Source organism: Nothobranchius furzeri, chromosome 17 (genome assembly GCF_043380555.1).
Source record: "Nothobranchius furzeri strain GRZ-AD chromosome 17, NfurGRZ-RIMD1, whole genome shotgun sequence".
NCBI lineage: Eukaryota > Metazoa > Chordata > Actinopteri > Cyprinodontiformes > Nothobranchiidae > Nothobranchius > Nothobranchius furzeri.
The window spans coordinates 8795861-9924879 of record NC_091757.1 but is presented as its reverse complement, the minus strand read 5'-3'; positions in this window follow the sequence as shown (position 1 = coordinate 9924879).

The following is a 1129019-nucleotide window of genomic DNA, read 5'->3' as shown; positions in this document are numbered from 1 at the left end:
AGCCAAGTTACAAGCCCACAAATGTGTAACTGGACTACTTCTTTAAATTGACACCAGATCCGGTGACCTTTGGGACATGGTTTGACCCCCTTACGAAAGTGCTATCATTATGAAACGTTCAGATCACTTACAACTCAGTAGATTCTACCTTCCTGTAACGTTTCAGCCTGACTGGATCTTGTTTTCACACAAATGAACCCAGAATGAAGTGAAATTGTGCTTCGTGCAACATAATTCTGGGTGCCATGTAAAAACCATAAGTGCTAATGACTCCATTCCTTTTTGGGGTAATGGGGGCTGTTAATTGGAGTACTCTAAAACAAACCCGACCTCTCTAGGATATTCAGAAGCCAAGTTATATGCCCACAAATGTGTAACTGGACTACTTCTTTAAAGTGACACCAGGCCCGGTGACCTTTGGGACATGGTTTGACCCCCTATAGGAATGTGCGATCATCATGAAACATTCAGATCACTTACAACTCAATAGATTCAACCTTCTTGTAACGTTTCATACTGATTGGACCTTGTTTTCACACAAATGGACCCAGAATGATGTGAAATTGTGCTTCGTGCAACATAATTCTGGGTGCCATTTACAAACCATAAGTGCTAATGACTCCATTCCTTTTTGTGGTTGTAGGGGCTGTTGATTGGAGTACACTAAAACAAACCTGACCTCTCTAGGACATTCAGAAGCCAAGTTATAAGCCCACAAAGGTGTAACTGGACTACATCTTTAAAGTGACACCAGGCCCGGTGACCTTTGGGACATGGTTTGACCCCCTTAGGAAAGTGCTATCATCATGAAATGTTCAGATCACTTACAACTCAATAGATTCTACCTTCCTGTAACGTTTCAGCCTGATTGGACCTTGTTTTCACACAAATGAACCCAGAATGATGTGAAATTGTGCTTCGTGCAACATAATTCTGGGTGCCATGTAAAAACCATAAGTGCTAATGACTCCATTCCTTTTTGGGGTAATGGGGGCTGTTAATTGGAGTACTCTAAAACAAACCCGACCTCTCTAGGATATTCAGAAGCCAAGTTATAAGCCCACAAATGTGTAACTGGACTACTTCTTTAAAGTGACACCAGGCCCGGTGACCTTTGGGACATGGTTTGACCCCCTATAGGAATGTGCGATCATCATGAAATGTTCAGATCACTTACAACTCAATAGATTCAACCTTCTTGTAACGTTTCATACTGATTGGACCTTGTTTTCACACAAATGGACCCAGAATGATGTGAAATTGTGCTTCGTGCAACATAATTCTGGGTGCCATTTACAAACCATAAGTGCTAATGACTCCATTCCTTTTTGTGGTTGTAGGGGCTGTTGATTGGAGTACACTAAAACAAACCTGACCTCTCTAGGACATTTAGAAGCCAAGTTATAAGCCCACAAAGGTGTAACTGGACTACTTCTTTAAAGTGACACCAGGCCCGGTGACCTTTGGGACATGGTTTTACCCGCTTAGGAATGTGCGATCATCTTGAAACGTTCAGATCACTTACAACTCAATAGATTCTACCTTCTTGTAACGTTTCAGCCTGATTGGACCTTGTTTTCACACAAATGGACCCAGAATGAAGTGAAATTGTGCTTCCTGCAACATAATTCTGGGTGCCATTTACAAACCATAAGTGCTAATGACTCCATTCCTTTTTGGGGTAATGGGGGCTGTTAATTGGAGTACTTTAAAACAAACCTGACCTCTCTAGGATATTCAGAAGCCAAGTTATAAGCCCACAAATGTGTAACTGGACTACTTCTTTAAAGTGACACCAGGCCCGGTGACCTTTGGGACATGGTTTGACCCCCTATAGGAATGTGCGATCATCATGAAACATTCAGATCACTTACAACTCAATAGATTCTACCTTCTTGTAACGTTTCAGCCTGATTGGACCTTGTTTTCACACAAATGAACCCAGAATGATGTGAAATTGTGCTTCGTGCAACATAATTCTGGGTGCCATGTAAAAACCATAAGTGCTAATGACTCCATTCCTTTTTGGGGTAATGGGGGCTGTTAATTGGAGTACTCTAAAACAAACCCGACCTCTCTAGGATATTCAGAAGCCAAGTTATATGCCCACAAATGTGTAACTGGACTACTTCTTTAAAGTGACACCAGGCCCGGTGACCTTTGGGACATGGTTTGACCCCCTATAGGAATGTGCGATCATCATGAAACGTTCAGATCACTTACAACTCAATAGATTCAACCTTCTTGTAACGTTTCATACTGATTGGACCTTGTTTTCACACAAATGGACCCAGAATGATGTGAAATTGTGCTTCGTGCAACATAATTCTGGGTGCCATTTACAAACCATAAGTGCTAATGACTCCATTCCTTTTTGTGGTTGTAGGGGCTGTTGATTGGAGTACACTAAAACAAACCTGACCTCTCTAGGACATTCAGAAGCCAAGTTATAAGCCCACAAAGGTGTAACTGGACTACTTCTTTAAAGTGACACCAGGCCCGGTGAGCTTTGGGACATGGTTTGACCCCCTATAGGAATGTGCGATCATCTTGAAACGTTCAGATCACTTACAACTAAATAGATTCTACCTTCTTGTAACGTTTCAGCCTGATTGGACCTTGTTTTCACACAAATGGACCCAGAATGAAGTGAAATTGTGCTTCGTGCAACATAATTCTGGGTGCCATTTACAAACCATAAGTGCTAATGACTCCATTCCTTTTTGGGGTAATGGGGGCTGTTAATTGGAGTACTGTAAAACAAACCTGACCTATCTAGGATATTCAGAAGCCAAGTTATAAGCCCACAAATGTGTAACTGGACTACTTCTTTAAAGTGACACCAGGCCCGGTGACCTTTGGGACATGGTTTGACCCTCTACAGGAATGTGCGATGATCATGAAACGTTCAGATCACTTACAACTCAATAGATTCTACCTTCTTGTAACGTTTCAGCCTGATTGGACCTTGGTTTCACACAAATGGACCCAGAAAGATGTGAAATTGTGCTTCGTGCAACATAATTCTGGTTGCCATTTACAAACCATAAGTGCTCATGACTCCATTCCTTTTTGTGGTTGTAGGGGTTGTTGATTGGAGTACACTAAAACAAACCTGATCTCTCTAGGACATTCAGAAGCCAAGTTACAAGCCCACAAATGTGTAACTGGACTACTTCTTTAAATTGACACCAGATCCGGTGACCTTTGGGACATGGTTTGACCCCCTTACGAAAGTGCTATCATCATGAAACGTTCAGATCACTTACAACTCAATAGATTCTACCTTCCTGTAACGTTTCAGCCTGATTGGACCTTGTTTTCACACAAATGAACCCAGAATGATGTGAAATTGTGCTTCATGCAACATAATTCTGGGTGTCATGTAAAAACCATAAGTGCTAATGACTCCATTCCTTTTTGTGGTTGTAGGGGCTGTTGATTGGAGTACACTAAAACAAACCTGACCTCTCTAGGACATTCAGAAGCCAAGTTATAAGCCCAAAAAGGTGTAACTGGACTACTTCTTTAAAGTGACACCAGGCCCGGTGACCTTTGGGACATGGTTTTACCCCCTTAGGAATGTGCGATCATCTTGAAACGTTCAGATCACTTACAACTCAATAGATTCTACCTTCTTGTAACGTTTCAGCCTGATTGGACCTTGTTTTCACACAAATGGACCCAGAATGATGTGAAATTGTGCTTCGTGCAACATAATTCTGGGTGCCATTTACAAACCATAAGTGCTAATGACCCCATTCCTTTTTGAGGTTGTTGGGGTTGTTGATTGGAGTACACTAAAACAAACCTGATCTCTCTAGGATATTCAGAAGCCAAGTTATAAGCCCACAAATGTGTAACTGGACTACTTCTTTAAAGTGACACCAGGCCCGGTGACCTTTGGGACATGGTTTGACCCTCTATAGGAATGTGCGATCATCATGAAACGTTCAGATCACTTACAACTCAATAGATTCTACCTTCTTGTAACGTTTCAGCCTGATTGGACCTTGGTTTCACACAAATGGACCCAGAATGATGTGAAATTGTGCTTCGTGCAACATAATTCTGGTTGCCATTTACAAACCATAAGTGCTAATGACTCCATTCCTTTTTGTGGTTGTAGGGGCTGTTGATTGGAGTACACTAAAACAAACCTGATCTCTCTAGGACATTCAGAAGCCAAGTTACAAGCCCACAAATGTGTAACTGGACTACTTCTTTAAATTGACACCAGATCCGGTGACCTTTGGGACATGGTTTGACCCCCTTACGAAAGTGCTATCATCATGAAACGTTCAGATCACTTACAACTCAATAGATTCTACCTTCCTGTAACATTTCAGCCTGATTGGACCTTGTTTTCACACAAATGAACCCAGAATGATGTGAAATTGTGCTTCGTGCAACATAATTCTGGGTGTCATGTAAAAACCATAAGTGCTAATGACTCCATTCCTTTTTGTGGTTGTAGGAGCTGTTGATTGGAGTACACTAAAACAAACCTGACCTCTCTAGGACATTCAGAAGCCAAGTTATAAGCCCACAAAGGTGTAACTGGACTACTTCTTTAAAGTGACACCAGGCCCGGTGACCTTTGGGACATGGTTTTACCCCCTTAGAAATGTGCGATCATCTTGAAACGTTCAGATCCCTTACAACTCAATAGATTCTACCTTCTTGTAACGTTTCAGCCTGATTGGACCTTGTTTTCACACAAATGGACCCAGAATGATGTGAAATTGTGCTTCGTGCAACATAATTCTGGGTGCCATTTACAAACCATAAGTGCTAATGACCCCATTCCTTTTTGAGGTTGTAGGGGTTGTTGATTGGAGTACACTAAAACAAACCTGATCTCTCTAGGACATTCAGAAGCCAAGTTATAAGCCCACAAAGGTGTAACTGGACTACTTCTTTAAAGTGACACCAGGCCCGGTGACCTTTGGGACATGGTTTGACCCCCTTAGGAAAGTGCTATCATCATGAAATGTTCAGTTCAATTACAACTCAATAGATTCTACCTTCCTGTAACGTTTCATACTGATTGGACCTTGTTTTCACACAAATGGACCCAGAATGATGTGAAATTGTGCTTCGTGCAACATAATTCTGGGTGCCATTTACAAACAATAAGTGCTAATGACTCCATTCCTTTTTGTGGTTGTAGGGGCTGTTGATTGGAGTACACTAAAACAAACCTGACCTCTCTAGGACATTCAGAAGCCAAGTTATAAGCCCACAAAGGTGTAACTGGACTACTTCTTTAAAGTGACACCAGGCCCAGTGACCTTTGGGACATGGTTTTGCCCGCTTAGGAAAGTGTGATCATCTTGAAACATTCAGATCACTTACAACTCAATAGATTCTACCTTCTTGTATTGTTTCAGCCTGATTGGACCTTGTTTTCACACAAATGGACCCAGAATGAAGTGAAATTGTGCTTCGTGCAACATAATTCTGGGTGCCATTTACAAACCATAAGTGCTAATGACTCCATTCCTTTTTGGGGTAATGGGGGATGTTAATTGGAGTACTTTAAAACAAACCTGACCTCTCTAGGATATTCAGAAGCCAAGTTATAAGCCCACAAATGTGTAACTGGACTACTTCTTTAAAGTGACACCAGGCCCGGTGACCTTTGGGACAATGTTTGACCCCCTATAGGAATGTGCGATCATCATGAAACGTTCAGATCACTTACAACTCAATAGATTCTACCTTCTTGTAACGTTTCAGCCTGATTGGACCTTGTTTTCACACAAATGGACACAGAATGATGTGAAATTGTGCTTCGTGCAACATAATTCTGGTTGCCATTTACAAACCATAAGTGCTAATGACTCCATTCCTTTTGTGGTTGTAGGGGCTGTTGATTGGAGTACACTAAAACAAACCTGATCTCTCTAGGAAATTCAGAAGCCAAGTTACAAGCCCACAAATGTGTAACTGGACTACTTCTTTAAATTGACACCAGATCCGGTGACCTTTGGGACATGGTTTGACCCCCTTAGGAAAGTGCTATCATCATGAAACGTTCAGATCACTTACAACTCAATAGATTCTACCTTCCTGTAACGTTTCAGCCTGATTGGACCTTGTTTTCACAAAAATGAACCCAGAATGATGTGAAATTGTGCTTCGTGCAACATAATTCTGGGTGCCATGTAAAAACCATAAGTGCTAATGACTCCATTCCTTTTTGGGGTAATGGGGGCTGTTAATTGGAGTACTCTAAAACAAACCCGACCTCTCTAGGATATTCAGAAGCCAAGTTATATGCCCACAAATGTGTAACTGGACTACTTCTTTAAAGTGACACCAGGCCCGGTGACCTTTGGGACATGGTTTGACCCCCTATAGGAATGTGCGATCATCATGAAACGTTCAGATCACTTACAACTCAATAGATTCAACCTTCTTGTAACGTTTCATACTGATTGGACCTTGTTTTCACACAAATGGACCCAGAATGATGTGAAATTGTGCTTCGTGCAACATAATTCTGGGTGCCATTTACAAACCATAAGTGCTAATGACTCCATTCCTTTTTGTGGTTGTAGGGGCTCTTGATTGGAGTACACTAAAACAAACCTGATCTCTCTAGGACATTCAGAAGCCAAGTTATAAGCCCACAAAGGTGTAACTGGACTACTTCTTTAAAGTGACACCAGGCCCGGTGAGCTTTGGGACATGGTTTGACCCCCTATAGGAATGTGCGATCATCTTGAAACGTTCAGATCACTTACAACTCAATAGATTCTACCTTCTTATAACGTTTCAGCCTGATTGGACCTTGTTTTCCCACAAATGGACCCAGAATGAAGTGAAATTGTGCTTCGTGCAACATAATTCTGGGTGCCATTTACAAACCATAAGTGCTAATGACTCCATTCCTTTTTGGGGTAATGGGGGCTGTTAATTGGAGTACTGTAAAACAAACCTGACCTCTCTAGGATATTCAGAAGCCAAGTTATAAGCCCACAAATGTGTAACTGGACTACTTCTTTAAAGTGACACCAGGCCCGGTGACCTTTGGGACATGGTTTGACCCTCTATAGGAATGTGCGATCATCATGAAACGTTCAGATCACTTACAACTCAATAGATTCTACCTTCTTGTAACGTTTCAGCCTGATTGGACCTTGGTTTCACACAAATGGACCCAGAAAGATGTGAAATTGTGCTTCGTGCAACATAATTCTGGTTGCCATTTACAAACCATAAGTGCTCATGACTCCATTCCTTTTTGTGGTTGTAGGGGTTGTTGATTGGAGTACACTAAAACAAACCTGATCTCTCTAGGACATTCAGAAGCCAAGTTACAAGCCCACAAATGTGTAACTGGACTACTTCTTTAAATTGACACCAGATCCGGTGACCTTTGGGACATGGTTTGACCCCCTTACGAAAGTGCTATCATCATGAAACGTTCAGATCACTTACAACTCAATAGATTCTACCTTCCTGTAACGTTTCAGCCTGATTGGACCTTGTTTTCACACAAATGAACCCAGAATGATGTGAAATTGTGCTTCATGCAACATAATTCTGGGTGTCATGTAAAAACCATAAGTGCTAATGACTCCATTCCTTTTTGTGGTTGTAGGGGCTGTTGATTGGAGTACACTAAAACAAACCTGACCTCTCTAGGACATTCAGAAGCCAAGTTATAAGCCCACAAAGGTGTAACTGGACTACTTCTTTAAAGTGACACCAGGCCCGGTGACCTTTGGGACATGGTTTTACCCCCTTAGGAATGTGCGATCATCTTGAAACGTTCAGATCACTTACAACTCAATAGATTCTACCTTCTTGTAACGTTTCAGCCTGATTGGACCTTGTTTTCACACAAATGGACCCAGAATGATGTGAAATTGTGCTTCGTGCAACATAATTCTGGGTGCCATTTACAAACCATAAGTGCTAATGACCCCATTCCTTTTTGAGGTTGTTGGGGTTGTTGATTGGAGTACTCTAAAACAAACCTGATCTCTCTAGGATATTCAGAAGCCAAGTTATAAGCCCACAAATGTGTAACTGGACTACTTCTTTAAAGTGACACCAGGCCATGTGACCTTTGGGACATGGTTTGACCCTCTATAGGAATGTGCGATCATCATGAAACGTTCAGATCACTTACAACTCAATAGATTCTACCTTCTTGTAACGTTTCAGCCTGATTGGACCTTGGTTTCACACAAATGGACCCAGAATGATGTGAAATTGTGCTTCGTGCAACATAATTCTGGTTGCCATTTACAAACCATAAGTGCTAATGACTCCATTCCTTTTTGTGGTTGTAGGGGCTGTTGATTGGAGTACACTAAAACAAACCTGATCTCTCTAGGACATTCAGAAGCCAAGTTACAAGCCCACAAATGTGTAACTGGACTACTTCTTTAAATTGACACCAGATCCGGTGACCTTTGGGACATGGTTTGACCCCCTTACGAAAGTGCTATCATCATGAAACGTTTAGATCACTTACAACTCAATAGATTCTACCTTCCTGTAACATTTCAGCCTGATTGGACCTTGTTTTCACACAAATGGACCCAAAATGATGTGAAATTGTGCTTCGTGCAACATAATTCTGGGTGCCATTTACAAACCATAAGTGCTAATGACCCCATTCCTTTTTGAGGTTGTAGGGGTTGTTGATTGGAGTACACTAAAACAAACCTGATCTCTCTAGGACATTCAGAAGCCAAGTTATAAGCCCACAAAGGTGTAACTGGACTACTTCTTTAAAGTGACACCAGGCCCGGTGACCTTTGGGACATGGTTTGACCCCCTTAGGAAAGTGCTATCATCATGAAATGTTCAATTCAATTACAACTCAATAGATTCTACCTTCCTGTAACGTTTCAGCCTGATTGGACCTTGTTTTCACACAAATGGACAGAGAATGAAGTGAAATTGTGCTTCGTGCAACATAATTCTGGGTGCCATTTACAAGCCATAAGTGCTAATGATTCATTCCTTTTTTGTGGTTGTAGGGGCTGTTGATTGGAGTACACTAAAACAAACCTGATCTCTCTAGAACATTAAGAAGCCAAGTTATAAGCCGACAAATGTGTAACTGGACTACTTCTTTAAATTGACACCAGATCCGGTGACCTTTGGGACATGGTTTGACCCCCTTAGGAAAGTGCTATCATCATGAAACGTTCAGATCACTTACAACTCAATAGATTCTACCTTCCTGTAACGTTTCAGCCTGAATGGACCTACTTTTCACACAAATGAACCCAGAATGATGTGAAATTGTGCTTCGTGCAGCATAATTCTGGGTGCCATATAAAAAACATAAGTGCAAATGACTCCATTCCTTTTGGGGGTAATGGGGGCTGTTAATTGGAGTTCTCTAAAACAAACCTGACCTCTCTAGGATATTCAGAAGCCAAGTTATAAGCCCACAAAGGTGTAACTGGACTACTTCTTTAAAGTGACACCAGGCCCGGTGACCTTTCGGACATGGTTTGACCCCCTATAGGAATGTTTGATCATCTTGAAACGTTCAGATCACTTACAACTCAATAGATTCTACCTTCCTGTAACGTTTCAGCCTGATTGGACGTTGTTTTCTCACAAATGGACCCAGAATGATGTGAAATTGTGCTTCGTGCAACATAATTCTGGGTGCCATTTACAAACCATAAGTGCTAATGACTCCATTCCTTTTTGTGGTTGTAGGGGCTGTTGATTGGAGTACATTAAAACAAACCTGATCTCTCTAGGACATTCAGAAGCCAAGTTATAAGCCCACAAATGTGTAACTGGACTACTTCTTTAAATTGACACCAGATCCGGTGACCTTTGGGACATGGTTTGACCCCCTTAGGAATGTGCTATCATCATGAAACGTTCAGATCACTTACAACTCAATAGATTCTACATTCCTGTAATGTTTCAGCCTGACTGGACCTTGTTTTCACAAAAATGGACCCAGAATGATGTGAAATTGTGCTTCGTGCAACATAATTCTGGGTGCCATTTACAAACCATAAGGGCTAATGACTCCATTCCTTTTTGTGGTTGTAGGGGCTGTTGATTGGAGTACACTAAAACAAACCTGACCTCTCTAGGACATTCAGAAGCCAAGTTATAAGCCCACAAAGGTGTAACTTGACTACTTCTTTAAAGTGACACCAGGCCCGGTGACCTTTGGGACATGGTTTGACCCCCTATAGGAATGTGTGATCATCATGAAACGTTCAGATCACTTACAACTCAATAGATTCTACCTTCTTGTAACGTTTCAGCCTGATTGGACCTTGTTTTCACACAAATGGACCCAGAATGATGTGAAATTGTGCTTCGTGCAACATAATTCTGGGTGCCATTTAAAGACCATAAGTGCTAATGACTCCAGTCCTTTTAGTGGTTGTAGGGGCTGTTGATTGGAGTATACTAAAACAAACCTGATCTCTCTAGGACATTCAGAACCCAAGTTATAAGCCCAAAAATGTGTAACTGGACTACTTCTTTAAATTGACACCAGATCCTGGTGACCTTTGGGACATGGTTTGACCCTGTTAGGACTGTGCGATCATCATGAAACGTTCAGATCACTTACAACTCAATAGATTCTACCTTCCTGTAACGTTTCAGCCTGATTGGACCTTGTTTTCACACAAATGAAGCCAGAATGATGTGAAATTGTGCTTCGTGCAACATAATTCTGGGTGCCATTTACAAACCATAAGTGCTAATGACTCCATTCCTTTTTGGGGTAATGGGGGCTGTTAATTGGAGTACTTTAAAACAAACCTGACCTCTCTAGGATATTCAGAAGCCAAGTTATAAGCCCACAAATGTGTAACTGGACTACTTCTTTAAAGTGACACCAGGCCTGGTGACCTTTGGGACATGGTTTGACCCTCTATAGGAATGTGCGATCATCATGAAACGTTCAGATCACTTACAACTCAATAGATTCTACCTTCTTGTAACGTGTCAGCCTGATTGGACCTTGGTTTCACACAAATGGACCCAGAATGATGTGAAATTGTGCTTCGTGCAACATAATTCTGGTTGCCATTTACAAACCATAAGTGCTAATGACTCCATTCCTTTTTGTGGTTGTAGGGGCTGTTGATTGGAGTACACTAAAACAAACCTGATCTCTCTAGGACATTCAGAAGCCAAGTTACAAGCCCACAAATGTGTAACTGGACTACTTCTTTAAATTGACACCAGATCCGGTGACCTTTGGGACATGGTTTGACCCCCTTACGAAAGTGCTATCATTATGAAACGTTCAGATCACTTACAACTCAATAGATTCTACCTTCCTGTAACGTTTCAGCCTGACTGGACCTTGTTTTCACACAAATGAACCCAGAATGATGTGAAATTGTGCTTCGTGCAACATAATTCTGGGTGTCATGTAAAAACCATAAGTGCTAATGACTCCATTCCTTTTTGTGGTTGTAGGGGCTGTTGATTGGAGTACATTAAAACAAACCTGACCTCTCTAGGACATTCAGAAGCCAAGTTATAAGCCCACAAAGGTGTAACTGGACTACTTCGTTAAAGTGACACCAGGCCCGGTGACCTTTGGGACATGGTTTTACCCCCTTAGGAATGTGCGATCACCTCGAAACGTTCAGATCACTTACAACTCAATAGATTCTACCTTCTTGTAACGTTTCAGCCTGATTGGATCTTGTTTTCACACAAATGGACCCAGAATGATTTAAAATTGTGCTTCGTGCAACATAATTCTGGGTGTCATGTAAAAACCATAAGTGCTAATGACTCCATTCCTTTTTGTGGTTGTAGGGGCTGTTGATTGGAGTACATTAAAACAAACCTGACCTCTCTAGGACATTCAGAAGCCAAGTTATAAGCCCACAAAGGTGTAACTGGACTACTTCTTTAAAGTGACACCAGGCCCGGTGACCTTTGGGACATGGTTTTACCCCCTTAGGAATGTGCGATCATCTTGAAACGTTCAGATCACTTACAACTCAATAGATTCTACCTTCTTGTAACGTTTCAGCCTGATTGGATCTTGTTTTCACACAAATGGACCCAGAATGATTTAAAATTGTGCTTCGTGCAACATAATTCTGGGTGCCATTTACAAACCATAAGTGCTAATGACCCCATTCCTTTTTGAGGTTGTAGGGGTTGTTGATTGGAGTACACTAAAACAAACCTGATCTCTCTAGGACATTCAGAAGCCAAGTTATAAGCCCACAAATGTGTAACTGGACTACATCTTTAAATTGACACCAGATCCGGTGACCTTTGGGACATGGTTTGACCCCCTTAGGAAAGTGCTATCATCATGAAACGTTCAGATCACTTACAACTCAATAGATTCTACCTTACTGTAACGTTTCAGCCTGATTGGACCTTGTTTTCACACAAATGAACCCAGAATGATGTGAAATTGTGCTTCGTGCAACATAATTATGGGTGTCATGTAAAAACCATAAGTGCTAATGACTCCATTCCTTTTTGTGGTTGTAGGAGCTGTTGATTGGAGTACACTAAAACAAACCTGATCTCTCTAGGACATTCAGAAGCCAAGTTATAAGCCCACAAAGGTGTAACTGGACTACTTCTTTAAAGTGACACCAGGCCCGGTGACCTTTGGGACATGGTTTGACCCCCTTAGGAAAGTGCTATCATCATGAAATGTTCAGTTCACTTACAACTCAATAGATTCTACCTTCCTGTAACGTTTCAGCCTGATTGGACCTTGTTTTCACACAAATGGACCCAGAATGAAGTGAAATTGTGCTTCGTGCAACATAATTCTGGGTGCCATTTACAAGCCATAAGTGCTAATGATACCATTCCTTTTTTGTGGTTGTAGGGGCTGTTGATTGGAGTACACTAAAACAAACCTGATCTCTCTAGAACATTAAGAAGCCAAGTTATAAGCCGACAAATGTGTAACTGGACTACTTCTTTAAATTGACACCAGATCCGGTGACCTTTGGGACATGGTTTGACCCCCTTAGGAAAGTGCTATCATCATGAAACGTTCAGATCACTTACAACTCAATAGATTCTACCTTCCTGTAACGTTTCAGCCTGATTGGACCTACTTTTCACACAAATGAACCCAGAATGATGTGAAATTGTGCTTCGTGCAGCATAATTCTGGGTGCCATTTAAAAAACATAAGGGCTAATGACTCCCTCCCTTTTTGTGGTTGTAGGGGCTGTTGATTGGAGTACACTAATACAAACCTGACCTCTCTAGGACATTCAGAAGCCAAGTTATAAGCCCACAAAGGTGTAACTGGACTACTTCTTTAAAGTGACACCAGGCCCGGTGACCTTTGGGACATGGTTTGACCCCCTATAGGAATGTGTGATCATCATGAAACGTTCAGATCACTTACAAGGGTTGTTGATTGGAGTACACTAAAACAAACCTGATCTCTCTAGGACATTCAGAAGCCAAGTTATAAGCCCAAAAATGTGTAACTGGCCTACTTCTTTAAATTGACACCAGATCCTGGTGACCTTTGGGACATGGTTTGACCCTGTTAGGACTGTGCGATCATCATGAAACGTTCAGATCACTTACAACTCAATAGATTCTACCTACCTGTAACGTTTTAGCCTGATTGGACCTTGTTTTCACACAAATGAACCCAGAATGATGTGAAATTGTGCTTCGTGCAACATAATTCTGGGTGCCATTTACAAACCATAAGTGCTAATGACTCCATTCCTTTTTTGGGTGAATGGGGGCTGTTAATTGGAGTACTTTAAAACAAACCTGACCTCTCTAGGATATTCAGAAGCCAAGTTATAAGCCCACAAATGTGTAACTGGACTACTTCTTTAAAGTGACACCAGGCCCGGTGACCTTTGGGACATGGTTTGACCCTCTATAGGAATGTGCGATCATCATGAAACGTTCAGATCACTTACAACTCAATAGATTCTACCTTCTTGTAACGTTTCAGCCTGATTGGACCCATGTCCCAAATGTCACCGGGCCTGGTGTCACTTAAAAGAAGTAGTCCAGTTACACCTTTTTGGGCTTATAACTTGGCTTCTGAATGTCCTAGGGAGGTCAAGTTTGTTTTAGTGTACTCCAATCAACATCCCCTACAACCACAAAAAGGAGTGGAGTCATTAGCACTTATGGTTTGTAAATGGCACCCAGAATTATGTTGCACGAAGCACAATTTCACATCATTCTGGGTCCATTTGTGTGAAAACAAGGTCCAATCAGGCTGAAACGTTACAAGAAGGTACAATCTATTGAGTTGTAAGTGATCTGAACGTTTCATGATGATCACACATTCCTATAGGGGGTCAAACCATGTCCCAAAGGTCACCGGATCTGGTGTCAATTTAAAGAAGTAGTACCATGTCCCAAAGGTCACCGGATCTGGTGTCAATTTAAAGAAGTAGTCCAGTTACACATTTGTGGGCTTATAACTTGGCTTCTGAATGTCCTAGAGAGATCAGGTTTGTTTTAGTGTACTCCAATCAACAGCCCCTAAAACCACAAAAAGGAATGGAGTCATTAGCACTTATGGTTTGTAAATGGCACCCAGAATTATGTTGCACGAAGCACAATTTCACATCATTCTGGGTTCATTTGTGTGAAAACAAGGTCCAATGGTAAATGGTAAATGGTAAATGGCCTGTATTTGATATAGCGCCTTCTAGATTCCTGGAACCCCCCAAGGCGCTTTACAACACAATCAGTCATTCACCCATTCACACACACATTCACACACTGGTGGGGATGAGCTACAGTGTAGCCACAGCTGCCCTGGGGCGCACTGACAGAGGCGAGGCTGCCGAGCACTGGCGCCACCGGTCCCTCCGACCACCACCAGCAGGCAACGTGGGTTAAGTGTCTTGCCCAAGGACACAATGACAGCGACAGACTGAGCGGGTCTCGAACCTGCGACCTTCCGATTGCGAGGCGAGCAGTTAACTCCTGTGCCACCGTCGCAATCAGGCTGAAATGTTACAAGAAGGTAGAATCTATTGAGTTGTAAGTGATCTGAACGTTTCATGATGATAGCCCTTTCCTAAGGGGGTCAAACCATGTCCCAAAGGTCACCGGATCTGGTGTCAATTTAAAGAAGTAGTCCAGTTACACCTTTGTGGGCTTATAACTTGGCTTCTGAATGTCCTAGAGAGGTTAGATTTGTTTTAGTGTACTCCAATCAACAGCCCCTACAACCACAAAAAGGAATGGAGTCATTAGCACTTATGGTTTGTAAATGGCACCCAGAATTATGTTGCACGAAGCACAATTTCACATCATTCTGGGTCCATTTGTGTGAAAACAAGGTCCAATCAGGCTGAAACGTTACAAGAAGGTAGAATCTATTGAGTTGTAAGTGATCTGAACGTTTCAAGATGATCGCACTTTCCTAAGGGGGTCGAACCATGTCCCAAAGTTCACCGGATCTGGTGTCAATTTAAAGAAGTAGTCCAGTTACACCTTTGTGGGCTTATAACTTGGCTTCTGAATGTCCTAGAGAGGTCAGGTTTGTTTTAGTGTACTCCAATCAACAGTCCCTACAACCACAAAAAGGAATGCAGTCATTAGCACTTATGGTTTGTAAATGGCACCCAGAATTATGTTGCACGAAGCACAATTTCACATCAGTCTGGGTTCATTTGTGTGAAAAAAAGGTCCAATCAGGCTGAAACGTTACAGGAAGGTAGAATCTATTGAGTTGTAAGTGATCTGAACGTTTCATGATGATAGCACTTTCCTAAGGGGGTCAAACCATGTCCCAAAGGTCACCGGATCTGGTGTCAATTTAAAGAAGTAGTCCAGTTACACATTTGTGGGCTTATAACTTGGCTTCTGAATTTCCTAGAGAGATCAGGTTTGTTTTAGTGTACTCCAATCAACAGCCCCTACAACCACAAAAAGGAAGGGAGTCATTAGCACTTATGGTTTGTAAATGGCACCCAGAATTATGTTGCACGAAGCACAATTTCACATCATTCTGGGTCCCTTTGTGTGAAAACAAGGTCCAATGAGGCTGAAACGTTACAAGAAGGTAGAATCTATTGAGTTTTAAGTGATCTGAACGTTTCATGATGATCGCACATTCCTATAGGGGGTCAAACCATGTCCCAAAGGTCACCGGGCCTGGTGTCACTTTAAAGAAGTAGTCCAGTTACACCTTTGTGGGCTTATAACTTGGCTTCTGAATGTCCTAGAGAGGTCAGGTTTGTTTTAGTGTACTCCAATCAACAGCCCCTACAACCACAAAAAGGAATGGAGTCATTAGCACTTATGGTTTGTAAATGGCACCCAGAATTATGTTGCACGAAGCACAATTTCACATCATTCTGGGTCCATTTGTGTGAAAACAAGGTCCATTCAGGCTGAAACGCTACAAGAAGGTAGAATCTATTGAGTTGTAAGTGATCTGAACGTTTCAAGATGATCGCACATTCCTATAGTGGGTAAAACCATGTCCCAAAGGTCACCGGGCCTGGTGTCACTTTAAAGAAGTAGTCCAGTTACACCTTTGTGGGCTTATAACTTGGCTTCTGAATGTCCTAGAGAGGTTAGGTTTGTTTTAGTGTACTCCAATCAACAGCCCCTACAACCACAAAAAGGAATGGAGTCATTAGCACTTATGGTTTGTAAATGGCACCCAGAATTATGTTGCACGAAGCACAATTTCACATCATTCTGGGTTCATTTGTGTGAAAACAAGGTCCAATCAGGCTGAAACGTTACAAGAAGGTAGAATCTATTTAGTTGTAAGTGATCTGAACGTTTCAAGATGATCGCACTTTCCTAAGGGGGTCAAACCATGTCCCAAAGGTCACCGGATCTGGTGTCAATTTAAAGAAGAAGTCCAGTTACACCTTTGTGGGCTTATAACTTGGCTTCTGAATGTCCTAGAGAGGTCAGGTTTGTTTTAGTGTACTCCAGTCAACAGTCCCTACAACCACAAAAATGAATGCAGTCATTAGCACTTATGGTTTGTAAATGGCACCCAGAATTATGTTGCACGAAGCACAATTTCACATAATTCTGGGTTCATTTGTGTGAAAAAAAGGTCCAATCAGGCTGAAACGTTACAGGAAGGTAGAATCTATTGAGTTGTAAGTGATCTGAACGTTTCATGATGATAGCACTTTCCTAAGGGGGTCAAACCATGTCCCAAAGGTCACCGGATCTGGTGTAAATTTAAAGAAGTAGTCCAGTTACACATTTGTGGGCTTATAACTTGGCTTCTGAATGTCCTAGAGAGATCAGGTTTATTTTAGTATACTCCAATCAACAGCCCCTACAACCACAAAAAGGAATGGAGTCATTAGCACTTATGGTCTTTAAATGGCACCCAGAATTATGTTGCACGAAGCACAATTTCACATCATTCTGGGTCCATTTGTGTGAAAACAAGGTCAAATCAGGCTGAAACGTTACAAGAAGGTAGAATCTATTGAGTTGTAAGTGATCTGAACGTTTCAAGATGATCGCACTTTCCTAAGGGGGTCAAACCATGTCCCAAAGGTCACCGGATCTGGTGTCAATTTAAAGAAGTAGTCCAGTTACACCTTTGTGGGCTTATAACTTGGCTTTTGAATATCCTAGAGAGGTCAGGTTTGTTTTAGAGTAGTCCAATTAACAGCCCCCATTACCCCAAAAAGGAATGGAGTCATTAGCACTTATGGTTTTTAAATGGCACCCAGAATTATGTTGCACGAAGCACAATTTCACATCATTCTGGGTTCATTTGTGTGAAAACAAGGTCCAATCAGGCTGAAACGTTACAGGAAGGTAGAATCTATTGAGTTGTAAGTTATCTGAACGTTTCATGATGATAACACTTTCCTAAGGGGGTCAAACCATGTCCCAAAGGTCACCGGATCTGGTGTCAATTTAAAGAAGTAGTCCAGTTACACATTTGTGGGCTTGTAACTTGGCTTCTGAATGTCCTAGAGAGATCAGGTTTGTTTAGTGTACTCCAATCAACAACCCCTACAACCACAAAAAGGAATGGAGTCATTAGCACTTATGGTTTGTAAATGGCAACCAGAATTATGTTGCACGAAGCACAATTTCACATCATTCTGGGTCCATTTGTGTGAAAACAAGGTCCAATCAGGCTGAAACGTTACAAGAAGGTAGAATCTATTGAGTTGTAAGTGATCTGAACGTTTCATGATGATCACACATTCCTATGGGGGGTCAAACCATGTCCCAAAGGTCACCGGGCCTGGTGTCACTTTAAAGAAGTAGTCCAGTTACACCTTTGTGGGCTTATAACTTGGCTTCTGAATATTCTAAAGAGGTCAGGTTTGTTTTAGTGTACTCCAATCAACAGTCCCTACAACCACAAAAAGGACTGGAGTCATTAGCACTTATGGTTTTTAAATGGGACGCAGAATTATGTTGCACGAAGCACAATTTCACATCATTCTGGGTCCATTTGTGTGAAAACAAGGTTCAATCAGGCTGAAACGTTACAAGAAGGTAGAATCTATTGAGTTGTAAGTGATCTGAACGTTTCATGATGATAGCACTTTCCTAAGGGGGTCAAACCATGTCCCAAAGGTCACCGGATCTGGTGACAATTTAAAGAAGTAGTCCAGTTACACATTTGTGGGCTTATAACTTGGATTCTGAATGTCCTAGAGAGATCAGGTTTGTTTTAGTGTACTCCAATCAACAGCCCCTACAACCACAAAAAGGAAGGGAGTCATTAGCACTTATGGTTTTTAATTGGCACCCAGAATTATGTTGCACGAAGCACAATTTCACATAATTCTGGGTTCATTTGTGTGAAAACAAGGTCCAATAAGGCTGAAACGTTACAGGAAGGTAGAATCTATTGAGTAGTAAGTGATCTGAACGTTTCATGATGATAGCACTTTCCTAAGGGGGTCAAACCATGTCCCAAAGGTCACCGGATCTGGTGTCAATTTAAAGAAGTAGTCCAGTTACACATTTGTGGGCTTATAACTTGGCTTCTGAATGTCCTAGTGAGATCAGGTTTGTTTTAGTGTACTCCAATCAACATCCCCTACAACCACAAAAAGGAATGGAGTCTTTAGCACTTATGGTTTGTAAATGGCACCCAGAATTATGTTGCACGAAGCACAATTTCACATCATTCTGGGTCCATTTGTGTGAAAACAAGGTCCAATCAGGCTGAAACGCTACAAGAAGATAGAATCTATTGAGTTGTAAGTGATCTGAACATTTCAAGATGATCGCACATTCCTATAGGGGGTAAAACCATGTCCCAAAGGTCATCGGGCCTGGTGTCACTTTAAGGATGTAGTCCAGTTACGCCTTTGTGGGCTTATAACTTGGCTTCTGAATGTCCTAGAGAGGTTAGGTTTGTTTTAGTGTACACCAATCAAAAGTCCCTACAACCACAAAAAGGAATGGAGTCATTAGCACTTATGGTTTGTAAATGGCACCCAGAATTATGTTGCACGAAGCACAATTTCACATCATTCTGGGTTCATTTGTGTGAAAACAAGGTCCAGTCAGGCTGAAACGTTACAGGAAGGTAGAATCTATTGAGTTGTAAGTGATCTGAACGTTTCATGATGATAGCACTTTCCTAAGGGGGTCAAACCATGTCCCAAAGGTCACCGGATCTGGTGTCAATTTAAAGAAGTAGTCCAGTTACACATTTGTGGGCTTATAACTTGGCTTCTGAATGTCCTAGAGAGATCAGGTTTGTTTTAGTGTACTCCAATCAACAGCCCCTACAACCACAAAAAGGAATGGAGTCATTAGCACTTATGGTTTGTAAATGGCACCCAGAATTATGTTGCACGAAGCACTATTTCACATCATTCTGGGTCCATTTGGGTGAAAACAAGGTCCAATCAGGCTGAAATGTTACAGGAAGGTAGAATCTATTGAGTTGTAAGTGATCTGAACGTTTCATGATGATAGCACTTTCCTAAGGGGGTCAAACCATGTCCCAAAGGTCACCGGATCTGGTGTCAATTTAAAGAAGTTGTCCAGTTACACATTTGTGGGCTTATAACTTGGCTTCTGAATGTCCTGGAGCGATCAGGTTTGTTTTAGTGTACTCCAATCAACAGCCCCTACAACCACAAAAAGGAATGGAGTCATTAGCACTTATGGTTTTTAAATGGCACCCAGAATTATGTTGCACGAAGCACAATTTCACATCATTCTGGGTTCATTTGTGTGAAAACAAGGTCCAATTAGGCTGAAACGTTACAGGAAGGTAGAATCTATTGAGTTGTAAGTGATCTGAACGTTTCATGATGATAGCACTTTCCTAAGGGGGTCAAACCATGTCCCAAAGGTCACCGGATCTGGTGTCACTTTAAAGAAGTAGTCCAGTTACACATTTGTGGGCTTATAACTTGGCTTCTGAATGTCCTAGAGAGATCAGGTTTGTTTTAGTATACTCCAATCAACAGCCCCTACAACCACAAAAAGGATCGGAGTCATTAGCACTTATGGTTTTTAAATGGCACCCAGAATTATGTTGCACGAAGCACAATTTCACATCATTCTGGGTTCATTTGTGTGAAAACAAGGTCCAATCAGGCTGAAACGTTACAGGAAGGTAGAATCTATTGAGTTGTAAGTGATCTGAACGTTTCAAGATGATCGCACATTCCTATAGGGGGTAAAACCATGTCCCAAAGGTCACCGGGCCTGGTGTCACTTTAAAGATGTAGTCCAGTTACACCTTTGTGGGTTTATAACTTGGCTTCTGAATGTCCTAGAGAGGTTAGGTTTGTTTTAGTGTACTCCAATCAAAAGCCCCTACAACCACAAAAAGGAATGGAGTCATTAGCACTTATGGTTTGTAAATGGCACCCAGAATTATGTTGCACGAAGCACAATTTCACATCATTCTGGGTTCATTTGTGTGAAAACAAGGTCCAATCAGGCTGAAACGTTACAGGAAGGTAGAATCTATTGAGTTGTAATTGATCTGAACGTTTCATGATGATAACACTTTCCTAAGGGGGTCAAACCAAGTCCCAAAGGTCACCGGATCTGGTGTCACTTTAAAGAAGTAGTCCAGTTACACATTTGTAGGCTTCTAACTTGGCTTCTGAATGTCCTAGAGAGGTCAGGTTTGTTTTAGTGTACTCCAATCAACAGCCCCTACAACCACAAAAAGGAATGGAGACATTAGCAGTTATGGTTTTTAAATGGCACCCAGAATTATGTTGCACGAAGCACAATTTCACATCATTCTGGGTTCATTTGTGTGAAAACAAGGTCCAATCAGGCTGAAACGTTACAAGAAGGTAGAATCTATTGAGTTGTAAGTGATAACGTTTCATGATGATAGCACTTTCCTAAGGGGGTCAAACCATGTCCCAAATGTCACCGGATCTGGTGTCAATTTAAAGAAGTAGTCCAGTTACACATTTGTGGGCTTATAACTTGGCTTCTGAATGTCCTAGAGAGATCAGGTTTGTTTTAGGGTACTCCAGTCAACAGCTCCTACAACCACAAAAAGGAATGGAGTCATTAGCACTTATGGTTTTTAAATGGCACCCAGAATTATGTTGCACGAAGCACAATTTCACATCATTCTGGGTTCATTTGTGTGAAAACAAGGTCCGATCAGGCTGAAACGTTACAGGAAGGTAGAATCTATTGAGTTGTAAGTCATCTGAACGTTTCATGATGATAGCACTTTCCTAAGGGGGTAAAACCATGTCCCAAAGGTCACCGGATCTGGTGTCAATTTAAGGAAGTAGTCCAGTTCCACATTTGTGGGCTTATAACTTGGCTTCTGAATGTCCTAGAGAGATCAGGTTTGTTTTAATGTACTCCAATCAACAGCCCCTACAACCACAAAAAGGAATGGAGTCATTAGCACTTATGGTTTGTAAATGGCACCCAGAATTATGTTGCACAAAGCACAATTTCACATCATTCTGGGTTCATTTGTGTGAAAACAAGGTCCAATCAGGCTGAAACGTTACAGGAAGGTAGAATCTATTGAGTTGTAAGTGATCTGAACGTTTCAAGATGATCGCACATTCCTATAGGTGGTAAAACCATGTCCCAAAGGTCACCGTGCCTTGTGTCACTTTAAAGAAGTAGTCCAGTTACACATTTGTGGGCTTGTAACTCTGCTTCTGAATGTCCTAGAGAGGTCAGGTTTGTTTTAGTGTACTCCAACAAACAGCCCCTACAACCACAAAAAAGAATGGAGTCATTAGCACTTATGGTTTGTAAATGGCACCCAGAATTATGTTGCACGAAGCACAATTTCACATCATTCTGGGTCCATTTGTGTGAAAACAAGGTCCAATCAGGCTGAAACTTTACAGGAAGGTAGAATCTATTGAGTTGTAAGTGATCTCAACGTTTCAAGATGATAGCACTTTCCTAAGGGGGTCAAACCATGTCCCAAAGGTCACCGGATCTGGTGTCAATTTAAAGAAGTAGTCCAGTTACACATTTGTGGGCTTATAACTTGGCTTCTGAATGTCCTAGAGAGATCAGGTTTGTTTTAGTATACTCCAATCAACAGCCCCTACAACCACAAAAAGGAATGGAGTCATTAGCACTTATGGTTTTTAAATGGCACCCAGAATTATGTTGCACGAAGCCCAATTTCACATCATTCTGGGTTCATTTGTGTGAAAACAAGGTCCAGTCAGGCTGAAACGTTACAGGAAGGTAGAATCTATTGAGTTGTAAGTGATCTGAACGTTTCATGATGATAGCACTTTCCTAAGGGGGTCAAACCATGTCCCAAAGGTCACCGGATCTGGTGTCAACTTAAAGAAGTAGTCCAGTTACACATTTGTGGGCTTATAACTTGGCTTCTGAATGTCCTGGAGCGATCAGGTTTGTTTTAGTGTACTCCAATCAACAGCCCCTACAACCACAAAAAGGATAGGAGTCATTAGCACTTATGGTTTTTAAATGGCACCCAGAATTATGTTGCACGAAGCACAATTTCACATCATTCTGGGTTCATTTGTGTGAAAACAAGGTCCAATCAGGCTGATACGTTACAGGAAGGTAGAATCTATGGAGTTGAAAGTGATCTGAACGTTTCATGATGATAGCACTTTCCTAAGGGGGTCAAACCATGTCCCAAAGGTCACCGGATCTGGTGTCAACTTAAAGAAGTAGTCCAGTTACACATTTGTGGGCTTATAACTTGGCTTCTGAATGTCCTGGAGCAATCAGGTTTGTTTTAGTGTACTCCAATCAACAGCCCCTACAACCACAAAAAGGATCGGAGTCATTAGCACTTATGGTTTTTAAATGGTACCCAGAATTATGTTGCACGAAGCACAATTTCACATCATTCTGGGTTCATTTGTGTGAAAACAAGGTCCAATCAGGCTGAAACGTTACAGGAAGGTAGAATCTATTAAGTTGTAAGTGATCTGAACGTTTCATGATGATAGCACTTTCCTAAGGGGGTCAAACCATGTCCCAAAGGTCACCGGATCTGGTGTCAATTTAAATAAGTTGTCCAGTTACACATTTGTGGGCTTATAACTTGGCTTCTGAATGTCCTAGAGCAATCAGGTTTGTTTTAGTGTACTCCAATCAACAGCCCCTACAACCACAAAAAGGAATGGAGACATTAGCACTTATGGTTTTTAAATGGCACCCAGAATTATGTTGCACGAAGCACAATTTCACATCATTCTGGGTTCATTTGTGTGAAAACAAGGTCCAATCAGGCTGAAACGTTACAGGAAGGTAGAATCTATTGAGTTGTAAGTGATCTGAACGTTTCATCATGATAGCACTTTCCTAAGGGGGTCAAACCATGTCCCAAAGGTCACCGGATCAGGTGTCAATTTAAAGAAGTAGTCCAGTTACACATTTGTGGGCTTATAACTTGGCTTCTGAATGTCCTAGAGAGATCAGGTTTGTTTTAGTGTACTCCAATCAACAGCCCCTACAACCGCAAAAAGGAATGGAGTCATTAGCACTTATGGTTTATAAATGGCACCCAGAATTATGTTGCACGAAGCACAATTTCACATCATTCTGTGTCCATTTGTGTGAAAACAAGGTCCAATCAGGCTGAAACGCTACAAGAAGGTAGAATCTATTGAGTTGTAAGTGATCTGAACGTTTCAAGATGATCGCACATTCCTATAGGGGGTAAAACCATGTCCCAAAGGTCACCGGGCCTGGTGTCACTTTAAAGATGTAGTCCAGTTACACCTTTGTGGGCTTATAACTTGGCTTCTGAATGTCCTAGAGAGGTTAGGTTTGTTTTAGTGTACTCCAATCAAAAGCCCCTACAACCACAAAAAGGAATGGAGTCATTAGCACTTATGGTTTGTAAATGGCACCCAGAATTATGTTGCACGAAGCACAATTTCACATCATTCTGGGTTCATTTGTGTGAAAACAAGGTCCAATCAGGCTGAAACGTTACAGGAAGGTAGAATCTATTGAGTTGTAAGTGATCTGAACGTTTCATGATGATAGCACTTTCCTAAGGGGGTCAAACCATGTCCCAAAGGTCACCGGATCTGGTGTCACTTTAAAGAAGTAGTCCAGTTACACATTTGTGGGCTTATAACTTGGCTTCTGAATGTCCTAGAGAGGTCAGGTTTGTTTTAGTGTACTCCAATCAACAGCCCCTACAACCACAAAAAGGAATGGAGACATTAGCACTTATGGTTTTTAAATGGCACCCAGAATTATGTTGCACGAAGCACAATTTCACATCATTCTTGGTTCATTTGTGTGAAAACAAGGTCCAATCAGGCTGAAACGTTACAGGAAGGTAGAATCTATTGAGTTGTAAGTGATCTTAACGTTTCATGATGATAGCACTTTCCTAAGGGGGTCAAACCATGTCCCAAATGTCACCGGATCTGGTGTCAATTTAAAGAAGTAGTCCAGTTACACATTTGTGGGCTCATAACTTGGCTTCTGAATGTCCTAGAGAGATCAGGTTTGTTTTAGGGTACTCCAATCAACAGCTCCTACAACCACAAAAAGGAATGGAGTCATTAGCACTTATGGTTTGTAAATGGCACCCAGAATTATGTTGCACGAAGCACAATTTCACATCATTCTGTGTCCATTTGTGTGAAAACAAGGTCCAATCAGGCTGAAACGCTACAAGAAGGTAGAATCTATTGAGTTGTAAGTGATCTGAACGTTTCAAGATGATCGCACATTCCTAAGGGGGTAAAACCATGTCCCAAAGGTCACCGGGCCTGGTGTCACTTTAAAGATGTAGTCCAGTTACACCTTTGTGGGCTTATAACTTGGCTTCTGAATGTCCTAGAGAGGTTAGATTTGTTTTAGTGTACTCCAATCAAAAGCCCCTACAACCACAAAAAGGAATGGAGTCATTAGCACTTATGGTTTGTAAATGGCACCCAGAATTATGTTGCACGAAGCACAATTTCACATCATTCTGGGTTCATTTGTGTGAAAACAAGGTCCAATCAGGCTGAAACGTTACAGGAAGGTAGAATCTATTGAGTTGTAAGTGATCTGAACGTTTCATGATGATAGCACTTTCCTAAGGGGGTCAAACCATGTCGCAAAGGTCACCGGATCTGGTGTCACTTTAAAGAAGTAGTCCAGTTACACATTTGTGGGCTTATAACTTGGCTTCTGAATGTCCTAGAGAGGTCAGGTTTGTTTTAGTGTACTCCAATCAACAGCCCCTACAACCACAAAAAGGAATGGAGACATTAGCACTTATGGTTTTTAAATGGCACCCAGAATTATGTTGCACGAAGCACAATTTCACATCATTCTGGGTTCATTTGTGTGAAAACAAGGTCCAATCAGGCTGAAACGTTACAGGAAGGTAGAATCTATTGAGTTGTAAGTGATCTTAACGTTTCATGATGATAGCACTTTCCTAAGGGGGTCAAACCATGTCCCAAATGTCACCGGATCTGGTGTCAATATAAAGAAGTAGTCCAGTTACACATTTGTGGGCTTATAACTTGGCTTCTGAATGTCCTAGAGAGATCAGGTTTGTTTTAGGGTACTCCAATCAACAGCTCCTACAACCACAAAAAGGAATGGAGTAATTAGCACTTATGGTTTTTAAATGGCACCCAGAATTATGTTGCACGAAGCACAATTTCACATCATTCTGGGTTCATTTGTGTGAAAACAAGGTCCAATCAGGCTGAAACGTTACAGGAAGGTAGAATCTATTGAGTTGTAAGTGATCTGAACGTTTCATGATGATAGCACTTTCCTAAGGGGGTAAAACCATGTCCCAAAGGTCACCGGATCTGGTGTCAATTTAAAGAAGTAGTCCAGTTACACATTTGTGGGCTTATAACTTGGCTTCTGAATGTCCTAGAGAGATCAGGTTTGTTTTACTGTACTCCAATCAACAGCCCCTACAACCACAAAAAGGAATGGAGTCATTAGCACTTATGGTTTGTAAATGGCACCCAGAATTATGTTGCACAAAGCACAATTTCACATAATTCTGGGTTCATTTGTGTGAAAACAAGGTCCAATCAGGCTGAAACGTTACAGGAAGGTAGAATCTACTGAGTTGTAAGTGATCTGAACGTTTCATGATGATAGCACTTTCCTAAGGGGGTCAAACCATGTCCCAAATGTCACCGGATCTGGTGTCAATTTGAAGAAGTAGTCCAGTTACACATTTGTGGGCTTATAACTTGGCTTCTGAATGTCCTAGAGAGATCAGGTTTGTTTTACTGTACTCCAATCAACAGCCCCTACAACCACAAAAAGGAATGGAGTCATTAGCACTTATGCTTTGTAAATGGCACCCGGAATTATGTTGCACGAAGCACAATTTCAGATCATTCTGGGTCCATTTGTGTGAAAACAATGTTCAATCAGGCTGAAACGCTACAAGAAGGTAGAATCTATTGAGTTGTAAGTGACCTGAACGTTTCAAAATGATCGCACATTCCTATAGGGGGTAAAACCATGTCCCAAAGGTCACCGGGCCTTGTGTCACTTTAAAGAATAGTCCAGTTACACCTTTGTGGGCTTATAACTTGGCTTCTGAATGTCCTAGAGAGGTTAGGTTTGTTTTAGTGTACTCCAATCAACAGCCCCTACAACCACAAAAAGGAATGGAGTCATTAGCACTTATGGTTTGTAAATGGCACCCAGAATTATGTTGCACGAAGCACAATTTCACATCATTCTGAGTTCATTTGTGTGAAAACAAGGTCCAATCAGGCTGAAACGTTACAGGAAGGTAGAATCTATTGAGTTGTAAGTGATCTGAACGTTTCATGATGATAGCACTTTCCTAAGGGGGTCAAACCATGTCCCAAAGGTCACCGGATCTGGTGTCACTTTAATGAAGTAGTCCAGTTACACATTTGTGGGCTTCTAACTTGGCTTCTGAATGTCCTAGAGAGATCAGGTTTGTTTTAGTATACTCCAATCAACAGCCCCTACAACCACAAAAAGGATCGGAGTCATTAGCACTTATGGTTTGTAAATGGCACCCAGAATTATGTTGCATGAAGCACAATTTCACATCATTCTGGGTTCATTTGTGTGAAAACAAGGTCCAATCAGGCTGAAACGTTACAGGAAGGTAGAATCTATTGAGTTGTAAGTGATCTGAACGTTTCATGATGATAGCACTTTCCTAAGGGGGTCAAACCATGTCCCAAAGGTCACCGGATCTGGTGTCAATTTAAAGAAGTTGTCCAGTTACACATTTGTGGGCTTATAACTTGGCTTCTGAATGTCCTAGAGCGATCAGGTTTGTTTTAGTGTACTCCAATGAACAGCCCCTACAACCACAAAAAGGAATGGAGTCATTAGCACTTATGGTTTGTAAATGGCACCCAGAATTATGTTGCACGAAGCACAATTTCACATCATTCTGGGTTCATTTGTGTGAAAACAAGGTCCAATCAGGCTGAAACGTTACAGGAAGGTAGAATCTATTGAGTTGTAAGTGATCTGAACGTTTCATGATGATAGAACTTTCCTAAGGGGGTCAAACCATGTCGCAAAGGTCACCGGATCTGGTGTCACTTTAAAGAAGTAGTCCAGTTACACATTTGTGGGCTTATAACTTGGCTTCTGAATGTCCTAGAGAGGTCAGGTTTGTTTTAGTGTACTCCAATCAACAGCCCCTACAACCACAAAAAGGAATGGAGACATTAGCACTTATGGTTTTTAAATGGCACCCAGAATTATGTTGCACGAAGCACAATTTCACATCATTCTGGGTTCATTTGTGTGAAAACAAGGTCCAATCAGGCTGAAACGTTACAGGAAGGTAGAATCTATTGAGTTGTAAGTGATCTTAACGTTTCATGATGATAGCACTTTCCTAAGGGGGTCAAACCATGTCCCAAATGTCACCGGATCTGGTGTCAATTTAAAGAAGTAGTCCAGTTACACATTTGTGGGCTTATAACTTGGCTTCTGAATGTCCTAGAGAGATCAGGTTTGTTTTAGGGTACTCCAATCAACAGCTCCTACAACCACAAAAAGGAATGGAGTCATTAGCACTTATGGTTTTTAAATGGCACCCAGAATTATGTTGCACGAAGCACAATTTCACATCATTCTGGGTTCATTTGTGTGAAAACAAGGTCCAATCAGGCTGAAACGTTACAGGAAGGTAGAATCTATTGAGTTGTAAGTGATCTGAACGTTTCATGATGATAGCACTTTCCTAAGGGGGTAAAACCATGTCCCAAAGGTCACCGGATCTGGTGTCAATTTAAAGAAGTAGTCCAGTTACACATTTGTGGGCTTATAACTTGGCTTCTGAATGTCCTAGAGAGATCAGGTTTGTTTTACTGTACTCCAATCAACAGCCCCTACAACCACAAAAAGGAATGGAGTCATTAGCACTTATGGTTTGTAAATGGCACCCAGAATTATGTTGCACAAAGCACAATTTCACATAATTCTGGGTTCATTTGTGTGAAAACAAGGTCCAATCAGGCTGAAACGTTACAGGAAGGTAGAATCTACTGAGTTGTAAGTGATCTGAACGTTTCATGATGATAGCACTTTCCTAAGGGGGTCAAACCATGTCCCAAATGTCACCGGATCTGGTGTCAATTTGAAGAAGTAGTCCAGTTACACATTTGTGGGCTTATAACTTGGCTTCTGAATGTCCTAGAGAGATCAGGTTTGTTTTACTGTACTCCAATCAACAGCCCCTACAACCACAAAAAGGAATGGAGTCATTAGCACTTATGCTTTGTAAATGGCACCCAGAATTATGTTGCACGAAGCACAATTTCAGATCATTCTGGGTCCATTTGTGTGAAAACAATGTCCAATCAGGCTGAAACGCTACAAGAAGGTAGAATCTATTGAGTTGTAAGTGATCTGAACGTTTCAAGATGATCGCACATTCCTATAGGGGGTAAAACCATGTCCCAAAGGTCACCGGGCCTTGTGTCACTTTAAAGAATAGTCCAGTTACACCTTTGTGGGCTTATAACTTGGCTTCTGAATGTCCTAGAGAGGTTAGGTTTGTTTTAGTGTACTCCAATCAACAGCCCCTACAACCACAAAAAGGAATGGAGTCATTAGCACTTATGGTTTGTAAATGGCACCCAGAATTATGTTGCACGAAGCACAATTTCACATCATTCTGAGTTCATTTGTGTGAAAACAAGGTCCAATCAGGCTGAAACGTTACAGGATGGTAGAATCTATTGAGTTGTAAGTGATCTGAACATTTCATGATGATAGCACTTTCCTAAGGGGGTCAAACCATGTCCCAAAGGTCACCGGATCTGGTGTCAATTTAAAGAAGTAGTCCAGTTACACATTTGTGGGCTTATAACTTGGCTTCTGAATGTCCTGGAGCGATGAGGTTTGTTTTAGTGTACTCCAATCAACAGCCCCTACAACCACAAAAAGGAATGGAGTCATTAGCACTTATGGTTTTTTAATGGCACACAGAATTATGTTGCACGAAGCACAATTTCACAACATTCTGCGTTCATTTGTGTGAAAACAAGGTCCAATCAGGCTGAAACGTTACAGGAAGGTAGAATCTATTGAGTTGTAAGTGATCTGAACGTTTCATGATGATAGCACTTTCCTAAGGGGGTCAAACCATGTCCCAAAGGTCACCGGATCTGGTGTCACTTTAATGAAGTAGTCCAGTTACACATTTGTGGGCTTCTAACTTGGCTTCTGAATGTCCTAGAGAGATCAGGTTTGTTTTAGTATACTCCAATCAACAGCCCCTACAACCACAAAAAGGATCAGAGTCATTAGCACTTATGGTTTGTAAATGGCACCCAGAATTATGTTGCATGAAGCACAATTTCACATCATTCTGGGTTCATTTGTGTGAAAACAAGGTCCAATCAGGCTGAAACGTTACAGGAAGGTAGAATCTATTGAGTTGTAAGTGATCTGAACGTTTCATGATGATAGCACTTTCCTAAGGGGGTCAAACCATGTCCCAAAGGTCACCGGATCTGGTGTCAATTTAAAGAAGTTGTCCAGTTACACATTTGTGGGCTTATAACTTGGCTTCTGAATGTCCTAGAGCGATCAGGTTTGTTTTAGTATACTCCAATGAACAGCCCCTACAACCACAAAAAGGAATGGAGACATTAGCACTTATGGTTTTTAAATGGCACCCAGAATTATGTTGCACGAAGCACAATTTCACATCATTCTGGCTTCATTTGTGTGAAAACAAGGTCCAATCAGGCTGAAACGTTACAGGAAGGTAGAATCTATTGAGTTGTAAGTGATCTGAATGTTTCATCATGATAGCACTTTCCTAAGGGGGTCAAACCATGTCCCAAAGGTCACCGGATCAGGTGTCAATTTAAAGAAGTAGTCCAGTTACACATTTGTGGGCTTATAACTTGGCTTCTGAATGTCCTAGAGCGATCAGGTTTGTTTTAGTGTACTCCAATCAACAGCCCCTACAACCACAAAAAGGAATGGAGTCATTAGCACTTATGGTTTGTAAATGGCACCCAGAATTATGTTGCACGAAGCACAATTTCACATCATTCTGTGTCCATTTGTGTGAAAACAAGGTCCAATCAGGCTGAAACGTTACAGGAAGGTAGAATCTACTGAGTTGTAAGTGATCTGAACGTTTCATGATGATAGCACTTTCTTAAGGGGGTCAAACCATGTCCCAAAGGTCACCGTATCAGGTGTCAATTTAAAGAAGTAGTCCAGTTACACATTTGTGGGCTTATAACTTGGCTTCTGAATGTCCTAGAGAGATCAGGTTTGTTTTAGTGTACTCCAATCAACAGCCCCTACAACCACAAAAAGGAATGGAGTCATTAGCACTTATGGTTTGTAAATGGCACCCAGAATTATGTTGCACGAAGCACAATTTCACATCATTCTGTGTCCATTTGTGTGAAAACAAGGTCCAATCAGGCTGAAACGCTACAAGAAGGTAGAATCTATTGAGTTGTAAGTGATCTGAACGTTTCAAGATGATCGCATATTCCTATAGGGGGTAAAACCATGTCCCAAAGGTCACCGGGCCTGGTGTCACTTTAAAGATGTAGTCCAGTTACACCTTTGTGGGCTTATAACTTGGCTTCTGAATGTCCTAGAGAGGTTAGGTTTGTTTTAGTGTACTCCAATCTAAAGCCCCTACAACCACAAAAAGGAATGGAGTCATTAGCACTTATGGTTTGTAAATGGCACCCAGAATTATGTTGCACGAAGCACAATTTCACATCATTCTGGGTTCATTTGTGTGAAAACAAGGTCCAATCAGGCTGAAACGTTACAGGAAGGTAGAATCTATTGAGTTGTAAGTGATCTGATTGTTTCATGATGATAGCACTTTCCTAAGGGGGTCAAACCATGTCCCAAAGGTCACCGGATCTGGTGTCACTTTAAAGAAGTAGTCCAGTTACACATTTGTGGGCTTATAACTTGGCTTCTGAATGTCCTAGAGAGGTCAGGTTTGTTTTAGTGTACTCCAATCAACAGACCCTACAACCACAAAAAGGAATGGAGACATTAGCACTTATGGTTTTCAAATGGCACCCAGAATTATGTTGCACGAAGCACAATTTCACATCATTCTGGGTTCATTTGTGTGAAAACAAGGTCCAATCAGGCTGAAACGTTACAGGAAGGTAGAATCTATTGAGTTGTAAGTGATCTTAACGTTTCATGATGATAGCACTTTCCTAAGGGGGTCAAACCATGTCCCAAATGTCACCGGATCTGGTGTCAATTTAAAGAAGTATTCCAGTTACACATTTGTGGGCTTATAACTTGGCTTCTGAATGTCCTAGAGAGATCAGGTTTGTTTTAGGGTACTCCAATCAACAGCTCCTACAACCACAAAAAGGAATGGAGTCATTAGCACTTATGCTTTGTAAATGGCACCCAGAATTATGTTGCACGAAGCACAATTTCAGATCATTCTGGGTCCATTTGTGTGAAAACAATGTCCAATCAGGCTGAAACGTTACAGGAAGGTAGAATCTATTGAGTTGTAAGTGATCTGAACGTTTCATGATGATAGCACTTTCCTAAGGGGGTCAAACCATGTCCCAAAGGTCACCGGATCTGGTGTCAATTTAAAGAAGTAGTCCAGTTACACATTTGTGGGCTTATAACTTGGCTTCTGAATGTCCTGGAGCGATGAAGTTTGTTTTAGTGTACTCCAATCAACAGCCCCTACAACCACAAAAAGGAATGGAGTCATTAGCACTTATGATTTTTTAATGGCACCCAGAATTATGTTGCACGAAGCACAATTTCACAACATTCTGCGTTCATTTGTGTGAAAACAAGGTCCAATCAGGCTGAAACGTTACAGGAAGGTAGAATCTATTGAGTTGTAAGTGATCTGAACGTTTCATGATGATAGGACTTTCCTAAGGGGGTCAAACCATGTCCCAAAGGTCACCGGATCTGGTGTCACTTTAATGAAGTAGTCCAGTTACACATTTGTGGGCTTATAACTTGGCTTCTGAATGTCCTAGAGAGATCAGGTTTGTTTTAGTATACTCCAATCAACAGCCCCTACAACCACAAAAAGGATCAGAGTCATTAGCACTTATGGTTTTTAAATGGCACCCAGAATTATGTTGCACGAAGCACAATTTCACATCATTCTGGGTTCATTTGTGTGAAAACAAGGTCCAATCAGGCTGAAACGTTACAGGAAGGTACAATCTATTGAGTTGTAAGTGATCTGAACGTTTCATGATGATAGCACTTTCCTAAGGGGGTCAAACCATGTCCCAAAGGTCACCGGATCTGGTGTCATTTTAAAGAAGTTGTCCAGTTACACATTTGTGGGCTTATAACTTGGCTTCTGAATGTCCTAGAGCGATCAGGTTTGTTTTAGTGTACTCCAATCAACAGCCCCTACAAGCACAAAAAGGAATGGAGACATTAGCACTTATGGTTTTTAAATGGCACCCAGAATTATGTTGCACGAAGCACAATTTCACATCATTCTGGCTTCATTTGTGTGAAAACAAGGTCCAATCAGGCTGAAACGTTACAGGAAGGTAGAATCTATTGAGTTGTAAGTGATCTGAACGTTTCATCATGATAGCACTTTCCTAAGGGGGTCAAACCATGTCCCAAAGGTCACCGGATCAGGTGTCAATTTAAAGAAGTAGTCCAGTTACACATTTGTGGGCTTATAACTTGGCTTCTGAATGTCCTAGAGCGATCAGGCTTGTTTTAGTGTACTCCAATCAACAGCCCCTACAACCACAAAAAGGAATGGAGTCATTAGCACTTATGGTTTGTAAATGGCACCCAGAATTATGTTGCACGAAGCACAATTTCACATCATTCTGTGTCCATTTGTGTGAAAACAAGGTCCAATCAGGCTGAAACGCTACAAGAAGGTAGAATCTATTGAGTTGTAAGTGATCTGAACGTTTCAAGATGATCGCACATTCCTATAGGGGGTAAAACCATGTCCCAAAGGTCACCGGGCCTGGTGTCACTTTAAAGATGTAGTCCAGTTACACCTTTGTGGGCTTATAACTTGGCTTCTGAATGTCCTAGAGAGGTTAGGTTTGTTTTAGTGTACTCCAATCAAAAGCCCCTACAACCACAAAAAGGAATGGAGTCATTAGCACTTATGGTTTGTAAATGGCACCCAGAATTATGTTACACGAAGCACAATTTCACATCATTCTGGGTCCATTTGTGTTAAAACAAGGTCCAATCAGGCTGAAACGTTACAGGAAGGTAGAATCTATTGAGTTGTAAGTGATCTGAACGTTTCATCATGATAGCACTTTCCTAAGGGGGTCAAACCATGTCCCAAAGGTCACCGGATCAGGTGTCAATTTAAAGAAGTAGTCCAGTTACACATTTGTGGGCTTATAACTTGGCTTCTGATTGTCCTAGAGAGGTTAGGTTTGTTTTAGTGTACTCCAATCAAAAGCCCCTACAGCCACAAAAGGAATGGAGTCATTAGCACTTATGGTTTGTAAATGGCACCCAGAATTATGTTGCACGAAGCACAATTTCACAGCATTCTGGGTTCATTTGTGTGAAAACAAGGTCCAATCAGGCTGAAATGTTACAGGAAGGTAGAATCTATTGAGTTGTAAGTGATCTGAACGTTTCATGATGATAGCACTTTCCTAAGGGAGTAAAACCATGTCCCAAAGGTCACTGGATCTGGTGTCAATTTAAAGAAGTAGTCCAGTTACACATTTGTGGGCTTATAACTTGGCTTCTGAATGTCCTAGAGAGATCAGGTTTGTTTTAATGTACTCCAATCAACAGCCCCTACAACCACAAAAAGGAATGGAGTCATTAGCACTTATGGTTTGTAAATGGCACCCAGAATTATGTTGCACAAAGCACAATTTCACATCATTCTGGGTTCATTTGTGTGAAAACAAGGTCCAATCAGGCTGAAACGTTACAGGAAGGTAGAATCTACTGAGTTGTAAGTGATCTGAACGTTTCATGATGATAGCACTTTCCTAAGGGGGTCAAACCATGTCCCAAATGTCACCGGATCTGGTGTCAATTTAAAGAAGTAGTCCAGTTACACATTTGTGGGCTTATAACTTGGCTTCTGAATGTCCTAGAGAGATCAGGTTTGTTTTACTGTACTCCAATCAACAGCCCCTACAACCACAAAAAGGAATGGAGTCATTAGCACTTATGGTTTTTAAATGGCACCCAGAATTATGTTGCACGAAGCACAATTTCAGATCATTCTGGGTCCATTTGTGTGAAAACAATGTCCAATCAGGCTGAAACGCTACAAGAAGGTAGAATCTATTGAGTTGTAAGTGATCTGAACGTTTCAAGATGATCGCACATTCCTATAGGGGGTAAAACCATGTCCCAAAGGTCACCGGGCCTTGTGTCACTTTAAAGAATAGTCCAGTTACACCTTTGTGGGCTTATAACTTGGCTTCTGAATGTCCTAGAGAGATTAGGTTTGTTTTAGTGTACTCCAATCAACAGCCCCTACAACCACAAAAAGGAATGGAGTCATTAGCACTTATGGTTTGTAAATGGCACCCAGAATTATGTTGCACGAAGCACAATTTCACATCATTCTGGGTTCATTTGTGTGAAAACAAGGTCCATTCAGGCTGAAACGTTACAGGAAGGTAGAATCTATTGAGTTGTAAGTGATCTGAACATTTCATGATGATAGCACTTTCCTAAGGGGGTCAAACCATGTCCCAAAGGTCACCGGATCTGGTGTCAATTTAAAGAAGTAGTCCAGTTACACATTTGTGGGCTTATAACTTGGCTTCTGAATGTCCTAGAGAGGTCAGGTTTGTTTTAGTGTACTCCAACAAACAGCCCCTACAACCACAAAAAGGATTGGAGTCATTAGCACTTATGGTTTGTAAATGGCACCCAGAATTATGTTGCACGAAGCACAATTTAACATCATTCTGGGTCCATTTGTGTGAAAACAAGGTCCAATCAGGCTGAAACGTTACAAGAAGGTAGAATCTATTGAGTTGTAAGTGATCTGAACGTTTCATGATGATCGCACATTCCTATAGGGGGTCAAACCATGTCCCAAAGGTCACCGGGCCTGGTGTCACTTTAAAGAAGTAGTCCAGTTACACCTTTGTGGGCTTATAACTTGGCTTCTGAATGTCCTAGAGAGGTCAGGTTTGTTTTAGTGTACTCCAACAAACAGCCCCTACAACCACAAAAAGGATTGGAGTCATTAGCACTTATGGTTTGTAAATGGCACCCAGAATTATGTTGCACGAAGCACAATTTAACATCATTCTGGGTCCATTTGTGTGAAAACAAGGTCCAATCAGGCTGAAACGTTACAAGAAGGTAGAATCTATTGAGTTGTAAGTGATCTGAACGTTTCATGATGATCGCACATTCCTATAGGGGGTCAAACCATGTCCCAAAGGTCACCGGGCCTGGTGTCACTTTAAAGAAGTAGTCCAGTTACACCTTTGTGGGCTTATAACTTGGCTTCTGAATGTCCTAGAGAGGTCAGGTTTGTTTTAGGGTACTCCAATCAACAGCCCCTACAACCACAAAAAGGAATGGAGTCATTAGCACTTATGGTTTGTAAATGGCACCCAGAATTATGTTGCACGAAGCACAATTTCACATCATTCTGGGTCCATTTGTGTGAAAACAAGGTCCAATCAGGCTGAAACGTTACAGGAAGGTAGAATCTATTGAGTTGTAAGTGATCTGAACGTTTCATGATGATAGCACTTTCCTAAGGGGGTCAAACCATGTCCCAAAGGTCACCGGATCTGGTGTCAATTTAAAGAAGTAGTCCAGTTACACATTTGTGGGCTTATAACTTGGCTTCTGAATGTCCCTGAGAGATCAGGTTTGTTTTAGTATACTCCAATCAACAGCCCCTACAACCACAAAAAGTAATGGAGTCATTAGCACGTATGGTTTTTAAATGGCACCCAGAATTATGTTGCACGAAGCACAATTTCACATCATTCTGGGTCCATTTGTGTGAAAACAAGGTCCAATCAGGCTGAAACGTTACAGGAAGGTAGAATCTATTGAGTTGTAAGTGATCTGAACGTTTCATGATGATAGCACTTTCCTAAGGGGGTCAAACCATGTCCCAAAGGTCACCTGATCTGGTGTCAATTTAAAGAAGTAGTCCAGTTACACATTTGTGGGCTTATAACTTGGTTTCTGAATGTCCTAGAGAGATCAGGTTTGTTTTAGTATACTCCAATCAACAGCCCCTACAACCACAAAAAGGAATGGAGTCATTAGCACTTATGCTTTGTAAATGGCACCCAGAATTATGTTGAACGAAGCACAATTTCACATCATTCTGGGTTCATTTGTGTGAAAACAAGGTCCAATCAGGCGGAAACGTTTATAGGAAGGTAGAATCTATTGAGTTGTAAGTGATCTGAACGTTTCATGATGATAGCACTTTCCTAAGGGGGTCAAACCATGTCCCAAAGGTCACCGGATCTGGTGTCACTTTAAAGAAGTAGTCCAGTTACACATTTGTGGGCTTATAACTTGGCTTCTGAATGTCCTAGAGAGGTCAGGTTTGTTTTATTGTACTCCAATCAACAGCCCCTACAGCCACAAAAAGGAATGGAGACATTAGCACTTATGGTTTGTAAATGGCACCCAGAATTATGTTGCACGAAGCACAATTTCACATCATTCTGGGTTCATTTGTGTGAAAACAAGGTCCAATCAGGCTGAAACGTTACAGGAAGGTAGAATCTATTGAGTTGTAAGTGATCTGAACGTTTCATGATGATAGCACTTTCCTAAGGGGGTCAAACCATGTCCCAAATGTCACCGGATCTGGTGTCAATTTAAAGTAGTCCAGTTACACATTTGTGGGCTTATAACTTGGCTTCTGAATGTCCTAGAGAGATCAGGTTTGTTTTAATGTACTCCAATCAACAGCCCCTACAACCACAAAAAAGAATGGAGTAATTAGCACTTATGGTTTGTAAATGGCACCCAGAATTATGTTGCACGAAGCACAATTTCACATCATTCTGGGTCCATTTGTGTGAAAACAAGGTCCAATCAGGCTGAAACGCTACAAGAAGGTAGAATCTATTGAGTTGTAAGTGATCTGAACGTTTCATGATGATAGCACTTTACTAAGGGGGTCAAACCATGTCCCAAAGGTCACCGGATCTGGTGTCAATTTAAAGAAGTAGTCCAGTTACACATTTGTGGGCTTATAACTTGGCTTCTGAATGTCCTATAGAGATCAGGTTTGTTTTAATGTACTCCAATCAACAGCCCCTACAACCACAAAAAGTAATGGAGTCATTAGCACTTATGGTTTTTAAATGGCACCCAGAATTATGTTGCACGAAGCACAATTTCACATCATTCTGGGTCCATTTGTGTGAAAACAAGGTCCAATAAGGCTGAAACGCTACAGGAAGGTAGATTCTATTGAGTTGTAAGTGATCTGAACGTTTCATGATGATAGCACATTCCTAATGGGGTCAAACCATGTCCCAAAGGTCAACGGGCCTGGTGTCACTTTAAAGAAGTAGTCCTGTTACACATTTGTGGGCTTATATCTTTTCTTCTAAATGTCCTAGAGAGGTCAAGTTTGTTTTACAGTACTCCAATTACCAGCCCCTATTACCCCAAAAAGGAATGGAGTCATTAGCACTTATGGCTTTTAAATGGCACCCAGAATTATGTTGCACGAAGCACAATTTCACATCATTCTGGGTTCATTTGTGTGAAAACAAGGTCTTATCAGGCTGAAACATTCTATGAAGGTAGAATCTATTGAGTTGTAAGTGATCTGAACGTTTCATGATGATAGCACTTTCCTAAGGGGGTCAAACCATGTCCCAAAGGTCACCGGATCTGGTGTCAATTTAAAGAAGTAGTCCAGTTACACATTTGTGGGCTTATAACTTGGCTTCTGAATGTCCTAGAGAGATCAGGTTTGTTTTAGTGTACTCCAATAAACAGCCCCTACAACCACAAAAAGGAATGGAGTCATTAGCACTTATGGTTTGTAAATGGCACCCAGAATTATGTTGCACGAAGCACAATTTCACATCATTCTGGGTCCATTTGTGTGAAAACAAGGTCCAATCAGGCTGAAACGCTACAAGAAGGTAGAATCTATTGAGTTGTACGTGATCTGAACGTTTCAAGATGATCGCACATTCCTATAGGGGGTAAAACCATGTCCCAAAGGTCACCGGGCCTGGTGTCACTTTAAAGAAGTAGTCCAGTTACACCTTTGTGGGCTTATAACATTTCTTCTGAATGTCCTAGAGAGGTCAGGTTTGTTTTAGAGTACTTCAATTAACAGCCCCTACAACCCCAAAAAGAAATGGAGTCATTAGCACTTATGATTTTTAAATGGCACCCAGAATTATGTCACACAAAGCACAATTTCACATCATTCCGGGTCCATTTCTCAGAAAAAAGCTTCAATCAGGCTCAAACATTACAGAAAAGTAGAATCTATTGAGTTGTAAATGTTTCCTGTGTTTCATGATGATAGGACTTTCCTAAGGGGGTCAAATCAGGTCATAAAGGTCACCGGGCCTGGTGTAACTTTAAAGAAGTAGTCCAGTTACACCTTTGTGGGCTTATAACTTTTCTTCTGAATGTGCTAGAGAGGTCAGGTTTGTTTTAGAGTTCTCCAATTAACAGCCCCTACAACCCCAAAAAGGAATGGAGTCATTAGCACTTATGGTTTTTAAATGGCACCCAGAATTGTGTCGCACAAATCACAATTTCACATCATTCCGGGTCCATTTCTCAGAAAAAATTCTTCAATCAGGCTGAAACATCACAGAAAAGTAGAATCTATTGAGTTGTAAATGATTCCTGTGTTTCTTGATGATAGCACATTCCTAAGGGGGTCAAATCAGGTCATAAAGGTCACCGGATCACTTGTTCCTTAAAGGGGGTATTCCAAACACACGTTTGTGGGCTTATAACTTGGCTTCTGAATGTGTCAGAGAGGTCAGGTTTGTTTTAAGGTACTCCAATCAACAGCCCCTACAACCCCAAAAAGGAATGGAGTCATTAGCACTTATGGTTTTTAAATGGCACCCAGAAATATGTTGCACGAAGCACAATTTCACATCATTCTGGGTCCATTTGTGTGAAAACAAGGTCCAATAAGAATGATATGCTACAGGAAGGTAGATTCTATTGAGTTGTAAGTGATCTGAACGATTCATGATGATAGCACATTCCTAATTGGGTCAAACCATGTCCCAAAGGTCAACGGGCCTGGTGTCACTTTAAAGAAGTAGTCCTGTTACACATTTGTGGGCTTATATCTTTTCTTCTAAATGTCCTAGAGAGGTCAAGTTTGTTTTAGAGTACTCCCATTAACAGCCCCTACAACCCCAAAGAGGAATGGAGTCATTAGCACTGATGGTTATTAAATGGCACCCAGAATTATGTCGCACAAAGCACAATTTCACATCATTCCGGGTCCATTTCTCAGAAAAAAGCTTCAATCAGGCTGAAACGTCACAGAAAAGTAGAATCTATTGAGTTGTAAATGACTCCCATGTTTCATGATGATAGCACATTCCTAAGGGCGTCAAATCAGGTCATATAGGTCACCGGATCACTTGTTCCTTAAAGGCAGGGTTCCAAACACACCTTATGGGGGCTCTTAACTTAGCTTCTGAATGTCTCAGAGAGGTCAGGTTTGTTTTAGGGTACTCCAATCAACAGCCCCTATTACCCCAAAAAGGAATGGAGTCATTAGCACTTATGGTTTTTAAATGGCGCCCAGAATTATGTTGCACGAAGCACAATTTCACATCATTCTGGGTCCATTTGTGTGAAAACAAGGTCCAATCAGGCTGAAATGCTACAAGAAGGTAGAATCTATTGAGTTGTAAGTGATGTGAACGTTTTATGATTATAGTACATTCCTAAGGGTGTCAAACCATGTCCCAAAGGTCACCGGGCCTGGTGTCACTTTAAAGAAGTAGTCCTGTTACACCTTTGTGGGCTTATAACTTTTCTTCTGAATGTCCTAGAGAGGTCAAGTTTATTTTAGAGTACTCCAATTAAAAGCCCCTACAACCCCAAAAAGGAATGGAGTCATTAGCACTTATGGTTTTTAAATGGCACCCAGAATTATGTTGCACGAAGCAAAATTTCACATCATTCTGGGTCCATTTGTGTGAAAACAAGGTCCAATCAGGCTGAAACGCTACAGGAAGGTAGAATCTATTGAGTTGTAGGTGATCCCAACGTTTTATGATGATAGTAAATTCATAAGGGGGTCAAACCATGTCCCAAAGGTCACCAGGCCTGGTGTCACTTTAAAGAAGTAGTCCTGTTACACCTTTGTGGGCTTATAACTTTTCTTCTGAATGTCCTAGAGAGGTCAGGTTTGTTTTAGAGTACTCCAATTAACAGACCCTATAACCCCAAAAAGGAATGGAGTCATTAGCACTGATGGTTATTAAATGGCACCCAGAATTATGTCGCACAAAGCACAATTTCACATCATTCCGGGTCCATTTCTCAGAAAAAAGCTTCAATCAGGCTGAAACGTCACAGAAAAGTAAAATCTCTTGAGTTGTAAATGATTCCTGTGTTTCATGATGATAGCACATTCCTAAGGGGGTCAAATCAGGTCATAAAGGTCACCGGATCACTTGTTCCTTAAAGGCGGTATTCCAAACACACATTTGGGGGCTTATAACTTGGCTTCTGAATGTCTCAGAGAGGTCAGGTTTGTTTGAGGGTATTCCAGTCAACAGCCCCTATTACCCCAAAAAGGAATGGAGTCATTAGCACTTATGGTTTTTAAATGGTACCCAGAATTATGTTGCACGAAGCACAATTTCACATCATTCTGGGTCCATTTCTCAGAAAAAAGCTTCAATCAGGCTGAAACATCACAGAAAAGTAGAATCTATTGAGTTGTAAATGATTCCTGTGTTTTTTGCTGATAGCACATTCCTAAGGGGGTCAAATCAGGTCATAAAGGTCACCGGATTACTTGTTCCTTAAAGGGGGTATTCCAAACACACGTTTGTGGGCTTATAACTTGGCTTCTGAATGTGTCAGAGAGGTCAGGTTTGTTTTAAGGTACTCCAATCAACAGCCCCTACAACCCCAAAAAGGAATGGAGTCATTAGCATTTATGGTTTTTAAATGGCACCCAGAATTATGTTGCACGAAGCACAATTTCACATCATTCCGGGTCCATTTGTGTGAAAACAAGGTCCAATAAGGCTGAAACGCTACAGGAAGGTAGATTCTATTGAGTTGTAAGTGATCTGAACGTTTCATGATGATAGCACATTCCTATAGGGGGTAAAACCATGTCCCAAAGGTCAACGGGCCTGGTGTCACTTTAAAGAAGTAGTCCTGTTACACATTTGTGGGCTTATATCTTTTCTTCTAAATGTCCTAGAGAGGTCAAGTTTGTTTTAGAGTACTCCAATTACCAGCCCCTATTACGCCAAAAAGGAATGGAGTCATTAGCACTTATGGCTTTTAAATGGCACCCAGAATTATGTTGCACAAAGCACAATTTCACATCATTCTGGGTCCATTTGTGTGAAAAATAGGTCCAATCAGGCTGAATCGCTACAGGAAGGTAGATTCTATTGAGTTGTAAGTGATATGAAAGATTCATGATGATAGCACATTCCTAAGGGGGTCAAACCATGTCCCAAAGGTCACCGGGACTGGTGTCACTTTAAAGAAGTAGTCCAGTTACACCTTTGTGGGCTTATAACTTTTCTTCTGAATGTCCTAGAGAGGTCAGGTTTGTTTTAGAGTACTCCCATTAACAGCCCCTACAACCCCAAAAAGGAATGGAGTCATTAGCACTGATGGTTATTAAATGGCACCCAGAATTATGTCGCACAAAGCACAATTTCACATCATTCCGGGTCCATTTCTCAGAAAAAAGCTTCAATCAGGCTGAAACGTCACAGAAAAGTAGAATCTATTGAGTTGTAAATGACTCCCGTGTTACATGATGATAGCACATTCCTAAGGGGGTCAAATCAGGTCATAAAGGTCACCGGATCACTTGTTCCTTAAAGGCGGTATTCCAAACACACATTTGGGGGCTTATAACTTTGCTTCTGAATGTCTCAGAGAGATCAAGTTTGTTTTAGGGTACTCCAATCAACAGCCCCAAATACCCCAAAAGGAATGGAGTCATTAGCACTTATGGTTTTTAAATGGCACCCAGAATTATGTTGCACGAAGCACAATTTCACATCATTCTGGGTCCATTTGTGTGAAAACAAGGTCCAATCAGGCTGAAACCTTACAGGAAGGTAGAATCTATTGAGTTGTAAGTGATCTGAACGTTTCATGATGATCGCACATTCCTATAGGGTGTAAAACCATGTCCCAAAGGTCACCGGGCCTGGTGTCACTTTAAAGAAGTAGTCCAGTTACACATTTGTGGGCTTATAACTTGGCTTCTGAATGGCCTAGAGAGATCAGGTTTGTTTTAATGTACTCCAATCAACAGCCCCTTCAATCTCAAAAAGGAATGGAGTCATTAGCACTTATGGTTTGTAAATGGCACCCAGAATTATGTTGCACGAAGCACAATTTCACATCATTCTGGGTCCATTTGTGTGAAAACAAGGTCCAATCAGGCTGAAATGTTACAGGAAGGTAGAATCTATTGAGTAGTAAGTGATCTGAACGTTTCATGATGATAGCACTTTCCTAAGGGGGTCAAACCATGTCCCAAAGGTCACCGGATCTGGTGTCAATTTAAAGAAGTAGTCCAGTTACACATTTGTGGGCTTATAACTTGGCTTCTGAATGTCCTAGTGAGATCAGGTTTGTTTTAGTGTACTCCAATCAACATCCCCTACAACCACAAAAAGGAATGGAGTCTTTAGCACTTATGGTTTGTAAATGGCACCCAGAATTATGTTGCACGAAGCACAATTTCACATCATTCTGGGTCCATTTGTGTGAAAACAAGGTCCAATCAGGATGAAACGCTACAAGAAGGTAGAATCTATTGAGTTGTAAGTGATCTGAACGTTTCAAGATGATCGCACATTCCTATAGGGGGTAAAACCATGTCCCAAAGGTCACCGGGCCTGGTGTCACTTTAAAGAAGTAGTCCAGTTACACATTTGTGGGCTTATAACTTGGCTTCTGATGTCCTAGAGAGATCAGGTTTGTTTTAATGTACTCCAATCAACAGCCCCTACAACCACAAAAAGGAATGGAGTCATTAGCACTTATGGTTTGTAAATGGCACCCAGAATTATGTTGCACGAAGCACAATTTCACATCATTCTGGGTCCATTTGTGTGAAAACAAGGTCCAATCAGGCTGAAACGCTACAAGAAGGTAGAATCTATTGAGTTGTAGGTGATCTGAACGTTTTATGATGATAGTAAATTCCTAAGGGGGTCAAACCATGTCCCAAAGGTCACCAGGCCTGGTGTCACTTTAAAGAAGTAGTCCTGTTACACCTTTGTGGGCTTATAACTTTTCTTCTGAATGTCCTAGAGAGGTCAGGTTTGTTTTAGAGTACTCCAATTAACAGCCTCTATAACCCCAAAAAGGAATGGAGTCATTAGCACTGATGGTTATTAAATGGCACCCAGAATTATGTCGCACAAAGCACAATTTCACATCATTCCGGGTCCATTTCTCAGAAAAAAGCTTCAATCAGGCTGAAACGTCACAGAAAAGTAGAATCTATTGAGTTGTAAATGACTCCCGTGTTTCATGATGATAGCACATTCCTAAGGGCGTCAAATCAGGTCATATAGGTCACCGGATCACTTGTTCCTTAAAGGCAGGGTTCCAAACACACCTTATGGGGGCTCTTAACTTGGCTTCTGAATGTCTCAGAGAGGTCAGGTTTGTTTTAGGGTACTCCAATCAACAGCCCCTATTACCCCAAAAAGGAATGGAGTCATTAGCACTTATGGTTTTTAAATGGCGCCCAGAATTATGTTGCACGAAGCACAATTTCACATCATTCTGGGTCCATTTGTGTGAAAACAAGGTCCAATCAGGCTGAAATGCTACAAGAAGGTAGAATCTATTGAGTTGTAAGTGATGTGAACGTTTTATGATTATAGTACATTCCTTAGGGGGTCAAACCATGTCCCAAAGGTCACCGGGCCTGGTGTCACTTTAAAGAAGTGGTCCTGTTTCACCTTTGTGGGCATATAACTTTTCTTCTGAATGTCCTAGAGAGGTCAAGTTTATTTTAGAGTACTCCAATTAACAGCCCCTACAACCCCAAAAAGGAATGGAGTCATTAGCACTTATGGTTTTTAAATTGCACCCAGAATTATGTTGAACGAAGCAAAATTTCACATCATTCTGGGTCCATTTGTGTGAAAACAAGGTCCAATCAGGCTGAAACGCTACAAGAAGGTAGAATATATTGAGTTGTAGGTGATCTGAACGTTTTATGATGATAGTAAATTCCTAAGGGGGTCAAACCATGTCCCAAAGGTCACCAGGCCTGGTGTCACTTTAAAGAAGTAGTCCTGTTACACCTTTGTGGGCTTATAACTTTTCTTCTGAATGTCCTAGAGAGGTCAGGTTTGTTTTAGAGTACTCCAATTAACTGCCCCTATAACCCCAAAAAGGAATGGAGTCATTAGCACTGATGGTTATAAAATGGCACCCAGAATTATGTCGCACAAAGCACAATTTCACATCATTCCGGGTCCATTTCTCAGAAAAAAGCTTCAATCAGGCTGAAACGTCACAGAAAAGTAGAATCTCTTGAGTTGTAAATGATTCCTGTGTTTCATGATGATAGCACATTCCTAAGGAGGTCAAATCAGGTCATAAAGGTCACCGGATCACTTGTTCCTTAAAGGCGGTATTCCAAACACACATTTGGGGGCTTATAACTTGGCTTCTGAATGTCTCAGAGAGGTCAGGTTTGTTTGAGGGTATTCCAATCAACAGCCCCTATTACCCCAAAAAGGAATGGAGTCATTAGCACTTATGGTTTTTAAATGGCACCCAGAATTATGTTGCACGAAGCACAATTTCACATCATTCTGGGTCCATTTCTCAGAAAAAAGCTTCAATCAGGCTGAAACATCACAGAAAAGTAGAATCTATTGAGTTGTAAATGATTCCTGTGTTTCTTGATGATAGCACATTCCTAAGGGGGTCAAATCAGGTCATAAAGGTCACCGGATTACTTGTTCCTTAAAGGGGGTATTCCAAACACACGTTTGTGGGCATATAACTTGGCTTCTGAATGTGTCAGAGAGGTCAGGTTTGTTTTAAGGTACTCCAATCAACAGCCCCTACAACCCCAAAAAGGAATGGAGTCATTAGCATTTATGGTTTTTAAATGGCAACCAGAATTATGTTGCACGAAGCACAATTTCACATCATTCCGGGTCCATTTGTGTGAAAACAAGGTCCAATAAGGCTGAAACGCTACAGGAAGGTAGATTCTATTGAGTTGTAAGTGATCTGAACGTTTCATGATGATAGCACATTCCTAATGGGGTCAAACCATGTCCCAAAGGTCAACGGGCCTGGTGTCACTTTAAAGAAGTAGTCCTGTTACACATTTGTGGGCTTATATCTTTTCTTCTAAATGTCCTAGAGAGGTCAAGTTTGTTTTAGAGTACTCCAATTACCAGCCCCTATTACCCCAAAAAGGAATGGAGTCATTAGCACTTATGGCTTTTAAATGGCACCCAGAATTATGTTGCACAAAGCACAATTTCACATCATTCTGGGTCCATTTGTGTGAAAATAAGGTCCAATCTGGCTGAATCGCTACAGGAAGGTAGATTCTATTGAGTTGTAAGTGATCTGAAAGATTCATGATGATAGCACATTCCTAAGGGGGTCAAACCATGTCCCAAAGGTCACCGGGACTGGTGTCACTTTAAAGAAGTAGTCCAGTTACACCTTTGTGGGCTTATAACTTTTCTTCTGAATGTCCTAGAGAGGTCAGGTTTGTTTTAGAGTACTCCCATTAACAGCCCCTACAACCCCAAAAAGGAATGGAGTCATTAGCACTGATGGTTATTAAATGGCACCCAGAATTATGTCGCACAAAGCACAATTTCACATCATTCCGGGTCCATTTCTCAGAAAAAAGCTTCAATCAGGCTGAAACGTCACAGAAAAGTAGAATCTATTGAGTTGTAAATGACTCCCGTGTTACATGATGATAGCACATTCCTAAGGGGGTCAAATCAGGTCATAAAGTTCACCGGATCACTTGTTCCTTAAAGGCGGTATTCCAAACACACATTTGGGGGCTTATAACTTGGCTTCTGAATGTCTCAGAGAGATCAAGTTTGTTTTAGGGTACTCCAATCAACAGCCCCAAATACCCCAAAAAGAATGGAGTCATTAGCACTTATGGTTTTTAAATGGCACCCAGAATTATGTTGCACGAAGCACAATTTCACATCATTCTGGGTCCATTTGTGTGAAAACAAGGTCCAATCAGGCTGAAACCTTACAGGAAGGTAGAATCTATTGAGTTGTAAGTGATCTGAACGTTTCATGATGATCTCACATTCCTATAGGGTGTAAAACCATGTCCCAAAGGTCACCGGGCCTGGTGTCACTTTAAAGAAGTAGTCCAGTTACACATTTGTGGGCTTATAACTTGGCTTCTGAATGTCCTAGAGAGATCAGGTTTGTTTTAATGTACTCCAATCAACAGCCCCTTCAATCTCAAAAAGGAATGGAGTCATTAGCACTTATGGTTTGTAAATGGCACCCAGAATTATGTTGCACGAAGCACAATTTCACATCATTCTGGGTCCATTTGTGTGAAAACAAGGTCCAAACAGGCTGAAATGTTACAGGAAGGTAGAATCTATTGAGTTGTAAGTGATCTGAACGTTTCATGATGAGAGCACTTTCCTAAGGGGTTCAAACCATGTCCCAAAGGTCACCGGATCTAGTGTCAATTTAAAGAAGTAGTCCAGTTACACATTTGTGGGCTTATAACTTGGCTTATGAATGTCCTAGAGAGATCAGGTTTGTTTTAATGTACTCCAATAAAAAGCCCCTACAACCACAAAAGGAATGGAGTCATTAGCACTTATGGTTTGTAAATGGCACCCAGAATTATGTTGCACGAAGCACAATTTCAAATCATTCTGGGTCCATTTGTGTGAAAACAAGGTCCAATCAGGCTGAAACGCTACAAGAAGGTAGAATCTATTGAGTTGTAAGTGATCTGAACGTTTCATGATGATAGCACTTTCCTAAGGGGGTCAAACCATGTCCCAAAGGTCAGCGGATCTGGTGTCAATTTAAAGAAGTAATCCAGTTACACATTTGTGGGCTTATAACTTGGCTTCTGAATGTTCTAGAGAGATCAGGTTTGTTTTAATGTACTCCAATCAACAGCCCCTTCAATCTCAAAAAGGAATGGAGTCATTAGCACTTATGGTTTGTAAATGGCACCCAGAATTATGTTGCACAAAGCACAATTTCACATCATTCTGGGTCCATTTGTGTGAAAACAAGGTCCAATCAGGCTGAAACCCTACAAGAAGGTAGAATCTATTGAGCTGTAAGTGATCTGAACGTTTCAAGATGATCGCACATTCCTATAGGGGGTAAAACCATGTCCCAAAGGTCACCGGGCCTGGTGTCACTTTAAAGAAGTAGTCCAGTTACACCTTTGTGGGCTTATAACTTGGCTTCTGAAAGTCCTAGAGAGGTTAGGTTTGTTTTAGTGTACTCCAATCAACAGCCCCTACAACCACAAAAAGGAATGGAGTCATTAGCACTTATGGTTTGTAAATGGCACCCAGAATTATGTTGCACGAAGCACAATTTCACATCATTCTGGGTTCATTTGTGTGAAAACAAGGTCCAATCAGGCTGAAACGTTACAGGAAAGTAGAATCTATTGAGTTGTAAGTGATCTGAACTTTTCATGATGATCGCACATTCCTAAGGGGGTCAAATTATGTCCCAAAGGTCACCGGATCTGGTGTCAATTTAAAGAAGTAGTCCAGTTACACATTTGTGGCCTTATAACTTGGCTTCTGAATGTCCTAGAGAGATCAGGTTTGTTTTAGTGTACTCCGATCAACAACCCCTACAACCTGAAAAAGGAATGGAGTCATTAGCACTTATGGTTTTTAAATGGCACCCAGAATTATGCTGCACTAAGCACAATTTCACATCATTCTGGGTTCATTTGTGAGAAAACAAGGTCCAATAAGGCTGAAACGTTACAGGAAGGTAGAATTTATTGAGTTGTAAGTGATCTGAACGTTTCATGATGAAAGCACTTTCCTAAGGGGGTCAAACAATGTCCCAAAGGTCACCAGATCTGGTGTAAATTTAAAGAAGTAGTCCAGTTACACATTTGTGGGCTTATAACTTGGCTTCTGAATGTCCTAGAGAGATCAGGTTTGTTTTAGTATACTCCAATCAACAGCCCCTACAACCACAAAAAGGAATGGAGTCATTAGCACTTATGGTCTTTAAATGGCACCCAGAATTATGGTGCACGGAGAACAATTTCACATCATTCTGGGTCCATTTGTGTGAAAACAAGGTCCAATCAGGCTGAAACGTTACAAGAAGGTAGAATCTATTGAGTTGTAAGTGATCTGAACGTTTCAAGATGATCGCACTTTCCTAAGGGGGTCAACCCATGTCCCAAAGGTCACCGGATCTGGTGTCAATATAAAGAAGTAGTCCAGTTACACATTTGTGGGCTTATAACTTGGCTTCTGAATGTCCTAGAGAGATGAGGTTTGTTTTAATGTACTCCAACCAACAGCCCCGACAACCACAAAAAGGAATGCAGTCATTAGCACTTATGGTTTGTAAATGGCACCCAGAATTATTTTGCACGAAGCACAATTTCACATCATTCTGGGTCCATCTGTGTGAAAACAAGGTCCATTCAGGCTGAAACGTTACAAGAAGGTAGAATCTATTGAGTTGTAAGTGATCTGAACGTTTCAAGATGATCGCACATTCCTAAGGGGGTCAAACCATGTCCCAAAGGTCACCGGATTGGGTTTCAATTTAAAGAAGTAGTCCAGTTACCCATTTGTGGTCTTATAACTTGGCTTCTGAATGTCCTAGAGAGATCAGGTTTGTTTTAATGTACTATGTACTATGTAATGTAGGGGCTGTTGATTGGAGTACCCTAAAACCAACCTGATCTCTCTAGGACATTCAGAAGAAAAGTTATAAGCCCACAAAGGTGTGTTTGGAACCCGCCTTTAAGGAACAAGTGATCCGGTGACCTTTATGACCTGATTTGACACCCTTAGGAATGTGCTATCATCATGAAACACAGGAATCATTTACAACTCAATAGATTCTACTTTTCTGTGACGTTTCAGCCTGATTGAAGCTTTTTTCTGAGAAATGGACCCGGAATGAGGTGAAATTGTGCTTTGTGCGACATAATTCTGGGTGCCATTTAAAAACCATAGGTGCTAATGACTCCATTCCTTTTTGGGGTTGTAGGGGCTGTTAATTGAAGTACTCTCAAACAAACCTGACCTCTCTAGGACATTCAGAAGAACCTTATAAGGCCACAAAAGTGTAACTGGACTACTTCTTTAAAGTGACACCAGGCCCGGTGACCTTTGGGACATGGTTTGACCCCCTTAGGAATATGCTATCATCATGAAACGTTCAGATCACTTACAACTCAATAGATTCTACCTTCTTGTAACGTTTCAGCCTGATTGGACCTTGTTTTCACACAAATGGACCCAGAATGATGTGAAATTGTGCTTCGTGCAACATAATTCTGGGTGCCATTTAAAAACCATAAGTGCTAATGACTCCATCCTTTTTGGGATTGTAGGGGCTGTTGATTGGAGTACCTTAAAACAAACCTGACCTCTCTGACATATTCAGAAGCCAACTTATAAGCCCCCAAAAATTTGTTTGGAATACCGCCTTTAAGGAACAAGTGATCCGGTGACCTTTATGACCTGATTTGACCCACTTAGGAATGTGCTATAATCAAGAAACACAGCAATCATTTACAACTCAATATATTCTACTTTTCTGTGACGTTTCAGCCTGATTGAAGCTTTTTTCTGAGAAATGGAACCGGAATGATGTGAAATTGTGCTTTGTGCGACATAATTCTGGGTGCCATTTAAAAACCATAAGTGCTAATGACTCCATTCCTTTTGGGGTTGTAGGGGATGTTAATTGGAGAACTCTAAAACAAACCTGACCTCTCTAGGACATTCAGAAGAAAAGTTATAAGCCCACAAAGGTGTAACTGGACTACTTCCTTAAAGTGACACCAGGCCCGGTGACCTTTATGACCTGATTTGACCCCCTTAGGAAATTGCTATCATCATGAAACACAGGAATCATTTACAACTCAATAGATTCTACTTTTCTGTGACGTTTCAGCCTGATTGGACCTTATTTTCACACAAATGGACCCAGAATGATGTGAAATTGTGCTTTGTGCAACATAATTCTGGGTGCCATTTAAAAACCATAAGTGCTAATGACTCCATTCCTTTTTGGGGTAATAGGGGCTGGTAATTGGAGTACTCTAAAACAAACTTGACCTCTCTAGGACATTTAGAAGAAAAGTTATAAGCCCACAAAGGTGTAACAGGACTACTTCTTGAAAGTGACACCAGGCCCGATGACCTTTGGGACATGGTTTGACCCCATTAGGAATGTGCTATCATCATGAAACGTTCAGATCACTTACAACTCAATAGAATCTACCTTCCTGTAGCGTTTCAGCCTGATTGGACCTTGTTTTCACACAAATGGACCCGGAATGATGTGAAATTGTGCTTCGTGCAACATAATTCTGGGTGCCATTTAAAAACCATAAGTGCTATTGACTCCATTCCTTTTTGGGGTTGTAGGGGCTGTTGATTGGAGTACCTTAAAACAAACCTGACCTCTCTGACACATTCAGAAGCCAAGTTATAAGCCCCCAAACGTGTGTTTGGAATACCCCCTTTAAGGAACAAGTGATCCGGTGACCTTTATGACCTGATTTGACCCCCTTAGGAATGTGCTATCATCAAGAAACACAGGAATCATTTACAACTCAATAGATTCTACTTTTCTGTGATGTTTCAGCCTGATTGAAGCTTTTTTCTGAGAAATGGACCCGGAATGATGTGAAATTGTGCTTTGTGCGACACAATTCTGGGTGCCATTTAAAAAGCATAAGTGCTAATGACTCCATTCCTTTTTGGGGTTGTAGGGGCTGTTAATTGGAGAACTCTAAAACAAACCTGACCTCTCTAGGACATTCAGAAGAAAAGTTATAAGCCCACAAAGGTGTAACTGGACTACTTCTTTAAAGTGACACACGGCCCGGTGACCTTTATGACCTGATTTGACCCCCTTAGGAAAGTGCTATCATCATGAAACACAGGAATCATTTACAACTCAATAGATTCTACTTTTCTGTGACGTTTCAGCCTGATTGAAGCTTTTTTCTGAGAAATGGACCCAGAATGATGTGAAATTGTGCTTTGTGCGACATAATTCTGGGTGCCATTTAAAAACCATAAGTGCTAATGACTCCATTTCTTTTTGGGGTTGTAGGGGCTGTTAATTGAAGTACTCTAAAACAAACCTGACCTCTCTAAGACATTCAGAAGAAAAGTTATAAGCCCACAAAGGTGTAACAGGACTACGTCTTTAAAGTGACACCAGGCCCGATGACCTTTGGGACATGGTTTGACCCCATTAGGAATGTGCTATCATCATGAAACGTTCAGATCACTTACAACTCAATAGAATCTACCTTCCTGTAGCGTTTCAGCCTGATTGGACCTTGTTTTCACACAAATGGACCCGGAATGATGTGAAATTGTGCTTCGTGCAACATAATTCTGGGTGCCATTTAAAAACCATTAGTGCTATTGACTCCATTCCTTTTTGGGGTTGTAGGGGCTGTTGATTGGAGTACCTTAAAACAAACCTGACCTCTCTGACACATTCAGAAGCCAAGTTATAAGCCCCCAAACGTGTGTTTGGAATACCCCCTTTAAGGAACAAGTGATCCGGTGACCTTTATGACCTGATTTGACCCCCTTAGGAATGTGCTATCATCAAGAAACACAGGAATCATTTACAAATCAATAGATTCTACTTTTCTGTGATGTTTCAGCCTGATTGAAGCTTTTTTCTGAGAAATGGACCCGGAATGATGTGAAATTGTGCTTTGTGCGACACAATTCTGGGTGCCATTTAAAAACAATAAGTGCTAATTACTCCATTCCTTTTTGGGGTTGTAGGGGCTGTTAATTGGAGAACTCTAAAACAAACCTGACCTCTCTAGGACATTCAGAAGAAAAGTTATAAGCCCACAAAGGTGTAACTGGACTACTTCTTTAAAGTGACACCAGGCCTGATGACCTTTATGACCTGATTTGACCCCCTTAGGAAAGTGCTATAATCATGAAACACAGGAATCATTTACAACTCAATAGATTCTACTTTTCTGTGACGTTTCAGCCTGATTGAAGCTTTTTTCTGAGAAATGGCCCCGGAATGATGTGAAATTGTGCTTTGTGCGACATAATTCTGGGTGCCATTTAAAAACCATAAGGGCTAATGACTCCATTCCTTTTTGGGGTTGTAGGGGCTGTTAATTGAAGTACTCTAAAACAATTCTGACCTCTCTAGGACATTCAGAAGAAAAGTTATAAGCCCACAAAAGTGTAACTGGACTACTTCTTTAAAGTGACACCAGGCCCGGTGACCTTTGGGACATAGTTTGACCCCCTTAGGAATGTGCTATCATCATGAAACGTTCAGATCCCTTACAACTCAATAGATTCGACCTTCTTGTGATGTTTCAGCCTGATTGGACCTTGTTTTCACACAAATGGACCCAGAATGATGTGAAATTGTGCTTCGTGCAACATAATTCTGGGTGCCATTTAAAAACCATAAGTGCTAATGACTCCATTCCTTTTTGGGGTAATAGGGGCTGTTGATTGGAGTACCCTCAAGCAAACCTGACCTCTCTGAGACATTCAGAAGCCAAGTTATAAGCCCCCAAATGTTTGTTTGGAATACCGCCTTTAAGGAACAAGTCATCCGGTGACCTTTATGACCTGATTTGACCCCCTTAGGAATGTGCTATCATCATGAAACACAGGAATCATTTACAACTCAATAGATTCTACTTTTCTGTGACGTTTCAGCCTGATTGAAGCTTTTTTATGAGAAATGGACCCGGAATGATGTGAAATTGTGCTTTGTGCGACACAATTCTGGGTGCCATTTAAAAACCATAAGTGCTAATGACTCCATTCCTTTTTGGGGTTGTAGGGGCTGTTAATTGGAGAACTTTAAAACAAACCTGACCTCTCTAAGACATTCAGAAGAAAAGTTATAAGCCCTCAAAGGTGTAACTGGACTACTTCTTTAAAGTGACACCAGGCCCGGTGAACTTTATTACCTGATTTGACCCCCTTAGGAAAGTGCTATCATCATGAAACACAAGAATCATTTACAACTCAATAGATTCTACTTTTCTGTGACGTTTCAGCCTGATTGAAGCTTTTTTCTGAGAAATGGACCCGGAATGATGTGAAATTGTGCATGTGCGACATAATTCTGGGTGCCATTTAAAAACCATGAGAGCTAATGACTCCATTCCTTTTTGGGGTTGTAGGGGCTGGTAATTGGAGTACTCTAAAACAAACTTGACCTCTCTAGGACATTTAGAAGAAAAGTTATAAGCCCACAAAGGTGTAACAGGACTACTTCTTTAAAGTGACACCAGGCCTGGTGACCTTTGGGACATGGCTTGACCCCCTTAGGAATGTGCTATCATCATGAAACGTTCAGATCCCTTACAATTCAATAGATTCGACCTTCTTGTGACGTTTCAGCCTGATTGGACCTTGTTTTCACACAAATGGACCCAGAATGATGTGAAATTGTGCTTCGTGCAACATAATTCTGGGTGCCATTTAAAAACCATAAGTGCTAATGACTCCATTCCTTTTTGGGGTAATATGGGCTGTTCATTGGAGTACCCTCAAACAAACCTGACCTCTCTGAGACATTCAGAAGCCAAGTTATAAGACCCCAAATATTTGTTTGGAATACCGCCTTTAAGGAACAAGTCATCCGGTGACCTTTATGACCTGATTTGACCCCCTTAGGAATGTGCTATCATCATGAAACACAGGAATCATTTACAACTCAATAGATTATACTTTTCTGTGACGTTTCAGCCTGATTGAAGCTTTTTTATGAGAAATGGACCCGGAATGATGTGAAATTGTGCTTTGTGCGACACAATTCTGGGTGCCATTTAAAAACCTTAAGTGCTAATGACTCCATTCCTTTTTGGGGTTGTAGGGGCTGTTAATTGGAGATCTCTAAAACAAACCTGACCTCTCTAGGACATTCAGAAGAAAAGTTATAAGCCCTCAAAGGTGTAACTGGACTACTTCTTTAAAGTGACACCAGGCCCGGTGAACTTTATTACCTGATTTGACCCCCTTAGGAAAGTGCTATCATCATGAAACACAAGAATCATTTACAACTCAATAGATTCTACTTTTCTGTGACGTTTCAGCCTGATTGAAGCTTTTTTCTGAGAAATGGACCCGGAATGATGTGAAATTGTGCTTTGTGCGACATAATTCTGGGTGCCATTTAAAAACCATAAGTGCTAATGACTCCATTTCTTTTTGGGGTTGTAGGGGCTGTTAATTGAAGTACTCTAAAACAAACCTGACCTCTCTAGGACATTCAGAAGAAAAGTTATAAGCCCACAAAAGTGTAACTGGACTACTTCTTTAAAGTGACACCAGGCCCGGTGACCTTTGGGACATAGTTTGACCCCCTTAGGAATGTGCTATCATCATGAAACGTTCAGATCCCTTACAACTCAATAGATTCGACCTTCTTGTGACGTTTCAGCCTGATTGGACCTTGTTTTCACACAAATGGACCCAGAATGATGTGAAATTGTGCTTCGTGCAACATAATTCTGGGTGCCATTTAAAAACCATAAGTGCTAATGACTCCATTCCTTTTTGGGGTAATAGGGGCTGTTGATTGGAGTACCCTCAAGCAAACCTGACCTCTCTGAGACATTCAGAAGCCAAGTTATAAGCCCCCAAATGTTTGTTTGGAATACCGCCTTTAAGGAACAAGTCATCCGGTGACCTTTATGACCTCATTTGACCCCCTTAGGAATGTGCTATCATCATGAAACACAGGAATCATTTACAACTCAATAGATTCTACTTTTCTGTGACGTTTCAGCCTGATTGAAGCTTTTTTATGAGAAATGGACCCGGAATGATGTGAAATTGTGCTTTGTGCGACACAATTCTGGGTGCCATTTAAAAACCATAAGTGCTAATGACTCCATTCCTTTTTGGGGTTGTAGGGGCTGTTAATTGGAGAACTTTAAAACAAACCTGACCTCTCTAGGACATTCAGAAGAAAAGTTATAAGCCCTCAAAGGTGTAACTGGACTACTTCTTTAAAGTGACACCAGGCCCGGTGAACTTTATTACCTGATTTGACCCCCTTAGGAAAGTGTTATCATCATGAAACACAAGAATCATTTACAACTCAATAGATTCTACTTTTCTGTGACGTTTCAGCCTGATTGAAGCTTTTTTCTGAGAAATGGACCCGGAATGATGTGAAATTGTGCATGTGCGACATAATTCTGGGTGCCATTTAAAAACCATGAGAGCTAATGACTCCATTCCTTTTTGGGGTTGTAGGGGCTGGTAATTGGAGTACTCTAAAACAAACTTGACCTCTCTAGGACATTTAGAAGAAAAGTTATAAGCCCACAAAGGTGTAACAGGACTACTTCTTTAAAGTGACACCAGGCCTGGTGACCTTTGGGACATGGCTTGACCCCCTTAGGAATGTGCTATCATCATGAAACGTTCAGATCCCTTACAATTCAATAGATTCGACCTTCTTGTGACGTTTCAGCCTGATTGGACCTTGTTTTCACACAAATGGACCCAGAATGATGTGAAATTGTGCTTCGTGCAACATAATTCTGGGTGCCATTTAAAAACCATAAGTTCTAATGACTCCATTCCTTTTTGGGGTAATATGGGCTGTTCATTGGAGTACCCTCAAACAAACCTGACCTCTCTGAGACATTCAGAAGCCAAGTTATAAGACCCCAAATATTTGTTTGGAATACCGCCTTTAAGGAACAAGTCATCCGGTGACCTTTATGACCTGATTTGACCCCCTTAGGAATGTGCTATCATCATGAAACACAGGAATCATTTACAACTCAATAGATTATACTTTTCTGTGACGTTTCAGCCTGATTGAAGCTTTTTTATGAGAAATGGACCCGGAATGATGTGAAATTGTGCTTTGTGCGACACAATTCTGGGTGCCATTTAAAAACCTTAAGTGCTAATGACTCCATTCCTTTTTGGGGTTGTAGGGGCTGTTAATTGGAGAACTCTAAAACAAACCTGACCTCTCTAGGACATTCAGAAGAAAAGTTATAAGCCCTCAAAGGTGTAACTGGACTACTTCTTTAAAGTGACACCAGGCCCGGTGAACTTTATTACCTGATTTGACCCCCTTAGGAAAGTGCTATCATCATGAACCACAAGAATCATTTACAACTCAATAGATTCTACTTTTCTGTGACGTTTCAGCCTGATTGAAGCTTTTTTCTGAGAAATGGACCCGGAATGATGTGAAATTGTGCTTTGTGCGACATAATTCTGGGTGCCATTTAAAAACCATAAGTGCTAATGACTCCATTTCTTTTTGGGGTTGTAGGGGCTGTTAATTGAAGTACTCTAAAACAAACCTGACCTCTCTAGGACATTCAGAAGAAACGTTATAAGCCCACAAAGGTGTAACTGGACTACTTCTTTAAAGTGACACCAGGCCCGGTGACCTTTGGGACATGGTTTGACCCCCTTAGGAATGTGCTATCATCATGAAACGTTCAGATCCCTTACAACTCAATAGATTCGACCTTCTTGTGACGTTTCAGCCTGATTGGACCTTGTTTTCACACAAATGGACCCAGAATGATGTGAAATTGTGCTTCGTGCAACATAATTCTGGGTGCCATTTAAAAACTATAAGTGCTAATGACTCCATTCCTTTTTGGGGTAATAGGGGCTGTTGATTGGAGTACCCTCAAGCAAACCTGACCTCTCTGAGACATTCAGAAGCCAAGTTATAAGCCCCCAAATGTTTGTTTGGAATACCGCCTTTAAGGAACAAGTCATCCGGTGACCTTTATGACCTCATTTGACCCCCTTAGGAATGTGCTATCATCATGAAACACAGGAATCATTTACAACTCAATAGATTCTACTTTTCTGTGACGTTTCAGCCTGATTGAAGCTTTTTTATGAGAAATGGACCCGGAATGATGTGAAATTGTGCTTTGTGCGACACAATTCTGGGTGCCATTTAAAAACCATAAGTGCTAATGACTCCATTCCTTTTTGGGGTTGTAGGGGCTGTTAATTGGAGAACTTTAAAACAAACCTGACCTCTCTAGGACATTCAGAAGAAAAGTTATAAGCCCTCAAAGGTGTAACTGGACTACTTCTTTAAAGTGACACCAGGCCCGGTGAACTTTATTACCTGATTTGACCCCCTTAGGAAAGTGCTATCATCATGAAACACAAGAATCATTTACAACTCAATAGATTCTACTTTTCTGTGACGTTTCAGCCTGATTGAAGCTTTTTTCTGAGAAATGGACCCGGAATGATGTGAAATTGTGCATGTGCGACATAATTCTGGGTGCCATTTAAAAACCATGAGAGCTAATGACTCCATTCCTTTTTGGGGTTGTAGGGGCTGGTAATTGGAGTACTCTAAAACAAACTTGACCTCTCTAGGACATTTAGAAGAAAAGTTATAAGCCCACAAAGGTGTAACAGGACTACTTCTTTAAAGTGACACCAGGCCTGGTGACCTTTGGGACATGGCTTGACCCCCTTAGGAATGTGCTATCATCATGAAACGTTCAGATCCCTTACAATTCAATAGATTCGACCTTCTTGTGACGTTTCAGCCTGATTGGACCTTGTTTTCACACAAATGGACCCAGAATGATGTGAAATTGTGCTTCGTGCAACATAATTCTGGGTGCCATTTAAAAACCATAAGTGCTAATGACTCCATTCCTTTTTGGGGTAATATGGGCTGTTCATTGGAGTACCCTCAAACAAACCTGACCTCTCTGAGACATTCAGAAGCCAAGTTATAAGACCCCAAATATTTGTTTGGAATACCGCCTTTAAGGAACAAGTCATCCGGTGACCTTTATGACCTGATTTGACCCCCTTAGGAATGTGCTATCATCATGAAACACAGGAATCATTTACAACTCAATAGATTATACTTTTCTGTGACGTTTCAGCCTGATTGAAGCTTTTTTATGAGAAATGGACCCGGAATGATGTGAAATTGTGCTTTGTGCGACACAATTCTGGGTGCCATTTAAAAACCTTAAGTGCTAATGACTCCATTCCTTTTTGGGGTTGTAGGGGCTGTTAATTGGAGAACTCTAAAACAAACCTGACCTCTCTAGGACATTCAGAAGAAAAGTTATAAGCCCTCAAAGGTGTAACTGGACTACTTCTTTAAAGTGACACCAGGCCCGGTGAACTTTATTACCTGATTTGACCCCCTTAGGAAAGTGCTATCATCATGAAACGTTCAGATCACTTACAACTCAATAGATTCTACCTTCTTGTAACGTTTCAGCCTGATTGGACCTTGTTTTCTCACAAATGGACCCAGAATGATGTGAAATTGTGCTTTGTGCAACATATATCTGGGTGCCATTTACAAACCATAAGTGCTAATGACTCCATTCCTTTTTGTGGTTGTAGGGGCTGTTGATTGGAGTACTCTAAAACAAACTTGACCTCTCTAGGACATTTAGAAGAAAAGTTATAAGCCCACAAAGGTGTAACAGGACTACTTCTTTAAAGTGACACCAGGCCTGGTGACCTTTGGGACATGGTTTGACCCCCTTAGGAATGTACTATCATCATAAAACGTTCGGATCACCTACAACTCAATAGATTCTACCTTCCTTTAGCGTTTCAGCCTGATTGGACCTTGTTTTCACACAAATGGACCCAGAATGATGTGAAATTGTGCTTCGTGCAACATAATTCTGGGTGCCATTTAAAACCCATAAGTGCTAACGACTCCATTCCTTTTTGGGGTAATAGGGGCTGTTGATTGGAGTACCCTCAAACAAACTTGACTTCTCTGAGACATTCAGAAGCCAAGTTATAAGCCCCCAAATGTTTTTTGAATACCACCTTTAAGGAACAAGTGATCCAGTGACCTTTATGACCTGATTTGACACCCTTAGGAATGAGCTATCATCATGAAATACAGGAATCCTTTACAACTCAATAGATTCTACTTTTATGTGACGTTTCAGCCTGATTGAAGCTTTTTTCTGAAAAATGGACACGGAATGATGTGAAATTGTGCTTTGTGCGACATAATTCTGGGTGCCATTTAAAAACCATAAGTGCTAATGACTCCATTCCTTTTTGGGGTTGTAGGGGCTGTTAACTGGAGTACCCTCAAACAAACCTGACCACTCTGAGACATTAAGAAGCCAAGTTATAAGCCCCCAAATGTGTGTTTGGAATACCGCCTTTAAGGAACAAGTGATCCGGTGACATTTATGACCTGATTTGATGCCCTTAGGAATGTGCTATCATCATGAAACACATGAATACTTTACATCTCCATAGATTCTACTTTTCTGTGACGTTACAGCCTGATTGAAGCTTTTTTCTGAGAAATGGACCCGGAATGATATGAAATTGTGCTTTGTGTGACATAATTCTGGGCGCCATTTAAAAACCATAAGTGCTAATGACTCCATTCCTTTTTGGGGCTGTAGGGGCTGTTAATTGGAGAACTCTAAAACAAACCTGACCTCTCTAGGACATTCAGAAAAAAAGTTATAAGCCCACAAAGGTGGGTTTGGAACCCGCCTTTAAGGAACAAGTGATCCGGTGACGTTTATGACCTGATTTGACACCCTTAGGAATGTGCTATCATCATGAAACACAGGAATCATTTACAACTCAATAGATTCTACTTTTCTGTGACGTTTCAGCCTGATTGAAGCTTTTTTCTGAGAAATGGACCCGGAATGAGGTGAAATTGTGCTTTGTGCGACATAATTCTGGGTGCCATTTAAAAACCATAGGTGCTAATGACTCCATTCCTTTTTGGGGTTGTAGGGGCTGTTAATTGAAGTACTCTAAAACAAACCTGACCTCTCTAGGACATTCATAAGAACCTTATAAGCCCACAAAGGTGTAACAGGACTACTTCTTTAAAGTGACACCAGGCCCGGTGACCTTTGGGACATGGTTTGACCCCCTTAGGAATGTGCTATCATCATGAAACGTTCAGATCACTTACAACTCAATAGATTCTACCTTCTTGTAACGTTTCAGCCTGATTGGACCTTGTTTTCACACAAATGGACCAAGAATGATGTGAAATTGTGCTTCGTGCAACATAATTCTGGGTGCCATTTAAAAACCATAAGTGCTAATGACTCCATTCCTTTTTGGGATTGTAGGGGCTGTTGATTGGAGTACCTTAAAACAAGCCTGACCTCTCTGACATATTCAGAAGCCAACTTATAAGCCCCCAAAAATTTGTTTGGAATACCGCCTTTAAGGAACAAGTGATCCGGTGACCTTTATGACCTGATTTGACCCCCTTAGGAATGTGCTATCATCAAGAAACACAGGAATCATTTACAACTCAATAGATTCTACTTTTCTGTGACGTTTCAGCCTGATTGAAGCTTTTTTCTGAGAAATGGAACCGGAATGATGTGAAATTGTGCTTTGTGCGACACAATTCTGGGTGCCATTTAAAAACCATAAGTGCTAATGACTCCATTCCTTTTTGGGGTTGTAGGGGCTGTTAATTGGAGAACTCTAAAACAAACCTGAACTCTCTAGGACATTCAGAAGAAAAGTTATAAGCCCACAAAGGTGTAACTGGACTACTTCTTTAAAGTGACACCAGGCCCGGTGACATTTATGACCTGATTTGACCCCCTTAGGAAAGTGCTATCATCATGAAACACAGGAATCTTTTACAACTCAATAGATTCTACTTTTCTGTGACGTTTCAGCCTGATTGGACCTTGTTTTCACACAAATGGACCCAGAATGATGTGAAATTGTGCTTTTTGCAACATAATTCTGGGTGCCATTTAAAAACCATGAGTGCTAATGACTCCATTCCTTTTTGGGGTAATAGGGGCTGGTAATTGGAGTACTCTAAAACAAACTTGACCTCTCTAGGACATTTAGAAGAAAAGTTATAAGCCCACAAAGGTGTAACAGGACTACTTCTTTAAAGTGACACCAGGCCCGATGACCTTTGGGACATGGTTTGACCCCATTAGGAATGTGCTATCATCATGAAACGTTCAGATCACTTACAACTCAATAGAATCTACCTTCCTGTAGCGTTTCAGCCTGATTGGACCTTGTTTTCACACAAATAGACCCGGAATGATGTGAAATTGTGCTTCGTGCAACATAATTCTAAGTGCCATTTAAAAACCATAAGTGCTATTGACTCCATTCCTTTTTGGGGTTGTAGGGGCTGTTGATTGGAGTATCTTAAAACAAACCTGACCTCTCTGACACATTCAGAAGCCAAGTTATAAGCCCCCAAACGTGTGTTTGGAATACCCCCTTTAAGGAACAAGTGATCCAGTGACCTTTATGACCTGATTTGACCCCCTTAGGAATGTGCAATCATCAAGAAACACAGGAATCATTTACAACTCAATAGATTCTACTTTTCTGTGATGTTTCCGCCTGATTGAAGCTTTTTTCTGAGAAATGGACCCGGAATGATGTGAAATTGTGCTTTGTGCGACACAATTCTGGGTGCCATTTAAAAACCATAAGTGCTAATGACTCCATTCCTTTTTGGGGTTGTAGGGGCTGTTAATTGGAGAACTCTAAAACAAACCTGCCCTCTCTAGGACATTCAGAAGAAAAGTTACAAGCCCACAAAGGTGTAACTGGACTACTTCTTTAAAGTGACACCAGGCCCGGTGACCTTTATGACCTGATTTGACCCCCTTAGGAAAGTGCTATCATCATGAAACACAGGAATCATTTACAACTCAATAGATTCTACTTTTCTGTTACGTTTCAGCCTGATTGAAGCTTTTTTCTGAGAAATGGACCCGGAATGATGTGAAATTGTGCTTTGTGCGACATAATTCTGGGTGCCATTTAAAAACCATAAGTGCTAATGACTCCATTTCTTTTTGGGGTTGTAGGGGCTGTTAATTGAAGTACTCTAAAACAAACCTGAGCTCTCTAGGACATTCAGAAGAAAAGTTATAAGCCCACAAAGGTGTAACTGGACTACTTCTTTAAAGTGACACCAGGCCCGGTGACCTTTGGGACATGGTTTGACCCCCTTAGGAATGTGCTATCATCATGAAACGTTCAGATCCCTTACAACTCAATAGATTCGACCTTCTTGTAACGTTTCAGCCTGATTGGACCTTGTTTTCACAAAAATGGACCCAGAATGATGTGAAATTGTGCTTCGTGCAACATAATTCTGGGTGCCATTTAAAAACCATGAGTGCTAATGACTCCATTCCTTTTTTGGGGTAATAGGGGCTGTTGACTGGAGTACCCTCAAACAAACCTGACCTCTCTAAGACATTCAGAAGCCAAGTTATAAGCCCCCAAATGTTTGTATGGAATACCGCCTTTAAGGAACAAGTCATCCGGTGACCTTTATGACCTGATTTGACCCCCTTAGGAATGTGCTATCATCATGAAACACAGGAATCATTTACAACTCAATAGATTCTACTTTTCTGTGACGTTTCAGCCTGATTGAAGCTTTTTTCTGAGAAATGGACCCGGAATGATGTGAAATTGTGCTTTGTGCGACATAATTCTGGGTGCCATTTAAAAACCATAAGTGCTAATGACTCCATTTCTTTTTGGGGTTGTAGGGGCTGTTAATTGAAGTACTCTAAAACAAACCTGACCTCTCTAGGACATTCAGAAGCCAAGTTACAAGCCCACAAATGTGTAACTGGACTACTTCTTTAAATTGACACCAGGCCCGGTGACCTTTGGGACATGGTTTGACCCCCTTAGGAAACTGCTATCATCATGAAACGTTCAGATCACTTACAACTCAATAGATTCTACCTTCCTGTAACATTTCAGCCTGATTGGACCTTGTTTTCACACAAATGAACCCAGAATGATGTGAAATTGTGCTTCGTGCAACGTCATTCTGGGTGCCATTTAAAAACCATAAGTGCTAATGACTCCATTCCTTTTTGGGGTAATGGGGGCTGTTAATTGGAGTACTCTAAAACAAACCTGATCTCTCTAGGACATTCAGAAGCCAAGTTATAAGCCCACAAATGTGTAACTGGACTACTTCTTTAAATTGACACCAGATACGGTGACCTTTGGGACATGGTTTGACCCCCTTAGGAAAGTGCTATCATCATGAAACGTTCAGATCACTTACAACTCAATAGATTCTACCTTCTTGTAACGTTTCAGCCTGATTGGACCTTGTTTTCTCACAAATGGACCCAGAATGATGTGAAATTGTGCTTTGTGCAACATATATCTGGGTGCCATTTACAAACCATAAGTGCTAATGACTCCATTCCTTTTTGTGGTTGTAGGGGCTGTTGATTGGAGTACACTAAAACAAACCTGATCTCTCTAGGACATTCAGAAGCCAAGTTATAAGCCCACAAATGTGTAACTGGACTACTTTAAATGACACCAGATCCGGTGACCTTTGGGACATGGTTTGACCCCCTTAGGAAAGTGCTATCATCATGAAACGTTCAGATCACTTACAACTCAATAGATTCTACCCTCCTGTAACGTTTGAGCCTGATTGGACCTTGTTTTCACACAAATGAACCCAGAATGATGTGAAATTGTGCTTCGTGCAACATAATTCTGGGTGCCATATAAAAACCATGCCATTTAAAAACCATAAGTGCTAATTACTCCAGTCCTTTTCATGGTTGTAGGGGCTGTTGATTGGAGTATACAAAAACAAACCTGACCTCTTTAGGATATTCAGAAGCCAAGTTATAAGCCCACAAAGGTGTAACTGGACTACTTCTTTAAATTGACACCAGGCCCGGTGACCTTTGGGACATGGTTTGACCCCCTATAGGAATGTGTGATCATCATGAAACGTTCAGATCACTTACAACTCAATAGATTCTACCTTCTTGTAATGTTTCAGCCTGATTGGACCTTGTTTTCACACAAATGGACCCAGAATGATGTGAAATTGTTCTTCGTGCAACATAATTCTGGTTGCCATTTACAAACCATAAGTGCTAATGACTCCATTCCTTTTTGTGGTTGTAGGGGCTGTTGATTGGAGTACACTAAAACAAACCTGATCTCTGTAGGACATTCAGAAGCCAAGTTACAAGCCCACAAATGTGTAACTGGACTACTTTAAATTGACACCAGATCCGGTGACCTTTGGGACATGGTTTGACCCCCTTTGGAAAGTGCTATCATCATGAAACGTTCAGACCACTTACAACTCAATAGATTCTACCTTCCTCTAACGTTTTAGCCTGATTGGACCTTGTTTTCACACAAATGAACCCAGAATGATGTGAAATTGTGCTTCGTGCAACATCATTCTGGGTGCCATTTAAAAACCATAAGTGCTAATGACTCCATTCCTTTTTGGGGTAATGGGGGCTGTTAATTGGAGTACTCTAAAACAAACCTGATCTCTCTAGGACATTCAGAAGCCAAGTTATAAGCCCACAAATGTGTAACTGGACTACTTCTTTAAATTGACACCAGATACGGTGACCTTTGGGACATGGTTTTACCCCCTATAGGAATGTGCGATCATCTTGAAACGTTCAGATCACTTACAACTCAATAGATTCTACCTTCTTGTAGAGTTTCAGCCTGATTGGACCTTGTTTTCACACAAATGAACCCAGAATGATGTGAAATTGTGCTTTGTGCGACACAATTCTGGGTGCCATTTAAAAACCATTAGTGCTATTGACTCCATTCCTTTTTGGGGTTGTAGGGGCTGTTGATTGGAGTACCTTAAAACAAACCTGACCTCTCTGACACATTCAGAAGCCAAGTTATAAGCCCCCAAACGTGTGTTTGGAATACCCCCTTTCAGGAACAAGTGATCCGGTGACCTTTATGACCTGATTTGACCCCCTTAGGAATGTGCTATCATCAAGAAACACAGGAATCATTTACAAATCAATAGATTCTACTTTTCTGTGATGTTTCAGCCTGATTGAAGCTTTTTTCTGAGAAATGGACCCGGAATGATGTGAAATTGTGCTTTGTGCGACACAATTCTGGGTGCCATTTAAAAACAATAAGTGCTAATTACTCCATTCCTTTTTGGGGTTGTAGGGGCTGTTAATTGGAGAACTCTAAAACAAACCTGACCTCTCTAGGACATTCAGAAGAAAAGTTATAAGCCCACAAAGGTGTAACTGGACTACTTCTTTAAAGTGACACCAGGCCTGGTGACCTTTATGACCTGATTTGACCCCCTTAGGAAAGTGCTATCGATCATCATAAAACGTTCATATCACTTAAAACTCAATAGATTCTACCTTCCTGTAACGTTTCAGCCTGATTGGACCTTGTTTTCACACAAATGGACCCAGAATGATGTGAAATTGTGCTTCGTGCAACATAATTCTGGGTGCCATTTACAAACCATAAGTGCTAATGACTCCATTCCTTTTTGGGGTAATGGGGGCTGTTGATTGGAGTACTTTAAAACAAACCTGACCTCTCTAGGATATTCATAAGCCAAGTTTTAAGCCCGCAAATGTGTAACTGGACTACTTCTTTAAAGTGACACCAGGCCCGGTGACCTTTGGGACATGGTTTGACCCCCCATAGGAATGTGCGATCATCATGAAACGTTCAGATCACTTACAACTCAATAGATTCTACCTTCTTGTAATGTTTCAGCCTGATTGGACCTTGTTCTCACACAAATGGACCCAGAATGATGTGAAATTGTGCTTCGTGCAACATAATTCTGGTTGCCATTTACAAACCATAAGAGCTAATGACTCCATTCCTTTTGGTGGTTGTAGGGGCTGTTGATTGGAGTACACTAAAACAAACCTGATCTCTCTAGGACATTCAGAAGCCAAGTTACAAGCCCACAAATGTGTAACTGGACTACTTCTTTAAATTGACACCAGATCCGGTGACCTTTGGGACATGGTTTGACCCCCTTAGGAAACTGCTATCATCATGAAACGTTCAGATCACTTACAACTCAATAGATTCTACCTTCCTGTAACGTTTCAGCCTGATTGGACCTTGTTTTCACACAAATAAACCCAGAATGATGTGAAATTGTGCTTCGTGCAACATCATTCTGGGTGCCATTTAAAAACCATAAGTGCTAATGACTCCATTCCTTTTTGGGGTAATGGGGGCTGTTAATTGGAGTACTCTAAAACAAACCTAACCTCTCTAGGATATTCAGAAGCCAAGTTATAAGCCCACAAAGGTGTAACTGGACTACTTATTTAAAGTGACACCAGGCCCGGTGACCTTTGGGACATGGTTTGACCCCCTATAGGAATGAGCAATCATCATGAAACGTTCAGATCACTTACAACTCAATAGATTCTACCTTCGTGTAACGTTTCAGCCTGATTGGACCTTGTTTTCACACAAATGGACCCAGAATGATGTGAAATTGTGTTTCGTGCAACATAATTCTGGGTGCCATTTACAAACCATAAGTGCTAATGACTCCATTCCTTTTTGGGGTAATGGGGGCTGTTAATTGGAGTACTCTAAAACAAACCTGATCTCTCTAGGACATTCAGAAGCCAAGTTATAAGCCCACAAATGTGTAACTGGACTACTTCTTTAAATTGACACCAGATACGGTGACCTTTGGGACATGGTTTTACCCCCTATAGGAATGTGCGATCATCTTGAAACGTTCAGATCACTTACAACTCAATAGATTCTACCTTCTTGTAGAGTTTCAGCCTGATTGGACCTTGTTTTCACACAAATGAACCCAGAATGATGTGAAATTGTGCTTTGTGCGACACAATTCTGGGTGCCATTTAAAAACCATTAGTGCTATTGACTCCATTCCTTTTTGGGGTTGTAGGGGCTGTTGATTGGAGTACCTTAAAACAAACCTGACCTCTCTGACACATTCAGAAGCCAAGTTATAAGCCCCCAAACGTGTGTTTGGAATACCCCCTTTCAGGAACAAGTGATCCGGTGACCTTTATGACCTGATTTGACCCCCTTAGGAATGTGCTATCATCAAGAAACACAGGAATCATTTACAAATCAATAGATTCTACTTTTCTGTGATGTTTCAGCCTGATTGAAGCTTTTTTCTGAGAAATGGACCCGGAATGATGTGAAATTGTGCTTTGTGCGACACAATTCTGGGTGCCATTTAAAAACAATAAGTGCTAATTACTCCATTCCTTTTTGGGGTTGTAGGGGCTGTTAATTGGAGAACTCTAAAACAAACCTGACCTCTCTAGGACATTCAGAAGAAAAGTTATAAGCCCACAAAGGTGTAACTGGACTACTTCTTTAAAGTGACACCAGGCCTGGTGACCTTTATGACCTGATTTGACCCCCTTAGGAAAGTGCTATCGATCATCATAAAACGTTCATATCACTTAAAACTCAATAGATTCTACCTTCCTGTAACGTTTCAGCCTGATTGGACCTTGTTTTCACACAAATGGACCCAGAATGATGTGAAATTGTGCTTCGTGCAACATAATTCTGGGTGCCATTTACAAACCATAAGTGCTAATGACTCCATTCCTTTTTGGGGTAATGGGGGCTGTTGATTGGAGTACTTTAAAACAAACCTGACCTCTCTAGGATATTCATAAGCCAAGTTTTAAGCCCGCAAATGTGTAACTGGACTACTTCTTTAAAGTGACACCAGGCCCGGTGACCTTTGGGACATGGTTTGACCCCCCATAGGAATGTGCGATCATCATGAAACGTTCAGATCACTTACAACTCAATAGATTCTACCTTCTTGTAATGTTTCAGCCTGATTGGACCTTGTTCTCACACAAATGGACCCAGAATGATGTGAAATTGTGCTTCGTGCAACATAATTCTGGTTGCCATTTACAAACCATAAGAGCTAATGACTCCATTCCTTTTGGTGGTTGTAGGGGCTGTTGATTGGAGTACACTAAAACAAACCTGATCTCTCTAGGACATTCAGAAGCCAAGTTACAAGCCCACAAATGTGTAACTGGACTACTTCTTTAAATTGACACCAGATCCGGTGACCTTTGGGACATGGTTTGACCCCCTTAGGAAACTGCTATCATCATGAAACGTTCAGATCACTTACAACTCAATAGATTCTACCTTCCTGTAACGTTTCAGCCTGATTGGACCTTGTTTTCACACAAATAAACCCAGAATGATGTGAAATTGTGCTTCGTGCAACATCATTCTGGGTGCCATTTAAAAACCATAAGTGCTAATGACTCCATTCCTTTTTGGGGTAATGGGGGCTGTTAATTGGAGTACTCTAAAACAAACCTAACCTCTCTAGGATATTCAGAAGCCAAGTTATAAGCCCACAAAGGTGTAACTGGACTACTTCTTTAAAGTGACACCAGGCCCGGTGACCTTTGGGACATGGTTTGACCCCCTATAGGAATGAGCAATCATCATGAAACGTTCAGATCACTTACAACTCAATAGATTCTACCTTCGTGTAACGTTTCAGCCTGATTGGACCTTGTTTTCACACAAATGGACCCAGAATGATGTGAAATTGTGTTTCGTGCAACATAATTCTGGGTGCCATTTACAAACCATAAGTGCTAATGACTCCATTCCTTTTTGGGGTAATGGGGGCTGTTGATTGGAGTACTTTGAAAACAAACCTGACCTCTCTAGGATATTCATAAGCCAAGTTATAAGCCCGCAAATGTGTAACTGGACTACTTCTTTAAAGTGACACCAGGCCCGGTGACCTTTGGGACATGGTTTGACCCCCCATAGGAATGTGCGATCATCATGAAACGTTCAGATCACTTACAACTCAATAGATTCTACCTTCTTGTAACGTTTCAGCCTGATTGGACCTTGTTTTCACACAAATGGACCCAGAATGATGTGAAATTGTGCTTCGTGCAACATAATTCTGGTTGCCATTTACAAACCATAAGTGCTAATGACTCCATTCCTTTTGGTGGTTGTAGGGGCTGTTGATTGGAGTACACTAAAACAAACCTGATCTCTCTAGGACATTCAGAAGCCAAGTTACAAGCCCACAAATGTGTAACTGGACTACTTTAAATTGACACCAGATCCGGTGACCTTTGGGACATGGTTTGACCCCCTTAGGAAACTGCTATCATCATGAAACGTTCAGATCACTTACAACTCAATAGATTCTACCTTCCTGTAACGTTTCAGCCTGATTGTACCTTGTTTTCACACAAATAAACCCAGAATGATGTGAAATTGTGCTTCGTGCAACATCATTCTGGGTGCCATTTAAAAACCATAAGTGCTAATGACTCCATTCCTTTTTGGGGTAATGGGGGCTGTTAATCGGAGTACTCTAAAACAAACCTAACCTCTCTAGGATATTCAGAAGCCAAGTTATAAGCCCACAAAGGTGTAACTGGACTACTTCTTTAAAGTGACACCAGGCCCGGTGACCTTTGGGACATGGTTTGACCCCCTATAGGAATGAGCAATCATCATGAAACGTTCAGATCACTTACAACTCAATAGATTCTACCTTCGTGTAACGTTTCAGCCTGATTGGACCTTGTTTTCACACAAAAGGACCCAGAATGATGTGAAATTGTGTTTCGTGCAACATAATTCTGGGTGCCATTTACAAACCATAAGTGCTAATGACTCCATTCCTTTTTGTGGTTGTAGGGGCTGTTGGTTGGAGTACACTAAAACAAACCTGATCTCTCTAGGACATTCAGAAGCCAAGTTATAAGCCCACAAATGTGTAACTGGACTACTTCTTTAAATTGACACCAGATCCGGTGACCTTTGGGACATGGTTTGACCCCCTTAGGAAAGTGCAATCATCTTGAAACGTTCAGATCACTTACAACTCAATAGATTCTACCTTCTTGTAACGTTTCAGCCTGATTGGACCTTGTTTTCACACAAATGGACGCAGAATGATGTGAAATTGTGCTTCGTGCAGCATAATTCTGGGTGCCATTTAAAGACCATAAGTGCTTATGACTCCCTTCCTTTTTGTGGTTGTAGGGGCTGTTGATTGGAGTATACTAAATTAAACCTGATCTCTCTAGGACATTCAGAAGCCAAGTTATAAGCCCACAAATGTGTAACTGGACTACTTCTTTAAATTTACACCAGATCCGATGACCTTTGGGACATGGTTTGACCCCCTTAGGAAAGTGCTATCATCATGAAACGTTCAGATCACTTACAACTCAATAGATTCTACCTTCCTGTAACGTTTCAGCCTGATTGGACCTTGTTTTCACACAAATGAACCCAGAATGATATGAAATTTTGCTTAGTGCAGCATAATTCTGGGTGCCATTTAAAAACCATAAGTGCTAATGACTCCATTCCTTTTTTGAGGTTGTAGGGGTTGTTGATTGGAGTACACTAAAACAAACCTGATCCCTCTAGGACATTCAGAAGCCAAGTTATAAGCACACAAATGTGTAACTGGACTACTTCTTTAAATTGACACAAGATCCGGTGACCTTTGGGACATGGTTTGCCCCCCTTAGGAATGTGCGATCATCATGAAACGTTCAGATCACTTACAACTCAATAGATTCTACCTTCCTGTAACGTTTCAGCCTGATTGGACCTTGTTTTCAAACAAATGAGCCCAGAATGATGTGAAATTGTGCTTCGTGCAGCATAATTCTGGGTGCCATTTAAAAACCATAAGTGCTAATGACTCCATTCCTTTTTGTGGTTGTAGGGGCTGTTGGTTGGAGTACACTAAAACAAACCTGATCTCTCTAGGACATTCAGAAGCCAAGTTATAAGCCCACAAATGTGTAACTGGACTACTTCTTTAAATTGACACCAGATCCGGTGACCTTTGGGACATGGTTTGACCCCCTTAGGAAAGTGCGATCATCTTGAAACGTTCAGATCACTTACAACTCAATATATTCTACCTTCTTGTAACGTTTTAGCCTCATTGGACCTTGTTTTCACACAAATGGACCCAGAATGATGTGAAATTGTGCTTCGTGCAACATAATTCTGGGTGCCATTTAAAGACCATAAGTGCTAATGACTCCATTCCTTTTTGTGGTTGTAGGGGCTGTCGATTGGAGTACACTAAAACAAACCTGATCTCTCTAGGACATTCAGAAGCCAAGTTATAAGCCCACAAATGTGTAACTGGACTACTTCTTTTATATTGACACCAGATCCGGTGACCTTTGGGACATGGTTTGACCCCCTTAGGAAAGTGCTATCATCATGAAACGTTCATATCACTTAAAACTCAATAGATTCTACCTTCCTGTAACGTTTCAGCCTGATTGGACCTTGTTTTCACACAAATGGACCCAGAATGATGTGAAATTGTGCTTCGTGCAACATAATTCTGGGTGCCATTTACAAACCATAAGTGCTAATGACTCCATTCCTTTTTGGGGTAATGGGGGCTGTTGATTGGAGTACTTTAAAACAAACCTGACCTCTCTAGGATATTCATAAGCCAAGTTATAAGCCCGCAAATGTGTAACTGGACTACTTCTTTAAAGTGACACCAGGCCCGGTGACCTTTGGGACATGGTTTGACCCCCCATAGGAATGTGCGATCATCATGAAACGTTCAGATCACTTACAACTCAATAGATTCTACCTTCTTGTAACGTTTCAGCCTGATTGGACCTTGTTTTCACACAAATGGACCCAGAATGATGTGAAATTGTGCTTCGTGCAACATAATTCTGGTTGCCATTTACAAACCATAAGTGCTAATGACTCCATTCCTTTTGGTGGTTGTAGGGGCTGTTGATTGGAGTACACTAAAACAAACCTGATCTCTCTAGGACATTCAGAAGCCAAGTTACAAGCCCACAAATGTGTAACTGGACTACTTCTTTAAATTGACACCAGATCCGGTGACCTTTGGGACATGGTTTGACCCCCTTAGGAAACTGCTATCATCATGAAACGTTCAGATCACTTACAACTCAATAGATTCTACCTTCCTGTAACGTTTCAGCCTGATTGGACCTTGTTTTCACACAAATAAACCCAGAATGATGTGAAATTGTGCTTCGTGCAACATCATTCTGGGTGCCATTTAAAAACCATAAGTGCTAATGACTCCATTCCTTTTTGGGGTAATGGGGGCTGTTGATTGGAGTACTTAAAAACAAACCTGACCTCTCTAGGATATTCATAAGCCAAGTTATAAGCCCGCAAATGTGTAACTGGACTACTTCTTTAAAGTGACACCAGGCCCGGTGACCTTTGGGACATGGTTTGACCCCCCATAGGAATGTGCGATCATCATGAAACGTTCAGATCACTTACAACTCAATAGATTCTACCTTCTTGTAACGTTTCAGCCTGATTGGACCTTGTTTTCACACAAAATGTGAAAATTTAAAGAAGTAGTCCAGTTACACATTTGTGGGCTTATAACTTGGCTTCTGAATGTCCTAGAGAGATCAGGTTTAATTTAGTATACTCCAATCAACAGCCCCTACAACCACAAAAAGGAATGGAGTCATAAGCACTTATGGTTTGTAAATGGCAACCAGAATTATGTTGCACGAAGCACAATTTCACATCATTCTGGGTCCATTTGTGTGAAAACAAGGTCCAATCAGGCTGAAACGTTACAAGAAGGTAGAATCTATTGAGTTGTAAGTGATCTGAACGTTTCATGATGATCGCACATTCCTATGGGGGGTCAAACCATGTCCCAAAGGTCACCGGGCCTGGTGTCACTTTAAAGAAGTAGTCCAGTTACACATTTGCGGGCTTATAACTTGGCTTATGAATATCCTAGAGAGGTCAGGTTTGTTTTAAAGTACTCCAATCAACAGCCCCCATTACCCCCAAAAGGAATGGAGTCATTAGCACTTATGGTTTGTAAATGGCACCCAGAATTATGTTGCACGAAGCACAATTTCACATCATTCTGGGTCCATTTGTGTGAAAACAAGGTCCAATCAGGCTGAAACGTTACAGGAAGGTAGAATCTATTGAGTTTTAAGTGATATGAACGTTTTATGATGGTCGATAGCACTTTCCTAAGGGGGTCAAATCAGGTCATAAAGTTCACCAGGCCTGGTGTCACTTTAAAGAAGTAGTCCAGTTACACCTTTGTAGGCTTATAACTTTTCTTCTGAATGTCCTAGAGAGGTCAGGTTTGTTTTAGAGTTCTCCAATTAACAGCCCCTACAACCCCAAAAAGGAATGGAGTAATTAGCACTTATTGTTTTTAAATGGCACCCAGAATTGTGTCGCACAAAGCACAATTTCACATCATTCCGGGTCCATTTCTCAGAAAAAAGCTTCAATCAGGCTGAAACATCACAGAAAAGTAGAATCTATTGATTTGTAAATGATTCCTGTGTTTCTTGATGATAGCACATTCCGAAGGGGGTCAAATCAGGTCATAAAGGTCACCGGATCACTTGTTCCTTAAAGGGGGTATTCCAAACACACGTTTGGGGGCTTATAACTTGGCTTCTGAATGTGTCAGAGAGGTCAGGTTTGTTTTAAGGTACTCCAATCAACAGCCCCTACAACCCCAAAAAGGAATGGAGTCAATAGCACTAATGGTTTTTAAATGGCACCCAGAATTATGTTGCACGAAGCACAATTTCACATCATTCCGGGTCCATTTGTGTGAAAACAAGGTCCAATCAGGCTGAAACGCTACAGGAAGGTAGATTCTATTGAGTTGTAAGTGATCTGAACGTTTCATGATGATAGCACATTCCTAATGGGGTCAAACCATGTCCCAAAGGTCATCGGGCCTGGTGTCACTTTAAAGAAGTAGTCCTGTTACACCTTTGTGGGCTTATAACTTTTCTTCTAAATGTCCTAGAGAGGTCAAGTTTGTTTTAGAGTACTCCAATTACCAGCCCCTATTACCCCAAAAAGGAATGGAGTCATTAGCACTTATGGTTTTTAAATGGCACCCAGAATTATGTTGCACAAAGCACAATTTCACATCATTCTGGGTCCATTTGTGTGAAAATAAGGTCCAATCAGGCTGAAACGTCACAGAAAAGTAGAATCTATTGAGTTGTAAATGATTCCTGTGTTTCATGATGATAGCACTTTCCTAAGGGGGTCAAATCAGGTCATAAAGGTCACCGGGCCTGTTGTCACTTTAAAGAAGTAGGCCAGTTACACCTTTGTTGGCTTATAACTTTTCTTCTGAATATCCTAGAGAGGTCAGGTTTGTTTTAGAGTTCTCCAATTAACATCCCCTACAACCCCGAAAAGGAATGGAGTCATTAGCACTTATGGTTTTTAAATGGCACCCAGAATTGTGTCGCACAAAGCACAATTTCACATCATTCCGGTTCCATTTCTCAGAAAAAAGCTTCAATCAGGCTGAAACGTCACAGAAAAGTAGAATCTATTGAGTTGTAAATGATTCCTGTGTTTCTTGATGATAGCACATTCCTAATGTGGTCAAATCAGGTCATAAAGGTCACCGGATCACTTGTTCCTTAAAGGCGGTATTCCAAACAAATTTTTGGGGGCTTATAAGTTGGCTTCTGAATATGTCAGAGAGGTCAGGTTTGCTTTAAGGTACTCCAATCAACAGCCCCTACAATCACAAAAAGGAATGGAGTCATTAGCTCTTATGGTTTTTAAATGGCACCCAGAATTATGTTGCACGAAGCACAATTTCACATCATTCTGGGTCCATTTGTGTGAAAACAATGTCCAATCAGGCTGAAACGTTACAAGAAGGTAGAATCTATTGAGTTGTAAGTTATCTGAACGTTTCATGATGATAGCACATTCCTAAGGGGGTCAAACCATGTCCCAAAGGACACCGGGCCTGTTGTCACTTTAAAGAAGTAGTCCAGTTACACTTTTGTGGCCTTATAAGGTTCTTCTGAATGTTCTAGAGAGGTCAAGTTTGTTTTAGAGTACTCCAATTACCAGCCCCTATTACCCCAAAAAGGAATGGAGTCATTAGCACTTATGGTTTTTAAATGGCACCCAGAATTATGTTGCACAAAGCACAATTTCACATCATTCTGGGTCCATTTGTGTGAAAATAAGGTCCAATCAGGCTGAAACGTCACAGAAAAGTAGAATCTATTGAGTTGTAAATGATTCCTGTGTTTCATGATGATAGCACTTTCCTAAGGGGGTCAAATCAGGTCATAAAGGTCACCGGGCCTGGTGTCACTTTAAAGAAGTAGGCCAGTTACACCTTTGTTGGCTTATAACTTTTCTTCTGAATATCCTAGAGAGGTCAGGTTTGTTTTAGAGTTCTCCAATTAACATCCCCTACAACCCCATAAAGGAATGGAGTCATTAGCACTTATGGTTTTTAAATGGCACCCAGAATTGTGTCGCACAAAGCACAATTTCACATCATTCCGGTTCCATTTCTCAGAAAAAAGCTTCAATCAGGCTGAAACGTCACAGAAAAGTAGAATCTATTGAGTTGTAAATGATTCTTGTGTTTCATGATGATAGCACTTTCCTAAGGGGGTCAAATCAGGTAATAAAGTTCACCGGGCCTGGTGTCACTTTAAAGAAGTAGTCCAGTTACACCTTTGAGGGCTTATAACTTTTCTTCTGAATGTCCTAGAGAGGTCAGGTTTGTTTTAGAGTTCTCCAATTAACAGCCCCTACAACCCCAAAAGGAATGGAGTCATTAGCACTTAAGGTTTTTAAATGGCACCCAGAATTGTGTCGCACAAAGCACAATTTCACATAATTCCGGGTCCATTTCTCATAAAAAAGCTTCAATCAGGCTGAAACGTCACAGAAAAGTATAATCTATTGAGTTGTAAATGATTCCTGTGTTTCATGATGATAGCACATTCCTAAGGGGGTCAAATCAGGTCATAAAGGTCACCGGATGACTTGTTCCTTAAAGGCGGTATTCCAAACAAATATTTGGGGTCTTATAACTTGGCTTCTGAATGTCTCAGAGAGGTCAGGTTTGTTTGAGGGTACTCCAATGAACAGCCCATATTACCCCAAAAAGGAATAGAGTCATTAGCACTTATGGTTTTTAAATGGCACCCAGAATTATGTTGCACGAAGCACAATTTCACATCATTCTGGGTCCATTTGTGTGAAAACAAGGTCCAATCAGGCTGAAACGTCACAAGAAGGTCGAATCTATTGAATTGTAAGGGATCTGAACGTTTCATGATGATAGCACATTCCTAAGGGGGTCAAGCCATGTCCCAAAGGTCACCAGGCCTGGTGTCACTTTAAAGAAGTAGTCCTGTTACACCTTTGTGGGCTTATAACTTTTCTTCTAAATGTCCTAGAGAGGTCAAGTTTGTTTTAGAGTACTCCAATTACCAGCCCCTACAACCCCAAAAAGGAATGGAGTCATTAGCTCTCATGGTTTTTAAATGGCACCCAGAATTATGTCGCACATGCACAATTTCACATCATTCCGGGTCCATTTCTCAGAAAAAAGCTTCAATCAGGCTGAAACGTCACAGAAAAGTAGAATCTATTGAGTTGTAAATGATTCTTGTGTTTCATGATGATAGCACTTTCCTAAGGGGGTCAAATCAGGTAATAAAGTTCACCGGGCCTGGTGTCACTTTAAAGAAGTAGTCCAGTTACACCTTTGAGGGCTTATAACTTTTCTTCTGAATGTCCTAGAGAGGTCAGGTTTGTTTTAAAGTTCTCCAATTAACAGCCCCTACAACCCCAAAAAGGAATGGAGTCATTAGCACTTATGGTTTTTAAATGGCACCCAGAATTGTGTCACACAAAGCACAATTTCACATCATTCCGGGTCCATTTCTCATAAAAAAGCTTCAATCAGGCTGAAACGTCACAGAAAAGTATAATCTATTGAGTTGTAAATGATTCCTGTGTTTCATGATGATAGCACATTCCTAAGGGGGTCAAATCAGGTCATAAAGGTCACCGGATGACTTGTTCCTTAAAGGCGGTATTCCAAACAAACATTTGGGGGCTTATAACTTGGCTTCTGAATGTCTCAGAGAGGTCAGGTTTGCTTGAGGGTACTCCAATCAACAGCCCCTATTACCCCAAAAAGGAATGGAGTCATTAGCACTTATGGTTTTTAAATGGCACCCAGAATTATGTTGCACGAAGCACAATTTCACATCATTCTGGGTCCATTTGTGTGAAAACAAGGTCCAATCAGGCTGAAACGTCACAAGAAGGTCGAATCTATTGAGTTGTAAGGGATCTGAACGTTTCATGATGATAGCACATTCCTAAGGGGGTCAAACTATGTCCCAAAGGTCACCGGGCCTGGTGTCACTTTAAAGAAGTAGTCCAGTTACACTTTTGTGGGCTTATAACTTTTCTTCTGAATGTCCTAGAGAGGTCAGAATTGTTTTAGAGTACTTCAATTAACAGCCCCTACAACCCCAAAAAGGAATGGAGTCATTAGCCCTTATGGTTTTTAAATGGCACCCAGAATTATGTCGCACAAAGCACAATTTCACATCATTCCGGGGCCATTTCTCAGAAAAAAGCTTCAATCAGGCTGAAACGTCACAGAAAAGTAGAATCTATTGAGTTGTAAATGTTTCCTGTGTTTCATGATGATAGCACTTTCCTAAGGGGGTCAAATCAGGTCATAAAGGTCACCAGGCCTGGTGTCACTTTAAAGAAGTAGTCCAGTTACACCTTTGTGGGCTTATAACTTTTCTTCTGAATGTCCTAGAGAGGTCAGGTTTGTTTTAGAGTTCTCCAATTAACAGCCCCTACAACCCCAAAAAGGAATGGAGTAATTAGCACTTATTGTTTTTAAATGGCACCCAGAATTGTGTCGCACAAAGCACAATTTCACATCATTCCGGGTCCATTTCTCAGAAAAAAGCTTCAATCAGGCTGAAATATCACAGAAAAGTAGAATCTATTGATTTGTAAATGATTCCTGTGTTTCTTGATGATAGCACATTCCTAAGGGGGTCAAATCAGGTCATAAAGGTCACCGGATCACTTGTTCCTTAAAGGGGGTATTCCAAACACACGTTTGGGGGCTTATAACTTGGCTTCTGAATGTGTCAGAGAGGTCAGGTTTGTTTTAAGGTACTCCAATCAACAGCCCCTACAACCCCAAAAAGGAATGGAGTCAATAGCACTAATGGTTTTTAAATGGCACCCAGAATTATGTTGCACGAAGCACAATTTCACATCATTCCGGGTCCATTTGTGTGAAAACAAGGTCCAATCATGGTGAAACGCTACAGGAAGGTAGATTCTATTGAGTTGTAAGTGATCTGAACGTTTCATGATGATAGCACATTCCTAATGGGGTCAAACCATGTCCCAAAGGTCATCGGGCCTGGTGTCACTTTAAAGAAGTAGTCCTGTTACACCTTTGTGGGCTTAAAACTTTTCTTCTAAATGTCCTAGAGAGGTCAAGTTTGTTTTAGAGTACTCCAATTACCAGCCCCTATTACCCCAAAAAGGAATGGAGTCATTAGCACTTATGGTTTTTAAATGGCACCCAGAATTATGTTGCACAAAGCACAATTTCACATCATTCTGGGTCCATTTGTGTGAAAATAAGGTCCAATCAGGCTGAAACGTCACAGAAAAGTAGAATCTATTGAGTTGTAAATGATTCCTGTGTTTCATGATGATAGCACTTTCCTAAGGGGGTCAAATCAGGTCATAAAGGTCACCGGGCCTGGTGTCACTTTAAAGAAGTAGGCCAGTTACACCTTTGTTGGCTTATAACTTTTCTTCTGAATATCCTAGAGAGGTCAGGTTTGTTTTAGAGTTCTCCAATTAACATCCCCTACAACCCCAAAAAGGAATGGAGTCATTAGCACTTATGGTTTTTAAATGGCACCCAGAATTGTGTCGCACAAAGCACAATTTCACATCATTCCGGTTCCATTTCTCAGAAAAAAGCTTCAATCAGGCTGAAACGTCACAGAAAAGTAGAATCTATTGAGTTGTAAATGATTCCTGTGTTTCTTGATGATAGCACATTCCTAATGGGGTCAAATCAGGTCATAAAGGTCACCGGATCACTTGTTCCTTAAAGGCGGTATTCCAAACAAATTTTTGGGGGCTTATAAGTTGGCTTCTGAATATGTCAGAGAGGTCAGGTTTGCTTTAAGGTACTCCAATCAACAGCCCCTACAATCACAAAAAGGAATGGAGTCATTAGCTCTTATGGTTTTTAAATGGCACCCAGAATTATGTTGCACGAAGCACAATTTCACATCATTCTGGGTCCATTTGTGTGAAAACAATGTCCAATCAGGCTGAAACGTTACAAGAAGGTAGAATCTATTGAGTTGTAAGTTATCTGAACGTTTCATGATGATAGCACATTCCTAAGGGGGTCAAACCATGTCCCAAAGGACACCGGGCCTGTTGTCACTTTAAAGAAGTAGTCCATTTACACTTTTGTGGCCTTATAAGGTTCTTCTGAATGTTCTAGAGAGGTCAAGTTTGTTTTAGAGTACTCCAATTACCAGCCCCTATTACCCCAAAAAGGAATGGAGTCATTAGCACTTATGGTTTTTAAATGGCACCCAGAATTATGTTGCACAAAGCACAATTTCACATCATTCTGGGTCCATTTGTGTGAAAATAAGGTCCAATCAGGCTGAAACGTCACAGAAAAGTAGAATCTATTGAGTTGTAAATGATTCCTGTGTTTCATGATGATAGCACTTTCCTAAGGGGGTCAAATCAGGTCATAAAGGTCACCGGGCCTGGTGTCACTTTAAAGAAGTAGGCCAGTTACACCTTTGTTGGCTTATAACTTTTCTTCTGAATATCCTAGAGAGGTCAGGTTTGTTTTAGAGTTCTCCAATTAACATCCCCTACAACCCCAAAAAGGAATGGAGTCATTAGCACTTATGGTTTTTAAATGGCACCCAGAATTGTGTCGCACAAAGCACAATTTCACATCATTCCGGTTCCATTTCTCAGAAAAAAGCTTCAATCAGGCTGAAACGTCACAGAAAAGTAGAATCTATTGAGTTGTAAATGATTCCTGTGTTTCTTGATGATAGCACATTCCTAATGGGGTCAAATCAGGTCATAAAGGTCACCGGATCACTTGTTCCTTAAAGGCGGTATTCCAAACAAATTTTTGGGGGCTTATAAGTTGGCTTCTGAATATGTCAGAGAGGTCAGGTTTGCTTTAAGGTACTCCAATCAACAGCCCCTACAATCCCAAAAAGGAATGGAGTCATTAGCACTTATGGTTTTTAAATGGCACCCAGAATTATGTTGCACGAAGCACAATTTCACATCATTCTGGGTCCATTTGTGTGAAAACAATGTCCAATCAGGCTGAAACGTTACAAGAAGGTAGAATCTATTGAGTTGTAAGTTATCTGAACGTTTCATGATGATAGCACATTCCTAAGGGGGTCAAACCATGTCCCAAAGGACACCGGGCCTGTTGTCACTTTAAAGAAGTAGTCCAGTTACACTTTTGTGGCCTTATAAGGTTCTTCTGAATGTTCTAGAGAGGTCAGGTTTGTTTTAGAGTACTTCAATTAACAGCCCCTACAACCCCAAAAAGGAATGGAGTCATTAGCACCTATGGTTTTTAAATGGCACCCAGAATTATGTCGCACAAAGCACAATTTCACCTCATTCCGGGTCCATTTCTCAGAAAAAAGCTTCAATCAGGCTGAAACGTCACAGAAAAGTAGAATCTATTGAGTTGTAAATGATTCCTGTGTTTCATGATGATAGCACATTCCTAATGGGGTCAAATCAGGTCATAAAGGTCACCGGATCACTTGTTCCTTAAAGGCGGTATTCCAAACAAATTTTTGGGGGCTTATAAGTTGGCTTCTGAATATGTCAGAGAGGTCAGGTTTGCTTTAAGGTACTCCAATCAATAGCCCCTACAATCCCAAAAAGGAATGGAGTCATTAGCACTTATGGTTTTTAAATGGCACCCAGAATTATGTTGCACGAAGCACAATTTCACATCATTCTGGGTCCATTTGTGTGAAAACAATGTCCAATCAGGCTGAAACGTTACAAGAAGGTAGAATCTATTGAGTTGTAAGTTATCTGAACGTTTCATGATGATAGCACATTCCTAAGGGGGTCAAACCATGTCCCAAAGGACACCGGGCCTGTTGTCACTTTAAAGAAGTAGTCCAGTTACACTTTTGTGGCCTTATATGGTTCTTCTGAATGTTCTAGAGAGGTCAGGTTTGTTTTAGAGTACTTCAATTAACAGCCCCTACAACCCCAAAAAGGATTGGAGTCATTAGCACCTATGGTTTTTAAATGGCACCCAGAATTATGTCGCACAAAGCACAATTTCACCTCATTCCGGGTCCATTTCTTAGAAAAAAGCTTCAATCAGGCTGAAACGTCACAGAAAAGTAGAATCTATTGAGTTGTAAATGATTCCTGTGTTTCATGATGATAGCACATTCCTAAGGGTGTCAAATCAGGTCATAAAGGTCACCAGATCACTTGTTCCTTAAAGGCGGGTTCCAAACACACCTTTATGGGCTTATAACTTTTCTTCTGAATGTCCTAGAGAGGTCAGGTTTGTTTTAGAGTTCTCCAATTAACAGCCCCTACAGCCCCAAAAAGGAATGGAGTCATTAGCACTTATGGTTTTTAAATGGCGCCGAGAATTATGTCGCACAAAGCACAATTTCATATCATTCCGGGTCCATTTCTCAGAAAAAAGCTTCAATCAGGCTGTAACGTCACAGAAAAGTAGAATCTATGGAGATGTAAAGTATTCCTGTGTTTCATGATGATAGCACATTCCTAAGGGCATCAAATCAGGTCATAAATGTCACCGGATCACTTGTTCCTTAAAGGCGGTATTCCAAACACACCTTTGGGGGCTTATAACTTGGCTTCTGAATGTCTCAGAGAGGTCAGGTTTGTTTGAGGGTACTCCAATTAACAGCCCCTACAACCCCAAAAAGGAATGGAGTCATTAGCACTTATGGTTTTTAAATGGCACCCAGAATTATGTTGCACGAAGCACAATTTCACATCATTCTGTGTCCATTTGTGTGAAAAATAAGTCCAATCAGGCTGAAACGCTACAGGAAGGTAGATTCTATTGAGTTGTAAGTGATCTGAACGTTTTATGATGATAGTACATTCCTAAGGGGGTCAAACCATGTCCCAAAGGTCACCAGGCCTGGTGTCACTTTAAAGAAGTAGTCCTGTTACACCATTGTGGGCTTATAACTTTTCTTCTAAATGTCCTAGAGAGGTCAAGTTTGTTTTAGAGTACTCCAATTACCGGCCCCTACAACCTCAAAAAGGAATGGAGTCATTATCTCTTATGGTTTTTAAATGGCACCCAGAATTATGTCGCACATGCACAATTTCACATCATTCCGGGTCCATTTCTCAGAAAAAAGCTTCAATCAGGCTGAAACGTCACAGAAAAGTAGAATCTATTGAGTTGTAAATGATTCTTGTGTTTCATGATGATAGCACTTTCCTAAGGGGGTCAAATCAGGTCATAAAGGTCACCGGGCCTGGTGTCACTTTAAATAAGTAGTCCAGTTACACCTTTGTGGGCTTATAACTTTTCTTCTGAATGTCCTAGAGAGTTCAGGTTTGTTTTAGAGTTCTCCAATTAACAGCCCCTACAACCCCAAAAAGGAATGGAGTCATTAGCACTTATGGTTTTTAAATGGCACCCAGAATTATGTTGCACAAAGCACAATTTCACATCATTCTGGGTCCATTTGTGTGAAAATAAGGTCCAATCAGGCTGAAACGTCACAGAAAAGTAGAATCTATTGAGTTGTAAATGATTCCTGTGTTTCATGATGATAGCACTTTCCTAAGGGGGTCAAATCAGGTCATAAAGGTCACCGGGCCTGGTGTCACTTTAAAGAAGTAGGCGAGTTACACCTTTGTTGGCTTATAACTTTTCTTCTGAATATCCTAGAGAGGTCAGGTTTGTTTTAGAGTTCTCCAATTAACATCCCCTACAACCCCAAAAAGGAATGGAGTCATTAGCATTTATGGTTTTTAAATGGCACCCAGAATTGTGTCGCACAAAGCACAATTTCACATCATTCCGGTTCCATTTCTCAGAAAAAAGCTTCAATCAGGCTGAAACGTCACAGAAAAGTAGAATCTATTGAGTTGTAAATGATTCCTGTGTTTCTTGATGATAGCACATTCCTAATGGGGTCAAATCAGGTCATAAAGGTCACCGGATCACTTGTTCCTTAAAGGCGGTATTCCAAACAAATTTTTGGGGGCTTATAAGTTGGCTTCTGAATATGTCAGAGAGGTCAGGTTTGCTTTAAGGTACTCCAATCAACAGCCCCTACAATCCCAAAAAGGAATGGAGTCATTAGCACTTATGGTTTTTAAATGGCACCCAGAATTATGTTGCACGAAGCACAATTTCACATCATTCTGGGTCCATTTGTGTGAAAACAATGTCCAATCAGGCTGAAACGTTACAAGAAGGTAGAATCTATTGAGTTGTAAGTTATCTGAACGTTTCATGATGATAGCACATTCCTAAGGGGGTCAAACCATGTCCCAAAGGACACCGGGCCTGTTGTCACTTTAAAGAAGTAGTCCAGTTACACTTTTGTGGCCTTATAAGGTTCTTCTGAATGTTCTAGAGAGGTCAGGTTTGTTTTAGAGTACTTCAATTAACAGCCCCTACAACCCCAAAAAGGAATGGAGTCATTAGCACCTATGGTTTTTAAATGGCACCCAGAATTATGTCGCACAAAGCACAATTTCACCTCATTCCGGGTCCATTTCTCAGAAAAAAGCTTCAATCAGGCTGAAACGTCACAGAAAAGTAGAATCTATTGAGTTGTAAATGATTCCTGTGTTTCATGATGATAGCACATTCCTAATGGGGTCAAATCAGGTCATAAAGGTCACCGGATCACTTGTTCCTTAAAGGCGGTATTCCAAACAAATTTTTGGGGGCTTATAAGTTGGCTTCTGAATATGTCAGAGAGGTCAGGTTTGCTTTAAGGTACTCCAATCAATAGCCCCTACAATCCCAAAAAGGAATGGAGTCATTAGCACTTATGGTTTTTAAATGGCACCCAGAATTATGTTGCACGAAGCACAATTTCACATCATTCTGGGTCCATTTGTGTGAAAACAATGTCCAATCAGGCTGAAACGTTACAAGAAGGTAGAATCTATTGAGTTGTAAGTTATCTGAACGTTTCATGATGATAGCACATTCCTAAGGGGGTCAAACCATGTCCCAAAGGACACCGGGCCTGTTGTCACTTTAAAGAAGTAGTCCAGTTACACTTTTGTGGCCTTATATGGTTCTTCTGAATGTTCTAGAGAGGTCAGGTTTGTTTTAGAGTACTTCAATTAACAGCCCCTACAACCCCAAAAAGGAATGGAGTCATTAGCACCTATGGTTTTTAAATGGCACCCAGAATTATGTCGCACAAAGCACAATTTCACCTCATTCCGGGTCCATTTCTCAGAAAAAAGCTTCAATCAGGCTGAAACGTCACAGAAAAGTAGAATCTATTGAGTTGTAAATGATTCCTGTGTTTCATGATGATAGCACATTCCTAAGGGTGTCAAATCAGGTCATAAAGGTCACCGGATCACTTGTTCCTTAAAGGAGGGTTCCAAACACACCTTTATGGGCTTATAACTTTTCTTCTGAATGTCCTAGAGAGGTCAGGTTTGTTTTAGAGTTCTCCAATTAACAGCCCCTACAGCCCCAAAAAGGAATGGAGTCATTAGCACTTATGGTTTTTAAATGGCGCCGAGAATTATGTCGCACAAAGCACAATTTCATATCATTCCGGGTCCATTTCTCAGAAAAAAGCTTCAATCAGGCTGTAACGTCACAGAAAAGTAGAATCTATGGAGATGTAAAGTATTCCTGTGTTTCATGATGATAGCACATTCCTAAGGGCATCAAATCAGGTCATAAATGTCACCGGATCACTTGTTCCTTAAAGGCGGTATTCCAAACACACCTTTGGGGGCTTATAACTTGGCTTCTGCATGTCTCAGAGAGGTCAGGTTTGTTTGAGGGTACTCCAATTAACAGCCCCTACAACCCCAAAAAGGAATGGAGTCATTAGCACTTATGGTTTTTAAATGGCACCCAGAATTATGTTGCACGAAGCACAATTTCACATCATTCTGTGTCCATTTGTGTGAAAAATAAGTCCAATCAGGCTGAAACGCTACAGGAAGGTAGATTCTATTGAGTTGTAAGTTATCTGAACGTTTCATGATGATAGCACATTCCTAAGGGGGTCAAACCATGTCCCAAAGGACACCGGGCCTGTTGTCACTTTAAAGAAGTAGTCCAGTTACACTTTTGTGGCCTTATATGGTTCTTCTGAATGTTCTAGAGAGGTCAGGTTTGTTTTAGAGTACTTCAATTAACAGCCCCTACAACCCCAAAAAGGAATGGAGTCATTAGCACCTATGGTTTTTAAATGGCACCCAGAATTATGTCGCACAAAGCACAATTTCACCTCATTCCGGGTCCATTTCTCAGAAAAAAGCTTCAATCAGGCTGAAACGTCACAGAAAAGTAGAATCTATTGAGTTGTAAATGATTCCTGTGTTTCATGATGATAGCACATTCCTAAGGGTGTCAAATCAGGTCATAAAGGTCACCGGATCACTTGTTCCTTAAAGGCGGGTTCCAAACACACCTTTATGGGCTTATAACTTTTCTTCTGAATGTCCTAGAGAGGTCAGGTTTGTTTTAGAGTTCTCCAATTAACAGCCCCTACAGCCCCAAAAAGGAATGGAGTCATTAGCACTTATGGTTTTTAAATGGCGCCGAGAATTATGTCGCACAAAGCACAATTTCATATCATTCCGGGTCCATTTCTCAGAAAAAAGCTTCAATCAGGCTGTAACGTCACAGAAAAGTAGAATCTATGGAGATGTAAAGTATTCCTGTGTTTCATGATGATAGCACATTCCTAAGGGCATCAAATCAGGTCATAAATGTCACCGGATCACTTGTTCCTTAAAGGCGGTATTCCAAACACACCTTTGGGGGCTTATAACTTGGCTTCTGCATGTCTCAGAGAGGTCAGGTTTGTTTGAGTGTACTCCAATTAACAGCCCCTACAACCCCAAAAAGGAATGGAGTCATTAGCACTTATGGTTTTTAAATGGCACCCAGAATTATGTTGCACGAAGCACAATTTCACATCATTCTGTGTCCATTTGTGTGAAAAATAAGTCCAATCAGGCTGAAACGCTACAGGAAGGTAGATTCTATTGAGTTGTAAGTGATCTGAACGTTTTATGATGATAGTACATTCCTAAGGGGGTCAAACCATGTCCCAAAGGTCACCAGGCCTGGTGTCACTTTAAAGAAGTAGTCCTGTTACACCATTGTGGGCTTATAACTTTTCTTCTAAATGTCCTAGAGAGGTCAAGTTTGTTTTAGAGTACTCCAATTACCGGCCCCTACAACCTCAAAAAGGAATGGAGTCATTATCTCTTATGGTTTTTAAATGGCACCCAGAATTATGTCGCACATGCACAATTTCACATCATTCCGGGTCCATTTCTCAGAAAAAAGCTTCAATCAGGCTGAAACGTCACAGAAAAGTAGAATCTATTGAGTTGTAAATGATTCTTGTGTTTCATGATGATAGCACTTTCCTAAGGGGGTCAAATCAGGTCATAAAGGTCACCGGGCCTGGTGTCACTTTAAATAAGTAGTCCAGTTACACATTTGTGGGCTTATAACTTTTCTTCTGAATGTCCTAGAGAGTTCAGGTTTGTTTTAGAGTTCTCCAATTAACAGCCCCTACAACCCCAAAAAGGAATGGAGTCATTAGCACTTATGGTTTTTAAATGGCACCCAGAATTGTGTCGCACAAAGCACAATTTCACATCATTCCGGGTCCATTTCTCATAAAAAAGCTTCAATCAGGCTGAAACGTCACAGAAAAGTATAATCTATTGAGTTGTAAATGATTCCTGTGTTTCTTGATGATAGCACATTCCTAAGGGGGTCAAATCAGGTCATAAAGGTCACCGGATCACTTGTTCCTTAAAGGCGGTATTCCAAACAAATTTTTGGGGGCTTATAAGTTGGCTTCTAAATGTCTCAGAGAGGTCAAGTTTGTTTTAGGGTACTCCAATCAACAGCCCCTACAATCCCAAAAAGGAATGGAGTCATTAGCACTTATGGTTTTTAAATGGCACCCAGAATTATGTTGCATGAAGCACAATTTCACATCATTCTGGGTCCATTTGTGTGAAAACAAGGTCCAATCAGGCTGAAACGTTACAAGAAGGTAGAATCTATTGAGTTGTAAGTGATCTGAATGTTTCATGATGATAGCACATTCCTAAGGGGGTCAAACCATGTCCCAAAGGTCACCGGGCCTGGTGTCACTTTAAAGAAGTAGTCCAGTTACACTTTTGTGGCCTTATAAGGTTCTTCTTAATGTCCTAGAGAGGTCAGGTTTGTTTTAGAGTACTTCAATTAACAGCCCCTACAACCCCAAAAAGGAATGGAGTCATTAGCACCTATGGTTTTTAAATGGCACCCAGAATTATGTCGCACAAAGCACAATTTCACCTCATTCTGGGTCCATTTCTCAGAAAAAAGCTTCAATCAGGCTGAAACGTCACAGAAAAGTAGAATCTATTGAGTTGTAAATGATTCCTGTGTTTCATGACGATAGCACTTTCCTAAGGGGTCAAATCAGGTCATAAAGGTCACCGGGCCTGGTGTCACTTTAAAGAAGTAGTCCAGTTACACCTTTGTGGGCTTATAACTTTTCTTCTGAATGTCCTAGAGAGGTCAGGTTTGTTTTAGAGTTCTCCAATTAACAGCCCCTACAACCCCAAAAAGGAATGGAGTCATTAGCACTTATTGTTTTTAAATGGCACCCAGAATTGTGTCGAACAAAGCACAATTTCACATCATTCCGGGTCCATTTCTCAGAAAAAGCTTCAGTCAGGCTGAAACATCACAGAAAAGTAGAATCTATTGAGTTGTAAATGATTCCTGTGTTTCTTGATGATAGCACATTCCTAAGGGGGTCAAATCAGGTCATAAAGGTCACCGGATCACTTGTTCCTTAAAGGGGGTATTCCAAACACACGTTTGGGGGCTTATAACTTGGCTTCTGAATGTGTCAGAGAGGTCAGGTTTGTTACTCGGTCTGACTGCTCGCCTCCAGGAGAGAGGCCCAAGCAAGACGTGCCCAGAAGAGCGTCTTGCCACATGTCAACACTGGGTCTGAATGAGCGCCTCCAGGAGAGAGGCCCTAGCAAGACACGCCCCGAGGAGCGTCTTGACACATGTCAACACTGGGTCGGACTGAGGGCCTCCATGAGAGAAGCCCAAGCAAGACGCGCCCCGAGAAGAGTCTTGCCACACGTCAACACTGGGTCTGACAGAGGGCATTCAGGAGAGAGGCCCAAGCAATACGCGCCCCGAGGAGCGTCTTGCCACATGTCACCACTGGGTCTGAATGAGCGCCTCCAGGAGAGAGGCCCAACCAAGACGCGCCCCGAGGAGTGTCTTGCCAAATGCCAAAACTGGGTCTGACTCAGCGCCTCCAGGAGAGAGGCCCAAGCAAGACGCGCCCCGAGGAGCGTCTTGCCACGTGTCAACACTGGGTCTGACTGAGCGCCTCCAGGAGAGAGGCCCAAGCAAGACGCGCCCCGAGGAGCGTCTTTCCACGTGTCACCACTGGGTCTGACTGAGCGCCTCTAGGAGAGAGGCCAACGCAAGACGCGCTCCGAGGAGCGTCTTGCCACATGTCAACACTGGGTCTGACAGAGCGCCTCCAGGAGAGAGGCCCAAGCAAGACGCGCCCCGAGGAGCGTCTTGCCACGGGTCAACAATGGGTCTGACTGAGGGCCTCCAGGAGAGAGGCCCAAGCAAGATGCGCCCGGAGGAGCATCTTGCCACATGTCAACACTGGGTCTGACAGAGGGCCTCCAGGAGAGAGGCCCAAGCAAGACGCGCCCCGAGGAGCGTCTTGCCACATGCCACCTCTGGTTCTGACTGAGCACCTCCAGGAGAGAGGCCCAAGCAAGACGCGCCCCGAGGAGCGTCTTGTCACATGTCAACACTGGGTCTTTCTGAGCGCCTCCAGGAGAGAAGCCCAAGCAAGACGCGCCCCGAGGAGCGTCTTGCCACATGTCAACAATGGGTCTGACTGAGGGCCTCCAGGAGAGAAGCCCAAGAAAGACGCGCCCCGAGGAGCGTCTTGACACATGTCAACACTGGGTCTGACAGAGGGCCTCCAGGAGAGAGGCCCAAGCAAGACGCGCCCCGAGGAGTGTCTTTCCACATTTCACCACTTGGTCTGACTGAGCGCCTCCAGGAGAGAGGCCCAAGCAACACGCGCCCCGAGGAGCGTCAGGCCACATGTCACTACTCAGTCTGACTGAGCGCCTCCAGGAGAGAGGCCCAAGCAAGACGCGCCCCGAGGAGCGTCTTGCCACATGACAACACTGGGTTCGACTGAGCGCCTCCAGGAGAGAGGCCCAAGCAAGACGCGCTCCGAGGAGCGTCTTGCCACATGTCAACACTGGGTCTGACTGAGCGCCTCCAGGAGAGAGGCCCAAGCAAGACGCGCCCCGAGGAGCGTCTTGCCACTTGTCAACAATGGGTCTGACTGAGGGCCTCCAGGAGAGAGGCCCAAGCAAGATGCGCCCGGAGGAGCGTCTTGCCACATGTCAACACTGGGTCTGACAGAGGGCCTCCAGGAGAGAGGCCCAAGCAAGACGCGCCCCGAGGAGGGTCTTGCCACATGCCACCTCTGGTTCTGACTGAGGGCCTCCAGGAGAGAGGCCCAAGCAAGACGCGCCCCGAGGAGCGTCTTGTCACATGTCAACACTGGGTCTGTCTGAGCGCCTCCAGGAGAGAAGCCCATGCAAGACGCGCCCCGAGGAGAGTCTTGACACATGTCAACACTGGGTCTGACAGAGGGCCTCCACGAGAGAGGCCCAAGAGAGACGCGCCCCGAGGAGTGTCTTGCCACATGTCACCACTGGGTCTGACTGAGCGCCTCCAGGAGAGAGGCCCAAGCAAGACGCGCCCCGAGGAGCGTCTTGTCACATATCAACACTGGGTCTGTCTGAGCGCCTCCAGGAGAGAAGCCCAAGCAAGACGCGCCCCGAGGAGCGTCTTGCCACATGTCAGCACTGGGTCTGACCGAGCGCCTCCAGGAGAGAGGCCCCAGCAAGACGCGCCCCGAGGAGCGTCTTGCCTTATGTCAGCACTCGGTCTGACTGAGCGCCTCCAGGAGAGAGGCCCGAGCAAGACGCGCCCCGAGGAGCGTCTTGCCACATGTCAACAATGGGTCTGACTGAGGGCCTCCAGGAGAGAGGCCCAAGCAAGATGCGCCCGGAGGAGCGTCTTGCCACATGTCAACACTGGGTCTGACAGAGGGCCTCCAGGAGAGAGGCCCAAGCAAGACGCGCCCCGAGGAGCGTCTTGCCACGGGTCAACAATGGGTCTGACTGAGGGCCTCCAGGAGAGAGGCCCAAGCAAGATGCGCCCGGAGGAGCATCTTGCCACATGTCAACACTGGGTCTGACAGAGGGCCTCCAGGAGAGAGGCCCACGCAAGACGCGCCCCGAGGAGCGTCTTGCCACATGCCACCTCTGGTTCTGACTGAGCACCTCCAGGAGAGAGGCCCAAGCAAGACGCGCCCCGAGGAGCGTCTTGTCACATGTCAACACTGGGTCTTTCTGAGCGCCTCAAGGAGAGAAGCCCAAGCAAGACGCGCCCCGAGGAGCGTCTTGCCACATGTCAACAATGGGTCTGACTGAGGGCCTCCAGGAGAGAAGCCCAAGAAAGACGCGCCCCGAGGAGCGTCTTGACACATGTCAACACTGGGTCTGACAGAGGGCCTCCAGGAGAGAGGCCCAAGCAAGACGCGCCCCGAGGAGTGTCTTTCCACATTTCACCACTTGGTCTGACTGAGCGCCTCCAGGAGAGAGGCCCAAGCAACACGCGCCCCGAGGAGCGTCAGGCCACATGTCACTACTCAGTCTGACTGAGCGCCTCCAGGAGAGAGGCCCAAGCAAGACGCGCCCCGAGGAGCGTCTTGCCACATGACAACACTGGGTTCGACTGAGCGCCTCCAGGAGAGAGGCCCAAGCAAGACGCGCTCCGAGGAGCGTCTTGCCACATGTCAACACTGGGTCTGACTGAGCGCCTCCAGGAGAGAGGCCCAAGCAAGACGCGCCCCGAGGAGCGTCTTGCCACTTGTCAACAATGGGTCTGACTGAGGGCCTCCAGGAGAGAGGCCCAAGCAAGATGCGCCCGGAGGAGCGTCTTGCCACATGTCAACACTGGGTCTGACAGAGGGCCTCCAGGAGAGAGGCCCAAGCAAGACGCGCCCCGAGGAGGGTCTTGCCACATGCCACCTCTGGTTCTGACTGAGGGCCTCCAGGAGAGAGGCCCAAGCAAGACGCGCCCCGAGGAGCGTCTTGTCACATGTCAACACTGGGTCTGTCTGAGCGCCTCCAGGAGAGAAGCCCATGCAAGACGCGCCCCGAGGAGAGTCTTGACACATGTCAACACTGGGTCTGACAGAGGGCCTCCACGAGAGAGGCCCAAGAGAGACGCGCCCCGAGGAGTGTCTTGCCACATGTCACCACTGGGTCTGACTGAGCGCCTCCAGGAGAGAGGCCCAAGCAAGACGCGCCCCGAGGAGCGTCTTGTCACATATCAACACTGGGTCTGTCTGAGCGCCTCCAGGAGAGAAGCCCAAGTAAGACGCGCCCCGAGGAGCGTCTTGCCACATGTCAGCACTGGGTCTGACCGAGCGCCTCCAGGAGAGAGGCCCCAGCAAGACGCGCCCCGAGGAGCGTCTTGCCTTATGTCAGCACTCGGTCTGACTGAGCGCCTCCAGGAGAGAGGCCCGAGCAAGACGCGCCCCGAGGAGCGTCTTGCCACATGTCAACAATGGGTCTGACTGAGGGCCTCCAGGAGAGAGGCCCAAGCAAGATGCGCCCGGAGGAGCGTCTTGCCACATGTCAACACTGGGTCTGACAGAGGGCCTCCAGGAGAGAGGCCCAAGCAAGACGCGCCCCGAGGAGCGTCTTGCCACGGGTCAACAATGGGTCTGACTGAGGGCCTCCAGGAGAGAGGCCCAAGCAAGATGCGCCCGGAGGAGCATCTTGCCACATGTCAACACTGGGTCTGACAGAGGGCCTCCAGGAGAGAGGCCCAAGCAAGACGCGCCCCGAGGAGCGTCTTGCCACATGCCACCTCTGGTTCTGACTGAGCACCTCCAGGAGAGAGGCCCAAGCAAGACGCGCCCCGAGGAGCGTCTTGTCACATGTCAACACTGGGTCTTTCTGAGCGCCTCCAGGAGAGAAGCCCAAGCAAGACGCGCCCCGAGGAGCGTCTTGCCACATGTCAACAATGGGTCTGACTGAGGGCCTCCAGGAGAGAAGCCCAAGAAAGACGCGCCCCGAGGAGCGTCTTGACACATGTCAACACTGGGTCTGACAGAGGGCCTCCAGGAGAGAGGCCCAAGAAAGACGCGCCCCGAGGAGTGTCTTTCCACATTTCACCACTTGGTCTGACTGAGCGCCTCCAGGAGAGAGGCCCAAGCAACACGCGCCCCGAGGAGCGTCAGGCCACATGTCACTACTCAGTCTGACTGAGCGCCTCCAGGAGAGAGGCCCAAGCAAGACGCGCCCCGAGGAGCGTCTTGCCACATGACAACACTGGGTTCGACTGAGCGCCTCCAGGAGAGAGGCCCAAGCAAGACGCGCTCCGAGGAGCGTCTTGCCACATGTCAACACTGGGTCTGACTGAGCGCCTCCAGGAGAGAGGCCCAAGCAAGACGCGCCCCGAGGAGCGTCTTGCCACTTGTCAACAATGGGTCTGACTGAGGACCTCCAGGAGAGAGGCCCAAGCAAGATGCGCCCGGAGGAGCGTCTTGCCACATGTCAAGACTGGGTCTGACAGAGGGCCTCCAGGAGAGAGGCCCAAGCAAGACGCGCCCCGAGGAGGGTCTTGCCACATGCCACCTCTGGTTCTGACTGAGGGCCTCCAGGAGAGAGGCCCAAGCAAGACGCGCCCCGAGGAGCGTCTTGTCACATGTCAACACTGGGTCTGTCTGAGCGCCTCCAGGAGAGAAGCCCATGCAAGACGCGCCCCGAGGAGAGTCTTGACACATGTCAACACTGGGTCTGACAGAGGGCCTCCACGAGAGAGGCCCAAGAGAGACGCGCCCCGAGGAGTGTCTTGCCACATGTCACCACTGGGTCTGACTGAGCGCCTCCAGGAGAGAGGCCCAAGCAAGACGCGCCCCGAGGAGCGTCTTGTCACATATCAACACTGGGTCTGTCTGAGCGCCTCCAGGAGAGAAGCCCAAGCAAGACGCGCCCCGAGGAGCGTCTTGCCACATGTCAGCACTGGGTCTGACCGAGCGCCTCCAGGAGAGAGGCCCCAGCAAGACGCGCCCCGAGGAGCGTCTTGCCTTATGTCAGCACTCGGTCTGACTGAGCGCCTCCAGGAGAGAGGCCCGAGCAAGACGCGCCCCGAGGAGCGTCTTGCCACATGTCAACAATGGGTCTGACTGAGGGCCTCCAGGAGAGAGGCCCAAGCAAGATGCGCCCGGAGGAGCGTCTTGCCACATGTCAACACTGGGTCTGACAGAGGGCCTCCAGGAGAGAGGCCCAAGCAAGACGCGCCCCGAGGAGCGTCTTGTCACATGTCAACACTGGGTCTTTCTGAGCGCCTCCAGGAGAGAAGCCCAAGCAAGACGCGCCCCGAGGAGCGTCTTGCCACATGTCAACAATGGGTCTGACTGAGGGCCTCCAGGAGAGAAGCCCAAGCAAGACGCGCCCCGAGGAGCGTCTTGACACATGTCAACACTGGGTCTGACAGAGGGCCTCCAGGAGAGAGGCCCAAGCAAGACGCGCCCCGAGGAGTGTCTTGCCACATGTCACAACTTGCTCTGACTGAGCTCCTCCAGGAGAGAGGCCCAAGCAACACGCGCCCCGAGGAGCGTCAGGCCTCATGTCACTACTCAGTCTGACTGAGCGCCTCCAGGAGAGAGGCCCAAGCAAGACGCGCCCCGAGGAGCGTCTTGCCACGTGTCAACACTGGGTCTGATTGAGGGCCTTCTGGAGAGAGGTCCAAGCAAGACGCGCCCCGAGGAGCGTCTTGCCACATGTCAACAATGGTTCTTACTGAGGGCCTCCGGGAGGGAAGCCCAAGCAAGACGCGCCCCGAGGAGCTTCTTGCCACATGTCAGCACTCGGTCTTACTGAGCGCCTCCAGGAGAGAGGCCAAAGCAAGACGCGCCCCGAGGAGCGTCTTAGCACGGGTCAACAATGGGTCTGACTGAGGGCCTCCAGGAGAGAGGCCCAAGCAAGATGCGCCCGGAGGAGCATCTTGCCACGTGTCAACACTGGGTCTGACAGAGGGCCTCCAGGAGAGAGGCCCAAGCAAGACGCGCCCCGAGGAGCGTCTTGCCACATGCCACCTCTGGTTCTGACTGAGCACCTCCAGGAGAGAGGCCCAAGCAAGACGCGCCCCGAGGAGCGTCTTGTCACATGTCAACAATGGGTCTGACTGAGGGCCTCCAGGAGAGAAGCCCAAGAAAGACGCGCCCCGAGGAGCGTCTTGACACATGTCAACACTGGGTCTGACAGAGGGCCTCCAGGAGAGAGGCCCAAGAAAGACGCGCCCCGAGGAGTGTCTTTCCACATTTCACCACTTGGTCTGACTGAGCGCCTCCAGGAGAGAGGCCCAAGCAACACGCGCCCCGAGGAGCGTCAGGCCACATGTCACTACTCAGTCTGACTGAGCGCCTCCAGGAGAGAGGCCCAAGCAAGACGCGCCCCGAGGAGCGTCTTGCCACATGACAACACTGGGTTCGACTGAGCGCCTCCAGGAGAGAGGCCCAAGCAAGACGCGCTCCGAGGAGCGTCTTGCCACATGTCAACACTGGGTCTGACTGAGCGCCTCCAGGAGAGAGGCCCAAGCAAGACGCGCCCCGAGGAGCGTCTTGCCACTTGTCAACAATGGGTCTGACTGAGGGCCTCCAGGAGAGAGGCCCAAGCAAGATGCGCCCGGAGGAGCGTCTTGCCACATGTCAAGACTGGGTCTGACAGAGGGCCTCCAGGAGAGAGGCCCAAGCAAGACGCGCCCCGAGGAGGGTCTTGCCACATGCCACCTCTGGTTCTGACTGAGGGCCTCCAGGAGAGAGGCCCAAGCAAGACGCGCCCCGAGGAGCGTCTTGTCACATGTCAACACTGGGTCTGTCTGAGCGCCTCCAGGAGAGAAGCCCATGCAAAACGCGCCCCGAGGAGAGTCTTGACACATGTCAACACTGGGTCTGACAGAGGGCCTCCACGAGAGAGGCCCAAGAGAGACGCGCCCCGAGGAGTGTCTTGCCACATGTCACCACTGGGTCTGACTGAGCGCCTCCAGGAGAGAGGCCCAAGCAAGACGCGCCCCGAGGAGCGTCTTGTCACATATCAACACTGGGTCTGTCTGAGCGCCTCCAGGAGAGAAGCCCAAGCAAGACGCGCCCCGAGGAGCGTCTTGCCACATGTCAGCACTGGGTCTGACCGAGCGCCTCCAGGAGAGAGGCCCCAGCAAGACGCGCCCCGAGGAGCGTCTTGCCTTATGTCAGCACTCGGTCTGACTGAGCGCCTCCAGGAGAGAGGCCCGAGCAAGACGCGCCCCGAGGAGCGTCTTGCCACATGTCAACAATGGGTCTGACTGAGGGCCTCCAGGAGAGAGGCCCAAGCAAGATGCGCCCGGAGGAGCGTCTTGCCACATGTCAACACTGGGTCTGACAGAGGGCCTCCAGGAGAGAGGCCCAAGCAAGACGCGCCCCGAGGAGCGTCTTGTCACATGTCAACACTGGGTCTTTCTGAGCGCCTCCAGGAGAGAAGCCCAAGCAAGACGCGCCCCGAGGAGCGTCTTGCCACATGTCAACAATGGGTCTGACTGAGGGCCTCCAGGAGAGAAGCCCAAGCAAGACGCGCCCCGAGGAGCGTCTTGACACATGTCAACACTGGGTCTGACAGAGGGCCTCCAGGAGAGAGGCCCAAGCAAGACGCGCCCCGAGGAGTGTCTTGCCACATGTCACAACTTGCTCTGACTGAGCTCCTCCAGGAGAGAGGCCCAAGCAACACGCGCCCCGAGGAGCGTCAGGCCTCATGTCACTACTCAGTCTGACTGAGCGCCTCCAGGAGAGAGGCCCAAGCAAGACGCGCCCCGAGGAGCGTCTTGCCACGTGTCAACACTGGGTCTGATTGAGGGCCTTCTGGAGAGAGGTCCAAGCAAGACGCGCCCCGAGGAGCGTCTTGCCACATGTCAACAATGGTTCTTACTGAGGGCCTCCGGGAGGGAAGCCCAAGCAAGACGCGCCCCGAGGAGCTTCTTGCCACATGTCAGCACTCGGTCTTACTGAGCGCCTCCAGGAGAGAGGCCAAAGCAAGACGCGCCCCGAGGAGCGTCTTAGCACGGGTCAACAATGGGTCTGACTGAGGGCCTCCAGGAGAGAGGCCCAAGCAAGATGCGCCCGGAGGAGCATCTTGCCACGTGTCAACACTGGGTCTGACAGAGGGCCTCCAGGAGAGAGGCCCAAGCAAGACGCGCCCCGAGGAGCGTCTTGCCACATGCCACCTCTGGTTCTGACTGAGCACCTCCAGGAGAGAGGCCCAAGCAAGACGCGCCCCGAGGAGCGTCTTGTCACATGTCAACACTGGGTCTGTCTGAGCGCCTCCAGGAGAGAAGCCCAAGCAAGACGCGCCCCGAGGAGCGTCTTGCCACATGTCAACAATGGGTCTGACTGAGGGCCTCCAGGAGAGAAGCCCAAGCAAGACGCGCCCCGAGGAGCGTCTTGACACATGTCAACACTGGGTCTGACAGAGGGCCTCCAGGAGAGAGGCCCAAGCAAGACGCGCCCCGAGGAGTGTCTTTCCACATTTCACCACTTGGTCTGACTGAGCGCCTCCAGGAGAGAGGCCCAAGCAACACGCGCCCCGAGGAGCGTCAGGCCACATGTCACTACTCAGTCTGACTGAGCGCCTCCAGGAGAGAGGCCCAAGCAAGACGCGCCCCGAGGAGCGTCTTGCCACATGACAACACTGGGTTCGACTGAGCGCCTCCAGGAGAGAGGCCCAAGCAAGACGCGCTCCGAGGAGCGTCTTGCCACATGTCAACACTGGGTCTGACAGAGGGCCTCCAGGAGAGAGGCCCAAGAAAGACGCGCCCCGAGGAGTGTCTTTCCACATTTCACCACTTGGTCTGACTGAGCGCCTCCAGGAGAGAGGCCCAAGCAACACGCGCCCCGAGGAGCGTCAGGCCACATGTCACTACTCAGTCTGACTGAGCGCCTCCAGGAGAGAGGCCCAAGCAAGACGCGCCCCGAGGAGCGTCTTGCCACATGACAACACTGGGTTCGACTGAGCGCCTCCAGGAGAGAGGCCCAAGCAAGACGCGCTCCGAGGAGCGTCTTGCCACATGTCAACACTGGGTCTGACTGAGCGCCTCCAGGAGAGAGGCCCAAGCAAGACGCGCCCCGAGGAGCGTCTTGCCACTTGTCAACAATGGGTCTGACTGAGGGCCTCCAGGAGAGAGGCCCAAGCAAGATGCGCCCGGAGGAGCGTCTTGCCACATGTCAAGACTGGGTCTGACAGAGGGCCTCCAGGAGAGAGGCCCAAGCAAGACGCGCCCCGAGGAGGGTCTTGCCACATGCCACCTCTGGTTCTGACTGAGGGCCTCCAGGAGAGAGGCCCAAGCAAGACGCGCCCCGAGGAGCGTCTTGTCACATGTCAACACTGGGTCTGTCTGAGCGCCTCCAGGAGAGAAGCCCATGCAAGACGCGCCCCGAGGAGAGTCTTGACACATGTCAACACTGGGTCTGACAGAGGGCCTCCACGAGAGAGGCCCAAGAGAGACGCGCCCCGAGGAGTGTCTTGCCACATGTCACCACTGGGTCTGACTGAGCGCCTCCAGGAGAGAGGCCCAAGCAAGACGCGCCCCGAGGAGCGTCTTGTCACATATCAACACTGGGTCTGTCTGAGCGCCTCCAGGAGAGAAGCCCAAGCAAGACGCGCCCCGAGGAGCGTCTTGCCACATGTCAGCACTGGGTCTGACCGAGCGCCTCCAGGAGAGAGGCCCCAGCAAGACGCGCCCCGAGGAGCGTCTTGCCTTATGTCAGCACTCGGTCTGACTGAGCGCCTCCAGGAGAGAGGCCCGAGCAAGACGCGCCCCGAGGAGCGTCTTGCCACATGTCAACAATGGGTCTGACTGAGGGCCTCCAGGAGAGAGGCCCAAGCAAGATGCGCCCGGAGGAGCGTCTTGCCACATGTCAACACTGGGTCTGACAGAGGGCCTCCAGGAGAGAGGCCCAAGCAAGACGCGCCCCGAGGAGCGTCTTGTCACATGTCAACACTGGGTCTTTCTGAGCGCCTCCAGGAGAGAAGCCCAAGCAAGACGCGCCCCGAGGAGCGTCTTGCCACATGTCAACAATGGGTCTGACTGAGGGCCTCCAGGAGAGAAGCCCAAGCAAGACGCGCCCCGAGGAGCGTCTTGACACATGTCAACACTGGGTCTGACAGAGGGCCTCCAGGAGAGAGGCCCAAGCAAGACGCGCCCCGAGGAGTGTCTTGCCACATGTCACAACTTGCTCTGACTGAGCTCCTCCAGGAGAGAGGCCCAAGCAACACGCGCCCCGAGGAGCGTCAGGCCTCATGTCACTACTCAGTCTGACTGAGCGCCTCCAGGAGAGAGGCCCAAGCAAGACGCGCCCCGAGGAGCGTCTTGCCACGTGTCAACACTGGGTCTGATTGAGGGCCTTCTGGAGAGAGGTCCAAGCAAGACGCGCCCCGAGGAGCGTCTTGCCACATGTCAACAATGGTTCTTACTGAGGGCCTCCGGGAGGGAAGCCCAAGCAAGACGCGCCCCGAGGAGCTTCTTGCCACATGTCAGCACTCGGTCTTACTGAGCGCCTCCAGGAGAGAGGCCAAAGCAAGACGCGCCCCGAGGAGCGTCTTAGCACGGGTCAACAATGGGTCTGACTGAGGGCCTCCAGGAGAGAGGCCCAAGCAAGATGCGCCCGGAGGAGCATCTTGCCACGTGTCAACACTGGGTCTGACAGAGGGCCTCCAGGAGAGAGGCCCAAGCAAGACGCGCCCCGAGGAGCGTCTTGCCACATGCCACCTCTGGTTCTGACTGAGCACCTCCAGGAGAGAGGCCCAAGCAAGACGCGCCCCGAGGAGCGTCTTGTCACATGTCAACACTGGGTCTGTCTGAGCGCCTCCAGGAGAGAAGCCCAAGCAAGACGCGCCCCGAGGAGCGTCTTGCCACATGTCAACAATGGGTCTGACTGAGGGCCTCCAGGAGAGAAGCCCAAGCAAGACGCGCCCCGAGGAGCGTCTTGACACATGTCAACACTGGGTCTGACAGAGGGCCTCCAGGAGAGAGGCCCAAGCAAGACGCGCCCCGAGGAGTGTCTTTCCACATTTCACCACTTGGTCTGACTGAGCGCCTCCAGGAGAGAGGCCCAAGCAACACGCGCCCCGAGGAGCGTCAGGCCACATGTCACTACTCAGTCTGACTGAGCGCCTCCAGGAGAGAGGCCCAAGCAAGACGCGCCCCGAGGAGCGTCTTGCCACATGACAACACTGGGTTCGACTGAGCGCCTCCAGGAGAGAGGCCCAAGCAAGACGCGCTCCGAGGAGCGTCTTGCCACATGTCAACACTGGGTCTGACTGAGCGCCTCCAGGAGAGAGGCCCAAGCAAGACGCGCCCCGAGGAGCGTCTTGCCACTTGTCAACAATGGGTCTGACTGAGGGCCTCCAGGAGAGAGGCCCAAGCAAGATGCGCCCGGAGGAGCGTCTTGCCACATGTCAACACTGGGTCTGACAGAGGGCCTCCAGGAGAGAGGCCCAAGCAAGACGCGCCCCGTGGAGGGTCTTGCCACATGCCACCTCTGGTTCTGACTGAGGGCCTCCAGGAGAGAGGCCCAAGCAAGACGCGCCCCGAGGAGCGTCTTGTCACATGTCAACACTGGGTCTGTCTGAGCGCCTCCAGGAGAGAAGCCCATGCAAGACGCGCCCCGAGGAGAGTCTTGACACATGTCAACACTGGGTCTGACAGAGGGCCTCCACGAGAGAGGCCCAAGAAAGACGCGCCCCGAGGAGTGTCTTGCCACATGTCACCACTGGGTCTGACTGAGCGCCTCCAGGAGAGAGGCCCAAGCAAGACGCGCCCCGAGGAGCGTCTTGTCACATATCAACACTGGGTCTGTCTGAGCGCCTCCAGGAGAGAAGCCCAAGCAAGACGCGCCCCGAGGAGCGTCTTGCCACATGTCAGCAATGGGTCTGACCGAGCGCCTCCAGGAGAGAGGCCCCAGCAAGATGCGCCCCGAGGAGCGTCTTGCCTTATGTCAGCACTCGGTCTGACTGAGCGCCTCCAGGAGAGAGGCCCGAGCAAGACGCGCCCCGAGGAGCGTCTTGCCACATGTCAACAATGGGTCTGACTGAGGGCCTCCAGGAGAGAGGCCCAAGCAAGATGTGCCCGGAGGAGCGTCTTGCCACATGTCAACACTGGGTCTGACAGAGGGCCTCCAGGAGAGAGGCCCAAGCAAGACGCGCCCCGAGGAGCGTCTTGTCACATGTCAACACTGGGTCTTTCTGAGCGCCTCCAGGAGAGAAGCCCAAGCAAGACGCGCCCCGAGGAGCGTCTTGCCACATGTCAACAATGGGTCTGACTGAGGGCCTCCAGGAGAGAAGCCCAAGCACGACGCGCCCCGAGGAGCGTCTTGACACATGTCAACACTGGGTCTGACAGAGGGCCTCCAGGAGAGAGGCCCAAGCAAGACGCGCCCCGAGGAGTGTCTTGCCACATGTCACAACTTGGTCTGACTGAGCTCCTCCAGGAGAGAGGCCCAAGCAACACGCGCCCCGAGGAGCGTCAGGCCTCATGTCACTACTCAGTCTGACTGAGCGCCTCCAGGAGAGAGGCCCAAGCAAGACGCGCCCCGAGGAGCGTCTTGCCACGTGTCAACACTGGGTCTGATTGAGGGCCTTCTGGAGAGAGGTCCAAGCAAGACGCGCCCCGAGGAGCGTCTTGCCACATGTCAACAATGGTTCTTACTGAGGGCCTCCGGGAGAGAAGCCCAAGCAAGACGCGCCCCGAGGAGCTTCTTGCCACATGTCAGCACTCGGTCTGACTGAGCGCCTCCAGGAGAGAGGCCAAAGCAAGACGCCCCCCGAGGAGCGTCTTGACACATGTCAACACTGGGTCTGACAGAGGGCCTCCATGAGAGAGGCCCAAGCAAGACGCGCCCCGAGGAGTGTCTTGCCAAATGTCAACACTGGGTCTGACTGAGCGTCTCAGGGAGAGAGGTCCAAGCAAGACGCGCCCCGAGGAGCGTCTTGCCACATGTCACTACTCGGTCTGACTGAGCGCCTCAGGGAGAGAGGTCCAAGCAAGACGCGCCCCGAGGAGCATCTTGCCACATGTCAACACTGGGTCTGACTCAGTGCCTCCATGAGAGAAGCCCCAGCAAGACGCGCCCCGAGGAGCGTCTTGCCACATGTCAACACTGGGTCTTTCTGAGCGCCTCCAGGAGAGAAGCCCAAGCAAGACGCGCCCCGAGGAGCGTCTTGCCACATGTCAACAATGGGTCTGACTGAGGGCCTCCAGGAGAGAAGCCCAAGCAAGACGCGCCCCGAGGAGAGTCTTGCCACATGTCAACACTGGGTCTGACTGAGCGCCTCCAGGAGAGAGGCCCAAGCAAGACACGCCCCGAGGAGCGTCTTGACACATGTCAACACTGGGTCTGACTGAGGTTCTCCATGAGGTAAGCCCAAGCAAGACGCACCCCGAGGAGAGTCTTGCCACATGTCAACACTGGGTCTGACTGAGCGCCTCCAGGAGAGAGGCCCAAGCAACACGCGCCCCGAGGAGCGTCAGGCCACATGTCACTACTCAGTCTGACTGAGCGCCTCCAGGAGAGAGGCCCAAGCAAGACGCGCCCCGAGGAGCGTCTTGCCACATGACAACACTGGGTCTGACTGAGCGCCTCCAGGAGAGAGGCCCAAGCAAGACGCGCTCCGAGGAGCGTCTTGCCACATGTCAACACTGGGTCTGACTGAGCGCCTCCAGGAGAGAGGCCCAAGCAAGACGCGCCCCGAGGAGCGTCTTGCCACTTGTCAACAATGGGTCTGACTGAGGGCCTCCAGGAGAGAGGCCCAAGCAAGATGCGCCCGGAGGAGCGTCTTGCCACATGTCAACACTGGGTCTGACAGAGGGCCTCCAGGAGAGAGGCCCAAGCAAGACGCGCCCCGAGGAGGGTCTTGCCACATGCCACCTCTGGTTCTGACTGAGGGCCTCCAGGAGAGAGGCCCAAGCAAGACGCGCCCCGAGGAGCGTCTTGTCACATGTCAACACTGGGTCTGTCTGAGCGCCTCCAGGAGAGAAGCCCAAGCAAGACGCGCCCCGAGGAGCGTCTTGCCACATGTCAACAATGGGTCTGACTGAGGGCCTCCAGGAGAGAAGCCCATGCAAGACGCGCCCCGAGGAGAGTCTTGACACATGTCAACACTGGGTCTGACAGAGGGCCTCCACGAGAGAGGCCCAAGAAAGACGCGCCCCGAGGAGTGTCTTGCCACATGTCACCACTGGGTCTGACTGAGCGCCTCCAGGAGAGAGGCCCAAGCAAGACGCGCCCCGAGGAGCGTCTTGTCACATATCAACACTGGGTCTGTCTGAGCGCCTCCAGGAGAGAAGCCCAAGCAAGATGCGCCCCGAGGAGCGTCTTGCCACATGTCAGCACTGGGTCTGACCGAGCGCCTCCAGGAGAGAGGCCCCAGCAAGACGCGCCCCGAGGAGCGTCTTGCCTTATGTCAGCACTCGGTCTGACTGAGCGCCTCCAGGAGAGAGGCCCGAGCAAGACGCGCCCCGAGGAGCGTCTTGCCACGTGTCAACAATGGGTCTGACTGAGGGCCTCCAGGAGAGAGGCCCAAGCAAGATGCGCCCGGAGGAGCGTCTTGCCACATGTCAACACTGGGTCTGACAGAGGGCCTCCAGGAGAGAGGCCCAAGCAAGACGCGCCCCGAGGAGCATCTTGTCACATGTCAACACTGGGTCTTTCTGAGCGCCTCCAGGAGAGAAGCCCAAGCAAGACGCGCCCCGAGGAGCGTCTTGCCACATGTCAACAATGGGTCTGACTGAGGGCCTCCAGGAGAGAAGCCCAAGCAAGACGCGCCCCGAGGAGCGTCTTGACACATGTCAACACTGGGTCTGACAGAGGGCCTCCAGGAGAGAGGCCCAAGCAAGACGCACCCCGAGGAGTGTCTTGCCACATGTCACAACTTGGTCTGACTGAGCTCCTCCAGGAGAGAGGCCCAAGCAACACGCGCCCCGAGGAGCGTCAGGCCTCATGTCACTACTCAGTCTGACTGAGCGCCTCCAGGAGAGAGGCCCAAGCAAGACGCGCCCCGAGGAGCGTCTTGCCACGTGTCAACACTGGGTCTGATTGAGGGCCTTCTGGAGAGAGGCCCAAGCAAGACGCGCCCCGAGGAGCGTCTTGCCACATGTCAACAATGGTTCTTACTGAGGGCCTCCGGGAGAGAAGCCCAAGCAAGACGCGCCCCGAGGAGCTTCTTGCCACATGTCAGCACTCGGTCTGACTGAGCGCCTCCAGGAGAGAGGCCAAAGCAAGACGCCCCCCGAGGAGCGTCTTGACACATGTCAACACTGGGTCTGACAGAGGGCCTCCATGAGAGAGGCCCAAGCAAGACGCGCCCCGAGGAGTGTCTTGCCAAATGTCAACACTGGGTCTGACTGAGCGTCTCAGGGAGAAAGGTCCAAGCAAGACGCGCCCCGAGGAGCGTCTTGCCACATGTCACTACTCGGTCTGACTGAGTGCATCAGGGAGAGAGGTCCAAGCAAGACGCGCCCCGAGGAGCATCTTGCCACATGTCAACACTGGGTCTGACTGAGTGCCTCCATGAGAGAAGCCCCAGCAAGACGCGCCCCGAGGAGCGTCTTGCCACATGTCACTACTCGGTCTTTTTGAGCGCCTCCAGGAGAGAGGCCCAAGCAAGACGTGCCCCGAGGAGCGTCTTGCCACATGTCAACAATGGGTCTGACTGAGGTTCTCCATGAGGTAAGCCCAAGCAAGACGCACCCCGAGGAGAGTCTTGCCACATGTCAACACTGGGTCTGACTGAGCGCCTCCAGGAGAGAGGCCCAAGCAAGACGCGCCCCGAGGAGCGTCTTGCCACGGGTCAACAATGGGTCTGACTGAGGGCCTCCAGGAGAGAGGCCCAAGCAAGATGCGCCCGGAGGAGCATCTTGCCACATGTCAACACTGGGTCTGACAGAGGGCCTCCAGGAGAGAGGCCCAAGCAAGACGCGCCCCGAGGAGCATCTTGCCACATGCCACCTCTGGTTCTGACTGAGCGCCTCCAGGAGAGAGGCCCAAGCAAGACGCGCCCCGAGGAGCGTCTTGTCACATGTCAACACTGGGTCTGTCTGAGCGCCTCCAGGAGAGAAGCCCAAGCAAGACGCGCCCCGAGGAGCGTCTTGACACATGTCAACAATGGGTCTGACTGAGGGCCTCCAGGAGAGAAGCCCAAGCAAGACGCGCCCCGAGGAGCGTCTTGACACATGTCAACACTGGGTCTGACAGAGGGCCTCCATGAGAGAGGCCCAAGCAAGACGCGCCCCGAGGAGTGTCTATCCACATGTCACCACTGGGTCTGACTGAGCGCCTCCAGGAGAGAGGCCCAAGCAAGACGTGCCCCGAGGAGCGTCAGGCCACATGTCACTATTCAGTCTGACTGAGCGCCTCCAGGAGAGAGGCCCAAGCAAGACGCGCCCCGAGGAGCGTCTTGCCACATGTCAGCACTGGGTCTGACCGAGCGCCTCCAGGAGAGAGGCACCAGCAAGACGCGCCCCGAGGAGCGTCTTGCCTTCAGTCAGCACTCGGTCTTACTGAGCGCCTCCAGGAGAGAGGCCCAAGCAAGACGCACCCCGAGGAGCGTCTTGCCACATGTCAACAATGGGTCTGACTGAGGGCCTCCAGGAGAGAGGCCCAAACAAGATGCGCCCGGAGGAGCGTCTTGCCACATGTCAACACTGGGTCTGACAGAGGGCCTCCAGGAGAGAGGCCCAAGCAAGACGCGCCTCGAGGAGCGTCTTGCCACATGTCACATCTGGTTCTGACTGAGCGCCTCCAGGAGAGAGGCCCAAGCAAGACGCGCCCCGAGGAGCGTCTTGTCACATGTCAACACTGGGTCTTTCTGAGCGCCTCCAGGAGAGAAGCCCAAGCAAGACGCGCCCCGAGGAGCGTCTTGCCACATGTCAACAATGGGTCTGACTGAGGGCCTCCAGGAGAGAAGCCCAAGCAAGACGCGCCCCGAGGAGCGTCTTGACACATGTCAACACTGGTTCTGACAGAGGGCCTCCAGGAGAGAGGCCCAAGCAAGACGCGCCCCGAGGAGTGTCTTTCCACATTTCACCACTTGGTCTGACTGAGCGCCTCCAGGAGAGAGGCCCAAGCAACACGCGCCCCGAGGAGCGTCAGGCCACATGTCACTACTCAGTCTGACTGAGCGCCTCCAGGAGAGAGGCCCAAGCAAGACGCGCCCCGAGGAGCGTCTTGCCACATGACAACACTGGGTCTGACTGAGCGCCTCCAGGAGAGAGGCCCAAGCAAGACGCGCTCCGAGGAGCGTCTTGCCACATGTCAACACTGGGTCTGACTGAGCGCCTCCAGGAGAGAGGCCCAAGCAAGACGCGCCCCGAGGAGCGTCTTGCCACTTGTCAACAATGGGTCTGACTGAGGGCCTCCAGGAGAGAGGCCCAAGCAAGATGTGCCCGGACGAGCGTCTTGCCACATGTCAACACTGGGTCTGTCTGAGCGCCTCCAGGAGAGAAGCCCAAGTAAGACGCGCCCCGAGGAGCGTCTTGCCACATGTCAACAATGGGTCTGACTGAGGGCCTCCAGGAGAGAAGCCCATGCAAGACGCGCCCCGAGGAGAGTCTTGACACATGTCAACACTGGGTCTGACAGAGGGCCTCCACGAGAGAGGCCCAAGAAAGACGCGCCCCGAGGAGTGTCTTGCCACATGTCACCACTGGGTCTGACTGAGCGCCTCCAGGAGAGAGGCCCAAGCAAGACGCGCCCCGAGGAGCGTCTTGTCACATATCAACACTGGGTCTGTCTGAGCGCCTCCAGGAGAGAAGCCCAAGCAAGACGCGCCCCGAGGAGCGTCTTGCCACATGTTTGCACTGGGTCTGACCGAGCGCCTCCAGGAGAGAGGCCCCAGCAAGACGCGCCCCGAGGAGCGTCTTGCCTTATGTCAGCACTCGGTCTGACTGAGCGCCTCCAGGAGAGAGGCCCAAGCAAGACGCGCCCCGAGGAGCGTCTTGCCACATGTCAACAATGGGTCTGACTGAGGGCCTCCAGGAGAGAGGCCCAAGCAAGATGCGCCCGGAGGAGCGTCTTGCCACATGTCAACACTGGGTCTGACAGAGGGCCTCCAGGAGAGAGGCCCAAGCAAGACGCGCCCCGAGGAGCGTCTTGTCACATGTCAACACTGGGTCTTTCTGAGCGCCTCCAGGAGAGAAGCCCAAGCAAGACGCGCCCCGAGGAGCGTCTTGCCACATGTCAACAATGGGTCTGACAGAGGGCCTCCAGGAGAGAGGCCCAAGCAAGACGCGCCCCGAGGAGTGTCTTGCCACATGTCACAACTTGGTCTGACTGAGCTCCTCCAGGAGAGAGGCCCAAGCAACACGCGCCCCGAGGAGCGTCAGGCCTCATGTCACTACTCAGTCTGACTGAGCGCCTCCAGGAGAGAGGCCCAAGCAAGACGCGCCCCGAGGAGCGTCTTGCCACGTGTCAACACTGGGTCTGATTGAGGGCCTTCTGGAGAGAGGCCCAAGCAAGACGCGCCCCGAGGAGCGTCTTGCCACATGTCAACAATGGTTCTTACTGAGGGCCTCCGGGAGAGAAGCCCAAGCAAGACGCGCCCCGAGGAGCTTCTTGCCACATGTCAGCACTCGGTCTGACTGAGCGCCTCCAGGAGAGAGGCCAAAGCAAGACGCCCCCCGAGGAGCGTCTTGACACATGTCAACACTGGGTCTGACAGAGGGCCTCCATGAGAGAGGCCCAATCAAGACGCGCCCCGAGGAGTGTCTTGCCAAATGTCAACACTGGGTCTGACTGAGCATCTCAGGGAGAGAGGTCCAAGCAAGACGCGCCCCGAGGAGCGTCTTGCCACATGTCACTACTCGGTCTGACTGAGCGCCTCAGGGAGAGAGGTCCAAGCAAGAAGCGCCCCGAGGAGCATCTTGCCACATGTCAACACTGGGTCTGACTGAGTGCCTCCATGAGAGAAGCCCCAGCAAGACGCGCCCCGAGGAGCGTCTTGCCACATGTCACTACTCGGTCTGTTTGAGCGCCTCCAGGAGAGAGGCCCAAGCAAGACGTGCCCCGAGGAGCGTCTTGCCACATGTCAACAATGGGTCTGACTGAGGGCCTCCAGGAGAGAAGCCCAAGCAAGACGAGCCCCGAGGAGCGTCTTGCCACATGTCAACACTGGGTCTGACTGAGCGCCTCCAGGAGAGAGGCCCAAGCAAGACACGCCCCGAGGAGCGTCTTGACACATGTCAACACTGGGTCTGACTGAGGTTCTCCATGAGGTAAGCCCAAGCAAGACGCACCCCGAGGAGAGTCTTGCCACATGTCAACACTCGGTCTGACAGAGGGCATCCAGGAGAGAGGCCCAAGCAATACGCGCCCCGAGGAGCGTCTTGCCACATGTCACAATGGGTCTGACTGAGCGCCTCCAGGAGAGAGGCCCAACCAAGACGCGCCCTGAGGAGCGTCTTGCCACATGCCAACACTGGGTCTGACAGAGGGCCTCCAGGAGAGAGGCCCAAGCAAGACGCGCCCCGAGGAGTGTCTTGCCACATATCACCACTGGGTCTAACTGAGCGCCTCCAGGAGAGAGGCCCAAGCAAGACGCGCCCCGAGGAGAGACTTGTCACATATCAACACTGGGTCTTTCTGAGCGCCTCCAGGAGAGAAGCCCAAGCAAGACGCGCCCCGAGGAGCGTCTTTCCACATGTCAGCACTCGGTCTGACTAAGCGCCTCCAGGAGAGACGCCAAAGCAAGACGCGCCCCGAGGAGCGTCTTGCCACATGTCAACAATGGGTATGACTGAGGGCCTCCAGGAGAGAAGCCCAAGCAAGACGCGCCCCGAGGACTGTTTTGCCAAATGTCAACACTGGGTCTGACTGAGCGTCTCAGGGAGAGAGGTCCAAGCAAGACGCGCCCCGAGGAGCGTCTTGCCACATGTCAACACTGGGTCTGACTGAGTGCCTCCATGAGAGAAGCACCAGCAAGACGTGCCCCGAGGAGCGTCTTGCCACATGTCACTACTCGGTCTGTTTGAGCGCCTCCAGGAGAGAGGCCCAAGCAAGACGTGCCCCGAGGAGCGTCTTGCCACATGTCAACAATGGGTCTGACTGAGGGCTTGCCACATGTCACAATGGGTGTGACTGAGCGCCTCCAGGAGAGAGGCCCAACCAAGACGCGCCCTGAGGAGCCTCTTGCCACATGCCAACACTGGGTCTGACAGAGGGCCTCCAGGAGAGAGGCCCAAGCAAGACGCGCCCTGAGGAGCGTCTTGCCACATGTCAACACTGGGTCTGACAGAGGGCCTCCAGGAGAGAGGCCCAAGCAAGACACGCCCCGAGGAGCGTCTTGCCACATGTCAACACTGGGTCTGACTGAGAACCTCCAGGAGAGAGGCCCAACCAAGACGCGCCCTGAGGAGCGTCTTGCCACATGCCAACACTGGGTCTGACAGAGGGCCTCCAGGAGAGAGGCCCAAGCAAGACGCGCCCCGAGGAGTGTCTTGCCACATATCACCTCTGGGTCTAACTGAGCGCCTCCAGGAGAGAGGCCCAAGCAAGACGCGCCCCGAGAAGAGACTTGTCACATATCAACACTGGGTCTTTCTGAGCGCCTCCAGGAGAGAAGCCCAAGCAAGACGCGCCCCGAGGAGCGTCTTTCCACATGTCAGCACTCGGTCTGACTAAGCGCCTCCAGGAGAGAGGCCAAAGCAAGACGCGCCCCGAGGAGCGTCTTGCCACATTTCAACAATGGGTATGACTGAGGGCCTCCAGGAGAGAAGCCCAAGCAAGACGCGCCCCGAGGAGCGTCTTGACACATGTCAGCACTCGGTCTGACTGAGCGCCTCCAGGAGAGAGGCCCAAGCAAGACGCGCCCCGAGGAGTGTCTTGCCACATGTCACCACTTGGTCTGACTGAGCGCCTCCAGGAGAGAGGCCCAAGCAACAAGCGCCCCGAGGAGCGTCAGGCCACATGTCCCTACTCAGTCTGACTGAGCGCCTCCAGGAGAGAGGCCCAAGCAAGACGTGCCCCGACGAGCATCTTGCCACATGTCAACACTGGGTCTGACTGAGTGCCTCCATGAGAGAAGCCACAGCAAGACGCGCCCCGAGGAGCGTCTTGACACATGTCAACACTGGGTCTGACAGAGGGCCTCCATGAGAGAGGCCCAAGCAAGACGCGCCCCGAGGACTGTCTTGCCAAATGTCAACACTGGGTCTGACTGAGCGTCTCAGGGAGAGAGGTCCAAGCAAGACGCGCCCCGAGGAGCGTCTTGCCACATGTCAACACTGGGTCTGACTGAGTGCCTCCATGAGAGAAGCACCAGCAAGACGTGCCCCGAGGAGCGTCTTGCCACATGTCACTACTCGGTCTGTTTGAGCGCCTCCAGGAGAGAGGCCCAAGCAAGACGTGCCCCGAGGAGCGTCTTGCCACATGCCAACAATGGGTCTGACTGAGGGCTTGCCACATGTCACAATGGGTCTGACTGAGCGCCTCCAGGAGAGAGGCCCAACCAAGACGCGCCCTGAGGAGCCTCTTGCCACATGCCAACACTGGGTCTGACAGAGGGCCTCCAGGAGAGAGGCCCAAGCAAGACGCGCCCTGAGGAGCGTCTTGCCACATGTCAACACTGGGTCTGACAGAGGGCCTCCAGGAGAGAGGCCCAAGCAAGACACGCCCCGAGGAGCGTCTTGCCACATGTCAACACTGGGTCTGACTGAGAACCTCCAGGAGAGAGGCCCAAGCAAGACGCGCCCCGAGGAGCGTCTTGCCACATGTCAACACTGGGTCTGACTGAGCGCCTCCAGGAGAGAAGCCCAAGCAAGACGCGCCCTGAGGAGCGTCTTTCCACATGTCAGCACTCGGTCTGACTGAGCGCCTCCAGGAGAGAGGCCAAAGCAAGACGCGCCCCGAGGAGCGTCTTGCCACATGACAACAATGGGTATGACTGAGGGCCTCCAGGAGAGAAGCCCAAGCAAGACGCGCCCCGAGGAGCGTCTTGACAGATGTCAACACTGGGTCTGACAGAGGGCCTCCAGGAGAAAGGCCCAAGCAAGACGCGCCCCGAGGAGCGTCTTGCAACATGTCAGCACTCGGTCTGACTGAGCGCCTCCAGGAGAGAGGCCCAAGCAAGACGCGCCCCAAGGAGGGTCTTGACACATGCCAACACTGGGTCTGACTGAGCGCCTCCAGGAGAGAGGCCCGAGGAGCGTCTTGCCACATGTCACCTCTGGGTCTGACTGAGCGCCTCCAGGAGAGAGGCGCAAGCAAGAAACGCCCGAGGAGCGTCTTGACACATGTCAACACTGGGTTTGACTGAGCGCCTCCAGGAGAGAGGCCCCAGCAAGACGCGCCCCGAGGAGCGTCTTGCCACATGTCAGCACTCGGTCTGACTGAGCGCCTCCAGGAGAGAGGCCCAAGCAAGAAGAGCCCCGAGGAGCTTCTTGCCACATGTCAACAATGGGTCTGACTGAGGGCCTCCAGGAGAGAAGCCCAAGCAAGACGCGCCCCGAGGAGCGTCTTGCCACATGTCAACACTGGGTCTAATTTAGCGCCTCCAGGAGAGAGGTCCAAGCAACACGCGCCCCGAGGAGCGTCTTGCCACATGTCAACACTGGGTCTGACTGAGTGCCTCCTTGAGAGAAGCCCCAGCAAGACGCGCCCCGAGGAGCGTCTTGCCACATGTCACTACTCGGTCTGACTGAGCGCCTCCAGGAGAGAGGCCCAAGCAAGACGTGCCCCGAGGAGTGTCTTGCCATATGTCTCCTCTGGGTCTGACTGAGCGCCTCCAGGAGAGAAGCCCAAGCAAGAAGCGCCCCGAGGAGCGTCTTGCCACATGTCAACACTGGGTCTGACTGAGCGCCTCCAGGAGAGAGGCCCAAGCAAGACACGCCCCGAGGAGCGTCTTGACACATGTCAACAATGGGTCTGACTTAGGGCCTCCATGAGAGAAGCCCAAGCAAGACGCGCCCCGAGGAGAGTCTTGCCACATGTCAACACTGGGTCTGACAGAGGGCATCCAGGAGAGAGGCCCAAGCAATACGCGCCCCGAGGAGCGTCTTGCCACGTGTCAACACTGGGTCTGACTTAGCGCCTCCAGAAGAGAGGCCCAAGCAAGATGCGCCCCGAGGAGCGTCTTGCCACGTGTCACCACTGGGTCTGACTGAGCTCCTCCAGGAGAGAGGCCCAAGCAAGACGCGCCCAGAGGAGCGTCTTGCCACGTGTCACCACTGGGTCTGATTGAGCACCTCCAGGAGAGAGGCCCCAGCAAGACGCGCCCCGAGGAGCGTCTTGCCTTATGTCAACACTGGGTCTGACAGAGGGCATCCAGGAGAGAGGCCCAAGCAATACGCGCCCCGAGGAGCATCTTGCCACGTGTCAACAATGGGTATGACTGAGGGCCTCCAGAAGAGAAGCCCAAGCAAGACGCGCCCCGAGGAGCGTCTTGACACATGTCAGCACTCGGTCTGACTGAGCGCCTCCAGGAGAGAGGCCCAAGCAAGACGCGCCCCGAGGAGTGTCTTGCCACATGTCACCACTTGGTCTGACTGAGCGCCTCCAGGAGAAAGGCCCAAGCAACAAGCGCCCCGAGGAGCGTCAGGCCACATGTCACTACTCAGTCTGACTGAGCGCCTCCAGGAGAGAGGCCCAAGCAAGACGTGCCCCGACGAGCATCTTGCCACATGTCAACACTGGGTCTGACTGAGTGCCTCCATGAGAGAAGCCACAGCAAGACGCGCCCCGAGGAGCGTCTTGACACATGTCAACACTGGGTCTGACAGAGGGCCTCCATGAGAGAGGCCCAAGCAAGACGCGCCCCGAGGACTGTCTTGCCAAATGTCAACACTGGGTCTGACTGAGCGTCTCAGGGAGAGAGGTCCAAGCAAGACGCGCCCCGAGGAGCGTCTTGCCACATGTCAACACTGGGTCTGACTGAGTGCCTCCATGAGAGAAGCACCATAAGACGTGCCCCGAGGAGCGTCTTGCCACATGTCACTACTCGGTCTGTTTGAGCGCCTCCAGGAGAGAGGCCCAAGCAAGACGTGCTCCGAGGAGCGTCTTGCCACATGTCAACAATGGGTCTGACTGAGGGCTTGCCACATGTCACAATGGGTCTGACTGAGCGCCTCCAGGAGAGAGGCCCAACCAAGACGCGCCCTGAGGAGCGTCTTGCCACATGCCAACACTGGGTCTGACAGAGGGCCTCCAGGAGAGAGGCCCAAGCAAGACGCGCCCTGAGGAGCGTCTTGCCACATGTCAACACTGGGTCTGACAGAGGGCCTCCAGGAGAGAGGCCCAAGCAAGACACGCCCCGAGGAGCGTCTTGCCACATGTCAACACTGGGTCTGACTGAGCGCCTCCAGGAGAGAGGCCCAAGCAAGACACGCCCCGAGGAGAGACTTGTCACATGTCAACACTGGGTCTTTCTGAGCGCCTCCAGGAGAGAAGCCCAAGCAAGACGCGCCCTGAGGAGCGTCTTTCCACATGTCAGCACTCGGTCTGACTGAGCGCCTCCAGGAGAGAGGCCAAAGCAAGACACGCCCCGAGGAGCGTCTTGCCACATGACAACAAAGGGTATGACTGAGGGCCTCCAGGAGAGAAGCCCAAGCAAGACGCGCCCCGAGGAGCGTCTTGACAGATGTCAACACTGGGTCTCACAGAGGGCCTCCAGGAGAAAGGCCCAAGCAAGACGCGCCCCGGGGAGCGTCTTGCAACATGTCAGCACTCGGTCTTACTGAGCGCCTCCAGGAGAGAGGCCCAAACAAGACGCGCCCCAAGGAGGGTCTTGACACATGCCAACACTGGGTCTGACTGAGCGCCTCCAGGAGAGAGGCCCGAGGAGCGTCTTGCCACATGTCACCTCTGGGTCTGACTGAGCGCCTCCAGGAGAGAGGCGCAAGCAAGAAACGCACGAGGAGCGTCTTGACACATGTCAACACTGGGTTTGACTGAGCGCCTCCAGGAGAGAGGCCCCAGCAAGACGCGCCCCGAGGAGCGTCTTGCCACATGTCAGCACTCGGTCTGACTGAGCGCCTCCAGGAGAGAGGCCCAAGCAAGAAGAGCCCCGAGGAGCTTCTTGCCACATGTCAACAATGGGTCTGACTGAGGGCCTCCAGGAGAGAAGCCCAAGCAAGACGCGCCCCGAGGAGCGTCTTGCCACGTGTCAACACTGGGTCTAATTTAGCGCCTCCAGGAGAGAGGTCCAAGCAACACGCGCCCCGAGGAGCGTCTTGCCACATGTCAACACTGGGTCTGACTGAGTGCCTCCTTGAGAGAAGCCCCAGCAAGACGCGCCCCGAGGAGCGTCTTGCCACATGTCACTACTCGGTCTGACTGAGCGCCTCCAGGAGAGAGGCCCAAGCAAGACGTGCCCCGAGGAGTGTCTTGCCATATGTCTCCTCTGGGTCTGACTGAGCGCCTCCAGGAGAGAAGCCCAAGCAAGAAGCGCCCCGAGGAGCGTCTTGCCACATGTCAACACTGGGTCTGACTGAGCGCCTCCAGGAGAGAGGCCCAAGCAAGACACGCCCCGAGGAGCGTCTTGACACATGTCAACAATGGGTCTGACTTAGGGCCTCCATGAGAGAAGCCCAAGCAAGACGCGCCCCGAGGAGAGTCTTGCCACATGTCAACACTGGGTCTGACAGAGGGCATCCAGGAGAGAGGCCCAAGCAATACGCGCCCCGAGGAGCGTCTTGCCACGTGTCAACACTGGGTCTGACTTAGCGCCTCCAGAAGAGAGGCCCAAGCAAGATGCGCCCCGAGGAGCGTCTTGCCACGTGTCACCACTGGGTCTGATTGAGCACCTCCAGGAGAGAGGCCCCAGCAAGACGCGCCCCGAGGAGCGTCTTGCCTTATGTCAGCACTCGGTCTGACTGAGCGCCTCCAGGAGAGAGGCCCAAGCAAGACGCGCACCGAGGAGCGTCTTGCCACATGTCACTACTCGGTCTAACTGAGCGCCTCCAGGAGAGAGGTCCAAGCAAGACGCGCCCCGAGGAGCGTCTTGCCAAATGTCACTAATCGGTCTGACTGAGCGCCTCCAGGAGAGAGGTCCAAGCAAGACGCGCCCCGAGGAGCGTCTTGCCACATGTCACTATTCGGTCTGACTGAGCGCCTCCAGGAGAGAGGCCCAAGCAAGACGTGCCCCGAGGAGCGTCTTGCCACATGTCAACAATGGATCTGACTGAGGGCCTCCAGGAGAGAATCCCAAGCAAGACACGCCCCGAGGAGCGTCTTGACACATGTCAACACTGGGTCGGACTGAGGGCCTCCATGAGAGAAGCCCAAGCAAGATGCGCCCCGAGGAGAGTCTTGCCACATGTCAACAGTCGGTCTGACAGAGGGCATTCAGGAGAGAGGCCCAAGCAATACGCGCCCCGAGGAGCGTCTTGCCACATGTCACCACTGGGTCTGAATGAGCGCCTCCAGGAGAGAGGCCCAAGCAAGACGCGCCCCGAGGAGCCTCTTGCCACATGTCAACACTGGGTCTGACTGAGCGCCTCCAGGAGAGAGGCCCAAGCAAGACGCGCCCCGAGGAGCGTCTTGCCACATGTCAGCACTGGGTCTGACTGAGCGCCTCCAGGAGAGAGGCCCAAGCAAGACGCGCCCCGAGGAGAGACTTGTCACATGTCACTACTCGGTCTGTTTGAGCGCCTCCAGGAGAGAGGCCCAAGCAAGACGTGCCCCTAGGAGCGTCTTGCCACATGTCAACAATGGGTCTGACTGAGGGCTTGCCACATGTCACAATGGGTCTGACTGAGCGCCTCCAGGAGAGAGGCCCAACCAAGACGCGCCCTGAGGAGCGTCTTGCCACATGCCAACACTGGGTCTGACAGAGGGCCTCCAGGAGAGAGGCCCAAGCAAGACGCGCCCTGAGGAGCGTCTTGCCACATGTCAACACTGGGTCTGACAGAGGGCCTCCAGGAGAGAGGCCCAAGCAAGACACGCCCCGAGGAGCGTCTTGCCACATGTCAACACTGGGTCTGACTGAGCGCCTCCAGGAGAGAGGCCCAAGCAAGACACGCCCCGAGGAGAGACTTGTCACATGTCAACACTGGGTCTTTCTGAGCGCCTCCAGGAGAGAAGCCCAAGCAAGACGCGCCCTGAGGAGCGTCTTTCCACATGTCAGCACTCGGTCTGACTGAGCGCCTCCAGGAGAGAGGCCAAAGCAAGACGCGCCCCGAGGAGCGTCTTGCCACATGACAACAAAGGGTATGACTGAGGGCCTCCAGGAGAGAAGCCCAAGCAAGACGCGCCCCGAGGAGCGTCTTGACAGATGTCAACACTGGGTCTCACAGAGGGCCTCCAGAAGAAAGGCCCAAGCAAGACGCGCCCCGGGGAGCGTCTTGCAACATGTCAGCACTCGGTCTTACTGAGCGCCTCCAGGAGAGAGGCCCAAACAAGACGCGCCCCAAGGAGGGTCTTGACACATGCCAACACTGGGTCTGACTGAGCGCCTCCAGGAGAGAGGCCCGAGGAGCGTCTTGCCACATGTCACCTCTGGGTCTGACTGAGCGCCTCCAGGAGAGAGGCGCAAGCAAGAAACGCACGAGGAGCGTCTTGACACATGTCAACACTGGGTTTGACTGAGCGCCTCCAGCAGAGAGGCCCCAGCAAGACGCGCCCCGAGGAGCGTCTTGCCACATGTCAGCACTCGGTCTGACTGAGCGCCTCCAGGAGAGAGGCCCAAGCAAGAAGAGCCCCGAGGAGCTTCTTGCCACATGTCAACAATGGGTCTGACTGAGGGCCTCCAGGAGAGAAGCCCAAGCAAGACGCGCCCCGAGGAGCGTCTTGCCACGTGTCAACACTGGGTCTAATTTAGCGCCTCCAGGAGAGAGGTCCAAGCAACACGCGCCCCGAGGAGCGTCTTGCCACATGTCAACACTGGGTCTGACTGAGTGCCTCCTTGAGAGAAGCCCCAGCAAGACGCGCCCCGAGGAGCGTCTTGCCACATGTCACTACTCGGTCTGACTGAGCGCCTCCAGGAGAGAGGCCCAAGCAAGACGTGCCCCGAGGAGTGTCTTGCCATATGTCTCCTCTGGGTCTGACTGAGCGCCTCCAGGAGAGAAGCCCAAGCAAGAAGCGCCCCGAGGAGCGTCTTGCCACATGTCAACACTGGGTCTGACTGAGCGCCTCCAGGAGAGAGGCCCAAGCAAGACACGCCCCGAGGAGCGTCTTGACACATGTCAACAATGGGTCTGACTTAGGGCCTCCATGAGAGAAGCCCAAGCAAGACGCGCCCCGAGGAGAGTCTTGCCACATGTCAACACTGGGTCTGACAGAGGGCATCCAGGAGAGAGGCCCAAGCAATACGCGCCCCGAGGAGCGTCTTGCCACGTGTCAACACTGGGTCTGACTTAGCGCCTCCAGAAGAGAGGCCCAAGCAAGATGCGCCCCGAGGAGCGTCTTGCCACGTGTCACCACTGGGTCTGATTGAGCACCTCCAGGAGAGAGGCCCCAGCAAGACGCGCCCCGAGGAGCGTCTTGCCTTATGTCAGCACTCGGTCTGACTGAGCGCCTCCAGGAGAGAGGCCCAAGCAAGACGCGCACCGAGGAGCGTCTTGCCACATGTCACTACTCGGTCTAACTGAGCGCCTCCAGGAGAGAGGTCCAAGCAAGACGCGCCCCGAGGAGCGTCTTGCCACATGTCACTATTCGGTCTGACTGAGCGCCTCCAGGAGAGAGGCCCAAGCAAGACGTGCCCCGAGGAGCGTCTTGCCACATGTCTACAATGGATCTGACTGAGGGCCTCCAGGAGAGAATCCCAAGCAAGACACGCCCCGAGGAGCGTCTTGACACATGTCAACACTGGGTCGGACTGAGGGCCTCCATGAGAGAAGCCCAAGCAAGATGCGCCCCGAGGAGAGTCTTGCCACATGTCAACAGTCGGTCTGACAGAGGGCATTCAGGAGAGAGGCCCAAGCAATACGCGCCCCGAGGAGCGTCTTGCCACATGTCACCACTGGGTCTGAATGAGCGCCTCCAGGAGAGAGGCCCAAGCAAGACGCGCCCCGAGGAGCCTCTTGCCACATGTCAACACTGGGTCTGACTGAGCGCCTCCAGGAGAGAGGCCCAAGCAAGACGCGCCCCGAGGAGCGTCTTGCCACATGTCAGCACTGGGTCTGACTGAGCGCCTCCAGGAGAGAGGCCCAAGCAAGACGCGCCCCGAGGAGAGACTTGTCACATGTCACTACTCGGTCTGTTTGAGCGCCTCCAGGAGAGAGGCCCAAGCAAGACGTGCCCCTAGGAGCGTCTTGCCACATGTCAACAATGGGTCTGACTGAGGGCTTGCCACATGTCACAATGGGTCTGACTGAGCGCCTCCAGGAGAGAGGCCCAACCAAGACGCGCCCTGAGGAGCGTCTTGCCACATGCCAACACTGGGTCTGACAGAGGGCCTCCAGGAGAGAGGCCCAAGCAAGACGCGCCCTGAGGAGCGTCTTGCCACATGTCAACACTGGGTCTGACAGAGGGCCTCCAGGAGAGAGGCCCAAGCAAGACACGCCCCGAGGAGCGTCTTGCCACATGTCAACACTGGGTCTGACTGAGCGCCTCCAGGAGAGAGGCCCAAGCAAGACACGCCCCGAGGAGAGACTTGTCACATGTCAACACTGGGTCTTTCTGAGCGCCTCCAGGAGAGAAGCCCAAGCAAGACGCGCCCTGAGGAGCGTCTTTCCACATGTCAGCACTCGGTCTGACTGAGCGCCTCCAGGAGAGAGGCCAAAGCAAGACGCGCCCCGAGGAGCGTCTTGCCACATGACAACAATGGGTATGACTGAGGGCCTCCAGGAGAGAAGCCCAAGCAAGACGCGCCCCGAGGAGCGTCTTGACAGATGTCAACACTGGGTCTGACAGAGGGCATCCAGGAGAGAGGCCCAAGCAATACGCGCCCCGAGGAGCGTCTTGCCACGTGTCAACACTGGGTCTTACTTAGCGCCTCCAGAAGAGAGGCCCAAGCAAGATGCGCCCCGAGGAGCGTCTTGCCACGTGTCACCACTGGGTCTGACTGAGCTCCTCCAGGAGAGAGGCCCGAGCAAGACGCGCCCAGAGGAGCGTCTTGCCACGTGTCACCACTGGGTTTGATTGAGCACCTCCAGGAGAGAGGCCCCAGCAAGACGCGCCCCGAGGAGCGTCTTGCCTTATGTCAACACTGGGTCTGACAGAGGGCATCCAGGAGAGAGGCCCAAGCAATACGCCCCCCGAGGAGCGTCTTGCCACGTGTCAACAATGGGTATGACTGAGGGCCTCCAGGAGAGAAGCCCAAGCAAGACGCGCCCCGAGGAGCATCTTGACACATGTCAGCACTCGGTCTGACTGAGCGCCTCCAGGAGAGATGCCCAAGCAAGACGCGCCCCGAGGAGTGTCTTGCCACATGTCACCACTTGGTCTGACTGAGCGCCTCCAGGAGAGAGGCCCAAGCAACAAGCGCCCCGAGGAGCGTCAGGCCACATGTCACTACTCAGTCTGACTGAGCGCCTCCAGGAGAGAGGCCCAAGCAAGACGTGCCCCGACGAGCATCTTGCCACATGTCAACACTGGGTCTGACTGAGTGCCTCCATGAGAGAAGCCACAGCAAGACGCGCCCCGAGGAGCGTCTTGACACATGTCAACACTGGGTCTGACAGAGGGCCTCCATGAGAGAAGCCCAAGCAAGACGCGCCCCGAGGACTGTCTTGCCAAATGTCAACACTGGGTCTGACTGAGCGTCTCAGGGAGAGAGGTCCAAGCAAGACACGCCCCGAGGAGCGTCTTGCCACATGTCAACACTGGGTCTGACTGAGTGCCTCCATGAGAGAAGCACCAGCAAGACGTGCCCCGAGGAGCGTCTTGCCACATGTCACTACTCGGTCTGTTTGAGCGCCTCCAGGAGAGAGGCCCAAGCAAGACGTGCCCCGAGGAGCGTCTTGCCACATGTCAACAATGGGTCTGACTGAGGGCTTGCCACATGTCACAATGGGTCTGACTGAGCGCCTCCAGGAGAGAGGCCCAACCAAGACGCGCCCTGAGGAGCGTCTTGCCACATGCCAACACTGGGTCTGACAGAGGGCCTCCAGGAGAGAGGCCCAAGCAAGACGCGACCTGAGGAGCGTCTTGCCACATGTCAACACTGGGTCTGACAGAGGGCCCCCAGGAGAGAGGCCCAAGCAAGACACGCCCCGAGGAGCGTCTTGCCACATGTCAACACTGGGTCTGACTGAGCGCCTCCAGGAGAGAGGCCCAAGCAAGACACGCCCCGAGGAGAGACTTGTCACATGTCAACACTGGGTCTTTCTGAGCGCCTCCAGGAGAGAAGCCCAAGCAAGACGCGCCCTGAGGAGCGTCTTTCCACATGTCAGCACTCGGTCTGACTGAGCGCCTCCAGGAGAGAGGCCAAAGCAAGACGCGCCCCGAGGAGCGTCTTGCCACATGACAACAATGGGTATGACTGAGGGCCTCCAGGAGAGAAGCCCAAGCAAGACGCGCCCCGAGGAGCGTCTTGACAGATGTCAACACTGGGTCTGACAGAGGGCCTCCAGGAGAAAGGCCCAAGCAAGACGCGCCCCGAGGAGCGTCTTGCAACATGTCAGCACTCGGTCTGACTGAGCGCCTCCAGGAGAGAGGCCCAAGCAAGACGCGGCCCAAGGAGGGTCTTGACACATGCCAACACTGGGTCTGACTGAGCGCCTCCAGGAGAGAGGCCCGAGGAGCGTCTTGCCACATGTCACCTCTGGGTCTGACTGAGCGCCTCCAGGAGAGGCGCAAGCAAGAAACGCCCAAGGAGCGTCTTGACACATGTCAACACTGGGTTTGACTGAGCGCCTCCAGGAGAGAGGCCCCAGCAAGACGCGCCCCGAGGAGCGTCTTGCCACATGTCAGCACTCGGTCTGACTGAGCGCCTCCAGGAGAGAGGCCCAAGCAAGAAGAGCCCCGAGGAGCTTCTTGCCACATGTCAACAATGGGTCTGACTGAGGGCCTCCAGGAGAGAAGCCCAAGCAAGACGCGCCCCGAGGAGCGTCTTTCCACATGTCAACACTGGGTCTAATTTAGCGCCTCCAGGAGAGAGGTCCAAGCAACACGCGCCCCGAGGAGCGTCTTGCCACATGTCAACACTTGGTCTGACTGAGTGCCTCCTTGAGAGAAGCCCCAGCAAGACGCGCCCCGAGGAGCGTCTTGCCACATGTCACTACTCGGTCTGACTGAGCGCCTCCAGGAGAGAGGCCCAAGCAAGACGTGCCCCGAGGAGTGTCTTGCCATATGTCTCCTCTGGGTCTGACTGAGCGCCTCCAGGAGAGAGGCCCAAGCAAGACACGCCCCGAGGAGCGTCTTGCCACATGTCAGCACTCGGTCTGACTGAGCGCCTCCAGGAGAGAGGCCCAAGCAAGAAGAGCCCCGAGGAGCTTCTTGCCACATGTCAACAATGGGTCTGACTGAGGGCCTCCAGGAGAGAAGCCCAAGCAAGACGCGCCCCGAGGAGCGTCTTTCCACATGTCAACACTGGGTCTAATTTAGCGCCTCCAGGAGAGAGGTCCAAGCAACACGCGCCCCGAGGAGCGTCTTGCCACATGTCAACACTTGGTCTGACTGAGTGCCTCCTTGAGAGAAGCCCCAGCAAGACGCGCCCCGAGGAGCGTCTTGCCACATGTCACTACTCGGTCTGACTGAGCGCCTCCAGGAGAGAGGCCCAAGCAAGACGTGCCCCGAGGAGTGTCTTGCCATATGTCTCCTCTGGGTCTGACTGAGCGCCTCCAGGAGAGAGGCCCAAGCAAGACACGCCCCGAGGAGCGTCTTGACACATGTCAACACTGGGTCTGACAGAGGGCATCCAGGAGAGAGGCCCAAGCAATACGCGCCCCGAGGAGCGTCTTGCCACGTGTCAACACTGGGTCTGACTTAGCGCCTCCAGAAGAGAGGCCCAAGCAAGATGCGCCCCGAGGAGCGTCTTGCCACGTGTCACCACTGGGTCTGACTGAGCTCCTCCAGGAGAGAGGCCCAAGCAAGACGCGCCCAGAGGAGCGTCTTGCCACGTGTCACCACTGGGTCTGATTGAGCACCTCCAGGAGAGAGGCCCCAGCAAGACGCGCCCCGAGGAGCGTCTTGCCACATGTCACTACTCGGTCTAACTGAGCGCCTCCAGGAGAGAGGTCCAAGCAAGACGCGCCCCGAGGAGCGTCTTGCCAAATGTCACTAATCGGTCTGACTGAGCGCCTCCAGGAGAGAGGTCCAAGCAAGACGCGCCCCGAGGAGCGTCTTGCCACATGTCACTATTCGGTCTGACTGAGCGCCTCCAGGAGAGAGGCCCAAGCAAGACGTGCCCCGAGGAGCGTCTTGCCACATGTCAACAATGGATCTGACTGAGGGCCTCCAGGAGAGAATCCCAAGCAAGACACGCCCCGAGGAGCGTCTTGACACATGTCAACACTGGGTCGGACTGAGGGCCTCCATGAGAGAAGCCCAAGCAAGATGCGCCCCGAGGAGAGTCTTGCCACATGTCAACAGTCGGTCTGACAGAGGGCATTCAGGAGAGAGGCCCAAGCAATACGCGCCCCGAGTAGCGTCTTGCCACATGTCAACACTGGGTCTGACTGAGCGCCTCCAGGAGAGAGGCCCAAGCAAGACGCGCCCCGAGGAGCGTCTTGCCACATGTCAACACTGGGTCTGACTGAGCGCCTCCAGGAGAGAGGCCCAAGCAAGACGCGCCCCGAGGAGCGTCTTGCCACATGTCAGCACTGGGTCTGACTGAGCGCCTCCAGGAGAGAGGCCCAAGCAAGATGCGCCCCGAGGAGAGACTTGTCACATGTCACTACTCGGTCTGTTTGAGCGCCTCCAGGAGAGAGGCCCAAGCAAGACGTGCCCCGAGGAGCGTCTTGCCACATGTCAACAATGGGTCTGACTGAGGGCTTGCCACATGTCACAATGGGTCTGACTGAGCGCCTCCAGGAGAGAGGCCCAACCAAGACGCGCCCTGAGGAGCGTCTTGCCACATGCCAACACTGGGTCTGACAGAGGGCCTCCAGGAGAGAGGCCCAAGCAAGACGCGCCCTGAGGAGCGTCTTGCCACATGTCAACACTGGGTCTGACTGAGCGCCTCCAGGAGAGAGGCCCAAGCAAGACGCGCCCCGAGGAGCGTCTTGCCACATGTCAGCACTGGGTCTGACTGAGCGCCTCCAGGAGAGAGGCCCAAGCAAGACGCGCCCCGAGGAGAGAATTGTCACATGTCACTACTCGGTCTGTTTGAGCGCCTCCAGGAGAGAGGCCCAAGCAAGACGTGCCCCGAGGAGCGTCTTGCCACATGTCAACAATGGGTCTGACTGAGGGCTTGCCACATGTCACAATGGGTCTGACTGAGCGCCTCCAGGAGAGAGGCCCAACCAAGACGCGCCCTGAGGAGCGTCTTGCCACATGCCAACACTGGGTCTGACAGAGGGCCTCCAGGAGAGAGGCCCAAGCAAGACGCGCCCTGAGGAGCGTCTTGCCACATGTCAACACTGGGTCTGACAGAGGGCCTCCAGGAGAGAGGCCCAAGCAAGACACGCCCCGAGGATCGTCTTGCCACATGTCAACACTGGGTCTGACTGAGCGCCTCCAGGAGAGAGGCCCAAGCAAGACACGCCCCGAGGAGAGACTTGTCACATGTCAACACTGGGTCTTTCTGAGCGCCTCCAGGAGAGAAGCCCAAGCAAGACGCGCCCTGAGGAGCGTCTTTCCACATGTCAGCACTCGGTCTGACTGAGCGCCTCCAGGAGAGAGGCCAAAGCAACACGCGCCCCGAGGAGCGTCTTGCAACATGACAACAATGGGTATGACTGAGGGCCTCCAGGAGAGAAGCCCAAGCAAGACGCGCCCCGAGGAGCGTCTTGACAGATGTCAACACTGGGTCTGACAGAGGGCCTCCAGGAGAAAGGCCCAAGCAAGACGCGCCCCGAGGAGCGTCTTGCAACATGTCAGCACTCGGTCTGACTGAGCGCCTCCAGGAGAGAGGCCCAAGCAAGACGCGCCCCAAGGAGGGTCTTGACACATGCCAACACTGGGTCTGACTGAGCGCCTCCAGGAGAAAGGCCCGAGGAGCGTCTTGCCACATGTCACCTCTGGGTCTGACTGAGCGCCTCCAGGAGGCGCTCAGTCAGACCGAGTGCTGACATGTGGCAAGAAGCTCCTCGGGGCGCGTCTTGCTTGGGCTTCTCTCCTGGAGGCCCTCAGTAAGACCCATTCTTGACATGTGGCAAGACGCTCCTCGGGGCGCGTCTTGCTTGGGCCTCTCTCCTGGAGGCGCTCAGTCAGACTGAGTAGTGACATGTGGCCTGACGCTCCTCGGGGCGCGTGTTGCTTGGGCCTCTCTCCTGGTGGCGCTCAGTCAGACCAAGTGGTGACATGTGGCAAGACGCTCCTCGGGGCGTGTCTTGCTTGGGCCTCTCTCCAGAAGGCCCTCAATCAGACCCAGTGTTGACACGTGGCAAGACGCTCCTCGGGGCGCGTCTTGCTTGGGCCTCTCTCCTGGAGGCGCTCAGTCAGAATGAGTAGTGACATGTGGCCTGACGCTCCTCGGGGCGCGTGTTGCTTGGGCCTCTCTCCTGGAGGCGCTCAGTCAAACCCAGTGTTGACATGTGTCAAGACGCTCCTCGGGGCGCGTCTTGCTTTGGCCTATCTCCTGGAGGCGCTCAGTCAGACCGAGTGCTGACATGTGGCAAGACGCTCCTCGGGCCGCGTGTTGCTTGGGCTTCTCTCCTGGAGGCCCTCAGTCAGACCCATTGTTTACATGTGGCCTGACGCTCCTCGGGGCGCGTCTTGCTTGGGCCTCTCCCCTGGAGGCGCTCAGTCAGACCCAGTGGTGACATGTGGCAAGACACTCCTCGGGGCGCGTCTTGCTTGGGCCTCTCTCCTGGAGGCCCTCTGTCAGACCCAGTGTTGACATGTGTCAAGACGCTCCTCGGGCCGCGTCTTGCTTGGGCCTCTCTCCAGAAGGCCCTCAATCAGACCCAGTGTTGACACGTGGCAAGACGCTCCTCGGGGCGCGTCTTGCTTGGGCCTCTCTCCTGGAGGCGCTCAGTCAGAATGAGTAGTGACATGTGGCCTGACGCTCCTCGGGGCGCGTGTTGCTTGGGCCTCTCTCCTGGAGGCGCTCAGTCAGACCAAGTGGTGACATGTGGCAAGACACTTCTCGGGGCGCGTCTTGCTTTGGCCTCTCTCCTGGAGGCCCTCTGTCAGACCCAGTGTTGACATGTGTCAAGACGCTCCTCGGGGCGCGTCTTGCTTTGGCCTCTCTCCTGGAGGCGCTCAGTCAGACCGAGTGCTGACATGTGGCAAGACGCTCCTCGGGCCGCGTGTTGCTTGGGCTTCTCTCCTGGAGGCCCTCAGTCAGACCCATTGTTGACATGTGGCAAGACGCTCCTCGGGGCGCGTCTTGCTTGGGCCTCTCTCCTGGAGGCGCTCAGTCAGAACCAGAGGTGACATGTGGCAAGACGCTCCTCGGGGCGCGTCTTGCTTGGGCCTCTCTCCTGGAGGTGCTCAGTCAGACCCAGTTTTGACATGTCGCAAGACGCTCCTCGGGGCGCGTCTTGCTTGGGCCTCTCTCCTGGAGGCGCTCATTCAGACCCAGTGGTGAGATGTGGCAAGACGCTCCTCGGGTCGCGTATTGCTTGGGCCTCTCTCCTGAATGCCCTCTGTCAGACCGAGTGTTGACGTGTGGCAAGACTCTCCTCGGGGCGCATCTTGCTTGGGCTTCTCTCAAGGAGGCCCTCAGTCCGACCCAGTGTTGACATGTGTCAAGACGCTCCTCGGGGCGTGTCTTGCTTGGGCCTCTCTCCTGGAGGCGCTCAGTCAGACCCAGTGTTGACATGTGGCAAGACGCTCCTCCGGGCGCGTCTTGCTTGGACTTCTCTCCTGGAGGCCCTCAGTCAGACCCATTGTTGACATGTGGCAAGACGCTCCTCGGGGCACGTCTTGCTTGGGCCTCTCTCCTGGAGGCGCTCAGTCAGACCGAGTAGTGACATGTGGCAAGACGCTCCTCGGGGCGCGTCTTGCTTGGACCTCCCTCCTGGAGGCGCTCAGTCAGACCGAGTAGTGACATTTGGCAAGACGCTCCTCGGGGCGCGTCTTGCTTGGGCCTCTCTCCTGGAGGCGCTCAGTCAGACCGAGTAGTGACATGTGGCAAGACGCTCCTCAGGACGCGTCTTGCTTGGACCTCCCTCCTGGACGCGCTCAGTCAGACCCAGTGGTGACACGTGGCAAGATTCTCCTCGGGGCGCATCTTGCTTGGGCCTCTCTCCTGGAGGCGCTAAGTCAGACCCAGTGTTGACACGTGGCAAGACGCTCCTCGGGGCGCGTCTCGCTTGGGCCTCTCTCCTGGAGGCGCTCAGTCAGACACAGTGTTGACACGTGGCCAGACACTCCTCGGGGCGCGTCTTGCTTGGGCTTCTCTCATGGAGGCCCTCAGTAAGACCCATTGTTGACATGTGGATAGAAGCTCCTTGGGGCGCGTCTTGCTTTGGCTTCTCTCCTGGAGGCCCTCAGTCAGACCCATTGTTTACATGTGGCAAGACGCTCCTCGGGGAGCGTATTGCTTGGGCCTCTCTCCTGGATGCCCTCTGTCAGACCCAGTGTTGACATGTGGCAAGACTCTCCTTGGGGCGCGTCTTGCTTGGGCTTTTCTCATGGAGGCCCTCAGTCAGACCCAGTGTTTACATGTGTCAAGACGCTCCTCGGGGCGTGTCTTGCTTGGGCATCTCTCCTGGAGGCGCTCAGTCAGACCCAGTGTTGACATGTGGCAAGACGCTCCTCGGGGCGCTTCTTGCTTGGGCTTCTCTCCTGGAGGCCCTCAGTCAGACCCATTGTTGACATGTGGCAAGACGCTCATCGGGGCACGTCTTGCTTGGGCCTCTCTCCTGGAGGCGCTCAGTCAGACCGAGTAGTGACATGTGGTAAGACGCTCCTCGGGGCGCGTCTTGCTGGGGCTTCTCTCATGGAGGCACTCAGTCAGACCCAGTGGTGACATGTGGCAAGACGCTCCTCGGGGCGCGTGTTGCTTGGACCTCTCTCCTGGAGGCGCTCAGTCAGAACGAGTAGTGACATGTGGCAAGACGCTCCTCGGGGCGCGTCTTGCTTGGGCCTCTCTCCTGGAGGCGCTCAATTAGACCCAGTGTTCACATGTGGCAAGACGCTCCTCGGGGCGCGTGTTGCTTGGGCCTCTCTCCTGGAGGCGCTCAGTCAAACCCAGTGTTGACATGTGTCAAGACGCTCCTCGGGGCGCGTCTTGCTTTGGCCTATCTCCTGGAGGCGCTCAGTCAGACCGAGTGCTGACATGTGGCAAGACGCTCCTCGGGCCGCGTGTTGCTTGGGCTTCTCTCCTGGAGGCCCTCAGTCAGACCCATTGTTTACATGTGGCCTGACGCTCCTCGGGGCGCGTCTTGCTTGGGCCTCTCCCCTGGAGGCGCTCAGTCAGACCCAGTGGTGACATGTGGCAAGACACTCCTCGGGGCGCGTCTTGCTTGGGCCTCTCTCCTGGAGGCCCTCTGTCAGACCCAGTGTTGACATGTGTCAAGACGCTCCTCGGGCCGCGTCTTGCTTGGGCCTCTCTCCAGAAGGCCCTCAATCAGACCCAGTGTTGACACGTGGCAAGATGCTCCTCGGGGCGCGTCTTGCTTGGGCCTCTCTCCTGGAGGCGCTCAGTCAGAATGAGTAGTGACATGTGGCCTGACGCTCCTCGGGGCGCGTGTTGCTTGGGCCTCTCTCCTGGAGGCGCTCAGTCAGACCGAGTAGTGACATGTGGTAAGACGCTCCTCGGGGCGCGTCTTGCTGGGGCTTCTCTCATGGAGGCACTCAGTCAGACCCAGTGGTGACATGTGGCAAGACGCTCCTCGGGGCGCGTGTTGCTTGGACCTCTCTCCTGGAGGCGCTCAGTAAGACCAAGTGGTGACATGTGGCAAGACGCTCCTCGGGGCGCGTCTTGCTTGGGCCTCTCTCCAGAAGGCCCTCAATCAGACCCAGTGTTGACACGTGGCAAGACGCTCCTCGGGGCGCGTCTTGCTTGGGCCTCTCTCCTGGAGGCGCTCAGTCAGAATGAGTAGTGACATGTGGCAAGACGCTCCTCTGGGTGCTTCTTGCTTGGGCTTCTCTCCTGGAGGCCCTCAGTCAGACCCATTGTTGACATGTGGCAAGACGCTCCTCGGGGCACCTCTTGCTTGGGCCTCTCTCCTGGAGGCGCTCAGTCAGACCGAGTAGTGACATGTGGCAAGACGCTCCTCGGGGCGCATCTTGCTGGGGCTTCTCTCATGGAGGCACTCCGTCAGACCCAGTGTTGACATGTGGCAAGACACTCCTTGGTGCGCGTGTTGCTTGGACCTCTCTCCTGGAGGCGCTCAATTAGACCCAGTGTTGACATGTGGCAAGACGCTCCTCGGGGCGCGTCTTGCTTGGGCTTCTCTCCTGGAGGCCCTCAGTCAGACCCATTGTTGACATGTGGCAAGAAGCTCATCGGGGCGCTTCTTGCTTGGGCCTCTCTCCTTGAGGCGCTCAGTCAGACCGAGTGCTGATATGTGGCAAGACGCTCCTCGGGGCGCGTCTTGCTGGGGCCTCTCTCCTGGAGGTGCTCAGTCAAACCCAGTGTTGACATGTGTCAAAACGCTCCTCGGGCGTTTCTAGCTTGCGCCTCTCTCCTGGAGGCGCTCAGTCAGACCCAGAGGTGACATGTGGCAAGACGCTCCTCGGGCCTCTCTCCTGGAGGCGCTCAGTCAGACCCAGTGTTGACAAGTGGCAAGACGCTCCTCGGGGCGCGTCTTGCTGGGGCCTCTCTCCTGGAGGTGCTCAGTCAGACCCAGTGTTGACATGTGGCAAGACGCTCCTCGGGGCGCGTCTTGCTGGGGCTTCTCTCATGGAGGCACTCAGTCAGACCCAGTGTTGACATGTGGCAAGATGCTTGTCGGGGCACGTCTTGCTTGGGCCTCTCTCCTGGAGGCGCTCAGTCAGACCCAGAGGAGACATCTGTCAAGACCCTCCTCGGGGCGTGTCTTGCTTGGGCCTCTCTCGTGGAGGCGCTCAGTCAGACCGAGTGCTGACATGTTGCAAGACGCTCCTCCGGGCGCGTCTTGCTTGGGCCTCTCTCCTGAAGGCGCTCAGTCAGACCCAGTTTTCACATGTGGCAAGACGCTCCTCGGGGCGCGTCTTGCTTGGGCCTCTCTCCTGGAGGCGCTCAGACAGACCCAGTGTTGACATGTGACAAGACCCTCCTCGGGGCGCGTCTTGCTTGGGCCTCTCTCCTGGAGGCGCTCAGTCAGAACCAGAGGTGACATGTGGCAAGACGCTCCTCGGGGCGCATCTTGCTTGGGCCTCTCTCCTGGAGGCCCTCTGTCAGACCCAGTGTTGACATGTGGCAAGACTCTCCTCCGGGCGCATCTTGCTTGGGCCTCTCTCCTGGAGGCCCTCAGTCAGACCCATTGATGGCATGTGGCAAGACGCTCCTCGGGGCGCGTCTTGCTTGGGCCTCTCTCCTGGAGGCACTCAGTCAGACCCAGTGTTGACATGTGGCAAGACGCTCCTCGGGGCGCGTCTTGCTTGGGCCTCTCTCCTGGAGGCGCTCAGTCAGACCCAGTGTTGACATGTGGCAAGACACTCCTCGGGGCGCGTCTTGCTTGGGCCTCTCTCCTGGAGGCGCTCAGTCAGACCCAGTGGTGACACGTGGAAAGACGCTCCTCGGGGCGCGTCTTGCTTGGGCCTCTCTCCTGGAGGCGCTCAGTCAGACCCAGTGTTGACACGTGGCAAGACGCTCCTCGGGGCGCGTCTTGCTTGGGCCTCTCTCCTGGAGGCGCTCAGTCAGACCCAGTGTTGGCATGTGGCAAGACACTCCTCGGGGCGCGTCTTGGTTGGGCCTCTCTCCTGGAGGCGCTCATTCAGACCCAGTGGTGACATGTGGCAAGACGCTCCTCGGGGCGCGTATTGCTTGGGCCTCTCTCCTGAATGCCCTCTGTCAGACCGAGTGTTGACGTGTGGCAAGACTCTCCTCGGGGCGCATCTTGCTTGGGCTTCTCTCATGGAGGCCCTCAGTCCGACCCAGTGTTGACATGTGTCAAGACGCTCCTCGGGGCGTGTCTTGCTTGGGCCTCTCTCCTGGAGGCGCTCAGTCAGACCCAGTGTTGACATGTGGCAAGACGCTCCTCCGGGCGCGTCTTGCTTGGGCTTCTCTCCTGGAGGCCCTCAGTCAGACCCATTGTTGACATGTGGCAAGATGCTCCTCGGGGCACGTCTTGCTTGGGCCTCTCTCCTGGAGGCGCTCAGTCAGACCGAGTAGTGACATGTGGCAAGACGCTCCTCGGGGCGCGTCTTGCTTGGACCTCCCTCCTGGAGGCGCTCAGTCAGACCGAGTAGTGACATTTGGCAAGACGCTCCTCGGGGCGCGTCTTGCTTGGGCCTCTCTCCTGGAGGCGCTCAGTCAGACCGAGTAGTGACATGTGGCAAGACGCTCCTCGGGGCGCGTCTTGCTTGGACCTCCCTCCTGGACGCGATCAGTCAGACCCAGTGGTGACACGTGGCAAGACGCTCCTCGGGGCGAATCTTGCTTGGGCCTCTCTCCTGGAGGCGCTAAGTCAGACCCAGTGTTGACACGTGGCAAGACGCTCCTCGGGGCGCGTCTCGCTTGGGCCTCTCTCCTGGAGGCGCTCAGTCAGACACAGTGTTGACATGTGGCCAGACACTCCCCGGGGCGCGTCTTGCTTGGGCTTCTCTCATGGAGGCCCTCAGTAAGACCCATTGTTGACATGTGGATAGAAGCTCCTTGGGGCGCGTCTTGCTTTGGCTTCTCTCCTGGAGGCCCTCAGTCAGACCCATTGTTTACATGTGGCAAGACGCTCCTCGGGGCGCGTATTGCTTGGGCCTCTCTCCTGGATGCCCTCTGTCAGACCCAGTGTTGACATGTGGCAAGACTCTCCTTGGGGCACGTCTTGCTTGGGCTTCTCTCATGGAGGCCCTCAGTCAGACCCAGTGTTTACATGTGTCAAGACGCTCCTCGGGGCGTGTCTTGCTTGGGCCTCTCTCCTGGAGGCGCTCAGTCAGACCCAGTGTTGACATGTGGCAAGACGCTCCTCGTGGCGCTTCTTGCTTGGGCTTCTCTCCTGGAGGCCCTCAGTCAGACCCATTGTTGACATGTGGCAAGACGCTCCTCGGGGCACGTCTTGCTTGGGCCTCTCTCCTGGAGGCGCTCAGTCAGACCGAGTAGTGACATGTGGTAAGACGCTCCTCGGGGCGCGTCTTGCTGGGGCTTCTCTCATGGAGGCACTCAGTCAGACCCAGTGGTGACATGTGGCAAGACGCTCCTCGGGGCGCGTGTTGCTTGGACCTCTCTCCTGGAGGCGCTCAGTCAGACCGAGTAGTGACATGTGGCAAGACGCTCCTCGGGGCGCGTCTTGCTTGGGCCTCTCTCCTGGAGGCGCTCAATTAGACCCAGTGTTCACATGTGGCAAGACGCTCCTCGGGGCGTGTCTTGCTTGGGCCTCTCTCCTGGAGGCGCTCAGTCAGACCGAGTGCTGACATGTGGCAAGACGCTCCTCGGGGCGCATCTTGCTTGGGCTTCTCTCCTGGAGGCCCTCAGTCAGACCCAGTGTTGACATGTGGCAAGACGCTCCTCGGGGCGCGTCTTATTTGGGACTCTCTCCTGGGGGCCCTCAATCAGACCCAGTGTTGACATGTGGCAAGACGCTCCTCGGTGCGCGTCTTGCTTTGGGCTTCTCTCCTGGAAGCCCTCAGTCAGACCCATTGTTGACATGTGGCAAGACGCTCCTCGGGGCACGTCTTGCTTGGGCCTCTCTCCTGGAGGCGCTCAGTCAGACCGAGTAGTGACATGTGGCAAGACGCTCCTCGGGGCGCGTCTTGCATGGACCTCCCTCCTGGAGGCGCTCAGTCAGACCGAGTAGTGACATGTGGCAAGACGCTCCTCGGGGCGCGTCTTGCTTGGGCCTCTCTCCTTGAGGTTCTCAGTCAGACCCAGTGTTGACATGTGGCAAGATGCTCCTCGGGGCGCGTCTTGCTGGGGCTTCTCTAATGGAGGCGCTCAGTCAGACCCAGAGGAGACATGTGTCAAGATGCTCCTCGGGGCGCGTCTTGCTTGGGCCTCTCTCCTGGAGGCGCTCAGTCAGACCCAGTGTTCACATGTGGCAAGACGCTCCTCGGGGCGCGTCTTGCTTGGGCCTCTCTCCTGGAGGCGCTCAGTCAGACCGAGTGCTGACATGTGGCAAGACGCTCCTCGGGGAGCGTCTTGCTTGGGCTTCTCTCCTGGAGGCCCTCAGTCAGACCCATTGTTGACATGTGGCAAGACGCTCCTCGGGGCGCGTCTCATTTGGGCCTCTCTCCTGGAGGCGCACAGTAAGACCGAGTGCTGACATGTGGCAAGACGCTCCTCGGGGCGCTTCTTGCTTGGGCTTCTCTCCTGGAGGCCCTCAGTCAGACCCATTGTGGCAGCCCAATGTGGCAAGATGACCCATATGTGGCAAGATGCTCCTCGGGGTGCATCTTGCTTGGGCCTCTCCCCTTGAGGCCCTCTGTCAGACCCAGTGTTGATATGTGGCAAAACGCTCCTCCAGGCGCGTCTTGCTTGGGCCTCTCTCCTGGAGGCGCTCAGTCAGACCCAGTGTTGACATGTGGCAAGACGCTCCTCAGGGCGCGTCTTTCTTGGGCCTCTCTCCTGGAGGCGCTCAGTCAGACCGAGTGCTGACATGTGGCAAGACGCTCCTCGGGGCACGTCTTGCTTGGGCTTCTCTCCTGGAGGCGCTCAGAAAGACCCAGTGTTGACATGTGACAAGACGCTCCTCGGGGCGCGTATTGCTTGGGCCTCTCTCCTGGAGGCGCTCAGTCAGAACCAGAGGTGACATGTGGCACGACGCTCCTCGGGGCGCGTCTTGCTTGGGCCTCTCTCCTGGAGGCCCTCTGTTAGACCCAGTGTTGACATGTGGCAAGACGCTCCTCCGGGCGCATCTTGCTTGGCCCTCTCTCCTGGAGGCCCTCAGTCAGACCCATTGTTGACATGTGGCAAGACGCTCCTCTGGGCGCGTCTTGCTTGGGCCTCTCTCCTGGAGGTGCTCAGTCAGACCGAGTGCTGACATAAGGCAAGACGCTCCTCGGGGCGCGTCTTGCTGGGGCCTCTCTCCTGGAGGTGCTCAGTCAGACCCAGTGCTGACATGTGGCAAGACGCTCCTCGGGGCGCGTCTTGCTTGGGCCTCTCTCCTGGAGGCGCTCAGTCAGACTGAGTAGTGACATGTGGCCTGATGCTCCTCGGGGCACGTCTTGCTTGGGCCTCTCTCCTGGAGGCGCTCAGTCAGACCGAGTGGTGACACGTGGAAAGACGCTCCTCGGGGCGCGTCTTGCTTGGGCCTCTCTCCTGGAGGCGCTCAGTCAGACCCAGTGTTGACACGTGGCAAGACGCTCCTCGGGGCGCGTCTTCCTTGGGCCTCTCTCCTGGAGGCGCTCAGTCAGACCCAGTGTTGGCATGTGGCAAGACACTCCTCGGGGCGCGTCATGCTATGACCTCTCTCCCTGAGGCGCTCAGTCAGACCCAGTGTTTACATTTGGCAAGACACTCCTCGGGGCGCGTCTTGCTTGGGCCTCTCTCATGGAGGCCCTCTGTCAGACCCAGTGTTGGCATGTGTCAAGACGCTCCTCGGGGGGCGTCTTGCTTTGGCCTCTCTCCTGGAGGCGCTCAGTCAGACCGAGTGCTGACATGTGGCAAGAAGCTCCTCGGGGCGCGTCTTGCTTGGGCTTCTCTCCCGGAGGCCCTCAGTAAGAACCATTGTTGACATGTGGCAAGACGCTCCTCGGGGCGCGTCATGCTTGGGCCTCTCTCCAGAAGGCCCTCAATCAGACCCAGTGTTGACACGTGGCAAGACGCTCCTCGGGGCGCGTCTTGCTTGGGCCTCTCTCCTGGAGGCGCTCAGTCAGACTGAGTAGTGACATGTGGCCTGACGTTCCTCGGGGCGCGTGTTGCTTGGGCCTCTCTCCTGGAGGCGCTCAGTCAGACCAAGTGGTGACATGTGGCAAGACAATCCTCGGGGCGTGTCTTTCTTGGGCCTCTCTCCTGGAGGCCCTCTGTCAGACCCAGTGTTGACATGTGGCAAGACACTCCTCGGGGCGCGTCTTGCTTGGGCCTCTCTCATGGAGGCCCTCTGTCAGACCCAGTGTTGACATGTGTCAAGACGCTCCTCGGGGCTCGTCTTGCTTTGGCCTCTCTCCTGGAGGCGCTCAGTCAGACTGAGTGCTGACATGTGGCAAGAAGCTCCTCGGGGCGCGTCTTGCTTGGGCTTCTCTCCTGGAGGCCCTCAGTAAGACCCATTGTTGACATGTGGCAAGACGCTCCTCGGGGCGCGTCTTGCTTGGGCCTCTCTCCTGGAGGCTCTCAGCCAGACCAAGTTTTGACATGTGGCAAGACACTCCTCGGGGCGCGTCTTGCTTGGGCCTCTCTCCTGGAGGTTCTCTGTCAGACCCAGTGTTGACATGTGTCAAGACGCTCCTCGGGGCGCGTCTTGCTTGGGCTTCTCTCCTGGAGGCCCTCAGTCAGACCCATTGTTGACATGTGGCAAGAAGCTCCTCGGTGCGCGTCTTGCTTGGGCCTCTCTCCTGGAGGCGCTCAGTCAGACCGAGTGCTGACATATGGCAAGACATTCCTCGGGCCGCGTGTTGCTTGGGCTTCTCTCCTGGAGGCCCTCAGTCAGACCCATTGTTGACATGTGGCAAGACGCTCCTCGGGGCGCGTCTTGCTTGGGCCTCTCTCCTGGAGGCGCTCAGTCAGACCGAGTGCTGACATGTGGCAAGACGCTCCTCGGGGCACATCTTGCTTGGGCTTCTCTCCTGGAGGCGCTCAGAAAGACCCAGTGTTGACATGTGACAAGACGCTCCTCGGGGCGCGTATTGCTTGGGCCTCTCTCCTGGAGGCGCTCAGTCAGAACCAGAGGTGACATGTGGCAAGACGCTCCTCGGGGTGCATCTTAATTGGGCCTCTCTCCTGGAGGCCCTCTGTTAGACCCAGTGTTGACATGTGGCAAGACGCTCCTCCGGGCGCATCTTGCTTGGGCCTCTCTCCTGGAGGCGCTCAGTCAGACTGAGTAGTGACATGTGGCCTGACGTTCCTCGGGGCGCGTGTTGCTTGGGCCTCTCTCCTGGAGGCGCTCAGTCAGACCAAGTGGTGACATGTGGCAAGACAATCCTCGGGGCGTGTCTTTCTTGGGCCTCTCTCCTGGAGGCCCTCTGTCAGACCCAGTGTTGACATGTGGCAAGACACTCCTCGGGGCGCGTCTTGCTTGGGCCTCTCTCATGGAGGCCCTCTGTCAGACCCAGTGTTGACATGTGTCAAGACGCTCCTCGGGGCCCGTCTTGCTTTGGCCTCTCTCCTGGAGGCGCTCAGTCAGACTGAGTGCTGACATGTGGCAAGACGCTCCTCGGGGCGCGTCTTGCTTGGGCTTCTCTCCTGGAGGCCCTCAGTCAGACCCATTGTTGACATGTGGCAAGAAGCTCCTCGGTGCGCGTCTTGCTTGGGCCTCTCTCCTGGAGGCGCTCAGTCAGACCGAGTGCTGACATATGGCAAGACATTCCTCGGGCCGCGTGTTGCTTGGGCTTCTCTCCTGGAGGCCCTCAGTCAGACCCATTGTTGACATGTGGCAAGACGCTCCTCGGGGCGCGTCTTGCTTGGGCCTCTCTCCTGGAGGCGCTCAGTCAGACCGAGTGCTGACATGTGGCAAGACGCTCCTCGGGGCACATCTTGCTTGGGCTTCTCTCCTGGAGGCGCTCAGAAAGACCCAGTGTTGACATGTGACAAGACGCTCCTCGGGGCGCGTATTGCTTGGGCCTCTCTCCTGGAGGCGCTCAGTCAGAACCAGAGGTGACATGTGGCAAGACGCTCCTCGGGGTGCATCTTAATTGGGCCTCTCTCCTGGAGGCCCTCTGTTAGACCCAGTGTTGACATGTGGCAAGACGCTCCTCCGGGCGCATCTTGCTTGGGCCTCTCTCCTGGAGGCGCTCAGTCAGACTGAGTAGTGACATGTGGCCTGACGTTCCTCGGGGCGCGTGTTGCTTGGGCCTCTCTCCTGGAGGCGCTCAGTCAGACCAAGTGGTGACATGTGGCAAGACAATCCTCGGGGCGTGTCTTTCTTGGGCCTCTCTCCTGGAGGCCCTCTGTCAGACCCAGTGTTGACATGTGGCAAGACACTCCTCGGGGCGCGTCTTGCTTGGGCCTCTCTCATGGAGGCCCTCTGTCAGACCCAGTGTTGACATGTGTCAAGACGCTCCTCGGGGCTCGTCTTGCTTTGGCCTCTCTCCTGGAGGCGCTCAGTCAGACTGAGTGCTGACATGTGGCAAGAAGCTCCTCGGGGCGCATCTTGCTTGGGCTTCTCTCCTGGAGGCCCTCAGTAAGACCCATTGTTGACATGTGGCAAGACACTCCTCGGGGCGCGTCTTGCTTGGGCCTCTCTCCTGGAGGTTCTCTGTCAGACCCAGTGTTGACATGTGTCAAGACGCTCCTCGGGGCGCGTCTTGCTTGGGCTTCTCTCCTGGAGGCCCTCAGTCAGACCCATTGTTGACATGTGGCAAGAAGCTCCTCGGTGCGCGTCTTGCTTGGGCCTCTCTCCTGGAGGCGCTCAGTCAGACCGAGTGCTGACATATGGCAAGACATTCCTCGGGCCGCGTGTTGCTTGGGCTTCTCTCCTGGAGGCCCTCAGTCAGACCCATTGTTGACATGTGGCAAGACGCTCCTCGGGGCGCGTCTTGCTTGGGCCTCTCTCCTGGAGGCGCTCAGTCAGACCGAGTGCTGACATGTGGCAAGACGCTCCTCGGGGCACATCTTGCTTGGGCTTCTCTCCTGGAGGCGCTCAGAAAGACCCAGTGTTGACATGTGACAAGACGCTCCTCGGGGCGCGTATTGCTTGGGCCTCTCTCCTGGAGGCGCTCAGTCAGAACCAGAGGTGACATGTGGCAAGACGCTCCTCGGGGTGCGTCTTAATTGGGCCTCTCTCCTGGAGGCCCTCTGTTAGACCCAGTGTTGACATGTGGCAAGACGCATCTCCGGGCGCATCTTGCTTGGGCCTCTCTCCTGGAGGCCCTCAGTCAGACCCATTGTTGACATGTGGCAAGACGCTCCTCGGGGCGCGTCTTTCTTGGGCTTCTCTCCTGGAGGCGCTCAGACAGACCCAGTGTTGACATGTGACAAGACCCTCCTCGGGGCGCGTCTTGCTTGGGCCTCTCTCCTGGAGGCGCTCAGTCAGAACCAGAGGTGACATGTGGCAAGACGCTCCTCGGGGCGCGTCTTGCTTGGGCCTCTCTCCTGGAGGCCCTCTGTCAGACCCAGTGTTGACATGTGGCAAGACGCTCCTCCGGGCGCATCTTGCTTGGGCCTCTCTCCTGGAGGCCCTCAGTGAGACCCATTGATGGCATGTGGCAAGACGCTCCTCGGGGCGCGTCTTGCTTGGGCCTCTCTCCTGGAGGCGCTCAGTCAGACCCAGTGTTGACATGTGGCAAGACGCTCCTCGGGGCGCGTCTTGCTTGGGCCTCTCTCCTGGAGGCGCTCAGTCAGACCCAGTGTTGACATGTGGCAAGACACTCCTCGGGGCGCGTCTTGCTTGGGCCTCTCTCCTGGAGGCGCTCAGTCAGACCCAGTGGTGACACGTGGAAAGACGCTCCTCGGGGCGCGTCTTGCTTGGGCCTCTCTCCTGGAGGCGCTCAGTCAGACCCAGTGTTGACACGTGGCAAGACGCTCCTCGGGGCGCGTCTTGCTTGGGCCTCTCTCCTGGAGGCGCTCAGTCAGACCCAGTGTTGGCATGTGGCAAGACACTCCTCGGGGCGCGTCTTGGTTGGGCCTCTCTCCTGGAGGCGCTCATTCAGACCCAGTGGTGACATGTGGCAAGACGCTCCTCGGGGCGCGTATTGCTTGGGCCTCTCTCCTGAATGCCCTCTGTCAGACCGAGTGTTGACGTGTGGCAAGACTCTCCTCAGGGCGCATCTTGCTTGCGCTTCTCTCATGGAGGCCCTCAGTCCGACCCAGTGTTGACATGTGTCAAGACGCTCCTCGGGGCGTGTCTTGCTTGGGCCTCTCTCCTGGAGGCGCTCAGTCAGACCCAGTGTTGACATGTGGCAAGACGCTCCTCCGGGCGCGTCTTGCTTGGGCTTCTCTCCTGGAGGCCCTTAGTCAGACCCATTGTTGACATGTGGCAAGACGCTCCTCGGGGCACGTCTTGCTTGGGCCTCTCTCCTGGAGGCGCTCAGTCAGACCGAGTAGTGACATGTGGCAAGACGCTCCTCGGGGCGCGTCTTGCTTGGACCTCCCTCCTGGAGGCGCTCAGTCAGACCGAGTAGTGACATTTGGCAAGACGCTCCTCGGGGCGCGTCTTGCTTGGACCTCCCTCCTGGAAGCGCTCAGTCAGACCCAGTGGTGACACGTGGCAAGACGCTCCTCGGGGCGCATCTTGCTTGGGCCTCTCTCCTGGAGGCGCTAAGTCAGACCCAGTGTTGACACGTGGCAAGACGCTCCTCGGGGCGCGTCTCGCTTGGGCCTCTCTCCTGGAGGTGCTCAGTCAGACACAGTGTTGACATGTGGCAAGACACTCCTCGGGGCGCGTCTTGCTTGGGCTTCTCTCATGGAGGCCATCAGTAAGACCCATTGTTGACATGTGGATAGAAGCTCCTCGGGGCGCGTCTTGCTTTGGCTTCTCTCCTGGAGGCCCTCAGTCAGACCCATTGTTTACATGTGGCAAGACGCTCCTCGGGGCGCGTATTGCTTGGGCCTCTCTCCTGGATGCCCTCTGTCAGACCCAGTGTTGACATGTGGCAAGACTCTCCTCGGGGCGCGTCTTGCTTGGGCTTCTCTCATGGAGGCCCTCAGTCAGACCCAGTGTTTACATGTGTCAAGACGCTCCTCGGGGCGTGTCTTGCTTGGGCCTCTCTCCTGGACGCGCTCAGTCAGACCCAGTGTTGACATGTGGCAAGACGCTCCTCGGGGCGCTTCTTGCTTGGGCTTCTCTCCTGGAGGCCCTCAGTCTGACCCATTGTTGACATGTGGCAAGACGCTCCTCGGGGCACGTCTTGCTTGGGCCTCTCTCCTGGAGGCGCTCAGTCAGACCGAGTAGTGACATGTGGTAAGACGCTCCTCGGGGCGCGTCTTGCTGGGGCTTCTCTCATGGAGGCACTCAGTCAGACCCAGTGGTGACATGTGGCAAGACGCTCCTCGGGGCGCGTGTTGCTTGGACCTCTCTCCTGGAGGCGCTCAGTCAGACCGAGTAGTGACATGTGGCAAGACGCTCCTCGGGGCGCGTCTTGCTTGGGCCTCTCTTCTGGAGGCGCTCAGTCAGACCCAGTGGTGACATGTGGCAAGACACTCCTCGGAGCGCGTCTTGCTTGGGCCTCTCTCGTGGAGGCCCTCTGTCAGACCCAGTGTTGACATGTGTCAAGACGCTCCTCGGGGCGCGTCTTGCTTGGGCTTCTCTCCTGGAGGCCCTCAGTCAGACCCATTGTTGACATGTGGCAAGGCGCTCCTCGGGGCGCGTCTTTCTTGGGCTTCTCTCCTGGAGGCGCTCAGACAGACCCAGTGTTGACATGTGACAAGACCCTCCTCGGGGCGCGTCTTGCTTGGGCCTCTCTCCTGGAGGCGCTCAGTCAGAACCAGAGGTGACATGTGGCAAGACGCTCCTCGGGGCGCGTCTTGCTTGGGCCTCTCTCCTGGAGGCCCTCTGTCAGACCCAGTGTTGACATGTGGCAAGACGCTCCTCCGGGCGCATCTTGCTTGGGCCTCTCTCCTGGAGGCCCTCAGTGAGACCCATTGATGGCATGTGGCAAGACGCTCCTCGGGGCGCGTCTTGCTTGGGCCTCTCTCCTGGAGGCGCTCAGTCAGACCCAGTGTTCACATGTGGCAAGACGCTCCTCGGGGTGCGTCTTGCTTGGGCCTCTCTCCTGGAGGCGCTCAGTCAGACCCAGTGTTGACATGTGGCAAGACACTCCTCGGGGCGCGTCTTGCTTGGGCCTCTCTCCTGGAGGCGCTCAGTCAGACCCAGTGGTGACACGTGGAAAGACGCTCCTCGGGGCGCGTCTTGCTTGGGCCTCTCTCCTGGAGGCGCTCAGTCAGACCCAGTGTTGACACGTGGCAAGACGCTCCTCGGGGCGCGTCTTGCTTGGGCCTCTCTCCTGGAGGCGCTCAGTCAGACCCAGTGTTGGCATGTGGCAAGACACTCCTCGGGGCGCGTCTTGGTTGGGCCTCTCTCCTGGAGGCGCTCATTCAGACCCAGTGGTGACATGTGGCAAGACGCTCCTCGGGGCGCGTATTGCTTGGGCCTCTCTCCTGAATGCCCTCTGTCAGACCGAGTGTTGACGTGTGGCAAGACTCTCCTCGGGGCGCATCTTGCTTGCGCTTCTCTCATGGAGGCCCTCAGTCCGACCCAGTGTTGACATGTGTCAAGACGCTCCTCGGGGCCTGTCTTGCTTGGGCCTCTCTCCTGGAGGCGCTCAGTCAGACCCAGTGTTGACATGTGGCAAGACGCTCCTCCGGGCGCGTCTTGCTTGGGCTTCTCTCCTGGAGGCCCTCAGTCAGACCCATTGTTGACATGTGGCAAGACGCTCCTCGGGGCACGTCTTGCTTGGGCCTCTCTCCTGGAGGCGCTCAGTCAGACCGAGTAGTGACATGTGGCAAGACGCTCCTCGGGGCGCGTCTTGCTTGGACCTCCCTCCTGGAGGCGCTCAGTCAGACCGAGTAGTGACATTTGGCAAGACGCTCCTCGGGGCGCGTCTTGCTTGGACCTCCCTCCTGGAAGCGCTCAGTCAGACCCAGTGGTGACACGTGGCAAGACGCTCCTCGGGGCGCATCTTGCTTGGGCCTCTCTCCTGGAGGCGCTAAGTCAGACCCAGTGTTGACACGTGGCAAGACGCTCCTCGGGGCGCGTCTCGCTTGGGCCTCTCTCCTGGAGGCGCTCAGTCAGACACAGTGTTGACATGTGGCAAGACACTCCTCGGGGCGCGTCTTGCTTGGGCTTCTCTCATGGAGGCCCTCAGTAAGACCCATTGTTGACATGTGGATAGAAGCTCCTCGGGGCGCGTCTTGCTTTGGCTTCTCTCCTGGAGGCCCTCAGTCAGAGCCATTGTTTACATGTGGCAAGACGCTCCTCGGGGCGCGTATTGCTTGGGCCTCTCTCCTGGATGCCCTCTGTCAGACCCAGTGTTGACATGTGGCAAGACTCTCCTCGGGGCGCGTCTTGCTTGGGCTTCTCTCATGGAGGCCCTCAGTCAGACCCAGTGTTTACATGTGTCAAGACGCTCCTCGGGGCGTGTCTTGCTTGGGCCTCTCTCCTGGAGGCGCTCAGTCAGACCCAGTGTTGACATGTGGCAAGACGCTCCTCGGGGCGCTTCTTGCTTGGGCTTCTCTCCTGGAGGCCCTCAGTCTGACCCATTGTTGACATGTGGCAAGACGCTCCTCGGGGCACGTCTTGCTTGGGCCTCTCTCCTGGAGGCGCTCAGTCAGACCGAGTAGTGACATGTGGTAAGACGCTCCTCGGGGCGCGTATTGCTTGGGCCTCTCTCCTGGAGGCGCTCAGTCAGAACCAGAGGTGACATGTGGCAAGACGCTCCTCGGGGTGCGTCTTAATTGGGCCTCTCTCCTGGAGGCCCTCTGTTAGACCCAGTGTTGACATGTGGCAAGACGCATCTCCGGGCGCATCTTGCTTGGGCCTCTCTCCTGGAGGCCCTCAGTCAGACCCATTGTTGACATGTGGCAAGACGCTCCTCGGGGCGCGTCTTGCTTGGGCCTCTCTCCTGGAGGCGCTCAGTCAGACCGAGTGCTGACATAAGGCAAGACGCTCCTCGGGGCGCGTCTTGCTGGGGCCTCTCTCCTGGAGGCGCTCAGTCAGACCCAGTGCTGACATGTGGCAAGACGCTCCTCGGGGCGCGTCTTGCTTGGGCCTCTCTCCTGGAGGCGCTCAGTCAGACCCAGTGGTGACATGTGGCAAGACACTCCTCGGGGCGCGTCTTGCTTGGGCCTCTCTCGTGGAGGCCCTCTGTCAGACCCAGTGTTGACATGTGTCAAGACGCTCCTCGGGGCGCGTCTTGCTTGGGCTTCTCTCCTGGAGGCCCTCAGTCAGACCCATTGTTGACATGTGGCAAGGCGCTCCTCGGGGCGCGTCTTTCTTGGGCTTCTCTCCTGGAGGCGCTCAGACAGACCCAGTGTTGACATGTGACAAGACCCTCCTCGGGGCGCGTCTTGCTTGGGCCTCTCTCCTGGAGGCCCTCTGTCAGACCCAGTGTTGACATGTGGCAAGACGCTCCTCCGGGCGCATCTTGCTTGGGCCTCTCTCCTGGAGGCCCTCAGTGAGACCCATTGATGGCATGTGGCAAGACGCTCCTCGGGGCGCGTCTTGCTTGGGCCTCTCTCCTGGAGGCGCTCAGTCAGACCCAGTGTTGACATGTGGCAAGACGCTCCTCGGGGCGCGTCTTGCTTGGGCCTCTCTCCTGGAGGCGCTCAGTCAGACCCAGTGTTGACATGTGGCAAGACACTCCTCGGGGCGCGTCTTGCTTGGGCCTCTCTCCTGGAGGCGCTCAGTCAGACCCAGTGGTGACACGTGGAAAGACGCTCCTCGGGGCGCGTCTTGCTTGGGCCTCTCTCCTGGAGGCGCTCAGTCAGACCCAGTGTTGACACGTGGCAAGACGCTCCTTGGGGCGCGTCTTGCTTGGGCCTCTCTCCTGGAGGCGCTCAGTCAGACCCAGTGTTGGCATGTGGCAAGACACTCCTCGGGGCGCGTCTTGGTTGGGCCTCTCTCCTGGAGGCGCTCATTCAGACCCAGTGGTGACATGTGGCAAGACGCTCCTCGGGGCGCGTATTGCTTGGGCCTCTCTCCTGAATGCCCTCTGTCAGACCGAGTGTTGACGTGTGGCAAGACTCTCCTCAGGGCGCATCTTGCTTGCGCTTCTCTCATGGAGGCCCTCAGTCCGACCCAGTGTTGACATGTGTCAAGACGCTCCTCGGGGCGTGTCTTGCTTGGGCCTCTCTCCTGGAGGCGCTCAGTCAGACCCAGTGTTGACATGTGGCAAGACGCTCCTCCGGGCGCGTCTTGCTTGGGCTTCTCTCCTGGAGGCCCTTAGTCAGACCCATTGTTGACATGTGGCAAGACGCTCCTCGGGGCACGTCTTGCTTGGGCCTCTCTCCTGGAGGCGCTCAGTCAGACCGAGTAGTGACATGTGGCAAGACGCTCCTCGGGGCGCGTCTTGCTTGGACCTCCCTCCTGGAGGCGCTCAGTCAGACCGAGTAGTGACATTTGGCAAGACGCTCCTCGGGGCGCGTCTTGCTTGGACCTCCCTCCTGGAAGCGCTCAGTCAGACCCAGTGGTGACACGTGGCAAGACGCTCCTCGGGGCGCATCTTGCTTGGGCCTCTCTCCTGGAGGCGCTAAGTCAGACCCAGTGTTGACACGTGGCAAGACGCTCCTCGGGGCGCGTCTCGCTTGGGCCTCTCTCCTGGAGGCGCTCAGTCAGACACAGTGTTGACATGTGGCAAGACACTCCTCGGGGCGCGTCTTGCTTGGGCTTCTCTCATGGAGGCCCTCAGTAAGACCCATTGTTGACATGTGGATAGAAGCTCCTCGGGGCGCGTCTTGCTTTGGCTTCTCTCCTGGAGGCCCTCAGTCAGACCCATTGTTTACATGTGGCAAGACGCTCCTCGGGGCGCGTATTGCTTGGGCCTCTCTCCTGGATGCCCTCTGTCAGACCCAGTGTTGACATGTGGCAAGACTCTCCTCGGGGCGCGTCTTGCTTGGGCTTCTCTCATGGAGGCCCTCAGTCAGACCCAGTGTTTACATGTGTCAAGACGCTCCTCGGGGCGTGTCTTGCTTGGGCCTCTCTCCTGGACGCGCTCAGTCAGACCCAGTGTTGACATGTGGCAAGACGCTCCTCGGGGCGCTTCTTGCTTGGGCTTCTCTCCTGGAGGCCCTCAGTCTGACCCATTGTTGACATGTGGCAAGACGCTCCTCGGGGCACGTCTTGCTTGGGCCTCTCTCCTGGAGGCGCTCAGTCAGACCGAGTAGTGACATGTGGTAAGACGCTCCTCGGGGCGCGTCTTGCTGGGGCTTCTCTCATGGAGGCACTCAGTCAGACCCAGTGGTGACATGTGGCAAGACGCTCCTCGGGGCGCGTGTTGCTTGGACCTCTCTCCTGGAGGCGCTCAGTCAGACCGAGTAGTGACATGTGGCAAGACGCTCCTCGGGGCGCGTCTTGCTTGGGCCTCTCTCCTGGAGGCGCTCAGTCAGACCCAGTGGTGACATGTGGTAAGACACTCCTCGGAGCGCGTCTTGCTTGGGCCTCTCTCGTGGAGGCCCTCTGTCAGACCCAGTGTTGACATGTGTCAAGACGCTCCTCGGGGCGCGTCTTGCTTGGGCTTCTCTCCTGGAGGCCCTCAGTCAGACCCATTGTTGACATGTGGCAAGGCGCTCCTCGGGGCGCGTCTTTCTTGGGCTTCTCTCCTGGAGGCGCTCAGACAGACCCAGTGTTGACATGTGACAAGACCCTCCTCGGGGCGCGTCTTGCTTGGGCCTCTCTCCTGGAGGCGCTCAGTCAGAACCAGAGGTGACATGTGGCAAGACGCTCCTCGGGGCGCGTCTTGCTTGGGCCTCTCTCCTGGAGGCCCTCTGTCAGACCCAGTGTTGACATGTGGCAAGACGCTCCTCCGGGCGCATCTTGCTTGGGCCTCTCTCCTGGAGGCCCTCAGTGAGACCCATTGATGGCATGTGGCAAGACGCTCCTCGGGGCGCGTCTTGCTTGGGCCTCTCTCCTGGAGGCGCTCAGTCAGACCCAGTGTTCACATGTGGCAAGACGCTCCTCGGGGTGCGTCTTGCTTGGGCCTCTCTCCTGGAGGCGCTCAGTCAGACCCAGTGTTGACATGTGGCAAGACACTCCTCGGGGCGCGTCTTGCTTGGGCCTCTCTCCTGGAGGCGCTCAGTCAGACCCAGTGGTGACACGTGGAAAGACGCTCCTCGGGGCGCGTCTTGCTTGGGCCTCTCTCCTGGAGGCGCTCAGTCAGACCCAGTGTTGACACGTGGCAAGACGCTCCTCGGGGCGCGTCTTGCTTGGGCCTCTCTCCTGGAGGCGCTCAGTCAGACCCAGTGTTGGCATGTGGCAAGACACTCCTCGGGGCGCGTCTTGGTTGGGCCTCTCTCCTGGAGGCGCTCATTCAGACCCAGTGGTGACATGTGGCAAGACGCTCCTCGGGGCGCGTATTGCTTGGGCCTCTCTCCTGAATGCCCTCTGTCAGACCGAGTGTTGACGTGTGGCAAGACTCTCCTCGGGGCGCATCTTGCTTGCGCTTCTCTCATGGAGGCCCTCAGTCCGACCCAGTGTTGACATGTGTCAAGACGCTCCTCGGGGCGTGTCTTGCTTGGGCCTCTCTCCTGGAGGCGCTCAGTCAGACCCAGTGTTGACATGTGGCAAGACGCTCCTCCGGGCGCGTCTTGCTTGGGCTTCTCTCCTGGAGGCCCTCAGTCAGACCCATTGTTGACATGTGGCAAGACGCTCCTCGGGGCACGTCTTGCTTGGGCCTCTCTCCTGGAGGCGCTCAGTCAGACCGAGTAGTGACATGTGGCAAGACGCTCCTCGGGGCGCGTCTTGCTTGGACCTCCCTCCTGGAGGCGCTCAGTCAGACCGAGTAGTGACATTTGGCAAGACGCTCCTCGGGGCGCGTCTTGCTTGGACCTCCCTCCTGGAAGCGCTCAGTCAGACCCAGTGGTGACACGTGGCAAGACGCTCCTCGGGGCGCATCTTGCTTGGGCCTCTCTCCTGGAGGCGCTAAGTCAGACCCAGTGTTGACACGTGGCAAGACGCTCCTCGGGGCGCGTCTCGCTTGGGCCTCTCTCCTGGAGGCGCTCAGTCAGACACAGTGTTGACATGTGGCAAGACACTCCTCGGGGCGCGTCTTGCTTGGGCTTCTCTCATGGAGGCCCTCAGTAAGACCCATTGTTGACATGTGGATAGAAGCTCCTCGGGGCGCGTCTTGCTTTGGCTTCTCTCCTGGAGGCCCTCAGTCAGAGCCATTGTTTACATGTGGCAAGACGCTCCTCGGGGCGCGTATTGCTTGGGCCTCTCTCCTGGATGCCCTCTGTCAGACCCAGTGTTGACATGTGGCAAGACTCTCCTCGGGGCGCGTCTTGCTTGGGCTTCTCTCATGGAGGCCCTCAGTCAGACCCAGTGTTTACATGTGTCAAGACGCTCCTCGGGGCGTGTCTTGCTTGGGCCTCTCTCCTGGAGGCGCTCAGTCAGACCCAGTGTTGACATGTGGCAAGACGCTCCTCGGGGCGCTTCTTGCTTGGGCTTCTCTCCTGGAGGCCCTCAGTCTGACCCATTGTTGACATGTGGCAAGACGCTCCTCGGGGCACGTCTTGCTTGGGCCTCTCTCCTGGAGGCGCTCAGTCAGACCGAGTAGTGACATGTGGTAAGACGCTCCTCGGGGCGCGTCTTGCTGGGGCTTCTCTCATGGAGGCACTCAGTCAGACCCAGTGGTGACATGTGGCAAGACGCTCCTCGGGGCGCGTGTTGCTTGGACCTCTCTCCTGGAGGCGCTCAGTCAGACCGAGTAATGACATGTGGCAAGACGCTCCTCGGGGCGCGTCTTGCTTGGGCCTCTCTCCTGGAGGCGCTCAATTAGACCCAGTGTTCACATGTGGCAAGACGCTCCTCGGGGCGCGTCTTGCTTGGGCCTCTCTCCTGGAGGCGCTCAGTCAGACCCAGTGTTGACATGTGGCAAGACGCTCCTCGGGGCGCGTCTTGCTTGGGCCTCTCTCCTCGAGGCGCTCAGTCAGACCGAGTGCTGACATGTGGCAAGACGCTCCTCGGGGCGCATCTTGCTTGGGCTTCTCTCCTGGAGGCCCTCAGTCAGACCCAGTGTTGACATGTGGCAAGACGCTCCTCGGGGCGCGTCTAATTTAGGCCTCTCTCCTTGAGGTTCTCAGTCAGACCCAGTGTTGACATGTGGCAAGATGCTCCTCGGGGCGCGTCTTGCTGGGGCTTCTCTAATGGAGGCGCTCAGTCAGACCCAGAGGAGACATGTGTCAAGATGCTCCTCGGGGCGCGTCTTGCTTGGGCCTCTCTCCTGGAGGCGCTCAGTCAGACCGAGTGCTGACATGTGGCAAGACGCTCCTCCGGGCGCGTCTTGCTTGGGCCTCTCTCCTGGAGGCGCTCAGTCAGACCCAGTGTTCACATGTGGCAAGACTCTCCTCGGGCGCGTCTTGCTTGGGCCTCTCTCCTGGAGGCGCTCAGTCAGACCGAGTGCTGACAAGTGGCAATACGCTCCTCGGGGCGCGTCTTGCTTGGGCTTCTCTCCTGGAGGCCCTCAGTCAGACCCATTGTTGACATGTGGCAAGACGCTCCTCGGGGCGCGTCTCATTTGGGCCTCTCTCCTGGAGGCGCACAGTAAGACCGTGTGCTGACATGTGGCAAGACGCTCCTCGGGGCGCTTCTTGCTTGGGCTTCTCCCCTGGAGGCCCTCAGTCAGACCCATTGTGGCAGCCCAATGTGGCAAGATGACCCATATGTGGAAGGATGCTCCTCGGGGTGCATCTTGCTTGGGCCTCTCCCCTTGAGGCCCTCTGTCAGACCCAGTGTTGACATGTGGCAAAACGCTCCTCCAGGCGCGTCTTGCTTGGGCCTCTCTCCTGGAGGCGCTCAGTCAGACCCAGTGTTGAGATGTGGCAAGAGGCTCCTCAGGGCTCGTCTTCCTTGGGCCTCTCTCCTGGGGAGGCGATCAGTCAGACCCAGTGTTGACATGTGTCAAGACGCCCCTCGGGCGTTTCTTGCTTGGGCCTCTCTCCTGCAGGCGCTCAGTCAGACCCAGTGTTGACATGTGACAAGACGCTCCTCGGGGCGCGTCTTGCTTGGGCCTCTCTCCTGGAGGTGCTCAGTCAGACCCAGAGGTGACATGTGGCAAGATGCTCCTCGGGGCGCGTCTTGCTTGGGCCTCTCTCCTGGAGAAGCTCAGTCAGACCCAGTGTTGACATGTGGCAAGACGCTCCTCGGGGCACGTCTTGCTTGGGCCTCTCTCCTGGAGGCGCTCAGTCAGACCGAGTGCTGACATGTGGCAAGATGCTCCTTGGGGCGCGTCTTGCTTGGGCTTCTCTCCTGGAGGCCCTCAGTCAGACCCATTGTTGACATGTGGCAAGACGCTCCTCGGGGCGCGTCTTGCTTGGGCCTCTCTCCTGGGGAGGCGATCAGTCAGACCCAGTGTTGACATGTGTCAAGAGGCTCCTCGGGCATTTCTTGCTTGGGCCTCTCTCCTGGAGGCGCTCAGTCAGACCCAGTGTTGACATGTGGCAAGACGCTCCTCGGGGCGCGTCTTGCTTGGGCCTCTCTCCTGGAGGCGCTCAGTCAGACCTAGTGCTGACATGTGGCAAGACGCTCCTCGGGGCGCGTCTTGCTGGGGCTTCTCTCCTGGAGGCGCTCAGTCAGACCCAGAGGTGACATGTGGCAAGACGCTCCTCGGGGCGCGTCTTGCTTGGGCCTCTCTCCTGGAGGCCCTCTGTCAGACCCAGTGTTGACATGTGGCAAGACGCTCCTCGGGGCGCGTCTTGCTTGGGCCTCTCTCCTGGAGGCGCTCAGTCAGACCCAGTGTTGACATGTGGCAAGACGCTCCTCGGGGCACGTCTTGCTTGGGCATCTCTCCTGGAGGCCCTCTGTCAGACCCAGTGTTGACATGTGGCAAGACGCTCCTCGGGGCGCGTCTTGCTTGGGCCTCTCTCCTGGAGGCGCTCAGTCAGACCCAGTGTTGACATGTGGCAAGACGCTCCTCGGAGCGCGTCTTGCTTGGGCTTCTCTCCTGGAGGCCCTAAGTGAGACCCTTCGTTGACATGTGGCAAGACGCTCCTCGGGACGTGTCTTGCTGTGGCTTCTCTCCTGGAGGAGCTCAGTCAGACCCAGTGTTGACATGTGACAAGACGCTTCTCGGGGCGCGTCTTGCCTGGGCTTCTCTCCTGGAGGCCCTCAGTCAGACCCATTGTTGACATGTGGCAAGACGCTCCTCGGGGCGCATCTTGCTTGGGCCTCTCTCCTGGAGGTGCTCAGTCAGACCGAGTGCTGACATGTGGCCAGACGCTCCTCGGGGCACGTCTTGCTGGGGCTTCTCTCCTGGAGGCGCTCAGTCAGACCCAGTGTTGACATGTGACAAGACGCTCCTCGGGGCGCGTCTTGCTTGGGCCTCTCTCCTGGAGGTGCTCAGTCAGACCCAGAGGTGACATGTGGCAAGACGCTACTCGGGGCGCGTCTTGCTTGGGCCTCTCTCCTGGAGGTTCTCAGTCAGACCCAGTGTTGACATGTGGCAAGATGCTCCTCGGGGCGCGTCTTGCTGGGGCTTCTCTAATGGAGGCACTCAGTCAGACCCAGTGTTGACATGAAGCAAGACGCTCCTCGGGGCACGTCTTGCTTGGGCCTCTCTCCTGGAGGCGCTCAGTCAGACCCAGAGGAGACATGTGTCAAGATGCTCCTCGGGGCGCGTCTTGCTTGGGCCTCTCTCCTGGAGGCGCTCAGTCAGACCTAGTGCTGACATGTGGCAAGACGCTCCTCGGGGCGCGTCTTGCTGGGGCTTCTCTCCTGGAGGCGCTCAGTCAGACCCAGAGGTGACATGTGGCAAGACGCTCCTCGGGGCGCGTCTTGCTTGGGCCTCTCTCCTGGAGGCCCTCTGTCAGACCCAGTGTTGACATGTGGCAAGACGCTCCTCGGGGCGCGTCTTGCTTGGGCCTCTCTCCTGGAGGCGCTCAGTCAGACCCAGTGTTGACATGTGGCAAGACGCTCCTCGGGGCACGTCTTGCTTGGGCATCTCTCCTGGAGGCCCTCTGTCAGACCCAGTGTTGACATGTGGCAAGACGCTCCTCGGGGCGCGTCTTGCTTGGGCCTCTCTCCTGGAGGCGCTCAGTCAGACCCAGTGTTGACATGTGGCAAGACGCTCCTCGGAGCGCGTCTTGCTTGGGCTTCTCTCCTGGAGGCCCTAAGTGAGACCCTTCGTTGACATGTGGCAAGACGCTCCTCGGGACGTGTCTTGCTGTGGCTTCTCTCCTGGAGGAGCTCAGTCAGACCCAGTGTTGACATGTGACAAGACGCTTCTCGGGGCGCGTCTTGCCTGGGCTTCTCTCCTGGAGGCCCTCAGTCAGACCCATTGTTGACATGTGGCAAGACGCTCCTCGGGGCGCATCTTGCTTGGGCCTCTCTCCTGGAGGTGCTCAGTCAGACCGAGTGCTGACATGTGGCAAGACGCTCCTCGGGGCACGTCTTGCTGGGGCTTCTCTCCTGGAGGCGCTCAGTCAGACCCAGTGTTGACATGTGACAAGACGCTCCTCGGGGCGCGTCTTGCTTGGGCCTCTCTCCTGGAGGTGCTCAGTCAGACCCAGAGGTGACATGTGGCAAGACGCTACTCGGGGCGCGTCTTGCTTGGGCCTCTCTCCTGGAGGTTCTCAGTCAGACCCAGTGTTGACATGTGGCAAGATGCTCCTCGGGGCGCGTCTTGCTGGGGCTTCTCTAATGGAGGCACTCAGTCAGACCCAGTGTTGACATGAAGCAAGACGCTCCTCGGGGCACGTCTTGCTTGGGCCTCTCTCCTGGAGGCGCTCAGTCAGACCCAGAGGAGACATGTGTCAAGATGCTCCTCGGGGCGCGTCTTGCTTGGGCCTCTCTCCTGGAGGCGCTCAGTCAGACCGAGTGCTGACATGTGGCAAGACGCTCTTCCGGGCGCGTCTTGCTTGGGCCTCTCTCCTGGAGGCGCTCAGTCAGACCCAGTGTTCACATGTGGCAAGACGCTCCTCGGGGCGCGTCTTGCTTGGCCCTCTCTCCTGGAGGCGCTCAGTCAGACCCAGTGTTGTCATGTGGCAAGACGCTCCTCGGGGGAAGTCTTGCTTGGGCCTCTCTCCTGAAGGCGCTCAGTCAGACCGAGTGCTGACATGTGGCAAGACGCTCCTCGGGGCGCGTCTTGCTTGGGCTTCTCTCCTGGAGGCCCTCAGTCAGACCCATTGTTGACATGTGGCAAGACGCTCCTCGGGGCGCGTCTCATTTGGGCCTCTCTCCTGGAGGCGCTCAGTAAGACCGAGTGCTGACATGTGGCAAGACGCTCCTCGGGGCGCTTCTTATTTGGGCTTCTCTCCTGGAGGCCCTCAGTCAGACCCATTGTGGCAGCCCAATGTGGCAAGATGACCCATATGTGGCAAGATGCTCCTCAGGGTGCATCTTGCTTGGGCCTCTCCCCTTGAGGCCCTCTGTCAGACCCAGTGTTGACATGTGGCAAAACGCTCCTCCAGGCGCGTCTTGCTTGGGCCTCTCTCCTGGAGGCGCTCAGTCAGACCCAGTGTTGACATGTGGCAAGACGCTCCTTGGGGCGCGTCTTGCTGGGGCTTCTCTCATGGAGGCACTCAGTCAGACCCAGTGTTGACATGTGGCAAGATGCTCCTCAGGACGCGTCTTGCTTGGGCCTCTCTCCTGGGGAGGCGATCAGTCAGACCCAGTGTTGACATGTGTCAAGACGCTCCTCGGGCGTTTCTTGCTTGGGCCTCTCTCCTGGAGGCGCTCAGTCAGACCCAGTGTTGAAATGTGACAAGACGCTCCTAGGGGCGCGTCTTGCTTGGGCCTCTCTCCTGGAGGTGCTCAGTCAGACCCAGAGGTGACATGTGGCAAGATGCTCCTCGGGGCGCGTCTTGCTTGGGCCTCTCTCCTGGAGAAGCTCAGTCAGACCCAGTGTTGACATGTGGCAAGACGCTCCTCGGGGCACGTCTTGCTTGGGCCTCTCTCCTGGAGGCACTCAGTCAGACCGAGTGCTGACATGTGGCAAGATGCTCCTTGGGGCGCGTCTTGCTTGGGCTTCTCTCCTGGAGGCCCTCAGTCAGACCCATTGTTGACATGTGGCAAGACGCTCCTCGTGGCGCGTCTTGCTTGGGCCTCTCTCCTGGGGAGGCGATCAGTCAGACCCAGTGTTGACATGTGGCAAGAGGCTCCTCGGGCGTTTCTTGCTTGGGCCTCTCTCCTGGAGGCGCTCAGTCAGACCCAGTGTTGACATGTGGCAAGACGCTCCTCGGGGCGCGTCTTGCTTGGGCCTCTCTCCTGGAGGCGCTCAGTCAGACCTAGTGCTGACATGTGGCAAGACGCTCCTCGGGGCGCGTCTTGCTGGGGCTTCTCTCCTGGAGGCGCTCAGTCAGACCCAGAGGTGACATGTGGCAAGACGCTCCTCGGGGCGCGTCTTGCTTGGGCCTCTCTCCTGGAGGCCCTCTGTCAGACCCAGTGTTAACATGTGGCAAGACGCTCCTCGGGGCGCGTCTTGCTTGGGCCTCTCTCCTGGAGGCGCTCAGTCAGACCCAGTGTTGACATGTGGCAAGACGCTCCTCGGGGCGCGTCTTGCTTGGGCCTCTCTCCTGGAGGCGCTCAGTCAGTCCTAGTGCTGACATGTGGCAAGACGCTCCTCGGAGCGCGTCTTGCTTGGGCTTCTCTCCTGGAGGCCCTCAGTCAGACCTTTCGTTGACATGTGGCAAGACGCTCCTCGGGACGTGTCTTGCTGGGGCTTCTCTCCTGGAGGCGCTCAGTCAGACCCAGTGTTGACATGTGACAAGACGCTTCTCGGGGCGTTTCTTGCTTGGGCCTCTCTCCTGGAGGCGCTCAGTCAGACCGAGTGCTGACATGTGGAAAGACGCTCCTCGGGGCACATCTTGCCTGGGCTTCTCTCCTGGAGGCCCTCAGTCAGACCCATTGTTGACGTGTGGCAAGACGCTCCTCGGGGCTTATCTTGCTTGGGCCTCTCTCCTGGAGGTGCTCAGTCAGACCGAGTGCTGACATGTGGCAAGACGCTCCTCGGGGCACGTCTTGCTGGTGCTTCTCTCCTGGAGGCGCTCAGTCAGACCCAGTGTTGATATGTGACAAGACGCTCCTCGGGGCGCGTCTTGCTTGGGCCTCTCTCCTGGAGGTTCTCAGTCAGACCCAGTGTTGACATGTGGCAAGATGCTCCTCGGGGCGCGTCTTGCTGGGGCTTCTCTAATGGAGGCACTCAGTCAGACCGAGTGCTGACATGTGGCAAGACGCTCCTCGGGGGCGCGTCTTGCTTGGGCCTCTCTCCTGGAGGCGCTCAGTCAGACCCAGTGTTGACATGTGGCAAGACGCTCCTCGGGGCACGTCTTGCTTGGGCCTCTCTCCTGGAGGCGCTCAGTCAGACCGAGTGCTGACATGTGGCAAGACGCTCCTCGGGGCGCGTCTTGCTGGGGCTTCTCTCCTGGAGGCGCTCAGTCAGACCCAGAGGAGACATGTGGGTGACACACACACTCACACACACACACACACACACACACACACAAACACACACACACACACACACACACACACACACACACACACACACACACACACACACACACACACACACACACACAGACCCTTGCGTGCAAACCCCGGTCAGGCCTGCAAGGTACACATCAGAGACATGATGTTCTTTCACAGAACTGAGGTTGTTCATTACTAAATGACTTTTACAGGAATATTGTTATTATACTATTCAACAGGTTGATCATAATAATGTGTATTAAACCCACAACCTAGCACTGAGGACAGAGGGACTTTATTTAAATTAGTATTTAATGGAAACGATACATAATGATACATAAGAGCCATGTCATACATTCAGCCTAGAAATAGTAGCATTGTGCACTATTAAAAATATACACATCAATTGCTCGAATCCCATTGTTGCATAGTAAAACTCTAATAAAACTCTAGTCCGACATCAACAGAGAAGACTTAGTGTATGTACTACAAATACAGCATTAGGATTTCGAGTGGACCGTGCACCTTGTAAACCATCAGAGGCTTATGATGCAACATATCTTCCAGTTGCTATTAGACAAGTTATAATTCTCGACCATTTTTCGGAACTGGTTTCTTGGGTCCGTGAGTAAATGCCAAATGAGATGATAGTCCTTAAGTAAGTTCCTGGCGATCCCATGTCACGCTCTTGCCCATCAGCCGGTGAACGCTGAGACGGAACTCGATGAGAGCGATGTATTTTTTAAGTGCTCCGAATGTACTTCTAACAAGCGTGCGATTCACTTCGTGAGTAAACCGCAGCTGCAGCTGATTCAAACAGTCGAGCCAACTTTCTACATCACAATATGCGTTTTGTAGTTAGTCGAGTTACCTTTTGTGTGGCGCATGCACGGGTCGTTAGCGTCCAGCTCCCAGCTTAGAGAGTCCTGTATTGACACAGACGTCAATACATCTCGATGTCATGCAACGCACAAAGTCTGTCGCATACAGGTGGGTTAACACACATGTACGATGTGTGCAATGGCGCGCCCGTTTACAATGGGACTCGACGATGATCATTGTTAACCAAACTCTTGTTTCTCACGACAGGTGGTAGCGTTGTCTCCTGCATCTGGTCTTCGTGCACAGAGGGTGTTGTAATGTGCTCGTCATAGTCGCGATCGTTGTCACTCGAATCCGTTGTTCCCACAACAGGTGGTAGCGTTGTCTCCTGCATGTTGTCTTTGCGTGCGGCAAGCGTTGTGCTGTGCTCGTTATAATGGTTGTCTTCGTACAAAGGGGGTGTTGAATACTCCTTCGCGAGTAGTCTAGGAGGTGGTGTGATGGGACGTATCTCAGAGGCGTTATGTGAGCGTACCACCATGGCCTGAGCAACTGCGACGACTGAGAGTACACCCAGTACAGACAGCGAGATCATTTTTTTTCTTGGGTGTTGTACGTGTGGGTACAGCCGCTTTAATGGCAGTGAGAGCAAGTGGTCAAATATATTTATAGGTCACTAGCAGAAACTAAGGCACGTGGTCGGAGTGTAATCGTAACCACCGTAGCTCTTGTCATAATTTAATATACATAGAAATCAGAAACGGGCATGTCAGGATAGACATCGCGAGTGATAATGCGGCCAGTATCTGTGTGTGCTTGAGAGCACCTTGTTGTTCTACTGTGGTGCCCACGCCGCCACTTCTGTAAATGTCATCGACCTTCTTTATATACGCATACGCTAAAGACCGTATATTCTCTATGGATTTGAACACGTCCTTTGTTTTGCGTAACGCTTGAGCTGTCTCGAGCGTGATGTTGTGAGTGTACGCCAGTGTTTCGCGTGCAACAAGGTCCGAAAGGGCGTGCGCTACAACTATTAACCTTGGTTTGGGAGTGTGGCGAAACGCTCGCTCCGCTGTAATGGGCAGATGCAATGTTATCACCTGGTACGTTTCGTTAGTCGGGTTGTAACACACCGGTCCGTGACACGGACCGTCACATTGAAAGGGGCACAGTAAGGACAACACGCCGCCGACCGTGACTTCGCACTCGACCGCGGTGGTGTTGTCGATTTGCAAAGGATCACATACGCCTCTCCAATCGCAATGAGGCACATTGTAGTCGACGCGACTGTCGGTCACCATAGCTTTCGTCAGCCAACACACTCGATTGCCCTTCGAAACATTGGCGATCAACGTGAGCGTAGAGGTCGCTGTCGCTTTACTGTACGCCAGGATATCCGTGTGTGAGTGCACGCTCGACGTCGATTGACAACCGGTCATGTCAGACCTGATCAGACCTTCCAAACACATGACCATTAGTTGTTATGCGGCCGAGAGTATCGCGATCATACCGTTGAGATGTGTAGAAAGCGCGAACACGCAAGCCTTCCACGTTTCCAAAGTTTCCAGCAGTCTAGAGGGACTTGTCTTAGCGCGCACGGCTGTGCTGAATTTGCGTTGGGTAGACACAACGGCTTCGACCTCGCTTAGGATCTTGTGGGCTCATGTACTCGTGGTAGGCCAAGACGTGTATAGTCGAGCGCGGTGACGCCCCGAACACTTGACCCGGTTTTGTTGTGGCGATATGCGTGTCCAGTAACGCGGCAAAGTCCGCGTGTCTAGCGTGTATTGATTTTACAGCTCGCTCACACCCCAACAGTACGGTCCGTAGAAGTTCGTTCACTTGTTTCCATGCGCTCGTGGAACACAGGACATCGCAACCTCTGTGATACTCCAGTAAAGCGTCACACATCAGCTGCTTGCACGTTGGAAATACAATCAATCGGTAGTAACTTCTTACTCCACTCTATGTTGAACTCGTATAGTATGTATATGGGCGGTTGAGGCGGTTTGCGCATTTTCTATCTACCCTCCGCTAATATGACTCTGTGGTCTGTCTCCTGAGATGGTGCGGTTGGAACTTGCGAGAGTGCACTATCGACGGTCGGCGTTTCCATTTCGTCAACTGTGCCATTTTCAGCCGCTGGCAAACGGCCGTCGACGGTCAATGCGAGACACCAACATAACGTTAGACCGCGACCCTCATGCCAGTTTTCTGTAGTACTGGTTGTAGTTTCTGGTGCACACTCGATACGCCATTACGGTCACAATTACGTTGATTAATAAATCCAGTGTTGTAGCGACTGCAGCCAGCGCCGTCGCGCAACTCGTGTCGGTGTTATCTGTCGATACTTTCATTCGTATCCAAGCGTATGCAGAATCTACGGATCTGGTGAAGTTGCTTGTCACTAGCTTGCGCACGTTTGATATGGCACTTTGCGCGAGACTCACACAACCTGCAGTGGCGACCGTCGCGTCAGTGCAAAGTTTTTCCGATATATCGCTCGCAACATCGTTTGTCATTACTGTACACTGCGCACACTGGCCGCGAGGTCGCGGAGAGGGTCTTCGTTACGAGTTGTGTAATATCCGCTGACTTGCCGATTCAATTCTGGTGGCGCTGACCCAAACGAGAACGCGTTTAAGGCGCATGTCGTGGCAACTCTGGTAGCGCCGTGGTTGACGAGGACGATCATCTTTAGCAATAGTTCATCTCGAAGCACAACGATGGTGAGGGCGACGGGTTGGCCGGTTCCGCCTTCAGGCCACTCGGTTGCCGCTAGATTGCCCAATGCCACACACGCAGACGAACCCTGTACACACTCAATGACCCGTGTGCGATCGTTTATTTCTGCTAGTACGTTTGCTAGTTCTACGTGCTTCCACGGATCGGGCGTGGGCACGCGCTTGTTTTAGAGGCGTTTTCGCGCAGCCTCTACCCTGCACGACCGCTAGTGGCCGCACTAGCTATATTTATCTTTATTTGTTTCACACACACACACACACACACACACACACACACACACACACACACACACACACACACACACACACACACACACACGCACGCACACACACACACACAGGCCCTTGCGTGCAAACCCCGTCATAAGCCTCTGATGGTTCACAAAGTGCACGGTCCACTCGAAATCCTAATGCTGTATTTGTAGTACATACACTAAGTCTTCTCTGTTGATGTCAGTCTAGAGTTTTATTAGAGTTTTACTTTGCAACAATGGGATTCGAGCAATTGATGTGTATATTTTTAATAGTGCACAATGCTACTATTCCTAGGCTGAATGTATGACATGGCTCTTATGTATCATTATGTATCGTTTCCATTAAGTACTAATTTAAATAAAGTCCCTCTGTCCTCAGTGCTAGGTTGTGGGTTTAATACACATTATTATGATCAACCTGTTGAATAGTATAATAACAATATTCCTGTAAAAGTCATTTAGTAATGAACAACCTCAGTTCTGTGAAAGAACATCATGTCTCTGATGTGTACACTGCAGGCCTGACCGGGGTTTGCACGCAAGGGCCTGTGTGTGTGTGTGTGTGTGTGTGTGTGTGTGTGTGTGTGTGTGTGTGTGTGTGTGTGTGTGTGTGTGTGTGTGTGTGTGTGTGAAACAAATAAAGATAAATATAGCTAGTGCGGCCACGAGCGGTCGTGCAGGGTAGAGGCTGCGCGAAAACGCCTCTAAAACAAGCGCGTGCCCACGCCCGATCCGTGGAAGCACATAGAACTAGCAAACGTACTAGCAGAAATCAACGATTGCACACGGGTTATTGGGTGTGTACAGGGTTCGTCTGCGTGTTTGGCATTGGGCAATCTAGCGGCAACCGAGTGGCCTGAAGGCGGAACCGGCCAACCCGTCGCCCTCACCATCGTTGCGCTTCGAGATGAACTATTGCTAAAGATGATCGTCCTCGTCAACCACGGTGCTACTAGAGTTACCACGACATGCACCTTAAAAGTGTTCTCGTTTGGGTCAGCGCCACCAGAATTGAATCGGCAAGTCAGCGGATATTACACAACTCGTAACGAAGACCCTCTCCGCGACCTCGCGGCCATTGTGCGCAGTGTACAGCAAATGACAAACGATGTTGCGAGCGATATATCGGAAAAACTTTGCACTGATGCGACGGTCGCCACTGCAGGTTGTGTGAGTCACGTGCAAAGTGCCATATCAAATGTGCGCAAGCTAGTGACAAGCAACTTCACCAGATCCTCAGATTCTGCATACGCTCGGATACGAATGAAAGTATCGAGAGATAACACCGACACGAGTTGCGCGACGGCGCTGGCTGCAGTCGCTACAACACTGGATTTATTAATCAACGTAATTGTGATAACTTGTCTAATAGCAACTGGAAGATATATTGCGTCATAAGCCTCTGATGGTTCACAAGGTGCACGGTCCACTCGAAATCCTAATGCTGTATTTGTAGTACATACACTAAGTCTTCTCTGTTGATGTCAGACTAGAGTTTTATTAGAGTTTTACCTTGCAACAATGGGATTTGAGCAATTGATGTGTATATTTTTAATATTGCACAATGCTACTATTCCTAGGCTGAATGTATGACATGGCTCTTATGTATCATTATGTATCGTTTCCATTAAGTACTAATTTAAATAAGGTCCCTCTGTCATCAGTGCTAGGTTGTAGGTTTAATACACATTATTATGATCTACCTGTTGAATAGTATAATAACAATATTCCCGTAAAAGTCATTTAGTAATGAACAACCTCAGTTCTGTGAAAGAACATCATGTCTCTGATGTGTACACTAAAGGCCTGACCGGGGTTTGCACGCAAGGGCCTTTGTGTGTGTGTGTGTGTGTGTGTGTGTGTGTGTGTGTGTGTGTGTGTGTGTGTGTGTGCGCGCGTGCGTGTGTGTGTGTGTGTGTGTGTGTGTGTGTGTGTGTGTGTGTGTGTGTGAAACAAATAAAGATAAATATAGCTAGTGCGGCCACGAGCGGTCGTGCAGGGTAGAGGCTGCGCGAAAACGCCTCTAAAACAAGCGCGTGCCCGCGCCCAATCCGGCGTCTACTTGTTCGACGAACTCAGCAGGTTCTCCAACAATAGGGTCGGCGTGATCGTGTCCTTACCACATGTCAACACTGGGTCTGACAGAGGGCCTCCAGGAGAGAGGCCCAAGCAAGACGCGCCCCGAGGAGCGTCTTGCCACATGTCACCTCTGGGTCTGACTGAGCGCCTCCAGGAGAGAGGCCCAAGCAAGACGCGCCACGAGGAGCATCTTGTCACATGTCAACACTGGGTCTGACTGAGCGCCTCCAGGAGAGAAGCCCCAGCAAGACGTGCCCCGAGGAGCGTCTTGCCACATGTCAGCACTCGGTCTGACTGAGCGCCTCCAGGAGAGAGGCCCAACCAAGATGCGCCCTGAGGAGCGTCTTGCCAAATGTCAACAATGGGTCTGACTGAGGGCCTCCAGGAGAGAAGCCCAAGCAAGATGCGCCCCGAGGAGCGTCTTGCCACATGTCAGCACTCGGTCTGACTGAGCGCCTCCAGGAGAGAGGGCCAAGCAAGACGCGCCCCGAGGAGCGTCTTGCCACATGTCAACGAAGGGTCTGACTGAGGGCCTCCAGGAGAGAGGCCCAATCAAGACGCGCCCCGAGGAGCGTCTTGCCACATGTCAACACTGGGTCTGACTGAGCGCCTCCAGGAGAGAGGCCCAAGCAAGACGCGCCCCGAGGAGCGTCTTGCCAGATGTCACCTCTGGGTCTGACTGAGCGCCTCCAGGAGAGAGGCCCAAGCAAGACGCGCCCCGAGGAGCGTCTTGTCACATGTCAACACTGGGTCTGACTGAGCGCCTCCAGGAGAGAAGCCCCAGCAAGACGTGCCCCGAGGAGCGTCTTGCCACATGTCAGCACTCGGTCTGACTGAGCGCCTCCCCAGGAGAGAGGCCCAAGCAAGACGCGCCCTGAGGGGCGTCTTGCCACATGTCAACACTGGGTCTGACAGAGCGCCTCCAGGAGAGAGGCCCAAGCAAGACGCGCCTGGAGGAGCGTTTTGCCACATGTCAACACTGGGTCTGATTGAGGGCCTTCTGGAGAGAGGCACAAGCAAGTCGCGCCCCGAGGAGCGTCTTGCCACATGTCAACAATGGGTCTGACTGAGAGCCTCCAGGAGATAAGCCCAAGCAAGACGCGCCCCGAGGAGCGTCTTGCCACATGTCAGCACTCGGTCTGACTGAGCGCCTCCAGGAGAGAGGCCCAAGCAAGACGTGCCCGGAGGAGCGTCTTGCCACATGTCAGCACTTGGTCTGACTGAGCGCCTCCAGGAGAGAGGCCCAAGCAAGACGCGCCCCGAGGAGCATCTTGACACATGTCTCCTCTGGGTCTGACTGAGCGCCTCCAGGAGAGAGGCCCAAGCAAGACGTGCCCCGAGGAGCGTCTTGCCACATGTCAACACTGGGTCTGACTGAGCGCCTCCAGGAGAGAGGCCCAAGCAAGACGCGCCCCGAGGAGCGTCTTGCCACATGTCAACACTGGGTCTGACTGAACGCCTCCAGGAGAGAGGCCCAAGCAAGACGCGCCCCGAGGAGCGTCTAGCCACATGTCACCTCTGGGTCTGACTGAGCGCCTCCAGGAGAGAGGCCCAAGCAAGACGCGCCCCGAGGAGCGTCTTGTCACATGTCAACACTGGGTCTGACTGAGCGCCTCCAGGAGAGAAGCCCCAGCAAGACGTGCCCCGAGGAGCGTCTTGCCACATGTCAGCACTCGGTCTGACTGAGCGCCTCCCCAGGAGAGAGGCCCAAGCAAGACGCGCCCTGAGGAGCGTCTTGCCACATGTCAACACTGGGTCTGACTGAGTGCCTCCATGAGAGAAGCCCCAGCAAGACGCGCCCCAAGGAGCGTCTTGCCACATGTCAACACTGGGTCTGACTGAGCGCCTCCAGGAGAGAGGCCCAAGCAAGATGCGCCTGGAGGAGCGTTTTGCCACATGTCAACACTGGGTCTGATTGAGGGCCTTCTGGAGTGAGGCCCAAGCAAGACGCGCTCCGAGGAGCGTCGTGCCACATGTCAACAATGGGTCTGACTGAGGGCCTCCAGGAGAGAAGCCCAAGCAAGACACGCCCCGAGGAGCGTCTAGCCACATGTCACCTCTGGGTCTGACTGAGCGCCTCCAGGAGAGAGGCCCAAGCAAGACGCGCCCCGAGGAGCGTCTTGTCACATGTCAACACTGGGTCTGACTGAGCGCCTCCAGGAGAGAAGCCCCAGCAAGACGTGCCCCGAGGAGCGTCTTGCCACATGTCAGCACTCGGTCTGACTGAGCGCCTCCCCAGGAGAGAGGCCCAAGCAAGACGTGCCCTGAGGAGCGTCTTGCCACATGTCAACAATGGGTCTGACTGAGGGCCTCCAGGAGAGAAGCCCAAGCAAGATGCGCCCCGAGGAGCGTCTTGCCACATGTCAGCACTCGGTCTGACTGAGCGCCTCCAGGAGAGAGGGCCAAGCAAGACGCGCCCCGAGGAGCGTCTTGCCACATGTCAACGAAGGGTCTGACTGAGGGCCTCCAGGAGAGAGGCCCAATCAAGACGCGCCCCGAGGAACGTCTTGCCACATGTCAACACTGGGTCTGACTGAGCGCCTCCAGGAGAGAGGCCCAAGCAAGACGCGCCCCGAGGAGCGTCTTGCCACATGTCACCTCTGGGTCTGACTGAGCGCCTCCAGGAGAGAGGCCCAAGCAAGACGCGCCCCGAGGAGCGTCTTGTCACATGTCAACACTGGGTCGGACTGAGCGCCTCCAGGAGAGAAGCCCCAGCAAGACGTGCCCCGAGGAGCGTCTTGCCACATGTCAGCACTCGGTCTGACTGAGCGCCTCCCCAGGAGAGAGGCCCAAGCAAGACGCGCCCTGAGGAGCGTCTTGCCACATGTCAACACTGGGTCTGACTGAGCGCCTCCAGGAGAGAGGCCCAAGCAAGACGCGCCTGGAGGAGCGTTTTGCCACATGTCAACACTGGGTCTGATTGAGGGCCTTCTGGAGAGAGGCCCAAGCAAGTCGCGCCCCGAGGAGCGTCTTGCCACATGTCAACAATGGGTCTGACTGAGGGCCTCCAGGAGATAAGCCCAAGCAAGACGCGCCCCGAGGAGCGTCTTGCCACATGTCAGCACTCGGTCTGACTGAGCGCCTCCAGGAGAGAGGCCCAAGCAAGACGTGCCCAGAGGAGCGTCTTGCCACATGTCAACACTGGGTCTGACTGAGAGTCCTCCAGGAGAGAGGCCCAAGCACGACGCGCCCCGAGGAGCGTCTTGCCACATGTGAACACTGGGTCTGACTGAGCGCCTCCAGGAGAGAGGCCCAAGCAAGACGCGTCCGGAGGAGCGTCTTGCCACATGTCAGCACTTGGTCTGACTGAGCGCCTCCAGGAGAGAGGCCCAAGCAAGACGCGCCCCGAGGAGCATCTTGACACATGTCTCCTCTGGGTCTGACTGAGCGCCTCCAGGAGAGAGGCCCAAGCAAGACGTGCCCCGAGGAGCGTCTTGCCACATGTCAACACTGGGTCTGACTGAGCGCCTCCAGGAGAGAGGCCCAAGTAAGACGCGCCCCGAGGAGCGTCTTGCCACATGTCAACACTGGGTCTGACTGAACGCCTCCAGGAGAGAGGCCCAAGCAAGACACGCCCCGGGGAGCGTCTAGCCACATGTCACCTCTGGGTCTGACTGAGCGCCTCCAGGAGAGAGGCCCAAGCAAGACGCGCCCCGAGGAGCGTCTTGTCACATGTCAACACTGGGTCTGACTGAGCGCCTCCAGGAGAGAAGCCCCAGCAAGACGTGCCCCGAGGAGCGTCTTGCCACATGTCAGCACTCGGTCTGACTGAGCGCCTCCCCAGGAGAGAGGCCCAAGCAAGACGCGCCCCAAGGAGCGTCTTGCCACATGTCAACACTGGGTCTGACTGAGCGCCTCCAGGAGAGAGGCCCAAGCAAGATGCGCCTGGAGGAGCGTTTTCCCACATGTCAACACTGGGTCTGATTGAGGGCCTTCTGGAGTGAGGCCCAAGCAAGACGCGCTCCGAGGAGTGTCGTGCCACATGTCAACACTGGGTCTGACTGAGCGCCTCCAGGAGAGAGGCCCAAGCATGACGCGCCCGGAGGAGCGTCTTGCCACATGTCAGCACTCGGTCTGACTGAGCGCCTCCAGGAGAGAGGCCCAAGCCAGATGCGCCCCGAGGAGCATCTTGACACATGTCTTCTCTGGGTCTGACTGAGCGCCTCCAGGAGAGAGGCCCAAGCAAGTCGTGCCCCGAGGAGCGTCTTGCCACATGTCAACACTGGGTCTGACTGAGTGCCTCCATGAGAGAAGCCCCAGCAAGACGCGCCCCGAGGATCATCTTGCCACATGTCAACACTGGGTCTGACTGAGAACCTCCAGGAGAGAGGCCCAAGCAAGACGCGCCCCGAGGAGCGTCTTGCCACATGTCAACACTGGGTCTGACTGAGCGCCTCCAGGAGAGAGGCCCAAGCATGACGCGCCCCAAGGAGCGTCTTGTCACATGTCACTACTCGGTCTGACTGAGCGCCTCCAGGAGAGAGGCCCAAGCAAGACGTGCCCCGAGGAGCGTCTTGCCACATGTCAACAATGGGTCTGACTGAGTGCCTCCAGAAGAGAAGCCCAAGCAAGACGCGCCCCGAGGAGCGTCTTGCCACATGTCAACAATGGGTCTGACTGAGCGCCTCCAGTAGAGAGGCCCATGCAAGACACGCCCCGAGGAGCGTCTTGACACATGTCAACACTGGGTCTGACTGAGGGCCTCCATGAGAGAAGCCCCAGCAAGATGCGCCCCGAGGAGCATCTTGCCACATGTCAACACTGGGTCTGACTGAGAACCTCCAGGAGAGAGGCCCAAGCAAGACGCGCCCCGAGGAGCGTCTTGCCACATGTCAACACTGGGTCTGACTGAGCGCCTCCAGGAGAGAGGCCCAAGCAAGACGCGCCCCGAGGAGCGTCTTGTCACATGTCACTACTCGGTCTGACTGAGTGCCTCCAGGAGAGAGGCCCAAGCAAGACGTGCCCCGAGGAGCGTCTTGCCAGATGTCAACAATGGGTCTGACTGAGGGCCTCCAGGAGAGAAGCCCAAGCAAGAAGCGCCCCGAGGAACGTCTTGCCACATGTCAACACTGGGTCTGACTGAGCGCCTCCAGGAGAGAGGCAAGACACGCCCCGAGGAGCGTCTTGACACATGTCAACACTGGGTCTGACTGAGGGCCTCCATGAGAGAAGCCCAAGCAATACGCGCCCGGAGGAGCGTCTTGCCACATGTCACCACTGGGTCTGACTGAGCGCCTCCAGGAGAGAGGCCCAAGCAAGAAGCGCCCCGAGGAGCGTCTTGCCACATGTCAGCACTCGGTCTGACTGAGCGCCTCCAAGAGAGAGGCCCAAGCAAGACGTGCCCCGAGGAGCGTCTTGCCACATGCCTCCTCTGGGTCTGACTGAGCACCTCCAGGAGAGAGGCCCAAGCAAGACGTGCCCCGAGGAGCGTCTTGCCACATGTCAACACTGGGTCTGACTGAGTGCCTCCATGAGAGAAGCCCCAGCAAGACACGCCCCGAGGAGCGTCTTGCCACATGTCAACAATGGGTCTGACTGAGGGCCTCCAGGAGAGAAGCCCAAGCAAGAAGCGCCCCGAGGAGCGTCTTGCCACATGTCAAGACTGGGTCTGACTGAGCGCCTCCATGAGAGAGGCCCAAGCAAGACACGCCCCGAGGAGCGTCTTGACACATGTCAACACTGGGTCTGACTGAGGGCCTCCATGAGAGAAGCCCAAGCAAGACGCGCCCCGAGGAGAGTCTTGCCACATGTCAACACTGGGTCTGACAGAGGGCATCCAGGAGAGAGGCCCAAGCAATACGCGCCCTGAGGAGCGTCTTGTCACATGTCACCACTGGGTCTGACTGAGCTTCTCCAGGAGAGAGGCCCAAGCAAGAAGCGCCCCGAGGAGCGTCTTGCCACGTGTCAACACTGGGTCTGATTGAGGGCCTTCTGGAGAGAGGCCCAAGCAAGACGCGCCCCGAGGAGCGTCTTGCCACATGTCAACAATGGGTCTGACTGAGGGCCTCCAGGAGAGAAGCCCAAGCAAGACGCGCCCCGAGGAGCTTCTTGCCACATGTCAGCACTCGGTCTGACTGAGCGCCTCCAGGAGAGAGGCCAAAGCAAGACGCGCCCCGAGGAGCGTCTTGACACATGTCAAAACTGGGTCTGACAGAGGGCCTCCATGAGAGAGGCCCAAGCAAGACGCGCCCCGAGGAGTGTCTTGCCACATGTCAACACTGGGTCTGACTGAGCGCCTCCAGGAGAGAGGCCCAAGCAAGACGCGCCCCGAGGAGCGTCTTGCCACGTGTCAACACTGAGTCTGACTTAGCGCCTCCAGGAGAGAGGCCCAAGCAAGATGCGCCCCGAGGAGCGTCTTGCCACGTGTCACCACTGGGTCTGACTGAGCTCCTCCAGGAGAGAGGCCCAAGCAAGACGCGCCCCGAGGAGCGTCTTGCCACGTGTCACCACTGGGTCTGATTGAGCACCTCCAGGAGAGAGGCCCCAGCAAGAAGCGCCCCGAGGAGCGTCTTGCCTTATGTCAGCACTCGGTCTGACTGAGCGCCTCCAGGAGAGAGGCCCAAGCAAGACGCGCCCCGAGGAGCGTCTTGCCACATGTCACTACTCGGTCTGACTGAGCGCCTCCAGGAGAGAGACCCAAGCAAGACGTGCCCCGAGGAGCGTCTTGCCACATGTCAACAATGGGTCTGACTGAGGGCCTCCAGGAGAGAAGCCCAAGCAAGACGCGCCCCGAGGAGCGTCTTGCCACATGTCAACACTGGGTCTGACTGAGGGCCTCCAGGAGAGAGGCCCAAATAAGACGCGCCCCGAGGAGCGTCTTGCCACATGTCAACAATGGGTCTGACTGAGCGCCTCCAGGAGAGAAGCCCAAGCAAGACGCGCCCCGAGGAGCGTCTTGCCACATGTCAGCACTCGGTCTGACTGAGCGCCTCCAGGAGAGAGGCCCAAGCAAGACGCGCCCCGAGGAGCGTCTTGCCACATGTCCACACTGGGTCTGACTGAGCGCCTCCAGGAGAGAGGCCCAAGCAAGACGCGCCCCGAGGAGAGTCTTGCCACATGTCAGCACTCGGTCTGACTGAGCGCCTCCAGGAGACACGCCCAAGCAAGACGCGCCCCGAGGAGCGTCTTGACACATTTCTCCTCTGGGTCTGACTGAGCGCCTCCAGGAGAGAGGCCCAAGCAAGACGTGCCCCGAGGAGCGTCTTTCCACTTGTCAACACTGGGTCTGACTGAGTGCCTCCATGAGAGAAGCACCAGCAAGACGCGCCCCGAGGAGCGTCTTGCCACAAGTCAACACTGGGTCTGACTGAGCACCTCCAGGAGAGAGGCCCAAGCAAGATGCGCCCCGAGGAGCGTCTTGCCACATGTCAAAACTGGGTCTGACTGAGCGCCTCCAGGAGAGAGGCCCGAGGAGCGTCTTGACACATGTCACCTCTGGGTCTGACTGAGCGCCTACAGGAGAGAGGCCCAAGCAAGACGCGCCCCGAGGAGCGTCTTGTCACATGTCAACACTGGGTCTGACTGAGCCCCTCCAGGAGCGAAGCCCAAGCAAGAAACGCCCGAGGAGCGTCTTGACACATGTCAACACTGGGTCTGACTGAGCACCTCCAGGAGAGAGGCCCAAGCAAGACGCGCCCCGAGGAGCGTCTTGCCACATGTCAAAACTGGGTCTGACTGAGCGCCTCCAGGAGAGATGCCCGAGGAGCGTCTTGACACATGTCACCTCTGGGTCTGACTGAGCGCCTACAGGAGAGAGGCCCAAGCAAGACGGGCTCCGAAGAGCGTCTTGTCACATGTCAACACTGGGTCTGACTGAGCCCCTCCAGGAGCGAAGCCCAAGCAAGAAACGCCCGAGGAGCGTCTTGACACATGTCAACACTGGGTCTGACTTAGCGCCTCCAGGAGAGAGGCCCAAGCAAGATGCGCCCCGAGGAGCGTCTTGCCACGTGTCACCACTGGGTCTGACTGAGCTCCTCCAGGGGAGAGGCCCAAGCAAGACGCGCCCCGAGGAGCGTCTTGCCACGTGTCACCACTGGGTCTGATTGAGCACCTCCAGGAGAGAGGCCCCAGCAAGAAGCGCCCCGAGGAGCGTCTTGCCTTATGTCAGCACTCGGTCTGACTGAGCGCCTCCAGGAGAGAGACCCAAGCAAGACGTGCCCCGAGGAGCGTCTTGCCACATGTCAACAATGGGTCTGACTGAGGGCCTCCAGGAGAGAAGCCCAAGCAAGACGCGCCCCGAGGAGCGTCTTGCCACATGTCACTACTCGGTCTGACTGAGCGCCTCCAGGAGAGAGACCCAAGCAAGACGTGCCCCGAGGAGCGTCTTGCCACATGTCAACAATGGGTCTGACTGAGGGCCTCCAGGAGAGAAGCCCAAGCAAGACGCGCCCCGAGGAGCGTCTTGCCACATGTCAACACTGGGTCTGACTGAGGGCCTCCAGGAGAGAGGCCCAAATAAGACGCGCCCCGAGGAGCGTCTTGCCACATGTCAACAATGGGTCTGACTGAGCGCCTCCAGGAGAGAAGCCCAAGCAAGACGCGCCCCGAGGAGCGTCTTGCCACATGTCAACAATGGGTCTGACTGAGCGCCTCCAGGAGAGAAGCCCAAGCAAGACGCGCCCCGAGGAGCGTCTTGCCACATGTCAGCACTCGGTCTGACTGAGCGCCTCCAGGAGAGAGGCCCAAGCAAGACGCGCCCCGAGGAGCGTCTTGCCACATGTCCACACTGGGTCTGACTGAGCGCCTCCAGGAGAGAGGCCCAAGCAAGACGCGCCCCGAGGAGAGTCTTGCCACATGTCAGCACTCGGTCTGACTGAGCGCCTCCAGGAGACACGCCCAAGCAAGACGCGCCCCGAGGAGCGTCTTGACACATTTCTCCTCTGGGTCTGACTGAGCGCCTCAAGGAGAGAGGCCCAAGCAAGACGTGCCCCGAGGAGCGTCTTTCCACTTGTCAACACTGGGTCTGACTGAGTGCCTCCATGAGAGAAGCCCCAGCAAGACGCGGCCCGAGGAGCGTCTTGCCACAAGTCAACACTGGGTCTGACTGAGCACCTCCAGGAGAGAGGCCCAAGCAAGACGCGCCCCGAGGAGCGTCTTGCCACATGTCAAAACTGGGTCTGACTGAGCGCCTCCAGGAGAGAGGCCCGAGGAGCGTCTTGACACATGTCACCTCTGGGTCTGACTGAGCGCCTACAGGAGAGAGGCCCAAGCAAGACGCGTACCGAGGAGCGTCTTGTCACATGTCAACACTGGGTCTGACTGAGCCCCTCCAGGAGCGAAGCCCAAGCAAGAAACGCCCGAGGAGCGTCTTGACACATGTCAACACTGGGTCTGACTGAGCGCCTCCAGGAGAGAGGTCCAAGCAACATGCGCCCCGAGGAGCGTCTTGCCACATGTCAACACTGGGTCTGACTGATTGCCTCCATGAGAGAAGCCCCAGCAAGACGCGCCCCGAGGAGCATCTTGACACATGTCAACACTGGGTCTGACAGAGGGCCTCCATGAGAGAGGCCCAAGCAAGACGAGCCCCGAGGAGTGTCTTGCCACATGTCAACACTGGGTCTGACTGAGCGCCTCCAGGAGAGAGGCCCAAGCAAGATGTGCCCCGAGGAGCGTCTTGCCACGTGTCACCACTGGGTCTGACTGAGCTCCTCCAGGAGAGAGGCCCAAGCATGACACGCCCCGAGGAGCGTCTTGCCACGTGTCACCACTGGGTCTGATTGAGCACCTCCAGGAGAGAGGCCCCAGCAAGACGCGCCCCGAGGAGCATCTTGCCTTATGTCAGCACTCGGTCTGACTGAGCGCCTCCAGGAGAGAGGCCCAAGCAAGACCCGCCCCGAGGAGCGTCTTGCCACATGTCACTACTCGGTCTGACTGAGCGCCTCCAGGAGGGAGGTCCAAGCAAGACGCGCCCCGAGGAGCGTCTTGCCACATGTCACTACTCGGTCTGACTGAGCGCCTCCAGGAGAGAGGCCCAAGCAAGACGCGCCCCGAGGAGCGTCTTGCCACATGTCAACACTGGGTCTGACTGAGGGCCCCCAGGAGAGAGGCCCAAATAAGACGCGCCCCGAGGAGCGTCTTGCAACATGTCAACATTGGGTCTGACTGAGGGCCTCCATGAGAGAAGCCCAAGCAAGATGCGCCCCGAGGAGCGTCTTGCCACATGTCAGCACTCGGTCTGACTGAGCGCCTCCAGGAGAGAGGCCCAAGCAAGACGCGCCCCGAGGAGCGTCTTGCCACATGTCAACACTGGGTCTGACTGAGCGCCTCCAGGAGAGAGGCCCAAGCAAGACGTGCCCCGAGGAGCGTCTTGCCACATGTGAACACTGGGTCTGACTGAGCGCCTCCAGGAGAGAGGCCCAAGCAAGACGCGCCCGGAGGAGCGTCTTGCCACATGTCAGCACTCGGTCTGACTGAGCGCCTCCAGGAGAGAGGCCCAAGCAAGACGCGCCCCGAGGAGCGTCTTGACACATGTCTCCTCTGGGTCTGACTGAGCGCCTCCAGGAGAGAGGCCCAAGCAAGACGTGCCCCGAGGAGCATCTTGCCACATGTCAACACTGGGTCTGACTGAGTGCCTCCATGAGAGAAGCCCCAGCAAGACGCGCCCCGAGGAGCGTCTTGCCACATGTCAACACTGGGTCTGACTGAGCACCTCCAGGAGAGAGGCCCAAGCAAGACGTGCCCCAAGGAGCGTCTTGCCACATGTCAACACTGGGTCTGACTGAGCGCCTCCAGGAGAGAGGCCCAAGCAAGACGCGCCCCGAGGAGAGTCTTGCCACATGTCAGCACTCAGTCTGACTGAGCGCCTCCAGGAGACACGCCCAAGCAAGACGCGCCCCGAGGAGCGTCTTGACACATTTCTCCTCTGGGTCTGACTGAGCGCCTCCAGGAGAGAGGCCCAAGCAAGACGTGCCCCGAGGAGCGTCTTTCCACTTGTCAACACTGGGTCTGACTGAGTGCCTCCATGAGAGAAGCCCCAGCAAGACGCGCCCCGAGGAGCGTCTTGCCACATGTCAACACTGGGTCTGACTGAGCACCTCCAGGAGAGAGGCCCAAGCAAGACGCGCCCCGAGGAGCGTCTTGCCACATGTCAACACTGGGTCTGACTGAGCGCCTCCAGGAGAGAGGCCCGAGGAGCGTCTTGACACATGTCACCTCTGGGTCTGACTGAGCGCCTCCAGGAGAGAGGCCCAAGCAAGACGTGCCCCGAGGAGCGTCTTGTCACATGTCAACACTGGGTCTGACTGAGCCCCTCCGGGAGCGAGGCCCAAGCAAGAAACGCCCGAGGAGCGTCTTGACACATGTCAACACTGGGTCTGACTGAGCGCCTCCAGGAGAGAGGTCCAAGCAACACGCGCCCCGAGGAGCGTCTTGCCACATGTCAACACTGGGTCTGACTGAGTGCCTCCATGAGAGAAGCCCCAGCAAGACGCGCCCCGAGGAGCATCTTGTCACATGTCACTACTCGGTCTGACTGAGCGCCTCCAGGAGAGAGGCCCAAGCAAGACGTGCCCCGAGGAGCGTCTTGACACATGTCAACAATGGGTCTGACTGAGGGACTCCAGGAGAGAAGCCCAAGCAAGAAGCGCCCCGAGGAGCGTCTTGCCACATGTCAACACTGGGTCTGACTGAGCGCCTCCAGGAGAGAGGCCCAAGCAAGACACGCCCCGAGGAGCGTCTTGACACATGTTAACACTGGGTCTGACTGAGGGCCTCCATGTGAGAAGCCCAAGCAAGACGCGCCCCGAGGAGAGTCTTGCCACATGTCAACACTGGGTCTGACAGAGGGCATCCAGGAGAGAGGCCCAAGCAATACGCGCCCCGAGGAGCGTCTTGCGACATGTCAACAATGGGTCTGACTGAGGGCCTCCAGGAGAGAAGCCCAAGGAAGACGCGCCCCGAGGAGCTTCTTGCCACATGTCAGCACTCGGTCTGACTGAGCGCCTCCAGGAGAGAGGCCAAAGCAAGATGCGCCCCAAGGAGCGTCTTGACACATGTCAACACTGGGTCTGACAGAGGGCCTCCATGAGAGAGGCCCAAGCAAGACGCGCCCCGGGGAGTGTCTTGCCACATGTCAACACTGGGTCACACTGAGCGCCTCCAGGAGAGAGGCCCAAGCAAGATGCGGCCTGAGGAGCGTCTTGCCACGTGTCAACACTGGGTCTCACTTAGCGCCTCCAGGAGAGAGGCCCAAGCAAGATGCGCCCCGAGGAGCGTCTTGCCACGTGTCACCACTGGGTCTGACTGAGCTCCTCCAGGAGAGAGGCCCAAGCAAGACACGCCCCGAGGAGCGTCTTGCCACGTGTCACCACTGGGTCTGATTGAGCACCTCCAGGAGAGAGGCCCCAACAAGACGCGCCCCGAGGAGCATCTTGCCTTATGTCAGCACTCGGTCTGACTGAGCGCCTCCAGGAGAGAGGCCCAAGCAAGACCCGCCCCGAGGAGCGTCTTGCCACATGTCACTACTCGGTCTGACTGAGCGCCTCCAGGAGGGAGGTCCAAGCAAGACGCGCCCCGAGGAGCGTCTTGCCACATGTCACTACTCGGTCTGACTGAGCGCCTCCAGGAGAGAGGCCAGAGCAAGACGTGTCCCGAGGAGCGTCTTGCCAGATGTCAACAATGGGTCTGACTGAGGGCCTCCAGGAGAGAAGCCCAAGCAAGAAGCGCCCCGAGGAGCGTCTTGCCACATGTCAACACTGGGTCTGACTGAGCGCCTCCAGGAGAGAGGCAAGACACGCCCCGAGGAGCGTCTTGACACATGTCAACACTGGGTCTGACTGAGGGCCTCCATGAGAGAAGCCCAAGCAAGACGCGCCCCGAGGAGAGTCTTGCCACATGTCAACACTGGGTCTGACAGAGGGCATCCAGGAGAGAGGCCCAAGCAATACGCGCCCGGAGGAGCGTCTTGCAACATGTCACCACTGGGTCTGACTGAGCGCCTCCAGGAGAGAGGCCCAAGCAAGAAGCGCCCCGAGGAGCGTCTTGCCACATGTCAGCACTCGGTCTGACTGAGCGCCTCCAGGAGAGAGGCCCAAGCAAGACGTGCCCCGAGGAGCGTCTTGCCACATGTCAACACTGGGTCTGACTGAGTGCCTCCATGAGAGAAGCCCCAGCAAGACGCGCCCCGAGGAGCATCTTGCCACATGTAAACACTGGGTCTGACTGAGAACCTCCAGGAGAGAGGCCCAAGCAATACGCGCCCCGAGGAGCGTCTTGCCACATATCAACACTGGGTCTGACTGAGCTCCTCCAGGAGAGAGGCCCAAGCAAGACGAGCCCCGAGGAGCGTCTTGTCACATGTCACTACTCGGTCTGACTGAGCGCCTCTAGGAGAGAGGCCCAAGCAAGACGTGCCCCGAGGAGCGTCTTGCCACATGTCAACAATGGGTCTGACTGAGGGCCTCCAGGAGAGAAGCCCAAGCAAGAAGCGCCCCGAGGAGCGTCTTGCCACATGTTTCCACTGGGTCTGACTGAGTGCCTCCAGGAGAGAGGCCCAAGCAAGACACGCCCCGAGGAGCGTCTTGACACATGTCAACACTGGGTCTGACTGAGGGCCTCCATGAGAGAAGCCCAAGCAAGACGCGCCCCGAGGAGAGTCTTGCCACATGTCAACACTGGGTCTGACAGAGGGCATCCAGGAGAGAGGCCCAAGCAATACGCGCCCTGAGGAGCGTCTTGTCACATGTCACCACTGGGTCTGACTGAGCTTCTCCAGGAGAGAGGCCCAAGCAAGAAGCGCCCCGAGGAGCGTCTTGCCACGTGTCAAAACTGGGTCTGATTGAGGGCCTTCTGGAGAGAGGCCCAAGCAAGACGCGCCCCGAGGAGCGTCTTGCCACATGTCAACTATGGGTCTGACTGAGGGCCTCCAGGAGAGAAGCCCAAGCAAGACGCGCCCCGAGGAGCTTCTTGCCACATGTCAGCACTCGGTCTGACTGAGCGCCTCCAGGAGAGAGGCCAAAGCAAGACGCGCCCCGAGGAGCGTCTTGACACATGTCAACACTGGGTCTGACAGAGGGCCTCCATGAGAGAGGCCCAAGCAAGACGCGCCCCGAGGAGTGTCTTGCCACGTGTCAACACTGGGTCTGACTGAGCGCCTCCAGGAGAGAGGCCCAAGCAAGACGCGCCCCGAGGAGCGTCTTGCCACGTGTCAACACTGGGTCTGACTTAGCGCCTCCAGGAGAGAGGCCCAAGCAAGATGCGCCCCGAGGAGCGTCTTGCCAGGTGTAACCACTGGGTCTGACTGAGCTCCTCCAGGAGAGAGGCCCAAGCAAGACGCGCCCCGAGGAGCGTCTTGCCACGTGTCATCACTGGGTCTGATTGAGCACCTCCAGGAGAGAGGCCCCAGCAAGACGCGCCCCGAGGAGCGTCTTGCCTTATGTCAGCACTCGGTCTGACTGAGCGCCTCCAGGAGAGAGGCCCAAGCAAGACGCGCCCCGAGGAGCGTCTTGCCACATGTCACTACTCGGTCTGACTGAGCGCCTCCAGGAGAGAGGCCCAAGCAAGACGTGCCCCGAGGAGCGTCTTGCCACATGTCAACAATGGGTCTGACTGAGGGCCTCCAGGAGAGAAGCCCAAGCAAGACGCGCCCCGAGGAGCGTCTTGCCACATGTCAACACTGGGTCTGACTGAGGGCCTCCAGGAGAGAGGCCCAAATAAGACGCGCCCCGAGGAGCGTCTTGCCACATGTCAACAATGGGTCTGACTGAGCGCCTCCAGGAGAGAAGCCCAAGCAAGACGCGCCCCGAGGAGCGTCTTGCCACATGTCAGCACTCGGTCTGACTGAGCGCCTCCAGGAGAGAGGCCCAAGCAAGACGCGCCCCGAGGAGCGTCTTGCCACATGTCAACACTGGGTCTGACTGAGCGCCTCCAGGAGAGAGGCCCAAGCAAGATGTGCCCCGAGGAGAGTCTTGCCACATGTCAGCACTCGGTCTGACTGAGCGGCTCCAGGAGACACGTCCAAGCAAGACGCGCCCCGAGGAGCATCTTGACACATTTCTCCTCTGGGTCTGACTGAGCGCCTCCAGGAGAGAGGCCCAAGCAAGACGTGCCCCGAGGAGCGTCTTTCCACTTGTCAACACTGGGTCTGACTGAGTGCCTCCATGAGAGAAGCCCCAGCAAGACGCGCCCCGAGGAGCGTCTTGCCACATGTCAACACTGGGTCTGACTGAGCACCTCCAGGAGAGAGGCCCAAGCAAGACGCGCCCCGAGGAGCGTCTTGCCACATGTCAACACTGGGTCTGACTGAGCGCCTCCAGGAGAGAGGCCCAAGGAGCGTCTTGACACATGTCACCTCTGGGTCTGACTGAGCGCCTCCAGGAGAGAGGCCCAAGCAAGACGCGCCCCGAGGAGCGTCTTGTCACATGTCAACACTGGGTCTGACTGAGCCCCTCCAGGAGCGAGGCCCAAGCAAGAAACGCCCGAGGAGCGTCTTGACACATGTCAACACTGGGTCTGACTGAGCGCCTCCAGGAGAGAGGTCCAAGCAACACGCGCCCCGAGGAGCGTCTTGCCACATGTCAACACTGGGTCTGACTGAGTGCCTCCATGAGAGAAGCCCCAGCAAGACGGGCCCCGAGGAGCATCTTGTCACATGTCACTACTCGGTCTGACTGAGCGCCTCCAGGAGAGAGGCCCAAGCAAGACGTGCCCCGAGGAGCGTCTTGCCACATGTGTACAATGGGTCTGACTGAGGGCCTCCAGGAGAGAAGCCCAAGCAAGAAGCGCCCCGAGGAGCGTCTTGCCACATGTCAACACTGGGTCTGACTGAGCGCCTCCAGGAGAGAGGCCCAAGCAAGACACGCCCCGAGGAGCGTCTTGCCACATGTCAACACTGGGTCTGACAGAGGGCATCCAGGAGAGAGGCCCAAGCAATACGCGCCCCGAGGAGCGTCTTGCCACATGTCAACAATGGGTCTGACTGAGGGCCTCCAGGAGAGAAGCCCAAGGAAGACGCGCCCCGAGGAGCTTCTTGCCACATGTCAGCACTCGGTCTGACTGAGCGCCTCCAGGAGAGAGGCCAAAGCAAGATGCGCCCCGAGGAGCGTCTTGACACAGGTCAACACTGGGTCTGACAGAGGGCCTCCATGAGAGAGGCCCAAGCAAGACGCGCCCCGAGGAGTGTCTTGCCACATGTCAACACTGGGTCTGACTGAGCGCCTCCAGGAGAGAGGCCCAAGCAAAACGCGGCCTGAGGAGCGTCTTGCCACGTGTCAACACTGGGTCTGACTTTGCGCCTCCAGGAGAGAGGCCCAAGCAAGATGCGCCCCGAGGAGCGTCTTGCCACGTGTCACCACTGGGTCTGACTGAGCTCCTCCAGGAGAGAGGCCCAAGCAAGACACGCCCCGAGGAGCGTCTTGCCACGTGTCACCACTGGGTCTGATTGAGCACCTCCAGGAGAGAGGCCCCAGCAAGACGCGCCCCGAGTAGCATCTTGCCTTATGTCAGCACTCGGTCTGACTGAGCGCCTCCAGGAGAGAGGCCCAAGCAAGACCCGCCCCGAGGAGCGTCTTGCCACATGTCACTACTCGGTCTGACTGAGCGCCTCCAGGAGGGAGGTCCAAGCAAGACGCGCCCCGAGGAGCGTCTTGCCACATGTCACTACTCGGTCTGACTGAGCGCCTCCAGGAGAGAGGCCCAAGCAAGACGCGCCCCGAGGAGAGTCTTGCCACATGTCAACACTGGGTCTGACTGAGGGCCCCCAGGAGAGAGGCCCAAATAAGACGCGCCCCGAGGAGCGTCTTGCAACATGTCAACATTGGGTCTGACTGAGGGCCTCCAGGAGAGAAGCCCAAGCAAGATGCGCCCCGAGGAGCGTCTTGCCACATGTCAGCACTCGGTCTGACTGCGCGCCTCCAGGAGAGAGGCCCAAGCAAGACGCTCCCCGAGGAGCGTCTTGACACATGTCTCCTCTGGGTCTGACTGAGCGCCTCCAGGAGAGAGGCCCAAGCAAGACGTGCCCCGAGGAGCATCTTGCCACATGTCAACACTGGGTCTGACTGAGTGCCTCCATGAGAGAAGCCCCAGCAAGACGCGCCCCGAGGAGCGTCTTGCCACATGTCAACACTGGGTCTGACTGAGCACCTCCAAGAGAGAGGCCCAAGCAAGACGCGCCCCGAGGAGCGTCTTGCCACATGTCAACACTGGGTCTGACTGAGCGCCTCCAGGAGAGAGGCCCAAGCAAGACGCGCCCCGAGGAGAGTCTTGCCACATGTCAGCACTCGGTCTGACTGAGCGCCTCCAGGAGACACGCCCAAGCAAGATGCGCCCCGAGGAGCGTCTTGACACATTTCTCCTCTGGGTCTGACTGAGCGCCTCCAGGAGAGAGGCCCAAGCAAGACGTGCCCCGAGGAGCGTCTTTCCACTTGTCAACACTGGGTCTGACTGAGTGCCTCCATGAGAGAAGCCCCAGCAAGACGCGCCCCGAGGAGCGTCTTGCCACATGTCAACACTGGGTCTGACTGAGCACCTCCAGGAGAGAGGCCCAAGCAAGACGCGCCCCGAGGAGCGTCTTGCCACATGTCAACACTGGGTCTGACTGAGCGCCTCCAGGAGAGAGGCCCGAGGAGCGTCTTGACACATGTCACCTCTGGGTCTGACTGAGCGCCTCCAGGAGAGAGGCCCGAGGAGCGTCTTGTCACATGTCAACACTGGGTCTGACTGAGCCCCTCCAGGAGCGAGGCCCAAGCAAGAAACGCCCGAGGAGCGTCTTGACACATGTTAACTCTGGGTCTGACTGAGGGCCTCCATGTGAGAAGCCCAAGCAAGACGCGCCCCGAGGAGAGTCTTGCCACATGTCAACACTGGGTCTGACAGAGGGCATCCAGGAGAGAGGCCCAAGCAATACGCGCCCCGAGGAGCGTCTTGCCACATGTCAACAATGGGTCTGACTGAGGGCCTCCAGGAGAGAAGCCCAAGGAAGACGCACCCCGAGGAGCTTCTTGCCACATGTCAGCACTCGGTCTGACTGAGGGCCTCCAGGAGAGAGGCCAAAGCAAGATGCGCCCCGAGGAGCGTCTTGACACATGTCAACACTGGGTCTGACAGAGGGCCTCCATGAGAGAGGCCCAAGCAAGACGCGCCCCGGGGAGTGTCTTGCCACATGTCAACACTGGGTCTGACTGAGTGCCTCCAGGAGAGAGGCCCAAGCAAGACGCGGCCTGAGGAGCGTCTTGCCACGTGTCAACACTGGGTCTGACTTAGCGCCTCCAGGAGAGAGGCCCAAGCAAGATGCGCCCCGAGGAGCGTCTTGCCACGTGTCACCACTGGGTCTGACTGAGCTCCTCCAGGAGAGAGGCCCAAGCAAGACACGCCCCGAGGAGCGTCTTGCCACGTGTCACCACTGGGTCTGATTGAGCACCTCCAGGAGAGAGGCCCCAGCAAGACGCGCCCCGAGGAGCATCTTGCCTCATGTCAGCACTCGGTCTGACTGAGCGCCTCCAGGAGAGAGGCCCAAGCAAGACCCGCCCCGAGGAGCGTCTTGCCACATGTCACTACTCGGTCTGACTGAGCGCCTCCAGGAGGGAGGTCCAAGCAAGACGCGCCCCGAGGAGCGTCTTGCCACATGTCAACACTGGGTCTGACTGAGGGCCCCCAGGAGAGAGGCCCAAATAAGACGCGCCCCGAGGAGCGTCTTGCAACATGTCAACATTGGGTCTGACTGAGGGCCTCCAGGAGAGAAGCCCAAGCAAGATGCGCCCCGAGGAGCGTCTTGCCACATGTCAGCACTCGGTCTGACTGAGCGCCTCCAGGAGAGAGGCCCAAGCAAGACGCGCCCCGAGGAGCGTCTTGCCACATGTCAACACTGGGTCTGACTGAGCGCCTCTAGGAGAGAGGCCCAAGCAAGACGTGCCCCGAGGAGCGTCTTGCCACATGTGAACACTGGGTCTGACTGAGCGCCTCCAGGAGAGAGGCCCAAGCAAGACGCGCCCGGAGGAGCGTCTTGCCACATGTCAGCACTCGGTCTGACTGAGCGCCACCAGGAGAGAGGCCCAAGCAAGACGCGCCCCGAGGAGCGTCTTGACACATGTCTCCTCTGGGTCTGACTGAGCGCCTCCAGGAGAGATGCCCAAGCAAGACGTGCCCCGAGGAGCATCTTGCCACATGTCAACACTGGGTCTGACTGAGTGCCTCCATGAGAGAAGCCCCAGCAAGACGCGCCCCGAGGAGCGTCTTGCCACATGTCAACACTGGGTCTGACTGAGCACCTCCAGGAGAGAGGCCCAAGCAAGACGCGCCCCGAGGAGCGTCTTGCCACATGTCAACACTGGGTCTTACTGAGCGCCTCCAGGAGAGAGGCCCGAGGAGCGTCTTGCCACATGTCACCTCTGTGTCTGACTGAGCGCCTCCAGGAGAGAGGCGCAAGCAAGAAACGCCCGAGGAGCGTCTTGACACATGTCAACACTGGGTCTGACTGAGCACCTCCAGGAGAGAGGCCCCAGCAAGACGCGCCCCGAGGAGCGTCTTGCCACATGTCAGCACTCGGTCTGACTGAGCGCCTCCAGGAGAGAGGCCCAAGCAAGAAGCGCCCCGAGGAGCGTCTTGCCACATGTCAACAATGGGTCTGACTGAGGGCCTCCAGGAGAGAAGCCCAAGCAAGACGCGCCCCGAGGAGCGTCTTGCCACATGTCAACACTGGGTCTAATTGAGCACCTCCAGGAGAGAGGCCCAAGTAGGACGCGTCCTGAGGAGCGTTTTGCCACATGTCACTACTCGGTCTGACTCAGCGCCTCCAGGAGAGAGGTCCAAGCAACAAGCGCCCCGAGGAGCGTCTTGCCACATGTCAACACTGGGTCTGACTGAGTGCCTCCATGAGAGAAGCCCCAGCAAGACGCGCCCCGAGGAGCGTCTTGCCACATGTCACTACTCGGTCTGACTGAGCGCCTCCAGGAGAGAGGCCCAAGCAAGACGTGCCCCGAGGAGCGTCTTGCGACATGTCAACAATGGGTCTGACTGAGGGCCTCCAGGAGAGAAGCCCAAGCAAGAAGCGCCCCGAGGAGCGTCCTGCCACATGTCAACACTGGGTCTGACTGAGCGCCTCCAGGAGAGAGGCCCAAGCAAGACACGCCCCGAGGAGCGTCTTGACACATGTCAACACTGGGTCTGACTGAGGAACTCCATGAGAGAAGCCCAAGCAAGACGCGCCCCGAGGAGAGTCTTGCCACATGTCAACACTGGGTCTGACTGAGCGCCTCCAGGAGAGAGGCCCAAGCAAGACGCGCCCCGAGGAGAGTCTTGCCACATGTCAGCACTCGGTTTGACTGAGCGCCTCCAGGAGACACGCCCAAGCAAGATGCGCCCCGAGGAGCGTCTTGACACATTTCTCCTCTGGGTCTGACTGAGCGCCTCCAGGAGAGAGGCCCAAGCAAGACGTGCCCCGAGGAGCGTCTTTCCACTTGTCAACACTGGGTCTGACTGAGTGCCTCCATGAGAGAAGCCCCAGCAAGACGCGCCCCGAGGAGCGTCTTGCCACATGTCAACACTGGGTCTGACTGAGCACCTCCAGGAGAGAGGCCCAAGCAAGACGCGCCCCGAGGAGCGTCTTGCCACATGTCAACACTGGGTCTGACTGAGCGCCTCCAGGAGAGAGGCCCGAGGAGCGTCTTGACACATGTCACCTCTGGGTCTGACTGAGCGCCTCCAGGAGAGAGGCCCGAGGAGCGTCTTGTCACATGTCAACACTGGGTCTGACTGAGCCCCTCCAGGAGCGAGGCCCAAGCAAGAAACGCCCGAGGAGCGTCTTGACACATGTCAACACTGGGTCTGACTGAGCGCCTCCAGGAGAGAGGTCCAAGCAACACGCGCCCCGAGGAGCGTCTTGCCACATGTGACACTGGGTCTGACTGAGTGGCTCCTTGAGAGAAGCCCCAGCAAGACGCGCCCCGAGGAGCATCTTGTCACATGTCACTACTCGGTCTGACTGAGCGCCTCCAGGAGAGAGGCCCAAGCAAGACGTGCCCCGAGGAGCGTCTTGCCACATGTCAACAATGGGTCTGACTGAGGGCCTCCAGGAGAGAAGCCCAAGCAAGAAGCGCCCCGAGGAGCGTCTTGCCACATGTCAACAATGGGTCTGACTGAGCGCCTCCAGGAGAGAGGCCCAAGCAAGACACGCCCCAAGGAGCGTCTTGACACATGTTAACTCTGGGTCTGACTGAGGGCCTCCATGTGAGAAGCCCAAGCAAGACGCGCCCCGAGGAGAGTCTTGCCACATGTCAACACTGGGTCTGACAGAGGGCATCCAGGAGAGAGGCCCAAGCAATACGCGCCCCGAGGAGCGTCTTGCCACATGTCAGCACTCGGTCTGACTGAGGGCCTCCAGGAGAGAGGCCAAAGCAAGATGTGCCCCGAGGAGCGTCTTGACACATGTCAACACTGGGTCTGACAGAGGGCCTCCATGAGAGAGGCCCAAGCAAGACGCGCCCCGGGGAGTGTCTTGCCACATGTCAACACTGGGTCTGACTGAGTGCCTCCAGGAGAGAGGCCCAAGCAAGACGCGGCCTGAGGAGCGTCTTGCCACGTGTCAACACTGGGTCTGACTTAGCGCCTCCAGGAGAGAGGCCCAAGCAAGATGCGCCCCGAGGAGCGTCTTGCCACGTGTCACCACTGGGTCTGACTGAGCTCCTCCAGGAGAGAGGCCCAAGCAAGACACGCCCCGAGGAGAGTCTTGCCACATGTCAACACTGGGTCTGACAGAGGGCATCCAGGAGAGAGGCCCAAGCAATACGCGCCCCGAGGAGCGTCTTGCCACATGTCAGCACTCGGTCTGACTGAGGGCCTCCAGGAGAGAGGCCAAAGCAAGATGTGCCCCGAGGAGCGTCTTGACACATGTCAACACTGGGTCTGACAGAGGGCCTCCATGAGAGAGGCCCAAGCAAGACGCGCCCCGGGGAGTGTCTTGCCACATGTCAACACTGGGTCTGACTGAGTGCCTCCAGGAGAGAGGCCCAAGCAAGACGCGGCCTGAGGAGCGTCTTGCCACGTGTCAACACTGGGTCTGACTTAGCGCCTCCAGGAGAGAGGCCCAAGCAAGATGCGCCCCGAGGAGCGTCTTGCCACGTGTCACCACTGGGTCTGACTGAGCTCCTCCAGGATAGAGGCCCAAGCAAGACACGCCCCGAGGAGCGTCTTGCCACGTGTCACCACTGGGTCTGATTGAGCACCTCCAGGAGAGAGGCCCCAGCAAGACGCGCCCCGAGGAGCATCTTGCCTCATGTCAGCACTCGGTCTGACTGAGCGCCTCCAGGAGAGAGGCCCAAGCAAGACGCGCCCGGAGGAGCGTCTTGCCACATGTCAGCACTCGGTCTGACTGAGCGCCACCAGGAGAGAGGCCCAAGCAAGACGCGCCCCGAGGAGCGTCTTGACACATGTCTCCTCTGGGTCTGACTGAGCGCCTCCAGGAGAGATGCCCAAGCAAGACGTGCCCCGAGGAGCATCTTGCCACATGTCAACACTGGGTCTGACTGAGTGCCTCCATGAGAGAAGCCCCAGCAAGACGCGCCCCGAGGAGCGTCTTGCCACATGTCAACACTGGGTCTGACTGAGCACCTCCAGGAGAGAGGCCCAAGCAAGACGCGCCCCGAGGAGCGTCTTGCCACATGTCAACACTGGGTCTTACTGAGCGCCTCCAGGAGAGAGGCCCGAGGAGCGTCTTGCCACATGTCACCTCTGTGTCTGACTGAGCGCCTCCAGGAGAGAGGCGCAAGCAAGAAACGCCCGAGGAGCGTCTTGACACATGTCAACACTGGGTCTGACTGAGCACCTCCAGGAGAGAGGCCCCAGCAAGACGCGCCCCGAGGAGCGTCTTGCCACATGTCAGCACTCGGTCTGACTGAGCGCCTCCAGGAGAGAGGCCCAAGCAAGAAGCGCCCCGAGGAGCGTCTTGCCACATGTCAACAATGGGTCTGACTGAGGGCCTCCAGGAGAGAAGCCCAAGCAAGACGCGCCCCGAGGAGCGTCTTGCCACATGTCAACACTGGGTCTAATTGAGCACCTCCAGGAGAGAGGCCCAAGTAGGACGCGCCCTGAGGAGCGTTTTGCCACATGTCACTACTCGGTCTGACTGAGCGCCTCCAGGAGAGAGGTCCAAGCAACACGCGCCCCGAGGAGCGTCTTGCCACATGTCAACACTGGGTCTGACTGAGTGCCTCCATGAGAGAAGCCCCAGCAAGACGCGCCCCGAGGAGCGTCTTGCCACATGTCACTACTCGGTCTGACTGAGCGCCTCCAGGAGAGAGGCCCAAGCAAGACGTGCCCCGAGGAGCGTCTTGCGACATGTCAACAATGGGTCTGACTGAGGGCCTCCAGGAGAGAAGCCCAAGCAAGAAGCGCCCCGAGGAGCGTCCTGCCACATGTCAACACTGGGTCTGACTGAGCGCCTCCAGGAGAGAGGCCCAAGCAAGACACGCCCCGAGGAGCGTCTTGACACATGTCAACACTGGGTCTGACTGAGGAACTCCATGAGAGAAGCCCAAGCAAGACGCGCCCCGAGGAGAGTCTTGCCACATGTCAACACTGGGTCTGACAGAGGGCATCCAGGAGAGAGGCCCAAGCAATACGCGCCCCGAGGAGCGTATTGCCACATGTCAACAATGGGTCTGACTGAGGGCCTCCAGGAGAGAAGCCAAAGCAAGACGCGCCCCGAGGAGCTTCTTTCCACATGTCAACAATGGGTCTTACTGAGGGCCTCCATGAGAGAAGCCCAAGCAAGACGCGCCCCGAGGAGTGTCTTGCCACATGTCAACACTGTGTCTGACTGAGCGCCTCCAGGAGAGAGGCCCAAGCAAGACGCGCCCCGAGGAGCGTCTTGCCACGTGTCAACACTGGGTCTGACTGAGCGCCTCCAGGAGAGAGGCCCAAGCAAGAAGTGCCCCGAGGAGCATCTTGCCACGTGTCACGACTGGGTCTGACTGAGCTCCTCCAGGAGAGAGGCCCAAGCAAGTTGCGCCCAGAGGAGCGTCTTGCCACGTGTCACCATTGGATTTGATTGAGCACCTCCAGGAGAGAGACCCCAGCAAGACGCGCCCCGAGGAGCGTCTTGCCACATGTCACTACTCGGTCTAACTGAGCACCTCCTGGAGAGAGGTCCAAGCAAGACGCGCCCCGAGGAGCGTCTTGCCAAATGTCACTACTCGGTCTGACTGAGCGCCTCCAGGAGGGAGGTCCAAGCAAGACGCGCCCCGAGGAGCGTCTTGCCACATGTCACTACTCGGTCTGACTGAGCGCCTCCAGGAGAGAGGCCCAAGCAAGACGTGCCCCGAGGAGCGTCTTGCCACATGTCAACAATGGGTCTGACTGAGGGCCTCCAGGAGAGAAGTCCAAGCAAGACGCGCCCAGAGGAGCGTCTTGCCACATGTCAACACTGGGTCTGACTGAGGGCCTCCATGAGAGAAGCCCAAGCAAGACGCGCCCCGAGGAGAGTCTTGCCACATGTCAACACTCGGTCTGACCGAGGGCATTCAGGAGAGAGGCCCAAGCAATAAGCACCCCGAGGAGCGTCTTGCCACATGTCACCACTGGGTCTTAATGAGCGCCTCCAGGAGAGAGGCCCAACCAGGACGCGCCCCGAGGAGTGTCTTGCCACATGCCAACACTGGGTCTGACTGAGCGCCTCCAGGAGAGAGGCGCAAGCAAGACGCGCCCCGAGGAGCATCTTGCCACGTGTCAACACTGGGTCTGACTGAGCGCCTCCAGGAGAGAGGCCCAAGCAAGACGCGCCCCGAGGAGCGTCTTTCCACGTGTCACCACTGGGTCTGACTGAGCGCCTCCAGGAGAGAGGCCCAAGCAAGACGCGCACCGAGGAGAGTCTTGCCACATGTCACCTCTGGTTCTGACTGAGCGCCTCCAGGAGAGAGGCCCAAGCAAGACGCGCCCCGAGGAGCGTCTTGTCACATGTCAACACTGGGTCTGTCTGAGCGCCTCCAGGAGAGAAGCCCAAGCAAGACGCGCCCCGAGGAGCGTCTTGCCACATAGCAACAATGGGTTTGACGGAGGGCCTCCAGGAGAGAAGCCCAAGCAAGACGCGCCCCGAGGAGCGTCTTGACACATGTCAACACTGGGTCTGACAGAGGGCCTCCAGGAGAGAGGCCCAAGCAAGACGCGCCCCGAGGAGTGTCTTGCCACATGTCACTACTGGGTCTGACTGAGCGCCTCCAGGAGAGAGGCCCAAGCAAGACGTGCCCCGAGGAGCGTCAGGCCACATGTCACTACTCAGTCTGACTGAGTGCCTCCAGGAGAGAGGCCCAAGCAAGACGCGCCCCGAGGAGCGTCTTGCCACATGTCAGCACTGGGTCTGACTGAGCGCCTCCAGGAGAGAGGCCACAGCAAGACGCGCCCCGAGGAGCGTCTTGCCACATGTCACTACTCGGTCTAACTGAGCGCCTCCAGGAGAGAGGCCCAAGCAAGACGTGCCCCGAGGAGCGTCTTGCCACATGTCAACAATGGGTCTGACTGAGGGCCTCCAGGAGAGAAGCCCAAGCAAGATGCGCCCTGAGGAGCGCCTTGCCACATGTCAACACTGGGTCTGACTGAGGGCCTCCAGGAGAGAGGCCCAAATAGGACGCGCCCCGAGGAGCGTCTTGCCACATGTCAACAATGGGTCTGACTGAGGGCCTCCATGAGAAAAGCCCAAGCAAGACGCTCCCCGAGGAGAGTCTTGCCACATGTCAACACTGGGTCTGACAGAGGGCATCCAGGAGAGAAGCCCAAGCAATACGCGCCCCGAGGAGCGTCTTGCCACATGTCAACAATGGGTCTGACTGAGGGCCTCCAGGAGAGAAGCCAAAGCAAGACGCGCCCCGAGGAGCTTCTTTCCACATGTCAACAATGGGTCTTACTGAGGGCCTCCATGAGAGAAGCCCAAGCAAGACGCGCCCCGAGGAGTGTCTTGCCACATGTCAACACTGTGTCTGACTGAGCGCCTCCAGGAGAGAGGCCCAAGCAAGACGCGCCCCGAGGAGCGTCTTGCCACGTGTCAACACTGGGTCTGACTTAGCGCCTCCAGGAGAGAGGCCCAATCAAGATGCGCCCCGAGGAGCGTCTTGCCACGTGTCACCACTGGGTCTGACTGAGCTCCTCCAGGAGAGAGGCCCAAGCAAGACGCGCCCAGAGGAGCGTCTTGCCACGTGTCACCACTGGATCTGATTGAGCACCTCCAGGAGAGAGGCCCCAGCATGACGCGCCCCGAGGAGCGTTTTGCCCTATGTCACTACTCGGTCTAACTGAGCGCCTCCAGGAGAGAGGTCCAAGCAAGACGCGCCCCGAGGAGCGTCTTGCCAAATGTCACTACTCGGTCTGACTGAGCGCCTCCAGGAGGGAGGTCCAAGCAAGACGCGCCCCGAGGAGCGTCTTGCCACATGTCACTACTCGGTCTGACTGAGCGCCTCCAGGAGAGAGGCCCAAGCAAGACGTGCCCCGTGGAGCGTCTTGCCACATGTCAACAATGGGTCTGGCTGAGGGCCTCCAGGAGAGAAGCCCAAGCAAGACGCGCCCAGAGGAGCTCTCTTGCCACATGTCAACACTGGGTCTGACTGAGCGCCTCCAGGACAGCGGCCCAAGCAAGACACGCCCCGAGGAGCGTCTTGACACATGTCAACACTGGGTCGGACTGAGGGCCTCCATGAGAGAAGCCCAAGCAAGACGCGCCCCGAGGAGAGTCTTGCCACATGTCAACACTCGGTCTGACAGAGGGCATTCAGAAGAGAGGCCCAAGCAATACGCGCCCCGAGGAGCTTCTTGCCACATGCCAACACTGGGTCTGACTGAGCGCCTCCAGGAGAGAGGCCCAAGCAAGACGCGCCCCGAGGAGCGTCTTGCCACGTGTCAACACTGGGTCTGACTGAGCGCCTCCAGGAGAGAAGCCCAAGCAAGACGCACCCCGAGGAGCGTCTTTCCATGTGTCACCACTGGGTCTGACTGAGCTCCTCCAGGAGAAAGGCCCAAGCAAGACGCGCCCCGAGGAGCGTCTTGCCACATGTCAACACTGGGTCTGACTGAGCGCCTCCAGGAGAGAGGCCCAAGCAAGACGCGCCCCGAGGAGCGTCTTGCCACATGTCAACACTGGGTCTGACTGAGCGCCTCCAGGAGAGAGGCCCAAGCAAGACGCGCCCCGAGGAGCGTCTTGCCACATGTCAGCACTGGGTCTGACTGAGCGCCTCCAGGAGAGAAGCCCCAGCAAGACGCGCCCCGAGGTGCGTCTTGCCTTATGTCAGCACTCGGTCTGACTGAGCGCCTCCAGGAGAGAGGCCCAAGCAAGACGCTCCCCGAGTAGCGTCTTGCCACGTGTCAACACTGGGTCTGATTGAGGGCCTTCTGGAGAGAGGCCCAAGCAAGACGCGCCCCGAGGAGTGTCTTGCCACATGTCACCACTTGGTCTGACTGAGCGCCTCCAGGAGAGAGGCCCAAGCAACACGCGCCCCGAGGAGCGTCAGGCCACATGTCACTACTCAGTCTGACTGAGCGCCTCCAGGAGAGAGGCCCAAGCAAGACGCGCCCCGAGGAGCGTCTTGACACATGTCAACACTGGGTCTGACAGAGGGCCTCCATGAGAGAGGCCCAAGCAAGACGCGCCCCGAGGAGTGTCTTGCCACATGTCAACACTGGGTCTGACAGAGGGCCTCCAGGAGAGAGGCCCAAGCAAGACACGCCCCGAGGACTGTCTTGCCACATGTCACCACTTGGTCTGACTGAGCGCCTCCAGGAGAGAGGCCCAAGCAACACGCGCCCCGAGGAGCGTCAGGCCACATGTCACTACTCAGTCTGACTGAGCGCCTCCAGGAGAGAGGCCCAAGCAAGACGCGCCCCGAGGAGCGTCTTGCCACGTGTAAACACTGGGTCTGATTGAGGGCCTTCTGGAGTGAGGCCCAAGCAAGACGCGCCCCGAGGAGCATCTTGCCACATGTCAACAATGGTTCTTACTGAGGGCCTCCGGGAGAGAAGCCCAAGCAAGACGCGCCCCGAGGAGCTTCTTGCCACATGTCAGCACTCAGTCTGACTGAGCGCCTCCAGGAGAGAGGCCAAAGCAAGACGCCCCCCGAGGAGCGTCTTGACACATGTCAACACTGGGTCTGACAGAGGGCCTCCATGAGAGAGGCCCAAGCAAGACGCGCCCCGAGGAGTGTCTTGCCAAATGTCAACACTGGGTCTGACTCAGCGCCTCAGGGAGAGAGGTCCAAGCAAGACGCGCCCCGAGGAGCGTCTTGCCACGTGTCAACACTGGGTCTGACTGAGCGCCTCCAGGAGAGAGGCCCAAGCAAGACGCGCCCCGAGGAGCTTCTTTCCACATGTCAACAATGGGTCTTACTGAGGGCCTCCATGAGAGAAGCCCAAGCAAGACGCGCCCCGAGGAGTGTCTTGCCACATGTCAACACTGTGTCTGACTGAGCGCCTCCAGGAGAGAGGCCCAAGCAAGACGCGCCCCGAGGAGCGTCTTGCCACGTGTCAACACTGGGTCTGACTGAGCGCCTCCAGGAGAGAGGCCCAAGCAAGAAGTGCCCCGAGGAGCGTCTTGCCACGTGTCACCACTGGGTCTGACTGAGCTCCTCCAGGAGAGAGGCCCAAGCAAGATGCGCCCAGAGGAGCGTCTTGCCACGTGTCACCACTGGATTTGATTGAGCACCTCCAGGAGAGAGGCCCCAGCAAGACGCGCCCCGAGGAGCGTCTTGCCACATGTCACTACTCGGGCTAACTGAGCACCTCCTGGAGAGAGGTCCAAGCAAGACGCGCCCCGAGGAGCGTCTTGCGAAATGTCACTACTCGGTCTGACTGAGCTCCTCCAGAAGGGAGGTCCAAGCAAGACGCGCCCCGAGGAGCGTCTTTCCATGTGTCACCACTGGGTCTAACTGAGCGCCTCCAGGAGAGAGGCCCAAGCAAGACGCGCCCCGAGGAGCGTCTTGTCACATGTCAGCACTGGGTCTGACTGAGCGCCTCCAGGAGAGAGGCCCCAGCAAGACGCGCCCCGAGGAGCGTCTTGCCTTATGTCAGCACTCTGTCTGACTGAGCGCCTCCAGGATAGAGGCCCAAGCAAGACGCGCCCCGAGGAGCGTCTTGCCACATGTCAACAATGGGTCTGACTGAGGTCCTCCAGGAGAGAGGCCCAAGCAAGATTCGCCCGGAGGAGCGTCTTGCCACATGTCAACACTGGGTCTGACAGAGGGCCTCCAGGAGAGAGGCCCAAGCAAGACGCGCACCGAGGAGCGTCTTGCCACATGTCACCTCTGGTTCTGACTGAGCGCCTCCAGGAGAGAGGCCAAAGCAAGACGCGCCCCGAGGAGCGTCTTGTCACATGTCAACACTGGGTCTGTCTGAGCGCCTCCAGGAGAGAAGCCCAAGCAAGACGCGCCCCGAGGAGCGTCTTGCCACATAGCAACAATGGGTTTGACTGAGGGCCTCCAGGAGAGAAGCCCAAGCAAGACGCGCCCCGAGGAGCGTCTTGACACATGTCAACACTGGGTCTGACAGAGGGCCTCCAGGAGAGAGGCCCAAGCAAGACGCGCCCCGAGGAGTGTCTTGCCACATGTCACTACTGGGTCTGACTGAGCGCCTCCAGGAGAGAGGCCCAAGCAAGACGTGCCCCGAGGAGCGTCAGGCCACATGTCACTACTCAGTCTGACTGAGCGCCTCCAGGAGAGAGGCCCAAGCAAGACGCGCCCCGAGGAGCGTCTTGCCACATGTCAGCACTGGGTCTGACTGAGCGCCTCCAGGAGAGAGGCCCCAGCAAGACGCGCCCCGAGGAGCGTCTTGCCACATGTCACTACTCGGTCTAACTGAGCGCCTCCAGGAGAGAGGCCCAAGCAAGACGTGCCCCGAGGAGCGTCTTGCCACATGTCAACAATGGGTCTGACTGAGGGCCTCCAGGAGAGAAGCCCAAGCAAGATGCGCCCTGAGGAGCGCCTTGCCACATGTCAACACTGGGTCTGACTGAGGGCCTCCAGGAGAGAGGCCCAAATAGGACGCGCCCCGAGGAGCGTCTTGCCACATGTCAACAATGGGTCTGACTGAGGGCCTCCATGAGAAAAGCCCAAGCAAGACGCTCCCCGAGGAGAGTCTTGCCACATGTCAACACTGGGTCTGACAGAGGGCATCCAGGAGAGAAGCCCAAGCAATACGCGCCCCGAGGAGCGTCTTGCCACATGTCAACAATGGGTCTGACTGAGGGCCTCCAGGAGAGAAGCCAAAGCAAGACGCGCCCCGAGGAGCTTCTTTCCACATGTCAACAATGGGTCTTACTGAGGGCCTCCATGAGAGAAGCCCAAGCAAGACGGGCCCCGAGGAGCGTCTTTCCACATGTCAGCACTCGGTCTGACTGAGCGCCTCCAGGAGAGAGGCCCAAGCAAGACGCGCCCCGAGGAGTGTCTTGCAACATGTCAACACTGGGTCTGACTTAGCGCCTCCAGGAGAGAGGCCCAAGCAAGATGCGCCCCGAGGAGCGTCTTGCCACGTGTCACCACTGGGTCTGACTGAGCTCCTCCAGGAGAGAGGCCCAAGCAAGACGCGCCCAGAGGAGCGTCTTGCCACGTGTCACCACTGGATCTGATTGAGCACCTCCAGGAGAGAGGCCCCAGCAAGACGCGCCCCGAGGAGCGTCTTGCCACATGTCACTACTCGGTCTAACTGAGCGCCTCCAGGAGAGAGGTCCAAGCAAGACGCGCCCCGAGGAGCGTCTTGCCAAATGTCACTACTCGGTCTGACTGAGCGCCTCCAGGAGGGAGGTCCAAGCAAGACGCGCCCCGAGGAGCGTCTTGCCACATGTCACTACTCGGTCTGACTGAGCGCCTCCAGGAGAGAGGCCCAAGCAAGACGTGCCCCGTGGAGCGTCTTGCCACATGTCAACAATGGGTCTGAATGAGGGCCTCCAGGAGAGAAGCCCAAGCAAGACGCGCCCCGAGGAGAGTCTTGCCACATGTCAACACTCGGTCTGACAGAGGGCATTCAGAAGAGAGGCCCAAGCAATACGCGCCCCGAGGAGCTTCTTGCAACATGTCACCACTGGGTCTGAATGAGCGCCCCCAGGAGAGAGGCCCAACCAAGACGCGCCCCGAGGAGTGTCTTGCCACATGCCAACACTGGGTCTGACTGAGCGCCTCCAGGAGAGAGGCCCAAGCAAGACGCGCCCCGAGGAGCGTCTTGCCACGTGTCAACACTGGGTCTGACTGAGCGCCTCCAGGAGAGAAGCCCAAGCAAGACGCACCCCGAGGAGCGTCTTTCCATGTGTCACCACTGGGTCTGACTGAGCGCCTCCAGGAGAAAGGCCCAAGCAAGACGCGCCCCGAGGAGTGTCTTGCCAAATGTCAACACTGGGTCTGACAGAGGGCCTCCAGGAGAGAGGCCCAAGCAAGACACGCCCCGAGGATTGTCTTGCCACATGTCACCACTTGGTCTGACTGAGCGCCTCCAGGAGAGAGGCCCAAGCAACACGCGCCCCGAGGAGCGTCAGGCCACATGTCACTACTCGGTCTGACTGAGCGCCTCCAGGAGAGAGGCCCAAGCAAGACGCGCCCCGAGGAGCGTCTTGCCACGTGTAAACACTGGGTCTGATTGAGGGCCTTCTGGAGTGAGGCCCAAGCAAGACGCGCCCCGAGGAGCATCTTGCCACATGTCAACAATGGTTCTTACTGAGGGCCTCCGGGAGAGAAGCCCAAGCAAGACGCGCCCCGAGGAGCTTCTTGCCACATGTCAGCACTCAGTCTGACTGAGCGCCTCCAGGAGAGAGGCCAAAGCAAGACGCCCCCCGAGGAGCGTCTTGACACATGTCAACACTGGGTCTGACAGAGGGCCTCCATGAGAGAGGCCCAAGCAAGACGCGCCCCGAGGAGTGTCTTGCCAAATGTCAACACTGGGTCTGACTCAGCGCCTCAGGGAGAGAGGTCCAAGCAAGACGCGCCCCGAGGAGCGTCTTGCCACGTGTCAACACTGGGTCTGACTGAGCGCCTCCAGGAGAGAGGCCCAAGCAAGACGCGCCCCGAGGAGCTTCTTTCCACATGTCAACAATGGGTCTTACTGAGGGCCTCCATGAGAGAAGCCCAAGCAAGACGCGCCTCGAGGAGTGTCTTGCCACATGTCAACACTGTGTCTGACTGAGCGCCTCCAGGAGAGAGGCCCAAGCAAGACGCGCCCCGAGGAGCGTCTTGCCACGTGTCAACACTGGGTCTGACTGAGCGCCTCCAGGAGAGAGGCCCAAGCAAGAAGTGCCCCGAGGAGCGTCTTGCCACGTGTCACCAGTGGGTCTGACTGAGCTCCTCCAGGAGAGAGGCCCAAGCAAGATGCGCCCAGAGGAGCGTCTTGCCACGTGTCACCACTGGATTTGATTGAGCACCTCCTGGAGAGAGGTCCAAGCAAGACGCGCCCCGAGGAGCGTCTTGCCAAATGTCACTACTCGGTCTGACTGAGCGCCTCCAGGAGGGAGGCCCAAGCAAGACGCGCCCCGAGGAGTGTCTTGCCACATGTCACTACTGGGTCTGACTGAGCGCCTCCAGGAGAGAGGCCCAAGCAAGACGTGCCCCGAGGAGCGTCAGGCCACATGTCACTACTCAGTCTGACTGAGCGCCTCCAGGAGAGAGGCCCAAGCAAGACGCGCCCCGAGGAGCGTCTTGCCACATGTCAGCACTGGGTCTGACTGAGCGCCTCCAGGAGAGAGGCCCCAGCAAGACGCGCCCCGAGGAGCGTCTTGCCACATGTCACTACTCAGTCTAACTGAGCGCCTCCAGGAGAGAGGCCTAAGCAAGACGTGCCCCGAGGAGCGTCTTGCCACATGTCAACAATGGGTCTGACTGAGGGCCTCCAGGAGAGAAGCCCAAGCAAGATGCGCCCTGAGGAGCGCCTTGCCACATGTCAACACTGGGTCTGACTGAGGGCCTCCAGGAGAGAGGCCCAAATAGGACGCGCCCCGAGGAGCGTCTTGCCACATGTCAACAATGGGTCTGACTGAGGGCCTCCATGAGAAAAGCCCTAGCAAGACGCTCCCCGAGGAGAGTCTTGCCACATGTCAACACTGGGTCTGACAGAGGGCATCCAGGAGAGAAGCCCAAGCAATGCGCGCCCCGAGGAGCGTCTTGCCACATGTCAACAATGGGTCTGACTGAGGGCCTCCAGGAGAGAAGCCAAAGCAAGACGCGCCCCGAGGAGCTTCTTTCCACATGTCAACAATGGGTCTTACTGAGGGCCTCCATGAGAGAAGCCCAAGCAAGACGGGCCCCGAGGAGCGTCTTTCCACATGTCAGCACTCGGTCTGACTGAGCGCCTCCAGGAGAGAGGCCCAAGCAAGACGCGCCCCGAGGAGTGTCTTGCAACATGTCAACACTGGGTCTGACTTAGCGCCTCCAGGAGAGAGGCCCAAGCAAGATGCGCCCCGAGGAGCGTCTTGCCACGTGTCACCACTGGGTCTGACTGAGCTCCTCCAGGAGAGAGGCCCAAGCAAGACGCGCCCAGAGGAGCGTCTTGCCACGTGTCACCACTGGATCTGATTGAGCACCTCCAGGAGAGAGGCCCCAGCAAGACGCGCCCCGAGGAGCGTCTTGCCACATGTCACTACTCGGTCTAACTGAGCGCCTCCAGGAGAGAGGTCCAAGCAAGACGCGCCCCGAGGAGCGTCTTGCCAAATGTCACTACTCGGTCTGACTGAGCGCCTCCAGGAGGGAGGTCCAAGCAAGACGCGCCCCGAGGAGCGTCTTGCCACATGTCACTACTCGGTCTGACTGAGCGCCTCCAGGAGAGAGGCCCAAGCAAGACGTGCCCCGTGGAGCGTCTTGCCACATGTCAACAATGGGTCTGACTGAGGGCCTCCAGGAGAGAAGCCCAAGCAAGACGCGCCCAGAGGAGCGTCTTGCCACATGTCAACACTGGGTCTGACTGAGCGCCTCCAGGAGAGCGGCCCAAGCAAGACACGCCCCGAGGAGCGTCTTGACACATGTCAACACTGGGTCGGACTGAGGGCCTCCATGAGAGAAGCCCAAGCAAGACGCGCCCCGAGGAGAGTCTTGCCACATGTCAACACTCGGTCTGACAGAGGGCATTCAGAAGAGAGGCCCAAGCAATACGCGCCCCGAGGAGCTTCTTGCCACATGTCACCACTGGGTCTGAATGAGCGCCCCCAGGAGAGAGGCCCAACCAAGACGCGCCCCGAGGAGTGTCTTGCCACATGCCAACACTGGGTCTGACTGAGCGCCTCCAGGAGAGAGGCCCAAGCAAGACGCGCCCCGAGGAGCGTCTTGCCACGTGTCAACACTGGGTCTGACTGAGCGCCTCCAGGAGAGAAGCCCAAGCAAGACGCACCCCGAGGAGCGTCTTTCCATGTGTCACCACTGGGTCTGACTGAGCGCCTCCAGGAGAAAGGCCCAAGCAAGACGCGCCCCGAGGAGCGTCTTGCCACATGTCAACACTGGGTCTGACTGAGCGCCTCCAGGAGAGAGGCCCAAGCAAGACGCGCCCCGAGGAGAGTCTTGCCACATGTCAACACTGGGTCTGACTGAGCGCCTCCAGGAGAGAGGCCCAAGCAAGACGCGCCCCGAGGAGCGTCTTGCCACATGTCAGCACTGGGTCTGACTGAGCGCCTCCAGGAGAGAAGCCCCAGCAAGACGCGCCCCGAGGAGCGTCTTGCCTTATGTCAGCACTCGGTCTGACTGAGCGCCTCCAGGAGAGAGGCCCAAGCAAGACGCTCCCCGAGTAGCGTCTTGCCACGTGTCAACACTGGGTCTGATTGAGGGCCTTCTGGAGAGAGGCCCAAGCAAGACGCGCCCCGAGGAGTGTCTTGCCACATGTCACCACTTGGTCTGACTGAGCGCCTCCAGGAGAGAGGCCCAAGCAACACGCGCCCCGAGGAGCGTCAGGCCACATGTCACTACTCAGTCTGACTGAGCGCCTCCAGGAGAGAGGCCCAAGCAAGACGCGCCCCGAGGAGCGTCTTGACACATGTCAACACTGGGTCTGACAGAGGGCCTCCATGAGAGAGGCCCAAGCAAGACGCGCCCCGAGGAGTGTCTTGCCACATGTCAACACTGGGTCTGACAGAGGGCCTCCAGGAGAGAGGCCCAAGCAAGACACGCCCCGAGGATTGTCTTGCCACATGTCACCACTTGGTCTGACTGAGCGCCTCCAGGAGAGAGGCCCAAGCAACACGCGCCCCGAGGAGCGTCAGGCCACATGTCACTACTCAGTCTGACTGAGCGCCTCCAGGAGAGAGGCCCAAGCAAGACGCGCCCTGAGGAGCGTCTTGCCACGTGTAAACACTGGGTCTGATTGAGGGCCTTCTGGAGAGAGGCCCAAGCAAGACACGCCCCGAGGAGCGTCTTGACACATGTCAACACTGGGTCGGACTGAGGGCCTCCATGAGAGAAGCCCAAGCAAGACGCGCCCCGAGGAGAGTCTTGCCACATGTCAACACTCGGTCTGACAGAGGGCATTCAGAAGAGAGGCCCAAGCAATACGCGCCCCGAGGAGCTTCTTGCCACATGTCACCACTGGGTCTGAATGAGCGCCCCCAGGAGAGAGGCCCAACCAAGACGCGCCCCGAGGAGTGTCTTGCCACATGCCAACACTGGGTCTGACTGAGCGCCTCCAGGAGAGAGCCCCAAGCAAGACGCGCCCCGAGGAGCGTCTTGCCACGTGTCAACACTGGGTCTGACTGAGCGCCTCCAGGAGAGAAGCCCAAGCAAGACGCACCCCGAGGAGCGTCTTTCCATGTGTCACCACTGGGTCTGACTGAGCGCCTCCAGGAGAAAGGCCCAAGCAAGACGCGCCCCGAGGAGCGTCTTGCCACATGTCAACACTGGGTCTGACTGAGCGCCTCCAGGAGAGAGGCCCAAGCAAGACGCGCCCCGAGGAGCGTCTTGCCACATGTCAACACTGGGTCTGACTGAGCGCCTCCAGGAGAGAGGCCCAAGCAAGACGCGCCCCGAGGAGCGTCTTGCCACATGTCAGCACTGGGTCTGACTGAGCGCCTCCAGGAGAGAAGCCCCAGCAAGACGCGCCCCGAGGAGCGTCTTGCCTTATGTCAGCACTCGGTCTGACTGAGCGCCTCCAGGAGAGAGGCCCAAGCAAGACGCTCCCCGAGTAGCGTCTTGCCACGTGTCAACACTGGGTCTGATTGAGGGCCTTCTGGAGAGAGGCCCAAGCAAGACGCGCCCCGAGGAGTGTCTTGGCACATGTCACCACTTGGTCTGACTGAGCGCCTCCAGGAGAGAGGCCCAAGCAACACGCGCCCCGAGGAGCGTCAGGCCACATGTCACTACTCAGTCTGACTGAGCGCCTCCAGGAGAGAGGCCCAAGCAAGACGCGCCCCGAGGAGCGTCTTGACACATGTCAACACTGGGTCTGACAGAGGGCCTCCATGAGAGAGGCCCAAGCAAGACGCGCCCCGAGGAGTGTCTTGCCACATGTCAACACTGGGTCTGACAGAGGGCCTCCAGGAGAGAGGCCCAAGCAAGACACGCCCCGAGGATTGTCTTGCCACATGTCACCACTTGGTCTGACTGAGCGCCTCCAGGAGAGAGGCCCAAGCAACACGCGCCCCGAGGAGCGTCAGGCCACATGTCACTACTCAGTCTGACTGAGCGCCTCCAGGAGAGAGGCCCAAGCAAGACGCGCCCTGAGGAGCGTCTTGCCACGTGTAAACACTGGGTCTGATTGAGGGCCTTCTGGAGAGAGGCCCAAGCAAGACACGCCCCGAGGAGCGTCTTGACACATGTCAACACTGAGTCGGACTGAGGGCCTCCATGAGAGAAGCCCAAGCAAGACGCGCCCCGAGGAGAGTCTTGCCACATGTCAACACTCGGTCTGACAGAGGGCATTCAGAAGAGAGGCCCAAGCAATACGCGCCCCGAGGAGCTTCTTGCCACATGTCACCACTGGGTCTGAATGAGCGCCCCCAGGAGAGAGGCCCAACCAAGACGCGCCCCGAGGATTGTCTTGCCACATGCCAACACTGGGTCTGACTGAGCGCCTCCAGGAGAGAGGCCCAAGCAAGACGCGCCCCGAGGAGCGTCTTGCCACGTGTCAACACTGGGTCTGACTGAGCGCCTCCAGGAGAGAAGCCCAAGCAAGACGCACCCCGAGGAGCGTCTTTCCATGTGTCACCACTGGGTCTGACTGAGCGCCTCCAGGAGAAAGGCCCAAGCAAGACGCGCCCCGAGGAGCGTCTTGCCACATGTCAACACTGGGTCTGACTGAGCGCCTCCAGGAGAGAGGCCCAAGCAAGACGCGCCCCGAGGAGCGTCTTGCCACATGTCAACACTGGGTCTGACTGAGCGCCTCCAGGAGAGAGGCCCAAGCAAGACGCGCCCCGAGGAGCGTCTTGCCACATGTCAGCACTGGGTCTGACTGAGCGCCTCCAGGAGAGAAGCCCCAGCAAGTCGCGCCCCGAGGAGCGTCTTGCCTTATGTCAGCACTCGGTCTGACTGAGCGCCTCCAGGAGAGAGGCCCAAGCAAGACGCTCCCCGAGTAGCGTCTTGCCACGTGTCAACACTGGGTCTTATTGATGGCCTTCTGGAGAGAGGCCCAAGCAAGACGCGCCCCGAGGAGTGTCTTGCCACATGTCACCACTTGGTCTGACTGAGCGCCTCCAGGAGAGAGGCCCAAGCAACACGCGCCCCGAGGAGCGTCAGGCCACATGTCACTACTCAGTCTGACTGAGCGCCTCCAGGAGAGAGGCCCAAGCAAGACGCGCCCCGAGGAGCGTCTTGACACATGTCAACACTGGGTCTGACAGAGGGCCTCCATGAGAGAAGCCCAAGCAAGACGCGCCCCGAGGAGTGTCTTGCCACATGTCAACACTGGGTCTGACAGAGGGCCTCCAGGAGAGAGGCCCAAGCAAGACACGCCCCGAGGATTGTCTTGCCACATGTCACCACTTGGTCTGACTGAGCGCCTCCAGGAGAGAGGCCCAAGCAACACGCTCCCCGAGGAGCGTCAGGCCACATGTCACTACTCAGTCTGACTGAGCGCCTCCAGGAGAGAGGCCCAAGCAAGACGCGCCCCGAGGAGCGTCTTGCCACGTGTAAACACTGGGTCTGATTCAGGGCCTTCTGGAGAGAGGCCCAAGCAAGACGCGCCCCGAGGAGCGTCTTGCCACATGTCAACAATGGTTCTTACTGAGGGCCTCCGGGAGAGAAGCCCAAGCAAGACGCGCCCCGAGGAGCTTCTTGCCACATGTCAGCACTCAGTCTGACTGAGCGCCTCCAGGAGAGAGGCCAAAGCAAGACGCCCCCCGAGGAGCGTCTTGACACATGTCAACACTGGGTCTGACAGAGGGCCTCCATGAGAGAGGCCCAAGCAAGACGCGCCCCGAGGAGTGTCTTGCCAAATGTCAACACTGGGTCTGACTCAGCGCCTCAGGGAGAGAGGTCCAAGCAAGACGCGCCCCGAGGAGCGTCTTGCCACATGTCACTACTCGGTCTGACTGAGCGCCTCAGGGAGAGAGGTCCAAGCAAGACGCGCCCCGAGGAGCGTCTTGCCACATGTCAATGCTGGGTCTGACTGAGTGCCTCCATGAGAGAAGCCCCAGCAAGACGCGCCCCGAGGAGCGTCTTGCCACATGTCACTACTCGGTCTGTTTGAGCGCCTCCAGGAGAGAGGCCCAAGCAAGACGTGCCCCGAGGAGCGTCTTGCCACATGTCAACAATGGGTCTGACTGAGCGCCTCCAGGAGAGAAGCTCAAGCAAGACGCGCCCCGAGGAGCATCTTGCCACATGTCAACACTGGATCTGACTGAGCGCCTCCAGGAGAGAGGCCCAACCAAGAAGCGCCCTGAGGAGCGTCTTGCCACATGCCAACACTGGGTCTGACAGAGGGCCTCCAGGAGAGAGGCCCAAGCAAGACGCGCCCCGAGGAGTGTCTTGCCACATGTCACCACTGGGTCTGATTGAGCGCCTCCAGGAGAGAAGCCCAAGCAAGACGGGCCCCGAGGAGCGTCTTTCCACATGTCAGCACTCGGTCTGACTGAGCGCCTCCAGGAGAGAGGCCCAAGCAAGACGCGCCCCGAGGAGTGTCTTGCAACATGTCACCACTTGGTCTGACTTAGCGCCTCCAGGAGAGAGGCCCAAGCAACACGCGCCCCGAGGAGCGTCAGGCCACATGTCAACACTGGGTCTGACTGAGCGCCTCCAGGAGAGAGGCCCAATTAAGACGCACCCGGAGGAGCGTCTTGCAACATGTCAACACTGGGTCTGATTGAGGGCCTTCTGGAGAGAGGCCCAAGCAAGACGCGCCCCGAGGAGCGTCTTGCCACATGTCACTACTCGGTCTGACTGAGCGCCTCCAGGAGAGAGGCCCAAGCAAGACGTGCCCCGAGGAGCGTCTTGCCACATGTCAACACTGGGTCTGACTGAGGGCCTCCAGGAGAGAAGCCCAAGCAAGATGCGCCCCGAGGAGCGTCTTGCCACATGTCAGCACTCGGTCTGACTGAGCGCCTCCAGGAGAGAGGCCCAAGCAAGACGCGCCCCGAGGAGCGTCTTGCCACATGTCAACACTGGGTCTGACTGAGCGCCTCCAGGAGAGAGGCCCAAGCAAGCCGCGCCCGGATGTGCGCCCTTGAACATGTCAGCACTCGGTCTGACTGAGCGCCTCCAGGAGAGAGGCCCAAGCAAGACGCGCCCCGAGGAGGGTCTTGACACTTGTCTCCTCTGGGTCTGACTGAGTGCCTCCATGAGAGAAGCCCCAGCAAGACGCGCCCCGAGGAGCGTCTTGCCACATGTCAACACTGGGTCTGACTGAGCACCTCCAGGAGAGAGGCCCAAGCAAGACGCGCCCCGTGGAGCGTCTTGCCACATGTCAACACTGGGTCTGACTGAGCGCCTCCAGGAGAGAGGCTCGAGGAGCGTCTTGCCACATGTCACCTCTGGATCTGACTGAGCGCCTCCAGGAGAAAGGCACAAGCAAGAAACGCCCGAGGAGCGTCTTGACACATGTCAACACTGGGTTTGACTGAGCACCTCCAGGAGAGAGGCCCCAGCAAGACGCGCCCCGAGGAGCGTCTTGCCACATGTCAGCACTCGGTCTGACTGAGCGCCTCCAGGAGAGAGGCCCAAGCAAGAAGCGCCCCGAGGAGCTTCTTGCCACATGTCAACAATGGGTCTGACTGAGGGCCTCCAGGAGAGAAGCCCAAGCAAGACGCGCCCCGAGGAGCGTCTTGCCACATGTCAACACTGGGTCTAATTGAGCGCCTCCAGGAGAGAGGCCCAAGCAAGACGCGCCCCGAGGAGCGTCTTGCCACATGTCACTACTCGGTCTGACTGAGCGCCTCCAGGAGAGAGGTCCAAGCAAAACGCACCCCGAGGAGCATCTTGCCACATGTCAACACTGGGTCTGACTGAGTGCCTCCATGAGAGAAGCCCCAGCAAGACGCGCCCCGAGGAGCGTCTTGCCTTATGTCAGCACTCGGTCTGACTGAGCGCCTCCAGGAGAGAAGCCCCAGCAAGACGCGCCCCGAGGAGCGTCTTGCCTTATGTCAGCACTAGGTCTGACTGAGCGCCTCCAGGAGAGAGGCCCAAGCAAGACGCGCCCCGAGGAGCGTCTTGCCACATGTCACCTCTGGTTCTGACTGAGCGCCTCCAGGAAAGAGGCCCAAGCAAGACGCGCCCCGAGGAGCGTCTTGTCACATGTCAACACTGGGTCTGTCTGAGCACCTCCAGGAGAGAGGCCCAAGCAAGACGCGCCCCGAGGAGCGTCTTGCCACATGTCAACAATGGGTTTGACTGAGGGCCTCCAGGAGAGAAGCCCAAGCAAGACGCGCCCCGAGGAGCGTCTTGACACATGTCAACACTGGGTCTGACAGAGGGCCTCCACGAGAGAGGCCCAAGCAAGACGCACCCCGAGGAGTGTCTTGCCACATGTCACCACTGGGTCTGACTGAGCGCCTCCAGGAGAGAGGCCCAAGCAAGACGTGCCCCGAGGAGCGTCAGGCCACATGTCACTACTCAGTCTGACTGAGCGCCTCCAGGAGAGAGGCCCAAGCAAGACGCGCCCCGAGGAGCGTCTTGGCACATGTCAGCACTGGGTCTGACTGAGCGCCTCCAGGAGAGAGGCCCCAGCAAGACGCGCCCCGAGGAGCGTCTTGCCTTATGTCAGCACTCGGTCTGACTGAGCGCCTACAGGAGAGAGGCCCAAGCAAGACGCGCCCCGAGGAGCGTCTTGCCACATGTCAACAAAGGGTCTGACTGAGGGCCTCCAGGAGAGAGGCCCAAGCAAGATGCGCCCGGAGGAGCGTCTTGCCACATGTCAACACTGGGTCTGACAGAGGGCCTCCAGGAGAGAGGCCCAAGCAAGACGCGCCCCGAGGAGCGTCTTGCCACATGTCACCTCTGGTTCTGACTGAGCGCCTCCAGGATAGAGGGCCAAGCAAGACGCGCCCCGAGGAGCGTCTTGTCACATGTCAACACTGGGTCTTTTTGAGCGCCTCCAGGAGAGAAGCCCAAGCAAGACGCGCCCCGAGGAGCGTCTTGCCACATGTCAGCACTCAGTCTGACTGAGCGCCTCCAGGAGAGAGGCCCAAGCAACACGCGCCCCGAGGAGCGTCTTGCCACATGTCAACAATGGGTCTGACTGAGGGCATCCAGGCGAGAAGCCCAAGCAACACGCGGCCCGAGGAGCGTCTTGCCACATGTCAGCACTCGGTCTGACTGAGCGCCTCCAGGAGAGAGGCCAAAGCAAGACGCGTCCCGAGGAGCGTCTTGACACATGTCAACACTGGGTCTGACAGAGGGCCTCCATGAAAGAGGCCCAAGCAAGACGCGCCCCGAGGAGTGCCTTGCCACATGTCAACACTGGGTCTGACAGAGGGCCTCCAGGAGAGAGGCCCAAGCAAGACGCGCCCCGAGGATTGTCTTGCCACATGTCACCACTTGGTCTGACTGAGCACCTCCAGGAGAGAGGCCCAAGCAACACGCGCCTCAAGGAGCGTCAGGCCACATGTCACTACTCAGTCTGACTGAGCGCCTCCAGGAGAGAGGTCCAAGCAAGACGCGCCCCGAGGAGCGTCTTGCCACATGTCAACAATGGGTCTTACTGAGGGCCTCAAGGAGAGAAGCCCAAGCAATACACGCCCCGAGGAGCTTCTTGCCACATGTCAGCACTCGGTCTGACTGAGCGCCTCCAGGAGAGAGGCCAAAGCAAGACGTGCCCCGAGGAGCGTCTTGACACATGTCAACACTGGGTCTGACAGAGGGCCTCCATGAGAGACGCCCAAGCAAGACGCGCCCCGAGGAGTGTCTTGCCACATGTCAACACTGGGTCTGACAGAGGGCCTCCAGGAGAGAGGCCCAAGCAAGACGCGCCCCGAGGATTGTCTTGCCACATGTCACCACTTGGTTCTGACTGAGCGCCTCCAGGAGAGAGGCCCAAGCAACACGCGCCCGAGGAGCGTCAGGCCACATGTCACTACTCAGTCTGACTGAGCGCCTCCAGGAGAGAGGCCCAAGCAAGACGCGCCCCGAGGAGCGTCTTGCCACGTGTCAACACTGGGTCTGATTGAGGGCCTTCTGGAGAGAGGCCCAAGCAAGACGCGCCCCGAGGAGTGTCTTGCCACATGTCACCACTTGGTCTGACTGAGCGCCTCCAGGAGAGAGGCCCAAGCAACACGCGCCCCGAGGAGCGTCAGGCCACATGTCACTACTCAGTCTGACTGAGCGCCTCCAGGAGAGAGGCCCAAGCAAGACGCGCCCCGAGGAGCGTCTTGACACATGTCAACACTGGGTCTGACAGAGGGCCTCCATGAGAGAGGCCCAAGCAAGACGCGCCCCGAGGAGTGTCTTGCCACATGTCAACACTGGGTCTGACAGAGGGCCTCCAGGAGAGAGGCCCAAGCAAGACACGCCCCGAGGATAGTCTTGCCACATGTCACCACTTGGTCTGACTGAGCGCCTCCAGGAGAGAGGCCCAAGCAACACGCGCCCCGAGGAGCGTCAGGCCACATGTCACTACTCAGTCTGACTGAGCGCCTCCAGGAGAGAGGCCCAAGCAAGACGCGCCCCGAGGAGCGTCTTGCCACGTGTAAACACTGGGTCTGATTGAGGGCCTTCTGGAGAGAGGCCCAAGCAAGACGCGCCCCGAGGAGCGTCTTGCCACATGTCAACAATGGTTCTTACTGAGGGCCTCCGGGAGAGAAGCCCAAGCAAGACGCGCCCCGAGGATCTTCTTGCCACATGTCAGCACTCGGTCTGACTGAGCGCCTCCAGGAGAGAGGCCAAAGCAAGACGCCCCCCGAGGAGCGTCTTGACACATGTCAACACTGGGTCTGACAGAGGGCCTCCATGAGAGAGGCCCAAGCAAGACGCGCCCCGAGGAGTGTCTTGCCAAATGTCAACACTGGGTTTGACTCAGCGCCTCAGGGAGAGAGGTCCAAGCAAGACGCGCCCCGAGGAGCGTCTTGCCACATGTCACTACTCGGTCTGACTGAGCGCCTCAGGGAGAGAGGTCCAAGCAAGACGCGCCCCGAGGAGCGTCTTGCCACATGTCAATGCTGGGTCTGACTGAGTGCCTCCATGAGAGAAGCCCCAGCAAGACGCGCCCCGAGGAGCTTCTTGCCACATGTCACTACTCGGTCTGTTTGAGCGCCTCCAGGAGAGAGGCCCAAGCAAGACGTGCCCCGAGGAGCGTCTTGCCACATGTCAACAATGGGTCTGACTGAGGGCCTCCAGGAGAGAAGCTCAAGCAAGACGCGCCCCGAGGAGCATCTTGCCACATGTCAACACTGGATCTGACTGAGCGCCTCCAGGAGAGAGGCCCAACCAAGAAGCGCCCTGAGGAGCGTCTTGCCACATGCCAACACTGGGTCTGACAGAGGGCCTCCAGGAGAGAGGCCCAAGCAAGACGCGCCCCGAGGAGTGTCTTGCCACATGTCACCACTGGGTCTGATTGAGCGCCTCCAGGAGAGAAGCCCAAGCAAGACGGGCCCCGAGGAGCGTCTTTCCACATGTCAGCACTCGGTCTGACTGAGCGCCTCCAGGAGAGAGGCCCAAGCAAGACGCGCCCCGAGGAGTGTCTTGCAACATGTCACCACTTGGTCTGACTTAGCGCCTCCAGGAGAGAGGCCCAAGCAACACGCGCCCCGAGGAGCGTCAGGCCACATGTCAACACTGGGTCTGACTGAGCGCCTCCAGGAGAGAGGCCCAATTAAGACGCGCCCGGAGGAGCGTCTTGCAACATGTCAACACTGGGTCTGATTGAGGGCCTTCTGGAGAGAGGCCCAAGCAAGACGCGCCCCGAGGAGCGTCTTGCCACATGTCACTACTCGGTCTGACTGAGCGCCTCCAGGAGAGAGGCCCAAGCAAGACGTGCCCCGAGGAGCGTCTTGCCACATGGCAACAATGGGTCTGACTGAGGGCCTCCAGGAGAGAAGCCTAAGCAAGACGCGCCCCGAGGAGCGTCTTGCCACATGTCAACACTGGGTCTGACTGAGGGCCTCCAGGAGAGAGGCCCAAATAAGAAGCGCCCCGAGGAGCGTCTTGCCACATGTCAACACTGGGTCTGACTGAGGGCCTCCAGGAGAGAAGCCCAAGCAAGATGCGCCCCGAGGAGCGTCTTGCCACATGTCAGCACTCGGTCTGACTGAGCGCCTCCAGGAGAGAGGCCCAAGCAAGACGCGCCCCGAGGAGCGTCTTGCCACATGTCAACACTGGGTCTGACTGAGCGCCTCCAGGAGAGAGGCCCAAGCAAGCCGCGCCCGGATCTGCATCCTTGAACATGTCAGCACTCGGTCTGACTGAGCGCCTCCAGGAGAGAGGCCCAAGCAAGACGCGCCCCGAGGAGGGTCTTGACACTCGTCTCCTCTGGGTCTGACTGAGCGCCTCCAGGAGAGAGGCCCAAGCAAGACGTGCCCCGACGAGCATCTTGCCACATGTCAACACTGGGTCTGACTGAGTGCCTCCATGAGAGAAGCCCAGCAAGACGCGCCCCGAGGAGCGTCTTGCCACATGTCAACACTGGGTCTGACTGAGCACCTCCAGGAGAGAGGCCCAAGCAAGACGCGCCCCGAGGAGCGTCTTGCCACATGTCAACACTGGGTCTGACTGAGCGCCTCCAGGAGAGAGGCCCGAGGAGCGTCTTGCCACATGTCACCTCTGGGTCTGACTGAGCGCCTCCAGGAGAAAGGCGCAAGCAAGAAACGCCCGAGGAGCGTCTTGACACATGTCAACACTGGGTTTGACTGAGCACCTCCAGGAGAGAGGCCCCAGCAAGACGCGCCCCGAGGAGCGTCTTGCCACATGTCAGCACTCGGTCTGACTGATCGCCTCCAGGAGAGAGGCCCAAGCAAGAAGCGCCCCGAGGAGCTTCTTGCCACATGTCAACAATGGGTCTGACTGAGGGCCTCCAGGAGAGAAGCCCAAGCAAGACGCGCCCCGAGGAGCGTCTTGCCACATGTCACTACTCGGTCTGACTGAGCGCCTCCAGGAGAGAGGTCCAAGCAACACGCACCCCGAGGAGCATCTTGCCACATGTCAACACTGGGTCTGACTGAGTGCCTCCATGAGAGAAGCCCCAGCAAGACGCGCCCCGAGGAGCGTCTTGCCACATGTCACTACTCGGTCTGACTGAGCGCCTCCAGGAGAGAGGCCCAAGCAAGCAGGCCCCGAGGAGCATCTTGCCACATGTCAACAATGGGTCTGACTGAGGGCCTTCAGGAGAGAAGCCCAAGCAAGAAGCGCCCCGAGGAGCGTCTTGCCACATGTCAACACTGGGTCTGACTGAGCGCCTCCAGGAGAGAGGTCCAAGCAAGACACGCCCCGAGGAGCGTCTTGACACATGTCAACACTGGGTCTGACTGAGGGCCTCCATGAGAGAAGCCCAAGCAAGACGCGCCCCGAGGAGAGTCTTGCCACATGTCAACACTGGGTTTGACAGAGGGCATCCAGGAGAGAGGTTCAAGCAATACGCGCCCCGAGGAGCGTCTTGCCACATGTCAACAATGGGTCTGACTGAGGGCCTCCAGGAGAGAAGCCAAAGCAAGACGCGCCCCGAGGAGCGTCTTGCCTTATGTCAGCACTCGGTCTGACTGAGCGCCTCCAGGAGAGAGGCCCAAGCAAGACGAGCCCCGAGGAGCGTCTTGCCTTATGTCAGCACTCGGTCTGACTGAGCGCCTCCAGGAGAGAGGCCCAAGCAAGACGCGCCCCGAGGAGCGTCTTGCCACATGTCACTACTCGGTCTAACTGAGCGCCTCCAGGAGAGAGGTCCAAGCAAGACGCGCCCCGAGGAGCGTCTTGCCAAATGTCACTACTCGGTCTGACTGAGCGCCTCCAGGAGGGAGGTCCAAGCAAGACGCGCCCCGAGGAGCGTCTTGCCACATGTCACTACTCGGTCTGACTGAGCGCCTCCAGGAGAGAGGCCCAAGCAAGACGTGCCCCGAGGAGCGTCTTGCCACATGTCAACAATGGGTCTGACTGAGGGCCTCCAGGAGAGAAGCCCAAGCAAGACGCGCCCAGAGGAGCGTCTTGACACATGTCTCCTCTGGGTCTGACTGAGCGCCTCCAGGAGAGAGGCCCAAGCAAGACGTGCCCCGATTAGCGTCTTGACACATCTCAACACTGGGTCAGACTGAGGGCCTCCATGAGAGAAGCCCAAGCAAGACGCGCCCCGAGGAGAGTCTTGCCACATGTCAACACTGGGTTTGACTGAGGGCATTCAGGAGAGAGGCCCAAGCAATACGCGCCCCGAGGAGCGTCTTGCCACATGTCACCACTGGGTCTGAATGAGCGCCTCCAGGAGAGAGAACCAAGCAAGACGCGCCCCGAGGAGCGTCTTGTCACATGTCACTACTCGGTCTGACTGAGCGCCTCCAGGAGAGAGGCCCAAGCAAGACGTGCCCCGAGGAGCGACTTGCCACATGTCAACAATGGGTCTGACTGAGGGCCTCCAGGAGAGAAGCCCAAGCAAGAAGCGCCCCCATGAGCATCTTGCCACATGTCAACACTGGGTCTGACTGAGCGCTTCCAGGAGAGAGGCCCAAGCAAGACACGCCCCGAGGAGCGTCTTGACACATGTCAAGACTGGGTCTGACTGAGGGCCTCCATGAGAGAAGCCCAAGCAAGACGTGCCCCGAGGAGCGTCTTGCCACATGTCAACACTGGGTCTGACTGAGTGCCTCCATGAGAGAAGCCCCAGCAAGACTCGCCCCGAGGAGCTTCTTGCCACATGTCAACACTGGGTCTGACTGAGCGCCTCCAGGAGAGAGGCCCAAGCAAGACGCGCCCCGAGGAGCGTCTTGTCACATGTCACTACTCGGTCTGACTGAGCGCCTCCAGGAGAGAGGCCCAAGCAAGACGTGCCCCGAGGAGCGTCTTGCCACATGTCAACAATGGGTCTGACTGAGGGCCTCCAGGAGAGAAGCCCAAGCACGAAGCGCCCCGAGGAGCGTCTTGCCACATTTCTACACTGGGTCTGACTGAGCGCCTCCAGGAGAGAGGCCCAAGCAAGACACGCCCCGAGGAGCGTCTTGACACATGTCAACACTGGGTCTGACAGAGGGCATCCAGGAGAGAGGCCCAAGCAATACGCGCCCCGAGGAGCGTCTTGCCACATGTCACCACTGGGTCTGACTGAGCACATCCAGGAGAGAGGCCCAAGCAAGAAGCGCCCCGAGGAGCGTCTTGCCACATGTCAGCACCCGGTCTGACTGAGCGCCTCCAGGAGAGAGGCCCAAGCAAGACGCGCCCCGAGGAGCGTCTTGCCACATGTCAACACTGGGTCTGACTGAGGGCCTCCAGGAGAGAGGCCCAAGCAAGACGTGCCCCGAGGAGCGTCTTTCCACGTGTCAGCACTGGGTCTGACTGAGTGCCTCCATGAGAGAAGCCCCAGCAAGACGCGCCCCGAGGAGCGTCTTGACACATTTCTCCTCTGGGTCTGACTGAGCGCCTCCAGGAGAGAGGCCCAAATAAGACGCGCCCCGAGGAGCGTCTTGCCACATGTCAACAATGGGTCTGACTGAGGGCCTCCAGGAGAGAAGCCCAAGCAAGACGCGCCCCGAGGAGTGTCTTGCCACATGTCAGCACTCGGTCTGACTGAGCACCTCCAGGAGAGAGGCCCAAGCAAGACGTGCCCCGAGGAGCGTCTTGCCACATGTCAACACTGGGTCTGACTGAGCGCCTCCAGGAGAGAGGCCCAATTAAGACGCGCCCGGAGGAGCGTCTTGCAACATGTCAACACTGGGTCTGATTGAGGGCCTTCTGGAGAGAGGCCCAAGCAAGACGCGCCCCGAGGAGTGTCTTGCCACATGTCACTACTCGGTCTGACTGAGCGCCTCCAGGAGAGAGGCCCAAGCAAGACGTGCCCCGAGGAGCGTCTTGCCACATGGCAACAATGGGTCTGACTGAGGGCCTCCAGGAGAGAAGCCTAAGCAAGACGCGCCCCGAGGAGCGTCTTGCCACATGTCAACACTGGGTCTGACTGAGGGCCTCCAGGAGAGACGCCCAAATAAGATGCGCCCCGAGGAGCGTCTTGCCACATGTCAACACTGGGTCTGACTGAGGGCCTCCAGGAGAGAAGCCCAAGCAAGATGCGCCCCGAGGAGCGTCTTGCCACATGTCAGCACTCGGTCTGACTGAGCGCCTCCAGGAGAGAGGCCCAAGCAAGACGCGCCCCGAGGAGCGTCTTGCCACATGTCAACACTGGGTCTGACTGAGCGCCTCCAGGAGAGAGGCCCAAGCAAGCCGCGCCCGGATGTGCGTCCTTGAACATGTCAACACTGGGTCTGACTGAGCGCCTCCAGGAGAGAGGCCCAAGCAAGACGCGCCCCGAGGAGGGTATTGACACTCGTCTCCTCTGGGTCTGACTGAGCGCCTCCAGGAGAGAGGCCCAAGCAAGACGTGCCCCGACGAGCATCTTGCCACATGTCAACACTGGGTCTGACTGAGTGCCTCCATGAGAGAAGCCCCAGCAAGACGCTCCCCGAGGAGCGTCTTGCCACATGTCAACACTGGGTCTGACTGAGCACCTCCAGGAGAGAGGCCCAAGCAAGACGCGCCCCGAGGAGCGTCTTGCCACATGTCAACACTGGGTCTGACTGAGCGCCTCCAGGAGAGAGGCCCGAGGAGCGTCTTGCCACATGTCACCTCTGGGTCTGACTGAGCGCCTCCAGGAGAAAGGCGCAAGCAAGAAACGCCCGAGGAGCGTCTTGACACATGTCAACACTGGGTTTGACTGAGCACCTCCAGGAGAGAGGCCCCAGCAAGACGCGCCCCGAGGAGCGTCTTGCCACATGTCAGCACTCGGTCTGACTGAGCGCCTCCAGGAGAGAGGCCCAAGCAAGAAGCGCCCCGAGGAGCTTCTTGCCACATGTCAACAATGGGACTGACTGAGGGCCTCCAGGAGAGAAGCCCAAGCAAGACGCGCCCCGAGGAGCGTCTTGCCACATGTCACTACTCGGTCTGACTGAGCGCCTCCAGGAGAGAGGTCCAAGCAACACGCACCCCGAGGAGCATCTTGCCACATGTCAACACTGGGTCTGACTGAGTGCCTCCATGAGAGAAGCCCCAGCAAGACGCGCCCCGAGGAGCATCTTGCCACATGTCACTACTCGGTCTGACTGAGCGCCTCCAGGAGAGAGGCCCAAGCAAGCAGGCCCCGAGGAGCATCTTGCCACATGTCAACAATGGGTCTGACTGAGGGCCTCCAGGAGAGAAGCCCAAGCAAGAAGCGCCCCGAGGAGCGTCTTGCCACATGTCAACACTGGGTCTGACTGAGCGCCTCCAGGAGAGAGGCCCAAGCAAGACACGCCCCGAGGAGCGTCTTGACACATGTCAACACTGGGTCTGACTGAGGGCCTCCATGAGAGAAGCCCAAGCAAGACGCGCCCCGAGGAGAGTCTTGCCACATGTCAACACTGGGTTTGACAGAGGGCATCCAGGAGAGAGGTCCAAGCAATACGCGCCCCGAGGAGCGTCTTGCCACATGTCAACTATGGGTCTGACTGAGGGCCTCCAGGAGAGAAGCCAAAGCAAGACGCGCCCCGAGGAGCGTCTTGCCACGTGTCACCACTGGGTCTGACTGAGCTCCTCCAGGAGAGAGGCCCCAGCAAGACGCGCCCCGAGGAGCGTCTTGCCTTATGTCAGCACTCGGTCTGACTGAGCGCCTCCAGGAGAGAGGCCCAAGCAAGACGCGCCCCGAGGAGCGTCTTGCCACATGTCACTACTCGGTCTAACTGAGCGCCTCCAGGAGAGAGGTCCAAGCAAGACGCGCCCCGAGGAGCGTCTTGCCAAATGTCACTACTCGGTCTGACTGAGCGCCTCCAGGAGGGAGGTCCAAGCAAGACGCGCCCCGAGGAGCGTCTTGCCACATGTCACTACTCGGTCTGACTGAGCGCCTCCAGGAGAGAGGCCCAAGCAAGACGTGCCCCGAGGAGCGTCTTGCCACATGTCAACAATGGGTCTGACTGAGGGCCTCCAGGAGAGAAGCCCAAGCAAGACGCGCCCAGAGGAGCGTCTTGACACATGTCTCCTCTGGGTCTGACTGAGCGCCTCCAGGAGAGAGGCCCAAGCAAGACGTGCCCCGATTAGCGTCTTGACACATGTCAACACTGGGTCGGACTGAGGGCCTCCATGAGAGAAGCCCAAGCAAGACGCGCCCCGAGGAGAGTCTTGCCACATGTCAACACTGGGTTTGACTGAGGGCATTCAGGAGAGAGGCCCAAGCAATACGCGCCCCGAGGAGCGTCTTGCCACATGTCACCACTGGGTCTGAATGAGCGCCTCCAGGAGAGAGAACCAAGCAAGACGCGCCCCGAGGAGCGTCTTGTCACATGTCACTACTCGGTCTGACTGAGCGCCTCCAGGAGAGAGGCCCAAGCAAGACGTGCCCCGAGGAGCGTCTTGCCACATGTCAACAATGGGTCTGACTGAGGGCCTCAAGGAGAGAAGCCCAAGCAAGAAGCGCCCCGAGGAGCATCTTGCCACATGTCAACACTGGGTCTGACTGAGCGCCTCCAGGAGAGAGGCCCAAGCAAGACACGCCCCGAGGAGCGTCTTGACACATGTCAACACTGGGTCTGACTGAGGGCCTCCATGAGAGAAGCCCAAGCAAGACGTGCCCCGAGGAGCGTCTTGCCACATGTCAACACTGGGTCTGACTGAGTGCCTCCATGAGAGAAGCCCCAGCAAGACTCGCCCCGAGGAGCTTCTTGCCACATGTCAACACTGGGTCTGACTGAGCGCCTCCAGGAGAGAGGCCCAAGCAAGACGCGCCCCGAGGAGCGTCTTGTCACATGTCACTACTCGGTCTGACTGAGCGCCTCCAGGAGAGAGGCCCAAGCAAGACATGCCCCGAGGAGCGTCTTGCCACATGTCAACAATGGGTCTGACTGAGGGCCTCCAGGAGAGAAGCCCAAGCACGAAGCGCCCCGAGGAGCGTCTAGCCACATTTCTACACTGGGTCTGACTGAGCGCCTCCAGGAGAGAGGCCCAAGCAAGACACGCCCCGAGGAGCGTCTTGACACATGTCAACACTGGGTCTGACAGAGGGCATCCAGGAGAGAGGCCCAAGCAATACGCGCCCCGAGGAGCGTCTTGCCACATGTCACCACTGGGTCTGACTGAGCGCATCCAGGAGAGAGGCCCAAGCAAGAAGCGCCCCGAGGAGCGTCTTGCCACATGTCAGCACGCGGTCTGACTGAGCGCCTCCAGGAGAGAGGCCCAAGCAAGACGCGCCCCGAGGAGCGTCTTGCCACATGTCAACACTGGGTCTGACTGAGGGCCTCCAGGAGAGAGGCCCAAGCAAGACGTGCCCCGAGGAGCGTCTTTCCACATGTCAACACTGGGTCTGACTGAGTGCCTCCATGAGAGAAGCCCCAGCAAGACGCGCCCCGAGGAGCGTCTTGACACATTTCTCCTCTGGGTCTGACTGAGCGCCTCCAGGAGAGAGGCCCAAGCAAGACGTGCCCCGAGGAGCGTCTTGCCACATTTCAACACTGGGTCTGACTGAGGGCCTCCAGGAGAGAGGCCCAAATAAGACGCGCCCCGAGGAGCGTCTTGCCACATGTCAACAATGGGTCTGACTGAGGGCCTCCAGGAGAGAAGCCCAAGCAAGACGCGCCCCGAGGAGTGTCTTGCCACATGTCAGCACTCGGTCTGACTGAGCACCTCCAGGAGAGAGGCCCAAGCAAGACGCGCCCCGAGGAGCGTCTTGACACATGTCTCCTCTGGGTCTGACTGAGCGCCTCCAGGAGAGAGGCCCAAGCAACACGTGCCCCGAGGAGCGTCTTGACACATGTCAACACTGGGTCGGACTGAGGGCCTCCATGAGAGAAGCCCAAGCAAGACGTGCCCCGAGGAGCGTCTTGCCACATGTAAACACTGGGACTGACTGCGCGCCTCCAGGAGAGAGGCCCGAGGAGCGTCTTGCCACATGTCAACACTGGGTCTGACAGAGGGCCTCCATGAGAGAGGCCCAAGCAAGACGCGCCCCGAGGAGTGTCTTGCCACATGACAACACTGGGTCTGACTGAGCGCCTCCAGGAGAGAGGCCCAAGCAAGACGCGCCCCGAGGAGCGTCTTGCCACGTGTCAACACTGGGTCTGACTTAGCGCCTCCAGGAGAGAGGCCCAAGCAAGACGCGCCCCGAGGAGCGTCTTGCCACGTGTCACCACTGGGTCTGATTGAGCACCTCCAGGAGAGAGGCCCCAGCAAGACGCGCCCTGAGGAGCATCTTGCCTCATGTCAGCACTCAGTCTGACTGAGCGCCTCCAGGAGAGAGGCCCAAGCAAGACGCGCCCCGAGGAGCGTCTTGACACATGTCTCCTCTGGGTCTGACTGAGCGCCTCCAGGAGAGAGGCCCAAGCAAGACTTGCCCCGAGGAGCGTCTTGCCACATGTCAACACTGGGTCTTACTGAGCGCCTCCAGGAGAGAGGCCCGAGGAGCGTCTTGCCACATGTCACCTCTGGGTCTGACTGAGCGCCTCCAGGAGAGAGGCCCAAGCAAGAAACGCCCAAGGAGCGTCTTGACACATGTCAACACTGGGTCTGACTGAGGGCCTCCAGGAGAGAGGTCCAAGCAAGACGTGCCCCGAGGAGCGTCTTGTCACATGTCAACAATGGGTCTGACTGAGGGCCTCCAGGAGAGAAGCCCAAGCAAGAAGCGCCCCGAGGAGCGTCTTGCCACATGTCAACACTGGGTCTGACTGAGCGCCTCCAGGAGAGAGGCCCAAGCAAGACACGCCCCGAGGAGCGTCTTGACACATGTCAACACTGGGTCTGACTGAGGGCCTCCATGTGAGAAGCCCAAGCAAGACGCGCCCCGAGGAGAGTCTTGCCACATGTCAACACTGGGTCTGACAGAGGGCATCCAGGAGAGAGGCCCAAGCAAGACGTGCCCCGACGAGCATCTTGCCACATGTCAACACTGGGTCTGACTGAGTGCCTCCATGAGAGAAGCCCCAGCAAGACGCGCCCCGAGGAGCGTCTTGCCACATGTCAACACTGGGTCTGACTGAGCACCTCCAGGAGAGAGGCCCAAGCAAGACGCGCCCCGAGGAGCGTCTTGCCACATGTCAACACTGGGTCTGACTGAGCGCCTCCAGGAGAGAGGCCCGAGGAGCGTCTTGCCACATGTCACCTCTGGGTCTGACTGAGCGCCTCCAGGAGAAAGGCGCAAGCAAGAAACGCCCGAGGAGCGTCTTGACACATGTCAACACTGGGTTTGACTGAGCACCTCCAGGAGAGAGGCCCCAGCAAGACGCGCCCCGAGGAGCGTCTTGCCACATGTCAGCACTCGGTCTGACTGAGCGCCTCCAGGAGAGAGGCCCAAGCAAGAAGCGCCCCGAGGAGCTTCTTGCCACATGTCAACAATGGGACTGACTGAGGGCCTCCAGGAGAGAAGCCCAAGCAAGACGCGCCCCGAGGAGCGTCTTGCCACATGTCACTACTCGGTCTGACTGAGCGCCTCCAGGAGAGAGGTCCAAGCAACACGCACCCCGAGGAGCATCTTGCCACATGTCAACACTGGGTCTGACTGAGTGCCTCCATGAGAGAAGCCCCAGCAAGACGCGCCCCGAGGAGCGTCTTGCCACATGTCACTACTCGGTCTGACTGAGCGCCTCCAGGAGAGAGGCCCAAGCAAGCAGGCCCCGAGGAGCATCTTGCCACATGTCAACAATGGGTCTGACTGAGGGCCTCCAGGAGAGAAGCCCAAGCAAGAAGCGCCCCGAGGAGCGTCTTGCCACATGTCAACACTGGGTCTGACTGAGCGCCTCCAGGAGAGAGGCCCAAGCAAGACACGCCCCGAGGAGCGTCTTGACACATGTCAACACTGGGTCTGACTGAGGGCCTCCATGAGAGAAGCCCAAGCAAGACGCGCCCCGAGGAGAGTCTTGCCACATGTCAACACTGGGTTTGACAGAGGGCATCCAGGAGAGAGGTCCAAGCAATACGCGCCCCGAGGAGCGTCTTGCCACATGTCAACTATGGGTCTGACTGAGGGCCTCCAGGAGAGAAGCCAAAGCAAGACGCGCCCTGAGGAGCGTCTTGCCACGTGTCACCACTGGGTCTGACTGAGCTCCTCCAGGAGAGAGGCCCCAGCAAGACGCGCCCCGAGGAGCGTCTTGCCTTATGTCAGCACTCGGTCTGACTGAGCGCCTCCAGGAGAGAGGCCCAAGCAAGACGCGCCCCGAGGAGCGTCTTGCCACATGTCACTACTCGGTCTAACTGAGCGCCTCCAGGAGAGAGGTCCAAGCAAGACGCGCCCCGAGGAGAGTCTTGCCACATGTCAACACTGGGTTTGACAGAGGGCCTCCATGAGAGAGGCCCAAGCAAGACGCGCCCCGAGGAGTGTCTTGCCACATGACAACACTGGGTCTGACTGAGCGCCTCCAGGAGAGAGGCCCAAGCAAGACGCGCCCCGAGGAGCGTCTTGCCACGTGTCAACACTGGGTCTGACTTAGCGCCTCCAGGAGAGAGGCCCAAGCAAGATGCGCCCCGAGGAGCGTCTTGCCACGTGTCACCACTGGGTCTGACTGAGCTCCTCCAGGAGACAGGCCCAAGCAAGACGCGCCCCGAGGAGCGTCTTGCCACGTGTCACCACTGGGTCTGATTGAGCACCTCCAGGAGAGAGGCCCCAGCAAGACGCGCCCTGAGGAGCATCTTGCCTTATGTCAGCACTCAGTCTGACTGAGCGCCTCCAGGAGAGAGGCCCAAGCAAGACGCGCCCCGAGGAGCGTCTTGACACATGTCTCCTCTGGGTCTGACTGAGCGCCTCCAGGAGAGAGGCCCAAGCAAGACTTGCCCCGAGGAGAGTCTTGCCACATGTCAACACTGGGTCTGACTGAGCGCCTCCAGGAGAGAGGCCCGAGGAGCGTCTTGCCACATGTCACCTCTGGGTCTGACTGAGCGCCTCCAGTAGAGAGGCCCAAGCAATAAACGCCCGAGGAGCGTCTTGACACATGTCAACACTGGGTCTGACTGAGCGCCTCCAGGAGAGAGGTCCAAGCAAGACGTGCCCCGAGGAGCGTCTTGTCACATGTCAACAATGGGTCTGACTGAGGGCCTCCAGGAGAGAAGCCCAAGCAAGAAGCGCCCCGAGGAGCGTCTTGCCACATGTCAACACTGGGTCTGACTGAGCGCCTCCAGGAGAGAGGCCCAAGCAAGACACGCCCCGAGGAGCGTCTTGACACATGTCAACACTGGGTCTGACTGAGGGCCTCCATGTGAGAAGCCCAAGCAAGACGCGCCCCGAGGAGAGTCTTGCCACATGTCAACACTGGGTCTGACAGAGGGCATCCAGGAGAGAGGTCCAAGCAATACGCGCCCCGAGGAGCGTCTTGCCACATGTCAACAATGGGTCTGACTGAGGGCCTCCAGGAGAGAAGCCCAAGGAAGACGCGCCCCGAGGAGCTTCTTGCCACATGTCAGCACTCGGTCTGACTGAGCGCCTCCAGGAGAGAGGCCAAAGCAAGATGCGCCCCGAGGAGCGTCTTGACACATGTCAACACTGGGTCTGTCAGAGGGCCTCCATGAGAGAGGCCCAAGCAAGATGCGCCCCGAGGAGCATCTTGCCACATCTCAACACTGGGTCTGACAGAGGGCCTCCATGAGAGAGGCCCAAGCAAGACGCGCCCCGAGGAGTGTCTTGCCACATGTCAACACTGGGTCTGACTGAGCGCCCCCAGGAGAGAGGCCCAAGCAAGACGCGCCCCGAGGAGCGTCTTGCCACATGTCAACACTGGGTCTAACTTAGCGCCTCCAGGAAAGAGGCCCAAGCAAGATGCGCACGAGGAGCGTCTTGCCACGTGTCACCACTGGGTCTGACTGAGCTCCTCCAGGAGACAGGCCCAAGCAAGACGCGCCCCGAGGAGCGTCTTGCCACGTGTCACCACTGGGTCTGATTGAGCACCTCCAGGAGAGAGGCCCCAGCAAGACGCGCCCCGAGGAGCGTCTTGCCACATGTCAGCACTCGGTCTGACTGAGCGCCTCCAGGAGAGAGGCCCGAGGAGCGTCTTGCCACATGTCACCTCTGGGTCTGACTGAGCGCCTCCAGGAGAGAGGCCCAAGCAAGAAACGCCCGAGGAGCGTCTTGACACATGTCAACACTGGGTCTGACTGAGCGCCTCCAGGAGAGAGGTCCAAGCAAGACGTGCCCCGAGGAGCGTCTTGTCACATGTCAACAATGGGTCTGACTGAGGGCCTCCAGGAGAGAAGCCCAAGCAAGAAGCGCCCCGAGGAGCGTCTTGCCACATGTCAACACTGGGTCTGACTGAGCGCCTCCAGGAGAGAGGCCCAAGCAAGACACGCCCCGAGGAGCGTCTTGACACATGTCAACACTGGGTCTGACTGAGGGCCTCCATGTGAGAAGCCCAAGCAAGACGCGCCCCGAGGAGAGTCTTGCCACATGTCAACACTGGGTCTGACAGAGGGCATCCAGGAGAGAGGCCCAAGCAATACGCGCCCCGAGGAGCGTCTTGCCACATGTCAACAATGTGTCTGACTGAGGGCCTCCAGGAGAGAAGCCCAAGGAAGACGCGCCCCGAGGAGCTTCTTGCCACATGTCAGCACTCGGTCTGACTGAGCGCCTCCAGGAGAGAGGCCAAAGCAAGATGCGCCCCGAGGAGCGTCTTGACACATGTCAACACTGGGTCTGTCAGAGGGCCTCCATGAGACAGGCCCAAGCAAGATGCGCCCCGAGGAGCATCTTGCCACATCTCAACACTGGGTCTGACAGAGGGCCTCCATGAGAGAGGCCCAAGCAAGACGCGCCCCGACGAGTGTCTTGCCACATGTCAACACTGGGTCTGACTGAGCGCCCCCAGGAGAGAGGCCCAAGCAAGAGGCGCCCCGAGGAGCGTCTTGCCACATGTCAACACTGGGTCTAACTTAGCGCCTCCAGGAAAGAGGCCCAAGCAAGATGCGCACGAGGAGCGTCTTGCCACGTGTCACCACTGGGTCTGACTGAGCTCCTCCAGGAGACAGGCCCAAGCAAGACGCGCCCCGAGGAGCGTCTTGCCACGTGTCACCACTGGGTCTGATTGAGCACCTCCAGGAGAGAGGCCCCAGCAAGACGCGCCCCGAGGAGCGTCTTGCCTTATGTCAGCACTCGGTCTGACTGAGCGCCTCCAGGAGAGAGGCCCAAGCAAGACGCGCCCGGAGGAGCGTCTTGCCACATGTCAGCACTCGGTCTGACTGAGCGCCTCCAGGAGAGAGGCCCAAGCAAGACGCGCCCCGAGGAGCGTCTTGACACATGTCTCCTCTGGGTCTGACTGAGCGCCTCCAGGAGAGAGGCCCAAGCAAGACGTGCCCCGAGGAGCGTCTTGACACATGTCAACACTGGGTCGGACTGAGGGCCTCCATGAGAGAAGCCCAAGCAAGACGTGCCCCGAGGAGCGTCTTGCCACATGTAAACACTGGGAATGACTGAGCGCCTCCAGGAGAGAGGCCCGAGGAGAGTCTTGCCACATGTCAACACTGGGTCTGACAGAGGGCCTCCATGAGAGAGGCCCAAGCAAGACGCGCCCCGAGGAGTATCTTGCCACATGTCAACACTGGGTCTGACTGAGCGCCTCCAGGAGAGAGGCCCAAGCAAGACGCGCCCCGAGGAGCGTCTTGCCACGTGTCAACACTGGGTCTGACTTAGCGCCTCCAAGAGAGAGGCCCAAGCAAGATGCGCCCCGAGGAGCGTCTTGCCACGTGTCACCACTGGGTCTGACTGAGCTCCTCCAGGAGACAGGCCCAAGCAAGACGCACCCCGAGGAGCGTCTTGCCACGTGTCACCACTGGGTCTGATTGAGCACCTCCAGGAGAGAGGCCACAGCAAGACGCGCCCTGAGGAGCATCTTGCCTTATGTCAGCACTCAGTCTGACTGAGTGCCTCCAGGGGAGAGGCCCAAGCAAGACGCGCCCCGAGGAGCGTCTTGACACATGTCTCCTCTGGGTCTGACTGAGCGCCTCCAGGAGAGAGGCCCAAGCAAGACTTGCCCCGAGGAGCGTCTTGCCACATGTCAACACTGGGTCTGACTGAGCGCCTCCAGGAGAGAGGCCCGAGGAGCGTCTTGCCACATGTCACCTCTGGGTCTGACTGAGCGCCTCCAGGAGAGAGGCCCAAGCAAGAAACGCCCGAGGAGCGTCTTGACACATGTCAACACTGGGTCTGACTGAGCGCCTCCAGGAGAGAGGCCCAAGCAAGACACGCCCCGGGGAGCGTCTTGACACATGCCAACACTGGGTCTGACTGAGGGCCTCCATGTGAGAAGCCCAAGCAAGACGCGCCCCGAGGAGCGTCTTGCCACGTGTCAACACTGGGTCTGACTTAGCGCCTCCAAGAGAGAGGCCCAAGCAAGATGCGCCCCGAGGAGCGTCTTGCCACGTGTCACCACTGGGTCTGACTGAGCTCCTCCAGGAGACAGGCCCAAGCAAGACGCGCCCCGAGGAGCGTCTTGCCACGTGTCACCACTGGGTCTGATTGAGCACCTCCAGGAGAGAGGCCACAGCAAGACGCGCCCTGAGGAGCATCTTGCCTTATGTCAGCACTCAGTCTAACTGAGTGCCTCCAGGAGAGAGGCCCAAGCAAGACGCGCCCCGAGGAGCGTCTTGACACATGTCTCCTCTGGGTCTGACTGAGCGCCTCCAGGAGAGAGGCCCAAGCAAGACTTGCCCCGAGGAGCGTCTTGCCACATGTCAACACTGGGTCTGACTGAGCGCCTCCAGGAGAGAGGCCCGAGGAGCGTCTTGCCACATGTCACCTCTGGGTCTGACTGAGCGCCTCCAGGAGAGAGGCCCAAGCAAGAAACGCCCGAGGAGCGTCTTGACACATGTCAACACTGGGTCTGACTGAGCGCCTCCAGGAGAGAGGCCCAAGCAAGACACGCCCCGGGGAGCGTCTTGACACATGCCAACACTGGGTCTGACTGAGGGCCTCCATGTGAGAAGCCCAAGCAAGACGCGCCCCGAGAAGAGTCTTGCCACATGTCAACACTGGGTCTGACAGAGGGCATCCAGGAGAGAGGCCCAAGCAATACGCGCCCCGAGGAGCGTCTTGCCACATGTCAACAATGGGTCTGACTGAGGGCCTCCAGGAGAGAAGCCCAAGAAAGACGCGCCCCGAGGAGCTTCTTGCCACATGTCAGCACTCGGTCTGACTGAGCGCCTACAGGAGAGAGGCCAAAGCAAGATGCGCCCCGAGGAGCGTCTTGACACATATCAACACTGGGTCTGTCAGAGGGCATCCATGAGAGAGGCCCAAGCAAGATGCGCCCCGAGGAGCATCTTGCCACATGTCAACACTGGGTTTGACAGAGGGCCTCCAGGAGAGAGGCCCAAGCAAGACGCGCCCCGAGGAGCGTCTTGCCACATGTCAGATCTCGGTCTGACTGAGCGCCTCCAGGAGAGAGGCCCAAGCAAGAACTGCCCCGAGGAGCGTCTTGCCACATGTGAACACTGGGTCTGACTGAGCGCCTCCAGGAGAGAGGCTCAAGCAAGACGCGCCCCGAGGAGCATCTTGCCACATGTCAACACTGGGTCTGACTGAGCGCCTCCAGGAGAGAGGCCCAAGCAAGACGCGCCCCGAGGAGCATCTTGTCACATGTCACTACTCGGTCTGACTGAGTGCCTCCAGGAGAGAGGCCCAAGCAAGACGTGCCCCGAGGAGCGTCTTGCCACATGTCAACAATGGGTCTGACAGAGGGCCTCCAGGAGAGAAGCCCAAGCAAGAAGCGCCCCGAGGAGCGTCTTGCCACATGTCAACACTGGGTCTGACTGAGCGCCTCCAGGAGAGAGGCCCAAGCAAGACACGCCCCGGGGAGCGTCTTGCCACATGTCACCACTGGGTCTGACTGAGCGCCTCCAGCAGAGAGGCCCAAGCAAGAAGCGCCCCGAGGAGCGTTTTGCCACGTGTCAACACTGGGTCTGATTGAGGGCCTTCTGGAGAGAGGCCCAAGCAAGACGCGCCCCGAGGAGCGTCTTGCCACATGTCAACAATGGGTCTGACTGAGGGCCTCCAGGAGAGAAGCCCAAGCAAGACGCGCCCCGAGGAGCTTCTTGCCACATGTCAGCACTCGGTCTGACTGAGCGCCTCCAGGAGAGGCCAAAGCAAGACGCGCCCCGAGGAGCGTCTTGCCACATGTCAACAATGGGTCTGACTGAGGGCCTCCAGGAGAGAAGCCCAAGCAAGAAGCGCCCCGAGGAGCATCTTGCCACATGTCAACACTGGGTCTGACTGAGCGCCTCCAGGAGAGAGGCCCAAGCAAGACACGCCCCGAGGAGCGTCTTGACACATGTCAACACTGGGTCTGACTGAGGGCCTTCATGAGAGAAGCCCAAGCAAGACGTGCCCCGAGGAGCGTCTTGCCACATGTCAACACTGGGTCTGACTGAGTGCCTCCATGAGAGAAGCCCCAGCAAGACGCGCCCCGAGGAGCTTCTTGCCACATGTCAACACTGGGTCTGACTGAGCGCCTCCAGGAGAGAGGCCCAAGCAAGACGCGCCCCGAGGAGCGTCTTGTCACATGTCACTACTCGGTCTGACTGAGCGCCTCCAGGAGAGAGGCCCAAGCAAGACGTGCCCCGAGGAGCGTCTTGCCACATGTAAACAATGGGTTTGACTGAGGGCCTCCAGGAGAGAAGCCCAAGCAAGAAGCGCCCCGAGGAGCGTCTTGCCACATGTCAACACTGGGTCTGACTGAGCGCCTCCAGGAGAGAGGCCCAAGCAAGACGCGCCCCGAGGAACTTCTTGCCACATGTCAACACTGGGTCTGACTGAGGGCCTCCAGGAGAGAGGCCCAAATAAGACGCGCCCCGAGGAGCGTCTTGCCACATGTCAACAATGGGTCTGACTGAGGGCCTCCAGGAGAGAAGCCCAAGCAAGACGCGCCCCGAGGAGTGTCTTGCCACATGTCAGCACTCGGTCTGACTGAGCGACTCCAAGAGAGAGGCCCAAGCAAGACGCGCCCCGAGGAGCGTCTTGCCACATGTCAACACTGGGTCTGACTGAGGGCCTCCAGGAGAGAGGCCCAAGCAAGACGCGCCCCGAGGAGAGTCTTGCCACATGTCAGCACTTGGTCTGACTGAGCGCCTCCAGGAGAGAGGCCCAAGCAAGACGCGCCCCGAGGAGCGTCTTGCCACATGTCAACACTGGGTCTGACTGAGCGCCTCCAGGAGAGACGCCCAAGCAAGACGTGCCCCGAGGAGCGTCTTGACACATTTCTCCTCTGGGTCTGACTGAGCGCCTCCAGGAGAGAGGCCCAAGCAAGACGTGCCCCGAGGAGCCTCTTTCCACATGTCAACACTGGGTCTGACTGAGTGCCTCCATGAGAGAAGCCCCAGCAAGACGCGCCCCGAGGAGCGTCTTGCCACATGTCAACACTGGGTCTGACTAAGCACCTCCAGGAGAGAGGCCCAAGCAAGACGCGCCCCGAGGAGCGTCTTGCCACATGTCAACACTGGGTCTGACTGAGCGCCTCCAGGAGAGAGGCCCGAGGAGCGTCTTGACACATGTCACCTCTGGGTCTGACTGAGCGCCTCCAGGAGAGAGGCCCAAGCAAGAATCGCCCGAGGAGCGTCTTGACACATGTCAACACTGGGTCTGACTGAGCACCTCCAGGAGAGAGGTCCAAGTAAGAAGCGCCCCGAGGAGCGTCTTGCCACATGTCAACACTGGGTCTGACTGAGTGCCTCCATGAGAGAAGCCCCAGCAAGACGCGCCCCGAGGAGCGTCTTGTCACATGTCACTACTCGGTCTGACTGAGCGCCTCCAGGAGAGAGGCCCAAGCAAGACGTGCCCCGAGGAGCGTCTTGCCACATGTCACTACTCGGTCAGACTGAGCGCCTCCAGGAGAGAGGTCCAAGCAACATGCGCCCCGAGGAGCGTCTTGCCACATGTCAACACTGGGTCTGACTGAGTGCCTCCATGAGAGAAGCCCCAGCAAGAAACGCCCCGAGGAGCGTCTTGCCACATGTCACTACTCGGTCTGACTGAGCGCCTCCAGGAGAGAGGCCCAAGCAAGACGTGCCCCGAGGAGCGTCTTGCCACATGTCAACAATGGGTCTGACTGAGGGCCTCCAGGAGAGAAGCCCAAGCAAGAAGCGCCCCGAGGAGCGTCTTGCGACATGTCAACACTGGGTCTGACTGAGCGCCTCCAGGAGAGAGGCCCAAGCAAGACACGCCCCGAGGAGCGTCTTGACACATGTCAACACTGGGTCTGACTGAGGGCCTCCATGAGAGAAGCCCAAGCAAGATGCGCCCCGAGGAGCGTCTTTCCACATGTCAACACTGGGTCTGACTGAGTGCCTCCATGAGAGAAGCCCCAGCAAGACGCGCCCCGAGGAGCGTCTTGCCACATGTCAACACTGGGTCTGACTGAGCGCCTCCAGGAGAGAGGCCCGAGGAGCGTCTTGACACATGTCACCTCTGGGTCTGACTGAGCGCCTCCAGGAGCGAGGCCCAAGCAAGAATCACCCGAGGAGCGTCTTGACACATGTAGACACTGGGTCTGACTGAGCACCTCCAGGAGAGAGGTCCAAGTAAGAAGCGCCCCGAGGAGCGTCTTGCCACATGTCAACACTGGGTCTGACTGAGTGCCTCCATGAGAGAAGCCCCAGCAAGACGCGCCCCGAGGAGCGTCTTGTCACATGTCACTACTCGGTCTGACTGAGCGCCTCCAGGAGAGAGGCCCAAGCAAGACGTGCCCCGAGGAGCGTCTTGCCACATGTCACTACTCGGTCTGACTGAGCGCCTCCAGGAGAGAGGTCCAAGCAACACGCGCCCCGAGGAGTGTCTTGCCACATGTCAACACCGGGTCTGACTGAGTGCCTCCATGAGAGAAGCCCCAGCAAGACGCGCCCCGAGGAGCGTCTTGCCACATGTCATGACTCGGTCTGACTGAGCGCCTCCAGGAGAGAGGCCCAAGCAAGACATGCCCCGAGGAGCGTCTTGCCACATGTCAACAATGGGTCTGACTGAGGGCCTCCAGGAGAGAAGCCCAAGCAAGAAGCGCCCCAAGGAGCGTCTTGCCACATATCAACACTGGGTCTGACTGAGTGCCTCCAGGAGAGAGGCCCAAGCAAGACACGCCCCGAGGAGCGTCTTGACACATGGCAACACTGGGTCTGACTGAGGGCCTCCATGAGAGAAGCCCAAGCAAGACGCGCCCCGAGGAGAGTCTTGCCACATGTCAACACTGGGTCTGACAGACGGCATCCAGGAGAGAGGCCCAAGCAATACGCGCCCCGAGGAGCGTCTTGCCACATGTCAACAATGGGTCTGACTGAGGGCCTCCAGGAGAGAAGCCAAAGCAAGACGCGCCCCGAGGAGCTTCTTTCCACATGTCAACAATGGGTCTTACTGAGGGCCTCCATGAGAGAAGCCCAAGCAAGACGTGCCCCGAGGAGTGTCTTGCCACATGTCAACACTGTGTCTGACTGAGCGCCTCCAGGAGAGAGGCCCAAGCAAGACGCGCCCCGAGGAGCGTCTTGCCACGTGTCAACACTGGGTCTGACTTAGCGCCTCCAGGAGAGAGGCCCAAGCAAGATGCGCCCCGAGGAGCGTCTTGCCACGTGTCACCACTGGGTCTGACTGAGCTCCTCCAGGAGAGAGGCCCAAGCAAGACGCGCCCAGAGGAGCGTCTTGCCACGTGTCACCACTGGGTCTGATTGAGCACCTCCAGATGAGAGGCCCGAGCAAGACGCGCCCCGAGGAGCGTCTTGCCAAATGTCACTACTCGGTCTGACTGAGCGCCTCCAGGAGGGAGGTACAAACAAGACGCGCCCCGAGGAGCCTCTTGCCACATGTCACTACTCGGTCTGACTGAGCACCTCCAGGAGAGAGGCCCAAGCAAGACACGCCCCGAGGAGCGTCTTGACACATGTCAACACTGGGTCTGACTGAGGGCCTCCATGAGAGAAGCCCAAGCAAGACGCGCCCCGAGGAGAGTCTTGCCACATGTCAACACTGGGTCTGACAGAGGGCATCAAGGAGAGAGGCCCAATTAAGACGTGCCCCGAGGAGCGTCTTGCCACATGTCAACACTGGGTCTGACTGAGCTTCTCCAGGAGAGAGGCCCAAGCAAGACGCGCCCCGAGGAGCGTCTTGCCACATGTCACCTCTGGGTCTGACTGAGCACCTCCAGGAGAGAGGCCCAAGCAAGACGCGCCCCGAGGAGCGTCTTGTCACATTTCAACACTGGGTCTGACTGAGCGCCTCCGGGACAGAGGCCCAAGCAAGAAACGCCCGAGGAGCGTCTTGACACATGTCAACACTGGGTCTGACTGAGTGCCTCCATGAGAGAAGCCCCAGCAAGACGCGCCCCGAGGAGCGTCTTGCCACATGTCAGCACTCGGTCTGACTGAGCGCCTCCAGGAGAGAGGCCCAAGCAAGACGCGCCCCTAGGAGCGTCTTGCCATATGTCAAAACTGGGTCTGATTGAGCGCCTCCAGGAGAGAGGACCAAGCAAGACGCGCCCGGAGGAGCGTTTTGCCACATGTCAACACTGGGTCTGACAGAGGGCCTCAAGGAGAGAGGCCCATGCAAGATGCGCCCCGAGGAGCATCTTGCCACATGTCAACAATGGGTCTGACTGAGGGCCTCCAGGAGAGAAGCCCAAGCAAGAAGCGCCCCGAGGAGTGTCTTGCCACATGTCAGCACTCGGTCTTACTGAGCGCCTCCAGGAGAGAGGCCCAAATGAGACGCGCCCCGAGGAGCGTCTTGCCACATGTCAACAATGGGTCTGACTGAGGGCCTCCAGGAGAGAAGCCCAAGCAAGACGCGCCCCGAGGAGCGTCTTGCCACATGTCAGATCTCGGTCTGACTGAGCGCCTCCAGGATAGAGGCCCAAGCAAGACGTGCCCCGAGGAGCGTCTTGCCACATGTCAACAATGGGTCTGATTGAGCGCCTCCAGGAGAGAGGCCCAAGCAAGACGCGCCCCGAGGAGCGTCTTGCCACATGTGAACACTGGGTCTGACTGTGCGCCTCCAGGAGAGAGGCCCAAGCAAGATGCGCCCCGAGGAGCATCTTGCCACATGTCAACACTGGGTCTGACTGAGCGCCTCCAGGAGAGAGGCCCAAGCAAGACGCGCCCCGAGGAGCGTCTTGTCACATGTCACTACTCGGTCTGACTGAGTGCCTCCAGGAGAGAGGCCAAAGCAAGACGTGCCCCGAGACGCGTCTTGCCACATGTCAACAATGGGTCTGACTGAGGGCCTCCAGGAGAGAAGCCCAAGCAAGAAGCACCCCGAGGAGCGTCTTGCCACATGTCAACACTGGGTCTGAATGAGCGCCTCCAGGAGAGAGGCCCAAGCAAGACACGCCCCGAGGAGCGTCTTGACACATGTCAACACTGGGTCTGACTGAGGTCCTCCATGAGAGAAGCCCAAGCAAGACGCGCCCCGAGGAGAGTCTTGCCACATGTCAACACTGGGTCTGACAGAGGTCATCCAGGAGAGAGGCCCAAGCAATACGCGCCCCGAGGAGCGTCTTGTCACATGTCAACAATGGGTCTGACTGAGGGCCTCCAGGAGAGAAGCCCAAGGAAGACGCGCCCCGAGGAGCTTCTTGCCACATGTCAGCACTCGGTCTGACTGAGCGCCTCCAGGAGAGAGGCCAAAGCAAGATGCGCCCCGAAGAGCGTCTTGACACATGTCAACACTGGGTCTGACAGAGGGCCTCCATGAGAGAGGCCCAAGCAAGGTGCGCCCCGAGGAGCATCTTGCCACATGTCAACACTGGGTTTGACAGAGGGCCTCCAGGAGAGAGGCCCAAGCAAGACGCGCCCCGAGGAGCATCTTGCCACATGTCAACACTGGGTCTGACTGAGCGCCTCCAGGAGAGAGGCCCAAGCAAGATGCGCCCCGAGGAGCGTCTTGTCACATGTCACTACTCGGTCTGACTGAGTGCCTCCAGGAGAGAGGCCCAAGCAATACGTGCCCCGAGGAGCGTCTTGCCACATGTCAACAATGGGTCTGACTGAGGGCCTCCAGGAGAGAAGCCCAAGCAAGAAGCGCCCCGAGGAGCGTCTTGCCACATGTCAACACTGGGTCTGACTGAGCGCCTCCAGGAGAGAGGCCCAAGCAAGACACGCCCCGAGGAGCGTCTTGACACATGTCAACACTGGGTCTGACTGAGGGCCTCCATGAGAGAAGCCCAAGCAAGACGCGCCCCGAGGAGAGTCTTGCCACATGTCAACACTGGGTCTGACAGAGGGCATCCAGGAGAGAGGCCCAAGCAATACGCGACCCGAGGAGCGTCTTGCCACATGTCACCACTGGGTCTGACTGAGCGCCTCCAGGAGAGAGGCCCAAGCAAGACGTGCCCCGAGGAGCGTCTTGACACATGTCAACACTGGGTCTGACAGAGGGCCTCCATGAGAGAGGCCCAAGCAAGACGCGCCTCGAGGAGCTTCTTGCCACATGTCAGCACTCGGTCTGACTGAGCGCCTCCAGGAGAGGCCAAAGCAAGACGCGCCCCGAGGAGCGTCTTGACACATGTCAACACTGGGTCTGACAGAGGGCCTCCATGAGAGAGGCCCAAGCAAGACGCGCCCCGAGGAGTGTCTTGCCACATGTCAACACTGGGACTGACTGAGCGCCTCCAGGAGAGAGGCCCAAGCAAGATGCGCACCGAGGAGCGTCTTGCCACGTGTCACCACTGGGTCTGACTGAGCGCCTCCAGGAGAGAGGCCCAAGCAAGACGCGCCCGGAGGAGCGTCTTGCCACATGTCAGCACTCGGTCTGACTGAGCGCCTCCAGGAGAGAGGCCCAAGCAAGACGCGCCCCGAGGAGCGTCTTGACACATGTCTCCTCTGGGTCTGACTGAGCGCCTCCAGGAGAGAGGCCCAAGCAAGACGTGCCTCGAGGAGCATCTTGACACATGTCAACACTGGGTCGGACTGAGGAACTGCATGAGAGAAGCCCAAGCAAGACGCGCCCCGAGGAGAGTCTTGCCACATGTCAACACTGGGTTTGACTGAGGGCATTCAGGAGAGAGGCCCAAGCAATACGTGCCCCGAGGAGCGTCTTGCCACATGTCACCACTGGGTCTGAATGAGCGTCTCCAGGAGAGAGGCCCAAGCAAGAAGCGCCCCGAGGAGCGTCTTGTCACATGTCACTACTCGGTCTGACTGAGCGCCTCCAGGAGAGAGGCCCAAGCAAGACGTGCCCCGAGGAGCGTCTTGCCACATGTCAACAATGGGTCTGACTGAGGGCCTCCAGGAGAGAAGCCCAAGCAAGAAGCGCCCCGAGGAGCATCTTGCCACATGTCAACACTGGGTCTGACTGAGCGCCTCCAGGAGAGAGGCCCAAGCAAGACACGCCCCGAGGAGCGTCTTGACACATGTCAACACTGGGTCTGACTGAGGGCCTCCATGAGAGAAGCCCAAGCAAGACGTGCCCCGAGGAGCGTCTTGCCACATGTCAGATCTCGGTCTGACTGAGCGCCTCCAGGAGAGAGGCCCAAGCAAGACGTGCCCCGAGGAGCGTCTTGCCACATGTCAACAATGGGTCTGACTGAGCGCCTCCAGGAGAGAGGCCCAAGCAAGCCGCGCCCCGAGGAGCGTCTTGCCACATGTGAACACTGGGTCTGACTGAGTGCCTCCAGGAGAGAGGCCCAAGCAAGACGCGCCCCGAGGAGCATCTTGCCACATGTCAACACTGGGTCTGACTGAGCGCCTCCAGGAGAGAGGCCCAAGGAAGACGCGCCCCGAGGAGCGTCTTGTCACATGTCACTACTCGGTCTGACTGAGTGCCTCCAGGAGAGAGGCCCAAGCAAGATGTGCCCCGAGGAGCGTCTTGCCACATGTCAACAATGGGTCTGACTGAGGGCCTCCAGGAGAGAAGCCCAAGCAAGAAGCGCCCCGAGGAGCGTCTTGCCACATGTCAACACTGGGTCTGACTGAGCGCCTCCAGGAGAGAGGCGCAAGCAAGACACGCCCCGAGGAGCGTCTTGACACATGTCACTACTCGGTCTGACTGAGCGCCTCCAGGAGAGAGGCCCAAGCAAGACGTGCCCCGAGGAGCGTCTTGCCACATGTCAACAATGGGTCTGACTGAGGGCCTCCAGGAGAGAAGCCCAAGCAAGAAGCGCCCCGAGGAGCATCTTGCCACATGTCAACACTGGGTCTGACTGAGCGCCTCCAGGAGAGAGGCCCAAGCAAGACACGCCCCGAGGAGCGTCTTGACACATGTCAACACTGGGTCTGACTGAGGGCCTCCATGAGAGAAGCGCAAGCAAGACGTGCCCCGAGGAGCGTCTTGCCACATGTCAGATCTCGGTCTGACTGAGCGCCTCCAGGAGAGAGGCCCAAGCAAGACGTGCCCCGAGGAGCGTCTTGCCACATGTCAACAATGGGTCTGACTGAGCGCCTCCAGGAGAGAGGCCCAAGCAAGCCGCGCCCCGAGGAGCGTCTTGCCACATGTGAACACTGGGTCTGACTGAGTGCCTCCAGGAGAGAGGCCCAAGCAAGACGCGCCCCGAGGAGCATCTTGCCACATGTCAACACTGGGTCTGACTGAGCGCCTCCAGGAGAGAGGCCCAAGGAAGACGCGCCCCGAGGAGCGTCTTGTCACATGTCACTACTCGGTCTGACTGAGTGCCTCCAGGAGAGAGGCCCAAGCAAGATGTGCCCCGAGGAGCGTCTTGCCACATGTCAACAATGGGTCTGACTGAGGGCCTCCAGGAGAGAAGCCCAAGCAAGAAGCGCCCCGAGGAGCGTCTTGCCACATGTCAACACTGGGTCTGACTGAGCGCCTCCAGGAGAGAGGCGCAAGCAAGACACGCCCCGAGGAGCGTCTTGACACATGTCAACACTGGGTCTGACTGAGGGCCTCCATGAGAGAAGCCCAAGCAAGACGCCCCCCGAGGAGAGTCTTGCCACATGTCAACACTGGGTCTGACAGAGGGCATCCAGGAGAGAGGCCCAAGCAAGAAGCGCCCCGAGGAGCGTCTTGCCACATGTCAACAATGGGTCTGACTGAGCGCCTCCAGGAGAGAGGCCCAAGCAAGCCGCGCCCCGAGGAGCGTCTTGCCACATGTGAACACTGGGTCTGACTGAGTGCCTCCAGGAGAGAGGCCCAAGCAAGACGCGCCCCGAGGAGCATCTTGCCACATGTCAACACTGGGTCTGACTGAGCGCCTCCAGGAGAGAGGCCCAAGGAAGACGCGCCCCGAGGAGCGTCTTGTCACATGTCACTACTCGGTCTGACTGAGTGCCTCCAGGAGAGAGGCCCAAGCAAGATGTGCCCCGAGGAGCGTCTTGCCACATGTCAACAATGGGTCTGACTGAGGGCCTCCAGGAGAGAAGCCCAAGCAAGAAGCGCCCCGAGGAGCGTCTTGCCACATGTCAACACTGGGTCTGACTGAGCGCCTCCAGGAGAGAGGCGCAAGCAAGACACGCCCCGAGGAGCGTCTTGACACATGTCAACACTGGGTCTGACTGAGGGCCTCCATGAGAGAAGCCCAAGCAAGACGCCCCCCGAGGAGAGTCTTGCCACATGTCAACACTGGGTCTGACAGAGGGCATCCAGGAGAGAGGCCCAAGCAATACGCGCCCCGAGGAGCGTCTTGCCACATGTCACCACTGGGTCTGACTGAGCGCCTCCAGGAGAGAGGCCCAAGCAAGAAGCGCCCCGAGGAGCGTCTTGCCACGTGTCAACACTGGGTCTGATTGAGGGCCTTCTGGAGAGAGGCCCAAGCAAGACGCGCCCCGAGGAGCGTCTTGCCACATGTCAACAATGGGTCTGACTGAGGGCCTCCAGGAGAGGCCCAAGCAAGACGCGCCCCGAGGAGTGTCTTGCCACTTGTCAACACTGGGTCTGACTGAGCGCCGCCAGGAGAGAGGCCCAAGCAAGACGCGCCCCGAGGAGCGTCTTGCCACGTCTCAACACTGGGTCTGACTTAGCGCCTCCAGGAGAGAGGCCCAAGCAAGATGCGCACCGAGGAGCGTCTTGCCACGTGTCACCACTGGGTCTGACTGAGCTCCTCCAGGAGACAGGCCCAAGCAAGACGCGCCCCGAGAAGCGTCTTGCCACGTGTCACCACTGGGTCTGATTGAGCACCTCCAGGAGAGAGGCCCCAGCAAAAAGCGCCCCGAGGAGCGTCTTGCCTTATGTCAGCACTCGGTCTGACTGAGCGCCTCCAGGAGAGAGGCCCAAGCAAGACGCGCCCGGAGGAGCGTCTTGCCACATGTCAGCACTCGGTCTGACTGAGCGCCTCCAGGAGAGAGTCCCAAGCAAGACGCGCCCCGAGGAGTGTCTTGACACATGTCTCCTCTGGGTCTGACTGAGCGCCTCCAGGAGAGAGGCCCAAGCAAGACGTGCCCCGAGGAGCGTCTTGACACATGTCAACACTGGGTCGGACTGAGGAACTCCATGAGAGAAGCCCAAGCAAGACGTGCCCCGAGGAGAGTCTTGCCACATGTCAACACTGGGTTTGACTGAGGGCATTCAGGAGAGAGGCCCAAGCAAGACGCGCCCCGAGGAGCGTCTTGCCACATGTCACCACTGGGTCTGAATGAGCGCCTCCAGGAGAGAGGCCCAAGCAAGACGCGCCCCGAGGAGCGTCTTGTCACATGTCAGTACTCGGTCTGACTGAGCGCCTCCAGGAGAGAGGCCCAAGCAAGACGTGCCCCGAGGAGCGTCTTGCCACATGTCAACAATGGGTCTGACTGAGGGCCTCCAGGAGAGAAGCCCAAGCAAGAAGCGCCCCGAGTAGCATCTTGCCACATGTCAACACTGGGTCTGACTGAGCGCCTCCAGGAGAGAGGCCCAAGCAAGACACGCCCCGAGGAGCGTCTTGACACATGTCAACACTGGGTCTGACTGAGGGCCTCCATGAGAGAAGCCCAAGCAAGACGTGCCCCGAGGAGCGTCTTGCCACATGTCAACACTGGGTCTGACTGAGTGCCTCCATGAGAGAAGCCCCAGCAAGACGCGCCCTGAGGAGCGTCTTGCCACATGTCAACAATGGGTCTGACTGAGCGCCTCCAGGAGAGAGGCCCAAGCAAGCCGCGCCCCGAGGAGCGTCTTGCCACATGTGAACACTGGGTCTGACTGAGTGCCTCCAGGAGAGAGGCCCAAGCAAGACGCGCCCCGAGGAGCATCTTGCCACATGTCAACACTGGGTCTGACTGAGCGCCTCCAGGAGAGAGGCCCAAGGAAGACGCGCCCCGAGGAGCGTCTTGTCACATGTCACTACTCGGTCTGACTGAGTGCCTCCAGGAGAGAGGCCCAAGCAAGATGTGCCCCGAGGAGCGTCTTGCCACATGTCAACAATGGGTCTGACTGAGGGCCTCCAGGAGAGAAGCCCAAGCAAGAAGCGCCCCGAGGAGCGTCTTGCCACATGTCAACACTGGGTCTGACTGAGCGCCTCCAGGAGAGAGGCGCAAGCAAGACACGCCCCGAGGAGCGTCTTGACACATGTCAACACTGGGTCTGACTGAGGGCCTCCATGAGAGAAGCCCAAGCAAGACGCGCCCCGAGGAGAGTCTTGCCACATGTCAACACTGGGTCTGACAGAGGGCATCCAGGAGAGAGGCCCAAGCAATACGCGCCCCGAGGAGCGTCTTGCCACATGTCACCACTGGGTCTGACTGAGCGCCTCCAGGAGAGAGGCCCAAGCAAGAAGCGCCCCGAGGAGCGTCTTGCCACGTGTCAACACTGGGTCTGATTGAGGGCCTTCTGGAGAGAGGCCCAAGCAAGACGCGCCCCGAGGAGCGTCTTGCCACATGTCAACAATGGGTCTGACTGAGGGCCTCCAGGAGAGGCCAAAGCAAGACGCGCCCCGAGGAGCGTCTTGACACATGTCAACACTGGGTCTGACAGAGGGCCTCCATGAGAGAGGCCCAAGCAAGACGCGCCCCGAGGAGTGTCTTGCCACTTGTCAACACTGGGTCTGACTGAGCGCCGCCAGGAGAGAGGCCCAAGCAAGACGCGCCCCGAGGAGCGTCTTGCCACGTCTCAACACTGGGTCTGACTTAGCGCCTCCAGGAGAGAGGCCCAAGCAAGATGCGCACCGAGGAGCGTCTTGCCACGTGTCACCACTGGGTCTGACTGAGCTCCTCCAGGAGACAGGCCCAAGCAAGACGCGCCCCGAGAAGCGTCTTGCCACGTGTCACCACTGGGTCTGATTGAGCACCTCCAGGAGAGAGGCCCCAGCAAGACGCGCCCCGAGGAGCGTCTTGCCTTATGTCAGCACTCGGTCTGACTGAGCGCCTCCAGGAGAGAGGCCCAAGCAAGACGCGCCCGGAGGAGCGTCTTGCCACATGTCAGCACTCGGTCTGACTGAGCGCCTCCAGGAGAGAGTCCCAAGCAAGACGCGCCCCGAGGAGCGTCTTGACACATGTCTTCTCTGGGTCTGACTGAGCGCCTCCAGGAGAGAGGCCCAAGCAAGACGTGCCCCGAGGAGCGTCTTGACACATGTCAACACTGGGTCGGACTGAGGAACTCCATGAGAGAAGCCCAAGCAAGACGTGCCCCGAGGAGAGTCTTGCCACATGTCAACACTGGGTTTGACTGAGGGCATTCAGGAGAGAGGCCCAAGCAAGACGCGCCCCGAGGCGCGTCTTGCCACATGTCACCACTGGGTCTGAATGAGCGCCTCCAGGAGAGAGGCCCAAGCAAGACGCGCCCCGAGGAGCGTCTTGTCACATGTCAGTACTCGGTCTGACTGAGCGCCTCCAGGAGAGAGGCCCAAGCAAGACGTGCCCCGAGGAGCGTCTTGCCACATGTCAACAATGGGTCTGACTGAGGGCCTCCAGGAGAGAAGCCCAAGCAAGAAGCGCCCCGAGTAGCATCTTGCCACATGTCAACACTGGGTCTGACTGAGCGCCTCCAGGAGAGAGGCCCAAGCAAGACACGCCCCGAGGAGCGTCTTGACACATGTCAACACTGGGTCTGACTGAGGGCCTCCATGAGAGAAGCCCAAGCAAGACGTGCCCCGAGGAGCGTCTTGCCACATGTCAACACTGGGTCTGACTGAGTGCCTCCATGAGAGAAGCCCCAGCAAGACGCGCCCCGAGGAGCTTCTTGCCACATGTCAACACTGGGTCTGACTGAGCGCCTCCAGGAGAGAGGCCCAAGCAAGACGGGCCCCGAGGAGCGTCTTGTCACATGTCACTACTCGGTTTGACTGAGCACCTCCAGGAGAGAGGCCCAAGCAAGACGTGCCCCGAGGAGCGTCTTGCCACATGTCAACAATGGGTCTGACTGAGGGCCTCCAGGAGAGAAGCCCAAGCAAGACGCGCCCCGAGGAGCGTCTTGCCACATGTCAACACTGGGTCTGACTGAGCGCCTCCAGGAGAGAGGCCCAAGCAAGACACGCCCCGAGGAGCGTCTTGACACATGTCAACACTGGGTCTGACTGAGGGCCTCCATGAGAGAAGCCCAAGCAAGACGCGCCCCGAGGAGAGTCTTGCCACATGACAACACTGGGTCTGACAGAGGGCATCCAGGAGAGAGGCCCAAGCAATACGCGCCCCGAGGAGCGTCTTGCCACATGTCACCACTTGGTCTGACTGAGCGCCTCCAGGAGAGAGGCCCAAGCAAGAAGCGCCCCGAGGAGCGTCTTGCCACATGTCAGCACTCGGTCTGACTGAGCGCCTCCAGGAGAGAGGCCCAAGCAAGACGCGCCCCGAGGAGCGTCTTGCCACATGTCAACACTGGGTCTGACTGAGGGCCTCCAGGAGAGAGGCCCAAATAAGACGCGCCCCGAGGAGTGTCTTGCCACATGTCAACAATGGGTCTGACTGAGGGCCTCCAGGAGAGAAGCCCAAGCAAGACGCGCCCCGAGGAGTGTCTTGCAACATGTCAGCACTCGGTCTGACTGAGCGACTCCAGGAGAGAGGCCCAAGCAAGACGCGCCCCGAGGAGCGTCTTGCCACATGTCAACACTGGGTCTGACTGAGCGCCTCCAGGAGAGAGGCCCGAGGAGCGTCTTGACACATGTCACCTCTGGGTCTGACTGAGCGCCTCCAGGAGAGAGGCCCAAGCAAGAATCGCCCGAGGAGCGTCTTGACACATGTCAACACTGGGTCTGACTGAGCACCTCCAGGAGAGAGGTCCAAGTAAGAAGCGCCCCGAGGAGCGTCTTGCCACATGTCAACACTGGGTCTGACTGAGTGCCTCCATGAGAGAAGCCCCAGCAAGACGCGCCCCGAGGAGCGTCTTGTCACAAGTTACTACTCGGTCTGACTGAGCGCCTCCAGGAGAGAGGCCCAAGCAAGACGTGCCCCGAGGAGCGTCTTGCCACATGTCACTACTCGGTCTGACTGAGCGCCTCCAGGAGAGAGGTCCAAGCAACACGCGCCCCGAGGAGCGTCTTGCCACATGTCAACACTGGGTCTGACTGAGTGCCTCCATGAGAGAAGCCCCAGCAAGACGCGCCCCGAGGAGCGTCTTGCCACATGTCACTACTCGGTCTGACTGAGCGCCTCCAGGAGAGAGGCCCAAGCAAGACGTGCCTCGAGGAGCGTCTTGCCACATGTCAACACTGGGTCTGACTGAGCGCCTCCAGGAGAGAGGCCCAAGCAAGACGCGCCCCGAGGAGCGTCTTGTCACATGTCAGTACTCGGTCTGACTGAGCGCCTCCAGGAGAGAGGCCCAAGCAAGACGTGCCCCGAGGAGCGTCTTGCCACATGTCAACAATGGGTCTGACTGAGGGCCTCCAGGAGAGAAGCCCAAGCAAGAAGCGCCCCGAGTAGCATCTTGCCACATGTCAACACTGGGTCTGACTGAGCGCCTCCAGGAGAGAGGCCCAAGCAAGACACGCCCCGAGGAGCGTCTTGACACATGTCAACACTGGGTCTGACTGAGGGCCTCCATGAGAGAAGCCCAAGCAAGACGTGCCCCGAGGAGCGTCTTGCCACATGTCAACACTGGGTCTGACTGAGTGCCTCCATGAGAGAAGCCCCAGCAAGACGCGCCCCGAGGAGCTTCTTGCCACATGTCAACACTGGGTCTGACTGAGCGCCTCCAGGAGAGAGGCCCAAGCAAGACGGGCCCCGAGGAGCGTCTTGTCACATGTCACTACTCGGTTTGACTGAGCACCTCCAGGAGAGAGGCCCAAGCAAGACGTGCCCCGAGGAGCGTCTTGCCACATGTCAACAATGGGTCTGACTGAGGGCCTCCAGGAGAGAAGCCCAAGCAAGACGCGCCCCGAGGAGCGTCTTGCCACATGTCAACACTGGGTCTGACTGAGCGCCTCCAGGAGAGAGGCCCAAGCAAGACACGCCCCGAGGAGCGTCTTGACACATGTCAACACTGGGTCTGACTGAGGGCCTCCATGAGAGAAGCCCAAGCAAGACGCGCCCCGAGGAGAGTCTTGCCACATGACAACACTGGGTCTGACAGAGGGCATCCAGGAGAGAGGCCCAAGCAATACGCGCCCCGAGGAGCGTCTTGCCACATGTCACCACTTGGTCTGACTGAGCGCCTCCAGGAGAGAGGCCCAAGCAAGAAGCGCCCCGAGGAGCGTCTTGCCACATGTCAGCACTCGGTCTGACTGAGCGCCTCCAGGAGAGAGGCCCAAGCAAGACGCGCCCCGAGGAGCGTCTTGCCACATGTCAACACTGGGTCTGACTGAGGGCCTCCAGGAGAGAGGCCCAAATAAGACGCGCCCCGAGGAGTGTCTTGCCACATGTCAACAATGGGTCTGACTGAGGGCCTCCAGGAGAGAAGCCCAAGCAAGACGCGCCCCGAGGAGTGTCTTGCAACATGTCAGCACTCGGTCTGACTGAGCGACTCCAGGAGAGAGGCCCAAGCAAGACGCGCCCCGAGGAGCGTCTTGCCACATGTCAACACTGGGTCTGACTGAGCGCCTCCAGGAGAGAGGCCCGAGGAGCGTCTTGACACATGTCACCTCTGGGTCTGACTGAGCGCCTCCAGGAGAGAGGCCCAAGCAAGAATCGCCCGAGGAGCGTCTTGACACATGTCAACACTGGGTCTGACTGAGCACCTCCAGGAGAGAGGTCCAAGTAAGAAGCGCCCCGAGGAGCGTCTTGCCACATGTCAACACTGGGTCTGACTGAGTGCCTCCATGAGAGAAGCCCCAGCAAGACGCGCCCCGAGGAGCGTCTTGTCACAAGTTACTACTCGGTCTGACTGAGCGCCTCCAGGAGAGAGGCCCAAGCAAGACGTGCCCCGAGGAGCGTCTTGCCACATGTCACTACTCGGTCTGACTGAGCGCCTCCAGGAGAGAGGTCCAAGCAACACGCGCCCCGAGGAGCGTCTTGCCACATGTCAACACTGGGTCTGACTGAGTGCCTCCATGAGAGAAGCCCCAGCAAGACGCGCCCCGAGGAGCGTCTTGCCACATGTCACTACTCGGTCTGACTGAGCGCCTCCAGGAGAGAGGCCCAAGCAAGACGTGCCTCGAGGAGCGTCTTGCCACATGTCAACACTGGGTCTGACTGAGCGCCTCCAGGAGAGAGGCCCAAGCAAGACACGCCCCGAGGAGCGACTTGACACATGTCAACACTGGGTCTGACTGAGGGCCTCCATGAGAGAAGCCCAAGCAAGATGCGCCCCGAGGAGCGTCTTTCCACATGTCAACACTGGGTCTGACTGAGTGCCTCCAGGAGAGAGGCCCAAGCAAGACGCGCCCCTAGGAGCGTCTTGCCACATGTCAACACTGGGTCTGACTGAGCGCCTCCAGGAGAGAGGCCCGAGGAGCGTCTTGACACATGTCACCTCTGGGTCTGACTGAGCGCCTCCAGGAGCGAGGCCCAAGCAAGAATCGCCCGAGGAGCGTCTTGACACATGTCAACACTGGGTCTGACTGAGCACCTCCAGGAGAGAGGTCCAAGTAAGAAGCGCCCCGAGGAGCGTCTTGCCACATGTCAACACTGGGTCTGAATGAGTGCCTCCATGAGAGAAGTCCCAGCAAGACGCGCCCCGAGGAGCGTCTTGTCACATGTCACTACTCGGTCTGACTGAGCGCCTCCAGGAGAGAGGCCCAAGCAAGACGTGCCCCGAGGAGCGTCTTGCCACATGTCACTAGGTCTGACTGAGCACCCCCAGGAGAGAGGTCCAAGCATCACGCGCCCCGAGGAGCGTCTTGCCACATGTCAACACTGGGTCTGACTGAGTGCCTCCATGAGAGAAGCCCCAGCAAGACGCGCCCCGAGGAGCGTCTTGCCACATGTTACTACTCGGTCTGACTGAGCGCCTCCAGGAGAGAGGCCCAAGCAAGACGTGCCCCGAGGAGCGTCTTGCCACATGTCAACAATGGGTCTGACTGAGGGCCTCCAGGAGAGAACCCCAAGCAAGAAGCGCCCCGAGGAGCGTCTTGCCACATGTCAACACTGGGTCTGACTGAGCGCCTCCAGGAGAGAGGCCCAAGCAAGACACGCCACGAGGAGCGTCTTGACACATGTCAACACTGGGTCTGACTGAGGGCCTCCATGAGAGAATCCCAAGCAAGACGCGCCCCGAGGAGAGTCTTGCCACATGTCAACACTGGGTCTGACAGAGGGCATCCAGGAGAGAGGCCCAAGCAATACGCGCCCCGAGGAGCGTCTTGCCACATGTCAACAATGGGTCTGACTGAGGGCCTCCAGGAGAGAAGCCAAAGCAAGACGCGCCCCGAGGAGCTTCTTTCCACATGTCAACAATGGGTCTTACTGAGGGCCTCCATGAGAGAAGCCCAAGCAAGACGCGCCCCGAGGAGTGTCTTGCCACATGTCAACACTGTGTCTGACTGAACGCCTCCAGGAGAGAGGCCCAAGCAAGACGCGCCCCGAGGAGCGTCTTGCCACGTGTCAACACTGGGTCTGACTTAGCGCCTCCAGGAGAGGCCCAAGCAAGATGCGCCCCGAGGAGCGTCTTGCCACGTGTCACCACTGGGTCTGACTGAGCTCCTCCAGGAGAGAGGCCCAAGCAAGACGCGCCCAGAGGAGCGTCTTGCCAAATGTCACTACTCGGTCTGACTGAGCGCCTCCAGGAGGGAGGTCCAAACAAGACGCGCCCCGAGGAGCCTCTTGCCACATGTCACTACTCGGTCTGACTAAGCGCCTCCAGGAGAGAGGCCCAAGCAAGACCTGCCCCGAGGAGCGTCTTGCCACATGTCAACACTGGGTCTGACTGAGCGCCTCCAGGAGAGAGGCCCAAGCAAGACACGCCCCGAGGAGCGTCTTGACACATGTCAACACTGGGTCTGACTGAGGGCCTCCATGAGAGAAGCCCAAGCAAGACGCGCCCCGAGGAGAGTCTTGCCACATGTCAACACTGGGTCTGACAGAGGGCATCCAGGAGAGAGGCCCAAGCAAGACGTGCCCCGAGGAGCGTCTTGCCACATGTCAACACTGGGTCTGACTGAGCTTCTCCAGGAGAGAGGCCCAAGCAAGACGCGCCCCGAGGAGCGTCTTTCCACATGTCAACTCTGGGTCTGACTGAGCACCTCCAGGAGAGAGGCCCAAGCAAAACGTGCCCCGAGGAGCGTCTTGTCACATTTCAACACTGGGTCTGACTGAGCGCCTCCGGGAGAGAGGCCCAAGCAAGAAACGCACGAGGAGCGTCTTGCCACATGTCAACACTGGGTCTGACTGAGCGCCTCCAGGAGAGAGGCCCAAGCAAGACGCGCCCGGAGGAGCGTTTTGCCACATGTCAACACTGGGTCTGACAGAGGGCCTCAAGGAGAGAGGCCCAAGCAAGATGCGCCCCGAGGAGCATCTTGCCACATGTCAACAATGGGTCTGACTGAGGGCCTCCAGGAGAGAAGCCCAAGCAAGAAGCGCCCCGAGGAGCGTCTTGCCACATGTCAGCACTCGGTCTTACTGAGCGCCTCCAGGAGAGAGGCCCAAATAAGACGCGCCCCGAGGAGCGTCTTGCCACATGTCAACAATGGGTCTGACTGAGGGCCTCCAGGAGAGAAGCCCAAGCAAGACGCGCCCCGAGGAGCGTCTTGCCACATGTCAGATCTCGGTCTGACTGAGCGCCTCCAGGAGAGAGGCCCAAGCAAGACGTGCTCTGAGGAGCGTCTTGCCACATGTCAACAATGGGTCTGACTGAGCGCCTCCAGGAGAGAGGCCCAAGAGAGACGCGCCCCGAGGAGCGTCTTGCCACATGTGAACACTGGGTCTGACTGAGCGCCTCCAGGAGAGAGGCCCAAGCAAGACGCGCCCCGAGGAGCATCTTGCCACATGTCAACACTGGGTCTGACTGAGCGCCTCCAGGAGAGAGGCCCAAGCAAGACGCGCCTCGAGGAGCGTCTTGTCACATGTCACTACTCGGTCTGACTGAGTGCCTCCAGGAGATAGGCCCAAGCAAGACGTGCCCCGAGGAGCGTCTTGCCACATGTTTACAATGGGTCTGACTGAGGGCCTCCAGGAGAGAAGCCCAAGCAAGAAGCGCCCCGAGGAGCGTCTTGCCACATGTCAACACTGGGTCTGACTGAGCGCCTCCAGGAGAGAGGCCCAAGCAAGACACGCCCCGAGGAGCGTCTTGACACATGTCAACACTGGGTCTGACTGAGGGCCTCCATGAGAGAAGCCCAAGCAAGACGCGCCCCGAGGAGAGTCTTGCCACATGTCAACACTGGGTCTGACAGAGGGCATCCAGGAGAGAGGCCCAAGCAATACGCGCTCTGAGGAGCGTCTTGCCACTTGTCACCACTGGGTCTGACTGAGCGCCTCCAGGAGACAGGCCCAAGCAAGAAGCGCCCCGAGGAGCGTCTTGCCACGTGTCAACACTGGGTCTGATTGAGGGCCTTCTGGAGAGAGGCCCAAGCAAGACGCGCCCAGAGGAGCGTCTTGCCTTATGTCAGCACTCGGTCTGACTGAGCGCCTCCAGGAGAGAGGCCCAAGCAAGACGCGCCCGGAGGAGCGTCTTGTCACATGTCAGCACTCGGTCTGACTGAGCGCCTCCAGGAGAGAGGCCCAAGCAAGACGCGCCCCGAGGAGCGTCTTGACACATGTCTCCTCTGGGTCTGACGGAGCGCCTCCAGGAGAGAGAACCAAGCAAGACGTGCCCCGAGGAGCGTCTTGCCACATGTCAACACTGGGTCTGACTGAGTGCCTCCATGAGAGAAGCCCCAGCAAGAAGCGCCCCGAGGAGCGTCTTGCCACATGTCAACACTGGGTCTGACTGAGCACCTCCAGGAGAGAGGCCCAAGCAAGATGCACCCCGAGGAGCGTCTTGCCACATGTCAACACTGGGTCTGACTGAGCGCCTCCAGGAGAGAGGCCCGAGGAGCGTCTTGCCACATGTCACCTCTGGGTCTGACTGAGCGCCTCCAGGAGAAAGGCCCAAGCAAGAAACGCCCGAGGAGCTTCTTGACACATGTCAACACTGGGTCTGACTGAGCGCTTCCAGGAGAGAGGTCCAAGCAACACGCGCCCCGAGGAGCGTCTTGCCACATGTCAACACTGGGTCTGACTGAGTGCCTCCATGAGAGAAGCCCAAGCAAGACGCGCCCCGAGGAGCGTCTTGCCAAATGTCAACAATGGGTCTGACTGAGGGCCTCCAGGAGAGAGGCCCAAGCAAGATGCGCCCGGAGGAGCGTCTTTCCACATGTCAACACTGGGTCTGTCTGAGCGCCTCCAGGAGAGAAGCCCAAGCAAGACGCGCCCCGAGGAGCGTCTTGCCACATGTCAACAATGGGTCTGACTGAGGGCCTCCAGGAGAGAAGCCCAAGCAAGACTGCGCCCCGAGGAGCGTCTTGACACATGTCAACCCTGGGTCTGACAGAGGGCCTCCAGGAGAGAGGCCCAAGCAAGACGCGCCCCGAGGAGTGTCTTGCCACATGTCACCACTGGGTCTGACTGAGCGCCTCCAGGAGAGAGGCCCAAGCAAGACGCGCCCCGAGGAGCGTCTTGCCACATGTCAACACTGGGTCTGACTGAGCGCCTCCAGGAGAGAGGCCCCAGCAAGACGCGCCCCGAGGAGCGTCTTGCCTTATGTCAACAATGGGTCTGACTGAGGGCCTCCAGGAGAGAAGCCCAAGCAAGACGCGCCCCGAGGAGCGTCTTGCCACATGTCAACACTGGGTCTGACAGAGGGCCTCCAGGAGAGAGGCCCAAGCAAGACGCGCCCCGAGTAGTGTCTTGCCACATGTCACCACTGGGTCTGACTGAGCGCCTCCAGGAGAGAGGCCCAAGCAAGACGCGCCCCGAGGAACGTCAGGCCACATGTCACTACTCAGTCTGACTGAGCGCCTCCAGGAGAGAGGCCCAAGCAAGACGCGCCCCGAGGAGAGTCTTGCCACATGTCAACACTGGGTCTGACTGAGCGCCTCCAGGAGAGAGGCCCAAGCAAGAAGCGCCCCGAGGAGCGTCTTGCCACATGTCAACAATGGCTCTGACTGAGGGCCTCCAGGAGAGAAGCCCAAGCAAGACGCGCCCCGAGGAGCGTCTTGCCACATGTCAACACTGGGTCTGACTGAGTGCCTCCATGAGAGAAGCCCCAGCAAGACGTGCCCCGAGGAGCGTCTTGCCAAATGTCAACAATGGGTCTGACTGAGGGCCTCCAGGAGAGAGGCCCAAGCAAGATGCGCCCGGAGGAGCGTCTTTCCACATGTCAACACTGGGTCTGTCTGAGCGCCTCCAGGAGAGAAGCCCAAGCAAGACGCGCCCCGAGGAGCGTCTTGCCACATGTCAACAATGGGTCTGACTGAGGGCCTCCAGGAGAGAAGCCCAAGCAAGACTGCGCCCCGAGGAGCGTCTTGACACATGTCAACCCTGGGTCTGACAGAGGGCCTCCAGGAGAGAGGCCCAAGCAAGACGCGCCCCGAGGAGTGTCTTGCCACATGTCACCACTGGGTCTGACTGAGCGCCTCCAGGAGAGAGGCCCAAGCAAGACGCGCCCCGAGGAACGTCAGGCCACATGTCACTACTCAGTCTGACTGAGCGCCTCCAGGAGAGAGGCCCCAGCAAGACGCGCCCCGAGGAGCGTCTTGCCTTATGTCAGCACTCGGTCTGACTGAGCGCCTCGAGGAGAGAGGCCCAAGCAAGACGCGCCCCGAGGAGCGTCTTGCCACATGTCAACAATGGGTCTGACTGAGGGCCTCCAGGAGAGAGGCCCAAGCAAGATGCGCCCGGAGGAGCGTCTTGCCACATGTCAACACTGGGTCTGACAGAGGGCCTCCAGGAGAGAGGCCCAAGCAAGACGCGCCCTGTGGAGCGTCTTGCCACATGTCACCTCTGGTTCTGACTGAGCGCCTCCAGGAGAGAGGCCCAAGCAAGACGCGCCCCGAGGAGCGTCTTGCCACATGTCAACAATGGGTCTTTCTGAGCGCCTCCAGGAGAGAAGCCCAAGCAAGACGCGCCCCGAGGAGCGTCTTGCCACATGTCAACAATGGGTCTGACTGAGGGCCTCCAGGAGAGAAGCCCAAGCAACACGCGGCCTGAGGAGCGTCTTGCCACATGTCAGCACTCGGTCTGACTGAGCGCCTCCAGGAGAGAGGCCCAAGCAAGACGCGCCCCGAGGAGCGTCTTGCCACATGTCAACAATGGGTCTGACTGAGGGCCTCCATGAGAGAGGCCCAAGCAAGATGCGCCCGGAGGAGTGTCTTGCCACATGTCAACACTGGGTCTGACAGAGGGCCTCCAGGAGAGAGGCCCAAGCAAGAAGCGCCCCGAGGAGCGTCTTGACACATGTCAACACTGGGACTGACAGAGGGCCTCCAGGAGAGAGGCCCAAGCAAGACGCGCCCCGAGGAGCGTCTTGACACATGTCAACACTGGGTCGGACTGAGGGCCTCCATGAGAGAAGCCCAAGCAAGACGCGCCCCGAGGAGAGTCTTGCCACATGTCAACACTCGGTCTGACAGAGGGCATTCAGGAGAGAGGCCCAAGCAATGCGCGCCCCGAGGAGCGTCTTGCCACATGTCACCACTGGGTCTGAATGAGCGCCTCCAGGAGAGAGGCCCAACAAAGACGCGCCCCGAGGAGTGTCTTGCCACATGCCAACACTGGGTCTGACTGAGCATCTCCAGGAGAGACGCCCAAGCAAGACGCGCCCCAAGGAGCGTCTTGCCACGTGTCAACACTGGGTCTGACTGAGCGCCTCCAGGAGAGAGGCCCAAGCAAGACGCGCCCCGAGGAGCGTCTTTCCACGTGTCAACACTGGGTCTGACTGAGCGCCTCCAGGAGAGAGGCCCAAGCAAGACGCGCCCCGAGGAGCGTCTTTCCACGTGTCACCACTGGGTCTGACTGAGCGCCTCCAGGAGAGAGGCCCAAGCAAGACGCGCCCCGAGGAGCGTCTTTCCACGTGTCACCACTGGGTCTGACTGAGCGCCTCCAGGAGAGAGGCCCAAGCAAGACGCTCCCCGAGGAGCGTCTTGCCACATGTCAACAATGGGTCTGACTGAGGGCCTCCAGGAGAGAGGCCCAAGCAAGATGCGCCCGGAGGAGCGTCTTTCCACATGTCAACACTGGGTCTGACAGAGGGCCTCCAGGAGAGAGGCCCAAGCAAGACGCGCCCCGAGGAGCGTCTTTCCACATGACACCTCTGGTTCTGACTGAGCGCCTCCAGGAGAGAGGCCCAAGCAAGACGCGCCCCGAGGAGCATCTTGTCACATGTCAACACTGGGTCTGACAGAGGGCCTCCAGGAGAGAGGCCCAAGCAAGACGCGCCCCGAGGAGCGTCTTGCACATGTCAACAATGGGTCTGACTGAGGGCCTCCAGGAGAGAAGCCCAAGCAAGACTGCGCCCCGAGGAGTGTCTTGACACATGTCAACACTGGGTCTGACAGAGGGCCTCCAGGAGAGAGGCCCAAGCAAGACGCGCCCCGAGGAGTGTCTTGCCACATGTCACCACTGGGTCTGACTGAGCGCCTCCAGGAGAGAGGCCCAAGCAAGACGCGCCCCGAGGAGCGTCTTGCCACATGTCAGCACTGGGTCTGACTGAGCGCCTCCAGGAGAGAGGCCCCAGCTAGACGCGCCCCGAGGAGCGTCTTGCCTTATGTCAGCACTCGGTCTGACTGAGGGCCTCCAGGAGAGAGGCCCAAGCAAGATGCGCCCGGAGGAGCATCTTGCCACATGTCAACACTGGGTCTGACAGAGGGACTCCAGGAGAGAGGCCCAAGCAAGACGCGCCCTGTGGAGCGTCTTGCCACATGTCACCTCTGGTTCTGACTGAGCGCCTCCAGGAGAGAGGCCCAAGCAAGACGCGCCCCGAGGAGCGTCTTGTCACATGTCAACACTGGGTCTTTCTGAGCGCCTCCAGGAGAGAAGCCCAAGCAAGACGCGCCCCGAGGAGCGTCTTGCCACATGTCAGCACTCGGTCTGACTGAGCGCCTCCAGGAGAGAGGCCCAAGCAAGACGCGCCCCGAGGAGCGTCTTGCCACATGTCAACAATGGGTCTGACTGAGGGCCTCCAGGAGAGAAGCCCAAGCAACACGCGGCCCGAGGAGCGTCTTGCCACATGTCAGCACTCGGTCTGACTGAGCGCCTCCAGGAGAGAGGCCCAAGCAAGACGCGCCCCGAGGAGCGTCTTGCCACATTTCAACAATGGGTCTGACTGAGGGCCTCCAGGAGAGAGGCCCAACAAAGACGCGCCCCGAGGAGTGTCTTGCCACATGCCAACACTGGGTCTGACTGAGCATCTCCAGGAGAGACGCCCAAGCAAGACGCGCCCCAAGGAGCGTCTTGCCACGTGTCAACACTGGGTCTGACTGAGCGCCTCCAGGAGAGAGGCCCAAGCAAGATGCGCCCGGAGGAGCGTCTTTCCACATGTCAACACTGGGTCTGACAGAGGGCCTCCAGGAGAGAGGCCCAAGCAAGACGCGCCCCGAGGAGCGTCTTTCCACATGACACCTCTGGTTCTGACTGAGCGCCTCCAGGAGAGAGGCCCAAGCAAGACGCGCCCCGAGGAGCATCTTGTCACATGTCAACACTGGGTCTGTCTGAGCGCCTCCAGGAGAGAAGCCCAAGCAAGACGCGCCCCGAGGAGCGTCTTGCACATGTCAACAATGGGTCTGACTGAGGGCCTCCAGGAGAGAAGCCCAAGCAAGACTGCGCCCCGAGGAGTGTCTTGACACATGTCAACACTGGGTCTGACAGAGGGCCTCCAGGAGAGAGGCCCAAGAAAGACGCGCCCCGAGGAGTGTCTTGCCACATGTCACCACTGGGTCTGACTGAGCGCCTCCAGGAGAGAGGCCCAAGCAAGACGCGCCCCGAGGAGCGTCTTGCCACATGTCAACAATGGGTCTGACTGAGGGCCTCCAGGAGAGAGGCCCAACAAAGACGCGCCCCGAGGAGTGTCTTGCCACATGCCAACACTGGGTCTGACTGAGCATCTCCAGGAGAGACGCCCAAGCAAGACGCGCCCCAAGGAGCGTCTTGCCACGTGTCAACACTGGGTCTGACTGAGCGCCTCCAGGAGAGAGGCCCAAGCAAGATGCGCCCGGAGGAGCGTCTTTCCACATGTCAACACTGGGTCTGACAGAGGGCCTCCAGGAGAGAGGCCCAAGCAAGACGCGCCCCGAGGAGCGTCTTTCCACATGACACCTCTGGTTCTGACTGAGCGCCTCCAGGAGAGAGGCCCAAGCAAGACGCGCCCCGAGGAGCATCTTGTCACATGTCAACACTGGGTCTGTCTGAGCGCCTCCAGGAGAGAAGCCCAAGCAAGACGCGCCCCGAGGAGCGTCTTGCACATGTCAACAATGGGTCTGACTGAGGGCTTCCAGGAGAGAAGCCCAAGCAAGACTGCGCCCCGAGGAGTGTCTTGACACATGTCAACACTGGGTCTGACAGAGGGCCTCCAGGAGAGAGGCCCAAGAAAGACGCGCCCCGAGGAGTGTCTTGCCACATGTCACCACTGGGTCTGACTGAGCGCCTCCAGGAGAGAGGCCCAAGCAAGACGCGCCCCGAGGAGCGTCTTGCCACATGTCAGCACTGGGTCTGACTGAGCGCCTCCAGGAGAGAGGCCCCAGCTAGAAGCGCCCCGAGGAGCGTCTTGCCTTATGTCAGCACTCGGTCTGACTGAGGGCCTCCAGGAGAGAGGCCCAAGCAAGATGCGCCCGGAGGAGCATCTTGCCACATGTCAACACTGGGTCTGACAGAGGGACTCCAGGAGAGAGGCCCAAGCAAGACGCGCCCTGTGGAGCGTCTTGCCACATGTCACCTCTGGTTCTGACTGAGCGCCTCCAGGAGAGAGGCCCAAGCAAGACGCGCCCCGAGGAGCGTCTTGTCACATGTCAACACTGGGTCTTTCTGAGCGCCTCCAGGAGAGAAGCCCAAGCAAGACGCGCCCCGAGGAGCGTCTTGCCACATGTCAGCACTCGGTCTGACTGAGCGCCTCCAGGAGAGAGGCCCAAGCAAGACGCGCCCCGAGGAGCGTCTTGCCACATGTCAACAATGGGTCTGACTGAGGGCCTCCAGGAGAGAAGCCCAAGCAACACGCGGCCCGAGGAGCGTCTTGCCACATGTCAGCACTCGGTCTGACTGAGCGCCTCCAGGAGAGAGGCCCAAGCAAGACGCGCCCCGAGGAGCGTCTTGCCACATGTCAACAATGGGTCTGACTGAGGGCCTCCAGGAGAGAGGCCCAAGCAAGATGCGCCCGGAGGAGCGTCTTGCCACATGTCAACACTGGGTCTGACAGAGGGCGTCCAGGAGAGAGGCCCAAGCAAGACGCGCCCCGAGGAGCGTCTTGTCACATGTCAACACTGCGTCTTTCTGAGCGCCTCCAGGAGAGAAGCCCAAGCAAGACGCGCCCCGAGGAGCGTCTTGCCACATGTCAGCACTCGGTCTGACTGAGCGCCTCCAGGAGAGAGGCCCAAGCAAGACGCGCCCCGAGGAGCGTGTTGCCACATGTCAACAATGGGTCTGAAAGAGGGCATCCAGGAGAGAAGCCCAAGCAACACGCGGCCCGAGGAGCGTCTTGCCACATGTCAGCACTCGGTCTGACTGAGCGCCTCCAGGAGAGAGGCCCAAGCAATACGCGCCCCGAGAAATGTCAGGCCACATGTCACTACTCAGTCTGACTGAGCGCCTCCAGGAGAGAGGCCCAAGCAAGACGCGGCCCGAGGAGCGTCTTGACACATGTCAACAATGGGTCTTACTGAGGGCCTCCAGGAGAGAAGCCCAAGCAAGACGCGTCCCGAGGAGCTTCTTTCCACATGTCAGCACTCGGTCTGACTGAGCGCCTCCAGGAGAGAGGCCAAAGCAAGACGCGCCCCGAGGAGCGTCTTGACACATGTCAACACTGGGTCTGACAGAGGGCCTCCATGAGAGAGCCCCAAGCAAGACGCGCCCCGAGGAGTGTCTTGCCACATGTCAACACTGGGTCTGACAGAGGGCCTCCATGAGAGAGGCCCAAGCAAGACGCGCCCCAAGGAGTGTCTTGCCACATGTCACCACTTGGTCTGACTGAGCGCCTCCAGGAGAGAGGCCCAAGCAACACGCGCCCCGAGGAGCGTCAGGCCACATGTCACCACTTGGTCTGACTGAGCGCCTCCAGGAGAGAGGCCCAAGTAAGACGTGCCCCGAGGAGCGTCTTGCCACGTGTCAACACTGGGTCTGATTGAGGGCCTTCTGGAGAGAGGCCCAAGCAAGACGCGCCCCTAGGAGTGTCTTGCCAAATGTCAACACTGGGTCTGACTGAGCGCCTCAGGGAGAGAGGTCCAAGCAAGACGCGCCCCGAGGAGCGTCTTGCCACATGTCACTACTCGGTCTGACTGAGCGCCTCAGTGAGAGAGGTCCAAGCAAGACTCGCCCCGAGGAGCGTCTTGCCACATGTCAACACTGGGTCTGACTGAGTGCCTCGATGAGAGAAGCCCCAGCAAGACGCGCCCCGATGAGCGTCTTGCCACATGTCACTACTCGGTCTGTTTGAGCGCCTCCAGGAGAGAGACCCAAGCAAGACGTGCCCCGAGGAGCGTCTTGCCACATGTCAACAATGGGTCTGACTGAGGGCCTCCAGGAGAGAAGCCCAAGCAAGACGCGCCCCGAGGAGCGTGTTGCCACATGTCAACACTGGGTCTGACTGAGCGCCTCCAGGAGAGAGGCCCAAGCAAGACACGCCCCGAGGAGCGTCTTGACACATGTCAACACTGGGTCTGACTGAGGGCCTCCATGAGAGAAGCCCAAGCAAGACGCGCCCCGAGGAGAGTCTTGCCACATGTAAACACTCGGTCTGACAGAGGGCCTCCAGGAGAGAGGCCCAAGCAAGACGCGCCCCGAGGAGTGTCTTGCCACAGGTCACCACTGGGTCTGACTGAGCGCCTCCAGGAGAGAGGCCCAAGAAGACGCGCCCCGAGGAGCGTCTTGTCTTATGTCAACACTGGGTCTGACTGAGCACCTCCAGGAGAGAGGCCCAAGCAAGATGCACCCCGAGGAGCGTCTTGCCACATGTCAACACTGGGTCTGACTGAGCGCCTCCAGGAGAGAGGCCCGAGGAGCGTCTTGCCACATGTCACCTCTGGGTCTGACTGAGCGCCTCCAGGAGAAAGGCCCAAGCAAGAAACGCCCGAGGAGCTTCTTGACACATGTCAACACTGGGTCTGACTGAGCACTTCCAGGAGAGAGGTTTAAGCAACACGCGCCCCGAGGAGCGTCTTGCCACATGTCAACACTGGGTCTGACTGAGTGCCTCCATGAGAGAAGCCCCAGCAAGACGCGCCCCGAGGAGCGTCTTGTCACATGTCACAACTCGGTCTGACTGAGCGCCTCCAGGAGAGAGGCCCAAGCAAGACGTGCCCCGAGGAGCGTCTTGCCACATGTCAACAATGGGTCTGACTGAGGGCCTCCAGGAGAGAAGCCCAAGCAAGAAGCGCCCCGAGGAGCGTCTTGCCACATGTCAACACTGGGTCTGACTGAGCGCCTCCAGGAGAGAGGCCCAAGGAAGACGTGCCCCGAGGACCTTCTTGCCACATGTCAGCACTGGGTCTGACTTAGCTCCTCCAGGAGAGAGGTCCAAGAAAGACGCGCCCCGAGGAGCGTCTTGCCACATGTCAACACTGGGTTTAACTGAGCGCCTCCAGGAGAGAGGCCCAAGCAAGACGTGCCCCGAAGAGCGTCTTGCCACATGTGAACACTGGGTCTGACTGAGCACCTCCAGGAGAGAGGCCCAAGCAAGACGCGCCCGGAGGAGCGTCTTGCCACATGTCAGCACTCGGTCTGACTGAGCGCCTCCAGGAGAGAGGCCCAAGCAAGACGCGCCCCGAGGAGCGTCTCGACACATGTCTCCTCTGGGTCTGACTGAGCGCCTCCAGGAGAGAGGCCCAAGCAAGACGTGCCCCGAGGAGCATCTTGCCACATGTCAACACTGGGTCTGACTGAGTGCCTCCATGAGAGAAGCCCCAGCAAGACGCGCCCCGAGGAGCGTCTTGCCACATGTCAACACTGGGTCTGACTGAGCGCCTCCAGGAGAGAGGCCAGAGGAGCGTCTTGCCACATGTCACCTATGGGTCTGACTGAGCGCCTCCAGGAGAGAGGCCCAAGCAAGAAACGCCCGAGGAGCGTCTTGACACATGTCAACACTGGGTCTGACTGAGCGCCTCCAGGAGAGAGGCCCAAGCAAGAAGCGCCCCGAGGAGCGTCTTGCCACATGTCAACAATGGGTCTTTCTGAGGGCCTCCAGGAGAGAAGCCCAAGCAAGACGCGCCCCGAGGAGCGTCTTGCCACATGTCAACACTGGGTCTGACTGAGCGCCTCCAGGAGAGAGGCCCAAGCAAGACGTGCCCCGAGGAGCGTCTTGCCACATGTCACTACTCGGTCTGACTGAGCGCCTCCAGGAGATAGGTCCAAGCAACACGCGCCCCGAGGAGCGTCTTGCCACATGTCAACACTGGGTCTGACTGAGTGCCTCCATGAGAGAAGCCCCAGCAAGACGCGCCCCAAGGAGCGTCTTGCCACATGTCACTACTAGGTCTGACTGAGCGCCTCCAGGAGAGAGGCCCAAGCAAGACGTGCCCCGAAGAGCGTCTTTCCACGTGTCACCACTGGGTCTGACTGAGCGCCTCCAGGAGAGAGGCCCAAGCAAGACGCGCCCCGAGGAGCGTCTTGCCACATGTCAACACTGGGTCTGACTGAGCGCCTCCAGGAGAGAGGCCCAAGCAAGACGCGCCCCGAGGAGCGTCTTGCCAAATGTCAACAATGGGTCTGACTGAGGGCCTCCAGGAGAGAGGCCCAAGCAAGATGCGCCCGGAGGAGCGTCTTTCCACATGTCAACACTGGGTCTGTCTGAGCGCCTCCAGGAGAGAAGCCCAAGCAAGACGCGCCCCGAGGAGCGTCTTGCCACATGTCAACAATGGGTCTGACTGAGGGCCTCCAGGAGAGAAGCCCAAGCAAGACTGCGCCCCGAGGAGCGTCTTGACACATGTCAACCCTGGGTCTGACAGAGGGCCTCCAGGAGAGAGGCCCAAGCAAGACGCGCCCCGAGGAGTGTCTTGCCACATGTCACCACTGGGTCTGACTGAGCGCCTCCAGGAGAGAGGCCCAAGCAAGACGCGCCCCGAGGAACGTCAGGCCACATGTCACTACTCAGTCTGACTGAGCGCCTCCAGGAGAGAGGCCCAAGCAAGACGCGCCCCGAGGAGCGTCTTGCCACATGTCAACACTGGGTCTGACTGAGCGCCTCCAGGAGAGAGGCCCCAGCAAGACGCGCCCCGAGGAGCGTCTTGCCTTATGTCAACAATGGGTCTGACTGAGGGCCTCCAGGAGAGAAGCCCAAGCAAGACGCGCCCCGAGGAGCGTCTTGCCACATGTCAACACTGGGTCTGACAGAGGGCCTCCAGGAGAGAGGCCCAAGCAAGACGCGCCCCGAGGAGTGTCTTGCCACATGTCACCACTGGGTCTGACTGAGCGCCTCCAGGAGAGAGGCCCAAGCAAGACGCGCCCCGAGGAACGTCAGGCCACATGTCACTACTCAGTCTGACTGAGCGCCTCTAGGAGAGAGGCCCAAGCAAGACGCGCCCCGAGGAGAGTCTTGCCACATGTCAACACTGGGTCTGACTGAGCGCCTCCAGGAGAGAGGCCCAAGCAAGAAGCGCCCCGAGGAGCGTCTTGCCACATGTCAACAATGGGTCTGACTGAGGGCCTCCAGGAGAGAAGCCCAAGCAAGACGCGCCCCGAGGAGCGTCTTGCCACATGTCAACACTGGGTCTGACTGAGCGCCTCCAGGAGATAGGTCCAAGCAACACGCGCCCCGAGGAGCGTCTTGCCACATGTCAACACTGGGTCTGACTGAGTGCCTCCATGAGAGAAGCCCCAGCAAGACGCGCCCCGAGGAGCGTCTTGCCACATGTCACTACTAGGTCTGACTGAGCGCCTCCAGGAGAGAGGCCCAAGCAAGACGTGCCCCGAAGAGCGTCTTTCCACGTGTCACCACTGGGTCTGACTGAGCGCCTCCAGGAGAGAGGCCCAAGCAAGACGCGCCCCGAGGAGCGTCTTGCCACATGTCAACACTGGGTCTGACTGAGCGCCTCCAGGAGAGAGGCCCAAGCAAGACGCGCCCCGAGGAGCGTCTTGCCAAATGTCAACAATGGGTCTGACTGAGGGCCTCCAGGAGAGAGGCCCAAGCAAGATGCGCCCGGAGGAGCGTCTTTCCACATGTCAACACTGGGTCTGTCTGAGCGCCTCCAGGAGAGAAGCCCAAGCAAGACGCGCCCCGAGGAGCGTCTTGCCACATGTCAACAATGGGTCTGACTGAGGGCCTCCAGGAGAGAAGCCCAAGCAAGACTGCGCCCCGAGGAGCGTCTTGACACATGTCAACCCTGGGTCTGACAGAGGGCCTCCAGGAGAGAGGCCCAAGCAAGACGCGCCCCGAGGAGTGTCTTGCCACATGTCACCACTGGGTCTGACTGACCGCCTCCAGGAGAGAGGCCCAAGCAAGACGCGCCCCGAGGAACGTCAGGCCACATGTCACTACTCAGTCTGACTGAGCGCCTCCAGGAGAGAGGCCCAAGCAAGACGCGCCCCGAGGAGCGTCTTGCCACGTGTCAGCACTGGGTCTGACTGAGCGCCTCCAGGAGAGAGGCCCCAGCAAGACGCGCCCCGAGGAGCGACTTGCCTTATGTCAGCACTCGGTCTGACTGAGCGCCTCCAGGAGAGAGGCCCAAGCAAGACGCGCCCCGAGGAGCGTCTTGCCACATGTCAACAATGGGTCTGACTGAGGGCCTCCAGGAGAGAGGCCCAAGCAAGATGCGCCCGGAGGAGCGTCTTGCCACATGTCAACACTGGGTCTGACAGAGGGCCTCCAGGAGAGAGGCCCAAGCAAGACGCGCCCTGTGGAGCGTCTTGCCACATGTCACCTCTGGTTCTGACTGAGCGCCTCCAGGAGAGAGGCCCAAGCAAGACGCGCCCCGAGGAGCGTCTTGTCACATGTCAACAATGGGTCTTTCTGAGCGCCTCCAGGAGAGAAGCCCAAATAAGACGCGCCCAGAGGAGCGTCTTGCCACATGTCAACAATGGGTCTGACTGAGGGCCTCCAGGAGAGAAGCCCAAGCAACACGCGGCCTGAGGAGCGTCTTGCCACATGTCAGCACTCGGTCTGACTGAGCGCCTCCAGGAGAGAGGCCCAAGCAAGACGCGCCCCGAGGAGCGTCTTGCCACATGTCAACAATGGGTCTGACTGAGGGCCTCCAGGAGAGAGGCCCAAGCAAGATGCGCCCGGAGGAGTGTCTTGCCACATGTCAACACTGGGTCTGACAGAGGGCCTCCAGGAGAGAGGCCCAAGCAAGAAGCGCCCCGAGGAGCGTCTTGACACATGTCAACACTGGGTCTGACAGAGGGCCTCCAGGAGAGAGGCCCAAGCAAGACGCGCCCCGAGGAGCGTCTTGACACATGTCAACACTGGGTCGGACTGAGGGCCTCCATGAGAGAAGCCCAAGCAAGACGCGCCCCGAGGAGAGTCTTGCCACATGTCAACACTCGGTCTGACAGAGGGCATTCAGGAGAGAGGCCCAAGCAATGCGCGCCCCGAGGAGCGTCTTGCCACATGTCACCACTGGGTCTGAATGAGCGCCTCCAGGAGAGAGGCCCAACAAAGACGCGCCCAGAGGAGTATCTTGCCACATGCCAACACTGGGTCTGACTGAGCATCTCCAGGAGAGACGCCCAAGCAAGACGCGCCCCAAGGAGCGTCTTGCCACGTGTCAACACTGGGTCTGACTGAGCGCCTCCAGGAGAGAGGCCCAAGCAAGACGCGCCCCGAGGAGCGTCTTTCCACGTGTCACCACTGGGTCTGACTGAGCGCCTCCAGGAGAGAGGCCCAAGCAAGACGCGCCCCGAGGAGAGTCTTGCCACATGTCAACACTGGCTCTGACTGAGCGCCTCCAGGAGAGAGGCCCAAGCAAGACGCTCCCCGAGGAGCGTCTTGCCACATGTCAACAATGGGTCTGACTGAGGGCCTCCAGGAGAGAGGCCCAAGCAAGACGCGCCCCGAGGAGCGTCTTGCCACATGTCAACACTGGGTCTGACAGAGGGCCTCCAGGAGAGAGGCCCAAGCAAGACGCGCCCCGAGGAGTGTCTTGCCACATGTCACCACTGGGTCTGACTGAGCGCCTCCAGGAGAGAGGCCCAAGCAAGACGCGCCCCGAGGAACGTCAGGCCACATGTCACTACTCAGTCTGACTGAGCGCCTCTAGGAGAGAGGCCCAAGCAAGACGCGCCCCGAGGAGAGTCTTGCCACATGTCAACACTGGGTCTGACTGAGCGCCTCCAGGAGAGAGGCCCAAGCAAGAAGCGCCCCGAGGAGCGTCTTGCCACATGTCAACAATGGGTCTGACTGAGGGCCTCCAGGAGAGAAGCCCAAGCAAGACGCGCCCCGAGGAGCGTCTTGCCACATGTCAACACTGGGTCTGACTGAGCGCCTCCAGGAGAGAGGCCCAAGCAAGACGTGCCCCGAGGAGCGTCTTGCCACATGTCACTACTCGGTCTGACTGAGCGCCTCCAGGAGATAGGTCCAAGCAACACGCACCCCGAGGAGCGTCTTGCCACATGTCAACACTGGGTCTGACTGAGTGCCTCCATGAGAGAAGCCCCAGCAAGACGCGCCCCGAGGAGCGTCTTGCCACATGTCACTACTAGGTCTGACTGAGCGCCTCCAGGAGAGAGGCCCAAGCAAGACGTGCCCCGAAGAGCGTCTTTCCACGTGTCACCACTGGGTCTGACTGAGCGCCTCCAGGAGAGAGGCCCAAGCAAGACGCGTCCCGAGGAGCGTCTTGCCACATGTCAACACTGGGTCTGACTGAGCGCCTCCAGGAGAGAGGCCCAAGCAAGACGCGCCCCGAGGAGCGTCTTGCCAAATGTCAACAATGGGTCTGACTGAGGGCCTCCAGGAGAGAGGCCCAAGCAAGATGCGCCCGGAGGAGCGTCTTTCCACATGTCAACACTGGGTCTGTCTGAGCGCCTCCAGGAGAGAAGCCCAAGCAAGACGCGCCCCGAGGAGCGTCTTGCCACATGTCAACAATGGGTCTGACTGAGGGCCTCCAGGAGAGAAGCCCAAGCAAGACTGCACCCCGAGGAGCGTCTTGACACATGTCAACCCTGGGTCTGACAGAGGGCCTCCAGGAGAGAGGCCCAAGCAAGACGCGCCCCGAGGAGTGTCTTGCCACATGTCACCACTGGGTCTGACTGAGCGCCTCCAGGAGAGAGGCCCAAGCAAGACGCGCCCCGAGGAACGTCAGGCCACATGTCACTACTCAGTCTGACTGAGCGCCTCCAGGAGAGAGGCCCAAGCAAGACGCGCCCCGAGGAGCGTCTTGCCACGTGTCAGCACTGGGTCTGACTGAGCGCCTCCAGGAGAGAGGCCCCAGCAAGACGCGCCCCGAGGAGCGACTTGCCTTATGTCAGCACTCGGTCTGACTGAGCGCCTCCAGGAGAGAGGCCCAAGCAAGACGCGCCCCGAGGAGCGTCTTGCCACATGTCAACAATGGGTCTGACTGAGGGCCTCCAGGAGAGAGGCCCAAGCAAGATGCGCCCGGAGGAGCGTCTTGCCACATGTCAACACTGGGTCTGACAGAGGGCCTCCAGGAGAGAGGCCCAAGCAAGACGCGCCCTGTGGAGCGTCTTGCCACATGTCAACACTGGGTCGGACTGAGGGCCTCCATGAGAGAAGCCCAAGCAAGACGCGCCCCGAGGAGAGTCTTGCCACATGTCAACACTCGGTCTGACAGAGGGCATTCAGGAGAGAGGCCCAAGCAATGCGCGCCCCGAGGAGCGTCTTGCCACATGTCACCACTGGGTCTGAATGAGCGCCTCCAGGAGAGAGGCCCAACAAAGACGCGCCCAGAGGAGTATCTTGCCACATGCCAACACTGGGTCTGACTGAGCATCTCCAGGAGAGACGCCCAAGCAAGACGCGCCCCAAGGAGCGTCTTGCCACGTGTCAACACTGGGTCTGACTGAGCGCCTCCAGGAGAGAGGCCCAAGCAAGACGCGCCCCGAGGAGCGTCTTTCCACGTGTCACCACTGGGTCTGACTGAGCGCCTCCAGGAGAGAGGCCCAAGCAAGACGCGCCCCGAGGAGAGTCTTGCCACATGTCAACACTGGCTCTGACTGAGCGCCTCCAGGAGAGAGGCCCAAGCAAGACGCTCCCCGAGGAGCGTCTTGCCACATGTCAACAATGGGTCTGACTGAGGGCCTCCAGGAGAGAGGCCCAAGCAAGATGCGCCCGGAGGAGCGTCTTTCCACATGTCAACACTGGGTCTGACAGAGGGCCTCCAGGAGAGAGGCCCAAGCAAGACGCGCCCCGAGGAGCGTCTTTCCACATGACACCTCTGGTTCTGACTGAGCGCCTCCAGGAGAGAGGCCCAAGCAAGACGCGCCCCGAGGAGCATCTTGTCACATGTCAACACTGGGTCTGTCTGAGCGCCTCCAGGAGAGAAGCCCAAGCAAGACGCGTCCCGAGGAGCGTCTTGCACATGTCAACAATGGGTCTGACTGAGGGCCTCCAGGAGAGAAGCCCAAGCAAGACTGCGCCCCGAGGAGCGTCTTGACACATGTCAACACTGGGTCTGACAGAGGGCCTCCAGGAGAGAGGCCCAAGCAAGACGCGCCCCGAGGAGTGTCTTGCCACATGTCACCACTGGGTCTGACTGAGCGCCTCCAGGAGAGAGGCCCAAGCAAGACGCGCCCCTAGGAGCGTCTTGCCACATGTCAGCACTGGGTCTGACTGAGCGCCTCCAGGAGAGAGGCCCCAGCTAGACGCGCCCCGAGGAGCGTCTTGCCTTATGTCAGCACTCGGTCTGACTGAGGGCCTCCAGGAGAGAGGCCCAAGCAAGATGCGCCCGGAGGAGCATCTTGCCACATGTCAACACTGGGTCTGACAGAGGGACTCCAGGAGAGAGGCCCAAGCAAGACGCGCCCTGTGGAGCGTCTTGCCACATGTCACCTCTGGTTCTGACTGAGCGCCTCCAGGAGAGAGGCCCAAGCAAGACGCGCCTCGAGGAGCGTCTTGTCACATGTCAACACTGGGTCTTTCTGAGCGCCTCCAGGAGAGAAGCCCAAGCAAGACGCGCCCCGAGGAGCGTCTTGCCACATGTCAGCACTCGGTCTGACTGAGCGCCTCCAGGAGAGAGGCCCAAGCAAGACGCGCCCCGAGGAGCGTCTTGCCACATGTCAACAATGGGTCTGACTGAGGGCCTCCAGGAGAGAGGCCCAAGCAAGATGCGCCCGGAGGAGCGTCTTGCCACATGTCCACACTGGGTCTGACAGAGGGCGTCCAGGAGAGAGGCCCAAGCAAGACGCGCCCCGAGGAGCGTCTTGTCACATGTCAACACTGGGTCTTTCTGAGCGCCTCCAGGAGAGAAGCCCAAGCAAGATGCGCCCCGAGGAGCGTCTTGCCACATGTCAGCACTCGGTCTGACTGAGCGCCTCCAGGAGAGAAGCCCAATCAACATGCGGCCCGAGGAGCGTCTTGCCACATGTCAGCACTCGGTCTGACTGAGCGCCTCCAGGAGAGAGGCCCAAGCAATACGCGCCCCGAGGAATGTCAGGCCACATGTCACTACTCAGTCTGACTGAGCGCCTCCAGGAGAGAGGCCCAAGCAAGACGCGGCCCGAGGAGCGTCTTGACACATGTCAACAATGGGTCTTACTGAGGGCCTCCAGGAGAGAAGCCCAAGCAAGACGCGTCCCGAGGAGCTTCTTTCCACATGTCAGCACTCGGTCTGACTGAGCGCCTCCAGGAGAGAGGCCAAAGCAAGACGCGCCCCGAGGAGCGTCTTGACACATGTCAACACTGGGTCTGACAGAGGGCCTCCATGAGAGAGGCCCAAGCAAGACGCGCCCCGAGGAGTGTCTTGCCACATGTCAACACTGGGTCTGATAGAGGGCCTCCATGAGAGAGGCCCAAGCAAGACGCGCCCCAAGGAGTGTCTTGCCACATGTCACCACTTGGTCTGACTGAGCGCCTCCAGGAGAGAGGCCCAAGCAACACGCGCCCCGAGGAGCGTCAGGCCACATGTCACCACTTGGTCTGACTGAGCGGCTCCAGGAGAGAGGCCCAAGTAAGACGTGCCCCGAGGAGTCTCTTGCCACGTGTCAACACTGGGTCTGATTGAGGGCCTTCTGGAGAGAGGCCCAAGCAAGACGCGCCCCTAGGAGTGTCTTGCCAAATGTCAACACTGGGTCTGACTGAGCGCCTCAGGGAGAGAGGTCCAAGCAAGACGCGCCCCGAGGAGCGTCTTGCCACATGTCACTACTCGGTCTGACTGAGCGCCTCAGTGAGAGAGGTCCAAGCAAGACTCGCCCCGAGGAGCGTCTTGCCACATGTCAACACTGGGTCTGACTGAGTGCCTCGATGAGAGAAGCCCCAGCAAGACGCGCCCCGATGAGCGTCTTGCCACATGTCACTACTCGGTCTGTTTGAGCGCCTCCAGGAGAGAGACCCAAGCAAGACGTACCCCGAGGAGCGTCTTGCCACATGTCAACAATGGGTCTGACTGAGGGCCTCCAGGAGAGAAGCCCAAGCAAGACGCGCCCCGAGGAGCGTGTTGCCACATGTCAACACTGGGTCTGACTGAGCGCCTCCAGGAGAGAGGCCCAAGCAAGACACGCCCCGAGGAGCGTCTTGACACATGTCAACACTGGGTCTGACTGAGGGCCTCCATGAGAGAAGCCCAAGCAAGACGCGCCCCGAGGAGAGTCTTGCCACATGTCAACACTCGGTCTGACAGAGGGCCTCCAGGAGAGAGGCCCAAGCAAGACGCGCCCCGAGGAGTGTCTTGCCACAGGTCACCACTGGGTCTGACTGAGCGCCTCCAGGAGAGAGGCCCAAGCAAGACGCGCCCCGAGGAGCGTCTTGTCTCATGTCAACACTGGGTCTTTCTGAGCGCCTCCAGGAGAGAAGCCCAAGCAAGACGCGCCCCGAGGAGCGTATTTCCACATGTCAGCACTCGGTCTGACTGAGCGCCTCCAGGAGAGAGGCCCAAGCAAGACGCGCCCCGAGGAGCGTCTTGCCACATGTCAACAATGGGTCTGACTGAGGGCCTCCAGGAGAGAGGCCCAAGCAAGATGCGCCCGGAGGAGCGTCTTGCCACATGTCAACACTGGGTCTGACAGAGGGCCTCCAGGAGAGAGGCCCAAGCAAGAAGCGCCCCGAGGAGCGTCTTGACACATGTCAACACTGGGTCTGACAGAGGGCCTCCAGGAGAGAGGCCCAAGCAAGACGCGCCCCGAGGAGCGTCTTGACACATGTCAACACTGGGTCGGACTGAGGGCCTCCATGAGAGAAGCCAGAGCAAGACGCGCCCCGAGGAGAGTCTTGCCACATGTCAACGCTCGGTCTGACAGAGGGCATTCAGGAGAGAGGCCCAAGCAATACGCGCCCCGAGGAGCGTCTTGCCACATGTCACCACTGGGTCTGAATGAGCGCCTCCAGGAGAGAGGCCCAAGCAAGACGCGCCCGGAGGAGCGTCTTGCCACATGTCAACAATGGGTCTGACTGAGGGCCTCCAGGAGAGAAGCCCAAGAAACACGCGGCCCGAGGAGCGTCTTGCCACATGTCAGCACTCGGTCTGACTGAGCGCCTCCAGGAGAGAGGCCAAAGCAAGACGCGCCCCGAGGAGCGTCTTGCCACATGTCAACAATGGGTCTGACTGAGGGCCTCCAGGAGAGAAGCCCAAGCAAGACGCGCCCCGAGGAGCATCTTGCCACATGTCAACACTGGGTCTGACAGAGGGCCTCCATGAGAGAGGCCCAAGCAAGACGCGCCCCGAGGAGTGTCTTGCCACATGTCACCACTTGGTCTGACTGAGCGCCTCCAGGAGAGAGGCCCAAGTAAGACGCGCCCTGAGGAGCGTCTTGCCACGTGTCAACACTGGGTCTTATTGAGGGCCTTCTGGAGAGAGGCCCAAGCAAGACGCGCCCCTAGGAGTGTCTTGCCAAATGTCAACACTGGGTCAGACTGAGCGCCTCAGGGAGAGAGGTCCAAGCACGACGCGCCCCGAGGAGCGTCTTGCCACATGTCACTACTCGGTCTGACTGAGCGCCTCAGTGAGAGAGGTCCAAGCTAGACTCGCCCCGAGGAGCGTCTTGCCACATGTCAACACTGGGTCTGACTGAGTGCCTCCAGGAGAGAAGCCCAAGCAACACGCGGCCTGAGGAGCGTCTTGCCACATGTCAGCACTCGGTCTGACTGAGCGCCTCCAGGAGAGAGGCCCAAGCAAGACGCGCCCCGAGGAGCGTCTTGCCACATGTCAACAATGGGTCTGACTGAGGGCCTCCAGGAGAGAGGCCCAAGCAAGATGCGCCCGGAGGAGCGTCTTGCCACATGTCAACACTGGGTCTGACAGAGGGCCTCCAGGAGAGAGGCCCAAGCAAGAAGCGCCCCGAGGAGCGTCTTGACACATGTCAACACTGGGTCTGACAGAGGGCCTCCAGGAGAGAGGCCCAAGCAAGACGCGCCCCGAGGAGCGTCTTGACACATGTCAACACTGGGTCGGACTGAGGGCCTCCATGAGAGAAGCCAGAGCAAGACGCGCCCCGAGGAGAGTCTTGCCACATGTCAACGCTCGGTCTGACAGAGGGCATTCAGGAGAGAGGCCCAAGCAATACGCGCCCCGAGGAGCGTCTTGCCACATGTCACCACTGGGTCTGAATGAGCGCCTCCAGGAGAGAGGCCCAACAAAGACGCGCCCCGAGGAGTGTCTTGCCACATGCCAACACTGGGTCTGACTGAGAATCTCCAGGAGAGAGGCCCAAGCAAGACGCGCCCCAAGGAGCGTCTTGCCACGTGTCAACACTGGGTCTGACTGAGCGCCTCCAGGAGAGAGGCCCAAGCAAGACGCGCCCCGAGGAGCGTCTTTCCACGTGTCACCACTGGGTCTGACTGAGCGCCTCCAGGAGAGAGGCCCAAGCAAGACGCGCCCCGAGGAGAGTCTTGCCACATGTCAACACTGGCTCTGACTGAGCGCCTCCAGGAGAGAGGCCCAAGCAAGACGCGCCCCGAGGAGCGTCTTGCCACATGTCAACAATGGGTCTGACTGAGGGCCTCAAGGAGAGAGGCCCAAGCAAGATGCGCCCGGAGGAGCGTCTTTCCACATGTCAACACTGGGTCTGACAGAGGGCCTCCAGGAGAGAGGCCCAAGCAAGACGCGCCCCGAGGAGCGTCTTTCCACATGACACCTCTGGTTCTGACTGAGCGCCTCCAGGAGAGAGGCCCAAGCAAGACGCGCCCCGAGGAGCATCTTGTCACATGTCAACACTGGGTCTGTCTGAGCGCCTCCAGGAGAGAAGCCCAAGCAAGACGCGCCACGAGGAGCGTCTTGCACATGTCAACAATGGGTCTGACTGAGGGCCTCCAGGAGAGAAGCCCAAGCAAGACTGCGCCCCGAGGAGCGTCTTGACACATGTCAACACTGGGTCTGACAGAGGGCCTCCAGGAGAGAGGCCCAAGCAAGACGCGCCCCGAGGAGCGTCTTGTCACATGTCAACACTGGGTCTTTCTGAGCGCCTCCAGGAGAGAAGCCCAAGCAAGACGCGCCCCGAGGAGCGTCTTGCCACATGTCAGCACTCGGTCTGACTGAGCGCCTCCAGGAGAGAGGCCCAAGCAAGACGCGCCCCGAGGAGCGTGTTGCCACATGTCAACAATGGGTCTGACTGAGGGCCTCCAGGAGAGAAGCCCAAGCAACACGCAGCCCGAGGAGCGTCTTGCCACATGTCAGCACTCGGTCTGACTGAGCGCCTCCAGGAGAGAGGCCCAAGCAATACGCGCCCCGAGGAATGTCAGGCCACATGTCACTACTCAGTCTGACTGAGCGCCTCCAGGAGAGAGGCCCAAGCAAGACGCGGCCCGAGGAGCGTCTTGACACATGTCAACAATGGGTCTTACTGATGGCCTCCAGGAGAGAAGCCCAAGCAAGACGCGTCCCGAGGAGCTTCTTTCCACATGTCAGCACTCGGTCTGACTGAGCGCCTCCAGGAGAGAGGCCAAAGCAAGAAGCGCCCCGAGGAGCGTCTTGACACATATCAACACTGGGTCTGACAGAGGGCCTCCATGAGAGAGGCCCAAGCAAGACGCGCCCCGAGGAGTGTCTTGCCACATGTCAACACTGGGTCTGACAGAGGGCCTCCAGGAGAGAGGCCCAAGCAAGACGCGCCCCGAGGAGCGTCTTGTCACATGTCAACACTGGGTCTTTCTGAGCGCCTCCAGGAGAGAAGCCCAAGCAAGACGCGCCCCGAGGAGCGTCTTTCCACATGTCAGCACTCGGTCTGACTGAGCGCCTCCAGGAGAGAGGCCCAAGTAAGACGTGCCCCGAGGACCGTCTTGCCACGTGTCAACACTGGGTCTGATTGAGGGCCTTCTGGAGAGAGGCCCAAGCAAGACGCGCCCCTAGGAGTGTCTTGCCAAATGTCAACACTGGGTCTGACTGAGCGCCTCAGGGAGAGAGGTCCAAGCAAGACGCGCCCCGAGGAGCGTCTTGCCACATGTCACTACTCGGTCTGACTGAGCGCCTCAGTGAGAGAGGTCCAAGCAAGACTCGCCCCGAGGAGCGTTTTGCCACATGTCAACACTGGGTCTGACTGAGTGCCTCGATGAGAGAAGCCCCAGCAAGACGCGCCCCGATGAGCGTCTTGCCACATGTCACTACTCGGTCTGTTTGAGCGCCTCCAGGAGAGAGACCCAAGCAAGACGTGCCCCGAGGAGCGTCTTGCCACATGTCAACAATGGGTCTGACTGAGGGCCTCCAGGAGAGAAGCCCAAGCAAGACGCGCCCCGAGGAGCGTGTTGCCACATGTCAACACTGGGTCTGACTGAGCGCCTCCAGGAGAGAGGCCCAAGCAAGACACGCCCCGAGGAGCGTCTTGACACATGTCAACACTGGGTCTGACTGAGGGCCTCCATGAGAGAAGCCCAAGCAAGACGCGCCCCGAGGAGAGTCTTGCCACATGTCAACACTCGGTCTGACAGAGGGCCTCCAGGAGAGAGGCCCAAGCAAGACGCGCCCCGAGGAGTGTCTTGCCACAGGTCACCACTGGGTCTGACTGAGCACCTCCAGGAGAGAGGCCCAAGCAAGACGCGCCCCGAGGAGCGTCTTGTCTCATGTCAACACTGGGTCTTTCTGAGCGCCTCCAGGAGAGAAGCCCAAGCAAGACGCGCCCCGAGGAGCGTCTTTCCACATGTCAGCACTCGGTCTGACTGAGCGCCTCCAGGAGAGAGGCCCAAGCAAGACGCGCCCCGAGGAGCGTCTTGCCACATGTCAACAATGGGTCTGACTGAGGGCCTCCAGGAGAGAAGCCCAATCAACACGCGGCCCGAGGAGCGTCTTGCCACATGTCAACACTGGGTCTGACTGAGGGCCTCCATGAGAGAAGCCCAAGCAAGACGCGCCCCGAGGAGAGTCTTGCCACATGTCAACACTCGGTCTGACAGAGGGCCTCCAGGAGAGAGGCCCAAGCAAGACGCGCCCCGAGGAGTGTCTTGCCACAGGTCACCACTGGGTCTGACTGAGTGCCTCCAGGAGAGAGGCCCAAGCAAGACGCGCCCCGAGGAGCGTCTTGTCTCATGTCAACACTGGGTCTTTCTGAGCGCCTCCAGGAGAGAAGCCCAAGCAAGACGCGCCCCGAGGAGCGTCTTTCCACATGTCAGCACTCGGTCTGACTGAGCGCCTCCAGGAGAGAGGCCCAAGCAAGACGCGCCCCGAGGAGCGTCTTGCCACATGTCAACAATGGGTCTGACTGAGGGCCTCCAGGAGAGAAGCCCAAGAAACACGCGGCCCGAGGAGCGTCTTGCCACATGTCAGCACTCGGTCTGACTGAGCGCCTCCAGGAGAGAGGCCAAAGCAAGACGCGCCCCGAGGAGCGTCTTGCCACATGTCAACAATGGGTCTGACTGAGGGCCTCCAGGAGAGAAGCCCAAGCAAGACGCGCCCCGAGGAGCGTCTTGCCACATGTCAACACTGGGTCTGACAGAGGGCCTCCATGAGAGAGGCCCAAGCAAGACGCGCCCCGAGGAGTGTCTTGCCACATGTCACCACTTGGTCTGACTGAGCGCCTCCAGGAGAGAGGCCCAAGTAAGACGCGCCCTGAGGAGCGTCTTGCCACGTGTCAACACTGGGTCTTATTGAGGGCCTTCTGGAGAGAGGCCCAAGCAAGACGCGCCCCTAGGAGTGTCTTGCCAAATGTCAACACTGGGTCAGACTGAGCGCCTCAGGGAGAGAGGTCCAAGCACGACACGCCCCGAGGAGCGTCTTGCCACATGTCACTACTCGGTCTGACTGAGCGCCTCAGTGAGAGAGGTCCAAGCAAGACTCGCCCCGAGGAGCGTCTTGCCACATGTCAACACTGGGTCTGACTGAGTGCCTCCAGGAGAGAAGCCCAAGCAACACGCGGCCTGAGGAGCGTCTTGCCACATGTCAGCACTCGGTCTGACTGAGCGCCTCCAGGAGAGAGGCCCAAGCAAGACGCGCCCCGAGGAGCGTCTTGCCACATGTCAACAATGGGTCTGACTGAGGGCCTCCAGGAGAGAGGCCCAAGCAAGATGCGCCCGGAGGAGCGTCTTGCCACATGTCAACACTGGGTCTGACAGAGGGCCTCCAGGAGAGAGGCCCAAGCAAGAAGCGCCCCGAGGAGCGTCTTGACACATGTCAACACTGGGTCTGACAGAGGGCCTCCAGGAGAGAGGCCCAAGCAAGACGCGCCCCGAGGAGCGTCTTGACACATGTCAACACTGGGTCGGACTGAGGGCCTCCATGAGAGAAGCCCAAGCAAGACGCGCCCCGAGGAGAGTCTTGCCACATGTCAACACTCGGTCTGACAGAGGGCATTCAGGAGAGAGGCCCAAGCAATACGCGCCCCGAGGAGCGTCTTGCCACATGTCACCACTGGGTCTGAATGAGCGCCTCCAGGAGAGAGGCCCAACAAAGACGCGCCCCGAGGAGTGTCTTGCCACATGCCAACACTGGGTCTGACTGAGAATCTCCAGGAGAGAGGCCCAAGCAAGACGCGCCCCAAGGAGCGTCTTGCCACGTGTCAACACTGGGTCTGACAGAGGGCCTCCAGGAGAGAGGCCCAAGCAAGACGCGCCCCGATGAGTGTCTTGCCACATGTCACCACTGGGTCTGACTGAGCGCCTCCAGGAGAGAGGCCCAAGCAAGACGCGCCCCGAGGAGCGTCTTGCCACATGTCAGCACTGGGTCTGACTGAGCGCCTCCAGGAGAGAGGCCCCAGCAAGACGCGCCCCGAGGAGCGTCTTGCCTTATGTCAGCACTCGGTCTGACTGAGGGCCTCCAAGAGAGAGGCCCAAGCAAGATGCGCCCGGAGGAGCATCTTGCCACATGTCAACACTGGGTCTGACAGAGGGACTCCAGGAGAGAGGCCCAAGCAAGACGCGCCCTGTGGAGCGTCTTGCCACATGTCACCTCTGGTTCTGACTGAGCGCCTCCAGGAGAGAGGCCCAAGCAAGACGCGCCCCGAGGAGCGTCTTGTCACATGTCAACACTGGGTCTTTCTGAGCGCCTCCAGGAGAGAAGCCCAAGCAAGACGCGCCCCGAGGAGCGTCTTGCCACATGTCAGCACTCGGTCTGACTCAGCGCCTCCAGGAGAGAGGCCCAAGCAAGACGCGCCCCGAGGAGCGTCTTGCCACATGTCAACAATGGGTCTGACTGAGGGCCTCCAGGAGAGAAGCCCAAGCAACACGCGGCCCGAGGAGCGTCTTGCCACATGTCAGCACTCGGTCTGACTGAGCGCCTCCAGGAGAGAGGCCCAAGCAAGACGCGCCCCGAGGAGCGTCTTGCCACATGTCAACAATGGGTCTGACTGAGGGCCTCCAGGAGAGAGGCCCAAGCAAGATGCGCCCGGAGGAGCGTCTTGCCACATGTCAACACTGGGTCTGACAGAGGGCGTCCAGGAGAGAGGCCCAAGCAAGACGCGCCCCGAGGAGCGTCTTGCCACATGTCACCTCTGGTTCTGACTGAGCGCCTCCAGGAGAGAGGCCCAAGCAAGACGCGCCCCGAGGAGCGTCTTGTCACATGTCAACACTGGGTCTTTCTGAGCGCCTCCAGGAGAGAAGCCCAAGCAAGACGCGCCCCGAGGAGCGTCTTGCCACATGTCAGCACTCGGTCTGACTGAGCGCCTCCAGGAGAGAGGCCCAAGCAAGACGCGCCCCGAGGAGCGTGTTGCCACATGTCAACAATGGGTCTGACTGAGGGCCTCCAGGAGAGAAGCCCAAGCAACACGCGGCCCGAGGAGCGTCTTGCCACATGTCAGCACTCGGTCTGACTGAGCGCCTCCAGGAGAGAGGCCCAAGCAATACGCGCCCCGAGGAGCGTGTTGCCACATGTCAACAATGGGTCTGACTGAGGGCCTCCAGGAGAGAAGCCCAAGCAACACGCGGCCCGAGGAGCGTCTTGCCACATGTCACCTCTGGTTCTGACTGAGCGCCTCCAGGAGAGAGGCCCAAGCAAGACGCGCCCCGAGGAGCGTCTTGTCACATGTCAACACTGGGTCTTTCTGAGCGCCTCCAGGAGAGAAGCCCAAGCAAGACGCGCCCCGAGGAGCGTCTTGCCACATGTCAGCACTCGGTCTGACTCAGCGCCTCCAGGAGAGAGGCCCAAGCAAGACGCGCCCCGAGGAGCGTCTTGCCACATGTCAACAATGGGTCTGACTGAGGGCCTCCAGGAGAGAAGCCCAAGCAACACGCGGCCCGAGGAGCGTCTTGCCACATGTCAGCACTCGGTCTGACTGAGCGCCTCCAGGAGAGAGGCCCAAGCAAGACGCGCCCCGAGGAGCGTCTTGCCACATGTCAACAATGGGTCTGACTGAGGGCCTCCAGGAGAGAGGCCCAAGCAAGATGCGCCCGGAGGAGCGTCTTGCCACATGTCAACACTGGGTCTGACAGAGGGCGTCCAGGAGAGAGGCCCAAGCAAGACGCGCCCCGAGGAGCGTCTTGCCACATGTCACCTCTGGTTCTGACTGAGCGCCTCCAGGAGAGAGGCCCAAGCAAGACGCGCCCCGAGGAGCGTCTTGTCACATGTCAACACTGGGTCTTTCTGAGCGCCTCCAGGAGAGAAGCCCAAGCAAGACGCGCCCCGAGGAGCGTCTTGCCACATGTCAGCACTCGGTCTGACTGAGCGCCTCCAGGAGAGAGGCCCAAGCAAGACGCGCCCCGAGGAGCGTGTTGCCACATGTCAACAATGGGTCTGACTGAGGGCCTCCAGGAGAGAAGCCCAAGCAACACGCGGCCCGAGGAGCGTCTTGCCACATGTCAGCACTCGGTCTGACTGAGCGCCTCCAGGAGAGAGGCCCAAGCAATACGCGCCCCGAGGAATGTCAGGCCACATGTCACTACTCAGTCTGACTGAGCGCCTCCAGGAGAGAGGCCCAAGCAAGACGCGGCCCGAGGAGCGTCTTGAAACATGTCAACAATGGGTCTTACTGATGGCCTCCAGGAGAGAAGCCCAAGCAAGACGCGTCCCGAGGAGCTTCTTTCCACATGTCAGCACTCGGTCTGACTGAGCGCCTCCAGGAGAGAGGCCAAAGCAAGACGCGCCCCGAGGAGCGTCTTGACACATGTCAACACTGGGTCTGACAGAGGGCCTCCATGAGAAAGGCCCAAGCAAGACGCGCCCCGAGGAGTGTCTTGCCACATGTCAACACTGGGTCTGACAGAGGGCCTCCATGAGAGAGGCCCAAGCAAGACGCGCCCCAAGGAGTGTCTTGCCACATGTCACCACTAGGTCTGACTGAGCGCCTCCAGGAGAGAGGCCCAAGCAACACGCGCCCCGAGGAGCGTCAGGCCACATGTCACTACTCAGTCTGACTGAGCGCCTCCAGGAGAGAGGCCCAAGTAAGACGCGCCCCGAGGAGCGTCTTGCCACGTGTCAACACTGGGTCTGATTGAGGGCCTTCTGGAGAGAGGCCCAAGCAAGACGCGCCCCTAGGAGTGTCTTGCCAAATGTCAACACTGGGTCTGACTGAGCGCCTCAGGGAGAGAGGTCCAAGCAAGACGCGCCCCGAGGAGCGTCTTGCCACATGTCACTACTCGGTCTGACTGAGCGCCTCAGTGAGAGAGGTCCAGGCAAGACTCGCCCCGAGGAGCGTCTTGCCACATGTCAACACTGGGTCTGACTGAGTGCCTCGATGAGAGAAGCCCCAGCAAGACGCGCCCCGAGGAGCGTCTTGCCACATGTCACTACTCGGTCTGTTTGAGCGCCTCCAGGAGAGAGACCCAAGCAAGACGTGCCCCGAGGAGCGTCTTGCCACATGTCAACAATGGGTCTGACTGAGGGCCTCCAGGAGAGAAGCCCAAGCAAGACGCGGCCCGAGGAGCGTGTTGCCACATGTCAACACTGGGTCTGACTGAGCGCCTCCAGGAGAGAGGCCCAAGCAAGACACGCCCCGAGGAGCGTCTTGACACATGTCAACACTGGGTCTGACTGAGGGCCTCCATGAGAGAAGCCCAAGCAAGACGCGCCCCGAGGAGAGTCTTGCCACATGTCAACACTCGGTCTGACAGAGGGCCTCCAGGAGAGAGGCCCAAGCAAGACGCGCCCCGAGGAGTGTCTTGCCACAGGTCACCACTGGGTCTGACTGAGCGCCTCCAGGAGAGAGGCCCAAGCAAGACGCGCCCCGAGGAGCGTCTTGTCTCATGTCAACACTGGGTCTTTCTGAGCGCCTCCAGGAGAGAAGCCCAAGCAAGACGCGCCCCGAGGAGCGTCTTTCCACATGTCAGCACACGGTCTGACTGAGCGCCTCCAGGAGAGAGGCCCAAGCAAGACGCGCCCCGAGGAGCGTCTTGCCACATGTCAACAATGGGTCTGACTGAGGGCCTCCAGGAGAGAAGCCCAAGCAACACGCAGCCCGAGGAGCATCTTGCCACATGTCAACACTGGGTCTGACTGAGGGCATCCATGAGAGAAGCCCAAGCAAGACGCGCCCCGAGGAGTGTCTTGCCACTAGTCACCACTGGGTCTGACTGAGCGCCTCCAGGAGAGAGGCCCAAGCAAGACGCGCCCCGAGGAGCGTCTTGTCTCATGTCAACACTGGGTCTTTCTGAGCACCTCCAGGAGAGAAGCCCAAGCAAGACGCGCCCCGAGGAGCGTCTTTCCACATGTCAGCACTCGGTCTGACTGAGCGCCTCCAGGAGAGAGGCCCAAGCAAGACGCGCCCCGAGGAGCGTCTTGCCACATGTCAACAATGGGTCTGACTGAGGGCCTCCAGGAGAGAAGCCCAAGCAACACGCGGCCCGAGGAGCGTCTTGCCACATGTCAGCACTCGGTCTGACTGAGCGCCTCCAGGAGAGAGGCCAAAGCAAGACGCGCCCCGAGGAGCGTCTTGCCACAAGTCAACAATGGGTCTGACTGAGGGCCTCCAGGAGAGAAGCCCAAGCAAGACGCGCCCCGAGGAGCGTCTTGCCACATGTCAACACTGGGTCTGACAGAGGGCCTCCATGAGAGAGGCCCAAGCAAGACGCGCCCCGAGGAGTGTCTTGCCACATGTCACCACTTGGTCTGACTGAGCGCCTCCAGGAGAGAGGCCCAAGCAACACGCGCCCCGAGGAGCGTCAGGCCACATGTCACTACTCAGTCTGACTGAGCGCCTCCAGGAGAGAGGTCCAAGTAAGACGCGCCCTGAGGAGCGTCTTGCCACGTGTCAACACTGGGTCTTATTGAGGGCCTTCTGGAGAGAGGCCCAAGCAAGACGCGCCCCTAGGAGTGTCTTGCCAAATGTCAACACTGGGTCAGACTGAGCGCCTCAGGGAGAGAGGTCCAAGCAAGACGCGCCCCGAGGAGCGTCTTGCCACATGTCACTACTCGGTCTGACTGAGCGCCTCAGTGAGAGAGGTCCAAGCAAGACTCGCCCCGAGGAGCGTCTTGCCACATGTCAACACTGGGTCTGACTGAGTGCCTCGATGAGAGAAGCCCCAGCAAGACGTGCCCCGAGGAGCATCTTGCCACATGTCACTGCTCGGTCTGTTTGAGCGCCTCCAGGAGAGAGACCCAAGCAAGACGTGCCCCGAGGAGCGTCTTGCCACATGTCAACAATGGGTCTGACTGAGGGCCTCCAGGAGAGAAGCCCAAGCAAGACGCACCCCGAGGAGCGTGTTGCCACATGTCAACACTGGGTCTGACTGAGCGCCTCCAGGAGAGAGGCCCAAGCAAGACACGCCCCGAGGAGCGTCTTGACACATGTCAACACTGGGTCTGACTGAGGGCCTCCATGAGAGAAGTCCAAGCAAGACGCGCCCCGAGGAGAGTCTTGCCACATGTCAACACTCGGTCTGACAGAGGGCCTCCAGGAGAGAGGCCCAAGCAAGACGCGCCCCGAGGAGTGTCTTGCCACAGGTCACCACTGGGTCTGACTGAGCGCCTCCAGGAGAGAGGCCCAAGCAAGTCGCGCCCCGAGGAGCGTCTTGTCTCATGTCAACACTGGGTCTTTCTGAGCGCCTCCAGGAGAGAAGCCCAAGCAAGACGCGCCCCGAGGAGCGTCTTTCCACATGTCAGCACTCGGTCTGACTGAGCGCCTCCAGGAGAGAGGCCCAAGCAAGACGCGCCCCGAGGAGCGTCTTGCCACATGTCAACAATGGGTCTGACTGAGGGCCTCCAGGAGAGAAGCCCAAGCAACACGCGGCCCGAGGAGCGTCTTGCCACATGTCAGCACTCGGTCTGACTGAGCGCCTCCAGGAGAGAGGCCAAAGCAAGACGCGCCCCGAGGAGTGTCTTGCCACATGTCACCACTTGGTCTGACTGAGCGCCTCCAGGAGAGAGGCCCAAGCAACACGCGCCCCGAGGAGCGTCAGGCCACATGTCACTACTCAGTCTGACTGAGCGCCTCCAGGAGAGAGGCCCAAGCAAGACGCGCCCCGAGGAGCGTCTTGCCACATGTCAACAATGGGTCTTGCTGAGGGCCTCCAGGAGAGAAGCCCAAGCAAGACGTGCCCCGAGGAGCTTCTTGCCACATGTCAGCACTCGGTCTGACTGAGCGCCTCCAGGAGAGAGGCCAAAGCAAGATGCGCCCCGAGGAGCGTCTTGACACATGTCAACACTGGGTCTGACAGAGGGCCTCCATGAGAGAGGCCCAAGCAAGACGCGCCCCGAGGAGCGTCTTGCCACGTGTCACCACTGGGTCTGACTGAGCGCCTCCAGGAGAGAGGCCCAAGCAAGACGCCCCCCGAGGAGCGTCAGGCCACATGTCACTACTCAGTTTGACTGAGCACCTCCAGGAGAGAGGCCCAAGCAAGACGTGCCCCGAGGAGCGTCTTGCCACGTGTCAACACTGGGTCTGATTGAGGGCCTTCTGGAGAGAGGCCCAAGCAAGACTCGCCCAGAATAGCGTCTTGCCACATGTCAACAATGGGTCTTACTGAGGGCCTCCAGGAGAGAAGCCGAAGCAAGACGCGCCCCGAGAAGCTTCTTGCCACATGTCAGCACTCGGTCTGACTCAGCGCCTCCTGGAGAGAGGCCAAAGCAAGACGCGCCCCGAGGAGCGTCTTGACACATGTCAACACTGGGTCTGACAGAGGGCCTCCATGAGAGAGGCCCAAGCAAGACGCGCCCCGAAGAGTGTTTTGCCACATGTCAACACTGGGTCTGACTGAGCGCCTCCAGGAGAGAGGCCCAAGCAAGACGCGCCCCGACGAGCGTCTTGCCACGTGTCAACACTGGGTCTGACTGAGCGCCTCCAGGAGAGAGGCCCAAGCAAGATGCGCCCCGAGGAGCTTCTTTCCACGTGTCACCACTGGGTCTGACTGAGCGCCTCCAGGAGAGAGGCCCAAGCAAGACGCGCCCCGACGAGCGTCTTGCCACGTGTCAACACTGGGTCTGACTGAGCGCCTCCAGGAGAGAGGCCCAAGCAAGATGCGCCCCGAGGAGCTTCTTTCCACGTGTCACCACTGGGTCTGACTGAGCGCCTCCAGGAGAGAGGCCCAAGCAAGACGCGCCCCGAGGAGCGTCTTGCCACGTGTCACCACTGGGACTGATTGAGCGCCTCCAGGAGAGAGGCCCCAGCAAGACCGGTCAGGCCTGCAGTGTACACATCAGAGACATGATGTTCTTTCACAGAACTGAGGTTGTTCATTACTAAATTACTTTTACAGGAATATTGTTATTATACTATTCAACAGGTTGATCATAATAATGTGTATTAAACCCACAACCTAGCACTGAGGACAGAGGGACTTCATTTAAATTAGTACTTAATGGAAATGATACATAATGATACATAAGAACCATGTCATACATTCAGCCTAGGAATAGTAGCATTGTGCACTATTAAAAATATACACATCAATTGCTCGAATCCCATTGTTGCAAAGTAAAACTCTAATAAAACTCTAGTCTGACATCAACAGAGAAGACTTAGAGTATGTACTACAAATACAGCATTAGGATTTCGAGTGGACCGTGCACCTTGTGAACCATCAGAGGCTTATGACGCAACATATCTTCCAGTTGCTATTAGACAAGTTATAATTCTCGACCATTTTTCGGAACTGGTTTCTTGGGTCCGTGAGTAAATGCCAAATGAGATGATAGTCCTTAAGTAAGTTCCTGGCGATCCCACGTCACGCTCTTGCCCATCAGCCGGTGAACGCTGAGACGGAACTCGATGAGAGCGATGTATTTTTTAAGTGCTCCGAATGTACTTCTAACAAGCGTGCGATTCACTTCGTGAGTAAACCGCAGCTGCAGCTGATTCAAACAGTCGAGCCAACTTTCTACATCACAATATTCGTTTTGTAGTTAGTCGAGTTACCTTTTGTGTGGCGCATGCACGGGTCGTTAGCGTCCAGCTCCCAGCTTAGAGAGTCCTGTATTGACACAGACGTCAATACATCTCGATGTCATGCAACACACAAAGTCTGTCGCATACAGGTGGGTTAACACATGTACGATACCTTTTGTGTGGCGCATGCACGGGTCGTTAGCGTCCAGCTCCCGGCTTATAGAGAGTCCTGTATTGACACAGACGTCAATACATCTCGATGTCATGCAACACACAAAGTCTGTCGCATACAGGTGGGTTAACACACATGTACGATGTGTGCAATGGCGCGCCCGTTTACAATGGGACACGACGATGATCATTGTTAACCAAACTCTTGTTTCTCACGACAGGTGGTAGCGTTGTCTCCTGCACCTGGTCTTCTTGCACAGAGGGTGTTGTAATGTGCTCGTCATAGTCGCGATCGTTGTCACTCGAATCCGTTGTTCTCACGAAAGGTGGTAGCGTTGTCTCCTGCATGTTGTCTTTGCGTGCGGCAAGCGTTGTGCTGTGCTCGTTATAATGGTTGTCTTCGTACAAAGGGGGTGTTGAATACTCCTTCGCGAGTAGTCTAGGAGGTGGTGTGATGGGACGCATCTCAGAGGCGTTATGTGAGCGTACCACCATGGCCTGAGCAACTGCGACTACTGAGAGTACACCCAGTACAGACAGCGAGATCATTTTTTTTCTTGGGTGTTGTACGTGTGGGTACAGCCGCTTTAATGGCAGTGAGAGCAAGTGGTCAAATGTATTTATAGGTCACTAGCAGAAACTAAGGCACGTGGTCAGAGTGTAATCGTAACCACCGTAGCTCTTGTCATAATTTAATATACATAGAAATCAGAAACGGGCATGTCAGGATAGACATCGCGAGTGATAATGCGGCCAGTATCTGTGTGTGCTTGAGAGCACCTTGTTGTTCTACTGTGGTGCCCACGCCGCCGGGTCTGTAAATGTCATCGACCTTCTTTATATACGCATACGCTAAAGACCGTATATTCTCTATGGATTCGAACACGTCCTTTTTTTCACGTAACGCTTGAGCTGTCTCGAGCGTGATGTTGTGAGTGTACGCCAGTGTTTCGCGTGCACCGAGGTCCGAAAGGGCGTGCGCTACAACTATTAACTTTGGTTTGGGAGTGTGGCGAAACGCTCGCTCCGCTGTAATGGGCGGATGCAATGTTATCACCTGGTACGTTTCGTTAGTCGGGTCGTAACACACCGGTCCGTCACACGGACCGTCACATTGTATGGGGCACAGTAAGGACAACACGCCGCCGACCGTGACTTCGCACTCGACCGCGGTGGTGTTATCGATTTGCAAAGGATCACATACGCCTCTCCAGTCGCAATGAGGCACATTGTAGTCGACGCGACCGTCGGTCACCATAGCTTTCGTCAGCCAACACACTCGATTGCCCTTCGAAACATCGGCGATCAACGTGAGCGTAGAGGTCGCCGTCGCTTTACTGTACGCCAGGATATCCGTGTGTGAGTGCACGCTCGACGTCGATTGACAACCGGTCATGTCAGACCTGATCAGACCTTCCGAACACATGACCATTAGTTGTTGTGCGGCCGAGAGTATCGCGATCATACCGTTGAGATGTGTAGAAAGCACGTACACGCCAGCCTTCCACGTTTCCAAAGTTTCCAGCAGTGTAGAGGGACTTGTCTTAGCGCGCACGGCTGTGCTGAATTTGCGTTGGGTAGACACAACGGCTTCGACCTCGCTTAGGATCTGTGGGCTCATGTACTCGTGGTAGGCCAAGACGTGTAAAGTCGAGCGCGGTGACGCCCCGAACACTTGACCCGGTTTTGTTGTGGCGATATGCGTGTCCAGTAACGCGGCAACGTCCGCGTGTCTAGCGTGTATTGATTTTACAGCTCGCTCATACCCCAACAGTACGGTCCGTAGAAGTTCGTTCACTTGTTTCCATGCGCTCGTGGAACACAGGACATCGCAACCTCTGTGATACTCAAGTAAAGCGTCACACACCAGCTGCTTGCACGTTGGAAATACAATTGGTACTAACTTCTTACTCCACTCTATGTTGAACTCGTATAGTATGTATATGGGCGGTTGCGGCGGTTTGCGCATTTTCTATCTACCCGCCGCTAATATGACTCTGTGGTCTGTCTCCTGAGATGGTGCGGTTGGAACTTGCGAGAGTGCACTATCGACGGTCGGCGTTTCCATTTCGTCAACTGTGCCATTTTCAGCCGCTGGCAAACGGCCGTCGACGGTCGATGCGAGACACCAACATAACGTTAAACCGCGACCCTCATGCCAGTTTTCTGTAGTACTGGTTGTAGTTTCTGGTGCACACTCGAAACGCCATTACGATCACAATTACGTTGATTAATAAATCCAGTGTTGTAGCGACTGCAGCCAGCGCCGTCGCGCAACTCGTGTCGGTGTTATCTCTCGATACTTTCATTCGTATCCGAGCGTATGCAGAATCTACGGATCTGGTGAAGTTGCTTGTCACTAGCTTGCGCACGTTTGATATGGCACTTTGCGCGAAACTCACACAACCTGCAGTGGCGACCGTCGTGTCAGTGCAAAGTTTTTCCGATATATCGCTCGCAACATCGTTTGTGTCAGGTTCGTTGGCAGATCTGAAGCGTGACTGAGAGTTCTGTTGCCCAGACACGGAGAGATGGAGATAGCCGGCGTGGTTATCTCCTGAAGGTGTAGATGAGGGTTTAGAGGGCTGGTAAGCCTGGAGACTCGATACAATGTCTGGTGAGAAACGATGACTGAGCAATGAATGAAACGCCGGCACTTCCTTAAGTAGTTTCGGTGTGATGACGTCAGTCGCCACGTTAGTGGCAGGAATGAACGGAATGCAGTCAGCTGGAGGAGTTCGTGACAGGACCCCCCCCCTCTAGGGACGGTACCCGAAGTCCCAGGACGGCGGGCCCAGAAGTCTGTTAGCAGGGCAGGATCGACAAACGAGCTCGTAGGCTCCCAAGAGCGTTCCTCAGGCCCGTACCCCTCCCAGTCCACGAGGTACTGCCAACCTCGTCCCCGGCGGCGGGCGTCCAGTATCCTGCGGACCGTGTAGGTGCGATCCGCCTCAACACCGCGGGGCGGAGGCACCCGGACCGGTGGAGGGTGGAGAGGAGAGGAGATCACCGGCTTAAGCTGGGAGACGTGAAAGACCGGGTGGATCCGGAGAGTAGCCAGGAGGCGTAGACGGCAGGTGACCGGATTGATGACCTTGAGGACAGGGAACGGACCCAGGAAGCGAGGAGTGAGCTTCCGGGAGCCAGCCGGCATCCTCAGGTTAGCGGAGGAGAGCCACACCTGGTCGCCAGACCGGAAGACGGGGCCAGGCCGGTGGCGGCGGCGATGCTGACGGGCATACTCCGTGTTGGCCCGGGTGATGGCCGCACGGGCCCGGATCCAGGTGAGCCGACAGCGGCGGACCAGCGTCTGGGCAGCAGGGACCTCCACCTCCGGCACCTGATGATCAAACAGAGGAGGCTGATAACCGTAACAGGTCTCGAAGGGAGACAGACTCGTGGCAGAGGAGGTCTGGAGGTTGTGTGATAGCTCCGCCCACAGGAGGAAGCGGGGCCAGGTGGTCGGCTGGGACGAAGCGAAGCAGCGCAGGTAGCGTCCAAGCTGCTGGTTAGCTCTCTCTGTCTGACCGTTTGTCTGCGGGTGGTATCCAGAGGACAGACTGGTGGAAGCACCGATCAGGCGACAGAACGCCTTCCAGAAGCGTGAGGCGAACTGGGGTCCTCGGTCGGAAACCACGTCCTGAGGGAAACCATGGAGCCGCACCACCTGTTCCAGGAGCAGTTCGGCCGTTCTCTTGGCAGTGGGGAGGCCGGCCAGGGCCACTAAGTGCACGGCCTTGGAGAAACGGTCCGTGATAGTCATTATAGTGTCCAGGTGGTCGACCACCGGCAGTCCCGTGACAAAGTCCAGCCCGATGTGTGACCACGGCCGTTTGGGCACAGGGAGAGGCTGCAACTCTCCAGCGCCGGGTCGGTTGGAGGACTTGGAGCGAGCACACACATCACATGCAGCTGTAAACTCGCGGACGTCCTTCCTCATGGACGGCCACCAGAGAGCCCGACGGAGGAACTGGAGGGTACGGGCTTGTCCTTGATGTCCCGCGAGCCGCGAACAATGCCCCCACGTGAGCGCCTCTTGCCGGCAGGAGGTGGGAACGTAGAGACGGTTCGGTGGGGTCTCCGGCGGCGCTGGATCGCCAGGAAGTGCCGCCTGTATGGACTGCTCCAACGGCCATTGGAGGGAGGCCAGGAAGCGTTGAGTCGGCAGAATGGTCCGAGGCTCCGGGGGGGCGGCATCTGGTGCGAAACGCCGAGAGAGAGCGTCCGCCTTGAGGTTCTTGGAGCCGGGCCGGTAGGCGATATGGAAGTGGTACGGCTCGAAAAAGAGGGCCCACCGAGCCTGACGTGGGTTGAGCTGGCGGGCAGTCTGTAGATGAATGAGATTCTGGTGGTCGGTCCAGATCAGAAAGGGATCGGTGGTCCCCAGGAGCCACTGCCTCCATTCCTCCAGCGCCCATTTTATTGCCAGCAGCTCTCTGTCGCCGACCCCGTAGTTCTGCTGTGTGGGGGAAAACTTCCGGGAGAAGTAGGCACATGGGTGGAGCTTAGAGTCTGGACCCCGTTGCGAGAGAACGGCCCCCGCTCCCACATCTGAGGCGTCCACCTCCACGACGAAGGGCCGGGTCTGGTCCGGGTGGAGGAGGATGGGTTCCTTAGTGAAACGTCCGACCAGCTCATGGAAAGCACGGACAGCCTCTGGAGTAAGGCGAAAAGGGCGAGGCTGATTGGTGGTTTTGGTGAGTGAGGTCAGTGGCGCTGCGAGGGAACTGAAGTTGCGTATAAACCTCCGGGAAAAGTTCGAGAAACCCAGGAAGCTTTGCAGCTGCTTCAGGGTCGTGGGTAGAGGCCACTGAGGTACGGCCTGAACCTTCTGGGGGTCCATCTTCAGGCCCTGGGAGGAGATGGTAAAACCCAGGAAGGAGGTGGACTCCTGGTGAAACGCACACTTCTCCAGTTTGCAGTAAAGTCCATGGTCCAGGAGGCGGGACAGAACAGCTCGAACATGACGGATGTGCTCTTCGGCCGTGCGGGAGTAGATGAGGATGTCATCTAGATAAACAAAGACCCAGCGACCCAACATGTCTCTCAGCACATCTGTGATGAACCGCTGGAAGACGGCGGGGCTGTTGCAGAGTCCAAAAGGCATCACCAAATATTCATAGTGGCCAGTGGGCGTGATAAAAGCGGTCTTCCACTCCTCACCTTCCTTAATACGGATGAGGTTATAGGCGCTGCGCAGGTCCAGTTTAGTAAACACTGCGGCTTGTGTGATGGCGTCCAGAGCGGTGCCCATGAGAGGGAGAGGGTGACGGTCCCGGATCGTTATTTTATTTAACCCTCGATAGTCTATGCAGGGCCGGAGATCCCCCTCCTTCTTTTTAACAAAGAAAAACCCCGCGGCCCCGGGGGAAGTTGAGGGACGGATGAATCCCTTCTGCAGGGCATCAGTTATATAATTGTCCATAGCCCGGGTTTCCGCCGGAGAGAGGGAGAACAAGCGACCCCGAGGGGGGGTGGTGCCGGGCTGGAGCCTGATCTCCAGGTCGTAGGGTCGGTGAGGAGGTAACCTGGTAGTGGGTTCTTTAGCGAAGACCTGAGCGAGGTCGTGGTATTGAGGAGGGATGAGCGTCAGGTCTACGTCTGTGGGAGGGGCTGCTCCAGTCCGAGGTGCAGGGGAGTCCCGGTGGTTATGGCAACCCGTGCCCCAGGCCAGGACTTTACTGGTGGACCAGGAGATGTGAGGCTCATGGCGGCAGAACCAGGAATGACCCAGGATGAGAGGCGTAGCCGGAGCCTGGATGACCAGGAAGTGGAGGGTCTCCCGGTGTTGGTCAATAGTCATGTGGAGACCCTGGGTTCGGTGGTTGAGAGGGTACGGCATGATGGGCCGGCCGTCCACAGAGGTCACGGGAATGGGTCGGTCGAGGGCGGTGAGGGGTATATTGAGCCGAGTAACCAGTCCGTGGTCGATAAAACACTCCGCAGCCCCAGTGTCTAAAAGTGCCTCCAGTCTGGTCGGGCCTTGGTCCAGGTGGAGGGAGACCGGGAGAGTGGTTCGGTGTGGAGCCGGAAAAGTGGAGACTCCGGGCGGGACAGCTCCTACTCCGACCCGGAGGGACCTTTTCCCGGTCGTTTTGGGCACGTGCCACAGTGGTGACCCAAATCCCCACAGCAAGCACATCTTCCCTCCTGGTAGCGCCGTGCCCGTTCCTCAGGGGGAAGATGTCCCAGCTGCATCGGCTCCTCCGTCGGTTGGTGAGCCGGCCGGCGGGGTGACGTCCTGGTGTGTACGGGGACTGACATGGTGCTCGGCCGGTTCAGGATGCAGCGGTCCAGTTGGAGAGCCAGATCCACTGCCAGGTCCAGGGAGGTTGGGACCTCGTGCCCGATCATGCCCTCCCGGATTCTCGGTGACAGTCCCTCCAGGTAAACTGCCTTTAGGGCGGCGTCATCCCACCTCAACCGAGCTGCTGTCGTCCGGAAGCGAGAGGTGTACTGAGCCGCCGTCTGGGAGCCCTGGCGAAGCTGAAGCAGCCGCGTCTCGTCCGAGACCTCGCTGCTGGGGTGCACAAAAGTCTTTTTCATCGCCTTTACAAAAGTCTCATAGTCATTGCAGGCAGGAGATTTCTGATTGTAAAGAGCCGCCGCCCATTCACCGGCTCGACCTGTCAGCAGTGAGGTCAGCAGGGCGACGCGAGAGCAGGATGTGGGGTAACGTGCCGGCTGGCACTCGAAAGTCATGGCCAGGGTCGCCAACATGCCCTCCGGGGATCCCCTGGTTCCGTCCCACTTCTCTGGAAGGCTGAGGCGTGGTTCCATCCTGTCAGGAACAGCTGCGGTCTGACGTTGCAGAGCGGTGGTCAGCTGGAGTACTAGCTCGGTGAGTGACTCAATCTTGGTGGCTTGGCGATCAGCTATGGCACGGAGCTGGTTCATGTCTGCCGCATGCTGATCCAAGATTGCGCGCTGTTGAGCCACTTCGGCACGCAGACGCGCGAACTCCGCTGGGTCAACTTGGGGCTCAGTCATCCTGTCAGGTTCGTTGGCAGATCTGAAGCGTGACTGAGAGTTCTGTTGCCCAGACGCGGAGAGATGGAGATAGCCGGCGTGGTTATCTCCTGAAGGTGTAGTTTGAGGGTTTAGAGGGCTGGTAAGCCTGGAGACTCGATACAAAGTCTGGTGAGAAACGATGACTGAGCAATGAATGAAACGCCGGCACTTCCTTAAGTAGTGTCGGCATGATGACGTCAGTCGCCACGTTAGTGGCAGGAATGAATGGAATGCAGTCAGCTGGAGGAGTTCGTGACAGTTTGTCATTTGCTGTACACTGCGCACACTGGCCGCGAGGTCGCGGAGAGGGTCGTCGTTACGAGCTACTCTGGTAGCGCCGTGGTTGATGAGGATGATCATCTTTAGCAATAGTTCATCTCGAAGCGCAACGATGGTGAGGGCGACGGGTTGGCCGGTTCCGCCTTCAGGCCACTCGGTTGCCGCTAGAATGCCCAATGCCACACACGCAGACGAACCCTGTACACACTCAATGACCCGTGTGCGATCGTTGATTTCTTCTAGTACGTTTGCTAGTTCTACGTGCTTCCACGGATCGGGCGTGGGCACGCGCTTGTTTTAGAGGCGTTTTCGCGCAGCCTCTACCCTGCACGACCGCTCGTGGCCGCATAAGCTATATTTATCTTTATTTGTTTCACACACACACACACACACACACACACACACACACACACACACACACACACACACACACACACACAGAGGCCCTTGCGTGCAAACCCCGGTCAGGCCTGCAGTGTACACATCAGAGACATGATGTTCTTTCACAGAACTGAGGTTGTTCATTACTAAATGACTTTTACAGGAATATTGTTATTATACTATTCAACAGGTTGATCATAATAATGTGTATTAAACCCACAACCTAGCACTGAGGACAGAGGGACTTTATTTAAATTAGTACTTAATGGAAACGATACATAATGATACATAAGAGCCATGTCATACATTCAGCCTAGGAATAGTAGCATTGTGCACTATTAAAAATATACACATCAATTGCTCGAATCCCATTGTTGCAAAGTAAAACTCTAATAAAACTCTAGTCTGACATCAACAGAGAAGACTTAGTGTATGCACTACAAATACAGCATTAGGATTTCGAGTGGACCGTGCACCTTGTGCAAACCATCAGAGGCATATGACGCAACATATCTTCCAGTTGCTATTAGACAAGTTATAATTCTTGACCATTTTTCGGAACTGGTTTCTTGGGTCCGTGAGTAAATGCCAAATGAGATGATAGTCCTTAAGTAAGTTCCTGGCGATCCCATGTCACGCTCTTGCCCATCAGCCGGTGAACGCTGAGACGGAACTCGATGAGAGCGATGTATTTTTAAGTGCTCCGAATGTACTTCTAACAAGCGTGCGATTCACTTCGTGAGTAAACCGCAGCTGCAGCTGATTCAAACAGTCGAGCGAACTTTCTACATCACAATATTCGTTTTGTAGTTAGTCGAGTTACCTTTTGTGTGGCGCATGCACGGGTCGTTTGCGTCCAGCTCCCAGCTTAGAGAGTCCTGTATTGACACAGACGTCAATACATCTCGATGTCATGCAACACACAAAGTCTGTCGCATACAGGTGGGTTAACACATGTACGATACCTTTCGTGTGGCGCATGCACGGGTCGTTAGCGTCCAGCTCCCGGCTTATAGAGAGTCCTGTATTGACACAGACGTCAATACATCTCGATGTCATGCAACACACAAAGTCTGTCGCATACAGGTGGGTTAACACACATGTACGATGTGTGCGATGGCGCGCCCGTTTACAATGGGACACGACGATGATCATTGTTAATCAAACTCTTGTTTCTCACGACAGGTGGTAGCGTTGTCTCCTGCACCTGGTCTTCGTGCACAGAGGGTGTTGTAATGTGCTCGTCATAGTCGCGATCGTTGTCACTCGAATCCGTTGTTCTCACGACAGGTGGTAGCGTTGTCTCCTGCATGTTGTCTTTGCGTGCGGCAAGCGTTGTGCTGTGCTCGTTATAATGGTTGTTTTCGTACAAAGGGGGTGTTGAATACTCCTTCGCGAGTAGTCTAGGAGGTGGTGTGATGGGCCGTATCTCAGAGGCGTTATGTGAGCGTACCACCATGGCCTGAGCAACTGCGACTACTGAGAGTACACCCAGTACAGACAGCGAGATCATTTTTTTACTTGGGTGTTGTACGTGTGGGTACAGCCGCTTTAATGGCAGTGAGAGCAAGTGGTCAAATGTATTTATAGGTCACTAGCAGAAACTAAGGCATGTGGTCAGAGTGTAATCGTAACCACCGTAGCTCTTGTCATAATTTAATATACATAGAAATCAGAAACGGGCATGTCAGGATAGACATCGCGAGTGATAATGCGGCCAGTATCTGTGTGCGCTTGAGAGCACCTTGTTGTTCTACTGTGGTGCCCACGCCGCCGGGTCTGTAAATGTCATCGACCTTCTTTATATATGCATACGCTAAAGACCGTATATTCTCTATGGATTTGAACACGTCCTTTGTTTTGCGTAACACTTGAGCTGTCTCGAGCGTGATGTTGTGAGTGTACGCCAGTGTTTCGCGTGCACCGAGGTCCGAAAGGGCGTGCGCTACAACTATTAACCTTGGTTTGGGAGTGTGGCGAAACGCTCGCTCCGCTGTAATGGGCAGATGCAATGTTATCACCTGGTACGTTTCGTTAGTCGGGTCGTAACACACCGGTCCGTGACACGGACCGTCACATTGTATGGGGCACAGTAAGGACAACACGCCGCCGACCGTGACTTCGCACTCGACCGCGGTGGTGTTGTCGATTTGCAAAGGATCACATACGCCTCTCCAGTCGCAATGAGGCACATTGTAGTCGACGCGACCGTCGGTCACCATAGCTTTCGTCAGCCAACACACTCGATTGCCCTTCGAAACATCGGCGATCAACGTGAGCGTAGAGGTCGCTGTCGCTTTACTGTACGCCAGGATATCCGTGTGTGAGTGCACGCTCGACGTCGATTGACAACCGGTCATGTCAGACCTGATCAGACCTTCCGAACACATGACCATTAGTTGTTGTGCGGCCGAGAGTATCGCGATCATACCGTTGAGATGTGTAGAAAGCACGTACACGCCAGCCTTCCACGTTTCCAAAGTTTCCAGCAGTCTAGAGGGACTTGTCTTAGCGCGCACGGCTGTGCTGAATTTGCGTTGGGTAGACACAACGGCTTCGACCTCGCTTAGGATCTTGTGGGCTCATGTACTCGTGGTAGGCCAAGACGTGTATAGTCGAGCGCGGTGACGCCCCGAACACTTGACCCGGTTTTGTTGTGGCGATATGCGTGTCCAGTAACGCGGCAAAGTCCGCGTGTCTAGCGTGTATTGATTTTACAGCTCGCTCAAACCCCAACAGTACGGTCCGTAGAAGTTCGTTCACTTGTTTCCATGCTCTCGTGGAACACAGGACATCGCAACCTCTGCGATACTCAAGTAAAGCGTCACACACCAGCTGCTTGCACGTTGGAAATACAATCGGTAGTAACTTCTTACTCCACTCTATGTTGAACTCGTATAGTATGTATATGGGCGGTTGCGGCGGTTTGCGCATTTTCTATCTACCCGCCGCTAATATGACTCTGTGGTCTGTCTCCTGAGATGGTGCGGTTGGAACTTGCGAGAGTGCACTATCGACGGTCGGCGTTTCCATTTCGTCAACTGTGCCATTTTCAGCCGCTGGCAAACGGCCGTCGACGGTCGATGCGAGACACCAACATAACGTTAGACCGCGACCCTCATGCCAGTTTTCTGTAGTACTGGTTGTAGTTTCTGGTGCACACTCGAAACGCCATTACGATCACAATTACGTTGATTAATAAATCCAGTGTTGTAGCGACTGCAGCCAGCGCCGTCGCGCAACTCGTGTCGGTGTTATCTCTCGATACTTTCATTCGTATCCGAGCGTATGCAGAATCTACGGATCTGGTGAAGTTGCTTGTCACTAGCTTGCGCACGTTTGATATGGCACTTTGCGCGAGACTCACACAACCTGCAGTGGCGACCGTCGCGTCAGTGCAAAGTTTTTCCGATATATCGCTCGCAACATCGTTTGTCATTTGCTGTACACTGCGCACACTGGCCGCGAGGTCGCGGAGAGGGTCTTCGTTACGAGCTACTCTGGTAGCGCCGTGGTTGATGAGGATGATCATCTTTAGCAATAGTTCATCTCGAAGCGCAACGATGGTGAGGGCGACGGGTTGGCCGGTTCCGCCTTCAGGCCACTCGGTTGCCGCTAGAATGCCCAATGCCACACACGCAGACGAACCCTGTACACACTCAATGACCCGTGTGCGATCGTTGATTTCTGCTAGTACGTTTGCTAGTTCTACGTGCTTCCACGGATCGGGCGTGGGCACGCGCTTGTTTTAGAGGCGTTTTCGCGCAGCCTCTACCCTGCACGACCGCTCGTGGCTGCATTAGCTATATTTATCTTTATTTGTTTCACACACACACACACACACACACACACACACACACACACACACACACACACACACACACACACACACACACACAGGCCCTTGCGTGCAAACCCCGGTCAGGCCTGCAGTGTACACATCAGAGACATGATGTTCTTTCACAGAACTGAGGTTGTTCATTACTAAATGACTTTTACAGGAATATTGTTATTATACTATTCAACAGGTTGATCATAATAATGTGTATTAAACCCACAACCTAGCACTGAGGACAGAGGGACTTTATTTAAATTAGTACTTAATGGAAACGATACATAATGGTACATAAGAGCCATGTCATACATTCAGCCTAGGAATACTAGCATTGTGCACTATTAAAAATATACACATCAATTGCGCGAATCCCATTGTTGCAAAGTAAAACTCTAATAAAACTCTAGTCTGACATCAACAGAGAAGACTTAGTGTATGTACTACAAATACAGCATTAGGATTTCGAGTGGACCGTGCACCTTGTGAACCATCAGAGGCTTATGACGCAACATATCTTCCAGTTGCTATTAGACAAGTTATCACAATTACGTTGATTAATAAATCCAGTGTTGTAGCGACTGCAGCCAGCGCCGTCGCGCAACTCGTGTCGGTGTTATCTCTCGATACTTTCATTCGTATCCAAGCGTATGCAGAATCTACGGATCTGGTGAAGTTGCTTGTCACTAGCTTGCGCACGTTTGATATGGCACTTTGCGCGAGACTCACACAACCTGCAGTGGCGACCGTCGCGTCAGTGCAAAGTTTTTCCGATATATCGCTCGCAACATCGTTTGTCATTTGCTGTACACTGCGCACACTGGCCGCGAGGTCGCGGAGAGGGTCTTCGTTACGAGTTGTGTAATATCCGCTGACTTGCCGATTCAATTCTGGTGGCGCTGACCCAAACGAGAACGCTTTTAAGGCGCATGTCGTGGTAACTCTGGTAGCGCCGTGGTTGACGAGGATGATCATCTTTAGCAATAGTTCATCTCGAAGCGCAACGATGGTGAGGGCGACGGGTTGGCCGGTTCTGGCTTCAGGCCACTCGGTTGCCGCTAGATTGCCCAATGCCACACACGCAGACAAACCCTGTACACACTCAATGACCCGTGTGCGATCGTTGATTTCTGCTAGTACGTTTGCTAGTTCTACGTGCTTCCACGGATCGGGCGTGGGCACGCGCTTGTTTTAGAGGCGTTTTCGCGCAGCCTCTACCCTGCACGACCGCTCGTGGCCGCACTAGCTATATTTATCTTTATTTGTTTCACACAAACACACACACACACACACACACACACACACACACACACACACACACACACACACACACACACACACACACACACACACACACAGGCCCTTGCGTGCAAACCCCGGTCAGGCCTGCAGTGTACACATCAGAGACATGATGTTCTTTCACAGAACTGAGGTTGTTCATAACTAAATGACTTTTACAGGAATATTGTTATTATACTATTCAACAGGTTGATCATAATAATGTGTATTAAACCCACAACCTAGCACTGAGGACAGAGGGACTTTATTTAAATTAGTACTTAATGGAAACGATACATAATGATACATAAGAGCCATGTCATACATTCAGCCTAGGAATAGTAGCATTGTGCACTATTAAAAATATACACATCAATTGCTCGAATCCCATTGTTGCAAAGTAAAACTCTAATAAAACTCTAGTCTGACATCAACAGAGAAGACTTAGTGTATGCACTACAAATACAGCATTAGGATTTCGAGTGGACCGTGCACCTTGTGCAAACCATCAGAGGCTTATGACGCAACATATCTTCCAGTTGCTATTAGACAAGTTATAATTCTCGACCATTTTTCGGAACTGGTTTCTTGGGTCCGTGAGTAAATGCCAAATGAGATGATAGTCCTTAAGTAAGTTCCTGGCGATCCCATGTCACGCTCTTGCCCATCAGCCGGTGAACGCTGAGACGGAACTCGATGAGAGCGATGTATTTTTAAGTGCTCCGAATGTACTTCTAACAAGCGTGCGATTCACTTCGTGAGTAAACCGCAGCTGCAGCTGATTCAAACAGTCGAGCCAACTTTCTACATCACAATATTCGTTTTGTAGTTAGTCGAGTTACCTTTTGTGTGGCGCATGCACGGGTCGTAAGCGTCCAGCTCCCAGCTTAGAGAGTCCTGTATTGACACAGACGTCAATACATCTCGATGTCATGCAACACACAAAGTCTGTCGCATACAGGTGGGTTAACACATGTATGATACCTTTCGTGTGGCGCATGCACGGGTCGTTAGCGTCCAGCTCCCGGCTTATAGAGAGTCCTGTATTGACACAGACGTCAATACATCTCGATGTCATGCAACACACAAAGTCTGTCGCATACAGGTGGGTTAACACACATGTACGATGTGTGCGATGGCGCGCCCGTTTACAATGGGACACGACGATGATCATTGTTAATCAAACTCTTGTTTCTCACGACAGGTGGTAGCGTTGTCTCCTGCACCTGGTCTTCGTGCACAGAGGGTGTTGTAATGTGCTCGTCATAGTCGCGATCGTTGTCACTCGAATCCGTTGTTCTCATGACAGGTGGTAGCGTTGTCTCCTGCATGTTGTCTTTGCGTGCGGCAAGAGTTGTGCTGTGCTAGTTATAATGGTTGTCTTCGTACAAAGGGGGTGTTCAATACTCCTTCGCGAGTAGTCTAGGAGGTGGTGTGATGGGACGTATCTCAGAGGCGTTATGTGAGCGTACCACCATGGCCTGAGCAACTGCGACGACTGAGAGTACACCCAGTACAGACAGCGAGATCATTTTTTTACTTGGGTGTTGTACGTGTGGGTACAGCCGCTTTAATGGCAGTGAGAGCAAGTGGTCAAATGTATTTATAGGTCACTAGCAGAAACTAAGGCACGTGGTCAGAGTGTAATCGTAACCACCGTAGCTCTTGTCATAATTTAATATACATAGAAATCAGAAACGGGCATGTCAGGATAGACATCGCGAGTGATAATGCGGCCAGTATCTGTGTGCGCTTGAGAGCACCTTGTTGTTCTACTGTGGTGCCCACGCCGTCGGGTCTGTAAATGTCATCGACCTTCTTTATATACGCATACGCTAAAGACCGTATATTCTCTATGGATTTGAACACGTCCTTTGTTTTGCGTAACACTTGAGCTGTCTCGAGCGTGATGTTGTGAGTGTACGCCAGTGTTTCGCGTGCACCGAGGTCCGAAAGGGCGTGCGCTACAACTATTAACCTTGGTTTGGGAGTGTGGCGAAACGCTCGCTCCGCTGTAATGGGCAGATGCAATGTTATCACCTGGTACGTTTCGTTAGTCGGGTCGTAACACACCGGTCCGTGACACGGACCGTCACATTGTATGGGGCACAGTAAGGACAACACGCTGCCGACCGTGACTTCGCACTCGACCGCGGTGGTGTTGTCGATTTGCAAAGGATCACATACGCCTCTCCAGTCACAATGAGGCACATTGTAGTCGACGCGACCGTCGGTCACCATAGCTTTCGTCAGCCAACACACTCGATTGCCCTTCGAAACATCGGCGATCAACGTGAGCGTAGAGGTCGCTGTCGCTTTACTGTACGCCAGGATATCCGTGTGTGAGTGCACGCTCGACGTCGATTGACAACCGGTCATGTCAGACCTGATCAGACCTTCCGAACACATGACCATTAGTTGTTGTGCGGCCGAGAGTATCGCGATCATACCGTTGAGATGTGTAGAAAGCGCGTACACGCCAGCCTTCCACGTTTCCAAAGTTTCCAGCAGTCTAGAGGGACTTCTCTTAGCGCGCACGGCTGTGCTGAATTTGCGTTGGGTAGACACAACGGCTTCGACCTCGCTTAGGATCTTGTTGGCTCATGTTCTCGTGGTAGGCCAAGACGTGCATAGTTGAGCGTGGTGACGCCCCGAACACTTGACCCGGTTTTGTTGTGGCGATATGCGTGTCCAGTAACGCGGCAAAGTCCGCGTGTCTAGCGTGTATTGATTTTACATCTCGCTCATACCCCAACAGTACGGTCCGTAGAAGTTCATTCACTTGTTTCCATGCGCTCGTTGAACACAGGACATTGCAACCTCTGTGATACTCAAGTAAAGCGTCACACACCAGCTGCTTGCACTTTGGAAATACAATCGGTAGTAACTTCTTACTCCACTCTATGTTGAACTCGTATAGTATGTATATGGGCGGTTGCGGCGGTTTGCGCATTTTCTATCTACCCGCCGCTAATATGACTCTGTGGTCTGTCTCCTGAGATGGTGCGGTTGGAACTTGCGAGAGTGCAGTATCGACGGTCGGCGTTTCCATTTCGTCAACTGTGCCATTTTCAGCCGCTGGCAAACGGCCGTCGACGGTCGATGCGAGACACCAACATAACGTTAGACCGCGACCCTCATGCCAGTTTTCTGTAGTACTGGTTGTAGTTTCTGGTGCACACTCGAAACGCCATTACGATCACAATTACGTTGATTAATAAATCCAGTGTTGTAGCGACTGCAGCCAGCGCCGTCGCGCAACTCGTGTCGGTGTTATCTCTCGATACTTTCATTCGTATCCGAGCGTATGCAGAATCTACGTATCTGGTGAAGATTCTTGTCACTAGCTTGCGCACGTTTGATATGGCACTTTGCGCGAGACTCACACAACCTGCAGTGGCGACCGTCGCGTCAGTGCAAAGTTTTTCCGATATATCGCTCGCAACATCGTTTGTCATTTGCTGTACACTGCGCACACTGGCCGCGAGGTCGCGGAGAGGGTCTTCGTTACGAGCTACTCTGGTAGCGCCGTGGTTGATGAGGATGATCATCTTTAGCAATAGTTCATCTCGAAGCGCAACGATGGTGAGGGCGACGGGTTGGCCGGTTCCGCCTTCAGGCCACTCGGTTGCCGCTAGAATGCCCAATGCCACACACGCAGACGAACCCTGTACACACTCAATGACCCGTGTGCAATCGTTGATTTCTGCTAGTACGTTTGCTAGTTCTACGTGCTTCCACGGATCGGGCGTGGGCACGCGCTTGTTTTAGAGGCGTTTTCGCGCAGCCTCTACCCTGCACGACCGCTCGTGGCCGCATTAGCTATATTTATCTTTATTTGTTTCATACACACACACACACACACACACACACACACACACACACACACACACGCACACACACACACACACACACACACACACACACACACACACACACACACAGGCCCTTGCGTGCAAACCCCGGTCAGGCCTGCAGTGTACACATCAGAGACATGATGTTCTTTCACAGAACTGAGGTTGTTCATTACTAAATGACTTTTACAGGAATATTGTTATTATACTATTCAACAGGTTGATCATAATAATGTGTATTAAACCCACAACCTAGCACTGAGGACAGAGGGACTTTATTTAAATTAGTACTTAATGGAAAGGATACATAATGGTACATAAGAGCCATGTCATACATTCAGCCTAGGAATACTAGCATTGTGCACTATTAAAAATATACACATCAATTGCTCGAATCCCATTGTTGCAAAGTAAAACTCTAATAAAACTCTAGTCTGACATCAACAGAGAAGACTTAGTGTATGTACTACAAATACAGCATTAGGATTTCGAGTGGACCGTGCACCTTGTGAACCATCAGAGGCTTATGACGCAACATATCTTCCAGTTGCTATTAGACAAGTTATCACAATTACGTTGATTAATAAATCCAGTGTTGTAGCGACTGCAGCCAGCGCCGTCGCGCAACTCGTGTCGGTGTTATCTCTCGATACTTTCATTCGTATCCAAGCGTATGCAGAATCTACGGATCTGGTGAAGTTGCTTGTCACTAGCTTGCGCACGTTTGATATGGCACTTTGCGCGAGACTCACACAACCTGCAGTGGCGACCATCGCGTCAGTGCAAAGTTTTTCCGATATATCGCTCGCAACATCGTTTGTCATTTGCTGTACACTGCGCACACTGGCCGCGAGGTCGCGTAGAGGGTCTTCGTTACGAGTTGTGTAATATCCGCTGACTTGCCGATTCAATTCTGGTGGCGCTGACCCAAACGAGAACGCTTTTAAGGCGCATGTCGTGGTAACTCTGGTAGCGCCGTGGTTGACGAGGACGATCATCTTTAGCAATGTTCATCTCGAAGCGCAACGATGGTGAGGGCGACGGGTTGGCCGGTTCCGCCTTCAGGCCACTCGGTTGCCGCTAGATTGCCCAATGCCACACACGCAGACGAACCCTGTACACACTCAATGACCCGTGTGCGATCGTTGATTTCTGCTAGTACGTTTGCTAGTTCAACGTGCTTCCACGGATCGGGCGTGGGCACGCGCTTGTTTTACACACACACACACACACACAGGCCCTTGCGTGCAAACCCCGGTCAGGCCTGCAAGGTACACATGGTGGTACGCTCACATAACGCCTCTGAGATACGTCCCATCACACCACCTCCTAGACTACTCGCGAAGGAGTATTCAACACCCCCTTTGTACAAAGACAACCATTATAACGAGCACAGCACAACGCTTGCCGCACACGAAGACAACATGCAGGAGACAACGCTACCACCTGTCGTGAGAACAACGGATTCGAGTGACAACGATCGCGACTATGATGAGCACATTACAACACCCTCTGTGCACGAAGACCAGGTGCAGGAGACAACGCTACCACCTGTCGTGAGAAACAAGAGTTTGGTTAACAATGATCATCGTCGTGTCCCATTGTAAACGGGCGCGCCATCGCACACATCGTACATGTGTGTTAACCCACCTGTATGCGACAGACTTTGTGTGTTGCATGACATCGAGATGTATTGACGTCTGTGTCAATACAGGACTCTCTATAAGCCGGGAGCTGGAAGCTAACGACCCGTGCATGCGCCACACAAAAGGTATTGTACATGTGTTAACCCACCTGTATGTGACAGACTTTGTGTGTTGCATGACATCGAGATGTATTGACGTCTGTGTCAATACAGGACTCTATAAGCTGGGAGCTGGACTCTAACGACCCGTGCTTGCGCCACACAAACGGTAACTCGACTAACTACAAAACGCATATTGTGATGTAGAAAGTTGGCTGGACTGTTTGAATCAGCTGCAGCTGCGGTTTACTCACGAAGTGAATCGCACGCTTGTTAGAAGTACATTCGGAGCACTTAAAAAATACATCGCTCTCATCGAGTTCCGTCTCAGTGTTCACCGACTGATGGGCAAGAGCATGACATGGGATCGCCAGGAACTTACTTAAGGACTATCATCTCATTTGGCATTTACTCACGGACCCAAGAAACCAGTTCCGAAAAATGGTCGAGAATTATAACTTGTCTAATAGCAACTGGAAGATTTGTTGCGTCATAAGCCTCTGATGGTTCACCAGGTGCACGGTCCACTCGAAATCCTAATGCTGTATTTGTAGTACATACACTAAGTCTTCTCTGTTGATGTCAGACTAGAGTTTTATTAGAGTTTTACTTTGCAACAATGGGATTCGAGCAATTGATGTGTATATTTTTAATAGTGCACAATGCTACTATTCCTAGGCTGAATGTATGACATGGCTCTTATGTATCATTATGTATCGTTTCCATTAAGTACTAATTTAAATAAAGTCCCTCTGTCCTCAGTGCTAGGTTGTGGGTTTAATACACATTATTATGATCAACCTGTTGAATAGTACAAGCCCCATACAATTTGACGGTCCGTGTGACGGACCGGTGTGTTACGACCCGACTAACGAAACGTACTAGGTGATAACATTGCATCTGCCCATTACAGCGGAGCGAGCGTTTCGCCACACTCCCAAACCAAGGTTAATAGTTGTAGCGCACGCCCTTTCAGACCTAGGTGCACGCGAAACACTGGTGTACACTCACAACATCACGCTCGAGACAGCTCAAGCGTTATGCGAAACAAAGGACGTGTTCAAATCCATAGAGAATATACGGTCTTTAGCGTATGCGTATATAAAGAAGGTCGATGACATTTACAGACCCGGCGGCGTGGGCACCACAGTAGAACAACAAGGTGCTCTCAAGCGCACACAGATACTGGCCGCATTATCACTCGCGATGTCTATCCTGACATACCCGTTTCTGATTTCTATGTATATTAAATTATGACAAGAGCTACTTTAGTTGGTTACGATTACACTCTGACCACATGCCTTAGTTTCTGCTAGTGACCTATAAATACATTTGCCCACTTGCTCTCACTGCCATTAAAGCGGCTGTACCCACACGTACAACACCCAAGAAAAAAAATGATCTCGCTGTCTGTACTGGGTGTACTCTCAGTAGTCGCAGTTGCTCAGGCCATGGTGGTACGCTCACATAACGCCTCTGAGATACGTTCCATCACACCACCTCCTAGACTACTCGCGAAGGAGTATTCAACACCCCCTTTGTACGAAGACAACCATTATAACGAGCACAGCACAACGCTTGCCGCACGCAAAGACAACATGCAGGAGACAACGCTACCACCTGTCGTGAGAACAACGGATTCGAGTGACAACGATCGCGACTATGACGAGCACATTACAACACCCTCTGTGCACGAAGACCAGGTGCAGGAGACAACGCTACCACCTGTCGTGAGAAACAAGAGTTTGGTTAACAATGATCGTCGTGTCCCATTGTAAACGGGCGCGCCATCGCACACATCGTACATGTGTGTTAACCCACCTGTATGCGACAGACTTTGTGTGTTGCATGACATTGAGATGTATTGACGTCTGTGTCAATACAGGACTCTCTAAGCTGGGAGCTGGACGCTAACGACCCGTGCATGCGCCACACAAAAGGTATCGTACATGTGTTAACCCACCTGTATGCGACAGACTTTGTGTGTTGCATGACATCGAGATGTATTGACGTCTGTGTCAATACAGGACTCTCTAAGCTGGGAGCTGGACGCTAACGACCCGTGCATGCGCCACACAAAAGGTAACTCGACTAACTACAAAACGAATATTGTGATGTAGAAAGTTGGCTCGACTGTTTGAATCAGCTGCAGCTGCGGTTTACTCACGAAGTGAATCGCACGCTTGTTAGAAGTACATTCGGATCACTTAAAAAATACATCGCTCTCATCGAGTTCCGTCTCAGCGTTCACCGGCTGATGGGCAAGAGCGTGACATGGGATCGCCAGGAACTTACTTAAGGACTATCATCTCATTTGGCATTTACTCACGGACCCAAGAAACCAGTTCCGAAAAATGGTCGAGAATTATGACTTGTCTAATAGCAACTGGAAGATATGTTGCGTCATAAGGCTCTGATGGTTCACAAGGTGCACGGTCCACTCGAAATCCTAATGCTGTATTTGTAGTACATACTCTAAGTCTTCTCTGTTGATGTCAGACTAGAGTTTTATTAGAGTTTTACTTTGCAACAATGGGATTCGAGCAATTTATGTGTATATTTTTAATAGTGCACAATGCTACTATTCCTAGGCTGAATGTATGACATGGCTCTTATGTATCATTATGTATCGTTTCCATTAAGTACTAATTTAAATAAAGTCCCTCTGTCCTCAGTGCTAGGTTGTGGGTTTAATACACATTATTATGATCAACCTGTTGAATAGTATAATAACAATATTCCTGTAAAAGTCATTTAGTAATGAACAACCTCAGTTCTGTGAAAGAACATCATGTCTCTGATGTGTACACTGCAGGCCTGACCGGTCTTGCTGGGGCCTCTCTCCTGGAGGCGCTCAATCAGACCCAGTGGTGACACGTGGCAAGACGCTCCTCGGGGCGCGTCATGCTTGGGCCTCTCTCCTGGAGGCGCTCAGTCAGACCCAGTGGTGACACGTGGCAAGAAGCTCCTCGGGGCGCATCTTGCTTGGGCCTCTCTCCTGGAGGCGCTCAGTTAGACCGAGTGTTGACATGTGGCAAGACACTCCTCGGGGCACGTCTAGCTTGGGCCTCTCTCATGGAGGCCCTCTTTCAGACCCAGTGTTGACATGTGTCAAGACGCTCCTCGGGGCGCGTCTTGCTTTGAACTCTCCTGGAGGCGCTCAGTCAGACCGAGTGCTGACATGTGGCAAGAAGCTCCTCGGGGCGCGTCTTGCTTGGGCTTCTCTCCTGGAGGCCCTCAGTAAGACCCATTGTTGACATGTGGCAAGACGCTCCTCGTGGCGCGTCTTGCTTGGGCCTCTCTCCAGAATGCCCTCAATCAGACCCAGTGTTGACACGTGGCAAGACGCTCCTCGGGGCGCGTCTTGCTTGGGCCTCTCTCCTGGAGGCGCTCAGTCAGACTGAGTAGTGACATGTGGCCTGACGCTCCTCGGGGCGCGTCTTGCTTGGGCCTCTCTCCTGGAGGCGCTCAGTCAGACCCAGTGGTGACATGTGGCAAGACACTCCTCGGGGCGCGTCTTGCTTGGGCCTCTCTCCTGGAGGCCCTCTGTCAGACCCAGTGTTGACATGTGTCAAGACGCTCCATGCGGCGCGTCTTGCTTGTGCTTCTCTCCTGGAGGCCCTCAGTCAGACCCATTGTTGACATGTGGCAAGACGCTCCTCGGGGCGCGTCTTGCTTGGGCCTCTCTCCTGGAGGCGCTCAGTCAGAACCAGAGGTGACATGTGGCAAGACGCTCCTCGGGCTGCGTCTTGCTTGGGCCTCTCTCCTGGAGGCGCTCAGTCAGACCCAGTGGTGACATGTGGCAAGACACTCCTCGGGGCGCGTCTTGCTTGGGCCTCTCTCCTGGAGGCCCTCTGTCAGACCCAGTGTTGACATGTGTCAAGACGCTCCACGCGGCGCGTCTTGCTTGTGCTTCTCTCCTGGAGGCCCTCAGTCAGACCCATTGTTGACATGTGGCAAGACGCTCCTCGGGGCGCATCTTGCTTGGGCCTCTCTCCTGGAGGCGCTCAGTCAGAACCAGAGGTGACATGTGGCAAGACGCTCCTCGGGCTGCGTCTTGCTTGGGCCTCTCTCCTGGAGGCCCTCAGTAAGACCCATTGTTGACATGTGGCAAGACGCTCCTCGGGGCGCGTCTTGCTTGGGCCTCTCTCCAGAAGGCCCTCAATCAGACCCAGTGTTGACATGTGGCAAGACGCTCCTCGGGGCGCGTCTTGCTTGGGCTTCTCTCCTGGAGGCCCTTAGTCAGACCCATTGTTGACACATGGCAAGACGCTCCTCGGGGCGCGTCTTGCTTGGGCCTCTCTCCTGGAGGCGCTCAGTCAGACTGAGTAGTGACATGTGGCCTGACGCTCCTCGGGGCGCGTCTTGCTTGGGCTTCTCTCCTGGAGGGGTTTAGAAAGACCCAGTGTTGACATGTGACAAGAAGCTCCTCGGGGCGCGTCTTTCTTGGGTCTCTCTCCTGGATGCCCTCTGTCAGACCCAGTGTTGGCATGTGGCAAGACGCTCCTCAGGGCGCGTCTTGGTTGGGCCTCTCTCATGGAGGCCCTCAGTCAGACCCAGTGTTGACATGTGTCAAGACGCTCCTCGGGGCGTGTCTTGCTTGGGCCTCTCTCCTGGAGGCGCTCAGTCAGACCCAGTGGTGACATGTGGCAATTGGGCCACACTCCTGGAGGCGCTCAGTCAGACTGAGTAGTGACATGTGGCCTGACTCTCCTCGGGGCGCGTGTTGCTTGGGCCTCTCTCCTGGAGGCGCTCAGTCAGACCCATTGTTGACATGTTGCAAGACACTCCTTTGGGCGCGTCTTGCTTGGGCCTCTCTCCTGGAGGCGCTCAGTCAGACCGAGTGCTGACATGTGGAAAGACGCTCCTCGGGGCGCGTCTTGCTTGGGCTTCTCTCCTGGAGGGGCTCAGAAAGACCCAGGGTTGACATGTGACAAGACGCTCCTCGGGGCGCGTCTTGCTTGGGCCTCTCTCCTGGAGGCGCTCAGTCAGACCCAGTGGTGACATGTGGCAAGACACTCCTCGGGGCGCGTCTTGCTTGGGCCTCTCTCCTGGAGGCCCTCTGTCAGACCCAGTGTTGGCATGTGGCAAGACGCTCCTCAGGGCGCGTCTTGGTTGGGCCTCTCTCCTGGAGGCGCTCAGTCAGACCCAGTGGTGACATGTGGCAAGACGCTCCTCGGGGCGCGTATTGCTTGGGCCTCTCTCCTGGAGGCCCTCTGTCAGACCCATTGTTGACATGTGGCAAGACTCTCCTCGGGGCGCGTCTTGCTTGGGCTTCTCTCATGGAGGCCCTCAGTCAGACCCAGTGTTGACATGTGTCAAGACGCTCCTCGGGGCGTGTCTTGCTCGGGCCTCTCTCCTGGAGGCGCTCAGTCAGACCCAGTGTTGACATGTGGCAAGACGCTCCTCGGGGCGCGTCTTGCTTGGGCTTCTCTCCTGGAGGCCCTCAGTCAGACCCATTGTTGACATGTGGCAAGACACTCCTAGGGGCACGTCTTGCTTGGGCCTCTCTCCTGGAGGCGCTCAAACAGACCGAGTAGTGACATGTGGCAAGACGCTCCTCGGGGCGTGTCTTGCTGGGGCTTCTCTCATGGAGGCACTCAGTCAGACCCAGTGTTGACATGTGGCAAGACGCTCCTCGGGGCGCTTCTTGCTTGGACCTCTCTCCCTGAGGCGCTCAGTCAGACCGAGTAGTGACAAGTGGCAAGACGCTCCTCGGGGCGCGTCTTGCTTGGACCTCTCTCCCTGAGGCGCTCAGTCAGACCCAGTGTTGACATTTGGCAAGACACTCCTCGGGGCGCGTCTTGCTTGGGCCTCTCTCATGGAGGCCCTCTGTCAGACCCAGTGTTGACATGTGTCAAGACGCTCCTCGGGGGGCGTCTTGCTTTGGCCTCTCTCCTGGAGGCGCTCAGTCAGACCGAGTGCTGACATGTGGCAAGAAGCTCCTCGGGGCGCGTCTCTCTTAGGCTTCTCTCCTGGAGGCCCTCAGTAAGAACCATTGTTGACATGTGGCAAGACGCTCCTCGGGGCGCGTCTTGCTTGGGCCTCTCTCCAGAAGGCCCTCAATTAGACCCAGTGTTGACACGTGGCAAGACGCTCCTCGGGGTGCGTCTTGCTTGGGCCTCTCTCCTGGAGGCGCTCAGTCAGACTGAGTAGTGACATGTGGCCTGACGCTCCTCGGGGCGCGTGTTGCTTGGGCCTCTCTCCTGGAGGCGCTCAGTCAGACCAAGTGGTAACATGTGGCAAGACACTCCTCGGGGTGCGTCTTGCTTGGGCCTCTCTCCTGGAGGCCCTCTGTCAGACCCAGTGTTGACATGTGGCAAGACACTCCTCGGGGCGCGTCTTGCTTGGGCCTCTCTCATGGAGGCCCTCTGTCAGACCCAGTGTTGACATGTGTCAAGACGCTCCTCGGGAAGCGTCTTGCTTTGGCCTCTCTCCTGGAGGCGCTCAGTCAGACCGAGTGCTGACATGTGGCAAGAAGCTCCTCGGGGCGCGTCTTGCTTGGGCAACTCTCCTGGAGGCCCTCAGTAAGACCCATTGTTGACATGTGGCAAGACGCTCCTCTGGGCGCGTGTTGCTTGGGCCTCTGTCCTGGAGGCGCTCAGTCAGACCAAGTGGTGACATGTGGAAAGACGCTCCTCGGGGCGCGTCTTGCTTGGGCCTCTCTCCAGAAGGCCCTCAATCAGACCCAGTGTTGACACGTGGCAAGACGCTCCTCGGGGCGCGTCTTGCTTGGGCCTCTCTCCTGGAGGCGCTCAGTCAGACTGAGTAGTGACATGTGGCCTGACGCTCCTCGGGGCGCGTGTTGCTTGGGCCTCTCTCCTGGAGGAGCTCAGTCAGACCTATTGTTGACATGTTGCAAGACGCTCCTTTGGGCGCGTCTTGCTTGGGCCTCTCTCCTGGAGGCGCTCAGTCAGACCGAGTGCTGACATGTGGAAAGACGCTCCTCGGGGCGCGTCTTGCTTGGGCTTATCTCCTGGAGGGGCTCAGAAAGACCCATTGTTGACATGTGGCAAGACGCTCCTCGGGGCGCGTCTTGCTTGGGCCTCTCTCCTGGAGGCACTCAGTCAGAACCAGAGGTGACATGTGGCAAGACGCTCCTCGGGGCGCGTCTTGCTTGGGCCTCTCTCCTGGAGGCCCTCTGTCAGACCCAGTGTTGACATGTGGCAAGACGCTCCTCCGGGCGCATCTTGCTTGGGCCTCTCTCCTGGAGGCCCTCAGTAAGACCCATTGTTGACATGTGGCAAGACGCTCCTCGGGTCGCGTCTTGCTTGGGCTTCTCTCCTGGAGGCCCTCAGTCAGACCCATTGTTGACACGTGGCAAGACGCTCCTAGGGGTGCGTCTTGCTTGGGCCTCTCTCCTGGAGGCGCTCAGTCAGACTGAGTAGTGACATGTGGCCTGACGCTCCTCGGGGCGCGTGTTGCTTGGGCCTCTCTCCTGGAGGCGCTCAGTCAGACCCATTGTTGACATGTTGCAAGACGCTCCTTTGGGCGCGTCTTGCTTGGTTCTCTCTCCTGGAGGCGCTCAGTCAGACCGAGTGCTGACATGTGGAAAGACGCTCCTCGGGGCGCGTCTTGCTTGGGCTTCTCTCCTGGAGGGGCTCAGAAAGACCCAGTGTTGACATGTGACAAGACGCTCCTCGGTGCGTGTCTTGCTTGGGCCTCTCTCCTGGAGGCCCTCAGTCAGACCCAGTGGTGACATGTGGCAAGACACTCCTCGGGGCGCGTCTTGCTTGGGCCTCTCTCCTGGAGGCCCTCTGTCAGACCCAGTTTTGGCATGTGGCAAGACGCTCCTCAGGGCGCGGCTTGGTTGGGCCTCTCTCCTGGAGGCACTCAGTCAGACCCAGTGGTTACATGTGGCAAGACGCTCCTCGGGGAGCGTATTGCTTGGGCCTCTCTCCTGGATGCCCTCTGTCAGACCGAGTGTTGACATGTGGCAAGACTCTCCTCGGGGCGCGTCTTGCTCGGGCTTCTCTCATGGAGGCCCTCAGTCAGACCCAGTGTTGACATGTGTCAAGACGCTCCTCGGGGCGTGTCTTGCTTGGGCCTCTCTCCTGGAGGCGCTCAGTCAGACTGAGTAGTGACATGTGGCCTGACGCTCCTCGGGGCGCGTCTTGCTTGGGCCTCTCTCCTGGAGGCCCTCAGTCAGACCCATTGTTGACACGTGGCAATTGGGCCTCTCTCCTGGAGGCGCTCAGTCAGACTGAGTAGTGACATGTGGCCTGACGCTCCTCGGGGCGCGTGTTGCTTGGGCCTCTCTCCTGGAGGCGCTCAGTCAGACCCATTGTTGACATGTTGCAAGACGCTCCTTTGGGCGCGTCTTGCTTGGGCCTCTCTCCTGGAGGCGCTCAGTCAGACCGAGTGCTGACATGTGGAAAGACGCTCCTCGGGGCGCGTCTTGCTTGGGCTTCTCTCCTGGAGGGGCTAAGAAAGACCCAGTGTTGACATGTGACAAGACGCTCCTCGGGGCGCGTCTTGCTTGGGCCTCTCTCCTGGAGGCACTCAGTCAGACCCAGTGTTGACATGTGGCAAGACTCTCCTCAGGGCGCGTCTTGCTTGGGCTTCTCTCATGGAGGCCCTCAGTCAGACCCAGTGTTGACATGTGTCAAGACGCTCCTCGGGGCGTGTCTTGCTTGGGCCTCTCTCCTGGAGGCGCTCAAACAGACCGAGTAGTGACAGGTGGCAAGACGCTCCTCGGGGCGTGTCTTGCTGGGACCTCTCTCCCTGAGGCGCTCAGTCAGACCGAGTAGTGACATGTGGCAAGACGCTCCTCGGGGCGCGTCTTGCTTGGACCTCTCTCCCTGAGGCGCTCAGTCAGACCCAGTGTTGACATTTGGCAAGACACTCCTCGGGGCGCGTCTTGCTTGGGCCTCTCTCCTGGAGGCGCTCAGTCAGACCAAGTGGTGACATGTGGCAAGACACTCCTCGGGGTGCGTCTTGCTTGGGCCTCTCTCCTGGAGGCCCTCTGTCAGACCCAGTGTTGACATGTGGCAAGACACTCCTCGGGGCGCGTCTTGCTTGGGCCTCTCTCATGGAGGCCCTCTGTCAGACCCAGTGTTGACATGTGTCAAGACGCTCCTCGGGGCGCGTCTTGCTTTGGCCTCTCTCCTGGAGGCGCTCAGTCAGACCGAGTGCTGACATGTGGCAAGAAGCTCCTCGGGGCGCGTCTTGCTTGGGCTTCTCTCCTGGAGGCCCTCAGTAAGACCCATTGTTGACATGTGGCAAGACGCTCCTCTGGGCGCGTCTTGCTTGGGCCTCTCTCCTGGAGGCGCTCAGTCAGACTGAGTAGTGACATGTGGCCTGACGCTCCTCGGGGCGCGTGTTGCTTGGCCCTCTCTCCAGAAGGCCCTCAATCAGACCCAGTGTTGACACGTGGCAAGACGCTCCTCGGGGCGCGTCTTGCTTGGGCCTCTCTCCTGGAAGCGCGTAGTCAGACTGAGTAGTGACATGTGGCCTGATGCTCCTCTGGGAGCGTGTTGCTTGGGCCTCTCTCCTGGAGGCGCTCAGTCAGACCCATTGTTGACATGTTGCAAGACGCTCCTTTGGGCGCGTCTTGCTTGGGCCTCTCTCCTGGAGGCGCTCAGTCAGACCGAGTGCTGACATGTGGAAAGACGCTCCTCGGGGCGCGTCTTGCTTGGGCCTCTCTCCTGGAGGCGCTCAGTCAGACCCAGTGGTGACATGTGGCAAGACACTCCTCGGGGCGCGTCTTGCTTGGGCCTCTCTCCTGGAGGCCCCCTGTCAGACCCAGTGTTGGCATGTGGCAAGACGCTCCTCAGGGAACGTCTTGGTTGGGCCTCTCTCCTGGAGGCGCTCAGTCAGACCCAGTGGTGACATGTGGCAAGACGCTCCTCGGGGCGCGTCTTGCTTGGGCTTCTCTCATGGAGGCCCTCAGTCAGACCCAGTGTTGACATGTGTCAAGACACTCCTCGGGGCGTGTCTTGCTTGGGCCTCTCTCCTGGAGGCGCTCAGTCAGACCCATTGTTGACATGTGGCAAGACACTCCTCGGGGCACGTCTTGCTTGGGCCTCTCTCCTGGAGGCGCTCAAACAGACCGAGCAGTGACATGTGGCAAGACGCTCCTCGGGGCGTGTCTTGCTGGTGCTTCTCTCATGGAGGCACTCAGTCAGACCCAGTGTTGACATGTGGCAAGACGCTCTTCGGGACGCGTCTTGCTTGGACCTCTCTCCATGAGGCGCTCAGTTAGACCCAGTGTTGACATTTGGCAAGACACTCCTCGAGCGCGTCTTGCTTGGGCCTTTCTCATGGAGGCCCTCTGTCAGACCCAGTGTTGACACGTGGCAAGACGCTCCTCGGGGGCCGTCTTGCTTTGGCCTCTCTCCTGGAGGCGCTCGGTCAGACCGAGTGCTGACATGTGGCAAGAAGCTCCTCAGGGCGCGTCTTGCTTGGGCTTCTCTCCTGGAGGCCCTCAGTAAGAACCATTGTTGACATGTGGCAAGACGCTCCTCGGGGCGCGTCTTGCTTGGGCCTCTCTCCAGAAGGCCCTCAATCAGACCCAGTGTTGACACGTGGCAAGACGCTCCTCGGGGTGCGTCTTGCTTGGGCCTCTCTCCTGGAGGCGCTCAGTCAGACTGAGTAGTGACATGTGGCCTGACGCTCCTCAGGGCGCATGTTGCTTGGGCCTCTCTCCTGGAGGCGCTCAGTCAGACCAAGTGGTGACATGTGGCAAGACACTCCTCGGGGCGCGTCTTGCTTGGGCCTCTCTCCTGGAGGCCCTCTGTCAGACCCAGTGTTGACATGTGGCAAGACACTCCTCGGGGCGCGTCTTGCCTGGGCCTCTCTCATGGAGGCTCTCTGTCAGACCCAGTGTTGACATGTGTCAAGACGCTCCTCGGGGCGCGTCTTGCTTGGGCCTCTCTCCTGGAGGCGCTCAGTCAGACTGAGTAGTGACATGTGGCCTGACGCTCCTCGGGGCGCGTCTTGCTTGGGCCTCTCTCCAGAAGGCCCTCAATCAGACCCAGTGTTGACATGTGGCAAGACGCTCCTCGGGGCGCGTCTTGCTTGGGCCTCTCTCCTGGAGGCGCTCAGTCAGAATGAGTAGTGACATGTGGCCTGACGCTCCTCGGGGCGCGTGTTGCTTGGGCCTCTCTCCTGGAGGCGCTCAGTCAAACCAAGTGGTGACATGTGGCAAGACACTTCTCGGGGCGCGTCTTGCTTGGGCCTCTCTCCTGGAGGCCCGCTGTCAGACCCAGTGTTGACATGTGTCAAGACGCTCCTCGGGGCGCGTCTTGCTTTGGCCTCTCTCCTGGAGGCGCTCAGTCAGACCGAGTGCTGACATGTGGCAAGACGCTCCTCGGGCCGCGTGTTGCTTGGGCTTCTCTCCTGGAGGCCCTCAGTCAGACCCATTGTTGACATGTGGCAAGACGCTCCTCGGGGCGCGTCTTGCTTGGGCCTCTCTCCTGGAGGCGCTCAGTCAGACCGAGTGCTGACATAAGGCAAGACGCTCCTCGGGGCGCGTCTTGCTGGGGCCTGTCTCCTGGAGGCGCTCAGTAGGACCCAGTGCTTACATGTGGCAAGACGCTCCTCGGGGCGCGTCTTGCTTGGGCCTCTCTCCTGGAGGCGCTTAGTCAGACTGAGTAGTGACATGTGGCCTGAAGCTCCTCAGGGCGTGTCTTGCTTGGGCCTCTCTCCTGGAGGTGCTCAGTCAGACCCAGTGGTGACAAGTGGCAAGACACTCCTCGGGGCGCGTCTTGCTTGGGCCTCTCTCCTGGAGGCCCTCTGTCAGACCCAGTGTTGACATTTGTCAAGACGCTCCTCGGGGCGCGTCTTGCTTGGGCTTCTCTCCTGGAGGCCCTCAGTCAGACCCATTGTTGACATGTGGCAAGACGCTCCTCGGGGCGCGTCTTGCTTGGGCTTCTCTCCTGGAGGCGCTCAGACAGACCCAGTGTTGACATGTGACAAGACGCTCCTCGGGGCGCGTCTTGCTTGGGCCTCTCTCCTGGAGGCGCTCAGTCAGAACCAGAGGTGACATGTGGCAAGACGCTCCTCGGGGCGCGTCTTGCTTGGGCCTCTCTCCTGGAGGCCAAATGTCAGACCCAGTGTTTACATGTGGCAAGACGCTCCTCCGGGCGCATCTTGCTTGGGCCTCTCTCCTGGAGGCCCTCAGTCAGACCCATTGTTGACATGTGGCAAGACGCTCCTCGGGGCGCGTCTTGCTTGGGCCTCTCTCCTGGAGGCGCTCAGTCAGACCGAGTGCTGACATAAGGCAAGACGCTCCTCGGGGCGCGTCTTGCTGGGGCCTCTCTCCTGGAGGCGCTCAGTCAGACCCAGTGCTGACATGTGGCAAGACGCTCCTCGGGGCGAGTCTTGCTTGGGCCTCTCTCCTGGAGGCGCTCAGTCAGACCCAGTGTTGACATGTGGCAAGACACTCATCGGGGCGCGTCTTTCTTGGGCCTCTCTCCTGGAGGCGCTCATTCAGACCCAGTGTTGACATGTGGCAAGACACTCATCGGGGCGCGTCTTGCTTGGGCCTCTCTCCTGGAGGCGCTCATTCAGACCCAGTGGTGACATGTGGCAAGACGCTCCTCGGGGCGCGTCTTGCTTGGACCTCTCTCCATGAGGCGCTCAGTCAGACCCAGTGTTGACATTTGGCAAGACACTCCTCGAGCGCGTCTTGCTTGGGCCTTTCTCATGGAGGCCCTCTGTCAGACCCAGTGTTGACATGTGTCAAGACGCTCTTCGGGGGCCGTCTTGCTTTGGCCTCTCTCCTGGAGGCGCTCAGTCAGACCGAGTGCTGACATGTGGCAAGAAGCTCCTCAGGGCGCGTCTTGCTTGGGCTTCTCTCCTGGAGGCCCTCAGTAAGAACCATTGTTGACATGTGGCAAGACGCTCCTCGGGGCGCGTCTTGCTTGGGCCTCTCTCCAGAAGGCCCTCAATCAGACCCAGTGTTGACATGTGGCAAGACGCTCCTCGGGCCGCGTGTTGCTTGGGCTTCTCTCCTGGAGGCCCTCAGTCAGACCCATTGTTGACATGTGGCAAGACGCTCCTCGGGGCGCGTCTTGCTTGGGCCTCTCTCCTGGAGGCGCTCAGTCAGCCTGAGTAGTGACATGTGGCCTGACGCTCCTCGGGGCGCGTGTTGCTTGGGCCTCTCTCCTGGAGGCGCTCAGTCAGACCAAGTGGTGACATGTGGCAAGACGCTCCTCGGGGCGCGTCTTGCTTGGGCCTCTCTCCAGAAGGCCCTCAATCAGACCCAGTGTTGACATGTGGCAAGACGCTCCTCGGGCCGCGTGTTGCTTGGGCTTCTCTCCTGGAGGCCCTCAGTCAGACCCATTGTTGACATGTGGCAAGACGCTCCTCGGGGCGCGTCTTGCTTGGGCCTCTCTCCTGGAGGCGCTCAGTCAGACCGAGTGCTGACATGTGGCAAGACGCTCCTCGGGGCGCGTCTTGCTTGGGCTTCTCTCCTGGAGGCGCTCAGAAAGACCGAGTGTTGACATGTGACAAGACGCTCCTCGGGGCACGTCTTGCTTGGGCCTCTCTCCTGGAGGCGCTCAGTCAGAACCAGAGGTGACATGTGGCAAGACGCTCCTCGGGGCGCGTCTTGCTTGGACCTCTCTCCTGGAGGCCCTCTGTCAGACCCAGTGTTGACATGTGGCAAGACGCTCCTCCGAGCGCATCTTGCTTGGGCCTCTCTCCTGGAGGCCCTCAGTCAGACCCATTGTTGACATGTGGCAAGACGCTCCTCGGGGCGCGTCTTGCTTGGGCCTCTCTCCTGGAGGCGCTCAGTCAGACCGAGTGCTGACATAAGGCAAGACGCTCCTCGGGGCGCGTCTTGCTGGGGCCTCTCTCCTGGAGGCGCTCAGTAGGACCCAGTGCTTACATGTGGCAAGACGCTCCTCGGGGCGCGTCTTGCTTGGGCCTCTCTCCTGGAGGCGCTTAGTCAGACTGAGTAGTGACATGTGGCCTGACGCTCCTCGGGGCGCGTCTTGCTTGGGCCTCTCTCCTGGAGGCGCTCAGTCAGACCCAGTGGTGACATGTGGCAAGACACTCCTCGGGGCGCGTCTTGCTTGGGCCTCTCTCCTGGAGGCCCTCTGTCAGACCCAGTGTTGACATGTGTCAAGACGCTCCTCGGGGCGCGTCTTGCTTGGGCTTCTCTCCTGGAGGCCCTCAGTCAGACCCATTGTTGACATGTGTCAAGACGCTCCTCGGGGCGCGTGTTGCTTGGGCCTCTCTCCTGGAGGCCCTCTGTCAGACCCAGTGTTGACATGTGGCAAGACACTCCTCGGGGCGCGTCTTGCTTGGGCCTCTCTCATGGAGGCTCTCTGTCAGACCCAGTGTTGACATGTGTCAAGACGCTCCTCGGGGCGCGTCTTGCTTGGGCCTCTCTCCTGGAGGCGCTCAGTCAGACTGAGTAGTGACATGTGGCCTGACGCTCCTCGGGGCGCGTGTTGCTTGGGCCTCTCTCCTGGAGGCGCTCAGTCAGACCAAGTGGTGACATGTGGCAAGACGCTCCTCGGGGCGCGTCTTGCTTGGGCCTCTCTCCAGAAGGCCCTCAATCAGACCCAGTGTTGACATGTGGCAAGACGCTCCTCGGGGCGCGTCTTGCTTGGGCCTCTCTCCTGGAGGCGCTCAGTCAGAATGAGTAGTGACATGTGGCCTGACGCTCCTCGGGGCGCGTGTTGCTTGGGCCTCTCTCCTGGAGGCGCTCAGTCAAACCAAGTGGTGACATGTGGCAAGACACTTCTCGGGGCGCGTCTTGCTTGGGCCTCTCTCCTGGAGGCCCGCTGTCAGACCCAGTGTTGACATGTGTCAAGACACTCCTCGGGGCGCGTCTTGCTTTGGCCTCTCTCCTGGAGGCGCTCAGTCAGACCGAGTGCTGACATGTGGCAAGACGCTCCTCGGGCCGCGTGTTGCTTGGGCTTCTCTCCTGGAGGACCTCAGTCAGACCCATTGTTGACATGTGGCAAGACGCTCCTCGGGGCGCGTCTTGCTTGGGCCTCTCTCCTGGAGGCGCTCAGTCAGACCGAGTGCTGACATAAGGCAAGACGCTCCTCGGGGCGCGTCTTGCTGGGGCCTGTCTCCTGGAGGCGCTCAGTAGGACCCAGTGCTTACATGTGGCAAGACGCTCCTCGGGGCGCGTCTTGCTTGGGCCTCTCTCCTGGAGGCGCTTAGTCAGACTGAGTAGTGACATGTGGCCTGACGCTCCTCAGGGCGTGTCTTGCTTGGGCCTCTCTCCTGGAGGCGCTCAGTCAGACCCAGTGGTGACATGTGGCAAGACACTCCTCGGGGCGCGTCTTGCTTGGGCCTCTCTCCTGGAGGCCCTCTGTCAGACCCAGTGTTGACATGTGTCAAGACGCTCCTCGGGGCGCGTCTTGCTTGGGCTTCTCTCCTGGAGGCCCTCAGTCAGACCCATTGTTGACATGTGGCAAGACGCTCCTCGGGGCGCGTCTTGCTTGGGCTTCTCTCCTGGAGGCGCTCAGACAGACCCAGTGTTGACATGTGACAAGACGCTCCTCGGGGCGCGTCTTGCTTGGGCCTCTCTCCTGGAGGCGCTCAGTCAGAACCAGAGGTGACATGTGGCAAGACGCTCCTCGGGGCGCGTCTTGCTTGGGCCTCTCTCCTGGAGGCCCTCTGTCAGACCCAGTGTTTACATGTGGCAAGACGCTCCTCCGGGCCCATCTTGCTTGGGCCTCTCTCCTGGAGGCCCTCAGTCAGACCCATTGTTGACATGTGGCAAGACGCTCCTCGGGGCGCGTCTTGCTTGGGCCTCTCTCCTGGAGGCGCTCAGTCAGACCGAGTGCTGACATAAGGCAAGACGCTCCTCGGGGCGCGTCTTGCTGGGGCCTCTCTCCTGGAGGCGCTCAGTCAGACCCAGTGCTGACATGTGGCAAGACGCTCCTCGGGGCGAGTCTTGCTTGGGCCTCTCTCCTGGAGGCGCTCAGTCAGACCCAGTGTTGACATGTGGCAAGACACTCATCGGGGCGCGTCTTGCTTGGGCCTCTCTCCTGGAGGCGCTCATTCAGACCCAGTGGTGACATGTGGCAAGACGCTCCTCGGGGCACGTATTGCTTGGGCCTCTCTCCTGAATGCCCTCTGTCAGACCGAGTGTTGACATGTGGCAAGACGCTCCTCGGGGCGCGTCTTGCTTGGGATTCTCTCCTGGAGGCCCTCAGTCAGACCCATTGTTGACATGTGGCAAGACACTCCTCGGGGCACGTCTTGCTTGGGCCTCTCTCCTGGAGGCGCTCAAACAGACCGAGCAGTGACATGTGGCAAGACGCTCCTCGGGGCGTGTCTTGCTGGGGCTTCTCTCATGGAGGCACTCAGTCAGACCCAGTGTTGACATGTGGCAAGACGCTCCTCGGGGCGCGTCTTGCTTGGACCTCTCTCCATGAGGCGCTCAGTCAGACCCAGTGTTGACATTTGGCAAGACACTCCTCGAGCGCGTCTTGCTTGGGCCTTTCTCATGGAGGCCCTCTGTCAGACCCAGTGTTGACATGTGTCAAGACGCTCCTCGGGGGCCGTCTTGCTTTGGCCTCTCTCCTGGAGGCGCTCAGTCAGACCGAGTGCTGACATGTGGCAAGAAGCTCCTCAGGGCGCGTCTTGCTTGGGCTTCTCTCCTGGAGGCCCTCAGTAAGAACCATTGTTGACATGTGGCAAGACGCTCCTCGGGGCGCGTCTTGCTTGGGCCTCTCTCCAGAAGGCCCTCAATCAGACCCAGTGTTGACACGTGGCAAGACGCTCCTCGGGGCGCGTCTTGCTTGGGCCTCTCTCCTGGAGGCGCTCAGTCAGACTGAGTAGTGACATGTGGCCTGACGCTCCTCAGGACGCGTGTTGCTTGGGCCTCTCTCCTGGAGGCGCTCAGTCAGACCAAGTGGTGACATGTGGCAAGACACTCCTCGGGGCGCGTCTTGCTTGGGCCTCTCTCCTGGAGGCCCTCTGTCAGACCGAGTGTTGACATGTGGCAAGACTCTCCTCGGGGCGCGTCTTGCTTGGGCCTCTCTCATGGAGGCCCTCTGTCAGACCCAGTGTTGACATGTGTCAAGACGCTCCTCGGGGCGCGTCTTGCTTGGGCCTCTCTCCTGGAGGCGCTCAGTCAGACTGAGTAGTGACATGTGGCCTGACGCTCCTCGGGGCGCGTGTTGCTTGGGCCTCTCTCCTGGAGGGGCTCAGTCAGACCAAGTGGTGACATGTGGCAAGACGCTCCTCGGGGCGCGTCTTGCTTGGGCCTCTCTCCAGAAGGCCCTCAATCAGACCCAGTGTTGACACGTGGCAAGACGCTCCTCGGGGCGCGTCTTGCTTGGGCCTCTCTCCTGGAGGCGCTCAGTCAGACTGAGTAGTGACATGTGGCCTGACGCTCCTCGGGGCGCGTGTTGCTTGGGCCTCTCTCCTGGAGGCGCTCAGTCAGACCAAGTGGTGACATGTGGCAAGACGCTCCTCGGGGCGCGTGTTGCTTGGGCCTCTCTCCTGGAGGCGCTCAGTCAGACCAAGTGGTGACATGTGGCCTGACGCTCCTCGGGGCGCGTGTTGCTTGGGCCTCTCTCCTGGAGGCGCTCAGTCAGACCAAGTGGTGACATGTGGCAAGACGCTCCTCGGGGCGCGTCTTGCTTGGGCCTCTCTCCTGGAGGCCCGCTGTCAGACCCAGTGTTGACATGTGTCAAGACACTCCTCGGGGCGCGTCTTGCTTTGGCCTCTCTCCTGGAGGCGCTCAGTCAGACCGAGTGCTGACATGTGGCAAGACGCTCCTCGGGCCGCGTGTTGCTTGGGCTTCTCTCCTGGAGGACCTCAGTCAGACCCATTGTTGACATGTGGCAAGACGCTCCTCGGGGCGCGTCTTGCTTGGGCCTCTCTCCTGGAGGCGCTCAGTCAGACTGAGTAGTGACATGTGGCCTGACGCTCCTCAGGACGCGTGTTGCTTGGGCCTCTCTCCATGAGGCGCTCAGTCAGACCCAGTGTTGACATTTGGCAAGACACTCCTCGAGCGCGTCTTGCTTGGGCCTTTCTCATGGAGGCCCTCTGTCAGACCCAGTGTTGACATGTGTCAAGACGCTCCTCGGGGGCCGTCTTGCTTTGGCCTCTCTCCTGGAGGCGCTCAGTCAGACCGAGTGCTGACATGTGGCAAGAAGCTCCTCAGGGCGCGTCTTGCTTGGGCTTCTCTCCTGGAGGCCCTCAGTAAGAACCATTGTTGACATGTGGCAAGACGCTCCTCGGGGCGCGTCTTGCTTGGGCCTCTCTCCAGAAGGCCCTCAATCAGACCCAGGGTTGACACGTGGCAAGACGCTCCTCGGGGTGCGTCTTGCTTGGGCCTCTCTCCTGGAGGCGCTCAGTCAGACTGAGTAGTGACATGTGGCCTGACGCTCCTCAGGGCGCGTGTTGCTTGGGCCTCTCTCCTGGAGGCGCTCAGTCAGACCAAGTGGTGACATGTGGCAAGACACTCCTCGGGGCGCGTCTTGCTTGGGCCTCTCTCCTGGAGGCCCTCTGTCAGACCCAGTGTTGACATGTGGCAAGACACTCCTCGGGGCGCGTCTTGCTTGGGCCTCTCTCATGGAGGCTCTCTGTCAGACCCAGTGTTGACATGTGTCAAGACGCTCCTCGGGGCGCGTCTTGCTTGGGCCTCTCTCCTGGAGGCGCTCAGTCAGACTGAGTAGTGACATGTGGCCTGACGCTCCTCGGGGCGCGTGTTGCTTGGGCCTCTCTCCTGGAGGCGCTCAGTCAGACCAAGTGGTGACATGTGGCAAGACACTCCTCGGGGCGCGTCTTGCTTGGGCCTCTCTCCAGAAGGCCCTCAATCAGACCCAGTGTTGACATGTGGCAAGACGCTCCTCGGGGCGCGTCTTGCTTGGGCCTCTCTCCTGGAGGCGCTCAGTCAGAATGAGTAGTGACATGTGGCCTGACGCTCCTCGGGGCGCGTGTTGCTTGGGCCTCTCTCCTGGAGGCGCTCAGTCAAACCAAGTGGTGACATGTGGCAAGACACTTCTCGGGGCGCGTCTTGCTTGGGCCTCTCTCCTGGAGGCCCGCTGTCAGACCCAGTGTTGACATGTGTCAAGACGCTCCTCGGGGCGCGTCTTGCTTTGGCCTCTCTCCTGGAGGCGCTCAGTCAGACCGAGTGCTGACATGTGGCAAGACGCTCCTCGGGCCGCGTGTTGCTTGGGCTTCTCTCCTGGAGGCCCTCAGTCAGACCCATTGTTGACATGTGGCAAGACGCTCCTCGGGGCGCGTCTTGCTTGGGCCTCTCTCCTGGAGGCGCTCAGTCAGACAGAGTGCTGACATAAGGCAAGACGCTCCTCGGGGCGCGTCTTGCTGGGGCCTGTCTCCTGGAGGCGCTCAGTAGGACCCAGTGCTTACATGTGGCAAGACGCTCCTCGGGGCGCGTCTTGCTTGGGCCTCTCTCCTGGAGGCGCTTAGTCAGACTGAGTAGTGACATGTGGCCTGACGCTCCTCAGGGCGTGTCTTGCTTGGGCCTCTCTCCTGGAGGCGCTCAGTCAGACCCAGTGGTGACATGTGGCAAGACACTCCTCGGGGCGCGTCTTGCTTGGGCCTCTCTCCTGGAGGCCCTCTGTCAGACCCAGTGTTGACATGTGTCAAGACGCTCCTCGGGGCGCGTCTTGCTTGGGCTTCTCTCCTGGAGGCCCTCAGTCAGACCCATTGTTGACATGTGGCAAGACGCTCCTCGGGGCGCGTCTTGCTTGGGCTTCTCTCCTGGAGGCGCTCAGACAGACCCAGTGTTGACATGTGACAAGACGCTCCTCGGGGCGCGTCTTGCTTGGGCCTCTCTCCTGGAGGCGCTCAGTCAGAACCAGAGGTGACATGTGGCAAGACGCTCCTCGGGGCGCGTCTTGCTTGGGCCTCTCTCCTGGAGGCCCTCTGTCAGACCCAGTGTTTACATGTGGCAAGACGCTCCTCCGGGCGCATCTTGCTTGGGCCTCTCTCCTGGAGGCCCTCAGTCAGACCCATTGTTGACATGTGGCAAGACGCTCCTCGGGGCGCGTCTTGCTTGGGCCTCTCTCCTGGAGGCGCTCAGTCAGACCGAGTGCTGACATAAGGCAAGACGCTCCTCGGGGCGCGTCTTGCTGGGGCCTCTCTCCTGGAGGCGCTCAGTCAGACCCAGTGCTGACATGTGGCAAGACGCTCCTCGGGGCGAGTCTTGCTTGGGCCTCTCTCCTGGAGGCGCTCAGTCAGACCCAGTGTTGACATGTGGCAAGACACTCATCGGGGCGCGTCTTGCTTGGGCCTCTCTCCTGGAGGCGCTCATTCAGACCCAGTGTTGACATGTGGCAAGACACTCATCGGGGCGCGTCTTGCTTGGGCCTCTCTCCTGGAGGCGCTCATTCAGACCCAGTGGTGACATGTGGCAAGACGCTCCTCGGGGCACGTATTGCTTGGGCCTCTCTCCTGAATGCCCTCTGTCAGACCGAGTGTTGACATGTGGCAAGACGCTCCTCGGGGCGCGTTTTGCTTGGGATTCTCTCCTGGAGGCCCTCAGTCAGACCCATTGTTGACATGTGGCAAGACACTCCTCGGGGCACGTCTTGCTTGGGCCTCTCTCCTGGAGGCGCTCAAACAGACCGAGCAGTGACATGTGGCAAGACGCTCCTCGGGGCGTGTCTTGCTGGGGCTTCTCTCATGGAGGCACTCAGTCAGACCCAGTGTTGACATGTGGCAAGACGCTCCTCGGGGCGCGTCTTGCTTGGACCTCTCTCCATGAGGCGCTCAGTCAGACCCAGTGTTGACATTTGGCAAGACACTCCTCGAGCGCGTCTTGCTTGGGCCTTTCTCATGGAGGCCCTCTGTCAGACCCAGTGTTGACATGTGTCAAGACGCTCCTCGGGGGCCGTCTTGCTTTGGCCTCTCTCCTGGAGGCGCTCAGTCAGACCGAGTGCTGACATGTGGCAAGAAGCTCCTCAGGGCGCGTCTTGCTTGGGCTTCTCTCCTGGAGGCCCTCAGTAAGAACCATTGTTGACATGTGGCAAGACGCTCCTCGGGGCGCGTCTTGCTTGGGCCTCTCTCCAGAAGGCCCTCAATCAGACCCAGTGTTGACACGTGGCAAGACGCTCCTCGGGGCGCGTCTTGCTTGGGCCTCTCTCCTGGAGGCGCTCAGTCAGACTGAGTAGTGACATGTGGCCTGACGCTCCTCAGGACGCGTGTTGCTTGGGCCTCTCTCCTGGAGGCGCTCAGTCAGACCAAGTGGTGACATGTGGCAAGACACTCCTCGGGGCGCGTCTTGCTTGGGCCTCTCTCCTGGAGGCCCTCTGTCAGACCCAGTGTTGACATGTGGCAAGACTCTCCTCGGGGCGCGTCTTGCTTGGGCCTCTCTCATGGAGGCCCTCTGTCAGACCCAGTGTTGACATGTGTCAAGACGCTCCTCGGGGCGCGTCTTGCTTGGGCCTCTCTCCTGGAGGCGCTCAGTCAGACTGAGTAGTGACATGTGGCCTGACGCTCCTCGGGGCGCGTGTTGCTTGGGCCTCTCTCCTGGAGGCGCTCAGTCAGACCAAGTGGTGACATGTGGCAAGACGCTCCTCGGGGCGCGTCTTGCTTGGGCCTCTCTCCAGAAGGCCCTCAATCAGACCCAGTGTTGACATGTGGCAAGACGCTCCTCGGGCCGCGTGTTGCTTGGGCTTCTCTCCTGGAGGCCCTCAGTCAGACCCATTGTTGACATGTGGCAAGACGCTCCTCGGGGCGCGTCTTGCTTGGGCCTCTCTCCTGGAGGCGCTCAGTCAGACTGAGTAGTGACATGTGGCCTGACGCTCCTCGGGGCGCGTGTTGCTTGGGCCTCTCTCCTGGAGGCGCTCAGTCAGACCAAGTGGTGACATGTGGCAAGACGCTCCTCGGGGCGCGTCTTGCTTGGGCCTCTCTCCAGAAGGCCCTCAATCAGACCCAGTGTTGACATGTGGCAAGACGCTCCTCGGGCCGCGTGTTGCTTGGGCTTCTCTCCTGGAGGCCCTCAGTCAGACCCATTGTTGACATGTGGCAAGACGCTCCTCGGGGCGCGTCTTGCTTGGGCCTCTCTCCTGGAGGCGCTCAGTCAGACCGAGTGCTGACATGTGACAAGACGCTCCTCGGGGCACGTCTTGCTTGGGCCTCTCTCCTGGAGGCGCTCAGTCAGAACCAGAGGTGACATGTGGCAAGACGCTCCTCGGGGCGCGTCTTGCTTGGACCTCTCTCCTGGAGGCCCTCTGTCAGACCCAGTGTTGACATGTGGCAAGACGCTCCTCCGAGCGCATCTTGCTTGGGCCTCTCTCCTGGAGGCCCTCAGTCAGACCCATTGTTGACATGTGGCAAGACGCTCCTCGGGGCGCGTCTTGCTTGGGCCTCTCTCCTGGAGGCGCTCAGTCAGACCGAGTGCTGACATAAGGCAAGACGCTCCTCGGGGCGCGTCTTCCTGGGGCCTCTCTCCTGGAGGCGCTCAGTAGGACCCAGTGCTTACATGTGGCAAGACGCTCCTCGGGGCGCGTCTTGCTTGGGCCTCTCTCCTGGAGGCCCTCTGTCAGACCCAGTGTTGACATGTGGCAAGACTCTCCTCGGGGCGCGTCTTGCTTGGGCCTCTCTCATGGAGGCCCTCTGTCAGACCCAGTGTTGACATGTGTCAAGACGCTCCTCGGGGCGCGTCTTGCTTGGGCCTCTCTCCTGGAGGCGCTCAGTCAGACTGAGTAGTGACATGTGGCCTGACGCTCCTCGGGGCGCGTGTTGCTTGGGCCTCTCTCCTGGAGGCGCTCAGTCAGACCAAGTGGTGACATGTGGCAAGACGCTCCTCGGGGCGCGTCTTGCTTGGGCCTCTCTCCAGAAGGCCCTCAATCAGACCCAGTGTTGACATGTGGCAAGACGCTCCTCGGGCCGCGTGTTGCTTGGGCTTCTCTCCTGGAGGCCCTCAGTCAGACCCATTGTTGACATGTGGCAAGACGCTCCTCGGGGCGCGTCTTGCTTGGGCCTCTCTCCTGGAGGCGCTCAGTCAGACTGAGTAGTGACATGTGGCCTGACGCTCCTCGGGGCGCGTGTTGCTTGGGCCTCTCTCCTGGAGGCGCTCAGTCAGACCAAGTGGTGACATGTGGCAAGACGCTCCTCGGGGCGCGTCTTGCTTGGGCCTCTCTCCAGAAGGCCCTCAATCAGACCCAGTGTTGACATGTGGCAAGACGCTCCTCGGGCCGCGTGTTGCTTGGGCTTCTCTCCTGGAGGCCCTCAGTCAGACCCATTGTTGACATGTGGCAAGACGCTCCTCGGGGCGCGTCTTGCTTGGGCCTCTCTCCTGGAGGCGCTCAGTCAGACCGAGTGCTGACATGTGACAAGACGCTCCTCGGGGCACGTCTTGCTTGGGCCTCTCTCCTGGAGGCGCTCAGTCAGAACCAGAGGTGACATGTGGCAAGACGCTCCTCGGGGCGCGTCTTGCTTGGACCTCTCTCCTGGAGGCCCTCTGTCAGACCCAGTGTTGACATGTGGCAAGACGCTCCTCCGAGCGCATCTTGCTTGGGCCTCTCTCCTGGAGGCCCTCAGTCAGACCCATTGTTGACATGTGGCAAGACGCTCCTCGGGGCGCGTCTTGCTTGGGCCTCTCTCCTGGAGGCGCTCAGTCAGACCGAGTGCTGACATAAGGCAAGACGCTCCTCGGGGCGCGTCTTGCTGGGGCCTCTCTCCTGGAGGCGCTCAGTAGGACCCAGTGCTTACATGTGGCAAGACGCTCCTCGGGGCGCGTCTTGCTTGGGCCTCTCTCCTGGAGGCGCTTAGTCAGACTGAGTAGTGACATGTGGCCTGACGCTCCTCGGGGCGCGTCTTGCTTGGGCCTCTCTCCTGGAGGCGCTCAGTCAGACCCAGTGGTGACATGTGGCAAGACACTCCTCGGGGCGCGTCTTGCTTGGGCCTCTCTCCTGGAGGCCCTCTGTCAGACCCAGTGTTGACATGTGTCAAGACGCTCCTCGGGGCGCGTCTTGCTTGGGCTTCTCTCCTGGAGGCCCTCAGTCAGACCCATTGTCAGACCGAGTGCTGACATAAGGCAAGACGCTCCTCGGGGCGCGTCTTGCTTGGGCCTCTCTCCTGGAGGCGCTCAGTCAGAATGAGTAGTGACATGTGGCCTGACGCTCCTCGGGGCGCGTGTTGCTTGGGCCTCTCTCCTGGAGGCGCTCAGTCAAACCAAGTGGTGACATGTGGCAAGACACTCCTCGGGGCGCGTCTTGCTTGGGCCTCTCTCCAGAAGGCCCTCAATCAGACCCAGTGTTGACATGTGGCAAGACGCTCCTCGGGCCGCGTGTTGCTTGGGCTTCTCTCCTGGAGGCCCTCAGTCAGACCCATTGTTGACATGTGGCAAGACGCTCCTCGGGGCGCGTCTTGCTTGGGCCTCTCTCCTGGAGGCGCTCAGTCAGACTGAGTAGTGACATGTGGCCTGACGCTCCTCGGGGCGCGTGTTGCTTGGGCCTCTCTCCTGGAGGCGCTCAGTCAGACCAAGTGGTGACATGTGGCAAGACGCTCCTCGGGGCGCGTCTTGCTTGGGCCTCTCTCCAGAAGGCCCTCAATCAGACCCAGTGTTGACATGTGGCAAGACGCTCCTCGGGCCGCGTGTTGCTTGGGCTTCTCTCCTGGAGGCCCTCAGTCAGACCCATTGTTGACATGTGGCAAGACGCTCCTCGGGGCGCGTCTTGCTTGGGCCTCTCTCCTGGAGGCGCTCAGTCAGACCGAGTGCTGACATGTGACAAGACGCTCCTCGGGGCACGTCTTGCTTGGGCCTCTCTCCTGGAGGCGCTCAGTCAGAACCAGAGGTGACATGTGGCAAGACGCTCCTCGGGGCGCGTCTTGCTTGGACCTCTCTCCTGGAGGCCCTCTGTCAGACCCAGTGTTGACATGTGGCAAGACGCTCCTCCGAGCGCATCTTGCTTGGGCCTCTCTCCTGGAGGCCCTCAGTCAGACCCATTGTTGACATGTGGCAAGACGCTCCTCGGGGCGCGTCTTGCTTGGGCCTCTCTCCTGGAGGCGCTCAGTCAGACCGAGTGCTGACATAAGGCAAGACGCTCCTCGGGGCGCGTCTTGCTGGGGCCTCTCTCCTGGAGGCGCTCAGTAGGACCCAGTGCTTACATGTGGCAAGACGCTCCTCGGGGCGCGTCTTGCTTGGGCCTCTCTCCTGGAGGCGCTTAGTCAGACTGAGTAGTGACATGTGGCCTGACGCTCCTCGGGGCGCGTCTTGCTTGGGCCTCTCTCCTGGAGGCGCTCAGTCAGACCCAGTGGTGACATGTGGCAAGACACTCCTCGGGGCGCGTCTTGCTTGGGCCTCTCTCCTGGAGGCCCTCTGTCAGACCCAGTGTTGACATGTGTCAAGACGCTCCTCGGGGCGCGTCTTGCTTGGGCTTCTCTCCTGGAGGCCCTCAGTCAGACCCATTGTTGACATGTGTCAAGACGCTCCTCGGGGCGCGTGTTGCTTGGGCCTCTCTCCTGGAGGCGCTCAGTCAGACCAAGTGGTGACATGTGGCAAGACACTCCTCGGGGCGCGTCTTGCTTGGGCCTCTCTCCTGGAGGCCCTCTGTCAGACCCAGTGTTGACATGTGGCAAGACACTCCTCGGGGTGCGTCTTGCTTGGGCCTCTCTCATGGAGGTTCTCTGTCAGACCCAGTGTTGACATGTGTCAAGACGCTCCTCGGGGCGCGTCTTGCTTGGGCCTCTCTCCTGGAGGCGCTCAGTCAGACTGAGTAGTGACATGTGGCCTGACGCTCCTCGGGGCGCGTGTTGCTTGGGCCTCTCTCCTGGAGGCGCTCAGTCAGACCAAGTGGTGACATGTGGCAAGACGCTCCTCGGGGCGCGTCTTGCTTGGGCCTCTCTCCAGAAGGCCCTCAATCAGACCCATTGTTGACATGTGGCAAGACGCTCCTCGGGGCGCGTCTTGCTTGGGCCTCTCTCCTGGAGGCGCTCAGTCAGAATGAGTAGTGACATGTGGCCTGACGCTCCTCGGGGCGCGTGTTGCTTGGGCCTCTCTCCTGGAGGCGCTCAGTCAAACCAAGTGGTGACATGTGGCAAGACACTTCTCGGGGCGCGTCTTGCTTGGGCCTCTCTCCTGGAGGCCCGCTGTCAGACCCAGTGTTGACATGTGTCAAGACACTCCTCGGGGCGCGTCTTGCTTTGGCCTCTCTCCTGGAGGCGCTCAGTCAGACCGAGTGCTGACATGTGGCAAGACGCTCCTCGGGCCGCGTGTTGCTTGGGCTTCTCTCCTGGAGGCCCTCAGTCAGACCCATTGTTGACATGTGGCAAGACGCTCCTCGGGGCGCGTCTTGCTTGGGCCTCTCTCCTGGAGGCGCTCAGTCAGACCGAGTGCTGACATAAGGCAAGACGCTCCTCGGGGCGCGTCTTGCTGGGGCCTGTCTCCTGGAGGCGCTCAGTAGGACCCAGTGCTTACATGTGGCAAGACGCTCCTCGGGGCGCGTCTTGCTTGGGCCTCTCTCCTGGAGGCGCTTAGTCAGACTGAGTAGTGACATGTGGCCTGACGCTCCTCAGGGCGTGTCTTGCTTGGGCCTCTCTCCTGGAGGCGCTCAGTCAGACCCAGTGGTGACATGTGGCAAGACACTCCTCGGGGCGCGTCTTGCTTGGGCCTCTCTCCTGGAGGCCCTCTGTCAGACCCAGTGTTGACATGTGTCAAGACGCTCCTCGGGGCGCGTCTTGCTTGGGCTTCTCTCCTGGAGGCCCTCAGTCAGACCCATTGTTGACATGTGGCAAGACGCTCCTCGGGGCGCGTCTTGCTTGGGCTTCTCTCCTGGAGGCGCTCAGACAGACCCAGTGTTGACATGTGACAAGACGCTCCTCGGGGCGCGTCTTGCTTGGGCCTCTCTCCTGGAGGCGCTCAGTCAGAACCAGAGGTGACATGTGGCAAGACGCTCCTCGGGGCGCGTCTTGCTTGGGCCTCTCTCCTGGAGGCCCTCTGTCAGACCCAGTGTTGACATGTGTCAAGACGCTCCTCGGGGGCCGTCTTGCTTTGGCCTCTCTCCTGGAGGCGCTCAGTCAGACCGAGTGCTGACATGTGGCAAGAAGCTCCTCAGGGCGCGTCTTGCTTGGGCTTCTCTCCTGGAGGCCCTCAGTAAGAACCATTGTTGACATGTGGCAAGACGCTCCTCGGGGCGCGTCTTGCTTGGGCCTCTCTCCAGAAGGCCCTCAATCAGACCCAGTGTTGACACGTGGCAAGACGCTCCTCGGGGCGCGTCTTGCTTGGGCCTCTCTCCTGGAGGCGCTCAGTCAGACTGAGTAGTGACATGTGGCCTGACGCTCCTCAGGACGCGTGTTGCTTGGGCCTCTCTCCTGGAGGCGCTCAGTCAGACCAAGTGGTGACATGTGGCAAGACTCTCCTCGGGGCGCGTCTTGCTTGGGCCTCTCTCATGGAGGCCCTCTGTCAGACCCAGTGTTGACATGTGTCAAGACGCTCCTCGGGGCGCGTCTTGCTTGGGCCTCTCTCCTGGAGGCGCTCAGTCAGACTGAGTAGTGACATGTGGCCTGACGCTCCTCGGGGCGCGTGTTGCTTGGGCCTCTCTCCTGGAGGCGCTCAGTCAGACCAAGTGGTGACATGTGGCAAGACGCTCCTCGGGGCGCGTCTTGCTTGGGCCTCTCTCCAGAAGGCCCTCAATCAGACCCAGTGTTGACATGTGGCAAGACGCTCCTCGGGCCGCGTGTTGCTTGGGCTTCTCTCCTGGAGGCCCTCAGTCAGACCCATTGTTGACATGTGGCAAGACGCTCCTCGGGGCGCGTCTTGCTTGGGCCTCTCTCCTGGAGGCGCTCAGTCAGACTGAGTAGTGACATGTGGCCTGACGCTCCTCGGGGCGCGTGTTGCTTGGGCCTCTCTCCTGGAGGCGCTCAGTCAGACCAAGTGGTGACATGTGGCAAGACGCTCCTCGGGGCGCGTCTTGCTTGGGCCTCTCTCCAGAAGGCCCTCAATCAGACCCAGTGTTGACATGTGGCAAGACGCTCCTCGGGCCGCGTGTTGCTTGGGCTTCTCTCCTGGAGGCCCTCAGTCAGACCCATTGTTGACATGTGGCAAGACGCTCCTCGGGGCGCGTCTTGCTTGGGCCTCTCTCCTGGAGGCGCTCAGTCAGACCGAGTGCTGACATGTGGCAAGACGCTCCTCGGGGCGCGTCTTGCTTGGGCTTCTCTCCTGGAGGCGCTCAGAAAGACCGAGTGTTGACATGTGACAAGACGCTCCTCGGGGCACGTCTTGCTTGGGCCTCTCTCCTGGAGGCGCTCAGTCAGAACCAGAGGTGACATGTGGCAAGACGCTCCTCGGGGCGCGTCTTGCTTGGACCTCTCTCCTGGAGGCCCTCTGTCAGACCCAGTGTTGACATGTGGCAAGACGCTCCTCCGAGCGCATCTTGCTTGGGCCTCTCTCCTGGAGGCCCTCAGTCAGACCCATTGTTGACATGTGGCAAGACGCTCCTCGGGGCGCGTCTTGCTTGGGCCTCTCTCCTGGAGGCGCTTAGTCAGACTGAGTAGTGACATGTGGCCTGACGCTCCTCGGGGCGCGTCTTGCTTGGGCCTCTCTCCTGGAGGCGCTCAGTCAGACCCAGTGGTGACATGTGGCAAGACACTCCTCGGGGCGCGTCTTGCTTGGGCCTCTCTCCTGGAGGCCCTCTGTCAGACCCAGTGTTGACATGTGTCAAGACGCTCCTCGGGGCGCGTCTTGCTTGGGCTTCTCTCCTGGAGGCCCTCAGTCAGACCCATTGTTGACATGTGTCAAGACGCTCCTCGGGGCGCGTGTTGCTTGGGCCTCTCTCCTGGAGGCGCTCAGTCAGACCAAGTGGTGACATGTGGCAAGACACTCCTCGGGGCGCGTCTTGCTTGGGCCTCTCTCCTGGAGGCCCTCTGTCAGACCCAGTGTTGACATGTGGCAAGACACTCCTCGGGGTGCGTCTTGCTTGGGCCTCTCTCATGGAGGCTCTCTGTCAGACCCAGTGTTGACATGTGTCAAGACGCTCCTCGGGGCGCGTCTTGCTTGGGCCTCTCTCCTGGAGGCGCTCAGTCAGACTGAGTAGTGACATGTGGCCTGACGCTCCTCGGGGCGCGTGTTGCTTGGGCCTCTCTCCTGGAGGCGCTCAGTCAGACCAAGTGGTGACATGTGGCAAGACGCTCCTCGGGGCGCGTCTTGCTTGGGCCTCTCTCCAGAAGGCCCTCAATCAGACCCATTGTTGACATGTGGCAAGACGCTCCTCGGGGCGCGTCTTGCTTGGGCCTCTCTCCTGGAGGCGCTCAGTCAGAATGAGTAGTGACATGTGGCCTGACGCTCCTCGGGGCGCGTGTTGCTTGGGCCTCTCTCCTGGAGGCGCTCAGTCAAACCAAGTGGTGACATGTGGCAAGACACTTCTCGGGGCGCGTCTTGCTTGGGCCTCTCTCCTGGAGGCCCGCTGTCAGACCCAGTGTTGACATGTGTCAAGACACTCCTCGGGGCGCGTCTTGCTTTGGCCTCTCTCCTGGAGGCGCTCAGTCAGACCGAGTGCTGACATGTGGCAAGACGCTCCTCGGGCCGCGTGTTGCTTGGGCTTCTCTCCTGGAGGCCCTCAGTCAGACCCATTGTTGACATGTGGCAAGACGCTCCTCGGGGCGCGTCTTGCTTGGGCCTCTCTCCTGGAGGCGCTCAGTCAGACCGAGTGCTGACATAAGGCAAGACGCTCCTCGGGGCGCGTCTTGCTGGGGCCTGTCTCCTGGAGGCGCTCAGTAGGACCCAGTGCTTACATGTGGCAAGACGCTCCTCGGGGCGCGTCTTGCTTGGGCCTCTCTCCTGGAGGCGCTTAGTCAGACTGAGTAGTGACATGTGGCCTGACGCTCCTCAGGGCGTGTCTTGCTTGGGCCTCTCTCCTGGAGGCGCTCAGTCAGACCCAGTGGTGACATGTGGCAAGACACTCCTCGGGGCGCGTCTTGCTTGGGCCTCTCTCCTGGAGGCCCTCTGTCAGACCCAGTGTTGACATGTGTCAAGACGCTCCTCGGGGCGCGTCTTGCTTGGGCTTCTCTCCTGGAGGCCCTCAGTCAGACCCATTGTTGACATGTGGCAAGACGCTCCTCGGGGCGCGTCTTGCTTGGGCTTCTCTCCTGGAGGCGCTCAGACAGACCCAGTGTTGACATGTGACAAGACGCTCCTCGGGGCGCGTCTTGCTTGGGCCTCTCTCCTGGAGGCGCTCAGTCAGAACCAGAGGTGACATGTGGCAAGACGCTCCTCGGGGCGCGTCTTGCTTGGGCCTCTCTCCTGGAGGCCCTCTGTCAGACCCAGTGTTTACATGTGGCAAGACGCTCCTCCGGGCCCATCTTGCTTGGGCCTCTCTCCTGGAGGCCCTCAGTCAGACCCATTGTTGACATGTGGCAAGACGCTCCTCGGGGCGCGTCTTGCTTGGGCCTCTCTCCTGGAGGCGCTCAGTCAGACCGAGTGCTGACATAAGGCAAGACGCTCCTCGGGGCGCGTCTTGCTGGGGCCTCTCTCCTGGAGGCGCTCAGTCAGACCCAGTGCTGACATGTGGCAAGACGCTCCTCGGGGCGAGTCTTGCTTGGGCCTCTCTCCTGGAGGCGCTCAGTCAGACCCAGTGTTGACATGTGGCAAGACACTCATCGGGGCGCGTCTTGCTTGGGCCTCTCTCCTGGAGGCGCTCATTCAGACCCAGTGGTGACATGTGGCAAGACGCTCCTCGGGGCACGTATTGCTTGGGCCTCTCTCCTGAATGCCCTCTGTCAGACCGAGTGTTGACATGTGGCAAGACGCTCCTCGGGGCGCGTCTTGCTTGGGATTCTCTCCTGGAGGCCCTCAGTCAGACCCATTGTTGACATGTGGCAAGACACTCCTCGGGGCACGTCTTGCTTGGGCCTCTCTCCTGGAGGCGCTCAAACAGACCGAGCAGTGACATGTGGCAAGACGCTCCTCGGGGCGTGTCTTGCTGGGGCTTCTCTCATGGAGGCACTCAGTCAGACCCAGTGTTGACATGTGGCAAGACGCTCCTCGGGGCGTGTCTTGCTTGGACCTTTCTCATGGAGGCCCTCTGTCAGACCCAGTGTTGACATGTGTCACGACGCTCCTCGGGGGCCGTCTTGCTTTGGCCTCTCTCCTGGAGGCGCTCAGTCAGACCGAGTGCTTACATGTGGCAAGAAGCTCCTCGGGGCGCGTCTTGCTTGGGCCTCTCTCCAGAAGGCCCTCAATCAGACCCAGTGTTGACACGTGGCAAGACGCTCCTCGGGGCGCGTCTTGCTTGGGCCTCTCTCATGGAGGCCCTCTGTCAGACCCAGTGTTGACATGTGTCAAGACGCTCCTCGGGGCGCGTCTTGCTTGGGCCTCTCTCCTGGAGGCGCTCAGTCAGACTGAGTAGTGACATGTGGCCTGACGCTCCTCGGGGCGCGTGTTGCTTGGGCCTCTCTCCTGGAGGCGCTCAGTCAGACCAAGTGGTGACATGTGGCAAGACGCTCCTCGGGGCGCGTCTTGCTTGGGCCTCTCTCCAGAAGGCCCTCAATCAGACCCAGTGTTGACATGTGGCAAGACGCTCCTCGGGCCGCGTGTTGCTTGGGCTTCTCTCCTGGAGGCCCTCAGTTAGACCCATTGTTGACATGTGGCAAGACGCTCCTCGGGGCGCGTCTTGCTTGGGCCTCTCTCCTGGAGGCGCTCAGTCAGACTGAGTAGTGACATGTGGCCTGACGCTCCTCGGGGCGCGTGTTGCTTGGGCCTCTCTCCTGGAGGCGCTCAGTCAGACCAAGTGGTGACATGTGGCAAGACGCTCCTCGGGGCGCGTCTTGCTTGGGCCTCTCTCCAGAAGGCCCTCAATCAGACCCAGTGTTGACATGTGGCAAGACGCTCCTCGGGCCGCGTGTTGCTTGGGCTTCTCTCCTGGAGGCCCTCAGTCAGACCCATTGTTGACATGTGGCAAGACGCTCCTCGGGGCGCGTCTTGCTTGGGCCTCTCTCCTGGAGGCGCTCAGTCAGACCGAGTGCTGACATGTGGCAAGACGCTCCTCGGGGCGCGTCTTGCTTGGGCTTCTCTCCTGGAGGCGCTCAGAAAGACCGAGTGTTGACATGTGACAAGACGCTCCTCGGGGCACGTCTTGCTTGGGCCTCTCTCCTGGAGGCGCTCAGTCAGAACCAGAGGTGACATGTGGCAAGACGCTCCTCGGGGCGCGTCTTGCTTGGACCTCTCTCCTGGAGGCCCTCTGTCAGACCCAGTGTTGACATGTGGCAAGACGCTCCTCCGAGCGCATCTTGCTTGGGCCTCTCTCCTGGAGGCGCTCAGTAGGACCCAGTGCTTACATGTGGCAAGACGCTCCTCGGGGCGCGTCTTGCTTGGGCCTCTCTCCTGGAGGCGCTTAGTCAGACTGAGTAGTGACATGTGGCCTGACGCTCCTCGGGGCGCGTCTTGCTTGGGCCTCTCTCCTGGAGGCGCTCAGTCAGACCCAGTGGTGACATGTGGCAAGACACTCCTCGGGGCGCGTCTTGCTTGGGCCTCTCTCCTGGAGGCCCTCTGTCAGACCCAGTGTTGACATGTGTCAAGACGCTCCTCGGGGCGCGTCTTGCTTGGGCTTCTCTCCTGGAGGCCCTCAGTCAGACCCATTGTTGACATGTGTCAAGACGCTCCTCGGGGCGCGTGTTGCTTGGGCCTCTCTCCTGGAGGCGCTCAGTCAGACCAAGTGGTGACATGTGGCAAGACACTCCTCGGGGCGCGTCTTGCTTGGGCCTCTCTCCTGGAGGCCCTCTGTCAGACCCAGTGTTGACATGTGGCAAGACACTCCTCGGGGTGCGTCTTGCTTGGGCCTCTCTCATGGAGGCTCTCTGTCAGACCCAGTGTTGACATGTGTCAAGACGCTCCTCGGGGCGCGTCTTGCTTGGGCCTCTCTCCTGGAGGCGCTCAGTCAGACTGAGTAGTGACATGTGGCCTGACGCTCCTCGGGGCGCGTGTTGCTTGGGCCTCTCTCCTGGAGGCGCTCAGTCAGACCAAGTGGTGACATGTGGCAAGACGCTCCTCGGGGCGCGTCTTGCTTGGGCCTCTCTCCAGAAGGCCCTCAATCAGACCCATTGTTGACATGTGGCAAGACGCTCCTCGGGGCGCGTCTTGCTTGGGCCTCTCTCCTGGAGGCGCTCAGTCAGAATGAGTAGTGACATGTGGCCTGACGCTCCTCGGGGCGCGTGTTGCTTGGGCCTCTCTCCTGGAGGCGCTCAGTCAAACCAAGTGGTGACATGTGGCAAGACACTTCTCGGGGCGCGTCTTGCTTGGGCCTCTCTCCTGGAGGCCCGCTGTCAGACCCAGTGTTGACATGTGTCAAGACACTCCTCGGGGCGCGTCTTGCTTTGGCCTCTCTCCTGGAGGCGCTCAGTCAGACCGAGTGCTGACATGTGGCAAGACGCTCCTCGGGCCGCGTGTTGCTTGGGCTTCTCTCCTGGAGGCCCTCAGTCAGACCCATTGTTGACATGTGGCAAGACGCTCCTCGGGGCGCGTCTTGCTTGGGCCTCTCTCCTGGAGGCGCTCAGTCAGACCGAGTGCTGACATAAGGCAAGACGCTCCTCGGGGCGCGTCTTGCTGGGGCCTGTCTCCTGGAGGCGCTCAGTAGGACCCAGTGCTTACATGTGGCAAGACGCTCCTCGGGGCGCGTCTTGCTTGGGCCTCTCTCCTGGAGGCGCTTAGTCAGACTGAGTAGTGACATGTGGCCTGACGCTCCTCAGGGCGTGTCTTGCTTGGGCCTCTCTCCTGGAGGCGCTCAGTCAGACCCAGTGGTGACATGTGGCAAGACACTCCTCGGGGCGCGTCTTGCTTGGGCCTCTCTCCTGGAGGCCCTCTGTCAGACCCAGTGTTGACATGTGTCAAGACGCTCCTCGGGGCGCGTCTTGCTTGGGCTTCTCTCCTGGAGGCCCTCAGTCAGACCCATTGTTGACATGTGGCAAGACGCTCCTCGGGGCGCGTCTTGCTTGGGCTTCTCTCCTGGAGGCGCTCAGACAGACCCAGTGTTGACATGTGACAAGACGCTCCTCGGGGCGCGTCTTGCTTGGGCCTCTCTCCTGGAGGCGCTCAGTCAGAACCAGAGGTGACATGTGGCAAGACGCTCCTCGGGGCGCGTCTTGCTTGGGCCTCTCTCCTGGAGGCCCTCAGTCAGACCCATTGTTGACATGTGGCAAGACGCTCCTCGGGGCGCGTCTTGCTTGGGCCTCTCTCCTGGAGGCGCTCAGTCAGACCGAGTGCTGACATAAGGCAAAACGCTCCTCGGGGCGCGTCTTGCTGGGGCCTCTCTCCTGGAGGCGCTCAGTCAGACCCAGTGCTGACATGTGGCAAGACGCTCCTCGGGGCGAGTCTTGCTTGGGCCTCTCTCCTGGAGGCGCTCAGTCAGACCCAGTGTTGACATGTGGCAAGACACTCATCGGGGCGCGTCTTGCTTGGGCCTCTCTCCTGGAGGCGCTCATTCAGACCCAGTGGTGACATGTGGCAAGACGCTCCTCGGGGCACGTATTGCTTGGGCCTCTCTCCTGAATGCCCTCTGTCAGACCGAGTGTTGACATGTGGCAAGACGCTCCTCGGGGCGCGTCTTGCTTGGGATTCTCTCCTGGAGGCCCTCAGTCAGACCCATTGTTGACATGTGGCAAGACACTCCTCGGGGCACGTCTTGCTTGGGCCTCTCTCCTGGAGGCGCTCAAACAGACCGAGCAGTGACATGTGGCAAGACGCTCCTCGGGGCGTGTCTTGCTGGGGCTTCTCTCATGGAGGCACTCAGTCAGACCCAGTGTTGACATGTGGCAAGACGCTCCTCGGGGCGTGTCTTGCTTGGACCTTTCTCATGGAGGCCCTCTGTCAGACCCAGTGTTGACATGTGTCACGACGCTCCTCGGGGGCCGTCTTGCTTTGGCCTCTCTCCTGGAGGCGCTCAGTCAGACCGAGTGCTTACATGTGGCAAGAAGCTCCTCAGGGCGCGTCTTGCTTGGGCTTCTCTCCTGGAGGCCCTCAGTAATAACCATTGTTGACATGTGGCAAGACGCTCCTCGGGGCGCGTCTTGCTTGGGCCTCTCTCCAGAAGGCCCTCAATCAGACCCAGTGTTGACACGTGGCAAGACGCTCCTCGGGGCGCGTCTTGCTTGGGCCTCTCTCCTGGAGGCGCTCAGTCAGACTGAGTAGTGACATGTGGCCTGACGCTCCTCAGGACGCGTGTTGCTTGGGCCTCTCTCCTGGAGGCGCTCAGTCAGACCAAGTGGTGACATGTGGCAAGACACTCCTCGGGGCACGTCTTGCTTGGGCCTCTCTCCTGGAGGCCCTCTGTCAGACCGAGTGTTGACATGTGGCAAGACTCTCCTCGGGGCGCGTCTTGCTTGGGCCTCTCTCATGGAGGCCCTCTGTCAGACCCAGTGTTGACATGTGTCAAGACGCTCCTCGGGGCGCGTCTTGCTTGGGCCTCTCTCCAGAAGGCCCTCAATCAGACCCAGTGTTGACACGTGGCAAGACGCTCCTCGGGGCGCGTCTTGCTTGGGCCTCTCTCCTGGAGGCGCTCAGTCAGACTGAGTAGTGACATGTGGCCTGACGCTCCTCAGGACGCGTGTTGCTTGGGCCTCTCTCCTGGAGGCGCTCAGTCAGACCAAGTGGTGACATGTGGCAAGACACTCCTCGGGGCGCGTCTTGCTTGGGCCTCTCTCCTGGAGGCCCTCTGTCAGACCCAGTGTTGACATGTGGCAAGACTCTCCTCGGGGCGCGTCTTGCTTGGGCCTCTCTCATGGAGGCCCTCTGTCAGACCCAGTGTTGACATGTGTCAAGACGCTCCTCGGGGCGCGTCTTGCTTGGGCCTCTCTCCTGGAGGCGCTCAGTCAGACTGAGTAGTGACATGTGGCCTGACGCTCCTCGGGGCGCGTGTTGCTTGGGCCTCTCTCCTGGAGGCGCTCAGTCAGACCAAGTGGTGACATGTGGCAAGACGCTCCTCGGGGCGCGTCTTGCTTGGGCCTCTCTCCAGAAGGCCCTCAATCAGACCCAGTGTTGACATGTGGCAAGACGCTCCTCGGGCCGCGTGTTGCTTGGGCTTCTCTCCTGGAGGCCCTCTGTCAGACACATTGTTGACATGTGGCAAGACGCTCCTCGGGGCGCGTCTTGCTTGGGCCTCTCTCCTGGAGGCGCTCAGTCAGACTGAGTAGTGACATGTGGCCTGACGCTCCTCGGGGCGCGTGTTGCTTGGGCCTCTCTCCTGGAGGCGCTCAGTCAGACCAAGTGGTGACATGTGGCAAGACGCTCCTCGGGGCACGTCTTGCTTGGGCCTCTCTCCAGAAGGCCCTCAATCAGACCCAGTGTTGACATGTGGCAAGACGCTCCTCGGGCCGCGTGTTGCTTGGGCTTCTCTCCTGGAGGCCCTCAGTCAGACCCATTGTTGACATGTGGCAAGACGCTCCTCGGGGCGCGTCTTGCTTGGGCCTCTCTCCTGGAGGCGCTCAGTCAGACCGAGTGCTGACATGTGGCAAGACGCTCCTCGGGGCGCGTCTTGCTTGGGCTTCTCTCCTGGAGGCGCTCAGAAAGACCGAGTGTTGACATGTGACAAGACGCTCCTCGGGCCGCGTGTTGCTTGGGCTTCTCTCCTGGAGGCCCTCAGTCAGACCCATTGTTGACATGTGGCAAGACGCTCCTCGGGGCGCGTCTTGCTTGGGCCTCTCTCCAGAAGGCCCTCAATCAGACCCAGTGTTGACACGTGGCAAGACGCTCCTCGGGGCGCGTCTTGCTTGGGCCTCTCTCCTGGAGGCGCTCAGTCAGACTGAGTAGTGACATGTGGCCTGACGCTCCTCAGGGCGCGTGTTGCTTGGGCCTCTCTCCTGGAGGCGCTCAGTCAGACCAAGTGGTGACATGTGGCAAGACACTCCTCGGGGCGCGTCTTGCTTGGGCCTCTCTCCTGGAGGCCCTCTGTCAGACCCAGTGTTGACATGTGGCAAGACACTCCTCGGGGCGCGTCTTGCTTGGGCCTCTCTCATGGAGGCTCTCTGTCAGACCCAGTGTTGACATGTGTCAAGACGCTCCTCGGGGCGCGTCTTGCTTGGGCCTCTCTCCTGGAGGCGCTCAGTCAGACCGAGTGCTGACATGTGGCAAGACGCTCCTCGGGGCGCGTCTTGCTTGGGCTTCTCTCCTGGAGGCGCTCAGAAAGACCGAGTGTTGACATGTGACAAGACGCTCCTCGGGGCACGTCTTGCTTGGGCCTCTCTCCTGGAGGCGCTCAGTCAGAACCAGAGGTGACATGTGGCAAGACGCTCCTCGGGGCGCGTCTTGCTTGGACCTCTCTCCTGGAGGCCCTCTGTCAGACCCAGTGTTGACATGTGGCAAGACGCTCCTCCGAGCGCATCTTGCTTGGGCCTCTCTCCTGGAGGCCCTCAGTCAGACCCATTGTTGACATGTGGCAAGACGCTCCTCGGGGCACGTCTTGCTTGGGCCTCTCTCCTGGAGGCGCTCAGTCAGACCGAGTGCTGACATAAGGCAAGACGCTCCTCGGGGCGCGTCTTGCTGGGGCCTCTCTCCTGGAGGCGCTCAGTAGGACCCAGTGCTTACATGTGGCAAGACGCTCCTCGGGGCGCGTCTTGCTTAGGCCTCTCTCCTGGAGGCGCTTAGTCAGACTGAGTAGTGACATGTGGCCTGACGCTCCTCGGGGCGCGTCTTGCTTGGGCCTCTCTCCTGGAGGCGCTCAGTCAGACCCAGTGGTGACATGTGGCAAGACACTCCTCGGGGCGCGTCTTGCTTGGGCCTCTCTCCTGGAGGCCCTCTGTCAGACCCAGTGTTGACATGTGGCAAGACACTCCTCGGGGCGCGTCTTGCTTGGGCCTCTCTCATGGAGGCTCTCTGTCAGACCCAGTGTTGACATGTGTCAAGACGCTCCTCGGGGCGCGTCTTGCTTGGGCCTCTCTCCTGGAGGCGCTCAGTCAGACTGAGTAGTGACATGTGGCCTGACGCTCCTCGGGGCGCGTGTTGCTTGGGCCTCTCTCCTGGAGGCGCTCAGTCAGACCAAGTGGTGACATGTGGCAAGACGCTCCTCGGGGCGCGTCTTGCTTGGGCCTCTCTCCAGAAGGCCCTCAATCAGACCCAGTGTTGACATGTGGCAAGACGCTCCTCGGGGCGCGTCTTGCTTGGGCCTCTCTCCTGGAGGCGCTCAGTCAGAATGAGTAGTGACATGTGGCCTGACGCTCCTCGGGGCGCGTGTTGCTTGGGCCTCTCTCCTGGAGGCGCTCAGTCAAACCAAGTGGTGACATGTGGCAAGACACTTCTCGGGGCGCGTCTTGCTTGGGCCTCTCTCCTGGAGGCCCGCTGTCAGACCCAGTGTTGACATGTGTCAAGACACTCCTCGGGGCGCGTCTTGCTTTGGCCTCTCTCCTGGAGGCGCTCAGTCAGACCGAGTGCTGACATGTGGCAAGACGCTCCTCGGGCCGCGTGTTGCTTGGGCTTCTCTCCTGGAGGCCCTCAGTCAGACCCATTGTTGACATGTGGCAAGACGCTCCTCGGGGCGCGTCTTGCTTGGGCCTCTCTCCTGGAGGCGCTCAGTCAGACCGAGTGCTGACATAAGGCAAGACGCTCCTCGGGGCGCGTCTTGCTGGGGCCTGTCTCCTGGAGGCGCTCAGTAGGACCCAGTGCTTACATGTGGCAAGACGCTCCTCGGGGCGCGTCTTGCTTGGGCATCTCTCCTGGAGGCGCTTAGTCAGACTGAGTAGTGACATGTGGCCTGACGCTCCTCAGGGCGTGTCTTGCTTGGGCCTCTCTCCTGGAGGCGCTCAGTCAGACCCAGTGGTGACATGTGGCAAGACACTCCTCGGGGCACGTCTTGCTTGGGCCTCTCTCCTGGAGGCCCTCTGTCAGACCCAGTGTTGACATGTGTCAAGACGCTCCTCGGGGCGCGTCTTGCTTGGGCTTCTCTCCTGGAGGCCCTCAGTCAGACCCATTGTTGACATGTGGCAAGACGCTCCTCGGGGCGCGTCTTGCTTGGGCTTCTCTCCTGGAGGCGCTCAGACAGACCCAGTGTTGACATGTGACAAGACGCTCCTCGGGGCGCGTCTTGCTTGGGCCTCTCTCCTGGAGGCGCTCAGTCAGAACCAGAGGTGACATGTGGCAAGACGCTCCTCGGGGCGCGTCTTGCTTGGGCCTCTCTCCTGGAGGCCCTCTGTCAGACCCAGTGTTTACATGTGGCAAGACGCTCCTCCGGGCCCATCTTGCTTGGGCCTCTCTCCTGGAGGCCCTCAGTCAGACCCATTGTTGACATGTGGCAAGACGCTCCTCGGGGCGCGTCTTGCTTGGGCCTCTCTCCTGGAGGCGCTCAGTGAGACCGAGTGCTGACATAAGGCAAGACGCTCCTCCGGGCGCGTCTTGCTGGGGCCTCTCTCCTGGAGGCGCTCAGTCAGACCCAGTGCTGACATGTGGCAAGACGCTCCTCGGGGCGAGTCTTGCTTGGGCCTCTCTCCTGGAGGCGCTCAGTCAGACCCAGTGTTGACATGTGGCAAGACACTCATCGGGGCGCGTCTTGCTTGGGCCTCTCTCCTGGAGGCGCTCATTCAGACCCAGTGGTGACATGTGGCAAGACGCTCCTCGGGGCACGTATTGCTTGGGCCTCTCTCCTGAATGCCCTCTGTCAGACCGAGTGTTGACATGTGGCAAGACGCTCCTCGGGGCGCGTCTTGCTTGGGATTCTCTCCTGGAGGCCCTCAGTCAGACCCATTGTTGACATGTGGCAAGACACTCCTCGGGGCACGTCTTGCTTGGGCCTCTCTCCTGGAGGCGCTCAAACAGACCGAGCAGTGACATGTGGCAAGACGCTCCTCGGGGCGTGTCTTGCTGGGGCTTCTCTCATGGAGGCACTCAGTCAGACCCAGTGTTGACATGTGGCAAGACGCTCCTCGGGGCGCGTCTTGCTTGGACCTTTCTCATGGAGGCCCTCTGTCAGACCCAGTGTTGACATGTGTCAAGACGCTCCTCGGGGGCCGTCTTGCTTTGGCCTCTCTCCTGGAGGCGCTCAGTCAGACCGAGTGCTTACATGTGGCAAGAAGCTCCTCAGGGCGCGTCTTGCTTGGGGTTCTCTCCTGGAGGCCCTCAGTAAGAACCATTGTTGACATGTGGCAAGACGCTCCTCGGGGCGCGTCTTGCTTGGGCCTCTCTCCAGAAGGCCCTCAATCAGACCCAGTGTTGACACGTGGCAAGACGCTCCTCGGGGCGCATCTTGCTTGGGCCTCTCTCCTGGAGGCGCTCAGTCAGACTGAGTAGTGACATGTGGCCTGACGCTCCTCAGGACGCGTGTTGCTTGGGCCTCTCTCCTGGAGGCGCTCAGTCAGACCAAGTGGTGACATGTGGCAAGACACTCCTCGGGGCGCGTCTTGCTTGGGCCTCTCTCCTGGAGGCCCTCTGTCAGACCGAGTGTTGACATGTGGCAAGACTCTCCTCGGGGCGCGTCTTGCTTGGGCCTCTCTCATGGAGGCCCTCTGTCAGACCCAGTGTTGACATGTGTCAAGACGCTCCTCGGGGCGCGTCTTGCTTGGGCCTCTCTCCTGGAGGCGCTCAGTCAGACTGAGTAGTGACATGTGGCCTGACGCTCCTCGGGGCGCATGTTGCTTGGGCCTCTCTCCTGGAGGCGCTCAGTCAGACCAAGTGGTGACATGTGGCAAGACGCTCCTCGGGGCGCGTCTTGCTTGGGCCTCTCTCCAGAAGGCCCTCAATCAGACCCAGTGTTGACACGTGGCAAGACGCTCCTCGGGGCGCGTCTTGCTTGGGCCTCTCTCCTGGAGGCGCTCAGTCAGACTGAGTAGTGACATGTGGCCTGACGCTCCTCAGGACGCGTGTTGCTTGGGCCTCTCTCCTGGAGGCGCTCAGTCAGACCAAGTGGTGACATGTGGCAAGACACTAATCGGGGCGCGTCTTGCTTGGGCCTCTCTCCTGGAGGCCCTCTGTCAGACCCAGTGTTGACATGTGGCAAGACTCTCCTCGGGGCGCGTCTTGCTTGGGCCTCTCTCATGGAGGCCCTCTGTCAGACCCAGTGTTGACATGTGTCAAGACGCTCCTCGGGGCGCGTCTTGCTTGGGCCTCTCTCCTGGAGGCGCTCAGTCAGACTGAGTAGTGACATGTGGCCTGACGCTCCTCGGGGCGCGTGTTGCTTGGGCCTCTCTCCTGGAGGCGCTCAGTCAGACCAAGTGGTGACATGTGGCAAGACGCTCCTCGGGGCGCGTCTTGCTTGGGCCTCTCTCCAGAAGGCCCTCAATCAGACCCAGTGTTGACATGTGGCAAGACGCTCCTCGGGCCGCGTGTTGCTTGGGCTTCTCTCCTGGAGGCCCTCAGTCAGACCCATTGTTGACATGTGGCAAGACGCTCCTCGGGGCGCGTCTTGCTTGGGCCTCTCTCCTGGAGGCGCTCAGTCAGACTGAGTAGTGACATGTGGCCTGACGCTCCTCGGGGCGCGTGTTGCTTGGGCCTCTCTCCTGGAGGCGCTCAGTCAGACCAAGTGGTGACATGTGGCAAGACGCTCCTCGGGGCACGTCTTGCTTGGGCCTCTCTCCAGAAGGCCCTCAATCAGACCCAGTGTTGACATGTGGCAAGACGCTCCTCGGGCCGCGTGTTGCTTGGGCTTCTCTCCTGGAGGCCCTCAGTCAGACCCATTGTTGACATGTGGCAAGACGCTCCTCGGGGCGCGTCTTGCTTGGGCCTCTCTCCTGGAGGCGCTCAGTCAGACCGAGTGCTGACATGTGGCAAGACGCTCCTCGGGGCGCGTCTTGCTTGGGCTTCTCTCCTGGAGGCGCTCAGAAAGACCGAGTGTTGACATGTGACAAGACGCTCCTCGGGCCGCGTGTTGCTTGGGCTTCTCTCCTGGAGGCCCTCAGTCAGACCCATTGTTGACATGTGGCAAGACGCTCCTCGGGGCGCGTCTTGCTTGGGCCTCTCTCCAGAAGGCCCTCAATCAGACCCAGTGTTGACACGTGGCAAGACGCTCCTCGGGGCGCGTCTTGCTTGGGCCTCTCTCCTGGAGGCGCTCAGTCAGACTGAGTAGTGACATGTGGCCTGACGCTCCTCAGGGCGCGTGTTGCTTGGGCCTCTCTCCTGGAGGCGCTCAGTCAGACCAAGTGGTGACATGTGGCAAGACACTCCTCGGGGCGCGTCTTGCTTGGGCCTCTCTCCTGGAGGCCCTCTGTCAGACCCAGTGTTGACATGTGGCAAGACACTCCTCGGGGTGCGTCTTGCTTGGGCCTCTCTCATGGAGGCTCTCTGTCAGACCCAGTGTTGACATGTGTCAAGACGCTCCTCGGGGCGCGTCTTGCTTGGGCCTCTCTCCTGGAGGCGCTCAGTCAGACTGAGTAGTGACATGTGGCCTGACGCTCCTCGGGGCGCGTGTTGCTTGGGCCTCTCTCCTGGAGGCGCTCAGTCAGACCAAGTGGTGACATGTGGCAAGACGCTCCTCGGGGCGCGTCTTGCTTGGGCCTCTCTCCAGAAGGCCCTCAATCAGACCCAGTGTTGACATGTGGCAAGACGCTCCTCGGGGCGCGTCTTGCTTGGGCCTCTCTCCTGGAGGCGCTCAGTCAGACCGAGTGCTGACATGTGGCAAGACGCTCCTCGGGCCGCGTGTTGCTTGGGCTTCTCTCCTGGAGGCCCTCAGTCAGACCCATTGTTGACATGTGGCAAGACGCTCCTCGGGGCGCGTCTTGCTTGGGCCTCTCTCCAGAAGGCCCTCAATCAGACCCAGTGTTGACATGTGGCAAGACGCTCCTCGGGGCGCGTCTTGCTTGTGCCTCTCTCCTGGAGGCGCTCAGTCAGAATGAGTAGTGACATGTGGCCTGACGCTCCTCGGGGCGCGTGTTGCTTGGGCCTCTCTCCTGGAGGCGCTCAGTCAAACCAAGTGGTGACATGTGGCAAGACACTTCTCGGGGCGCGTCTTGCTTGGGCCTCTCTCCTGGAGGCCCGCTGTCAGACCCAGTGTTGACATGTGTCAAGACACTCCTCGGGGCGCGTCTTGCTTTGGCCTCTCTCCTGGAGGCGCTCAGTCAGACCGAGTGCTGACATGTGGCAAGACGCTCCTCGGGCCGCGTGTTGCTTGGGCTTCTCTCCTGGAGGCCCTCAGTCAGACCCATTGTTGACATGTGGCAAGACGCTCCTCGGGGCGCGTCTTGCTTGGGCCTCTCTCCTGGAGGCGCTCAGTCAGACCGAGTGCTGACATAAGGCAAGACGCTCCTCGGGGCGCGTCTTGCTGGGGCCTGTCTCCTGGAGGCGCTCAGTAGGACCCAGTGCTTACATGTGGCAAGACGCTCCTCGGGGCGCGTCTTGCTTGGGCCTCTCTCCTGGAGGCGCTTAGTCAGACTGAGTAGTGACATGTGGCCTGACGCTCCTCAGGGCGTGTCTTGCTTGGGCCTCTCTCCTGGAGGCGCTCAGTCAGACCCAGTGGTGACATGTGGCAAGACACTCCTCGGGGCGCGTCTTGCTTGGGCCTCTCTCCTGGAGGCCCTCTGTCAGACCCAGTGTTGACATGTGTCAAGACGCTCCTCGGGGCGCGTCTTGCTTGGGCTTCTCTCCTGGAGGCCCTCAGTCAGACCCATTGTTGACATGTGGCAAGACACTCCTCGGGGCGCGTCTTGCTTGGGCTTCTCTCCTGGAGGCGCTCAGACAGACCCAGTGTTGACATGTGACAAGACGCTCCTCGGGGCGCGTCTTGCTTGGGCCTCTCTCCTGGAGGCGCTCAGTCAGACCGAGTGCTGACATGTGGCAAGACGCTCCTCGGGGCGCGTCTTGCTTGGGCTTCTCTCCTGGAGGCGCTCAGAAAGACCGAGTGTTGACATGTGACAAGACGCTCCTCGGGGCACGTCTTGCTTGGGCCTCTCTCCTGGAGGCGCTCAGTCAGAACCAGAGGTGACATGTGGCAAGACGCTCCTCGGGGCGCGTCTTGCTTGGACCTCTCTCCTGGAGGCCCTCTGTCAGACCCAGTGTTGACATGTGGCAAGACGCTCCTCGGGGCGCGTCTTGCTTGGGCCTCTCTCCTGGAGGCGCTCAGTCAGAACCAGAGGTGACATGTGGCAAGACGCTCCTCGGGGCGCGTCTTGCTTGGGCCTCTCTCCTGGAGGCCCTCAGTCAGACCCATTGTTGACATGTGGCAAGACGCTCCTCGGGGCGCGTCTTGCTTGGGCCTCTCTCCTGGAGGCGCTCAGTCAGACCGAGTGCTGACATAAGGCAAGACGCTCCTCGGGGCGCGTCTTGCTGGGGCCTCTCTCCTGGAGGCGCTCAGTAGGACCCAGTGCTTACATGTGGCAAGACGCTCCTCGGGGCGCGTCTTGCTTGGGCCTCTCTCCTGGAGGCGCTTAGTCAGACTGAGTAGTGACATGTGGCCTGACGCTCCTCGGGGCGCGTCTTGCTTGGGCCTCTCTCCTGGAGGCGCTCAGTCAGACCCAGTGGTGACATGTGGCAAGACACTCCTCGGGGCGCGTCTTGCTTGGGCCTCTCTCCTGGAGGCCCTCTGTCAGACCCAGTGTTGACATGTGTCAAGACGCTCCTCGGGGCGCGTCTTGCTTGGGCTTCTCTCCTGGACGCCCTCAGTCAGACCCATTGTTGACATGTGTCAAGACGCTCCTCGGGGCGCGTGTTGCTTGGGCCTCTCTCCTGGAGGCGCTCAGTCAGACCAAGTGGTGACATGTGGCAAGACACTCCTCGGGGTGCGTCTTGCTTGGGCCTCTCTCCTGGAGGCCCTCTGTCAGACCCAGTGTTGACATGTGGCAAGACACTCCTCGGGGCGCGTCTTGCTTGGGCCTCTCTCATGGAGGCTCTCTGTCAGACCCAGTGTTGACATGTGTCAAGACGCTCCTCGGGGCGCGTCTTGCTTGGGCCTCTCTCCTGGAGGCGCTCAGTCAGACTGAGTAGTGACATGTGGCCTGACGCTCCTCGGGGCGCGTGTTGCTTGGGCCTCTCTCCTGGAGGCGCTCATTCAGACCAAGTGGTGACATGTGGCAAGACGCTCCTCGGGGCGCGTCTTGCTTGGGCCTCTCTCCAGAAGGCCCTCAATCAGACCCAGTGTTGACATGTGGCAAGACGCTCCTCGGGGCGCGTCTTGCTTGGGCCTCTCTCCTGGAGGCGCTCAGTCAGAATGAGTAGTGACATGTGGCCTGACGCTCCTCGGGGCGCGTGTTGCTTGGGCCTCTCTCCTGGAGGCGCTCAGTCAAACCAAGTGGTGACATGTGGCAAGACACTTCTCGGGGCGCGTCTTGCTTGGGCCTCTCTCCTGGAGGTCGCTGTCAGACCCAGTGTTGACATGTGTCAAGACACTCCTCGGGGCGCGTCTTGCTTTGGCCTCTCTCCTGGAGGCGCTCAGTCAGACCGAGTGCTGACATGTGGCAAGACGCTCCTCGGGCCGCGTGTTGCTTGGGCTTCTCTCCTGGAGGCCCTCAGTCAGAACCATTGTTGACATGTGGCAAGACGCTCCTCGGGGCGCGTCTTGCTTGGGCCTCTCTCCTGGAGGCGCTCAGTCAGACCGAGTGCTGACATAAGGCAAGACGCTCCTCGGGGCGCGTCTTGCTGGGGCCTGTCTCCTGGAGGCGCTCAGTAGGACCCAGTGCTTACATGTGGCAAGACGCTCCTCGGGGCGCGTCTTGCTTGGGCCTCTCTCCTGGAGGCGCTTAGTCAGACTGAGTAGTGACATGTGGCCTGACGCTCCTCAGGGCGTGTCTTGCTTGGGCCTCTCTCCTGGAGGCGCTCAGTCAGACCCAGTGGTGACATGTGGCAAGACACTCCTCGGGGCGCGTCTTGCTTGGGCCTCTCTCCTGGAGGCCCTCTGTCAGACCCAGTGTTGACATGTGTCAAGACGCTCCTCGGGGCGCGTCTTGCTTGGGCTTCTCTCCTGGAGGCCCTCAGTCAGACCCATTGTTGACATGTGGCAAGACGCTCCTCGGGGCGCGTCTTGCTTGGGCTTCTCTCCTGGAGGCGCTCAGACAGACCCAGTGTTGACATGTGACAAGACGCTCCTCGGGGCGCGTCTTGCTTGGGCCTCTCTCCTGGAGGCGCTCAGTCAGAACCAGAGGTGACATGTGGCAAGACGCTCCTCGGGGCGCGTCTTGCTTGGGCCTCTCTCCTGGAGGCCCTCTGTCAGACCCAGTGTTTACATGTGGCAAGACGCTCCTCCGGGCCCATCTTGCTTGGGCCTCTCTCCTGGAGGCCCTCAGTCAGACCCATTGTTGACATGTGGCAAGACGCTCCTCGGGGCACGTCTTGCTTGGGCCTCTCTCCTGGAGGCGCTCAGTCAGACCGAGTGCTGACATAAGGCAAGACGCTCCTCGGGGCGCGTTTTGCTGGGGCCTCTCTCCTGGAGGCGCTCAGTCAGACCCAGTGCTGACATGTGGCAAGACGCTCCTCGGGGCGAGTCTTGCTTGGGCCTCTCTCCTGGAGGCGCTCAGTCAGACCCAGTGTTGACATGTGGCAAGACACTCATCGGGGCGCGTCTTGCTTGGGCCTCTCTCCTGGAGGCGCTCATTCAGACCCAGTGGTGACATGTGGCAGGATGCTCCTCGGGGCACGTATTGCTTGGGCCTCTCTCCTGAATGCCCTCTGTCAGACCGAGTGTTGACATGTGGCAAGACGCTCCTCGGGGCGCGTCTTGCTTGGGATTCTCTCCTGGAGGCCCTCAGTCAGACCCATTGTTGACATGTGGCAAGACACTCCTCGGGGCACGTCTTGCTTGGGCCTCTCTCCTGGAGGCGCTCAAACAGACCGAGCAGTGACATGTGGCAAGACGCTCCTCGGGGCGTGTCTTGCTGGGGCTTCTCTCATGGAGGCACTCAGTCAGACCCAGTGTTGACATGTGGCAAGATGCTCCTCGGGGCGCGTCTTGCTTGGACCTCTCTCCATGAGGCGCTCAGTCAGACCCAGTGTTGACATTTGGCAAGACACTCCTCGAGCGCGTCTTGCTTGGGCCTTTCTCATGGAGGCCCTCTGTCAGACCCAGTGTTGACATGTGTCAAGACGCTCCTCGGGGGCCGTCTTGCTTTGGCCTCTCTCCTGGAGGCGCTCAGTCAGACCGAGTGCTGACATGTGGCAAGAAGCTCCTCAGGGCGCGTCTTGCTTGGGCTTCTCTCCTGGAGGCCCTCAGTAAGAACCATTGTTGACATGTGGCAAGACGCTCCTCGGGGCGCGTCTTGCTTGGGCCTCTCTCCAGAAGGCCCTCAATCAGACCCAGTGTTGACACGTGGCAAGACGCTCCTCGGGGCGCGTCTTGCTTGGGCCTCTCTCCTGGAGGCGCTCAGTCAGACTGAGTAGTGACATGTGGCCTGACGCTCCTCAGGACGCGTGTTGCTTGGGCCTCTCTCCTGGAGGCGCTCAGTCAGACCAAGTGGTGACATGTGGCAAGACACTCCTCGGGGCGCGTCTTGCTTGGGCCTCTCTCCTGGAGGCCCTCTGTCAGACCCAGTGTTGACATGTGGCAAGACTCTCCTCGGGGCGCGTCTTGCTTGGGCCTCTCTCATGGAGGCCCTCTGTCAGACCCAGTGTTGACATGTGTCAAGACGCTCCTCGGGGCGCGTCTTGCTTGGGCCTCTCTCCTGGAGGCGCTCAGTCAGACTGAGTAGTGACATGTGGCCTGACGCTCCTCAGGGCGCGTGTTGCTTGGGCCTCTCTCCTGGAGGCGCTCAGTCAGACCAAGTGGTGACATGTGGCAAGACGCTCCTCGGGGCGCGTCTTGCTTGGGCCTCTCTCCAGAAGGCCCTCAATCAGACCCAGTGTTGACTTGTGGCAAGACGCTCCTCGGGGCGCGTCTTGCTTGGGCCTCTCTCCTGGAGGCGCTCAGTCAGAATGAGTAGTGACATGTGGCCTGACGCTCCTCGGGGCGCGTGTTGCTTGGGCCTCTCTCCTGGAGGCGCTCAGTCAGACCAAGTGGTGACATGTGGCAAGACACTTCTCGGGGCCCGTCTTGCTTGGGCCTCTCTCCTGGAGGCCCGCTGTCAGACCCAGTGTTGACATGTGTCAAGACGCTCCTCGGGGCGCGTCTTGCTTTGGCCTCTCTCCTGGAGGCGCTCAGTCAGACCGAGTGCTGACATGTGGCAAGACGCTCCTCGGGCCGCGTGTTGCTTGGGCTTCTCTCCTGGAGGCCCTCAGTCAGACCCATTGTTGACATGTGGCAAGACGCTCCTCGGGGCGCGTCTTGCTTGGGCCTCTCTCCTGGAGGCGCTCAGTCAGACCGAGTGCTGACATGTGGCAAGACGCTCCTCGGGGCGCGTCTTGCTTGGGCTTCTCTCCTGGAGGCGCTCAGAAAGACCGAGTGTTGACATGTGACAAGACGCTCCTCGGGGCACGTCTTGCTTGGGCCTCTCTCCTGGAGGCGCTCAGTCAGAACCAGAGGTGACATGTGGCAAGACGCTCCTCGGGGCGCGTCTTGCTTGGACCTCTCTCCTGGAGGCCCTCTGTCAGACCCAGTGTTGACATGTGGCAAGACGCTCCTCCGAGCGCATCTTGCTTGGGCCTCTCTCCTGGAGGCCCTCAGTCAGACCCATTGTTGACATGTGGCAAGACGCTCCTCGGGGCGCGTCTTGCTTGGGCCTCTCTCCTGGAGGCGCTCAGTCAGACCGAGTGCTGACATAAGGCAAGACGCTCCTCGGGGCGCGTCTTGCTGGGGCCTCTCTCCTGGAGGCGCTCAGTAGGACCCAGTGCTTACATGTGGCAAGACGCTCCTCGGGGCGCGTCTTGCTTGGGCCTCTATCCTGGAGGCGCTTAGTCAGACTGAGTAGTGACATGTGGCCTGACGCTCCTCGGGGCGCGTCTTGCTTGGGCCTCTCTCCTGGAGGCGCTCAGTCAGACCCAGTGGTGACATGTGGCAAGACACTCCTCGGGGCGCTTCTTGCTTGGGCCTCTCTCCTGGAGGCCCTCTGTCAGACCCAGTGTTGACATGTGTCAAGACGCTCCTCGGGGCGCGTCTTGCTTGGGCTTCTCTCCTGGAGGCCCTCAGTCAGACCCATTGTTGACATGTGGCAAGACGCTCCTCGGGGCGCGTCTTGCTTGGGCTTCTCTCCTGGAGGCGCTCAGACAGACCCAGTGTTGACATGTGACAAGACGCTCCTCGGGGCGCGTCTTGCTTGGGCCTCTCTCCTGGAGGCGCTCAGTCAGAACCAGAGGTGACATGTGGCAAGACGCTCCTCGGGGCGCGTCTTGCTTGGGCCTCTCTCCTGGAGGCCCTCTGTCAGACCCAGTGTTTACATGTGGCAAGACGCTCCTCCGGGCGCATCTTGCTTGGGCCTCTCTCCTGGAGGCCCTCAGTCAGACCCATTGTTGACATGTGGCAAGACGCTCCTCGGGGCGCGTCTTGCTTGGGCCTCTCTCCTTGAGACGCTCAGTCAGACCGAGTGCTGACATAAGGCAAGACGCTCCTCGGGGCGCGTCTTGCTGGGGCCTCTCTCCTGGAGGCGCTCAGTCAGACCCAGTGCTGACATGTGGCAAGACGCTCCTCGGGGCGAGTCTTGCTTGGGCCTCTCTCCTGGAGGCGCTCAGTCAGACCCAGTGTTGACATGTGGCAAGACACTCATCGGGGCGCGTCTTGCTTGGGCCTCTCTCCTGGAGGCGCTCATTCAGACCCAGTGGTGACATGTGGCAAGACGCTCCTCGGGGCGCGTATTGCTTGGGCCTCTCTCCTGAATGCCCTATGTCAGACCGAGTGTTGACATGTGGCAAGACTCTCCTCGGGGCGCGTCTTGCTTGGGCTTCTCTCATGGAGGCCATCAGTCCGACCCAGTGTTGACATGTGTCAAGACGCTCCTCGGGGCGTGTCTTGCTTGGGCCTCTCTCCTGGAGGCGCTCAGTCAGACTCAGTGTTGACATGTGGCAAGACGCTCCTCGGGCCGCGTGTTGCTTGGGCTTCTCTCCTGGAGGCCCTCAGTCAGACCCATTGTTGACATGTGGCAAGACGCTCCTCGGGGCGCGTCTTGCTTGGGCCTCTCTCCTGGAGGCGCTCAGTCAGACCGAGTGCTGACATGTGGCAAGACGCTCCTCGGGGCGCGTCTTGCTTGGGCTTCTCTCCTGGAGGCGCTCAGAAAGACCGAGTGTTGACATGTGACAAGACGCTCCTCGGGGCACGTCTTGCTTGGGCCTCTCTCCTGGAGGCGCTCAGTCAGAACCAGAGGTGACATGTGGCAAGACGCTCCTCGGGGCGCGTCTTGCTTGGACCTCTCTCCTGGAGGCCCTCTGTCAGACCCAGTGTTGACATGTGGCAAGACGCTCCTCCGAGCGCATCTTGCTTGGGCCTCTCTCCTGGAGGCCCTCAGTCAGACCCATTGTTGACATGTGGCAAGACGCTCCTCGGGGCGCGTCTTGCTTGGGCCTCTCTCCTGGAGGCGCTCAGTCAGACCGAGTGCTGACATAAGGCAAGACGCTCCTCGGGGCGCGTCTTGCTGGGGCCTCTCTCCTGGAGGCGCTCAGTAGGACCCAGTGCTTACATGTGGCAAGACGCTCCTCGGGGCGCGTCTTGCTTGGGCCTCTCTCCTGGAGGCGCTTAGTCAGAATGAGTAGTGACATGTGGCCTGACGCTCCTCGGGGCGCGTCTTGCTTGGGCCTCTCTCCTGGAGGCGCTCAGTCAGACCCAGTGGTGACATGTGGCAAGACACTCCTCGGGGCGCGTCTTGCTTGGGCCTCTCTCCTGGAGGCCCTCTGTCAGACCCAGTGTTGACATGTGTCAAGACGCTCCTCGGGGCGCGTCTTGCTTGGGCTTCTCTCCTGGAGGCCCTCAGTCAGACCCATTGTTGACATGTGGCAAGACGCTCCTCGGGGCGCGTCTTGCTTGGGCTTCTCTCCTGGAGGCGCTCAGACAGACCCAGTGTTGACATGTGACAAGACGCTCCTCGGGGCGCGTCTTGCTTGGGCATCTCTCCTGGAGGCGCTCAGTCAGAACCAGAGGTGACATGTGGCAAGACGCTCCTCGGGGCGCGTCTTGCTTGGGCCTCTCTCCTGGAGGCCCTCTGTCAGACCCAGTGTTTACATGTGGCAAGACGCTCCTCCGGGCGCATCTTGCTTGGGCCTCTCTCCTGGAGGCCCTCAGTCAGACCCATTGTTGACATGTGGCAAGACGCTCCTCGGGGCGCGTCTTGCTTGGGCCTCTCTCCTGGAGGCGCTCAGTCAGACCGAGTGCTGACATGTGGCAAGACGCTCCTCGGGGCGCGTCTTGCTTGGGCTTCTCTCCTGGAGGCGCTCAGAAAGACCGAGTGTTGACATGTGACAAGACGCTCCTCGGGGCACGTCTTGCTTGGGCCTCTCTCCTGGAGGCACTCAGTCAGAACCAGAGGTGACATGTGGCAAGACGCTCCTCGGGGCGCGTCTTGCTTGGACCTCTCTCCTGGAGGCCCTCTGTCAGACCCAGTGTTGACATGTGGCAAGACGCTCCTCCGAGCGCATCTTGCTTGGGCCTCTCTCCTGGAGGCCCTCAGTCAGACCCATTGTTGACATGTGGCAAGACGCTCCTCGGGGTGCGTCTTGCTTGGGCCTCTCTCCTGGAGGCGCTCAGTCAGACCGAGTGCTGACATAAGGCAAGACGCTCCTCGGGGCGTGTCTTGCTGGGGCCTCTCTCCTGGAGGCGCTCAGTAGGACCCAGTGCTTACATGTGGCAAGACGCTCCTCGGGGCGCGTCTTGCTTGGGCCTCTCTCCTGGAGGCGCTTAGTCAGACTGAGTAGTGACATGTGGCCTGACGCTCCTCGGGGCGCGTCTTGCTTGGGCCTCTCTCCTGGAGGCACTCAGTCAGACCCAGTGGTGACATGTGGCAAGACACTCCTCGAGGCGCATCTTGCTTGGGCCTCTCTCCTGGAGGCCCTCTGTCAGACCCAGTGTTGACATGTGTCAAGACGCTCCTCGGGCCGCGTCTTGCTTGGGCTTCTCTCCTGGAGGCCCTCAGTCAGACCCATTGTTGAAATGTGGCAAGACGCTCCTCGGGGCGCGTCTTGCTTGGGCTTCTCTCCTGGAGGCGCTCAGACAGACCCAGTGTTGACATGTGACAAGACGCTCCTCGGGGCGCGTCTTGCTTGGGCCTCTCTCCTGGAGGCGCTCAGTCAGAACCAGAGGTGACATGTGGCAAGACGCTCCTCGGGGCGCGTCTTGCTTGGGCCTCTCTCCTGGAGGCCCTCTGTCAGACGCAGTGTTTACATGTGGCAAGACGCTCCTCCGGGCGCATCTTGCTTGGGCCTCTCTCCTGGAGGCCCTCAGTCAGACCCATTGTTGACATGTGGCAAGACGCTCCTCGGGGCGCGTCTTGCTTGGGCCTCTCTCCTGGAGGCGCTCAGTCAGACCGAGTGCTGACATAAGGCAAGACGCTCCTCGGGGCGCGTCTTGCTGGGGCCTCTCTCCTGGAGGCGCTCAGTCAGACCCAGTGCTGACATGTGGCAAGACGCTCCTCGGGATGAGTCTTGCTTGGACCTCTCTCCTGGAGGCGCTCAGTCAGACCCAGTGTTGACATGTGGCAAGACACTCATCGGGGCGCGTCTTGCTTGGGCCTCTCTCCTGGAGGCGCTCATTCAGACCCAGTGGTGACATGTGGCAAGACGCTCCTTGGGGCGCGTATTGCTTGGGCCTCTCTCCTGAATGCCCTCTGTCAGACCGAGTGTTGACATGTGGCAAGACGCTCCTCGGGGCGCGTCTTGCTTGGGATTCTCTCCTGGAGGCCCTCAGTCAGACCCATTGTTGACATGTGGCAAGACACTCCTCGGGGCACGTCTTGCTTGGGCCTCTCTCCTGGAGGCGCTCAAACAGACCGAGCAGTGACATGTGGCAAGACGCTCCTCGGGGCGTGTCTTGCTGGGGCTTCTCTCATGGAGGCACTCAGTCAGACCCAGTGTTGACATGTGGCAAGACGCTCCTCGGGGTGCGTCTTGCTTGGGCCTCTCTCCTGGAGGCGCTCAGTCAGACCGAGTGCTGACATGTGGCAAGACGCTCCTCGGGGCGCGTCTTGCTTGGGCTTCTCTCCTGGAGGCGCTCAGAAAGACCGAGTGTTGACATGTGACAAGACGCTCCTCGGGACACGTCTTGCTTGGGCCTCTCTCCTGGAGACGCTCAGTCAGAACCAGAGGTGACATGTGGCAAGACGCTCGTCGGGGTGCGTCTTGCTTGGACCTCTCTCCTGGAGGCCCTCTGTCAGACCCAGTGTTGACATGTGGCAAGACGCTCCTCCAAGCGCATCTTGCTTGGGCCTCTCTCCTGGAGGCCCTCAGTCAGACCCATTGTTGACATGTGGCAAGACGCTCCTCGGGGCGCGTCTTGCTTGGGCCTCTCTCCTGGAGGCGCTCAGTCAGACCGAGTGCTGACATAAGGCAAGATGCTCCTCGGGGCGCGTCTTGCTGGGGCCTCTCTCCTGGAGGCGCTCAGTAGGACGCAGTGCTTACATGTGGCAAGACGCTCCTCGGGGCGCGTCTTGCTTGGGCCTCTCTCCTGGAGGCGCTTAGTCAGACTGAGTAGTGACATGTGGCCTGACGCTCCTCGGGGCGCGTCTTGCTTGGGCCTCTCTCCTGGAGGCGCTCAGTCAGACCCAGTGGTGACATGTGGCAAGACACTCCTCGGGGCGCGTCTTGCTTGGGCCTCTCTCCTGGAGGCCCTCTGTCAGACCCAGTGTTGACATGTGTCAAGACGCTCCTCGGGGCGCGTCTTGCTTGGGCTTCTCTCCTGGAGGCCCTCAGTCAGACCCATTGTTGAAATGTGGCAAGACGCTCCTCGGGGCGCGTCTTGCTTGGGCTTCTCTCCTGGAGGCGCTCAGACAGACCCAGTGTTGACATGTGACAAGACGCTCCTCGGGGCGCGCCTTGCTTGGGCCTCTCTCCTGGAGGCGCTCAGTCAGAACCAGAGGTGACATGTGGCAAGACACTCCTCGGGAGGCGTCTTGCTTGGGCCTCTCTCCTGGAGGCCCTCTGTCAGACGCAGTGTTTACATGTGGCAAGACGCTCCTCCGGGCGCATCTTGCTTGGGCCTCTCTCCTGGAGGCCCTCAGTCAGACCCATTGTTGACATGTGGCAAGACGCTCCTCGGGGCGCGTCTTGCTTGGGCCTCTCTCCTGGAGGCGCTCAGTCAGACCGAGTGCTGACATAAGGCAAGACGCTCCTCGGGGCGCGTCTTGCTGGGGCCTCTCTCCTGGAGGCGCTCAGTCAGACCCAGTGCTGACATGTGGCAAGACGCTCCTCGGGGCGAGTCTTGCTTGGACCTCTCTCCTGGAGGCGCTCAGTCAGACCCAGTGTTGACATGTGGCAAGACACTCATCGGGGCGCGTCTTGCTTGGGCCTCTCTCCTGGAGGCGCTCATTCAGACCCAGTGGTGACATGTGGCAAGACGCTCCTCGGGGCGCGTATTGCTTGGGCCTCTCTCCTGAATGCCCTCTGTCAGACCGAATGTTGACATGTGGCAAGACGCTCCTCGGGGCGCGTCTTGCTTGGGATTCTCTCCTGGAGGCCCTCAGTCAGACCCATTGTTGACATGTGGCAAGACACTCCTCGGGGCACGTCTTGCTTGGGCCTCTCTCCTGGAGGCGCTCAAACAGACCGAGCAGTGACATGTGGCAAGACGCTCCTCGGGACGTGTCTTGCTGGGGCTTCTCTCATGGAGGCACTCAGTCAGACCCAGTGTTGTCATGTGGCAAGACGCTCCTCGGGGCGCGTCTTGCTTGGACCTCTCTCCATGAGGCGCTCAGTCAGACCCAGTGTTGACATTTGGCAAGACACTCCTCGAGCGCGTCTTGCTTGGGCCTTTCTCATGGAGGCCCTCTGTCAGACCCAGTGTTGACATGTGTCAAGACGCTCCTCGGGGGCCGTCTTGCTTTGGCCTCTCTCCTGGAGGCGCTCAGTCAGACCGAGTGCTGACATTTGGCAAGAAGCTCCTCAGGGCGCGTCTTGCTTGGGCTTCTCTCCTGGAGGCCCTCAGTAAGAACCATTGTTGACATGTGGCAAGACGCTCCTCGGGGCGCGTCTTGCTTGGGCCTCTATCCAGAAGGCCCTCAATCAGACCCAGTGTTGACACGTGGCAAGACGCTCCTCGGGGCGCGTCTTGCTTGGGCCTCTCTCCTGGAGGCGCTCAGTCAGACTGAGTAGTGACATGTGGCCTGACGCTCCTCAAGGCGCGTGTTGCTTGGGCCTCTCTCCTGGAGGCGCTCAGTCAGACCAAGTGGTGACATGTGGCAAGACACTCCTCGGGGCGCGTCTTGCTTGGGCCTCTCTCCTGGAGGCCCTCTGTCAGACCCATTGTTGACATGTGGCAAGACACTCCTCGGGGCGCGTCTTGCTTGGGCCTCTCTCATGGAGGCCCTCTGTCAGACCCAGTGTTGACATGTGTCAAGACGCTCCTCGGGGCGCGTCTTGCTTGGGCCTCTCTCCTGGAGGCGCTCAGTCAGACTGAGTAGTGACATTTGGCCTGACGCTCCTCGGGGTGCGTGTTGCTTGGGCCTCGCTCCTGGAGGCGCTCAGTCAGACCAAGTGGTGACATGTGACAAGGAGCGTCTTGCCACATGTCAACAATGGGTCTGACTGAGGGCCTCCAGGAGAGAAGCCCAAGCAAGAAGCGCCCCGAGGAGCGTCTTGCCACACGTCACCACTGGGTCTGAATGAGCGCCTCCAGGATAGAGGCCCAATCAAGACGCGCCCCGAGGTGTGTCTTGCCACATGCCAACACTGGGTCTGACTGAGCACCTCCAGGAGAGAGGCCCAAGCAAGACGCGCCCCGAGGAGCGTCTTGCCACGTGTCAACACTGGGTCTGACTGAGGGCCTCCAGGAGAGAAGCCCAAGCAAGACGTGCCCCGAGGAGCGTCTTGCCACATGTCAACATTGGGTCTGACTGAAGGCCCCCAGGAGAGAGGCCCAAATAAGACGTGCCCCGAGGAGCGTCTTGCCACATGTCAACACTGGGTCTGACTGAGGGCCTCCAGGAGAGAGGCCCACGCAAGACACGCCCCGAGGAGCGTCTTGACACATGTCAACACTGGGTCTAACTGAGCGCCTCCAGGAGAGAGGTCCAAGCAAGACACGCCCCGAGGAGCGTCTTGCCACATGTCACTACTCGGTCTGACTGAGCGCTTCCAGGAGGGAGGTCCAAGCAAGACGTGCCCCGAGGAGCGTCTTGCCACATGTCACTACTCGGTCTGACTGAGCGCCTCCAGGAGAGAGGCCATAGCAAGACGTGCCCCGAGGAGCGTCTTGCCACATGTCAACAATGGGTCTGACTGAGGGCCTCCAGGAGAGAAGCCCAAGCAAGACGTGCCCCGAGGAGCGTCTTGCCACATGTCAACATTGGGTCTGACTGAAGGCCCCCAGGAGAGAGGCCCAAATAAGACGTGCCCCGAGGAGCGTCTTGCCACATGTCAACACTGTGTCTGACTGAGGGCCTCCAGGAGAGAAGCCCAAGCCAGATGCGCCCCGAGGAGCGTCTTGCCACATGTCAGCACTCGGTCTGACTGAGCGCCTCCAGGAGAGAGGCCCAAGCAAGACGCGCCCCGAGGAGCGTCTTGCCACATGTCAACACTGGGTCTGACTGAGCACCTCCAGGAGAGAGGCCCAAGCAAGACGCGCCCCGAGGAGCGTCTTGCCACATGTGAACACTGGGTCTGACTGAGCGCCTCCAGGAGAGAGGCCCAAGCAAGACGCGCCCGGAGGAGCATCTTGCCACATGTCAGCACTCGGTCTGACTGAGCGCCTCCAGGAGAGAGGCCCAAGCAAGACGCGCCCCGAGGAGCGTCTTGACACATGTCTCCTCTGGGTCTGACTGAGCGCCTCCAGGAGAGAGGCCCAAGCAAGACGTGCCCCGAGGAGCATCTTGCCACATGTCACCTCTGGGTCTGACTGAGCGCCTCCAGGAGAGAGGCGCAAGCAAGAAACGCCCGAGGAGCGTCTTGACACATGTCAACACTGGGTCTGACTGAGCGCCTCCAGGAGAGAGGCCCCAGCAAGACGCGCCCCGAGGAGCGTCTTGCCACATGGCAGCACTCGGTCTGACTGAGCGCCTCCAGGAGAGAGGCCCAAGCAAGAAGCGCCCCTAGGAGCGTCTTGCCACATGTCAACAATGGGTCTGACTGAGGGCCTCCAGGAGAGAAGCCCAAGCAAGAAGCGCCCCGAGGAGCGTCTTGCCACATGTCAACACTGGGTCTAATTGAGCGCCTCCAGGAGAGAGGCCCAAGCAAGATGCGCCCCGAGGAGCGTCTTGCCACATGTCACTACTCGGTCTGACTGAGCGCCTCCAGGAGAGAGGTCCAAGCAACACGTGCCCCGAGGAGCGTCTTGCCACATGTCAACACTGGGTCTGACTGAGTGCCTCCAGGAGAGAAGCCCAAGCAAGAAGCGCCCCGAGGAGCGTCTTGCCACATTTCAACACTGGGTCTGACTGAGCGCCTCCAGGAGAGAGGCCCAAGCAAGACACGCCCCGAGGAGCGTCTTGACACATGTCAACACTGGGTCTGACTGAGGGCCTCCATGAGAGAAGCCCAAGCAAGACGCACCCCGAGGAGAGTCTTGCCACATGTCAACACTGGGTCTGACAGAGGGCATCCAGGAGAGAGGCCCAAGCAATACGCGCCCCGAGGACCGTCTTGCCACATGTCAACAATGGTTCTGACTGAGGGCCTCCAGGAAAGAAGCCAAAGCAAGACGCGCCCCGAGGAGCTTCTTTCCACATGTCAACAATGGGTCTTACTGAGGGCCTCCATGAGAGAAGGCCAAGCAAGACGCGCCCCGAGGAGTGTCTTGCCACATGTCAACACTGTGTCTGACTGAGCGCCTCCAGGAGAGAGGCCCAAGCAAGACGCGCCCCGAGGAGCGTCTTGCCACGTGTCAACACTGGGTCTGACTTAGCGCCTCCAGGAGAGAGGCCCAAGCAAGATGCGCCCCGAGGAGCGTCTTGCCACGTGTCACCACTGCGTCTGACTGAGCTCCTCCAGGAGAGAGGCCCAAGCAAGACGCGCCCAGAGGAGCGTCTTGCCACGTGTCACCACTGGGTCTGATTGAGCACCTCCAGGAGAGAGGCCCAAGCAAGACGCGCCCCGAGGAGCGTCTTGCCTTATGTCAGCACTCGGTCTGACTGAGCGCCTCCAGGAGAGAGGACCAAGCAAGATGCGCCCCAAGGAGCGTCTTGCCACATGTCACTACTCGGTCTGACTGAGCGCCTCCAGGAGAGAGGCCCAAGCAAGACGTGCCCCGAGGAGCGTCTTGCCACATGTCAACAATGGGTCTGACTGAGGCCCTCCAGGAGAGAAGCCCAAGCAAGAAGCGCCCCGAGGAGCGTCTTGCCACATGTCAACACTGGGTCTGACTGAGCGCCTCCAGGAGAGAGGCCCACGCAAGACACGCCCCGAGGAGCGTCTTGACACATGTCAACACTGGGTCGGACTGAGGGCCTCCATGAGAGAAGCCCAAGCAAGACGCGCCCCGAGGAGAGTCTTGCCACACGTCAACACTCAGTCTTACAGAGGGCATTCAGGAGAGAGGCCCAAGCAATACGCGCCCCGAGGAGCGTCTTGCCACACGTCACCACTGGGTCTGAATGAGCGCCTCCAGGAGAGAGGCCCAACCAAGACGCGCCCCGAGGTGTGTCTTGCCACATGCCAACACTGGGTCTGACTGAGCGCCTCCAGGAGAGAGGCCCAAGCAAGACGCGCCCCGAGGAGCGTCTTGCCACATGTCACCTCTGGTTCTGACTGAGCACCTCCAGGAGAGAGGCCCAAGCAAGACGCGCCCCGAGGAGCGTCTTGTCACATGTCAACACTGGGTCTGTCTGAGCTCCTCCAGGAGAGAAGCCCAAGCAAGACGCGCCCCGAGGAGCGTCTTGCCACATGTCAACAATGGGTCTGACTGAGGGCCTCCAGGAGAGAAGCCCAAGCAAGACGCGCCCCGAGGAGCGTCTTGACACATGTCAACACTGGGTCTGACAGAGGGCCTCCACGAGAGAGGCCCAAGCAAGACGCGCCCCGAGGAGTGTCTTGCCACATGTCAACACTGGGTCTGACTGAGCGCCTCCAGGAGAGAGGCCCAAGCAAGACGTGCCCCGAGGAGCGTCAGGCCACATGTCACTACTCAGTCTGACTGAGCGCCTCCAGGAGAGAGGCCCAAGCAAGACGCGCCCCGAGGAGCGTCTTGCCACATGTCAGCACTGGGTCTGACTGAGCACCTCCAGGAGAGAGGCCCCAGCAAGACGCGCCCCGAGGAGCGTCTTGCCTTATGTCAGCACTCGGTCTGACTGAGCGCCTCCAGGAGAGAGGCACAAGCAAGACGCGCCCCGAGGAGCGTCTTGCCACATGTCAACAATGGGTCTGACTGAGGGCCTCCAGGAGAGAGGCCCAAGCAAGATGCGCCCGGAGGAGCGTCTTGCCACATGTCAACACTGGGTCTGACAGAGGGCCTCCAGGAGAGAGGCCCAAGCAAGACGCGCCCCGAGGACTGTCTTGCCACATGTCACCACTTGGTCTGACTGAGCGCCTCCAGGAGAGAGGCCCAAGCAACACGCGCCCCGAGGAGCGTCAGGCCACATGCCACTACTCAGTCTGACTGAGCGCCTCCAGCAGAGAGGCCCAAGTAAGACGCGCCCCGAGGAGCGTCTTGCCACGTGTCAACACTGGGTCTGATTGAGGGCCTTCTGGAGTGAGGCCCAAGCAAGACGCGCCCCGAGGAGCGTCTTGCCACATGTCAACACTGGGTCTGACTGAGGGCCTCCAGGAGAGAGGCCCAAATAAGACGCACCCCGAGGAGCGTCTTGCCACATGTCAACACTGGGTCTGACTGAGGGCCTCCAGGAGAGAAGCCCAAGCAAGATGCGCCCCGAGGAGCATCTTGCCACATGTCAGCACTCGGTCTGACTGAGCGCCTCCAGGAGAGAGGCCCAAGCAAGACGTGCCCCGAGGAGCGTCTTGCCACATGTGAAAACTGGGTCTGACTGAGCGCCTCCAGGAGAGAGGCCCAAGCAAGACGTGCCCCGACGAGCATCTTGCCACATGTCAACACTGGGTCTGACTGAGTGCCTCCATGAGAGAAGCCCCAGCAAGACGCGCCCCGAGGAGCGTCTTGCCACATGTCAACACTGGGTCTGACTGAGCGCCTCCAGGAGAGAGGCCCGAGGAGCGTCTTGCCACATGTCACCTCTGGGTCTTACTGTGCGCCTCCAGGAGAGAGGCGCAAGCAAGAAACGCCCGAGGAGCGTCTTGACACATGTCAACGCTCGGTTTGACTGAGCGCCTCCAGGAGAGAGGCCCCAGCAAGACGCGCCCCGAGGAGCGTCTTGCCACATGTCAACAATGGGTCTGACTGAGGGCCTCCAGGAGAGAAGCCCAAGCAAGACGCGCCCCGAGGAGCGTCTTGCCACATGTCAACACTGGGTCTAATTGAGCGCCTCCAGGAGAGAGGTCCAAGCAACACGCGGCCCGAGGAGCGTCTTGCCACATGTCAACACTGGGTCTGACTGAGTGCCTCCATGAGAGAAGCCCCAGCAAGACGCGCCCCGAGGAGCGTCTTCCCACATGTCACTACTCGGTCTGACTGAGCGCCTCCAGGAGAGAGGCCCAAGCAAGACGTGCCCCGAGGAGGTCTTGCCACATGTCAACAATGGGTTTGACTGAGGGCCTCCAGGAGAGAAGCCCAAGCAAGAAGCGCCCCGAGGAGCGTCTTGCCACATGTCAACACTGGGTCTGACTGAGCGCCTCCAGGAGAGAGGCCCAAGCAAGACACGCCCCGAGGAGCGTCTTGACACATGTCAACACTGGGTCTGACTGAGGACCTCCATGAGAGAAGCCCAAGCAAGACGCACCCCGAGGAGAGTCTTGCCACATGTCAACACTGGGTCTGACAGAGGGCATCCAGGAGAGAGGCCCAAGCAATACGCGCCCCGAGGAGCGTCTTGCCACATGTCAACAATGGGTCTGACTGAGGGCCTCCAGGAGAGAAGCCAAAGCAAGACGCGCCCCGAGGAGCTTCTTTCCACATGTCAACAATGGGTCTTACTGAGGGCCTCCATGAGAGAAACCCAAGCAAGACGCGCCCCGAGGAGTGTCTTGCCACATGTCAACACTGTGTCTGACTGAGCGCCTCCAGGAGAGAGGCCCAAGCAAGACGCGCCCCGAGGAGCGTCTTGCCACATGTCAACAATGGGTCTGACTGAGGGCCTCCAGGAGAGAGGCCCAAGCAAGACGCGCCCAGAGGAGCATCTTGCCACGTGTCAACACTGGGTCTGATTGAGGGCCTTCTGGAGTGAGGCCCAAGCAAGACGCGCCCCAAGAAGCGTCTTGCCACATGTCACTACTCGGTCTGACTGAGCGCCTCCAGGAGAGAGGCCCAAGCAAGACGTGCCCCGAGGAGCGTCTTGCCACATGTCAACAATGTGTCTGACTGAGGGCCTCCAGGAGAGAAGCCCAAGCAAGACGCGCCCCGAGGAGCGTCTTGCCACATGCCAACACTGGGTCTGACTGAGGGCCTCCAGGAGAGAGGCCCAAATAAGACGCGCCCCGAGGAGCGTCTTGCCACATGTCAACACTGGGTCTGACTGAGGGCCTCCAGGAGAGAAGCCCAAGCAAGATGCGCCCCGAGGAGCATCTTGCCACATGTCAGCACTCGGTCTGACTGAGCGCCTCCAGGAGAGAGGCCCAAGCTAGACGCGCCCCGAGGAGCGTCTTGCCACATGTCAACACTGGGTCTGACTGAGCGCCTCCAGGAGAGAAGCCCTAGCAAGACGTGCCCCGAGGAGCGTCTTGCCACATGTGAAAACTGGGTCTGACTGAGCGCCTCCAGGAGAGAGGCCCAAGCAAGACGTGCCCCGACGAGCATCTTGCCACATGTCAACACTGGGTCTGACTGAGTGCCTCCATGAGAGAAGCCCCAGCAAGACGCGCCCCGAGGAGCGTCTTGCCACATGTCAACACTGGGTCTGACTGAGCGCCTCCAGGAGAGAGGCCCGAGGAGCGTCTTGCCACATGTCACCTCTGGGTCTTACTGTGCGCCTCCAGGAGAGAGGCGCAAGCAAGAAACGCCCGAGGAGCGTCTTGACACATGTCAACACTCGGTTTGACTGAGCGCCTCCAGGAGAGAGGCCCCAGCAAGACGCGCCCCGAGGAGCGTCTTGCCACATGTCAGCACTCGGTCTGACTGAGCGCCTCCAGGAGAGAGGCCCAAGCAAGAAGCGCCCCGAGGAGCTTCTAGCCACATGTCAACAATGGGTCTGACTGAGGGCCTCCAGGTGAGAAGCCCAAGCAAGACGCGCCCCGAGGAGCGTCTTGCCACATGTCAACACTGGGTCTAATTGAGCGCCTCCAGGAGAGAGGTCCAAGCAACACGCGCCCCGAGGAGCGTCTTGCCACATGTCAACACTGGGTCTGACTGAGTGCCTCCATGAGAGAAGCCCCAGCAAGACGCGCCCCGAGGAGCATCTTGCCACATGTCACCTCTGGGTCTGACTGAGCGCCTCCAGGAGAGAGGCGCAAGCAAGAAACGCCCGAGGAGCGTCTTGACACATGTCAACACTGGGTCTGACTGAGCGCCTCCAGGAGAGAGGCCCCAGCAAGACGCGCCCCGAGTAGCGTCTTGCCACATGTCAGCACTCGGTCTGACTGAGCGCCTCCAGGAGAGAGGCCCAAGCAAGAAGCGCCCCGAGGAGCGTCTTGCCACATGTCAACAATGGGTCTGACTTAGGGCCTCCAGGAGAGAAGCCCAAGCAAGACGCGCCCCGAGGAGCGTCTTGCCACATGTCAACAATGGGTCTGACTGAGGGCCTCCAGGAGAGAAGCCCAAGCAAGACGCGCCCCGAGGAGCGTCTTGACACATGTCAACACTGGGTCTGACAGAGGGCCTCCACGAGAGAGGCCCAAGCAAGACGCGCCCCGAGGAGTGTCTTGCCACATGTCAACACTGGGTCTGACTGAGCGCCTCCAGGAGAGAGGCCCAAGCAAGACGTGCCCCGAGGAGCGTCAGGCCACATGTCACTACTCAGTCTGACTGAGCGCCTCCAGGAGAGAGGCCCAAGCAAGACGCGCCCCGAGGAGCGTCTTGCCACATGTCAGCACTGGGTCTGACTGAGCACCTCCAGGAGAGAGGCCCCAGCAAGACGCGCCCCGAGGAGCGTCTTGCCTTATGTCAGCACTCGGTCTGACTGAGCGCCTCCAGGAGAGAGGCACAAGCAAGACGCGCCCCGAGGAGCGTCTTGCCACATGTCAACAATGGGTCTGACTGAGGGCCTCCAGGAGAGAGGCCCAAGCAAGATGCGCCCGGAGGAGCGTCTTGCCACATGTCAACACTGGGTCTGACAGAGGGCCTCCAGGAGAGAGGCCCAAGCAAGACGCGCCCCGAGGACTGTCTTGCCACATGTCACCACTTGGTCTGACTGAGCGCCTCCAGGAGAGAGGCCCAAGCAACACGCGCCCCGAGGAGCGTCAGGCCACATGCCACTACTCAGTCTGACTGAGCGCCTCCAGCAGAGAGGCCCAAGTAAGACGCGCCCCGAGGAGCGTCTTGCCACGTGTCAACACTGGGTCTGATTGAGGGCCTTCTGGAGTGAGGCCCAAGCAAGACGCGCCCCGAGGAGCGTCTTGCCACATGTCACTACTCGGTCTGACTGAGCGCCTCCAGGAGAGAGGCCCAAGCAAGACGTGCCCCGAGGAGCATCTTGCCACATGTCAACAATGTGTCTGACTGAGGGCCTCCAGGAGAGAAGCCCAAGCAAGACGCGCCCCGAGGAGCGTCTTGCCACATGTCAACACTGGGTCTGACTGAGGGCCTCCAGGAGAGAGGCCCAAATAAGACGCGCCTCGAGGAGCGTCTTGCCACATGTCAACACTGGGTCTGACTGAGGGCCTCCAGGAGAGAAGCCCAAGCAAGATGCGCCCCGAGGAGCATCTTGCCACATGTCAGCACTCGGTCTGACTGAGCGCCTCCAGGAGAGAGGCCCAAGCAAGACGCGCCCCGAGGAGCGTCTTGCCACATGTCAACACTGGGTCTGACTGAGCGCCTCCAGGAGAGAAGCCCTAGCAAGACGTGCCCCGAGGAGCGTCTTGCCACATGTGAAAACTGGGTCTGACTGAGCGCCTCCAGGAGAGAGGCCCAAGCAAGACGTGCCCCGACGAGCATCTTGCCACATGTCAACACTGGGTCTGACTGAGTGCCTCCATGAGAGAAGCCCCAGCAAGACGCGCCCCGAGGAGCGTCTTGCCACATGTCAACACTGGGTCTGACTGAGCGCCTCCAGGAGAGAGGCCCGAGGAGCGTCTTGCCACATGTCACCTCTGGGTCTTACTGTGCGCCTCCAGGAGAGAGGCGCAAGCAAGAAACGCCCGAGGAGCGTCTTGACACATGTCAACGCTCGGTTTGACTGAGCGCCTCCAGGAGAGAGGCCCCAGCAAGACGCGCCCCGAGGAGCGTCTTGCCACATGTCAACAATGGGTCTGACTGAGGGCCTCCAGGAGAGAAGCCCAAGCAAGACGCGCCCCGAGGAGCGTCTTGCCACATGTCAACACTGGGTCTAATTGAGCGCCTCCAGGAGAGAGGTCCAAGCAACACGCGGCCCGAGGAGCGTCTTGCCACATGTCAACACTGGGTCTGACTGAGTGCCTCCATGAGAGAAGCCCCAGCAAGACGCGCCCCGAGGAGCGTCTTCCCACATGTCACTACTCGGTCTGACTGAGCGCCTCCAGGAGAGAGGCCCAAGCAAGACGTGCCCCGAGGAGGTCTTGCCACATGTCAACAATGGGTCTGACTGAGGGCCTCCAGGAGAGAAGCCCAAGCAAGACGCGCCCCGAGGAGCGTCTTGCCACATGTCAACACTGGGTCTAATTGAGCGCCTCCAGGAGAGAGGTCCAAGCAACACGCGGCCCGAGGAGCGTCTTGCCACATGTCAACACTGGGTCTGACTGAGTGCCTCCATGAGAGAAGCCCCAGCAAGACGCGCCCCGAGGAGCGTCTTCCCACATGTCACTACTCGGTCTGACTGAGCGCCTCCAGGAGAGAGGCCCAAGCAAGACGTGCCCCGAGGAGGTCTTGCCACATGTCAACAATGGGTCTGACTGAGGGCCTCCAGGAGAGAAGCCCAAGCAAGAAGCGCCCCGAGGAGCGTCTTGCCACATGTCAACACTGGGTCTGACTGAGCGCCTCCAGGAGAGAGGCCCAAGCAAGACACGCCCCGAGGAGCGTCTTGACACATGTCAACACTGGGTCTGACTGAGGGCCTCCATGAGAGAAGCCCAAGCAAGACGCACCCCGAGGAGAGTCTTGCCACATGTCAACACTGGGTCTGACAGAGGGCATCCAGGAGAGAGGCCCAAGCAATACGCGCCCCGAGGAGCGTCTTGCCACATGTCAACAATGGGTCTGACTGAGGGCCTCCAGGAGAGAAGCCAAAGCAAGACGCGCCCCGAGGAGCTTCTTTCCACATGTCAACAATGGGTCTTACTGAGGGCCTCCATGAGAGAAGCCCAAGCAAGACGCGCCCCGAGGAGTGTCTTGCCACATGTCAACACTGTGTCTGACTGAGCGCCTCCAGGAGAGAGGCCCAAGCAAGACGCGCCCCGAGGAGCGTCTTGCCACATGTCAACAATGGGTCTGACTGAGGGCCTCCAGGAGAGAGGCCCAAGCAAGACGCGCCCAGAGGAGCATCTTGCCACGTGTCAACACTGGGTCTGATTGAGGGCCTTCTGGAGTGAGGCCCAAGCAAGACGCGCCCCGAGAAGCGTCTTGCCACATGTCACTACTCGGTCTGACTGAGCGCCTCCAGGAGAGAGGCCCAAGCAAGACGTGCCCCGAGGAGCGTCTTGCCACATGTCAACAATGTGTCTGACTGAGGGCCTCCAGGAGAGAAGCCCAAGCAAGACGCGCCCCGAGGAGCGTCTTGCCACATGCCAACACTGGGTCTGACTGAGGGCCTCCAGGAGAGAGGCCCAAATAAGACGCGCCCCGAGGAGCGTCTTGCCACATGTCAACACTGGGTCTGACTGAGGGCCTCCAGGAGAGAAGCCCAAGCAAGATGCGCCCCGAGGAGCATCTTGCCACATGTCAGCACTCGGTCTGACTGAGCGCCTCCAGGAGAGAGGCCCAAGCAAGACGCGCCCCGAGGAGCGTCTTGCCACATGTCAACACTGGGTCTGACTGAGCGCCTCCAGGAGAGAAGCCCTAGCAAGACGTGCCCCGAGGAGCGTCTTGCCACATGTGAAAACTGGGTCTGACTGAGCGCCTCCAGGAGAGAGGCCCAAGCAAGACGTGCCCCGACGAGCATCTTGCCACATGTCAACACTGGGTCTGACTGAGTGCCTCCATGAGAGAAGCCCCAGCAAGACGCGCCCCGAGGAGCGTCTTGCCACATGTCAACACTGGGTCTGACTGAGCGCCTCCAGGAGAGAGGCCCGAGGAGCGTCTTGCCACATGTCACCTCTGGGTCTTACTGTGCGCCTCCAGGAGAGAGGCGCAAGCAAGAAACGCCCGAGGAGCGTCTTGACACATGTCAACACTCGGTTTGACTGAGCGCCTCCAGGAGAGAGGCCCCAGCAAGACGCGCCCCGAGGAGCGTCTTGCCACATGTCAGCACTCGGTCTGACTGAGCGCCTCCAGGAGAGAGGCCCAAGCAAGAAGCGCCCCGAGGAGCTTCTTGCCACATGTCAACAATGGGTCTGACTGAGGGCCTCCAGGTGAGAAGCCCAAGCAAGACGCGCCCCGAGGAGCGTCTTGCCACATGTCAACACTGGGTCTAATTGAGCGCCTCCAGGAGAGAGGTCCAAGCAACACGCGCCCCGAGGAGCGTCTTGCCACATGTCAACACTGGGTCTGACTGAGTGCCTCCATGAGAGAAGCCCCAGCAAGACGCGCCCCGAGGAGCATCTTGCCACATGTCACCTCTGGGTCTGACTGAGCGCCTCCAGGAGAGAGGCGCAAGCAAGAAACGCCCGAGGAGCGTCTTGACACATGTCAACACTGGGTCTGACTGAGCGCCTCCAGGAGAGAGGCCCCAGCAAGACGCGCCCCGAGTAGCGTTTTGCCACATGTCAGCACTCGGTCTGACTGAGCGCCTCCAGGAGAGAGGCCCAAGCAAGAAGCGCCCCGAGGAGCGTCTTGCCACATGTCAACAATGGGTCTGACTTAGGGCCTCCAGGAGAGAAGCCCAAGCAAGAAGCGCCCCGAGGAGCGTCTTGCCACATGTCAACACTGGGTCTAATTGAGCGCCTCCAGGAGAGAGGCCCAAGCAAGACGCGCCCCGAGGAGCGTCTTGCCACATGTCACTACTCGGTCTGACTGAGCGCCTCCAGGAGAGAGGTCCAAGCAACACGCGCCCCGAGGAGCGTCTTGCCACATGTCAACACTGGGTCTGACTGAGTGCCTCCAGGAGAGAAGCCCAAGCAAGAAGCGCCCCGAGGAGCGTCTTGCCACATGTCAACACTGGGTCTAATTGAGCGCCTCCAGGAGAGAGGTCCAAGCAACACGCGCCCCGAGGAGCGTCTTGCCACATGTCAACACTGGGTCTGACTGAGTGCCTCCATGAGAGAAGCCCCAGCAAGACGCGCCCCGAGGAGCATCTTGCCACATGTCACCTCTGGGTCTGACTGAGCGCCTCCAGGAGAGAGGCGCAAGCAAGAAACGCCCGAGGAGCGTCTTGACACATGTCAACACTGGGTCTGACTGAGCGCCTCCAGGAGAGAGGCCCCAGCAAGACGCGCCCCGAGGAGCGTCTTGCCACATGTCAGCACTCGGTCTGACTGAGCGCCTCCAGGAGAGAGGCCCAAGCAAGAAGCGCCCCGAGGAGCGTCTTGCCACATGTCAACAATGGGTCTGACTGAGGGCCTCCAGGAGAGAAGCCCAAGCAAGAAGCGCCCCGAGGAGTGTCTTGCCACATGTCAACACTGGGTCTAATTGAGCGCCTCCAGGAGAGAGGCCCAAGCAAGACGCGCCCCGAGGAGCGTCTTGCCACATGTCACTACTCGGTCTGACTGAGCGCCTCCAGGAGAGAGGTCCAAGCAACACGCGCCCCGAGGAGCGTCTTGCCACATGTCAACACTGGGTCTGACTGAGTGCCTCCAGGAGAGAAGCCCAAGCAAGAAGCGCCCCGAGGAGCGTCTTGCCACATTTAAACACTGGGTCTGACTGAGCGCTTCCAGGAGAGAGGCCCAAGCAAGACACGCCCCGAGGAGCGTCTTGACACATGTCAACACTGGGTCTGACTGAGGGCCTCCATGAGAGAAGCCCAAGCAAGACGCGCCCCGAGGAGAGTCTTGCCACATGTCAACACTGGGTCTGACAGTGGGCATCCAGGAGAGAGGCCCAAGCAAGATGCGCCCCGAGGAGCGTCTTGCCACGTGTCACCTCTGGGTCTGATTGAGCACCTCCAGGAGAGAGGCCCCAGCAAGACGCGCCCCGAGGAGCGTCTTGCCTTATGTCAGCACTCGGTCTGACTGAGCACCTCCAGGAGAGAGGCCCAAGCAAGACGCGCCCCGAGGAGCGTCTTGCCACATGTCACTACTCGGTCTGACTGAGCGCCTCCAGGAGAGAGGCCCAAGTAAGACGTGCCCCGAGGAGCGTCTTGCCACATGTCAACAATGGGTCTGACTGAGGGCCTCCAGGAGAGAAGCCCAAGCAAGAAGCGCCCCGAGGAGCGTCTTGCCACATGTCAACACTGGGTCTGACTGAGCGCCTCCAGGAGAGAGGCCCAAGCAAGACACGCCCCGAGGAGCGTCTTGACACATGTCAACACCGGGTCGGACTGAGGGCCTCCATGAGAGAAGGCCAAGCAAGACGCGCCCCGAGGAGAGTCTTGCCACACGTCAACACTCAGTCTTACAGAGGGCATTCAGGAGAGAGGCCCAAGCAATATGCGCCCCGAGGAGCGTCTTGCCACACGTCACCACTGGGTCTGAATGAGCGCCTCCAGGAGAGAGGCCCAATCAAGACGCGCCCCGAGGTGTGTCTTGCCACATGCCAACACTGGGTCTGACTGAGCGCCTCCAGGAGAGAGGCCAAAGCAAGACCCGCCCCGAGGAGCGTCTTGCCACATGTCACTACTCGGTCTAACTGAGCGCCTCCAGGAGAGAGGTCCAAGCAAGACACGCCCCGAGGAGCGTCTTGCCACATGTCACTACTCGGTCTGACTGAGCGCTTCCAGGAGGGAGGTCCAAGCAAGACGTGCCCCGAGGAGCGTCTTGCCACATGTTACTACTCGGTCTGACTGAGCGCCTCCAGGAGAGAGGCCCAAGCAAGACGTGCCCCGAGGAGCGTCTTGCCACATGTCAACAATGGGTCTGACTGAGGGCCTCCAGGAGAGAAGCCCAAGCAAGACGCGCCCCGAGGAGCGTCTTGCCACATGCCAACATTGGGTCTGACTGAGGGCCCCCAGGAGAGAGGCCCAAATAAGACGTGCCCCGAGGAGCGTCTTGCCACATGTCAACACTGGGTCTGACTGAGGGCCTCCAGGAGAGAAGCCCAAGCCAGATGCGCCCCGAGGAGCGTCTTGCCACATGTCAGCACTCGGTCTGACTGAGCGCCTCCAGGAGAGAGGCCCAAGCAAGACGCGCCCCGAGGAGCGTCTTGCCACATGTCAACACTGGGTCTGACTGAGCACCTCCAGGAGAGAGGCCCAAGCAAGACGTGCCCCGAGGAGCATCTTGCCACATGTCACCTCTGGGTCTGACTGAGCGCCTCCAGGAGAGAGGCGCAAGCAAGAAACGCCCGAGGAGCGTCTTGACACATGTCAACACTGGGTCTGACTGAGCGCCTCCAGGAGAGAGGCCCCAGCAAGACGCGCCCCGAGGAGCGTCTTGCCACATGTCAGCACTCGGTCTGACTGAGCGCCTCCAGGAGAGAGGCCCAAGCAAGAAGCACCCCGAGGAGCGTCTTGCCACATGTCAACAATGGGTCTGACTGAGGGCCTCCAGGAGAGAAGCCCAAGCAAGAAGCGCCCCGAGGAGCGTCTTGCCACATGTCAACACTGGGTCTAATTGAGCGCCTCCAGGAGAGAGGCCCAAGCAAGATGCGCCCCGAGGAGCGTCTTGCCACATGTCACTACTCGGTCTTACTGAGCGCCTCCAGGAGAGAGGTCCAAGCAACACGCGCCCCGAGGAGCGTCTTGCCACTTGTCAACACTGGGTCTGACTGAGTGCCTCCAGGAGAGAAGCCCAAGCAAGAAGCGCCCCGAGGAGCGTCTTGCCACATTTCAACACTGGGTCTGACTGAGCGCCTCCAGGAGAGAGGCCCAAGCAAGACACGCCCCGAGGAGCGTCTTGACACATGTCAACACTGGGTCTGACTGAGGGCCTCCATGAGAGAAGCCCAAGCAAGACGCGCCCCGAGGAGAGTCTTGCCACATGTCAACACTGGGTCTGACAGAGGGCATCCAGGAGAGAGGCCCAAGCAATACGCGCCCCGAGGACCGTCTTGCCACATGTCAACAATGGGTCTGACTGAGGGCCTCCAGGAGAGAAGCCAAAGCAAGACGCGCCCCGAGGAGCTTCTTTCCACATGTCAACAATGGGTCTTACTGAGGGCCTCCATGAGAGAAGGCCAAGCAAGACGCGCCCCGAGGAGTGTCTTGCCACATGTCAACACTGTGTCTGACTGAGCGCCTCCAGGAGAGAGGCCCAAGCAAGACGCGCCCCGAGGAGCGTCTTGCCACGTGTCAACACTGGGTCTGACTTAGCGCCTCCAGGAGAGAGGCCCAAGCAAGATGCGCCCCGAGGAGCGTCTTGCCACGTGTCACCACTGCGTCTGACTGAGCTCCTCCAGGAGAGAGGCCCAAGCAAGACGCGCCCAGAGGAGCGTCTTGCCACGTGTCACCACTGGGTCTGATTGAGCACCTCCAGGAGAGAGGCCCAAGCAAGATTATGTCAGCACTCGGTCTGACTGAGCGCCTCCAGGAGAGAGGACCAAGCAAGATGCGCCCCAAGGAGCGTCTTGCCACATGTCACTACTCGGTCTGACTGAGCGCCTCCAGGAGAGAGGCCCAAGCAAGACGTGCCCCGAGGAGCGTCTTGCCACAAGTCAACAATGGGTCTGACTGAGGGCCTCCAGGAGAGAAGCCCAAGCAAGAAGCGCCCCGAGGAGCGTCTTGCCACATGTCAACACTGGGTCTGACTGAGCGCCTCCAGGAGAGAGGCCCAAGCAAGACACGCCCCGAGGAGCGTCTTGACACATGTCAACACTGGGTCGGACTGAGGGCCTCCATGAGAGAAGCCCAAGCAAGACGCGCCCCGAGGAGAGTCTTGCCACACGTCAACACTCAGTCTTACAGAGGGCATTCAGGAGAGAGGCCCAAGCAATACGCGCCCCGAGGAGCGTTTTGCCACACGTCACCACTGGGTCTGAATGAGCGCCTCCAGGAGAGAGGCCCAACCAAGACGCGCCCCGAGGTGTTTCTTGCCACATGCCAACACTGGGTCTGACTGAGCGCCTCCAGGAAAGAGTCCCAAGCAAGACGTGCCCCGAGGAGCGTCTTGCCACATGTCACCTCTGGTTCTGACTGAGCGCCTCCAGGAGAGAGGCCCAAGCAAGACGCGCCCCGAGGAGCGTCTTGTCACATGTCAACACTGGGTCTGTCTGAGCTCCTCCAGGAGAGAAGCCCAAGCAAGACGCGCCCCGAGGAGCGTCTTGCCACATGTCAACAATGGGTCTGACTGAGGGCCTGCAGGAGAGAAGCCCAAGCAAGACGCGCCCCGAGGAGCGTCTTGACACATGTCAACACTGGGTCTGACAGAGGGCCTCCACGAGAGAGGCCCAAGCAAGACGCGCCCCGAGGATTGTCTTGCCACATGTCAACACTGGGTCTGACTGAGCGCCTCCAGGAGAGAGGCCCAAGCAAGACGTGCCCCGAGGAGCGTCAGGCCACATGTCACTACTCAGTCTGACTGAGCGCCTCCAGGAGAGAGGCCCAAGCAAGACGCGCCCCGAGGAGCGTCTTGCCACATGTCAGCACTGGGTCTGACTGAGCACCTCCAGGAGAGAGGCCCCAGCAAGACGCGCCCCGAGGAGCGTCTTGCCTTATGTCAGCACTCAGTCTGACTGAGCGCCTCCAGGAGAGAGGCACAAGCAAGACGCACCCCGAGGAGCGTCTTGCCACATGTCAACAATGGGTCTGACTGAGGGCCTCCAGGAGAGAGGCCCAAGCAAGATGCGCCCCGAGGGCTATCTTGCCACATGTCACCACTTGGTCTGACTGAGCGCCTCCAGAAGAGAGGCCCAAGCAACACGCGCCCCGAGGAGCGTCAGGCCACATGCCACTACTCAGTCTGACTGAGCGCCTCCAGCAGAGAGGCCCAAGTAAGACGCGCCCCGAGGAGTGTCTTGCCACGTGTCAACACTGGGTCTGATTGAGGGCCTTCTGGAGTGAGGCCCAAGCAAGACGCGCCCCGAGGAGCGTCTTGCCACATGTCACTACTCGGTCTGACTGAGCGCCTCCAGGAGAGAGGCCCAAGCAAGACGTGCCCCGAGGAGCATCTTGCCAAATGTCAACAATGTGTCTGACTGAGGGCCTCCAGGAGAGAAGCCCAAGCAAGACGCGCCCCGAGGAGCGTCTTGCCACATGTCAACACTGGGTCTGACTGAGGGCCTCCAGGAGAGAGGCCCAAATAAGACGCGCCCCGAGGAGCGTCTTGCCACATGTCAACACTGGGTCTGACTGAGGGCCTCCAGGAGAGAAGCCCAAGCAAGATGCGCCCCGAGGAGCATCTTGCCACATGTCAGCACTCGGTCTGACTGAGCGCCTCCAGGAGAGAGGCCCAAGCAAGACGCGCCCCGAGGAGCGTCTTGCCACATGTCAACACTGGGTCTGACTGAGCGCCTCCAGGAGAGAAGCCCTAGCAAGACGTGCCCCGAGGAGCGTCTTGCCACATGTGAAAACTGGGTCTGACTGAGCGCCTCCAGGAGAGAGGCCCAAGCAAGACGTGCCCCGACGAGCATCTTGCCACATGTCAACACTGGGTCTGACTGAGTGCCTCCGTGAGAGAAGCACCAGCAAGACGCGCCCCGAGGAGCGTCTTGCCACATGTCAACACTGGGTCTGACTGAGCGCTTCCAGGAGAGAGGCCCGAGGAGCGTCTTGCCACATGTCACCTCTGGGTCTTACTGTGCGCCTCCAGGAGAGAGGCGCAAGCAAGAAACGCCCAGAGGAGCGTCTTGCCACGTGTCACCTCTGGGTCTGATTGAGCACCTCCAGGAGAGAGGCCCCAGCAAGACGCGCCCCGAGGAGCGTCTTGCCTTATGTCAGCACTCGGTCTGACTGAGCACCTCCAGGAGAGAGGCCCAAGCAAGACGCGCCCCGAGGAGCGTCTTGCCACATGTCACTACTCGGTCTGACTGAGCGCCTCCAGGAGAGAGGCCCAAGCAAGACGTGCCCCGAGGAGCGTCTTGCCACATGTCAACAATGGGTCTGACTGAGGGCCTCCAGGAGAGAAGCCCAAGCAAGAAGCGCCCCGAGGAGCGTCTTGCCACATGTCAACACTGGGTCTGACTGAGCGCCTCCAGGAGAGAGGCCCAAGCAAGACACGCCCCGAGGAGCGTCTTGACACATGTCAACACTGGGTTGGACTGAGGGCCTCCATGAGAGAAGGCCAAGCAAGACGCGCCCCGAGGAGAGTCTTGCCACACGTCAACACTCGGTCTTACAGAGGGCATTCAGGAGAGAGGCCCAAGCAATATGCGCCCCGAGGAGCGTCTTGCCACACGTCACCACTGGGTCTTAATGAGCGCCTCCAGGAGAGAGGCCCAATCAAGACACGCCCCGAGGTGTGTCTTGCCACATGCCAACACTGGGTCTGACTGAGCGCCTCCAGGAGAGAGGCCCAAGCAAGACGCACCCCGAGGAGCGTCTTGCCACGTGTCAACACTGGGTCTGACTGAGCGCCTCCAGGAGAGAGGCCCAAGCAAGACCCGCCCCGAGGAGCGTCTTGCCACATGTCACTACTCGGTCTAACTGAGCGCCTCCAGGAGAGAGGTCCAAGCAAGACACGCCCCGAGGAGCGTCTTGCCACATGTCACTACTCGGTCTGACTGAGCGCTTCCAGGAGGGAGGTCCAAGCAAGACGTGCCCCGAGGAGCGTCTTGCCACATGTCACTACTCGGTCTGACTGAGCGCCTCCAGGAGAGAGGCCCAAGCAAGACGTGCCCCGAGGAGCGTCTTGCCACATGTCAACAATGGGTCTGACTGAGGGCCTCCAGGAGAGAAGCCCAAGCAAGACGCGCCCCGAGGAGCGTCTTGCCACATGTCAACATTGGGTCTGACTGAGGGCCCCCAGGAGAGAGGCCCAAATAAGACGTGCCCCGAGGAGCGTCTTGCCACATGTCAACACTGGGTCTGACTGAGGGCCTCCAGGAGAGAAGCCCAAGCCAGATGCGCCCCGAGGAGCGTCTTGCCACATGTCAGCACTCGGTCTGACTGAGCGCCTCCAGGAGAGAGGCCCAAGCAAGACGCGCCCCGAGGAGCGTCTTGCCACATGTCAACACTGGGTCTGACTGAGCACCTCCAGGAGAAAGGCCCAAGCAAGACGCGCCCCGAGGAGCGTCTTGCCACATGTGAACACTGGGTCTGACTGAGCGCCTCCAGGAGAGAGGCCCAAGCAAGACGCGCCCGGAGGAGCGTCTTGCCACATGTCAGCACTCGGTCTGACTGAGCGCCTCCAGGAGAGAGGCCCAAGCAAGACGTGCCCCGAGGAGCATCTTGCCACATGTCACCTCTGGGTCTGACTGAGCGCCTCCAGGAGAGAGGCGCAAGCAAGAAACGCCCGAGGAGCGTCTTGACACATGTCAACACTGGGTCTGACTGAGCGCCTCCAGGAGAGAGGCCCCAGCAAGACGCGCCCCGAGGAGCGTCTTGCCACATGTCAGCACTCGGTCTGACTGAGCGCCTCCAGGAGAGAGGCCCAAGCAAGAAGCGCCCCGAGGAGCGTCTTGCCACATGTCAACAATGGGTCTGACTGAGGGCCTCCAGGAGAGAAGCCCAAGCAAGAAGCGCCCCGAGGAGCGTCTTGCCACATGTCAACACTGGGTCTAATTGAGCGCCTCCAGGAGAGAGGCCCAAGCAAGATGCGCCCCGAGGAGCGTCTTGCCACATGTCACTACTCGGTCTGACTGAGCGCCTCCAGGAGAGAGGTCCAAGCAACACGCGCCCCGAGGAGCGTCTTGCCACTTGTCAACACTGGGTCTGACTGAGTGCCTCCAGGAGAGAAGCCCAAGCAAGAAGCGCCCCGAGGAGCGTCTTGCCACATTTCAACAATGGGTCTGACTGAGCGCCTCCAGGAGAGAGGCCCAAGCAAGACACGCCCCGAGGAGCGTCTTGACACATGTCAACACTGGGTCTGACTGAGGGCCTCCATGAGAGAAGCCCAAGCAAGACGCGCCCCGAGGAGCGTCTTGCCACATGTCAACACTGGGTCTGACTGAGCACCTCCAGGAGAGAAGCCCAAGCAAGAAGCGCCCCGAGGAGCGTCTTGCCACATGTCAACACTGGGTCTAATTGAGCGCCTCCAGGAGAGAGGCCCAAGCAAGATGCGCCCCGAGGAGCGTCTTGCCACATGTCACTACTCGGTCTGACTGAGCGCCTCCAGGAGAGAGGTCCAAGCAACACGCGCCCCGAGGAGCGTCTTGCCACTTGTCAACACTGGGTCTGACTGAGTGCCTCCAGGAGAGAAGCCCAAGCAAGAAGCGCCCCGAGGAGCGTCTTGCCACATTTCAACACTGGGTCTGACTGAGCGCCTCCAGGAGAGAGGCCCAAGCAAGACACGCCCCGAGGAGCGTCTTGACACATGTCAACACTGGGTCTGACTGAGGGCCTCCATGAGAGAAGCCCAAGCAAGACGCGCCCCGAGGAGCGTCTTGCCACATGTCAACACTGGGTCTGACTGAGCACCTCCAGGAGAGAGGCCCAAGCAAGACGCGCCCCGAGGAGCGTCTTGCCACATGTGAACACTGGGTCTGACTGAGCGCCTCCAGGAGAGAGGCCCAAGCAAGACACGCCCGGAGGAGCGTCTTGCCACATGTCAGCACTCGGTCTGACTGAGCGCCTCCAGGAGAGAGGCCCAAGCAAGACGCGCCCCGAGGAGCGTCTTGACACATGTCTCCTCTGGGTCTGACTGAGCGCCTCCAGGAGAGAGGCCCAAGCAAGACGTGCCCCGAGGAGCATCTTGCCACATGTCACCTCTGGGTCTGACTGAGCGCCTCCAGGAGAGAGGCGCAAGCAAGAAACGCCCGAGGAGCGTCTTGACACATGTCAACACTGGGTCTGACTGAGCGCCTCCAGGAGAGAGGCCCCAGCAAGACGCGCCCCGAGGAGCGTCTTGCCACATGTCAGCACTCGGTCTGACTGAGCGCCTCCAGGAGAGAGGCCCAAGCAAGAAGCGCCCCGAGGAGCGTCTTGCCACATGTCAACAATGGGTCTGACTGAGGGCCTCCAGGAGAGAAGCCCAAGCAAGAAGCGCCCCGAGGAGCGTCTTGCCACATGTCAACACTGGGTCTAATTGAGCGCCTCCAGGAGAGAGGCCCAAGCAAGATGCGCCCCGAGGAGCGTCTTGCCACATGTCACTACTCGGTCTGACTGAGCGCCTCCAGGAGAGAGGTCCAAGCAACACGCGCCCCGAGGAGCGTCTTGCCACTTGTCAACACTGGGTCTGACTGAGTGCCTCCAGGAGAGAAGCCCAAGCAAGAAGCGCCCCGAGGAGCGTCTTGCCACATTTCAACACTTGGTCTGACTGAGCGCCTCCAGGAGAGAGGCCCAAGCAAGACACGCCCCGAGGAGCGTCTTGACACATGTCAACACTGGGTCTGACTGAGGGCCTCCATGAGAGAAGCCCAAGCAAGACGCGCCCCGAGGAGAGTCTTGCCACATGTCAACACTGGGTCTGACAGAGGGCATCCAGGAGAGAGGCCCAAGCAATACGCGCCCCGAGGACCGTCTTGCCACATGTCAACAATGGGTCTGACTGGGGGGCCCCTGGAGAGAAGCCAAAGCAAGACGCGCCCCGAGGAGCTTCTTTCCACATGTCAACAATGGGTCTTACTGAGGGCCTCCATGAGAGAAGGCCAAGCAAGACGCGCCCCGAGGAGTGTCTTGCCACATGTCAACACTGTGTCTGACTGAGCGCCTCCAGGAGAGAGGCCCAAGCAAGACGCGCCCCGAGGAGCGTCTTGCCACATTTCACTACTCGGTCTGACTGAGCGCCTCCAGGAGAGAGGTCCAAGCAACACGCGCCCCGAGAAGCGTCTTGCCACATGTCAACACTGGGTCTGACTGAGTGCCTCCAGGAGAGAAGCCCAAGCAAGAAGCGCCCCGAGGAGCGTCTTGCCACATTTCAACACTGGGTCTGACTGAGCGCCTCCAGGAGAGAGGCCCAAGCAAGACACGCCCCGAGGAGCGTCTTGACACATGTCAACACTGGGTCTGACTGAGGGCCTCCATGAGAGAAGCCCAAGCAAGACGCGCCCCGAGGAGAGTCTTGCCACATGTCAACACTGGGTCTGACAGAGGGCATCCAGGAGAGAGGCCCAAGCAATACGCGCCCCGAGGACCGTCTTGCCACATGTCAACAATGGGTCTGACTGAGGGCCTCCAGGAGAGAAGCCAAAGCAAGACGCGCCCCGAGGAGCTTCTTTCCACATGTCAACAATGGGTCTTACTGAGGGCCTCCATGAGAGAAGGCCAAGCAAGACGCGCCCCGAGGAGTGTCTTGCCACATGTCAACACTGTGTCTGACTGAGCGCCTCCAGGAGAGAGGCCCAAGCAAGACGCGCCCCGAGGAGCGTCTTGCCACGTGTCAACACTGGGTCTGACTTAGCGCCTCCAGGAGAGAGGCCCAAGCAAGATGCGCCCCGAGGAGCGTCTTGCCACGTGTCACCACTGCGTCTGACTGAGCTCCTCCAGGAGAGAGGCCCAAGCAAGACGCGCCCAGAGGAGCGTCTTGCCACGTGTCACCACTGGGTCTGATTGAGCACCTCCAGGAGAGAGGCCCAAGCAAGACGCGCCCCGAGGAGCGTCTTGCCTTATGTCAGCACTCGGTCTGATTGAGCGCCTCCAGGAGAGAGGACCAAGCAAGATGCGCCCCAAGGAGAGTCTTGCCACATGTCACTACTCGGTCTGACTGAGCGCCTCCAGGAGAGAGGCCCAAGCAAGACGTGCCCCGAGGAGCGTCTTGCCACATGTCAACAATGGGTCTGACTGAGGGCCTCCAGGAGAGAAGCCCAAGCAAGAAGCGCCCCGAGGAGCGTCTTGCCACATGTCAACACTGGGTCTGACTGAGCGCCTCCAGGAGAGAGGCCCAAGCAAGACACGCCCCGAGGAGCGTCTTGACACATGTCAACACTGGTTCGGACTGAGGGCCTCCATGAGAGAAGCCCAAGCAAGACACGCCCCGAGGAGAGTCTTGCCACACGTCAACACTCAGTCTTACAGAGGGCATTCAGGAGAGAGGCCCAAGCAATACGCGCCCCGAGGAGCGTCTTGCCACACGTCACCACTGGGTCTGAATGAGCGCCTCCAGGAGAGAGGCCCAACCAAGACGCGCCCCGAGGTGTGTCTTGCCACATGCCAACACTGGGTCTGACTGAGCGCCTCCAGGAGAGAGGCCCAAGCAAGACGCGCCCCGAGGAGCGTCTTGCCACATGTCACCTCTGGTTCTGACTGAGCGCCTCCAGGAGAGAGGCCCAAGCAAGACGCGCCCCGAGGAGTGTCTTGTCACATGTCAACACTGGGTCTGTCTGAGCTCCTCCAGGAGAGTAGCCCAAGCAAGACGCGCCCCGAGGAGCGTCTTGCCACATGTCAACAATGGGTCTGACTGAGGGCCTCCAGGAGAGAAGCCCAAGCAAGACGCGCCCCGAGGAGCGTCTTGACACATGTCAACACTGGGTCTGACAGAGGGCCTCCACGAGAGAGGCCCAAGCAAGACGCGCCCCGAGGAGTGTCTTGCCACATGTCAACACTGGGTCTGACTGAGCGCCTCCAGGAGAGAGGCCCAAGCAAGACGTGCCCCGAGGAGCGTCAGGCCACATGTCACTACTCAGTCTGACTGAGCACCTCCAGGAGAGAGGCCCAAGCAAGACGCGCCCCGAGGAGCGTCTTGCCACATGTCAGCACTGGGTCTGACTGAGCACCTCCAGGAGAGAGGCCCCAGCAAGACGCGCCCCGAGGAGCGTCTTGCCTTATGTCAGCACTCAGTCTGACTGAGCGCCTCCAGGAGAGAGGCACAAGCAAGACGCACCCCGAGGAGCGTCTTGCCACATGAGAAAACAATGGGTCTGACTGAGGGCCTCCAGGAGAGAGGCCCAAGCAAGATGCGCCCGGAGGAGCGTCTTGCCACATGTCAACACTTGGTCTGACAGAGGGCCTCCAGGAGAGAGGCCCAAGCAAGACGCGCCCCGAGGACTGTCTTGCCACATGTCACCACTTGGTCTGACTGAGCGCCTCCAGGAGAGAGGCCCAAGCAACACGCGCCCCGAGGAGCGTCAGGCCACATGCCACTACTCAGTCTGACTGAGCGCCTCCAGCAGAGAGGCCCAAGTAAGACGCGCCCCGAGGAGCGTCTTGCCACGTGTCAACACTGGGTCTGATTGAGGGCCTTCTGGAGTGAGGAACAAGCAAGACGCGCCCCGAGGAGCGTCTTGCCACATGTCACTACTCGGTCTGACTGAGCGCCTCCAGGAGAGAGGCCCAAGCAAGACGTGCCCCGAGGAGCATCTTGCCACATGTCAACAATGTGTCTGACTGAGGGCCTCCAGGAGAGAAGCCCAAGCAAGACGCGCCCCGAGGAGCGTCTTGCCACATGTCAACACTGGGTCTGACTGAGGGCCTCCAGGAGAGAGGCCCAAATAAGACGCGCCCCGAGGAGCGTCTTGCCACATGTCAACACTGGGTCTGACTGAGGGCCTCCAGGAGAGAAGCCCAAGCAAGATGCGCCCCGAGGAGCATCTTGCCACATGTCAGCACTCGGTCTGACTGAGCGCCTCCAGGAGAGAGGCCCAAGCAAGACGCGCCCCGAGGAGCGTCTTGCCACATGTCAACACTGGGTCTGACTGAGCGCCTCCAGGAGAGAAGCCCTAGCAAGACGTGCCCCGAGGAGCGTCTTGCCACATGTGAAAACTGGGTCTGACTGAGCGCCTCCAGGAGAGAGGCCCAAGCAAGACGTGCCCCGACGAGCATCTTGCCACATGTCAACACTGGGTCTGACTGAGTGCCTCCATGAGAGAAGCCCCAGCAAGACGCGCCCCGAGGAGCGTCTTGCCACATGTCAACACTGGGTCTGACTGAGCGCCTCCAGGAGAGAGGCCCGAGGAGCGTCTTGCCACATGTCACCTCTGGGTCTTACTGTGCGCCTCCAGGAGAGAGGCGCAAGCAAGAAACGCCCGAGGAGCGTCTTGACACATGTCAACGCTCGGTTTGACTGAGCGCCTCCAGGAGAGAGGCCCCAGCAAGACGCGCCCCGAGGAGCGTCTTGCCACATGTCAGCACTCGGTCTGACTGAGCGCCTCCAGGAGAGAGGCCCAAGCAAGAAGCGCCCCGAGGAGCTTCTTGCCACATGTCAACAATGGGTCTGACTGAGGGCCTCCAGGAGAGAAGCCCAAGCAAGACGCGCCCCGAGGAGCGTCTTGCCACTTGTCAACACTGGGTCTAATTGAGCGCCTCCAGGAGAGAGGTCCAAGCAACACGCGCCCCGAGGAGCGTCTTGCCACATGTCAACACTGGGTCTGACTGAGTGCCTCCATGAGAGAAGCCCCAGCAAGACGCGCCCCGAGGAGCGTCTTCCCACATGTCACTACTCGGTCTGACTGAGCGCCTCCAGGAGAGAGGCCCAAGCAAGACGTGCCCCGAGGAGGGTCTTGCCACATGTCAACAATGGGTCTGACTGAGGGCCTCCAGGAGAGAAGCCCAAGCAAGAAGCGCCCCGAGGAGCGTCTTGCCACATGTCAACACTGGGTCTGACTGAGCGCCTCCAGGAGAGAGGCCCAAGCAAGACACGCCCCGAGGAGCGTCTTGACACATGTCAACACTGGGTCTGACTGAGGGCCTCCATGAGAGAAGCCCAAGCAAGACGCGCCCCGAGGAGAGTCTTGCCACATGTCAACACTGGGTCTGACAGAGGGCATCCAGGAGAGAGGCCCAAGCAAGACACGCCCCGAGGAGCGTCTTGCCACATGTCAGCACTGGGTCTGACTGAGCACCTCCAGGAGAGAGGCCCCAGCAAGACGCGCCCCGAGGAGCGTCTTGCCTTATGTCAGCACTCGGTCTGACTGAGCGCCTCCAGGAGAGAGGCCCAAGCAAGACGCGCCCCGAGGAGCGTCTTGCCACATGTCAACAATGGGTCTGACTGAGGGCCTCCAGGAGAGAGGCCCAAGCAAGATGCGCCCGGAGGAGCGTCTTGCCACATGTCAACACTGGGTCTGACAGAGGGCCTCCAGGAGAGAGGCCCAAGCAAGACGCGCCCCGAGGACTGTCTTGCCACATGTCACCACTTGGTCTGACTGAGCGCCTCCAGGAGAGAGGCCCAAGCAACACGCGCCCCGAGGAGCGTCAGGCCACATGCCACTACTCAGTCTGACTGAGCGCCTCCAGCAGAGAGGCCCAAGTAAGACGCGCCCCGAGGAGCGTCTTGCCACGTGTCAACACTGGGTCATATTGAGGGCCTTCTGGAGTGAGGACCAAGCAAGACGCGCCCCGAGGAGCGTCTTGCCACATGTCACTACTCGGTCTGACTGAGCGCCTCCAGGAGAGAGGCCCAAGCAAGACGTGCCCCGAGGAGCGTCTTGCCACATGTCAACAATGTGTCTGACTGAGGGCCTCCAGGAGAGAAGCCCAAGCAAGACGCGCCCCGAGGAGCGTCTTGCCACATGTCAACACTGGGTCTGACTGAGGGCCTCCAGGAGAGAGGCCCAAATAAGACGCGCCCCGAGGAGCGTCTTGCCACATGTCAACACTGGGTCTGACTGAGGGCCTCCAGGAGAGAAGCCCAAGCAAGATGCGCCCCGAGGAGCATCTTGCCACATGTCAGCACTCGGTCTGACTGAGCGCCTCCAGGAGAGAGGCCCAAGCAAGACGCGACCCGAGGAGCGTCTTGCCACATGTCAACACTGGGTCTGACTGAGCGCCTCCAGGAGAGAAGCCCTAGCAAGACGCGACCCGAGGAGCGTCTTGACACATGTCAACACTGGGTCTGACTGAGGGCCTCCATGAGAGAAGCCCAAGCAAGACGCGCCCCGAGGAGAGTCTTGCCACATGTCAACACTGGGTCTGACAGAGGGCATCCAGGAGAGAGGCCCAAGCAATACGCGCCCCGAGGAGCGTCTTGCCACATGTCAACAATGGGTCTGACTGAGGGCCTCCAGGAGAGAAGCCAAAGCAAGACGCGCCCCGAGGAGCTTCTTTCCACATGTCAACAATGGGTCTTACTGAGGGCCTCCATGAGAGAAGCCCAAGCAAGACGCGCCCCGAGGAGTGTCTTGCCACATGTCCACACTGTGTCTGACTGAGCGCCTCCAGGAGAGAGGCCCAAGCAAGACGCGCCCCGAGGAGCGTCTTGCCACATGTCAACAATGGGTCTGACTGAGGGCCTCCAGGAGAGAGGCCCAAGCAAGACGCGCCCAGAGGAGCATCTTGCCACGTGTCAACACTGGGTTTGATTGAGGGCCTTCTGGAGTGAGGCCCAAGCAAGACGCATCCCGAGGAGCGTCTTGCCACATGTCACTACTCGGTCTGACTGAGTGCCTCCAGGAGAGAGGCCCAAGCAAGACGTGCCCCGAGGAGCGTCTTGCCACATGTCAACAATGTGTCTGACTGAGGGCCTCCAGGAGAGAAGCCCAAGCAAGACGCGCCCCGAGGAGCGTCTTGCCACATTGTCAACACTGGGTCTGACTGAGGGCCTCCAGGAGAGAGGCCCAAATAAGACGCGCCCCGAGAAGCGTCTTGCCACATGTCAACACTGGGTCTGACTGAGGGCCTCCAGGAGAGAAGCCCAAGCAAGATGCGCCCCGAGGAGCATCTTGCCACATGTCAGCACTCGGTCTGACTGAGCGCCTCCAGGAGAGAGGCCCAAGCAAGACGCGCCCCGAGGAGCGTCTTGCCACATGTCAACACTGGGTCTGACTGAGCGCCTCCAGGAGAGAAGCCCTAGCAAGACGTGCCCCGAGGAGCGTCTTGCCACATGTGAAAACTGGGTCTGACTGAGCGCCTCCAGGAGAGAGGCCCAAGCAAGACGTGCCCCGACGAGCATCTTGCCACATGTCAACACGGGGTCTGACTGAGTGCCTCCATGAGAGAAGCCCCAGCAAGACGCGCCCCGAGGAGCGTCTTGCCACATGTCAACACTGGGTCTGACTGAGCGCCTCCAGGAGAGAGGCCCGAGGAGCGTCTTGCCACATGTCACCTCTGGGTCTTACTGTGCGCCTCCAGGAGAGAGGCGCAAGCAAGAAACGCCCGAGGAGCGTCTTGACACATGTCAACACTCGGTTTGACTGAGCGCCTCCAGGAGAGAGGCCCCAGCAAGACGCGCCCCGAGGAGCGTCTTGCCACATGTCAGCACTCGGTCTGACTGAGCGCCTCCAGGAGAGAGGCCCAAGCAAGAACCGCCCCGAGGAGCTTCTTGCCACATGTCAACAATGGGTCTGACTGAGGGCCTCCAGGTGAGAAGCCCAAGCAAGACGCGCCCCGAGGAGCGTCTTGCCACATGTCAACACTGGGTCTAATTGAGCGCCTCCAGGAGAGAGGTCCAAGCAACACGCACCCCGAGGAGCGTCTTGCCACATGTCAACACTGGGTCTGACTGAGTGCCTCCATGAGAGAAGCCCCAGCAAGACGCGCCCCGAGGAGCGTCTTCCCACATGTCACTACTCGGTCTGACTGAGCGCCTCCAGGAGAGAGGCCCAAGCAAGACGTGCCCCGAGGAGGGTCTTGCCACATGTCAACAATGGGTCTGACTGAGGGCCTCCAGGAGAGAAGCCCAAGCAAGAAGCGCCCCGAGGAGCGTCTTGCCACATGTCAACACTGGGTCTGACTGAGCGCCTCCAGGAGAGAGGCCCAAGCAAGACACGCCCCGAGGAGCGTCTTGACACATGTCAACACTGGGTCTGACTGAGGGCCTCCATGAGAGAAGCCCAAGCAAGACGCGCCCCGAGGAGAGTCTTGCCACATGTCAACACTGGGTCTGACAGAGGGCATCCAGGAGAGAGGCCCAAGCAATACGCGCCCCGAGGAGCGTCTTGCCACATGTCAACAATGGGTCTGACTGAGGGCCTCCAGGAGAGAAGCCAAAGCAAGACGCGCCCCGAGGAGCTTCTTTCCACATGTCAACAATGGGTCTTACTGAGGGCCTCCATGAGAGAAGCCCAAGCAAGACGCGCCCCGAGGAGTGTCTTGCCACATGTCAACACTGTGTCTGACTGAGCGCCTCCAGGAGAGAGGCCCAAGCAAGACGCGCCCCGAGGAGCGTCTTGCCACGTGTCAACACTGGGTCTGACTTAGCGCCTCCAGGAGAGAGGCCCAAGCAAGATGCGCCCCGAGGAGCGTCTTGCCACGTGTCACCACTGGGTCTGACTGAGCACCTCCAGGAGAGAGGCCCAAGCAAGACGCGCCCAGAGGAGCATCTTGCCACGTGTCAACCACTGGGTCTGATTGAGCACCTCCAGGAGAGAGGCCCCAGCAAGACGCGCCCCGAGGAGCGTCTTGCCTTATGTCAGCACTCGGTCTGACTGAGCGCCTCCAGGAGAGAGGCCCAAGCAAGACGCACCCCGAGGAGCGTCTTGCCACATGTCACTACTCGGTCTAACTGAGCGCCTCCAGGAGAGAGGTCCAAGCAAGACGCGCCCCGAGGAGCGTCTTGCCAAATGTCACTACTCGGTCTGACTGAGCGCCTCCAGGAGGGAGGTCCAAGCAAGACGCGCCCCGAGGAGCATCTTGCCACATGTGAACACTGGGTCTGACTGAGCGCCTCCAGGAGATAGGCCCAAGCAAGACGCGCCCGGAGGAGCGTCTTGCCACATGTCAGCACTCGGTCTGACTGAGCGCCTCCAGGAGAGAGGCCCAAGCAAGACGTGCCCCGAGGAGCATCTTGCCACATGTCACCTCTGGGTCTGACTGAGCGCCTCCAGGAGAGAGGCGCAAGCAAGAAACGCCCGAGGAGCGTCTTGACACATGTCAACACTGGTTCTGACTGAGCGCCTCCAGGAGAGAGGCCCCAGCAAGACGCGCCCCGAGGAGCGTCTTGCCACATGTCAGCACTCGGTCTGACTGAGCGCCTCCAGGAGAGAGGCCCAAGCAAGAAGCGCCCCGAGGAGCGTCTTGCCACATGTCAACAATGGGTCTGACTGAGTGCCTCCAGGAGAGAAGCCCAAGCAAGAAGCGCCCCGAGGAGCGTCTTGCCACATGTCAACACTGGGTCTAATTGAGCGCCTCCAGGAGAGAGGCCCAAGCAAGACGCGCCCCGAGGAGCGTCTTGCCACATGTCACTACTCGGTCTGACTGAGCGCCTCCAGGAGAGAGGTCCAAGCAACACGCGCCCCGAGGAGCGTCTTGCCACATGTCAACACTGGGTGTGACGGAGTGCCTCCAGGAGAGAAGCCCAAGCAAGAAGCGCCCCGAGGAGCGTCTTGCCACATTTCAACACTGGGTCTGACTGAGCGCCTCCAGGAGAGAGGCCCAAGCAAGACACGCCCCGAGGAGCGTCTTGACACATGTCAACACTGGGTCTGACTGAGGGCATCCAGGAGAGAGGCCCAAGCAATACGCGCCCCGAGGACCGTCTTGCCACATGTCAACAATGGGTCTGACTGAGGGCCTCCAGGAGCGAAGCCCAAGCAAGACGCGCCCCGAGGAGCGTCTTGCCACATGTCACCTCTGGTTCTGACTGAGCGCCTCCAGGAGAGAGGCCCAAGCAAGACGCGCCCCGAGGAGCGTCTTGTCACATGTCAACACTGGGTCTGTCTGAGCTCCTCCAGGAGAGAAGCCCAATCAAGACGCGCCCCGAGGAGCGTCTTGCCACATGTCAACAATGGGTCTGACTGAGGGCCTCCAGGAGAGAAGCCCAAGCAAGATGCGCCCCGAGGAGCGTCTTGACACATGTCAACACTGGGTCTGACAGAGGGCCTCCACGAGAGAGGCCCAAGCAAGACGCGCCCCGAGGAGTGTCTTGCCACATGTCAACACTGGGTCTGACTGAGCGCCTCCAGGAGAGAGGCCCAAGCAAGACGTGCCCCGAGGAGCGTCAGGCCACATGTCACTACTCAGTCTAACTGAGCGCCTCCAGGAGAGAGGCCCAAGCAAGACACGCCCCGAGGAGCGTCTTGCCACATGTCAACAATGGGTCTGACTGAGGGCCTCCAGGAGAGAAGCCCAAGCAAGATGCGCCCCGAGGAGCGTCTTGACACATGTCAACACTGGGTCTGACAGAGGGCCTCCACGAGAGAGGCCCAAGCAAGACGCGCCCCGAGGAGTGTCTTGCCACATGTCAACACTGGGTCTGACTGAGCGCCTCCAGGAGAGAGGCCCAAGCAAGACGTGCCCCGAGGAGCGTCAGGCCACATGTCACTACTCAGTCTAACTGAGCGCCTCCAGGAGAGAGGCCCAAGCAAGACACGCCCCGAGGAGCGTCTTGCCACATGTCAGCACTGGGTCTGACTGAGCACCTCCAGGAGAGAGGCCCCAGCAAGACGCGCCCCGAGGAGCGTCTTGCCTTATGTCAGCACTCGGTCTGACTGAGCGCCTCCAGGAGAGAGGCCCAAGCAAGACGCGCCCCGAGGAGCGTCTTGCCACATGTCAACAATGGGTCTGACTGAGGGCCTCCAGGAGAGAGGCCCAAGCAAGATGCGCCCGGAGGAGCGTCTTGCCACATGTCAACACTGGGTCTGACAGAGGGCCTCCAGGAGAGAGGCCCAAGCAAGACGCGCCCCGAGGACTGTCTTGCCACATGTCACCACTTGGTCTGACTGAGCGCCTCCAGGAGAGAGGCCCAAGCAACACGCGCCCCGAGGAGCGTCAGGCCACATGCCACTACTCAGTCTGACTGAGCGCCTCCAGCAGAGAGGCCCAAGTAAGACGCGCCCCGAGGAGCGTCTTGCCACGTGTCAACACTGGGTCATATTGAGGGCCTTCTGGAGTGAGGACCAAGCAAGACGCGCCCCGAGGAGCGTCTTGCCACATGTCACTACTCGGTCTGACTGAGCGCCTCCAGGAGAGAGGCCCAAGCAAGACGTGCCCCGAGGAGCGTCTTGCCACATGTCAACAATGTGTCTGACTGAGGGCCTCCAGGAGAGAAGCCCAAGCAAGACGCGCCCCGAGGAGCGTCTTGCCACATGTCAACACTGGGTCTGACTGAGGGCCTCCAGGAGAGAGGCCCAAATAAGACGCGCCCCGAGGAGCGTCTTGCCACATGTCAACACTGGGTCTGACTGAGGGCCTCCAGGAGAGAAGCCCAAGCAAGATGCGCCCCGAGGAGCGTCTTGCCACATGTCAACACTGGGTCTGACTGAGCGCCTCCAGGAGAGAAGCCCTAGCAAGACGTGCCCCGAGGAGCGTCTTGCCACATGTGAAAACTGGGTCTGACTGAGCGCCTCCAGGAGAGAGGCCCAAGCAAGACGTGCCCCGACGAGCATCTTGCCACATGTCAACACTGGGTCTTACTGAGTGCCTCCATGAGAGAAGCCCCAGCAAGACGCGCCCCGAGGAGCGTCTTGCCACATGTCAACACTGGGTCTGACTGGGCGCCTCCAGGAGAGAGGCCCGAGGAGCGTCTTGCCACATGCCACCTCTGGGTCTTACTGTGCGCCTCCAGGAGAGAGGGGCAAGCAAGAAACGCCCGAGGAGCGTCTTGACACATGTCAACACTCGGTTTGACTGAGCGCCTCCAGGAGAGAGGCCCCAGCAAGACGCGCCCCGAGGAGCGTCTTGCCACATGTCAGCACTCGGTCTGACTGAGCGCCTCCAGGAGAGAGGCCCAAGCAAGAAGCGCCCCGAGGAGCTTCTTGCCACATGTCCACAATGGGTCTGACTGAGGGCCTCCAGGAGAGAAGCCCAAGCAAGACGCGCCCCGAGGAGCGTCTTGCCACATGTCAACACTGGGTCTAATTGAGCGCCTCCAGGAGAGAGGTCCAAGCAACACCCGCCCCGAGGAGCGTCTTGCCACATGTGAACACTGGGTCTGACTGAGTGCCTCCATGAGAGAAGCCCCAGCAAGACGCGCCCCGAGGAGCGTCTTCCCACATGTCACTACTCGGTCTGACTGAGCGCCTCCAGGAGAGAGGCCCAAGCAAGACGTGCCCCGAGGAGGGTCTTGCCACATGTCAACAATGGGTCTGACTGAGGGCCTCCAGGAGAGAAGCCCAAGCAAGAAGCGCTCCGAGGAGCGTCTTGCCACATGTCAACACTGGGTCTGACTGAGCGCCTCCAGGAGAGAGGCCCAAGCAAGACACGCCCTGAGGAGCGTCTTGACACATGTCAACACTGGGTCTGACTGAGGGCCTCCATGAGAGAAGCCCAAGCAAGACGTGCCCCGAGGAGAGTCTTGCCACATGTCAACACTGGGTATGACAGAGGGCATGCAGGAGAGAGGCCCAAGCAATACGCGCCCCGAGGAGCGTCTTGCCACATGTCAACAATGGGTCTGACTGAGGGCCTCCAGGAGAGAAGCCAAAGCAAGACTCGCCCCGAGGAGCTTCTTTCCACATGTCAACAATGGGTCTTACTGAGGGCCTCCATGAGAGAAGCCCAAGCAAGACGCGCCCCGAGGAGTGTCTTGCCACATGTCAACACTGTGTCTGACTGAGCGCCTCCAGGAGAGAGGCCCAAGCAAGATGCGCCCCGAGGAGCGTCTTGCCACGTGTCACCACTGGGTATGACTGAGCTCCTCCAGGAGAGAGGCCCAAGCAAGACGCGCCCCGAGGAGCGTCTTGCCACGTGTCAACACTGGGTCTGACTTAGCGCCTCCAGGAGAGAGGCCCAAGCAAGATGCGCCCCAAGGAGCGTCTTGCCACGTGTCACCACTGGGTCTGACTGAGCTCCTCCAGGAGAGAGGCCCAAGCAAGACACGCCCAGAGGAGCATCTTGCCACGTGTCACCACTGGGTCTGATTGAGCACCTCCAGGAGAGAGGCCCCAGCAAGACGCGCCCCGAGGAGCGTCTTGCCTTATGTCAGCACTCGGTCTGACTGAGCGCCTCCAGGAGAGAGGCCCAAGCAAGACGCACCCCGAGGAGCGTCTTGCCACATGTCACTACTCGGTCTAACTGAGCGCCTCCAGGAGAGAGGTCCAAGCAAGACGCGCCCCGAGGAGCGTCTTGCCAAATGTCACTACTCGGTCTGACTGAGCGCCTCCAGGAGGGAGGTCCAAGCAAGACGCGACCCGAGGAGCATCTTGCCACATGTGAACACTGGGTCTGACTGAGCGCCTCCAGGAGAGAGGCCCAAGCAAGACGCGCCCGGAGGAGCGTCTTGCCACATGTCAGCACTCGGTCTGACTGAGCGCCTCCAGGAGAGAGGCCCAAGCAAGACGCGCCCCGAGGAGCGTCTTGACACATGTCTCCTCTGGGTCTGACTGAGCGCCTCCAGGAGAGAGGCCCAAGCAAGACGTGCCCCGAGGAGCATCTTGCCACATGTCACCTCTGGGTCTGACTGAGCGCCTCCAGGAGAGAGGCGCAAGCAAGAAACGCCCGAGGAGCGTCTTGACACATGTCAACACTGGGTCTGACTGAGCGCCTCCAGGAGAGAGGCCCCAGCAAGACGCGCCCCGAGGAGCGTCTTGCCACATGTCAGCACTCGGTCTGACTGAGCGCCTCCAGGAGAGAGGCCCAAGCAAGAAGCGCCCCGAGGAGCGTCTTGCCACATGTCAACACTGGGTCTGACTGAGTGCCTCCAGGAGAGAAGCCCAAGCAAGAAGCGCCCCGAGGAGCATCTTGCCACATTTCAACACTGGGTCTGACTGAGCGCCTCCAGGAGAGAGGCCCAAGCAAGACACGCCCCGAGGAGCGTCTTGACACATGTCACTACTCGGTCTGACTGAGCGCCTCCAGGAGAGAGGTCCAAGCAACACGCACCCCGAGGAGCGTCTTGCCACATGTCAACACTGGGTCTGACTGAGTGCCTCCAGGAGAGAAGCCCAAGCAAGAAGCGCCCCGAGGAGCATCTTGCCACATTTCAACACTGGGTCTGACTGAGCGCCTCCAGGAGAGAGGCCCAAGCAAGACACGCCCCGAGGAGCGTCTTGACACATGTCAACACTGGGTCTGACTGAGGGCCTCCATGAGAGAAGCCCAAGCAAGACGCGCCCCGAGGAGAGTCTTGCCACATGTCAACACTGGGTCTGACTGAGTGCCTCCAGGAGAGAAGCCCAAGCAAGAAGCGCCCCGAGGAGCATCTTGCCACATTTCAACACTGGGTCTGACTGAGCGCCTCCAGGAGAGAGGCCCAAGCAAGACACGCCCCGAGGAGCGTCTTGACACATGTCAACACTGGGTCTGACTGAGGGCCTCCATGAGAGAAGCCCAAGCAAGACGCGCCCCGAGGAGAGTCTTGCCACATGTCAACACTGGGTCTGACAGAGGGCATCCAGGAGAGAGGCCCAAGCAATACGCGCCCCGAGGACCGTCTTGCCACATGTCAACAATGGGTCTGACTGAGGGCCTCCAGGAGAGAAGCCAAAGCAAGACGCGCCCCGAGGAGCTTCTTTCCACATGTCAACAATGGGTCTTACTGAGGGCCTCCATGAGAGAAGGCCAAGCAAGACGCGCCCCGAGGAGTGTCTTGCCACATGTCAACACTGTGTCTGACTGAGCGCCTCCAGGAGAGAGGCCCAAGCAAGACGCGCCCCGAGGAGCGTCTTGCCACGTGTCAACACTGGGTCTGACTTAGCGCCTCCAGGAGAGAGGCCCAAGCAAGATGCGCCCCGAGGAGCGTCTTGCCACGTGTCACCACTGGGTCTGACTGAGCTCCTCCAGGAGAGAGGCCCAAGCAAGACGCGCCCAGAGGAGCGTCTTGCCACGTGTCACCACTGGGTCTGATTGAGCACCTCCAGGAGAGAGGCCCCAGCAAGACGCGCCCCGAGGAGCGTCTTGCCTTATGTCAGCACTCGGTCTGACTGAGCGCCTCCAGGAGAGAGGCCCAAGCAAGACGCGCCCAGAGGAGCGTCTTGCCACATGTCAACACTGGGTCTGACTGAGCGCCTCCAGGAGAGAGGCCCAAGCAAGACGCGCCCAGAGGAGCGTCTTGCCACATGTCAACACTGGGTCTGACTGAGCGCCTCCAGGAGAGAGGCCCAAGCAAGACGCGCCCCGAGGAGCGTCTTGCCACATGTCAACACTGGGTCTGACTGAGCGCCTCCAGGAGAGAGGCCCAAGCAAGACGCGCCCCGAGGAGCGTCTTGCCACATGTCAACACTGGGTCTAATTGAGCGCCTCCAGGAGAGAGGTCCAAGCAACACCCGCCCCGAGGAGCGTCTTGCCACATGTCAACACTGGGTCTGACTGAGTGCCTCCATGAGAGAAGCCCCAGCAAGACGCGCCCCGAGGAGCGTCTTCCCACATGTCACTACTCGGTCTGACTGAGCGCCTCCAGGAGAGAGGCCCAAGCAAGACGTGCCCCGAGGAGGGTCTTGCCACATGTCAACAATGGGTCTGACTGAGGGCCTCCAGGAGAGAAGCCCAAGCAAGAAGCGCTCCGAGGAGCGTCTTGCCACATGTCAACACTGGGTCTGACTGAGCGCCTCCAGGAGAGAGGCCCAAGCAAGACACGCCCTGAGGAGCGTCTTGACACATGTCAACACTGGGTCTGACTGAGGGCCTCCATGAGAGAAGCCCAAGCAAGACGTGCCCCGAGGAGAGTCTTGCCACATGTCAACACTGGGTATGACAGAGGGCATGCAGGAGAGAGGCCCAAGCAATACGCGCCCCGAGGAGCGTCTTGCCACATGTCAACAATGGGTCTGACTGAGGGCCACCAGGAGAGAAGCCAAAGCAAGACTCGCCCCGAGGAGCTTCTTTCCACATGTCAACAATGGGTCTTACTGAGGGCCTCCATGAGAGAAGCCCAAGCAAGACGCGCCCCGAGGAGTGTCTTGCCACATGTCAACACTGTGTCTGACTGAGCGCCTCCAGGAGAGAGGCCCAAGCAAGATGCGCCCCGAGGAGCGTCTTGCCACGTGTCACCACTGGGTATGACTGAGCTCCTCCAGGAGAGAGGCCCAAGCAAGACGCGCCCCGAGGAGCGTCTTGCCACGTGTCAACACTGGGTCTGACTTAGCCCCTCCAGGAGAGAAGCCCAAGCAAGATGCGCCCCGAGGAGCGTCTTGCCACGTGTCACCACTGGGTCTGACTGAGCTCCTCCAGGAGAGAGGCCCAAGCAAGACACGCCCAGAGGAGCATCTTGCCACGTGTCACCACTGGGTCTGATTGAGCACCTCCAGGAGAGAGGCCCCAGCAAGACGCGCCCCGAGGAGCGTCTTGCCTTATGTCAGCACTCGGTCTGACTGAGCGCCTCCAGGAGAGAGGCCCAAGCAAGACGCACCCCGAGGAGCGTCTTGCCACATGTCACTACTCGGTCTAACTGAGCGCCTCCAGGAGAGAGGTCCAAGCAAGACGCGCCCCGAGGAGCGTCTTGCCAAATGTCACTACTCGGTCTGACTGAGCGCCTCCAGGAGGGAGGTCCAAGCAAGACGCGACCCGAGGAGCATCTTGCCACATGTGAACACTGGGTCTGACTGAGCGCCTCCAGGAGAGAGGCCCAAGCAAGACGCGCCCGGAGGAGCGTCTTGCCACATGTCAGCACTCGGTCTGACTGAGCGCCTCCAGGAGAGAGGCCCAAGCAAGACGCGCCCCGAGGAGCGTCTTGACACATGTCTCCTCTGGGTCTGACTGAGCGCCTCCAGGAGAGAGGCCCAAGCAAGACGTGCCCCGAGGAGCATCTTGCCACATGTCACCTCTGGGTCTGACTGAGCGCCTCCAGGAGAGAGGCGCAAGCAAGAAACGCCCGAGGAGCGTCTTGACACATGTCAACACTGGGTCTGACTGAGCGCCTCCAGGAGAGAGGCCCCAGCAAGACGCGCCCCGAGGAGCGTCTTGCCACATGTCAGCACTCGGTCTGACTGAGCGCCTCCAGGAGAGAGGCCCAAGCAAGAAGCGCCCCGAGGAGCGTCTTGCCACATGTCAACAATGGGTCTGACTGAGTGCCTCCAGGAGAGAAGCCCAAGCAAGAAGCGCCCCGAGGAGCGTCTTGCCACATGTCAACACTGGGTCTAATTGAGCGCCTCAAGGAGAGAGGCCCAAGCAAAACGCGCCCCGAGGAGCGTCTTGCCACATGTCACTACTCGGTCTGACTGAGCGCCTCCAGGAGAGAGGTCCAAGCAACACGCGCCCCGAGGAGCGTCTTGCCACATGTCAACACTGGGTCTGACTGAGTGCCTCCAGGAGAGAAGCCCAAGCAAGAAGCGCCCCGAGGAGCATCTTGCCACATTTCAACACTGGGTCTGACTGAGCGCCTCCAGGAGAGAGGCCCAAGCAAGACACGCCCCGAGGAGCGTCTTGACACATGTCAACACTGGGTCTGACTGAGGGCCTCCATGAGAGAAGCCCAAGCAAGACGCGCCCCGAGGAGAGTCTTGCCACATGTCAACACTGGGTCTGACAGAGGGCATCCAGGAGAGAGGCCCAAGCAATACGCGCCCCGAGGACCGTCTTGCCACATGTCAACAATGGGTCTGACTGAGGGCCTCCAGGAGAGAAGCCAAAGCAAGACGCGCCCCGAGGAGCTTCTTTCCACATGTCAACAATGGGTCTTACTGAGGGCCTCCATGAGAGAAGGCCAAGCAAGACGCGCCCCGAGGAGTGTCTTGCCACATGTCAACACTGTGTCTGACTGAGCGCCTCCAGGAGAGAGGCCCAAGCAAGTCGCGCCCCGAGGAGCGTCTTGCCACGTGTCAACACTGGGTCTGACTTAGCGCCTCCAGGAGAGAGGCCCAAGCAAGATGCGGCCCGAGGAGCGTCTTGCCACGTGTCACCACTGGGTCTGACTGAGCTCCTCCAGGAGAGAGGCCCAAGCAAGACGCGCCCCGAGGAGCGTCTTGCCACGTGTCACCACTGGGTCTGATTGAGCACCTCCAGGAGAGAGGCCCCAGCAAGACGCGCCCCGAGGAGCGTCTTGCCTTATGTCAGCACTCGGTCTGACTGAGCGCCTCCAGGAGAGAGGCCCAAGCAAGACGCACCCCGAGGAGCGTCTTGCCACATGTCACTACTCGGTCTAACTGAGCGCCTCCAGGAGAGAGGTCCAAGCAAGACGCGCCCCGAGGAGCGTCTTGCCAAATGTCACTACTCGGTCTGACTGAGCGCCTCCAGGAGGGAGGTCCAAGCAAGACGCGACCCGAGGAGCATCTTGCCACATGTGAACACTGGGTCTGACTGAGCGCCTCCAGGAGAGAGGCCCAAGCAAGACGCGCCCGGAGGAGCGTCTTGCCACATGTCAGCACTCGGTCTGACTGAGCGCCTCCAGGAGAGAGGCCCAAGCAAGACGCGCCCCGAGGAGCGTCTTGACACATGTCTCCTCTGGGTCTGACTGAGCGCCTCCAGGAGAGAGGCCCAAGCAAGACGTGCCCCGAGGAGCATCTTGCCACATGTCACCTCTGGGTCTGACTGAGCGCCTCCAGGAGAGAGGCGCAAGCAAGAAACGCCCGAGGAGCGTCTTGACACATGTCAACACTGGGTCTGACTGAGCGCCTCCAGGAGAGAGGCCCCAGCAAGACGCGCCCCGAGGAGCGTCTTGCCACATGTCAGCACTCGGTCTGACTGAGCGCCTCCAGGAGAGAGGCCCAAGCAAGAAGCGCCCCGAGGAGCGTCTTGCCACATGTCAACAATGGGTCTGACTGAGTGCCTCCAGGAGAGAAGCCCAAGCAAGAAGCGCCCCGAGGAGCGTCTTGCCACATGTCAACACTGGGTCTAATTGAGCGCCTCAAGGAGAGAGGCCCAAGCAAAACGCGCCCCGAGGAGCGTCTTGCCACATGTCACTACTCGGTCTGACTGAGCGCCTCCAGGAGAGAGGTCCAAGCAACACGCGCCCCGAGGAGCGTCTTGCCACATGTCAACACTGGGTCTGACTGAGTGCCTCCAGGAGAGAAGCCCAAGCAAGAAGCGCCCCGAGGAGCATCTTGCCACATTTCAACACTGGGTCTGACTGAGCGCCTCCAGGAGAGAGGCCCAAGCAAGATACGCCCCGAGGAGCGTCTTGACACATGTCAACACTGGGTCTGACTGAGGGCCTCCATGAGAGAAGCCCAAGCAAGACGCGCCCCGAGGAGAGTCTTGCCACATGTCAACACTGGGTCTGACAGAGGGCATCCAGGAGAGAGGCCCAAGCAATACGCGCCCCGAGGACCGTCTTGCCACATGTCAACAATGGGTCTGACTGAGGGCCTCCAGGAGAGAAGCCAAAGCAAGACGCGCCCCGAGGAGCTTCTTTCCACATGTCAACAATGGGTCTTACTGAGGGCCTCCATGAGAGAAGGCCAAGCAAGACGCGCCCCGAGGAGTGTCTTGCCACATGTCAACACTGTGTCTGACTGAGCGCCTCCAGGAGAGAGGCCCAAGCAAGACGCGCCCAGAGGAGCGTCTTGCCACATGTCAACACTGGGTCTGACTGAGCGCCTCCAGGAGAGAGGCCCAAGCAAGACGCGCCCCGAGGAGCGTCTTGCCACATGTCACTACTCGGTCTGACTGAGCGCCTCCAGGAGAGAGGCCCAAGCAAGACGTGCCCCGAGGAGCGTCTTGCCACATGTCAACAATGGGTCTGACTGAGGGCCTCCAGGAGAGAAGCCCAAGCAAGACGCGCCCAGATGAGCGGCTTGCCACATGTCAACACTGGGTCTGACTGAGCGCCTCCAGGAGAGAGGCCCAAGCAAGACACGCCCCGAGGAGCGTCTTGACACATGTCAACACTGGGTCGGACTGAGGGCCTCCATGAGAGAAGCCCAAGCAAGACGGGCCCCGAGGAGAGTCTTGCCACACGTCAACACTCGGTCTTACAGAGGGCATTCAGGAGAGAGGCCCAAGCAATACGCGCCCCGAGGAGCGTCTTGCCTCACGTCACCACTGGGTCTGAATGAGCGCCTCCAGGAGAGAGGCCCAACCAAGACGCGCCCCGAGGTGTGTCTTGCCACGTGCCAACACGGGGTCTTACTGAGCGCCTCCAGGAGAGAGGCCCAAGCAAGACGCGCCCCGAGGAGCGTCTTGCCACATGTCAACACTGGGTCTGACTGAGCGCCTCCAGGAGAGTGGCCCAAGCAAGACGCGCCCCGAGGAGCGTCTTTCCACGTGTCACCACTGGGTCTGACTGAGCGCCTCCAGGAAAGAGGCCCAAGCAAGACGCGCCCCGAGGAGCGTCTTGCCACATGTCAACACTGGGTCTGACTGAGCGCCTCCAGGAGAGAGGCCCAAGCAAGACGCGCCCCGAGGAGCGTCTTGCCACATGTCAACACTGGGTCTGACTGAGCGCCTCCAGGAGAGAGGCCCAAGCAAGACGCGCCCCGAGGAGCGTCTTGCCACATGTCAACAATGGGTCTGACTGAGGGCCTCCAGGAGAGAGGCCCAAGCAAGACGCGCCCCGAGGAGCGTCTTGCCACATGTCACCTCTGGTTCTGAATGAGCACCTCCAGGAGAGAGGCCCAAGCAAGACGCGCCCCGAGGAGCGTCTTGTCACATGTCAACACTGGATCTGTCTGAGCTCCTCCAGGAGAGAAGCCCAAGCAAGACGCGCCCCGAGGAGCATCTTGCCACATGTCAACAATGGGTCTGACTGAGGGCCTCCAGGAGAGAAGCCCAAGCAAGACGCGCCCCAGGGAGCGTCTTGACACATGTCAACACTGGGTCTGACAGAGGGCCTCCACGAGAGAGGCCCAAGCAAGACGCGCCCCGAGGAGTGTCTTGCCACATGTCAACACTGGGTCTGACTGAGCGCCTCCAGGAGAGAGGCCCAAGCAAGACGTGCCCCGAGGAGCGTCAGGCCACATGTAACTACTCAGTCTGACTTTGTGCCTCCAGGAGAGAGGCCCAAGCAAGACGCGCCCCGAGGAGCGTCTTGCCACATGTCAGCACTGGGTCTGACTGAGCACCTCCAGGAGAGAGGCCCCAGCAAGACGCGCCCCGAGGAGCGTCTTGCCTTATGTCAGCACTCGGTCTGACTGAGCGCCTCCAGGAGAGAGGCCCAAGCAAGATGCGCCCGGAGGAGCGTCTTGCCACATGTCAACACTGGGTCTGACAGAGGGCCTCCAGGAGAGAGGCCCAAGCAAGACGCGCCCCGAGGAGCGTCTTGCCACATGTCACCTCTGGTTCTGACTGAGCGCCTCCAGGAGAGAGGCCCAAGCAAGACGCGCCCCGAGGAGCGTCTTGTCACATGTCAACACTGGGTCTTTCTGAGCGCCTCCAGGAGAGAAGCCCAAGCAAGACGCGCCCCGAGGAGCGTCTTGCCACATGTCAGCACTCGGTCTGACTGAGCGCCTCCAGGAGATAGGCCCAAGCAAGACGCACTCCGAGGAGCGTCTTGCCACATGTCAACAATGGGTCTGACTGAGGGCCTCCAGGAGAGAAGCCCAAGCAACACGCGGCCCGAGGAGCGTCTTGCCACATGTCAGCACTCGGTCTGACTGAGCGCCTCCAGGAGAGAGGCCCAAGCAAGACGCGCCCCGAGGAGCGTCTTGCCACATGTCAACAATGGGTCTGACTAAGGGCCTCCAGGAGAGAGGCCCAAGCAAGACGCGCCCCGAGGAGTGTCTTGCCACATGTCACCAGTGGGTCTGACTGAGCGCCTCCAGGAGAGAGGCCCAAGCAAGACGTGCCCCAAGGAGCGTCTTGTCACATGTCAACACTGGGTCTTTCTGAGCGCCTCCAAGAGAGAAGCCCAAGCAAGACGTGCCCCGAGGAACGTCTTTCCACATGTCACCACTTGGTCTGACTGAGCGCCTCCAGGAGAGAGGCCCAAGCAACACGCACCCCGAGGAGCGTCAGGCCACATGCCACTACTCAGTCTGACTGAGCGCCTCCAGGACAGAGGCCCAAGTAAGATGCGCCCCGAGGAGCGTCTTGCCACGTGTCAACACTGGGTCTGATTGAGGGCCTTCTGGAGTGAGGCCCAAGCAAGACGCGCCCCGAGGAGCGTCCTACCACATGTCACTACTCGGTCTGACTGAGCGCCTCCAGGAGAGAGGCCCAAGCAAGACGTGCCCCGAGGAGCGTCTTGCCACATGTCAACAATGGGTCTGACTGAGGGCCTCCAGGAGAGAAGCCCAAGCAAGACGCGCCCCGAGGAGCGTCTTGCCACATGTCAACACTGGGTCTGACTGAGGGCCTCCAGGAGAGAGGCCCAAATAAGACGCGCCCCGAGGAGCGTCTTGCCACATGTCAACACTGGGTCTGACTGAGGGCCTCCAGGAGAGAAGCCCAAGCAAGATGCGCCCTGAGGAGCATCTTGCCACATGTCAGCACTCGGTCTGACTGAGCGCCTCCAGGAGAGAGGCCCAAGCAAGACGCGCCCCGAGGAGCGTCTTGCCACATGTCAACACTGGGTCTGACTGAGCGCCTCCAGGAGAGAAGCCCAAGCAAGACGCGCCCGGAGGAGCATCTTGCAACATGTCAGCACTCGGTCTGACTGAGCGCCTCCAGGAGAGAGGCCCAAGCAAGACGCTCCCCGAGGAGGGTCTTGACACATGTCTCCTCTGGGTCTGACTGAGCGCCTCCAGGAGAGAGGCCCAAGCAAGACGAGCCCCGACGAGCATCTTGCCACATGTCAACACTGGGTCTGACTGAGTGCCTCCATGAGAGAAGCCCCAGCAAGACGCGCCCCGAGGAGCGTCTTGCCACATGTCAACACTGGGTCTGACTGAGCACCTCCAGGAGAGAGGCCCAAGCAAGACGCGCCCCGAGGAGCGTCTTGCCACATGTCAACACTGGGTCTGACTGAGCGCCTCCAGGAGAGAGGCCCGAGGAGCGTCTTGCCACATGTCACCTCTGGGTCTTACTGAGCGCCTCCAGGAGAGAGGCGCAAGCAAGAAACGCCCGAGGAGCGTCTTGACACATGTCAACACTGGGTTTGACTGAGCGCCTCCAGGAGAGAGGCCCCAGCAAGACGCGCCCCGAGGAGCGTCTTGCCACATGTCAGCACTCGGTCTGACTGAGCGCCTCCAGGAGAGAGGCCCAAGCAAGTAGCGCCCCGAGGAACTTCTTGCCACATGTCAACAATGGGTCTGACTGAGGGCCTCCAGGAAAGAAGCCCAAGCAAGACGCGCCCTGAGGAGCGTCTTGCCACATGTCAACACTGGGTCTAATTGAGCGCCTCCAGGAGAGAGGTCCAAGTAACACGCGCCCCGAGGAGCGTCTTGCCACATGTCAACACTGGGTCTGACTGAGTGCCTCCATGAGAGAAGCCCCAGCAAGACGCGCCCCGAGGAGCGTCTTCCCACATGTCACTACTCGGTCTGACTGAGCGCCTCCAGGAGAGAGGCCCAAGCAAGACCCGCCCCGAGGAGCGTCTTGCCACATGTCAACAATGGGTCTGACTGAGGGCCTCCAGGAGAGAAGCCCTAGCAAGAAGCGCCCCGAGGAGCGTCTTGCCACATGTCAACACTGGGTCTGACTGAGCGCCTCCAGGAGAGAGGCCCAAGCAAGACACGCCCCGAGGAGCGTCTTGACACATGTCAACACTGGGTCTGACTGAGGGCCTCCATAAGAGAAGCCCAAGCAAGACGCGCCCCGAGGAGCGTCTTGCCACATGTCAACAATAGGTCTGACTGAGGGCCTCCAGGAGAGAAGCCAAAGCAAGACGCGCCCCGAGGAGCTTCTTTCCACATGTCAACAATGGGTCTTACTGAGGGCCTCCATGAGAGAAGCCCAAGCAAGATGCGCCCCGAGGAGTGTCTTGCCACATGTCAACACTGTGTCTGACTGAGCGCCTCCAGGAGAGAGGCCCAAGCAAGACGCGCCCCGCGGAGCGTCTTGCCACGTGTCAACACTGAGTCTGACTTAGCGCCTCCAGGAGAGAGGCCCAAGCAAGATGCGCCCCGAGGAGCGTCTTGCCACGTGCCAACACGGGGTCTTACTGAGCGCCTCCAGGAGAGAGGCCCAAGCAAGACGCGCCCCGAGGAGCGTCTTGCCACGTGTCAACACTGGGTCTGACTGAGCGCCTCCAGGAGAGTGGCCCAAGCAAGACGCGCCCCGAGGAGCGTCTTTCCACGTGTCACCACTGGGTCTGACTGAGCGCCTCCAGGAGAGAGGCCCAAGCAAGACGCGCCCCGAGGAGCGTCTTGCCACATGTCAACACTGGGTCTGACTGAGCGCCTCCAGGAGAGAGGCCCAAGCAAGACGCGCCCCGAGGAGCGTCTTGCCACATGTCAACACTGGGTCTGACTGAGCGCCTCCAGGAGAGAGGCCCAAGCAAGACGCGCCCCGAGGAGCGTCTTGCCACATGTCAACAATGGGTCTGACTGAGGGCCTCCAGGAGAGAGGCCCAAGCAAGACGCGCCCCGAGGAGCGTCTTGCCACATGTCACCTCTGGTTCTGAATGAGCACCTCCAGGAGAGAGGCCCAAGCAAGACGCGCCCCGAGGAGCGTCTTGTCACATGTCAACACTGGATCTGTCTGAGCTCCTCCAGGAGAGAAGCCCAAGCAAGACGCGCCCCGAGGAGCATCTTGCCACATGTCAACAATGGGTCTGACTGAGGGCCTCCAGGAGAGAAGCCCAAGCAAGACGCGCCCCAGGGAGCGTCTTGACACATGTCAACACTGGGTCTGACAGAGGGCCTCCACGAGAGAGGCCCAAGCAAGACGCGCCCCGAGGAGTGTCTTGCCACATGTCAACACTGGGTCTGACTGAGCGCCTCCAGGAGAGAGGCCCAAGCAAGACGTGCCCCGAGGAGCGTCAGGCCACATGTCACTACTCAGTCTGACTTTGCGCCTCCAGGAGAGAGGCCCAAGCAAGACGCGCCCCGAGGAGCGTCTTGCCACATGTCAGCACTGGGTCTGACTGAGCACCTCCAGGAGAGAGGCCCCAGCAAGACGCGCCCCGAGGAGCGTCTTGCCTTATGTCAGCACTCGGTCTGACTGAGCGCCTCCAGGAGAGAGGCCCAAGCAAGATGCGCCCGGAGGAGCGTCTTGCCACATGTCAACACTGGGTCTGACAGAGGGCCTCCAGGAGAGAGGCCCAAGCAAGACGCGCCCCGAGGAGCGTCTTGCCACATGTCACCTCTGGTTCTGACTGAGCGCCTCCAGGAGAGAGGCCCAAGCAAGACGCGCCCCGAGGAGCGTCTTGTCACATGTCAACACTGGGTCTTTCTGAGCGCCTTCCAGGAGAGAAGCCCAAGCAAGACGCGCCCCGAGGAGCGTCTTGCCACATGTCAGCACTCGGTCTGACTGAGCGCCTCCAGGAGATAGGCCCAAGCAAGACGCTCTCCGAGGAGCGTCTTGCCACATGTCAACAATGGGTCTGACTGAGGGCCTCCAGGAGAGAAGCCCAAGCAACACGCGGCCCGAGGAGCGTCTTGCCACATGTCAGCACTCGGTCTGACTGAGCGCCTCCAGGAGAGAGGCCCAAGCAAGACGCGCCCCGAGGAGCGTCTTGCCACATGTCAACAATGGGTCTGACTAAGGGCCTCCAGGAGAGAGGCCCAAGCAAGACGCGCCCCAAGGAGCGTCTTGTCACATGTCAACACTGGGTCTTTCTGAGCGCCTCCAGGAGAGAGGCCCAAGCAAGACGCGCCCCAAGGAGCGTCTTGTCACATGTCAACACTGGGTCTTTCTGAGCGCCTCCAGGAGAGAAGCCCAAGCAAGACGTGCCCCGAGGAACGTCTTTCCACATGTCACCACTTGGTCTGACTGAGCGCCTCCAGGAGAGAGGCCCAAGCAACACGCACCCCGAGGAGCGTCAGGCCACATGCCACTACTCAGTCTGACTGAGCGCCTCCAGGACAGAGGCCCAAGTAAGATGCGCCCCGAGGAGCGTCTTGCCACGTGTCAACACTGGGTCTGATTGAGGGCCTTCTGGAGTGAGGCCCAAGCAAGACGCGCCCCGAGGAGCGTCCTACCACATGTCACTACTCGGTCTGACTGAGCGCCTCCAGGAGAGAGGCCCAAGCAAGACGTGCCCCGAGGAGCGTCTTGCCACATGTCAACAATGGGTCTGACTGAGGAACTCCAGGAGAGAAGCCCAAGCAAGACGCGCCCCGAGGAGCGTCTTGCCACATGTCAACACTGGGTCTGACTGAGGGCCTCCAGGAGAGAGGCCCAAATAAGACGCGCCCCGAGGAGCGTCTTGCCACATGTCAACACTGGGTCTGACTGAGGGCCTCCAGGAGAGAAGCCCAAGCAAGATGCGCCCTGAGGAGCATCTTGCCACATGTCAGCACTCGGTCTGACTGAGCGCCTCCAGGAGAGAGGCCCAAGCAAGACGCGCCCCGAGGAGCGTCTTGCCACATGTCAACACTGGGTCTGACTGAGCGCCTCCAGGAGAGAAGCCCAAGCAAGACGCGCCCGGAGGAGCATCTTGCAACATGTCAGCACTCGGTCTGACTGAGCGCCTCCAGGAGAGAGGCCCAAGCAAGACGCGCCCCGAGGAGGGTCTTGACACATGTCTCCTCTGGGTCTGACTGAGCGCCTCCAGGAGAGAGGCCCAAGCAAGACGAGCCCCGACGAGCATCTTGCCACATGTCAACACTGGGTCTGACTGAGTGCCTCCATGAGAGAAGCCCCAGCAAGACGCGCCCCGAGGAGCGTCTTGCCACATGTCACCACTGGGTCTGACTGAGCTCCTCCAGGAGAGAGGCCCAAGCAAGACGCGCCCAGAGGAGCATCTTGCCACGTGTCACCACTGGGTCTTATTGAGCACCTCCAGGAGAGAGGCCCTAGCAAGACGCGCCCCGAGGAGCGTCTTGCCTTATGTCAGCACTCGGTCTGACTGAGCGCCTCCAGGAGAGAGGCCCAAGCAAGACGCGCCCCGAGGAGCGTCTTGCCACATGTCACTACTCGGTCTAACTGAGCGCCTCCAGGAGAGAGGTCCAAGCAAGAAGCGCCCCGAGGAGCGTCTTGCCAAATGTCACTACTCGGTCTGACTAAGCGCCTCCAGGAGGGAGGTCCAAGCAAGACGCGCCCCGAGGAGCGTCTTGCCACATGTCACTACTCGGTCTGACTGAGAGCCTCCAGGAGAGAGGCCCAAGCAAGACGTGACCCGAGGAGCGTCTTGCCACATGTAAACAATGGGTCTGACTGAGGGCCTCCAGGAGAGAAGCCCAAGCAAGAAGCGCCCCGAGGAGCATCTTGCCACATGTCAACACTGGGTCTGACTGAGCGCCTCCAGGAGAGAGGCCCAAGCAAGACACGCCCCGAGGAGCGTCTTGACACATGTCAACACTAGGTCTGACTGAGGGCCTCCATGAGGGAAGCCCAAGCAAGACGCGCCCCGAGGAGCGTCTTGACACATGTCTCCTCTGGGTCTGACTGAGCGCCTCCAGGAGAGAGGCCCAAGCAAGACGTGCCCCGAGGAGCATCTTGCCACATGTCACCTCTGGGTCTGACTGAGCGCCTCCAGGAGAGAGGCGCAAGCAAGAAACGCCCGAGGAGCGTCTTGACACATGTCAACACTGGGTCTGACTGAGCGCCTCCAGGAGAGAGGCCCCAGCAAGACGCGCCCCGAGGAGCGTCTTGCCACATGTCAGCACTCGGTCTGACTGAGCGCCTCCAGGAGAGAGGCCCAAGCAAGAAGCGCCCCGAGGAGCGTCTTGCCACATGTCAAAAATGGGTCTGACTGAGGGCCTCCAGGAGAGAAGCCCAAGCAAGACGCGCCCCGAGGAGCGTCTTGCCACATGTCAACACTGGGCCTGACTGAGCACCTCCAGGAGAGAGGCCCAAGCAAGACACGCCCCGAGGAGCGTCTTGACACATGTCAACACTGGGTCTGACAGAGGGCATCCAGGAGAGAGGCCCAAGCAATACGCGCCCCGAGGAGCGTCTTGCCACATGTCAACAATGGGTCTGACAGAGGGCATCCAGGAGAGAGGCCCAAGCAAGACGCGCCCCGAGGAGCGTCTTGCCACATGTCAACACTGGGTCTGACTGAGCGCCTCCAGGAGAGAGGCCCAAGCAAGACGCGCCCCGAGGAGCGTCTTGCCACATGTCAGCAATGGGTCTGACTGAGGGCCTCCAGGAGAGAGGCCCAAGCAAGACGCGCCCCGAGGAGCGTCTTGCCACATGTTACCTCTGGTTCTGAATGAGCACCTCCAGGAGAGAGGCCCAAGCAAGACGCGCCCCGAGGAGCGTCTTGTCACATGTCAACACTGGATCTGTCTGAGCTCCTCCAGGAGAGAAGCCCAATGTCACATGTGTCAAGACGCTCCTCGGGGCGTGTCTTGCTTGGGCCTCTCTCCTGGAGGCGCTCAGTCAGGCCCATTGTTGACATGTGGCAAGACGCTCCTCGGGTCACGTCTTGCTTGGGCCTCTCTCCTGGAGGCTCTCAGTCAGACCGAGTAGTGACATGTGGCAAGACGCTCCTCGGGGCGCGTCTTGCTTGGACCTCCCTCCTGGAGGCGCTCAGTCAGACCGAGTAGTGACATTTTGCAAGACGCTCATCGGGGCGCGTCTTGCTTGGACCTCTCTCCTGGAGGCGCTCAGTTAGACCGAGTAGTGACATGTGGCAAGACGCTCCTCGGGGCGCGTCTTGCTTGGGCCTCTCTCCTGGAGGCGCTCAGTCAGACCGAGTGCTGACATAAGGCAAGACGCTCCTCGGGGCGCGTCTTGCTAGGGCCTCTCTCCTGGAGGTGCTCAATAAGACCCAGTGGTGACACGTGGCAAGATGCTCCTCTGGGCGCGTCTTGCTTGGGCCTCTCTCCTGGAGGAGCTCAGTCAGACCCAGTGGTGACACGTGGCAAGACGCTCCTCGGGGCGCATCTTGCTTGGGCCTCTCTCCTGGAGGCGCTAAGTCAGACTCAGTGTTGACACGTGGCAAGACGCTCCGCGGGGCGCGTCTTGCTTGGGCCTCTCTCCTGGAGGCGCTCAGTCAGACACAGTGTTGACATGTGGCAAGACACTCCTCGGGGCGCATCTTGCTTGGGCTTCTCTCATGGAGGCCCTCAGTAAGACCCATTGTTGACATGTGGAAAGAAGCTCCTCGGGGCGCGTCTTGCTTTGGCTTCTCTCCTGGAGGCCCTCAGTCAGACCTATTGTTGACATGTGGCAAGACGCTCCTCGGGGCGCGTCTTGCTTGGGCTTCTCTCATGGAGGCTCTCAGTCAGACCCAGTGTTGACATGTGTCAAGACGCTCCTCGGGGCGTGTCTTGCTTGGGCCTCTCTCCTGGAGGCGCTCAGTCAGACCCAGTGTTGACATGTGGCAAGACGCTCCTCGGGGCGCTTCTTGCTTGGGCTTCTCTCCTGGAGGCCCTCAGTCAGACCCATTGTTGACATGTGGCAAGACGCTCCTCGGGGCGGGTCTTGCTTGGGCCTCTCTCCTGGAGGCGCTCAGTCAGACCGAGTAGTGACATGTGGGAAGACGCTCCTCGGGGCGCGTCTTGCTGGGGCTTCTATCATGGAGGCACTCAGTCAGACCCAGTGTTGACATGTGGCAAGACGCTCCTCGGGGCGCGTGTTGCTTGGACCTCTCTCCTGGAGGCGCTCAATTAGACCCAGTGTTGACATGTTGCAAGACGCTCCTCAGGGCGCGTCTTGCTTGGGCTTCTTTCCTGGAGGCCCTCAGTCAGACCCATTGTTGACATGTGGCAAGAAGTTCCTCGGGGCGCTACTTGCTTGGGCCTCTCTCCTGGAGGCGCTCAGTCAGACCGAGTGCTGACATGTGGCAAGACGCTCCTCGGGGCGCGTCTTGCTGGGGCCTCTCTCCTGGAGGCGCTCAGTCAAACCCAGTGTTGGCATGTGTCAAGACGCTCCTCGGGCGTTTCTTGCTTGCGCCTCTCTCCTGGAGGCGCTCAGTAAGACCCAGAGGTGACATGTGGCAAGACGCTCCTCGGGCCTCTCTCCTGGAGGCGCTCAGTCAGACCCAGTGTTGACATGTGGCAAGACGCTCCTCGGGGCGCATCTTGCTTGGGCCTCTCTCCTGGAGGTGCTCAGTCAGACCCAGTGTTGACATGTGGCAAGACGCTCCTCGGGGCGCGTCTTGCTGGGGCTTCTCTCATGGAGGCACTCAGTCAGACCCAGTGTTGACATGTAGCAAGATGCTCGTCGGGGCTCGTCTTGCTTGGGCCTCTCTCCTGGAGGCGCTCAGTCAGACCCAGAGGAGACATGTGTCAAGACCCTCCTCGGGGCGCGTCTTGCTTGGGCCTCTCTCCTGGAGGCGCTCAGTCAGACCGAGTGCTGACATGTTGCAAGATGCTCCTCCGGGCGCGTCTTGCTTGGGCTTCTCTCCTGGAGGCGCTCAGTCAGACCCAGTGTTGACATGTGGCAAGACACTCCTCGGGGCGCGTCTTGCTTGGGCCTCTCTCCTGGAGGCGCTCAGTCAGACCGAGTGCTGACATGTGGCAAGATGCTCCTCAGGGCGCATCTTGCTTGGGCTTCTCTCCTGGAGGCCCTCAGTCAGACCCAGTGTTGACATGTGGCAAGACGCTCCTCGGGGCGCGTCTTATTTGGGCCTCTCTCCTGGAGGCCCTCAGTCAGACCCAGTGTTGACATGTGGCAAGACGCTCCTCGGGGCGCGTCTTGCTTGGGCTTCTCTCCTGGAGGCCCTCAGTCAGACCCATTGTTGACATGTGGCAAGACGCTCCTCGGGGCACGTCTTGCTTGGGCCTCTCTCCTGGAGGCGCTCAGTCAGACCGAGTAGTGACATGTGGTAGGACGCTCCTCGGGGCGCGTCTTGCTTGGGCCTCACTCCAGAAGGCCCTCAATCAGACCCAGTGTTGACACGTGGCAAGACGCTCCTCGGGGCGCATCTTACTTGGGCCTCTCTCCTGGAGGCGCTCAGTCAGACTGAGTAGTGGCATGTGGCCTGACGCTCCTCGGGGTGCGTGTTGCTTGGGCCTCTCTCCTGGAGGCGCTCAGTCAGACCAAGTGGTGACATGTGGAAAGACGTTCCTCGGGGCACGTCTTGCTTGGGCTTCTCTCCTGGAGGCGCTCAGAAAGACCCAGTTTTGACATGTGACAAGACGCTCCTTGGGGCGCGTCTTGCTTGGGCCTCTCTCCTGGAGGCGCTCAATCAGACCCACTGGTGACATGTGGCAAGACACTCCTCGGGGCGCGTCTTGCTTGGGCCTCTCTCCTGGAGGCCCTTAGTCAGACCCATTGTTGACATGTGGCAAGACGCTCCTCGGGGCGCGTCTTGCTTGGGCCTCTCTCCTGGAGGCGCTCAGTCAGACCGAGTGCTGACATGTGGCAAGACGCTCCTCGGGCCGCGTGTTGCTTGGGCTTCTCTCCTGGAGGCCCTCAGTCAGACCCATTGTTGACATGTGGCAAGACGCTCCTCGGAGTGCGTCTTGCTTGGGCCTATCTCCTGGAGGCGCTCAGTCAGACCGAGTGCTGACATGTGGCAAGACGCTCCTCGGGGCGTGTCTTGCTTGGGCTTCTCTCCTGGAGGCGCTCAGAAAGACCCAGTGTTGACATGTGACAAGACGCTCCTCGGGGCGCGTCTTGCTTGGGCCTCTCTCCTGGAGGCGCTCAGTCAGAACCAGAGGTGACATGTGGCAAGACGCTCCTCGGGGCGCGTCTTGCTTGGGCCTCTCTCCTGGAGGCCCTCTGTCAGACCCAGTGTTGACATGTGGCAAGACGCTCCTCCGGCCGCATCTTGCTTGGGCCTCTCTCCTGGAGGCGCTCAGTCAGACCGAGTGCTGACATAAGGCAAGACGCTCCTCGGGGCGCGTCTTGCTGGGGCCTCTCTCCTGGAGGTGCTCAGTCAGACCCAGTGCTGACATGTGGCAAGATGCTCCTCGGGGCGCGTCTTGCTTGGACCTCTCTCCTGGAGGCGCAAAGTCAGACTGAGTAGTGACATGTGGCCTGACGCTCCTCGGGGCACGTCTTGCTTGGGCCTCTCTCCTGGAGGCGCTCAGTCAGAACCAGAGGTGACATGTGGCAAGACGCTCCTCGGGGCGCGTCTTGCTTGGGCTTCTCTCCTGGAGGCGCTCAGAAAGACCCAGTGTTGACATGTGACAAGACGCTCCTCGGGGCGCGTCTTGCTTGGGCCTCTCTCCTGGAGGCGCTCAGTCAGAACCAGAGGTGACATGTGGCAAGACGCTCCTCGGGGCGCATCTTGCTTGGGCCTCTCTCCTGGAGGCCCTCTGTCAGACCCAGTGTTGACATGTGGCAAGACGCTCCTCCGGGCGCATCTTGCTTGGGCCTCTCTCCTGGAGGCGCTCAGTCAGACCGAGTGCTGACATAAGGCAAGACGCTCCTCGGGGCGCGTCTTGCTGGGGCCTCTCTCCTGGAGGTGCTCAGTCAGACCCAGTGCTGACATGTGGCAAGACGCTCCTCGGGGCGCGTCTTGCTTGGGCCTCTCTCCTGGAGGCGCAAAGTCAGACTGAGTAGTGACATGTGGCCTGACGCTCCTCGGGGCACGTCTTGCTTGGGCCTCTCTCCTGGAGGCGCTCAGTCAGACCCAGTGTTGACATGTGGCAAGACACTCCTCGGGGCGCGTCTTGCTTGGGCCTCTCTCGTGGAGGCCCTCTGTCAGACCCAGTGTTGACATGTGTCAAGACGCTCCCTGGGGCGCGTCTTGCTTGGGCTTCTCTCCTGGAGGCCCTCAGTCAGACCCATTGTTGACATGTGGCAAGATGCTCCTCGGGGCGCGTCTTGCTTGGGCTTCTCTCCTGGAGGAGCTCAGACAGATCCAGTGTTGACATGTGACAAGACGCTCCTCGGGGCGCGTCTTGCTTGGGCCTCTCTCCTGGAGGTGCTCATTCAGAACCAGAGGTGACATGTGGCAAGACGCTCCTCGGGGCGCGTCTTGCTTGGGCCTCTCTCCTGGAGGCCCTCAGTCAGACCCATTGCTGACATGTGGCAAGACGCTCCTCGGGGCGCGTCTTGCTTGGGCCTCTCTCCTGGAGGCGCTCAGTCAGACCCAGTGTTGACATGTGGCAAGACGCTCCTCGGGGCGCGTCTTGCTTGGGCCTCTCTCCTGGAGGCGCTCAGTCAGACCCAGTGTTGACATGTGGCAAGACGCTCCTCGGGGCGCGTCTTGCTTGGGCCTCTCTCCTGGAGGCGCTCAGTCAGACCCAGTGATGACACGTGGAAAGACGCTCCTCGGGGCGCGTCTTGCTTGGGCCACTCTCCTGGAGGCGCTCAGTCAGACCCAGTGTTGACACGTGGCAAGACGCTCCTCGGGGCGCGTCTTGCTTGGGCCTCTCTCCTGGAGGCGCTCAGTCAGACCCCGTGTTGGCACGTGGCAAGACACACCTCGGGGCGCGTCTTGGTTGGGCCTCTCTCCTGGAGGCACTCATTCAGACCCAGTGGTGACGTGAGGCAAGACGCTCCTCGGGGCGCGTATTGCTTGGGCCTCTCTCCTGAATGCCCTCTGTAAGACCGAGTGTTGATGTGTGGCAAGACTCTCCTCGGGGCCCGTCTTGCTTGGGCTTCTCTCATGGAGGCCCTCAGTCCGACCCAGTGTTGACATGTGTCAAGACGCTCCTCGGGGCGTGTCTTGCTTGGGCCTCTCTCCTGGAGGCGCTCAGTGAGACCCAGTGTTGACATGTGGCAAGACGCTCCTCTGGGCGCGTCTTGCTTGGGCTTCTCTCCTGGAGGCCCTCAGTCAGACCCATTGTTGACATGTGGCAAGACGCTCCTCGGGGCACGTCTTGCTTGGGCCTCTCTCCTGGAGGCGCTCAGTCAGACCGAGTAGTGACATGTGGCAAGACGCTCCTCGGGGCGCGTCTTGCTTGGGCCTCTCTCCTGGAGGCGCTCAGTCAGACCCAGTGTTGACATGTGGCAAGACGCTCCTCTGGGCGCGTCTTGCTTGGGCCTCTCTCCTGGAGGCGCTCAGTCAGACCCAGTGTTGACATGTGGCAAGACGCTCCTCTGGGCGCGTCTTGCTTGGGCTTCTCTCCTGGAGGCCCTCAGTCAGACCCATTGTTGACATGTGGCAAGACGCTCCTCGGGGCGCGTCTTGCTTGGGCCTCTCTCCTGGAGGCGCTCAGTCAGACCGAGTGCTGACATAAGGCAAGACGCTCCTCGGGGCGAGTCTTGCTGGGGCCTCTCTCCTGGAGGTGCTCAATCAGACCCAGTGGTGACACGTGGCAAGACGCTCCTCTGGGCGCGTCTTGCTTGGGCCTCTCTCCTGGAGGAGCTCAGTCAGACCCAGTGGTGACACGTGGCAAGACGCTCCTCGGGGCGCATCTTGCTTGGGCCTCTCTCCTGGAGGCGCTAAGTCATACCCAGTGTTGACACGTGGCAAGACGCTCCTCGGGGCGCGTCTTGCTTGGGCCTCTCTCCTGGAGGCGCTCAGTCAGACACAGTGTTGACATGTGGCAAGACACTCCTCGGGGCGCGTCTTGCTTGGCCTTCTCTCATGGAGGCCCTCAGTAAGACCCATTGTTGACATGTGGAAAGAAGCTCCTCGGGGCGCGTCTTGCTTTGGCTTCTCTCCTGGAGGCCCTCAGTCAGACCCATTGTTGACATGTGGCATGACGGTCCTCGGGGCGCGTATTGCTTGGGCCTCTCTCCTGGATACCCTCTGTCAGACCCAGTGTTGACATGTGGCAAGACTCTCCTCGGGGCGCGTCTTGCTTGGGCTTCTCTCATGGAGGCCCTCAGTCAGACCCAGTGTTGACATGTGTCAAGACGCTCCTCGGGGCGTGTCTTGCTTGGGCCTCTCTCCTGGAGGCGCTAAGTCAGACCCAGTGTTGAAATGTGGCAAGATTCTCCTCGGGGCGCTTCTTGCTTGGGCTTCTCTCCTGGAGGCACTCAGTCAGACCCAGTGTTGACATGTGGCAAGACGCTCCTCGGGGCGCGTGTTGCTTGGACCTCTCTCCTGGAGGCGCTCAGTCAGACCGAGTAGTGACATGTGGCAAGACGCTCCTCGGGGCGCGTCTTGCTTGGGCCTCTCTCCTTGAGGCGCTCAATTAGACCCAGTGTTGACATGTGGCAAGACGCTCCTCGGGGCGCTTCTTGCTTGGGCTTCTCTCCTGGAGGCACGCAGTCAGACCCATTGTTGACATGTGGCAAGACGCTCCTCGGGGCGCTTCTTGCTTGGGCCTCTCTCCTGGAGGCGCTCAGTCAGACCGAGTGCTGACATGTGGCAAGACGCTCCTCGGGGCACGTCTTGCTGGGGCCTCTCTCCTGGAGGCGCTCAGTCAGACCCAGTGTTGACATGTGTCAAGACGCTCCTCGGGCGTTTCTTGCTTGCGCCTCTCTCCTGGAGGCGCTCAGTCAGACCCAGAGGTGACATGTGGCAAGATGCTCCTCGGGGCACGTCTTGCTTTGGCCTCTCTCCTGGAGGCGCTCAGTCAGACCCAGAGGAGACATGTGTCAAGACGCTCCTCGGGGCGCGTCTTGCTTGGGCCTCTCTCCTGGAGGCGCTCAGTCAGACCGAGTGCTGACATGTGGCAAGACGCTCCTCCGGGCGCGTCTTGCTTGGGCCTCTCTCCTGGAGGCGCTCAGTCAGACCCAGTGTTCACATGTGGCAAGATGCTCCTCGGGTCGCGTCTTGCTTGGACCTCCCTCCTGGAGGCGCTCAGTCAGACCGAGTAGTGACATTTGGCAAGACGCTCCTCGGGGCGCGTCTTGCTTGGACCTCTCTCCTGGAGGCGCTCAATTAGACCGAGTAGTGACATGTGGCAAGACGCTCCTCGGGGTGCGTCTTGCTTGGGCCTCTCTCCTGGAGGCGCTCAGTCAGACCGAGTGCTGACATAAGGCAAGACGCTCCTCGGGGCGCGTCTTGCTGGGGCCTCTCTCCTGGAGGTGCTCAATCAGACCCAGTGGTGACACGTGGCAAGATGCTCCTCTGGGCGTGTCGTGCTTGGGCCTCTCTCCTGGAGGAGCTCAGTCAGACCCAGTGGTGACACGTGGCAAGACGCTCCTCGGGGCGCATCTTGCTTGGGCCTCTCTCCTGGAGGCGCTAAGTCAGACCCAGTGTTGACACGTGGCAAGACGCTCCTCGGGGCGCGTCTTGCTTGGGCCTCTCTCCTGGAGGAGCTCAGTCAGACCCAGTGGTGACACGTGGCAAGACGCTCCTCGGGGCGCATCTTGCTTGGGCCTCTCTCCTGGAGGCGCTAAGTCAGACCCAGTGTTGACACGTGGCAAGACGCTCCTCGGGGCGCGTCTTGCTTGGGCCTCTCTCCTGGAGGCGCTCAGTCAGACACAGTGTTGACATGTGGCAAGACACTCCTCGGGGCGCGTCTTGCTTGGGCTTCTCTCATGGAGGCCCTCAGTAAGACCCATTGTTGACATGTGGAAAGAAGCTCCTCGGGGCGCGTCTTGCTTTGGCTTCTCTCCTGGAGGCCCTCAGTCAGACCCATTGTTGACATGTGGCAAGACGCTCCTCGGGGAGCGTATTGCTTGGGCCTCTCTCCTGCATGCCCTCTGTCAGACCCAGTGTTGACATGTGGCAAGACTCTCCTCGGGGCGCGTCTTGCTTGGGCTTCTCTCATGGAGGCCCTCAGTCAGACCCAGTGTTGACATGTGTCAAGACGCTCCTCGGGGCGTGTCTTGCTTGGGCCTCTCTCCTGGAGGCGCTCAGTCAGACCCAGTGTTGACATGTGGCAAGACGCTCCTCGGGGCGCTTCTTGCTTGGGCTTCTCTCCTGGAGGCCCTCAGTCAGACCCATTGTTGACATGTGGCAAGACGCTCCTCGGGGCGCGTCTTGCTTGGGCTTCTCTCCTGGAGGCCCTCAGTCAGACCCATTGTTGACATGTGGCAAGAAGCTCCTCGGGGCGCTTCTTGCTTGGGCCTCTCTCCTGGAGGCGCTCAGTCAGACCGAGTGCTGACATGTGGCAAGACGCTCCTCGGGGCGCGTCTTGCTGGGGCCTCTCTCCTGGAGGCGCTCAGTCAAACCGAGTGTTGACATGTGTCAAGACGCTCCTCGGGCGTTTCTTGCTTGCGCCTCTCTCCTGGAGGCGCACAGTAAGACCCAGAGGTGACATGTGGCAAGACGCTCCTCGGGCCTCTCTCCTGGAGGCGCTCAGTCAGACCCAGTGTTGACATGTGGCAAGACGCTCCTCGGGGCGCGTCTTGCTGGGGCTTCTCTCATGGAGGCACTCAGTCAGACCCAGTGTTGACATGTGGCAAGATGCTCGTCGGGGCACGTCTTGCTTGGGCCTCTCTCCTGGAGGCGCTCAGTCAGACCCAGTTTTCACATGTGGCAAGACGCTCCTCGGGGCACGTCTTGCTAGGGCTTCTCTCCTGGAGGCGCTCAGTCAGACCCAGTGTTGACATGTGGCAAGACGCTCCTCGGATCGCGTCTTGCTTGGGCCTCTCTCCTGGAGGCGCTCAGTCAGACCGAGTGCTGACATGTGGCAAGATGCTCCTCGGGGCGCATCTTGCTTGGGCTTCTCTCCTGGAGGCCCTCAGTCAGACCCAGTGTTGACATGTGGCAAGACGCTCCTCGGGGCGCGTCTTATTTGGGCCTCTCTCCTGGAGGCCCTCAGTCAGACCCAGTGTTGACATGTGGCAAGACGCTCCTCGGGGCGCGTCTTGCTTGGGCTTCTCTCCTGGAGGCCCTCAGTCAGACACATTGTTGACATGTGGCAAGACGCTCCTCGGGGCACGTCTTGCTTGGGCCTCTCTCCTGGAGGCGCTCAGTCAGACCGAGTAGTGACATGTGGCAAGACGCTCCTCAGGGCGCGTCTTGCTTGGTCCTCACTCCAGAAGGCCCTCAATATGACCCAGTGTTGACACGTGGCAAGACGCTCCTCGGGGCGCGTCTTACTTGGGCCTCTCTGCTGGAGGCGCTCAGTCAGACTGAGTAGTGGCATGTGGCCTGACGCTCCTCGGGGCACGTGTTGCTTGGGCCTCTCTCCTGGAGGCGCTCAGTCAGACCAAGTGGTGACATGTGGCAAGACAGTCCTCGGGGCGCGTCTTGCTTGGGCCTCTCTCCTGGAGGCCCTCTGTCAGACCCAGTGTTGACATGTGGCAAGACGCTCCTCCGGGCGCATCTTGCTTGGGCCTCTCTCCTGGAGGCCCTCAGTCAGACCCATTGTTGACATGTGGCAAGACGCTCCTCGGGGCGCGTCTTGCTTGGGCCTCTCTCCTGGAGGCGCTCAGTCAGACCGAGTGCTGACATAAGGCAAGACGCTCCTCGGGGCGCGTCTTGCTGGGGCCTCTCTCCTGGAGGTGCTCAGTCAGACCCAGTGCTGACATGTGGCAAGACGCTCCTCGGGGCGTGTCTTGCTTGGGCCTCTCTCCTGGAGGCGCTCAGTTAGACTGAGTAGTGACATGTGGCCTGACGCTCCTCGGGGCACGTCTTGCTTGGGCCTCTCTCCTGGAGGCGCTCAGTCAGACCCAGTGTTGACATGTGGCAAGACACTCCTCGGGGCGCGTCTTGCTTGGGCCTCTCTCGTGGAGGCCCTCTGTCAGACCCAGTGTTGACATGTGTCAAGACGCTCCTCGGGGCGCGTCTTGCTTGGGCTTCTCTCCTGGAGGCCCTCAGTCAGACCCATTGTTGACATGTGGCAAGACGCTCCTCGGGGCGCGTCTTGCTTGGGCTTCTCTCCTGGAGGAGCTCAGACAGACCCAGTGTTGACATGTGACAAGACGCTCCTCGGGGCGCGTCTTGCTTGGGCCTCTCTCCTGGAGGAGCTCAGTCAGAACCAGAGGTGACATGTGGCAAGACGCTCCTCGGGACGCGTCTTGCTTGGGCTTCGCTCCTGGAGGCCCTCAGTCAGACCCATTGTTGACATGTGGCAAGACGGTCCTCGGGGCGCGTATTGCTTGGGCCTCTCTCCTGGATGCCCTCAGTCAGACCCAGTGTTGACATGTGTCAAGACGCTCCTCGGGGCGTGTCTTGCTTGGGCCTCTCTCCTGGAGGCGCTCAGTCAGACCCAGTGTTGAAATGTGGCAAGACGCTCCTCGGGGCGCTTCTTGCTTGGGCTTCTCTCCTGGAGGCACTCCGTCAGACCCAGTGTTGACATGTGGCAAGACGCTCCTCGGGGCGCGTGTTGCTTGGACCTCTCTCCTGGAGGCGCTCAGTCAGACCGAGTAGTGACATGTGACAAGACGCTCCTCGGGGCGCGTCTTGCTTGGGCCTCTCTCCTGGAGGCGCTCAATTAGACCCAGTGTTGACATGTGGCAAGACGCTCCTCGGGGCGCTTCTTGCTTGGGCTTCTCTCCTGGAGGCACTCAGTCAGACCCATTGTTGACATGTGGCAAGACGCTCCTCGGGGCGCTTCTTGCTTGGGCCTCTCTCCTGGAGGCGCTCAGTCAGACCGAGTGCTGACATGTGGCAAGACGCTCCTCGGGGCGCGTCTTGCTGGGGCCTCTCTCCTGGAGGCGCTCAGTCAGAACCAGTGTTGACATGTGTCAAGACGCTCCTCGGGCGTTTCTTGCTTGCGCCTCTCTCCTGGAGGCGCTCAGTCAGACCCAGAGGTGACATGTGGCAAGATGTTCCTCGGGGCACGTCTTGCTTGGGCCTCTCTCCTGGAGGCGCTCAGTCAGACCCAGAGGAGACATGTGTCAAGACGCTCCTCGGGGCGCGTCTTGCTTGGGCCTCTCTCCCGGAGGCGCTCAGTCAGACCCAGTGTTCACATGTGGCAAGATGCTCCTCGGGGCGCGTCTTGCTTGGACCTCCCTCCTGGAGGCGCTCAGTCAGACCGAGTAGTGACATTTGGCAAGACGCTCCTCGGGGCGCGTCTTGCTTGGACCTCTCTCCTGGAGGCGCTCAGTTAGACCGAGTAGTGACATGTGGCAAGACGCTCCTCGGGGTGCGTCTTGCTTGGGCCTCTCTCCTGGAGGCGCTCAGTCAGACCGAGTGCTGACATAAGGCAAGACGCTCCTCGGGGCGCGTCTTGCTGGGGCCTCTCTCCTGGAGGTGCTCAATCAGACCCAGTGGTGACACGTGGCAAGATGCTCCTCTGGGCGCGTCTTGCTTGGGCCTCTCTCCTGGAGGTGCTCAGTCAGACCCAGTGGTGACACGTGGCAAGACGCTCCTCGGGGCGCAACTTGCTTGGGCCTCTCTCCTGGAGGCGCTAAGTCAGACCCAGTGTTGACACGTGGCAAGACGCTCCTCGGGGCGCGTCTTGCTTGGGCCTCTCTCCTGGAGGCGCTCAGTCAGACACAGTGTTGACATGTGGCAAGACACTCCTCGGGGCGCGTCTTGCTTGGGCTTCTCTCATGGAGGCCCTCAGTAAGACCCATTGTTGACATGTGGAAAGAAGCTCCTCGGGGCGCGTCTTGCTTTGGCTTCTCTCCTGGAGGCCCTCAGTCAGACCCATTGTTGACATGTGGCAAGACGCTCCTCGGGGCGCGTATTGCTTGGGCCTCTCTCCTGGATGCCCTCTGTCAGACCCAGTGTTGACATGTGGCAAGACTCTCCTCGGGGCGCGTCTTGCTTGGGCTTCTCTCATGGAGGCCCTCAGTCAGACCCAGTGTTGACATGTGTCAAGACGCTCCTCGGGGCGTGTCTTGCTTGGGCCTCTCTCCTGGAGGCGCTCAGTCAGACCCAGTGTTGACATGTGGCAAGACGCTCCTCGGGGCGCTTCTTGCTTGGGCTTCTCTCCTGGAGGCCCTCAGTCAGACCCATTGTTGACATGTGGCAAGACCCTCCTCGGGGCACGTCTTGCTTGGGCCTCTGTCCTGGAGGCGCTCAGTCAGACCGAGTAGTGACATGTGGGAAGACGCTCCTCGGGGCGCGTCTTGCTGGGGCTTCTCTCATGGAGGCACTCAGTCAGACCCAGTGTTGACATGTGGCAAGACGCTCCTCGGGGCGCGTGTTGCTTGGACCTCTCTCCTGGAGGCGCTCAATTAGACCCAGTGTTGACATGTGGCAAGACGCTCCTCGGGCCTCTCTCCTGGAGGCGCTCAGTCAGACCCAGTGTTGACATGTGGCAAGACGCTCCTCGGGGCGCGTCTTGCTGGGGCTTCTCTCATGGAGGCACTCAGTCAGACCCAGTGTTGACATGTGGCAAGATGCTCGTCGGGGCACGTCTTGCTTGGGCCTCTCTCCTGGAGGCGCTCAGTCAGACCCAGTTTTCACATGTGGCAAGACGCTCCTCGGGGCACGTCTTGCTAGGGCTTCTCTCCTGGAGGCGCTCAGTCAGACCCAGTGTTGACATGAGGCAAGACGCTCCTCGGGGCGCGTCTTGCTTGGGCCTCTCTCCTGGAGGCGCTCAGTCAGACCGAGTGCTGACATGTGGCAAGATGCTCCTCGGGGCGCATCTTGCTTGGGCTTCTCTCCTGGAGGCCCTCAGTCAGACCCAGTGTTGACATGTGGCAAGACGCTTCTCGGGGCGCGTCTTATTTGGGCCTCTCTCCTGGAGGCCCTCAGTCAGACCCAGTGTTGACATGTGGCAAGACGCTCCTCGGGGCGCGTCTTGCTTGGGCTTCTCTCCTGGAGGCCCTCAGTCAGACACATTGTTGACATGTGGCAAGAGGCTCCTCAGGGCACGTCTTGCTTGGGCCTCTCTCCTGGAGGCGCTCAGTCAGACCGAGTAGTGACATGTGGCAAGACGCTCCTCGGGGCGCGTCTTGCTTGGGCCTCTCTCCTGGAGGCCCTCAGTCAGACCCATTGTTGACATGTGGCAAGACGCTCCTCGGGGCGCGTCTTGCTTGGGCCTCTCTCCTGGAGGCGCTCAGTCAGACACAGTGTTGACATGTGGCAAGACACTCCTCGGGGCGCGTCTTGCTTGGGCTTCTCTCATGGAGGCCCTCAGTAAGACCCAATGTTGACATGTGGAAAGAAGCTCCTCGGGGCGCGTCTTGCTTTGGCTTCTCTCCTGGAGGCCCTCAGTCAGACCCATTGTTGACATGTGGCAAGACGCTCCTCGGGGCGCGTATTGCTTGGGCCTCTCTCCTGGATGCCCTCTGTCAGACCCAGTGTTGACATGTGGCAAGACTCTCCTCGGGGCGCGTCTTGCTTGGGCTTCTCTCATGGAGGCCCTCAGTCAGACCCAGTGTTGACATGTGTCAAGACGCTCCTCGGGGCGTGTCTTGCTTGGGCCTCTCTCCTGGAGGCGCTCAGTCAGACCCAGTGTTGACATGTGGCAAGACGCTCCTCGGGGCGCTTCTTGCTTGGGCTTCTCTCCTGGATGCCCTCAGTCAGACCCATTGTTGACATGTGGCAAGACCCTCCTCGGGGCACGTCTTGCTTGGGCCTCTCTCCTGGAGGCGCTCAGTCAGACCGAGTAGTGACATGTGGGAAGACGCTCCTCGGGGCGCGTCTTGCTGGGGCTTCTCTCATGGAGGCACTCAGTCAGACCCAGTGTTGACATGTGGCAAGACGCTCCTCGGGGCGCGTGTTGCTTGGACCTCTCTCCTGGAGGCGCTCAATTAGACCCAGTGTTGACATGTGGCAAGACGCTCCTCGGGGCGCGTCTTGCTTGGGCTTCTCTCCTGGAGGCCCTCAGTCAGACCCATTGTTGACATGTGGCAAGAAGCTCCTCGGGGCGCTTCTTGCTTGGGCCTCTCTCCTGGAGGCGCTCAGTCAGACCGAGTGCTGACATGTGGCAAGACGCTCCTCGGGGCGCGTCTTGCTGGGGCCTCTCTCCTGGAGGCTCTCAGTCAATCCGAGCGTTGACATGTGTCAAGACGCTCCTCGGGCGTTTCTTGCTTGCGCCTCTCTCCTGGAGGTGCACAGTAAGACCCAGAGGTGACATGTGGCAAGACGCTCCTCGGGCCTCTCTCCTGGAGGCGCTCAGTCAGACCCAGTGTTCACATGTGGCAAGACGCTCCTCGGGGCGCGTCTTGCTGGGGCTTCTCTCATGGAGGCACTCAGTCAGACCCAGTGTTGACATGTGGCAAGATGCTCGTCAGGGCACGTCTTGCTTGGGCCTCTCTCCTGGAGGCGCTCAGTCAGACCCAGTTTTCACATGTGGCAAGACGCTCCTCGGGGCACGTCTTGCTAGGGCTTCTCTCCTGGAGGCGCTCAGTCAGACCCAGTGTTGACATGTGGCAAGACGCTCCTCGGGGCGCGTCTTGCTTGGGCCTCTCTCCTGGAGGCGCTCAGTCAGACCGAGTGCTGACATGTGGCAAGATGCTCCTCGGGGCGCATCTTGCTTGGGCTTCTCTCCTGGAGGCCCTCAGTCAGACCCAGTGTTGACATGTGGCAAGACGCTCCTCGGGGCGCGTCTTATTTGGGCCTCTCTCCTCGGGGCCCTCAGTCAGACCCAGTGTTGACATGTGGCAAGACGCTCCTCGGGGCGCGTCTTGCTTGGGCTTCTCTCCTGGAGGCCCTCAGTCAGACACATTGTTGACATGTGGCAAGATGCTCCTCGGGGCACGTCTTGCTTGGGCCTCTCTCCTGGAGGCGCTCAGTCAGACCGAGTAGCGACATGTGGCAAGACGCTCCTCGGGGCGCGTCTTGCTTGGGCCTCACTCCAGAAGGCCCTCAATCAGACCCAGTGTTGACACGTGGCAAGACGCTCCTCGGGGCGCGTCTTACTTGGGCCTCTCTGCTGGAGGCGCTCAGTCAGACTGAGTAGTGGCATGTGGCCTGACGCTCCTCGGGGCGCGTGTTGCTTGGGCCTCTCTCCTGGAGGCGCTCAGTCAGACCAAGTGGTGACATGTGGCAAGACAGTCCTCGGGGCGCGTCTTGCTTGGGCCTCTCTCCTGGAGGCCCTCTGTCAGACCCAGTGTTGACATGTGGCAAGACGCTCCTCCGGGCGCATCTTGCTTGGGCCTCTCTACTGGAGGCCCTCAGTCAGACCCATTGTTGACATGTGGCAAGACGCTCCTCGGGGTGCGTCTTGCTTGTGCCTCTCTCCTGGAGGCGCTCAGTCAGACTGAGTGCTGACATAAGGCAAGACGCTCCTCGGGGCGCGTCTTGCTGGGGCCTCTCTCCTGGAGGTGCTCAGTCAGACCCAGTGCTGACATGTGGCAAGACGCTCCTCGGGGCGCGTCTTGCTTGGGCCTCTCTCCTGGAGGCGCTCAGTCAGACTGAGTAGTGACATGTGGCCTGACGCTCCTCGGGGCACGTCTTGCTTGGGCCTCTCTCCTGGAGGCGCTCAGTCAGACCCAGTGTTGACATGTGGCAAGACACTCCTCGGGGCGCGTCTTGCTTGGGCCTCTCTCGTGGAGGCCCTCTGTCAGACCCAGTGTTGACATGTGTCAAGACGCTCCTCGGGGCGCGTCTTGCTTGGGCTTCTCTCCTGGAGGCCCTCAGTCAGACCCATTGTTGACATGTGGCAAGACGCTCCTCGGGGCGCGTCTTGCTTGGGCCTCTCTCCTTGAGGCGCTCAATTAGACCCAGTGTTGACATGTGGCAAGACGCTCCTCGGGGCGCTTCTTGCTTGGGCTTCTCTCCTGGAGGCACGCAGTCAGACCCATTGTTGACATGTGGCAAGACGCTCCTCGGGGCGCTTCTTGCCTGGGCCTCTCTCCTGGAGGCGCTCAGTCAGACCGAGTGCTGACATGTGGCAAGACGCTCCTCGGGGCGCGTCTTGCTGGGGCCTCTCTCCTGGAGGCGCTCAGTCAGACCCAGTGTTGACATGTGTCAAGACGCTCCTCGGGCGTTTCTTGCTTGCGCCTCTCTCCTGGAGGCGCTCAGTCAAACCCAGAGGTGACATGTGGCAAGATGCTCCTCGGGGCACGTCTTGCTTGGGCCTCTCTCCTGGAGGCGCTCAGTCAGACCCAGAGGAGACATGTGTCAAGACGCTCCTCGGGGCGCGTCTTGCTTGGGCCTCTCTCCTGGAGGCGCTCAGTCAGACCGAGTGCTGACATGTGGCAAGACGCTCCTCCGGGCGCGTCTTGCTTGGGCCTCTCTCCTGGAGGCGCTCAGTCAGACCCAGTGTTCACATGTGGCAAGATGCTCCTCGGGTCGCGTCTTGCTTGGACCTCCCTCCTGGAGGCGCTCAGTCAGACCGAGTAGTGACATTTGGCAAGACGCTCCTCGGGGCGCGTCTTGCTTGGACCTCTCTCCTGGAGGCGCTCAATTAGACCGAGTAGTGACATGTGGCAAGACGCTCCTCGGGGTGCGTCTTGCTTGGGCCTCTCTCCTGGAGGCGCTCAGTCAGACCGAGTGCTGACATAAGGCAAGACGCTCCTCGGGGCGCGTCTTGCTGGGGCCTCTCTCCTGGAGGTGCTCAATCAGACCCAGTGGTGACACGTGGCAAGATGCTCCTCTGGGCGTGTCTTGCTTGGGCCTCTCTCCTGGAGGAGCTCAGTCAGACCCAGTGGTGACACGTGGCAAGACGCTCCTCGGGGCGCGTCTTGCTTGGGCCTCTCTCCTGGAGGAGCTCAGTCAGACCCAGTGGTGACACGTGGCAAGACGCTCCTCGGGGCGCATCTTGCTTGGGCCTCTCTCCTGGAGGCGCTAAGTCAGACCCAGTGTTGACACGTGGCAAGACGCTCCTCGGGGCGCGTCTTGCTTGGGCCTCTCTCCTGGAGGCGCTCAGTCAGACACAGTGTTGACATGTGGCAAGACACTCCTCGGGGCGCGTCTTGCTTGGGCTTCTCTCATGGAGGCCCTCAGTAAGACCCATTGTTGACATGTGGAAAGAAGCTCCTCGGGGCGCGTCTTGCTTTGGCTTCTCTCCTGGAGGCCCTCAGTCAGACCCATTGTTGACATGTGGCAAGACGCTCCTCGGGGCGCGTATTGCTTGGGCCTCTCTCCTGCATGCCCTCTGTCAGACCCAGTGTTGACATGTGGCAAGACTCTCCTCGGGGCGCGTATTGCTTGGGCTTCTCTCATGGAGGCCCTCAGTCAGACCCAGTGTTGACATGTGTCAAGACGCTCCTCGGGGCGTGTCTTGCTTGGGCCTCTCTCCTGGAGGCGCTCAGTCAGACCCAGTGTTGACATGTGGCAAGACGCTCCTCGGGGCGCTTCTTGCTTGGGCTTCTCTCCTGGAGGCCCTCAGTCAGACCCATTGTTGACATGTGGCAAGACGCTCCTCGGGGCGCGTCTTGCTTGGGCTTCTCTCCTGGAGGCCCTCAGTCAGACCCATTGTTGACATGTGGCAAGAAGCTCCTCGGGGCGCTTCTTGCTTGGGCCTCTCTCCTGGAGGCGCTCAGTCAGACCGAGTGCTGACATGTGGCAAGACGCTCCTCGGGGCGCGTCTTGCTGGGGCCTCTCTCCTGGAGGCGCTCAGTCAAACCGAGTGTTGACATGTGTCAAGACGCTCCTCGGGCGTTTCTTGCTTGCGCCTCTCTCCTGGAGGCGCACAGTAAGACCCAGAGGTGACATGTGGCAAGACGCTCCTCGGGCCTCTCTCCTGGAGGCGCTCAGTCAGACCCAGTGTTGACATGTGGCAAGACGCTCCTCGGGGCGCGTCTTGCTGGGGCTTCTCTCATGGAGGCACTCAGTCAGACCCAGTGTTGACATGTGGCAAGATGCTCGTCGGGGCACGTCTTGCTTGGGCCTCTCTCCTGGAGGCGCTCAGTCAGACCCAGTTTTCACATGTGGCAAGACGCTCCTCGGGGCACGTCTTGCTAGGGCCTCTCTCCTGGAGGCGCTCAGTCAGACCGAGTGCTGACATGTGGCAAGATGCTCCTCGGGGCGCATCTTGCTTGGGCTTCTCTCCTGGAGGCCCTCAGTCAGACCCAGTGTTGACATGTGGCAAGACGCTCCTCGGGGCGCGTCTTATTTGGGCCTCTCTCCTGGAGGCCCTCAGTCAGACCCAGTGTTGACATGTGGCAAGACGCTCCTCGGGGTGCGTCTTGCTTGGGCTTCTCTCCTGGAGGCCCTCAGTCAGACACATTGTTGACATGTGGCAAGACGCTCCTCGGGGCACGTCTTGCTTGGGCCTCTCTCCTGGAGGCGCTCAGTCAGACCGAGTAGTGACATGTGGCAAGACGCTCCTCAGGGCGCGTCTTGCTTGGTCCTCACTCCAGAAGGCCCTCAATATGACCCAGTGTTGACACGTGGCAAGACGCTCCTCGGGGCGCGTCTTACTTGGGCCTCTCTGCTGGAGGCGCTCAGTCAGACTGAGTAGTGGCATGTGGCCTGACGCTCCTCGGGGCACGTGTTGCTTGGGCCTCTCTCCTGGAGGCGCTCAGTCAGACCAAGTGGTGACATGTGGCAAGACAGTCCTCGGGGCGCGTCTTGCTTGGGCCTCTCTCCTGGAGGCCCTCTGTCAGACCCAGTGTTGACATGTGGCAAGACGCTCCTCCGGGCGCATCTTGCTTGGGCCTCTCTCCTGGAGGCCCTCAGTCAGACCCATTGTTGACATGTGGCAAGACGCTCCTCGGGGCGCGTCTTGCTTGGGCCTCTCTCCTGGAGGCGCTCAGTCAGACCGAGTGCTGACATAAGGCAAGACGCTCCTCGGGGCGCGTCTTGCTGGGGCCTCTCTCCTGGAGGTGCTCAGTCAGACCCAGTGCTGACATGTGGCAAGACGCTCCTCGGGGCGTGTCTTGCTTGGGCCTCTCTCCTGGAGGCGCTCAGTTAGACTGAGTAGTGACATGTGGCCTGACGCTCCTCGGGGCACGTCTTGCTTGGGCCTCTCTCCTGGAGGCGCTCAGTTAGACTGAGTAGTGACATGTGGCCTGACGCTCCTCGGGGCACGTCTTGCTTGGGCCTCTCTCCTGGAGGCGCTCAGTCAGACCCAGTGTTGACATGTGGCAAGACACTCCTCGGGGCGCGTCTTGCTTGGGCCTCTCTCGTGGAGGCCCTCTGTCAGACCCAGTGTTGACATGTGTCAAGACGCTCCTCGGGGCGCGTCTTGCTTGGGCTTCTCTCCTGGAGGCCCTCAGTCAGACCCATTGTTGACATGTGGCAAGACGCTCCTCGGGGCGCGTCTTGCTTGGGCTTCTCTCCTGGAGGAGCTCAGACAGACCCAGTGTTGACATGTGACAAGACGCTCCTCGGGGCGCGTCTTGCTTGGGCCTCTCTCCTGGAGGAGCTCAGTCAGAACCAGAGGTGACATGTGGCAAGACGCTCCTCGGGGCGCGTCTTGCTTGGGCTTCGCTCCTGGAGGCCCTCAGTCAGACCCATTGTTGACATGTGGCAAGACGGTCCTCGGGGCGCGTATTGCTTGGGCCTCTCTCCTGGATGCCCTCAGTCAGACCCAGTGTTGACATGTGTCAAGACGCTCCTCGGGGCGTGTCTTGCTTGGGCCTCTCTCCTGGAGGCGCTCAGTCAGACCCAGTGTTGAAATGTGGCAAGACGCTCCTCGGGGCGCTTCTTGCTTGGGCTTCTCTCCTGGAGGCACTCCGTCAGACCCAGTGTTGACATGTGGCAAGACGCTCCTCGGGGCGCGTGTTGCTTGGGCCTCTCTCCTGGAGGCGCTCAGTCAGACCGAGTAGTGACATGTGACAAGACGCTCCTCGGGGCGCGTCTTGCTTGGGCCTCTCTCCTGGAGGCGCTCAATTAGACCCAGTGTTGACATGTGGCAAGACGCTCCTCGGGGCGCTTCTTGCTTGGGCTTCTCTCCTGGAGGCACTCAGTCAGACCCATTGTTGACATGTGGCAAGACGCTCCTCGGGGCGCTTCTTGCTTGGGCCTCTCTCCTGGAGGCGCTCAGTCAGACCGAGTGCTGACATGTGGCAAGACGCTCCTCGGGGCGCGTCTTGCTGGGGCCTCTCTCCTGGAGGCGCTCAGTCAGAACCAGTGTTGACATGTGTCAAGACGCTCCTCGGGCGTTTCTTGCTTGCGCCTCTCTCCTGGAGGCGCTCAGTCAGACCCAGAGGTGACATGTGGCAAGATGCTCCTCGGGGCACGTCTTGCTTGGGCCTCTCTCCTGGAGGCGCTCAGTCAGACCCAGAGGAGACATGTGTCAAGACGCTCCTCGGGGCGCGTCTTGCTTGGGCCTCTCTCCTGGAGGCGCTCAGTCAGACCGAGTGCTGACATGTGGCAAGACGCTCCTCCGGGCGCGTCTTGCTTGGGCCTCTCTCCTGGAGGCGCTCAGTCAGACCCAGTGTTCACATGTGGCAAGATGCTCCTCGGGGCGCGTCTTGCTTGGACCTCCCTCCTGGAGGCGCTCAGTCAGACCGAGTAGTGACATTTGGCAAGACGCTCCTCGGGGCGCGTCTTGCTTGGACCTCTCTCCTGGAGGCGCTCAGTTAGACCGAGTAGTGACATGTGGCAAGACGCTCCTCGGGGTGCGTCTTGCTTGGGCCTCTCTCCTGGAGGCGCTCAGTCAGACCGAGTGCTGACATAAGGCAAGACGCTCCTCGGGGCGCGTCTTGCTGGGGCCTCTCTCCTGGAGGTGCTCAATCAGACCCAGTGGTGACACGTGGCAAGATGCTCCTCTGGGCGCGTCTTGCTTGGGCCTCTCTCCTGGAGGTGCTCAGTCAGACCCAGTGGTGACACGTGGCAAGACGCTCCTCGGGGCGCAACTTGCTTGGGCCTCTCTCCTGGAGGCGCTAAGTCAGACCCAGTGTTGACACGTGGCAAGACGCTCCTCGGGGCGCGTCTTGCTTGGGCCTCTCTCCTGGAGGCGCTCAGTCAGACACAGTGTTGACATGTGGCAAGACACTCCTCGGGGCGCGACTTGCTTGGGCTTCTCTCATGGAGGCCCTCAGTAAGACCCATTGTTGACATGTGGAAAGAAGCTCCTCGGGGCGCGTCTTGCTTTGGCATCTCTCCTGGAGGCCCTCAGTCAGACCCATTGTTGACATGTGGCAAGACGCTCCTCGGGGCGCGTATTGCTTGGGCCTCTATCCTGGATGCCCTCTGTCAGACCCAGTGTTGACATGTGGCAAGACTCTCCTCGGGGCGCGTCTTGCTTGGGCTTCTCTCATGGAGGCCCTCAGTCAGACCCAGTGTTGACATGTGTCAAGACGCTCCTCGGGGCGTGTCTTGCTTGGGCCTCTCTCCTGGAGGCGCTCAGTCAGACCCAGTGTTGACATGTGGCAAGACGCTCCTCGGGGCGCTTCTTGCTTGGGCTTCTCTCCTGGAGGCCCTCAGTCAGACCCATTGTTGACATGTGGCAAGACCCTCCTCGGGGCACGTCTTGCTTGGGCCTCTGTCCTGGAGGCGCTCAGTCAGACCGAGTAGTGACATGTGGGAAGACGCTCCTCGGGGCGCGTCTTGCTGGGGCTTCTCTCATGGAGGCACTCAGTCAGACCCAGTGTTGACATGTGGCAAGACGCTCCTCGGGGCGCGTGTTGCTTGGACCTCTCTCCTGGAGGCGCTCAATTAGACCCAGCGTTGACATGTGGCAAGACGCTCCTCGGGCCTCTCTCCTGGAGGCGCTCAGTCAGACCCAGTGTTGACATGTGGCAAGACGCTCCTCGGGGCGCGTCTTGCTGGGGCTTCTCTCATGGAGGCACTCAGTCAGACCCAGTGTTGACATGTGGCAAGATGCTCGTCGGGGCACGTCTTGCTTGGGCCTCTCTCCTGGAGGCGCTCAGTCAGACCCAGTTTTCACATGTGGCAAGACGCTCCTCGGGGCACGTCTTGCTAGGGCTTCTCTCCTGGAGGCGCTCAGTCAGACCCAGTGTTGACATGTGGCAAGACGCTCCTCGGGGCACGTCTTGCTTGGGCCTCTCTCCTGGAGGCGCTCAGTCAGACCGAGTGCTGACATGTGGCAAGATGCTCCTCGGGGCGCATCTTGCTTGGGCTTCTCTCCTGGAGGCCCTCAGTCAGACCCAGTGTTGTTATGTGGCAAGACGCTTCTCGGGGCGCGTCTTATTTGGGCCTCTCTCCTGGAGGCCCTCAGTCAGACCCAGTGTTGACATGTGGCAAGACGCTCCTCGGGGCGCGTCTTGCTTGGGCTTCTCTCCTGGAGGCCCTCAGTCAGACACATTGTTGACATGTGGCAAGAGGCTCCTCAGGGCACGTCTTGCTTGGGCCTCTCTCCTGGAGGCGCTCAGTCAGACCGAGTAGTGACATGTGGCAAGACGCTCCTCGGGGCGCGTCTTGCTTGGGCCTCTCTCCTGGAGGCCCTCAGTCAGACCCATTGTTGACATGTGGCAAGACGCTCCTCGGGGCGCGTCTTGCTTGGGCCTCTCTCCTGGAGGCGCTCAGTCAGACACAGTGTTGACATGTGGCAAGACACTCCTCGGGGCGCGTCTTGCTTGGGCTTCTCTCATGGAGGCCCTCAGTAAGACCCATTGTTGACATGTGGAAAGAAGCTCCTCGGGGCGCGTCTTGCTTTGGCTTCTCTCCTGGAGGCCCTCAGTCAGACCCATTGTTGACATGTGCCACATGTCAACACTGGGTCTGACTGAGCGCCTCCAGGAGAGAGGCCCAAGCAAGACGTGCCCCGAGGAGCGTCAGGCCACATGTCACTACTCAGTCTGACTGAGCGCCTCCAGGAGAGAGGCCCAAGCAAGACGCGCCCCGAGGAGCGTCTTGCCACATGTCAGCACTGGGTCTGACTGAGCACCTCCAGGAGAGAGGCCCCAGCAAGACGCGCCCCGAGGAGCGTCTTGCCTTATGTCAGCACTCAGTCTGACTGAGCGCCTCCAGGAGAGAGGCACAAGCAAGACGCACCCCGAGGAGCGTCTTGCCACATGTCAACAATGGGTCTGACTGAGGGCCTCCAGTAGAGAGGCCCAAGCAAGATGCGCCCGGAGGAGCGTCTTGCCACATGTCAACAATGGGTCTGACAGAGGGCCTCCAGGAGAGAGGCCCAAGCAAGACGCGCCCCGAGGACTGTCTTGCCACATGTCACCACTTGGTCTGACTGAGCGCCTCCAGGAGAGAGGCCCAAGCAACACGCGCCCCGAGGAGCGTCTTGCCACATGTCGCTACTCGGTCTGACTGAGCGCCTCCAGGAGAGAGGCCCAAGCAAGACGTGCCCCGAGGAGCATCTTGCCACATGTCAACAATGTGTCTGACTGAGGGCCTCCAGGAGAGAAGCCCAAGCAAGACGCGCCCCGAGGAGCGTCTTGCCACATGTCAACACTGGGTCTGACTGAGGGCCTCGAGGAGAGAGGCCCAAATAAGACGCGCCCCGAGGAGCGTCTTGCCACATGTCAACACTGGGTCTGACTGAGGGCCTCCAGGAGAGAAGCCCAAGCAAGATGCGCCCCGAGGAGCATCTTGCCACATGTCAGCACTCGGTCTGACTGAGCGCCTCCAGGAGAGAGGCCCAAGCAAGACGCGCCCCGAGGAGCGTCTTGCCACATGTCAACACTGGGTCTGACTGAGCGCCTCCAGGAGAGAAGCCCTAGCAAGACGTGCCCCGAGGAGCGTCTTGCCACATGTGAAAACTGGGTCTGACTGAGCGCCTCCAGGAGAGAGGCCCAAGCAAGACGTGCCCTGACGAGCATCTTGCCACATGTCAACACTGGGTCTGACTGAGTGCCTCCATGAGAGAAGCCCCAGCAAGACGCGCCCCGAGGAGCGTCTTGCCACATGTCAACACTGGGTCTGACTGAGCGCCTCCAGGAGAGAGGCCCGAGGAGCGTCTTGCCACATGTCACCTCTGGGTCTTACTGTGCGCCTCCAGGAGAGAGGCGCAAGCAAGAAACGCCCGAGGAGCGTCTTGACACATGTCAACGCTCGGTTTGACTGAGCGCCTCCAGGAGAGAGGCCCCAGCAAGACGCGCCCCGAGGAGCGTCTTGCCACATGTCAGCACTCGGTCTGACTGAGCGCCTCCAGGAGAGAGGCCCAAGCAAGAAGCGCCCCGAGGAGCTTCTTGCCACATGTCAACAATGGGTCTGACTGAGGGCCTCCAGGAGAGAAGCCCAAGCAAGACGTGCCCCGAGGAGCGTCTTGCCACATGTCAACACTGGGTCTAATTGAGCGCCTCCAGGAGAGAGGTCCAAGCAACACGCGCCCCGAGGAGCGTCTTGCCACATGTCAACACTGGGTCTGACTGAGTGCCTCCATGAGAGAAGCCCCAGCAAGACGCGCCCCGAGGAGCGTCTTCCCACATGTCACTACTCGGTCTGACTGAGCGCCTCCAGGAGAGAGGCCCAAGCAAGACGTGCCCCGAGGAGGGTCTTGCCACATGTCAACAATGGGTCTGACTGAGGGCCTCCAGGAGAGAAGCCCAAGCAAGAAGCGCCCCGAGGAGCGTCTTGCCACATGTCAACACTGGGTCTTACTGAGCGCCTCCAGGAGAGAGGCCCAAGCAAGACACGCCCCGAGGAGCGTCTTGACACATGTCAACACTGGGTCTGACTGAGGGCCTCCATGAGAGAAGCCCAAGCAAGACGCGCCCCGAGGAGAGTCTTGCCACATGTCAACACTGGGTCTGACAGAGGGCATCCAGGAGAGAGGCCCAAGCAATACGCGCCCCGAGGAGCGTCTTGCCACATGTCAACAATGGGTCTGACTGAGGGCCTCCAGGAGAGAAGCCAAAGCAAGACGCGCCCCGAGGAGCTTCTTTCCACATGTCAACAATGGGTCTTACTGAGGGCCTCCATGAGAGAAGCCCAAGCAAGACGCGCCCCGAGGAGTGTCTTGCCACATGTCAACACTGTGTCTGACTGAGCGCCTCCAGGAGAGAGGCCCAAGCAAGACGCGCCCCGAGGAGCGTCTTGCCACATGTCAACAATGGGTCTGACTGAGGGCCTCCAGGAGAGAGGCCCAAGCAAGACGCGCCCCGAGGAGCGTCTTGCCACATGTCACTACTCGGTCTGACTGAGCGCCTCCAGGAGAGAGGCCCAAGCAAGACGTGCCCTGAGGAGCCTCTTGCCACATGTCAACAATGTGTCTGACTGAGGGCCTCCAGGAGAGAAGCCCAAGCAAGACGCGCCCCGAGGAGCGTCTTGCCACATGTCAACACTGGGTCTGACTGAGGGCCTCCAGGAGAGAGGCCCAAATAAGACGCGCCCCGAGAAGCGTCTTGCCACATAACAACACTGGGTCTGACTGAGGGCCTCCAGGAGAGAAGCCCAAGCAAGATGCGCCCCGAGGAGCATCTTGCCAAATGTCAGCACTCGGTCTGACTGAGCGCCTCCAGGAGAGAGGCCCAAGCAAGACGTGCCCCGAGGAGCGTCTTGCCACATGTCAACACTGGGTCTGACTGAGCGCCTCCAGGAGAGAAGCCCTAGCAAGACGTGCCCCGAGGAGCGTCTTGCCACATGTGAAAACTGGGTCTGACTGAGCGCCTCCAGGAGAGAGGCCCAAGCAAGACGTGCCCCGACGAGCATCTTGCCACATGTCAACACTGGGTCTGACTGAGTGCCTCCATGAGAGAAGCCCCAGCAAGACGCGCCCCGAGGAGCGTCTTGCCACATGTCAACACTGGGTCTGACTGAGCGCCTCCAGGAGAGAGGCCCGAGGAGCGTCTTGCCACATGTCAACGCTGGGTCTAATTGAGCGCCTCCAGGAGAGAGGTCCAAGCAACACGCGCCCCGAGGAGCGTCTTGCCACATGTCAACACTGGGTCTGACTGAGTGCCTCCATGAGAGAAGCCCCAGCAAGACGCGCCCCGAGGAGCGTCTTCCCACATGTCACTACTCGGTCTGACTGAGCGCCTCCAGGACAGAGGCCCAAGCAAGACGTGCCCCGAGGAGGGTCTTGCCACATGTCAACAATGGGTCTGACTGAGGGCCTCCAGGAGAGAAGCCCAAGCAAGAAGCGCCCCGAGGAGCGTCTTGCCACATGTCAACACTGGGTCTGACTGAGCGCCTCCAGGAGAGAGGCCCAAGCAAGACACGCCCCGAGGAGCGTCTTGACACATGTCAACACTGGGTCTGACTGAGGGCCTCCATGAGAGAAGCCCAAGCAAGACGCGCCCCGAGGAGAGTCTTGCCACATGTCAACACTGGGTCTGACAGAGGGCATCCAGGAGAGAGGCCCAAGCAATACGCGCCCCGAGGAGCGTCTTGCCACATGTCAACAATGGGTCTGACTGAGGGCCTCCAGGAGAGAAGCCAAAGCAAGACGCGCCCCGAGGAGCTTCTTTCCACATGTCAACAATGGGTCTTACTGAGGGCCTCCATGAGAGAAGCCCAAGCAAGACGCGCCCCGAGGAGTGTCTTGCCACATGTCAACACTGTGTCTGACTGAGCGCCTCCAGGAGAGAGGCCCAAGCAAGACGCGCCCCGAGGAGCGTCTTGCCACGTGTCAACACTGGGTCTGACTTAGCGCCTCCAGGAGAGAGGCCCAAGCAAGTTGCGCCCCGAGGAGCGTCTTGCCACGTGTCACCACTGGGTCTGACTGAGCACCTCCAGGAGAGAGGCCCAAGCAAGACGCGCCCAGAGGAGCATCTTGCCACGTGTCACCACTGGGTCTGATTGAGCACCTCCAGGAGAGAGGCCCCAGCAAGACGCGCCCCGAGGAGCGTCTTGCCTTATGTCAGCACTCGGTCTGACTGAGCGCCTCCAAGAGAGAGGCCCAAGCAAGACGCACCCCGAGGAGCGTCTTGCCACATGTCACTACTCGGTCTAACTGAGCGCCTCCAGGAGAGAGGTCCAAGCAAGACGCGCCCCGAGGAGCGTCTTGCCAAATGTCACTACTCGGTCTGACTGAGCGCCTCCAGGAGGGAGGTCCAAGCAAGACGCGCCCCGAGGAGCATCTTGCCACATGTGAACACTGGGTCTGACTGAGCGCCTCCAGGAGAGAGGCCCAAGCAAGACGCGCCCGGAGGAGCGTCTTGCCACATGTCAGCACTCGGTCTGACTGAGCGCCTCCAGGAGAGAGGCCCAAGCAAGACGCGCCCCGAGGAGCGTCTTGACACATGTCTCCTCTGGGTCTGACTGAGCGCCTCCAGGAGAGAGGCCCAAGCAAGACGTGCCCCGAGGAGCATCTTGCCACATGTCACCTCTGGGTCTGACTGAGCGCCTCCAGGAGAGAGGCGCAAGCAAGAAACGCCCGAGGAGCGTCTTGACACATGTCAACACTGGTTCTGACTGAGCGCCTCCAGGAGAGAGGCCCCAGCAAGACGCGCCCCGAGGAGCGTCTTGCCACATGTCAGCACTCGGTCTGACTGAGCGCCTCCAGGAGAGAGGCCCAAGCAAGAAGCGCCCCGAGGAGCGTCTTGCCACATGTCAACAATGGGTCTGACTGAGTGCCTCCAGGAGAGAAGCCCAAGCAAGAAGCGCCCCGAGGAGCGTCTTGCCACATGTCAACACTGGGTCTAATTGAGCGCCTCCAGGAGAGAGGCCCAAGCAAGACGCGCCCCGAGGAGCGTCTTGTCACATGTCACTACTCGGTCTGACTGAGCGCCTCCAGGAGAGAGGCCCAAGCAACACGCGCCCCGAGGAGCGTCTTGCCACATGTCAACACTGGGTCTGACGGAGTGCCTCCAGGAGAGAAGCCCAAGCAAGAAGCGCCCCGAGGAGCGTCTTGCCACATTTCAACACTGGGTCTGACTGAGCGCCTCCAGGAGAGAGGCCCAAGCAAGACACGCCCCGAGGAGCGTCTTGACACATGTCAACACTGGGTCTGACTGAGGGCATCCAGGAGAGAGGCCCAAGCAATACGCGCCCCGAGGACCGTCTTGCCACATGTCAACAATGGGTCTGACTGAGGGCCTCCAGGAGCGAAGCCCAAGCAAGACGGGCCCCGAGGAGCGTCTTGCCACATGTCACCTCTGGTTCTGACTGAGCTCCTCCAGGAGAGAGGCCCAAGCAAGACGCGCCCCGAGGAGCGTCTTGTCACATGTCAACACTGGGTCTGTCTGAGCTCCTCCAGGAGAGAAGCCCAAGCAAGACGCGCCCCGAGGAGCGTCTTGCCACATGTCAACAATGGGTCTGACTGAGGGCCTCCAGGAGAGAAGCCCAAGCAAGACGCGCCCCGAGGAGCGTCTTGACACATGTCAACACTGGGTCTGACAGAGGGCCTCCACGAGAGAGGCCCAAGCAAGACGCGCCCCGAGGAGTGTCTTGCCACATGTCAACACTGGGTCTGACTGAGCGCCTCCAGGAGAGAGGCCCAAGCAAGACGTGCCCCGAGGAGCGTCAGGCCACATGTCACTACTCAGTCTAACTGAGCGCCTCCAGGAGAGAGGCCCAAGCAAGACACGCCCCGAGGAGCGTCTTGCCACATGTCAGCACTGGGTCTGACTGAGCACCTCCAGGAGAGAGGCCCCAGCAAGACGCGCCCCGAGGAGCGTCTTGCCTTATGTCAGCACTCGGTCTGACTGAGCGCCTCCAGGAGAGAGGCCCAAGCAAGACGCGCCCCGAGGAGCGTCTTGCCACATGTCAACAATGGGTCTGACTGAGGGCCTCCAGGAGAGAGGCCCAAGCAAGATGCGCCCGGAGGAGCGTCTTGCCACATGTCAACACTGGGTCTGACAGAGGGCCTCCAGGAGAGAGGCCCAAGCAAGACGCGCCCCGAGGACTGTCTTGCCACATGTCACCACTTGGTCTGACTGAGCGCCTCCAGGAGAGAGGCCCAAGCAACACGTGCCCCGAGGAGCGTCAGGCCACATGCCACTACTCAGTCTGACTGAGCGCCTCCAGCAGAGAGGCCCAAGTAAGACGCGCCCCGAGGAGCGTCTTGCCACGTGTCAACACTGGGTCATATTGAGGGCCTTCTGGAGTGAGGACCAAGCAAGACGCGCCCTGAGGAGCGTCTTGCCACATGTCACTACTCGGTCTGACTGAGCGCCTCCAGGAGAGAGGCCCAAGCAAGACGTGCCCCGAGGAGCGTCTTGCCACATGTCAACAATGTGTCTGACTGAGGGCCTCCAGGAGAGAAGCCCAAGCAAGACGCACCCCGAGGAGCGTCTTGCCACATGTCAACACTGGGTCTGACTGAGGGCCTCCAGGAGAGAGGCCCAAATAAGACGCGCCCCGAGGAGCGTCTTGCCACATGTCAACACTGGGTCTGACTGAGGGCCTCCAGGAGAGAAGCCCAAGCAAGATGCGCCCCGAGGAGCATCTTGCCACATGTCAGCACTCGGTCTGACTGAGCGCCTCCAGGAGAGAGGCCCTAGCAAGACGTGCCCCGAGGAGCGTCTTGCCACATGTGAAAACTGGGTCTGACTGAGCGCCTCAAGGAGAGAGGCCCAAGCAAGACGTGCCCCGACGAGCATCTTGCCACATGTCAACACTGGGTCTGACTGAGTGCCTCCATGAGAGAAGCCCCAGCAAGACGCGCCCCGAGGAGCGTCTTGCCACATGTCAACACTGGGTCTGACTGAGCGCCTCCAGGAGAGAGGCCCGAGGAGCGTCTTGCCACATGTCACCTCTGGGTCTTACTGTGCGCCTCCAGGAGAGAGGCGCAAGCAAGAAACGCCCGAGGAGCGTCTTGACACATGTCAACACTCGGTTTGACTGAGCGCCTCCAGGAGAGAGGCCCCAGCAAGACGCGCCCCGAGGAGCGTCTTGCCACATGTCAGCACTCGGTCTGACTGAGCGCCTCCAGGAGAGAGGCCCAAGCAAGAAGCGCCCCGAGGAGCTTCTTGCCACATGTCAACAATGGGTCTGACTGAGGGCCTCCAGGAGAGAAGCCCAAGCAAGACGCGCCCCGAGGAGCGTCTTGCCACATGTCAACAATGGGTCTGACTGAGGGCCTCCAGGAGAGAAGCCCAAGCAAGAAGCGCCCCGAGGAGCGTCTTGCCACATGTCAACACTGGGTCTGACTGAGCGCCTCCAGGAGAGAGGCCCAAGCAAGACACGCCCCGAGGAGCGTCTTGACACATGTCAACACTGGGTCTGACTGAGGGCCTCCATGAGAGAAGCCCAAGCAATACGCGCCCCGAGGAGAGTCTTGCCACATGTCAACACTGGGTCTGACAGAGGGCATGCAGGAGAGAGGCCCAAGCAATACGCGCCCCGAGGAGCGTCTTGCCACATGTCAACAATGGGTCTGACTGAGGGCCTCCAGGAGAGAAGCCAAAGCAAGACGCGCCCCGAGGAGCTTCTTTCCACATGTCAACAATGGGTCTTACTGAGGGCCTCCATGAGAGAAGCCCAAGCAAGACGCGCCCCGAGGAGTGTCTTGCCACATGTCAACACTGTGTCTGACTGAGCGCCTCCAGGAGAGAGGCCCAAGCAAGACGCGCCCCGAGGAGCGTCTTGCCACGTGTCAACACTGGGTCTGACTTAGCGCCTCCAGGAGAGAGGCCCAAGCAAGATGCGCCCCGAGGAGCGTCTTGCCACGTGTCACCACTGGGTCTGACTGAGCTCCTCCAGGAGAGAGGCCCAAGCAAGACGCGCCCCGAGGAGCGTCTTGCCACGTGTCACCACTGGGTCTGACTGAGCTCCTCCAGGAGAGAGGCCCAAGCAAGACACGCCCAGAGGAGCATCTTGCCACGTGTCACCACTGGGTCTGATTGAGCACCTCCAGGAGAGAGGCCCCAGCAAGACGCGCCCCGAGGAGCGTCTTGCCTTATGTCAGCACTCGGTCTGACTGAGCGCCTCCAGGAGAGAGGCCCAAGCAAGACGCACCCCGAGGAGCGTCTTGCCACATGTCACTACTCGGTCTAATTGAGCGCCTCCAGGAGAGAGGTCCAAGCAAGACGCGCCCCGAGGAGCGTCTTGCCAAATGTCACTACTCGGTCTGACTGAGCGCCTCCAGGAGGGAGGTCCAAGCAAGACGCGACCCGAGGAGCATCTTGCCACATGTGAACACTGGGTCTGACTGAGCGCCTCCAGGAGAGAGGCCCAAGCAAGACGCGCCCGGAGGAGCGTCTTGCCACATGTCAGCACTCGGTCTGACTGAGCGCCTCCAGGAGAGAGGCCCAAGCAAGACGCGCCCCGAGGAGCGTCTTGACACATGTCTCCTCTGGGTCTGACTGAGCGCCTCCAGGAGAGAGGCCCAAGCAAGACGTGCCCCGAGGAGCATCTTGCCACATGTCACCTCTGGGTCTGACTGAGCGCCTCCAGGAGAGAGGCGCAAGCAAGAAACGCCCGAGGAGCGTCTTGACACATGTCAACACTGGGTCTGACTGAGCGCCTCCAGGAGAGAGGCCCCAGCAAGACGCGCCCCGAGGAGCGTCTTGCCACATGTCAGCACTCGGTCTGACTGAGCGCCTCCAGGAGAGAGGCCCAGGCAAGAAGCGCCCCGAGGAGCGTCTTGCCACATGTCAACAATGGGTCTGACTGCGTGCCTCCAGGAGAGAAGCCCAAGCAAGAAGCGCCCCGAGGAGCGTCTTGCCACATGTCAACACTGGGTCTAATTGAGCGCCTCAAGGAGAGAGGCCCAAGCAAGACGCGCCCCGAGGAGCGTCTTGCCACATGTCAACAATGGGTCTGACTGAGGGCCTCCAGGAGAGAAGCCCAAGCAAGACGCGCCCCGAGGAGCGTCTTGACACATGTCAACACTGGGTCTGACAGAGGGCCTCCACGAGAGAGGCCCAAGCAAGACGCGCCCCGAGGAGTGTCTTGCCACATGTCAACACTGGGTCTGACTGAGCGCCTCCAGGAGAGAGGCCCAAGCAAGACGTGCCCCGAGGAGCGTCAGGCCACATGTCACTACTCAGTCTGACTGAGCGCCTCCAGGAGAGAGGCCCAAGCAAGACGCGCCCCGAGGAGCGTCTTGCCACATGTCAGCACTGGGTCTGACTGAGCACCTCCAGGAGAGAGGCCCCAGCAAGACGCGCCCCGAGGAGCGTCTTGCCTTATGTCAGCACTCAGTCTGACTGAGCGCCTCCAGGAGAGAGGCACAAGCAAGACGCACCCCGAGGAGCGTCTTGCCACATGTCAACAATGGGTCTGACTGAGGGCCTCCAGTAGAGAGGCCCAAGCAAGATGCGCCCGGAGGAGCGTCTTGCCACATGTCAACACTGGGTCTGACAGAGGGCCTCCAGGAGAGAGGCCCAAGCAAGACGCGCCCCGAGGACTGTCTTGCCACATGTCACCACTTGGTCTGACTGAGCGCCTCCAGGAGAGAGGCCCAAGCAACACGCGCCCCGAGGAGCGTCAGGCCACATGCCACTACTCAGTCTGACTGAGCGCCTCCAGCAGAGAGGCCCAAGTAAGACGCGCCCCGAGGAGCGTCTTGCCACGTGTCAACACTGGGTCTGATTGAGGGCCTTCTGGAGTGAGGCCCAAGCAAGACGCGCCCCGAGGAGCGTCTTGCCACATGTCGCTACTCGGTCTGACTGAGCGCCTCCAGGAGAGAGGCCCAAGCAAGACGTGCCCCGAGGAGCATCTTGCCACATGTCAACAATGTGTCTGACTGAGGGCCTCCAGGAGAGAAGCCCAAGCAAGACGCGCCCCGAGGAGCGTCTTGCCACATGTCAACACTGGGTCTGACTGAGGGCCCCGAGGAGAGAGGCCCAAATAAGACGCGCCCCGAGGAGCGTCTTGCCACATGTCAACACTGGGTCTGACTGAGGGCCTCCAGGAGAGAAGCCCAAGCAAGATGCGCCCCGAGGAGCATCTTGCCACATGTCAGCACTCGGTCTGACTGAGCGCCTCCAGGAGAGAGGCCCAAGCAAGACGCGCCCCGAGGAGCGTCTTGCCACATGTCAACACTGGGTCTGACTGAGCGCCTCCAGGAGAGAAGCCCTAGCAAGACGTGCCCCGAGGAGCGTCTTGCCACATGTGAAAACTGGGTCTGACTGAGCGCCTCCAGGAGAGAGGCCCAAGCAAGACGTGCCCTGACGAGCATCTTGCCACATGTCAACACTGGGTCTGACTGAGTGCCTCCATGAGAGAAGCCCCAGCAAGACGCGCCCCGAGGAGCGTCTTGCCACATGTGAACACTGGGTCTGACTGAGCGCCTCCAGGAGAGAGGCCCGAGGAGCGTCTTGCCACATGTCACCTCTGGGTCTTACTGTGCACCTCCAGGAGAGAGGCGCAAGCAAGAAACGCCCGAGGAGCGTCTTGACACATGTCAACGCTCGGATTGACTGAGAGCCTCCAGGAGAGAGGCCCCAGCAAGACGCGCCCCGAGGAGCGTCTTGCCACATGTCAGCACTCGGTCTGACTGAGCGCCTCCAGGAGAGAGGCCCAAGCAAGAAGCGCCCCGAGGAGCTTCTTGCCACATGTCAACAATGGGTCTGACTGAGGGCCTCCAGGAGAGAAGCCCAAGCAAGACGCGCCCCGAGGAGCGTCTTGCCACATGTCAACACTGGGTCTAATTGAGCGCCTCCAGGAGAGAGGTCCAAGCAACACGCGCCCCGATTAGCGTCTTGCCACATGTCAACACTGGGTCTGACTGAGTGCCTCCATGAGAGAAGCCCCAGCAAGACGCGCCCCGAGGAGCGTCTTCCCACATGTCACTACTCGGTCTGACTGAGCGCCTCCAGGAGAGAGGCCCAAGCAAGACGTGCCCCGAGGAGGGTCTTGCCACATGTCAACAATGGGTCTGACTGAGGGCATCCAGGAGAGAAGCCCAAGCAAGAAGCGCCCCGAGGAGCGTCTTGCCACATGTCAACACTGGGTCTGACTGAGCGCCTCCAGGAGAGAGGCCCAAGCAAGACACGCCCCGAGGAGCGTCTTGACACATGTCAACACTGGGTCTGACTGAGGGCCTCCATGAGAGAAGCCCAAGCAAGACGCGCCCCGAGGAGAGTCTTGCCACATGTCAACACTGGGTCTGACAGAGGGCATCCAGGAGAGAGGCCCAAGCAATACGCGCCCCGAGGAGCGTCTTGCCACATGTCAACAATGGGTCTGACTGAGGGCCTCCAGGAGAGAAGCCAAAGCAAGACGCGCCCCGAGGAGCTTCTTTCCACATGTCAACATTGGGTCTTACTGAGGGCCTCCATGAGAGAAGCCCAAGCAAGACGCGCCCCGAGGAGTGTCTTGCCACATGTCAACACTGTGTCTGACTGAGCGCCTCCAGGAGAGAGGCCCAAGCAAGACGCGCCCCGAGGAGCGTCTTGCCACATGTCAACAATGGGTCTGACTGAGGGCCTCCAGGAGAGAGGCCCAAGCAAGACGCGCCCCGAGGAGCGTCTTGCCACATGTCACTACTCGGTCTGACTGAGCGCCTCCAGGAGAGAGGCCCAAGCAAGACGTGCCCTGAGGAGCCTCTTGCCACATGTCAACAATGTGTCTGACTGAGGGCCTCCAGGAGAGAAGCCCAAGCAAGACGCGCCCCGAGGAGCGTCTTGCCACATGTCAACACTGGGTCTGACTGAGGGCCTCCAGGAGAGAGGCCCAAATAAGACGCGCCCCGAGAAGCGTCTTGCCACATGTCAACACTGGGTCTGACTGAGGGCCTCCAGGAGAGAAGCCCAAGCAAGATGCGCCCCGAGGAGCATCTTGCCACATGTCAGCACTCGGTCTGACTGAGCGCCTCCAGGAGAGAGGCCCAAGCAAGACGCGCCCCGAGGAGCGTCTTGCCTCATGTCAACACTGGGTCTGACTGAGCGCCTCCAGGAGAGAAGCCCTAGCAAGACGTGCCCCGAGGAGCGTCTTGCCACATGTGAAAACTGGGTCTGACTGAGCGCCTCCAGGAGAGAGGCCCAAGCAAGACGTGCCCCGACGAGCATCTTGCCACATGTCAACACTGGGTCTGACTGAGTGCCTCCATGAGAGAAGCCCCAGCAAGACGCGCCCCGAGGAGCGTCTTGCCACATGTCAACACTGGGTCTGACTGAGCGCCTCCAGGAGAGAGGCCCGAGGAGCGTCTTGCCACATGTCAACACTGGGTCTAATTGAGCGCCTCCAGGAGAGAGGTCCAAGCAACACGCGCCCCGAGGAGCGTCTTGCCACATGTCAACACTGGGTCTGACTGAGTGCCTCCATGAGAGAAGCCCCAGCAAGACGCGCCCCGAGGAGCGTCTTCCCACATGTCACTACTCGGTCTGACTGAGCGCCTCCAGGACAGAGGCCCAAGCAAGACGTGCCCCGAGGAGGGTCTTGCCACATGTCAACAATGGGTCTGACTGAGGGCCTCCAGGAGAGAAGCCCAAGCAAGAAGCGCCCCGAGGAGCGTCTTGCCACATGTCAACACTGGGTCTGACTGAGCGCCTCCAGGAGAGAGGCCCAAGCAAGACACGCCCCGAGGAGCGTCTTGACACATGTCAACACTGGGTCTGACTGAGGGCCTCCATGAGAGAAGCCCAAGCAAGACGCGCCCCGAGGAGAGTCTTGCCACATGTCAACACTGGGTCTGACAGAGGGCATCCAGGAGAGAGGCCCAAGCAATACGCGCCCCGAGGAGCGTCTTGCCACATGTCAACAATGGGTCTGACTGAGGGCCTCCAGGAGAGAAGCCAAAGCAAGACGCGCCCCGAGGAGCTTCTTTCCACATGTCAACAATGGGTCTTACTGAGGGCCTCCATGAGAGAAGCCCAAGCAAGACGCGCCCCGAGGAGTGTCTTGCCACATGTCAACACTGTGTCTGACTGAGCGCCTCCAGGAGAGAGGCCCAAGCAAGACGCGCCCCGAGGAGCGTCTTGCCACGTGTCAACACTGGGTCTGACTTAGCGCCTCCAGGAGAGAGGCCCAAGCAAGTTGCGCCCCGAGGAGCGTCTTGCCACGTGTCACCACTGGGTCTGACTGAGCACCTCCAGGAGAGAGGCCCAAGCAAGACGCGCCCAGAGGAGCATCTTGCCACGTGTCACCACTGGGTCTGATTGAGCACCTCCAGGAGAGAGGCCCCAGCAAGACGCGCCCCGAGGAGCGTCTTGCCTTATGTCAGCACTCGGTCTGACTGAGCGCCTCCAGGAGAGAGGCCCAAGCAAGACGCACCCCGAGGAGCGTCTTGCCACATGTCACTACTCGGTCTAACTGAGCGCCTCCAGGAGAGAGGTCCAAGCAAGACGCGCCCCGAGGAGCGTCTTGCCAAATGTCACTACTCGGTCTGACTGAGCGCCTCCAGGAGGGAGGTCCAAGCAAGACGCGCCCCGAGGAGCATCTTGCCACATGTGAACACTGGGTCTGACTGAGCGCCTCCGGGAGAGAGGCCCAAGCAAGACGCGCCCCGAGGAGCGTCTTGACACATGTCTCCTCTGGGTCTGACTGAGCGCCTCCAGGAGAGAGGCCCAAGCAAGACGTGCCCCGAGGAGCATCTTGCCACATGTCACCTCTGGGTCTGACTGAGCGCCTCCAGGAGAGAGGCGCAAGCAAGAAACGCCCGAGGAGCGTCTTGACACATGTCAACACTGGTTCTGACTGAGCGCCTCCAGGAGAGAGGCCCCAGCAAGACGCGCCCCGAGGAGCGTCTTGCCACATGTCAGCACTCGGTCTGACTGAGCGCCTCCAGGAGAGAGGCCCAAGCAAGAAGCGCCCCGAGGAGCGTCTTGCCACATGTCAACAATGGGTCTGACTGAGTGCCTCCAGGAGAGAAGCCCAAGCAAGAAGCGCCCCGAGGAGCGTCTTGCCACATGTCAACACTGGGTCTAATTGAGCGCCTCCAGGAGAGAGGCCCAAGCAAGACGCGCCCCGAGGAGCGTCTTGTCACATGTCACTACTCGGTCTGACTGAGCGCCTCCAGGAGAGAGGTCCAAGCAACACGCGCCCCGAGGAGCGTCTTGCCACATGTCAACACTGGGTCTGACGGAGTGCCTCCAGGAGAGAAGCCCAAGCAAGAAGCGCCCCGAGGAGCGTCTTGCCACATTTCAACACTGGGTCTGACTGAGCGCCTCCAGGAGAGAGGCCCAAGCAAGACACGCCCCGAGGAGCGTCTTGACACATGTCAACACTGGGTCTGACTGAGGGCATCCAGGAGAGAGGCCCAAGCAATACGCGCCCCGAGGACCGTCTTGCCACATGTCAACAATGGGTCTGACTGAGGGCCTCCAGGAGCGAAGCCCAAGCAAGACGCGTCCCGAGGAGCGTCTTGCCACATGTCACCTCTGGTTCTGACTGAGCTCCTCCAGGAGAGAGGCCCAAGCAAGACGCGCCCCGAGGAGCGTCTTGTCACATGTCAACACTGGGTCTGTCTGAGCTCCTCCAGGAGAGAAGCCCAAGCAAGACGCGCCCCGAGGAGCGTCTTGCCACATGTCAACAATGGGTCTGACTGAGGGCCTCCAGGAGAGAAGCCCAAGCAAGACGCGCCCCGAGGAGCGTCTTGACACATGTCAACACTGGGTCTGACAGAGGGCCTCCACGAGAGAGGCCCAAGCAAGACGCGCCCCGAGGAGTGTCTTGCCACATGTCAACACTGGGTCTGACTGAGCGCCTCCAGGAGAGAGGCCCAAGCAAGACGTGCCCCGAGGAGCGTCAGGCCACATGTCACTACTCAGTCTAACTGAGCGCCTCCAGGAGAGAGGCCCAAGCAAGACACGCCCCGAGGAGCGTCTTGCCACATGTCAGCACTGGGTCTAATTGAGCGCCTCCAGGAGAGAGGCCCAAGCAAGACGCGCCCCGAGGAGCGTCTTGTCACATGTCACTACTCGGTCTGACTGAGCGCCTCCAGGAGAGAGGTCCAAGCAACACGCGCCCCGAGGAGCGTCTTGCCACATGTCAACACTGGGTCTGACGGAGTGCCTCCAGGAGAGAAGCCCAAGCAAGAAGCGCCCCGAGGAGCGTCTTGCCACATTTCAACACTGGGTCTGACTGAGCGCCTCCAGGAGAGAGGCCCAAGCAAGACACGCCCCGAGGAGCGTCTTGACACATGTCAACACTGGGTCTGACTGAGGGCATCCAGGAGAGAGGCCCAAGCAATACGCGCCCCGAGGACCGTCTTGCCACATGTCAACAATGGGTCTGACTGAGGGCCTCCAGGAGCGAAGCCCAAGCAAGACGCGTCCCGAGGAGCGTCTTGCCACATGTCACCTCTGGTTCTGACTGAGCTCCTCCAGGAGAGAGGCCCAAGCAAGACGCGCCCCGAGGAGCGTCTTGTCACATGTCAACACTGGGTCTGTCTGAGCTCCTCCAGGAGAGAAGCCCAAGCAAGACGCGCCCCGAGGAGCGTCTTGCCACATGTCAACAATGGGTCTGACTGAGGGCCTCCAGGAGAGAAGCCCAAGCAAGACGCGCCCCGAGGAGCGTCTTGACACATGTCAACACTGGGTCTGACAGAGGGCCTCCACGAGAGAGGCCCAAGCAAGACGCGCCCCGAGGAGTGTCTTGCCACATGTCAACACTGGGTCTGACTGAGCGCCTCCAGGAGAGAGGCCCAAGCAAGACGTGCCCCGAGGAGCGTCAGGCCACATGTCACTACTCAGTCTAACTGAGCGCCTCCAGGAGAGAGGCCCAAGCAAGACACGCCCCGAGGAGCGTCTTGCCACATGTCAGCACTGGGTCTGACTGAGCACCTCCAGGAGAGAGGCCCCAGCAAGACGCGCCCCGAGGAGCGTCTTGCCTTATGTCAGCACTCGGTCTGACTGAGCGCCTCCAGGAGAGAGGCCCAAGCAAGACGCGCCCCGAGGAGCGTCTTGCCACATGTCAACAATGGGTCTGACTGAGGGCCTCCAGGAGAGAGGCCCAAGCAAGATGCGCCCGGAGGAGCGTCTTGCCACATGTCAACACTGGGTCTGACAGAGGGCCTCCAGGAGAGAGGCCCAAGCAAGACGCGCCCCGAGGACTGTCTTGCCACATGTCACCACTTGGTCTGACTGAGCGCCTCCAGGAGAGAGGCCCAAGCAACACGTGCCCCGAGGAGCGTCAGGCCACATGCCACTACTCAGTCTGACTGAGCGCCTCCAGCAGAGAGGCCCAAGTAAGACGCGCCCCGAGGAGCGTCTTGCCACGTGTCAACACTGGGTCATATTGAGGGCCTTCTGGAGTGAGGACCAAGCAAGACGCGCCCTGAGGAGCGTCTTGCCACATGTCACTACTCGGTCTGACTGAGCGCCTCCAGGAGAGAGGCCCAAGCAAGACGTGCCCCGAGGAGCGTCTTGCCACATGTCAACAATGTGTCTGACTGAGGGCCTCCAGGAGAGAAGCCCAAGCAAGACGCGCCCCGAGGAGCGTCTTGCCACATGTCAACACTGGGTCTGACTGAGGGCCTCCAGGAGAGAGGCCCAAATAAGACGCGCCCCGAGGAGCGTCTTGCCACATGTCAACACTGGGTCTGACTGAGGGCCTCCAGGAGAGAAGCCCAAGCAAGATGCGCCCCGAGGAGCATCTTGCCACATGTCAGCACTCGGTCTGACTGAGCGCCTCCAGGAGAGAGGCCCAAGCAAGACGCGATCCGAGGAGCGTCTTGCCACATGTCAACACTGGGTCTGACTGAGCGCCTCCAGGAGAGAAGCCCTAGCAAGACGTGCCCCGAGGAGCGTCTTGCCACATGTGAAAACTGGGTCTGACTGAGCGCCTCCAGGAGAGAGGCCCAAGCAAGACGTGCCCCGACGAGCATCTTGCCACATGTCAACACTGGGTCTGACTGAGTGCCTCCATGAGAGAAGCCCCAGCAAGACGCGCCCCGAGGAGCGTCTTGCCACATGTCTACACTGGGTCTGACTGAGCGCCTCCAGGAGAGAGGCCCGAGGAGCGTCTTGCCACATGTCACCTCTGGGTCTTACTGTGCGCCTCCAGGAGAGAGGCGCAAGCAAGAAACGCCCGAGGAGCGTCTTGACACATGTCAACACTCGGTTTGACTGAGCGCCTCCAGGAGAGAGGCCCCAGCAAGACGCGCCCCGAGGAGCGTCTTGCCACATGTCAGCACTCGGTCTGACTGAGCGCCTCCAGGAGAGAGGCCCAAGCAAGAAGCGCCCCGAGGAGCTTCTTGCCGCATGTCAACAATGGGTCTGACTGAGGGCCTCCAGGAGAGAAGCCCAAGCAAGACGCGCCCCGAGGAGCGTCTTGCCACATGTCAACAATGGGTCTGACTGAGGGCCTCCAGGAGAGAAGCCCAAGCAAGAAGCGCCCCGAGGAGCGTCTTGCCACATGTCAACACTGGGTCTGACTGAGCGCCTCCAGGAGAGAGGCCCAAGCAAGACACGCCCCGAGGAGCGTCTTGACACATGTCAACACTGGGTCTGACTGAGGGCCTCCATGAGAGAAGCCCAAGCAAGACGCGCCCCGAGGAGAGTCTTGCCACATGTCAACACTGGGTCTGACAGAGGGCATGCAGGAGAGAGGCCCAAGCAATACGCTCCCCGAGGAGCGTCTTGCCACATATCAACAATGGGTCTGACTGAGGGCCTCCAGGAGAGAAGCCAAAGCAAGACGCGCCCCGAGGAGCTTCTTTCCACATGTCAACAATGGGTCTTACTGAGGGCCTCCATGAGAGAAGCCCAAGCAAGACGCGCCCCGAGGAGTGTCTTGCCACATGTCAACACTGTGTCTGACTGAGCGCCTCCAGGAGAGAGGCCCAAGCAAGACGCGCCCCGAGGAGCGTCTTGCCACGTGTCAACACTGGGTCTGACTTAGCGCCTCCAGGAGAGAGGCCCAAGCAAGATGCGCCCCGAGGAGCGTCTTGCCACGTGTCACCACTGGGTCTGACTGAGCTCCTCCAGGAGAGAGGCCCAAGCAAGACGCGCCCCGAGGAGCTTCTTGCCACGTGTCAACACTGGGTCTGACTTAGCGCCTCCAGGAGAGAGGCCCAAGCAAGATGCGCCCCGAGGAGCGTCTTGCCACGTGTCACCACTGGGTCTGACTGAGCTCCTCCAGGAGAGAGGCCCAAGCACGACACGCCCAGAGGAGCATCTTGCCACGTGTCACCACTGGGTCTGATTGAGCACCTCCAGGAGAGAGGCCCCAGCAAGACGCGCCCCGAGGAGCGTCTTGCCTTATGTCAGCACTCGGTCTGACTGAGCGCCTCCAGGAGAGAGGCCCAAGCAAGACGCACCCCGAGGAGCGTCTTGCCACATGTCACTACTCGGTCTAATTGAGCGCCTCCAGGAGAGAGGTCCAAGCAAGACGCGCCCCGAGGAGCGTCTTGCCAAATGTCACTACTCGGTCTGACTGAGCGCCTCCAGGAGGGAGGTCCAAGCAAGACGCGACCCGAGGAGCATCTTGCCACATGTGAACACTGGGTCTGACTGAGCGCCTCCAGGAGAGAGGCCCAAGCAAGACGCGCCCGGAGGAGCGTCTTGCCACATGTCAGCACTCGGTCTGACTGAGCGCCTCCAGGAGAGAGGCCCAAGCAAGACGCGCCCCGAGGAGCGTCTTGACACATGTCTCCTCTGGGTCTGACTGAGCGCCTCCAGGAGAGAGGCCAAAGCAAGACGTGCCCCGAGGAGCATCTTGCCACATGTCACCTCTGGGTCTGACTGAGCGCCTCCAGGAGAGAGGCGCAAGCAAGAAACGCCCGAGGAGCGTCTTGACACATGTCAACACTGGGTCTGACTGAGCGCCTCCAGGAGAGAGGCCCCAGCAAGACGTGCCCCGAGGAGCGTCTTGCCACATGTCAGCACTCGGTCTGACTGAGCGCCTCCAGGAGAGAGGCCCAAGCAAGAAGCGCCCCGAGGAGCGTCTTGCCACATGTCAACAATGGGTCTGACTGCGTGCCTCCAGGAGAGAAGCCCAAGCAAGAAGCGCCCCGAGGAGCGTCTTGCCACATGTCAACACTGGGTCTAATTGAGCGCCTCAAGGAGAGAGGCCCAAGCAAGACGCGCCCCGAGGAGCGTCTTGCCACATGTCACTACTCGGTCTGACTGAGCGCCTCCAGGAGAGAGGTCCAAGCAACACGCGCCCCGAGGAGCGTCTTGCCACATGTCAACACTGGGTCTGACTGAGTGCCTCCAGGAGAGAAGCCCAAGCAAGAAGCGCCCCGAGGAGAATCTTGCCACATTTCAACACTGGGTCTGACTTAGCGCCTCCAGGAGAGAGGCCCAAGCAAGACACGCCCCGAGGAGCGTCTTGACACATGTCAACACTGGGTCTGACTGAGGGCCTCCATGAGAGAAGCCCAAGCAAGACGCGCCCCGAGGAGAGTCTTGCCACATGTCAACACTGGGTCTGACAGAGGGTATCCAGGAGAGAGGCCCAAGCAATACGCGCCCCGAAGACCGTCATGCCACATGTCAACAATGGGTCTGACTGAGGGCCTCCAGGAGAGAAGCCAAAGCAAGACGCGCCCCGAGGAGCTTCTTTCCACATGTCAACAATGGGTCTTACTGAGGGCCTCCATGAGAGAAGGCCAAGCAAGACGCGCCCCGAGGAGTGTCTTGCCACATGTCAACACTGTGTCTGACTGAGCGCCTCCAGGAGAGAGGCCCAAGCAAGACGCGCCCCGAGGAGCGTCTTGCCACGTGTCAACACTGGGTATGACTTAGCGCCTCCAGGAGAGAGGCCCAAGCAAGATGCGCCCCGAGGAGCGTCTTGCCACGTGTCACCACTGGGTCTGACTGAGCTCCTCCAGGAGAGAGGCCCAAGCAAGACGCGCCCAGAGGAGCGTCTTGCCACGTGTCACCACTGGGTCTGATTGAGCACCTCCAGGAGAGAGGCCCCAGCAAGACTCGCCCCGAGGAGCGTCTTGCCTTATGTCAGCACTCGGTCTGACTGAGCGCCTCCAGGAGAGAGGCCCAAGCAAGACGCGCCCCGAGGAGCGTCTTGCCACATGTCAACAATGGGTCTGACTGAGGGCCTCCAGGAGAGAAGCCCAAGCAAGACGCGCCCAGAGGAGCGTCTTGCCACATGTCAACACTGGGTCTGACTGAGCGCCTCCAGGAGAGAGGCCCAAGCAAGACGCGCCCAGAGGAGCGTCTTGCCACATGTCAACACTGGGTCTGACTGAGCGCCTCCAGGAGAGAGGCCCAAGCAAGACGCGCCCCGAGGAGCGTCTTGCCACATGTCACTACTCGGTCTGACTGAGCGCCTCCAGGAGAGAGGCCCAAGCAAGACGTGCCCCGAGGAGCGTCTTGCCACATGTCAACAATGGGTCTGACTGAGGGCCTCCAGGAGAGAAGCCCAAGCAAGACGCGCCCAGAGGAGCGTCTTGCCACATGTCAACACTGGGTCTCACTGAGCGCCTCCAGGAGAGAGGCCCAAGCAAGACACGCCCCGAGGAGCGTCTTGACACATGTCAACACTGGGTCGGACTGAGGGCCTCCATGAGAGAAGCCCAAGCAAGACGGGCCCCGAGGAGAGTCTTGCCACACATCAACACTCGGTCTTACAGAGGGCATTCAGGAGAGAGGCCCAAGCAATACGCGCCCCGAGGAGCGTCTTGCCTCACGTCACCACTGGGTCTGAATGAGTGCCTCCAGGAGAGAGGCCCAACCAAGACGCGCCCCGAGGTGTGTCTTGCCACGTGCCAACACGGGGTCTGACTGAGCGCCTCCAGGAGAGAGGCCCAAGCAAGACGCGCCCCGAGGAGCGTCTTGCCACGTGTCAACACTGGGTCTGACTGAGCGCCTCCAGGAGAGTGGCCCAAGCAAGACGCGCCCCGAGGAGCGTCTTTCCACGTGTCATCACTGGGTCTGACTGAGCGCCTCCAGGAGAGAGGCCCAAGCAAGACGCGCCCCGAGGAGCGTCTTGCCACATGTCAACACTGGGTCTGACTGAGCGCCTCCAGGAGAGAGGCCCAAGCAAGACGCGCCCCGAGGAGCGTCTTGCCACATGTCAACACTGGGTCTGACTGAGCGCCTCCAGGAGAGAGGCCCAAGCAAGACGCGCCCCGAGGAGCGTCTTGCCACATGTCAGCAATGGGTCTGACTGAGGGCCTCCAGGAGAGAGGCCCAAGCAAGACGCGCCCCGAGGAGCGTCTTGCCACATGTCACCTCTGGTTCTGAATGAGCACCTCCAGGAGAGAGGCCCAAGCAAGACGCGCCCCGAGGAGCGTCTTGTCACATGTCAACACTGGATCTGTCTGAGCTCCTCCAGGAGAGAAGCCCAAGCAAGACGCGCCCCGAGGAGCATCTTGCCACATGTCAACAATGGGTCTGACTGAGGGCCTCCAGGAGAGAAGCCCAAGCAAGACGCGCCCCAGGGAGCGTCTTGACACATGTCAACACTGGGTCTGACAGAGGGCCTCCACGAGAGAGGCCCAAGCAAGACGCGCCCCGAGGAGTGTCTTGCCACATGTCAACACTGGGTCTGACTGAGCGCCTCCAGGAGAGAGGCCCAAGCAAGACGTGCCCCGAGGAGCGTCAGGCCACATGTCACTACTCAGTCTGACTTTGCGCCTCCAGGAGAGAGGCCCAAGCAAGACGCGCCCCGAGGAGCGTCTTGCCACATGTCAGCACTGGGTCTGACTGAGCACCTCCAGGAGAGAGGCCCCAGCAAGACGCGCCCCGAGGAGCGTCTTGCCTTATGTCAGCACTCGGTCTGACTGAGCGCCTCCAGGAGAGAGGCCCAAGCAAGATGCGCCCGGAGGAGCGTCTTGCCACATGTCAACACTGGGTCTGACAGAGGGCCTCCAGGAGAGAGGCCCAAGCAAGATGCGCCCCGAGGAGCGTCTTGCCACATGTCACCTCTGGTTCTGACTGAGCGCCTCCAGGAGAGAGGCCCAAGCAAGACGCGCCCCGAGGAGCGTCTTGTCACATGTCAACACTGGGTCTTTCTGAGCGCCTCCAGGAGAGAAGCCCAAGCAAGACGCGCCCCGAGGAGCGTCTTGCCACATGTCACCTCTGGTTCTGACTGAGCGCCTCCAGGAGAGAGGCCCAAGCAAGACGTGCCCCGAGGAGCGTCAGGCCACATGTCACTACTCAGTCTGACTTTGCGCCTCCAGGAGAGAGGTCCAAGCAAGACGCGCCCCGAGGAGCATCTTGCCACATGTCAGCACTGGGTCTGACTGAGCACCTCCAGGAGAGAGGCCCCAGCAAGACGCGCCCCGAGGAGCGTCTTGCCTTATGTCAGCACTCGGTCTGACTGAGCGCCTCCAGGAGAGAGGCCCAAGCAAGATGCGGCCGGAGGAGCGTCTTGCCACATGTCAACACTGGGTCTGACAGAGGGCCTCCAGGAGAGAGGCCCAAGCAAGACGCGCCCCGAGGAGCGTCTTGCCACATGTCACCTCTGGTTCTGACTGAGCGCCTCCAGGAGAGAGGCCCAAGCAAGACGCGCCCCGAGGAGCGTCTTGTCACATGTCAACACTGGGTCTTTCTGAGCGCCTCCAGGAGAGAAGCCCAAGCAAGACACGCCCCGAGGAGCGTCTTGCCACATGTCAGCACTCGGTCTGACTGAGCGCCTCCAGGAGATAGGCCCAAGCAAGACGCACTCCGAGGAGCGTCTTGCCACATGTCAACAATGGGTCTGACTGAGGGCCTCCAGGAGAGAAGCCCAAGCAACACGCGGCCCGAGGAGCGTCTTGCCACATGTCAGCACTCGGTCTGACTGAGCGCCTCCAGGAGAGAGGCCCAAGCAAGACGCGCCCCGAGGAGCGTCTTGCCACATGTCAACAATGGGTCTGACTAAGGGCCTCCAGGAGAGAGGCCCAAGCAAGACGCGCCCCGAGGAGTGTCTTGCCACATGTCACCAGTGGGTCTGATTGAGCGCCTCCAGGAGAGAGGCCCAAGCAAGACGCGCCCCAAGGAGCGTCTTGTCACATGTCAAAACTGGGTCTTTCTGAGCGCCTCCAGGAGAGAAGCCCAAGCAAGACGTGCCCCGAGGAACGTCTTTCCACATGTCACCACTTGGTCTGACTGAGCGCCTCCAGGAGAGAGGCCCAAGCAACACGCACCCCGAGGAGCGTCAGGCCACATGCCACTACTCAGTCTGACTGAGCGCCTCCAGGAGAGAGGCCCAAGTAAGATGCGCCCCGAGGAGCGTCTTGCCACGTGTCAACACTGGGTCTGATTGAGGGCCTTCTGGAGTGAGGCCCAAGCAAGACGCGCCCCGAGGAGCGTCCTACCACATGTCACTACTCGGTCTGACTGAGCGCCTCCAGGAGAGAGGCCCAAGCAAGACGTGCCCCGAGGAGCGTCTTGCCACATGTCAACAATGGGTCTGACTGAGGGCCTCCAGGAGAGAAGCCCAAGCAAGACGCGCCCCGAGGAGCGTCTTGCCACATGTCAACACTGGGTCTGACTGAGGGCCTCCAGGAGAGAGGCCCAAATAAGACGCGCCCCGAGGAGCGTCTTGCCACATGTCAACACTGGGTCTGACTGAGGGCCTCCAGGAGAGAAGCCCAAGCAAGATGCGCCCTGAGGAGCATCTTGCCACATGTCAGCACTCGGTCTGACTGAGCGCCTCCAGGAGAGAGGCCCAAGCAAGACGCGCCCCGAGGAGTGTCTTGCCACATGTCAACACTGGGTCTGACTGAGCGCCTCCAGGAGAGAAGCCCAAGCAAGACGCGCCCGGAGGAGCATCTTGCAACATGTCAGCACTCGGTCTGACTGAGCGCCTCCAGGAGAGAGGCCCAAGCAAGACGCGCCCCGAGGAGGGTCTTGACACATGTCTCCTCTGGGTCTGACTGAGCGCCTCCAGGAGAGAGGCCCAAGCAAGACGAGCCCCGACGAGCATCTTGCTACATGTCAACACTGGGTCTGACTGAGTGCCTCCATGAGAGAAGCCCCAGCAAGACGCGCCCCGAGGAGCGTCTTGCCACATGTCAACACTGGGTCTGACTGAGCACCTCCAGGAGAGAGGCCCGAGGAGCGTCTTGCCACATGTCACCTCTGGGTCTTACTGAGCGCCTCCAGGAGAGAGGCGCAAGCAAGAAACGCCCGAGGAGCGTCTTGACACATGTCAACACTGGGTTTGACTGAGCGCCTCCAGGAGAGAGGCCCCAGCAAGACGCGCCCCGAGGAGCGTCTTGCCACATGTCAGCACTCGGTCTGACTGAGCGCCTCCAGGAGAGAGGCCCAAGCAAGTAGCGCCCCGAGGAACTTCTTGCCACATGTCAACAATGGGTCTGACTGAGCGCCTCCAGGAGAGAAGCCCAAGCAAGAAGCGCCCCGAGGAGCGTCTTGCCACATGTCAACACTGGGTCTGACTGAGCGCCTCCAGGAGAGAGGCCCAAGCAAGACACGCCCCGAGGAGCGTCTTGACACATGTCAACACTGGGTCTGACTGAGGGCCTCCATGAGAGAAGCCCAAGCAAGACGCGCCCCGAGGAGAGTCTTGCCACATGTCAACACTGGGTCTGACAGAGGGCATGCAGGAGAGAGGCCCAAGCAATACGCTCCCCGAGGAGCGTCTTGCCACATATCAACAATGGGTCTGACTGAGGGCCTCCAGGAGAGAAGCCAAAGCAAGACGCGCCCCGAGGAGCTTCTTTCCACATGTCAACAATGGGTCTTACTGAGGGCCTCCATGAGAGAAGCCCAAGCAAGACGCGCCCCGAGGAGTGTCTTGCCACATGTCAACACTGTGTCTGACTGAGCGCCTCCAGGAGAGAGGCCCAAGCAAGACGCGCCCCGAGGAGCGTCTTGCCACGTGTCAACACTGGGTCTGACTTAGCGCCTCCAGGAGAGAGGCCCAAGCAAGATGCGCCCCGAGGAGCGTCTTGCCACGTGTCACCACTGGGTCTGACTGAGCTCCTCCAGGAGAGAGGCCCAAGCAAGACGCGCCCCGAGGAGCGTCTTGCCACGTGTCAACACTGGGTCTGACTTAGCGCCTCCAGGAGAGAGGCCCAAGCAAGATGCGCCCCGAGGAGCGTCTTGCCACGTGTCACCACTGGGTCTGACTGAGCTCCTCCAGGAGAGAGGCCCAAGCACGACACGCCCAGAGGAGCATCTTGCCACGTGTCACCACTGGGTCTGATTGAGCACCTCCAGGAGAGAGGCCCCAGCAAGACGCGCCCCGAGGAGCGTCTTGCCTTATGTCAGCACTCGGTCTGACTGAGCGCCTCCAGGAGAGAGGCCCAAGCAAGACGCACCCCGAGGAGCGTCTTGCCACATGTCACTACTCGGTCTAATTGAGCGCCTCCAGGAGAGAGGTCCAAGCAAGACGCGCCCCGAGGAGCGTCTTGCCAAATGTCACTACTCGGTCTGACTGAGCGCCTCCAGGAGGGAGGTCCAAGCAAGACGCGACCCGAGGAGCATCTTGCCACATGTGAACACTGGGTCTGACTGAGCGCCTCCAGGAGAGAGGCCCAAGCAAGACGCGCCCGGAGGAGCGTCTTGCCACATGTCAGCACTCGGTCTGACTGAGCGCCTCCAGGAGAGAGGCCCAAGCAAGACGCGCCCCGAGGAGCGTCTTGACACATGTCTCCTCTGGGTCTGACTGAGCGCCTCCAGGAGAGAGGCCAAAGCAAGACGTGCCCCGAGGAGCATCTTGCCACATGTCACCTCTGGGTCTGACTGAGCGCCTCCAGGAGAGAGGCGCAAGCAAGAAACGCCCGAGGAGCGTCTTGACACATGTCAACACTGGGTCTGACTGAGCGCCTCCAGGAGAGAGGCCCCAGCAAGACGTGCCCCGAGGAGCGTCTTGCCACATGTCAGCACTCGGTCTGACTGAGCGCCTCCAGGAGAGAGGCCCAAGCAAGAAGCGCCCCGAGGAGCGTCTTGCCACATGTCAACAATGGGTCTGACTGCGTGCCTCCAGGAGAGAAGCCCAAGCAAGAAGCGCCCCGAGGAGCGTCTTGCCACATGTCAACACTGGGTCTAATTGAGCGCCTCAAGGAGAGAGGCCCAAGCAAGACGCGCCCCGAGGAGCGTCTTGCCACATGTCACTACTCGGTCTGACTGAGCGCCTCCAGGAGAGAGGTCCAAGCAACACGCGCCCCGAGGAGCGTCTTGCCACATGTCAACACTGGGTCTGACTGAGTGCCTCCAGGAGAGAAGCCCAAGCAAGAAGCGCCCCGAGGAGAATCTTGCCACATTTCAACACTGGGTCTGACTTAGCGCCTCCAGGAGAGAGGCCCAAGCAAGACACGCCCCGAGGAGCGTCTTGACACATGTCAACACTGGGTCTGACTGAGGGCCTCCATGAGAGAAGCCCAAGCAAGACGCGCCCCGAGGAGAGTCTTGCCACATGTCAACACTGGGTCTGACAGAGGGTATCCAGGAGAGAGGCCCAAGCAATACGCGCCCCGAGGACCGTCATGCCACATGTCAACAATGGGTCTGACTGAGGGCCTCCAGGAGAGAAGCCAAAGCAAGACGCGCCCCGAGGAGCTTCTTTCCACATGTCAACAATGGGTCTTACTGAGGGCCTCCATGAGAGAAGGCCAAGCAAGACGCGCCCCGAGGAGTGTCTTGCCACATGTCAACACTGTGTCTGACTGAGCGCCTCCAGGAGAGAGGCCCAAGCAAGACGCGCCCCGAGGAGCGTCTTGCCACGTGTCAACACTGGGTATGACTTAGCGCCTCCAGGAGAGAGGCCCAAGCAAGATGCGCCCCGAGGAGCGTCTTGCCACGTGTCACCACTGGGTCTGACTGAGCTCCTCCAGGAGAGAGGCCCAAGCAAGACGCGCCCAGAGGAGCGTCTTGCCACGTGTCACCACTGGGTCTGATTGAGCACCTCCAGGAGAGAGGCCCCAGCAAGACTCGCCCCGAGGAGCGTCTTGCCTTATGTCAGCACTCGGTCTGACTGAGCGCCTCCAGGAGAGAGGCCCAAGCAAGACGCGCCCCGAGGAGCGTCTTGCCACATGTCAACAATGGGTCTGACTGAGGGCCTCCAGGAGAGAAGCCCAAGCAAGACGCGCCCAGAGGAGCGTCTTGCCACATGTCAACACTGGGTCTGACTGAGCGCCTCCAGGAGAGAGGCCCAAGCAAGACGCGCCCAGAGGAGCGTCTTGCCACATGTCAACACTGGGTCTGACTGAGCGCCTCCAGGAGAGAGGCCCAAGCAAGACGCGCCCCGAGGAGCGTCTTGCCACATGTCACTACTCGGTCTGACTGAGCGCCTCCAGGAGAGAGGCCCAAGCAAGACGTGCCCCGAGGAGCGTCTTGCCACATGTCAACAATGGGTCTGACTGAGGGCCTCCAGGAGAGAAGCCCAAGCAAGACGCGCCCAGAGGAGCGTCTTGCCACATGTCAACACTGGGTCTCACTGAGCGCCTCCAGGAGAGAGGCCCAAGCAAGACACGCCCCGAGGAGCGTCTTGACACATGTCAACACTGGGTCGGACTGAGGGCCTCCATGAGAGAAGCCCAAGCAAGACGGGCCCCGAGGAGAGTCTTGCCACACATCAACACTCGGTCTTACAGAGGGCATTCAGGAGAGAGGCCCAAGCAATACGCGCCCCGAGGAGCGTCTTGCCTCACGTCACCACTGGGTCTGAATGAGTGCCTCCAGGAGAGAGGCCCAACCAAGACGCGCCCCGAGGTGTGTCTTGCCACGTGCCAACACGGGGTCTGACTGAGCGCCTCCAGGAGAGAGGCCCAAGCAAGACGCGCCCCGAGGAGCATCTTGCCACGTGTCAACACTAGGTCTGACTGAGCGCCTCCAGGAGAGTGGCCCAAGCAAGACGCGCCCCGAGGAGCGTCTTTCCACGTGTCATCACTGGGTCTGACTGAGCGCCTCCAGGAGAGAGGCCCAAGCAAGACGCGCCCCGAGGAGCGTCTTGCCACATGTCAACACTGGGTCTGACTGAGCGCCTCCAGGAGAGAGGCCCAAGCAAGACGCGCCCCGAGGAGCGTCTTGCCACATGTCAACACTGGGTCTGACTGAGCGCCTCCAGGAGAGAGGCCCAAGCAAGACGCGCCCCGAGGAGCGTCTTGCCACATGTCAGCAATGGGTCTGACTGAGGGCCTCCAGGAGAGAGGCCCAAGCAAGACGCGCCCCGAGGAGCGTCTTGCCACATGTCACCTCTAGTTCTGAATGAGCACCTCCAGGAGAGAGGCCCAAGCAAGACGCGCCCCGAGGAGCGTCTTGTCACATGTCAACACTGGATCTGTCTGAGCTCCTCCAGGAGAGAAGCCCAAGCAAGACGCGCCCCGAGGAGCATCTTGCCACATGTCAACAATGGGTCTGACTGAGGGCCTCCAGGAGAGAAGCCCAAGCAAGACGCGCCCCAGGGAGCGTCTTGACACATGTCAACACTGGGTCTGACAGAGGGCCTCCACGAGAGAGGCCCAAGCAAGACGCGCCCCGAGGAGTGTCTTGCCACATGTCAACACTGGGTCTGACTGAGCGCCTCCAGGAGAGAGGCCCAAGCAAGACGTGCCCCGAGGAGCGTCAGGCCACATGTCACTACTCAGTCTGACTTTGCGCCTCCAGGAGAGAGGCCCAAGCAAGACGCGCCCCGAGGAGCGTCTTGCCACATGTCAGCACTGGGTCTGACTGAGCACCTCCAGGAGAGAGGCCCCAGCAAGACGCGCCCCGAGGAGCGTCTTGCCTTATGTCAGCACTCGGTCTGACTGAGCGCCTCCAGGAGAGAGGCCCAAGCAAGATGCGCCCGGAGGAGCGTCTTGCCACATGTCAACACTGGGTCTGACAGAGGGCCTCCAGGAGAGAGGCCCAAGCAAGATGCGCCCCGAGGAGCGTCTTGCCACATGTCACCTCTGGTTCTGACTGAGCGCCTCCAGGAGAGAGGCCCAAGCAAGACGCGCCCCGAGGAGCGTCTTGTCACATGTCAACACTGGGTCTTTCTGAGCGCCTCCAGGAGAGAAGCCCAAGCAAGACGCGCCCCGAGGAGCGTCTTGCCACATGTCACCTCTGGTTCTGACTGAACGCCTCCAGGAGAGAGGCCCAAGCAAGACGTGCCCCGAGGAGCGTCAGGCCACATGTCACTACTCAGTCTGACTTTGCGCCTCCAGGAGAGAGGTCCAAGCAAGACGCGCCCCGAGGAGCATCTTGCCACATGTCAGCACTGGGTCTGACTGAGCACCTCCAGGAGAGAGGCCCCAGCAAGACGCGCCCCGAGGAGCGTCTTGCCTTATGTCAGCACTCGGTCTGACTGAGCGCCTCCAGGAGAGAGGCCCAAGCAAGATGCGGCCGGAGGAGCGTCTTGCCACATGTCAACACTGGGTCTGACAGAGGGCCTCCAGGAGAGAGGCCCAAGCAAGACGCGCCCCGAGGAGCGTCTTGCCACATGTCACCTCTGGTTCTGACTGAGCGCCTCCAGGAGAGAGGCCCAAGCAAGACGCGCCCCGAGGAGCGTCTTGTCACATGTCAACACTGGGTCTTTCTGAGCGCCTCCAGGAGAGAAGCCCAAGCAAGACACGCCCCGAGGAGCGTCTTGCCACATGTCAGCACTCGGTCTGACTGAGCGCCTCCAGGAGATAGGCCCAAGCAAGACGCACTCCGAGGAGCGTCTTGCCACATGTCAACAATGGGTCTGACTGAGGGCCTCCAGGAGAGAAGCCCAAGCAACACGCGGCCCGAGGAGCGTCTTGCCACATGTCAGCACTCGGTCTGACTGAGCGCCTCCAGGAGAGAGGCCCAAGCAAGACGCGCCCCGAGGAGCGTCTTGCCACATGTCAACAATGGGTCTGACTAAGGGCCTCCAGGAGAGAGGCCCAAGCAAGACGCGCCCCGAGGAGTGTCTTGCCACATGTCACCAGTGGGTCTGATTGAGCGCCTCCAGGAGAGAGGCCCAAGCAAGACGCGCCCCAAGGAGCGTCTTGTCACATGTCAAAACTGGGTCTTTCTGAGCGCCTCCAGGAGAGAAGCCCAAGCAAGACGTGCCCCGAGGAACGTCTTTCCACATGTCACCACTTGGTCTGACTGAGCGCCTCCAGGAGAGAGGCCCAAGCAACACGCACCCCGAGGAGCGTCAGGCCACATGCCACTACTCAGTCTGACTGAGCGCCTCCAGGAGAGAGGCCCAAGTAAGATGCGCCCCGAGGAGCGTCTTGCCACGTGTCAACACTGGGTCTGATTGAGGGCCTTCTGGAGTGAGGCCCAAGCAAGACGCGCCCCGAGGAGCGTCCTACCACATGTCACTACTCGGTCTGACTGAGCGCCTCCAGGAGAGAGGCCCAAGCAAGACGTGCCCCGAGGAGCGTCTTGCCACATGTCAACAATGGGTCTGACTGAGGGCCTCCAGGAGAGAAGCCCAAGCAAGACGCGCCCCGAGGAGCGTCTTGCCACATGTCAACACTGGGTCTGACTGAGGGCCTCCAGGAGAGAGGCCCAAATAAGACGCGCCCCGAGGAGCGTCTTGCCACATGTCAACACTGGGTCTGACTGAGGGCCTCCAGGAGAGAAGCCCAAGCAAGATGCGCCCTGAGGAGCATCTTGCCACATGTCAGCACTCGGTCTGACTGAGCGCCTCCAGGAGAGAGGCCCAAGCAAGACGCGCCCCGAGGAGTGTCTTGCCACATGTCAACACTGGGTCTGACTGAGCGCCTCCAGGAGAGAAGCCCAAGCAAGACGCGCCCGGAGGAGCATCTTGCAACATGTCAGCACTCGGTCTGACTGAGCGCCTCCAGGAGAGAGGCCCAAGCAAGACGCGCCCCGAGGAGGGTCTTGACACATGTCTCCTCTGGGTCTGACTGAGTGCCTCCAGGAGAGAGGCCCAAGCAAGACGAGCCCCGACGAGCATCTTGCTACATGTCAACACTGGGTCTGACTGAGTGCCTCCATGAGAGAAGCCCCAGCAAGACGCGCCCCGAGGAGCGTCTTGCCACATGTCAACACTGGGTCTGACTGAGCACCTCCAGGAGAGAGGCCCAAGCAAGATGCGCCCCGAGGAGCGTCTTGCCACATGTCAACACTGGGTCTGACTGAGCGCCTCCAGGAGAGAGGCCCGAGGAGCGTCTTGCCACATGTCACCTCTGGGTCTTACTGAGCGCCTCCAGGAGAGAGGCGCAAGCAAGAAACGCCCGAGGAGCGTCTTGACACATGTCAACACTGGGTTTGACTGAGCGCCTCCAGGAGAGAGGCCCCAGCAAGACGCGCCCCGAGGAGCGTCTTGCCACATGTCAGCACTCGGTCTGACTGAGCGCCTCCAGGAGAGAGGCCCAAGCAAGTAGCGCCCCGAGGAACTTCTTGCCACATGTCAACAATGGGTCTGACTGAGGGCCTCCAGGAAAGAAGCCCAAGCAAGACGCGCCCTGAGGAGCGTCTTGCAACATGTCAACACTGGGTCTAATTGAGCGCCTCCAGGAGAGAGGTCCAAGCAACACGCGCCCCGAGGAGCGTCTTGCCACATGTCAACACTGGGTCTGACTGAGTGCCTCCATGATAGAAGCCCCAGCAAGACGCGCCCCGAGGAGCGTCTTCCCACATGTCACTACTCGGTCTGACTGAGCGCCTCCAGGAGAGAGGCCCAAGCAAGACCCGCCCCGAGGAGCGTCTTGCCACATGTCAACAATGGGTCTGACTGAGGGCCTCCAGGAGAGAAGCCCAAGCAAGAAGCGCCCCGAGGAGCGTCTTGCCACATGTCAACACTGGGTCTGACTGAGCGCCTCCAGGAGAGAGGCCCAAGCAAGACACGCCCCGAGGAGCGTCTTGACACATGTCAACACTGGGTCTGACTGAGAGCCTCCATGAGAGAAGCCCAAGCAAGACGCGCCCCGAGGAGCGTCTTGCCACATGTCAACAATAGGTCTGACTGAGGGCCTCCAGGAGAGAAGCCAAAGCAAGACGCGCCCCGAGGAGCTTCTTTCCACATGTCAACAATGGGTCTTACTGAGGGCCTCCATGAGAGAAGCCCAAGCAAGATGCGCCCCGAGGAGTGTCTTGCCACATGTCAACACTGTGTCTGACTGAGCGCCTCCAGGAGAGAGGCCCAAGCAAGACGCGCCCCGCGGAGCGTCTTGCCACGTGTCAACACTGAGTCTGACTTAGCGCCTCCAGGAGAGAGGCCCAAGCAAGATGCGCCCCGAGGAGCGTCTTGCCACGTGTCACCACTGGGTCTGACTGAGCTCCTCCAGGAGAGAGGCCCAAGCAAGACGCGCCCAGAGGAGCATCTTGCCACGTGTCACCACTGGGTCTTATTGAGCACCTCCAGGAGAGAGGCCCTAGCAAGACGCGCCCCGAGGAGCGTCTTGCCTTATGTCAGCACTCGGTCTGACTGAGCGCCTCCAGGAGAGAGGCCCAAGCAAGACGCGCCCCGAGGAGCGTCTTGCCACATGTCACTACTCGGTCTAACTGAGCGCCTCCAGGAGAGAGGTCCAAGCAAGACGCGCCCCGATGAGCGTCTTGCAAAATGTCACTACTCGGTCTGACTGAGCGCCTCCAGGAGGGAGGTCCAAGCAAGACGCGCCCCGAGGAGCGTCTTGCCACATGTCACTACTCGGTCTGACTGAGAGCCTCCAGGAGAGAGGCCCAAGCAAGACGTGACCCGAGGAGCGTCTTGCCACATGTCAACAATGGGCCTGACTGAGCGCCTCCAGGAGAGAGGCCCAAGCAAGACACGCCCCGAGGAGCGTCTTGACACATGTGACATTGGGCTTCTCTCCTGGAGGAGCTCAGACAGATCCAGTGTTGACATGTGACAAGACGCTCCTCGGGGCGCGTCTTGCTTGGGCCTCTCTCCTGGAGGTGCTCATTCAGAACCAGAGGTAACATGTGGCAAGACGCTCCTCGGGGCGCGTCTTGCTTGGGCCTCTCTCCTGGAGGCCCTCAGTCAGACCCATTGCTGACATGTGGCAAGACGCTCCTCGGGGCGCGTCTTGCTTGGGCCTCTCTCCTGGAGGCGCTCAGTCAGACCCAGTGTTGACATGTGGCAAGACGCTCCTCGGGGCACGTCTTGCTTGGGCCTCTCTCCTGGATGCCCTCTGTCAGACCCATTGTTGACATGTGGCAAGACGCTCCTCGGGGCGCGTATTGCTTGGGCCTCTCTCCTGGATGCCCTCTGTCAGACCCAGTGTTGACATGTGTCAAGACGCTCCTCGGGGCGTGTCTTGCTTGGGCCTCTCTCCTGGAGGCGCTCAGTCAGGCCCAGTGTTGACATGTGGCAAGACGCTCCTCGGGGCGCGTCTTGCTTGGGCTTCTCTCCTGGAGGCCCTCAGTCAGACCCATTTTTGACATGTGGCAAGACGCTCCTCGGGGCGCTTCTTGCTTGGGCCTCTCTCCTGGAGGCGCTCAGTCAGACCGAGTGCTGACATGTGGCAAGACGCTCCTCGGGGCGCGTCTTGCTGGGGCCTCTCTCCTGGAGGCGCTCAGTCAGACCCAGTGTTGACATGTGTCAAGACGCTCCTCGGGCGTTTCTTGCTTGCGCCTCTCTCCTGGAGGCGCTCAGTCAGACCCAGAGGTGACATGTGGCAAGATGCTCCTCGGGGCACGTCTTGCTTGGGCCTCTCTCCTGGAGGCGCTCAGTCAGACCCAGAGGAGACATGTGTCAAGACGCTCCTCGGGGCGCGTCTTGCTTGGGCTTCCCTCATGGAGGCCCTCAGTCAGACCTAGTGTTGACATGTGTCAAGACGCTCCTCGGGGCGTGTCTTGCTTGGGCCTCTCTCCTGGAGGCGCTCAGTCAGACCCAGTGTTGACATGTGGCAAGATGCTCCTCGGGGCGCTTCTTGCTTGGGCTTCTCTCCTGGAGGCCCTCAGTCAGACCCATTGTTTACATGTGGCAAGACGCTCCTCGGGTCACGTCTTGCTTGGGCCTCTCTCCTGGAGGCTCTCAGTCAGACCGAGTAGTGACATGTGGCAAGACGCTCCTCGGGGCGCGTCTTGCTTGGACCTCCCTCCTGGAGGCGCTTAGTCAGACCGAGTAGTGACATTTGGCAAGACGCTCCTCGGGGCGCTTCTTGCTTGGACCTCTCTCCTGGAGGCGCTCAGTTAGACCGAGTAGTGACATGTGGCAAGACGCTCCTCGGGGCGCGTCTTGCTTGGGCCTCTCTCCTGGAGGCGCTCAGTCAGACCGAGTGCTGACATAAGGCAAGACGCTCCTCGGGGCGCGTCTTGCTAGGGCCTCTCTCCTGGAGGTGCTCAATAAGACCCAGTGGTGACACGTGGCAAGATGCTCCTCTGGGCGCGTCTTGCTTGGGCCTCTCTCCTGGAGGAGCTCAGTCAGACCCAGTGGTGACACGTGGCAAGACGCTCCTCGGGGCGCATCTTGCTTGGGCCTCTCTCCTGGAGGCGCTAAGTCAGACTCAGTGTTGACACGTGGCAAGACGCTCCGCGGGGCGCGTCTTGCTTGGGCCTCTCTCCTGGAGGCGCTCAGTCAGACACAGTGTTGACATGTGGCAAGACACTCCTCGGGGCGCATCTTGCTTGGGCTTCTCTCATGGAGGCCCTCAGTAAGACCCATTGTTGACATGTGGAAAGAAGCTCCTCGGGGCGCGTCTTGCTTTGGCTTCTCTCCTGGAGGCCCTCAGTCAGACCTATTGTTGACATGTGGCAAGACGCTCCTCGGGGCGCGTCTTGCTTGGGCTTCTCTTATGGAGGCCCTCAGTCAGACCCAGTGTTGACATGTGTCAAGACGCTCCTCGGGGCGTGTCTTGCTTGGGCCTCTCTCCTGGAGGCGCTCAGTCAGACCCAGTGTTGACATGTGGCAAGACGCTCCTCGGGGCGCTTCTTGCTAGGGCTTCTCTCCTGGAGGCCCTCAGTCAGACCCATTGTTGACATGTGGCAAGACGCTCCTCGGGGCGGGTCTTGCTTGGGCCTCTCTCCTGGAGGCGCTCAGTCAGACCGAGTAGTGACATGTGGGAAGACGCTCCTCGGGGCGCGTCTTGCTGGGGCTTCTCTCATGGAGGCACTCAGTCAGACCCAGTGTTGACATGTGGCAAGACGCTCCTCGGGGCGCGTGTTGCTTGGACCTCTCTCCTGGAGGCGCTCAATTAGACCCAGTGTTGACTTGTGGCAAGACGCTCCTCAGGGCGCGTCTTGCTTGGGCTTCTTTCCTGGAGGCCCTCAGTCAGACCCATTGTTGACATGTGGCAAGAAGTTCCTCGGGGCGCTACTTGCTTGGGCCTCTCTCCTGGAGGCGCTCAGTCAGACCGAGTGCTGACATGTGGCAAGACGGTCCTCGGGGCGCGTCTTGCTGGGGCCTCTCTCCTGGAGGCGCTCAGTCAAACCCAGTGTTGACATGTGTCAAGACGCTCCTCGGGCGTTTCTAGCTTGCGCCTCTCTCCTGGAGGCGCTCAGTAAGACCCAGAGGTGACATGTGGCAAGACGCTCCTCGGGCCTCTCTCCTGGAGGCGCTCAGTCAGACCCAGTGTTGACATGTGGCAAGACGCTCCTCGGGGCGCGTCTTGCTTGGGCCTCTCTCCTGGAGGTGCTCAGTCAGACCCAGTGTTGACATGTGGCAAGACGCTCCTCGGGGCGCGTCTTGCTGGGGCTTCTCTCATGGAGGCACTCAGTCAGACCCAGTGTTGACATGTGGCAAGATGCTCGTCGGGGCTCGTCTTGCTTGGGCCTCTCTCCTGGAGGCGCTCAGTCAGACCCAGAGGAGACATGTGTCAAGACCCTCCTCGGGGCGCGTCTTGCTTGGGCCTCTCTCCTGGAGGCGCTCAGTCAGACCGAGTGCTGACATGTTGCAAGATGCTCCTCCGGGCGCGTCTTGCTTGGGCTTCTCTCCTGGAGGCGCTCAGTCAGACCCAGTGTTGACATGTGGCAAGACGCTCCTCGGGGCGCGTCTTGCTTGGGCCTCTCTCCTGGAGGCGCTCAGTCAGACCGAGTGCTGACATGTGGCAAGATGCTCCTCAGGGCGCATCTTGCTTGGGCTTCTCTCCTGGAGGCCCTCAGTCAGACCCAGTGTTGACATGTGGCAAGACGCTCCTCGGGGCGCGTCTTATTTGGGCCTCTCTCCTGGAGGCCCTCAGTCAGACCCAGTGTTGACATGTGGCAAGACGCTCCTCGGGGCGCGTCTTGCTTGGGCTTCTCTCCTGGAGTTCCTCAGTCAGACCCATTGTTGACATGTGGCAAGACGCTCCTCGGGGCACGTCTTGCTTGGGCCTCTCTCCTGGAGGCGCTCAGTCAGACCGAGTAGTGACATGTGGTAGGACGCTCCTCGGGGCGCGTCTTGCTTGGGCCTCACTCCAGAAGGCCCTCAATCAGACCCAGTGTTGACACGTGGCAAGACGCTCCTCGGGGCGCATCTTACTTGGGCCTCTGTCCTGGAGGCGCTCAGTCAGACTGAGTAGTGGCATGTGGCCTGACGCTCCTCGGGGTGCGTGTTGCTTGGGCCTCTCTCCTGGAGGCGCTCAGTCAGACCAAGTGGTGACATGTGGAAAGACGTTCCTCGGGGCACGTCTTGCTTGGGCTTCTCTCCTGGAGGCGCTCAGAAAGACCCAGTGTTGACATGTGACAAGACGCTCCTTGGGGCGCGTCTTGCTTGGGCCTCTCTCCTGGAGGCGCTCAGAAAGACCCAGTGTTGACATGTGACAAGACGCTCCTTGGGGCGCGTCTTGCTTGGGCCTCTCTCCTGGAGGCCCTTAGTCAGACCCATTGTTGACATGTGGCAAGACGCTCCTCGGGGCGCGTCTTGCTTGGGCCTCTCTCCTGGAGGCGCTCAGAAAGACCCAGTGTTGACATGTGACAAGACGCTCCTCGGGGCGCGTCTTGCTTGGGCCTCTCTCCTGGAGGCGCTCAGTCAGAACCAGAGGTGACATGTGGCAAGACGCTCCTCGGGGCGCGTCTTGCTTGGGCCTCTCTCCTGGAGGCCCTCTGTCAGACCCAGTGTTGACATGTGGCAAGACGCTCCTCCGGGCGCATCTTGCTTGGGCCTCTCTCCTGGAGGCGCTCAGTCAGACCGAGTGCTGACATAAGGCAAGACGCTCCTCGGGGCGCGTCTTGCTGGGGCCTCTCTCCTGGAGGTGCTCAGTCAGACCCAGTGCTGACATGTGGCAAGACGCTCCTCGGGGCGCGTCTTGCTTGGGCCTCTCTCCTGGAGGCGCAAAGTCAGACTGAGTAGTGACATGTGGCCTGACGCTCCTCGGGGCACGTCTTGCTTGGGCCTCTCTCCTGGAGGCGCTCAGTCAGACCCAGTGTTGACATGTGGCAAGACACTCCTCGGGGCGCGTCTTGCTTGGGCCTCTCTCGTGGAGGCCCTCTGTCAGACCCAGTGTTGACATGTGTCAAGACGCTCCCTGGGGCGCGTCTTGCTTGGGCTTCTCTCCTGGAGGCCCTCAGTCAGACCCATTGTTGACATGTGGCAAGATGCTCCTCGGGGCGCGTCTTGCTTGGGCTTCTCTCCTGGAGGAGCTCAGACAGATCCAGTGTTGACATGTGACAAGACGCTCCTCGGGGCGCGTCTTGCTTGGGCCTCTCTCCTGGAGGTGCTCATTCAGAACCAGAGGTGACATGTGGCAAGACGCTCCTCGGGGCGCGTCTTGCTTGGGCCTCTCTCCTGGAGGCCCTCAGTCAGACCCATTGTTGACATGTGGCAAGACGCTCCTCGGGGCGCGTCTTGCTTGGGCCTCTCTCCTGGAGGCGCTCAGTCAGACCCAGTGTTGACATGTGGCAAGACGCTCCTCGGGGCGCGTCTTGCTTGGGCCTCTCTCCTGGAGGCGCTCAGTCAGACCCAGTGTTGACATGTGGCAAGACGCTCCTCGGGGCGCGTCTTGCTTGGGCCTCTCTCCTGGAGGCGCTCAGTCAGACCCAGTGGTGACACGTGGAAAGACGCTCCTCGGGGCGCGTCTTGCTTGGGCCACTCTCCTGGAGGCGCTCAGTCAGACCCAGTGTTGACACGTGGCAAGACGCTCCTCGGGGCGCGTCTTGCTTGGGCCTCTCTCCTGGAGGCGCTCAGTAAGACCCCGTGTTGGCACGTGGCAAGACGCTCCTCGGGGCGCATCTTGCTTGGGCCTCTCTCCTGGAGGCGCTAAGTCAGACTCAGTGTTGACACGTGGCAAGACGCTCCGCGGGGCGCGTCTTGCTTGGGCCTCTCTCCTGGAGGCGCTCAGTCAGACACAGTGTTGACATGTGGCAAGACACTCCTCGGGGCGCATCTTGCTTGGGCTTCTCTCATGGAGGCCCTCAGTAAGACCCATTGTTGACATGTGGAAAGAAGCTCCTCGGGGCGCGTCTTGCTTTGGCTTCTCTCCTGGAGGCCCTCAGTCAGACCTATTGTTGACATGTGGCAAGACGCTCCTCGGGGCGCGTCTTGCTTGGGCTTCTCTTATGGAGGCCCTCAGTCAGACCCAGTGTTGACATGTGTCAAGACGCTCCTCGGGGCGTGTCTTGCTTGGGCCTCTCTCCTGGAGGCGCTCAGTCAGACCCAGTGTTGACATGTGGCAAGACGCTCCTCAGGGCGCGTCTTGCTTGGGCTTCTTTCCTGGAGGCCCTCAGTCAGACCCATTGTTGACATGTGGCAAGAAGTTCCTCGGGGCGCTACTTGCTTGGGCCTCTCTCCTGGAGGCGCTCAGTCAGACCGAGTGCTGACATGTGGCAAGACGGTCCTCGGGGCGCGTCTTGCTGGGGCCTCTCTCCTGGAGGCGCTCAGTCAAACCCAGTGTTGACATGTGTCAAGACGCTCCTCGGGCGTTTCTAGCTTGCGCCTCTCTCCTGGAGGCGCTCAGTAAGACCCAGAGGTGACATGTGGCAAGACGCTCCTCGGGCCTCTCTCCTGGAGGCGCTCAGTCAGACCCAGTGTTGACATGTGGCAAGACGCTCCTCGGGGCGCGTCTTGCTTGGGCCTCTCTCCTGGAGGTGCTCAGTCAGACCCAGTGTTGACATGTGGCAAGACGCTCCTCGGGGCGCGTCTTGCTGGGGCTTCTCTCATGGAGGCACTCAGTCAGACCCAGTGTTGACATGTGGCAAGATGCTCGTCGGGGCTCGTCTTGCTTGGGCCTCTCTCCTGGAGGCGCTCAGTCAGACCCAGAGGAGACATGTGTCAAGACCCTCCTCGGGGCGCGTCTTGCTTGGGCCTCTCTCCTGGAGGCGCTCAGTCAGACCGAGTGCTGACATGTTGCAAGATGCTCCTCCGGGCGCGTCTTGCTTGGGCTTCTCTCCTGGAGGCGCTCAGTCAGACCCAGTGTTGACATGTGGCAAGACGCTCCTCGGGGCGCGTCTTGCTTGGGCCTCTCTCCTGGAGGCGCTCAGTCAGACCGAGTGCTGACATGTGGCAAGATGCTCCTCAGGGCGCATCTTGCTTGGGCTTCTCTCCTGGAGGCCCTCAGTCAGACCCAGTGTTGACATGTGGCAAGACGCTCCTCGGGGCGCGTCTTATTTGGGCCTCTCTCCTGGAGGCCCTCAGTCAGACCCAGTGTTGACATGTGGCAAGACGCTCCTCGGGGCGCGTCTTGCTTGGGCTTCTCTCCTGGAGTTCCTCAGTCAGACCCATTGTTGACATGTGGCAAGACGCTCCTCGGGGCACGTCTTGCTTGGGCCTCTCTCCTGGAGGCGCTCAGTCAGACCGAGTAGTGACATGTGGTAGGACGCTCCTCGGGGCGCGTCTTGCTTGGGCCTCACTCCAGAAGGCCCTCAATCAGACCCAGTGTTGACACGTGGCAAGACGCTCCTCGGGGCGCATCTTACTTGGGCCTCTGTCCTGGAGGCGCTCAGTCAGACTGAGTAGTGGCATGTGGCCTGACGCTCCTCGGGGTGCGTGTTGCTTGGGCCTCTCTCCTGGAGGCGCTCAGTCAGACCAAGTGGTGACATGTGGAAAGACGTTCCTCGGGGCACGTCTTGCTTGGGCTTCTCTCCTGGAGGCGCTCAGAAAGACCCAGTGTTGACATGTGACAAGACGCTCCTTGGGGCGCGTCTTGCTTGGGCCTCTCTCCTGGAGGCGCTCAGAAAGACCCAGTGTTGACATGTGACAAGACGCTCCTTGGGGCGCGTCTTGCTTGGGCCTCTCTCCTGGAGGCCCTTAGTCAGACCCATTGTTGACATGTGGCAAGACGCTCCTCGGGGCGCGTCTTGCTTGGGCCTCTCTCCTGGAGGCGCTCAGAAAGACCCAGTGTTGACATGTGACAAGACGCTCCTCGGGGCGCGTCTTGCTTGGGCCTCTCTCCTGGAGGCGCTCAGTCAGAACCAGAGGTGACATGTGGCAAGACGCTCCTCGGGGCGCGTCTTGCTTGGGCCTCTCTCCTGGAGGCCCTCTGTCAGACCCAGTGTTGACATGTGGCAAGACGCTCCTCGGGGCGGGTCTTGCTTGGGCCTCTCTCCTGGAGGCGCTCAGTCAGACCGAGTAGTGACATGTGGGAAGACGCTCCTCGGGGCGCGTCTTGCTGGGGCTTCTCTCATGGAGGCACTCAGTCAGACCCAGTGTTGACATGTGGCAAGACGCTCCTCGGGGCGCGTGTTACTTGGACCTCTCTCCTGGAGGCGCTCAATTAGACCCAGTGTTGACATGTGGCAAGACGCTCCTCAGGGCGCGTCTTGCTTGGGCTTCTTTCCTGGAGGCCCTCAGTCAGACCCATTGTTGACATGTGGCAAGAAGTTCCTCGGGGCGCTACTTGCTTGGGCCTCTCTCCTGGAGGCGCTCAGTCAGACCGAGTGCTGACATGTGGCAAGACGCTCCTCGGGGCGCGTCTTGCTGGGGCCTCTCTCCTGGAGGCGCTCAGTCAAACCCAGTGTTGACATGTGTCAAGACGCTCCTCGGGCGTTTCTTGCTTGCGCCTCTCTCCTGGAGGCGCTCAGTAAGACCCAGAGGTGACATGTGGCAAGACGCTCCTCGGGCCTCTCTCCTGGAGGCGCTCAGTCAGACCCAGTGTTGACATGTGGCAAGACGCTCCTCGGGGCGCGTCTTGCTTGGGCCTCTCTCCTGGAGGTGCTCAGTCAGACCCAGTGTTGACATGTGGCAAGACGCTCCTCGGGGCGCGTCTTGCTGGGGCTTCTCTCATGGAGGCACTCAGTCAGACCCAGTGTTGACATGTGGCAAGATGCTCGTCGGGGCTCGTCTTGCTTGGGCCTCTCTCCTGGAGGCGCTCAGTCAGACCCAGAGGAGACATGTGTCAAGACCCTCCTCGGGGAGCGTCTTGCTTGGGCCTCTCTCCTGGAGGCGCTCAGTCAGACCGAGTGCTGACATGTTGCAAGATGCTCCTCCGGGCGCGTCTTGCTTGGGCTTCTCTCCTGGAGGCGCTCAGTCAGACCCAGTGTTGACATGTGGCAAGACGCTCCTCGGGGCGCGTCTTGCTTGGGCCTCTCTCCTGGAGGCGCTCAGTCAGACCGAGTGCTGACATGTGGCAAGATGCTCCTCAGGGCGCATCTTGCTTGGGCTTCTCTCCTGGAGGCCCTCAGTCAGACCCAGTGTTGACATGTGGCAAGACGCTCCTCGGGGCGCGTCTTATTTGGGCCTCTCTCCTGGAGGCCCTCAGTCAGACCCAGTGTTGACATGTGGCAAGACGCTCCTCGGGGCGCGTCTTGCTTGGGCTTCTCTCCTGGAGGCCCTCAGTCAGACCCATTGTTGACATGTGGCAAGACGCTCCTCGGGGCACGTCTTGCTTGGGCCTCTCTCCTGGAGGCGCTCAGTCAGACCGAGTAGTGACATGTGGTAGGACGCTCCTCGGGGCGCGTCTTGCTTGGGCCTCACTCCAGAAGGCCCTCAATCAGACCCAGTGTTGACACGTGGCAAGACGCTCCTCGGGGCGCATCTTACTTGGGCCTCTGTCCTGGAGGCGCTCAGTCAGACTGAGTAGTGGCATGTGGCCTGACGCTCCTCGGGGTGCGTGTTGCTTGGGCCTCTCTCCTGGAGGCGCTCAGTCAGACCAAGTGGTGACATGTGGAAAGACGTTCCTCGGGGCACGTCTTGCTTGGGCTTCTCTCCTGGAGGCGCTCAGAAAGACCCAGTGTTGACATGTGACAAGACGCTCCTTGGGGCACGTCTTGCTTGGGCCTCTCTCCTGGAGGCGCTCAGTCAGACCCACTGGTGACATGTGGCAAGACACTCCTCGGGGCGCGTCTTGCTTGGGCCTCTCTCCTGGAGGCCCTTAGTCAGACCCATTGTTGACATGTGGCAAGACGCTCCTCGGGGCGCGTCTTGCTTGGGCCTCTCTCCTGGAGGCGCTCAGTCAGACCGAGTGCTGACATGTGGCAAGACGCTCCTCGGGCCGCGTGTTGCTTGGGCTTCTCTCCTGGAGGCCCTCAGTCAGACCCATTGTTGACATGTGGCAAGACGCTCCTCGGAGTGCGTCTTGCTTGGGCCTATCTCCTGGAGGCGCTCAGTCAGACCGAGTGCTGACATGTGGCAAGACGCTCCTCGGGGCGCGTCTTGCTTGGGCTTCTCTCCTGGAGGCGCTCAGAAAGACCCAGTGTTGACATGTGACAAGACGCTCCTCGGGGCGCGTCTTGCTTGGGCCTCTCTCCTGGAGGCGCTCAGTCAGAACCAGAGGTGACATGTGGCAAGACGCTCCTCGGGGCGCGTCTTGCTTGGGCCTCTCTCCTGGAGGCCCTCTGTCAGACCCAGTGTTGACATGTGGCAAGACGCTCCTCCGGGCGCATCTTGCTTGGGCCTCTCTCCTGGAGGCGCTCAGTCAGACCGAGTGCTGACATAAGGCAAGACGCTCCTCGGGGCGCGTCTTGCTGGGGCCTCTCTCCTGGAGGTGCTCAGTCAGACCCAGTGCTGACATGTGGCAAGACGCTCCTCGGGGCGCGTCTTGCTTGGGCCTCTCTCCTGGAGGCACAAAGTCAGACTGAGTAGTGACATGTGGCCTGACGCTCCTCGGGGCACGTCTTGCTTGGGCCTCTCTCCTGGAGGCGCTCAGTCAGACCCAGTGTTGACATGTGGCAAGACACTCCTCGGGGCGCGTCTTGCTTGGGCCTCTCTCGTGGAGGCCCTCTGTCAGACCCAGTGTTGACATGTGTCAAGACGCTCCCTGGGGCGCGTCTTGCTTGGGCTTCTCTCCTGGAGGCCCTCAGTCAGACCCATTGTTGACATGTGGCAAGATGCTCCTCGGGGCGCGTCTTGCTTGGGCTTCTCTCCTGGAGGAGCTCAGACAGATCCAGTGTTGACATGTGACAAGACGCTCCTCGGGGCGCGTCTTGCTTGGGCCTCTCTCCTGGAGGTGCTCATTCAGAACCAGAGGTGACATGTGGCAAGACGCTCCTCGGGGCGCGTCTTGCTTGGGCCTCTCTCCTGGAGGCCCTCAGTCAGACCCATTGTTGACATGTGGCAAGACGCTCCTCGGGGCGCGTCTTGCTTGGGCCTCTCTCCTGGAGGCGCTCAGTCAGACCCAGTGTTGACATGTGGCAAGACGCTCCTCGGGGCGCGTCTTGCTTGGGCCTCTCTCCTGGAGGCGCTCAGTCAGACCCAGTGTTGACATGTGGCAAGACGCTCCTCGGGGCGCGTCTTGCTTGGGCCTCTTTCCTGGAGGCGCTCAGTCAGACCCAGTGGTGACACGTGGAAAGACGCTCCTCGGGGCGCGTCTTGCTTGGGCCACTCTCCTGGAGGCGCTCAGTCAGACCCAGTGTTGACATGTGGCAAGACGCTCCTCGGGGCGCGTCTTGCTTGGGCCTCTCTCCTGGAGGCGCTCAGTAAGACCCCGTGTTGGCACGTGGCAAGACACACCTCGGGGCGCGTCTTGGTTGGGCCTCTCTCCTGGAGGCGCTCATTCAGACCCAGTGGTGACGTGAGGCAAGACGCTCCTCGGGGCGCGTATTGCTTGGGCCTCTCTCCTGAATGCCCTCTGTAAGACCGAGTGTTGACGTGTGGCAAGACTCTCCTCGGGGCCCGTCTTGCTTGGGCTTCTCTCATGGAGGCCCTCAGTCCGACCCAGTGTTGACATGTGTCAAGACGCTCCTCGGGGCGTGTCTTGCTTGGGCCTCTCTCCTGGAGGCGCTCAGTCAGACCCAGTGTTGACATGTGGCAAGACGCTCATCTGGGCGCGTCTTGCTTGGGCTTCTCTCCTGGAGGCCCTCAGTCAGACCCATTGTTGACATGTGGCAAGACGCTCCTCGGGGCACGTCTTGCTTGGGCCTCTCTCCTGGAGGCGCTCAGTCAGACCGAGTAGTGACATGTGGCAAGACGCTCCTCGGGGCGCGTCTTGCTTGGGCCTCTCTCCTGGAGGCGCTCAGTCAGACCCAGTGTTGACATGTGGCAAGACGCTCCTCTGGGCGCGTCTTGCTTGGGCCTCTCTCCTGGAGGCGCTCAGTCAGACCCAGTGTTGACATGTGGCAAGACGCTCCTCTGGGCGCGTCTTGCTTGGGCCTCTCTCCTGGAGGCGCTCAGTCAGACCCAGTGTTGACATGTGGCAAGACGCTCCTCTGGGCGCGTCTTGCTTGGGCCTCTCTCCTGGAGGCGCTCAGTCAGACCGAGTGCTGACATAAGGCAAGACGCTCCTCGGGGCGCGTCTTGCTGGGGCCTCTCTCCTGGAGGTGCTCAATCAGACCCAGTGGTGACACGTGGCAAGACGCTCCTCGGGGCGCGTCTTGCTTGGGCCTCTCTCCTGGAGGAGCTCAGTCAGACCCAGTGGTGACACGTGGCAAGACGCTCCTCGGGGCGCATCTTGCTTGGGCCTCTCTCCTGGAGGCGCTAAGTCAGACCCAGTGTTGACACGTGGCAAGACGCTCCTCGGGGCGCGTCTTGCTTGGGCCTCTCTCCTGGAGGCGCTCAGTCAGACACAGTGTTGACATGTGGCAAGACACTCCTCGGGGCGCGTCTTGCTTGGCCTTCTCTCATGGAGGCCCTCAGTAAGACCCATTGTTGACATGTGGAAAGAAGCTCCTCGGGGCGCGTCTTGCTTTGGCTTCTCTCCTGGAGGCCCTCAGTCAGACCCATTGTTGACATGTGGCAAGACGGTCCTCGGGGCGCGTATTGCTTGGGCCTCTCTCCTGGATGCCCTCTGTCAGACCCAGTGTTGACATGTGGCAAGACTCTCCTCGGGGCGCGTCTTGCTTGGGCTTCTCTCATGGAGGCCCTCAGTCAGACCCAGTGTTGACATGTGTCAAGACGCTCCTCGGGGCGTGTCTTGCTTGGGCCTCTCTCCTGGAGGCGCTCAGTCAGACCCAGTGTTGAAATGTGGCAAGATGCTCCTCGGGGCGCTTCTTGCTTGGGCTTCTCTCCTGGAGGCACTCAGTCAGACCCAGTGTTGACATGTGGCAAGACGCTCCTCGGGGCGCGTGTTGCTTGGACCTCTCTCCTGGAGGCGCTCAGTCAGACCGAGTAGTGACATGTGGCAAGACGCTCCTCGGGGCGCGTTTTGCTTGGGCCTCTCTCCTTGAGGCGCTCAATTAGACCCAGTGTTGACATGTGGCAAGACGCTCCTCGGGGCGCTTCTTGCTTGGGCTTCTCTCCTGGAGGCACTCAGTCAGACCCATTGTTGACATGTGGCAAGACGCTCCTCGGGGCGCTTCTTGCTTCGGCCTCTCTCCTGGAGGCGCTCAGTCAGACCGAGTGCTGACATGTGGCAAGACGCTCCTCGGGGCGCGTCTTGCTGGGGCCTCTCTCCTGGAGGCGCTCAGTCAGACCCAGTGTTGACATGTGTCAAGACGCTCCTCGGGCGTTTCTTGCTTGCGCCTCTCTCCTGGAGGCGCTCAGTCAGACCCAGAGGTGACATGTGGCAAGATGCTCCTCGGGGCACGTCTTGCTTGGGCCTCTCTCCTGGAGGCGCTCAGTCAGACCCAGAGGAGACATGTGTCAAGACGCTCCTCGGGGCGCGTCTTGCTTGGGCCTCTCTCCTGGAGGCGCTCAGTCAGACCGAGTGCTGACATGTGGCAAGACGCTCCTCCGGGCGCGTCTTGCTTGGGCCTCTCTCCTGGAGGCGCTCAGTCAGACCCAGTGTTCACATGTGGCAAGATGCTCCTCGGGTCGCGTCTTGCTTGGACCTCCCTCCTGGAGGCGCTCAGTCAGACCGAGTAGTGACATTTGGCAAGACGCTCCTCGGGGCGCGTCTTGCTTGGACCTCTCTCCTGGAGGCGCTCAGTTAGACCGAGTAGTGACATGTGGCAAGACGCTCCTCGGGGTGCGTCTTGCTTGGGCCTCTCTCCTGGAGGCGCTCAGTCAGACCGAGTGCTGACATAAGGCAAGACGCTCCTCGGGGCGCGTCTTGCTGGGGCCTCTCTCCTGGAGGTGCTCAATCAGACCCAGTGGTGACACGTGGCAAGATGCTCCTCTGGGCGTGTCTTGCTTGGGCCTCTCTCCTGGAGGAGCTCAGTCAGACCCAGTGGTGACACGTGGCAAGACGCTCCTCGGGGCGCATCTTGCTTGGGCTTCTCTCCTGGAGGCGCTAAGTCAGACCCAGTGTTGACACGTGGCAAGACGCTCCTCGGGGCGCGTCTTGCTTGGGCCTCTCTCCTGGAGGAGCTCAGTCATACCCAGTGGTGACACGTGGCAAGACGCTCCTCGGGGCGCATCTTGCTTGGGCCTCTCTCCTGGAGGCGCTCAGTCAGACACAGTGTTGACATGTGGCAAGACACTCCTCGGGGCGCGTCTTGCTTGGGCTTCTCTCATGGAGGCCCTCAGTAAGACCCATTGTTGACATGTGGAAAGAAGCTCCTCGGGGCGAGTCTTGCTTTGGCTTCTCTCCTGGTGGCCCTCAGTCAGACCCATTGTTGACATGTGGCAAGACGCTCCTCGGGGCGCGTATTGCTTGGGCCTCTCTCCTGCATGCCCTCTGTCATACCCAGTGTTGACATGTGGCAAGACTCTCCTCGGGGCACGTCTTGCTTGGGCTTCTCTCATGGAGGCCCTCAGTCAGACCCAGTGTTGACATGTGTCAAGACGCTCCTCAGGGCGTGTCTTGCTTGGGCCTCTCTCCTGGAGGCGCTCAGTCAGACCCAGTGTTGACATGTGGCAAGACGCTCCTCGGAGCGCTTCTTGCTTGGGCTTCTCTCCTGGAGGCCCTCAGTCAGACCCATTGTTGACATGTGGCAAGACCCTCCTCGGGGCACGTCTTGCTTGGGCCTCTCTCCTGGAGGCGCTCAGTCAGACCGAGTAGTGACATGTGGAAAGACGCTCCTCGGGGCGCGTCTTGCTGGGGCTTCTCTCATGGAGGCACTCAGTCAGACCCAGTGTTGACATGTGGCAAGACGCTCCTCGGGGCGGGTGTTGCTTGGACCTCTCTCCTGGAGGCGCTCAATTAGACCCAGTGTTGACATGTGGCAAGACGCTCCTCGGGGCGCGTCTTGCTTGGGCCTCTCTCCTGGAGGCGCTCAGTCAGACCCAGTGTTGACATGTGGCAAGACGCTCCTCGGGGCGCGTCTTGCTTGGGCCTCTCTCCTGGAGGCGCTCAGTCAGACCCAGTGTTGACATGTGGCAAGACGCTCCTCTGGGCGCGTCTTGCTTGGGCCTCTCTCCTGGAGGCGCTCAGTCAGACCCAGTGTTGACATGTGGCAAGACGCTCCTCTGGGCGCGTCTTGCTTGGGCCTCTCTCCTGGAGGCGCTCAGTCAGACCGAGTGCTGACATAAGGCAAGACGCTCCTCGGGGCGCGTCTTGCTGGGGCCTCTCTCCTGGAGGTGCTCAATCAGACCCAGTGGTGACACGTGGCAAGACGCTCCTCTGGGCGCGTCTTGCTTGGGCCTCTCTCCTGGAGGAGCTCAGTCAGACCCAGTGGTGACACGTGGCAAGACGCTCCTCGGGGCGCATCTTGCTTGGGCCTCTCTCCTGGAGGCGCTAAGTCAGACCCAGTGTTGACACGTGGCAAGACGCTCCTCGGGGCGCGTCTTGCTTGGGCCTCTCTCCTGGAGGCGCTCAGTCAGACACAGTGTTGACATGTGGCAAGACACTCCTCGGGGCGCGTCTTGCTTGGCCTTCTCTCATGGAGGCCCTCAGTAAGACCCATTGTTGACATGTGGAAAGAAGCTCCTCGGGGCGCGTCTTGCTTTGGCTTCTCTCCTGGAGGCCCTCAGTCAGACCCATTGTTGACATGTGGCAAGACGGTCCTCGGGGCGCGTATTGCTTGGGCCTCTCTCCTGGATGCCCTCTGTCAGACCCAGTGTTGACATGTGGCAAGACTCTCCTCGGGGCGCGTCTTGCTTGGGCTTCTCTCATGGAGGCCCTCAGTCAGACCCAGTGTTGACATGTGTCAAGACGCTCCTCGGGGCGTGTCTTGCTTGGGCCTCTCTCCTGGAGGCGCTCAGTCAGACCCAGTGTTGAAATGTGGCAAGATGCTCCTCGGGGCGCTTCTTGCTTGGGCTTCTCTCCTGGAGGCACTCAGTCAGACCCAGTGTTGACATGTGGCAAGACTCTCCTCGGGGCGCGTCTTGCTTGGGCTTCTCTCATGGAGGCCCTCAGTCAGACCCAGTGTTGACATGTGTCAAGACGCTCCTCGGGGCGTGTCTTGCTTGGGCCTCTCTCCTGGAGGCGCTCAGTAGGACCCAGTGTTGAAATGTGGCAAGATGCTCCTCGGGGCGCTTCTTGCTTGGGCTTCTCTCCTGGAGGCACTCAGTCAGACCCAGTGTTGACATGTGGCAAGACGCTCCTCGGGGCGCGTGTTGCTTGGACCTCTCTCCTGGAGGCGCTCAGTCAGACCGAGTAGTGACATGTGTCAAGACGCTCCTCGGGGCGTGTCTTGCTTGGGCCTCTCTCCTGGAGGCGCTCAGTCAGACCCAGTGTTGAAATGTGGCAAGATGCTCCTCGGGGCGCTTCTTGCTTGGGCTTCTCTCCTGGAGGCACTCAGTCAGACCCAGTGTTGACATGTGGCAAGACGCTCCTCGGGGCGCTTCTTGCTTGGGCCTCTCTCCTGGAGGCGCTCAGTCAGACCGAGTGCTGACATGTGGCAAGACGCTCCTCGGGGCGCGTCTTGCTGGGGCCTCTCTCCTGGAGGCGCTCAGTCAGACCCAGTGTTGACATGTGTCAAGACGCTCCTCGGGCGTTTCTTGCTTGCGCCTCTCTCCTGGAGGCGCTCAGTCAGACCCAGAGGTGACATGTGGCAAGATGCTCCTCGGGGCACGTCTTGCTTGGGCCTCTCTCCTGGAGGCGCTCAGTCAGACCCAGAGGAGACATGTGTCAAGACGCTCCTCGGGGCGCGTCTTGCTTGGGCCTCTCTCCTGGAGGCGCTCAGTCAGACCGAGTGCTGACATGTGGCAAGACGCTCCTCCGGGCGCGTCTTGCTTGGGCCTCTCTCCTGGAGGCGCTCAGTCAGACCCAGTGTTCACATGTGGCAAGATGCTCCTCGGGTCGCGTCTTGCTTGGACCTCCCTCCTGGAGGCGCTCAGTCAGACCGAGTAGTGACATTTGGCAAGACGCTCCTCGGGGCGCGTCTTGCTTGGACCTCTCTCCTGGAGGCGCTCAGTTAGACCGAGTAGTGACATGTGGCAAGACGCTCCTCGGGGTGCGTCTTGCTTGGGCCTCTCTCCTGGAGGCGCTCAGTCAGACCGAGTGCTGACATAAGGCAAGACGCTCCTCGGGGCGCGTCTTGCTGGGGCCTCTCTCCTGGAGGTGCTCAATCAGACCCAGTGGTGACACGTGGCAAGATGCTCCTCTGGGCGTGTCTTGCTTGGGCCTCTCTCCTGGAGGAGCTCAGTCAGACCCAGTGGTGACACGTGGCAAGACGCTCCTTGGGGCGCATCTTGCTTGGGCCTCTCTCCTGGAGGCGCTAAGTCAGACCCAGTGTTGACACGTGGCAAGACGCTCCTCGGGGCGCGTCTTGCTTGGGCCTCTCTCCTGGAGGAGCTCAGTCATACCCAGTGGTGACACGTGGCAAGACGCTCCTCGGGGCGCATCTTGCTTGGGCCTCTCTCCTGGAGGCGCTCAGTCAGACACAGTGTTGACATGTGGCAAGACACTCCTCGGGGCGCGTCTTGCTTGGGCTTCTCTCATGGAGGCCCTCAGTAAGACCCATTGTTGACATGTGGAAAGAAGCTCCTCGGGGCGAGTCTTGCTTTGGCTTCTCTCCTGGAGGCCCTCAGTCAGACCCATTGTTGACATGTGGCAAGACGCTCCTCGGGGCGCGTATTGCTTGGGCCTCTCTCCTGCATGCCCTCTGTCATACCCAGTGTTGACATGTGGCAAGACTCTCCTCGGGGCACGTCTTGCTTGGGCTTCTCTCATGGAGGCCCTCAGTCAGACCCAGTGTTGACATGTGTCAAGACGCTCCTCAGGGCGTGTCTTGCTTGGGCCTCTCTCCTGGAGGCGCTCAGTCAGACCCAGTGTTGACATGTGGCAAGACGCTCCTCGGAGCGCTTCTTGCTTGGGCTTCTCTCCTGGAGGCCCTCAGTCAGACCCATTGTTGACATGTGGCAAGACCCTCCTCGGGGCACGTCTTGCTTGGGCCTCTCTCCTGGAGGCGCTCAGTCAGACCGAGTAGTGACATGTGGGAAGACGCTCCTCGGGGCGCGTCTTGCTGGGGCTTCTCTCATGGAGGCACTCAGTCAGACCCAGTGTTCACATGTGGCAAGACGCTCCTCGGGGCGGGTGTTGCTTGGACCTCTCTCCTGGAGGCGCTCAATTAGACCCAGTGTTGACATGTGGCAAGACGCTCCTCGGGGCGCGTCTTGCTTGGGCTTCTCTCCTGGAGGCCCTCAGTCAGACCCATTGTGGACATGTGGCAAGAAGCTCCTCGGGGCGCTTCTTGCTTGGGCCTCTCTCCTGGAGGCGCTCAGTCAGACCGAGTGCTGACATGTGGCAAGACGCTCCTCGGGGCGCGTCTTGCTGGGGCCTCTCTCCTGGAGGCGCTCAGTCAAACCGAGTGTTGACATGTGTCAAGACGCTCCTCGGGCGTTTCTTGCTTGCCCCTCTCTCCTGGAGGCGCACAGTAAGACCCAGAGGTGGCATGTGGCAAGACGCTCCTCGGGCCTCTCTCCTGGAGGCGCCCAGTCAGACCCAGTGTTGACATGTGGCAAGACGCTCCTCGGGGCGCGTCTTGCTGGGGCTTCTCTCATGGAGGCACTCAGTCAGACCCAGTGTTGACATGTGGCAAGATGCTCGTCGGGGCACGTCTTGCTTGGGCCTCTCTCCTGGAGGCGCTCAGTCAGACCCAGTTTTCACATGTGGCAAGACGCTCCTCGGGGCACGTCTTGCTAGGGCTTCTCTCCTGGAGGCGCTCAGTCAGACCCAGTGTTGACATGTGGCAAGACGCTCCTCGGGGCGCATCTTGCTTGGGCTTCTCTCCTGGAGGCCCTCAGTCAGACCCAGTGTTGACATGTGGCAAGACGCTCCTCGGGGCGCGTCTTATTTGGGCCTCTCTCCTGGAGGCCCTCAGTCAGACCCAGTGTTGACATGTGGCAAGACGCTCCTCGGGGCGCGTCTTGCTTGGGCTTCTCTCCTGGAGGCCCTCAGTCAGACACATTGTTGACATGTGGCAAGACGCTCCTCGGGGCACGTCTTGCTTGGGCCTCTCTCCTGGAGGCGCTCAGTCAGACCGAGTAGTGACATGTGGCAAGACGCTCCTCGGGGCGCGTCTTGCTTGGTCCTCACTCCAGAAGGCCCTCAATATGACCCAGTGTTGACACGTGGCAAGACGCTCCTCGGGGCGCGTCTTACTTGGGCCTCTCTGCTGGAGGCGCTCAGTCAGACTGAGTAGTGGCATGTGGCCTGACGCTCCTCGGGGCGCGTGTTGCTTGGGCCTCTCTCCTGGAGGCGCTCAGTCAGACCAAGTGGTGACATGTGGCAAGACAGTCCTCGGGGCGCGTCTTGCTTGGGCCTCTCTCCTGGAGGCCCTCTGTCAGACCCAGTGTTGACATGTGGCAAGACGCTCCTCCGGGCGCATCTTGCTTGGGCCTCTCTCCTGGAGGCCCTCAGTCAGACCCATTGTTGACATGTGGCAAGACGCTCCTCGGGGCGCGTCTTGCTTGGGCCTCTCTCCTGGAGGCGCTCAGTCAGACCGAGTGCTGACATAAGGCAAGACGCTCCTCGGGGCGCGTCTTGCTGGGGCCTCTCTCCTGGAGGTGCTCAGTCAGACCCAGTGCTGACATGTGGCAAGACGCTCCTCGGGGCGTGTCTTGCTTGGGCCTCTCTCCTGGAGGCGCTCAGTTAGACTGAGTAGTGACATGTGGCCTGACGCTCCTCGGGGCACGTCTTGCTTGGGCCTCTCTCCTGGAGGCGCTCAGTCAGACCCAGTGTTGACATGTGGCAAGACACTCCTCGGGGCGCGTCTTGCTTGGGCCTCTCTCGTGGAGGCCCTCTGTCAGACCCAGTGTTGACATGTGTCAAGACGCTCCTCGGGGCGCATCTTGCTTGGGCTTCTCTCCTGGAGGCCCTCAGTCAGACCCATTGTTGACATGTGGCAAGACGCTCCTCGGGGCGCGTCTTGATTGGGCTTCTCTCCTGGAGGAGCTCAGACAGACCCAGTGTTGACATGTGACAAGACGCTCCTCGGGGCGCGTCTTGCTTGGGCCTCTCTCCTGGAGGCGCTCAGTCAGAACCAGAGGTGACATGTGGCAAGACGCTCCTCGGGGCGCGTCTTGCTTGGGCTTCGCTCCTGGAGGCCCTCAGTCAGACCCATTGTTGACATGTGGCAAGACGGTCCTCGGGGCGCGTATTGCTTGGGCCTCTCTCCTGGATGCCCTCAGTCAGACCCAGTGTTGACATGTGTCAAGACGCTCCTCGGGGCGTGTCTTGCTTGGGCCTCTCTCCTGGAGGCGCTCAGTCAGACCCAGTGTTGAAATGTGGCAAGACGCTCCTCGGGGCGCTTCTTGCTTGGGCTTCTCTCCTGGAGGCACTCCGTCACACCCAGTGTTGACATGTGGCAAGACGCTCCTCGGGGCGCGTGTTGCTTGGACCTCTCTCCTGGAGGCGCTCAGTCAGACCGAGTAGTGACATGTGGCAAGACGCTCCTCGGGGCGCGTCTTGCTTGGGCCTCTCTCCTGGAGGCGCTCAATTAGACCCAGTGTTGACATGTGGCAAGACGCTCCTCGGGGCGCTTCTTGCTTGGGCTTCTCTCCTGGAGGCACTCAGTCAGACCCATTGTTGACATGTGGCAAGACGCTCCTCGGGGCGCTTCTTGCTTGGGCCTCTCTCCTGGAGGCGCTCAGTCAGACCGAGTGCTGACATGTGGCAAGACGCTCCTCGGGGCGCGTCTTGCTGGGGCCTCTCTCCTGGAGGCGCTCAGTCAGAACCAGTGTTGACATGTGTCAAGACGCTCCTCGGGCGTTTCTTGCTTGCGCCTCTCTCCTGGAGGCGCTCAGTCAGACCCAGAGGTGACATGTGGCAAGATGCTCCTCGGGGCACGTCTTGCTTGGGCCTCTCTCCTGGAGGCGCTCAGTCAGACCGAGTGCTGACATGTGGCAAGACGCTCCTCCGGGCGCGTCTTGCTTGGGCCTCTCTCCTGGAGGCGCTCAGTCAGACCCAGTGTTCACATGTGGCAAGATGCTCCTCGGGGCGCGTCTTGCTTGGACCTCCCTCCTGGAGGCGCTCAGTCAGACCGAGTAGTGACATTTGGCAAGACGCTCCTCGGGGCGCGTCTTGCTTGGACCTCTCTCCTGGAGGCGCTCAGTTAGACCGAGTAGTGACATGTGGCAAGACGCTCCTCGGGGTGCGTCTTGCTTGGGCCTCTCTCCTGGAGGCGCTCAGTCAGACCGAGTGCTGACATAAGGCAAGACGCTCCTCGGGGCGCGTCTTGCTGGGGCCTCTCTCCTGGAGGTGCTCAATCAGACCCAGTGGTTGACACGTGGCAAGATGCTCCTCTGGGCGCGTCTTGCTTGGGCCTCTCTCCTGGAGGTGCTCAGTCAGACCCAGTGGTGACACGTGGCAAGACGCTCCTCGGGGCGCATCTTGCTTGGGCCTCTCTCCTGGAGGCGCTAAGTCAGACCCATTGTTGACACGTGGCAAGACGCTCCTCGGGGCGCGTCTTGCTTGGGCCTCTCTCCTGGAGGCGCTCAGTCAGACACAGTGTTGACATGTGGCAAGACACTCCTCGGGGCGCGTCTTGCTTGGGCTTCTCTCATGGAGGCCCTCAGTAAGACCCATTGTTGACATGTGGAAAGAAGCTCTTCGGGGCGCGTCTTGCTTTGGCTTCTCTCCTGGAGGCCCTCAGTCAGACCCATTGTTGACATGTGGCAAGACGCTCCTCGGGGCGCGTATTGCTTGGGCCTCTCTCCTGGATGCCCTCTGTCAGACCCAGTGTTGACATGTGGCAAGACTCTCCTCGGGGCGCGTCTTGCTTGGGCTTCTCTCATGGAGGCCCTCAGTCAGACCCAGTGTTGACATGTGTCAAGACGCTCCTCGGGGCGTGTCTTGCTTGGGCCTCTCTCCTGGAGGCGCTCAGTCAGACCCAGTGTTGACATGTGGCAAGACGCTCCTCGGGGCGCTTCTTGCTTGGGCTTCTCTCCTGGAGGCCCTCAGTCAGACCCATTGTTGACATGTGGCAAGACCCTCCTCGGGGCACGTCTTGCTTGGGCCTCTCTCCTGGAGGCGCTCAGTCAGACCGAGTAGTGACATGTGGGAAGACGCTCCTCGGGGCGCGTCTTGCTGGGGCTTCTCTCATGGAGGCACTCAGTCAGACCCAGTGTTGACATGTGGCAAGACGCTCCTCGGGGCGCGTGTTGCTTGGACCTCTCTCCTGGAGGCGCTCAATTAGACCCAGTGTTGACATGTGGCAAGACGCTCCTCGGGGCGCGTCTTGCTTGGGCTTCTCACCTGGAGGCCCTCAGTCAGACCCATTGTTGACATGTGGCAAGAAGCTCCTCGGGGCGGTTCTTGCTTGGGCCTCTCTCCTGGAGGCGCTCAGTCAGACCGAGTGCTGACATGTGGCAAGACGCTCCTCGGGGCGCGTCTTGCTGGGGCCTCTCTCCTGGAGGCGCTCAGTCAAACCGAGTGTTGACATGTGTCAAGACGCTCCTCGGGCGTTTCTTGCTTGTGCCTCTCTCCTGGAGGCGCACAGTAAGACCCAGAGGTGACATGTGGCAAGACGCTCCTCGGGCCTCTCTCCTGGAGGCGCTCAGTCAGACCCAGTGTTGACATGTGGCAAGACGCTCCTCGGGGCGCGTCTTGCTGGGGCTTCTCTCATGGAGGCACTCAGTCAGACCCCGTGTTGACATGTGGCAAGATGCTCGTCGGGGCACGTCTTGCTTGGGCCTCTCTCCTGGAGGCGCTCAGTCAGACCCAGTTTTCACATGTGGCAAGACGCTCCTCGGGGCACGTCTTGCTAGGGCTTCTCTCCTGGAGGCGCTCAGTCAGACCCAGTGTTGACATGTGGCAAGACGCTCCTCGGGGCGCGTCTTGCTTGGGCCTCTCTCCTGGAGGCGCTCAGTCAGACCGAGTGCTGACATGTGGCAAGATGCTCCTCGGGGCGCATCTTGCTTGGGCTTCTCTCCTGGAGGCCCTCAGTCAGACCCAGTGTTGACATGTGGCAAGACGCTTCTCGGGGCGCGTCTTATTTGGGCCTCTCTCCTGGAGGCCCTCAGTCAGACCCAGTGTTGACAATGTGGCAAGACGCTCCTCGGGGCGCGTCTTGCTTGGGCTTCTCTCCTGGAGGCCCTCAGTCAGACACATTGTTGACATGTGGCAAGACGCTCCTCGGGGCACGTCTTGCTTGGGCCTCTCTCCTGGAGGCACTCAGTCAGACCGAGTAGTGACATGTGGCAAGACGCTCCTCGGGATGCGTCTTGCTTGGGCCTCACTCCAGAAGGCCCTCAATCAAACCCAGTGTTGACACGTGGCAAGATGCTCCTCTGGGCGCGTCTTGCTTGGGCCTCTCTCCTGGAGGCCCTCAGTCAGACCCATTGTTGACATGTGGCAAGACGCTCCTCGGGGCGCGTCTTGCTTGGGCCTCTCTCCTGGAGGCGCTCAGTCAGACACAGTGTGGACATGTGGCAAGACACTCCTCGGGGCGCGTCTTGCTTGGGCTTCTCTCATGGAGGCCCTCAGTAAGACCCATTGTTGACATGTGGAAAGAAGCTCCTCGGGGCGCGTCTTGCTTTGGCTTCTCTCCTGGAGGCCCTCAGTCAGACCCATTGTTAACATGTGGCAAGACGCTCCTCGGGGCGCGTATTGCTTGGGCCTCTCTCCTGGATGCCCTCTGTCAGACCCAGTGTTGACATGTGGCAAGACTCTCCTCGGGGCGCGTCTTGCTTGGGCTTCTCTCATGGAGGCCCTCAGTCAGACCCAGTGTTGACATGTGTCAAGACGCTCCTCGGGTCGCGTCTTGCTAGGGCTTCTCTCCTGGAGGCGCTCAGTCAGACCCAGTGTTGACATGTGGCAAGACGCTCCTCGGGTCGCGTCTTGCTTGGGCCTCTCTCCTGGAGGCGCTCAGTCAGACCGAGTGCTGACATGTGGCAAGATGCTCCTCGGGGCGCATCTTGCTTGGGCTTCTCTCCTGGAGGCCCTCAGTCAGACCCAGTGTTGACATGTGGCAAGACGCTCCTCGGGGCGCGTCTTATTTGGGCCTCTCTCCTGGAGGCCCTCAGTCAGACCCAGTGTTGACATGTGGCAAGACGCTCCTCGGGGCGCGTCTTGCTTGGGCTTCTCTCCTGGAGGCCCTCAGTCAGACACATTGTTGACATGTGGCAAGACGCTCCTCGGGGCACGTCTTGCTTGGGCCTCTCTCCTGGAGGCGCTCAGTCAGACCGAGTAGTGACATGTGGCAAGACGCTCCTCGGGGCGCGTCTTGCTTGGTCCTCACTCCAGAAGGCCCTCAATATGACCCAGTGTTGACACGTGGCAAGACGCTCCTCGGGGCGCGTCTTACTTGGGCCTCTCTGCTGGAGGCGCTCAGTCAGACTGAGTAGTGGCATGTGGCCTGACGCTCCTCGGGGCGCGTGTTGCTTGGGCCTCTCTCCTGGAGGCGCTCAGTCAGACCAAGTGGTGACATGTGGCAAGACAGTCCTCGGGGCGCGTCTTGCTTGGGCCTCTCTCCTGGAGGCCCTCTGTCAGACCCAGTGTTGACATGTGGCAAGACGCTCCTCCGGGCGCATCTTGCTTGGGCCTCTCTCCTGGAGGCCCTCAGTCAGACCCATTGTTGACATGTGGCAAGACGCTCCTCGGGGCGCGTCTTGCTTGGGCCTCTCTCCTGGAGGCGCTCAGTCAGACCGAGTGCTGACATAAGGCAAGACGCTCCTCGGGGCGCGTCTTGCTGGGGCCTCTCTCCTGGAGGTGCTCAGTCAGACCCAGTGCTGACATGTGGCAAGACGCTCCTCGGGGCGTGTCTTGCTTGGGCCTCTCTCCTGGATGCCCTCTGTCAGACCCAGTGTTGACATGTGGCAAGACTCTCCTCGGGGCGCGTCTTGCTTGGGCTTCTCTCATGGAGGCCCTCAGTCAGACCCAGTGTTGACATGTGTCAAGACGCTCCTCGGGGCGTGTCTTGCTTGGGCCTCTCTCCTGGAGGCGCTCAGTCAGACCCAGTGTTGACATGTGGCAAGACGCTCCTCGGGGCGCTTCTTGCTTGGGCTTCTCTCCTGGAGGCCCTCAGTCAGACCCATTGTTGACATGTGGCAAGACCCTCCTCGGGGCACGTCTTGCTTGGGCCTCTCTCCTGGAGGCGCTCAGTCAGACCGAGTAGTGACATGTGGGAAGACGCTCCTCGGGGCGCGTCTTGCTGGGGCTTCTCTCATGGAGGCACTCAGTCAGACCCAGTGTTGACATGTGGCAAGACGCTCCTCGGGGCGCGTGTTGCTTGGACCTCTCTCCTGGAGGCGCTCAATTAGACCCAGTGTTGACATGTGGCAAGACGCTCCTCGGGGCGCGTCTTGCTTGGGCTTCTCTCCTGGAGGCCCTCAGTCAGACCCATTGTTGACATGTGGCAAGAAGCTCCTCGGGGCGCTTCTTGCTTGGGCCTCTCTCCTGGAGGCGCTCAGTCAGACCGAGTGCTGACATGTGGCAAGACGCTCCTCGGGGCGCGTCTTGCTGGGGCCTCTCTCCTGGAGGCGCTCAGTCAAACCGAGCGTTGACATGTGTCAAGACGCTCCTCGGGCGTTTCTTGCTTGCGCCTCTCTCCTGGAGGCGCACAGTAAGACCCAGAGGTGACATGTGGCAAGACGCTCCTCGGGCCTCTCTCCTGGAGGCGCTCAGTCAGACCCAGTGTTGACATGTGGCAAGACGCTCCTCGGGGCGCGTCTTGCTGGGGCTTCTCTCATGGAGGCACTCAGTCAGACCCAGTGTTGACATGTGGCAAGATGCTCGTCGGGGCACGTCTTGCTTGGGCCTCTCTCCTGGAGGCGCTCAGTCAGACCCAGTTTTCACATGTGGCAAGACGCTCCTCGGGGCACGTCTTGCTAGGGCTTCTCTCCTGGAGGCGCTCAGTCAGACCCAGTGTTGACATGTGGCAAGACGCTCCTCGGGGCGCGTCTTGCTTGGGCCTCTCTCCTGGAGGCGCTCAGTCAGACCGAGTGCTGACATGTGGCAAGATGCTCCTCGGGGCGCATCTTGCTTGGGCTTCTCTCCTGGAGGCCCTCAGTCAGACCCAGTGTTGACATGTGGCAAGACGCTCCTCGGGGCGCGTCTTATTTGGGCCTCTCTCCTGGAGGCCCTCAGTCAGACCCAGTGTTGACATGTGGCAAGACGCTCCTCGGGGCGCGTCTTGCTTGGGCTTCTCTCCTGGAGGCCCTCAGTCAGACACATTGTTGACATGTGGCAAGATGCTCCTCGGGGCACGTCTTGCTTGGGCCTCTCTCCTGGAGGCGCTCAGTCAGACCGAGTAGTGACATGTGGCAAGACGCTCCTCGGGGCGCGTCTTGCTTGTTCCTCACTCCAGAAGGCCCTCAATCAGACCCAGTGTTGACACGTGGCAAGACGCTCCTCGGGGCGCGTCTTACTTGGGCCTCTCTGCTGGAGGCGCTCAGTCAGACTGAGTAGTGGCATGTGGCCTGACGCTCCTCGGGGCGCGTGTTGCTTGGGCCTCTCTCCTGGAGGCGCTCAGTCAGACCAAGTGGTGACATGTGGCAAGACAGTCCTCGGGGCGCGTCTTGCTTGGGCCTCTCTCCTGGAGGCCCTCTGTCAGACCAAGTGTTGACATGTGGCAAGACGCTCCTCCGGGCGCATCTTGCTTGGGCCTCTCTCCTGGAGGCCCTCAGTCAGACCCATTGTTTTCTCATGTGGCAAGACGCTCCTCGGGGTGCGTCTTGCTTGTGCCTCTCTCCTGGAGGCGCTCAGTCAGACTGAGTGCTGACATAAGGCAAGACGCTCCTCGGGGCGCGTCTTGCTGGGGCCTCTCTCCTGGAGGTGCTCAGTCAGACCCAGTGCTGACATGTGGCAAGACGCTCCTCGGGGCGCGTCTTGCTTGGGCCTCTCTCCTGGAGGTGCTCAGTCAGACTGAGTAGTGACATGTGGCCTGACGCTCCTCGGGGCACGTCTTGCTTGGGCCTCTCTCCTGGAGGCGCTCAGTCAGACCCAGTGTTGACATGTGGCAAGACACTCCTCGGGGCGCGTCTTGCTTGGGCCTCTCTCGTGGAGGCCCTCTGTCAGACCCAGTGTTGACATGTGTCAAGACGCTCCTCGGGGCGCGTCTTGCTTGGGCTTCTCTCCTGGAGGCCCTCAGTCAGACCCATTGTTGACATGTGGCAAGACGCTCCTCGGGGCGCGTCTTGCTTGGGCTACTCTCCTGGAGGAGCTCAGACAGACCCAGTGTTGACATGTGACAAGACGCTCCTCGGGGCGCGTCTTGCTTGGGCCTCTCTCCTGGAGGCGCTCAGTCAGAACCAGAGGTGACATGTGGCAAGACGCTCCTCGGGGCGCGTCTTGCTTAGGCCTCTCTCCTGGAGGCGCTCAGTCAGACCCAGTGTTGGCATGTGGCAAGACACACCTCGGGGCGCGTCTTGGTTGGGCCTCTCTCCTGGAGGCGCTCATTCAGACCCAGTGGTGACGTGTGGCAAGACGCTCCTCGGGGCGCGTATTGCTTGGGCCTCTCTCCTGAATGCCCTCTGTAAGACTGAGTGTTGACGTGTGGCAAGACTCTCCTCGGGGCGTGTCTTGCTTGGGCTTCTCTCATGGAGGCCCTCAGTCCGAACCAGTGTTGACATGTGTCAAGACGCTCCTCGGGGCGTGTCTTGCTTGGGCCTCTCTCCTGGAGGCGCTCAGTCAGACCCAGTGTTGACATGTGGCAAGACGCTCCTCGGGGCGCTTCTTGCTTGGGCTTCTCTCCTGGAGGCCCTCAGTCAGACCCATTGTTGACATGTGGCAAGACGCTCCTCGGGGCACGTCTTGCTTGGGCCTCTCTCCTGGAGGCGCTCAGTCAGACCGAGTAGTGACATGTGGCAAGACTCTCCTTGGGGCGCATCTTGCTTGGTCCTCTCTCCTGGAGGCGCTCAATCAGACCGAGTGCTGACATAAGGCAAGACGCTCCTCGGGGCGCGTCTTGCTTGGGCCTCTCTCCTGGAGGTGCTCAATCAGACCCAGTGGTGACACGTGGCAAGACGCTCCTCTGGGCGCGTCTTGCTTGGGCCTCTCTCCTGGAGGAGCTCAGTCAGACGCAGTGGTGACACGTGGCAAGACGCTCCTCGGGGCGCATCTTGCTTGGGCCTCTCTCCTGGAGGCGCTAAGTCAGACCCAGTGTTGACACGTGGCAAGACGCTCCTCGGGGCGCGTCTTGCTTGGGCCTCTCTCCTGGAGGCGCTCAGTCAGACACAGTGTTGACATGTGGCAAGACACTCCTCGGGGCGCGTCTTGCTTGGCCTTCTCTCATGGAGGCCCTCAGTAAGACCCATTGTTGACATGTGGAAAGAAGCTCCTCGGGGCGCGTCTTGCTTTGGCTTCTCTCCTGGAGGCCCTCAGTCAGACCCATTGTTGACATGTGGCAAGACGGTCCTCGGGGCGCGTATTGCTTGGGCCTCTCTCCTGGATGCCCTCTGTCAGACCCAGTGTTGACATGTGGCAAGACTCTCCTCGGGGCGCGTCTTGCTTGGGCTTCTCTCATGGAGGCCCTCAGTCAGACCCAGTGTTGACATGTGTCAAGACGCTCCTCGGGGCGTGTCTTGCTTGGGCCTCTCTCCTGGAGGCGCTCAGTCAGACCCAGTGTTGAAATGTGGCAAGACGCTCCTCGGGGCGCTTCTTGCTTGGGCTTCTCTCCTGGAGGCACTCAGTCAGACCCAGTGTTGACATGTGGCAAGACGCTTCTCGGGGCGCGTGTTGCTTGGACCTCTCTCCTGGAGGCGCTCAGTCAGACCGAGTAGTGAAATGTGGCAAGACGCTCCTCGGGGCGCGTCTTGCTTGGGCCTCTCTCCTGGAGGCGCTCAGTCAGACACAGTGTTGACATGTGGCAAGACACTCCTCGGGGCGCGTCTTGCTTGGCCTTCTCTCATGGAGGCCCTCAGTAAGACCCATTGTTGACATGTGGAAAGAAGCTCCTCGGGGCGCGTCTTGCTTTGGCTTCTCTCCTGGAGGCCCTCAGTCAGACCCATTGTTGACATGTGGCAAGACGGTCCTCGGGGCGCGTATTGCTTGGGCCTCTCTCCTGGATGCCCTCTGTCAGACCCAGTGTTGACATGTGGCAAGACTCTCCTCGGGGCGCGTCTTGCTTGGGCTTCTCTCATGGAGGCCCTCAGTCAGACCCAGTGTTGACATGTGTCAAGACGCTCCTCGGGGCGTGTCTTGCTTGGGCCTCTCTCCTGGAGGCGCTCAGTCAGACCAAGTGTTGAAATGTGGCAAGACGCTCCTCGGGGCGCTTCTTGCTTGGGCTTCTCTCCTGGAGGCACTCAGTCAGACCCAGTGTTGACAAGTGGCAAGACGCTCCTCGGGGCGCGTGTTGCTTGGACCTCTCTCCTGGAGGCGCTCAGTCAGACCGAGTAGTGACATGTGGCAAGACGCTCCTCGGGGCGCATCTTGCTTGGGCCTCTCTCCTGGAGGCGCTCAATTAGACCCAGTGTTGACATGTGGCAAGACGCTCCTCGGGGCGCTTCTTGCTTGGGCTTCTCTCCTGGAGGCCCTCAGTCAGACCCATTGTTGACATGTGGCAAGACGCTCCTCGGGGCGCTTCTTGCTTGGGCCTCTCTCCTGGAGGCGCTCAGTCAGACCGAGTGCTGACATGTGGCAAGACGCTCCTCGGGGCGCGTCTTGCTGGGGCCTCTCTCCTGGAGGCGCTCAGTCAGACCCAGTGTTGACATGTGTCAAGACGCTCCTCGGGCGTTTCTTGCTTGCGCCTCTCTCCTGGAGGCGCTCAGTCAGACCCAGAGGTGACATGTGGCAAGATGCTCCTCGGGGCACGTCTTGCTTGGGCCTCTCTCCTGGAGGCGCTCAGTCAGACCCAGAGGAGACATGTGTCAAGACGCTCCTCGGGGCGCGTCTTGCTTGGGCCTCTCTCCTGGAGGCGCTCAGTCAGACCGAGTGCTGACATGTGGCAAGACGCTCCTCCGGGCGTGTCTTGCTTGGGCCTCTCTCCTGGAGGCGCTCAGTCAGACCCAGTGTTCACATGTGGCAAGACGCTCCTCGGGGCGCGTCTTGCTTGGGCCTCTCTCCTGGAGGTGCTCAGTCAGACCCAGTGTTGACATGTGGCAAGACGCTCCTCGGGGCGCGTCTTGCTTGGGCTTCTCTCATGGAGGCCCTCAGTCAGACCCAGTGTTGACATGTGTCAAGACGCTCCTCGGGGCGTGTCTTGCTTGGGCCTCTCTCCTGGAGGCGCTCAGTCAGACCCAGTGTTGAAATGTGGCAAGACGCTCCTCGGGGCGCTTCTTGCTTGGGCTTCTCTCCTGGAGGCACTCAGTCAGACCCAGTGTTGACAAGTGGCAAGACGCTCCTCGGGGCGCGTGTTGCTTGGACCTCTCTCCTGGAGGCGCTCAGTCAGACCGAGTAGTGACATGTGGCAAGACGCTCCTCGGGGCGCATCTTGCTTGGGCCTCTCTCCTGGAGGCGCTCAATTAGACCCAGTGTTGACATGTGGAAAGACGCTCCTCGGGGCGCTTCTTGCTTGGGCTTCTCTCCTGGAGGTGCTCAGTCAGACCCAGTGTTGACATGTGGCAAGACGCTCCTCGGGGCGCGTCTTGCTTGGGCTTCTCTCATGGAGGCCCTCAGTCAGACCCAGTGTTGACATGTGTCAAGACGCTCCTCGGGGCGTGTCTTGCTTGGGCCTCTCTCCTGGAGGCGCTCAGTCAGACCCAGTGTTGAAATGTGGCAAGACGCTCCTCGGGGCGCTTCTTGCTTGGGCTTCTCTCCTGGAGGCACTCAGTCAGACCCAGTGTTGACAAGTGGCAAGACGCTCCTCGGGGCGCGTGTTGCTTGGACCTCTCTCCTGGAGGCGCTCAGTCAGACCGAGTAGTGACATGTGGCAAGACGCTCCTCGGGGCGCATCTTGCTTGGGCCTCTCTCCTGGAGGCGCTCAATTAGACCCAGTGTTGACATGTGGCAAGACGCTCCTCGGGGCGCTTCTTGCTTGGGCTTCTCTCCTGGAGGCCCTCAGTCAGACCCATTGTTGACATGTGGCAAGACGCTCCTCGGGGCGCTTCTTGCTTGGGCCTCTCTCCTGGAGGCGCTCAGTCAGACCGAGTGCTGACATGTGGCAAGACGCTCCTCGGGGCGCGTCTTGCTGGGGCCTCTCTCCTGGAGGCGCTCAGTCAGACCCAGTGTTGACATGTGTCAAGACGCTCCTCGGGCGTTTCTTGCTTGCGCCTCTCTCCTGGAGGCGCTCAGTCAGACCCAGAGGTGACATGTGGCAAGATGCTCCTCGGGGCACGTCTTGCTTGGGCCTCTCTCCTGGAGGCGCTCAGTCAGACCGAGTGCTGACATGTGGCAAGACGCTCCTCCGGGCGCGTCTTGCTTGGGCCTCTCTCCTGGAGGCGCTCAGTCAGACCCAGTGTTCACATGTGGCAAGACGCTCCTCGGGGCGCGTCTTGCTTGGGCCTTTCTCCTGGAGGTGCTCAGTCAGACCCAGTGTTGACATGTGGCAAGACGCTCCTCGGGGCGCGTCTTGCTTGGGCCTCTCTCCTGGAGGCGCTCAGTCAGACCGAGTGCTGACATGTGGCAAGACGCTCCTCGGGGCGCATCTGGCTTGGGCTTCTCTCCTGGAGGCCCTCAGTCAGACCCAGTGTTGACATGTGGCAAGACGCTCCTCGGGGCACGTCTTATTTGGGCCTCTCTCCTGGGGGCCCTCAGTCAGACCCAATGTTGACATGTGGCAAGACGCTCCTCGGGGCGCGTCTTGCTTGGGCTTCTCTCCTGGAGGCCCTCAGTCAGACCCATTGTTGACATGTGGCAAGACGCTCCTCGGGGCACGTCTTGCTTGGGCCTCTCTCCTGGAGGCGCTCAGTCAGACCGAGTAGTGACATGTGGCAAGACGCTCCTCGGGGCACGTCTTGCTTGGACCTCCCTCCTGGAAGCGCTCAGTCAGACCGAGTAGTGACATGTGGCAAGACGCTCCTCGGGGCGTGTCTTGCTTGGACCTCTCTCCTGGAGGCGCTCAGTTAGACCGAGTAGTGACATGTGGCAAGACGCTCCTCGGGGCGGGTCTTGCTTGGGCCTCTCTCCTGGAGGCGCTCAGTCAGACCCAGTGTTGACACGTGGAAAGACGCTCCTCGGGGTGCGTCTTGCTTGGGCCTCTCTCCTGGAGGCGCTCAGTCAGACCCAGTGTTGGCATGTGGCAAGACACACCTCGGGGCGTGTCTTGATTGGGCCTCTCTCCTGGAGGCGCTCATTAAGACCCAGTGGTGACGTGTGGCAAGACGCTCCTCGGGGCGCATATTGCTTGGGCCTCTCTCCTGAATGCCCTCTGTAAGACCGAGTGTTGACGTGTGGCAAGACTCTCCTCGGGGCGCGTCTTGCTTGGCCTTCTCTCATGGAGGCCCTCAGTCCAACCCAGTGTTGACATGTGTCAAGACGCTCCTCGGGGCGTGTCTTGCTTGGGCCTCTCTCCTGGAGGCGCTCAGTCAGACCCAGTGTTGACATGTGGCAAGACGCTCCTCGGGGCGCTTCTTGCTTGGGCTTCTCTCCTGGAGGCCCTCAGTCAGACCCATTGTTGACATGTGGCAAGACGCTCCTCGGGGCACGTCTTGCTTGGGCCTCTCTCCTGGAGGCGCTCAGTCAGACCGAGTAGTGACATGTGGCAAGACGCTCCTCGGGGCGCGTCTTGCTTGGGCCTCTCTCCTGGAGGTGCTCAGTCAGACCGAGTGCTGACATAAGGCAAGACGCTCCTCGGGGCGCGTCTTGCTGGGGCCTCTCTCCTGGAGGTGCTCAATCAGACCCAGAGGTGACACGTGGCAAGACGCTCCTCTGGGCGTTTCTTGCTTGCGCCTCTCTCCTGGAGGCGCACAGTAAGACCCAGAGGTGACATGTGGCAAGACGCTCCTCGGGCCTCTCTCCTGGAAGCGCTCAGTCAGACCCAGTGTTGACATGTGGCAAGACGCTCCTCGGGGCGCGTCTTGCTGGTGCTTCTCTCACGGAGGCACTCAGTCAGACCCAGTGTTGACATGTGGCAAGATGCTCGTCGGGGCACGTCTTGCTTGGGCCTCTCTCCTGGAGGCGCTCAGTCAGACCCAGTTTTCACATGTGGCAAGACGCTCCTCGGGGCACGTCTTGCTAGGGCTTCTCTCCTGGAGGCGCTCAGTCAGACCCAGTGTTGACATGTGGCAAGACGCTCCTCGGGGCGCGTCTTGCTTGGGCCTCTCTCCTGGAGGCGCTCAGTCAGACCGAGTGCTGACATGTGGCAAGATGCTCCTCGGGGCGCATCTTGCTTGGGCTTCTCTCCTGGAGGCCCTCAGTCAGACCCAGTGTTGACATGTGGCAAGACGCTCCTCGGGGCGCGTCTTATTTGGGCCTCTCTCCTGGAGGCCCTCAGTCAGACCCAGTGTTGACATGTGGCAAGACGCTCCTCGGGGCGCGTCTTGCTTGGGCTTCTCTCCTGGAGGCCCTCAGTCAGACACATTGTTGACATTTGGCAAGATGCTCCTCGGGGCACGTCTTGCTTGGGCCTCTCTCCTGGAGGCGCTCAGTCAGACCGAGTAGTGACATGTGGCAAGACGCTCCTCGGGGCGCGTCTTGCTTGGGCCTCACTCCAGAAGGCCCTCAATCAGACCCAGTGTTGACACGTGGCAAGACGCTCCTCGGGGCGCGTCTTACTTGGGCCTCTCTGCTGGAGGCGCTCAGTCAGACTGAGTAGTGGCATGTGGCCTGACGCTCCTCGGGGCGCGTGTTGCTTGGGCCTCTCTTCTGGAGGCGCTCAGTCAGACCAAGTGGTGACATGTGGCAAGATAGCCCTCGGGGCGCATCTTGCTTGGGCCTCTCTCCTGGAGGCCCTCAGTCAGACCCATTGTTGACATGTGGCAAGACGCTCCTCGGGGTGCGTCTTGCTTGTGCCTCTCTCCTGGAGGCGCTCAGTCAGACTGAGTGCTGACATAAGGCAAGACGCTCCTCGGGGCGCGTCTTGCTGGGGCCTCTCTCCTGGAGGTGCTCAGTCAGACCCAGTGCTGACATGTGGCAAGACGCTCCTCGGGGCGCGTCTTGCTTGGGCCTCTCTCCTGGAGGCGCTCAGTCAGACTGAGTAGTGACATGTGGCCTGACGCTCCTCGGGGCACGTCTTGCTTGGGCCTCTCTCCTGGAGGCGCTCAGTCAGACCCAGTGTTGACATGTGGCAAGACAATCCTCGGGGCGCGTCTTGCTTGGGCCTCTCTCGTGGAGGCCCTCTGTCAGACCCAGTGTTGACATGTGTCAAGACGCTCCTCGGGGCGCGTCTTGCTTGGGCTTCTCTCCTGCAGGCCCTCAGTCAGACCCATTGTTGACATGTGGCAAGACGCTCCTCGGGGCGCGTCTTGCTTGGGCTTCTCTCCTGGAGGAGCTCAGACAGACCCAGTGTTGACATGTGACAAGACGCTCCTCGGGGCGCGTCTTGCTTGGGCCTCTCTCCTGGAGGCGCTCAGTCAGAACCAGAGGTGACATGTGGCAAGACGCTCCTCGGGGCACGTCTTGCTTGGGACTCTCTCCTGGAGGCGCTCAGTCAGACCCAGTGTTGGCATGTGGCAAGACACACCTCGGGGCGCGTCTTGGTTGGGCCTCTCTCCTGGAGGCGCTCATTCAGACCCAGTGGTGACGTGTGGCAAAACGCTCCTCGGGGCGCGTATTGCTTGGGCCTCTCTCCTGAATGCCCTCTGTAAGACTGAGTGTTGACGTGTGGCAAGACTCTCCTCGGGGCGCGTCTTGCTTGGGCTTCTCTCATGGAGGCCCTCAGTCCGACCCAGTGTTGACATGTGTCAAGACGCTCCTCGGGGCGTGTCTTGCTTGGGCCTCTCTCCTGGAGGCGCTCAGTCAGACCCAGTGTTGACATGTGGCAAGACGCTCCTCGGGGCGCTTCTTGCTTGGGCTTCTCTCCTGGAGGCCCTCAGTCAGACCCATTGTTGACTTGTGGCAAGACGCTCCTCGGGGCACGTCTTGCTTGGGCCTCTCTCCTGGAGGCGCTCAGTCAGACCGAGTAGTGACATGTGGCAAGACGCTCCTTGGGGCGCATCTTGCTTGGTCCTCTCTCCTGGAGGCGCTCAGTCAGACCGAGTGCTGACATAATCTTGCTTGGGCCTCTCTCCTGGAGGTGCTCAATCAGACCCAGTGGTGACACGTGGCAAGACGCTCCTCTGGGCGCGTCTTGCTTGGGCCTCTCTCCTGGAGGAGCTCAGTCAGACGCAGTGGTGACACGTGGCAAGACGCTCCTCGGGGCGCATCTTGCTTGGGCCTCTCTCCTGGAGGCGCTAAGTCAGACCCAGTGTTGACACGTGGCAAGACGCTCCTCGGGGCGCGTCTTGCTTGGGCCTCTCTCCTGGAGGCGCTCAGTCAGACACAGTGTTGACATGTGGCAAGACACTCCTCGGGGCGCGTCTTGCTTGGCCTTCTCTCATGGAGGCCCTCAGTAAGACCCATTGTTGACATGTGGAAAGAAGCTCCTCGGGGCGCGTCTTGCTTTGGCTTCTCTCCTGGAGGCCCTCAGTCAGACCCATTGTTGACATGTGGCAAGACGGTCCTCGGGGCGCGTATTGCTTGGGCCTCTCTCCTGGATGCCCTCTGTCAGACCCAGTGTTGACATGTGGCAAGACTCTCCTCGGGGCGCGTCTTGCTTGGGCTTCTCTCATGGAGGCCCTCAGTCAGACCCAGTGTTGACATGTGTCAAGACGCTCCTCGGGGCGTGTCTTGCTTGGGCCTCTCTCCTGGAGGCGCTCAGTCAGACCCAGTGTTGAAATGTGGCAAGACGCTCCTCGGGGCGCTTCTTGCTTGGGCTTCTCTCCTGGAGGCACTCAGTCAGACCCAGTGTTGACAAGTGGCAAGACGCTCCTCGGGGCGCGTGTTGCTTGGACCTCTCTCCTGGAGGCGCTCAGTAAGACCGAGTAGTGACATGTGGCAAGACGCTCCTCGGGGCGCATCTTGCTTGGGCCTCTCTCCTGGAGGCGCTCAATTAGACCCAGTGTTGACATGTGGCAAGACGCTCCTCGGGGCGCTTCTTGCTTGGGCTTCTCTCCTGGAGGCCCTCAGTCAGACCCATTGTTGACATGTGGCAAGACGCTCCTCGGGGTGCTTCTTGCTTGGGCCTCTCTCCTGGAGGCGCTCAGTCAGACCGAGTGCTGACATGTGGCAAGACGCTCCTCGGGGCGCGTCTTGCTGGGGCCTCTCTCCTGGAGGCGCTCAGTCAGACCCAGTGTTGACATGTGTCAAGACGCTCCTCGGGCGTTTCTTGCTTGCGCCTCTCTCCTGGAGGCGCTCAGTCAGACCCAGAGGTGACATGTGGCAAGACGCTCCTCGGGGCGCATCTGGCTTGGGCTTCTCTCCTGGAGGCCCTCAGTCAGACCCAGTGTTGACATGTGGCAAGACGCTCCTCGGGGCACGTCTTATTTGGGCCTCTCTCCTGGGGGCCCTCAGTCAGACCCAATGTTGGCATGTGGCAAGACGCTCCTCGGGGCGCGTCTTGCTTGGGCTTCTCTCCTGGAGGCCCTCAGTCAGACCCATTGTTGACATGTGGCAAGACGCTCCTCGGGGCACGTCTTGCTTGGGCCTCTCTCCTGGAGGCGCTCAGTCAGACCGAGTAGTAACATGTGGCAAGACGCTCCTCGGGGCACGTCTTGCTTGGACCTCCCTCCTGGAAGCGCTCAGTCAGACCGAGTAGTGACATGTGGCAAGACGCTCCTCGGGGCGTGTCTTGCTTGGACCTCTCTCCTGGAGGCGCTCAGTTAGACCGAGTAGTGACATGTGGCAAGACGCTCCTCGGGGCGGGTCTTGCTTTGGCCTCTCTCCTGGAGGCGCTCAGTCAGACCCAGTGTTGGCATGTGGCAAGACACACCTCGGGGCGCGTCTTGATTGGGCCTCTCTCCTGGAGGCGCTCATTCAGACCCAGTGGTGACGTGTGGCAAGACGCTCCTCGGGGCGCATATTGCTTGGGCCTCTCTCCTGAATGCCCTCTGTAAGACCGAGTGTTGACGTGTGGCAAGACTCTCCTCGGGGCGCGTCTTGCTTGGCCTTCTCTCATGGAGGCCCTCAGTCCGACCCGGTGTTGACATGTGTCAAGACGCTCCTCGGGGCGTGTCTTGCTTGGGCCTCTCTCCTGGAGGCGCTCAGTCAGACCCAGTGTTGACATGTGGCAAGACGCTCCTCGGGGCGCTTCTTGCTTGGGCTTCTCTCCTGGAGGCCCTCAGTCAGACCCATTGTTGACATGTGGCAAGACGCTCCTCGGGGCACGTCTTACTTGGGCCTCTCTCCTGGAGGCGCTCAGTCAGACCGAGTAGTGACATGTGGCAAGACGCTCCTCGGGGCGCGTCTTGCTTGGGCCTCTCTCCTGGAGGTGCTCAGTCAGACCGAGTGCTGACATAAGGCAAGACGCTCCTCGGGGCGCGTCTTGCTGGGGCCTCTCTCCTGGAGGTGCTCAATCAGACCCAGAGGTGACACGTGGCAAGACGCTCCTCGGGGCGCATCTTGCTTGGGCCTCTCTCCTGGATGCCCACTGTCAGACCCAGTGTTGACATGTGGCAAGACTCTCCTCGGGGCGCGTCTTGCTTGGGCTTCTCTCATGGAGGCCCTCAGTCAGACCCAGTGTTGACATGTGTCAAGACGCTCCTCGGGGCGTGTCTTGCTTGGGCCTCTCTCCTGGAAGCGCTCAGTCAGACCCAGTGTTTAAATGTGGCAAGACGCTCCTCGGGGCGCTTCTTGCTTGGGCTTCTCTCCTGGAGGCACTCAGTCAGACCCAGTGTTGACATGTGGCAAGACGCTCCTCGGGGCGCGTGTTGCTTGGACCTCTCTCCTGGAGGCGCTCAGTGAGACCGAGTAGTGACATGTGGCAAGACGCTCCTCGGGGCGCGTCTTGCTTGGGCCTCTCTCCTGGAGGCGCTCAATTAGACCCAGTGTTGACATGTGGCAAGACACTCCTCGGGGCGCTTCTTGCTTGGGCTTCTCTCCTGGAGGCCCTCAGTCAGACCCATTGTTGACATGTGGCAAGACGCTCCTCGGGGCGCTTCTTGCTTGGGCCTCTCTCCTGGAGGCGCTCAGTCAGACCGAGTGCTGACATGTGGCAAAACGCTCCTCGGGGCGCGTCTTGCTGGGGCCTCTCTCCTGGAGGCGCTCAGTCAGACCCAGTGTTGACATGTGTCAAGACGCTCCTCGGGCGTTTCTTGCTTGCGCCTCTCTCCTGGAGGCGCTCAGTCAGACCCAGAGGTGACATGTGGCAAGATGCTCCTCGGGGCGCGTCTTGCTGGGGCTTCTCTCATGGAGGCACTCAGTCAGACCCAGTGTTGACATGTGGCAAGACGCTCCTCGGGGCGCGTGTTGCTTGGACCTCTCTCCTGGAGGCGCTCAATTAGACCCAGTGTTGACATGTGGCAAGACGCTCCTCGGGGCGCTTCTTGCTTGGGCTTCTCTCCTGGAGGCACTCAGTCAGACCCAGTGTTGACATGTGGCAAGACGCTCCTCGGGGCGCGTGTTGCTTGGACCTCTCTCCTGGAGGCGCTCAGTCAGACCGAGTAGTGACATGTGGCAAGACGCTCCTCGGGGCGCGTCTTGCTTGGGCCTCTCTCCTGGAGGCGCTCAATTAGACCCAGTGTTGACATGTGGCAAGACGCTCCTCGGGGCGCTTCTTGCTTGGGCTTCTCTCCTGGAGGCCCTAAGTCAGACCCATTGTTGACATGTGGCAAGACGCTCCTCGGGGCGCTTCTTGCTTGGGCCTCTCTCCTGGAGGCGCTCAGTCAGACCGAGTGCTGACATGTGGCAAGACGCTACTCGGGGCGCGTCTTGCTGGGGCCTCTCTCCTGGAGGCGCTCAGTCAGACCCAGTGTTGACATGTGTCAAGACGCTCCTCGGGCGTTTCTTGCTTGCGCCTCTCTCCTGGAGGCGCTCAGTCAGACCCAGAGGTGACATGTGGCAAGATGCTCCTCGGGGCGCGTCTTGCTGGGGCTTCTCTCATGGAGGCACTCAGTCAGACCCAGTGTTGACATGTGGCAAGACGCTCCTCGGGGCGCGTGTTGCTTGGACCTCTCTCCTGGAGGCGCTCAATTAGACCCAGTGTTGACATGTGGCAAGACGCTCCTCGGGGCGCGTCTTGCTTGGGCTTCTCACCTGGAGGCCCTCAGTCAGACCCATTGTTGACATGTGGCAAGAAGCTCCTCGGGGCGCTTCTTGCTTGGGCCTCTCTCCTGGAGGCGCTCAGTCAGACCGAGTGCTGACATGTGGCAAGACGCTCCTCGGGGCGCGTCTTGCTGGGGCCTCTCTCCTGGAGGCGCTCAGTCAAACCGAGTGTTGACATGTGTCAAGACGCTCCTCGGGCGTTTCTTGCTTGCGCCTCTCTCCTGGAGGCGCACAGTAAGACCCAGAGGTGACATGTGGCAAGACGCTCCTCGGGCCTCTCTCCTGGAGGCGCTCAGTCAGACCCAGTGTTGACATGTGGCAAGACGCTCCTCGGGGCGCGTCTTGCTGGGGCTTCTCTCATGGAGGCACTCAGTCAGACCCAGTGTTGACATGTGGCAAGATGCTCGTCGGGGCACGTCTTGCTTGGGCCTCTCTCCTGGAGGCGCTCAGTCAGACCCAGTTTTCACATGTGGCAAGACGCTCCTCGGGGCACGTCTTGCTAGGGCTTCTCTCCTGGAGGCGCTCAGTCAGACCCAGTGTTGACATGTGGCAAGACGCTCCTCGGGGCGCGTCTTGCTTGGGCCTCTCTCCTGGAGGCGCTCAGTCAGACCGAGTGCTGACATGTGGCAAGATGCTCCTCGGGGCGCATCTTGCTTGGGCTTCTCTCCTGGAGGCCCTCAGTCAGACCCAGTGTTGACATGTGGCAAGACGCTCCTCGGGGCGCGTCTTATTTGGGCCTCTCTCCTGGAGGCCCTCAGTCAGACCCAGTGTTGGCATGTGGCAAGACGCTCCTCGGGGCGCGTCTTGCTTGGGCTTCTCTCCTGGAGGCCCTCAGTCAGACACATTGTTGACATGTGGCAAGACGCTCCTCGGGGCACGTCTTGCTTGGGCCTCTCTCCTGGAGGCGCTCAGTCAGACCGAGTAGTGACATGTGGCAAGACGCTTCTCGGGGCGCGTCTTGCTTGGGCCTCACTCCAGAAGGCCCTCAATCAGACCCAGTGTTGACACGTGGCAAGATGCTCCTCTGGGCGCGTCTTGCTTGGGCCTCTCTCCTGGAGGCCCTCAGTCAGACCCATTGTTGACATGTGGCAAGACGCTCCTCGGGGCGCGTCTTGCTTGGGCCTCTCTCCTGGAGGCGCTCAGTCAGACACAGTGTTGACATGTGGCAAGACACTCCTCGGGGCGCGTCTTGCTTGGGCTTCTCTCATGGAGGCCCTCAGTAAGACCCATTGTTGACATGTGGAAAGAAGCTCCTCGGGGCGCGTCTTGCTTTGGCTTCTCTCCTGGAGGCCCTCAGTCAGACCCATTGTTGACATGTGGCAAGACGCTCCTCGGGGCGCGTATTGCTTGGGCCTCTCTCCTGGATGCCCTCTGTCAGACCCAGTGTTGACATGTGGCAAGACTCTCCTCGGGGTGCGTCTTGCTTGGGCTTCTCTCATGGAGGCCCTCAGTCAGACCCAGTGTTGACATGTGTCAAGACGCTCCTCGGGGCGTGTCTTGCTTGGGCCTCTCTCCTGGAGGCGCTCAGTCAGACCCAGTGTTGACATGTGGCAAGACGCTCCTCGGGGCGCTTCTTGCTTGGGCTTCTCTCCTGGAGGCCCTCAGTCAGACCCATTGTTGACATGTGGCAAGACCTCCTCGGGGCACGTCTTGCTTGGGCCTCTCTCCTGGAGGCGCTCAGTCAGACCGAGTAGTGACATGTGGGAAGACGCTCCTCGGGGCGCGTCTTGCTGGGGCTTCTCTCATGGACGCACTCAGTCAGACCCAGTGTTGACATGTGGCAAGACGCTCCTCGGGCCGCGTGTTGCTTGGACCTCTCTCCTGGAGGCGCTCAATTAGACCCAGTGTTGACATGTGGCAAGACGCTCCTCGGGGCGCGTCTTGCTTGGGCTTCTCTCCTGGAGGCCCTCAGTCAGACCCATTGTTGACATGTGGCAAGACGCTCCTCGGGGCGCGTCTTGCTGGGGCCTCTCTCCTGGAGGCGCTCAGTCAAACCGAGCGTTGACATGTGTCAAGACGCTCCTCGGGCGTTTCTTGCATGCGCCTCTCTCCTGGAGGCGCACAGTAAGACCCAGAGGTGACATGTGGCAAGACGCTCCTCGGGCCTCTCTCCTGGAGGCGCTCAGTCAGACCCAGTGTTGACATGTGGCAAGACGCTCCTCGGGGCGCGTCTTGCTGGGGCTTCTCTCATGGAGGCACTCAGTCAGACCCAGTGTTGACATGTGGCAAGATGCTCGTCGGGGCACGTCTTGCTTGGGCCTCTCTCCTGGAGGCGCTCAGTCAGACCCAGTTTTCACATGTGGCAAGACGCTCCTCCGGGCGCATCTTGCTTGGGCCTCTCTCCTGGAGGCCCTCAGTCAGACCCATTGTTGACATGTGGCAAGACGCTCCTCGGGGCGCGTCTTGCTTGTGCCTCTCTCCTGGAGGCGCTCAGTCAGACCGAGTGCTGACATAAGGCAAGACGCTCCTCGGGGCGCGTCTTGCTGGGGCCTCTCTCCTGGAGGTGCTCAGTCAGACCCAGTGCTGACATGTGGCAAGACGCTCCTCGGGGCGCGTCTTGCTTGGGCCTCTCTCCTGGAGGCGCTCAGTCAGACTGAGTAGTGACATGTGGCCTGACGCTCCTCGGGGCACGTCTTGCTTGGGCCTCTCTCCTGGAGGCGCTCAGTCAGACCCAGTGTTGACATGTGGCAAGACACTCCTCGGGGCGCGTCTTGCTTGGGCCTCTCTCGTGGAGGCCCTCTGTCAGACCCAGTGTTGACATGTGTCAAGACGCTCCTCGGGGCGCGTCTTGCTTGGGCTTCTCTCCTGGAGGCCCTCAGTCAGACCCATTGTTGACATGTGGCAAGACGCTCCTCGGGGCGCGTCTTGCTTGGGCTTCTCTCCTGGAGGCCCTAAGTCAGACCCATTGTTGACATGTGGCAAGACGCTCCTCGGGGCGCTTCTTGCTTGGGCCTCTCTCCTGGAGGCGCTCAGTCAGACCGAGTGCTGACATGTGGCAAGACGCTACTCGGGGCGCGTCTTGCTAGGGCCTATCTCCTGGAGGCGCTCAGTCAGACCCAGTGTTGACATGTGTCAAGACGCTCCTCGGGCGTTTCTTGCTTGCGCCTCTCTCCTGGAGGCGCTCAGTCAGACCCAGAGGTGACATGTGGCAAGATGCTCCTCGGGGCGCGTCTTGCTGGGGCTTCTCTCATGGAGGCACTCAGTCAGACCCAGTGTTGACATGTGGCAAGACGCTCCTCGGGGCGCGTGTTGCTTGGACCTCTCTCCTGGAGGCGCTCAATTAGACCCAGTGTTGACATGTGGCAAGACGCTCCTCGGGGCGCGTCTTGCTTGGGCTTCTCACCTGGAGGCCCTCAGTCAGACCCATTGTTGACATGTGGCTAGAAGCTCCTCGGGGCGCTTCTTGCTTGGGCCTCTCTCCTGGAGGCGCTCAGTCAGACCGAGTGCTGACATGTGGCAAGACGCTCCTCGGGGCGCGTCTTGCTGGGGCCTCTCTCCTGGAGGCGCTCAGTCAAACCGAGTGTTGACATGTGTCAAGACGCTCCTCGGGCGTTTCTTGCTTGCGCCTCTCTCCTGGAGGCGCACAGTAAGACCCAGAGGTGACATGTGGCAAGACGCTCCTCGGGCCTCTCTCCTGGAGGCGCTCAGTCAGACCCAGTGTTGACATGTGGCAAGACGCTCCTCGGGGCGCGTCTTGCTGGGGCTTCTCTCATGGAGGCACTCAGTCAGACCCAGTGTTGACATGTGGCAAGATGCTCGTCGGGGCACGTCTTGCTTGGGCCTCTCTCCTGGAGGCGCTCAGTCAGACCCAGTTTTCACATGTGGCAAGACGCTCCTCGGGGCACGTCTTGCTAGGGCTTCTCTCCTGGAGGCGCTCAGTCAGACCCAGTGTTGACATGTGGCAAGACGCTCCTCGGGGCGCGTCTAGCTTGGGCCTCTCTCCTGGAGGCGCTCAGTCAGACCGAGTGCTGACATGTGGCAAGATGCTCCTCGGGGCGCATCTTGCTTGGGCTTCTCTCCTGGAGGCCCTCAGTCAGACCCAGTGTTGACATGTGGCAAGACGCTCCTCGGGGCGCGTCTTATTTGGGCCTCTCTCCTGGAGGCCCTCAGTCAGACCCAGTGTTGGCATGTGGCAAGACGCTCCTCGGGGCGCGTCTTGCTTGGGCTTCTCTCCTGGAGGCCCTCAGTCAGACACATTGTTGACATGTGGCAAGACGCTCCTCGGGGCACGTCTTGCTTGGGCCTCTCTCCTGGAGGCGCTCAGTCAGACCGAGTAGTGACATGTGGCAAGACGCTTCTTGGGGCGCGTCTTGCTTGGGCCTCACTCCAGAAGGCCCTCAATCAGACCCAGTGTTGACACGTGGCAAGATGCTCCTCTGGGCGCGTCTTGCTTGGGCCTCTCTCCTGGAGGCCCTCAGTCAGACCCATTGTTGACATGTGGCAAGACGCTCCTCGGGGCGCGTCTTGCTTGGGCCTCTCTCCTGGAGGCGCTCAGTCAGACACAGTGTTGACATGTGGCAAGACACTCCTCGGGGCGCGTCTTGCTTGGGCTTCTCTCATGGAGGCCCTCAGTAAGACCCATTGTTGACATGTGGAAAGAAGCTCCTCGGGGCGCGTCTTGCTTTGGCTTCTCTCCTGGAGGCCCTCAGTCAGACCCATTGTTGACATGTGGCAAGACGCTCCTCGGGGCGCGTATTGCTTGGGCCTCTCTCCTGGATGCCCTCTGTCAGACCCAGTGTTGACATGTGGCAAGACTCTCCTCGGGGTGCGTCTTGCTTGGGCTTCTCTCATGGAGGTCCTCAGTCAGACCCAGTGTTGACATGTGTCAAGACGCTCCTCGGGGCGTGTCTTGCTTGGGCCTCTCTCCTGGAGGCGCTCAGTCAGACCCAGTGTTGACATGTGGCAAGACGCTCCTCGGGGCGCTTCTTGCTTGGGCTTCTCTCCTGGAGGCCCTCAGTCAAACCCATTGTTGACATGTGGCAAGACCTCCTCGGGGCACGTCTTGCTTGGGCCTCTCTCCTGGAGGCGCTCAGTCAGACCGAGTAGTGACATGTGGGAAGACGCTCCTCGGGGCGCGTCTTGCTGGGGCTTCTCTCATGGAGGCACTCAGTCAGACCCAGTGTTGACATGTGGCAAGACGCTCCTCGGGCCGCGTGTTGCTTGGACCTCTCTCCTGGAGGCGCTCAATTAGACCCAGTGTTGACATGTGGCAAGACGCTCCTCGGGGCGCGTCTTGCTTGGGCTTCTCTCCTGGAGGCCCTCAGTCAGACCCATTGTTGACATGTGGCAAGACGCTCCTCGGGGCGCGTCTTGCTGGGGCCTCTCTCCTGGAGGCGCTCAGTCAAACCGAGCGTTGACATGTGTCAAGACGCTCCTCGGGCGTTTCTTGCTTGCGCCTCTCTCCTGGAGGCGCACAGTAAGACCCAGAGGTGACATGTGGCAAGACGCTCCTCGGGCCTCTCTCCTGGAGGCGCTCAGTCAGACCCAGTGTTGACATGTGGCAAGACGCTCCTCGGGGCGCGTCTTGCTGGGGCTTCTCTCATGGAGGCACTCAGTCAGACCCAGTGTTGACATGTGGCAAGATGCTCGTCGGGGCACGTCTTGCTTGGGCCTCTCTCCTGGAGGCGCTCAGTCAGACCCAGTTTTCACATGTGGCAAGACGCTCCTCGGGGCACGTCTTGCTTGGGCCTCTCTCCTGGAGGCGCTCAGTCAGACCGAGTGCTGACATGTGGCAAGATGCTCCTCGGGGCGCATCTTGCTTGGGCTTCTCTCCTGGAGGCCCTCAGTCAGACCCAGTGTTGACATGTGGCAAGACGCTCCTCGGGGCGCGTCTTATTTGGGCCTCTCTCCTGGAGGCCCTCAGTCAGACCCAGTGTTGACATGTGGCAAGACGCTCCTCGGGGTGCGTCTTGCTTGGGCCTCACTCCAGAAGGCCCTCAATCAGACCCAGTGTTGACACGTGGCAAGACGCTCCTCGGGGCGCGTCTTACTTGGGCCTCTCTGCTGGAGGCGCTCAGTCAGACTGAGTAGTGGCATGTGGCCTGACGCTCCTCGGGGCGCGTGTTGCTTGGGCCTCTCTCCTGGAGGCGCTCAGTCAGACCAAGTGGTGACATGTGGCAAGACAGTCCTCGGGGCGCGTCTTGCTTGGGCCTCTCTCCTGGAGGCCCTCTGTCAGACCCAGTGTTGACATGTGGCAAGACGCTCCTCCGGGCGCATCTTGCTTGGGCCTCTCTCCTGGAGGCCCTCAGTCAGACCCATTGTTGACATGTGGCAAGACGCTCCTCGGGGCGCGTCTTGCTTGTGCCTCTCTCCTGGAGGCGCTCAGTCAGACCGAGTGCTGACATAAGGCAAGACGCTCCTCGGGGCGCGTCTTGCTGGGGCCTCTGTCCTGGAGGTGCTCAGTCAGACCCAGTGCTGACATGTGGCAAGACGCTCCTCGGGGCGCGTCTTGCTTGGGCCTCTCTCCTGGAGGCGCTCAGTCAGACTGAGTAGTGACATGTGGCCTGACGCTCCTCGGGGCACGTCTTGCTTGGGCCTCTCTCCTGGAGGCGCTCAGTCAGACCCAGTGTTGACATGTGGCAAGACACTCCTCGGGGCGCGTCTTGCTTGGGCCTCTCTCGTGGAGGCCCTCAGTCAGACCCATTGTTGACATGTGGCAAGACGCTCCTCGGGGCGCGTCTTGCTTGGGCTTCTCTCCTGGAGGAGCTCAGACAGACCCAGTGTTGACATGTGACAAGACGCTCCTCGGGGCGCGTCTTGCTTGGGCCTCTCTCCTGGAGGCGCTCAGTCAGAACCAGAGGTGACATGTGGCAAGACGCTCCTCGGGGCGCGTCTTGCTTGGGCCTCTCTCCTGGAGGAGCTCAGTCAGACCCAGTGTTGGCATGTGGCAAGACACACCTCGGGGCGCGTCTTGGTTGGGCCTCTCTCCTGGAGGCGCTCATTCAGACCCAGTGGTGACGTGTGGCAAGACGCTCCTCGGGGCGCGTATTGCTTGGGCCTCTCTCCTGAATGCCCTCTGTAAGACTGAGTGTTGACGTGTGGCAAGACTCTCCTCGGGGCGCGTCTTGCTTGGGCTTCTCTCATGGAGGCCCTCAGTCCGACCCAGTGTTGACATGTGTCAAGACGCTCCTCGGGGCGTGTCTTGCGTGGGCCTCTCTCCTGGAGGCGCTCAGTCAGACCCAGTGTTGACATGTGGCAAGACGCTCCTCGGGGCGCTTCTTGCTTGGGCTTCTCTCCTGGAGGGCCTCAGTCAGACCCATTGTTGACATGTGGCAAGACGCTCCTCGGGGCACGTCTTGCTTGGGCCTCTCTCCTGGAGGCGCTCAGTCAGACCGAGTAGTGACATGTGGCAAGACGCTCCTTGGGGCGCATCTTGCTTGGTCCTCTCTCCTGGAGGCGCTCAGTCAGACCGAGTGCTGACATAAGGCAAGACGCTCCTCGGGGCGCGTCTTGCTTGGGCCTCTCTCCTGGAGGTGCTCAATCAGACCCAGTGGTGACACGTGGCAAGACGCTCCTCTGGGCGCGTCTTGCTTGGGCCTCTCTCCTGGAGGAGCTCAGTCAGACGCAGTGGTGACACGTGGCAAGACGCTCCTCGGGGCGCATCTTGCTTGGGCCTCTCTCCTGGAGGCGCTAAGTCAGACCCAGTGTTGACACGTGGCAAGACGCTCCTCGGGGCGCGTCTTGCTTGGGCCTCTCTCCTGGAGGCGCTCAGTCAGACACAGTGTTGACATGTGGCAAGACACTCCTCGGGGCGCGTCTTGCTTGGCCTTCTCTCATGGAGGCCCTCAGTAAGACCCATTGTTGACATGTGGAAAGAAGCTCCTCGGGGCGCGTCTTGCTTTGGCTTCTTTCCTGGAGGCCCTCAGTCAGAACCATTGTTGACATGTGGCAAGACGGTCCTCGGGGCGCGTATTGCTTGGGCCTCTCTCCTGGATGCCCTCTGTCAGACCCAGTGTTGACATGTGGCAAGACTCTCCTCGGGGTGCGTCTTGCTTGGGCTTCTCTCATGGAGGCCCTCAGTCAGACCCAGTGTTGACATGTGTCAAGACGCTCCTCGGGGCGTGTCTTGCTTGGGCCTCTCTCCTGGAGGCGCTCAGTCAGACCCAGTGTTGAAATGTGGCAAGACGCTCCTCGGGGCGCTTCTTGCTTGGGCTTCTCTCCTGGAGGCACTCAGTCAGACCCAGTGTTGACATGTGGCAAGACGCTCCTCGGGGCACGTGTTGCTTGGACCTCTCTCCTGGAGGCGCTCAGTCAGACCGAGTAGTGACATGTGGCAAGACGCTCCTCGGGGCGCATCTTGCTTGGGCCTCTCTCCTGGAGGCGCTCAATTAGACCCAGTGTTGACATGTGGCAAGACGCTCCTCGGGGCGCTTCTTGCTTGGGCTTCTCTCCTGGAGGCCCTCAGTCAGACCCATTGTTGACATGTGGCAAGACGCTCCTAGGGGCGCTTCTTGCTTGGGCCTCTCTCCTGGAGGCGCTCAGTCAGACCGAGTGCTGCCATGTGGCAAGACGCTCCTCGGGGCGCGTCTTGCTGGGGCCTCTCTCCTGGAGGCGCTCAGTCAGACCCAGTGTTGACATGTGTCAAGACGCTCCTCGGGCGTTTCTTGCTTGCGCCTCTCTCCTGGAGGCGCTCAGTCAGACCCAGAGGTGACATGTGGCAAGATGCTCCTCGGGGCACGTCTTGCTTGGGCCTCTCTCCTGGAGGCGCTCAGTCAGACCCAGAGGAGACATGTGTCAAGACGCTCCTCGGGGCGCGTCTTGCTTGGGCCTCTCTCCTGGAGGCGCTCAGTCAGACCGAGTGCTGACATGTGGCAAGATGCTCCTCCGGGCGCGTCTTGCTTGGGCCTCTCTCCTGGAGGCGCTCAGTCAGACCCAGTGTTCACATGTGGCAAGACGCTCCTCGGGGCGCGTCTTGCTTGGGCCTCTCTCCTGGAGGTGCTCAGTCAGACCCAGTGTTGACATGTGGCAAGACGCTCCTCGGGGCGCGTCTTGCTTGGGCCTCTCTCCTGGAGGCGCTCAGTCAGACCGAGTGCTGACATGTGGCAAGACGCTCCTCGGGGCGCATCTGGCTTGGGCTTCTCTCCTGGAGGCCCTCAGTCAGACCCAGTGTTGACATGTGGAAAGACGCTCCTCGGGGCACGTCTTATTTGGGCCTCTCTCCTGGGGGCCTTCAGTCAGACCCAATGTTGACATGTGGCAAGACGCTCCTCGGGGCACGTCTTGCTTGGGCTTCTCTCCTGGAGGCCCTCAGTCAGACCCATTGTTGACATGTGGCAAGACGCTCCTCGGGGCACGTCTTGCTTGGGCCTCTCTCCTGGAGGCGCTCAGTCAGACCGAGTAGTGACATGTGGCAAGACGCTCCTCGGGGCACGTCTTGCTTGGACCTCCCTCCTGGAAGCGCTCAGTCAGACCGAGTAGTGACATGTGGCAAGACGCTCCTCGGGGCGTGTCTTGCTTGGACCTCTCTCCTGGAGGCGCTCAGTTAGACCCAGTGTTGACATGTGTCAAGACGCTCCTCGGGGCGTGTCTTGCGTGGGCCTCTCTCCTGGAGGGCCTCAGTCAGACCCAGTGTTGACATGTGGCAAGACGCTCCTCGGGGCACGTCTTATTTGGGCCTCTCTCCTGGGGGCCTTCAGTCAGACCCAATGTTGACATGTGGCAAGACGCTCCTCGGGGCACGTCTTGCTTGGGCTTCTCTCCTGGAGGCCCTCAGTCAGACCCAGTGTTGACACGTGGCAAGACGCTCCTCGGGGCGCGTCTTGCTTGGGCCTCTCTCCTGGAGGTGCTCAGTCAGACCCAGTGTTGGCATGTGGCAAGACACACCTCGGGGCGCGTCTTGATTGGGCCTCTATCCTGGAGGCGCTCATTCAGACCCAGTGGTGACGTGTGGCAAGACGCTCCTCGGGGCGCTTCTTGCTTGGGCTTCTCTCCTGGAGGCCCTCAGTCAGACCCATTGTTGACATGTGGCAAGACGCTCCTTGTCACATGTCACCACTTGGTCTGACTGAGCGCCTCCAGGAGCGAGGCCCAAGCAACACGCACCCCGAGGAGCGTCAGGCCACATGTCACTACTCAGTCTGACTGAGCGCCTCCAGGAGAGAGGCCCAAGCAAGACGCGCCCCGAGGAGCGTCTTGACACATGTCAACACTGGGTCTGACAGAGGGCCTCCATGAGAGAGGCCCAAGCAAGACGCGCCCCGAGGAGTGTCTTGCCACATGTCAACAATGGGTCTGACAGAGGGCCTCCAGGAGAGAGGCCCAAGCAAGACGCGCCCCGAGGAGTGTCTTGCCACATGTCACCACTTGGTCTGACTGAGCGCCTCCAGGAGAGAGGCCCAAGCAACACGCGCCTTGAGGAGCGTCAGGCCACATGTCACTACTCAGTCTGACTGAGCGCCTCCAGGAGAGAGGCCCAAGCAAGACGCGCCCCGAGGAGCGTCTTGCCACGTGTCAACACTGGGTCTGATTGAGGGCCTTCTGGATAGAGGCCCAAGCAAGACGCGCCCCGAGGAGCGTCTTGCCACATGTCAACAATGGTTCTTACTGAGGGCCTCCAGGAGAGAAGCCCAAGCGAGACGCGCCCTGAGGAGCTTCTTGCCAAATGTCAGCACTCGGTCTGACTGAGCGCCTCCAGGAGAGAGGCCAAAGCAAGACGGCCCCCGAGGAGCGTCTTGACACATGTCAACACTGGGTCTGACAGAGGGCCTCCATGAGAAAGGCCCAAGCAAGACGCGCTCGAGGAGTGTCTTGCCAAATGTCAACACTGGGTCTGACTGAGCGCCTCATGGAGAGAGGTCCAAGCAAGACGCGCCCCGAGGAGCGTCTTGCCACATGACAACACTGGGTCTGACTGAGTGCCTCCATGAGAGAAGCCCCAGCAAGACACGTCCCGAGGAGCGTCTTGCCACATGTCACTGCTCGGTCTGTTTGAGCGCCTCCAGGAGAGAGGCCCAAGCAAGACGTGCCCCGAGGAGTGTCTTGCCACATGTCAACAATGGGTCTGACTGAGGGCCTCCAGGAGAGAATCCCAAGCAAGACGCGCCCCGAGGAGCGTCTTGCCACATGTCAACATTCGGTCTGACAGAGGGCATTCAGGAGAGAGGCCCAAGCAATACGCGCCCCGAGGAGCGTCTTGCCACATGTCACCACTGGGTCTGAATGAGCGCCTCCAGGAGAGAGGCCCAAGCAAGACGCGCCCCGATGAGTGTCTTGCCACATGTCAACACTGGGTCTGACTGAGCGCCTCCAGGAGAGAGGTCCAAGCAAGACTCGCCCCGAGGAGCGTCTTGCCACATGTCAGCACTGGGTCTGACTGAGCGCCTCCAGGAGAGAGGCCCCAGCAAGACGCGCCCCGAGGAGCGTCTTGCCTTATGTCAGCACTCGGTCTGACTGAGCGCCTCCAGGAGAGAGGCCCAAGCAAGACGCGCCCCGAGGAGCGTCTTGCCACATGTCAACAATGGGTCTGACTGAGGGCCTCCAGGAGAGAGGCCCAAGCAAGATGCGCCCGGAGGAGCGTCTTGCCACATGTAAACACTGCGTCTGACAGAGGGCCTCCAGGAGAGAGGCCCAAGCAAGACGCCTCCCGAGGAGTGTCTTGCCACATGTCACCTCTGGTTCTGACTGAGCGCCTCCAGGAGAGAGGCCCAAGCAAGGCGCGCCCCGAGGAGCGTCTTGTCACATGTCAACACTGGGTCTGTCTGAGCGCCTCCAGGAGAGAAGCCCAAGCAAGACGCGCCCCGAGGAGCGTCTTGCCACATTTCAACAATGGGTCTGACTGAGGGCCTCCAGGAGAGAAGCCCAAGCAAGACGCGCCCCGAGGAGCGTCTTGACACATGTCAACACTGGGTCTGACAGAGGGCCTCCAGGAGAGAGGCCCAAGCAAGACGCGCCCCGAGGAGTGTCTTGCCACATGTCACCACTGGGTCTGACTGAGCGCCTCCAGGAGAGAGGCCCAAGCAAGACGCGCCCCGAGGAGCGTCAGGCCACATGTCACTACTCAGTCTGACTAAGCGCCTCCAGGAGAGAGGCCCAAGCAAGACGCGCCCCGAGGAGCGTCTTGCCACATGTAAGCACTGGGTCCTACTGAGCGCCTCCAGGAGAGAGGCCCCAGCAAGACGCGCCCCGAGGAGCATCTTGCCTTATGTCAGCACTCGGTCTGACTGAGCGCCTCCAGGAGAGAGGCCCAAGCAAGACGCGCCCCGAGGAGCGTCTTGCCACATGTCAACAATGGGTCTGACTGAGGGCCTCCAGGAGAGAGGCCCAAGCAAGATGCGCTTGGAGGAGCGTCTTGCCACATGTCAACACTGGGTCTGACAGAGGGCCTCCAGGAGAGAGGTCCAAGCAAGACGCACCCCGACGAGCGTCTTGCCACATGTCACCTCTGGTTCTGACTGAGCGTCTCCAGGAGAGAGGCCCAAGCAAGACGTGTCCCGAGGAGCGTCTTGTCACATGTCAACACTCGGTCTTTCTGAGCGCCTCCAGGAGAGAAGCCCAAGCAAGACGCGCCCCGAGGAGCGTCTTGCCACATGTCAGCACTCGGTCTGACTGAGCGCCTCCAGGAGAGAGGCCCAAGCAAGACGCGCCCCGAGGAGCGTCTTGCCACATGTCAACACTGGGTCTGACTGAGTGCCTCCATGAGAGAAGCCCCAGCAAGACACGCCCCGAGGAGCGTCTTGCCACATGTCACTGCTCGGTCTGTTTGAGCGCCTCCAGGAGAGAGGCCCAAGCAAGACGTGCCCCGAGGAGTGTCTTGCCACATGTCAACAATGGGTCTGACTGAGGGCCTCCAGGAGAGAATCCCAAGCAAGACGCGCCCCGAGGAGCGTCTTGCCACATGTCAACACTCGGTCTGACAGAGGGCATTCAGGAGAGAGGCCCAAGCAATACGCGCCCCAAGGAGCGTCTTGCCACATGTCACCACTGGGTCTGAATGAGCGCCTCCAGGAGAGAGGCCCAAGCAAGACGCGCCCCGATGAGTGTCTTGCCACATGTCAACACTGGGTCTGACTGAGCGCCTCCAGGAGAGAGGTCCAAGCAAGACTCATCCCGAGGAGCGTCTTGCCACATGTCAGCACTGGGTCTGACTGAGCGCCTCCAGGAGAGAGGCCCCAGCAAGACGCGCCCCGAGGAGCGTCTTGCCTTATGTCAGCACTCGGTCTGACTGAGCGCCTCCAGGAGAGAGGCCCAAGCAAGACGCGCCCCGAGGAGCGTCTTGCCACATGTCAACAATGGGTCTGACTGAGGGCCTCCAGGAGAGAGGCCCAAGCAAGATGCGCCCGGAGGAGCGTCTTGCCACATGTAAACACTGCGTCTGACAGAGGGCCTCCAGGAGAGAGGCCCAAGCAAGACGCGCCCCGAGGAGCGTCTTGCCACATGTCACCTCTGGTTCTGACTGAGCGCCTCCAGGAGAGAGGCCCAAGCAAGACGCGCCCCGAGGAGCGTCTTGTCACATGTCAACACTGGGTCTGTCTGAGCGCCTCCAGGAGAGAAGCCCAAGCAAGACGCGCCCCGAGGAGCGTCTTGCCACATTTCAACAATGGGTCTGACTGAGGGCCTCCAGGAGAGAAGCCCAAGCAAGACGCGGCCCGAGGAGCGTCTTGACACATGTCAACACTGGGTCTGACAGAGGGCCTCCAGGAGAGAGGCCCAAGCAAGATGCGCCTCGAGGAGTGTCTTGCCACATGTCACCACTGGGTCTGACTGAGTGCCTCCAGGAGAGAGGCCCAAGCAAGACGCGCCCCGAGGAGCGTCAGGCCACATGTCACTACTCAGTCTGACTAAGCGCCTCCAGGAGAGAGGCCCAAGCAAGACGCGCCCCGAGGAGCGTCTTGCCACATGTAAGCACTGGGTCCTACTGAGCGCCTCCAGGAGAGAGGCCCCAGCAAGACACGCCCCGAGGAGCGTCTTGCCTTATGTCAGCACTCGGTCTGACTGAGCGCCTCCAGGAGAGAGGCCCAAGCAAGACGCACCCCGAGGAGCGTCTTGCCACATGTCAACAATGGGTCTGACTGAGGGCCTCCAGGAGAGAGGCCCAAGCAAGATGCGCTCGGAGGAGCGTCTTGCCACATGTCAACACTGGGTCTGACAGAGGGCCTCCAGGAGAGAGGTCCAAGCAAGACGCGCCCCGAGGAGCGTCTTGCCACATGTCACCTCTGGTTCTGACTGAGTGCCTCCAGGAGAGAGGCCCAAGCAAGACGTGCCCCGAGGAGCGTCTTGTCACATGTCAACACTCGGTCTTTCTGAGCGCCTCCAGGAGAGAAGCCCAAGCAAGACGCGCCCCGAGGAGCGTCTTGCCACATGTCAGCACTCGGTCTGACTGAGCGCCTCCAGGAGAGAGGCCCAAGCAAGACGCGCCCCGAGGAGCGTCTTGCCACATGTCAACAATGGGTCTGACTGAGGGCCTCCAGGAGAGAGGCCCAAGCAAGATGCGCCCGGAGGAGCGTCTTGCCACATGTAAACACTGGGTCTGACAGAGGGCCTCCAGGAGAGAAGCCCCAGCAAGACACGCCCCGAGGAGCGTCTTGCCACATGTCACTGCTCGGTCTGTTTGAGCGCCTCCAGGAGAGAGGCCCAAGCAAGACGTGCCCCGAGGAGTGTCTTGCCACATGTCAACAATGGGTCTGACTGAGGGCCTCCAGGAGAGAATCCCAAGCAAGACGCGCCCCGAGGAGCGTCTTGCCACATGTCAACACTCGGTCTGACAGAGGGCATTCAGGAGAGAGGCCCAAGCAATACGCGCCCCAAGGAGCGTCTTGCCACATGTCACCACTGGGTCTGAATGAGCGCCTCCAGGAGAGAGGCCCAAGCAAGACGCGCCCCGATGAGTGTCTTGCCACATGTCAACACTGGGTCTGACTGAGCGCCTCCAGGAGAGAGGTCCAAGCAAGACTCATCCCGAGGAGCGTCTTGCCACATGTCAGCACTGGGTCTGACTGAGCGCCTCCAGGAGAGAGGCCCCAGCAAGACGCGCCCCGAGGAGCGTCTTGCCTTATGTCAGCACTCGGTCTGACTGAGCGCCTCCAGGAGAGAGGCCCAAGCAAGACGCGCCCCGAGGAGCGTCTTGCCACATGTCAACAATGGGTCTGACTGAGGGCCTCCAGGAGAGAGGCCCAAGCAAGATGCGCCCGGAGGAGCGTCTTGCCACATGTAAACACTGCGTCTGACAGAGGGCCTCCAGGAGAGAGGCCCAAGCAAGACGCGCCCCGAGGAGCGTCTTGCCACATGTCACCTCTGGTTCTGACTGAGCGCCTCCAGGAGAGAGGCCCAAGCAAGACGCGCCCCGAGGAGCGTCTTGTCACATGTCAACACTGGGTCTGTCTGAGCGCCTCCAGGAGAGAAGCCCAAGCAAGACGCGCCCCGAGGAGCGTCTTGCCACATTTCAACAATGGGTCTGACTGAGGGCCTCCAGGAGAGAAGCCCAAGCAAGACGCGGCCCGAGGAGCGTCTTGACACATGTCAACACTGGGTCTGACAGAGGGCCTCCAGGAGAGAGGCCCAAGCAAGATGCGCCTCGAGGAGTGTCTTGCCACATGTCACCACTGGGTCTGACTGAGTGCCTCCAGGAGAGAGGCCCAAGCAAGACGCGCCCCGAGGAGCGTCAGGCCACATGTCACTACTCAGTCTGACTAAGCGCCTCCAGGAGAGAGGCCCAAGCAAGACGCGCCCCGAGGAGCGTCTTGCCACATGTAAGCACTGGGTCCTACTGAGCGCCTCCAGGAGAGAGGCCCCAGCAAGACACGCCCCGAGGAGCGTCTTGCCTTATGTCAGCACTCGGTCTGACTGAGCGCCTCCAGGAGAGAGGCCCAAGCAAGACGCACCCCGAGGAGCGTCTTGCCACATGTCAACAATGGGTCTGACTGAGGGCCTCCAGGAGAGAGGCCCAAGCAAGATGCGCTCGGAGGAGCGTCTTGCCACATGTCAACACTGGGTCTGACAGAGGGCCTCCAGGAGAGAGGTCCAAGCAAGACGCGCCCCGAGGAGCGTCTTGCCACATGTCACCTCTGGTTCTGACTGAGTGCCTCCAGGAGAGAGGCCCAAGCAAGACGTGCCCCGAGGAGCGTCTTGTCACATGTCAACACTCGGTCTTTCTGAGCGCCTCCAGGAGAGAAGCCCAAGCAAGACGCGCCCCGAGGAGCGTCTTGCCACATGTCAGCACTCGGTCTGACTGAGCGCCTCCAGGAGAGAGGCCCAAGCAAGACGCGCCCCGAGGAGCGTCTTGCCACATGTCAACAATGGGTCTGACTGAGGGCCTCCAGGAGAGAGGCCCAAGCAAGATGCGCCCGGAGGAGCGTCTTGCCACATGTAAACACTGGGTCTGACAGAGGGCCTCCAGGAGAGAGGCCCAAGCAAGACGCGCCCCGAGGAGCGTCTTGCCACATGTCACCTCTGGTTCTGACTGAGCGCCTCCAGGAGAGAGGCCCAAGCAAGACGCGCCCCGAGGAGCGTCTTGTCACATGTCAACACTGGGTCTGTCTGAGCGCCTCCAGGAGAGAAGCCCAAGCAAGACGCGCCCCGAGGAGCGTCTTGCCACATGTCAACAATGGGTCTGACTGAGGGCCTCCAGGAGAGAAGCCCAAGCAAGACGCGCCCCGAGGAGCGTCTTGACACATGTCAACACTGGGTCTGACAGAGGGCCTCCAGGAGAGAGGCCCAAGCAAGACGCGCCCCGAGGAGTGTCTTGCCACATGTCACCACTGGGTCTGACTGAGCGCCTCCAGGAGAGAGGCCCAAGCAAGACGCGCCCCGAGGAGCGTCAGGCCACATGTCACTACTCATTCTGACTAAGCGCCTCCAGGAGAGAGGCCCAAGCAAGACGCGCCCCGAGGAGCGTCTTGCCACATGTAAGCACTGGGTCCTACTGAGCGCCTCCAGGAGAGAGGCCCCAGCAAGACGCGCCCCGAGGAGCGTCTTGCCTTATGTCAGCACTCGGTCTGACTGAGCGCCTCCAGGAGAGAGGCCCAAGCAAGACGCGCCCCGAGGAGCGTCTTGCCACATGTCAACAATGGGTCTGACTGAGGGCCTCCAGGAGAGAGGCCCAAGCAAGATGCGCTCGGAGGAGCGTCTTGCCACATGTCAACACTGGGTCTGACAGAGGGCCTCCAGGAGAGAGGTCCAAGCAAGACGCGCCCCGAGGAGCGTCTTGCCACATGTCACCTCTGGTTCTGACTGAGCGCCTCCAGGAGAGAGGCCCAAGCAAGACGTGCCCCGAGGAGCGTCTTGTCACATGTCAACACTCGGTCTTTCTGAGCGCCTCCAGGAGAGAAGCCCAAGCAAGACGCGCCCCGAGGAGCGTCTTGCCACATGTCAGCACTCGGTCTGACTGAGCGCCTCCAGGAGAGAGGCCCAAGCAAGACGCGCCCCGAGGAGCGTCTTGCCACATGTCAACAATGGGTCTGACTGAGGGCCTCCAGGAGAGAAGCCCAAGCAACACGCGGCCCGAGGAGCGTCTTGCCACATGTCAACACTGAGTCTGACTGAGCGCCTCCAGGAGAGAGGCCCAAGCAAGACACGCCCCGAGGAGCGTCTTGACACATGTCAACACTGGGTCGGACTGATGGCCTCCATGAGAGAAGCCCAAGCAAGACGCGCCCCGAGGAGAGTCTTGCCACATGTCAACACTCGGTCTGACAGAGGGCATTCAGGAGAGAGGCCCAAGCAATACGCGCCCCGAGGAGCGTCTTGCCACATGTCACCACTGGGTCTGAATGAGCGCCTCCAGGAGAGAGGCCCAAGCAAGACGCGCCCCGATGAGTGTCTTGCCACATGTCAACACTGGGTCTGACTGAGCGCCTCCAGGAGAGAGGCCCAAGCAAGACTCGCCCCGAGGAGCGTCTTGCCACATGTCAGCACTGGGTCTGACTGAGCGCCTCCAGGAGAGAGGCCCCAGCAAGACGCGCCCCGAGGAGCGTCTTGCCTTATGTCAGCACTCGGTCTGACTGAGCGTCTCAAGGAGAGAGGCCCAAGCAAGACGCGCCCCGAGGAGCGTCTTGCCACATGTCAACAATGGGTCTGACTGAGGGCCTCCAGGAGAGAGGCCCAAGCAAGATGCGCCCGGAGGAGCGTCTTGCCACATGTAAACACTGGGTCTGACAGAGGGCCTCCAGGAGAGAGGCCCAAGCAAGACGCGCCCCGAGGAGCGTCTTGCCACATGTCACCTCTGGTTCTGACTGAGCGCCTCCAGGAGAGAGGCCCAAGCAAGACGCGCCCCGAGGAGCGTCTTGTCACATGTCAACACTGGGTCTGTCTGAGCGCCTCCAGGAGAGAAGCCCAAGCAAGACGCGCCCCGAGGAGCGTCTTGCCACATGTCAACAATGGGTCTGACTGAGGGCCTCCAGGAGAGAAGCCCAAGCAAGACGCGCCCCGAGGAGCGTCTTGACACATGTCAACACTGGGTCTGACAGAGGGCCTCCAGGAGAGAGGCCCAAGCAAGAAGCGCCCCGAGGAGTGTCTTGCCACATGTCACCACTGGGTCTGACTGAGCGCCTCCAGGAGAGAGGCCCAAGCAAGACGCGCCCCGAGGAGCGTCAGGCCACATGTCACTACTCAGTCTGACTAAGCGCCTCCAGGAGAGAGGCCCAAGCAAGACGCGCCCCGAGGAGCGTCTTGCCACATGTAAGCACTGGGTCCTACTGAGCGCCTCCAGGAGAGAGGCCCCAGCAAGACGCGCCCCGAGGAGCGTCTTGCCTTATGTCAGCACTCGGTCTGACTGAGCGCCTCCAGGAGAGAGGCCCAAGCAAGACGCGCCCCGAGGAGCGTCTTGCCACATGTCAACAATGGGTCTGACTGAGGGCCTCCAGGAGAGAGGCCCAAGCAAGATGCGCTCGGAGGAGCGTCTTGCCACATGTCAACACTGGGTCTGACAGAGGGCCTCCAGGAGAGAGGTCCAAGCAAGACGCGCCCCGAGGAGCGTCTTGCCACATGTCACCTCTGGTTCTGACTGAGCGCCTCCAGGAGAGAGGCCCAAGCAAGACGTGCCCCGAGGAGCGTCTTGTCACATGTCAACACTCGGTCTTTCTGAGCGCCTCCAGGAGAGAAGCCCAAGCAAGACGCGCCCCGAGGAGCGTCTTGCCACATGTCAGCACTCGGTCTGACTGAGCGCCTCCAGGAGAGAGGCCCAAGCAAGACGCGCCCCGAGGAGCGTCTTGCCACATGTCAACAATGGGTCTGACTGAGGGCCTCCAGGAGAGAAGCCCAAGCAACACGCGGCCCGAGGAGCGTCTTGCCACATGTCAGCACTCGGTCTGACTGAGCGCCTCCAGGAGAGAGGCCAAAGCAAGACGCGCCCCGAGGAGCGTCTTGACACATGTCAACACTGGGTCTGACAGCGGGCCTCCAGGAGAGAGGCCCAAGCAAGACGGGCCCCGAGAAGTGTCTTGCCACATGTCACCACTTGGTCTGACTGAGCGCCTCCAGGAGAGAGGCCCAAGCAACACGCGCCCCGAGGAGCGTCAGGCCACATGTCACTACTCATTCTGACTGAGCGCCTCCAGGAGAGAGGCCCAAGCAAGACGCGCCCCGAGGAGCGTCTTGCCACAAGTCAACACTGGGTCTGATTGAGGGCCTTCTGGAGAGAGGCCCAAGCAAGACGCGCCCCGAGGAGCGTCTTGCCACATGTCACCACTTGGTCTGACTGAGCGCCTCCAGGAGAGAGGCCCAAGCAACACGCGCCCTGAGGAGCGTCAGGCCACATGTCACTACTCAGTCTGACTGAGCGCCTCCAGGAGAGAGGCCCAAGCAAGACGCGCCCCGAGGAGCGTCTTGACACATGTCAACACTGGGTCTGACAGAGGGCCTCCATGAGAGAGGCCCAAGCAAGACGCGCCCCGAGGAGAGTCTTGCCACATGTCAACACTGGGTCTGACAGAGGGCCTCCAGGAGAGAGGCCCAAGCAAGACGCGCCCCGAGGAGTGTCTTGCCACATGTCACCACTTGGTCTGACTGAGCGCCTCCAGGAGAGAGGCCCAAGCAACACGCGTCCTGAGGAGCGTCAGGCCACATGTCACTACTCAGTCTGACTGAGCGCCTCCAGGAGAGAGGCCCAAGCAAGACGCGCCCCGAGGAGCGTCTTGCCACGTGTCAACACTGGGTCTGATTGAGGGCCTTCTGGAGAGAGGCCCAAGCAAGACGCGCCCCGAGGAGCGTCTTGCCACATGTCAACAATGTTTCTTACTGAGGGCCTCCAGGAGAGAAGCCCAAGCAAGACGCGCCCTGAGGAGCTTCTTGCCACATGTCAGCACTCGGTCTGACTGAGCGCCTCCAGGAGAGAGGCCAAAGCAAGACGGCCCCCGAGGAGCGTCTTGACACATGTCAACACTGGGTCTGACAGAGGGCCTCCATGAGAAAGGCCCAAGCAAGACGCGCTCGAGGAGTGTCTTGCCAAATGTCAACACTGGGTCTGACTGAGCGCCTCATGGAGAGAGGTCCAAGCAAGACGCGCCCCGAGGAGCATCTTGCCACATGTCAACACTGGGTCTGACTGAGTGCCTCCATGAGAGAAGCCCCAGCAAGACACGCCCCGAGGAGCGTCTTGCCACATGTCACTGCTCGGTCTGTTTGAGCGCCTCCAGGAGAGAGGCCCAAGCAAGACGTGCCCCGAGGAGTGTCTTGCCACATGTCAACAATGGGTCTGACTGAGGGCCTCCAGGAGAGAATCCCAAGCAAGACGCGCCCCGAGGAGCGTCTTGCCACATGTCAACACTCGGTCTGACAGAGGGCATTCAGGAGAGAGGCCCAAGCAATACGTGCCCCGAGGAGCATCCTGCCACATGTCACCACTGGGTCTGAATGAGCGCCTCCAGGAGAGAGGCCCAAGCAAGACGCGCCCCGATGAGTGTCTTGCCACATGTCAACACTGGGTCTGACTGAGCGCCTCCAGGAGAGAGGCCCAAGCAAGACTCGCCCCGAGGAGCGTCTTGCCACATGTCAGCACTGGGTCTGACTGAGCGCCTCCAGGAGAGAGGCCCCAGCAAGACGCGCCCCGAGGAGCGTCTTGCCTTATGTCAGCACTCGGTCTGACTGAGCGCCTCCAGGAGAGAGGCCCAAGCAAGACGTGCCCCGAGGAGCGTCTTGCCACATGTCAACAATGGGTCTGACTGAGGGCCTCCAGGAGAGAGGCCCAAGCAAGATGGGCCCGGAGGAGCGTCTTGCCACATGTAAACACTGGGTCTGACAGAGGGCCTCCAGGAGAGAGGCCCAAGCAAGACGCGCCCCGAGGAGCGTCTTGCCACATGTCACCTCTGGTTCTGACTGAGCGCCTCCAGGAGAGAGGCCCAAGCAAGACGCGCCCCGAGGAGCGTCTTGTCACATGTCAACACTGGGTCTGTCTGAGCGCCTCCAGGAGAGAAGCCCAAGCAAGACGCGCCCCGAGGAGCGTCTTGCCACATGTCAACAATGGGTCTGACTGAGGGCCTCCAGGAGAGAAGCCCAAGCAAGACGCGCCCCGAGGAGCGTCTTGACACATGTCAACACTGGGTCTGACAGAGGGCCTCCAGGAGAGAGGCCCAAGCAAGACGCGCCCCGAGGAGTGTCTTGCCACATGTCACCACTGGGTCTGACTGAGCGCCTCCAGGAGAGAGGCCCAAGCAAGACACGCCCTGAGGAGCGTCAGGCCACATGTCACTACTCAGTCTGACTAAGCGCCTCCAGGAGAGAGGCCCAAGCAAGACGCGCCCCGAGGAGCGTCTTGCCACATGTAAGCACTGGGTCCTACTGAGCGCCTCCAGGAGACAGGCCCCAGCAAGACGCGCCCCGAGGAGCGTCTTGCCTTATGTCAGCACTCGGTCTGACTGAGCGCCTCCAGGAGAGAGGCCCAAGCAAGACGCGCCCCGAGGAGCGTCTTGCCACATGTAGACAATGATTCTGACTGAGGGCCTCCAGGAGAGAAGCCCAAGCAACACGCGGCCCGAGGAGCGTCTTGCCACATGTCAGCACTCGGTCTGACTGAGCGCCTCCAGGAGAGAGGCCAAAGCAAGACGCGCCCCGAGGAGTGTCTTGACACATGTCAACACTGGGTCTGACAGCGACCTCCAGGAGAGAGGCCCAAGCAAGACGCGCCCCGAGAAGTGTCTTGCCACATGTCACCACTTGGTTTGACTGAGCGCCTCCAGGAGAGAGGCCCAAGCAACACGCGCCCCGAGGAGCGTCAGGCCACATGTCACTACTCATTCTGACTGAGCGCCTCCAGGAGAGAGGCCCAAGCAAGACGCGCCCCGAGGAGCGTCTTGCCACATGTCAACACTGGGTCTGATTGAGGGCCTTCTGGAGAGAGGCCCAAGCAAGACGCGCCCCGAGGAGCGTCTTGCCACATGTCACCACTTGGTCTGAATGAGCGCCTCCAGGAGAGAGGCCCAAGCAACACGCGCCCCGAGGAGCGTCAGGCCACATGTCACTACTCAGTCTGACTGAGCGCCTCCAGGAGAGAGGCCCAAGCAAGACGCGCCCCGAGGAGCGTCTTGACACATGTCAACACTGGGTCTGACAGAGAGCCTCCATGAGAGAGGCCCAAGCAAGACGCGCCCCGAGGAGTGTCTTGCCACATGTCAACACTGGGTCTGACAGAGGGCCTCCAGGAGAGAGGCCCAAGCAAGACGCACCCCGAGGAGTGTCTTGCCACATGTCACCACTTGGTCTGACTGAGCGCCTCCAGGAGAGAGGCCCAAGCAACACGCGCCCCGAGGAGCGTCTTGACACATGTCAACAATGGGTCTGACTGAGGGCGTCCAGGAGAGAAGCCCAAGCAAGACGCGCCCCGAGGAGCGTCTTGACACATGTCAACACTGGGTCTGACAGAGGGCCTCCAGGAGAGAGGCCCAAGCAAGACGCGCCCCGAGGAGTGTCTTGCCACCTGTCACCACTGGGTCTGACTGAGCGCCTCCAGGAGAGAGGCCCAAGCAAGACGCGCCCCGAGGAGCGTCAGGCCACATGTCACTACTCAGTCTGACTAAGAGCCTCCAGGAGAGAGGCCCAAGCAAGACGCGCCCCGAGGAGCGTCTTGCCACATGTAAGCACTGGGTCCTACTGAGCGCCTCCAGGAGAGAGGCCCCAGCAAGACGCGCCCCGAGGAGCGTCTTGCCTTATGTCAGCACTCGGTCTGACTGAGCGCCTCCAGGAGAGAGGCCCAAGCAAGACGCGCCCCGAGGAGCGTCTTGCCACATGTCAACAATGGGTCTGACTGAGGGCCTCCAGGAGAGAGGCCCAAGCAAGATGCGCTCGGAGGAGCGTCTTGCCACATGTCAACACTGGGTCTGACAGAGGGCCTCCAGGAGAGAGGTCCAAGCAAGACGCGCCCCGAGGAGCGTCTTGCCACATGTCACCTCTGGTTCTGACTGAGCGCCTCCAGGAGAGAGGCCCAAGCAAGACGTGCCCCGAGGAGCGTCTTGTCACATGTCAACACTCGGTCTTTCTGAGCGCCTCCAGGAGAGAAGCCCAAGCAAGACGCGCCCCGAGGAGCGTCTTGCCACATGTCAGCACTCGGTCTGACTGAGCGCCTCCAGGAGAGAGGCCCAAGCAAGACGCGCCCCGAGGAGCGTCTTGTCACATGTCAACACTGGGTCTGTCTGAGCGCCTCCAGGAGAGAAGCCCAAGCAAGACGCGCCCCGAGGAGTGTCTTGCCACATGTCAACAATGGGTCTGACTGAGGGCCTCCAGGAGAGAAGCCCAAGCAAGACGCGCCCCGAGGAGCGTCTTGACACATGTCAACACTGGGTCTGACAGAGGGCCTCCAGGAGAGAGGCCCAAGCAAGACGCGCCCCGAGGAGTGTCTTGCCACATGTCACCACTGGGTCTGACTGAGCGCCTCCAGGAGAGAGGCCCAAGCAAGACACGCCCTGAGGAGCGTCAGGCCACATGTCACTACTCAGTCTGACTAAGCGCCTCCAGGAGAGAGGCCCAAGCAAGACGCGCCCCGAGGAGCGTCTTGCCACATGTAAGCACTGGGTCCTACTGAGCGCCTCCAGGAGACAGGCCCCAGCAAGACGCGCCCCGAGGAGCGTCTTGCCTTATGTCAGCACTCGGTCTGACTGAGCGCCTCCAGGAGAGAGGCCCAAGCAAGACGCGCCCCGAGGAGCGTCTTGCCACATGTCAACAATGGGTCTGACTGAGGGCCTCCAGGAGAGAAGCCCAAGCAACACGCGGCCCGAGGAGCGTCTTGCCACATGTCAGCACTCGGTCTGACTGAGCGCCTCCAGGAGAGAGGCCAAAGCAAGACGCGCCCCGAGGAGTGTCTTGACACATGTCAACACTGGGTCTGACAGCGGGCCTCCAGGAGAGAGGCCCAAGCAAGACGCGCCCCGAGAAGTGTCTTGCCACATGTCACCACTTGGTTTGACTGAGCGCCTCCAGGAGAGAGGCCCAAGCAACACGCGCCCCGAGGAGCGTCAGGCCACATGTCACTACTCATTCTGACTGAGCGCCTCCAGGAGAGAGGCACAAGCAAGACGCGCCCCGAGGAGCGTCTTGCCACATGTCAACACTGGGTCTGATTGAGGGCCTTCTGGAGAGAGGCCCAAGCAAGACGCGCCCCGAGGAGCGTCTTGCCACATGTCAACAATGGGTCTGACTGAGGGCCTCCAGGAGAGAAGCCCAAGCAACACGCGGCCCGAGGAGCGTCTTGCCACATGTCAGCACTCGGTCTGACTGAGCGCCTCCAGGAGAGAGGCCCAAGCAAGACGCGCCCCGAGGAGCGTCTTGCCACATGTCAACACTGGGTCTGATTGAGGGCCTTCTGGAGAGAGGCCCAAGCAAGACGCGCCCCGAGGAGCGTCTTGCCACATGTCACCACTTGGTCTGACTGAGCGCCTCCAGGAGAGAGGCCCAAGCAACACGCGCCCCGAGGAGCGTCAGGCCACATGTCACTACTCAGTCTGACTGAGCGCCTCCAGGAGAGAGGCCCAAGCAAGACGCGCCCCGAGGAGCGTCTTGACACATGTCAACACTGGGTCTGACAGAGAGCCTCCATGAGAGAGGCCCAAGCAAGACGCACCCCGAGGAGTGTCTTGCCACATGTCAACACTGGGTCTGACTGAGCGCCTCCAGGAGAGAGGCCCAAGCAAGACGCGCCCCGAGGAGTGTCTTGCCACATGTCACCACTTGGTCTGACTGAGCGCCTCCAGGAGAGAGGCCCAAGCAACACGCGCCCTGAGGAGCGTCAGGCCACATGTCACTACTCAGTCTGACTGAGCGCCTCCAGGAGAGAGGCCCAAGCAAGACGCGCCCCGAGGAGCGTCTTGCCACGTGTCAACACTGGGTCTGATTGAGGGCCTTCTGGAGAGAGGCCCAAGCAAGACGCGCCCCGAGGAGCGTCTTGCCACATGTCAACAATGGGTCTGACTGAGGGCCTCCAGGAGAGAAGCCCAAGCAACACGCGGCCCGAGGAGCGTCTTGTCACATGTCAACACTCGGTCTTTCTGAGCGCCTCCAGGAGAGAAGCCCAAGCAAGACGCGCCCCGAGGAGCGTCTTGCCACATGTCAGCACTCGGTCTGACTGAGCGCCTCCAGGAGAGAGGCCCAAGCAAGACGCGCCCCGAGGAGCGTCTTGCCACATGTCAACAATGGGTCTGACTGAGGGCCTCCAGGAGAGAAGCCCAAGCAACACGCGGCCCGAGGAGCGTCTTGCCACATGTCAACACTGGGTCTGATTGAGGGCCTTCTGGAGAGAGGCCCAAGCAAGACGTGCCCCGAGGAGCGTCTTGCCACATGTCACCACTTGGTCTGACTGAGCGCCTCCAGGAGAGAGGCCCAAGCAACACGCGCCCCGAGGAGCGTCAGGCCACATGTCACTACTCAGTCTGACTGAGCGCCTCCAGGAGAGAGGCCCAAGCAAGACGCGCCCCGAGGAGCGTCTTGCCACATGTCAACAATGGGTCTGACTGAGGGCCTCCAGGAGAGAAGCCCAAGCAACACGCGGCCCGAGGAGCGTCTTGCCACATGTCAACACTGGGTCTGATTGAGGGCCTTCTGGAGAGAGGCCCAAGCAAGACGCGCCCCGAGGAGCGTCTTGCCACATGTCACCACTTGGTCTGACTGAGCGCCTCCAGGAGAGAGGCCCAAGCAAGATGCGCTCGGAGGAGCGTCTTGCCACATGTCAACACTGGGTCTGACAGAGGGCCTCCAGGAGAGAGGTCCAAGCAAGACGCGCCCCGAGGAGCGTCTTGCCACATGTCACCTCTGGTTCTGACTGAGCGCCTCCAGGAGAGAGGCCCAAGCAAGACGTGCCCCGAGGAGCGTCTTGTCACATGTCAACACTCGGTCTTTCTGAGCGCCTCCAGGAGAGAAGCCCAAGCAAGACGCGCCCCGAGGAGCGTCTTGCCACATGTCAGCACTCGGTCTGACTGAGCGCCTCCAGGAGAGAGGCCCAAGCAAGACGCGCCCCGAGGAGCGTCTTGTCACATGTCAACACTGGGTCTGTCTGAGCGCCTCCAGGAGAGAAGCCCAAGCAAGACGCGCCCCGAGGAGTGTCTTGCCACATGTCAACAATGGGTCTGACTGAGGGCCTCCAGGAGAGAAGCCCAAGCAAGACGCGCCCCGAGGAGCGTCTTGACACATGTCAACACTGGGTCTGACAGAGGGCCTCCAGGAGAGAGGCCCAAGCAAGACGCGCCCCGAGGAGTGTCTTGCCACATGTCACCACTGGGTCTGACTGAGCGCCTCCAGGAGAGAGGCCCAAGCAAGACACGCCCTGAGGAGCGTCAGGCCACATGTCACTACTCAGTCTGACTAAGCGCCTCCAGGAGAGAGGCCCAAGCAAGACGCGCCCCGAGGAGCGTCTTGCCACATGTAAGCACTGGGTCCTACTGAGCGCCTCCAGGAGACAGGCCCCAGCAAGACGCGCCCCGAGGAGCGTCTTGCCTTATGTCAGCACTCGGTCTGACTGAGCGCCTCCAGGAGAGAGGCCCAAGCAAGACGCGCCCCGAGGAGCGTCTTGCCACATGTCAACAATGGGTCTGACTGAGGGCCTCCAGGAGAGAAGCCCAAGCAACACGCGGCCCGAGGAGCGTCTTGCCACATGTCAGCACTCGGTCTGACTGAGCGCCTCCAGGAGAGAGGCCAAAGCAAGACGCGCCCCGAGGAGTGTCTTGACACATGTCAACACTGGGTCTGACAGCGGGCCTCCAGGAGAGAGGCCCAAGCAAGACGCGCCCCGAGAAGTGTCTTGCCACATGTCACCACTTGGTTTGACTGAGCGCCTCCAGGAGAGAGGCCCAAGCAACACGCGCCCCGAGGAGCGTCAGGCCACATGTCACTACTCATTCTGACTGAGCGCCTCCAGGAGAGAGGCACAAGCAAGACGCGCCCCGAGGAGCGTCTTGCCACATGTCAACACTGGGTCTGATTGAGGGCCTTCTGGAGAGAGGCCCAAGCAAGACGCGCCCCGAGGAGCGTCTTGCCACATGTCAACAATGGGTCTGACTGAGGGCCTCCAGGAGAGAAGCCCAAGCAACACGCGGCCCGAGGAGCGTCTTGCCACATGTCAGCACTCGGTCTGACTGAGCGCCTCCAGGAGAGAGGCCCAAGCAAGACGCGCCCCGAGGAGCGTCTTGCCACATGTCAACACTGGGTCTGATTGAGGGCCTTCTGGAGAGAGGCCCAAGCAAGACGCGCCCCGAGGAGCGTCTTGCCACATGTCACCACTTGGTCTGACTGAGCGCCTCCAGGAGAGAGGCCCAAGCAACACGCGCCCCGAGGAGCGTCAGGCCACATGTCACTACTCAGTCTGACTGAGCGCCTCCAGGAGAGAGGCCCAAGCAAGACGCGCCCCGAGGAGCGTCTTGACACATGTCAACACTGGGTCTGACTGAGGGCCTCCAGGAGAGAGGCCCAAGCAACACGCGCCCCGAGGAGCGTCTTGACACATGTCAACACTCGGTCTGACTGAGCGCCTCCAGGAGAGAGGCCCAAGCAAGACGCGCCCCGAGGAGCGTCTTGCCACATGTCAACAATGGGTCTGACTGAGGGCCTCCAGGAGAGAGGCCCAAGCAAGATGCGCTCGGAGGAGCGTCTTGCCACATGTCAACACTGGGTCTGACAGAGGGCCTCCAGGAGAGAGGTCCAAGCAAGACGCGCCCCGAGGAGCGTCTTGCCACATGTCACCTCTGGTTCTGACTGAGCGCCTCCAGGAGAGAGGCCCAAGCAAGACGTGCCCCGAGGAGCGTCTTGTCACATGTCAACACTCGGTCTTTCTGAGCGCCTCCAGGAGAGAAGCCCAAGCAAGACGCGCCCCGAGGAGCGTCTTGCCACATGTCAGCACTCGGTCTGACTGAGCGCCTCCAGGAGAGAGGCCCAAGCAAGACGCGCCCCGAGGAGCGTCTTGTCACATGTCAACACTGGGTCTGTCTGAGCGCCTCCAGGAGAGAAGCCCAAGCAAGACGCGCCCCGAGGAGTGTCTTGCCACATGTCAACAATGGGTCTGACTGAGGGCCTCCAGGAGAGAAGCCCAAGCAAGACGCGCCCCGAGGAGCGTCTTGACACATGTCAACACTGGGTCTGACAGAGGGCCTCCAGGAGAGAGGCCCAAGCAAGACGCGCCCCGAGGAGTGTCTTGCCACATGTCACCACTGGGTCTGACTGAGCGCCTCCAGGAGAGAGGCCCAAGCAAGACACGCCCTGAGGAGCGTCAGGCCACATGTCACTACTCAGTCTGACTAAGCGCCTCCAGGAGAGAGGCCCAAGCAAGACGCGCCCCGAGGAGCGTCTTGCCTTATGTCAGCACTCGGTCTGACTGAGCGCCTCCAGGAGAGAGGCCCAAGCAAGACGCGCCCCGAGGAGCGTCTTGCCACATGTCAACAATGGGTCTGACTGAGGGCCTCCAGGAGAGAAGCCCAAGCAACACGCGGCCCGAGGAGCGTCTTGCCACATGTCAGCACTCGGTCTGACTGAGCGCCTCCAGGAGAGAGGCCAAAGCAAGACGCGCCCCGAGGAGTGTCTTGACACATGTCAACACTGGGTCTGACAGCGGGCCTCCAGGAGAGAGGCCCAAGCAAGACGCGCCCCGAGAAGTGTCTTGCCACATGTCACCACTTGGTTTGACTGAGCGCCTCCAGGAGAGAGGCCCAAGCAACACGCGCCCCGAGGAGCGTCAGGCCACATGTCACTACTCATTCTGACTGAGCGCCTCCAGGAGAGAGGCACAAGCAAGACGCGCCCCGAGGAGCGTCTTGCCACATGTCAACACTGGGTCTGATTGAGGGCCTTCTGGAGAGAGGCCCAAGCAAGACGCGCCCCGAGGAGCGTCTTGCCACATGTCAACAATGGGTCTGACTGAGGGCCTCCAGGAGAGAAGCCCAAGCAACACGCGGCCCGAGGAGCGTCTTGCCACATGTCAGCACTCGGTCTGACTGAGCGCCTCCAGGAGAGAGGCCCAAGCAAGACGCGCCCCGAGGAGCGTCTTGCCACATGTCAACACTGGGTCTGATTGAGGGCCTTCTGGAGAGAGGCCCAAGCAAGACGCGCCCCGAGGAGCGTCTTGCCACATGTCACCACTTGGTCTGACTGAGCGCCTCCAGGAGAGAGGCCCAAGCAACACGCGCCCCGAGGAGCGTCAGGCCACATGTCACTACTCAGTCTGACTGAGCGCCTCCAGGAGAGAGGCCCAAGCAAGACGCGCCCCGAGGAGCGTCTTGACACATGTCAACACTGGGTCTGACAGAGAGCCTCCATGAGAGAGGCCCAAGCAAGACGCACCCCGAGGAGTGTCTTGCCACATGTCAACACTGGGTCTGACTGAGCGCCTCCAGGAGAGAGGCCCAAGCAAGACGCGCCCCGAGGAGTGTCTTGCCACATGTCACCACTTGGTCTGACTGAGCGCCTCCAGGAGAGAGGCCCAAGCAACACGCGCCCTGAGGAGCGTCAGGCCACATGTCACTACTCAGTCTGACTGAGCGCCTCCAGGAGAGAGGCCCAAGCAAGACGCGCCCCGAGGAGCGTCTTGCCACGTGTCAACACTGGGTCTGATTGAGGGCCTTCTGGAGAGAGGCCCAAGCAAGACGCGCCCCGAGGAGCGTCTTGCCACATGTCAACAATGGGTCTGACTGAGGGCCTCCAGGAGAGAAGCCCAAGCAACACGCGGCCCGAGGAGCGTCTTGTCACATGTCAACACTCGGTCTTTCTGAGCGCCTCCAGGAGAGAAGCCCAAGCAAGACGCGCCCCGAGGAGCGTCTTGCCACATGTCAGCACTCGGTCTGACTGAGCGCCTCCAGGAGAGAGGCCCAAGCAAGACGCGCCCCGAGGAGCGTCTTGCCACATGTCAACAATGGGTCTGACTGAGGGCCTCCAGGAGAGAAGCCCAAGCAACACGCGGCCCGAGGAGCGTCTTGCCACATGTCAACACTGGGTCTGATTGAGGGCCTTCTGGAGAGAGGCCCAAGCAAGACGTGCCCCGAGGAGCGTCTTGCCACATGTCACCACTTGGTCTGACTGAGCGCCTCCAGGAGAGAGGCCCAAGCAACACGCGCCCCGAGGAGCGTCAGGCCACATGTCACTACTCAGTCTGACTGAGCGCCTCCAGGAGAGAGGCCCAAGCAAGACGCGCCCCGAGGAGCGTCTTGCCACATGTCAACAATGGGTCTGACTGAGGGCCTCCAGGAGAGAAGCCCAAGCAACACGCGGCCCGAGGAGCGTCTTGCCACATGTCAACACTGGGTCTGATTGAGGGCCTTCTGGAGAGAGGCCCAAGCAAGACGCGCCCCGAGGAGCGTCTTGCCACATGTCACCACTTGGTCTGACTGAGCGCCTCCAGGAGAGAGGCCCAAGCAACACGCGCCCCGAGGAGCGTCAGGCCACATGTCACTACTCAGTCTGACTGAGCGCCTCCAGGAGAGAGGCCCAAGCAAGACGCGCCCCGAGGAGCGTCTTGACACATGTCAACACTGGGTCTGACAGAGGGCCTCCATGAGAGAGGCCCAAGCAAGACGCGCCCCGAGGAGAGTCTTGCCACATGTCAACACTGGGTCTGACAGAGGGCCTCCAGGAGAGAGGCCCAAGCAAGACGCGCCCCGATTAGTGTCTTGCCACATGTCACCACTTGGTCTGACTGAGCGCCTCCAGGAGAGAGGCCCAAGCAACACGCGTCCTGAGGAGCGTCAGGCCACATGTCACTACTCAGTCTGACTGAGCGCCTCCAGGAGAGAGGCCCAAGCAAGACGCGCCCCGAGGAGCGTCTTGCCACGTGTCAACACTGGGTCTGATTGAGGGCCTTCTGGAGAGAGGCCCAAGCAAGACGCGCCCCGAGGAGCGTCTTGCCACATGTCACCACTTGGTCTGACTGAGCGCCTCCAGGAGAGAGGCCCAAGCAACATGCGCCCCGAGGAGCGTCAGGCCACATGTCACTACTCAGTCTGACTGAGCGCCTCCAGGAGAGAGGCCCAAGCAAGACGCGCCCCGAGGAGCGTCTTGACACATGTCAACACTGGGTCTGACAGAGGGCCTCCATGAGAGAGGCCCAAGCAAGACGCGCCCCGAGGAGAGTCTTGCCACATGTCAACACTCGGTCTGACAGAGGGCCTCCAGGAGAGAGGCCCAAGCAAGACGCGCCCCGAGGAGTGTCTTGCCACATGTCACCACTTGGTCTGACTGAGCGCCTCCAGGAGAGAGGTCCAAGCAACACGCGTCCTGAGGAGCGTCAGGCCACATGTCACTACTCAGTCTGACTGAGCGCCTCCAGGAGAGAGGCCCAAGCAAGATGCGCCCCGAGGAGCGTCTTGCCACGTGTCAACACTGGGTCTGATTGAGGGCCTTCTGGAGAGAGGCCCAAGCAAGACGCGCCCCGAGGAGCGTCTTGCCACATGTAAACAATGGTTCTTACTGAGGGCCTCCAGGAGAGAACCCCAAGCAAGACGCGCCCTGAGGAGCTTCTTGCCACATGTAAGCACTCGGTCTGACTGAGCGCCTCCAGGAGAGAGGCCAAAGCAAGACGGCCCCCGAGGAGCGTCTTGACACATGTCAACACTGGGTCTGACAGAGGGCCTCCATGAGAAAGGTCCAAGCAAGACGCGCCCCGAGGAGCGTCTTGCCACATGTCAACACTGGGTCTGACTGAGTGCCTCCATGAGAGAAGCCCCAGCAAGACACGCCCCGAGGAGCGTCTTGCCACATGTCACTGCTCGGTCTGTTTGAGCGCCTCCAGGAGAGAGGCCCAAGCAAGACGTGCCCCGAGGAGTGTCTTGCCACATGTCAACAATGGGTCTGACTGAGGGCCTCCAGGAGAGAATCCCAAGCAAGACGCGCCCCGAGGAGCGTCTTGCCACATGTCAACACTCGGTCTGACAGAGGGCATTCAGGAGAGAGGCCCAAGCAATACGTGCCCCGAGGAGCGTCTTGCCACATGTCACCACTGGATCTGAATGAGCGCCTCCAGGAGAGAGGCCCAAGCAAGACGCGCCCCGATGAGTGTCTTGCCACATGTCAACACTGGGTCTGACTGAGCGCCTCCAGGAGAGAGGCCCAAGCAAGACTCGCCCCGAGGAGCGTCTTGCCACATGTCAGCACTGGGTCTGACTGAGCGCCTCCAGGAGAGAGGCCCCAGCAAGACGCGCCCGGAGGAGCGTCTTGCCTTATGTCAGCACTCGGTCTCACTGAGCGCCTCCAGGAGAGAGGCCCAAGCAAGACGCGCCCCGAGGAGCGTCTTGCCACATGTCAACAATGGGTCTGACTGAGGGCCTCCAGGAGAGAGGCCCAAGCAAGATGGGCCCGGAGGAGCGTCTTGCCACATGTAAACACTGGGTCTGACAGAGGGCCTCCAGGAGAGAGGCCCAAGCAAGACGCGCCCCGAGGAGCGTCTTGCCACATGTCACCTCTGGTTCTGACTGAGCGCCTCCAGGAGAGAGGCCCAAGCAAGACGCGCCCCGAGGAGCGTCTTGTCACATGTCAACACTGGGTCTGTCTGAGCGCCTCCAGGAGAGAAGCCCAAGCAAGACGCGCCCCGAGGAGCGTCTTGCCACATGTCAACAATGGGTCTGACTGAGGGCCTCCAGGAGAGAAGCCCAAGCAAGACGCGCCCCGAGGAGCGTCTTGACACATGTCAACACTGGGTCTGACAGAGGGCCTCCAGGAGAGAGGCCCAAGCAAGACGCGCCCCGAGGAGTGTCTTGCCACATGTCACCACTGGGTCTGACTGAGCGCCTCCAGGAGAGAGGCCCAAGCAAGACACGCCCTGAGGAGCGTCAGGCCACATGTCACTACTCAGTCTGACTAAGCGCCTCCAGGAGAGAGGCCCAAGCAAGACGCGCCCCGAGGAGCGTCTTGCCACATGTAAGCACTGGGTCCTACTGAGCGCCTCCAGGAGACAGGCCCCAGCAAGACGCGCCCCGAGGAGCGTCTTGCCTTATGTCAGCACTCGGTCTGACTGAGCGCCTCCAGGAGAGAGGCCCAAGCAAGACGCGCCCCGAGGAGCGTCTTGCCACATGTCAACAATGGGTCTGACTGAGGGCCTCCAGGAGAGAAGCCCAAGCAACACGCGGCCCGAGGAGCGTCTTGCCACATGTCAGCACTCGGTCTGACTGAGCGCCTCCAGGAGAGAGGCCAAAGCAAGACGCGCCCCGAGGAGTGTCTTGACACATGTCAACACTGGGTCTGACAGCGGGCCTCCAGGAGAGAGGCCCAAGCAAGACGCGCCCCGAGAAGTGTCTTGCCACATGTCACCACTTGGTTTGACTGAGCGCCTCCAGGAGAGAGGCCCAAGCAACACGCGCCCCGAGGAGCGTCAGGCCACATGTCACTACTCATTCTGACTGAGCGCCTCCAGGAGAGAGGCCCAAGCAAGACGCGCCCCGAGGAGCGTCTTGCCACATGTCAACACTGGGTCTGATTGAGGGCCTTCTGGAGAGAGGCCCAAGCAAGACGCGCCCCGAGGAGCGTCTTGCCACATGTCACCACTTGGTCTGACTGAGCGCCTCCAGGAGAGAGGCCCAAGCAACACGCGCCCCGAGGAGCGTCAGGCCACATGTCACTACTCAGTCTGACTGAGCGCCTCCAGGAGAGAGGCCCAAGCAAGACGCGCCCCGAGGAGCGTCTTGACACATGTCAACACTGGGTCTGACAGAGAGCCTCCATGAGAGAGGCCCAAGCAAGACGCGCCCCGAGGAGTGTCTTGCCACATGTCAACACTGGGTCTGACAGAGGGCCTCCAGGAGAGAGGCCCAAGCAAGACGCGCCCCGAGGAGTGTCTTGCCACATGTCACCACTGGGTCTGACTGAGCGCCTCCAGGAGAGAGGCCCAAGCAAGACGCGCCCCGAGGAGCGTCAGGCCACATGTCACTACTCAGTCTGACTAAGCGCCTCCAGGAGAGAGGCCCAAGCAAGACGCGCCCCGAGGAGCGTCTTGCCACATGTAAGCACTGGGTCCTACTGAGCGCCTCCAGGAGAGAGGCCCCAGCAAGACGCGCCCCGAGGAGCGTCTTGCCTTATGTCAGCACTCGGTCTGACTGAGCGCCTCCAGGAGAGAGGCCCAAGCAAGACGTGCCCCGAGGAGCGTCTTGCCACATGTCAACAATGGGTCTGACTGAGGGCCTCCAGGAGAGAGGCCCAAGCAAGATGCGCTCGGAGGAGCGTCTTGCCACATGTCAACACTGGGTCTGACAGAGGGCCTCCAGGAGAGAGGTCCAAGCAAGACGCGCCCCGAGGAGCGTCTTGCCACATGTCACCTCTGGTTCTGACTGAGCGCCTCCAGGAGAGAGGCCCAAGCAAGACGTGCCCCGAGGAGCGTCTTGTCACATGTCAACACTCGGTCTTTCTGAGCGCCTCCAGGAGAGAAGCCCAAGCAAGACGCGCCCCGAGGAGCGTCTTGCCACATGTCAGCACTCGGTCTGACTGAGCGCCTCCAGGAGAGAGGCCCAAGCAAGACGCGCCCCGAGGAGCGTCTTGACACATGTCAACACTGGGTCTGACAGAGAGCCTCCATGAGAGAGGCCCAAGCAAGACGCGCCCCGAGGAGTGTCTTGCCACATGTCAACACTGGGTCTGACAGAGGGCCTCCAGGAGAGAGGCCCAAGCAAGACGCGCCCCGAGGAGTGTCTTGCCACATGTCACCACTTGGTCTGACTGAGCGCCTCCAGGAGAGAGGCCCAAGCAACACGCGCCCTGAGGAGCGTCAGGCCACATGTCACTACTCAGTCTGACTGAGCGCCTCCAGGAGAGAGGCCCAAGCAAGACGCGCCCCGAGGAGCGTCTTGCCACGTGTCAACACTGGGTCTGATTGAGGGCCTTCTGGAGAGAGGCCCAAGCAAGACGCGCCCCGAGGAGCGTCTTGCCACATGTCACCACTTGGTCTGACTGAGCGCCTCCAGGAGAGAGGCCCAAGCAACACGCGCCCTGAGGAGCGTCAGGCCACATGTCACTACTCAGTCTGACTGAGCGCCTCCAGGAGAGAGGCCCAAGCAAGACGCGCCCCGAGGAGCGTCTTGCCACGTGTCAACACTGGGTCTGATTGAGGGCCTTCTGGAGAGAGGCCCAAGCAAGACGCGCCCCGAGGAGCGTCTTGCCACATGTCAACAATGGGTCTGACTGAGGGCCTCCAGGAGAGAAGCCCAAGCAACACGCGGCCCGAGGAGCGTCTTGTCACATGTCAACACTCGGTCTTTCTGAGCGCCTCCAGGAGAGAAGCCCAAGCAAGACGCGCCCCGAGGAGCGTCTTGCCACATGTCAGCACTCGGTCTGACTGAGCGCCTCCAGGAGAGAGGCCCAAGCAAGACGCGCCCCGAGGAGCGTCTTGCCACATGTCAACAATGGGTCTGACTGAGGGCCTCCAGGAGAGAAGCCCAAGCAACACGCGGCCCGAGGAGCGTCTTGCCACATGTCAACACTGGGTCTGATTGAGGGCCTTCTGGAGAGAGGCCCAAGCAAGACGTGCCCCGAGGAGCGTCTTGCCACATGTCACCACTTGGTCTGACTGAGCGCCTCCAGGAGAGAGGCCCAAGCAACACGCGCCCCGAGGAGCGTCAGGCCACATGTCACTACTCAGTCTGACTGAGCGCCTCCAGGAGAGAGGCCCAAGCAAGACGCGCCCCGAGGAGCGTCTTGCCACATGTCAACAATGGGTCTGACTGAGGGCCTCCAGGAGAGAAGCCCAAGCAACACGCGGCCCGAGGAGCGTCTTGCCACATGTCAACACTGGGTCTGATTGAGGGCCTTCTGGAGAGAGGCCCAAGCAAGACGCGCCCCGAGGAGCGTCTTGCCACATGTCACCACTTGGTCTGACTGAGCGCCTCCAGGAGAGAGGCCCAAGCAACACGCGCCCCGAGGAGCGTCAGGCCACATGTCACTACTCAGTCTGACTGAGCGCCTCCAGGAGAGAGGCCCAAGCAAGACGCGCCCCGAGGAGCGTCTTGACACATGTCAACACTGGGTCTGACAGAGGGCCTCCATGAGAGAGGCCCAAGCAAGACGCGCCCCGAGGAGAGTCTTGCCACATGTCAACACTGGGTCTGACAGAGGGCCTCCAGGAGAGAGGCCCAAGCAAGACGCGCCCCGATTAGTGTCTTGCCACATGTCACCACTTGGTCTGACTGAGCGCCTCCAGGAGAGAGGCCCAAGCAACACGCGTCCTGAGGAGCGTCAGGCCACATGTCACTACTCAGTCTGACTGAGCGCCTCCAGGAGAGAGGCCCAAGCAAGACGCGCCCCGAGGAGCGTCTTGCCACGTGTCAACACTGGGTCTGATTGAGGGCCTTCTGGAGAGAGGCCCAAGCAAGACGCGCCCCGAGGAGCGTCTTGCCACATGTCACCACTTGGTCTGACTGAGCGCCTCCAGGAGAGAGGCCCAAGCAACATGCGCCCCGAGGAGCGTCAGGCCACATGTCACTACTCAGTCTGACTAAGCGCCTCCAGGAGAGAGGCCCAAGCAAGACGCGCCCCGAGGAGCGTATTGCCACATGTAAGCACTGGGTCCTACTGAGCGCCTCCAGGAGACAGGCCCCAGCAAGACGCGCCCCGAGGAGCGTCTTGCCTTATGTCAGCACTCGGTCTGACTGAGCGCCTCCAGGAGAGAGGCCCAAGCAAGACGCGCCCCGAGGAGCGTCTTGCCACATGTCAACAATGGGTCTGACTGAGGGCCTCCAGGAGAGAAGCCCAAGCAACACGCGGCCCGAGGAGCGTCTTGCCACATGTCAGCACTCGGTCTGACTGAGCGCCTCCAGGAGAGAGGCCAAAGCAAGACGCGCCCCGAGGAGTGTCTTGACACATGTCAACACTGGGTCTGACAGCGGGCCTCCAGGAGAGAGGCCCAAGCAAGACGCGCCCCGAGAAGTGTCTTGCCACATGTCACCACTTGGTTTGACTGAGCGCCTCCAGGAGAGAGGCCCAAGCAACACGCGCCCCGAGGAGCGTCAGGCCACATGTCACTACTCATTCTGACTGAGCGCCTCCAGGAGAGAGGCCCAAGCAAGACGCGCCCCGAGGAGCGTCTTGCCACATGTCAACACTGGGTCTGATTGAGGGCCTTCTGGAGAGAGGCCCAAGCAAGACGCGCCCCGAGGAGCGTCTTGCCACATGTCACCACTTGGTCTGACTGAGCGCCTCCAGGAGAGAGGCCCAAGCAACACGCGCCCCGAGGAGCGTCAGGCCACATGTCACTACTCAGTCTGACTGAGCGCCTCCAGGAGAGAGGCCCAAGCAAGACGCGCCCCGAGGAGCGTCTTGACACATGTCAACACTGGGTCTGACAGAGAGCCTCCATGAGAGAGGCCCAAGCAAGACGCGCCCCGAGGAGTGTCTTGCCACATGTCAACACTGGGTCTGACAGAGGGCCTCCAGGAGAGAGGCCCAAGCAAGACGCGCCCCGAGGAGTGTCTTGCCACATGTCACCACTGGGTCTGACTGAGCGCCTCCAGGAGAGAGGCCCAAGCAAGACGCGCCCCGAGGAGCGTCAGGCCACATGTCACTACTCAGTCTGACTAAGCGCCTCCAGGAGAGAGGCCCAAGCAAGACGCGCCCCGAGGAGCGTCTTGCCACATGTAAGCACTGGGTCCTACTGAGCGCCTCCAGGAGAGAGGCCCCAGCAAGACGCGCCCCGAGGAGCGTCTTGCCTTATGTCAGCACTCGGTCTGACTGAGCGCCTCCAGGAGAGAGGCCCAAGCAAGACGTGCCCCGAGGAGCGTCTTGCCACATGTCAACAATGGGTCTGACTGAGGGCCTCCAGGAGAGAGGCCCAAGCAAGATGCGCTCGGAGGAGCGTCTTGCCACATGTCAACACTGGGTCTGACAGAGGGCCTCCAGGAGAGAGGTCCAAGCAAGACGCGCCCCGAGGAGCGTCTTGCCACATGTCACCTCTGGTTCTGACTGAGCGCCTCCAGGAGAGAGGCCCAAGCAAGACGTGCCCCGAGGAGCGTCTTGTCACATGTCAACACTCGGTCTTTCTGAGCGCCTCCAGGAGAGAAGCCCAAGCAAGACGCGCCCCGAGGAGCGTCTTGCCACATGTCAGCACTCGGTCTGACTGAGCGCCTCCAGGAGAGAGGCCCAAGCAAGACGCGCCCCGAGGAGCGTCTTGACACATGTCAACACTGGGTCTGACAGAGAGCCTCCATGAGAGAGGCCCAAGCAAGACGCGCCCCGAGGAGTGTCTTGCCACATGTCAACACTGGGTCTGACAGAGGGCCTCCAGGAGAGAGGCCCAAGCAAGACGCGCCCCGAGGAGTGTCTTGCCACATGTCACCACTTGGTCTGACTGAGCGCCTCCAGGAGAGAGGCCCAAGCAACACGCGCCCTGAGGAGCGTCAGGCCACATGTCACTACTCAGTCTGACTGAGCGCCTCCAGGAGAGAGGCCCAAGCAAGACGCGCCCCGAGGAGCGTCTTGCCACGTGTCAACACTGGGTCTGATTGAGGGCCTTCTGGAGAGAGGCCCAAGCAAGACGCGCCCCGAGGAGCGTCTTGCCACATGTCACCACTTGGTCTGACTGAGCGCCTCCAGGAGAGAGGCCCAAGCAACACGCGCCCTGAGGAGCGTCAGGCCACATGTCACTACTCAGTCTGACTGAGCGCCTCCAGGAGAGAGGCCCAAGCAAGACGCGCCCCGAGGAGCGTCTTGCCACGTGTCAACACTGGGTCTGATTGAGGGCCTTCTGGAGAGAGGCCCAAGCAAGACGCGCCCCGAGGAGCGTCTTGCCACATGTCAACAATGGGTCTGACTGAGGGCCTCCAGGAGAGAAGCCCAAGCAACACGCGGCCCGAGGAGCGTCTTGTCACATGTCAACACTCGGTCTTTCTGAGCGCCTCCAGGAGAGAAGCCCAAGCAAGACGCGCCCCGAGGAGCGTCTTGCCACATGTCAGCACTCGGTCTGACTGAGCGCCTCCAGGAGAGAGGCCCAAGCAAGACGCGCCCCGAGGAGCGTCTTGCCACATGTCAACAATGGGTCTGACTGAGGGCCTCCAGGAGAGAAGCCCAAGCAACACGCGGCCCGAGGAGCGTCTTGCCACATGTCAACACTGGGTCTGATTGAGGGCCTTCTGGAGAGAGGCCCAAGCAAGACGTGCCCCGAGGAGCGTCTTGCCACATGTCACCACTTGGTCTGACTGAGCGCCTCCAGGAGAGAGGCCCAAGCAACACGCGCCCCGAGGAGCGTCAGGCCACATGTCACTACTCAGTCTGACTGAGCGCCTCCAGGAGAGAGGCCCAAGCAAGACGCGCCCCGAGGAGCGTCTTGCCACATGTCAACAATGGGTCTGACTGAGGGCCTCCAGGAGAGAAGCCCAAGCAACACGCGGCCCGAGGAGCGTCTTGCCACATGTCAACACTGGGTCTGATTGAGGGCCTTCTGGAGAGAGGCCCAAGCAAGACGCGCCCCGAGGAGCGTCTTGCCACATGTCACCACTTGGTCTGACTGAGCGCCTCCAGGAGAGAGGCCCAAGCAACACGCGCCCCGAGGAGCGTCAGGCCACATGTCACTACTCAGTCTGACTGAGCGCCTCCAGGAGAGAGGCCCAAGCAAGACGCGCCCCGAGGAGCGTCTTGACACATGTCAACACTGGGTCTGACAGAGGGCCTCCATGAGAGAGGCCCAAGCAAGACGCGCCCCGAGGAGAGTCTTGCCACATGTCAACACTGGGTCTGACAGAGGGCCTCCAGGAGAGAGGCCCAAGCAAGACGCGCCCCGATTAGTGTCTTGCCACATGTCACCACTTGGTCTGACTGAGCGCCTCCAGGAGAGAGGCCCAAGCAACACGCGTCCTGAGGAGCGTCAGGCCACATGTCACTACTCAGTCTGACTGAGCGCCTCCAGGAGAGAGGCCCAAGCAAGACGCGCCCCGAGGAGCGTCTTGCCACGTGTCAACACTGGGTCTGATTGAGGGCCTTCTGGAGAGAGGCCCAAGCAAGACGCGCCCCGAGGAGCGTCTTGCCACATGTCACCACTTGGTCTGACTGAGCGCCTCCAGGAGAGAGGCCCAAGCAACATGCGCCCCGAGGAGCGTCAGGCCACATGTCACTACTCAGTCTGACTGTGCGCCTCCAGGAGAGAGGCCCAAGCAAGACGCGCCCCGAGGAGCGTCTTGACACATGTCAACACTGGGTCTGACAGAGGGCCTCCATGAGAGAGGCCCAAGCAAGACGCGCCCCGAGGAGAGTCTTGCCACATGTCAACACTCGGTCTGACAGAGGGCCTCCAGGAGAGAGGCCCAAGCAAGACGCGCCCCGAGGAGTGTCTTGCCACATGTCACCACTTGGTCTGACTGAGCGCCTCCAGGAGAGAGGCCCAAGCAACACGCGTCCTGAGGAGCGTCAGGCCACATGTCACTACTCAGTCTGACTGAGCGCCTCCAGGAGAGAGGCCCAAGCAAGATGCGCCCCGAGGAGCGTCTTGCCACGTGTCAACACTGGGTCTGATTGAGGGCCTTCTGGAGAGAGGCCCAAGCAAGACGCGCCCCGAGGAGCGTCTTGCCACATGTCAACAATGGTTCTTACTGAGGGCCTCCAGGAGAGAACCCCAAGCAAGACGCGCCCTGAGGAGCTTCTTGCCACATGTAAGCACTCGGTCTGACTGAGCGCCTCCAGGAGAGAGGCCAAAGCAAGACGGCCCCCGAGGAGCGTCTTGACACATGTCAACACTGGGTCTGACAGAGGGCCTCCATGAGAAAGGTCCAAGCAAGACGCGCCCCGAGGAGCGTCTTGCCACATGTCAACACTGGGTCTGACTGAGTGCCTCCATGAGAGAAGCCCCAGCAAGACACGCCCCGAGGAGCGTCTTGCCACATGTCACTGCTCGGTCTGTTTGAGCGCCTCCAGGAGAGAGGCCCAAGCAAGACGTGCCCCGAGGAGTGTCTTGCCACATGTCAACAATGGGTCTGACTGAGGGCCTCCAGGAGAGAATCCCAAGCAAGACGCGCCCCGAGGAGCGTCTTGCCACATGTCAACACTCGGTCTGACAGAGGGCATTCAGGAGAGAGGCCCAAGCAATACGTGCCCCGAGGAGCGTCTTGCCACATGTCACCACTGGGTCTGAATGAGCGCCTCCAGGAGAGAGGCCCAAGCAAGACGCGCCCCGATGAGTGTCTTGCCACATGTCAACACTGGGTCTGACTGAGCGCCTCCAGGAGAGAGGCCCAAGCAAGACTCGCCCCGAGGAGCGTCTTGCCACATGTCAGCACTGGGTCTGACTGAGCGCCTCCAGGAGAGAGGCCCCAGCAAGACGCGCCCGGAGGAGCGTCTTGCCTTATGTCAGCACTCGGTCTCACTGAGCGCCTCCAGGAGAGAGGCCCAAGCAAGACTCGCCCCGAGGAGCGTCTTGCCACATGTCAGCACTGGGTCTGACTGAGCGCCTCCAGGAGAGAGGCCCCAGCAAGACGCGCCCGGAGGAGCGTCTTGCCTTATGTCAGCACTCGGTCTCACTGAGCGCCTCCAGGAGAGAGGCCCAAGCAAGACGCGCCCCGAGGAGCGTCTTGCCACATGTCAACAATGGGTCTGACTGAGGGCCTCCAGGAGAGAGGCCCAAGCAAGATGGGCCCGGAGGAGCGTCTTGCCACATGTAAACACTGGGTCTGACAGAGGGCCTCCAGGAGAGAGGCCCAAGCAAGACGCGCCCCGAGGAGCGTCTTGCCACATGTCACCTCTGGTTCTGACTGAGCGCCTCCAGGAGAGAGGCCCAAGCAAGACGCGCCCCGAGGAGCGTCTTGTCACATGTCAACACTGGGTCTGTCTGAGCGCCTCCAGGAGAGAAGCCCAAGCAAGACGCGCCCCGAGGAGCGTCTTGCCACATGTCAACAATGGGTCTGACTGAGGGCCTCCAGGAGAGAAGCCCAAGCAAGACGCGCCCCGAGGAGCGTCTTGACACATGTCAACACTGGGTCTGACAGAGGGCCTCCAGGAGAGAGGCCCAAGCAAGACGCGCCCCGAGGAGTGTCTTGCCACATGTCACCACTGGGTCTGACTGAGCGCCTCCAGGAGAGAGGCCCAAGCAAGACACGCCCTGAGGAGCGTCAGGCCACATGTCACTACTCAGTCTGACTAAGCGCCTCCAGGAGAGAGGCCCAAGCAAGACGCGCCCCGAGGAGCGTCTTGCCACATGTAAGCACTGGGTCCTACTGAGCGCCTCCAGGAGACAGGCCCCAGCAAGACGCGCCCCGAGGAGCGTCTTGCCTTATGTCAGCACTCGGTCTGACTGAGCGCCTCCAGGAGAGAGGCCCAAGCAAGACGCGCCCCGAGGAGCGTCTTGCCACATGTCAACAATGGGTCTGACTGAGGGCCTCCAGGAGAGAAGCCCAAGCAACACGCGGCCCGAGGAGCGTCTTGCCACATGTCAGCACTTGGTTTGACTGAGCGCCTCCAGGAGAGAGGCCCAAGCAACACGCGCCCCGAGGAGCGTCAGGCCACATGTCACTACTCATTCTGACTGAGCGCCTCCAGGAGAGAGGCCCAAGCAAGACGCGCCCCGAGGAGCGTCTTGCCACATGTCAACACTGGGTCTGATTGAGGGCCTTCTGGAGAGAGGCCCAAGCAAGACGCGCCCCGAGGAGCGTCTTGCCACATGTCACCACTTGGTCTGACTGAGCGCCTCCAGGAGAGAGGCCCAAGCAACACGCGCCCCGAGGAGCGTCAGGCCACATGTCACTACTCAGTCTGACTGAGCGCCTCCAGGAGAGAGGCCCAAGCAAGACGCGCCCAGAGGAGCGTCTTGACACATGTCAACACTGGGTCTGACAGAGAGCCTCCATGAGAGAGGCCCAAGCAAGACGCGCCCCGAGGAGTGTCTTGCCACATGTCAACACTGGGTCTGACAGAGGGCCTCCAGGAGAGAGGCCCAAGCAAGACGCGCCCCGAGGAGTGTCTTGCCACATGTCACCACTGGGTCTGACTGAGCGCCTCCAGGAGAGAGGCCCAAGCAAGACGCGCCCCGAGGAGCGTCAGGCCACATGTCACTACTCAGTCTGACTAAGCGCCTCCAGGAGAGAGGCCCAAGCAAGACGCGCCCCGAGGAGCGTCTTGCCACATGTAAGCACTGGGTCCTACTGAGCGCCTCCAGGAGAGAGGCCCCAGCAAGACGCGCCCCGAGGAGCGTCTTGCCTATTGTCAGCACTCGGTCTGACTGAGCGCCTCCAGGAGAGAGGCCCAAGCAAGACGTGCCCCGAGGAGCGTCTTGCCACATGTCAACAATGGGTCTGACTGAGGGCCTCCAGGAGAGAGGCCCAAGCAAGATGCGCTCGGAGGAGCGTCTTGCCACATGTCAACACTGGGTCTGACAGAGGGCCTCCAGGAGAGAGGTCCAAGCAAGACGCGCCCCGAGGAGCGTCTTGCCACATGTCACCTCTGGTTCTGACTGAGCGCCTCCAGGAGAGAGGCCCAAGCAAGACGTGCCCCGAGGAGCGTCTTGTCACATGTCAACACTCGGTCTTTCTGAGCGCCTCCAGGAGAGAAGCCCAAGCAAGACGCGCCCCGAGGAGCGTCTTGCCACATGTCAGCACTCGGTCTGACTGAGCGCCTCCAGGAGAGAGGCCCAAGCAAGACGCGCCCCGAGGAGCGTCTTGACACATGTCAACACTGGGTCTGACAGAGAGCCTCCATGAGAGAGGCCCAAGCAAGACGCGCCCCGAGGAGTGTCTTGCCACATGTCAACACTGGGTCTGACAGAGGGCCTCCAGGAGAGAGGCCCAAGCAAGACGTGCCCCGAGGAGTGTCTTGCCACATGTCACCACTTGGTCTGACTGAGCGCCTCCAGGAGAGAGGCCCAAGCAACACGCGCCCTGAGGAGCGTCAGGCCACATGTCACTACTCAGTCTGACTGAGCGCCTCCAGGAGAGAGGCCCAAGCAAGACGCGCCCCGAGGAGCGTCTTGCCACGTGTCAACACTGGGTCTGATTGAGGGCCTTCTGGAGAGAGGCCCAAGCAAGACGCGCCCCGAGGAGCGTCTTGCCACATGTCAACAATGGGTCTGACTGAGGGCCTCCAGGAGAGAAGCCCAAGCAACACGCGGCCCGAGGAGCGTCTTGTCACATGTCAACACTCGGTCTTTCTGAGCGCCTCCAGGAGAGAAGCCCAAGCAAGACGCGCCCCGAGGAGCGTCTTGCCACATGTCAGCACTCGGTCTGACTGAGCGCCTCCAGGAGAGAGGCCCAAGCAAGACGCGCCCCGAGGAGCGTCTTGCCACATGTCAACAATGGGTCTGACTGAGGGCCTCCAGGAGAGAAGCCCAAGCAACACGCGGCCCGAGGAGCGTCTTGCCACATGTCAACACTGGGTCTGATTGAGGGCCTTCTGGAGAGAGGCCCAAGCAAGACGTGCCCCGAGGAGCGTCTTGCCACATGTCACCACTTGGTCTGACTGAGCGCCTCCAGGAGAGAGGCCCAAGCAACACGCGCCCCGAGGAGCGTCAGGCCACATGTCACTACTCAGTCTGACTGAGCGCCTCCAGGAGAGAGGCCCAAGCAAGACGCGCCCCGAGGAGCGTCTTGCCACATGTCAACAATGGGTCTGACTGAGGGCCTCCAGGAGAGAAGCCCAAGCAACACGCGGCCCGAGGAGCGTCTTGCCACATGTCAACACTGGGTCTGATTGAGGGCCTTCTGGAGAGAGGCCCAAGCAAGACGCGCCCCGAGGAGCGTCTTGCCACATGTCACCACTTGGTCTGACTGAGCGCCTCCAGGAGAGAGGCCCAAGCAACACGCGCCCCGAGGAGCGTCAGGCCACATGTCACTACTCAGTCTGACTGAGCGCCTCCAGGAGAGAGGCCCAAGCAAGACGCGCCCCGAGGAGCGTCTTGACACATGTCAACACTGGGTCTGACAGAGGGCCTCCATGAGAGAGGCCCAAGCAAGACGCGCCCCGAGGAGAGTCTTGCCACATGTCAACACTGGGTCTGACAGAGGGCCTCCAGGAGAGAGGCCCAAGCAAGACGCGCCCCGAGGAGTGTCTTGCCACATGTCACCACTTGGTCTGACTGAGCGCCTCCAGGAGAGAGGCCCAAGCAACACGCGTCCTGAGGAGCGTCAGGCCACATGTCACTACTCAGTCTGACTGAGCGCCTCCAGGAGAGAGGCCCAAGCAAGACGCGCCCCGAGGAGCGTCTTGCCACGTGTCAACACTGGGTCTGATTGAGGGCCTTCTGGAGAGAGGCCCAAGCAAGACGCGCCCCGAGGAGCGTCTTGACACATGTCAACACTGGGTCTGACAGAGGGCCTCCATGAGAGAGGCCCAAGCAAGACGCGCCCCGAGGAGAGTCTTGCCACATGTCAACACTCGGTCTGACAGAGGGCCTCCAGGAGAGAGGCCCAAGCAAGACGTGCCCCGAGGAGTGTCTTGCCACATGTCACCACTTGGTCTGACTGAGCGCCTCCAGGAGAGAGGCCCAAGCAACACGCGTCCTGAGGAGCGTCAGGCCACATGTCACTACTCAGTCTGACTGAGCGCCTCCAGGAGAGAGGCCCAAGCAAGACGCACCCCGAGGAGCGTCTTGCCACGTGTCAACACTGGGTCTGATTGAGGGCCTTCTGGAGAGAGGCCCAAGCAAGACGCGCCCCGAGGAGCGTCTTGCCACATGTCAACAATGGTTATTACTGAGGGCCTCCAGGAGAGAAGCCCAAGCAAGACGCGCCCTGAGGAGCTTCTTGCCACATGTAAGCACTCGGTCTGACTGAGCGCCTCCAGGAGAGAGGCCAAAGCAAGACGGCCCCCGAGGAGCGTCGTGACACATGTCAACACTGGGTCTGACAGAGGGCCTCCATGAGAAAGGTCCAAGCAAGACACGCCCCGAGGAGCGTCTTGCCACATGTCAACACTGGGGCTGACTGAGTGCCTCCATGAGAGAAGCCCCAGCAAGACACGCCCCGAGGAGCGTCTTGCCACATGTCACTGCTCGGTCTGTTTGAGCGCCTCCAGGAGAGAGGCCCAAGCAAGACGTGCCCCGAGGAGTGTCTTGCCACATGTCAACAATGGGTCTGACTGAGGGCCTCCAGGAGAGAATCCCAAGCAAGACGCGCCCCGAGGAGCGTCTTGCCACATGTCAACACTCGGTCTGACAGAGGGCATTCAGGAGAGAGGCCCAAGCAATACGTGCCCCGAGGAGCGTCTTGCCACATGTCACCACTGGGTCTGAATGAGCGCCTCCAGGAGAGAGGCCCAAGCAAGACGCGCCCCGATGAGTGTCTTGCCACATGTCAACACTGGGTCTGACTGAGCGCCTCGAGGAGAGAGGCCCAAGCAAGACTCGCCCCGAGGAGCGTCTTGCCACATGTCAGCACTGGGTCTGACTGAGCACCTCCAGGAGAGAGGCCCCAGCAAGACGCGCCCCGAGGAGCGTCTTGCCTTATGTCAGCACTCGGTCTGACTGAGCGCCTCCAGGAGAGAGGCCCAAGCAAGACGCGCCCCGAGGAGCGTCTTGCCACATGTCAACAATGGGTCTGACTGAGGGCCTCCAGGAGAGAGGCCCAAGCAAGATGGGCCCGGAGGAGCGTCTTGCCACATGTAAACACTGGGTCTGACAGAGGGCCTCCAGGAGAGAGGCCCAAGCAAAGACGCGCCCCGAGGAGCGTCTTGCCACATGTCACCTCTGGTTCTGACTGAGCGCCTCCAGGAGAGAGGCCCAAGCAAGACGCGCCCCGAGGAGCGTCTTGTCACATGTCAACACTGGGTCTGTCTGAGCGCCTCCAGGAGAGAAGCCCAAGCAAGACGCGCCCCGAGGAGCGTCTTGCCACATGTCAACAATGGGTCTGACTGAGGGCCTCCAGGAGAGAAGCCCAAGCAAGACGCGCCCCGAGGAGCGTCTTGACACATGTCAACACTGGGTCTGACAGAGGGCCTCCAGGAGAGAGGCCCAAGCAAGACGCGCCCCGAGGAGTGTCTTGCCACATGTCACCACTGGGTCTGACTGAGCGCCTCCAGGAGAGAGGCCCAAGCAAGACACGCCCTGAGGAGCGTCAGGCCACATGTCACTACTCAGTCTGACTAAGCGCCTCCAGGAGAGAGGCCCAAGCAAGACGCGCCCCGAGGAGCGTCTTGCCACATGTAAGCACTGGGTCCTACTGAGCGCCTCCAGGAGACAGGCCCCAGCAAGACGCGCCCCGAGGAGCGTCTTGCCTTATGTCAGCACTCGGTCTGACTGAGCGCCTCCAGGAGAGAGGCCCAAGCAAGACGCGCCCCGAGGAGCGTCTTGCCACATGTCAACAATGGGTCTGACTGAGGGCCTCCAGGAGAGAAGCCCAAGCAACACGCGGCCCGAGGAGCGTCTTGCCATATGTCAGCACTCGGTCTGACTGAGCGCCTCCAGGAGAGAGGCCAAAGCAAGACGCGCCCCGAGGAGTGTCTTGACACATGTCAACACTGGGTCTGACAGCGGGCCTCCAGGAGAGAGGCCCAAGCAAGACGCGCCCCGAGAAGTGTCTTGCCACATGTCACCACTTGGTTTGACTGAGCGCCTCCAGGAGAGAGGCCCAAGCAACACGCGCCCCGAGGAGCGTCAGGCCACATGTCACTACTCATTCTGACTGAGCGCCTCCAGGAGAGAGGCCCAAGCAAGACGCGCCCCGAGGAGCGTCTTGCCACATGTCAACAATGGGTCTGATTGAGGGCCTTCTGGAGAGAGGCCCAAGCAAGACGCGCCCCGAGGAGCGTCTTGCCACATGTCACCACTTGGTCTGACTGAGCGCCTCCAGGAGAGAGGCCCAAGCAACACGCGCCCCGAGGAGCGTCAGGCCACATGTCACTACTCAGTCTGACTGAGCGCCTCCAGGAGAGAGGCCCAAGCAAGACGCGCCCCGAGGAGCGTCTTGACACATGTCAACACTGGGTCTGACTGAGAGCCTCCATGAGAGAGGCCCAAGCAAGACGCACCCCGAGGAGTGTCTTGCCACATGTCAACACTGGGTCTGACAGAGGGCCTCCAGGAGAGAGGCCCAAGCAAGACGCGCCCCGAGGAGTGTCTTGCCACATGTCACCACTTGGTCTGACTGAGCGCCTCCAGGAGAGAGGCCCAAGCAACACGCGCCCCGAGGAGCGTCTTGACACATGTCAACAATGGGTCTGACTGAGGGCCTCCAGGAGAGAAGCCCAAGCAAGACGCGCCCCGAGGAGCGTCTTGACACATGTCAACACTGGGTCTGACAGAGGGCCTCCAGGAGAGAGGCCCAAGCAAGACGCGCCCCGAGGAGTGTCTTGCCACATGTCACCACTGGGTCTGACTGAGCGCCTCCAGGAGAGAGGCCCAAGCAAGACGCGCCCCGAGGAGCGTCAGGCCACATGTCACTACTCAGTCTGACTAAGCGCCTCCAGGAGAGAGGCCCAAGCAAGACGCGCCCCGAGGAGCGTCTTGCCACATGTAAGCACTGGGTCCTACTGAGCGCCTCCAGGAGAGAGGCCCCAGCAAGACGCGCCCCGAGGAGCGTCTTGCCTTATGTCAGCACTCGGTCTGACTGAGCGCCTCCAGGAGAGAGGCCCAAGCAAGACGCGCCCCGAGGAGCGTCTTGCCACATGTCAACAATGGGTCTGACTGAGGGCCTCCAGGAGAGAGGCCTAAGCAAGATGCGCTCGGAGGAGCGTCTTGCCACATGTCAACACTGGGTCTGACAGAGGGCCTCCAGGAGAGAGGTCCAAGCAAGACGCGCCCCGAGGAGCGTCTTGCCACATGTCACCTCTGGTTCTGACTGAGCGCCTCCAGGAGAGAGGCCCAAGCAAGACGTGCCCCGAGGAGCGTCTTGTCACATGTCAACACTCGGTCTTTCTGAGCGCCTCCAGGAGAGAAGCCCAAGCAAGACGCGCCCCGAGGAGCGTCTTGCCACATGTCAGCACTCGGTCTGACTGAGCGCCTCCAGGAGAGAGGCCCAAGCAAGACGCGCCCCGAGGAGCGTCTTGCCACATGTCAACAATGGGTCTGACTGAGGGCCTCCAGGAGAGAAGCCCAAGCAACACGCGGCCCGAGGAGCGTCTTGCCACATGTCAACACTGGGTCTGATTGAGGGCCTTCTGGAGAGAGGCCCAAGCAAGACGCGCCCCGAGGAGCGTCTTGCCACATGTCACCACTTGGTCTGACTGAGCGCCTCCAGGAGAGAGGCCCAAGCAACACGCGCCCCGAGGAGCGTCAGGCCACATGTCACTACTCAGTCTGACTGAGCGCCTCCAGGAGAGAGGCCCAAGCAAGACGCGCCCCGAGGAGCGTCTTGCCACATGTCAACAATGGGTCTGACTGAGGGCCTCCAGGAGAGAAGCCCAAGCAACACGCGGCCCGAGGAGCGTCTTGCCACATGTCAACACTGGGTCTGATTGAGGGCCTTCTGGAGAGAGGCCCAAGCAAGACGCGCCCCGAGGAGCGTCTTGCCACATGTCACCACTTGGTCTGACTGAGCGCCTCCAGGAGAGAGGCCCAAGCAACACGCGCCCCGAGGAGCGTCAGGCCACATGTCACTACTCAGTCTGACTGAGCGCCTCCAGGAGAGAGACCCAAGCAAGACGCGCCCCGAGGAGCGTCTTGACATATGTCAACACTGGGTCTGACAGAGGGCCTCCATGAGAGAGGCCCAAGCAAGACGCGCCCCGAGGAGCGTCTTGCCACGTGTCAACACTGGGTCTGATTGAGGGCCTTCTGGAGAGAGGCCCAAGCAAGACGCGCCCCGAGGAGCGTCTTGCCACAAGTCAACAATGGTTCTTACTGAGGGCCTCCAGGAGAGAAGCCCAAGCAAGACGCGCCCTGAGGAGCTTCTTGCCACATGTAAGCACTCGGTCTGACTGAGCGCCTCCAGGAGAGAGGCCAAAGCAAGACGGCCCCCGAGGAGCGTCGTGACACATGTCAACACTGGGTCTGACAGAGGGCCTCCATGAGAAAGGTCCAAGCAAGACACGCCCCGAGGAGCGTCTTGCCACATGTCAACACTGGGTCTGACTGAGTGCCTCCATGAGAGAAGCCCCAGCAAGACACGCCCCGAGGAGCGTCTTGCCACATGTCACTGCTCGGTCTGTTTGAGCGCCTCCAGGAGAGAGGCCCAAGCAAGACGTGCCCCGAGGAGTGTCTTGCCACATGTCAACAATGGGTCTGACTGAGGGCCTCCAGGAGAGAATCCCAAGCAAGACGCGCCCCGAGGAGCGTCTTGCCACATGTCAACACTCGGTCTGACAGAGGGCATTCAGGAGAGAGGCCCAAGCAATACGTGCCCCGAGGAGCGTCTTGCCACATGTCACCACTGGGTCTGAATGAGCGCCTCCAGGAGAGAGGCCCAAGCAAGACGCGCCCCGATGAGTGTCTTGCCACATGTCAACACTGGGTCTGACTGAGCGCCTCCAGGAGAGAGGCCCAAGCAAGACTCGCCCCGAGGAGCGTCTTGCCACATGTCAGCACTGGGTCTGACTGAGCGCCTCCAGGAGAGAGGCCCCAGCAAGACGCGCCCCGAGGAGCGTCTTGCCTTATGTCAGCACTCGGTCTGACTGAGCGCCTCCAGGAGAGAGGCCCAAGCAAGACGCGCCCCGAGGAGCGTCTTGCCACATGTCAACAATGGGTCTGACTGAGGGCCTCCAGGAGAGAGGCCCAAGCAAGATGGGCCCGGAGGAGCGTCTTGCCACATGTAAACACTGGGTCTGACAGAGGGCCTCCAGGAGAGAGGCCCAAGCAAGACGCGCCCCGAGGAGCGTCTTGCCACATGTCACCTCTGGTTCTGACTGAGCGCCTCCAGGAGAGAGGCCCAAGCAAGACGCGCCCCGAGGAGCGTCTTGTCACATGTCAACACTGGGTCTGTCTGAGCGCCTCCAGGAGAGAAGCCCAAGCAAGACGCGCCCCGAGGAGCGTCTTGCCACATGTCAACAATGGGTCTGACTGAGGGCCTCCAGGAGAGAAGCCCAAGCAAGACGCGCCCCAAGGAGCGTCTTGACACATGTCAACACTGGGTCTGACAGAGGGCCTCCAGGAGAGAGGCCCAAGCAAGACGCGCCCCGAGGAGTGTCTTGCCACATGTCACCACTGGGTCTGACTGAGCGCCTCCAGGAGAGAGGCCCAAGCAAGACACGCCCTGAGGAGCGTCAGGCCACATGTCACTACTCAGTCTGACTAAGCGCCTCCAGGAGAGAGGCCCAAGCAAGACGCGCCCCGAGGAGCGTCTTGCCACATGTAAGCACTGGGTCCTACTGAGCGCCTCCAGGAGACAGGCCCCAGCAAGACGCGCCCCGAGGAGCGTCTTGCCTTATGTCAGCACTCGGTCTGACTGAGCGCCTCCAGGAGAGAGGCCCAAGCAAGACGCGCCCCGAGGAGCGTCTTGCCACATGTCAACAATGGGTCTGACTGAGGGCCTCCAGGAGAGAAGCCCAAGCAACACGCGGCCCGAGGAGCGTCTTGCCACATGTCAGCACTCGGTCTGACTGAGCGCCTCCAGGAGAGAGGCCAAAGCAAGACGCGCCCCGAGGAGTGTCTTGACACATGTCAACACTGGGTCTGACAGCGGGCCTCCAGGAGAGAGGCCCAAGCAAGACGCGCCCCGAGAAGTGTCTTGCCACATGTCACCACTTGGTTTGACTGAGCGCCTCCAGGAGGGAGGCCCAAGCAACACGCGCCCCGAGGAGCGTCAGGCCACATGTCACTACTCATTCTGACTGAGCGCCTCCAGGAGAGAGGCCCAAGCAAGACGCGCCCCGAGGAGCGTCTTGCCACATGTCAACAATGGGTCTGATTGAGGGCCTTCTGGAGAGAGGCCCAAGCAAGACGCGCCCCGAGGAGCGTCTTGCCACATGTCACCACTTGTTCTGACTGAGCGCCTCCAGGAGAGAGGCCCAAGCAACACGCGCCCCGAGGAGCGTCAGGCCACATGTCACTACTCAGTCTGACTGAGCGCCTCCAGGAGAGAGGCCCAAGCAAGACGCGCCCCGAGGAGCGTCTTGACACATGTCAACACTGGGTCTGACAGAGAGCCTCCATGAGAGAGGCCCAAGCAAGACGCACCCCGAGGAGTGTCTTGCCACATGTCAACACTGGGTCTGACAGAGGGCCTCCAGGAGAGAGGCCCAAGCAAGACGCGCCCCGAGGAGTGTCTTGCCACATGTCACCACTTGGTCTGACTGAGCGCCTCCAGGAGAGAGGCCCAAGCAACACGCGCCCCGAGGAGCGTCTTGACACATGTCAACAATGGGTCTGACTGAGGGCCTCCAGGAGAGAAGCCCAAGCAAGACGCGCCCCGAGGAGCGTCTTGACACATGTCAACACTGGGTCTGACAGAGGGCCTCCAGGAGAGAGGCCCAAGCAAGACGCGCCCCGAGGAGTGTCTTGCCACATGTCACCACTGGGTCTGACTGAGCGCCTCCAGGAGAGAGGCCCAAGCAAGACGCGCCCCGAGGAGCGTCAGGCCACATGTCACTACTCAGTCTGACTAAGCGCCTCCAGGAGAGAGGCCCAAGCAAGACGCGCCCCGAGGAGCGTCTTGCCACATGTCAACAATGGGTCTGACTGAGGGCCTCCAGGAGAGAGGCCCAAGCAAGATGCGCTCGGAGGAGCGTCTTGCCACATGTCAACACTGGGTCTGACAGAGGGCCTCCAGGAGAGAGGTCCAAGCAAGACGCGCCCCGAGGAGCGTCTTGCCACATGTCACCTCTGGTTCTGACTGAGCGCCTCCAGGAGAGAGGCCCAAGCAAGACGTGCCCCGAGGAGCGTCTTGTCACATGTCAACACTCGGTCTTTCTGAGCGCCTCCAGGAGAGAAGCCCAAGCAAGACGCGCCCCGAGGAGCGTCTTGCCACATGTCAGCACTCGGTCTGACTGAGCGCCTCCAGGAGAGAGGCCCAAGCAAGACGCGCCCCGAGGAGCGTCTTGCCACATGTCAACAATGGGTCTGACTGAGGGCCTCCAGGAGAGAAGCCCAAGCAACACGCGGCCCGAGGAGCGTCTTGCCACATGTCAACACTGGGTCTGATTGAGGGCCTTCTGGAGAGAGGCCCAAGCAAGACGCGCCCCGAGGAGCGTCTTGCCACATGTCACCACTTGGTCTGACTGAGCGCCTCCAGGAGAGAGGCCCAAGCAACACGCGCCCCGAGGAGCGTCAGGCCACATGTCACTACTCAGTCTGACTGAGCGCCTCCAGGAGAGAGGCCCAAGCAAGACGCGCCCCGAGGAGCGTCTTGCCACATGTCAACAATGGGTCTGACTGAGGGCCTCCAGGAGAGAAGCCCAAGCAACACGCGGCCCGAGGAGCGTCTTGCCACATGTCAACACTGGGTCTGATTGAGGGCCTTCTGGAGAGAGGCCCAAGCAAGACGCGCCCCGAGGAGCGTCTTGCCACATGTCACCACTTGGTCTGACTGAGCGCCTCCAGGAGAGAGGCCCAAGCAACACGCGCCCCGAGGAGCGTCAGGCCACATGTCACTACTCAGTCTGACTGAGCGCCTCCAGGAGAGAGGCCCAAGCAAGACGCGCCCCGAGGAGCGTCTTGACACATGTCAACACTGGGTCTGACAGAGGGCCTCCATGAGAGAGGCCCAAGCAAGACGCGCCCCGAGGAGAGTCTTGCCACATGTCAACACTGGGTCTGACAGAGGGCCTCCAGGAGAGAGGCCCAAGCAAGACGCGCCCCGAGGAGTGTCTTGCCACATGTCACCACTTGGTCTGACTGAGCGCCTCCAGGAGAGAGGCCCAAGCAACACGCGTCCTGAGGAGCGTCAGGCCACATGTCACTACTCAGTCTGACTGAGCGCCTCCAGGAGAGAGGCCCAAGCAAGACGCGCCCCGAGGAGCGTCTTGCCACGTGTCAACACTGGGTCTGATTGAGGGCCTTCTGGAGAGAGGCCCAAGCAAGACGCGCCCCGAGGAGCGTCTTGCCACATGTCAACAATGGTTCTTACTGAGGGCCTCCAGGAGAGAAGCCCAAGCAAGACGCGCCCTGAGGAGCTTCTTGCCACATGTCAGCACTCGGTCTGACTGAGCGCCTCCAGGAGAGAGGCCAAAGCAAGACGGCCCCCGAGGAGCGTCTTGACACATGTCAACACTGGGTCTGACAGAGGGCCTCCAGGAGAGAGGCCCAAGCAAGACGCGCCCCGAGGAGCGTCTTGCCACATGTCACCTCTGGTTCTGACTGAGCGCCTCCAGGAGAGAGGCCCAAGCAAGACGCGCCCCGAGGAGCGTCTTGTCACATGTCAACACTGGGTCTGTCTGAGCGCCTCCAGGAGAGAAGCCCAAGCAAGACGCGCCCCGAGGAGCGTCTTGCCACATGTCAACAATGGGTCTGACTGAGGGCCTCCAGGAGAGAAGCCCAAGCAAGACGCGCCCCGAGGAGCGTCTTGACACATGTCAACACTGGGTCTGACAGAGGGCCTCCAGGAGAGAGGCCCAAGCAAGACGCGCCCCAAGGAGTGTCTTGCCACATGTCACCACTGGGTCTGACTGAGCGCCTCCAGGAGAGAGGCCCAAGCAAGACACGCCCTGAGGAGCGTCAGGCCACATGTCACTACTCAGTCTGACTAAGCGCCTCCAGGAGAGAGGCCCAAGCAAGACGCGCCCCGAGGAGCGTCTTGCCACATGTAAGCACTGGGTCCTACTGAGCGCCTCCAGGAGACAGGCCCCAGCAAGACGCGCCCCGAGGAGCGTCTTGCCTTATGTCAGCACTCGGTCTGACTGAGCGCCTCCAGGAGAGAGGCCCAAGCAAGACGCGCCCCGAGGAGCGTCTTGCCACATGTCAACAATGGGTCTGACTGAGGGCCTCCAGGAGAGAAGCCCAAGCAACACGCGGCCCGAGGAGCGTCTTGCCACATGTCAGCACTCGGTCTGACTGAGCGCCTCCAGGAGAGAGGCCAAAGCAAGACGCGCCCCGAGGAGTGTCTTGACACATGTCAACACTGGGTCTGACAGCGGGCCTCCAGGAGAGAGGCCCAAGCAAGACGCGCCCCGAGAAGTGTCTTGCCACATGTCACCACTTGGTTTGACTGAGCGCCTCCAGGAGAGAGGCCCAAGCAACACGCGCCCCGAGGAGCGTCAGGCCACATGTCACTACTCATTCTGACTGAGCGCCTCCAGGAGAGAGGCCCAAGCAAGACGCGCCCCGAGGAGCGTCTTGCCACATGTCAACAATGGGTCTGATTGAGGGCCTTCTGGAGAGAGGCCCAAGCAAGACGCGCCCCGAGGAGCGTCTTGCCACATGTCACCACTTGGTCTGACTGAGCGCCTCCAGGAGAGAGGCCCAAGCAACACGCGCCCCGAGGAGCGTCAGGCCACATGTCACTACTCAGTCTGACTGAGCGCCTCCAGGAGAGAGGCCCAAGCAAGACGCGCCCCGAGGAGCGTCTTGACACATGTCAACACTGGGTCTGACAGAGAACCTCCATGAGAGAGGCCCAAGCAAGACGCACCCCGAGGAGTGTCTTGCCACATGTCAACACTGGGTCTGACAGAGGGCCTCCAGGAGAGAGGCCCAAGCAAGACGCGCCCCGAGGAGTGTCTTGCCACATGTCACCACTTGGTCTGACTGAGCGCCTCCAGGAGAGAGGCCCAAGCAACACGCGCCCCGAGGAGCGTCTTGACACATGTCAACAATGGGTCTGACTGAGGGCCTCCAGGAGAGAAGCCCAAGCAAGACGCGCCCCGAGGAGCGTCTTGACACATGTCAACACTGGGTCTGACAGAGGGCCTCCAGGAGAGAGGCCCAAGCAAGACGCGCCCCGAGGAGTGTCTTGCCACATGTCACCACTGGGTCTGACTGAGCGCCTCCAGGAGAGAGGCCCAAGCAAGACGCGCCCCGAGGAGCGTCAGGCCACATGTCACTACTCAGTCTGACTAAGCGCCTCCAGGAGAGAGGCCCAAGCAAGACGCGCCCCGAGGAGCGTCTTGCCACATGTAAGCACTGGGTCCTACTGAGCGCCTCCAGGAGAGAGGCCCCAGCAAGACGCGCCCCGAGGAGCGTCTTGCCTTATGTCAGCACTCGGTCTGACTGAGCGCCTCCAGGAGAGAGGCCCAAGCAAGACGCGCCCCGAGGAGCGTCTTGCCACATGTCAACAATGGGTCTGACTGAGGGCCTCCAGGAGAGAGGCCCAAGCAAGATGCGCTCGGAGGAGCGTCTTGCCACATGTCAACACTGGGTCTGACAGAGGGCCTCCAGGAGAGAGGTCCAAGCAAGACGCGCCCCGAGGAGCGTCTTGCCACATGTCACCTCTGGTTCTGACTGAGCGCCTCCAGGAGAGAGGCCCAAGCAAGACGTGCCCCGAGGAGCGTCTTGTCACATGTCAACACTCGGTCTTTCTGAGCGCCTCCAGGAGAGAAGCCCAAGCAAGACGCGCCCCGAGGAGCGTCTTGCCACATGTCAGCACTCGGTCTGACTGAGCGCCTCCAGGAGAGAGGCCCAAGCAAGACGCGCCCCGAGGAGCGTCTTGCCACATGTCAACAATGGGTCTGACTGAGGGCCTCCAGGAGAGAAGCCCAAGCAACACGCGGCCCGAGGAGCGTCTTGCCACATGTCAACACTGGGTCTGATTGAGGGCCTTCTGGAGAGAGGCCCAAGCAAGACGCGCCCCGAGGAGCGTCTTGCCACATGTCACCACTTGGTCTGACTGAAGGCCTCCAGGAGAGAGGCCCAAGCAACACGCGCCCCGAGGAGCGTCAGGCCACATGTCACTACTCAGTCTGACTGAGCGCCTCCAGGAGAGAGGCCCAAGCAAGACGCGCCCCGAGGAGCGTCTTGCCACATGTCAACAATGGGTCTGACTGAGGGCCTCCAGGAGAGAAGCCCAAGCAACACGCGGCCCGAGGAGCGTCTTGCCACATGTCAACACTGGGTCTGATTGAGGGCCTTCTGGAGAGAGGCCCAAGCAAGACGCGCCCCGAGGAGCGTCTTGCCACATGTCACCACTTGGTCTGACTGAGCGCCTCCAGGAGAGAGGCCCAAGCAACACGCGCCCCGAGGAGCGTCAGGCCACATGTCACTACTCAGTCTGACTGAGCGCCTCCAGGAGAGAGGCCCAAGCAAGACGCGCCCCGAGGAGCGTCTTGACACATGTCAACACTGGGTCTGACAGAGGGCCTCCATGAGAGAGGCCCAAGCAAGACGCGCCCCGAGGAGAGTCTTGCCACATGTCAACACTGGGTCTGACAGAGGGCCTCCAGGAGAGAGGCCCAAGCAAGACGCGCCCCGAGGAGTGTCTTGCCACATGTCACCACTTGGTCTGACTGAGCGCCTCCAGGAGAGAGGCCCAAGCAACACGCGTCCTGAGGAGCGTCAGGCCACATGTCACTACTCAGTCTGACTGAGCGCCTCCAGGAGAGAGGCCCAAGCAAGACGCGCCCCGAGGAGCGTCTTGCCACGTGTCAACACTGGGTCTGATTGAGGGCCTTCTGGAGAGAGGCCCAAGCAAGACGCGCCCCGAGGAGCGTCTTGCCACATGTCAACAATGGTTCTTACTGAGGGCCTCCAGGAGAGAAGCCCAAGCAAGACGCGCCCTGAGGAGCTTCTTGCCACATGTCAGCACTCGGTCTGACTGAGCGCCTCCAGGAGAGAGGCCAAAGCAAGACGGCCCCCGAGGAGCGTCTTGACACATGTCAACACTGGGTCTGACAGAGGGCCTCCATGAGAAAGGCCCAAGCAAGACGCGCTCGAGGAGTGTCTTGCCAAATGTCAACACTGGGTCTGACTGAGCGCCTCATGGAGAGAGGTCCAAGCAAGACGCGCCCCGAGGAGCGTCTTGCCACATGTCAACACTGGGTCTGACTGAGTGCCTCCATGAGAGAAGCCCCAGCAAGACACGCCCCGAGGAGCGTCTTGCCACATGTCACTGCTCGGTCTGTTTGAGCGCCTCCAGGAGAGAGGCCCAAGCAAGACGTGCCCCGAGGAGTGTCTTGCCACATGTCAACAATGGGTCTGACTGAGGGCCTCCAGGAGAGAATCCCAAGCAAAACGCGCCCCGAGGAGCGTCTTGCCACATGTCAACACTCGGTCTGACAGAGGGCATTCAGGAGAGAGGCCCAAGCAATACGTGCCCCGAGGAGCGTCTTGCCACATGTCACCACTGGGTCTGAATGAGCGCCTCCAGGAGAGAGGCCCAAGCAAGACGCGCCCCGATGAGTGTCTTGCCACATGTCAACACTGGGTCTGAATGAGCGCCTCCAGGAGAGAGGCCCAAGCAAGACGCGCCCCGATGAGTGTCTTGCCACATGTCAACACTGGGTCTGACTGAGCGCCTCCAGGAGAGAGGCCCAAGCAAGACTCGCCCCGAGGAGCGTCTTGCCACATGTCAGCACTGGGTCTGACTGAGCGCCTCCAGGAGAGAGGCCCCAGCAAGACGCGCCCCGAGGAGCGTCTTGCCTTATGTCAGCACTCGGTCTGACTGAGCGCCTCCAGGAGAGAGGCCCAAGCAAGACGCGCCCCGAGGAGCGTCTTGCCACATGTCAACAATGGGTCTGACTGAGGGCCTCCAGGAGAGAGGCCCAAGCAAGATGCGCCCGGAGGAGCGTCTTGCCACATGTAAACACTGGGTCTGACAGAGGGCCTCCAGGAGAGAGGCCCAAGCAAGACGCGCCCCGAGGAGCGTCTTGCCACATGTCACCTCTGGTTCTGACTGAGCGCCTCCAGGAGAGAGGCCCAAGCAAGACGCGCCCCGAGGAGCGTCTTGTCACATGTCAACACTGGGTCTGTCTGAGCGCCTCCAGGAGAGAAGCCCAAGCAAGACGCGCCCCGAGGAGCGTCTTGCCACATGTCAACAATGGGTCTGACTGAGGGCCTCCAGGAGAGAAGCCCAAGCAAGACGCGCCCCGAGGAGCGTCTTGACACATGTCAACACTGGGTCTGACAGAGGGCCTCCAGGAGAGAGGCCCAAGCAAGACGCGCCCCGAGGAGTGTCTTGCCACATGTCACCACTGGGTCTGACTGAGCGCCTCCAGGAGAGAGGCCCAAGCAAGACACGCCCTGAGGAGCGTCAGGCCACATGTCACTACTCAGTCTGACTAAGCGCCTCCAGGAGAGAGGCCCAAGCAAGACGCGCCCCGAGGAGCGTCTTGCCACATGTAAGCACTGGGTCCTACTGAGCGCCTCCAGGAGACAGGCCCCAGCAAGACGCGCCCCGAGGAGCGTCTTGCCTTATGTCAGCACTCTGTCTGACTGAGCGCCTCCAGGAGAGAGGCCCAAGCAAGACGCGCCCCGAGGAGCGTCTTGCCACATGTCAACAATGGGTCTGACTGAGGGCCTCCAGGAGAGAAGCCCAAGCAACACGCGGCCCGAGGAGCGTCTTGCCACATGTCAGCACTCGGTCTGACTGAGCGCCTCCAGGAGAGAGGCCAAAGCAAGACGCGCCCCGAGGAGCGTCTTGACACATGTCAACACTGGGTCTGACAGCGGGCCTCCAGGAGAGAGGCCCAAGCAAGACGCGCCCCGAGAAGTGTCTTGCCACATGTCACCACTTGGTTTGACTGAGCGCCTCCAGGAGAGAGGCCCAAGCAACACGCGCCCCGAGGAGCGTCAGGCCACATGTCACTACTCATTCTGACTGAGCGCCTCCAGGAGAGAGGCCCAAGCAAGACGCGCCCCGAGGAGCGTCTTGCCACATGTCAACACTGGGTCTGATTGAGGGCCTTCTGGAGAGAGGCCCAAGCAAGACGCGCCCCGAGGAGCGTCTTGCCACATGTCACCACTTGGTCTGACTGAGCGCCTCCAGGAGAGAGGCCCAAGCAACACGCGCCCCGAGGAGCGTCAGGCCACATGTCACTACTCAGTCTGACTGAGCGCCTCCAGGAGAGAGGCCCAAGCAAGACGCGCCCCGAGGAGCGTCTTGACACATGTCAACACTGGGTCTGACAGAGAGCCTCCATGAGAGAGGCCCAAGCAAGACGCGCCCCGAGGAGTGTCTTGCCACATGTCAACACTGGGTCTGACAGAGGGCCTCCAGGAGAGAGGCCCAAGCAAGACGCGCCCCGAGGAGTGTCTTGCCACATGTCACCACTTGGTCTGACTGAGCGCCTCCAGGAGAGAGGCCCAAGCAACACGCGCCCTGAGGAGCGTCAGGCCACATGTCACTACTCAGTCTGACTGAGCGCCTCCAGGAGAGAGGCCCAAGCAAGACGCACCCCGAGGAGCGTCTTGCCACGTGTCAACACTGGGTCTGATTGAGGGCCTTCTGGAGAGAGGCCCAAGCAAGACGCGCCCCGAGGAGCGTCTTGCCACATGTCAACAATGGTTCTTACTGAGGGCCTCCAGGAGAGAAGCCCAAGCAAGACGCGCCCTGAGGAGCTTCTTGCCACATGTCAGCACTCGGTCTGACTGAGCGCCTCCAGGAGAGAGGCCAAAGCAAGACGGCCCCCGAGGAGCGTCTTGACACATGTCAACACTGGGTCTGACAGAGGGCCTCCATGAGAAAGGCCCAAGCAAGACGCGCTCGAGGAGTGTCTTGCCAAATGTCAACACTGGGTCTGACTGAGCGCCTCATGGAGAGAGGTCCAAGCAAGACGCGCCCCGAGGAGCGTCTTGCCACATGTCAACACTGGGTCTGACTGAGTGCCTCCATGAGAGAAGCCCCAGCAAGACACGCCCCGAGGAGCGTCTTGCCACATGTCACTGCTCGGTCTGTTTGAGCGCCTCCAGGAGAGAGGCCCAAGCAAGACGTGCCCCGAGGAGTGTCTTGCCACATGTCAACAATGGGTCTGACTGAGGGCCTCCAGGAGAGAATCCCAAGCAAAACGCGCCCCGAGGAGCGTCTTGCCACATGTCAACACTCGGTCTGACAGAGGGCATTCAGGAGAGAGGCCCAAGCAATACGTGCCCCGAGGAGCGTCTTGCCACATGTCACCACTGGGTCTGAATGAGCGCCTCCAGGAGAGAGGCCCAAGCAAGACGCGCCCCGATGAGTGTCTTGCCACATGTCAACACTGGGTCTGAATGAGCGCCTCCAGGAGAGAGGCCCAAGCAAGACGCGCCCCGATGAGTGTCTTGCCACATGTCAACACTGGGTCTGACTGAGCGCCTCCAGGAGAGAGGCCCAAGCAAGACTCGCCCCGAGGAGCGTCTTGCCACATGTCAGCACTGGGTCTGACTGAGCGCCTCCAGGAGAGAGGCCCCAGCAAGACGCGCCCCGAGGAGCGTCTTGCCTTATGTCAGCACTCGGTCTGACTGAGCGCCTCCAGGAGAGAGGCCCAAGCAAGACGCGCCCCGAGGAGCGTCTTGCCACATGTCAACAATGGGTCTGACTGAGGGCCTCCAGGAGAGAGGCCCAAGCAAGATGCGCCCGGAGGAGCGTCTTGCCACATGTAAACACTGGGTCTGACAGAGGGCCTCCAGGAGAGAGGCCCAAGCAAGACGCGCCCCGAGGAGCGTCTTGCCACATGTCACCTCTGGTTCTGACTGAGCGCCTCCAGGAGAGAGGCCCAAGCAAGACGCGCCCCGAGGAGCGTCTTGTCACATGTCAACACTGGGTCTGTCTGAGCGCCTCCAGGAGAGAAGCCCAAGCAAGACGCGCCCCGAGGAGCGTCTTGCCACATGTCAACAATGGGTCTGACTGAGGGCCTCCAGGAGAGAAGCCCAAGCAAGACGCGCCCCGAGGAGCGTCTTGACACATGTCAACACTGGGTCTGACAGAGGGCCTCCAGGAGAGAGGCCCAAGCAAGACGCGCCCCGAGGAGTGTCTTGCCACATGTCACCACTGGGTCTGACTGAGCGCCTCCAGGAGAGAGGCCCAAGCAAGACACGCCCTGAGGAGCGTCAGGCCACATGTCACTACTCAGTCTGACTAAGCGCCTCCAGGAGAGAGGCCCAAGCAAGACGCGCCCCGAGGAGCGTCTTGCCACATGTAAGCACTGGGTCCTACTGAGCGCCTCCAGGAGACAGGCCCCAGCAAGACGCGCCCCGAGGAGCGTCTTGCCTTATGTCAGCACTCTGTCTGACTGAGCGCCTCCAGGAGAGAGGCCCAAGCAAGACGCGCCCCGAGGAGCGTCTTGCCACATGTCAACAATGGGTCTGACTGAGGGCCTCCAGGAGAGAAGCCCAAGCAACACGCGGCCCGAGGAGCGTCTTGCCACATGTCAGCACTCGGTCTGACTGAGCGCCTCCAGGAGAGAGGCCAAAGCAAGACGCGCCCCGAGGAGCGTCTTGACACATGTCAACACTGGGTCTGACAGCGGGCCTCCAGGAGAGAGGCCCAAGCAAGACGCGCCCCGAGAAGTGTCTTGCCACATGTCACCACTTGGTTTGACTGAGCGCCTCCAGGAGAGAGGCCCAAGCAACACGCGCCCCGAGGAGCGTCAGGCCACATGTCACTACTCATTCTGACTGAGCGCCTCCAGGAGAGAGGCCCAAGCAAGACGCGCCCCGAGGAGCGTCTTGCCACATGTCAACACTGGGTCTGATTGAGGGCCTTCTGGAGAGAGGCCCAAGCAAGACGCGCCCCGAGGAGCGTCTTGCCACATGTCACCACTTGGTCTGACTGAGCGCCTCCAGGAGAGAGGCCCAAGCAACACGCGCCCCGAGGAGCGTCAGGCCACATGTCACTACTCAGTCTGACTGAGCGCCTCCAGGAGAGAGGCCCAAGCAAGACGCGCCCCGAGGAGCGTCTTGACACATGTCAACACTGGGTCTGACAGAGAGCCTCCATGAGAGAGGCCCAAGCAAGACGCGCCCCGAGGAGTGTCTTGCCACATGTCAACACTGGGTCTGACAGAGGGCCTCCAGGAGAGAGGCCCAAGCAAGACGCGCCCCGAGGAGTGTCTTGCCACATGTCACCACTTGGTCTGACTGAGCGCCTCCAGGAGAGAGGCCCAAGCAACACGCGCCCTGAGGAGCGTCAGGCCACATGTCACTACTCAGTCTGACTGAGCGCCTCCAGGAGAGAGGCCCAAGCAAGACGCACCCCGAGGAGCGTCTTGCCACGTGTCAACCCTGGGTCTGATTGAGGGCCTTCTGGAGAGAGGCCCAAGCAAGACGCGCCCCGAGGAGCGTCTTGCCACATGTCAACAATGGTTCTTACTGAGGGCCTCCAGGAGAGAAGCCCAAGCAAGACGCGCCCTGAGGAGCTTCTTGCCACATGTCAGCACTCGGTCTGACTGAGCGCCTCCAGGAGAGAGGCCAAAGCAAGACGGCCCCCGAGGAGCGTCTTGACACATGTCAACACTGGGTCTGACAGAGGGCCTCCATGAGAAAGGCCCAAGCAAGACGCGCTCGAGGAGTGTCTTGCCAAATGTCAACACTGGGTCTGACTGAGCGCCTCATGGAGAGAGGTCCAAGCAAGACGCGTCCCGAAGAGTGTCTTGCCACATGTCACCACTTGGTCTGACTGAGCGCCTCCAGGAGAGAGGCCCAAGCAACACGCCTCCTGAGGAGCGTCAGGCCACATGTCACTACTCAGTCTGACTGAGCGCCTCCAGGAGAGAGGCCCAAGCAAGACGCGCCCCGAGGAGCGTCTTGCCACATGTCAACAATGGGTCTGACTGAGGTCCTCCAGGAGAGAAGCCCAAGCAACACGCGGCCCGAGGAGCGTCTTGCCACATGTCAGCACTCGGTCTGACTGAGCGCCTCCAGGAGAGAGGCCAAAGCAAGACGCGCCCCGAGGAGTGTCTTGACACATGTCAACACTGGGTCTGACAGCGGGCCTCCAGGAGAGAGGCCCAAGCAAGACGCGCCCCGAGGAGCGTCTTGCCACATGTCACCACTTGGTCTGACTGAGCGCCTCCAGGAGAGAGGCCCAAGCAACACGCGCCCCGAGGAGCGTCAGGCCACATGTCACCACTTGGTCTGACTGAGCGCCTCCAGGAGAGAGGCCCAAGCAACACGCGCCCCGAGGAGCGTCTTGCCACATGTCACCACTTGGTCTGACTGAGCGCCTCCAGGAGAGAGGCCCAAGCAACACGCGCCCCGAGGAGCGTCAGGCCACATGTCACTACTCAGTCTGACTGAGCGCCTCCAGGAGAGAGGCCCAAGCAAGACGCGCCCCGAGGAGCGTCTTGCCACGTGTCAACACTGGGTCTGATTGAGGGCCTTCTGGAGAGAGGCCCAAGCAAGACGCGCCCCGAGGAGCGTCTTGCCACATGTCACCACTTGGTCTGACTGAGCGCCTCCAGGAGAGAGGCCCAAGCAACACGCGCCCCGAGGAGCGTCAGGCCACATGTCACTACTCAGTCTGACTGAGCGCCTCCAGGAGAGAGGCCCAAGCAAGACGCGCCCCGAGGAGCGTCTTGACACATGTCAACACTGGGTCTGACAGAGGGCCTCCATGAGAGAGGCCCAAGCAAGACGCGCCCCGAGGAGAGTCTTGCCACATGTCAACACTCGGTCTGACAGAGGGCCTCCAGGAGAGAGGCCCAAGCAAGACGCGCCCCGAGGAGTGTCTTGCCACATGTCACCACTTGGTCTGACTGAGCGCCTCCAGGAGAGAGGCCCAAGCAACACGCGTCCTGAGGAGCGTCAGGCCACATGTCACTACTCAGTCTGACTGAGCGCCTCCAGGAGAGAGGCCCAAGCAAGACGCGCCCCGAGGAGCGTCTTGCCACGTGTCAACACTGGGTCTGATTGAGGGCCTTCTGGAGAGAGGCCCAAGCAAGACGCGCCCCGAGGAGCGTCTTGCCACATGTCAACAATGGTTCTTACTGAGGGCCTCCAGGAGAGAAGCCCAAGCAAGACGCGCCCTGAGGAGCTTCTTGCCACATGTCAGCACTCGGTCTGACTGAGCGCCTCCAGGAGAGAGGCCAAAGCAAGACGGCCCCCGAGGAGCGTCTTGACACATGTCAACACTGGGTCTGACAGAGGGCCTCCATGAGAAAGGCCCAAGCAAGACGCGCTCGAGGAGTGTCTTGCCAAATGTCAACACTGGGTCTGACTGAGCGCCTCATGGAGAGAGGTCCAAGCAAGACGCGCCCCGAGGAGCGTCTTGCCACATGTCAACACTGGGTCTGACTGAGTGCCTCCATGAGAGAAGCCCCAGCAAGACACGCCCCGAGGAGCGTCTTGCCACATGTCACTGCTCGGTCTGTTTGAGCGCCTCCAGGAGAGAGGCCCAAGCAAGACGTGCCCCGAGGAGTGTCTTGCCACATGTCAACAATGGGTCTGACTGAGGGCCTCCAGGAGAGAATCCCAAGCAAGACGCGCCCCGAGGAGCGTCTTGCCACATGTCAACACTCGGTCTGACAGAGGGCATTCAGGAGAGAGGCCCAAGCAATACGTGCCCCGAGGAGCGTCTTGCCACATGTCACCACTGGGTCTGAATGAGCGCCTCCAGGAGAGAGGCCCAAGCAAGACGCGCCCCGATGAGTGTCTTGCCACATGTCAACACTGGGTCTGACTGAGCGCCTCCAGGAGAGAGGCCCAAGCAAGACTCGCCCCGAGGAGCGTCTTGCCACATGTCAGCACTGGGTCTGACTGAGCGCCTCCAGGAGAGAGGCCCCAGCAAGACGCGCCCCGAGGAGCGTCTTGCCTTATGTCAGCACTCGGTCTGACTGAGCGCCTCCAGGAGAGAGGCCCAAGCAAGACGCGCCCCGAGGAGCGTCTTGCCACATGTCAACAATGGGTCTGACTGAGGGCCTCCAGGAGAGAGGCCCAAGCAAGATGGGCCCGGAGGAGCGTCTTGCCACATGTAAACACTGGGTCTGACAGAGGGCCTCCAGGAGAGAGGCCCAAGCAAGACGCGCCCCGAGGAGCGTCTTGCCACATGTCACCTCTGGTTCTGACTGAGCGCCTCCAGGAGAGAGGCCCAAGCAAGACGCGCCCCGAGGAGCGTCTTGTCACATGTCAACACTGGGTCTGTCTGAGCGCCTCCAGGAGAGAAGCCCAAGCAAGACGCGCCCCGAGGAGCGTCTTGCCACATGTCAACAATGGGTCTGACTGAGGGCCTCCAGGAGAGAAGCCCAAGCAAGACGCGCCCCGAGGAGCGTCTTGACACATGTCAACACTGGGTCTGACAGAGGTCCTCCAGGAGAGAGGCCCAAGCAAGACGCGCCCCGAGGAGTGTCTTGCCACATGTCACCACTGGGTCTGACTGAGCGCCTCCAGGAGAGAGGCCCAAGCAAGACACGCCCTGAGGAGCGTCAGGCCACATGTCACTACTCAGTCTGACTAAGCGCCTCCAGGAGAGAGGCCCAAGCAAGACGCGCCCCGAGGAGCGTCTTGCCACATGTAAGCACTGGGTCCTACTGAGCGCCTCCAGGAGACAGGCCCCAGCAAGACGCGCCCCGAGGAGCGTCTTGCCTTATGTCAGCACTCGGTCTGACTGAGCGCCTCCAGGAGAGAGGCCCAAGCAAGACGCGCCCCGAGGAGCGTCTTGCCACATGTCAACAATGGGTCTGACTGAGGTCCTCCAGGAGAGAAGCCCAAGCAACACGCGGCCCGAGGAGCGTCTTGCCACATGTCAGCACTCGGTCTGACTGAGCGCCTCCAGGAGAGAGGCCAAAGCAAGACGCGCCCCGAGGAGTGTCTTGACACATGTCAACACTGGGTCTGACAGCGGGCCTCCAGGAGAGAGGCCCAAGCAAGACGCGCCCCGAGAAGTGTCTTGCCACATGTCACCACTTGGTTTGACTGAGCGCCTCCAGGAGAGAGGCCCAAGCAACACGCGACCCGAGGAGCGTCAGGCCACATGTCACTACTCATTCTGACTGAGCGCCTCCAGGAGAGAGGCCCAAGCAAGACGCGCCCCGAGGAGCGTCTTGCCACATGTCAACACTGGGTCTGATTGAGGGCCTTCTGGAGAGAGGCCCAAGCAAGACGCGCCCCGAGGAGCGTCTTGCCACATGTCACCACTTGGTCTGACTGAGCGCCTCCAGGAGAGAGGCCCAAGCAACACGCGCCCCGAGGAGCGTCAGGCCACATGTCACTACTCAGTCTGACTGAGCGCCTCCAGGAGAGAGGCCCAAGCAAGACGCGCCCCGAGGAGCGTCTTGACACATGTCAACACTGGGTCTGACAGAGAGCCTCCATGAGAGAGGCCCAAGCAAGACGCGCCCCGAGGAGTGTCTTGCCACATGTCAACACTGGGTCTGACAGAGGGCCTCCAGGAGAGAGGCCCAAGCAACACGCGCCCCGAGGAGCGTCTTGACACATGTCAACAATGGGTCTGACTGAGGGCCTCCAGGAGAGAAGCCCAAGCAAGACGCGCCCCGAGGAGCGTCTTGACACATGTCAACACTGGGTCTGACAGAGGGCCTCCAGGAGAGAGGCCCAAGCAAGACGCGCCCCGAGGAGTGTCTTGCCACATGTCACCACTGGGTCTGACTGAGCGCCTCCAGGAGAGAGGCCCAAGCAAGACGCGCCCCGAGGAGCGTCAGGCCACATGTCACTACTCAGTCTGACTAAGCGCCTCCAGGAGAGAGGCCCAAGCAAGACGCGCCCCGAGGAGCGTCTTGCCACATGTAAGCACTGGGTCCTACTGAGCGCCTCCAGGAGAGAGGCCCCAGCAAGACGCGCCCCGAGGAGCGTCTTGCCTTATGTCAGCACTCGGTCTGACTGAGCGCCTCCAGGAGAGAGGCCCAAGCAAGACGCGCCCCGAGGAGCGTCTTGCCACATGTCAACAATGGGTCTGACTGAGGGCCTCCAGGAGAGAGGCCCAAGCAAGATGCGCTCGGAGGAGCGTCTTGCCACATGTCAACACTGGGTCTGACAGAGGGCCTCCAGGAGAGAGGTCCAAGCAAGACGCGCCCCGAGGAGCGTCTTGCCACATGTCACCTCTGGTTCTGACTGAGCGCCTCCAGGAGAGAGGCCCAAGCAAGACGTGCCCCGAGGAGCGTCTTGTCACATGTCAACACTCGGTCTTTCTGAGCGCCTCCAGGAGAGAAGCCCAAGCAAGACGCGCCCCGAGGAGCGTCTTGCCACATGTCAGCACTCGGTCTGACTGAGCGCCTCCAGGAGAGAGGCCCAAGCAAGACGCGCCCCGAGGAGCGTCTTGCCACATGTCAACAATGGGTCTGACTGAGGGCCTCCAGGAGAGAAGCCCAAGCAACACGCGGCCCGAGGAGCGTCTTGCCACATGTCAACACTGGGTCTGATTGAGGGCCTTCTGGAGAGAGGCCCAAGCAAGACGCGCCCCGAGGAGCGTCTTGCCACATGTCACCACTTGGTCTGACTGAGCGCCTCCAGGAGAGAGGCCCAAGCAACACGCGCCCCGAGGAGCGTCAGGCCACATGTCACTACTCAGGCTGACTGAGCGCCTCCAGGAGAGAGGCCCAAGCAAGACGCGCCCCGAGGAGCGTCTTGCCACATGTCAACAATGGGTCTGACTGAGGGCCTCCAGGAGAGAAGCCCAAGCAACACGCGGCCCGAGGAGCGTCTTGCCACATGTCAACACTGGGTCTGATTGAGGGCCTTCTGGAGAGAGGCCCAAGCAAGACGCGCCCCGAGGAGCGTCTTGCCACATGTCAACAATGGTTCTTACTGAGGGCCTCCAGGAGAGAAGCCCAAGCAAGACGCGCCCTGAGGAGCTTCTTGCCACATGTCAGCACTCGGTCTGACTGAGCGCCTCCAGGAGAGAGGCCAAAGCAAGACGGCCCCCGAAGAGCGTCTTGACACATGTCAACACTGGGTCTGACAGAGGGCCTCCATGAGAAAGGCCCAAGCAAGACGCGCTCGAGGAGTGTCTTGCCAAATGTCAACACTGGGTCTGACTGAGCGCCTCATGGAGAGAGGTCCAAGCAAGACGCGCCCCGAGGAGCGTCTTGCCACATGTCACCACTGGGTCTGAATGAGCGCCTCCAGGAGAGAGGCCCAAGCAAGACGCGCCCCGATGAGTGTCTTGCCACATGTCAACACTGGGTCTGAATGAGCGCCTCCAGGAGAGAGGCCCAAGAAAGACGCGCCCCGATGAGTGTCTTGCCACATGTCAACACTGGGTCTGACTGAGCGCCTCCAGGAGAGAGGCCCAAGCAAGACTCGCCCCGAGGAGCGTCTTGCCACATGTCAGCACTGGGTCTGACTGAGCGCCTCCAGGAGAGAGGCCCCAGCAAGACGCGCCCCGAGGAGCGTCTTGCCTTATGTCAGCACTCGGTCTGACTGAGCGCCTCCAGGAGAGAGGCCCAAGCAAGACGCGCCCCGAGGAGCGTCTTGCCACATGTCAACAATGGGTCTGACTGAGGGCCTCCAGGAGAGAGGCCCAAGCAAGATGCGCCCGGAGGAGCGTCTTGCCACATGTAAACACTGGGTCTGACATTTGGCCTCCAGGAGAGAGGCCCAAGCAAGACGCGCCCCGAGGAGCGTCTTGCCACATGTCACCTCTGGTTCTGACTGAGCGCCTCCAGGAGAGAGGCCCAAGCAAGACGCGCCCCGAGGAGCGTCTTGTCACATGTCAACACTGGGTCTGTCTGAGCGCCTCCAGGAGAGAAGCCCAAGCAAGACGCGCCCCGAGGAGCGTCTTGCCACATGTCAACAATGGGTCTGACTGAGGGCCTCCAGGAGAGAAGCCCAAGCAAGACGCGCCCCGAGGAGCGTCTTGACAAATGTCAACACTGGGTCTGACAGAGGGCCTCCAGGAGAGAGGCCCAAGCAAGACGCGCCCCGAGGAGTGTCTTGCCACTTGTCACCACTGGGTCTGACTGAGCACCTCCAGGAGAGAGGCCCAAGCAAGACACGCCCTGAGGAGCTTCAGGCCACATGTCACTACTCAGTCTGACTAAGCGCCTCCAGGAGAGAGGCCCAAGCAAGACGCGCCCCGAGGAGCGTCTTGCCACATGTAAGCACTGGGTCCTACTGAGCGCCTCCAGGAGACAGGCCCCAGCAAGACGCGCCCCGAGGAGCGTCTTGCCTTATGTCAGCACTCGGTCTGACTGAGCGCCTCCAGGAGAGAGGCCCAAGCAAGACGCGCCCCGAGGAGCGTCTTGCCACATGTCAACAATGGGTCTGACTGAGGGCCTCCAGGAGAGAAGCCCAAGCAACACGCGGCCCGAGGAGCGTCTTGCCACATGTCAGCACTCGGTCTGACTGAGCGCCTCCAGGAGAGAGGCCAAAGCAAGACGCGCCCCGAGGAGCGTCTTGACACATGTCAACACTGGGTCTGACAGCGGGCCTCCAGGAGAGAGGCCCAAGCAAGACGCGCCCCGAGAAGTGTCTTGCCACATGTCACCACTTGGTTTGACTGAGCGCCTCCAGGAGAGAGGCCCAAGCAACACGCGCCCCGAGGAGCGTCAGGCCACATGTCACTACTCATTCTGACTGAGCGCCTCCAGGAGAGAGGCCCAAGCAAGACGTGCCCCGAGGAGCGTCTTGCCACATGTCAACACTGGGTCTGATTGAGGGCCTTCTGGAGAGAGGCCCAAGCAAGACGCGCCCCGAGGAGCGTCTTGCCACATGTCACCACTTGGTCTGACTGAGCGCCTCCAGGAGAGAGGCCCAAGCAACACGCGCCCCGAGGAGCGTCAGGCCACATGTCACTACTCAGTCTGACTGAGCGCCTCCAGGAGAGAGGCCCAAGCAAGACGCGCCCCGAGGAGCGTCTTGACACATGTCAACACTGGGTCTGACAGAGAGCCTCCATGAGAGAGGCCCAGGCAAGACGCGCCCCGAGGAGTGTCTTGCCACATGTCAACACTGGGTCTGACAGAGGGCCTCCAGGAGAGAGGCCCAAGCAAGACGCGCCCCGAGGAGTGTCTTGCCACATGTCACCACTTGGTCTGACTGAGCGCCTCCAGGAGAGAGGCCCAAGCAACATGCGCCCTGAGGAGCGTCAGGCCACATGTCACTACTCAGTCTGACTGAGCGCCTCCAGGAGAGAGGCCCAAGCAAGACGCACCCCGAGGAGCGTCTTGCCACGTGTCAACACTGGGTCTGATTGAGGGCCTTCTGGAGAGAGGCCCAAGCAAGACGCGCCCCGAGGAGCGTCTTGCCACATGTCAACAATGGTTCTTACTGAGGGCCTCCAGGAGAGAAGCCCAAGCAAGACGCGCCCTGAGGAGCTTCTTGCCACATGTCAGCACTCGGTCTGACCGAGCGCCTCCAGGAGAGAGGCCAAAGCAAGACGGCCCCCGAGGAGCGTCTTGCCACGTGTCAACACTGGGTCTGACAGAGGGCCTCCATGAGAAAGGCCCAAGCAAGACGCGCTCGAGGAGTGTCTTGCCAAATGTCAACACTGGGTCTGACTGAGCGCCTCATGGAGAGAGGTCCAAGCAAGACGCGTCCCGAAGAGCGTCTTGCCACATGTCAACACTGGGTCTGACTGAGTGCCTCCATGAGAGAAGCACCAGCAAGACACGCCCCGAGGAGCGTCTTGCCACATGTCACTGCTCGGTCTGTTTGAGCGCCTCCAGGAGAGAGGCCCAAGCAAGACGTGCCCCGAGGAGTGTCTTGCCACATGTCAACAATGGGTCTGACTGAGCGCCTCCAGGAGAGAGGCCCAAGCAAGACACGCCCCGAGGAGTGTCTTGACACATGTCAACACTGGGTCTGACTGAGGGCCTCCATGAGAGAAGCCCAAGCAAGACGCGCCCCGAGGAGCGTCTTGCCACATGTCACCACTGGGTCTGACTGAGCGCCTCCAGGAGAGAGGCCCAACCAAGACGTTCCCTGAGGAGCGTCTTGCCACATGCCAACACTGGGTCTGACAGGGGGCCTCCAGGAGAGAGGCCCAAGCAAGACGCGCCCCGAGGAGTGTCTTGCCACATGTCACCACTGGGTCTGACTGAGCGCCTCCAGGAGAGAGGCCCAAGCAAGACGCGCCCCGAGGAGCGTCTTTCCACATGTCAGCACTCGGTCTGACTGAGCGCCTCCAGGAGAGAGGCCCAAGCAAGACGCGCCCAAAGGAGCGTCTTGCAACATGTCAACAATGGGTCTGACTGAGCGCCTCCAGGAGAGAGGCCCAAGCAACACGCTCCCAGAGGAGCATCAGGCCACATGTCACTACTCAGTCTGACTACGCGCTTCCAGGAGAGAGGCCCAAGCAAGACGCGCCCCGAGGAGCGTCTTGCCACGTGTCAACACTGGGTCTGATTGAGGGCCTTCTGGAGAGAGGGCCAAGCAGCACGCGCCCCGAGGAGCGTCAGGCCACATGTCACTACTCAGTCTGACTGAGCGCCTCCAGGAGAGAGGCCCAAGCAAGACGCGCCCAGAGGAGCGTCTTGCCACATGTCAACAATGGGTCTTACTGAGGGCCTCCAGGAGAGAAGCCCAAGCAAGACGCGCCCCGAGGAGCTTCTTGCCACATGTCAGCACTCGGTCTGACTGAGCGCCTCCAGGAGAGAGGCCAAAGCAAGACGCGCCCCGAGGAGCGTCTTGACACATGTCAACACTGGGTCTGACAGAGGGCCTCCATGAGAGAGGCCCAAGCAAGACGCGCCCCGAGGAGTGTCTTGCCACATGTCAACACTGGGTCTGACAGAGGGCCTCCAGGAGAGAGGCCCAAGCAAGACGCACCCCGAGGAGTGTCTTGCCACATGTCACCACTTGGTCTGACTGAGCGCCTCCAGGAGAGAGGCCCAAGCAAGACGCGCCCCGAGGAGTGTCTTGCCAAATGTCAACACTGGGTCTGACTGAGCGCCTCAGGGAGAGAGGTCCAAGCAAGACGCGCCCCGAGGAGCGTCTTGCCACATGTCACTACTCGGTCTGACTGAGCGCCTCAGGGAGAGAGGTCCAAGCAAGACGCGCCCCGAGGAGCGTCTTGCCACATGTCAACACTGGATCTGACTGAGTTCCTCCATGAGAGAAGTCCCAGCAAGACACGCCCCGAGGAGCGTCTTGCCACCTGTCACTACTCGGTCTGTTTGAGCGCCTCCAGGAGAGAGGCCCAAGCAAGACACGCCCCGAGGAGCGTCTTGACACATGTCAACACTGGGTCTGACTGAGGGCCTCCATGAGAGAAGCCCAAGCAAGACGCGCCCTGAGGAGAGTCTTGCCACATGTCAACACTGGGTCTGACTGAGTGCCTCCAGGAGAGAGGCCCAAGCAAGACGCGCCCCGAGGAGCGTCTTGTCACATGTCAACACTGGGTCTTTCTTAGCCCCTCCAGGAGAGAAGCCCAAGCAAGATGCGCCCCGAGGAGCGTCTTTCCACATGTCAGCACTCGGTCTGACTGAGCGCCTCCAGGAGAGAGGCCCAAGCAAGACGCGCCCAAAGGAGCGTCTTGCAACATGTCAACAATGGGTCTGACTGAGCGCCTCCAGGAGAGAGGCCCAAGCAACACGCGCCCCGAGGAGCGTCAGGCCACATGTCACTACTCAGTCTGACTGAGCGCCTCCAGGAGAGAGGCCCAATTGCCACGTGTCAACAATGGGTCTGACTGAGGGCCTCCAGGAGAGAGGCCCAAGCAAGACGCGCCCCGAGGAGCGTCAGGCCACATGTCACTACTCAGTCTGACTGAGCGCCTCCAGGAGAGAGGCCCAAGCAAGACACGCCCCGAGGAGCGTCTTGACACATGTCAACACTGGGTCTGACTGAGGGCCTCCATGAGAGAAGCCCGAGCAAGACGCGCCCCGAGGAGAGTCTTGCCACATGTCAACACTCGGTCTGACAGAGGGCATCCAGGAGAGAGGCCCAAGCAATACGCTCCCCGAGGAGCGTCTTGCCACATGTAACCACTGGGTCTGACTGAGTGCCTCCAGGAGAGAGGCCCAACCAAGCCGCGCCCTGAGGAGCGTCTTGCCACATGCCAAAACTGGGTCTGACAGAGGGCCTCCAGGAGAGAGGCCCAAGCAAGACGCGCCCCGAGGAGTGTCTTGCCACATGTCACCACTGGGTCTGACTGAGGGCCTCCAGGAGAGAGGCCCAAGCAAGACACGCACCGAGGAGCGTCTTGTCACATGTCAACACTGGGTCTTTCTGAGCCCCTCCAGGAGAGAAGCCCAAGCAAGACGCGCCCCGAGGAGCGTCTTTCCACATGTCAGCACTCGGTCTGACTGAGCGCCTCCAGGAGAGAGAACCAAGCAAGACGCGCCCAAAGGAGCGTCTTGCAACATGTCAACAATGGGTCTGACTGAGCGCCTCCAGGAGAGAGGCCCAAGCAACACGCGCCCCGAGGAGCGTCAGGCCACATGTCACTACTCAGTCTGACTGAGCGCCTCCAGGAGAGAGGCCCAAGCAAGACGCACCCCTAGGAGCGTCTTGCCACGTGTCAACAATGGGTCTGACTGAGGGCCTCCAGGAGAGAAGCCCAAGCAAGACGCGACCCGAGGAGCGTCTTGCCACATGTCAACAATGGGTCTTACTGAGGGCCTCCAGGAGAGAGGCCCAAGCAAGATGCGCCCGGAGGAGCGTCTTGCCACATGTCAACACTGGGTCTGACAGAGGGCCTCCAGGAGAGAGGCCCAAGCAAGACGCGCCCCGAGGAGCGTCTTGCCACATGTCACCTCTGGTTCTGACTGAGTGCCTCCAGGAGAGAGGCCCAAGCAAGACGCGCCCCGAGGAGCGTCTTGCCACATGTCAACAATGGGTCTTTCTGAGCCCCTCCAGGAGATAAGCCCAAGCAAGACGCGCCCCGAGGAGCGTCTTTCCACATGTCAGCACTCGGTCTGACTGAGCGCCTCCAGGAGAGAGGCCCAAGCAAGACGCGCCCAAAGGAGCGTCTTGCAACATGTCAACAATAGGTCTGACTGAGCTCCTCCAGGAGAGAGGCCCAAGCAACACGCGCCCCGAGGAGCGTCAGGCCACATGTCACTACTCAGTCTGACTGAGCGCCTCCAGGAGAGAGGCCCAAGCAAGACGCGCCCCGAGGAGCGTCTTGCCACGTGTCAACACTGGGTCTGATTGAGGGCCTTCTGGAGAGAGGCCCAAGCAAGACGCGCCCCGAGGAGCGTCTTTCCACATGTCACCACTTGGTCTGACTGAGCGCCTCCAGGACAGAGGCCCAAGCAACACGCGCCCAGAGGAGCGTCTTGCCACATGTCAACAATGGGTCTTACTGAGGGCCTCCAGGAGAGTTGCCCAAGCAAGACGCGCCCCGAGGAGCTTCTTGCCACATGTCAGCACTCGGTCTGACTGAGCGCCTCCAGGAGAGAGGCCAAAGCAAGACGCTTCCCGAGGAGCGTCTTGACACATGTCAACACTGGGTCTGACAGAGGGCCTCCATGAGAGAGGCCCAAGCAAGACGCGCCCCGAGGAGTGTCTTGCCACATGTCAACACTGGGTCTGACAGAGGGCCTCCAGGAGAGAGGCCCAAGCAAGACGCACCCCGAGGAGTGTCTTGCCACATGTTACCACTTGGTCTGACTGAGCGCCTCCAGGAGAGAGGCCCAAGCAACACGCGCCCCGAGGAGCGTCAGGCCACATGTCACTACTCAGTCTGACTGAGCGCCTCCAGGAGAGAGGCCCAAGCAAGACGCACCCCGAGGAGCGTCTTGCCACGTGTCAACACTGGGTCTAATTGAGGGCCTTCTGGAGAGAGGCCCAAGCAAGACGCGCCCCGAGGAGCGTCTTGCCACATGTCAACAATGGTTCTTACTGAGGGCCTCCAGGAGAGAAGCCTAAGAGAGACGCGCCCCGAGGAGCTTCTTGCCACATGTCAGCACTCGGTCTGACTGAGCGCCTCCAGGAGAGAGGCCAAAGCAAGACGCCCCCCGAGGAGCGTCTTGACACATGTCAACACTGGGTCTGACAGAGGGCCTCCATGAGAGAGGCCCAAGCAAGACGCGCCCCGAGGAGTGTCTTGCCAAATGTCAACACTGGGTCTGACTGAGCGCCTCAGGGAGAGAGGTCCAAGCAAGACGCGCCCCGAGGAGCGTCTTGCCACTTGTCACTACTCGGTCTGACTGAGCGCCTCAGGGAGAGAGGTCCAAGCAAGAAGCGCCCCGAGGAGCGTCTTGCCACATGTCAACACTGGGTCTGACTGAGTGCCTCCATGAGAGAAGCCCCAGCAAGACACGCCCCGAGGAGCGTCTTGCCACATGTCACTACTCGGTCTGTTTGAGCGCCTCCAGGAGAGAGGCCCAAGCAAGACGTGCCCCTAGGAGTGTCTTGCCACATGTCAACAATGGGTCTGACTGAGGGCCTCCAGGAGAGAAGCCCAAGCAAGACGCGCCCCGAGGAGCGTCTTGCCACATGTCAACACTGGGTCTGACTGAGCGCCTCCAGGAGAGAGGCCCGAGCAAGACACGCCCCGAGGAGCGTCTTGACACATGTCAACACTGGGTCTGACTGAGGGCCTCCATGAGAGAAGCCCAAGCAAGACGCGCCCCGAGGAGAGTCTTGCCACATGTCAACAATGGGTCTGACAGAGGGCCTCCAGGAGAGAGGCCCAAGCAATACGCGCCCCGAGGAGCGTCTTGCCACATGTCACCACTGGGTCTGACTGAGCGCCTCCAGGAGAGAGGCCCAACCAAGACGCGCCCTGAGGAGCGTCTTGCCACATGCCAACACTGGGTCTGACAGAGGGCCTCCAGGAGAGAGGCCCAAGCAAGACGCGCCCCGAGGAGTGTCTTGCCACATGTCACCACTGGGTCTGACTGAGCGCCTCCAGGAGAGAGGCCCAAGCAAGACGCGCCCCGAGGAGCGTCTTGTCACATGTCAACCCTGGGTCTTTCTGAGCCCCTCCAGGAGAGAAGCCCAAGCAAGACGCGCCCCGAGGAGCGTCTTTCCACATGTCAGCACTCGGTCTGACTGAGCGCCTCCAGGAGAGAGGCCCAAGCAAGACGCGCCCAAAGGAGTGTCTTGCAACATGTCAACAATGGGTCTGACTGAGCGCCTCCAGGAGAGAGTCCCAAGCAACACGCGCCCCGAGGAGAGTCAGGCCACATGTCACTACTCAGTCTGACTGAGCGCCTCCAGGAGTGTGGCCCAAATACCACATGTCACCACTGGGTCTGACTGAGCGCCTCCAGGAGAGAGGCCCAAGCAAGACACGCCCCGAGGAGCGTCTTGACACATGTCAACACTGGGTCTGACTGAGGGCCTCCATGAGAGAGGCCCAACCAAGACGCGCCCTGAGGAGCGTCTTGCCACATGCCAACACTGGGTCTGACAGAGGGCATCCAGGAGAGAGACCCAAGAAAGACGCGCCCCGAGGAGCTTCTTGTCACATGTCAACACTGGGTCTTTCTAAACCCCTCCAGGAGAGAAGCCCAAGCAAGACGCGCCCCGAGGAGCGTCAGGCCACATGTCACTACTCAGTCTGACTGAGCGCCTCCAGGAGAGAGGCCCAAGCAAGACGCGCCCCGAGGAGCGTCTTGCCATGTGTCAACAATGGGTCTGACTAAGGGCCTCCAGGAGAGAAGCCCAAGCAAGACGCGCCCCGAGGAGCGTCTTGCCACATGTCAACACTGGGTCTGATTGAGGGCCTTCTGGAGAGAGGCCCAAGCAAGACGCGCCCCGAGGAGCATCTTGCCACATGTCAACAATGGGTCTTACTGAGGGCCTCCAGGAGAGAGGCCCAAGCAAGACGCAGCCCGAGGAGCGTCTTGCCACATGTCACCTCTGGTTCTGACTGAGCGCCTCCAGGAGAGAGGCCCAAGCAAGATGCGCCCCGAGGAGCGTCTTGCCACATGTCAACAATGGGTCTGACTGAGGGCCTCCAGGAGAGAAGCACAAGCAAGACGCGCCGCGTGGAGCGTCTTGACACATGTCAACACTGGGTCTGACAGAGGGCCTCCAGGAGAGAGGCCCAAGCAAGACGCGCCCCGAGGAGTGTCTTGCCACATGTCACCACTGGGTCTGACTGAGCGCCTCCAGGAGAGAGGCCCAAGCAAGACGCAGCCCGAGGAGCGTCTTGCCACATGTCACCTCTGGTTCTGACTGAGCGCCTCCAGGAGAGAGGCCCAAGCAAGACGCGCCCCGAGGAGCGTCTTGCCACATGTCAACAATGGGTCTGACTGAGGGCCTCCAGGAGAGAAGCACAAGCAAGACGCGCCGCATGGAGCGTCTTGACACATGTCAACACTGGGTCTGACAGAGGGCCTCCAGGAGAGAGGCCCAAGCAAGACGCGCCCCGAGGAGTGTCTTGCCACATGTCACCACTGGGTCTGACTGAGCGCCTCCAGGAGAGAGGCCCAAGCAAGACGCGCCCCGAGGAGCGTCAGGCCACATGTCACTACTCAGTCTGACTGAGCGCCTCCAGGAGAGAGGCCCAAGCAAGACGCGCCCCGAGGAGCGTCTTGCCACGTGTCAACACTGGGTCTGATTGAGGGCATTCTGGAGAGAGGCCCAAGCAAGACGCGCCACGAGGAGCGTCTTGCCACATGTCAACAATGGGTCTTACTGAGGGCCTCCAGGAGAGAAGCCCAAGCAAGACGCGCCCCGAGGAGCTTCTTGCCACATGTCAGCACTCGGTCTGACTGAGCGCCTCCAGGAGAGTTCAAAGCAAGACGCGCCCCGAGGAGCGTCTTGACACATGTCAACACTGGGTCTGAAAGAGGGCCTCCATGAGAGAGGCCCAAGCTAGACGTGCCCCGAGGAGTGTCTTGCCACATGTCAACACTCGGTCTAACTGAGCGCCTCCAGGAGAGAGGCCCAAGCAAGATGCGCCCCGAGGAGCTTCTTGCCACGTGTCACCACTGGGTCTGACTGAGCGCCTCCAGGAGAGAGGCCCAAGCATGACGCGCCCCGAGGAGCGTCTTGCCACGTGTCACCACTGGGTCTGATTGAGCGCCTCCAGGAGAGAGGCCCCAGCAAGACCGGTCAGGCCTGCAGTGTACACATCAGAGACATGATGTTCTTTCACAGAACTGAGGTTGTTCATTACTAAATGACTTTTACAGGAATATTGTTATTATACTATTCAACAGGTTGATCATAATAATGTGTATTAAACCCACAACCTAGCACTGAGGACAGAGGGACTTTATTTAAATTAGTACTTAATGGAAACGATACATAATGATACATAAGAGCCATGTCATACATTCAGCCTAGGAATAGTAGCATTGTGCACTATTAAAAATATACACATCAATTGCTCGAATCCCATTGTTGCAAAGTAAAACTCTAATAAAACTCTAGTCTGACATCAACAGAGAAGACTTAGTGTATGTACTACAAATACAGCATTAGGATTTCGAGTGGACCGTGCACCTGGTGAACCATCAGAGGCTTATGACGCAACAAATCTTCCAGTTGCTATTAGACAAGTTATAATTCTCGACCATTTTTCGGAACTGGTTTCTTGGGTCCGTGAGTAAATGCCAAATGAGATGATAGTCCTTAAGTAAGTTCCTGGCGATCCCATGTCATGCTCTTGCCCATCAGTCGGTGAACACTGAGACGGAACTCGATGAGAGCGATGTATTTTTTAAGTGCTCCGAATGTACTTCTAACAAGCGTGCGATTCACTTCGTGAGTAAACCGCAGCTGCAGCTGATTCAAACAGTCCAGCCAACTTTCTACATCACAATATGCGTTTTGTAGTTAGTCGAGTTACCGTTTGTGTGGCGCAAGCACGGGTCGTTAGAGTCCAGCTCCCAGCTTATAGAGTCCTGTATTGACACAGACGTCAATACATCTCGATGTCATGCAACACACAAAGTCTGTCACATACAGGTGGGTTAACACATGTACAATACCTTTTGTGTGGCGCATGCACGGGTCGTTAGCTTCCAGCTCCCGGCTTATAGAGAGTCCTGTATTGACACAGACGTCAATACATCTCGATGTCATGCAACACACAAAGTCTGTCGCATACAGGTGGGTTAACACACATGTACGATGTGTGCGATGGCGCGCCCGTTTACAATGGGACACGACGATGATCATTGTTAACCAAACTCTTGTTTCTCACGACAGGTGGTAGCGTTGTCTCCTGCACCTGGTCTTCGTGCACAGAGGGTGTTGTAATGTGCTCATCATAGTCGCGATCGTTGTCACTCGAATCCGTTGTTCTCACGACAGGTGGTAGCGTTGTCTCCTGCATGTTGTCTTCGTGTGCGGCAAGCGTTGTGCTGTGCTCGTTATAATGGTTGTCTTTGTACAAAGGGGGTGTTGAATACTCCTTCGCGAGTAGTCTAGGAGGTGGTGTGATGGGACGTATCTCAGAGGCGTTATGTGAGCGTACCACCATGTGTACCTTGCAGGCCTGACCGGGGTTTGCACGCAAGGGCCTGTGTGTGTGTGTGTGTGTGTAAAACAAGCGCGTGCCCACGCCCGATCCGTGGAAGCACGTTGAACTAGCAAACGTACTAGCAGAAATCAACGATCGCACACGGGTCATTGAGTGTGTACAGGGTTCGTCTGCGTGTGTGGCATTGGGCAATCTAGCGGCAACCGAGTGGCCTGAAGGCGGAACCGGCCAACCCGTCGCCCTCACCATCGTTGCGCTTCGAGATGAACATTGCTAAAGATGATCGTCCTCGTCAACCACGGCGCTACCAGAGTTACCACGACATGCGCCTTAAAAGCGTTCTCGTTTGGGTCAGCGCCACCAGAATTGAATCGGCAAGTCAGTGGATATTACACAACTCGTAACGAAGACCCTCTACGCGACCTCGCGGCCAGTGTGCGCAGTGTACAGCAAATGACAAACGATGTTGCGAGCGATATATCGGAAAAACTTTGCACTGACGCGATGGTCGCCACTGCAGGTTGTGTGAGTCTCGCGCAAAGTGCCATATCAAACGTGCGCAAGCTAGTGACAAGCAACTTCACCAGATCCGTAGATTCTGCATACGCTTGGATACGAATGAAAGTATCGAGAGATAACACCGACACGAGTTGCGCGACGGCGCTGGCTGCAGTCGCTACAACACTGGATTTATTAATCAACGTAATTGTGATAACTTGTCTAATAGCAACTGGAAGATATGTTGCGTCATAAGCCTCTGATGGTTCACAAGGTGCACGGTCCACTCGAAATCCTAATGCTGTATTTGTAGTACATACACTAAGTCTTCTCTGTTGATGTCAGACTAGAGTTTTATTAGAGTTTTACTTTGCAACAATGGGATTCGAGCAATTGATGTGTATATTTTTAATAGTGCACAATGCTAGTATTCCTAGGCTGAATGTATGACATGGCTCTTATGTACCATTATGTATCCTTTCCATTAAGTACTAATTTAAATAAAGTCCCTCTGTCCTCAGTGCTAGGTTGTGGGTTTAATACACATTATTATGATCAACCTGTTGAATAGTATAATAACAATATTCCTGTAAAAGTCATTTAGTAATGAACAACCTCAGTTCTGTGAAAGAACATCATGTCTCTGATGTGTACACTGCAGGCCTGACCGGGGTTTGCACGCAAGGGCCTGTGTGTGTGTGTGTGTGTGTGTGTGTGTGTGTGTGTGTGTGTGTGTGTGTGTGTGTGCGTGTGTGTGTGTGTGTGTGTGTGTGTGTGTGTGTGTGTATGAAACAAATAAAGATAAATATAGCTAATGCGGCCACGAGCGGTCGTGCAGGGTAGAGGCTGCGCGAAAACGCCTCTAAAACAAGCGCGTGCCCACGCCCGATCCGTGGAAGCACGTAGAACTAGCAAACGTACTAGCAGAAATCAACGATTGCACACGGGTCATTGAGTGTGTACAGGGTTCGTCTGCGTGTGTGGCATTGGGCATTCTAGCGGCAACCGAGTGGCCTGAAGGCGGAACCGGCCAACCCGTCGCCCTCACCATCGTTGCGCTTCGAGATGAACTATTGCTAAAGATGATCATCCTCATCAACCACGGCGCTACCAGAGTAGCTCGTAACGAAGACCCTCTCCGCGACCTCGCGGCCAGTGTGCGCAGTGTACAGCAAATGACAAACGATGTTGCGAGCGATATATCGGAAAAACTTTGCACTGACGCGACGGTCGCCACTGCAGGTTGTGTGAGTCTCGCGCAAAGTGCCATATCAAACGTGCGCAAGCTAGTGACAAGAATCTTCACCAGATACGTAGATTCTGCATACGCTCGGATACGAATGAAAGTATCGAGAGATAACACCGACACGAGTTGCGCGACGGCGCTGGCTGCAGTCGCTACAACACTGGATTTATTAATCAACGTAATTGTGATCGTAATGGCGTTTCGAGTGTGCACCAGAAACTACAACCAGTACTACAGAAAACTGGCATGAGGGTCGCGGTCTAACGTTATGTTGGTGTCTCGCATCGACCGTCGACGGCCGTTTGCCAGCGGCTGAAAATGGCACAGTTGACGAAATGGAAACGCCGACCGTCGATACTGCACTCTCGCAAGTTCCAACCGCACCATCTCAGGAGACAGACCACAGAGTCATATTAGCGGCGGGTAGATAGAAAATGCGCAAACCGCCGCAACCGCCCATATACATACTATACGAGTTCAACATAGAGTGGAGTAAGAAGTTACTACCGATTGTATTTCCAAAGTGCAAGCAGCTGGTGTGTGACGCTTTACTTGAGTATCACAGAGGTTGCAATGTCCTGTGTTCAACGAGCGCATGGAAACAAGTGAATGAACTTCTACGGACCGTACTGTTGGGGTATGAGCGAGATGTAAAATCAATACACGCTAGACACGCGGACTTTGCCGCGTTACTGGACACGCATATCGCCACAACAAAACCGGGTCAAGTGTTCGGGGCGTCACCACGCTCAACTATGCACGTCTTGGCCTACCACGAGAACATGAGCCAACAAGATCCTAAGCGAGGTCGAAGCCGTTGTGTCTACCCAACGCAAATTCAGCACAGCCGTGCGCGCTAAGAGAAGTCCCTCTAGACTGCTGGAAACTTTGGAAACGTGGAAGGCTGGCGTGTACGCGCTTTCTACACATCTCAACGGTATGATCGCGATACTCTCGGCCGCACAACAACTAATGGTCATGTGTTCGGAAGGTCTGATCAGGTCTGACATGACCGGTTGTCAATCGACGTCGAGCGTGCACTCACACACGGATATCCTGGCGTACAGTAAAGCGACAGCGACCTCTACGCTCACGTTGATCGCCGATGTTTCGAAGGGCAATCGAGTGTGTTGGCTGACGAAAGCTATGGTGACCGACGGTCGCGTCGACTACAATGTGCCTCATTGTGACTGGAGAGGCGTATGTGATCCTTTGCAAATCGACAACACCACCGCGGTCGAGTGCGAAGTCACGGTCGGCAGCGTGTTGTCCTTACTGTGCCCCATACAATGTGACGGTCCGTGTCACGGACCGGTGTGTTACGACCCGACTAACGAAACGTACCAGGTGATAACATTGCATCTGCCCATTACAGCGGAGCGAGCGTTTCGCCACACTCCCAAACCAAGGTTAATAGTTGTAGCGCACGCCCTTTCGGACCTCGGTGCACGCGAAACACTGGCGTACACTCACAACATCACGCTCGAGACAGCTCAAGTGTTACGCAAAACAAAGGACGTGTTCAAATCCATAGAGAATATACGGTCTTTAGCGTATGCGTATATAAAGAAGGTCGATGACATTTACAGACCCGACGGCGTGGGCACCACAGTAGAACAACAAGGTGCTCTCAAGCGCACACAGATACTGGCCGCATTATCACTCGCGATGTCTATCCTGACATGCCCGTTTCTGATTTCTATGTATATTAAATTATGACAAGAGCTACGGTGGTTACGATTACACTCTGACCACGTGCCTTAGTTTCTGCTAGTGACCTATAAATACATTTGACCACTTGCTCTCACTGCCATTAAAGCGGCTGTACCCACACGTACAACACCCAAGTAAAAAAATGATCTCGCTGTCTGTACTGGGTGTACTCTCAGTCGTCGCAGTTGCTCAGGCCATGGTGGTACGCTCACATAACGCCTCTGAGATACGTCCCATCACACCACCTGCTAGACTACTCGCGAAGGAGTATTCAACACCCCCTTTGTACGAAGACAACCATTATAACTAGCACAGCACAACTCTTGCCGCACGCAAAGACAACATGCAGGAGACAACGCTACCACCTGTCATGAGAACAACGGATTCGAGTGACAACGATCGCGACTATGACGAGCACATTACAACACCCTCTGTGCACGAAGACCAGGTGCAGGAGACAACGCTACCACCTGTCGTGAGAAACAAGAGTTTGATTAACAATGATCATCGTCGTGTCCCATTGTAAACGGGCGCGCCATCGCACACATCGTACATGTGTGTTAACCCACCTGTATGCGACAGACTTTGTGTGTTGCATGACATCGAGATGTATTGACGTCTGTGTCAATACAGGACTCTCTATAAGCCGGGAGCTGGACGCTAACGACCCGTGCATGCGCCACACGAAAGGTATCATACATGTGTTAACCCACCTGTATGCGACAGACTTTGTGTGTTGCATGACATCGAGATGTATTGACGTCTGTGTCAATACAGGACTCTCTAAGCTGGGAGCTGGACGCTAACGACCCGTGCATGCGCCACACAAAAGGTAACTCGACTAACTACAAAACGAATATTGTGATGTAGAAAGTTGGCTCGACTGTTTGAATCAGCTGCAGCTGCGGTTTACTCACGAAGTGAATCGCACGCTTGTTAGAAGTACATTCGGAGCACTTAAAAATACATCGCTCTCATCGAGTTCCGTCTCAGCGTTCACCGGCTGATGGGCAAGAGCGTGACATGGGATCGCCAGGAACTTACTTAAGGACTATCATCTCATTTGGCATTTACTCACGGACCCAAGAAACCAGTTCCGAAAAATGGTCGAGAATTATAACTTGTCTAATAGCAACTGGAAGATATGTTGCGTCATAAGCCTCTGATGGTTTGCACAAGGTGCACGGTCCACTCGAAATCCTAATGCTGTATTTGTAGTGCATACACTAAGTCTTCTCTGTTGATGTCAGACTAGAGTTTTATTAGAGTTTTACTTTGCAACAATGGGATTCGAGCAATTGATGTGTATATTTTTAATAGTGCACAATGCTACTATTCCTAGGCTGAATGTATGACATGGCTCTTATGTATCATTATGTATCGTTTCCATTAAGTACTAATTTAAATAAAGTCCCTCTGTCCTCAGTGCTAGGTTGTGGGTTTAATACACATTATTATGATCAACCTGTTGAATAGTATAATAACAATATTCCTGTAAAAGTCATTTAGTTATGAACAACCTCAGTTCTGTGAAAGAACATCATGTCTCTGATGTGTACACTGCAGGCCTGACCGGGGTTTGCACGCAAGGGCCTGTGTGTGTGTGTGTGTGTGTGTGTGTGTGTGTGTGTGTGTGTGTGTGTGTGTGTGTGTGTGTGTGTGTGTGTGTGTGTGTTGTGTGAAACAAATAAAGATAAATATAGCTAGTGCGGCCACGAGCGGTCGTGCAGGGTAGAGGCTGCGCGAAAACGCCTCTAAAACAAGCGCGTGCCCACGCCCGATCCGTGGAAGCACGTAGAACTAGCAAACGTACTAGCAGAAATCAACGATCGCACACGGGTCATTGAGTGTGTACAGGGTTTGTCTGCGTGTGTGGCATTGGGCAATCTAGCGGCAACCGAGTGGCCTGAAGCCAGAACCGGCCAACCCGTCGCCCTCACCATCGTTGCGCTTCGAGATGAACTATTGCTAAAGATGATCATCCTCGTCAACCACGGCGCTACCAGAGTTACCACGACATGCGCCTTAAAAGCGTTCTCGTTTGGGTCAGCGCCACCAGAATTGAATCGGCAAGTCAGCGGATATTACACAACTCGTAACGAAGACCCTCTCCGCGACCTCGCGGCCAGTGTGCGCAGTGTACAGCAAATGACAAACGATGTTGCGAGCGATATATCGGAAAAACTTTGCACTGACGCGACGGTCGCCACTGCAGGTTGTGTGAGTCTCGCGCAAAGTGCCATATCAAACGTGCGCAAGCTAGTGACAAGCAACTTCACCAGATCCGTAGATTCTGCATACGCTTGGATACGAATGAAAGTATCGAGAGATAACACCGACACGAGTTGCGCGACGGCGCTGGCTGCAGTCGCTACAACACTGGATTTATTAATCAACGTAATTGTGATAACTTGTCTAATAGCAACTGGAAGATATGTTGCGTCATAAGCCTCTGATGGTTCACAAGGTGCACGGTCCACTCGAAATCCTAATGCTGTATTTGTAGTACATACACTAAGTCTTCTCTGTTGATGTCAGACTAGAGTTTTATTAGAGTTTTACTTTGCAACAATGGGATTCGCGCAATTGATGTGTATATTTTTAATAGTGCACAATGCTAGTATTCCTAGGCTGAATGTATGACATGGCTCTTATGTACCATTATGTATCGTTTCCATTAAGTACTAATTTAAATAAAGTCCCTCTGTCCTCAGTGCTAGGTTGTGGGTTTAATACACATTATTATGATCAACCTGTTGAATAGTATAATAACAATATTCCTGTAAAAGTCATTTAGTAATGAACAACCTCAGTTCTGTGAAAGAACATCATGTCTCTGATGTGTACACTGCAGGCCTGACCGGGGTTTGCACGCAAGGGCCTGTGTGTGTGTGTGTGTGTGTGTGTGTGTGTGTGTGTGTGTGTGTGTGTGTGTGTGTGTGTGTGTGTGTGTGTGTGTGTGTGTGTGTGTGTGTGTGTGTGTGTGTGTGTGTGTGTGTGTGTGTGTGAAACAAATAAAGATAAATATAGCTAATGCAGCCACGAGCGGTCGTGCAGGGTAGAGGCTGCGCGAAAACGCCTCTAAAACAAGCGCGTGCCCACGCCCGATCCGTGGAAGCACGTAGAACTAGCAAACGTACTAGCAGAAATCAACGATCGCACACGGGTCATTGAGTGTGTACAGGGTTCGTCTGCGTGTGTGGCATTGGGCATTCTAGCGGCAACCGAGTGGCCTGAAGGCGGAACCGGCCAACCCGTCGCCCTCACCATCGTTGCGCTTCGAGATGAACTATTGCTAAAGATGATCATCCTCATCAACCACGGCGCTACCAGAGTAGCTCGTAACGAAGACCCTCTCCGCGACCTCGCGGCCAGTGTGCGCAGTGTACAGCAAATGACAAACGATGTTGCGAGCGATATATCGGAAAAACTTTGCACTGACGCGACGGTCGCCACTGCAGGTTGTGTGAGTCTCGCGCAAAGTGCCATATCAAACGTGCGCAAGCTAGTGACAAGCAACTTCACCAGATCCGTAGATTCTGCATACGCTCGGATACGAATGAAAGTATCGAGAGATAACACCGACACGAGTTGCGCGACGGCGCTGGCTGCAGTCGCTACAACACTGGATTTATTAATCAACGTAATTGTGATCGTAATGGCGTTTCGAGTGTGCACCAGAAACTACAACCAGTACTACAGAAAACTGGCATGAGGGTCGCGGTCTAACGTTATGTTGGTGTCTCGCATCGACCGTCGACGGCCGTTTGCCAGCGGCTGAAAATGGCACAGTTGACGAAATGGAAACGCCGACCGTCGATAGTGCACTCTCGCAAGTTCCAACCGCACCATCTCAGGAGACAGACCACAGAGTCATATTAGCGGCGGGTAGATAGAAAATGCGCAAACCGCCGCAACCGCCCATATACATACTATACGAGTTCAACATAGAGTGGAGTAAGAAGTTACTACCGATTGTATTTCCAACGTGCAAGCAGCTGGTGTGTGACGCTTTACTTGAGTATCGCAGAGGTTGCGATGTCCTGTGTTCCACGAGAGCATGGAAACAAGTGAACGAACTTCTACGGACCGTACTGTTGGGGTTTGAGCGAGCTGTAAAATCAATACACGCTAGACACGCGGACTTTGCCGCGTTACTGGACACGCATATCGCCACAACAAAACCGGGTCAAGTGTTCGGGGCGTCACCGCGCTCGACTATACACGTCTTGGCCTACCACGAGTACATGAGCCCACAAGATCCTAAGCGAGGTCGAAGCCGTTGTGTCTACCCAACGCAAATTCAGCACAGCCGTGCGCGCTAAGACAAGTCCCTCTAGACTGCTGGAAACTTTGGAAACGTGGAAGGCTGGCGTGTACGTGCTTTCTACACATCTCAACGGTATGATCGCGATACTCTCGGCCGCACAACAACTAATGGTCATGTGTTCGGAAGGTCTGATCAGGTCTGACATGACCGGTTGTCAATCGACGTCGAGCGTGCACTCACACACGGATATCCTGGCGTACAGTAAAGCGACAGCGACCTCTACGCTCACGTTGATCGCCGATGTTTCGAAGGGCAATCGAGTGTGTTGGCTGACGAAAGCTATGGTGACCGACGGTCGCGTCGACTACAATGTGCCTCATTGCGACTGGAGAGGCGTATGTGATCCTTTGCAAATCGACAACACCACCGCGGTCGAGTGCGAAGTCACGGTCGGCGGCGTGTTGTCCTTACTGTGCCCCATACAATGTGACGGTCCGTGTCACGGACCGGTGTGTTACGACCCGACTAACGAAACGTACCAGGTGATAACATTGCATCTGCCCATTACAGCGGAGCGAGCGTTTCGCCACACTCCCAAACCAAGGTTAATAGTTGTAGCGCACGCCCTTTCGGACCTCGGTGCACGCGAAACACTGGCGTACACTCACAACATCACGCTCGAGACAGCTCAAGTGTTACGCAAAACAAAGGACGTGTTCAAATCCATAGAGAATATACGGTCTTTAGCGTATGCATATATAAAGAAGGTCGATGACATTTACAGACCCGGCGGCGTGGGCACCACAGTAGAACAACAAGGTGCTCTCAAGCGCACACAGATACTGGCCGCATTATCACTCGCGATGTCTATCCTGACATGCCCGTTTCTGATTTCTATGTATATTAAATTATGACAAGAGCTACGGTGGTTACGATTACACTCTGACCACATGCCTTAGTTTCTGCTAGTGACCTATAAATACATTTGACCACTTGCTCTCACTGCCATTAAAGCGGCTGTACCCACACGTACAACACCCAAGTAAAAAAATGATCTCGCTGTCTGTACTGGGTGTACTCTCAGTAGTCGCAGTTGCTCAGGCCATGGTGGTACGCTCACATAACGCCTCTGAGATACGGCCCATCACACCACCTCCTAGACTACTCGCGAAGGAGTATTCAACACCCCCTTTGTACGAAAACAACCATTATAACGAGCACAGCACAACGCTTGCCGCACGCAAAGACAACATGCAGGAGACAACGCTACCACCTGTCGTGAGAACAACGGATTCGAGTGACAACGATCGCGACTATGACGAGCACATTACAACACCCTCTGTGCACGAAGACCAGGTGCAGGAGACAACGCTACCACCTGTCGTGAGAAACAAGAGTTTGATTAACAATGATCATCGTCGTGTCCCATTGTAAACGGGCGCGCCATCGCACACATCGTACATGTGTGTTAACCCACCTGTATGCGACAGACTTTGTGTGTTGCATGACATCGAGATGTATTGACGTCTGTGTCAATACAGGACTCTCTATAAGCCGGGAGCTGGACGCTAACGACCCGTGCATGCGCCACACGAAAGGTATCGTACATGTGTTAACCCACCTGTATGCGACAGACTTTGTGTGTTGCATGACATCGAGATGTATTGACGTCTGTGTCAATACAGGACTCTCTAAGCTGGGAGCTGGACGCAAACGACCCGTGCATGCGCCACACAAAAGGTAACTCGACTAACTACAAAACGAATATTGTGATGTAGAAAGTTGGCTCGACTGTTTGAATCAGCTGCAGCTGCGGTTTACTCACGAAGTGAATCGCACGCTTGTTAGAAGTACATTCGGAGCACTTAAAAATACATCGCTCTCATCGAGTTCCGTCTCAGCGTTCACCGGCTGATGGGCAAGAGCGTGACATGGGATCGCCAGGAACTTACTTAAGGACTATCATCTCATTTGGCATTTACTCACGGACCCAAGAAACCAGTTCCGAAAAATGGTCAAGAATTATAACTTGTCTAATAGCAACTGGAAGATATGTTGCGTCATATGCCTCTGATGGTTTGCACAAGGTGCACGGTCCACTCGAAATCCTAATGCTGTATTTGTAGTGCATACACTAAGTCTTCTCTGTTGATGTCAGACTAGAGTTTTATTAGAGTTTTACTTTGCAACAATGGGATTCGAGCAATTGATGTGTATATTTTTAATAGTGCACAATGCTACTATTCCTAGGCTGAATGTATGACATGGCTCTTATGTATCATTATGTATCGTTTCCATTAAGTACTAATTTAAATAAAGTCCCTCTGTCCTCAGTGCTAGGTTGTGGGTTTAATACACATTATTATGATCAACCTGTTGAATAGTATAATAACAATATTCCTGTAAAAGTCATTTAGTAATGAACAACCTCAGTTCTGTGAAAGAACATCATGTCTCTGATGTGTACACTGCAGGCCTGACCGGGGTTTGCACGCAAGGGCCTCTGTGTGTGTGTGTGTGTGTGTGTGTGTGTGTGTGTGTGTGTGTGTGTGTGTGTGTGTGTGTGTGTGTGAAACAAATAAAGATAAATATAGCTTATGCGGCCACGAGCGGTCGTGCAGGGTAGAGGCTGCGCGAAAACGCCTCTAAAACAAGCGCGTGCCCACGCCCGATCCGTGGAAGCACGTAGAACTAGCAAACGTACTAGAAGAAATCAACGATCGCACACGGGTCATTGAGTGTGTACAGGGTTCGTCTGCGTGTGTGGCATTGGGCATTCTAGCGGCAACCGAGTGGCCTGAAGGCGGAACCGGCCAACCCGTCGCCCTCACCATCGTTGCGCTTCGAGATGAACTATTGCTAAAGATGATCATCCTCATCAACCACGGCGCTACCAGAGTAGCTCGTAACGACGACCCTCTCCGCGACCTCGCGGCCAGTGTGCGCAGTGTACAGCAAATGACAAACTGTCACGAACTCCTCCAGCTGACTGCATTCCATTCATTCCTGCCACTAACGTGGCGACTGACGTCATCATGCCGACACTACTTAAGGAAGTGCCGGCGTTTCATTCATTGCTCAGTCATCGTTTCTCACCAGACTTTGTATCGAGTCTCCAGGCTTACCAGCCCTCTAAACCCTCAAACTACACCTTCAGGAGATAACCACGCCGGCTATCTCCATCTCTCCGCGTCTGGGCAACAGAACTCTCAGTCACGCTTCAGATCTGCCAACGAACCTGACAGGATGACTGAGCCCCAAGTTGACCCAGCGGAGTTCGCGCGTCTGCGTGCCGAAGTGGCTCAACAGCGCGCAATCTTGGATCAGCATGCGGCAGACATGAACCAGCTCCGTGCCATAGCTGATCGCCAAGCCACCAAGATTGAGTCACTCACCGAGCTAGTACTCCAGCTGACCACCGCTCTGCAACGTCAGACCGCAGCTGTTCCTGACAGGATGGAACCACGCCTCAGCCTTCCAGAGAAGTGGGACGGAACCAGGGGATCCCCGGAGGGCATGTTGGCGACCCTGGCCATGACTTTCGAGTGCCAGCCGGCACGTTACCCCACATCCTGCTCTCGCGTCGCCCTGCTGACCTCACTGCTGACAGGTCGAGCCGGTGAATGGGCGGCGGCTCTTTACAATCAGAAATCTCCTGCCTGCAATGACTATGAGACTTTTGTAAAGGCGATGAAAAAGACTTTTGTGCACCCCAGCAGCGAGGTCTCGGACGAGACGCGGCTGCTTCAGCTTCGCCAGGGCTCCCAGACGGCGGCTCAGTACACCTCTCGCTTCCGGACGACAGCAGCTCGGTTGAGGTGGGATGACGCCGCCCTAAAGGCAGTTTACCTGGAGGGACTGTCACCGAGAATCCGGGAGGGCATGATCGGGCACGAGGTCCCAACCTCCCTGGACCTGGCAGTGGATCTGGCTCTCCAACTGGACCGCTGCATCCTGAACCGGCCGAGCACCATGTCAGTCCCCGTACACACCAGGACGTCACCCCGCCGGCCGGCTCACCAACCGACGGAGGAGCCGATGCAGCTGGGACATCTTCCCCCTGAGGAACGGGCACGGCGCTACCAGGAGGGAAGATGTGCTTGCTGTGGGGATTTGGGTCACCACCGTGGCACGTGCCCAAAACGACCGGGAAAAGGTCCCTCCGGGTCGGAGTAGGAGCTGTCCCGCCCGGAGTCTCCACTTTTCCGGCTCCACACCGAACCACTCTCCCGGTCTCCCTCCACCTGGACCAAGGCCCGACCAGACTGGAGGCACTTTTAGACACTGGGGCTGCGGAGTGTTTTATCGACCACGGACTGGTTACTCGGCTCAATATACCCCTCACCGCCCTCGACCGACCCATTCCCGTGACCTCTGTGGACGGCCGGCCCATCATGCCGTACCCTCTCAACCACCGAACCCAGGGTCTCCACATGACTATTGACCAACACCGGGAGACCCTCCACTTCCTGGTCATCCAGGCTCCGGCTACGCCTCTCATCCTGGGTCATTCCTGGTTCTGCCGCCATGAGCCTCACATCTCCTGGTCCACCAGTAAAGTCCTGGCCTGGGGCACGGGTTGCCATAACCACCGGGACTCCCCTGCACCTCGGACTGGAGCAGCCCCTCCCACAGACGTAGACCTGACGCTCATCCCTCCTCAATACCACGACCTCGCTCAGGTCTTCGCTAAAGAACCCACTACCAGGTTACCTCCTCACCGACCCTACGACCTGGAGATCAGGCTCCAGCCCGGCACCACCCCCCCTCGGGGTCGCTTGTTCTCCCTCTCTCCGGCGGAAACCCGGGCTATGGACAATTATATAACTGATGCCCTGCAGAAGGGATTCATCCGTCCCTCAACTTCCCCCGGGGCCGCGGGGTTTTTCTTTGTTAAAAAGAAGGAGGGGGATCTCCGGCCCTGCATAGACTATCGAGGGTTAAATAAAATAACGATCCGGGACCGTCACCCTCTCCCTCTCATGGGCACCGCTCTGGACGCCATCACACAAGCCGCAGTGTTTACTAAACTGGACCTGCGCAGCGCCTATAACCTCATCCGTATTAAGGAAGGTGAGGAGTGGAAGACCGCTTTTATCACGCCCACTGGCCACTATGAATATTTGGTGATGCCTTTTGGACTCTGCAACAGCCCCGCCGTCTTCCAGCGGTTCATCACAGATGTGCTGAGAGACATGTTGGGTCGCTGGGTCTTTGTTTATCTAGATGACATCCTCATCTACTCCCGCACGGCCGAAGAGCACATCCGTCATGTTCGAGCTGTTCTGTCCCGCCTCCTGGACCATGGACTTTACTGCAAACTGGAGAAGTGTGCGTTTCACCAGGAGTCCACCTCCTTCCTGGGTTTTACCATCTCCTCCCAGGGCCTGAAGATGGACCCCCAGAAGGTTCAGGCCGTACCTCAGTGGCCTCTACCCACGACCCTGAAGCAGCTGCAAAGCTTCCTGGGTTTCTCGAACTTTTCCCGGAGGTTTATACGCAACTTCAGTTCCCTCGCAGCGCCACTGACCTCACTCACCAAAACCACCAATCAGCCTCGCCCTTTTCGCCTTACTCCAGAGGCTGTCCGTGCTTTCCATGAGCTGGTCGGACGTTTCACTAAGGAACCCATCCTCCTCCACCCGGACCAGACCCGGCCCTTCGTCGTGGAGGTGGACGCCTCAGATGTGGGAGCGGGGGCCGTTCTCTCGCAACGGGGTCCAGACTCTAAGCTCCACCCATGTGCCTACTTCTCCCGGAAGTTTTCCCCCACACAGCAGAACTACGGGGTCGGCGACAGAGAGCTGCTGGCAATAAAATGGGCGCTGGAGGAATGGAGGCAGTGGCTCCTGGGGACCACCGATCCCTTTCTGATCTGGACCGACCACCAGAATCTCATTCATCTACAGACTGCCCGCCAGCTCAACCCACGTCAGGCTCGGTGGGCCCTCTTTTTCGAGCCGTACCACTTCCATATCGCCTACCGGCCCGGCTCCAAGAACCTCAAGGCGGACGCTCTCTCTCGGCGTTTCGCACCAGATGCCGCCCCCCCGGAGCCTCGGACCATTCTGCCGACTCAACGCTTCCTGGCCTCCCTCCAATGGCCGTTGGAGCAGTCCATACAGGCGGCACTTCCTGGCGATCCAGCGCCGCCGGAGACCCCACCGAACCGTCTCTACGTTCCCGCCTCCTGCCGGCAAGAGGCGCTCACGTGGGGGCATTGTTCGCGGCTCGCGGGACATCAAGGACAAGCCCGTACCCTCCAGTTCCTCCGTCGGGCTCTCTGGTGGCCGTCCATGAGGAAGGACGTCCGCGAGTTTACAGCTGCATGTGATGTGTGTGCTCGCTCCAAGTCCTCCAACCGACCCGGCGCTGGAGAGTTGCAGCCTCTCCCTGTGCCCAAACGGCCGTGGTCACACATCGGGCTGGACTTTGTCACGGGACTGCCGGTGGTCGACCACCTGGACACTATAATGACTATCACGGACCGTTTCTCCAAGGCCGTGCACTTAGTGGCCCTGGCCGGCCTCCCCACTGCCAAGAGAACGGCCGAACTGCTCCTGGAACAGGTGGTGCGGCTCCATGGTTTCCCTCAGGACGTGGTTTCCGACCGAGGACCCCAGTTCGCCTCACGCTTCTGGAAGGCGTTCTGTCGCCTGATCGGTGCTTCCACCAGTCTGTCCTCTGGATACCACCCGCAGACAAACGGTCAGACAGAGAGAGCTAACCAGCAGCTTGGACGCTACCTGCGCTGCTTCGCTTCGTCCCAGCCGACCACCTGGCCCCGCTTCCTCCTGTGGGCGGAGCTGTCACACAACCTCCAGACCTCCTCTGCCACGAGCCTGTCTCCCTTCGAGACCTGTTACGGTTATCAGCCTCCTCTGTTTGATCATCAGGTGCCGGAGGTGGAGGTCCCTGCTGCCCAGACGCTGGTCCGCCGCTGTCGGCTCACCTGGATCCGGGCCCGTGCGGCCATCACCCGGGCCAACACGGAGTATGCCCGTCAGCATCGCCGCCGCCACCGGCCTGGCCCCGTCTTCCGGTCTGGCGACCAGGTGTGGCTCTCCTCCGCTAACCTGAGGATGCCGGCTGGCTCCCGGAAGCTCACTCCTCGCTTCCTGGGTCCGTTCCCTGTCCTCAAGGTCATCAATCCGGTCACCTGCCGTCTACGCCTCCTGGCTACTCTCCGGATCCACCCGGTCTTTCACGTCTCCCAGCTTAAGCCGGTGATCTCCTCTCCTCTCCACCCTCCACCGGTCCGGGTGCCTCCGCCCCGCGGTGTTGAGGCGGATCGCACCTACACGGTCCGCAGGATACTGGACGCCCGCCGCCGGGGACGAGGTTGGCAGTACCTCGTGGACTGGGAGGGGTACGGGCCTGAGGAACGCTCTTGGGAGCCTACGAGCTCGTTTGTCGATCCTGCCCTGCTAACAGACTTCTGGGCCCGCCGTCCTGGGACTTCGGGTACCGTCCCTAGAGGGGGGGGTCCTGTCACGAACTCCTCCAGCTGACTGCATTCCGTTCATTCCTGCCACTAACGTGGCGACTGACGTCATCACACCGAAACTACTTAAGGAAGTGCCGGCGTTTCATTCATTGCTCAGTCATCGTTTCTCACCAGACATTGTATCGAGTCTCCAGGCTTACCAGCCCTCTAAACCCTCAAACTACACCTTCAGGAGATAACCACGCCGGCTATCTCCATCTCTCCGTGTCTGGGCAACAGAACTCTCAGTCACGCTTCAGATCTGCCAACGAACCTGACACAAACGATGTTGCGAGCGATATATCGGAAAAACTTTGCACTGACACGACGGTCGCCACTGCAGGTTGTGTGAGTTTCGCGCAAAGTGCCATATCAAACGTGCGCAAGCTAGTGACAAGCAACTTCACCAGATCCGTAGATTCTGCATACGCTCGGATACGAATGAAAGTATCGAGAGATAACACCGACACGAGTTGCGCGACGGCGCTGGCTGCAGTCGCTACAACACTGGATTTATTAATCAACGTAATTGTGATCGTAATGGCGTTTCGAGTGTGCACCAGAAACTACAACCAGTACTACAGAAAACTGGCATGAGGGTCGCGGTTTAACGTTATGTTGGTGTCTCGCATCGACCGTCGACGGCCGTTTGCCAGCGGCTGAAAATGGCACAGTTGACGAAATGGAAACGCCGACCGTCGATAGTGCACTCTCGCAAGTTCCAACCGCACCATCTCAGGAGACAGACCACAGAGTCATATTAGCGGCGGGTAGATAGAAAATGCGCAAACCGCCGCAACCGCCCATATACATACTATACGAGTTCAACATAGAGTGGAGTAAGAAGTTAGTACAAATTGTATTTCCAACGTGCAAGCAGCTGGTGTGTGACGCTTTACTTGAGTATCACAGAGGTTGCGATGTCCTGTGTTCCACGAGCGCATGGAAACAAGTGAACGAACTTCTACGGACCGTACTGTTGGGGTATGAGCGAGCTGTAAAATCAATACACGCTAGACACGCGGACGTTGCCGCGTTACTGGACACGCATATCGCCACAACAAAACCGGGTCAAGTGTTCGGGGCGTCACCGCGCTCGACTTTACACGTCTTGGCCTACCACGAGTACATGAGCCCACAGATCCTAAGCGAGGTCGAAGCCGTTGTGTCTACCCAACGCAAATTCAGCACAGCCGTGCGCGCTAAGACAAGTCCCTCTACACTGCTGGAAACTTTGGAAACGTGGAAGGCTGGCGTGTACGTGCTTTCTACACATCTCAACGGTATGATCGCGATACTCTCGGCCGCACAACAACTAATGGTCATGTGTTCGGAAGGTCTGATCAGGTCTGACATGACCGGTTGTCAATCGACGTCGAGCGTGCACTCACACACGGATATCCTGGCGTACAGTAAAGCGACGGCGACCTCTACGCTCACGTTGATCGCCGATGTTTCGAAGGGCAATCGAGTGTGTTGGCTGACGAAAGCTATGGTGACCGACGGTCGCGTCGACTACAATGTGCCTCATTGCGACTGGAGAGGCGTATGTGATCCTTTGCAAATCGATAACACCACCGCGGTCGAGTGCGAAGTCACGGTCGGCGGCGTGTTGTCCTTACTGTGCCCCATACAATGTGACGGTCCGTGTGACGGACCGGTGTGTTACGACCCGACTAACGAAACGTACCAGGTGATAACATTGCATCCGCCCATTACAGCGGAGCGAGCGTTTCGCCACACTCCCAAACCAAAGTTAATAGTTGTAGCGCACGCCCTTTCGGACCTCGGTGCACGCGAAACACTGGCGTACACTCACAACATCACGCTCGAGACAGCTCAAGCGTTACGTGAAAAAAAGGACGTGTTCGAATCCATAGAGAATATACGGTCTTTAGCGTATGCGTATATAAAGAAGGTCGATGACATTTACAGACCCGGCGGCGTGGGCACCACAGTAGAACAACAAGGTGCTCTCAAGCACACACAGATACTGGCCGCATTATCACTCGCGATGTCTATCCTGACATGCCCGTTTCTGATTTCTATGTATATTAAATTATGACAAGAGCTACGGTGGTTACGATTACACTCTGACCACGTGCCTTAGTTTCTGCTAGTGACCTATAAATACATTTGACCACTTGCTCTCACTGCCATTAAAGCGGCTGTACCCACACGTACAACACCCAAGAAAAAAAATGATCTCGCTGTCTGTACTGGGTGTACTCTCAGTAGTCGCAGTTGCTCAGGCCATGGTGGTACGCTCACATAACGCCTCTGAGATGCGTCCCATCACACCACCTCCTAGACTACTCGCGAAGGAGTATTCAACACCCCCTTTGTACGAAGACAACCATTATAACGAGCACAGCACAACGCTTGCCGCACGCAAAGACAACATGCAGGAGACAACGCTACCACCTTTCGTGAGAACAACGGATTCGAGTGACAACGATCGCGACTATGACGAGCACATTACAACACCCTCTGTGCAAGAAGACCAGGTGCAGGAGACAACGCTACCACCTGTCGTGAGAAACAAGAGTTTGGTTAACAATGATCATCGTCGTGTCCCATTGTAAACGGGCGCGCCATTGCACACATCGTACATGTGTGTTAACCCACCTGTATGCGACAGACTTTGTGTGTTGCATGACATCGAGATGTATTGACGTCTGTGTCAATACAGGACTCTCTATAAGCCGGGAGCTGGACGCTAACGACCCGTGCATGCGCCACACAAAAGGTATCGTACATGTGTTAACCCACCTGTATGCGACAGACTTTGTGTGTTGCATGACATCGAGATGTATTGACGTCTGTGTCAATACAGGACTCTCTAAGCTGGGAGCTGGACGCTAACGACCCGTGCATGCGCCACACAAAAGGTAACTCGACTAACTACAAAACGAATATTGTGATGTAGAAAGTTGGCTCGACTGTTTGAATCAGCTGCAGCTGCGGTTTACTCACGAAGTGAATCGCACGCTTGTTAGAAGTACATTCGGAGCACTTAAAAAATACATCGCTCTCATCGAGTTCCGTCTCAGCGTTCACCGGCTGATGGGCAAGAGCGTGACGTGGGATCGCCAGGAACTTACGTAAGGACTATCATCTCATTTGGCATTTACTCACGGACCCAAGAAACCCGTTCCGAAAAATGGTCGAGAATTATAACTTGTCTAATAGCAACTGGAAGATATGTTGCGTCATAAGCCTCTGATGGTTCACAAGGTGCACGGTCCACTCGAAATCCTAATGCTGTATTTGTAGTACATACTCTAAGTCTTCTCTGTTGATGTCAGACTAGAGTTTTATTAGAGTTTTACTTTGCAACAATGGGATTCGAGCAATTGATGTGTATATTTTTAATAGTGCACAATGCTACTATTCCTAGGCTGAATGTATGACATGGTTCTTATGTATCATTATGTATCATTTCCATTAAGTACTAATTTAAATGAAGTCCCTCTGTCCTCAGTGCTAGGTTGTGGGTTTAATACACATTATTATGATCAACCTGTTGAATAGTATAATAACAATATTCCTGTAAAAGTAATTTAGTAATGAACAACCTCAGTTCTGTGAAAGAACATCATGTCTCTGATGTGTACACTGCAGGCCTGACCGGTCTTGCTGGGGCCTCTCTCCTGGAGGCGCTCAATCAGTCCCAGTGGTGACACGTGGCAAGACGCTCCTCGGGGCGCGTCTTGCTTGGGCCTCTCTCCTGGAGGCGCTCAGTCAGACCCAGTGGTGACACGTGGAAAGAAGCTCCTCGGGGCGCATCTTGCTTGGGCCTCTCTCCTGGAGGCGCTCAGTCAGACCCAGTGTTGACACGTGGCAAGACGCTCGTCGGGGCGCGTCTTGCTTGGGCCTCTCTCCTGGAGGCGCTCAGTCAGACCCAGTGGTGACACGTGGAAAGAAGCTCCTCGGGGCGCATCTTGCTTGGGCCTCTCTCCTGGAGGCGCTCAGTCAGACCCAGTGTTGACACGTGGCAAGACGCTCGTCGGGGCGCGTCTTGCTTGGGCCTCTCTCCTGGAGGCGCTCAGTCAGACCCAGTGTTGACATGTGGCAAAACACTCTTCGGGGCGCGTCTTGCTTGGGCCTCTCTCATGGAGGCCCTCTGTCAGACCCAGTGTTGACATGTGTCAAGACGCTCCTCGGGGCGCGTCTTGCTTTGGCCTCTCTCCAGGAGGCGCTGAGTCAGACCGAGTGCTGACATGTGGCAAGAAGCTTCTCGGGGCGCGTCTTGCTTCGGCTTCTCTCCTGGAGGCCCTCAGTAAGACCCATTGTTGACATGTGGCAAGACGCTATTCTGGGCGAGTCTTGCTTGGGCCTCTCTCCAGAAGGCCCTCAATCAGACCCAGTGTTGACACGTGGCAAGACGCTCCTCGGGGCACGTCTTGCTTGGGCCTCTCTCCTGGAGGTGCTCAGTCAAACTGAGTAGTGACATGTGGCCTGACGCTCCTCGGGGGGCGTCTTGCTTGGGCCTCTCTCCTGGAGGCGCTCAGTCAGACCCAGTGGTGACACGTGGCAAGACGCTCCTCGGGGCGCGTCTTGCTTGGGCCTCTCTCATGGAGGCCCTCTGTCAGACCCAGTGTTGACATGTGTCAAGACGCTCCTCGGGGCGCATCTTGCTTTGGCCTCTCTCCTGGAGGCGCTCAGTCAGACCGAGTGCTGACATGTGGCAAGAAGCTCCTCGGGGCACGTCTTGCTTGGGCTTCTCTCCTGGAGGCCCTCAGCAAGACCCATTGTTGACATGTGGCAAGACGCTCCTCGGGGCGCGTCTTGCTTGGGCCTCTCTCCTGGAGGCGCTCAGTCAGACTGAGTAGTGACATGTGGCCTGACGCTCCTCGGGGCGCGTGTTGCTTGGGCCTCTCTCCTGGAGGCGCTCAGTCAGACCAAGTGGTGACATGTGGCAAGACACTCCTCGGGGCGCGTCTTGCTTTGGCCTCTCTCCTGGAGGCGCTCAGTCAGACCGAGTGCTGACATGTGGCAAGACGCTCCTCGGGCCGCGTGTTGCTTGGGCTTCTCTCCTGGAGGCCCTCAGTCAGACCCATTGTTGACATGTGGCAAGACGCTCCTCGGGGCGCGTCTTGCTTGGGCCTCTCTCCTGGAGGCGCTCAGTCAGACCGAGTGCTGACATGTGGAAAGACGCTCCTCGGGGCGCGTCTTGCTTGGGCTTCTCTCCTGGAGGCGCTCAGAAAGACCCAGTGTTGACATGAGACAAGACGCTCCTCGGGGCGCGACTTGCTTGGGCCTCTCTCCTGGAGGCGCTCAGTCAGACCCAGTGGTGACCTGTGGCAAGACACTCCTCGGGGCGCGTCTTGCTTGGGCCTCTCTCCTGGAGGCCCTCTGTCAGACCGAGTGTTGACATGTGGCAAGACTCTCCTCGGGGCGCGTCTTGCTTGGACTTCTCTCATGGAGGCCCTCAGTCAGACCCAGTGTTGACATGTGTCAAGACGCTCCTCGGGGCGTGTCTTGCTTGGGCCTCTCTCCTGGAGGCGCTCAGTCAGACCCAGTGTTGACATGTGGCAACACGCTCCTCGGGGTGCGTCTTGCTTGGGCTTCTCTCCTGGAGGCCCTCAGTCAGACCCATTGTTGACATGTGGCAAGACGCTCCTCGGGGCACGTCTTGCTTGGGTCTCTCTCCTGGAGGCGCTCAAACAGACCGAGCAGTGACATGTGGCAAGATGCTCCTCGGGGCACGTCTTGCTGGGGCTTCTCTCATCGAGGCACTCAGTCAGACCCAGTGTTGACATGTGGCAAGACGCTCCTCGGGGCGAGTCTTGCTTGGACCTCTCTCACTGAGGCGCTCAGTCAGACCGAGTAGTGACATGTGGCAAGACGCTCCTCGGGGCGCGTCTTGCTTGGACCTCTCTCCCTGAGGCGCTCAGTCTGACCCAGTGTTGACATTTGGCAAGACACTCCTAGGGGCGCGTCTTGCTTGGGCCTCTCTCCAGAAGGCCCTCAATAAGACCCAGTGTTGACACGTGGCAAGACGCTCCTCAGGGCGCGTCTTACTTGGACCTCTCTCCTGGAGGCGCTCAGTCAGACTGAGTAGTGACATGTGGCCTGACGCTCCTCGGGGCGCGTGTTGCTTGGGCCTCTCTCCTGGAGGCGCTCAGTCAGACCAAGTGGTGACATGTGGCAAGACACTCCTCGGGGCGCGTCTTGCTTGGGCCTCTCTCATGGAGGCCCTCTGTCAGACCCAGTGTTGACATGTGGCAAGACGCTCCTCGGGGCGCGTCTTGCTTGGGCTTCTCTCCTGGAGGCCCTCAGTCAGACCCATTGTTGACATGTGGCAAGACGCTCCTCGGGGCGCGTCTTGCTTTGGCCTCTCTCCTGGAGGCGCTCAGTCAGACCGAGTGCTGACATGTGGCAAGACGCTCCTCGGGCCGCGTGTTGCTTGGGCTTCTCTCCTGGAGGCCCTAAGTCAGACCCATTGTTGACATGTGGCAAGACGCTCCTCGGGGCGCGTCTTGCTTGGGCCTCTCTCCTGGAGGCGCTCAGTCAGACCGAGTGCTGACATGTGGAAAGACGCTCCTCGGGGCGCGTCTTGCTTGGGCTTCTCTCCTGGAGGTGCTCAGAAAGACCCAGTGTTGACATGAGACAAGACGCTCCTCGGGGCGCGTCTTGCTTGGGCCTCTCTCCTGGAGGCGCTCAGTCAGACCCAGTGGTGACTAGTGGCAAGACACTCCTCGGGGCGCGTCTTGCTTGGGCTTCTCTCATGGATGCCCTCAGTCAGACCCAGTGTTGACATGTGGCAAGATGCTCCTCGGGCTGCGTGTTGCTTGGGCTTCTCTCCTGGAGGCCCTCAGTCAGACCCATTGTTGACATGTGGCAAGACGCTCCTCGGGGCGCGTCTTGCTTGGGCCTCTCTCCTGGAGGCGCTCAGTCAGACCGTGTGCTGACATGTGGAAAGACGCTCCTCGGGGCGCGTCTTGCTTGGGCTTCTCTCCTGGAGGCGCTCAGAAAGACCCAGTGTTGACATGAGACAAGACGCTCCTCGGGGCGCGTCTTGCTTGGGCCTCTCTCCTGGAGGCGCTCAGTCAGACCCAGTGGTGACCTGTGGCAAGACACTCCTCGGGGCGCGTCTTGCTTGGGCCTCTCTCCTGGAGGCCCTCTGTCAGACCGAGTGTTGACATGTGGCAAGACTCTCCTCGGGGCGCGTCTTGCTTGGGCTTCTCTCATGGAGGCCCTCAGTCAGACCCAGTGTTGACATGTGTCAAGACGCTCCTCGGGGCGTGTCTTGCTTGGGCCTCTCTCCTGGAGGCGCTCAGTCAGACCCAGTGTTGACATGTGGCAACACGCTCCTCGGGCCGCGTCTTGCTTGGGCTTCTCTCCTGGAGGCCCTCAGTCAGACCCATTGTTGACATGTGGCAAGACGCTCCTCGGGGCACGTCTTGCTTGGGTCTCTCTCCTGGAGGCGCTCAAACAGACCGAGTAGTGACATGTGGCAAGACGCTCCTCGGGGCGCGTCTTGCTGGGGCTTCTCTCATCGAGGCACTCAGTCAGACCCAGTGTTGACATGTGGCAAGACGCTCCTCGGGGCGAGTCTTGCCTGGACCTCTCTCACTGAGGCGCTCAGTCAGACCGAGTAGTGACATGTGGCAAGACGCTCCTCGGGGCGCGTCTTGCTTGGACCTCTCTCCCTGAGGCGCTCAGTCAGACCCAGTGTTGACATTTGGCAAGACACTCCTAGGGGCGCGTCTTGCTTGGGCCTCTCTCCAGAAGGCCCTCAATCAGACCCAGTGTTGACACGTGGCAAGACGCTCCTCGGGGCGCGTCTTACTTGGGCCTCTCTCCTGGAGGCGCTCAGTCAGACTGAGTAGTGACATGTGGCCTGACGCTCCTCGGGGCGCGTGTTGCTTGGGCCTCTCTCCTGGAGGCGCTCAGTCAGACCTAGTGGTGACATGTGGCAAGACACTCCTTGGGGCGCGTCTTGCTTGGGCCTCTCTCATGGAGGCCCTCTGTCAGACCCAGTGTTGACATGTGGCAAGACACTCCTCGGGGCGCGTCTTGCTTGGGCCTTTCTCATGGAGGCCCTCTGTCAGACCCAGTGTTGACATGTGTCAAGACGCTCCTCGGGGCGCGTCTTGCTTTGGCCTCTCTCCTGGAGGCGCTCAGTCAGACCGAGTGCTGACATGTGGAAAGAAGCTCCTCGGGACGCGTCTTGCTTGGGCTTCTCTCCTGGAGGCCATCAGTAAGACCCATTGTTGACATGTTTCAAGACGCTCCTCGGGCCGCGTCTTGCTTGGGCCTCTCTCCTGGAGGCGCTCAGTCAGACTGAGTAGTGACATGTGGCCTGACATTCCTCGGGGCGCGTATTGCTTGGGCCTCTCTCCTGGAGGCGCTCAGTCAGACCGAGTGCTGACATGTGGCAAGACGCTCCTCGGGCCGCGTGTTGCTTGGGCTTCTCTCCTGGAGGCCCTCAGTCAGACCCATTGTTGACATGTGGCAACACGCTCCTCGGGGCGCGTCTTGCTTGGGCCTCTCTCCTGGAGGCGCTCAGTCAGACCGAGTGCTGACATGTGGCAAGACGCTCCTCGGGGCGCGTCTTGCTTGGGCTTCTCTCCTGGAGGCGCTCAGAAAGACCCAGTGTTGACATGTGACAAGACGCTCCTCGGGGCGCGTCTTGCTTGGGCCTCTCTCCTGGAGGCGCTCAGTCAGAACCAGAGGTGACATGTGGCAAGACACTCCTCGGGGCGCGTCTTGCTTGGGCCTCTCTCCTGGACGCCCTCTGTCAGACCCAGTGTTGACATGTGGCAAGACGCTCCTCCGGGCGCATCTTGCTTGGGCCTCTCTCCTGGAGGCCCTCAGTCAGACCCATTGTTGACATGTGGCAAGACGCTCCTCGGGGCGCGTCTTGCTTGGGCCTCTCTCCTGGAGGCGCTCAGTCAGACCGAGTGCTGACATGTGGCAAGACGCTCCTCGGGCCGCGTGTTGCTTGGGCTTCTCTCCTGGAGGCCCTCAGTCAGACCCATTGTTGACATGTGGCAAGACGCTCCTCGGGGCGCGTCTTGCTTGGGCCTCTCTCCTGGAGGCGCTGAGTCAGACCGAGTGCTGACATGTGGCAAGACGCTCCTCGGGGCGCGTCTTGCTTGGGCTTCTCTCCTGGAGGCGCTCAGAAAGACCCAGTGTTGACATGTGACAAGACGCTCCTCGGGGCGCGTCTTGCTTGGGCCTCTCTCCTGGAGGCGCTCAGTCAGAACCAGAGGTGACATGTGGCAAGACGCTCCTCGGGCCGCGTGTTGCTTGGGCTTCTCTCCTGGAGGCCCTCAGTCAGACCCATTGTTGACATGTGGCAACACGCTCCTCGGGGCGCGTATTGCTTGGGCCTCTCTCCTGGAGGCGCTCAGTCAGACCGAGTGCTGACATGTGGCAAGACGCTCCTCGGGCCGCGTGTTGCTTGGGCTTCTCTCCTGGAGGCCCTCAGTCAGACCCATTGTTGACATGTGGCAACACGCTCCTCGGGGCGCGTCTTGCTTGGGCCTCTCTCCTGGAGGCGCTCAGTCAGACCGAGTGCTGACATGTGGCAAGACGCTCCTCGGGGCGCGTCTTGCTTGGGCTTCTCTCCTGGAGGCGCTCAGAAAGACCCAGTGTTGACATGTGACAAGACGCTCCTCGGGGCGCGTCTTGCTTGGGCCTCTCTCCTGGAGGCGCTCAGTCAGAACCAGAGGTGACATGTGGCAAGACGCTCCTCGGGGCGCGTCTTGCTTGGGCCTCTCTCCTGGACGCCCTCTGTCAGACCCAGTGTTGACATGTGGCAAGACGCTCCTCCGGGCGCATCTTGCTTGGGCCTCTCTCCTGGAGGCCCTCAGTCAGACCCATTGTTGACATGTGGCAAGACGCTCCTCGGGGCGCGTCTTGCTTGGGCCTCTCTCCTGGAGGCGCTCAGTCAGACCGAGTGCTGACATGTGGCAAGACGCTCCTCGGGCCGCGTGTTGCTTGGGCTTCTCTCCTGGAGGCCCTCAGTCAGACCCATTGTTGACATGTGGCAAGACGCTCCTCGGGGCGCGTCTTGCTTGGGCCTCTCTCCTGGAGGCGCTGAGTCAGACCGAGTGCTGACATGTGGCAAGACGCTCCTCGGGGCGCATCTTGCTTGGGCTTCTCTCCTGGAGGCGCTCAGAAAGACCCAGTGTTGACATGTGACAAGACGCTCCTCGGGGCGCGTCTTGCTTGGGCCTCTCTCCTGGAGGCGCTCAGTCAGAACCAGAGGTGACATGTGGCAAGACGCTCCACAGGGCGCGTCTTGCTTGGGCCTCTCTCCTGGAGTCCCTCTGTCAGACCCAGTGTTGACATGTGGCAAGATGCTCCTCCGGGCGCATCTTGCTTGGGCCTCTCTCTTGGAGGCCCTCAGTCAGACCGAGTGCTGACATAAGGCAAGACGCTCCTCGGGGCGCGTCTTGCTGGGGCCTCTCTCCTGGAGGCGCTCAGTCAGACCCAGTGCTGACATGTGGCAAGACGCTCCTCGGGGCGCGTCTTGCTTGGGCCTCTCTCCTGGAGGCGCTCAGTCAGACCCAGTGGTGACATGTGGCAAGACACTCATCGGGGCGCGTCTTGCTTGGGCCTCTCTCCTGGAGGCCCTCTGTCAGACCCAGTGTTGACACGTGGCAAGACGCTCCTTGGGGCGCGTCTTGCTTGGGCCTCTCTCCTGGAGATTCTCAGTCAGACCCAGTGTTGGCATGTGGCAAGACACTCCTCGGGGCGCGTCTTTGTTGGGCCTCTCTCCTGGAGGCGCTCATTCAGACCCAGTGGTGACATGTGGCAAGACGCTCCTCGGGGCGCGTATTGCTTGGGCCTCTCTCCTGAATGCCCTCTGTCAGACCGAGTGTTGACATGTGGCAAGACTCTCCTCGGGGCGCGTCTTGCTTGGGCTTCTCTCATGGAGGCCCTCAGTCCGACCCAGTGTTGACATGTGTCAAGACGCTCCTCGGGGCGCGTCTTGCTTGGGCCTCTCTCCTGGAGGCCCTCTGTCAGACCCAGTGTTGACATGTGTCAAGAAGCTCCTCGGGGCGCTTCTTGCTTGGGCCTCTCTCCTGGAGGCCCTCTGTCAGACCCAGTGTTGACATGTGGCAAGACGCTCCTCCGGGCGCATCTTGCTTGGGCCTCTCTCCTGGAGGCCCTCAGTCAGACCCATTGTTGACATGTGGCAAGACGCTCCTCGGGGCGCGTCTTGCTTGGGCCTCTCTCCTGGAGGCGCTCAGTCAGACCGAGTGCTGACATGTGGCAAGACGCTCCTCAGGCCGCGTGTTGCTTGGGCTTCTCTCCTGGAGGCACTCAGTCAGACCCAGTGTTGACATGTGGCAAGACGCTCCTCGGGGCGAGTCTTGCTTGGACCTCTCTCACTGAGGCGCTCAGTCAGACCGAGTAGTGACATGTGGCAAGACGCTCCTCGGGGCGTGTCGTGCTTGGACCTCTCTCCCTGAGGCGCTCAGTCTGACCCAGTGTTGACATTTGGCAAGACACTCCTAGGGGCGCGTCTTGCTTGGGCCTCTCTCCAGAAGGCCCTCAATAAGACCCAGTGTTGACACCTGGCAAGACGCTCCTCAGGGCGCGTCTTACTTGGGCCTCTCTCCTGGAGGCGCTCAGTCAGACCAAGTGGTGACATGTGGATAGACACTCCTCGGGGCGCGTCTTGCTTGGGCCTCTCTCATGGAGGCCCTCTGTCAGACCCAGTGTTGACATGTGGCAAGACGCTCCTCGGGGCGCGTCTTGCTTGGGCTTCTCTCCTGGAGGCCCTCAGTCAGACCCATTGTTGACATGTGGCAAGACGCTCCTCGGGGCGCGTCTTGCTTTGGCCTCTCTCCTGGAGGCGCTCAGTCAGACCGAGTGCTGACATGTGGCAAGACGCTCCTCGGGCCGCGTGTTTCTTGGGCTTCTCTCCTGGAGGCGCTCAGAAAGACCCAGTGTTGACATGAGACAAGACGCTCCTCGGGGCGCGTCTTGCTTGGGCCTCTCTCCTGGAGGCGCTCAGTCAGACCCAGTGGTGACCTGTGGCAAGACACTCCTCGGGGCGCGTCTTGCTTGGGCCTCTCTCCTGGAGGCCCTCTGTCAGACCGAGTGTTGACATGTGGCAAGACTCTCCTCGGGGCGCGTCTTGCTTGGGCTTCTCTCATGGAGGCCCTCAGTCAGACCCAGTGTTGACATGTGGCAAGACGCTCCTCGGGCCGCGTGTTGATTGGGCTTCTCTCCTGGAGGCCCTCAGTCAGACCCATTGTTGACATGTGGCAAGACGCTCCTCGGGGCGCGTCTTGCTTGGGCCTCTCTCCTGGAGGCGCTCAGTCAGACCGAGTGCTGACATGTGGAAAGACGCTCCTCGGGGCGCGTCTTGCTTGGGCTTCTCTCCTGGAGGCGCTCAGAAAGACCCAGTGTTGACATGAGACAAGACGCTCCTCGGGGCGCGTCTTGCTTGGGCCTCTCTCCTGGAGGTGCTCAGTCAGACCCAGTGGTGACCTGTGGCAAGACACTCCTCGGGGCGCGTCTTGCTTGGGCCTCTCTCCTGGAGGCCCTCTGTCAGACCGAGTGTTGACATGTGGCAAGACTCTCCTCGGGGCGCGTCTTGCTTGGGCTTCTCTCATGGAGGCCCTCAGTCAGACCCAGTGTTGACATGTGTCAAGACGCTCCTCGGGGCGTGTCTTGCTTGGGCCTCTCTCCTGGAGGCGCTCAGTCAGACCCAGTGTTGACATGTGGCAACACGCTCCTCGGGGCGCGTCTTGCTTGGGCTTCTCTCCTGGAGGCCCTCAGTCAGACCCATTGTTGACATGTGGCAAGACGCTCCTCGGGGCACGTCTTGCTTGGGTCTCTCTCCTGGAGGCGCTCAAACAGACCGAGTAGTGACATGTGGCAAGACGCTCATCGGGGCGCGTCTTGCTGGGGCTTCTCTCATCGAGGCACTCAGTCAGACCCAGTGTTGACATGTGGCAAAACGCTCCTCGGGGCGAGTCTTGCTTGGACCTCTCTCACTGAGGCGCTCAGTCAGACCGAGTAGTGACATGTGGCAAGACGCTCCTCGGGGCGCGTCTTGCTTGGACCTCTCTCCCTGAGGCGCTCAGTCAGACCCAGTGTTGACATTTGGCAAGACACTCCTAGGGGCGCGTCTTGCTTGGGCCTCTCTCCAGAAGGCCCTCAATCAGACCCAGTGTTGACACGTGGCAAGACGCTCCTCGGGGCACGTCTTACTTGGGCCTCTCTCCTGGAGGCGCTCAGTCAGACCGAGTGCTGACATGTGGAACGACGCTCCTCGGGGCGCGTCTTGCTTGGGCTTCTCTCCTGGAGGCGCTCAGAAAGACCCAGTGTTGACATGTGACAAGACGCTCCTCGGGGCGCGTCTTGCTTGGGCCTCTCTCCTGGAGGCCCTCTGTCAGACCCAGTGTTGACATGTGGCAAGACACTCCTCGGGGCGCGTCTTGCTTGGGCCTCTCTCATGGAGGCCCTCTGTCAGACCCAGTGTTGATATGTGTCAAGACGCTCCTCGGGGCGCGTCTTGCTTTGGCCTCTCTCCTGGAGGCGCTCAGTCAGACCGAGTGCTGACATGTGGAAAGAAGCTCCTCGGGACGCGTCTTGCTTGGGCTTCTCTCCTGGAGGCCATCAGTAAGACCCATTGTTGACATGTGTCAAGACGCTCCTCGGGCCGCGTCTTGCTTGGGCCTCTCTCCTGGAGGCGCTCAGTCAGACTGAGTAGTGACATGTGGCCTGACATTCCTCGGGGCGCGTATTGCTTGGGCCTCTCTCCTGGAGGCGCTCAGTCAGACCGAGTGCTGACATGTGGCAAGACGCTCCTCGGGCCGCGTGTTGCTTGGGCTTCTCTCCTGGAGGCCCTCAGTCAGACCCATTGTTGACATGTGGCAACACGCTCCTCGGGGCGCGTCTTGCTTGGGCCTCTCTCCTGGAGGCGCTCAGTCAGACCGAGTGCTGACATGTGGCAAGACGCTCCTCGGGGCGCGTCTTGCTTGGGCTTCTCTCCTGGAGGCGCTCAGAAAGACCCAGTGTTGACATGTGACAAGACGCTCCTCGGGGCGCGTCTTGCTTGGGCCTCTCTCCTGGAGGCCCTCTGTCAGACCCAGTGTTGACATGTGTCAAGACGCTCCTCGGGGCGCAGTCTTGCTTGGGCTTCTCTCCTGGAGGCCCTCAGTCAGACCCATTGTTGACATGTGCAAGACGCTCCTCGTGGCGCGTCTTGCTTGGGCTTCTCTCCTGGAGGCGCTCAGACAGACCCAGTGTTGACATGTGACAAGATGCTCCTCGGGGCGCGTCTTGCTTGGGCCTCTCTCCTGGAGGCGCTCAGTCAGAACCAGAGGTGTCATGTGGAAAGACGCTCCTCGGGGCGCGTCTTGCTTGGGCCTCTCTCCTGGAGGCCCTCTGTCAGACCCAGTGTTGACATGTGGAAAGACGCTCCTCCGGGCGCATCTTGCTTGGGCCTCTCTCCTTGAGGCCCTCAGTCAGACCCATTGTTGACATGTGGCAAGACGCTCCTCGGGGCGCGTCTTGCTTGGGCCTCTCTCCTGGAGGCGCTCAGTCAGAGCCAGTGTTGACATGTGGCAAGACTCTCCTCGGGGCGCGTCTTGCTTGGGCCTCTCTCCTGGAGGCGCTCAGTCAGACCCAGTGGTGACACGTGGAAAGACGCTCCTCGGGGCGCGTCTTGCTTGGGCCTCTCTCCTGGAGGCGCTCAGTCAGACCCAGTGTTGACACGTGGCAAGACGCTCCTTGGGGCGCGTCTTGCTTGGGCCTCTCTCCTGGAGATTCTCAGTCAGACCCAGTGTTGGCATGTGGCAAGACACTCCTCGGGGCGCGTCTTTGTTGGGCCTCTCTCCTGGAGGCGCTCATTCAGACCCAGTGGTGACATGTGGCAAGACGCTCCTCGGGGCGCGTATTGCTTGGGCCTCTCTCCTGAATGCCCTCTGTCAGACCGAGCGTTGACATGTGGCAAGACTCTCCTCGGGGCGCGTCTTGCTCTGGCTTCTCTCATGGAGGCCCTCAGTCCGACCCAGTGTTGACATGTGTCAAGACGCTCCTCGGGGCGCGTCTTGCTTGGGCCTCTCTCCTGGAGGCCCTCTGTCAGACCCAGTGTTGACATGTGTCAAGACGCTCCTCGGGGCGCTTCTTGCTTGGGCCTCTCTCCTGGAGGCCCTCTGTCAGACCCAGTGTTGACATGTGGCAAGACGCTCCTCCGGGCGCATCTTGCTTGGGCCTCTCTCCTGGAGGCCCTCAGTCAGACCCATTGTTGACATGTGGCAAGACGCTCCTCGGGGCGCGTCTTGCTTGGGCCTCTCTCCTGGAGGCGCTCAGTCAGACCGAGTGCTGACATGTGGCAAGACGCTCCTCAGGCCGCGTGTTGCTTGGGCTTCTCTCCTGGAGGCACTCAGTCAGACCCAGTGTTGACATGTGGCAAGACGCTCCTCGGGGCGAGTCTAGCTTGGACCTCTCTCACTGAGGCGCTCAGTCAGACCGAGTAGTGACATGTGGCAAGACGCTCCTCGGGGCGCGTCGTGCTTGGACCTCTCTCCCTGAGGCGCTCAGTCTGACCCAGTGTTGACATTTGGCAAGACACTCCTAGGGGCGCGTCTTGCTTGGGCCTCTCTCCAGAAGGCCCTCAATAAGACCCAGTGTTGACACGTGGCAAGACGCTCCTCAGGGCGCGTCTTACTTGGGCCTCTCTCCTGGAGGCGCTCAGTCAGACCAAGTGGTGACATGTGGCAAGACACTCCTCGGGGCGCGTCTTGCTTGGGCCTCTCTCATGGAGGCCCTCTGTCAGACCCAGTGTTGACATGTGGCAAGATGCTCCTCGGGGCGCGTCTTGCTTGGGCTTCTCTCCTGGAGGCCCTCAGTCAGACCCATTGTTGACATGTGGCAAGACGCTCCTCGGGGCGCGTCTTGCTTTGGCCTCTCTCCTGGAGGCGCTCAGTCAGACCGAGTGCTGACATGTGGCAAGACGCTCCTCGGGCCGCGTGTTTCTTGGGCTTCTCTCCTGGAGGCCCTCAGTCAGACCCATTGTTGACATGTGGCAAGACGCTCCTCGGGGCGCGTCTTGCTTGGGCCTCTCTCCTGGAGGCGCTCAGTCAGACCGAGTGCTGACATGTCGAAAGACGCTCCTCGGGGCGCGTCTTGCTTGGGCTTCTCTCCTGGAGGCGCTCAGAAAGACCCAGTGTTGACATGAGACAAGACGCTCCTCGGGGCGCGTCTTGCTTGGGCCTCTCTCCTGGAGGCGCTCAGTCAGACCCAGTGGTGACCTGTGGCAAGACACTCCTCGGGGCGCGTCTTGCTTGGGCCTCTCTCCTGGAGGCCCTCTGTCAGACCGAGTGTTGACATGTGGCAAGACTCTCCTCGGGGCGCGTCTTGCTTGGGCTTCTCTCATGGAGGCCCTCAGTCAGACCCAGTGTTGACATGTGGCAAGACGCTCCTCGGGCCGCGTGTTGCTTGGGCTTCTCTCCTGGAGGCCCTCAGTCAGACCCATTGTTGACATGTGGCAAGACGCTCCTCGGGGCGCGTCTTGCTTGGGCCTCTCTCCTGGAGGCGCTCAGTCAGACCGAGTGCTGACATGTGGAAAGACGCTCCTCGGGGCGCGTCTTGCTTGGGCTTCTCTCCTGGAGGCGCTCAGAAAGACCCAGTGTTGACATGAGACAAGACGCTCCTCGGGGCGCGTCTTGCTTGGGCCTCTCTCCTGGAGGCGCTCAGTCAGACCCAGTGGTGACCTGTGGCAAGACACTCCTCGGGGCGCGTCTTGCTTGGGCCTCTCTCCTGGAGGCCCTCTGTCAGACCGAGTGTTGACATGTGGCAAGACTCTCCTCGGGGCGCGTCTTGCTTGGGCTTCTCTCATGGAGGCCCTCAGTCAGACCCAGTGTTGACATGTGTCAAGACGCTCCTCGGGGCGTGTCTTGCTTGGGCCTCTCTCCTGGAGGCGCTCAGTCAGACCCAGTGTTGACATGTGGCAACACGCTCCTCGGGGCGCGTCTTGCTTGGGCTTCTCTCCTGGAGGCCCTCAGTCAGACCCATTGTTGACATGTGGCAAGACGCTCCTCGGGGTACGTCTTGCTTGGGTCTCTCTCCTGGAGGCGCTCAAACAGACCGAGTAGTGACATGTGGCAAGACGCTCATCGGGGCGCGTCTTGCTGGGGCTTCTCTCATCGAGGCACTCAGTCAGACCCAGTGTTGACATGTGGCAAGACGCTCCTCGGGGCGAGTCTTGCTTGGACCTCTCTCACTGAGGCGCTCAGTCAGACCGAGTAGTGACATGTGGCAAGACGCTCCTCGGGGCGCGTCTTGCTTGGACCTCTCTCCCTGAGGCGCTCAGTCAGACCCAGTGTTGACATTTGGCAAGACACTCCTAGGGGCGCGTCTTGCTTGGGCCTCTCTCCAGAAGGCCCTCAATCAGACCCAGTGTTGACACGTGGCAAGAGACTCCTCGGGGCACGTCTTACTTGGGCCTCTCTCCTGGAGCCGCTCAGTCAGACCAAGTGGTGACATGTGGCCTGACGCTCCTCGGGGCGCGTGTTGCTTGGGCCTCTCTCCTGGAGGCGCTCAGTCAGACCAAGTGGTGACATGTGGCAAGACACTCCTTGGGGCGCGTCTTGCTTGGGCCTCTCTCATGGAGGCCCTCTGTCAGACCCAGTGTTGACATGTGTCAAGACGCTCCTCGGGGCGCGTCTTGCTTTGGCCTCTCTCCTGGAGGCGCTCAGTCAGACCGAGTGCTGACATGTGGAAAGAAGCTCCTCGGGACGCGTCTTGCTTGGGCTTCTCTCCTGGAGGCCCTCAGTAAGACCCATTGTTGACATGTGTCAAGACGCTCCTCGGGCCGCGTCTTGCTTGGGCCTCTCTCCTGGAGGCGCTCAGTCAGACTGAGTAGTGACATGTGGCCTGACATTCCTCGGGGCGCGTATTGCTTGGGCCTCTCTCCTGGAGGCGCTCAGTCAGACCGAGTGCTGACATGTGGCAAGACGCTCCTCGGGCCGCATGTTGATTGGGCTTCTCTCCTGGAGGCGCTCAGTCAGACCGAGTGCTGACATGTGGCAAGACGCTCCTCGGGGCGCGTCTTGCTTGGGCTTCTCTCCTGGAGGCGCTCAGAAAGACCCAGTGTTGACATGTGACAAGACGCTCCTCGGGGCGCGTCTTGCTTGGGCCTCTCTCCTGGACGCCCTCTGTCAGACCCAGTGTGGACATGTGGCAAGACGCTCCTCCGGGCGCATCTTGCTTGGGCCTCTCTCCTGGAGGCCCTCAGTCAGACCCATTGTTGACATGTGGCAAGACGCTCCTCGGGGCGCGTCTTGCTTGGGCCTCTCTCCTGGAGGCGCTCAGTCAGACCGAGTGCTGACATGTGGCAAGACGCTCCTCGGGCCGCGTGTTGCTTGGGCTTCTCTCCTGGAGGCCCTCAGTCAGACCCATTGTTGACATGTGGCAAGACGCTCCTCGGGGCGCGTCTTGCTTGGGCCTCTCTCCTGGAGGCGCTCAGTCAGACCGAGTGCTGACATGTGGCAAGACGCTCCTCGGGGCGCGTCTTGCTTGGGCTTCTCTCCTGGAGGCGCTCAGAAAGACCCAGTGTTGACATGTGACAAGACGCTCCTCGAGGCGCGTCTTGCTTGGGCCTCTCTCCTGGAGGCGCTCAGTCAGAACCAGAGGTGACATGTGGCAAGACGCTCCACAGGGCGCGTCTTGCTTGGGCCTCTCTCCTGGAGTCCCTCTGTCAGACCCAGTGTTGACATGTGGCAAGATGCTCCTCCGGGCGCATCTTGCTTGGGCCTCTCTCCTGGAGGCCCTCAGTCAGACCGAGTGCTGACATAAGGCAAGACGCTCCTCGGGGCGCGTCTAGCTGGGGCCTCTCTCCTGGAGGCGCTCAGTCAGACCCAGTGCTGACATGTGGCAAGACGCTCCTAGGGGCGCGTCTTGCTTGGGCCTCTCTCCTGGAGGCGCTCAGTCAGACCCAGTGGTGACATGTGGCAAGACACTCCTCGGGGCGCGTCTTGCTTGGGCCTCTCTCCTGGAGGCCCTCTGTCAGACCCAGTGTTGACATGTGTCAAGACGCTCCTCGGGGCGCAGTCTTGCTTGGGCTTCTCTCCTGGAGGCCCTCAGTCAGACCCATTGTTGACATGTGCAAGACGCTCCTCGGGACGCGTCTTGCTTGGGCTTCTCTCCTGGAGGCCCTCAGTCAGACCCATTGTTGACATGTGGCAAGACGCTCCTCGGGGTACGTCTTGCTTGGGTCTCTCTCCTGGAGGCGCTCAAACAGACCGAGTAGTGACATGTGGCAAGACGCTCATCGGGGCGCGTCTTGCTGGGGCTTCTCTCATCGAGGCACTCAGTCAGACCCAGTGTTGACATGTGGCAAGACGCTCCTCGGGGCGAGTCTTGCTTGGACCTCTCTCACTGAGGCGCTCAGTCAGACCGAGTAGTGACATGTGGCAAGACGCTCCTCGGGGCGCGTCTTGCTTGGACCTCTCTCCCTGAGGCGCTCAGTCAGACCCAGTGTTGACATTTGGCAAGACACTCCTAGGGGCGCGTCTTGCTTGGGCCTCTCTCCAGAAGGCCCTCAATCAGACCCAGTGTTGACACGTGGCAAGAGACTCCTCGGGGCACGTCTTACTTGGGCCTCTCTCCTGGAGCCGCTCAGTCAGACCAAGTGGTGACATGTGGCCTGACGCTCCTCGGGGCGCGTGTTGCTTGGGCCTCTCTCCTGGAGGCGCTCAGTCAGACCAAGTGGTGACATGTGGCAAGACACTCCTTGGGGCGCGTCTTGCTTGGGCCTCTCTCATGGAGGCCCTCTATCAGACCCAGTGTTGACATGTGGCAAGACACTCCTCGGGGCGCGTCTTGCTTGGGCCTCTCTCATGGAGGCCCTCTGTCAGACCCAGTGTTGACATGTGTCAAGACGCTCCTCGGGGCGCGTCTTGCTTTGGCCTCTCTCCTGGAGGCGCTCAGTCAGACCGAGTGCTGACATGTGGAAAGAAGCTCCTCGGGACGCGTCTTGCTTGGGCTTCTCTCCTGGAGGCCCTCAGTAAGACCCATTGTTGACATGTGTCAAGACGCTCCTCGGGCCGCGTCTTGCTTGGGCCTCTCTCCTGGAGGCGCTCAGTCAGACTGAGTAGTGACATGTGGCCTGACATTCCTCGGGGCGCGTATTGCTTGGGCCTCTCTCCTGGAGGCGCTCAGTCAGACCGAGTGCTGACATGTGGCAAGACGCTCCTCGGGCCGCATGTTGATTGGGCTTCTCTCCTGGAGGCGCTCAGTCAGACCGAGTGCTGACATGTGGCAAGACGCTCCTCGGGGCGCGTCTTGCTTGGGCTTCTCTCCTGGAGGCGCTCAGAAAGACCCAGTGTTGACATGTGACAAGACGCTCCTCGGGGCGCGTCTTGCTTGGGCCTCTCTCCTGGACGCCCTCTGTCAGACCCAGTGTGGACATGTGGCAAGACGCTCCTCCGGGCGCATCTTGCTTGGGCCTCTCTCCTGGAGGCCCTCAGTCAGACCCATTGTTGACATGTGGCAAGACGCTCCTCGGGGCGCGTCTTGCTTGGGCCTCTCTCCTGGAGGCGCTCAGTCAGACCGAGTGCTGACATGTGGCAAGACGCTCCTCGGGCCGCGTGTTGCTTGGGCTTCTCTCCTGGAGGCCCTCAGTCAGACCCATTGTTGACATGTGGCAAGACGCTCCTCGGGGCGCGTCTTGCTTGGGCCTCTCTCCTGGAGGCGCTCAGTCAGACCGAGTGCTGACATGTGGCAAGACGCTCCTCGGGGCGCGTCTTGCTTGGGCTTCTCTCCTGGAGGCGCTCAGAAAGACCCAGTGTTGACATGTGACAAGACGCTCCTCGAGGCGCGTCTTGCTTGGGCCTCTCTCCTGGAGGCGCTCAGTCAGAACCAGAGGTGACATGTGGCAAGACGCTCCACAGGGCGCGTCTTGCTTGGGCCTCTCTCCTGGAGTCCCTCTGTCAGACCCAGTGTTGACATGTGGCAAGATGCTCCTCCGGGCGCATCTTGCTTGGGCCTCTCTCCTGGAGGCCCTCAGTCAGACCGAGTGCTGACATAAGGCAAGACGCTCCTCGGGGCGCGTCTAGCTGGGGCCTCTCTCCTGGAGGCGCTCAGTCAGACCCAGTGCTGACATGTGGCAAGACGCTCCTAGGGGCGCGTCTTGCTTGGGCCTCTCTCCTGGAGGCGCTCAGTCAGACCCAGTGGTGACATGTGGCAAGACACTCCTCGGGGCGCGTCTTGCTTGGGCCTCTCTCCTGGAGGCCCTCTGTCAGACCCAGTGTTGACATGTGTCAAGACGCTCCTCGGGGCGCAGTCTTGCTTGGGCTTCTCTCCTGGAGGCCCTCAGTCAGACCCATTGTTGACATGTGCAAGACGCTCCTCGGGACGCGTCTTGCTTGGGCTTCTCTCCTGGAGGCGCTCAGACAGACCCAGTGTTGACATGTGACAAGATGCTCCTCGGGGCGCGTCTTGCTTGGGCCTCTCTCCTGGAGGCGCTCAGTCAGAACCAGAGGTGTCATGTGGAAAGACGCTCCTCGGGGCGCGTCTTGCTTGGGCCTCTCTCCTGGAGGCCCTCTGTCAGGCCCAGTGTTGACATGTGGAAAGACGCTCCTCCGGGCGCATCTTGCTTGGGCCTCTCTCCTGGAGGCCCTCAGTCAGACCCATTGTTGACATGTGGCAAGACGCTCCTCGGGGAGCGTCTTGCTTGGGCCTCTCTCCTGGAGGCGTTCAGTCAGAGCCAGTGTTGACATGTGGCAAGACTCTCCTCGGGGCGCGTCTTGCTTGGGCCTCTCTCCTGGAGGCGCTCAGTCAGACCCAGTGGTGACACGTGGAAAGACGCTCCTCGGGGCGCGTCTTGCTTGGGCCTCTCTCCTGGAGGCGCTCAGTCAGACCCAGTGTTGACACGTGGCAAGACGCTCCTTGGGGCGCGTCTTGCTTGGGCGTCTCTCCTGGAGATGCTCAGTCAGACCCAGTGTTGGCATGTGGCAAGATACTCCTCTGGGCGCGTCTTTGTTGGGCCTCTCTCCTGGAGGCGCTCATTCAGACCCAGTGGTGACATGTGGCAAGACGCTCCTCGGGGCGCGCATTGCTTGGGCCTCTCTCCTGAATGCCCTCTGTCAGACCGAGTGTTGACATGTGGCAAGACTCTCCTCGGGGCGCGTCTTGCTTGGGCTTCTCTCATGGAGGCCCTCAGTCCGACCCAGTGTTGACATGTGGCAAGACGCTCCACAGGGCGCGTCTTGCTTGGGCCTCTCTCCTGGAGGCCCTCTGTCAGACCCAGTGTTGACATGTGGCAAGACGCTCCTCCGGGCGCATCTTGCTTGGGCCTCTCTCCTGGAGGCCCTCAGTCAGACCCATTGTTGACATGTGGCAAGACGCTCCTCGGGGCGCGTCTTGCTTGGGCCTCTCTCCTGGAGGCGCTCAGTCAGACCGAGTGCTGACATAAGGCAAGTCGCTCCTCGGGGCGCGTCTTGCTGGGGCCTCTCTCCTGGAGGCGCTCAGTCAGACCCAGTGCTGACACGTGGCAAGACGCTCCTCGGGGCGCGTCTTGCTTGGGCCTCTCTCCTGGAGGCGCTCAGTCAGACTGAGTAGTGACATGTGGCCTGACGTTCCTCGGGGCGCGTCTTGCTTGGGCCTCTCTCCTGGAGGCGCTCAGTCAGACCCAGTGGTGACATGTGGCAAGACACTCCTCGGGGCGCGTCTTGCTTGGGCCTCTCTCCTGGAGGCCCTCTGTCAGACCCAGGGTTGACATGTGTCAAGACGCTCCTCGGGGTGCAGTCTTGCTTGGGCTTCTCTCCTGGAGGCCCTCAGTCAGACCCATTGTTGACATGTGGCAAGACGCTCCTCGGGGCGCGTCTTGCTTGGGCTTCTCTCCTGGAGGCGCTCAGACAGACCCAGTGTTGACATGTGGAAAGACGCTCCTCCGGGCGCATCTTGCTTGGGCCTCTCTCCTGGAGGCCCTCAGTCAGACCCATTGTTGACATTTGGCAAGACGCTCCTCGGGGCGCGTCTTGCTTGGGCCTCTCTCCTGGAGGCGCTCAGTCAGACCCAGTGTTGACATGTGGCAAGACGCTCCTCGGGACGCGTCTTGCTTGGGCCTCTCTCCTGGAGGCGCTCAGTCAGACCCAGTGGTGACACGTGGAAAGACGCTCTTCGGGGCACGTCTTGCTTGGGCCTCTCTCCTGGAGGCGCTCAGTCAGACCTAGTAGTGACATGTGGCAAGACGCTCCTCGGGGCGCGTCTTGCTGGGGCTTCTCTCATGGAGGCACTCAGTCAGACCCAGTGTTGACATGTGGCAAGACGCTCCTCGGGGCGCGTGTTGCTTGGACCTATCTCCTGGAGGCGCTCAGTCAGACCGAGTAGTGACATGTGGCAAGACGCTCCTCGGGGCACGTCTTGCTTGGGCCTCTCTCCTGGAGGCGCTCAATCAGACCCAGTGTTGACATGTGGCAAGACGCTCCTCGGGGCGCGTCTTGCTTGGGCTTCTCTCCTGGAGGCCCTCAGTCAGACCCATTGTTGACATGTGGCAAGACGCTCCTCGGGGCGCTTCTTGCTTGGGCCTCTCTCCTGGAGGCGCTCAGTCAGACCCAGTGTTGACATGTGGCAAGACTCTCCTCGGGGCGCGTCTTGCTTGGGCCTCTCTCCTAGAGGCGCTCAGTCAGACTGAGTAGTGACATGTGGCCTGACGTTCCTCGGGGCGCGTCTTGCTTGGGCCTCTCTCCTGGAGGCGCTCAGTCAGACCCAGTGGTGACATGTGGCAAGACACTCCTCGGGGCGCGTCTTGCTTGGGCCTCTCTCCTGGAGGCCCTCTGTCAGACCCAGTGTTGACATGTGGCAAGACGCTCCTCGGGGCGCGTCTTGCTTGGGCCTCTCTCCTGGAGGCCCTCAGTCAGACCCATTGTTGACATGTGGCAAGACGCTCCTCGGGGAGCGTCTTGCTTGGGCCTCTCTCCTGGAGGCGCTCAGTCAGAGCCAGTGTTGACATGTGGCAAGACTCTCCTCGGGGCGCGTCTTGCTTGGGCCTCTCTCCTGGAGGCGCTCAGTCAGACCCAGTGGTGACACGTGGATAGACGCTCCTCGGGGCGCGTCTTGCTTGGGCCTCTCTCCTGGAGGCGCTCAGTCAGACCCAGTGTTGACACGTGGCAAGACGCTCCTTGGGGCGCGTCTTGCTTGGGCGTCTCTCCTGGAGATGCTCAGTCAGACCCAGTGTTGGCATGTGGCAAGATACTCCTCTGGGCGCGTCTTTGTTGGGCCTCTCTCCTGGAGGCGCTCATTCAGACCCAGTGGTGACATGTGGCAAGACGCTCCTCGGGGCGCGCATTGCTTGGGCCTCTCTCCTGAATGCCCTCTGTCAGACCGAGTGTTGACATGTGGCAAGACTCTCCTCGGGGCGCGTCTTGCTTGGGCTTCTCTCATGGAGGCCCTCAGTCCGACCCAGTGTTGACATGTGTCAAGACGCTCCTCGGGGCGCGTCTTGCTTGGGCCTCTCTCCTGGAGGCCCTCTGTCAGACCCAGTGTTGACATGTGTCAAGACGCTCCTCGGGGCGCTTCTTGCTTGGGCCTCTCTCCTGGAGGCCCTCTGTCAGACCCAGTGTTGACATGTGGCAAGACACTCCTCCGGGCGCATCTTGCTTGGGCCTCTCTCCTGGAGGCCCTCAGTCAGACCCATTGTTGACATGTGGCAAGACGCTCCTCGGGGCGCGTCTTGCTTGGGCCTCTCTCCTGGAGGCGCTCAGTCAGACCGAGTGCTGACATGTGGCAAGACGCTCCTCAGGCCGCGTGTTGCTTGGGCTTCTCTCCTGGAGGCCCTCAGTCAGACCCATTGTTGACATGTGGCAAGACGCTCCTCTGGGCGCGTCTTGCTTGGGCTTCTCTCCTGGAGGCGCTCAGAAAGACCCATTGTTGACATGTGACAAGACGCTCCTCGGGGCGCGTCTTGCTTGGGCCTCTCTCCTGGAGGCGCTCAGTCAGAACCAGAGGTGACATGTGGCAAGACGCTCCACAGGGCGCGTCTTGCTTGGGCCTCTCTCCTGGAGGCCCTCTGTCAGACCCAGTGTTGACATGTGGCAAGACGCTCCTCCGGGCGCATCTTGCTTGGGCCTCTCTCCTGGAGGCCCTCAGTCAGACCCATTGTTGACATGTGGCAAGACGCTCCTCGGGGCGCGTCTTGCTTGGGCCTCTCTCCTGGAGGCGCTCAGTCAGACCGAGTGCTGACATAAGGCAAGTCGCTCCTCGGGGCGCGTCTTGCTGGGGCCTCTCTCCTGGAGGCGCTCAGTCAGACCCAGTGCTGACACGTGGCAAGACGCTCCTCGGGGCGCGTCTTGCTTGGGCCTCTCTCCTGGAGGCGCTCAGTCAGACTGAGTAGTGACATGTGGCCTGACGTTCCTCGGGGCGCGTCTTGCTTGGGCCTCTCTCCTGGAGGCGCTCAGTCAGACCCAGTGGTGACATGTGGCAAGACACTCCTCGGGGCGCGTCTTGCTTGGGCCTCTCTCCTGGAGGCCCTCTGTCAGACCCAGGGTTGACATGTGTCAAGACGCTCCTCGGGGCGCAGTCTTGCTTGGGCTTCTCTCCTGGAGGCCCTCAGTCAGACCCATTGTTGACATGTGGCAAGACGCTCCTCGGGGCGCGTCTTGCTTGGGCTTCTCTCCTGGAGGCGCTCAGACAGACCCAGTGTTGACATGTGGAAAGACGCTCCTCCGGGCGCATCTTGCTTGGGCCTCTCTCCTGGAGGCCCTCAGTCAGACCCATTGTTGACATTTGGCAAGACGCTCCTCGGGGCGCGTCTTGCTTGGGCCTCTCTCCTGGAGGCGCTCAGTCAGACCCAGTGTTGACATGTGGCAAGACGCTCCTCGGGGCGCGTCTTGCTTGGGCCTCTCTCCTGGAGGCGCTCAGTCAGACCCAGTGGTGACACGTGGAAAGACGCTCTTCGGGGCACGTCTTGCTTGGGCCTCTCTCCTGGAGGCGCTCAGTCAGACCTAGTAGTGACATGTGGCAAGACGCTCCTCGGGGCGCGTCTTGCTGGGGCTTCTCTCATGGAGGCACTCAGTCAGACCCAGTGTTGACATGTGGCAAGACGCTCCTCGGGGCGCGTGTTGCTTGGACCTATCTCCTGGAGGCGCTCAGTCAGACCCAGTGTTGACATGTGGCAAGACGCTCCTCGGGGCGCGTCTTGCTTGGGCTTCTCTCCTGGAGGCCCTCAGTCAGACCCATTGTTGACATGTGGCAAGACGCTCCTCGGGGCGCTTCTTGCTTGGGCCTCTCTCCTGGAGGCGCTCAGTCAGACCCAGTGTTGACATGTGGCAAGACTCTCCTCGGGGCGCGTCTTGCTTGGGCCTCTCTCCTAGAGGCGCTCAGTCAGACTGAGTAGTGACATGTGGCCTGACGTTCCTCGGGGCGCGTCTTGCTTGGGCCTCTCTCCTGGAGGCGCTCAGTCAGACCCAGTGGTGACATGTGGCAAGACACTCCTCGGGGCGCGTCTTGCTTGGGCCTCTCTCCTGGAGGCCCTCTGTCAGACCCAGTGTTGACATGTGGCAAGACGCTCCTCGGGGCGCGTCTTGCTTGGGCTTCTCTCCTGGAGGCCCTCAGTCAGACCCATTGTTGACATAAGGCAAGACGCTCCTCGGGGCGCGTCTTGCTGGGGCCTCTCTCCTGGAGGCGCTCAGTCAGACCCAGTGTTGACATGTGGCAAGACGCTCCTCGGGGCGCGTCTTGCTTGGGCCTCTCTCCTGGAGGCGCTCAGTCAGACTGAGTAGTGACATGTGGCCTGACGTTCCTCGGGGCGCGTCTTGCTTGGGCCTCTCTCCTGGAGGCGCTCAGTCAGACCCAGTGGTGACATGTGGCAAGACACTCCTCGGGGCGCGTCTTGCTTGGGCCTCTCTCCTGGAGGCCCTCTGTCAGACCCAGGGTTGACATGTGTCAAGACGCTCCTCGGGGCGCAGTCTTGCTTGGGCTTCTCTCCTGGAGGCCCTCAGTCAGACCCATTGTTGACATGTGGCAAGACGCTCCTCGGGGCGCGTCTTGCTTGGGCTTCTCTCCTGGAGGCGCTCAGACAGACCCAGTGTTGACATGTGGAAAGACGCTCCTCCGGGCGCATCTTGCTTGGGCCTCTCTCCTGGAGGCCCTCAGTCAGACCCATTGTTGACATTTGGCAAGACGCTCCTCGGGGCGCGTCTTGCTTGGGCCTCTCTCCTGGAGGCGCTCAGTCAGACCCAGTGTTGACATGTGGCAAGACGCTCCTCGGGGCGCGTCTTGCTTGGGCCTCTCTCCTGGAGGCGCTCAGTCAGACCCAGTGGTGACACGTGGAAAGACGCTCTTCGGGGCACGTCTTGCTTGGGCCTCTCTCCTGGAGGCGCTCAGTCAGACCTAGTAGTGACATGTGGCAAGACGCTCCTTGGGGCGCGTCTTGCTGGGGCTTCTCTCATGGAGGCACTCAGTCAGACCCAGTGTTGACATGTGGCAAGACGCTCCTCGGGGCGCGTGTTGCTTGGACCTATCTCCTGGAGGCGCTCAGTCAGACCGAGTAGTGACATGTGGCAAGACGCTCCTCGGGGCACGTCTTGCTTGGGCCTCTCTCCTGGAGGCGCTCAGTCAGACCCAGTGTTGACATGTGGCAAGACGCTCCTCGGGGCGCGTCTTGCTTGGGCTTCTCTCCTGGAGGCCCTCAGAAAGACCCATTGTTGACATGTGGCAAGACGCTCCTCGGGGCGCTTCTTGCTTGGGCCTCTCTCCTGGAGGCGCTCAGTCAGACCCAGTGTTGACATGTGTCAAGACGCTCCTCGGGCGTTTCTTGCTTGGGCCTCTCTCCTGGAGGCGCTCAGTCAGACCCATAGGTGACATGTGGCAAGACGCTCCTCTGGCCTCTCTCCTGGAGGCGCTCAGTCAGACCCAGTGTTGACATGTGGCAAGACGCTCCTCGGGGCGCGTCTTGCTGGGGCTTCTCTCATGGAGGCACTCAGTCAGACCCAGTGTTGACATGTGGCAAGATGCTCCTCGGGGCACGTCTTGCTTGGGCCTCTCTCCTGGAGGCGCTCAGTCAGACCCAGAGGAGACATGTGTCGAGACGCTCCTCGGGGCGCGTCTTGCTTGGGCCTCTCTCCTGGAGGCGCTCAGTCAGACCGAGTGCTGACATGTGGCAAGACGCTCCTCCGGGCGCGTCTTGCTTGGGCCTCTCTCCTGGAGGTGCTCAGTCAGACCCAGTGTTCACATGTGGCAAGACGCTCTTCGGGGCACGTCTTGCTTGGGCCTCTCTCCTGGAGGCGCTCAGTTAAACCCAGTGTTGACATGTGGCAAGACGCTCCTCGGGGCGCGTCTTTCTTGGACCTCTCTCCTGGAGGAGCTAAGTCAGACCCAGTGCTGACATGTGGCAAGAAGGTCCTCGGGGCACGTCTTCCTTGGGCCTCTCTCCTGGAGGCGCTCAGTCAGACCCAGTGTTGACATGTGGCAAGACGCTCCTCGGGGCGCTTCTTGCTTGGGCTTCTCTCCTGGAGGCCCTCAGTCAGACCCATTGTTGACATGTGGCAAGACGCTCCTCGGGGCACGTCTTGCTTGGGCCTCTCTCCTGGAGGCGCTCAGTCAGACCGAGTTGTGACATGTGACAAGACGCTCCTCGGGGCGCGTCTTGCTGGGGCTTCTCTCATGGAGGCACTCAGTCAGACCCAGTGTTGACATGTGGCAAGACGCTCCTCGGGGCGCGTGTTGCTTAAACCTCTCTCCTGGAAGTGCTCAGTCAGACCCAGTGTTGACATGTGTCAAGAAGCTCCTCGGGCGTTTCTTGCTTGGGCCTTTCTCCTGGAGGCGCTCAGTCAGACCCAGAGGTGACATGTGGCAAGACGCTCCTCGGGCCTCTCTCCTGGAGGCGCTCAGTCAGACCCAGTGTTGACATGTGGCAAGACGCTCCTCGGGGTGCATCTTGCTTGGGCCTCTCTCCTGGAGGTGCTCAGTCAGACCCAGTGTTGACATGAGACAAGACGCTCCTCGGGGCGCGTCTTCTTGGGCCTCTCTCCTGGAGGCGCTCAGTCAGACCCAGTGGTGACCTGTGGCAAGACACTCCTCGGGGCGCGTCTTGCTTGGGCCTCTCTCCTGGAGGCCCTCTGTCAGACCGAGTGTTTACATGTGGCAAGACTCTCCTCGGGGCGCGTCTTGCTTGGGCTTCTCTCATGGAGGCCCTCAGTCAGACCCAGTGTTGACATGTGTCAAGACGCTCCTCGGGGCGTGTCTTGCTTGGGCCTCTCTCCTGGAGGCGCTCAGTCAGACCCAGTGTTGACATGTGGCAACACGCTCCTCGGGGCGCGTCTTGCTTGGGCTTCTCTCCTGGAGGCCCTCAGTCAGACCCATTGTTGACATGTGGCAAGACGCTCCTCGGGGCACGTCTTGCTTGGGTCTCTCTCCTGGAGGCGCTCAAACAGACCGAGTAGTGACATGTGGCAAGACGCTCATCGGGGCGCGTCTTGCTGGGGCTTCTCTCATCGAGGCACTCAGTCAGACCCAGTGTTGACATGTGGCAAGACGCTCCTCGGGGCGAGTCTTGCTTGGACCTCTCTCACTGAGGCGCTCAGTCAGACCGAGTAGTGACATGTGGCAAGACGCTCCTCGGGGCGCGTCTTGCTTGGACCTCTCTCCCTGAGGCGCTCAGTCAGACCCAGTGTTGACATTTGGCAAGACACTCCTAGGGGCGCGTCTTGCTTGGGCCTCTCTCCAGAAGGCCCTCAATCAGACCCAGTGTTGACACGTGGCAAGACGCTCCTCGGGGCACGTCTTACTTGGGCCTCTCTCCTGGAGGCGCTCAGTCAGACCAAGTGGTGACATGTGGCCTGACGCTCCTCGGGGCGCGTGTTGCTTGGGCCTCTCTCCTGGAGGCGCTCAGTCAGACCAAGTGGTGACATGTGGCAAGACACTCCTTGGGGCGCGTCTTGCTTGGGCCTCTCTCATGGAGGCCCTCTGTCAGACCCAGTGTTGACATGTGGCAAGACACTCCTCGGGGCGCGTCTTGCTTGGGGCTCTCTCATGGAGGCCCTCTGTCAGACCCAGTGTTGACATGTGTCAAGACGCTCCTCGGGGCGCGTCTTGCTTTGGCCTCTCTCCTGGAGGCGCTCAGTCAGACCGAGTGCTGACATGTGGAAAGAAGCTCCTCGGGACGCGTCTTGCTTGGGCTTCTCTCCTGGAGGCCCTCAGTAAGACCCATTTTTGACATGTGTCAAGACGCTCCTCGGGCCGCGTCTTGCTTGGGCCTCTCTCCTGGAGGCGCTCAGTCAGACTGAGTAGTGACATGTGGCCTGACATTTCTCGGGGCGCGTATTGCTTGGGCCTCTCTCCTGGAGGCGCTCAGTCAGACCGAGTGCTGACATGTGGCAAGACGCTCCTCGGGCCGCGTGTTGCTTGGGCTTCTCTCCTGGATGCCCTCTTTCAGACCCATTGTTGACATGTGGCAACACGCTCCTCGGGGCGCGTCTTGCTTGGGCCTCTCTCCTGGAGGCGCTCAGTCAGACCGAGTGCTGACATGTGGCAAGACGCTCCTCGGGGCGCGTCTTGCTTGGGCTTCTCTCCTGGAGGCGCTCAGAAAGACGCAGTGTTGACATGTGACAAGACGCTCCTCGGGGCGCGTCTTGCTTGGGCCTCTCTCCTGGACGCCCTCTGTCAGACCCAGTGTTGACATGTGGCAAGACGCTCCTCCGGGCGCATCTTGCTTGGGCCTCTCTCCTGGAGGCCCTCAGTCAGACCCATTGTTGACATGTGGCAAGACGCTCCTCGGGGCGCGTCTTGCTTGGGCCTCTCTCCTGGAGGCGCTCAGTCAGACCGAGTGCTGACATGTGGCAAGACGCTCCTCGGGCCGCGTGTTGCTTGGGCTTCTCTCCTGGAGGCCCTCAGTCAGACCCATTGTTGACATGTGGCAAGACGCTCCTCGGGGCGCGTCTTGCTTGGGCCTCTCTCCTGGAGGCGCTCAGTCAGACCGAGTGCTGACATGTGGCAAGACGCTCCTCGGGGCGCGTCTTGCTTGGGCTTCTCTCCTGGAGGCGCTCAGAAAGACCCAGTGTTGACATGTGACAAGACGCTCCTCGGGGCGCGTCTTGCTTGGGCCTCTCTCCTGGAGGCGCTCAGTCAGAACCAGAGGTGACATGTGGCAAGACGCTCCACAGGGCGCGTCTTGCTTGGGCCTCTCTCCTGGAGTCCCTCTGTCAGACCCAGTGTTGACATGTGGCAAGATGCTCCTCCGGGCGCATCTTGCTTGGGCCTCTCTCCTGGAGGCCCTCACTCAGACCGAGTGCTGACATAAGGCAAGACGCTCCTCGGGGCGCGTCTAGCTGGGGCCTCTCTCCTGGAGGCGCTCAGTCAGACCCAGTGCTGACATGTGGCAAGACGCTCCTCGGGGCGCGTCTTGCTTGGGCCTCTCTCCTGGAGGCGCTCAGTCAGACCCAGTGGTGACATGTGGCAAGACACTCCTCGGGGCGCGTCTTTCTTGGGCCTCTCTCCTGGAGGCCCTCTGTCAGACCCAGTGTTGACATGTGTCAAGACACTCCTCGGGGCGCAGTCTTGCTTGGGCTTCTCTCCTGGAGGCCCTCAGTCAGACCCATTGTTGACATGTGCAAGACGCTCCTCGGGGCGCGTCTTGCTTGGGCTTCTCTCCTGGAGGCGCTCAGACAGACCCAGTGTTGACATGTGACAAGATGCTCCTCGGGGCGCGTCTTGCTTGGGCCTCTCTCCTGGAGGCGCTCAGTCAGAACCAGAGGTGTCATGTGGAAAGACGCTCCTCGGGGCGCGTCTTGCTTGGGTCTCTCTCCTGGAGGCCCTCTGTCAGACCCAGTGTTGACATGTGGAAAGACGCTCCTCCGGGCGCATCTTGCTTGGGCCTCTCTCCTGGAGGCCCTCAGTCAGACCCATTGTTGACATGTGGCAAGACGCTCCTCGGGGAGCGTCTTGCTTGGGCCTCTCTCCTGGAGGCGCTCAGTCAGAGCCAGTGTTGACATGTGGCAAGACTCTCCTCGGGGCGCGTCTTGCTTGGGCCTCTCTCCTGGAGGCGCTCAGTCAGACCCAGTGGTGACACGTGGAAAGACGCTCCTCGGGGCGCGTCTTGCTTGGGCCTCTCTCCTGGAGGCGCTCAGTCAGACCCAGTGTTGACACGTGGCAAGACGCTCCTTGGGGCGCGTCTTGCTTGGGCGTCTCTCCTGGAGATGCTCAGTCAGACCCAGTGTTGGCATGTGGCAAGACACTCCTCGGGGCGCGTCTTTGTTGGGCCTCTCTCCTGGAGGCCCTCAGTCAGACCCATTGTTGACATGTGGCAAGACGCTCCTCGGGGCGCGTCTTGCTTGGGCCTCTCTCCTGGAGGCGCTCAGTCAGACCGAGTGCTGACATGTGGCAAGACGCTCCTCGGGCCGCGTGTTGCTTGGGCTTCTCTCCTGGAGGCCCTCAGTCAGACCCATTGTTGACATGTGGCAAGACGCTCCTCGGGGCGCGTCTTGCTTGGGCCTCTCTCCTGGAGGCGCTCAGTCAGACCGAGTGCTGACATGTGGCAAGACGCTCCTCGGGGCGCGTCTTGCTTGGGCTTCTCTCCTGGAGGCGCTCAGAAAGACCCAGTGTTGACATGTGACAAGACGCTCCTCGGGGCGCGTCTTGCTTGGGCCTCTCTCCTGGAGGCGCTCAGTCAGAACCAGAGGTGACATGTGGCAAGACGCTCCACAGGGCGCGTCTTGCTTGGGCCTCTCTCCTGGAGTCCCTCTGTCAGACCCAGTGTTGACATGTGGCAAGATGCTCCTCCGGGCGCATCTTGCTTGGGCCTCTCTCCTGGAGGCCCTCAGTCAGACCGAGTGCTGACATAAGGCAAGACGCTCCTCGGGGCGCGTCTAGCTGGGGCCTCTCTCCTGGAGGCGCTCAGTCAGACCCAGTGCTGACATGTGGCAAGACGCTCCTCGGGGCGCGTCTTGCTTGGGCCTCTCTCCTGGAGGCGCTCAGTCAGACCCAGTGGTGACATGTGGCAAGACACTCCTCGGGGCGCGTCTTGCTTGGGCCTCTCTCCTGGAGGCCCTCTGTCAGACCCAGTGTTGACATGTGTCAAGACACTCCTCGGGGCGCAGTCTTGCTTGGGCTTCTCTCCTGGAGGCCCTCAGTCAGACCCATTGTTGACATGTGCAAGACGCTCCTCGGGGCGCGTCTTGCTTGGGCTTCTCTCCTGGAGGCGCTCAGACAGACCCAGTGTTGACATGTGACAAGATGCTCCTCGGGGCGCGTCTTGCTTGGGCCTCTCTCCTGGAGGCGCTCAGTCAGAACCAGAGGTGTCATGTGGAAAGACGCTCCTCGGGGCGCGTCTTGCTTGGGCCTCTCTCCTGGAGGCCCTCTGTCAGACCCAGTGTTGACATGTGGAAAGACGCTCCTCCGGGCGCATCTTGCTTGGGCCTCTCTCCTGGAGGCCCTCAGTCAGACCCATTGTTGACATGTGGCAAGACGCTCCTCGGGGAGCGTCTTGCTTGGGCCTCTCTCCTGGAGGCGCTCAGTCAGACCCAGTGGTGACACGTGGAAAGACGCTCCTCGGGGCGCGTCTTGCTTGGGCCTCTCTCCTGGAGGCGCTCAGTCAGACCCAGTGGTGACACGTGGAAAGACGCTCCTCGGGGCGCGTCTTGCTTGGGCCTCTCTCCTGGAGGCGCTCAGTCAGACCCAGTGTTGACACGTGGAAAGACGCTCCTCGGGGCGCGTCTTGCTTGGGCCTCTCTCCTGGAGGCGCTCAGTCAGACCCAGTGTTGACACGTGGCAAGACGCTCCTTGGGGCGCGTCTTGCTTGGGCGTCTCTCCTGGAGATGCTCAGTCAGACCCAGTGTTGGCATGTGGCAAGACACTCCTCGGGGCGCGTCTTTGTTGGGCCTCTCTCCTGGAGGCGCTCATTCAGACCCAGTGGTGACATGTGGCAAGACGCTCCTCGGGGCGCGCATTGCTTGGGCCTCTCTCCTGAATGCCCTCTGTCAGACCGAGTGTTGACATGTGGCAAGACTCTCCTCGGGGCGCGTCTTGCTTGGGCTTCTCTCATGGAGGCCCTCAGTCCGACCCAGTGTTGACATGTGTCAAGACGCTCCTCGGGGCGCGTCTTGCTTGGGCCTCTCTCCTGGAGGCCCTCTGTCAGTCCCAGTGTTGACATGTGTCAAGACGCTCCTCGGGGCGCTTCTTGCTTGGGCCTCTCTCATGGAGGCCCTCAGTCAGACCCATTGTTGACATGTGGCAAGACGCTCCTCGGGGCGCGTCTTGCTTGGGCCTCTCTCCTGGAGGCGCTCAGTCAGACCGAGTGCTGACATGTGGCAAGACGCTCCTCAGGCCGCGTGTTGCTTGGGCTTCTCTCCTGGAGGCCCTCAGTCAGACCCATTGTTGACATGTGGCAAGACGCTCCTCGGGGCGCGTCTTGCTTGGGCTTCTCTCCTGGAGGCGCTCAGAAAGACCCATTGTTGACATGTGACAAGACGCTCCTCGGGGCGCGTCTTGCTTGGGCCTCTCTCCTGGAGGCGCTCAGTCAGAACCAGAGGTGACATGTGGCAAGACGCTCCACAGGGCGCGTCTTGCTTGGGCCTCTCTCCTGGAGGCCCTCTGTCAGACCCAGTGTTGACATGTGGCAAGACGCTCCTCCGGGCGCATCTTGCTTGGGCCTCTCTCCTGGAGGCCCTCAGTCAGACCCATTGTTGACATGTGGCAAGACGCTCCTCGGGGCGCGTCTTGCTGGGGCCTCTCTCCTGGAGGCGCTCAGTCAGACTGAGTAGTGACATGTGGCCTGACGTTCCTCGGGGCGCGTCTTGCTTGGGCCTCTCTCCTGGAGGCGCTCAGTCAGACCCAGTGGTGACATGTGGCAAGACACTCCTCGGGGCGCGTCTTGCTTGGGCCTCTCTCCTGGAGGCCCTCTGTCAGACCCAGGGTTGACATGTGTCAAGACGCTCCTCGGGGCGCAGTCTTGCTTGGGCTTCTCTCCTGGAGGCCCTCAGTCAGACCCATTGTTGACATGTGGCAAGACGCTCCTCGGGGCGCGTCTTGCTTGGGCTTCTCTCCTGGAGGCGCTCAGACAGACCCAGTGTTGACATGTGGAAAGACGCTCCTCCGGGCGCATCTTGCTTGGGCCTCTCTCCTGGAGGCCCTCAGTCAGACCCATTGTTGACATTTGGCAAGACGCTCCTCGGGGCGCGTCTTGCTTGGGCCTCTCTCCTGGAGGCGCTCAGTCAGACCCAGTGTTGACATGTGGCAAGACGCTCCTCGGGGCGCGTCTTGCTTGGGCCTCTCTCCTGGAGGCGCTCAGTCAGACCCAGTGGTGACACGTGGAAAGACGCTCTTCGGGGCACGTCTTGCTTGGGCCTCTCTCCTGGAGGCGCTCAGTCAGACCTAGTAGTGACATGTGGCAAGACGCTCCTCGGGGCGCGTCTTGCTGGGGCTTCTCTCATGGAGGCACTCAGTCAGACCCAGTGTTGACATGTGGCAAGACGCTCCTCGGGGCGCGTGTTGCTTGGACCTATCTCCTGGAGGCGCTCAGTCAGACTGAGTAGTGACATGTGGCAAGACGCTCCTCGGGGCACGTCTTGCTTGGGCCTCTCTCCTGGAGGCACTCAGTCAGACCCAGTGTTGACATGTGGCAAGACGCTCCTCGGGGCGCGTCTTGCTTGGGCTTCTCTCCTGGAGGCCCTCAGTCAGAGCCATTGTTGACATGTGGCAAGACGCTCCTCGGGGCGCTTCTTGCTTGGGCCTCTCTCCTGGAGGCGCTCAGTCAGACCCAGTGTTGACATGTGGCAAGACTCTCCTCGGGGCGCGTCTTGCTTGGGCCTCTCTCCTGGAGGCGCTCAGTCAGACTGAGTAGTGACATGTGGCCTGACGTTCCTCGGGGCGCGTCTTGCTTGGGCCTCTCTCCTGGAGGCGCTCAGTCAGACCCAGTGGTGACATGTGGCAAGACACTACTCGGGGCGCGTCTTGCTTGGGCCTCTCTCCTGGAGGCCCTCTGTCAGACCCAGTGTTGACATGTGGCAAGACGCTCCTCGGGGCGCGTCTTGCTTGGGCTTCTCTCCTGGAGGCCCTCAGTCAGACCCATTGTTGACATAAGGCAAGACGCTCCTCGGGGCGCGTCTTGCTGGGGCCTCTCTCCTGGAGGCGCTCAGTCAGACCCAGTGTTGACATGTGGCAAGACGCTCCTCGGGGCGCGTCTTGCTTGGGCCTCTCTCCTGGAGGCGCTCAGTCAGACCCAGTGGTGACATGTGGCAAGACACTCCTCGGGGCGCGTCTTGCTTGGGCCTCTCTCCTGGAGGCCCTCTGTCAGACCCAGGGTTGACATGTGTCAAGACGCTCCTCGGGGCGCAGTCTTGCTTGGGCTTCTCTCCTGGAGGCCCTCAGTCAGACCCATTGTTGACATGTGGCAAGACGCTCCTCGGGGCGCGTCTTGCTTGGGCTTCTCTCCTGGAGGCGCTCAGACAGACCCAGTGTTGACATGTGGAAAGACGCTCCTCCGGGCGCATCTTGCTTGGGCCTCTCTCCTGGAGGCCCTCAGTCAGACCCATTGTTGACATTTGGCAAGACGCTCCTCGGGGCGCGTCTTGCTTGGGCCTCTCTCCTGGAGGCGCTCAGTCAGACCCAGTGTTGACATGTGGCAAGACGCTCCTCGGGGCGCGTCTTGCTTGGGCCTCTCTCCTGGAGGCGCTCAGTCAGACCCAGTGGTGACACGTGGAAAGACGCTCTTCGGGGCACGTCTTGCTTGGGCCTCTCTCCTGGAGGCGCTCAGTCAGACCTAGTAGTGACATGTGGCAAGACGCTCCTTGGGGCGCGTCTTGCTGGGGCTTCTCTCATGGAGGCACTCAGTCAGACCCAGTGTTGACATGTGGCAAGACGCTCCTCGGGGCGCGTGTTGCTTGGACCTATCTCCTGGAGGCGCTCAGTCAGACCGAGTAGTGACATGTGGCAAGACGCTCCTCGGGGCACGTCTTGCTTGGGCCTCTCTCCTGGAGGCGCTCAGTCAGACCCAGTGTTGACATGTGGCAAGACGCTCCTCGGGGCGCGTCTTGCTTGGGCTTCTCTCCTGGAGGCCCTCAGAAAGACCCATTGTTGACATGTGGCAAGACGCTCCTCGGGGCGCTTCTTGCTTGGGCCTCTCTCCTGGAGGCGCTCAGTCAGACCCAGTGTTGACATGTGTCAAGACGCTCCTCGGGCGTTTCTTGCTTGGGCCTCTCTCCTGGAGGCGCTCAGTCAGACCCAGAGGTGACATGTGGCAAGACGCTCCTCTGGCCTCTCTCCTGGAGGCGCTCAGTCAGACCCAGTGTTGACATGTGGCAAGACGCTCCTCGGGGCGCGTCTTGCTGGGGCTTCTCTCATGGAGGCACTCAGTCAGACCCAGTGTTGACATGTGGCAAGATGCTCCTCGGGGCACGTCTTGCTTGGGCCTCTCTCCTGGAGGCGCTCAGTCAGACCCAGAGGAGACATGTGTCGAGACGCTCCTCGGGGCGCGTCTTGCTTGGGCCTCTCTCCTGGAGGTGCTCAGTCAGACCGAGTGCTGACATGTGGCAAGACGCTCCTCCGGGCGCGTCTTGCTTGGGCCTCTCTCCTGGAGGTGCTCAGTCAGACCCAGTGTTCACATGTGGCAAGACGCTCCTCGGGGCACGTCTTGCTTGGTCCTCTCTCCTGGAGGCGCTCAGTTAAACCCAGTGTTGACATGTGGCAAGACGCTCCTCGGGGCGCGTCTTGCTTGGGCCTCTCTCCTGGAGGCGCTCAGTCAGACCGAGTGCTGACATGTGGCAAGACGCTCCTCGGGGCGCGTCTTGCTTGGGCCTCTCTCCTGGAGGCGGTCAGTCAGACAGAGTAGTGACATGTGGCAAGACGCTCCTCGGGGCGCGTCTTTCTTGGACCTCTCTCCTGGAGGAGCTCAGTCAGACCCAGTGCTGACATGTGGCAAGAAGGTCCTCGGGGCACGTCTTCCTTGGGCCTCTCTCCTGGAGGCGCTCAGTCAGACCCAGTGTTGACATGTGGCAAGACGCTCCTCGGGGCGCTTCTTGCTTGGGCTTCTCTCCTGGAGGCCCTCAGTCAGACCCATTGTTGACATGTGGCAAGACGCTCCTCGGGGCACGTCTTGCTTGGGCCTCTCTCCTGGAGGCGCTCAGTCAGACCGAGTTGTGACATGTGACAAGACGCTCCTCGGGGCGCGTCTTGCTGGGGCTTCTCTCATGGAGGCACTCAGTCAGACCCAGTGTTGACATGTGGCAAGACGCTCCTCGGGGCGCGTGTTGCTTGGACCTCTCTCCTGGAAGCGCTCAGTCAGACCCAGTGTTGACATGTGTCAAGAAGCTCCTCGGGCGTTTCTTGCTTGGGCCTTTCTCCTGGAGGCGCTCAGTCAGACCCAGAGGTGACATGTGGCAAGACGCTCCTCGGGCCTCTCTCCTGGAGGCGCTCAGTCAGACCCAGTGTTGACATGTGGCAAGACGCTCCTCGGGGTGCATCTTGCTTGGGCCTCTCTCCTGGAGGTGCTCAGTCAGACCCAGTGTTGACATGTGGCAAGACGCTCCTCGGGGCGCTTCTTGCTGGGGCTTCTCTCATGGAGGCACTCAGTCAGACCCAGTGTTGACATGTGGCAAGACGCTCCTCGGGGCACGTCTTGCTTGGTTCTCTCTCCTGGAGGCGCTCCGTCAGACCCAGAGGAGACATGTGTCAAGACGCTCCTCGGGGCGCGTCTTGCTTGGGCCTCTCTCCTGGAGGCGCTCAGTCAGACCGAGTGCTGACATGTGACAAGACGCTCCTCCGGGCGCGTCTTGCTTGGGCCTCTCTCCTGGAGGCGCTCAGTCAGACCGAGTGCTGACATAAGGCAAGACGCTCCTCTGGGCGCGTCTTGCTTGGGCCTCTCTCCAGAAGGCCCTCAATCAGACCCAGTGTTGACACGTGGCAAGACGCTCCTCGGGGCGCTTCTTGCTTGGGCCTGTCTCCTGGAGGCGCTCAGTCAGACCCAGTGGTGACAAGTGGCAAGACGCTCCTCAGAGCGCGTATAGCTTGGGCCTCTCTCCTGGATGCCCTCTGTCAGACCCAGTGTTGACATGTGGCAAGACTCTCCTCGGGGCGCGTCTTGCTTGGGCTTCTCTCATGGAGGCCCTCAGTCAGACCCAGTGTTGACATGTGTCAAGACGCTCCTCGGGGCGTGTCTTGCTTGGGCCTCTCTCCTGGAGGCGCTCAGTCAGACCCAGTGTTGACATGTGGCAAGACGCTCCTCGGGGCGCTTCTTGCTTGGGCTTCTCTCCTGGAGGCCCTCATTCAGACCCATTGTAAACATGTGGCAAGACGCTCCTCGGGGCACGTCTTGCTTGGGCCTATCTCCTGGAGGCACTCAGTCAGACCGAGTAGTGACATGTGACAAGACGCTCCTCGAGGCGCGTCTTGCTTGGGCCTCTCTCCTGGAGGCGCTCAGTCAGACCCAGTGTTGACATGTGGCAAGATGCTCCTCGGGGCGCGTCTTGCTTGGGCCTCTCTCCTGGAGGCGCTCAGTCAGACCCAGTGTTCACATGTGGCAAGACGCTCCTCGGGGCGCGTCTCTCTTGGGCCTCTCTCCTGGAGGCGCTCAGTCAGACCCATTGTTGACATGCGGCAAGACGCTCCTCAGAGCACGTCTTGCTTGGGCCTCTCTCCTGGAGGCGCTCAGTCAGACCGAGATCTGACATGTGGCAAGACGCTCCTCGGGGCGCGTCTTGCTTGGGCTTCTCTCCTGGAGGCCCTCAGTCAGACCCATTGTTGACATGTGGCAAGACGCTCCTCGGGGCGCGTCTTATTTGGGCCTCTCTCCTGGAGGCGCTCAGTAAGACCGAGTGCTGACATGTGGCAAGACGCTCCTCGGGGCGCTTCTTGCTTGGGCTTCTCTCCTGGAGGCCCTCAGTCAGACCCATTGTTGACATGTGGCAAGATGCTCCTCGAGGCGCATCTTGCTTGGGCCTCTCTCCTTGAGGCCCTCTGTCAGACCCAGTGTTGACATGTGGCAAAACGCTCCTCCGGGCGCGTCTTGCTTGGGCCTCTCTCCTGGAGGCGCTCAGTCAGACCCAGTGTTGACATGTGGCAAGACGCTCCTCGTGCGTTTCTTGCTTGGGCCTCTCTCCCGGAGGCGCTCAGTCAGACCCAGTGTTGAAATGTGACAAGACGCTCCTCGGGGCACGTTTTGCTTGGGCCTCTCTCCTGGAGGTGCTCAGTCAGACCCAGAGTTGACATGTGGAAAGACGCTCCTCGGGGCGCGTCTTGCTTGGGCCTCTCTCCTGGAGAAGCTCAGTCAGACCCAGTGTTGACATGTGGCAAGACGCTCCTCGGGGCACGTCTTGCTTGGGCCTCTCTCCTGGATGCCCTCTGTCAGACCCAGTGTTGACATGTGGCAAGACTCTCCTCGGGGCGCGTCTTGCTTGGGCTTCTCTCATGGAGGCCCTCAGTCAGACCCAGTGTTGACATGTGTCAAGACGCTCCTCGGGGCGTGTCTTGCTTGGGCCTCTCTCCTGGAGGCGCTCAGTCAGACCCAGTGTTGACATGTGGCAAGACGCTCCTCGGGGCAGGTCTTGCTTGGGCCTCTCTCCTGGAGGCGCTCAGTCAGACCGAGTAGTGACATGTGGCAAGAGGCTCCTCGGGGCGCGTCTTGTTTGGACCTCCCTCCTGGAGGCGCTCAGTCAGACCGAGTAGTGACATTTGGCAAGACGCTCCTCTGGGCGCGTCTTGCTTGGGCCTCTCTCCTGGAGGAGCTCAGTCAGACCCAGTGGTGACACGTGGCAAGACGCTCCTCGGGGCGCATCTTGCTTGGGCCTCTCCTGGAGGCGCTAAGTCAGACCCAGTGTTGACACGTGGCAAGACGCTCCTCGGGGCGCGTCTTGCTTGGGCCTCTCTCCTGGAGGCGTTCAGTCAGACACAGTGTTGACATGTGGCAAGACACTCCTCGGGGCGCGTCTTGCTTGGGCTTCTCTCATGGAGGCCCTCAGTAAGACCCATTGTTGACATGTGGAAAGAAGCTCCTCGGGGCGCGTCTTGCTTTGGCTTCTCTCCTGGAGGCCCTCAGTCAGACCCATTGTTGACATGTGGCAAGACGCTCCTCGGGGCGCGTATTGCTTGGGCCTCTCTCCTGGATGCCCTCTGTCAGACCCAGTGTTGACATGTGGCAAGACTCTCCTCGGGGCGCGTCTTGCTTGGGATTCTCTCATGGAGGCCCTCAGTCAGACCCAGTGTTGACATGTGTCAAGACGCTCCTCGTGGCGTGTCTTGCTTGGGCCTCTCTCCTGGAGGCGCTCAGTCAGACCCAGTGTTGACATGTGGCAAGACGCTCCTCGGGGCGCTTCTTGCTTGGGGTTCTCTCCTGGAGGCCCTCAGTCAGACCCATTGTTGACATGTGGCAAGACGCTCCTCGGGGCACGTCTTGCTTGGGCCTCTCTCCTGGAGGCGCTCAGTCAGACCGAGTAGTAACATGTGGCAAGACGCTCCTCGGGGCGCGTCTTGCTGGGGCTTCTCTCATGGAGGCACTCAGTCAGACCCAGTGTTGACATGTGGCAAGACGCTCCTCGGGGCGCGTGTTGCTTGGACCTCTCTCCTGGGGGTGCTCAGTCAGACCTAGTGACATGTGGCAAGACGCTCCTCGGGGCACGTCTTGCTTGGGCCTCTCTCCTGGAGGCGCTCAGTCAGACCGAGTAGTGACATGTGACAAGACGCTCCTCGGGGCGCGTCTTGCTGGGACTTCTCTCATGGAGGCACTCATTCAGACCCAGTGTTGACATGTGGCAAGACGCTCCTCGGGGCGCTTCTTACTTGGACCTCTCTCCTGGAGGTGCTCAGTCAGACCCAGTGTTGACATGTGTCAAGACGCTCCTCGGGCGATTCTTGCTTGGGCCTCGCTCCTGGAGGCGCTCAGTCAGACCCAGAGGTGACATGTGTCAAGACGCTCCTCGGGCCTCTCTCCTGGAGGCGCTCAGTCAGACCCAGTGTTGACATGTGGCAAGACGCTCCTAGGGGCGCGTCTTGCTTGGGCCTCTCTCCTGGAGGCACTCAGTCAGACCCAGTGTTGACATGTGGAAAGACGCTCCTCGGGGCGCATCTTGCTTGGGCTTCTCTCATGGAGGCCCTCAGTCAGACCCAGTGTTGACATGTGTCAAGTCGCTCCTCGGGGCGTGTCTTGCTTGGGCCTCTCTCCTGGAGGCGCTCAGTCAGACCCAGTGTTGACATGTGGCAAGACGCTCCTCGAGGCACGTCTTGCTTGGGCCTCTCTCCTGGAGGCGCTCAGTCAGACCGAGTAGTGACATGTGGCAAGACGCTCCTCGGGGCGCGTCTTGCTGGGGCTTCTCTCATGGAGGCACTCAGTCAGACCCAGTGTTGACATGTGGCAAGACGCTCCTCGGGGCGCGTGTTGCTTGGACCTCTCTCCTGGAGGCGCTCAGTCAGACCGAGTAGTGACATGTGGCAAGACGCTCCTCGGGGCACGTCTTGCTTGGGCCTCTCTCCTGGAGGCGCTCAGTCAGACCGAGTAGTAACTTGTGACAAGACGCTCCTCGGGGCGCGTCTTGCTGGGGCTTCTCTCATGGAGGCACTCAGTCAGACCCAGTGTTGACATGTGGCAAGACGCTCCTCGGGGCGCTTCTTACTTGGACCTCTCTCCTGGAGGTGCTCAGTCAGACCCAGTGTTGACATGTGTCAAGACGCTCCTCGGGCGATTCTTGCTTGGGCCTCTCTCCTGGAGGCGCTCAGTCAGACCCAGAGGTGACATGTGTCAAGACGCTCCTCGGGCCTCTCTCCTGGAGGCGCTCAGTCAGACCCAGTGTTGACATGTGGCAAGACGCTCCTCGGGGCGCGTCTTGCTTGGGCCTCTCTCCTGGAGTCGCTCAGTCAGACCGAGTGCTGACATGTTGCAAGACACTCCTCGGGGCGCGTCTTGCTTGGGCTTCTCTCCTGGAGGCCCTCAGTCAGACCCATTGTTGACATGTGGCAAGACACTCCTCGGGGCGCGTCTTATTTGGGCCTCTCTCCTGGAGGCCCTCAGTCAGACCCAGTGTTGACATGTGGCAAGACGCTCCTCGGGGCGCGTCTTGCTTGGGCCTCTCTCCTGGAGGCGCTCAGTCAGACCGAGTGCTGACATGTGGCAAGACGCTCCTCGGGGCGCTTCTTGCTTGGGCCTCTCTCCTGGAGGCGCTCAGTCAGACCAAGTGGTGACATGTGGCAAGACGCTCCTCGGGGCGCGTATTGCTTGGGCCTCTCTCCTGGATGCCCTCTGTCAGACCCAGTGTTGTCATGTGGCAAGACTCTCCTCGGGGCGCGTCTTGCTTGGGCTTCTCTCATGGAGGCCCTCAGTCAGACCCAGTGTTGACATGTGTCAAGACGCTCCTCGGGGCGTGTCTTGCTTGGGCCTCTCTCCTGGAGGCGCTCAGTCAGACCCAGTGTTGACATGTGGCAAGACGCTCCTCGGGGCGCGTCTTGCTTGGGCTTCTCTCCTGGAGGCCCTCAGTCAGACCCATTGTTGACATGTGGCAAGACGCTCCTCGGGGCACGTCTTGCTTGGGCCTCTCTCCTGGAGGTGCTCAGTCAAACCGAGTAGTGACATGTGACAAGACGCTCCTCGGGGCCCGTCTTGCTTGGGCCTCTCTCCTGGAGGCGCTCAGTCAGACCCAGTGTTGACATGTGGCAAGAAGCTCCTCGGGGCGCGTCTTGCTGGGGCTTCTCTCATGGAGGCACTCAGTCAGACCCAGTGTTGACATGTGGCAAGACGCTCCTCGGGGCACGTCTTGCTTGGGCTTCTCTCATGGAGGCCCTCAGTCAGACCCAGTGTTGACATGTGTCAAGACGCTCCTCGGGGCGTGTCTTGCTTGGGCCTCTCTCCTGGAGGCGCTCAGTCAGACCCAGTGTTGACATGTGGCAAGATGCTACTCGGGGCGCTTCTTGCTTGGGCTTCTCTCCTGGAGGCCCTCAGTCAGACCCATTGTTGACATGTGGCAAGACGCTCCTCGGGGCACGTCTTGCTTGGGCCTCTCTCCTGGAGGCGCTCAGTCAGACCGAGTACTGACATGTGACAAGACGCTCCTCGGGGCGCGTCTTGCTTGGGCCTCTCTCCTGGAGGCGCTCATTCAGACCCAGTGGTGACATGTGGCAAGACGCGCCTCGGGGCGCGTCTTGCTTGGGCCTCTCTCCTGAATGCCCTCAGTCAAACCCAGTGTTGACATGTGGCAAGACTCTCCTCGGGGCACGTCTTGCTTGGGCTTCTCTCATGGAGTTCCTCAGTCCGACCCAGTGTTGACATGTGTCAAGACGCTCCTCGGGGCACGTCTTGCTTGGGACTCTCTCCTGGAGGCGCTCAGTCAGACCCAGAGAAGACATGTGTCAAGACGCTCCTCGGGGCGCGTCTTGCTTGGGACTCTCTCCTGGAGGCGCTCAGTCAGACCGAGTGCTGACATGTGGCAAGACGCTCCTCCGGGCGCGTCTTGCTTGGGCCTCTCTCCTGGAGGCGCTCAGTCAGACCGAGTGCTGACATAAGGCAAGACGCTCCTCGGGGCGCGTCTTGCTGGGGTCTCTCTCCTGGAGGTGCTCAATCAGACCCAGTGGTGACACGTGGCAAGACGCTTCTCGGGGCGCGTCTTGCTTGGGCCTGTCTCCTGGAGGAGCTCAGTCAGACCCAGTGGTGACACGTGGCAAGACGCTCCTCGGTGCGCATCTTGCTTGGGCCTCTCTCCTGGAGGCGCTAAGTCAGACCCAGTGTTGAGACGTGGCAAGACGCTCCTCGGGGCGCGTCTTGCTTGGGCCTCTCTCCTGGCGGCGCTCAGTCAGACCCAGTGTTGACAAGTGGCAAGACACTCCTCGGGGCGCGTCTTGCTTGGGCCTCTCTCATGGAGGCCCTCTGTCAGACCCAGTGTTGACATGTGTCAAGACGCTCCTCGGGGCGCGTCTTGCTTTGGCCTCTCCTGGAGGCCCTCAGTCAGACCCATTGTTGACATGTGGCAAGACGCTCCTCGGGGCGCGTCTTGCTTGGGCCTCTCTCCAGAAGGCCCTCAATCAGACCCAGTGTTGACACGTGGCAAGACGCTCCTCGGGGCGCTTCTTGCTTGGGCCTCTCTCCTGGAGGCGCTCAGTCAGACCCAGTGGTGACATGTGGCAAGACGCTCCTCGGGGCGCGTTCTGCTTGGGCCTCTCTCCTGGATGCCCTCTGTCAGACCCAGTGTTGACATGTGGCAAGACTCTCCTCGGGGCGCGTCTTGCTTGGGCTTCTCTCATGGAGGCCCTCAGTCAGACCCAGTGTTGACATGTGTCAAGACGCTCCTCGGGGCGTGTCTTGCTTGCGCCTCTCTCCTGGAGGCGCTCAGTCAGACCCAGTGTTGACATGTGGCAAGACGCTCCTCGGGGCGCTTCTTGCTTGAGCTTCTCTCCTGGAGGCCCTCAGTCAGACCCATTGTTGACATGTGGCAAGACGCTCCTCGGGGCACATCTTGCTTGGGCCTCTCTCCTGGAGGCACTCAGTCAGACCGAGTAGTGACATGTGACAAGACGCTCCTCGGGGCGCGTCTTCCTTGGGCCTCTCTCCTGGAGGCGCTCAGTCAGACCCAGTGTTGACATGTGGCAAGATGCTCCTCGGGGTGCGTCTTGCTTGGGCCTCTCTCCTGGAGGCACTCAGTCAGACCCAGTGTTCACATGTGGCAAGACGCTCCTCGGGGCGCGGCTTGCTTGGGCCTCTCTCCTGGAGGCGCTCAGTCAGACCCATTGTTGACATGTGGCAAGACGCTCCTCAGGGCGCGTCTTGCTGGGGCTTCTCTCATGGAGGCACTCAGTCAGACCCAGTGTTGACATGTGGCAAGACGCTCCTCGGGGCACGTCTTGCTTGGGCTTCTCTCATGGAGGCCCTCAGTCAGACCCAGTGTTGACATGTGTCAAGACGCTCCTCGGGGCGTGTCTTGCTTGGGCCTCTCTCCTGGAGGCGCTCAGTCAGACCCAGTGTTGACATGTGGCAAGATGCTACTCGGGGCGCTTCTTGCTTGGGCTTCTCTCCTGGAGGCCCTCAGTCAGACCCATTGTTGACATGTGGCAAGACGCTCCTCGGGGCACGTCTTGCTTGGGCCTCTCTCCTGGAGGCGCTCAGTCAGACCGAGTACTGACATGTGACAAGACGCTCCTCGGGGCGCGTCTTGCTTGGGCCTCTCTCCTGGAGGCGCTCATTCAGACCCAGTGGTGACATGTGGCAAGACGCTCCTCGGGGCGCGTCTTGCTTGGGCCTCTCTCCTGAATGCCCTCAGTCAAACCCAGTGTTGACATGTGGCAAGACTCTCCTCGGGGCACGTCTTGCTTGGGCTTCTCTCATGGAGTTCCTCAGTCCGACCCAGTGTTGACATGTGTCAAGACGCTCCTCGGGGCACGTCTTGCTTGGGCCTCTCTCCTGGAGGCGCTCAGTCAGACCCAGAGGAGACATGTGTCAAGACGCTCCTCAGGGCGCGTCTTGCTTGGGACTCTCTCCTGGAGGCGCTCAGTCAGACCGAGTGCTGACATGTGGCAAGACGCTCCTCCGGGCGCGTCTTGCTTGGGCCTCTCTCCTGGAGGCGCTCAGTCAGACCGAGTGCTGACATAAGGCAAGACGCTCCTCGGGGCGCGTCTTGCTGGGGCCTCTCTCCTGGAGGTGCTCAATCAGACCCAGTGGTGACACGTGGCAAGACGCTTCTCGGGGCGCGTCTTGCTTGGGCCTGTCTCCTGGAGGAGCTCAGTCAGACCCAGTGGTGACACGTGGCAAGACGCTCCTCGGTGCGCATCTTGCTTGGGCCTCTCTCCTGGAGGCGCTAAGTCAGACCCAGTGTTGAGACGTGGCAAGACGCTCCTCGGGGCGCGTCTTGCTTGGGCCTCTCTCCTGGCGGCGCTCAGTCAGACCCAGTGTTGACAAGTGGCAAGACACTCCTCGGGGCGCGTCTTGCTTGGGCCTCTCCTGGAGGCCCTCAGTCAGACCCATTGTTGACATGTGGCAAGACGCTCCTCGGGGCGCGTCTTGCTTGGGCCTCTCTCCAGAAGGCCCTCAATCAGACCCAGTGTTGACACGTGGCAAGACGCTCCTCGGGGCGCTTCTTGCTTGGGCCTCTCTCCTGGAGGCGCTCAGTCAGACCCAGTGGTGACATGTGGCAAGACGCTCCTCGGGGCGCGTATTGCTTGGGCCTCTCTCCTGGATGCCCTCTGTCAGACCCAGTGTTGACATGTGGCAAGACTCTCCTCGGGGCGCGTCTTGCTTGGGCTTCTCTCATGGAGGCCCTCAGTCAGACCCAGTGTTGACATGTGTCAAGACGCTCCTCGGGGCGTGTCTTGCTTGCGCCTCTCTCCTGGAGGCGCTCAGTCAGACCCAGTGTTGACATGTGGCAAGACGCTCCTCGGGGCGCTTCTTGCTTGGGCTTCTCTCCTGGAGGCCCTCAGTCAGACCCATTGTTGACATGTGGCAAGACGCTCCTCGGGGCACATCTTGCTTGGGCCTCTCTCCTGGAGGCACTCAGTCAGACCGAGTAGTGACATGTGACAAGACGCTCCTCGGGGCGCGTCTTCCTTGGGCCTCACTCCTGGAGGCGCTCAGTCAGACCCAGTGTTGACATGTGGCAAGATGCTCCTCGGGGCGCGTCTTGCTTGGGCCTCTCTCCTGGAGGCACTCAGTCAGACCCAGTGTTCACATGTGGCAAGACGCTCCTCGGGGCGCGGCTTGCTTGGGCCTCTCTCCTGGAGGCGCTCAGTCAGACCCATTGTTGACATGTGGCAAGACGCTCCTCGGGGCACGTCTTGCTTGGGCCTCTCTCCTGGAGGCGCTCAGTCAGACCGAGATCTGACATGTGGCAAGACGCTCCTCGGGGCACGTCTTGCTTGGGCTTCTCTCATGGAGGCCCTCAGTCAGACCCAGTGTTGACATGTGTCAAGACGCTCCTCGGGGCGTGTCTTGCTTGGGCCTCTCTCCTGGAGGCGCTCAGTCAGACCCAGTGTTGACATGTGGCAAGATGCTCCTCGGGGCGCTTCTTGCTTGGGCTTCTCTCCTGGAGGCCCTCAGTCAGACCCATTGTTGACATGTGGCAAGACGCTCCTCGGGGCACGTCTTGCTTGGGCCTCTCTCCTGGAGGCGCTCAGTCAGACCGAGTAGTGACATGTGACAAGACGCTCCTCGGGGCGCTTCTTGCTTGGGCCTCTCTCCTGGAGACGCTCATTCAGACCCAGTGGTGACATGTGGCAAGACGCTCCTCGGGGCACGTATTGCTTGGGCCTCTCTCCTGAATGCCCTCAGTCAAACCCAGTGTTGACATGTGGCAAGACTCTCCTCGGGGCGCGTCTTGCTTGGGCTTCTCTCATGCAGTTCCTCAGTCCGACCCAGTGTTGACATGTGTCAAGATGCTCCTCGAGGCACGTCTTGCTTGGGCCTCTCTCCTGGAGGCGCTCAGTCAGACCCAGAGGAGACATGTGTCAAGACGCTCCTCGGGGCGCGTCTTGCTTGGGCCTCTCTCCTGGAGGCGCTCAGTCAGACCGAGTGCTGACATGTGGCAAGACACTCCTCCGGGCGCGTCTTGCTTGGGCCTCTCTCCTGGAGGCGCTCAGTCAGACCCAGTGGTGACACGTGGCAAGACGCTCCTCGGTGCGCATCTTGCTTGGGCCTCTCTCCTGGAGGCGCTCAGTCAGTCCCAGTGTTGACATGTGGCAAGACACTCCTCGGGGCGCGTCTTGCTTGGGCCTCTCTCATGGAGGCCCTCTGTCAGACCCAGTGTTGACATGTGTCAAGACGCTCCTCGGGGCGCGTCTTGCTTTGGCCTCTCCTGGAGGCGCTCAGTCAGACCGAGTGCTGACATGTGGCAAGAAGCTCCTCGAGGCGCGTCTTGCTTGGGCCTCTCTCATGGAGGCCCTCTGTCAGACCCAGTGTTGACATGTGTCAAGACGCTCCTCGGGGCACGTCTTGCTTGGGCCTCTCTCCTGGAGGCGCTCAGTCAGACCCAGTGGTGACATGTGGCAAGACGCTCCTCGGGGCGCGTATTGCTTGGGCCTCTCTCCTGGATGCCCTCTGTCAGACCCAGTGTTGACATGTGGCAAGACTCTCCTCGGGGCGCGTCTTGCTTGGGCTTCTCTCATGGAGGCCCTCAGTCAGACCCAGTGTTGACATGTGTCAAGACGCTCCTCGGGGCGTGTCTTGCTTGGGCCTCTCTCCTGGAGGCGCTCAGTCAGACCCAGTGTTGACATGTGGCAAGACGCTCCTCGGGGCGCTTCTTGCTTGGGCTTCTCTCCTGGAGGCCCTCAGTCAGACCCATTGTTGACATGTGGCAAGACGCTCCTCGGGGCACGTATTGCTTGGGCCTCTCTCCTGGAGGCACTCAGTCAGACCGAGTAGTGACATGTGACAAGACGCTCCTCGGGGCGCATCTTGCTTGGGCCTCTCTCCTGGAGGCGCTCAGTCAGACCCAGTGTTGACATGTGGCAAGATGCTCCTCGGGGCGCGTCTTGCTTGGGCCTCTCTCCTGGAGGCCCTCAGTCAGACCCAGTGTTGACATGTGGCAAGACGCTCCTCGGGGCGCGTCTTGCTTGGGCCTCTCTCCTGGAGGCGCTAAGTCAGACCCTCCAGGAGAGAGGCCAAAGCAAGACACGCCCCGAGGAGCGTCTTGACACATGTCAACACTGGGTCTGACTGAGGGCCTCCATTAGAGAAGCCCAAGCAAGACGCCCCCCGAGGAGAGTCTTGCCACATGTCAACACTTGGTCTGACAGAGGGCATCCAGGAGAGAAGCCCAAGCAATACGCGCCCCGAGGAGCGTCTTGCCACATGTCAACAATGGGTCTGACTGAGGGCCTCCAGGAGAGAAGCCAAAGCAAGACGCGCCCCGAGGAGCTTCTTTCCACATGTCAACAATGGGTCTTACTGAGGGCCTCCATGAGAGAAGCCCAAGCAAGACGCGCCCCGAGGAGTGTCTTGCCACATGTCAACACTGTGTCTGACTGAGCGCCTCCAGGAGAGAGGCCCAAGCAAGACGCGCCCCGAGGAGCGTCTTGCCACGTGTCAACACTGGGTCTGACTTAGCGCCTCCAGGAGAGAGGCCCAAGCAAGATGCGCCCCGAGGAGCGTCTTGCCACTTGTCACCACTGGGTCTGACTAAGCTCCTCCAGGAGAGAGGCCCAAGCAAGACGCGCCCAGAGGAGCGTCTTGCCACGTGTCACCACTGGGTCTGATTGAGCACCTCCAGGAGAGAGGCCCCAGCAAGACGCGCCCCGAGGAGCGTCTTGCCAAATGTCACTACTCGGTCTGACTGAGGGCCTCCAGGAGGGAGGTCCAAACAAGATGCGCCCCGAGGAGCCTCTTGCCACATGTCACTACTCGGTCTGACTGAGCGCCTCCAGGAGAGAGGCCCAAGCAAGACACGCCCCGAGGAGCGTCTTGACACATGTCAACACTGGGTCGGACTGAGGGCCTCCTTGAGAGAAGCCCAAGCAAGACGCGCCCCGAGGAGAGTCTTGCCACATGTCAACACACGGTCTGACAGAGGGCATTCAGGAGAGAAGCCCAAGCAATACGCGCCCCGAGGAGCGTCTTGTCACATGTCAGCACTGGGTCTGAATGAGCGCCTCCAGGAGAGAGGCCCAACCAAGACGCGCCCCGAGGAATGTCTTGCCACATGCCAACACTCGGTCTGACTGAGCGCCTCCATGAGAGAGGCCCAAGCAAGACGCGCCCCGAGGAGCGTCTTGCCACGTGTCAACACTGGGTCTGACTGAGCGCCTCCAGGAGAGAGGCCCAAGCAAGACGCGCCCCGAGGAGCGTCTTTCCACATGTCACCACTGGGTCTGACTGAGTGCCTCCAGGAGAGAGGCCCAAGCAAGACGCGCCCCGAGGAGCGTCTTGACACATTTCTCCTCTGGGTCTGACTGAGCGCCTCCAGGAGAGAGGCCCAAGCAAGACGCGCCCCGAGGAGCGTCTTGCCACGTGTCACCACTGGGTCTGATTGAGCACCTCCAGGAGAGAGGCCCCAGCAAGACGCGCCCTGAGGAGCATCTTGCCTTATGTCAGCACTCAGTCTGACTGAGCGCCTCCAGGAGAGAGGCCAAAGCAAGACGCGCCCCGAGGAGCGTTTTGATACATGTCTCCTCTGGGTCTGACTGAGCGCCTCTAGGAGAGAGGCCCAAGCAAGACGTGCCCCGAGGAGCGTCTTGCCACATGTAAACACTGGGACTGACTGAGCGCCTCCAGGAGAGAGGCCCGAGGAGCGTCTTGCCACATGTCAACACTGGGTCTGACAGAGGGCCTCCATGAGAGAGGCCCAAGCAAGACGCGCCCCGAGGAGTGTCTTGCCACATGTCAACACTGGGTCTGACTGAGCGCCTCCAGGAGAGAGGCCCAAGCAAGACGCGCCCCGAGGAGCGTCTTGCCACGTGTCAACACTGGGTCTGACTTAGCGCCTCCAGGAGAGAGGCCCAAGCAAGATGCGCCCCGAGGAGCGTCTTGCCACGTGTCACCACTGGGTCTGACTGAGCTCCTCCAGGAGAGAGGCCCAAGCAAGACGCGCCCCGAGGAGCGTCTTGCCACGTGTCACCACTGGGTCTGATTGAGCACCTCCAGGAGAGAGGCCCCAGCAAGACGCGCCCTGAGGAGCATCTTGCCTTATGTCAGCACTCAGTCTGACTGAGCGCCTCCAGGAGAGAGGCCCAGGCAAGACGCGCCCCGAGGAGCGTCTTGACACATGTCTCCTCTGGGTCTGACTGAGCGCCTCCAGGAGAGAGGCCCAAGCAAGACGTGCCCCGAGGAGCGTCTTGCCACATGTCAACAGTGGGTCTGACTGAGCGCCTCCAGGAGAGAGGCCCGAGGAGCGTCTTGCCACATGTCACCTCTGGGTCTTACTGAGCGCCTCCAGGAGAGAGGCCCAAGCAAGAAACGCCCGAGGAGCGTCTTGACACATGTCAACACTGGGTCTGACTGAGCGCCTCCAGGAGAGAGGTCCAAGCAAGACGTGCCCCGAGGAGCGTCTTGTCACATGTCAACAATGGGTCTGACTGAGGGCCTCCAGGAGAGAAGCCCAAGCAAGAAGCGCCCCGAGGAGCGTCTTGCCACATGTCAACACTGGGTCTGACTGAGGGCCTCCATGTGAGAAGCCCAAGCAAGACGCGCCCCGAGGAGAGTCTTGCCACATGTCAACACTGGGTCTGACAGAGGGCATCCAGGAGAGAGGCCCAAGCAATACGCGCCCCGAGGAGCGTCTTGCCACATGTCAACAATGGGTCTGACTGAGGGCCTCCAGGAGAGAAGCCCAAGGAAGACGCGCCCCGAGGAGCTTCTTGCCACATGTCAGCACTCGGTCTGACTGAGCGCCTCCAGGAGAGAGGCCAAAGCAAGATGCGCCCCGAGGAGCGTCTTGACACATGTCAACACTGGGTCTGTCAGAGGGCCTCCATGAGAGAGGCCCAAGCAAGATGCGCCCCGAGGAGCATCTTGCCACATGTCAACACTGGGATTGACAGAGGAACTCCAGGAGAGAGGCCCAAGCAAGACGCGCCCCGAGGAGCGTCTTGCCACATGTCAGATCTCGGTCTGACTGAGCGCCTCCAGGAGAGAGGCCCAAGCAAGACGCGCCCCGAGGAGCATCTTGCCACATGTCAACACTGGGTCTGACTGAGCGCCTCCAGGAGAGAGGCCCAAGCAAGACGCGCCCCGAGGAGCATCTTGTCACATGTCACTACTCGGTCTGACTGAGTGCCTCCAGGAGAGAGGCCCAAGCAAGACGTGCCCCGAGGAGCGTCTTGCCACATGTCAACAATGGGTCTGACTGAGGGCCTCCAGGAGAGAAGCCCAAGCAAGAAGCGCCCCGAGGAGCGTCTTGACACATGTCAACACTGGGTCTGACTGAGCGCCTCCAGGAGAGAGGCCCAAGCAAGACACGCCCCGGGGAGCGTCTTGACACATGTCAACACTGGGTCTGACTGAGGGCCTCCATGAGAGAAGCCCAAGCATACGCGCCCCGAGGAGAGTCTTGCCACATGTCAACACTGGGTCTGACAGAGGGCATCCAGGAGAGAGGCATAAGCAATACGCGCCCCGAGGAGCGTCTTGCCACATGTCACCACTGGGTCTGACTGAGCGCCTCCAGCAGAGAGGCCCAAGCAAGAAGCGCCCCGAGGAGCGTCTTGCCACGTGTCAACACTGGGTCTGATTGAGGGCCTTCTGGAGAGAGGCCCAAGCAAGACGCGCCCCGAGGAGGATCTTGCCACATGTCAACAATGGGTCTGACTGAGGGCCTCCAGGAGAGAAGCCCAAGCAAGACGCGCCCCGAGGAGCTTCTTGCCACATGTCAGCACTCGGTCTGACTGAGCGCCTCCAGGAGAGGCCAAAGCAAGACGCGCCCCGAGGAGCGTCTTGACACATGTCAACACTGGGTCTGACGAGGGCCTCCATGAGAGAGGCCCAAGCAAGACGCGCCCCGAGGAGTGTCTTGCCACATGTCAACACTGGGTCTGACTGAGCGCCCCCAGGAGAGAGGCCCAAGCAAGACGAGCCCCGAGGAGCGTCTTGCAACATGTCAACACTGGGTCTAACTTAGCGCCTCCAGGAGAGAGGCCCAAGCAAGATGCGCACGAGGAGCGTCTTGCCACGTGTCACCACTGGGTCTGACTGAGCTCCTCCAGGAGACAGGCCCAAGCAAGACGCGCCCCGAGGAGCGTCTTGCCACGTGTCACCACTGGGTCTGATTGAGCACCTCCAGGAGAGAGGCCCCAGCAAGACGCGCCCCGAGGAGCGTCTTGCCTTATGTCAGCACTCGGTCTGACTGAGCGCCTCCAGGAGAGAGGCCCAAGCAAGAGGCGCCCGGAGGAGCGTCTTGCCACATGTCAGCACTCGGTCTGACTGAGCGCCTCCAGGAGAGAGGCCCAAGCAACACGCGCCCCGAGGAGCGTCTTGCCACATGTCAACACTGGGTCTGACTGAGCGCCTCCAGGAGAGAGGCCCAAGCAAGACGTGCCCCGAGGAGCGTCTTGACACATGTCAACACTGGGTCTGACTGAGGGCCTCCAGGAGAGAAGCCCAAGGAAGACGCGCCCCAAGGAGCTTCTTGCCACATGTCAGCACTCGGTCTGACTGAGCGCCTCCAGGAGAGAGGCCAAAGCAAGATGCGCCCCGAGGAGCGTCTTGACACATGTCAACACTGGGTCTGTCAGAGGGCCTCCATGAGAGAGGCCCAAGCAAGATGCGCCCCGAGGAGCATCTTGCCACATCTCAACACTGGGTCTGACAGAGGGCCTCCATGAGAGAGGCCCAAGCAAGACGCGCCCCGAGGAGTGTCTTGCCACATGTCAACACTGGGTCTGACTGAGCGCCCCCAGGAGAGAGGCCCAAGCAAGACGCGCCCCGAGGAGCGTCTTGCCACGTGTCAACACTGGGTCTAACTTAGCGCCTCCAGGAAAGAGGCCCAAGCAAGATGCGCACGAGGAGCGTCTTGCCACGTGTCACCACTGGGTCTGACTGAGCTCCTCCAGGAGACAGGCCCAAGCAAGACGCGCCCCGAGGAGCGTCTTGCCACGTGTCACCACTGGGTCTGATTGAGCACCTCCAGGAGAGAGGCCCCAGCAAGACGCGCCCCGAGGAGCGTCTTGCCTTATGTCAGCACTCGGTCTGACTGAGCGCCTCCAGGAGAGAGGCCCAAGCAAGACGCGCCCGGAGGAGCGTCTTGCCACATGTCAGCACTCGGTCTGACTGAGCGCCTCCAGGAGAGAGGCCCAAGCTAGACGCGCCCCGAGGAGCGTCTTGACACATGTCTCCTCTGGGTCTGACTGAGCGCCTCCAGGAGAGAGGCCCAAGCAAGACGTGCCCCGAGGAGCGTCTTGACACATGTCAACACTGGGTCGGACTGAGGGCCTCCATGAGAGAAGCCCAAGCAAGACGTGCCCCGAGGAGCGTCTTGCCACATGTAAACACTGGGACTGACTGAGTGCCTCCAGGAGAGAGGCCCGAGGAGAGTCTTGCCACATGTCAACACTGGGTCTGACAGAGGGCCTCCATGAGAGAGGCCCAAGCAAGACGCGCCCCGAGGAGTATCTTGCCACATGTCAACACTGGGTCTGACTGAGCGCCTCCAGGAGAGAGGCCCAAGCAAGACGCGCCCCGAGGAGCGTCTTGCCACGTGTCAACACTGGGTCTGACTTAGCGCCTCCAAGAGAGAGGCCCAAGCAAGATGCGCCCCGAGGAGCGTCTTGCCACGTGTCACCACTGGGTCTGACTGAGCTCCTCCAGGAGACAGGCCCAAGCAAGACGCGCCCCGAGGAGCGTCTTGCCACGTGTCACCACTGGGTCTGATTGAGCACCTCCAGGAGAGAGGCCACAGCAAGACGCGCCCTGAGGAGCATCTTGCCTTATGTCAGCACTCAGTCTGACTGAGTGCCTCCAGGAGAGAGGCCCAAGCAAGACGCGCCCCGAGGAGCGTCTTGACACATGTCTCCTCTGGGTCTGACTGAGCGCCTCCAGGAGAGAGGCCCAAGCAAGACTTGCCCCGAGGAGCGTCTTGCCACATGTCAACACTGGGTCTGACTGAGCGCCTCCAGGAGAGAGGCCCGAGGAGCGTCTTGCCACATGTCACCTCTGGGTCTGACTGAGCGCCTCCAGGAGAGAGGCCCAAGCAAGAAACGCCCGAGGAGCGTCTTGACACATGTCAACACTGGGTCTGACTGAGCGCCTCCAGGAGAGAGGTCCAAGCAAGACGTGCCCCGAGGAGCGTCTTGTCACATGTCAACAGGGGGTCTGACTGAGGGCCTCCAGGAGAGAAGCCCAAGCAAGAAGCGCCCCGAGGAGCGTCTTGCCACATGTCAACACTGGGTCTGACTGAGCGCCTCCAGGAGAGAGGCCCAAGCAAGACACGCCCCGGGGAGCGTCTTGACACATGCCAACACTGGGTCTGACTGAGGGCCTCCATGTGAGAAGCCCAAGCAAGACGCGCCCCGAGAAGAGTCTTGCCACATGTCAACACTGGGTCTGACAGAGGGCATCCAGGAGAGAGGCCCAAGCAATACGCGCCCCGAGGAGCGTCTTGCCACATGTCAACAATGGGTCTGACTGAGGGCCTCCAGGAGAGAAGCCCAAGGAAGACGCGCCCCGAGGAGCTTCTTGCCACATGTCAGCACTCGGTCTGACTGAGCGCCTACAGGAGAGAGGCCAAAGCAAGATGCGCCCCGAGGAGCGTCTTGACACATATCAACACTGGGTCTGTCAGAGGGCATCCATGAGAGAGGCCCAAGCAAGATGCGCCCCGAGGAGCATCTTGCCACATGTCAACACTGGGTTTGACAGAGGGCCTCCAGGAGAGAGGCCCAAGCAAGACGCGCCCCGAGGAGTATCTTGCCACATGTCAACACTGGGTCTGACTGAGCGCCTCCAGGAGAGAGGCCCAAGCAAGACGCGCCCCGAGGAGCGTCTTGCCACGTGTCAACACTGGGTCTGACTTAGCGCCTCCAAGAGAGAGGCCCAAGCAAGATGCGCCCCGAGGAGCGTCTTGCCACGTGTCACCACTGGGTCTGACTGAGCTCCTCCAGGAGACAGGCCCAAGCAAGACGCGCCCCGAGGAGCGTCTTGCCACGTGTCACCACTGGGTCTGATTGAGCACCTCCAGGAGAGAGGCCACAGCAAGACGCGCCCTGAGGAGCATCTTGCCTTATGTCAGCACTCAGTCTGACTGAGTGCCTCCAGGAGAGAGGCCCAAGCAAGACGCGCCCCGAGGAGCGTCTCGACACATGTCTCCTCTGGGTCTGACTGAGCGCCTCCAGGAGAGAGGCCCAAGCAAGACTTGCCCCGAGGAGCGTCTTGCCACATGTCAACACTGGGTCTGACTGAGCGCCTCCAGGAGAGAGGCCCGAGGAGCGTCTTGCCACATGTCACCTCTGGGTCTGACTGAGCGCCTCCAGGAGAGAGGCCCAAGCAAGAAACGCCCGAGGAGCGTCTTGACACATGTCAACACTGGGTCTGACTGAGCGCCTCCAGGAGAGAGGTCCAAGCAAGACGTGCCCCGAGGAGCGTCTTGTCACATGTCAACAGGGGGTCTGACTGAGGGCCTCCAGGAGAGAAGCCCAAGCAAGAAGCGCCCCGAGGAGCGTCTTGCCACATGTCAACACTGGGTCTGACTGAGCGCCTCCAGGAGAGAGGCCCAAGCAAGACACGCCCCGGGGAGCGTCTTGACACATGCCAACACTGGGTCTGACTGAGGGCCTCCATGTGAGAAGCCCAAGCAAGACGCGCCCCGAGAAGAGTCTTGCCACATGTCAACACTGGGTCTGACAGAGGGCATCCAGGAGAGAGGCCCAAGCAATACGCGCCCCGAGGAGCGTCTTGCCACATGTCAACAATGGGTCTGACTGAGGGCCTCCAGGAGAGAAGCCCAAGGAAGACGCGCCCCGAGGAGCTTCTTGCCACATGTCAGCACTCGGTCTGACTGAGCGCCTACAGGAGAGAGGCCAAAGCAAGATGCGCCCCGAGGAGCGTCTTGACACATATCAACACTGGGTCTGTCAGAGGGCATCCATGAGAGAGGCCCAAGCAAGATGCGCCCCGAGGAGCATCTTGCCACATGTCAACACTGGGTTTGACAGAGGGCCTCCAGGAGAGAGGCCCAAGCAAGACGCGCCCCGAGGAGCGTCTTGCCACATGTCAGATCTCGATCTGACTGAGCGCCTCCAGGAGAGAGGCCCAAGCAAGACGTGCCCCGAGGAGCGTCTTGCCACATGTGAACACTGGGTCTGACTGAGCGCCTCCAGGAGAGAGGCTCAAGCAAGACGCGCCCCGAGGAGCATCTTGCCACATGTCAACACTGGGTCTGACTGAGCGCCTCCAGGAGAGAGGCCCAAGCAAGACGCGCCCCGAGGAGCATCTTGTCACATGTCACTACTCGGTCTGACTGAGTGCCTCCAGGAGAGAGGCCCAAGCAAGACGTGCCCCGAGGAGCGTCTTGCCACATGTCAACAATGGGTCTGACAGAGGGCCTCCAGGAGAGAAGCCCAAGCAAGAAGCGCCCCGAGGAGCGTCTTGCCACATGTCAACACTGGGTCTGACTGAGCGCCTCCAGGAGAGAGGCCCAAGCAAGACACGCCCCGGGGAGCGTCTTGCCACATGTCCCCACTGGGTCTGACTGAGCGCCTCCAGCAGAGAGGCCCAAGCAAGAAGCGCCCCGAGGAGCGTTTTGCCACGTGTCAAAACTGGGTCTGATTGAGGGCCTTCTGGAGAGAGGCCCAAGCAAGACGCGCCCCGAGGAGCGTCTTGCCACATGTCAACAATGGGTCTGACTGAGGGCCTCCAGGAGAGAAGCCCAAGCAAGACGCGCCCCGAGGAGCTTCTTGCCACATGTCAGCACTCGGTCTGACTGAGCGCCTCCAGGAGAGGCCAAAGCAAGACGCGCCCCGAGGAGCGTCTTGACACATGTCAACACTGGGTCTGACAGAGGGCCTCCATGAGAGAGGCCCAAGCAAGACGCGCCCCGAGGAGTGTCTTGCCACATGTCAACACTGGGTCTGACTGAGCGCCCCCAGGAGAGAGGCCCAAGCAAGACGCGCCCCGAGGAGCGTCTTGCCACATGTCAACACTGGGTCTGACTTAGCGCCTCCAGGAGAGAGGCCCAAGCAAGATGCGCACGAGGAGCGTCTTGCCACGTGTCACCACTGGGTCTGACTGAGCTCCTCCAGGAGACAGGCCCAAGCAAGACGCGCCCCGAGGAGCGTCTTGCCACGTGTCACCACTGGGTCTGATTGAGCACCTCCAGGAGAGAGGCCCCAGCAAGACGCGCCCCGAGGAGCGTCTTGCCTTATGTCAGCACTCGGTCTGACTGAGCGCCTCCAGGAGAGAGGCCCAAGCAAGACGCGCCCGGAGGAGCGTCTTGCCACATGTCAGCACTCGGTCTGACTGAGCGCCTCCAGGAGAGAGGCCCAAGCAAGACGCGCCCCGAGGAGCGTCTTGACACATGTCTCCTCTGGGTCTGACTGAGCGCCTCCAGGAGAGAGGCACAAGCAAGACGTGCCCCGAGGAGCGTCTTGACACATGGCAACACTGGGTCGGACTGAGGGTCTCCATGAGAGAAGCCCAAGCAAGACGCGCCCCGAGGAGAGTCTTGCCACATGTCAACACTGGGTTTGACTGAGGGCATTCAGGAGAGAGGCCCAAGCAATTTGCGCCCCGAGGAGTGTCTTGCCACATGTCACCACTGGGTCTGAATGAGCGCCTCCAGGAGAGAGGCCCAAGCAAGACGCGCCCCGAGGAGCGTCTTGTCACATGTCACTACTCGGTCTGACTGAGCACCTCCAGGAGAGAGGCCCAAGCAAGACGTGCCCCGAGGAGCGTCTTGCCACATGTCAACAATGGGTCTGACTGAGGGCCTCCAGGAGAGAAGCCCAAGCAAGAAGCGCCCCGAGGAGCATCTTGCCACATGTCAACACTGGGTCTGACTGAGCGCCTCCAGGAGAGAGGCCCAAGCAAGACACGCCCCGAGGAGCGTCTTGACACATGTCAACACTGGGTCTGACTGAGGGCCTTCATGAGAGAAGCCCAAGCAAGACGTGCCCCGAGGAGCGTCTTGCCACATGTCAACACTGGGTCTGACTGAGTGCCTCCATGAGAGAAGCCCCAGCAAGACACGCCCCGAGGAGCTTCTTGCCACATGTCAACACTGGGTCTGACTGAGCGCCTCCAGGAGAGAGGCCCAAGCAAGACGCGCCCCGAGGAGCGTCTTGTCACATGTCACTACTCGGTCTGACTGAGCGCCTCCAGGAGAGAGGCCCAAGCAAGACGTGCCCCGAGGAGCGTCTTGCCACATGTAAACAATGGGTTTGACTGAGGGCCTCCAGGAGAGAAGCCCAAGCAAGAAGCGCCCCGAGGAGCGTCTTGCCACATGTCAACACTGGGTCTGACTGAGCGCCTCCAGGGGAGAGGCCCAAGCAAGACGCGCCCCGAGGAACTTCTTGCCACATGTCAACACTGGGTCTGACTGAGGGCCTCCAGGAGAGAGGCCCAAATAAGACGCGCCCCGAGGAGCGTCTTGCCACATGTCAACAATGGGTCTGACTGAGGGCCTCTAGGAGAGAAGCCCAAGCAAGACGCGCCCCGAGGAGTGTCTTGCCACATGTCAGCACTCGGTCTGACTGAGCGACTCCAGGAGAGAGGCCCAAGCAAGACGCGCCCCGAGGAGCGTCTTGCCACATGTCAACACTGGGTCTGACTGAGGGCCTCCAGGAGAGAGGCCCAAGCAAGACGCGCCCCGAGGAGTGTCTTGCCACATGTCAGCACTTGGTCTGACTGAGCGCCTCCAGGAGAGAGGCCCAAGCAAGACGCGCCCCGAGGAGCGTCTTGCCACATGTCAACACTGGGTCTGACTGAGCACCTCCAGGAGAGACGCCCAAGCAAGACGTGCCCCGAGGAGCGTCTTGACACATTTCTCCTCTGGGTCTGACTGAGCGCCTCCAGGAGAGAGGCCCAAGCAAGACGTGCCCCGAGGAGCCTCTTTCCACATGTCAACACTGGGTCTGACTGAGTGCCTCCATGAGAGAAGCCCCAGCAAGACGCGCCCCGAGGAGCGTCTTGCCACATGTCAACAATGGGTCTGACTAAGCACCTCCAGGAGAGAGGCCCAAGCAAGACGCGCCCCGAGGAGCGTCTTGCCACATGTCAACACTGGGTCTGACTGAGCGCCTCCAGGAGAGAGGCCCGAGGAGCGTCTTGACACATGTCACCTCTGGGTCTGACTGAGCGCCTCCAGGAGAGAGGCCCAAGCAAGAATCGCCCGAGGAGCGTCTTGACACATGTCAACACTGGGTCTGACTGAGCACCTCCAGGAGAGAGGTCCAAGTAAGAAGCGCCCCGAGGAGCGTCTTGCCACATGTCAACACTGGGTCTGACTGAGTGCCTCCATGAGAGAAGCCCCAGCAAGACGCGCCCGAGGAGCGTCTTGTCACATGTCACTACTCGGTCTGACTGAGCGCCTCCAGGAGAGAGGCCCAAGCAAGACGTGCCCCGAGGAGCGTCTTGCCACATGTCACTACTCGGTCAGACTGAGCGCCTCCAGGAGAGAGGTCCAAGCAACATGCGCCCCGAGGAGCGTCTTGCCACATGTCAACACTGGGTCTGACTGAGTGCCTCCATGAGAGAAGCCCCAGCAAGAAGCGCCCCGAGGAGCGTCTTGCCACATGTCACTACTCGGTCTGACTGAGCGCCTCCAGGAGAGAGGCCCAAGCAAGACGTGCCCCGAGGAGCGTCTTGCCACATGTCAACAATGGGTCTGACTGAGGGCCTCCAGGAGAGAAGCCCAAGCAAGAAGCGCCCCGAGGAGCGTCTTGCGACATGTCAACACTGGGTCTGACTGAGCGCCTCCAGGAGAGAGGCCCAAGCAAGACACGCCCCGAGGAGCGTCTTGACACATGTCAACACTGGGTCTGACTGAGAGCCTCCATGAGAGAAGCCCAAGCAAGATGCGCCCCGAGGAGCGTCTTTCCACATGTCAACACTGGGTCTGACTGAGTGCCTCCATGAGAGAAGCACCAGCAAGACGCGCCCCGAGGAGCGTCTTGCCACATGTCAACACTGGGTCTGACTGAGCGCCTCCAGGAGAGAGGCCCGAGGAGCGTCTTGACACATGTCACCTCTGGGTCTGACTGAGCGCCTCCAGGAGCGAGGCCCAAGCAAGAATCACCCGAGGAGCGTCTTGACACATGTAGACACTGGGTCTGACTGAGCACCTCCAGGAGAGAGGTCCAAGTAAGAAGCGCCCCGAGGAGCGTCTTGCCACATGTCAACACTGGGTCTGACTGAGTGCCTCCATGAGAGAAGCCCCAGCAAGACGCGCCCCGAGGAGCGTCTTGTCACATGTCACTACTCGGTCTGACTGAGCGCCTCCAGGAGAGAGGCCCAAGCAAGACGTGCCCCGAGGAGCGTCTTGCCACATGTCACTACTCGGTCTGACTGAGCGCCTCCAGGAGAGAGGTCCAAGCAACACGCGCCCCGAGGAGCGTCTTCCCACATGTCAACACCGGGTCTGACTGAGTGCCTCCATGAGAGAAGCCCCAGCAAGACGCGCCCCGAGGAGCGTCTTGCCACATGTCATGACTCGGTCTGACTGAGCGCCTCCAGGAGAGAGGCCCAAGCAAGACGTGCCCCGAGGAGCGTCTTGCCACATGTCAACAATGGGTCTGACTGAGGGCCTCCAGGAGAGAAGCCCAAGCAAGAAGCGCCCCGAGGAGCGTCTTGCCACATATCAACACTGGGTCTGACTGAGCGCCTCCAGGAGAGAGGCCCAAGCAAGACACGCCCCGAGGAGCGTCTTGACACATGGCAACACTGGGTCTGACTGAGGGCCTCCATGAGAGAAGCCCAAGCAAGACGCGCCCCGAGGAGAGTCTTGCCACATATCAACACTGGGTCTGACAGACGGCATCCAGGAGAGAGGCCCAAGCAATACGCGCCCCGAGGAGCGTCTTGCCACATGTCAACAATGGGTCTGACTGAGGGCCTCCAGGAGAGAAGCCAAAGCAAGACGCGCCCCGAGGAGCTTCTTTCCACATGTCAACAATGGGTCTTACTGAGGGCCTCCATGAGAGAAGCCCAAGCAAGACGCGCCCCGAGGAGTGTCTTGCCACATGTCAACACTGTGTCTGACTGAGCGCCTCCAGGAGAGAGGCCCAAGCAAGACGCGCCCCGAGGAGCGTCTTGCCACGTGTCACCACTGGGTCTGACTGAGCTCCTCCAGGAGAGAGGCCCAAGCAAGACGCGCCCAGAGGAGCGTCTTGCCACGTGTCACCACTGGGTCTGATTGAGCACCTCCAGATGAGAGGCCCCAGCAAGACGCGCCCCGAGGAGCGTCTTGCCAAATGTCACTACTCGGTCTGACTGAGCGCCTCCAGGAGGGAGGTCCAAACAAGACGCGCCCCGAGGAGCCTCTTGCCACATATCACTACTCGGTCTGACTGAGCGCCTCCAGGAGAGAGGCCCAAGCAAGACACGCCCCGAGGAGCGTCTTGACACATGTCAACACTGGGTCTGACTGAGGGCCTCCATGAGAGAAGCCCAAGCAAGACGCGCCCCGAGGAGAGTCTTGCCACATGTCAACACTGGGTCTGACAGAGGGCATCAAGGAGAGAGGCCCAATTAAGACGTGCCCCGAGGAGCGTCTTGCCACATGTCAACACTGGGTCTGACTGAGCTTCTCCAGGAGAGAGGCCCAAGCAAGACGCGCCCCGAGGAGCGTCTTGCCACATGTCACCTCTGGGTCTGACTGAGCACCTCCAGGAGAGAGGCCCAAGCAAGACGCGCCACGAGGAGCGTCTTGTCACATTTCAACACTGGGTCTGACTGAGCGCCTCCGGGACAGAGGCCCAAGCAAGAAACGCCCGAGGAGCGTCTTGACACATGTCAACACTGGGTCTGACTGAGTGCCTCCATGAGAGAAGCCCCAGCAAGACGCGCCCCGAGGAGCGTCTTGCCACATGTCAGCACTCGGTCTGACTGAGCGCCTCCAGGAGAGAGGCCCAAGCAAGACGCGCCCGGAGGAGCGTTTTGCCACATGTCAACACTGGGTCTGACAGAGGGCCTCAAGGAGAGAGGCCCATGCAAGATGCGCCCCGAGGAGCATCTTGCCACATGTCAACAATGGGTCTGACTGAGGGCCTCCAGGAGAGAAGCCCAAGCAAGAAGCGCCCCGAGGAGTGTCTTGCCACATGTCAGCACTCGGTCTTACTGAGCGCCTCCAGGAGAGAGGCCCAAATGAGACGCGCCCAGAGGAGCGTCTTGCCACATGTCAACAATGGGTCTGACTGAGGGCCTCCAGGAGAGAAGCCCAAGCAAGACGCGCACCGAGGAGCGTCTTGCCACATGTCAGATCTCGGTCTGACTGAGCGCCTCCAGGATAGAGGCCCAAGCAAGACGTGCCCCGAGGAGCGTCTTGCCACATGTCAACAATGGGTCTGATTGAGCGCCTCCAGGAGAGAGGCCCAAGCAAGACGCGCCCCGAGGAGCGTCTTGCCACATGTGAACACTGGGTCTGACTGTGCGCCTCCAGGAGAGAGGCCCAGGCAAGACGCGCCCCGAGGAGCATCTTGCCACATGTCAACACTGGGTCTGACTGAGCGCCTCCAGGAGAGAGGCCCAAGCAAGACGCGCCCCGAGGAGCGTCTTGTCACATGTCACTACTCGGTCTGACTGAGTGCCTCCAGGAGAGAGGCCAAAGCAAGACGTGCCCCGAGGAGCGTCTTGCCACATGTCAACAATGGGTCTGACTGAGGGCCTCCAGGAGAGAAGCCCAAGCAAGAAGCACCCCGAGGAGCGTCTTGCCACATGTCAACACTGGGTCTGAATGAGCGCCTCCAGGAGAGAGGCCCAAGCAAGACACGCCCCGAGGAGCGTCTTGACACATGTCAACACTGGGTCTGACTGAGGGCCTCCATGAGAGAAGCCCAAGCAAGACGCGCCCCGAGGAGAGTCTTGCCACATGTCAACACTGGGTCTGACAGAGGGCATCCAGGAGAGAGGCCCAAGCAATACGCGCCCCGAGGAGCGTCTTGTCACATGTCAACAATGGGTCTGACTGAGGGCCTCCAGGAGAGAAGCCCAAGGAAGACGCGCCCCGAGGAGCTTCTTGCCACATGTCAGCACTCGGTCTGACTGAGCGCCTCCAGGAGAGAGGCCAAAGCAAGATGCGCCCCGAAGAGCGTCTTGACACATGTCAACACTGGGTCTGACAGAGGGCCTCCATGAGAGAGGCCCAAGCAAGGTGCGCCCCGAGGAGCATCTTGCCACATGTCAACACTGGGTTTGACAGAGGGCCTCCAGGAGAGAGGCCCAAGCAAGACGCGCCCCGAGGAGCATCTTGCCACATGTCAACACTGGGTCTGACTGAGCGCCTCCAGGAGAGAGGCCCAAGCAAGACGCGCCCCGAGGAGCGTCTTGTCACATGTCACTACTCGGTCTGACTGAGTGCCTCCAGGAGAGAGGCCCAAGCAAGACGTGCCCCGAGGAGCGTCTTGCCACATGTCAACAATGGGTCTGACTGAGGGCCTCCAGGAGAGAAGCCCAAGCAAGAAGCGCCCCGAGGAGCATCTTGCCACATGTCAACACTGGGTCTGACTGAGCGCCTCCAGGAGAGAGGCCCAAGCAAGACACGCCCCGAGGAGCGTCTTGACACATGTCAACACTGGGTCTGACTGAGGGCCTCCATGTGAGAAGCCCAAGCAAGACGCGCCCCGAGGAGAGTCTTGCCACATGTCAACACTGGGTCTGACAGAGGGCATCCAGGAGAGAGGCCCAAGCAATACGCGCCCCGAGGAGCGTCTTGCCACATGTCAACAATGTGTCTGACTGAGGGCCTCCAGGAGAGAAGCCCAAGGAAGACGCGCCCCGAGGAGCTTCTTGCCACATGTCAGCACTCGGTCTGACTGAGCGCCTCCAGGAGAGAGGCCAAAGCAAGATGCGCCCCGAGGAGCGTCTTGACACATGTCAACACTGGGTCTGTCAGAGGGCCTCCATGAGAGAGGCCCAAGCAAGATGCGCCCCGAGGAGCATCTTGCCACATCTCAACACTGGGTCTGACAGAGGGCCTCCATGAGAGAGGCCCAAGCAAGACGCGCCCCGAGGAGTGTCTTGCCACATGTCAACACTGGGTCTGACTGAGCGCCCCCAGGAGAGAGGCCCAAGCAAGACGCGCCCCGAGGAGCGTCTTGCCACATGTCAACACTGGGTCTAACTTAGCGCCTCCAGGAAAGAGGCCCAAGCAAGATGCGCACGAGGAGCGTCTTGCCACGTGTCACCACTGGGTCTGACTGAGCTCCTCCAGGAGACAGGCCCAAGCAAGACGCACCCCGAGGAGCGTCTTGCCACGTGTCACCACTGGGTCTGATTGAGCACCTCCAGGAGAGAGGCCCCAGCAAGACGCGCCCCGAGGAGCGTCTTGCCTTATGTCAGCACTCGGTCTGACTGAGCGCCTCCAGGAGAGAGGCCCAAGCAAGACGCGCCCGGAGGAGCGTCTTGCCACATGTCAGCACTCGGTCTGACTGAGCGCCTCCAGGAGAGAGGCCCAAGCAAGACGCGCCCCGAGGAGCGTCTTGACACATGTCTCCTCTGGGTCTGACTGAGCGCCTCCAGGAGAGAGGCCCAAGCAAGACGTGCCCCGAGGAGCGTCTTGACACATGTCAACACTGGGTCGGACTGAGGGCCTCCATGAGAGAAGCCCAAGCAAGACGTGCCCCGAGGAGCGTCTTGCCACATGTAAACACTGGGACTGACTGAGCGCCTCCAGGAGAGAGGCCCGAGGAGAGTCTTGCCACATGTCAACACTGGGTCTGACAGAGGGCCTCCATGAGAGAGGCCCAAGCAAGACGCGCCCCGAGGAGTATCTTGCCACATGTCAACACTGGGTCTGACTGAGCGCCTCCAGGAGAGAGGCCCAAGCAAGACGCGCCCCGAGGAGCGTCTTGCCACGTGTCAACACTGGGTCTGACTGAGCTCCTCCAGGAGACAGGCCCAAGCAAGACGCGCCCCGAGGAGCGTCTTGCCACGTGTCACGACTGGGTCTGATTGAGCACCTCCAGGAGAGAGGCCACAGCAAGACGCGCCCTGAGGAGCATCTTGCCTTATGTCAGCACTCAGTCTGACTGAGTGCCTCCAGGAGAGAGGCCCAAGCAAGACGCGCCCCGAGGAGCGTCTTGACACATGTCTCCTCTGGGTCTGACTGAGCGCCTCCAGGAGAGAGGCCCAAGCAAGACTTGCCCCGAGGAGCGTCTTGCCACATGTCAACACTGGGTCTGACTGAGCGCCTCCAGGAGAGAGGCCCGAGGAGCGTCTTGCCACATGTCACCTCTGGGTCTGACTGAGCGCCTCCAGGAGAGAGGCCCAAGCAAGAAACGCCCGAGGAGCGTCTTGACACATGTCAACACTGGGTCTGACTGAGCGCCTCCTTGAGAGAGGTCCAAGCAAGACGTGCCCCGAGGAGCGTCTTGTCACATGTCAACAATGGGTCTGACTGAGGGCCTCCAGGAGAGAAGCCCAAGCAAGAAGCGCCCCGAGGAGCGTCTTGCCACATGTCAACACTGGGTCTGACTGAGCGCCTCCAGGAGAGAGGCCCAAGCAAGACACGCCCCGGGGAGCGTCTTGACACATGCCAACACTGGGTCTGACTGAGGGCCTCCATGTGAGAAGCCCAAGCAAGACGCGCCCCGAGAAGAGTCTTGCCACATGTCAACACTGGGTCTGACAGAGGGCATCCAGGAGAGAGGCCCAAGCAATACGCGCCCCGAGGAGCGTCTTGCCACATGTCAACAATGGGTCTGACTGAGGGCCTCCAGGAGAGAAGCCCAAGTAAGACGCGCCCCGAGGAGCTTCTTGCCACATGTCAGCACTCGGTCTGACTGAGCGCCTACAGGAGAGAGGCCAAAGCAAGATGCACCCCGAGGAGCGTCTTGACACATATCAACACTGGGTCTGTCAGAGGGCATCCATGAGAGAGGCCCAAGCAAGATGCGCCCCGAGGAGCATCTTGCCACATGTCAACACTGGGTTTGACAGAGGGCCTCCAGGAGAGAGGCCCAAGCAAGACGCGCCCCGAGGAGCGTCTTGCCACATGTCAGATCTCGGTCTGACTGAGCGCCTCCAGGAGAGAGGCCCAAGCAAGACGTGCCCCGAGGAGCGTCTTGCCACATGTGAACACTGGGTCTGACTGAGCGCCTCCAGGAGAGAGGCTCAAGCAAGACGCGCCCCGAGGAGCATCTTGCCACATGTCAACACTGGGTCTGACTGAGCGCCTCCAGGAGAGAGGCCCAAGCAAGACGCGCCCCGAGGAGCATCTTGTCACATGTCACTACTCGGTCTGACTGAGTGCCTCCAGGAGAGAGGCCCAAGCAAGACGTGCCCCGAGGAGCGTCTTGCCACATGTCAACAATGGGTCTGACAGAGGGCCTCCAGGAGAGAAGCCAAAGCAAGACGCGCCCCGAGGAGCGTCTTGACACATGTCAACAGTGGGTCTGACAGAGGGCCTCCATGAGAGAGGCCCAAGCAAGACGCGCCCCGAGGAGTGTCTTGCCACATGTCAACACTGGGTCTGACTGAGCGCCCCCAGGAGAGAGGCCCAAGCAAGACGCGCCCCGAGGAGCGTCTTGCCACATGTCAACACTGGGTCTGACTTAGCTCCTCCAGGAGAGAGGCCCAAGCAAGATGCGCACGAGGAGCGTCTTGCCACGTGTCACCACTGGGTCTGACTGAGCTCCTCCAGGAGACAGGCCCAAGCAAGACGCGCCCCGAGGAGCGTCTTGCCACGTGTCACCACTGGGTCTGATTGAGCACCTCCAGGAGAGAGGCCCCAGCAAGACGCGCCCCGAGGAGCGTCTTGCCTTATGTCAGCACTCGGTCTGACTGAGCGCCTCCAGGAGAGAGGCCCAAGCAAGACGCGCCCGGAGGAGCGTCTTGTCACATGTCACTACTCGGTCTGACTGAGTGCCTCCAGGAGAGAGGCCCAAGCAAGACGTGCCCCGAGGAGCGTCTTGCCACATGTCAACAATGGGTCTGACTGAGGGCCTCCAGGAGAGAAGCCCAAGCAAGAAGCGCCCCGAGGAGCATCTTGCCACATGTCAACACTGGGTCTGACTGAGCGCCTCCAGGAGAGAGGCCCAAGCAAGACACGCCCCGAGGAGCGTCTTGACACATGTCAACACTGGGTCTGACTGAGGGCCTCCATGTGAGAAGCCCAAGCAAGACGCGCCCCGAGGAGAGTCTTGCCACATGTCAACACTGGGTCTGACAGAGGGCATCCAGGAGAGAGGCCCAAGCAATACGCGCCCCGAGGAGCGTCTTGCCACATGTCAACAATGTGTCTGACTGAGGGCCTCCAGGAGAGAAGCCCAAGGAAGACGCGCCCCGAGGAGCTTCTTGCCACATGTCAGCACTCGGTCTGACTGAGCGCCTCCAGGAGAGAGGCCAAAGCAAGATGCGCCCCGAGGAGCGTCTTGACACATGTCAACACTGGGTCTGTCAGAGGGCCTCCATGAGAGAGGCCCAAGCAAGATGCGCCCCGAGGAGCATCTTGCCACATCTCAACACTGGGTCTGACAGAGGGCCTCCATGAGAGAGGCCCAAGCAAGACGCGCCCCGAGGAGTGTCTTGCCACATGTCAACACTGGGTCTGACTGAGCGCCCCCAGGAGAGAGGCCCAAGCAAGACGCGCCCCGAGGAGCGTCTTGCCACATGTCAACACTGGGTCTAACTTAGCGCCTCCAGGAAAGAGGCCCAAGCAAGATGCGCACGAGGAGCGTCTTGCCACGTGTCACCACTGGGTCTGACTGAGCTCCTCCAGGAGACAGGCCCAAGCAAGACGCGCCCCGAGGAGCGTCTTGCCACGTGTCACCACTGGGTCTGATTGAGCACCTCCAGGAGAGAGGCCCCAGCAAGACGCGCCCCGAGGAGCGTCTTGCCTTATGTCAGCACTCGGTCTGACTGAGCGCCTCCAGGAGAGAGGCCCAAGCAAGACGCGCCCGGAGGAGCGTCTTGCCACATGTCAGCACTCGGTCTGACTGAGCGCCTCCAGGAGAGAGGCCCAAGCAAGACGCGCCCCGAGGAGCGTCTTGACACATGTCTCCTCTGGGTCTGACTGAGCGCCTCCAGGAGAGAGGCCCAAGCAAGACGTGCCCCGAGGAGCGTCTTGACACATGTCAACACTGGGTCGGACTGAGGGCCTCCATGAGAGAAGCCCAAGCAAGACGTGCCCCGAGGAGCGTCTTGCCACATGTAAACACTGGGACTGACTGAGCGCCTCCAGGAGAGAGGCCCGAGGAGAGTCTTGCCACATGTCAACACTGGGTCTGACAGAGGGCCTCCATGAGAGAGGCCCAAGCAAGACGCGCCCCGAGGAGTATCTTGCCACATGTCAACACTGGGTCTGACTGAGCGCCTCTAGGAGAGAGGCCCAAGCAAGACGCGCCCCGAGGAGCGTCTTGCCACGTGTCAACACTGGGTCTGACTTAGCGCCTCCAAGAGAGAGGCCCAAGCAAGATGCGCCCCGAGGAGCGTCTTGCCACGTGTCACCACTGGGTCTGACTGAGCTCCTCCAGGAGACAGGCCCAAGCAAGACGCGCCCCGAGGAGCGTCTTGCCACGTGTCACGACTGGGTCTGATTGAGCACCTCCAGGAGAGAGGCCACAGCAAGACGCGCCCTGAGGAGCATCTTGCCTTATGTCACCACTCAGTCTGACTGAGTGCCTCCAGGAGAGAGGCCCAAGCAAGACGCGCCCCGAGGAGCGTCTTGACACATGTCTCCTCTGGGTCTGACTGAGCGCCTCCAGGAGAGAGGCCCAAGCAAGACTTGCCCCGAGGAGCGTCTTGCCACATGTCAACACTGGGTCTGACTGAGCGCCTCCAGGAGAGAGGCCCGAGGAGCGTCTTGCCACATGTCACCTCTGGGTCTGACTGAGCGCCTCCAGGAGAGAGGCCCAAGCAAGAAACGCCCGAGGAGCGTCTTGACACATGTCAACACTGGGTCTGACTGAGCGCCTCCTTGAGAGAGGTCCAAGCAAGACGTGCCCCGAGGAGCGTCTTGTCACATGTCAACAATGGGTCTGACTGAGGGCCTCCAGGAGAGAAGCCCAAGCAAGAAGCGCCCCGAGGAGCGTCTTGCCACATGTCAACACTGGGTCTGACTGAGCGCCTCCAGGAGAGAGGCCCAAGCAAGACACGCCCCGGGGAGCGTCTTGACACATGCCAACACTGGGTCTGACTGAGGGCCTCCATGTGAGAAGCCCAAGCAAGACGCGCCCCGAGAAGAGTCTTGCCACATGTCAACACTGGGTCTGACAGAGGGCATCCAGGAGAGAGGCCCAAGCAATACGCGCCCCGAGGAGCGTCTTGCCACATGTCAACAATGGGTCTGACTGAGGGCCTCCAGGAGAGAAGCCCAAGTAAGACGCGCCCCGAGGAGCTTCTTGCCACATGTCAGCACTCGGTCTGACTGAGCGCCTACAGGAGAGAGGCCAAAGCAAGATGCACCCCGAGGAGCGTCTTGACACATATCAACACTGGGTCTGTCAGAGGGCATCCATGAGAGAGGCCCAAGCAAGATGCGCCCCGAGGAGCATCTTGCCACATGTCAACACTGGGTTTGACAGAGGGCCTCCAGGAGAGAGGCCCAAGCAAGACGCGCCCCGAGGAGCGTCTTGCCACATGTCAGATCTCGGTCTGACTGAGCGCCTCCAGGAGAGAGGCCCAAGCAAGACGTGCCCCGAGGAGCGTCTTGCCACATGTGAACACTGGGTCTGACTGAGCGCCTCCAGGAGAGAGGCTCAAGCAAGACGCGCCCCGAGGAGCATCTTGCCACATGTCAACACTGGGTCTGACTGAGCGCCTCCAGGAGAGAGGCCCAAGCAAGACGCGCCCCGAGGAGCATCTTGTCACATGTCACTACTCGGTCTGACTGAGTGCCTCCAGGAGAGAGGCCCAAGCAAGACGTGCCCCGAGGAGCGTCTTGCCACATGTCAACAATGGGTCTGACAGAGGGCCTCCAGGAGAGAAGCCAAAGCAAGACGCGCCCCGAGGAGCGTCTTGACACATGTCAACAGTGGGTCTGACAGAGGGCCTCCATGAGAGAGGCCCAAGCAAGACGCGCCCCGAGGAGTGTCTTGCCACATGTCAACACTGGGTCTGACTGAGCGCCCCCAGGAGAGAGGCCCAAGCAAGACGCGCCCCGAGGAGCGTCTTGCCACATGTCAACACTGGGTCTGACTTAGCTCCTCCAGGAGAGAGGCCCAAGCAAGATGCGCACGAGGAGCGTCTTGCCACGTGTCACCACTGGGTCTGACTGAGCTCCTCCAGGAGACAGGCCCAAGCAAGACGCGCCCCGAGGAGCGTCTTGCCACGTGTCACCACTGGGTCTGATTGAGCACCTCCAGGAGAGAGGCCCCAGCAAGACGCGCCCCGAGGAGCGTCTTGCCTTATGTCAGCACTCGGTCTGACTGAGCGCCTCCAGGAGAGAGGCCCAAGCAAGACGCGCCCGGAGGAGCGTCTTGCCACATGTCAGCACTCGGTCTGACTGAGCGCCTCCAGGAGAGAGGCCCAAGCAAGACGCGCCCCGAGGAGCGTCTTGACACATGTCTCCTCTGGGTCTGACTGAGCGCCTCCAGGAGAGAGGCCCAAGCAAGACGTGCCCCGAGGAGCGTCTTGACACATGGCAACACTGGGTCGGACTGAGGGTCTCCATGAGAGAAGCCCAAGCAAGACGCGCCCCGAGGAGAGTCTTGCCACATGTCAACACTGGGTTTGACTGAGGGCATTCAGGAGAGAGGCCCAAGCAATTTGCGCCCCGAGGAGCGTCTTGCCACATGTCACCACTGGGTCTGAATGAGCGCCTCCAGGAGAGAGGCCCAAGCAAGACGCGCCCCGAGGAGCGTCTTGTCACATGTCACTACTCGGTCTGACTGAGCACCTCCAGGAGAGAGGCCCAAGCAAGACGTGCCCCGAGGAGCGTCTTGCCACATGTCAACAATGGGTCTGACTGAGGGCCTCCAGGAGAGAAGCCCAAGCAAGAAGCGCCCCGAGGAGCATCTTGCCACATGTCAACACTGGGTCTGACTGAGCGCCTCCAGGAGAGAGGCCCAAGCAAGACACGCCTCGAGGAGCGTCTTGACACATGTCAACACTGGGTCTGACTGAGGGCCTTCATGAGAGAAGCCCAAGCAAGACGTGCCCCGAGGAGCGTCTTGCCACATGTCAACACTGGGTCTGACTGAGTGCCTCCATGAGAGAAGCCCCAGCAAGACGCGCCCCGAGGAGCTTCTTGCCACATGTCAACACTGGGTCTGACTGAGCGCCTCCAGGAGAGAGGCCCAAGCAAGACGCGCCCCGAGGAGCGTCTTGTCACATGTCACTACTCGGTCTGACTGAGCGCCTCCAGGAGAGAGGCCCAAGCAAGACGTGCCCCGAGGAGCGTCTTGCCACATGTAAACAATGGGTTTGACTGAGGGCCTCCAGGAGAGAAGCCCAAGCAAGAAGCGCCCCGAGGAGCATCTTGCCACATGTCAACACTGGGTCTGACTGAGCGCCTCCAGGAGAGAGGCCCAAGCAAGACGCGCCCCGAGGAACTTCTTGCCACATGTCAACACTGGGTCTGACTGAGGGCCTCCAGGAGAGAGGCCCAAATAAGACGCGCCCCGAGGAGCGTCTTGCCACATGTCAACAATGGGTCTGACTGAGGGCCTCCAGGAGAGAAGCCCAAGCAAGACGCGCCCCGAGGAGTGTCTTGCCACATGTCAGCACTCGGTCTGACTGAGCGACTCCAGGAGAGAGGCCCAAGCAAGACGCGCCCCGAGGAGCGTCTTGCCACATGTCAACACTGGGTCTGACTGAGGGCCTCCAGGAGAGAGGCCCAAGCAAGACGCGCCCCGAGGAGAGTCTTGCCACATGTCAGCACTTGGTCTGACTGAACGCCTCCAGGAGAGAGGCCCAAGCAAGACGTGCCCCGAGGAGCGTCTTGCCACATGTCAACACTGGGTCTGACTGAGCGCCTCCAGGAGAGACGCCCAAGCAAGACGTGCCCCGAGGAGCGTCTTGACACATTTCTCCTCTGGGTCTGACTGAGCGCCTCCAGGAGAGAGGCCCAAGCAAGACGTGCCCCGAGGAGCCTCTTTCCACATGTCAACACTGGGTCTGACTGAGTGCCTCCATGAGACAAGCCCCAGCAAGACGCGCCCCGAGGAGCGTCTTGCCACATGTCAACACTGGGTCTGACTAAGCACCTCCAGGAGAGAGGCCCAAGCAAGACGCGCCCCGAGGAGTGTCTTGCCACATGTCAACACTGGGTCTGACTGAGCGCCTCCAGGAGAGAGGCCCGAGGAGCGTCTTGACACATGTCACCTCTGGGTCTGACTGAGCGCCTCCAGGAGAGAGGCCCAAGCAAGAATCGCCCGAGGAGCGTCTTGACACATGTCAACACTGGGTCTGACTGAGCACCTCCAGGAGAGAGGTCCAAGTAAGAAGCGCCCCGAGGAGCGTCTTGCCACATGTCAACACTGGGTCTGACTGAGTGCCTCCATGAGAGAAGCCCCAGCAAGACGCGCCCCGAGGAGCGTCTTGTCACATGTCACTACTCGGTCTGACTGAGCGCCTCCAGGAGAGAGGCCCAAGCAAGACGTGCCCCGAGGAGCGTCTTGCCACATGTCACTACTCGGTCAGACTGAGCGCCTCCAGGAGAGAGGTCCAAGCAACATGCGCCCCGAGGAGCGTCTTGCCACATGTCAACACTGGGTCTGACTGAGTGCCTCCATGAGAGAAGCCCCAGCAAGAAGCGCCCCGAGGAGCGTCTTGCCACATGTCACTACTCGGTCTGACTGAGCACCTCCAGGAGAGAGGCCCAAGCAAGACGTGCCCCGAGGAGCGTCTTGCCACATGTCAACAATGGGTCTGACTGAGGGCCTCCAGGAGAGAAGCCCAAGCAAGAAGCGCCCCGAGGAGCATCTTGCCACATGTCAACACTGGGTCTGACTGAGCGCCTCCAGGAGAGAGGCCCAAGCAAGACACGCCCCGAGGAGCGTCTTGACACATGTCAACACTGGGTCTGACTGAGGGCCTTCATGAGAGAAGCCCAAGCAAGACGTGCCCCGAGGAGCGTCTTGCCACATGTCAACACTGGGTCTGACTGAGTGCCTCCATGAGAGAAGCCCCAGCAAGACGCGCCCCGAGGAGCTTCTTGCCACATGTCAACACTGGGTCTGACTGAGCGCCTCCAGGAGAGAGGCCCAAGCAAGACGCGCCCCGAGGAGCGTCTTGTCACATGTCACTACTCGGTCTGACTGAGCGCCTCCAGGAGAGAGGCCCAAGCAAGACGTGCCCCGAGGAGCGTCTTGCCACATGTAAACAATGGGTTTGACTGAGGGCCTCCAGGAGAGAAGCCCAAGCAAGAAGCGCCCCGAGGAGCATCTTGCCACATGTCAACACTGGGTCTGACTGAGCGCCTCCAGGAGAGAGGCCCAAGCAAGACGCGCCCCGAGGAACTTCTTGCCACATGTCAACACTGGGTCTGACTGAGGGCCTCCAGGAGAGAGGCCCAAATAAGACGCGCCCCGAGGAGCGTCTTGCCACATGTCAACAATGGGTCTGACTGAGGGCCTCCAGGAGAGAAGCCCAAGCAAGACGCGCCCCGAGGAGTGTTTTGCCACATGTCAGCACTCGGTCTGACTGAGCGACTCCAGGAGAGAGGCCCAAGCAAGACGCGCCCCGAGGAGCGTCTTGCCACATGTCAACACTGGGTCTGACTGAGGGCCTCCAGGAGAGAGGCCCAAGCAAGACGCGCCCCGAGGAGAGTCTTGCCACATGTCAGCACTTGGTCTGACTGAGCGCCTCCAGGAGAGAGGCCCAAGCAAGACGCGCCCCGAGGAGCGTCTTGCCACATGTCAACACTGGGTCTGACTGAGCGCCTCCAGGAGAGACGCCCAAGCAAGACGTGCCCCGAGGAGCGTCTTGACACATTTCTCCTCTGGGTCTAACTGAGCGCCTCCAGGAGAGAGGCCCAAGCAAGACGTGCCCCGAGGAGCCTCTTTCCACATGTCAACACTGGGTCTGACTGAGTGCCTCCATGAGACAAGCCCCAGCAAGACGCGCCCCGAGGAGCGTCTTGCCACATGTCAACACTGGGTCTGACTAAGCACCTCCAGGAGAGAGGCCCAAGCAAGACGCGCCCCGAGGAGTGTCTTGCCACATGTCAACACTGGGTCTGACTGAGCGCCTCCAGGAGAGAGGCCCGAGGAGCGTCTTGACACATGTCACCTCTGGGTCTGACTGAGCGCCTCCAGGAGAGAGGCCCAAGCAAGAATCGCCCGAGGAGCGTCTTGACACATGTCAACACTGGGTCTGACTGAGCACCTCCAGGAGAGAGGTCCAAGTAAGAAGCGCCCCGAGGAGCGTCTTGCCACATGTCAACACTGGGTCTGACTGAGTGCCTCCATGAGAGAAGCCCCAGCAAGACGCGCCCCGAGGAGCGTCTTGTCACATGTCACTACTCGGTCTGACTGAGCGCCTCCAGGAGAGAGGCCCAAGCAAGACGTGCCCCGAGGAGCGTCTTGCCACATGTCACTACTCGGTCAGACTGAGCGCCTCCAGGAGAGAGGTCCAAGCAACATGCGCCCCGAGGAGCGTCTTGCCACATGTCAACACTGGGTCTGACTGAGTGCCTCCATGAGAGAAGCCCCAGCAAGAAGCGCCCCGAGGAGCGTCTTGCCACATGTCACTACTCGGTCTGACTGAGCGCCTCCAGGAGAGAGGCCCAAGCAAGACGTGCCCCGAGGAGCGTCTTGCCACATGTCAACAATGGGTCTGACTGAGGGCCTCCAGGAGAGAAGCCCAAGCAAGAAGCGCCCCGAGGAGCGTCTTGCGACATGTCAACACTGGGTCTGACTGAGGGCCTCCATGAGAGAAGCCCAAGCAAGATGCGCCCCGAGGAGCGTCTTTCCACATGTCAACACTGGGTCTGACTGAGTGCCTCCATGAGAGAAGCCCCAGCAAGACGCGCCCCGAGGAGCGTCTTGCCACATGTCAACACTGGGTCTGACTGAGCGCCTCCAGGAGAGAGGCCCGAGGAGCGTCTTGACACATGTCACCTCTGGGTCTGACTGAGCGCCTCCAGGAGAGAGGCCCAAGCAAGAATCGCCCGAGGAGCGTCTTGACACATGTCAACACTGGGTCTGACTGAGCACCTCCAGGAGAGAGGTCCAAGTAAGAAGCGCCCCGAGGAGCGTCTTGCCACATGTCAACACTGGGTCTGACTGAGTGCCTCCATGAGAGAAGCCCCAGCAAGACGCGCCCCGAGGAGCGTCTTGTCACATGTCACTACTCGGTCTGACTGAGCGCCTCCAGGAGAGAGGCCCAAGCAAGACGTGCCCCGAGGAGCGTCTTGCCACATGTCACTACTCGGTCAGACTGAGCGCCTCCAGGAGAGAGGTCCAAGCAACATGCGCCCCGAGGAGCGTCTTGCCACATGTCAACACTGGGTCTGACTGAGTGCCTCCATGAGAGAAGCCCCAGCAAGAAGCTCCCCGAGGAGCGTCTTGCCACATGTCACTACTGGGTCTGACTGAGCGCCTCCAGGAGAGAGGCCCAAGCAAGACGTGCCCCGAGGAGCGTCTTGCCACATGTCAACAATTGGTCTGACTGAGGGCCTCCAGGAGAGAAGCCCAAGCAAGAAGCGCCCCGAGGAGCGTCTTGCGACATGTCAACACTGGGTCTGACTGAGCGCCTCCAGGAGAGAGGCCCAAGCAAGACACGCCCCGAGGAGCGTCTTGACACATGTCAACACTGGGTCTGACTGAGGGCCTCCATGAGAGAAGCCCAAGCAAGATGCGCCCCGAGGAGCGTCTTTCCACATGTCAACACTGGGTCTGACAGAGGGCATCAAGGAGAGAGGCCCAATTAAGACGTGCCCCGAGGAGCGTCTTGCCACATGTCACCTCTGGGTCTGACTGAGCACCTCCAGGAGAGAGGCCCAAGCAAGACGCGCCCCGAGGAGCGTCTTGTCACATTTCAACACTGGGTCTGACTGACCGCCTCCGGGACAGAGGCCCAAGCAAGAAACGCCCGAGGAGCGTCTTGACACATGTCAACACTGGGTCTGACTGAGTGCCTCCATGAGAGAAGCCCCAGCAAGACGCGCCCCGAGGAGCGTCTTGCCACATGTCAGCACTCGGTCTGACTGAGCGCCTCCAGGAGAGAGGCCCAAGCAAGACGCGCCCCTAGGAGCGTCTTGCCATATGTCAAAACTGGGTCTGATTGAGCGCCTCCAGGAGAGAGGACCAAGCAAGACGCGCCCGGAGGAGCGTTTTGCCACATGTCAACACTGGGTCTGACAGAGGGCCTCAAGGAGAGAGGCCCATGCAAGATGCGCCCCGAGGAGCATCTTGCCACATGTCAACAATGGGTCTGACTGAGGGCCTCCAGGAGAGAAGCCCAAGCAAGAAGCGCCCCGAGGAGTGTCTTGCCACATGTCAGCACTCGGTCTTACTGAGCGCCTCCAGGAGAGAGGCCCAAATGAGACGCGCCCCGAGGAGCGTCTTGCCACATGTCAACAATGGGTCTGACTGAGCGCCTCCAGGATAGAGGCCCAAGCAAGACGTGCCCCGAGGAGCGTCTTGCCACATGTCAACAATGGGTCTGATTGAGCGCCTCCAGGAGAGAGGCCCAAGCAAGACGCGCCCCGAGGAGCGACTTGCCACATGTGAACACTGGGTCTGACTGTGCGCCTCCAGGAGAGAGGCCCAAGCAAGACGCGCCCCGAGGAGCATCTTGCCACATGTCAACACTGGGTCTGACTGAGCGCCTCCAGGAGAGAGGCCCAAGCAAGACGCGCCCCGAGGAGCGTCTTGTCACATGTCACTACTCGGTCTGACTGAGTGCCTCCAGGAGAGAGGCCAAAGCAAGACGTGCCCCGAGGAGCGTCTTGCCACATGTCAACAATGGGTCTGACTGAGGGCCTCCAGGAGAGAAGCCCAAGCAAGAAGCACCCCGAGGAGCGTCTTGCCACATGTCAACACTGGGTCTGAATGAGCGCCTCCAGGAGAGAGGCCCAAGCAAGACACGCCCCGAGGAGCGTCTTGACACATGTCAACACTGGGTCTGACTGAGGGCCTCCATGAGAGAAGCCCAAGCAAGACGCGCCCCGAGGAGAGTCTTGCCACATGTCAACACTGGGTCTGACAGAGGGCATCCAGGAGAGAGGCCCAAGCAATACGCGCCCCGAGGAGCGTCTTGTCACATGTCAACAATGGGTCTGACTGAGGGCCTCCAGGAGAGAAGCCCAAGGAAGACGCGCCCCGAGGAGCTTCTTGCCACATGTCAGCACTCGGTCTGACTGAGCGCCTCCAGGAGAGAGGCCAAAGCAAGATGCGCCCCGAAGAGCGTCTTGACACATGTCAACACTGGGTCTGACAGAGGGCCTCCATGAGAGAGGCCCAAGCAAGGTGTGCCCCGAGGAGCATCTTGCCACATGTCAACACTGGGTTTGACAGAGGGCCTCCAGGAGAGAGGCCCAAGCAAGACGCGCCCCGAGGAGCATCTTGCCACATGTCAACAATGGGTCTGACTGAGCGCCTCCAGGAGAGAGGCCCAAGCAAGACGCGCCCCGAGGAGCGTCTTGTCACATGTCACTACTCGGTCTGACTGAGTGCCTCCAGGAGAGAGGCCCAAGCAAGACGTGCCCCGAGGAGCGTCTTGCCACATGTCAACAATGGGTCTGACTGAGGGCCTCCAGGAGAGAAGCCCAAGCAAGAAGCTCCCCGAGGAGCGTCTTGCCACATGTCAACACTGGGTCTGACTGAGCGCCTCCAGGAGAGAGGCCCAAGCAAGACACGCCCCGAGGAGCGTCTTGACACATGTCAACACTGGGTCTGACTGAGGGCCTCCATGAGAGAAGCCCAAGCAAGACGCGCCCCGAGGAGAGTCTTGCCACATGTCAACACTGGGTCTGACAGAGGGCATCCAGGAGAGAGGCCCAAGCAATACGCACCCCGAGGAGCGTCTTGCCACATGTCACCACTGGGTCTGACTGAGCGCCTCCAGGAGAGAGGCCCAAGCAAGACGCGCCCCGAGGAGCGTCTTGACACATGTCAACACTGGGTCTGACAGAGGGCCTCCATGAGAGAGGCCCAAGCAAGACGCGCCCCGAGGAGCTTCTTGCCACATGTCAGCACTCGGTCTGACTGAGCGCCTCCAGGAGAGGCCAAAGCAAGACGCGCCCCGAGGAGCGTCTTGACACATGTCAACACTGGGTCTGACAGAGGGCCTCCATGAGAGAGGCCCAAGCAAGACGCGCCCCGAGGAGTGTCTTGCCACATGTAAACACTGGGACTGACTGAGCGCCTCCAGGAGAGAGGCCCAAGCAAGATGCGCACCGAGGAGCGTCTTGCCACGTGTCACCACTGGGTCTGACTGAGCGCCTCCAGGAGAGAGGCCCAAGCAAGACGCGCCCGGAGGAGCGTCTTGCCACATGTCAGCACTCGGTCTGACTGAGCGCCTCCAGGAGAGAGGCCCAAGCAAGACGCGCCCCGAGGAGCGTCTTGACACATGTCTCCTCTGGGTCTGACTGAGCGCCTCCAGGAGAGAGGCCCAAGCAAGACGTGCCTCGAGGAGCATCTTGACACATGTCAACACTGGGTCGGACTGAGGAACTGCATGAGAGAAGCCCAAGCAAGACGCGCCCCGAGGAGAGTCTTGCCACATGTCAACACTGGGTTTGACTGAGGGCATTCAGGAGAGAGGCCCAAGCAATACGCGCCCCGAGGAGCGTCTTGCCACATGTCACCACTGGGTCTGAATGAGCGTCTCCAGGAGAGAGGCCCAAGCAAGAAGCTTCCCGAGGAGCGTCTTGTCACATGTCACTACTCGGTCTGACTGAGCGCCTCCAGGAGAGAGGCCCAAGCAAGACGTGCCCCGAGGAGCGTCTTGCCACATGTCAACAATGGGTCTGACTGAGGGCCTCCAGGAGAGAAGCCCAAGCAAGAAGCTCCCCGAGGAGCATCTTGCCACATGTCAACACTGGGTTTGACTGAGCGCCTCCAGGAGAGAGGCCCAAGCAAGACACGCCCCGAGGAGCGTCTTGACACATGTCAACACTGGGTCTGACTGAGGGCCTCCATGAGAGAAGCCCAAGCAAGACGTGCCCCGAGGAGCGTCTTGCCACATGTCAGATCTCGGTCTGACTGAGCGCCTCCAGGAGAGAGGCCCAAGCAAGACGTGCCCCGAGGAGCGTCTTGCCACATGTCAACAATGGGTCTGACTGAGCGCCTCCAGGAGAGAGGCCCAAGCAAGACGCGCCCCGAGGAGCATCTTGCCACATGTGAACACTGGGTCTGACTGAGTGCCTCCAGGAGAGAGGCCCAAGCAAGACGCACCCCGAGGAGCATCTTGCCACATGTCAACACTGGGTCTGACTGAGCGCCTCCAGGAGAGAGGCCCAAGGAAGACGCGCCCCGAGGAGCGTCTTGTCACATGTCACTACTCGGTCTGACTGAGTGCCTCCAGGAGAGAGGCCCAAGCAAGATGTGCCCCGAGGAGCGTCTTGCCACATGTCAACAATGGGTCTGACTGAGGGCCTCCAGGAGAGAAGCCCAAGCAAGAAGCGCCCCGAGGAGCGTCTTGCCACATGTCAACACTGGGTCTGACAGAGGGCATCCAGGAGAGAGGCCCAAGCAATACGCGCCCCGAGGAGCGTCTTGCCACATGTCACCACTGGGTCTGACTGAGCGCCTCCAGGAGAGAGGCCCAAGCAAGAAGCGCCCCGAGGAGCGTCTTGCCACGTGTCAACACTGGGTCTGATTGAGGGCCTTCTGGAGAGAGGCCCAAGCAAGACGCGCCCCGAGGAGCGTCTTGCCACATGTCAACAATGGGTCTGACTGAGGGCCTCCAGGAGAGGCCAAAGCAAGACGCGCCCCGAGGAGCGTCTTGACACATGTCAACACTGGGTCTGACAGAGGGCCTCCATGAGAGAGGCCCAAGCAAGACGCGCCCCGAGGAGTGTCTTGCCACTTGTCAACACTGGGTCTGACTGAGCGCCGCCAGGAGAGAGGCCCAAGCAAGACGCGCCCCGAGGAGCGTCTTGCCACGTGTCAACACTGGGTCTGACTTAGCGCCTCCAGGAGAGAGGCCCAAGCAAGATGCGCACCGAGGAGCGTCTTGCCACGTGTCACCACTGGGTCTGACTGAGCTCCTCCAGGAGACAGGCCCAAGCAAGACGCGCCCCGAGAAGCGTCTTGCCACGTGTCACCACTGGGTCTGATTGAGCACCTCCAGGAGAGAGGCCCCAGCAAGACGCGCCCCGAGGAGCGTCTTGCCTTATGTCAGCACTCGGTCTGACTGAGCGCCTCCAGGAGAGAGGCCCAAGCAAGACGCGCCCGGAGGAGCGTCTTGCCACATGTCAGCACTCGGTCTGACTGAGCGCCTCCAGGAGAGAGTCCCAAGCAAGACGCGCCCCGAGGAGCGTCTTGACACATGTCTCCTCTGGGTCTGACTGAGCGCCTCCAGGAGAGAGGCCCAAGCAAGACGTGCCCCGAGGAGCGTCTTGACACATGTCAACACTGGGTCGGACTGAGGAACTCCATGAGAGAAGCCCAAGCAAGACGTGCCCCGAGGAGAGTCTTGCCACATGTCAACACTGGGTTTGACAGAGGGCATCCAGGAGAGAGGCCCAAGCAATACGCGCCCCGAGGAGCGTCTTGCCACATGTCACCACTGGGTCTGACTGAGCGCCTCCAGGAGAGAGGCCCAAGCAAGAAGCGCCCCGAGGAGCGTCTTGCCACGTGTCAACACTGGGTCTGATTGAGGGCCTTCTGGAGAGAGGCCCAAGCAAGACGCGCCCCGAGGAGCGTCTTGCCACATGTCAACAATGGGTCTGACTGAGGGCCTCCAGGAGAGGCCAAAGCAAGACGCGCCCCGAGGAGCGTCTTGACACATGTCAACACTGGGTCTGACAGAGGGCCTCCATGAGAGAGGCCCAAGCAAGACGCGCCCCGAGGAGTGTCTTGCCACTTGTCAACACTGGGTCTGACTGAGCGCCGCCAGGAGAGAGGCCCAAGCAAGACGCGCCCCGAGGAGCGTCTTGCCACGTGTCAACACTGGGTCTGACTTAGCGCCTCCAGGAGAGAGGCCCAAGCAAGATGCGCACCGAGGAGCGTCTTGCCACGTGTCACCACTGGGTCTGACTGAGCTCCTCCAGGAGACAGGCCCAAGCAAGACGCGCCCCGAGAAGCGTCTTGCCACGTGTCACCACTGGGTCTGATTGAGCACCTCCAGGAGAGAGGCCCCAGCAAGACGCGCCCCGAGGAGCGTCTTGCCTTATGTCAGCACTCGGTCTGACTGAGCGCCTCCAGGAGAGAGGCCCAAGCAAGACGCGCCCGGAGGAGCGTCTTGCCACATGTCAGCACTCGGTCTGACTGAGCGCCTCCAGGAGAGAGTCCCAAGCAAGACGCGCCCCGAGGAGCGTCTTGACACATGTCTCCTCTGGGTCTGACTGAGCGCCTCCAGGAGAGAGGCCCAAGCAAGACGTGCCCCGAGGAGCGTCTTGACACATGTCAACACTGGGTCGGACTGAGGAACTCCATGAGAGAAGCCCAAGCAAGACGTGCCCCGAGGAGAGTCTTGCCACATGTCAACACTGGGTTTGACTGAGGGCATTCAGGAGAGAGGCCCAAGCTAGACGCGCCCCGAGGAGCGTCTTGCCACATGTCACCACCGGGTCTGAATGAGCGCCTCCAGGAGAGAGGCCCAAGCAAGACGCGCCCCGAGGAGCGTCTTGTCACATGTCAGTACTCGGTCTGACTGAGCGCCTCCAGGAGAGAGGCCCAAGCAAGACGTGCCCCGAGGAGCGTCTTGCCACATGTCAACAATGGGTCTGACTGAGGGCCTCCAGGAGAGAAGCCCAAGCAAGAAGCGCCCCGAGTAGCATCTTGCCACATGTCAACACTGGGGCTGACTGAGGGCCTCCAGGAGAGAGGCCCAAGCAAGACACGCCCCGAGGAGCGTCTTGACACATGTCAACACTGGGTCTGACTGAGGGCCTCCATGAGAGAACTCCAAGCAAGACGTGCCCCGAGGAGCGTCTTGCCACATGTCAACACTGGGTCTGACTGAGTGCCTCCATGAGAGAAGCCCCAGCAAGACGCGCCCCGAGGAGCTTCTTGCCACATGTCAACACTGGGTCTGACTGAGCGCCTCCAGGAGAGAGGCCCAAGCAAGACGCGCCCCGAGGAGCGTCTTGTCACATGTCACTACTCGGTCTGACTGAGCACCTCCAGGAGAGAGGCCCAAGCAAGACGTGCCCCGAGGAGCGTCTTGCCACATGTCAACAATGGGTCTGACTGAGGGCCTCCAGGAGAGAAGCCCAAGCAAGACACGCCCCGAGGAGCGTCTTGACACATGTCAACACTGGGTCTGACTGAGGGCCTCCATGAGAGAAGCCCAAGCAAGACGCGCCCCGAGGAGAGTCTTGCCACATGACAACACTGGGTCTGACAGAGGGCATCCAGGAGAGAGGCCCAAGCAATACGCGCCCCGAGGAGCGTCTTGCCACATGTCACCACTTGGTCTGACTGAGCGCCTCCAGGAGAGAGGCCCAAGCAAGAAGCGCCCCGAGGAGCGTCTTGCCACATGTCAGCACTCGGTCTGACTGAGCGCCTCCAGGAGAGAGGCCCAAGCAAGACGCGCCCCGAGGAGCGTCTTGCCACATGTCAACACTGGGTCTGACTGAGGGCCTCCAGGAGAGAGGCCCAAATAAGACGCGCCCCGAGGAGTGTCTTGCCACATGTCAACAATGGGTCTGACTGAGGGCCTCCAGGAGAGACGCCCAAGCAAGACGCGCCCCGAGGAGTGTCTTGCAACTTGTCAGCACTCGGTCTGACTGAGCGACTCCAGGAGAGAGGCCCAAGCAAGACGCGCCCCGAGGAGCGTCTTGCCACATGTCAACACTGGGTCTGACTGAGCGCCTCCAGGAGAGAGGCCCGAGGAGCGTCTTGACACATGTCACCTCTGGGTCTGACTGAGCGCCTCCAGGAGAGAGGCCCAAGCAAGAATCGCCCGAGGAGCGTCTTGACACATGTCAACACTGGGTCTGACTGAGCACCTCCAGGAGAGAGGTCCAAGTAAGAAGCGCCCCGAGGAGCGTCTTGCCACATGTCAACACTGGGTCTGACTGAGTGCCTCCATGAGAGAAGCCCCAGCAAGACGCGCCGAGAGGAGCGTCTTGTCACAAGTTACTACTCTGTCTGACTGAGCGCCTCCAGGAGAGAGGCCCAAGCAAGACGTGCCCCGAGGAGCGTCTTGCCACATGTCACTACTCGGTCTGACTGAGCGCCTCCAGGAGAGAGGTCCAAGCAACACGCGCCCCGAGGAGCGTCTTGCCACATGTCAACACTGGGTCTGACTGAGTGCCTCCATGAGAGAAGCCCCAGCAAGACGCGCCCCGAGGAGCGTCTTGCCACATGTCACTACTCGGTCTGACTGAGCGCCTCCAGGAGAGAGGCCCAAGCAAGACGTGCCCCGAGGAGCGTCTTGCCACATGTCAACACTGGGTCTGACTGAGCGCCTCCAGGAGAGAGGCCCAAGCAAGACACGCCCCGAGGAGCGACTTGACACATGTCAACACTGGGTCTGACTGAGGGCCTCCATGAGAGAAGCCCAAGCAAGATGCGCCCCGAGGAGCGTCTTTCCACATGTCAACACTGGGTCTGACTGAGTGCCTCCATGAGAGAAGCCCCAGCAAGACGCGCCCCGAGGAGCGTCTTGCCACATGTCAACACTGGGTCTGACTGAGCACCTCCAGGAGAGAGGCCCAAGCAAGACGCGCCCCGAGGAGCGTCTTGCCACATGTCAACACTGGGTCTGACTGAGCGCCTCCAGGAGAGAGGCCCGAGGAGCGTCTTGACACATGTCACCTCTGGGTCTGACTGAGCGCCTCCAGGAGCGAGGCCCAAGCAAGAATCGCCCGAGGAGCGTCTTGACACATGTCAACACTGGGTCTGACTGAGCGCCCCCAGGAGAGAGGTCCAAGCAACACGCGCCCCGAGGAGCGTCTTGCCACATGTCAACACTGGGTCTGACTGAGTGCCTCCATGAGAGAAGCCCCAGCAAGACGCGCCCCGAGGAGCGTCTTGCCACATATTACTACTCGGTCTGACTGAGCGCCTCCAGGAGAGAGGCCCAAGCAAGACGTGCCCCGAGGAGCGTCTTGCCACATGTCAACAATGGGTCTGACTGAGGGCCTCCAGGAGAGAACCCCAAGCAAGAAGCGCCCCGAGGAGCGTCTTGCCACATGTCAACACTGGGTCTGACTGAGCGCCTCCAGGAGAGAGGCCCAAGCAAGACACGCCACGAGGAGCGTCTTGACACATGTCAACACTGGGTCTGACTGAGGGCCTCCATGAGAGAATCCCAAGCAAGACGCGCCCCGAGGAGAGTCTTGCCACATGTCAACACTGGGTCTGACAGAGGGCATCCAGGAGAGAGGCCCAAGCAATACGCGCCCCGAGGAGCGTCTTGCCACATGTCAACAATGGGTCTGACTGAGGGCCTCCAGGAGAGAAGCCAAAGCAAGACGCGCCCCGAGGAGCTTCTTTCCACATGTCAACAATGGGTCTTACTGAGGGCCTCCATGAGAGAAGCCCAAGCAAGACGCGCCCCGAGGAGTGTCTTGCCACATGTCAACACTGTGTCTGACTGAACGCCTCCAGGAGAGAGGCCCAAGCAAGACGCGCCCCGAGGAGCGTCTTGCCACGTGTCAACACTGGGTCTGACTGAGCTCCTCCAGGAGAGAGGCCCAAGCAAGACGCGCCCAGAGGAGCGTCTTGCCAAATGTCACTACTCGGTATGACTGAGCGCCTCCAGGAGGGAGGTCCAAACAAGACGCGCCCCGAGGAGCCTCTTGCCACATGTCACTACTCGGTCTGACTGAGCGCCTCCAGGAGAGAGGCCCAAGCAAGACGTGCCGCGAGGAGCGTCTTGCCACATGTCAACACTGGGTCTGACTGAGCGCCTCCAGGAGAGAGGCCCAAGCAAGACACGCCCCGAGGAGCGTCTTGACACATGTCAACACTGGGTCTGACTGAGGGCCTCCATGAGAGAAGCCCAAGCAAGACGCGCCCCGAGGAGAGTCTTGCCACATGTCAACACTGGGTCTGACAGAGGGCATCCAGGAGAGAGGCCCAAGCAAGACGTGCCCCGATTAGCGTCTTGCCACATGTCAACACTGGGTCTGACTGAGCTTCTCCAGGAGAGAGGCCCAAGCAAGACGCGCCCCGAGGAGCGTCTTTCCACATGTCACCTCTGGGTCTGACTGAGCACCTCCAGGAGAGAGGCCCAAGCAAAACGTGCCCCGAGGAGCGTCTTGTCACATTTCAACACTGGGTCTGACTGAGCGCCTCCGGGAGAGAGGCCCAAGCAAGAAACGCACGAGGAGCGTCTTGCCACATGTCAACACTGGGTCTGACTGAGCGCCTCCAGGAGAGAGGCCCAAGCAAGACGCGCCCGGAGGAGCGTTTTGCCACATGTCAACACTGGGTCTGACAGAGGACCTCAAGGAGAGAGGCCCAAGCAAGATGCGCCCCGAGGAGCATCTTGCCACATGTCAACAATGGGTCTGACTGAGGGCCTCCAGGAGAGAAGTCCAAGCAAGAAGCGCCCCGAGGAGCGTCTTGCCACATGTCAGCACTCGGTCTTACTGAGCGCCTCCAGGAGAGAGGCCCAAATAAGACGTGCCCCGAGGAGCGTCTTGCCACATGTCAACAATGGGTCTGACTGAGGGCCTCCAGGAGAGAAGCCCAAGCAAGACGCGCCCCGAGGAGCGTCTTGCCACATGTCAGATCTCGGTCTGATGGAGCCTCCAGGAGAGAGGCCCAAGCAAGACGTGCTCCGAGGAGCGTCTTGCCACATGTCAACAATGGGTCTGACTGAGCGCCTCCAGGAGAGAGGCCCAAGAGAGATGCGCCCCGAGGAGCGTCTTGCCACATGTGAACACTGGGTCTGACTGAGCGCCTCCAGGAGAGAGGCCCAAGCAAGACGCGCCCCGAGGAGCATCTTGCCACATGTCAACACTGGGTCTGACTGAGCGCCTCCAGGAGAGAGGCCCAAGCAAGACGCGCCTCGAGGAGCGTCTTGTCACATGTCACTACTCGGTCTGACTGAGTGCCTCCAGGAGATAGGCCCAAGCAAGACGTGCCCCGAGGAGCGTCTTGCCACATGTTTACAATGGGTCTGACTGAGGGCCTCCAGGAGAGAAGCCCAAGCAAGAAGCGCCCCGAGGAGCGTCTTGCCACATGTCAACACTGGGTCTGACTGAGCGCCTCCAGGAGAGAGGCCCAAGCAAGACACGCCCCGAGGAGCGTCTTGACACATGTCAACACTGGGTCTGACTGAGGGCCTCCATGAGAGAAGCCCAAGCAAGACGCGCCCCGAGGAGAGTCTTGCCACATGTCAACACTGGGTCTGACAGAGGGCATCCAGGAGAGAGGCCCAAGCAATACGCGCCCCGAGGAGCGTCTTGCCACTTGTCACCACTGGGTCTGACTGAGCGCCTCCAGGAGACAGGCCCAAGCAAGAAGCGCCCCGAGGAGCGTCTTGCCACGTGTCAACACTGGGTCTGATTGAGGGCCTTCTGGAGAAAGGGCCCAAGCAAGACGCGCCCAGAGGAGCGTCTTGCCTTATGTCAGCACTCGGTCTGACTGAGCGCCTCCAGGAGAGAGGCCCAAGCAAGACGCGCCCGGAGGAGCGTCTTGTCACATGTCAGCACTCGGTCTGACTGAGCGCCTCCAGGAGAGAGGCCCAAGCAAGACGCGCCCCGAGGAGCGTCTTGACACATGTCTCCTCTGGGTCCGACGGAGCGCCTCCAGGAGAGAGAACCAAGCAAGACGTGCCCCGAGGAGCGTCTTGCCACATGTCAACACTGGGTCTGACTGAGTGCCTCCATGAGAGAAGCCCCAGCAAGAAGCGCCCCGAGGAGCGTCTTGCCACATGTCAACACTGGGTCTGACTGAGCACCTCCAGGAGAGAGGCCCAAGCAAGATGCACCCCGAGGAGCGTCTTGCCACATGTCAACACTGGGTCTGACTGAGCGCCTCCAGGAGAGAGGCCCGAGGAGCGTCTTGCCACATGTCACCTCTGGGTCTGACTGAGCGCCTCCAGGAGAAAGGCCCAAGCAACAAACGCCCGAGGACCTTCTTGACACATGTCAACACTGGGTCTGACTGAGCGCTTCCAGGAGAGAGGTCCAAGCAACACGCGCCCCGAGGAGCGTCTTGCCACATGTCAACACTGGGTCTGACTGAGTGCCTCCATGAGAGAAGCCCCAGCAAGACGCGCCCCGAGGAGCGTCTTGTCACATGTCACAACTCGGTCTGACTGAGCGCCTCCAGGAGAGAGGCCCAAGCAAGACGTGCCCCGAGGAGCGTCTTGCCACATGTCAACAATGGGTCTGACTGAGGGCCTCCAGGAGAGAAGCCCAAGCAAGAAGCGCCCCGAGGAGCGTCTTGCCACATGTCAACACTGGGTCTGACTGAGCGCCTCCAGGAGAGAGGCCCAAGGAAGACGTGCCCCGAGGACCTTCTTGCCACATGTCAGCACTGGGTCTGACTGAGCTCCTCCAGGAGAGAGGTCCAAGAAAGACGCGCCCCGAGGAGCGTCTTGCCACATGTCACTACTCTGTCTGACTGACCGCCTCCAGGAGAGAGGCCCAAGCAAGACGCGCCCCGAGGAGCGTCTTGCCACATGTCAGCACTCGGTCTGACTGAGCGCCTCCAGGAGAGAGGCCCAAGCAAGACGCGCCCCGAGGAGCGTCTTGCCACATGTCAACACTGGGTTTAACTGAGCGCCTCCAGGAGAGAGGCCCAAGCAAGACGTGCCCCGAGGAGCGTCTTGCCACATGTGAACACTGGGTCTGACTGAGCACCTCCAGGAGAGAGGCCCAAGCAAGACGCGCCCGGAGGAGCGTCTTGCCACATGTCAGCACTCGGTCTGACTGAGCGCCTCCAGGAGAGAGGCCCAAGCAAGAAGCGCCCCGAGGAGCGTCTCGACACATGTCTCCTCTGGGTCTGACTGAGCGCCTCCAGGAGAGAGGCCCAAGCAAGACGTGCCCCGAGGAGCATCTTGCCACATGTCAACACTGGGTCTGACTGAGTGCCTCCATGAGAGAAGCCCCAGCAAGACGCGCCCCGAGGAGCGTCTTGCCACATGTCAACACTGGGTCTGACTGAGCGCCTCCAGGAGAGAGGCCAGAGGAGCGTCTTGCCACATGTCACCTCTGGGTCTGACTGAGCGCCTCCAGGAGAGAGGCCCAAGCAAGAAACGCCCGAGGAGCGTCTTGACACATGTCAACACTGGGTCTGACTGAGCGCCTCCAGGAGAGAGGCCCAAGCAAGAAGCGCCCCGAGGAGCGTCTTGCCACATGTCAACAATGGGTCTTTCTGAGGGCCTCCAGGAGAGAAGCCCAAGCAAGACGCGCCCCGAGGAGCGTCTTGCCACATGTCAACACTGGGTCTGACTGAGCGCCTCCAGGAGAGAGGCCCAAGCAAGACGTGCCCCGAGGAGCGTCTTGCCACATGTCACTACTCGGTCTGACTGAGCGCCTCCAGGAGATAGGTCCAAGCAACACGCGCCCCGAGGAGCGTCTTGCCACATGTCAACACTGGGTCTGACTGAGTGCCTCCATGAGAGAAGCCCCAGCAAGACGCGCCCCAAGGAGCGTCTTGCCACATGTCACTACTAGGTCTGACTGAGCGCCTCCAGGAGAGAGGCCCAAGCAAGACGTGCCCCGAAGAGCGTCTTTCCACGTGTCACCACTGGGTCTGACTGAGCGCCTCCAGGAGAGAGGCCCAAGCAAGACGCGCCCCGAGGAGCGTCTTGCCACATGTCAACACTGGGTCTGACTGAGCGCCTCCAGGAGAGAGGCCCAAGCAAGACGCGCCCCGAGGAGCGTCTTGCCAAATGTCAACAATGGGTCTGACTGAGGGCCTCCAGGAGAGAGGCCCAAGCAAGATGCGCCCGGAGGAGCGTCTTTCCACATGTCAACACTGGGTCTGTCTGAGCGCCTCCAGGAGAGAAGCCCAAGCAAGACGCGCCCCGAGGAGCGTCTTGCCACATGTCAACAATGGGTCTGACTGAGGGCCTCCAGGAGTGAAGCCCAAGCAAGACTGCGCCCCGAGGAGCGTCTTGACACATGTCAACCCTGGGTCTGACAGAGGGCCTCCAGGAGAGAGGCCCAAGCAAGACGCGCCCCGAGGAGTGTCTTGCCACATGTCACCACTGGGTCTGACTGAGCGCCTCCAGGAGAGAGGCCCAAGCAAGACGCGCCCCGAGGAACGTCAGGCCACATGTCACTACTCAGTCTGACTGAGCGCCTCCAGGAGAGAGGCCCAAGCAAGACGCGCCCCGAGGAGCGTCTTGCCACATGTCAACACTGGGTCTGACTGAGCGCCTCCAGGAGAGAGGCCCCAGCAAGACGCGCCCCGAGGAGCGTCTTGCCTTATGTCAACAATGGGTCTGACTGAGGGCCTCCAGGAGAGAAGCCCAAGCAAGACGCGCCCCGAGGAGCGTCTTGCCACATGTCAACACTGGGTTTAACTGAGCGCCTCCAGGAGAGAGGCCCAAGCAAGACGTGCCCCGAGGAGCGTCTTGCCACATGTGAACACTGGGTCTGACTGAGCACCTCCAGGAGAGAGGCCCAAGCAAGACGCGCCCGGAGGAGCGTCTTGCCACATGTCAGCACTCGGTCTGACTGAGCGCCTCCAGGAGAGAGGCCCAAGCAAGACGCGCCCCGAGGAGCGTCTCGACACATGTCTCCTCTGGGTCTGACTGAGCGCCTCCAGGAGAGAGGCCCAAGCAAGACGTGCCCCGAGGAGCATCTTGCCACATGTCAACACTGGGTCTGACTGAGTGCCTCCATGAGAGAAGCCCCAGCAAGACGCGCCCCGAGGAGCGTCTTGCCACATGTCAACACTGGGTCTGACTGAGCGCCTCCAGGAGAGAGGCCAGAGGAGCGTCTTGCCACATGTCACCTCTGGGTCTGACTGAGCGCCTCCAGGAGAGAGGCCCAAGCAAGAAACGCCCGAGGAGCGTCTTGACACATGTCAACACTGGGTCTGACTGAGCGCCTCCAGGAGAGAGGCCCAAGCAAGAAGCGCCCCGAGGAGCGTCTTGCCACATGTCAACAATGGGTCTTTCTGAGGGCCTCCAGGAGAGAAGCCCAAGCAAGACGCGCCCCGAGGAGCGTCTTGCCACATGTCAACACTGGGTCTGACTGAGCGCCTCCAGGAGAGAGGCCCAAGCAAGACGTGCCCCGAGGAGCGTCTTGCCACATGTCACTACTCGGTCTGACTGAGCGCCTCCAGGAGATAGGTCCAAGCAACACGCGCCCCGAGGAGAGTCTTGCCACATGTCAACACTGGGTCTGACTGAGTGCCTCCATGAGAGAAGCCCCAGCAAGACGCGCCCCAAGGAGCGTCTTGCCACATGTCACTACTAGGTCTGACTGAGCGCCTCCAGGAGAGAGGCCCAAGCAAGACGTGCCCCGAAGAGCGTCTTTCCACGTGTCACCACTGGGTCTGACTGAGCGCCTCCAGGAGAGAGGCCCAAGCAAGACGCGCCCCGAGGAGCGTCTTGCCACATGTCAACACTGGGTCTGACTGAGCGCCTCCAGGAGAGAGGCCCAAGCAAGACGCGCCCCGAGGAGCGTCTTGCCAAATGTCAACAATGGGTCTGACTGAGGGCCTCCAGGAGAGAGGCCCAAGCAAGATGCGCCCGGAGGAGCGTCTTTCCACATGTCAACACTGGGTCTGTCTGAGCGCCTCCAGGAGAGAAGCCCAAGCAAGACGCGCCCCGAGGAGCGTCTTGCCACATGTCAACAATGGGTCTGACTGAGGGCCTCCAGGAGTGAAGCCCAAGCAAGACTGCGCCCCGAGGAGCGTCTTGACACATGTCAACCCTGGGTCTGACAGAGGGCCTCCAGGAGAGAGGCCCAAGCAAGACGCGCCCCGAGGAGTGTCTTGCCACATGTCACCACTGGGTCTGACTGAGCGCCTCCAGGAGAGAGGCCCAAGCAAGACGCGCCCCGAGGAACGTCAGGCCACATGTCACTACTCAGTCTGACTGAGCGCCTCCAGGAGAGAGGCCCAAGCAAGACGCGCCCCGAGGAGCGTCTTGCCACATGTCAACACTGGGTCTGACTGAGCGCCTCCAGGAGAGAGGCCCCAGCAAGACGCGCCCCGAGGAGCATCTTGCCTTATGTCAACAATGGGTCTGACTGAGGGCCTCCAGGAGAGAAGCCCAAGCAAGACGCGACCCGAGGAGCGTCTTGCCACATGTCAACACTGGGTCTGACAGAGGGCCTCCAGGAGAGAGGCCCAAGCAAGACGCGCCCCGAGGAGTGTCTTGCCACATGTCACCACTGGGTCTGACTGAGCGCCTCCAGGAGAGAGGCCCAAGCAAGACGCGCCCCGAGGAACGTCAGGCCACATGTCACTACTCAGTCTGACTGAGCGCCTCCAGGAGAGAGGCCCAAGCAAGACGCGCCCCGAGGAGAGTCTTGCCACATGTCAACACTGGGTCTGACTGAGCGCCTCCAGGAGAGAGGCCCAAGCAAGAAGCGCCCCGAGGAGCGTCTTGCCACATGTCAACAATGGGTCTGACTGAGGGCCTCCAGGAGAGAAGCCCAAGCAAGACGCGCCCCGAGGAGCGTCTTGCCACATGTCAACACTGGGTCTGACTGAGCGCCTCCAGGAGAGAGGCCCAAGCAAGACGTGCCCCGAGGAGCGTCTTGCCACATGTCACTACTCGGTCTGACTAAGCGCCTCCAGGAGATAGGTCCAAGCAACACGCGCCCCGAGGAGCGTCTTGCCACATGTCAACACTGGGTCTGACTGAGTGCCTCCATGAGAGAAGCCCCAGCAAGACGCGCCCCGAGGAGCGTCTTTCCACGTGTCACCACTGGGTCTGAGTGAGCGCCTCCAGGAGAGAGGCCCAAGCAAGACGCGCCCCGAGGAGCGTCTTGCCACATGTCAACACTGGGTCTGACTGAGCGCCTCCAGGAGAGAGGCCCAAGCAAGACGCGCCCCGAGGAGCGTCTTGCCAAATGTCAACAATGGGTCTGACTGAGGGCCTCCAGGAGAGAGGCCCAAGCAAGATGCGCCCGGAGGAGCGTCTTTCCACATGTCAACACTGGGTCTGTCTGAGCGCCTCCAGGAGAGAAGCCCAAGCAAGACGCGCCCCGAGGAGCGTCTTGCCACATGTCAACAATGGGTCTCACTGAGGGCCTCCAGGAGAGAAGCCCAAGCAAGACTGCGCCCCGAGGAGCGTCTTGACACATGTCAACCCTGGGTCTGACAGAGGGCCTCCAGGAGAGAGGCCCAAGCAAGACGCGCCCCGAGGAGTGTCTTGCCACATGTCACCACTGGGTCTGACTGAGCGCCTCCAGGAGAGAGGCCCAAGCAAGACGCGCCCCGAGGAACGTCAGGCCACATGTCACTACTCAGTCTGACTGAGCGCCTCCAGGAGAGAGGCCCAAGCAAGACGCGCCCCGAGGAACGTCTTGCCACATGTCAGCACTGGGTCTGACTGAGCGCCTCCAGGAGAGAGGCCCCAGCAAGACGCGCCCCGAGGAGCGTCTTGCCTTATGTCAGCACTCGGTCTGACTGAGCGCCTCCAGGAGAGAGGCCCAAGCAAGACGCGCCCCGAGGAGCGTCTTGCCACATGTCAACAATGGGTCTGACTGAGGGCCTCCAGGAGAGAGGCCCAAGCAAGATGCGCCCGGAGGAGCGTCTTGCCACATGTCAACACTGGGTCTGACAGAGGGCCTCCAGGAGAGAGGCCCAAGCAAGACGCGCCCTGTGGAGCGTCTTGCCACATGTCACCTCTGGTTCTGACTGAGCACCTCCAGGAGAGAGGCCCAAGCAAGACGCGCCCCGAGGAGCGTCTTGTCACATGTCAACAATGGGTCTTTCTGAGCGCCTCCAGGAGAGAAGCCCAAGCAAGACGCGCCCCGAGGAGCGTCTTGCCACATGTCAACAATGGGTCTGACTGAGGGCCTCCAGGAGAGAAGCCCAAGCAACACGCGGCCTGAGGAGCGTCTTGCCACATGTCAGCACTCGGTCTGACTGAGCGCCTCCAGGAGAGAGGCCCAAGCAAGACGCGCCCCGAGGAGCGTCTTGCCACATGTCAACAATGGGTCTGACTGAGGGCCTCCAGGAGAGAGTCCCAAGCAAGATGCGCCCGGAGGAGTGTCTTGCCACATGTCAACACTGGGTCTGACAGAGGGCCTCCAGGAGAGAGGCCCAAGCAAGAAGCGCCCCGAGGAGCGTCTTGACACATGTCAACACTGGGTCTGACAGAGGGCATTCAGGAGAGAGGCCCAAGCAATGCGCGCCCCGAGGAGCGTCTTGCCACATGTCACCACTGGGTCTGAATGAGCGCCTCCAGGAGAGAGGCCCAACAAAGACGCTCCCCGAGGAGTGTCTTGCCACATGCCAACACTGGGTCTGACTGAGCATCTCCAGGAGAGACGCCCAAGCAAGACGCGCCCCAAGGAGCGTCTTGCCACGTGTCAACACTGGGTCTGACTGAGCGCCTCCAGGAGAGAGGCCCAAGCAAGACGCGCCCCGAGGAGCGTCTTTCCACGTGTCACCACTGGGTCTGACTGAGCGCCTCCAGGAGAGAGGCCCAAGCAAGACGCGCCCCGAGGAGAGTCTTGCCACATGTCAACACTGGCTCTGACTGAGCGCCTCCAGGAGAGAGGCCCAAGCAAGACGCTCCCCGAGGAGCGTCTTTCCACATGTCAACACTGGGTCTGACAGAGGGCCTCCAGGAGAGAGGCCCAAGCAAGACGCGCCCCGAGGAGCGTCTTTCCACATGACACCTCTGGTTCTGACTGAGCGCCTCCAGGAGAGAGGCCCAAGCAAGACGCGCCCCGAGGAGCATCTTGTCACATGTCAACACTGGGTCTGTCTGAGCGCCTCCAGGAGAGAAGCCCAAGCAAGACGCGCCCCGAGGAGCGTCTTGCACATGTCAACAATGGGTCTGACTGAGGGCCTCCAGGAGAGAAGCCCAAGCAAGACTGCGCCCCGAGGAGCGTCTTGACACATGTCAACACTGGGTCTGACAGAGGGCCTCCAGGAGAGAGGCCCAAGCAAGACGCGCCCCGAGGAGTGTCTTGCCACATGTCACCACTGGGTCTGACTGAGCACCTCCAGGAGAGAGGCCCAAGCAAGACGCGCCCCGAGGAGCGTCTTGCCACATGTCAGCACTGGGTCTGACTGAGCGCCTCCAGGAGAGAGGCCCCAGCTAGACGCGCCCCGAGGAGCGTCTTGCCTTATGTCAGCACTCGGTCTGACTGAGGGCCTCCAGGAGAGAGGCCCAAGCAAGATGCGCCCGGAGGAGCATCTTGCCACATGTCAACACTGGGTCTGACAGAGGGACTCCAGGAGAGAGGCCCAAGCAAGACGCGCCCTGTGGAGCGTCTTGCCACATGTCACCTCTGGTTCTGACTGAGCGCCTCCAGGAGAGAGGCCCAAGGAAGACGCGCCCCGAGGAGCGTCTTGTCACATGTCAACACTGGGTCTTTCTGAGCGCCTCCAGGAGAGAAGCCCAAGCAAGACGCGCCCCGAGGAGCGTCTTGCCACATGTCAGCACTCGGTCTGACTGAGCGCCTCCAGGAGAGAGGCCCAAGCAAGACGCGCCCCGAGGAGCGTCTTGCCACATGTCAACAATGGGTCTGACTGAGGGCCTCCAGGAGAGAAGCCCAAGCAACACACGGCCCGAGGAGCGTCTTGCCACATGTCAGCACTCGGTCTGACTGAGCGCCTCCAAGAGAGAGGCCCAAGCAAGACGCGCCCCGAGGAGCGTCTTGCCACATGTCAACAATGGGTCTGACTGAGGGCCTCCAGGAGAGAGGCCCAAGCAAGATGCGCCCGGAGGAGCGTCTTGCCACATGTCAACACTGGGTCTGACAGAGGGCGTCCAGGAGAGAGGCCCAAGCAAGACGCGCCCCGAGGAGCGTCTTGTCACATGTCAACACTGGGTCTTTCTGAGCGCCTCCAGGAGAGAAGCCCAAGCAAGACGCGCCCCGAGGAGCGTCTTGCCACATGTCAGCACTCGGTCTGACTGAGCGCCTCCAGGAGAGAGGCCCAAGCAAGACGCGCCCCGAGGAGCGTGTTGCCACATGTCAACAATGGTTCTTAAAGAGGGCATCCAGGAGAGAAGCCCAAGCAACACGCGGCCCGAGGAGCGTCTTGCCACATGTCAGCACTCGGTCTGACTGAGCGCCTCCAGGAGAGAGGCCCAAGCAATACGCGCCCCGAGGAATGTCAGGCCACATGTCACTACTCAGTCTGACTGAGCGCCTCCAGGAGAGAGGCCCAAGCAAGACGCGGCCCGAGGAGCGTCTTGACACATGTCAACAATGGGTCTTACTGAGGGCCTCCAGGAGAGAAGCCCAAGCAAGACGCGTCCCGAGGAGCTTCTTTCCACATGTCAGCACTCGGTCTGACTGAGCGCCTCCAGGAGAGAGGCCAAAGCAAGACGCGCCCCGAGGAGCGTCTTGACACATGTCAACACTGGGTCTGACAGAGGGCCTCCATGAGAGAGGCCCAAGCAAGACGCGCCCCGAGGAGTGTCTTGCCACATGTCAACACTGGGTCTGACAGAGGGCCTCCATGAGAGAGGCCCAAGCAAGACGCGCCCCAAGGAGTGTCTTGCCACATGTCACCACTTGGTCTGACTGAGCGCCTCCAGGAGAGAGGCCCAAGCAACACGCACCCCGAGGAGCGTCAGGCCACATGTCACCACTTGGTCTGACTGAGCGCCTCCAGGAGAGAGGCCCAAGTAAGACGTGCCCCGAGGAGCGTCTTGCCACGTGTCAACACTGGGTCTGATTGAGGGCCTTCTGGAGAGAGGCCCAAGCAAGACGTGCCCCTAGGAGTGTCTTGCCAAATGTCAACACTGGGTCTGACTGAGCGCCTCAGGGAGAGAGGTCCAAGCAAGACGCGCCCCGAGGAGCGTCTTGCCACATGTCACTACTCGGTCTGACTGAGCGCCTCAGTGAGAGAGGTCCAAGCAAGACTCGCCCCGAGGAGCGTCTTGCCACATGTCAACACTGGGTCTGAATGAGTGCCTCGATGAGAGAAGCCCCAGCAAGACGCGCCCCGATGAGCGTCTTGCCACATGTCACTACTCGGTCTGTTTGAGCGCCTCCAGGAGAGAGACCCAAGCAAGACGTGCCCCGAGGAGCGTCTTGCCACATGTCAACAATGGGTCTGACTGAGGGCCTCCAGGAGAGAAGCCCAAGCAAGACGCGCCCCGAGGAGCGTGTTGCCACATGTCAACACTGGGTCTGACTGAGCGCCTCCAGGAGAGAGGCCCAAGCAAGACACGCCCCGAGGAGCGTCTTGACACATGTCAACACTGGGTCTGACTGAGGGCCTCCATGAGAGAAGCCCAAGCAAGACGCGCCCCGAGGAGAGTCTTGCCACATGTCAACACTCGGTCTGACAGAGGGCCTCCAGGAGAGAGGCCCAAGCAAGACGCGCCCCGAGGAGTGTCTTGCCACAGGTCACCACTGGGTCTGACTGAGCGCCTCCAGGAGAGAGGCCCAAGCAAGACGCGCCCCGAGGAGCGTCTTGTCTCATGTCAACACTGGGTCTGACTGAGCACCTCCAGGAGAGAGGCCCAAGCAAGATGCACCCCGAGGAGCGTCTTGCCACATGTCAACACTGGGTCTGACTGAGCGCCTCCAGGAGAGAGGCCCGAGGAGCGTCTTGCCACATGTCACCTCTGGGTCTGACTGAGCGCCTCCAGGAGAAAGGCCCAAGCAAGAAACGCCCGAGGAGCTTCTTGACACATGTCAACACTGGGTCTGACTGAGCGCTTCCAGGAGAGAGGTCCAAGCAACACGCGCCCCGAGGAGCGTCTTGCCACATGTCAACACTGGGTCTGACTGAGTGCCTCCATGAGAGAAGCCCCAGCAAGACGCGCCCCGAGGAGCGTCTTGTCACATGTCACAACTCGGTCTGACTGAGCGCCTCCAGGAGAGAGGCCCAAGCAAGACGTGCCCCGAGGAGCGTCTTGCCACATGTCAACAATGGGTCTGACTGAGGGCCTCCAGGAGAGAAGCCCAAGCAAGAAGCGCCCCGAGGAGCGTCTTGCCACATGTCAACACTGGGTCTGACTGAGCGCCTCCAGGAGAGAGGCCCAAGGAAGACGTGCCCCGAGGACCTTCTTGCCACATGTCAGCACTGGGTCTGACTGAGCTCCTCCAGGAGAGAGGTCCAAGAAAGACGCGCCCCGAGGAGCGTCTTGCCACATGTCACTACTCTGTCTGACTGACCGCCTCCAGGAGAGAGGCCCAAGCAAGACGCGCCCCGAGGAGCGTCTTGCCACATGTCAGCACTCGGTCTGACTGAGCGCCTCCAGGAGAGAGGCCCAAGCAAGACGCGCCCCGAGGAGCGTCTTGCCACATGTCAACACTGGGTTTAACTGAGCGCCTCCAGGAGAGAGGCCCAAGCAAGACGTGCCCCGAGGAGCGTCTTGCCACATGTGAACACTGGGTCTGACTGAGCACCTCCAGGAGAGAGGCCCAAGCAAGACGCGCCCGGAGGAGCGTCTTGCCACATGTCAGCACTCGGTCTGACTGAGCGCCTCCAGGAGAGAGGCCCAAGCAAGACGCGCCCCGAGGAGCGTCTCGACACATGTCTCCTCTGGGTCTGACTGAGCGCCTCCAGGAGAGAGGCCCAAGCAAGACGTGCCCCGAGGAGCATCTTGCCACATGTCAACACTGGGTCTGACTGAGTGCCTCTATGAGAGAAGCCCCAGCAAGACGCGCCCCGAGGAGCGTCTTGCCACATGTCAACACTGGGTCTGACTGAGCGCCTCCAGGAGAGAGGCCAGAGGAGCGTCTTGACACATGTCAACACTGGGTCTGACTGAGCGCCTCCAGGAGAGAGGCCCAAGCAAGAAGCGCCCCGAGGAGCGTCTTGCCACATGTCAACAATGGGTCTTTCTGAGGGCCTCCAGGAGAGAAGCCCAAGCAAGACGCGCCCCGAGGAGCGTCTTGCCACATGTCAACACTGGGTCTGACTGAGCGCCTCCAGGAGAGAGGCCCAAGCAAGACGTGCCCCGAGGAGCGTCTTGCCACATGTCACTACTCTGTCTGACTGACCGCCTCCAGGAGAGAGGCCCAAGCAAGACGCGCCCCGAGGAGCGTCTTGCCACATGTCAGCACTCGGTCTGACTGAGCGCCTCCAGGAGAGAGGCCCAAGCAAGACGCGCCCCGAGGAGCGTCTTGCCACATGTCAACACTGGGTTTAACTGAGCGCCTCCAGGAGAGAGGCCCAAGCAAGACGTGCCCCGAGGAGCGTCTTGCCACATGTGAACACTGGGTCTGACTGAGCACCTCCAGGAGAGAGGCCCAAGCAAGACGCGCCCGGAGGAGCGTCTTGCCACATGTCAGCACTCGGTCTGACTGAGCGCCTCCAGGAGAGAGGCCCAAGCAAGACGCGCCCCGAGGAGCGTCTCGACACATGTCTCCTCTGGGTCTGACTGAGCGCCTCCAGGAGAGAGGCCCAAGCAAGACGTGCCCCGAGGAGCATCTTGCCACATGTCAACACTGGGTCTGACTGAGTGCCTCCATGAGAGAAGCCCCAGCAAGACGCGCCCCGAGGAGCGTCTTGCCACATGTCAACACTGGGTCTGACTGAGCGCCTCCAGGAGAGAGGCCAGAGGAGCGTCTTGACACATGTCAACACTGGGTCTGACTGAGCGCCTCCAGGAGAGAGGCCCAAGCAAGAAGCGCCCCGAGGAGCGTCTTGCCACATGTCAACAATGGGTCTTTCTGAGGGCCTCCAGGAGAGAAGCCCAAGCAAGACGCGCCCCGAGGAGCGTCTTGCCACATGTCAACACTGGGTCTGACTGAGCGCCTCCAGGAGAGAGGCCCAAGCAAGACGCGCCCCGAGGAGCGTCTTGCCACATGTCAACACTGGGTCTGACTGAGCGCCTCCAGGAGAGAGGCCCAAGCAAGACGTGCCCCGAGGAGCGTCTTGCCACATGTCACTACTCGGTCTGACTGAGCGCCTCCAGGAGATAGGTCCAAGCAACACGCGCCCCGAGGAGCGTCTTGCCACATGTCAACACTGGGTCTGACTGAGTGCCTCCATGAGAGAAGCCCCAGCAAGACGCGCCCCAAGGAGCGTCTTGCCACATGTCACTACTAGGTCTGACTGAGCGCCTCCAGGAGAGAGGCCCAAGCAAGACGTGCCCCGAAGAGCGTCTTTCCACGTGTCACCACTGGGTCTGACTGAGCGCCTCCAGGAGAGAGGCCCAAGCAAGACGCGCCCCGAGGAGCGTCTTGCCACATGTCAACACTGGGTCTTATTGAGGGCCTTCTGGAGAGAGGCCCAAGCAAGACGCGCCCCTAGGAGTGTCTTGCCAAATGTCAACACTGGGTCAGACTGAGCGCCTCAGGGAGAGAGGTCCAAGCACGACGCGCCCCGAGGAGCGTCTTGCCACATGTCACTACTCGGTCTGACTGAGCGCCTCAGTGAGAGAGGTCCAAGCAAGACTCGCCCCGAGGAGCGTCTTGCCACATGTCAACACTGGGTCTGACTGAGTGCCTCCAGGAGAGAAGCCCAAGCAACACGCGGCCTGAGGAGCGTCTTGCCACATGTCAGCACTCGGTCTGACTGAGCGCCTCCAGGAGAGAGGCCCAAGCAAGACGCGCCCCGAGGAGCGTCTTGCCACATGTCAACAATGGGTCTGACTGAGGGCCTCCAGGAGAGAGGCCCAAGCAAGATGCGCCCGGAGGAGCGTCTTGCCACATGTCAACACTGGGTCGGACAGAGGGCCTCCAGGAGAGAGGCCCAAGCAAGAAGCGCCCCGAGGAGCGTCTTGACACATGTCAACACTGGGTCTGACAGAGGGCCTCCAGGAGAGAGGCCCAAGCAAGACGCGCCCCGAGGAGCGTCTTGACACATGTCAACACTGGGTCGGACTGAGGGCCTCCATGAGAGAGGCCCAAGCAATACGCACCCCGAGGAGCGTCTTGCCACATGTCACCACTGGGTCTGAATGAGCGCCTCCAGGAGAGAGGCCCAACAAAGACGCGCCCCGAGGAGTGTCTTGCCACATGCCAACACTGGGTCTGACTGAGCATCTCAAGGAGAGAGGCCCAAGCAAGACGCGCCCCAAGGAGCGTCTTGCCACGTGTCAACACTGGGTCTGACTGAGCGCCTCCAGGAGAGAGGCCCAAGCAAGACGCGCCCCGAGGAGCGTCTTTCCACATGTCACCACTGGGTCTGACTGAGCGCCTCCAGGAGAGAGGCCCAAGCAAGACGCGCCCCGAGGAGAGTCTTGCCACATGTCAACACTGGCTCTGACTGAGCGCCTCCAGGAGAGAGGCCCAAGCAAGACGCGCCCCGAGGAGCGTCTTGCCACATGTCAACAATGGGTCTGACTGAGGGCCTCCAGGAGAGAGGCCCAAGCAAGATGCGCCCGGAGGAGCGTCTTTCCACATGTCAACACTGGGTCTGACAGAGGGCCTCCAGGAGAGAGGCCCAAGCAAGACGCGCCCCGAGGAGCGTCTTTCCACATGACACCTCTGGTTCTGACTGAGCGCCTCCAGGAGAGAGGCCCAAGCAAGACGCGCCCCGAGGAGCATCTTGTCACATGTCAACACTGGGTCTGTCTGAGCGCCTCCAGGAGAGAAGCCCAAGCAAGACGCGCCCCGAGGAGCGTCTTGCACATGTCAACAATGGGTCTGACTGAGGGCCTCCAGGAGAGAAGCCCAAGCAAGACTGCGCCCCGAGGAGCGTCTTGACACATGTCAACACTGGGTCTGACAGAGTGCCTCCAGGAGAGAGGCCCAAGCAAGACGCGCCCCGAGGAGTGTCTTGCCACATGTCACCTCTGGTTCTGACTGAGCGCCTCCAGGAGAGAGGCCCAAGCAAGACGCGCCCCGAGGAGCGTCTTGTCACATGTCAACACTGGGTCTTTCTGAGCGCCTCCAGGAGAGAAGCCCAAGCAACACGCGGCCCGAGGAGCGTCTTGCCACATGTCAACACTGGGTCTGACTGAGGGCCTCCATGAGAGGAGCCCAAGCAAGACGCGCCCCGAGGAGAGTCTTGCCACATGTCAACACTCGGTCTGACAGAGGGCCTCCAGGAGAGAGGCCCAAGCAAGACGCGCCCCGAGGAGTGTCTTTCCACATGTCAGCACTCGGTCTGACTGAGCGCCTCCAGGAGAGAGGCCCAAGCAAGACGCGCCCCGAGGAGCGTCTTGCCACATGTCAACAATGGGTCTGACTGAGGGCCTCCAGGAGAGAAGCCCAAGAAACACGCGGCCCGAGGAGCGTCTTGCCACATGTCAGCACTCGGTCTGACTCAGCGCCTCCAGGAGAGAGGCCAAAGCAAGACGCGCCCCGAGGAGCGTCTTGCCACATGTCAACAATGGGTCTGACTGAGGGCCTCCAGGAGAGAAGCCCAAGCAAGACGCGCCCCGAGGAGCGTCTTGCCACATGTCAACACTGGGTCTGACAGAGGGCCTCCATGAGAGAGGCCCAAGCAAGACGCGCCCCGAGGAGTGTCTTGCCACATGTCACCACTTGGTCTGACTGAGCGCCTCCAGGAGAGAGGCCCAAGTAAGACGCGCCCTGAGGAGCGTCTTGCCACGTGTCAACACTGGGTCTTATTGAGGGCCTTCTGGAGAGAGGCCCAAGCAAGACGCGCCCCTAGGAGTGTCTTGCCAAATGTCAACACTGGGTCAGACTGAGCGCCTCAGGGAGAGAGGTCCAAGCACGACGCGCCCCGAGGAGCGTCTTGCCACATGTCACCACTCGGTCTGACTGAGCGCCTCAGTGAGAGAGGTCCAAGCAAGACTCGCCCCGAGGAGCGTCTTGCCACATGTCAACACTGGGTCTGACTGAGTGCCTCCAGGAGAGAAGCCCAAGCAACACGCGGCCTGAGGAGCGTCTTGCCACATGTCAGCACTCGGTCTGACTGAGCGCCTCCAGGAGAGAGGCCCAAGCAAGACGCGCCCCGAGGAGCGTCTTGCCACATGTCAACAATGGGTCTGACTGAGGGCCTCCAGGAGAGAGGCCCAAGCAAGATGCGCCCGGAGGAGCGTCTTGCCACATGTCAACACTGGGTCGGACAGAGGGCCTCCAGGAGAGAGGCCCAAGCAAGAAGCGCCCCGAGGAGCGTCTTGACACATGTCAACACTGGGTCTGACAGAGGGCCTCCAGGAGAGAGGCCCAAGCAAGACGCGCCCCGAGGAGCGTCTTGACACATGTCAACACTGGGTCGGACTGAGGGCCTCCATGAGAGAAGCCCAAGCAAGACGCGCCCCGAGGAGAGTCTTGCCACATGTCAACACTCGGTCTGACAGAGGGCATTCAGGAGAGAGGCCCAAGCAATACGCGCCCCGAGGAGCGTCTTGCCACATGTCACCACTGGGTCTGAATGAGCGCCTCCAGGAGAGAGGCCCAACAAAGACGCGCCCCGAGGAGTGTCTTGCCACATGCCAACACTGGGTCTGACTGAGCATCTCAAGGAGAGAGGCCCAAGCAAGACGCGCCCCAAGGAGCGTCTTGCCACGTGTCAACACTGGGTCTGACTGAGCGCCTCCAGGAGAGAGGCCCAAGCAAGACGCGCCCCGAGGAGCGTCTTTCCACGTGTCACCACTGGGTCTGACTGAGCGCCTCCAGGAGAGAGGCCCAAGCAAGACGCGCCCCGAGGAGAGTCTTGCCACATGTCAACACTGGCTCTGACTGAGCGCCTCCAGGAGAGAGGCCCAAGCAAGACGCGCCCCGAGGAGCGTCTTGCCACATGTCAACAATGGGTCTGACTGAGGGCCTCCAGGAGAGAGGCCCAAGCAAGATGCGCCCGGAGGAGCGTCTTTCCACATGTCAACACTGGGTCTGACAGAGGGCCTCCAGGAGAGAGGCCCAAGCAAGACGCGCCCCGAGGAGCGTCTTTCCACATGACACCTCTGGTTCTGACTGAGCGCCTCCAGGAGAGAGGCCCAAGCAAGACGCGCCCCGAGGAGCATCTTGTCACATGTCAACACTGGGTCTGTCTGAGCGCCTCCAGGAGAGAGGCCCAAGCAAGACGCGCCCCGAGGAGCGTCTTGCTTGGGCCTCTCTCCTGGAGGCCCTCTGTCAGACCCAGTGTTGACATGTGTCAAGACGCTCCTCGGGGCGCATCTTGCTTGGGCCTCTCTCCTGGAGGCCCTCAGTCAGACCCATTGTTGACATGTGGCAAGACGCTCCTCGGGGCGCGTCTTGCTTGGGCCTCTCTCCTGGAGGCGCTCAGTCAGACCGAGTGCTGACATGTGGCAAGACGCTCCTCGGGCCGCGTGTTGCTTGGGCTTCTCTCCTGGAGGCCCTCAGTCAGACCCATTGTTGACATGTGGCAAGACGCTCCTCGGGGCGCGTCTTGCTTGGGCCTCTCTCCTGGAGGCGCTCAGTCAGACCGAGTGCTGACATGTGGCAAGACGCTCCTCGGGGCGCGTCTTGCTTGGGCTTCTCTCCTGGAGGCGCTCAGAAAGACCCAGTGTTGACATGTGACAAGACGCTCCTCGGGGCGCGTCTTGCTTGGGCCTCTCTCCTGGAGGCGCTCAGTCAGAACCAGAGGTGACATGTGGCAAGACACTCCTCGGGGCACGTCTTGCTTGGGCCTCTCTCCTGGAGGCCCTCTGTCAGACCCAGTGTTGACATGTGTCTAGACGCTCCTCGGGGCGCAGTCTTGCTTGGGCTTCTCTCCTGGAGGCCCTCAGTCAGACCCATTGTTGACATGTGCAAGACGCTCCTCGGGGCGCGTCTTGCTTGGGCTTCTCTCCTGGAGGCGCTCAGACAGACCCAGTGTTGACATGTGACAAGATGTTCCTCGGGGCGCGTCTTGCTTGGGCCTCTCTCCTGGAGGCGCTCAGTCAGAACCAGAGGTGTCATGTGGAAAGACGCTCCTCGGGGCGCGTCTTGCTTGGGCCTCTCTCCTGGAGGCCCTCTCTCAGACCCAGTGTTGACATGTGGAAAGACGCTCCTCCGGGCGCATCTTGCTTGGGCCTCTCTCCTGGAGGCCCTCAGTCAGACCCATTGTTGACATGTGGCAAGACGCTCCTCGGGGCGCGTCTTGCTTGGGCCTCTCTCCTGGAGGCGCTCAGTCAGAGCCAGTGTTGACATGTGGCAAGACTCTCCTCGGGGCGCGTCTTGCTTGGGCCTCTCTCCTGGAGGCGCTCAGTCAGACCCAGTGGTGACACGTGGAAAGACGCTCCTCGGGGCGCGTCTTGCTTGGGCCTCTCTCCTGGAGGCGCTCAGTCAGACCCAGTGTTGACACGTGGCAAGACGCTCCTTGGGGCGCGTCTTGCTTGGGCCTCTCTCCTTGAGATGCTCAGTCAGACCCAGTGTTGGCATGTGGCAAGACACTCCTCGGGGCGCGTCTTTGTTGGGCCTCTCTCCTGGAGGCGCTCATTCAGATCCAGTGGTGACATGTGGCAAGACGCTCCTCGGGGCGCGTATTGCTTGGGCCTCTCTCCTGAATGCCCTCTGTCAGACCGAGTGTTGACATGTGGCAAGACTCTCCTCGGGGCGCGTCTTGCTTGGGCTTCTCTCATGGAGGCCCTCAGTCCGACCCAGTGTTGACATGTGTCAAGACGCTCCTCGGGGCGCGTCTTGCTTGGGCCTCTCTCCTGGAGGCCCTCTGTCAGACCCAGTGTTGACATGTGTCAAGACGCTCCTCGGGGCGCTTCTTGCTTGGGCCTCTCTCCTGGAGGCCCTCTGTCCGACCCAGTGTTGACATGTGGCAAGACGCTCCTCCGGGCGCATCTTGCTTGGGCCTCTCTCCTGGAGGCCCTCAGTCAGACCCATTGTTGACATGTGGCAAGACGCTCCTCGGGGCGCGTCTTGCTTGGGCCTCTCTCCTGGAGGCGCTCAGTCAGACCGAGTGCTGACATGTGGCAAGACGCTCCTCAGGCCGCGTGTTGCTTGGGCTTCTCTCCTGGAGGCACTCAGTCAGACCCAGTGTTGACATGTGGCAAGACGCTCCTCGGGGCGAGTCTTGCTTGGACCTCTCTCACTGAGGCGCTCAGTCAGACCGAGTAGTGACATGTGGCAAGACGCTCCTCGGGGCGCGTCGTGCTTGGACCTCTCTCCCTGAGGCGCTCAGTCTGACCCAGTGTTGACATTTGGCAAGACACTCCTAGGGGCGCGTCTTGCTTGGGCCTCTCTCCAGAAGGCCCTCAATAAGACCCAGTGTTGACACGTGGCAAGACGCTCCTCAGGGCGCGTCTTACTTGGGCCTCTCTCCTGGAGGCGCTCAGTCAGACCAAGTGGTGACATGTGGCAAGACACTCCTCGGGGCGCGTCTTGCTTGGGCCTCTCTCATGGAGGCCCTCTGTCAGACCCAGTGTTGACATGTGGCAAGACGCTCCTCGGGGCGCGTCTTGCTTGGGCTTCTCTCCTGGAGGCCCTCAGTCAGACCCATTGTTGACATGTGGCAAGACGCTCCTCGGGGCGCCTCTTGCTTTGGCCTCTCTCCTGGAGGCGCTGAGTCAGACCGAGTGCTGACATGTGGCAAGACGCTCCTCGGGCCGCGTGTTTCTTGGGCTTCTCTCCTGGAGGCCCTCAGTCAGACCCATTGTTGACATGTGGCAAGACGCTCCTCGGGGCGCGTCTTGCTTGGGCCTCTCTCCTGGAGGCGCTCAGTCAGACCGAGTGCTGACATGTGGAAAGACGCTCCTCGGGGCGCGTCTTGCTTGGGCTTCTCTCCTGGAGGCGCTCAGAAAGACCCAGTGTTGACATGAGACAAGATGCTCCTCGGGCCCGTCTTGCTTGGGCCTCTCTCCTGGAGGCGCTCAGTCAGAACCAGTGGTGACCTGTGGCAAGACACTCCTCGGGGCGCGTCTTGCTTGGGCCTCTCTCCTGGAGGCCCTCTGTCAGACCGAGTGTTGACATGTGGCAAGACTCTCCTCGGGGCGCGTCTTGCTTGGGCTCCTCTCATGGAGGCCCTCAGTCAGACCCAGTGTTGACATGTGGCAAGACGCTCCTCGGGCCGCGTGTTGCTTGGGCTTCTCTCCTGGAGGCGCTCAGAAAGACCCAGTGTTGACATGTGACAAGACGCTCCTCGGGGCGCGTCTTGCTTGGGCCTCTCTCCTGGAGGCGCTCAGTCAGAACCAGAGGTGACATGTGGCAAGACACTCCTCGGGGCGCGTCTTGCTTGGGCCTCTCTCCTGGAGGCCCTCTGTCAGACCCAGTGTTGACATGTGTCAAGACGCTCCTCGGGGCGCAGTCTTGCTTGGGCTTCTCTCCTGGAGGCCCTCAGTCAGACCCATTGTTGACATGTGCAAGACGCTCCTCGGGGCGCGTCTTGCTTGGGCTTCTCTCCTGGAGGCGCTCAGACAGACCCAGTGTTGACATGTGACAAGATGCTCCTCGGGGCGCGTCTTGCTTGGGCCTCTCTCCTGGAGGCGCTCAGTCAGAACCAGAGGTATCATGTGGAAAGACGCTCCTCGGGGCGCGTCTTGCTTGGGCCTCTCTCCTGGAGGCCCTCTGTCAGACCCAGTGTTGACATGTGGAAAGACGCTCCTCCGGGCGCATCTTGCTTGGGCCTCTCTCCTGGAGGCCCTCAGTCAGACCCATTGTTGACATGTGGCAAGACGCTCCTCGGGGCGCGTCTTGCTTGGGCCTCTCTCCTGGAGGCGCTCAGTCAGAGCCAGTGTTGACATGTGGCAAGACTCTCCTCGGGGCGCGTCTTGCTTGGGCCTCTCTCCTGGAGGCGCTCAGTCAGACCCAGTGGTGACACGTGGAAAGACGCTCCTCGGGGCGCGTCTTGCTTGGGCCTCTCTCCTGGAGGCGCTCAGTCAGACCCAGTGTTGACACGTGGCAAGACGCTCCTTGGGGCGCGTCTTGCTTGGGCCTCTCTCCTTGAGATGCTCAGTCAGACCCAGTGTTGGCATGTGGCAAGACACTCCTCGGGGCGCGTCTTTGTTGGGCCTCTCTCCTGGAGGCGCTCATTCAGACCCAGTGGTGACATGTGGCAAGACGCTCCTCGGGGCGCGTATTGCTTGGGCCTCTCTCCTGAATGCCCTCTGTCAGACCGAGTGTTGACATGTGGCAAGACTTTCCTCGGGGCGCGTCTTGCTTGGGCTTCTCTCATGGAGGCCCTCAGTCCGACCCAGTGTTGACATGTGTCAAGACGCTCCTCGGGGCGCGTCTTGCTTGGGCCTCTCTCCTGGAGGCCCTCTGTCAGACCCAGTGTTGACATGTGTCAAGACGCTCCTCGGGGCGCTTCTTGCTTGGGCCTCTCTCCTGGAGGCCCTCTGTCCGACCCAGTGTTGACATGTGGCAAGACGCTCCTCCGGGCGCATCTTGCTTGGGCCTCTCTCCTGGAGGCCCTCAGTCAGACCCATTGTTGACATGTGGCAAGACGCTCCTCGGGGCGCGTCTTGCTTGGGCCTCTCTCCTGGAGGCGCTCAGTCAGACCGAGTGCTGACATGTGGCAAGACGCTCCTCAGGCCGCGTGTTGCTTGGGCTTCTCTCCTGGAGGCACTCAGTCAGACCCAGTGTTGACATGTGGCAAGACGCTCCTCGGGGCGAGTCTTGCTTGGACCTCTCTCACTGAGGCGCTCAGTCAGACCGAGTAGTGACATGTGGCAAGACGCTCCTCGGGGCGCGTCGTGCTTGGACCTCTCTCCCTGAGGCGCTCAGTCTGACCCAGTGTTGACATTTGGCAAGACACTCCTAGGGGCGCGTCTTGCTTGGGCCTCTCTCCAGAAGGCCCTCAATAAGACCCAGTGTTGACACGTGGCAAGACGCTCCTCAGGGCGCGTCTTACTTGGGCCTCTCTCCTGGAGGCGCTCAGTCAGACCAAGTGGTGACATGTGGCAAGACACTCCTCGGGGCGCGTCTTGCTTGGGCCTCTCTCATGGAGGCCCTCTGTCAGACCCAGTGTTGACATGTGGCAAGACGCTCCTCGGGGCGCGTCTTGCTTGGGCTTCTCTCCTGGAGGCCCTCAGTCAGACCCATTGTTGACATGTGGCAAGACGCTCCTCGGGGCGCGTCTTGCTTTGGCCTCTCTCCTGGAGGCGCTGAGTCAGACCGAGTGCTGACATGTGGCAAGACGCTCCTCGGGCCGCGTGTTTCTTGGGCTTCTCTCCTGGAGGCCCTCAGTCAGACCCATTGTTGACATGTGGCAAGACGCTCCTCGGGGCGCGTCTTGCTTGGGCCTCTCTCCTGGAGGCGCTCAGTCAGACCGAGTGCTGACATGTGGAAAGACACTCCTCGGGGCGCGTCTTGCTTGGGCCTCTCTCCTGGAGGCCCTCTGTCAGACCGAGTGTTGACATGTGGCAAGACTCTCCTCGGGGCGCGTCTTGCTTGGGCTCCTCTCATGGAGGCCCTCAGTCAGACCCAGTGTTGACATGTGGCAAGACGCTCCTCGGGCCGCGTGTTGCTTGGGCTTCTCTCCTGGAGGCGCTCAGAAAGACCCAGTGTTGACATGTGACAAGACGCTCCTCGGGGCGCGTCTTGCTTGGGCCTCTCTCCTGGAGGCGCTCAGTCAGAACCAGAGGTGACATGTGGCAAGACACTCCTCGGGGCGCGTCTTGCTTGGGCCTCTCTCCTGGAGGCCCTCTGTCAGACCCAGTGTTGACATGTGTCAAGACGCTCCTCGGGGCGCAGTCTTGCTTGGGCTTCTCTCCTGGAGGCCCTCAGTCAGACCCATTGTTGACATGTGCAAGACGCTCCTCGGGGCGCGTCTTGCTTGGGCTTCTCTCCTGGAGGCGCTCAGACAGACCCAGTGTTGACATGTGACAAGATGCTCCTCGGGGCGCGTCTTGCTTGGGCCTCTCTCCTGGAGGCGCTCAGTCAGAACCAGAGGTGTCATGTGGAAAGACGCTCCTCGGGGCGCGTCTTGCTTGGGCCTCTCTCCTGGAGGCCCTCTGTCAGACCCAGTGTTGACATGTGGAAAGACGCTCCTCCGGGCGCATCTTGCTTGGGCCTCTCTCCTGGAGGCCCTCAGTCAGACCCATTGTTGACATGTGGCAAGACGCTCCTCGGGGCGCGTCTTGCTTGGGCCTCTCTCCTGGAGGCGCTCAGTCAGAGCCAGTGTTGACATGTGGCAAGACTCTCCTCGGGGCGCGTCTTGCTTGGGCCTCTCTCCTGGAGGCGCTCAGTCAGACCCAGTGGTGACATGTGGAAAGACGCTCCTCGGGGCGCGTCTTGCTTGGGCCTCTCTCCTGGAGGCGCTCAGTCAGACCCAGTGTTGACACGTGGCAAGACGCTCCTTGGGGCGCGTCTTGCTTGGGCCTCTCTCCTTGAGATGCTCAGTCAGACCCAGTGTTGGCATGTGGCAAGACACTCCTCGGGGCGCGTCTTTGTTGGGCCTCTCTCCTGGAGGCGCTCATTCAGACCCAGTGGTGACATGTGGCAAGACGCTCCTCGGGGTGCGTATTGCTTGGGCCTCTCTCATGGAGGCCCTCAGTCCGACCCAGTGTTGACATGTGTCAAGACGCTCCTCGGGGCGCGTCTTGCTTGGGCCTCTCTCCTGGAGGCCCTCTGTCAGACCCAGGTTTGACATGTGTCAAGACGCTCCTCGGGGCGCTTCTTGCTTGGGCCTCTCTCCTGGAGGCCCTCTGTCCGACCCAGTGTTGACATGTGGCAAGACGCTCCTCCGGGCGCATCTTGCTTGGGCCTCTCTCCTGGAGGCCCTCAGTCAGACCCATTGTTGACATGTGGCAAGACGCTCCTCGGGGAGCGTCTTGCTTGGGCCTCTCTCCTGGAGGCGCTCAGTCAGACCGAGTGCTGACATGTGGCAAGACGCTCCTCAGGCCGCGTGTTGCTTGGGCTTCTCTCCTGGAGGCACTCAGTCAGACCCAGTGTTGACATGTGGCAAGACGCTCCTCGGGGCGAGTCTTGCTTGGACCTCTCTCACTGAGGCGCTCAGTCAGACCGAGTAGTGACATGTGGCAAGACGCTCCTCGGGGCGCGTCGTGCTTGGACCTCTCTCCCTGAGGCGCTCAGTCTGACCCAGTGTTGACATTTGGCAAGACACTCCTAGGGGCGCGTCTTGCTTGGGCCTCTCTCCAGAAGGCCCTCAATAAGACCCAGTGTTGACATGTGGCAAGACGCTCCTCGGGGCGCGTCTTGCTTGGGCCTCTCTCCTGGAGGCGCTCAGTCAGACCCAGTGGTGACACGTGGAAAGACGCTCTTCGGGGCACGTCTTGCTTGGGCCTCTCTCCTGGAGGCGCTCAGTCAGACCTAGTAGTGACATGTGGCAAGACGCTCCTTGGGGCGCGTCTTGCTGGGGCTTCTCTCATGGAGGCACTCAGTCAGACCCAGTGTTGACATGTGGCAAGACGCTCCTCGGGGCGCGTGTTGCTTGGACCTATCTCCTGGAGGCGCTCAGTCAGACCGAGTAGTGACATGTGGCAAGACGCTCCTCGGGGCACGTCTTGCTTGGGCCTCTCTCCTGGAGGCGCTCAGTCAGACCCAGTGTTGACATGTGGCAAGACGCTCCTCGGGGCGCGTCTTGCTTGGGCCTCTCTCCTGGAGGCGCTCAGTCAGACCCAGTGTTGACATGTGGCAAGACGCTCCTCGGGGCGCGTCTTGCTTGGGCTTCTCTCCTGGAGGCCCTCAGAAAGACCCATTGTTGACATGTGGCAAGACGCTCCTCGGGGCGCTTCTTGCTTGGGCCTCTCTCCTGGAGGCGCTCAGTCAGACCCAGTGTTGACATGTGTCAAGACGCTCCTCTGGCCTCTCTCCTGGAGGCGCTCAGTCAGACCCAGTGTTGACATGTGGCAAGACGCTCCTCGGGGCGCGTCTTGCTGGGGCTTCTCTCATGGAGGCACTCAGTCAGACCCAGTGTTGACATGTGGCAAGATGCTCCTCGGGGCACGTCTTGCTTGGGCCTCTCTCCTGGAGGCGCTCAGTCAGACCCAGAGGAGACATGTGTCGAGACGCTCCTCGGGGCGCGTCTTGCTTGGGCCTCTCTCCTGGAGGCGCTCAGTCAGACCGAGTGCTGACATGTGGCAAGACGCTCCTCCGGGCGCGTCTTGCTTGGGCCTCTCTCCTGGAGGTGCTCAGTCAGACCCAGTGTTCACATGTGGCAAGACGCTCCTCGGGGCACGTCTTGCTTGGGCCTCTCTCCTGGAGGCGCTCAGTTAAACCCAGTGTTGACATGTGGCAAGACGCTCCTCGGGGCGCGTCTTGCTTGGGCCTCTCTCCTGGAGGCGCTCAGTCAGACCGAGTGCTGACATGTGGCAAGACGCTCCTCGGGGCGCGTCTTGCTTGGGCCTCTCTCCTGGAGGCGGTCAGTCAGACAGAGTAGTGACATGTGGCAAGACGCTCCTCGGGGCACGTCTTGCTTGGGCCTCTCTCCTGGAGGCGCTCAGTCAGACCCAGTGTTGACATGTGGCAAGACGCTCCTCGGGGCGCGTCTTGCTTGGGCTTCTCTCCTGGAGGCCCTCAGAAAGACCCATTGTTGACATGTGGCAAGACGCTCCTCGGGGCGCTTCTTGCTTGGGCCTCTCTCCTGGAGGCGCTCAGTCAGACCCAGTGTTGACATGTGTCAAGACGCTCCTCTGGCCTCTCTCCTGGAGGCGCTCAGTCAGACCCAGTGTTGACATGTGGCAAGACGCTCCTCGGGGCGCGTCTTGCTGGGGCTTCTCTCATGGAGGCACTCAGTCAGACCCAGTGTTGACATGTGGCAAGATGCTCCTCGGGGCACGTCTTGCTTGGGCCTCTCTCCTGGAGGCGCTCAGTCAGACCCAGAGGAGACATGTGTCGAGACGCTCCTCGGGGCGCGTCTTGCTTGGGCCTCTCTCCTGGAGGCGCTCAGTCAGACCGAGTGCTGACATGTGGCAAGACGCTCCTCCGGGCGCGTCTTGCTTGGGCCTCTCTCCTGGAGGTGCTCAGTCAGACCCAGTGTTCACATGTGGCAAGACGCTCCTCGGGGCACGTCTTGCTTGGGCCTCTCTCCTGGAGGCGCTCAGTTAAACCCAGTGTTGACATGTGGCAAGACGCTCCTCGGGGCGCGTCTTGCTTGGGCCTCTCTCCTGGAGGCGCTCAGTCAGACCGAGTGCTGACATGTGGCAAGACGCTCCTCGGGGCGCGTCTTGCTTGGGCCTCTCTTCTGGAGGCGGTCAGTCAGACAGAGTAGTGACATGTGGCAAGACGCTCCTCGGGGCGCGTCTTTCTTGGACCTCTCTCCTGGAGGAGCTCAGTCAGACCCAGTGCTGACATGTGGCAAGAAGGTCCTCGGGGCACGTCTTCCTTGGGCCTCTCTCCTGGAGGCGCTCAGTCAGACCCAGTGTTGACATGTGGCAAGACGCTCCTCGGGGCGCTTCTTGCTTGGGCTTCTCTCCTGGAGGCCCTCAGTCAGACCCATTGTTGACATGTGGCAAGACGCTCCTCGGGGCACGTCTTGCTTGGGCCTCTCTCCTGGAGGCGCTTAGTCAGACCGAGTTGTGACATGTGACAAGACGCTCCTCGGGGCGCGTCTTGCTGGGGCTTCTCTCATGGAGGCACTCAGTCAGACCCAGTGTTGACATGTGGCAAGACGCTCCTCGGGGCGCGTGTTGCTTGGACCTCTCTCCTGGAAGCGCTCAGTCAGACCCAGTGTTGACATGTGTCAAGAAGCTCCTCGGGCGTTTCTTGCTTGGGCCTTTCTCCTGGAGGCGCTCAGTCAGACCCAGAGGTGACATGTGGCAAGACGCTCCTCGGGCCTCTCTCCTGGAGGCGCTCAGTCAGACCCAGTGTTGACATGTGGCAAGACGCTCCTCGGGGTGCATCTTGCTTGGGCCTCTCTCCTGGAGGTGCTCAGTCAGACCCAGTGTTGACATGAGACAAGACGCTCCTCGGGGCGCGTCTTGCTTGGGCCTCTCTCCTGGAGGCGCTCAGTCAGACCCAGTGGTGACCTGTGGCAAGACACTCCTCGGGGCGCGTCTTGCTTGGGCCTCTCTCCTGGAGGCCCTCTGTCAGACCGAGTGTTGACATGTGGCAAGACTCTCCTCGGGGCGCGTCTTGCTTGGGCTTCTCTCATGGAGGCCCTCAGTCAGACCCAGTGTTGACATGTGTCAAGACCCTCCTCGGGGCGTGTCTTGCTTGGGCCTCTCTCCTGGAGGCGCTCAGTCAGACCCAGTGTTGACATGTGGCAACACGCTCCTCGGGGCGCGTCTTGCTTGGGCTTCTCTCCTGGAGGCCCTCAGTCAGACCCATTGTTGACATGTGGCAAGACGCTCCTCGGGGCACGTCTTGCTTGGGTCTCTCTCCTGGAGGCGCTCAAACAGACCGAGTAGTGACATGTGGCAAGACGCTCATCGGGGCGCGTCTTGCTGGGGCTTCTCTCATCGAGGCACTCAGTCAGACCCAGTGTTGACATGTGGCAAGACGCTCCTAGGGGCGAGTCTTGCTTGGACCTCTCTCACTGAGGCGCTCAGTCAGACCGAGTAGTGACATGTGGCAAGACGCTCCTCGGGGCGCGTCTTGCTTGGACCTCTCTCCCTGAGGCGCTCAGTCAGACCCAGTGTTGACATTTGGCAAGACACTCCTAGGGGCGCGTCTTGCTTGGGCCTCTCTCCAGAAGGCCCTCAATCAGACCCAGTGTTGACACGTGGCAAGACGCTCCTCGGGGCACGTCTTACTTGGGCCTCTCTCCTGGAGGCGCTCAGTCAGACCAAGTGGTGACATGTGGCCTGACGCTCCTCGGGGTGCGTGTTGCTTGGGCCTCTCTCCTGGAGGCGCTCAGTCAGACCAAGTGGTGACATGTGGCAAGACACTCCTTGGGGCGCGTCTTGCTTGGGCCTCTCTCATGGAGGCCCTCTGTCAGACCCAGTGTTGACATGTGGCAAGACACTCCTCGGGGCGCGTCTTGCTTGGGCCTCTCTCATGGAGGCCCTCTGTCAGACCCAGTGTTGACATGTGTCAAGACGCTCCTCGGGGCGCGTCTTGCTTTGGCCTCTCTCCTGGAGGCGCTCAGTCAGACCGAGTGCTGACATGTGGAAAGAAGCTCCTCGGGACGCGTCTTGCTTGGGCTTCTCTCCTGGAGGCCCTCAGTAAGACCCATTGTTGACATGTGTCAAGACGCTCCTCGGGCCGCGTCTTGCTTGGGCCTCTCTCCTGGAGGCGCTCAGTCAGACTGAGTAGTGACATGTGGCCTGACATTCCTCGGGGCGCGTATTGCTTGGGCCTCTCTCCTGGAGGCGCTCAGTCAGACCGAGTGCTGACATGTGGCAAGACGCTCCTCGGGCCGCGTGTTGCTTGGGCTTCTCTCCTGGATGTCCTCTTTAAGAACCATTGTTGACATGTGGCAACACGCTCCTCGGGGCGCGTCTTGCTTGGGCCTCTCTCCTGGAGGCGCTCAGTCAGACCGAGTGCTGACATGTGGCAAGACGCTCCTCGGGGCGCGTCTTGCTTGGGCTTCTCTCCTGGAGGCGCTCAGAAAGACCCAGTGTTGACATGTGACAAGACGCTCCTCGGGGCGCGTCTTGCTTGGGCCTCTCTCCTGGACGCCCTCTGTCAGACCCAGTGTTGACATGTGGCAAGACGCTCCTCCGGGCGCATCTTGCTTGGGCCTCTCTCCTGGAGGCCCTCAGTCAGACCCATTGTTGACATGTGGCAAGACGCTCCTCGGGGCGCGTCTTGCTTGGGCCTCTCTCTTGGAGGCGCTCAGTCAGACCGAGTGCTGACATGTGGCAAGACGCTCCTCGGGCCGTGTGTTGCTTGGGCTTCTCTCCTGGAGGCCCTCAGTCAGACCCATTGTTGACATGTGGCAAGACGCTCCTCGGGGCGCGTCTTGCTTGGGCCTCTCTCCTGGAGGCGCTCAGTCAGACCGAGTGCTGACATGTGGCAAGACGCTCCTCGGGGCGCGTCTTGCTTGGGCTTCTCTCCTGGAGGCGCTCAGAAAGACCCAGTGTTGACATGTGACAAGACGCTCCTCGGGGCGCGTCTTCCTTGGGCCTCTCTCCTGGAGGCGCTCAGTCAGAACCAGAGGTGACATGTGGCAAGACGCTCCACAGGGCGCGTCTTGCTTGGGCCTCTCTCCTGGAGTCCCTCTGTCAGACCCAGTGTTGACATGTGGCAAGATGCTCCTCCGGGCGCATCTTGCTTGGGCCTCTCTCCTGGAGGCCCTCAGTCAGACCGAGTGCTGACATAAGGCAAGACGCTCCTCGGGGCGCGTCTAGCTGGGGCCTCTCTCCTGGAGGCGCTCAGTCAGACCCAGTGCTGACATGTGGCAAGACGCTCCTCGGGGCGCGTCTTGCTTGGGCCTCTCTCCTGGAGGTGCTCAGTCAGACCCAGTGGTGACATGTGGCAAGACACTCCTCGGGGCGCGTCTTGCTTGGGCCTCTCTCCTGGAGGCCCTCTGTCAGACCCAGTGTTGACATGTGTCAAGACGCTCCTCGGGGCGCAGTCTTGCTTGGGCTTCTCTCCTGGAGGCCCTCAGTCAGACCCATTGTTGACATGTGCAAGACGCTCCTCGGGGCGCGTCTTGCTTGGGCTTCTCTCCTGGAGGCGCTCAGACAGACCCAGTGTTGACATGTGACAAGATGCTCCTCGGGGCGCGTCTTGCTTGGGCCTCTCTCCTGGAGGCGCTCAGTCAGAACCAGAGGTGTCATGTGGAAAGACGCTCCTCGGGGCGCGTCTTGCTTGGGCCTCTCTCCTGGAGGCCCTCTGTCAGACCCAGTGTTGACATGTGGAAAGACGCTCCTCGGGGAGCGTCTTGCTTGGGCCTCTCTCCTGGAGGCGCTCAGTCAGAGCCAGTGTTGACATGTGGCAAGACTCTCCTCGGGGCGCGTCTTGCTTGGGCCTCTCTCCTGGAGGCGCTCAGTCAGACCCAGTGGTGACACGTGGAAAGACGCTCCTCGGGGCGCGTCTTGCTTGGGCCTCTCTCCTGGAGGCGCTCAGTCAGACCCAGTGTTGACACGTGGCAAGACGCTCCTTGGGGCGCGTCTTGCTTGGGCGTCTCTCCTGGAGATGCTCAGTCAGACCCAGTGTTGGCAGGTGGCAAGACACTCCTCGGGGAGCGTCTTTGTTGGGCCTCTCTCCTGGAGGCGCTCATTCAGACCCAGTGGTGACATGTGGCAAGACGCTCCTCGGGGCGCGCATTGCTTGGGCCTCTCTCCTGAATGCCCTCTGTCAGACCCAGTGTTGACATGTGTCAAGACGCTCCTCGGGGCGCTTCTTGCTTGGGCCTCTCTCCTGGAGGCCCTCTGTCAGACCCAGTGTTGACATGTGGCAAGACACTCCTCCGGGCGCATCTTGCTTGGGACTCTCTCCTGGAGGCCCTCAGTCAGACCCATTGTTGACATGTGGCAAGACGCTCCTCGGGGCGCGTCTTGCTTGGGCCTCTCTCCTGGAGGCGCTCAGTCAGACCGAGTGCTGACATGTGGCAAGACGCTCCTCAGGCCGCGTGTTGCTTGGGCTTCTCTCCTGGAGGCCCTCAGTCAGACCCATTGTTGACATGTGGCAAGACGCTCCTCGGGGCGCGTCTTGCTTGGGCTTCTCTCCTGGAGGCGCTCAGAAAGACCCATTGTTGACATGTGACAAGACGCTCCTCGGGGCGCGTCTTGCTTGGGCCTCTCTCCTGGAGGTGCTCAGTCAGAACCAGAGGTGACATGTGGCAAGACGCTCCACAGGGCGCGTCTTGCTTGGGCCTCTCTCCTGGAGGCCCTCTGTCAGACCCAGTGTTGACATGTGGCAAGACGCTCCTCCGGGCGCATCTTGCTTGGGCCTCTCTCCTGGAGGCCCTCAGTCAGACCCATTGTTGACATGTGGCAAGACGCTCCTCGGGGCGCGTCTTGCTTGGGCCTCTCTCCTGGAGGCGCTCAGTCAGACCGAGTGCTGACATAAGGCAAGACGCTCCTCGGGGCGCGTCTTGCTGGGGCCTCTCTCCTGGAGGCGCTCAGTCAGACCCAGTGCTGACATGTGGCAAGACGTTCCTCGGGGCGCGTCTTGCTTGGGCCTCTCTCCTGGAGGCGCTCAGTCAGACTGAGTAGTGACATGTGGCCTGACGTTCCTCGGGGCGCGTCTTGCTTGGGCCTCTCTCCTGGAGGCGCTCAGTCAGACCCAGTGGTGACATGTGGCAAGATACTCCTCGGGGCGCGTCTTGCTTGGGCCTCTCTCCTGGAGGCCCTCTGTCAGACCAAGGGTTGACATGTGTCAAGACGCTCCTCGGGGCGCAGTCTTGCTTGGGCTTCTCTCCTGGAGGCCCTCAGTGAGACCCATTGTTGACATGTGGCAAGACGCTCCTCGGGGCGCGTCTTGCTTGGGCTTCTCTCCTGGAGGCGCTCAGACAGACCCAGTGTTGACATGTGGAAAGACGCTCCTCCGGGCGCATCTTGCTTGGGCCTCTCTCCTGGAGGCCCTCAGTCAGACCCATTGTTGACATTTGGCAAGACGCTCCTCGGGGCGCGTCTTGCTTGGGCCTCTCTCCTGGAGGCGCTCAGTCAGACCCAGTGTTGACATGTGGCAAGACGCTCCTCGGGGCGCGTCTTGCTTGGGCCTCTCTCCTGGAGGCGCTCAGTCAGACCCAGTGGTGACACGTGGAAAGACGCTCCTCGGGGCGCGTCTTGCTGGGGCTTCTCTCATGGAGGCACTCAGTCAGACCCAGTGTTGACATGTGGCAAGACGCTCCTCGGGGCACGTCTTGCTTGGGCCTCTCTCCTGGAGGCGCTCAGTCAGACCCAGTGTTGACATGTGGCAAGACGCTCCTCGGGGCGCGTCTTGCTTGGGCTTCTCTCCTGGAGGCCCTCAGTCAGACCCATTGTTGACATGTGGCAAGACGCTCCTCGGGGCGCTTCTTGCTTGGGCCTCTCTCCTGGAGGCGCTCAGTCAGACCCAGTGTTGACATGTGGCAAGACTCTCCTCGGGGCGCGTCTTGCTTGGGCCTCTCTCCTGGAGGCGCTCAGTCAGACTGAGTAGTGACATGTGGCCTGACGTTCCTCGGGGCGCGTCTTGCTTGGGCCTCTCTCCTGGAGGCGCTCAGTCAGACCCAGTGGTGACATGTGGCAAGACACTCCTCGGGGCGCGTCTTGCTTGGGCCTCTCTCCTGGAGGCCCTCTGTCAGACCCAGTGTTGACATGTGGCAAGACGCTCCTCGGGTCGCGTCTTGCTTGGGCTTCTCTCCTGGAGGCCCTCAGTCAGACCCATTGTTGACATAAGGCAAGATGCTCCTCGGGGCGCGTCTTGCTGGGGCCTCTCTCCTGGAGGCGCTCAGTCAGACCCAGTGTTGACATGTGGCAAGACGCTCCTCGGGGCGCGTCTTGCTTGGGCCTCTCTCCTGGAGGCGCTCAGTCAGACTGAGTAGTGACATGTGGCCTGACGTTCCTCGGGGCGCGTCTTGCTTGGGCCTCTCTCCTGGAGGCGCTCAGTCAGACCCAGTGGTGACATGTGGCAAGACACTCCTCGGGGCGCGTCTTGCTTGGGCCTCTCTCCTGGAGGCCCTCTGTCAGACCCAGGGTTGACATGTGTCAAGACGCTCCTCGGGGCGCAGTCTTGCTTGGGCTTCACTCCTGGAGGCCCTCAGTCAGACCCATTGTTGACATGTGGCAAGACGCTCCTCGGGGCGCGTCTTGCTTGGGCTTCTCTCCTGGAGGCGCTCAGACAGACCCAGTGTTGACATGTGGAAAGACGCTCCTCCGGGCGCATCTTGCTTGGGCCTCTCTCCTGGAGGCCCTCAGTCAGACCCATTGTTGACATTTGGCAAGACGCTCCTCGGGGCGCGTCTTGCTTGGGCCTCTCTCCTGGAGGCGCTCAGTCAGACCCAGTGTTGACATGTGGCAAGACGCTCCTCGGGGCGCGTCTTGCTTGGGCCTCTCTCCTGGAGGCGCTCAGTCAGACCCAGTGGTGACACGTGGAAAGACGCTCTTCGGGGCACGTCTTGCTTGGGCCTCTCTCCTGGAGGCGCTCAGTCAGACCTAGTAGTGACATGTGGCAAGACGCTCCTTGGGGCGCGTCTTGCTGGGGCTTCTCTCATGGAGGCACTCAGTCAGACCCAGTGTTGACATGTGGCAAGACGCTCCTCGGGGCGCGTGTTGCTTGGACCTATCTCCTGGAGGCGCTCAGTCAGACCGAGTAGTGACATGTGGCAAGACGCTCCTCGGGGCACGTCTTGCTTGGGCCTCTCTCCTGGAGGCGCTCAGTCAGACCCAGTGTTGACATGTGGCAAGACGCTCCTCGGGGCGCGTCTTGCTTGGGCTTCTCTCCTGGAGGCCCTCAGAAAGACCCATTGTTGACATGTGGCAAGACGCTCCTCGGGGCGCTTCTTGCTTGGGCCTCTCTCCTGGAGGCGCTCAGTCAGACCCAGTGTTGACATGTGTCAAGACGCTCCTCGGGCGTTTCTTGCTTGGGCCTCTCTCCTGGAGGCGCTCAGTCAGACCCAGAGGTGACATGTGGCAAGACGCTCCTCTGGCCTCTCTCCTGGAGGCGCTCAGTCAGACCCAGTGTTGACATGTGGCAAGACGCTCCTCGGGGCGCGTCTTGCTGGGGCTTCTCTCATGGAGGCACTCAGTCAGACCCAGTGTTGACATGTGGCAAGATGCTCCTCGGGGCACGTCTTGCTTGGGCCTCTCTCCTGGAGGCGCTCAGTCAGACCCAGAGGAGACATGTGTCGAGACGCTCCTCGGGGCGCGTCTTGCTTGGGCCTCTCTCCTGGAGGCGCTCAGTCAGACCGAGTGCTGACATGTGGCAAGACGCTCCTCCGGGCGCGTCTTGCTTGGGCCTCTCTCCTGGAGGTGCTCAGTCAGACCCAGTGTTCACATGTGGCAAGACGCTCCTCGGGGCACGTCTTGCTTGGGCCTCTCTCCTGGAGGCGCTCAGTTAAACCCAGTGTTGACATGTGGCAAGACGCTCCTCGGGGCGCGTCTTGCTTGGGCTTCTCTCCTGGAGGCCCTCAGTCAGACCCATTGTTGACATAAGGCAAGACGCTCCTCGGGGCGCGTCTTGCTGGGGCCTCTCTCCTGGAGGCGCTCAGTCAGACCCAGTGTTGACATGTGGCAAGACGCTCCTCGGGGCGCGTCTTGCTTGGGCCTCTCTCCTGGAGGCGCTCAGTCAGACTGAGTAGTGACATGTGGCCTGACGTTCCTCGGGGCGCGTCTTGCTTGGGCCTCTCTCCTGGAGGCGCTCAGTCAGACCCAGTGGTGACATGTGGCAAGACACTCCTCGGGGCGCGTCTTGCTTGGGCCTCTCTCCTGGAGGCCCTCTGTCAGACCCAGGGTTGACATGTGTCAAGACGCTCCTCGGGGCGCAGTCTTGCTTGGGCTTCACTCCTGGAGGCCCTCAGTCAGACCCATTGTTGACATGTGGCAAGACGCTCCTCGGGGCGCGTCTTGCTTGGGCCTCTCTCCTGGAGGCGCTCAGTCAGACCCAGTGTTGACATGTGGCAAGACGCTCCTCGGGGCGCGTCTTGCTTGGGCCTCTCTCCTGGAGGCGTTCAGTCAGACCCAGTGGTGACACGTGGAAAGACGCTCTTCGGGGCACGTCTTGCTTGGGCCTCTCTCCTGGAGGCGCTCAGTCAGACCTAGTAGTGACATGTGGCAAGACGCTCCTTGGGGCGCGTCTTGCTGGGGCTTCTCTCATGGAGGCACTCAGTCAGACCCAGTGTTGACATGTGGCAAGACGCTCCTCGGGGCGCGTGTTGCTTGGACCTATCTCCTGGAGGCGCTCAGTCAGACCGAGTAGTGACATGTGGCAAGACGCTCCTCGGGGCACGTCTTGCTTGGGCCTCTCTCCTGGAGGCGCTCAGTCAGACCCAGTGTTGACATGTGGCAAGACGCTCCTCGGGGCGCGTCTTGCTTGGGCTTCTCTCCTGGAGGCCCTCAGAAAGACCCATTGTTGACATGTGGCAAGACGCTCCTCGGGGCGCTTCTTGCTTGGGCCTCTCTCCTGGAGGCGCTCAGTCAGACCCAGTGTTGACATGTGTCAAGACGCTCCTCGGGCGTTTCTTGCTTGGGCCTCTCTCCTGGAGGCGCTCAGTCAGACCCAGAGGTGACATGTGGCAAGACGCTCCTCTGGCCTCTCTCCTGGAGGCGCTCAGTCAGACCCAGTGTTGACATGTGGCAAGACGCTCCTCGGGGCGCGTCTTGCTGGGGCTTCTCTCATGGAGGCACTCAGTCAGACCCAGTGTTGACATGTGGCAAGATGCTCCTCGGGGCACGTCTTGCTTGGGCCTCTCTCCTGGAGGCGCTTAGTCAGACCCAGAGGAGACATGTGTCGAGACGCTCCTCGGGGCGCGTCTTGCTTGGGCCTCTCTCCTGGAGGCGCTCAGTCAGACCGAGTGCTGACATGTGGCAAGACGCTCCTCCGGGCGCGTCTTGCTTGGGCCTCTCTCCTGGAGGTGCTCAGTCAGACCCAGTGTTCACATGTGGCAAGACGCTCCTCGGGGCACGTCTTGCTTGGGCCTCTCTCCTGGAGGCGCTCAGTTAAACCCAGTGTTGACATGTGGCAAGACGCTCCTCGGGGCGCGTCTTGCTTGGGCTTCTCTCCTGGAGGCCCTCAATCAGACCCATTGTTGACATAAGGCAAGACGCTCCTCGGGGCGCGTCTTGCTGGGGCCTCTCTCCTGGAGGCGCTCAGTCAGACCCAGTGTTGACATGTGGCAAGACGCTCCTCGGGGCGCGTCTTGCTTGGGCCTCTCTCCTGGAGGCGCTCAGTCAGACTGAGTAGTGACATGTGGCCTGACGTTCCTCGGGGCGCGTCTTGCTTGGGCCTCTCTCCTGGAGGCGCTCAGTCAGACCCAGTGGTGACATGTGGCAAGACACTCCTCGGGGCGCGTCTTGCTTGGGCCTCTCTCCAGGAGGCCCTCTGTCAGACCCAGGGTTGACATGTGTCAAGACGCTCCTCGGGGCGCAGTCTTGCTTGGGCTTCACTCCTGGAGGCCCTCAGTCAGACCCATTGTTGACATGTGGCAAGACGCTCCTCGGGGCGCGTCTTGCTTGGGCTTCTCTCCTGGAGGCGCTCAGACAGACCCAGTGTTGACATGTGGAAAGACGCTCCTCCGGGCGCATCTTGCTTGGGCCTCTCTCCTGGAGGCCCTCAGTCAGACCCATTGTTGACATTTGGCAAGACGCTCCTCGGGGCGCGTCTTGCTTGGGCCTCTCTCCTGGAGGCGCTCAGTCAGACCCAGTGTTGACATGTGGCAAGACGCTCCTCGGGGCGCGTCTTGCTTGGGCCTCTCTCCTGGAGGCGCTCAGTCAGACCCAGTGGTGACACGTGGAAAGACGCTCTTCGGGGCACGTCTTGCTTGGGCCTCTCTCCTGGAGGCGCTCAGTCAGACCTAGTAGTGACATGTGGCAAGACGCTCCTTGGGGCGCGTCTTGCTGGGGCTTCTCTCATGGAGGCACTCAGTCAGACCCAGTGTTGACATGTGGCAAGACGCTCCTCGGGGCGCGTGTTGCTTGGACCTATCTCCTGGAGGCGCTCAGTCAGACCGAGTAGTGACATGTGGCAAGACGCTCCTCGGGGCACGTCTTGCTTGGGCCTCTCTCCTGGAGGCGCTCAGTCAGACCCAGTGTTGACATGTGGCAAGACGCTCCTCGGGGCGCGTCTTGCTTGGGCTTCTCTCCTGGAGGCCCTCAGAAAGACCCATTGTTGACATGTGGCAAGACGCTCCTCGGGGCGCTTCTTGCTTGGGCCTCTCTCCTGGAGGCGCTCAGTCAGACCCAGTGTTGACATGTGTCAAGACGCTCCTCGGGCGTTTCTTGCTTGGGCCTCTCTCCTGGAGGCGCTCAGTCAGACCCAGAGGTGACATGTGGCAAGACGCTCCTCTGGCCTCTCTCCTGGAGGCGCTCAGTCAGACCCAGTGTTGACATGTGGCAAGACGCTCCTCGGGGCGCGTCTTGCTGGGGCTTCTCTCATGGAGGCACTCAGTCAGACCCAGTGTTGACATGTGGCAAGATGCTCCTCGGGGCACGTCTTGCTTGGGCCTCTCTCCTGGAGGCGCTCAGTCAGACCCAGAGGAGACATGTGTCGAGACGCTCCTCGGGGCGCTTCTTGCTTGGGCCTCTCTCCTGGAGGCGCTCAGTCAGACCGAGTGCTGACATGTGGCAAGACGCTCCTCCGGGCGCGTCTTGCTTGGGCCTCTCTCCTGGAGGTGCTCAGTCAGACCCAGTGTTCACATGTGGCAAGACGCTCCTCGGGGCACGTCTTGCTTGGGCCTCTCTCCTGGAGGCGCTCAGTTAAACCCAGTGTTGACATGTGGCAAGACGCTCCTCGGGGCGCGTCTTGCTTGGGCCTCTCTCCTGGAGGCGCTCAGTCAGACCGAGTGCTGACATGTGGCAAGACGCTCCTCGGGGCGCGTCTTGCTTGGGCCTCTCTCCTGGAGGCGGTCAGTCAGACAGAGTAGTGACATGTGGCAAGACGCTCCTCGGGGCGCGTCTTTCTTGGACCTCTCTCCTGGAGGAGCTCAGTCAGACCCAGTGCTGACATGTGGCAAGAAGGTCCTCGGGGCACGTCTTCCTTGGGCCTCTCTCCTGGAGGCGCTCAGTCAGACCCAGTGTTGACATGTGGCAAGACGCTCCTCGGGGCGCTTCTTGCTTGGGCTTCTCTCCTGGAGGCCCTCAGTCAGACCCATTGTTGACATGTGGCAAGACGCTCCTCGGGGCACGTCTTGCTTGGGCCTCTCTCCTGGAGGCGCTCAGTCAGACCGAGTTGTGACATGTGACAAGACGCTCCTCGGGGCGCGTCTTGCTGGGGCTTCTCTCATGGAGGCACTCAGTCAGACCCAGTGTTGACATGTGGCAAGACGCTCCTCGGGGCGCGTGTTGCTTGGACCTCTCTCCTGGAAGCGCTCAGTCAGACCCAGTGTTGACATGTGTCAAGAAGGTCCTCGGGCGTTTGTTGCTTGGGCCTTTCTCCTGGAGGCGCTCAGTCAGACCCAGAGGTGACATGTGGCAAGACGCTCCTCGGGCCTCTCTCCTGGAGGCGCTCAGTCAGACCCAGTGTTGACATGTGGCAAGACGCTCCTCGGGGTGCATCTTGCTTGGGCCTCTCTCCTGGAGGTGCTCAGTCAGACCCAGTGTTGACATGTGGCAAGACGCTCCTCGGGGCGCTTCTTGCTGGGGCTTCTCTCATGGAGGCACTCAGTCAGACCCAGTGTTGACATGTGGCAAGACGCTCCTCGGGGCACGTCTTGCTTGGTTCTCTCTCCTGGAGGCGCTCCGTCGGACCCAGAGGAGACATGTGTCAAGACGCTCCTCGGGGCGCGTCTTGCTTGGGCCTCTCTCCTGGAGGCGCTCAGTCAGACCGAGTGCTGACATGTGACAAGACGCTCCTCCGGGCGCGTCTTGCTTGGGCCTCTCTCCTGGAGGCGCTCAGTCAGACCGAGTGCTGACATAAGGCAAGACGCTCCTCTGGGCGCGTCTTGCTTGGGCCCTTTCTCCAGAAGGCCCTCAATCAGACCCAGTGTTGACACGTGGCAAGACGCTCCTCGGGGCGCTTCTTGCTTGGGCCTGTCTCCTGGAGGCGCTCAGTCAGACCCAGTGGTGACAAGTGGCAAGACGCTCCTCGGGGCGCGTATTGCTTGGGCCTCTCTCCTGGATGCCCTCTGTCAGACCCAGTGTTGACATGTGGCAAGACTCTCCTCGGGGCGCGTCTTGCTTGGGCTTCTCTCATGGAGGCCCTCAGTCAGACCCAGTGTTGACATGTGTCAAGACGCTCCTCAGGGCGTGTCTTGCTTGGGCCTCTCTCCTGGAGGCGCTCAGTCAGACCCAGTGTTGACATGTGGCAAGACGCTCCTCGGGGCGCTTCTTGCTTGGGCTTCTCTCCTGGAGGCCCTCAGTCAGACCCATTGTAAACATGTGGCAAGACGCTCCTCGGGGCACGTCTTGCTTGGGCCTATCTCCTGGAGGCACTCAGTCAGACCGAGTAGTGACATGTGACAAGACGCTCCTCGAGGCGCGTCTTGCTTGGGCCTCTCTCCTGGAGGCGCTCAGTCAGACCCAGTGTTGACATGTGGCAAGATGCTCCTCGGGGCGCGTCTTGCTTGGGCCTCTCTCCTGGAGGCGCTCAGTCAGACCCAGTGTTCACATGTGGCAAGACGCTCCTCGGGGCGCATCTCTCTTGGGCCTCTCTCCTGGAGGCGCTCAGTCAGACCCATTGTTGACATGTGGCAAGACGCTCCTCGGAGCACGTCTTGCTTGGGCCTCTCTCCTGGAGGCTCCATCAGACCGAGATCTGACATGTGGCAAGACGCTCCTCGGGGCGCGTCTTGCTTGGGCTTCTCTCCTGGAGGCCCTCAGTCAGACCCATTGTTGACATGTGGCAAGACGCTCCTCGGGGCGCGTCTTATTTGGGCCTCTCTCCTGGAGGCGCTCAGTAAGACCGAGTGCTGACATGTGGCAAGACGCTCCTCGGGGCGCTTCTTGCTTGGACTTCTCTCCTGGAGGCCCTCAGTCAGACCCATTGTTGACATGTGGCAAGATGCTCCTCGGGGCGCATCTTGCTTGGGCCTCTCTCCTTGAGGTCCTCTGTCAGACCCAGTGTTGACATGTGGCAAAACGCTCCTCCGGGCGCGTCTTGCTTGGGCCTCTCTCCTGGAGGCGCTCAGTCAGACCCAGTGTTGACATGTGGCAAGACGCTCCTCGTGCGTTTCTTGCTTGGGCCTCTCTCCCGGAGGCGCTCAGTCAGACCCAGTGTTGAAATGTGACAAGACGCTCCTCGGGGCACGTTTTGCTTGGGCCTCTCTCCTGGAGGTGCTCAGTCAGACCCAGAGGTGACATGTGGAAAGACGCTCCTCGGGGCGCGTCTTGCTTGGGCCTCTCTCCTGGAGAAGCTCAGTCAGACCCAGTGTTGACATGTGGCAAGACGCTAATCGGGGCACGTCTTGCTTGGGCCTCTCTCCTGGATGCCCTCTGTCAGACCCAGTGTTGACATGTGGCAAGACTCTCCTCGGGGCGCGTCTTGCTTGGGCTTCTCTCATGGAGGCCCTCAGTCAGACCCAGTGTTGACATGTGTCAAGACGCTCCTCGGGGCGTGTCTTGCTTGGGCCTCTCTCCTGGAGGCGCTCAGTCAGACCCAGTGTTGACATGTGGCAAGACGCTCCTCGCGGCACGTCTTGCTTGGGCCTCTCTCCTGGAGGCGCTCAGTCAGACCGAGTAGTGACATGTGGCAAGAGGCTCCTCGGGGCGCGTCTTGTTTGGACCTCCCTCCTGGAGGCGCTCAGTCAGACCGAGTAGTGACATTTGGCAAGACGCTCCTCTGGGCGCGTCTTGCTTGGGCCTCTCTCCTGGAGGAGCTCAGTCAGACCCAGTGGTGACACGTGGCAAGACGCTCCTCGGGGCGCATCTTGCTTGGGCCTCTCCTGGAGGCGCTAAGTCAGACCCAGTGTTGACACGTGGCAAGACGCTCCTCGGGGCGCGTCTTGCTTGGGCCTCTCTCCTGGAGGCGTTCAGTCAGACACAGTGTTGACATGTGGCAAGACACTCCTCGGGGCGCGTCTTGCTTGGGCTTCTCTCATGGAGGCCCTCAGTAAGACCCATTGTTGACATGTGGAAAGAAGCTCCTCGGGGCGCGTCTTGCTTTGGCTTCTCTCCTGGAGGCCCTCAGTCAGACCCATTGTTGACATGTGGCAAGACGCTCCTCGGGGCGCGTATTGCTTGGGCCTCTCTCCTGGATGCCCTCTGTCAGACCCAGTGTTGACATGTGGCAAGACTCTCCTCGGGGCGCGTCTTGCTTGGGATTCTCTCATGGAGGCCCTCAGTCAGACCCAGTGTTGACATGTGTCAAGACGCTCCTCGTGGCGTGTCTTGCTTGGGCCTCTCTCCTGGAGGCGCTCAGTCAGACCCAGTGTTGACATGTGGCAAGACGCTCCTCGGGGCGCTTCTTGCTTGGGGTTCTCTCCTGGAGGCCCTCAGTCAGACCCATTGTTGACATGTGGCAAGACGCTCCTCGGGGCACGTCTTGCTTGGGCCTCTCTCCTGGAGGCGCTCAGTCAGACCGAGTAGTAATATGTGGCAAGACGCTCCTCGGGGCGCGTCTTGCTGGGGCTTCTCTCATGGAGGCACTCAGTCAGACCCAGTGTTGACATGTGGCAAGACGCTCCTCGGGGCGCGTGTTGCTTGGACCTCTCTCCTGGGGGCGCTCAGTCAGACCCAGTGTTGACATGTGTCAAGACGCTCCTCGGGCGATTCTTGCTTGGGCCTCGCTCCTGGAGGCGCTCAGTCAGACCCAGAGGTGACATGTGTCAAGACGCTCCTCGGGCCTCTCTCCTGGAGGCGCTCAGTCAGACCCAGTGTTGACATGTGGCAAGACGCTCCTCGGGGCGCGTCTTGCTTGGGCCTCTCTCCTGGAGGTGCTCAGTCAGACCCAGTGTTGACATGTGGCAAGACGCTCCTCGGGGCGCGTCTTGCTGGGGCTTCTCTCATGGAGGCACTCAGTCAGACCCAGTGTTGACATGTGGAAAGACGCTCCTCGGGGCGCATCTTGCTTGGGCTTCTCTCATGGAGGCCCTCAGTCAGACCCAGTGTAGACATGTGTCAAGTCGCTCCTCGGGGCGTGTCTTGCTTGGGCCTCTCTCCTGGAGGCGCTCAGTCAGACCCAGTGTTGACATGTGGCAAGACGCTCCTCGGGGCACGTCTTGCTTGGGCCTCTCTCCTGGAGGCGCTCAGTCAGACCGAGTAGTGACATGTGGCAAGACGCTCCTCGGGGCGCGTCTTGCTGGGGCTTCTCTCATGGAGGCACTCAGTCAGACCCAGTGTTGACATGTGGCAAGACGCTCCTCGGGCCGCGTGTTGCTTGGACCTCTCTCCTGGAGGCGCTCAGTCAGACCGAGTAGTGACATGTGGCAAGACGCTCCTCGGGGCACGTCTTGCTTGGGCCTCTCTCCTGGAGGCGCTCAGTCAGACAGAGTAGTAACTTGTGACAAGACGCTCCTCTCGGCGCGTCTTGCTGGGGCTTCTCTCATGGAGGCACTCAGTCAGACCCAGTGTTGACATGTGGCAAGACGCTCCTCGGGGCGCTTCTTACTTGGACCTCTCTCCTGGAGGTGCTCAGTCAGACCCAGTGTTGACATGTGTCAAGACGCTCCTCGGGCGATTCTTGCTTGGGCCTCTCTCCTGGAGGCGCTCAGTCAGACCCAGAGGTGACATGTGTCAAGACGCTCCTCGGGCCTCTCTCCTGGAGGCGCTCAGTCAGACCCAGTGTTGACATGTGGCAAGACGCTCCTCGGGGCGCGTCTTGCTTGGGCCTCTCTCCTGGAGTCGCTCAGTCAGACCGAGTGCTGACAAGTTGCAAGACACTCCTCGGGGCGCGTCTTGCTTGGGCGTCTCTCCTGGAGGCCCTCAGTCAGACCCATTGTTGACATGTGGCAAGACACTCCTCGGGGCGCGTCTTATTTGGGCCTCTCTCCTGGAGGCCCTCAGTCAGACCCAGTGTTGTCATGTGGCAAGACTCTCCTCGGGGCGCGTCTTGCTTGGGCTTCTCTCATGGAGGCCCTCAGTCAGACCCAGTGTTGACATGTGTCAAGACGCTCCTCGGGGCGTGTCTTGCTTGGGCCTCTCTCCTGGAGGCGCTCAGTCAGACCCAGTGTTGACATGTGGCAAGACGCTCCTCGGGGCGCGTCTTGCTTGGGCTTCTCTCCTGGAGGCCCTCAGTCAGACCCATTGTTGACATGTGGCAAGACGCTCCTCGGGGCACGTCTTGCTTGGGCCTCTCTCCTGGAGGTGCTCAGTCAGACCGAGTAGTGACATGTGACAAGACGCTCCTCGGGGCGCGTCTTGCTTGGGCCTCTCTCCTGGAGGCGCTCAGTCAGACCCAGTGTTGACATGTGGCAAGAAGCTCCTCGGGGCGCGTCTTGCTGGGGCTTCTCTCATGGAGGCACTCAGTCAGACCCAGTGTTGACATGTGGCAAGACGCTCCTCGGGGCACGTCTTGCTTGGAGTTCTCTCATGGAGGCCCTCAGTCAGACCCAGTGTTGACATGTGTCAAGACGCTCCTCGGGGCGTGTCTTGCTTGGGCCTCTCTCCTGGAGGCCCTCAGTCAGCCCCAGTGTTGACATGTGGCAAGATGCTACTCGGGGCGCTTCTTGCTTGGGCTTCTCTCCTGGAGGCCCTCAGTCAGACCCATTGTTGACATGTGGCAAGACGCTCCTCGGGGCACGTCTTGCTTGGGCCTCTCTCCTGGAGGCGCTCAGTCAGACCGAGTACTGACATGTGACAAGACGCTCCTCGGGGCGCGTCTTGCTTGGGCCTCTCTCCTGGAGGCGCTCATTCAGACCCGGTGGTGACATGTGGCAAGACGCTCCTCGGGGCGCGTCTAGCTTGGGCCTCTCTCCTGAATGCCCTCAGTCAAACCCAGTGTTGACATGTGGCAAGACTCTCCTCGGGGCACGTCTTGCTTGGGCTTCTCTCATGGAGTTCCTCAGTCCGACCCAGTGTTGACATGTGTCAAGACGCTCCTCGGGGCACGTCTTGCTTGGGCCTCTCTCCTGGAGGCGCTCAGTCAGACCCAGAGGAGACATGTGTCAAGACGCTCCTCGGGGCGCGTCTTGCTTGGGACTCTCTCCTGGAGGCGCTCAGTCAGACCGAGTGCTGACATGTGGCAAGACGCTCCTCCGGGCGCGTCTTGCTTGGGCCTCTCTCCTGGAGGCGCTCAGTCAGACCGAGTGCTGACATAAGGCAAGACGCTCCTCGGGGCGCGTCTTGCTGGGGCCTCTCTCCTGGAGGTGCTCAATCAGACCCAGTGGTGACACGTGGCAAGACGCTTCTCGGGGCGCGTCTTGCTTGGGCCTGTCTCCTGGAGGAGCTCAGTCAGACCCAGTGGTGACACGTGGCAAGACGCTCCTCGGTGCGCATCTTGCTTGGGCCTCTCTCCTGGAGGCGCTAAGTCAGACCCAGTGTTGACACGTGGCAAGACGCTCCTCGGGGCGTGTCTTGCTTGGGCCTCTCTCCTGGCGGCGCTCAGTCAGACCCAGTGTTGACAAGTGGCAAGACACTCCTCGGGGCGCGTCTTGCTTGGGCCTCTCTCATGGAGGCCCTCTGTCAGACCCAGTGTTGACATGTGTCAAGACGCTCCTCGGGGCGCGTCTTGCTTTGGCCTCTCCTGGAGGCCCTCAGTCAGACCCATTGTTGACATGTGGCAAGACGCTCCTCGGGGCGCGTCTTGCTTGGGCCTCTCTCCAGAAGGCCCTCAATCAGACCCAGTGTTGACACGTGGCAAGACGCTCCTCGGGGCGCTTCTTGCTTGGGCCTCTCTCCTGGAGGCGCTCAGTCAGACCCAGTGGTGACATGTGGCAAGACGCTCCTCGGGGCGCGTATTGCTTGGGCCTCTCTCCTGGATGCCCTCTGTCAGACCCAGTGTTGACATGTGGCAAGACGCTCCTCGGGGCGCTTCTTGCTTGGGCTTCTCTCCTGGAGGCCCTCAGTCAGACCCATTGTTGACATGTGGCAAGACGCTCCTCGGGGCACATCTTGCTTGGGCCTCTCTCCTGGAGGCACTCAGTCAGACCGAGTAGTGACATGTGACAAGACGCTCCTCGGGGCGCGTCTTCCTTGGGCCTCTCTCCTGGAGGCGCTCAGTCAGACCCAGTCATGACATGTGGCAAGATGCTCCTCGGGGTGCGTCTTGCTTGGGCCTCTCTCCTGGAGGCACTCAGTCAGACCCAGTGTTCACATGTGGCAAGATGCTCCTCGGGGCGCGTCTTGCTTGGGCCTCTCTCCTGGAGGCGCTCAGTCAGACCCATTGTTGACATGTGGCAAGACGCTCCTCGGGGCACGTCTTGCTTGGGCCTCTCTCCTGGAGGCGCTCAGTCAGACCGAGATCTGACATGTGGCAAGACGCTCCTCGGGGCACGTCTTGCTTGGGCTTCTCTCATGGAGGCCCTCAGTCAGACCCAGTGTTGACATGTGTCAAGACGCTCCTCGGGGCGTGTCTTGCTTGGGCCTCTCTCCTGGAGGCGCTCAGTCAAACCCAGTGTTGACATGTGGCAAGATGCTCCTCGGGGCGCTTCTTGCTTGGGCTTCTCTCCTGGAGGCCCTCAGTCAGACCCATTGTTGACATGTGGCAAGACGCTCCTCGGGGCACGTCTTGCTTGGGCCTCTCTCCTGGAGGCGCTCAGTCAGACCGAGTAGTGACATGTGACAAGACGCTCCTCGGGAAGCTTCTTGCTTGGGCCTCTCTCCTGGAGACGCTCATTCAGACCCAGTGGTGACATGTGGCAAGACGCTCCTCGGGGCGCGTATTGCTTGGGCCTCTCTCCTGAATGCCCTCAGTCAAACCCAGTGTTGACATGTGGCAAGACTCTCCTCGGGGCGCGTCTTGCTTGGGCTTCTCTCATGCAGTTCCTCAGTCCGACCCAGTGTTGACATGTGTCAAGATGCTCCTCGAGGCACGTCTTGCTTGGGCCTCTCTCCTGGAGGCGCTCAGTCAGACCCAGAGGAGACATGTGTCAAGACGCTCCTCGGGGCGCGTCTTGCTTGGGCCTCTCTCCTGGAGGCGCTCAGTCAGACCGAGTGCTGACATGTGGCAAGACGCTCCTCCGGGCGCGTCTTGCTTGGGCCTCTCTCCTGGAGGCCCTCAGTCAGACCCAGTGGTGACACGTGGCAAGACGCTCCTCGGTGCGCATCTTGCTTGGGCCTCTCTCCTGGAGGCGCTCAGTCAGTCCCAGTGTTTACATGTGGCAAGACACTCCTCGGGGCGCGTCTTGCTTGGGCCTCTCTCATGGAGGCCCTCTGTCAGACCCAGTGTTGACATGTGTCAAGACGCTCCTCGGGGCGCGTCTTGCTTTGGCCTCTCCTGGAGGCGCTCAGTCAGACCGAGTGCTGACATGTGGCAAGAAGCTCCTCGGGGCGCGTCTTGCTTGGGCCTCTCTCATGGAGGCCCTCTGTCAGACCCAGTGTTGACATGTGTCAAGACGCTCCTCGGGGCGCGTCTTGCTTGGGCCTCTCTCCTGGAGGCGCTCAGTCAGACCCAGTGGTGACATGTGGCAAGACGCTCCTCGGGGTGCGTATTGCTTGGGCCTCTCTCCTGGATGCCCTCTGTCAGACCCAGTGTTGACATGTGGCAAGACTCTCCTCGGGGCGCGTCTTGCTTGGGCTTCTCTCATGGAGGCCCTCAGTCAGACCCAGTGTTGACATGTGTCAAGACGCTCCTCGGGGCGTGTCTTGCTTGGGCCTCTCTCCTGGAGGCGCTCAGTCAGACCCAGTGTTGACATGTGGCAAGACGCTCCTCGGGGAGCTTCTTGCTTGGGCTTCTCTCCTGGAGGCCCTCAGTCAGACCCATTGTTGACATGTGGCAAGACGCTCCTCGGGGCACGTCTTGCTTGGGCCTCTCTCCTGGAGGCACTCAGTCAGACCGAGTAGTGACATGTGACAAGACGCTCCTCGGGGCGCGTCTTGCTTGGGCCTCTCTCCTGGAGGCGCTCAGTCAGACCCATTGTTGACATGTGGCAAGATGCTCCTTGGGGCGCGTCTTGCTTGGGCCTCTCTCCTGGAGGCCCTCTGTCAAACCCAGTGTTGACATGTGGCAAGATGCTCCTCGGGGCACACCTTGCTTGGGCCTCTCTCATGGAGGCCCTCTGTCAGACCCAGTGTTGACATGTGTCAAGACGCTCTTCGGGGCGCATCTTGCTTTGGCCTCTCTCCTGGAGGCGCTCAGTCAGACCGAGTGCTGACATGTGGCAAGAAGCTCCTCGGGGCGCGTCTTCCTTGGGCTTCTCTCCTGGAGGCCCTCAGTCAGACCCATTGTTGACATGTGACAAGACGCTCCTCGGGGCGCGTATTGCTTGGGCCTCTCTCCTGGATGCCCTCTGTCAGACCCAGTGTTGACATGTGGCAAGACTCTCCTCGGGGCGCGTCTTGCTTGGGCTTCTCTCATGGAGGCCCTCAGTCAGACCCAGTGTTGACATGTGTCAAGACGCTCCTCGGGGCGTGTCTTGCTTGGGCCTCTCTCCTGGAGGCGCTCATTCAGACCCAGTGTTGACATGTGGCAAGACGCTCCTCGGGGTGCTTCTTGCTTGGGCTTCTCTCCTGGAGGCCCTCAGTCAGACCCATTGTTGACATGTGGCAAGACGCTCCTCGGGGCACGTCTTGCTTTGGCCTCTCTCCTGGAGGCACTCAGTCAGACCGAGTAGTGACATGTGACAAGACGCTCCTCGGGGCGCGTCTTGCTTGGGCCTCTCTCCTGGAGGCGCTCAGTCAGACCCAGTGTTGACATGTGGCAAGATGCTCCTCGGGGCGCGTCTTGCTTGGGCCTCTCTCCTGGAGGCGCACAGTCAGACCCAGTGTTCACATGTGGCAAGACGCTCCTCGGGGCGCGTCTTGCTTGGGCCTCTCTCCTGGAGGCGCTCAATCAGACCCATTGTTGACATGTGGCAAGACGCTCCTCGGGGCACGTCTTGCTTGGGCCTCTATCCTGGAGGCGCTCAGTCAGACCGAGATCTGACATGTGGCAAGACGCTCCTCGGGGCGCGTCTTGCTTGGGCTTCTCTCCTGGAGGCCCTCAGTCAGACCCATTGTTGACATGTGGCAAGACGCTCCTCGGGGCGCGTCTCATTTGGGCCTCTCTCCTGGAGGCGCTCAGTAAGACCGAGTGCTGACATGTGGCAAGACACTCCTCGGGGCGCTTCTTGCTTGGGCTTCTCTCCTGGAGGCCCTCAGTCAGACCCATTGTTGACATGTGGCAAGATGCTCCTCGGGGCGCATCTTGCATGGGCCTCTCTCCTTGAGGCCCTCTGTCAGACCCAGTGTTGACATGTGGCAAAACGCTCCTCCGGGCGCGTCTTGCTTGGTCCTCTCTCCTGGAGGCGCTCAATCAGACCCAGTTTTGACATATGGCAAGACGCTCCTAGGGGCGCGTCTTGCTTGGGCCTCTCTCCTGGAGGCGCTCAGTCAGACCGAGTGCTGACATGTGGCAAGACGCTCCTCGGGGCGCGTCTTGCTGGGGCTTCTCTCATGGAGGCACTCAGTCAGACCCAGTGTTGACATGTGTCAAGACGCTCCTCGGGCGTTTCTTGCTTGGGCCTCTGTCCCGGAGGCGGTCAGTCAGACCCAGTGTTGAAATGTGACAAGACGCTCCTCGGGGCGCGTCTTGCTTGGGCCTCTCTCCTGGAGGTGCTCAGTCAGACCCAGAGGTGACATGTGGCAAGACGCTCCTCGGGGCACGTCTTAATTGGGCCTCTCTCCTTGATGCCCTCTGTCAGACCCAGTGTTGACATGTGGCAAGACTCTCCTCGGGGCGCGTCTTGCTTGGGCTTCTCTCATGGAGGCCCTCAGTCAGACCCAGTGTTGACATGTGTCAAGACGCTCCTCGGGGCGTGTCTTGCTTGGGCCTCTCTCCTGGAGGCGCTCAGTCAGACCGAGTAGTGATATGTGGCAAGAGGCTCCTCGGGGCGCGTCTTGTTTGGACCTCCCTCCTGGAGGCGCTCAGTCAGACCGAGTAGTGACATTTGGCAAGACGCTCCTCGGGGCGCGTCTTGCTGGGGCCTCTCATCTGGAGGTGCTCAATCAGACCCAGTGGTGACACGTGGCAAGACGCTCCTCTGGGCGCGTCTTGCTTGGGCCTCTCTCCTGGAGGAGCTCAGTCAGACCCAGTGGTGACACGTGGCAAGACGCTCCTCGGGGCGCATCTTGCTTGGGCCTCTCTCCTGGAGGCGCTAAGTCAGACCCAGTGTTGACACGTGGCAAGACGCTCCTCGGGGCGCGTCTTGCTTGGGCCTCTCTCCTGGAGGCGCTCAGTCAGACACAGTGTTGACATGTGGCAAGACACTCCTCGGGGCGCGTCTTGCTTGGGCTTCTCTCATGGAGGCCCTCAGTAAGACCCATTGTTGACATGTGGAAAGAAGCTCCTCGGGGCGCGTCTTGCTTTGGCTTCTCTCCTGGAGGCCCTCAGTCAGACCCATTGTTGACATGTGGCAAGACGCTCCTCTGGGCGCGTATTGCTTGGGCCTCTCTCCTGGATGCCGTCTGTCAGACCCAGTGTTGACATGTGGCAAGACTCTCCTCGGGGCGCGTCTTGCTTGGGCTTCTCTCATGGAGGCCCTCAGTCAGACCCAGTGTTGCCATGTGTCAAGACGCTCCTCGGGGCGTGTCTTGCTTGGGCCTCTCTCCTGGAGGCGCTCAGTCAGACCCAGTGTTGATATGTGGCAAGACGCTCCTCGGGGCGCTTCTTGCTTGGGCTTCTCTCCTGGAGGCCCTCAGTCAGACCCATTGTTGACAAGTGGCAAGACGCTCCTCGGGGCACGTCTTGCTTGGGCCTCTCTCCTGGAGGCGCTCAGTCAGACCGAGTCATGACATGTGGCAAGACGCTCCTCGGGGCGCGTCTTGCTGGGGCTTCTCTCATGGAGGCACTCAGTCAGACCCGGTGTTGACATGTGGCAAGACGCTCCTCGGGGCGCGTGTTGCTTGGACCTCTCTCCTGGAGGCGCTCAGTCAGACCGAGTAGTGACATGTGGCAAGACGCTCCTCGGGGCACGTCTTGCTTGGGCCTCTCTCCTGGAGGCGCTCAGTCAGACCGAGTAGTGACATGTGACAAGACGCTCCTCGGGGCGCGTCTTGCTGGGGCTTCTCTCATGGAGGCACTCAGTCAGACCCAGTGTTGACATGTGGCAAGACGCTCCTCGGGGCGCTTCTTACTTGGACCTCTCTCCTGGAGGTGCTCAGTCAGACCCAGTGTCTACATGTGTCAAGACGCTCCTCGGGTGATTCTTGCTTGGGCCTCGCTCCTGGAGGCGCTCAGTCAGACCCAGTGTTGACATGTGGCAAGACGCTCCTCGGGGCGCGTCTTGCTGGGGCTTCTCTCATGGAGGCACTCAGTCAGACCCAGTGTTGACATGTGGAAAGACGCTCCTCGGGGCGCATCTTGCTTGGGCTTCTCTCATGGAGGCCCTCAGTCAGACCCAGTGTTGACATGTGTCAAGACGCTCCTCGGGGCGTGTCTTGCTTGGGCCTCTCTCCTGGAGGCGCTCAGTCAGACCCAGTGTTGACATGTCGCAAGACGCTCCTCGGGGCGCTTCTTGCTTGGGCTTCTCTCCTGGAGGCCCTCAGTCAGACCCATTGTTGACATGTGGCAAGACGCTCCTCGGGGCACGTCTTGCTTGGGCCTCTCTCCTGGAGGCGCTCAGTCAGACCGAGTAGTGACATGTGGCAAGACGCTCCTCGGGGCGCTTCTTGCTGGGGCTTCTCTCATGGAGGCACTCAGTCAGACCCAGTGTTGACATGTGGCAAGACGCTCCTCGGGGCGCATGTTGCTTGGACCTCTCTCCTGGAGGCGCTCAGTCTGACCGAGTAGTGACATGTGGCAAGACGCTCCTCGGGGCACGTCTTGCTTGGGCCTCTCTCCTGGAGGCGCTCAGTCAGACCGAGTAGTGACATGTGACAAGACGCTCCTCGGGGCGCGTCTTGCTGGGGCTTCTCTCATGGAGGCACTCAGTCAGACCCAGTGTTGACATGTGGCAAGACGCTCCTCGGGGCGCTTCTTACTTGGACCTCTCTCCTGGAGGTGCTCAGTCAGACCCAGTGTTGACATGTGTCAAGACGCTCCTCGGGCGATTCTTGCTTGGGCCTCTCTCCTGGAGGCGCTCAGTCAGACCCAGAGGTGACATGTGTCAAGACGCTCCTCGGGCCTCTCTCCTGGAGGCGCTCAGTCAGACCCAGTGTTGACATGTGGCAAGACGCTCCTCGGGGCGCGTCTTGCTGGGGCTTCTCTCATGGAGGCACTCAGTCAGACCCAGTGTTGACATGTGGAAAGACGCTCCTCGGGGCGCATCTTGCTTGGGCTTCTCTCATGGAGGCCCTCAGTCAGACCCAGTGTTGACATGTGTCAAGACGCTCCTCGGGGCGTGTCTTGCTTGGGCCTCTCTCCTGGAGGCGCTCAGTCAGACCCAGTGTTGACATGTCGCAAGACGCTCCTCGGGGCGCTTCTTGCTTGGGCTTCTCTCCTGGAGGCCCTCAGTCAGACCCATTGTTGACATGTGGCAAGACGCTCCTCGGGGCACGTCTTGCTTGGGCCTCTCTCCTGGAGGCGCTCAGTCAGACCGAGTAGTGACATGTGGCAAGACGCTCCTCGGGGCGCTTCTTGCTGGGGCTTCTCTCATGGAGGCACTCAGTCAGACCCAGTGTTGACATGTGGCAAGACGCTCCTCGGGGCGCATGTTGCTTGGACCTCTCTCCTGGAGGCGCTCAGTCTGACCGAGTAGTGACATGTGGCAAGACGCTCCTCGGGGCACGTCTTGCTTGGGCCTCTCTCCTGGAGGCGCTCAGTCAGACCGAGTAGTGACATGTGACAAGACGCTCCTCGGGGCGCGTCTTGCTGGGGCTTCTCTCATGGAGGCACTCAGTCAGACCCAGTGTTGACATGTGGCAAGACGCTCCTCGGGGCGCTTCTTACTTGGACCTCTCTCCTGGAGGTGCTCAGTCAGACCCAGTGTTGACATGTGTCAAGACGCTCCTCGGGCGATTCTTGCTTGGGCCTCTCTCCTGGAGGCGCTCAGTCAGACCCAGAGGTGACATGTGTCAAGACGCTCCTCGGGCCTCTCTCCTGGAGGCGCTCAGTCAGACCCAGTGTTGACATGTGGCAAGACACTCCTCGGGGCGCGTCTTGCTTGGGCCTCTCTCCTGGAGGTGCTTAGTCAGACCCAGTGTTGACATGTGGCAAGACGCTCCTCGGGGCGCGTCTTGCTGGGGCTTGTCTCATGGAGGCACTCAGTCAGACCCAGTGTTGACATGTGGAAAGAGGCTCCTCGGGGCACGTCTTGCTTGGGCCTCTCTCCTGGAGGCGCTCAGTCAGACCCAGAGGAGAAATGTGTCAAGACGCTCCTCGGGGCACGTCTTGCTTGGGCGTCTCTCCTGGAGGCGCTCAGTCAGACCCAGTGTTGACATGTGGCAAGACGCTCCTCGGGGCGCGTCTTGCTTGGGCCTCTCTCCTGGAGGCGCTCAGTCAGACCAAGTGCTGACATGTGGCAAGACTCTCCTCGGGGCGCGTCTTGCTTGGGCCTCTCTCCTGGAGGCCCTCAGTCAGACCCAGTGTTGACATGTGGCAAGACGCTCCTCGGGGCGCGTCTTGCTTGGGCCTCTCTCCTGGAGTCGCTCAGTCAGACCGAGTGCTGACATGTGGCAAAACACTCCTCGGGGCGCGTCTTGCTTGGGCTTCTCTCCTGGAGGCCCTCAGTCAGACCCATTGTTGACATGTGGCAAGACGCTCCTCGGGGCGCGTCTTATTTGGGCCTCTCTCCTGGAGGCCCTCATTCAGACCCAGTGTTGACATGTGGCAAGAAGTTCCTCGGGGCGCGTCTTGCTTGGGCCTCTCTCCTGGAGGCGCTCAGTCAGACCCAGTGTTGACATGTGGCAAGATGCTCCTCGGGGCGCTTCTTGCTTGGGCTTCTCTCCTGGAGGCCCTCAGTCAAACCCATTGTTTACATGTGGCAAGACGCTCCTCGGGGCACGTCTTGCTTGGTCCTCTCTCCTGGAGGCGCTCAGTCAGACCGAGTAGTGACATGTGACAAGACGCTCCTCGGGGCGCGTCTTGCTTGGGCCTCTCTCCTGGAGGCGCTCAGTCAGACCCAGTGTTGACATGTGGCAAGAAGCTCCTCGGGGCGCGTCTTGCTGGGGCTTCTCTCATGGAGGCACTCAGTCAGACCCAGTGTTGACATGTGGCAAGACGCTCCTCGGGGCACGTCTTGCTTGGGCTTCTCTCATGAAGGCCCTCAGTCAGACCCAGTGTTGACATGTGTCAAGACGCTCCTCGGGGCGTGTCTTGCTTGGGCCTCTCTCCTGGAGGCGCTCAGTCAGACCCAGTGTTGACATGTGGCAAGATGCTCCTCGGGGCGCTTCTTGCTTGGGCTTCTCTCCTGGAGGCCCTCAGTCAGACCCATTGTTGACATGTGGCAAGACGCTCCTCGGGGCACGTCTTGCTTGGGCCTCTCTCCTGGAGGTGCTCAGTCAGACCGAGTAGTGACATGTGGCAAGACGCTCCTCGGGGCGCTTCTTGCTGGGGCTTCTCTCATGGAGGCACTCAGTCAGACCCAGTGTTGACATGTGGCAAGACGCTCCTCGGGGCGCATGTTGCTTGGACCTCTCTCCTGGAGGCGCTCAGTCTGACCGAGTAGTGACATGTGGCAAGACGCTCCTCGGGGCACGTCTTGCTTGGGCCTCTCTCCTGGAGGCGCTCAGTCAGACCGAGTAGTGACATGTGACAAGACGCTCCTCGGGGCGCGTCTTGCTGGGGCTTCTCTCATGGAGGCACTCAGTCAGACCCAGTGTTGACATGTGGCAAGACGCTCCTCGGGGCGCTTCTTACTTGGACCTCTCTCCTGGAGGTGCTCAGTCAGACCCAGTGTTGACATGTGTCAAGACGCTCCTCGGGCGATTCTTGCTTGGGCCTCTCTCCTGGAGGCGCTCAGTCAGACCCAGAGGTGACATGTGTCAAGACGCTCCTCGGGCCTCTCTCCTGGAGGCGCTCAGTCAGACCCAGTGTTGACATGTGGCAAGACACTCCTCGGGGCGCGTCTTGCTTGGGCCTCTCTCCTGGAGGTGCTTAGTCAGACCCAGTGTTGACATGTGGCAAGACGCTCCTCGGGGCGCGTCTTGCTGGGGCTTGTCTCATGGTGGCACTCAGTCAGACCCAGTGTTGACATGTGGAAAGAGGCTCCTCGGGGCACGTCTTGCTTGGGCCTCTCTCCTGGAGGCGCTCAGTCAGACCCAGAGGAGAAATGTGTCAAGACGCTCCTCGGGGCACGTCTTGCTTGGGCGTCTCTCCTGGAGGCGCTCAGTCAGACCCAGTGTTGACATGTGGCAAGACGCTCCTCGGGGCACGTCTTGCTTGGGCCTCTCTCCTGGAGGCGTTCAGTCAGACCAAGTGCTGACATGTGGCAAGACTCTCCTCGGGGCGCGTCTTGCTTGGGCCTCTCTCCTGGAGGCCCTCAGTCAGACCCATTGTTGACATGTGGCAAGACGCTCCTCGGGGCGCGTCTTGCTTGGGCCTCTCTCCTGGAGTCGCTCAGTCAGACCGAGTGCTGACATGTGGCAAGACACTCCTCGGGGCGCGTCTTGCTTGGGCTTCTCTCCTGGAGGCCCTCAGTCAGACCCATTGTTGACATGTGGCAAGACGCTCCTCGGGGCGCGTCTTATTTGGGCCTCTCTCCTGGAGGCCCTCAGTCAGACCCAGTGTTGACATGTGGCAAGAAGTTCCTCGGGGCGCGTCTTGCTTGGGCCTCTCTCCTGGAGGCGCTCAGTCAGACCCAGTGTTGACATGTGGCAAGATGCTCCTCGGGGCGCTTCTTGCTTGGGCTTCTCTCCTGGAGGCCCTCAGTCAAACCCATTGTTTACATGTGGCAAGACGCTCCTCGGGGCACGTCTTGCTTGGGCCTCTCTCCTGGAGGCGCTCAGTCAGACCGAGTAGTGACATGTGACAAGACGCTCCTCGGGGCGCGTCTTGCTTGGGCCTCTCTCCTGGAGGCGCTCAGTCAGACCCAGTGTTGACATGTGGCAAGAAGCTCCTCGGGGCGCGTCTTGCTGGGGCTTCTCTCATGGAGGCACTCAGTCAGACCCAGTGTTGACATGTGGCAAGACGCTCCTCGGGGCACGTCTTGCTTGGGCTTCTCTCATGAAGGCCCTCAGTCAGACCCAGTGTTGACATGTGTCAAGACGCTCCTCGAGGCGTGTCTTGCTTGGGCCTCTCTCCTGGAGGCGCTCAGTCAGACCCAGTGTTGACATGTGGCAAGATGCTCCTCGGGGCGCTTCTTGCTTGGGCTTCTCTCCTGGAGGCCCTCAGTCAGACCCATTGTTGACATGTGGCAAGACGCTCCTCGGGGCACGTCTTGCTTGGGCCTCTCTCCTGGAGGTGCTCAGTCAGACCGAGTAGTGACATGTGACAAGACGCTCCTCGGGGCGCGTCTTGCTTGGGCCTCTCTCCTGGAGGCGCTCATTCAGACCCAGTGGTGACATGTGGCAAGACGCTCCTCGGGGCGCGTCTTGCTTGGGCTTCTCTCATGGAGACCCTCAGTCCGACCCAGTGTTGCCATGTGTCAAGACGCTCCTCGGGGCACGTCTTGCTTGGGCCTCTCTCCTGGAGGCGCTCAGTCAGACCCAGAGGAGACATGTGTCAAGACGCTCCTCGGGGCGCGTCTTGCTTGGGCCTCTCTCCTGGAGGCGCTCAGTCAGACCGAGTGCTGACATGTGGCAAGACGCTCCTCCGGGCGCGTCTTGCTTGGGCCTCTCTCCTGGAGGCGCTCAGTCAGACCGAGTGCTGACATAAGGCAAGACGCTCCTCGGGGCGCGTCTTGCTGGGGCCTCTCTCCTGGAGGTGCTCAATCAGACCCAGTGGTGACACGTGGCAAGACGCTCCTCGGGGCGCGTCTTGCTTGGGCCTGTCTCCTGGAGGAGCTCAGTCAGACCCAGTGGTGACACGTGGCAAGACGCTCCTCGTGCGCATCTTGCTTGGGCCTCTCTCCTGGAGGAGCTAAGTCAGACCCAGTGATGACATGTGGCAAGACGCTCCTCGGGGCGCGTCTTGCTTGGGCCTCTCTCCTGGGGGCGCTCAGTCAGACCCAGTGTTGACATGTGGCAAGACACTCCTCGGGGCGCGTCTTGCTTGGGCCTCTCTCATGGAGGCCCTCTGTCAGACCCACTGTTGACATGTGTCAAGACGCTCCTCGGGGCGCGTCTTGCTTTGGCTTCTCTCCTGGAGGCCCTCTGTCAGACCCATTGTTGACATGTGGCAAGACGCTCCTCGGGGCACGTCTTGCTTGGGCCTCTCTCCTGGAGGCACTCAGTCAGACCGAGTAGTGACATGTGACAAGATGCTCCTCGGGGCGCGTCTTGCTTGGGCCTCTCTCCTGGAGGCGCTCAGTCAGACCCAGTGTTGACATGTGGCAAGATGCTCCTCGGGGCGCGTCTTGCTTGAGCCTCTCTCCTGGAGGCGCTCAGTCAGACCCAGTGTTCACATGTGGCAAGACGCTCCTCGGGGCACGTCTTGCTTGGGCCTCTCTCCTGGAGGCGCTCAGTCAGACCGAGATCTGACATGTGGCAAGACGCTCCTCGGGGCGCGTCTTGCTTGGGCCTCTCTCCTGGAGGCCCTCTGTCAAACCCAGTGTTGACATGTGGCAAGATGCTCCTCGGGGCGCATCTTGCTTGGGCCTCTCTCATGGATGCCCTCTGACAGACCCAGTGTTGATATGTGTCAAGACGCTCCTCGGGGTGCATCTTGCTTTGGCCTCTCTCCTGTAGGCGCTCAGTCAGACCGAGTGCTGACATGTGGCAAGAAGCTCCTCGGGGCGCGTCTTACTTGGGCTTCTCTCCTGGAGGCCCTCAGTCAGACCCATTGTTGACATGTGGCAAGACGCTCCTCGGGGCGCGTATTGCTTGGGCCTCTCTCCTGGATGCCCTCTGTCAGACCCAGTGTTGACATGTGGCAAGACTCTTCTCGGGGCGCGTCTTGCTTGGGCTTCTCACATGGAGGCCCTCAGTCAGACCCAGTGTTGGCATGTGTCAAGACGCTCCCCGGGGCGTGTCTTGCTTGGGCCTCTCTCCTGGAGGCGCTCAGTCAGACCCAGTGTTGACATGTGGCAAGACGCTCCTCGGGGCGCTTCTTGCTTGGGCTTCTCTCCTGGAGGCCCTCAGTCAGACCCATTGTTGACATGTGACAAGACGCTCCTCGGGGCACGTCTTGCTTGGACCTCTCTCAAGGAGGCGCTCAGTCAGACCCAGTGTTGACATGTGTCAAGACGCTCCTCGGGCGTTTCTTGCTTGGGCCTCTCTCCTGGAGGCGCTCAGTCAGACCCAGAGGTGACATGTGGCAAGACGCTCCTCGGGCCTCTCTCCTGGAGGCGCTCAGTCAGACCCAGTGTTGACATGTGGCAAGACGCTCCTCGGGGCAAGTCTTGCTTGGGCCTCTCTCCTGGAGGCGCTCAGTCAGACCCAGAGGAGACATGTGTCAAGACGCTCCTCGGGGCGCGTCTTGCTTGGGCCTCTCTCCTGGAGGCACTCAGTCAGACTGAGTGCTGACATAAGGCAAGATGCTCCTCAGGGCGCGTCTTGCTGTGGCCTCTCTCCTGGAGGTGCTCAATCAGACCCAGTCGTGACACGTGGCAAGACGCTCCTCGGGGCGCGTCTTGCTTGGGCCTGTCTCCTGGAGGAGCTCAGTCAGACCCAGTGGTGACATGTGGCAAGACGCTCCTCGGGGCGCATCTTGCTTGGGCCTCTCTCTTGGAGGCGCTAAGTCAGACCCAGTGTTGACACGTGGCAAGACGCTCCTCGGGGCGTGTCTTGCTTGGGCCTCTCTCCTGGAGGCGCTCAGTCAGACCCAGTGTTGACATGTGGCAAGATACTCCTCGGGGCGCGTCTTGCTTGGGCCTCTCTCATGGAGGCCCTCTGTCAGACCCAGTGTTGACATGTGGCAAGACTCTCCTCGGGCCTCTCTCCTGGAGGCGCTCAGTCAGTCCCAGTGTTTACATGTGGCAAGACGCTCCTCGGGGCACGTCTTGCTTGGGCTTCTCTCATGGAGGCCCTCAGTCCGACCCAGTGTTGACATGTGTCAAGACGCTCCTCGGGGCACGTCTTGCTTGGGCCTCTCTCCTGGAGGCGCTCAGTCAGACCCAGAGGAGACATGTGTCAAGACGCTCCTCGGGGCGCGTCTTGCTTGGGCCTCTCTCCTGGAGGCGCTCAGTCAGACCGAGTGCTGACATGTGGCAAGACGCTCCTCCGGGCGCGTCTTGCTTGGGCCTCTCTCCTGGAGGCGCTCAGTCAGACCGAGTGCTGACATAAGGCAAGACGCTCCTCGGGGCGCGTCTTGCTGGGGCCTCTCTCCTGGAGGTGCTCAATCAGACCCAGTGGTGACACGTGGCAAGACGCTCCTCGGGGCGCGTCTTGCTTGGGCCTGTCTCCTGGAGGAGCTCAGTCAGACCCAGTGGTGACACGTGGCAAGACGCTCCTCGTGCGCATCTTGCTTGGGCCTCTTTCCTGGAGGCGCTAAGTTAGACCCAGTGTTGACATGTGGCAAGACGCTCCTCGGGGCGCGTCTTGCTTGGGCCTCTCTCCTGGGGGCGCTCAGTCAGACCCAGTGTTGACATGTGGCAAGACACTCCTCGGGGCGCGTCTTGCTTGGGCCTCTCTCATGGAGGCCCTCTGTCAGACCCAGTGTTGAGATGTGGCAAGATGCTCCTCGGGGCGCATCTTGCTTGGGCCTCTCTCATGGAGGCCCTCTGACAGACCCAGTGTTGACATGTGTCAAGACGCTCCTCGGGGCGCATCTTGCTTTGGCCTCTCTCCTGGAGGCGCTCAGTCAGACCGAGTGCTGACATGTGGCAAGAAGCTCCTCGGGGCGCGTCTTCCTTGGGCTTCTCTCCTGGAGGCCCTCAGTCAGACACATTGTTGACATGTGGCAAGACGCTCCTCGGGGCGCGTATTGCTTGGGCCTCTCTCCTGGATGCCCTCTGTCAGACCCAGTGTTGACATGTGGCAAGACTCTCCTCGGGGCGCGTCTTGCTTGGGCTTCTCACATGGAGGCCCTCAGTCAGACCCAGTGTTGACATGTGTCAAGACGCTCCTCGGGGCGTGTCTTGCTTGGGCCTCTCTCCTGGAGGCGCTCAGTCAGACCCAGTGTTGACATGTGGCAAGATGCTCCTCGGGGCGCTTCTTGCTTGGGCTTCTCTCCTGGAGGCCCTCAGTCAGACCCATTGTTGACATGTGGCAAGACGCTCCTCGGGGCACGTCTTGCTTGGGCCTCTCTCCTGGAGGCACTCAGTCAGACCGAGTAGTGACATGTGACAAGACGCTCCTCCGGGCGCGTCTTGCTTGGGCCTCTCTCCTGGAGGCGCTCAGTCAGACCGAGTGCTGACATAAGGCAAGACGCTCCTCGGGGCGCGTCTTGCTGGGGCCTCTCTCCTGGAGGTGCTCAATCAGACCCAGTGGTGACACGTGGCAAGACGCTCCTCGGGGCGCGTCTTGCTTGGGCCTGTCTCCTGGAGGAGCTCAGTCAGACCCAGTGGTGACACGTGGCAAGACGCTCCTCGTGCGCATCTTGCTTGGGCCTCTCTCCTGGAGGAGCTAAGTCAGACCCAGTGTTGACATGTGGCAAGACGCTCCTCGGGGCGCGTCTTGCTTGGGCCTCTCTCCTGGGGGCGCTCAGTCAGACCCAGTGTTGACATGTGGCAAGACACTCCTCGGGGCGCGTCTTGCTTGGGCCTCTCTCATGGAGGCCCTCTGTCAGACCCACTGTTGACATGTGTCAAGACGCTCCTCGGGGCGCGTCTTGCTTTGGCTTCTCTCCTGGAGGCCCTCTGTCAGACCCATTGTTGACATGTGGCAAGACGCTCCTCGGGGCACGTCTTGCTTGGGCCTCTCTCCTGGAGGCACTCAGTCAGACCGAGTAGTGACATGTGACAAGATGCTCCTCGGGGCGCGTCTTGCTTGGGCCTCTCTCCTGGAGGCGCTCAGTCAGACCCAGTGTTGACATGTGGCAAGATGCTCCTCGGGGCGCGTCTTGCTTGAGCCTCTCTCCTGGAGGCGCTCAGTCAGACCCAGTGTTCACATGTGGCAAGACGCTCCTCGGGGCACGTCTTGCTTGGGCCTCTCTCCTGGAGGCGCTCAGTCAGACCGAGATCTGACATGTGGCAAGACGCTCCTCGGGGCGCGTCTTGCTTGGGCCTCTCTCCTGGAGGCCCTCTGTCAAACCCAGTGTTGACATGTGGCAAGATGCTCCTCGGGGCGCATCTTGCTTGGGCCTCTCTCATGGATGCCCTCTGACAGACCCAGTGTTGATATGTGTCAAGACGCTCCTCGGGGTGCATCTTGCTTTGGCCTCTCTCCTGTAGGCGCTCAGTCAGACCGAGTGCTGACATGTGGCAAGAAGCTCCTCGGGGCGCGTCTTACTTGGGCTTCTCTCCTGGAGGCCCTCAGTCAGACCCATTGTTGACATGTGGCAAGACGCTCCTCGGGGCGCGTATTGCTTGGGCCTCTCTCCTGGATGCCCTCTGTCAGACCCAGTGTTGACATGTGGCAAGACTCTTCTCGGGGCGCGTCTTGCTTGGGCTTCTCACATGGAGGCCCTCAGTCAGACCCAGTGTTGGCATGTGTCAAGACGCTCCCCGGGGCGTGTCTTGCTTGGGCCTCTCTCCTGGAGGCGCTCAGTCAGACCCAGTGTTGACATGTGGCAAGACGCTCCTCGGGGCGCTTCTTGCTTGGGCTTCTCTCCTGGAGGCCCTCAGTCAGACCCATTGTTGACATGTGACAAGACGCTCCTCGGGGCACGTCTTGCTTGGACCTCTCTCAAGGAGGCGCTCAGTCAGACCCAGTGTTGACATGTGTCAAGACGCTCCTCGGGCGTTTCTTGCTTGGGCCTCTCTCCTGGAGGCGCTCAGTCAGACCCAGAGGTGACATGTGGCAAGACGCTCCTCGGGCCTCTCTCCTGGAGGCGCTCAGTCAGACCCAGTGTTGACATGTGGCAAGACGCTCCTCGGGGCAAGTCTTGCTTGGGCCTCTCTCCTGGAGGCGCTCAGTCAGACCCAGAGGAGACATGTGTCAAGACGCTCCTCGGGGCGCGTCTTGCTTGGGCCTCTCTCCTGGAGGCACTCAGTCAGACTGAGTGCTGACATAAGGCAAGATGCTCCTCAGGGCGCGTCTTGCTGTGGCCTCTCTCCTGGAGGTGCTCAATCAGACCCAGTCGTGACACGTGGCAAGACGCTCCTCGGGGCGCGTCTTGCTTGGGCCTGTCTCCTGGAGGAGCTCAGTCAGACCCAGTGGTGACACGTGGCAAGACGCTCCTCGGGGCGCATCTTGCTTGGGCCTCTCTCTTGGAGGCGCTAAGTCAGACCCAGTGTTGACACGTGGCAAGACGCTCCTCGGGGCGCGTCTTGCTTGGGCCTCTCTCCTGGAGGCGCTCAGTCAGACCCAGTGTTGACATGTGGCAAGATACTCCTCGGGGCGCGTCTTGCTTGGGCCTCTCTCATGGAGGCCCTCTGTCAGACCCAGTGTTGACATGTGGCAAGACTCTCCTCGGGCCTCTCTCCTGGAGGCGCTCAGTCAGTCCCAGTGTTTACATGTGGCAAGACGCTCCTCGGGGCACGTCTTGCTTGGGCTTCTCTCATGGAGGCCCTCAGTCCGACCCAGTGTTGACATGTGTCAAGACGCTCCTCGGGGCACGTCTTGCTTGGGCCTCTCTCCTGGAGGCACTCAGTCAGACCCAGAGGAGACATGTGTCAAGACGCTCCTCGGGGCGCGTCTTGCTTGGGCCTCTCTCCTGGAGGCGCTCAGTCAGACCGAGTGCTGACATGTGGCAAGACGCTCCTCCGGGCGCGTCTTGCTTGGGCCTCTCTCCTGGAGGCGCTCAGTCAGACCGAGTGCTGACATAAGGCAAGACGCTCCTCGGGGCGCGTCTTGCTGGGGCCTCTCTCCTGGAGGTGCTCAATCAGACCCAGTGGTGACACGTGGCAAGACGCTCCTCGGGGCGCGTCTTGCTTGGGCCTGTCTCCTGGAGGAGCTCAGTCAGACCCAGTGGTGACACGTGGCAAGACGCTCCTCGTGCGCATCTTGCTTGGGCCTCTTTCCTGGAGGCGCTAAGTTAGACCCAGTGTTGACATGTGGCAAGACGCTCCTCGGGGCGCGTCTTGCTTGGGCCTCTCTCCTGGGGGCGCTCAGTCAGACCCAGTGTTGACATGTGGCAAGACACTCCTCGGGGCGCGTCTTGCTTGGGCCTCTCTCATGGAGGCCCTCTGTCAGACCCAGTGTTGAGATGTGGCAAGATGCTCCTCGGGGCGCATCTTGCTTGGGCCTCTCTCATGGAGGCCCTCTGACAGACCCAGTGTTGACATGTGTCAAGACGCTCCTCGGGGCGCATCTTGCTTTGGCCTCTCTCCTGGAGGCGCTCAGTCAGACCGAGTGCTGACATGTGGCAAGAAGCTCCTCGGGGCGCGTCTTCCTTGGGCTTCTCTCCTGGAGGCCCTCAGTCAGACACATTGTTGACATGTGGCAAGACGCTCCTCGGGGCGCGTATTGCTTGGGCCTCTCTCCTGGATGCCCTCTGTCAGACCCAGTGTTGACATGTGGCAAGACTCTCCTCGGGGCGCGTCTTGCTTGGGCTTCTCACATGGAGGCCCTCAGTCAGACCCAGTGTTGACATGTGTCAAGACGCTCCTCGGGGCGTGTCTTGCATGGGCCTCTCTCCTGGAGGCGCTCAGTCAGACCCAGTGTTGACATGTGGCAAGATGCTCCTCGGGGCGCTTCTTGCTTGGGCTTCTCTCCTGGAGGCCCTCAGTCAGACCCATTGTTGACATGTGGCAAGACGCTCCTCGGGGCACGTCTTGCTTGGGCCTCTCTCCTGGAGGCACTCAGTCAGACCGAGTAGTGACATGTGACAAGACGCTCCTCGGGGCGCGTCTTGCTTGGGCCTCTCTCCTGGAGGCGCTCAGTCAGACCCAGTGTTGACATGTGGCAAGATGCTCCTCGGGGCGCGTCTTGCTTGGGCCTCTCTCCTGGAGGCCCTCTGTCAAACCCAGTGTTGACATGTGGCAAGATGCTCCTCGGGGCGCACCTTGCTTGGGCCTCTCTCATGGAGGCCCTCTGTCAGACCCAGTGTTGACATGTGTCAAGACGCTCTTCGGGGCGCATCTTGCTTTGGCCTCTCTCCTGGAGGCGCTCAGTCAGACCGAGTGCTGACATGTGGCAAGAAGCTCCTCGGGGCGCGTCTTCCTTGGGCTTCTCTCCTGGAGGCCCTCAGTCAGACCCATTGTTGACATGTGACAAGACGCTCCTCGGGGCGCGTATTGCTTGGGCCTCTCTCCTGGATGCCCTCTGTCAGACCCAGTGTTGACATGTGGCAAGACTCTCCTCGGGGCGCGTCTTGCTTGGGCTTCTCTCATGGAGGCCCTCAGTCAGACCCAGTGTTGACATGTGTCAAGACGCTCCTCGGGGCGTGTCTTGCTTGGGCCTCTCTCCTGGAGGCGCTCATTCAGACCCAGTGTTGACATGTGGCAAGACGCTCCTCGGGGTGCTTCTTGCTTGGGCTTCTCTCCTGGAGGCCCTCAGTCAGACCCATTGTTGACATGTGGCAAGACGCTCCTCGGGGCACGTCTTGCTTTGGCCTCTCTCCTGGAGGCACTCAGTCAGACCGAGTAGTGACATGTGACAAGACGCTCCTCGGGGCGCGTCTTGCTTGGGCCTCTCTCCTGGAGGCGCTCAGTCAGACCCAGTGTTGACATGTGGCAAGATGCTCCTCGGGGCGCGTCTTGCTTGGGCCTCTCTCCTGGAGGCGCACAGTCAGACCCAGTGTTCACATGTGGCAAGACGCTCCTCGGGGCGCGTCTTGCTTGGGCCTCTCTCCTGGAGGCGCTCAATCAGACCCATTGTTGACATGTGGCAAGACGCTCCTCGGGGCACGTCTTGCTTGGGCCTCTATCCTGGAGGCGCTCAGTCAGACCGAGATCTGACATGTGGCAAGACGCTCCTCGGTGCGCGTCTTGCTTGGGCTTCTCTCCTGGAGGCCCTCAGTCAGACCCATTGTTGACATGTGGCAAGACGCTCCTCGGGGCGCGTCTCATTTGGGCCTCTCTCCTGGAGGCGCTCAGTAAGACCGAGTGCTGACATGTGGCAAGACACTCCTCGGGGCGCTTCTTGCTTGGGCTTCTCTCCTGGAGGCCCTCAGTCAGACCCATTGTTGACATGTGGCAAGATGCTCCTCGGGGCGCATCTTGCATGGGCCTCTCTCCTTGAGGCCCTCTGTCAGACCCAGTGTTGACATGTGGCAAAACGCTCCTCCGGGCGCGTCTTGCTTGGTCCTCTCTCCTGGAGGCGCTCAATCAGACCCAGTTTTGACATATGGCAAGACGCTCCTAGGGGCGCGTCTTGCTTGGGCCTCTCTCCTGGAGGCGCTCAGTCAGACCGAGTGCTGACATGTGGCAAGACGCTCCTCGGGGCGCGTCTTGCTGGGGCTTCTCTCATGGAGGCACTCAGTCAGACCCAGTGTTGACATGTGTCAAGACGCTCCTCGGGCGTTTCTTGCTTGGGCCTCTGTCCCGGAGGCGCTCAGTCAGACCCAGTGTTGAAATGTGACAAGACGCTCCTCGTGGCGCGTCTTGCTTGGGCCTCTCTCCTGGAGGTGCTCAGTCAGACCCAGAGGTGACATGTGGCAAGACGCTCCTCGGGGCGCGTCTTGCTTGGGCCTCTCTCCTGGAGAAGCTCAGTCAGACCCAGTGTTGACATGTGGCAAGACGCTCCTCGGGGCACGTCTTAATTGGGCCTCTCTCCTTGATGCCCTCTGTCAGACCCAGTGTTGACATGTGGCAAGACTCTCCTCGGGGCGCGTCTTGCTTGGGCTTCTCTCATGGAGGCCCTCAGTCAGACCCAGTGTTGACATGTGTCAAGACGCTCCTCGGGGCGTGTCTTGCTTGGGCCTCTCTCCTGGAGGCGCTCAGTCAGACCGAGTAGTGATATGTGGCAAGAGGCTCCTCGGGGCGCGTCTTGTTTGGACCTCCCTCCTGGAGGCGCTCAGTCAGACCGAGTAGTGACATTTGGCAAGACGCTCCTCGGGGCGCGTCTTGCTGGGGCCTCTCATCTGGAGGTGCTCAATCAGACCCAGTGGTGACACGTGGCAAGACGCTCCTCTGGGCGCGTCTTGCTTGGGCCTCTCTCCTGGAGGAGCTCAGTCAGACCCAGTGGTGACACGTGGCAAGACGCTCCTCGGGGCGCGTCTTGCTTGGGCCTCTCTCCTGGAGGCGCTCAGTCAGACACAGTGTTGACATGTGGCAAGACACTCCTCGGGGCGCGTCTTGCTTGGGCTTCTCTCATGGAGGCCCTCAGTAAGACCCATTGTTGACATGTGGAAAGAAGCTCCTCGGGGCGCGTCTTGCTTTGGCTTCTCTCCTGGAGGCCCTCAGTCAGACCCATTGTTGACATGTGGCAAGACGCTCCTCGGGGCGCGTATTGCTTGGGCCTCTCTCCTGGATGCCGTCTGTCAGACCCAGTGTTGATATGTGGCAAGACTCTCCTCGGGGCGCGTCTTGCTTGGGCTTCTCTCATGGAGGCCCTCAGTCAGACCCAGTGTTGCCATGTGTCAAGACGCTCCTCGGGGCGTGTCTTGCTTGGGCCTCTCTCCTGGAGGCGCTCAGTCAGACCCAGTGTTGATATGTGGCAAGACGCTCCTCGGGGCGCTTCTTGCTTGGGCTTCTCTCCTGGAGGCCCTCAGTCAGACCCATTGTTGACATGTGGCAAGACGCTCCTCGGGGCACGTCTTGCTTGGGCCTCTCTCCTGGAGGCGCTCAGTCAGACCGAGTCATGACATGTGGCAAGACGCTCCTCGGGGCGCGTCTTGCTGGGGCTTCTCTCATGGAGGCACTCAGTCAGACCCGGTGTTGACATGTGGGAAGACGCTCCTCGGGGCGCGTGTTGCTTGGACCTCTCTCCTGGAGGCGCTCAGTCAGACCGAGTAGTGACATGTGGCAAGACGCTCCTCGGGGCACGTCTTGCTTGGGCCTCTCTCCTGGAGGCGCTCAGTCAGACCGAGTAGTGACATGTGACAAGACGCTCCTCGGGGCGCGTCTTGCTGGGGCTTCTCTCATGGAGGCACTCAGTCAGACCCAGTGTTGACATGTGGCAAGACGCTCCTCGGGGCGCTTCTTACTTGGACCTCTCTCCTGGAGGTGCTCAGTCAGACCCAGTGTCTACATGTGTCAAGACGCTCCTCGGGTGATTCTTGCTTGGGCCTCGCTCCTGGAGGCGCTCAGTCAGACCCAGAGGTGACATGTGTCAAGACGCTCCTCGGGCCTCTCTCCTGGAGGCGCTCAGTCAGACCCAGTGTTGACATGTGGCAAGACGCTCCTCGGGGCGCGTCTTGCTGGTGCTTCTCTCATGGAGGCACTCAGTCAGACCCAGTGTTGACATGTGGAAAGACGCTCCTCGGGGCGCATCTTGCTTGGGCTTCTCTCATGGAGGCTCTCAGTCAGACCCAGTGTTGACATGTGTCAAGACGCTCCTCGGGGCGTGTCTTGCTTGGGCCTCTCTCCTGGAGGCGCTCAGTCAGACCCAGTGTTGACATGTCGCAAGACGCTCCTCGGGGCGCTTCTTGCTTGGGCTTCTCTCCTGGAGGCCCTCAGTCAGACCCATTGTTGACATGTGGCAAGACGCTCCTCGGGGCACGTCTTGCTTGGGCCTCTCTCCTGGAGGCGCTCAGTCAGACCGAGTAGTGACATGTGGCAAGACGCTCCTCGGGGCGCTTCTTGCTGGGGCTTCTCTCATGGAGGCACTCAGTCAGACCCAGTGTTGACATGTGGCAAGACGCTCCTCGGGGCGCATGTTGCTTGGACCTCTCTCCTGGAGGCGCTCAGTCTGACCGAGTAGTGACATGTGGCAAGACGCTCCTCGGGGCACGTCTTGCTTGGGCCTCTCTCCTGGAGGCGCTCAGTCAGACCGAGTAGTGACATGTGACAAGACGCTCCTCGGGCGCGTCTTGCTGGGGCTTCTCTCATGGAGGCACTCAGTCAGACCCAGTGTTGACATGTGGCAAGACGCTCCTCGGGGCGCTTCTTACTTGGACCTCTCTCCTGGAGGTGCTCAGTCAGACCCAGTGTTGACATGTGTCAAGACGCTCCTCGGGCGATTCTTGCTTGGGCCTCTCTCCTGGAGGCGCTCAGTCAGACCCAGAGGTGACATGTGTCAAGACGCTCCTCGGGCCTCTCTCCTGGAGGCGCTCAGTCAGACCCAGTGTTGACATGTGGCAAGACGCTCCTCGGGGCGCGTCTTGCTTGGGCCTCTCTCCTGGAGGTGCTTAGTCAGACCCAGTGTTGACATGTGGCAAGACGCTCCTCGGGGCGCGTCTTGCTGGGGCTTCTCTCATGGAGGCACTCAGTCAGACCCAGTGTTGACATGTGGAAAGAGGCTCCTCGGGGCACGTCTTGCTTGGGCCTCTCTCCTGGAGGCGCTCAGTCAGACCCAGAGGAGAAATGTGTCAAGACGCTCCTCGGGGCACGTCTTGCTTGGGCGTCTCTCCTGGAGGTGCTCAGTCAGACCCAGTGTTGACATGTGGCAAGACGCTCCTCGGGGCGCGTCTTGCTTGGGCCTCTCTCCTGGAGGCGCTCAGTCAGACCAAGTGCTGACATGTGGCAAGACACTCCTCGGGGCGCGTCTTGCTTGGGCCTCTCTCCTGGAGGCCCTCAGTCAGACCCAGTGTTGACATGTGGCAAGACGCTCCTCGGGGCGCGTCTTGCTTGGGCCTCTCTCCTGGAGTCGCTCAGTCAGACCGAGTGCTGACATGTGGCAAGACACTCCTCGGGGCGCGTCTTGCTTGGGCTTCTCTCCTAGAGGCCCTCAGTCAGACCCATTGTTGACATGTGGCAAGACGCTCCTCGGGGCGCGTCTTATTTGGGCCTCTCTCCTGGAGGCCCTCAGTCAGACCCAGTGTTGACATGTGGCAAGAAGTTCCTCGGGGCGCGTCTTGCTTGGGCCTCTCCCCTGGAGGCGCTCAGTCAGACCCAGTGTTGACATGTGGCAAGACGCTCCTCGGGGCGCTTCTTGCTTGGGCTTCTCTCCTGGAGGCCCTCAGTCAAACCCATTGTTTACATGTGGCAAGACGCTCCTCGGGGCACGTCTTGCTTGGGCCTCTCTCCTGGAGGCGCTCAGTCAGACCGAGTAGTGACATGTGACAAGACGCTCCTCGGGGCGCGTCTTGCTTGGGCCTCTCTCCTGGAGGCGCTCAGTCAGACCCAGTGTTGACATGTGGCAAGAAGCTCCTCGGGGCGCGTCTTGCTGGGGCTTCTCTCATGGAGGCACTCAGTCAGACCCAGTGTTGACATGTGGCAAGACGCTCCTCGGGGCACGTCTTGCTTGGGCTTCTCTCATGAAGGCCCTCAGTCAGACCCAGTGTTGACATGTGTCAAGACGCTCCTCGGGGCGTGTCTTGCTTGGGCCTCTCTCCTGGAGGCGCTCAGTCAGACCCAGTGTTGACATGTGGCAAGATGCTCCTCGGGGCGCTTCTTGCTTGGGCTTCTCTCCTGGAGGCCCTCAGTCAGACCCATTGTTGACATGTGGCAAGACGCTCCTCGGGGCACGTCTTGCTTGGGCCTCTCTCCTGGAGGTGCTCAGTCAGACCGAGTAGTGACATGTGACAAGACGCTCCTCGGGGCGCGTCTTGCTTGGGCCTCTCTCCTGGAGGCGCTCATTCAGACCCAGTGGTGACATGTGGCAAGACACTCCTCGGGGCGCAAATTGCTTGGGCCTCTCTCCTGAATGCCCTCAGTCAAACCCAGTGTTGACATGTGGCAAGACTCTCCTCGGGGCGCGTCTTGCTTGGGCTTCTCTCATGGAGACCCTCAGTCCGACCCAGTGTTGCCATGTGTCAAGACGCTCCTCGGGGCACGTCTTGCTTGTGCCTCTCTCCTGGAGGCGCTCAGTCAGACCCAGAGGAGACATGTGTCAAGACGCTCCTCGGGGCGCGTCTTGCTTGGGCCTCTCTCCTGGAGGCGCTCAGTCAGACCGAGTGCTGACATGTGGCAAGACGCTCCTCCGGGCGCGTCTTGCTTGGGCCTCTCTCCTGGAGGCGCTCAGTCAGACCGAGTGCTGACATAAGGCAAGACGCTCCTCGGGGCGCGTCTTGCTGGGGCCTCTCTCCTGGAGGTGCTCAATCAGACCCAGTGGTGACACGTGGCAAGACGCTCCTCGGGGCGCGTCTTGCTTGGGCCTGTCTCCTGGAGGAGCTCAGTCAGACCCAGTGGTGACACGTGGCAAGACGCTCCTCGTGCGCATCTTGCTTGGGCCTCTCTCCTGGAGGCGCTAAGTCAGACCCAGTGTTGACATGTGGCAAGACGCTCCTCGGGGCGCGTCTTGCTTGGGCCTCTCTCCTGGGGGCGCTCAGTCAGACCCAGTGTTGACATGTGGCAAGACACTCCTCGGGGCGCGTCTTGCTTGGGCCTCTCTCATGGAGGCCCTCTGTCAGACCCAGTGTTGACATGTGTCAAGACGCTCCTCGGGGCGCGTCTTGCTTTGGCCTCTCCTGGAGGCGCTCAGTCAGACCGAGTGCTGACATGTGGCAAGAAGCTCCTCGGGGCGCGTCTTGCTTGGGCTTCTCTCCTGGAGGCCCTCAGTCAGACCCATTGTTGACATGTGGCAAGACGCTCCTCGGGGCGCGTCTTGCTTGGGCCTCTCTCCAGAAGGCCCTCAATCAGACCCAGTGTTGACACGTGGCAAAACGCTCCTCGGGGCGCTTCTTGCTTGGGCCTCTCTGCTGGAGGCGCTCAGTCAGACCCAGTGGGGACATGTGGCAAGACGCTCCCCGGGGCGTGTCTTGCTTGGGCCTCTCTCCTGGAGGCGCTCAGTCAGACCCAGTGTTGACATGTGGCAAGACGCTCCTCGGGGCGCTTCTTGCTTGGGCTTCTCTCCTGGAGGCCCTCTGTCAGACCCATTGTTGACATGTGGCAAGACGCTCCTCGGGGCACGTCTTGCTTGGGCCTCTCTCCTGGAGGCACTCAGTCAGACCGAGTAGTGACATGTGACAAGATGCTCCTCGGGGCGCGTCTTGCTTGGGCCTCTCTCCTGGAGGCGCTCAGTCAGACCCAGTGTTGACATGTGGCAAGATGCTCCTCGGGGCGCGTCTTGCTTGAGCCTCTCTCCTGGAGGCGCTCAGTCAGACCCAGTGTTCACATGTGGCAAGACGCTCCTCGGGGCACGTCTTGCTTGGGCCTCTCTCCTGGAGGCGCTCAGTCAGATCGAGATCTGACATGTGGCAAGACGCTCCTCGGGGCGCGTCTTGCTTGGGCCTCTCTCCTGGAGGCCCTCTGTCAAACCCAGTGTTGACATGTGGCAAGATGCTCCTCGGGGCGCATCTTGCTTGGGCCTCTCTCATGGATGCCCTCTGACAGACCCAGTGTTGATATGTGTCAAGACGCTCCTCGGGGCGCATCTTGCTTTGGCCTCTCTCCTGTAGGCGCTCAGTCAGACCGAGTGCTGACATGTGGCAAGAAGCTCCTCGGGGCGCGTCTTCCTTGGGCTTCTCTCCTGGAGGCCCTCAGTCAGACCCATTGTTGACATGTGGCAAGACGCTCCTCGGGGCGCGTATTGCTTGGGCCTCTCTCCTGGATGCCCTCTGTCAGACCCAGTGTTGACATGTGGCAAGACTCTTCTCGGGGCGCGTCTTGCTTGGGCTTCTCACATGGAGGCCCTCAGTCAGACCCAGTGTTGGCATGTGTCAAGACGCTCCCCGGGGCGTGTCTTGCTTGGGCCTCTCTCCTGGAGGCGCTCAGTCAGACCCAGTGTTGACATGTGGCAAGACGCTCCTCGGGGCGCTTCTTGCTTGGGCTTCTCTCCTGGAGGCCATCAGTCAGACCCCCTGTTGACATGTGACAAGACGCTCCTCGGGGCACGTCTTGCTTGGACCTCTCTCCTGGAGGCGCTCAGTCAGACCCAGTGTTGACATGTGTCAAGACGCTCCTCGGGCGTTTCTTGCTTGGGCCTCTCTCCTGGAGGCGCTCAGTCAGACCCAGAGGTGACATGTGGCAAGACGCTCCTCGGGCCTCTCTCCTGGAGGCGCTCAGTCAGACCCAGTGTTGACATGTGGCAAGACGCTCCTCGGGGCAAGTCTTGCTTGGGCCTCTCTCCTGGAGGCGCTCAGTCAGACCCAGAGGAGACATGTGTCAAGACGCTCCTCGGGGCGCGTCTTGCTTGGGCCTCTCTCCTGGAGGCACTCAGTCAGACTGAGTGCTGACATAAGGCAAGATGCTCCTCAGGGCGCGTCTTGCTGTGGCCTCTCTCCTGGAGGTGCTCAATCAGACCCAGTGGTGACACGTGGCAAGACGCTCCTCGGGGCGCGTCTTGCTTGGGCCTGTCTCCTGGAGGAGCTCAGTCAGACCCAGTGGTGACACGTGGCAAGACGCTCCTCGGGGCGCATCTTGCTTGGGCCTCTCTCTTGGAGGCGCTAAGTCAGACCCAGTGTTGACACGTGGCAAGACGCTCCTCGGGGCGCGTCTTGCTTGGGCCTCTCTCCTGGAGGCGCTCAGTCAGACCCAGTGTTGACATGTGGCAAGATACTCCTCGGGGCGCGTCTTGCTTGGGCCTCTCTCCTGGAGGCCCTCTGTCAAACCCAGTGTTGACATGTGGCAAGATGCTCCTCGGGGCGCATCTTGCTTGGGCCTCTCTCATGGATGCCCTCTGACAGACCCAGTGTTGATATGTGTCAAGACGCTCCTCGGGGCGCATCTTGCTTTGGCCTCTCTCCTGTAGGCGCTCAGTCAGACCGAGTGCTGACATGTGGCAAGAAGCTCCTCGGGGCGCGTCTTCCTTGGGCTTCTCTCCTGGAGGCCCTCAGTCAGACCCATTGTTGACATGTGGCAAGACGCTCCTCGGGGCGCGTATTGCTTGGGCCTCTCTCCTGGATGCCCTCTGTCAGACCCAGTGTTGACATGTGGCAAGACTCTTCTCGGGGCGCGTCTTGCTTGGGCTTCTCACATGGAGGCCCTCAGTCAGACCCAGTGTTGGCATGTGTCAAGACGCTCCCCGGGGCGTGTCTTGCTTGGGCCTCTCTCCTGGAGGCGCTCAGTCAGACCCAGTGTTGACATGTGGCAAGACGCTCCTCGGGGCGCTTCTTGCTTGGTCTTCTCTCCTGGAGGCCCTCAGTCAGACCCCCTGTTGACATGTGACAAGACGCTCCTCGGGGCACGTCTTGCTTGGACCTCTCTCCTGGAGGCGCTCAGTCAGACCCAGTGTTGACATGTGTCAAGACGCTCCTCGGGCGTTTCTTGCTTGGGCCTCTCTCCTGGAGGCGCTCAGTCAGACCCAGAGGTGACATGTGGCAAGACGCTCCTCGGGCCTCTCTCCTGGAGGCGCTCAGTCAGACCCAGTGTTGACATGTGGCAAGACGCTCCTCGGGGCAAGTCTTGCTTGGGCCTCTCTCCTGGAGGCGCTCAGTCAGACCCAGAGGAGACATGTGTCAAGACGCTCCTCGGGGCGCGTCTTGCTTGGGCCTCTCTCCTGGAGGCACTCAGTCAGACTGAGTGCTGACATAAGGCAAGATGCTCCTCAGGGCGCGTCTTGCTGTGGCCTCTCTCCTGGAGGTGCTCAATCAGACCCAGTGGTGACACGTGGCAAGACGCTCCTCGGGGCGCGTCTTGCTTGGGCCTGTCTCCTGGAGGAGCTCAGTCAGACCCAGTGGTGACACGTGGCAAGACGCTCCTCGGGGCGCATCTTGCTTGGGCCTCTCTCTTGGAGGCGCTAAGTCAGACCCAGTGTTGACACGTGGCAAGACGCTCCTCGGGGCGCGTCTTGCTTGGGCCTCTCTCCTGGAGGCGCTCAGTCAGACCCAGTGTTGACATGTGGCAAGATACTCCTCGGGGCGCGTCTTGCTTGGGCCTCTCTCATGGAGGCCCTCTGTCAGACCCAGTGTTGACATGTGGCAAGACTCTCCTCGGGCCTCTCTCCTGGAGGCACTCAGTCAGTCCCAGTGTTTACATGTGGCAAGACGCTCCTCGGGGCACGTCTTGCTTGGGCTTCTCTCATGGAGGCCCTCAGTCCGACCCAGTGTTGACATGTGTCAAGACGCTCCTCGGGGCACGTCTTGCTTGGGCCTCTCTCCTGGAGGCGCTCAGTCAGACCCAGAGGAGACATGTGTCAAGACGCTCCTCGGGGCGCGTCTAGCTTGGGCCTCTCTCCTGGAGGCGCTCAGTCAGACCGAGTGCTGACATGTGGCAAGACGCTCCTCCGGGCGCGTCTTGCTTGGGCCTCTCTCCTGGAGGCGCTCAGTCAGACCGAGTGCTGACATAAGGCAAGACGCTCCTCGGGGCGCGTCTTGCTGGGGCCTCTCTCCTGGAGGTGCTCAATCAGACCCAGTGGTGACACGTGGCAAGACGCTCCTCGGGGCGCGTCTTGCTTGGGCCTGTCTCCTGGAGGAGCTCAGTCAGACCCAGTGGTGACACGTGGCAAGACGCTCCTCGTGCGCATCTTGCTTGGGCCTCTTTCCTGGAGGCGCTAAGTTAGACCCAGTGTTGACACGTGGCAAGACGCTCCTCGGGGCGCGTCTTGCTTGGGCCTCTCTCCTGGGGGCGCTCAGTCAGACCCAGTGTTGACATGTGGCAAGACACTCCTCGGGGCGCGTCTTGCTTGGGCCTCTCTCATGGAGGCCCTCTGTCAGACCCAGTGTTGAGATGTGGCAAGATGCTCCTCGGGGCGCATCTTGCTTGGATCTCTCTCATGGAGGCCCTCTGACAGACCCAGTGTTGACATGTGTCAAGACGCTCCTCGGGGCGCATCTTGCTTTGGCCTCTCTCCTGGAGGCGCTCAGTCAGACCGAGTGCTGACATGTGGCAAGAAGCTCCTTGGGGCGCGTCTTCCTTGGGCTTCTCTCCTGGAGGCCCTCAGTCAGACCCAGTGTTGACATGTGTCAAGACGCTCCTCGGGGCACGTCTTGCTTGGGCCTCTCTCCTGGAGGCGCTCAGTCAGACCCAGTGTTGACATGTGGCAAGACGCTCCTCGGGGCGCGTGTTGCTTGGGCCTCTCTCCTGGAGGCGCTCAGTCAGACCGAGTGCTGACATGTGGCAAGACGCTCCTCCGGGCGCCTCTTGCTTGGGCCTCTCTCCTGGAGGCGCTCAGTCAGACCGAGTGCTGACATAAGGCAAGACGCTCCTCGGGGCGCGTCTTGCTGGGGCCTCTCTCCTGGAGGTGCTCAATCAGACCCAGTGGTGACACGTGGCAAGACGCTCCTCGGGGCGCGTCTTGCTTGGGCCTGTCTCCTGGAGGAGCTCAGTCAGACCCAGTGGTGACACGTGGCAAGACGCTCCTCGTGCGCATCTTGCTTGGGCCTCTCTCCTGGAGGCGCTAAGTTAGACCCAGTGTTGACATGTTGCAAGACGCTCCTCGGGGCTCGTCTTGCTTGGGCCTCTCTCCTGGGGGCGCTCAGTCAGACCCAGTGTTGACATGTGGCAAGACACTCCTCGGGGCGCGTCTTGCTTGGGCCTCTCTCATGGAGGCCCTCGTCAGACCCAGTGTTGACATGTGTCAAGACGCTCCTCGGGGCGCGTCTTGCTTTGGCCTCTCCTGGAGGCGCTCAGTCAGACCGAGTGCTGACATGTGGCAAGAAGCTCCTCGGGGCGCGTCTTGCTTGGGCTTCTCTCCTGGAGGCCCTCAGTCAGACCCATTGTTGACATGTGGCAAGATCCTCCTCGGGGCGCGTCTTGCTTGGGCCTCTCTCCAGAAGGCCCTCAATCAGACCCAGTGTTGACACGTGGCAAGACGCTCCTCGGGGCGCTTCTTGCTTGGGCCTCTCTGCTGGAGGCGCTCAGTCAGACCCAGTGGTGACATGTGGCAAGACGCTCCTCGGGGCGCGTATTGCTTATGCCTCTCTCCTGGATGCCCTCTGTCAGACCCAGTGTTGACATGTGGCAAGACTCTCCTCGGGGCGCGTATGCTTGGGCTTCTCTCATGGAGGCCCTCAGTCAGACCCAGTGTTGACATGTGTCAAGACGCTCCCCGGGGCGTGTCTTGCTTGGGCCTCTCTCCTGGAGGCGCTCAGTCAGACCCAGTGTTGACATGTGTCAAGACGCTCCTCGGGGCGCTTCTTGCTTGGGCTTCTCTCCTGGAGGCCCTCAGTCAGACCCATTGTTGACATGTGGCAAGACGCTCCTCGGGGCACGTCTTGCTTGGGCCTCTCTCCTGGAGGCACTCAGTCAGACCGAGTAGTGACATGTGACAAGATGCTCCTCGGGGCGCGTCTTGCTTGGGCCTCTCTCCTGGAGGCGCTCAGTCAGACCCAGTGTTGACATGTGGCAAGATGCTCCTCGGGGCGCGTCTTGCTTGAGCCTCTCTCCTGGAGGCGCTCAGTCAGACCCAGTGTTCACATGTGGCAAGACGCTCCTCAGGGCACGTCTTGCTTGGGCCTCTCTCCTGGAGGCGCTCAGTCAGACCGAGATCTGACATGTGGCAAGACGCTCCTCGGGGCGCGTCTTGCTTGGGCCTCTCTCCTGGAGTTCCTCTGTCAATCCCAGTGTTGACATGTGGCAAGATGCTCCTCGGGGCGCATCTTGCTTGGGCCTCTCTCATGGAGGCCCTCTGACAGACCCAGTGTTGACATGTGTCAAGACGCTCCTCGGGGCGCATCTTGCTTTGGCCTCTCTCCTGGAGGCGCTCAGTCAGACCGAGTGCTGACATGTGGCAAGAAGCTCCTCGGGGCGCGTCTTCCTTGGGCTTCTCTCCTGGAGGCCCTCAGTCAGACCCATTGTTGACATGTGGCAAGACGCTCCTCGGGGCGCGTATTGCTTGGGCCTCTCTCCTGGATGCCCTCTGTCAGACCCAGTGTTGACATGTGGCAAGACTCTCCTCGGGGCGCGTCTTGCTTGGGCTTCTCACATGGAGGCCCTCAGTCAGACCCAGTGTTGACATGTGGCAAGACGCTCCTCGGGGCGCTTCTTGCTTGGGCTTCTCTCCTGGAGGCCCTCAGTCAGACCCATTGTTGACATGTGACAAGACGCTCCTCGGGGCACGTCTTGCTTGGACCTCTCTCCTGGAGGCGCTCAGTCAAACCCAGTGTTGACATGTGTCAAGACGCTCCTCGGGCGTTTCTTGCTTGGGCCTCTCTCCTGGAGGCGCTCAGTAAGACCCAGAGGTGACATGTGGCAAGACGCTCCTCGGGCCTCTCTCCTGGAGGCGCTCAGTCAGACCCACTGTTGACATGTGGCAAGACGCTCCTCGGGGCACGTCTTGCTTGGGCCTCTCTCCTGGAGGCGCTCAGTCAGACCCAGAGGAGACATGTGTCAAGACGCTCCTCGGGGCGCGTCTTGCCTGGGCCTCTCTCCTGGAGGCGCTCAGTCAGACTGAGTGCTGACATAAGGCAAGATGCTCCTCAGGGCGCGTCTTGCTGGGGCCTCTCTCCTGGAGGTGCTCAATCAGACCCAGTGGTGACACGTGGCAAGACGCTCCTCGGGGCGCGTCTTGCTTGGGCCTCTCTCCTGGAGGAGCTCAGTCAGACCCAGTGGTGACACGTGGCAAGACGCTCCTCGGGGCGCATCTTGCTTGGGCCTCTCTCCTGGAGGCGCTAAGTCAGACCCAGTGTTGACACGTGGCAAGACGCTCCTCGGGGCGCGTCTTGCTTGGGCCTCTCTCCTGGAGGCGCTCAGTCAGACCCAGTGTTGACATGTGGCAAGACACTCCTCGGGGCGCGTCTTGCTTGGGCCTCTCTCATGGAGGCCCTCTGTCAGACCCAGTGTTGACATGTGGCAAGACGCTCCTCGGGCCTCTCTCCTGGAGGCGCTCAGTCAGTCCCAGTGTTTACATGTGGCAAGACGCTCCTCGGGGCACGTCTTGCTTGGGCCTCTCTCCTAGAGGCGCTCAGTCAGACCCAGAGGAGACATGTATCAAAACGCTCCTCGGGGCGCGTCTTGCTTTGGCCTCTCTCCTGGAGGCGCTCAGTCAGACTGAGTGCTGACATAAGGCAAGATGCTCCTCAGGGCGCGTCTTGCTGGGGCCTCTCTCCTGGAGGTGCTCAATCAGACCCAGTGGTGACACGTGGCAAGACGCTCCTCGGGGCGCGTCTTGCTTGGGCCTCTCTCCTGGAGGCGCTCAGTCAGACCCAGAGGAGAAATGTGTCAAGACGCTCCTCGGGGCGCGTCTTGCTTGGGCCTCTCTCCTGGAGGCACTCAGTCAGACCCAGTGGTGACATGTGGAAAGACGCTCCTCGGGGCGCGTCTTGCTTGGGCCTCTCTCCTGGAGGCGCTCAGTCAGACCCAGTGTTGACACGTGGCAAGACGCTCCTCGGGGCGCGTCTTGCTTGGGCCTCTCTCATGGAGGCGCTCAGTCAGACCGAGTGTTGGCATGTGGCAAGACATTCCTCGGGGCGCGTCTTGGTTGGGCCTCTCTCCTGGAGGCGCTCATTCAGACCCAGTGCTGACATGTGACAAGACGCTCCTCGGGGCGCGTATTGCTTGGGCTTCTCTCCTGAATGCCCTCTGTCAGACCGTGTGTTGACATGTGGCAAGACTCTCCTCGGGGCGCGTCTTGCTTGGGCTTCTCTCAAGGAGGCCCTCAGTCCGACCCAGTGTTGGCATGTGTCAAGACGCTCCTCGGGGCGTGTCTTGCTTGGGCCTCTCTCCTGGAGGCGCTCAGTCAGACCGAGTAGTGACATGTGGCAAGAGGCTCCTCGGGGCGCATCTTGTTTGGACCTCCCTCCTGGAGGCCCTCAGTCAGACCGAGTAGTGACATTTGGCAAGACGCTCCTCGGGGCGCGTCTTGCTGGGGCCTCTCTCCTGGAGGTGCTCAATCAGACCCAGTGGTGACACGTGGCAAGACGCTCCTCTGGGCGCGTCTTGCTTGGGCCTCTCTCCTGGAGGAGCTTAGTCAGACCCAGTGGTGACAAGTGGCAAGACGCTCCTCGGGGCGCATCTTGCTTGGGCCTCTCTCCTGGAGGCGCTAAGTCAGACCCAGTGTTGACACGTGGCAAGACGCTCCTCGGGGCGCGTCTTGCTTGGGCCTCTCTCCTGGAGGCGCTCAGTCAGACACAGTGTTGACATGTGGCAAGACACTCCTCGGGGCGCGTCTTGCTTGGGCTTCTCTCATGGAGGCCCTCAGTAAGACCCATTGTTGACATGTGGAAAGAAGCTCCTCGGGGCGCGTCTTGCTTTGGCTTCTCTCCTGGAGGCCCTCAGTCAGACCCATTGTTGACATGTGGCAAGACGCTCCTCGGGGCGCGTATTGCTTGGGCTTCTCTCCTGGATGCCCTCTGTCAGACCAAGTGTTGACATGTGGCAAGACTCTCCTCGGGGGGCGTCTTGCTTGGGCTTCTCTAATGGAGGCCCTCAGTCAGACCCAGTGTTGACATGTGTCAAGACGCTCCTCGGGGCGTGTCTTGCTTGGGCCTCTCTCCTGGAGGCGCTCAGTCAGACCCAGTGTTGACATGTGGCAAGACGCTCCTCGGGGCGCTTCTTGCTTGGGCTTCTCTCCTGGAGGCCCTCAGTCAGACCCATTGTTGACATGTGGCAAGACGCTCCTCGGGGCACGTCTTGCTTGGGCCTCTCTCCTGGAGGCGCTCAGTCAGACCGAGTAGTGACATGTGGCAAGACGCTCCTCGGGGCGCGTCTTGCTGGGGCTTCTCTCATGGAGGCACTCAGTCAGACCCAGTGTTGACATGTGGCAAGACGCTCCTTGGGGTGCGTGTTGCTTGGACCTCTCTCCTGGAGGCGCTCAGTCAGACCGAGTAGTGACATGTGGCAAGACGCTCCTCGGGGCACGTCTTGCTTGGGCCTCTCTCCTGGAGGCGCTCAGTCAGACCGAGTAGTGACATGTGACAAGACGCTCCTCGGGGCGCGTCTTGCTGGGGCTTCTCTCATGGAGGCACTCAGTCAGACCCAGTGTTGACATGTGGCAAGACGCTCCTCGGGGCGCTTCTTACTTGGACCTCTCTCCTGGAGGTGCTCAGTCAGACCCAGTGTTGACAAGTGTCAAGACGCTCCTCGGGCGATTCTTGCTTGGGCCTCGCTCCTGGAGGCGCTCAGTCAGACCCAGTGTTGACATGTGACAAGACGCTCCTCGGGGCGCGTCTTGCTTAGGCCTCTCTCCTGGAGGCGCTCAGTCAGACCCAGAGGTGACATGTGTCAAGGAGCTCCTCGGGCCTCTCTCCTGGAGGCGCTCAGTTAGACCCAGTGTTGACATGTGGCAAGACGCTCCTCGGGGCGCATCTTGCTTGGGCCTCTCTCCTGGAGGTGCTCAGTCAGACCCAGTGTTGACATGTGGCAAGACGCTCCTCGGGGCGCGTATTGCTGGGGCTTCTCTCATGGAGGCACTCAGTCAGACCCAGTGTTGACATGTGGAAAGACGCTCCTCGGGGCACGTCTTGCTTGGGCCTCTCTGCTGGAGGCGCTCAGTCAGACCCAGAGGAGAAATGTGTCAAGACGCTCCTCGGGGGGCGTCTTGCTTGGGCGTCTCTCCTGGAGGCGCTCAGTCAGACCCAGTGTTGACATGTGGCAAGACGCTCCTCGGAGCGCGTCTTGCTTGGGCCTCTCTCCTGGAGGCGCTCAGTCAGACCGAGTGCTGACATGTGGCAAGAATCTCCTCGGGGCGCGTCTTGCTTGGGCCTCTCTCCTGGAGGCGCTCAGTCAGACCCAGTGTTGACATGTGGCAAGACGCTCCTCGGGGCGCGTCTTGCTTGGGCCTCTCTCCTGGAGGTGCTCAGTCAGACCGAGTGCTGACATGTGGCAAGACACTCCTCGGGGCGCGTCTTGCTTGGGCTTCTCTCCTGGAGGCCCTCAGTCAGACCCATTGTTGACATGTGGCAAGACGCTCCTCGGGGCGCGTCTTATTTGGGCCTCTCTCCTGGAGGCCCTCAGTCAGACCCAGGGTTGACATGTGGCAAGACGCTCCTCGGGGCACGTCTTGCTTGGGCCTCTCTCCTGGAGGCGCTCAGTCAGACCCAGAGGAGAAATGTGTCAAGACGCTCCTCGGGGCGCGTCTTGCTGGGGCTTCTCTCATGGAGGCACTCAGTCAGACCCAGTGTTGACATGTGGAAAGACGCTCCTCGGGGCACGTCTTGCTTGGGCCTCTCTCCTGGAGGCCCTCAGTCAGACCCAGTGTTGACATGTGGCAAGACGCTCCTCGGGGCGCGTCTTGCTTGGGCCTCTCTCCTGGAGGCGCTCAGTCAGACCGGGTGCTGACATGTGGCAAGACGCTCCTCGGGGCGCTTCTTGCTTGGGCCTCTCTCCTGGATGCGCTCAGTCAGACCCAGTGTTGACACGTGGCAAGACGCTCCTCGGGGCGCGTCTTGCTTGGGCCTCTCTCCTGGAGGCGCTCAGTCAGACCCAGTGTTGTCATGTGGCAAGACACTCCTCGGGGCGCGTCTTGCTTGGGCCTCTCTCATGGAGGCCCTCTGTCAGACCCAGTGTTGACATGTGTCAAGACGCTCCTCGGGGCACGTCTTGCTTGGGCCTCTCTCCTGGAGGCGCTCAGTCAGAACCAGAGGAGACATGTGTCAAGACGCTCCTCGGGGCGCGTGTTGCTTGGGCCTCTCTCCTGGAGGCGCTCAGTCAGACCGAGTGCTGACATGTGGCAAGACGCTCCTCCGGGCGCCTCTTGCTTGGGCCTCTCTCCTGGAGGCGCTCAGTCAGACCGAGTGCTGACATAAGGCAAGACGCTCCTCGGGGCGCGTCTTGCTGGGGCCTCTCTCCTGGAGGTGCTCAATCAGACCCAGTGGTGACACGTGGCAAGACGCTCCTCGGGGCGCGTCTTGCTTGGGCCTGTCTCCTGGAGGAGCTCAGTCAGACCCAGTGGTGACACGTGGCAAGACGCTCCTCGTGCGCATCTTGCTTGGGCCTCTCTCCTGGAGGCGCTAAGTTAGACCCAGTGTTGACATGTTGCAAGACGCTCCTCGGGGCTCGTCTTGCTTGGGCCTCTCTCCTGGGGGCGCTCAGTCAGACCCAGTGTTGACATGTGGCAAGACACTCCTCGGGGCGCGTCTTGCTTGGGCCTCTCTCATGGAGGCCCTCGTCAGACCCAGTGTTGACATGTGTCAAGACGCTCCTCGGGGCGCGTCTTGCTTTGGCCTCTCCTGGAGGCGCTCAGTCAGACCGAGTGCTGACATGTGGCAAGAAGCTCCTCGGGGCGCGTCTTGCTTGGGCTTCTCTCCTGGAGGCCCTCAGTCAGACCCATTGTTGACATGTGGCAAGATCCTCCTCGGGGCGCGTCTTGCTTGGGCCTCTCTCCAGAAGGCCCTCAATCAGACCCAGTGTTGACACGTGGCAAGACGCTCCTCGGGGCGCTTCTTGCTTGGGCCTCTCTGCTGGAGGCGCTCAGTCAGACCCAGTGGTGACATGTGGCAAGACGCTCCTCGGGGCGCGTATTGCTTATGCCTCTCTCCTGGATGCCCTCTGTCAGACCCAGTGTTGACATGTGGCAAGACTCTCCTCGGGGCGCGTATGCTTGGGCTTCTCTCATGGAGGCCCTCAGTCAGACCCAGTGTTGACATGTGTCAAGACGCTCCCCGGGGCGTGTCTTGCTTGGGCCTCTCTCCTGGAGGCGCTCAGTCAGACCCAGTGTTGACATGTGTCAAGACGCTCCTCGGGGCGCTTCTTGCTTGGGCTTCTCTCCTGGAGGCCCTCAGTCAGACCCATTGTTGACATGTGGCAAGACGCTCCTCGGGGCACGTCTTGCTTGGGCCTCTCTCCTGGAGGCACTCAGTCAGACCGAGTAGTGACATGTGACAAGATGCTCCTCGGGGCGCGTCTTGCTTGGGCCTCTCTCCTGGAGGCGCTCAGTCAGACCCAGTGTTGACATGTGGCAAGATGCTCCTCGGGGCGCGTCTTGCTTGAGCCTCTCTCCTGGAGGCGCTCAGTCAGACCCAGTGTTCACATGTGGCAAGACGCTCCTCGGGGCACGTCTTGCTTGGGCCTCTCTCCTGGAGGCGCTCAGTCAGACCGAGATCTGACATGTGGCAAGACGCTCCTCGGGGCGCGTCTTGCTTGGGCCTCTCTCCTGGAGTTCCTCTGTCAATCCCAGTGTTGACATGTGGCAAGATGCTCCTCGGGGCGCATCTTGCTTGGGCCTCTCTCATGGAGGCCCTCTGACAGACCCAGTGTTGACATGTGTCAAGACGCTCCTCGGGGCGCATCTTGCTTTGGCCTCTCTCCTGGAGGCGCTCAGTCAGACCGAGTGCTGACATGTGGCAAGAAGCTCCTCGGGGCGCGTCTTCCTTGGGCTTCTCTCCTGGAGGCCCTCAGTCAGACCCATTGTTGACATGTGGCAAGACGCTCCTCGGGGCGCGTATTGCTTGGGCCTCTCTCCTGGATGCCCTCTGTCAGACCCAGTGTTGACATGTGGCAAGACTCTCCTCGGGGCGCGTCTTGCTTGGGCTTCTCACATGGAGGCCCTCAGTCAGACCCAGTGTTGACATGTGTCAAGACGCTCCTCGGGGCGTGTCTTGCTTGGGCCTCTCTCCTGGAGGCGCTCAGTCAGACCCAGTGTTGACATGTGGCAAGACGCTCCTCGGGGCGCTTCTTGCTTGGGCTTCTCTCCTGGAGGCCCTCAGTCAGACCCATTGTTGACATGTGACAAGACGCTCCTCGGGGCACGTCTTGCTTGGACCTCTCTCCTGGAGGCGCTCAGTCAGACCCAGTGTTGACATGTGTCAAGACGCTCCTCGGGCGTTTCTTGCTTGGGCCTCTCTCCTGGAGGCGCTCAGTAAGACCCAGAGGTGACATGTGGCAAGACGCTCCTCGGGCCTCTCTCCTGGAGGCGCTCAGTCAGACCCACTGTTGACATGTGGCAAGACGCTCCTCGGGGCACGTCTTGCTTGGGCCTCTCTCCTGGAGGCGCTCAGTCAGACCCAGAGGAGACATGTGTCAAGACGCTCCTCGGGGCGCGTCTTGCCTGGGCCTCTCTCCTGGAGGCGCTCAGTCAGACTGAGTGCTGACATAAGGCAAGATGCTCCTCAGGGCGCGTCTTGCTGGGGCCTCTCTCCTGGAGGTGCTCAATCAGACCCAGTGGTGACACGTGGCAAGACGCTCCTCGGGGCGCGTCTTGCTTGGGCCTCTCTCCTGGAGGAGCTCAGTCAGACCCAGTGGTGACACGTGGCAAGACGCTCCTCGGGGCGCATCTTGCTTGGGCCTCTCTCCTGGAGGCGCTAAGTCAGACCCAGTGTTGACACGTGGCAAGACGCTCCTCGGGGCGCGTCTTGCTTGGGCCTCTCTCCTGGAGGCGCTCAGTCAGACCCAGTGTTGACATGTGGCAAGACACTCCTCGGGGCGCGTCTTGCTTGGGCCTCTCTCATGGAGGCCCTCTGTCAGACCCAGTGTTGACATGTGGCAAGACGCTCCTCGGGCCTCTCTCCTGGAGGCGCTCAGTCAGTCCCAGTGTTTACATGTGGCAAGACGCTCCTCGGGGCACGTCTTGCTTGGGCCTCTCTCCTAGAGGCGCTCAGTCAGACCCAGAGGAGACATGTATCAAAACGCTCCTCGGGGCGCGTCTTGCTTTGGCCTCTCTCCTGGAGGCGCTCAGTCAGACTGAGTGCTGACATAAGGCAAGATGCTCCTCAGGGCGCGTCTTGCTGGGGCCTCTCTCCTGGAGGTGCTCAATCAGACCCAGTGGTGACACGTGGCAAGACGCTCCTCGGGGCGCGTCTTGCTTGGGCCTCTCTCCTGGAGGCGCTCAGTCAGACCCAGAGGAGAAATGTGTCAAGACGCTCCTCGGGGCGCGTCTTGCTTGGGCCTCTCTCCTGGAGGCACTCAGTCAGACCCAGTGGTGACATGTGGAAAGACGCTCCTCGGGGCGCGTCTTGCTTGGGCCTCTCTCCTGGAGGCGCTCAGTCAGACCCAGTGTTGACACGTGGCAAGACGCTCCTCGGGGCGCGTCTTGCTTGGGCCTCTCTCATGGAGGCGCTCAGTCAGACCGAGTGTTGGCATGTGGCAAGACATTCCTCGGGGCGCGTCTTGGTTGGGCCTCTCTCCTGGAGGCGCTCATTCAGACCCAGTGCTGACATGTGACAAGACGCTCCTCGGGGCGCGTATTGCTTGGGCTTCTCTCCTGAATGCCCTCTGTCAGACCGTGTGTTGACATGTGGCAAGACTCTCCTCGGGGCGCGTCTTGCTTGGGCTTCTCTCAAGGAGGCCCTCAGTCCGACCCAGTGTTGACATGTGTCAAGACGCTCCTCGGGGCGTGTCTTGCTTGGGCCTCTCTCCTGGAGGCGCTCAGTCAGACCGAGTAGTGACATGTGGCAAGAGGCTCCTCGGGGCGCATCTTGTTTGGACCTCCCTCCTGGAGGCCCTCAGTCAGACCGAGTAGTGACATTTGGCAAGACGCTCCTCGGGGCGCGTCTTGCTGGGGCCTCTCTCCTGGAGGTGCTCAATCAGACCCAGTGGTGACACGTGGCAAGACGCTCCTCTGGGCGCGTCTTGCTTGGGCCTCTCTCCTGGAGGAGCTTAGTCAGACCCAGTGGTGACAAGTGGCAAGACGCTCCTCGGGGCGCATCTTGCTTGGGCCTCTCTCCTGGAGGCGCTAAGTCAGACCCAGTGTTGACACGTGGCAAGACGCTCCTCGGGGCGCGTCTTGCTTGGGCCTCTCTCCTGGAGGCGCTCAGTCAGACACAGTGTTGACATGTGGCAAGACACTCCTCGGGGCGCGTCTTGCTTGGGCTTCTCTCATGGAGGCCCTCAGTAAGACCCATTGTTGACATGTGGAAAGAAGCTCCTCGGGGCGCGTCTTGCTTTGGCTTCTCTCCTGGAGGCCCTCAGTCAGACCCATTGTTGACATGTGGCAAGACGCTCCTCGGGGCGCGTATTGCTTGGGCTTCTCTCCTGGATGCCCTCTGTCAGACCAAGTGTTGACATGTGGCAAGACTCTCCTCGGGGGGCGTCTTGCTTGGGCTTCTCTAATGGAGGCCCTCAGTCAGACCCAGTGTTGACATGTGTCAAGACGCTCCTCGGGGCGTGTCTTGCTTGGGCCTCTCTCCTGGAGGCGCTCAGTCAGACCCAGTGTTGACATGTGGCAAGACGCTCCTCGGGGCGCTTCTTGCTTGGGCTTCTCTCCTGGAGGCCCTCAGTCAGACCCATTGTTGACATGTGGCAAGACGCTCCTCGGGGCACGTCTTGCTTGGGCCTCTCTCCTGGAGGCGCTCAGTCAGACCGAGTAGTGACATGTGGCAAGACGCTCCTCGGGGCGCGTCTTGCTGGGGCTTCTCTCATGGAGGCACTCAGTCAGACCCAGTGTTGACATGTGGCAAGACGCTCCTTGGGGTGCGTGTTGCTTGGACCTCTCTCCTGGAGGCGCTCAGTCAGACCGAGTAGTGACATGTGGCAAGACGCTCCTCGGGGCACGTCTTGCTTGGGCCTCTCTCCTGGAGGCGCTCAGTCAGACCGAGTAGTGACATGTGACAAGACGCTCCTCGGGGCGCGTCTTGCTGGGGCTTCTCTCATGGAGGCACTCAGTCAGACCCAGTGTTGACATGTGGCAAGACGCTCCTCGGGGCGCTTCTTACTTGGACCTCTCTCCTGGAGGTGCTCAGTCAGACCCAGTGTTGACATGTGTCAAGACGCTCCTCGGGCGATTCTTGCTTGGGCCTCGCTCCTGGAGGCGCTCAGTCAGACCCAGTGTTGACATGTGACAAGACGCTCCTCGGGGCGCGTCTTGCTTAGGCCTCTCTCCTGGAGGCGCTCAGTCAGACCCAGAGATGACATGTGTCAAGGAGCTCCTCGGGCCTCTCTCCTGGAGGCGCTCAGTTAGACCCAGTGTTGACATGTGGCAAGACGCTCCTCGGGGCGCGTCTTGCTTGGGCCTCTCTCCTGGAGGTGCTCAGTCAGACCCAGTGTTGACATGTGGCAAGACGCTCCTCGGGGCGCGTATTGCTGGGGCTTCTCTCATGGAGGCACTCAGTCAGACCCAGTGTTGACATGTGGAAAGACGCTCCTCGGGGCACGTCTTGCTTGGGCCTCTCTGCTGGAGGCGCTCAGTCAGACCCAGAGGAGAAATGTGTCAAGACGCTCCTCGGGGGGCGTCTTGCTTGGGCGTCTCTCCTGGAGGCGCTCAGTCAGACCCAGTGTTGACATGTGGCAAGACGCTCCTCGGAGCGCGTCTTGCTTGGGCCTCTCTCCTGGAGGCGCTCAGTCAGACCGAGTGCTGACATGTGGCAAGAATCTCCTCGGGGCGCGTCTTGCTTGGGCCTCTCTCCTGGAGGCGCTCAGTCAGACCCAGTGTTGACATGTGGCAAGACGCTCCTCGGGGCGCGTCTTGCTTGGGCCTCTCTCCTGGAGGTGCTCAGTCAGACCGAGTGCTGACCTGTGGCAAGACACTCCTCGGGGCGCGTCTTGCTTGGGCTTCTCTCCTGGAGGCCCTCAGTCAGACCCATTGTTGACATGTGGCAAGACGCTCCTCGGTGCGCGTCTTATTTGGGCCTCTCTCCTGGAGGCCCTCAGTCAGACCCAGTGTTGACATGTGGCAAGACGCTCCTCGGGGCACGTCTTGCTTGGGCCTCTCTCCTGGAGGCGCTCAGTCAGACCCAGAGGAGAAATGTGTCAAGACGCTCCTCGGGGCGCGTCTTGCTGGGGCTTCTCTCATGGAGGCACTCAGTCAGACCCAGTGTTGACATGTGGAAAGACGCTCCTCGGGGCACGTCTTGCTTGGGCCTCTCTCCTGGAGGCCCTCAGTCAGACCCAGTGTTGACATGTGGCAAGACGCTCCTCGGGGCGCGTCTTGCTTGGGCCTCTCTCCTGGAGGCGCTCATTCAGACCCAGTGCTGACATGTGACAAGACGCTCCTCGGGGCGCGTATTGCTTGGGCTTCTCTCCTGAATGCCCTCTGTCAGACCGTGTGTTGACATGTGGCAAGACTCTCCTCGGGGCGCGTCTTGCTTGGGCTTCTCTCAAGGAGGCCCTCAGTCCGACCCAGTGTTGACATGTGTCAAGACGCTCCTCGGGGCGTGTCTTGCTTGGGCCTCTCTCCTGGAGGCGCTCAGTCAGACCGAGTAGTGACATGTGGCAAGAGGCTCCTCGGGGCGCATCTTGTTTGGACCTCCCTCCTGGAGGCCCTCAGTCAGACCGAGTAGTGACATTTGGCAAGACGCTCCTCGGGGCGCGTCTTGCTGGGGCCTCTCTCCTGGAGGTGCTCAATCAGACCCAGTGGTGACACGTGGCAAGACGCTCCTCTGGGCGCGTCTTGCTTGGGCCTCTCTCCTGGAGGAGCTTAGTCAGACCCAGTGGTGACAAGTGGCAAGACGCTCCTCGGGGCGCATCTTGCTTGGGCCTCTCTCCTGGAGGCGCTAAGTCAGACCCAGTGTTGACACGTGGCAAGACGCTCCTCGGGGCGCGTCTTGCTTGGGCCTCTCTCCTGGAGGCGCTCAGTCAGACACAGTGTTGACATGTGGCAAGACACTCCTCGGGGCGCGTCTTGCTTGGGCTTCTCTCATGGAGGCCCTCAGTAAGACCCATTGTTGACATGTGGAAAGAAGCTCCTCGGGGCGCGTCTTGCTTTGGCTTCTCTCCTGGAGGCCCTCAGTCAGACCCATTGTTGACATGTGGCAAGACGCTCCTCGGGGCGCGTATTGCTTGGGCTTCTCTCCTGGATGCCCTCTGTCAGACCAAGTGTTGACATGTGGCAAGACTCTCCTCGGGGGGCGTCTTGCTTGGGCTTCTCTAATGGAGGCCCTCAGTCAGACCCAGTGTTGACATGTGTCAAGACGCTCCTCGGGCGTGTCTTGCTTGGGCCTCTCTCCTGGAGGCGCTCAGTCAGACCCAGTGTTGACATGTGGCAAGACGCTCCTCGGGGCGCTTCTTGCTTGGGCTTCTCTCCTGGAGGCCCTCAGTCAGACCCATTGTTGACATGTGGCAAGACGCTCCTCGGGGCACGTCTTGCTTGGGCCTCTCTCCTGGAGGCGCTCAGTCAGACCGAGTAGTGACATGTGGCAAGACGCTCCTCGGGGCGCGTCTTGCTGGGGCTTCTCTCATGGAGGCACTCAGTCAGACCCAGTGTTGACATGTGGCAAGACGCTCCTTGGGGTGCGTGTTGCTTGGACCTCTCTCCTGGAGGCGCTCAGTCAGACCGAGTAGTGACATGTGGCAAGACGCTCCTCGGGGCACGTCTTGCTTGGGCCTCTCTCCTGGAGGCGCTCAGTCAGACCGAGTAGTGACATGTGACAAGACGCTCCTCGGGGCGCGTCTTGCTGGGGCTTCTCTCATGGAGGCACTCAGTCAGACCCAGTGTTGACATGTGGCAAGACGCTCCTCGGGGCGCTTCTTACTTGGACCTCTCTCCTGGAGGTGCTCAGTCAGACCCAGTGTTGACATGTGTCAAGACGCTCCTCGGGCGATTCTTGCTTGGGCCTCGCTCCTGGAGGCGCTCAGTCAGACCCAGTGTTGACATGTGACAAGACGCTCCTCGGGGCGCGTCTTGCTTAGGCCTCTCTCCTGGAGGCGCTCAGTCAGACCCAGAGGTGACATGTGTCAAGGAGCTCCTCGGGCCTCTCTCCTGGAGGCGCTCAGTTAGACCCAGTGTTGACATGTGGCAAGACGCTCCTCGGGGCGCGTCTTGCTTGGGCCTCTCTCCTGGAGGTGCTCAGTCAGACCCAGTGTTGACATGTGGCAAGACGCTCCTCGGGGCGCGTATTGCTGGGGCTTCTCTCATGGAGGCACTCAGTCAGACCCAGTGTTGACATGTGGAAAGACGCTCCTCGGGGCACGTCTTGCTTGGGCCTCTCTGCTGGAGGCGCTCAGTCAGACCCAGAGGAGAAATGTGTCAAGACGCTCCTCGGGGGGCGTCTTGCTTGGGCGTCTCTCCTGGAGGCGCTCAGTCAGACCCAGTGTTGACATGTGGCAAGACGCTCCTCGGAGCGCGTCTTGCTTGGGCCTCTCTCCTGGAGGCGCTCAGTCAGACCGAGTGCTGACATGTGGCAAGAATCTCCTCGGGGCGCGTCTTGCTTGGGCCTCTCTCCTGGAGGTGCTCAGTCAGACCCAGTGTTGACATGTGGCAAGACGCTCCTCGGGGCGCGTCTTGCTTGGGCCTCTCTCCTGGAGGTGCTCAGTCAGACCGAGTACTGACCTGTGGCAAGACACTCCTCGGGGCGCGTCTTGCTTGGGCTTCTCTCCTGGAGGCCCTCAGTCAGACCCATTGTTGACATGTGGCAAGACGCTCCTCGGGGCGCGTCTTATTTGGGCCTCTCTCCTGGAGGCCCTCAGTCAGACCCAGTGTTGACATGTGGCAAGACGCTCCTCGGGGCACGTCTTGCTTGGGCCTCTCTCCTGGAGGCGCTCAGTCAGACCCAGAGGAGAAATGTGTCAAGACGCTCCTCGGGGCGCGTCTTGCTGGGGCTTCTCTCATGGAGGCACTCAGTCAGACCCAGTGTTGACATGTGGAAAGACGCTCCTCGGGGCACGTCTTGCTTGGGCCTCTCTCCTGGAGGCCCTCAGTCAGACCCAGTGTTGACATGTGGCAAGACGCTCCTCGGGGCGCGTCTTGCTTGGGCCTCTCTCCTGGAGGCGCTCAGTCAGACCGGGTGCTGACATGTGGCAAGACGCTCCTCGGGGCGCTTCTTGCTTGGGCCTCTCTCCTGGATGCGCTCAGTCAGACCCAGTGGTGACATGTGGCAAGACGCTCCTCGGGGCGCGTATTGCTTGGGCCTCTCTCCTGGATGCCCTCTGTCAGACCCAGTGTTGACATGTGTCAAGACGCTCCTCGGGGCGTGTCTTGCTTGGGCCTCTCTCCTGGAGGCGCTCAGTCAGACCCAGTGTAGAAATGTGGCAAGACGCTCCTCGGGGCGCTTCGTGCTTGGGCTTCTCTCCTGGAGGCCCTCAGTCAGACCCATTGTTGACATGTGGCAAGACGCTCCTCGGGGCACGTGTTGCTTGGGCCTCTCTCCTGGAGGCGCTCAGTCAGACCGAGTAGTGACATGTGACAAGACGCTCCTCGGGGCGCGTCTTGCTTGGGCCTCTCTCCTGGAGGCGCTCAGTCAGACCCAGTGTTGACATGTGGCAAGAAGCTCCTCGGGGCGAGTCTTGCTGGGGCTTCTCTCATGGAGGCCCTCAGTCAGACCCAGTGTTGACATGTGTCAAGACGCTCCTCGGGGCGTGTCTTGCTTGGGCCTCTCTCCTGGAGGCGCTCAGTCAGACCCAGTGTTGACATGTGGCAAGATGCTCCTCGGGGCGCTTCTTGCTTGGGTTTCTCTCCTGGAGGCCCTCAGTCAGACCCATTGTTGACATGTGGCAAGACGCTCCTCGGGGCACGTCTTGCTTGGGCCTCTTTCCTGGAGGCGCTCAGTCAGACCGAGTAGTGACATGTGACAAGACGCTCCTCGGGGCGCGTCTTGCTTGGTTCTCTCTCCTGGAGGCGCTCATTCAGACCCAGTGGTGACATGTGGCAAGACGCTCCTCGGGGCGCGTATTGCTTGGGCCTCTCTCCTGAATGCCCTCAGTCAAACCCAGTGTTGACATGTGGCAAGACTCTCCTCGGGGCGCGTCTTGCTTGGGCTTCTCTCATGGAGGCCCTCAGTCCGACCCAGTGTTGACATGTGTCAATACGCTAATCGGGGCACGTCTTGCTTGGGCCTCTCTCCTGGAGGCGCTCAGTCAGACCCAGAGGAGACATGTGTCAAGACGCTCCTCTGGGCGCGTCTTGCTTGGGCTTCTCTCCTGGAGGCCCTCAGTCAGAGCCATTGTTGACATGTGGCAAGACGCTCCTCGGGGCACGTCTTGCTTGGGCCTCTCTCCTGGAGGCGCTCAGTCAGACCGAGTAGTGACATGTGGCAAGACGCTCCTCGGGGCGCGTCTTGCTTGGACCTCCCTCCTGGAGGCGCTCAGTCAGACCGAGTAGTGACATTTGGCAAGACGCTCCTCGGGGCGCGTCTTGCTTGGACCTCTCTCCTGGAGGCGCTCAGTTAGACCGAGTAGTGACATGTGGCAAGACGCTCCTCGGGGCGCGTCTTGCTTGGGCCTCTCTCCTGGAGGCGCTCAGTCAGACCGAGTGCTGACATAAGGCAAGACGCTCCTCGGGGCGCGTCTTGCTGGGGCCTCTCTCCTGGAGGAGCTCAGTCAGACCCAGTGGTGACACGTGGCAAGACGCTCCTCGGGGCGCGTCTTGCTTTGGCTTCTCTCCTGGAGGCCCTCAGTCAGACCCATAGTTGACATGTGGCAAGACGCTCCTCGGGGCGCGTATTGCTTGGACCTCTCTCCTGGATGCCCTCTGTCAAACCCAGTGTTGACATGTGGCAAGACTCTCCTCGGGGCGCGTCTTGCTTGGGCTTCTCTCATGGAGGCCCTCAGTCAGACCCAGTGTTGACATGTGTCAAGACGCTCCTCGGGGCGTGTCTTGCTTGGGCCTCTCTCCTGGAGGCGCTCAGTCAGACCCAGTGTTGACATGTGGCAAGACGCTCCTCGGGGCGCTTCTTGCTTGGGCTTCTCTCCTGGAGGCCCTCAGTCAGACCCATTGTTGACATGTGGCAAGATGCTCCTCGGGGCCTGCTTGCTTGGGCCTCTCTCCTGGAGGCGCTCAGTCAGACCGAGTAGTGACATGTGGCAAGACGCTCCTCGGGGCGCGTCTTGCTGGGGCTTCTCTCATGGAGGCACTCAGTCAGACCCAGTGTTGACATGTGGCAAGATGCTCCTCGGGGTGCGTGTTGCTTGGACCTCTCTCCTGGAGGCGCTCAGTCAGACCGAGTAGTGACATGTGGCAAGACGCTCCTCGGGGCGCGTCTTGCTTGGGCTTCTCTCCTGGAGGCCCTCAGTAAGACCCATTGTTGACATGTGGCAAGAAGCTCCTCGGGGCGCTTCTTGCTTGGGCCTCTCTCCTGGAGGCGCTCAGTCAGACCGAGTGCTGACATGTGGCAAGACGCTCCTCGGGGCGCGTCTTGCTGGGGCCTCTCTCCTGGAGGTGCTCAGTCAAACCCAGTGTTGACATGTGTCAAGACGCTCCTCGGGCGTTTCTTGCTTGCGCCTTTCTCCTGGAGGCGCTCAGTCAGACCCAGAGGTGACATGTGGCAAGACGCTCCTCGGGCCTCTCTCCTGGAGGCGCTCAGTCAGACCCAGTGTTGACATGTGGCAAGACGCTCCTCGGGGCGCGTCTTGCTTGGGCCTCTCTCTTGGAGGTGCTCAGTCAGACCCAGTGTTGACATGTGGCAAGACGCTCCTCGGGGCGCGTCTTGCTGGGGCTTCTCTCATGGAGGCACTCTGTCAGACCCAGTGTTGACATGTGGCAAGATGCTCGTCGGCGCACGTCTTGCTTGGGCCTCTCTCCTGGAGGCGCTCAGTCAGACCCAGAGGAGACGAGTGTCAAGACCCTCCTCGGGGCGCGTCTTGCTTGGGCCTCTCTCCTGGAGGCGCTCAGTCAGACCGAGTGCTGACATGTTCAAGGACGCACATCCGGGCGCGGCTTGCTTGGGCCTCTCTCCTGGAGGCGCTCAGTCAGACCCAGTGTTGACATGTGGCAAGACGCTCCTCGGGGCGCGTCTTGCTTGGGCCTCTCTCCTGGAGGCGCTCAGTCAGACCGAGTGCTGACATGTGGCAAGACGCTCCTCGGGGCGCATCTTGCTTGGGCTTCTCTCCTGGAGGCCCTCAGTCAGACCCAGTGTTGACATGTGGCAAGACGCTCCTCGGGGCGCATCTTATTTGGGCCTCTCTCCTGGAGGCCCTCAGTCAGACCCAGTGTTGACATGTGGCAAGACGCTCCTCGGGGCGCGTCTTGCTTAGGCTTCTCTCCTGGAGGCCCTCAGTCGGACCCATTGTTGCCATGTGGCAAGACGCTCCTCGGGGCACGTCTTGCTTGGGCCTCTCTCCTGGAGGCGCTCAGTCAGACCGAGTAGTGACATGTGGCAAGACGCTCCTCGGGGCGCGTCTTGCTTGGGCCTCTCTCCAGAAGGCCCTCAATCAGACCCAGTGTTGACATGTTGCAAGACGCTCCTCCGGGCGTGTCTTAATTGGGCCTCTCTCCTGGAGGCGCTCAGTCAGACCCAGTGTTGACATGTGGCAAGACGCTCCTCGGGGCACGTCTTGCTTGGGCCTCTCTCCTGGAGGTGCTCAGTCAGACCGAGTGCTGACATGTGGCAAGACACTCCTCGGGGCGCGTCTTGCTTGGGCTTCTCTCCTGGAGGCCCTCAGTCAGACACATTGTTGACATGTGGCAAGACGCTCCTCGGGGCGCGTCTTATTTGGGCCTCTCTCCTGGAGGCCCTCAGTCAGACCCAGTGTTGACATGTGGCAAGACGCTCCTCGGGGCACGTCTTGCTTGGGCCTCTCTCCTGGAGGCGCTCAGTCAGACCCAGAGGAGAAATGTGTCAAGACGCTCCTCGGGGCGCGTCTTGCTGGGGCTTCTCTCATGGAGGCACTCAGTCAGACCCAGTGTTGACATGTGGAAAGACGCTCCTCGGGGCACGTCTTGCTTGGGCCTCTCTCCTGGAGGCCCTCAGTCAGACCCAGTGTTGACATGTGGCAAGACGCTCCTCGGGGCGCGTCTTGCTTGGGCCTCTCTCCTGGAGGCGCTCAGTCAGACCGGGTGCTGACATGTGGCAAGACGCTCCTCGGGGCGCTTCTTGCTTGGGCCTCTCTCCTGGATGCGCTCAGTCAGACCCAGTGGTGACATTTGGCAAGACGCTCCTCGGGGCGCGTATTGCTTGGGCCTCTCTCCTGGATGCCCTCTGTCAGACCCAGTGTTGACATGTGTCAAGACGCTCCTCGGGGCGTGTCTTGCTTGGGCCTCTCTCCTGGAGGCGCTCAGTCAGACCCAGTGTAGAAATGTGGCAAGACGCTCCTCGGGGCGCTTCGTGCTTGGGCTTCTCTCCTGGAGGCCCTCAGTCAGACCCATTGTTGACATGTGGCAAGACGCTCCTCGGGGCACGTCTTGCTTGGGCCTCTCTCCTGGAGGCCCTCAGTCAGACCCAGTGTTGACATGTGGCAAGACGCTCCTCGGGGCGCGTCTTGCTTGGGCCTCTCTCCTGGAGGCGCTCAGTCAGACCGGGTGCTGACATGTGGCAAGACGCTCCTCGGGGCGCTTCTTGCTTGGGCCTCTCTCCTGGATGCGCTCAGTCAGACCCAGTGGTGACATTTGGCAAGACGCTCCTCGGGGCGCGTATTGCTTGGGCCTCTCTCCTGGATGCCCTCTGTCAGACCCAGTGTTGACATGTGTCAAGACGCTCCTCGGGGCGTGTCTTGCTTGGGCCTCTCTCCTGGAGGCGCTCAGTCAGACCCAGTGTAGAAATGTGGCAAGACGCTCCTCGGGGCGCTTCGTGCTTGGGCTTCTCTCCTGGAGGCCCTCAGTCAGACCCATTGTTGACATGTGGCAAGACGCTCCTCGGGGCACGTCTTGCTTGGGCCTCTCTCCTGGAGGCGCTCAGTCAGACCGAGTAGTGACATGTGACAAGACGCTCCTCGGGGCGCGTCTTGCTTGGGCCTCTCTCCTGGAGGCGCTCAGTCAGACCCAGTGTTGACATGTGGCAAGAAGCTCCTCGGGGCGAGTCTTGCTGGGGCTTCTCTCATGGAGGCACTCAGTCAGACCCAGTGTTGACATGTGGCAAGACGCTCCTCGGGGCACGTCTTGCTTGGGCTTCTCTCATGGAGGCCCTCAGTCAGACCCAGTGTTGACATGTGTCAAGACGCTCCTCGGGGCGTGTCTTGCTTGGGCCTCTCTCCTGGAAGCGCTCAGTCAGACCCAGTGTTGACATGTGGCAAGATGCTCATGGGGGCGCTTCTTGCTTGGGCTTCTCTCCTGGAGGCCCTCAGTCAGACCCATTGTTGACATGTGGCAAGACGCTCCTCGGGGCACGTCTTGCTTGGGCCTCTCTCCTGGAGGCGCTCAGTCAGACCGAGTAGTGACATGTGACAAGACGCTCCTCGGGGCGCGTCTTGCTTGGTTCTCTCTCCTGGAGGCGCTCATTCAGACCCAGTGGTGACATGTGGCAAGACGCTCCTCGGGGCGCGTATTGCTTGGGCCTCTCTCCTGAATGCCCTCAGTCAAACCCAGTGTTGACATGTGGCAAGACTCTCCTCGGGGCGCGTCTTGCTTGGGCTTCTCTCATGGAGGCCCTCAGTCCGACCCAGTGTTGACATGTGTCAAGACGCTAATCGGGGCACGTCTTGCTTGGGCCTCTCTCCTGGAGGCGCTCAGTCAGACCCAGAGGAGACATGTGTCAAGACGCTCCTCTGGGCGCGTCTTGCTTGGGCTTCTCTCCTGGAGGCCCTCAGTCAGACCCATTGTTGACATGTGGCAAGACGCTCCTCGGGGCACGTCTTGCTTGGGCCTCTCTCCTGGAGGCGCTCAGTCAGACCGAGTAGTGACATGTGGCAAGACGCTCCTCGGGGCGCGTCTTGCTTGGACCTCCCTCCTGGAGGCGCTCAGTCAGACCGAGTAGTGACATTTGGCAAGACGCTCCTCGGGGCGCGTCTTGCTTGGACCTCTCTCCTGGAGGCGCTCAGTTAGACCGAGTAGTGACATGTGGCAAGACGCTCCTCGGGGCGCGTCTTGCTTGGGCCTCTCTCCTGGAGGCGCTCAGTCAGACCGAGTGCTGACATAAGGCAAGACGCTCCACGGGGCGCGTCTTGCTTGGGCCTCTCTCCTGGAGGCGCTCAGTCAGACCGAGTGCTGACATAAGGCAAGACGCTCCTCGGGGCGCGTCTTGCTTTGGCTTCTCTCCTGGAGGCCCTCAGTCAGACCCATTGTTGACATGTGGCAAGACGCTCCTCGGGGCGCGTATTGCTTGAACCTCTCTCCTGGATGCCCTCTGTCAAACCCAGTGTTGACATGTGGCAAGACTCTCCTCGGGGCGCGTCTTGCTTGGGCTTCTCTCATGGAGGCCCTCAGTCAGACCCAGTGTTGACATGTGTCAAGACGCTCCTCGGGGCGTGTCTTGCTTGGGCCTCTCTCCTGGAGGCGCTCAGTCAGACCGAGTAGTGACATGTGGCAAGACGCTCCTCGGGGCGCGTCTTGCTGGGGCTTCTCTCATGGAGGCACTCAGTCAGACCCAGTGTTGACATGTGGCAAGATGCTCCTCGGGGTGCGTGTTGCTTGGACCTCTCTCCTGGAGGCGCTCAGTCAGACCGAGTAGTGACATGTGGCAAGACGCTCCTCGGGCGCGTCTTGCTTGGGCTTCTCTCCTGGAGGCCCTCAGTCAGACCCATTGTTGACATGTGGCAAGAAGCTCCTCGGGGCGCTTCTTGCTTGGGCCTCTCTCCTGGAGGCGCTCAGTCAGACCGAGTGCTGACATGTGGCAAGACGCTCCTCGGGGCGCGTCTTGCTGGGGCCTCTCTCCTGGAGGTGCTCAGTCAAACCCAGTGTTGACATGTGTCAAGATGCTCCTCGGGCGTTTCTTGCTTGCGCCTTTCTCCTGGAGGCGCTCAGTCAGACCCAGAGGTGACATGTGGCAAGACGCTCCTCGGGCCTCTCTCCTGGAGGCGCTCAGTCAGACCCAGTGTTGACATGTGGCAAGACGCTCCTCGGGGCGCGTCTTGCTTGGGCCTCTCTCCTGGAGGTGCTCAGTCAGACCCAGTGTTGACATGTGGCAAGACGCTCCTCGGGGCGCGTCTTGCTGGGGCTTCTCTCATGGAGGCACTCAGTCAGACCCAGTGTTGACATGTGGCAAGATGCTCGTCGGGGCACGTCTTGCTTGGGCCTCTCTCCTGGAGGCGCTCAGTCAGACCGAGTAGTGACATGTGGCAAGACGCTCCTCGGGGCGCGTCTTGCTTGGACCTCCCTCCTGGAGGCGCTCAGTCAGACCGAGTAGTGACATTTGGCAAGACGCTCCTCGGGGCGCGTCTTGCTTGGACCTCTCTCCTGGAGGCGCTCAGTTAGACCGAGTAGTGACATGTGGCAAGACGCTCCTCGGGGCGCGTCTTGCTTGGGCCTCTCTCCTGGAGGCGCTCAGTCAGACCGAGTGCTGACATAAGGCAAGACGCTCCACGGGGCGCGTCTTGCTTGGGCCTCTCTCCTGGAGGCGCTCAGTCAGACCGAGTGCTGACATAAGGCAAGACGCTCCTCGGGGCGCGTCTTGCTTTGGCTTCTCTCCTGGAGGCCCTCAGTCAGACCCATTGTTGACATGTGGCAAGACGCTCCTCGGGGCGCGTATTGCTTGAACCTCTCTCCTGGATGCCCTCTGTCAAACCCAGTGTTGACATGTGGCAAGACTCTCCTCGGGGCGCGTCTTGCTTGGGCTTCTCTCATGGAGGCCCTCAGTCAGACCCAGTGTTGACATGTGTCAAGACGCTCCTCGGGGCGTGTCTTGCTTGGGCCTCTCTCCTGGAGGCGCTCAGTCAGACCGAGTAGTGACATGTGGCAAGACGCTCCTCGGGGCGCGTCTTGCTGGGGCTTCTCTCATGGAGGCACTCAGTCAGACCCAGTGTTGACATGTGGCAAGATGCTCCTCGGGGTGCGTGTTGCTTGGACCTCTCTCCTGGAGGCGCTCAGTCAGACCGAGTAGTGACATGTGGCAAGACGCTCCTCGGGCGCGTCTTGCTTGGGCTTCTCTCCTGGAGGCCCTCAGTCAGACCCATTGTTGACATGTGGCAAGACGCTCCTCGGGGCGCGTCTTGCTGGGGCCTCTCTCCTGGAGGTGCTCAGTCAAACCCAGTGTTGACATGTGTCAAGATGCTCCTCGGGCGTTTCTTGCTTGCGCCTTTCTCCTGGAGGCGCTCAGTCAGACCCAGAGGTGACATGTGGCAAGACGCTCCTCGGGCCTCTCTCCTGGAGGCGCTCAGTCAGACCCAGTGTTGACATGTGGCAAGACGCTCCTCGGGGCGCGTCTTGCTTGGGCCTCTCTCCTGGAGGTGCTCAGTCAGACCCAGTGTTGACATGTGGCAAGACGCTCCTCGGGGCGCGTCTTGCTGGGGCTTCTCTCATGGAGGCACTCAGTCAGACCCAGTGTTGACATGTGGCAAGATGCTCGTCGGGGCACGTCTTGCTTGGGCCTCTCTCCTGGAGGCGCTCAGTCAGACCCAGAGGAGACGAGTGTCAAGACCCTCCTCGGGGCGCGTCTTGCTTGGGCCTCTCTCCTGGAGGCGCTCAGTCAGACAGAGTGCTGACATGTTCAAGGACGCACATCCGGGCGCGGCTTGCTTGGGCCTCTCTCCTGGAGGCGCTCAGTCAGACCCAGTGTTGACATGTGGCAAGACGCTCCTCGGGGCGCGTCTTGCTTGGGCCTCTCTCCTGGAGGCGCTCAGTCAGACCGAGTGCTGACATGTGGCAAGACGCTCCTCGGGGCGCATCTTGCTTGGGCTTCTCTCCTGGAGGCCCTCAGTCAGACCCAGTGTTGACATGTGGCAAGACGCTCCTCGGGGCGCATCTTATTTGGGCCTCTCTCCTGGAGGCCCTCAGTCAGACCCAGTGTTGACATGTGGCAAGACGCTCCTCGGGGCGCGTCTTGCTTAGGCTTCTCTCCTGGAGGCCCTCAGTCAGACCCATTGTTGCCATGTGGCAAGACGCTACTCGGGGCACGTCTTGCTTGGGCCTCTCTCCTGGAGGCGCTCAGTCAGACCGAGTAGTGACATGTGGCAAGACGCTCCTCGGGGCGCGTCTTGCTTGGGCCTCTCTCCAGAAGGCCCTCAATCAGACCCAGTGTTGACATGTTGCAAGACGCTCCTCCGGGCGCGTCTTAATTGGGCCTCTCTCCTGGAGGCGCTCAGTCAGACCCAGTTTTGACATGTGGCCTGACGCTCCTCGGGGCGCGTGTTGCTTGGGCCTCTCTCCTGGAGGCGCTAAGTCAGACCAAGTGGTGACATGTTGCAAGACACTCCTCGGGGCGCGTCTTGCTTGGGCCTCTCTCCTGGAGGCGCTCAGTCAGACCGAGTGCTGACATGTGGAAAGACGCTCCTCGGGGCCCGTCTTGCTTGGGCTTCTCTCCTGGAGGCGCTCAATCAGACCCAGTGGTGACATGTGGCAAGACACTCCTCGGGGCGCGTCTTGCTTGGGCCTCTCTCCTGGAGGCCCTCTGTCAGACCCAGTGTTGGCATGTGGCAAGACGCTCCTCAGGGCGCTTCTTGGTTGGGCCTCTCTCCTGGAGGCGCTCAGTCAGATCCAGTGTTGACATGTGGCAAGATGCTCCTCGGGGCGCGTCTTGCTTGAGCTTCTCTCCTGGAGGCCCTCAGTCAGACCCATTGTTGACATGTGGCAAGACGCTCCTCGGGGCACGTCTTGCTTGGGCCTCTCTCCTGGAGGCGCTCAAACAGACCGAGTAGTGACATGTGGCAAGAAGCTCCTCGGGGCGCGTCTTGCTGGGGCTTCTCTCATGGAGGCACTCAGTCAGACCCAGCATTGACATGTGGCAAGACGCTCCTCGGGGCGCGTCTTGCTTGGACCTCTCTCCCTGAGGCGCTCAGTCAGACCGAGTAGTGACATGTGGCAAGACGCTCCTCGGGGCGCTTCTTGCTTGGACCTCTCTCCCTGAGGCGCTGAGTCAAACCCAGTGTTGACATTTGGCAAGACACTCCTCGGGGCGCGTCTTGCTTGGGCCTCTCTCATGGAGGCCCTCTGTCAGACCCAGTGTTGACATGTGTCAAGACGCTCCTCGGGGGGCGTCTTGCTTTGGCCTCTCTCCTGGAGGCGCTCAGTCAGACCGAGTGCTGACATGTTGCAAGAAGATCCTCGGGGCGCGTCTTGCTTGGGCTTCTCTCCCGGAGGCCCTCAGTAAGAACCATTGTTGACATGTGGCAAGACGCTCCTCGGGGCGCGTCTTGCTTGGGCCTCTCTCCAGAAGGCCCTCAATCAGACCCAGTGTTTACACGTGGCAAGACGCTCCTCGGGGCGCGTCTTGCTTGGGCCTCTCTCCTGGAGGCGCTCAGTCAGACTGAGTAGTGACATGTGGCCTGACGCTCCTCGAACGCGTGTTGCTTGGGCCTCTCTCCTGGAGGCGCTCAGTCAGACCAAGTGGTGACATGTGGCAAGACTATCCTCGGGGCGTGTCTTGCTTGGGCCTCTCTCCTGGAGGCCCTCTGTCAGACCCAGTGTTGACATGTGGCAAGACACTCCTCGGGGCGGTTCTTGCTTGGGCCTCTCTCATGGAGGCCCTCTGTCAGACCCAGTGTTGACATGTGTCAAGACGCTCCTCGGGGCGCGTCTTGCTTGGGCCTCTCTCCTGGAGGCGCTCAGTCAGACTGAGTAGTGACATGTGGCCTGACGCTCCTCGGGGCGCGTGTTGCTTGGGCCTCTCTCCTGGAGGCGCTCAGTCAGACCAAGTGGTGACATGTGGCAAGACACTCCTCGGGGCGCGTCTTGCTTGGGCCTCTCTCCAGAAGGCCCTCAATCAGACCCAGTGTTGACATGTGGCAAGACGCTCCTCGGGGCGCGTCTTGCTTGGGCCTCTCTCCTGGAGGCGCTCAGTCAGACTGAGTAGTGACATGTGGCCTGAAGCTCCTCGGGCGCGTGTTGCTTGGGCCTCTCTCCTGGAGGCGCTCAGTCAGAACCAAGTGGTGACATGTGGCAAGACAATCCTCGGGGCGCGTCTTGCTTGGGCCTCTCTCCTGGAGGCCCTCTGTCAGACCCAGTGTTGACATGTGGCAAGACACTCCTCGGGGCGCGTCTTGCTTGGGCGTCTCTCATGGAGGCCCTCTGTCAGACCCAGTGTTGACATGTGTCAAGACGCTCCTCGGGGCACGTCTTGCTTTGGCCTCTCTCCTGGAGGCGCTCAGTCAGACCGAGTGCTGACATGTGGCAAGAAGCTCCTCGGGGCGTGTATTGCTTGGGCTTCTCTCCTTGAGGCCCTCAGTAAGACCCATTGTTGACATGTGGCAAGACGCTCCTCGGGGCGCGTCTTGCTTGGACCTCTCTCCTGGAGGCGCTCAGTCAGACTGAGTAGTGACATGTGGCCTGACGCTCCTTGAGGCGCGTGTTGCTTGGGCCTCTCTCCTGGAGGTGCTCAGTCAGACCAAGTGGTGACATGTGGCAAGACAATCCTCGGGGCGCGTCTTGCTTGGGCCTCTCTCCTGGAGGCCCTCTGTCAGACCCAGTGTTGACATGTGGCAAGGCACTCCTCGGGGCGCGTCTTGCTTGGGCCTCTCTCATGGAGGCCCTCTGTCAGACCCAGTGTTGACATGTGTCAAGACGCTCCTCGGGACGCGTCTTTCTTTGGCCTCTCTCCTGGAGGCGCTCAGTCAAACCGAGTGCTGACATGTGGCAAGACGCTCCTCGGGCCGCGTGTTGCTTGGGCTTCTCGCCTGGATGCCCTCAGTCAGACCCATTGTTGACATGTGGCAAGATGCTCCTCGGGGCGCGTGTTGCTTGGGCCTCTCTCCTGGAGGCGCTCAGTCAGACTGAGTGCTGACATGTGGCAAGACGCTCCTCGGGGCGCGTCTTGCTTGGGCTTCTCTCCTGGAGGCGCTCAAAAAGACCCAGTGTTGACATGTGACAAGACGCTCCTCGGGGCGCGTCTTGCTTGGCCCTCTATCCTGGAGGCGCTCAGTCAGAACCAGAGGTGACATGTGGCAAGACGCTCCTCGGGGCGCGTCTTGCTTGGGTCTCTCTCCTGGAGGCCCTCTGTCAGACCCAGTGTTGACATGTGGCAAGACGCTCCTCCGGGCGCATCTTGCTTGGGCCTCTCTCCTGGAGGCCCTCAGTCAGACCCTTTGTTGACATGTGGCAAGACGCTCCTCGGGGCGCGTCTTGCTTGGGCCTCTCTCCTGGAGGCGCTCAGTCAGACCGAGTGCTGACATAAGGCAAGACGCTCCTCGGGGCGCGTCTTGCTGGGGCCTCTCTCCTGGAGGCGCTCAGTCAGACCCAGTGCTGACATGTGCCAAGACGCTCCTCGGGGCGCGTCTTGCTTGGGCCTCTCTCCTGGAGGCGCTCAGTCAGACTGAGTAGTGACATGTGGCCTGACGCTCCTCGGGGCACGTCTTGCTTGGGCCTCTCTCCTGGAGGCGCTCAGTCAGACCCAGTGGTGACATGTGGCAAGACACTCCTCGGGGTGCGTCTTGCTTGGGCCTCTCTCGTGGAGGCCCTCTGTCAGACCCAGTGTTGACATGTGTCAAGACGCTCCTCGGGGCGCGTCTTGCTTGGGCTTCTCTCCTGGAGGCCCTCAGTCAAACCCATTGTTGACATGTGGCAAGACGCTCCTCGGGGCGCGTCTTGCTTGGGCCTCTCTCCTGGAGGTGCTCAGACAGACCCAGTGTTGACATGTGACAAGACGCTCCTCGGGGCGCGTCCTGCTTGGGCCTCTTTCCTGGAGGCGCTCAGTCAGAACCAGAGGTGACATGTGGCAAGACGCTCCTCGGGGCGCGTCTTGCTTGGGCCTCTCTCCTGGAGGCGCTCAGTCAGACCTAGTGCTGACATAAGGCAAGACGCTCCTCGGGGCGCGTCTTGCTGGGGCTTCTCTCCTGGAGGCGCTCAGTCAGACCGAGTGCTGACATAAGGCAAGACGCTCCTCGGGGCGCGTGTTGCTTGGACCTCTCTCCTGGAGGCGCTCAGTCAGACCGAGTAGTGACATGTGGCAAGACGCTCCTCGGGGCGCGTCTTGCTTGGGCCTCTCTCCTGGAGGCGCTCAATTAGACCCAGTGTTGACATGTGGCAAGACGCTCCTCGGGGCGCGTCTTGCTTGGGCTTCTCTCCTGGAGGCCCTCAGTCAGACCCATTGTTGACATGTGGCAAGAAGCTCCTCGGGGCGCTTCTTGCTTGGGCCTCTCTCCTGGAGGCGCTCAGTCAGACCGAGTGCTGACATGTGGCAAGACCCTCCTCGGGGCGCGTCTTGCTGGGGCCTTTCTCCTGGAGGCGCTCAGTCAGATCCAGAGGTGACATGTGGCAAGACGCTCCTCGAGCCTCTCTCCTGGAGGCGCTCAGTCAGACCCAGTGTTGACATGTGGCAAGACGCTCCTCGGGGCGCGTCTTGCTTGGGCCTCTCTCCTGGAGGTGCTCAGTCAGACCCAGTGTTGACATGTGGCAAGACGCTCCTCGGGGCGCGTCTTGCTGGGGCTTCTCTCATGGAGGCACTCAGTCAGACCCAGTGTTGACATGTGGCAAGATGCTCGTCGGGGCACGTCTTGCTTGGGCCTCTCTCCTGGAGGCGCTCAGTCAGACCCAGAGGAGACAAGTGTCAAGACCCTCCTCGGGGCGCGTCTTGCTTGGGCCTCTCTCCTGGAGGCGCTCAGTCAGACCGAGTGCTGACATGTTCAAGGGCGCACATCCGGGCGCGGCTTGCTTGGGCCTCTCTCCTGGAGGCGCTCAGTCAGACCCAGTGTTGACATGTGGCAAGACGCTCCTCGGGGCGCGTCTTGCTTGGGCCTCTCTCCTGGAGGCGCTCAGTCAGACCGAGTGCTGACATGTGGCAAGACGCTCCTCGGGGCGCATCTTGCTTGGGCTTCTCTCCTGGAGGCCCTCAGTCAGACCCAGTGTTGACATGTGGCAAGACGCTCCTCGGGGCGCGTCTTATTTGGGCCTCTCTCCTGGAGGCCCTCAGTCAGACCCAGTGTTGACATGTGGCAAGACGCTCCTCGGGGCGCGTCTTGCTTGGGCTTCTCTCCTGGAGGCCCTCAGTCAGACCCATTGTTGACATGTGGCAAGACGCTCCTCGGGGCACGTCTTGCTTGGGCCTCTCTCCTGGAGGCGCTCAGTCAGATGAGTAGTGACATGTGGCAAGACGCTCCTCGGGGCGCGTCTTGCTTGGGCCTCTCTCCAGAAGGCCCTCAATCAGACCCAGTGTTGACATGTTGCAAGACGCTCCTCCGGGTGCGTCTTAATTGGGCCTCTCTCCTGGAGGCGCTCAGTCAGACCCAGTGTTGACATGTGGCCTGACGCTCCTCGGGGCGCGTGTTGCTTGGGCCTCTCTCCTGGAGGCGCTAAGTCAGACCAAGTGGTGACATGTTGCAAGACACTCCTCGGGGCGCGTCTTGCTTGGGCCTCTCTCCTGGAGGCGCTCAGTCAGACCGAGTGCTGACATGTGGAAAGACGCTCCTCGGGGCCCGTCTTGCTTGGGCTTCTCTCCTGGAGGCGCTCAATCAGACCCAGTGGTGACATGTGGCAAGACACTCCTCGGGGCGCGTCTTGCTTGGGCCTCTCTCCTGGAGGCCCTCTGTCAGACCCAGTGTTGGCATGTGGCAAGACGCTCCTCAGGGCGCTTCTTGGTTGGGCCTCTCTCCTGGAGGCGCTCAGTCAGATCCAGTGTTGACATGTGGCAAGATGCTCCTCGGGGCGCGTCTTGCTTGAGCTTCTCTCCTGGAGGCCCTCAGTCAGACCCATTGTTGACATGTGGCAAGACGCTCCTCGGGGCACGTCTTGCTTGGGCCTCTCTCCTGGAGGCGCTCAAACAGACCGAGTAGTGACATGTGGCAAGACGCTCCTCGGGGCGCGTCTTGCTGGGGCTTCTCTCATGGAGGCACTCAGTCAGACCCAGCATTGACATGTGGCAAGACGCTCCTCGGGGCACGTCTTGCTTGGGCCTCTCTCCTGGAGGCGCTCAATCAGACCCAGTGGTGACATGTGGCAAGACACTCCTCGGGGCGCGTCTTGCTTGGGCCTCTCTCATGGAGGCCCTCTGTCAGACCCAGTGTTGACATGTGTCAAGACGCTCCTCGGGGGGCGTCTTGCTTTGGCCTCTCTCCTGGAGGCGCTCAGTCAGACTGAGTGCTGACATGTGGCAAGAAGCTCCTCGGGGCGCGTCTTGCTTGGGCTTCTCTCCCGGAGGCCCTCAGTAAGAACCATTGTTGACATGTGGCAAGACGCTCCTCGGGGCGCGTCTTGCTTGGGCCTCTCTCCAGAAGGCCCTCAATCAGACCCAGTGTTTACACGTGGCAAGACGCTCCTCGGGGCGCGTCTTGCTTGGGCCTCTCTCCTGGAGGCGCTCAGTCAGACTGAGTAGTGACATGTGGCCTGACGCTCCTCGGGGCGCGTGTTGCTTGGGCCTCTCTCCTGGAGGCGCTCAGTCAGACCAAGTGGTGACATGTGGCAAGACAATCCTCGGGGCGTGTCTTGCTTGGGCCTCTCTCCTGGAGGCCCTCTGTCAGACCCAGTGTTGACATGTGGCAAGACACTCCTCGGGGCGCGTCTTGCTTGGGCCTCTCTCATGGAGGCCCTCTGTCAGACCCAGTGTTGACATGTGTCAAGACGCTCCTCGGGGCGCGTCTTGCTTGGGCCTCTCTCCTGGAGGCGCTCAGTCAGACTGAGTAGTGACATGTGGCCTGACGCTCCTCGGGGCGCGTGTTGCTTGGGCCTCTCTCCTGGAGGCGCTCAGTCAGACCAAGTGGTGACATGTGGCAAGACACTCCTCGGGGCGCGTCTTGCTTGGGCCTCTCTCCAGAAGGCCCTCAATCAGACCCAGTGTTGACACGTGGCAAGACGCTACTCGGGGAGCGTCTTGCTTGGGCCTCTCTCCTGGAGGCGCTCAGTCAGACCGAGTGCTGACATAAGGCAAGACGCTCCTCGGGGCGCGTCTTGCTGGGGCTTCTCTCCTGGAGGCGCTCAGTCAGACCCAGTGCTGACATGTGGCAAGACGCTCCTAGGGGCGCGTCTAGCTTGTGCCTCTCTCCTGGAGGCGCTCAGTCAGACCCAGTGTTGACATGTGGCAAGACGCTCCTCGGGGCGCGTCTTGCTTGGGCCTCTCTCCTGGAGGCGCTCAGTCAGACCCAGTGTTGACATGTGGCAAGACGCTCCTCGGGGCGCGTCTTGCTTGGGCCTTTCTCCTGGAGGCGCTCAGTCAGACCCAGTGTTGGCATGTGGCAAGACACTCCTCGGGGCGCGTCTTGGTTGGGCCTCTCTCCTGGGGGCGCTCATTCAGACCCAGTGGTGACATGTGGCAAGAAGCTCCTCGGGGCGCGTATTGCTTGGGCCTCTCTTCTGAATGCCCTCTGTCAGACCGAGTGTTGACATGTGGCAAGACTCTCCTCGGGGCGCGTCTTGCTTGGGCTTCTCTCATGGAGGCCCTCAGTCCGACCCAGTGTTGACATGTGTCAAGACGCTCCTCGGGGCGTGTCTTGCTTGGGCCTCTCTCCAGAAGGCCCTCAATCAGACCCAGTGTTTACACGTGGCAAGACGCTCCTCGGGGCGCGTCTTGCTTGGGCCTCTCTCCTGGAGGCGCTCAGTCAGACTGAGTAGTGACATGTGGCCTGACGCTCCTCGGGGCGCGTGTTGCTTGGGCCTCTCTCCTGGAGGCGCTCAGTCAGACCAAGTGGTGACATGTGGCAAGACAATCCTCGGGGCGTGTCTTGCTTGGGCCTCTCTCCTGGAGGCCCTCTGTCAGACCCAGTGTTGACATGTGGCAAGACACTCCTCGGGGCGCGTCTTGCTTGGGCCTCTCTCATGGAGGCCCTCTGTCAGACCCAGTGTTGACATGTGTCAAGACGCTCCTCGGGGCGCGTCTTGCTTGGGCCTCTCTCCTGGAGGCTCTCAGTCAGACTGAGTAGTGACATGTGGCCTGACGCTCCTCGGGGCGCGTGTTGCTTGGGCCTCTCTCCTGGAGGCGCTCAGTCAGACCAAGTGGTGACATGTGGCAAGACACTCCTCGGGGCGCGTCTTGCTTGGGCCTCTCTCCAGAAGGCCCTCAATCAGACCCAGTGTTGACACGTGGCAAGACGCTACTCGGGGAGCGTATTGCTTGGGCCTCTCTCCTGGAGGCGCTCAGTCAGACCGAGTGCTGACATAAGGCAAGACGCTCCTCGGGGCGCGTCTTGCTGGGGCTTCTCTCCTGGAGGCGCTCAGTCAGACCCAGTGCTGACATGTGGCAAGACGCTCCTCGGGGCGCGTCTTGCTTGGGCCTCTCTCCTGGAGGCGCTCAGTCAGACCCAGTGTTGACATGTGGCAAGACGCTCCTCGGGGCGCGTCTTGCTTGGGCCTTTCTCCTGGAGGCGCTCAGTCAGACCCAGTGGTGACACATGGAAAGACGCTCCTCGGGGTGCGTCTTGCTTGGGCTTCTCTCCTGGAGGCGCTCAGTCAGACCCAGTGTTGACACGTGGCAAGACGCTCCTCGGGGCGCGTCTTGCTTGGGCCTCTCTCCTGGAGGCGCTCAGTCAGACCCAGTGTTGGCATGTGGCAAGACACTCCTCGGGGCGCGTCTTGGTTGGGCCTCTCTCCAGAAGGCCCTCAATCAGACCCAGTGTTGACACGTGGCAAGACGCTACTCGGGGAGCGTATTGCTTGGGCCTCTCTCCTGGAGGCGCTCAGTCAGACCGAGTGCTGACATAAGGCAAGACGCTCCTCGGGGCGCGTCTTGCTGGGGCTTCTCTCCTGGAGGCGCTCAGTCAGACCCAGTGCTGACATGTGGCAAGACGCTCCTCGGGGCGCGTCTTGCTTGGGCCTCTCTCCTGGAGGCGCTCAGTCAGACCCAGTGTTGACATGTGGCAAGACGCTCCTCGGGGCGCGTCTTGCTTGGGCCTTTCTCCTGGAGGCGCTCAGTCAGACCCAGTGGTGACACATGGAAAGACGCTCCTCGGGGTGCGTCTTGCTTGGGCTTCTCTCCTGGAGGCGCTCAGTCAGACCCAGTGTTGACACGTGGCAAGACGCTCCTCGGGGCGCGTCTTGCTTGGGCCTCTCTCCTGGAGGCGCTCAGTCAGACCCAGTGTTGGCATGTGGCAAGACACTCCTCGGGGCGCGTCTTGGTTGGGCCTCTCTCCTGGGGGCGCTCATTCAGACCCAGTGGTGACATGTGGCAAGAAGCTCCTCGGGGCGCGTATTGCTTGGGCCTCTCTTCTGAATGCCCTCTGTCAGACCGAGTGTTGACATGTGGCAAGACTCTCCTCGGGGCGCGTCTTGCTTGGGCTTCTCTCATGGAGGCCCTCAGTCCGACCCAGTGTTGACATGTGTCAAGACGCTCCTCGGGGCGTGTCTTGCTTGGGCCGCTCTCCTGGAGGCCCTCAGTCAGACCCATTGTTGACATGTGGCAAGACGCTCCACGGGGCACGTCTTGCTTGGGCCTCTCTCCTGGAGGCGCTCAGTCAGACCGAGTAGTGACATGTGGCAAGACGCTCCTCGGGGCGCGTCTTGCTTGGACCTCCCTCCTGGAGGCGCTCAGTCAGACCGAGTAGTGACATTTGGCAAGACGCTCCTCGGGGCGCGTCTTGCTTGGACCTCTCTCCTGGAGGCGCTCAGTTAGACCGAGTAGTGACATGTGGCAAGACGCTCCTCGGGGCGCGTCTTGCTGGGGCCTCTCTCCTGGAGGTGCTCAATCAGATCCAGTGGTGACACGTGGCAAGACGCTCCTCTGGGCGCGTCTTGCTTGGGCCTCTCTCCTGGAGGAGCTCAGTCAGACCCAGTGGTGACACGTGGCAAGACGCTCCTCGGGGCGCATCTTGCTTGGGCCTCTCTCCTGGAGGCGCTAAGTCAGACCCAGTGTTGACATGTTGCAAGACACTCCTCGGGGCGCGTCTTGCTTGGGCCTCTCTCCTGGAGGCGCTCAGTCAGACCGATTGCTGACATGTGGAAAGACGCTCCTCGGGGCCCGTCTTGCTTGGGCTTCTCTCCTGGAGGCGCTCAATCAGACCCAGTGGTGACATGTGGCAAGACACTCCTCGGGGCGCGTCTTGCTTGGGCCTCTCTCCTGGAGGCCCTCTGTCAGACCCAGTGTTGGCATGTGGCAAGACGCTCCTCAGGGCGCTTCTTGGTTGGGCCTCTCTCCTGGAGGCGCTCAGTCAGATCCAGTGTTGACATGTGGCAAGATGCTCCTCGGGGCGCGTCTTGCTTGAGCTTCTCTCCTGGAGGCCCTCAGTCAGACCCATTGTTGACATGTGGCAAGACGCTCCTCGGGGCACGTCTTGCTTGGGCCTCTCTCCTGGAGGCGCTCAAACAGACCGAGTAGTGACATGTGGCAAGACGCTCCTCGGGGCGCGTCTTGCTGGGGCTTCTCTCATGGAGGCACTCAGTCAGACCCAGCATTGACATGTGGCAAGACGCTCCTCGGGGCACGTCTTGCTTGGGCCTCTCTCCTGGAGGCGCTCAATCAGACCCAGTGGTGACATGTGGCAAGACACTCCTCGGGGCGCGTCTTGCTTGGGCCTCTCTCATGGAGGCCCTCTGTCAGACCCAGTGTTGACATGTGTCAAGACGCTCCTCGGGGGACGTCTTGCTTTGGCCTCTCTCCTGGAGGCGCTCAGTCAGACTGAGTGCTGACATGTGGCAAGAAGCTCCTCGGGGCGCGTCTTGCTTGGGCTTCTCTCCCGGAGGCCCTCAGTAAGAACCATTGTTGACATGTGGCAAGACGCTCCTCGGGGCGCGTCTTGCTTGGGCCTCTCTCCAGAAGGCCCTCAATCAGACCCAGTGTTTACACGTGGCAAGACGCTCCTCGGGGCGCGTCTTGCTTGGGCCTCTCTCCTGGAGGCGCTCAGTCAGACTGAGTAGTGACATGTGGCCTGACGCTCCTCGGGGCGCGTGTTGCTTGGGCCTCTCTCCTGGAGGAGCTCAGTCAGACCAAGTGGTGACATGTGGCAAGACAATCCTCGGGGCGTGTCTTGCTTGGGCCTCTCTCCTGGAGGCCCTCTGTCAGACCCAGTGTTGACATGTGGCAAGACACTCCTCGGGGCGCGTCTTGCTTGGGCCTCTCTCATGGAGGCCCTCTGTCAGACCCAGTGTTGACATGTGTCAAGACGCTCCTCGGGGCGCGTCTTGCTTGGGCCTCTCTCCTGGAGGCGCTCAGTCAGACTGAGTAGTGACATGTGGCCTGACGCTCCTCGGGGCGCGTGTTGCTTGGGCCTCTCTCCTGGAGGCGCTCAGTCAGACCAAGTGGTGACATGTGGCAAGACACTCCTCGGGGCGCGTCTTGCTTGGGCCTCTCTCCAGAAGGCCCTCAATCAGACCCAGTGTTGACACGTGGCAAGACGCTACTCGGGGAGCGTCTTGCTTGGGCCTCTCTCCTGGAGGCGCTCAGTCAGACCGAGTGCTGACATAAGGCAAGACGCTCCTCGGGGCGCGTCTTGCTGGGGCTTCTCTCCTGGAGGCGCTCAGTCAGACCCAGTGCTGACATGTGGCAAGACGCTCCTCGGGGCGCGTCTTGCTTGGGCCTCTCTCCTGGAGGCGCTCAGTCAGACCCAGTGTTGACATGTGGCAAGACGCTCCTCGGGGCGCGTCTTGCTTGGGCCTCTCTCCTGGAGGCGCTCAGTCAGACCCAGTGTTGACATGTGGCAAGACGCTCCTCGGGGCGCGTCTTGCTTGGGCCTTTCTCCTGGAGGCGCTCAGTCAGACCCAGTGTTGGCATGTGGCAAGACACTCCTCGGGGCGCGTCTTGGTTGGGCCTCTCTCCTGGGGGCGCTCATTCAGACCCAGTGGTGACATGTGGCAAGAAGCTCCTCGGGGCGCGTATTGCTTGGGCCTCTCTTCTGAATGCCCTCTGTCAGACCGAGTGTTGACATGTGGCAAGACTCTCCTCGGGGCGCGTCTTGCTTGGGCTTCTCTCATGGAGGCCCTCAGTCCGACCCAGTGTTGACATGTGTCAAGACGCTCCTCGGGGCGTGTCTTTCTTGGGCCTCTCTCCAGAAGGCCCTCAATCAGACCCAGTGTTTACACGTGGCAAGACGCTCCTCGGGGCGCGTCTTGCTTGGGCCTCTCTCCTGGAGGCGCTCAGTCAGACTGAGTAGTGACATGTGGCCTGACGCTCCTCGGGGCGCGTGTTGCTTGGGCCTCTCTCCTGGAGGCGCTCAGTCAGACCAAGTGGTGACATGTGGCAAGACAATCCTCGGGGCGTGTCTTGCTTGGGCCTCTCTCCTGGAGGCCCTCTGTCAGACCCAGTGTTGACATGTGGCAAGACACTCCTCGGGGCGCGTCTTGCTTGGGCCTCTCTCATGGAGGCCCTCTGTCAGACCCAGTGTTGACATGTGTCAAGACGCTCCTCGGGGCGCGTCTTGCTTGGGCCTCTCTCCTGGAGGCTCTCAGTCAGACTGAGTAGTGACATGTGGCCTGACGCTCCTCGGGGCGCGTGTTGCTTGGGCCTCTCTCCTGGAGGCGCTCAGTCAGACCAAGTGGTGACATGTGGCAAGACACTCCTCGGGGCGCGTCTTGCTTGGGCCTCTCTCCAGAAGGCCCTCAATCAGACCCAGTGTTGACACGTGGCAAGACGCTACTCGGGGAGCGTATTGCTTGGGCCTCTCTCCTGGAGGCGCTCAGTCAGACCCAGTGTTGACATGTGTCAAGACGCTCCTCGGGGGGCGTCTTGCTTTGGCCTCTCTCCTGGAGGCGCTCAGTCAGACTGAGTGCTGACATGTGGCAAGAAGCTCCTCGGGGCGCGTCTTGCTTGGGCTTCTCTCCCGGAGGCCCTCAGTAAGAACCATTGTTGACATGTGGCAAGACGCTCCTCGGGGCGCGTCTTGCTTGGGCCTCTCTCCAGAAGGCCCTCAATCAGACCCAGTGTTTACACGTGGCAAGACGCTCCTCGGGGCGCGTCTTGCTTGGGCCTCTCTCCTGGAGGCGCTCAGTCAGACTGAGTAGTGACATGTGGCCTGACGCTCCTCGGGGCGCGTGTTGCTTGGGCCTCTCTCCTGGAGGCGCTCAGTCAGACCAAGTGGTGACATGTGGCAAGACAATCCTCGGGGCGTGTCTTGCTTGGGCCTCTCTCCTGGAGGCCCTCTGTCAGACCCAGTGTTGACATGTGGCAAGACACTCCTCGGGGCGCGTCTTGCTTGGGCCTCTCTCATGGAGGCCCTCTGTCAGACCCAGTGTTGACATGTGTCAAGACGCTCCTCGGGGCGCGTCTTGCTTGGGCCTCTCTCCTGGAGGCGCTCAGTCAGACTGAGTAGTGACATGTGGCCTGACGCTCCTCGGGGCGCGTGTTGCTTGGGCCTCTCTCCTGGAGGCGCTCAGTCAGACCAAGTGGTGACATGTGGCAAGACACTCCTCGGGGCGCGTCTTGCTTGGGCCTCTCTCCAGAAGGCCCTCAATCAGACCCAGTGTTGACACGTGGCAAGACGCTACTCGGGGAGCGTCTTGCTTGGGCCTCTCTCCTGGAGGCGCTCAGTCAGACCGAGTGCTGACATAAGGCAAGACGCTCCTCGGGGCGCGTCTTGCTGGGGCTTCTCTCCTGGAGGCGCTCAGTCAGACCCAGTGCTGACATGTGGCAAGACGCTCCTCGGGGCGCGTCTTGCTTGGGCCTCTCTCCTGGAGGCGCTCAGTCAGACCCAGTGTTGACATGTGGCAAGACGCTCCTCGGGGCGCGTCTTGCTTGGGCCTCTCTCCTGGAGGCGCTCAGTCAGACCCAGTGTTGACATGTGGCAAGACGCTCCTCGGGGCGCGTCTTGCTTGGGCCTTTCTCCTGGAGGCGCTCAGTCAGACCCAGTGTTGGCATGTGGCAAGACACTCCTCGGGGCGCGTCTTGGTTGGGCCTCTCTCCTGGAGGCGCTCAGTCAGACCCAGTGTTGGCATGTGGCAAGACACTCCTCGGGGCGCGTCTTGGTTGGGCCTCTCTCCTGGGGGCGCTCATTCAGACCCAGTGGTGACATGTGGCAAGAAGCTCCTCGGGGCGCGTATTGCTTGGGCCTCTCTTCTGAATGCCCTCTGTCAGACCGAGTGTTGACATGTGGCAAGACTCTCCTCGGGGCGCGTCTTGCTTGGGCTTCTCTCATGGAGGCCCTCAGTCCGACCCAGTGTTGACATGTGTCAAGACGCTCCTCGGGGCGTGTCTTGCTTGGGCCGCTCTCCTGGAGGCCCTCAGTCAGACCCATTGTTGACATGTGGCAAGACGCTCCACGGGGCACGTCTTGCTTGGGCCTCTCTGCTGGAGGCGCTCAGTCAGACCGAGTAGTGACATGTGGCAAGACGCTCCTCGGGGCGCGTCTTGCTTGGACCTCCCTCCTGGAGGCGCTCAGTCAGACCGAGTAGTGACATTTGGCAAGACGCTCCTCGGGGCGCGTCTTGCTTGGACCTCTCTCCTGGAGGCGCTCAGTTAGACCGAGTAGTGACATGTGGCAAGACGCTCCTCGGGGCGCGTCTTGCTGGGGCCTCTCTCCTGGAGGTGCTCAATCAGATCCAGTGGTGACACGTGGCAAGACGCTCCTCTGGGCGCGTCTTGCTTGGGCCTCTCTCCTGGAGGAGCTCAGTCAGACCCAGTGGTGACACGTGGCAAGACGCTCCTCGGGGCGCATCTTGCTTGGGCCTCTCTCCTGGAGGCGCTAAGTCAGACCCAGTGTTGACATGTTGCAAGACACTCCTCGGGGCGCGTCTTGCTTGGGCCTCTCTCCTGGAGGCGCTCAGTCAGACCGATTGCTGACATGTGGAAAGACGCTCCTCGGGGCCCGTCTTGCTTGGGCTTCTCTCATGGAGGCCCTCAGTAAGACCCATTGTTGACATGTGGAAAGAAGCTCCTCGGGGCGCGTCTTGCTTTGGCTTCTCTCCTGGAGGCCCTCACTCAGACCCATTGTTGACATGTGGCAAGACGCTCCTCGGGGCGCGTATTGCTTGGGCTTCTCTCCTGGATGCCCTCTGTCAGACCCAGTGTTGACATGTGGCAAGACTCTCCTCGGGGAGCGTCTTGCTTGGGCTTTTCTCATGGAGGCCCTCAGTCAGACCCATTGTTGACATGTGGCAAGACGCTCCTCGGGGTGCGTCCTATTTGGGCCTCTCTCCTGGAGGCCCTCAGTCAGACCCAGTGTTGACATGTGGCAAGGCGCTCCTCAGGGCGCATCTTGCTTGGGCTTCTCTCCTGGAGGCCCTCAGTCAGACCCATTGTTGACATGTGGCAAGACGCTCCTCGGGGCACGTCTTGCTTGGGCTTCTCTCCTGGAGGCCCTCAGTCAGACCCATTGTTGACATGTGGCAAGACGCTCCACGGGGCACGTCTTGCTTGGGCCTCTCTCCTGGAGGCGCTCAGTCAGACCGAGTGCTGACATAAGGCAAGACGCTCCTCGGGGCGCGTCTTGCTGGGGCTTCTCTCCTGGAGGCGCTCAGTCAGACCCAGTGCTGACATGTGGCAAGACGCTCCTCGGGGCGCGTCTTGCTTGGGCCTCTCTCCTGGAGGCGCTCAGTCAGACCCAGTGTTGTCATGTGGCAAGACGCTCCTCGGGGCGCGTCTTGCTTGGGCCTCTCTCCTGGAGGCGCTCAGTCAGACCCAGTGTTGACATGTGGCAAGACGCTCCTCGGGGCGCGTCTTGCTTGGGCCTTTCTCCTGGAGGCGCTCAGTCAGACCCAGTGGTGACACATGGAAAGACGCTCCTCGGGGTGCGTCTTGCTTGGGCTTCTCTCCTGGAGGCGCTCAGTCAGACCCAGTGTTGACACGTGGCAAGACGCTCCTCGGGGCGCGTCTTGCTTGGGCCTCTCTCCTGGAGGCGCTCAGTCAGACCCAGTGTTGGCATGTGGCAAGACACTCCTCGGGGCGCGTCTTGGTTGGGCCTCTCTCCTGGGGGCGCTCATTCAGACCCAGTGGTGACATGTGGCAAGAAGCTCCTCGGGGCGCGTATTGCTTGGGCCTCTCTTCTGAATGCCCTCTGTCAGACCGAGTGTTGACATGTGGCAAGACTCTCCTCGGGGCGCGTCTTGCTTGGGCTTCTCTCATGGAGGCCCTCAGTCCGACCCAGTGTTGACATGTGTCAAGACGCTCCTCGGGGCGTGTCTTGCTTGGGCCGCTCTCCTGGAGGCGCTCAGTCAGACCCAGTGTTGACATGTGGCAAGACGCTCCTCTGGGCGCGTCTTGCTTGGGCTTCTCTCCTGGAGGCCCTCAGTCAGACCCATTGTTGACATGTGGCAAGACGCTCCACGGGGCACGTCTTGCTTGGGCCTCTCTCCTGGAGGCGCTCAGTCAGACCGAGTAGTGACATGTGGCAAGACGCTCCTCGGGGCGCGTCTTGCTTGGACCTCCCTCCTGGAGGCGCTCAGTCAGACCGAGTAGTGACATTTGGCAAGTCGCTCCTCGGGGCGCGTCTTGCTTGGACCTCTCTCCTGGAGGCGCTCAGTTAGACCGAGTAGTGACATAGGGCAAAACGCTCCTCGGGGCGCGTCTTGCTGGGGCCTCTCTCCTGGAGGTGCTCAATCAGATCCAGTGGTGACACGTGGCAAGACGCTCCTCTGGGCGCGTCTTGCTTGGGCCTCTCTCCTGGAGGAGCTCAGTCAGACCCAGTGGTGACACGTGGCAAGACGCTCCTCGGGGCGCATCTTGCTTGGGCCTCTCTCCTGGAGGCGCTAAGTCAGACCCAGTGTTGACACGTGGCAAGACGCTCCTCGGGGCGCGTCTTGCTTGGGCCTCTCTCCTGGAGGCGCTCAGTCAGACACAGTGTTGACATGTGGCAAGACACTCCTCGGGGCGCGTCTTGCTTGGGCTTCTCTCATGGAGGCCCTCAGTAAGACCCATTGTTGACATGTGGAAAGAAGCTCCTCGGGGCGCGTCTTGCTTTGGCTTCTCTCCTGGAGGCCCTCAGTCAGACCCATTGTTGACATGTGGCAAGACGCTCCTCGGGGCGCGTATTGCTTGGGCTTCTCTCCTGGATGCCCTCTGTCAGACCCAGTGTTGACATGTGGCAAGACTCTCCTCGGGGAGCGTCTTGCTTGGGCTTTTCTCATGGAGGCCCTCAGTCAGACCCATTGTTGACATGTGGCAAGACGCTCCTCGGGGCGCGTCCTATTTGGGCCTCTCTCCTGGAGGCCCTCAGTCAGACCCAGTGTTGACATGTGGCAAGGCGCTCCTCAGGACGCATCTTGCTTGGGCTTCTCTCCTGGAGGCCCTCAGTCAGACCCATTGTTGACATGTGGCAAGACGCTCCTCGGGGCACGTCTTGCTTGGGCCTCTCTCCTGGAGGCGCTCAGTTAGACCGAGTAGTGACATGTGGCAAGACGCTCCTCGGGGCGCGTCTTGCTGGGGCCTCTCTCCTGGAGGCGCTCAGTCAGACCCAGTGCTGACATGTGGCAAGACACTCCTCGGGGCGCGTCTTGCTTGGGCCTCTCTCCTGGAGGCGCTCAGTCAGACTGAGTAGTGACATGTGGCCTGACGCTCCTCGGGGCACGTCTTGCTTGGGCCTCTCTCCTGGAGGCGCTCAGTCAGACCCAGTAGTGACATGTGGCAAGACACTCCTCGGGGCGCGTCTTGCTTGGGCCTCTCTCCTGGAGGCCCTCTGTCAGACCCAGTGTTGACATGTGTCAAGACGCTCCTCGGGGCGCGTCTTGCTTGGGCTTCTCTCCTGGAGGCCCTCAGTCAAACCCATTGTTGCTATGTGGCAAGACGCTCCTCGGGGCGCGTCTTGCTTGGGCTTCTCTCCTGGAGGCGCTCAGACAGACCCAGTGTTGACATGTGACAAGACGCTCCTCGGGGCGCGTCTTGCTTGGGCCTCTCTCCTGGAGGCGCTCAGTCAGAACCAGAGGTGACATGTGGCAAGACGCTCCTCGGTGCGCGTCTTGCTTGGGCCTCTCTCCTGGAGGCCCTCTGTCAGACCCAGTGTTGACATGTGGCAAGACGCTCCTCCGGGCGCATCTTGCTTGGGCCTCTCTCCTGGAGGACCTCAGTCAGACCCATTGTTGACATGTGGCAAGACGCTCCTCGGGGCGCGTCTTGCTTGGGCCTCTATCCTGGAGGCGCTCAGTCAGACCGAGTGCTGACATAAGGCAAGACGCTCCTCGGGGCGCGTCTTGCTTGGGCCTCTCTCCTGGAGGCGCTCAGTCAGACCCAGTGTTGACACGTGGCAAGATGCTCCTCGGGGCGCGTCTTGCTTGCGCCTCTCTCCTGGAGGCGCTCAGTCAGACCCAGTGTTGGCATGTGGCAAGACACTCCTCGGGGCGCGTCTTGGTTGGGCCTCTCTCCTGGAGGCGCTCATTCAGACCCAGTGGTGACATGTGGCAAGACGCTCCTCGGGGTGCTTATTGCTTGGGCCTCTCTCCTGAATGCCCTCGGTCAGACCGAGTGTTGACATGTGGCAAGACTCTCCTCGGGGCGCGTCTTGCTTGGGCTTCTCTCATGGAGGCCCTCAGTCAGACCCAGTGTTGACATGTGGCAAGACGCTCCTCTGGGCGCGTCTTGCTTGGACTTCTCTCCTGGAGGCCCTCAGTCAGACCCATTGTTGACATGTGGCAAGACGCTCCTCGGGGCACGTCTTGCTTGGGCCTCTCTCCTGGAGGCGCTCAGTCAGACCGAGTAGTGACATGTGGCAAGACGCTCCTCGGGGCGCGTCTTGCTTGGACCTCCCTCCTGGAGGCGCTCAGTCAGACCGAGTAGTGACATTTGGCAAGACGCTCCTCGGGGCGCGTCTTGCTTGGACCTCTCTCCAGGAGGTGCTCAGTTAGACCGAGTAGTGACATGTGGCACGACGCTCCTCGGGGCGCGTCTTGCTGGGGCCTCTCTCCTGGAGGTGCTCAATCAAATCCAGTGGTGACACGTGGCAAGACGCTCCTCTGGGCGCATCTTGCTTGGGCCTCTCTCCTGGAGGAGCTCAGTCAGACCCAGTGGTGACACGTGGCAAGACGCTCCTCGGGGCACTTTTTGCTTGGGCCTCTCTCCTGGAGGCGCTCAGTCAGACCCAGTGTTGACACGTGGCAAGACGCTCCTCGGGGCGCGTCTTGCTTGGGCCTCTCTCCTGGAGGCGCTCAGTCAGACACAGTGTTGACATGTGGCAAGACACTCCTCGGGGCGCGTCTTGCTTGGGCTTCTCTCATGGAGGCCCTCAGTAAGACCCATTGTTGACATGTGGAAAGAAGCTCCTCGGGGCGCGTCTTGCTTTGGCTTCTCTCCTGGAGGCCCTCAGTCAGACCCATTGTTGACATGTGGCAAGACGCTCCTTGGGGCGCGTATTGCTTGGGCCTCTCTCCTGGATGCCCTCTGTCAGACCCAGTGTTGACATGTGGCAAGACTCTCCTCGGGGCGCGTCTTGCTTGGGCTTCTCTCATGGAGGCCCTCAGTCAGACCCAGTGTTGACATGTGTCAAGACGCTCCTCGGGGCGTGTCTTGCTTGGGCCTCTCTCCTGGAGGCGCTCAGTCAGACCCAGTGTTGACATGTGGCAGGACGCTCCTCGGGGCGCTTCTTGCTTGGGCTTCTCTCCTGGAGGCCCTCAGTCAGACCCATTGTTGACATGTCGCAAGACGCTCCTCGGGGCACGTCTTGCTTGGGCCTCTCTCCTGGAGGCGCTCAGTCAGACCGAGTAGTGACATGTGGCAAGACGCTCCTCGGGGCGCGTCTTGCTGGGGCTTCTCTCATGGAGGCACTCAGTCAGACCCAGTGTTGACATGTGGCAAGACGCTCCTCGGGGCGCGTGTTGCTTGGACCTCTCTCCTGGAGGCGCTCAGTCAGACCGAGTAGTGACATGTGGCAAAACGCTCCTCAGGGCGCGTCCTACTTGGGCCTCTCTCCTGGAGGTGCTCAATTAGACCCAGTGTTGACATGTGGCAAGACGCTCCTCGGGGCGCGTCTTGCTTGGGCTTCTCTCCTGGAGGCCCTCAGTCAGACCCATTGTTGACATGTGGCAAGACGCTCCTCGGGGCGCTTCTTGCTTGGGCCTCTCTCCTGGAGGCGCTCAGTCAGACCGAGTGCTGACATGTGGCAAGACGCTCCTCGGGGCGCGTCTTGCTGGGGCCTCTCTCCTGGAGGTGCTCAGTCAGACCCAGTGTTGACATGTGTCAAGACGCTCCTCGGGCGTTTCTTGCTTGCGCCTCTCTCCTGGAGGCGCTCAGTCAGACACAGAGGTGACATGTGGCAAGACGCTCCTCGGGCCTCTCTCCTGGAGGCGCTCAGTAAGACCCAGTGTTGACATGTGGCAAGACGCTCCTCGGGGCGCGTCTTGCTTGGACCTCCCTCCTGGAGGCGCTCAGTCAGACCGAGTAGTGACATTTGGCAAGACGCTCCTCGGGGCGCGTCTTGCTTGGACCTCCCTCCTGGAGGCGCTCAGTCAGACCGAGTAGTGACATGTGGCAAGACGCTCCTCGGGGCGGGTCTTGCTTGGGCCTCTCTCCTGGAGGCGCTCAGTCAGACCGAGTGCTGACATGAGGCAAGATGCTCCTCGGGGCGCGTCTTGCTGGGGCCTCTCTCCTGGAGGTGCTCAATCAGACCCAGTGGTGACACGTGGCAAGACGCTCCTCGGGGTGTGTCTTGCTTGGGCCTCTCTCCTGGAGGAGCTCAGTCAGACCCAGTGGTGACACGTGGCAAGACGCTCCTCGGGGCGCATCTTGCTTGGGCCTCTCTCCTGGAGGCGCTAAGTCAGACCCAGTGTTGACACGTGGCAAGACGCTCCTCAGGCCGCGTCTTGCTTGGGCCTCTCTCCTGGAGGCGCTCAGTCAGACCCAGTGTTGACATGTGGCAAGACACTCCCCGGGGCGCGTCTTGCTTGGGCCTCTCTCATGGAGGCCCTCTGTCAGACCCAGTGTTGACATGTGTCAAGACGCTCCTCGGGGCGCATCTTGCTTTGGCCTCTCTCCTGGAGGCGCTCAGTCAGACCGAGTGCTGACATGTGGCAAGAAGCTCCTCGGGGTGCGTCTTCCTTGGGCTTCTCTCCTGGAGGCCCTCAGTCAGACCCATTGTTGACATGTGGCAAGACGCTCCTCGGGGCGCGTATTGCTTGGGCCTCTCTCCTGGATGCCCTCTGTCAGACCCAGTGTTGACATGTGGCAAGACTCTCCTCGGGGCGCGTCTTGCTTGGGCTTCTCACATGGAGGCCCTCAGTCAGACCCAGTGTTAACATGTGTCAAGACGCTCCTCGGGGCGTGTCTTGCTTGGGCCTCTCTCCTGGAGGCGCTCAGTCAGACCCAGTGTTGACATGTGGCAAGACGCTCCTCTGGGCGCTTCTTGCTTGGGCTTCTCTCCTGGAGGCCCTCAGTCAGACCCATTGTTGACATGTGGCAAGACGCTCCTCGGGGCACGTCTTGCTTGGGCCTCTCTCCTGGAGGCGCTCAGTCAGACCGAGTAGTGACATGTGACAAGATGCTCCTCGGGGCGCGTCTTGCTGGGGCTTCTCTCATGGAGCCACTCAGTCAGACCCAGTGTCACATGTGGCAAGACGCTCCTCGGGGCGCGTGTTGCTTGGACCTCTCACCTGGAGGCGCTCAGTAAGACCCAGTGTTGACATGTGTCAAGACGCTCCTGGGGCGTTTCTTGCTTGGGCCTCGCTCCTGGAGGGGCTCAGTCAGACCCAGTGTTGACATGTGACAAGACGCTCCTCGGGCCTCTCTCCTGGAGGCGCTCAGTCAGACCCAGAGGTGACATGTGTCAAGACGCTCCTCGGGCCTCTCTCCTGCAGGCGCTCAGTCAGACCCAGTGTTGACATGTGGCAAGACGCTCCTCGGGGCACGTCTTGCTTGGGCCTCTCTCCTGGAGGCGCTCAGTCAGACCCAGAGGAGAAATGTGTCAAGACGCTCCTCGGGGCGCATCTTGCTTGGGCGTGTCTCCTGGAGGCGCTCAGTCAGACCGAGTGCTGACATGTGGCAAGACTCTCCTCGGGGCGCGTCTTGCTTGGGCCTCTCTCCTGGAGGCGCTCAGTCAGACCCAGTGTTGACATGTGGCAAGACGCTCCTCGGGGCGCGTCTTGCTTGGGCCTCTCTCCTGGAGGTGCTCAGTCAGACCCAGTGTTGACATGTGGCAAGACGCTCCTCGGGGCGCGTCTTGCTGGGGCTTCTCTCATGGAGGCACTCAGTCAGACCCAGTGTTGACATGTGGCAAGATGCTCCTCGGGGCACGTCTTGCTTGGGCCTCTCTCCTGGAGGCGCTCAGTCAGACCCAGAGGAGACATGTGTCAAGACGCTCCTCGGGGAGCGTCTTGCTTGGGCCTCTCTCCTGGAGGCGCTCAGTCAGACCGAGTGCTGACATGTGGCAAGACGCTCCTCGGGGCGCATCTTGCTTGGGCTTCTCTCCTGGAGGCCCTCAGTCAGACCCAATGTTGACATGTTGCAAGACGCTCCTCAGGGCGCGTCTTATTTGGGCCTCTCTCCTGGGGGCCCTCAGTCAGACCCAGTGTTGACATGTGGCAAGACGCTCCTCGGGGCGCGTCTTGCTTGGGCCTCTCTCCTGGAGGCGCTCAGTCAGACCGAGTAGTGACATGTGGCAAGACGCTCCTCGGGGCGCGTCTTGCTTGGACCTCCCTCCTGGAGGCGCTCAGTCAGACCGAGTAGTGACATGTGGCAAGACGCTCCTCGGGGCGGGTCTTGCTCGGGCCTCTCTCCTGGAGGCGCTCAGTCAGACCCAGAGGTGACATGTGTCAAGACGCTCCTCGGGCCTCTCTCCTGCAGGCGCTCAGTCAGACCCAGTGTTGACATGTGGCAAGACGCTCCTCGGGGCGCGTCTTGCTTGGGCCTCTCTCCTGGAGGTGCTCAGTCAGACCCAGTGTTGACATGTGGCAAGACGCTCCTCGGGGCGCGTCTTGCTGGGGCTTCTCTCATGGAGGCACTCAGTCAGACCCAGTGTTGACAAGTGGAAAGACGCTCCTCGGGGCACGTCTTGCTTGGGCCTCTCTCCTGGAGGCGCTCAGTCAGACCCAGAGGAGAAATGTGTCAAGACGCTCCTCGGGGCGCATCTTGCTTGGGCGTGTCTCCTGGAGGCGCTCAGTCAGACCGAGTGCTGACATGTGGCAAGACTCTCCTCGGGGCGCGTCTTGCTTGGGCCTCTCTCCTGGAGGCGCTCAGTCAGACCCAGTGTTGACATGTGGCAAGACGCTCCTCGGGGCGCGTCTTGCTTGGGCCTCTCTCCTGGAGGTGCTCAGTCAGACCCAGTGTTGACATGTGGCAAGACGCTCCTCGGGGCGCGTCTTGCTGGGGCTTCTCTCATGGAGGCACTCAGTCAGACCCAGTGTTGACATGTGGCAAGATGCTCCTCGGGGCACGTCTTGCTTGGGCCTCTCTCCTGGAGGCGCTCAGTCAGACCCAGAGGAGACATGTGTCAAGACGCTCCTCGGGGAGCGTCTTGCTTGGGCCTCTCTCCTGGAGGCGCTCAGTCAGACCGAGTGCTGACATGTGGCAAGACGCTCCTCGGGGCGCATCTTGCTTGGGCTTCTCTCCTGGAGGCCCTCAGTCAGACCCAATGTTGACATGTTGCAAGACGCTCCTCAGGGCGCGTCTTATTTGGGCCTCTCTCCTGGGGGCCCTCAGTCAGACCCAGTGTTGACATGTGGCAAGACGCTCCTCGGGGCGCGTCTTGCTTGGGCCTCTCTCCTGGAGGCGCTCAGTCAGACCGAGTAGTGACATGTGGCAAGACGCTCCTCGGGGCGCGTCTTGCTTGGACCTCCCTCCTGGAGGCGCTCAGTCAGACCGAGTAGTGACATGTGGCAAGACGCTCCTCGGGGCGGGTCTTGCTTGGGCCTCTCTCCTGGAGGCGCTCAGTCAGACCGAGTGCTGACATAAGGCAAGATGCTACTCGGGGCGCGTCTTGCTGGGGCCTCTCTCCTGGAGGTGCTCAATCAGACCCAGTGGTGACACGTGGCAAGACGCTCCTCGGGGCGTGTCTTGCTTGGGCCTCTCTCCTGGAGGAGCTCAGTCAGACCCAGTGGTGACACGTGGCAAGACGCTCCTCGGGGCGCATCTTGCTTGGGCCTCTCTCCTGGAGGCGCAAAGTCAGACCCAGTGTTGACACGTGGCAAGACGCTCCTCAGGCCGCGTCTTGCTTGGGCCTCTCTCCTGGAGGCGCTCAGTCAGACCCAGTGTTGACATGTGGCAAGACACTCCTCGGGGCGCGTCTTGCTTGGGCCTCTCTCATGGAGGCCCTCTGTCAGACCCAGTGTTGACCTGTGTCAAGACGCTCCTCGGGGCGCATCTTGCTTTGGCCTCTCTCCTGGAGGCGCTCAGTCAGACCGAGTGCTGACATGTGGCAAGAAGCTCCTCGGGGAGCGTCTTCCTTGGGCTTCTCTCCTGGAGGCCCTCAGTCAGACCCATTGTTGACATGTGGCAAGACGCTCCTCGGGGCGCGTATTGCTTGGGCCTCTCTCCTGGATGCCCTCTGTCAGACCCAGTGTTGACATGTGGCAAGACTATCCTCGGGGCGCGTCTTGCTTGGGCTTCTCACATGGAGGCCCTCAGTCAGACCCAGTGTTAACATGTGTCAAGACGCTCCTCGGGGCGTGTCTTGCTTGGGCCTCTCTCCTGGAGGCGCTCAGTCAGACCCAGTGTTGACATGTGGCAAGACGCTCCTCGGGGCGCTTCTTGCTTGGGCTTCTCTCCTGGAGGCCCTCAGTCAGACCCATTGTTGACATGTGGCAAGACGCTCCTCGGGGCACGTCTTGCTTGGGCCTCTCTCCTGGAGGCGCTCAGTCAGACCGAGTAGTGACATGTGACAAGATGCTCCTCGGGGCGCGTCTTGCTGGGGCTTCTCTCATGGAGGCACTCAGTCAGACCCAGTGTTGACATGTGGCAAGACGCTCCTCGGGGCGCGTGTTGCTTGGACCTCTCTCCTGGAGGCGCTCAGTCAGACCCAGTGTTGACATGTGTCAAGACGCTCCTCGGGCGTTTCTTGCTTGGGCCTCGCTCCTGGAGGGGCTCAGTCAGACCCAGTGTTGACATGTGACAAGACGCTCCTCGGGGCGCGTCTTGCTTGGGCCTCTCTCCTGGAGGCGCTCAGTCAGACCCAGAGGTGACATGTGTCAAGACGCTCCTTGGGCCTCTCTCCTGGAGGCGCTCAGTCAGACCCAGTGTTGACATGTGGCAAGACGCTCCTCTGGGCGCGTCTTGCTTGGGCCTCTCTCCTGGAGGTGCTCAGTCAGACCCAGTGTTGACATGTGGCAAGACGCTCCTCGGGGCGCGTCTTGCTGGGGCTTCTCTCATGGAGGCACTCAGTCAGACCCAGTGTTGACAAGTGGAAAGACGCTCCTCGGGGCACGTCTTGCTTGGGCCTCTCTCCTGGAGGCGCTCAGTCAGACCCAGAGGAGAAATGTGTCAAGACGCTCCTCGGGGCGCGTCTTGCTTGGACGTGTCTCCTGGAGGCGCTCAGTCAGACCGAGTGCTGACATGTGGCAAGACTCTCCTCGGGGCACATCTTTCTTGGGCCTCTCTCCTGGAGGCGCTCAGTCAGACCCAGTGTTGACATGTGGCAAGACGCTCCTCGGGGCGCGTCTTGCTTGGGCCTCTCTCCTGGAGGCGCTCAGTCAGACCGAGTGCTGACATGTGGCAAGACGCTCCTCGGGGCGCGTCTTGCTTGGGCTTCTCTCCTGGAGGCGCTCAGTCAGACCCATTGTTGACATGTGGCAAGACGCTCCTCGGGCCGCGACTTATTTGGGCCTCTCTCCTGGAGGCCCTCAGTCAGACCCAGTGTTGACATGTGGCAAGACGCTCCTCGGGGCGCGTCTTGCTTGGGCTTCTCTCCTGGAGGCCCTCAGTCAGACCCATTGTTGACATGTGGCAAGACGCTCCTCGGGGCACGTCTTGCTTGGGCCTCTCTCCTGGAGGCGCTCAGTCAGACCGAGTAGTGACATGTGGCAAGACGCTCCTCGGGGCGCGTCTTGCTTGGGCCTCTCTCCTGGAGGCGCTCAGTCAGACCGAGTGCTGACATAAGGCAAGACGCTCCTCGGGGCGCGTCTTGCTGGGGCCTCTCTCCTGGAGGTGCTCAATCAGACCCAGTGATGACACGTGGCAAGACGCTCCTCGGGGCGCGTCTTGCTTGGGCCTCTCTCCTGGAGGAGCTCAGTCAGACCCAGTGGTGACACGTGGCAAGACGCTCCTCGGGGCGCATCTTGCTTGGGCCTCTCTCCTGGAGGCGCTAAGTCAGACCCAGTGTTGACACGTGGCAAGACGCTCCTCGGGGCGCGTCTTGCTTGGGCCTCTCTCCTGGAGGCGCTCAGTCAGACCCAGTGTTGACATGTGGCAAGACACTCCTCGGGGCGCGTCTTGCTTGGGCCTCTCTCATGGAGGCCCTCTGTCAGACCCAGTGTTGACATGTGTCAAGACGCTCCTCGGGGCGCGTCTTGCTTTGGCCTCTCTCCTGGAGGCGCTCAGTCAGACCGAGTGCTGACATGTGGCAAGAAGCTCCTCGGGGCGCGTCTTGCTTGGGCTTCTCTCCTGGAGGCCCTCAGTCAGACCCATTGTTGACATGTGGCAAGACGCTCCTCGGGGCGCGTCTTGCTTGGGCCTCTCTCCAGAAGGCCCTCAATCAGACCCAGTGTTGACACGTGGCAAGACGCTCCTCGGGGCGCTTCTTGCTTGGGCCTCTCTCCTGGAGAAGCTCTGTCAGACCCAGTGGTGACATGTGACAAGACGCTCCTCAGGGCGCGTATTGCTTGGGCCTCTCTCCTGGATGCCCTCTGTCAGACCCAGTGTTGACATGTGGCAAGACTCTCCTCGGGGCGCGTCTTGCTTTGGCCTCTCTCATGGAGGCCCTCAGTCAGACCCAGTGTTGACATGTGTCAAGACGCTCCTCGGGGCGTGTCTTGCTTGGGCCTCTCTCCTGGAGGCGCTCAGTCAGACCCAGTGGAAACATGTGGCAAGACGCTCCTCGGGGCGCTTCTTGCTTGGGCTTCTCTCCTGGAGGCCCTCAGTCAGACCCATTGTTGACATGTGGCAAGACGCTCCTCGGGGCACGTCTTGCTTGGGCCTCTCTCCTGGAGGCGCTCAGTCAGACCGAGTAGTGACATGTGACAAGACGCTCCTCGGGGCTCGTCTTGCTTGGGCCTCTCTCCTGGAGGAGCTCAGTCAGACCCAGTGTTGATTTGTGGCAAGACGCTCCTCGGGGCGCGTATTGCTTGGGCCTCTCTCCTGGAGGTTCTCAGTCAGACCCAGTGTTTACATGTGGCAAGATGCTCCTCGGGGCGCGTCTTGCTGGGGCTTCTCTCATGGAGGCACTCAGTCAGACCCAGTGTTGACATGTGGCAAGACGCTCCTCCGGGCACGTCTTGCTTGGGCCTCTCTCCTGGAGGCGCTCAGTCAGACCGAGTGCTGACATGTGGCAAGACGCTCCTCGGGGCGCTTCTTGCTTGGGCCTCTCTCCTGGAGGCGCTCAGTCAGACCCAGTGGTGACATGTTGCAAGACGCTCCTCCGGGCGCGTATTGCTTGGGTCTCTCTCCTGGATGCCCTCTGTCAGACCCAGTGTTGACATGTGGCAAGACTCTCCTCGGGGCGCGTCTTGCTTGGGCTTCTCTCATGGAGGCCCTCAGTCAGACCCAGTGTTGACATGTGTCAAGACGCTCCTCGGGGCGTGTCTTGCCTCTCTCCTGGAGGCGCTCAGTCAGACCCAGTGTTGACATGTGGCAAGACGCTCCTCGGGGCGCTTCTTGCTTGGGCTTCTCTCCTGGAGGCCCTCAGTCAGACCCATTGTTGACATCTGGCAAGACGCTCCTCGGGACACGTCTTGCTCTGGCCTCTCTCCTGGAGGCGCTCAGTCAGACCGAGTAGTGACATGTGGCAAGACGCTCCTCGGGGCGCGTCTTGCTTGGACCTCCCTCCTGGAGGCGCTCAGTCAGACCGAGTAGTGACATGTGGCAAGACGCTCCTCGGGGCGGGTCTTGCTTGGGCCTCTCTCCTGGAGGCGCTCAGTCAGACCGAGTGCTGACATAAGGCAAGATGCTCCTCGGGGCGCGTCTTGTTGGGGCCTCTCTCCTGGAGGTGCTCAATCAGACCCAGTGGTGACACGTGGCAAGACGCTCCTCGGGGCGTGTCTTGCTTGGGCCTCTCTCCTGGAGGAGCTCAGTCAGACCCAGTGGTGACACGTGGCAAGACGCTCCTCGGGGCGCATCTTGCTTGGGCCTCTCTCCTGGAGGCGCTAAGTCAGACCCAGTGTTGACACGTGGCAAGACGCTCCTCAGGCCGCGTCTTGCTTGGGCCTCTCTCCTGGAGGCGCTCAGTCAGACCCAGTGTTGACATGTGGCAAGACACTCCCCGGGGCGCGTCTTGCTTGGGCCTCTCTCATGGAGGCCCTCTGTCTGACCCAGTGTTGACATGTGTCAAGACGCTCCTTGGGGCGCATCTTGCTTTGGCCTCTCTCCTGGAGGCGCTCAGTCAGACCGAGTGCTGACATGTGGCAAGAAGCTCCTCGGGGCGCGTCTTCCTTGGGCTTCTCTCCTGGAGGCCCTCAGTCAGACCCATTGTTGACATGTGGCAAGACGCTCCTCGGGGCGCGTATTGCTTGGGCCTCTCTCCTGGATGCCCTCTGTCAGACCCAGTGTTGACATGTGGCAAGACTCTCCTCGGGGCGCGTCTTGCTTGGGCTTCTTACATGGAGGCCCTCAGTCAGACCCAGTGTTAACATGTGTCAAGACGCTCCTCGGGGCGTGTCTTGCTTGGGCCTCTCTCCTGGAGGCGCTCAGTCAGACCCAGTGTTGACATGTGGCAAGACGCTCCTCGGGGCGCTTCTTGCTTGGGCTTCTCTCCTGGAGGCCCTCAGTCAGACCCATTGTTGACATGTGGCAAGACGCTCCTCGGGGCACGTCTTGCTTGGGCCTCTCTCCTGGAGGCGCTCAGTCAGACCGAGTAGTGACATGTGACAAGATGCTCCTCGGGGCGCGTCTTGCTGGGGCTTCTCTCATGGAGGCACTCAGTCAGACCCAGTGTTGACATGTGGCAAGACGCTCCTCGGGGCGCGTGTTGCTTGGACCTCTCTCCTGGAGGCGCTCAGTCAGACCCAGTGTTGACATGTGTCAAGACGCTCCTCGGGCGTTTCTTGCTTGGGCCTCGCTCCTGGAGGGGCTCAGTCAGACCCAGTGTTGACATGTGACAAGACGCTCCTCGGGGCATGTCTTGCTTGGGCCTCTCTCCTGGAGGCGCTCAGTCAGACCCAGAGGTGGCATGTGTCAAGACGCTCCTCGGGCCTCTCTCCTGGAGGCGCTCAGTCAGACCCAGTGTTGACATGTGGCAAGACGCTCCTCGGGGCGCGTCTTGCTTGGGCCTCTCTCCTGGAGGTGCTCAGTCAGACCCAGTGTTGACATGTGGCAAGACGCTCCTCGGGGCGCGTCTTGCTGGGGCTTCTCTCATGGAGGCACTCAGTCAGACCCAGTGTTGACAAGTGGAAAGACGCTCCTCGGGGCACGTCTTGCTTGGGCCTCTCTCCTGGAGGCGCTCAGTCAGACCCAGAGGAGAAATGTGTCAAGACGCTCCTCGGGGCGCGTCTTGCTTGGGCGTGTCTCCTGGAGGCGCTCAGTCAGACCGAGTGCTGACATGTGGCAAGACTCTCCTCGGGGCGCGTCTTGCTTGGGCCTCTCTCCTGGAGGCGCTCAGTCAGACCCAGTGTTGACATGTGGCAAGACGCTCCTTGGGGCACGTCTTGCTTGGGCCTCTCTCCTGGAGGTGCTCAGTCAGACCCAGTGTTGACATGTGGCAAGACGCTCCTCGGGAGGCGTCTTGCTGGGGCTTCTCTCATGGAGGCACTCAGTCAGACCCAGTGTTGACATGTGGCAAGATGCTCCTCGGGGCACGTCTTGCTTGGGCCTCTCTCCTGGAGGCGCTCAGTCAGACCCAGAGGAGACATGTGTCAAGACGCTCCTCGGGGCGCGTCTTGCTTGGGCCTCTCTCCTGGAGGCGCTCAGTCAGACCGAGTGCTGACATGTGGCAAGACGCTCCTCCGGGCGCGTCTTGCTTGGGCCTCTCTCCTGGAGGCGCTCAGTCAGACCCAGTGTTCACATGTGGCAAGACGCTCCTCGGGGCACGTCTTGCTTGGGCCTCTCTCCTGGAGGCGCTCAGTCAGACCCAGTGTTGACATGTGGCAAGACGCTCCTCGGGGCGCGTCTTGCTTGGGCCTCTCTCCTGGAGGCGCTCAGTCAGACCGAGTGCTGACATGTGGCAAGACGCTCCTCGGGGCGCATCTTGCTTGGGCTTCTCTCCTGGAGGCCCTCAGTCAGACCCAATGTTGACATGTTGCAAGACGCTCCTCGGGGCGCGTCTTATTTGGGCCTCTCTCCTGGGGGCCCTCAGTCAGACCCAGTGTTGACATGTGGCAAGACGCTCCTCGGGGCGCGTCTTGCTTGGGCCTCTCTCCTGGAGGCGCTCAGTCAGACCGAGTAGTGACATGTGGCAAGACGCTCCTCGGGGCGCGTCTTGCTTGGACCTCCCTCATGGAGGCGCTCAGTCAGACCGAGTAGTGACATGTGGCAAGACGCTCCTCGGGGCGGGTCTTGCTTGGGCCTCTCTCCTGGAGGCGCTCAGTCAGACCGAGTGCTGACATAAGGCAAGATGCTCCTCGGGGCGCGTCTTGCTGGGGCCTCTCTCCTGGAGGTGCTCAATCAGACCCAGTGGTGACACGTGGCAAGACGCTCCTCGGGGCGTGTCATGCTTGGGCCTCTCTCCTGGAGGAGCTCAGTCAGACCCAGTGGTGACACGTGGCAAGACGCTCCTCGGGGCACATCTTGCTTGGGCCTCTCTCCTGGAGGCGCTCAGTCAGACCCAGTGTTGACATGTGGCAAGACACTCCTCGGGGCTCGTCTTGCTTGGGCCTCTCTCATGGAGGCCCTCTGTCAGACCCAGTGTTGACATGTGTCAAGATGCTCCTCGGGGCGCGTCTTGCTGGGGCTTCTCTCATGGAGGCACTAAGTCAGACCCAGTGTTGACATGTGGCAAGACGCTCCTCGGGGCGCATGTTGCTTGGACCTCTCTCCTGGAGGCGCTCAGTCAGACCCAGTGTTGACATGTGTCAAGACGCTCCTCGGGCGTTTCTTGCTTGGGCTTCGCTCCTGGAGGGGCTCAGTCAGACCCAGTGTTGACATGTGACAAGACGCTCCTCGGGGTGCGTCTTGCTTGGGCCTCTCTCCTGTAGGCGCTCAGTCAGACCCAGAGGTGACATGTGTCAAGACGCTCCTCGGGCCTCTCTCCTGGAGGCGCTCAGTCAGACCCAGTTTTGACATGTGGCAAGACGCTCCTCGGGGCGCGTCTTGCTTGGGCCTCTCTCCTGGAGGTGCTCAGTCAGACCCAGTGTTGACTTGTGGCAAGACGCTCCTCGGGGCGCGTCTTGCTGGGGCTTCTCTCATGGAGGCACTCAGTCAGACCCAGTGTTGACAAGTGGAAAGACGCTCCTCGGGGCACGTCTTGCTTGGGCCTCTCTCCTGGAGGCGCTCAGTCAGACCCAGAGGAGAAATGTGTCAAGACGCTCCTCGGGGCGCGTCTTGCTTGGGCGTGTCTCCTGGAGGCGCTCAGTCAGACCGAGTGCTGACATGTGGCAAGACTCTCCTCGGGGCGCGTCTTGCTTGGGCCTCTCTCCTGGAGGCGCTCAGTCAGACCCAGTGTGGACATGTGGCAAGACGCTCCTCGGGGCGCGTCTTGCTTGGGCCTCTCTCCTGGAGGCGCTCAGTCAGACCGAGTGCTGACATGTGGCAAGACGCTCCTCGGGGCGCGTCTTGCTTGGGCTTCTCTCCTGGAGGCGCTCAGTCAGACCCATTGTTGACATGTGGCAAGACGCTCCTCGGGGCGCGTCTTATTTGGGCCTCTCTCCTGGAGGCCCTCAGTCAGACCCAGTGTTGACAAGTGGCAAGACGCTCCTCGGGGCGCGTCTTGCTTGGGCTTCTCTCCTGGAGGCCCTCAGTCAGACCCATTGTTGACATGTGGCAAGACGCTCCTCGGGGCACGTCTTGCTTGGGTCTCTCTCCTGGAGGCGCTCAGTCAGACCGAGTAGTGACATGTGGCAAGACGCTCCTCGGGGCGCGTCTTGCTTGGGCCTCTCTCCTGGAGGCGCTCAGTCAGACCGAGTGCTGACATAAGGCAAGACGCTCCTCGGGGCGCTTCTTGCTGGGGCCTCTCTCCTGGAGGTGCTCAATCAGACCCAGTGGTGACACGTGGCAAGACGCTCCTCGGGGCGCGTCTTGCTTGGGCCTCTCTCCTGGAGGAGCTCAGTCAGACCCAGTGGTGACACGTGGCAAGACGCTCCTCGGGGCGCATCTTGCTTGGGCCTCTCTCCTGGAGGCGCTAAGTCAGACCCAGTGTTGACATGTGTCAAGACGCTCCTCGGGCGTTTCTTGCTTGGGCTTCGCTCCTGGAGGGGCTCAGTCAGACCCAGTGTTGACATGTGACAAGACGCTCCTCGGGGCGCGTCTTGCTTGGGCCTCTCTCCTGTAGGCGCTCAGTCAGACCCAGAGGTGACATGTGTCAAGACGCTCCTCGGGCATCTCTCCTGGAGGCGCTCAGTCAGACCCAGTTTTGACATGTGGCAAGACGCTCCTCGGGGCGCGTCTTGCTTGGGCCTCTCTCCTGGAGGTGCTCAGTCAGACCCAGTGTTGACATGTGTCAAGACGCTCCTCGGGCGTTTCTTGCTTGGGCTTCGCTCCTGGAGGGGCTCAGTCAGACCCAGTGTTGACATGTGACAAGACGCTCCTCGGGGCGCGTCTTGCTTGGGCCTCTCTCCTGTAGGCGCTCAGTCAGACCCAGAGGTGACATGTGTCAAGACGCTCCTCGGGCCTCTCTCCTGGAGGCGCTCAGTCAGACCCAGTTTTGACATGTGGCAAGACGCTCCTCGGGGCACATCTTGCTTGGGCCTCTCTCCTGGAGGTGCTCAGTCAGACCCAGTGTTGACTTGTGGCAAGACGACCCTCGGGGCGCGTCTTGCTGGGGCTTCTCTCATGGAGGCACTCAGTCAGACCCAGTGTTGACAAGTGGAAAGACGCTCCTCGGGGCACGTCTTGCTTGGGCCTCTCTCCTGGAGGCGCTCAGTCAGACCCAGAGGAGAAATGTGTCAAGACGCTCCTCGGGGCGCGTCTTGCTTGGGCGTGTCTCCTGGAGGCGCTCAGTCAGACCGAGTGCTGACATGTGGCAAGACTCTCCTCGGGGCGCGTCTTGCTTGGGCCTCTCTCCTGGAGGCGCTCAGTCAGACCCAGTGTGGACATGTGGCAAGACGCTCCTCGGGGCGCGTTTTGCTTGGGCCTCTCTCCTGGAGGCGCTCAGTCAGACCGAGTGCTGACATGTGGCAAGACGCTCCTCGGGGCGCGTCTTGCTTGGGCTTCTCTCCTGGAGGCGCTCAGTCAGACCCATTGTTGACATGTGGCAAGACGCTCCTCGGGGCGCGTCTTATTTGGGCCTCTCTCCTGGAGGCCCTCAGTCAGACCCAGTGTTGACATGTGGCAAGACGCTCCTCGGGGCGCGTCTTGCTTGGGCTTCTCTCCTGGAGGCCCTCAGTCAGACCCATTGTTGACATGTGGCAAGACGCTCCTCGGGGCGCGTCTTGCTTGGGCCTCTCTCCTGGAGGCGCTCAGTCAGACCGAGTGCTGACATAAGGCAAGACGCTCCTCGGGGCGCTTCTTGCTGGGGCCTCTCTCCTGGAGGTGCTCAATCAGACCCAGTGGTGACACGTGGCAAGACGCTCCTCGGGGCGCGTCTTGCTTGGGCCTCTCTCCTGGAGGAGCTCAGTCAGACCCAGTGGTGACACGTGGCAAGACGCTCCTCGGGGCGCATCTTGCTTGGGCCTCTCTCCTGGAGGCGCTAAGTCAGACTCAGTGTTGACACGTGGCAAGACGCTCCTCGGGGCGCGTCTTGCTTGGGCCTCTCTCCTGGAGGCGCTCAGTCAGACCCAGTGTTGACATGTGGCAAGACACTCCTCGGGGCGCGTCTTGCTTGGGCCTCTCTCATGGAGGCCCTCTGTCAGACCCAGTGTTGACATGTGTCAAGACGCTCCTCGGGGCGCGTCTTGCTTTGGCCTCTCTCCTGGAGGCGCTCAGTCAGACCGAGTGCTGACATGTGGCAAGAAGCTCCTCGGGGCGCGTCTTGCTTGGGCTTCTCTCCTGGAGGCCCTCAGTCAGACCCATTGTTGACATGTGGCAAGACGCTCCTCGGGGCGCGTCTTGCTTGGGCCTCTCTCCAGAAGGCCCTCAATCAGACCCAGTGTTGACACGTGGCAAGACGCTCCTCGGGGCGCTTCTTGCTTGGGCCTCTCTCCTGGAGAAGCTCAGTCAGACCCAGTGGTGACATGTGACAAGACGCTCCTCAGGGCGCGTATTGCTTGGGCCTCTCTCCTGGATGCCCTCTGTCAGACCCAGTGTTGACATGTGGCAAGACTCTCCTCGGGGCGCGTCTTGCTTGGGCTTCTCTCATGGAGGCCCTCAGTCAGACCCAGTGTTGACATGTGTCAAGACGCTCCTCGGGGCGTGTCTTGCTTGGGCCTCTCTCATGGAGGCGCTCAGTCAGACCCAGTCTTGACATGTGGCAAGACGCTCCTCGGGGCGCTTCTTGCTTGGGCTTCTCTCCTGGAGGCCCTCAGTCAGACCCATTGTTGACATGTGGCAAGACGCTCCTCGGGGCGCGTCTTGCTGGGGCTTCTCTCATGGAGGCACTCAGTCAGACCCAGTGTTGACATGTGGCAAGACGCTCCTCGGGGCACGTCTTGCTTGGGCCTCTCTCTTGGAGGCGCTCAGTCAGACCGAGTGCTGACATGTGGCAAGACGCTCCTCGGGGCGCATCTTGCTTGGGCCTCTCTCCTGGAGGCGCTCAGTCAGACCCAGTGGTGACATGTGGCAAGACGCTCCTCCGGGCGCGTATTGCTTGGGCCTCTCTCCTGGATGCCCTCTGTCAGACCCAGTGTTGACATGAGGCAAGACACTCCTCGGGGCGCGTCTTGCTTGGGCTTCTCTCATGGAGGCCCTCAGTCAGACCCAGTGTTGACATGTGTCAAGACGCTCCTCGGGGCGTGTCTTGCCTCTCTCCTGGAGGCGCTCAGTCAGACCCAGTGTTGACATGTGGCAAGACGCTCCTCGGGGCGCTTCTTGCTTGGGCTTCTCTCCTGGAGGCCCTCAGTCAGACCCATTGTTGACATCTGGCAAGACGCTCCTCGGGGCACGTCTTGCTTGGGCCTATCTCCTGGAGGCACTCAGTCAGACCGAGTAGTGACATGTGACAAGACGCTCCTCGGGGCGCGTCTTGCTTGGGCCTCTCTCCTGGAGGCGCTCAGTCAGACCCAGTGTTGACATGTGGCAAGACGCTCCTCGGGGCGCGTCTTGCTTGGGCCTCTCTCCTGGAGGCGCTCAGTCAGACCCAGAGGAGAAATGTGTCAAGACGCTCCTCGGGGCGCGTCTTGCTTGGGCGTGTCTCCTGGAGGCGCTCAGTCAGACCGAGTGCTGACATGTGACAAGACTCTCCTCGGGGCGCGTCTTGCTTGGGCCTCTCTCCTGGAGGCGCTCAGTCAGACCCAGTGTTGACATGTGGCAAGACGCTCCTTGGGGCACGTCTTGCTTGGGCCTCTCTCCTGGAGGTGCTCAGTCAGACCCAGTGTTGACATGTGGCAAGACGCTCCTCGGGGCGCGTCTTGCTGGGGCTTCTCTCATGGAGGCACTCAGTCAGACCCAGTGTTGACATGTGGCAAGATGCTCCTCGGGGCACGTCTTGCTTGGGCCTCTCTCCTGGAGGCGCTCAGTCAGACCCAGAGGAGACATGTGTCAAGACGCTCCTCGGGGCGCGTCTTGCTTGGGCCTCTCTCCTGGAGGCGCTCAGTCAGACCGAGTGCTGACATGTGGCAAGACGCTCCTCCGGGCGCGTCTTGCTTGGGCCTCTCTCCTGGAGGCGCTCAGTCAGACCCAGTGTTCACATGTGGCAAGACGCTCCTCGGGGCACGTCTTGCTTGGGCCTCTCTCCTGGAGGCGCTCAGTCAGACCCAGTGTTGACATGTGGCAAGACGCTCCTCGGGGCGCGTCTTGCTTGGGCCTCTCTCCTGGAGGCGCTCAGTCAGACCGAGTGCTGACATGTGGCAAGACGCTCCTCGGGGCGCATCTTGCTTGGGCTTCTCTCCTGGAGGCCCTCAGTCAGACCCAATGTTGACATGTTGCAAGACGCTCCTCGGGGCGCGTCTTATTTGGGCCTCTCTCCTGGGGGCCCTCAGTCAGACCCAGTGTTGACATGTGGCAAGACGCTCCTCGGGGCGCGTCTTGCTTGGGCCTCTCTCCTGGAGGCGCTCAGTCAGACCGAGTAGTGACATGTGGCAAGACGCTCCTCGGGGCGCGTCTTGCTTGGACCTCCCTCATGGAGGCGCTCAGTCAGACCGAGTAGTGACATGTGGCAAGACGCTCCTCGGGGCGGGTCTTGCTTGGGCCTCTCTCCTGGAGGCGCTCAGTCAGACCGAGTGCTGACATAAGGCAAGATGCTCCTCGGGGCGCGTCTTGCTGGGGCCTCTCTCCTGGAGGTGCTCAATCAGACCCAGTGGTGACACGTGGCAAGACGCTCCTCGGGGCGTGTCATGCTTGGGCCTCTCTCCTGGAGGAGCTCAGTCAGACCCAGTGGTGACACGTGGCAAGACGCTCCTCGGGGCACATCTTGCTTGGGCCTCTCTCCTGGAGGCGCTCAGTCAGACCCAGTGTTGACATGTGGCAAGACACTCCTCGGGGCTCGTCTTGCTTGGGCCTCTCTCATGGAGGCCCTCTGTCAGACCCAGTGTTGACATGTGTCAAGATGCTCCTCGGGGCGCGTCTTGCTGGGGCTTCTCTCATGGAGGCACTAAGTCAGACCCAGTGTTGACATGTGGCAAGACGCTCCTCGGGGCGCATGTTGCTTGGACCTCTCTCCTGGAGGCGCTCAGTCAGACCCAGTGTTGACATGTGTCAAGACGCTCCTCGGGCGTTTCTTGCTTGGGCTTCGCTCCTGGAGGGGCTCAGTCAGACCCAGTGTTGACATGTGACAAGACGCTCCTCGGGGCGCGTCTTGCTTGGGCCTCTCTCCTGTAGGCGCTCAGTCAGACCCAGAGGTGACATGTGTCAAGACGCTCCTCGGGCCTCTCTCCTGGAGGCGCTCAGTCAGACCCAGTTTTGACATGTGGCAAGACGCTCCTCGGGGCGCGTCTTGCTTGGGCCTCTCTCCTGGAGGTGCTCAGTCAGACCCAGTGTTGACTTGTGGCAAGACGCTCCTCGGGGCGCGTCTTGCTGGGGCTTCTCTCATGGAGGCACTCAGTCAGACCCAGTGTTGACAAGTGGAAAGACGCTCCTCGGGGCACGTCTTGCTTGGGCCTCTCTCCTGGAGGCGCTCAGTCAGACCCAGAGGAGAAATGTGTCAAGACGCTCCTCGGGGCGCGTCTTGCTTGGGCGTGTCTCCTGGAGGCGCTCAGTCAGACCGAGTGCTGACATGTGGCAAGACTCTCCTCGGGGCGCGTCTTGCTTGGGCCTCTCTCCTGGAGGCGCTCAGTCAGACCCAGTGTGGACATGTGGCAAGACGCTCCTCGGGGCGCGTCTTGCTTGGGCCTCTCTCCTGGAGGCGCTCAGTCAGACCGAGTGCTGACATGTGGCAAGACGCTCCTCGGGGCGCGTCTTGCTTGGGCTTCTCTCCTGGAGGCGCTCAGTCAGACCCATTGTTGACATGTGGCAAGACGCTCCTCGGGGCGCGTCTTATTTGGGCCTCTCTCCTGGAGGCCCTCAGTCAGACCCAGTGTTGACATGTGGCAAGACGCTCCTCGGGGCGCGTCTTGCTTGGGCTTCTCTCCTGGAGGCCCTCAGTCAGACCCATTGTTGACATGTGGCAAGACGCTCCTCGGGGCACGTCTTGCTTGGGTCTCTCTCCTGGAGGCGCTCAGTCAGACCGAGTAGTGACATGTGGCAAGACGCTCCTCGGGGCGCGTCTTGCTTGGGCCTCTCTCCTGGAGGCGCTCAGTCAGACCGAGTGCTGACATAAGGCAAGACGCTCCTCGGGGCGCTTCTTGCTGGGGCCTCTCTCCTGGAGGTGCTCAATCAGACCCAGTGGTGACACGTGGCAAGACGCTCCTCGGGGCGCGTCTTGCTTGGGCCTCTCTCCTGGAGGAGCTCAGTCAGACCCAGTGGTGACACGTGGCAAGACGCTCCTCGGGGCGCATCTTGCTTGGGCCTCTCTCCTGGAGGCGCTATGTCAGACCCAGTGTTGACATGTGTCAAGACGCTCCTCGGGCGTTTCTTGCTTGGGCTTCGCTCCTGGAGGGGCTCAGTCAGACCCAGTGTTGACATGTGACAAGACGCTCCTCGGGGCGCGTCTTGCTTGGGCCTCTCTCCTGTAGGCGCTCAGTCAGACCCAGAGGTGACATGTGTCAAGACGCTCCTCGGGCATCTCTCCTGGAGGCGCTCAGTCAGACCCAGTTTTGACATGTGGCAAGACGCTCCTCGGGGCGCGTCTTGCTTGGGCCTCTCTCCTGGAGGTGCTCAGTCAGACCCAGTGTTGACATGTGTCAAGACGCTCCTCGGGCGTTTCTTGCTTGGGCTTCGCTCCTGGAGGGGCTCAGTCAGACCCAGTGTTGACATGTGACAAGACGCTCCTCGGGGCGCGTCTTGCTTGGGCCTCTCTCCTGTAGGCGCTCAGTCAGACCCAGAGGTGACATGTGTCAAGACGCTCCTCGGGCCTCTCTCCTGGAGGCGCTCAGTCAGACCCAGTTTTGACATGTGGCAAGACGCTCCTCGGGGCGCATCTTGCTTGGGCCTCTCTCCTGGAGGTGCTCAGTCAGACCCAGTGTTGACTTGTGGCAAGACGACCCTCGGGGCGCGTCTTGCTGGGGCTTCTCTCATGGAGGCACTCAGTCAGACCCAGTGTTGACAAGTGGAAAGACGCTCCTCGGGGCACGTCTTGCTTGGGCCTCTCTCCTGGAGGCGCTCAGTCAGACCCAGAGGAGAAATGTGTCAAGACGCTCCTCGGGGCGCGTCTTGCTTGGGCGTGTCTCCTGGAGGCGCTCAGTCAGACCGAGTGCTGACATGTGGCAAGACTCTCCTCGGGGCGCGTCTTGCTTGGGCCTCTCTCCTGGAGGCGCTCAGTCAGACCCAGTGTGGACATGTGGCAAGACGCTCCTCGGGGCGCGTTTTGCTTGGGCCTCTCTCCTGGAGGCGCTCAGTAAGACCGAGTGCTGACATGTGGCAAGACGCTCCTCGGGGCGCGTCTTGCTTGGGCTTCTCTCCTGGAGGCGCTCAGTCAGACCCATTGTTGACATGTGGCAAGACGCTCCTCGGGGCGCGTCTTATTTGGGCCTCTCTCCTGGAGGCCCTCAGTCAGACCCAGTGTTGACATGTGGCAAGACGCTCCTCGGGGCGCGTCTTGCTTGGGCTTCTCTCCTGGAGGCCCTCAGTCAGACCCATTGTTGACATGTGGCAAGACGCTCCTCGGGGCGCGTCTTGCTTGGGCCTCTCTCCTGGAGGCGCTCAGTCAGACCGAGTGCTGACATAAGGCAAGACGCTCCTCGGGGCGCTTCTTGCTGGGGCCTCTCTCCTGGAGGTGCTCAATCAGACCCAGTGGTGACACGTGGCAAGACGCTCCTCGGGGCGCGTCTTGCTGTGGCCTCTCTCCTGGAGGAGCTCAGTCAGACCCAGTGGTGACACGTGGCAAGACGCTCCTCGGGGCGCATCTTGCTTGGGCCTCTCTCCTGGAGGCGCTAAGTCAGACTCAGTGTTGACACGTGGCAAGACGCTCTTTGGGGCGCGTCTTGCTTGGGCCTCTCTCCTGGAGGCGCTCAGTCAGACCCAGTGTTGACATGTGGCAAGACACTCCTCGGGGCGCGTCTTGCTTGGGCCTCTCTCATGGAGGCCCTCTGTCAGACCCAGTGTTGACATGTGTCAAGACGCTCCTCGGGGCGCGTCTTGCTTTGGCCTCTCTCCTGGAGGCGCTCAGTCAGACCGAGTGCTGACATGTGGCAAGAAGCTCCTCGGGGCGCGTCTTGCTTGGGCTTCTCTCCTGGAGGCCCTCAGTCAGACCCATTGTTGACATGTGGCAAGACGCTCCTCGGGGCGCGTCTTGCTTGGGCCTCTCTCCAGAAGGCCCTCAATCAGACCCAGTGTTGACACGTGGCAAGACGCTCCTCGGGGCGCTTCTTGCTTGGGCCTCTCTCCTGGAGAAGCTCAGTCAGACCCAGTGGTGACATGTGACAAGACGCTCCTCAGGGCGCGTATTGCTTGGGCCTCTCTCCTGGATGCCCTCTGTCAGACCCAGTGTTGACATGTGGCAAGACTCTCCTCGGGGCGCGTCTTGCTTGGGCTTCTCTCATGGAGGCCCTCAGTCAGACCCAGTGTTGACATGTGTCAAGACGCTCCTCGGGGCGTGTCTTGCTTGGGCCTCTCTCATGGAGGCGCTCAGTCAGACCCAGTCTTGACATGTGGCAAGACGCTCCTCGGGGCGCTTCTTGCTTGGGCTTCTCTCCTGGAGGCCCTCAGTCAGACCCATTGTTGACATGTGGCAAGACGCTCCTCGGGGCGCGTCTTGCTGGGGCTTCTCTCATGGAGGCACTCAGTCAGACCCAGTGTTGACATGTGGCAAGACGCTCCTCGGGGCACGTCTTGCTTGGGCCTCTCTCTTGGAGGCGCTCAGTCAGACCGAGTGCTGACATGTGGCAAGACGCTCCTCGGGGCGCATCTTGCTTGGGCCTCTCTCCTGGAGGCACTCAGTCAGACCCAGTGGTGACATGTGGCAAGACGCTCCTCCGGGCGCGTATTGCTTGGGCCTCTCTCCTGGATGCCCTCTGTCAGACCCAGTGTTGACATGAGGCAAGACTCTCCTCGGGGCGCGTCTTGCTTGGGCTTCTCTCATGGAGGCCCTCAGTCAGACCCAGTGTTGACATGTGTCAAGACGCTCCTCGGGGCGTGTCTTGCCTCTCTCCTGGAGGCGCTCAGTCAGACCCAGTGTTGACATGTGGCAAGCACGCTCCTCGGGGCGCTTCTTGCTTGGGCTTCTCTCCTGGAGGCCCTCAGTCAGACCCATTGTTGACATCTGGCAAGACGCTCCTCGGGGCACGTCTTGCTTGGGCCTCTCTCCTGGAGGCACTCAGTCAGACCGAGTAGTGACATGTGACAAGACGCTCCTCGGGGCGCGTCTTGCTTGGGCCTCTCTCCTGGAGGCGCTCAGTCAGACCCAGTGTTGACATGTGGCAAGACGCTCCTCGGGGCGCGTCTTGCTTGGGCCTCTCTCCTGGAGGTTCTCAGTCAGACCCAGTGTTGACATGTGGCAAGACGCTCCTCGGGGCACTTCTTGCTTGGGCTTCTCTCATGGAGGCCCTCAGTCAGACCCAGTGTTGACATGTGTCAAGACGCTCCTCGGGGCGTGTCTTGCATGGGCCTCTCTCCTGGAGGCGCTCAGTCAGACCCATTGTTGACATGTGGCAAGACGCTCCTCGGGGCGCGTCTTGCTTGGGCTTCTCTTCTGGAGGCACTCAGTCAGACCCATTGTTGACATGTGGCAAGACGCTCCTCGGGGCACGTCTTGCTTGGGCCTCTCTCCTGGAGGCGCTCAGTCAGACCGAGTAGTGACATGTGACAAGACGCTCCTTGGGGCGCGTCTTGCTTGGGCCTCTCTCCTGGAGGCGCTCAGTCAGACCCAGTGTTGACATGTGGCAAGACGCTCCTCGGGGCGCGTCTTGCTTGGGCCTCTCTCCTGGAGGTTCTCAGTCAGACCCAGTGTTGACATGTGGCAAGATGATCCTCGGGGCGCGTCTTGCTGGGGCTTCTCTCATGGAGGCACTCAGTCAGACCCAGTGTTGACATGTGGCAAGACGCTCCTCGGGGCACGACTTGCTTGGGCCTCTCTCCTGGAGGCGCTCAGTCAGACCCAGAGGAGACATGTGTCAAGATGCTCCTCGGGGCGCGTCTTGCTTGGGCCTCTCTCCTGGAGGCGCTCAGTCAGACCGAGTGCTGACATGTGGCAAGACGCTCCTCCGGGCGCGTCATGCTTGGGCCTCTCTCCTGGAGGCGCTCAGTCAGACCCAGTGTTGACATGTGGCACGACGCTCCTCGGAGCGCGTCTTGCTTGGGCCTCACTCCAGAAGGCCCTCAATCAGACCCAGTGTTGACATGTGGCAAAACGCTCCTCCAGGCGCATCTTGCTTGGGCCTCTCTCCTGGAGGCGCTCAGTCAGACCCAGTGTTGACATGTGGCAAGACGCTCCTTGGGGCGCGTCTTGCTGGGGCTTCTCTCATGGAGGCACTCAGTCAGACCCAGTGTTGACATGTGGCAAGACGCTCCTCAGGGCGCGTCTTGCTTGGGCCTCTCTCCTGGGGAGGCGCTCAGTCAGACCGAGTGCTGACATGTGGCAAGACGCTCCTCGGGGCGCGTCTTGCTTGGGCCTCTCTCCTGGAGGCGCTCAGTCAGACCCAGTGTTGACATGTGGCAAGACGCTCCTCGGGGCACGTCTTGCTTGGGCCTCTCTCCTGGAGGCGCTCAGTCAGACCCAGAGGAGACATGTGTCAAGATGCTCCTCGGGGCGCGTCTTGCTTGGGCCTCTCTCCTGGAGGCGCTCAGTCAGACCAAGTGCTGACATGTGGCAAGACGCTCCTCCGGACGCGTCTTGCTTGGGCCTCTCTCCTGGAGGCGCTCAGTCAGACCCAGTGTTCACATGTGGCAAGACGCTCCTCGGGGCGCGTCGTGCTTGGGCCTCTCTCCTGGAGGACTCTCAGTCAGACCCAGTGTTGACATGTGGCAAGACGCTCCTCGGGGCACGTCTTGCTTGGGCCTCTCTCCTGGAGGCGCTCAGTCAGACCGAGTGCTGACATGTGGCAAGACGCTCCTCAGGGCGCGTCTTGCTTGGGCTTATCTCCTGGAAGCCCTCAGTCAGACCCATTGTTGACATTTGGCAAGACGCTCCTCGGGGCGCGACTTGCTTGGGCCTCTCTCCAGAAGGCCCTCAATCAGACCCAGTGTTGACATGTGGCAAAACGCTCCTCCAGGCGCGTCTTGCTTGGGCCTCTCTCCTGGAGGCGCTCAGTCAGACCCAGTGTTGACATGTGGCAAGACGCTCCTCAGGGCGCGTCTTGCTTGGGCCTCTCTCCTGGGGAGGCGCTCAGTCAGACCGAGTGCTGACATGTGGCAAGACGCTCCTCGGGGCACGTCTTGCTGGGGCTTCTCTCCTGGAGGCGCTCAGTCCGACCCAGTGTTGACATGTGACAAGACGCTCCTCGGGGCGCGTCTTGCTTGGGCCTCTCTCCTGGAGGCGCTCAGTCAGACCCAGAGGTGACATGTGGCAAGACGCTCCTCGGGGCGCGTCTTGCTTGGGCCTCTCTCCTGGAGGCGCTCAGTCAGACCCAGTGTTGACATGTGGCAAGACGCTCCTCGGGGCGCGTCTTGATTGGGCCTCTCTCCTGGAGGCCCTCAGTCAGACCCTTCGTTGACATGTGGCAAGACGCTCCTCGGGGCGCGTCTTGCTTGGCCCTCTCTCCTGGAGGCGCTCAGTCAGACCGAGTGCTGACATGTGGCAAGACGCTCCTCGGGGCGCATCTTGCTTGGGCTTCTCTCCTGGAGGCCCTCAGTCAGACCCATTGTTGACATGTGGCAAGACGCTCCTCAGGGCACGTCTTGCTTGGGCCTCTCTCCTGGGGAGGCGCTCAGTCAGACCGAGTGCTGACATGTGGCAAGACGCTCCTCGGGGCACGTCTTGCTGGGGCTTCTCTCCTGGAGGCGCTCAGTCAGACCCAGTGTTGACATGTGACAAGACGCTCCTCGGGGCGCGTCTTGCTTGGGCCTCTCTCCTGGAGGCGCTCAGTCAGACCCAGAGGTGACATGTGGCTAGACGCTCCTCGGGGCGCGTCTTGCTTGGGCTTCTCTCCTGGAGGCCCTCAGTCAGACCCATTGTTGACATGTGGCACGACGCTCCTCGGAGCGCGTCTTGCTTGGGCCTCACTCCAGAAGGCCCTCAATCAGACCCAGTGTTTACATGTGGCAAAACGCTCCTCCAGGCGCATCTTGCTTGGGCCTCTCTCCTGGAGGCGCTCAGTCAGACCCAGTGTTGACATGTGGCAAGACGCTCCTTGGGGCCCGTCTTGCTGGGGCTTCTCTCATGGAGGCACTCAGTCAGACCCAGTGTTGACATGTGGCAAGACGCTCCTCAGGGCGCGTCTTGCTTGGGCCTCTCTCCTGGGGAGGCGCTCAGTCAGACCGAGTGCTGACATGTGGCAAGACGCTCCTCGGGGCACGTCTTGCTGGGGCTTCTCTCCTGGAGGCGCTCAGTCAGACCCAGTGTTGACATGTGACAAGACGCTCCTCGGGGCGCGTCTTGCTTGGGCCTCTCTCCTGGAGGCGCTCAGTCAGACCCAGAGGTGACATGTGGCTAGACGCTCCTCGGGGCGCGTCTTGCTTGGGCCTCTCTCCTGGAGGCGTTCAGTCAGACCCAGTGTTGACATGTGGCAAGACGCTCCTCGGGGCGCGTCTTGCTTGGGCCTCTCTCCTGGAGGCGCTCAGTCAGACCCAGTGTTGACATGTGGCAAGACGCTCCTCGGGGCACGTCTTGCTTGGGCCTCTCTCCTGGAGGCGCTCAGTCAGACCCAGAGGAGACATGTGTCAAGATGCTCCTCGGGGCGCGTCTTGCTTGGGCCTCTCTCCTGGAGGCGCTCAGTCAGACCAAGTGCTGACATGTGGCAAGACGCTCCTCCGGGCGCGTCTTGCTTGGGCCTCTCTCCTGGAGGCGCTCAGTCACACCCAGTGTTCACATGTGGCAAGACGCTCCTCGGGGCGCGTCGTGCTTGGGCCTCTCTCCTGGAGGACTCTCAGTCAGACCCAGTGTTGACATGTGGCAAGACGCTCCTCGGGGCACGTCTTGCTTGGGCCTCTCTCCTGGAGGCTCTCAGTCAGACCGAGTGCTGACATGTGGCAAGACGCTCCTCGGGGCGCGTCTTGCTTGGGCTTATCTCCTGGAGGCCCTCAGTCAGACCCATTGTTGACATGTGGCAAGACGCTCCTCGGGGCGCGACTTGCTTGGGCCTCTCTCCAGAAGGCCCTCAATCAGACCCAGTGTTGACATGTGGCAAAACGCTCCTCCAGGCGCGTCTTGCTTGGGCCTCTCTCCTGGAGGCGCTCAGTCAGACCCAGTGTTGACATGTGGCAAGACGCTCCTCAGGGCGCGTCTTGCTTGGGCCTCTCTCCTGGGGAGGCGCTCAGTCAGACCGAGTGCTGACATGTGGCAAGACGCTCCTCGGGGCACGTCTTGCTGGGGCTTCTCTCCTGGAGGCGCTCAGTCCGACCCAGTGTTGACATGTGACAAGACGCTCCTCGGGGCGCGTCTTGCTTGGGCCTCTCTCCTGGAGGCGCTCAGTCAGACCCAGAGGTGACATGTGGCAAGACGCTCCTCGGGGCGCGTCTTGCTTGGGCCTCTCTCCTGGAGGCGCTCAGTCAGACCCAGTGTTGACATGTGGCAAGACGCTCCTCGGGGCGCGTCTTGATTGGGCCTCTCTCCTGGAGGCCCTCAGTCAGACCCTTCGTTGACATGTGGCAAGACGCTCCTCGGGGCGCGTCTTGCTTGGCCCTCTCTCCTGGAGGCGCTCAGTCAGACCGAGTGCTGACATGTGGCAAGACGCTCCTCGGGGCGCATCTTGCTTGGGCTTCTCTCCTGGAGGCCCTCAGTCAGACCCATTGTTGACATGTGGCAAGACGCTCCTCAGGGCACGTCTTGCTGGGGCTTCTCTCCTGGAGGCGCTCAGTCAGACCCAGTGTTGACATGTGACAAGACGCTCCTCGGGGCGCGTCTTGCTTGGGCCTCTCTCCTGGAGGCGCTCAGTCAGACCCAGAGGTGACATGTGGCTAGACGCTCCTCGGGGCGCGTCTTGCTTGGGCTTCTCTCCTGGAGGCCCTCAGTCAGACCCATTGTTGACATGTGGCACGACGCTCCCCGGAGCGCGTCTTGCTTGGGCCTCACTCCAGAAGGCCCTCAATCAGACCCAGTGTTGACATGTGGCAAAACGCTCCTCCAGGCACATCTTGCTTGGGCCTCTCTCCTGGAGAAGCTCAGTCAGACCCAGTGTTGACATGTGGCAAGACGCTCCTTGGGGCCCGTCTTGCTGGGGCCTCTCTCATGGAGGCACTCAGTCAGACCCAGTGTTGACATGTGGCAAGACGCTCCTCAGGGCGCGTCTTGCTTGGGCCTCTCTCCTGGGGAGGCGCTCAGTCAGACCGAGTGCTGACATGTGGCAAGACGCTCCTCGGGGCACGTCTTGCTGGGGCTTCTCTCCTGGAGGCGCTCAGTCAGACCCAGTGTTGACATGTGACAAGACGCTCCTCGGGGCGCGTCTTGCTTGGGCCTCTCTCCTGGAGGCGCTCAGTCAGACCCAGAGGTGACATGTGGCTAGACGCTCCTCGGGGCGCGTCTTGCTTGGGCCTCTCTCCTGGAGGCGTTCAGTCAGACCCAGTGTTGACATGTGGCAAGACGCTCCTCGGGGCGCGTCTTGCTTGGGCCTCTCTCCTGGAGGCGCTCAGTCAGACCCAGTGTTGACATGTGGCAAGACGCTCCTCGGGGCACGTCTTGCTTGGGCCTCTCTCCTGGAGGCGCTCAGTCAGACCCAGAGGAGACATGTGTCAAGATGCTCCTCGGGGCGCGTCTTGCTTGGGCCTCTCTCCTGGAGGCGCTCAGTCAGACCAAGTGCTGACATGTGGCAAGACGCTCCTCCGGGCGCGTCTTGCTTGGGCCTCTCTCCTGGAGGCGCTCAGTCAGACCCAGTGTTCACATGTGGCAAGACGCTCCTCGGGGCGCGTCGTGCTTGGGCCTCTCTCCTGGAGGACTCTCAGTCAGACCCAGTGTTGACATGTGGCAAGACGCTCCTCGGGGCACGTCTTGCTTGGGCCTCTCTCCTGGAGGCGCTCAGTCAGACCGAGTGCTGACATGTGGCAAGACGCTCCTCGGGGCGCGTCTTGCTTGGGCTTATCTCCTGGAGGCCCTCAGTCAGACCCATTGTTGACATGTGGCAAGACGCTCCTCGGGGCGCGACTTGCTTGTGCCTCTCTCCAGAAGGCCCTCAATCAGACCCAGTGTTGACATGTGGCAAAACGCTCCTCCAGGCGCGTCTTGCTTGGGCCTCTCTCCTGGAGGCACTCAGTCAGACCCAGTGTTGACATGTGGCAAGACGCTCCTCAGGGTGCGTCTTGCTTGGGCCTCTCTCCTGGGGAGGCGCTCAGTCAGACCGAGTGCTGACATGTGGCAAGACGCTCCTCGGGGCACGTCTTGCTGGGGCTTCTCTCCTGGAGGCGCTCAGTCAGACCCAGTGTTGACATGTGACAAGACGCTCCTCGGGGCGCGTCTTGCTTGGGCCTCTCTCCTGGAGGCGCTCAGTCAGACCCAGAGGTGACATGTGGCAAGACGCTCCTCGGGGCGCGTCTTGCTTGGGCCTCTCTCCTGGAGGCGCTCAGTCAGACCCAGTGTTGACATGTGGCAAGACGCTCCTCGGGGCGCGTCTTGATTGGGCCTCTCTCCTGGAGGCCCTCAGTCAGACCCTTCGTTGACATGTGGCAAGACGCTCCTCGGGGCGCGTCTTGCTTGGCCCTCTCTCCTGGAGGCGCTCAGTCAGACCGAGTGCTGACATGTGGCAAGACGCTCCTCGGGGCGCATCTTGCTTGGGCTTCTCTCCTGGAGGCCCTCAGTCAGACCCATTGTTGACATTTGGCAAGACGCTCCTCAGGGCGCATCTTGGTTGGGCCTCTCTCCTGGAGGCGCTCAGTCAGACCGAGTGCTGACATGTGGCAAGACGCTCCTCGGGGCACGTCTTGCTGGGGCTTCTCTCCTGGAGGCGCTCAGTCAGACCCAGTGTTGACATGTGACAAGATGCTCCTCGTGGCGCGTCTTGCTTGGGCCTCTCTCCTGGAGGCGCTCAGTGAGACCCAGAGGTGACATGTGGCAAGACGCTCCTCGGGGCGCGTCTTGCTTGGGCCTCTCTCCTGGAGGCCCTCTGTCAGACCCAGTGTTGACATGTGGTAAGGACACGATCACGCCGACCCTATTGTTGGAGAACCTGCTGAGTTCGTCGAACAAGTAGACGCCGGATTGGGCGCGGGCACGCGCTTGTTTTAGAGGCGTTTTCGCGCAGCCTCTACCCTGCACGACCGCTCGTGGCCGCACTAGCTATATTTATCTTTATTTGTTTCACACACACACACACACACACACACACACACACACACACGCACGCGCGCACACACACACACACACACACACACACACACACAAACACACACAGGCCCTTGCGTGCAAACCCCGGTCAGGCCTTTAGTGTACACATCAGAGACATGATGTTCTTTCACAGAACTGAGGTTGTTCATTACTAAATGACTTTTACGGGAATATTGTTATTATACTATTCAACAGGTAGATCATAATAATGTGTATTAAACCTACAACCTAGCACTGATGACAGAGGGACCTTATTTAAATTAGTACTTAATGGAAACGATACATAATGATACATAAGAGCCTTGTCATACATTCAGCCTAGGAATAGTAGCATTGTGCAATATTAAAAATATACACATCAATTGCTCAAATCCCATTGTTGCAAGGTAAAACTCTAATAAAACTCTAGTCTGACATCAACAGAGAAGACTTAGTGTATGTACTACAAATACAGCATTAGGATTTCGAGTGGACCGTGCACCTTGTGAATCATCAGAGGCTTATGACGCAATATATCTTCCAGTTGCTATTAGACAAGTTATCACAATTACGTTGATTAATAAATCCAGTGTTGTAGCGACTGCAGCCAGCGCCGTCGCGCAACTCGTGTCGGTGTTATCTCTCGATACTTTCATTCGTATCCGAGCGTATGCAGAATCTGAGGATCTGGTGAAGTTGCTTGTCACTAGCTTGCGCACATTTGATATGGCACTTTGCACGTGACTCACACAACCTGCAGTGGCGACCGTCGCATCAGTGCAAAGTTTTTCCGATATATCGCTCGCAACATCGTTTGTCATTTGCTGTACACTGCGCACAATGGCCGCGAGGTCGCGGAGAGGGTCTTCGTTACGAGTTGTGTAATATCCGCTGACTTGCCGATTCAATTCTGGTGGCGCTGACCCAAACGAGAACACTTTTAAGGTGCATGTCGTGGTAACTCTAGTAGCACCGTGGTTGACGAGGACGATCATCTTTAGCAATAGTTCATCTCGAAGCGCAACGATGGTGAGGGCGACGGGTTGGCCGGTTCCGCCTTCAGGCCACTCGGTTGCCGCTAGATTGCCCAATGCCAAACACGCAGACGAACCCTGTACACACTCAATAACCCGTGTGCGATCGTTGATTTCTGCTAGTACGTTTGCTAGTTCTATGTGCTTCCACGGATCGGGCGTGGGCACGCGCTTGTTTTAGAGGCGTTTTCGCGCAGCCTCTACCCTGCACGACCGCTCGTGGCCGCACTAGCTATATTTATCTTTATTTGTTTCACACACACACACACACACACACACACACACACACACACACACACACACACACACACACACACACACACACACACACAGACAGGCCCTTGCGTGCAAACCCCGGTCAGGCCTGCAGTGTACACATCAGAGACATGATGTTCTTTCACAGAACTGAGGTTGTTCATTACTAAATGACTTTTACAGGAATATTGTTATTATACTATTCAACAGGTTGATCATAATAATGTGTATTAAACCCACAACCTAGCACTGAGGACAGAGGGACTTTATTTAAATTAGTACTTAATGGAAACGATACATAATGATACATAAGAGCCATGTCATACATTCAGCCTAGGAATAGTAGCATTGTGCACTATTAAAAATATACACATCAATTGCTCGAATCCCATTGTTGCAAAGTAAAACTCTAATAAAACTCTAGACTGACATCAACAGAGAAGACTTAGTGTATGTACTACAAATACAGCATTAGGATTTCGAGTGGACCGTGCACTTTGTGAACCATCAGAGGCTTATGACGGGGTTTGCACGCAAGGGCCTGTGTGTGTGTGTGCGTGCGTGTGTGTGTGTGTGTGTGTGTGTGTGTGTGTGTGTGTGTGAAACAAATAAAGATAAATATAGCTAATGCGGCCACTAGCGGTCGTGCAGGGTAGAGGCTGCGCGAAAACGCCTCTAAAACAAGCGCGTGCCCACGCCCGATCCGTGGAAGCACGTAGAACTAGCAAACGTACTAGCAGAAATCAACGATCGCACACGGGTCATTGAGTGTGTACAGGGTTCGTCTGCGTGTGTGGCATTGGGCAATCTAGCGGCAACCGAGTGGCCTGAAGGCGGAACCGGCCAACCCGTCGCCCTCACCATCGTTGTGCTTCGAGATGAACTATTGCTAAAGATGATCGTCCTCGTCAACCACGGCGCTACCAGAGTTGCCACGACATGCGCCTTAAACGCGTTCTCGTTTGGGTCAGCGCCACCAGAATTGAATCGGCAAGTCAGCGGATATTACACAACTCGTAACGAAGACCCTCTCCGCGACCTCGCGGCCAGTGTGCGCAGTGTACAGTAAATGACAAACGATGTTGCGAGCGATATATCGGAAAAACTTTGCACTGACGCGACGGTTGCCACTGCAGGTTGTGTGAGTCTCACGCAAAGTGCCATATCAAACGTGCGCAAGCTAGTGACAAGCAACTTCACCAGATCCGTAGATTCTGCATACGCTTGGATACGAATGAAAGTATCGACAGATAACACCGACACGAGTTGCGCGACGGCGCTGGCTGCAGTCGCTACAACACTGGATTTATTAATCAACGTAATTGTGACCGTAATGGCGTATCGAGTGTGCACCAGAAACTACAACCAGTACTACAGAAAACTGGCATGAGGGTCGCGGTCTAACGTTATGTTGGTGTCTCGCATTGACCGTCGACGGCCGTTTGCCAGCGGCTGAAAATGGCACAGTTGACGAAATGGAAACGCCGACCGTCGATAGTGCACTCTCGCAAGTTCCAACCGCACCATCTCAGGAGACAGACCACAGAGTCATATTAGCGGAGGGTAGATAGAAAATGCGCAAACCGCCTCAACCGCCCATATACATACTATATGAGTTCAACATAGAGTGGAGTAAGAAGTTACTACCGATTGATTGTATTTCCAACGTGCAAGCAGCTGGTGTGTGACGCTTTACTGGAGTATCACAGAGGTTGCGATGTCCTGTGTTCCACGAGCGCATGGAAACAAGTGAACGAACTTCTACGGACCGTACTGTTGGGGTGTGAGCGAGCTGTAAAATCAATACACGCTAGACACGCGGACTTTGCCGCGTTACTGGACACGCATATCGCCACAACAAAACCGGGTCAAGTGTTCGGGGCGTCACCGCGCTCGACTATACACGTCTTGGCCTACCACGAGTACATGAGCCCACAAGATCCTAAGCGAGGTCGAAGCCGTTGTGTCTACCCAACGCAAATTCAGCACAGCCGTGCGCGCTAAGACAAGTCCCTCTAGACTGCTGGAAACTTTGGAAACGTGGAAGGCTTGCGTGTTCGCGCTTTCTACACATCTCAACGGTATGATCGCGATACTCTCGGCCGCATAACAACTAATGGTCATGTGTTCGGAAGGTCTGATCAGGTCTGACATGACCGGTTGTCAATCGACGTCGAGCGTGCACTCACACACGGATATCCTGGCGTACAGTAAAGCGACAGCGACCTCTACGCTCACGTTGATCGCCAATGTTTCGAAGGGCAATCGAGTGTGTTGGCTGACGAAAGCTATGGTGACCGACAGTCGCGTCGACTACAATGTGCCTCATTGCGATTGGAGAGGCGTATGTGATCCTTTGCAAATCGACAACACCACCGCGGTCGAGTGCGAAGTCACGGTCGGCGGCGTGTTGTCCTTACTGTGCCCCTTTCAATGTGACGGTCCGTGTCACGGACCGGTGTGTTACAACCCGACTAACGAAACGTACCAGGTGATAACATTGCATCTGCCCATTACAGCGGAGCGAGCGTTTCGCCACACTCCCAAACCAAGGTTAATAGTTGTAGCGCACGCCCTTTCGGACCTTGTTGCACGCGAAACACTGGCGTACACTCACAACATCACGCTCGAGACAGCTCAAGCGTTACGCAAAACAAAGGACGTGTTCAAATCCATAGAGAATATACGGTCTTTAGCGTATGCGTATATAAAGAAGGTCGATGACATTTACAGAAGTGGCGGCGTGGGCACCACAGTAGAACAACAAGGTGCTCTCAAGCACACACAGATACTGGCCGCATTATCACTCGCGATGTCTATCCTGACATGCCCGTTTCTGATTTCTATGTATATTAAATTATGACAAGAGCTACGGTGGTTACGATTACACTCTGACCACGTGCCTTAGTTTCTGCTAGTGACCTATAAATATATTTGACCACTTGCTCTCACTGCCATTAAAGCGGCTGTACCCACACGTACAACACCCAAGAAAAAAAATGATCTCGCTGTCTGTACTGGGTGTACTCTCAGTCGTCGCAGTTGCTCAGGCCATGGTGGTACGCTCACATAACGCCTCTGAGATACGTCCCATCACACCACCTCCTAGACTACTCGCGAAGGAGTATTCAACACCCCCTTTGTACGAAGACAACCATTATAACGAGCACAGCACAACGCTTGCCGCACGCAAAGACAACATGCAGGAGACAACGCTACCACCTGTTGTGGGAACAACGGATTCGAGTGACAACGATCGCGACTATGACGAGCACATTACAACACCCTCTGTGCACGAAGACCAGATGCAGGAGACAACGCTACCACCTGTCGTGAGAAACAAGAGTTTGGTTAACAATGATCATCGTCGAGTCCCATTGTAAACGGGCGCGCCATTGCACACATCGTACATGTGTGTTAACCCACCTGTATGCGACAGACTTTGTGTGTTGCATGACATCGAGATGTATTGACGTCTGTGTCAATACAGGACTCTCTAAGCTGGGAGCTGGACGCTAACGACCCGTGCATGCGCCACACAAAAGGTAACTCGACTAACTACAAAACGCATATTGTGATGTAGAAAGTTGGCTCGACTGTTTGAATCAGCTGCAGCTGCGGTTTACTCACGAAGTGAATCGCACGCTTGTTAGAAGTACATTCGGAGCACTTAAAAAATACATCGCTCTCATCGAGTTCCGTCTCAGCGTTCACCGGCTGATGGGCAAGAGCGTGACATGGGATCGCCAGGAACTTACTTAAGGACTATCATCTCATTTGGCATTTACTCACGGACCCAAGAAACCAGTTCCGAAAAATGGTCGAGAATTATAACTTGTCTAATAGCAACTGGAAGATATGTTGCGTCATAAGCCTCTGATGGTTTACAAGGTGCACGGTCCACTCGAAATCCTAATGCTGTATTTGTAGTACATACACTAAGTCTTCTCTGTTGATGTCGGACTAGAGTTTTATTAGAGTTTTACTATGCAACAATGGGATTCGAGCAATTGATGTGTATATTTTTAATAGTGCACAATGCTACTATTTCTAGGCTGAATGTATGACATGGCTCTTATGTATCATTATGTATCGTTTCCATTAAATACTAATTTAAATAAAGTCCCTCTGTCCTCAGTGCTAGGTTGTGGGTTTAATACACATTATTATGATCAACCTGTTGAATAGTATAATAACAATATTCCTGTAAAAGTCATTTAGTAATGAACAACCTCAGTTCTGTGAAAGAACATCATGTCTCTGATGTGTACCTTGCAGGCCTGACCGGGGTTTGCACGCAAGGGTCTGTGTGTGTGTGTGTGTGTGTGTGTGTGTGTGTGTGTGTTTGTGTGTGTGTGTGTGTGTGTGTGTGTGTGTGTGTGTGAGTGTGTGTGTCACCCACATGTCTCCTCTGGGTCTGACTGAGCGCCTCCAGGAGAGAAGCCCCAGCAAGACGCGCCCCGAGGAGCGTCTTGCCACATGTCAGCACTCGGTCTGACTGAGCGCCTCCAGGAGAGAGGCCCAAGCAAGACGTGCCCCGAGGAGCGTCTTGCCACATGTCAACACTGGGTCTGACTGAGCGCCTCCAGGAGAGAGGCCCAAGCAAGACGCGCCCCGAGGAGCGTCTTGCCACATGTCAGCACTCGGTCTGACTGAGCGCCTCCAGGAGAGAGGCCCAAGCAAGACGCGCCCCGAGGAGCATCTTGACACATGTCTCCTCTGGGTCTGACTGAGCGCCTCCAGGAGAGAGGCCCAAGCAAGACGCGCCCCGAGGAGCGTCTTGTCACATATCAACACTGGGTCTGACTGAGCGCCTCCAGGAGAGAAGCACCAGCAAGACGTGCCCCGAGGAGCGTCTTGCCACATGTCAGCACTCGGTCTGACTGAGCACCTCCAGGAGAGAGGCCCAAGCAAGATGCGCCCCGAGGAGCGTCTTGCCACTTCAACAATGGGTCTGACTGAGGGCCTCCAGGAGAGAAGCCCAGGCAAGATGTGCCCCGAGGAGCGTCTTTCCACATGTCAGCACTCGGTCTGACTGAGCGCCTCCAGGAGAGAGGCCCAAGCAAGAAACGCCCCGAGAAGCGTCTTGTCACATGTCAACACTGGGTCTGACTGAGCGCCTCCAGGAGAGAAGCCCCAGCAAGACACGTCCCGAGGAGCGTCTTGCCACATGTCAACGAAAGGTCTGACTGAGGGCCTCCAGGAGAGAAGCCCAAGCAAGACGCGCTCCGAGGAGCGTCTTGCCACATGTCAGCACTAGGACTGACTGAGCGCCTCCAGGAGACAGGCCCAAGCAAGACGCGCCCCGAGGAGCGTCTTGCCACATGTCAACACTGGGTCTGACTGAGCGCCTCCAGGAGAGAGGCCCAAGCAAGACGCGCCCCGAGGAGCGTCTTGCCACATGTTAACACTGGGTCTGACAGAGGGCCTCCAGGAGAGAGGCCCAAGCAAGACGCGCCCCGAGGAGCGTCTTGCCACATGTCACCTCTGGGTCTGACTGAGCGCCTCCAGGAGAGAAGCCCCAGCAAGACGCGCCCCGAGGAGCGTCTTGCCACATGTCAGCACTAGGTCTGACTGAGCGCCTCCAGGAGAGAGGCCCAAGCAAGACGCGCCCCGAGGAGCGTCTTGCCACATGTCAACACTGGGTCTGACTGAGCGCCTCCAGGAGAGAGGCCCAAGCAAGAAACGCCCGAGGAGCCTCTTGCCACATGTCAACACTGGGTCTGACTGATCGCCTCCCCAGGAGAGAGGCCCAAGCAAGACGCGCCACGAGGAGCGTCTTGCCACATGTCAACAATGGGTCTGACTGAGGGCCTCCAGGAGAGAAGCCCAAGCAAGACGCGCCCCAAGGAGCATCTTGCCACATGTCAGCACTCGGTCTGACTGAGTGCCTCCAGGAGAGAGGCCCAAGCAAGACGCGCCCCGAGGAGCATCTTGCCACATGTCACCTCTGGGTCTGACTGAGCACCTCCAGGAGAGAGGCCCAAGCAAGACGCGCCCCTAGGAGCGTCTTGTCACATTTCAACACTGGGTCTGACTAAACGCCTCCAGGAGAGAGGCCCAAGCAAGAAACGCCCGAGGAGCGTCTTGACACATGTCAACACTGGGTCTGACTGATCGCCTCCCCAGGAGAGAGGCCCAAGCAAGACGCGCCTGGAGGAGCGTTTTGCCACATGTCAACACTGGGTCTGACAGAGGGCCTCAAGGGGAGAGGCCCAAGCAAGATGCACCCTGAGGAGCATCTTGCCACATATGGGTCATCTTGCCACATTGGGCTGCCACAATGGGTCTGACTGAGGGCCTCCAGGAGAGAAGCCCAAGCAAGAAGCGCCCCGAGGAGCGTCTTGCCACATGTCAGCACTCGGTCTTACTGAGCGCCTCCAGGAGAGAGGCCCAAATGAGACGCGCCCCGAGGAGCGTCTTGCCACATGTCAACAATGGGTCTGACTGAGGGCCTCCAGGAGAGAAGCCCAAGCAAGACGCGCCCCGAGGAGCGTCTTGCCACATGTCAGCACTCGGTCTGACTGAGCGCCTTCAGGAGAGAGGCCCAAGCAAGACGTGCCCCGAGGAGCGTCTTGCCACATGTCAACACTGGGTCTGACTGAGCGCCTCCAGGAGAGAGGGCCAAGCAAGACGCGCCCCGAGGAGCGTCTTGCCACATGTGAACACTGGGTCTGACTGAGCGCCTCCAGGAGAGAGGCCCAAGCAAGACGCGCCCGGAAGAGCGTCTTGCTACATGTCAGCACTCGGTCTGACTGAGCGCCTCCAGGAGAGAGGCCCAAGCAAGACGCGCCCCGAGGAGCATCTTGACACATGTCTCCTCTGGGTCTGACTGAGTGCCTCCAGGAGAGAGGCCCAAGCAAGACGTGCCCCGAGGAGCGTCTTGCTTCATGTCAACACTGGGTCTGACTGAGTGCCTCCATTAGAGAAGCCCCAGCAAGACGCGCCCCGAGGAGCATCTTGCCACATGTCAACACTGGGTCTGACTGAGAACCTCCAGGAGAGAGGCCCAAGCAAGACGCGCCCCGAGTAGCGTCTTGCCACATGTCACCTCTGGGTCTGACTGAGCACCTCCAGGAGAGAGGCCCAAGCAAGACGCGCCCCGAGGAGCGTCTTGTCACATGTCAACACTGGGTCTGACTGAGCGCCTCCAGGAGAGAAGCCCCAGCAAGACGTGCCCCGAGGAGCGTCTTGCCACATGTCAGCACTCGGTCTGACTGAGCACCTCCAGGAGAGAGGCCCAAGCAAGATGCGCCCCGAGGAGCGTCTTGCCACATGTCAACAATGGGTCTGACTGAGGGCCTCCAGGAGAGAAGCCCAGGCAAGATGTGCCCCGAGGAGCGTCTTGCCACATGTCAGCCCTCGGTCTGACTGAGCGCCTCCAGGAGAGAGGCCCAAGCAAGACGCGCCCCGAGAAGCGTCTTGTCACATGTCAACACTGGGTCTGACTGAGCGCCTCCAGGAGAGAAGCCCCATCAAGACACGTCCCGAGGAGCGTCTTGCCACATGTCAACGAAGGGTCTCACTTAGGGCCTCCAGGAGAGAAGCCCAAATAAGACGCGCTCCGAGGAGCGTCTTGCCACATGTCAGCACTAGGACTGACTGAGCGCCTCCAGGAGAGATGCCCAAGCAAGACGTGCCCCGAGGAGCGTCTTGCCACATGTCAACACTGGGTCTGACTGAGCGCCTCCAGGAGAGAGGCCCAAGCAAGACGCGCCCCGAGGAGCGTCTTGCCACATGTCAACACTGGGTCTGACAGAGGGCCTCCAGGAGAGAGGCCCAAGCAAGACGCGCCCCGAGGAGCGTCTTGCCACATGTCACCTCTGGGTCTGACTGAGCGCCTCCAGGAGAGAAGCCCCAGCAAGACGCGCCCCGAGGAGCGTCTTGCCACATGTCAGCACTAGGTCTGACTGAGCGCCTCCAGGAGAGAGGCCCAAGCAAGACGCGCCCCGAGGAGCGTCTTGCCACATGTCAACACTGGGTCTGACTGAGCGCCTACAGGAGAGAGGCCCAAGCAAGAAACGCCCGAGGAGCCTCTTGACACATGTCAACACTGGGTCTGACTGATCGCCTCCCCAGGAGAGAGGCCCAAGCAAGACGCGCCCCGAGGAGCGTCTTGCCACATGTCAACAATGGGTCTGACTGAGGGCCTCCAGGAGAGAAGCCCAAGCAAGACGCGCCCCAAGGAGCATCTTGCCACATGTCAGCAATCGGTCTGACTGAGCGCCTCCAGGAGAGAGGCCCAAGCAAGACGCGCCCCGAGGAGTGTCTTGCCACATGTCAACACTGGGTCTGACTGAGCGCCTCCAGGAGAGAGGCCCAAGCAAGACGCGCCCCGAGGAGCGTCTTGCCACATGTCAACACTGGGTCTGACTGAGTGCCTCCAGGAGAGAGGCCCAAGCAAGACGCGCCCCGAGGAGCGTCTTGCCACATGCCATCAATGGGTCTGACTGAGGGCCTCCAGGAGAGAGGCCCAAGCAAGATGCGCCCGGAGGAGAGTCTTGCCACATGTCAACACTGGGTCTGACAGAGGGCCTCCAGGAGAGAGGCCCAAACAAGACGCGCCCCGAGGAGCGTCTTGCCACATGTCACCTCTGGTTCTGACTGAGCGCCTCCAGGAGAGAGGCCCAAGCAAGACGCGCCCCGAGGAGGGTCTTGTCACATGTCAACACTGGGTCTGTCTGAGCGCCTCCAGGAGAGAGGCCCAAGCAAGACGCGCCCCGAGGAGCGTCTTGCCACATGTGAAAACTGGGTCTGACTGAGCGCCTTCAGGAGAGAGGCCCAAGCAAGACGCGCCCGGAGGAGCGTCTTGCAACATGTCAGCACTCGGTCTGACTGAGCGCCTCCACGAGAGAGGCCCAAGCAAGACGCGCCCCGAGGAGGGTCTTGACAGATGTCTCCTCTGGGTCTGACTGAGCGCCTCCAGGAGAGAGGCCCAAGCAAGACGTGCCCCGACAAGCATCTTGCCACATGTCAACACTGGGTCTGACTGAGTGCCTCCATGAGAGAAGCCCCAGCAAGACGCGCCCCGAGGAGCGTCTTGCCACATGTCAACACTGGGTCTGACTGAGCACCTCCAGGAGAGAGGCCCCAGCAAGACGCGCCCCGAGGAGCGTCTTGCCACTTGTCAACACTGGGTCTGACTGAGCGCCTCCAGGAGAGAGGCCCGAGGAGCGTCTTGCCACATGTCACCTCTGGGTCTGACTGAGCGCCTCCAGGAGAGAGGCGCAAGCAAGAAACGCCCGAGGAGCGTTTTGACACATGTCAACACTGGGTTTGACTGAGCACCTCCAGGAGAGAGGCCCCAGCAAGACGCGCCCCGAGGAGCGTCTTGCCACATATCAGCACTCGGTCTGACTGAGCGCCTCAAGGAGAGAGGCCCAAGCAAGAAGCGCCCTGATGAGCTTCTTGCCACATGTCAACAATGGGTCTGACTGAGGGCCTCCAGGAGAGAAGCCCAAGCAAGACGCGCCCCGAGGAGCGTCTTGCCACATGTCAACACTGGGTCTAATTGAGCGCCTCCAGGAGAGAGGTCCAAGCAACACGCGCCCCAAGGAGTGTCTTGCCACATGTCAACACTGGGTCTGACTGAGTGCCTCCATGAGAGAAGCCCCAGCAAGATGCGCCCCGAGGAGCGTCTTGCCACATGTCACTACTCGGTCTGACTGAGCGCCTCCAGGAGAGAGGCCCAAGCAAGAGGTGCCCCGAGGAGCGTCTTGCCACATGTCAACAATGGGTCTGACTGAGGGCCTCCAGGAGAGAAGCCCAAGCAAGAAGCGCCCAGAGGAGCGTCTTGCCACATGTCACTACTCATTCTGACTGAGCGCCTCCAGGAGAGAGGCCCAAGCAAGACGCGCCCCGAGGAGCGTCTTGCCACGTGTCAACACTGGGTCTGATTGAGGGCCTTCTGGAGAGAGGCCCAAGCAAGACGCGCCCCGAGGAGTGTCTTGCCACATGTCACCACTTGGTCTTACTGAGCGCCTCCAGGAGAGAGGCCCAAGCAACACGCACCACGAGTAGCGTCAGGCCACATGTCACTACACAGTCTGACTGAGCGCCTCCAGGAGAGAGGCACAAGCAAGACGCGCCCCGAGGAGCGTCTTGCCACATGTCAACAATGGGTCTTACTGAGGGCCTCCAGGAGAGAAGCCCAAGCAAGACGCGCCCCGAGGAGCTTCTTGCCACATGTCAGCACTTGGTCTGACTGAGCGCCTCCAGGAGAGAGGCCAAAGCAAGACGCGCCCCGAGGAGCGTCTTGACACATGTCAACACTGGGTCTGACAGAGGGCCTCCATGAGAGAGGCCCAAGCAAGACGCGCCCCGAGGAGTGTCTTGCCACATGTCAACACTGGGTCTGACAGAGGGCCTCCAGGAGAGAGGCCCAAGCAAGACGCGCCCCGAGGAGCATCTTGCCACATGTCAACACTGGGTCTGACTGAGAACCTCAAGGAGAGAGGCCCAAGCAAGAAGCGCCCCGAGGAGCGTCTTGCCACATGTCACTACTCGGTCTGACTGAGCGCCTCCAGGAGGGAGGTCCAAGCAAGACGCGCCCCGAGGAGCGTCTTGCCACATGTCACTACTCGGTCTGACTGAGCGCCTCCAGGAGAGAGGCCCAAGCAAGATGTGCCCCGAGGAGCGTCTTTCCACATGTCAACAATGGGTCTGACTGAGGGCTTCCAGGAGAGAAGCCCAAAGCAAGACGCGCACCGAGGAGCGTCTTGCCACATGCCAACACTGGGTCTGATTGAGGGCCCCCAGGAGAGAGTCCCAAATAAGACGCGCCCCGAGGAGCGTCTTGCCACATGTCAACACTGGGTCTGACTGAGGGCCTCCAGGAGAGAAGCCCAAGCAAGATGCGCCCCGAGGAGCGTCTTGCCACATGTCAGCACTCGGTCTGACTGAGCGCCTCGAGGAGAGAGGCCCAAGCAAGACGCGCCCCGAGGAGCGTCTTGCCACATGTCAACACTGGGTCTGACTGAGCGCCTCCAGGAGAGAGGCCCAAGCAAGACGCGCCCCGAGGAGCGTCTTGCCACATGTGAACACTGGGTCTAATTGAGCGCCTCCAGGAGAGAGGCCCAAGCAAGACGCGCCCCGAGGAGCGTCTTGCCACATGTCACTACTCGGTCTGACTGAGCGCCTCCAGGAGAGAGGTCCAAGCAACACGCGCCCCGAGGAGCGTCTTGCCACATGTCACCACTGGGTCTGACTGAGTGCCTCCATGAGAGAAGCCCCAGCAAGACGCGCCCCGAGGAGCGTCTTACCACATGTCACTACTCGGTCTGACTGAGCGCCTCCAGGAGAGAGGCCCAAGCAAGACGTGCCCCGATGAGCGTCTTGCCACATGTCAACAATGGGTCTGACTGAGGGCCTCCAGGAGAGAAGCCCAAGCAAGAAGCGCCCCGAGGAGCGTCTTGCCACATGTCAACACTGGGTCTGACTGAGCGCCTCCAGGAGAGAGGCCCAAGCAAGACACGCTTCGAGGGGCGTCTTGACACATGTAAACACTGGGTCTGATTGAGGGCCTCCATGAGAGAAGCCCAAGCAAGACGCGCCCCAAGGAGAGTCTTGCCACATGTCAACACTGGGTCTGACAGAGGGCATCCAGGAGAGAGGCCCAAGCAATACGCGCCCCGAGGAGCGTCTTGCCACATGTAAACAATGGGTCTGACTGAGGGCCTCCAGGAGAGAAGCCAAAGCAAGACGCGCCCCAAGGAGCTTCTATCCACATGTCAACAATGGGTCTTACTGAGGGCCTCCATGAGAGAAGCCCAAGCAAGACGCGCCCCGAGGAGTGTCTGGCCACATGTCAACACTGTGTCTGACTGAGCGCCTCCAGGAGAGAGGCCCAAGCGAGACGCGCCCCGAGGAGCGTCTTGCCACGTGTCAACACTGGGTCTGACTTAGCGCCTCCAGGAGAGAGGCCCAAGCAAGATGCGCCCCGAGGAGAATCTTGCCACGTGTCACCACTGGGTCTGACTGAGCGCGTCCAGGAGGGAGGTCCAAGCAAGACGCGTCCTGAGGAGCGTCTTGCCACATGTCACTACTCGGTCTGACTGAGCGCCTCCAGGAGAGAGGCCCAAGCAAGACGCGCCCCGAGGAGCGTCTTGCCAAATGTCACTACTCGGTCTGACTGAGCGCCTCCAGGAGGGAGGTCCAAGCAAGACGCGCCCCGAGGAGCGTCTTGCCACATGTCACTACTCGGTCTGACTGAGCGCCTCCAGGAGAGAGGCCCAAGCAAGACGTGCCCCGAGGAGCGTCTTGCCACATGTCAACAATGGGTCTGACTGAGGGCCTCCAGGAGAGAAGCCCAAGCAAGACGCGCCCGGAGGAGCGTCTTGCCACATGTCAACACTGGGTCTGACTGAGCGCCTCCAGGAGAGAGGCCCAAGCAAGACACGCCCCGAGGAGCGTCTTGACACATGTCAACACTGGGTCGGACTGAGGGCCTCCTTGAGAGAAGCCCAAGCAAGATGCGCCCCGAGGAGAGTCTTGCCACACGTCAACACTCGGTCTGACAGAGGGCATTCAGGAGAGAGGCCCAAGCAATACGCGACCCGAGGAGCGTCTTGCCACATCTCACCACTGGGTCTGAATGAGCGCCTCCAGGAGAGAGGCCCAAGCAAGACGCGCCCCGAGGAGCGTCTTGCGACATGTCAACACTGGGTCTGACTGAGCACCTCCAGGAGAGAGGTCCAAGCAAGACGCGCCCCGAGGAGCGTCTTGCCACATGTCACCTCTGGTTCTGACTGAGCGCCTCCAGGAGAGAGGCCCAAGCAAGACGCGCTCGAGGAGCGTCTTGCCACATGTCAACAATGGGTCTGACTGAGGGCCTCCAGGAGAGAAGCCCAAGCAACACGCGGCCCGAGGAGCGTCTTGCCACATGTCAGCACTCGGTCTGACTGAGCGCCTCCAGGAGAGAGGCCAAAGCAAGACGCGCCCCGAGGAGCGTCTTGACACATGTCAACACTGGGTCTGACAGAGGGCCTCCAGGAGAGAGGCCAAAGCAAGACGCGCCCCGAGAAGTGTCTTGCCACATGTCACCACTTGGTCTGACTGAGCGCCTCCAGGAGACAGGCCCAAGCAACACGCGCCCCGAGGAGCGTCAGGCCACATGTCACTACTCATTCTGACTGAGCGCCTCCAGGAGAGAGGCCCAAGCAAGACGCGCCCCGAGGAGCGTCTTGCCACGTGTCAACACTGGGTCTGATTGAGGGCCTTCTGGAGAGAGGCCCAAGCAAGACGCGGCCCGAGGAGCATCTTGACACATGTCAACACTGGGTCTGACAGAGGGCCTCCAGGAGAGAGGCCCAAGCAAGACGCGCCCCGAGGAGTGTCTTGCCACATGTCACCACTGGGTCTGACTGAGCGCCTCCAGGGGAGAGGCCCAAGCAAGACGCGCCCCGAGGAGCGTCAGGCCACATGTAAACAATGGGTCTGACTGAGGGCCTCCAGGAGAGAAGCCCAAGCAACACGCGGCCCGAGGAGCGTCTTGCCACATGTCAGCACTCGGTCTGACTGAGCGCCTCCAGGAGATAGGCCAAAGCAAGACGCGCCCTGAGGAGCGTCTTGACACATGTCAACACTGGGTTTGACTGAGCGCCTCCAGGAGAGAGGCCCAAGCAACACGCGCCCCGAGGAGCGTCTTGCCACATGTGAACACTGGGTCTAATTGAGCGCCTCCAGGAGAGAGGCCCAAGCAAGACGCGCCCCGAGGAGCGTCTTGCCACATGTCACTACTCGGTCTGACTGAGCGCCTCCAGGAGAGAGGTCCAAGCAACACGCGCCCCGAGGAGCGTCTTGCCACATGTCACCACTGGGTCTGACTGAGTGCCTCCATGAGAGAAGCCCCAGCAAGACGCGCCCCGAGGAGCGTCTTACCACATGTCACTACTCGGTCTGACTGAGCGCCTCCAGGAGAGAGGCCCAAGCAAGACGTGCCCCGATGAGCGTCTTGCCACATGTCAACAATGGGTCTGACTGAGGGCCTCCAGGAGAGAAGCCCAAGCAAGAAGCGCCCCGAGGAGCGTCTTGCCACATGTCAACACTGGGTCTGACTGAGCGCCTCCAGGAGAGAGGCCCAAGCAAGACACGCCCCGAGGAGCGTCTTGACACATGTCAACACTGGGTCTGACTGAGGGCCTCCATGAGAAAAGCCCAAGCAAGACGCGCCCCAAGGAGAGTCTTGCCACATGTCAACACTGGGTCTGACAGAGGGCATCCAGGAGAGAGGCCCAAGCAATACGCGCCCCGAGGAGCGTCTTGCCACATGTAAACAATGGGTCTGACTGAGGGCCTCCAGGAGAGAAGCCAAAGCAAGACGCGCCCCAAGGAGCTTCTATCCACATGTCAACAATGGGTCTTACTGAGGGCCTCCATGAGAGAAGCCCAAGCAAGACGCGCCCCGAGGAGTGTCTGGCCACATGTCAACACTGTGTCTGACTGAGCGCCTCCAGGAGAGAGTTCCAAGCGAGACGCGCCCCGAGGAGCGTCTTGCCACGTGTCAACACTGGGTCTGACTTAGCGCCTCCAGGAGAGAGGCCCAAGCAAGATGCGCCCCGTGGAGAATCTTGCCACGTGTCACCACTGGGTCTGACTGAGCGCGTCCAGGAGGGAGGTCCAAGCAAGACGCGTCCTGAGGAGCGTCTTGCCACATGTCACTACTCGGTCTGACTGAGCGCCTCCAGGAGAGAGGCCCAAGCAAGACGCGCCCCGAGGAGCGTCTTGCCAAATGTCACTACTCGGTCTGACTGAGCGCCTCCAGGAGGGAGGTCCAAGCAAGACGCGCCCCGAGGAGCGTCTTGCCACATGTCACTACTCGGTCTGACTGAGCGCCTCCAGGAGAGAGGCCCAAGCAAGACGTGCCCCGAGGAGCGTCTTGCCACATGTCAACAATGGGTCTGACTGAGGGCCTCCAGGAGAGAAGCCCAAGCAAGACGCGCCCGGAGGAGCGTCTTGCCACATGTCAACACTGGGTCTGACTGAGCGCCTCCAGGAGAGAGGCCCAAGCAAGACACGCCCCGAGGAGCGTCTTGACACATGTCAACACTGGGTCGGACTGAGGGCCTCCTTGAGAGAAGCCCAAGCAAGATGCGCCCCGAGGAGAGTCTTGCCACACGTCAACACTCGGTCTGACAGAGGGCATTCAGGAGAGAGGCCCAAGCAATACGCGACCCGAGGAGCGTCTTGCCACATCTCACCACTGGGTCTGAATGAGCGCCTCCAGGAGAGAGGCCCAAGCAAGACGCGCCCCGAGGAGCGTCTTGCCACATGTCAACACTGGGTCTGACTGAGCACCTCCAGGAGAAAGGCCCAAGCAAGACGCGCCCCGAGGAGCGTCTTGCCACATGTCACCTCTGGTTCTGACTGAGCGCCTCCAGGAGAGAGGCCCAAGCAAGACGCGCCCCGAGAAGTGTCTTGCCACATGTCACCACTTGGTCTGACTGAGCGCCTCCAGGAGAGAGGCCCAAGCAACACGCGCCCCGAGGAGCGTCAGGCCACATGTCACTACTCATTCTGACTTAGCGCCTCCAGGAGAGAGGCCCAAGCAAGACGCGCCCCGAGGAGCGTCTTGCCACGTGTCAACACTGGGTCTGATTGAGGGCCTTCTGGAGAGAGGCCCAAGCAAGACGCGGCCCGAGGAGCGTCTTGACACATGTCAACACTGGGTCTGACAGAGGGCCTCCAGGAGAGAGGCCCAAGCAAGACGCGCCCCGAGGAGTGTCTTGCCACATGTCACCACTGGGTCTGACTGAGCGCCTCCAGGGGAGAGGCCCAAGCAAGACGCGCCCCGAGGAGCGTCAGGCCACATGTAAACAATGGGTCTGACTGAGGGCCTCCAGGAGAGAAGCCCAAGCAACACGCGGCCCGAGGAGCGTCTTGCCACATGTCAGCACTCGGTCTGACTGAGCGCCTCCAGGAGATAGGCCAAAGCAAGACGCGCCCCGAGGAGCGTCTTGACACATGTCAACACTGGGTTTGACTGAGCGCCTCCAGGAGAGAGGCCCAAGCAACACGCGCCCCGAGGAGCGTCAGGCCACATGTCACTACTCATTCTGACTGAGCGCCTCCAGGAGAGAGGCCCAAGCAAGACGCGCCCCGAGGAGCGTCTTGCCACGTGTCAACACTGGGTCTGATTGAGGGCCTTCTGGAGAGAGGCCCAAGCAAGACACGCCCCGAGGAGCGTCTTGCCACATGTCACCACTTGGTCTGACTGAGCGCCACCAGGAGAGAGGCCCAAGAAACACGCGCCCCAAGGAGCGTCAGGCCACATGTCACTACTCAGTCTGACTGAGCGCCTCCAGGAGAGAGGCCCAAGCAAGACGCGCCCCGAGAAGCGTCTTGCCACATGTCAAGAATGGGTCTTACTGAGGGCCTCCAGGAGAGAAGCCCAAGCAAGACGCGCCCCGAGGAGCTTCTTGCCACATGTCAGCACTTGGTCTGACTGAGCGCCTCCTGGAGGCGCTCAGTCAGACCCAGAGGTGACATGTGGCAAGACGCTCCTCGGGCCTCTCTCCTGGAGGCGCTCAGTCAGACCCAGCGTTGGCATGTGTCAAGACGCTCCTCGGGGCGCGTCTTGCTTGGGCCTTTCTCCTGGAGGCCCTCTGTCAGACCCAGTGTTGACATCTGTCAAGACGCTCCTCGGGGCGCGTCTTGCTTGGGCTTCTCTCCTGGAGGCCCTCAGTCATACCCATTGTTGTCATGTGGCAAGACGCTCCTCGGGGCGTCTTGCTTTGGCCTCTCTCCTGGAGGCGCTCAGTCAGACCGAGTGCTGACATGTGGAAAGACGCTCCTCAGGGCGCGTCTTGCTTGGGCTTCTCTCCTGGAGGCGCTCAGAAAGACCCAGTGTTGACATGTGACAAGTCTCTCCTCGGGGCGTGTCTTGCTTGGGCCTCTCTCCTGGAGGAGCTCAGTCAGACCCAGTGTTGACATGTGGCAAGACGATCCTCGGGGCGTGTCTTGCTTGGGCCTCTCTCCTGGAGGCCCTCTGTCAGACCCAGTGTTGACATGTGGCAAGACGCTCCTCAGGGCGCGTCTTGCTTGGGCCTCTCTCCTGGAGGCCCTCTGTCAGACCCAGTGTTGGCATGTGGCAAGACGCTCCTCAGGGCACGTCTTGGTTGGGCCTCTCTCCTGGAGGCGCTCAGTCAGACCCATTGTGACATGTGGCAAGCCCTCAGTCAGACCCATTGTTGACATGTGGCAAGACACTCCTCGGGGCACGTCTTGCTTGGGCCTCTCTCCTGGAGGCGCTCAAACAGACCGAGTAGTGACATGTGACAAGTCTCTCCTCGGGGCGCGTCTTGCTTGGGCCTCTCTCCTGGAGGCGCTCAGTCAGACCCAGTGCTGACATGTGGCAAGACGCTCCTCGGGGCGCGTCTTGCTTGGGCCTCTCTCCTGGAGGCGCTCAGTCAGACCCAGTGTTGACATGTGGCAAGACGCTCCTCGGGGCGCGTCTTGCTTGGGCCTCTCTCCTGGAGGCGCTCATTCAGACCCAGTGGTGACATGAAGCAAGACGCTACTCGGGGCGCGTATTGCTTGGGCCTCTCTCCTGAATGCCCTCTGTCAGACCGACTGTTGACATGTGGCAAGACTCTCCTCGGGGCGCATCTTGCTTGGGCTTCTCTCATGGAGGCCCTCAGTCCGACCCAGTGTTGACATGTGTCAAGACGCTCCTCGGGGCGTGTCTTGCTTGGGATTCTCTCCTGGAGGCCCTCAGTCAGACCGAATAGTGACATGTGGCAAGACGCTCCTCGGGGCGCGTCTTGCTTGGACCTCTCTCCTGGAGGCGCTCAGTCAGACCGATTAGTGACATTTGGCAAGACGCTCCTCGGGGCGCGTCTTGCTTGGACCTCTCTCCTGGAGGCGCTCAGTTAGACCGAGTAGTGACATGTGGCAAGACGCTCCTCGGGGCGCGTCTTGCTGGGGCCTCTCTCCTGGAGGTGCTCAATCAGACCCAGTGGTGACACGTGGCAAGACGCTCCTCTGGGCGCGTCTTGCTTGGGCCTCTCTCCTGGAGGAGCTCAGTCAGACCCAGTGGTGACATGTGGCAAGACGCTCCTCGGGGCGCATCTTGCTTGGGCCTCTCTTCTGGAGGCGCTAAGTCAGACCCAGTGTTGACACGTGGCAAGACGCTCCTCGGGGCGCGTATTGCTTGGGCCTCTCTCCTGGATGCCCTCTGTCAGACCCAGTGTTGACATGTGGCAAGACTCTCCTCGGGGCGCGTCTTGCTTGGGCTTCTCTCATGGAGGCCCTAAGTCAGACCCATTGTTGACATGTGTCAAGACGCTCCTCGGGGCGTGTCTTGCTTGGGCCTCTCTCCTGGAGGCGCTCAGTCAGACCCAGAGGAGACATATGGCAAGACACTCCTCGGGGCACGTCTTGCTTGGGCCTCTCTCCTGGAGGCGCTCAGTCAGACCGAGTAGTGATATGTGGCAAGACGCTCCTCGGGGCGCGTCTTGCTGGGGCTTCTCTCAAGGAGGCACTCAGTCAGACCAAGTGTTGACATGTGGCAAGACGCTCCTCGGGGCGCGTGTTGCTTGGACCTCTCTCCTGGAGGCGCTAAATTAGACCCAGTGTTGACATGTGGAAAGACGCTCCTCGGGGCGCGTCTTGCTTGGGCTTCTCTCCTGGAGGCCCTCAGTCAGACCCATTGTTGACATGTGGCAAGAAGCTCCTCGGGGCTCTTCTTGCTTGGGCCTCTCTCCTGGAGGCGCTCAGTCAGACCGAGTGCTGACATGTGGCAAGACGCTCCTCGGGGCGCGTCTTGCTGGGGCCTCTCTCCTGGAGGCGCTCAGTCAAACCCAGTGTTGACATGTGTCAAGACGGGCGTTTCTTGCTTGCGCCTCTCCTGGAGGCGCTCAGTCAGACCCAGAGGTGACATGTGGCAAGACGCTCCTCGGGCCTCTCTCCTGGAGGCGCTCAGTCAGACCCAGTGTTGGCATGTGTCAAGACCCTCCTTGGGGCGCGTCTTGCTTGGGCCTCTCTCCTGGAGGCGCTCAGTCAGACCGAGTGCTGACATGTTGCAAGACGCTCCTCGGGGCGCGTCTTGCTTGGGCTTCTCTCCTGGAGGCCCTCAGTCATACCCATTGTTGTCATGTGGCAAGACGCTCCTCGGGGCGCGTCTTGCTTTGGCCTCTCTCCTGGAGGCCCTCTGTCAGACCCAGTGTTGACATCTGTCAAGACGCTCCTCGGGGCGCGTCTTGCTTGGGCTTCTCTCCTGGAGGCCCTCAGTCATACCCATTGTTGTCATGTGGCAAGACGCTCCTCGGGGCGCGTCTTGCTTTGGCCTCTCTCCTGGAGGCGCTCAGTCAGACCGAGTGCTGACATGTGGAAAGACGCTCCTCAGGGCGCGTCTTGCTTGGGCTTCTCTCCTGGAGGCGCTCAGAAAGACCCAGTGTTGACATGTGACAAGTCTCTCCTCGGGGCGTGTCTTGCTTGGGCCTCTCTCCTGGAGGCGCTCAGTCAGACCCAGTGTTGACATGTGGCAAGACGCTCCTCGGGGCGTGTCTTGCTTGGGCCTCTCTCCTGGAGGCCCTCTGTCAGACCCAGTGTTGACATGTGGCAAGACGCTCCTCAGGGCGCGTCTTGCTTGGGCCTCTCTCCTGGAGGCCCTCTGTCAGACCCAGTGTTGGCATGTGGCAAGACGCTCCTCAGGGCGCGTCTTGGTTGGGCCTCTCTCCTGGAGGCGCTCAGTCAGACCCATTGTGACATGTGGCAAGCCCTCAGTCAGACCCATTGTTGACATGTGGCAAGACGCTCCTCGGGGCACGTCTTGCTTGGGCCTCTCTCCTGGAGGCGCTCAAACAGACCGAGTAGTGACATGTGGCAAGACGCTCCTCGGGGCACGTCTTGCTGGTGCTTCTCTCATGGAGGCACTCAGTCAGACCCAGTGTTGACATGTGGCAAGACGCTCCTCGGGGCGTGTCTTGCTTGGACCTCTCTCCCTGAGACGCTCAGTCAGACCCAGTGTTGACATTTGGCAAGACAGTCCTCGGGGCGCGTCTTGCTTGGGCCTCTCTCATGGAGGCCCTCTGTCAGACCCAGTGTTGACATGTGTCAAGACGCTCCTCGGGGCGCGTCTTGCTGTGGCTTCTCTCATGGAGGCACTCAGTCAGACCCAGTGTTGACATGTGGCAAGATGATCGTCGGGGCACGTCTTGCTTGGGCCTCTCTCCTGGAGGCGCTCAGTCAGACTGAGTAGTGACATGTGGCCTGACGCTCCTCGGGGCGCTTGTTGCTTGGGCCTCTCTCCTGGAAGCGCTCAGTCAGACCAAGTGGTGACATGTGGCAAGACACTTCTCGGGGCGCGTCTTGCTTGGGCATCTCTCCTGGAGGCGCTCAGTCAGACCGAGTGCTGACATGTGTCAAGACGCTCCTCGGGGCGCGTCTTGCTTGGGCTTCTCTCCTGGAGGCCCTCAGTCATACCCATTGTTGACACGTGGCAAGACGCTCCTCGGGGCGCGTATTGCTTGGGCCTCTCTCCTGGATGCCCTCTGTCAGAACCAGTGTTGACATAAGGCAAGACGCTCCTCGGGGCGCGTCTTGCTGGGGCCTCTCTCCTGGAGGTGCTCAATCAGACCCAGTGGTGACACGTGGCAAGACGCTCCTCTGGGCGCGTCTTGCTTGGGCCTCTCTCCTGGAGGAGCTCAGTCAGACCCAGTGGTGACACGTGGCAAGACGCTCCTCGGGGCGCATCTTGCTTGGGCCTCTCTTCTGGAGGCGCTAAGTCAGACCCAGTGTTGACACGTGGCAAGACGCTCCTCGGGGCGCGTATTGCTTGGGCCTCTCTCCTGGATGCCCTCTGTCAGACCCAGTGTTGACATCTGTCAAGACGCTCCTCGGGGCGCGTCTTGCTTGGGCTTCTCTCCTGGAGGCCCTCAGTCATACCCATTGTTGTCATGTGGCAAGACGCTCCTCGGGGCGCGTCTTGCTTTGGCCTCTCTCCTGGAGGCGCTCAGTCAGACCGAGTGCTGACATGTGGAAAGACGCTCCTCAGGGCGCGTCTTGCTTGGGCTTCTCTCCTGGAGGCGCTCAGAAAGACCCAGTGTTGACATGTGACAAGTCTCTCCTCGGGGCGTGTCTTGCTTGGGCCTCTCTCCTGGAGGCGCTCAGTCAGACCCAGTGTTGACATGTGGCAAGATGCTCCTCGGGGCGTGTCTTGCTTGGGCCTCTCTCCTGGAGGCCCTCTGTCAGACCCAGTGTTGACATGTGGCAAGACGCTCCTCAGGGCGCGTCTTGCTTGGGCCTCTCTCCTGGAGGCCCTCTGTCAGACCCAGCGTTGGCATGTGGCAAGACGCTCCTCAGGGCGCGTCTTGGTTGGGCCTCTCTCCTGGAGGCGCTCAGTCAGACCCATTGTGACATGTGGCAAGCCCTCAGTCAGACCCATTGTTGACATGTGGCAAGACGCTCCTAGGGGCACGTCTTGCTTGGGCCTCTCTCCTGGAGGCGCTCAAACAGACCGAGTAGTGACATGTGGCAAGACGCTCCTCAGGGCGCGTCTTGCTTGGGCCTCTCTCCTGGAGGCCCTCTGTCAGACCCAGCGTTGGCATGTGGCAAGACGCTCCTCAGGGCGCGTCTTGGTTGGGCCTCTCTCCTGGAGGCGCTCAGTCAGACCCATTGTGACATGTGGCAAGCCCTCAGTCAGACCCATTGTTGACATGTGGCAAGACTCTCCTCGGGGCGCGTCTTGCTTGGGCTTCTTACATGGAGGCCCTCAGTCAGACCCAGTGTTAACATGTGGCAAGACGCTCCTCGGGGCACGTCTTGCTGGTGCTTCTCTCATGGAGGCACTCAGTCAGACCCAGTGTTGACATGTGGCAAGACGCTCCTCGGGGCGTGTCTTGCTTGGACCTCTCTCCCTGAGACGCTCAGTCAGACCCAGTGTTGACATTTGGCAAGACAGTCCTCGGGGCGCGTCTTGCTTGGGCCTCTCTCATGGAGGCCCTCTGTCAGACCCAGTGTTGACATGTGTCAAGACGCTCCTCGGGGCGCGTCTTGCTGTGGCTTCTCTCATGGAGGCACTCAGTCAGACCCAGTGTTGACATGTGGCAAGATGATCGTCGGGGCACGTCTTGCTTGGGCCTCTCTCCTGGAGGCGCTCAGTCAGACTGAGTAGTGACATGTGGCCTGACGCTCCTCGGGGCGCTTGTTGCTTGGGCCTCTCTCCTGGAAGCGCTCAGTCAGACCAAGTGGTGACATGTGGCAAGACACTTCTCGGGGCGCGTCTTGCTTGGGCATCTCTCCTGGAGGCGCTCAGTCAGACCGAGTGCTGACATGTGTCAAGACGCTCCTCGGGGCGCGTCTTGCTTGGGCTTCTCTCCTGGAGGCCCTCAGTCATACCCATTGTTGACACGTGGCAAGACGCTCCTCGGGGCGCGTATTGCTTGGGCCTCTCTCCTGGATGCCCTCTGTCAGAACCAGTGTTGACATAAGGCAAGACGCTCCTCGGGGCGCGTCTTGCTGGGGCCTCTCTCCTGGAGGTGCTCAATCAGACCCAGTGGTGACACGTGGCAAGACGCTCCTCTGGGCGCGTCTTGCTTGGGCCTCTCTCCTGGAGGAGCTCAGTCAGACCCAGTGGTGACACGTGGCAAGACGCTCCTCGGGGCGCATCTTGCTTGGGCCTCTCTTCTGGAGGCGCTAAGTCAGACCCAGTGTTGACACGTGGCAAGACGCTCCTCGGGGCGCGTATTGCTTGGGCCTCTCTCCTGGATGCCCTCTGTCAGACCCAGTGTTGACATCTGTCAAGACGCTCCTCGGGGCGCGTCTTGCTTGGGCTTCTCTCCTGGAGGCCCTCAGTCATACCCATTGTTGTCATGTGGCAAGACGCTCCTCGGGGCGCGTCTTGCTTTGGCCTCTCTCCTGGAGGCGCTCAGTCAGACCGAGTGCTGACATGTGGAAAGACGCTCCTCAGGGCGCGTCTTGCTTGGGCTTCTCTCCTGGAGGCGCTCAGAAAGACCCAGTGTTGACATGTGACAAGTCTCTCCTCGGGGCGTGTCTTGCTTGGGCCTCTCTCCTGGAGGCGCTCAGTCAGACCCAGTGTTGACATGTGGCAAGATGCTCCTCGGGGCGTGTCTTGCTTGGGCCTCTCTCCTGGAGGCCCTCTGTCAGACCCAGTGTTGACATGTGGCAAGACGCTCCTCAGGGCGCGTCTTGCTTGGGCCTCTCTCCTGGAGGCCCTCTGTCAGACCCAGCGTTGGCATGTGGCAAGACGCTCCTCAGGGCGCGTCTTGGTTGGGCCTCTCTCCTGGAGGCGCTCAGTCAGACCCATTGTGACATGTGGCAAGCCCTCAGTCAGACCCATTGTTGACATGTGGCAAGACGCTCCTAGGGGCACGTCTTGCTTGGGCCTCTCTCCTGGAGGCGCTCAAACAGACCGAGTAGTGACATGTGACAAGTCTCTCCTCGGGGCGCGTCTTGCTTGGGCCTCTCTCCTGGAGGCACTCAGTCAGACCCAGTGCTGACATGTGGCAAGACGCTCCTCGGGGCGCGTCTTGCTTGGGCCTCTCTCCTGGAGGCGCTCAGTCAGACCCAGTGTTGACATGTGGCAAGACGCTCCTCGGGGCGCGTCTTGCTTGGGCCTCTCTCCTGGAGGCGCTCATTCAGACCCAGTGGTGACATGTGGCAAGACGCTCCTCGGGGCGCGTATTGCTTGGGCCTCTCTCCTGAATGCCCTCTGTCAGACCGACTGTTGACATGTGGCAAGACTCTCCTCGGGGCGCATCTTGCTTGGGCTTCTCTCATGGAGGCCCTCAGTCCGACCCAGTGTTGACATGTGTCAAGACGCTCCTCGGGGCGTGTCTTGCTTGGGATTCTCTCCTGGAGGCCCTCAGTCAGATCCATTGTTGACATGTGGCAAGACGCTCCTCGGGGCACGTCTTGCTTGGGCCTCTCTCCTGGAGGCGCTCAGTCAGACCGAATAGTGACATGTGGCAAGACGCTCCTCGGGGCGCGTCTTGCTTGGACCTCTCTCCTGGAGGCGCTCAGTCAGACCGATTAGTGACATTTGGCAAGACGCTCCTCGGGGCGCGTCTTGCTTGGACCTCTCTCCTGGAGGCGCTCAGTTAGACCGAGTAGTGACATGTGGCAAGACGCTCCTCGGGGCGCGTCTTGCTTGGGCCTCTCTCCTGGAGGCGCTCAGTCAGACCGAGTGCTGACATAAGGCAAGACGCTCCTCGGGGCGCGTCTTGCTGGGGCCTCTCTCCTGGAGGTGCTCAATCAGACCCAGTGGTGACACGTGGCAAGACGCTCCTCTGGGCGCGTCTTGCTTGGGCCTCTCTCCTGGAGGAGCTCAGTCAGACCCAGTGGTGACACGTGGCAAGACGCTCCTCGGGGCGCATCTTGCTTGGTCCTCTCTTCTGGAGGCGCTAAGTCAGACCCAGTGTTGACACGTGGCAAGACGCTCCTCGGGGCGCGTATTGCTTGGGCCTCTCTCCTGGATGCCCTCTGTCAGACCCAGTGTTGACATGTGGCAAGACTCTCCTCGGGGCGCGTCTTGCTTGGGCTTCTCTCATGGAGGCCCTAAGTCAGACCCATTGTTGACATGTGTCAAGACGCTCCTCGGGGCGTGTCTTGCTTGGGCCTCTCTCCTGGAGGCGCTCAGTCAGACCCAGTGTTGACATGTGGCAAGACGCTCCTCGGGGCGCTTCTTGCTTGGGCTTCTCTCCTGGAGGCGCTCAGTCAGACCCAGAGGAGACATATGGCAAGACACTCCTCGGGGCACGTCTTGCTTGGGCCTCTCTCCTGGAGGCGCTCAGTCAGACCGAGTAGTGACATGTGGCAAGACGCTCCTCGGGGCGCGTCTTGCTGGGGCTTCTCTCAAGGAGGCACTCAGTCAGACCCAGTGTTGACATGTGGCAAGACGCTCCTCGGGGCGCGTGTTGCTTGGACCTCTCTCCTGGAGGCGCTAAATTAGACCCAGTGTTGACATGTGGCAAGACGCTCCTCGGGGCGCGTCTTGCTTGGGCTTCTCTCCTGGAGGCCCTCAGTCAGACCCATTGTTGACATGTGGCAAGAAGCTCCTCGGGGCTCTTCTTGCTTGGGCCTCTCTCCTGGAGGCGCTCAGTCAGACCGAGTGCTGACATGTGGCAAGACGCTCCTCGGGGCGCGTCTTGCTGGGGCCTCTCTCCTGGAGGCGCTCAGTCAAACCCAGTGTTGACATGTGTCAAGACGCTCCTCGGGCGTTTCTTGCTTGCGCCTCTCTCCTGGAGGCGCTCAGTCAGACCCAGAGGTGACATGTGGCAAGACGGTCCTCGGGCCTCTCTCCTGGAGGCGCTCAGTCAGACCCAGTGTTGGCATGTGTCAAGACCCTCCTTGGGGCGCGTCTTGCTTGGGCCTCTCTCCTGGAGGCGCTCAGTCAGACCGAGTGCTGACATGTTGCAAGACGCTCCTCGGGGCGCGTCTTGCTTGGGCCTTTCTCCTGGAGGCCCTCTGTGAGACCCAGTGTTGACATCTGTCAAGACGCTCCTCGGGGCGCGTCTTGCTTGGGCTTCTCTCCTGGAGGCCCTCAGTCATACCCTTTGTTGTCATGTGGCAAGACGCTCCTCGGGGCGCGTCTTGCTTTGGCCTCTCTCCTGGAGGTGCTCAGTCAGACCGAGTGCTGACATGTGGAAAGACGCTCCTCAGGGCGCGTCTTGCTTGGGCTTCTCTCCTGGAGGCGCTCAGAAAGACCCAGTGTTGACATGTGACAAGTCTCTCCTCGGGGCGTGTCTTGCTTGGGCCTCTCTCCTGGAGGCGCTCAGTCAGACCCAGTGTTGACATGTGGCAAGACGCTCCTCGGGGCGTGTCTTGCTTGGGCCTCTCTCCTGGAGGCCCTCTGTCAGACCCAGTGTTGACATGTGGCAAGACGCTCCTCAGGGCGCGTCTTGCTTGGGCCTCTCTCCTGGAGGCCCTCTGTCAGACCCAGTGTTGGCATGTGGCAAGACGCTCCTCAGGGCGCGTCTTGGTTGGGCCTCTCTCCTGGAGGCGCTCAGTCAGACCCATTGTGACATGTGGCAAGCCCTCAGTCAGACCCATTGTTGACATGTGGCAAGACGCTCCTCGGGGCACGTCTTGCTGGTGCTTCTCTCATGGAGGCACTCAGTCAGACCCAGTGTTGACATGTGGCAAGACGCTCCTCGGGGCGCGTCTTGCTTGGACCTCTCTCCCTGAGACGCTCAGTCAGACCCAGTGTTGACATTTGGCAAGACAGTCCTCGGGGCGCGTCTTGCTTGGGCCTCTCTCATGGAGGCCCTCTGTCAGACCCAGTGTTGACATGTGTCAAGACGCTCCTCGGGGCGCGTCTTGCTGTGGCTTCTCTCATGGAGGCACTCAGTCAGACCCAGTGTTGACATGTGGCAAGATGCTCGTCGGGGCACGTCTTGCTTGGGCCTCTCTCCTGGAGGCGCTCAGTCAGACTGAGTAGTGACATGTGGCCTGACGCTCCTCGGGGCGCTTGTTGCTTGGGCCTTTCTCCTGGAGGCGCTCAGTCAGACCAAGTGGTGACATGTGGCAAGACACTCCTCGGGGCGCGTCTTGCTTGGGCCTCTCTCCTGGAGGCGCTCAGTCAGACCGAGTGCTGACATGTGTCAAGACGCTCCTCGGGGCGCGTCTTGCTTGGGCTTCTCTCCTGGAGGCCCTCAGTCATACCCATTGTTGACACGTGGCAAGACGCTCCTCGGGGCGCGTATTGCTTGGGCCTCTCTCCTGGATGCCCTCTGTCAGACCCAGTGTTGACATAAGGCAAGACGCTCCTCGGGGCGCGTCTTGCTGGGGCCTCTCTCCTGGAGGTGCTCAATCAGACCCAGTGGTGACACGTGGCAAGACGCTCCTCTGGGCGCGTCTTGCTTGGGCCTCTCTCCTGGAGGAGCTCAGTCAGACCCAGTGGTGACACGTGGCAAGACGCTCCTCGGGGCGCATCTTGCTTGGGCCTCTCTTCTGGAGGCGCTAAGTCAGACCCAGTGTTGACACGTGGCAAGACGCTCCTCGGGGCGCGTATTGCTTGGGCCTCTCTCCTGGATGCCCTCTGTCGGACCCAGTGTTGACATGTGGCAAGACTCTCCTCGGGGCGCGTCTTGCTTGGGCTTCTCTCATGGAGGCCCTAAGTCAGACCCATTGTTGACATGTGTCAAGACGCTCCTCGGTGCGTGTCTTGCTTGGGCCTCTCTCCTGGAGGCGCTCAGTCAGACCCAGTGTTGACATGTGGCAAGACGCTCCTCGGGGCGCTTCTTGCTTGGGCTTCTCTCCTGGAGGCGCTCAGTCAGACCCAGAGGAGACATATGGCAAGACACTCATCGGGGCACGTCTTGCTTGGGCCTCTCTCCTGGAGGCGCTCAGTCAGACCGAGTAGTGACATGTGGCAAGACGCTCCTCGGGGCGCGTCTTGCTGGGGCTTCTCTCAAGGAGGCACTCAGTCAGACCCAGTGTTGACATGTGGCAAGACGCTCCTCGGGGCGCGTGTTGCTTGGACCTCTCTCCTGGAGGCGCTAAATTAGACCCAGTGTTGATATGTGGCAAGACGCTCCTCGGGGTGCGTCTTGCTTGGGCTTCTCTCCTGGAGGCCCTCAGTCAGACCCATTGTTGACATGTGGCAAGAAGCTCCTCGGGGCTCTTCTTGCTTGGGCCTCTCTCCTGGAGGCGCTCAGTCAGACCGAGTGCTGACATGTGGCAAGACGCTCCTCGGGGCGCGTCTTGCTGGGGCCTCTCTCCTGGAGGCGCTCAGTCAAACCCAGTGTTGACATGTGTCAAGACGCTCCTCGGGCGTTTCTTGCTTGCGCCTCTCTCCTGGAGGCGCTCAGTCAGACCCAGAGGTGACATGTGGCAAGACGCTCCTCGGGCCTCTCTCCTGGAGGCGCTCAGTCAGACCCAGTGTTGGCATGTGTCAAGACCCTCCTTGGGGCGCGTCTTGCTTGGGCCTCTCTCCTGGAGGCGCTCAGTCAGACCGAGTGCTGACATGTTGCAAGACGCTCCTCGGGGCGCGTCTTGCTTGGGCCTTTCTCCTGGAGGCCCTCTGTCAGACCCAGTGTTGACATCTGTCAAGACGCTCCTCGGGGCGCGTCTTGCTTGGGCTTCTCTCCTGGAGGCCCTCAGTCATACCCATTGTTGTCATGTGGCAAGACGCTCCTCGGGGCGTGTCTTGCTTTGGCCTCTCTCCTGGAGGCGCTCAGTCAGACCGAGTGCTGACATGTGGAAAGACGCTCCTCAGGGCGCGTCTTGCTTGGGCTTCTCTCCTGGAGGCCCTCAGTCAGACCCAGTGTTGACATGTGGCAAGACGCTCCTCGGGGCGCGTCTTGCTTGGGCCTCTCTCCTGGAGGTTCTCAGTCAGACCCAGTGTTGACATGTGGCAAGACGCTCCTCGGGGCGTGTCTTGCTTGGGCCTCTCTCCTGGAGGCCCTCTGTCAGACCCAGTGTTGACATGTGGCAAGACGCTCCTCAGGGCGCGTCTTGCTTGGGCCTCTCTCCTGGAGGCCCTCTGTCAGACCCAGTGTTGGCATGTGGCAAGAGGCTCCTCAGGGCGCGTATTGGTTGGGCCTCTCTCCTGGAGGCGCTCAGTCAGACCCATTGTGACATGTGGCAAGCCCTCAGTCAGACCCATTGTTGACATGTGGCAAGACGCTCCTCGGGGCACGTCTTGCTTGGGCCTCTCTCCTGGAGGCGCTCAAACAGACCGAGTAGTGACATGTGGCAAGACGCTCCTCGGGGCACGTCTTGCTGGTGCTTCTCTCATGGAGGCACTCAGTCAGACCCAGTGTTGACATGTGGCAAGACGCTCCTCGGGGCGCGTCTTGCTTGGGCCTCTCTCATGGAGGCCCTCTGTCAGACCCAGTGTTGACATGTGTCAAGACGCTCCTCGGGGCGCGTCTTGCTGTGGCTTCTCTCATGGAGGCACTCAGTCAGACCCAGTGTTGACATGTGGCAAGATGCTCGTCGGGGCACGTCTTGCTTGGGCCTCTCTCCTGGAGGCGCTCAGTCAGACTGAGTAGTGACATGTGGCCTGACGCTCCTCGGGGCGCTTGTTGCTTGGGCCTCTCTCCTGGAGGCGCTCAGTCAGACCAAGTGGTGACATGTGGCAAGACACTCCTCGGGGCGCGTCTTGCTTGGGCCTCTCTCCTGGAGGCGCTCAGTCAGACCGAGTGCTGACATGTGTCAAGACGCTCCTCGGGGCGCGTCTTGCTTGGGCTTCTCTCCTGGAGGCCCTCAGTCATACCCAGTGTTGATATGTGAAAAGTCTCTCCTCGGGGCGCGTCTTGCTTGGGCCTCTCTCCTGGAGGCGCTCAGTTAGACCCAGTGGTGATATGTGGCAAGACACTCCTCGGGGCGCGTCTTGCTTGGGCCTCTCTCCTGGAGGCCCTCTGTCAGACCCAGTGTTGGCATGTGGCAAGACGCTCCTCAGGGCGCGTCTTGGTTGGGCCTCTCTCCTGGAGGCGCTCAGTCAGACCCATTGTGACATGTGGCAAGACGCTCCTCGGGGCGCGTATTGCTTGGGCCTCTCTCCTGGATGCCCTCTGTCAGACCGAGTGTTGACATGTGGCAAGACTCTCCTCGGGGTGCGTCTTGCTTGGGCTTACCTCATGGAGAACCTCAGTCAGACCCAGTGTTGACATGTGTCAAGACGCTCCTCGGGGCGTGTCTTGCTTGGGCCTCTCTCCTGGAGGCGCTCAGTCAGACCCAGTGTTGACATGTGGCAAGACGCTCCTCGGGGCGCGTCTTGCTTGGGCTTCTCTCCTGGAGGCCCTCAGTCAGACCCATTGTTGACATGTGGCAAGACGCTCCTCAGGGCACGTCTTGCTTGGGCCTCTCTCCTGGAGGCGCTCAAACAGACCGAGTAGTGACATGTGGCAAGACGCTCCTCGGGGCGCGTCTTGCTGGGGCTTCTCTCATGGAGGCACTCAGTCAGACCCAGTGTTGACATGTGGCAAGATGCTCCTCGGGGTGCGTCTTGCTTGGACCTCTCTCCCTGAGGCGCTCAGTCAGATCGAGTAGTGACATGTGGCAAGACGCTCCTCGGGGCGCGTCTTGCTTGGACCTCTCTCCCTGAGACGCTCAGTCAGACCCAGTGTTGACATTTGGCAAGACACTCCTCTGGGCGCGTCTTGATTGGGCCTCTCTCATGGAGGCCCTCTGTCAGACCCAGTGTTGACATGTGTCAAGACGCTCCTCGGGGGGCGTCTTGCTTTGGCCTCTCTCCTGGAGGCGCTCAGTCAGACCGAGTGCTGACATGTGGCAAGAAGCTCCTCGGGGCGCGTCTTGCTTGGGCTTCTCTCCCGGAGGCCCTCAGTAAGAACCATTGTTGACATGTGGCAAGACGCTCCTCGGGGCGCGTCTTGCTTGGGCCTCTCTCCAGAAGGCCCTCAATCAGACCCAGTGTTGACACGTGGCAAGACGCTCCTCGGGGCGCGTCTTGCTTGGGCCTCTCTCCTGGAGGCGCTCAGTCAGACTGAGTAGTGACATGAGGCCTGACGCTCCTCGGGGCGCGTGTTGCTTGGGCCTCTCTCCTGGAGGAGCTCAGTCAGACCAAGTTGTGACATGTGGCAAGACACTCCTCGGGGCGCGTCTTGCTTGGGCCTCTCTCCTGGAGGCCCTCTGTCAGACCCAGTGTTGACATGTGTCAAGACGCTCCTCGGGGCGCGTCTTGCTTGGGCTTCTCTCCTGGAGGCCCTCAGTCAGACCCATTGTTGACATGTGGCAAGACGCTCCTCGGGGCGCGTCTTGCTTGGGCTTCTCTCCTGGAGGCGCTCAGAAAGACCCAGTGTTGACATGTGACAAGACGCTCCTCGGGGCGCGTCTTGCTTGGGCCTCTCTCCTGGAGGCCCTCTGTCAGACCCAGTGTTGACATGTGGCAAGACGCTCCTCCGGGCGCATCTTGCTTGGGCCTCTCTCCTGGAGGCCCTCAGTCAGACCCATTGTTGACATGTGGCAAGACGCTCCTCGGGGCGCGTCTTGCTTGGGCCTCTCTCCTGGAGGCGCTCAGTCAGACCGAGTGCTGACATAAGGCAAGACGCTCCTCGGGGCGCGTCTTGCTGGGGCCTCTCTCCTGGAGGCGCTCGGTCAGACCCAGTGCTGACATGTGGCAAGACGCTCCTCGGGGCGCGTCTTGCTTGGGCTTCTCTCCTGGAGGCGCTCAGACAGACCCAGTGTTGATATGTGACAAGACGCTCCTCGGGGCGCGTCTTGCTTGGGCCTCTCTCCTGGAGGCGCTCAGTCAGACCCAGTGGTGACATGTGGCAAGACACTCCTCGGGGCGCGTCTTTCTTGGGCCTCTCTCGTGGAGGCCCTCTGTCAGACCCAGTGTTGACATGTGTCAAGACTCTCCTCGGGGCGCGTCTTGCATGGGCTTCTCTCCTGGAGGCCCTCAGTCAGACCCATTGTTGACATGTGGCAAGACGCTCCTCGGGGCGCGTCTTACTTGGGCTTCTCTCCTGGAGGCGCTCAGACAGACCCAGTGTTGACATGTGACAAGACGCTCCTCGGGGCGCGTCTTGCTTGGGCCTCTCTCCTGGAGGCCCTCAGTCAGAACCAGAGGTGGCATGTGGCAAGACCCTCCTCGGGGCGCGTCTTGCTTGGGCCTCTCTCCTGGAGGCCCTCTGTCAGACCCAGTGTTGACATGTGGCAAGACGCTCCTCCGGGCGCATCTTGCTTGGGCCTCTCTCCTGGAGGCCCTCAGTCAGACCCATTGTTGACAAGTGGCAAGACGCTCCTCGGGGCGCGTCTTGCTTGGGCCTCTCTCCTGGAGGCGCTCAGTCAGACCCAGTGTTGACATGTGGCAAGACGCTCCTCGGAGCGCGTCTTGCTTGGGCCTCTCTCCTGGAGGCGCTCAGTCAGACCCAGTGTTGTCATGTGGCAAGACGCTCCTCGGGGCGCGTCTTGCTTGGGCCTCTCTCCTGGAGGCGCTCAGTCAGACTGAGTAGTGACATGTGGCCTGACGCTCCTCGGGGCGCGTGTTGCTTGGGCCTCTCTCCTGGAGGCGCTCAGTCAGACCAAGTGGTGAAATGTGGAAAGACACTCCTCGGGGCGCGTCTTGCTTGGGCCTCTCTCCTGGAGGCCCTCTGTCAGAACCAGTGTTGACATGTGTCAAGACGCTCCTCGGGGCGCGTCTTGCTTGGGCTTCTCTCCTGGAGGCCCTCAGTCAGACCCATTGTTGACATGTGGCAAGACGCTCCTCGGGGCGCGTCTTGCTTGGGCTTCTCTCCTGGAGGCGCTCAGAAAGACCCAGTGTTGACATGTGACAAGACGCTCCTCGGGGCGCGTCTTGCTTGGGCCTCTCTCCTGGAGGCGCTCAGTCAGAACCAGAGGTGACATGTGGCAAGACGCTCCTCGGGGCGCGTCTTGCTTGGGCCTCTCTCCTGGAGGCCCTCTGTCAGACCCAGTGTTGACATGTGGCAAGACGCTCCTCCGGGCGCATCTTGCTTGGGCCTCTCTCCTGGAGGCCCTCAGTCAGACCCATTGTTGACATGTGGCAAGACGCTCCTCGGGGCGCGTCTTGCTTGGGCCTCTCTCCTGGAGGCGCTCAGTAAGACCGAGTGCTGACTGAAGGCAAGACGCTCCTCGGGGCGCGTCTTGCTGGTGCCTCTCTCCTGGAGGCGCTCGGTCAGACCCAGTGCTGACATGTGGCAAGACGCTCCTCGGGGCGCGTCTTGCTTGGGCCTCTCTCCTGGAGGCGCTCAGTCAGACTGAATAGTGACATGTGGCCTGATGCTCCTCGGGGCACGTCTTGCTTGGGCCTCTCTCCTGGAGGCGCTCAGTCAGACCCAGTGGTGACATGTGGATAGACACTCCTCGGGGCGCGTCTTGCTTGGGCCTCTCTCATGGAGGCCCTCTGTCAGACCCAGTGTTGACATGTGTCAAGACGCTCCTCGGGGCGCGTCTTGCTTGGGCTTCTCTCCTGGAGGCCCTCAGTCAGACCCATTGTTGACATGTGTCAAGACGCTCCTCGGGGCGCGTCTTGCTTGGGCTTCTCTCCTGGAGGCGCTCAGACAGACCCAGTGTTGACATGTGACAAGACGCTCCTCGGGGCGCGTCTTGCTTGGGCCTCTCTCCTGGAGGCGCTCAGTCAGAACCAGAGGTGGCATGTGGCAAGACGCTCCTCGGGGCGCGTCTTGCTTGGGCCTCTCTCCTGGAGGCCCTCTGTCAGACCCAGTGTTGACATGTGGCAAGATGCTCCTCCGGGCGCATCTTGCTTGGGCCTCTCTCCTGGAGGCCCTCAGTCAGACCCATTGTTGACCCGTGGCAAGACGCTCCTCGGGGCGCGTCTTGCTTGGGCCTCTCTCCTGGAGGCGCTCAGTCAGACCCAGTGTTGACATGTGGCAAGACTCTCCTCGGGGTGCGTCTTGCTTGGGCTTACCTCATGGAGAACCTCAGTCAGACCCAGTGTTGACATGTGTCAAGATGCTCCTCGGGGCGTGTCTTGCTTGGGCCTCTCTCCTGGAGGCGCTCAGTCAGACCCAGTGTTGACATGTGGCAAGACGCTCCTCGGGGCGCGTCTTGCTTGGGCTTCTCTCCTGGAGGCCCTCAGTCAGACCCATTGTTGACATGTGGCAAGACGCTCCTCGGGGCACGTCTTGCTTGGGCCTCTCTCCTGGAGGCGCTCAAAAAGACCGAGTAGTGACATGTGGCAAGACGCTCCTCGGGGCGCGTCTTGCTGGGGCTTCTCTCATGGAGGCACTCAGTCAGACCCAGTGTTGACATGTGGCAAGATGCTCCTCGGGGCGCGTCTTGCTTGGACCTCTCTCCCTGATGCACTCAGTCAGACCGAGTAGTGACATGTGGCAAGACGCTCCTCGGGGCGCGTCTTGCTTGGACCTTTCTCCCTGAGACGCTCAGTCAGACCCAGTGTTGACATTTGGCAAGACACTCCTCGGGGCGCGTCTTGCTTGGGCCTCTCTCATGGAGGCCCTCTGTCAGACCCAGTGTTGACATGTGTCAAGACGCTCCTCGGGGGGCGTCTTACTTTGGCCTCTCTCCTGGAGGCGCTCAGTCAGACCGAGTGCTGACATGTGGCAAGAAGCTCCTCGGGGCGCGTCTTGCTTGGGCTTCTCTCCCGGAGGCCCTCAGTAAGAACCATTGTTGACATGTGGCAAGACCCTCCTCGGGGCGCGTCTTGCTTGGGCCTCTCTCCAGAAGGCCCTCAATCAGACCCAGTGTTGACACGTGGCAAGACGCTCCTCGGGGCGCGTCTTGCTTGGGCCTCTCTCCTGGAGGCGCTCAGTCAGACTGAGTAGTGACATGAGGCCTGACGCTCCTCGGGGCGCGTGTTGCTTGCGCCTCTCTCCTGGAGGAGCTCAGTCAGACCAAGTTGTGACATGTGGCAAGACACTCCTCGGGGTGCGTCTTGCTTGGGCCTCTCTCCTGGAGGCCCTCTGTCAGACCCAGTGTTGACATGTGTCAAGACGCTCCTCGGGGCGCGTCTTGCTTGGGCTTCTCTCCTGGAGGCCCTCAGTCAGACCCATTGTTGACATGTGGCAAGACGCTCCTCGGGGCGCGTCTTGCTTGGGCTTCTCTCCTGGAGGCGCTCAGAAAGACCAAGTGTTGACATGTGACAAGACGCTCCTCGGGGCGCGTCTTGCTTGGGCCTCTCTCCTGGAGGCCCTCTGTCAGACCCAGTGTTGACATGTGGCAAGACGCTCCTCCGGGCGCATCTTGCTTGGGCCTCTCTCCTGGAGGCCCTCAGTCAGACCCATTGTTGACACGTGGCAAGACGCTCCTCGGGGCGCGTCTTGCTCGGGCCTCTCTCCTGGAGGCGCTCAGTCAGACCGAGTGCTGACATAAGGCAAGACGCTCCTCGGGGCGCGTCTTGCTGGGGCCTCTCTCCTGGAGGCGCTCGGTCAGACCCAGTGCTGACATGTGGCAAGACGCTCCTCGGGGCGCATCTTGCTTGGGCTTCTCTCCTGGAGGCGCTCAGACAGACCCAGTGTTGACATGTGACAAGACGCTCCTCGGGGCGCGTCTTGCTTGGGCCTCTCTCCTGGAGGCGCTCAGTCAGACCCAGTGGTGACATGTGGCAAGACACTCCTCGGGGCGCGTCTTTCTTGGGCCTCTCTCGTGGAGGCCCTCTGTCAGACCCAGTGTTGACATGTGTCAAGACTCTCCTCGGGGCGCGTCTTGCATGGGCCTCTCTCCTGGAGGCCCTCTGTCAGACCCAGTGTTGACATGTGGCAAGACGCTCCTCCGGGCGCATCTTGCTTGGGCCTCTCTCCTGGAGGCCCTCAGTCAGACCCATTGTTGACAAGTGGCAAGACGCTCCTCGGGGCGCGTCTTGCTTGGGCCTCTCTCCTGGAGGCGCTCAGTCAGACCCAGTGTTGACATGTGGCAAGACGCTCCTCGGAGCGCGTCTTGCTTGGGCCTCTCTCCTGGAGGCGCTCAGTCAGACCCAGTGTTGTCATGTGGCAAGACGCTCCTCGGGGCGCGTCTTGCTTGGGCCTCTCTCCTGGAGGCGCTCAGTCAGACTGAGTAGTGACATGTGGCCTGACGCTCCTCGGGGCGCGTGTTGCTTGGGCCTCTCTCCTGGAGGCGCTCAGTCAGACCCAGTGTTGACATGTGGCAAGACTCTCCTCGGGGTGCGTCTTGCTTGGGCTTACCTCATGGAGAACCTCAGTCAGACCCAGTGTTGACATGTGTCAAGACGCTCCTCGGGGCGTGTCTTGCTTGGGCCTCTCTCCTGGAGGCGCTCAGTCAGACCCAGTGTTGACATGTGGCAAGACTCTCCTCGGGGCGCGTCTTGCGTGGGCTTCTCTCCTGGAGGCCCTCAGTCAGACCCATTGTTGACATGTGGCAAGACGCTCCTCGGGGCACGTCTTGCTTGGGCCTCTCTCCTGGAGGCGCTCAAACAGACCGAGTAGTGACATGTGGCAAGACGCTCCTCGGGGCGCGTCTTGCTTGGACCTCTCTCCAGAAGGCCCTCAATCAGACCCAGTGTTGACACGTGGCAAGACGCTCCTCGGGGCGCGTCTTGCTTGGGCCTCTCTCCTGGAGGCGCTCAGTCAGACTGAGTAGTGACATGAGGCCTGACGCTCCTCGGGGCGCGTGTTGCTTGGGCCTCTCTCCTGGAGGAGCTCAGTCAGACCAAGTTGTGACATGTGGCAAGACACTCCTCGGGGCGCGTCTTGCTTGGGCCTCTCTCCTGGAGGCCCTCTGTCAGACCCAGTGTTGACATGTGTCAAGACGCTCCTCGGGGCGCGTCTTGCTTGGGCTTCTCTCCTGGAGGCCCTCAGTCAGACCCATTGTTGACATGTGGCAAGACGCTCCTCGGGGCGCGTCTTGCTTGGGCTTCTCTCCTGGAGGCGCTCAGAAAGACCCAGTGTTGACATGTGACAAGACGCTCCTCGGGGCACGTCTTGCTTGGGCCTCTCTCCTGGAGGCGCTCAAACAGACCGAGTAGTGACATGTGGCAAGACGCTCCTCGGGGCGCGTCTTGCTGGGGCTTCTCTCATGGAGGCACTGAGTCAGACCCAGTGTTGACATGTGACAAGACGCTCCTCGGGGCGCGTCTTGCTTGGGCCTCTCTCCTGGAGGCCCTCTGTCAGACCCAGTGTTGACATGTGGCAAGACGCTCCTCCGGGCGCATCTTGCTTGGGCCTCTCTCCTGGAGGCCCTCAGTCAGACCCATTGTTGACATGTGGCAAGACGCTCCTCGGGGCGCGTCTTGCTCGGGCCTCTCTCCTGGAGGCGCTCAGTCAGACCGAGTGCTGACATAAGGCAAGACGCTCCTCGGGGCGCGTCTTGCTGGGGCCTCTCTCCTGGAGGCGCTCGGTCAGACCCAGTGCTGACATGTGGCAAGACGCTCCTCGGGGCGCGTCTTGCTTGGGCTTCTCTCCTGGAGGCGCTCAGACAGACCCAGTGTTGATATGTGACAAGACGCTCCTCGGGGCGCGTCTTGCTTGGGCCTCTCTCCTGGAGGCGCTCAGTCAGACCCAGTGGTGACATGTGGCAAGACACTCCTCGGGGCGCGTCTTTCTTGCCACATGTCACCACTGGGTCTGACTGAGCGCCTCCAGGAGAGAGGCCCAAGCAAGACGCGCCCCGAGGAGCGTCTTGTCACATGTCAACACTGGGTCTGTCTGAGCGCCTCCAGGAGAGAAGCCCAAGCAAGATGCGCCCCGAGGAGCGTCTTGCCACATGTCAGCACTGGGTCTGACCGAGCGCCTCCAGGAGAGAGGCCCCAGCAAGACGCGCCCCGAGGAGCGTCTTGCCTTATGTCAGCACTCGGTCTGACTGAGCGCCTCCAGGAGAGAGGCCCGAGCAAGACGCGCCCCGAGGAGCGTCTTGCCACGTGTCAACAATGGGTCTGACTGAGGGCCTCCAGGAGAGAGGCCCAAGCAAGACGCGCCCGGAGGAGCGTCTTGCCACATGTCAACAATGGGTCTGACTGAGGGCCTCCAGGAGAGAAGCCCAAGCAAGACGCGCCCCGAGGAGCGTCTTGACACATGTCAACACTGGGTCTGACAGAGGGCCTCCAGGAGAGAGGCCCAAGCAAGACGCACCCCGAGGAGTGTCTTGCCACATGTCACAACTTGGTCTGACTGAGCTCCTCCAGGAGAGAGGCGCAAGCAACACGCGCCCCGAGGAGCGTCAGGCCTCATGTCACTACTCAGTCTGACTGAGCGCCTCCAGGAGAGAGGCCCAAGCAAGACGCGCCCCGAGGAGCGTCTTGCCACGTGTCAACACTGGGTCTGATTGAGGGCCTTCTGGAGAGAGGCCCAAGCAAGACGCGCCCCGAGGAGGGTCTTGCCACATGTCAACAATGGTTCTTACTGAGGGCCTCCGGGAGAGAAGCCCAAGCAAGACGCGCCCCGAGGAGCTTCTTGCCACATGTCAGCACTCGGTCTGACTGAGCGCCTCCAGGAGAGAGGCCAAAGTAAGACGCCCCCCGAGGAGCGTCTTGACACATGTCAACACTGGGTCTGACAGAGGGCCTCCATGAGAGAGGCCCAAGCAAGACGCGCCCCGAGGAGTGTCTTGCCAAATGTCAACACTGGGTCTGACTGAGCGTCTCAGGGAGAAAGGTCCAAGCAAGACGCGCCCCGAGGAGCGTCTTGCCACATGTCACTACTCGGTCTGACTGAGTGCATCAGGGAGAGAGGTCCAAGCAAGACGCGCCCCGAGGAGCATCTTGCCACATGTCAACACTGGGTCTGACTGAGTGCCTCCATGAGAGAAGCCCCAGCAAGACGCGCCCCGAGGAGCGTCTTGCCACATGTCACTACTCGGTCTTTTTGAGCGCCTCCAGGAGAGAGGCCCAAGCAAGACGTGCCCCGAGGAGCGTCTTGCCACATGTCAACAATGGGTCTGACTGAGGGCCTCCAGGAGAGAAGCCCAAGCAAGACGCGCCCCGAGGAGCGTCTTGCCACATGTCAACACTGGGTCTGACTGAGCGCCTCCAGGAGAGAGGCCCAAGCAAGACACGCCCCGAGGAGCATCTTGACACATGTCAACACTGGGTCTGACTGAGGTTCTCCATGAGGTAAGCCCAAGCAAGACGCACCCCGAGGAGAGTCTTGCCACATGTCAACACTGGGTCTGACTGAGCGCCTCCAGGAGAGAGGCCCAAGCAAGACGCGCCCCGAGGAGCGTCTTGCCACGGGTCAACAATGGGTCTGACTGAGGGCCTCCAGGAGAGAGGCCCAAGCAAGATGCGCCCGGAGGAGCATCTTGCCACATGTCAACACTGGGTCTGACAGAGGGCCTCCAGGAGAGAGGCCCAAGCAAGACGCGCCCCGAGGAGCGTCTTGCCACATGCCACCTCTGGTTCTGACTGAGCGCCTCCAGGAGAGAGGCCCAAGCAAGACGCGCCCCGAGGAGCGTCTTGTCACATGTCAACACTGGGTCTGTCTGAGCGCCTCCAGGAGAGAAGCCCAAGCAAGACGCGCCCCGAGGAGCGTCTTGACACATGTCAACAATGGGTCTGACTGAGGGCCTCCAGGAGAGAAGCCCAAGCAAGACGCGCCCCGAGGAGCGTCTTGACACATGTCAACACTGGGTCTGACAGAGGGCCTCCATGAGAGAGGCCCAAGCAAGACGCGCCCCGAGGAGTGTCTATCCACATGTCACCACTGGGTCTGACTGAGCGCCTCCAGGAGAGAGGCCCAAGCAAGACGTGCCCCGAGGAGCATCAGGCCACATGTCACTATTCAGTCTGACTGAGCGCCTCCAGGAGAGAGGCCCAAGCAAGACACGCCCCGAGGAGCGTCTTGCCACATGTCAGCACTGGGTCTGACCGAGCGCCTCCAGGAGAGAGGCACCAGCAAGACGCGCCCCGAGGAGCGTCTTGCCTTCAGTCAGCACTCGGTCTTACTGAGCGCCTCCAGGAGAGAGGCCCAAGCAAGACGCGCCCCGAGGAGCGTCTTGCCACATGTCAACAATGGGTCTGACTGAGGGCCTCCAGGAGAGAGGCCCAAGCAAGATGCGCCCGGAGGAGCGTCTTGCCACATGTCAACACTGGGTCTGACAGAGGGCCTCCAGGAGAGAGGCCCAAGCAAGACGCGCCCCGAGGAGCGTCTTGCCACATGTCACCTCTGGTTCTGACTGAGCGCCTCCAGGAGAGAGGCCCAAGCAAGACGCGCCCCGAGGAGCGTCTTGTCACATGTCAACACTGGGTCTTTCTGAGCGCCTCCAGGAGAGAAGCCCAAGCAAGACGCGCCCCGAGGAGCGTCTTGCCACATGTCAACAATGGGTCTGACTGAGGGCCTCCAGGAGAGAAGCCCAAGCAAGACGCGCCCCGAGGAGCGTCTTGACACATGTCAACACTGGTTCTGACAGAGGGCCTCCAGGAGAGAGGCCCAAGCAAGACGCGCCCCGAGGAGTGTCTTTCCACATTTCACCACTTGGTCTGACTGAGCGCCTCCAGGAGAGAGGCCCAAGCAACACGCGCCCCGAGGAGCGTCAGGCCACATGTCACTACTCAGTCTGACTGAGCGCCTCCAGGAGAGAGGCCCAAGCAAGACGCGCCCCGAGGAGCGTCTTGCCACATGACAACACTGGGTCTGACTGAGCGCCTCCAGGAGAGAGGCCCAAGCAAGACGCGCTCCGAGGAGCGTCTTGCCACATGTCAACACTGGGTCTGACTGAGCGCCTCCAGGAGAGAGGCCCAAGCAAGACGCGCCCCGAGGAGCGTCTTGCCACTTGTCAACAATGGGTCTGACTGAGGGCCTCCAGGAGAGAGGCCCAAGCAAGATGCGCCCGGAGGAGCGTCTTGCCACATGTCAACACTGGGTCTGACAGAGGGCCTCCAGGAGAGAGGCCCAAGCAAGACGCGCCCCGAGGAGGGTCTTGCCACATGCCACCTCTGGTTCTGACTGAGGGCCTCCAGGAGAGAGGCCCAAGCAAGACGCGCCCCGAGGAGCGTCTTGTCACATGTCAACACTGGGTCTGTCTGAGCGCCTCCAGGAGAGAAGCCCAAGTAAGACGCGCCCCGAGGAGCGTCTTGCCACATGTCAACAATGGGTCTGACTGAGGGCCTCCAGGAGAGAAGCCCATGCAAGACGCGCCCCGAGGAGAGTCTTGACACATGTCAACACTGGGTCTGACAGAGGGCCTCCACGAGAGAGGCCCAAGAAAGACGCGCCCCGAGGAGTGTCTTGCCACATGTCACCACTGGGTCTGACTGAGCGCCTCCAGGAGAGAGGCCCAAGCAAGACGCGCCCCGAGGAGCGTCTTGTCACATATCAACACTGGGTCTGTCTGAGCGCCTCCAGGAGAGAAGCCCAAGCAAGACGCGCCCCGAGGAGCGTCTTGCCACATGTCAGCACTGGGTCTGACCGAGCGCCTCCAGGAGAGAGGCCCCAGCAAGACGCGCCCCGAGGAGCGTCTTGCCTTATGTCAGCACTCGGTCTGACTGAGCGCCTCCAGGAGAGAGGCCCAAGCAAGACGCGCCCCGAGGAGCGTCTTGCCACATGTCAACAATGGGTCTGACTGAGGGCCTCCAGGAGAGAGGCCCAAGCAAGATGCGCCCGGAGGAGCGTCTTGCCACATGTCAACACTGGGTCTGACAGAGGGCCTCCAGGAGAGAGGCCCAAGCAAGACGCGCCCCGAGGAGCGTCTTGTCACATGTCAACACTGGGTCTTTCTGAGCGCCTCCAGGAGAGAAGCCCAAGCAAGACGCGCCCCGAGGAGCGTCTTGCCACATGTCAACAATGGGTCTGACTGAGGGCCTCCAGGAGAGAAGCCCAAGCAAGACGCGCCCCGAGGAGCGTCTTGACACATGTCAACACTGGGTCTGACAGAGGGCCTCCAGGAGAGAGGCCCAAGCAAGACGCGCCCCGAGGAGTGTCTTGCCACATGTCACAACTTGGTCTGACTGAGCTCCTCCAGGAGAGAGGCCCAAGCAACACGCGCCCCGAGGAGCGTCAGGCCTCATGTCACTACTCAGTCTGACTGAGCGCCTCCAGGAGAGAGGCCCAAGCAAGACGCGCCCCGAGGAGCGTCTTGCCACGTGTCAACACTGGGTCTGATTGAGGGCCTTCTGGAGAGAGGCCCAAGCAAGACGCGCCCCGAGGAGCGTCTTGCCACATGTCAACAATGGTTCTTACTGAGGGCCTCCGGGAGAGAAGCCCAAGCAAGACGCGCCCCGAGGAGCTTCTTGCCACATGTCAGCACTCGGTCTGACTGAGCGCCTCCAGGAGAGAGGCCAAAGCAAGACGCCCCGCGAGGAGCGTCTTGACACATGTCAACACTGGGTCTGACAGAGGGCCTCCATGAGAGAGGCCCAATCAAGACGCGCCCAGAGGAGTGTCTTGCCAAATGTCAACACTGGGTCTGACTGAGCGTCTCAGGGAGAGAGGTCCAAGCAAGACGCGCCCCGAGGAGCGTCTTGCCACATGTCACTACTCGGTCTGACTGAGCGCCTCAGGGAGAGAGGTCCAAGCAAGACGCACCCCGAGGAGCATCTTGCCACATGTCAACACTGGGTCTGACTGAGTGCCTCCATGAGAGAAGCCCCAGCAAGACGCGCCCCGAGGAGCGTCTTGCCACATGTCAACACTGGGTCTGACTGAGTGCCTCCATGAGAGAAGCACCAGCAAGACGTGCCCCGAGGAGCGTCTTGCCACATGTCACTACTCGGTCTGTTTGAGCGCCTCCAGGAGAGAGGCCCAAGCAAGACGTGCCCCGAGGAGCGTCTTGCCACATGTCAACAATGGGTCTGACTGAGGGCTTGCCACATGTCACAATGGGTCTGACTGAGCGCCTCCAGGAGAGAGGCCCAACCAAGACGCGCCCTGAGGAGCCTCTTGCCACATGCCAACACTGGGTCTGACAGAGGGCCTCCAGGAGAGAGGCCCAAGCAAGACGCGCCCTGAGGAGCGTCTTGCCACATGTCAACACTGGGTCTGACAGAGGGCCTCCAGGAGAGAGGCCCAAGCAAGACACGCCCCGAGGAGCGTCTTGCCACATGTCAACACTGGGTCTGACTGAGAACCTCCAGGAGAGAGGCCCAAGCAAGACGCGCCCCGAGGAGCGTCTTGCCACATGTCAACACTGGGTCTGACTGAGGGCCTCCAGGAGAGAAGCCCAAGCAAGACGCGCCCTGAGGAGCGTCTTTCCACATGTCAGCACTCGGTCTGACTGAGCGCCTCCAGGAGAGAGGCCAAAGCAAGACGCGCCCCGAGGAGCGTCTTGCCACATGACAACAATGGGTATGACTGAGGGCCTCCAGGAGAGAAGCCCAAGCAAGACGCGCCCCGAGGAGCGTCTTGACAGATGTCAACACTGGGTCTGACAGAGGGCCTCCAGGAGAAAGGCCCAAGCAAGACGCGCCCCGAGGAGCGTCTTGCAACATGTCAGCACTCGGTCTGACTGAGCGCCTCCAGGAGAGAGGCCCAAGCAAGACGCGCCCCAAGGAGGGTCTTGACACATGCCAACACTGGGTCTGACTGAGCGCCTCCAGGAGAGAGGCCCGAGGAGCGTCTTGCCACATGTCACCTCTGGGTCTGACTGAGCGCCTCCAGGAGAGAGGCGCAAGCAAGAAACGCCCGAGGAGCGTCTTGACACATGTCAACACTGGGTTTGACTGAGCGCCTCCAGGAGAGAGGCCCCAGCAAGACGCGCCCCGAGGAGCGTCTTGCCACATGTCAGCACTCGGTCTGACTGAGCGCCTCCAGGAGAGAGGCCCAAGCAAGAAGAGCCCCGAGGAGCTTCTTGCCACATGTCAACAATGGGTCTGACTGAGGGCCTCCAGGAGAGAAGCCCAAGCAAGACGCACCCCGAGGAGCGTCTTGCCACATGTCAACACTGGGTCTAATTTAGCGCCTCCAGGAGAGAGGTCCAAGCAACACGCGCCCCGAGGAGCGTCTTGCCACATGTCAACACTGGGTCTGACTGAGTGCCTCCTTGAGAGAAGCCCCAGCAAGACGCGCCCCGAGGAGCGTCTTGCCACATGTCACTACTCGGTCTGACTGAGCGCCTCCAGGAGAGAGGCCCAAGCAAGACGTGCCCCGATGAGTGTCTTGCCATATGTCTCCTCTGGGTCTGACTGAGCGCCTCCAGGAGAGAAGCCCAAGCAAGAAGCGCCCCGAGGAGCGTCTTGCCACATGTCAACACTGGGTCTGACTGAGCGCCTCCAGGAGAGAGGCCCAAGCAAGACACGCCCCGAGGAGCGTCTTGACACATGTCAACAATGGGTCTGACTTAGGGCCTCCATGAGAGAAGCCCAAGCAAGACGCGCCCCGAGGAGAGTCTTGCCACATGTCAACACTGGGTCCGACAGAGGGCATCCAGGAGAGAGGCCCAAGCAATACGCGCCCCGAGGAGCGTCTTGCCACGTGTCAACACTGGGTCTGACTTAGCGCCTCCAGAAGAGAGGCCCAAGCAAGATGCGCCCCGAGGAGCGTCTTGCCACGTGTCACCACTGGGTCTGACTGAGCTCCTCCAGGAGAGAGGCCCAAGCAAGACGCGCCCAGAGGAGCGTCTTGCCACGTGTCACCACTGGGTCTGATTGAGCACCTCCAGGAGAGAGGCCCCAGCAAGACGCGCCCCGAGGAGCGTCTTGCCTTATGTCAACACTGGGTCTGACAGAGGGCATCCAGGAGAGAGGCCCAAGCAATACGCGCCCCGAGGAGCGTCTTGCCACGTGTCAACAATGGGTATGACTGAGGGCCTCCAGGAGAGAAGCCCAAGCAAGACGCGCCCCGAGGAGCGTCTTGACACATGTCAGCACTCGGTCTGACTGAGCGCCTCCAGGAGAGAGGCCCAAGCAAGACGCGCCCCGAGGAGTGTCTTGCCACATGTCACCACTTGGTCTGACTGAGCGCCTCCAGGAGAAAGGCCCAAGCAACAAGCGCCCCGAGGAGCGTCAGGCCACATGTCACTACTCAGTCTGACTGAGCGCCTCCAGGAGAGAGGCCCAAGCAAGACGTGCCCCGACGAGCATCTTGCCACATGTCAACACTGGGTCTGACTGAGTGCCTCCATGAGAGAAGCCACAGCAAGACGCGCCCCGAGGAGCGTCTTGACACATGTCAACACTGGGTCTGACAGAGGGCCTCCATGAGAGAGGCCCAAGCAAGACGCGCCCCGAGGACTGTCTTGCCAAATGTCAACACTGGGTCTGACTGAGCGTCTCAGGGAGAGAGGTCCAAGCAAGACGCGCCCCGAGGAGCGTCTTGCCACATGTCAACACTGGGTCTGACTGAGTGCCTCCATGAGAGAAGCACCAGCAAGACGTGCCCCGAGGAGCGTCTTGCCACATGTCAACAATGGGTCTGACTGAGGGCTTGCCACATGTCACAATGGGTCTGACTGAGCGCCTCCAGGAGAGAGGCCCAACCAAGACGCGCCCTGAGGAGCGTCTTGCCACATGCCAACACTGGGTCTGACAGAGGGCCTCCAGGAGAGAGGCCCAAGCAAGACGCGCCCTGAGGAGCGTCTTGCCACATGTCAACACTGGGTCTGACAGAGGGCCTCCAGGAGAGAGGCCCAAGCAAGACACGCCCCGAGGAGCGTCTTGCCACATGTCAACACTGGGTCTGACTGAGCGCCTCCAGGAGAGAGGCCCAAGCAAGACACGCCCCGAGGAGAGACTTGTCACATGTCAACACTGGGTCTTTCTGAGCGCCTCCAGGAGAGAAGCCCAAGCAAGACGCGCCCTGAGGAGCGTCTTTCCACATGTCAGCACTCGGTCTGACTGAGCACCTCCAGGAGAGAGGCCAAAGCAAGACGCGCCCCGAGGAGCGTCTTGCCACATGACAACAAAGGGTATGACTGAGGGCCTCCAGGAGAGAAGCCCAAGCAAGACGCGCCCCGAGGAGCGTCTTGACAGATGTCAACACTGGGTCTCACAGAGGGCCTCCAGGAGAAAGGCCCAAGCAAGACGCGCCCCGAGGAGCGTCTTGCAACATGTCAGCACTCGGTCTGACTGAGCGCCTCCAGGAGAGAGGCCCAAGCAAGACGCGCCCCAAGGAGGGTCTTGACACATGCCAACACTGGGTCTGACTGAGCGCCTCCAGGAGAGAGGCCCGAGGAGCGTCTTGCCACATGTCACCTCTGGGTCTGACTGAGCGCCTCCAGGAGAGAGGCGCAAGCAAGAAACGCCCGAGGAGCGTCTTGACACATGTCAACACTGGGTTTGACTGAGCGCCTCCAGGAGAGAGGCCCCAGCAAGACGCGCCCCGAGGAGCGTCTTGCCACATGTCAGCACTCGGTCTGACTGAGCGCCTCCAGGAGAGAGGCCCAAGCAAGAAGAGCCCCGAGGAGCTTCTTGCCACATGTCAACAATGGGTCTGACTGAGGGCCTCCAGGAGAGAAGCCCAAGCAAGACGCGCCCCGAGGAGCGTCTTGCCACATGTCAACACTGGGTCTAATTTAGCGCCTCCAGGAGAGAGGTCCAAGCAACACGCGCCCCGAGGAGCGTCTTGCCACATGTCAACACTGGGTCTGACTGAGTGCCTCCTTGAGAGAAGCCCCAGCAAGACGCGCCCCGAGGAGCGTCTTGCCACATGTCACTACTCGGTCTGACTGAGCGCCTCCAGGAGAGAGGCCCAAGCAAGACGTGCCCCGAGGAGTGTCTTGCCATATGTCTCCTCTGGGTCTGACTGAGCGCCTCCAGGAGAGAAGCCCAAGCAAGAAGCGCCCCGAGGAGCGTCTTGCCACATGTCAACACTGGGTCTGACTGAGCGCCTCCAGGAGAGAGGCCCAAGCAAGACACGCCCCGAGGAGCGTCTTGACACATGTCAACAATGGGTCTGACTTAGGGCCTCCATGAGAGAAGCCCAAGCAAGACGCGCCCCGAGGAGAGTCTTGCCACATGTCAACACTGGGTCTGACAGAGGGCATCCAGGAGAGAGGCCCAAGCAATACGCGCCCCGAGGAGCGTCTTGCCACGTGTCAACACTGGGTCTGACTTAGCGCCTCCAGAAGAGAGGACCAAGCAAGATGCGCCCCGAGGAGCGTCTTGCCACGTGTCACCACTGGGTCTGACTGAGCTCCTCCAGGAGAGAGGCCCAAGCAAGACGCGCCCAGAGGAGCGTCTTGCCACGTGTCACCACTGGGTCTGATTGAGCACCTCCAGGAGAGAGGCCCCAGCAAGACGCGCCCCGAGGAGCGTCTTGCCTTATGTCAGCACTCGGTCTGACTGAGCGCCTCCAGGAGAGAGGCCCAAGCAAGACGCGCCCCGAGGAGCGTCTTGCCACATGTCACTACTCGGTCTAACTGAGCGCCTCCAGGAGAGAGGTCCAAGCAAGACGCGCCCCGAGGAGCGTCTTGCCAAATGTCACTAATCGGTCTGACTGAGCGCCTCCAGGAGAGAGGTCCAAGCAAGACGCGCCCCGAGGAGCGTCTTGCCACATGTCACTATTCGGTCTGACTGAGCGCCTCCAGGAGAGAGGCCCAAGCAAGACGTGCCCCGAGGAGCGTCTTGCCACATGTCAACAATGGATCTGACTGAGGGCCTCCAGGAGAGAATCCCAAGCAAGACACGCCCCGAGGAGCGTCTTGACACATGTCAACACTGGGTTGGACTGAGGGCCTCCATGAGAGAAGCCCAAGCAAGATGCGCCCCGAGGAGAGTCTTGCCACATGTCAACAGTCGGTCTGACAGAGGGCATTCAGGAGAGAGGCCCAAGCAATACGCGCCCCGAGGAGCGTCTTGCCACATGTCACCACTGGGTCTGAATGAGCGCCTCCAGGAGAGAGGCCCAAGCAAGACGCGCCCCGAGGAGCGTCTTGCCACATGTCAACACTGGGTCTGACTGAGCGCCTCCAGGAGAGAGGCCCAAGCAAGACGCGCCCCGAGGAGCGTCTTGCCACATGTCAGCACTGGGTCTGACTGAGTGCCTCCAGGAGAGAGGCCCAAGCAAGACGCGCCCCGAGGAGAGACTTGTCACATGTCACTACTCGGTCTGTTTGAGCGCCTCCAGGAGAGAGGCCCAAGCAAGACGTGCCCCTAGGAGCGTCTTGCCACATGTCAACAATGGGTCTGACTGAGGGCTTGCCACATGTCACAATGGGTCTGACTGAGCGCCTCCAGGAGAGAGGCCCAACCAAGACGCGCCCTGAGGAGCGTCTTGCCACATGCCAACGCTGGGTCTGACAGAGGGCCTCCAGGAGAGAGGCCCAAGCAAGACGCGCCCTGAGGAGCGTCTTGCCACATGTCAACACTGGGTCTGACAGAGGGCCTCCAGGAGAGAGGCCCAAGCAAGACACGCCCCGAGGAGCATCTTGCCACATGTCAACACTGGGTCTGACTGAGCGCCTCCAGGAGAGAGGCCCAAGCAAGACACGCCCCGAGGAGAGACTTGTCACATGTCAACACTGGGTCTTTCTGAGCGCCTCCAGGAGAGAAGCCCAAGCAAGACGCGCCCTGAGGAGCGTCTTTCCACATGTCAGCACTCGGTCTGACTGAGCGCCTCCAGGAGAGAGGCCAAAGCAAGACGCGCCCCGAGGAGCGTCTTGCCACATGACAACAATGGGTATGACTGAGGGCCTCCAGGAGAGAAGCCCAAGCAAGACGCGCCCCGAGGAGCGTCTTGACAGATGTCAACACTGGGTCTGACAGAGGGCATCCAGGAGAGAGGCCCAAGCAATACGCGCCCCGAGGAGCGTCTTGCCACGTGTCAACACTGGGTCTGACTTAGCGCCTCCAGAAGAGAGGCCCAAGCAAGATGCGCCCCGAGGAGCGTCTTGCCACGTGTCACCACTGGGTCTGACTGAGCTCCTCCAGGAGAGAGGCCCAAGCAAGACGCGCCCAGAGGAGCGTCTTGCCACGTGTCACCACTGGGTCTGATTGAGCACCTCCAGGAGAGAGGCCCCAGCAAGACGCGCCCCGAGGAGCGTCTTGCCTTATGTCAACACTGGTTCTGACAGAGGGCATCCAGGAGAGAGGCCCAAGCAATACGCGCCCCGAGGAGCGTCTTGCCACGTGTCAACAATGGGTATGACTGAGGGCCTCCAGGAGAGAAGCCCAAGCAAGACGCGCCCCGAGGAGCGTCTTGACACATGTCAGCACTCGGTCTGACTGAGCGCCTCCAGGAGAGATGCCCAAGCAAGACGCGCCCCGAGAAGTGTCTTGCCACATGTCACCACTTGGTCTGACTGAGCGCTTCCAGGAGAGAGGCCCAAGCAACAAGCGCCCCGAGGAGCGTCAGGCCACATGTCACTACTCAGTCTGACTGAGCGCCTCCAGGAGAGAGGCCCAAGCAAGACGTGCCCCGACGATCATCTTGCCACATGTCAACACTGGGTCTGACTGAGTGCCTCCATGAGAGAAGCCACAGCAAGACGCGCCCCGAGGAGCGTCTTGACACATGTCAACACTGGGTCTGACAGAGGGCCTCCATGAGAGAGGCCCAAGCAAGACGCGCCCCGAGGACTGTCTTGCCAAATGTCAACACTGGGTCTGACTGAGCGTCTCAGGGAGAGAGGTCCAAGCAAGACACGCCCCGAGGAGCGTCTTGCCACATGTCAACACTGGGTCTGACTGAGTGCCTCCATGAGAGAAGCACCAGCAAGACGTGCCCCGAGGAGCGTCTTGCCACATGTTAACACTGGGTCTGACTGAGGGCCTCCATGTAAGAAGCCCAAGCAAGACGCGCCCCGAGGAGAGTCTTGCCACATGTCAACAATGGGTCTGACTGAGGGCTTGCCACATGTCACAATGGGTCTGACTGAGCGCCTCCAGGAGAGAGGCCCAACCAAGACGCGCCCTGAGGAGCGTCTTGCCACATGCCAACGCTGGGTCTGACAGAGGGCCTCCAGGAGAGAGGCCCAAGCAAGACGCGCCCTGAGGAGCGTCTTGCCACATGTCACTACTCGGTCTGTTTGAGCGCCTCCAGGAGAGAGGCCCAAGCAAGACGTGCCCCTAGGAGCGTCTTGCCACATGTCAACAATGGGTCTGACTGAGGGCTTGCCACATGTCACAATGGGTCTGACTGAGCGCCTCCAGGAGAGAGGCCCAACCAAGACGCGCCCTGAGGAGCGTCTTGCCACATGCCAACGCTGGGTCTGACAGAGGGCCTCCAGGAGAGAGGCCCAAGCAAGACGCGCCCTGAGGAGCGTCTTGCCACATGTCAACACTGGGTCTGACAGTGGGCCTCCAGGAGAGAGGCCCAAGCAAGACACGCCCCGAGGAGCATCTTGCCACATGTCAACACTGGGTCTGACTGAGCGCCTCCAGGAGAGAGGCCCAAGCAAGACACGCCCCGAGGAGAGACTTGTCACATGTCAACACTGGGTCTTTCTGAGCGCCTCCAGGAGAGAAGCCCAAGCAAGACGCGCCCTGAGGAGCGTCTTTCCACATGTCAGCACTCGGTCTGACTGAGCGCCTCCAGGAGAGAGGCCAAAGCAAGACGCGCCCCGAGGAGCGTCTTGCCACATGACAACAATGGGTATGACTGAGGGCCTCCAGGAGAGAAGCCCAAGCAAGACGCGACCCGAGGAGCGTCTTGACAGATGTCAACACTGGGTCTGACAGAGGGCATCCAGGAGAGAGGCCCAAGCAATACGCGCCCCGAGGAGCGTCTTGCCACGTGTCAACACTGGGTCTGACTTAGCGCCTCCAGAAGAGAGGCCCAAGCAAGATGCGCCCCGAGGAGCGTCTTGCCACGTGTCAACACTGGGTCTGACTTAGCGCCTCCAGAAGAGAGGCCCAAGCAAGATGCGCCCCGAGGAGCGTCTTGCCACGTGTCACCACTGGGTCTGATTGAGCACCTCCAGGAGAGAGGCCCAAGCAAGACGCGCCCTGAGGAGCGTCTTGCCACATGTCACTACTCGGTCTGTTTGAGCGCCTCCAGGAGAGAGGCCCAAGCAAGACGTGCCCCTAGGAGCGTCTTGCCACATGTCAACAATGGGTCTGACTGAGGGCTTGCCACATGTCACAATGGGTCTGACTGAGCGCCTCCAGGAGAGAGGCCCAACCAAGACGCGCCCTGAGGAGCGTCTTGCCACATGCCAACGCTGGGTCTGACAGAGGGCCTCCAGGAGAGAGGCCCAAGCAAGACGCGCCCTGAGGAGCGTCTTGCCACATGTCAACACTGGGTCTGACAGTGGGCCTCCAGGAGAGAGGCCCAAGCAAGACACGCCCCGAGGAGCATCTTGCCACATGTCAACACTGGGTCTGACTGAGCGCCTCCAGGAGAGAGGCCCAAGCAAGACACGCCCCGAGGAGAGACTTGTCACATGTCAACACTGGGTCTTTCTGAGCGCCTCCAGGAGAGAAGCCCAAGCAAGACGCGCCCTGAGGAGCGTCTTTCCACATGTCAGCACTCGGTCTGACTGAGCGCCTCCAGGAGAGAGGCCAAAGCAAGACGCGCCCCGAGGAGCGTCTTGCCACATGACAACAATGGGTATGACTGAGGGCCTCCAGGAGAGAAGCCCAAGCAAGACGCGCCCCGAGGAGCGTCTTGACAGATGTCAACACTGGGTCTGACAGAGGGCATCCAGGAGAGAGGCCCAAGCAATACGCGCCCCGAGGAGCGTCTTGCCACGTGTCAACACTGGGTCTGACTTAGCGCCTCCAGAAGAGAGGCCCAAGCAAGATGCGCCCCGAGGAGCGTCTTGCCACGTGTCAACACTGGGTCTGACTTAGCGCCTCCAGAAGAGAGGCCCAAGCAAGATGCGCCCCGAGGAGCGTCTTGCCACGTGTCACCACTGGGTCTGATTGAGCACCTCCAGGAGAGAGGCCCCAGCAAGACGCGCCCCGAGGAGCGTCTTGCCTTATGTCAACACTGGTTCTGACAGAGGGCATCCAGGAGAGAGGCCCAAGCAATACGCGCCCCGAGGAGCGTCTTGCCACGTGTCAACAATGGGTATGACTGAGGGCCTCCAGGAGAGAAGCCCAAGCAAGACGCGCCCCGAGGAGCGTCTTGACACATGTCAGCACTCGGTCTGACTGAGCGCCTCCAGGAGAGATGCCCAAGCAAGACGCGCCCCGAGAAGTGTCTTGCCACATGTCACCACTTGGTCTGACTGAGCGCTTCCAGGAGAGAGGCCCAAGCAACAAGCGCCCCGAGGAGCGTCAGGCCACATGTCACTACTCAGTCTGACTGAGCGCCTCCAGGAGAGAGGCCCAAGCAAGACGTGCCCCGACGATCATCTTGCCACATGTCAACACTGGGTCTGACTGAGTGCCTCCATGAGAGAAGCCACAGCAAGACGCGCCCCGAGGAGCGTCTTGACACATGTCAACACTGGGTCTGACAGAGGGCCTCCATGAGAGAGGCCCAAGCAAGACGCGCCCCGAGGACTGTCTTGCCAAATGTCAACACTGGGTCTGACTGAGCGTCTCAGGGAGAGAGGTCCAAGCAAGACACGCCCCGAGGAGCGTCTTGCCACATGTCAACACTGGGTCTGACTGAGTGCCTCCATGAGAGAAGCACCAGCAAGACGTGCCCCGAGGAGCGTCTTGCCACATGTCACTACTCGGTCTGTTTGAGCTCCTCCAGGAGAGAGGCCCAAGCAAGACGTGCCCCGAGGAGCGTCTTGCCACATGTCAACAATGGGTCTGACTGAGGGCTTGCCACATGTCACAATGGGTCTGACTGAGCGCCTCCAGGAGAGAGGCCCAACCAAGACGCGCCCTGAGGAGCGTCTTGCCACATGCCAACACTGGGTCTGACAGAGGGCCTCCAGGAGAGAGGCCCAAGCAAGACGCGCCCTGAGGAGCGTCTTGCCACATGTCAACACTGGGTCTGACAGAGGGCCTCCAGGAGAGAGGCCCAAGCAAGACACGCCCCGAGGAGCGTCTTGCCACATGTCAACACTGGGTCTGACTGAGCGCCTCCAGGAGAGAGGCCCAAGCAAGACACGCCCCGAGGAGAGACTTGTCACATGTCAACACTGGGTCTTTCTGAGCGCCTCCAGGAGAGAAGCCCAAGCAAGACGCGCCCTGAGGAGCGTCTTTCCACATGTCAGCACTCGGTCTGACTGAGCGCCTCCAGGAGAGAGGCCAAAGCAAGACGCGCCCCGAGGAGCGTCTTGCCACATGACAACAATGGGTATGACTGAGGGCCTCCAGGAGAGAAGCCCAAGCAAGACGCGCCCCGAGGAGCGTCTTGACAGATGTCAACACTGGGTCTGACAGAGGGCCTCCAGGAGAGAGGCCAAAGCAAGACGCGCCCCGAGGAGCGTCTTGCCACATGACAACAATGGGTATGACTGAGGGCCTCCAGGAGAGAAGCCCAAGCAAGACGCGCCCCGAGGAGCGTCTTGACAGATGTCAACACTGGGTCTGACAGAGGGCCTCCAGGAGAGAGGCCAAAGCAAGACGCGCCCCGAGGAGCGTCTTGCCACATGTCACCTCTGGGTCTGACTGAGCGCCTCCAGGAGAGGCGCAAGCAAGAAACGCCCGTCTTGACACATGTCAACACTGGGTTTGACTGAGCGCCTCCAGGAGAGAGGCCCCAGCAAGACGCGCCCCGAGGAGCGTCTTGCCACATGTCAGCACTCGGTCTGACTGAGCGCCTCCAGGAGAGAGGCCCAAGCAAGAAGAGCCCCGAGGAGCTTCTTGCCACATGTCAACAATGGGTCTGACTGAGGGCCTCCAGGAGAGAAGCCCAAGCAAGACGCGCCCCGAGGAGCGTCTTTCCACATGTCAACACTGGGTCTAATTTAGCGCCTCCAGGAGAGAGGTCCAAGCAACACGCGCCCCGAGGAGCGTCTTGCCACATGTCAACACTTGGTCTGACTGAGTGCCTCCTTGAGAGAAGCCCCAGCAAGACGCGCCCCGAGGAGCGTCTTGCCACATGTCACTACTCGGTCTGACTGAGCGCCTCCAGGAGAGAGGCCCAAGCAAGACGTGCCCCGAGGAGTGTCTTGCCATATGTCTCCTCTGGGTCTGACTGAGCGCCTCCAGGAGAGAGGCCCAAGCAAGACACGCCCCGAGGAGCGTCTTGACACATGTCAACAATGGGTCTGACTTAGGGCCTCCATGAGAGAAGCCCAAGCAAGACGCGCCCCGAGGAGAGTCTTGCCACATGTCAACACTGGGTCTGACAGAGGGCATCCAGGAGAGAGGCCCAAGCAATACGCGCCCCGAGGAGCGTCTTGCCACGTGTCAACACTGGGTCTGACTTAGCGCCTCCAGAAGAGAGGCCCAAGCAAGATGCGCCCCGAGGAGCGTCTTGCCACGTGTCACCACTGGGTCTGACTGAGCTCCTCCAGGAGAGAGGCCCAAGCAAGACGCGCCCAGAGGAGCGTCTTGCCACGTGTCACCACTGGGTCTGATTGAGCACCTCCAGGAGAGAGGCCCCAGCAAGACGCGCCCCGAGGAGCGTCTTGCCACATGTCACTACTCGGTCTAACTGAGCGCCTCCAGGAGAGAGGTCCAAGCAAGACGCGCCCCGAGGAGCGTCTTGCCAAATGTCACTAATCGGTCTGACTGAGCGCCTCCAGGAGAGAGGTCCAAGCAAGACGCGCCCCGAGGAGCGTCTTGCCACATGTCACTATTCGGTCTGACTGAGCGCCTCCAGGAGAGAGGCCCAAGCAAGACGTGCCCCGAGGAGCGTCTTGCCACATGTCAACAATGGATCTGACTGAGGGCCTCCAGGAGAGAATCCCAAGCAAGACACGCCCCGAGGAGCGTCTTGACACATGTCAACACTGGGTCGGACTGAGGGCCTCCATGAGAGAAGCCCAAGCAAGATGCGCCCCGAGGAGAGTCTTGCCACATGTCAACAGTCGGTCTGACAGAGGGCATTCAGGAGAGAGGCCCAAGCAATACGCGCCCCGAGTAGCGTCTTGCTTCATGTCACCACTGGGTCTGAATGAGCGCCTCCAGGAGAGAGGCCCAAGCAAGACGCGCCCCGAGGAGCGTCTTGCCACATGTCAACACTGGGTCTGACTGAGCGCCTCCAGGAGAGAGGCCCAAGCAAGACGCGCCCCGAGGAGCGTCTTGCCACATGTCAGCACTGGGTCTGACTGAGCGCCTCCAGGAGAGAGGCCCAAGCAAGACGCGCCCCGAGGAGAGACTTGTCACATGTCACTACTCGGTCTGTTTGAGCGCCTCCAGGAGAGAGGCCCAAGCAAGACGTGCCCCGAGGAGTGTCTTGCCACATGTCAACAATGGGTCTGACTGAGGGCTTGCCACATGTCACAATGGGTCTGACTGAGCGCCTCCAGGAGAGAGGCCCAACCAAGACGTGCCCTGAGGAGCGTCTTGCCACATGCCAACACTGGGTCTGACAGAGGGCCTCCAGGAGAGAGGCCCAAGCAAGACGCGCCCTGAGGAGCGTCTTGCCACATGTCAACACTGGGTCTGACAGAGGGCCTCCAGGAGAGAGGCCCAAGCAAGACACGCCCCGAGGATCGTCTTGCCACATGTCAACACTGGGTCTGACTGAGCTCCTCCAGGAGAGAGGCCCAAGCAAGACACGCCCCGAGGAGAGACTTGTCACATGTCAACACTGGGTCTTTCTGAGCGCCTCCAGGAGAGAAGCCCAAGCAAGACGCGCCCTGAGGAGCGTCTTTCCACATGTCAGCACTCGGTCTGACTGAGCGCCTCCAGGAGAGAGGCCAAAGCAAGACGCCCCGAGGAGCGTCTTGCCACATGACAACAATGGGTATGACTGAGGGCCTCCAGGAGAGAAGCCCAAGCAAGACGCGCCCCGAGGAGCGTCTTGACAGATGTCAACACTGGGTCTGACAGAGGGCCTCCAGGAGAAAGGCCCAAGCAAGACGCGCCCCGAGGAGCGTCTTGACACATGCCAACGCTGGGTCTGACTGAGCGCCTCCAGGAGAGAGGCCCGAGGAGCGTCTTGCCACATGTCACCTCTGGGTCTGACTGAGCGCCTCCAGGAGGCGCTCAGTCAGACCAAGTGCTGACATGTGGCAAGAAGCTCCTCGGGGCGCGTCTTGCTTGGGCTTCTCTCCTGGAGGCCCTCAGTAAGACCCATTCTTGACATGTGGCAAGACGCTTCTCGGGGCGCGTCTTGCTTGGGCCTCTCTCCTGGAGGCGCTCAGTCAGACTGAGTAGTGACATGTGGCCTGACGCTCCTTGGGGCGCGTGTTGCTTGGGCCTCTCTCCTGGTGGCGCTCAGTCAGACCAAGTGGTGACATGTGGCAAGACGCTCCTCGGGGCGTGTCTTGCTTGGGCCTCTCTCCAGAAGGCCCTCAATCAGACCCAGTGTTGACACGTGGCAAGACGCTCCTCGGGGCGCGTCTTGCTTGGGCCTCTCTCCTGGAGGCGCTCAGTCAGAATGAGTAGTGACATGTGGCCTGACGCTCCTCGGGGCGCGTGTTGCTTGGGCCTCTCTCCTGGAGGCGCTCAGTCAAACCCAGTGTTGACATGTGTCAAGACGCTCCTCGGGGCGCGTCTTGCTTTGGCCTATCTCCTGGAGGCGCTCAGTCAGACCGAGTGCTGACATGTGGCAAGACGCTCCTCGGGCCGCGTGTTGCTTGGGCTTCTCTCCTGGAGGCCCTCAGTCAGACCCATTGTTTACATGTGGCCTGACGCTCCTCGGGGCGCGTCTTGCTTGGGCCTCTCCCCTGGAGGCGCTCAGTCAGACCCAGTGGTGACATGTGGCAAGACACTCCTCGGGGCGCGTCTTGCTTGGGCCTCTCTCCTGGAGGCCCTCTGTCAGACCCAGTGTTGACATGTGTCAAGACGCTCCTCGGGCCGCGTCTTGCTTGGGCCTCTCTCCAGAAGGCCCTCAATCAGACCCAGTGTTGACACGTGGCAAGACGCTCCTCGGGGCGCGTCTTGCTTGGGCCTCTCTCCTGGAGGCGCTCAGTCAGAATGAGTAGTGACATGTGGCCTGACGCTCCTCGGGGCGCGTGTTGCTTGGGCCTCTCTCCTGGAGGCGCTCAGTCAGACCAAGTGGTGACATGTGGCAAGACACTTCTCGGGGCGCGTCTTGCTTGGGCCTCTCTCCTGGAGGCGCTCAGTCAGAACCAGAGGTGACATGTGGCAAGACGCTCCTCGGGGCGCGTCTTGCTTGGGCCTTTCTCCTGGAGGTGCTCAGTCAGACCCAGTGTTGACATGTGGCAAGACGCTCCTCGGGGCGCGTCTTGCTTGGGCCTCTCTCCTGGAGGCGCTCATTCAGACCCAGTGGTGAGATGTGGCAAGACGCTCCTCGGGTCGCGTATTGCTTGGGCCTCTCTCCTGAATGCCCTCTGTCAGACCGAGTGTTGACGTGTGGCAAGACTCTCCTCGGGGCGCATCTTGCTTGGGCTTCTCTCAAGGAGGCCCTCAGTCCGACCCAGTGTTGACATGTGTCAAGACGCTCCTCGGGGCGTGTCTTGCTTGGGCCTCTCTCCTGGAGGCGCTCAGTCAGACCCAGTGTTGACATGTGGCAAGACGCTCCTCCGGGCGCGTCTTGCTTGGGCTTCTCTCCTGGAGGCCCTCAGTCAGACCCATTGTTGACATGTGGCAAGACGCTCCTCGGGGCACGTCTTGCTTGGGCCTCTCTCCTGGAGGCGCTCAGTCAGACCGAGTAGTGACATGTGGCAAGACGCTCCTCGGGGCGCGTCTTGCTTGGACCTCCCTCCTGGAGGCGCTCAGTCAGACCGAGTAGTGACATTTGGCAAGACGCTCCTCGGGGCGCGTCTTGCTTGGGCCTCTCTCCTGGAGGCGCTCAGTCAGACCGAGTAGTGACATGTGGCAAGACGCTCCTCAGGACGCGTCTTGCTTGGACCTCCCTCCTGGACGCGCTCAGTCAGACCCAGTGGTGACACGTGGCAAGATTCTCCACGGGGCGCATCTTGCTTGGGCCTCTCTCCTGGAGGCGCTAAGTCAGACCCAGTGTTGACACGTGGCAAGACGCTCCTCGGGGCGCGTCTCGCTTGGAACTCTCTCCTGGAGGCGCTCAGTCAGACACAGTGTTGACATGTGGCCAGACACTCCTCGGGGCGCGTCTTGCTTGGGCTTCTCTCATGGAGGCCCTCAGTAAGACCCATTGTTGACATGTGGATAGAAGCTCCTTGGGGCGCGTCTTGCTTTGGCTTCTCTCCTGGAGGCCCTCAGTCAGACCCATTGTTTACATGTGGCAAGACGCTCCTCGGGGCGCGTATTGCTTGGGCCTCTCTCCTGGATGCCCTCTGTCAGACCCAGTGTTGACATGTGGCAAGACTCTCCTTGGGGCGCGTCTTGCTTGGGCTTTTCTCATGGAGGCCCTCAGTCAGACCCAGTGTTGACATGTGTCAAGACGCTCCTCGGGGCGTGTCTTGCTTGGGCCTCTCTCCTGGAGGCGCTCAGTCAGACCCAGTGTTGACATGTGGCAAGACGCTCCTCGGGGCGCTTCTTGCTTGGGCTTCTCTCCTGGAGGCCCTCAGTCAGACCCATTGTTGACATGTGGCAAGACGCTCATCGGGGCACGTCTTGCTTGGGCCTCTCTCCTGGAGGCGCTCAGTCAGACCGAGTAGTGACATGTGGTAAGACGCTCCTCGGGGCGCGTCTTGCTGGGGCTTCTCTCATGGAGGCACTCAGTCAGACCCAGTGGTGACATGTGGCAAGACGCTCCTCGGGGCGCGTGTTGCTTGGACCTCTCTCCTGGAGGCGCTCAGTCAGACCGAGTAGTGACATGTGGCAAGACGCTCCTCGGGGCGCGTCTTGCTTGGGCCTCTCTCCTGGAGGCGCTCAATTAGACCCAGTGTTCACATGTGGCAAGACGCTCCTCGGGGCGCGTGTTGCTTGGGCCTCTCTCCTGGAGGCGCTCAGTCAAACCCAGTGTTGACATGTGTCAAGACGCTCCTCAGGGCGCGTCTTGCTTTGGCCTATCTCCTGGAGGCGCTCAGTCAGACCGAGTGCTGACATGTGGCAAGACGCTCCTCGGGCCGCGTGTTGCTTGGGCTTCTCTCCTGGAGGCCCTCAGTCAGACCCATTGTTTACATGTGGCCTGACGCTCCTCGGGGCGCGTCTTGCTTGGGCCTCTCCCCTGGAGGCGCTCAGTCAGACCCAGTGGTGACATGTGGCAAGACACTCCTCGGGGCGCGTCTTGCTTGGGCCTCTCTCCTGGAGGCCCTCTGTCAGACCCAGTGTTGACATGTGTCAAGATGCTCCTCGGGCCGCGTCTTGCTTGGGCCTCTCTCCAGAAGGCCCTCAATCAGACCCAGTGTTGACACGTGGCAAGACGCTCCTCGGGGCGCGTCTTGCTTGGGCCTCTCTCCTGGAGGCGCTCAGTCAGAATGAGTAGTGACATGTGGCCTGACGCTCCTCGGGGCGCGTGTTGCTTGGGCCTCTCTCCTGGAGGCGCTCAGTCAGACCAAGTGGTGACATGTGGCAAGACACTTCTCGGGGCGCGTCTTGCTTTGGCCTCTCTCCTGGAGGCCCTCTGTCAGACCCAGTGTTGACATGTGTCAAGACGCTCCTCGGGGCGCGTCTTGCTTTGGCCTCTCTCCTGGAGGCGCTCAGTCAGACCGAGTGCTGACATGTGGCAAGACGCTCCTCGGGCCGCGTGTTGCTTGGGCTTCTCTCCTGGAGGCCCTCAGTCAGACCCATTGTTGACATGTGGCAAGACGCTCCTCGAGCGCGTCTTGCTTGGGCCTCTCTCCTGGAGGCGCTCAGTCAGAACCAGAGGTGACATGTGGCAAGACGCTCCTCGGGGCGCGTCTTGCTTGGGCCTCTCTCCTGGAGGTGCTCAGTCAGACCCAGTGTTGACATGTCGCAAGACGCTCCTCGGGGCGCGTCTTGCTTGGGCCTCTCTCCTGGAGGCGCTCATTCAGACCCAGTGGTGAGATGTGGCAAGACGCTCCTCGGGTCGCGTATTGCTTGGGCCTCTCTCCTGAATGCCCTCTGTCAGACCGAGTGTTGACGTGTGGCAAGACTCTCCTCGGGGCGCATCTTGCTTGGGCTTCTCTCAAGGAGGCCCTCAGTCCGACCCAGTGTTGACATGTGTCAAGACGCTCCTCGGGGCGTGTCTTGCTTGGGCCTCTCTCCTGGAGGCGCTCAGTCAGACCCAGTGTTGACATGTGGCAAGACGCTCCTCCGGGCGCGTCTTGCTTGGGCTTCTCTCCTGGAGGCCCTCAGTCAGACCCATTGTTGACATGTGGCAAGACGCTCCTCGGGGCACGTCTTGCTTGGGCCTCTCTCCTGGAGGCGCTCAGTCAGACCGAGTAGTGACATGTGGCAAGACGCTCCTCGGGGCGCGTCTTGCTTGGACCTCCCTCCTGGAGGCGCTCAGTCAGACCGAGTAGTGACATTTGGCAAGACGCTCCTCGGGGCGCGTCTTGCTTGGGCCTCTCTCCTGGAGGCGCTCAGTCAGACCGAGTAGTGACATGTGGCAAGACGCTCCTCAGGACGCGTCTTGCTTGGACCTCCCTCCTGGACGCGCTCAGTCAGACCCAGTGGTGACACGTGGCAAGATTCTCCTCGGGGCGCATCTTGCTTGGGCCTCTCTCCTGGAGGCGCTAAGTCAGACCCAGTGTTGACACGTGGCAAGACGCTCCTCGGGGCGCGTCTCGCTTGGGCCTCTCTCCTGGAGGCGCTCAGTCAGACACAGTGTTGACATGTGGCCAGACACTCCTCGGGGCGCGTCTTGCTTGGGCTTCTCTCATGGAGGCCCTCAGTAAGACCCATTGTTGACATGTGGATAGAAGCTCCTTGGGGCGCGTCTTGCTTTGGCTTCTCTCCTGGAGGCCCTCAGTCAGACCCATTGTTTACATGTGGCAAGACGCTCCTCGGGGCGCGTATTGCTTGGGCCTCTCTCCTGGATGCCCTCTGTCAGACCCAGTGTTGACATGTGGCAAGACTCTCCTTGGGGCGCGTCTTGCTTGGGCTTCTCTCATGGAGGCCCTCAATCAGACCCAGTGTTTACATGTGTCAAGACGCCCCTCGAAGCGTGTCTTGCTTGGGCCTCTCTCCTGGAGGCGCTCAGTCAGACCCAGTGTTGACATGTGGCAAGACGCTCCTCGGGGCGCTTCTTGCTTGGGCTTCTCTCCTGGAGGCCCTCAGTCAGACCCATTGTTGACATGTGGCAAGACGCTCATCGGGGCACGTCTTGCTTGGGCCTCTCTCCTGGAGGCGCTCAGTCAGACCGAGTAGTGACATGTGGTAAGACGCTCCTCGGGGCGCGTCTTGCTGGGGCTTCTCTCATGGAGGCACTCAGTCAGACCCAGTGGTGACATGTGGCAAGACGCTCCTCGGGGCGCGTGTTGCTTGGACCTCTCTCCTGGAGGCGCTCAGTCAGACCGAGTAGTGACATGTGGCAAGACGCTCCTCGGGGCGCGTCTTGCTTGGGCCTCTCTCCTGGAGGCGCTCAATTAGACCCAGTGTTCACATGTGGCAAGACGCTCCTCGGGGCGCGTCTTGCTTGGGCCTCTCTCCTGGAGGCGCTCAGTCAGACCCAGTGTTGACATGTGGCAAGACGCTCCTCGGGGCGCGTCTTGCTTGGGCCTCTCTCCTCGAGGCGCTCAGTCAGACCGAGTGCTGACATGTGGCAAGACGCTCCTCGGGGCGCATCTTGCTTGGGCTTCTCTCCTGGAGGCCCTCAGTCAGACCCAGTGTTGACATGTGGCAAGACGCTCCTCGGGGCGCGTCTTATTTGGGACTCTCTCCTGGGGGCCCTCAATCAGACCCAGTGTTGGCATGTGGCAAGACGCTCCTCGGTGCGCGTCTTGCTTTGGGCTTCTCTCCTGGAAGCCCTCAGTCAGACCCATTGTTGACATGTGGAAAGACGCTCCTCGGGGCACGTCTTGCTTGGGCCTCTCTCCTGGAGGCGCTCAGTCAGACCGAGTAGTGACATGTGGCAAGACGCTCCTCGGGGCGCGTCTTGCTTGGACCTCCCTCCTGGAGGCGCTCAGTCAGACCGAGTAGTGACATGTGGCAAGACGCTCCTCGGGGCGCGTCTTGCTTGGGCCTCTCTCCTTGAGGTTCTCAGTCAGACCCAGTGTTGACATGTGGCAAGATGCTCCTCGGGGCGCGTCTTGCTTGGGCCTCTCTCCTGGAGGCCCTCTGTCAGACCCAGTGTTGACATGTGGCAAGACACTCCTCGGGGCGCGTCTTGCTTGGGCCTCTCTCATGGAGGCCCTCTGTCAGACCCAGTGTTGACATGTGTCAAGACGCTCCTCGGGGCGCGTCTTGCTTTGGCCTCTCTCCTGGAGGCGCTCAGTCAGACCAAGTGCTGACATGTGGCAAGAAGCTCCTCGGGGCGCGTCTTGCTTGGGCTTCTCTCCTGGAGGCCCTCAGTAAGACCCATTGTTGACATGTGGCAAGACGCTCCTCGGGGAGCGTCTTGCTTGGGCCTCTCTCCTGGAGGCGCTCAGTCAGACTGTGTAGTGACATGTGGCCTGACGCTACTCGTGGTGCGTGTTGCTTGGGCCTCTCTCCTGGAGGCGCTCAGTAAGACCAAGTGGTGACATGTGGCAAGACGCTCCTCGGGGCGCGTCTTGCTTGGGCCTCTCTCCAGAAGGCCCTCAATCAGACCCAGTGTTGACACGTGGCAAGACGCTCCTCGGGGCGCGTCTTGCTTGGGCCTCTCTCCTGGAGGCGCTCAGTCAGAATGAGTAGTGACATGTGGCAAGACGCTCCTCTGGGCGCTTCTTGCTTGGGCTTCTCTCCTGGAGGCCCTCAGTCAGACCCATTGTTGACATGTGGCAAGACGCTCCTCGGGGCACCTCTTGCTTGGGCCTCTCTCCTGGAGGCGCTCAGTCAGACCGAGTAGTGACATGTGGCAAGACGCTCCTCGGGGCGCATCTTGCTGGGGCTTCTCTCATGGAGGCACTCAGTCAGACCCAGTGTTGACATGTGGCAAGACACTCCTTGGGGCGCGTGTTGCTTGGACCTCTCTCCTGGAGGCGCTCAATTAGACCCAGTGTTGACATGTGGCAAGACGCTCCTCGGGGCGCGTCTTGCTTGGGCTTCTCTCCTGGAGGCCCTCAGTCAGACCCATTGTTGACATGTGGCAAGAAGCTCATCGGGGCGCTTCTTGCTTGGGCCTCTCTCCTTGAGGCGCTCAGTCAGACCGAGTGCTGATATGTGGCAAGACGCTCCTCGGGGCGCGTCTTGCTGGGGCCTCTCTCCTGGAGGTGCTCAGTCAAACCCAGTGTTGACATGTGTCAAAACGCTCCTCGGGCGTTTCTTGCTTGCGCCTCTCTCCTGGAGGCGCTCAGTCAGACCCAGAGGTGACATGTGGCAAGACGCTCCTCGGGCCTCTCTCCTGGAGGCGCTCAGTCAGACCCAGTGTTGACAAGTGGCAAGACGCTCCTCGGGGCGCGTCTTGCTGGGGCCTCTCTCCTGGAGGTGCTCAGTCAGACCCAGTGTTGACATGTGGCAAGACGCTCCTCGGGGCGCGTCTTGCTGGGGCTTCTCTCATGGAGGCACTCAGTCAGACCCAGTGTTGACATGTGGCAAGATGCTTGTCGGGGCACGTCTTGCTTGGGCCTCTCTCCTGGAGGCGCTCAGTCAGACCCAGAGGAGACATCTGTCAAGACCCTCCTCGGGGCGCGTCTTGCTTGGGCCTCTCTCGTGGAGGCGCTCAGTCAGACCGAGTGCTGACATGTTGCAAGACGCTCCTCCGGGCGCGTCTTGCTTGGGCCTCTCTCCTGAAGGCGCTCAGTCAGACCCAGTTTTCACATGTGGCAAGACGCTCCTCGGGGCGCGTCTTGCTTGGGCCTCTCTCCTGGAGGCGCTCAGACAGACCCAGTGTTGACATGTGACAAGACCCTCCTCGGGGCGCGTCTTGCTTGGGCCTCTCTCCTGGAGGCGCTCAGTCAGAACCAGAGGTGACATGTGGCAAGACGCTCCTCGGGGCGCGTCTTGCTTGGGCCTCTCTCCTGGAGGCCCTCTGTCAGACCCAGTGTTGACATGTGGCAAGACTCTCCTCCGGGCGCATCTTGCTTGGGCCTCTCTCCTGGAGGCCCTCAGTCAGACCCATTGATGGCATGTGGCAAGACGCTCCTCGGGGCGCGTCTTGCTTGGGCCTCTCTCCTGGAGGCACTCAGTCAGACCCAGTGTTGACATGTGGCAAGACGCTCCTCGGGGCGCGTCTTGCTTGGGCCTCTCTCCTGGAGGCGCTCAGTCAGACCCAGTGTTGACATGTGGCAAGACACTCCTCGGGGCGCGTCTTGCTTGGGCCTCTCTCCTGGAGGCGCTCAGTCAGACCGATTGCTGACATGTGGCAAGATGCTCCTTGGGGCGCGTCTTGCTTGGGCTTCTCTCCTGGAGGCCCTCAGTCAGACCCATTGTTGACATGTGGCAAGACGCTCCTCGGGGCGCGTCTTGCTTGGGCCTCTCTCCTGGGGAGGCGATCAGTCAGACCCAGTGTTGACATGTGTCAAGAGGCTCCTCGGGCGTTTCTTGCTTGGGCCTCTCTCCTGTAGGCGCTCAGTCAGACCCAGTGTTGACATGTGGCAAGACGCTCCTCGGGGCGCGTCTTGCTTGGGCCTCTCTCCTGGAGGCGCTCAGTCAGACCTAGTGCTGACATGTGGCAAGACGCTCCTCGGGGCGCGTCTTGCTGGGGCTTCTCTCCTGGAGGCGCTCAGTCAGACCCAGAGGTGACATGTGGCAAGACGCTCCTCGGGGCGCGTCTTGCTTGGGCCTCTCTCCTGGAGGCCCTCTGTCAGACCCAGTGTTGACATGTGGCAAGACGCTCCTCGGGGCGCGTCTTGCTTGGGCCTCTCTCCTGGAGGCGCTCAGTCAGACCCAGTGTTGACATGTGGCAAGACGCTCCTCGGGGCACGTCTTGCTTGGGCATCTCTCCTGGAGGCGCTCAGTCAGTCCTAGTGCTGACATGTGGCAAGACGCTCCTCGGAGCGCGTCTTGCTTGGGCTTCTCTCCTGGAGGCCCTAAGTGAGACCCTTTGTTGACATGTGGCAAGACGCTCCTCGGGACGTGTCTTGCTGGGGCTTCTCTCCTGGAGGCGCTCAGTCAGACCCAGTGTTGACATGTGACAAGACGCTTCTCGGGCCGCGTCTTGCTTGGGCCTCTCTCCTGGAGGCGCTCAGTCAGACCGAGGGCTGACATGTGGCAAGACGCTCCTCGGGGCACATCTTGCCTGGGCTTCTCTCCTGGAGGCCCTCAGTCAGACCCATTGTTGACATGTGGCAAGACGCTCCTCGGGGCGCATCTTGCTTGGGCCTCTCTCCTGGAGGTGCTCAGTCAGACCGAGTGCTGACATGTGGCAAGACGCTCCTCGGGGCACGTCTTGCTGGGGCTTCTCTCCTGGAGGCGCTCAGTCAGACCCAGTGTTGACATGTGACAAGACGCTCCTCGGGGCGCGTCTTGCTTGGGCCTCTCTCCTGGAGGTGCTCAGTCAGACCCAGAGGTGACATGTGGCAAGACGCTACTCGGGGCGCGTCTTGCTTGGGCCTCTCTCCTGGAGGTTCTCAGTCAGACCCAGTGTTGACATGTGGCAAGATGCTCCTCGGGGCGCGTCTTGCTGGGGCTTCTCTAATGGAGGCACTCAGTCAGACCCAGTGTTGACATGAAGCAAGACGCTCCTCGGGGCACGTCTTGCTTGGGCCTCTCTCCTGGAGGCGCTCAGTCAGACCCAGAGGAGACATGTGTCAAGATGCTCCTCGGGGCGCGTCTTGCTTGGGCCTCTCTCCTGGAGGCGCTCAGTCAGACCGAGTGCTGACATGTAGCAAGACGCTCTTCCGGGCGCGTCTTGCTTGGGCCTCTCTCCTGGAGGCGCTCAGTCAGACCCAGTGTTCACATGTGGCAAGACGCTCCTCGGGGCGCGTCTTGCTTGGCCCTCTCTCCTGGAGGCGCTCAGTCAGACCCAGTGTTGACATGTGGCAAGACGCTCCTCGGGGCACGTCTTGCTTGGGCCTCTCTCCTGAAGGCGCTCAGTCAGACCGAGTGCTGACATGTGGCAAGACGCTCCTCGGGGCGCGTCTTGCTTGGGCTTCTCTCCTGGAGGCCCTCAGTCAGACCCATTGTTGACATGTGGCAAGACGCTCCTTGGGGCGCGTCTCATTTGGGCCTCTCTCCTGGAGGCGCTCAGTAAGACCGAGTGCTGACATGTGGCAAGACGCTCCTCGGGGCGCTTCTTGCTTGGGCTTCTCTCCTGGAGGCCCTCAGTCAGACCCATTGTGGCAGCCCAATGTGGCAAGATGACCCATATGTGGCAAGATGCTCCTCAGGGTGCATCTTGCTTGGGCCTCTCCCCTTGAGGCCCTCTGTCAGACCCAGTGTTGACATGTGGCAAAACGCTCCTCCAAGCGCGTCTTGCTTGGGCCTCTCTCCTGGAGGCGCTCAGTCAGACCCAGTGTTGACATGTGGCAAGACGCTCCTTGGGGCGCATCTTGCTGGGGCTTCTCTCATGGAGGCACTCAGTCAGACCCAGTGTTGACATGTGGCAAGATGCTCCTCAGGACGCGTCTTGCTTGGGCCTCTCTCCTGGGGAGGCGATCAGTCAGACCCAGTGTTGACATGTGTCAAGACGCTCCTCGGGCGTTTCTTGCTTGGGCCTCTCTCCTGGAGGCGTTTAGTCAGACCCAGTGTTGAAATGTGACAAGACGCTCCTAGGGGCGCGTCTTGCTTGGGCCTCTCTCCTGGAGGTGCTCAGTCAGACCCAGAGGTGACATGTGGCAAGATGCTCCTCGGGGCGCGTCTTGCTTGGGCCTCTCTCCTGGAGGCACTCAGTCAGACCGAGTGCTGACATGTGGCAAGATGCTCCTTGGGGCGCGTCTTGCTTGGGCTTCTCTCCTGGAGGCCCTCAGTCAGACCCATTGTTGACATGTGGCAAGACGCTCCTCGTGGCGCGTCTTGCTTGGGCCTCTCTCCTGGGGAGGCGATCAGTCAGACCCAGTGTTGACATGTGGCAAGAGGCTCCTCGGGCGTTTCTTGCTTGGGCCTCTCTCCTGGAGGCGCTCAGTCAGACCCAGTGTTGACATGTGGCAAGACGCTCCTCGGGGCGCGTCTTGCTTGGGCCTCTCTCCTGGAGGCGCTCAGTCAGACCTAGTGCTGACATGTGGCAAGACGCTCCTCGGGGCGCGTCTTGCTGGGGCTTCTCTCCTGGAGGCGCTCAGTCAGACCCAGAGGTGACATGTGGCAAGACGCTCCTCGGGGCGCGTCTTGCTTGGGCCTCTCTCCTGGAGGCCCTCTGTCAGACCCAGTGTTAACATGTGGCAAGACGCTCCTCGGGGCGCGTCTTGCTTGGGCCTCTCTCCTGGAGGCGCTCAGTCAGACCCAGTGTTGACATGTGGCAAGACGCTCCTCGGGGCGCGTCTTGCTTGGGCCTGTCTCCTGGAGGCGCTCAGTCAGTCCTAGTGCTGACATGTGGCAAGACGCTCCTCGGAGCGCGTCTTGCTTGGGCTTCTCTCCTGGAGGCCCTCAGTCAGACCTTTCGTTGACATGTGGCAAGACGCTCCTCGGGACGTGTCTTGCTGGGGCTTCTCTCCTGGAGGCGCTCAGTCAGACCCAGTGTTGACATGTGACAAGACGCTTCTCGGGGCGTTTCTTGCTTGGGCCTCTCTCCTGGAGGCGCTCAGTCAGACCGAGTGCTGACATGTGGAAAGACGCTCCTCGGGGCACATCTTGCCTGGGCTTCTCTCCTGGAGGCCCTCAGTCAGACCCATTGTTGAAGTGGCAAGACGCTCCTCGGGGCGCATCTTGCTTGGGCCTCTCTCCTGGAGGTGCTCAGTCAGACCGAGTGCTGACATGTGGCAAGACGCTCCTCGGGGCACGTCTTGCTGGTGCTTCTCTCCTGGAGGCGCTCAGTCAGACCCAGTGTTGATATGTGACAAGACGCTCCTCGGGGCGCGTCTTGCTTGGGCCTCTCTCCTGGAGGCGCTCAGTCAGACCCAGAGGAGACATGTGTCAAGATGCTCCTCGGGGCGCGTCTTGCTTGGGCCTCTCTCCTGGAGGCGCTCAGTCAGACCGAGTGCTGACATGTGGCAAGACGCTCCTCGGGGCGCGTCTTGCTTGGGCCTCTCTCCTGGAGGCGCTCAGTCAGACCCAGTGTTGACATGTGGCAAGACGCTCCTCGGGGCACGTCTTGCTTGGGCCTCTCTCCTGGAGGCGCTCAGTCAGACCGAGTGCTGACATGTGGCAAGACGCTCCTCGGGGCGCGTCTTGCTGGGGCTTCTCTCCTGGAGGCGCTCAGTCAGACCCAGAGGAGACATGTGGGTGACACACACACTCACACACACACACACACACACACACACACACACACACACACAAACACACACACACACACACACACACACACACACACACAGACCCTTGCGTGCAAACCCCGGTCAGGCCTGCAAGGTACACATCAGAGACATGATGTTCTTTCACAGAACTGAGGTTGTTCATTACTAAATGACTTTTACAGGAATATTGTTATTATACTATTCAACAGGTTGATCATAATAATGTGTATTAAACCCACAACCTAGCACTGAGGACAGAGGGACTTTATTTAAATTAGTATTTAATGGAAACGATACATAATGATACATAAGAGCCATGTCATACATTCAGCCTAGAAATAGTAGCATTGTGCACTATTAAAAATATACACATCAATTGCTCGAATCCCATTGTTGCATAGTAAAACTCTAATAAAACTCTAGTCCGACATCAACAGAGAAGACTTAGTGTATGTACTACAAATACAGCATTAGGATTTCGAGTGGACCGTGCACCTTGTAAACCATCAGAGGCTTATGACGCAACATATCTTCCAGTTGCTATTAGACAAGTTATAATTCTCGACCATTTTTCGGAACTGGTTTCTTGGGTCCGTGAGTAAATGCCAAATGAGATGATAGTCCTTAAGTAAGTTCCTGGCGATCCCATGTCACGCTCTTGCCCATCAGCCGGTGAACGCTGAGACGGAACTCGATGAGAGCGATGTATTTTTTAAGTGCTCCGAATGTACTTCTAACAAGCGTGCGATTCACTTCGTGAGTAAACCGCAGCTGCAGCTGATTCAAACAGTCGAGCCAACTTTCTACATCACAATATGCGTTTTGTAGTTAGTCGAGTTACCTTTTGTGTGGCGCATGCACGGGTCGTTAGCGTCCAGCTCCCAGCTTAGAGAGTCCTGTATTGACACAGACGTCAATACATCTCGATGTCATGCAACACACAAAGTCTGTCGCATACAGGTGGGTTAACACACATGTACGATGTGTGCAATGGCGCGCCCGTTTACAATGGGACTCGACGATGATCATTGTTAACCAAACTCTTGTTTCTCACGACAGGTGGTAGCGTTGTCTCCTGCATCTGGTCTTCGTGCACAGAGGGTGTTGTAATGTGCTCGTCATAGTCGCGATCGTTGTCACTCGAATCCGTTGTTCCCACAACAGGTGGTAGCGTTGTCTCCTGCATGTTGTCTTTGCGTGCGGCAAGCGTTGTGCTGTGCTCGTTATAATGGTTGTCTTCGTACAAAGGGGGTGTTGAATACTCCTTCGCGAGTAGTCTAGGAGGTGGTGTGATGGGACGTATCTCAGAGGCGTTATGTGAGCGTACCACCATGGCCTGAGCAACTGCGACGACTGAGAGTACACCCAGTACAGACAGCGAGATCATTTTTTTTCTTGGGTGTTGTACGTGTGGGTACAGCCGCTTTAATGGCAGTGAGAGCAAGTGGTCAAATATATTTATAGGTCACTAGCAGAAACTAAGGCACGTGGTCAGAGTGTAATCGTAACCACCGTAGCTCTTGTCATAATTTAATATACATAGAAATCAGAAACGGGCATGTCAGGATAGACATCGCGAGTGATAATGCGGCCAGTATCTGTGTGTGCTTGAGAGCACCTTGTTGTTCTACTGTGGTGCCCACGCCGCCACTTCTGTAAATGTCATCGACCTTCTTTATATACGCATACGCTAAAGACCGTATATTCTCTATGGATTTGAACACGTCCTTTGTTTTGCGTAACGCTTGAGCTGTCTCGAGCGTGATGTTGTGAGTGTACGCCAGTGTTTCGCGTGCAACAAGGTCCGAAAGGGCGTGCGCTACAACTATTAACCTTGGTTTGGGAGTGTGGCGAAACGCTCGCTCCGCTGTAATGGGCAGATGCAATGTTATCACCTGGTACGTTTCGTTAGTCGGGTTGTAACACACCGGTCCGTGACACGGACCGTCACATTGAAAGGGGCACAGTAAGGACAACACGCCGCCGACCGTGACTTCGCACTCGACCGCGGTGGTGTTGTCGATTTGCAAAGGATCACATACGCCTCTCCAATCGCAATGAGGCACATTGTAGTCGACGCGACTGTCGGTCACCATAGCTTTCGTCAGCCAACACACTCGATTGCCCTTCGAAACATTGGCGATCAACGTGAGCGTAGAGGTCGCTGTCGCTTTACTGTACGCCAGGATATCCGTGTGTGAGTGCACGCTCGACGTCGATTGACAACCGGTCATGTCAGACCTGATCAGACCTTCCGAACACATGACCATTAGTTGTTATGCGGCCGAGAGTATCGCGATCATACCGTTGAGATGTGTAGAAAGCGCGAACACGCAAGCCTTCCACGTTTCCAAAGTTTCCAGCAGTCTAGAGGGACTTGTCTTAGCGCGCACGGCTGTGCTGAATTTGCGTTGGGTAGACACAACGGCTTCGACCTCGCTTAGGATCTTGTGGGCTCATGTACTCGTGGTAGGCCAAGACGTGTATAGTCGAGCGCGGTGACGCCCCGAACACTTGACCCGGTTTTGTTGTGGCGATATGCGTGTCCAGTAACGCGGCAAAGTCCGCGTGTCTAGCGTGTATTGATTTTACAGCTCGCTCACACCCCAACAGTACGGTCCGTAGAAGTTCGTTCACTTGTTTCCATGCGCTCGTGGAACACAGGACATCGCAACCTCTGTGATACTCCAGTAAAGCGTCACACACCAGCTGCTTGCACGTTGGAAATACAATCAATCGGTAGTAACTTCTTACTCCACTCTATGTTGAACTCATATAGTATGTATATGGGCGGTTGAGGCGGTTTGCGCATTTTCTATCTACCCTCCGCTAATATGACTCTGTGGTCTGTCTCCTGAGATGGTGCGGTTGGAACTTGCGAGAGTGCACTATCGACGGTCGGCGTTTCCATTTCGTCAACTGTGCCATTTTCAGCCGCTGGCAAACGGCCGTCGACGGTCAATGCGAGACACCAACATAACGTTAGACCGCGACCCTCATGCCAGTTTTCTGTAGTACTGGTTGTAGTTTCTGGTGCACACTCGATACGCCATTACGGTCACAATTACGTTGATTAATAAATCCAGTGTTGTAGCGACTGCAGCCAGCGCCGTCGCGCAACTCGTGTCGGTGTTATCTGTCGATACTTTCATTCGTATCCAAGCGTATGCAGAATCTACGGATCTGGTGAAGTTGCTTGTCACTAGCTTGCGCACGTTTGATATGGCACTTTGCGTGAGACTCACACAACCTGCAGTGGCAACCGTCGCGTCAGTGCAAAGTTTTTCCGATATATCGCTCGCAACATCGTTTGTCATTTACTGTACACTGCGCACACTGGCCGCGAGGTCGCGGAGAGGGTCTTCGTTACGAGTTGTGTAATATCCGCTGACTTGCCGATTCAATTCTGGTGGCGCTGACCCAAACGAGAACGCGTTTAAGGCGCATGTCGTGGCAACTCTGGTAGCGCCGTGGTTGACGAGGACGATCATCTTTAGCAATAGTTCATCTCGAAGCACAACGATGGTGAGGGCGACGGGTTGGCCGGTTCCGCCTTCAGGCCACTCGGTTGCCGCTAGATTGCCCAATGCCACACACGCAGACGAACCCTGTACACACTCAATGACCCGTGTGCGATCGTTGATTTCTGCTAGTACGTTTGCTAGTTCTACGTGCTTCCACGGATCGGGCGTGGGCACGCGCTTGTTTTAGAGGCGTTTTCGCGCAGCCTCTACCCTGCACGACCGCTAGTGGCCGCATTAGCTATATTTATCTTTATTTGTTTCACACACACACACACACACACACACACACACACACACACACACACACACACACACACACGCACGCACACACACACACAGGCCCTTGCGTGCAAACCCCGTCATAAGCCTCTGATGGTTCACAAAGTGCACGGTCCACTCGAAATCCTAATGCTGTATTTGTAGTACATACACTAAGTCTTCTCTGTTGATGTCAGTCTAGAGTTTTATTAGAGTTTTACTTTGCAACAATGGGATTCGAGCAATTGATGTGTATATTTTTAATAGTGCACAATGCTACTATTCCTAGGCTGAATGTATGACATGGCTCTTATGTATCATTATGTATCGTTTCCATTAAGTACTAATTTAAATAAAGTCCCTCTGTCCTCAGTGCTAGGTTGTGGGTTTAATACACATTATTATGATCAACCTGTTGAATAGTATAATAACAATATTCCTGTAAAAGTCATTTAGTAATGAACAACCTCAGTTCTGTGAAAGAACATCATGTCTCTGATGTGTACACTGCAGGCCTGACCGGGGTTTGCACGCAAGGGCCTGTCTGTGTGTGTGTGTGTGTGTGTGTGTGTGTGTGTGTGTGTGTGTGTGTGTGTGTGTGTGTGTGTGTGTGTGTGTGTGTGTGTGTGTGTGTGTGTGTGTGTGTGTGTGTGTGTGTGTGAAACAAATAAAGATAAATATAGCTAGTGCGGCCACGAGCGGTCGTGCAGGGTAGAGGCTGCGCGAAAACGCCTCTAAAACAAGCGCGTGCCCACGCCCGATCCGTGGAAGCACATAGAACTAGCAAACGTACTAGCAGAAATCAACGATCGCACACGGGTTATTGAGTGTGTACAGGGTTCGTCTGCGTGTTTGGCATTGGGCAATCTAGCGGCAACCGAGTGGCCTGAAGGCGGAACCGGCCAACCCGTCGCCCTCACCATCGTTGCGCTTCGAGATGAACTATTGCTAAAGATGATCGTCCTCGTCAACCACGGTGCTACTAGAGTTACCACGACATGCACCTTAAAAGTGTTCTCGTTTGGGTCAGCGCCACCAGAATTGAATCGGCAAGTCAGCGGATATTACACAACTCGTAACGAAGACCCTCTCCGCGACCTCGCGGCCATTGTGCGCAGTGTACAGCAAATGACAAACGATGTTGCGAGCGATATATCGGAAAAACTTTGCACTGATGCGACGGTCGCCACTGCAGGTTGTGTGAGTCACGTGCAAAGTGCCATATCAAATGTGCGCAAGCTAGTGACAAGCAACTTCACCAGATCCTCAGATTCTGCATACGCTCGGATACGAATGAAAGTATCGAGAGATAACACCGACACGAGTTGCGCGACGGCGCTGGCTGCAGTCGCTACAACACTGGATTTATTAATCAACGTAATTGTGATAACTTGTCTAATAGCAACTGGAAGATATATTGCGTCATAAGCCTCTGATGATTCACAAGGTGCACGGTCCACTCGAAATCCTAATGCTGTATTTGTAGTACATACACTAAGTCTTCTCTGTTGATGTCAGACTAGAGTTTTATTAGAGTTTTACCTTGCAACAATGGGATTTGAGCAATTGATGTGTATATTTTTAATATTGCACAATGCTACTATTCCTAGGCTGAATGTATGACAAGGCTCTTATGTATCATTATGTATCGTTTCCATTAAGTACTAATTTAAATAAGGTCCCTCTGTCATCAGTGCTAGGTTGTAGGTTTAATACACATTATTATGATCTACCTGTTGAATAGTATAATAACAATATTCCCGTAAAAGTCATTTAGTAATGAACAACCTCAGTTCTGTGAAAGAACATCATGTCTCTGATGTGTACACTAAAGGCCTGACCGGGGTTTGCACGCAAGGGCCTGTGTGTGTTTGTGTGTGTGTGTGTGTGTGTGTGTGTGTGTGTGTGTGTGTGTGTGTGCGCGCGTGCGTGTGTGTGTGTGTGTGTGTGTGTGTGTGTGTGTGTGTGTGTGTGTGTGTGTGTGTGTTTGAAACAAATAAAGATAAATATAGCTAGTGCGGCCACGAGCGGTCGTGCAGGGTAGAGGCTGCGCGAAAACGCCTCTAAAACAAGCGCGTGCCCGCGCCCAATCCGGCGTCTACTTGTTCGACGAACTCAGCAGGTTCTCCAACAATAGGGTCGGCGTGATCGTGTCCTTACCACATGTCAACACTGGGTCTGACAGAGGGCCTCCAGGAGAGAGGCCCAAGCAAGACGCGCCCCGAGGAGCGTCTTGCCACATGTCACCTCTGGGTCTCACTGAGCGCCTCCAGGAGAGAGGCCCAAGCAAGACGCGCCACGAGGAGCATCTTGTCACATGTCAACACTGGGTCTGACTGAGCGCCTCCAGGAGAGAAGCCCCAGCAAGACGTGCCCCGAGGAGCGTCTTGCCACATGTCAGCACTCGATCTGACTGAGCGCCTCCAGGAGAGAGGCCCAACCAAGATGCGCCCTGAGGAGCGTCTTGCCAAATGTCAACAATGGGTCTGACTGAGGGCCTCCAGGAGAGAAGCCCAAGCAAGATGCGCCCCGAGGAGCGTCTTGCCACATGTCAGCACTCGGTCTGACTGAGCGCCTCCAGGAGAGAGGGCCAAGCAAGACGCGCCCCGAGGAGCGTCTTGCCACATGTCAACGAAGGGTCTGACTGAGGGCCTCCAGGAGAGAGGCCCAATCAAGACGCGCCCCGAGGAGCGTCTTGCCACATGTCAACACTGGGTCTGACTGAGCGCCTCCAGGAGAGAGGCCCAAGCAAGACGCGCCCCGAGGAGCGTCTTGCCACATGTCACCTCTGGGTCTGACTGAGCGCCTCCAGGAGAGAGGCCCAAGCAAGACGCGCCCCGAGGAGCGTCTTGTCACATGTCAACACTGGGTCTGACTGAGCGCCTCCAGGAGAGAAGCCCCAGCAAGACGTGCCCCGAGGAGCGTCTTGCCACATGTCAGCACTCGGTCTGACTGAGCGCCTCCCCAGGAGAGAGGCCCAAGCAAGACGCACCCTGAGGAGCGTCTTGCCACATGTCAACACTGGGTCTGACTGAGCGCCTCCAGGAGAGAGGCCCAAGCAAGACGCGCCTGGAGGAGCGTTTTGCCACATGTCAACACTGGGTCTGATTGAGGGCCTTCTGGAGAGAGGCACAAGCAAGTCGCGCCCCGAGGAGCGTCTTGCCACATGTCAATAATGGGTCTGACTGAGGGCCTCCAGGAGATAAGCCCAAGCAAGACGCGCCCCGAGGAGCGTCTTGCCACATGTCAGCACTCGGTCTGACTGAGCGCCTCCAGGAGAGAGGCCCAAGCAAGACGTGCCCCGAGGAGCGTCTTGCCACATGTCAACACTGGGTCTGACTGAGAGTCCTCCAGGAGAGAGGCCCAAGCACGACGCGCCCCGAGGAGCGTCTTGCCACATGTGAACACTGGGTCTGACTGAGCGCCTCCAGGAGAGAGGCCCAAGCAAGACGCGCCCGGAGGAGCGTCTTGCCACATGTCAGCACTTGGTCTGACTGAGCGCCTCCAGGAGAGAGGCCCAAGCAAGACGCGCCCCGAGGAGCATCTTGACACATGTCTCCTCTGGGTCTGACTGAGCGCCTCCAGGAGAGAGGCCCAAGCAAGACGTGCCCCGAGGAGCGTCTTGCCACATGTCAACACTGGGTCTGACTGAGCGCCTCCAGGAGAGAGGCCCAAGCAAGACGCGCCCCGAGGAGCGTCTTGCCACATGTCAACACTGGGTCTGACTGAACGCCTCCAGGAGAGAGGCCCAAGCAAGACGCGCCCCGAGGAGCGTCTAGCCACATGTCACCTCTGGGTCTGACTGAGCGCCTCCAGGAGAGAGGCCCAAGCAAGACGCGCCCCGAGGAGCGTCTTGTCACATGTCAACACTGGGTCTGACTGAGCGCCTCCAGGAGAGAAGCCCCAGCAAGACGTGCCCCGAGGAGCGTCTTGCCACATGTCAGCACTCGGTCTGACTGAGCGCCTCCCCAGGAGAGAGGCCCAAGCAAGACGCGCCCTGAGGAGCGTCTTGCCACATGTCAACACTGGGTCTGACTGAGTGCCTCCATGAGAGAGGCCCCAGCAAGACGGGCCCCAAGGAGCGTCTTGCCACATGTCAACACTGGGTCTGACTGAGCTTCTCCAGGAGAGAGGCCCAAGCAAGATGTGCCTGGAGGAGCGTTTTGCCACATGTCAACACTGGGTCTGATTGAGGGCCTTCTGGAGTGAGGCCCAAGCAAGACGCGCTCCGAGGAGCGTCGTGCCACATGTCAACAATGGGTCTGACTGAGGGCCTCCAGGAGAGAAGCCCAAGCAAGACGCGCCCCGAGGAGCGTCTAGCCACATGTCACCTCTGGGTCTGACTGAGCGCCTCCAGGAGAGAGGCCCAAGCAAGACGCGCCCCGAGGAGCGTCTTGTCACATGTCAACACTGGGTCTGACTGAGCGCCTCCAGGAGAGAAGCCCCAGCAAGACGTGCCCCGAGGAGCGTCTTGCCACATGTCAGCACTCGGTCTGACTGAGCGCCTCCCCAGGAGAGAGGCCCAAGCAAGACGTGCCCTGAGGAGCGTCTTGCCACATGTCAACAATGGGTCTGACTGAGGGCCTCCAGGAGAGAAGCCCAAGCAAGATGCGCCCCGAGGAGCGTCTTGCCACATGTCAGCACTCGGTCTGACTGAGCGCCTCCAGGAGAGAGGGCCAAGCAAGACGCGCCCCGGGGAGCGTCTTGCCACATGTCAACGAAGGGTCTGACTGAGGGCCTCCAGGAGAGAGGCCCAATCAAGACGCGCCCCGAGGAGCGTCTTGCCACATGTCAACACTGGGTCTGACTGAGCGCCTCCAGGAGAGAGGCCCAAGCAAGACGCGCCCCGAGGAGCGTCTTGCCACATGTCACCTCTGGGTCTGACTGAGCGCCTCCAGGAGAGAGGCCCAAGCAAGACGCGCCCCGAGGAGCGTCTTGTCACATGTCAACACTGGGTCGGACTGAGCGCCTCCAGGAGAGAAGCCCCAGCAAGACGTGCCCCGAGGAGCGTCTTGCCACATGTCAGCACTCGGTCTGACTGAGCGCCTCCCCAGGAGAGAGGCCCAAGCAAGACGCGCCCTGAGGAGCGTCTTGCCACATGTCAACACTGGGTCTGACTGAGCGCCTCCAGGAGAGAGGCCCAAGCAAGACGCGCCTGGAGGAGCGTTTTGCCACATGTCAACACTGGGTCTGATTGAGGGCCTTCTGGAGAGAGGCCCAAGCAAGTCGCGCCCCGAGGAGCGTCTTGCCACATGTCAACAATGGGTCTGACTGAGGGCCTCCAGGAGATAAGCCCAAGCAAGACGCGCCCCGAGGAGCGTCTTGCCACATGTCAGCACTCGGTCTGACTGAGAGCCTCCAGGAGAGAGGCCCAAGCAAGACGTGCCCCGAGGAGCGTCTTGCCACATGTCAACACTGGGTCTGACTGAGAGTCCTCCAGGAGAGAGGCCCAAGCACGACGCGCCCCGAGGAGCGTCTTGCCACATGTGAACACTGGGTGTGACTGAGCGCCTCCAGGAGAGAGGCCCAAGCAAGACGCGCCCGGAGGAGCGTCTTGCCACATGTCAGCACTTGGTCTGACTGAGCGCCTCCAGGAGAGAGGCCCAAGCAAGACGCGCCCCGAGGAGCATCTTGACACATGTCTCCTCTGGGTCTGACTGAGCGCCTCCAGGAGAGAGGCCCAAGCAAGACGTGCCCCGAGGAGCGTCTTGCCACATGTCAACACTGGGTCTGACTGAGCGCCTCCAGGAGAGAGGCCCAAGCAAGACGCGCCCCGAGGAGCGTCTTGCCACATGTCAACACTGGGTCTGACTGAACGCCTCCAGGAGAGAGGCCCAAGCAAGACGCGCCCCGAGGAGCGTCTAGCCACATGTCACCTCTGGGTCTGACTGAGCGCCTCCAGGAGAGAGGCCCAAGCAAGACGCGCCCCGAGGAGCGTCTTGTCACATGTCAACACTGGGTCTGACTGAGCGCCTCCAGGAGAGAAGCCCCAGCAAGACGTGCCCCGAGGAGCGTCTTGCCACATGTCAGCACTCGGTCTGACTGAGCGCCTCCCCAGGAGAGAGGCCCAAGCAAGACGCGCCCTGAGGAGCGTCTTGCCACATGTCAACACTGGGTCTGACTGAGTGCCTCCATGAGAGAAGCCCCAGCAAGACGGGCCCCAAGGAGCGTCTTGCCACATGTCAACACTGGGTCTGACTGAGCGCCTCCAGGAGAGAGGCCCAAGCAAGATGCGCCTGGAGGAGCGTTTTGCCACATGTAAACACTGGGTCTGATTGAGGGCCTTCTGGAGTGAGGCCCAAGCAAGACGCGCTCCGAGGAGCGTCGTGCCACATGTCAACAATGGGTCTGACTGAGGGCCTCCAGGAGAGAAGCCCAAGCAAGACGCGCCCCGAGGAGCGTCTAGCCACATGTCACCTCTGGGTCTGACTGAGCGCCTCCAGGAGAGAGGCCCAAGCAAGACGCGCCCCGAGGAGCGTCTTGTCACATGTCAACACTGGGTCTGACTGAGCGCCTCCAGGAGAGAAGCCCCAGCAAGACGTGCCCCGAGGAGCGTCTTGCCACATGTCAGCACTCGGTCTGACTGAGCGCCTCCCCAGGAGAGAGGCCCAAGCAAGACGTGCCCTGAGGAGCGTCTTGCCACATGTCAACAATGGGTCTGACTGAGGGCCTCCAGGAGAGAAGCCCAAGCAAGATGCGCCCCGAGGAGCGTCTTGCCACATGTCAGCACTCGGTCTGACTGAGCGCCTCCAGGAGAGAGGGCCAAGCAAGACGCGCCCCGAGGAGCGTCTTGCCACATGTCAACGAAGGGTCTGACTGAGGGCCTCCAGGAGAGAGGCCCAATCAAGACGCGCCCCGAGGAGCGTCTTGCCACATGTCAACACTGGGTCTGACTGAGCGCCTCCAGGAGAGAGGCCCAAGCAAGACGCGCCCCGAGGAGCGTCTTGCCACATGTCACCTCTGGGTCTGACTGAGCGCCTCCAGGAGAGAGGCCCAAGCAAGACGCGCCCCGAGGAGCGTCTTGTCACATGTCAACACTGGGTCTGACTGAGCGCCTCCAGGAGAGAGGCCCAAGCAAGACGCGTCCGGAGGAGCGTCTTGCCACATGTCAGCACTTGGTCTGACTGAGCGCCTCCAGGAGAGAGGCCCAAGCAAGACGCGCCCCGAGGAGCATCTTGACACATGTCTCCTCTGGGTCTGACTGAGCGCCTCCAGGAGAGAGGCCCAAGCAAGACGTGCCCCGAGGAGCGTCTTGCCACATGTCAACACTGGGTCTGACTGAGCGCCTCCAGGAGAGAGGCCCAAGCAAGACGCGCCCCGAGGAGCGTCTTGCCACATGTCAGCACTCGGTCTGACTGAGCGCCTCCCCAGGAGAGAGGCCCAAGCAAGACGCGCCCTGAGGAGCGTCTTGCCACATGTCAACACTGGGTCTGACTGAGTGCCTCCATGAGAGAAGCCCCAGCAAGACGCGCCCCAAGGAGCGTCTTGCCACATGTCAACACTGGGTCTGACTGAGCGCCTCCAGGAGAGAGGCCCAAGCAAGATGCGCCTGGAGGAGCGTTTTGCCACATGTCAACACTGGGTCTGATTGAGGGCCTTCTGGAGTGAGGCCCAAGCAAGACGCGCTCCGAGGAGCGTCGTGCCACATGTCAACACTGGGTCTGACTGAGCGCCTCCAGGAGAGAGGCCCAAGCATGACGCGCCCGGAGGAGCGTCTTGCCACATGTCAGCACTCGGTCTGACTGAGCGCCTCCAGGAGAGAGGCCCAAGCAAGACGCGCCCCGAGGAGCATCTTGACACATGTCTCCTCTGGGTCTGACTGAGCGCCTCCAGGAGAGAGGCCCAAGCAAGTCGTGCCCCGAGGAGCGTCTTGCCACATGTCAACACTGGGTCTGACTGAGTGCCTCCATGAGAGAAGCCCCAGCAAGACGCGCCCCGAGGATCATCTTGCCACATGTCAACACTGGGTCTGACTGAGAACCTCCAGGAGAGAGGCCCAAGCAAGACGCGCCCCGAGGAGCGTCTTGCCACATGTCAACACTGGGTCTGACTGAGCGCCTCCAGGAGAGAGGCCCAAGCAAGACGCGCCCCAAGGAGCATCTTGTCACATGTCACTACTCGGTCTGACTGAGCGCCTCCAGGAGAGAGGCCCAAGCAAGACGTGCCCCGAGGAGCGTCTTGCCACATGTCAACAATGGGTCTGACTGAGTGCCTCCAGAAGAGAAGCCCAAGCAAGACGCGCCCCGAGGAGCGTCTTGCCACATGTCAACAATGGGTCTGACTGAGCGCCTCCAGGAGAGAGGCCCATGCAAGACACGCCCCGAGGAGCGTCTTGACACATGTCAACACTGGGTCTGACTGAGGGCCTCCATGAGAGAAGCCCAAGCAAGAAGTGCCCCGAGGAGCGTCTTGCCACATGTCAACACTGGGTCTGACTAAGCGCCTCCATGAGAGAAGCCCCAGCAAGACGCGCCCCGAGGAGCATCTTGCCACATGTCAACACTGGGTCTGACTGAGAACCTCCAGGAGAGAGGCCCAAGCAAGACGCGCCCCGAGGAGCGTCTTGCCACATGTCAACACTGGGTCTGACTGAGCGCCTCCAGGAGAGAGGCCCAAGCAAGACGCGCCCCGAGGAGCGTCTTGTCACATGTCACTACTCGGTCTGACTGAGTGCCTCCAGGAGAGAGGCCCAAGCAAGACGTGCCCCGAGGAGCGTCTTGCCAGATGTCAACAATGGGTCTGACTGAGGGCCTCCAGGAGAGAAGCCCAAGCAAGAAGCGCCCCGAGGAGCGTCTTGCCACATGTCAACACTGGGTCTGACTGAGCGCCTCCAGGAGAGAGGCAAGACACGCCCCGAGGAGCGTCTTGACACATGTCAACACTGGGTCTGACTGAGGGCCTCCATGAGAGAAGCCCAAGCAAGACGCGCCCCGAGGAGAGTCTTGCCTCATGTCAACACTGGGTCTGACAGAGGGCATCCAGGAGAGAGGCCCAAGCAATACGCGCCCGGAGGAGCGTCTTGCCACATGTCACCACTGGGTCTGACTGAGCGCCTCCAGGAGAGAGGCCCAAGCAAGATGCGCCCCGAGGAGCGTCTTGCCACATGTCAGCACTCGGTCTGACTGAGCGCCTCCAAGAGAGAGGCCCAAGCAAGACGTGCCCCGAGGAGCGTCTTGCCACATGTCAACACTGGGTCTGACTGAGTGCCTCCATGAGAGAAGCCCCAGCAAGACGCGCCCCGAGGAGCGTCTTGCCACATGTCAACAATGGGTCTGACTGAGGGCCTCCAGGAGAGAAGCCCAAGCAAGAAGCGCCCCGAGGAGCGTCTTGCCACATGTCAAGACTGGGTCTGACTGAGCGCCTCCATGAGAGAGGCCCAAGCAAGACACGCCCCGAGGAGCGTCTTGACACATGTCAACACTGGGTCTGACTGAGGGCCTCCATGAGAGAAGCCCAAGCAAGACGCGCCCCGAGGAGAGTCTTGCCACATGTCAACACTGGGTCTGACAGAGGGCATCCAGGAGAGAGGCCCAAGCAATACGCGCCCTGAGGAGCGTCTTGTCACATGTCACCACTGGGTCTGACTGAGCTTCTCCAGGAGAGAGGCCCAAGCAAGAAGCGCCCCGAGGAGCGTCTTGCCACGTGTCAACACTGGGTCTGATTGAGGGCCTTCTGGAGAGAGGCCCAAGCAAGACGCGCCCCGAGGAGCGTCTTGCCACATGTCAACAATGGGTCTGACTGAGGGCCTCCAGGAGAGAAGCCCAAGCAAGACGCGCCCCGAGGAGCTTCTTGCCACATGTCAGCACTCGGTCTGACTGAGCGCCTCCAGGAGAGAGGCCAAAGCAAGACGCGCCCCGAGGAGCGTCTTGACACATGTCAACACTGGGTCTGACAGAGGGCCTCCATGAGAGAGGCCCAAGCAAGACGCGCCCCGAGGAGTGTCTTGCCACATGTCAACACTGGGTCTGACTGAGCGCCTCCAGGAGAGAGGCCCAAGCAAGACGCGCCCCGAGGAGCGTCTTGCCACGTGTCAACACTGAGTCTGACTTAGCGCCTCCAGGAGAGAGGCCCAAGCAAGATGCGCCCCGAGGAGCGTCTTGCCACGTGTCACCACTGGGTCTGACTGAGCTCCTCCAGGAGAGAGGCCCAAGCAAGACGCGCCCCGAGGAGCGTCTTGCCACGTGTCACCACTGGGTCTGATTGAGCACCTCCAGGAGAGAGGCCCCAGCAAGAAGCGCCCCGAGGAGCGTCTTGCCTTATGTCAGCACTCGGTCTGACTGAGCGCCTCCAGGAGAGAGGCCCAAGCAAGACGCGCCCCGAGGAGCGTCTTGCCACATGTCAACAATGGGTCTGACTGAGGGCCTCCAGGAGAGAAGCCCAAGCAAGACGCGCCCCGAGGAGCGTCTTGCCACATGTCAACACTGGGTCTGACTGAGGGCCTCCAGGAGAGAGGCCCAAATAAGACGCGCCCCGAGGAGCGTCTTGCCACATGTCAACAATGGGTCTGACTGAGCGCCTCCAGGAGAGAAGCCCAAGCAAGACGCGCCCCGAGGAGCGTCTTGCCACATGTCAGCACTCGGTCTGACTGAGCGCCTCCAGGAGAGAGGCCCAAGCAAAACGCGCCCCGAGGAGCGTCTTGCCACATGTCCACACTGGGTCTGACTGAGCGCCTCCAGGAGAGAGGCCCAAGCAAGACGCGCCCCGAGGAGAGTCTTGCCACATGTCAGCACTCGGTCTGACTGAGCGCCTCCAGGAGACACGCCCAAGCAAGACGCGCCCCGAGGAGCGTCTTGACACATTTCTCCTCTGGGTCTGACTGAGCGCCTCCAGGAGAGAGGCCCAAGCAAGACGTGCCCCGAGGAGCGTCTTTCCACTTGTCAACACTGGGTCTGACTGAGTGCCTCCATGAGAGAAGCCCCAGCAAGACGCGCCCCGAGGGTCGTCTTGCCACAAGTCAACACTGGGTCTGACTGAGCACCTCCAGGAGAGAGGCCCAAGCAAGATGCGCCCCGAGGAGCGTCTTGCCACATGTCAAAACTGGGTCTGACTGAGCGCCTCCAGGAGAGAGGCCCGAGGAGCGTCTTGACACATGTCACCTCTGGGTCTGACTGAGCGCCTACAGGAGAGAGGCCCAAGCAAGACGCGCCCCGAGGAGACTCTTGTCACATGTCAACACTGGGTCTGACTGAGCCCCTCCAGGAGCGAAGCCCAAGCAAGAAACGCCCGAGGAGCGTCTTGACACATGTCAACACTGGGTCTGACTGAGCACCTCCAGGAGAGAGGCCCAAGCAAGACGCGCCCCGAGGAGCGTCTTGCCACATGTCAAAACTGGGTCTGACTGAGCGCCTCCAGGAGAGATGCCCGAGGAGCGTCTTGACACATGTCACCTCTGGGTCTGACTGAGCGCCTACAGGAGAGAGGCCCAAGCAAGACGCGCCCCGAGGAGCGTCTTGTCACATGTCAACACTGGGTCTGAAGAGCCCCTCCAGGAGCGAAGCCCAAGCAAGAAACGCCCGAGGAGCGTCTTGACACATGTCAACACTGGGTCTGACTTAGCGCCTCCAGGAGAGAGGCCCAAGCAAGATGCGCCCCAAGGAGCGTCTTGCCACGTGTCACCACTGGGTCTGACTGAGCTCCTCCAGGAGAGAGGCCCAAGCAAGACGCGCCCCGAGGAGCGTCTTGCCACGTGTCACCACTGGGTCTGATTGAGCACCTCCAGGAGAGAGGCCCCAGCAAGAAGCGCCCCGAGGAGCGTCTTGCCTTATGTCAGCACTCGGTCTGACTGAGCGCCTCCAGGAGAGAGGCCCAAGCAAGACGCGCCCCGAGGAGCGTCTTGCCACATGTCACTACTCGGTCTGACTGAGCGCCTCCAGGAGAGAGACCCAAGCAAGACGTGCCCCGAGGAGCGTCTTGCCACATGTCAACAATGGGTCTGACTGAGGGCCTCCAGGAGAGAAGCCCAAGCAAGACGCGCCCCGAGGAGCGTCTTGCCACATGTCAACACTGGGTCTGACTGAGGGCCTCCAGGAGAGAGGCCCAAATAAGACGCGCCCCGAGGAGCGTCTTGCCACATGTCAACAATGGGTCTGACTGAGCGCCTCCAGGAGAGAAGCCCAAGCAAGACGCGCCCCGAGGAGCGTCTTGCCACATGTCAGCACTCGGTCTGACTGAGCGCCTCCAGGAGAGAGGCCCAAGCAAGACGCGCCCCGAGGAGCGTCTTGCCACATGTCCACACTGGGTCTGACTGAGCGCCTCCAGGAGAGAGGCCCAAGCAAGACGCGCCCCGAGGAGAGTCTTGCCACATGTCAGCACTCGGTCTGACTGAGCGCCTCCAGGAGACACGCCCAAGCAAGACGCGCCCCGAGGAGCGTCTTGACACATTTCTCCTCTGGGTCTGACTGAGCGCCTCCAGGAGAGAGGCCCAAGCAAGACGTGCCCCGAGGAGCGTCTTTCCACTTGTCAACACTGGGTCTGACTGAGTGCCTCCATGAGAGAAGCCCCAGCAAGACGCGCCCCGAGGAGCGTCTTGCCACAAGTCAACACTGGGTCTGACTGAGCACCTCCAGGAGAGAGGCCCAAGCAAGACGCGCCCCGAGGAGCGTCTTGCCACATGTCAAAACTGGGTCTGACTGAGCGCCTCCAGGAGAGAGGCCCGAGGAGCGTCTTGACACATGTCACCTCTGGGTCTGACTGAGCGCCTACAGGAGAGAGGCCCAAGCAAGACGCGCCCCGAGGAGCGTCTTGTCACATGTCAACACTGGGTCTGACTGAGCCCCTCCAGGAGCGAAGCCCAAGCAAGAAACGCCCGAGGAGCGTCTTGACACATGTCAACACTGGGTCTGACTGAGCGCCTCCAGGAGAGAGGTCCAAGCAACATGCGCCCCGAGGAGCGTCTTGCCACATGTCAACACTGGGTCTGACTTAGTGCCTCCATGAGAGAAGCCCCAGCAAGACGCGCCCCGAGGAGCATCTTGACACATGTCAACACTGGGTCTGACAGAGGGCCTCCATGAGAGAGGCCCAAGCAAGACGAGCCCCGAGGAGTGTCTTGCCACATGTCAACACTGGGTCTGACTGAGCGCCTCCAGGAGAGAGGCCCAAGCAAGATGTGCCCCGAGGAGCGTCTTGCCACGTGTCACCACTGGGTCTGACTGAGCTCCTCCAGGAGAGAGGCCCAAGCATGACACGCCCCGAGGAGCGTCTTGCCACGTGTCACCACTGGGTCTGATTGAGCACCTCCAGGAGAGAGGCCCCAGCAAGACGCGCCCCGAGGAGCATCTTGCCTTATGTCAGCACTCGGTCTGACTGAGCGCCTCCAGGAGAGAGGCCCAAGCAAGACCCGCCCCGAGGAGCGTCTTGCCACATGTCACTACTCGGTCTGACTGAGCGCCTCCATGAGGGAGGTCCAAGCAAGACGCGCCCCGAGGAGCGTCTTGCCACATGTCACTACTCGGTCTGACTGAGCGCCTCCAGGAGAGAGGCCCAAGCAAGACGCTCCCCGAGGAGCGTCTTGCCACATGTCAACAATGGGTCTGACTGAGCGCCTCCAGGAGAGAAGCCCAAGCAAGATGCGCCCCGAGGAGCGTCTTGCCACATGTCAGCACTCGGTCTGACTGAGCGCCTCCAGGAGAGAGGCCCAAGCAAGACGCGCCCCGAGGAGCGTCTTGCCACATGTCAACACTGGGTCTGACTGAGCGCCTCCAGGAGAGAGGCCCAAGCAAGACGTGCCCCGAGGAGCGTCTTGCCACATGTGAACACTGGGTCTGACTGAGCGCCTCCAGGAGAGAGGCCCAAGCAAGACGCGCCCGGAGGAGCGTCTTGCCACATGTCAGCACTCGGTCTGACTGAGCGCCTCCAGGAGAGAGGCCCAAGCAAGACGTGCCCCGAGGAGCATCTTGCCACATGTCAACACTGGGTCTGACTGAGTGCCTCCATGAGAGAAGCCCCAGCAAGACGCGCCCCGAGGAGCGTCTTGCCACATGTCAACACTGGGTCTGACTGAGCACCTCCAGGAGAGAGGCCCAAGCAAGACGTGCCCCAAGGAGCGTCTTGCCACATGTCAACACTGGGTCTGACTGAGCGCCTCCAGGAGAGAGGCCCAAGCAAGACGCGCCCCGAGGAGAGTCTTGCCACATGTCAGCACTCGGTCTGACTGAGCGCCTCCAGGAGACACGCCCAAGCAAGACGCGCCCCGAGGAGCGTCTTGACACATTTCTCCTCTGGGTCTGACTGAGCGCCTCCAGGAGAGAGGCCCAAGCAAGACGCGCCCCGAGGAGCGTCTTGCCACATGTCAACACTGGGTCTGACTGAGCGCCTCCAGGAGAGAGGCCCAAGCAAGACGCGCCCCGAGGAGCGTCTTGTCACATGTCACTACTCGGTCTGACTGAGTGCCTCCAGGAGAGAGGCCCAAGCAAGACGTGCCCCGAGGAGCGTCTTGCCAGATGTCAACAATGGGTCTGACTGAGGGCCTCCAGGAGAGAAGCCCAAGCAAGAAGCGCCCCGAGGAGCGTCTTGCCACATGTCAACACTGGGTCTGACTGAGCGCCTCCAGGAGAGAGGCAAGACACGCCCCGAGGAGCGTCTTGACACATGTCAACACTGGGTCTGACTGAGGGCCTCCATGAGAGAAGCCCAAGCAAGACGCGCCCCGAGGAGAGTCTTGCCTCATGTCAACACTGGGTCTGACAGAGGGCATCCAGGAGAGAGGCCCAAGCAATACGCGCCCGGAGGAGCGTCTTGCCACATGTCACCACTGGGTCTGACTGAGCGCCTCCAGGAGAGAGGCCCAAGCAAGATGCGCCCCGAGGAGCGTCTTGCCACATGTCAGCACTCGGTCTGACTGAGCGCCTCCAAGAGAGAGGCCCAAGCAAGACGTGCCCCGAGGAGCGTCTTGCCACATGTCAACACTGGGTCTGACTGAGTGCCTCCATGAGAGAAGCCCCAGCAAGACGCGCCCCGAGGAGCGTCTTGCCACATGTCAACAATGGGTCTGACTGAGGGCCTCCAGGAGAGAAGCCCAAGCAAGAAGCGCCCCGAGGAGCGTCTTGCCACATGTCAAGACTGGGTCTGACTGAGCGCCTCCATGAGAGAGGCCCAAGCAAGACACGCCCCGAGGAGCGTCTTGACACATGTCAACACTGGGTCTGACTGAGGGCCTCCATGAGAGAAGCCCAAGCAAGACGCGCCCCGAGGAGAGTCTTGCCACATGTCAACACTGGGTCTGACAGAGGGCATCCAGGAGAGAGGCCCAAGCAATACGCGCCCTGAGGAGCGTCTTGTCACATGTCACCACTGGGTCTGACTGAGCTTCTCCAGGAGAGAGGCCCAAGCAAGAAGCGCCCCGAGGAGCGTCTTGCCACGTGTCAACACTGGGTCTGATTGAGGGCCTTCTGGAGAGAGGCCCAAGCAAGACGCGCCCCGAGGAGCGTCTTGCCACATGTCAACAATGGGTCTGACTGAGGGCCTCCAGGAGAGAAGCCCAAGCAAGACGCGCCCCGAGGAGCTTCTTGCCACATGTCAGCACTCGGTCTGACTGAGCGCCTCCAGGAGAGAGGCCAAAGCAAGACGCGCCCCGAGGAGCGTCTTGACACATGTCAACACTGGGTCTGACAGAGGGCCTCCATGAGAGAGGCCCAAGCAAGACGCGCCCCGAGGAGTGTCTTGCCACATGTCAACACTGTGTCTGACTGAGCGCCTCCAGGAGAGAGGCCCAAGCAAGACGCGCCCCGAGGAGCGTCTTGCCACGTGTCAACACTGAGTCTGACTTAGCGCCTCCAGGAGAGAGGCCCAAGCAAGATGCGCCCCGAGGAGCGTCTTGCCACGTGTCACCACTGGGTCTGACTGAGCTCCTCCAGGAGAGAGGCCCAAGCAAGACGCGCCCCGAGGAGCGTCTTGCCACGTGTCACCACTGGGTCTGATTGAGCACCTCCAGGAGAGAGGCCCCAGCAAGAAGCGCCCCGAGGAGCGTCTTGCCTTATGTCAGCACTCGGTCTGACTGAGCGCCTCCAGGAGAGAGGCCCAAGCAAGACGCGCCCCGAGGAGCGTCTTGCCACATGTCAACAATGGGTCTGACTGAGGGCCTCCAGGAGAGAAGCCCAAGCAAGACGCGCCCCGAGGAGCGTCTTGCCACATGTCAACACTGGGTCTGACTGAGGGCCTCCAGGAGAGAGGCCCAAATAAGACGCGCCCCGAGGAGCGTCTTGCCACATGTCAACAATGGGTCTGACTGAGCGCCTCCAGGAGAGAAGCCCAAGCAAGACGCGCCCCGAGGAGCGTCTTGCCACATGTCAGCACTCGGTCTGACTGAGCGCCTCCAGGAGAGAGGCCCAAGCAAAACGCGCCCCGAGGAGCGTCTTGCCACATGTCCACACTGGGTCTGACTGAGCGCCTCCAGGAGAGAGGCCCAAGCAAGACGCGCCCCGAGGAGAGTCTTGCCACATGTCAGCACTCGGTCTGACTGAGCGCCTCCAGGAGACACGCCCAAGCAAGACGCGCCCCGAGGAGCGTCTTGACACATTTCTCCTCTGGGTCTGACTGAGCGCCTCCAGGAGAGAGGCCCAAGCAAGACGTGCCCCGAGGAGCGTCTTTCCACTTGTCAACACTGGGTCTGACTGAGTGCCTCCATGAGAGAAGCCCCAGCAAGACGCGCCCCGAGGGTCGTCTTGCCACAAGTCAACACTGGGTCTGACTGAGCACCTCCAGGAGAGAGGCCCAAGCAAGATGCGCCCCGAGGAGCGTCTTGCCACATGTCAAAACTGGGTCTGACTGAGCGCCTCCAGGAGAGAGGCCCGAGGAGCGTCTTGACACATGTCACCTCTGGGTCTGACTGAGCGCCTACAGGAGAGAGGCCCAAGCAAGACGCGCCCCGAGGAGCGTCTTGTCACATGTCAACACTGGGTCTGACTGAGCCCCTCCAGGAGCGAAGCCCAAGCAAGAAACGCCCGAGGAGCGTCTTGACACATGTCAACACTGGGTCTGACTGAGCACCTCCAGGAGAGAGGCCCAAGCAAGACGCGCCCCGAGGAGCGTCTTGCCACATGTCAAAACTGGGTCTGACTGAGCGCCTCCAGGAGAGATGCCCGAGGAGCGTCTTGACACATGTCACCTCTGGGTCTGACTGAGCGCCTACAGGAGAGAGGCCCAAGCAAGACGCGCCCCGAGGAGCGTCTTGTCACATGTCAACACTGGGTCTGACTGAGCCCCTCCAGGAGCGAAGCCCAAGCAAGAAACGCCCCGAGGAGCGTCTTGCCACATGTCAACACTGGGTCTGACTGAGCACCTCCAGGAGAGAGGCCCAAGCAAGACGTGCCCCAAGGAGCGTCTTGCCACATGTCAACACTGGGTCTGACTGAGCGCCTCCAGGAGAGAGGCCCAAGCAAGACGCGCCCCGAGGAGCGTCTTGCCACATGTCAACACTGGGTCTGACTGAGCGCCTCCAGGAGAGAGGCCCAAGCAAGACGCGCCCCGAGGAGCGTCTTGTCACATGTCACTACTCGGTCTGACTGAGTGCCTCCAGGAGAGAGGCCCAAGCAAGACGTGCCCCGAGGAGCGTCTTGCCAGATGTCAACAATGGGTCTGACTGAGGGCCTCCAGGAGAGAAGCCCAAGCAAGAAGCGCCCCGAGGAGCGTCTTGCCACATGTCAACACTGGGTCTGACTGAGCGCCTCCAGGAGAGAGGCAAGACACGCCCCGAGGAGCGTCTTGACACATGTCAACACTGGGTCTGACTGAGGGCCTCCATGAGAGAAGCCCAAGCAAGACGCGCCCCGAGGAGAGTCTTGCCTCATGTCAACACTGGGTCTGACAGAGGGCATCCAGGAGAGAGGCCCAAGCAATACGCGCCCGGAGGAGCGTCTTGCCACATGTCACCACTGGGTCTGACTGAGCGCCTCCAGGAGAGAGGCCCAAGCAAGATGCGCCCCGAGGAGCGTCTTGCCACATGTCAGCACTCGGTCTGACTGAGCGCCTCCAAGAGAGAGGCCCAAGCAAGACGTGCCCCGAGGAGCGTCTTGCCACATGTCAACACTGGGTCTGACTGAGTGCCTCCATGAGAGAAGCCCCAGCAAGACGCGCCCCGAGGAGCGTCTTGCCACATGTCAACAATGGGTCTGACTGAGGGCCTCCAGGAGAGAAGCCCAAGCAAGAAGCGCCCCGAGGAGCGTCTTGCCACATGTCAAGACTGGGTCTGACTGAGCGCCTCCATGAGAGAGGCCCAAGCAAGACACGCCCCGAGGAGCGTCTTGACACATGTCAACACTGGGTCTGACTGAGGGCCTCCATGAGAGAAGCCCAAGCAAGACGCGCCCCGAGGAGAGTCTTGCCACATGTCAACACTGGGTCTGACAGAGGGCATCCAGGAGAGAGGCCCAAGCAATACGCGCCCTGAGGAGCGTCTTGTCACATGTCACCACTGGGTCTGACTGAGCTTCTCCAGGAGAGAGGCCCAAGCAAGAAGCGCCCCGAGGAGCGTCTTGCCACGTGTCAACACTGGGTCTGATTGAGGGCCTTCTGGAGAGAGGCCCAAGCAAGACGCGCCCCGAGGAGCGTCTTGCCACATGTCAACAATGGGTCTGACTGAGGGCCTCCAGGAGAGAAGCCCAAGCAAGACGCGCCCCGAGGAGCTTCTTGCCACATGTCAGCACTCGGTCTGACTGAGCGCCTCCAGGAGAGAGGCCAAAGCAAGACGCGCCCCGAGGAGCGTCTTGACACATGTCAACACTGGGTCTGACAGAGGGCCTCCATGAGAGAGGCCCAAGCAAGACGCGCCCCGAGGAGTGTCTTGCCACATGTCAACACTGGGTCTGACTGAGCGCCTCCAGGAGAGAGGCCCAAGCAAGACGCGCCCCGAGGAGCGTCTTGCCACGTGTCAACACTGAGTCTGACTTAGCGCCTCCAGGAGAGAGGCCCAAGCAAGATGCGCCCCGAGGAGCGTCTTGCCACGTGTCACCACTGGGTCTGACTGAGCTCCTCCAGGAGAGAGGCCCAAGCAAGACGCGCCCCGAGGAGCGTCTTGCCACGTGTCACCACTGGGTCTGATTGAGCACCTCCAGGAGAGAGGCCCCAGCAAGAAGCGCCCCGAGGAGCGTCTTGCCTTATGTCAGCACTCGGTCTGACTGAGCGCCTCCAGGAGAGAGGCCCAAGCAAGACGCGCCCCGAGGAGCGTCTTGCCACATGTCAACAATGGGTCTGACTGAGGGCCTCCAGGAGAGAAGCCCAAGCAAGACGCGCCCCGAGGAGCGTCTTGCCACATGTCAACACTGGGTCTGACTGAGGGCCTCCAGGAGAGAGGCCCAAATAAGACGCGCCCCGAGGAGCGTCTTGCCACATGTCCACACTGGGTCTGACTGAGCGCCTCCAGGAGAGAGGCCCAAGCAAGACGCGCCCCGAGGAGAGTCTTGCCACATGTCAGCACTCGGTCTGACTGAGCGCCTCCAGGAGACACGCCCAAGCAAGACGCGCCCCGAGGAGCGTCTTGACACATTTCTCCTCTGGGTCTGACTGAGCGCCTCCAGGAGAGAGGCCCAAGCAAGACGTGCCCCGAGGAGCGTCTTTCCACTTGTCAACACTGGGTCTGACTGAGTGCCTCCATGAGAGAAGCCCCAGCAAGACGCGCCCCGAGGGTCGTCTTGCCACAAGTCAACACTGGGTCTGACTGAGCACCTCCAGGAGAGAGGCCCAAGCAAGATGCGCCCCGAGGAGCGTCTTGCCACATGTCAAAACTGGGTCTGACTGAGCGCCTCCAGGAGAGAGGCCCGAGGAGCGTCTTGACACATGTCACCTCTGGGTCTGACTGAGCGCCTACAGGAGAGAGGCCCAAGCAAGACGCGCCCCGAGGAGCGTCTTGTCACATGTCAACACTGGGTCTGACTGAGCCCCTCCAGGAGCGAAGCCCAAGCAAGAAACGCCCGAGGAGCGTCTTGCCACATGTCAACACTGGGTCTGACTGAGCACCTCCAGGAGAGAGGCCCAAGCAAGACGTGCCCCAAGGAGCGTCTTGCCACATGTCAACACTGGGTCTGACTGAGCGCCTCCAGGAGAGAGGCCCAAGCAAGACGCGCCCCGAGGAGCGTCTTGCCACATGTCAACACTGGGTCTGACTGAGCGCCTCCAGGAGAGAGGCCCAAGCAAGACGCGCCCCGAGGAGCGTCTTGTCACATGTCACTACTCGGTCTGACTGAGTGCCTCCAGGAGAGAGGCCCAAGCAAGACGTGCCCCGAGGAGCGTCTTGCCAGATGTCAACAATGGGTCTGACTGAGGGCCTCCAGGAGAGAAGCCCAAGCAAGAAGCGCCCCGAGGAGCGTCTTGCCACATGTCAACACTGGGTCTGACTGAGCGCCTCCAGGAGAGAGGCAAGACACGCCCCGAGGAGCGTCTTGACACATGTCAACACTGGGTCTGACTGAGGGCCTCCATGAGAGAAGCCCAAGCAAGACGCGCCCCGAGGAGAGTCTTGCCTCATGTCAACACTGGGTCTGACAGAGGGCATCCAGGAGAGAGGCCCAAGCAATACGCGCCCGGAGGAGCGTCTTGCCACATGTCACCACTGGGTCTGACTGAGCGCCTCCAGGAGAGAGGCCCAAGCAAGATGCGCCCCGAGGAGCGTCTTGCCACATGTCAGCACTCGGTCTGACTGAGCGCCTCCAAGAGAGAGGCCCAAGCAAGACGTGCCCCGAGGAGCGTCTTGCCACATGTCAACACTGGGTCTGACTGAGTGCCTCCATGAGAGAAGCCCCAGCAAGACGCGCCCCGAGGAGCGTCTTGCCACATGTCAACAATGGGTCTGACTGAGGGCCTCCAGGAGAGAAGCCCAAGCAAGAAGCGCCCCGAGGAGCGTCTTGCCACATGTCAAGACTGGGTCTGACTGAGCGCCTCCATGAGAGAGGCCCAAGCAAGACACGCCCCGAGGAGCGTCTTGACACATGTCAACACTGGGTCTGACTGAGGGCCTCCATGAGAGAAGCCCAAGCAAGACGCGCCCCGAGGAGAGTCTTGCCACATGTCAACACTGGGTCTGACAGAGGGCATCCAGGAGAGAGGCCCAAGCAATACGCGCCCTGAGGAGCGTCTTGTCACATGTCACCACTGGGTCTGACTGAGCTTCTCCAGGAGAGAGGCCCAAGCAAGAAGCGCCCCGAGGAGCGTCTTGCCACGTGTCAACACTGGGTCTGATTGAGGGCCTTCTGGAGAGAGGCCCAAGCAAGACGCGCCCCGAGGAGCGTCTTGCCACATGTCAACAATGGGTCTGACTGAGGGCCTCCAGGAGAGAAGCCCAAGCAAGACGCGCCCCGAGGAGCTTCTTGCCACATGTCAGCACTCGGTCTGACTGAGCGCCTCCAGGAGAGAGGCCAAAGCAAGACGCGCCCCGAGGAGCGTCTTGACACATGTCAACACTGGGTCTGACAGAGGGCCTCCATGAGAGAGGCCCAAGCAAGACGCGCCCCGAGGAGTGTCTTGCCACATGTCAACACTGGGTCTGACTGAGCGCCTCCAGGAGAGAGGCCCAAGCAAGACGCGCCCCGAGGAGCGTCTTGCCACGTGTCAACACTGAGTCTGACTTAGCGCCTCCAGGAGAGAGGCCCAAGCAAGATGCGCCCCGAGGAGCGTCTTGCCACGTGTCACCACTGGGTCTGACTGAGCTCCTCCAGGAGAGAGGCCCAAGCAAGACGCGCCCCGAGGAGCGTCTTGCCACGTGTCACCACTGGGTCTGATTGAGCACCTCCAGGAGAGAGGCCCCAGCAAGAAGCGCCCCGAGGAGCGTCTTGCCTTATGTCAGCACTCGGTCTGACTGAGCGCCTCCAGGAGAGAGGCCCAAGCAAGACGCGCCCCGAGGAGCGTCTTGCCACATGTCAACAATGGGTCTGACTGAGGGCCTCCAGGAGAGAAGCCCAAGCAAGACGCGCCCCGAGGAGCGTCTTGCCACATGTCAACACTGGGTCTGACTGAGGGCCTCCAGGAGAGAGGCCCAAATAAGACGCGCCCCGAGGAGCGTCTTGCCACATGTCCACACTGGGTCTGACTGAGCGCCTCCAGGAGAGAGGCCCAAGCAAGACGCGCCCCGAGGAGAGTCTTGCCACATGTCAGCACTCGGTCTGACTGAGCGCCTCCAGGAGACACGCCCAAGCAAGACGCGCCCCGAGGAGCGTCTTGACACATTTCTCCTCTGGGTCTGACTGAGCGCCTCCAGGAGAGAGGCCCAAGCAAGACGTGCCCCGAGGAGCGTCTTTCCACTTGTCAACACTGGGTCTGACTGAGTGCCTCCATGAGAGAAGCCCCAGCAAGACGCGCCCCGAGGGTCGTCTTGCCACAAGTCAACACTGGGTCTGACTGAGCACCTCCAGGAGAGAGGCCCAAGCAAGATGCGCCCCGAGGAGCGTCTTGCCACATGTCAAAACTGGGTCTGACTGAGCGCCTCCAGGAGAGAGGCCCGAGGAGCGTCTTGACACATGTCACCTCTGGGTCTGACTGAGCGCCTACAGGAGAGAGGCCCAAGCAAGACGCGCCCCGAGGAGCGTCTTGTCACATGTCAACACTGGGTCTGACTGAGCCCCTCCAGGAGCGAAGCCCAAGCAAGAAACGCCCGAGGAGCGTCTTGACACATGTCAACACTGGGTCTGACTGAGCACCTCCAGGAGAGAGGCCCAAGCAAGACGCGCCCCGAGGAGCGTCTTGCCACATGTCAAAACTGGGTCTGACTGAGCGCCTCCAGGAGAGATGCCCGAGGAGCGTCTTGACACATGTCACCTCTGGGTCTGACTGAGCGCCTACAGGAGAGAGGCCCAAGCAAGACGCGCCCCGAGGAGCGTCTTGTCACATGTCAACACTGGGTCTGACTGAGCCCCTCCAGGAGCGAAGCCCAAGCAAGAAACGCCCGAGGAGCGTCTTGACACATGTCAACACTGGGTCTGACTTAGCGCCTCCAGGAGAGAGGCCCAAGCAAGATGCGCCCCGAGGAGCGTCTTGCCACGTGTCACCACTGGGTCTGACTGAGCTCCTCCAGGAGAGAGGCCCAAGCAAGACGCGCCCCGAGGAGCGTCTTGCCACGTGTCACCACTGGGTCTGATTGAGCACCTCCAGGAGAGAGGCCCCAGCAAGAAGCGCCCCGAGGAGCGTCTTGCCTTATGTCAGCACTCGGTCTGACTGAGCGCCTCCAGGAGAGAGGCCCAAGCAAGACGCGCCCCGAGGAGCGTCTTGCCACATGTCACTACTCGGTCTGACTGAGCGCCTCCAGGAGAGAGACCCAAGCAAGACGTGCCCCGAGGAGCGTCTTGCCACATGTCAACAATGGGTCTGACTGAGGGCCTCCAGGAGAGAAGCCCAAGCAAGACGCGCCCCGAGGAGCGTCTTGCCACATGTCAACACTGGGTCTGACTGAGGGCCTCCAGGAGAGAGGCCCAAATAAGACGCGCCCCGAGGAGCGTCTTGCCACATGTCAACAATGGGTCTGACTGAGCGCCTCCAGGAGAGAAGCCCAAGCAAGACGCGCCCCGAGGAGCGTCTTGCCACATGTCAGCACTCGGTCTGACTGAGCGCCTCCAGGAGAGAGGCCCAAGCAAGACGCGCCCCGAGGAGCGTCTTGCCACATGTCCACACTGGGTCTGACTGAGCGCCTCCAGGAGAGAGGCCCAAGCAAGACGCGCCCCGAGGAGAGTCTTGCCACATGTCAGCACTCGGTCTGACTGAGCGCCTCCAGGAGACACGCCCAAGCAAGACGCGCCCCGAGGAGCGTCTTGACACATTTCTCCTCTGGGTCTGACTGAGCGCCTCCAGGAGAGAGGCCCAAGCAAGACGTGCCCCGAGGAGCGTCTTTCCACTTGTCAACACTGGGTCTGACTGAGTGCCTCCATGAGAGAAGCCCCAGCAAGACGCGCCCCGAGGAGCGTCTTGCCACAAGTCAACACTGGGTCTGACTGAGCACCTCCAGGAGAGAGGCCCAAGCAAGACGCGCCCCGAGGAGCGTCTTGCCACATGTCAAAACTGGGTCTGACTGAGCGCCTCCAGGAGAGAGGCCCGAGGAGCGTCTTGACACATGTCACCTCTGGGTCTGACTGAGCGCCTACAGGAGAGAGGCCCAAGCAAGACGCGCCCCGAGGAGCGTCTTGTCACATGTCAACACTGGGTCTGACTGAGCCCCTCCAGGAGCGAAGCCCAAGCAAGAAACGCCCGAGGAGCGTCTTGACACATGTCAACACTGGGTCTGACTGAGCGCCTCCAGGAGAGAGGTCCAAGCAACATGCGCCCCGAGGAGCGTCTTGCCACATGTCAACACTGGGTCTGACTTAGTGCCTCCATGAGAGAAGCCCCAGCAAGACGCGCCCCGAGGAGCATCTTGACACATGTCAACACTGGGTCTGACAGAGGGCCTCCATGAGAGAGGCCCAAGCAAGACGAGCCCCGAGGAGTGTCTTGCCACATGTCAACACTGGGTCTGACTGAGCGCCTCCAGGAGAGAGGCCCAAGCAAGATGTGCCCCGAGGAGCGTCTTGCCACGTGTCACCACTGGGTCTGACTGAGCTCCTCCAGGAGAGAGGCCCAAGCATGACACGCCCCGAGGAGCGTCTTGCCACGTGTCACCACTGGGTCTGATTGAGCACCTCCAGGAGAGAGGCCCCAGCAAGACGCGCCCCGAGGAGCATCTTGCCTTATGTCAGCACTCGGTCTGACTGAGCGCCTCCAGGAGAGAGGCCCAAGCAAGACCCGCCCCGAGGAGCGTCTTGCCACATGTCACTACTCGGTCTGACTGAGCGCCTCCATGAGGGAGGTCCAAGCAAGACGCGCCCCGAGGAGCGTCTTGCCACATGTCACTACTCGGTCTGACTGAGCGCCTCCAGGAGAGAGGCCCAAGCAAGACGCGCCCCGAGGAGCGTCTTGCCACATGTCAACACTGGGTCTGACTGAGGGCCCCCAGGAGAGAGGCCCAAATAAGACGCGCCCCGAGGAGCGTCTTGCAACATGTCAACATTGGGTCTGACTGAGGGCCTCCAGGAGAGAAGCCCAAGCAAGATGCGCCCCGAGGAGCGTCTTGCCACATGTCAGCACTCGGTCTGACTGAGCGCCTCCAGGAGAGAGGCCCAAGCAAGACGCGCCCCGAGGAGCGTCTTGCCACATGTCAACACTGGGTCTGACTGAGCGCCTCCAGGAGAGAGGCCCAAGCAAGACGTGCCCCGAGGAGCGTCTTGCCACATGTGAACACTGGGTCTGACTGAGCGCCTCCAGGAGAGAGGCCCAAGCAAGACGCGCCCGGAGGAGCGTCTTGCCACATGTCAGCACTCGGTCTGACTGAGCGCCTCCAGGAGAGAGGCCCAAGCAAGACGCGCCCCGAGGAGCGTCTTGACACATGTCTCCTCTGGGTCTGACTGAGCGCCTCCAGGAGAGAGGCCCAAGCAAGACGTGCCCCGAGGAGCATCTTGCCACATGTCAACACTGGGTCTGACTGAGTGCCTCCATGAGAGAAGCCCCAGCAAGACGCGCCCCGAGGAGCGTCTTGCCACATGTCAACACTGGGTCTGACTGAGCACCTCCAGGAGAGAGGCCCAAGCAAGACGTGCCCCAAGGAGCGTCTTGCCACATGTCAACACTGGGTCTGACTGAGCGCCTCCAGGAGAGAGGCCCAAGCAAGACGCGCCCCGAGGAGAGTCTTGCCACATGTCAGCACTCGGTCTGACTGAGCGCCTCCAGGAGACACGCCCAAGCAAGACGCGCCCCGAGGAGCGTCTTGACACATTTCTCCTCTGGGTCTGACTGAGCGCCTCCAGGAGAGAGGCCCAAGCAAGACGTGCCCCGAGGAGCGTCTTTCCACTTGTCAACACTGGGTCTGACTGAGTGCCTCCATGAGAGAAGCCCCAGCAAGACGCGCCCCGAGGAGCGTCTTGCCACATGTCAACACTGGGTCTGACTGAGCACCTCCAGGAGAGAGGCCCAAGCAAGACGCGCCCCGAGGAGCGTCTTGCCACATGTCAACACTGGGTCTGACTGAGCGCCTCCAGGAGAGAGGCCCGAGGAGCGTCTTGACACATGCCACCTCTGGGTCTGACTGAGCGCCTCCAGGAGAGAGGCCCAAGCAAGACGTGCCCCGAGGAGCGTCTTGTCACATGTCAACACTGGGTCTGACTGAGCCCCTCCAGGAGCGAGGCCCAAGCAAGAAACGCCCGAGGAGCGTCTTGACACATGTCAACACTGGGTCTGACTGAGCGCCTCCAGGAGAGAGGTCCAAGCAACACGCGCACCGAGGAGCGTCTTGCCACATGTCAACACTGGGTCTGACTGAGTGCCTCCATGAGAGAAGCCCCAGCAAGACGCGCCCCGAGGAGCATCTTGTCACATGTCACTACTCGGTCTGACTGAGCGCCTCCAGGAGAGAGGCCCAAGCAAGACGTGCCCCGAGGAGCGTCTTGCCACATGTCAACAATGGGTCTGACTGAGGGCCTCCAGGAGAGAAGCCCAAGCAAGAAGCGCCCCGAGGAGCGTCTTGCCACATGTCAACACTGGGTCTGACTGAGCGCCTCCAGGAGAGAGGCCCAAGCAAGACACGCCCCGAGGAGCGTCTTGACACATGTTAACACTGGGTCTGACTGAGGGCCTCCATGTAAGAAGCCCAAGCAAGACGCGCCCCGAGGAGAGTCTTGCCACATGTCAACACTGGGTCTGACAGAGGGCATCCAGGAGAGAGGCCCAAGCAATACGCGCCCCGAGGAGCGTCTTGCCACATGTCAACAATGGGTCTGACTGAGGGCCTCCAGGAGAGAAGCCCAAGGAAGACGCGCCCCGAGGAGCTTCTTGCCACATGTCAGCACTCGGTCTGACTGAGCGCCTCCAGGAGAGAGGCCAAAGCAAGATGCGCCCCAAGGAGCGTCTTGACACATGTCAACACTGGGTCAGACAGAGGGCCTCCATGAGAGAGGCCCAAGCAAGACGCGCCCCGGGGAGTGTCTTGCCACATGTCAACACTGGGTCTGACTGAGCGCCTCCAGGAGAGAGGCCCAAGCAAGACGCGGCCTGAGGAGCGTCTTGCCACGTGTCAACACTGGGTCTGACTTAGCGCCTCCAGGAGAGAGGCCCAAGCAAGATGCGCCCCGAGGAGCGTCTTGCCACGTGTCACCACTGGGTCTGACTGAGCTCCTCCAGGAGAGAGGCCCAAGCAAGACACGCCCCGAGGAGCGTCTTGCCACGTGTCACCACTGGGTCTGATTGAGCACCTCCAGGAGAGAGGCCCCAACAAGACGCGCCCCGAGGAGCATCTTGCCTTATGTCAGCACTCGGTCTGACTGAGCGCCTCCAGGAGAGAGGCCCAAGCAAGACCCGCCCCGAGGAGCGTCTTGCCACATGTCACTACTCGGTCTGACTGAGCGCCTCCAGGAGGGAGGTCCAAGCAAGACGCGCCCCGAGGAGCGTCTTGCCACATGTCACTACTCGGTCTGACTGAGCGCCTCCAGGAGAGAGGCCAGAGCAAGACGTGTCCCGAGGAGCGTCTTGCCAGATGTCAACAATGGGTCTGACTGAGGGCCTCCAGGAGAGAAGCCCAAGCAAGAAGCGCCCCGAGGAGCGTCTTGCCACATGTCAACACTGGGTCTGACTGAGCGCCTCCAGGAGAGAGGCAAGACACGCCCCGAGGAGCGTCTTGACACATGTCAACACTGGGTCTGACTGAGGGCCTCCATGAGAGAAGCCCAAGCAAGACGCGCCCCGAGGAGAGTCTTGCCACATGTCAACACTGGGTCTGACAGAGGGCATCCAGGAGAGAGACCCAAGCAATACGCGCCCGGAGGAGCGTCTTGCAACATGTCACCACTGGGTCTGACTGAGCGCCTCCAGGAGAGAGGCCCAAGCAAGAAGCGCCCCGAGGAGCGTCTTGCCACATGTCAGCACTCGGTCTGACTGAGCGCCTCCAGGAGAGAGGCCCAAGCAAGACGTGCCCGGAGGAGCGTCTTGCCACATGTCAACACTGGGTCTGACTGAGTGCCTCCATGAGAGAATCCCCAGCAAGACGCGCCCCGAGGAGCATCTTGCCACATGTAAACACTGGGTCTGACTGAGAACCTCCAGGAGAGAGGCCCAAGCAATACGCGCCCCGAGGAGCGTCTTGCCACAAATCAACACTGGGTCTGACTGAGCTCCTCCAGGAGAGAGGCCCAAGCAAGACGAGCCCCGAGGAGCGTCTTGTCACATGTCACTACTCGGTCTGACTGAGCGCCTCCAGGAGAGAGGCCCAAGCAAGACGTGCCCCGAGGAGCGTCTTGCCACATGTCAACAATGGGTCTGACTGAGGGCCTCCAGGAGAGAAGCCCAAGCAAGAAGCGCCCCGAGGAGCGTCTTGCCACATGTTTCCACTGGGTCTGACTGAGCGCCTCCAGGAGAGAGGCCCAAGCAAGACACGCCCCGAGGAGCGTCTTGACACATGTCAACACTGGGTCTGACTGAGGGCCTCCATGAGAGAGGCCCAAGCAAGACGCGCCCCGAGGAGAGTCTTGCCACATGTCAACACTGGGTCTGACAGAGGGCATCCAGGAGAGAGGCCCAAGCAATACGCGCCCTGAGGAGCGTCTTGTCACATGTCACCACTGGGTCTGACTGAGCTTCTCCAGGAGAGAGGCCCAAGCAAGAAGCGCCCCGAGGAGCGTCTTGCCACGTGTCAACACTGGGTCTGATTGAGGGCCTTCTGGAGAGAGGCCCAAGCAAGACGCGCCCCGAGGAGCGTCTTGCCACATGTCAACAATGGGTCTGACTGAGGGCCTCCAGGAGAGAAGCCCAAGCAAGACGCGCCCCGAGGAGCTTCTTGCCACATGTCAGCACTCGGTCTGACTGAGCGCCTCCAGGAGAGAGGCCAAAGCAAGACGCGCCCCGAGGAGCGTCTTGACACATGTCAACACTGGGTCTGACAGAGGGCCTCCATGAGAGAGGCCCAAGCAAGACGCGCCCCGAGGAGTGTCTTGCCACATGTCAACACTGGGTCTGACTGAGCGCCTCCAGGAGAGAGGCCCAAGCAAGACGCGCCCCGAGGAGCGTCTTGCCACGTGTCAACACTGGGTCTGACTTAGCGCCTCCAGGAGAGAGGCCCAAGCAAGATGCGCCCCGAGGAGCGTCTTGCCACGTGTCACCACTGGGTCTGACTGAGCTCCTCCAGGAGAGAGGCCCAAGCAAGACGCGCCCCGAGGAGCGTCTTGCCACGTGTCATCACTGGGTCTGATTGAGCACCTCCAGGAGAGAGGCCCCAGCAAGACGCGCCCCGAGGAGCGTCTTGCCTTATGTCAGCACTCGGTCTGACTGAGCGCCTCCAGGAGAGAGGCCCAAGCAAGACGCGCCCCGAGGAGCGTCTTGCCACATGTCACTACTCGGTCTGACTGAGCGCCTCCAGGAGAGAGGCCCAAGCAAGACGTGCCCCGAGGAGCGTCTTGCCACATGTCAACAATGGGTCTGACTGAGGGCCTCCAGGAGAGAAGCCCAAGCAAGACGCGCCCCGAGGAGCGTCTTGCCACATGTCAACAATGGGTCTGAATGAGGGCCTCCAGGAGAGAGGCCCAAATAAGTCGCGGCCCGAGGAGCGTCTTGCCACATGTCAACAATGGGTCTGACTGAGCGCCTCCAGGAGAGAAGCCCAAGCAAGACGCGCCCCGAGGAGCGTCTTGCCACATGTCAGCACTCGGTCTGACTGAGCGCCTCCAGGAGAGAGGCCCAAGCAAGACGCGCCCCGAGGAGCGTCTTGCCACATGTCAACACTGGGTCTGACTGAGCGCCTCCAGGAGAGAGGCCCAAGCAAGATGTGCCCCGAGGAGAGTCTTGCCACATGTCAGCACTCGGTCTGACTGAGCGCCTCCAGGAGACACGTCCAAGCAAGACGCGCCCCGAGGAGCGTCTTGACACATTTCTCCTCTGGGTCTGACTGAGCGCCTCCAGGAGAGAGGCCCAAGCAAGACGTGCCCCGAGGAGCGTCTTTCCACTTGTCAACACTGGGTCTGACTGAGTGCCTCCATGAGAGAAGCCCCAGCAAGACGCGCCCCGAGGAGCGTCTTGCCACATGTCAACACTGGGTCTGACTGAGCACCTCCAGGAGAGAGGCCCAAGCAAGACGCGCCCCGAGGAGCGTCTTGCCACATGTCAACACTGGGTCTGACTGAGCGCCTCCAGGAGAGAGGCCCAAGGAGCGTCTTGACACATGTCACCTCTGGGTCTGACTGAGCGCCTCCAGGAGAGAGGCCCAAGCAAGACGCGCCCCGAGGAGCGTCTTGTCACATGTCAACACTGGGTCTGACTGAGCCCCTCCAGGAGCGAGGCCCAAGCAAGAAACGCCCGAGGAGCGTCTTGACACATGTCAACACTGGGTCTGACTGAGCGCCTCCAGGAGAGAGGTCCAAGCAACACGCGCCCCGAGGAGCGTCTTGCCACATGTCAACACTGGGTCTGACTGAGTGCCTCCATGAGAGAAGCCCCAGCAAGACGCGCCCCGAGGAGCATCTTGTCACATGTCACTACTCGGTCTGACTGAGCGCCTCCAGGAGAGAGGCCCAAGCAAGACGTGCCCCGAGGAGCGTCTTGCCACATGTCAACACTGGGTCTGACTGAGCGCCTCCAGGAGAGAGGCCCAAGCAAGACGTGCCCCGAGGAGCGTCTTGCCACATGTCAACACTGGGTCTGACTGAGCGCCTCCAGGAGAGAGGTCCAAGCAACACGCGCCCCGAGGAGCGTCTTGCCACATGTCAACACTGGGTCTGACTGAGTGCCTCCATGAGAGAAGCCCCAGCAAGACGCGCCCCGAGGAGCATCTTGTCACATGTCACTACTCGGTCTGACTGAGCGCCTCCAGGAGAGAGGCCCAAGCAAGACGTGCCCCGAGGAGCGTCTTGCCACATGTCAACAATGGGTCTGACTGAGGGCCTCCAGGAGAGAAGCCCAAGCAAGACGCGCCCCGAGGATAGTCTTGCCACATGTCAACACTGGGTCTGACAGAGGGCATCCAGGAGAGAGGCCCAAGCAATACGCGCCCCGAGGAGCGTCTTGCCACATGTCAACAATGGGTCTGACTGAGGGCCTCCAGGAGAGAAGCCCAAGGAAGACGCTCCCCGAGGAGCTTCTTGCCACATGTCAGCACTCGGTCTGACTGAGCGCCTCCAGGAGAGAGGCCAAAGCAAGATGCGCCCCGAGGAGCGTCTTGACACAGGTCAACACTGGGTCTGACAGAGGGCCTCCATGAGAGAGGCCCAAGCAAGACGCGCCCCGAGGAGTGTCTTGCCACATGTCAACACTGGGTCTGACTGAGCGCCTCCAGGAGAGAGGCCCAAGCAAGACGCGGCCTGAGGAGCGTCTTGCCACGTGTCAACACTGGGTCTGACTTTGCGCCTCCAGGAGAGAGGCCCAAGCAAGATGCGCCCCGAGGAGCGTCTTGCCACGTGTCACCACTGGGTCTGACTGAGCTCCTCCAGGAGAGAGGCCCAAGCAAGACACGCCCCGAGGAGCGTCTTGCCACGTGTCACCACTGGGTCTGATTGAGCACCTCCAGGAGAGAGGCCCCAGCAAGACGCGCCCCGAGTAGCATCTTGCCTTATGTCAGCACTCGGTCTGACTGAGCGCCTCCAGGAGAGAGGCCCAAGCAAGACCCGCCCCGAGGAGCGTCTTGCCACATGTCACTACTCGGTCTGACTGAGCGCCTCCAGGAGGGAGGTCCAAGCAAGACGCGCCCCGAGGAGCGTCTTGCCACATGTCACTACTCGGTCTGACTGAGCGCCTCCAGGAGAGAGGCCCAAGCAAGACGCGCCCCGAGGAGCGTCTTGCCACATGTCAACACTGGGTCTGACTGAGGGCCCCCAGGAGAGAGGCCCAAATAAGACGCGCCCTGAGGAGCGTCTTGCAACATGTCAACATTGGGTCTGACTGAGGGCCTCCAGGAGAGAAGCCCAAGCAAGATGCGCCCCGAGGAGCGTCTTGCCACATGTCAGCACTCGGTCTGACTGAGCGCCTCCAGGAGAGAGGCCCAAGCAAGACGCTCCCCGAGGAGCGTCTTGACACATGTCTCCTCTGGGTCTGACTGAGCGCCTCCAGGAGAGAGGCCCAAGCAAGACGTGCCCCGAGGAGCATCTTGCCACATGTCAACACTGGGTCTGACTGAGTGCCTCCATGAGAGAAGCCCCAGCAAGACGCGCCCCGAGGAGCGTCTTGCCACATGTCAACACTGGGTCTGACTGAGCACCTCCAGGAGAGAGGCCCAAGCAAGACGCGCCCCGAGGAGCGTCTTGCCACATGTCAACACTGGGTCTGACTGAGCGCCTCCAGGAGAGAGGCCCAAGCAAGACGCGCCCCGAGGAGAGTCTTGCCACATGTCAGCACTCGGTCTGACTGAGCGCCTCCAGGAGACACGCCCAAGCAAGATGCGCCCCGAGGAGCGTCTTGACACATTTCTCCTCTGGGTCTGACTGAGCGCCTCCAGGAGAGAGGCCCAAGCAAGACGTGCCCCGAGGAGCGTCTTTCCACTTGTCAACACTGGGTCTGACTGAGTGCCTCCATGAGAGAAGCCCCAGCAAGACGCGCCCCGAGGAGCGTCTTGCCACATGTCAACACTGGGTCTGACTGAGCACCTCCAGGAGAGAGGCCCAAGCAAGACGCGCCCCGAGGAGCGTCTTGCCACATGTCAACACTGGGTCTGACTGAGCGCCTGCAGGAGAGAGGCCCGAGGAGCGTCTTGACACATGTCACCTCTGGGTCTGACTGAGCGCCTCCAGGAGAGAGGCCCGAGCAAGACCCGCCCCGAGGAGCGTCTTGCCACATGTCACTACTCGGTCTGACTGAGCGCCTCCAGGAGGGAGGTCCAAGCAAGACGCGCCCCGAGGAGCGTCTTGCCACATGTCACTACTCGGTCTGACTGAGCGCCTCCAGGAGAGAGGCCCAAGCAAGACGCGCCCCGAGGAGCGTCTTGCCACATGTCAACACTGGGTCTGACTGAGGGCCCCCAGGAGAGAGGCCAAAATAAGACGCGCCCTGAGGAGCGTCTTGCAACATGTCAACATTGGGTCTGACTGAGGGCCTCCAGGAGAGAAGCCCAAGCAAGATGCGCCCCGAGGAGCGTCTTGCCACATGTCAGCACTCGGTCTGACTGAGCGCCTCCAGGAGAGAGGCCCAAGCAAGACGCTCCCCGAGGAGCGTCTTGACACATGTCTCCTCTGGGTCTGACTGAGCGCCTCCAGGAGAGAGGCCCAAGCAAGACGTGCCCCGAGGAGCATCTTGCCACATGTCAACACTGGGTCTGACTGAGTGCCTCCATGAGAGAAGCCCCAGCAAGACGCGCCCCGAGGAGCGTCTTGCCACATGTCAACACTGGGTCTGACTGAGCACCTCCAGGAGAGAGGCCCAAGCAAGACGCGCCCCGAGGAGCGTCTTGCCACATGTCAACACTGGGTCTGACTGAGCGCGCTCCAGGAGAGAGGCCCAAGCAAGACGCGCCCCGAGGAGAGTCTTGCCACATGTCAGCACTCGGTCTGACTGAGCGCCTCCAGGAGACACGCCCAAGCAAGATGCGCCCCGAGGAGCGTCTTGACACATTTCTCCTCTGGGTCTGACTGAGCGCCTCCAGGAGAGAGGCCCAAGCAAGACGTGCCCCGAGGAGCGTCTTGCCACATGTCAACACTGGGTCTGACTGAGCGCCTGCAGGAGAGAGGCCCGAGGAGCGTCTTGACACATGTCACCTCTGGGTCTGACTGAGCGCCTCCAGGAGAGAGGCCCGAGGAGCGTCTTGTCACATGTCAACACTGGGTCTGACTGAGCCCCTCCAGGAGCGAGGCCCAAGCAAGAAACGCCCCAGGAGCGTCTTGACACATGTCAACACTGGGTCTTACTGAGCGCCTCCAGGTGAGAGGTCCAAGCAACACGCGCCCCGAGGAGCGTCTTGCCACATGTGACACTGGGTCTGACTGAGTGGCTCCATGAGAGAAGCCCCAGCAAGACGCGCCCCGAGGAGCATCTTGTCACATGTCACTACTCGGTCTGACTGAGCGCCTCCAGGAGAGAGGCCCAAGCAAGACGTGCCCCGAGGAGCGTCTTGCCACATGTCAACAATGGGTCTGACTGAGGGCCTCCAGGAGAGAAGCCCAAGCAAGAAGCGCCCCGAGGAGCGTCTTGCCACATGTCAACACTGGGTCTGACTGAGCGCCTCCAGGAGAGAGGCCCAAGCAAGACACGCCCCGAGGAGCGTCTTGACACATGTTAACACTGGGTCTGACTGAGGGCCTCCATGTGAGAAGCCCAAGCAAGACGCGCCCCGAGGAGAGTCTTGCCACATGTCAACACTGGGTCTGACAGAGGGCATCCAGGAGAGAGGCCCAAGCAATACGCGCCCCGAGGAGCGTCTTGCCACATGTCAACAATGGGTCTGACTGAGGGCCTCCAGGAGAGAAGCCCAAGGAAGACGCACCCCGAGGAGCTTCTTGCCACATGTCAGCACTCGGTCTGACTGAGCGCCTCCAGGAGAGAGGCCAAAGCAAGATGCGCCCCGAGGAGCGTCTTGACACATGTCAACACTGGGTCTGACAGAGGGCCTCCATGAGAGAGGCCCAAGCAAGACGCGCCCCGGGGAGTGTCTTGCCACATGTCAACACTGGGTCTGACTGAGCGCCTCCAGGAGAGAGGCCCAAGCAAGACGCGGCCTGAGGAGCGTCTTGCCACGTGTCAACACTGGGTCTGACTTAGCGCCTCCAGGAGAGAGGCCCAAGCAAGATGCGCCCCGAGGAGCGTCTTGCCACGTGTCACCACTGGGTCTGACTGAGCTCCTCCAGGAGAGAGGCCCAAGCAAGACACACCCCGAGGAGCGTCTTGCCACGTGTCACCACTGGGTCTGATTGAGCACCTCCAGGAGAGAGGCCCCAGCAAGACGCGCCCCGAGGAGCATCTTGCCTCATGTCAGCACTCGGTCTGACTGAGCGCCTCCAGGAGAGAGGCCCAAGCAAGACCCGCCCCGAGGAGCGTCTTGCCACATGTCACTACTCGGTCTGACTGAGCGCCTCCAGGAGGGAGGTCCAAGCAAGACGCGCCCCGAGGAGCGTCTTGCCAAATGTCACTACTCGGTCTGACTGAGCGCCTCCAGGAGGGAGGTCCAAGCAAGACGCGCCCCGAGGAGCGTCTTGCCACATGTCAACACTGGGTCTTACTGAGCGCCTCCAGGAGGGAGGTCCAAGCAAGACGCGCCCCGAGGAGCGTCTTGCCACATGTCACCTCTGTGTCTGACTGAGCGCCTCCAGGAGAGAGGCGCAAGCAAGAAACGCCCGAGGAGCGTCTTGACACATGTCAACACTGGGTCTGACTGAGCACCTCCAGGAGAGAGGCCCCAGCAAGACGCGCCCCGAGGAGCGTCTTGCCACATGTCAGCACTCGGTCTGACTGAGCGCCTCCAGGAGAGAGGCCCAAGCAAGAAGCGCCCCGAGGAGCGTCTTGCCACATGTCAACAATGGGTCTGACTGAGGGCCTCCAGGAGAGAAGCCCAAGCAAGACGCGCCCCGAGGAGCGTCTTGCCACATGTCAACACTGGGTCTAATTGAGCACCTCCAGGAGAGAGGCCCAAGTAGGACGCGCCCTGAGGAGCGTTTTGCCACATGTCACTACTCGGTCTGACTGAGCGCCTCCAGGAGAGAGGTCCAAGCAACACGCGCCCCGAGGAGCGTCTTGCCACATGTCAACACTGGGTCTGACTGAGTGCCTCCATGAGAGAAGCCCCAGCAAGACGCGCCCCGAGGAGCGTCTTGCCACATGTCACTACTCGGTCTGACTGAGCGCCTCCAGGAGAGAGGCCCAAGCAAGACGTGCCCCGAGGAGCGTCTTGCGACATGTCAACAATGGGTCTGACTGAGGGCCTCCAGGAGAGAAGCCCAAGCAAGAAGCGCCCCGAGGAGCGTCCTGCCACATGTCAACACTGGGTCTGACTGAGCGCCTCCAGGAGAGAGGCCCAAGCAAGACACGCCCCGAGGAGCGTCTTGACACATGTCAACACTGGGTCTGACTGAGGGCCTCCATGAGAGAAGCCCAAGCAAGACGCGCCCCGAGGAGAGTCTTGCCACATGTCAACACTGGGTCTGACAGAGGGCATCCAGGAGAGAGGCCCAAGCAATACGCGCCCCAAGGAGCGTCTTGCCACATGTCAACAATGGGTCTGACTGAGGGCCTCCAGGAGAGAAGCCAAAGCAAGACGCGCCCCGAGGAGCTTCTTTCCACATGTCAACAATGGGTCTTACTGAGGGCCTCCATGAGAGAAGCCCAAGCAAGACGCGCCCCGACGAGTGTCTTGCCACATGTCAACACTGTGTCTGACTGAGCGCCTCCAGGAGAGAGGCCCAAGCAAGACGCGCCCCGAGGAGCGTCTTGCCACGTGTCAACACTGGGTCTGACTGAGCGCCTCCAGGAGAGAGGCCCAAGCAAAAAGTGCCCCGAGGAGCGTCTTGCCACGTGTCACCACTGGGTCTGACTGAGCTCCTCCAGGAGAGAGGCCCAAGCAAGATGCGCCCAGAGGAGCGTCTTGCCACGTGTCACCACTGGATTTGATTGAGCACCTCCAGGAGAGAGGCCCCAGCAAGACGCGCCCCGAGGAGCGTCGTGCCACATGTCACTACTCGGTCTAACTGAGCACCTCCTGGAGAGAGGTCCAAGCAAGACGCGCCCCGAGGAGCGTCTTGCCAAATGTCACTACTCGGTCTGACTGAGCGCCTCCAGGAGGGAGGTCCAAGCAAGACGCGCCCCGAGGAGCGTCTTGCCACATGTCACTACTCGGTCTGACTGAGCGCCTCCAGGAGAGAGGCCCAAGCAAGACGTGCCCCGAGGAGCGTCTTGCCACATGTCAACAATGGGTCTGACTGAGGGCCTCCAGGAGAGAAGCCCAAGCAAGACGCGCCCAGAGGAGCGTCTTGCCACATGTCAACACTGGGTCTGACTGAGGGCCTCCATGAGAGAAGCCCAAGCAAGACGCGCCCCAAGGAGAGTCTTGCCACATGTCAACACTCGGTCTGACCGAGGGCATTCAGGAGAGAGGCCCAAGCAATAAGCACCCCGAGGAGCGTCTTGCCACATGTCACCACTGGGTCTGAATGAGCGCCTCCAGGAGAGAGGCCCAACCAAGACGCGCCCCGAGGAGTGTCTTGCCACATGCCAACACTGGGTCTGACTGAGCGCCTCCAGGAGAGAGGCGCAAGCAAGACGCGCCCCGAGGAGCATCTTGCCACGTGTCAACACTGGGTCTGACTGAGCGCCTCCAGGAGAGAGGCCCAAGCAAGACGCGCCCCGAGGAGCGTCTTTCCACGTGTCACCACTGGGTCTGACTGAGCGCCTCCAGGAGAGAGGCCCAAGCAAGACGCGCCCCGAGGAGCGTCTTGCCACATGTCAGCACTGGGTCTGACTGAGCGCCTCCAGGAGAGAGGCCCCAGCAAGACGCGCCCCGAGGAGCGTCTTGCCTTATGTCAGCACTCGGTCTGACTGAGCGCCTCCAGGATAGAGGCCCAAGCAAGACGCGCCCCGAGGAGCGTCTTGCCACATGTCAACAATGGGTCTGACTGAGGTCCTCCAGGAGAGAGGCCCAAGCAAGATGCGCCCGGAGGAGCGTCTTGCCACATGTCAACACTGGGTCTGACAGAGGGCCTCCAGGAGAGAGGCCCAAGCAAGACGCGCACCGAGGAGCGTCTTGCCACATGTCACCTCTGGTTCTGACTGAGCGCCTCCAGGAGAGAGGCCCAAGCAAGACGCGCCCCGAGGAGCGTCTTGTCACATGTCAACACTGGGTCTGTCTGAGCGCCTCCAGGAGAGAAGCCCAAGCAAGACGCGCCCCGAGGAGCGTCTTGCCACATAGCAACAATGGGTTTGACTGAGGGCCTCCAGGAGAGAAGCCCAAGCAAGACGCGCCCCGAGGAGCGTCTTGACACATGTCAACACTGGGTCTGACAGAGGGCCTCCAGGAGAGAGGCCCAAGCAAGACGCGCCCCGAGGAGTGTCTTGCCACATGTCACTACTGGGTCTGACTGAGCGCCTCCAGGAGAGAGGCCCAAGCAAGACGTGCCCCGAGGAGCGTCAGGCCACATGTCACTACTCAGTCTGACTGAGCGCCTCCAGGAGAGAGGCCCAAGCAAGACGCGCCCCGAGGAGTGTCTTGCCACATGTCAGCACTGGGTCTGACTGAGCGCCTCCAGGAGAGAGGCCCCAGCAAGACGCGCCCCGAGGAGCGTCTTGCCACATGTCACTACTCGGTCTAACTGAGCGCCTCCAGGAGAGAGGCCCAAGCAAGACGTGCCCCGAGGAGCGTCTTGCCACATGTCAACAATGGGTCTGACTGAGGGCCTCCAGGAGAGAAGCCCAAGCAAGATGCGTCCTGAGGAGCGCCTTGCCACATGTCAACACTGGGTCTGACTGAGGGCCTCCAGGAGAGAGGCCCAAATAGGACGCGCCCCGAGGAGCGTCTTGCCACATGTCAACAATGGGTCTGACTGAGGGCCTCCATGAGAAAAGCCCAAGCAAGACGCTCCCCGAGGAGAGTCTTGCCACATGTCAACACTGGGTCTGACAGAGGGCATCCAGGAGAGAAGCCCAAGCAATACGCGCCCCGAGGAGCGTCTTGCCACATGTCAACAATGGGTCTGACTGAGGGCCTCCAGGAGAGAAGCCAAAGCAAGACGCGCCCCGAGGAGCTTCTTTCCACATGTCAACAATGGGTCTTACTGAGGGCCTCCATGAGAGAAGCCCAAGCAAGACGCGCCCCGAGGAGTGTCTTGCCACATGTCAACACTGTGTCTGACTGAGCGCCTCCAGGAGAGAGGCCCAAGCAAGACGCGCCCCGAGGAGCGTCTTGCCACGTGTCAACACTGGGTCTGACTTAGCGCCTCCAGGAGAGAGGCCCAAGCAAGATGCGCCCCGAGGAGCGTCTTGCCACGTGTCACCACTGGGTCTGACTGAGCTCCTCCAGGAGAGAGGCCCAAGCAAGACGCGCCCAGAGGAGCGTCTTGCCACGTGTCACCACTGGATCTGATTGAGCACCTCCAGGAGAGAGGCCCCAGCAAGACGCGCCCCGAGGAGCGTTTTGCCCTATGTCACTACTCGGTCTAACTGAGCGCCTCCAGGAGAGAGGTCCAAGCAAGACGCGCCCCGAGGAGCGACTTGCCAAATGTCACTACTCGGTCTGACTGAGCGCCTCCAGGAGGGAGGTCCAAGCAAGACGCGCCCCGAGGAGCGTCTTGCCACATGTCACTACTCGGTCTGACTGAGCGCCTCCAGGAGAGAGGCCCAAGCAAGACGTGCCCCGTGGAGCGTCTTGCCACATGTCAACAATGGGTCTGACTGAGGGCCTCCAGGAGAGAAGCCCAAGCAAGACGCGCCCAGAGGAGCGTCTTGCCACATGTCAACACTGGGTCTGACTGAGCGCCTCCAGGAGAGCGGCCCAAGCAAGACACGCCCCGAGGAGCGTCTTGACACATGTCAACACTGGGTCGGACTGAGGGCCTCCATGAGAGAAGCCCAAGCAAGACGCGCCCCGAGGAGAGTCTTGCCACATGTCAACACTCGGTCTGACAGAGGGCATTCAGAAGAGAGGCCCAAGCAATACGCGCCCCGAGGAGCTTCTTGCCACATGTCACCACTGGGTCTGAATGAGCGCCCCCAGGAGAGAGGCCCAACCAAGACGCGCCCCGAGGAGTGTCTTGCCACATGCCAACACTGGGTCTGACTGAGCGCCTCCAGGAGAGAGGCCCAAGCAAGACGCGCCCCGAGGAGCGTCTTGCCACGTGTCAACACTGGGTCTGACTGAGCGCCTCCAGGAGAGAAGCCCAAGCAAGACGCACCCCGAGGAGCGTCTTTCCATGTGTCACCACTGGGTCTGACTGAGCGCCTCCAGGAGAAAGGCCCAAGCAAGACGCGCCCCGAGGAGCGTCTTGCCACATGTCAACACTGGGTCTGACTGAGCGCCTCCAGGAGAGAGGCCCAAGCAAGACGCGCCCCGAGGAGCGTCTTGCCACATGTCAACACTGGGTCTGACTGAGCGCCTCCAGGAGAGAGGCCCAAGCAAGACGCGCCCCGAGGAGCGTCTTGCCACATGTCAGCACTGGGTCTGACTGAGCGCCTCCAGGAGAGAAGCCCCAGCAAGACGCGCCCCGAGGAGCGTCTTGCCTTATGTCAGCACTCGGTCTGACTGAGCGCCTCCAGGAGAGAGGCCCAAGCAAGACGTGCCCCGTGGAGCGTCTTGCCACATGTCAACAATGGGTCTGACTGAGGGCCTCCAGGAGAGAAGCCCAAGCAAGACGTGCCCCGAGGAGCGTCTTGCCACATGTCAACAATGGGTCTGACTGAGGGCCTCCAGGAGAGAAGCCCAAGCAAGATGCGCCCTGAGGAGCGCCTTGCCACATGTCAACACTGGGTCTGACTGAGGGCCTCCAGGAGAGAGGCCCAAATAGGACGCACCCCGAGGAGCGTCTTGCCACATGTCAACAATGGGTCTGACTGAGGGCCTCCATGAGAAAAGCCCAAGCAAGACGCTCCCCGAGGAGAGTCTTGCCACATGTCAACACTGGGTCTGACAGAGGGCATCCAGGAGAGAAGCCCAAGCAATACGCGCCCCGAGGAGCGTCTTGCCACATGTCAACAATGGGTCTGACTGAGGGCCTCCAGGAGAGAAGCCAAAGCAAGACGCGCCCCGAGGAGCTTCTTTCCACATGTCAACAATGGGTCTTACTGAGGGCCTCCATGAGAGAAGCCCAAGCAAGACGGGCCCCGAGGAGCGTCTTTCCACATGTCAGCAATCGGTCTGACTGAGCGCCTCCAGGAGAGAGGCCCAAGCAAGACGCGCCCCGAGGAGTGTCTTGCAACATGTCAACACTGGGTCTGACTTAGCGCCTCCAGGAGAGAGGCCCAAGCAAGATGCGCCCCGAGGAGCGTCTTGCCACGTGTCACCACTGGGTCTGACTGAGCTCCTCCAGGAGAGAGGCCCAAGCAAGACGCGCCCAGAGGAGCGTCTTGCCACGTGTCACCACTGGATCTGATTGAGCACCTCCAGGAGAGAGGCCCCAGCAAGACGCGCCCCGAGGAGCGTCTTGCCACATGTCACTACTCGGTCTAACTGAGCGCCTCCAGGAGAGAGGTCCAAGCAAGACGCGCCCCGAGGAGCGTCTTGCCAAATGTCACTACTCGGTCTGACTGAGCGCCTCCAGGAGGGAGGTCCAAGCAAGACGCGCCCCGAGGAGCGTCTTGCCACATGTCACTACTCGGTCTGACTGAGCGCCTCCAGGAGAGAGGCCCAAGCAAGACGTGCCCCGTGGAGCGTCTTGCCACATGTCAACAATGGGTCTGACTGAGGGCCTCCAGGAGAGCGGCCCAAGCAAGACACGCCCCGAGGAGCGTCTTGACACATGTCAACACTGGGTCGGACTGAGGGCCTCCATGAGAGAAGCCCAAGCAAGACGCGCCCCGAGGAGAGTCTTGCCACATGTCAACACTCGGTCTGACAGAGGGCATTCAGAAGAGAGGCCCAAGCAATACGCGCCCCGAGGAGCTTCTTGCCACATGTCACCACTGGGTCTGAATGAGCGCCCCCAGGAGAGAGGCCCAACCAAGACGCGCCCCGAGGAGTGTCTTGCCACATGCCAACACTGGGTCTGACTGAGCGCCTCCAGGAGAGAGGCCCAAGCAAGACGCGCCCCGAGGAGCGTCTTGCCACGTGTCAACACTGGGTCTGACTGAGCGCCTCCAGGAGAGAAGCCCAAGCAGGACGCACCCCGAGGAGCGTCTTTCCATGTGTCACCACTGGGTCTGACTGAGCGCCTCCAGGAGAAAGGCCCAAGCAAGACGCGCCCCGAGGAGCGTCTTGCCACATGTCAACACTGGGTCTGACTGAGCGCCTCCAGGAGAGAGGCCCAAGCAAGACGCGCCCCGAGGAGCGTCTTGCCACATGTCAACACTGGGTCTGACTGAGCGCCTCCAGGAGAGAGGCCCAAGCAAGACGCGCCCCGAGGAGCGTCTTGCCACATGTCAGCACTGGGTCTGACTGAGCGCCTCCAGGAGAGAAGCCCCAGCAAGACGCGCCCCGAGGAGCGTCTTGCCTTATGTCAGCACTCGGTCTGACTGAGCGCCTCCAGGAGAGAGGCCCAAGCAATACGCTCCCCGAGTAGCGTCTTGCCACGTGTCAACAGTGGGTCTGATTGAGGGCCTTCTGGAGAGAGGCCCAAGCAATACGCGCCCCGAGGAGTGTCTTGCCACATGTCACCACTTGGTCTGACTGAGCGCCTCCAGGAGAGAGGCCCAAGCAACACGCGCCCCGAGGAGCGTCAGGCCACATGTCACTACTCAGTCTGACTGAGAGCCTCCAGGAGAGAGGCCCAAGCAAGACGCGCCCCGAGGAGCGTCTTGACACATGTCAACACTGGGTCTGACAGAGGGCCTCCATGAGAGAGGCCCAAGCAAGACGCGCCCCGAGGAGTGTCTTGCCACATGTCAACACTGGGTCTGACAGAGGGCCTCCAGGAGAGAGGCCCAAGCAAGACACGCCCCGAGGATTGTCTTGCCACATGTCACCACTTGGTCTGACTGAGCGCCTCCAGGAGAGAGGCCCAAGCAACACGCGCCCCGAGGAGCGTCAGGCCACATGTCACTACTCAGTCTGACTGAGCGCCTCCAGGAGAGAGGCCCAAGCAAGACGCGCCCCGAGGAGCGTCTTGCCACGTGTAAACACTGGGTCTGATTGAGGGCCTTCTGGAGAGAGGCCCAAGAAAGACACGCCCCGAGGAGCGTCTTGACAGATGTCAACACTGGGTCGGACTGAGGGCCTCCATGAGAGAAGCCCAAGCAAGACGCGCCCCGAGGAGAGTCTTGCCACATATCAACACTCGGTCTGACAGAGGGCATTCAGAAGAGAGGCCCAAGCAATACGCGCCCCGAGGAGCTTCTTGCCACATGTCACCACTGGGTCTGAATGAGCGCCCCCAGGAGAGAGGCCCAACCAAGACGCGCCCCGAGGAGTGTCTTGCCACATGCCAACACTGGGTCTGACTGAGCGCCTCCAGGAGAAAGGCCCAAGCAAGACGCGCCCCGAGGAGCGTCTTGCCACATGTCAACACTGGGTCTGACTGAGCGCCTCCAGGAGAGAGGCCCAAGCAAGACGCGCCCCGAGGAGCGTCTTGCCACATGTCAACACTGGGTCTGACTGAGCGCCTCCAGGAGAGAGGCCCAAGCAAGACGCGCCCCGAGGAGCGTCTTGCCACATGTCAGCACTGGGTCTGACTGAGCGCCTCCAGGAGAGAAGCCCCAGCAAGACGCGCCCCGAGGAGCGTCTTGCCTTATGTCAGCACTCGGTCTGACTGAGCGCCTCCAGGAGAGAGGCCCAAGCAAGACGCTCCCCGAGTAGCGTCTTGCCACGTGTCAACACTGGGTCTGATTGAGGGCCTTCTGGAGAGAGGCCCAAGCAAGACGCGCCCCGAGGAGTGTCTTGCCACATGTCACCACTTGGTCTGACTGAGCGCCTCCAGGAGAGAGGCCCAAGCAACACGCGCCCCGAGGAGCGTCAGGCCACATGTCACTACTCAGTCTGACTGAGCGCCTCCAGGAGAGAGGCCCAAGCAAGACGCGCCCCGAGGAGCGTCTTGACACATGTCAACACTGGGTCTGACAGAGGGCCTCCATGAGAGAGGCCCAAGCAAGACGCGCCCCGAGGAGTGTCTTGCCACATGTCAACACTGGGTCTGACAGAGGGCCTCCAGGAGAGAGGCCCAAGCAAGACACGCCCCGAGGATTGTCTTGCCACATGTCACCACTTGGTCTGACTGAGCGCCTCCAGGAGAGAGGCCCAAGCAACACGCGCCCCGAGGAGCGTCAGGCCACATGTCACTACTCAGTCTGACTGAGCGCCTCCAGGAGAGAGGCCCAAGCAAGACGCGCCCCGAGGAGCGTCTTGCCACGTGTAAACACTGGGTCTGATTGAGGGCCTTCTGGAGAGAGGCCCAAGCAAGACGCGCCCCGAGGAGCGTCTTGCCACATGTCAACAATGGTTCTTACTGAGGGCCTCCGGGAGAGAAGCCCAAGCAAGACGTGCCCCGTGGAGCGTCTTGCCACATGTCAACAATGGGTCTGACTGAGGGCCTCCAGGAGAGCGGCCCAAGCAAGACACGCCCCGAGGAGCGTCTTGACACATGTCAACACTGGGTCGGACTGAGGGCCTCCATGAGAGAAGCCCAAGCAAGACGCGCCCCGAGGAGAGTCTTGCCACATGTCAACACTCGGTCTGACAGAGGGCATTCAGAAGAGAGGCCCAAGCAATACGCGCCCCGAGGAGCTTCTTGCCACATGTCACCACTGGGTCTGAATGAGCGCCCCCAGGAGAGAGGCCCAACCAAGACGCGCCCCGAGGAGTGTCTTGCCACATGCCAACACTGGGTCTGACTGAGCGCCTCCAGGAGAGAGGCCCAAGCAAGACGCGCCCCGAGGAGCGTCTTGCCACGTGTCAACACTGGGTCTGACTGAGCGCCTCCAGGAGAGAAGCCCAAGCAGGACGCACCCCGAGGAGCGTCTTTCCATGTGTCACCACTGGGTCTGACTGAGCGCCTCCAGGAGAAAGGCCCAAGCAAGACGCGCCCCGAGGAGCGTCTTGCCACATGTCAACACTGGGTCTGACTGAGCGCCTCCAGGAGAGAGGCCCAAGCAAGACGCGCCCCGAGGAGCGTCTTGCCACATGTCAACACTGGGTCTGACTGAGCGCCTCCAGGAGAGAGGCCCAAGCAAGACGCGCCCCGAGGAGCGTCTTGCCACATGTCAGCACTGGGTCTGACTGAGCGCCTCCAGGAGAGAAGCCCCAGCAAGACGCGCCCCGAGGAGCGTCTTGCCTTATGTCAGCACTCGGTCTGACTGAGCGCCTCCAGGAGAGAGGCCCAAGCAATACGCTCCCCGAGTAGCGTCTTGCCACGTGTCAACACTGGGTCTGATTGAGGGCCTTCTGGAGAGAGGCCCAAGCAATACGCGCCCCGAGGAGTGTCTTGCCACATGTCACCACTTGGTCCGACTGAGCGCCTCCAGGAGAGAGGCCCAAGCAACACGCGCCCCGAGGAGCGTCAGGCCACATGTCACTACTCAGTCTGACTGAGAGCCTCCAGGAGAGAGGCCCAAGCAAGACGCGCCCCGAGGAGCGTCTTGACACATGTCAACACTGGGTCTGACAGAGGGCCTCCATGAGAGAGGCCCAAGCAAGACGCGCCCCGAGGAGTGTCTTGCCACATGTCAACACTGGGTCTGACAGAGGGCCTCCAGGAGAGAGGCCCAAGCAAGACACACCCCGAGGATTGTCTTGCCACATGTCACCACTTGGTCTGACTGAGCGCCTCCAGGAGAGAGGCCCAAGCAACACGCGCCCCGAGGAGCGTCAGGCCACATGTCACTACTCAGTCTGACTGAGCGCCTCCAGGAGAGAGGCCCAAGCAAGACGCGCCCCGAGGAGCGTCTTGCCACGTGTAAACACTGGGTCTGATTGAGGGCCTTCTGGAGAGAGGCCCAAGAAAGACACGCCCCGAGGAGCGTCTTGACACATGTCAACACTGGGTCGGACTGAGGGCCTCCATGAGAGAAGCCCAAGCAAGACGCGCCCCGAGGAGAGTCTTGCCACATGTCAACACTCGGTCTGACAGAGGGCATTCAGAAGAGAGGCCCAAGCAATACGCGCCCCGAGGAGCTTCTTGCCACATGTCACCACTGGGTCTGAATGAGCGCCCCCAGGAGAGAGGCCCAACCAAGACGCGCCCCGAGGAGTGTCTTGCCACATGCCAACACTGGGTCTGACTGAGCGCCTCCAGGAGAAAGGCCCAAGCAAGACGCGCCCCGAGGAGCGTCTTGCCACATGTCAACACTGGGTCTGACTGAGCGCCTCCAGGAGAGAGGCCCAAGCAAGACGCGCCCCGAGGAGCGTCTTGCCACATGTCAACACTGGGTCTGACTGAGCGCCTCCAGGAGAGAGGCCCAAGCAAGACGCGCCCCGAGGAGCGTCTTGCCACATGTCAGCACTGGGTCTGACTGAGCGCCTCCAGGAGAGAAGCCCCAGCAAGACGCGCCCCGAGGAGCGTCTTGCCTTATGTCAGCACTCGGTCTGACTGAGCGCCTCCAGGAGAGAGGCCCAAGCAAGACGCTCCCCGAGTAGCGTCTTGCCACGTGTCAACACTGGGTCTGATTGAGGGCCTTCTGGAGAGAGGCCCAAGCAAGACGCGCCCCGAGGAGTGTCTTGCCACATGTCACCACTTGGTCTGACTGAGCGCCTCCAGGAGAGAGGCCCAAGCAACACGCGCCCCGAGGAGCGTCAGGCCACATGTCACTACTCAGTCTGACTGAGCGCCTCCAGGAGAGAGGCCCAAGCAAGACGCGCCCCGAGGAGCGTCTTGACACATGTCAACACTGGGTCTGACAGAGGGCCTCCATGAGAGAGGCCCAAGCAAGACGCGCCCCGAGGAGTGTCTTGCCACATGTCAACACTGGGTCTGACAGAGGGCCTCCAGGAGAGAGGCCCAAGCAAGACACGCCCCGAGGATTGTCTTGCCACATGTCACCACTTGGTCTGACTGAGCGCCTCCAGGAGAGAGGCCCAAGCAACACGCGCCCCGAGGAGCGTCAGGCCACATGTCACTACTCAGTCTGACTGAGCGCCTCCAGGAGAGAGGCCCAAGCAAGACGCGCCCCGAGGAGCGTCTTGCCACGTGTAAACACTGGGTCTGATTGAGGGCCTTCTGGAGAGAGGCCCAAGCAAGACGCGCCCCGAGGAGCGTCTTGCCACATGTCAACAATGGTTCTTACTGAGGGCCTCCGGGAGAGAAGCCCAAGCAAGACGCGCCCCGAGGAGCTTCTTGCCACATGTCAGCACTCAGTCTGACTGAGCGCCTCCAGGAGAGAGGCCAAAGCAAGACGCCCCCCGAGGAGCGTCTTGACACATGTCAACACTGGGTCTGACAGAGGGCCTCCATGAGAGAGGCCCAAGCAAGACGCGCCCCGAGGAGTGTCTTGCCACATGTCACCACTGGGTCTGATTGAGCGCCTCCAGGAGAGAGGCCCAAGCAAGACGTGCCCCGAGGAGCGTCGTGCCACATGTCACTACTCGGTCTAACTGAGCACCTCCTGGAGAGAGGTCCAAGCAAGACGCACCCCGAGGAGCGTCTTGCCAAATGTCACTACTCGGTCTGACTGAGCGCCTCCAGGAGGGAGGTCCAAGCAAGACGCGCCCCGAGGAGCGTCTTGCCACATGTCACTACTCGGTCTGACTGAGCGCCTCCAGGAGAGAGGCCCAAGCAAGACGTGCCCCGAGGAGCGTCTTGCCACATGTCAACAATGGGTCTGACTGAGGGCCTCCAGGAGAGAAGTCCAAGCAAGACGCGCCCAGAGGAGCGTCTTGCCACATGTCAACACTGGGTCTGACTGAGGGCCTCCATGAGAGAAGCCCAAGCAAGACGCGCCCCGAGGAGAGTCTTGCCACATGTCAACACTCGGTCTGACCGAGGGCATTCAGGAGAGAGGCCCAAGCAATAAGCACCCCGAGGAGCGTCTTGCCACATGTCACCACTGGGTCTGAATGAGCGCCTCCAGGAGAGAGGCCCAACCAAGACGCGCCCCGAGGAGTGTCTTGCCACATGCCAACACTGGGTCTGACTGAGCGCCTCCAGGAGAGAGGCGCAAGCAAGACGCGCCCCGAGGAGCATCTTGCCACGTGTCAACACTGGGTCTGACTGAGCGCCTCCAGGAGAGAGGCCCAAGCAAGACGCGCCCCGAGGAGCGTCTTTCCACGTGTCACCACTGGGTCTGACTGAGCGCCTCCAGGAGAGAGGCCCAAGCAAGACGCGCCCCGAGGAGCGTCTTGCCACATGTCAGCACTGGGTCTGACTGAGCGCCTCCAGGAGAGAGGCCCCAGCAAGACGCGCCCCGAGGAGCGTCTTGCCTTATGTCAGCACTCGGTCTGACTGAGCGCCTCCAGGATAGAGGCCCAAGCAAGACGCGCCCCGAGGAGCGTCTTGCCACATGTCAACAATGGGTCTGACTGAGGTCCTCCAGGAGAGAGGCCCAAGCAAGATGCGCCCGGAGGAGCGTCTTGCCACATGTCAACACTGGGTCTGACAGAGGGCCTCCAGGAGAGAGGCCCAAGCAAGACCCGCACCGAGGAGCGTCTTGCCACATGTCACCTCTGGTTCTGACTGAGCGCCTCCAGGAGAGAGGCCCAAGCAAGACGCGCCCCGAGGAGCGTCTTGTCACATGTCAACACTGGGTCTGTCTGAGCGCCTCCAGGAGAGAAGCCCAAGCAAGACGCGCCCCGAGGAGCGTCTTGCCACATAGCAACAATGGGTTTGACTGAGGGCCTCCAGGAGAGAAGCCCAAGCAAGACGCGCCCCGAGGAGCGTCTTGACACATGTCAACACTGGGTCTGACAGAGGGCCTCCAGGAGAGAGGCCCAAGCAAGACGCGCCCCGAGGAGTGTCTTGCCACATGTCACTACTGGGTCTGACTGAGCGCCTCCAGGAGAGAGGCCCAAGCAAGACGTGCCCCGAGGAGCGTCAGGCCACATGTCACTACTCAGTCTGACTGAGCGCCTCCAGGAGAGAGGCCCAAGCAAGACGCGCCCCGAGGAGTGTCTTGCCACATGTCAGCACTGGGTCTGACTGAGCTCCTCCAGGAGAGAGGCCCCAGCAAGACGCGCCCCGAGGAGCGTCTTGCCACATGTCACTACTCGGTCTAACTGAGCGCCTCCAGGAGAGAGGCCCAAGCAAGACGTGCCCCGAGGAGCGTCTTGCCACATGTCAACAATGGGTCTGACTGAGGGCCTCCAGGAGAGAAGCCCAAGCAAGATGCGTCCTGAGGAGCGCCTTGCCACATGTCAACACTGGGTCTGACTGAGGGCCTCCAGGAGAGAGGCCCAAATAGGACGCGCCCCGAGGAGCGTCTTGCCACATGTCAACAATGGGTCTGACTGAGGGCCTCCATGAGAAAAGCCCAAGCAAGACGCTCCCCGAGGAGAGTCTTGCCACATGTCAACACTGGGTCTGACAGAGGGCATCCAGGAGAGAAGCCCAAGCAATACGCGCCCCGAGGAGCGTCTTGCCACATGTCAACAATGGGTCTGACTGAGGGCCTCCAGGAGAGAAGCCAAAGCAAGACGCGCCCCGAGGAGCTTCTTTCCACATGTCAACAATGGGTCTTACTGAGGGCCTCCATGAGAGAAGCCCAAGCAAGACGCGCCCCGAGGAGTGTCTTGCCACATGTCAACACTGTGTCTGACTGAGCGCCTCCAGGAGAGAGGCCCAAGCAAGACGCGCCCCGAGGAGCGTCTTGCCACGTGTCAACACTGGGTCTGACTTAGCGCCTCCAGGAGAGAGGCCCAAGCAAGATGCGCCCCGAGGAGCGTCTTGCCACGTGTCACCACTGGGTCTGACTGAGCTCCTCCAGGAGAGAGGCCCAAGCAAGACGCGCCCAGAGGAGCGTCTTGCCACGTGTCACCACTGGATCTGATTGAGCACCTCCAGGAGAGAGGCCCCAGCAAGACGCGCCCCGAGGAGCGTTTTGCCCTATGTCACTACTCGGTCTAACTGAGCGCCTCCAGGAGAGAGGTCCAAGCAAGACGCGCCCCGAGGAGCGACTTGCCAAATGTCACTACTCGGTCTGACTGAGCGCCTCCAGGAGGGAGGTCCAAGCAAGACGCGCCCCGAGGAGCGTCTTGCCACATGTCACTACTCGGTCTGACTGAGCGCCTCCAGGAGAGAGGCCCAAGCAAGACGTGCCCCGTGGAGCGTCTTGCCACATGTCAACAATGGGTCTGACTGAGGGCCTCCAGGAGAGAAGCCCAAGCAAGACGCGCCGGGAGGAGCGTCTTGCCACATGTCAACACTGGGTCTGACTGAGCGCCTCCAGGAGAGCGGCCCAAGCAAGACACGCCCCGAGGAGCGTCTTGACACATGTCAACACTGGGTCGGACTGAGGGCCTCCATGAGAGAAGCCCAAGCAAGACGCGCCCCGAGGAGAGTCTTGCCACATGTCAACACTCGGTCTGACAGAGGGCATTCAGAAGAGAGGCCCAAGCAATACGCGCCCCGAGGAGCTTCTTGCCACATGTCACCACTGGGTCTGAATGAGCGCCCCCAGGAGAGAGGCCCAACCAAGACGCGCCCCGAGGAGTGTCTTGCCACATGCCAACACTGGGTCTGACTGAGCGCCTCCAGGAGAGAGGCCCAAGCAAGACGCGCCCCGAGGAGCGTCTTGCCACGTGTCAACACTGGGTCTGACTGAGCGCCTCCAGGAGAGAAGCCCAAGCAAGATGCGCCCCGAGGAGCGTCTTGCCACGTGTCACCACTGGGTCTGACTGAGCTCCTCCAGGAGAGAGGCCCAAGCAAGACGCGCCCAGAGGAGCGTCTTGCCACGTGTCACCACTGGATCTGATTGAGCACCTCCAGGAGAGAGGCCCCAGCAAGACGCGCCCCGAGGAGCGTCTTGCCACATGTCACTACTCGGTCTAACTGAGCGCCTCCAGGAGAGAGGTCCAAGCAAGACGCGCCCCGAGGAGCGTCTTGCCAAATGTCACTACTCGGTCTGACTGAGCGCCTCCAGGAGGGAGGTCCAAGCAAGACGCGCCCCGAGGAGCGTCTTGCCACATGTCACTACTCGGTCTGACTGAGCGCCTCCAGGAGAGAGGCCCAAGCAAGACGTGCCCCGTGGAGCGTCTTGCCACATGTCAACAATGGGTCTGACTGAGGGCCTCCAGGAGAGCGGCCCAAGCAAGACACGCCCCGAGGAGCGTCTTGACACATGTCAACACTGGGTCGGACTGAGGGCCTCCATGAGAGAAGCCCAAGCAAGACGCGCCCCGAGGAGAGTCTTGCCACATGTCAACACTCGGTCTGACAGAGGGCATTCAGAAGAGAGGCCCAAGCAATACGCGCCCCGAGGAGCTTCTTGCCACATGTCACCACTGGGTCTGAATGAGCGCCCCCAGGAGAGAGGCCCAACCAAGACGCGCCCCGAGGAGTGTCTTGCCACATGCCAACACTGGGTCTGACTGAGCGCCTCCAGGAGAGAGGCCCAAGCAAGACGCGCCCCGAGGAGCGTCTTGCCACGTGTCAACACTGGGTCTGACTGAGCGCCTCCAGGAGAGAAGCCCAAGCAGGACGCACCCCGAGGAGCGTCTTTCCATGTGTCACCACTGGGTCTGACTGAGCGCCTCCAGGAGAAAGGCCCAAGCAAGACGCGCCCCGAGGAGCGTCTTGCCACATGTCAACACTGGGTCTGACTGAGCGCCTCCAGGAGAGAGGCCCAAGCAAGACGCGCCCCGAGGAGCGTCTTGCCACATGTCAACACTGGGTCTGACTGAGCGCCTCCAGGAGAGAGGCCCAAGCAAGACGCGCCCCGAGGAGCGTCTTGCCACATGTCAACACTGGGTCTGACTGAGCGCCTCCAGGAGAGAGGCCCAAGCAAGACGCGCCCCGAGGAGCGTCTTGCCACATGTCAGCACTGGGTCTGACTGAGCGCCTCCAGGAGAGAAGCCCCAGCAAGACGCGCCCCGAGGAGCGTCTTGCCTTATGTCAGCACTCGGTCTGACTGAGCGCCTCCAGGAGAGAGGCCCAAGCAATACGCTCCCCGAGTAGCGTCTTGCCACGTGTCAACACTGGGTCTGATTGAGGGCCTTCTGGAGAGAGGCCCAAGCAATACGCGCCCCGAGGAGTGTCTTGCCACATGTCACCACTTGGTCTGACTGAGCGCCTCCAGGAGAGAGGCCCAAGCAACACGCGCCCCGAGGAGCGTCAGGCCACATGTCACTACTCAGTCTGACTGAGAGCCTCCAGGAGAGAGGCCCAAGCAAGACGCGCCCCGAGGAGCGTCTTGACACATGTCAACACTGGGTCTGACAGAGGGCCTCCATGAGAGAGGCCCAAGCAAGACGCGCCCCGAGGAGTGTCTTGCCACATGTCAACACTGGGTCTGACAGAGGGCCTCCAGGAGAGAGGCCCAAGCAAGACACGCCCCGAGGATTGTCTTGCCACATGTCACCACTTGGTCTGACTGAGCGCCTCCAGGAGAGAGGCCCAAGCAACACGCGCCCCGAGGAGCGTCAGGCCACATGTCACTACTCAGTCTGACTGAGCGCCTCCAGGAGAGAGGCCCAAGCAAGACGCGCCCCGAGGAGCGTCTTGCCACGTGTAAACACTGGGTCTTATTGAGGGCCTTCTGGAGAGAGGCCCAAGAAAGACACGCCCCGAGGAGCGTCTTGACACATGTCAACACTGGGTCGGACTGAGGGCCTCCATGAGAGAAGCCCAAGCAAGACGCGCCCCGAGGAGAGTCTTGCCACATGTCAACACTCGGTCTGACAGAGGGCATTCAGAAGAGAGGCCCAAGCAATACGCGCCCCGAGGAGCTTCTTGCCACATGTCACCACTGGGTCTGAATGAGCGCCCCCAGGAGAGAGGCCCAACCAAGACGCGCCCCGAGGAGTGTCTTGCCACATGCCAACACTGGGTCTGACTGAGCGCCTCCAGGAGAAAGGCCCAAGCAAGACGCGCCCCGAGGAGCGTCTTGCCACATGTCAACACTGGGTCTGACTGAGCGCCTCCAGGAGAGAGGCCCAAGCAAGACGCGCCCCGAGGAGCGTCTTGCCACATGTCAACACTGGGTCTGACTGAGCGCCTCCAGGAGAGAGGCCCAAGCAAGACGCGCCCCGAGGAGCGTCTTGCCACATGTCAGCACTGGGTCTGACTGAGCGCCTCCAGGAGAGAAGCCCCAGCAAGACGCGCCCCGAGGAGCGTCTTGCCTTATGTCAGCACTCGGTCTGACTGAGCGCCTCCAGGAGAGAGGCCCAAGCAAGACGCTCCCCGAGTAGCGTCTTGCCACGTGTCAACACTGGGTCTGATTGAGGGCCTTCTGGAGAGAGGCCCAAGCAAGACGCGCCCCGAGGAGTGTCTTGCCACATGTCACCACTTGGTCTGACTGAGCGCCTCCAGGAGAGAGGCCCAAGCAACACGCGCCCCGAGGAGCGTCAGGCCACATGTCACTACTCAGTCTGACTGAGCGCCTCCAGGAGAGAGGCCCAAGCAAGACGCGCCCCGAGGAGCGTCTTGACACATGTCAACACTGGGTCTGACAGAGGGCCTCCATGAGAGAGGCCCAAGCAAGACGCGCCCCGAGGAGTGTCTTGCCACATGTCAACACTGGGTCTGACAGAGGGCCTCCAGGAGAGAGGCCCAAGCAAGACACGCCCCGAGGATTGTCTTGCCACATGTCACCACTTGGTCTGACTGAGCGCCTCCAGGAGAGAGGCCCAAGCAACACGCGCCCCGAGGAGCGTCAGGCCACATGTCACTACTCAGTCTGACTGAGCGCCTCCAGGAGAGAGGCCCAAGCAAGACGCGCCCCGAGGAGCGTCTTGCCACGTGTAAACACTGGGTCTGATTGAGGGCCTTCTGGAGAGAGGCCCAAGCAAGACGCGCCCCGAGGAGCGTCTTGCCACATGTCAACAATGGTTCTTACTGAGGGCCTCCGGGAGAGAAGCCCAAGCAAGACGTGCCCCGTGGAGCGTCTTGCCACATGTCAACAATGGGTCTGACTGAGGGCCTCCAGGAGAGCGGCCCAAGCAAGACACGCCCCGAGGAGCGTCTTGACACATGTCAACACTGGGTCGGACTGAGGGCCTCCATGAGAGAAGCCCAAGCAAGACGCGCCCCGAGGAGAGTCTTGCCACATGTCAACACTCGGTCTGACAGAGGGCATTCAGAAGAGAGGCCCAAGCAATACGCGCCCCGAGGAGCTTCTTGCCACATGTCACCACTGGGTCTGAATGAGCGCCCCCAGGAGAGAGGCCCAACCAAGACGCGCCCCGAGGAGTGTCTTGCCACATGCCAACACTGGGTCTGACTGAGCGCCTCCAGGAGAGAGGCCCAAGCAAGACGCGCCCCGAGGAGCGTCTTGCCACGTGTCAACACTGGGTCTGACTGAGCGCCTCCAGGAGAGAAGCCCAAGCAGGACGCACCCCGAGGAGCGTCTTTCCATGTGTCACCACTGGGTCTGACTGAGCGCCTCCAGGAGAAAGGCCCAAGCAAGACGCGCCCCGAGGAGCGTCTTGCCACATGTCAACACTGGGTCTGACTGAGCGCCTCCAGGAGAGAGGCCCAAGCAAGACGCGCCCCGAGGAGCGTCTTGCCACATGTCAACACTGGGTCTGACTGAGCGCCTCCAGGAGAGAGGCCCAAGCAAGACGCGCCCCGAGGAGCGTCTTGCCACATGTCAGCACTGGGTCTGACTGAGCGCCTCCAGGAGAGAAGCCCCAGCAAGACGCGCCCCGAGGAGCGTCTTGCCTTATGTCAGCACTCGGTCTGACTGAGCGCCTCCAGGAGAGACGCCCAAGCAATACGCTCCCCGAGTAGCGTCTTGCCACGTGTCAACACTGGGTCTGATTGAGGGCCTTCTGGAGAGAGGCCCAAGCAATACGCGCCCCGAGGAGTGTCTTGCCACATGTCACCACTTGGTCCGACTGAGCGCCTCCAGGAGAGAGGCCCAAGCAACACGCGCCCCGAGGAGCGTCAGGCCACATGTCACTACTCAGTCTGACTGAGAGCCTCCAGGAGAGAGGCCCAAGCAAGACGCGCCCCGAGGAGCGTCTTGACACATGTCAACACTGGGTCTGACAGAGGGCCTCCATGAGAGAGGCCCAAGCAAGACGCGCCCCGAGGAGTGTCTTGCCACATGTCAACACTGGGTCTGACAGAGGGCCTCCAGGAGAGAGGCCCAAGCAAGACACGCCCCGAGGATTGTCTTGCCACATGTCACCACTTGGTCTGACTGAGCGCCTCCAGGAGAGAGGCCCAAGCAACACGCGCCCCGAGGAGCGTCAGGCCACATGTCACTACTCAGTCTGACTGAGCGCCTCCAGGAGAGAGGCCCAAGCAAGACGCGCCCCGAGGAGCGTCTTGCCACGTGTAAACACTGGGTCTGATTGAGGGCCTTCTGGAGAGAGGCCCAAGAAAGACACGCCCCGAGGAGCGTCTTGACACATGTCAACACTGGGTCGGACTGAGGGCCTCCATGAGAGAAGCCCAAGCAAGACGCGCCCCGAGGAGAGTCTTGCCACATGTCAACACTCGGTCTGACAGAGGGCATTCAGAAGAGAGGCCCAAGCAATACGCGCCCCGAGGAGCTTCTTGCCACATGTCACCACTGGGTCTGAATGAGCGCCCCCAGGAGAGAGGCCCAACCAAGACGCGCCCCGAGGAGTGTCTTGCCACATGCCAACACTGGGTCTGACTGAGCGCCTCCAGGAGAAAGGCCCAAGCAAGACGCGCCCCGAGGAGCGTCTTGCCACATGTCAACACTGGGTCTGACTGAGCGCCTCCAGGAGAGAGGCCCAAGCAAGACGCGCCCCGAGGAGCGTCTTGCCACATGTCAACACTGGGTCTGACTGAGCGCCTCCAGGAGAGAGGCCCAAGCAAGACGCGCCCCGAGGAGCGTCTTGCCACATGTCAGCACTGGGTCTGACTGAGCGCCTCCAGGAGAGAAGCCCCAGCAAGACGCGCCCCGAGGAGCGTCTTGCCTTATGTCAGCACTCGGTCTGACTGAGCGCCTCCAGGAGAGAGGCCCAAGCAAGACGCTCCCCGAGTAGCGTCTTGCCACGTGTCAACACTGGGTCTGATTGAGGGCCTTCTGGAGAGAGGCCCAAGCAAGACGCGCCCCGAGGAGTGTCTTGCCACATGTCACCACTTGGTCTGACTGAGCGCCTCCAGGAGAGAGGCCCAAGCAACACGCGCCCCGAGGAGCGTCAGGCCACATGTCACTACTCAGTCTGACTGAGCGCCTCCAGGAGAGAGGCCCAAGCAAGACGCGCCCCGAGGAGCGTCTTGACACATGTCAACACTGGGTCTGACAGAGGGCCTCCATGAGAGAGGCCCAAGCAAGACGCGCCCCGAGGAGTGTCTTGCCACATGTCAACACTGGGTCTGACAGAGGGCCTCCAGGAGAGAGGCCCAAGCAAGACACGCCCCGAGGATTGTCTTGCCACATGTCACCACTTGGTCTGACTGAGCGCCTCCAGGAGAGAGGCCCAAGCAACACGCGCCCCGAGGAGCGTCAGGCCACATGTCACTACTCAGTCTGACTGAGCGCCTCCAGGAGAGAGGCCCAAGCAAGACGCGCCCCGAGGAGCGTCTTGCCACGTGTAAACACTGGGTCTGATTGAGGGCCTTCTGGAGAGAGGCCCAAGCAAGACGCGCCCCGAGGAGCGTCTTGCCACATGTCAACAATGGTTCTTACTGAGGGCCTCCGGGAGAGAAGCCCAAGCAAGACGCGCCCCGAGGAGCTTCTTGCCACATGTCAGCACTCAGTCTGACTGAGCGCCTCCAGGAGAGAGGCCAAAGCAAGACGCCCCCCGAGGAGCGTCTTGACACATGTCAACACTGGGTCTGACAGAGGGCCTCCATGAGAGAGGCCCAAGCAAGACGCGCCCCGAGGAGTGTCTTGCCACATGTCACCACTGGGTCTGATTGAGCGCCTCCAGGAGAGAGGCCCAAGCAAGACGTGCCCCGAGGAGCGTCGTGCCACATGTCACTACTCGGTCTAACTGAGCACCTCCTGGAGAGAGGTCCAAGCAAGACGCACCCCGAGGAGCGTCTTGCCAAATGTCACTACTCGGTCTGACTGAGCGCCTCCAGGAGGGAGGTCCAAGCAAGACGCGCCCCGAGGAGCGTCTTGCCACATGTCACTACTCGGTCTGACTGAGCGCCTCCAGGAGAGAGGCCCAAGCAAGACGTGCCCCGAGGAGCGTCTTGCCACATGTCAACAATGGGTCTGACTGAGGGCCTCCAGGAGAGAAGTCCAAGCAAGACGCGCCCAGAGGAGCGTCTTGCCACATGTCAACACTGGGTCTGACTGAGGGCCTCCATGAGAGAAGCCCAAGCAAGACGCGCCCCGAGGAGAGTCTTGCCACATGTCAACACTCGGTCTGACCGAGGGCATTCAGGAGAGAGGCCCAAGCAATAAGCACCCCGAGGAGCGTCTTGCCACATGTCACCACTGGGTCTGAATGAGCGCCTCCAGGAGAGAGGCCCAACCAAGACGCGCCCCGAGGAGTGTCTTGCCACATGCCAACACTGGGTCTGACTGAGCGCCTCCAGGAGAGAGGCGCAAGCAAGACGCGCCCCGAGGAGCATCTTGCCACGTGTCAACACTGGGTCTGACTGAGCGCCTCCAGGAGAGAGGCCCAAGCAAGACGCGCCCCGAGGAGCGTCTTTCCACGTGTCACCACTGGGTCTGACTGAGCGCCTCCAGGAGAGAGGCCCAAGCAAGACGCGCCCCGAGGAGCGTCTTGCCACATGTCAGCACTGGGTCTGACTGAGCGCCTCCAGGAGAGAGGCCCCAGCAAGACGCGCCCCGAGGAGCGTCTTGCCTTATGTCAGCACTCGGTCTGACTGAGCGCCTCCAGGATAGAGGCCCAAGCAAGACGCGCCCCGAGGAGCGTCTTGCCACATGTCAACAATGGGTCTGACTGAGGTCCTCCAGGAGAGAGGCCCAAGCAAGATGCGCCCGGAGGAGCGTCTTGCCACATGTCAACACTGGGTCTGACAGAGGGCCTCCAGGAGAGAGGCCCAAGCAAGACCCGCACCGAGGAGCGTCTTGCCACATGTCACCTCTGGTTCTGACTGAGCGCCTCCAGGAGAGAGGCCCAAGCAAGACGCGCCCCGAGGAGCGTCTTGTCACATGTCAACACTGGGTCTGTCTGAGCGCCTCCAGGAGAGAAGCCCAAGCAAGACGCGCCCCGAGGAGCGTCTTGCCACATAGCAACAATGGGTTTGACTGAGGGCCTCCAGGAGAGAAGCCCAAGCAAGACGCGCCCCGAGGAGCGTCTTGACACATGTCAACACTGGGTCTGACAGAGGGCCTCCAGGAGAGAGGCCCAAGCAAGACGCGCCCCGAGGAGTGTCTTGCCACATGTCACTACTGGGTCTGACTGAGCGCCTCCAGGAGAGAGGCCCAAGCAAGACGTGCCCCGAGGAGCGTCAGGCCACATGTCACTACTCAGTCTGACTGAGCGCCTCCAGGAGAGAGGCCCAAGCAAGACGCGCCCCGAGGAGTGTCTTGCCACATGTCAGCACTGGGTCTGACTGAGCTCCTCCAGGAGAGAGGCCCCAGCAAGACGCGCCCCGAGGAGCGTCTTGCCACATGTCACTACTCGGTCTAACTGAGCGCCTCCAGGAGAGAGGCCCAAGCAAGACGTGCCCCGAGGAGCGTCTTGCCACATGTCAACAATGGGTCTGACTGAGGGCCTCCAGGAGAGAAGCCCAAGCAAGATGCGTCCTGAGGAGCGCCTTGCCACATGTCAACACTGGGTCTGACTGAGGGCCTCCAGGAGAGAGGCCCAAATAGGACGCGCCCCGAGGAGCGTCTTGCCACATGTCAACAATGGGTCTGACTGAGGGCCTCCATGAGAAAAGCCCAAGCAAGACGCTCCCCGAGGAGAGTCTTGCCACATGTCAACACTGGGTCTGACAGAGGGCATCCAGGAGAGAAGCCCAAGCAATACGCGCCCCGAGGAGCGTCTTGCCACATGTCAACAATGGGTCTGACTGAGGGCCTCCAGGAGAGAAGCCAAAGCAAGACGCGCCCCGAGGAGCTTCTTTCCACATGTCAACAATGGGTCTTACTGAGGGCCTCCATGAGAGAAGCCCAAGCAAGACGCGCCCCGAGGAGTGTCTTGCCACATGTCAACACTGTGTCTGACTGAGCGCCTCCAGGAGAGAGGCCCAAGCAAGACGCGCCCCGAGGAGCGTCTTGCCACGTGTCAACACTGGGTCTGACTTAGCGCCTCCAGGAGAGAGGCCCAAGCAAGATGCGCCCCGAGGAGCGTCTTGCCACGTGTCACCACTGGGTCTGACTGAGCTCCTCCAGGAGAGAGGCCCAAGCAAGACGCGCCCAGAGGAGCGTCTTGCCACGTGTCACCACTGGATCTGATTGAGCACCTCCAGGAGAGAGGCCCCAGCAAGACGCGCCCCGAGGAGCGTTTTGCCCTATGTCACTACTCGGTCTAACTGAGCGCCTCCAGGAGAGAGGTCCAAGCAAGACGCGCCCCGAGGAGCGACTTGCCAAATGTCACTACTCGGTCTGACTGAGCGCCTCCAGGAGGGAGGTCCAAGCAAGACGCGCCCCGAGGAGCGTCTTGCCACATGTCACTACTCGGTCTGACTGAGCGCCTCCAGGAGAGAGGCCCAAGCAAGACGTGCCCCGTGGAGCGTCTTGCCACATGTCAACAATGGGTCTGACTGAGGGCCTCCAGGAGAGAAGCCCAAGCAAGACGCGCCGAGAGGAGCGTCTTGCCACATGTCAACACTGGGTCTGACTGAGCGCCTCCAGGAGAGCGGCCCAAGCAAGACACGCCCCGAGGAGCGTCTTGACACATGTCAACACTGGGTCGGACTGAGGGCCTCCATGAGAGAAGCCCAAGCAAGACGCGCCCCGAGGAGAGTCTTGCCACATGTCAACACTCGGTCTGACAGAGGGCATTCAGAAGAGAGGCCCAAGCAATACGCGCCCCGAGGAGCTTCTTGCCACATGTCACCACTGGGTCTGAATGAGCGCCCCCAGGAGAGAGGCCCAACCAAGACGCGCCCCGAGGAGTGTCTTGCCACATGCCAACACTGGGTCTGACTGAGCGCCTCCAGGAGAGAGGCCCAAGCAAGACGCGCCCCGAGGAGCGTCTTGCCACGTGTCAACACTGGGTCTGACTGAGCGCCTCCAGGAGAGAAGCCCAAGCAAGACGCACCCCGAGGAGCGTCTTTCCATGTGTCACCACTGGGTCTGACTGAGCGCCTCCAGGAGAAAGGCCCAAGCAAGACGCGCCCCGAGGAGCGTCTTGCCACATGTCAACACTGGGTCTGACTGAGCGCCTCCAGGAGAGAGGCCCAAGCAAGACGCGCCCCGAGGAGCGTCTTGCCACATGTCAACACTGGGTCTGACTGAGCGCCTCCAGGAGAGAGGCCCAAGCAAGACGCGCCCCGAGGAGCGTCTTGCCACATGTCAGCACTGGGTCTGACTGAGCGCCTCCAGGAGAGAAGCCCCAGCAAGACGCGCCCCGAGGAGCGTCTTGCCTTATGTCAGCACTCGGTCTGACTGAGCGCCTCCAGGAGAGAGGCCCAAGCAAGACGTGCCCCGTGGAGCGTCTTGCCACATGTCAACAATGGGTCTGACTGAGGGCCTCCAGGAGAGAAGCCCAAGCAAGACGTGCCCCGAGGAGCGTCTTGCCACATGTCAACAATGGGTCTGACTGAGGGCCTCCAGGAGAGAAGCCCAAGCAAGATGCGCCCTGAGGAGCGCCTTGCCACATGTCAACACTGGGTCTGACTGAGGGCCTCCAGGAGAGAGGCCCAAATAGGACGCACCCCGAGGAGCGTCTTGCCACATGTCAACAATGGGTCTGACTGAGGGCCTCCATGAGAAAAGCCCAAGCAAGACGCTCCCCGAGGAGAGTCTTGCCACATGTCAACACTGGGTCTGACAGAGGGCATCCAGGAGAGAAGCCCAAGCAATACGCGCCCCGAGGAGCGTCTTGCCACATGTCAACAATGGGTCTGACTGAGGGCCTCCCGGAGAGAAGCCAAAGCAAGACGCGCCCCGAGGAGCTTCTTTCCACATGTCAACAATGGGTCTTACTGAGGGCCTCCATGAGAGAAGCCCAAGCAAGACGGGCCCCGAGGAGCGTCTTTCCACATGTCAGCAATCGGTCTGACTGAGCGCCTCCAGGAGAGAGGCCCAAGCAAGACGCGCCCCGAGGAGTGTCTTGCAACATGTCAACACTGGGTCTGACTTAGCGCCTCCAGGAGAGAGGCCCAAGCAAGATGCGCCCCGAGGAGCGTCTTGCCACGTGTCACCACTGGGTCTGACTGAGCTCCTCCAGGAGAGAGGCCCAAGCAAGACGCGCCCAGAGGAGCGTCTTGCCACGTGTCACCACTGGATCTGATTGAGCACCTCCAGGAGAGAGGCCCCAGCAAGACGCGCCCCGAGGAGCGTCTTGCCACATGTCACTACTCGGTCTAACTGAGCGCCTCCAGGAGAGAGGTCCAAGCAAGACGCGCCCCGAGGAGCGTCTTGCCAAATGTCACTACTCGGTCTGACTGAGCGCCTCCAGGAGGGAGGTCCAAGCAAGACGCGCCCCGAGGAGCGTCTTGCCACATGTCACTACTCGGTCTGACTGAGCGCCTCCAGGAGAGAGGCCCAAGCAAGACGTGCCCCGTGGAGCGTCTTGCCACATGTCAACAATGGGTCTGACTGAGGGCCTCCAGGAGAGCGGCCCAAGCAAGACACGCCCCGAGGAGCGTCTTGACACATGTCAACACTGGGTCGGACTGAGGGCCTCCATGAGAGAAGCCCAAGCAAGACGCGCCCCGAGGAGAGTCTTGCCACATGTCAACACTCGGTCTGACAGAGGGCATTCAGAAGAGAGGCCCAAGCAATACGCGCCCCGAGGAGCTTCTTGCCACATGTCACCACTGGGTCTGAATGAGCGCCCCCAGGAGAGAGGCCCAACCAAGACGCGCCCCGAGGAGTGTCTTGCCACATGCCAACACTGGGTCTGACTGAGCGCCTCCAGGAGAGAGGCCCAAGCAAGACGCGCCCCGAGGAGCGTCTTGCCACGTGTCAACACTGGGTCTGACTGAGCGCCTCCAGGAGAGAAGCCCAAGCAGGACGCACCCCGAGGAGCGTCTTTCCATGTGTCACCACTGGGTCTGACTGAGCGCGTCCAGGAGAAAGGCCCAAGCAAGACGCGCCCCGAGGAGCGTCTTGCCACATGTCAACACTGGGTCTGACTGAGCGCCTCCAGGAGAGAGGCCCAAGCAAGACGCGCCCCGAGGAGCGTCTTGCCACATGTCAACACTGGGTCTGACTGAGCGCCTCCAGGAGAGAGGCCCAAGCAAGACGCGCCCCGAGGAGCGTCTTGCCACATGTCAGCACTGGGTCTGACTGAGCGCCTCCAGGAGAGAAGCCCCAGCAAGACGCGCCCCGAGGAGCGTCTTGCCTTATGTCAGCACTCGGTCTGACTGAGCGCCTCCAGGAGAGAGGCCCAAGCAATACGCTCCCCGAGTAGCGTCTTGCCACGTGTCAACACTGGGTCTGATTGAGGGCCTTCTGGAGAGAGGCCCAAGCAAGACGCGCCCCGAGGAGTGTCTTGCCACATGTCACCACTTGGTCTGACTGAGCGCCTCCAGGAGAGAGGCCCAAGCAACACGCGCCCCGAGGAGCGTCAGGCCACATGTCACTACTCAGTCTGACTGAGAGCCTCCAGGAGAGAGGCCCAAGCAAGACGCGCCCCGAGGAGCGTCTTGACACATGTCAACACTGGGTCTGACAGAGGGCCTCCATGAGAGAGGCCCAAGCAAGACGCGCCCCGAGGAGTGTCTTGCCACATGTCAACACTGGGTCTGACAGAGGGCCTCCAGGAGAGAGGCCCAAGCAAGACACGCCCCGAGGATTGTCTTGCCACATGTCACCACTTGGTCTGACTGAGCGCCTCCAGGAGAGAGGCCCAAGCAACACGCGCCCCGAGGAGCGTCAGGCCACATGTCACTACTCAGTCTGACTGAGCGCCTCCAGGAGAGAGGCCCAAGCAAGACGCGCCCCGAGGAGCGTCTTGCCACGTGTAAACACTGGGTCTGATTGAGGGCCTTCTGGAGAGAGGCCCAAGAAAGACACGCCCCGAGGAGCGTCTTGACACATGTCAACACTGGGTCGGACTGAGGGCCTCCATGAGAGAAGCCCAAGCAAGACGCGCCCCGAGGAGAGTCTTGCCACATGTCAACACTCGGTCTGACAGAGGGCATTCAGAAGAGAGGCCCAAGCAATACGCGCCCCGAGGAGCTTCTTGCCACATGTCACCACTGGGTCTGAATGAGCGCCCCCAGGAGAGAGGCCCAACCAAGACGCGCCCCGAGGAGTGTCTTGCCACATGCCAACACTGGGTCTGACTGAGCGCCTCCAGGAGAAAGGCCCAAGCAAGACGCGCCCCGAGGAGCGTCTTGCCACATGTCAACACTGGGTCTGACTGAGCGCCTCCAGGAGAGAGGCCCAAGCAAGACGCGCCCCGAGGAGCGTCTTGCCACATGTCAACACTGGGTCTGACTGAGCGCCTCCAGGAGAGAGGCCCAAGCAAGACGCGCCCCGAGGAGCGTCTTGCCACATGTCAGCACTGGGTCTGACTGAGCGCCTCCAGGAGAGAAGCCCCAGCAAGACGCGCCCCGAGGAGCGTCTTGCCTTATGTCAGCACTCGGTCTGACTGAGCGCCTCCAGGAGAGAGGCCCAAGCAAGACGCTCCCCGAGTAGCGTCTTGCCACGTGTCAACACTGGGTCTGATTGAGGGCCTTCTGGAGAGAGGCCCAAGCAAGACGCGCCCCGAGGAGTGTCTTGCCACATGTCACCACTTGGTCTGACTGAGCGCCTCCAGGAGAGAGGCCCAAGCAACACGCGCCCCGAGGAGCGTCAGGCCACATGTCACTACTCAGTCTGACTGAGCGCCTCCAGGAGAGAGGCCCAAGCAAGACGCGCCCCGAGGAGCGTCTTGACACATGTCAACACTGGGTCTGACAGAGGGCCTCCATGAGAGAGGCCCAAGCAAGACGCGCCCCGAGGAGTGTCTTGCCACATGTCAACACTGGGTCTGACAGAGGGCCTCCAGGAGAGAGGCCCAAGCAAGACACGCCCCGAGGATTGTCTTGCCACATGTCACCACTTGGTCTGACTGAGCGCCTCCAGGAGAGAGGCCCAAGCAACACGCGCCCCGAGGAGCGTCAGGCCACATGTCACTACTCAGTCTGACTGAGCGCCTCCAGGAGAGAGGCCCAAGCAAGACGCTCCCCGAGGAGCGTCTTGCCACGTGTAAACACTGGGTCTGATTGAGGGCCTTCTGGAGAGAGGCCCAAGCAAGACGCGCCCCGAGGAGCGTCTTGCCACATGTCAACAATGGTTCTTACTGAGGGCCTCCGGGAGAGAAGCCCAAGCAAGACGCGCCCCGAGGAGCTTCTTGCCACATGTCAGCACTCAGTCTGACTGAGCGCCTCCAGGAGAGAGGCCAAAGCAAGACGTCCCCCGAGGAGCGTCTTGACACATGTCAACACTGGGTCTGACAGAGGGCCTCCATGAGAGAGGCCCAAGCAAGACGCGCCCCGAGGAGTGTCTTGCCACATGTCACCACTGGGTCTGATTGAGCGCCTCCAGGAGAGAGGCCCAAGCAAGACGTGCCCCGAGGAGCGTCTTGCCACATGTCAATGCTGGGTCTGACTGAGTGCCTCCATGAGAGAAGCCCCAGCAAGACGCGCCCCGAGGAGCGTCTTGCCACATGTCACTACTCGGTCTGTTTGAGCGCCTCCAGGAGAGAGGCCCAAGCAAGACGTGCCCCGAGGAGCGTCTTGCCACATGTCAACAATGGGTCTGACTGAGGGCCTCCAGGAGAGAAGCTCAAGCAAGACGCGCCCCGAGGAGCATCTTGCCACATGTCAACACTGGATCTGACTGAGCGCCTCCAGGAGAGAGGCCCAACCAAGAAGCGCCCTGAGGAGCGTCTTGCCACATGCCAACACTGGGTCTGACAGAGGGCCTCCAGGAGAGAGGCCCAAGCAAGACGCGCCCCGAGGAGTGTCTTGCCACATGTCACCACTGGGTCTGATTGAGCGCCTCCAGGAGAGAAGCCCAAGCAAGACGGGCCCCGAGGAGCGTCTTTCCACATGTCAGCAATCGGTCTGACTGAGCGCCTCCAGGAGAGAGGCCCAAGCAAGACGCGCCCCGAGGAGTGTCTTGCAACATGTCAACACTGGGTCTGACTTAGCGCCTCCAGGAGAGAGGCCCAAGCAAGATGCGCCCCGAGGAGCGTCTTGCCACGTGTCACCACTGGGTCTGACTGAGCTCCTCCAGGAGAGAGGCCCAAGGAAGACGCGCCCAGAGGAGCGTCTTGCCACGTGTCACCACTGGATCTGATTGAGCACCTCCAGGAGAGAGGCCCCAGCAAGACGCGCCCCGAGGAGCGTCTTGCCACATGTCACTACTCGGTCTAACTGAGCGCCTCCAGGAGAGAGGTCCAAGCAAGACGCGCCCCGAGGAGCGTCTTGCCAAATGTCACTACTCGGTCTGACTGAGCGCCTCCAGGAGGGAGGTCCAAGCAAGACGCGCCCCGAGGAGCGTCTTGCCACATGTCACTACTCGGTCTGACTGAGCGCCTCCAGGAGAGAGGCCCAAGCAAGACGTGCCCCGTGGAGCGTCTTGCCACATGTCAACAATGGGTCTGACTGAGGGCCTCCAGGAGAGCGGCCCAAGCAAGACACGCCCCGAGGAGCGTCTTGACACATGTCAACACTGGGTCGGACTGAGGGCCTCCATGAGAGAAGCCCAAGCAAGACGCACCCCGAGGAGCGTCTTTCCATGTGTCACCACTGGGTCTGACTGAGCGCCTCCAGGAGAAAGGCCCAAGCAAGACGCGCCCCGAGGAGCGTCTTGCCACATGTCAACACTGGGTCTGACTGAGCGCCTCCAGGAGAGAGGCCCAAGCAAGACGCGCCCCGAGGAGCGTCTTGCCACATGTCAACACTGGGTCTGACTGAGCGCCTCCAGGAGAGAGGCCCAAGCAAGACGCGCCCCGAGGAGCGTCTTGCCACATGTCAGCACTGGGTCTGACTGAGCGCCTCCAGGAGAGAAGCCCCAGCAAGACGCGCCCCGAGGAGCGTCTTGCCTTATGTCAGCACTCGGTCTGACTGAGCGCCTCCAGGAGAGAGGCCCAAGCAATACGCTCCCCGAGTAGCGTCTTGCCACGTGTCAACACTGGGTCTGATTGAGGGCCTTCTGGAGAGAGGCCCAAGCAAGACGCGCCCCGAGGAGTGTCTTGCCACATGTCACCACTTGGTCTGACTGAGCGCCTCCAGGAGAGAGGCCCAAGCAACACGCGCCCCGAGGAGCGTCAGGCCACATGTCACTACTCAGTCTGACTGAGAGCCTCCAGGAGAGAGGCCCAAGCAAGACGCGCCCCGAGGAGCGTCTTGACACATGTCAACACTGGGTCTGACAGAGGGCCTCCATGAGAGAGGCCCAAGCAAGACGCGCCCCGAGGAGTGTCTTGCCACATGTCAACACTGGGTCTGACAGAGGGCCTCCAGGAGAGAGGCCCAAGCAAGACACGCCCCGAGGATTGTCTTGCCACATGTCACCACTTGGTCTGACTGAGCGCCTCCAGGAGAGAGGCCCAAGCAACACGCGCCCCGAGGAGCGTCAGGCCACATGTCACTACTCAGTCTGACTGAGCGCCTCCAGGAGAGAGGCCCAAGCAAGACGCGCCCCGAGGAGCGTCTTGCCACGTGTAAACACTGGGTCTGATTGAGGGCCTTCTGGAGAGAGGCCCAAGCAAGACACGCCCCGAGGAGCGTCTTGACACATGTCAACACTGGGTCGGACTGAGGGCCTCCATGAGAGAAGCCCAAGCAAGACGCGCCCCGAGGAGAGTCTTGCCACATGTCAACACTCGGTCTGACAGAGGGCATTCAGAAGAGAGGCCCAAGCAATACGCGCCCCGAGGAGCTTCTTGCCACATGTCACCACTGGGTCTGAATGAGCGCCCCCAGGAGAGAGGCCCAACCAAGACGCGCCCCGAGGAGTGTCTTGCCACATGCCAACACTGGGTCTGACTGAGCGCCTCCAGGAGAAAGGCCCAAGCAAGACGCGCCCCGAGGAGCGTCTTGCCACATGTCAACACTGGGTCTGACTGAGCGCCTCCAGGAGAGAGGCCCAAGCAAGACGCGCCCCGAGGAGCGTCTTGCCACATGTCAACACTGGGTCTGACTGAGCGCCTCCAGGAGAGAGGCACAAGCTAGACGCGCCCCTAGGAGCGTCTTGCCACATGTCAGCACTGGGTCTGACTGAGCGCCTCCAGGAGAGAAGCCCCAGCAAGACGCGCCCCGAGGAGCGTCTTGCCTTATGTCAGCACTCGGTCTGACTGAGCGCCTCCAGGAGAGAGGCCCAAGCAAGACGCTCCCCGAGTAGCGTCTTGCCACGTGTCAACACTGGGTCTGATTGAGGGCCTTCTGGAGAGAGGCCCAAGCAAGACGCGCCCCGAGGAGTGTCTTGCCACATGTCACCACTTGGTCTGACTGAGCGCCTCCAGGAGAGAGGCCCAAGCAACACGCGCCCCGAGGAGCGTCAGGCCACATGTCACTACTCAGTCTGACTGAGCGCCTCCAGGAGAGAGGCCCAAGCAAGACGCGCCCCGAGGAGCGTCTTGACACATGTCAACACTGGGTCTGACAGAGGGCCTCCATGAGAGAGGCCCAAGCAAGACGCGCCCCGAGGAGTGTCTTGCCACATGTCAACACTGGGTCTGACAGAGGGCCTCCAGGAGAGAGGCCCAAGCAAGACACGCCCCGAGGATTGTCTTGCCACATGTCACCACTTGGTCTGACTGAGCGCCTCCAGGAGAGAGGCCCAAGCAACACGCGCCCCGAGGAGCGTCAGGCCACATGTCACTACTCAGTCTGACTGAGCGCCTCCAGGAGAGAGGCCCAAGCAAGACGCGCCCCGAGGAGCGTCTTGCCACGTGTAAACACTGGGTCTGATTGAGGGCCTTCTGGAGAGAGGCCCAAGCAAGACGCGCCCCGAGGAGCGTCTTGCCACATGTCAACAATGGTTCTTACTGAGGGCCTCCGGGAGAGAAGCCCAAGCAAGACGCGCCCCGAGGAGCTTCTTGCCACATGTCAGCACTCAGTCTGACTGAGCGCCTCCAGGAGAGAGGCCAAAGCAAGACGCCCCCCGAGGAGCGTCTTGACACATGTCAACACTGGGTCTGACAGAGGGCCTCCATGAGAGAGGCCCAAGCAAGACGCGCCCCGAGGAGTGTCTTGCCACATGTCACCACTGGGTCTGATTGAGCGCCTCCAGGAGAGAGGCCCAATTAAGACGCGCCCGGAGGAGCGTCTTGCAACATGTCAACACTGGGTCTGATTGAGGGCCTTCTGGAGAGAGGCCCAAGCAAGACGCGCCCCGAGGAGCGTCTTGCCACATGTCACTACTCGGTCTGACTGAGCGCCTCCAGGAGAGAGGCCCAAGCAAGACGTGCCCCGAGTAGCGTCTTGCCACATGGCAACAATGGGTCTGACTGAGGGCCTCCAGGAGAGAAGCCTAAGCAAGACGCGCCCCGAGGAGCGTCTTGCCACATGTCAACACTGGGTCTGACTGAGGGCCTCCAGGAGAGAGGCCCAAATAAGATGCGCCCCGAGGAGCGTCTTGCCACATGTCAACACTGGGTCTGACTGAGGGCCTCCAGGAGAGAAGCCCAAGCAAGATGCGCCCCGAGGAGCGTCTTGCCACATGTCAGCACTCGGTCTGACTGAGCGCCTCCAGGAGAGAGGCCCAAGCAAGACGCGCCCCGAGGAGCGTCTTGCCACATGTCAACACTGGGTCTGACTGAGCGCCTCCAGGAGAGAGGCCCAAGCAAGCCGCGCCCGGATGTGCGTCCTTGAACATGTCAGCACTCTGTCTGACTGAGCGCCTCCAGGAGAGAGGCCCAAGCAAGACGCGCCCCGAGGAGGGTCTTGACACTCGTCTCCTCTGGGTCTGACTGAGCGCCTCCAGGAGAGAGGCCCAAGCAAGACGTGCCCCGACGAGCATCTTGCCACATGTCAACACTGGGTCTGACTGAGTGCCTCCATGAGAGAAGCCCCAGCAAGACGCGCCCCGAGGAGCGTCTTGCCACATGTCAACACTGGGTCTGACTGAGCACCTCCAGGAGAGAGGCCCAAGCAAGACGCGCCCCGAGGAGCGTCTTGCCACATGTCAACACTGGGTCTGACTGAGCGCCTCCAGGAGAGAGGCCCGAGGAGCGTCTTGCCACATGTCACCTCTGGGTCTGACTGAGCGCCTCCAGGAGAAAGGCGCAAGCAAGAAACGCCCGAGGAGCATCTTGACACATGTCAACACTGGGTTTGACTGAGCACCTCCAGGAGAGAGGCCCCAGCAAGACGCGCCCCGAGGAGCGTCTTGCCACATGTCAGCACTCGGTCTGACTGAGCGCCTCCAGGAGAGAGGCCCAAGCAAGAAGCGCCCCGAGGAGCTTCTTGCCACATGTCAACAATGGGTCTGACTGACGGCCTCCAGGAGAGAAGCCCAAGCAAGACGCGCCCGAGGAGCGTCTTGCCACATGTCACTACTCGGTCTGACTGAGCGCCTCCAGGAGAGAGGTCCAAGCAACACGCACCCCGAGGAGCATCTTGCCACATGTCAACACTGGGTCTGACTGAGTGCCTCCATGAGAGAAGCCCCAGCAAGACGCGCCCTGAGGAGCGTCTTGCCACATGTCACTACTCGGTCTGACTGAGCGCCTCCAGGAGAGAGGCCCAAGCAAGCAGGCCCCGAGGAGCATCTTGCCACATGTCAACAATGGGTCTGACTGAGGGCCTCCAGGAGAGAAGCCCAAGCAAGAAGCGCCCCGAGGAGCGTCTTGCCACATGTCAACACTGGGTCTGACTGAGCGCCTCCAGGAGAGAGGCCCAAGCAAGACACGCCCCGAGGAGCGTCTTGACACATGTCAACACTGGGTCTGACTGAGGGCCTCCATGAGAGAAGCCCAAGCAAGACGCGCCCCGAGGAGAGTCTTGCCACATGTCAACACTGGGTTTGACAGAGGGCATCCAGGAGAGAGGTTCAAGCAATACGCGCCCCGAGGAGCGTCTTGCCACATGTCAACAATGGGTCTGACTGAGGGCCTCCAGGAGAGAAGCCAAAGCAAGACGCGCCCCGAGGAGCGTCTTGCCTTATGTCAGCACTCGGTCTGACTGAGCGCCTCCAGGAGAGAGGCCCAAGCAAGACGCGCCCCGTGGAGCGTCTTGCCTTATGTCAGCACTCGGTCTGACTGAGCGCCTCCAGGAGAGAGGCCCAAGCAAGACGCGCCCCGAGGAGCGTCTTGCCACATGTCACTACTCGGTCTAACTGAGCGCCTCCAGGAGAGAGGTCCAAGCAAGACGCGCCCCGAGGAGCGTCTTGCCAAATGTCACTACTCGGTCTGACTGAGCGCCTCCAGGAGGGAGGTCCAAGCAAGACGCGCCCCGAGGAGCGTCTTGCCACATGTCACTACTCGGTCTGACTGAGCGCCTCCAGGAGAGAGGCCCAAGCAAGACGTGCCCCGAGGAGCGTCTTGCCACATGTCAACAATGGGTCTGACTGAGGGCCTCCAGGAGAGAAGCCCAAGCAAGACGCGCCCAGAGGAGCGTCTTGACACATGTCTCCTCTGGGTCTGACTGAGCGCCTCCAGGAGAGAGGCCCAAGCAAGACGTGCCCCGATTAGCGTCTTGACACATGTCAACACTGGGTCGGACTGAGGGCCTCCATGAGAGAAGCCCAAGCAAGACGCGCCCCGAGGAGAGTCTTGCCACATGTCAACACTGGGTTTGACTGAGGGCATTCAGGAGAGAGGCCCAAGCAATACGCGCCCCGAGGAGCGTCTTGCCACATGTCACCACTGGGTCTGAATGAGCGCCTCCAGGAGAGAGAACCAAGCAAGACGCGCCCCGAGGAGCGTCTTGTCACATGTCACTACTCGGTCTGACTGAGCGCCTCCAGGAGAGAGGCCCAAGCAAGACGTGCCCCGAGGAGCGTCTTGCCACATGTCAACAATGGGTCTGACTGAGGGCCTCCAGGAGAGAAGCCCAAGCAAGAAGCGCCCCCATGAGCATCTTGCCACATGTCAACACTGGGTCTGACTGAGCGCTTCCAGGAGAGAGGCCCAAGCAAGACACGCCCCGAGGAGCGTCTTGACACATGTCAACACTGGGTCTGACTGAGGGCCTCCATGAGAGAAGCCCAAGCAAGACGTGCCCCGAGGAGCGTCTTGCCACATGTCAACACTGGGTCTGACTGAGTGCCTCCATGAGAGAAGCCCCAGCAAGACTCGCCCCGAGGAGCTTCTTGCCACATGTCAACACTGGGTCTGACTGAGCGCCTCCAGGAGAGAGGCCCAAGCAAGACGCGCCCCGAGGAGCGTCTTGTCACATGTCACTACTCGGTCTGACTGAGCGCCTCCAGGAGAGAGGCCCAAGCAAGACGTGCCCCGAGGAGCGTCTTGCCACATGTCAACAATGGGTCTGACTGAGGGCCTCCAGGAGAGAAGCCCAAGCACGAAGCGCCCCGAGGAGCGTCTTGCCACATTTCTACACTGGGTCTGACTGAGCGCCTCCAGGAGAGAGGCCCAAGCAAGACACGCCCCGAGGAGCGTCTTGACACATGTCAACACTGGGTCTGACAGAGGGCATCCAGGAGAGAGGCCCAAGCAATACGCGCCCCGAGGAGCGTCTTGCCAAATGTCACCACTGGGTCTGACTGAGCGCATCCAGGAGAGAGGCCCAAGCAAGAAGCGCCCCGAGGAGCGTCTTGCCACATGTCAGCACCCGGTCTGACTGAGCGCCTCCAGGAGAGAGGCCCAAGCAAGACGCGCCCCGAGGAGCGTCTTGCCACATGTCAACACTGGGTCTGACTGAGGGCCTCCAGGAGAGAGGCCCAAGCAAGACGTGCCCCGAGGAGCGTCTTGCCACATGTCAACAATGGGTCTGACTGAGGGCCTCCAGGAGAGAAGCCCAAGCACGAAGCGCCCCGAGGAGCGTCTTGCCACATTTCTACACTGGGTCTGACTGAGCGCCTCCAGGAGAGAGGCCCAAGCAAGACACGCCCCGAGGAGCGTCTTGACACATGTCAACACTGGGTCTGACAGAGGGCATCCAGGAGAGAGGCCCAAGCAATACGCGCCCCGAGGAGCGTCTTGCCAAATGTCACCACTGGGTCTGACTGAGCGCATCCAGGAGAGAGGCCCAAGCAAGAAGCGCCCCGAGGAGCGTCTTGCCACATGTCAGCACCCGGTCTGACTGAGCGCCTCCAGGAGAGAGGCCCAAGCAAGACGCGCCCCGAGGAGCGTCTTGCCACATGTCAACACTGGGTCTGACTGAGGGCCTCCAGGAGAGAGGCCCAAGCAAGACGTGCCCCGAGGAGCGTCTTTCCACATGTCAACACTGGGTCTGACTGAGTGCCTCCATGAGAGAAGCCCCAGCAAGACGCGCCCCGAGGAGCGTCTTGACACATTTCTCCTCTGGGTCTGACTGAGCGCCTCCAGGAGAGAGGCCCAAGCAAGACGTGCCCCGAGGAGCGTCTTGCCACATGTCAACACTGGGTCTGACTGAGGGCCTCCAGGAGAGAGGCCCAAATAAGACGCGCCCCGAGGAGCGTCTTGCCACATGTCAACAATGTGTCTGACTGAGGGCCTCCAGGAGAGAAGCCCAAGCAAGACGCGCCCCGAGGAGTGTCTTGCCACATGTCAGCACTCGGTCTGACTGAGCACCTCCAGGAGAGAGGCCCAAGCAAGACGTGCCCCGAGGAGCGTCTTGCCACATGTCAACACTGGGTCTGACTGAGCGCCTCCAGGAGAGAGGCCCAATTAAGACACGCCCGGAGGAGCGTCTTGCAACATGTCAACACTGGGTCTGATTGAGGGCCTTCTGGAGAGAGGCCCAAGCAAGACGCGCCCCGAGGAGCGTCTTGCCACATGTCACTACTCGGTCTGACTGAGCGCCTCCAGGAGAGAGGCCCAAGCAAGACGTGCCCCGAGGAGCGTCTTGCCACATGGCAACAATGGGTCCGACTGAGGGCCTCCAGGAGAGAAGCCTAAGCAAGACGCGCCCCGAGGAGCGTCTTGCCACATGTCAACACTGGGTCTGACTGAGGGCCTCCAGGAGAGAGGCCCAAATAAGATGCGCCCCGAGGAGCGTCTTGCCACATGTCAACACTGGGTCTGACTGAGGGCCTCCAGGAGAGAAGCCCAAGCAAGATGCGCCCCGAGGAGCGTCTTGCCACATGTCAGCACTCGGTCTGACTGAGCGCCTCCAGGAGAGAGGCCCAAGCAAGACGCGCCCCGAGGAGCGTCTTGCCACATGTCAACACTGGGTCTGACTGAGCGCCTCCAGGAGAGAGGCCCAAGCAAGCCGCGCCCGGATGTGCGTCCTTGAACATGTCAGCACTCGGTCTGACTGAGCGCCTCCAGGAGAGAGGCCCAAGCAAGACGCGCCCCGAGGAGGGTCTTGACACTCGTCTCCTCTGGGTCTGACTGAGCGCCTCCAGGAGAGAGGCCCAAGCAAGACGTGCGCCGACGAGCATCTTGCCACATGTCAACACTGGGTCTGACAGAGTGCCTCCATGAGAGAAGCCCCAGCAAGACGCGCCCCGAGGAGCGTCTTGCCACATGTCAACACTGGGTCTGACTGAGCACCTCCAAGAGAGAGGCCCAAGCAAGACGCGCCCCGAGGAGCGTCTTGCCACATGTCAACACTGGGTCTGACTGAGCGCCTCCAGGAGAGAAGCCCGAGGAGCGTCTTGCCACATGTCACCTCTGGGTCTGACTGAGCGCCTCCAGGAGAAAGGCGCAAGCAAGAAACGCCCGAGGAGCGTCTTGACACATGTCAACACTGGGTTTGACTGAGCACCTCCAGGAGAGAGGCCCCAGCAAGACGCGCCCCGAGGAGCGTCTTGCCACATGTCAGCACTCGGTCTGACTGAGCGCCTCCAGGAGAGAGGCCCAAGCAAGAAGCGCCCCGAGGAGCTTCTTGCCACATGTCAACAATGGGTCTGACTGAGGGCCTCCAGGAGAGAAGCCCAAGCAAGACGCGCCCCGAGGAGCGTCTTGCCACATGTCACTACTCGGTCTGACTGAGCGCCTCCAGGAGAGAGGTCCAAGCAACACGCACCCCGAGGAGCATCTTGCCACATGTCAACACTGGGTCTGACTGAGTGCCTCCATGAGAGAAGCCCCAGCAAGACGCGCCCCGAGGAGCGTCTTGCCACATGTCACTACTCGGTCTGACTGAGCGCCTCCAGGAGAGAGGCCCAAGCAAGCAGGCCCCGAGGAGCATCTTGCCACATGTCAACAATGGGTCTGACTGAGGGCCTCCAGGAGAGAAGCCCAAGCAAGAAGCGCCCCGAGGAGCGTCTTGCCACATGTCAACACTGGGTCTGACTGAGCGCCTCCAGGAGAGAGGCCCAAGCAAGACACGCCCCGAGGAGCGTCTTGACACATGTCAACACTGGGTCTGACTGAGGGCCTCCATGAGAGAAGCCCAAGCAAGACGCGCCCCGAGGAGAGTCTTGCCACATGTCAACACTGGGTTTGACAGAGGGCATCCAGGAGAGAGGTCCAAGCAATACGCGCCCCGAGGAGCGTCTTGCCACATGTCAACTATGGGTCTGACTGAGGGCCTCCAGGAGAGAAGCCAAAGCAAGACGCGCCCCGAGGAGCGTCTTGCCACGTGTCACCACTGGGTCTGACTGAGCTCCTCCAGGAGAGAGGCCCCAGCAAGACGCGCCCCGAGGAGCGTCTTGCCTTATGTCAGCACTCGGTCTGACTGAGCGCCTCCAGGAGAGAGGCCCAAGCAAGACGCGCCCCGAGGAGCGTCTTGCCACATGTCACTACTCGGTCTAACTGAGCGCCTCCAGGAGAGAGGTCCAAGCAAGACGCGCCCCGAGGAGCGTCTTGCCACATGTCACTACTCGGTCTGACTGAGCGCCTCCAGGAGAGAGGCCCAAGCAAGACGTGCCCCGAGGAGCGTCTTGCCACATGTCAACAATGGCTCTGACTGAGGGCCTCCAGGAGAGAAGCCCAAGCAAGACGCGCCCAGAGGAGCGTCTTGACACATGTCTCCTCTGGGTCTGACTGAGCGCCTCCAGGAGAGAGGCCCAAGCAAGACGTGCCCCGATTAGCGTATTGACACATGTCAACACTGGGTCGGACTGAGGGCCTCCATGAGAGAAGCCCAAGCAAGATGCGCCCCGAGGAGAGTCTTGCCACATGTCAACACTGGGTTTGACTGAGGGCATTCAGGAGAGAGGCCCAAGCAATACGCGCCCCGAGGAGCGTCTTGCCACATGTCACCACTGGGTCTGAATGAGCGCCTCCAGGAGAGAGAACCAAGCAAGACGCGCCCCGAGGAGCGTCTTGTCACATGTCACTACTCGGTCTGACTGAGCGCCTCCAGGAAAGAGGCCCAAGCAAGACGTGCCCCGAGGAGCGTCTTGCCACATGTCAACAATGGGTCTGACTGAGGGCCTCCAGGAGAGAAACCCAAGCAAGAAGCGCCCCGAGGAGCATCTTGCCACATGTCAACACTGGGTCTGACTGAGCGCCTCCAGGAGAGAGGCCCAAGCAAGACACGCCCCGAGGAGCGTCTTGACACATGTCAACACTGGGTCTGACTGAGGGCCTCCATGAGAGAAGCCCCAGCAAGACTCGCCCCGAGGAGCTTCTTGCCACATGTCAACACTGGGTCTGACTGAGCGCCTCCAGGAGAGAGGCCCAAGCAAGACGCGCCCCGAGGAGCGTCTTGTCACATGTCACTACTCGGTCTGACTGAGCGCCTCCAGGAGAGAGGCCCAAGCAACACGTGCCCCGAGGAGCGTCTTGCCACATGTCAACAATGGGTCTGACTGAGGGCCTCCAGGAGAGAAGCCCAAGCACGAAGCGCCCCGAGGAGCGTCTTGCCACATTTCTACACTGGGTCTGACTGAGCGCCTCCAGGAGAGAGGCCCAAGCAAGACACGCCCCGAGGAGCGTCTTGACACATGTCAACACTGGGTCTGACAGAGGGCATCCAGGAGAGAGGCCCAAGCAATACGCGCCCCGAGGAGCGTCTTGCCACATGTCACCACTGGGTCTGACTGAGCGCATCCAGGAGAGAGGCCCAAGCAAGAAGCGCCCCGAGGAGCGTCTTGCCACATGTCAGCACCCGGTCTGACTGAGCGCCTCCAGGAGAGAGGCCCAAGCAAGACGCGCCCCGAGGAGCGTCTTGCCACATGTCAACACTGGGTCTGACTGAGGGCCTCCAGGAGAGAGGCCCAAGCAAGACGTGCCCCGAGGAGCGTCTTTCCACATGTCAACACTGGGTCTGACTGAGTGCCTCCATGAGAGAAGCCCCAGCAAGACGCGCCCCGAGGAGCGTCTTGACACATTTCTCCTCTGGGTCTGACTGAGCGCCTCCAGGAGAGAGGCCCAAGCAAGACGTGCCCCGAGGAGCGTCTTGCCACATGTCAACACTGGGTCTGACTGAGGGCCTCCAGGAGAGAGGCCCAAATAAGACGCGCCCCGAGGAGCGTCTTGCCACATGTCAACAATGGGTCTGACTGAGGGCCTCCAGGAGAGAAGCCCAAGCAAGACGCGCCCCGAGGAGTGTCTTGCCACAGGTCAGCACTCGGTCTGACTGAGCACCTCCAGGAGAGAGGCCCAAGCAAGACGCGCCCCGAGGAGCGTCTTGCCACATGTCAACACTGGGTCTGACTGAGCGCCTCCAGGAGAGAGGCCCAAGCAAGACGCGCCCCGAGGAGATTCTTGCCACATGTCAGCACTCGGTCTGACTGAGCGCCTCCAGGAGAGAGGCCCAAGCAAGACGCGCTCCGAGGAGCGTCTTGCCACATGTCAACACTGGGTCTGACTGAGCGCCTCCAGGAGAGACGCCCAAGCAAGACGCCCCCCGAGGAGCGTCTTGACACATTTCTCCTCTGGGTCTGACTGAGCGCCTCCAGCAGAGAGGCCCAAGCAAGACGTGCCCCGAGGAGCGTCTTTCCACATGTCAACACTGGGTCTGACTGAGTGCCTCCATGAGAGAAGCCCCAGCAATACGCGCCCCGAGGAGCGTCTTGCCACATGTCAACACTGGGTCTGACTGAGCACCTCCAGGAGAGAGGCCCAAGCAAGACGCGCCCCGAGGAGCGTCTTGCCACATGTCAACACTGGGTCTAACTGAGCGCCTCCAGGAGAGAGGCCCGAGGAGCTCCTTGACACATGTCACCTCTGGGTCTGACTGAGCGCCTCCAGGAGAGAGGCCTAAGCAAGACGCGCCCCGAGGAGCGTCTTGTCACATGTCAACACTGGGTCTGACTGAGCGCCTCCAGGAGCGAGGCCCAAGCAAGAATCGCCCGAGGAGCGTCTTGACACATGTCAACACTGGGTCTGACTGAGCACCTCCAGGAGAGAGGTCCAAGTAAGAAGCGCCCCGAGGAGCGTCTTGCCACATGTCAACACTGGGTCTGACTGAGTGCCTCCATGAGAGAAGCCCCAGCAAGACGCGCCCCGAGGAGCGTCTTGTCACATGTCACTACTCGGTCTGACTGAGCGCCTCCAAGAGAGAGGCCCAAGCAAGACGTGCCCCGAGGAGCGTCTTGCCACATGTCACTACTCGGTCTGACTGAGCGCCTCCAGGAGAGAGGTCCAAGCAACACGCACCCCAAGGAGCGTCTTGCCACATGTCAACACTGGGTCTGACTGAGTGCCTCCATGAGAGAAGCCCCAGCAAGACGCGCCCCGAGGAGCGTCTTGCCACATGTCACTACTCGGTCTGACTGAGCGCCTCCAGGAGAGAGGCCCAAGCAAGACGTGCCCCGAGGAGCGTCTTGCCACATGTCAACAATGGGTCTGACTGAGGGCCTCCAGGAGAGAAGCCCAAGCAAGAAGCGCCCCGAGGAGCGTCTTGCCACATGTCAACACTGGGTCTGACTGAGCGCCTCCAGGAGAGAGGCCCAAGCAAGACACGCCCCGAGGAGCGTCTTGACACATGTCAACACTGGGTCTGACTGAGGGCCTCCATTAGAGAAGCCCAAGCAAGACGCCCCCCGAGGAGAGTCTTGCCACATGTCAACACTTGGTCTGACAGAGGGCATCCAGGAGAGAAGCCCAAGCAATACGCGCCCCGAGGAGCGTCTTGCCACATGTCAACAATGGGTCTGACTGAGGGCCTCCAGGAGAGAAGCCAAAGCAAGACGCGCCCCGAGGAGCTTCTTTCCACATGTCAACAATGGGTCTTACTGAGGGCCTCCATGAGAGAAGCCCAAGCAAGACGCGCCCCGAGGAGTGTCTTGCCACATGTCAACACTGTGTCTGACTGAGCGCCTCCAGGAGAGAGGCCCAAGCAAGACGCGCCCCGAGGAGCGTCTTGCCACGTGTCAACACTGGGTCTGACTTAGCGCCTCCAGGAGAGAGGCCCAAGCAAGATGCGCCCCGAGGAGCGTCTTGCCACTTGTCACCACTGGGTCTGACTAAGCTCCTCCAGGAGAGAGGCCCAAGCAAGACGCGCCCAGAGGAGCGTCTTGCCACGTGTCACCACTGGGTCTGATTGAGCACCTCCAGGAGAGAGGCCCCAGCAAGACGCGCCCCGAGGAGCGTCTTGCCAAATGTCACTACTCGGTCTGACTGAGGGCCTCCAGGAGGGAGGTCCAAACAAGATGCGCCCAGAGGAGCCTCTTGCCACATGTCACTACTCGGTCTGACTGAGCGCCTCCAGGAGAGAGGCCCAAGCAAGACACGCCCCGAGGAGCGTCTTGACACATGTCAACACTGGGTCGGACTGAGGGCCTCCTTGAGAGAAGCCCAAGCAAGACGCGCCCCGAGGAGAGTCTTGCCACATGTCAACACACGGTCTGACAGAGGGCATTCAGGAGAGAAGCCCAAGCAATACGCGCCCCGAGGAGCGTCTTGTCACATGTCAGCACTGGGTCTGAATGAGCGCCTCCAGGAGAGAGGCCCAACCAAGACGCGCCCCGAGGAATGTCTTGCCACATGCCAACACTCGGTCTGACTGAGCGCCTCCATGAGAGAGGCCCAAGCAAGACGCGCCCCGAGGAGCGTCTTGCCACGTGTCAACACTGGGTCTGACTGAGCGCCTCCAGGAGAGAGGCCCAAGCAAGACGCGCCCCGAGGAGCGTCTTTCCACATGTCACCACTGGGTCTGACTGAGTGCCTCCAGGAGAGAGGCCCAAGCAAGACGCGCCCCGAGGAGCGTCTTGACACATTTCTCCTCTGGGTCTGACTGAGCGCCTCCAGGAGAGAGGCCCAAGCAAGACGCGCCCCGAGGAGCGTCTTGCCACGTGTCACCACTGGGTCTGATTGAGCACCTCCAGGAGAGAGGCCCCAGCAAGACGCGCCCTGAGGAGCATCTTGCCTTATGTCAGCACTCAGTCTGACTGAGCGCCTCCAGGAGAGAGGCCAAAGCAAGACGCGCCCCGAGGAGCGTTTTGATACATGTCTCCTCTGGGTCTGACTGAGCGCCTCTAGGAGAGAGGCCCAAGCAAGACGTGCCCCGAGGAGCGTCTTGCCACATGTAAACACTGGGACTGACTGAGCGCCTCCAGGAGAGAGGCCCGAGGAGCGTCTTGCCACATGTCAACACTGGGTCTGACAGAGGGCCTCCATGAGAGAGGCCCAAGCAAGACGCGCCCCGAGGAGTGTCTTGCCACATGTCAACACTGGGTCTGACTGAGCGCCTCCAGGAGAGAGGCCCAAGCAAGACGCGCCCCGAGGAGCGTCTTGCCACGTGTCAACACTGGGTCTGACTTAGCGCCTCCAGGAGAGAGGCCCAAGCAAGATGCGCCCCGAGGAGCGTCTTGCCACGTGTCACCACTGGGTCTGACTGAGCTCCTCCAGGAGAGAGGCCCAAGCAAGACGCGCCCCGAGGAGCGTCTTGCCACGTGTCACCACTGGGTCTGATTGAGCACCTCCAGGAGAGAGGCCCCAGCAAGACGCGCCCTGAGGAGCATCTTGCCTTATGTCAGCACTCAGTCTGACTGAGCGCCTCCAGGAGAGAGGCCCAGGCAAGACGCGCCCCGAGGAGCGTCTTGACACATGTCTCCTCTGGGTCTGACTGAGCGCCTCCAGGAGAGAGGCCCAAGCAAGACGTGCCCCGAGGAGCGTCTTGCCACATGTCAACAGTGGGTCTGACTGAGCGCCTCCAGGAGAGAGGCCCGAGGAGCGTCTTGCCACCTGTCACCTCTGGGTCTTACTGAGCGCCTCCAGGAGAGAGGCCCAAGCAAGAAACGCCCGAGGAGCGTCTTGACACATGTCAACACTGGGTCTGACTGAGCGCCTCCAGGAGAGAGGTCCAAGCAAGACGTGCCCCGAGGAGCGTCTTGTCACATGTCAACAATGGGTCTGACTGAGGGCCTCCAGGAGAGAAGCCCAAGCAAGAAGCGCCCCGAGGAGCGTCTTGCCACATGTCAACACTGGGTCTGACTGAGCGCCTCCAGGAGAGAGGCCCAAGCAAGACACGCCCCGAGGAGCGTCTTGACACATGTCAACACTGGGTCTGACTGAGGGCCTCCATGTGAGAAGCCCAAGCAAGACGCGCCCCGAGGAGAGTCTTGCCACATGTCAACACTGGGTCTGACAGAGGGCATCCAGGAGAGAGGCCCAAGCAATACGCGCCCCGAGGAGCGTCTTGCCACATGTCAACAATGGGTCTGACTGAGGGCCTCCAGGAGAGAAGCCCAAGGAAGACGCGCCCCGAGGAGCTTCTTGCCACATGTCAGCACTCGGTCTGACTGAGCGCCTCCAGGAGAGAGGCCAAAGCAAGATGCGCCCCGAGGAGCGTCTTGACACATGTCAACACTGGGTCTGTCAGAGGGCCTCCATGAGAGAGGCCCAAGCAAGATGCGCCCCGAGGAGCATCTTGCCACATGTCAACACTGGGATTGACAGAGGAACTCCAGGAGAGAGGCCCAAGCAAGACGCGCCCCGAGGAGCGTCTTGCCACATGTCAGATCTCGGTCTGACTGAGCGCCTCCAGGAGAGAGGCCCAAGCAAGACGTGCCCCGAGGAGCGTCTTGCCACATGTGAACACTGGGTCTGACTGAGCGCCTCCAGGAGAGAGGCTCAAGCAAGACGCGCCCCGAGGAGCATCTTGCCACATGTCAACACTGGGTCTGACTGAGCGCCTCCAGGAGAGAGGCCCAAGCAAGACGCGCCCCGAGGAGCATCTTGTCACATGTCACTACTCGGTCTGACTGAGTGCCTCCAGGAGAGAGGCCCAAGCAAGACGTGCCCCGAGGAGCGTCTTGCCACATGTCAACAATGGGTCTGACTGAGGGCCTCCAGGAGAGAAGCCCAAGCAAGAAGCGCCCCGAGGAGCGTCTTGACACATGTCAACACTGGGTCTGACTGAGCGCCTCCAGGAGAGAGGCCCAAGCAAGACACGCCCCGGGGAGCGTCTTGACACATGTCAACACTGGGTCTGACTGAGGGCCTCCATGAGAGAAGCCCAAGCATACGCGCCCCGAGGAGAGTCTTGCCACATGTCAACACTGGGTCTGACAGAGGGCATCCAGGAGAGAGGCATAAGCAATACGCGCCCCGAGGAGCGTCTTGCCACATGTCACCACTGGGTCTGACTGAGCGCCTCCAGCAGAGAGGCCCAAGCAAGAAGCGCCCCGAGGAGCGTCTTGCCACGTGTCAACACTGGGTCTGATTGAGGGCCTTCTGGAGAGAGGCCCAAGCAAGACGCGCCCCGAGGAGGATCTTGCCACATGTCAACAATGGGTCTGACTGAGGGCCTCCAGGAGAGAAGCCCAAGCAAGACGCGCCCCGAGGAGCTTCTTGCCACATGTCAGCACTCGGTCTGACTGAGCGCCTCCAGGAGAGGCCAAAGCAAGACGCGCCCCGAGGAGCGTCTTGACACATGTCAACACTGGGTCTGACGAGGGCCTCCATGAGAGAGGCCCAAGCAAGACGCGCCCCGAGGAGTGTCTTGCCACATGTCAACACTGGGTCTGACTGAGCGCCCCCAGGAGAGAGGCCCAAGCAAGACGAGCCCCGAGGAGCGTCTTGCAACATGTCAACACTGGGTCTAACTTAGCGCCTCCAGGAGAGAGGCCCAAGCAAGATGCGCACGAGGAGCGTCTTGCCACGTGTCACCACTGGGTCTGACTGAGCTCCTCCAGGAGACAGGCCCAAGCAAGACGCGCCCCGAGGAGCGTCTTGCCACGTGTCACCACTGGGTCTGATTGAGCACCTCCAGGAGAGAGGCCCCAGCAAGACGCGCCCCGAGGAGCGTCTTGCCTTATGTCAGCACTCGGTCTGACTGAGCGCCTCCAGGAGAGAGGCCCAAGCAAGAGGCGCCCGGAGGAGCGTCTTGCCACATGTCAGCACTCGGTCTGACTGAGCGCCTCCAGGAGAGAGGCCCAAGCAACACGCGCCCCGAGGAGCGTCTTGACACATGTCTCCTCTGGGTCTGACTGAGCGCCTCCAGGAGAGAGGCCCAAGCAAGACGTGCCCCGAGGAGCGTCTTGACACATGTCAACACTGGGTCGGACTGAGGGCCTCCATGAGAGAAGCCCAAGCAAGACGTGCCCCGAGGAGCGTCTTGCCACATGTAAACACTGGGACTGACTGCGCGCCTCCAGGAGAGAGGCCCGAGGAGCGTCTTGCCACATGTCAACACTGGGTCTGACAGAGGGCCTCCATGAGAGAGGCCCAAGCAAGACGCGCCCCGAGGAGTGTCTTGCCACATGACAACACTGGGTCTGACTGAGCGCCTCCAGGAGAGAGGCCCAAGCAAGACGCGCCCCGAGGAGCGTCTTGCCACGTGTCAACACTGGGTCTGACTGAGCGCATCCAGGAGAGAGGCCCAAGCAAGAAGCGCCCCGAGGAGCGTCTTGCCACATGTCAGCACCCGGTCTGACTGAGCGCCTCCAGGAGAGAGGCCCAAGCAAGACGCGCCCCGAGGAGCGTCTTGCCACATGTCAACACTGGGTCTGACTGAGGGCCTCCAGGAGAGAGGCCCAAGCAAGACGTGCCCCGAGGAGCGTCTTTCCACATGTCAACACTGGGTCTGACTGAGCGCCTCCAGGAGAGAGGCCCAAGCAAGACGCGCCCCGAGGAGCGTCTTGCCACGTGTCAACACTGGGTCTGACTGAGCGCATCCAGGAGAGAGGCCCAAGCAAGAAGCGCCCCGAGGAGCGTCTTGCCACATGTCAGCACCCGGTCTGACTGAGCGCCTCCAGGAGAGAGGCCCAAGCAAGACGCGCCCCGAGGAGCGTCTTGCCACATGTCAACACTGGGTCTGACTGAGGGCCTCCAGGAGAGAGGCCCAAGCAAGACGTGCCCCGAGGAGCGTCTTTCCACATGTCAACACTGGGTCTGACTGAGTGCCTCCATGAGAGAAGCCCCAGCAAGACGCGCCCCGAGGAGCGTCTTGACACATTTCTCCTCTGGGTCTGACTGAGCGCCTCCAGGAGAGAGCCCCAAGCAAGACGTGCCCCGAGGAGCGTCTTGCCACATGTCAACACTGGGTCTGACTGAGGGCCTCCAGGAGAGAGGCCCAAATAAGACGCGCCCCGAGGAGCGTCTTGCCACATGTCAACAATGGGTCTGACTGAGGGCCTCCAGGAGAGAAGCCCAAGCAAGACGCGCCCCGAGGAGCGTCTTGCCACATGTCAACACTGGGTCTGACTGAGCGCCTCCAGGAGAGAGGCCCAAGCAAGACGCGCCCCGAGGAGATTCTTGCCACATGTCAGCACTCGGTCTGACTGAGCGCCTCCAGGAGAGAGGCCCAAGCAAGACGCGCTCCGAGGAGCGTCTTGCCACATGTCAACACTGGGTCTGACTGAGCGCCTCCAGGAGAGACGCCCAAGCAAGACGCCCCCCGAGGAGCGTCTTGACACATTTCTCCTCTGGGTCTGACTGAGCGCCTCCAGCAGAGAGGCCCAAGCAAGACGTGCCCCGAGGAGCGTCTTTCCACATGTCAACACTGGGTCTGACTGAGTGCCTCCATGAGAGAAGCCCCAGCAATACGCGCCCCGAGGAGCGTCTTGCCACATGTCAACACTGGGTCTGACTGAGCACCTCCAGGAGAGAGGCCCAAGCAAGACGCGCCCCGAGGAGCGTCTTGCCACATGTCAACACTGGGTCTAACTGAGCGCCTCCAGGAGAGAGGCCCGAGGAGCTCCTTGACACATGTCACCTCTGGGTCTGACTGAGCGCCTCCAGGAGAGAGGCCTAAGCAAGACGCGCCCCGAGGAGCGTCTTGTCACATGTCAACACTGGGTCTGACTGAGCGCCTCCAGGAGCGAGGCCCAAGCAAGAATCGCCCGAGGAGCGTCTTGACACTTGTCAACACTGGGTCTGACTGAGCACCTCCAGGAGAGAGGTCCAAGTAAGAAGCGCCCCGAGGAGCGTCTTGCCACATGTCAACACTGAGTCTGACTGAGTGCCTCCATGAGAGAAGCCCCAGCAAGACGCGCCCCGAGGAGCGTCTTGTCACATGTCACTACTCGGTCTGACTGAGCGCCTCCAGGAGAGAGGCCCAAGCAAGACGTGCCCCGAGGAGCGTCTTGCCACATGTCACTACTCGGTCTGACTGAGCGCCTCCAGGAGAGAGGTCCAAGCAACACGCACCCCAAGGAGCGTCTTGCCACATGTCAAGACTGGGTCTGACTGAGTGCCTCCATGAGAGAAGCACCAGCAAGACGCACCCCGAGGAGCGTCTTGCCACATGTCACTACTCGGTCTGACTGAGCGCCTCCAGGAGAGAGGCCCAAGCAAGACGTGCCCCGAGGAGCGTCTTGCCACATGTCAACAATGGGTCTGACTGAGGGCCTCCAGGAGAGAAGCCCAAGCAAGAAGCGCCCCGAGGAGCGTCTTGCCACATGTCAACACTGGGTCTGACTGAGCGCCTCCAGGAGAGAGGCCCAAGCAAGACACGCCCCGAGGAGCGTCTTGACACATGTCAACACTGGGTCTGACTGAGGGCCTCCATTAGAGAAGCCCAAGCAAGACGCCCCCCGAGGAGAGTCTTGCCACATGTCAACACTTGGTCTGACAGAGGGCATCCAGGAGAGAAGCCCAAGCAATACGCGCCCCGAGGAGCGTCTTGCCACATGTCAACAATGGGTCTGACTGAGGGCCTCCAGGAGAGAAGCCAAAGCAAGACGCGCCCCCAGGAGCTTCTTTCCACATGTCAACAATGGGTCTTACTGAGGGCCTCCATGAGAGAAGCCCAAGCAAGACGCGCCCCGAGGAGTGTCTTGCCACATGTCAACACTGTGTCTGACTGAGCGCCTCCAGGAGAGAGGCCCAAGCAAGACGCGCCCCGAGGAGCGTCTTGCCACGTGTCAACACTGGGTCTGACTTAGCTCCTCCAGGAGAGAGGCCCAAGCAAGATGCGCCCCGAGGAGCGTCTTGCCACTTGTCACCACTGGGTCTGACTAAGCTCCTCCAGGAGAGAGGCCCAAGCAAGACGCGCCCAGAGGAGCGTCTTGCCACGTGTCACCACTGGGTCTGATTGAGCACCTCCAGGAGAGAGGCCCCAGCAAGACGCGCCCCGAGGAGCGTCTTGCCAAATGTCACTACTCGGTCTGACTGAGGGCCTCCAGGAGGGAGGTCCAAACAAGATGCGCCCCGAGGAGCCTCTTGCCACATGTCACTACTCGGTCTGACTGAGCGCCTCCAGGAGAGAGGCCCAAGCAAGACACGCCCCGAGGAGCGTCTTGACACATGTCAACACTGGGTCGGACTGAGGGCCTCCTTGAGAGAAGCCCAAGCAAGACGCGCCCCGAGGAGAGTCTTGCCACATGTCAACACACGGTCTGACAGAGGGCATTCAGGAGAGAAGCCCAAGCAATACGCGCCCCGAGGAGCGTCTTGTCACATGTCAGCACTGGGTCTGAATGAGCGCCTCCAGGAGAGAGGCCCAACCAAGACGCGCCCCGAGGAATGTCTTGCCACATGCCAACACTCGGTCTGACTGAGCGCCTCCATGAGAGAGGCCCAAGCAAGACGCGCCCCGAGGAGCGTCTTGCCACGTGTCAACACTGGGTCTGACTGAGCGCCTCCAGGAGAGAGGCCCAAGCAAGACGCGCCCCGAGGAGCGTCTTTCCACATGTCACCACTGGGTCTGACTGAGTGCCTCCAGGAGAGAGGCCCAAGCAAGACGCGCCCCGAGGAGCGTCTTGACACATTTCTCCTCTGGGTCTGACTGAGCGCCTCCAGGAGAGAGGCCCAAGCAAGACGCGCCCCGAGGAGCGTCTTGCCACGTGTCACCACTGGGTCTGATTGAGCACCTCCAGGAGAGAGGCCCCAGCAAGACGCGCCCTGAGGAGCATCTTGCCTTATGTCAGCACTCAGTCTGACTGAGCGCCTCCAGGAGAGAGGCCAAAGCAAGACGCGCCCCGAGGAGCGTTTTGATACATGTCTCCTCTGGGTCTGACTGAGCGCCTCTAGGAGAGAGGCCCAAGCAAGACGTGCCCCGAGGAGCGTCTTGCCACATGTAAACACTGGGACTGACTGAGCGCCTCCAGGAGAGAGGCCTGAGGAGCGTCTTGCCACATGTCAACACTGGGTCTGACAGAGGGCCTCCATGAGAGAGGCCCAAGCAAGACGCGCCCCGAGGAGTGTCTTGCCACATGTCAACACTGGGTCTGACTGAGCGCCTCCAGGAGAGAGGCCCAAGCAAGACACGCCCCGAGGAGCGTCTTGCCACGTGTCAACACTGGGTCTGACTTAGCGCCTCCACGAGAGAGGCCCAAGCAAGATGCGCCCCGAGGAGCGTCTTGCCACGTGTCACCACTGGGTCTGACTGAGCTCCTCCAGGAGAGAGGCCCAAGCAAGACGCGCCCCGAGGAGCGTCTTGCCACGTGTCACCACTGGGTCTGATTGAGCACCTCCAGGAGAGAGGCCCCAGCAAGACGCGCCCTGAGGAGCATCTTGCCTTATGTCAGCACTCAGTCTGACTGAGCGCCTCCAGGAGAGAGGCCCAGGCAAGACGCGCCCCGAGGAGCGTCTTGACACATGTCTCCTCTGGGTCTGACTGAGCGCCTCCAGGAGAGAGGCCCAAGCAAGACGTGCCCCGAGGAGCGTCTTGCCACATGTCAACAGTGGGTCTGACTGAGCGCCTCCAGGAGAGAGGCCCAAGCAAGAAACGCCCGAGGAGCGTCTTGACACATGTCAACACTGGGTCTGACTGAGCGCCTCCAGGAGAGAGGTCCAAGCAAGACGTGCCCCGAGGAGCGTCTTGTCACATGTCAACAATGGGTCTGACTGAGGGCCTCCAGGAGAGAAGCCCAAGCAAGAAGCGCCCCGAGGAGCGTCTTGCCACATGTCAACACTGGGTCTGACTGAGGGCCTCCATGTGAGAAGCCCAAGCAAGACGCGCCCCGAGGAGAGTCTTGCCACATGTCAACACTGGGTCTGACAGAGGGCATCCAGGAGAGAGGCCCAAGCAATACGCGCCCCGAGGAGCGTCTTGCCACATGTCAACAATGGGTCTGACTGAGGGCCTCCAGGAGAGAAGCCCAAGGAAGACGCGCCCCGAGGAGCTTCTTGCCACATGTCAGCACTCGGTCTGACTGAGCGCCTCCAGGAGAGAGGCCAAAGCAAGATGCGCCCCGAGGAGCGTCTTGACACATGTCAACACTGGGTCTGTCAGAGGGCCTCCATGAGAGAGGCCCAAGCAAGATGCGCCCCGAGGAGCATCTTGCCACATGTCAACACTGGGATTGACAGAGGAACTCCAGGAGAGAGGCCCAAGCAAGACGCGCCCCGAGGAGCGTCTTGCCACATGTCAGATCTCGGTCTGACTGAGCGCCTCCAGGAGAGAGGCCCAAGCAAGACGTGCCCCGAGGAGCGTCTTGCCACATGTGAACACTGGGTCTGACTGAGCGCCTCCAGGAGAGAGGCTCAAGCAAGACGCGCCCCGAGGAGCATCTTGCCACATGTCAACACTGGGTCTGACTGAGCGCCTCCAGGAGAGAGGCCCAAGCAAGACGCGCCCCGAGGAGCATCTTGTCACATGTCACTACTCGGTCTGACTGAGTGCCTCCAGGAGAGAGGCCCAAGCAAGACGTGCCCCGAGGAGCGTCTTGCCACATGTCAACAATGGGTCTGACTGAGGGCCTCCAGGAGAGAAGCCCAAGCAAGAAGCGCCCCGAGGAGCGTCTTGACACATGTCAACACTGGGTCTGACTGAGCGCCTCCAGGAGAGAGGCCCAAGCAAGACACGCCCCGGGGAGCGTCTTGACACATGTCAACACTGGGTCTGACTGAGGGCCTCCATGAGAGAAGCCCAAGCATACGCGCCCCGAGGAGAGTCTTGCCACATGTCAACACTGGGTCTGACAGAGGGCATCCAGGAGAGAGGCATAAGCAATACGCGCCCCGAGGAGCGTCTTGCCACATGTCACCACTGGGTCTGACTGAGCGCCTCCAGCAGAGAGGCCCAAGCAAGAAGCGCCCCGAGGAGCGTCTTGCCACGTGTCAACACTGGGTCTGATTGAGGGCCTTCTGGAGAGAGGCCCAAGCAAGACGCGCCCCGAGGAGGATCTTGCCACATGTCAACAATGGGTCTGACTGAGGGCCTCCAGGAGAGAAGCCCAAGCAAGACGCGCCCCGAGGAGCTTCTTGCCACATGTCAGCACTCGGTCTGACTGAGCGCCTCCAGGAGAGGCCAAAGCAAGACGCGCCCCGAGGAGCGTCTTGACACATGTCAACACTGGGTCTGACGAGGGCCTCCATGAGAGAGGCCCAAGCAAGACGCGCCCCGAGGAGTGTCTTGCCACATGTCAACACTGGGTCTGACTGAGCGCCCCCAGGAGAGAGGCCCAAGCAAGACGAGCCCCGAGGAGCGTCTTGCAACATGTCAACACTGGGTCTAACTTAGCGCCTCCAGGAGAGAGGCCCAAGCAAGATGCGCACGAGGAGCGTCTTGCCACGTGTCACCACTGGGTCTGACTGAGCTCCTCCAGGAGACAGGCCCAAGCAAGACGCGCCCCGAGGAGCGTCTTGCCACGTGTCACCACTGGGTCTGATTGAGCACCTCCAGGAGAGAGGCCCCAGCAAGACGCGCCCCGAGGAGCGTCTTGCCTTATGTCAGCACTCGGTCTGACTGAGCGCCTCCAGGAGAGAGGCCCAAGCAAGAGGCGCCCGGAGGAGCGTCTTGCCACATGTCAGCACTCGGTCTGACTGAGCGCCTCCAGGAGAGAGGCCCAAGCAACACGCGCCCCGAGGAGCGTCTTGCCACATGTCAACACTGGGTCTGACTGAGCGCCTCCAGGAGAGAGGCCCAAGCAAGACGTGCCCCGAGGAGCGTCTTGACACATGTCAACACTGGGTCTGACTGAGGGCCTCCAGGAGAGAAGCCCAAGGAAGACGCGCCCCAAGGAGCTTCTTGCCACATGTCAGCACTCGGTCTGACTGAGCGCCTCCAGGAGAGAGGCCAAAGCAAGATGCGCCCCGAGGAGCGTCTTGACACATGTCAACACTGGGTCTGTCAGAGGGCCTCCATGAGAGAGGCCCAAGCAAGATGCGCCCCGAGGAGCATCTTGCCACATCTCAACACTGGGTCTGACAGAGGGCCTCCATGAGAGAGGCCCAAGCAAGACGCGCCCCGAGGAGTGTCTTGCCACATGTCAACACTGGGTCTGACTGAGCGCCCCCAGGAGAGAGGCCCAAGCAAGACGCGCCCCGAGGAGCGTCTTGCCACGTGTCAACACTGGGTCTAACTTAGCGCCTCCAGGAAAGAGGCCCAAGCAAGATGCGCACGAGGAGCGTCTTGCCACGTGTCACCACTGGGTCTGACTGAGCTCCTCCAGGAGACAGGCCCAAGCAAGACGCGCCCCGAGGAGCGTCTTGCCACGTGTCACCACTGGGTCTGATTGAGCACCTCCAGGAGAGAGGCCCCAGCAAGACGCGCCCCGAGGAGCGTCTTGCCTTATGTCAGCACTCGGTCTGACTGAGCGCCTCCAGGAGAGAGGCCCAAGCAAGACGCGCCCGGAGGAGCGTCTTGCCACATGTCAGCACTCGGTCTGACTGAGCGCCTCCAGGAGAGAGGCCCAAGCTAGACGCGCCCCGAGGAGCGTCTTGACACATGTCTCCTCTGGGTCTGACTGAGCGCCTCCAGGAGAGAGGCCCAAGCAAGACGTGCCCCGAGGAGCGTCTTGACACATGTCAACACTGGGTCGGACTGAGGGCCTCCATGAGAGAAGCCCAAGCAAGACGTGCCCCGAGGAGCGTCTTGCCACATGTAAACACTGGGACTGACTGAGTGCCTCCAGGAGAGAGGCCCGAGGAGAGTCTTGCCACATGTCAACACTGGGTCTGACAGAGGGCCTCCATGAGAGAGGCCCAAGCAAGACGCGCCCCGAGGAGTATCTTGCCACATGTCAACACTGGGTCTGACTGAGCGCCTCCAGGAGAGAGGCCCAAGCAAGACGCGCCCCGAGGAGCGTCTTGCCACGTGTCAACACTGGGTCTGACTTAGCGCCTCCAAGAGAGAGGCCCAAGCAAGATGCGCCCCGAGGAGCGTCTTGCCACGTGTCACCACTGGGTCTGACTGAGCTCCTCCAGGAGACAGGCCCAAGCAAGACGCGCCCCGAGGAGCGTCTTGCCACGTGTCACCACTGGGTCTGATTGAGCACCTCCAGGAGAGAGGCCACAGCAAGACGCGCCCTGAGGAGCATCTTGCCTTATGTCAGCACTCAGTCTGACTGAGTGCCTCCAGGAGAGAGGCCCAAGCAAGACGCGCCCCGAGGAGCGTCTTGACACATGTCTCCTCTGGGTCTGACTGAGCGCCTCCAGGAGAGAGGCCCAAGCAAGACTTGCCCCGAGGAGCGTCTTGCCACATGTCAACACTGGGTCTGACTGAGCGCCTCCAGGAGAGAGGCCCGAGGAGCGTCTTGCCACATGTCACCTCTGGGTCTGACTGAGCGCCTCCAGGAGAGAGGCCCAAGCAAGAAACGCCCGAGGAGCGTCTTGACACATGTCAACACTGGGTCTGACTGAGCGCCTCCAGGAGAGAGGTCCAAGCAAGACGTGCCCCGAGGAGCGTCTTGTCACATGTCAACAGGGGGTCTGACTGAGGGCCTCCAGGAGAGAAGCCCAAGCAAGAAGCGCCCCGAGGAGCGTCTTGCCACATGTCAACACTGGGTCTGACTGAGCGCCTCCAGGAGAGAGGCCCAAGCAAGACACGCCCCGGGGAGCGTCTTGACACATGCCAACACTGGGTCTGACTGAGGGCCTCCATGTGAGAAGCCCAAGCAAGACGCGCCCCGAGAAGAGTCTTGCCACATGTCAACACTGGGTCTGACAGAGGGCATCCAGGAGAGAGGCCCAAGCAATACGCGCCCCGAGGAGCGTCTTGCCACATGTCAACAATGGGTCTGACTGAGGGCCTCCAGGAGAGAAGCCCAAGGAAGACGCGCCCCGAGGAGCTTCTTGCCACATGTCAGCACTCGGTCTGACTGAGCGCCTACAGGAGAGAGGCCAAAGCAAGATGCGCCCCGAGGAGCGTCTTGACACATATCAACACTGGGTCTGTCAGAGGGCATCCATGAGAGAGGCCCAAGCAAGATGCGCCCCGAGGAGCATCTTGCCACATGTCAACACTGGGTTTGACAGAGGGCCTCCAGGAGAGAGGCCCAAGCAAGACGCGCCCCGAGGAGTATCTTGCCACATGTCAACACTGGGTCTGACTGAGCGCCTCCAGGAGAGAGGCCCAAGCAAGACGCGCCCCGAGGAGCGTCTTGCCACGTGTCAACACTGGGTCTGACTTAGCGCCTCCAAGAGAGAGGCCCAAGCAAGATGCGCCCCGAGGAGCGTCTTGCCACGTGTCACCACTGGGTCTGACTGAGCTCCTCCAGGAGACAGGCCCAAGCAAGACGCGCCCCGAGGAGCGTCTTGCCACGTGTCACCACTGGGTCTGATTGAGCACCTCCAGGAGAGAGGCCACAGCAAGACGCGCCCTGAGGAGCATCTTGCCTTTTGTCAGCACTCAGTCTGACTGAGTGCCTCCAGGAGAGAGGCCCAAGCAAGACGCGCCCCGAGGAGCGTCTTGACACATGTCTCCTCTGGGTCTGACTGAGCGCCTCCAGGAGAGAGGCCCAAGCAAGACTTGCCCCGAGGAGCGTCTTGCCACATGTCAACACTGGGTCTGACTGAGCGCCTCCAGGAGAGAGGCCCGAGGAGCGTCTTGCCACATGTCACCTCTGGGTCTGACTGAGCGCCTCCAGGAGAGAGGCCCAAGCAAGAAACGCCCGAGGAGCGTCTTGACACATGTCAACACTGGGTCTGACTGAGCGCCTCCAGGAGAGAGGTCCAAGCAAGACGTGCCCCGAGGAGCGTCTTGTCACATGTCAACAGGGGGTCTGACTGAGGGCCTCCAGGAGAGAAGCCCAAGCAAGAAGCGCCCCGAGGAGCGTCTTGCCACATGTCAACACTGGGTCTGACTGAGCGCCTCCAGGAGAGAGGCCCAAGCAAGACACGCCCCGGGGAGCGTCTTGACACATGCCAACACTGGGTCTGACTGAGGGCCTCCATGTGAGAAGCCCAAGCAAGACGCGCCCCGAGAAGAGTCTTGCCACATGTCAACACTGGGTCTGACAGAGGGCATCCAGGAGAGAGGCCCAAGCAATACGCGCCCCGAGGAGCGTCTTGCCACATGTCAACAATGGGTCTGACTGAGGGCCTCCAGGAGAGAAGCCCAAGGAAGACGCGCCCCGAGGAGCTTCTTGCCACATGTCAGCACTCGGTCTGACTGAGCGCCTACAGGAGAGAGGCCAAAGCAAGATGCGCCCCGAGGAGCGTCTTGACACATATCAACACTGGGTCTGTCAGAGGGCATCCATGAGAGAGGCCCAAGCAAGATGCGCCCCGAGGAGCATCTTGCCACATGTCAACACTGGGTTTGACAGAGGGCCTCCAGGAGAGAGGCCCAAGCAAGACGCGCCCCGAGGAGCGTCTTGCCACATGTCAGATCTCGATCTGACTGAGCGCCTCCAGGAGAGAGGCCCAAGCAAGACGTGCCCCGAGGAGCGTCTTGCCACATGTGAACACTGGGTCTGACTGAGCGCCTCCAGGAGAGAGGCTCAAGCAAGACGCGCCCCGAGGAGCATCTTGCCACATGTCAACACTGGGTCTGACTGAGCGCCTCCAGGAGAGAGGCCCAAGCAAGACGCGCCCCGAGGAGCATCTTGTCACATGTCACTACTCGGTCTGACTGAGTGCCTCCAGGAGAGAGGCCCAAGCAAGACGTGCCCCGAGGAGCGTCTTGCCACATGTCAACAATGGGTCATACAGAGGGCCTCCAGGAGAGAAGCCCAAGCAAGAAGCGCCCCGAGGAGCGTCTTGCCACATGTCAACACTGGGTCTGACTGAGCGCCTCCAGGAGAGAGGCCCAAGCAAGACACGCCCCGGGGAGCGTCTTGCCACATGTCCCCACTGGGTCTGACTGAGCGCCTCCAGCAGAGAGGCCCAAGCAAGAAGCGCCCCGAGGAGCGTTTTGCCACGTGTCAACACTGGGTCTGATTGAGGGCCTTCTGGAGAGAGGCCCAAGCAAGACGCGCCCCGAGGAGCGTCTTGCCACATGTCAACAATGGGTCTGACTGAGGGCCTCCAGGAGAGAAGCCCAAGCAAGACGCGCCCCGAGGAGCTTCTTGCCACATGTCAGCACTCGGTCTGACTGAGCGCCTCCAGGAGAGGCCAAAGCAAGACGCGCCCCGAGGAGCGTCTTGACACATGTCAACACTGGGTCTGACAGAGGGCCTCCATGAGAGAGGCCCAAGCAAGACGCGCCCCGAGGAGTGTCTTGCCACATGTCAACACTGGGTCTGACTGAGCGCCCCCAGGAGAGAGGCCCAAGCAAGACGCGCCCCGAGGAGCGTCTTGCCACATGTCAACACTGGGTCTGACTTAGCGCCTCCAGGAGAGAGGCCCAAGCAAGATGCGCACGAGGAGCGTCTTGCCACGTGTCACCACTGGGTCTGACTGAGCTCCTCCAGGAGACAGGCCCAAGCAAGACGCGCCCCGAGGAGCGTCTTGCCACGTGTCACCACTGGGTCTGATTGAGCACCTCCAGGAGAGAGGCCCCAGCAAGACGCGCCCCGAGGAGCGTCTTGCCTTATGTCAGCACTCGGTCTGACTGAGCGCCTCCAGGAGAGAGGCCCAAGCAAGACGCGCCCGGAGGAGCGTCTTGCCACATGTCAGCACTCGGTCTGACTGAGCGCCTCCAGGAGAGAGGCCCAAGCAAGACGCGCCCCGAGGAGCGTCTTGACACATGTCTCCTCTGGGTCTGACTGAGCGCCTCCAGGAGAGAGGCACAAGCAAGACGTGCCCCGAGGAGCGTCTTGACACATGGCAACACTGGGTCGGACTGAGGGTCTCCATGAGAGAAGCCCAAGCAAGACGCGCCCCGAGGAGAGTCTTGCCACATGTCAACACTGGGTTTGACTGAGGGCATTCAGGAGAGAGGCCCAAGCAATTTGCGCCCCGAGGAGTGTCTTGCCACATGTCACCACTGGGTCTGAATGAGCGCCTCCAGGAGAGAGGCCCAAGCAAGACGCGCCCCGAGGAGCGTCTTGTCACATGTCACTACTCGGTCTGACTGAGCACCTCCAGGAGAGAGGCCCAAGCAAGACGTGCCCCGAGGAGCGTCTTGCCACATGTCAACAATGGGTCTGACTGAGGGCCTCCAGGAGAGAAGCCCAAGCAAGAAGCGCCCCGAGGAGCATCTTGCCACATCTCAACACTGGGTCTGACTGAGCGCCTCCAGGAGAGAGGCCCAAGCAAGACACGCCCCGAGGAGCGTCTTGACACATGTCAACACTGGGTCTGACTGAGGGCCTTCATGAGAGAAGCCCAAGCAAGACGTGCCCCGAGGAGCGTCTTGCCACATGTCAACACTGGGTCTGACTGAGTGCCTCCATGAGAGAAGCCCCAGCAAGACGCGCCCCGAGGAGCTTCTTGCCACATGTCAACACTGGGTCTGACTGAGCGCCTCCAGGAGAGAGGCCCAAGCAAGACGCGCCCCGAGGAGCGTCTTGTCACATGTCACTACTCGGTCTGACTGAGCGCCTCCAGGAGAGAGGCCCAAGCAAGACGTGCCCCGAGGAGCGTCTTGCCACATGTAAACAATGGGTTTGACTGAGGGCCTCCAGGAGAGAAGCCCAAGCAAGAAGCGCCCCGAGGAGCGTCTTGCCACATGTCAACACTGGGTCTGACTGAGCGCCTCCAGGGGAGAGGCCCAAGCAAGACGCGCCCCGAGGAACTTCTTGCCACATGTCAACACTGGGTCTGACTGAGGGCCTCCAGGAGAGAGGCCCAAATAAGACGCGCCCCGAGGAGCGTCTTGCCACATGTCAACAATGGGTCTGACTGAGGGCCTCTAGGAGAGAAGCCCAAGCAAGACGCGCCCCGAGGAGTGTCTTGCCACATGTCAGCACTCGGTCTGACTGAGCGACTCCAGGAGAGAGGCCCAAGCAAGACGCGCCCCGAGGAGCGTCTTGCCACATGTCAACACTGGGTCTGACTGAGGGCCTCCAGGAGAGAGGCCCAAGCAAGACGCGCCCCGAGGAGTGTCTTGCCACATGTCAGCACTTGGTCTGACTGAGCGCCTCCAGGAGAGAGGCCCAAGCAAGACGCGCCCCGAGGAGCGTCTTGCCACATGTCAACACTGGGTCTGACTGAGCACCTCCAGGAGAGACGCCCAAGCAAGACGTGCCCCGAGGAGCGTCTTGACACATTTCTCCTCTGGGTCTGACTGAGCGCCTCCAGGAGAGAGGCCCAAGCAAGACGCGCCCCGAGGAGCGTCTTGCCACATGTCAACACTGGGTCTGACTAAGCACCTCCAGGAGAGAGGCCCAAGCAAGACGCGCCCCGAGGAGCGTCTTGCCACATGTCAACACTGGGTCTGACTGAGCGCCTCCAGGAGAGAGGCCCGAGGAGCGTCTTGACACATGTCACCTCTGGGTCTGACTGAGCGCCTCCAGGAGAGAGGCCCAAGCAAGAATCGCCCGAGGAGCGTCTTGACACATGTCAACACTGGGTCTGACTGAGCACCTCCAGGAGAGAGGTCCAAGTAAGAAGCGCCCCGAGGAGCGTCTTGCCACATGTCAACACTGGGTCTGACTGAGTGCCTCCATGAGAGAAGCCCCAGCAAGACGCGCCCGAGGAGCGTCTTGTCACATGTCACTACTCGGTCTGACTGAGCGCCTCCAGGAGAGAGGCCCAAGCAAGACGTGCCCCGAGGAGCGTCTTGCCACATGTCACTACTCGGTCAGACTGAGCGCCTCCAGGAGAGAGGTCCAAGCAACATGCGCCCCGAGGAGCGTCTTGCCACATGTCAACACTGGGTCTGACTGAGTGCCTCCATGAGAGAAGCCCCAGCAAGAAGCGCCCCGAGGAGCGTCTTGCCACATGTCACTACTCGGTCTGACTGAGCGCCTCCAGGAGAGAGGCCCAAGCAAGACGTGCCCCGAGGAGCGTCTTGCCACATGTCAACAATGGGTCTGACTGAGGGCCTCCAGGAGAGAATCCCAAGCAAGAAGCGCCCCGAGGAGCGTCTTGCGACATGTCAACACTGGGTCTGACTGAGCGCCTCCAGGAGAGAGGCCCAAGCAAGACACGCCCCGAGGAGCGTCTTGACACATGTCAACACTGGGTCTGACTGAGAGCCTCCATGAGAGAAGCCCAAGCAAGATGCGCCCCGAGGAGCGTCTTTCCACATGTCAACACTGGGTCTGACTGAGTGCCTCCATGAGAGAAGCACCAGCAAGACGCGCCCCGAGGAGCGTCTTGCCACATGTCAACACTGGGTCTGACTGAGCGCCTCCAGGAGAGAGGCCCGAGGAGCGTCTTGACACATGTCACCTCTGGGTCTGACTGAGCGCCTCCAGGAGCGAGGCCCAAGCAAGAATCACCCGAGGAGCGTCTTGACACATGTAGACACTGGGTCTGACTGAGCACCTCCAGGAGAGAGGTCCAAGTAAGAAGCGCCCCGAGGAGCGTCTTGCCACATGTCAACACTGGGTCTGACTGAGTGCCTCCATGAGAGAAGCCCCAGCAAGACGCGCCCCGAGGAGCGTCTTGTCACATGTCACTACTCGGTCTGACTGAGCGCCTCCAGGAGAGAGGCCCAAGCAAGACGTGCCCCGAGGAGCGTCTTGCCACATGTCACTACTCGGTCTGACTGAGCGCCTCCAGGAGAGAGGTCCAAGCAACACGCGCCCCGAGGAGCGTCTTCCCACATGTCAACACCGGGTCTGACTGAGTGCCTCCATGAGAGAAGCCCCAGCAAGACGCGCCCCGAGGAGCGTCTTGCCACATGTCATGACTCGGTCTGACTGAGCGCCTCCAGGAGAGAGGCCCAAGCAAGACGTGCCCCGAGGAGCGTCTTGCCACATGTCAACAATGGGTCTGACTGAGGGCCTCCAGGAGAGAAGCCCAAGCAAGAAGCGCCCCGAGGAGCGTCTTGCCACATATCAACACTGGGTCTGACTGAGCGCCTCCAGGAGAGAGGCCCAAGCAAGACACGCCCCGAGGAGCGTCTTGACACATGGCAACACTGGGTCTGACTGAGGGCCTCCATGAGAGAAGCCCAAGCAAGACGCGCCCCGAGGAGAGTCTTGCCACATATCAACACTGGGTCTGACAGACGGCATCCAGGAGAGAGGCCCAAGCAATACGCGCCCCGAGGAGCGTCTTGCCACATGTCAACAATGGGTCTGACTGAGGGCCTCCAGGAGAGAAGCCAAAGCAAGACGCGCCCCGAGGAGCTTCTTTCCACATGTCAACAATGGGTCTTACTGAGGGCCTCCATGAGAGAAGCCCAAGCAAGACGCGCCCCGAGGAGTGTCTTGCCACATGTCAACACTGTGTCTGACTGAGCGCCTCCAGGAGAGAGGCCCAAGCAAGACGCGCCCCGAGGAGCGTCTTGCCACGTGTCACCACTGGGTCTGACTGAGCTCCTCCAGGAGAGAGGCCCAAGCAAGACGCGCCCAGAGGAGCGTCTTGCCACGTGTCACCACTGGGTCTGATTGAGCACCTCCAGATGAGAGGCCCCAGCAAGACGCGCCCCGAGGAGCGTCTTGCCAAATGTCACTACTCGGTCTGACTGAGCGCCTCCAGGAGGGAGGTCCAAACAAGACGCGCCCCGAGGAGCCTCTTGCCACATATCACTACTCGGTCTGACTGAGCGCCTCCAGGAGAGAGGCCCAAGCAAGACACGCCCCGAGGAGCGTCTTGACACATGTCAACACTGGGTCTGACTGAGGGCCTCCATGAGAGAAGCCCAAGCAAGACGCGCCCCGAGGAGAGTCTTGCCACATGTCAACACTGGGTCTGACAGAGGGCATCAAGGAGAGAGGCCCAATTAAGACGTGCCCCGAGGAGCGTCTTGCCACATGTCAACACTGGGTCTGACTGAGCTTCTCCAGGAGAGAGGCCCAAGCAAGACGCGCCCCGAGGAGCGTCTTGCCACATGTCACCTCTGGGTCTGACTGAGCACGTCCAGGAGAGAGGCCCAAGCAAGACGCGCCACGAGGAGCGTCTTGTCACATTTCAACACTGGGTCTGACTGAGCGCCTCCGGGACAGAGGCCCAAGCAAGAAACGCCCGAGGAGCGTCTTGACACATGTCAACACTGGGTCTGACTGAGTGCCTCCATGAGAGAAGCCCCAGCAAGACGCGCCCCGAGGAGCGTCTTGCCACATGTCAGCACTCGGTCTGACTGAGCGCCTCCAGGAGAGAGGCCCAAGCAAGACGCGCCCCTAGGAGCGTCTTGCCATATGTCAAAACTGGGTCTGATTGAGCGCCTCCAGGAGAGAGGACCAAGCAAGACGCGCCCGGAGGAGCGTTTTGCCACATGTCAACACTGGGTCTGACAGAGGGCCTCAAGGAGAGAGGCCCATGCAAGATGCGCCCCGAGGAGCATCTTGCCACATGTCAACAATGGGTCTGACTGAGGGCCTCCAGGAGAGAAGCCCAAGCAAGAAGCGCCCCGAGGAGTGTCTTGCCACATGTCAGCACTCGGTCTTACTGAGCGCCTCCAGGAGAGAGGCCCAAATGAGACGCGCCCCGAGGAGCGTCTTGCCACATGTCAACAATGGGTCTGACTGAGGGCCTCCAGGAGAGAAGCCCAAGCAAGACGCGCACCGAGGAGCGTCTTGCCACATGTCAGATCTCGGTCTGACTGAGCGCCTCCAGGATAGAGGCCCAAGCAAGACGTGCCCCGAGGAGCGTCTTGCCACATGTCAACAATGGGTCTGATTGAGCGCCTCCAGGAGAGAGGCCCAAGCAAGACGCGCCCCGAGGAGCGTCTTGCCACATGTGAACACTGGGTCTGACTGTGCGCCTCCAGGAGAGAGGCCCAGGCAAGACGCGCCCCGAGGAGCATCTTGCCACATGTCGACACTGGGTCTGACTGAGCGCCTCCAGGAGAGAGGCCCAAGCAAGACGCGCCCCGAGGAGCGTCTTGTCACATGTCACTACTCGGTCTGACTGAGTGCCTCCAGGAGAGAGGCCAAAGCAAGACGTGCCCCGAGGAGCGTCTTGCCACATGTCAACAATGGGTCTGACTGAGGGCCTCCAGGAGAGAAGCCCAAGCAAGAAGCACCCCGAGGAGCGTCTTGCCACATGTCAACACTGGGTCTGAATGAGCGCCTCCAGGAGAGAGGCCCAAGCAAGACACGCCCCGAGGAGCGTCTTGACACATGTCAACACTGGGTCTGACTGAGGGCCTCCATGAGAGAAGCCCAAGCAAGACGCGCCCCGAGGAGAGTCTTGCCACATGTCAACACTGGGTCTGACAGAGGGCATCCAGGAGAGAGGCCCAAGCAATACGCGCCCCGAGGAGCGTCTTGTCACATGTCAACAATGGGTCTGACTGAGGGCCTCCAGGAGAGAAGCCCAAGGAAGACGCGCCCCGAGGAGCTTCTTGCCACATGTCAGCACTCGGTCTGACTGAGCGCCTCCAGGAGAGAGGCCAAAGCAAGATGCGCCCCGAAGAGCGTCTTGACACATGTCAACACTGGGTCTGACAGAGGGCCTCCATGAGAGAGGCCCAAGCAAGGTGCGCCCCGAGGAGCATCTTGCCACATGTCAACACTGGGTTTGACAGAGGGCCTCCAGGAGAGAGGCCCAAGCAAGACGCGCCCCGAGGAGCATCTTGCCACATGTCAACACTGGGTCTGACTGAGCGCCTCCAGGAGAGAGGCCCAAGCAAGACGCGCCCCGAGGAGCGTCTTGTCACATGTCACTACTCGGTCTGACTGAGTGCCTCCAGGAGAGAGGCCCAAGCAATACGCGCCCCGAGGAGCGTCTTGTCACATGTCAACAATGGGTCTGACTGAGGGCCTCCAGGAGAGAAGCCCAAGGAAGACGCGCCCCGAGGAGCTTCTTGCCACATGTCAGCACTCGGTCTGACTGAGCGCCTCCAGGAGAGAGGCCAAAGCAAGATGCACCCCGAAGAGCGTCTTGACACATGTCAACACTGGGTCTGACAGAGGGCCTCCATGAGAGAGGCCCAAGCAAGGTGCGCCCCGAGGAGCATCTTGCCACATGTCAACACTGGGTTTGACAGAGGGCCTCCAGGAGAGAGGCCCAAGCAAGACGCGCCCCGAGGAGCATCTTGCCACATGTCAACACTGGGTCTGACTGAGCGCCTCCAGGAGAGAGGCCCAAGCAAGACGCGCCCCGAGGAGCGTCTTGTCACATGTCACTACTCGGTCTGACTGAGTGCCTCCAGGAGAGAGGCCCAAGCAAGACGTGCCCCGAGGAGCGTCTTGCCACATGTCAACAATGGGTCTGACTGAGGGCCTCCAGGAGAGAAGCCCAAGCAAGAAGCGCCCCGAGGAGCATCTTGCCACATGTCAACACTGGGTCTGACTGAGCGCCTCCAGGAGAGAGGCCCAAGCAAGACACGCCCCGAGGAGCGTCTTGACACATGTCAACACTGGGTCTGACTGAGGGCCTCCATGTGAGAAGCCCAAGCAAGACGCGCCCCGAGGAGAGTCTTGCCACATGTCAACACTGGGTCTGACAGAGGGCATCCAGGAGAGAGGCCCAAGCAATACGCGCCCCGAGGAGCGTCTTGCCACATGTCAACAATGTGTCTGACTGAGGGCCTCCAGGAGAGAAGCCCAAGGAAGACGCGCCCCGAGGAGCTTCTTGCCACATGTCAGCACTCGGTCTGACTGAGCGCCTCCAGGAGAGAGGCCAAAGCAAGATGCGCCCCGAGGAGCGTCTTGACACATGTCAACACTGGGTCTGTCAGAGGGCCTCCATGAGAGAGGCCCAAGCAAGATGCGCCCCGAGGAGCATCTTGCCACATCTCAACACTGGGTCTGACAGAGGGCCTCCATGAGAGAGGCCCAAGCAAGACGCGCCCCGAGGAGTGTCTTGCCACATGTCAACACTGGGTCTGACTGAGCGCCCCCAGGAGAGAGGCCCAAGCAAGACGCGCCCCGAGGAGCGTCTTGCCACATGTCAACACTGGGTCTAACTTAGCGCCTCCAGGAAAGAGGCCCAAGCAAGATGCGCACGAGGAGCGTCTTGCCACGTGTCACCACTGGGTCTGACTGAGCTCCTCCAGGAGACAGGCCCAAGCAAGACGCGCCCCGAGGAGCGTCTTGCCACGTGTCACCACTGGGTCTGATTGAGCACCTCCAGGAGAGAGGCCCCAGCAAGACGCGCCCCGAGGAGCGTCTTGCCTTATGTCAGCACTCGGTCTGACTGAGCGCCTCCAGGAGAGAGGCCCAAGCAAGACGCGCCCGGAGGAGCGTCTTGCCACATGTCAGCACTCGGTCTGACTGAGCGCCTCCAGGAGAGAGGCCCAAGCAAGACGCGCCCCGAGGAGCGTCTTGACACATGTCTCCTCTGGGTCTGACTGAGCGCCTCCAGGAGAGAGGCCCAAGCAAGACGTGCCCCGAGGAGCGTCTTGACACATGTCAACACTGGGTCGGACTGAGGGCCTCCATGAGAGAAGCCCAAGCAAGACGTGCCCCGAGGAGCGTCTTGCCACATGTAAACACTGGGACTGACTGAGCGCCTCCAGGAGAGAGGCCCGAGGAGAGTCTTGCCACATGTCAACACTGGGTCTGACAGAGGGCCTCCATGAGAGAGGCCCAAGCAAGACGCGCCCCGAGGAGTATCTTGCCACATGTCAACACTGGGTCTGACTGAGCGCCTCCAGGAGAGAGGCCCAAGCAAGACGCGCCCCGAGGAGCGTCTTGCCACGTGTCAACACTGGGTCTGACTTAGCGCCTCCAAGAGAGAGGCCCAAGCAAGATGCGCCCCGAGGAGCGTCTTGCCACGTGTCACCACTGGGTCTGACTGAGCTCCTCCAGGAGACAGGCCCAAGCAAGACGCGCCCCGAGGAGCGTCTTGCCACGTGTCACGACTGGGTCTGATTGAGCACCTCCAGGAGAGAGGCCACAGCAAGACGCGCCCTGAGGAGCATCTTGCCTTATGTCAGCACTCAGTCTGACTGAGTGCCTCCAGGAGAGAGGCCCAAGCAAGACGCGCCCCGAGGAGCGTCTTGACACATGTCTCCTCTGGGTCTGACTGAGCGCCTCCAGGAGAGAGGCCCAAGCAAGACTTGCCCCGAGGAGCGTCTTGCCACATGTCAACACTGGGTCTGACTGAGCGCCTCCAGGAGAGAGGCCCGAGGAGCGTCTTGCCACATGTCACCTCTGGGTCTGACTGAGCGCCTCCAGGAGAGAGGCCCAAGCAAGAAACGCCCGAGGAGCGTCTTGACACATGTCAACACTGGGTCTGACTGAGCGCCTCCTTGAGAGAGGTCCAAGCAAGACGTGCCCCGAGGAGCGTCTTGTCACATGTCAACAATGGGTCTGACTGAGGGCCTCCAGGAGAGAAGCCCAAGCAAGAAGCGCCCCGAGGAGCGTCTTGCCACATGTCAACACTGGGTCTGACTGAGCGCCTCCAGGAGAGAGGCCCAAGCAAGACACGCCCCGGGGAGCGTCTTGACACATGCCAACACTGGGTCTGACTGAGGGCCTCCATGTGAGAAGCCCAAGCAAGACGCACCCCGAGAAGAGTCTTGCCACATGTCAACACTGGGTCTGACAGAGGGCATCCAGGAGAGAGGCCCAAGCAATACGCGCCCCGAGGAGCGTCTTGCCACATGTCAACAATGGGTCTGACTGAGGGCCTCCAGGAGAGAAGCCCAAGTAAGACGCGCCCCGAGGAGCTTCTTGCCACATGTCAGCACTCGGTCTGACTGAGCGCCTACAGGAGAGAGGCCAAAGCAAGATGCACCCCGAGGAGCGTCTTGACACATATCAACACTGGGTCTGTCAGAGGGCATCCATGAGAGAGGCCCAAGCAAGATGCGCCCCGAGGAGCATCTTGCCACATGTCAACACTGGGTTTGACAGAGGGCCTCCAGGAGAGAGGCCCAAGCAAGACGCGCCCCGAGGAGCGTCTTGCCACATGTCAGATCTCGGTCTGACTGAGCGCCTCCAGGAGAGAGGCCCAAGCAAGACGTGCCCCGAGGAGCGTCTTGCCACATGTGAACACTGGGTCTGACTGAGCGCCTCGAGGAGAGAGGCTCAAGCAAGACGCGCCCCGAGGAGCATCTTGCCACATGTCAACACTGGGTCTGACTGAGCGCCTCCAGGAGAGAGGCCCAAGCAAGACGCGCCCCGAGGAGCATCTTGTCACATGTCACTACTCGGTCTGACTGAGTGCCTCCAGGAGAGAGGCCCAAGCAAGACGTGCCCCGAGGAGCGTCTTGCCACATGTCAACAATGGGTCTGACAGAGGGCCTCCAGGAGAGAAGCCAAAGCAAGACGCGCCCCGAGGAGCGTCTTGACACATGTCAACAGTGGGTCTGACAGAGGGCCTCCATGAGAGAGGCCCAAGCAAGACGCGCCCCGAGGAGTGTCTTGCCACATGTCAACACTGGGTCTGACTGAGCGCCCCCAGGAGAGAGGCCCAAGCAAGACGCGCCCCGAGGAGCGTCTTGCCACATGTCAACACTGGGTCTGACTTAGCTCCTCCAGGAGAGAGGCCCAAGCAAGATGCGCACGAGGAGCGTCTTGCCACGTGTCACCACTGGGTCTGACTGAGCTCCTCCAGGAGACAGGCCCAAGCAAGACGCGCCCCGAGGAGCGTCTTGCCACGTGTCACCACTGGGTCTGATTGAGCACCTCCAGGAGAGAGGCCCCAGCAAGACGCGCCCCGAGGAGCGTCTTGCCTTATGTCAGCACTCGGTCTGACTGAGCGCCTCCAGGAGAGAGGCCCAAGCAAGACGCGCCCGGAGGAGCGTCTTGTCACATGTCACTACTCGGTCTGACTGAGTGCCTCCAGGAGAGAGGCCCAAGCAAGACGTGCCCCGAGGAGTGTCTTGCCACATGTCAACACTGGGTCTGACTGAGCGCCCCCAGGAGAGAGGCCCAAGCAAGACGCGCCCCGAGGAGCGTCTTGCCACATGTCAACACTGGGTCTGACTTAGCTCCTCCAGGAGAGAGGCCCAAGCAAGATGCGCACGAGGAGCGTCTTGCCACGTGTCACCACTGGGTCTGACTGAGCTCCTCCAGGAGACAGGCCCAAGCAAGACGCGCCCCGAGGAGCGTCTTGCCACGTGTCACCACTGGGTCTGATTGAGCACCTCCAGGAGAGAGGCCCCAGCAAGACGCGCCCCGAGGAGCGTCTTGCCTTATGTCAGCACTCGGTCTGACTGAGCGCCTCCAGGAGAGAGGCCCAAGCAAGACGCGCCCGGAGGAGCGTCTTGTCACATGTCACTACTCGGTCTGACTGAGTGCCTCCAGGAGAGAGGCCCAAGCAAGACGTGCCCCGAGGAGCGTCTTGCCACATGTCAACAATGGGTCTGACTGAGGGCCTCCAGGAGAGAAGCCCAAGCAAGAAGCGCCCCGAGGAGCATCTTGCCACATGTCAACACTGGGTCTGACTGAGCGCCTCCAGGAGAGAGGCCCAAGCAAGACACGCCCCGAGGAGCGTCTTGACACATGTCAACACTGGGTCTGACTGAGGGCCTCCATGTGAGAAGCCCAAGCAAGACGCGCCCCGAGGAGAGTCTTGCCACATGTCAACACTGGGTCTGACAGAGGGCATCCAGGAGAGAGGCCCAAGCAATACGCGCCCCGAGGAGCGTCTTGCCACATGTCAACAATGTGTCTGACTGAGGGCCTCCAGGAGAGAAGCCCAAGGAAGACGCGCCCCGAGGAGCTTCTTGCCACATGTCAGCACTCGGTCTGACTGAGCGCCTCCAGGAGAGAGGCCAAAGCAAGATGCGCCCCGAGGAGCGTCTTGACACATGTCAACACTGGGTCTGTCAGAGGGCCTCCATGAGAGAGGCCCAAGCAAGATGCGCCCCGAGGAGCATCTTGCCACATCTCAACACTGGGTCTGACAGAGGGCCTCCATGAGAGAGGCCCAAGCAAGACGCGCCCCGAGGAGTGTCTTGCCACATGTCAACACTGGGTCTGACTGAGCGCCCCCAGGAGAGAGGCCCAAGCAAGACGCGCCCCGAGGAGCGTCTTGCCACATGTCAACACTGGGTCTAACTTAGCGCCTCCAGGAAAGAGGCCCAAGCAAGATGCGCACGAGGAGCGTCTTGCCACGTGTCACCACTGGGTCTGACTGAGCTCCTCCAGGAGACAGGCCCAAGCAAGACGCGCCCCGAGGAGCGTCTTGCCACGTGTCACCACTGGGTCTGATTGAGCACCTCCAGGAGAGAGGCCCCAGCAAGACGCGCCCCGAGGAGCGTCTTGCCTTATGTCAGCACTCGGTCTGACTGAGCGCCTCCAGGAGAGAGGCCCAAGCAAGACGCGCCCGGAGGAGCGTCTTGCCACATGTCAGCACTCGGTCTGACTGAGCGCCTCCAGGAGAGAGGCCCAAGCAAGACGCGCCCCGAGGAGCGTCTTGACACATGTCTCCTCTGGGTCTGACTGAGCGCCTCCAGGAGAGAGGCCCAAGCAAGACGTGCCCCGAGGAGCGTCTTGACACATGTCAACACTGGGTCGGACTGAGGGCCTCCATGAGAGAAGCCCAAGCAAGACGTGCCCCGAGGAGCGTCTTGCCACATGTAAACACTGGGACTGACTGAGCGCCTCCAGGAGAGAGGCCCGAGGAGAGTCTTGCCACATGTCAACACTGGGTCTGACAGAGGGCCTCCATGAGAGAGGCCCAAGCAAGACGCGCCCCGAGGAGTATCTTGCCACATGTCAACACTGGGTCTGACTGAGCGCCTCCAGGAGAGAGGCCCAAGCAAGACGCGCTCCGAGGAGCGTCTTGCCACGTGTCAACACTGGGTCTGACTTAGCGCCTCCAAGAGAGAGGCCCAAGCAAGATGCGCCCCGAGGAGCGTCTTGCCACGTGTCACCACTGGGTCTGACTGAGCTCCTCCAGGAGACAGGCCCAAGCAAGACGCGCCCCGAGGAGCGTCTTGCCACGTGTCACGACTGGGTCTGATTGAGCACCTCCAGGAGAGAGGCCACAGCAAGACGCGCCCTGAGGAGCATCTTGCCTTATGTCAGCACTCAGTCTGACTGAGTGCCTCCAGGAGAGAGGCCCAAGCAAGACGCGCCCCGAGGAGCGTCTTGACACATGTCTCCTCTGGGTCTGACTGAGCGCCTCCAGGAGAGAGGCCCAAGCAAGACTTGCCCCGAGGAGCGTCTTGCCACATGTCAACACTGGGTCTGACTGAGCGCCTCCAGGAGAGAGGCCCGAGGAGCGTCTTGCCACATGTCACCTCTGGGTCTGACTGAGCGCCTCCAGGAGAGAGGCCCAAGCAAGAAACGCCCGAGGAGCGTCTTGACACATGTCAACACTGGGTCTGACTGAGCGCCTCCTTGAGAGAGGTCCAAGCAAGACGTGCCCCGAGGAGCGTCTTGTCACATGTCAACAATGGGTCTGACTGAGGGCCTCCAGGAGAGAAGCCCAAGCAAGAAGCGCCCCGAGGAGCGTCTTGCCACATGTCAACACTGGGTCTGACTGAGCGCCTCCAGGAGAGAGGCCCAAGCAAGACACGCCCCGGGGAGCGTCTTGACACATGCCAACACTGGGTCTGACTGAGGGCCTCCATGTGAGAAGCCCAAGCAAGACGCGCCCCGAGAAGAGTCTTGCCACATGTCAACACTGGGTCTGACAGAGGGCATCCAGGAGAGAGGCCCAAGCAATACGCGCCCCGAGGAGCGTCTTGCCACATGTCAACAATGGGTCTGACTGAGGGCCTCCAGGAGAGAAGCCCAAGTAAGACGCGCCCCGAGGAGCTTCTTGCCACATGTCAGCACTCGGTCTGACTGAGCGCCTACAGGAGAGAGGCCAAAGCAAGATGCACCCCGAGGAGCGTCTTGACACATATCAACACTGGGTCTGTCAGAGGGCATCCATGAGAGAGGCCCAAGCAAGATGCGCCCCGAGGAGCATCTTGCCACATGTCAACACTGGGTTTGACAGAGGGCCTCCAGGAGAGAGGCCCAAGCAAGACGCGCCCCGAGGAGCGTCTTGCCACATGTCAGATCTCGGTCTGACTGAGCGCCTCCAGGAGAGAGGCCCAAGCAAGACGTGCCCCGAGGAGCGTCTTGCCACATGTGAACACTGGGTCTGACTGAGCGCCTCCAGGAGAGAGGCTCAAGCAAGACGCGCCCCGAGGAGCATCTTGCCACATGTCAACACTGGGTCTGACTGAGCGCCTCCAGGAGAGAGGCCCAAGCAAGACGCGCCCCGAGGAGCATCTTGTCACATGTCACTACTCGGTCTGACTGAGTGCCTCCAGGAGAGAGGCCCAAGCAAGACGTGCCCCGAGGAGCGTCTTGCCACATGTCAACAATGGGTCTGACAGAGGGCCTCCAGGAGAGAAGCCAAAGCAAGACGCGCCCCGAGGAGCGTCTTGACACATGTCAACAGTGGGTCTGACAGAGGGCCTCCATGAGAGAGGCCTAAGCAAGACGCGCCCCGAGGAGTGTCTTGCCACATGTCAACACTGGGTCTGACTGAGCGCCCCCAGGAGAGAGGCCCAAGCAAGACGCGCCCCGAGGAGCGTCTTGCCACATGTCAACACTGGGTCTGACTTAGCTCCTCCAGGAGAGAGGCCCAAGCAAGATGCGCACGAGGAGCGTCTTGCCACGTGTCACCACTGGGTCTGACTGAGCTCCTCCAGGAGACAGGCCCAAGCAAGACGCGCCCCGAGGAGCGTCTTGCCACGTGTCACCACTGGGTCTGATTGAGCACCTCCAGGAGAGAGGCCCCAGCAAGACGCGCCCCGAGGAGCGTCTTGCCTTATGTCAGCACTCGGTCTGACTGAGCGCCTCCAGGAGAGAGGCCCAAGCAAGACGCGCCCGGAGGAGCGTCTTGCCACATGTCAGCACTCGGTCTGACTGAGCGCCTCCAGGAGAGAGGCCCAAGCAAGACGCGCCCCGAGGAGCGTCTTGACACATGTCTCCTCTGGGTCTGACTGAGCGCCTCCAGGAGAGAGGCCCAAGCAAGACGTGCCCCGAGGAGCGTCTTGACACATGGCAACACTGGGTCGGACTGAGGGTCTCCATGAGAGAAGCCCAAGCAAGACGCGCCCCGAGGAGAGTCTTGCCACATGTCAACACTGGGTTTGACTGAGGGCATTCAGGAGAGAGGCCCAAGCAATTTGCGCCCCGAGGAGCGTCTTGCCACATGTCACCACTGGGTCTGAATGAGCGCCTCCAGGAGAGAGGCCCAAGCAAGACGCGCCCCGAGGAGCGTCTTGTCACATGTCACTACTCGGTCTGACTGAGCACCTCCAGGAGAGAGGCCCAAGCAAGACGTGCCCCGAGGAGCGTCTTGCCACATGTCAACAATGGGTCTGACTGAGGGCCTCCAGGAGAGAAGCCCAAGCAAGAAGCGCCCCGAGGAGCATCTTGCCACATGTCAACACTGGGTCTGACTGAGCGCCTCCAGGAGAGAGGCCCAAGCAAGACACGCCTCGAGGAGCGTCTTGACACATGTCAACACTGGGTCTGACTGAGGGCCTTCATGAGAGAAGCCCAAGCAAGACGTGCCCCGAGGAGCGTCTTGCCACATGTCAACACTGGGTCTGACTGAGTGCCTCCATGAGAGAATCCCCAGCAAGACGCGCCCCGAGGAGCTTCTTGCCACATGTCAACACTGGGTCTGACTGAGCGCCTCCAGGAGAGAGGCCCAAGCAAGACGCGCCCCGAGGAGCGTCTTGTCACATGTCACTACTCGGTCTGACTGAGCGCCTCCAGGAGAGAGGCCCAAGCAAGACGTGCCCCGAGGAGCGTCTTGCCACATGTAAACAATGGGTTTGACTGAGGGCCTCCAGGAGAGAAGCCCAAGCAAGAAGCGCCCCGAGGAGCATCTTGCCATATGTCAACACTGGGTCTGACTGAGCGCCTCCAGGAGAGAGGCCCAAGCAAGACGCGCCCCGAGGAACTTCTTGCCACATGTCAACACTGGGTCTGACTGAGGGCCTCCAGGAGAGAGGCCCAAATAAGACGCGCCCCGAGGAGCGTCTTGCCACATGTCAACAATGGGTCTGACTGAGGGCCTCCAGGAGAGAAGCCCAAGCAAGACGCGCCCCGAGGAGTGTCTTGCCACATGTCAGCACTCGGTCTGACTGAGCGACTCCAGGAGAGAGGCCCAAGCAAGACGCGCCCCGAGGAGCGTCTTGCCACATGTCAACACTGGGTCTGACTGAGGGCCTCCAGGAGAGAGGCCCAAGCAAGACGCGCCCCGAGGAGAGTCTTGCCACATGTCAGCACTTGGTCTGACTGAACGCCTCCAGGAGAGAGGCCCAAGCAAGACGTGCCCCGAGGAGCGTCTTGCCACATGTCAACACTGGGTCTGACTGAGCGCCTCCAGGAGAGACGCCCAAGCAAGACGTGCCCCGAGGAGCGTCTTGACACATTTCTCCTCTGGGTCTGACTGAGCGCCTCCAGGAGAGAGGCCCAAGCAAGACGTGCCCCGAGGAGCCTCTTTCCACATGTCAACACTGGGTCTGACTGAGTGCCTCCATGAGACAAGCCCCAGCAAGACGCGCCCCGAGGAGCGTCTTGCCACATGTCAACACTGGGTCTGACTAAGCACCTCCAGGAGAGAGGCCCAAGCAAGACGCGCCCCGAGGAGTGTCTTGCCACATGTCAACACTGGGTCTGACTGAGCGCCTCCAGGAGAGAGGCCCGAGGAGCGTCTTGACACATGTCACCTCTGGGTCTGACTGAGCGCCTCCAGGAGAGAGGCCCAAGCAAGAATCGCCCGAGGAGCGTCTTGACACATGTCAACACTGGGTCTGACTGAGCACCTCCAGGAGAGAGGTCCAAGTAAGAAGCGCCCCGAGGAGCGTCTTGCCACATGTCAACACTGGGTCTGACTGAGTGCCTCCATGAGAGAAGCCCCAGCAAGACGCGCCCCGAGGAGCGTCTTGTCACATGTCACTACTCGGTCTGACTGAGCGCCTCCAGGAGAGAGGCCCAAGCAAGACGTGCCCCGAGGAGCGTCTTGCCACATGTCACTACTCGGTCAGACTGAGCGCCTCCAGGAGAGAGGTCCAAGCAACATGCGCCCCGAGGAGCGTCTTGCCACATGTCAACACTGGGTCTGACTGAGTGCCTCCATGAGAGAAGCCCCAGCAAGAAGCGCCCCGAGGAGCGTCTTGCCACATGTCACTACTCGGTCTGACTGAGCACCTCCAGGAGAGAGGCCCAAGCAAGACGTGCCCCGAGGAGCGTCTTGCCACATGTCAACAATGGGTCTGACTGAGGGCCTCCAGGAGAGAAGCCCAAGCAAGAAGCGCCCCGAGGAGCATCTTGCCACATGTCAACACTGGGTCTGACTGAGCGCCTCCAGGAGAGAGGCCCAAGCAAGACACGCCCCGAGGAGCGTCTTGACACATGTCAACACTGGGTCTGACTGAGGGCCTTCATGAGAGAAGCCCAAGCAAGACGTGCCCCGAGGAGCGTCTTGCCACATGTCAACACTGGGTCTGACTGAGTGCCTCCATGAGAGAAGCCCCAGCAAGACGCGCCCCGAGGAGCTTCTTGCCACATGTCAACACTGGGTCTGACTGAGCGCCTCCACGAGAGAGGCCCAAGCAAGACGCGCCCCGAGGAGCGTCTTGTCACATGTCACTACTCGGTCTGACTGAGCGCCTCCAGGAGAGAGGCCCAAGCAAGACGTGCCCCGAGGAGCGTCTTGCCACATGTAAACAATGGGTTTGACTGAGGGCCTCCAGGAGAGAAGCCCAAGCAAGAAGCGCCCCGAGGAGCATCTTGCCACATGTCAACACTGGGTCTGACTGAGCGCCTCCAGGAGAGAGGCCCAAGCAAGACGCGCCCCGAGGAACTTCTTGCCACATGTCAACACTGGGTCTGACTGAGGGCCTCCAGGAGAGAGGCCCAAATAAGACGCGCCCCGAGGAGCGTCTTGCCACATGTCAACAATGGGTCTGACTGAGGGCCTCCAGGAGAGAAGCCCAAGCAAGACGCGCCCCGAGGAGTGTTTTGCCACATGTCAGCACTCGGTCTGACTGAGCGACTCCAGGAGAGAGGCCCAAGCAAGACGCGCCCCGAGGAGCGTCTTGCCACATGTCAACACTGGGTCTGACTGAGGGCCTCCAGGAGAGAGGCCCAAGCAAGACGCGCCCCGAGGAGAGTCTTGCCACATGTCAGCACTTGGTCTGACTGAGCGCCTCCAGGAGAGAGGCCCAAGCAAGACGCGCCCCGAGGAGCGTCTTGCCACATGTCAACACTGGGTCTGACTGAGCGCCTCCAGGAGAGACGCCCAAGCAAGACGTGCCCCGAGGAGCGTCTTGACACATTTCTCCTCTGGGTCTGACTGAGCGCCTCCAGGAGAGAGGCCCAAGCAAGACGTGCCCCGAGGAGCCTCTTTCCACATGTCAACACTGGGTCTGACTGAGTGCCTCCATGAGACAAGCCCCAGCAAGACGCGCCCCGAGGAGCGTCTTGCCACATGTCAACACTGGGTCTGACTAAGCACCTCCAGGAGAGAGGCCCAAGCAAGACGCGCCCCGAGGAGTGTCTTGCCACATGTCAACACTGGGTCTGACTGAGCGCCTCCAGGAGAGAGGCCCGAGGAGCGTCTTGACACATGTCACCTCTGGGTCTGACTGAGCGCCTCCAGGAGAGAGGCCCAAGCAAGAATCGCCCGAGGAGCGTCTTGACACATGTCAACACTGGGTCTGACTGAGCACCTCCAGGAGAGAGGTCCAAGTAAGAAGCGCCCCGAGGAGCGTCTTGCCACATGTCAACACTGGGTCTGACTGAGTGCCTCCATGAGAGAAGCCCCAGCAAGACGCGCCCCGAGGAGCGTCTTGTCACATGTCACTACTCGGTCTGACTGAGCGCCTCCAGGAGAGAGGCCCAAGCAAGACGTGCCCCGAGGAGCGTCTTGCCACATGTCACTACTCGGTCAGACTGAGCGCCTCCAGGAGAGAGGTCCAAGCAACATGCGCCCCGAGGAGCGTCTTGCCACATGTCAACACTGGGTCTGACTGAGTGCCTCCATGAGAGAAGCCCCAGCAAGAAGCGCCCCGAGGAGCGTCTTGCCACATGTCACTACTCGGTCTGACTGAGCGCCTCCAGGAGAGAGGCCCAAGCAAGACGTGCCCCGAGGAGCGTCTTGCCACATGTCAACAATGGGTCTGACTGAGGGCCTCCAGGAGAGAAGCCCAAGCAAGAAGCGCCCCGAGGAGCGTCTTGCGACATGTCAACACTGGGTCTGACTGAGCGCCTCCAGGAGAGAGGCCCAAGCAAGACACGCCCCGAGGAGCGTCTTGACACATGTCGACACTGGGTCTGACTGAGGGCCTCCATGAGAGAAGCCCAAGCAAGATGCGCCCCGAGGAGCGTCTTTCCACATGTCAACACTGGGTCTGACTGAGTGCCTCCATGAGAGAAGCCCCAGCAAGACGCGCCCCGAGGAGCGTCTTGCCACATGTCAACACTGGGTCTGACTGAGCGCCTCCAGGAGAGAGGCCCGAGGAGCGTCTTGACACATGTCACCTCTGGGTCTGACTGAGCGCCTCCAGGAGAGAGGCCCAAGCAAGAATCGCCCGAGGAGCGTCTTGACACATGTCAACACTGGGTCTGACTGAGCACCTCCAGGAGAGAGGTCCAAGTAAGAAGCGCCCCGAGGAGCGTCTTGCCACATGTCAACACTGGGTCTGACTGAGTGCCTCCATGAGAGAAGCCCCAGCAAGACGCGCCCCGAGGAGCGTCTTGTCACATGTCACTACTCGGTCTGACTGAGCGCCTCCAGGAGAGAGGCCCAAGCAAGACGTGCCCCGAGGAGCGTCTTGCCACATGTCACTACTCGGTCAGACTGAGCGCCTCCAGGAGAGAGGTCCAAGCAACATGCGCCCCGAGGAGCGTCTTGCCACATGTCAACACTGGGTCTGACTGAGTGCCTCCATGAGAGAAGCCCCAGCAAGAAGCGCCCCGAGGAGCGTCTTGCCACATGTCACTACTCGGTCTGACTGAGCGCCTCCAGGAGAGAGGCCCAAGCAAGACGTGCCCCGAGGAGCGTCTTGCCACATGTCAACAATGGGTCTGACTGAGGGCCTCCAGGAGAGAAGCCCAAGCAAGAAGCGCCCCGAGGAGCGTCTTGCGACATGTCAACACTGGGTCTGACTGAGCGCCTCCAGGAGAGAGGCCCAAGCAAGACACGCCCCGAGGAGCGTCTTGACACATGTCAACACTGGGTCTGACTGAGGGCCTCCATGAGAGAAGCCCAAGCAAGATGCGCCCCGAGGAGCGTCTTTCCACATGTCAACACTGGGTCTGACTGAGTGCCTCCATGAGAGAAGCCCCAGCAAGACGCGCCCCGAGGAGCGTCTTGCCACATGTCAACACTGGGTCTGACTGAGCGCCTCCAGGAGCGAGGCCCAAGCAAGAATCACCCGAGGAGCGTCTTGACACATGTAGACACTGGGTCTGACTGAGCACCTCCAGGAGAGAGGTCCAAGTAAGAAGCGCCCCGAGGAGCGTCTTGCCACATGTCAACACTGGGTCTGACTGAGTGCCTCCATGAGAGAAGCCCCAGCAAGACGCGCCCCGAGGAGCGTCTTGTCACATGTCACTACTCGGTCTGACTGAGCGCCTCCAGGAGAGAGGCCCAAGCAAGACGTGCCCCGAGGAGCGTCTTGCCACATGTCACTACTCGGTCTGACTGAGCGCCTCCAGGAGAGAGGTCCAAGCAACACGCGCCCCGAGGAGCGTCTTGCCACATGTCAACACCGGGTCTGACTGAGTGCCTCCATGAGAGAAGCCCCAGCAAGACGCGCCCCGAGGAGCGTCTTGCCACATGTCATGACTCGGTCTGACTGAGCGCCTCCAGGAGAGAGGCCCAAGCAAGACGTGCCCCGAGGAGCGTCTTGCCACTTGTCAACAATGGGTCTGACTGAGGGCCTCCAGGAGAGAAGCCCAAGCAAGAAGCGCCCCGAGGAGCGTCTTGCCACATATCAACACTGGGTCTGACTGAGCGCCTCCAGGAGAGAGGCCCAAGCAAGACACGCCCCGAGGAGCGTCTTGACACATGGCAACACTGGGTCTGACTGAGGGCCTCCATGAGAGAAGCCCAAGCAAGACGCGCCCCGAGGAGAGTCTTGCCACATGTCAACACTGGGTCTGACAGACGGCATCCAGGAGAGAGGCCCAAGCAATACGCGCCCAGAGGAGCGTCTTGCCACATGTCAACAATGGGTCTGACTGAGGGCCTCCAGGAGAGAAGCCAAAGCAAGACGCGCCCCGAGGAGCTTCTTTCCACATGTCAACAATGGGTCTTACTGAGGGCCTCCATGAGAGAAGCCCAAGCAAGACGCGCCCCGAGGAGTGTCTTGCCACATGTCAACACTGTGTCTGACTGAGCGCCTCCAGGAGAGAGGCCCAAGCAAGACGCGCCCCGAGGAGCGTCTTGCCACGTGTCAACACTGGGTCTGACTTAGCGCCTCCAGGAGAGAGGCCCAAGCAAGATGCGCCCCGAGGAGCGTCTTGCCACGTGTCACCACTGGGTCTGACTGAGCTCCTCCAGGAGAGAGGCCCAAGCAAGACGCGCCCAGAGGAGCGTCTTGCCACGTGTCACCACTGGGTCTGATTGAGCACCTCCAGATGAGAGGCCCCAGCAAGACGCGCCCCGAGGAGCGTCTTGCCAAATGTCACTACTCGGTCTGACTGAGCGCCTCCAGGAGGGAGGTCCAAACAAGACGCGCCCCGAGGAGCCTCTTGCCACATATCACTACTCGGTCTGACTGAGCGCCTCCAGGAGAGAGGCCCAAGCAAGACACGCCCCGAGGAGCGTCTTGACACATGTCAACACTGGGTCTGACTGAGGGCCTCCATGAGAGAAGCCCAAGCAAGACGCGCCCCGAGGAGAGTCTTGCCACATGTCAACACTGGGTCTGACAGAGGGCATCAAGGAGAGAGGCCCAATTAAGACGTGCCCCGAGGAGCGTCTTGCCACATGTCACCTCTGGGTCTGACTGAGCACCTCCAGGAGAGAGGCCCAAGCAAGACGCGCCCCGAGGAGCGTCTTGTCACATTTCAACACTGGGTCTGACTGACCGCCTCCGGGACAGAGGCCCAAGCAAGAAACGCCCGAGGAGCGTCTTGACACATGTCAACACTGGGTCTGACTGAGTGCCTCCATGAGAGAAGCCCCAGCAAGACGCGCCCCGAGGAGCGTCTTGCCACATGTCAGCACTCGGTCTGACTGAGCGCCTCCAGGAGAGAGGCCCAAGCAAGACGCGCCCCTAGGAGCGTCTTGCCATATGTCAAAACTGGGTCTGATTGAGCGCCTCCAGGAGAGAGGACCAAGCAAGACGCGCCCGGAGGAGCGTTTTGCCACATGTCAACACTGGGTCTGACAGAGGGCCTCAAGGAGAGAGGCCCATGCAAGATGCGCCCCGAGGAGCATCTTGCCACATGTCAACAATGGGTCTGACTGAGGGCCTCCAGGAGAGAAGCCCAAGCAAGAAGCGCCCCGAGGAGTGTCTTGCCACATGTCAGCACTCGGTCTTACTGAGCGCCTCCAGGAGAGAGGCCCAAATGAGACGCGCCCCGAGGAGCGTCTTGCCACATGTCAACAATGGGCCTGACTGAGGGCCTCCAGGAGAGAAGCCCAAGCAAGACGCGCCCCGAGGAGCGTCTTGCCACATGTCAGATCTCGGTCTGACTGAGCGCCTCCAGGATAGAGGCCCAAGCAAGACGTGCCCCGAGGAGCGTCTTGCCACATGTCAACAATGGGTCTGATTGAGCGCCTCCAGGAGAGAGGCCCAAGCAAGACGCGCCCCGAGGAGCGTCTTGCCACATGTGAACACTGGGTCTGACTGTGCGCCTCCAGGAGAGAGGCCCAAGCAAGACGCGCCCCGAGGAGCATCTTGCCACATGTCAACACTGGGTCTGACTGAGCGCCTCCAGGAGAGAGGCCCAAGCAAGACGCGCCCCGAGGAGCGTCTTGTCACATGTCACTACTCGGTCTGACTGAGTGCCTCCAGGAGAGAGGCCAAAGCAAGACGTGCCCCGAGGAGCGTCTTGCCACATGTCAACAATGGGTCTGACTGAGGGCCTCCAGGAGAGAAGCCCAAGCAAGAAGCACCCCGAGGAGCGTCTTGCCACATGTCAACACTGGGTCTGAATGAGCGCCTCCAGGAGAGAGGCCCAAGCAAGACACGCCCCGAGGAGCGTCTTGACACATGTCAACACTGGGTCTGACTGAGGGCCTCCATGAGAGAAGCCCAAGCAAGACGCGCCCCGAGGAGAGTCTTGCCACATGTCAACACTGGGTCTGACAGAGGGCATCCAGGAGAGAGGCCCAAGCAATACGCGCCCCGAGGAGCGTCTTGTCACATGTCAACAATGGGTCTGACTGAGGGCCTCCAGGAGAGAAGCCCAAGGAAGACGCGCCCCGAGGAGCTTCTTGCCACATGTCAGCACTCGGTCTGACTGAGCGCCTCCAGGAGAGAGGCCAAAGCAAGATGCGCCCCGAAGAGCGTCTTGACACATGTCAACACTGGGTCTGACAGAGGGCCTCCATGAGAGAGGCCCAAGCAAGGTGTGCCCCGAGGAGCATCTTGCCACATGTCAACACTGGGTTTGACAGAGGGCCTCCAGGAGAGAGGCCCAAGCAAGACGCGCCCCGAGGAGCATCTTGCCACATGTCAACAATGGGTCTGACTGAGCGCCTCCAGGAGAGAGGCCCAAGCAAGACGCGCCCCGAGGAGCGTCTTGTCACATGTCACTACTCGGTCTGACTGAGTGCCTCCAGGAGAGAGGCCCAAGCAAGACGTGCCCCGAGGAGCGTCTTGCCACATGTCAACAATGGGTCTGACTGAGGGCCTCCAGGAGAGAAGCCCAAGCAAGAAGCTCCCCGAGGAGCGTCTTGCCACATGTCAACACTGGGTCTGACTGAGCGCCTCCAGGAGAGAGGCCCAAGCAAGACACGCCCCGAGGAGCGTCTTGACACATGTCAACACTGGGTCTGACTGAGGGCCTCCATGAGAGAAGCCCAAGCAAGACGCGCCCCGAGGAGAGTCTTGCCACATGTCAACACTGGGTCTGACAGAGGGCATCCAGGAGAGAGGCCCAAGCAATACGCACCCCGAGGAGCGTCTTGCCACATGTCACCACTGGGTCTGACTGAGCGCCTCCAGGAGAGAGGCCCAAGCAAGACGCGCCCCGAGGAGCGTCTTGACACATGTCAACACTGGGTCTGACAGAGGGCCTCCATGAGAGAGGCCCAAGCAAGACGCGCCCCGAGGAGCTTCTTGCCACATGTCAGCACTCGGTCTGACTGAGCGCCTCCAGGAGAGGCCAAAGCAAGACGCGCCCCGAGGAGCGTCTTGACACAGGTCAACACTGGGTCTGACAGAGGGCCTCCATGAGAGAGGCCCAAGCAAGACGCGCCCCGAGGAGTGTCTTGCCACATGTAAACACTGGGACTGACTGAGCGCCTCCAGGAGAGAGGCCCAAGCAAGATGCGCACCGAGGAGCGTCTTGCCACGTGTCACCACTGGGTCTGACTGAGCGCCTCCAGGAGAGAGGCCCAAGCAAGACGCGCCCGGAGGAGCGTCTTGCCACATGTCAGCACTCGGTCTGACTGAGCGCCTCCAGGAGAGAGGCCCAAGCAAGACGCGCCCCGAGGAGCGTCTTGACACATGTCTCCTCTGGGTCTGACTGAGCGCCTCCAGGAGAGAGGCCCAAGCAAGACGTGCCTCGAGGAGCATCTTGACACATGTCAACACTGGGTCGGACTGAGGAACTGCATGAGAGAAGCCCAAGCAAGACGCGCCCCGAGGAGAGTCTTGCCACATGTCAACACTGGGTTTGACTGAGGGCATTCAGGAGAGAGGCCCAAGCAATACGCGCCCCGAGGAGCGTCTTGCCACATGTCACCACTGGGTCTGAATGAGCGTCTCCAGGAGAGAGGCCCAAGCAAGAAGCTTCCCGAGGAGCGTCTTGTCACATGTCACTACTCGGTCTGACTGAGCGCCTCCAGGAGAGAGGCCCAAGCAAGACGTGCCCCGAGGAGCGTCTTGCCACATGTCAACAATGGGTCTGACTGAGGGCCTCCAGGAGAGAAGCCCAAGCAAGAAGCGCCCCGAGGAGCATCTTGCCACATGTCAACACTGGGTTTGACTGAGCGCCTCCAGGAGAGAGGCCCAAGCAAGACACGCCCCGAGGAGCGTCTTGACACATGTCAACACTGGGTCTGACTGAGGGCCTCCATGAGAGAAGCCCAAGCAAGACGTGCCCCGAGGAGCGTCTTGCCACATGTCAGATCTCGGTCTGACTGAGCGCCTCCAGGAGAGAGGCCCAAGCAAGACGTGCCCCGAGGAGCGTCTTGCCACATGTCAACAATGGGTCTGACTGAGCGCCTCCAGGAGAGAGGCCCAAGCAAGACGCGCCCCGAGGAGCATCTTGCCACATGTGAACACTGGGTCTGACTGAGTGCCTCCAGGAGAGAGGCCCAAGCAAGACGCACCCCGAGGAGCATCTTGCCACATGTCAACACTGGGTCTGACTGAGCGCCTCCAGGAGAGAGGCCCAAGGAAGACGCGCCCCGAGGAGCGTCTTGTCACATGTCACTACTCGGTCTGACTGAGTGCCTCCAGGAGAGAGGCCCAAGCAAGATGTGCCCCGAGGAGCGTCTTGCCACATGTCAACAATGGGTCTGACTGAGGGCCTCCAGGAGAGAAGCCCAAGCAAGAAGCGCCCCGAGGAGCGTCTTGCCACATGTCAACACTGGGTCTGACAGAGGGCATCCAGGAGAGAGGCCCAAGCAATACGCGCCCCGAGGAGCGTCTTGCCACATGTCACCACTGGGTCTGACTGAGCGCCTCCAGGAGAGAGGCCCAAGCAAGAAGCGCCCCGAGGAGCGTCTTGCCACGTGTCAACACTGGGTCTGATTGAGGGCCTTCTGGAGAGAGGCCCAAGCAAGACGCGCCCCGAGGAGCGTCTTGCCACATGTCAACAATGGGTCTGACTGAGGGCCTCCAGGAGAGGCCAAAGCAAGACGCGCCCCGAGGAGCGTCTTGACACATGTCAACACTGGGTCTGACAGAGGGCCTCCATGAGAGAGGCCCAAGCAAGACGCGCCCCGAGGAGTGTCTTGCCACTTGTCAACACTGGGTCTGACTGAGCGCCGCCAGGAGAGAGGCCCAAGCAAGACGCGCCCCGAGGAGCGTCTTGCCACGTGTCAACACTGGGTCTGACTTAGCGCCTCCAGGAGAGAGGCCCAAGCAAGATGCGCACCGAGGAGCGTCTTGCCACGTGTCACCACTGGGTCTGACTGAGCTCCTCCAGGAGACAGGCCCAAGCAAGACGCGCCCCGAGAAGCGTCTTGCCACGTGTCACCACTGGGTCTGATTGAGCACCTCCAGGAGAGAGGCCCCAGCAAGACGCGCCCCGAGGAGCGTCTTGCCTTATGTCAGCACTCGGTCTGACTGAGCGCCTCCAGGAGAGAGGCCCAAGCAAGACGCGCCCGGAGGAGCGTCTTGCCACATGTCAGCACTCGGTCTGACTGAGCGCCTCCAGGAGAGAGTCCCAAGCAAGACGCGCCCCGAGGAGCGTCTTGACACATGTCTCCTCTGGGTCTGACTGAGCGCCTCCAGGAGAGAGGCCCAAGCAAGACGTGCCCCGAGGAGCGTCTTGACACATGTCAACACTGGGTCGGACTGAGGAACTCCATGAGAGAAGCCCAAGCAAGACGTGCCCCGAGGAGAGTCTTGCCACATGTCAACACTGGGTTTGACTGAGGGCATTCAGGAGAGAGGCCCAAGCTAGACGCGCCCCGAGGAGCGTCTTGCCACATGTCACCACCGGGTCTGAATGAGCGCCTCCAGGAGAGAGGCCCAAGCAAGACGCGCCCCGAGGAGCGTCTTGTCACATGTCAGTACTCGGTCTGACTGAGCGCCTCCAGGAGAGAGGCCCAAGCAAGACGTGCCCCGAGGAGCGTCTTGCCACATGTCAACAATGGGTCTGACTGAGGGCCTACAGGAGAGAAGCCCAAGCAAGAAGCGCCCCGAGTAGCATCTTGCCACATGTCAACACTGGGGCTGACTGAGGGCCTCCAGGAGAGAGGCCCAAGCAAGACACACCCCGAGGAGCGTCTTGACACATGTCAACACTGGGTCTGACTGAGGGCCTCCATGAGAGAACTCCAAGCAAGACGTGCCCCGAGGAGCGTCTTGCCACATGTCAACACTGGGTCTGACTGAGTGCCTCCATGAGAGAAGCCCCAGCAAGACGCGCCCCGAGGAGCTTCTTGCCACATGTCAACACTGGGTCTGACTGAGCGCCTCCAGGAGAGAGGCCCAAGCAAGACGCGCCCCGAGGAGCGTCTTGTCACATGTCACTACTCGGTCTGACTGAGCACCTCCAGGAGAGAGGCCCAAGCAAGACGTGCCCCGAGGAGCGTCTTGCCACATGTCAACAATGGGTCTGACTGAGGGCCTCCAGGAGAGAAGCCCAAGCAAGACGCGCCCCGAGGAGCGTCTTGCCACATGTCAACACTGGGTCTGACTGAGCGCCTCCAGGAGAGAGGCCCAAGCAAGACACGCCCCGAGGAGCGTCTTGACACATGTCAACACTGGGTCTGACTGAGGGCCTCCATGAGAGAAGCCCAAGCAAGACGCGCCCCGAGGAGAGTCTTGCCACATGACAACACTGGGTCTGACAGAGGGCATCCAGGAGAGAGGCCCAAGCAATACGCGCCCCGAGGAGCGTCTTGCCACATGTCACCACTTGGTCTGACTGAGCGCCTCCAGGAGAGAGGCCCAAGCAAGAAGCGCCCCGAGGAGCGTCTTGCCACATGTCAGCACTCGGTCTGACTGAGCGCCTCCAGGAGAGAGGCCCAAGCAAGACGCGCCCCGAGGAGCGTCTTGCCACATGTCAACACTGGGTCTGACTGAGGGCCTCCAGGAGAGAGGCCCAAATAAGACGCGCCCCGAGGAGTGTCTTGCCACATGTCAACAATGGGTCTGACTGAGGGCCTCCAGGAGAGACGCCCAAGCAAGACGCGCCCCGAGGAGTGTCTTGCAACTTGTCAGCACTCGGTCTGACTGAGCGACTCCAGGAGAGAGGCCCAAGCAAGACGCGCCCCGAGGAGCGTCTTGCCACATGTCAACACTGGGTCTGACTGAGCGCCTCCAGGAGAGAGGCCCGAGGAGCGTCTTGACACATGTCACCTCTGGGTCTGACTGAGCGCCTCCAGGAGAGAGGCCCAAGCAAGAATCGCCCGAGGAGCGTCTTGACACATGTCAACACTGGGTCTGACTGAGCACCTCCAGGAGAGAGGTCCAAGTAAGAAGCGCCCCGAGGAGCGTCTTGCCACATGTCAACACTGGGTCTGACTGAGTGCCTCCATGAGAGAAGCCCCAGCAAGACGCGCCGAGAGGAGCGTCTTGTCACAAGTTACTACTCTGTCTGACTGAGCGCCTCCAGGAGAGAGGCCCAAGCAAGACGTGCCCCGAGGAGCGTCTTGCCACATGTCACTACTCGGTCTGACTGAGCGCCTCCAGGAGAGAGGTCCAAGCAACACGCGCCCCGAGGAGCGTCTTGCCACATGTCAACACTGGGTCTGACTGAGTGCCTCCATGAGAGAAGCCCCAGCAAGACGCGCCCCGAGGAGCGTCTTGCCACATGTCACTACTCGGTCTGACTGAGCGCCTCCAGGAGAGAGGCCCAAGCAAGACGTGCCCCGAGGAGCGTCTTGCCACATGTCAACACTGGGTCTGACTGAGCGCCTCCAGGAGAGAGGCCCAAGCAAGACACGCCCCGAGGAGCGACTTGACACATGTCAACACTGGGTCTGACTGAGGGCCTCCATGAGAGAAGCCCAAGCAAGATGCGCCCCGAGGAGCGTCTTTCCACATGTCAACACTGGGTCTGACTGAGTGCCTCCATGAGAGAAGCCCCAGCAAGACGCGCCCCGAGGAGCGTCTTGCCACATGTCAACACTGGGTCTGACTGAGCACCTCCAGGAGAGAGGCCCAAGCAAGACGCGCCCCGAGGAGCGTCTTGCCACATGTCAACACTGGGTCTGACTGAGCGCCTCCAGGAGAGAGGCCCGAGGAGCGTCTTGACACATGTCACCTCTGGGTCTGACTGAGCGCCTCCAGGAGCGAGGCCCAAGCAAGAATCGCCCGAGGAGCGTCTTGACACATGTCAACACTGGGTCTGACTGAGCGCCCCCAGGAGAGAGGTCCAAGCAACACGCGCCCCGAGGAGCGTCTTGCCACATGTCAACACTGGGTCTGACTGAGTGCCTCCATGAGAGAAGCCCCAGCAAGACGCGCCCCGAGGAGCGTCTTGCCACATATTACTACTCGGTCTGACTGAGCGCCTCCAGGAGAGAGGCCCAAGCAAGACGTGCCCCGAGGAGCGTCTTGCCACATGTCAACAATGGGTCTGACTGAGGGCCTCCAGGAGAGAACCCCAAGCAAGAAGCGCCCCGAGGAGCGTCTTGCCACATGTCAACACTGGGTCTGACTGAGCGCCTCCAGGAGAGAGGCCCAAGCAAGACACGCCACGAGGAGCGTCTTGACACATGTCAACACTGGGTCTGACTGAGGGCCTCCATGAGAGAATCCCAAGCAAGACGCGCCCCGAGGAGAGTCTTGCCACATGTCAACACTGGGTCTGACAGAGGGCATCCAGGAGAGAGGCCCAAGCAATACGCGCCCCGAGGAGCGTCTTGCCACATGTCAACAATGGGTCTGACTGAGGGCCTCCAGGAGAGAAGCCAAAGCAAGACGCGCCCCGAGGAGCTTCTTTCCACATGTCAACAATGGGTCTTACTGAGGGCCTCCATGAGAGAAGCCCAAGCAAGACGCGCCCCGAGGAGTGTCTTGCCACATGTCAACACTGTGTCTGACTGAACGCCTCCAGGAGAGAGGCCCAAGCAAGACGCGCCCCGAGGAGCGTCTTGCCACGTGTCAACACTGGGTCTGACTTAGCGCCTCCAGGAGAGGCCCAAGCAAGATGCGCCCCGAGGAGCGTCTTGCCACGTGTCACCACTGGGTCTGACTGAGCTCCTCCAGGAGAGAGGCCCAAGCAAGACGCGCCCAGAGGAGCGTCTTGCCAAATGTCACTACTCGGTCTGACTGAGCGCCTCCAGGAGGGAGGTCCAAACAAGACGCGCCCCGAGGAGCCTCTTGCCACATGTCACTACTCGGTCTGACTGAGCGCCTCCAGGAGAGAGGCCCAAGCAAGACGTGCCGCGAGGAGCGTCTTGCCACATGTCAACACTGGGTCTGACTGAGCGCCTCCAGGAGAGAGGCCCAAGCAAGACACGCCCCGAGGAGCGTCTTGACACATGTCAACACTGGGTCTGACTGAGGGCCTCCATGAGAGAAGCCCAAGCAAGACGCGCCCCGAGGAGAGTCTTGCCACATGTCAACACTGGGTCTGACAGAGGGCATCCAGGAGAGAGGCCCAAGCAAGACGTGCCCCGATTAGCGTCTTGCCACATGTCAACACTGGGTCTGACTGAGCTTCTCCAGGAGAGAGGCCCAAGCAAGACGCGCCCCGAGGAGCGTCTTTCCACATGTCACCTCTGGGTCTGACTGAGCACCTCCAGGAGAGAGGCCCAAGCAAAACGTGCCCCGAGGAGCGTCTTGTCACATTTCAACACTGGGTCTGACTGAGCGCCTCCGGGAGAGAGGCCCAAGCAAGAAACGCACGAGGAGCGTCTTGCCACATGTCAACACTGGGTCTGACTGAGCGCCTCCAGGAGAGAGGCCCAAGCAAGACGCGCCCGGAGGAGCGTTTTGCCACATGTCAACACTGGGTCTGACAGAGGACCTCAAGGAGAGAGGCCCAAGCAAGATGCGCCCCGAGGAGCATCTTGCCACATGTCAACAATGGGTCTGACTGAGGGCCTCCAGGAGAGAAGTCCAAGCAAGAAGCGCCCCGAGGAGCGTCTTGCCACATGTCAGCACTCGGTCTTACTGAGCGCCTCCAGGAGAGAGGCCCAAATAAGACGCGCCCCGAGGAGCGTCTTGCCACATGTCAACAATGGGTCTGACTGAGGGCCTCCAGGAGAGAAGCCCAAGCAAGACGCGCCCCGAGGAGCGTCTTGCCACATGTCAGATCTCGGTCTGATGGAGCCTCCAGGAGAGAGGCCCAAGCAAGACGTGCTCCGAGGAGCGTCTTGCCACATGTCAACAATGGGTCTGACTGAGCGCCTCCAGGAGAGAGGCCCAAGAGAGATGCGCCCCGAGGAGCGTCTTGCCACATGTGAACACTGGGTCTGACTGAGCGCCTCCAGGAGAGAGGCCCAAGCAAGACGCGCCCCGAGGAGCATCTTGCCACATGTCAACACTGGGTCTGACTGAGCGCCTCCAGGAGAGAGGCCCAAGCAAGACGCGCCTCGAGGAGCGTCTTGTCACATGTCACTACTCGGTCTGACTGAGTGCCTCCAGGAGATAGGCCCAAGCAAGACGTGCCCCGAGGAGCGTCTTGCCACATGTTTACAATGGGTCTGACTGAGGGCCTCCAGGAGAGAAGCCCAAGCAAGAAGCGCCCCGAGGAGCGTCTTGCCACATGTCAACACTGGGTCTGACTGAGCGCCTCCAGGAGAGAGGCCCAAGCAAGACACGCCCCGAGGAGCGTCTTGACACATGTCAACACTGGGTCTGACTGAGGGCCTCCATGAGAGAAGCCCAAGCAAGACGCGCCCCGAGGAGAGTCTTGCCACATGTCAACACTGGGTCTGACAGAGGGCATCCAGGAGAGAGGCCCAAGCAATACGCGCCCCGAGGAGCGTCTTGCCACTTGTCACCACTGGGTCTGACTGAGCGCCTCCAGGAGACAGGCCCAAGCAAGAAGCGCCCCGAGGAGCGTCTTGCCACGTGTCAACACTGGGTCTGATTGAGGGCCTTCTGGAGAAAGGGCCCAAGCAAGACGCGCCCAGAGGAGCGTCTTGCCTTATGTCAGCACTCGGTCTGACTGAGCGCCTCCAGGAGAGAGGCCCAAGCAAGACGCGCCCGGAGGAGCGTCTTGTCACATGTCAGCACTCGGTCTGACTGAGCGCCTCCAGGAGAGAGGCCCAAGCAAGACGCGCCCCGAGGAGCGTCTTGACACATGTCTCCTCTGGGTCCGACGGAGCGCCTCCAGGAGAGAGAACCAAGCAAGACGTGCCCCGAGGAGCGTCTTGCCACATGTCAACACTGGGTCTGACTGAGTGCCTCCATGAGAGAAGCCCCAGCAAGAAGCGCCCCGAGGAGCGTCTTGCCACATGTCAACACTGGGTCTGACTGAGCACCTCCAGGAGAGAGGCCCAAGCAAGATGCACCCCGAGGAGCGTCTTGCCACATGTCAACACTGGGTCTGACTGAGCGCCTCCAGGAGAGAGGCCCGAGGAGCGTCTTGCCACATGTCACCTCTGGGTCTGACTGAGCGCCTCCAGGAGAAAGGCCCAAGCAACAAACGCCCGAGGACCTTCTTGACACATGTCAACACTGGGTCTGACTGAGCGCTTCCAGGAGAGAGGTCCAAGCAACACGCGCCCCGAGGAGCGTCTTGCCACATGTCAACACTGGGTCTGACTGAGTGCCTCCATGAGAGATGCCCCAGCAAGACGCGCCCCGAGGAGCGTCTTGTCACATGTCACAACTCGGTCTGACTGAGCGCCTCCAGGAGAGAGGCCCAAGCAAGACGTGCCCCGAGGAGCGTCTTGCCACATGTCAACAATGGGTCTGACTGAGGGCCTCCAGGAGAGAAGCCCAAGCAAGAAGCGCCCCGAGGAGCGTCTTGCCACATGTCAACACTGGGTCTGACTGAGCGCCTCCAGGAGAGAGGCCCAAGGAAGACGTGCCCCGAGGACCTTCTTGCCACATGTCAGCACTGGGTCTGACTGAGCTCCTCCAGGAGAGAGGTCCAAGAAAGACGCGCCCCGAGGAGCGTCTTGCCACATGTCACTACTCTGTCTGACTGACCGCCTCCAGGAGAGAGGCCCAAGCAAGACGCGCCCCGAGGAGCGTCTTGCCACATGTCAGCTCTCGGTCTGACTGAGCGCCTCCAGGAGAGAGGCCCAAGCAAGACGCGCCCCGAGGAGCGTCTTGCCACATGTCAACACTGGGTTTAACTGAGCGCCTCCAGGAGAGAGGCCCAAGCAAGACGTGCCCCGAGGAGCGTCTTGCCACATGTGAACACTGGGTCTGACTGAGCACCTCCAGGAGAGAGGCCCAAGCAAGACGCGCCCGGAGGAGCGTCTTGCCACATGTCAGCACTCGGTCTGACTGAGCGCCTCCAGGAGAGAGGCCCAAGCAAGAAGCGCCCCGAGGAGCGTCTCGACACATGTCTCCTCTGGGTCTGACTGAGCGCCTCCAGGAGAGAGGCCCAAGCAAGACGTGCCCCGAGGAGCATCTTGCCACATGTCAACACTGGGTCTGACTGAGTGCCTCCATGAGAGAAGCCCCAGCAAGACGCGCCCCGAGGAGCGTCTTGCCACATGTCAACACTGGGTCTGACTGAGCGCCTCCAGGAGAGAGGCCAGAGGAGCGTCTTGCCACATGTCACCTCTGGGTCTGACTGAGCGCCTCCAGGAGAGAGGCCCAAGCAAGAAACGCCCGAGGAGCGTCTTGACACATGTCAACACTGGGTCTGACTGAGCGCCTCCAGGAGAGAGGCCCAAGCAAGAAGCGCCCCGAGGAGCGTCTTGCCACATGTCAACAATGGGTCTTTCTGAGGGCCTCCAGGAGAGAGGCCCAAGCAAGACGTGCCCCGAAGAGCGTCTTTCCACGTGTCACCACTGGGTCTGACTGAGCGCCTCCAGGAGAGAGGCCCAAGCAAGACGCGCCCCGAGGAGCGTCTTGCCACATGTCAACACTGGGTCTGACTGAGCGCCTCCAGGAGAGAGGCCCAAGCAAGACGCGCCCCGAGGAGCGTCTTGCCAAATGTCAACAATGGGTCTGACTGAGGGCCTCCAGGAGAGAGGCCCAAGCAAGATGCGCCCGGAGGAGCGTCTTTCCACATGTCAACACTGGGTCTGTCTGAGCGCCTCCAGGAGAGAAGCCCAAGCAAGACGCGCCCCGAGGAGCGTCTTGCCACATGTCAACAATGGGTCTGACTGAGGGCCTCCAGGAGTGAAGCCCAAGCAAGACTGCGCCCCGAGGAGCGTCTTGACACATGTCAACCCTGGGTCTGACAGAGGGCCTCCAGGAGAGAGGCCCAAGCAAGACGCGCCCCGAGGAGTGTCTTGCCACATGTCAACACTGGGTCTGACTGAGCGCCTCCAGGAGAGAGGCCCAAGCAAGACGCGCCCCGAGGAACGTCAGGCCACATGTCACTACTCAGTCTGACTGAGCGCCTCCAGGAGAGAGGCCCAAGCAAGACGCGCCCCGAGGAGCGTCTTGCCACATGTCAACACTGGGTCTGACTGAGCGCCTCCAGGAGAGAGGCCCCAGCAAGACGCGCCCCGAGGAGCGTCTTGCCTTATGTCAACAATGGGTCTGACTGAGGGCCTCCAGGAGAGAAGCCCAAGCAAGACGCGCCCCGAGGAGCGTCTTGCCACATGTCAACACTGGGTTTAACTGAGCGCCTCCAGGAGAGAGGCCCAAGCAAGACGTGCCCCGAGGAGCGTCTTGCCACATGTGAACACTGGGTCTGACTGAGCACCTCCAGGAGAGAGGCCCAAGCAAGACGCGCCCGGAGGAGCGTCTTGCCACATGTCAGCACTCGGTCTGACTGAGCGCCTCCAGGAGAGAGGCCCAAGCAAGACGCACCCCGAGGAGCGTCTCGACACATGTCTCCTCTGGGTCTGACTGAGCGCCTCCAGGAGAGAGGCCCAAGCAAGACGTGCCCCGAGGAGCATCTTGCCACATGTCAACACTGGGTCTGACTGAGTGCCTCCATGAGAGAAGCCCCAGCAAGACGCGCCCCGAGGAGCGTCTTGCCACATGTCAACACTGGGTCTGACTGAGCGCCTCCAGGAGAGAGGCCAGAGGAGCGTCTTGCCACATGTCACCTCTGGGTCTGACTGAGCGCCTCCAGGAGAGAGGCCCAAGCAAGAAACGCCCGAGGAGCGTCTTGACACATGTCAACACTGGGTCTGACTGAGCGCCTCCAGGAGAGAGGCCCAAGCAAGAAGCGCCCCGAGGAGCGTCTTGCCACATGTCAACAATGGGTCTTTCTGAGGGCCTCCAGGAGAGAAGCCCAAGCAAGACGCGCCCCGAGGAGCGTCTTGCCACATGTCAACACTGGGTCTGACTGAGCGCCTCCAGGAGAGAGGCCCAAGCAAGACGTGCCCCGAGGAGCGTCTTGCCACATGTCACTACTCGGTCTGACTGAGCGCCTCCAGGAGATAGGTCCAAGCAACACGCGCCCCGAGGAGCGTCTTGCCACATGTCAACACTGGGTCTGACTGAGTGCCTCCATGAGAGAAGCCCCAGCAAGACGCGCCCCAAGGAGCGTCTTGCCACATGTCACTACTAGGTCTGACTGAGCGCCTCCAGGAGAGAGGCCCAAGCAAGACGTGCCCCGAAGAGCGTCTTTCCACGTGTCACCACTGGGTCTGACTGAGCGCCTCCAGGAGAGAGGCCCAAGCAAGACGCGCCCCGAGGAGCGTCTTGCCACATGTCAACACTGGGTCTGACTGAGCGCCTCCAGGAGAGAGGCCCAAGCAAGACGCGCCCCGAGGAGCGTCTTGCCAAATGTCAACAATGGGTCTGACTGAGGGCCTCCAGGAGAGAGGCCCAAGCAAGATGCGCCCGGAGGAGCGTCTTTCCACATGTCAACACTGGGTCTGTCTGAGCGCCTCCAGGAGAGAAGCCCAAGCAAGACGCGCCCCGAGGAGCGTCTTGCCATATGTCAACAATGGGTCTGACTGAGGGCCTCCAGGAGTGAAGCCCAAGCAAGACTGCGCCCCGAGGAGCGTCTTGACACATGTCAACCCTGGGTCTGACAGAGGGCCTCCAGGAGAGAGGCCCAAGCAAGACGCGCCCCGAGGAGTGTCTTGCCACATGTCACCACTGGGTCTGACTGAGCGCCTCCAGGAGAGAGGCCCAAGCAAGACGCGCCCCGAGGAACGTCAGGCCACATGTCACTACTCAGTCTGACTGAGCGCCTCCAGGAGAGAGGCCCAAGCAAGACGCGCCCCGAGGAGCGTCTTGCCACATGTCAACACTGGGTCTGACTGAGCGCCTCCAGGAGAGAGGCCCCAGCAAGACGCGCCCCGAGGAGCATCTTGCCTTATGTCAACAATGGGTCTGACTGAGGGCCTCCAGGAGAGAAGCCCAAGCAAGACGCGACCCGAGGAGCGTCTTGCCACATGTCAACACTGGGTCTGACAGAGGGCCTCCAGGAGAGAGGCCCAAGCAAGACGCGCCCCGAGGAGTGTCTTGCCACATGTCACCACTGGGTCTGACTGAGCGCCTCCAGGAGAGAGGCCCAAGCAAGACGCGCCCCGAGGAACGTCAGGCCACATGTCACTACTCAGTCTGACTGAGCGCCTCCAGGAGAGAGGCCCAAGCAAGACGCGCCCCGAGGAGAGTCTTGCCACATGTCAACACTGGGTCTGACTGAGCGCCTCCAGGAGAGAGGCCCAAGCAAGAAGCGCCCCGAGGAGCGTCTTGCCACATGTCAACAATGGGTCTGACTGAGGGCCTCCAGGAGAGAAGCCCAAGCAAGACGCGCCCCGAGGAGCGTCTTGCCACATGTCAACACTGGGTCTGACTGAGCGCCTCCAGGAGAGAGGCCCAAGCAAGACGTGCCCCGAGGAGCGTCTTGCCACATGTCACTACTCGGTCTGACTAAGCGCCTCCAGGAGATAGGTCCAAGCAACACGCGCCCCGAGGAGCGTCTTGCCACATGTCAACTCTGGGTCTGACTGAGTGCCTCCATGAGAGAAGCCCCAGCAAGACGCGCCCCGAGGAGCGTCTTTCCACGTGTCACCACTGGGTCTGACTGAGCGCCTCCAGGAGAGAGGCCCAAGCAAGACGCGCCCCGAGGAGCGTCTTGCCACATGTCAACACTGGGTCTGACTGAGCGCCTCCAGGAGAGAGGCCCAAGCAAGACGCGCCCCGAGGAGCGTCTTGCCAAATGTCAACAATGGGTCTGACTGAGGGCCTCCAGGAGAGAGGCCCAAGCAAGATGCGCCCGGAGGAGCGTCTTTCCACATGTCAACACTGGGTCTGTCTGAGCGCCTCCAGGAGAGAAGCCCAAGCAAGACGCGCCCCGAGGAGCGTCTTGCCACATGTCAACAATGGGTCTCACTGAGGGCCTCCAGGAGAGAAGCCCAAGCAAGACTGCGCCCCGAGGAGCGTCTTGACACATGTCAACCCTGGGTCTGACAGAGGGCCTCCAGGAGAGAGGCCCAAGCAAGACGCGCCCCGAGGAGTGTCTTGCCACATGTCACCACTGGGTCTGACTGAGCGCCTCCAGGAGAGAGGCCCAAGCAAGACGCGCCCCGAGGAACGTCAGGCCACATGTCACTACTCAGTCTGACTGAGCGCCTCCAGGAGAGAGGCCCAAGCAAGACGCGCCCCGAGGAACGTCTTGCCACATGTCAGCACTGGGTCTGACTGAGCGCCTCCAGGAGAGAGGCCCCAGCAAGACGCGCCCCGAGGAGCGTCTTGCCTTATGTCAGCACTCGGTCTGACTGAGCGCCTCCAGGAGAGAGGCCCAAGCAAGACGCGCCCCGAGGAGCGTCTTGCCACATGTCAACAATGGGTCTGACTGAGGGCCTCCAGGAGAGAGGCCCAAGCAAGATGCGCCCGGAGGAGCGTCTTGCCACATGTCAACACTGGGTCTGACAGAGGGCCTCCAGGAGAGAGGCCCAAGCAAGACGCGCCCTGTGGAGCGTCTTGCCACATGTCACCTCTGGTTCTGACTGAGCACCTCCAGGAGAGAGGCCCAAGCAAGACGCGCCCCGAGGAGCGTCTTGTCACATGTCAACAATGGGTCTTTCTGAGCGCCTCCAGGAGAGAAGCCCAAGCAAGACGCGCCCCGAGGAGCGTCTTGCCACATGTCAACAATGGGTCTGACTGAGGGCCTCCAGGAGAGAAGCCCAAGCAACACGCGGCCTGAGGAGCGTCTTGCCACATGTCAGCACTCGGTCTGACTGAGCGCCTCCAGGAGAGAGGCCCAAGCAAGACGCGCCCCGAGGAGCGTCTTGCCACATGTCAACAATGGGTCTGACTGAGGGCCTCCAGGAGAGAGTCCCAAGCAAGATGCGCCCGGAGGAGTGTCTTGCCACATGTCAACACTGGGTCTGACAGAGGGCCTCCAGGAGAGAGGCCCAAGCAAGAAGCGCCCCGAGGAGCGTCTTGACACATGTCAACACTGGGTCTGACAGAGGGCATTCAGGAGAGAGGCCCAAGCAATGCACGCCCCGAGGAGCGTCTTGCCACATGTCACCACTGGGTCTGAATGAGCGCCTCCAGGAGAGAGGCCCAACAAAGACGCTCCCCGAGGAGTGTCTTGCCACATGCCAACACTGGGTCTGACTGAGCATCTCCAGGAGAGACGCCCAAGCAAGACGCGCCCCAAGGAGCGTCTTGCCACGTGTCAACACTGGGTCTGACTGAGCGCCTCCAGGAGAGAGGCCCAAGCAAGACGCGCCCCGAGGAGCGTCTTTCCACGTGTCACCACTGGGTCTGACTGAGCGCCTCCAGGAGAGAGGCCCAAGCAAGACGCGCCCCGAGGAGAGTCTTGCCACATGTCAACACTGGCTCTGACTGAGCGCCTCCAGGAGAGAGGCCCAAGCAAGACGCTCCCCGAGGAGCGTCTTTCCACATGTCAACACTGGGTCTGACAGAGGGCCTCCAGGAGAGAGGCCCAAGCAAGACGCGCCCCGAGGAGCGTCTTTCCACATGACACCTCTGGTTCTGACTGAGCGCCTCCAGGAGAGAGGCCCAAGCAAGACGCGCCCCGAGGAGCATCTTGTCACATGTCAACACTGGGTCTGTCTGAGCGCCTCCAGGAGAGAAGCCCAAGCAAGACGCGCCCCGAGGAGCGTCTTGCACATGTCAACAATGGGTCTGACTGAGGGCCTCCAGGAGAGAAGCCCAAGCAAGACTGTGCCCCGAGGAGCGTCTTGACACATGTCAACACTGGGTCTGACAGAGGGCCTCCAGGAGAGAGGCCCAAGCAAGACGCGCCCCGAGGAGTGTCTTGCCACATGTCACCACTTGGTCTGACTGAGCACCTCCAGGAGAGAGGCCCAAGCAAGACGCGCCCCGAGGAGCGTCTTGCCACATGTCAGCACTGGGTCTGACTGAGCGCCTCCAGGAGAGAGGCCCCAGCTAGACGCGCCCCGAGGAGCGTCTTGCCTTATGTCAGCACTCGGTCTGACTGAGGGCCTCCAGGAGAGAGGCCCAAGCAAGATGCGCCCGGAGGAGCATCTTGCCACATGTCAACACTGGGTCTGACAGAGGGACTCCAGGAGAGAGGCCCAAGCAAGACGCGCCCTGTGGAGCGTCTTGCCACATGTCACCTCTGGTTCTGACTGAGCGCCTCCAGGAGAGAGGCCCAAGGAAGACGCGCCCCGAGGAGCGTCTTGTCACATGTCAACACTGGGTCTTTCTGAGCGCCTCCAGGAGAGAAGCCCAAGCAAGACGCGCCCCGAGGAGCGTCTTGCCACATGTCAGCACTCGGTCTGACTGAGCGCCTCCAGGAGAGAGGCCCAAGCAAGACGCGCCCCGAGGAGCGTCTTGCCACATGTCAACAATGGGTCTGACTGAGGGCCTCCAGGAGAGAAGCCCAAGCAACACACGGCCCGAGGAGCGTCTTGCCACATGTCAGCACTCGGTCTGACTGAGCGCCTCCAAGAGAGAGGCCCAAGCAAGACGCGCCCCGAGGAGCGTCTTGCCACATGTCAACAATGGGTCTGACTGAGGGCCTCCAGGAGAGAGGCCCAAGCAAGATGCGCCCGGAGGAGCGTCTTGCCACATGTCAACACTGGGTCTGACAGAGGGCGTCCAGGAGAGAGGCCCAAGCAAGACGCGCCCCGAGGAGCGTCTTGTCACATGTCAACACTGGGTCTTTCTGAGCGCCTCCAGGAGAGAAGCCCAAGCAAGACGCGCCCCGAGGAGCGTCTTGCCACATGTCAGCACTCGGTCTGACTGAGCGCCTCCAGGAGAGAGGCCCAAGCAAGACGCGCCCCGAGGAGCGTGTTGCCACATGTCAACAATGGTTCTTAAAGAGGGCATCCAGGAGAGAAGCCCAAGCAACACGCGGCCCGAGGAGCGTCTTGCCACATGTCAGCACTCGGTCTGACTGAGCGCCTCCAGGAGAGAGGCCCAAGCAATACGCGCCCCGAGGAATGTCAGGCCACATGTCACTACTCAGTCTGACTGAGCGCCTCCAGGAGAGAGGCCCAAGCAAGACGCGGCCCGAGGAGCGTCTTGACACATGTCAACAATGGGTCTTACTGAGGGCCTCCAGGAGAGAAGCCCAAGCAAGACGCGTCCCGAGGAGCTTCTTTCCACATGTCAGCACTCGGTCTGACTGAGCGCCTCCAGGAGAGAGGCCAAAGCAAGACGCGCCCCGAGGAGCGTCTTGACACATGTCAACACTGGGTCTGACAGAGGGCCTCCATGAGAGAGGCCCAAGCAAGACGCGCCCCGAGGAGTGTCTTGCCACATGTCAACACTGGGTCTGACAGAGGGCCTCCATGAGAGAGGCCCAAGCAAGACGCGCCCCAAGGAGTGTCTTGCCACATGTCACCACTTGGTCTGACTGAGCGCCTCCAGGAGAGAGGCCCAAGCAACACGCACCCCGAGGAGCGTCAGGCCACATGTCACCACTTGGTCTGACTGAGCGCCTCCAGGAGAGAGGCCCAAGTAAGACGTGCCCCGAGGAGCGTCTTGCCACGTGTCAACACTGGGTCTGATTGAGGGCCTTCTGGAGAGAGGCCCAAGCAAGACGCGCCCCTAGGAGTGTCTTGCCAAATGTCAACACTGGGTCTGACTGAGCGCCTCAGGGAGAGAGGTCCAAGCAAGACGCGCCCCGAGGAGCGTCTTGCCACATGTCACTACTCGGTCTGACTGAGCGCCTCAGTGAGAGAGGTCCAAGCAAGACTCGCCCCGAGGAGCGTCTTGCCACATGTCAACACTGGGTCTGACTGAGTGCCTCGATGAGAGAAGCCCCAGCAAGACGCGCCCCGATGAGCGTCTTGCCACATGTCACTACTCGGTCTGTTTGAGCGCCTCCAGGAGAGAGACCCAAGCAAGACGTGCCCCGAGGAGCGTCTTGCCACATGTCAACAATGGGTCTGACTGAGGGCCTCCAGGAGAGAAGCCCAAGCAAGACGCGCCCCGAGGAGCGTGTTGCCACATGTCAACACTGGGTCTGACTGAGCGCCTCCAGGAGAGAGGCCCAAGCAAGACACGCCCCGAGGAGCGTCTTGACACATGTCAACACTGGGTCTGACTGAGGGCCTCCATGAGAGAAGCCCAAGCAAGACGCGCCCCGAGGAGAGTCTTGCCACATGTCAACACTCGGTCTGACAGAGGGCCTCCAGGAGAGAGGCCCAAGCAAGACGCGCCCCGAGGAGTGTCTTGCCACAGGTCACCACTGGGTCTGACTGAGCGCCTCCAGGAGAGAGGCCCAAGCAAGACGCGCCCCGAGGAGCGTCTTGTCTCATGTCAACACTGGGTCTGACTGAGCACCTCCAGGAGAGAGGCCCAAGCAAGATGCACCCCGAGGAGCGTCTTGCCACATGTCAACACTGGGTCTGACTGAGCGCCTCCAGGAGAGAGGCCCGAGGAGCGTCTTGCCACATGTCACCTCTGGGTCTGACTGAGCGCCTCCAGGAGAAAGGCCCAAGCAAGAAACGCCCGAGGAGCTTCTTGACACATGTCAACACTGGGTCTGACTGAGCGCTTCCAGGAGAGAGGTCCAAGCAACACGCGCCCCGAGGAGCGTCTTGCCACATGTCAACACTCGGTCTGACAGAGGGCCTCCAGGAGAGAGGCCCCAGCAAGACGCGCCCCGAGGAACGTCTTGTCACATGTCACAACTCGGTCTGACTGAGCGCCTCCAGGAGAGAGGCCCAAGCAAGACGTGCCCCGAGGAGCGTCTTGCCACATGTCAACAATGGGTCTGACTGAGGGCCTCCAGGAGAGAAGCCCAAGCAAGAAGCGCCCCGAGGAGCGTCTTGCCACATGTCAACACTGGGTCTGACTGAGCGCCTCCAGGAGAGAGGCCCAAGGAAGACGTGCCCCGAGGACCTTCTTGCCACATGTCAGCACTGGGTCTGACTGAGCTCCTCCAGGAGAGAGGTCCAAGAAAGACGCGCCCCGAGGAGCGTCTTGCCACATGTCACTACTCTGTCTGACTGACCGCCTCCAGGAGAGAGGCCCAAGCAAGACGCGCCCCGAGGAGCGTCTTGCCACATGTCAGCACTCGGTCTGACTGAGCGCCTCCAGGAGAGAGGCCCAAGCAAGACGCGCCCCGAGGAGCGTCTTGCCACATGTCAACACTGGGTTTAACTGAGCGCCTCCAGGAGAGAGGCCCAAGCAAGACGTGCCCCGAGGAGCGTCTTGCCACATGTGAACACTGGGTCTGACTGAGCACCTCCAGGAGAGAGGCCCAAGCAAGACGCGCCCGGAGGAGCGTCTTGCCACATGTCAGCACTCGGTCTGACTGAGCGCCTCCAGGAGAGAGGCCCAAGCAAGACGCGCCCCGAGGAGCGTCTCGACACATGTCTCCTCTGGGTCTGACTGAGCGCCTCCAGGAGAGAGGCCCAAGCAAGACGTGCCCCGAGGAGCATCTTGCCACATGTCAACACTGGGTCTGACTGAGTGCCTCCATGAGAGAAGCCCCAGCAAGACGCGCCCCGAGGAGCGTCTTGCCACATGTCAACACTGGGTCTGACTGAGCGCCTCCAGGAGAGAGGCCAGAGGAGCGTCTTGACACATGTCAACACTGGGTCTGACTGAGCGCCTCCAGGAGAGAGGCCCAAGCAAGAAGCGCCCCGAGGAGCGTCTTGCCACATGTCAACAATGGGTCTTTCTGAGGGCCTCCAGGAGAGAAGCCCAAGCAAGACGCGCCCCGAGGAGCGTCTTGCCACATGTCAACACTGGGTCTGACTGAGCGCCTCCAGGAGAGAGGCCCAAGCAAGACGTGCCCCGAGGAGCGTCTTGCCACATGTCACTACTCTGTCTGACTGACCGCCTCCAGGAGAGAGGCCCAAGCAAGACGCGCCCCGAGGAGCGTCTTGCCACATGTCAGCACTCGGTCTGACTGAGCGCCTCCAGGAGAGAGGCCCAAGCAAGACGCGCCCCGAGGAGCGTCTTGCCACATGTCAACACTGGGTTTAACTGAGCGCCTCCAGGAGAGAGGCCCAAGCAAGACGTGCCCCGAGGAGCGTCTTGCCACATGTGAACACTGGGTCTGACTGAGCACCTCCAGGAGAGAGGCCCAAGCAAGACGCGCCCGGAGGAGCGTCTTGCCACATGTCAGCACTCGGTCTGACTGAGCGCCTCCAGGAGAGAGGCCCAAGCAAGACGCGCCCCGAGGAGCGTCTCGACACATGTCTCCTCTGGGTCTGACTGAGCGCCTCCAGGAGAGAGGCCCAAGCAAGACGTGCCCCGAGGAGCATCTTGCCACATGTCAACACTGGGTCTGACTGAGTGCCTCCATGAGAGAAGCCCCAGCAAGACGCGCCCCGAGGAGCGTCTTGCCACATGTCAACACTGGGTCTGACTGAGCGCCTCCAGGAGAGAGGCCAGAGGAGCGTCTTGACACATGTCAACACTGGGTCTGACTGAGCGCCTCCAGGAGAGAGGCCCAAGCAAGAAGCGCCCCGAGGAGCGTCTTGCCACATGTCAACAATGGGTCTTTCTGAGGGCCTCCAGGAGAGAAGCCCAAGCAAGACGCGCCCCGAGGAGCGTCTTGCCACATGTCAACACTGGGTCTGACTGAGCGCCTCCAGGAGAGAGGCCCAAGCAAGACGCGCCCCGAGGAGCGTCTTGCCACATGTCAACACTGGGTCTGACTGAGCGCCTCCAGGAGAGAGGCCCAAGCAAGACGTGCCCCGAGGAGCGTCTTGCCACATGTCACTACTCGGTCTGACTGAGCGCCTCCAGGAGATAGGTCCAAGCAACACGCGCCCCGAGGAGCGTCTTGCCACATGTCAACACTGGGTCTGACTGAGTGCCTCCATGAGAGAAGCCCCAGCAAGACGCGCCCCAAGGAGCGTCTTGCCACATGTCACTACTAGGTCTGACTGAGCGCCTCCAGGAGAGAGGCCCAAGCAAGACGTGCCCCGAAGAGCGTCTTTCCACGTGTCACCACTGGGTCTGACTGAGCGCCTCCAGGAGAGAGGCCCAAGCAAGACGCGCCCCGAGGAGCGTCTTGCCACATGTCAACACTGGGTCTTATTGAGGGCCTTCTGGAGAGAGGCCCAAGCAAGACGCGCCCCTAGGAGTGTCTTGCCAAATGTCAACACTGGGTCAGACTGAGCGCCTCAGGGAGAGAGGTCCAAGCACGACGCGCCCCGAGGAGCGTCTTGCCACATGTCACTACTCGGTCTGACTGAGCGCCTCAGTGAGAGAGGTCCAAGCAAGACTCGCCCCGAGGAGCGTCTTGCCACATGTCAACACTGGGTCTGACTGAGTGCCTCCAGGAGAGAAGCCCAAGCAACACGCGGCCTGAGGAGCGTCTTGCCACATGTCAGCACTCGGTCTGACTGAGCGCCTCCAGGAGAGAGGCCCAAGCAAGACGCGCCCCGAGGAGCGTCTTGCCACATGTCAACAATGGGTCTGACTGAGGGCCTCCAGGAGAGAGGCCCAAGCAAGATGCGCCCGGAGGAGCGTCTTGCCACATGTCAACACTGGGTCGGACAGAGGGCCTCCAGGAGAGAGGCCCAAGCAAGAAGCGCCCCGAGGAGCGTCTTGACACATGTCAACACTGGGTCTGACAGAGGGCCTCCAGGAGAGAGGCCCAAGCAAGACGCGCCCCGAGGAGCGTCTTGACACATGTCAACACTGGGTCGGACTGAGGGCCTCCATGAGAGAGGCCCAAGCAATACGCACCCCGAGGAGCGTCTTGCCACATGTCACCACTGGGTCTGAATGAGCGCCTCCAGGAGAGAGGCCCAACAAAGACGCGCCCCGAGGAGTGTCTTGCCACATGCCAACACTGGGTCTGACTGAGCATCTCAAGGAGAGAGGCCCAAGCAAGACGCGCCCCAAGGAGCGTCTTGCCACGTGTCAACACTGGGTCTGACTGAGCGCCTCCAGGAGAGAGGCCCAAGCAAGACGCGCCCCGAGGAGCGTCTTTCCACATGTCACCACTGGGTCTGACTGAGCGCCTCCAGGAGAGAGGCCCAAGCAAGACGCGCCCCGAGGAGAGTCTTGCCACATGTCAACACTGGCTCTGACTGAGCGCCTCCAGGAGAGAGGCCCAAGCAAGACGCGCCCCGAGGAGCGTCTTGCCACATGTCAACAATGGGTCTGACTGAGGGCCTCCAGGAGAGAGGCCCAAGCAAGATGCGCCCGGAGGAGCGTCTTTCCACATGTCAACACTGGGTCTGACAGAGGGCCTCCAGGAGAGAGGCCCAAGCAAGACGCGCCCCGAGGAGCGTCTTTCCACATGACACCTCTGGTTCTGACTGAGCGCCTCCAGGAGAGAGGCCCAAGCAAGACGCGCCCCGAGGAGCATCTTGTCACATGTCAACACTGGGTCTGTCTGAGCGCCTCCAGGAGAGAAGCCCAAGCAAGACGCGCCCCGAGGAGCGTCTTGCACATGTCAACAATGGGTCTGACTGAGGGCCTCCAGGAGAGAAGCCCAAGCAAGACTGCGCCCCGAGGAGCGTCTTGACACATGTCAACACTGGGTCTGACAGAGGGCCTCCAGGAGAGAGGCCCAAGCAAGACGCGCCCCGAGGAGTGTCTTGCCACATGTCACCTCTGGTTCTGACTGAGCGCCTCCAGGAGAGAGGCCCAAGCAAGACGCGCCCCGAGGAGCGTCTTGTCACATGTCAACACTGGGTCTTTCTGAGCGCCTCCAGGAGAGAAGCCCAAGCAACACGCGGCCCGAGGAGCGTCTTGCCACATGTCAACACTGGGTCTGACTGAGGGCCTCCATGAGAGGAGCCCAAGCAAGACGCGCCCCGAGGAGAGTCTTGCCACATGTCAACACTCGGTCTGACAGAGGGCCTCCAGGAGAGAGGCCCAAGCAAGACGCGCCCCGAGGAGTGTCTTTCCACATGTCAGCACTCGGTCTGACTGAGCGCCTCCAGGAGAGAGGCCCAAGCAAGACGCGCCCCGAGGAGCGTCTTGCCACATGTCAACAATGGGTCTGACTGAGGGCCTCCAGGAGAGAAGCCCAAGAAACACGCGGCCCGAGGAGCGTCTTGCCACATGTCAGCACTCGGTCTGACTCAGCGCCTCCAGGAGAGAGGCCAAAGCAAGACGCGCCCCGAGGAGCGTCTTGCCACATGTCAACAATGGGTCTGACTGAGGGCCTCCAGGAGAGAAGCCCAAGCAAGACGCGCCCCGAGGAGCGTCTTGCCACATGTCAACACTGGGTCTGACAGAGGGCCTCCATGAGAGAGGCCCAAGCAAGACGCGCCCCGAGGAGTGTCTTGCCACATGTCACCACTTGGTCTGACTGAGCGCCTCCAGGAGAGAGGCCCAAGTAAGACGCGCCCTGAGGAGCGTCTTGCCACGTGTCAACACTGGGTCTTATTGAGGGCCTTCTGGAGAGAGGCCCAAGCAAGACGCGCCCCTAGGAGTGTCTTGCCAAATGTCAACACTGGGTCAGACTGAGCGCCTCAGGGAGAGAGGTCCAAGCACGACGCGCCCCGAGGAGCGTCTTGCCACATGTCACTACTCGGTCTGACTGAGCGCCTCAGTGAGAGAGGTCCAAGCAAGACTCGCCCCGAGGAGCGTCTTGCCACATGTCAACACTGGGTCTGACTGAGTGCCTCCAGGAGAGAAGCCCAAGCAACACGCGGCCTGAGGAGCGTCTTGCCACATGTCAGCACTCGGTCTGACTGAGCGCCTCCAGGAGAGAGGCCCAAGCAAGACGCGCCCCGAGGAGCGTCTTGCCACATGTCAACAATGGGTCTGACTGAGGGCCTCCAGGAGAGAGGCCCAAGCAAGATGCGCCCGGAGGAGCGTCTTGCCACATGTCAACACTGGGTCGGACAGAGGGCCTCCAGGAGAGAGGCCCAAGCAAGAAGCGCCCCGAGGAGCGTCTTGACACATGTCAACACTGGGTCTGACAGAGGGCCTCCAGGAGAGAGGCCCAAGCAAGACGCGCCCCGAGGAGCGTCTTGACACATGTCAACACTGGGTCGGACTGAGGGCCTCCATGAGAGAAGCCCAAGCAAGACGCGCCCCGAGGAGAGTCTTGCCACATGTCAACACTCGGTCTGACAGAGGGCATTCAGGAGAGAGGCCCAAGCAATACGCGCCCCGAGGAGCGTCTTGCCACATGTCACCACTGGGTCTGAATGAGCGCCTCCAGGAGAGAGGCCCAACAAAGACGCGCCCCGAGGAGTGTCTTGCCACATGCCAACACTGGGTCTGACTGAGCATCTCAAGGAGAGAGGCCCAAGCAAGACGCGCCCCAAGGAGCGTCTTGCCACGTGTCAACACTGGGTCTGACTGAGCGCCTCCAGGAGAGAGGCCCAAGCAAGACGCGCCCCGAGGAGCGTCTTTCCACGTGTCACCACTGGGTCTGACTGAGCGCCTCCAGGAGAGAGGCCCAAGCAAGACGCGCCCCGAGGAGAGTCTTGCCACATGTCAACACTGGCTCTGACTGAGCGCCTCCAGGAGAGAGGCCCAAGCAAGACGCGCCCCGAGGAGCGTCTTGCCACATGTCAACAATGGGTCTGACTGAGGGCCTCCAGGAGAGAGGCCCAAGCAAGATGCGCCCGGAGGAGCGTCTTTCCACATGTCAACACTGGGTCTGACAGAGGGCCTCCAGGAGAGAGGCCCAAGCAAGACGCGCCCCGAGGAGCGTCTTTCCACATGACACCTCTGGTTCTGACTGAGCGCCTCCAGGAGAGAGGCCCAAGCAAGACGCGCCCCGAGGAGCATCTTGTCACATGTCAACACTGGGTCTGTCTGAGCGCCTCCAGGAGAGAAGCCCAAGCAAGACGCGCCCCGAGGAGCGTCTTGCACATGTCAACAATGGGTCTGACTGAGGGCCTCCAGGAGAGAAGCCCAAGCAAGACTGCGCCCCGAGGAGCGTCTTGACACATGTCAACACTGGGTCTGACAGAGGGCCTCCAGGAGAGAGGCCCAAGCAAGACGCGCCCCGAGGAGTGTCTTGCCACATGTCACCTCTGGTTCTGACTGAGCGCCTCCAGGAGAGAGGCCCAAGCAAGACGCGCCCCGAGGAGCGTCTTGTCACATGTCAACACTGGGTCTTTCTGAGCGCCTCCAGGAGAGAAGCCCAAGCAACACGCGGCCCGAGGAGCGTCTTGCCACATGTCAACACTGGGTCTGACTGAGGGCCTCCATGAGAGGAGCCCAAGCAAGACGCGCCCCGAGGAGAGTCTTGCCACATGTCAACACTCGGTCTGACAGAGGGCCTCCAGGAGAGAGGCCCAAGCAAGACGCGCCCCGAGGAGTGTCTTGCCACAGGTCACCACTGGTTCTGACTGAGCGCCTCCAGGAGAGAGGCCCAAGCAAGACGGGCCCGAGGAGCATCTTGTCTCATGTCAACACTGGGTCTTTCTGAGCGCCTCCAGGAGAGAAGCCCAAGCAAGACGCGCCCCGAGGAGCGTCTTTCCACATGTCAGCACTCGGTCTGACTGAGCGCCTCCAGGAGAGAGGCCCAAGCAAGACGCGCCCCGAGGAGCGTCTTGCCACATGTCAACAATGGGTCTGACTGAGGGCCTCCAGGAGAGAAGCCCAAGAAACACGCGGCCCGAGGAGCGTCTTGCCACATGTCAGCACTCGGTCTGACTCAGCGCCTCCAGGAGAGAGGCCAAAGCAAGAGGCGCCCCGAGGAGCGTCTTGCCACATGTCAACAATGGGTCTGACTGAGGGCCTCCAGGAGAGAAGCCCAAGCAAGACGCGCCCCGAGGAGCGTCTTGCCACATGTCAACACTGGGTCTGACAGAGGGCCTCCATGAGAGAGGCCCAAGCAAGACGCGCCCCGAGGAGTGTCTTGCCACATGTCACCACTTGGTCTGACTGAGCGCCTCCAGGAGAGAGGCCCAAGTAAGACGCGCCCTGAGGAGCGTCTTGCCACGTGTCAACACTGGGTCTTATTGAGGGCCTTCTGGAGAGAGGCCCAAGCAAGACGCGCCCCTAGGAGTGTCTTGCCAAATGTCAACACTGGGTCAGACTGAGCGCCTCAGGGAGAGAGGTCCAAGCACGACGCGCCCCGAGGAGCGTCTTGCCACATGTCACTACTCGGTCTGACTGAGCGCCTCAGTGAGAGAGGTCCAAGCAAGACTCGCCCCGAGGAGCGTCTTGCCACATGTCAACACTGGGTCTGACTGAGTGCCTCCAGGAGAGAAGCCCAAGCAACACGCGGCCTGAGGAGCGTCTTGCCACATGTCAGCACTCGGTCTGACTGAGCGCCTCCAGGAGAGAGGCCCAAGCAAGACGCGCCCCGAGGAGCGTCTTGCCACATGTCAACAATGGGTCTGACTGAGGGCCTCCAGGAGAGAGGCCCAAGCAAGATGCGCCCGGAGGAGCGTCTTGCCACATGTCAACACTGGGTCGGACAGAGGGCCTCCAGGAGAGAGGCCCAAGCAAGAAGCGCCCCGAGGAGCGTCTTGACACATGTCAACACTGGGTCTGACAGAGGGCCTCCAGGAGAGAGGCCCAAGCAAGACGCGCCCCGAGGAGCGTCTTGACACATGTCAACACTGGGTCGGACTGAGGGCCTCCATGAGAGAAGCCCAAGCAAGACGCGCCCCGAGGAGAGTCTTGCCACATGTCAACACTCGGTCTGACAGAGGGCATTCAGGAGAGAGGCCCAAGCAATACGCGCCCCGAGGAGCGTCTTGCCACATGTCACCACTGGATCTGAATGAGCGCCTCCAGGAGAGAGGCCCAACAAAGACGCGCCCCGAGGAGTGTCTTGCCACATGCCAACACTGGGTCTGACTGAGCATCTCAAGGAGAGAGGCCCAAGCAAGACGTGCCCCAAGGAGCGTCTTGCCACGTGTCAACACTGGGTCTGACTGAGCGCCTCCAGGAGAGAGGCCCAAGCAAGACGCGCCCCGAGGAGCGTCTTTCCACGTGTCACCACTGGGTCTGACTGAGCGCCTCCAGGAGAGAGGCCCAAGCAAGACGCGCCCCGAGGAGAGTCTTGCCACATGTCAACACTGGCTCTGACTGAGCGCCTCCAGGAGAGAGGCCCAAGCAAGACGCGCCCCGAGGAGCGTCTTGCCACATGTCAACAATGGGTCTGACTGAGGGCCTCCAGGAGAGAGGCCCAAGCAAGATGCGCCCGGAGGAGCGTCTTTCCACATGTCAACACTGGGTCTGAGAGAGGGCCTCCAGGAGAGAGGCCCAAGCAAGACGCGCCCCGAGGAGCGTCTTTCCACATGACACCTCTGGTTCTGACTGAGCGCCTCCAGGAGAGAGGCCCAAGCAAGACGCGCCCCGAGGAGCATCTTGTCACATGTCAACACTGGGTCTGTCTGAGCGCCTCCAGGAGAGAAGCCCAAGCAAGACGCGCCCCGAGGAGCGTCTTGCACATGTCAACAATGGGTCTGACTGAGGGCCTCCAGGAGAGAAGCCCAAGCAAGACTGCGCCCCGAGGAGCGTCTAGACACATGTCAACACTGGGTCTGACAGAGGGCCTCCAGGAGAGAGGCCCAAGCAAGACGTGCCCCGAGGAGTGTCTTGCCACATGTCACCTCTGGTTCTGACTGAGCGCCTCCAGGAGAGAGGCCCAAGCAAGACGCGCCCCGAGGAGCGTCTTGTCACATGTCAACACTGGGTCTTTCTGAGCGCCTCCAGGAGAGAAGCCCAAGCAAGACGCGCCCCGAGGAGCGTCTTGCCACATGTCAGCACTCGGTCTGACTGAGCGCCTCCAGGAGAGAGGCCCAAGCAAGACGCGCCCCGAGGAGCGTCTTGCCACATGTCAACAATGGGTCTGACTGAGGGCCTCCAGGAGAGAAGCCCAAGCAACACGCGGCCCGAGGAGCGTCTTGCCACATGTCAGCACTCGGTCTGACTGAGCGCCTCCAGGAGAGAGGCCCAAGCAAGACGCGCCCCGAGGAGCGTCTTGCCACATGTCAACAATGGGTCTGACTGAGGGCCTCCAGGAGAGAGGCCCAAGCAAGATGCGCCCGGAGGAGCGTCTTGCCACATGTCAACACTGGGTCTGACAGAGGGCGTCCAGGAGAGAGGCCCAAGCAAGACGCGCCCCGAGGAGCGTTGACATGTGGAAAGACGCTCCTCCGGGCGCATCTTGCTTGGGCCTCTCTCCTGGAGGCCCTCAGTCAGACCCATTGTTGACATGTGGCAAGACGCTCCTCGGGGCGCGTCTTGCTTGGGCCTCTCTCCTGGAGGCGCTCAGTCAGAGCCAGTGTTGACATGTGGCAAGACTCTCCTCGGGGCGCGTCTTGCTTGGGCCTCTCTCCTGGAGGCGCTCAGTCAGACCCAGTGGTGACACGTGGAAAGACGCTCCTCGGGGCGCGTCTTGCTTGGGCCTCTCTCCTGGAGGCGCTCAGTCAGACCCAGTGTTGACACGTGGCAAGACGCTCCTTGGGGCGCGTCTTGCTTGGGCCTCTCTCCTTGAGATGCTCAGTCAGACCCAGTGTTGGCATGTGGCAAGACACTCCTCGGGGCGCGTCTTTGTTGGGCCTCTCTCCTGGAGGCGCTCATTCAGACCCAGTGGTGACATGTGGCAAGACGCTCCTCGGGGCGCGTATTGCTTGGGCCTCTCTCCTGAATGCCCTCTGTCAGACCGAGTGTTGACATGTGGCAAGACTCTCCTCGGGGCGCGTCTTGCTTGGGCTTCTCTCATGGAGGCCCTCAGTCCGACCCAGTGTTGACATGTGTCAAGACGCTCCTCGGGGCGCGTCTTGCTTGGGCCTCTCTCCTGGAGGCCCTCTGTCAGACCCAGTGTTGACATGTGTCAAGACGCTCCTCGGGGCGCTTCTTGCTTGGGCCTCTCTCCTGGAGGCCCTCTGTCCGACCCAGTGTTGACATGTGGCAAGACGCTCCTCCGGGCGCATCTTGCTTGGGCCTCTCTCCTGGAGGCCCTCAGTCAGACCCATTGTTGACATGTGGCAAGACGCTCCTCGGGGCGCGTCTTGCTTGGGCCTCTCTCCTGGAGGCGCTCAGTCAGACCGAGTGCTGACATGTGGCAAGACGCTCCTCAGGCCGCGTGTTGCTTGGGCTTCTCTCCTGGAGGCACTCAGTCAGACCCAGTGTTGACATGTGGCAAGACGCTCCTCGGGGCGAGTCTTGCTTGGACCTCTCTCACTGAGGCGCTCAGTCAGACCGAGTAGTGACATGTGGCAAGACGCTCCTCGGGGCGCGTCGTGCTTGGACCTCTCTCCCTGAGGCGCTCAGTCTGACCCAGTGTTGACATTTGGCAAGACACTCCTAGGGGCGCGTCTTGCTTGGGCCTCTCTCCAGAAGGCCCTCAATAAGACCCAGTGTTGACACGTGGCAAGACGCTCCTCAGGGCGCGTCTTACTTGGGCCTCTCTCCTGGAGGCGCTCAGTCAGACCAAGTGGTGACATGTGGCAAGACACTCCTCGGGGCGCGTCTTGCTTGGGCCTCTCTCATGGAGGCCCTCTGTCAGACCCAGTGTTGACATGTGGCAAGACGCTCCTCGGGGCGCGTCTTGCTTGGGCTTCTCTCCTGGAGGCCCTCAGTCAGACCCATTGTTGACATGTGGCAAGACGCTCCTCGGGGCGCGTCTTGCTTTGGCCTCTCTCCTGGAGGCGCTGAGTCAGACCGAGTGCTGACATGTGGCAAGACGCTCCTCGGGCCGCGTGTTTCTTGGGCTTCTCTCCTGGAGGCCCTCAGTCAGACCCATTGTTGACATGTGGCAAGACGCTCCTCGGGGCGCGTCTTGCTTGGGCCTCTCTCCTGGAGGCGCTCAGTCAGACCGAGTGCTGACATGTGGAAAGACACTCCTCGGGGCGCGTCTTGCTTGGGCCTCTCTCCTGGAGGCCCTCTGTCAGACCGAGTGTTGACATGTGGCAAGACTCTCCTCGGGGCGCGTCTTGCTTGGGCTCCTCTCATGGAGGCCCTCAGTCAGACCCAGTGTTGACATGTGGCAAGACGCTCCTCGGGCCGCGTGTTGCTTGGGCTTCTCTCCTGGAGGCGCTCAGAAAGACCCAGTGTTGACATGTGACAAGACGCTCCTCGGGGCGCGTCTTGCTTGGGCCTCTCTCCTGGAGGCGCTCAGTCAGAACCAGAGGTGACATGTGGCAAGACACTCCTCGGGGCGCGTCTTGCTTGGGCCTCTCTCCTGGAGGCCCTCTGTCAGACCCAGTGTTGACATGTGTCAAGACGCTCCTCGGGGCGCAGTCTTGCTTGGGCTTCTCTCCTGGAGGCCCTCAGTCAGACCCATTGTTGACATGTGCAAGACGCTCCTCGGGGCGCGTCTTGCTTGGGCTTCTCTCCTGGAGGCGCTCAGACAGACCCAGTGTTGACATGTGACAAGATGCTCCTCGGGGCGCGTCTTGCTTGGGCCTCTCTCCTGGAGGCGCTCAGTCAGAACCAGAGGTGTCATGTGGAAAGACGCTCCTCGGGGCGCGTCTTGCTTGGGCCTCTCTCCTGGAGGCCCTTTGTCAGACCCAGTGTTGACATGTGGAAAGACGCTCCTCCGGGCGCATCTTGCTTGGGCCTCTCTCCTGGAGGCCCTCAGTCAGACCCATTGTTGACATGTGGCAAGACGCTCCTCGGGGCGCGTCTTGCTTGGGCCTCTCTCCTGGAGGCGCTCAGTCAGAGCCAGTGTTGACATGTGGCAAGACTCTCCTCGGGGCGCGTCTTGCTTGGGCCTCTCTCCTGGAGGCGCTCAGTCAGACCCAGTGGTGACATGTGGAAAGACGCTCCTCGGGGCGCGTCTTGCTTGGGCCTCTCTCCTGGAGGCGCTCAGTCAGACCCAGTGTTGACACGTGGCAAGACGCTCCTTGGGGCGCGTCTTGCTTGGGCCTCTCTCCTTGAGATGCTCAGTCAGACCCAGTGTTGGCATGTGGCAAGACACTCCTCGGGGCGCGTCTTTGTTGGGCCTCTCTCCTGGAGGCGCTCATTCAGACCCAGTGGTGACATGTGGCAAGACGCTCCTCGGGGTGCGTATTGCTTGGGCCTCTCTCATGGAGGCCCTCAGTCCGACCCAGTGTTGACATGTGTCAAGACGCTCCTCGGGGCGCGTCTTGCTTGGGCCTCTCTCCTGGAGGCCCTCTGTCAGACCCAGTGTTGACATGTGTCAAGACGCTCCTCGGGGCGCTTCTTGCTTGGGCCTCTCTCCTGGAGGCCCTCTGTCCGACCCAGTGTTGACATGTGGCAAGACGCTCCTCCGGGCGCATCTTGCTTGGGCCTCTCTCCTGGAGGCCCTCAGTCAGACCCATTGTTGACATGTGGCAAGACGCTCCTCGGGGCGCGTCTTGCTTGGGCCTCTCTCCTGGAGGCGCTCAGTCAGACCGAGTGCTGACATGTGGCAAGACGCTCCTCAGGCCGCGTGTTGCTTGGGCTTCTCTCCTGGAGGCACTCAGTCAGACCCAGTGTTGACATGTGGCAAGACGCTCCTCGGGGCGAGTCTTGCTTGGACCTCTCTCACTGAGGCGCTCAGTCAGACCGAGTAGTGACATGTGGCAAGACGCTCCTCGGGGCGCGTCGTGCTTGGACCTCTCTCCCTGAGGCGCTCAGTCTGACCCAGTGTTGACATTTGGCAAGACACTCCTAGGGGCGCGTCTTGCTTGGGCCTCTCTCCAGAAGGCCCTCAATAAGACCCAGTGTTGACATGTGGCAAGACGCTCCTCGGGGCGCGTCTTGCTTGGGCCTCTCTCCTGGAGGCGCTCAGTCAGACCCAGTGGTGACACGTGGAAAGACGCTCTTCGGGGCACGTCTTGCTTGGGCCTCTCTCCTGGAGGCGCTCAGTCAGACCTAGTAGTGACATGTGGCAAGACGCTCCTTGGGGCGCGTCTTGCTGGGGCTTCTCTCATGGAGGCACTCAGTCAGACCCAGTGTTGACATGTGGCAAGACGCTCCTCGGGGCGCGTGTTGCTTGGACCTATCTCCTGGAGGCGCTCAGTCAGACCGAGTAGTGACATGTGGCAAGACGCTCCTCGGGGCACGTCTTGCTTGGGCCTCTCTCCTGGAGGCGCTCAGTCAGACCCAGTGTTGACATGTGGCAAGACGCTCCTCGGGGCGCGTCTTGCTTGGGCCTCTCTCCTGGAGGCGCTCAGTCAGACCCAGTGTTGACATGTGGCAAGACGCTCCTCGGGGCGCGTCTTGCTTGGGCTTCTCTCCTGGAGGCCCTCAGAAAGACCCATTGTTGACATGTGGCAAGACGCTCCTCGGGGCGCTTCTTGCTTGGGCCTCTCTCCTGGAGGCGCTCAGTCAGACCCAGTGTTGACATGTGTCAAGACGCTCCTCTGGCCTCTCTCCTGGAGGCGCTCAGTCAGACCCAGTGTTGACATGTGGCAAGACGCTCCTCGGGGCGCGTCTTGCTGGGGCTTCTCTCATGGAGGCACTCAGTCAGACCCAGTGTTGACATGTGGCAAGATGCTCCTCGGGGCACGTCTTGCTTGGGCCTCTCTCCTGGAGGCGCTCAGTCAGACCCAGAGGAGACATGTGTCGAGACGCTCCTCGGGGCGCGTCTTGCTTGGGCCTCTCTCCTGGAGGCGCTCAGTCAGACCGAGTGCTGACATGTGGCAAGACGCTCCTCCGGGCGCGTCTTGCTTGGGCCTCTCTCCTGGAGGTGCTCAGTCAGACCCAGTGTTCACATGTGGCAAGACGCTCCTCGGGGCACGTCTTGCTTGGGCCTCTCTCCTGGAGGCGCTCAGTTAAACCCAGTGTTGACATGTGGCAAGACGCTCCTCGGGGCGCGTCTTGCTTGGGCCTCTCTCCTGGAGGCGCTCAGTCAGACCGAGTGCTGACATGTGGCAAGACGCTCCTCGGGGCGCGTCTTGCTTGGGCCTCTCTCCTGGAGGCGGTCAGTCAGACAGAGTAGTGACATGTGGCAAGACGCTCCTCGGGGCACGTCTTGCTTGGGCCTCTCTCCTGGAGGCGCTCAGTCAGACCCAGTGTTGACATGTGGCAAGACGCTCCTCGGGGCGCGTCTTGCTTGGGCTTCTCTCCTGGAGGCCCTCAGAAAGACCCATTGTTGACATGTGGCAAGACGCTCCTCGGGGCGCTTCTTGCTTGGGCCTCTCTCCTGGAGGCGCTCAGTCAGACCCAGTGTTGACATGTGTCAAGACGCTCCTCTGGCCTCTCTCCTGGAGGCGCTCAGTCAGACCCAGTGTTGACATGTGGCAAGACGCTCCTCGGGGCGCGTCTTGCTGGGGCTTCTCTCATGGAGGCACTCAGTCAGACCCAGTGTTGACATGTGGCAAGATGCTCCTCGGGGCACGTCTTGCTTGGGCCTCTCTCCTGGAGGCGCTCAGTCAGACCCAGAGGAGACATGTGTCGAGACGCTCCTCGGGGCGCGTCTTGCTTGGGCCTCTCTCCTGGAGGCGCTCAGTCAGACCGAGTGCTGACATGTGGCAAGACGCTCCTCCGGGCGCGTCTTGCTTGGGCCTCTCTCCTGGAGGTGCTCAGTCAGACCCAGTGTTCACATGTGGCAAGACGCTCCTCGGGGCACGTCTTGCTTGGGCCTCTCTCCTGGAGGCGCTCAGTTAAACCCAGTGTTGACATGTGGCAAGACGCTTCTCGGGGCGCGTCTTGCTTGGGCCTCTCTCCTGGAGGCGCTCAGTCAGACCGAGTGCTGACATGTGGCAAGACGCTCCTCGGGGCGCGTCTTGCTTGGGCCTCTCTCCTGGAGGCGGTCAGTCAGACAGAGTAGTGACATGTGGCAAGACGCTCCTCGGGGCGCGTCTTTCTTGGACCTCTCTCCTGGAGGAGCTCAGTCAGACCCAGTGCTGACATGTGGCAAGAAGGTCCTCGGGGCACGTCTTCCTTGGGCCTCTCTCCTGGAGGCGCTCAGTCAGACCCAGTGTTGACATGTGGCAAGACGCTCCTCGGGGCGCTTCTTGCTTGGGCTTCTCTCCTGGAGGCCCTCAGTCAGACCCATTGTTGACATGTGGCAAGACGCTCCTCGGGGCACGTCTTGCTTGGGCCTCTCTCCTGGAGGCGCTCAGTCAGACCGAGTTGTGACATGTGACAAGACGCTCCTCGGGGCGCGTCTTGCTGGGGCTTCTCTCATGGAGGCACTCAGTCAGACCCAGTGTTGACATGTGGCAAGACGCTCCTCGGGGCGCGTGTTGCTTGGACCTCTCTCCTGGAAGCGCTCAGTCAGACCCAGTGTTGACATGTGTCAAGAAGCTCCTCGGGCGTTTCTTGCTTGGGCCTTTCTCCTGGAGGCGCTCAGTCAGACCCAGAGGTGACATGTGGCAAGACGCTCCTCGGGCCTCTCTCCTGGAGGCGCTCAGTCAGACCCAGTGTTGACATGTGGCAAGACGCTCCTCGGGGTGCATCTTGCTTGGGCCTCTCTCCTGGAGGTGCTCAGTCAGACCCAGTGTTGACATGAGACAAGACGCTCCTCGGGGCGCGTCTTGCTTGGGCCTCTCTCCTGGAGGCGCTCAGTCAGACCCAGTGGTGACCTGTGGCAAGACACTCCTCGGGGCGCGTCTTGCTTGGGCCTCTCTCCTGGAGGCCCTCTGTCAGACCGAGTGTTGACATGTGGCAAGACTCTCCTCGGGGCGCGTCTTGCTTGGGCTTCTCTCATGGAGGCCCTCAGTCAGACCCAGTGTTGACATGTGTCAAGACGCTCCTCGGGGCGTGTCTTGCTTGGGCCTCTCTCCTGGAGGCGCTCAGTCAGACCCAGTGTTGACATGTGGCAACACGCTCCTCGGGGCGCGTCTTGCTTGGGCTTCTCTCCTGGAGGCCCTCAGTCAGACCCATTGTTGACATGTGGCAAGACGCTCCTCGGGGCACGTCTTGCTTGGGTCTCTCTCCTGGAGGCGCTCAAACAGACCGAGTAGAGACATGTGGCAAGACGCTCATCGGGGCGCGTCTTGCTGGGGCTTCTCTCATCGAGGCACTCAGTCAGACCCAGTGTTGACATGTGGCAAGACGCTCCTCGGGGCGAGTCTTGCTTGGACCTCTCTCACTGAGGCGCTCAGTCAGACCGAGTAGTGACATGTGGCAAGACGCTCCTCGGGGCGCGTCTTGCTTGGACCTCTCTCCCTGAGGCGCTCAGTCAGACCCAGTGTTGACATTTGGCAAGACACTCCTAGGGGCGCGTCTTGCTTGGGCCTCTCTCCAGAAGGCCCTCAATCAGACCCAGTGTTGACACGTGGCAAGACGCTCCTCGGGGCACGTCTTACTTGGGCCTCTCTCCTGGAGGCGCTCAGTCAGACCAAGTGGTGACATGTGGCCTGACGCTCCTCGGGGTGCGTGTTGCTTGGGCCTCTCTCCTGGAGGCGCTCAGTCAGACCAAGTGGTGACATGTGGCAAGACACTCCTTGGGGCGCGTCTTGCTTGGGCCTCTCTCATGGAGGCCCTCTGTCAGACCCAGTGTTGACATGTGGCAAGACACTCCTCGGGGCGCGTCTTGCTTGGGCCTCTCTCATGGAGGCCCTCTGTCAGACCCAGTGTTGACATGTGTCAAGACGCTCCTCGGGGCGCGTCTTGCTTTGGCCTCTCTCCTGGAGGCGCTCAGTCAGACCGAGTGCTGACATGTGGAAAGAAGCTCCTCGGGACGCGTCTTGCTTGGGCTTCTCTCCTGGAGGCCCTCAGTAAGACCCATTGTTGACATGTGTCAAGACGCTCCTCGGGCCGCGTCTTGCTTGGGCCTCTCTCCTGGAGGCGCTCAGTCAGACTGAGTAGTGACATGTGGCCTGACATTCCTCGGGGCGCGTATTGCTTGGGCCTCTCTCCTGGAGGCGCTCAGTCAGACCGAGTGCTGACATGTGGCAAGACGCTCCTCGGGCCGCGTGTTGCTTGGGCTTCTCTCCTGGATGCCCTCTTTAAGAACCATTGTTGACATGTGGCAACACGCTCCTCGGGGCGCGTCTTGCTTGGGCCTCTCTCCTGGAGGCGCTCAGTCAGACCGAGTGCTGACATGTGGCAAGACGCTCCTCGGGGCGCGTCTTGCTTGGGCTTCTCTCCTGGAGGCGCTCAGAAAGACCCAGTGTTGACATGTGACAAGACGCTCCTCGGGGCGCGTCTTGCTTGGGCCTCTCTCCTGGACGCCCTCTGTCAGACCCAGTGTTGACATGTGGCAAGACGCTCCTCGGGGCGCGTCTTGCTTGGGCCTCTCTCCTGGACGCCCTCTGTCAGACCCAGTGTTGACATGTGGCAAGACGCTCCTCCGGGCGCATCTTGCTTGGGCCTCTCTCCTGGAGGCGCTCAGTCAGACCCAGTGCTGACATGTGGCAAGACGCTCCTCGGGGCGCGTCTTGCTTGGGCCTCTCTCCTGGAGGTGCTCAGTCAGACCCAGTGGTGACATGTGGCAAGACACTCCTCGGGGCGCGTCTTGCTTGGGCCTCTCTCCTGGAGGCCCTCTGTCAGACCCAGTGTTGACATGTGTCAAGACGCTCCTCGGGGCGCAGTCTTGCTTGGGCTTCTCTCCTGGAGGCCCTCAGTCAGACCCATTGTTGACATGTGCAAGACGCTCCTCGGGGCGCGTCTTGCTTGGGCTTCTCTCCTGGAGGCGCTCAGACAGACCCAGTGTTGACATGTGACAAGATGCTCCTCGGGGCGCGTCTTGCTTGGGCCTCTCTCCTGGAGGCGCTCAGTCAGAACCAGAGGTGTCATGTGGAAAGACGCTCCTCGGGGCGCGTCTTGCTTGGGCCTCTCTCCTGGAGGCCCTCTGTCAGACCCAGTGTTGACATGTGGAAAGACGCTCCTCGGGGAGCGTCTTGCTTGGGCCTCTCTCCTGGAGGCGCTCAGTCAGAGCCAGTGTTGACATGTGGCAAGACTCTCCTCGGGGCGCGTCTTGCTTGGGCCTCTCTCCTGGAGGCGCTCAGTCAGACCCAGTGGTGACACGTGGAAAGACGCTCCTCGGGGCGCGTCTTGCTTGGGCCTCTCTCCTGGAGGCGCTCAGTCAGACCCAGTGTTGACACGTGGCAAGACGCTCCTTGGGGCGCGTCTTGCTTGGGCGTCTCTCCTGGAGATGCTCAGTCAGACCCAGTGTTGGCATGTGGCAAGACACTCCTCGGGGAGCGTCTTTGTTGGGCCTCTCTCCTGGAGGCGCTCATTCAGACCCAGTGGTGACATGTGGCAAGACGCTCCTCGGGGCGCGCATTGCTTGGGCCTCTCTCCTGAATGCCCTCTGTCAGACCCAGTGTTGACATGTGTCAAGACGCTCCTCGGGGCGCTTCTTGCTTGGGCCTCTCTCCTGGAGGCCCTCTGTCAGACCCAGTGTTGACATGTGGCAAGACACTCCTCCGGGCGCATCTTGCTTGGGACTCTCTCCTGGAGGCCCTCAGTCAGACCCATTGTTGACATGTGGCAAGACGCTCCTCGGGGCGCGTCTTGCTTGGGCCTCTCTCCTGGAGGCGCTCAGTCAGACCGAGTGCTGACATGTGGCAAGACGCTCCTCAGGCCGCGTGTTGCTTGGGCTTCTCTCCTGGAGGCCCTCAGTCAGACCCATTGTTGACATGTGGCAAGACGCTCCTCGGGGCGCGTCTTGCTTGGGCTTCTCTCCTGGAGGCGCTCAGAAAGACCCATTGTTGACATGTGACAAGACGCTCCTCGGGGCGCGTCTTGCTTGGGCCTCTCTCCTGGAGGTGCTCAGTCAGAACCAGAGGTGACATGTGGCAAGACGCTCCACAGGGCGCGTCTTGCTTGGGCCTCTCTCCTGGAGGCCCTCTGTCAGACCCAGTGTTGACATGTGGCAAGACGCTCCTCCGGGCGCATCTTGCTTGGGCCTCTCTCCTGGAGGCCCTCAGTCAGACCCATTGTTGACATGTGGCAAGACGCTCCTCGGGGCGCGTCTTGCTTGGGCCTCTCTCCTGGAGGCGCTCAGTCAGACCGAGTGCTGACATAAGGCAAGACGCTCCTCGGGGCGCGTCTTGCTGGGGCCTCTCTCCTGGAGGCGCTCAGTCAGACCCAGTGCTGACATGTGGCAAGACGTTCCTCGGGGCGCGTCTTGCTTGGGCCTCTCTCCTGGAGGCGCTCAGTCAGACTGAGTAGTGACATGTGGCCTGACGTTCCTCGGGGCGCGTCTTGCTTGGGCCTCTCTCCTGGAGGCGCTCAGTCAGACCCAGTGGTGACATGTGGCAAGACACTCCTCGGGGCGCGTCTTGCTTGGGCCTCTCTCCTGGAGGCCCTCTGTCAGACCCAGGGTTGACATGTGTCAAGACGCTCCTCGGGGCGCAGTCTTGCTTGGGCTTCTCTCCTGGAGGCCCTCAGTGAGACCCATTGTTGACATGTGGCAAGACGCTCCTCGGGGCGCGTCTTGCTTGGGCTTCTCTCCTGGAGGCGCTCAGACAGACCCAGTGTTGACATGTGGAAAGACGCTCCTCCGGGCGCATCTTGCTTGGGCCTCTCTCCTGGAGGCCCTCAGTCAGACCCATTGTTGACATTTGGCAAGACGCTCCTCGGGGCGCGTCTTGCTTGGGCCTCTCTCCTGGAGGCGCTCAGTCAGACCCAGTGTTGACATGTGGCAAGACGCTCCTCGGGGCGCGTCTTGCTTGGGCCTCTCTCCTGGAGGCGCTCAGTCAGACCCAGTGGTGACACGTGGAAAGACGCTCCTCGGGGCGCGTCTTGCTGGGGCTTCTCTCATGGAGGCACTCAGTCAGACCCAGTGTTGACATGTGGCAAGACGCTCCTCGGGGCGCGTGTTGCTTGGACCTATCTCCTGGAGGCGCTTAGTCAGACCGAGTAGTGACATGTGGCAAGACGCTCCTCGGGGCACGTCTTGCTTGGGCCTCTCTCCTGGAGGCGCTCAGTCAGACCCAGTGTTGACATGTGGCAAGACGCTCCTCGGGGCGCGTCTTGCTTGGGCTTCTCTCCTGGAGGCCCTCAGTCAGACCCATTGTTGACATGTGGCAAGACGCTCCTCGGGGCGCTTCTTGCTTGGGCCTCTCTCCTGGAGGCGCTCAGTCAGACCCAGTGTTGACATGTGGCAAGACTCTCCTCGGGGCGCGTCTTGCTTGGGCCTCTCTCCTGGAGGCGCTCAGTCAGACTGAGTAGTGACATGTGGCCTGACGTTCCTCGGGGCGCGTCTTGCTTGGGCCTCTCTCCTGGAGGCGCTCAGTCAGACCCAGTGGTGACATGTGGCAAGACACTCCTCGGGGCGCGTCTTGCTTGGGCCTCTCTCCTGGAGGCCCTCTGTCAGACCCAGTGTTGACATGTGGCAAGACGCTCCTCGGGTCGCGTCTTGCTTGGGCTTCTCTCCTGGAGGCCCTCAGTCAGACCCATTGTTGACATAAGGCAAGATGCTCCTCGGGGCGCGTCTTGCTGGGGCCTCTCTCCTGGAGGCGCTCAGTCAGACCCAGTGTTGACATGTGGCAAGACGCTCCTCGGGGCGCGTCTTGCTTGGGCCTCTCTCCTGGAGGCGCTCAGTCAGACTGAGTAGTGACATGTGGCCTGACGTTCCTCGGGGCGCGTCTTGCTTGGGCCTCTCTCCTGGAGGCGCTCAGTCAGACCCAGTGGTGACATGTGGCAAGACACTCCTCGGGGCGCGTCTTGCTTGGGCCTCTCTCCTGGAGGCCCTCTGTCAGACCCAGGGTTGACATGTGTCAAGACGCTCCTCGGGGCGCAGTCTTGCTTGGGCTTCACTCCTGGAGGCCCTCAGTCAGACCCATTGTTGACATGTGGCAAGACGCTCCTCGGGGCGCGTCTTGCTTGGGCTTCTCTCCTGGAGGCGCTCAGACAGACCCAGTGTTGACATGTGGAAAGACGCTCCTCCGGGCGCATCTTGCTTGGGCCTCTCTCCTGGAGGCCCTCAGTCAGACCCATTGTTGACATTTGGCAAGACGCTCCTCGGGGCGCGTCTTGCTTGGGCCTCTCTCCTGGAGGCGCTCAGTCAGACCCAGTGTTGACATGTGGCAAGACGCTCCTCGGGGCGCGTCTTGCTTGGGCCTCTCTCCTGGAGGCGCTCAGTCAGACCCAGTGGTGACACGTGGAAAGACGCTCTTCGGGGCACGTCTTGCTTGGGCCTCTCTCCTGGAGGCGCTCAGTCAGACCTAGTAGTGACATGTGGCAAGACGCTCCTTGGGGCGCGTCTTGCTGGGGCTTCTCTCATGGAGGCACTCAGTCAGACCCAGTGTTGACATGTGGCAAGACGCTCCTCGGGGCGCGTGTTGCTTGGACCTATCTCCTGGAGGCGCTCAGTCAGACCGAGTAGTGACATGTGGCAAGACGCTCCTCGGGGCACGTCTTGCTTGGGCCTCTCTCCTGGAGGCGCTCAGTCAGACCCAGTGTTGACATGTGGCAAGACGCTCCTCGGGGCGCGTCTTGCTTGGGCTTCTCTCCTGGAGGCCCTCAGAAAGACCCATTGTTGACATGTGGCAAGACGCTCCTCGGGGCGCTTCTTGCTTGGGCCTCTCTCCTGGAGGCGCTCAGTCAGACCCAGTGTTGACATGTGTCAAGACGCTCCTCGGGCGTTTCTTGCTTGGGCCTCTCTCCTGGAGGCGCTCAGTCAGACCCAGAGGTGACATGTGGCAAGACGCTCCTCTGGCCTCTCTCCTGGAGGCGCTCAGTCAGACCCAGTGTTGACATGTGGCAAGACGCTCCTCGGGGCGCGTCTTGCTGGGGCTTCTCTCATGGAGGCACTCAGTCAGACCCAGTGTTGACATGTGGCAAGATGCTCCTCGGGGCACGTCTTGCTTGGGCCTCTCTCCTGGAGGCGCTCAGTCAGACCCAGAGGAGACATGTGTCGAGACGCTCCTCGGGGCGCGTCTTGCTTGGGCCTCTCTCCTGGAGGCGCTCAGTCAGACCGAGTGCTGACATGTGGCAAGACGCTCCTCCGGGCGCGTCTTGCTTGGGCCTCTCTCCTGGAGGTGCTCAGTCAGACCCAGTGTTCACATGTGGCAAGACGCTCCTCGGGGCACGTCTTGCTTGGGCCTCTCTCCTGGAGGCGCTCAGTTAAACCCAGTGTTGACATGTGGCAAGACGCTCCTCGGGGCGCGTCTTGCTTGGGCTTCTCTCCTGGAGGCCCTCAGTCAGACCCATTGTTGACATAAGGCAAGACGCTCCTCGGGGCGCGTCTTGCTGGGGCCTCTCTCCTGGAGGCGCTCAGTCAGACCCAGTGTTGACATGTGGCAAGACGCTCCTCGGGGCGCGTCTTGCTTGGGCCTCTCTCCTGGAGGCGCTCAGTCAGACTGAGTAGTGACATGTGGCCTGACGTTCCTCGGGGCGCGTCTTGCTTGGGCCTCTCTCCTGGAGGCGCTCAGTCAGACCCAGTGGTGACATGTGGCAAGACACTCCTCGGGGCGCGTCTTGCTTGGGCCTCTCTCCTGGAGGCCCTCTGTCAGACCCAGGGTTGACATGTGTCAAGACGCTCCTCGGGGCGCAGTCTTGCTTGGGCTTCACTCCTGGAGGCCCTCAGTCAGACCCATTGTTGACATGTGGCAAGACGCTCCTCGGGGCGCGTCTTGCTTGGGCTTCTCTCCTGGAGGCGCTCAGACAGACCCAGTGTTGACATGTGGAAAGACGCTCCTCCGGGCGCATCTTGCTTGGGCCTCTCTCCTGGAGGCCCTCAGTCAGACCCATTGTTGACATTTGGCAAGACGCTCCTCGGGGCGCGTCTTGCTTGGGCCTCTCTCCTGGAGGCGCTCAGTCAGACCCAGTGTTGACATGTGGCAAGACGCTCCTCGGGGCGCGTCTTGCTTGGGCCTCTCTCCTGGAGGCGCTCAGTCAGACCCAGTGGTGACACGTGGAAAGACGCTCTTCGGGGCACGTCTTGCTTGGGCCTCTCTCCTGGAGGCGCTCAGTCAGACCTAGTAGTGACATGTGGCAAGACGCTCCTTGGGGCGCGTCTTGCTGGGGCTTCTCTCATGGAGGCACTCAGTCAGACCCAGTGTTGACATGTGGCAAGACGCTCCTCGGGGCGCGTGTTGCTTGGACCTATCTCCTGGAGGCGCTCAGTCAGACCGAGTAGTGACATGTGGCAAGACGCTCCTCGGGGCACGTCTTGCTTGGGCCTCTCTCCTGGAGGCGCTCAGTCAGACCCAGTGTTGACATGTGGCAAGACGCTCCTCGGGGCGCGTCTTGCTTGGGCTTCTCTCCTGGAGGCCCTCAGAAAGACCCATTGTTGACATGTGGCAAGACGCTCCTCGGGGCGCTTCTTGCTTGGGCCTCTCTCCTGGAGGCGCTCAGTCAGACCCAGTGTTGACATGTGTCAAGACGCTCCTCGGGCGTTTCTTGCTTGGGCCTCTCTCCTGGAGGCGCTCAGTCAGACCCAGAGGTGACATGTGGCAAGACGCTCCTCTGGCCTGTCTCCTGGAGGCGCTCAGTCAGACCCAGTGTTGACATGTGGCAAGACGCTCCTCGGGGCGCGTCTTGCTGGGGCTTCTCTCATGGAGGCACTCAGTCAGACCCAGTGTTGACATGTGGCAAGATGCTCCTCGGGGCACGTCTTGCTTGGGCCTCTCTCCTGGAGGCGCTCAGTCAGACCCAGAGGAGACATGTGTCGAGACGCTCCTCGGGGCGCTTCTTGCTTGGGCCTCTCTCCTGGAGGCGCTCAGTCAGACCGAGTGCTGACATGTGGCAAGACGCTCCTCCGGGCGCGTCTTGCTTGGGCCTCTCTCCTGGAGGTGCTCAGTCAGACCCAGTGTTCACATGTGGCAAGACGCTCCTCGGGGCACGTCTTGCTTGGGCCTCTCTCCTGGAGGCGCTCAGTTAAACCCAGTGTTGACATGTGGCAAGACGCTCCTCGGGGCGCGTCTTGCTTGGGCCTCTCTCCTGGAGGCGCTCAGTCAGACCGAGTGCTGACATGTGGCAAGACGCTCCTCGGGGCGCGTCTTGCTTGGGCCTCTCTCCTGGAGGCGGTCAGTCAGACAGAGTAGTGACATGTGGCAAGACGCTCCTCGGGGCGCGTCTTTCTTGGACCTCTCTCCTGGAGGAGCTCAGTCAGACCCAGTGCTGACATGTGGCAAGAAGGTCCTCGGGGCACGTCTTCCTTGGGCCTCTCTCCTGGAGGCGCTCAGTCAGACCCAGTGTTGACATGTGGCAAGACGCTCCTCGGGGCACGTCTTGCTTGGGCCTCTCTCCTGGAGGCGCTCAGTCAGACCGAGTTGTGACATGTGACAAGACGCTCCTCGGGGCGCGTCTTGCTGGGGCTTCTCTCATGGAGGCACTCAGTCAGACCCAGTGTTGACATGTGGCAAGACGCTCCTCGGGGCGCGTGTTGCTTGGACCTCTCTCCTGGAAGCGCTCAGTCAGACCCAGTGTTGACATGTGTCAAGAAGGTCCTCGGGCGTTTGTTGCTTGGGCCTTTCTCCTGGAGGCGCTCAGTCAGACCCAGAGGTGACATGTGGCAAGACGCTCCTCGGGCCTCTCTCCTGGAGGCGCTCAGTCAGACCCAGTGTTGACATGTGGCAAGACGCTCCTCGGGGTGCATCTTGCTTGGGCCTCTCTCCTGGAGGTGCTCAGTCAGACCCAGTGTTGACATGTGGCAAGACGCTCCTCGGGGCGCTTCTTGCTGGGGCTTCTCTCATGGAGGCACTCAGTCAGACCCAGTGTTGACATGTGGCAAGACGCTCCTCGGGGCACGTCTTGCTTGGTTCTCTCTCCTGGAGGCGCTCCGTCGGACCCAGAGGAGACATGTGTCAAGACGCTCCTCGGGGCGCGTCTTGCTTGGGCCTCTCTCCTGGAGGCGCTCAGTCAGACCGAGTGCTGACATGTGACAAGACGCTCCTCCGGGCGCGTCTTGCTTGGGCCTCTCTCCTGGAGGCGCTCAGTCAGACCGAGTGCTGACATAAGGCAAGACGCTCCTCTGGGCGCGTCTTGCTTGGGCCCTTTCTCCAGAAGGCCCTCAATCAGACCCAGTGTTGACACGTGGCAAGACGCTCCTCGGGGCGCTTCTTGCTTGGGCCTGTCTCCTGGAGGCGCTCAGTCAGACCCAGTGGTGACAAGTGGCAAGACGCTCCTCGGGGCGCGTATTGCTTGGGCCTCTCTCCTGGATGCCCTCTGTCAGACCCAGTGTTGACATGTGGCAAGACTCTCCTCGGGGCGCGTCTTGCTTGGGCTTCTCTCATGGAGGCCCTCAGTCAGACCCAGTGTTGACATGTGTCAAGACGCTCCTCGGGGCGTGTCTTGCTTGGGCCTCTCTCCTGGAGGCGCTCAGTCAGACCCAGTGTTGACATGTGGCAAGACGCTCCTCGGGGCGCTTCTTGCTTGGGCTTCTCTCCTGGAGGCCCTCAGTCAGACCCATTGTAAACATGTGGCAAGACGCTCCTCGGGGCACGTCTTGCTTGGGCCTATCTCCTGGAGGCACTCAGTCAGACCGAGTAGTGACATGTGACAAGACGCTCCTCGAGGCGCGTCTTGCTTGGGCCTCTCTCCTGGAGGCGCTCAGTCAGACCCAGTGTTGACATGTGGCAAGATGCTCCTCGGGGCGCGTCTTGCTTGGGCCTCTCTCCTGGAGGCGCTCAGTCAGACCCAGTGTTCACATGTGGCAAGACGCTCCTCGGGGCGCATCTCTCTTGGGCCTCTCTCCTGGAGGCGCTCAGTCAGACCCATTGTTGACATGTGGCAAGACGCTCCTTGGAGCACGTCTTGCTTGGGCCTCTCTCCTGGAGGCTCCATCAGACCGAGATCTGACATGTGGCAAGACGCTCCTCGGGGCGCGTCTTGCTTGGGCTTCTCTCCTGGAGGCCCTCAGTCAGACCCATTGTTGACATGTGGCAAGACGCTCCTCGGGGCGCGTCTTATTTGGGCCTCTCTCCTGGAGGCGCTCAGTAAGACCGAGTGCTGACATGTGGCAAGACGCTCCTCGGGGCGCTTCTTGCTTGGACTTCTCTCCTGGAGGCCCTCAGTCAGACCCATTGTTGACATGTGGCAAGATGCTCCTCGGGGCGCATCTTGCTTGGGCCTCTCTCCTTGAGGTCCTCTGTCAGACCCAGTGTTGACATGTGGCAAAACGCTCCTCCGGGCGCGTCTTGCTTGGGCCTCTCTCCTGGAGGCGCTCAGTCAGACCCAGTGTTGACATGTGGCAAGACGCTCCTCGTGCGTTTCTTGCTTGGGCCTCTCTCCCGGAGGCGCTCAGTCAGACCCAGTGTTGAAATGTGACAAGACGCTCCTCGGGGCACGTTTTGCTTGGGCCTCTCTCCTGGAGGTGCTCAGTCAGACCCAGAGGTGACATGTGGAAAGACGCTCCTCGGGGCGCGTCTTGCTTGGGCCTCTCTCCTGGAGAAGCTCAGTCACACCCAGTGTTGACATGTGGCAAGACGCTAATCGGGGCACGTCTTGCTTGGGCCTCTCTCCTGGATGCCCTCTGTCAGACCCAGTGTTGACATGTGGCAAGACTCTCCTCGGGGCGCGTCTTGCTTGGGCTTCTCTCATGGAGGCCCTCAGTCAGACCCAGTGTTGACATGTGTCAAGACGCTCCTCGGGGCGTGTCTTGCTTGGGCCTCTCTCCTGGAGGCGCTCAGTCAGACCCAGTGTTGACATGTGGCAAGACGCTCCTCGCGGCACGTCTTGCTTGGGCCTCTCTCCTGGAGGCGCTCAGTCAGACCGAGTAGTGACATGTGGCAAGAGGCTCCTCGGGGCGCGTCTTGTTTGGACCTCCCTCCTGGAGGCGCTCAGTCAGACCGAGTAGTGACATTTGGCAAGACGCTCCTCTGGGCGCGTCTTGCTTGGGCCTCTCTCCTGGAGGAGCTCAGTCAGACCCAGTGGTGACACGTGGCAAGACGCTCCTCGGGGCGCATCTTGCTTGGGCCTCTCCTGGAGGCGCTAAGTCAGACCCAGTGTTGACACGTGGCAAGACGCTCCTCGGGGCGCGTCTTGCTTGGGCCTCTCTCCTGGAGGCGTTCAGTCAGACACAGTGTTGACATGTGGCAAGACACTCCTCGGGGCGCGTCTTGCTTGGGCTTCTCTCATGGAGGCCCTCAGTAAGACCCATTGTTGACATGTGGAAAGAAGCTCCTCGGGGCGCGTCTTGCTTTGGCTTCTCTCCTGGAGGCCCTCAGTCAGACCCATTGTTGACATGTGGCAAGACGCTCCTCGGGGCGCGTATTGCTTGGGCCTCTCTCCTGGATGCCCTCTGTCAGACCCAGTGTTGACATGTGGCAAGACTCTCCTCGGGGCGCGTCTTGCTTGGGATTCTCTCATGGAGGCCCTCAGTCAGACCCAGTGTTGACATGTGTCAAGACGCTCCTCGTGGCGTGTCTTGCTTGGGCCTCTCTCCTGGAGGCGCTCAGTCAGACCCAGTGTTGACATGTGGCAAGACGCTCCTCGGGGCGCTTCTTGCTTGGGGTTCTCTCCTGGAGGCCCTCAGTCAGACCCATTGTTGACATGTGGCAAGACGCTCCTCGGGGCACGTCTTGCTTGGGCCTCTCTCCTGGAGGCGCTCAGTCAGACCGAGTAGTAATATGTGGCAAGACGCTCCTCGGGGCGCGTCTTGCTGGGGCTTCTCTCATGGAGGCACTCAGTCAGACCCAGTGTTGACATGTGGCAAGACGCTCCTCGGGGCGCGTGTTGCTTGGACCTCTCTCCTGGGGGCGCTCAGTCAGACCCAGTGTTGACATGTGTCAAGACGCTCCTCGGGCGATTCTTGCTTGGGCCTCGCTCCTGGAGGCGCTCAGTCAGACCCAGAGGTGACATGTGTCAAGACGCTCCTCGGGCCTCTCTCCTGGAGGCGCTCAGTCAGACCCAGTGTTGACATGTGGCAAGACGCTCCTCGGGGCGCGTCTTGCTTGGGCCTCTCTCCTGGAGGTGCTCAGTCAGACCCAGTGTTGACATGTGGCAAGACGCTCCTCGGGGCGCGTCTTGCTGGGGCTTCTCTCATGGAGGCACTCAGTCAGACCCAGTGTTGACATGTGGAAAGACGCTCCTCGGGGCGCATCTTGCTTGGGCTTCTCTCATGGAGGCCCTCAGTCAGACCCAGTGTTGACATGTGTCAAGTCGCTCCTCGGGGCGTGTCTTGCTTGGGCCTCTCTCCTGGAGGCGCTCAGTCAGACCCAGTGTTGACATGTGGCAAGACGCTCCTCGGGGCACGTCTTGCTTGGGCCTCTCTCCTGGAGGCGCTCAGTCAGACCGAGTAGTGACATGTGGCAAGACGCTCCTCGGGGCGCGTCTTGCTGGGGCTTCTCTCATGGAGGCACTCAGTCAGACCCAGTGTTGACATGTGGCAAGACGCTCCTCGGGGCGCGTGTTGCTTGGACCTCTCTCCTGGAGGCGCTCAGTCAGACCGAGTAGTGACATGTGGCAAGACGCTCCTCGGGGCACGTCTTGCTTGGGCCTCTCTCCTGGAGGCGCTCAGTCAGACAGAGTAGTAACTTGTGACAAGACGCTCCTCTCGGCGCGTCTTGCTGGGGCTTCTCTCATGGAGGCACTCAGTCAGACCCAGTGTTGACATGTGGCAAGACGCTCCTCGGGGCGCTTCTTACTTGGACCTCTCTCCTGGAGGTGCTCAGTCAGACCCAGTGTTGACATGTGTCAAGACGCTCCTCGGGCGATTCTTGCTTGGGCCTCTCTCCTGGAGGCGCTCAGTCAGACCCAGAGGTGACATGTGTCAAGACGCTCCTCGGGCCTCTCTCCTGGAGGCGCTCAGTCAGACCCAGTGTTGACATGTGGCAAGACGCTCCTCGGGGCGCGTCTTGCTTGGGCCTCTCTCCTGGAGTCGCTCAGTCAGACCGAGTGCTGACAAGTTGCAAGACACTCCTCGGGGCGCGTCTTGCTTGGGCGTCTCTCCTGGAGGCCCTCAGTCAGACCCATTGTTGACATGTGGCAAGACACTCCTCGGGGCGCGTCTTATTTGGGCCTCTCTCCTGGAGGCCCTCAGTCAGACCCAGTGTTGACATGTGGCAAGACGCTCCTCGGGGCGCGTCTTGCTTGGGCCTCTCTCCTGGAGGCGCTCAGTCAGACCGAGTGCTGACATGTGGCAAGACGCTCCTCGGGGCGCTTCTTGCTTGGGCCTCTCTCCTGGAGGCGCTCAGTCAGACCAAGTGGTGACATGTGGCAAGACGCTCCTCGGGGCGCGTATTGCTTGGGCCTCTCTCCTGGATGCCCTCTGTCAGACCCAGTGTTGTCATGTGGCAAGACTCTCCTCGGGGCGCGTCTTGCTTGGGCTTCTCTCATGGAGGCCCTCAGTCAGACCCAGTGTTGACATGTGTCAAGACGCTCCTCGGGGCGTGTCTTGCTTGGGCCTCTCTCCTGGAGGCGCTCAGTCAGACCCAGTGTTGACATGTGGCAAGACGCTCCTCGGGGCGCGTCTTGCTTGGGCTTCTCTCCTGGAGGCCCTCAGTCAGACCCATTGTTGACATGTGGCAAGACGCTCCTCGGGGCACGTCTTGCTTGGGCCTCTCTCCTGGAGGTGCTCAGTCAGACCGAGTAGTGACATGTGACAAGACGCTCCTCGGGGCGCGTCTTGCTTGGGCCTCTCTCCTGGAGGCGCTCAGTCAGACCCAGTGTTGACATGTGGCAAGAAGCTCCTCGGGGCGCGTCTTGCTGGGGCTTCTCTCATGGAGGCACTCAGTCAGACCCAGTGTTGACATGTGGCAAGACGCTCCTCGGGGCACGTCTTGCTTGGAGTTCTCTCATGGAGGCCCTCAGTCAGACCCAGTGTTGACATGTGTCAAGACGCTCCTCGGGGCGTGTCTTGCTTGGGCCTCTCTCCTGGAGGCCCTCAGTCAGCCCCAGTGTTGACATGTGGCAAGATGCTACTCGGGGCGCTTCTTGCTTGGGCTTCTCTCCTGGAGGCCCTCAGTCAGACCCATTGTTGACATGTGGCAAGACGCTCCTCGGGGCACGTCTTGCTTGGGCTTCTCTCATGGAGGCCCTCAGTAAGACCCATTGTTGACATGTGGAAAGAAGCTCCTCGGGGCGCGTCTTGCTTTGGCTTCTCTCCTGGAGGCCCTCAGTCAGACCCATTGTTGACATGTGGCAAGACGCTCCTCGGGGCGCGTATTGCTTGGGCCTCTCTCCTGGATGCCCTCTGTCAGACCCAGTGTTGACATGTGGCAAGACTCTCCTCGGGGCGCGTCTTGCTTGGGATTCTCTCATGGAGGCCCTCAGTCAGACCCAGTGTTGACATGTGTCAAGACGCTCCTCGTGGCGTGTCTTGCTTGGGCCTCTCTCCTGGAGGCGCTCAGTCAGACCCAGTGTTGACATGTGGCAAGACGCTCCTCGGGGCGCTTCTTGCTTGGGGTTCTCTCCTGGAGGCCCTCAGTCAGACCCATTGTTGACATGTGGCAAGACGCTCCTCGGGGCACGTCTTGCTTGGGCCTCTCTCCTGGAGGCGCTCAGTCAGACCGAGTAGTAATATGTGGCAAGACGCTCCTCGGGGCGCGTCTTGCTGGGGCTTCTCTCATGGAGGCACTCAGTCAGACCCAGTGTTGACATGTGGCAAGACGCTCCTCGGGGCGCGTGTTGCTTGGACCTCTCTCCTGGGGGCGCTCAGTCAGACCCAGTGTTGACATGTGTCAAGACGCTCCTCGGGCGATTCTTGCTTGGGCCTCGCTCCTGGAGGCGCTCAGTCAGACCCAGAGGTGACATGTGTCAAGACGCTCCTCGGGCCTCTCTCCTGGAGGCGCTCAGTCAGACCCAGTGTTGACATGTGGCAAGACGCTCCTCGGGGCGCGTCTTGCTTGGGCCTCTCTCCTGGAGGTGCTCAGTCAGACCCAGTGTTGACATGTGGCAAGACGCTCCTCGGGGCGCGTCTTGCTGGGGCTTCTCTCATGGAGGCACTCAGTCAGACCCAGTGTTGACATGTGGAAAGACGCTCCTCGGGGCGCATCTTGCTTGGGCTTCTCTCATGGAGGCCCTCAGTCAGACCCAGTGTTGACATGTGTCAAGTCGCTCCTCGGGGCGTGTCTTGCTTGGGCCTCTCTCCTGGAGGCGCTCAGTCAGACCCAGTGTTGACATGTGGCAAGACGCTCCTCGGGGCACGTCTTGCTTGGGCCTCTCTCCTGGAGGCGCTCAGTCAGACCGAGTAGTGACATGTGGCAAGACGCTCCTCGGGGCGCGTCTTGCTGGGGCTTCTCTCATGGAGGCACTCAGTCAGACCCAGTGTTGACATGTGGCAAGACGCTCCTCGGGGCGCGTGTTGCTTGGACCTCTCTCCTGGAGGCGCTCAGTCAGACCGAGTAGTGACATGTGGCAAGACGCTCCTCGGGGCACGTCTTGCTTGGGCCTCTCTCCTGGAGGCGCTCAGTCAGACAGAGTAGTAACTTGTGACAAGACGCTCCTCTCGGCGCGTCTTGCTGGGGCTTCTCTCATGGAGGCACTCAGTCAGACCCAGTGTTGACATGTGGCAAGACGCTCCTCGGGGCGCTTCTTACTTGGACCTCTCTCCTGGAGGTGCTCAGTCAGACCCAGTGTTGACATGTGTCAAGACGCTCCTCGGGCGATTCTTGCTTGGGCCTCTCTCCTGGAGGCGCTCAGTCAGACCCAGAGGTGACATGTGTCAAGACGCTCCTCGGGCCTCTCTCCTGGAGGCGCTCAGTCAGACCCAGTGTTGACATGTGGCAAGACGCTCCTCGGGGCGCGTCTTGCTTGGGCCTCTCTCCTGGAGTCGCTCAGTCAGACCGAGTGCTGACAAGTTGCAAGACACTCCTCGGGGCGCGTCTTGCTTGGGCGTCTCTCCTGGAGGCCCTCAGTCAGACCCATTGTTGACATGTGGCAAGACACTCCTCGGGGCGCGTCTTATTTGGGCCTCTCTCCTGGAGGCCCTCAGTCAGACCCAGTGTTGACATGTGGCAAGACGCTCCTCGGGGCGCGTCTTGCTTGGGCCTCTCTCCTGGAGGCGCTCAGTCAGACCGAGTGCTGACATGTGGCAAGACGCTCCTCGGGGCGCTTCTTGCTTGGGCCTCTCTCCTGGAGGCGCTCAGTCAGACCAAGTGGTGACATGTGGCAAGACGCTCCTCGGGGCGCGTATTGCTTGGGCCTCTCTCCTGGATGCCCTCTGTCAGACCCAGTGTTGTCATGTGGCAAGACTCTCCTCGGGGCGCGTCTTGCTTGGGCTTCTCTCATGGAGGCCCTCAGTCAGACCCAGTGTTGACATGTGTCAAGACGCTCCTCGGGGCGTGTCTTGCTTGGGCCTCTCTCCTGGAGGCGCTCAGTCAGACCCAGTGTTGACATGTGGCAAGACGCTCCTCGGGGCGCGTCTTGCTTGGGCTTCTCTCCTGGAGGCCCTCAGTCAGACCCATTGTTGACATGTGGCAAGACGCTCCTCGGGGCACGTCTTGCTTGGGCCTCTCTCCTGGAGGTGCTCAGTCAGACCGAGTAGTGACATGTGACAAGACGCTCCTCGGGGCGCGTCTTGCTTGGGCCTCTCTCCTGGAGGCGCTCAGTCAGACCCAGTGTTGACATGTGGCAAGAAGCTCCTCGGGGCGCGTCTTGCTGGGGCTTCTCTCATGGAGGCACTCAGTCAGACCCAGTGTTGACATGTGGCAAGACGCTCCTCGGGGCACGTCTTGCTTGGAGTTCTCTCATGGAGGCCCTCAGTCAGACCCAGTGTTGACATGTGTCAAGACGCTCCTCGGGGCGTGTCTTGCTTGGGCCTCTCTCCTGGAGGCCCTCAGTCAGCCCCAGTGTTGACATGTGGCAAGATGCTACTCGGGGCGCTTCTTGCTTGGGCTTCTCTCCTGGAGGCCCTCAGTCAGACCCATTGTTGACATGTGGCAAGACGCTCCTCGGGGCACGTCTTGCTTGGGCCTCTCTCCTGGAGGCGCTCAGTCAGACCGAGTACTGACATGTGACAAGACGCTCCTCGGGGCGCGTCTTGCTTGGGCCTCTCTCCTGGAGGCGCTCATTCAGACCCGGTGGTGACATGTGGCAAGACGCTCCTCGGGGCGCGTCTAGCTTGGGCCTCTCTCCTGAATGCCCTCAGTCAAACCCAGTGTTGACATGTGGCAAGACTCTCCTCGGGGCACGTCTTGCTTGGGCTTCTCTCATGGAGTTCCTCAGTCCGACCCAGTGTTGACATGTGTCAAGACGCTCCTCGGGGCACGTCTTGCTTGGGCCTCTCTCCTGGAGGCGCTCAGTCAGACCCAGAGGAGACATGTGTCAAGACGCTCCTCGGGGCGCGTCTTGCTTGGGACTCTCTCCTGGAGGCGCTCAGTCAGACCGAGTGCTGACATGTGGCAAGACGCTCCTCCGGGCGCGTCTTGCTTGGGCCTCTCTCCTGGAGGCGCTCAGTCAGACCGAGTGCTGACATAAGGCAAGACACTCCTCGGGGCGCGTCTTGCTGGGGCCTCTCTCCTGGAGGTGCTCAATCAGACCCAGTGGTGACACGTGGCAAGACGCTTCTCGGGGCGCGTCTTGCTTGGGCCTGTCTCCTGGAGGAGCTCAGTCAGACCCAGTGGTGACACGTGGCAAGACGCTCCTCGGTGCGCATCTTGCTTGGGCCTCTCTCCTGGAGGCGCTAAGTCAGACCCAGTGTTGACACGTGGCAAGACGCTCCTCGGGGCGCGTCTTGCTTGGGCCTCTCTCCTGGCGGCGCTCAGTCAGACCCAGTGTTGACAAGTGGCAAGACACTCCTCGGGGCGCGTCTTGCTTGGGCCTCTCTCATGGAGGCCCTCTGTCAGACCCAGTGTTGACATGTGTCAAGACGCTCCTCGGGGCGCGTCTTGCTTTGGCCTCTCCTGGAGGCCCTCAGTCAGACCCATTGTTGACATGTGGCAAGACGCTCCTCGGGGCGCGTCTTGCTTGGGCCTCTCTCCAGAAGGCCCTCAATCAGACCCAGTGTTGACACGTGGCAAGACGCTACTCGGGGCGCTTCTTGCTTGGGCCTCTCTCCTGGAGGCGCTCAGTCAGACCCAGTGGTGACACGTGGCAAGACGCTCCTCGGGGCGCGTATTGCTTGGGCCTCTCTCCTGGATGCCCTCTGTCAGACCCAGTGTTGACATGTGGCAAGACGCTCCTCGGGGCGCTTCTTGCTTGGGCTTCTCTCCTGGAGGCCCTCAGTCAGACCCATTGTTGACATGTGGCAAGACGCTCCTCGGGGCACATCTTGCTTGGGCCTCTCTCCTGGAGGCACTCAGTCAGACCGAGTAGTGACATGTGACAAGACGCTCCTCGGGGCGCGTCTTCCTTGGGCCTCTCTCCTGGAGGCGCTCAGTCAGACCCAGTGTTGACATGTGGCAAGATGCTCCTCGGGGTGCGTCTTGCTTGGGCCTCTCTCCTGGAGGCACTCAGTCAGACCCAGTGTTCACATGTGGCAAGATGCTCCTCGGGGCGCGTCTTGCTTGGGCCTCTCTCCTGGAGGCGCTCAGTCAGACCCATTGTTGACATGTGGCAAGACGCTCCTCGGGGCACGTCTTGCTTGGGCCTCTCTCCTGGAGGCGCTCAGTCAGACCGAGATCTGACATGTGGCAAGACGCTCCTCGGGGCACGTCTTGCTTGGGCTTCTCTCATGGAGGCCCTCAGTCAGACCCAGTGTTGACATGTGTCAAGACGCTCCTCGGGGCGTGTCTTGCTTGGGCCTCTCTCCTGGAGGCGCTCAGTCAAACCCAGTGTTGACATGTGGCAAGATGCTCCTCGGGGCGCTTCTTGCTTGGGCTTCTCTCCTGGAGGCCCTCAGTCAGACCCATTGTTGACATGTGGCAAGACGCTCCTCGGGGCACGTCTTGCTTGGGCCTCTCTCCTGGAGGCGCTCAGTCAGACCGAGTAGTGACATGTGACAAGACGCTCCTCGGGAAGCTTCTTGCTTGGGCCTCTCTCCTGGAGACGCTCATTCAGACCCAGTGGTGACATGTGGCAAGACGCTCCTCGGGGCGCGTATTGCTTGGGCCTCTCTCCTGAATGCCCTCAGTCAAACCCAGTGTTGACATGTGGCAAGACTCTCCTCGGGGCGCGTCTTGCTTGGGCTTCTCTCATGCAGTTCCTCAGTCCGACCCAGTGTTGACATGTGTCAAGATGCTCCTCGAGGCACGTCTTGCTTGGGCCTCTCTCCTGGAGGCGCTCAGTCAGACCCAGAGGAGACATGTGTCAAGACGCTCCTCGGGGCGCGTCTTGCTTGGGCCTCTCTCCTGGAGGCGCTCAGTCAGACCGAGTGCTGACATGTGGCAAGACGCTCCTCCGGGCGCGTCTTGCTTGGGCCTCTCTCCTGGAGGCGCTCAGTCAGACCCAGTGGTGACACGTGGCAAGACGCTCCTCGGTGCGCATCTTGCTTGGGCCTCTCTCCTGGAGGCGCTCAGTCAGTCCCAGTGTTTACATGTGGCAAGACACTCCTCGGGGCGCGTCTTGCTTGGGCCTCTCTCATGGAGGCCCTCTGTCAGACCCAGTGTTGACATGTGTCAAGACGCTCCTCGGGGCGCGTCTTGCTTTGGCCTCTCCTGGAGGCGCTCAGTCAGACCGAGTGCTGACATGTGGCAAGAAGCTCCTCGGGGCGCGTCTTGCTTGGGCCTCTCTCATGGAGGCCCTCTGTCAGACCCAGTGTTGACATGTGTCAAGACGCTCCTCGGGGCGCGTCTTGCTTGGGCCTCTCTCCTGGAGGCGCTCAGTCAGACCCAGTGGTGACATGTGGCAAGACGCTCCTCGGGGTGCGTATTGCTTGGGCCTCTCTCCTGGATGCCCTCTGTCAGACCCAGTGTTGACATGTGGCAAGACTCTCCTCGGGGCGCGTCTTGCTTGGGCTTCTCTCATGGAGGCCCTCAGTCAGACCCAGTGTTGACATGTGTCAAGACGCTCCTCGGGGCGTGTCTTGCTTGGGCCTCTCTCCTGGAGGCGCTCAGTCAGACCCAGTGTTGACATGTGGCAAGACGCTCCTCGGGGAGCTTCTTGCTTGGGCTTCTCTCCTGGAGGCCCTCAGTCAGACCCATTGTTGACATGTGGCAAGACGCTCCTCGGGGCACGTCTTGCTTGGGCCTCTCTCCTGGAGGCACTCAGTCAGACCGAGTAGTGACATGTGACAAGACGCTCCTCGGGGCGCGTCTTGCTTGGGCCTCTCTCCTGGAGGCGCTCAGTCAGACCCATTGTTGACATGTGGCAAGATGCTCCTCGGGGCGCGTCTTGCTTGGGCCTCTCTCCTGGAGGCCCTCTGTCAAACCCAGTGTTGACATGTGGCAAGATGCTCCTCGGGGCACACCTTGCTTGGGCCTCTCTCATGGAGGCCCTCTGTCAGACCCAGTGTTGACATGTGTCAAGACGCTCTTCGGGGCGCATCTTGCTTTGGCCTCTCTCCTGGAGGCGCTCAGTCAGACCGAGTGCTGACATGTGGCAAGAAGCTCCTCGGGGCGCGTCTTCCTTGGGCTTCTCTCCTGGAGGCCCTCAGTCAGACCCATTGTTGACATGTGACAAGACGCTCCTCGGGGCGCGTATTGCTTGGGCCTCTCTCCTGGATGCCCTCTGTCAGACCCAGTGTTGACATGTGGCAAGACTCTCCTCGGGGCGCGTCTTGCTTGGGCTTCTCTCATGGAGGCCCTCAGTCAGACCCAGTGTTGACATGTGTCAAGACGCTCCTCGGGGCGTGTCTTGCTTGGGCCTCTCTCCTGGAGGCGCTCATTCAGACCCAGTGTTGACATGTGGCAAGACGCTCCTCGGGGTGCTTCTTGCTTGGGCTTCTCTCCTGGAGGCCCTCAGTCAGACCCATTGTTGACATGTGGCAAGACGCTCCTCGGGGCACGTCTTGCTTTGGCCTCTCTCCTGGAGGCACTCAGTCAGACCGAGTAGTGACATGTGACAAGACGCTCCTCGGGGCGCGTCTTGCTTGGGCCTCTCTCCTGGAGGCGCTCAGTCAGACCCAGTGTTGACATGTGGCAAGATGCTCCTCGGGGCGCGTCTTGCTTGGGCCTCTCTCCTGGAGGCGCACAGTCAGACCCAGTGTTCACATGTGGCAAGACGCTCCTCGGGGCGCGTCTTGCTTGGGCCTCTCTCCTGGAGGCGCTCAATCAGACCCATTGTTGACATGTGGCAAGACGCTCCTCGGGGCACGTCTTGCTTGGGCCTCTATCCTGGAGGCGCTCAGTCAGACCGAGATCTGACATGTGGCAAGACGCTCCTCGGGGCGCGTCTTGCTTGGGCTTCTCTCCTGGAGGCCCTCAGTCAGACCCATTGTTGACATGTGGCAAGACGCTCCTCGGGGCGCGTCTCATTTGGGCCTCTCTCCTGGAGGCGCTCAGTAAGACCGAGTGCTGACATGTGGCAAGACACTCCTCGGGGCGCTTCTTGCTTGGGCTTCTCTCCTGGAGGCCCTCAGTCAGACCCATTGTTGACATGTGGCAAGATGCTCCTCGGGGCGCATCTTGCATGGGCCTCTCTCCTTGAGGCCCTCTGTCAGACCCAGTGTTGACATGTGGCAAAACGCTCCTCCGGGCGCGTCTTGCTTGGTCCTCTCTCCTGGAGGCGCTCAATCAGACCCAGTTTTGACATATGGCAAGACGCTCCTAGGGGCGCGTCTTGCTTGGGCCTCTCTCCTGGAGGCGCTCAGTCAGACCGAGTGCTGACATGTGGCAAGACGCTCCTCGGGGCGCGTCTTGCTGGGGCTTCTCTCATGGAGGCACTCAGTCAGACCCAGTGTTGACATGTGTCAAGACGCTCCTCGGGCGTTTCTTGCTTGGGCCTCTGTCCCGGAGGCGGTCAGTCAGACCCAGTGTTGAAATGTGACAAGACGCTCCTCGGGGCGCGTCTTGCTTGGGCCTCTCTCCTGGAGGTGCTCAGTCAGACCCAGAGGTGACATGTGGCAAGACGCTCCTCGGGGCACGTCTTAATTGGGCCTCTCTCCTTGATGCCCTCTGTCAGACCCAGTGTTGACATGTGGCAAGACTCTCCTCGGGGCGCGTCTTGCTTGGGCTTCTCTCATGGAGGCCCTCAGTCAGACCCAGTGTTGACATGTGTCAAGACGCTCCTCGGGGCGTGTCTTGCTTGGGCCTCTCTCCTGGAGGCGCTCAGTCAGACCGAGTAGTGATATGTGGCAAGAGGCTCCTCGGGGCGCGTCTTGTTTGGACCTCCCTCCTGGAGGCGCTCAGTCAGACCGAGTAGTGACATTTGGCAAGACGCTCCTCGGGGCGCGTCTTGCTGGGGCCTCTCATCTGGAGGTGCTCAATCAGACCCAGTGGTGACACGTGGCAAGACGCTCCTCTGGGCGCGTCTTGCTTGGGCCTCTCTCCTGGAGGAGCTCAGTCAGACCCAGTGGTGACACGTGGCAAGACGCTCCTCGGGGCGCATCTTGCTTGGGCCTCTCTCCTGGAGGCGCTAAGTCAGACCCAGTGTTGACACGTGGCAAGACGCTCCTCGGGGCGCGTCTTGCTTGGGCCTCTCTCCTGGAGGCGCTCAGTCAGACACAGTGTTGACATGTGGCAAGACACTCCTCGGGGCGCGTCTTGCTTGGGCTTCTCTCATGGAGGCCCTCAGTAAGACCCATTGTTGACATGTGGAAAGAAGCTCCTCGGGGCGCGTCTTGCTTTGGCTTCTCTCCTGGAGGCCCTCAGTCAGACCCATTGTTGACATGTGGCAAGACGCTCCTCTGGGCGCGTATTGCTTGGGCCTCTCTCCTGGATGCCGTCTGTCAGACCCAGTGTTGACATGTGGCAAGACTCTCCTCGGGGCGCGTCTTGCTTGGGCTTCTCTCATGGAGGCCCTCAGTCAGACCCAGTGTTGCCATGTGTCAAGACGCTCCTCGGGGCGTGTCTTGCTTGGGCCTCTCTCCTGGAGGCGCTCAGTCAGACCCAGTGTTGATATGTGGCAAGACGCTCCTCGGGGCGCTTCTTGCTTGGGCTTCTCTCCTGGAGGCCCTCAGTCAGACCCATTGTTGACAAGTGGCAAGACGCTCCTCGGGGCACGTCTTGCTTGGGCCTCTCTCCTGGAGGCGCTCAGTCAGACCGAGTCATGACATGTGGCAAGACGCTCCTCGGGGCGCGTCTTGCTGGGGCTTCTCTCATGGAGGCACTCAGTCAGACCCGGTGTTGACATGTGGCAAGACGCTCCTCGGGGCGCGTGTTGCTTGGACCTCTCTCCTGGAGGCGCTCAGTCAGACCGAGTAGTGACATGTGGCAAGACGCTCCTCGGGGCACGTCTTGCTTGGGCCTCTCTCCTGGAAGCGCTCAGTCAGACCGAGTAGTGACATGTGACAAGACGCTCCTCGGGGCGCGTCTTGCTGGGGCTTCTCTCATGGAGGCACTCAGTCAGACCCAGTGTTGACATGTGGCAAGACGCTCCTCGGGGCGCTTCTTACTTGGACCTCTCTCCTGGAGGTGCTCAGTCAGACCCAGTGTCTACATGTGTCAAGACGCTCCTCGGGTGATTCTTGCTTGGGCCTCGCTCCTGGAGGCGCTCAGTCAGACCCAGTGTTGACATGTGGCAAGACGCTCCTCGGGGCGCGTCTTGCTGGGGCTTCTCTCATGGAGGCACTCAGTCAGACCCAGTGTTGACATGTGGAAAGACGCTCCTCGGGGCGCATCTTGCTTGGGCTTCTCTCATGGAGGCCCTCAGTCAGACCCAGTGTTGACATGTGTCAAGACGCTCCTCGGGGCGTGTCTTGCTTGGGCCTCTCTCCTGGAGGCGCTCAGTCAGACCCAGTGTTGACATGTCGCAAGACGCTCCTCGGGGCGCTTCTTGCTTGGGCTTCTCTCCTGGAGGCCCTCAGTCAGACCCATTGTTGACATGTGGCAAGACGCTCCTCGGGGCGCGTCTTGCTGGGGCTTCTCTCATGGAGGCACTCAGTCAGACCCAGTGTTGACATGTGGAAAGACGCTCCTCGGGGCGCATCTTGCTTGGGCTTCTCTCATGGAGGCCCTCAGTCAGACCCAGTGTTGACATGTGTCAAGACGCTCCTCGGGGCGTGTCTTGCTTGGGCCTCTCTCCTGGAGGCGCTCAGTCAGACCCAGTGTTGACATGTCGCAAGACGCTCCTCGGGGCGCTTCTTGCTTGGGCTTCTCTCCTGGAGGCCCTCAGTCAGACCCATTGTTGACATGTGGCAAGACGCTCCTCGGGGCACGTCTTGCTTGGGCCTCTCTCCTGGAGGCGCTCAGTCAGACCGAGTAGTGACATGTGGCAAGACGCTCCTCGGGGCGCTTCTTGCTGGGGCTTCTCTCATGGAGGCACTCAGTCAGACCCAGTGTTGACATGTGGCAAGACGCTCCTCGGGGCGCATGTTGCTTGGACCTCTCTCCTGGAGGCGCTCAGTCTGACCGAGTAGTGACATGTGGCAAGACGCTCCTCGGGGCACGTCTTGCTTGGGCCTCTCTCCTGGAGGCGCTCAGTCAGACCGAGTAGTGACATGTGACAAGACGCTCCTCGGGGCGCGTCTTGCTGGGGCTTCTCTCATGGAGGCACTCAGTCAGACCCAGTGTTGACATGTGGCAAGACGCTCCTCGGGGCGCTTCTTACTTGGACCTCTCTCCTGGAGGTGCTCAGTCAGACCCAGTGTTGACATGTGTCAAGACGCTCCTCGGGCGATTCTTGCTTGGGCCTCTCTCCTGGAGGCGCTCAGTCAGACCCAGAGGTGACATGTGTCAAGACGCTCCTCGGGCCTCTCTCCTGGAGGCACTCAGTCAGACCCAGTGTTGACATGTGGCAAGACGCTCCTCGGGGCGCGTCTTGCTGGGGCTTCTCTCATGGAGGCATTCAGTCAGACCCAGTGTTGACATGTGGAAAGACGCTCCTCGGGGCGCATCTTGCTTGGGCTTCTCTCATGGAGGCCCTCAGTCAGACCCAGTGTTGACATGTGTCAAGACGCTCCTCGGGGCGTGTCTTGCTTGGGCCTCTCTCCTGGAGGCGCTCAGTCAGACCCAGTGTTGACATGTCGCAAGACGCTCCTCGGGGCGCTTCTTGCTTGGGCTTCTCTCCTGGAGGCCCTCAGTCAGACCCATTGTTGACATGTGGCAAGACGCTCCTCGGGGCACGTCTTGCTTGGGCCTCTCTCCTGGAGGCGCTCAGTCAGACCGAGTAGTGACATGTGGCAAGACGCTCCTCGGGGCGCTTCTTGCTGGGGCTTCTCTCATGGAGGCACTCAGTCAGACCCAGTGTTGACATGTGGCAAGACGCTCCTCGGGGCGCATGTTGCTTGGACCTCTCTCCTGGAGGCGCTCAGTCTGACCGAGTAGTGACATGTGGCAAGACGCTCCTCGGGGCACGTCTTGCTTGGGCCTCTCTCCTGGAGGCGCTCAGTCAGACCGAGTAGTGACATGTGACAAGACGCTCCTCGGGGCGCGTCTTGCTGGGGCTTCTCTCATGGAGGCACTCAGTCAGACCCAGTGTTGACATGTGGCAAGACGCTCCTCGGGGCGCTTCTTACTTGGACCTCTCTCCTGGAGGTGCTCAGTCAGACCCAGTGTTGACATGTGTCAAGACGCTCCTCGGGCGATTCTTGCTTGGGCCTCTCTCCTGGAGGCGCTCAGTCAGACCCAGAGGTGACATGTGTCAAGACGCTCCTCGGGCCTCTCTCCTGGAGGCGCTCAGTCAGACCCAGTGTTGACATGTGGCAAGACACTCCTCGGGGCGCGTCTTGCTTGGGCCTCTCTCCTGGAGGTGCTTAGTCAGACCCAGTGTTGACATGTGGCAAGACGCTCCTCGGGGCGCGTCTTGCTGGGGCTTGTCTCATGGAGGCACTCAGTCAGACCCAGTGTTGACATGTGGAAAGAGGCTCCTCGGGGCACGTCTTTCTTGGGCCTCTCTCCTGGAGGCGCTCAGTCAGACCCAGAGGAGAAATGTGTCAAGACGCTCCTCGGGGCACGTCTTGCTTGGGCGTCTCTCCTGGAGGCGCTCAGTCAGACCCAGTGTTGACATGTGGCAAGACGCTCCTCGGGGCGCGTCTTGCTTGGGCCTCTCTCCTGGAGGCGCTCAGTCAGACCAAGTGCTGACATGTGGCAAGACTCTCCTCGGGGCGCGTCTTGCTTGGGCCTCTCTCCTGGAGGCCCTCAGTCAGACCCAGTGTTGACATGTGGCAAGACGCTCCTCGGGGCGCGTCTTGCTTGGGCCTCTCTCCTGGAGTCGCTCAGTCAGACCGAGTGCTGACATGTGGCAAAACACTCCTCGGGGCGCGTCTTGCTTGGGCTTCTCTCCTGGAGGCCCTCAGTCAGACCCATTGTTGACATGTGGCAAGACGCTCCTCGGGGCGCGTCTTATTTGGGCCTCTCTCCTGGAGGCCCTCAGTCAGACCCAGTGTTGACATGTGGCAAGAAGTTCCTCGGGGCGCGTCTTGCTTGGGCCTCTCTCCTGGAGGCGCTCAGTCAGACCCAGTGTTGACATGTGGCAAGATGCTCCTCGGGGCGCTTCTTGCTTGGGCTTCTCTCCTGGAGGCCCTCAGTCAAACCCATTGTTTACATGTGGCAAGACGCTCCTCGGGGCACGTCTTGCTTGGGCCTCTCTCCTGGAGGCGCTCAGTCAGACCGAGTAGTGACATGTGACAAGACGCTCCTCGGGGCGCGTCTTGCTTGGGCCTCTCTCCTGGAGGCGCTCAGTCAGACCCAGTGTTGACATGTGGCAAGAAGCTCCTCGGGGCGCGTCTTGCTGGGGCTTCTCTCATGGAGGCACTCAGTCAGACCCAGTGTTGACATGTGGCAAGACGCTCCTCGGGGCACGTCTTGCTTGGGCTTCTCTCATGAAGGCCCTCAGTCAGACCCAGTGTTGACATGTGTCAAGACGCTCCTCGGGGCGTGTCTTGCTTGGGCCTCTCTCCTGGAGGCGCTCAGTCAGACCCAGTGTTGACATGTGGCAAGATGCTCCTCGGGGCGCTTCTTGCTTGGGCTTCTCTCCTGGAGGCCCTCAGTCAGACCCATTGTTGACATGTGGCAAGACGCTCCTCGGGGCACGTCTTGCTTGGGCCTCTCTCCTGGAGGTGCTCAGTCAGACCGAGTAGTGACATGTGGCAAGACGCTCCTCGGGGCGCTTCTTGCTGGGGCTTCTCTCATGGAGGCACTCAGTCAGACCCAGTGTTGACATGTGGCAAGACGCTCCTCGGGGCGCATGTTGCTTGGACCTCTCTCCTGGAGGCGCTCAGTCTGACCGAGTAGTGACATGTGGCAAGACGCTCCTCGGGGCACGTCTTGCTTGGGCCTCTCTCCTGGAGGCGCTCAGTCAGACCGAGTAGTGACATGTGACAAGACGCTCCTCGGGGCGCGTCTTGCTGGGGCTTCTCTCATGGAGGCACTCAGTCAGACCCAGTGTTGACATGTGGCAAGACGCTCCTCGGGGCGCTTCTTACTTGGACCTCTCTCCTGGAGGTGCTCAGTCAGACCCAGTGTTGACATGTGTCAAGACGCTCCTCGGGCGATTCTTGCTTGGGCCTCTCTCCTGGAGGCGCTCAGTCAGACCCAGAGGTGACATGTGTCAAGACGCTCCTCGGGCCTCTCTCCTGGAGGCGCTCAGTCAGACCCAGTGTTGACATGTGGCAAGACACTCCTCGGGGCGCGTCTTGCTTGGGCCTCTCTCCTGGAGGTGCTTAGTCAGACCCAGTGTTGACATGTGGCAAGACGCTCCTCGGGGCGCGTCTTGCTGGGGCTTGTCTCATGGAGGCACTCAGTCAGACCCAGTGTTGACATGTGGAAAGAGGCTCCTCGGGGCACGTCTTGCTTGGGCCTCTCTCCTGGAGGCGCTCAGTCAGACCCAGAGGAGAAATGTGTCAAGACGCTCCTCGGGGCACGTCTTGCTTGGGCGTCTCTCCTGGAGGCGCTCAGTCAGACCCAGTGTTGACATGTGGCAAGACGCTCCTCGGGGCACGTCTTGCTTGGGCCTCTCTCCTGGAGGCGTTCAGTCAGACCAAGTGCTGACATGTGGCAAGACTCTCCTCGGGGCGCGTCTTGCTTGGGCCTCTCTCCTGGAGGCCCTCAGTCAGACCCAGTGTTGACATGTGGCAAGACGCTCCTCGGGGCGCGTCTTGCTTGGGCCTCTCTCCTGGAGTCGCTCAGTCAGACCGAGTGCTGACATGTGGCAAGACACTCCTCGGGGCGCGTCTTGCTTGGGCTTCTCTCCTGGAGGCCCTCAGTCAGACCCATTGTTGACATGTGGCAAGACGCTCCTCGGGGCGCGTCTTATTTGGGCCTCTCTCCTGGAGGCCCTCAGTCAGACCCAGTGTTGACATGTGGCAAGAAGTTCCTCGGGGCGCGTCTTGCTTGGGCCTCTCTCCTGGAGGCGCTCAGTCAGACCCAGTGTTGACATGTGGCAAGATGCTCCTCGGGGCGCTTCTTGCTTGGGCTTCTCTCCTGGAGGCCCTCAGTCAAACCCATTGTTTACATGTGGCAAGACGCTCCTCGGGGCACGTCTTGCTTGGGCCTCTCTCCTGGAGGCGCTCAGTCAGACCGAGTAGTGACATGTGACAAGACGCTCCTCGGGGCGCGTCTTGCTTGGGCCTCTCTCCTGGAGGCGCTCAGTCAGACCCAGTGTTGACATGTGGCAAGAAGCTCCTCGGGGCGCGTCTTGCTGGGGCTTCTCTCATGGAGGCACTCAGTCAGACCCAGTGTTGACATGTGGCAAGACGCTCCTCGGGGCACGTCTTGCTTGGGCTTCTCTCATGAAGGCCCTCAGTCAGACCCAGTGTTGACATGTGTCAAGACGCTCCTCGAGGCGTGTCTTGCTTGGGCCTCTCTCCTGGAGGCGCTCAGTCAGACCCAGTGTTGACATGTGGCAAGATGCTCCTCGGGGCGCTTCTTGCTTGGGCTTCTCTCCTGGAGGCCCTCAGTCAGACCCATTGTTGACATGTGGCAAGACGCTCCTCGGGGCACGTCTTGCTTGGGCCTCTCTCCTGGAGGTGCTCAGTCAGACCGAGTAGTGACATGTGACAAGACGCTCCTCGGGGCGCGTCTTGCTTGGGCCTCTCTCCTGGAGGCGCTCATTCAGACCCAGTGGTGACATGTGGCAAGACGCTCCTCGGGGCGCAAATTGCTTGGGCCTCTCTCCTGAATGCCCTCAGTCAAACCCAGTGTTGACATGTGGCAAGACTCTCCTCGGGGCGCGTCTTGCTTGGGCTTCTCTCATGGAGACCCTCAGTCCGACCCAGTGTTGCCATGTGTCAAGACGCTCCTCGGGGCACGTCTTGCTTGGGCCTCTCTCCTGGAGGCGCTCAGTCAGACCCAGAGGAGACATGTGTCAAGACGCTCCTCGGGGCGCGTCTTGCTTGGGCCTCTCTCCTGGAGGCGCTCAGTCAGACCGAGTGCTGACATGTGGCAAGACGCTCCTCCGGGCGCGTCTTGCTTGGGCCTCTCTCCTGGAGGCGCTCAGTCAGACCGAGTGCTGACATAAGGCAAGACGCTCCTCGGGGCGCGTCTTGCTGGGGCCTCTCTCCTGGAGGTGCTCAATCAGACCCAGTGGTGACACGTGGCAAGACGCTCCTCGGGGCGCGTCTTGCTTGGGCCTGTCTCCTGGAGGAGCTCAGTCAGACCCAGTGGTGACACGTGGCAAGACGCTCCTCGTGCGCATCTTGCTTGGGCCTCTCTCCTGGAGGAGCTAAGTCAGACCCAGTGTTGACATGTGGCAAGACGCTCCTCGGGGCGCGTCTTGCTTGGGCCTCTCTCCTGGGGGCGCTCAGTCAGACCCAGTGTTGACATGTGGCAAGACACTCCTCGGGGCGCGTCTTGCTTGGGCCTCTCTCATGGAGGCCCTCTGTCAGACCCACTGTTGACATGTGTCAAGACGCTCCTCGGGGCGCGTCTTGCTTTGGCTTCTCTCCTGGAGGCCCTCTGTCAGACCCATTGTTGACATTTGGCAAGACGCTCCTCGGGGCACGTCTTGCTTGGGCCTCTCTCCTGGAGGCACTCAGTCAGACCGAGTAGTGACATGTGACAAGATGCTCCTCGGGGCGCGTCTTGCTTGGGCCTCTCTCCTGGAGGCGCTCAGTCAGACCCAGTGTTGACATGTGGCAAGATGCTCCTCGGGGCGCGTCTTGCTTGAGCCTCTCTCCTGGAGGCGCTCAGTCAGACCCAGTGTTCACATGTGGCAAGACGCTCCTCGGGGCACGTCTTGCTTGGGCCTCTCTCCTGGAGGCGCTCAGTCAGACCGAGATCTGACATGTGGCAAGACGCTCCTCGGGGCGCGTCTTGCTTGGGCCTCTCTCCTGGAGGCCCTCTGTCAAACCCAGTGTTGACATGTGGCAAGATGCTCCTCGGGGCGCATCTTGCTTGGGCCTCTCTCATGGATGCCCTCTGACAGACCCAGTGTTGATATGTGTCAAGACGCTCCTCGGGGTGCATCTTGCTTTGGCCTCTCTCCTGTAGGCGCTCAGTCAGACCGAGTGCTGACATGTGGCAAGAAGCTCCTCGGGGCGCGTCTTACTTGGGCTTCTCTCCTGGAGGCCCTCAGTCAGACCCATTGTTGACATGTGGCAAGACGCTCCTCGGGGCGCGTATTGCTTGGGCCTCTCTCCTGGATGCCCTCTGTCAGACCCAGTGTTGACATGTGGCAAGACTCTTCTCGGGGCGCGTCTTGCTTGGGCTTCTCACATGGAGGCCCTCAGTCAGACCCAGTGTTGGCATGTGTCAAGACGCTCCCCGGGGCGTGTCTTGCTTGGGCCTCTCTCCTGGAGGCGCTCAGTCAGACCCAGTGTTGACATGTGGCAAGACGCTCCTCGGGGCGCTTCTTGCTTGGGCTTCTCTCCTGGAGGCCCTCACTCAGACCCATTGTTGACATGTGACAAGACGCTCCTCGGGGCACGTCTTGCTTGGACCTCTCTCAAGGAGGCGCTCAGTCAGACCCAGTGTTGACATGTGTCAAGACGCTCCTCGGGCGTTTCTTGCTTGGGCCTCTCTCCTGGAGGCGCTCAGTCAGACCCAGAGGTGACATGTGGCAAGACGCTCCTCGGGCCTCTCTCCTGGAGGCGCTCAGTCAGACCCAGTGTTGACATGTGGCAAGACGCTCCTCGGGGCAAGTCTTGCTTGGGCCTCTCTCCTGGAGGCGCTCAGTCAGACCCAGAGGAGACATGTGTCAAGACGCTCCTCGGGGCGCGTCTTGCTTGGGCCTCTCTCCTGGAGGCACTCAGTCAGACTGAGTGCTGACATAAGGCAAGATGCTCCTCAGGGCGCGTCTTGCTGTGGCCTCTCTCCTGGAGGTGCTCAATCAGACCCAGTCGTGACACGTGGCAAGACGCTCCTCGGGGCGCGTCTTGCTTGGGCCTGTCTCCTGGAGGAGCTCAGTCAGACCCAGTGGTGACACGTGGCAAGACGCTCCTCGGGGCGCATCTTGCTTGGGCCTCTCTCTTGGAGGCGCTAAGTCAGACCCAGTGTTGACACGTGGCAAGACGCTCCTCGGGGCGCGTCTTGCTTGGGCCTCTCTCCTGGAGGCGCTCAGTCAGACCCAGTGTTGACATGTGGCAAGATACTCCTCGGGGCGCGTCTTGCTTGGGCCTCTCTCATGGAGGCCCTCTGTCAGACCCAGTGTTGACATGTGGCAAGACTCTCCTCGGGCCTCTCTCCTGGAGGCGCTCAGTCAGTCCCAGTGTTTACATGTGGCAAGACGCTCCTCGGGGCACGTCTTGCTTGGGCTTCTCTCATGGAGGCCCTCAGTCCGACCCAGTGTTGACATGTGTCAAGACGCTCCTCGGGGCACGTCTTGCTTGGGCCTCTCTCCTGGAGGCGCTCAGTCAGACCCAGAGGAGACATGTGTCAAGACGCTCCTCGGGGCGCGTCTTGCTTGGGCCTCTCTCCTGGAGGCGCTCAGTCAGACCGAGTGCTGACATGTGTCAAGACGCTCCTCGGGGCGCGTCTTGCTTGGGCCTCTCTCCTGGAGGCACTCAGTCAGACTGAGTGCTGACATAAGGCAAGATGCTCCTCAGGGCGCGTCTTGCTGTGGCCTCTCTCCTGGAGGTGCTCAATCAGACCCAGTCGTGACACGTGGCAAGACGCTCCTCGGGGCGCGTCTTGCTTGGGCCTGTCTCCTGGAGGAGCTCAGTCAGACCCAGTGGTGACACGTGGCAAGACGCTCCTCGGGGCGCATCTTGCTTGGGCCTCTCTCTTGGAGGCGCTAAGTCAGACCCAGTGTTGACACGTGGCAAGACGCTCCTCGGGGCGCGTCTTGCTTGGGCCTCTCTCCTGGAGGCGCTCAGTCAGACCCAGTGTTGACATGTGGCAAGATACTCCTCGGGGCGCGTCTTGCTTGGGCCTCTCTCATGGAGGCCCTCTGTCAGACCCAGTGTTGACATGTGGCAAGACTCTCCTCGGGCCTCTCTCCTGGAGGCGCTCAGTCAGTCCCAGTGTTTACATGTGGCAAGACGCTCCTCGGGGCACGTCTTGCTTGGGCTTCTCTCATGGAGGCCCTCAGTCCGACCCAGTGTTGACATGTGTCAAGACGCTCCTCGGGGCACGTCTTGCTTGGGCCTCTCTCCTGGAGGCGCTCAGTCAGACCCAGAGGAGACATGTGTCAAGACGCTCCTCGGGGCGCGTCTTGCTTGGGCCTCTCTCCTGGAGGCGCTCAGTCAGACCGAGTGCTGACATGTGGCAAGACGCTCCTCCGGGCGCGTCTTGCTTGGGCCTCTCTCCTGGAGGCGCTCAGTCAGACCGAGTGCTGACATAAGGCAAGACGCTCCTCGGGGCGCGTCTTGCTGGGGCCTCTCTCCTGGAGGTGCTCAATCAGACCCAGTGGTGACACGTGGCAAGACGCTCCTCGGGGCGCGTCTTGCTTGGGCCTGTCTCCTGGAGGAGCTCAGTCAGACCCAGTGGTGACACGTGGCAAGACGCTCCTCGTGCGCATCTTGCTTGGGCCTCTTTCCTGGAGGCGCTAAGTTAGACCCAGTGTTGACATGTGGCAAGACGCTCCTCGGGGCGCGTCTTGCTTGGGCCTCTCTCCTGGGGGCGCTCAGTCAGACCCAGTGTTGACATGTGGCAAGACACTCCTCGGGGCGCGTCTTGCTTGGGCCTCTCTCATGGAGGCCCTCTGTCAGACCCAGTGTTGAGATGTGGCAAGATGCTCCTCGGGGCGCATCTTGCTTGGGCCTCTCTCATGGAGGCCCTCTGACAGACCCAGTGTTGACATGTGTCAAGACGCTCCTCGGGGCGCATCTTGCTTTGGCCTCTCTCCTGGAGGCGCTCAGTCAGACCGAGTGCTGACATGTGGCAAGAAGCTCCTCGGGGCGCGTCTTCCTTGGGCTTCTCTCCTGGAGGCCCTCAGTCAGACACATTGTTGACATGTGGCAAGACGCTCCTCGGGGCGCGTATTGCTTGGGCCTCTCTCCTGGATGCCCTCTGTCAGACCCAGTGTTGACATGTGGCAAGACTCTCCTCGGGGCGCGTCTTGCTTGGGCTTCTCACATGGAGGCCCTCAGTCAGACCCAGTGTTGACATGTGTCAAGACGCTCCTCGGGGCGTGTCTTGCTTGGGCCTCTCTCCTGGAGGCGCTCAGTCAGACCCAGTGTTGACATGTGGCAAGATGCTCCTCGGGGCGCTTCTTGCTTGGGCTTCTCTCCTGGAGGCCCTCAGTCAGACCCATTGTTGACATGTGGCAAGACGCTCCTCGGGGCACGTCTTGCTTGGGCCTCTCTCCTGGAGGCACTCAGTCAGACCGAGTAGTGACATGTGACAAGACGCTCCTCCGGGCGCGTCTTGCTTGGGCCTCTCTCCTGGAGGCGCTCAGTCAGACCGAGTGCTGACATAAGGCAAGACGCTCCTCGGGGCGCGTCTTGCTGGGGCCTCTCTCCTGGAGGTGCTCAATCAGACCCAGTGGTGACACGTGGCAAGACGCTCCTCGGGGCGCGTCTTGCTTGGGCCTGTCTCCTGGAGGAGCTCAGTCAGACCCAGTGGTGACACGTGGCAAGACGCTCCTCGTGCGCATCTTGCTTGGGCCTCTCTCCTGGAGGAGCTAAGTCAGACCCAGTGTTGACATGTGGCAAGACGCTCCTCGGGGCGCGTCTTGCTTGGGCCTCTCTCCTGGGGGCGCTCAGTCAGACCCAGTGTTGACATGTGGCAAGACACTCCTCGGGGCGCGTCTTGCTTGGGCCTCTCTCATGGAGGCCCTCTGTCAGACCCACTGTTGACATGTGTCAAGACGCTCCTCGGGGCGCGTCTTGCTTTGGCTTCTCTCCTGGAGGCCCTCTGTCAGACCCATTGTTGACATGTGGCAAGACGCTCCTCGGGGCACGTCTTGCTTGGGCCTCTCTCCTGGAGGCACTCAGTCAGACCGAGTAGTGACATGTGACAAGATGCTCCTCGGGGCGCGTCTTGCTTGGGCCTCTCTCCTGGAGGCGCTCAGTCAGACCCAGTGTTGACATGTGGCAAGATGCTCCTCGGGGCGCGTCTTGCTTGAGCCTCTCTCCTGGAGGCGCTCAGTCAGACCCAGTGTTCACATGTGGCAAGACGCTCCTCGGGGCACGTCTTGCTTGGGCCTCTCTCCTGGAGGCGCTCAGTCAGACCGAGATCTGACATGTGGCAAGACGCTCCTCGGGGCGCGTCTTGCTTGGGCCTCTCTCCTGGAGGCCCTCTGTCAAACCCAGTGTTGACATGTGGCAAGATGCTCCTCGGGGCGCATCTTGCTTGGGCCTCTCTCATGGATGCCCTCTGACAGACCCAGTGTTGATATGTGTCAAGACGCTCCTCGGGGTGCATCTTGCTTTGGCCTCTCTCCTGTAGGCGCTCAGTCAGACCGAGTGCTGACATGTGGCAAGAAGCTCCTCGGGGCGCGTCTTACTTGGGCTTCTCTCCTGGAGGCCCTCAGTCAGACCCATTGTTGACATGTGGCAAGACGCTCCTCGGGGCGCGTATTGCTTGGGCCTCTCTCCTGGATGCCCTCTGTCAGACCCAGTGTTGACATGTGGCAAGACTCTTCTCGGGGCGCGTCTTGCTTGGGCTTCTCACATGGAGGCCCTCAGTCAGACCCAGTGTTGGCATGTGTCAAGACGCTCCCCGGGGCGTGTCTTGCTTGGGCCTCTCTCCTGGAGGCGCTCAGTCAGACCCAGTGTTGACATGTGGCAAGACGCTCCTCGGGGCGCTTCTTGCTTGGGCTTCTCTCCTGGAGGCCCTCAGTCAGACCCATTGTTGACATGTGACAAGACGCTCCTCGGGGCACGTCTTGCTTGGACCTCTCTCAAGGAGGCGCTCAGTCAGACCCAGTGTTGACATGTGTCAAGACGCTCCTCGGGCGTTTCTTGCTTGGGCCTCTCTCCTGGAGGCGCTCAGTCAGACCCAGAGGTGACATGTGGCAAGACGCTCCTCGGGCCTCTCTCCTGGAGGCGCTCAGTCAGACCCAGTGTTGACATGTGGCAAGACGCTCCTCGGGGCAAGTCTTGCTTGGGCCTCTCTCCTGGAGGCGCTCAGTCAGACCCAGAGGAGACATGTGTCAAGACGCTCCTCGGGGCGCGTCTTGCTTGGGCCTCTCTCCTGGAGGCACTCAGTCAGACTGAGTGCTGACATAAGGCAAGATGCTCCTCAGGGCGCGTCTTGCTGTGGCCTCTCTCCTGGAGGTGCTCAATCAGACCCAGTCGTGACACGTGGCAAGACGCTCCTCGGGGCGCGTCTTGCTTGGGCCTGTCTCCTGGAGGAGCTCAGTCAGACCCAGTGGTGACACGTGGCAAGACGCTCCTCGGGGCGCATCTTGCTTGGGCCTCTCTCTTGGAGGCGCTAAGTCAGACCCAGTGTTGACACGTGGCAAGACGCTCCTCGGGGCGCGTCTTGCTTGGGCCTCTCTCCTGGAGGCGCTCAGTCAGACCCAGTGTTGACATGTGGCAAGATACTCCTCGGGGCGCGTCTTGCTTGGGCCTCTCTCATGGAGGCCCTCTGTCAGACCCAGTGTTGACATGTGGCAAGACTCTCCTCGGGCCTCTCTCCTGGAGGCGCTCAGTCAGTCCCAGTGTTTACATGTGGCAAGACGCTCCTCGGGGCACGTCTTGCTTGGGCTTCTCTCATGGAGGCCCTCAGTCCGACCCAGTGTTGACATGTGTCAAGACGCTCCTCGGGGCACGTCTTGCTTGGGCCTCTCTCCTGGAGGCGCTCAGTCAGACCCAGAGGAGACATGTGTCAAGACGCTCCTCGGGGCGCGTCTTGCTTGGGCCTCTCTCCTGGAGGCGCTCAGTCAGACCGAGTGCTGACATGTGGCAAGACGCTCCTCCGGGCGCGTCTTGCTTGGGCCTCTCTCCTGGAGGCGCTCAGTCAGACCGAGTGCTGACATAAGGCAAGACGCTCCTCGGGGCGCGTCTTGCTGGGGCCTCTCTCCTGGAGGTGCTCAATCAGACCCAGTGGTGACACGTGGCAAGACGCTCCTCGGGGCGCGTCTTGCTTGGGCCTGTCTCCTGGAGGAGCTCAGTCAGACCCAGTGGTGACACGTGGCAAGACGCTCCTCGTGCGCATCTTGCTTGGGCCTCTTTCCTGGAGGCGCTAAGTTAGACCCAGTGTTGACATGTGGCAAGACGCTCCTCGGGGCGCGTCTTGCTTGGGCCTCTCTCCTGGGGGCGCTCAGTCAGACCCAGTGTTGACATGTGGCAAGACACTCCTCGGGGCGCGTCTTGCTTGGGCCTCTCTCATGGAGGCCCTCTGTCAGACCCAGTGTTGAGATGTGGCAAGATGCTCCTCGGGGCGCATCTTGCTTGGGCCTCTCTCATGGAGGCCCTCTGACAGACCCAGTGTTGACATGTGTCAAGACGCTCCTCGGGGCGCATCTTGCTTTGGCCTCTCTCCTGGAGGCGCTCAGTCAGACCGAGTGCTGACATGTGGCAAGAAGCTCCTCGGGGCGCGTCTTCCTTGGGCTTCTCTCCTGGAGGCCCTCAGTCAGACACATTGTTGACATGTGGCAAGACGCTCCTCGGGGCGCGTATTGCTTGGGCCTCTCTCCTGGATGCCCTCTGTCAGACCCAGTGTTGACATGTGGCAAGACTCTCCTCGGGGCGCGTCTTGCTTGGGCTTCTCACATGGAGGCCCTCAGTCAGACCCAGTGTTGACATGTGTCAAGACGCTCCTCGGGGCGTGTCTTGCTTGGGCCTCTCTCCTGGAGGCGCTCAGTCAGACCCAGTGTTGACATGTGGCAAGATGCTCCTCGGGGCGCTTCTTGCTTGGGCTTCTCTCCTGGAGGCCCTCAGTCAGACCCATTGTTGACATGTGGCAAGACGCTCCTCGGGGCACGTCTTGCTTGGGCCTCTCTCCTGGAGGCACTCAGTCAGACCGAGTAGTGACATGTGACAAGACGCTCCTCGGGGCGCGTCTTGCTTGGGCCTCTCTCCTGGAGGCGCTCAGTCAGACCCAGTGTTGACATGTGGCAAGATGCTCCTCGGGGCGCGTCTTGCTTGGGCCTCTCTCCTGGAGGCCCTCTGTCAAACCCAGTGTTGACATGTGGCAAGATGCTCCTCGGGGCGCACCTTGCTTGGGCCTCTCTCATGGAGGCCCTCTGTCAGACCCAGTGTTGACATGTGTCAAGACGCTCTTCGGGGCGCATCTTGCTTTGGCCTCTCTCCTGGAGGCGCTCAGTCAGACCGAGTGCTGACATGTGGCAAGAAGCTCCTCGGGGCGCGTCTTCCTTGGGCTTCTCTCCTGGAGGCCCTCAGTCAGACCCATTGTTGACATGTGACAAGACGCTCCTCGGGGCGCGTATTGCTTGGGCCTCTCTCCTGGATGCCCTCTGTCAGACCCAGTGTTGACATGTGGCAAGACTCTCCTCGGGGCGCGTCTTGCTTGGGCTTCTCTCATGGAGGCCCTCAGTCAGACCCAGTGTTGACATGTGTCAAGACGCTCCTCGGGGCGTGTCTTGCTTGGGCCTCTCTCCTGGAGGCGCTCATTCAGACCCAGTGTTGACATGTGGCAAGACGCTCCTCGGGGTGCTTCTTGCTTGGGCTTCTCTCCTGGAGGCCCTCAGTCAGACCCATTGTTGACATGTGGCAAGACGCTCCTCGGGGCACGTCTTGCTTTGGCCTCTCTCCTGGAGGCACTCAGTCAGACCGAGTAGTGACATGTGACAAGACGCTCCTCGGGGCGCGTCTTGCTTGGGCCTCTCTCCTGGAGGCGCTCAGTCAGACCCAGTGTTGACATGTGGCAAGATGCTCCTCGGGGCGCGTCTTGCTTGGGCCTCTCTCCTGGAGGCGCACAGTCAGACCCAGTGTTCACATGTGGCAAGACGCTCCTCGGGGCGCGTCTTGCTTGGGCCTCTCTCCTGGAGGCGCTCAATCAGACCCATTGTTGACATGTGGCAAGACGCTCCTCGGGGCACGTCTTGCTTGGGCCTCTATCCTGGAGGCGCTCAGTCAGACCGAGATCTGACATGTGGCAAGACGCTCCTCGGTGCGCGTCTTGCTTGGGCTTCTCTCCTGGAGGCCCTCAGTCAGACCCATTGTTGACATGTGGCAAGACGCTCCTCGGGGCGCGTCTCATTTGGGCCTCTCTCCTGGAGGCGCTCAGTAAGACCGAGTGCTGACATGTGGCAAGACACTCCTCGGGGCGCTTCTTGCTTGGGCTTCTCTCCTGGAGGCCCTCAGTCAGACCCATTGTTGACATGTGGCAAGATGCTCCTCGGGGCGCATCTTGCATGGGCCTCTCTCCTTGAGGCCCTCTGTCAGACCCAGTGTTGACATGTGGCAAAACGCTCCTCCGGGCGCGTCTTGCTTGGTCCTCTCTCCTGGAGGCGCTCAATCAGACCCAGTTTTGACATATGGCAAGACGCTCCTAGGGGCGCGTCTTGCTTGGGCCTCTCTCCTGGAGGCGCTCAGTCAGACCGAGTGCTGACATGTGGCAAGACGCTCCTCGGGGCGCGTCTTGCTGGGGCTTCTCTCATGGAGGCACTCAGTCAGACCCAGTGTTGACATGTGTCAAGACGCTCCTCGGGCGTTTCTTGCTTGGGCCTCTGTCCCGGAGGCGCTCAGTCAGACCCAGTGTTGAAATGTGACAAGACGCTCCTCGTGGCGCGTCTTGCTTGGGCCTCTCTCCTGGAGGTGCTCAGTCAGACCCAGAGGTGACATGTGGCAAGACGCTCCTCGGGGCGCGTCTTGCTTGGGCCTCTCTCCTGGAGAAGCTCAGTCAGACCCAGTGTTGACATGTGGCAAGACGCTCCTCGGGGCACGTCTTAATTGGGCCTCTCTCCTTGATGCCCTCTGTCAGACCCAGTGTTGACATGTGGCAAGACTCTCCTCGGGGCGCGTCTTGCTTGGGCTTCTCTCATGGAGGCCCTCAGTCAGACCCAGTGTTGACATGTGTCAAGACGCTCCTCGGGGCGTGTCTTGCTTGGGCCTCTCTCCTGGAGGCGCTCAGTCAGACCGAGTAGTGATATGTGGCAAGAGGCTCCTCGGGGCGCGTCTTGTTTGGACCTCCCTCCTGGAGGCGCTCAGTCAGACCGAGTAGTGACATTTGGCAAGACGCTCCTCGGGGCGCGTCTTGCTGGGGCCTCTCATCTGGAGGTGCTCAATCAGACCCAGTGGTGACACGTGGCAAGACGCTCCTCTGGGCGCGTCTTGCTTGGGCCTCTCTCCTGGAGGAGCTCAGTCAGACCCAGTGGTGACACGTGGCAAGACGCTCCTCGGGGCGCGTCTTGCTTGGGCCTCTCTCCTGGAGGCGCTCAGTCAGACACAGTGTTGACATGTGGCAAGACACTCCTCGGGGCGCGTCTTGCTTGGGCTTCTCTCATGGAGGCCCTCAGTAAGACCCATTGTTGACATGTGGAAAGAAGCTCCTCGGGGCGCGTCTTGCTTTGGCTTCTCTCCTGGAGGCCCTCAGTCAGACCCATTGTTGACATGTGGCAAGACGCTCCTCGGGGCGCGTATTGCTTGGGCCTCTCTCCTGGATGCCGTCTGTCAGACCCAGTGTTGATATGTGGCAAGACTCTCCTCGGGGCGCGTCTTGCTTGGGCTTCTCTCATGGAGGCCCTCAGTCAGACCCAGTGTTGCCATGTGTCAAGACGCTCCTCGGGGCGTGTCTTGCTTGGGCCTCTCTCCTGGAGGCGCTCAGTCAGACCCAGTGTTGATATGTGGCAAGACGCTCCTCGGGGCGCTTCTTGCTTGGGCTTCTCTCCTGGAGGCCCTCAGTCAGACCCATTGTTGACATGTGGCAAGACGCTCCTCGGGGCACGTCTTGCTTGGGCCTCTCTCCTGGAGGCGCTCAGTCAGACCGAGTCATGACATGTGGCAAGACGCTCCTCGGGGCGCGTCTTGCTGGGGCTTCTCTCATGGAGGCACTCAGTCAGACCCGGTGTTGACATGTGGGAAGACGCTCCTCGGGGCGCGTGTTGCTTGGACCTCTCTCCTGGAGGCGCTCAGTCAGACCGAGTAGTGACATGTGGCAAGACGCTCCTCGGGGCACGTCTTGCTTGGGCCTCTCTCCTGGAGGCGCTCAGTCAGACCGAGTAGTGACATGTGACAAGACGCTCCTCGGGGCGCGTCTTGCTGGGGCTTCTCTCATGGAGGCACTCAGTCAGACCCAGTGTTGACATGTGGCAAGACGCTCCTCGGGGCGCTTCTTACTTGGACCTCTCTCCTGGAGGTGCTCAGTCAGACCCAGTGTCTACATGTGTCAAGACGCTCCTCGGGTGATTCTTGCTTGGGCCTCGCTCCTGGAGGCGCTCAGTCAGACCCAGAGGTGACATGTGTCAAGACGCTCCTCGGGCCTCTCTCCTGGAGGCGCTCAGTCAGACCCAGTGTTGACATGTGGCAAGACGCTCCTCGGGGCGCGTCTTGCTGGTGCTTCTCTCATGGAGGCACTCAGTCAGACCCAGTGTTGACATGTGGAAAGACGCTCCTCGGGGCGCATCTTGCTTGGGCTTCTCTCATGGAGGCTCTCAGTCAGACCCAGTGTTGACATGTGTCAAGACGCTCCTCGGGGCGTGTCTTGCTTGGGCCTCTCTCCTGGAGGCGCTCAGTCAGACCCAGTGTTGACATGTCGCAAGACGCTCCTCGGGGCGCTTCTTGCTTGGGCTTCTCTCCTGGAGGCCCTCAGTCAGACCCATTGTTGACATGTGGCAAGACGCTCCTCGGGGCACGTCTTGCTTGGGCCTCTCTCCTGGAGGCGCTCAGTCAGACCGAGTAGTGACATGTGGCAAGACGCTCCTCGGGGCGCTTCTTGCTGGGGCTTCTCTCATGGAGGCACTCAGTCAGACCCAGTGATGACATGTGGCAAGACGCTCCTCGGGGCGCATGTTGCTTGGACCTCTCTCCTGGAGGCGCTCAGTCTGACCGAGTAGTGACATGTGGCAAGACGCTCCTCGGGGCACGTCTTGCTTGGGCCTCTCTCCTGGAGGCGCTCAGTCAGACCGAGTAGTGACATGTGACAAGACGCTCCTCGGGCGCGTCTTGCTGGGGCTTCTCTCATGGAGGCACTCAGTCAGACCCAGTGTTGACATGTGGCAAGACGCTCCTCGGGGCGCTTCTTACTTGGACCTCTCTCCTGGAGGTGCTCAGTCAGACCCAGTGTTGACATGTGTCAAGACGCTCCTCGGGCGATTCTTGCTTGGGCCTCTCTCCTGGAGGCGCTCAGTCAGACCCAGAGGTGACATGTGTCAAGACGCTCCTCGGGCCTCTCTCCTGGAGGCGCTCAGTCAGACCCAGTGTTGACATGTGGCAAGACGCTCCTCGGGGCGCGTCTTGCTTGGGCCTCTCTCCTGGAGGTGCTTAGTCAGACCCAGTGTTGACATGTGGCAAGACGCTCCTCGGGGCGCGTCTTGCTGGGGCTTCTCTCATGGAGGCACTCAGTCAGACCCAGTGTTGACATGTGGAAAGAGGCTCCTCGGGGCACGTCTTGCTTGGGCCTCTCTCCTGGAGGCGCTCAGTCAGACCCAGAGGAGAAATGTGTCAAGACGCTCCTCGGGGCACGTCTTGCTTGGGCGTCTCTCCTGGAGGTGCTCAGTCAGACCCAGTGTTGACATGTGGCAAGACGCTCCTCGGGGTGCGTCTTGCTTGGGCCTCTCTCCTGGAGGCGCTCAGTCAGACCAAGTGCTGACATGTGGCAAGACACTCCTCGGGGCGCGTCTTGCTTGGGCCTCTCTCCTGGAGGCCCTCAGTCAGACCCAGTGTTGACATGTGGCAAGACGCTCCTCGGGGCGCGTCTTGCTTGGGCCTCTCTCCTGGAGTCGCTCAGTCAGACCGAGTGCTGACATGTGGCAAGACACTCCTCGGGGCGCGTCTTGCTTGGGCTTCTCTCCTAGAGGCCCTCAGTCAGACCCATTGTTGACATGTGGCAAGACGCTCCTCGGGGCGCGTCTTATTTGGGCCTCTCTCCTGGAGGCCCTCAGTCAGACCCAGTGTTGACATGTGGCAAGAAGTTCCTCGGGGCGCGTCTTGCTTGGGCCTCTCCCCTGGAGGCGCTCAGTCAGACCCAGTGTTGACATGTGGCAAGACGCTCCTCGGGGCGCTTCTTGCTTGGGCTTCTCTCCTGGAGGCCCTCAGTCAAACCCATTGTTTACATGTGGCAAGACGCTCCTCGGGGCACGTCTTGCTTGGGCCTCTCTCCTGGAGGCGCTCAGTCAGACCGAGTAGTGACATGTGACAAGACGCTCCTCGGGGCGCGTCTTGCTTGGGCCTCTCTCCTGGAGGCGCTCAGTCAGACCCAGTGTTGACATGTGGCAAGAAGCTCCTCGGGGCGCGTCTTGCTGGGGCTTCTCTCATGGAGGCACTCAGTCAGACCCAGTGTTGACATGTGGCAAGACGCTCCTCGGGGCACGTCTTGCTTGGGCTTCTCTCATGAAGGCCCTCAGTCAGACCCAGTGTTGACATGTGTCAAGACGCTCCTCGGGGCGTGTCTTGCTTGGGCCTCTCTCCTGGAGGCGCTCAGTCAGACCCAGTGTTGACATGTGGCAAGATGCTCCTCGGGGCGCTTCTTGCTTGGGCTTCTCTCCTGGAGGCCCTCAGTCAGACCCATTGTTGACATGTGGCAAGACGCTCCTCGGGGCACGTCTTGCTTGGGCCTCTCTCCTGGAGGTGCTCAGTCAGACCGAGTAGTGACATGTGACAAGACGCTCCTCGGGGCGCGTCTTGCTTGGGCCTCTCTCCTGGAGGCGCTCATTCAGACCCAGTGGTGACATGTGGCAAGACACTCCTCGGGGCGCAAATTGCTTGGGCCTCTCTCCTGAATGCCCTCAGTCAAACCCAGTGTTGACATGTGGCAAGACTCTCCTCGGGGCGCGTCTTGCTTGGGCTTCTCTCATGGAGACCCTCAGTCCGACCCAGTGTTGCCATGTGTCAAGACGCTCCTCGGGGCACGTCTTGCTTGTGCCTCTCTCCTGGAGGCGCTCAGTCAGACCCAGAGGAGACATGTGTCAAGACGCTCCTCGGGGCGCGTCTTGCTTGGGCCTCTCTCCTGGAGGCGCTCAGTCAGACCGAGTGCTGACATGTGGCAAGACGCTCCTCCGGGCGCGTCTTGCTTGGGCCTCTCTCCTGGAGGCGCTCAGTCAGACCGAGTGCTGACATAAGGCAAGACGCTCCTCGGGGCGCGTCTTGCTGGGGCCTCTCTCCTGGAGGTGCTCAATCAGACCCAGTGGTGACACGTGGCAAGACGCTCCTCGGGGCGCGTCTTGCTTGGGCCTGTCTCCTGGAGGAGCTCAGTCAGACCCAGTGGTGACACGTGGCAAGACGCTCCTCGTGCGCATCTTGCTTGGGCCTCTCTCCTGGAGGCGCTAAGTCAGACCCAGTGTTGACATGTGGCAAGACACTCCTCGGGGCGCGTCTTGCTTGGGCCTCTCTCCTGGGGGCGCTCAGTCAGACCCAGTGTTGACATGTGGCAAGACACTCCTCGGGGCGCGTCTTGCTTGGGCCTCTCTCATGGAGGCCCTCTGTCAGACCCAGTGTTGACATGTGTCAAGACGCTCCTCGGGGCGCGTCTTGCTTTGGCCTCTCCTGGAGGCGCTCAGTCAGACCGAGTGCTGACATGTGGCAAGAAGCTCCTCGGGGCGCGTCTTGCTTGGGCTTCTCTCCTGGAGGCCCTCAGTCAGACCCATTGTTGACATGTGGCAAGACGCTCCTCGGGGCGCGTCTTGCTTGGGCCTCTCTCCAGAAGGCCCTCAATCAGACCCAGTGTTGACACGTGGCAAAACGCTCCTCGGGGCGCTTCTTGCTTGGGCCTCTCTGCTGGAGGCGCTCAGTCAGACCCAGTGGGGACATGTGGCAAGACGCTCCCCGGGGCGTGTCTTGCTTGGGCCTCTCTCCTGGAGGCGCTCAGTCAGACCCAGTGTTGACATGTGGCAAGACGCTCCTCGGGGCGCTTCTTGCTTGGGCTTCTCTCCTGGAGGCCCTCTGTCAGACCCATTGTTGACATGTGGCAAGACGCTCCTCGGGGCACGTCTTGCTTGGGCCTCTCTCCTGGAGGCACTCAGTCAGACCGAGTAGTGACATGTGACAAGATGCTCCTCGGGGCGCGTCTTGCTTGGGCCTCTCTCCTGGAGGCGCTCAGTCAGACCCAGTGTTGACATGTGGCAAGATGCTCCTCGGGGCGCGTCTTGCTTGAGCCTCTCTCCTGGAGGCGCTCAGTCAGACCCAGTGTTCACATGTGGCAAGACGCTCCTCGGGGCACGTCTTGCTTGGGCCTCTCTCCTGGAGGCGCTCAGTCAGATCGAGATCTGACATGTGGCAAGACGCTCCTCGGGGCGCGTCTTGCTTGGGCCTCTCTCCTGGAGGCCCTCTGTCAAACCCAGTGTTGACATGTGGCAAGATGCTCCTCGGGGCGCATCTTGCTTGGGCCTCTCTCATGGATGCCCTCTGACAGACCCAGTGTTGATATGTGTCAAGACGCTCCTCGGGGCGCATCTTGCTTTGGCCTCTCTCCTGTAGGCGCTCAGTCAGACCGAGTGCTGACATGTGGCAAGAAGCTCCTCGGGGCGCGTCTTCCTTGGGCTTCTCTCCTGGAGGCCCTCAGTCAGACCCATTGTTGACATGTGGCAAGACGCTCCTCGGGGCGCGTATTGCTTGGGCCTCTCTCCTGGATGCCCTCTGTCAGACCCAGTGTTGACATGTGGCAAGACTCTTCTCGGGGCGCGTCTTGCTTGGGCTTCTCACATGGAGGCCCTCAGTCAGACCCAGTGTTGGCATGTGTCAAGACGCTCCCCGGGGCGTGTCTTGCTTGGGCCTCTCTCCTGGAGGCGCTCAGTCAGACCCAGTGTTGACATGTGGCAAGACGCTCCTCGGGGCGCTTCTTGCTTGGGCTTCTCTCCTGGAGGCCCTCAGTCAGACCCCCTGTTGACATGTGACAAGACGCTCCTCGGGGCACGTCTTGCTTGGACCTCTCTCCTGGAGGCGCTCAGTCAGACCCAGTGTTGACATGTGTCAAGACGCTCCTCGGGCCTTTCTTGCTTGGGCCTCTCTCCTGGAGGCGCTCAGTCAGACCCAGAGGTGACATGTGGCAAGACGCTCCTCGGGCCTCTCTCCTGGAGGCGCTCAGTCAGACCCAGTGTTGACATGTGGCAAGACGCTCCTCGGGGCAAGTCTTGCTTGGGCCTCTCTCCTGGAGGCGCTCAGTCAGACCCAGAGGAGACATGTGTCAAGACGCTCCTCGGGGCGCGTCTTGCTTGGGCCTCTCTCCTGGAGGCACTCAGTCAGACTGAGTGCTGACATAAGGCAAGATGCTCCTCAGGGCGCGTCTTGCTGTGGCCTCTCTCCTGGAGGTGCTCAATCAGACCCAGTGGTGACACGTGGCAAGACGCTCCTCGGGGCGCGTCTTGCTTGGGCCTGTCTCCTTGAGGAGCTCAGTCAGACCCAGTGGTGACACGTGGCAAGACGCTCCTCGGGGCGCATCTTGCTTGGGCCTCTCTCTTGGAGGCGCTAAGTCAGACCCAGTGTTGACACGTGGCAAGACGCTCCTCGGGGCGCGTCTTGCTTGGGCCTCTCTCCTGGAGGCGCTCAGTCAGACCCAGTGTTGACATGTGGCAAGATACTCCTCGGGGCGCGTCTTGCTTGGGCCTCTCTCCTGGAGGCCCTCTGTCAAACCCAGTGTTGACATGTGGCAAGATGCTCCTCGGGGCGCATCTTGCTTGGGCCTCTCTCATGGATGCCCTCTGACAGACCCAGTGTTGATATGTGTCAAGACGCTCCTCGGGGCGCATCTTGCTTTGGCCTCTCTCCTGTAGGCGCTCAGTCAGACCGAGTGCTGACATGTGGCAAGAAGCTCCTCGGGGCGCGTCTTCCTTGGGCTTCTCTCCTGGAGGCCCTCAGTCAGACCCATTGTTGACATGTGGCAAGACGCTCCTCGGGGCGCGTATTGCTTGGGCCTCTCTCCTGGATGCCCTCTGTCAGACCCAGTGTTGACATGTGGCAAGACTCTTCTCGGGGCGCGTCTTGCTTGGGCTTCTCACATGGAGGCCCTCAGTCAGACCCAGTGTTGGCATGTGTCAAGACGCTCCCCGGGGCGTGTCTTGCTTGGGCCTCTCTCCTGGAGGCGCTCAGTCAGACCCAGTGTTGACATGTGGCAAGACGCTCCTCGGGGCGCATCTTGCTTGGGCTTCTCTCCTGGAGGCCCTCAGTCAGACCCCCTGTTGACATGTGACAAGACGCTCCTCGGGGCACGTCTTGCTTGGACCTCTCTCCTGGAGGCGCTCAGTCAGACCCAGTGTTGACATGTGTCAAGACGCTCCTCGGGCGTTTCTTGCTTGGGCCTCTCTCCTGGAGGCGCTCAGTCAGACCCAGAGGTGACATGTGGCAAGACGCTCCTCGGGCCTCTCTCCTGGAGGCGCTCAGTCAGACCCAGTGTTGACATGTGGCAAGACGCTCCTCGGGGCAAGTCTTGCTTGGGCCTCTCTCCTGGAGGCGCTCAGTCAGACCCAGAGGAGACATGTGTCAAGACGCTCCTCGGGGCGCGTCTTGCTTGGGCCTCTCTCCTGGAGGCACTCAGTCAGACTGAGTGCTGACATAAGGCAAGATGCTCCTCAGGGCGCGTCTTGCTGTGGCCTCTCTCCTGGAGGTGCTCAATCAGACCCAGTGGTGACACGTGGCAAGACGCTCCTCGGGGCGCGTCTTGCTTGGGCCTGTCTCCTGGAGGAGCTCAGTCAGACCCAGTGGTGACACGTGGCAAGACGCTCCTCGGGGCGCATCTTGCTTGGGCCTCTCTCTTGGAGGCGCTAAGTCAGACCCAGTGTTGACACGTGGCAAGACGCTCCTCGGGGCGCGTCTTGCTTGGGCCTCTCTCCTGGAGGCGCTCAGTCAGACCCAGTGTTGACATGTGGCAAGATACTCCTCGGGGCGCGTCTTGCTTGGGCCTCTCTCATGGAGGCCCTCTGTCAGACCCAGTGTTGACATGTGGCAAGACTCTCCTCGGGCCTCTCTCCTGGAGGCACTCAGTCAGTCCCAGTGTTTACATGTGGCAAGACGCTCCTCGGGGCACGTCTTGCTTGGGCTTCTCTCATGGAGGCCCTCAGTCCGACCCAGTGTTGACATGTGTCAAGACGCTCCTCGGGGCACGTCTTGCTTGGGCCTCTCTCCTGGAGGCGCTCAGTCAGACCCAGAGGAGACATGTGTCAAGACGCTCCTCGGGGCGCGTCTAGCTTGGGCCTCTCTCCTGGAGGCGCTCAGTCAGACCGAGTGCTGACATGTGGCAAGACGCTCCTCCGGGCGCGTCTTGCTTGGGCCTCTCTCCTGGAGGCGCTCAGTCAGACCGAGTGCTGACATAAGGCAAGACGCTCCTCGGGGCGCGTCTTGCTGGGGCCTCTCTCCTGGAGGTGCTCAATCAGACCCAGTGGTGACACGTGGCAAGACGCTCCTCGGGGCGCGTCTTGCTTGGGCCTGTCTCCTGGAGGAGCTCAGTCAGACCCAGTGGTGACACGTGGCAAGACGCTCCTCGTGCGCATCTTGCTTGGGCCTCTTTCCTGGAGGCGCTAAGTTAGACCCAGTGTTGACACGTGGCAAGACGCTCCTCGGGGCGCGTCTTGCTTGGGCCTCTCTCCTGGGGGCGCTCAGTCAGACCCAGTGTTGACATGTGGCAAGACACTCCTCGGGGCGCGTCTTGCTTGGGCCTCTCTCATGGAGGCCCTCTGTCAGACCCAGTGTTGAGATGTGGCAAGATGCTCCTCGGGGCGCATCTTGCTTGGGCCTCTCTCATGGAGGCCCTCTGACAGACCCAGTGTTGACATGTGTCAAGACGCTCCTCGGGGCGCATCTTGCTTTGGCCTCTCTCCTGGAGGCGCTCAGTCAGACCGAGTGCTGACATGTGGCAAGAAGCTCCTTGGGGCGCGTCTTCCTTGGGCTTCTCTCCTGGAGGCCCTCAGTCAGACCCAGTGTTGACATGTGTCAAGACGCTCCTCGGGGCACGTCTTGCTTGGGCCTCTCTCCTGGAGGCGCTCAGTCAGACCCAGTGTTGACATGTGGCAAGACGCTCCTCGGGGCGCATGTTGCTTGGGCCTCTCTCCTGGAGGCGCTCAGTCAGACCGAGTGCTGACATGTGGCAAGACGCTCCTCCGGGCGCCTCTTGCTTGGGCCTCTCTCCTGGAGGCGCTCAGTCAGACCGAGTGCTGACATAAGGCAAGACGCTCCTCGGGGCGCGTCTTGCTGGGGCCTCTCTCCTGGAGGTGCTCAATCAGACCCAGTGGTGACACGTGGCAAGACGCTCCTCGGGGCGCGTCTTGCTTGGGCCTGTCTCCTGGAGGAGCTCAGTCAGACCCAGTGGTGACACGTGGCAAGACGCTCCTCGTGCGCATCTTGCTTGGGCCTCTCTCCTGGAGGCGCTAAGTTAGACCCAGTGTTAACATGTTGCAAGACGCTCCTCGGGGCTCGTCTTGCTTGGGCCTCTCTCCTGGGGGCGCTCAGTCAGACCCAGTGTTGACATGTGGCAAGACACTCCTCGGGGCGCGTCTTGCTTGGGCCTCTCTCATGGAGGCCCTCGTCAGACCCAGTGTTGACATGTGTCAAGACGCTCCTCGGGGCGCGTCTTGCTTTGGCCTCTCCTGGAGGCGCTCAGTCAGACCGAGTGCTGACATGTGGCAAGAAGCTCCTCGGGGCGCGTCTTGCTTGGGCTTCTCTCCTGGAGGCCCTCAGTCAGACCCATTGTTGACATGTGGCAAGATCCTCCTCGGGGCGCGTCTTGCTTGGGCCTCTCTCCAGAAGGCCCTCAATCAGACCCAGTGTTGACACGTGGCAAGACGCTCCTCGGGGCGCTTCTTGCTTGGGCCTCTCTGCTGGAGGCGCTCAGTCAGACCCAGTGGTGACATGTGGCAAGACGCTCCTCGGGGCGCGTATTGCTTATGCCTCTCTCCTGGATGCCCTCTGTCAGACCCAGTGTTGACATGTGGCAAGACTCTCCTCGGGGCGCGTATGCTTGGGCTTCTCTCATGGAGGCCCTCAGTCAGACCCAGTGTTGACATGTGTCAAGACGCTCCCCGGGGCGTGTCTTGCTTGGGCCTCTCTCCTGGAGGCGCTCAGTCAGACCCAGTGTTGACATGTGTCAAGACGCTCCTCGGGGCGCTTCTTGCTTGGGCTTCTCTCCTGGAGGCCCTCAGTCAGACCCATTGTTGACATGTGGCAAGACGCTCCTCGGGGCACGTCTTGCTTGGGCCTCTCTCCTGGAGGCACTCAGTCAGAACGAGTAGTGACATGTGACAAGATGCTCCTCGGGGCGCGTCTTGCTTGGGCCTCTCTCCTGGAGGCGCTCAGTCAGACCCAGTGTTGACATGTGGCAAGATGCTCCTCGGGGCGCGTCTTGCTTGAGCCTCTCTCCTGGAGGCGCTCAGTCAGACCCAGTGTTCACATGTGGCAAGACGCTCCTCGGGGCACGTCTTGCTTGGGCCTCTCTCCTGGAGGCGCTCAGTCAGACCGAGATCTGACATGTGGCAAGACGCTCCTCGGGGCGCGTCTTGCTTGGGCCTCTCTCCTGGAGTTCCTCTGTCAATCCCAGTGTTGACATGTGGCAAGATGCTCCTCGGGGCGCATCTTGCTTGGGCCTCTCTCATGGAGGCCCTCTGACAGACCCAGTGTTGACATGTGTCAAGACGCTCCTCGGGGCGCATCTTGCTTTGGCCTCTCTCCTGGAGGCGCTCAGTCAGACCGAGTGCTGACATGTGGCAAGAAGCTCCTCGGGGCGCGTCTTCCTTGGGCTTCTCTCCTGGAGGCCCTCAGTCAGACCCATTGTTGACATGTGGCAAGACGCTCCTCGGGGCGCGTATTGCTTGGGCCTCTCTCCTGGATGCCCTTTGTCAGACCCAGTGTTGACATGTGGCAAGACTCTCCTCGGGGCGCGTCTTGCTTGGGCTTCTCACATGGAGGCCCTCAGTCAGACCCAGTGTTGACATGTGGCAAGACGCTCCTCGGGGCGCTTCTTGCTTGGGCTTCTCTCCTGGAGGCCCTCAGTCAGACCCATTGTTCACATGTGACAAGACGCTCCTCGGGGCACGTCTTGCTTGGACCTCTCTCCTGGAGGCGCTCAGTCAGACCCAGTGTTGACATGTGTCAAGACGCTCCTCGGGCGTTTCTTGCTTGGGCCTCTCTCCTGGAGGCGCTCAGTAAGACCCAGAGGTGACATGTGGCAAGACGCTCCTCGGGCCTCTCTCCTGGAGGCGCTCAGTCAGACCCACTGTTGACATGTGGCAAGACGCTCCTCGGGGCACGTCTTGCTTGGGCCTCTCTCCTGGAGGCGCTCAGTCAGACCCAGAGGAGACATGTGTCAAGACGCTCCTCGGGGCGCGTCTTGCCTGGGCCTCTCTCCTGGAGGCGCTCAGTCAGACTGAGTGCTGACATAAGGCAAGATGCTCCTCAGGGCGCGTCTTGCTGGGGCCTCTCTCCTGGAGGTGCTCAATCAGACCCAGTGGTGACACGTGGCAAGACGCTCCTCGGGGCGCGTCTTGCTTGGGCCTCTCTCCTGGAGGAGCTCAGTCAGACCCAGTGGTGACACGTGGCAAGACGCTCCTCGGGGCGCATCTTGCTTGGGCCTCTCTCCTGGAGGCGCTAAGTCAGACCCAGTGTTGACACGTGGCAAGACGCTCCTCGGGGCGCGTCTTGCTTGGGCCTCTCTCCTGGAGGCGCTCAGTCAGACCCAGTGTTGACATGTGGCAAGACACTCCTCGGGGCGCGTCTTGCTTGGGCCTCTCTCATGGAGGCCCTCTGTCAGACCCAGTGTTGACATGTGGCAAGACGCTCCTCGGGCCTCTCTCCTGGAGGCGCTCAGTCAGTCCCAGTGTTTACATGTGGCAAGACGCTCCTCGGGGCACGTCTTGCTTGGGCCTCTCTCCTAGAGGCGCTCAGTCAGACCCAGAGGAGACATGTATCAAAACGCTCCTCGGGGCGCGTCTTGCTTTGGCCTCTCTCCTGGAGGCGCTCAGTCAGACTGAGTGCTGACATAAGGCAAGATGCTCCTCAGGGCGCGTCTTGCTGGGGCCTCTCTCCTGGAGGTGCTCAATCAGACCCAGTGGTGACACGTGGCAAGACGCTCCTCGGGGCGCGTCTTGCTTGGGCCTCTCTCCTGGAGGCGCTCAGTCAGACCCAGAGGAGAAATGTGTCAAGACGCTCCTCGGGGCGCGTCTTGCTTGGGCCTCTCTCCTGGAGGCACTCAGTCAGACCCAGTGGTGACATGTGGAAAGACGCTCCTCGGGGCGCGTCTTGCTTGGGCCTCTCTCCTGGAGGCGCTCAGTCAGACCCAGTGTTGACACGTGGCAAGACGCTCCTCGGGGCGCGTCTTGCTTGGGCCTCTCTCATGGAGGCGCTCAGTCAGACCGAGTGTTGGCATGTGGCAAGACATTCCTCGGGGCGCGTCTTGGTTGGGCCTCTCTCCTGGAGGCGCTCATTCAGACCCAGTGCTGACATGTGACAAGACGCTCCTCGGGGCGCGTATTGCTTGGGCTTCTCTCCTGAATGCCCTCTGTCAGACCGTGTGTTGACATGTGGCAAGACTCTCCTCGGGGCGCGTCTTGCTTGGGCTTCTCTCAAGGAGGCCCTCAGTCCGACCCAGTGTTGACATGTGTCAAGACGCTCCTCGGGGCGTGTCTTGCTTGGGCCTCTCTCCTGGAGGCGCTCAGTCAGACCGAGTAGTGACATGTGGCAAGAGGCTCCTCGGGGCGCATCTTGTTTGGACCTCCCTCCTGGAGGCCCTCAGTCAGACCGAGTAGTGACATTTGGCAAGATGCTCCTCGGGGCGCGTCTTGCTGGGGCCTCTCTCCTGGAGGTGCTCAATCAGACCCAGTGGTGACACGTGGCAAGACGCTCCTCTGGGCGCGTCTTGCTTGGGCCTCTCTCCTGGAGGAGCTTAGTCAGACCCAGTGGTGACAAGTGGCAAGACGCTCCTCGGGGCGCATCTTGCTTGGGCCTCTCTCCTGGAGGCGCTAAGTCAGACCCAGTGTTGACACGTGGCAAGACGCTCCTCGGGGCGCGTCTTGCTTGGGCCTCTCTCCTGGAGGCGCTCAGTCAGACACAGTGTTGACATGTGGCAAGACACTCCTCGGGGCGCGTCTTGCTTGGGCTTCTCTCATGGAGGCCCTCAGTAAGACCCATTGTTGACATGTGGAAAGAAGCTCCTCGGGGCGCGTCTTGCTTTGGCTTCTCTCCTGGAGGCCCTCAGTCAGACCCATTGTTGACATGTGGCAAGACGCTCCTCGGGGCGCGTATTGCTTGGGCTTCTCTCCTGGATGCCCTCTGTCAGACCAAGTGTTGACATGTGGCAAGACTCTCCTCGGGGGGCGTCTTGCTTGGGCTTCTCTAATGGAGGCCCTCAGTCAGACCCAGTGTTGACATGTGTCAAGACGCTCCTCGGGGCGTGTCTTGCTTGGGCCTCTCTCCTGGAGGCGCTCAGTCAGACCCAGTGTTGACATGTGGCAAGACGCTCCTCGGGGCGCTTCTTGCTTGGGCTTCTCTCCTGGAGGCCCTCAGTCAGACCCATTGTTGACATGTGGCAAGACGCTCCTCGGGGCACGTCTTGCTTGGGCCTCTCTCCTGGAGGCGCTCAGTCAGACCGAGTAGTGACATGTGGCAAGACGCTCCTCGGGGCGCGTCTTGCTGGGGCTTCTCTCATGGAGGCACTCAGTCAGACCCAGTGTTGACATGTGGCAAGACGCTCCTTGGGGTGCGTGTTGCTTGGACCTCTCTCCTGGAGGCGCTCAGTCAGACCGAGTAGTGACATGTGGCAAGACGCTCCTCGGGGCACGTCTTGCTTGGGCCTCTCTCCTGGAGGCGCTCAGTCAGACCGAGTAGTGACATGTGACAAGACGCTCCTCGGGGCGCGTCTTGCTGGGGCTTCTCTCATGGAGGCACTCAGTCAGACCCAGTGTTGACATGTGGCAAGACGCTCCTCGGGGCGCTTCTTACTTGGACCTCTCTCCTGGAGGTGCTCAGTCAGACCCAGTGGTGACAAGTGTCAAGACGCTCCTCGGGCGATTCTTGCTTGGGCCTCGCTCCTGGAGGCGCTCAGTCAGACCCAGTGTTGACATGTGACAAGACGCTCCTCGGGGCGCGTCTTGCTTAGGCCTCTCTCCTGGAGGCGCTCAGTCAGACCCAGAGGTGACATGTGTCAAGGAGCTCCTCGGGCCTCTCTCCTGGAGGCGCTCAGTCAGACCCAGTGGTGACACGTGGCAAGACGCTCCTCGGGGCGCATCTTGCTTGGGCCTCTCTCCTGGAGGAGCTCAGTCAGACCCAGTGGTGACACGTGGCAAGACGCTCCTCGGGGCGCATCTTGCTTGGGCCTCTCTCCTGGAGGCGCTAAGTCAGACCCAGTGTTGACACGTGGCAAGACGCTCCTCGGGGCGCGTCTTGCTTGGGCCTCTCTCCTGGAGGCGCTCAGTCAGACCCAGTGTTGACATGTGGCAAGACACTCCTCGGGGCGCGTCTTGCTTGGGCCTCTCTCATGGAGGCCCTCTGTCAGACCCAGTGTTGACATGTGGCAAGACGCTCCTCGGGCCTCTCTCCTGGAGGCGCTCAGTCAGTCCCAGTGTTTACATGTGGCAAGACGCTCCTCGGGGCACGTCTTGCTTGGGCCTCTCTCCTAGAGGCGCTCAGTCAGACCCAGAGGAGACATGTATCAAAACGCTCCTCGGGGCGCGTCTTGCTTTGGCCTCTCTCCTGGAGGCGCTCAGTCAGACTGAGTGCTGACATAAGGCAAGATGCTCCTCAGGGCGCGTCTTGCTGGGGCCTCTCTCCTGGAGGTGCTCAATCAGACCCAGTGGTGACACGTGGCAAGACGCTCCTCGGGGCGCGTCTTGCTTGGGCCTCTCTCCTGGAGGCGCTCAGTCAGACCCAGAGGAGAAATGTGTCAAGACGCTCCTCGGGGCGCGTCTTGCTTGGGCCTCTCTCCTGGAGGCACTCAGTCAGACCCAGTGGTGACATGTGGAAAGACGCTCCTCGGGGCGCGTCTTGCTTGGGCCTCTCTCCTGGAGGCGCTCAGTCAGACCCAGTGTTGACACGTGGCAAGACGCTCCTCGGGGCGCGTCTTGCTTGGGCCTCTCTCATGGAGGCGCTCAGTCAGACCGAGTGTTGGCATGTGGCAAGACATTCCTCGGGGCGCGTCTTGGTTGGGCCTCTCTCCTGGAGGCGCTCATTCAGACCCAGTGCTGACATGTGACAAGACGCTCCTCGGGGCGCGTATTGCTTGGGCTTCTCTCCTGAATGCCCTCTGTCAGACCGTGTGTTGACATGTGGCAAGACTCTCCTCGGGGCGCGTCTTGCTTGGGCTTCTCTCAAGGAGGCCCTCAGTCCGACCCAGTGTTGACATGTGTCAAGACGCTCCTCGGGGCGTGTCTTGCTTGGGCCTCTCTCCTGGAGGCGCTCAGTCAGACCGAGTAGTGACATGTGGCAAGAGGCTCCTCGGGGCGCATCTTGTTTGGACCTCCCTCCTGGAGGCCCTCAGTCAGACCGAGTAGTGACATTTGGCAAGATGCTCCTCGGGGCGCGTCTTGCTGGGGCCTCTCTCCTGGAGGTGCTCAATCAGACCCAGTGGTGACACGTGGCAAGACGCTCCTCTGGGCGCGTCTTGCTTGGGCCTCTCTCCTGGAGGAGCTTAGTCAGACCCAGTGGTGACAAGTGGCAAGACGCTCCTCGGGGCGCATCTTGCTTGGGCCTCTCTCCTGGAGGCGCTAAGTCAGACCCAGTGTTGACACGTGGCAAGACGCTCCTCGGGGCGCGTCTTGCTTGGGCCTCTCTCCTGGAGGCGCTCAGTCAGACACAGTGTTGACATGTGGCAAGACACTCCTCGGGGCGCGTCTTGCTTGGGCTTCTCTCATGGAGGCCCTCAGTAAGACCCATTGTTGACATGTGGAAAGAAGCTCCTCGGGGCGCGTCTTGCTTTGGCTTCTCTCCTGGAGGCCCTCAGTCAGACCCATTGTTGACATGTGGCAAGACGCTCCTCGGGGCGCGTATTGCTTGGGCTTCTCTCCTGGATGCCCTCTGTCAGACCAAGTGTTGACATGTGGCAAGACTCTCCTCGGGGGGCGTCTTGCTTGGGCTTCTCTAATGGAGGCCCTCAGTCAGACCCAGTGTTGACATGTGTCAAGACGCTCCTCGGGGCGTGTCTTGCTTGGGCCTCTCTCCTGGAGGCGCTCAGTCAGACCCAGTGTTGACATGTGGCAAGACGCTCCTCGGGGCGCTTCTTGCTTGGGCTTCTCTCCTGGAGGCCCTCAGTCAGACCCATTGTTGACATGTGGCAAGACGCTCCTCGGGGCACGTCTTGCTTGGGCCTCTCTCCTGGAGGCGCTCAGTCAGACCGAGTAGTGACATGTGGCAAGACGCTCCTCGGGGCGCGTCTTGCTGGGGCTTCTCTCATGGAGGCACTCAGTCAGACCCAGTGTTGACATGTGGCAAGACGCTCCTTGGGGTGCGTGTTGCTTGGACCTCTCTCCTGGAGGCGCTCAGTCAGACCGAGTAGTGACATGTGGCAAGACGCTCCTCGGGGCACGTCTTGCTTGGGCCTCTCTCCTGGAGGCGCTCAGTCAGACCGAGTAGTGACATGTGACAAGACGCTCCTCGGGGCGCGTCTTGCTGGGGCTTCTCTCATGGAGGCACTCAGTCAGACCCAGTGTTGACATGTGGCAAGACGCTCCTCGGGGCGCTTCTTACTTGGACCTCTCTCCTGGAGGTGCTCAGTCAGACCCAGTGGTGACAAGTGTCAAGACGCTCCTCGGGCGATTCTTGCTTGGGCCTCGCTCCTGGAGGCGCTCAGTCAGACCCAGTGTTGACATGTGACAAGACGCTCCTCGGGGCGCGTCTTGCTTAGGCCTCTCTCCTGGAGGCGCTCAGTCAGACCCAGAGGTGACATGTGTCAAGGAGCTCCTCGGGCCTCTCTCCTGGAGGCGCTCAGTTAGACCCAGTGTTGACATGTGGCAAGACGCTCCTCGGGGCGCGTCTTGCTTGGGCCTCTCTCCTGGAGGTGCTCAGTCAGACCCAGTGTTGACATGTGGCAAGACGCTCCTCGGGGCGCGTATTGCTGGGGCTTCTCTCATGGAGGCACTCAGTCAGACCCAGTGTTGACATGTGGAAAGACGCTCCTCGGGGCACGTCTTGCTTGGGCCTCTCTGCTGGAGGCGCTCAGTCAGACCCAGAGGAGAAATGTGTCAAGACGCTCCTCGGGGGGCGTCTTGCTTGGGCGTCTCTCCTGGAGGCGCTCAGTCAGACCCAGTGTTGACATGTGGCAAGACGCTCCTCGGAGCGCGTCTTGCTTGGGCCTCTCTCCTGGAGGCGATCAGTCAGACCGAGTGCTGACATGTGGCAAGAATCTCCTCGGGGCGCGTCTTGCTTGGGCCTCTCTCCTGGAGGCGCTCAGTCAGACCCAGTGTTGACATGTGGCAAGACGCTCCTCGGGGCGCGTCTTGCTTGGGCCTCTCTCCTGGAGGTGCTCAGTCAGACCGAGTGCTGACATGTGGCAAGACACTCCTCGGGGCGCGTCTTGCTTGGGCTTCTCTCCTGGAGGCCCTCAGTCAGACCCATTGTTGACATGTGGCAAGACGCTCCTCGGGGCGCGTCTTATTTGGGCCTCTCTCCTGGAGGCCCTCAGTCAGACCCAGTGTTGACATGTGGCAAGACGCTCCTCGGGGCACGTCTTGCTTGGGCCTCTCTCCTGGAGGCGCTCAGTCAGACCCAGAGGAGAAATGTGTCAAGACGCTCCTCGGGGCGCGTCTTGCTGGGGCTTCTCTCATGGAGGCACTCAGTCAGACCCAGTGTTGACATGTGGAAAGACGCTCCTCGGGGCACGTCTTGCTTGGGCCTCTCTCCTGGAGGCCCTCAGTCAGACCCAGTGTTGACATGTGGCAAGACGCTCCTCGGGGCGCGTCTTGCTTGGGCCTCTCTCCTGGAGGCGCTCAGTCAGACCGGGTGCTGACATGTGGCAAGACGCTCCTCGGGGCGCTTCTTGCTTGGGCCTCTCTCCTGGATGCGCTCAGTCAGACCCAGTGTTGACACGTGGCAAGACGCTCCTCGGGGCGCGTCTTGCTTGGGCCTCTCTCCTGGAGGCGCTCAGTCAGACCCAGTGTTGTCATGTGGCAAGACACTCCTCGGGGCGCGTCTTGCTTGGGCCTCTCTCATGGAGGCCCTCTGTCAGACCCAGTGTTGACATGTGGCAAGACGCTCCTCGGGCCTCTCTCCTGGAGGCGCGCAGTCAGTCCCAGTGTTTACATGTGGCAAGACGCTCCTCGGGGCACGTCTTGCTTGGGCTTCTCTCATGGAGGCCCTCAGTCCGACCCAGTGTTGACATGTGTCAAGACGCTCCTCGGGGCACGTCTTGCTTGGGCCTCTCTCCTGGAGGCGCTCAGTCAGACCCAGAGGAGACATGTGTCAAGACGCTCCTCGGGGCGCGTGTTGCTTGGGCCTCTCTCCTGGAGGCGCTCAGTCAGACCGAGTGCTGACATGTGGCAAGACGCTCCTCCGGGCGCCTCTTGCTTGGGCCTCTCTCCTGGAGGCGCTCAGTCAGACCGAGTGCTGACATAAGGCAAGACGCTCCTCGGGGCGCGTCTTGCTGGGGCCTCTCTCCTGGAGGTGCTCAATCAGACCCAGTGGTGACACGTGGCAAGACGCTCCTCGGGGCGCGTCTTGCTTGGGCCTGTCTCCTGGAGGAGCTCAGTCAGACCCAGTGGTGACACGTGGCAAGACGCTCCTCGTGCGCATCTTGCTTGGGCCTCTCTCCTGGAGGCGCTAAGTTAGACCCAGTGTTGACATGTTGCAAGACGCTCCTCGGGGCTCGTCTTGCTTGGGCCTCTCTCCTGGGGGCGCTCAGTCAGACCCAGTGTTGACATGTGGCAAGACACTCCTCGGGGCGCGTCTTGCTTGGGCCTCTCTCATGGAGGCCCTCGTCAGACCCAGTGTTGACATGTGTCAAGACGCTCCTCGGGGCGCGTCTTGCTTTGGCCTCTCCTGGAGGCGCTCAGTCAGACCGAGTGCTGACATGTGGCAAGAAGCTCCTCGGGGCGCGTCTTGCTTGGGCTTCTCTCCTGGAGGCCCTCAGTCAGACCCATTGTTGACATGTGGCAAGATCCTCCTCGGGGCGCGTCTTGCTTGGGCCTCTCTCCAGAAGGCCCTCAATCAGACCCAGTGTTGACACGTGGCAAGACGCTCCTCGGGGCGCTTCTTGCTTGGGCCTCTCTGCTGGAGGCGCTCAGTCAGACCCAGTGGTGACATGTGGCAAGACGCTCCTCGGGGCGCGTATTGCTTATGCCTCTCTCCTGGATGCCCTCTGTCAGACCCAGTGTTGACATGTGGCAAGACTCTCCTCGGGGCGCGTATGCTTGGGCTTCTCTCATGGAGGCCCTCAGTCAGACCCAGTGTTGACATGTGTCAAGACGCTCCCCGGGGCGTGTCTTGCTTGGGCCTCTCTCCTGGAGGCGCTCAGTCAGACCCAGTGTTGACATGTGTCAAGACGCTCCTCGGGGCGCTTCTTGCTTGGGCTTCTCTCCTGGAGGCCCTCAGTCAGACCCATTGTTGACATATGGCAAGACGCTCCTCGGGGCACGTCTTGCTTGGGCCTCTCTCCTGGAGGCACTCAGTCAGACCGAGTAGTGACATGTGACAAGATGCTCCTCGGGGCGCGTCTTGCTTGGGCCTCTCTCCTGGAGGCGCTCAGTCAGACCCAGTGTTGACATGTGGCAAGATGCTCCTCGGGGCGCGTCTTGCTTGAGCCTCTCTCCTGGAGGCGCTCAGTCAGACCCAGTGTTCACATGTGGCAAGACGCTCCTCGGGGCACGTCTTGCTTGGGCCTCTCTCCTGGAGGCGCTCAGTCAGACCGAGATCTGACATGTGGCAAGACGCTCCTCGGGGCGCGTCTTGCTTGGGCCTCTCTCCTGGAGTTCCTCTGTCAATCCCAGTGTTGACATGTGGCAAGATGCTCCTCGGGGCGCATCTTGCTTGGGCCTCTCTCATGGAGGCCCTCTGACAGACCCAGTGTTGACATGTGTCAAGACGCTCCTCGGGGCGCATCTTGCTTTGGCCTCTCTCCTGGAGGCGCTCAGTCAGACCGAGTGCTGACATGTGGCAAGAAGCTCCTCGGGGCGCGTCTTCCTTGGGCTTCTCTCCTGGAGGCCCTCAGTCAGACCCATTGTTGACATGTGGCAAGACGCTCCTCGGGGCGCGTATTGCTTGGGCCTCTCTCCTGGATGCCCTCTGTCAGACCCAGTGTTGACATGTGGCAAGACTCTCCTCGGGGCGCGTCTTGCTTGGGCTTCTCACATGGAGGCCCTCAGTCAGACCCAGTGTTGACATGTGTCAAGACGCTCCTCGGGGCGTGTCTTGCTTGGGCCTCTCTCCTGGAGGCGCTCAGTCAGACCCAGTGTTGACATGTGGCAAGACGCTCCTCGGGGCGCTTCTTGCTTGGGCTTCTCTCCTGGAGGCCCTCAGTCAGACCCATTGTTGACATGTCACAAGACGCTCCTCGGGGCACGTCTTGCTTGGACCTCTCTCCTGGAGGCGCTCAGTCAGACCCAGTGTTGACATGTGTCAAGACGCTCCTCGGGCGTTTCTTGCTTGGGCCTCTCTCCTGGAGGCGCTCAGTAAGACCCAGAGGTGACATGTGGCAAGACGCTCCTCGGGCCTCTCTCCTGGAGGCGCTCAGTCAGACCCACTGTTGACATGTGGCAAGACGCTCCTCGGGGCACGTCTTGCTTGGGCCTCTCTCCTGGAGGCGCTCAGTCAGACCCAGAGGAGACATGTGTCAAGACGCTCCTCGGGGCGCGTCTTGCCTGGGCCTCTCTCCTGGAGGCGCTCAGTCAGACTGAGTGCTGACATAAGGCAAGATGCTCCTCAGGGCGCGTCTTGCTGGGGCCTCTCTCCTGGAGGTGCTCAATCAGACCCAGTGGTGACACGTGGCAAGACGCTCCTCGGGGCGCGTCTTGCTTGGGCCTCTCTCCTGGAGGAGCTCAGTCAGACCCAGTGGTGACACGTGGCAAGACGCTCCTCGGGGCGCATCTTGCTTGGGCCTCTCTCCTGGAGGCGCTAAGTCAGACCCAGTGTTGACACGTGGCAAGACGCTCCTCGGGGCGCGTCTTGCTTGGGCCTCTCTCCTGGAGGCGCTCAGTCAGACCCAGTGTTGACATGTGGCAAGACACTCCTCGGGGCGCGTCTTGCTTGGGCCTCTCTCATGGAGGCCCTCTGTCAGACCCAGTGTTGACATGTGGCAAGACGCTCCTCGGGCCTCTCTCCTGGAGGCGCTCAGTCAGTCCCAGTGTTTACATGTGGCAAGACGCTCCTCGGGGCACGTCTTGCTTGGGCCTCTCTCCTAGAGGCGCTCAGTCAGACCCAGAGGAGACATGTATCAAAACGCTCCTCGGGGCGCGTCTTGCTTTGGCCTCTCTCCTGGAGGCGCTCAGTCAGACTGAGTGCTGACATAAGGCAAGATGCTCCTCAGGGCGCGTCTTGCTGGGGCCTCTCTCCTGGAGGTGCTCAATCAGACCCAGTGGTGACACGTGGCAAGACGCTCCTCGGGGCGCGTCTTGCTTGGGCCTCTCTCCTGGAGGCGCTCAGTCAGACCCAGAGGAGAAATGTGTCAAGACGCTCCTCGGGGCGCGTCTTGCTTGGGCCTCTCTCCTGGAGGCACTCAGTCAGACCCAGTGGTGACATGTGGAAAGACGCTCCTCGGGGCGCGTCTTGCTTGGGCCTCTCTCCTGGAGGCGCTCAGTCAGACCCAGTGTTGACACGTGGCAAGACGCTCCTCGGGGCGCGTCTTGCTTGGGCCTCTCTCATGGAGGCGCTCAGTCAGACCGAGTGTTGGCATGTGGCAAGACATTCCTCGGGGCGCGTCTTGGTTGGGCCTCTCTCCTGGAGGCGCTCATTCAGACCCAGTGCTGACATGTGACAAGACGCTCCTCGGGGCGCGTATTGCTTGGGCTTCTCTGCTGAATGCCCTCTGTCAGACCGTGTGTTGACATGTGGCAAGACTCTCCTCGGGGCGCGTCTTGCTTGGGCTTCTCTCAAGGAGGCCCTCAGTCCGACCCAGTGTTGACATGTGTCAAGACGCTCCTCGGGGCGTGTCTTGCTTGGGCCTCTCTCCTGGAGGCGCTCAGTCAGACCGAGTAGTGACATGTGGCAAGAGGCTCCTCGGGGCGCATCTTGTTTGGACCTCCCTCCTGGAGGCCCTCAGTCAGACCGAGTAGTGACATTTGGCAAGACGCTCCTCGGGGCGCGTCTTGCTGGGGCCTCTCTCCTGGAGGTGCTCAATCAGACCCAGTGGTGACACGTGGCAAGACGCTCCTCTGGGCGCGTCTTGCTTGGGCCTCTCTCCTGGAGGAGCTTAGTCAGACCCAGTGGTGACAAGTGGCAAGACGCTCCTCGGGGCGCATCTTGCTTGGGCCTCTCTCCTGGAGGCGCTAAGTCAGACCCAGTGTTGACACGTGGCAAGACGCTCCTCGGGGCGCGTCTTGCTTGGGCCTCTCTCCTGGAGGCGCTCAGTCAGACACAGTGTTGACATGTGGCAAGACACTCCTCGGGGCGCGTCTTGCTTGGGCTTCTCTCATGGAGGCCCTCAGTAAGACCCATTGTTGACATGTGGAAAGAAGCTCCTCGGGGCGCGTCTTGCTTTGGCTTCTCTCCTGGAGGCCCTCAGTCAGACCCATTGTTGACATGTGGCAAGACGCTCCTCGGGGCGCGTATTGCTTGGGCTTCTCTCCTGGATGCCCTCTGTCAGACCAAGTGTTGACATGTGGCAAGACTCTCCTCGGGGGGCGTCTTGCTTGGGCTTCTCTAATGGAGGCCCTCAGTCAGACCCAGTGTTGACATGTGTCAAGACGCTCCTCGGGGCGTGTCTTGCTTGGGCCTCTCTCCTGGAGGCGCTCAGTCAGACCCAGTGTTGACATGTGGCAAGACGCTCCTCGGGGCGCTTCTTGCTTGGGCTTCTCTCCTGGAGGCCCTCAGTCAGACCCATTGTTGACATGTGGCAAGACGCTCCTCGGGGCACGTCTTGCTTGGGCCTCTCTCCTGGAGGCGCTCAGTCAGACCGAGTAGTGACATGTGGCAAGACGCTCCTCGGGGCGCGTCTTGCTGGGGCTTCTCTCATGGAGGCACTCAGTCAGACCCAGTGTTGACATGTGGCAAGACGCTCCTTGGGGTGCGTGTTGCTTGGACCTCTCTCCTGGAGGCGCTCAGTCAGACCGAGTAGTGACATGTGGCAAGACGCTCCTCGGGGCACGTCTTGCTTGGGCCTCTCTCCTGGAGGCGCTCAGTCAGACCGAGTAGTGACATGTGACAAGACGCTCCTCGGGGCGCGTCTTGCTGGGGCTTCTCTCATGGAGGCACTCAGTCAGACCCAGTGTTGACATGTGGCAAGACGCTCCTCGGGGCGCTTCTTACTTGGACCTCTCTCCTGGAGGTGCTCAGTCAGACCCAGTGTTGACATGTGTCAAGACGCTCCTCGGGCGATTCTTGCTTGGGCCTCGCTCCTGGAGGCGCTCAGTCAGACCCAGTGTTGACATGTGACAAGACGCTCCTCGGGGCGCGTCTTGCTTAGGCCTCTCTCCTGGAGGCGCTCAGTCAGACCCAGAGGTGACATGTGTCAAGGAGCTCCTCGGGCCTCTCTCCTGGAGGCGCTCAGTTAGACCCAGTGTTGACATGTGGCAAGACGCTCCTCGGGGCGCGTCTTGCTTGGGCCTCTCTCCTGGAGGTGCTCAGTCAGACCCAGTGTTGACATGTGGCAAGACGCTCCTCGGGGCGCGTATTGCTGGGGCTTCTCTCATGGAGGCACTCAGTCAGACCCAGTGTTGACATGTGGAAAGACGCTCCTCGGGGCACGTCTTGCTTGGGCCTCTCTGCTGGAGGCGCTCAGTCAGACCCAGAGGAGAAATGTGTCAAGACGCTCCTCGGGGGGCGTCTTGCTTGGGCGTCTCTCCTGGAGGCGCTCAGTCAGACCCAGTGTTGACATGTGGCAAGACGCTCCTCGGAGCGCGTCTTGCTTGGGCCTCTCTCCTGGAGGCGCTCAGTCAGACCGAGTGCTGACATGTGGCAAGAATCTCCTCGGGGCGCGTCTTGCTTGGGCCTCTCTCCTGGAGGCGCTCAGTCAGACCCAGTGTTGACATGTGGCAAGACGCTCCTCGGGGCGCGTCTTGCTTGGGCCTCTCTCCTGGAGGTGCTCAGTCAGACCGAGTGCTGACCTGTGGCAAGACACTCCTCGGGGCGCGTCTTGCTTGGGCTTCTCTCCTGGAGGCCCTCAGTCAGACCCATTGTTGACATGTGGCAAGACGCTCCTCGGGGCGCGTCTTATTTGGGCCTCTCTCCTGGAGGCCCTCAGTCAGACCCAGTGTTGACATGTGGCAAGACGCTCCTCGGGGCACGTCTTGCTTGGGCCTCTCTCCTGGAGGCGCTCAGTCAGACCCAGAGGAGAAATGTGTCAAGACGCTCCTCGGGGCGCGTCTTGCTGGGGCTTCTCTCATGGAGGCACTCAGTCAGACCCAGTGTTGACATGTGGAAAGACGCTCCTCGGGGCACGTCTTGCTTGGGCCTCTCTCCTGGAGGCCCTCAGTCAGACCCAGTGTTGACATGTGGCAAGACGCTCCTCGGGGCGCGTCTTGCTTGGGCCTCTCTCCTGGAGGCGCTCAGTCAGACCGGGTGCTGACATGTGGCAAGACGCTCCTCGGGGCGCTTCTTGCTTGGGCCTCTCTCCTGGATGCGCTCAGTCAGACCCAGTGGTGACATGTGGCAAGACGCTCCTCGGGGCGCGTATTGCTTGGGCCTCTCTCCTGGATGCCCTCTGTCAGACCCAGTGTTGACATGTGTCAAGACGCTCCTCGGGGCGTGTCTTGCTTGGGCCTCTCTCCTGGAGGCGCTCAGTCAGACCCAGTGTAGAAATGTGGCAAGACGCTCCTCGGGGCGCTTCGTGCTTGGGCTTCTCTCCTGGAGGCCCTCAGTCAGACCCATTGTTGACATGTGGCAAGACGCTCCTCGGGGCACGTGTTGCTTGGGCCTCTCTCCTGGAGGCGCTCAGTCAGACCGAGTAGTGACATGTGACAAGACGCTCCTCGGGGCGCGTCTTGCTTGGGCCTCTCTCCTGGAGGCGCTCAGTCAGACCCAGTGTTGACATGTGGCAAGAAGCTCCTCGGGGCGAGTCTTGCTGGGGCTTCTCTCATGGAGGCCCTCAGTCAGACCCAGTGTTGACATGTGTCAAGACGCTCCTCGGGGCGTGTCTTGCTTGGGCCTCTCTCCTGGAGGCGCTCAGTCAGACCCAGTGTTGACATGTGGCAAGATGCTCCTCGGGGCGCTTCTTGCTTGGGTTTCTCTCCTGGAGGCCCTCAGTCAGACCCATTGTTGACATGTGGCAAGACGCTCCTCGGGGCACGTCTTGCTTGGGCCTCTTTCCTGGAGGCGCTCAGTCAGACCGAGTAGTGACATGTGACAAGACGCTCCTCGGGGCGCGTCTTGCTTGGTTCTCTCTCCTGGAGGCGCTCATTCAGACCCAGTGGTGACATGTGGCAAGACGCTCCTCGGGGCGCGTATTGCTTGGGCCTCTCTCCTGAATGCCCTCAGTCAAACCCAGTGTTGACATGTGGCAAGACTCTCCTCGGGGCGCGTCTTGCTTGGGCTTCTCTCATGGAGGCCCTCAGTCCGACCCAGTGTTGACATGTGTCAATACGCTAATCGGGGCACGTCTTGCTTGGGCCTCTCTCCTGGAGGCGCTCAGTCAGACCCAGAGGAGACATGTGTCAAGACGCTCCTCTGGGCGCGTCTTGCTTGGGCTTCTCTCCTGGAGGCCCTCAGTCAGAGCCATTGTTGACATGTGGCAAGACGCTCCTCGGGGCACGTCTTGCTTGGGCCTCTCTCCTGGAGGCGCTCAGTCAGACCGAGTAGTGACATGTGGCAAGACGCTCCTCGGGGCGCGTCTTGCTTGGACCTCCCTCCTGGAGGCGCTCAGTCAGACCGAGTAGTGACATTTGGCAAGACGCTCCTCGGGGCGCGTCTTGCTTGGACCTCTCTCCTGGAGGCGCTCAGTTAGACCGAGTAGTGACATGTGGCAAGACGCTCCTCGGGGCGCGTCTTGCTTGGGCCTCTCTCCTGGAGGCGCTCAGTCAGACCGAGTGCTGACATAAGGCAAGACGCTCCTCGGGGCGCGTCTTGCTGGGGCCTCTCTCCTGGAGGAGCTCAGTCAGACCCAGTGGTGACACGTGGCAAGACGCTCCTCGGGGCGCGTCTTGCTTTGGCTTCTCTCCTGGAGGCCCTCAGTCAGACCCATAGTTGACATGTGGCAAGACGCTCCTCGGGGCGCGTATTGCTTGGACCTCTCTCCTGGATGCCCTCTGTCAAACCCAGTGTTGACATGTGGCAAGACTCTCCTCGGGGCGCGTCTTGCTTGGGCTTCTCTCATGGAGGCCCTCAGTCAGACCCAGTGTTGACATGTGTCAAGACGCTCCTCGGGGCGTGTCTTGCTTGGGCCTCTCTCCTGGAGGCGCTCAGTCAGACCCAGTGTTGACATGTGGCAAGACGCTCCTCGGGGCGCTTCTTGCTTGGGCTTCTCTCCTGGAGGCCCTCAGTCAGACCCATTGTTGACATGTGGCAAGATGCTCCTCGGGGCCTGCTTGCTTGGGCCTCTCTCCTGGAGGCGCTCAGTCAGACCGAGTAGTGACATGTGGCAAGACGCTCCTCGGGGCGCGTCTTGCTGGGGCTTCTCTCATGGAGGCACTCAGTCAGACCCAGTGTTGACATGTGGCAAGATGCTCCTCGGGGTGTGTGTTGCTTGGACCTCTCTCCTGGAGGCGCTCAGTCAGACCGAGTAGTGACATGTGGCAAGACGCTCCTCGGGGCGCGTCTTGCTTGGGCTTCTCTCCTGGAGGCCCTCAGTCAGACCCATTGTTGACATGTGGCAAGAAGCTCCTCGGGGCGCTTCTTGCTTGGGCCTCTCTCCTGGAGGCGCTCAGTCAGACCGAGTGCTGACATGTGGCAAGACGCTCCTCGGGGCGCGTCTTGCTGGGGCCTCTCTCCTGGAGGTGCTCAGTCAAACCCAGTGTTGACATGTGTCAAGACGCTCCTCGGGCGTTTCTTGCTTGCGCCTTTCTCCTGGAGGCGCTCAGTCAGACCCAGAGGTGACATGTGGCAAGACGCTCCTCGGGCCTCTCTCCTGGAGGCGCTCAGTCAGACCCAGTGTTGACATGTGGCAAGACGCTCCTCGGGGCGCGTCTTGCTTGGGCCTCTCTCTTGGAGGTGCTCAGTCAGACCCAGTGTTGACATGTGGCAAGACGCTCCTCGGGGCGCGTCTTGCTGGGGCTTCTCTCATGGAGGCACTCTGTCAGACCCAGTGTTGACATGTGGCAAGATGCTCGTCGGCGCACGTCTTGCTTGGGCCTCTCTCCTGGAGGCCCTCAGTCAGACCCAGTGTTGACATGTGGCAAGACGCTCCTCGGGGCGCGTCTTGCTTGGGCCTCTCTCCTGGAGGCGCTCAGTCAGACCGAGTGCTGACATGTTCAAGGACGCACATCCGGGCGCGGCTTGCTTGGGCCTCTCTCCTGGAGGCGCTCAGTCAGACCCAGTGTTGACATGTGGCAAGACGCTCCTCGGGGCGCGTCTTGCTTGGGCCTCTCTCCTGGAGGCGCTCAGTCAGACCGAGTGCTGACATGTGGCAAGACGCTCCTCGGGGCGCATCTTGCTTGGGCTTCTCTCCTGGAGGCCCTCAGTCAGACCCAGTGTTGACATGTGGCAAGACGCTCCTCGGGGCGCATCTTATTTGGGCCTCTCTCCTGGAGGCCCTCAGTCAGACCCAGTGTTGACATGTGGCAAGACGCTCCTCGGGGCGCGTCTTGCTTAGGCTTCTCTCCTGGAGGCCCTCAGTCGGACCCATTGTTGCCATGTGGCAAGACGCTCCTCGGGGCACGTCTTGCTTGGGCCTCTCTCCTGGAGGCGCTCAGTCAGACCGAGTAGTGACATGTGGCAAGACGCTCCTCGGGGCGCGTCTTGCTTGGGCCTCTCTCCAGAAGGCCCTCAATCAGACCCAGTGTTGACATGTTGCAAGACGCTCCTCCGGGCGTGTCTTAATTGGGCCTCTCTCCTGGAGGCGCTCAGTCAGACCCAGTGTTGACATGTGGCAAGACGCTCCTCGGGGCACGTCTTGCTTGGGCCTCTCTCCTGGAGGTGCTCAGTCAGACCGAGTGCTGACATGTGGCAAGACACTCCTCGGGGCGCGTCTTGCTTGGGCTTCTCTCCTGGAGGCCCTCAGTCAGACACATTGTTGACATGTGGCAAGACGCTCCTCGGGGCGCGTCTTATTTGGGCCTCTCTCCTGGAGGCCCTCAGTCAGACCCAGTGTTGACATGTGGCAAGACGCTCCTCGGGGCACGTCTTGCTTGGGCCTCTCTCCTGGAGGCGCTCAGTCAGACCCAGAGGAGAAATGTGTCAAGACGCTCCTCGGGGCGCGTCTTGCTGGGGCTTCTCTCATGGAGGCACTCAGTCAGACCCAGTGTTGACATGTGGAAAGACGCTCCTCGGGGCACGTCTTGCTTGGGCCTCTCTCCTGGAGGCCCTCAGTCAGACCCAGTGTTGACATGTGGCAAGACGCTCCTCGGGGCGCGTCTTGCTTGGGCCTCTCTCCTGGAGGCGCTCAGTCAGACCGGGTGCTGACATGTGGCAAGACGCTCCTCGGGGCGCTTCTTGCTTGGGCCTCTCTCCTGGATGCGCTCAGTCAGACCCAGTGGTGACATTTGGCAAGACGCTCCTCGGGGCGCGTATTGCTTGGGCCTCTCTCCTGGATGCCCTCTGTCAGACCCAGTGTTGACATGTGTCAAGACGCTCCTCGGGGCGTGTCTTGCTTGGGCCTCTCTCCTGGAGGCGCTCAGTCAGACCCAGTGTAGAAATGTGGCAAGACGCTCCTCGGGGCGCTTCGTGCTTGGGCTTCTCTCCTGGAGGCCCTCAGTCAGACCCATTGTTGACATGTGGCAAGACGCTCCTCGGGGCACGTCTTGCTTGGGCCTCTCTCCTGGAGGCCCTCAGTCAGACCCAGTGTTGACATGTGGCAAGACGCTCCTCGGGGCGCGTCTTGCTTGGGCCTCTCTCCTGGAGGCGCTCAGTCAGACCGGGTGCTGACATGTGGCAAGACGCTCCTCGGGGCGCTTCTTGCTTGGGCCTCTCTCCTGGATGCGCTCAGTCAGACCCAGTGGTGACATTTGGCAAGACGCTCCTCGGGGCGCGTATTGCTTGGGCCTCTCTCCTGGATGCCCTCTGTCAGACCCAGTGTTGACATGTGTCAAGACGCTCCTCGGGGCGTGTCTTGCTTGGGCCTCTCTCCTGGAGGCGCTCAGTCAGACCCAGTGTAGAAATGTGGCAAGACGCTCCTCGGGGCGCTTCGTGCTTGGGCTTCTCTCCTGGAGGCCCTCAGTCAGACCCATTGTTGACATGTGGCAAGACGCTCCTCGGGGCACGTCTTGCTTGGGCCTCTCTCCTGGAGGCGCTCAGTCAGACCGAGTAGTGACATGTGACAAGACGCTCCTCGGGGCGCGTCTTGCTTGGGCCTCTCTCCTGGAGGCGCTCAGTCAGACCCAGTGTTGACATGTGGCAAGAAGCTCCTCGGGGCGAGTCTTGCTGGGGCTTCTCTCATGGAGGCACTCAGTCAGACCCAGTGTTGACATGTGGCAAGACGCTCCTCGGGGCACGTCTTGCTTGGGCTTCTCTCATGGAGGCCCTCAGTCAGACCCAGTGTTGACATGTGTCAAGACGCTCCTCGGGGCGTGTCTTGCTTGGGCCTCTCTCCTGGAAGCGCTCAGTCAGACCCAGTGTTGACATGTGGCAAGATGCTCATGGGGGCGCTTCTTGCTTGGGCTTCTCTCCTGGAGGCCCTCAGTCAGACCCATTGTTGACATGTGGCAAGACGCTCCTCGGGGCACGTCTTGCTTGGGCCTCTCTCCTGGAGGCGCTCAGTCAGACCGAGTAGTGACATGTGACAAGACGCTCCTCGGGGCGCGTCTTGCTTGGTTCTCTCTCCTGGAGGCGCTCATTCAGACCCAGTGGTGACATGTGGCAAGACGCTCCTCGGGGCGCGTATTGCTTGGGCCTCTCTCCTGAATGCCCTCAGTCAAACCCAGTGTTGACATGTGGCAAGACTCTCCTCGGGGCGCGTCTTGCTTGGGCTTCTCTCATGGAGGCCCTCAGTCCGACCCAGTGTTGACATGTGTCAAGACGCTAATCGGGGCACGTCTTGCTTGGGCCTCTCTCCTGGAGGCGCTCAGTCAGACCCAGAGGAGACATGTGTCAAGACGCTCCTCTGGGCGCGTCTTGCTTGGGCTTCTCTCCTGGAGGCCCTCAGTCAGACCCATTGTTGACATGTGGCAAGACGCTCCTCGGGGCACGTCTTGCTTGGGCCTCTCTCCTGGAGGCGCTCAGTCAGACCGAGTAGTGACATGTGGCAAGACGCTCCTCGGGGCGCGTCTTGCTTGGACCTCCCTCCTGGAGGCGCTCAGTCAGACCGAGTAGTGACATTTGGCAAGACGCTCCTCGGGGCGCGTCTTGCTTGGACCTCTCTCCTGGAGGCGCTCAGTTAGACCGAGTAGTGACATGTGGCAAGACGCTCCTCGGGGCGCGTCTTGCTTGGGCCTCTCTCCTGGAGGCGCTCAGTCAGACCGAGTGCTGACATAAGGCAAGACGCTCCACGGGGCGCGTCTTGCTTGGGCCTCTCTCCTGGAGGCGCTCAGTCAGACCCATTGTTGACATGTGGCAAGACGCTCCTCGGGGCGCGTATTGCTTGAACCTCTCTCCTGGATGCCCTCTGTCAAACCCAGTGTTGACATGTGGCAAGACTCTCCTCGGGGCGCGTCTTGCTTGGGCCTCTCTCCTGGAGGCGCTCAGTCAGACCGAGTGCTGACATAAGGCAAGACGCTCCTCGGGGCGCGTCTTGCTTTGGCTTCTCTCCTGGAGGCCCTCAGTCAGACCCATTGTTGACATGTGGCAAGACGCTCCTCGGGGCGCGTATTGCTTGAACCTCTCTCCTGGATGCCCTCTGTCAAACCCAGTGTTGACATGTGGCAAGACTCTCCTCGGGGCGCGTCTTGCTTGGGCTTCTCTCATGGAGGCCCTCAGTCAGACCCAGTGTTGACATGTGTCAAGACGCTCCTCGGGGCGTGTCTTGCTTGGGCCTCTCTCCTGGAGGCGCTCAGTCAGACCCAGTGTTGACATGTGGCAAGACGCTCCTCGGGGCGCTTCTTGCTTGGGCTTCTCTCCTGGAGGCCCTCAGTCAGACCCATTGTTGACATGTGGCAAGATGCTCCTCGGGGCCTGCTTGCTTGGGCCTCTCTCCTGGAGGCGCTCAGTCAGACCGAGTAGTGACATGTGGCAAGACGCTCCTCGGGGCGCGTCTTGCTGGGGCTTCTCTCATGGAGGCACTCAGTCAGACCCAGTGTTGACATGTGGCAAGATGCTCCTCGGGGTGCGTGTTGCTTGGACCTCTCTCCTGGAGGCGCTCAGTCAGACCGAGTAGTGACATGTGGCAAGACGCTCCTCGGGCGCGTCTTGCTTGGGCTTCTCTCCTGGAGGCCCTCAGTCAGACCCATTGTTGACATGTGGCAAGAAGCTCCTCGGGGCGCTTCTTGCTTGGGCCTCTCTCCTGGAGGCGCTCAGTCAGACCGAGTGCTGACATGTGGCAAGACGCTCCTCGGGGCGCGTCTTGCTGGGGCCTCTCTCCTGGAGGTGCTCAGTCAAACCCAGTGTTGACATGTGTCAAGATGCTCCTCGGGCGTTTCTTGCTTGCGCCTTTCTCCTGGAGGCGCTCAGTCAGAACCAGAGGTGACATGTGGCAAGACGCTCCTCGGGCCTCTCTCCTGGAGGCGCTCAGTCAGACCCAGTGTTGACATGTGGCAAGACGCTCCTCGGGGCGCGTCTTGCTTGGGCCTCTCTCCTGGAGGTGCTCAGTCAGACCCAGTGTTGACATGTGGCAAGACGCTCCTCGGGGCGCGTCTTGCTGGGGCTTCTCTCATGGAGGCACTCAGTCAGACCCAGTGTTGACATGTGGCAAGATGCTCGTCGGGGCACGTCTTGCTTGGGCCTCTCTCCTGGAGGCGCTCAGTCAGACCCAGAGGAGACGAGTGTCAAGACCCTCCTCGGGGCGCGTCTTGCTTGGGCCTCTCTCCTGGAGGCGCTCAGTCAGACAGAGTGCTGACATGTTCAAGGACGCACATCCGGGCGCGGCTTGCTTGGGCCTCTCTCCTGGAGGCGCTCAGTCAGACCCAGTGTTGACATGTGGCAAGACGCTCCTCGGGGCGCGTCTTGCTTGGGCCTCTCTCCTGGAGGCGCTCAGTCAGACCGAGTGCTGACATGTGGCAAGACGCTCCTCGGGGCGCATCTTGCTTGGGCTTCTCTCCTGGAGGCCCTCAGTCAGACCCAGTGTTGACATGTGGCAAGACGCTCCTCGGGGCGCATCTTATTTGGGCCTCTCTCCTGGAGGCCCTCAGTCAGACCCAGTGTTGACATGTGGCAAGACGCTCCTCGGGGCGCGTCTTGCTTAGGCTTCTCTCCTGGAGGCCCTCAGTCAGACCCATTGTTGCCATGTGGCAAGACGCTACTCGGGGCACGTCTTGCTTGGGCCTCTCTCCTGGAGGCGCTCAGTCAGACCGAGTAGTGACATGTGGCAAGACGCTCCTCGGGGCGCGTCTTGCTTGGGCCTCTCTCCAGAAGGCCCTCAATCAGACCCAGTGTTGACATGTTGCAAGACGCTCCTCCGGGCGCGTCTTAATTGGGCCTCTCTCCTGGAGGCGCTCAGTCAGACCCAGTGTTGACATGTGGCCTGACGCTCCTCGGGGCGCGTGTTGCTTGGGCCTCTCTCCTGGAGGCGCTAAGTCAGACCAAGTGGTGACATGTTGCAAGACACTCCTCGGGGCGCGTCTTGCTTGGGCCTCTCTCCTGGAGGCGCTCAGTCAGACCGAGTGCTGACATGTGGAAAGACGCTCCTCGGGGCCCGTCTTGCTTGGGCTTCTCTCCTGGAGGCGCTCAATCAGACCCAGTGGTGACATGTGGCAAGACACTCCTCGGGGCGCGTCTTGCTTGGGCCTCTCTCCTGGAGGCCCTCTGTCAGACCCAGTGTTGGCATGTGGCAAGACGCTCCTCAGGGCGCTTCTTGGTTGGGCCTCTCTCCTGGAGGCGCTCAGTCAGATCCAGTGTTGACATGTGGCAAGATGCTCCTCGGGGCGCGTCTTGCTTGAGCTTCTCTCCTGGAGGCCCTCAGTCAGACCCATTGTTGACATGTGGCAAGACGCTCCTCGGGGCACGTCTTGCTTGGGCCTCTCTCCTGGAGGCGCTCAAACAGACCGAGTAGTGACATGTGGCAAGAAGCTCCTCGGGGCGCGTCTTGCTGGGGCTTCTCTCATGGAGGCACTCAGTCAGACCCAGCATTGACATGTGGCAAGACGCTCCTCGGGGCGCGTCTTGCTTGGACCTCTCTCCCTGAGGCGCTCAGTCAGACCGAGTAGTGACATGTGGCAAGACGCTCCTCGGGGCGCTTCTTGCTTGGACCTCTCTCCCTGAGGCGCTGAGTCAAACCCAGTGTTGACATTTGGCAAGACACTCCTCGGGGCGCGTCTTGCTTGGGCCTCTCTCATGGAGGCCCTCTGTCAGACCCAGTGTTGACATGTGTCAAGACGCTCCTCGGGGGGCGTCTTGCTTTGGCCTCTCTCCTGGAGGCGCTCAGTCAGACCGAGTGCTGACATGTTGCAAGAAGATCCTCGGGGCGCGTCTTGCTTGGGCTTCTCTCCCGGAGGCCCTCAGTAAGAACCATTGTTGACATGTGGCAAGACGCTCCTCGGGGCGCGTCTTGCTTGGGCCTCTCTCCAGAAGGCCCTCAATCAGACCAAGTGTTTACACGTGGCAAGACGCTCCTCGGGGCGCGTCTTGCTTGGGCCTCTCTCCTGGAGGCGCTCAGTCAGACTGAGTAGTGACATGTGGCCTGACGCTCCTCGAACGCGTGTTGCTTGGGCCTCTCTCCTGGAGGCACTCAGTCAGACCAAGTGGTGACATGTGGCAAGACTATCCTCGGGGCGTGTCTTGCTTGGGCCTCTCTCCTGGAGGCCCTCTGTCAGACCCAGTGTTGACATGTGGCAAGACACTCCTCGGGGCGGTTCTTGCTTGGGCCTCTCTCATGGAGGCCCTCTGTCAGACCCAGTGTTGACATGTGTCAAGACGCTCCTCGGGGCGCGTCTTGCTTGGGCCTCTCTCCTGGAGGCGCTCAGTCAGACTGAGTAGTGACATGTGGCCTGACGCTCCTCGGGGCGCGTGTTGCTTGGGCCTCTCTCCTGGAGGCGCTCAGTCAGACCAAGTGGTGACATGTGGCAAGACACTCCTCGGGGCGCGTCTTGCTTGGGCCTCTCTCCAGAAGGCCCTCAATCAGACCCAGTGTTGACATGTGGCAAGACGCTCCTCGGGGCGCGTCTTGCTTGGGCCTCTCTCCTGGAGGCGCTCAGTCAGACTGAGTAGTGACATGTGGCCTGACGCTCCTCGGGCGCGTGTTGCTTGGGCCTCTCTCCTGGAGGCGCTCAGTCAGAACCAAGTGGTGACATGTGGCAAGACAATCCTCGGGGCGCGTCTTGCTTGGGCCTCTCTCCTGGAGGCCCTCTGTCAGACCCATTGTTGACATGTGGCAAGACACTCCTCGGGGCGCGTCTTGCTTGGGCGTCTCTCATGGAGGCCCTCTGTCAGACCCAGTGTTGACATGTGTCAAGACGCTCCTCGGGGCACGTCTTGCTTTGGCCTCTCTCCTGGAGGCGCTCAGTCAGACCGAGTGCTGACATGTGGCAAGAAGCTCCTCGGGGCGTGTATTGCTTGGGCTTCTCTCCTTGAGGCCCTCAGTAAGACCCATTGTTGACATGTGGCAAGACGCTCCTCGGGGCGCGTCTTGCTTGGACCTCTCTCCTGGAGGCGCTCAGTCAGACTGAGTAGTGACATGTGGCCTGACGCTCCTTGAGGCGCGTGTTGCTTGGGCCTCTCTCCTGGAGGTGCTCAGTCAGACCAAGTGGTGACATGTGGCAAGACAATCCTCGGGGCGCGTCTTGCTTGGGCCTCTCTCCTGGAGGCCCTCTGTCAGACCCAGTGTTGACATGTGGCAAGGCACTCCTCGGGGCGCGTCTTGCTTGGGCCTCTCTCATGGAGGCCCTCTGTCAGACCCAGTGTTGACATGTGTCAAGACGCTCCTCGGGACGCGTCTTTCTTTGGCCTCTCTCCTGGAGGCCCTCAGTCAAACCGAGTGCTGACATGTGGCAAGACGCTCCTCGGGCCGCGTGTTGCTTGGGCTTCTCGCCTGGATGCCCTCAGTCAGACCCATTGTTGACATGTGGCAAGATGCTCCTCGGGGCGCGTGTTGCTTGGGCCTCTCTCCTGGAGGCGCTCAGTCAGACTGAGTGCTGACATGTGGCAAGACGCTCCTCGGGGCGCGTCTTGCTTGGGCTTCTCTCCTGGAGGCGCTCAAAAAGACCCAGTGTTGACATGTGACAAGACGCTCCTCGGGGCGCGTCTTGCTTGGCCCTCTATCCTGGAGGCGCTCAGTCAGAACCAGAGGTGACATGTGGCAAGACGCTCCTCGGGGCGCGTCTTGCTTGGGTCTCTCTCCTGGAGGCCCTCTGTCAGACCCAGTGTTGACATGTGGCAAGACGCTCCTCCGGGCGCATCTTGCTTGGGCCTCTCTCCTGGAGGCCCTCAGTCAGACCCTTTGTTGACATGTGGCAAGACGCTCCTCGGGGCGCGTCTTGCTTGGGCCTCTCTCCTGGAGGCGCTCAGTCAGACCGAGTGCTGACATAAGGCAAGACGCTCCTCGGGGCGCGTCTTGCTGGGGCCTCTCTCCTGGAGGCGCTCAGTCAGACCCAGTGCTGACATGTGCCAAGACGCTCCTCGGGGCGCGTCTTGCTTGGGCCTCTCTCCTGGAGGCGCTCAGTCAGACTGAGTAGTGACATGTGGCCTGACGCTCCTCGGGGCACGTCTTGCTTGGGCCTCTCTCCTGGAGGCGCTCAGTCAGACCCAGTGGTGACATGTGGCAAGACACTCCTCGGGGTGCGTCTTGCTTGGGCCTCTCTCGTGGAGGCCCTCTGTCAGACCCAGTGTTGACATGTGTCAAGACGCTCCTCGGGGCGCGTCTTGCTTGGGCTTCTCTCCTGGAGGCCCTCAGTCAAACCCATTGTTGACATGTGGCAAGACGCTCCTCGGGGCGCGTCTTGCTTGGGCCTCTCTCCTGGAGGTGCTCAGACAGACCCAGTGTTGACATGTGACAAGACGCTCCTCGGGGCGCGTCCTGCTTGGGCCTCTTTCCTGGAGGCGCTCAGTCAGAACCAGAGGTGACATGTGGCAAGACGCTCCTCGGGGCGCGTCTTGCTTGGGCCTCTCTCCTGGAGGCGCTCAGTCAGACCTAGTGCTGACATAAGGCAAGACGCTCCTCGGGGCGCGTCTTGCTGGGGCTTCTCTCCTGGAGGCGCTCAGTCAGACCGAGTGCTGACATAAGGCAAGACGCTCCTCGGGGCGCGTCTTGCTGGGGCTTCTCTCATGGAGGCACTCTGTCAGACCCAGTGTTGACATGTGGCAAGATGCTCCTCGGGGTGCGTGTTGCTTGGACCTCTCTCCTGGAGGCGCTCAGTCAGACCGAGTAGTGACATGTGGCAAGACGCTCCTCGGGGCGCGTCTTGCTTGGGCCTCTCTCCTGGAGGCGCTCAATTAGACCCAGTGTTGACATGTGGCAAGACGCTCCTCGGGGCGCGTCTTGCTTGGGCTTCTCTCCTGGAGGCCCTCAGTCAGACCCATTGTTGACATGTGGCAAGAAGCTCCTCGGGGCGCTTCTTGCTTGGGCCTCTCTCCTGGAGGCGCTCAGTCAGACCGAGTGCTGACATGTGGCAAGACGCTCCTCGGGGCGCGTCTTGCTGGGGCCTCTCTCCTGGAGGTGCTCAGTCAAACCCAGTGTTGACATGTGTCAAGACGCTCCTCGGGCGTTTCTTGCTTGTGCCTTTCTCCTGGAGGCGCTCAGTCAGATCCAGAGGTGACATGTGGCAAGACGCTCCTCGAGCCTCTCTCCTGGAGGCGCTCAGTCAGACCCAGTGTTGACATGTGGCAAGACGCTCCTCGGGGCGCGTCTTGCTTGGGCCTCTCTCCTGGAGGTGCTCAGTCAGACCCAGTGTTGACATGTGGCAAGACGCTCCTCGGGGCGCGTCTTGCTGGGGCTTCTCTCATGGAGGCACTCAGTCAGACCCAGTGTTGACATGTGGCAAGATGCTCGTCGGGGCACGTCTTGCTTGGGCCTCTCTCCTGGAGGCGCTCAGTCAGACCCAGAGGAGACAAGTGTCAAGACCCTCCTCGGGGCGCGTCTTGCTTGGGCCTCTCTCCTGGAGGCGCTCAGTCAGACCGAGTGCTGACATGTTCAAGGGCGCACATCCGGGCGCGGCTTGCTTGGGCCTCTCTCCTGGAGGCGCTCAGTCAGACCCAGTGTTGACATGTGGCAAGACGCTCCTCGGGGCGCGTCTTGCTTGGGCCTCTCTCCTGGAGGCGCTCAGTCAGACCGAGTGCTGACATGTGGCAAGACGCTCCTCGGGGCGCATCTTGCTTGGGCTTCTCTCCTGGAGGCCCTCAGTCAGACCCAGTGTTGACATGTGGCAAGACGCTCCTCGGGGCGCGTCTTATTTGGGCCTCTCTCCTGGAGGCCCTCAGTCAGACCCAGTGTTGACATGTGGCAAGACGCTCCTCGGGGCGCGTCTTGCTTGGGCTTCTCTCCTGGAGGCCCTCAGTCAGACCCATTGTTGACATGTGGCAAGACGCTCCTCGGGGCACGTCTTGCTTGGGCCTCTCTCCTGGAGGCGCTCAGTCAGATGAGTAGTGACATGTGGCAAGACGCTCCTCGGGGCGCGTCTTGCTTGGGCCTCTCTCCAGAAGGCCCTCAATCAGACCCAGTGTTGACATGTTGCAAGACGCTCCTCCGGGTGCGTCATAATTGGGCCTCTCTCCTGGAGGCGCTCAGTCAGACCCAGTGTTGACATGTGGCCTGACGCTCCTCGGGGCGCGTGTTGCTTGGGCCTCTCTCCTGGAGGCGCTAAGTCAGACCAAGTGGTGACATGTTGCAAGACACTCCTCGGGGCGCGTCTTGCTTGGGCCTCTCTCCTGGAGGCGCTCAGTCAGACCGAGTGCTGACATGTGGAAAGACGCTCCTCGGGGCCCGTCTTGCTTGGGCTTCTCTCCTGGAGGCGCTCAATCAGACCCAGTGGTGACATGTGGCAAGACACTCCTCGGGGCGCGTCTTGCTTGGGCCTCTCTCCTGGAGGCCCTCTGTCAGACCCAGTGTTGGCATGTGGCAAGACCCTCCTCAGGGCGCTTCTTGTTTGGGCCTCTCTCCTGGAGGCGCTCAGTCAGATCCAGTGTTGACATGTGGCAAGATGCTCCTCGGGGCGCGTCTTGCTTGAGCTTCTCTCCTGGAGGCCCTCAGTCAGACCCATTGTTGACATGTGGCAAGACGCTCCTCGGGGCACGTCTTGCTTGGGCCTCTCTCCTGGAGGCGTTCAAACAGACCGAGTAGTGACATGTGGCAAGACGCTCCTCGGGGCGCGTCTTGCTGGGGCTTCTCTCATGGAGGCACTCAGTCAGACCCAGCATTGACATGTGGCAAGACGCTCCTCGGGGCACGTCTTGCTTGGGCCTCTCTCCTGGAGGCGCTCAATCAGACCCAGTGGTGACATGTGGCAAGACACTCCTCGGGGCGCGTCTTGCTTGGGCCTCTCTCATGGAGGCCCTCTGTCAGACCCAGTGTTGACATGTGTCAAGACGCTCCTCGGGGGGCGTCTTGCTTTGGCCTCTCTCCTGGAGGCGCTCAGTCAGACTGAGTGCTGACATGTGGCAAGAAGCTCCTCGGGGCGCGTCTTGCTTGGGCTTCTCTCCCGGAGGCCCTCAGTAAGAACCATTGTTGACATGTGGCAAGACGCTCCTCGGGGCGCTTCTTGCTTGGGCCTCTCTCCAGAAGGCCCTCAATCAGACCCAGTGTTTACACGTGGCAAGACGCTCCTCGGGGCGCGTCTTGCTTGGGCCTCTCTCCTTGAGGCGCTCAGTCAGACTGAGTAGTGACATGTGGCCTGACGCTCCTCGGGGCGCGTGTTGCTTGGGCCTCTCTCCTGGAGGCGCTCAGTCAGACCAAGTGGTGACATGTGGCAAGACAATCCTCGGGGCGTGTCTTGCTTGGGCCTCTCTCCTGGAGGCCCTCTGTCAGACCCAGTGTTGACATGTGGCAAGACACTACTCGGGGCGCGTCTTGCTTGGGCCTCTCTCATGGAGGCCCTCTGTCAGACCCAGTGTTGACATGTGTCAAGACGCTCCTCGGGGCGCGTCTTGCTTGGGCCTCTCTCCTGGAGGCGCTCAGTCAGACTGAGTAGTGACATGTGGCCTGACGCTCCTCGGGGCGCGTGTTGCTTGGGCCTCTCTCCTGGAGGCGCTCAGTCAGACCAAGTGGTGACATGTGGCAAGACACTCCTCGGGGCGCGTCTTGCTTGGGCCTCTCTCCAGAAGGCCCTCAATCAGACCCAGTGTTGACACGTGGCAAGACGCTACTCGGGGAGCGTCTTGCTTGGGCCTCTCTCCTGGAGGCGCTCAGTCAGACCGAGTGCTGACATAAGGCAAGACGCTCCTCGGGGCGCGTCTTGCTGGGGCTTCTCTCCTGGAGGCGCTCAGTCAGACCCAGTGCTGACATGTGGCAAGACGCTCCTAGGGGCGCGTCTAGCTTGTGCCTCTCTCCTGGAGGCGCTCAGTCAGACCCAGTGTTGACATGTGGCAAGACGCTCCTCGGGGCGCGTCTTGCTTGGGCCTCTCTCCTGGAGGCGCTCAGTCAGACCCAGTGTTGACATGTGGCAAGACGCTCCTCGGGGCGCGTCTTGCTTGGGCCTTTCTCCTGGAGGCGCTCAGTCAGACCCAGTGTTGGCATGTGGCAAGACACTCCTCGGGGCGCGTCTTGGTTGGGCCTCTCTCCTGGGGGCGCTCATTCAGACCCAGTGGTGACATGTGGCAAGAAGCTCCTCGGGGCGCGTATTGCTTGGGCCTCTCTTCTGAATGCCCTCTGTCAGACCGAGTGTTGACATGTGGCAAGACTCTCCTCGGGGCGCGTCTTGCTTGGGCTTCTCTCATGGAGGCCCTCAGTCCGACCCAGTGTTGACATGTGTCAAGACGCTCCTCGGGGCGTGTCTTGCTTGGGCCTCTCTCCAGAAGGCCCTCAATCAGACCCAGTGTTTACACGTGGCAAGACGCTCCTCGGGGCGCGTCTTGCTTGGGCCTCTCTCCTGGAGGCGCTCAGTCAGACTGAGTAGTGACATGTGGCCTGACGCTCCTCGGGGCGCGTGTTGCTTGGGCCTCTCTCCTGGAGGCGCTCAGTCAGACCAAGTGGTGACATGTGGCAAGACAATCCTCGGGGCGTGTCTTGCTTGGGCCTCTCTCCTGGAGGCCCTCTGTCAGACCCAGTGTTGACATGTGGCAAGACACTCCTCGGGGCGCGTCTTGCTTGGGCCTCTCTCATGGAGGCCCTCTGTCAGACCCAGTGTTGACATGTGTCAAGACGCTCCTCGGGGCGTGTCTTGCTTGGGCCTCTCTCCTGGAGGCTCTCAGTCAGACTGAGTAGTGACATGTGGCCTGACGCTCCTCGGGGCGCGTGTTGCTTGGGCCTCTCTCCTGGAGGCGCTCAGTCAGACCAAGTGGTGACATGTGGCAAGACACTCCTCGGGGCGCGTCTTGCTTGGGCCTCTCTCCAGAAGGCCCTCAATCAGACCCAGTGTTGACACGTGGCAAGACGCTACTCGGGGAGCGTATTGCTTGGGCCTCTCTCCTGGAGGCGCTCAGTCAGACCGAGTGCTGACATAAGGCAAGACGCTCCTCGGGGCGCGTCTTGCTGGGGCTTCTCTCCTGGAGGCGCTCAGTCAGACCCAGTGCTGACATGTGGCAAGACGCTCCTCGGGGCGCGTCTTGCTTGGGCCTCTCTCCTGGAGGCGCTCAGTCAGACCCAGTGTTGACATGTGGCAAGACGCTCCTCGGGGCGCGTCTTGCTTGGGCTTCTCTCCTGGAGGCGCTCAGTCAGACCCAGTGTTGACACGTGGCAAGACGCTCCTCGGGGCGCGTCTTGCTTGGGCCTCTCTCCTGGAGGCGCTCAGTCAGACCCAGTGTTGGCATGTGGCAAGACACTCCTCGGGGCGCGTCTTGGTTGGGCCTCTCTCCTGGGGGCGCTCATTCAGACCCAGTGGTGACATGTGGCAAGAAGCTCCTCGGGGCGCGTATTGCTTGGGCCTCTCTTCTGAATGCCCTCTGTCAGACAGAGTGCTGACATGTGGCAAGACTCTCCTCGGGGCGCGTCTTGCTTGGGCTTCTCTCATGGAGGCCCTCAGTCCGACCCAGTGTTGACATGTGTCAAGACGCTCCTCGGGGCGTGTCTTGCTTGGGCCGCTCTCCTGGAGGCCCTCAGTCAGACCCATTGTTGACATGTGGCAAGACGCTCCACGGGGCACGTCTTGCTTGGGCCTCTCTCCTGGAGGCGCTCAGTCAGACCGAGTAGTGACATGTGGCAAGACGCTCCTCGGGGCGCGTCTTGCTTGGACCTCCCTCCTGGAGGCGCTCAGTCAGACCGAGTAGTGACATTTGGCAAGACGCTCCTCGGGGCGCGTCTTGCTTGGACCTCTCTCCTGGAGGCGCTCAGTTAGACCGAGTAGTGACATGTGGCAAGACGCTCCTCGGGGCGCGTCTTGCTGGGGCCTCTCTCCTGGAGGTGCTCAATCAGATCCAGTGGTGACACGTGGCAAGACGCTCCTCTGGGCGCGTCTTGCTTGGGCCTCTCTCCTGGAGGAGCTCAGTCAGACCCAGTGGTGACACGTGGCAAGACGCTCCTCGGGGCGCATCTTGCTTGGGCCTCTCTCCTGGAGGCGCTAAGTCAGACCCAGTGTTGACATGTTGCAAGACACTCCTCGGGGCGCGTCTTGCTTGGGCCTCTCTCCTGGAGGCGCTCAGTCAGACCGATTGCTGACATGTGGAAAGACGCTCCTCGGGGCCCGTCTTGCTTGGGCTTCTCTCCTGGAGGCGCTCAATCAGACCCAGTGGTGACATGTGGCAAGACACTCCTCGGGGCGCGTCTTGCTTGGGCCTCTCTCCTGGAGGCCCTCTGTCAGACCCAGTGTTGGCATGTGGCAAGACGCTCCTCAGGGCGCTTCTTGGTTGGGCCTCTCTCCTGGAGGCGCTCAGTCAGATCCAGTGTTGACATGTGGCAAGATGCTCCTCGGGGCGCGTCTTGCTTGAGCTTCTCTCCTGGAGGCCCTCAGTCAGACCCATTGTTGACATGTGGCAAGACGCTCCTCGGGGCACGTCTTGCTTGGGCCTCTCTCCTGGAGGCGCTCAAACAGACCGAGTAGTGACATGTGGCAAGACGCTCCTCGGGGCGCGTCTTGCTGGGGCTTCTCTCATGGAGGCACTCAGTCAGACCCAGCATTGACATGTGGCAAGACGCTCCTCGGGGCACGTCTTGCTTGGGCCTCTCTCCTGGAGGCGCTCAATCAGACCCAGTGGTGACATGTGGCAAGACACTCCTCGGGGCGCGTCTTGCTTGGGCCTCTCTCATGGAGGCCCTCTGTCAGACCCAGTGTTGACATGTGTCAAGACGCTCCTCGGGGGGCGTCTTGCTTTGGCCTCTCTCCTGGAGGCGCTCAGTCAGACTGAGTGCTGACATGTGGCAAGAAGCTCCTCGGGGCGCGTCTTGCTTGGGCCTCTCTCCAGAAGGCCCTCAATCAGACCCAGTGTTTACACGTGGCAAGACGCTCCTCGGGGCGCGTCTTGCTTGGGCCTCTCTCCTGGAGGCGCTCAGTCAGACTGAGTAGTGACATGTGGCCTGACGCTCCTCGGGGCGCGTGTTGCTTGGGCCTCTCTCCTGGAGGCGCTCAGTCAGACCAAGTGGTGACATGTGGCAAGACAATCCTCGGGGCGTGTCTTGCTTGGGCCTCTCTCCTGGAGGCCCTCTGTCAGACCCAGTGTTGACATGTGGCAAGACACTCCTCGGGGCGCGTCTTGCTTGGGCCTCTCTCATGGAGGCCCTCTGTCAGACCCAGTGTTGACATGTGTCAAGACGCTCCTCGGGGCGCGTCTTGCTTGGGCCTCTCTCCTGGAGGCGCTCAGTCAGACTGAGTAGTGACATGTGGCCTGACGCTCCTCGGGGCGCGTGTTGCTTGGGCCTCTCTCCTGGAGGCGCTCAGTCAGACCAAGTGGTGACATGTGGCAAGACACTCCTCGGGGCGCGTCTTGCTTGGGCCTCTCTCCAGAAGGCCCTCAATCAGACCCAGTGTTGACACGTGGCAAGACGCTACTCGGGGAGCGTCTTGCTTGGGCCTCTCTCCTGGAGGCGCTCAGTCAGACCGAGTGCTGACATAAGGCAAGACGCTCCTCGGGGCGCGTCTTGCTGGGGCTTCTCTCCTGGAGGCGCTCAGTCAGACCCAGTGCTGACATGTGGCAAGACGCTCCTCGGGGCGCGTCTTGCTTGGGCCTCTCTCCTGGAGGCGCTCAGTCAGACCCAGTGTTGACATGTGGCAAGACGCTCCTCGGGGCGCGTCTTGCTTGGGCCTCTCTCCTGGAGGCGCTCAGTCAGACCCAGTGTTGACATGTGGCAAGACGCTCCTCGGGGCGCGTCTTGCTTGGGCCTTTCTCCTGGAGGCGCTCAGTCAGACCCAGTGTTGGCATGTGGCAAGACACTCCTCGGGGCGCGTCTTGGTTGGGCCTCTCTCCTGGGGGCGCTCATTCAGACCCAGTGGTGACATGTGGCAAGAAGCTCCTCGGGGCGCGTATTGCTTGGGCCTCTCTTCTGAATGCCCTCTGTCAGACCGAGTGTTGACATGTGGCAAGACTCTCCTCGGGGCGCGTCTTGCTTGGGCTTCTCTCATGGAGGCCCTCAGTCCGACCCAGTGTTGACATGTGTCAAGACGCTCCTCGGGGCGTGTCTTTCTTGGGCCTCTCTCCAGAAGGCCCTCAATCAGACCCAGTGTTTACACGTGGCAAGACGCTCCTCGGGGCGCGTCTTGCTTGGGCCTCTCTCCTGGAGGCGCTCAGTCAGACTGAGTAGTGACATGTGGCCTGACGCTCCTCGGGGCGCGTGTTGCTTGGGCCTCTCTCCTGGAGGCGCTCAGTCAGACCAAGTGGTGACATGTGGCAAGACAATCCTCGGGGCGTGTCTTGCTTGGGCCTCTCTCCTGGAGGCCCTCTGTCAGACCCAGTGTTGACATGTGGCAAGACACTCCTCGGGGCGCGTCTTGCTTGGGCCTCTCTCATGGAGGCCCTCTGTCAGACCCAGTGTTGACATGTGTCAAGACGCTCCTCGGGGCGCGTCTTGCTTGGGCCTTTCTCCTGGAGGCGCTCAGTCAGACCCAGTGGTGACACATGGAAAGACGCTCCTCGGGGTGCGTCTTGCTTGGGCTTCTCTCCTGGAGGCGCTCAGTCAGACCCAGTGTTGACACGTGGCAAGACGCTCCTCGGGGCACGTCTTGCTTGGGCCTCTCTCCTGGAGGCGCTCAGTCAGACCCAGTGTTGGCATGTGGCAAGACACTCCTCGGGGCGCGTCTTGGTTGGGCCTCTCTCCTGGGGGCGCTCATTCAGACCCAGTGGTGACATGTGGCAAGAAGCTCCTCGGGGCGCGTATTGCTTGGGCCTCTCTTCTGAATGCCCTCTGTCAGACCGAGTGTTGACATGTGGCAAGACTCTCCTCGGGGCGCGTCTTGCTTGGGCTTCTCTCATGGAGGCCCTCAGTCCGACCCAGTGTTGACATGTGTCAAGACGCTCCTCGGGGCGTGTCTTGCTTGGGCCGCTCTCCTGGAGGCCCTCAGTCAGACCCATTGTTGACATGTGGCAAGACGCTCCTCGGGGCGCGTCTTGCTTGGACCTCTCTCCTGGAGGCGCTCAGTTAGACCGAGTAGTGACATGTGGCAAGACGCTCCTCGGGGCGCGTCTTGCTGGGGCCTCTCTCCTGGAGGTGCTCAATCAGATCCAGTGGTGACACGTGGCAAGACGCTCCTCTGGGCGCGTCTTGCTTGGGCCTCTCTCCTGGAGGAGCTCAGTCAGACCCAGTGGTGACACGTGGCAAGACGCTCCTCGGGGCGCATCTTGCTTGGGCCTCTCTCCTGGAGGCGCTAAGTCAGACCCAGTGTTGACATGTTGCAAGAACTCCTCGGGGCGCGTCTTGCTTGGGCCTCTCTCCTGGAGGCGCTCAGTCAGACCGATTGCTGACATGTGGAAAGACGCTCCTCGGGGCCCGTCTTGCTTGGGCTTCTCTCCTGGAGGCGCTCAATCAGACCCAGTGGTGACATGTGGCAAGACACTCCTCGGGGCGCGTCTTGCTTGGGCCTCTCTCCTGGAGGCCCTCTGTCAGACCCAGTGTTGGCATGTGGCAAGACGCTCCTCAGGGCGCTTCTTGGTTGGGCCTCTCTCCTGGAGGCGCTCAGTCAGATCCAGTGTTGACATGTGGCAAGATGCTCCTCGGGGCGCGTCTTGCTTGAGCTTCTCTCCTGGAGGCCCTCAGTCAGACCCATTGTTGACATGTGGCAAGACGCTCCTCGGGGCACGTCTTGCTTGGGCCTCTCTCCTGGAGGCGCTCAAACAGACCGAGTAGTGACATGTGGCAAGACGCTCCTCGGGGCGCGTCTTGCTGGGGCTTCTCTCATGGAGGCACTCAGTCAGACCCAGCATTGACATGTGGCAAGACGCTCCTCGGGGCACGTCTTGCTTGGGCCTCTCTCCTGGAGGCGCTCAATCAGACCCAGTGGTGACATGTGGCAAGACACTCCTCGGGGCGCGTCTTGCTTGGGCCTCTCTCATGGAGGCCCTCTGTCAGACCCAGTGTTGACATGTGTCAAGACGCTCCTCGGGGGACGTCTTGCTTTGGCCTCTCTCCTGGAGGCGCTCAGTCAGACTGAGTGCTGACATGTGGCAAGAAGCTCCTCGGGGCGCGTCTTGCTTGGGCTTCTCTCCCGGAGGCCCTCAGTAAGAACCATTGTTGACATGTGGCAAGACGCTCCTCGGGGCGCGTCTTGCTTGGGCCTCTCTCCAGAAGGCCCTCAATCAGACCCAGTGTTTACACGTGGCAAGACGCTCCTCGGGGCGCGTCTTGCTTGGGCCTCTCTCCTGGAGGCGCTCAGTCAGACTGAGTAGTGACATGTGGCCTGACGCTCCTCGGGGCGCGTGTTGCTTGGGCCTCTCTCCTGGAGGCGCTCAGTCAGACCAAGTGGTGACATGTGGCAAGACAATCCTCGGGGCGTGTCTTGCTTGGGCCTCTCTCCTGGAGGCCCTCTGTCAGACCCAGTGTTGACATGTGGCAAGACACTCCTCGGGGCGCGTCTTGCTTGGGCCTCTCTCATGGAGGCCCTCTGTCAGACCCAGTGTTGACATGTGTCAAGACGCTCCTCGGGGCGCGTCTTGCTTGGGCCTCTCTCCTGGAGGCGCTCAGTCAGACTGAGTAGTGACATGTGGCCTGACGCTCCTCGGGGCGCGTGTTGCTTGGGCCTCTCTCCTGGAGGCGCTCAGTCAGACCAAGTGGTGACATGTGGCAAGACACTCCTCGGGGCGCGTCTTGCTTGGGCCTCTCTCCAGAAGGCCCTCAATCAGACCCAGTGTTGACACGTGGCAAGACGCTACTCGGGGAGCGTCTTGCTTGGGCCTCTCTCCTGGAGGCGCTCAGTCAGACCGAGTGCTGACATAAGGCAAGACGCTCCTCGGGGCGCGTCTTGCTGGGGCTTCTCTCCTGGAGGCGCTCAGTCAGAACCAGTGCTGACATGTGGCAAGACGCTCCTCGGGGCGCGTCTTGCTTGGGCCTCTCTCCTGGAGGCGCTCAGTCAGACCCAGTGTTGACATGTGGCAAGACGCTCCTCGGGGCGCGTCTTGCTTGGGCCTCTCTCCTGGAGGCGCTCAGTCAGACCCAGTGTTGACATGTGGCAAGACGCTCCTCGGGGCGCGTCTTGCTTGGGCCTTTCTCCTGGAGGCGCTCAGTCAGACCCAGTGTTGGCATGTGGCAAGACACTCCTCGGGGCGCGTCTTGGTTGGGCCTCTCTCCTGGGGGCGCTCATTCAGACCCAGTGGTGACATGTGGCAAGAAGCTCCTCGGGGCGCGTATTGCTTGGGCCTCTCTTCTGAATGCCCTCTGTCAGACCGAGTGTTGACATGTGGCAAGACTCTCCTCGGGGCGCGTCTTGCTTGGGCTTCTCTCATGGAGGCCCTCAGTCCGACCCAGTGTTGACATGTGTCAAGACGCTCCTCGGGGCGTGTCTTTCTTGGGCCTCTCTCCAGAAGGCCCTCAATCAGACCCAGTGTTTACACGTGGCAAGACGCTCCTCGGGGCGCGTCTTGCTTGGGCCTCTCTCCTGGAGGCGCTCAGTCAGACTGAGTAGTGACATGTGGCCTGACGCTCCTCGGGGCGCGTGTTGCTTGGGCCTCTCTCCTGGAGGCGCTCAGTCAGACCAAGTGGTGACATGTGGCAAGACAATCCTCGGGGCGTGTCTTGCTTGGGCCTCTCTCCTGGAGGCCCTCTGTCAGACCCAGTGTTGACATGTGGCAAGACACTCCTCGGGGCGCGTCTTGCTTGGGCCTCTCTCATGGAGGCCCTCTGTCAGACCCAGTGTTGACATGTGTCAAGACGCTCCTCGGGGCGCGTCTTGCTTGGGCCTCTCTCCTGGAGGCTCTCAGTCAGACTGAGTAGTGACATGTGGCCTGACGCTCCTCGGGGCGCGTGTTGCTTGGGCCTCTCTCCTGGAGGCGCTCAGTCAGACCAAGTGGTGACATGTGGCAAGACACTCCTCGGGGCGCGTCTTGCTTGGGCCTCTCTCCAGAAGGCCCTCAATCAGACCCAGTGTTGACACGTGGCAAGACGCTACTCGGGGAGCGTATTGCTTGGGCCTCTCTCCTGGAGGCGCTCAGTCAGACCGAGTGCTGACATAAGGCAAGACGCTCCTCGGGGCGCGTCTTGCTGGGGCTTCTCTCCTGGAGGCGCTCAGTCAGACCCAGTGCTGACATGTGGCAAGACGCTCCTCGGGGCGCGTCTTGCTTGGGCCTCTCTCCTGGAGGCGCTCAGTCAGACCCAGTGTTGACATGTGGCAAGACGCTCCTCGGGGCGCGTCTTGCTTGGGCCTCTCTCCTGGAGGCGCTCAGTCAGACCCAGTGTTGACATGTGGCAAGACGCTCCTCGGGGCGCGTCTTGCTTGGGCCTTTCTCCTGGAGGCGCTCAGTCAGACCCAGTGGTGACACATGGAAAGACGCTCCTCGGGGTGCGTCCTGCTTGGGCTTCTCTCCTGGAGGCGCTCAGTCAGACCCAGTGTTGACACGTGGCAAGACGCTCCTCGGGGCGCGTCTTGCTTGGGCCTCTCTCCTGGAGGCGCTCAGTCAGACCCAGTGTTGGCATGTGGCAAGACACTCCTCGGGGCGCGTCTTGGTTGGGCCTCTCTCCTGGGGGCGCTCATTCAGACCCAGTGGTTACATGTGGCAAGAAGCTCCTCGGGGCGCGTATTGCTTGGGCCTCTCTTCTGAATGCCCTCTGTCAGACCGAGTGTTGACATGTGGCAAGACTCTCCTCGGGGCGCGTCTTGCTTGGGCTTCTCTCATGGAGGCCCTCAGTCCGACCCAGTGTTGACATGTGTCAAGACGCTCCTCGGGGCGTGTCTTGCTTGGGCCGCTCTCCTGGAGGCCCTCAGTCAGACCCATTGTTGACATGTGGCAAGACGCTCCACGGGGCACGTCTTGCTTGGGCCTCTCTCCTGGAGGCGCTCAGTCAGACCGAGTAGTGACATGTGGCAAGACGCTCCTCGGGGCGCGTCTTGCTTGGACCTCCCTCCTGGAGGCGCTCAGTCAGACCGAGTAGTGACATTTGGCAAGACGCTCCTCGGGGCGCGTCTTGCTTGGACCTCTCTCCTGGAGGCGCTCAGTTAGACCGAGTAGTGACATGTGGCAAGACGCTCCTCGGGGCGCGTCTTGCTGGGGCCTCTCTCCTGGAGGTGCTCAATCAGATCCAGTGGTGACACGTGGCAAGACGCTCCTCTGGGCGCGTCTTGCTTGGGCCTCTCTCCTGGAGGAGCTCAGTCAGACCCAGTGGTGACACGTGGCAAGACGCTCCTCGGGGCGCATCTTGCTTGGGCCTCTCTCCTGGAGGCGCTAAGTCAGACCCAGTGTTGACATGTTGCAAGACACTCCTCGGGGCGCGTCTTGCTTGGGCCTCTCTCCTGGAGGCGCTCAGTCAGACCGATTGCTGACATGTGGAAAGACGCTCCTCGGGG